At 38.4% G+C, this 962,351-nt stretch overlaps 36 protein-coding genes and 3 long non-coding RNA genes across 53 annotated transcripts; 16 read left to right on the top strand and 23 right to left on the bottom strand.

The window, feature by feature from the left end:
* Positions 1-8,983: 8,983 nt before the first annotated feature.
* Positions 8,984-139,481, bottom strand: LOC134679803 (uncharacterized). 4 transcript variants are annotated; one of them, XM_063538693.1, is made up of 27 exons: positions 139,202-139,481; positions 138,894-139,113; positions 137,845-137,988; positions 135,485-135,550; positions 133,686-133,751; positions 130,448-130,532; positions 129,727-129,783; positions 129,082-129,178; positions 128,180-128,310; positions 127,222-127,311; positions 126,542-126,664; positions 126,278-126,355; positions 125,345-125,467; positions 124,713-124,790; positions 123,211-124,291; positions 122,645-122,803; positions 121,666-121,839; positions 120,609-120,719; positions 109,106-109,181; positions 108,516-108,618; positions 107,437-107,571; positions 98,591-98,749; positions 97,412-97,534; positions 96,354-96,482; positions 49,404-49,510; positions 10,251-10,366; positions 8,984-9,098 (listed from the first exon to the last, which is right to left on the bottom strand). In XM_063538693.1, the coding sequence occupies exons 1-24, from the start codon at positions 139,350-139,352 to the stop codon at positions 96,387-96,389; spliced, it is 3,726 nt and encodes a 1,241-aa protein (XP_063394763.1). In that variant the 5' UTR covers positions 139,353-139,481; the 3' UTR covers positions 8,984-9,098; positions 10,251-10,366; positions 49,404-49,510; positions 96,354-96,386. The 4 variants fall into 4 exon arrangements, with proteins under 4 accessions (XP_063394763.1, XP_063394764.1, XP_063394765.1 ...); XM_063538694.1 differs by lacking the exon at positions 122,645-122,803; XM_063538695.1 differs by lacking the exons at positions 126,278-126,355; positions 126,542-126,664.
* On the bottom strand, positions 75,140-76,600 carry LOC134680480 (uncharacterized). The gene has a single exon (XM_063539610.1). The coding sequence runs from the start codon at positions 76,479-76,481 to the stop codon at positions 75,228-75,230; it is 1,254 nt and encodes a 417-aa protein (XP_063395680.1). The 5' UTR covers positions 76,482-76,600; the 3' UTR covers positions 75,140-75,227.
* A 1,999-nt stretch (positions 139,482-141,480) lies between the features above and the next one.
* Positions 141,481-231,725, bottom strand: LOC134679811 (uncharacterized MFS-type transporter C09D4.1). 2 transcript variants are annotated; one of them, XM_063538711.1, is made up of 8 exons: positions 231,077-231,725; positions 163,278-163,406; positions 163,035-163,130; positions 151,660-151,801; positions 150,893-151,092; positions 148,570-148,784; positions 147,454-147,559; positions 141,481-147,006 (listed from the first exon to the last, which is right to left on the bottom strand). In XM_063538711.1, exons 1-8 carry the CDS (start codon positions 231,404-231,406, stop codon positions 146,845-146,847), a joined length of 1,380 nt encoding a protein of 459 aa, XP_063394781.1. In that variant the 5' UTR covers positions 231,407-231,725; the 3' UTR covers positions 141,481-146,844. The 2 variants fall into 2 exon arrangements, with proteins under 2 accessions (XP_063394781.1, XP_063394782.1); XM_063538712.1 differs by lacking the exon at positions 231,077-231,725 and adding an exon at positions 201,010-201,443.
* Positions 231,726-231,874: 149 nt separating this feature from the next.
* On the top strand, positions 231,875-499,884 carry LOC134679822 (uncharacterized). The gene is made up of 2 exons (XR_010100401.1): positions 231,875-232,036; positions 499,752-499,884. It is a non-coding gene; the product is annotated as an uncharacterized LOC134679822 (long non-coding RNA).
* On the bottom strand, positions 254,006-255,895 carry LOC134680479 (proteasome subunit beta type-2-like). Its single transcript, XM_063539608.1, has 3 exons — positions 255,719-255,895; positions 254,887-255,046; positions 254,006-254,160 (listed from the first exon to the last, which is right to left on the bottom strand). Exons 1-3 carry the CDS (start codon positions 255,872-255,874, stop codon positions 254,024-254,026), a joined length of 453 nt encoding a protein of 150 aa, XP_063395678.1. The 5' UTR covers positions 255,875-255,895; the 3' UTR covers positions 254,006-254,023.
* On the top strand, positions 270,398-367,427 carry LOC134679804 (uncharacterized). 3 transcript variants are annotated; one of them, XM_063538698.1, is made up of 14 exons: positions 270,398-270,522; positions 297,557-297,655; positions 298,076-298,176; positions 298,816-298,959; positions 345,849-346,030; positions 357,873-358,013; positions 359,140-359,251; positions 359,495-360,151; positions 360,303-360,414; positions 360,996-361,039; positions 361,294-361,639; positions 362,105-362,240; positions 363,364-363,966; positions 364,563-367,427. In XM_063538698.1, exons 1-14 carry the CDS (start codon positions 270,419-270,421, stop codon positions 364,866-364,868), a joined length of 3,087 nt encoding a protein of 1,028 aa, XP_063394768.1. In that variant the 5' UTR covers positions 270,398-270,418; the 3' UTR covers positions 364,869-367,427. The 3 variants fall into 3 exon arrangements, with proteins under 3 accessions (XP_063394768.1, XP_063394767.1, XP_063394766.1); XM_063538697.1 differs by lacking the exons at positions 270,398-270,522; positions 297,557-297,655; positions 298,076-298,176; positions 298,816-298,959 and adding exons at positions 324,269-324,380; positions 341,463-341,771 and having other exon boundaries at positions 362,105-362,423; XM_063538696.1 differs by lacking the exons at positions 270,398-270,522; positions 297,557-297,655; positions 298,076-298,176; positions 298,816-298,959 and adding exons at positions 324,460-324,590; positions 341,463-341,771 and having other exon boundaries at positions 362,105-362,423.
* LOC134679821 (uncharacterized) lies at positions 279,601-286,502 on the bottom strand. The gene is made up of 4 exons (XM_063538722.1): positions 286,340-286,502; positions 284,860-285,033; positions 282,674-282,787; positions 279,601-279,732 (listed from the first exon to the last, which is right to left on the bottom strand). Exons 1-4 carry the CDS (start codon positions 286,454-286,456, stop codon positions 279,694-279,696), a joined length of 444 nt encoding a protein of 147 aa, XP_063394792.1. The 5' UTR covers positions 286,457-286,502; the 3' UTR covers positions 279,601-279,693.
* LOC134679802 (queuosine 5'-phosphate N-glycosylase/hydrolase) lies at positions 368,374-371,388 on the bottom strand. Its single transcript, XM_063538691.1, has 5 exons — positions 371,275-371,388; positions 370,928-371,026; positions 370,368-370,568; positions 369,413-369,872; positions 368,374-368,648 (listed from the first exon to the last, which is right to left on the bottom strand). The coding sequence occupies exons 2-5, from the start codon at positions 371,018-371,020 to the stop codon at positions 368,419-368,421; spliced, it is 984 nt and encodes a 327-aa protein (XP_063394761.1). The 5' UTR covers positions 371,021-371,026; positions 371,275-371,388; the 3' UTR covers positions 368,374-368,418.
* LOC134679817 (nucleoporin Nup43) lies at positions 373,101-397,959 on the top strand. Its single transcript, XM_063538719.1, has 3 exons — positions 373,101-373,506; positions 374,686-374,857; positions 397,426-397,959. The coding sequence occupies exons 1-3, from the start codon at positions 373,157-373,159 to the stop codon at positions 397,942-397,944; spliced, it is 1,041 nt and encodes a 346-aa protein (XP_063394789.1). The 5' UTR covers positions 373,101-373,156; the 3' UTR covers positions 397,945-397,959.
* Positions 398,398-520,526, bottom strand: LOC134679809 (rho GTPase-activating protein conundrum). Of its 3 annotated transcripts, XM_063538707.1 has the most exons (12): positions 520,256-520,526; positions 488,744-488,879; positions 417,630-417,868; positions 408,280-408,401; positions 406,605-406,774; positions 405,893-405,998; positions 402,565-402,670; positions 402,014-402,173; positions 401,716-401,882; positions 401,224-401,404; positions 400,915-401,098; positions 398,398-400,528 (listed from the first exon to the last, which is right to left on the bottom strand). In XM_063538707.1, exons 1-12 carry the CDS (start codon positions 520,265-520,267, stop codon positions 400,357-400,359), a joined length of 1,755 nt encoding a protein of 584 aa, XP_063394777.1. In that variant the 5' UTR covers positions 520,268-520,526; the 3' UTR covers positions 398,398-400,356. The 3 variants fall into 3 exon arrangements, with proteins under 3 accessions (XP_063394777.1, XP_063394779.1, XP_063394778.1); XM_063538709.1 differs by lacking the exons at positions 488,744-488,879; positions 520,256-520,526 and adding an exon at positions 488,376-488,459; XM_063538708.1 differs by lacking the exons at positions 488,744-488,879; positions 520,256-520,526 and adding an exon at positions 432,618-433,177.
* Positions 520,527-611,714: 91,188 nt separating this feature from the next.
* LOC134679818 (immunoglobulin-binding protein 1b) lies at positions 611,715-618,695 on the bottom strand. Its single transcript, XM_063538720.1, has 7 exons — positions 618,436-618,695; positions 617,940-618,148; positions 617,559-617,679; positions 616,404-616,629; positions 615,780-615,930; positions 614,907-614,988; positions 611,715-613,158 (listed from the first exon to the last, which is right to left on the bottom strand). Exons 1-7 carry the CDS (start codon positions 618,565-618,567, stop codon positions 613,048-613,050), a joined length of 1,032 nt encoding a protein of 343 aa, XP_063394790.1. The 5' UTR covers positions 618,568-618,695; the 3' UTR covers positions 611,715-613,047.
* Positions 618,696-620,194: 1,499 nt separating this feature from the next.
* LOC134679805 (carboxypeptidase N subunit 2-like) lies at positions 620,195-635,295 on the top strand. Its single transcript, XM_063538699.1, has 3 exons — positions 620,195-620,322; positions 627,841-628,241; positions 633,124-635,295. Exons 2-3 carry the CDS (start codon positions 627,865-627,867, stop codon positions 634,973-634,975), a joined length of 2,229 nt encoding a protein of 742 aa, XP_063394769.1. The 5' UTR covers positions 620,195-620,322; positions 627,841-627,864; the 3' UTR covers positions 634,976-635,295.
* A 456-nt stretch (positions 635,296-635,751) lies between these two features.
* On the bottom strand, positions 635,752-639,527 carry LOC134679801 (bromodomain-containing protein 4B-like). The gene is made up of 2 exons (XM_063538689.1): positions 639,393-639,527; positions 635,752-638,953 (listed from the first exon to the last, which is right to left on the bottom strand). Exons 1-2 carry the CDS (start codon positions 639,402-639,404, stop codon positions 635,822-635,824), a joined length of 3,144 nt encoding a protein of 1,047 aa, XP_063394759.1. The 5' UTR covers positions 639,405-639,527; the 3' UTR covers positions 635,752-635,821.
* A 3,750-nt stretch (positions 639,528-643,277) lies between these two features.
* On the bottom strand, positions 643,278-649,275 carry LOC134679816 (uncharacterized protein C19orf47). Its single transcript, XM_063538718.1, has 6 exons — positions 649,140-649,275; positions 648,735-648,906; positions 647,956-648,077; positions 647,095-647,185; positions 646,569-646,639; positions 643,278-646,443 (listed from the first exon to the last, which is right to left on the bottom strand). Exons 1-6 carry the CDS (start codon positions 649,165-649,167, stop codon positions 645,869-645,871), a joined length of 1,059 nt encoding a protein of 352 aa, XP_063394788.1. The 5' UTR covers positions 649,168-649,275; the 3' UTR covers positions 643,278-645,868.
* Positions 649,276-649,645: 370 nt separating this feature from the next.
* LOC134679798 (14 kDa phosphohistidine phosphatase-like) lies at positions 649,646-655,858 on the top strand. 2 transcript variants are annotated; one of them, XM_063538686.1, is made up of 3 exons: positions 649,646-649,784; positions 649,908-650,110; positions 655,598-655,858. In XM_063538686.1, exons 1-3 carry the CDS (start codon positions 649,706-649,708, stop codon positions 655,790-655,792), a joined length of 477 nt encoding a protein of 158 aa, XP_063394756.1. In that variant the 5' UTR covers positions 649,646-649,705; the 3' UTR covers positions 655,793-655,858. The 2 variants fall into 2 exon arrangements, with proteins under 2 accessions (XP_063394756.1, XP_063394757.1); XM_063538687.1 differs by having other exon boundaries at positions 649,667-649,784; positions 649,911-650,110.
* Positions 655,859-655,970: 112 nt separating this feature from the next.
* LOC134679796 (2-(3-amino-3-carboxypropyl)histidine synthase subunit 2) lies at positions 655,971-659,914 on the top strand. Its single transcript, XM_063538683.1, has 6 exons — positions 655,971-656,177; positions 656,311-656,423; positions 657,674-657,891; positions 658,296-658,499; positions 658,646-658,899; positions 659,405-659,914. Exons 1-6 carry the CDS (start codon positions 656,034-656,036, stop codon positions 659,834-659,836), a joined length of 1,365 nt encoding a protein of 454 aa, XP_063394753.1. The 5' UTR covers positions 655,971-656,033; the 3' UTR covers positions 659,837-659,914.
* LOC134679797 (coiled-coil domain-containing protein 124) lies at positions 659,836-767,913 on the bottom strand. 2 transcript variants are annotated; one of them, XM_063538685.1, is made up of 5 exons: positions 767,910-767,913; positions 661,889-662,051; positions 661,187-661,369; positions 660,677-660,783; positions 659,836-660,417 (listed from the first exon to the last, which is right to left on the bottom strand). In XM_063538685.1, the coding sequence occupies exons 2-5, from the start codon at positions 662,045-662,047 to the stop codon at positions 660,228-660,230; spliced, it is 639 nt and encodes a 212-aa protein (XP_063394755.1). In that variant the 5' UTR covers positions 662,048-662,051; positions 767,910-767,913; the 3' UTR covers positions 659,836-660,227. The 2 variants fall into 2 exon arrangements, with proteins under 2 accessions (XP_063394755.1, XP_063394754.1); XM_063538684.1 differs by lacking the exon at positions 767,910-767,913 and adding an exon at positions 662,205-662,333.
* On the top strand, positions 676,821-683,969 carry LOC134679794 (uncharacterized). Its single transcript, XR_010100399.1, has 3 exons — positions 676,821-677,087; positions 679,849-680,042; positions 683,402-683,969. It is a non-coding gene; the product is annotated as an uncharacterized LOC134679794 (long non-coding RNA).
* On the top strand, positions 717,035-722,755 carry LOC134679792 (proline-rich protein PRCC). 2 transcript variants are annotated; one of them, XM_063538678.1, is made up of 6 exons: positions 717,035-717,228; positions 717,314-717,513; positions 717,597-717,650; positions 718,024-718,500; positions 719,553-719,768; positions 721,328-722,755. In XM_063538678.1, exons 1-6 carry the CDS (start codon positions 717,126-717,128, stop codon positions 721,412-721,414), a joined length of 1,137 nt encoding a protein of 378 aa, XP_063394748.1. In that variant the 5' UTR covers positions 717,035-717,125; the 3' UTR covers positions 721,415-722,755. The 2 variants fall into 2 exon arrangements, with proteins under 2 accessions (XP_063394748.1, XP_063394750.1); XM_063538680.1 differs by having other exon boundaries at positions 717,320-717,513; positions 721,328-722,754.
* LOC134679793 (small ribosomal subunit protein uS11m) lies at positions 722,832-727,407 on the bottom strand. Its single transcript, XM_063538681.1, has 4 exons — positions 727,149-727,407; positions 726,499-726,730; positions 726,057-726,122; positions 722,832-723,413 (listed from the first exon to the last, which is right to left on the bottom strand). The coding sequence occupies exons 1-4, from the start codon at positions 727,316-727,318 to the stop codon at positions 723,306-723,308; spliced, it is 576 nt and encodes a 191-aa protein (XP_063394751.1). The 5' UTR covers positions 727,319-727,407; the 3' UTR covers positions 722,832-723,305.
* LOC134679800 (NBAS subunit of NRZ tethering complex-like) lies at positions 728,238-784,450 on the bottom strand. The gene is made up of 42 exons (XM_063538688.1): positions 784,223-784,450; positions 784,009-784,106; positions 783,524-783,657; positions 782,579-782,712; positions 782,268-782,362; positions 781,770-781,944; positions 781,251-781,406; positions 780,588-780,806; positions 779,870-779,974; positions 779,106-779,192; positions 778,287-778,484; positions 777,845-777,970; positions 777,020-777,143; positions 775,203-775,339; positions 773,132-773,436; positions 772,489-772,569; positions 772,021-772,249; positions 771,365-771,520; positions 769,956-770,092; positions 769,359-769,535; positions 768,712-768,820; positions 762,483-762,676; positions 758,724-758,836; positions 758,384-758,516; positions 757,585-757,827; positions 756,668-756,782; positions 755,957-756,054; positions 752,291-752,511; positions 750,836-751,035; positions 748,168-748,355; positions 747,213-747,368; positions 746,641-746,801; positions 745,601-745,788; positions 744,678-744,817; positions 741,408-741,497; positions 740,444-740,569; positions 739,562-739,729; positions 736,975-737,228; positions 734,966-735,092; positions 734,595-734,709; positions 732,106-732,222; positions 728,238-728,589 (listed from the first exon to the last, which is right to left on the bottom strand). Exons 1-42 carry the CDS (start codon positions 784,292-784,294, stop codon positions 728,290-728,292), a joined length of 6,501 nt encoding a protein of 2,166 aa, XP_063394758.1. The 5' UTR covers positions 784,295-784,450; the 3' UTR covers positions 728,238-728,289.
* Positions 784,451-784,661: 211 nt separating this feature from the next.
* On the top strand, positions 784,662-788,245 carry LOC134679795 (unconventional prefoldin RPB5 interactor-like protein). Its single transcript, XM_063538682.1, has 4 exons — positions 784,662-784,832; positions 784,905-785,148; positions 786,908-787,547; positions 787,711-788,245. The coding sequence occupies exons 1-4, from the start codon at positions 784,803-784,805 to the stop codon at positions 788,198-788,200; spliced, it is 1,404 nt and encodes a 467-aa protein (XP_063394752.1). The 5' UTR covers positions 784,662-784,802; the 3' UTR covers positions 788,201-788,245.
* Positions 788,246-788,585: 340 nt separating this feature from the next.
* On the top strand, positions 788,586-794,904 carry LOC134680478 (small ribosomal subunit protein mS29). The gene is made up of 8 exons (XM_063539607.1): positions 788,586-788,766; positions 789,139-789,352; positions 789,757-789,849; positions 790,744-790,889; positions 791,298-791,458; positions 792,484-792,625; positions 793,031-793,123; positions 794,677-794,904. Exons 1-8 carry the CDS (start codon positions 788,689-788,691, stop codon positions 794,863-794,865), a joined length of 1,116 nt encoding a protein of 371 aa, XP_063395677.1. The 5' UTR covers positions 788,586-788,688; the 3' UTR covers positions 794,866-794,904.
* Positions 794,905-795,155: 251 nt separating this feature from the next.
* On the bottom strand, positions 795,156-795,955 carry LOC134680477 (ATP synthase subunit g, mitochondrial). The gene is made up of 2 exons (XM_063539606.1): positions 795,795-795,955; positions 795,156-795,480 (listed from the first exon to the last, which is right to left on the bottom strand). Exons 1-2 carry the CDS (start codon positions 795,814-795,816, stop codon positions 795,221-795,223), a joined length of 282 nt encoding a protein of 93 aa, XP_063395676.1. The 5' UTR covers positions 795,817-795,955; the 3' UTR covers positions 795,156-795,220.
* Positions 795,956-796,225: 270 nt separating this feature from the next.
* Positions 796,226-802,653, top strand: LOC134679791 (dolichyl-diphosphooligosaccharide--protein glycosyltransferase subunit 2). Its single transcript, XM_063538677.1, has 10 exons — positions 796,226-796,376; positions 796,922-797,100; positions 797,518-797,786; positions 798,139-798,300; positions 798,624-798,771; positions 799,403-799,839; positions 800,282-800,435; positions 800,703-800,850; positions 800,977-801,192; positions 801,532-802,653. Exons 1-10 carry the CDS (start codon positions 796,364-796,366, stop codon positions 801,669-801,671), a joined length of 1,866 nt encoding a protein of 621 aa, XP_063394747.1. The 5' UTR covers positions 796,226-796,363; the 3' UTR covers positions 801,672-802,653.
* Positions 802,654-813,472: 10,819 nt separating this feature from the next.
* Positions 813,473-817,180, bottom strand: LOC134679790 (ribonucleoside-diphosphate reductase subunit M2). Its single transcript, XM_063538676.1, has 6 exons — positions 816,963-817,180; positions 816,637-816,876; positions 816,182-816,417; positions 815,526-815,754; positions 814,661-814,879; positions 813,473-814,183 (listed from the first exon to the last, which is right to left on the bottom strand). The coding sequence occupies exons 1-6, from the start codon at positions 817,020-817,022 to the stop codon at positions 814,031-814,033; spliced, it is 1,137 nt and encodes a 378-aa protein (XP_063394746.1). The 5' UTR covers positions 817,023-817,180; the 3' UTR covers positions 813,473-814,030.
* Positions 817,181-818,430: 1,250 nt separating this feature from the next.
* On the bottom strand, positions 818,431-827,609 carry LOC134679813 (COP9 signalosome complex subunit 2). Of its 2 annotated transcripts, XR_010100400.1 has the most exons (9): positions 827,462-827,609; positions 826,065-826,259; positions 825,361-825,486; positions 824,436-824,603; positions 823,787-823,961; positions 823,185-823,323; positions 822,510-822,842; positions 820,799-821,649; positions 818,431-820,486 (listed from the first exon to the last, which is right to left on the bottom strand). XR_010100400.1 is itself a non-coding variant. In XM_063538713.1 (8 exons), the coding sequence occupies exons 1-8, from the start codon at positions 827,513-827,515 to the stop codon at positions 821,505-821,507; spliced, it is 1,335 nt and encodes a 444-aa protein (XP_063394783.1). In that variant the 5' UTR covers positions 827,516-827,609; the 3' UTR covers positions 818,431-821,504. The 2 variants fall into 2 exon arrangements, 1 of the variants encoding a protein (XP_063394783.1); XM_063538713.1 differs by having other exon boundaries at positions 818,431-821,649.
* Positions 827,610-828,327: 718 nt separating this feature from the next.
* Positions 828,328-838,550, bottom strand: LOC134679789 (arrestin domain-containing protein 4). The gene is made up of 7 exons (XM_063538675.1): positions 838,397-838,550; positions 837,874-838,010; positions 836,079-836,195; positions 835,439-835,656; positions 833,574-833,756; positions 831,056-831,241; positions 828,328-830,534 (listed from the first exon to the last, which is right to left on the bottom strand). The coding sequence occupies exons 2-7, from the start codon at positions 837,992-837,994 to the stop codon at positions 830,370-830,372; spliced, it is 990 nt and encodes a 329-aa protein (XP_063394745.1). The 5' UTR covers positions 837,995-838,010; positions 838,397-838,550; the 3' UTR covers positions 828,328-830,369.
* Positions 838,551-838,795: 245 nt separating this feature from the next.
* On the top strand, positions 838,796-844,981 carry LOC134679787 (tubulin gamma-1 chain-like). 2 transcript variants are annotated; one of them, XM_063538672.1, is made up of 10 exons: positions 838,796-838,943; positions 839,158-839,360; positions 840,264-840,410; positions 841,529-841,665; positions 841,855-842,049; positions 842,173-842,293; positions 842,468-842,599; positions 843,035-843,217; positions 843,583-843,769; positions 844,131-844,981. In XM_063538672.1, the coding sequence occupies exons 1-10, from the start codon at positions 838,895-838,897 to the stop codon at positions 844,145-844,147; spliced, it is 1,371 nt and encodes a 456-aa protein (XP_063394742.1). In that variant the 5' UTR covers positions 838,796-838,894; the 3' UTR covers positions 844,148-844,981. The 2 variants fall into 2 exon arrangements, with proteins under 2 accessions (XP_063394742.1, XP_063394740.1); XM_063538670.1 differs by having other exon boundaries at positions 842,465-842,599.
* Positions 844,982-844,988: 7 nt separating this feature from the next.
* On the bottom strand, positions 844,989-851,923 carry LOC134679788 (cAMP-regulated phosphoprotein 19). Of its 2 annotated transcripts, none has more exons than XM_063538673.1 (4): positions 851,764-851,923; positions 851,336-851,383; positions 850,602-850,718; positions 844,989-849,733 (listed from the first exon to the last, which is right to left on the bottom strand). In XM_063538673.1, exons 2-4 carry the CDS (start codon positions 851,372-851,374, stop codon positions 849,542-849,544), a joined length of 348 nt encoding a protein of 115 aa, XP_063394743.1. In that variant the 5' UTR covers positions 851,375-851,383; positions 851,764-851,923; the 3' UTR covers positions 844,989-849,541. The 2 variants fall into 2 exon arrangements, with proteins under 2 accessions (XP_063394743.1, XP_063394744.1); XM_063538674.1 differs by lacking the exon at positions 851,764-851,923 and adding an exon at positions 851,632-851,745 and having other exon boundaries at positions 851,336-851,395.
* Positions 851,924-864,944: 13,021 nt separating this feature from the next.
* LOC134680423 (structural maintenance of chromosomes protein 6) lies at positions 864,945-893,799 on the top strand. The gene is given in 29 exon segments (XM_063539553.1): positions 864,945-865,235; positions 866,125-866,283; positions 866,707-866,948; positions 867,293-867,543; positions 869,013-869,210; positions 869,249-869,374; positions 869,787-869,988; positions 871,320-871,428; positions 875,169-875,315; positions 877,705-877,832; positions 878,190-878,385; positions 878,933-879,098; positions 879,258-879,368; positions 879,528-879,638; positions 879,798-879,908; positions 880,068-880,178; positions 880,338-880,448; positions 880,743-880,853; positions 881,026-881,152; positions 881,502-881,597; positions 882,193-882,363; positions 883,009-883,196; positions 883,349-883,355; positions 883,489-883,616; positions 884,589-885,150; positions 885,806-885,916; positions 890,547-890,741; positions 892,875-893,008; positions 893,357-893,799. Coding segments are annotated over 29 exon segments (4,557 nt in total). The 5' UTR covers positions 864,945-865,009; the 3' UTR covers positions 893,379-893,799.
* On the top strand, positions 891,286-892,524 carry LOC134679785 (uncharacterized). The gene is made up of 2 exons (XR_010100398.1): positions 891,286-891,713; positions 892,263-892,524. It is a non-coding gene; the product is annotated as an uncharacterized LOC134679785 (long non-coding RNA).
* A 5,525-nt stretch (positions 893,800-899,324) lies between the features above and the next one.
* On the bottom strand, positions 899,325-915,512 carry LOC134680422 (G1/S-specific cyclin-E). The gene is made up of 9 exons (XM_063539552.1): positions 915,237-915,512; positions 914,407-914,460; positions 914,253-914,319; positions 913,901-914,181; positions 910,078-910,276; positions 904,500-904,611; positions 902,582-903,013; positions 900,696-900,912; positions 899,325-899,589 (listed from the first exon to the last, which is right to left on the bottom strand). Exons 2-9 carry the CDS (start codon positions 914,418-914,420, stop codon positions 899,325-899,327), a joined length of 1,587 nt encoding a protein of 528 aa, XP_063395622.1. The 5' UTR covers positions 914,421-914,460; positions 915,237-915,512.
* Positions 915,513-915,937: 425 nt separating this feature from the next.
* On the top strand, positions 915,938-939,036 carry LOC134679786 (protein pigeon). Its single transcript, XM_063538669.1, has 16 exons — positions 915,938-916,179; positions 916,361-916,783; positions 917,951-918,090; positions 918,356-918,484; positions 918,901-919,065; positions 927,425-927,605; positions 927,922-928,070; positions 928,775-928,921; positions 929,366-929,545; positions 929,966-930,166; positions 930,559-930,735; positions 931,824-932,050; positions 932,960-933,174; positions 933,650-933,749; positions 933,921-934,024; positions 938,372-939,036. Exons 1-16 carry the CDS (start codon positions 916,119-916,121, stop codon positions 938,518-938,520), a joined length of 2,748 nt encoding a protein of 915 aa, XP_063394739.1. The 5' UTR covers positions 915,938-916,118; the 3' UTR covers positions 938,521-939,036.
* Positions 939,037-939,070: 34 nt separating this feature from the next.
* LOC134679784 (replication termination factor 2) lies at positions 939,071-940,991 on the bottom strand. The gene is made up of 4 exons (XM_063538668.1): positions 940,833-940,991; positions 940,562-940,741; positions 940,087-940,293; positions 939,071-939,769 (listed from the first exon to the last, which is right to left on the bottom strand). The coding sequence occupies exons 1-4, from the start codon at positions 940,899-940,901 to the stop codon at positions 939,254-939,256; spliced, it is 972 nt and encodes a 323-aa protein (XP_063394738.1). The 5' UTR covers positions 940,902-940,991; the 3' UTR covers positions 939,071-939,253.
* A 2,166-nt stretch (positions 940,992-943,157) lies between these two features.
* On the top strand, positions 943,158-944,189 carry LOC134680475 (uncharacterized). The gene is made up of 2 exons (XM_063539605.1): positions 943,158-943,496; positions 943,820-944,189. Exons 1-2 carry the CDS (start codon positions 943,256-943,258, stop codon positions 944,152-944,154), a joined length of 576 nt encoding a protein of 191 aa, XP_063395675.1. The 5' UTR covers positions 943,158-943,255; the 3' UTR covers positions 944,155-944,189.
* Positions 944,190-944,403: 214 nt separating this feature from the next.
* Positions 944,404-945,551, bottom strand: LOC134680474 (uncharacterized). The gene is made up of 2 exons (XM_063539604.1): positions 945,336-945,551; positions 944,404-944,744 (listed from the first exon to the last, which is right to left on the bottom strand). The coding sequence occupies exons 1-2, from the start codon at positions 945,458-945,460 to the stop codon at positions 944,480-944,482; spliced, it is 390 nt and encodes a 129-aa protein (XP_063395674.1). The 5' UTR covers positions 945,461-945,551; the 3' UTR covers positions 944,404-944,479.
* Positions 945,552-945,985: 434 nt separating this feature from the next.
* Positions 945,986-948,141, bottom strand: LOC134679782 (uncharacterized). The gene is made up of 3 exons (XM_063538667.1): positions 947,950-948,141; positions 947,333-947,599; positions 945,986-946,987 (listed from the first exon to the last, which is right to left on the bottom strand). The coding sequence occupies exons 1-3, from the start codon at positions 948,052-948,054 to the stop codon at positions 946,874-946,876; spliced, it is 486 nt and encodes a 161-aa protein (XP_063394737.1). The 5' UTR covers positions 948,055-948,141; the 3' UTR covers positions 945,986-946,873.
* A 9,596-nt stretch (positions 948,142-957,737) lies between these two features.
* On the bottom strand, positions 957,738-960,065 carry LOC134679781 (histone-lysine N-methyltransferase SETMAR-like). Its single transcript, XM_063538666.1, has 2 exons — positions 959,352-960,065; positions 957,738-958,249 (listed from the first exon to the last, which is right to left on the bottom strand). The coding sequence occupies exons 1-2, from the start codon at positions 959,914-959,916 to the stop codon at positions 957,822-957,824; spliced, it is 993 nt and encodes a 330-aa protein (XP_063394736.1). The 5' UTR covers positions 959,917-960,065; the 3' UTR covers positions 957,738-957,821.
* Between the last annotated feature and the right edge of the window lie 2,286 nt (positions 960,066-962,351).

The raw sequence follows: 962,351 nt of genomic DNA, 5'->3' as shown, positions 1-962,351 counted from the left end.
GACGAATATTTAACGGGACAAATGGAAAATGTGTCCAAATTTCAAAAGAGCCTAAATAAGAAAAATACGAAATTAGAATAAGTCCAAAGACGATAGGACGAATAACGAATGAGACTTAAAAAAGAAATTGACTAACATCGAACATGCCCAAAAAAGATGATGACGAATACCGGAATAAGCCGAAATAAGAAAAAGGCAAACAACCAAATATAACCAAATATGAAAAAGACCACCGATGAACTTGACGAATATAGAATGGGTGACGAAAGCAGAATAGGACTAATTTAAGAACGTGGCATAAAACGAATGGGACGACCCTAGACGATACCAACTACTTTCAATAGAATATTCTAAAACTTTCTGAAACGAAGCTCGCTCTTCCTCTAAAGATAGAAGACGTCCATCAATCATGGGTGACAGTCGCAATGTCAGGGTCCAAGCCTCTCGAGTTGCATCATGTGATCCGGGGCTATTTATACCCCGGCGTTGGGTAACGCAGCCCGGCTGGGGCCCGTTTCACAAAACTACACGTTATAGCACTTTAAACTCTCGCGTTTTGTACACATATTCAATTACACAAACGGGTCTGCCGCGATATAATTTCATTGTTTTTACCTTTAATTCCGACGTTTCAGCTGAGTTGCACCAGCTGTGGTCACGGAAAGACTGACGTCCCAACAAATGTCAACGGAGATATTAATAAAACAACACTAAACTACCCAATGAAACTATATCGCGGTAGACCCGTTTGTGTAATTGAATATGTACACGTTATAGGTTGAGGAACTGTTGTTTGCAGTCAAAGTTTGTAGCAAACTAGCGACCAGCCCCGGCTTCCCACGGGTTACGCACCTTAACAAATTATACGCTAACCCCCTTATTTATAAAACTTTACGGGCCTGCAAGTCTATAATGGATCGCTTTATCCACATTTATCCACGTGATAAACTGTCACTTTTTAACTCTGCGGGATAGAAAGAGACGGACACCGTTTTATCACGCTGTCACGTAGACAAATACGACCATCATAACCGTACTGATTTAGTTAAATTAAATTTTATCCGTATCTTACAAATTCATAAGTCAAAGACAGATAAAGACAAAGGATTATTAGTTAATTGAGGTTTATAGCCCGGTTACGAATTAGGGGGTTATACCTTCCTCAAGAATCCGTTTCGTAGTTTTCGAGTTTGTCGCGAACATACACACTATAACAGACAGGCGCGGCAGGGGACTTTGTTTTATAAGTTGTAGTGATGATGATGAACATTGGCTTTGTAAATTGGGGTTCATGGATTTTTAAAATAGAGTGATTTGATTGTGTTAGGTATATATATGTAACTCCAAGGAATATCTTGTGGTGCACACATTAACATTCGTAAGTTATCACCGCAAACCGCAATATCCCGATATTCCCAGAGAGTTTCATGTAGTGTGTAGCGTCGTATACGAGTCACCACAACCAGCCAGCCAAACAACAACAAACCAGCCAGTGAAACAACTATGTCAGTAGAAAAAGCCGCAAAATTCAGATTTTTCTATGGGACGGGAACTCTTTGCTACATTTTTTTGCTGCATTTTTTTCTACTGACGGAAATGGCTTTACAAACTTTATGTAATTATCTATGAATATTGAAAGAAATTGTGCCAATAAAAATAATTTGGCTGATATCTGTACGAATACGATTTTAAGTCGTTTGTGGATATTCTAAAAAAATGTATCCTCCCTGTCTGTAGGTTACCTTATTATTATTATTTTGTCTTGTCCTCCAAGTGGCATCATCTAAAATTATAATAAAACTCATTTCTCTTTGGCGTGCCCTTTCCTCACGAAGAAAAGTAATTTTATTTTCACAGAAATACGGAAACGTAAAAGCATTCTAAAAATATTATTTTGCAAATAATGTATCACCAGGGCGATGTCCCTCTGTGACCTCCGCGATGATTTCATCCCAAGGTTCCAGCCATTTTGGCAAATTTTGGCATGAATTCACAATTTCGCTTCATTAATTCCACTTCTGGTAAAACCAAGGTCTCCGAGAATAAATGAGGAAGTTATCCAAAAGCCATTTGACATGACGTAAAACACTCCTTTGTTTATATTTTTGATACCATGCACGTATTACTCGTACGTTGAAATTTTAATGCACCCAATGACAAACTCGATGGAACAAAGGCTGCTAAAATTAGGGTGCGTATGGTAGTCGTAGCCTGTCTTTATAATGGGTGTCATTCTTTTGACGACCGGTCTGGCCTAGTGGTTAGTGACCCTGCCTATGAAGCCGATGGTCCCGGGTTCGAATCCTGGTAAGGGCATTTATTTGTATGATGATACAGATATTTGTTCCTGAGTCATGGTTGTTTTCTATGTATTTAAGTATTTATATATTACATATATCGTTGTCTGGGTACCCACAACACAAGCCTTCTTGAGCTTACCGTGGGGCTTAGTCAGTTTGTGTAAAAATGTCCTATAATATTTATTTATTTATTTATTTATTTATTTATTCTGAATCCCTAACAACGTTTGTCCTAAAGTCACTTGCTGTAACTGGTTTGTCCTAATGGGCACATGCCCTAACGATCAATTGTCATAACGATTATTTTCCATAATGTAATGGTTAGCCTAAGAATCATTTGACCTAAGCATTTATACCATAACTATCAAGATCCCTAAAGTATTTTACCATAAGTATTTTCGAAATCCCTAACAATGTTTGGCATAAAATAAAATGCTCTAACTGTTTTGACCTAATGGCTATTGCCCTAATGATCTATTATCATAACAGTTACTTTTCCTATTGATCAATTATCATAACAATTACTTTCCATAATGAATGGTAACGAACTGTTGCCACAAAAGTGGGTTAGGTTAGGTTAGAACTGTGACCCTCGAAAAAACGAACTGCTGTCACAAAAGTAGGTTAGGTTAGGTTAGAACTGCGATCCTCGCAAAAATGAAATGCTGCCATTGGTTAGGTTAGGAGGGAAATTTAAATTAGGACATACGAGTATTAGGTCAAGAAACGATAGGCTAAGTAAAATTAGGTAACATGATGGTTAGGATATATAATTTTTAGGCCTAACAATAATTAGGCAAAAAAAGAATTATGCTACATAACATTAGGATAAATACCCAATATGGAAAGTGCCATTAGGGAAAAACATATTAGGACAAAAAAATCGGCCAGTCGATAAAAGGGAAACCAAAATTAGGGTATACGAGTGTTAGGACAACTGATCATTATGACAAACAATATTAGGGAATGCAAAGATAGGAGAAAAAACTTTAGGGATTCAGATATAGATCCCTTTATAATTAATTGGTCATCCGTCAAAATGCTTGAAGTTTTCCTAATGTCAGAAAACCAAGTTCAAGAAGTGATGGAATAATGAACCTTTTTGAGAGCTTAATTTCAGCTTAGCGTCAGAGGATTTGAGGTTGTTGTACAGTCACCTGCAATAATATGTTTCTCTTCGAAGGCCGCAAAAATATGTGACACGCTCTTATGGCTTTACAAATAAGATTGTGTCAGATATTTTTCCGACCTTCGTTGTGTAACATATTATTGCAAGTGACTGTACTCTTGTGCCTTTTAGGACCACTTGCATCATCCACTAACATATACACATGATAAATACAATTTGACACTTAACGTTTAACCGGTTAACCCCGGGTTCGTGGGATGGTGCAAGTAGCGATATACAGGCGCAAGATACTAAACTTATTTCTTCGGCCGCTATTCATTTTCGTTCCTTCAGGACAATTTTCATTCCATCACATTTGAGGAGTATCTTTTCAAAAGGGCTTATTGTTGTCTGGTGTTCATAGAGAAAAGAGCCCTTTTGAAAAGACTTTCCTCAATTTGTCTCGATGATTTTGTGCTATATATTGTATAAGTTCCTGGACTTATTATACTTGTACCAACTCGTATAATAAATCTTTACTATTTTCCTAAGGCACGTATTTAACCGGTCAACTAATTAATCGAATTTGGGTAGTTTAAAAAAATAGAAATGGGTACTAAAATTAATAGTTTGGCAACAAAATCTACTAATAGTTGTAAAATGATTATAAGCAATATGACTGGATTTACAACAGGATAAATAGGATAATTATCACAATAAATAAATATATACTAAGTATTAAGTTGCTAAATTATAATGTGTTGAACAATGTTTGCCATATTTCACGCCTGAAACACAGGGAATCCTAGTTCAGGCACATGTAAACTATCACTATTTTTAATCAAGGTAACTCTGCACACTGGCATAGACATTGCAATGTCATAGTGGGGTAGTGTCATCATTGTCATCAAATAAAGGTAGGTTACTTTAACTTTTGGGTAAAAATGACTTAATACTTTTATACCTACCTATATACAGTCGCAAATATCATTCTCTATCACATCCTACTTTGCGATAACTAATCGCTAAATAGCTAATAACTAACTAACTAAACTAACTATTTTGGCTCAGCGATCCAAAGAGAATCTTGGCCTCCGAAACGAGAGCGTGCCACCTGTCCCGATCCTGCGCAACTTCCTGCCAGTTACTGACGCGAAGATGAAGCAGATCCGCCGCCACACTGTCTTCCCAGCGATACCTGGGCCGACCCACTGGACGGCTACCAGTCGGTCGTCCCAAGAACGCCTTCTTGACAGCCCGATCCTCTCCCATTCTGAGTAGGTGACCGAACCAGCGAAGTCTGTGCGCTTTCGTTTCGCCGATGATATTGGGTTCGGCCACTAACTCCTCGATCTCGGCATTTTTCCGGATCCTCCAGGTGCCGTCATCTCTCTGAATAGGTCCCAGGATCTTGCGAAAAACTTTTCTCTCTGCTACCAGGAGCTGACCTTCTTCTTTTAGTGTTAGGGACCAGGCCTCACAGCCATACATTAGGATAGGCCGTATAACGGTTTTATATATCCGTAACTTTGTATGTTTGCTGAGAAGCCTGGACACCAACACTTTGTGGAGGGCTGCACTGCACCGCAGGGCGTTTTGGATGCGTATGTTGATCTCCTCCTCTCTGGTGTTTAAATAGCTAATAAAACAAATAAATCACATTTTAACAATCCGCTCCAAAAACTCATTAAAGCTGGAGCTTATTTCTGTCTGCCCTACTAACGTTCTGACGTCAACGGTGGCACAGATATTGGGGGCAGAACTGCTCTGTCCATGTTGATGTTTGGATCCATGTCAGACTAGATTGGTTGTTCCAGTTTCTGGCTGATGAAAGTTCTGGTAACGTTAAGTAACATTTTGTAGAATGTCACTCTGGACAATAGGTGGGCTGATTTTTTTTGTTCGCGCTTTTTTTCGTCAGATTTTGATGAAAGTTGTAATTTTGAAGATCCCGCTCATCATTTTGGGCGGAATAAACAGAACGTTCCACGAACTTTACGTATCTATCCACCAAATTTTAAAGCATTCTGACAAATAAATCGACAAGAAAAAAAAACTTTATTCTGTAATTTAAATTTATCTAAGTATAGGTTACCTAATTATTTAAAAATGCTTAATTCTGTATTTTTCAACTGTAATATACCAGTTACCGCCCCCGTACCTAGATCGCCTTAGCCATAAATTACATAGATGAATGGAACGAATATTGTCATACATAAATATGACAATATTTATATGAAAAAATTGTAAGTTATTTTAAACTATAAAGTTAAAGACTCCTTGGTAATTCATTTTCGCTCTGTGCTTGATGGTAGTGTTTACCCAGGATTCTATTTTACTCGTTACGTTACCTGAGACTTGAAAACTGTCCAATAGTATTTTTGTTTGCCCAAGAAAATACACCATACCATACTTTTTTCCATACCATGCGTTGTCCTGGCCTGCATTTATCCCACCACCTATTTCGCACAGAGCCTACGGTTCGAACTTTGGTGTCACGACTTAAAAGGTAGCGAGAGTTGAATTGCTTATTTTTCTATCAGTAATTCTTTCGCACCTTTCAAATGTATGAATCAGGAATTAGGCAAGGAAAACAGATGTGAGTAAATATTTATTTAAACAGCCGTTTCTTTCGAAATTAGTGTCTTAGGTGTGTCTGCTACCTATTTTTTATCTCATAAATAGAGTAATAAACTCGAGCCATTTTTCAGCGATGAACTTTCTTTTGCAAACTCATATCTATACGAATTCTGCCGATGAAAAAGGAACCTTGATAAATGCTAATAAAGTTAAGTTTCAAATAGAACAACAGATTGTTGAGGATTTTGCTAAAATTAAATTTGAAACCTATAAAACTAGCTTCATAGAGTGGTGACAACCGAAGTGTTTCGGCCAAATTTATAGGCAAAAGCAAACGATAATGTACCTACTTTGAATATATTATAACAAGGGTCCAAAACTAAGATGTAAAACCCTTATTAAATAAGAAAAAAAAAATAGGTACCTACTCAATCTATTGATTTTATTGTAGTTTATATCTGACTCTTTGGATAACACGAAGTTATTGAAAATAATATACGTACTGAACTTCTTTCACATCATACCGTATCAGCATCGCTCGTCTCATTCGTTATTTCTTATCATTCTCTATTCGTCAATCGTTCTTTATTCGTCTTGTTCGGATTTTGTTCCTTCCTTCCACAAGTGCGCAAGTATTACCTTCTTTGATCAAGTCTCTAACTTGTCCTTGATACATTTGTTATAAGTTATTGAAGAAATAATCACCATCATCTACAAATAGAGAAAATAGTTGCCTACCTACCTTGTATAATTTTCTTAATGTATAACCACAGGTCTAGCTCTAAATGACACATCACCTGAACGGACTGGCATCCAGCCAGCGTGCTGAACTAGTTAAACCACCGACTTTGCCTACCTTTTGTCTTTTTATAAACTCCCCCATTTTACGGGGATTTTTGGGGCAGGGGTGATGACCGTATTGCGATTGTCATCTGACAGTTTGTAGACAATAGAATTAATGAGCAATATGTTTTTTGGATGTGACATGATGTGTGGATAAGTAGGTTAATATCGCAATATTTTTGTGACGTCTATGTTTTTCTAGATTTTCTTTTGTTTAACACGCTCAGTCTAAAACCGTACACTATTTAAAGACTTGTGAGGTACTCAAAATAAATTAAATGCTCAGATCAATTTGTCGATCGATATTTACTGACTTCATAATTTCTGGGGAGGTTTTTTACTTATATTTATTCTTATTTATTAGGTTTATTCTTTCGTCTATGTAAGATAGTATTACATATACTGTTTGTTGTTTTTTGATTGATCGAAAATTTTCTGATCAGTACTTTTGCAGGTTAAGTAAAAAATAAGGCAAGCATGTTATTTCCTGCGATGTTGATGATCACTAAGTAATACGAATACCTTTCAATGTCTTGGTGTAAATAATGTTATCATTAAAATTACTGTCATAATATATGTTTAACTTAGGCCCACTTGCACCATCCCACTAACCCAGGGTTAAGCGGTTAAACCGTCAAACCAGTGTCAAATGGTAACTATGATAACTTCAGGTTTACCCGGTTAACCCCGGGTTTGTGGAATGGTGCCAGTGGGTACATAATCTATTCGTTTGGGTTGGTTAAGGAAGCCTATAATAACATCTTTTTTGAGTGTTTGATAAGCATCTTGACCTAATGTTTAGTTATATTTTTGCATTTTATTCAAGTTTTTTTTTGCTTTGACACCACGATTTTCACCCCTAAACATACATGAAAGGTACAGGAAAAGAAGTTTTTCTAGTTGTGCTCTACTATAAGAATCTAATTATTCTCTTACATCTTTCTAATAATACCTACTCAGCTTATTTGCACTTCTAATTAATTTACCTACCACAAGTTTCATATATTTGATATATTTGGCAATAGTGAATATTAGGCAAAGCTCTGCGTAGGTGGCACCTTTGTGGCACATACAGTAAACAAACCACATTGACACATCACACGTCACCTCAATCACATGGCCTACCGCGAAACAAGAAAATCGAAATGTCGTTATCTAATCTCTCTACTTGCATATTCGAGCAATAAAGAGGCAGATAACTAAATTTCGATTCTCGCGTTTACAGCTAGACCCTTGTTAACAAACCGCCTTGATGCATCAATGTCATATTTTATGTGAAAATTTATCAAAAAACAGTTTAAGGCACAGTATGTATAAGTTAGTCTATGAATTTACTGAGTCGGTAGTGCTGCACTCTGGCGACAGAACATTGCAGTAATATCCCCTATTAGGAACTTAAAGTTAGTTTTCTATTCAAATTAAATTGTTTCTGCATTAAGCACTTTACAAAGTTCATTTTAGCCAACATTTGGTGTCATGGTTTTCAATAAAAAAAAATACAACCCAAAATCCAATAAAATTACAGACAGATTTCCCCATAGCAAATATTAATAGTAGCCTGCTTGTTGAGAATCATAGGATGTAAATGAGTCACTCGTTATTCCTGAACTAATCTATCTCTGTACGTACCATCGTAATGATTTCTACCTCACACTGTCACTGTGAATTATATCGTGTCTATTATTTGCTTTAAAAATATTTTAAAGCAAGGTAAAGTAAAAAATAGATCACGCTTCGTATTTATATTTAGACATAGACATCTTTCGCGCGTGGAAAAGGTGACAAATAAATTAACAAGAATTACAAGGAATTTAATTTTATTATACCTGTTTCCCTATAATTAGACAAACTAAATATTTTATACCACTTATATATGAAAATAGTAGTTGAAACAGCTAACAACACATGTAAAACTACTTTCAAACTTGTATTTGAATTACTAGGAGCTACATCACCTAGAATACAAAGAATACAAAGAAATGATAAAACACAATGTAATGCAAATAGCGTAGCTACGTGTATATACAATATTAAAAACAAATGAATGTAACATAGTTATCACAATTCTAATTTCGATCACAACACAAATGATACAACATATATTTGCTGCGAGATATTTACAATGGCCAATGGTCTTCTTTCTTCATCTCGTAAAGCATGATCAGTAATAGTACATTCTGTAGGTGGGAACGCTAAATACGTAGTCAATGGATGGTCCTCGTGTATTGAAGAAATGGTTCTCGTAACGATATACTCGACCTCTGTACCTGCATCAATAATCTCTCATTATGTAATTATTCGTGATGCTAATGGTGTTATGTGAGGGCAAATAGTATTGATTGTGTATGTGAAAAGTCTAAGAGAAAACGTGCCTCGAATTTAACAGATTATTTAGAAGGCACTGTACGGCTTCGTACAGTCAACATAAAAAATAGCGGATGAAACAACGCGTCAAGAATATCTGATCTGCCAACCTTTAATACTTTTCCAAATAGTGATATATCTACAATTCGCATTCTAAAGTATCTGCCACTGTCTAATTTTATTGTTCTAAATATTGGGACATAATTTTTTTTTAAACTATTAGAGTATGGTAAGATACTTTTGACGCATTTTCTGATACGTTACTTATGTCAAAATTTTACGTTTCAGTAACCATAAAATATACGAAGCAGTATCTGCAGCGCCCTCTGTTACGGCTGTAAAATGAAGCACGTTTTTTACTTAGACTGCAACTCTCTAATACAATCAATAATTCTTTGGTGAAGTTGATGAATGCTGGTATGAAGATTTATGTGAATGTTATTCGTGTTTCGTAAGAGTGCAACGACCGGGCTAAAAATATCGGTCTCATGCGGAATGTTCGACGCATTGGATCTATTAAACGCATTCTTGGAATTTTCTATCCTCTACTTTCTAGTATTAGATCCCTCTGATAGTCCTCAATTTATGTTATTATTATTAACAATAATGATACTATGTAAACGAAACGCTAATCAACCTATAAAATGAAAGAGTTGTTGTCATGTTCCCGAATGTTATGTTTAAAAACGATTAATATTAAATAAGCTACTACAATAGACTGAAGATATAATATAATAAATAAAAAAGTAAATATCTCAGTAATAATACTTACTGACATACAGATCCCTTGTCGTTTCTATAAGTTACCGAATAAAATGATAGTTTCACATTTGATTAAAGTTGTCTAGTATAAATATAAATACAGATGATGTTAAAGATAGTTTAGTATATTATCAAAGCAATGACTGTGTCGTAACGTACGCTCCAGTTATAAGACATTAAATTAGCCAACAAGATACCTTATAGTGAAGATATAAGGTCTACAAATATGAAGTGCTGTTAATAAATGAGGGCACGGGTGTGCAAAGCGCATGCCAATAATATGATGTACTCACTTGGATCCGAGGGCTGCCTTCGTGTCGAGAACCTCTACAATATCCCCGGCTTTTAGAGACACTTCGTCGTCGGCTGATGCCGTGTAGTCTGTAGTGGCTACCACTACGTCTTCGACCTGAAACAAAGGAAAAAACACTGTATTGATGTAGTCATAGATGCTATTTTGGCTTAAGTAGTAGAAGTCAGTTATAAGTGTTGCACTAAAATATCATGATCTCCAGAAAGGGCATTTTTATTAAAGAAAAAAAAAACGAAACGTCCTATCAAAGAAGTTTTGCTGAAATACAATGCGATGGATTATAAGACAGTGTCGTATATCGCCGAATTTTATTACCAATCTACTATTTTACTCGTACACATTACAACATTGCTCATTCCAATTAAAAAATATATTTTGGTATTTAAAATTACCTTAGGAGGGCTTCTGCTACAACTAGATCTCGATCTCGAGAGAGATCTCGAAGAGTAGCGTTTGTAACTTGGCGTGTAATCCAAACTACTCATCCGACTCCTAGTGTTTTCTCTATCGAGTAAAACGCCGCTGTATCTGCGATACCCGCTTGACCAACCACCTAATTTGATTCGTTGGTTATTGGTTATACCATTACAGTATCCTGTTAAGTCTTCTGTATCTTCCTCGTGATTATCTGCGATAAGACAGCTGTACATTGCAAAACGGTGTGCTGTAGGCTGACTCAAATTTAAAGCCGAAAAGACGCTCAAAGGCTCGAAATGCCTGATTCCGCTTTCGTCAAGAACTGTGTAACCTACTTGTCCTGACAATACAGCTCGGCTAGCTTCTCTTGGAATCACACATTGGAGACCTCTTTTCATTATCAATAAAGCCCCTTTATGCTTTTTATGTTGCAAAAGGAAATCTTCCATAGCCAAGGTATTTTCGGGATCGAGCAAACTCAAAGGCACATCTGCCGATGTCATCAAAGCGGGCTCCTCAGGAACGATCATAAGCGCACCACTTTCTCTGACCAGATCCCGTAGTTTGGGATCTGTTCGAGCCAGTTCTGGGTCAGTCTCCAATTTCTTTAAAGCCGAGTGTAAGCTTGGTGTTTTGTCTGCGAGTTTCCGCATGACTGTCAGGCGTTTCAAAATGTTTAGACTCGTTGGGTCGCTTGCTATTTTAGATAAACATTGTTCGTCGTTCGCAACTGACAAGAGACTAGCGGCAACGTCGCGCATTCCGAGAATTTTCGCCAAACCAACAGATTGAGCTATTAATTCTTTCAAATTTTTACTTTCTGTGTCATTTATTAGAATTTCTAATTCCTTTGCACTCGCCTCTTGTACGGCAGATACAATAGCTTTTTGGAGTGTCTCTGCGGCTTCATGTTCCGTTTTGATAAACGAGATCGAGTCTGAAATATGACTCAAAACATGGTGTAAGATATTTGTGTCGTTTTTAGTGATATTCTTGAAAGCCGGTCCAAGAACCTCATGTTCACTGCTCAGGAAATCACCGAATTTGTCAATTATATCTTCTTCACTGATCGCATTTTTCTGTAAGGAGCTGTTAATTGCAATTTTGATCAATTCTACTTTTGGCTGTGTCGTATTCTCCAATATTTCTTCACACAAAAATTCTTTGTCTTCATTTTTTTGCAAAATTTCGAACATAGCAGAAACTAAGTCTTCGTCTATGGATTTTCCTAAAATGGTATCAATAGATTTTAAGATTAGTTTATACTTTTCCCTGCCGTTGTTATTGTTTATCTCTTCAAATTGTTCAGCAGTAACTAGAGCAGCCAAGACTGCTGCCGCTATAGAATTTTTGACATGTTCTTGTTGTGCACTTTGGCCATTACCACCAACATAACCAGTTTCCTGCATTTCTAATCTTTTCTTATTAACTCTACTCTTCCTGTCATTTATTTTTTCTTCATCATTCTCGTGTATTTCAGATTTCAAATGGGCACTCATTTCTATGATTGAGGTAATCACATCCATCAATTGGTTTGCTATTTCATCTTTAAGTCCATAATCAGTGACAAACGCCTTCAAGGCTTCAACGTTACGTGTGTGGTTCAAAATTACACTGATAGCAGGTAAATCCGCGGGTACTTGCCTTCCAATAGACATTCCTGCTTCAGAAAGCTGTCTTAACATCTTGGTATCAATACTCAACTCTCCTTTAGTTGAAGTAGTATCATTTGGATTCGTTTTGACTTTCAATAACTTTAACTCCTCTGGAGTGACAACAAAGCTTTGTACGGAGAATTCAAGACCTTCTTCGCCTTCTGTAAGATCAGGGGCAATGAATTTGAGGCCTTCAGGAGTTTGAACGATTTGTCCGGGCACGAATGTGACTCCGTTGTCATCAGTTTCAATGACTCTTCCAGGAACAAATCTAGGTCCTTCTTCAGTGTCAACCACTTGACCTGGAACGAACCTTGACCCTTCATCTTCTGTAGAAATAACTTGGCCAGGTATGAACGTAGGGCCAGCCTTCGTTTCAATAATTTGCCCCGGTACAAATCGCGGCCCATCAATAGTATGAATTGTTTGACCTGGAACAAATTTTGGTCCATTTCTTGTGTTTACTACTTGCCCAGGAACAAATTTGGGTCCATCAGAAGTATCAACCACTTGGCCAGGGACAAACTGTTCTCCGTTTTCAGTGAATACTATTTGACCGGGTACAAAAACACCCTCTACCATCATTCCGGGAACGAAGCGTGACTGGTTTAATTCGTTTTTAACGAGCCGACCAGGGACGACTTTACCATCAATATTCGGCATTCTTGGGCCGGGGTAGAATTCAATACCCTTCGCTGTTTGCACCATGTGTCCAAAAACATACAAGGACTCCTCAGACAGCGAGCATGTCTTGATATCGATTGGTAAACCAGTAGGAGCAGATTCTGAGAACGTAATATCTTCTACAGACTTTGCAACTGAAAACTCCACGTGCCCATTAGTTTCCACAATAGTTTTGCCGGGCATAAACTTTTCTCCATATTCGGTATGCACTATTTGACCTTCAATAAATTTCGGTCCATCGATTGTTTCCACTGTGGTGCCCGGAACGAATTGTAAACTGTCACTGCTTGTTGTTTTTGTGATACCGGGTACAAAGATCGTTTCACCGTCGACGGAAACGGTTTGACCCGGTACGAACTTCAGTCCGTTTGGTGTTGCTATTGTTGCCCCGGGCACAAACTGCAATCCATCATCTTGATGCACCACCTGTCCTGGCACGAATTGCCAGTCATTATTTATCTTCGCGTTTTGACCAGGTGTAAAAATAACTCCTTTGCTGTCAGTCATAGTTTGTCCGGGAATAAACTGAACGCCTTCCGGAGTCATTATTGTTTGGCCGGGTACGAATATTTCGTCAGAACCGCTGTGTAGTACTTTTCCTGGTACAAACTTCAAGCCTTCTTCAGATACGACTGTTTGGCCTTCTGTGAAGCGGTGTCCATTATCCTTATTTTTCATTACTTGTCCACATACGAATTCCTCTCCATTCGATGTATTCAGCACTTGCCCCGCGAGGAAGAAAGGTTCGTTGCTATTTTCATTTGTGACAATATGTCCCGGTATAAGCCCAGGGCCATCGGGCGTATTCACACTAAGGCCGGGAACAAACAAAGGACCAACTGGAGTTTCCACAGTCTGGCCCGGAACAAATACTGGACCCTGTGGTGTGTTGACATGTTGTCCGGGGATAAACTTTTTCGCTTTGTTTATGTCTATCGTCAGACCAGAAACTTTAGCAATTTTTTCTCTCTTGCCCTTCTTTATATTTTTAATAACATCCGGTAACATATCCAACGACGGAAGCATGTCGACCTTGTTTTCAGAAAGTAATTTCTCTTCGATATTCATTGTTTCATTCAAACGCTCCTCGCTTAATTCTTTCACTGCTTTTAGGATTGTTTCGGACGGACGTTCCTTTGGAACTTTAAGGGGGTTCACACACGGTACACTTTCCAGCGGAATCGACACATCGCTAATATTTTGTTCAGACTCGTAAATCTCAGCTTCACAGTGATACGGGGTTATTTTGACAGGTTTCGGCAATTGGGTTACCGTTGGGATTACTTGTTTATTACCCGCTTCCTTTTCAAACAGCTCCCAGTCCCACGATTCTATTAACGGATGCATTCGCTCCGTCCACTCAGCGGTGCAACTAACTATACTTGACTTAGAGCGCATATGGCTCACGTCAAAATTGTTACAACTGAAGCTTTTAACGTCATGCTTTTCGTGTTTAGTGTCCAATTTAGCCTTTTTGGCGAGGCGTTCTTGCCTAAGCTTTTCCTCTTCCAACTCTTGTACTTCAGCCAGCTTTTCTTTATTTTCAAATATTTTCTTCATTGAAGATAATCCCGCGGTTCGTTTCCTCTTTTTCTTTCTTTCCTCTAATTCTTCCTTTTCCCTTTGCAATAGAACCTCTGCATTAGGCCCTTCGCCTTCGTACATTTCAACGTCTTCTGTGAAATCCTTAAAGTCCATGGAGACACTGCGGCCCTGTTTCGTTTTTATTAGCACTGTGTCCGAATCTTTCGCCAACATCACGTCTCTAACATCACCGTCGCGCACTGCCTGTTCCATTTGAGCGGAGAACACTAAACTGCATCTTCTTTCTTGTACGGTATACACGTAACGCTTATCTTCATTGACATGTTTCGTCTGCAGCATATCCATTAAAGCCTTTTGCGCCTCCGTCGAACCATCAAGTACAGGGAAAATATATCTGAAGTCTGGTAGAACGTCATGTTTTCTGTTGCCGTAGTTAATTTCTGGAGCGTAGTGGTGCGGGCCGAGTTCGCCGGAGACGTTGGTGATTTTGCACTTATTTCTGCCGGAACGGGCGGTCAAAAGCACTGGAATGTAGTGATGAGAAGGCAGTCCATAGGATTTGCCGGTGATCCTGCAGCATCGCTTGGCGTCCGCAGGGGAGATCGGAGCGAGGACCGGGAAGTAGTGCGGCTTGGGCAGTCCGCGGCTGCGGCCGGTGATTCTACAGAACGACATGTTCACGCGATCATATTTGTTTACTCGAGTTAAGAAATGTTTTGTTTGTAGAGGAGCTTGTATGCTTGCGCGCGTTGCGGAGGTCGCAGAGAGACTGCCGAGCAGCGGTCGCGCACCTACAGACGGTGTGGGGCAGAAAGCTTGTTCCGGTTACAGGTTATTTATAAACAAAAGAAAGATGGATTTGCTCCGTATGACACAGTTTCATACAAACAAGTTTAAGAATATCGCTAATAACACCAACGCGAAGTAAACGTGCATAACAAAAGAATAACTGCCAATTTTTAACCAGTTACACAAACGAAGTCCGAGTTACGTAATGAATAGACATAATAAATTACTTAAAACTGAAGCGAGTGACCTCAAGGAAAAGCTAATATTTTCAGAAATGAGACGTCACTCATTTCCTAAGCTTTTCGTGGGCTTTCGTACTCTCTGTCAAGGCGAGAGAAGTTTTACGCAAGTCCGGTTTATAAATATAATGTTCGGTTAAAGTGAAAACAGTCACGATGCCAGGTTAAATGTATATAAATATAAAAGACAGAGCGTTTAACGTTTAACCTAAATTTATGGAAAGTAAACATCATAAGTTACAAAGTTAGATGTCGGCTGTTCCCATGCGGGATGTAGTCGGAAATAAAAACTAAATAAAACACTTGATATCTGTTGTAGTTGTAGCATCGTAGCTTTCAATGTTCTTGTATACTCGAAGCAGTCGCAGATTGTATGACAAATTATTTATGTAAAAAATATATCAGACTGCCAAGCCGATATTAAATAAATATTATACATAAATAGGATATTCTTGCACAGATTGACTAAGTAAGTCATAGTAATTACCCTATACGTATACCGACCCTAATTACCAACTTATAATAGATGTTGACGTCCTCATTTATAGTTATTTTTGTTTAGCATTAGAAAAACAGTACGCGATCTTGACGAGTCTTTTAATTAAAAACGCTTTTTAAAAATCAGTAACTACATATTAATTATGAAAGCAAAATAATGTACATAAATAATCGGATTCATAAATTGTAAATCAGAATTGTTACATAATTTGACGTGACTAATTTTTGAAAAGTGTTGTTCAATAAAAAACACGTCAAAATTGTTTACCTTTTGTCTATTTCTACGAGTGTGCTAAAGAAAACGATCTATTAAGTCCTACGTTGTCTATTTGTTTACTACTTTTTACGTGATTCATATCAGGTATGTACTTTTTTATTTGTATGTGCGTGACTAACCTCAGGTGAGTCAAATTTTTAAAAATAAATGTTCCACCTTTATAAAGCCTAGATAAATGAAACGCTTTTAGGTATTAGGAAGGAGGACTTTTTTTAATGACTGTTACATTGCTGTATCATAAATCAACGATTTTTTTGCTATTTTAGTTTCTAAAATCAACATTTTCGGATGGCCTAATTTAGTTTGATATTGGAATACTTGTCGAAATCCAAGTTACAAATAAATATAAAGTAGTAAAAAATACTATTAGCTACCGTTTTTAGGTACCAAGATCAACTATGTGTAAAAGTGTAACATAATAAGTATTACAATAAACATCAACTGCCTATCAAAATATAATACTGTAAAGTCTGTGCAGAGTTAGTTTGTTCACGCAGATAGTTCTTATTTTCTATGAATTATAAAGAGTATCAACAACAGCTGAAGAAAGGAAAGCACAACAGATTAGAAGGTTAATTTATTTATGTTTCAGTTCATATAGCTTGCACCGACCTCGCAGTTATATTTATTATCGTCATGTGAAACTGAACCTTCATGCCATGCAACGGCTATGTATTTTCGTACATTCTTCTCATATAACAACACAGATACATTATTAGGTACCTTCCCTTCCCTTTATTTATATCTCTTCGTATTTTGATTTAAATTTTCCTGGTGATTATTTGTTATTTACTATTAAAACTATTATAATAATGACCAGTCTCATAGTCCACCCAAACTTCAATCCATAGACCGGTATACTGTTCTCTTTTTCTACAATAGTCCCAATGCCTGCTGGGAATGCCTGCTGCTTGCTAGGTGCCAAGAGTAGGAAGAAACATAGCAAAGATTGGACCTGGGGATCCGACTTTTCCCCTCCCTTTTTAGGGGGTAGGCACGGTACGATCTCATCGCTACTGGGCCAGATCAGGTTTGTTTGACCTTCGCCTGAGTCAAAAGTGCATACTCACTGCACTCACTTAGCTTACGAGCTGAATTTCAAAAAAATCTAAATTTTGAAAGCCTTTATCTCGGAAACTAGTTATTCAATGTACAGACAGTTCTAATCTTGTATTGTAGCAAATTTAGCCTTCTTTAAAAACGTCTAAGGAAGGTACTATCAAAAATTAGTAATTTAGGGTTAGAATCGCCCAAAACAAACAAAAACCGAAATTTTGTCGAACCGACAAAGTTGCGTTGAGTTGTGGTCACAAACTTGGATTATTAATTGGGCCAACATCATAAATAAGTTTGCAAAAAATCAGAACTACCGGATTTGACGCAGAAGAGCCACGTTACAAAATTCTACAATTTCACTGGATCATATAATTACTATAAATATTGCGACATTTATGAACAGCAAAACATCCTGCATTAACCTGCATTATTTTGTATTTTTTTAGGGTTCCGTATCGAAAGGATAAAAACGAGACCCTATTACTAAAACTCCACTGTCCGTCTGTCTGTCACCAGGCTGTATCCCATGGACCGTGATAGATACAGTTGAAATTTTCACAGATGATGTATTTCTGTTGCCGCTATAACAACAAAAATACTAAAAAGCATGGAACCCTCGGTGGGCGATCCGACCCGCACTTGTCCGGTTTTCTTGCTTTTTTCTAGTTTTCGTTGCCACCTTACGATATAATGGTACAATTTTACACTAATCGACCTAATCCCGCAGACTTGCGTTATGGGTACAGTCAGCAGCAGATATACCTGAGCGGGTAAGGTGTCCAAGAAAACATATACACTTCAATCGTCACAAAAATAAGGACATCTAAGTTGTCATTTACCTGAAAATGACAACTTAGATGGCTTTCAGTTCGTCACATATACCTTAACTTCTGAGTTTTTCTTTAACACATACACCCTTATTTAATCACATTGACAATAACGGTTAAAACGTCAGTGGTAACTAAGCACTCAAATTCAAGCTGCTGTCATTAATACCTACACGCACTGCCAATCACGTACGTCAGCAGCCAGGTTGCCACCAGTTGCTAAGCAGTTGTTATTTCAATGGTAACTAAGCATCAACATTTTATCTGTTTAACTTTAAAATAAATACTGTAGCACTACGAATTGACACTTCCTTTCTTAAAGAAGTATTTTATCGTTAAGTGTCAAACTTAGACAATAAATAAGTAGGTTCTACGAGAACGATCGGTTTTTTTATTTTAACTGTCATATGCGGCTGTTCATCCAAACCGTAGAGCATATTATGTACCTATGTTAATATATTTATTTAGCCCGCTTATTGTACTAAAAAATACTATACAGGATGGCCCATTTAGATCGGCCAGTATGGGAAAATCTGATACTTTAAGATATACAACGATCTCTTCTTAGGAATCATGTCATCGATTTTAGTAACACGAAACACTGCATTCATACATTTAAAAAAAATGTATACTCAGCTCGGGAATCGAACCCCGAACGTTTTGAAAAATAAAACTAAGACTATTTCTATTTAGATATCGATTGTGTAGGTCTTAAGCAATAAATGTTACTATGAAAAGATGTCTAAAATTAATAAAATGCATTGTTTTCATGTCCTTTAATTTAATTTAGTAAGTTTTCGAAGAGACCAGCATTTTTAGGGTTCCTTACCCAAAGGGTAAAACGGGACCCTTAAGACTCTACTGTCCGTCCGTCCGTCCATCCATCCGACCGTCCGTCCGTCTGTCACCAGGCTGTATCTCACGAACCGTGATAGCTAGACAGTTGAAATTTTCACAGATGATGTATTTCTGTTGCCGCTATAACAACAAATACTAAAAACAGAATAAAATAAAGATTTAAATGGGGCTCCCATACAACGAACGTGATTTTTGACCGAAGTTAAGCAACGTCGGGCGGGGTCAGTACTTGGATGGGTGACCTTTTTTTTGCCTTTTTACGGAACCCTTCGTGCGCGAATCCGACTCGCACTTGCCCGGTTTTTATTTTCAATACATTTTACATACATTTTTTTTAAATGTATGAATGCAGTTTTTCTTGTTACTAAAATCGATGACATGGTTCCTAAGAAGAGATCGGTGTATGTCTTATAGTTTTAGATTTTCCCATACTGACCGATCTAAATGGGCCAACCTGTATAGTACTAAAATACGATGCCCCAAATCGATCAAAGAACGAAGGAGAAAATAATTGAATTGAAACGTAACACGTTCACTGTCCCAATCTGACATGTAAACTTTATGGCTTTGTAATAGAGGCTAGCCGTGGCCCCACGTGAGGAGCACGGGTAAAGGTGTTAAACGTATCCAACCTAGCAGTAAATATCAAATGGCATTCCGCACAGGAGTAATCTAAGTAACGCTTACTGCGGGTTCAAACCTACAAAGTCCTGATAGAAAGTCGTACATATTACGCTACATCTGACATATCTTCAAAAATTATATAAACTAATCTGAAATTAACATAAAACCAGAAGACACAAATTAATAATAGAAATGAAACCCAAAAAAAAAAAAGGTGTAATCTCTAGGTGCGTACGACTGAGATTTGAACCCGCGGTCTCTGCTTTGAAAAGCAAACGCCTGTTACTGAGACCACAACGTGCCTTGACAATTGGCTCTAAATTCGGCTTCAGTTAGCTTTTGCTATGTGTCATTCGTCTTGACGATTCTGTTAAAAGAAATAGTTTGCACACGGAAGAAAGAATGAGCACGCCGCGCTCTTCTTTGTTTTGTGAGTTTGCAGTAAGTTGACCGAGAGGCTCCTGTCAAATGGTTGAAGGGCAAAACGTGAGATAGATGTATGTGATGACAAGACTGTACTGCTTTCGATGATTGTCAAAACGCTTTACCTGAAATTAGCATGGCTATCTTTCATTCAATATTCGACCATACTTGTATCCTTTAAAGTCTATTTTTCCATATTGTTCAGATATATTTGACACGTTGACCGCTTAGATACCATTGGTTTTTTGACAGCTAAGGTATCAATGACTTGTTGTAAGTGTAGAAATTAATGAATAGCGACTGTTAACATATTTGTGACACGTTGAGCGTTCACAAGTAAATACTACCATGACAGTCAACAACTTTTTGACAGTTTAAACGTTTACCTCTCTTTGAGCACCTGGAGTGTATAGCGACTTCTGCTGCTGACTGTACTAGGTACTAGGTACATAGGTAAAATATTTATTAGAAGGGAATACAAATACCAAAATAACAAACGTTTTCATCGATGTCTCGGGTGTACCTAAATCAAAATAAATGGAAAACCATGAGGGTATAGATAATTAGATACTTATCTCATGGATACCTACATTATACTTATGATTAAGGACGTAAAGTTTATACCAGTGTATGTATAGTTACAAGTGTGAGTTTAGAAATATGTATACATTTCTTCACCTTAATCAATGGGGTTGGCCGGTGGAAGTTTAGCAGATGGCGCCATCATAGCTTGCCCTGTCAATCCCTAGAATTGAGTCAAATTTTTTCAATACATAGAATTGAAATATAGAGAAATAGGAAACAGATTAAGCTTAGCAGCAAAAAACGTAGACAAAAATATCTTCAAAGCGAGTGAAAATTTTAAAGATAAATGCACGGAAATCTGCGATGCTCCCGATTATCCAAACAAACAGTCATTGACGCACTTAGCTTTATGTCCTTAGCAATGAAAATATTATCGATTGGTTATCAAAATTGAATTACACCATTGGCTTATAAAAATCGGGAAATTTTGAATAGCATTCCAAACAGACTTTATTTTAAACCTCCGTCTATTCATTAAATTTTTCCATAATTTTTTGGCTATATTTCGGGTTATTCAAGAATTATCATCACTGGAATCTGTTGTTGGTTTGAAAATAATAAATTTGCGCACGCTGTAAAACGTGCAGTAAATTCCACACGTTTTATAGATGACACCGTAAAAATATCAACAAAGACATTACTATTAATGAAATGTCATAAGACAAAATTATTTAACAAATCATGTTCAGTTGCCTAACCTTGTTGCACTACATGACTACAGGAATGACGGGCGAGGACGACTTAATGAAAGAGCGGATCATTTCAGCTTTCTAGATATAATTATCTACCTAGGTTATTTCCTGATAGTAGAGAAAGCTAATAGGAATATGAACCATTTTATTTAAAGTTTTGCAGTACCAAAATTTTTTGTAATTTGTAAAAAAAAACAAAAACCCAACATCCGTCATTTTGCAATTAAAGTTTAATATTATAATCCCTAAAAAAATGTGTGGACTGAGAATTAATTTTTCATGTAGAGTCTGACCAAGAAAAGTCTGCAGCGGATTTGATAGTGTTATTTATTATACGTCATATTTTCATAGAGGTTTGAAGTTTAAAATAACACTTGCACTGCGTGGGCTATCAAATCCGCTGCAGAAGTTTCTTAGTCCGACTCTAGACGTCGCTTGTTAACAAAAACTTCTTGTGACAGTTCACGTATAACTTGCGATATTTATAGCAACTATAACACTGTCACAGAGACAATAGCACGCGTCTGTCCACCGCCTATTAATACTTGCAAGCTTCATAAATGATGCGTGGACAGCCAGAAAATTTGTACAACTCCACCGAATTCACAAGACCCTCTAAATCTTGGCTTTGTACCATTATCTACGCTGTTTATTGAGAGAAAACCATATTGTAAAGATATAAGGTTCATTATGGCTAAACGTGTTGTTGTTAGTTTATGGGTCGATCAACTATTTCTTGTTGTTATTCTGTCCCATCAGCCAGGAGACAATAGTAGCATAGTTTCTTGGAAGAGCTGCTGTACCATGTTCTACAGACGTGCTTAGTAGACTATGTCCCATTATGGAAAGGCCTTATAACTACCAAAAAATTCAAGTTTGGTTCATTTAAATACGAAATAATTTGTATTTTAAGAGTGACCCAGGAGACCGTAACCATGGCAACTAGTGACAAGAAAAAGTTGATTCACCCTTATAGTCTTTAGTTTTCAAGTTGAGCTTGTTGGAAATTATTAGAAACTGCATACAGGAGGCGCCATAAAAAATCAGAACGCTATTTGAGACGAAAGAAGACGACCGGTTCTTCAATCTCTATACAAAAGGTAGTCCCTTTCTCTGGATATTAACCATTAATTACATTATTGAAAATATTTTAAGGGAATTGAATTACTCGTTACGCTCATGACAGTCATGACTCTACTTATTATAGAAACTTTCGTTTGCACGGAACTCAAAATAAGCACTCGATGGATATCAAAATTTTGTTCTCTTGTTCTACAAATAACTATTGTATTAAGATAATTGACTTGCGGGTTCGCCTGACATAGGTATTTATATTTATATTTACTTACAAGGAGGACCCAAATTCAATTGTTTTCAAACTTTTATAATATTTAACTTGGATAAACTTTTTTTATTTTTTCAGTGAAACAAAAGTACATTCTTAATTTACAGCGGTGCCGGCATAATCTTAACTGGAACAGAACACAAGCTTATCATATTCTGAGACAGAGCTTTCGAATTTGGCAGGATTACCATGGGATTACCCTCATTATTTGTGTTGTACTACATTATAATGAAAATGTGCATTTTGTAGTTTTTTGGCATAGATTGCAGCATTGTATGTCGCACCTTTTCTTGTTTGTATCATCATTTCAGCCTATATACGTCCCACTGCTGAGCACAGGCCTCCTCTCATGCGCGGGAGGGCTTGGGCTATAGTCCCCACGCTAGCCCAGTGCGGATTGGGGACTTCACATACACCTATGAATTTCTTCGCAGATGTATGCAGGTTTCCTCACGATGTTTTCCTTCACTGAAAAGCTAGTGGTAAATATCAAATGATATTTCGTACATAAGTTCCGAAAAACTCATTGGTACGAGCCAGGTTTTGAACCCGCGACCTCCGGATTGAAAGTCAGACGTCATATCCACTTGGCCACCACTGCTTGTTTTATCTTGTTTGTATATTTATTTTAAAAGCGTTGAGTATTATGTCTTTAGTTTACTGTAAGCGTCCTGAATAAATTTATTTTCTTCTTCTTCTTCTTCTTCTAGTTTCATCGTCTGGTTGAAAATTTACGGCGGGCAGGCATAATCTTAACGGCTCAGCCACGACATCGAGCGACTTGCGACGGCGGGAGCGATAACCATAGGTTGGAGCGAAAGGTCCGATCGCTGTGTCATGCTCCAACCTATGGTTATCGCTCCCGCCGTCGCAAGTCGCTCGATGTCGTGGCCGAGCCGTAATAGTTATCGTTACGTGCTGATCATATTCTGAGACAAAGCTTTCGAACTTGGCAGGGTTACCATCATTATTTGTGTTGTAGTGTACAATGAAATCGTGCATTTTGTAGTTTGTTGGCATGGATTGCATCATTGTATGTCGCACCTTTATTTGTTTGTATATTTTATCTTAAATGCATTTGGCTTATGTTTGGTGTTGAATATTTCTGTCTGTAGTTTAATCGTTCCGTTGAAAGCTCACAATTAGAGTCGGGCCAAGCTAACTATGCATGGTATTTGCAATGACGAAGTGTGGAAATATCATCGTCAGAGTCAAGTTTTAATAAAAATATGACGCTCATGATACTCCCACCATTTGTTTTGTTCATGTCGGTGCAAAGTTAATTTAGACGAAATCTATATTTATTTGTTATTTTGAACTCGTTTAGTTATATAACGACTTTTAATAGTGTCAGCTAGAAAATATGTTTTTCTGGTATTTATATTTTGAATGGCGGCTGAATAGCATCAGATCGCACATGACAGGAACGAACGGCGAAATCTATGGTCAAAGGCCAAGATCCACTTCAGGTCGCTGAGCCAGCGAAGTAAAGTATTTATATTTTATTACATTGTTTTATGTTAGTCAAAACAACAATGTGTTAAACGGACAATATTATTCGTATTCGTGACAATTATATCTTTTACTGCGGTTATAATTTCAAGTTTATATTATAATATTATTTATTACACATTCATATGAATCAAATCAAATTAATTTATAAATGGTTTGCAATTTAACGTTTTATTACTCATTCAATCATTACTTGAATAAAATGTTATTCCAAATGAAATATTTAATTAGACACGGGACAATAACAATAGATAAAATGAATTATCATAACCATACGTCGGACTCCAGCGGGCATTTTCGTGGCATGTCAGAATGATAGGTAAGGTTCGCAAATCAATCAATTCACTTTCGAGTATTTGTACTTAGTATTTGGTACCTAGTATTTATAATGTGAAATTCCAAATATCATAGCAACTAACTGCGTTATTTATAAACCTACTTGAACTACACATAAGTCAAAATGGCGAAAAAGTTCGTTTGGCTTTATCCGTCACTCAGACAATTGCAGCTGTGAGAAAGGAACAAAACAAATGAGTTAACTGGGCATGTCAAGTTCTATGAACACGGCTATGTTACAAATACTAGGTACATTATGATACTCGTAAGTTAAGATTTTTTTGTAAACCTTACCTTGCCCTCAAACTGCCCCCTATAGTCCGACGTATGATCATAACTTTCAATTAAAGTTTTCGGAATCTTATATACCTTAAGCCTAGGCATATTTGTGAACTGAAAGCACTATAAATTTTGTAAATAATGATTATTCACTAAATGAAATGCAGTCAATGTTGATCAGAATAAAATTGGCAGCCATTTTCCATTTGTTTGTGATCCTGTCGAGAAGAAATGTGTAAGTAGATTTATTGATAACAATTTGGTAATGTGAATGTGAAGTGTGTTTTATAAACAATGAATGGACGCTTATTTTAGCTTACTATACCGGGTGTGGCCTGTAATATGAGCAAAAAATTAAAGTGTAGGCTGTACTCCTCATACTGACTAACATTTGTTCAGCGACTTTTAAAAATAACTTGTGGTTTAATTTTTAATACACTTTAAAGTTTATTCTAAGACGCAATGTATTGCGAATTTTGTTTTGTTTAAGGCATGACAAGCAACACGTCAATCACAACGATATGGCGTGGCGATGGCGTCCATTGAAGATAATATTTATTTTGTATGAAAAATAGGGAGTTTAAATAATTCATAATTTTTAAAAGTTGTAGAACCAAAGTGTCACCGTTTGTGGAGTACAATCTATGTTTTAATTATTTGCTCATGTTACAGGCCCCACCCGGTATAATAAGTCGTATTATATGCACGCACTCGCACTCGATTATATAACGCAGGTGATATTTTGTTATTTTCAAAACTACCCCGTCTTCGAAGATACCCCATGACACCTTGCATATATTCATTTATTTTATTATAGAATAGTTTTGTTACTTATTCTTGTTTAGATAAAACATTAAATTCTTCTACATTATACTCATTTACCAGTACCGATCATCCATACATTAACTCGTGCTTTGAAATAAGTTCCACAGCAAATGTCCTAGATTCTGCCTGAGCACTAGGTTTAGAAATAGGTCTCATTGGCTTGCTCGCGATGCGATAAATTTACTTCAGAACAAAAGACTTGTTTGATGTTGTGTTCTGATGTTTTCTATTCTCCGTGCGGAAAACGTTAATTTTCGGCCCGCTGCGCTAAACGAAGTGGCCGCTTTCCGGCTCTGTCGAACAGTAAAATAGTATACACACCTCAAGCAAAACCTAAATAGAATCAGTACGGTTACCATCAGTTTGTCACTGACATAAACGCCGTCGAGAACGTAATTTACTTTCTATACATCTCGCTCGCACTCGCATATAAGTGCAAACGGGATGTATAGAATGTAAATTACGTTCTCGACGGCGTTTATGACAGTGACAAACTGATGGTAACCGTACTGATCTAAGATCTTACTTTACTGCTCTAGTACTGCTACCTGTATACATATGGTATTGACCTCGACAAGTTCAATTTTCTTCATTACTTTTTGATGTTTCTTTTGGGACGATTTTTATTTTGTTGTTGTTTTTTTACTCAGATTTCGTGAATTCCCTATATATACAATATTAGCGAAATTTAACCGTATGTCCTAAAAAAAATTCCTCTGAGTTTTACGAAAACGTATGGAATTTTCGTAACTTAACGGAAAATAAATATTTTTTACTCTCAAATTGGAATTACTTTATATATTTTCAATTAGTTATATCACAATTAAACACTATTCAATCATTATAATTTCAAAAATGCCTAAGTTTTAAGTGGTAAAGTACTTTGTGAAGAACGTATATGCTTGTGTTTGTGTACCTATATAAATGCCTACTTTTGAGCATAATTATGTATTGTAACACCAATATGCTATATCCGTCTGACTAAAAGTCACTCAAACTGTTAACACGTTGCAAGTATATTATTTTTACATCATTCTAAACCTGTTACTAGAAGCAGGAAATTCCTTGTACTTTTTCCACAAAGATGACAGACCGAATTTACCGAGCGTCATTGTCACGACCATGAACTGTTAGTAGGAATATCAATATGAAACTCGTATGAAAATACGACTTTTCGGCTCTAAACGACCATGAGGTTTACAGGTGATTCGTTTAACTTCTGTCACAACTGTCTAACGTTTTTCCCGTTGAGTTCTGAGATTTGTGAGTCACTCGCCCACGGCGTTGGAAGTAAATAATGTGTTTTTACTAGTCAATAGTCGGGTTCGTCATAGATTTTGGCATGGAGAAAGTAAAGGATTTAGGAAAATTTAGAAAAAAAAATTCTTAGCTCAATAAGCTCATACATACATAATATATACCTATTAGTTTCTTTTTTTTTTTTTATATGAGCCTAGAGTGTCCCACTGCTGGGCAAAGGCCTCCCTCTTCCCTTTCCACGCATCCCGGTTTTGACCCGTCTCCCACCAGTTCCTATCAAAGGCGTCAAGGTCATCTCGCCAACGCCGTCGAGGTTTGCCGCGACCCCGGGTTTGATGTGGGACCCACTTGGTTGCTGTTTTTGCCCACGAGTCATCCGGCATACGGCAAACGTGTCCCGCCCAGTCCCACTTCAGCTTGGCGGCTGTTTCAGCTACGTCGGCTATTTGAGTTTTGGAGCGTAATACAGTATTTTTGATGCGATCGGTCAACTTCACGCCGAGAATACTACGCTCCATGGCGCGCTGACAAACCTTAAGGTTGGATTTCTGAGCTTTTGTCAAAGACCAAGTCTGAGCTCCGTAGGTCAGGATGGGAAGAATGCACATGTCCATGAGCCTTCTTTTTAAAGATATAGGGAAATCTCCCTTCATCTGCTCCTTCATGGACCAGTAGCTCTTCCAGGCACTTCCGGTTCGTCTTGCGACCTCCTTGTCCTGTCGTGCCTGGAAAGAGACTATTTGGCCCAGGTAAATGTATTCTTGGACATATGACATTTCTTCTCCATCCACTACCACTGTTATTTTACGGCTGTTAGTCATGAGCTTGGTCTTTGACATGTTCATCATTAATCCCACCTCAAGGCTTGGTATTAGTTTCTACTACTTAATTTTTAAAATATACAAACACTAACCGACTAGGCCAGACCAGACTGGTCGTCAAATGTATAATAATAATTCAGCCTATATACGTCCCACTGCTGGGCACAGGCCTCCTCTCATGCGCGAGAGGGCTTGGGCTACAGTCCCCACGCTCTAGCCCAATGCGGATGCGGGACTTCACATACACCTTTGAATTTCTCCGCAGATGTATGCAGGCTTTTTCACGATGTTTTCCTTCACCAAATTGGCGGTATTCAAATGTAGGTATACATAACTCTTAATCATGTTTAGGTAGGTACATATGTTTGGCTAAATTAACTCAAATTTTCCGCTACGTTTTCCTCCTGGCAAGAATCTTCAATCAATTTCGGGGAAATTTTTATATCACTCGGTTTTAGAGTTTCGTAGTAAGCAACTGGTTGGGTATGTATTTAAAAATTATAATATATATAATTATAGTATGTACCTATACAAAATAATTGTGATCTATGAAAACTTTTTTTTAAATTCAGGTATTGTGTATTTCAGGGCGTCATGAAAGTTATAACGCTGGCGCACGCACGGAGTAATGTCAATATCCAGAGAGGAAAATGGGGACCGGGGAATGGGAACCGGTCGTCCCCTTTCCTCTTAAATGAAGTCCGTAATATTAATTAAAACCAATACATTACTTCGCTAATCCGCGAAAAAATAACGTGCTAGTCTATCAGTGCTAACCCGTTATACTTACTTGCATATTTTATACAAAATACGATCAAAAAGTTCATATTTACTAACTAATATTGGTAAAAGTTACGAGTACGTAAAGTTGTAAACTACGGAACGTAATACTGAGCATAACCCGATATGCTCTTGGCCGGTTTTCTTATTCCTATTGTTATTATGCAAGTAGTAAAATCTGTTGTACCTATGCCACCTGTCTTAGGAATTGCATGCATGTTTTTCATGTAATGTACACTTGTACAGTCAACAACAGAGCTATGAATACAGGCAAAGTGCCAAAAATATGTATACACGACCTTAATGTACAGGCAATAAAGTACTGTATACATATTTTTGACACTTTGCCTGTATTCATAGCTCTGTTGTTGACTGTACAGTATGGTAAAACAGTTAAAATGAGAAATCAACAGAATTGAGGATTGTAAACATTTTATTTCAACGTTTTAGTAGCTTTTTATCATTTGTGAACATGATTTTTCGCTCTAGCCTAGTTGATAAATTAATTGGTTATCTTTAGTTTTTTTATATATCTGTATCATTTATTTCGTCAATTTCATCGTCCAGAATCCAGAATCTCGTCAGTTGTCTATTAATTCTGAAAACCAGTTTTTTTAATTAGGTAGTGTAATAATCGTATTTATTTTATTTAATAAATTTCAAATTAAAACGGTAGATAGAACGCTTCTTAGAGCGTCCGCTAACTTGCGCTCATCTGTGAAAATGTCTACTGTCTAGGTTCATGAGATACTGCCTGGTGACAAACAGACGTACAGTGGAGGCTTAGTAATAGCAGTGTTGGGCATTCAAGAATAAAATCATTATTTGAATAAGAATTTCGAAGAATAAAATCATGTTGATTTTATTCCCGACAAAGTTATTCAAATAACTTTGGTCGGGAATAATTAGTGTGTGAAAAAATTGAATAAGAATAATCTTATTCTTAATCAAATAAATGTAATCATGATTTTATATTCTAAATAATATTCCGGGATTAAAAATCTAGTCTGAGTGCCGTTTAGGCGTTACGTATAGATAGAAGTAAATAATAGTAGTTTTTTCTCTAATTTATATCGATTTTTATGGAATAAAATCTTACAAACTTATTGTAATTGGTATTGGTACCCGTATTGCTTTTAATGTGATAACTAAATCATCAGGTACAATTCAGTTGATCTGATCGGATGGTGGATAGCGGAACTCTTGACTGGCTCACTGTACCTAAAATAATGTAACAATTAAAAAAAGATGTTTTTAAAGGTATGATGAGAAATGGCTCGATATGGTGTATTCCTATTTCTCCCCGCCGGGCACAGATGTGAATAGGCGCTTCATATAAAATATTCCCATATGTCCCCGCCTCATGTATCGCGGCGGTCACGTGGGGTAGGAACAAATGGGGAAAACACTCATGATTTTTTTCTGTTTTCGAATTATATTTAGTAGTTTCAGAGTCCGAGTTACTAGAGTTAGACCAAGAAAAGTCTGCAACTTTTTTGATAGCCCGTCGCATTGCAAGTGTTCTTTTCAAATGTCAAACTTCTATGAAATTATGACGTATAAATAACACATGCACTGCGTGGGCTATTAAAATCGCTGCAAACTTTTCTTGGTCTAACTCTACCGAGACTTATGGTGTTTTTAAAGTCCTTCTGATATTTAATATTTGCATTTATTATTAGACGGAAATGAACAGTAGGCATTAAAATCGTTTGACATACCGCCTGCCGCACGTGTTTAGCAAATGCTGACAATTCACCACGCCACGACTTAATCCTAATTGCCAATGAGTAATAAATGACGGTCTCAAGTGGAAACACGCCAAATAATACAATACAATTCATGCTGCGACCTGCGACTTTCTGCAAATCTAGCGATAAGCGTAGGACTCTTTTCTTACCTGGTGTAATTTACTATCTCATTCACTTTCCGTAGGTGTGAAAGACATATCATACGTAAGACCTCAAGGTTTAAGGTTGATAGGAAAAATAAACTAAATATATACTTAATGCGCAAAGGAATATACTATCATAGAATATCGGAGTTTACTTTCTATGTAGCTTCATTATCAAATTATTATAACCGTTTCGAAGGCACCAAAAAAAATTACTTATAGATAAGATAGATCGCAATAATATCTATTTACGCTAAAAAAATTCAAATCAATCCGACCATTGAAAAGGGGTGAAATTCATTTTACAAATATAATTGTACTACAAAAGTTATCTTAATTCAGAATAACATTTTAATTGAATGAAACGTTATTTAAAATAATCCTACAACTGGAATAATTATTCCGTTTTTTAATCTTAATTTAAAATAAAAGTGACATGAATTATTCACTTTCATTTTATTCTAAAATAACGAGTGCAGGAATAATTCTTATTCAAATCGATTGGAAAAAGAATAAAATTTCTGTTGTTATTCTTATTCTTATTCAAGTTAATTTTTGCCCAACTCTGAGTAATAGGAGCCCGTTGTTACAATTTGGGTATCCGTACCCAAATTGTACATTGTACCCTAAAAACAGATTGTATAAAAAAACCGGGCAAGTGCGAGTCGGACTCGCGCACGAAGGGTTCCGTACCATAATGCAAAAACAAAACAAAAAAAAAGCAAAAAAAAAACGGTCACCCATCCAAGTACTGACCCCTCCCGACGTTGCTTAACTTTGATCAAAAATCACGTTTGTTGTATGGGAGCCCCATTTAAATCTTTATTTTATTCTGTTTTTAGTATTTGTTGTTATAGCGGCAACAGAAATACACCATCTGTGAAAATTTCAACTGTCTAGCTATCACGGTTCGTGAGATCCAGCCTGGTGACAGACGGACGGACGGACGGACGGACGGACAGCGAAGTCTTAGTAATAGGGTCCCGTTTTACCCTTTGGGTACGGAACCCTAAAAATGAGCAACCAAACTGAGGTAAGTACAAATTCGACGCATTCGAAGTCGCGGGCATAAGCTAGTGTAATTTAAAGTCTAAAAGCTAATTCCGTTCAATGTCACATACATGAACGGAAACGAGACCAGCGCCTGCGCAGGTGTACCGTGTTGTATTTGGATTTGACGTTTCCGGCTCGTACACGTATGAATGGCGAGCGACTACGAAGTATGGCGTCAGTGTAACAGATCTACAAGTGACGATTATGCTGAAAGATATTTGAAATGTGCATTACGTACAGACAGCAGAAGTTGCTAAGCGGGTCAGGTGTTCAAAATGATCTTGACGCGATCGACTTTATTGTTAAGAGCCCTTCAACGTGCACACTAGCGCCACAGCTAAATAATCGTGATTATTTTAATTTAACGAAAGATATTGAAAAAAGGGGGCCGCTACGTACTCTATTGCGTATTTAAGTACCTTTTGAATACATCAAACTAGTTTTTATGTTGCTGGTTTCGTCGATCTAGGAACTCAAAACAAAAACGGCCGTTTTAACATTGGACACATAGCAATTTTGACGAATCCAGCAACATAAAAACTAGTCTGATGTATTCAAAAGGTACTTAAATACACAATACAGTACGTAGCGGCCCCCTTTTTTCAATATCTTTCGTAAAATTTAAATAATCACGATTATTTAGCTGTGGCGCTAGTGTGCACGTTGAAGGGCTCTTAAGAGAATAAGAGCGTGTCAAGGCAATTTTGAACACCTGGCCCGCTTAGCAACTTCTGCTGCTGACTGTATATGAACATATTAGAAATGAAAAACGTGACCACATTTGAGCTTCATAGCGGCCGCTAGAGTTGAATGTACCAATACGTAAGGTAAGGGGGAAAATACGGAAATCTGTATTCAGGAGATACCCAGTTATACATTAAATATATTATTTTCAAAAATACATTGACATCATTCATATTTTGGGCGCGTTTTTGAAAGGCAATCTTGTACCATCAGCCGCAAAAGTGCATGGCGACTTTATTAATGAATTCATTCATAATTTCTCCATGCAATTTTGCAGCTCAGTATACATTCTAGACCTGTGGTTCCAAGTGTATCGCGGTGATCCCATTTAGTGGTATTAGCTGCTGGGAATAACCCGATATGAGTCAGAAAATAAAGACGCCAATGTCCATTTCTTAGAAAATTTGCCAAACGATCGTTAAAACGATTTGAGTCGCCATAAAATTGCAATAATTTTGATTATGATGCATTAAATGTGTTTAGCTAATGATGGAATGATGGATGGAAGGTTATAAATTGTGGAAAATGCATAAACGTACTGCAGACAAAAGGGCTGTTATTTAAGGGCCCTTAAATTACTTAAGTGTCACAGCTTTAACATATATTATGTAGCGATGCTACATATTTGCCTATGATAGATACATACTTTTCCATACGGGGTGACCTATACAACATTAGTGTCGCATTTTCGACAGAATAACATACACCAGAGTATGACACTTATATAAAACTGTAATGTACCTTCTCAGCTGTAGGTTGATTAGCATATCCTGCCTCCTGGCTAACTGGTTTCGAAGAAACAAGTCTAAAGAGCATGCCACTTGAACGGAACTTGTCACCCAGATTGTGCAGAGGTTGTTGAACCAAACCTGGCTTCACGCATATCAAAATGATCCTCGTGATCCACCCTAACTGCTCAAGTAGGTCACATCCTAATTTAATATGTATTTTAGAATCATTTTCGGAATTTTTATGAAACATAAATAGCGATTTTGACGGTGTCAAAAGGTTGAAATTTTTGACAGATGAACTGTCAGAAAATAAGTTACGCGTTTAGTTACCGCATCGGAAGGAAGATATTCTGAATGAAACAAGGTAGAAAACGTACGATAAAAATGTAATTATTAGTAATTATTATTAACTACTTAAAATATTACAAGTATTAATGAGCATTGATATTTTTCGAGAAACATTTGATTTGGAAAAGGTTTAAGTTGGTTTGACGTTTAATGTGTTGATGTGAATCGAAACGCAACGTGACCGGTAGGAGAAGATTCCGGACTGTCACTGACACTTACACTTGGAATGGGAATACGCTAGGATGTAGATGGTTTCTAATTAAAGATTAAGAGGAATTGCCTCGTCTCCTTCCGCCACCTGGTCCGGCTGGTGGGAGACCGATTTGTAAAGTGCGTATATCGCTGTGCGTGAATTGTGCGCGTGATTTACTTAGTGCGTCCCGTGTCGCCGATGGACATGAGCACGGTTGGTGATCGTGTTCCCTGGCGCGCTGTTGCGCGTCCCCGATTTTGCTGAGCGTCATGCTGGCGCTGCCTCTACGCCGTAGGACGCGGCCTTGACTTGCAGGCCGTGTGTCGGATGGCTATGCTGCCGTCCGACGACTCCAAGGTGTCTTCGTGCGGGTCCTTCCCGTAAAACTCCGAGCGCCGCGGGTTGTTCTCGCCTTAGCTTGTCACAGCTGGAGCTCGATGAACGCCCGCCGCTGATCTACGTCGATCTGTCTGCTACGCTAAGTTCCAGGATGAAAGCTACACCCGGTATCCGTGAGTGCACTAGACTTTCGTTTTAGGTTTTGGCCAAAACTCCGCGTTTCGCCCGTCTCGCGATCGTAGGTTAAGAATTGCCATAATGTCACCCCATAGCCGCCAACGGCTTATAGAAACAAATTGTATTTTGAGTAGCGCCCGCCCCGAAGCGGAGTGCCTTGTAATTATTTAGCGGGGTACATTAAATTGCATGTCAGATATTTGGTTGTGTCTTTTCAATACCTTACCAAGTTCCCATTAACCAGGTTAGAATAACAAGAGGACCCTTGTACTCCAATAGTCCAATGTTTTACTGCGGATCTTATCCGAGGCACTTTTCCCATTAATTACTTAAACATTTAAAACCCTATTATTTTTTATACACTACAATGTCACGCTACTTTAAAACAATATTATTTTTTATTCACGACAATTATTTCGTATGGATGTGTACTAATATCATAGTGTATAAATCAATACGGTCATTCGACGAAGCCGTCTAGACAGGGCAATCGTGCGGGGTGCGAGGGGTGGGTCACGCGCACCCGAGCTGCATACATTGCCTTTGTTAATAGCTCGTTACTACTTATGCCGGCTACACACGTAACTATAAATCGTAGCGATTCAACTAGGACTGTGCATTCCGATTTGCGCAGTTTTATCTACCTTGTGTATGACAAATCGTTACGATAATCGACAACGATTTGTCATACACACGGTAGATAAATCTGCGCCAATCGGACTGCACAGTTTAATCGCTACAATTTATAGTTAACGTGTGTAGCCGGGGTTACAGGACTAGCGTGTCTTATAGTAAGTCTTGGGTAGTTGTGTAAAAGTCTGTGACAACCCTACTGTATTCATGTGCGGTGTCGGCATTTACATTTTTTTGTATGCGTATGAATTCACGTCGATGTTGATGATTGGAAATTTTACTGATTTTGGTGGAAAAAAAGTTAAAATAAAAAAGGCAAGTGAAGAAGACAACGAAGGAAGACGAAAAGAAAGAAAATTATAATCGTCACAATAACTATCATAAAACATAGCAAACGAATATGACCTACAACAGCAGTTTCTTGTATGATTGACAGCATATGTATGGTTTACGAAATCATAGTTTTTTACCTAGTGATACTTAAATAAGATAAATCAGCTTTTTTGATAAAATCATTAGTTCGAGTAGATACTCACAGAGATCAGTCAGATGGCTAGAACTAAATTATTTTAGGTAATGAACTTGTCTGTTTCTCTTTTGATTCTTATTTTTCCCTCCAACTTTTACGGATCCTAGTTTAAAACCGTCAAAACCGACAAGTATTTACTAAACTCTCGCCAGAAAACATGTCGACAGATTAAGAAATAACATAACTCGGTGTAAGGATTATCAATCTGCATTTGTCATACGTTTCCTTGTCTGTCTGTGGAATTAATGTGTCGCATTCGGTGCTAAATCGTAAAAGTGCATTCAAATATAACTCTTATTTAGTTAACTTACGGTATGTCAGTAATTGTGCTATATTTCACGGGGTATAATGTATTGACGACAAGTCGCGATTAACTGGTTTATAATTATTTTGGACGCGACCCAATTTGATGCGTTTTCCGGCGAATGCATTATGTATCCTGCGTTGATTTCGGTGATGTATGCTTGTTTTTATTTAAATGCTAGTAACTGGAAAAACGAAAAAATACGAAAATTATGAAATATACACTCATCATTCATTATTAAAACCTTAGAGGATATAACCAAGACGCCATGTCTATAATTTTCGGTACAAAATAGTCTGCCGTTTTTCGCGGGGGAGGGGCACATCAAATGTATACGTAACGTCAACATAGCCATGTCAGATAAACGTCAGTCCATACATGTGTTTGACATATGGTTGACCATTGGCCGCCTTTTTTCGACAGAGGGGAACGCCTGTTAATGACCACTCCGTTTGGTTATATTCTCTAAGATTAAATCATACGAATAAAGGTCATAATTAAATCCAAAACACACTTTGTTCAAGTAGATCCAGCAATAGGTACGTACAATATGACCTTATTTTTTCGAAGAGGCTGAGGTTATGATATAGGTAACAGCCAAAGTTCTTACCAATTTCAAAAGGATCACTCAGAGATTATGTAGTAAAGAACCGCAATTATTGGCTTTTTAATTATTTTTGAAGTGAAAACTTCTTTAGCGGCGCTGTGCACATTTTGAGGCGGGGAAAAAATGATAAACTCGAGACAGCGTAAGGCGTAGCGCGTAAGGCGTCTCTCCTCTCTTTCTACCGCACGGCGAAAATGTATGCCTGAGCCTGCTGTTTCATGTAGGCGTCGCAGGGCGCTTGCGTGACTTATGTTATGTGTGACGGACAATGTCATTGTTTGTTTATTTAAATGCCATCTAGTGAGTTTCCCTCAAACTGGTATTAATATAACGGTAGTACCAGTAGTCCTCAGTGTTGTGCTTAGGGATTTCAAGTAATGCGACAATACAGCACTATATGGCCCTGTTATTAATATTTTGAGTTACAATGTCGTTGAGTTTTCACTTCTGCTGGAACTCCCGGAGGGCAAACCGTTGTTTTTTTTTTGTGGTAAGCTTTATTCGGTTGTCATTAGTTTTCTAGAATTCCTGTCAATTAAAAATTACCTAGAAGTTTCGTATTTTTATAATTTTCACCGATAAAATATTACACACGAAAATTTTAATTATTTCACACATTTCATTTAGGAACATTTCAATTAGAATACTACTGTCGAGAATCAGAAGATCAAGCTTTATTGCTGTAATTAATATATGTAGTCTTGATTTTCTCAATAATTTTGAGACTCGAAAATGTCTTGAAAATATGCTAATCGCTGGCGCCACCACCCAAAGCCACTTCGGCTATTCAAAATTGAAAACTTTACTATCTCGACTAATAATAACGAGTTGGCTCGCGGTACCATGTACCATCGCCCACACTGTTAACTGACAGTTCCTAAACCTTATTACAAAAGGCATAAGGTCTACCGATGGACAGTTAAGAGCATCGCTGTTCATACGATACCTAAATTAAACCATCAGGACATCTTTCTGTGTATGAAGCTAGGCCTTGACCGCGTCTGTTTCTCGCGAATAGTCTGGAAAAGTACTAGAACAAATTAGTACTCAACCTAAATATATTTAGGATATTTTTGATGAAATACATATAATATTACCTATATAGACGAAGCTCTGGCTATGTACATACGTACATACTCGTAACTAGTGCCGTACAGGATAAAGTACTACATATATGTGTGAAGTGCCTTCGAAAATTGACATTAATATTACGAATTTAGGATTAAGTATATAATGGTAAAATTGTGACAATGACGATATAAAAATAAATATTTTTTCCCAGTCAACAACCCTCAACCATGATTATTAGTCCCTAAACAAAGATACTTAGCTGAAGTCACGCTTTCCGACACTTCATTCTATTCTAAATATTTTAAAGGGGCAAACAAAAATATCATATGCACAGCTCAAAAGACTGGCCGCATTTCTTACCCAAATTCTGTTTATTTTGAGCCAGAATAATAAATTTGCAAGCATTTACATATCAGTGCAGTAAAATATTACTGATAATTAATCACTGAGGATGAAATTTAACAGTAAAATCGGCTTTCAAATTTAACTCGTAATTATGAAATTAAATTGTATGCAAAACGATAAACAAATTAAACTAATTTATTCTTCGAAATTGAAAATTTATTAACATTTTCAGCCTTTACAATTTATTTAAAAATCAGTAATTTTCCAAATATATTTTTCATCTTGAAACGTTTGAAGCCAAAATACGTCAATGTCTTGGACGTTGTGTCATTAATTTGGGTTGAAATACTTGAAATCGAGGGCATACTCTCAAGTTTACGTAAACCAGGTTGGGATGAAATGGAAAATAATTGCCTTTGATCCTAAACTGAATGGATTTGATGTTAATCCTAATAGCAACACTCTTAGCTAACCATTTATAGAAAGAATTGGCAGAAATGCGTGCACAGTATGTGAATTGCCTAGCCAAGATGACACCGTACAGTCAGCTGCAGAGAGAGGTGACCCCCTGCATACAACGGGGTTTCAGTGGGGTCACCTCTCTCTGCAGCAGACTGTACATCGACAACGGCCAAACGAAGATAAATTATGTATCGGGATGATACCTACAAAATGTCATGTGACCATTTCCACATTTCCATCCATTAATAGGTAGGTATTAAAGTTTTGACTGGCGTTTCATGAATCTCGGAAACAGCTCTAACGATTTCAATGAAAGTTACTACATGGGGGTTTACGGGAGCGAAAACTTGATCTATCTATAGGTCATTTTTGAGTCTTAATACCTAATATGTTTTCTGAGCAAAGCTCGGTCTTCCAGATATTTTAATACTAAACACAACAATATTCTACAATCCCAAACCTTGGCTGTTGCCAGCAATTATTTTATTAGTGAGCCCTTCACGAGTTATGCGGTCATAACTCTTCAATGTTTACCAACCGACTGAATAATGTGTGGTAAACCTCAATATTTAACTTTGTTGGAAATTATAAATAAACTTACCGGCGACCTATACCATGTCTCCTAAGAAACCTATATTTTAAAATTGACAACATTCTACTATGTATTTGTAATTTACCCACAAAGTTCTTTCTGTAACCCTGTACCCCACATGGTCATCATCATCATCATCATCTCAGCCATAAGACGTCCACTGCTGAACATAGGCCTCCCCCTTGGACCTCCATACGTGCCGCATGGAGGGTGAATGCCATAATCGCCACGCTTGGCAGGCGGGTTGGCGGTCGAGTACACCGAATTTGAGGGACGCTGCTACCCATCCACTGGCGGTCTTGGACGTAGTGGTACACACATGGTATTACGTTTAAAAGAAAAAAGTAAAAAACTTTGCTGACTTTATGACGTCACAGTAACTACCCCCGCCATTTTTACACATCTCACATATTTGTGTTCAGGACATCAAACTGAATTCATTGATACCATATTCACCCATATCCGATATGATATAAACGGGAAGTAACCTAAAACCTGATTTGCCAACCTATTGTATTTTGTGTTAGTTAAACCAAGCGTGAATGTTATAAACCCACAACGTTATAATTTAAACCCTTTAAATTAATGCCTGGAGATATTCATGGATTAAGATTCAGATTTAACAAACGTTCAGGTAAACGGGTAGGTGACACTCAAGGAAGAAAAAATGCTGCTAGTGACCGAGAGGAAGATCCTCCGTAAGATACTGGGCCCAAAAAAAGACCGGACGGAAGCTGGTCAGTCCTTACGAACCGTGAGATCGAAGACCTAGTGGCTGAACCTAACATCATGGGAGAGACTAAAGCTCACAGACTCCGTTGGTTGGGCCACCTTGAGAGAATGAATGAAGATCGGAACTTGAAAAGAGCATACGTGGGCCGTCCAGCAGGAAAACGTTCTATCGGACGCCCCAGATATCGCTGGTGCGACATGGTGGAGGCGGACCTGCGCGAACTTCGAGTCAACAATTGGCGAGAGGTCGCACAGGACCGAGAAAAGCGGCGCTGCCTTGTGTCGGAGGCCAAGTCTCATTTTGGGTCGCTAAGCCAACGGAGTGAGTGTGTGAGTGTAGGTACCGGTTTTGAACTGGTTTTGATACGACATTTACGATCGTCTTGGTGATAGGCGTGGCGTGCATCTCACGCACGATTTTCACTTCACTTCGCATGCACCAATCAGCATTAGCGTTGTATCCAAAGTATACGATATAACTGGCCATTTTCAGTTAAAAGTCTCACAAATATCTGAACACGTATCTATTGTAAAGGCGTTAGAGTGCGTGTTCAGATATTGTGAACACCTTGGCCGCTCCGATATATCTGATGGCGACTGTAGGTACAGTCGCCATCAGATAGCATTTACCTACTTTTTTTCGAAAATCCATCAACTTTTGGATTATATCTACTCAGAATCACGTGGATTATAGATTTAAAAAAATATGTGTCCCAAAAAAATTACAGTTTTGTGACGCATTTTCACATACATTTTGTATGGAGCGTTACAAAACTGACACCCAAAATTAATCAAAATTTGTATGAAAAACTGGGGACACTTTTTTATATCATTCAATAGTACTAGTAATTCTGAGTCTAAGTAACCCGAAAGTTGAGGGTTTTGAAAAAAAAAGCAAATGGCACAATTTTTTCTGAAAACCCCCACCTAAGCCTACGGATTTCTCACTGCCGTATTCGAACTTCAAGATATTCACAAGAGACGACAATGACATGTTCTAGATCCATTCTAGATACGTTATAGTTTAGATACGAGGGTTGCACTGAAAATGTCGGGAATAGAGAATACTGTCGCATCTAGACAGTCAATCTTTATTTTACGAGGGTCGCACTGAAATATTCGGGAATGGGACACTTAGAAATAACATAATAGAAAGAGGCATATAATTTATAAAAATGTAACTCTTTATAAAACTTTTAAGGTATATTTCATTTGGTTGTCATTTGTATTTAAGAATTACTGGCAATTTGAAAATTGTATGTCGAACATTATTTGAATTTTTGGCAAAGTGATTTTTCCGATCAAATTTTTAAACGGTTTTCAATATGCCCTCAGCGAACAAATAAAAGTTACAATGGGCTTCTGTTATTTTTTTATGAACTAGAGTTCATCGTACGCTCGTTTGCGGTTAAAATTAAATATGAAAGTCACTTTCATTTTATCCCATAGATGATCTTAAAGAAGCATGTCATTCCAAAGCGACGTCAAAAATTAAAATCGCATTTGTGCTGTTAATTAAAAAGACTGCCAAAAAAGTTGCATATCGGCAGATTTCGACATTCCTAAATATTCATATGACAACAGTAAAAAAATATTATATATATATATATATGTAAAAAAAACTTCAATTCCGTTGGCTACTCCACGAATTTCATACAAAACCACTAAGGCTCCAAAATCGCCATACAAAAAGGACTTTGGGATTATGAGCCGTGTGCATTACAGAATGATTACTTTCAAAAGAAAATTTATATGCGTGGTCAGTTTGAGATTAAGTATGCATTAAAATAAAGATTGACTGTCTAGATGCGACAGTATTCTCTATTCCCGACATTTTCAGTGCAACCCTCGTAATGCATACTTAATCTCAAACTGACCACGCATATAAATTTTCTTTTGAAAGTAATCATTCTGTAATGCACACGGCTCATAATCCCAAAGTCCTTTTTGTATGGCGATTTTGGAGCCTTAGTGGTTTTGTATGAAATTCGTGGAGTAGCCAACGGAATTGAAGTTTTTTTTACATATATATATATATATAATATTTTTTTACTGTTGTCATATGAATATTTAGGAATGTCGAAATCTGCCGATATGCAACTTTTTTGGCAGTCTTTTTAATTAACAGCACAAATGCGATTTTAATTTTTGACGTCGCTTTGGAATGACATGCTTCTTTAAGATCATCTATGGGATAAAATGAAAGTGACTTTCATATTTAATTTTAACCGCAAACGAGCGTACGATGAACTCTAGTTCATAAAAAAATAACAGAAGCCCATTGTAACTTTTATTTGTTCGCTGAGGGCATATTGAAAACCGTTTAAAAATTTGATCGGAAAAATCACTTTGCCAAAAATTCAAATAATGTTCGACATACAATTTTCAAATTGCCAGTAATTCTTAAATACAAATGACAACCAAATGAAATATACCTTAAAAGTTTTATAAAGAGTTACATTTTTATAAATTATATGCCTCTTTCTATTATGTTATTTCTAAGTGTCCCATTCCCGAATATTTCAGTGCGACCCTCGTATCAACTAGTTCTCTTTTGCAGCGCAATTCGGGCAACTAATGTCACTTTTACGTTAGATAGAGTAAGATATCCATTAGATGTGAATTAGATCTCTAAGTCATATCCTGTGGAAATCGTTCATGAGTATCTCCAGAATCGCGCAAATGTCAAATTTGACAGGTTAGATCTTTAAAATATCGTTATCGTATCTTGGTGATGTCTAAAAGATGTCTACGAGTAATAGATGTCTATTTCATAATCTGAATCAGGCCCTCACTCAATTCATACGTCTTGAACTGATTTTAACAAGCCCCCGTGACGTAACTAGAGCCAACGAGAGCTTAGACGTATTCTGTAACTGGTTCATGGTCGGTTCAAAACCGATAATTATAAGATTCTCGGAAAAACGTCTAAGTCTCGCTGTGAACGTGAATGATATCCATCTGGTGAAAGAGGTGACGTGACGTATCTTATCCTCAATATATTCCTACTGCCGATTTGTGAACTTTATTGCAAGGACATAAGGTATTATACCTACAGTTAAAAGAGTTGCTGTTCTAAAACTAACTCTTAAAATTTTCCAGGTGATTTATAATTAGTTGTTCATTTTCGACTTTTTCGAGATTTGAAATTTTTAAGTGTTTCGTTTACGACATGGCCCAATATCACAAAATTTACCTTTACGTCGACAACTTAGCGCCACCTGCACCCTCCCACTAACCCGGGGTTAACCCGTTAATCCGGTGTCAAATTATACTGGTCACCACGGTAACTCCAGGTTTACCCGGTCAATAAATGATTAAAAATTATTTCATCGTTCATAAAGCTCTTCAATAAATCACAAAATTTCGGACATTTCAGTGGTGTAGAAAAATGTAAGCGATTTGCTACATCTTAACAAAACTATAGCTTCATCGTCAGAAGATTAACATAGCTTGTCAAAAAATGCTTAGGTATTGATAAATATTAATCGTACTTTGGTTTGGGTTCGGCAAGGCGCTAGAGTGCGTGCTCTGATATTTTGAGCAACTCGGCTGCTCCGATATATCTGATGGCGACTGTACCAAGAAAGGCAAAGTTATTAGACAACGTTTTGATAGCTACACAATATAATAGAGCACTTTAAACTCTCGCATTTTGTACACATATTTAATTATACAAACGGGTCTACCGCAATATACTCGTAATTTCATTGTTTTTACCTTAAATTTCTTATCCCTATTCCTTTTCCTTTTTAACCGACTTCATAAAATATAATACAATAGAGCAATTATACTGGATAAAAACTCTGATTTGTCTGTAAATAAAGCTGTTCATCGCTCTAACGTTTCCTAGTAAAACTATTTGATAACCATTACCCCGAAATACCTAAGCCAAAGGAATGTGTCTCCAAATAGATACGTCTCACATTATTTAATTCCGCCTACGTCTGGTGGCATTCCTTTTTGTACCTTTGGCTAACAGTAAACAGCAACATTTTTAACTGACCAAAGGTATTTCTTATCTCTTTGTAATAAGGTTTACAAATAGTTAAATGTGTCGATGGTATTTTGTAGTTTATGATGCCACCGTTTGGCGAGTGTTACGATGTTACGAATGTACAAATTAGGACAGTTTGGGGTCAAAGCTTTCTTTAAATCCATCCTGAGTTTTAATACATGAGCAAAAAATTAGACAAACGGTAATTTATTAGGGCTATTGGTATTTATTTAAACGTATAACTAAAAAAACAATTTGTTTGGAAATAAAATCTATGCGGAATAATACTAACAAAATTTATTTTCAGCACAAAAGTTAAGTAATAAATAATTAATCGTGCCCGAGTTTGACATCAAAACTAGATGGCCCCATGAGACGACATATAGTTTCTGTCAATTTTATTATTAAACACAAACTTTTGACAATCAGAATTACCGCATAGTAATGTACGTAACTGTAGTCAACCAATTTGATTACAGAACCATGTCGCTTTAACTACTAGATACATAAAATACATTACTCAAGTTCTGTCGTCGAAGATCAAATTGATCCATTATGACATGGTCTATAGTGGCCTATGATTATGAATCAAATTGGTTGACTTTACAGCGACATAGGCACGATTTTTGTGCTTAACGATGTTTGGTGTATTTTTTAAATGAAATCTACCTGGAGCAGAGTTTAAACTAATGTTACATCTATTCTTGAACCTGGTTCAAAACTGAAATAGCCACCACACGCATGGCGCAAAAGCGGCGCATCCGTCAGCCGGCATAAGTGCAGCGGAAATAACCGAACCCACGGGGCGAATGGTTATAGCGCGCCAAGGAGTCTGTTCTGTACATCAATACACTTAACTTTCAGGCCAATTCGTACCTACACTGACATCAGAATGATATTCAGCAGTTGAGGAAAATTTCTAGGAAAAGTTGTAGGAAATTTCAGGAGAATTTCACAAGAAATCGAGGAAGCTTTCACTATGGAAATGTATGGAGACTTTCGATTCCAATACAAAAACATGAGAAAGTTCCGAAATTTACCCATTAAGCCTGATGAGTGTGATGGTTCGAGTTACGAGACAGCACCAAAAGAAAATGTATGTTTAAAGTTGTATGGCATTACTACATAGTATGATACGGATTACGCATTTAGTATGAGACGCTTTTTGGTGATGGTCTTAATCTTAAGTCAACAAAAATGACGTTGTTATGTATACCTATAGGTAGTCACCTGCAATAATATGTCACTCTTCGACGAACGCAAAAATATGTGACACGCTCTTATGGCTCTACAAATAAGATCGTGTCAGATATTATTGCACGTGACTGTAAAATTAGGTTTTTAAAATTAACGGTCAAACAATTACCATTTGTGTTTTTATTGCATTTTAAACAAGGTTATCGTTAGGCCTGAGTTACACTTGTAAGTTTTACTTACGTAAGTAGGGACAAAGCTATTTGTTAGAATGAGATAACGATATTCATCTCTCATTCTGTAGTATAGCCGTGTCCCTACTTACGTAAGTAAAACTTACAAGTGTAACTCAGGCCTTAGATAAATTACTAAATACAAATATTGTGGCAAAACTGAAAATGACCCAAATGTAAAGCACCAATTCATTTTCTCGTCCCCATAAGTCCGCAAAACTAGTTTTCCAGTAAATCCGTTTTATTTACTGGCAATAAACAAGCTCCGAACAGGAAACATAAGTCTGCATTACAAACGGCAAACCGGGAATTATGTCCGCTCCAATTTTCAAATTATTCGCAAACGGGTTTAATCGTAGCGACAATTTTACTAGAATTTGCAAGGTTTCCGTTGCATGTTATGAACATGAACCTAGCCGCCGCCATACAATTTAAATAGCACATTCATTTTAAAACGACATTTTAAAATAATAAGAAAATTGACATAAACATTGAAGTACCTACTTAACATCTAGAGTTAGACCAAAAAACGTCTGCAACGATTTGGATAGCATACGCAGTGCCAGCGTTATTTAAAAACATCAAACTTCTATGAAAATTATGACGTATAACACTTGCACTGAGACAGAAAATGAATGGTCCACACTTTATACGGATACTCTTTATCTATACAGTAAGGTATAACCTTTCTTAGATTAGGGCTAGGATGATCTGTGTAAGATTATCAGTTTACATATTTTTGTGTAGGTAAAATATGTGTGCATATACACATATTTTTACTTGACTGTACAGACCTCGTAAGTCCCGGTGTACTGGTACAAGTACAAATTAAATTCGAGTTTTGAATTATAAATTGCCCTAGGTCTCACGAGGCTAGGGATAAATCAAATCATCGGCTTCAGCTTTCACAGCTGAAATCGAAACTATCGCCATCTATCTGGAAAATCCTGTACTTCAACCGAAACTCCGTTTAAATCAGAATCTCTACGGCGTGCGTTTACCCAGCTAGCTTGTTAGCTCGGAGCAGTTCGGAATGTCGCCACTAGATGGCGTTAAATTGAAAACTCTCTCCCGGCCTATTTTTAAATAGGTTCAACTATGAATAATTCTAATGTAATTCAGTTTGGCAATCAATGTAGCAGCGGAGACGAGTGGTTAGCAATAAATTTGCTGTAGCAACATTGTGATTCAATTGTTGTATGAGACAAGAAAAGTAGGAATATGCGACATTCAATGTTGATATTAATTAATAATTATGCAGTAGCATAGCAGAGAAAAATGTAATTTAAATTAAAAAAAAATACATAGAAAAAACTTTGATAATATTGTCATATTCAGTTTAACTGTAACAAGAAAAATGGCTTTTCTTTACCATTAGCTTGGGGTTCAGTATATACACTGATCTGATTGATATTTTTCAGTGACCTCTATTATTATGTGAAAATAAGGGTGACAGCTCGCAACTACAGTTGCATGAATCATGTGAGGGAATATAGGAACGAGCAAAACATAGGACTGTGAGACCATAGTGTTACAACGGTGTTGACATAGTGACTGACAATAGTTGTAATAACTAGCTTTAGGGCCCTTTTTTGCATGTTTGAATAACGGGCCTTAAAATGTATAATTTTTGTTCAATATTTCTGTATAAACCCACCCAACCCACACTAAGCAATAAATTAATTTATTAATATGTGGGTGGTTTTGAACGTTATATCTTTTTGATACTACGTCGGTGGCAAACAAGCATACGGCCCGCCTGATGGTAAGCAGTCTCCGAAACCTATGGACGCCTGCAACTCAAGAGGTGACAATTGAGGATTGTTGGTGAGGTGTAATTTTGACAGAGGTGAATATATTTTTCCCAAGTCACCCGTTGACCATGAACGCTGTAGAGGGTTCGAAAGCTCGGGATGTATTTTAAAGTAATTATACGCGATGTAATCCGTCTAACTAAATAATCTCCTTACCCATTTGTACTCTCGTAAAAAATTACAACGCCTAATATGAGTACATCTTCGAAGGGCATGAATTTCGGGATTATTTATGTCCTTGTGTTAGTTATGAACTGTCTGTGTGCCAAATTCATCGAAACCCTTCGAGCAACACCGGCTTCCGACACGTCGGAAGGGAGGGGCCCAAGCGATATCTCACCGTACAAATCTTTCTGCCATTTTTCGCGGGGGGAAGGTGCACACAGTCGCACTTCTCACACACTTACATACAAAATCCAATCAGAGGCCCTACCGCGAACCACGTTCGACAAGTTGCCTCTCTATAGCACTTGTAAATTCATACGTAAGTGTGACAGGGAGGCAACACGTCGAACGTGGTTCGCGGTAGGCCCTCTGTAATGACGACACAAATACATAGAAAATGACACACGTCAAAGACAAATCTTGCAAACCTCGATCTCTTTTTGTGTACGGACGAGTGACTAGTGTCACAACACGCACACTAACACATTTTCGTTGAAGTATGTCATTGTATTCTGAGAGATGAGAAGTCGGATTTGTCGCTCGTCCGATCCGCAATTTGTACTGAGCGAGCAAAATCGATAAATCCAACAATTACTTGTGACTAAAATATAATAATTGTATTTAAATGTAATTAAACGTATGATATGTAAAAAAAAATATTACATGTGAAATGTAACACTTTCTTTTTGTAAATTTGATGTCCCCGACCTCTTTTTATAACAAAAAACCGAGCAAACAGGCATTTTTGTGCAGCAGTGTTCACGCGCGCGTCTGGACTCGGTCTAGTGAAAAATCCAAGTGCAACTAGTTTGATTACCCGCGGTAGATTAGATTGACGCGCTAATCTTGTACCTCGGCAGAGGGGAAATAGTGCGAATGCCGCCTCCCTTCCGTGTTGCTCGAAGTCGAAACCCGTTGAGAATGAAGGAAAAAAAAAAACAATTATACTAAGTAGTAGTCATGTTATTTATAAGATTAGTTGGATTAGGTACCTACGACTTAAGAAAAAAATATATACATCAAAGAAATATATTTATAACACCTCAAGTTTTATTTATTTATACTATCAATACTATCATGATTTCGTGGTATAAATGTTTTATTGAGTTAACGTTTAAAACAGTTATTGAAACCCCAATATAATTTGTATCATTGGCAGATTTAACGCGAAAAATTGGCAGACATCGCGGTATTCAGGCTGAATCGCAATACAATATGTTTTGACAGCTAAACTGTTATTTCAGAAGTTTAACGAATATTTGTTGGCAAGTAATATTTTATACGCAGTTAAAGGTTAACGAACCTGTGCTAAGAATCACGACACAAAAGAGAAGAATCACTATTAAAAGTAATAAACCGTTTGCCATTTTCTTTAAAGTATACAAACATTTATTCTTTTAAAATTTTCGATTTTTTAAATTGCGTTTATTCACTCTTTTACTCCTTCTTAATGAGTAGGAGCGAATTTTACATAGAGTTACCTCGCATAGTTCACACCAAATACCAGTTTAGTTTAGGTAGAGGGTTAAAATGATCTGGAATTATAAAGAACATAATATTTGCTTTGCTTGTCAAAAAGATTCATCATATTTAAGCAAAGCTTTGCTTGCCCATTTGGTTGGAGAACAAATCGAAACTATCGCCATCTATCTGGAAAATCCCGTCCTTCAAACGAAACTCCGGTTAAATCAGAATCCCTCCCCTCCCAAATGCATATATTTCGCATCATTTCCTCTAAAAAGGAAAAAGGTGATGAACCCATTCCGAGTCGTTATTGATGCCCTTTGCATCAATAACGACTCGGAATGGGTCTCAATAACTGTAAAACAAGAAATCGTTGCGAAATCATATAACTGATTGTTTGCACTGGAAGCGTAAAGAAGGGCTTTTCGAATAAATGTTGTTTATTGATCGGCTGTTCTATTTGTTCCTCTCATCTACAAATTGAAATCTCTTCACATCATTCGATTAAGCTGTAACTTCACATACTGACAATATGGCACTGGTCCCACCGCGAGCTAGTAAGCTATGAGCTATCGGCTATAAACACGAACAAAAGATAAGCACTCCCGTGTAAATAAAAGAGACACGGCGATATTTATAGTTATTCGCCCACCGGTGAGCTATAAATATCGCCGTGTCTTTTTTATTTACACGGGAGTGCTTATCTTTTGTTCGTGTTTATAGCCGATAGCTCTTAGCTTACTAGCTCGCGGTGGGACCAGTGCCTATAATATTATGGTATTATCGAGCTGATCTGATGATGGAAACCGAATGTGGCGGCAACGCAACTTATTGTGTTTGGGTTTGTTACGGCGTTACGAATAAAATGGTCTCGATGAATATTAATTAACTGTTGGAAGAAAAGTAACGCAAGCGCCAAAGTTCGTATCATAATTGAATATAGGCTTATTAAGTTCTCCTTCTTCCTCCTCGATTCCTCATGACTGAGGGTCGCGACCACCTGAGGTCATTATTATGTGCACCAATTCTCTCTATTCTGCACGATTTTCCGCCTCCCTAATAATAGGCGCCTGTGTAGATCCCTGGCAGGCCTTTACAGTGTCCACCCAGCGATTTGGTGGATGTCCACTACCCCGTCCTGCCTGTTAAGACGTTTTAATTAGTTATTAATCAAAGAGTACTTACGTCCATGTTGTCTTGAAGCGTCCTCGCCCGCGCCCACCGCTCGCTGAGCCGTCTGCGGCGTCGCAGCAGCGTCGGCACCGCTACGCGGCTCACCCACTCCCCGAATTCTGCGTGATGTTTAGCACCGTTAGGTGGGAAATGCTTAGTTAGCACAAAATACACAATTCGGAAATTAGTTATTTGTCACCGTTAGGAGGGAAAAGCTTAGTTAACACAACATACATAATTTGGAAGTTAGTGAGTAAGGAAGGGTGGATTATGCGAGCCAGGTGATTATAAGTTGTTACTCTTAGGGAAACTGCTCGTGAGCCCTCTAAGGCGTAGCTGCAGCACCAGCGCCGCAACATGGCTCATGGAAGGTTAGTTTCTACAGTCATCAGATATATCGAAGCGGTCGAGGTGCTCAAAATATAGAGGCAATAGAGGCGTGTTCAGATATTGAATAGAACCTTGGTCACGCTGGTTTATCTGACTTGTACAGTCGCCATCAGATAAACCAGCAGACTAGTTGAACATTACTGGAGGCAAGCAGATCAGAATGGATAACGCGGCAGACAACTCAGTGAGTGGTATAGTAGTTCTTGCCTAGCTTAGATAGGACCAGCGGCAACATGGGTTATATGCATAACCAAAGCGTTCACAATTAGGTCAAACCAAATGTAACAAGTACCTGGGCGTTTTCAGAAATAAATATTGAAAACCTGATTCTTTCACATCTGGACGTTCTTGGGCTCATTCTACTCAGAATCGACAGCATTCTCCATCCCACCATTAAAAAAAGATGTCCCAAAATGTCCATTCCATTACGTCACGTTTTAGTATGAAAAAAATTTTCACTTGTATGTGTTGACGTAGTGGAATGTACCTACAATTTTCATACAAATTTTTGGGACATTTTATTTTATCATCATAATTGAATATGCTAGTGATTCTGAGTTGAAAGAACCCAAAAACACCGGGATCTGTGAGAATCGGGTTTTTGATATTTATTTCTGAAAACGCCCACCTAACAATGTTACTTGAGCTGGGTCATGTTTGTCTGAGACCAGAGGCGTAGCTAGAGGATATGGCGCCAGGGGCAGGCACCAAATTTGCGCCCCCCCCCCCCCACACAAACGAAATGAACTACAAAAGGGTTACTTTTTTTTTAACTAAAATTTACTTTTAATTTAGACAATACAGTGTATATGTGTTTTTTTAATACATCGGCAGGCGTGGCTCACTCCGCGATGTTGTCGCTTTGCTACAGGCAGTTAAAAGTCCATCCGTTCGACCCCAATTTTGGGGTTTGCCATAAGCCGCGCGTGGCGCTGTCGCCACCTAGCGGCCATATCTGCGCTGATCGTGACAGACGCGTTTTGTTAGAGAGTGAGTCTTCTGTACCTAGTACTATTATTTATTCTGTGACATCGGTGGGTAACATGTTTACGACCCACCTGATGGTAAGTGGTCACCGCATCATATGGACGTCTACACTCCAAAAGAGTTACAAGCGCGTTGCCGACCATTTTAAAACTTATGCACTTTTTTGGAGATCTCCATACTGTAGCCTCTCGAGAAAAAGGAACTTAATCAATTTATTGTGGAATGAGCTCCCTTTTTTCGACAAATTTCCTCCCGACCACTGTGGAAGGAATTCCTCTTAAACCGCACAGTACGCGACCATTTAGGTTCTAGGCCTCTAGGGTGTGAGGATAAACACTCTGCCTATCCTAATACGGCGAGCGGTGCAGTGATGGCAAGCTGTCACCGTTGGCAACTAGGCAGCATGTCAAACAATTCTTCAGACAACAGCTCATTGTACTTACCTACGAGCGGTAGAGAACATCCTGTATACAGGGTGGCTAAAAAATAACTGTATTCCCGTTGCCAGGGAGGTTCTGGGATTATAATGAGCAACTTTTACTATGGGACCAACCCCTCAGTCGCGAAAAAAAAATTTGGCTGGTTCATACATTTTGGTTGGTCCATTTTCTATGGGAGGGTAAACTTTTTTTTTGAGATTTCGGGGTTGGTCCCGTAGTAAAAGTTGCTCAGTATAATCCCAAAACCTCCCTGGCAACGGGAATGTAGTTATTTTTAACCAGCCTATATAGGAATCCCCGTACCTACTGTCGTCCGATAGACAACATGTCACAGATATGCAGCAGCAGCTATTGGAGTAGGTTCCGTCTACTACGGCTCATATATATGCGCCTGCCGGACAAAGGGCTAGGGATCCATTTGCATAGGTAGTCTCTTGGACTGTCCATAAAATGGTAACTTCCCGACAGGAGACCCCTGAGGGAAAAGACGCGCTAACACGGAACACAGCTCTGAACTCTCTGAAGCACTCGGCCCGCTCGCCTTATAAAATGAAAGCATAGCAACTCCTACCGAATATCCCTCTGCTTGATAGAAGTTTCTGGCATAGAGTATTCGCACTGAAGGATGGTGGGCGGTAGGGCGCTACCGTCGTCTTTTAAGGTCGAGTTCTAGGCAAAAAAGAGTACCTAAAAGATCGGCTTTCTCTTTGCTTTTCTGAGCTGTGGGCCAGATTACCAGGATGAGAGGTAGTCTTTTGCCCATTTTGGCGCCCCCCCCTTGGACGGCGCCCGGGGCACTTGCCCCCTCCAACCCCCCCCTAGTTACGCCTCTGTCTGAGACACAGTAGCGGGTATCATCTTGAATAGTCAAACAGTAGTTTAGGGTTGGATGAGATAGTCGGATAACAACATAAGGCTAAATTTGATCAGGTTAGTGGCATTGGACCTTTTACGTTAAAATCGGGACATTGAGTTATATTAATAAGCTAAGGCGTTTTCTTGGATGTAAAGCTTGTTGTATTTGTAAAAGTTTTAATATATATTTATAATATATTTTATAGTAGTTATAATATATTTGTAAAAGTTTAAATATAAGTGTTTCTGGTGCAGTAAAATTATAAATATGCTAAATTCTTAGTACTAACATAAGTATGCTTGAAACAAAAATGTTAATCAATGTTAAATAGGAAACATTGTTTAAAACTTTTTATCTAAACATTTAGAACAAATTAAAGTTATAACGTCATAAAGAGTGTGTACTGTCTCTTCCGAAAGTCGTTTTTTCCATATTGATATTTTTGCCATTCGCAATTTTTACCATTTTACTTTTTCTCGATAGCATTCTTTTCCCGAAGCATTTCTAACCATTCGCATATTTTCCCATTAATTTTATTTTCCAGTAGCTTATTTTCCTAATATGTTTTCTAACTATTCGCATAATTTGGATATGTATTCTGATTATAATATACGAGAGACTAACTAAAAAATTACTTCTTTTTGTAAAATCAATATCGTACAATATAATTAGTCGGTTCTGGCGCTCGCCGGCCGCTGCCGCGGCACGCTTGCTTCGCTCGCTCGGCTTCGCGCACTGTTTTGCTCGCAGTTCACCTAACACACTCCTCCTCGCTTCGCTCGTCGTCGCACCTATCTATTCCGTGATTGTAATAAAATAAAATAAAGTGGGAAATTATGCGAATGGTTAGAAAACCTATTAGAAAATTAAGATATTGAAAAATTAAAATAATGGGAAAATATGCGAATGGTTAAATATGATTTCGGAAAAGGATGCTATCGAGAAAAAGTAAAATGGTAAAAAATGCAAATGGCAAAAATATCAATAGGTATGGAAAAAACGATTTTCGGAAGAGACAGTACACACTCGTCATAAAACATAATACACAGTTAGGGGAAAATTTGCGAAGATGCATTAAAGCATTAATTACACCTGTACTCCCTTGATTTGTTCAATAAAGGTTAAATACGAAATAGCTTAAATTAACTTTTAATGTTATATGTACATATATAATATTGCATTACAGCAACAATTATTAAAAGCGATTAGAAGAGTAACTTTCTATAAACTAACTCATAATTTACGAGAATTGGCAAACAAATACAACTTAAATGAATTAGCCATAAGATTGATGTAGGTAAAATATTACATCAATAAACAGTGTTAAATCCACAGATCTAGAATGTCGCTTACGTTTAAAGATAAATAAAGTGTGCAAAAGGGAAGTTTTCACGTACATTTAATGACTGCAAAAGTGACAGGCAGCAACTTTAAACACACGACCACTTTTGGTTCTCTGTAGCAGCCTAGCTTGAATGTACCAAAGTGTAAGGTCAGCTGACTAGGAAATACGAAAATCTGTAATCTGGATTCAAGAGATAATTTAATATATCTTGAAATATTAGTGTTTTGTACAATCACGGAACACTTATGGGATCACTTCGGTCTTGCAAATCGGTTAAATGCGTTTTTACAAAAGCAAATGATTTACATAATCACATATTAATTCTGGATACAATACTTCCTACAACTTTTAACATCATTTCGATTTTCCTAGTGATTTTTATCATTGACAAGCAATTTTTCATATTCTAGATCTGTGGTTAAATGAGTCAGTATAGTAGCTACTATAAGCAAGTGTAGAAATGCAAGTACGGTCAGCGTCCTTAATACAACATCAATTTTTTGCATCAATTTTGCTCTAAGTCAAGCCAACATATACCAATTAATTTAAGATGAACAATAATATAAAGTTAAGCAATGTGAAAGTGTCTACTGGGTGCTTTTAAATCATTTATCGTAAATTGAACTCACCACGAAATCAACATAGGTATGTATTTGATCTAATCAGGTAAATATAAATAATTGTACTAAATTTAGATACCTTTGATCAGGTACTTATGTCAGAACTTCAAAATATTTCAACTGAGACACCACAAATCACGAACAATTTACAATAAACAATTTTATAGGTATAATAAACCAGTACGTGTAGACAAACACAAATGTAATATTTACATCGACGTCAATATAGGTAATGTTACCAACAGCGTAGAAGTTAAACCAAGAAAAAACTGCAGAGATTTTGATAGCATACGCAGCGTAGGTGTTATTTTAAACGTTAAAGTTCTATGAAATTATGTCGTATAACATTGGCACTGTTTGTGCTATCAAAATCTCTGCAGACTTTTCTTGGTCTAACTCTATCATCATTGTTCATCTTTTTGAATAAACACTGACCTAGTGCTTCTTTCGTCATGATATCTGTGTCGTGTTCTGTGTCCATTTTGTGTGTTTTTATATCACTACCTATTGACAAATTATCGTTTATAATATCGTCACCACACTGACAGTTTTGTCCACTTTCACTTGGCACTGTTATGTTCGTTTCATATGTCGTTTCGTTGTAGTATAGGAAGTGTTATAGGAATTCCTTGAAGCGTTTATTGATAAATATTGCTCGTACGATCTCTATATTATTCAATCATAGGAGAAAATTATATATAAAAGTTTCTTTAAATACAGTTACCACACGTGATTATTATGCCATTTAGGGTTCTTGCTAAATTGGAAATTCTATAGCGTAAGTATTGAATAACCAATTTGGCAGCTAAATGGTGCAACAATCGCGGAGCATGATGCTACCTTAACGATTAAATGTCAGAATCAATTCGCATACAACTTTTTATCGAATTTATAGGTTTGTTGCCAAAAACTACTTTTACCATTAGCAATTTCTATCTTAGGCAAATCACTGTTCTTACGTTTCATTTAGCTAAAAAGCTTTTCTTATATTTTATGACCTAATTAGCAAATAATATAGCAGTAGGATACTGCGTGTTTTTTATTTCCAAACGATAGATTTTCTTACTTTTCCACAACATGCAACAATCTAAAAATATCTTCGCATTGACCTTGACAAGCGAATGACGCAACGAAATCCTGATTCCATCAATTGGCTGTGATTTCTGCAAGTTCAAGCTTTTGGCATGCATCCGTTGGCATCGATGACAGACGAGTTGCGCCATACATTCCCGTCCCTAGCTAACCGACCGGACCGGAGCACATTACTCTGGGGGATTAACTATGTGCAGGTGGATCGCAGGTATTTGCCAAATTGAATGTCAGATGAATGAATATAATGAGTAAGGGATCAGGTCAAATGTTTTTGGCCGGGGAATTAATTATTAAAACTTCTACACAGTAACAGAGATCGCGGAAGTACTTAATCAAAGTATTTAATAGGACCGACCAAATGGAGATCCAACCGAAAATCAAATTTATATAAATATTATTTTATCCGATTATGTATTCAAGGGTAAGACCATTTAGAGAGTACATATGGTATGGTATTCTTGACGGTTAGGTTTCATAACAGAAAATAGACTACGGGGACTATTTTACTACAAAAGAAAATTTAAAAAATCAGACCAAATTTCTAAAGCATGTAGACTAGAATCTAGTCTTGATATAAATTCCGGACAAGGTCGGGACGAGTTTATGGCAACTGCTGAACATTTCATTGCTCAGCGTCGCCCGTTTACTGTCATCTGTCATGATTTAAGACTAACGAGTTGGCTTTGGAAGAGATTCTCGTTGATAAAATGAGTAAAATGACTAATGAGACTTCCTGGAGCGTGCAATATTGGAACAGATGTAAAAAATGTCCGGTCTTAACGTCAAGATGTTGTTGAATCACGTCTCTGTAGGGAGTTTTTAGTCAAATTTGTAATTACATTGTTACTTTTTTCCTCGATATGGGGACTTCTAATTAGATAGGCATCATGTGCATAAGGACCCTTCTCTGATGGACATATTAATCGGAACCTAATTGCATTTCAGTAAAAGTCCATGTACCTATGTAGGTATATTTTTAAATATTGTATAAATAAATACATCATTTTATGGGTATGCGTATTTTATTGATGCTTGTCAGATTTATTTAAGCTAAGAAAAAAATAAAATTCGTATTTAAAAAAGTTATGTAATGTTGAATGGGCTGAACGTTTTACCGTCAAATTATTATTATTTGTGGCACTTTAGTTTGGCTCCTTAGACACTATTGTTTACATTTTCCCTCGTAAACATATTGCACAATAAACCCAACAACCATCTTGAATAATAGTTTTTGGCACACTACGATGAATTCAACACCATTAAATTATGACTTTAACACCGTTTGTGACTAATGCTTCATTAATAGCATTACTGTAATGTTTGTCACGACTCTTAGTAAACTTGATGCCATTTCAGCGATAGCATTTATCCCGTTGCATCCTCAGCTACTACTTTGGAGTCTAGGATCCGCTTTGAGACTTTTCTTTGCACTGTCTTCTAATCTAATACCTCTCTTGTACCTCACATTAAAGCGTACGACATCTCTCTCTCGCAACTTCAAGCCAGCAGCATCTCTCCTGCTCTTACCATGATATTGTATATATCTGAATGCGTCATGACTCCCATTAAAAATGCGGAAATGGTTTTTGACTAGAGAGCCTAAGGAGCCAGCTTTAATTCTTAATGAAGTATACAAACAACCCAGTATCTGAAGCAAACAAACACCGTGACTAATCTTAAGCCACATAAATGCATGGACTTGAAATAGTTGTCGCTAATATTAGTCCCTCCTACGATAATCCGAAAATATATGACGGATGTGCGTTCTTCAATATGCAGACGTGTGAGATTAATATAAACAAATTGTATTGATTTAAGGATTCAAAATAGCTATCAATCGGAAAACTTATTAGTTTTGTAAAATTAAGTTTAAAATAAAATAATATGGTACTTATAATAATGTACGTGATGCAACATAATCTTATGAAGATAACAATTTATATTTCATCATCATCATCTCAACCATAAGACGTCCACTGTTGAACATAGGCCTCCCCCTTTTTTGGGGGGTGAATGCCATAATCGCCACGCTTGGCAGGCGGGTTGGCGATCGCAGTCGAGTACACCGAATTTGAGGGACGCTGCTGCCCGTCCACCGGTAGTCTTGGACGTGGTTTAAGGACATACCCGGGTCCTGGACGTAGTTTAAGGACATACCCGGGCATACCATATTTTACATAATTTATATTTATATACGGCAAATCATAGAACGTCAATAAAGAAATTGTGATTAATCAACAAATATTACAAAATAAATTATATCGCGGTGTGGATAAAGAAGAAATTTCAAAAGAAAAAACCTACTTTTCTCTTGCACAGTAACCTACAATCAATCTATACAGTAATTAAAGAAGATAAAGTAGTTTTATTTGAAGTGGCAGTCGCTCAGTCAGTGGTGTCACTGGCAGAGGAAAATGTCAAACGGTGGGCTGATACCGGTGAAATGAATCATGATGTTAAGGTAAACGGCCCCAAGTTCGTGTTAGTACGTTATTTCGTTAGTTTTTTTTCTGGCGCAAATAATAAGGAATTCAAATATCTTTTATTCAAATTATACATATGAAAAAAATCTGTATTATTTAATCTCTTCAATAAAATGATAACCAATATTTTAGTGATTAAACTAAGAGTAATACGACGGTCGAAACTGTTAGACGGCCGCGAATAGCTGTGTTGTATGCGTGCACTTTTTTTAGGCGTAAGGTGCGCGCTCTCACTTGTTAAGCTTATAGGAAGGAAAAGCTAAACCCATTCGAATAAAAGTTTTTGGGAGTGTTTCTGTGGGTTCCTTAGTAATTGATTTGATAAGAAAAAAGATTGAATATATGCATAGAAATAACTTAAAATTGCAATAAATCGACTCACGAAATAGCGGTCATTTTATCTTACGTGTGTCTCCTATTTCGTGCCACTAACGAATCAAGGATTTTCTAGATACATTTTGAGTGCTTGTTTTTAAATATAACAACATAGATAATTAAAAAAATAAATTAGAAAGCAATTAATGTATTTCATGAAGTTTCGTATGAGCGAAATTCGGTATGTGTTTTTTTCACTAGAATTCTCATAAAACGAGTTTGAATGTGACCCGAGTTAAAAATTTTAAGGTATGTTCCACGTATATTCTCATATTAACTACTAGCACAGTTTTATTTATTATTGAAATTTGATTTATATTGTGTATGTTTATTTTTAACGTATAAGATAGTAAATTATTTTTTGTAAATAATTATTATTTTTAATTATTTTTTATTTTTTTAATTTTATTTTTTTATTTTTTATTTAAATTAAATAGTTTGACTTTTAATCAAGTATTAAAGTACCCATATGGTTTGCCTAAGTCTTAATTCAACCATTAAAGTCGACGAGTACAAAAAACTTTAAGCTAGATCTCAATTTAACATTTTTTTTATTATTATTTTTAATTTGACCTTACAATTATTCGTAAGTAGGTAAGACCGTTAAATATTTAAAATGATTATCAGCAAATTATCAATTTATCACCAATTACTCTAAGAAAACTTTATGCCGAAACAGGGGACACGAATTCACGAATTTAGGAGCTGACCTAAATTTGTATCACGAAATGGGAGCCAAATAAGAGGTTCACGAAAAAATTCATATAAAAAAGAGGTTCAACTAAAACCCTACAGTTTATACATTAAATTATTAACAAAGAACTAATATAACATATTCAAAAGCTTTCAAGGTATTGATATGCTTAGTAATATTTAAAAAAAATACACAAACTCTCAACTCACTCTCAAGAGCCTTAACCTGCCGAAACAGGGGCCCTTTACCTTATTTGCAGGGTTTCAATCAAAGTTGCTGCATTGCTGCACTGGTTTGCACTGTAACCTTTTCTTAAACAAACAATTTTGCATGATGAACATAATCATATTTATAACTCAATATTGATGCCATTTGTATTCATTGATAATGCATCATATTAGGTATTTAAAATTTGAGCTTCATTTTTTGCAGTAGATACTCAAAAAAATAACAGCTTGACAGTTTATTTGCTTGAAAATTTCTTACCGAAACATAACACTAAATCAAACATCAACATTTATTCAGCAAATAGGCCATAAGGGCACTTTTACACGTCAAAAATGTAATGTACTTACTACGATTTAAAAACTTCACTACTCAAAAAAGATTATACTTTGTTTCACTTATTTAGAGTAAATTAGATTTTTTGTTTATCAGGCAAAAATATATATTATATACTCAATGTACTTCCTGAATTATATCCAATGAAATGTACTTATTCCTAGCGATAATGTTAAAATGAACGTAAACATTTTTACACGATAATCATAATAAATCCGGCCCATTCCAAGAGGCATTACATTTTGTAAATAAACAGATGTTTCTTACGAACGGTTTAGTCTCGAGAGCTTGAATGAGGGTATAAATAGCTGTTTTGGCTGGAGGGTCGATGAATTGTGAAATTGTTGGTAGGCCCTATAAACTGAAATAAGTTGGTTTTAGAAAATTAAAAAATGAGCAATAAATTTAGGTAATTATCTTCATAAGAACAATATTGGTACCTATAGACGCATTTGAAAATAATCGCAATGTTGGATAATTTGGCTGTACCTAGCAGTATCAATACGTGTAAGTAAGATTTCTGACATTGTCTTTATTTACTGTTAATCGTATTTAATTCATTGTATGTGTTTGTGCAGAGTGCATGTGATTGGACTAAATGAAAATAAAATTTAAATAAATATAATCTGTGATGTTTTACGCCAGGATAATGTGTTCATTATTAAAATATATGTAGATCTTGGTATTACAAGTATCAAAGTGTACAAAGTCATAATAGTGTATAGTATCTTTGGACATACAAATTACTGGTATTTTTCATTGACCTTTCGAATAATGTAAACTGTCACCAAACTGAACATGATCAGCAGGGTTGTCATTTTTGTTGTCACTTCTGGACTTCGCTTTCCATTAAAAACTACTATTGCCATGACAACGGCGAAGATCGTGAACTACTCGTAAGCGCTACGAATAATATTGAATATATTAATTATATTAATAGAAAAGAGAGTGATAAAATAGTTACACCAGCTACGTATCAATTAAAAGAAGTGATCGCCAAATGTCAGTGCACGGCGTACCAATCAGGTCCGCGTTCCGGTGTGTTTACACTATCACCACTTTATCTTTTCACATCAACAATTCCTAATCTCGAAGCCATAAGGCCGAAACTCGGATGTATCGATTCCCGTGAAAGCTTGTCTGAATTACAGGGCGCCAATTTATGTAGGTCGTCGCCGTCAATCTTATTGAGAGGTCGGAAGGTCTATTTTTGATTGGTTGGGGTTGGAAGAAAGTTTGTTGGAGGACAAGCCGGGTAGGCCGGTCTAAATGCGTCTCCTGGCACGCCAGTGGGACAAGGACGCGACTATGCAGTCCGTAGATTGATAGGTCGATTAATCTTTAGTTTAAATTTTAATTTACTAACAATTTAGCGTTTATCAGTAAAAAGCTAAATGTTCGCTTGGCTACATAATCTAAGAAGAATTCGCGTATACTTTTGTTTTTCAACAGATCATCGTCTGACCTTGCAATATAGAAGGAAAACTAAGCCATAGGTATCCGTAGATTACAATTATTTTAACTAGCCTCTAAAACACTTGTTTTATGTATTAGCAGTTTCCGTAATAGCTTGGGCAAAAATGATTTCGTATTCATTTCCGGTTGTTTAACTCTCGCATTTCTCAATTGATTCTCTCCTGGTATTGTTTGGTTTATTAGGTTCATCATTGGTTTTTCTATAAAATATTCGACAATTTTTGAAAATAGTGAAGCCAATGGGACTTGCGAGGACAGCTCACAAAGCCACAAGTGATATTTGTTTAAAAACGTTTCCTCTCAACACGCGCCAAACAATTTTCGTACAGTTTGAGAACTGCATAGCGTAAGAATGTTGTTTACTGTCGTCAAGGTTGCGTTGCACGTTTGTTTAAATTTGAGTGTTCCACATCACTGCACATTCACGTGTGAGGTTAGTTACGAAGGTTCAAAGGGTTAAGAGGTTACGAAATGGAATTACGAAACGGTTCCGATCGATGTATTTCGGGCAGCGCGTGCGCCGGCGGCCAACACGGCAATATAACTGACTGAAGCTCGAAGCTTTACTATTTTGATACGAGGATTTATGGGATATAAAAACGATCATTGTGGCGTGGATTTTAACGTTTAGCGTGTAAATGAAGTATATTATCCATATAAACCATTGTGGTTTCTACATAAGAAAGAAGGCTTCTAAAATTTTTTTTTTACTGATTGATTTATTAAAACTTGAGATAGCTTTTATTATAGATATATAAAGCCTAACAAGTTCCTTTTTAGCCCTCGCCACGTTGCGGATTTTCGATGGAACTAATTTATTTTAATGGCAATTATTTTGTTTGACATCCGACATTGAAAGTCATTGAATGTCACCGATGTAAACAAATCGAAAATGATTGTAAATATTTCAGGATAATAATAGATTTTGCAATCAAAATGCCCAAAAAAATTCACACCGATGCTAAACAAATAATTTTAAATACATAAAAATACTTGCGACAGAAAAAGGATACGGGATTCAGTAGCATTCCATTAAACAATGTTGTGAAATTATTTGTTGACATGACGGGTACTGATTTTCATAGTGAGTTTGTAATAAACTGGTTAGTTTTGTACTAAATATGAATATTAATTATTAAATTATTATTTTTCTCATTTAACCCTTAACATGGCAAGACATGAAATAATGTATCCACCTATTTCATGGAATGTTTTTGGGGATAGTAATGAGTAAAAAAATACTAAATTTAAGAAAAAAAAATTAAAAGCATTCTGAAAGTAGGGTTTTCAGGACGTCCGTTAAAACGGACATTGCCACGAACCTTATAGATTGATTGCTCTCAAGGTTGTCCTAAAAAACGGACAATGCCGTTATACAGTTTCACAAAATAAAAAATATTAAAGAATTACAGGACAAGAAAATTTATAATTATTTCAATAACACACTAGTGAATGTTTGGAAAAAATGTTTAATTATATTATTAAGAAGAAAAAAGTAATGAGAAACATAATAATACTATATTTACTTCTAGTGTTTATATATAAAACGACCCACGTACAGATATAATAAACAAAAAATATACATTATAAAGCTACGTCTACAGGCAAAATAGGCTCATAAAGATAGTTACACATTACAATTATTGTAAGTAACATTACTTTACTTAAATGACCACACCATTTATCACTATGGTCTCACAGTTCTATGTATTGCTTGTTTTCTTATTACCCGGCGTATCTGGAACCTAAGCTGATGGTAAAGAATGGCTGTAGTTCCTGTAAAAGTTTAGATATTTTCCAGTATCAATGGCCTCTGGCAACATTCTGGGAATATATGGCTCCTCCTTGGCGAGAACCAGAGTTATCCATGTCATGCTCCCAGACCGCAGATTTTAGTTGGCGGTGCTTGACATCAGCTATGTCATATGTTCTTGTACCCGAGTAGAAATGCTTTGCTTCGTCTGCCCGACATATGAAAGACTAGATTCTATTCTAGACTAGAGAAATTAGCTATTTACTCTCCTGAAATTTGTAGAGATTATATTTTACAGGCCTCAGGAATTGTAGCATCTTCATCATCGACTTGAAATAGGTTCTAACCGTAGGACATTTCAAGAAGTGCCAATAATTTGGATACTGAAGCAAGTTATGCGTTTAATGGCGAGGAATTAAGTTTTGTGGGTGGAGTACTAGAGGAGGTCGTGTTTAGGTCATCAGGTCGAATATTATGAACAACTTTTTTCCCACAATGACTACGTTAGACTTCGAAATTACATTTAAATACAGATAGTGCCATTCACAATGAGGCGCACTAAACTTTAATAGCATGACAATAAGAATAAAAGCACGAGTGTTCGTAAATGAACATATATTTGTCCATCATATTTGACATCCTCGTAGAAAGTGACCTGGCTGAAAAAGAGTCAGATTGGGGCAAGGCAGATGTACAATCTGTCTCTAGTAAAATTTCGTCATCGTCGTTTTTTTTGCTATCTCACTCTTCTGAGTCAGATGGTGGAACCACCTAAAACTAAAATATAAATAAATGTATACATATACTTATGTATAACATAACCCCAATGCAACAATAGCCTATAAAATGACGATAAATGAAAAAAAAGCATATACCCTAAGTATGGCAATGTCCGTTTTCTGTCACAATCTTGTCTCCGCACAAGTAGGCACTGTCCGTTTTTTAGTACGTGCTAAATGGTACCTTGTTACCAGTACTATCGACAATGTCACAAAAATGGGACAAGATATATTTCGCAATTTTTGACTTAGAATTAATGTATGATTTGATGAGATTTATATAGAATAACAATGTTAAACTCATCTAGTAATAATATCAACACAAAGAAAACAATTTGGCTATTAACTTTATATTCTATGACCTCAGGAACACACACCGTCGCAAATTCAGCGAATTTCAAATTTCAACTGCCGCCTGCGCATAAACCGAATTTTGTTTGATATTTTCTTAAACTAGGAAAAAAAGTACAATTCTCGCACTTTCTTTAACGTACTTCCTTTTCTAGCCTGCACTTAGTGTTTAAACTTGGCGCCACATTTAGTACCTGTACTAAAAAAGTGACAGAAACGTTTTAAGGGTTAAGGCGTCTTTAGTGCTATAATCAAAAATATTTATTATAAGAATGAGCCATTACCACCACGAGTGACTGAATCTGGTAAATATATATACGGAGGTCGAATATTTAGAATCAAATTATGGCGGATAGGTAAATTATTCATACTTAATTATCAACTAAACATGCTCTTTCGATTGGGTTTCGATTGGGAAACATACTTCTACAACTCACATGTACATAATTGTATACCTCACTCGCTCTTGCACGATGCCAATACACACTGTCCCGACTATTCATGACGTACACGTATTGTTGCTATATGTAAGCTGTTTGTAGCGACATTATATCAGGGCTAAAAAAGAACTTGTCAGGCTATAGATAGATATTACTTTCCCGGGCAAAGGGCGGTAATTTCTATTATTCTTCATCATCATTTCACGCTGACAAGTTAATCATTAAAGTACGAGTATTCGAATACATTTACAGTTTTTCTGTAAGTCGCTATTAACTGTACTGATAATAAAAAAGAGGTAGAGGAATACCCAGAACATCATGGTGCGGTAATATAAGGAGTTAAGGTGGTTCTCCTTGCTCGATTTTCATACAACTTTCTTGGCACCCTAGCTCCTATTATATAGGGTTTCTTCACTTGTATATGTAATGTTTGGGTAGTATATACATTTCTATCTTCGCTTAACGTAAAAAAATACTAGATTTTGATTAAAATTATTAAGAAAAAAGCCTTTGAATATTGGTAAAATTTTGCCTCATTGCTTGTTTGTGTGAGTGATGCTTATAGTATAGGTGTAATTCTAACATGGCGACTTCATTTGACAAGTAATCATTTTTAATTTGTCAAAGGTGTAACAGATGGCACTTTAAAACCGCAACACAGATTACCTGTGTATTTTGTTTTATTTTCACTCAATAGAGGGAGGTATATTTAATGCACAAAGCATGTTACGAGTATACCTCCTTTCTGATATAATTTCATTCCCAGATTTAATATAACTTAATAATTATTATGATTATTACACAATAAAATACATTTATATATTTATAGAAAGGTCAGTCCAAACAATCATTCGCGTTACGGTCGTCCACCGAAAACCCTTGTGAATTCTGCTTTCGTTTCGGTAAATGTTCTCTGGAAAAGCCTATATTTATTGTAACAATGATTTTTAAACTAAAATACCTAGCTATATTTTTCTCAAAAATATATAGGTATGTGGAGAAAAATTTCATCTTCTTGTAAATAAACAAGATTCTATAATATCTTCTGCTTGTGCATAACAATAACATTAGTAGATGATATTTTTAGGGTTCCGTACCCAAAGGGTAAAACGGGACCCTATTACTAAGACTTCGCTGTCCGTCCGTCTGTCCGTCTGTCTGTCACCAGGCTGTATCTCACGAACCGTGATAGCTAGACAGTTGAAATTTTCACAGATGATGTATTTCTGTTGCCGCTATAACAACAAATACTAAAAACAGAATAAAATAAAGATTTAAATGGGGCTCCCATACAACAAACGTGATTTTTGACCAAAGTTAAGCAACGTCGGGAGTGGTCAGTACTTGGATGGGTGACCGTTTTTTTTTTTGCTTTTTTTTTGTTTTTTTTTTGCATTATGGTACGGAACCCTTCGTGCGAGAGTCCGACTCGCACTTGCCTGGTTTTTTTTCAAAAATGCTGCCTTTCACCCGAGTTAAAACACTCTACTTTTCATTTCGCATACGAGGAAAGTAAAATGCATGTGTTTTTTTAAATACATTTTTATAGTAGGTGTTTTTGAGAGTAGGTATTTTTTAAAAGTAGGTATTTTCAATTAACAATTTGGCCAAAAGTAATTTATGGAATGGGGAGTCAAATATCAGAATGGAAATTGTATAACAAATCCATTTATACCCAAATTTCAATTGCTTATTGTAAAAAGAATAATAAAATCGTACTTGGAATTGGAACCTAAACTGCTCTAGTGCAGAAACGTATCATTTCCTGCACACCTTTTACAACAACAATGACCCTCTTTCATATATTCGGTCAAATTGTGCTTTTTGAAAAACTAATTATAGCCAGCCTTTTATGAATGTAGTATGATACCTTAGGGTATGGTGCTTTACGCACACTAGCGTCCCTTCCCCTCCCCCTGACACAACCCACCCTTTTTGCATGAAATATGTCCCGGTTCACAGTTTTTTACATTTTTTGAGGAAAGTATACATTTTAGGAAAAAAGTGTCAATGAAAGAAATAATCCTTAATAAATTCTTAATAAAAAAGGTCATATTCATTTTTTTAATATGATGCACCTAAATCATGTATTAGCTTGTCAAAATTCGAAATAACATAGTTTTTACTTAGGGTTCGAAACTCATTTATTATACACGGTGTAACATGAGGAAACCGAATAATTTTAACAGCGTATTCCTAATCACATTTAGAGACAAAAATATCCTATAAACTTTTTTGAAATTCGCCTAGTTTCAGAGTTAATACCAATAAAAAAAAACAAGTTTCTATTGTTACATAGTTCAAAACGCCTTTTTGATGGCGATGTTGCTACTATGGGATTTAGTCTAAATATCCTTATTGATATGTCAAAAAGTGACAAGTAACACTTTGCAAAAACTAAGTTTTACGAAAAAAAAACCATTTTAAGTGACAAGTTTACCAATAGCATTTAATTTTTATATACAAATTCATTCATAAAATTAAAAAAAAACCAAACAAATTTTTTTTTTGGCGAAATTGACCTAAACACATATTACATCTTTTCCTTTTTTTTGACCTCATGTATACATTTTAGGATAAAAGTGTCAATGAAAGAAATAGTTCCTTATTAAATTCTTAGTAAAAAAGGTTATATTCATTTTATATAAGAAATGCGAAAGGTTTTATTTCTGAGGTCAAATTAAAAGGAGGAAAAAATGTTTGTATGAGTATAGGTCAATTTCGCCGAAAACAATTTTTTTTATTGTTTTTAGGGTTCCGTACCTCAAAACGAAAAAGCGGAACCCTTATAGGATCACTCATGCGTCTGTCTGTCTGTCCGTCTGTCACAGCCGATTTTCTCCGGAACTACTGGACCAATCAAGTTGAAATCTGGTACACATATGTAAGTTTGTAAACAAATGAATTTTAAACATGGGGGCCACTTTTGGGGGGTAAATGAAAAAATAAAAAAATAAAAAATTTCAAACTATATCATGTTACATATCAAATGAAAGAGCTTATTGTAAGGATCTCAAATATATATTTTTTTATAATTTTCGAATAAACAGTTTAGAAGTTATTCAAGAAAGTAGGCAAAAAATGACTATTCCCCCCTCCCCCTTTATCTCCGAAACTACTAGGTTTAAAATTTTGAAAAAATACATAAAATAGGTCTATACCTATAGATGACAGGAAAACCTATTACAAATGTACAGTCAAGCGTGAGTCGGACTTAATTACAGTTTTTGATCCGACTCCTACGGATTTTTTAAAGATTTCACTCACGTTTCGCATAAATAATGTTTAGTTTTAAGTTTATAAAATACATATGTATGTTAGTCTGTAAGGAATTTGTAATATGGGCCTTGTTCCCTGAATTAAATATCTAAATAAATAAATAAATAAAATAAAAAATACATTGTTAAAAATTGTGTAATATACGGAATCCTTGGAACGCGAGTCCGACTCGCACTTGGCCGCCATTTTTTAATTTTTTGAATATATATGTATGTACATAAAAAGTAAATGTTATTGGTAAACTTGTCAGTTAACATGGATTTTTACTTTTTTTTCGTAAAACATAGTTTTTGCAACGTGTTACTTAATTGTCATTTTTTGACATATCAATAAGGATATTTAGACTAAATCCCATAGTAACAACATCGCCATCAAAAAGGCGTTTTGAACTATGTAACAATAAAAACTTGTTTTATTTTTTTAAATTGGTATTAACTCTGAAACTAGCCGCATTTCAAAAAAGTTTATAGGACATTTTTGTCTCTAAATATGATCAGGAATACGCTGTCAAAATTATTCGGTTTCCTCGTGTTACACCGTGTATAATAAATGAGTTTGGAATCCTAAGTAAAAACTATGTTATTTCGAATTTTAACAAGCTAATACATGAATGTGCATCATGTAAAAAAATCAATATGACCTTTTTTATTAAGAATTTATTAAGGATTATTTCTTTCATTGACACTTTTTTCCTAAAATATATTCTTTCCTCAAAAAATGTAAAAAACTGTGAACCGGGACATATTTCATGCAAAAAAGGGGGGTTGCGTCAGGGGGAGGGGAAGGGACGCTAGTGTGCGTAAAGCACCATACCCTATGGTATCATACTACATTCATAAAAGGCTGGCTATAATTAGTTTGTCTTCCCCATACATTAGAACACAATTTAACCGAATCAATAGCATGAGAAATGAAACGGATATTTCTTGTTTTCTTTACATTAGCATTTTTCTCTCGATAATTTAATCAATTTGCAACATAAGTAGAAGAATCCTCATATATCCATAAATATCAAAATATAAAAGGACATACATTTTCAGAAGATTTCCCCGTGCGATGTTGCCAAATGGTTTAAAGTACAACATGCTCGCAACGTTTGGATGTCAATGAGTCGACAATGAAAAATTATATTTCAAATCAATTCAAACTTGATATTTTTGACAGTAATGGGTTACTTAAATAAGAAGGCATTTTTCGCCCGAGTCTACTATGGTCAAATGGTCTAGTGGCTTTTAGCTACTGAGTATAAGTCTAACAAGTTGAATAGCATGACAGGGTTCAAACCACGAACAAAGACTCATTTCTTTTTGTATTTATTTATTTAATTTGTTTCATCTTTTTGGTAATTTTATATGCCTTATTTTAAAATTTATTTTAAGTAAATGTGTTGTATTTGATTATTTCATGTAGGTATATCATTTCAATAAAATTTTGGAAACTTTTATTTTATACCTGGTCAAGCAAATCTTGTCAGTAAAAAAACCGGGCAAGTGCGAGTCGGACTCGCGCACGAAGGGTTCCGTACCATAATGCAAAAAAAAAAACGGTCACCCATCCAAGTACTGACCACTCCCGACGTTGCTTAACTTTGGTCAAAAATCACGTTTGTTGTATGGGAGCCCCATTTAAATCTTTATTTTATTCTGTTTTTAGTATTTGTTGTTATAGCGGCAACAGAAATACATCATCTGTGAAAATTTCAACTGTCTAGCTATCACGGTTCGTGAGATACAGCCTGGTGACAGACGGACGGACGGACGGACGGACGGACAGCGAAGTCTTAGTAATAGGGTCCCGTTTTACCCTTTGGGTACGGAACCCTAAAAAGGCGCGAAATCCAAATGTTCTATGAACGATATCCCTTCGCGCCTACATTTTTCAAATTTGCCGCCTTTTTCTACTGACAAGATCTGCTTGACCAGCTATACTTCGTCGATAGTTGACTTCTTATGTACCTATTCCGCGATCCTAATTAGCCTCATGCATGACTTTTTTTTAATTATTTTAATCATTATTTATATCCTTTGAAAACCGGAAAATAAAAATACTTTTATAAATCTTCCCATAATATTATTAAAAAATAATTAAAATACTGAAAATATTTTACTCACGTAAGTTTAGTTTCGAAGAATAACATACGCTTAAAATAATTCAAAAGAGAATGCTAAAATTATAAAATAAAAAAAAACTGGCATTGTCGGGGTTTGAACCATGTATCTTAGCTACAATCTGTTTTTTTTCAAAATAGAGGCTACGGGTGCCACGAGCACATGACAGTTGATGGTCGAAAACATTACAGTTGCCTCCAGAAACTCGCGAACTAAATTGACAGGTCAATGTGCACAAATGATACCACAGTTTGGCCAGTGTTGTTCATATCGATATTTTCAAAAAAGTTTGAATTAGAGAATGTCGGTATTTCCAAAATTGTGCAATTTTATAGTACCTAATAGAGACAAGGATATTGAATAAACATATTGTAATTAAATAAATATTTTATTATATTTATTTTGTTTTATTTGTTTCGAAAACTTACAGCTATAGAGTAACAATTAAGTTGTAGGTGACATAGAAAAAGTGATTTTGGCTCAAAATACAAAAAAGGCCGGACCAGACGGGGAAATATTTCGTATAATGTGATTAATTTCTCATTTAATTCGAGTGGTGTGGACGCAAAAATTAAATCGCCTCGGGATCCCTATGGCTTCGATTGTGACGACCAGTCCCTAAACTGGACGTTTAAGTTGACAATTAGGTCAAGATCAAGCAAATATTGTCAGTAGACAAAGGCGCGAAATTCAAATTTACTTTGAGACGATATCCCATCGCGCCTTCATTTTTCAAATTTGCCGCCTTTTTTACTGACAAGATCTGCTTAACCAAGTATAAATAATTATGGATCAATCTCATCTACCGGCCACATGTATAAAATTAAATCACCAATTTTAGATTTATGGCGACAACCGAGCTCTTGAAATAAAGAACGTCAAGTTGTTGCACACTAACATGACACTGAAATTTGTCAGTTTCTCATCCGCACCTCCTGATTTGATTGGTAACGACACAATCTTACAATCGAATTAACCACTTTTCTCGTCACATTCATATTAATCGAAATCGTTTGTGACCCCTTTATAATTATGACATGGGTAGTAAGTGCAATATTTTACTTATCGATATCATTTTATCGACATATACCCGTGACTATTTTTTCTTTGCTATTCCTGGTATCATTTTATTTGTCAAACTCATGTCAATTTAGTTCGCGAGTTTATGGAGGCGACCTTAGTTGCTTCTGAATGCCTTGTAATTCTTAATCGTTGCTCAAACAAGAATTTATTATTTAATTTCCAATCTTTTTTCAACAATAAACATTTCTCCGCTGCGCCCTCTAGGTTACTTTACTGTAACATTACGAATCTGCTGACATTTGACACTGACTTTAAGGTGACTTTAAGTACGTAAGTGTGCGTGAATGCAAGAAATTGCAATATTTTGCAGTTGGATTCCGGTAATAACGAAATGAGACAATGTTGAGTTGAACATGTCTCGATTTGGATGTAGTATTTTTTATAGTTTTCGCACATATCAACACATCTTATGAAACTTTGTATTTTGGGAGAAATAGTGAAAATCCACAATTCGTGCACAGTGACGCCATCTTTTGGCTGATAATCGGCATCCCATCCCTAGACATCCACCTTAAACCGGTATTACAGACGACACCACTCTGGGCAGGATGGCGAAACACAGAGAGGACTTTCGCATGGTGATCACCGACATCGGTTAGGATATGGCACGCTGAAAAAGAAGATAATACTTAGACGTGAGATCGCCAGTAACACCTACCGAGTAGATCTGATGATTGTCGGCATAAAGACGATAATGTGAAGTAAAGTTATCATAGAAGTAATTAAATCAATTAAAATAGAGAATAACAAAGGAGACAACACGCCTCCTTGTGGAACGCCGGCCAACGCGCACCAAGAAGAAAGGGAATCATCCACCTTTTTTTTAATATTATAGGATTTTTTTTTACACAAATTGACTAAGCCCTACAGTAAGCTCAAGAAGGCTTGTGTCGTGGGTACTCAGAAAACGATATATGTAACATATAAATACTTAAATACATAGAAAACAACCATATAAAATAAATATTTGTATCATCATACAAACAAATGCCCTTACCAGGATTCGAACCCGGGACCATCGGCTTTGTAGACCACCACGAGACCGACAGCAATGTATAAATCGTCTGCATTAGATGCACAGGCCTGTGATGATCCGATTACCGCAGGAGATACATTAAGAGAGCGTAGTGTTCCGAGTCAAAATCGCTAAAAGGCATTGCTAGAATCTATCAGCACTGCATTAACACCGTCAATGATTGTTCATTCATTCCCGCCCCGCCCGAGTGTCGTCACTCACTAGTAGTCAGTGAATTTAATGATCTTCACGAGTGTACTAGCCGTACTATGACCAGAACGGAAGCCAGACTGGAAGGGATTGAATATATTATTAATTGTATTAAGGTAGGAGGCGAGCTGTTGGTGAGCGTCTCTCGAGAAGAAATACCTACCTATATAGCAAAATAGTTATTCAAACTGTTGTTTACTTCCTAATACAAATTCTGAAAAATTAAATATGATGTACCTATTAAAATGCGTACTTGTTTATAACATAGTCATTGAATCGAATTGTAAACACCATACAGATATATGCTGTTATGCTAATGTAAAATTAATAGTATTAAAATTGCTTGGTTGGATTTCATGTATTATAATCTACTCGTAATATTGCTAAGAATCATTGTGAAACTATTTTTAACACACTTCGTTTGTGTTTGTTTTAAATACGAGTATATACCATGAAATTTTTGTTAATATTAATATATTCAAATAATTTTATATTGTTCCTGTAAAAAATATCAAGCCAACGTCGTCAGTATAGAGAACTGCAAAGATCCAGACTTTCCCTATGCCAACAAACTACCCTATTATCTTGATTTCTCCGTATACAAAGGTGTATTTAATAATCGTGTACAAATCAATTTGACAGTGGAGAAAGACGTCTCAATGGCGGACATGGAAGCATCAGCTCGTGTGGGCAAAAAAACAGCCACGGGTATTGAATGGAAAGCAACGATGAAGAAGTTGACTTGTACGAACCCTTTTCTAAAAATGTGGTTTCAATTTTTCGGTGTTCCCGTTATTGCATGCAGACTCAAGAAAGGGCATTATTTTGTGAAGGATATAGACGTCAATGGCATGGCTTTTAAACCTTCTGCCTCAGGCAAAGTATACGGCGATTACGTTTCGTATTTTGGAATATACCACAAAAATAGTACACTAGGTTGCTGGATTACGGACATAAAATAAATGTACAACCATCAAGGTTTAGAAAATAATTTTATTTTTAATATACTTACCTATTTTAGTTCATGCTCACTTAGGTAGTGATCTTGATATAAATTTTAGGGATATTTTTTAAGAATAAATATCTAAGGCGAAGTATTTTAGGAGTATTAGTAATATTTGTTTAATTTAAGTTATAATATTGTGACATCTTTTTGCACGAAATAATTAAGTTTTGGTTTATTGTTTTGTGTGCATATTCTTTTAAGTTTTTTTATTTTATTTTTTTTATTCTGGATTCACATTTATATTCTTTTAAGTTATTTTTGAAATAAAATAAAACGTTGTATTTGAATTTTATTCACATTATATTAGGATAGACTTCATTTATTTGAAGATTCTGAAATATATTTCGTAATGCATATGTCGTAGTCAGATCGTATAATCCGCCGTATTACATTACGGCTAGCCGTTTTCAAAAACAGGGGCGTTTTGAAATGCGGCGGTTCGACGATTAGCCGAATTGTCACTGCGATACGTTCTTCAATAAGGCGACCCACGTTTAGCCGCATCGTACATTGTAGAGTGACCAGTTCTTTCGGTCGCCTACGTAACCGGAGTTTGACAATGTTTGCAATTTAATTTATTTCTACCATGGTCCCACCGCACTACATGTGTTTCTTTTCCAAAACATTTCCTTCACAACTTAAATAGACGGAGCCCCGCAAGCGGGGCTCCTATTTCTGGGCGGTTTGCCCTTCGGGCATCTGAAGTTACCTAACGAACCTAACCTAATTACCTACCTACGCTTTTTTCCCCAAAGTGTAATGTTTTCACGGACGTCTCACTTAATCAATAGGTAGGTAGGTTAGGTTCGTTAGGTAGCTTCAGATGCCCGAAGGGCAAACCGCTCAGAAATAGGAGCCCCGCGTTCGCGGGGCTCCGTCTAGTTAAGTTGCGAAGGAAAATTTTTTTTTGAAAAGAAACAGTCCGACAAACTCCAGATTTGATGGACACCACAGCGTTCGTCAGGCAGCGCCACGAGTGTTAAAAATGGGAACTAAAAACTGTCAAAGCGGCGGCTAATGACTCGCTGTATTACATTACGGCTAGCCGTGTTGAAGAACGTATGGCGCCGAATACATTCCGGCGGATTCTCATTCAGCCGCATTCAATACGGCTAATCGTTAATCCGCCGCATTTCAAAACGCCCCTGTTTTTGAAAACGGCTAGCCGTAATGTAATACGGCGGATTATACGATCCGACTGCGACACATATATATCGCCCAGCCCTAAATATAGATGGAAAATATAAATTGTATCTCAACTTCATTTCGTTTTGTAACTTAGGCTCTCGAATTTTTAGAACCCTTATTATGTACTTGTTGCACAAAATACAGTATTAGTATAACTTGCACTCCGCGCTCCTTATTGTATCGCGCGTCGCATATTTTATTTTTCTCTTTTACTTAATGTTTTTCATTAATGGGGTCCGACAGTAAATATCAAAGAATATAATACTCACTAGGAGAAGAACGGTAACTCCATACAAAAAAATGTCCCCAACCGTTTATACGTTTATACTAGTGGCGCCGTCTTTGTGTACCAATGGAACTAAAGTTGACAACCGGTTTAGCCTGGCGGGTATTGGTAGGTAGTAATTCTGTTGATAAACATATTTGTTATCTTCATATCACGAAATATATGCAAGATGCAAATATTACCCCTTGTTTGTGCTATTATCAATTGATTTAAATAAAAGGCGTGTTTATGTTTATAACATTATATATATTATTTATTAAAAAATGTTTTACATATAAAAATATACACTGAAAACTGGCAACTGGCAACTTAATAAAAAAATAGACATTAATAAAGCGCATTCACAAAGTTTTCAGTACCTTTTATACAAATAACATTAGGCATGCCTACCTATTACACTTTACACACAGATACACTACACTTTACACACGGCATTTTACACAGATTTCCGACTTGTATTCATACATTTCTTCACGGTTCATTAATACGCTTTCCAGATGCGTTATGACTCGGTTCCTTCTGAACCCACTAAAGTTGTAAATTTCACTCTGGCTGCTTCAACAGCCGTTGCTCCGCATTTAGCACATTTTCTATGTGCATTGCTGTAATCCATGTAGGTACAGACTTACAGTCTTAAGTGGTACGTAGCGGTACACGTTGTATGTATTATTTAAAGAGTTAATAAATAAAATTTTCGTTATGAACTTTAACCACAGCAGTTGGACAGAGTCATTGACATATATATTTTTTATTATGGTGGGTAGACGTACCTACCCTCCATATATTTTATGAACATTGATAAAGACAGTTGGAAGCAAATATTCATTATAAAACTTAATCGCATGTAATTAAGTTTTAAGTCCCGTTTTATGATTAATATTGTATAAAATTCGTGATAATTTAAAACAGAGTTGGGAGCAATGTTTTTTTTTTTTTTTTTTAAATCCTTTATTTATTTAGGGACTTTTAATCTTAAGATTACGCCAGTCCCATCGTACCTTAAACTAAATTACAATCATCTACGGCCTGACAGTATACTGACTAATATAATTATACACAAATAAATATATCTCCTTTGCCTCTTCAGAGATTGGTGCAGCCAAAATGCTTTGAAATACGCCTACATCTAACCTATTAAGATTTAGTGACTTCATTAACAATTGTCTATTACCTTCGTTCCGCACACATTCCACCAATACATGTTGGACATCCTCTACAACATTGCAAGCTTCGCAGTTTGGGGATGGCACTTTCTTCATCATAAAAGCGAACTTTTTCAGAGGAATGTGTCCTGAACGAAGTCTTAATCCTATCTTAATTAATTTCCTACTTAACCTAGCATTCATAAACCAAGGAATATGAGGAGGTTCACACTGCATAGTCCTGTACCATATACCTTTTTCTTTACAACGCTCATCAAAGTGTACTTTCCATATCCCACGTATTTTCTTATTGTATGTATGTAATTTTTCTGTAAAGTCTGGAGTAATGTAAACTTCTGATCCAATTGTGCAGGCTTCTTTGGCTAAAATGTCAACCTCCTCATTTCCACTCAATCCTATGTGTGCGGGGATCCATTGAAGTCTCAAAGACATATCAGTAGGTAAAGTGTACAATTTATCAAGCACAGTGTAAGCTATCGCTGTACCTCTGTTTCCAGAGGCGCAGCGAGCTACATGTTGCAAAGCACTTTTACTGTCTGTAAAAATGACGATATTTCTGCATTTTAAACTAATTGCATAAGATATCGCCTCTGAGATCGCAAATAACTCCGCCGACATAATACAAATTTCTGAAATTATGTTGTAACAACTTTTGGTTTTAAACACTGGGTCAAAATATGCGGCTCCTATACTAGTTTCAGTCTTTGATGCATCTGTATAGACTTTGTGCCAATCTCCATATTTTTCACTTAGTTCCAATAAAACATTGTTTCTTATATCGCTAGGATGGTATAATTTCTTTGCACATTGCACTAAATCTAAATTAGTACGAATTACATCTCTGAAACGAATATTAGAAACCCAAGTATCCAGACTGAACATTTTAAGGGGATTTGAGGTAAATATCCTTTCATGCTTTACGTCGGAGTAAACAGTTGCAAGCAATGGTGATTTTTTCCTTAGCCAGTACCTACATCTAGAAGATAATTCAAGTACTTCTAGAAATTCAACAGTTTTATTATTGGTCCATGTTAAACATTTAAGACAATATTTGTAAGCCAAATAAGATCTACGTATATGTAAAGGTACTATAGTTAACTCAGACTCCATTACATGAATCGGAGTAGTTTTTATAAAGCCACCTATTACTCTTAAGGCTTGATTCTGAAGCTTATCTAATTTCGTTACGTGGGAGTTAGCACTACAGTCATACAAAAAACATGCATAGTCCATCCTACTACGAATTTGGGAGCAATGTTGCTGTAGAAAAATGTTTTTATTTTTATTACTCGCAACTTTTTCCCGGAGGCCAACGCACACAAAGAAGCTTAAGGCGCACACATGCGCAATTATTTGGGGACATAACTTTCTTAGGCCCACTTGCACCATTCCACCAACCCGGGGTTAACCGGTTAAACCTGGAGTTACCATGGTTACCAGTACAATTTGACATTAAGTTAATGGTTTAACCGCTTAACCACGGGTTAGTGGAATGGTGCAAGTGGCCCTTAGGAAGTGAACAGGCCTTGGTAAATATACTGCAACATCATGCTGAGTCGAACCCCTCACATCACGCTGTTTGAATGTCACCATAACTTACTTAGTATGTTAATTGTTTTAGTAGTTTTTAAGGTTTTATGTTCGAATGTAACATTAATGCAACGATGTGTGTGATGTTAAATAAAAAAAAATATATGTCTAATTTATTGTCTATGCCCTTATCGTTCATAACAATATATAATAATTTGAAGTTTGGAGTTAATGACAATACCTAATGATTAAAATTATAGAACTAATGTCTAATAAATCGTTTCACCCAGGACACGTGTCATTGTAACACTACTTTTCATACAATCCGTTCGTGTTTGTTGCTATCAAGATACAAGATCATGAAATATTTACTAATGTTAATATATTCAAATATTTTATATTGTTCTTGTAAAAAATATAAAGCAAACCTCATCAGTATCGAAAACTGCACAAATCTAGAATTTCCGTATGCCAATGATATACCCTATTCACTTGATTTAGAAGTCTACAAAGGCATATATAACAATCGTCTCAAATTGAATTTGACAGTGAAGAAGGACTTTTTAGTGTCGGACTTAGAAGTAACACTTATTGTTGGAAGAAAAACAGCCGCGGGTACCATCGAGACGGTAGCAATGATGAAACATTTGACTTATACAAACCCTTTCATGAAAATATGGTTCCAATTATTCGGTTTGTCGCCTATTGGATGCAAAATAAGGAAAGGGAATTATTTGGTAAAGGATATTGACTTTAACGCCATACCATATTCAGCGGTGCAAATAGAAAAAATATATGGCGGAGAATACGTTACTAAGTTTGTCATATTGCGTAAAAACAGCACAATGGGTTGTTGGTTGACCAGTGTAAAAATGGTGCCGGTAGAGAAATAGTTACGGGGAGAGGACAGGGGACGATCGATTCTCCATACAAACGTAGTTCTCATTTTGCTCCCTGCCCTCCCTGGATTCTGAGATTATGGAACCGACCGTTTGATTTTTACTTTTTTCTACTCCCGTACTTTTATTTGTCATTTAAAGGGTCGTGCACACACCTTTAAAACCCTACCTTATAGTTGTCAAGACAAGTCTTTAGTCTATCCCCCAAAAAAGAATTTTATTTGTGCATACGCAGTATCTTTTTGGCGATTTTACGATACTTCGTGTAATGACCACTTAAAAAATATTGAACGAAATACAGTGTTGCCAACCTTATTTTAAATGTCATCTCTGACAAATAAGTGAACCATAGACATGTTTTTTTTTTAATTTCATTCATTCACTCATTCTTTTCCCGCCCGTACCCTCCATTTTTGCTACTTCTTGAAATAAAAAGATTTGTTAAAATTTCAAAGTAAGTGCTTGGTCGTAGAAAAAGTATTGTACAGTACAGCGTTGTTTAACTGAATCAAAAAATACTCGTGGCGTCTTTATTAACTCAGGCTACTCGCCATTACTCACGCCACTCGCCTTTTTTGACCTCTCTTAAACAACGGTTGCATAAAATACTATATTATGTTTTATTATAAGAGTTAGAAGCTTTTATAAAATTGTATAAAATCTGAGTTTTGCTAATACTCTTATGAAAATTAAAAAATCAAAAAAACTAACAGCTACCAATTATTGTGGTTCAATGGCGTAGAAATAGTTAAGTATTTGTTTTACAAGGGGGCAAAGATTGATGTTTAACCGCTCGTGCTAATATTGATACCCGAGCAAGCGAAAGATTCTAAAATTGAAAAATGGAATCTTGAGCGTTGCGAGGGTTTCAAAGCATGAGTGTTAAACAAAATTTGCCCCCGAGTGAACCACAAAATTTTTCACCACATCAACCCGACGAAAATATTAACTGTAACTTGTAAGATATCAAACGAAAACAAACCAAATCAAATCCAAATTAATGGTATTAAATATTTATCATTAAAAATCATCATTTAAAAGTCAATTCTACCAGCAAACATAAGTAAACAACTCGAAATTTGCATTTGATTACTTTGCCTCACATGTGAATAAAATGCAACTTTGCTATCGGCTTTTGAACAATCAAGAGAGCTTTTTACCAGTTGGTGTGGTGAGAATAAATGGCAAGTATTACTTATGAAAGCAAAATAATGTAAAAAATCGTATAGGTATGATTCAATAATTGTTACATATTTGCCGTGACTTATTTTCCAAAGGCTGTTTAAAATAAAAGGGAACAACCCAACCCAAATATTCCGAAATATGTTTTTCCGACTTTCATAATCCCGATTTTTTATATGTCCGAAACTCGGAGTAATTAACAATGGAACCGCCATTAACAGGCATTCCCCTCTGTCGAAAATAGGCGGCCAATGGTCAACCATATGTATGGACTGACGTTTATCTGACATGACGTACCTATACATTTGATGTGCCCCTCCCCCGCAAAAAACGGCAGACTATTTTGTACCGAAAATTTTAGACATGGCGTCTCCGTTATTAATTACTCCGAGGTCCGAAATATCGAAATTACGACTTTAAACCACGAAAGAAGAAAATCACGACTGTGTTATTTCCGTATACTTAAAATCATATGGACGAAAACTTAAAGTTCCGATTTAGAAAAAATCTGACAACATTATTTCCGAATTTGACTTTTCCGAAAAATCATTGACCGATCGGAAATAAAGTGATACGGTATTCAGAAATTCGATCTTTTGTAAAAACTCTGAATAATGAAATTCGTGATTTTCAAAATAAGACTTACTTACGCACTTTTTTAAGTCTAACCAGGCGTGGCTCACTCCGCGATTTCGTCGCTTTGCTACAGGTAGCTAAAACTCCATCCGTTCGACCCCAATTTTGGGGTTTGTCATAAGCCGCGCGTGGCGCTGTCGCCACCTAGCGGCCATATCTGTGCTGATCGTGACAGACGCGTTTTGTTAGAGAGTGAGTCTTCTGTACCTAGTACTATTATTTATTCTGTGGTCTAACTAACCAAAATCCGAATCGGAGCACCCTTTTATCCACGTGGTCTTCTCTGTCCTACCCCTAGAGTGTATGTAAAAAGCTGGAGGCGCGGAGGGGAAGCAACCTTCGCAGCTTCGGCTTGCTGCCTTCGGCGACCAGCCTTAGCCGCTTCGGCTCACATTGTGCTCTGCGCTTTGGCTGCTAAGACCGCAGCGCCGGAGCAGATGCGGAGCCCAACTTTTGTTGCCAGAAAACAAACTATTACCAGAAAAGTGGCTTAGGTTAGGTTAAAACTGCAACCCCACGAAAATAATCTGTTGCCAGAAAAGTAGGTTGGGTTAGAACTGCGTCCTCACGAAAATAAACTGTTGCCAGAAAAGTGGGTTAGGTTAGGTTAAAACTGCGTCCCCCAAGAAAACGAACTGTTGTCTGAAAAGTGGGTTAGGTTAGGTTAGAACTGCGACCCCACGAAAACAAACTGTTGCCTGAAAGGTGGGTTGGGTTAGGTTAGAACTGCGAGGGGTGCGGGATTGGTAGACCTCCTTGTGGTGCACCCTGGGAGGGGGAGGATAGCCGCTCAGTTGCGCGCTTGCTATTCTTCCTCTGCGAACTACCAGTCACAGAGTGGTTAGGCAGTCGAGCCTGCTCCTGCGTTGGCTTTAGTGCCGTGTTGTTGTGGTTGGCTGCTCCCGGGATGCCTCAGCTAATCTGAGGTGTCAGGGGATGCAGCTGTTTTGGAGGTGGTGCATTTGCACGGTTTGTTGACGGGGCCCGGTTTAGGGCCAGCGGCCGCTTGGCGGCGTGGGATGGCGAGCCTTCAAGGCTTGCGGCGCGGCGGGTCTGGCGGTCACAGTCATGTGGCTGTTGGGTGGGTTTCGGCCCCCCGTCGGGCAACCCGTAACCCGCACTGAGCGAGCCGGGGGCGCTGCTCATTGAGAGTAGCGCTGCGTGGAGAAAACCACTATAATAAATCCCCAATCCCAAGGTGAGCGGATCGTGCCGATGGGATGAATGGCTGGGGGGAGTCCAGTGCCTAGCGTGCGGGGGAGCTCACCCCCGAAAAAAAGAGACAACGATGTGGAGTCATCGCATTAGAAAACATGAAGGTCGATTGCGAAAATATTCCCCTGGCGGGTCTCCGAAAGGAGGAAGCCCGTCCGCTCACTTCGGTGGGCGGCTGCCCTTCGTATGCAGGGGTGGGCAACAATCGCCTCGTAGACCGGCAGGGTGCCGGTCTTCGTGAACACAACCATGGCTCAATGAAAACGGACTCTGATGCATTATGGAATCAGGATTTTGTCGAACGGAAGGTGAAGGACTGCGGCCCGATGTCGCACTCCAACACCAATGAACTTTGCGTGAACGCGGGAGAGTGCTCAAATAATAATTTGGGTACACTAAGGCTGAGGGGTGGCGGTTCGCCGTCGCGAGACGAAAAGAGTCGTTCTGTCCGCGAATTGACCCCAAAAGAACCTATAGAAATCGTGACGGGGTTGCCAACGACGGTGAATCCCTCCGAGGGTGAAATTTCGGAGCCCTCAACGAGTGCAGGGTTACGGAGTCGACTGAGGAGCCGGAGATCACTCCCAGACATCCGCATATCTTTAACCCGCTGTGACTCTCCAGCTCCAAAGAGCAGCTGCACGGGATCGGGTTATGCGACCACAAAGAAAAAAGAGACAGGAGCAAATGTGAGCGAAAAAGAGGTGAATGTCGACGAACCTGATACTGGGAGCATAATACCTGTGCGTTCTGGGTCAGCTTCTGTTGACAGGACAAGAGACGATCGGGCTGAGTCAGACTCAGCAATGAGCTGCCACTCATTCAGTGACAACGAGAGACGGTTCTGGCGGAAACGTGGTCTCAGCTCAGGGTCAGACTCGGACGGAGCCACCAAGAAGAGGTCTGTCCGTATCAAAGCGAGGTCGCGGTCGGCCTACCTCCACCGGACATTACGTTGACCCTGCCATGGCCAAGGAAGACTTACACCGCACCAAACGGGAGGAAATGAGGTTAAGGGCAGAAGAGGAGGTGGCTGGTATACGGCTGCCATTTTCTTCTCGGAGCCAGACTGGCGGCTTAAGTTCTGACTCCGTTCTGCCCGGTGCGCAGGATAACCTTTGTGCGGCTGCGCTCTCTCAGCGCGTACACAAGAGCCTAGATGCAATATCACATGTTGCCAAAAACTCCGGTCATCTAAAAGGCACCTTCGTGAAGGCATTAAAGGACGCCACCGCATCTATAAAAGAGACAGTCGATTGCCTTTTAGAGCGCACTTCTACGGAAGAAACAAAGCGACTGCAGGCACAAAACGACGCCCTGCGAGCTCAGTTGACTGAACTTAAATCAGAGATGACCCAGCTGAGAGCGGACTTTCGGGACCAGTTCAGGCGAACGTCCCCAGTTCCGACTCAGCCAAAAGAAAATACACAGCCGGCCAGTACCTCCCGCAAGGGTGCTGCAAGGGTTACTAGCATGGAAGATATGATGCGAACTATGACGGCCCAGATAGGATTGATGCTGGATGCGAGGCTAGGAGCCTTGGAGCTGGAGGGCAGGCTGCTGCCAGCCCAAACTATGCGGCCACCCTTGGCCCACGACCGGATTGCGGAGCGAGCTACGTCTCTTCACTTCGGACCGACTGGACAAGATACGAGCACTGAAGTCACAACAGGCACCCAGCCTGATTCTATAGCGGGAACGGCGGCGGTTGTTTCCCCTGCCTCTTCAGGCGGTAAACAGGGAGCCAAACCGAAACCAAGGCGCAAGAAAACTACTCTTGCTGCTAAGGAAGCGGCCACAGCTAGAGAAGTACCCCAGGAAACACCAACGCCTGCTGCGGCTCCTCTGCGTGAAAACTGGAAAGACGCGTTGGGTAAGAAGGCCAAAAAGGCGGTCAAAAAACCGACAGCTGCGAAAACTACCAAAACGCACGCGCCTAAGTCAGCACATAAAAGAAAACTCCGGCCTCCGCGCACTGCTGCAGTCACTCTCACATTGAAGCCGGAAGCTGTGGAAGCTGGAGCTAAATATGAGACGGTTTTGGCTGAAGCCAAGAAACACATAAACCTGGAGGATCTCGGGATTTCCGCTGTTCGCTTCCGAACAGTAGCTACTGGAGCTCGAATGCTAGAGCTTCCTCCTGATACGAAAGAAGCCGAAATCGCGGCGGATGCTCTAGCTAAGAAACTGCGGGAGGTTCTCGACCCTAATGTGGTTCACATCCAACGACCCGTGAAATGTGCTGACATCCGTGTCACGGGACTGGATGACTCAGCGATCGCTGAAGAAGTCGTAGTGGCCGTGGCTAAGCTCGGGAACTGCGCTGTTGAGGCCGTCAAGTCCGGTGTGATTGCGCGTAGCCACAATGGCTCTGGGTCGCTGTGGTTGAGTTGCCCTGTGACTGCTGCCAAAAAAGTTGTGGATGCGGGTCGGCTCAAAGTAGATTGGATTTCGGCGCGCGTAATACTTTTGGACGCTAAACCTCTTAGGTGTTACCGCTGTCTGGAGACGGGCCACGTTGGTGCCAAGTGCGACAAGGCGGTCGACCGGAGCAACCTCTGTTATCGCTGTGGGGAACCCGGACACAAATCGCGCGAGTGCAATGCCCAACCGAGTTGTGCTGTCTGCAAAGCAGCTGGGAAACCAGCTGATCATCCGATTGGTGGCAAAGGGTGCCAGAATAAAAAGGCTCGCCCAAACAAAGACGCCGGGAAGAAGGTAGGAGTGAGCCAAGATACACCTCCACCTTCCCAGCAAAACTCTGCGGAGGAAACTATGGACACAACCCAATAATATGGCCCTCAAGTGTATCCAGGCAAATATTAACCACTGCCTTCAGGCTCAGGACCTATTAGTCTCAGTCCATGGCTGAGTGGGAAATTAAGGCGGCTATAGTTTCGGAACCCTACTTTATCCCGAATCGGGACGATTGGGTGTCGGACCAAGACAAGACGATGGCCATAATTGCTCCCGCTATAGCCGGATCTCCGGCTATCGAAAAGACTGTGAGTGGTAGGGGATTTGTGCTGGCTGTCATAGGTGGCTTAGGTATCATCGGAATTTATTTCTCACCAAGACGTGTCCTTTCCGAGTTTGAGCAGATGCTCACAGAAGTTGGAGCCCTAGTAGGGCAGATATCCCCTATCTGGGTACTGGTCGCTGGGGATTTCAATGCAAAGTCAACGGCATGGGGATCCCCATCGACAGACGTCCGGGGGGAGGTGTTGGAAGAGTGGGCGATCTCTCTGGGGTTGACTGTCCTCAACACCGGGTCGGAAAGTACATGCGTGAGGCCACAAGGGGAGTCGATCGTGGACGTTACTTTTGCGTCCAACGCCTTGGCCCGCCGTGTACAAAACTGGAGGGTGGAGATTGGCGCAGAGACGCTATCGGACCACCGATATATCCGGTTCGATGTCGCAACTCTAACCGCCACTCCAAGACAAAACCGACCCGCGGTAGGGGACAGTCCAAAGTGGATGGTGTCAAAGCTTGACAGACAGATCGCAAGGGAGGCGGGCATAACCGAGTCTTGGAGGGCTGCTAATGACCCAGCACAGGTGGTACCTGTCGATCAGGAAGCGGAACTTCTCAGCGCCGCTCTAACCCGTGTGTGTGATGCGGCAATGCCAAGGGCTAAGCATTTCTCGCCCAAACGCCAAGTGTACTGGTGGCGACCTGAACTCCGCCAATTGCGGAACGCTTGCGTGGCTGCGCGTCGCCAGTACACTAGATATAGGAGAAGGCGAATCCGAGACCAGACCGAGGAGGAGGCCCTGTATGATGTCTACAGAGAAGCACGCTCAACTCTGCAGAAGGCCATTGCGAAAGCCAAAGAGGTGGCTTGGGAGGAGTGGCTTGAGACTCTTGATAGGGATCCTTGGGGCAGGCCGTATCGAGTTGTTAGGAAAAAGCTCCGACCTTGGGCGCCTCCACTGACCAGTAGTCTCCAGCCGGACCTCCTGGAACGAGTCGTCGGTACTCTGTTTCCAGAGAGGGGCGAATTTGTGCCGCCAGCTATGGCGCCCAACATAGGACCGCCGGACGTAGCAGGAGAGGTCCCACCGATAACGGAGGTTGAGCTCAATGTTGCCGTCCGAAAACTCCGGTCGAAAAATACAGCTCCCGGGCCGGACGGCGTACCTGGACGTGCTTTGGTGGTAGCACTCGGCAAACTGGAAGAAGAAGTCAGAGGCCTCTTTACCTCTTGTCTGACTCAAGGGCGGTTCCCTGATAGGTGGAAAACAGGCAAGCTGGTACTCCTCCGGAAGGATGGGCGCCCATCTGATCAGCCATCAGCCTACCGCCCAATAGTGTTACTCGACGAGACGAGTAAGCTCTTTGAGCGTATAATCGCAACTCGTCTCGTCAGGAGCTTGCAGCCGGGTCTGAGCGACTGCCAATATGGATTCCGCCCACTGCGCTCGACGCTGGACGCGATTGCCCGAGTAAGGGACTTAGCCAAGGAGGAGGTCTCTCAGGGTGGGGTTGTGATGTCTGTGTCACTAGACATCTCCAACGCCTTCAACACCCTGCCCTGGGAAACAATTAAGGCGGCTCTAAAATACCACAACGTGCCCGAATACTTGCAAAAAATCGTGGCAGATTATTTTGCAGGCCGCGTTGTGATATTTCCAACCAAGAACGGCTGGGGGAGGCGGGAGATGTCGTTTGGTGTTCCCCAGGGCTCGGTGCTGGGGCCGCTCCTGTGGAACATTGGGTATGACTGGGTCCTACGCGGGGACACTCTGCAGGGAACCAATGTCACTTGTTACGCTGATGACACTCTCGTGTCGGCCCGTGGCAGGACCCACAGGGAGGCCGCTTACCTGGCAACAGCCGGAGTCGCACTCGTGGTCCACAGGATTCGAGCTATAGGTCTGGAAGTGGCTCTGCATAAATCCGAGGTTCTGGTTTTCCATGGGCCTCGAAATAAACCACCAGAGGGGACTCAGATAACTGTGGGAGGAACTTCCATCGCCGCCGGGTCAACGATGAAGTACCTTGGACTCGTTCTCGACGGTAGGTGGAAGTTTGAGGAGCACTTCAGACGCCTGGCTCCAAAACTGCTGGCTGCAGCCGGAGCGCTTGGGCGGATCCTTCCAAATCTGGGCGGTCCAGGAGGAGCCTGCAGGAGGCTATATTTGAATGTGGTGCGCTCAATGGCGCTCTACGGGGCGCCAATATGGGCGGATACCCTGAGTCCTCGGAGTGCAGCCCTTCTGCGCCGTCCGCAGCGGGCCATAGCTCTCAGGGTGGCTCGAGCGTACCGCGACAACTCGCACGCAGCAGCCGGCCTGCTAGCAGGGAGCCCGCCATGGGACCTTGAAGCCAAGGTTCATTCCGCGGTCTTTTGGCGGGTGCTAGCAGCAAGGAGGGAGGAGAACTGGCCCGCCCCTCGTGAGGTCCGCCAGTGGCGTGAAAAGGCGCAAGACGTCCTCTACCAGCAGTGGTCAGAGCGTCTGGAAATCCCGGGAGCTAGCCGGGACCTAGTGGCTGCCGTGCGGCCTGTTCTAAAAGAATGGGTCGAACGCAAACATGGCGCACCCTCCTTTCATCTTACGCAGCTTCTGACGGGGCACGGCTGCTTCGGTTGGTACCTGTGTGAGAGATTAGGCAGAGAACCGACGACGGCGTGTCACCACTGTACCGGAGGAGCCGTGGATACGGCCCAACACACACGCGAAGAGTGCCCTGCGTGGGCGGAGCCTCGCACCGCCCTGTCCGCAGCTGTGGGAGTAGACCTCTCACTGCCGGCGCTAATACGCCGCATGCTCAGCAGTGAGGAGGCATGGGCGGCAGTGGCCACCTTTAGCGTCACCGTCCTGACACAAAAGGAGGCTGCAGAAAGAATACGCGAGGACGATGCAAATTCGCTCCCTCAGCGCCGTAGGAGGCCGGGCCGGCGGCGAAGGGCCTACGCAGCCCGAATGATGCCGCATTAACGGGAACCTGCGGGTGATGGGCCGGGAGTCTCATCACTCGCCTGAAGAGGTTCCGAGCTGGAAGGCCTTTCAAGTGTTCCGAGGTGCCTTCAGCGGAGTAGGCTGCTAGAGCAGCCCCAAAAGATGAGCCCGCAAGGGCAACGCCGGCGGGGTATCGGAGGTCTACATTGGAGTTCCCGAAACCCCGTCCATAAAGCGCGCGGCGGAACACCCCAGGGGTTTTAGTCCGTGGGAGTCGGACATACCCACTTTGCTGCTCCCGGGCCAGTGGGATCCATAACGGATTTCCCCTGGGTAACAAAAAAAAAAAAGATTAGAACTGCGACCCCCAAGAAAACGAACTGTTGCCAGAAAAGTGGGTTAGGTTAGGTTACAACTGCGACCCCACGAAAGCAAACTGTTGGCCGCCGAAGGCGACCAGCAAGCCGAAGCTGCTGAGGTGAGCATTTATTATGCCTGCGCTTAGATACGCAAGGGAGTTGCGCAAGGGCGAAGGGGCTGCTTTGCCCTTAGCGCCGGAGCACGAATCGATAAATTCGGAATTTAAAAAATGGGGATATTTAAAATAGGAGTCACGTGGAATCGGAATTCAAATTTTCGGAATAATGGCATTTCGGAATTCGTGATTTCAAAAATCGTAAACGTTAAATTCCGTGTTTATCACTATCGGAATTTTTATATTCGGAATTATGTGGTAAGGAATTTAAAAAAATCGTCTTTTTTGCTATTCGGAAATATACACTTTCGTGATTTTCATCGTTCGTAATTACGACAGTCGGAATTTTGATGGGTCGAGCATTTAAAAATCGGAACAATAAAATTCGATATTCTAAAATTCGGCATAAAATATTTCAGAATTATGTAGTGTAGGTACCCAAAATAAAGTGACACGTCAAGATTGTTTCGCGTTTATATGTAATGCTGAAAAAAAACTATAATAGTTTTTAAGATTTTATGTTTAAAAGTACCATTATTGCAATGGTTGAAATGTTAAATAAAACAAATCTATGTCTAATTGTCTTTGTCGTTCATAACAATAATATAATAAGTTGAAATTTGGAGTTAATGTATTGTCATTAACTCCAAACTAATGACTAACATTATATAACTAATGTCTAATACATCGTTTCACACGCGTCATTGTAACACTGCTTTTAAAACAATCTGTTCGTGTTAGTTGCTAACAAAATACACAAGACCATGAAATATTTACTAATCTTAATATATTCAAATATTTTCTATTGTTCGTGTAAAAAATTTAAAGCCAACCTCATCAATATCGAAAACTGTACAAACTTAGAAGTTCCGTATGCCGAAGAAATACCCTATTCAATTGATTTAGAAGTCTACGAAGGCATATATAACAATCGTCTCAAATTCAATTTGACAGTGAAGAAGGACGTTTCAGTGTCTGACTTGGAAGGTACACTTATCGTTGGAAGAAAAACAGCCGCGGGTACGATAGAGACGGCAGCAATATTGAAACATATCACTTGTACAAGCTCTTTCTTTAAAATGTGGTTCCATTTATTCGGCATGTCACCTATTGGATGCAAAATAAGGAAAGGGAATTATTTCGTAAAGGATATTGACATTAACGCCATAAATTATCCAGCGGTGCCAATAGGAAAAATACATGGCGGAGATTTCGTTATCAAGTTTGTCATATTGAGCAAAAACAGGACAATGGGCTGTTGGTTGACCACTGTAAAAAGGGTGCCGATAGAGAAATAGATGTTTGGATTGTTAAATAAAAAAAAATCTATGTTTAATTGTGTAATGCACCCCAAATGTCCTTCTTTATAAAAATGGCAGAAACCATATCTCAACGGTGGAACCGTTCTCTAAGCACCATACTGGGCTGGCTGAGATGCAGAATCAGTATCGCCGTTATACGCGCCACCAGCATGTGCATCCGAGGAACACGCCACCGGTTTAAGTCCACCGCCAGGTGGCTTGGGTTCGACGACGGTGCTGCCCTTCCACACATCGACTGAAACCCCTTTTCTACCCTACCTACATATGTCTTACCTAAACCTTTGCCTTTGTATTACTTATGATTGTTGTAATAAATGCTTTATGTTTGAGTTCTAAAAAAAAATGTTTAAAATGTCTATGTCTTTGTCGTTCATAGCAATAATATAATCATTTTAAGTTTGGAGTTAATGACAATACCTAATGACTAAAATTATAAAACTAATGTCTAATAAATCGTTTCATCCAGGAAACGTGTAATTGTAACACTACTTTTAATAAATACAATCCGTTCGTGTTTGTTGCTATCAAGATACAAAATCATGAAATATTTACTAATCTTAATATATTCAAATATTGTATATTGTTCTTGTAAAAAATTGAAAGCCAACCTCATCAGTATCGAAAACTGTACAAACCCAGAAGTTCCGTATGCCAAAGAAATACCCTATTCACTTGATATAGAAGTCTACAAAGGCATATATAACAATCGTTTCAAATTCAATTTGACAATGAAGGAGGACGTTTCAGTATCGGATGTGGAAGGTACACTTATCGCTACAAGAAAAACAGCCGCGGGTACGATCGAAACAGCAGCAATATTTAAACATGAAATATACAAGCCCTTTCATTCAAAATTGGTTCCAATTTTTCGGTTTGTCACCTATTGGATACAAAATAAGGAAAGGAAATTATTTGGTAAAGGATATTGACATTAACGCCATACATCATCTAGCGGTGCCAATAGGAAAACTATATGGCGGAGATTACAATATCAAGTTCTCCATATTGAGCAAAAACAGCACAATGGGTTGTTGGGTGACCATTATTAAAGTGGAGCCGATAGAGAATTAGTTACGGGAGGAGGATAGCAGAGGGGCTACCGCCAAAACCGAAATTCGCAAATTTCGGGGATCTTTCTCTTTTACTCTATTGAAGGCGTAATTAGAGCAACAGAGCCCGATGCCCGCAATTTGCGAACTTCGATTTTTGCGGTTATAGCCCTGACGATTGATTCTCCAAACAAACGTAGTCCCCGTTCTCCTCATTGGATATTGACGTTATGGAAAACATTTTTACACAGTTTGATTTATTTTAATCATTTATATGGCCGTCCGTTTGATTTTTTAGATTTTTATTTTGTTATAAGAATTAGCTTTTAAAATTTTGTATTAAACCTGTTTTTTGCTCATTACTCTTACAAAAATAAAGCGAAAAGAATTCAACGGTAAGACACAGCTACGAATAAAATTCATCAAAGTGTGTATAAAGAATTTCAATAATGTTAATATATAGAGGAAAATGGGGAATACGTTTGTATGGAAAACCAGTTTCGAGACTGCCATGATTTTTTTTAAAATAATAACTTAAATGATTAATTGCTTTGTTCCCGCTAACCAAAAGTTATCTGGAAGAGATCTCTCTTCCTGTTGATTGTCTCTATCTTTCATCAATTGTTTTTTCTTAAGCTGTATATTTATTCTGAGGTGTGTCAATAAAGACTATTCCATCTAACTTTCTACTTATTACCCTACCAAGTTTATCTGGAGAACATTTCTTTTCAGCTTTAAGACCGCCAAATTGTCAACCGTTGTTCATTGTTTTAGTTTTCATGTAGTTTTTCTTTATATTCAGGTGAGCAATTGATCTTTGGTATTGTAGTTTTAAAAATTATAGCAGATAGGATACAAAATTAGAACAAATATGTTTATTACCTCAGCAGCTCGAACAAGGGTACTTTGCTACAAAATCGCGACATAAAAACTATCGTTCCCTTCCCGGGACTTAAACTATCTCTATGCCAAATTTAAACTAATTCCGTTCAGCGGTTTAGTGTGAAGAGGTAACAGACAGACAGACACAATTTCGCATTTATAATATCAGTATGCGATTAGTATGGAAGTTTGGATTGTTTGTAATTGTCTGTCTATCATGTTTTTACCCGATGTACCTAGTAATTTGAAGTTAATAACAATAATGACTAAAATTATAGAACTAATGTGTATATAATAAATCTGTCTATCCTAACATGTTGATATAATGACGCATGTCATTAAAACACCACATTTAGTACAATCCGTTCGTGTTTATAACGTTGCTGCGTGGTTGGTAACGAAATACGACACCATGAAATATTTGTTGGTCTTAATATATTCAAATATCTTATATTGTTCATGTAAAAAATATCAAGCGACCATAGTCAGTATCGAAAACTGCACACATCCAGATTTACCGTATGCCAAAGAGGTACCCTATTTAATAGACTTGCAAGTCTACAAAGGTTTATATAATAACCGTCTCAAATTTAATTTGACAGTGGAGAAGGACATTTCAATTGTGGATTTCGAAGTAACACTTTATCTTGGAAGAATAACATCTGCTGGTAAAATCGAGTGGAATGCAACATTGAAAAATCTGACGTGTACAAGCCCTTTTATGAAAGTGTGGTTCCAACTTTTCGGTTTTTCGCCTCTTGGATGCAAACTAAGGAAAGGGAATTATTTGGTGAATGACATTGATGTTAATTCCATGGATTATCCAGCGTCGCATGTAGGAAAAATATATGGCGGAGATTACATTTCTAAATTTGTCCTTGTGCGTAAAAACAGTACATTAGGTTGTTGGGTAACCGTCGTAAATGTAGTGCTGATAAAGAAATAGAGACGGGAATATGAAAAAAAAACATTACTTATTATTATTACCAATATTATCTGGATGACATTTATTTCAGCGATCTGCCTATTGTCTACCGTATTTTAATTTTTAAGATTTTGACATTTTTGTGTTTTTTTTTTCATATTTAGGAGAACAATGAAAAATATTGTATTGTATGATAGGTACCTACTTTTAAAATTATTGTAAATATAGGTATATGTATTATATTAGAAAATGAGAACAGAAAACGTTCGTTTTAGTTTGCTGATTTTGCTTGCTTCGTTATAGTTTATAGTTAATGCATTTACAATAAATTTAGATTAGTATTATTTTATTTTATTTTAAACGAAAAATGGAAAAAAATCCTCGCTTCGAGCAAGACTTTATCTAGACTGAGAAATTAAATGTTATTATTTTAATTTAACCGATCATATAAATCCAGGCGTATGCATAAGAGTGATGTTTAATATAAAATATAAATATTGTGATCCTTTTGCACAGATATAATTAAATTATACCTAATTTCCAATGTACAGTCAACGGTAAAAATATGGGTGTAGACAACTTACTCAAAAATATGTCCCATAGTTCTTAATTCACTGACATAAGAGTTATGGGACATATTTTTAAATGATTTGTACACCCATATTTTTACCGTTGACTGTACATGTTTTTCAGAAGGCCATTAAACAATTTTTGAATCAAAATTTTTCATTTCATATATGGCGGTTGGCGCTTACGCTATTATTAACGCCGCTCCAATATTATTGCGACGCTATGCGACGTAAGCGCCAGCCGCCATAAGGTACCTTTGGCATGGAACGTTGTTTAACCGCTCGTGCTAATATTCACAAAAAAATTTAAAAATGAAAAATGGAATCTTGAGCGTTGCGAGGGTTTCAAAGCACGAGGGTTAAACAAAATTTGCCCCTGAGTGAAACACAAAATTTTTCACCACACGAACCCGAAGCCAATATTAAATGTAAAATATCAAACCAAATCAAATTCAAATGAATGTTATTAAATATTTATCATCCAAAATCATCATTCATCAGTCAATTCTACCAGCAAACATAAGAAAACAACACAAAATTTGCATTTGGTTACTTTGCCTCACACGTGAATTACTAAAGTGCAACTTTGCTATCCTTTTTTGAAGGGCAAAGTAAGCCTTTCCGAGCTGGTGTGAGCCAGGATTTGAACCCGCGACCTCCGGATTGAAAGTCCGACGTCCACTCCACACGCCACAAGCGCCACTTCATAAAATAATGTTTATGCAGTTAATTGTCTTTTTATATTATACAAGTGACATATGAGTCTTGATCAGTAATATGTTTTTCTAACTCCATAAACAACGAGTAATTTAATACCCCTACTCTTACTAAAATCAGGCGAGATTTTTAAAATTGTTTTGTTTATTTTTTGTCATTTATTTTTCTTTTACAAGTGGCAATTAATGTGGTATTTAAACAGCTTTGTAAGATATTTCAAATGAAAAATTAAGTACTTAAATTTTATTTCTAACTGGGACAAACTCGGAGTAATTAAAAATGGAGCCGCCATTAACAGGCGTTCCCCTCTGTCGAAAATAGGCGGCCAATGGTCAACCTCATGTCAACCATATGTATAGACTGACGTTTATCTGACATGACGTACCTATACATTTGATGTGCCCCTCCCCCGCAAAAAACGGCAGACTATTTTGTACCCAAAATTTTAGACATGGCGTCTCCATTGGTTATATCCTCCAAGGGGACAAATGACAAAATTGATGTCAATGACAGTTCCGATTCAAGGAGGCGATTCAATTATTAATTTAAATATCTTAATACGCCTTTGTAATATCCTAAATCCACTTATAAAAGTAAAATAAATGACAAAAAATAAACAACAAAAAAAATCTTGTCTGATTTTAGTAAGAGTAGGGGCATTAAATTGCTCGTTGTTTATGGAGTTAGAAAAACATATGACTGATCACGAGAAATGTCACCCTGTATAGATACAATAGCTACGCTATAAAAACACCAAATTCAATGAATCATTGACAATGATTCAGAAATGGTATTTTGATGTGTTTTTAATGATACAAAACATTAATTTTGAGCGAAAACAAACTGATAACATATAGGTAACTAACATAAAACCATGAACTAATTTTTAATCGTAAACTACTTATTTACCTACTTACAGTCCGTTTTTTTTAGCATTAGAAAGAACTTCGCAGAAGTAAGCTTGTGGTTCCAAATCCGGCACATTTAGCGGTAATAATTTGAAGTAAATGATATGTATTGACCATGCTACATTAGATAATTCAATAATTATTAACAATTAAAGAGCCTGATAAAAACTGCACGCTTGCTTCTGTGGAGTTCTTTCTAATGCTAAAAAAAACGAACTATAAAGATTTAAATTCACTGTTTCTTTCGTAAACAATACAGAATCCACATTACCAGCATAGACAACTGTGTTAATCCGGAATCAAAATATTTCAAAAACAGCAGTTGTTTGAGCTCTATTTTGGGGTGCCATTTTTCATCAAATTACCTGAATAATTTTATGATATCTATCACTAATGTATTTAAAATTGTCCCTAAACGGTAAACGTATCTATCAAAGTCATATTTAGTCATATTTACCAGTCAATCTACGACTATGAACCCGTTGCTAGTTATCATATATTTAAACATTTTGTTTTGCTATTGCACTGGTAAACAATACAGGGCTAAGCCTATCAGTGCAGAACAATGCAAAAATACCAACCTGCCTTACGTAAATCCAGTGCCGTACGAAATCGACATTAACATCTACATTGGAACTTCAGGCCGTACGCTTATGAGTGTAAATCTAACAGTACCGCAAGACATACCGGGACAAGACAAAAAAATCAATGTCCAGTTTGGAAAGAAGACAGTTTCTGGTACAAAATGGTTGGTAACACTAAACGACATGAACTGCAACTCTGCTATCGTTAAAACTATGTTAGAACATATCGATCTCCCACTTAAAGATTGTATACTTAAAAAGGGAAATTATTATGTAAAAGACATAGACTTTGATACTTTGGAATCTGCATTGCCGGGATCAGCAGCGCGGCCAAGCGGTATGTACGCTACTAGAGTGGTCATTTACTCCAATACGCATACTTATTCATGTTTAGTCGCTTATATCAAGATAATGTCTTCAAATAAAAACAAAAATTCGAAGCAGCAACGGAAATTATGAAAATATTTTGTTATGGATGAAGGATTTTGGAACAATTTCAACGTAAATCGTACTAATAAATAGCTTGAATAAGTAAATAGGGTACATCGCCAATTACTAGCCACCCCCCAATTACTGGCCACTTAATTTGATTTCTATTAATAGGTGAACAAAGTTCATTTTAGTATATAAGGTACGAAAATCCAATTATTAGCCAGTTTTCAATTACTGGCCACCTATTCCAAAAATGAATTCTATTTACAGATAAATAAAACTCATTTTCAGTATAAGGAAAATGGCCAGTAACTGAAATTTATCCACAACCCACTCGTTCAATAACTGGCCGCCTCTTACAAAAATGAGTTCTATTCACCTATACACAGAATTCATTTTAGTATAGGTGGCCAGTAATTGAAAACTGGCTAATAATTGGCGATGTACCCTAATGTGTTTTGTTTATGTGCCTTGTAATGGTGTTTAATATTAGGTACTATTACTACGTCAGAATCAAAACAAAGTAATGATACGTACATTCTACATTGATTGCTGAATTATTACCTACAATTTATATTTTTAGGGTTCCGTACCCAAAGGGTAAAACGGGACCCTATTACTAAGACTTCGCTGTCCGTCCGTCCGTCCGTCCGTCCGTCTGTCACCAGGCTGTATCTCACGAACCGTGATAGCTAGACAGTTGAAATTTTCACAGATGATGTATTTCTGTTGCCGCTATAACAACAAATAGTAAAAACAGAATAAAATAAAGATTTAAATGGGGCTCCCATACAACAAACGTGATTTTTGACCAAAGTTAAGCAACGTCGGGAGTGGTCAGTACTTGGATGGGTGACCGTTTTTTTTTACTTTTTTTTGTTTTTTTTTTTTGCATTATGGTCCGGAACCCTTCGTGCGCGAGTCCGACTCGCACTTGCTCGGTTTTTTTTATAACCCGTGTAAACGTAGCTATATTCATTAGGGCCTATAGGTACAGTAGCCCCTAGCTACCCTTAGAATGTGTGTTTGTACGAATCATACCTTTGTGCTTTTGTTTATGATCTTAAGTTTACCCATACTAATACTATCTTGGGTAATGTATAAAGTAACATTATATATTTTCAGTTTTAAATTTAAAACTAACCAGTCAGAAAAGTTACTCAAATGATAATACCTAAGCGATAGTTTAACTGGCAGCAAGTTCATATTAATTACCTGAGCGATAGTTTTACTGGCAGCTAGTTGATAATAATTACCCGAGCGATAGTTAACTGGCAGCAAGTTGATAATAATTACCTGAGCAATAGTTTTACTGGCAGCTAGTTGATAATCATTACCTGAGCAATAATTTTACTGGCAGCTAGTTGATAATAATTACCTGAGCAATAATTTTACTGGCAGCTAGTTGATAATAATTACTTGAGCAATAGTTTTACTGGCAGATAGTTGATAATAATTGCCTGAGCGATAGTTTTACTGGCAGCTACTTGAAAATAATTACCTCAGAGCGATAGTTCTACTGGTAGCAAGTTTACAATAATTACATGAGCAATAGTTTTACTGGCAGCTAGTTAATAATAATTACCTGAGCAATAGTTTTACTGGCAGATGCTTGAAAATAATTACCTCAGAGCGATAGTTCTACTGGCAGCAAGTTGATAATAATTACCTGAGTAATAATTTTACTGGCAGCTAGTTGATAATAATTACTTGAGCAATAGTTTTACTGGCAGATAGTTGACAATAATTACCTGAGCGATAGTGTTACTGGCAGCTAGTTGTTTCTATTTGCAAAACAGCATGCACCACACGTCTAGCACACCGATGTCGTCGTTAACTTGTAAACCGGTTGACTTCTCCCTCAGGCCTGGACCGGCTCTCTGTAAATAATTAGTATTTTGTGCAACAGGTACATAATTAGGGTTCTTAAAATTCAAGGGCCGAAGTTACAAAACGAAACGAAGTTGAGTTTTGAAAGACAGGCCCGAGAATTTGAAAACTTCATTATGTGCCGTTGCACACAATTTTTTTCTAAGACAGCAGCAAACATTGAGTATTATAAATGAAATAATTATTTGTTGAGCTTTGCCTAGAAGTGAGAATAAAAAACAACAGGTGCATAATATTGTATGAATATTCATAAGAACACTGCTGTATTAGGATCCCAATTAGGATTGTCTGCGTGAAATGATGTTTGATGAAAACTATCGCACCTATGTCCTTCCCCGGGCTTCAAACTATTTCAATTCAAAATTTCATCTAAATCGGTTCAGCGGTTTAAGCGTGAAGTGGTGACAAACAAACAGAGTTACTTTCGCATTATCTAAAGGCTCCTCTTCACTTTGGGCCAACCCCAACGCCAACGAGGGACGCATTTATGCGTTAGAGGGAGCAAGTGATATTGCTATCTCATTCTACCGCATGGCTGCGTCCCTCGTTGGCATTGGCGTTGGCCCAATGTGAAGAGGAGCCTTAATCTAATACCTTTAAACGAGCAATTCTTGTTTATTTATTTATATATGTATATATATTTCAAGGGGGAGGCCTATGTTCAGCAGTGGACGTCTTATGGCTGAGATGATGATGATGATATATTTCGGCGATCTCGGAAACGGCTCTAACGATTTCGATGAAATTTGCTGTATGGGGGTTTTCGGGGGCGGAAAGACGATCTAGCTAGGTCTTATCTCTGGGTAAACGCGCATTTTTGAGTTTTTATATGATTTCCGAGCAAAGCTCGGTCTTCCAGATACTTAATATGTTAGGAGGGATATTATATTGATGAAGGATTTGCAATGAAAGTACTTACCAGCGGTAAAGACATGTCAATCCTCCTGTTGACGTTCAGCAGCACTTGTCGCAGCGGCAACGCGCATGTGGCAAACGGCTCCTTAGCGCTGTCCATCTCACATATCAGTATCGGCATGTCTTCCTGAATCACAAGTAGGTATATTATAATTTTAATTTTCTTTTTTTAATTTTTTGATATTTTGTAGGTATTTGTTTAGTACCTCTCGCGACATGTTTCTCAAAATTCAAAACAACCAACTTTGGAAACGCTTTTAGGTGATTCTGTATCTAGTCAGGTGTAAAAATATGGGTGCATATAACTTATTCAAAAATATGTCCCATAGTTCTTAATTCGCTGACATAAGGGCTATGGCACATATTTTTGAGTAGGTATGATATTTTTACACTTGACTGTAAGTACCTAGGCGTAAGATAGATAGATAGAATATAAGACCGCCTGTTGCTACCATTATTTACACTGTAAATCTGTTATTGTATTTTTCTTTGTGGTGCAATAAAGTGTATTTACTTACTTACTCTTTATTGGCATACCTCAGTATAAAGATACCTACTAAAGAAACGAACAAATTTTTTTTTATTAGATTTATTTTAAAATTTTAACTAGAATTACGAGTACCTATTCGTTATGACACTTATGACAACTAATAGGTACTTATTTTGATCAACAAATTACCAAAATAACAACAGTCATTGGAACATCCCGCTTGGTTTTTTTTTGACGAAAGCATGTTGTGGATACAATTTTTGTGTGTAGCAACTATACCGGGTGTGGCCTGTAATATGAGCAAAAAATTAAACTGTAGGCTGTACTCCTCATACCGATCAACATTTGTTCAGCGACTTTTAAAAATAACTTGTGGTTTGATTTTTAATACACTTTAAAGTTTATTCTAAGACGTAATGTATTGCGAATTTTGTTATGTTTAAGGCGTGACAAGTAACGTCAATCACCATGATATGGCGTGGAAATGTCGTCCATTGAAGATAATATTTATTTTGTATAAAAAATAGGGAGTCTAACTAAATAGTTCATAATTTTTAAAAGTTGTTGAACAAAAGTGTCACCGTTTGAGGAGTACAATCTATGTTTAAATTTTTTGCTCTTGTTACAGGCCACACCCGGTATGAAAAAGCCGCATGATAGATTTTCAATGAATATAATTGTTTGTTTACATACATTTTGAAAGTATTCTTCCATTTCCTTAGTCAACTGCAATTCATACTGCGTGGAAAAGTCGAAGTAGGTGACGCGGCCTTTGCCCAAGGGCGTCATGGTGGTTTTGTGTTCGAAGCGCCATTCTAGCACCAAGTTAGTGTCGCGAGATCTCAATATCGCCTATAAAGACAAAATATAGCCTTAAACATAAGGTCATTGCGTATATACCTAGGCTGATTTTGGTATTTCTGAGGGTCGAATAGGTAGATATGTAGGTCATACTAAACAACTTTTACTATAAAGCCAAAAATTCAGTTGTTCCAGAAAACATTGCCTCTGATTCACCGAAATGTATGAAAAGGGATTTTTTTTCGCGATTTCGGGGTTGGCCTCATAGTGTACGTATGTATGTATAAACTATTTATTGTACAAAACAAAAAACACAAATTCATAGCACAGGATAGGCAGTACAAAGGCGAACTTATCCCTTTAAGGAGTTTAAGGGATTTCTTCCAGTTAACCTTACTGAAAGTTGTTCAGTATGATCTACATTTTCACCCCTCAGAGTTTGGTCAGAGATAACAAAATCATTCTGTATAAGGGAAGATCTTCCATATCGCTCCTTGAGAAACACAGTGTCATTAAGCGAAAAACGTGTTTTTTGGGTACAGTCAGCAGCAGATATACCTGAGCGGGCAAGGTGTCCAAGAAAACATATACACTTCAATCGTCACAAAAATAAGGACATCTTAGTTGTCATTTTCACTTAGGCTTTCAGTTCGTCACATATACCTTAACTTCTGAGTTTTTCTTTAACACATACACCCTTATTTAATCACAATGACAATAACGGTTAGAATGTCAGTGGTAACTAAGCGCTTAAATTCAAGCTGCTGCCATTAATACCTACACGCACTGCAAATCACGTACGTCAGCAGCCAGGGTGCCACCAGTTGCTAAGCAGTTGTTATTTCAATGGTAACTAAGCATCAACATTTTATCTGTTTAACTTTAAAATAAATACTGTAGCACTACGAATTGACACCTCCTTTCTTAAAGAAGTATTTTATCGTTAAGTGTCAAACTTAGACAATAAATAAGTAGGTTCTACTAGAATGATCGGTTTTTTTATTTTAACTGTCATATGCGGCTGTTCTTCCAAACCGTAATAGAGCATATTATATATGTTAATATATTTATTTAGCCCGCTTATTGTACTAAAATATACTATACAGGGTGGCCCATTTAGATCGGCCAGTATGGGAAAATCTGATACTATAAGATATACACCGATCTCTTCTTAGGAACCATGTCATCGATTTTAGTAACACGAAAAACTGCATTCATACATTTAAAAAAAATGTGTACTCAGCTTGGGAATCGAACCCCGAACGTTTTGAAAAATAAAACTAAGACTATTTCTATTTAATATCGATTGTGTAGGTCTTAAGCTTAAATGTTACTATGAAATATGATGTCTGAAATTAATAAAATGCATTGTTTTCATATCCTTTAATTTAATTTAGTAAGTTTTCCAAGAGACCACCATTTTTAGGGTTCCGTAGCCAAATGGCAAAAAAACGGAACCCTTATAGATTCGTCATGTCTGCCTGTCTATCTGTCCGTCCGTATGTCACAGCCACTTTTTTCCGAAACTATAAGAACTATACTGTTGAAACTTGGTAAGTAGATGTATTCTGTGAACCGCTTTAAGAATTTCACACAAAAATAAAAATAAAACAATAAATGTTGGGGGTTCCCCATACTTAGAACTGAAACTCAAAATTTTTTTTCATCATCACGTATAGGACGTGTGGGGTATCTATGGATAGGTCTTCAAAAATGATATTGAGGTTTCTAATATATATTTTTTTCTAAACTGAATAGTTTGCGCGAGAGACACTTCCAAAGTGGTAAAATGTGTGTCCTTAATTTCCTGTAATTTCTAAAATAAGAGAATGATAAAACTAAAAAAAAAATATATGATATACATTACTATGCAAACTTCCACCGAAAATTGGTTTGAACGAGATCTAGTAAGTAGTTTTTTTTAATACGTCATAAATCGTAAACCGCAATTTTATTGTTGCTTGCTGCTATGGAACCTTCATGGGCGAGTCCGACTCGCACTTGGCCGCTTTTTTCCGCACAGGAGTAAACTAAGTAACGCCCACTGCGAGTTCAAACCTATTACAACGTTCTGATAGAAAGTCGTACATACGCTACATGTGACATAGCTTCAAAAATTATATACATAGCATAAAACCAAAAGACACAAATTATGAAATTAATAATAGATATGAAACCCAAAAAATATAAAAAGCTGTAATCTCTAGGTGCGTACGACTGAGATTTGAACCCGCGGTCTCTGCTTTGAAAAGCAAACGCCTTTTACTGAGACCACAACGTGCCTTGACAGTTGGCTCTAAATTCCGCTTCAGTTAGCTTTCGCTGTGTCATTCGTTTTGACGATTCTGTTAAAAGAAATAGTTTGCAGTAAGTTGACCGAGAGGCTCCTGTCAAATGGTTGAAGGATAAAACGTGAGATAGATGTATGTGATGACAAGACTGTACTGCTTTCAATGATTGTCAAAACGCTTTACCTGAAATTAGCATGGCTATCTTTCATTCAATATTCGACCATACTTGTATGCTTTAAAGTCTATTTTTCCATATTGTTCAGACATATTTGACACGTTGACCGCTTAGATACCATTGGTTTTTTGACAGCTAAGGTATCAATGACTTGTTGTAAGTGTAGAAATTAATGAATAGCGACTGTTAAGATATTTGTGACACGTTAAGCGCTCACAAGTAAAATACTGCTATGACAGCCAACAACTTTTTGTCAGTTTAAACGTTTACCTCTCTTTGAGCACCTGGAGTGTATAGTGACTTCTGCTGCTGACTGTACAGAGCTTTAAAATTTTCGAAATCTTCAAACGTCTAAAACTGCCGTACTAAAGATAAAAGGAAGAGTTTTTTGCTATATTTTGTTAGATTTTAAACTAATCTTGTGAGTCATTTGAGTAAACTGTGTTTTTTTTGTTTAATTTCTAAGATAATTCAATTAAAAGAAAATTGTAATGTCACTATTCCGTTTAGTTTTGCTTAATGTCACATGACGACTTCGCAATATTGATTCAATTTATGGAACAGTGACACTATATCCAGTTATTTGATATAACTTAAAGTTTATTTCAAAGAAAAAGCGCAAATAGAATCATTTTACATGGATGTTAATTAATATTTACTAAAGTAAGCGACTTTCAGTCTTAAAAAATTAGCAAATAAGACTAGTTTTTCTTTAAAACTAGAGTATTCTTAGCTTGTTTTTTTTGGCTATATTTTTACGATCAAAAATTACCAAAGTAAATAAACAAAGGGGAGGATAATATTTGGGGGATGCGATGCAAGGGGCCCGAATGTCATGTAATGGACCCCAGACCAGCCTCTCCTGCACGTGGTCACCCTGTGGAATACCAAACAAGCCTCTGGCGATCCACCAACCCGCACTGAACCAGCATGGTGGGCTTATGGCCCAATCTCATTTGACATGTACGACTCCTCGTTACGGCGCTAAGTACCCTGTAAAAGTGGTGCTAAGAATCCCCGGGCGGAAGATACCCACGTCATCATCATCCTGCTAGGCCTTGTTCTCATTTACTTGGGGTCGGCCTTCCCTGTTCTTTTCCTCCATTCTGCACGATTGAGTGCAACGTCGGCGTCTATATTGAGGTCTTTCAGGTTTCGCTGAACCGTCGTCAGCCAGGTAGCAGGTGGTCTTCGACGTCCTCGCTTGACTCGCTTCGTCGTTGAAATATCGAGCGCTACCTTAACCATGTAGTCTACAGGACGCCTCTGTACATGACCGTACCACCTTAGACGTTTTTCCGTTAGCTTTTCTGTTACTGGCGCTACTTTGAAACTACCCGGCGGAAGATACCCACACGCTTTGTCGTCAAAAAGAAGTGGCAGGACAACATTGTCGGATTATCAAATTACTCCGACAAGGTGGCTGTGTTGACGTTAAGCATATCCCAAATCCCAAAGCTATATACCTACCTTAACCGCAATCAAAGCCTACGCATCAACATCTACACATTGCGATGATAAGATTGAAGAGTATTACGAGATTATGACCCTCTAAATAAATCTACTGATGAAAAGCAGGAAACATGGACCATTGTCCTTGGTGAAGTCAGATCAAGCACACATACATAGTCGGACCACATATGGCCTTGGCAGCAGAAACGACCGTAGTTCTAGGTCTATTCCATTTGCCTTTGGTCGAAACATGAACGTAGATAAGTAATTCCTTTTTTCTCAAAAAAACTTAAGTCGCTGGACCTGGACTTCGCCTGGCGGAATATCACACACGAAATTGACTACTTATATAATAATATTTTCATCTGACAAAAGTTTAATTAGATATTTATTTATGTAGGTATTAGGTACATCAATAGGTTTAAATTTAGTTCCGATCACAGACCCGTGAGAGCAAAAATAAAGTTTAAGACTTAAATCCACCGTAAGCAATTAATTCATAAATAGGCAAAACACCTAAACAGAAACACACTCTTATTTGTAACCACGATCAGTTTAACTTAGAATTACGAAGTAATTTTGACACCTTACAAGAAGAGATACCACAAATACACATTCAGAAGTTCAAATTCAAAATAACAACATTATAAATACTTTAGAAACAGCCAGTAGCAAAATTAAACCAACCCGGAAAAACAACAAAAAACTCACAAGCGACACATTACGTTATTAGAACTAGCTCTTCTGAAGGAGGTACGAATTCTTCATCATCATAAGTATTATCTTTATTAACAGTTTCAACTAAAACAGTAGTATTAACTTTATTCAAATAGCTTTAAACTTTTTTGTCATTCAAGACACATTGAGACATTTTCTACTGTAAGAGAACAATAGTTTTATGGGTAATTAATAGGTAAGTACCTACCTAGTGATAATAATAATTAATGTGTGTTTTGTGTCACCTTGTCAGAAATAAAATTGGAACATAACAGACATCACAAAAATAACTTGCTAATTTTGATGAATGAAAAAGTATCACACAGCACATAAATAATATTATATTATAATTAATAAATATGGGAATCTTACACATACCAACCTAGTTTCACAGTTAGATCAATAGGGCTCGTAATGTGGCTATATCTATCTAATTATAAATAGTCGTCTAGTAGGTACCCATAATACAACTCTATTATGAACCTTATAGAAAAAATACAACACAGTGACATTAAACAACGAATGACATTCATTAACCACACCGTTATAATAGACTGGTCATATTTTTCATCAAAACGATTTCGACTGGCAAAGCATATTACTTTTTGGCAACCGGGTTTTTTAACCTAATTAGACCCCGCTGAATCCGAATTTGCCGGTTGCTCGATCGAAATCTTGACCGGAAGTGAGATATTTGACATTAAAGGTCCCTTTTTTTAGTTTTTCGTAAATAACTCTTAAACGGAGGCGCATAGCAAAAAATGTTCTATTACATAAGTAATCTGCATAAAATTGCCTACAAGAAAGATTCAGTACAATTTTTCGCTAGGATCAATATTCAAAGAGATATTAACGCGGGAAATTTAATTATAATCACTTCTAAGGTCCCTTTTTTTAGTTTTTCGTAAATAACTCATAAACGGTGGCCAATATCAAAAAATGTTGTTCAACGATAACAATTTACACAAAATTTTGAACAAAACAGATTCAGTACACTTTTCGCAGGGATCAATATTTAAAAAGATAATAAAGAGGGAAAGTTCTAGTATAATGAATTCTAAGTTTCCTTGTTTTTATTTATTCGCCGATAATTTGAAAAGTATGACTCATAGCAAACAAAATCTTATACCTAAATAATAAACATAAAATGTCCTACAAGAAACATGTAGAACACTTTTCGCTAGGATCAATATTTAAAAAGACAAAGCAGCGGGTAAGTTAATTATAAATAATTTTAAAGTTCCTTTTTAGTTATTTGTAAATAACTCGTAAACTGTGTCCCATAACAAAATAGGTTTTTAAAAATAAATTATCTACATAAAATTATCTCCAAAAAACATCTGGAACACTTTTCTCTAGGATCAATATTTAAAGCGATATTAATGGAAGAAAGTTAATTACAATCAGTTCACAGGTCACTTTTTATTAGTTTTTCGTAAATAACTCGTAAACGGTGGCCCTTTGCAAAATAATATTCTACATAAATATTAAACATAAAATTGTCCACAAAAAAGGTTCTGTACACTTTTTCGCTACGATCAATATTTAAAGAGGTATTAAAGGGGGTAAGTTCAATAATCAATAATAATGAATTTCCAAGTCCCTATTTTCAGGTTTTCGTAAATGACTCGTAAACGGATAAATGGGGGGGGGGGAATGGTCATTGTTTGGCTATGGGGGGGGGGGCTTTATCTCCGAAACTACTGGGTTTATGTATAGATGACAGGAAAACCTATTAGAAATATGCAGTCAAGCGCGAGTCGCACATTACTTAGTTTTTGAACCGACCCCTACGGGTTTTTAAATGGCAATTCACTCGCGTTTCACATATAAAGAATACGTTGTTGAAATTTGGGTAATGTACGGAACCCTTGCAACGCGAGTCCGACTCGCGCTTGGCCGGTTTTTTCCTTTTGAGGTACGGAACCCTAAAAACTAAAAAGAAGTGACCTGTGAATTAATCGTAATCAACTTTCTTTCTTTAATATCGTTTCAAATATTTATCCCACAGAAAAGTGTTCATTATGTTTTCGTAGAAAATTTTATGCCGATTTTTTATTTACAAGAACTTTAAGGACTTACATATTTTGCTATGAGCCTTATTTTACGAGTCATTTACGAAAACCTAAAAATATGGACCTGGAAATTGATTATAATTAACTTACACCCTTTAATACCTCTTTAAATATTGAACGTAGCAAAAAAGTGTACAGAACCTTTTTTGTGGACAATTTTATGTTTAATATTTATGTAAAATATTATTTTGCAAAGGGCCACCGTTTACGAGTTATTTACGAAAAACTAATGAAAAGTGACCAGTGAACTTATTGTAATTAACTTTCTTCCATTAATATCGCTTTAAATATTGATCCTAGAGAAAAGTGTTCCAGATGTTTTTTGGAGATAATTTTATGTAGATAATTTATTTTTAAAAACCTATTTTGTTATGGGACACAGTTTACGAGTTATTTACAAATAACTAAAAAGGAACTTTAAAATTATTTATAATTAACTTACCCGCTGCTTTGTCTTTTTAAATATTGATCCTAGCGAAAAGTGTTCTACATGTTTCTTGTAGGAAATTTTATGTTTATTATTTAGGTATAAGATATTTTTTGCTATGAGTCATATTTTTCAAATTATTAACGAATAAATAAAAACAAGGAAACTTAGAATTCATTATACTAGAACTTTCCCTCTTTATTATCTTTTTAAATATTGATCTCTGCGAAAAGTGTACTAAATTTGTTTTGTTCAAAATTTTGTGTAGATTATTATCGTGTAACAACATTTTTTGATATTGGCCACCGTTTATGAGTTATTTACGAAAAACTAAAAAAAGGGACCTTAGAAGTGATTATAATTAAATTTCCCGCGTTAATATCTCTTTGAATATTGATCCTAGCTAAAAATTGTACTGAATATTTCTTGTAGGCAATTTTATTCAGATTACTTATGTAATAGAACGTTTTTTGCTATGCGCCTCCGTTTAAGAGTTATTTACGAAAAACTAAAAAAAGGGACCTTTAATGTCAAATATCTCACTTCCGGTCATGATTTCGATCGAGCAACCGGCAAATTCGGATTCAGCGGGGTCTAATTAGGTTAAAAAACCCGGTTGCCAAAAAGTAATATGATTTGCCAGTCGAATCAAGAAGGAGAGCGGTTTTGAATTTTTATGTCTAGTCTATAAGCGTTCTGTACCAGTTGTAGTGGCTTTAAGCTTAAAACGACATTTTTCACTTAAGCATGCCAACTGTCGCTATGGTAAACTAAGCTAGCATATTGACACTACACAGATAATGACGATCGACCTGCTAAAACTTCTGTCAGCTTCTTAAAATCACAATGTCACTTAAAGTAAAAGAACAGTACGTTTTTATTTTTAGTCAGCATTATGGCTTTAAGTTTTAAGCAAAACCGTCATTATAGGTATAATGTCACTTTACTTATTTCAAAACGTTATTCTATTCTATTAAATTCAAAAGTACAAGTGTCCTTAAAGGGAAAAGTACGATATTGCTTTAAATTGAGTTTTGATTTTGATACCATATTATAAGTTTAAAGTGACATAGTACGTATAGATACACTATTTCTTATGTAAATTGACGTACTTACGAGTACCATTGAATCTCATAGAAAACCGTCACTAAACAAAAAAATACAATTTACTTCCCTTTAATGACATTGTTCTTATGAGACGGGCACCTATTCCCTCTATTCGCCATAACGACATTAGCGCCCTCTGGCGGTTCTAATAGAGCTAGGGCGATAGGTGTCTTCGTATTGCGTGCGTTACGATCATACGAGCTAGATGGCGTTATTAACTCAAAAACCCCATTTTTTGGATAATGACGTTATGTTTCTCAAGGAGCGATATGCTCCTTAACGATTACCATAATAAACAGTATTGAATACAATGAATAGTAAGAAAACTAACGAAATTGGTTAGTCTCGTTAGTTTTCTATACTATTACTGGATCCAGACGTCTCGTCTGGCTATTCATCGGCGGAAGTCAGAATGACAGACCAGCAAAACTTTTCACTTGGGAAAAAGGTAAAAGCAAAAATACATTTGATAATAGGCTACCTACTACACTTACCTCATCAGAAAGCACGACAGTCACAACATGCATCGTGAATAAGCAAGATGGCGCCACCGTGCCATCAAAATGGGACTTTCCCTCAGTTTTCCGGAGCACCAAGGAGACGGGGTCGACTGTGACAGCCTTTTTCTGCTATAGTGAAACAGATATTGCCGCATTTCCATATTTAAAGCCTTGGCCAGGGCCACGAAACGCACGCTAAGAGTGCACGCTCAACTTTTACGTTTACCGTCGGACATTATTTAAAACAAAATGTATGGTGGTTGACGTCAGGGGACCATTTCTCAAACGGTATTAGTCTAATATTATCAGTGTGTTGCCATGGCAACCCATACGACAGTTCGTGAACTAATAATAATTATTAGCTTAAAACCAATCGAGAAATGGGTCCCTAAGGCTGGGCTTGAAGCTTGAAATTCAACTCTTGGCATGTTCATTTGATAGCCAAAGTTAGAAATATGTAAATAAGGTGTAAAACGTTACAACATTGTTCCAATGAAAAGGATTTAAGACGATAAAGGTACGCGGTACAAGGAATAAAACCCAATAATTTGTGGAGCAATTTATTGAGGCTCGGAACTAGTGTACATCACAATCAATGATTAATAAATCTATAGGTATATGTTATAACTGCACAAAGATGAAAATACTATGATTATGATCAACGGTTTAGTACAATCTTAAATAAAGAAAAACAATATTTAATAGTAGGTATAATGGACATAAAGTATAGGTATTTAATCTCAATGACAACTAAAACTCAACTGATATAAATATACATAATATAGGTACTCAACATCGCAACACTCAACTTACGAATACGACTATTCACAAAACTAACATCTAAAGTAGGTAAGTATAGATGGTCAAGCAAATCTAGTCAGTAGAAAAAGGCGCGAAATTCAAATTTTCTATGAGGCGCTATCCCTTCGCGCCTACATTTTTCAAATTTGCCGCCTTTTTCTACTGACAAGATCTGCTTGACCAAGTATAGGTATATAATTTTAATGACTCTTGCTCTGAAATGACCCATTGATTTTAGCTATTTGTGGTATAACAATCTCTATTTACGTCACCTCCTGCGGCCTTTGGGTCTGCAGCAGCGATCGACAGCGAGCCAACTCTTGAGAGATCACTTGCAACATCGCCTCCATTTTCTGCGTCGAAGATCTTTGCTCGCTGCACAAATATAATAGTATTCACATAAGGGGCATTAGCTACATACTATATACAATAGGTACATAAGACCAGACAAGATCTGATTTACACATTTGTAGTATAGTCCTAGTTTAAGAAGGTAAGAGAAATTTGTAAGAATTTCGATTAGTGTGTCAACCGATAACATCAGGGGCCCATTTCTCGAACAGTATTAGTCTAATATTATTAGTCCACGAACTGTCAAATCGTATGGGTTAACATGACAACACACTAATAATATGAGACTAATATTGTTCGAGAAATGGCCCCCAGTTTGTACACTAATAATACCGGTCGAGAAATGGGTAGCCCGGCAACAGACTAAAATAAAATAATATTAGACTAATACAGTCCGAGCAATGGGCCCCTGGTGTTATCTATTTTTGTGTTAATTAGAGAGGTTTTTATTTGTTCAAATCATCTTAAACAATGCTCGGGAAGTATTGTGTCATGTAAAGATCTATCTTACCCAAATGAAGAGTCTTCTTTCGCGTAGTCTTTTCTTCGAACCTCTCCTAAGGACTTGGATGTCCTGTGTTCCTGATCTAAAAATAAAAATAAAATATTATTATCTAAGATTTGCCAATATTCGGCGTCAGCGTCGAGGCGTGTATTTCGTGGTCCTGAGTTAAGACCGGAAAATACCTAACATAAATTTCAATTCAGACTAGATTTGGCAATAGGGCGTCTTAATGGAGATGCCAAGTTGAAGAGTAGCAACGACGTCACAAAGTCGGCAGTACAAAGTTTTTAACTCTTTCCTTCTAACCATACGTAGGTACATCTACATACCTACCATGTGGGATACCAAAGAAAGGTCTTTGTGAATATATGACATAATCTTACATTTTTACTACAAGGTCTAACAAATTAAAGGAAAACTTCCACTAATTTCACAATGCAGAGTTGACTTACGAATTGCCCTCTCCACTATTTACGTATTTACGATGCTGTACCATCAGGCGTGCCTCACTCCGCGATTTCGTCACTTTGCTACAGGTAGCTAAAAGTACATCCGTTCGGCCCCAATTTTGGGGTTTGCCATAACCCGCGCGTGGCGCTGTCACCACCTAGCGGCCATATCTGTCCTGGCCGCGTAGCCAAGATGCCAATCGCTTACGCTCCGTAGCGATCGAAACGCAACTGTCACTGTCGCGCTAATATGGAAGAGTGATAGAGAGACATAATGGTTTCGTTGTCGAAGCGATAGCGATTGTATAGCCTGGCAAGTTCCTTTTTGACCCTGATATAGTGTCGCTACAAACAGCTTACATATAGCAATACTACGTCTACGTCACGAATAGTCGGGACAGTGTGTATTGGCATCGTGCAAGAGCGAGTGAGATATACAAATACCTATGTAATTGTAGATTGTGAAACTATGTTTTCAGGTAATCGAAAGAGCATGTTTAATTGATAATTAAATATGAACTAACCTATCCGTCAATATCTGATTCTAAATATTCGACATCCATATATTTATCAGATTCTGGCTCCGATGAATCTTCATTTGATTCATCAGTTGATGAGTCACTTTCGGGACCACCAACCTCGATTATAAATCTTTCTGTCTGTAATTCGATTATAGGACCTTTTGTACTATATCCGTCTTCTATTTTTTTTACGTGGTCGCAGCATTTTCTCAAATTTTCTATAGGGACTTCCTAAATAATAACAAAGTGTTAAGTTAGTTATATTTTTAACTATTCAATAAAATTCTAAACATTTGTAAATGTAAATATCTGAAAACTATCTTCAACGAGCTTTAGGAAGGCATCATTTGTGATGGAAACATTTTTAGTTGCCACTTTTGCTTTCACGATGCCCCAAATCATCTCAATAGGATTTAAATCACAGTGATAGGGCGGTAACCTTATCACTTTGTGACCATGATTTGAGAGAATCGTATCTATTTCGTATACTGGTTCCGGTTTATGACGTCTCAAAATTGTGACCAATTTATCTTTATATGCGTTTTGTGGAAATGAGATGTTATTTAAACGCAGCCACTCAGCAATGATGTGTTTTCTATCGTTTGATGTTGGAGCTTTGTTAATTTGGAAAGAATGGTACCGGGCATTATCCATTATAACACACGTGGGTTCACTGAGATTGGGAATTAATTTCTGCAAAACCCATTTCTTAAAATTGTTTCTGTTCATGGTAATCGGCTTTTTTTTCTTTATCATTATATATTAAGAGTGCATTAGGAACAAATCCCGATGGTCCACCAGCATGAATGATAATATATCGTTTGCCGGTTGAAACGGATTTCGACACACCGGGTTCATTTTCACTCTGCCAACATTTTGCATGGTTAAGAGAAGTATGGATGTAAGTCTCATCTAAATAAACAAGAGGCATATTTTTGTCCCTCGCTTCTTTTATTTCGTCTAAATAACTTTCCCGCCAAACTACAATATCCGAACGCTCCTTCAATATGGACCGTTGGTTTCTGCACTTTTTATATTTGAACCCCATACTGTGCAATAGCAATCGCAAATACTCCCTACTACCGGTAAAACCTATATCTTTTTTTAATTCGGTAAGCAGAGTTTTGAGAGTTGGTACTTGCTTTCTAGACCAGCGGTGGAACAAAAATGGGTTTTGATAACATTAAAGTTTTTTCTTTTTTGATATGTTATTGTAAGCATGTTAAATAACATTCATGTAAAAAGTTAGAAAATTTTAGGTGGAGCGTTCGGCCATATTTAAATATTTCATATTTTGCTAAATAACTATGTAAATATAAAATTAAAGTTACAAAAAACTTTAACATATTCAATAACACTTTAATTTATTCACAATATTCGGTTTTTAGAAATTTGGAACAGCTGCTTTCTGGTGAACGTAAAAACACGAATTATTATGTAAATACAGAATTAGAGTAGCTGATATTGCAAAATTACGATATTACCTATCAACTTAGTATACATGTAAAAAGTTAGAAATGTAGACAATGTGCTTGTCTAGATATTGATTTCTGGTTAAGCAGTATAGCCAATATTGAATTAAAGTTTGTAGAGTTAATATTACACGGTCATAATAAAGATCTTACTTCTCACAAAAAAGATTAGAAATATAAAATCACGGCGACACTAAATACTGATACGTAAGTATGCATTCCGAGCTTATATTAAGAGCCCTTATTCCTTAGAGCGTTCGCCGATTTTGCGAAATAACACTCGATAGATGGCGCTGGCGCTTGATACGCGAGCGCCGGCAAAGCTATGCGCGTTTCAACGCAGACGAGAATAATATTGATACTTTTCAATTTAATTTGCAAGTAAATTTATTTTAACGTTATATTGGCACTCTTTTATAAGCATGATAGTAGTGAATAGAGTGTATGTGTTGAGAAAATATATAACCAACGACGAATAAATAATAATGATTGTTTACCTATGTCATGGAATTATTGCGACAAGTTCATCCATGAAGTCAAGGAACTATTCAAGTCAGTTCACCAAGGAAGTTGAATAATTAAATGTTTGAAAGATAATATTATACTAAATTATAGTATATATACATACGGTGTTGCTTATTTCGTCGAAATTGAAATTTTCTATGTCTCAACCCCTTAAATTGTTCTCTTTCACTAAAAAACAAATGTGTATTTTTTTCAGAATTTTCAATTATGTTTTAGGGGTCGCTACCGAATTTTGAAAATTTGCACCCTCCATACAAGATTATTTTTTTTAGTCTTTTTTCTTGTTTTTTTTTTTTTATATGAATCAACGGGTCAGGATCAGGGTGTATTAATGTGCAGTTTAACATAAAATAATACCACTATTTTTTTAAAGCTTATTATGCGTGTTTTAGGCGTTCTAAATATTCATTCAGCAGTGCGCACTCCTAAAATAGGAAAAAAAATTAAAATATATTGACTATACCTAGTATTGAATTACATGTAAATAGCTTCCATATACTTTGACTCACTGTCTCACTAATTAAAAACTAAAAATTAAAAAAAAATCATAATGTATGAAGGATTCAAATTTTCTAAATTCAGTAGCGACCCCTAAAACGAAATAAAAAATTCTAATTGTTTTTTAGTGAAAGAGAACAATTTAAGGGGGTGAGACATAGAAAATTTTAATTTCGACGAAATAAGCAACACCCTAATATATACCTGTATGCATATACAGGGTACCCAAATATAAGGGCATTCCCGTTGCCAGGGAGCTTTAGTGATTATACTGAGCAACTTTTAGTATGGGACCTACACCGAAATCGCAAAAAAAAAAATTACTGTTTCATAGATTTTGGCTAGTCCATTTTCTATGGGAAAAATTTTGGCTAGTCCATTTTTTAGCAACCATTTTCTTGCTAGCAACGGAAAAGCACTTATTTTTTGGCCACCCTGTATAAAAACAATAAATTTGAGAGTACTAACAATGTAACAACTCTCTGCCACCCAGATTTTTGATGTAAATTTTTAGGGGGCGGAGGGGGCGGGGGGGGGGGGGGGCTCACAACTTGATCTTGATATCTGTATCATTTAAGCCACTAGGCCAAGTTTAGTATCATTTTCGTATAAATCGGGGGTGCCGAATTCATTGTCATTATCATCATCATCATCAGGTGTCACCATTCCGAAGTAAAAACACATAAAGTATGAAGAAAAAAAATACTTTTTTTAATTCCTCTTCACACTTAAACTGCTGAACCAATTTAGTTAAACCCACATTATAGACGGGTCTAACGCGGGTATGTGAGTTAATATGTGTTCAAAACGCGAAAGTTTAAAATATTCAATTTAGTTCATATTTGGTAGGTACAGAGATAGTTTGAGTCCCGGGGAATAACATAGCAAACTTTTAATCTCAAAAATTATCCCTTAAGGATGTGAAAAGGGAGGAAGCAAAAGAAGCTTTATTTGTAAGTATATAAAATAAAATAATATTAATAATCTATCAACCGCATCTAGATCGATAGTGCTCGTCAAGGCAAATCTATTGAGCCCAAATACGATGGAGTTATGATGAGTAGATTCGGAGTTCTGGTGACCAACTCCTGACTCCATCATGAGAACCTGGGCTTCATCTAGATCGATGGTGCTTGTCGGGGCAAATCTATTGATCCCAAACACGATGGAGTTATGATGAGTAGATTAGGACTTCTGGCGACCAACTCCTAACTCCATCTCATTAATGGAGTCAGGAGTTGGTCACCAGAAGGGGCTCGTGACTCTGGACCTCATCTAAACAGATGATGCTCGTCAGGGCAAATCTAATGAACCCAAACACGATGGAGTGATAATAAGTAGATTAGGAGTTCTGGTGACCAACTCCTGAGTCCATCATGAGAACCTGGACCTCATCTAGATCCGTGGTGTTCGTCAAGGCAAATCCATGGAGCCCAAACACGATGGAGTTAAGATGAGTAGATTAGGAGTTCGGTGGCCAATTCCTGACTCCATCAAGAGAACCTGGACATCATCCAGGTCGTCCGGGTATAATTAAAATGCAAACCCTAACCAAAATTCAAGTAACACTGAAAATCTATCACATAAGCGGGAGTCGGTTGTTAAAATTTAATATGGTGTGAAAAATGTACTCTCCCTTGGATCAAGATTTTCTAATCATAGTTTACAACAGTTCTCGGAACTCGCTCAATGTTTACGAAGCAATGAGCGCCTGACGATCGAGCGCAGGTCCGTTCCCTAAGCGCGCTCGGCGGAGAATGAGCGCGCGGCGTCGCTGCAGCGTGATTTATAGGTCTTTTAAAAAAATATATATTTACGGCAAGGTAGGTCCTATAGTTATGATTTTTTTTTAATGAGTAAACATAAAGTTACAGTTTGTTAAAAGATTTTTTTTGTGGCAAAATATAAGTCCAATTAGCGATAAAAAAATGTAATGTAACCCTGTTTTCACCAAAAAAATTAAGAAAACTCGGAAGGTATTTTATCATGTTTTTTAAATGAAAGTTCGATTTTCAAGCATGTAAGCCCCTCGTATAACATATGATGAGTTGAATTGTAATCATTCATATACCAAATGATTCTTGTTTACTGCAAAATTGAGAGCCGAAACGACCCTTCTCACAGCAAATTTTGAAAAAGACTTCTAAGAAATCTCATTTATTTTAGGTTCAAAAAGAGGAAATGAAAATTAGAACGTTTGCAGCCCCTAGTTTAAGAAATGATTATTTAAGTACGTTCTCAGTTTTTGAATAAATACTAATAGTTACGTCGTAATCTTGAATGAAAAAGGAAGCATTTTGTAAAATACGCTCGTCTGTAGGAGTAAGGACTCTTAAGTTACATTTCAAACGCGCGGCGTTTTCGCGCGCCGCGCTGTGCGCCGGGGCAGGAGGCAGCGATCGACTGGCTAGCGGTTAGCGCGGTGACCTTAAAAATACGCAAAGCGTTTATAAAATTATTATCAATGGTAAATAGTTATTTTACACAGTACACTAATGGAAACTTGCCTTCCCTTATTTATTTCTATATGTACTAGGGATTGCCCGCGGTTTCGTTTATGTAGAATTCGTTATCGTGTTAAGTATAGAAATAATAGATACATTTAAAATTATTTTAGGTGCATTGTCATACAGATAACTACCCTTGTTAAAGTATTCTTCAAATTCAATACACAGGTGTCATTTCAATATAATTTTGCGTAATTTGGCGCTTTTAGGTTATAAATGACTAGCGACATATATTTTTTAAGAGCGATCATCTCCGATAATATTTACTTTATCATAAAATCAATTTCAAACTAACGTTATTCAATATTTATCATTTTAAAGTCAATATTACCAACCAACTGATCCAATTTACCTACGGAAACAACTCAAAATTTGCATCAAATTAAATGCCACTTTTCTTATCCGTTTCGAACAATCAAGAGGGCCTTTACGAGCTGATGTGATGAAAATTTTATTTAACCTTCGTCCCTCGAAACCTTCACTACGATCAAGGTTCAATTTTACGAACCACTCGCTACGCTCGTGCTTCAATTTTAGAATGTTTGAATTTGTGAATGTACTTCCTGCCTCGCACATTCAAACTGTTATGTGGAATGAACTGTCCGATACGACCTTCAAACCTTAAAAGACCCCCATCTTAAAGGTCGCCAACCATGGGCGGCGGTAATCGCTAACCACCAGGTGATCCATCTGCTCGTTTGCCTCCTATTTAATAAAAAAAAAGGTTTCGCTTGTTTGGGTATCAATATTAGCACGAGCGGTTAATCAACAACTTTTCCCCTTGTAAAACAAATAAGGTAGGTGAAGTGCAGGCGTATGAGGCCCGGCGGGTAACAAGGCCCAGCATTCAAAAATAACAGTTGCTCCCTATTATTCCCAATTATTCTGAATTTGTACTTGTTGCTAAGAAGGCCCACTGTCAGTGCAGGTAAAAAGGTCCAGTCCCGGGCCTTATTGAACGTATGAGATGAAATATTAGATTAAAATATTTTAAGATAATTTTGAATATTTTTAATCTCTTATTGATAAGGTCGATTTGAAGAAACTTCTATAAAATTATGACTTATAAATAACACTTGCACTGCGTGGGCTGTCAAAATTGCTGCAGACTTTTCTTGGTCTACAACTCTAATAATTTATCACTTGCTGTATTGACCTAAAGACGTTTATAGAATCAAAAAGTCTTATAACATTGAGGCACTTATACTTTTTAAAGGCAGTAACTATTTACAAGTGACTTTTTTTGTTAATACATAGGTAGGTATTTACGATAGAAGTGCTAAAAATAGATATTTTGCAACGAGTGACAAATTTTAACACACGGCCAAAGGGAGTGTTTTAATGTGCTTATTATAGCACCGGTGTCGTAATGTAGCACCAGATGTACTGTCAAAATTATGTTAAAAGATAATACTTATTTGTTACGAATAAATATTTATACTGTAAAAAATTATCCCACCAAACACATTTTCATGTAAATTGTTGCTAAGACGAAACCATAAGACTCGCACTGTCAAAAAGTTGTCAAGCTTCAAACTCTACAAGCCCTAACTTCACTAACTCTACACCTTAGTCAAAATATGTGGCTTGGCTGTTTCGCTACCGCCACATGGGCATAAGGTGAAAAATTTATTAAATTCATTATTTTTAGGGTTCCGTACCTCAAAAGGAAAAATACTGAACCCTTATAGGATCACTCGTGTGTCTGGCTGTCCGTCTGTCACAGCCTATTTGCTCCGTAACTACTGCACCAATAAGTTGAAATTTGGTATACACATGTAAGTCTATAACCCAAGAACATACATGTAAAGTAAATAATATAAATTCAAATAAAGGGGTCACTTTTGAGATGAATGATAAATAGTAGAAAAAAACACTATATCTTGTTATATATCAAATTAAGGGGCTCATTGTGAGAACCTCAGATATATTTTTTCATAATTTTAAAATAAATAGTTTAGAAGTTATTTAAGAAAATACGCAAAAAATGACCATCCCCCCCCCTTATCTCCGAAACTACTGGGTCTAAAATTATGAAAAAAATACACATATTAGCTCTTTTCCTATAGATGCCAGAAAAACCTATTAGAAATGTGCAGTCAAGCGTGAGTCGGACTTAAGTACCTAGTTTTCCGATCCCTACGGATTTTTAAAGACATTTTACTCACTTTTCTCTAAAAAAAATATATATTGTTAAAATTGTGTAATGTACGGAACCCTTGGAACGCGAGTCGGACTCGCATTTGGGCGGTTTTTGTATTATACTTACAGTAGTTCTTGTAGAAACGAAACGGCCAAGCCACATACTTTTGGTGTAGAGCTAGTAAAGTTAGAGGGCTTATAGAGTTAGAAGCTTGGCAAGAGATCTGATAACTTTTTGACAGTGCGAGCCTTATGGTTTCGTTTGGGCAGCATTTTACATCAAAATGTTTTTGGTGGGATTTCACTTCTTTTTGTAAGTTGCTTATGACAATCTTCCATCCCCTAATTCAAAGGGTTGGGGTGATTTACTATTAAAAATCCTGAAATAAGTATCTGGGGGCATCTGTTACACAATGTACTTCTTACTGATTCCCCATATAAACCCTTCACCCCGTAAGGATAAACTTTGGAGTTGAAATCTGCCTTCACCCCGTAAGGGTAAACTTTGGAGTTGAAATCTGCCTTCACCCCGTAAGGGTAAACTTTGAGGTTGAAATCTATTCTATATCCTTCCCCATAACAATACCTATCTACATACCAAATTTCAACTAAATCGGTTCAGCGATTATTGATTCCCCATACAAAATTAAACCCCCTCTTCATCCCCTTAGGGATAAAAAATTTCAAGTTTTTGAATTTATTTGTTGTTTGTGTACTAAAACTATCTTACATACCAAATTTCAGCTTCTTAGAGGACTTCAGGAAGTACCCGGTATTGATGATCATCAAGTGAGTGAGTCAGTGACGAAATCGAAGTTTTTAGATATGAATAAAATCTAAAGTATAAGAGCTATGCAATTGATATGCTTAATAAGTCCGAGAACTTTGTTTATCTGGTATAATCCAACCTCAAGTTATGAGGGTTCCAAAAAACGACGAAGCGCTTCGAGAAAAGGTAGATAGTGCCCTTGCGCTTTGCTCGTCTTGGCAGGGGCACTGCCGTGCCCCCAGATGTTAAAAGATGATACTACTGTAACTAATAAAGATTTATGTTTAGTTACCTACTATTTTCGCGTAAACTAGACAATTTTTATATCTTTAGTTATTAAGGCCCAAAATAATTATTTTCACTTATTATAAATAAATCCTCCTGTTATGAAGTATCAAATATTGTTATTTGTATATGTATAACTCTTAAGTTAAAAACAATAAAATCTGTTATTACCTACTACTGTCGAAATGATTATTTTTTGCGGGATTAAGTAATACACTGCTAGTGTTCAATAAGGCCCATAATAGGACTTTTAAGGTTTATTTTCCAAGAGTATCGTAATATTTTTATAACTATTTTGGTATAATGAAGAAACTTAAATAAATGAGAAACCTATTTGAGTGAGTTTTTCATACTTCATATCCTGTTTATTAAAAAAAACCATTTTAATTTAAGGTGGGCTGTATATAGGCATATACGGCCCACACGGAATATACAATAAGGTAAGTGGCCTCACTTACCTTATTGTATATTCAGGATGTATACCGTGTAATATTGAGCAGTTGGTTTATAATATACATATTATGATATTGACCTTGAATAAGACAGGACATGACAATAGGAACCAGAAATAGGTATAGGTGGTCAAACCATTTGTCAGTAAATAAAAACAAAAAACTATATTCATCCTTTTCTTTTGGGTGCTAGTACTAGTGTAAGTCAAAGATAGTATGATGATTCTCTCTGTCTATGTTTGAAATGAGACATTCCTTTGACAAACTATGTATAGTAAAAAATAGTTGTGAATATCTTGTACATTTTTATTACAATATTAGTCAAGATAATGAAATATAGCTGGTCAAGCAAATCTTGTCACAAAAAAAAGGCGCGAAACACAAATTTTCGCGCCTACATTTTTCAAATTTGCCGCCTCTTTCTACTGCCAAGATCTGATTGACCAGCTGTAGGTATTTTTACGTAATAGGTTATTTTAATTTCACGTAATGTCCGCATCTAATTTATATATGTGCACGGTAAACAAACAAATGAATGATAAGAAAAGACAGACAGTGTTACTGAGCGGGAGGTGGGGCGAGGGGCGAAGTATAGGTAGGCTATGATAGGCTCTCGAGCGCCGCGCCGGCGACTGACGGACCAGCGCGGCGTATGTATGAATTTCGCGCCTTTTTAACTAGATTTTACTATTACAATGCAAGCTACACGCAGAAATTTCTTACTTTCCATAATATGGCTGCGTATATTATTTTATAGTAATAGACTTATTTTTACAGACTCTAATTCAATATTAGATCTTATAGGACAAATAACGCATATTAATTCTAGAGCATATATCTTATTCTTCTAGCTTTTTAACGTGCCTATTAACTTAAAAAAATGAGATATGTTGTTGTGGATTTATTAAACTTTAATTCAATATCGACAAAATAATAAGCTAATTTGTAGTTTGACAAAGAAGCACGTTAAAAAAATTTCTAATAATTTTACATTATAAAGCGTCATACATATTATAAACAATGGAACTTAAACATTGCACTTTAATTCAATATTAAAAAATTAATTACTAAAAATATATAAATACCTAATTTATATCTAACGCTCGTTCTAACTTTTCATCATATATTGCAAATATGCTTAAAAATATGTCCCATATCAGATAAGTATCACTTTTTCAACTTTAGAATTATCAAAACTTATAGTGCAAAAATCCGGTCCCACTATTGAGCTATTCGCACAGCATAGAATTCATGAATTTTGTGCCTAATGGCACATTTGTCGAAGTCGTCTATTTGTATTCTTTTTTTTGGTATCGGTGGCAATGGCGGCAAAGTCTCATTCTTTTTGTGCATATTTTTGATTGTAGTACTACAGACGCCTTGAATGAGAAAAAAATAATAATTTAATAATTAATATACATATTTAGTACCAATAAACTAACCAGTTCATTACAACCGCACTATGAATATCAGTACCCGTCATGTCAGCAACTAATTTCAAAACATTGTTTAATGGAATGCTGTTGAATCCTTCGTCCTTTTTCTGCCGCAAGTATTTAAATGTGTTTAAAATTATTATTTTTGCATCGGGGTGAATTTTTTTGGGCATTTTGATTTCAAAATCGATTATTATCCTGAAATATATACAATTATTTTCGATATGTTTACATCGGTGACATTCAATGACTTCCAACGTCTGTTGTCAAAAGAAATCATTGCCATTGAAATAAATTAGTTCCATTGAAAATCCGCAACGTGGCCAAGGGCAAAAAGGAACTTGCCAGGCTTTAACCTTGGCTAGGTCGGCTGATCGTAACAGACGCGTTTTGTTAGAGAGTGAGTCTTCTGTACTTAGTACATACTATTATTTATTCTGTGGCTGTACTTACCGACTGGTACTTCGCCTTCGCTCAGTGTGTATCCTTGCCGCGGTGTCGTTTCCGTGCTAGTGCTGGTAGACACAGCTCTATGTTCGCCGGGAGACAGTCTGCTAGATAGGCCTGCAAGGGATATAATATAACTCTGTAGAAATTAATCCCATTATGTTATTTGCTACTCAACAGTGTGACTTGGCAAGTTTTACCCCCCAAGATGAATAAAAAAACCGGGCAAGTGCGATTCGGACTCGCGCACGAAGGGTTCCGTACCATAATGCAAAAACAGGCAAAAAAAAACGGTCACCCATCCAAGTACTGACCCCTCCCGACGTTGCATAACTTCGGTCAAAAATCACGTTTGTTGTATGGGATGGGAGCCCCACTTAAATCTTTATTTAATTGTTTTTAGTATTTGTTGTTATAGCGGCAACAGAAATACATCATCTGTGAAAATTTCAACTGTCTAGCTATCACGGTTCGTGAGATACAGCCTGGTGACAGGCGGACGGACGGACGGACGGACGGACAGCAGAGTCTTAGTAATAGGGTCCCGTTTTACCCTTTGGGTACGGAACCCTAAAAAAGAAAAATGTTCACCTTTTATTTGGTCTACTAATAACGTTTCAAGCTCTGGTGGTCTAGCCGTAAGAACGTGCGACTTTCAATCCGGAGGTTGCGGGTTTAAACCTCGGCTCGCACCAATGAGATTTTCTCAAGTTATGTACCATCACGGTTCGCGATTATTGCGCCATTTAGGGTCCTAGTCCTAGCTAAATTGGTTGTGCAATACTTACACTATAGAATAACAATCCCGTGTGGTTCAGTGATTATTTGATATTTGACGAGAGGAAGACAGTGTTGTGAATAACGCTCATCTCGAGGCTTAAAGACTCGAACCCTTAAAACTCTCGAGCTTAACGCCTCAAAGGCGGCAAAGATGATTTCTGACATTCATACGCGTAAAGTAAATAAATACAATTCTCAAATATACCTAGTCGAGTCTTGAGCGCTCGAGTCTTTAAGCCTAAAAATAAGCGCTATTCGCAACACTGGAGGATGATGTACTCACCATCGTTTTCTGATGGCAAGTCAGTCATAACTGATATCTCATGTTCCGTGTTCGCCGGACTGTTGGCTCGAGAGTCTGGAGACTTATTATCTATGGTATAAGTGTGCGGTGACATGAGACGAGGCTTTTCTGCTTTGGGAGTCGACGAGCCAATAGGAGCTCTTAAAATTGAGCCTGAAAAAAATGTGCACAAATTGTGAATATGGTTCGGTATACGGTATACTAAGCGTAACTAAAACCCTTCATATAGTTTTACTTAACATTCATTTTTGAAAAATTTAAAGTAAATAATAATTAATCAATGTGTTTAATGTAATTATAATACTAATTTTTAGGCTATATTAAAAAGTCATATAAACTACTTTGACTTTTGACTGGAGCAGCATAGTAAAAACTAGAGTCAACCAATTCATTTAAAGAAAACGTATCAATGAGTGAAATTTGTTTTAAGTTTAACCTAAGTATTTATAAACTAGTTTTGACTAAGGAAAATGCGAATTAACCAAGGCATTAAGGGCATCCGCTAGCTGGCGCGGGTTAAGAAGAAACAGGAGCTGAGTTTTAAATATTTTAGGTAAATATACCCGTCTCGCTAACGGAAGCGGCTCCTAAAACTAGTGCGATGCGAATGCGAAAAATCCTGCGTAAAATCCCAAAAATCAAGGTTTCGTACTCGACTGTTTTCTCCTCCAAAACTTAACCAATCGTAACCTTTGGAAATCTAAATGATAATGAAATTATCTTTTTGCTTTTTTGGCTAATTGATATCAGTTTTGAATACTACGCCTCTCATTGCGGTATAGTCAATGAGGCCTTTTGGCCATTTTTGAAGGGCTCCTAGCGCATTAAAAAACAAAAATATCAAAAAAAGCAAAACGGTCCGACACAGATATTGACAATATTAATCTGTGTTGAAAAGATCATTGCTCTAGCATCAAAACCCACGGAGGAAACAGTCGAGTACGTTTGAATTTATTACAATTGTGAGTCGTTTTCTCACTGCAGCCGCATCTCCTAAACCTGCTGTCCTTATGCAGCGTAGCGAGGATCTGACTCCCACTGCATGAACGGAATAGGGAGAGAGATGGACCGGGCTTTTCGGGGCAAGTGCAGAATGACACGTGGTGCTGGCAAAAATCTGTGTGGTGATCGAGAAAACGCAAATAAGATACTTAAAGGATTGAAAAAAACAATGCTTCTCTATCAAACTGCTGATTATATCAATTTCCTAATAAGTGAAGAGTTATTGATTGTGGAAAATTTTCTCTACCTGTCAATTTCAAATCACGATTTTTTCTTAGACATGTCTTCTTCATAGATTTTACTAATTTGGAAAAAAAGTGACTGTTTTCAATCTATATTTGATTCCCAAAAATGGGATAAAGGAGACGATTACATATTTTTGAAAGAGATAGCTGTTTGGTAGAGAATTGTTATTTTTCCTCCTAAGCTAAATAGTTGGACAAATTTGTCTTCTGGTCGGGGTTTTCAAAAGTGGTCTGGTAATGGTCATTAAAATAATTTATGATAAGTACCTACACTTACCATATTCATAAATCCTTCTTATTTCGTTAGTTTTAGAAGTAACATCCAGTGGCAATTTCTCATTCTCATATTCTTGACTTTTAAGTTCCCCTGTTCCGTTATGCCCAATTGTTTCGTTAGGCTCAACTTTACGTGCAACGTTTACATCTTTTTGATCATGTTTCAAAGCCTTTTTATCTTTCTTACTAACTTTTTTATTTCTATCATCTTTACTTTGGTCTTTGGCCGACTTAACCTTTCTCTTTGTTAAAGAAAATCTTCGTTTAGTTGCTGAGTCATTGAGAGGTGGTATAGGCCCTGGTATTTGCTGGTAATTATCATCATATTTTTTTGGGGTACGAACAATAGAAGAATATTTGACACTTAAATCCTGTTCATCGATTGGTGGTATTTTTGTTTTAGATTTGTCATGATAATTGACAGGTTTTGGTTTTACAATTCCAACCTCTGTGTGCAAGTTGTCTCCTGGTTCTATTTTTTTTGGATAATTCAATATCTGATCTTTATTAACCATGAGACTTAAACTATTTTTTGGGCTTTTGGTCTCATTTCTTTCAGTCAAGGTATTTGTTTCAAGATCGTCGCGGCAGCAATTTTTTTCAACAACTTGATCAGTATTGACGTCGTGGCATTCACATTTAACTGAGCAATTATTTTTAACAGCTCGATCAGTATTCTCATCGGGGCATTCGCATTCAACAGGGCAGATTTCAACATGTTGATATGAATTGTTTACCTGAGTTTCATTACTTTTATCTGAATTAGAATCATTCCTTACATATATTTCTCTATACGGGTATTCATTATCTTTAGTAGGTGTATCCGTTTCAATCGTCGCATTTAGTTTATCACTGTTATATATTGTGTCAGTTTCTCTTTCATTATCAAATGTTACTTTATCTGTACTTTCAGGTTCACTTGGTAATTTTATTACTATAGCTTCACGTTCAGAAATGGATATTCGTGTTGGTTTTGCCGAGATATATCCATCTTTAATTTTTTGTTCATCGTCAGATTTGTAGTTGTGATCAATTGATTTAGAATATGGAGATGATTCTTGTTCAGCGTTATCCTTTTCAGCCTAAGAACAATATTAACCTTTTAACCGCCGTAGACTGATATATGTCATACAAAGTCGGGCTCATTTTGCAGCAGTCTGATATAAGACAAAACTTCGTATAACTTCGTACCGCCGGCGACACGAGCACGCTTGATGAAAAATTCTATGGCGGTTAAAAGGTTAAGGTATTTCTGGTGTAAGGTTTGTAGTAGCTAAATAAATTTTAAGATTTACATAATGTACGAGAACTTTGTAAAGTGATTTTTATTTAGTTGATATTTGAACGATCTTTTTAAATAATGAACATTTTAATGAAATTTTTTACACCATTCAAAAGTATAGGTGTGTGACATCACAATGTAAATCTTTGTTCACACAAAGCCGATATAGGGTCAGATGGTTTGTAAAATATCAAAATCATATTCGTATCAAACATACTTACCTTTGCTAATCGTAAGGCGTCTAATTGCGCTTGAATTTCCTTTATCCTTTTCATCAACTCTAGATTGGGCTTATTATTCTGGAACAAAATAAATGTACAGTAAGGAAATAAGTAAGTTTTTAGTATATTATAATTATTAACTATATACATCGTTGTCTGAGTACCCACAACCACAGAATAACTAATAGTACTACCGCCACAACACAAGCCTTATTGGGCTTACCGTGGGAATCAGTCAATTTGTGTAAGAATGTCCCTATAACAAATTAACTCGTTTTGAGGGTTCCGTACCCAAAGGGTAAAACGGGACCCTATTACTAAGACTTCGCTGTCCGTCCGTCCGTCCGTCTGTCACCAGGCTGTATCTCACGAACCGTGATAGCTAGACAGTTGAAATTTTCACAGATGATGTATTTCTGTTGCCGCTATAACAACAAATACTAAAAACAGAATAAAATAAAGATTTAAATGGGGCTCCCATACAACAAACGTGATTTTTGACCAAAGTTAAGCAACGTCGGGAGTGGTCAGTACTTGGATGGGTGACCGTTTTTTTTTTTGCATTATGGTACGGAACCCTTCGTGCGCGAGTCCGACTCGCACTTGCCCGGTTTTTCTATAATATCACGTACCTTTTCGTCATTGTCGGTTTCTTCTCTATGGTCGGCGTAACCCGAATCATCTGATTTGGACGGTTTGTCGTCTGGGACTGTTAGCTCATTCGGCGTTTTAGTTGACGTTGTAGTCGGCACGGGCTACAAAAGAAAAAAAAACAGTGTTCATGGGTGAAATTAATTAATTACAGTGAGACGCCTCATTCTGTTCTCGTATGTTTCTTTTCTCTTAATGAATGTATTAATTATACAGGATATTGACTCTTGGAGACCCTATACATCTACATCTAAGGATAACTTGATAAACTATATAATCTTATAGTTCTGACACCTAGAGACATTTACACCTCTAAATATTATAGATTTTTTTTTGTGTGTTTTTTTATCTGTATCTTGTATGTAATTCGACATTAAGAGACCATATACATCTCTTAGTAATTGTAATACGTTAGATTGAATTGTTAGTTTTATTTTATAAAATTGTTGATGTTATTATTTTTGCTTTTATGTAAATTCAATGTTGACGTGTAAAAGTGCCCTTGTGGCCTATTTGCTGAATAAATGTTGATGTTTGATGATGATGTTTGAAATCAAGTTTTTATTGTATTTGAGTCGCTTAACTTCAAACTCGGGTAAATCCATCTGTCAGATTATGCGATTTTGGTACTAAGAAAACTTAATAGGGTAGATATTTGCTGGAGGGTCCAATGGATTTACCCGAGTTTGAAGTTAAGCGACACATTTGTTGCTATAGTTACGGTGTGTTGGACAGGGGAAAAAAACTCTTTAAAATCTCGATTTTCGAGACATTTCGAACGTTATACAACATATTTTCTTCTAACAAACGACTGTATTGTATGGTTTGTAATTCTTTGGATTCGGCATGTCCATCTAAAAATACCTGCGATATATTATAAAATACTACAATATCAAAATCATGTTCGTTTTAACCTTTGCTAATCGTAAGGCCTCCAATTGCGCTTGAATTTCCTCTATCCTTTTCACCAACTCTAGATTGGCCTTATTATTCTGGAACAAAAAATGTAAGTACAGTGAGTTTAGATTGGACATAATATTATAATTATATATGTCGTTGCCTGAGTACCCACAACACAAGCCTTATTGAGCTTACCGTGGGACTCAGTCAATTTGTGTAAGAATGTCCCAATAGGAATGAACTTATTAATTAATTAGTTTTTATATAATATCACGTACCTTTTCGTCAGTGTCGGTTTCTTCTCTATGGTCGGCGTAACCCGAATCATCTGATTTGGACGGTTTGTCGTCTGGGACTGTTAGCTCATTCGGCGTTTTTGTCAACGTTGTAGTCGGCACGGGCTTCAAAAGAAAAAAAACTGTGTTCAGGGGTGAATCAACTTAAATTGGTGTATTCGTTGCCATGGTTACGTTAGTTGTCTAGGGGAAAACAACTCTTTAAAATCTCGACTTTACAACATTTCAAATGTTATACAACATTTCTTCTAACAAACGACTGTATTATATGGTTTATAATTCTTTGAATTTGGCATACCTATCTAAAAATGCCTACGTCATAAAATTATTGATTGCTAAAATTCTCATTATGGTTGGTGTCATTACGCGCATTCTAAAGGCTTCCTCTTCACGTTCGGCCAACGCCAACGAGGGATGCATTTATGCGTTAGAGGGAGCAAGTGATATTGCTATCTCATTCTACCGCATGGCTGCGTCCCTCGTTGGCGTTGGCGTTGGCCCAACGTGAAGAGGAGCCTTAAACTATGAGATTTATGAGACGCATAGACATCTAGCACACACACAACAGATAGCAGTAAAATGTTAAGGCGTTTGCATAATTATTTATAGATTTTATCATTTAAAATACACACACTCACACTTAAAACAATAAAATTACTTACCCGTTGCGGAGTGTCACCTATGATCATATTATTCATATTAGAACAAATGCTGCATCGTTCAGGGCTCGTTTGACGTAATTGCTTCTCTTCCTGTTTAATTTAAATTACAATAACTTCATCACATAGTGTCTTGTTGCCTGATTTAATTTCTAAATGAATAAATAATTCATGTATGGCTACATTTACATTTGTAACGTTCCACGGAAAAAGGTACCTTATGGCGGCTGGCGCTTACGTCGCATAGCGCCGCAATAATATTAGAGCGACGGCGACGTTAATAATAGCGTAAGCGCCAACCGCCATAAAGTACCTATACCCCTGGGACGTCACATTTGTCTTTGAGAACTTCGATTTTATCATTTATAAATTTTTAACAAGCAGAAAATCTGCAAGATAGTAATTTTTCCACTTTTACATTTATATTTTTGAGAAAAAGTAGGTAAGTAGGTACATACAACAGGATAATAAATGGTGCTGAGATGATTTACCAGTCTTGGCGACCGGTTAAGATAATTCTGCCTGAGCTGCATATCTAACTCAGCCAATTTTGTTACACATTTCGAAGACAAAGTATGTACAGCCATCAGGTTTATCGGAGCTGCCGAGGTGCACTAAAAATCGAAATACTCTAGCTCCTTGACAAAAGAGACATGTTCAGATACTTGTGAGCACCTTGACCGCACTGATATATCTAATGGCGAGTGTAGCACAGAATAAATAATAGTACTAGGTACAGAAGACTCTCTAACAAAACGCGTCTGTCACGATCAGCACAGATATGGCCGCTAGGTGGCGACAGCGCCACGCGCGGCTTATGGCAAACCCCAAAATTGGGGTCCAACGGATGGAGTTTTAGCTACCTGTAGCAAAGCGACGAAATCGCGGAGTGAGCCACGCCTGAATGTAGTTAGGTACATACGAAAATTGAAAGCTAAAACGTTCGTATATGAATACATACCCGTGGATAAGTGGTGCTGAGATGATTTTCGACAGTCTTGGCGACCTGTTGAGATAATTCTGCCGCCTTGACCTGCATCTCTAACTCAGCCACTTTTCGTTTCTCGATTGACAACTGTGTTTCTAACTCCGCTGAAAAATAGCAATCAGCTGAGTATTTCACTTCTATTCGTATTTCTAGCGAGGACCGATAGACTCACACAAATGATACAAATATTTAAAAAAACAGGTATTTTTGTTTCAAAATCAACTTCCTACCACCATGAACCATCCAGGCCCCTATTTTCACCACGGTGACAGGTGCGACAATTCGACAAATCTCTTTGTTGCTGACGTCACAGGCATCCATGGGCTACGGTTACCGGTTACCATCGGGCGGGCCGTATTCCTGTTTGTCACCATCATTGTATTATTTAAGAAAACTTTATTATATTGGCAAAAAACAGGTATTTTTCTTGCGATGTCTATGGCAACATGTTGGTGGCAAACAACCACACCGCCCGTCTGATGGTAAGCGGTTACCGTGGCCTATGGAGGCCTGTGACGTCAGTAACAGTGATGTCGACAAATGTCGCACCTGTCACGGTGCGTGAAATAGGGGCCAGATCACCATCGGCCACGCTGTTAACTGACAGTTTGTAAACCTTATTACAAAAGGCATAAGGTTCACCGATGGACAGTTAATAGTATTGCTGTTTGTGTCATAATAATACAATTTTGTAAAATATTTTCTTTAATTTTCATACAAACACCCTTCTCCGCCGACGGTTAATCATTAACCCTTAACCGCATACGAAGCCATATATGGCGGATACGATATTCAACTCTATTGGCAGATATAAAAGTTCATATTTAAACAAATATTTTGTACCTATTACATGCAGTAAGCGGTAAAAGCCTTACCTTTCTCCGCGTCAGCATTGCGTCCGCGCAAGGAGTCCTTGATGCGTAAACTCTGCTCGCTGCGTGCGCGCATAACGGCAGATTGCAGCTGCGCCACCTAGCGATTATTATAGTAGTTATTATTGTCATTAACATAGGTTAATACTTAGGGCATAATGAAAATTCCTGGACTTAGAAAAAATAAGTCTTCTCATATATCAGAATCCAGAAACTTCCAGTATGGCCCACGTAGTAATAATAAGCTACTAATATATTATGGAAAAAAACGTTTTCTGAAATAAATAATATTTTATTTAATTTAATTAACATGACGCCACATTTTTTCGTGAGCCACTGTCACGAACGTAGCCAATGTGCAATGTGCCACAAAACCAGATGATCAAAAGATATATTTTACAACCAACAACCCGCCCCGGTTGCACGTGGTTACACAAAACCTTTGGTTCCTCAAGAATCACTTTTGATAGGCGAAAACTGCATAAAAATCCGTTCAGTAGTTTCTGAGTTTATATACCACGTTACCACACACAAACAGACAGACGCGGCGGGGGGCTTTGTTTTATAACGTGTAGTGACTACTTTTTGCGGAAGAACATGCACAGTAAAAATATGTAGGGCACATTAAAAAAAAATACAAAATCACACCTGCTTTTCTAATTGTGTCATGCGGCTCGAATACTCCGAATGTGTTTTAGCTAGTTCCTGACAAAAAAAAAACACAAATAAATATCCATTACTAATGTGATCAAAGAATAAACACAATTGGTTATATTTTTTTCTAATTCACAATATACAAAAGGTCCGAAACTCGTTTTTCTATGAAAGAAAACAACACATTGCTTCCAGTAGTTTTTTGTTTCCTTTGGCCTATGCAATAACACATGACGTCACTTACCGTCCGTCATTTGTCGAACGATATTAGTCTAATATTATTAGTGTGTTGTCATGGCAACACATAGGATTTGACAGTTCGTGGACAAATAATATTATTCTTATATCGTTCGGGAAATGGGCCCCGCATGCATCCGAGAAAAATTCTAATTATGTATGAAGTCTCCAACCCCATTATTATTATTTTTTAATTTTGCTTCGGGCTAGTGTGGATATTATAGCCGACACACTTTCTCGAGAGGAGGCATGTGCCCGGCATTGCAATGTCCCATGGGAGGGATATAAGCTAAACAATTTTCATTTTATTACAAATATTTAAAGACTAACCCCCTTATTCATAAACGTTTACTAAAGTTGACAAGCCGATAATAATCGTTTGTCCCTTTCCATCATTCCAATACGTCGGAAAGGGACAAACGATTATTATCGGCTTGTCAACTTTAGTAAACGTTTATGAATAAGGGGGTTAGAGTACCTTTTCTAGTTCTTCTATCTTTCGCTTAAACTGTTCCTCTACAGATCTGCATCTGATTTCGCTGCACACCGTTTCCGCGTCTTTCCTGGAAAAACAAACTTTTTAACTTAACGCCGAATAGAGAGATAAAGTCTAAAGGAAAAAAAAACGCGTTTTACATCGAGAACAGATACTGTTTGGCGGTCAGTGAATTGTCATACATCGACTTTTGATATTCAGAGTTACCGCAAAATGTATGGAGTTACACAGCGCCATCTCGTCAACCAGTCAAATTCTAATCACGAAATTGTCGTAGATTTTACACTATCAATGTATCCTTGACGCCGATAAAACTCTTTAGATAGATACAGCTACATAATTTCAACTAAGTAATTAGATGATTTCTTGATTTTACTTATCCGCCATCTTTTAAACGTCTTTTTATAATTGCTTAAGTGTCGTGTCGTGTCTTAATATAATGGCTACGTGCGAAGTGTATGGTGAGGGAACTAAAAGGTAATTGCGCTCGACGCACAGACAAAACATCCTCCAGACTGAGCATAGTCACAGAATAAATAATAGTACTAGGTACAGAAGACTCACTCTCTAACAAAACGCGTCTGTCACGATCAGCACAGATATGGCCGCTAGGTGGCGACAGCGCCACGCGCGGCTTATGGCAAACCCCAAAATTGGGGTCGAACGGATGTACTTTTAGCTACCTGTATAGCAAAGCGACGAAATCGCGGAGTGAGCCACGCCTAGCATAGTCGCGCTACCTCTTCTGCCACGCATACGGTAATTTTACTCCCATGTTTGAGTCGAAAGTGTCTTTGTGTGACGTTCCGTGTCTTTGACCGGACCAATCACGGCACGGCACCTCGCTCACCTCGTCCCGCGCACCCCCGCATTTTTGGCATCATCGGTTGCATGAAATAATTGCTCTAAACTCGGCCTAGAGGATTCCTAGTCTATGGCTCGACGTAACAAAAACTTAGAACTTTTCTGGGCTCATTGTTCATAATTCTCCGATGCGTTACGACAAACGTTACGTACCTACGGCCTAAAATCTAAATGATGGTAAGCGGTTACCTTAGCCTACGAATGCCTGAAATTTAGAGGAGTCATGAAAAATGCCAATACTATTTGATATCTGATGTGAACTGACAATTAATGTGTCAAATGGCCGCTAAGTAACACCTGGGTCGAGCACACAGCTCATACCAAAGACATATGTAACTTCGTATCTATACTATAGTTCGTTTTTTTACCCGACTACGGCAACGCAAAAGGAGGGTTATGATTTTGACCGGTATGTATGTGGGTATGTATGTATGTATGTATGTTCATCTGTTCCCTCATAACTTCTAAAGTACTTATTATAATTTAACAAACGATGTGTCATTCGAATCGTCTTAATCGTCCGCTGGTTATAGGCTATATGGCGTCCCAAAAAAATGAACACTGCGCCCTCTAGAGGTCATAAAGTCACGAACCAAAAAACTAAAATTAAGTAATGATGATGTGTTATACATCATTGGAAAGAGCTCAATTAGCACATTTCAAATATATAAATATTGTTAGCGTTTGCACCCGGCTTTGCTTGCATGCGCCAGATAAAACATTAAATTTTCGGTTAGCTACAAGCGCTCTGGTTTCTCTCCGCGTGTTACGCGACTACGGCGATACAAGGTTTTTGCAAAAGAAATTTGTTTGGCCGCTATACATGGTGTTTTTTTTAATGTCCTGCAACATTTTATAACGTGAATAGGTATAGAAGTCCTGATCAGCCAAAATGTATGAAACAGTCAATTTTTTTACAAGATATACTAAATCTCATACTAAAAGTGTCGGGCGTAGCCCGACGTACGCGTTCCAAAGCCGGGCACCTTCTTCGCCCCCAGACTAAAAGAGTCGGGCGTAGCCCGACGCACGCGTTCCAAAGCCGGGCGCCTTCGGCGCCCTCATACTAAAAGTGTCGAGCGTAACCCGACGTACGCGTTGCAAAGCCGGGCGCCTTCGGCGCCCTCATACTAAAAGTGTCGGGCGTAGCCCGACATACGCGTTCCAAAGCCGGGCGCCTTCGGCGCCCTCATACTAAAAGAGTTGGGCGGAGCCCGACATACACGTTCCAAAGCCGGGCGCCTTCGGCGCCCTCATACTAAATGTGTCGGGCGTAGCCCGACGTACGCGTTCCAAAGCCGGGCGCCTTCGGCGCCCTCATACTAAAAGAGTCGGGCGTAGCCCGACGTACGCGTTCCAAATCCGGGCGCCTTCGGCGCCCCCATACTAAAAGAGTCGGGCGTAGCCCGACGTACTCGTTACAAAACCGGGCGCCTTCGGCGCCCTTATACTAAAAGTGTCGAGCGTAACCCGACGTACGCGTTCCGAAGACGGCCGCCATCGGTGCCCTCATAGGCACTAAAGGAGTCGGGCGTAGCCCGATATAGGCGGCGCTCTGCATGCATTTCTGTACTGAGGACGCCCTCGCAAAAGTAATATAAAGTGACTTCAAAAAGTTAGTAACGAAATCATGACCCCAAAATTAATTAATTAAAAAATAAGTTTAAAAACTAAAACCCGACTACTGCAAATCGCGCTCTAAAAAGTATGAAACAAGATAGAATTCTTATCTAAAATTATCAAGCAGGAAATATTATAAATGTTACCATTTTTTTTTTATATAATAATAAAACGTAATATAATTTACTGAATTTTTTATATATTTACAGAGATTCAGAGGATCGCCGTGGTCGTATGCCACATTACTTTTAAGTTTATAATCGTGGCATACGACCACGGCGATCCTCTGAATCTCTGTAAATATATAAAAAATTCAGTAAATTATATTACGTTTTATTATTATATAAAAAAAAATGGTAACATTTATAATATTTCCTGCTTGATAATTTTAGATAAGAATTCTATCTTGTTTCATACTTTTTAGAGCGCGATTTGCAGTAGTCGGGTTTTAGTTTTTAAACTTATTTTTTATTAGCATTAGAAATAAGGTAAACAATCTTGATGTGTCTTTTAATTGAAAAACACATTTTAAAAATAAGTTACTGCAAATATGTAACAATTATGAATCTAATACGATCATTTATATTCTTCTGCTTTCATAAATGATAGTTACTGATTTTTAATAAGCGTTTTTCAATTAAAAGACATGCCAAAATCGCTTATCTTCTTCCAGGTTCTTACTAATGCTAAAAAAAACGAAATATATCTATTCGTTTGCTCATACTTATTTACTTACTTTTCAACTTTCTCCTCGTCTTTTACTAATGTATTCGTTTCAGCAGTCCTTGTTGAAGGAGGTTCGCTGAAATATTACATAATATTATGTACATCAATTATTTAGTAGAGATTATGACTTTTGTAACCAGTTTAAAATATCAACCTTACGGTCAACAAAGGTAGGTTCAATTTGGAATAGCAATCTGAAAGTTTTGTTTTTGAAAAAAATAATCATTTAATTATACCCTCATTCATGAAAATGGGTTACCTAATATAGAAACATCCATTCAAAGTGATTCCTTTTTACAAGCTTTTATTTAGTTTCACCTGACCGCGCGTTGTCTGTCTGTAATCAAATCTTGCAAGTTAAATTTGATCCACTTCCCGGTTTCCGATTGAGCTGAAATTTTGCATACATACGTAAGTCGGGTGACAATGCAATATTATGGTGTCATCGAGCTGATCTGATGATGGAGACAGGAGGTGGCCATAGGAACTCTATGATAAAACAACGCAACCTAATTGTGTTTGGGGTTTTTAGAATTGTCTCGATGAGTATTAGTTGTCTGTCGTAAGAAAAGTACAGTCAGCGATAAAAGCTTGTACCAAAACTGAAATTATTGCCAAAAACTTATCATTGTTTTATTTTTAGTTTTCTTGTTTATCTGCACGGAAAGAGAAGAGTCATGGTATGGAATCCCTTACATTCCAAGACTCTTTTATTTCCGCACAGACTGTAGTATATGTTTTTTTTTAACTATGGCAAAACCGAAATATAAATCGAGAAGTGTCAATAACACATAACACAGTAGGTAGAGGGGAGTTCGTATCCCAGTTAAACTACATTTTTAACCAACTTGCAATAAAAGATGTTCTATGCAAACCCAGTTACTTTCAGTTAGTTAATTTTAGGGTTCCGTACACAAAGGGTAATAACGGGACCCTATTACTAAGACTCCACTGTCCGTCTGTCTGTCACCAGCGCTGTATCTCATGAACCGTGATAAAATATAAATATATAGCAAGGTAGGGCTATGAGTGGATCAGAAGGTTGTAGAAGTGAAACGCTTGTTGCTATGTACAAGAATGGAATAATTTATTTACAAAAGTCACGATATTTATACACAATTTGAGAAATGAAAGAAAGAGACGTATTTACAAAAGAGTGAGTGGAGAATAGTCGGTGCACGGGCGCGGGCGTGTGCGAGACCGCGCGCGCGTGTCACTGCGCAGGCGCGGCGCGTGCCGCGCTGTAATAAAACTGAGTTCGCCGGCGGCGCGTGTCCTTTCGCTCGCCGGCCGCCGTGGAGTCAACATCGTGTCGTCGGATCGCCGTGCCTCGCTCCGCTGCTACGTGCTCGCTGGTTGAAGACACGACGAGATCGACGAGGCTGCTGCGGGCTCCGGATATTACACTGTCCTTCTCAGGACAATATAAAAGTGCTCTTTTCTGAGCACGCAACTGCCCTTATCAGGGCAACGTAAAATGCTCTTCTCAGAGCAACATAAAACTGCCCTTGTCAGGGCACGTCATGTTTCTCTGTTTAATCGCAGAGTGTCAGTCGATCGCAAACTGTTCTTTTCAGAACAATTCCGTGTTTCTGCCAAAACACATACTGTCAATCGAGTGTTCCCACAAATACATCATCTATGAAAATTTCAACTGTATAGCTATCACGGTTCGTGAGATACAGCCTGGTGACAGACGGACGGACGGACGGACAGCGGAGTCTTAGTAATAGGGTCCCGCTTTACCCTTTGGGTACGGAACCCTCAGTGGGCGAGTCCGACTCGCACTTGTCCAATTTTCTTACTTACTCTCTACACTCCGGTTCAGTCGCTGTCGCTGCCGATTTATTTTGCAAAGACATTGAAGAATTAATTCTGTAAATAAACCAAAAAGAACATTTATATTCTTTTACTTCATAAAATTCTAAATGTTGAAACACCTGTGCATACATTTAGAAATAAGTTGATGAAGCTATTGACAGATATTTTAAGCTATTACAGTGTAAAAGGTTTCCTCTAAAGATATACAGCCAGATTTGTAGTCATTTTAAGATTTTTGCATGCTAATAAAACCTGTATACTTAGATTACTTAGTACAAACAGCAGAATAAGCAACCAATTGTCACTTACCACCTAAGACGCTAGTGTATCAACTTATTTTTTGCAAATAAATACTTACTTACCATATGATTTAAGTAATATACCTATTAACCTTTTTACCCATACCCACCATTCAAACTTTTCCTATTTTAAATTTGAATCTTGTTGCTTATAGACCGGGAGATAGTGACACATTTTACTGGATCATTTGTACCAGTATGGCGGTTCGTCAGGGGTCTAAGTACGGAATGAACGAAATAAAAATGATGGTCATAGCGCTGGTACCGGCGGCCCAATCGCGTGGGCGTTAGTCGAACGTGTCGGATAAAATACGAGTGTCGAACGATTTGTTCCACAAAAATCCTCGTATTTTTCGATAGTCCATAAAAAAGAAGTAGACGGTAGCGTAATGCCATACTTCTCCGGTGTGACTTACAGCCCGCCATACTGAAAAAAAAAACAATTCAATCATTTGTGCCAAGCTAATTTTTGCACAGGTGATCATCGTCGAGCAGCCATTCATGGACATCACCATGCCATACTTTTTGGATGGTTCCAAATGGCCGCCATAAGGAGTAAATTTTTTTTTATTGCTAAACGATTTGTACCATCTTGTTTTTTTTTTCAAGACTTTCTGTGTGATCATATATGGAAATCTCATAATGCCATACCTGTGAGGTGGCAAATGTGTACAATATTTTTATTATTATTTCAAGTATGGTGCCCCTTTTTCCCCCTATTAGAAGTATGGCAAATATAATAATGGTCACATTGCATCAATATAATTTCCAAAAATCCAAATGCCATACTGGTACAAATCGTCAAAAATTGTTTTTTGTTTTAAGTCTTGGCTTAAGTCTCACAGTCGTCCGCCCCGTAGTTATAATCTGAAATATTTTTTTTTAGGTATAATTGTATCCAAACAAACAGAATATGATGATGCCATGCTGTAAAAAATTATTTTACGTATACATAGTCGTATTTTTGAAACGTGTCGATTAAATAAGTTTTTCAAGTATGGCAGCACTTTTTCCCCCTACTATAAGTATGGCAATTATAATAACGGTCACATTTTATCAAGTACTTTCCAAAAATTTAAATGCAATACTGGTACAAATCGTTTAGCAAAAAAAAAAATTAACTCCTTTTCGGCGGTATGGCGGCCATTTGGAACCGTCCGAAGAGTATGGCATGGTGATGTCCATGAATGGCTGCTCGACGATGATCACCTGTGCAAAAATTAGCTTGGCACAAATGGTTGAATTGTTTTTTATAAATTAATGTGTTCGCCTCAGTATGGCGGGCTGTAAGTCACACCGGAGAAGTATGGCATTACGCTACCGCCTAATTCTTTTTTATGGACTATCGGAAAATACGAGGATTTTTGTGGAACAAATCGTTCGACACTCGTATTTTATCCGACACGTTCGACTAACGCCCACGCGATTGGGCCGCCGGTACCAGCGCTATGACCATCATTTTTCTTTCCTTCATTACGTACTTAGACCCCTGACGAACCGCCATACTGGTACAAATGACCCAGTAAAATGTGTCACTATCTCCCGGTCTATTAGTATTTACTAAGCAACAAGATTCAAACGATTTGAACGAAAGTCATCTCAATTTTGAGATGACTTTCGTTTGTTTGAGAAAGCAATGAGAAATAAATGCTCCTTTATTTCGTTTAGGAATGGTTCTTATTACATTCACATTGGGGTCAGTTTACACGTTGATTAGTTAATGTGTAATACCCGGTATGAAGGCCAGTTACACTTAACCCCCACTAACACGCATAGAGCTTACTTACATTACCTACATCAGGCGTGGCTCACTCCGCGATTTCGTCGCTTTGCTACAGATAGCTAAAAGTACATCTGTTCAACCCCAATTTTGGGGAAAGCCATAAGCCGCGCGTGGCGCTGTCGCCACCTAGCGGCCATATCTGTGCTGATCGTAACAGACGCGTTTTGTTAGAGAGAGAGTCTTCTGTACCTAGTACTACTTATTTATTCTGTGCCTACATGCAATCATCTCGAGTAAAATAAAAAACTTGTTACCTAAATACTCACTTGAGAGAATTATGTGTATTAGAACCCTTGTAGCTCCGGTTACCGTGATTCTGTTTCAGAAACTGTCTGGCCGTACACAGCTGCATGCTAAGATTTCGGATCCTATCTGCTAAGATTTCGTTTGCTTTTGTTAAGTCCGCTATTCTGTAAGTAAATATTAAATCTCTAATGGTACTATCTTTTAGTAAGGCTGCATGGCGAGTATCATGATAATCAGACCAGGGACCAATACCGGTAAAACTAAAAATCAGAATATTTCATACCTTTCACAATATTTCTTTGATATTGTAGAATGTATTTAGGTAAGCATAATGATTGATGAAAAAAAAAAAAAACAGGAGCAACAGATGCCTTGAGCTATGCAAAAAGACTAAAGTGGAAGTGGGCAGGCCATACAGCAAGACTTACAGATAAGAGATGGACATTAATAGTCACCAAATGGAGAGGTCCACTTGGCAAAAGAGGCCGGGGCAGACCACAAATGCGTTGGGATGAAGACCTAAAAAGAACAGCCGGCACAGACTGGATGGCGACAGCACAGGACAGGGACAAATGGGCAGCATTGGAGGAGGCCTTTACCCACTAGGGATTCATTAGTAAAACACATATTATATAAGTCTTAGTTTTATTTTAAAATTTTTTATGTAAACTTTTTACAATGAATAAAGGGCTTTTTTATTTTTTTTTTATTTTTTTTTATTAATGATTGATCACATTAGTAAATTAAGTGCATAAACATACATACGGTTTATTTGTACGAAAAATATACCGGTTTGTATCCCTGAATCAGACAAAGGCAGTGGTTGGCATGGACATTGCCACACTGCGGGATACTGAACTAAAATTTAATATGGACATGAATGGATGTGACTCAAATGCTGCAATCTTATTTAAAAAAAGTAAGTCTATTGAGTGTTATTTTAAATAGGATTTTTTATGAGTTTTCAAATAAGTGTTATACTCAGAAATGCGTGGTGTGGCACCGTCCGTACTGATCATTGGACACAAGAGAATGACTAGAAGAGTCTAGAATATATTTTAAATCTTACCCTGCTCTCTGTTCACTGATAACGGCTTTGGCCGCGGCACAGCAGTCCCTGCCCGTATAAGCTTTTGTCTGAGACGTCATTCTTTGCACTTTGGTTGACAGTATCCGGTTCTTCTCATTTTGGGCATTGATAGTTCGCTTCAGCTCCAAATTACTGTCTAGCAAGGAGTAGTACAAGTCCTCCAGCTCCTTCTTACTAAGGTTTGACGGGCGGTGATGTTCTACAATAACAAAAAATCGAAATATCAAGGACACGGTAAACAAAAAAACTGTGTCACTGTTTTAAGCATTCCAAGAACAAAAACTTACCTTTCTCACAACGTGCCGCATGTTTGTTACACATATTATTATCACTTTGATCCTTTTCATACGCGGACTTTGTTATATTATGCGAGGACATTGTGTAAATAATAAATATAACAATCACAAACAAAATAATCGAACACTTAATTTTTTGCATTTAAAACTTTCATCTTTAATTTACATTCTCACATACATTAAACAATAACCTATTATTGGTACATGCTTATTAGATTTTACATTTTTCCGGTGGGATTTGGAAAATTTTTGCGTGTCGACGTTCAATTTACGAAAATGCCGCCATAGCAACGCAGGAACTGTCACTGTCAATGTCAACGCAAAGGTGGGTTGTTTGAGACACACGTTAAACCGTTCACAGTTAAACAAGTTATTATCAATTTTTATTTTTCTATGCTAGTTCGTACAATATTTGTACAAATTTAAATATTTCGGAAGATTTACGAAGTTTCTGTCGCTGGTAAATCTCTCTCTAGCAAATTTCTTAGTGCGAAAAGGACAGCACTGAAACCAGGGCCCAGTTTTATAAAGTTACAAGTTACAAGTTTACAGGCGTTTACTGGCAACACTTGCTCCGTTTTTTACAATTTGCGTTTTATAAAAGTACTGTGTTACAATTTTACAGGTTACAGGTACAAGTGCCTGTAGCTCAACCATAGACGAAAATACGGGAGTTTTATAGTTTTAAACTCATAATCGAACAGGCGTTTTATAAAAAAATTGTAAATTACAAGTGTAGATTGGTACACTTGTAACAAAAACTTACATACGTCTTGAGTCCTGTAACATCACAACAGCAGTTACTTGTAGACTCGTTTTCTGAGAGATTTTAAACTTTACTCTTTATTGTTAAGCACCAACGCCAACGATTGTGCCAGGGCATGCAAACTTTTCCATGCACTGACCTTATCAGTTTTTGTTAATGTATCTGAAATTTATAGTAAATAGGAAATAAAGTGACAATATGTTTGATATTGATTTTATTGACGATTCTTTTTATTTTATCTACTAGGAAATGGAAAGGGATTATTGCCGATATTTGTCGTTGATTTATTAGCATTCGTCTCTTTATGCTCGTATAAGTATAGTGCATTCACATTATGGTAAAGTGTACTATTCATAATTTTCGATACACACCGTATTTATCTTTGAGCCGCTACCGAAACGATACATTTTAATGTAAGAATGTGAGAGAGTACCTACTTATTTACATGTTATTTACTTATTACGTAAATATTTAATTAAATCTAACTTTATCTGAATCTGAAAACGGCCCAAAAAGTATATCCTTGACATGGAACGCCGCTCTCAACCACTCGATTTTTCCTTCATTTCTGGCCATTTTTCCAGTAATTAATATTTTACAGCAAACAAAAACACATAATTTAGTAGAGAACCGAGTATCTATGACACACGTTTTTTTTTAAATAGTGATGTCCTTCACACCTGTAGATTTCACATGTAATCGAGATTGACCGTGGTTCTTTACAACTGTAATTATTTATGTGTATTTATAAAACACCTGTAGCCGTTCACAGTGCATTACAGGTGCCTGTAGCCTGTACTCTTGTAACCTGTAACTTGTAACTTTATAAAACTGGGCCCAGGCGGACCCTGTGTGGACCCTGATTTATCTTTGTTAGAGTGGGCGCACTCAAGTGTCGAAGTCAAGTGCGACAGAGACAAAATATAAAGTTGCGGAGACAAAGTTGCTCGTGCGCGCCCACTCTTAAGGGTTAAGATTTGGTAGGTAGAAATATAGACGGTCAAGCAAATCTTGTCAGTAGAAAATGGCGCGAAATTCAAATTTTCTATGAGACGATAACCCTTCGCGCCTACATTTGTTAGGGTTCCGTCAGGGTTCCGTACGCAAAGGGTAAAAACGGGACCCTATTACTAAGACTCCACTGTCCGTCTGTCTGTCCGTCCGTCTGTCTGGCTCTCACCAGGCCGTATCTCATGAACCGTGATAGCTAAACAGTTAAAATGTTCACAGATGATATGTTTCTGTTGCCGATATAACAACAAAAACTAAAAACAGAATAAAATAAATAGGTATTTAAGTCGGGCTCCCATACATTATACAACAAACGTGATTTTTTCTACAGTTTTTTTTTGTGTAATGGTACGGAACCCTTCATGCGCGAGTCCGACTCGCACTCGACCGGTTCTTTAATTTGCCGCTTTTTTCTACTGACGGAAATGCCTTGATAAAAAAAAACTGTACCTACAGTTACTTATATTTAAGATTTAATTAAAACAATCGCGAGGTCTATCAACAAATTTTATTAAAACAATAACACACTTAGTGACTAAAATATTACGACATCTATGAATCTAGGTCTAGGATGGTCTAGGTAAAATACATGATGAGGAATCTAGTACTGGGTAACATTGACATACTTACATACAATTTTATCATTATCTTTTTTTGGGCCTTATTACGTAGTAGGTAGGTACTTATTTGGGTATTGTACCTAATAATTAATAAATAAATAAAGCCTATTTTTTATTCCGTAGACTAAAATGACATTTTCTAAAATGAACATAAAATGTAATTTCATACAAAGAGTAAAGTAAGTATATAGGTATTCATAGTATGAAATGTCATTTTAGTCTACCGAATAAAAAAATAGGCTTTATATTGCGTCATTTTTTTCCCCTTAAGGCTTCTACAGACGTTGGAACAAATACCATGCGATTTTAGATGGTTACTGGCTAAGTAGTAAGTTTGTAAATTTTTTATAAATATTATTAGAACTACGTAATAAGGCTTAAGTAGATACCTAAGTCTAATTATTCCACATGAAAATAAAAAAAAGTCTTATCATATTCGTTCACACGCAGTAGATATTCCATTTGTCCTTATACTGTGTATTGCGTCTGACATTTTGCTTAATGAGAGAGTGAGACGCTATGACATTGGACAAAGAAATTAAGCATGTGGAATACCATACACATTTTTTTGACGTGATAACGTCTTATGGCTCCTCTACAATCTCTACATGATGGGCCAGCGCCGGCCACTCCAAGGGACGCAGCCATGCGGTGGAGCGAGATAGAAATATCACTTGCATAAATGCGTCCGTTGGAGTGGCCGACGCTGGCCCATCATGTAGAGGAGCCATTATAAATCAATGAACATCGGTAGCATGCACGAAAAAGTGTCACGTTGTGGACAAATCTCCATGGTAAAACAACCATATTTTTTCAAGATAGAGACAAAAGTAGGCCATCATTATAATACGAGTGATTTCCAAATAAAATATAATTTCAAAACTTATCATAAAATTTAAAAAAATGGCATGAATACCATGACTAAGTGCATTAGGGTAACTTCGGAAGCAGGATAATGTTGAAATTTAAGCCCTTCCTTAGAAATTATAAATATAGTTTTATATAATTATTATCTATCGTATTTTTTTATTATTAAAAATATTGACTAATCTACTTTATTTTTCATAAAATCGTAAACATTATTACAATAAATGGTTTTCATATTTATTGTCTTATTTCACATTTAAAATCGAATAACTCCACCATTTTTTTTGTTTTTCTGTACCATAGTGTAGGTACAAAGTGTATATTTACTGAATGTTTTAATGAAGGCATTAACTGGAACTAGTTTTCTAATACATTCTTCAAAATAGTTGATACAATAAATATATACTTAGATAAATTACTTTAAACAGGTACATAAAATAATGATTATACAGTCGACGACAAAGATATTACATATTATGTTTAGATACAGTTTTGGACCTTATGCCTCTGTAATAACTATAATAAGGCGAAAAATTTAAACATATCTTTGACGTAGACTGTACCATCAGTCCGTCACGCTCCGCGATCACCATGTAGGGTCCTAGCTAAATTGGTTGCTCAATACCTACGCTATAGAATTGCCAATTTAGCAAGAACCCTAAACGGCATAACAATCCCGTGTGGTGACTGTTACCTTTGGAATGTAGGTACAGTATTTTCTAGGAAGGGTGCTTTCTGTAAACTCTAAGCTCATAATAATACATAATTAGGAACCAAATACTTTAAATTGAAACAAAATAATTATTACCTTTCCATATTTAAAAATAATAATCGTAATTACAAATTAAAAAAGTTTCACTATCATAATAAGATATAAAAAAATAACTTAAAAATAATAATAATATACCTACCTAGGTACATTTCCCTGCAGGTTTTAGTAAAAACCATAATTACCTAACACATTCACTACCAGCGCGAGCTACTTACGAACTACGTTCGTATTTTTCAAATCATATTTTTTCCGCTATTTAGCGAAAAGGGCCTACTATAAACAGAGAACGAACCATATGTTTTAATAGGTGCCCAATTTTTTTTAGTAAACACTGAGATAATTGGGTAGTAAATTGGTTAATCGAATCTTCATTTTAGTATATAGAATTTAAACAAAAAAAATGTTTATGATCTGTTGTTAATACCTATCTAAATAGGTAAAATTCTTATCTTTATGACTTGATTATAAGAACAATGAAACAATGGCTATTGTTAATATTAAATGAGGCTTAATGTCTTTTCCGCTTTTAATACACCGCTTCAAAACCATATTTTTTCTCTCTTACTACGCTAAAAATATACATAACTAATCTAACACCAGAATCACAATATATCGGAAACAGCCTGTGATAGGCCACTACTCTCTAATATTATTAGGCCTTTTAGGCCGATATATTATAAGTAGATACAGGACCTTAAAATAAAATAGACATAGATAATGGTAACTTTTTAGTAAGATCAATATAATTATGTCTGCCCTTCCATCGAGGTCTGTTTAGAAATTGTTATTGCGAGTTCATTCATATCACTTCACGTTTAGTGGCAAATGTTTGAACTCGTAGTACAAATGTGACGATAGTGACGTGTGTAACCCCAATGCGAAGGCCAGTCACAGCCAACTCCTATCCGTATCGACATTTCTACATCATAAATGGGAACCATTTTTAATCAATCATTTTCGAATGTATGCCTGTGTTTGTGCTACAAGTCCCCACTACACTGATATTCAGTTAGGTATACTACCTATAAGGAAGATTAAACTGACAGTAGTTTAATAAAATATTTCTTGATTCCCTCCCTGGATCTATTGGGACAATGATACACGTTACTTAATTGTCACAGCCGCATTTATAAATGGCCTTGGAAAAGCGTTTAATTTGGCATAGCTAATCTAACTTATTGAGCTACCCAATTCAACCTATTACGTAAACCCTTGTAGACATTCTAAGGGTGTTACCACACCAATCGTTCGAAGTCGACAAACATTGAACAGTCTACCGTCGATCGAGGCCATCGATCGATTGATTTGGTAACACCCTAAGGTTTTTTGTCATTTCTTGTTTTCATTAAAATTGTATTTGGCGACAAATCACATTGATTTTAATTGTCTTTTAAAACAACAAAATCTATAATGGCAATAATGCTTAACGCATGGATATTACATATTATTTAAACAATAAGATTTAAAACATTATTTAGGTACATTGGGTTAGGTCATCCCGGTCTCTACGGTCCCCGTAATATTTTTTTCGTGAGCTGTCAATTAATACCTTTTTACAACTATAATTAAAAAAAGAATATACATATTATTATTTTAATCACTATTTATAAAATAAATCACTTCTTTCGGTACCGTACTTCGGCGGTTGCCACGCAATATCCTATCTTCTCCATTGTCAGGCCTTATAGTAGGTATTTAATCTTAAATACATGTGAATACTATAGTAAAATATTATTTTTAAATACAGACATCGAGAAACTTTATGAGCTACCCACGATACATTTAATTTTAAAAACGTTCAGCAAAATACTTCCCTTGGTCGCGGTCACACCTTTTATTGTCACGATTACGACGTATCGATTTTACTAGTCTATGAATACATAGTATATAATGCACAAATTCTATAAAGTAAGGGATATCCAGACGGGACTGACGAAATCAGTCGATTTGTTCAGGAAAATAATTGGTCAATCTCATCTAGCGTCCACACGTACACAAATTAAATCACCAATTTGCATTCTACTATGAAAATTGGCATTTTTGTGTTCGCACCTGCTGATGTGATCGGGGAATCAAATTGGTATTTGCGTCCGCACGGCCCTGTTCGATCGGAGAATTTCATCAGATTGGCGAAAAATTGACTCGTCTGGATACAACTGTAAGTAGGTATCTTGGTAATGTAAAAAAAACGTAATTTCAACTAAAAACGTGATGGAATTTCAAATATTGATCACAATTATAAATATTATTATTATTCATTTCATTTCATTATCATGAAATTCTTGAAAAAATTCCCAATGTAAGTTAACATTTTTAAGTAGTTATATTTACGGATTAACCCATCATTTGAAATTACCCTAAACTACCAAAATGTACCTACTCAGATTTTTAAAGAATATATTAGAATGTACATTTTTTGTATATTTTCATGAACAAAAACGTTACTTAAATGCATATTATTATAAAATTTAGCTGATTTAATGTATAGATATAATAAAAGGCTATCTTTTATAATTATAATGCTAATTTTAAATACTTGAATTTGTATAAATGCATACCTAGCTTTGCTTTATAGGTTAATACCTACATATATGTATTTTTGTTAATTTGTGTAATTCAACAAGTGCAAATACCTATTCAAAGATAAAACACTTGGAATAAAATCATGAAACTTCCGGAGCCAATCTAAAATTTAAAGGTTCGTTTTGTGAACTTCGCGATAGGCCCAAACATTCCTACTCCACAGTTACACATTCGTTTACATTTTTAAAATAAACTGAATCAGTTTATATTATGAATACTGTTTAATTATCTTTCTAAATAAAATAAATAAGTTATCAAACATACAAATATTTAGAAAGACCCCACTCGCGTCTCCCTAGCGTCGGCGTCTAGCATCTAGTCAACTCTATTGGCTCCTCTACACGATGGGCCAGCGCCGGGTACTCCAAGGGACGCATTTATGCGTTAGAGGGAGCAAGTGATATTGCTATCTCATTCTGCCGCATGGCTGCGTCCCTTGGAGTGGCCGTCGCTGGCCCATCGTGAAGAGGCGCCATATGCCAGTTACTCGGCGCAACTTTGCGCAGCGACGCAATTTTCCATGGCGCTGCTAGTCAGCCTTTTTAATACACTGACGACTAGGCGTCTAGTCAGATGTTGACGCTAAAAATACTAGTGTTGGCTCTCTCTTAACCACTTCGTTTTCTTAAAACTAACCCTGTCAAAAGTATACATTTTCATGCAGATCGGAACCAACAAACTATAATTTACCACAAAACCATTCGTTACAAAATAAACTTTTTTTCCACCACAACCTTAGCTTAAATACATACGCTCAGAATCTTATCATAAGCAAGATAACAGAAAGTGCCCAGTGAAAGGGTTATGGGTGAATCAACTTATTTGTAGACCTGTTTTCCATAGTTACGAGACCAATTGCCAATAAATGGAATTTGATCGCATGAAACAAACCGTTTTAAGGTGTCGGAGCATCACACACAGTCTGCTGTGATAGCCGTGCCGAATCCGCAAATAGTGAGGTTGAAAGTGTCGGAAACTTATTTAAAATAGAACCCTATTATCATACACATAAGGTTTACTTCTTCTGTTCAGCGGCCTGCCGTCTCAGATCCGAGCTGATGGCAGCTGTGATGGCCGTGCCTAAGGCCAGCAGTCCGCAGAGGGTGAGGTTGGACCAGCGTGTGTCGGTGACTTTTAGCATCCATTCGTAGAGGAGGGTCAGGACGATACCGAACAGCTGGAAATAGCAGGTATATGTTAGTCTTATGGTATACAGACCAGAAATGGGTTCTAAGTTGCTAGAACTATTGTAGATCACAATGTCATCCTGCCGGCATCATTATTTCTTTAGATAAAGATATTGTAGACTTGGAAATGCTATTTAACGAAGACTGTAACCTGTTTATTTGTGGGTTGACAAATACTTTTGGAAATTGGTTCTATCGAGTACTATTGCGACAGCTGATTCCTCTCATTTGTCGTGCTAAGAAGGACTGTGACTCCTAAGTTTTCAAAGTTGTACAGGGTAGGGGATGAATCGTCTTCGTGGTATATTAGATGCCCGGAAATGCTCACTTATTAAGTACCAACTTAACTATTATGCTTCATATTTATGTTTACGGGAGATAATCTCAACTCATATACGAATACAAAATATTAGATAAATAAAGAGACAAGTAGGTACCTGAACAGCAGCGTTGAGAATTCCAGACGTGGTCCCTTCAGGCTCAGGATACGTGATTTCGGAGGCGAACTCGAACCCGACCGGTAAATACCCGTTCATGAAGAATCTGGAATGGAAACAAAAAAAATGTGTTCAAAAGCCCTAACACAACTGATTTCTTGATTGATTTACTGGTTACAAAATTTTCTTTAGGAATTGGAGCGGGGCTTAAGATATAGAGGGTATGCCCCTTATTGTGGATTCCTGAAGCAGAGGCTCCCGATTTAAAGTGCCAATGTGGCGAAGGTAAAGTGGCGGGCTGGTATCCTGGAATTGCGTGATCGCAAGTCTTACCTGCCGGCCTAGCCAAGCATACAATCGCTATCGCTTCGACAGCGAAAAGCTTTATGTCTCTCTATCACTCTTCCACGTTAGTGCGACAGTGACAGTTGCGTTTCGATCGCTACGGAGCGTAAGCGATTGGCATCTTGGCTACGCGGCCTGAGATAGTGATTTTTATAATTTTCTATTTATATGTAATTTTATTTGAATCACGACGGCGAAAAACAAGTTTGTGGCCTAACTGATGTTAAACATGCCTCCGCAGCGGCAGGCAGCGGTGTCTGTTTAACATCAGTTTGCAACTCTAGTGGATTTCTAAGTTCTGTAACGTCTGAAATGCAACTATTTAGACTCACCCAAGTATGATAGCGCTGAAGTACACCACAGCGATCTCCGCGCAGTCGCGCGTGAACGTGAATATGACCATGCCGACCACCGAAGCCGCGTACAGTGCTAAGGTTGTCTCCTTAAACTTGTGCGTCTTGTCGAGAATGAAGCCGCAGATGACGGAGCCGAGCATACCGGTGAGGACGACCATGAGGCCGTAACATGCTACATGCTAGGTAGACTCACCCAAGTACGAGAGCGCTGAAAAAGTATACCACAGCGATCTCCCCACAGTCGAGCGTGAACGTGAATATGACCATGCCGACCACCGAAGCCGCGTACATAACTAAGGTTGTCTCCTTGAACTTGTGCGTCTTGTCGAGAATGAAGTCGCAGATGACGGATCCGCGCATGCCAGCGATAACGATTATCGGAACATACTACTACAATATAAGAATGAAGACTCACCCAAGTACAATGGCACTAAAGTACACGACAGCGATCTCCCCGCAGTCGAGCGTGAACGTGAATATGACCATGCCGACCACCGAAGCCGCGTACAGCGCGAGGGTCGTCTCCTTGAACTTGTGCGTCTTGTCGAGAATGAAGCCGCAGATGACGGACCCGAGCATGCCGGCGACGACGATCATGAGGCCGATGCGGCCGACGTCTTCGTTGGCACCCTAGAACGCATTCAATTTAGGTTTCTTTATTCTATCATAAAAAGAACACTATAAATATTCATCAAAGTCTAAATTATGTTTCTATTCACATTAGAAGGATATTATTTTGCCAAGTAAGGTACAGATGTATATATTATGTTATTTCGAGTGTGCATATATTTTTGTTTTCGCATAACACATACCTACATCAGCTGTCTTTTCTGATCACTAATTAAAATTTGTGAAAGGATTGAAATTGAAATTAACATATAACCAATACATAAATGATATAATCATACTCCACTTCATAAAATCCTGTGAAGATGTCTTGAAGTTTTGGAATTGGTTCCAAATTTTGGAATTTGCAGAGTGACAATTGAGAGTTCTAAAAACAAAGAATAATACTTACAATGAAGAAACTGAGGAATACTTTGTTGAAGAGCATTAATATGTCGATTATTACGTAATTGAGGCTATAGGAGATGAATAGGTAATTGAAAAACAATAACTAACAAATATAGTACTTACTAGGAAGAATTCCAATACATTTTTAACCGACTTCCAAATCCCAAAGGAGGAGGTTATCAATTCGGTTGTATGTTTTTTTTTTTTTTTTTTTTTTTTTTTATGTTTGTTACTCCATATCTCCGTCATTACTGGACCGATTTTGAAAATTATTTTTTTGATTGAATGTATATGCATACAGATTGGTCCCGTTTCTGTCAAAACCCAGTTCTGATGATGGGTTCCATGAGGAATTGAGGGAACTCCTCAAATCTTAAAGGCATACATATAGTGATTTTTGGGTTTTTATCATCAAATCAAGCATATGCATCCAAAAGAGTGACATTTGATGAAGTGGAACTGCTGATGATGATCAGAACGGAACTCCTCAACGACGCATAGTTCACGGTTGGCGATTTGTCCTCTTCGTTATGTTTGTTAAGAAAGTTCAGTTTTTAATGCACATTTTTGTCAAGGTCGAGTTCTGATGATGGGATCCATGAGGAATCGAGAGAACTCCTCAAATCTTAAAGGCATGCGTATAGAGATTTTTGTATTTACATCAGAAAATTAAGCATTTTCATTAAAAACTGTCGCATTTGATGAAGTGGAACTGCTGATGATGATCAGAACAGAACTCTTCAACGACGCATAGTTCACGTTTGGCGATTTTTCCTCTTCGTTATGTTTGTTAAGCAAGTTAAGTTTTTAAGCCACATTTTTGTCAAGCTCGAGTTCTGATGATGGGATCCATAAGAAATCGAGGGAACTCCTCAAATATTAAAGGCATACGCATAGATTTTTTTGTATTTTTATCATAAAATCAAGCATTTACATTAAAAACTGTCGCATTTGATGAAATGGAACTGCTGATGATGACCAGAATAGAACTCTTCAACAACGCATAGTACACATTTGGTGATTACGAATTTCGATTTTGACTTGGACTGGGTCCCGGACTCGGACCCAGAACCGGACTCATACCCGGATCAGGTTCGGACCCGGACCCGGACCTGGACTCGAACCCGGACTCGGACCCGGACTCAGACCCGGACTCGGACCCGGACCTTGACCCGGAAAACCACTAGGATACCTTAACTAAATAAACCACTATGATTACCTACCATAAAATGTGTAAGTATATAAGTATGATGATGCCAATCTTACTAGCCCCTCCCGCTTAAACCCCCGTACACCGCACCGCATGGGCCGTTAAGTGGGTTAGGTTAGGTTTGAACTGCGATCCTCACAGAACTGAACTGCTATCAGAGAAGTGGGTTAGGTTAGGCTAGAACTACGACCCTTACAGAAGCGAAATGCTAGTAGAAAAGTGGGTGGTTTTACCTCCTTTTCTACATAGTGTACCATCTACAATAATCTTTCACCGGCCCCCATAGAAGTCGGTTTTTTTTTCTTAAAAATTATTACTGAGCAGTGTGAATATAGCGTAGAAAAAGCCAACATTGTGTAAACAATTGCTTACGACAATAATAATTACAATGAAGACATTGAGAAAAACCTTGTTGAAGGGCATAAATATGTCGATCATCATGCAGTTGAAGCTACAATATGAAGAGATAGTTGTAGCTGCGACTGATAAAATTGCTTATAAAAATATTACTTACGGGGAAGAACTTCAGCACAACTTCATTGAGCAGCGTCGATATAGCGTAGAACACGCCAACATTGAGTCCATAAGAGATGAGCAGCAGGTTATAGTTGCGGTTGGTGAAGAGTTTCTTGACGGAGTGCAAGAAGTCAGAGTCGAGACTGGCACCGAGGTCGGCGGCGGCGGAGGGGGGCGTTGCTGGGGCTCGTTTGAAGACTGAAACGAGAAATAATCTTTAGTAAAACAAAAAAACGATTTATGACCAAAACTGTTTTACGATCATATAAATATAGCGCTTACACAGCTTGCATAGTGACCACAGATTTATATAGTAACTGTTCTGCCGGCTTCCACGAACATTACTATCTACTTACTTACACAACAAGATGAAAACAAAGAGCACTCTGGTAACTCCAGCGACCAAGTAGAACATAAACCAGTTAGCCGCGATTTGATCGATGGTACAAACAACAACACTCCTGACTGTACATCGGTGGACATTATTATAAAAGGTGTAAGGTCCCCCGATGTACAGTTAACAGTGTGAGAGATGGTACCGGCGGTACTTACACAACAAGATGAAAACAAAGAGCACACTGGTAACTCCAGCGACCAAGTAGAACATGAACCAGTTAGCCGCGATTTGATCGATGGTACAAACAACAACACTCCAGACTGTACATCGGTGGACATTATTATAAAAGGTGTAAGGTCCACCGATGTACAATAATCAGTGTGAGCGATGGTACCGGCGTTTACGAACATAATCATTACAGTACTTACACAACAAGATGAAAACGAAGAGCACACTGGTAACCCCGGCGACCAGGTAGAACATGAACTGAAAGTCGGCCGCGATTTGTTCGATGGTGCCACCGGCTTTCACGAACATTGGGGGAAGCACGAAGCCGAGGGCCACGCCGAGCTGTGAACAAAACAGGTTGGTTAGTTTATAAGATCATCTCTGAACTGAACTACTGAAGCTTCTTCTTCTTCTTTATTAGGGGCTATATAAGGCTCCAAAGCCTATGTATCACTGCGACCATTCCTGATCTATTGTGATCGCCACCTACTACAACTCTCGATCCAACCCTGCAACTTCAAATAGCTGCAGGATCTTTTTGGTTTCGAGAGACTTTACCTCCTCCGGGCGTAATATGTGTCCGCCCAAGATTAGGTCACGAGTACGCATTAGGCAAGGGCACTCTGTGAGGATGTGTAAGGGCGTCTCCTCTGCCTCCATGTAGAGTCTGCACCGCCCTATGTCACGTTTCCCCATGGTGTGCATGTGCTTATTTAGGCCGCAATGCCCGGTAAGTACCCTTACCAAGTTGCGCAGTTGGTTCCTAGACAGCGCTAAGGCGTTCGAGGACTGAAGCTTACCAGACTCACTCACTGGCCTTTGCGTCTATTGCAGACGATTTATGGTGTAAGACATACACCGCCTCGGACAGAATAAAGGAAAGACAGGGATGCCCACTAGCCCAGCACCTGCATTACCCTCCCGGCTTCACTGTCTTAACACTCTTAACTCACAGGAAAGGCGAGCCAATAGGTAGGTAAGGAGACAGGTCGGCTGCAGGAATCTGTCGTTTATCCAAATAAACGATACTATACTCGCGCCTTCCTTTTATTTACACGCTTTTGGGAGGCGCGTACTATAGAACAAATAAACGAACATACAGTAAGCATAAAATAACCCTTCCGCTTCGTTACAATCGTACAAAAGCCTCGTCGGACCCATTGAACTTGAAATAAAACAGTTTGCCTAACTTACAACAAAGATCCGGGAAGTTCGGCTTTGCTCCGAAAGATTTGCTATTGTGCGCTAAGTTTGAGGCCGGGAAAGACATTACTGTCGGGTGAGTTCACTTTTTGTGGTAATCAAGTAAAAATGGTGTCAGGGGTCCGTTTCAGGAACGATTATTTAATTAATTGTTATGTGTGTTTTGCCGGCAGATAGGTACCTAAGAACATTGCAGATAAAACACGAAAATTTTGGAAGTTAAGCACTTACTTTTTATATTCCTTCTGGTTCTTGCTTCTTTATATTAAATATATTTAATTTAAAACTAAGCGGTGTACCTACTCTATTCAATTAATAGAACATCACAAGTCTTAATGACTGACAGACACACATATCAAACCTATAGTAGAGCCCTCCATCAATACCATTTTAACTACGGAATTTTAAAATTGTACCTATATTTAAACCTCCACAGTGAAGTCAGTATACTCGTACATCAATTTTCAAATGGAAAACTCGGATAGCATTTTTAATTAAAATTCCGCCTGCGGCTGTGTTGGTTTTCCATTTTTATTTCACTTGAAATATGTGTATTCTGTTACTAACTGGAACTGAAACCTACGTAATCATTTTAGAGCGAGTAAAAAAAATTAAAATAATTTTTTCGTACGTAAGTACTAAGACCACAAAAAATATGGATAGAAAAACATTTACAGTAAAATATTTGTTATGAGTATGATTAAATTTGTGTTACCTACACACAAATTTAATCATACTCATAACAAATATTTTACTGTATGTTTTTTTTTCAAATAAGAGTTTACACACATTACCAGGCGTGTCTCACTCCTCGATTTCGTCGCTTTGCTACAGGTAGCTAATAGTACATCCGTTCGACCCCAATTTTGGGGTTTGCCATAAGCCGCGCGTGGCGCTGTTGCCACCTAGCGGCCATATCTGCTCTGATCGTAACAGACGCGTTTTGTTAGAGAGTGAGTCTTCTGTATCTAAGTAGTACTATTATTTATTCTGTGACTGTACACAATTATATACCTGTTTATAATTTTTTTTAATACACCCACAGCAGACTTTCGGAGTTACTGAGGTACAAACAACTATACAATCGCCAAATTTTCCATCGCAAGTTTCACGCAGCGCGGCGTATCTTTTGTTCCTTTCAAATTTCCTGGCTCTACACCCCCTCTTAAGTGGGTTTTGCTGTACGCATGCAAAATGTAGGTACTAAAAGGCGCTTTTAAAGGCAAATTGACCTAAGTTAATAAAATGCTTATGCATAATTTCCGTAAGGGTCTCTCGGGCTCAATTTCATTTCCTCGGAATTGAAAAGGACCGGGCCTTTAAGGGCTTTTGGGGTAAATCAGCTTTTAACGGATATATTTAAAGAGATTAAGTACCTTGAAACCGATTTTGATACATACTATTATTACAGTGTAAAAAGTAACAGTGGAGCGACGCTTTTAATGTTTCCCTAAATGCCGACACCGAACAAGAACACAGTAGGGTTGTCACTATACAAATCAAAGTCAAAATATAAATTAAAACATTTCAAATAAGACACGCCCTGTAAGTAGTACCGAGCTATTAACAATGGCAATGTATTTAACTATTTATACAGCTCGGGTTTGACGGTTTTTGCACACCTGTCTGAACAAATGCCGTACCTATATTGTTTGCTTCTAAACGCTTAATGTTTCCATACAAACACCTGTCTTTCTATATGTGTTCGAAATACCCATGTTTGAAAAAAAAAACTAAACGGTTCTTACTGCACCCACCTTGACATTTTTCTGTTTGGCCCTATGGCTGACTAGTAGATAATACCACAAGGCATTAAGTCCGCCTTTTGTACCTTTGTGATGTGCAATAAAGTTTAAAATAAATAAATAATTCCACTCAGTCTTACCTACAAATTGCGAGTTTTCGACAAGATTTTTTATGATATCTTCCTTGATATGTAATAATAAAAATAAAATTAATATACCCATTGTCAGCACAGATGGTTCAGTAATAAAATTGTAAATAGGTACCTACATTCACTGAATGCTTACGGACGAAAATGTCATAAAAATATAATGTCCCGTATTTCCGGAAAGGTCCGGGCCCTGTGAATCGAAAGGGTTTGTTGCATAAGCCACTTATAAATGTGATGTTATCTATAAAAAGGGACTTTATTGTCGATGGCGCTTACGACATTACTAACGGTGCTCCGATATAAATAAATGCAATGCCGCGCGACGCTGTGCGGCGTAAGCGCCATCGAAAATAAGGTCCCTTTTCATAGGTAATGCCCCAAATATGATACGAGTTTCTGAGGAAAATATAAATGCTTCTACTTATGTGAAGGTTTTTAAGAGATACTATTTATTTTTAGAAGCTCTTCAGCTGGCGTATTTTGTAGAAATGTTACGACAGTTTTACTTGTATAGGGTCCTTGTGGGTTTGAATAAAAAATATGTGTTTTTTTTTTCGCGGTTTCGGGGTTGGCCCATAGTAAAAGCTTTTCTACCTACATTACATATAGGTGCATTCGTCAGAGCTTGGTCAGTGATAATAAATAAATATCCGCTATCTGACATTAAAGATAGTCACTAATTAAATTGCATGTATATATAGTTGAAATTAACCTAGTTTGCATTGTAAACATCATTACCAATAACATTTTAGAATAACATTTTGTCCAGTAACAATTTTCTTTTGTTCAATAAGGCACTGGTCCCACCGCGAGCTAGTAAGCTATGAGCTATCGGCTATAAACACGAACAAAAGATAAGCACTCCCGTGTAAATAAAAGAGACACGGCGATATTTATAGCTCACCGCTGGGCGAGTAACTATAAATATCGCCGTGTCTCTTTTATTTACACGGGAGTGCTTATCTTTTGTTCGTGTTTATAGCCGATAGCTCATAGCTTACTAGCTCGCGGTGGGACCAGTGCCTATAGGTTGAAATCAAATAAATGAATATTCTCGATACTATAAAACATAACCTTCTATTGTTTTCCTCGTCATGCGAGACTATAATGACATACAACGATTTAGCCATTACGACCTAGCTAGGTACTGTTTCCTGCGCGCCAGCAATTTGATGATTCCGTGTCACGCGCGGGTGATCTACTAAAGGACCTGTTTATCTAAAAACACTATGTAATGGATACTAATTTGTTTTATAATACGGCGGTGGTAAACAAGAATGCAGCCCGCCCGTTGGTAAGCAGTCTCAGTATATAATTATTATGTATTTTAGTGCGAGCGAAATGGCCTGCTATCGAGTTAACGCAATCGCTCACGTAAACGTCAAGTGTCGACTCTAGGTACGGCTACTGTGAGGAACGGACGTAAGACTGAAAACAGACAGAAGTTTTATCAATAGTCAAGTATAGTCCAACAAGAAATTGTAAAAAAAATATTGAGGGGCCGCCACTTTCTACGTGACTGTCACATTTTTGACGTAAAATGCTTAAACTTGGCAAGAATGTAGTATGGGTTTTTTTAGTTGTATTTTATTTCTTTTTTTATGTCACACTATATGCGTAAGTTTATGCATGAACATACATAATGACTCTTTCAAATATTTATGTTAATTTGTAATAAGATTACAAGACCCCGAAATAAACAAACCAGGAAATAAAATGAAATATGAATGCGGATAAGGAAGTAAAAATAAATATTTAGTATGCGGAAGGCGTAAAAGCATACCGAATATACCGATCATGCATCAGAGCCAAAAAGCACTTAAAATTTGTATATGTATGTTTTTTCCGCTGTTGACATTACATAGGTACTTAATTAAAAAAACGTACTTTGTCCTAACTTGAATTCATAAAACAATATTTATTTGTACGAGAGGATAAAGTTGTTCTTTTCACTCCTGATAATATTGACACCCGAAACATTCCAAAACTCGGAGATCTATTCTAATTTAACAATGTGTTATGGATTTAAACTGGTTTTGATACGACTTCGACGATCATCTTGGTAATTGTTTCGCATGCACCAATCAGAGTAAGCAACCGTCAAGGTCCTATCAAAATAAGATCAAACCGTTACAAATATTTAAATTAGAATCGGGTCTTTTGACTATAATATTTTTCATAATAGAAGGGTAGGAATATGACACGCCAAATCTCGCAAAATTGTATTGAAATAACATGAAAAATACAATTGACAGACTGTTATCGTCCCGCGAACTGGTAATCTTAAGGGTCCCACAGATATAAATATAGCATACATAGATAGAGGTACCTACATGAAACATTGCAAGTTATAGCCGTTCAAACAACTTTGTCAGTAGAAGAGTATTGTAATTGGTCGGTTTTGGTAGGTCAGTTAACTAAGTTTATGTTATGGTGACCTATTTTTTAGAAGATGAGTAGCTAGCCGTGCTCATACCTCGTCCATTTCCTCATGATCCAATCGTCACGCGCCCCACCGCTCACAACAATTGGATAATCGCGAGAATCAGACGACCAATTGTACTCCGTGATTTACTGACGACTGGCAATTGTTCCGTGTGCGGGCAACACCGGGTGAGGAAACTGATTACTCACAAATATAGTTGGTCAATCCAATTTGTCAGTCAGTATGAATCAGGAAAACAATACTCATCCTTTTCGTTTGAGTGCCAGTATAGTGTAAGACACAGATAGTATGATTCTCACTGTCTATGATTGAAATAAGACAATCCTTTGACAAACTATAGTAGCCAACTGCAACGGCGGAGTACAGTTCCCATACAAGTTGCAGTCGCGTTGTAGTCCGTCTGTAACGGCCCTAAAACTATTAAATTTGTATTTTATTATACCACATCAGTGGCAATCAAGCATACGGCCTACCTGATGGTAAGTGGTCATCGTAGCCTAAGGATGCGCAACTTCAAGGGCCCCACAAAATGCGCGTTGCTGACCCTTTAAATAAATACTATAGGAAATGATAATTACTAAATGTGGGGAAAATGATAATGCGTTTATCGCTGCGTTTGTAGCGTAAGACAATTTATTGTAAATAACTAACTATTTTGGCTCAGTGATCCAAAGAGAATCTTGGACTCCGAAACGAGAGGTCATTACGATCATTAGATTATCTGATTTAAAATGGGTGTGCGGCAAACGCATCGCGTCGAGTTAGACGCTAAAGGGGCCCACAGATTACCAGTTACTGGACGATATCGATTATCAATCGCCCTGTCAGTTAAACGCAAAAGGTGACAGTTCCGAACAGCTAACAGGCTGATTATCCGGCGAACTGGTAATCTGTGGGCCCTTCACGTTTTTCACATAAAACCACCGCGCACTTCAAAGGTATAACTTTTAAAGAATTGCCTTGCCTCTAAAGACCCAATACTTCCGACCTATTCTTGAGTTGTTTATCTAAAAGGATGATATTGGTTTCTTCCCGTCCCCTTCGGCTCATCCGTCTCCTACATAAAATAAATGCTACACGGATAATGGCACAAGTCAATTACACTTTGTTTGATGTCCTTGCCGTAACTGTGTGACGTGTAATTCTGATAGGCTCAGTAAAACCATCAGGCGTAGCTCACACCGCGATTTCGTCGCGGCGCTGCTAGTACATGCGGCCCACACCAATTTTGGTGTCTGGCAGTACTAGTTGCCACGCACCGCTACGGAACGGTTGCCTGCTTGCGCTTGTGCCACCTTGCGGTCATATAAGTGTCGTAAATAGACGCGTTTTGTTAGAGGGTCGGCCTTCTGTACCTACTATTATTTTTTCTGTGGTAAAACGTCGAGTCTTTGGGACGTCTCCGTAATACAGCTTTGTGCATTATAATAGCAATTGCAGTCAATAGGAAATGAAAAATAAGGTAACTTTACATCAACAGACTAACCAAAGATACCATCAGTCCATCATGCTCCGCGATTGTTGCGCCATTTAGGGTCCTACCAAAATTGGTTGTTCAATACTTACGCTAAACAATTTCCAATTTAGCAAGAACCATGGTATAATAATATACTCCGCCTGTTACTCTCTTCCCGTCATGCGACAGCGCTATATGATAATATGCGATAGCGCTATATATAGCGGTCATGTTATTGTGACGTAGGCTTGTGTCACTCTGGGAAGAGAAGACCATGTTTTATTAGACTATGGCAAGAACCCTAAATGGCATAACAATACCGTGTGGTGACTCTACAACAAAGACAAGGAGTCTTTTTTTATTATTCATGATTCATGATACTTTTAGTAGAGCATATAAAGCAAAAAACATTTTTGCTGCTGACTGTATTTCTGAGATATAAGAAAATTAATAAACCAATCAATTTATTTTTTCTTTCCTTGTACTCGTAATATTAAATCTTATTTTATCACAGTCATAATTCAAGCCAACAGAAAATAAATTACGGCAAATAAGCCAATCTTGCCTTATTACCTGATATCGGCCGTCTTTCCTCAGATATAATAACAGAGGAAAAACAGCGAAATAAGCTGGTTTCCTCTAATAAATATCGATAATCAAATCCGTTGGTTTCGAAAAAAATTTCATTGTATTTTTCACTCAAACACGCGAAGAAAATAAATGTTATTTAAGAAGTGCTTTTATTACTCTTACGGTAGATGCTAGCGGCATTCTAAGGTGCGTGGTAGCTTAGTTAGTAAGTAGAGCGGCGGGCTGGTGTTATGGAGTCGCGAGTTCGAGTCTTGTCCGAGACAGTGAGTTTTTTTACTATTCTAAGCATTGTGGTATATTTTGCAGACGTTTTCGCTTAGCCTAATACAAATAAATTTAATTAAAAGTCCTTTTTCAAGATGGACCAAGCGCGATAAAAAAGTCTAAGTGGATGTTGTTATGGATGGAGTGGACCCTGGCGCTAGGCCGGAAAAACGCTAGGTTTATGAAGATGGATGGACCAGTCTAACTTTGCAGCGATCGATAAAAAGTAGGTTTAAAATCAGTGAAAACACCACAGAAAAGGTAATTTATAATAGTTTGTCAGCATGTAGACAAGTAACTCCCGCACTCCATATAGGTATTTTTATACACATTTATTACCAAACCCAACGAATGTTTAAAGCAATCTGACAATAAAGATACCATGAATGACGTTTTGTAACAGCTAAGAAACATTGTCATATACATTTTTTAAAGGGTTGTCAAATTATTGCGCTGAAGAGTTAGCGTGGTCTAAGAGTGACATTCCATTTCCAACTGCAGCTGCAATACTGTTCATTTTACTATGGAAATTCACTATGACAGCGACGCGTTTCCATAGTAAAATGAACAGTATTGCAGCTGCAGTTGGAAATGGAATGTCACTCTAACTCTACTCTACTATCGTCTTTCGTTTTGAAGGATTAAAAATTATCTGCATAACCTCAGAGGCTTTTAGCTATTATAAAGAATAATAATAAGAAATGTTTTTAGCACAAGAAATACCTAACACAAAACTAAAATTCATTTAGAACATAAATATTTGTGCCAGAAATGTCCTCACTCGGCTTCTTCTCACGTTGTGTATCCTAGGACACACAACGTGACGCCGCTGATTTTCAGTGAGGCCTGGTAAAAGACTAAAGCTAAAACTACTTAATTAGGAGGAAAAACCAAAAAATAATGATTATTCAGTGAATAAAAGTGAGAACAAAGAAATCTAAATGATTGTTTTAGGGCCTCTAATTCTGTGCAGGCTCTTATCTACGTCTGGCAGGACTAGGTCAACAAATACTTAAGTAATTGGTATTTTCCTTGAGCCCCGCTAGCGTGACGCAAATGTCGCAAATCTCCGTGGAAGTAATTTTCTCTATGGCCCGTATTGGATGGACGTATAAATTAGATTACTTCCCACAAGATCCCGCGTTATGAATTATGAAGCATGTATTAGACCTTCCTCGCCTCTATTATTTACGCGTGTTACAGTGGGACCTCGATAACTCAAACTTTGACAAGACGTAAACTCATTAAGGGCCACTTGGACCATCCCACTAACCCAGGGTTAACCGGTTAAACCTCGTAAATTGGTAGGTTCATAAATTGTTACGACAGAATCGGCCTAATGGTCAGATTTCGATTAAACTTCCCCTAAAACAAACTTGGAACAGTCGCAAACTTCTTTCAATTTCAATTCTAAAGGTGTTTCAGCTACGTTCAATGGATTGAAGATAACGGGTTCGAAATAGATGGTTACGGTTATTCAATTGATTCACACCATTTCTAAACTTAAACAGTGGTTACTGAAAAGTTAATTTTGTGATACCTAATAAACTTGTCACCGAAGTGTCAAAACTGAAATTGACTTTATTATGCATATGCACGTAGGTCTATGTTGCTCTGTGTTCTGTGACCAATTAATCCGTCTTTGGCGTTGGACCTGCGGTGCGTATATATCGGTCATTGGCGTCCAAAAGGTTAATGTAAATGATCCTAAGTAATTAATTAAAAAGGTTTACTCTGTAAGGGAGCCTAAATTTAGATTTTAAGGACCCATTAACACTCGGAATACCTTCAACTTCGTCCATTTAACAAGTAGGTACTAAGATACTTCAGCAGCGAAAGGTACATTTAAATCCATTTCAAACTGTTAGAGATGTAAATTAACATTACGATACGTAGAGAGTTTTGTAATATATTGTCTTAACTAAAACTATTTGTCACGTAAGTTTTGAAGTTATCATACATCTATCGTACATCTGTATGTAATATACGGAACTATTCTCAAAATTATAATACTTAATCTTGATATACCGCTGGATTGTACTCATTACTATACTCGTATATATCACTGACAGCACTTAATATACTTTTAGGTACTGTCGGCACTTACAAGTAATACAATGTGAAATGTGAAAAGCGTAAAAATGGCGCCCAGCTCTTTATAGGATTAAGAGCCCCCCCACATCTGGCGTCTTTCGAGCGTCGGCGTCTACAATTCTATGGCCAACGTCGACGCAACGTCGACGCAGCGTCGACGCAACTGCGCAGCGACGTCATTTTCCATAGCGCTGGACCGACGCCGACAGACGCCGACGCTCGAAAGACGCCAGATGTGGGGGGGGGCCTAACGTCGAAAAAATATACGTTCCGTGAAATCAGGAGAGACATTCTATTTTATCCCCGATGAGATAGAGTTAGACCAAGATAAGTCTGCATTGTCTGCAACGATTATGATAGCACAAGTGTTATTTTATACCTACGTAAAACTTGTATGAAAATGATGACGTAAATACCACTTGCACTGGCGTTATTTATGCTATCAAAATCGTTGCAGACTATTCTTGGTCTAACTCTAGTACAGTTTTATCAGTTTTGACTGATTCACGGTTAGTTTCGCACATAAAACCATAGGAATTTTATCCATTAGTACATATTGCTCTCTTATATTCTATTATATAGATCTGGCCCCAATTTCACATCGGTGACAGGTGCGACGAATTGCAAAATCACTATTGCTGACGTCACAGGCATCCATGGGCTACGATTACCACTTACCATCGGGCGGGCCGTATTCCTGTTTGCCACCATCATTGTATTATTTAAAAAAAACTTTATTATATCGGAAATAAACAGATATTTCTCCTGCGAAGTTTTTGACAATTGTCAAAGATTTAGAAGAATTGTAGGTAATTCTTGAATGAGCTATATGTCGGAATTTCGTGACAATTGTAGAGTTTCTTGTGACAATTGTCATAAACTTAGCAAGAGAAATATCTGTTTTTTTCCGATATTATAAAGTTTTTTTAAATAATACAATGATGATGGCAAACAGGAATACGGCCCGCCCGATGGTAAGCGGTAACCGTAGTTCATGGATGCCTGTGACGTCAGCAACAGTGATTTTACAATTCGTCGCACCGTTGGTGAAACAGGGGCCTGGTGTCCGAGCCGAACATCATTGGAGAAACGATAGCCGCCAGACTCCAAATACCGCTTGTACGTTCTAGGTCTACCGCTGGAGAGACAAGCGCAAATAGATCTTAGCGAACTCGGCGCCGTCGACTGGACAGAAACCGCTTTGGAGGGTAGCATGACGGTTTTTGGGGTCGGAGGCCAAGATCCGCTTCGGGTCGTCGCGCCACAACAATAAATAAGTAAGTACCTATTCCTACATAGTTATTTTCATAGTAATTATAAATAAGAGTTTTGGCCAGGTCTCAAATTATACTTCTTTTTTAGCATTAGAAATTAGGTAAACAATCTTGATGTGTCTTTTAATTGAAAAGCACATTTTAAAAATAAGTTACGGCAAATATTATGAATCTAATACGATCATTTATATTCTTCTGCTTTCATTAGTAATAGTTTTTGAATTTTAAAAAGCGTTTTTCAATTAAGACATGTCAAGATCGCTTACCTTCTTGCAAGTTATTTCTAATGCTAAAAAAAACGAACTATAGGTAGGTACTTAATGTCCAATAATACATTATGATGATGAACTTACCTGATTTCCGAAAACTCCAATACTGCACGCCAATGACACCTGATCAGCCCCGAACCACACCGCAGCCAGCCGAGGGGGCACGTTCAGGATGAACACCTGGGAGACAATTTATTGAATCAGACGTTGCTATGCCATACATGATAAAGGTCAATTATCCGGGTCCAAGGAAGGTCAATTATGGGTAAGAACATTTACAAGCTCTTTCGCCGTATCTGGGATATAAAAACAGAGCTAAGTGATTACCTGGGAGATAGCCACAATGGTCTGTCCCGTGAAGCCCAGCCAGAACATGTCCTGAGGCACGGAGAACACCTTCAACCATGCGCCCAGACATGTCCCGAAGGAACCGATGATGGTTGTCACGCGGAGACCCTGGAGACAAAGAAGGAGGGGTTATAGAAAGAGACAAAATATCTGATAAAGATTCATCTTCACCGTCTTCAGACGGTGCTGTGTGGCTTTTAAACCAGATGCCGTCGATTTGAACCCAATAAGTTTCTTATAAGTTATGAATGAATTAACAAATCAATACTTAGGAGTGGAGTGACGAGAAAGGATAGGATATAATTATTAATAAGGATATAATTTATAAGGGGAAGTTTGAAAGTAGCACTGGTAATGGAGAAGATAAGGAGTAGTAGGTTAGCGTGGTATGGGCATGTAATGGGATGATAAATGCCATATAGGCAAGAATAATGTTAGGGATGAATGTTGATGGACGGAGAGCGGATGGTAGATCCAAAAAACGATCGATGGATTGTGTGAAAAAGGATATGAGAAAGAAAGGAGTGAGTGCTGAGGTGACGAAAGATAGAGAGGAGAAATAAAGAGGAAAACATGTTGCGCCGACTGTCGACCTCACATAACGTGCGATAAGGGCAGGAAGAAGACAGGTTGTGCATGGTATCTAATAAAGTTGTTTTTAAATAGCTATTTATATTTTTAGCCTTTCACATAGATAACAGAGTTAGAAGCCGTATGTGAAGACAAGGTGAGATTCAATGAAAGTAGATTAAAGTCAATCTCAATTCAATAAAGTGGTTGAGTGCATGGTGGCTATTACAAAAGTTATCAATCATATATCTACTGTCCGGGATAAATTGATCTCCGATCTCTTAGAGATGTCATGCGTTTAGGAACCAAGCAGTAAGGTAAGGATTTTATCGGTGTAGGTTAAACGTTTTGTGAACTTCGCTGCATTAGTGGTGCACTTCACCATTTTATTAGATTTTGCAATTCGTTTTAGCGGCTTTCAAACGGCTGTGGGAAGCAGATATGCGTATAATGTCGAATTTTTACTACATATTTGAAATGAACTAGACATTTTACGAGCGCTTAAAATGTATCCAATCCAAAGACAAGACTAGGGATAGGTACTGTTCGTCCTTTTTTAGGCTAGGGATTAAAGTGATTTAATTTTATGTTATTCCTTTATTCATTATAATCATATAATGTATTATTAAAACATTAGAGTGTGCATTAATATAGGTAATGAAAAAATAAATTAAACCCTAAAATCAACAAATGAGTAGTAAGATAGGATTTAACAATGAACATTTAATAAGAGCATAACTTAAAATAAAGGATTAAATTATAACAAATAATAATATCTTTTTTTCGGGCCAAATATCGGTTCTTCTAAAAAAAAAGCCTAAATTAAGCCTATATACATAATTATGTTAGTCAATACTTATATTATTATTAATTATCTTTTTAAGGTATCGTTTAAAATTTAAATCGATGTAAAATTTCAGTCTAATACTCCTTTCCTTTAATAATAAATTCTGATTCCCGCCAAGAATCCCAAACTTTGCGTACTTAGTGGAGCGCCGAGCCACTAATAAACCCATTATTACGTCGCGAAAGCAATCAATTTCGGCTCTAAGCCGGAAAGTTGCCGGTTTCCGTCCGATACTGTTTGACGTGGATATAACAAGGTATGCTTTTCTGGATATCAAAGGGGATTTGATTTATTGAATTTGAGTGGATATTTTAAAGTTACAGTTGAACCTAGACTAGGAAGTTTAATCAGATAGTGATTTCTTGACTGAAACACATTGGTTATTTCCATTGTTATAGACTTATATCGACCGGTATTTAGACCGTGATTACCTTATTGTATTGTTTTTGAGCTCCCTATATTTCAACGCAGTTACAAGCATCTTATTAATATCATAATTATAGGTAAGTGTAGTGAAATTAACCGTGAATCACTCAAAACTGTTATTTCCATTCTTATTATTTTCCCTGCAAGTTACCTGCGCACGTAAGTATAATAGTTATTTGTTTTACAAGGGGGCAAAGTTGTTGTTTAACCGCTCGGGCTAATATTGATCCCGAGCAAGCGAAAGATTGCAAAATTGAACCACGAGCGTAGCGAGTGGTTCGAAAAATGGAATCTTGAGCGTTGCGAGGGTTTCAAAGCACGAGGGTGAAACAAAATTTGCCCCCGAGTGAAACACAAAATTTTTCACCACACCAACCCGAAGCAAATATTAAATGTAAAATATCAAACAAAAACAAACCATATCAAATCCAAATTAATGTTATTAAATATTTATCATCCAAAATCATCATTTAAAGGTCAATTCTACCAGCAAACATAAGAAAACAACTCAAAATTTGCATTTGATTAGGTACTTTGCCACACATGTGAATAAAATGCAACTTTGCTATCAGTTTTTGAAGTGCAAAGCAAGCCTTTCCGAGCTGGTCTGGTACAGACTACGCCCTTCGTACAAAAAAAAACCGGGCAAGTGCGAGTCGGACTCGCGCACGAAGGGTTCCGTACCATAATGCAAAAAAAAAACAAAAAAAGCAAAAAAAACGGTCACCCATCCAAGTACTGACCCCTCCCGACGTTGCTTAACTTTGGTCAAAAATCACGTTTGTTGTATGGGAGCCCCATTTAAATCTTTATTTTATTCTGTTTTTAGAATTTCTGTTTCAAATTCTGTTTTTGTTATTTGTTGTTATAGCGGCAACAGAAATACATCATCTGTGAAAATTTCAACTGTCTAGCTATTACGGTTCGTGAGATACAGCCTGGTGACAGACGGACGGACGGACGGACGGACGGACGGACGGACAGCGAAGTCTTAGTAATAGGGTCCCGTTTTACCCTTTGGGTACGGAACCCTAAAAATACGCAATAAAACGTTATAGCTATACGATTACGAAATTGGAAAAATTTTATGGCAATATATTTTATATGTACCATAGGTACTAGTTCAAATAATTGCAATCATTTTGGAGTAACGAATAATTGCAATTATTTGGAAGTAAGTACTCAAACTCAAACTCATCATTAAAATAATTATTTTCATGATGCCTAATGCCGACGCCGTCAAATTATTATTATGTTTTTGTTAAAAAGAAACCCATCATTTAAAATAATAGCGCAACAAATTTCAATTTGTTTATTTTTCCTGTCGAATAGTTTTCGGTATATAATTCATAATAATTATCGTTGTGTAATTTTTTACAGGGTGTAGCTTTGTTTCTTTTTAAAAGTAAAGGAATGTCTCCTTTAAGTAAAATGAGCCAGCTTAGTAGTTTCCCTCCAGGGCCCGACTTATCTTTCCACACTGTATTCCATACGACAACCGGAACAAAATAAAATAACTGATTATAAATGGCAATGGCAGCAGCAGCGGCGCTGCAAGGACCATTTCCGAGCTATAAAACCACTTTGCCTAATGAAATGGCGGAGGTGCGAACAATATTCTGTGAAAGAGCAATTTGGACGTAACAGCGGTGATATATTTACTGCTAATCCTTTTTTTATTTGACTCATTTGTTTTCACTTTACTACGGCAAAGCGAAAAGTTAAAGAGTTAATTATAATTTTAGACTAAACAAATTAAGTCAATCGATTAGTCCGTATAACTCGTTTGATTTTCAAACTTTTTACTTGTCAATTATTAAAGTTAATGGTTTATCATGTCGCACCGACAGATTTTAATCAAAATAATTTGACAGCCCTATTTATTTAGACAGAATTAATTATTTATTTGCCAGCCTAGGCCGGCTAAGATCGGACAACTAAAACTCATATTAGCCAGCAACACTAGGGGCCTATACCACGAAACTTACAATTACAATTTACAAGTGACAAGTTACAAATATGTATTTAGTACAACTGGACATATCACAAAATTTACAAATGACTAAATTGTAATGGAAAATGTATACAAATATGTAAATTGTCGCGACTAATCTACAATTACGCGTATCACAAAATATTACAATTTACAAGAAATTTTCCGGAAAATTTGACAATTTTGTAATTAATAAGTACATTCTAGGAAGCTTTGCAAGATTTCATTTGGTGATTTGTAAATACATACCTACCTTATTCGGTCTTGAACATAGCAATTTTATCAAGTTATAAATTGTTAGTCAAATTCTGAATGACGCGCATTATTTTAAGGAAAACAAGGAAATGAACACCAAGAATCCTTAATTATGGTTATAATCTGTCTGTTGACAATTACGAGTAAATAAACCGGAGATTACAAACGACATAAACGCTTAAGTAGATAATCATATAATTTTGTAATAACGTGTAATTTCGTTTACTAAATTTTTAACTCTCGTACGGTGTATGAATGTACTTACCTGCAATATACATTATAACTCTTCGAAGGCCGCAAAAATATGTGACACGCTCTTATGGTTCTACAAATAAAATCTTGTCAGATATTTTTGAGGCCTTCGTTGTGTAACATAATATTGCAGGTGACTGTGCTACTTCGTAACTTGCCCTAAAGTCTGGCGGAAATTAAAAAATATATGTATAAACCATTTTATAGGTCAATAAAATCCATTTTGTATTTGAAAGATTTTTTTATATATAAATAATAATAAATAAATGCACGCGCGAATGATAACAAAATAAAATCATTTTGATATCAGAATCTAGGTTCGACTTAGCCCCCTTGTCAATCATAAATATATACCCAGTCACTATGCTCCCATTATAAGGGCCGATACAGACGGCGACTACAATTTGTATGGGAACTGGCCGCGTAGCCAAGATGCCAATCGCTCACGCTCCGAAGCGATCGAAACGCAACTGTCACTGTCGTACTAATATGGAAGAGTGATAGAGAGACATAAAGCTTTTCGTTGTCGAAGCGATAGCGATTGTAACCTTGGCTAGGCCGGCAGCACGCCGACGTTGCAGTTGGCGTGGAGTCCGTCTGTACCGGCTCGTAAGGGGCTCTCTGATTACCAGTCTACCGGACAATATCGGCCTGTCAGTTAAAGCAAAAATTGACAGTTCCGAACAACTGACAGGCTGATATCGTCCGGCGAACTGGTAATCTGCGGGCTGTGGCCCCGTTTTTTTTTTTTTTATTATGAATGGGCTTACTCATGCCCACAGACTAGCCGAGGCGTAGACGTGGCCTACGATGGAGCGAGCTCGCCCAGAAGGTGCCTGTTCACTCTTGATTTGAAGGTTGCCGGGTTATAAGAACACGGAAATATAGACGCCGGCAAGGAATTCCATTCCTTGGCAGTGCGCATAAGGAAAGTAGAAGCAAAGCGCTTCGTGCGAATTGGTGGAATATCTACCAAGTAAGGATGGAAACCGGCCGTGCGTCTAAAAGTCCGATGGTAGAATGGGGACGGTGGAATGAGCTCGTGTAGCTCTTGGGCACACTCCCCGAAGTGCAACTGTTTAGCCGCTATTAGCGTTTTGGTTGCCACACCGCTACCAGGAAATGGCAATATGGATACCGATTACCGATTACCGCGATACCGATTAAATCGTTCGAAAATATGCTGTTTAAGTGTAGGTAATATAATGATAAAATCTACGACTTTATAAGCTGTGATAAAAGTCATTAACCCGGAATGCAACCAAATCACCAATCTCTGATTATTACGGATTAGGTATATAAATATTGAAGACATCTGTTTAGTACAGTGGCAGATATATCGGAGCGGCCAAAGTGCTCACAAATATCTGAGCACGCCTCTATTGTCAAGGCGTTAGAGTGCGTGTTCAGATATTGTGAACACCTTGGCCGCTCCGATATATCTGATGGCGACTGTACAGTACCTACAGCAGAAGGAGCGAAGCGCTTCCGCTCATAGAGCTTATTTTATTTTACACTTTTCGAAGTCAGTTTTTCTAAAATCATTAATTTTCCTTGAGGCTTTGCCCGGTAAAACTAATAACAAAACAATTCAACAGAAAAAAAAGTGAAATAAAATTATCTACCATACCAGGCAAGTTCAAACTCGTTCTCTGCCTGTCGCGGGTTCTCTCAACGAGTTGTACAGCAGGCATGGCTAAACGCGCATGCGAATTCCAAAAATTCGCAAATTCGCACAAAGGGCCTACCACGAACCACATTCGACATGTTGCCTCTCTGTCGCACTTGTAAATTCGTACGTAAGTGTGACAGGGAGACAACCCGTCGAACGGGGTTCGCGGTAGGCTCTCAGTTTATCGCTTCCTTAATACAATGCAATAAACGAAACAATACCAGAAATATACAGGGAAAATCATTTCTCGATCTGTGAAGGTCTAGTCTTTTGTACGACGACAAAGGCACATTTGTCATTAATTGGAAAGTAAACGATTATTTACTTCTCTGCAGATCTATTTACGTAAACAAAAGAGTATTGTAATAACATTATCAATGTTTTCATTCATTCGTTATTTGAATGAGCGCAGTCATGAGCGAATATCGGCGGGGTGTCTATAAAAATTATAAAGTCATTGATCCGGGACTACGGCAGGCGACAGTTCATTCCAAAGTCGCTCATTCAATCAATTGAAAGAGTTAATAAATTGCCTAATAATTGAAGTAAGCAATGCGCGAATTGAATGATTGCTATTAGCATTATCTAGGCGCTATACCTACTTTAGCTGCTGGCACTAATTCCACGCAGACGAAGTCGCGGGCAAAAGCTAGTGTTGTTACATATCTCGGTGCCTATTTTGATGTACAGTCGAAAGTTTTCATTTATGACCCATTTTGTACGTCGTCACAGTGACAATGATATGAGGGGTCTCTAGGGTCATAAATTAATAGTTTCGATTTCTAGCGTATTACCATAGCTATGGTAATACGCTTACTTAGTTATACCAAAAGGTATCCATGAAAATTCATCTCCCAAAATTACACCCACCAATATTATTCACAAACTTAAGTAATCAACAATTATGCAAATGGCTTCATAATTTTCCATAGCTTTCTGACGAATGATAAGGGGCAAGTTAAATAAAAGCTTGTAAAAGTTTTCGACAAAAATTTCACTTTTGGTACAAGCTTTTATTTCCGACTGTACTTTTTTTCCACAGGCAACTAATACTCATCGAGACAATTCTAAAAACCCCAAACACAATTAGGTTTCGTTGTTTTGTCACAGAGTTCCTATGGCCACTTCGGGTCTCCATCATCAGATCAGATGACACCATAATATTGCATTGTCACCCGACTTACGAATGTATGCAAAATTTCAGCTCAATCGGAAACCGGGAAGTGGATCAAATTTCACTTGCAAGATTTGATTACACACAGACAGACAGACAGGCAACGGTCAGATGAAACTAAATAAAAGCTTGTAATATAAAGAGCGAGGATAAAATGTTGCATAAGTACAAATCCTTTGAAACTGTCTGCATTTGAGCTTAGAATGAATCTTAACGAAGCGTCCTAGAAACGCTGTGGTCTTTTGAAGTGCATAAAAATGAGATCGCTTTCCTCAGTTGCTAGTTTTTAGGGTTCCGTACCCAAAGGGTAAAAACGGGACCCTATAACTAAGACTCCGCTGTTCGTCTGTCCGTCTGTCTGTCACGAGGCTGTATCTCATGAACAGTAGGTTTCTGTTGTAGCTATAACAACAAATACTAAAAAGTACGGAACTTTTGGTGGATGAGTCTGAATCGCACTTGTCCGGCTTTTTAATTTAAGGTTTTGCCAATGTTAGGCAAAATCAACTTCAAACAAAAAAAATGATAATTTTCGTATCTGTGTGGACGACTACTATATTTATGGGACACATACTATTCATGGCCTCTTAAGAATAAGACTTATATTGGCTTATTTCTTTCTGCCTTGTCTATCTCTATAAAGTGCAGTTTCACATCCGCTGACTATCCGTTTGCATTCAGGCTCTCTGGTTTAGACTTTCCGCGCCAATGCTTCTTGAAATGTTTGCATGGCAATTCATTGTTGTGTCGGCGTGTGTTCTTTGGTACCTAACTTGTGTGGGACGTTTGGTGCTTTGAAACAGCGTAAAAGGATCTTACAAAGCACAGATACGAGTAGGTGGGTAATATGTCTTTTCAACTAGGTAGGTAGGTTCTTTATGATTGAGGTATCTTTATTCTATTATTTCTATTTGATACCGTCGGTATAAAAGTAGGATTTAGTCTTATGTTGCTGAGATTAGAGTTTCCGGTTGGTGCTACATCTATTGTCACTTGACAGTACTACTACTACTCAGTCTTTCCGTGACCACAGCTGGTGCAACTCAGCTGAAACGTCGGAATTAAAGGTAAAAACAATGAAATTATATCGCGGTAGACCCGTTTGTGTAATTAAATATGTGTACAAAACGCGAGAGTTTAAAGTGTTATAAGTACTACTACTGCTACTTAAAGTACTATCAGTACAGTAAAGTAATACCGCTACTCGGTGCTAATAGATGTCGACTATGAAAATACTAATATTTTTGGTACCAAAACTGTTTCATGGAGTGAACACTCTTGTCTTACTATTGTAGGGTTTTTGGTATTTAGCATACCTACTTAATTCGTTTTTATTATTAAGGGTAGTTTGAAATTGAAAGACTGTTATTGGTTGGGTATAAAAAGAAACTACACTCGGCCGACGGGTCTCAGTTGGTTGTTGAGTCGTGCTAGCGAACGTTTGTCATAAGATGAGGTTATTGTGAATTGGAACAAGACAAGAAAATAAATGGATAATTATATTCAAGGGTGTTGTTATTTTACACTTCAGAAGTGTGCAGAACGTAAGTACACGCCTACTGTTATTACTTATGGATTTAGTGAGATAACTGATAACAAACATGACCCTTATTTTGAGCTTTGAGATAATTAAATATACAAATTCTAATGGATTACGTAAGAAATATGGTACTGGTAACATTTTTATTTAATTTAAATAAGTACCTACATAATATTATGATGATTATGATTATAGGCTATCTAATTGCATAAGATAAGAATATATATGCGTCAGTTGGTCGAGAATTCAAAGTAACCACCATACCACCGACAGCTGGGTGTATAATAAATGTTCAGTTAACAAAATCAAGTACCTACACTACACGTGTTGAAATTAGGCAGAATATGTCAACGCGTGGGTCTTGAATCTTGATATATGTGTCGGTTATGGAGTGTTAAAGGGTGCCTTAATTTTAATTATTTTTCACTACGGCGCATAGTTTCAGAGATAAATTGATATTTATGATTTAAAACCAGGTCTCTCAAATTGATTGATGATTGAGTTTTGATTTTGATCCTTAATGTTAAAATTTGTGGAATATAAATAGATGACTACTATGCAAACGGGGCATTAAAGGGGGCTTGATTTTTCATTCATTTTTTGCTACGACGCACGTTTTTAAGATAAATGAATGTTTATAATTTGAACTACCATTAAACATAATTGTATGTATATAATAAAATTGCTTTAAAGTTTATAAGGTATTATAATATAGTATATAGGTACCTATATGTAACACCGGATACTTTTGCGTTTCATGCCGAGTTGTTGGAGAATATGGCTGACGATGACTCATGATGATCAACGGCGCTTGCAAATACCAGAAGTCTCGGTCTTCGCGAAAGAGAATGTAGCTGGAATTACAGCGGCAGTGAAAAAGGAATCCAGAGTGAAGCAGAGTCCTGTTGTGAAAGTCTGGAGTAACCCCGCTTCGACAGCCTTAGCGAGGGGCACGCGCCACTGGATATCAGGTCATGTACACCTACTTTTACTATTATATTATGAATGATTTGATATGATAATGTGTTGGATACCGTGAACTGATTTAAAAACGGAGACTTCATCTCATTCATCGACAATCTAGCACATATTGAGTTGAGAGAAAAATAAATTTGATGAACCGATAGAAAACTATTACTTGTGTATCAATTATGAGAAAAATTTGCCTAAATATATCAATGCGATATAATAACGCGTATAGATTGCATCTTAAATATGTATATATCTTACGATCGATGAGTGGTTCCCACCCTAACCATTTGACCGACTTTTGTGATTTCTAATGGAGCTGCAAGGAAGCTCCACATTTATAATCCCATGTAATTATAAACAAAATTAGACAATAATTAGCTCATTAACGGCACATTTCCTGTGAATCGATTTGTTGATTTATTGATCAAATATCTAGTATCTAGTATCGAGTTTCGCGTATCGTGTATCGAAGTTATCAATCAAAGAGATGGAATTATTGAATTATCGAGCTATTGAATTTTAGAACTGTGGAATTATTCTACCCTTAGAATTATCGAGTTGTTGGATTACTGAATTGAGTAGGTAATTGAATTATCGAACTATAAAAAGCTGGATTTGTTTTAATTAATGAGTTATTGGATTAATGGGTTATTTGATTAGTGAGTTATTTGATTAGTGAGTTATTCGATTAATGAGTTTTAATGAGTTTCGATTAATGAGTTTTAATGAGTTTCGATTAATGAGTTTCGATTAATGAGTTTTAATGAGTTTCGATTAATGAGTTTTAATGAGTTTCGATTAATGAGTTTTAATGAGTTTCGTTTAATGAGTTTTAATGAGTTTCGATTAATGAGTTTTAATGAGTTTCGATTAATGAGTTTTAATGAGTTTCGATTAATGAGTTTTAATGAGTTTCGATTAATGAGTTTTAATGAGTTTCGATTAATGAGTTTTAATGAGTTTCGATTAATGAGTTTTAATGAGTTTCGATTAATGAGTTTTAATGAGTTTCGATTAATGAGTTTTAATGAGTTTCGATTAATGAGTTTTGGATTAAGTCATTGAAGTATCGAGTCATTGAAGTATCGAGTCATTGAAGTATCGAGTCATTGAAGTATCGAGTCATTGAAGTATCGAGTCATTGAAGTATCGAGTCATTGAAGTATCGAGTCATTGAAGTATCGAGTCATTGAAGTATCGAGTCATTGAATTATCGAGTCATTGAGTTATCGAGTTATTGAATTATCGACTTATTGAGTTATCGAATTATTGAGTTATCGAATTATTGAGTTATCGAATTATTGAGTTATCGAGTTATTGAGTTATTGAGTTATCGAGTTATTGAGTTATCGAGTTATTGAGTTATCGAGTTATTGAGTTATCGAGTTATTGAGTTATCGAGTTATTGAGTTATCGAGTTATTGAGTTATCGAGTTATTGAGTTATCGAGTTATTGAGTTATCGAGTTATTGAGTTATCGAGTTATTGAGTTATCGAGTTATTGAGTTATCTAGTTATTGAGTTATCGAGTTATTGAGTTATCGAATTATTGAGTTATCGAATTATTGAGGTATCGAATTATTGAGGTATCGAATTATTGAGTTATCGATTTATTGAGTTATCGAGTCATTGAATTATTGAGTCATTGAATTATTGAGTCATTGAGTTATTGAATTATTGAGTTATTGAATTATTGAGTTATTGAATTATTGAGTTATTGAGTTATTGAATTATTGAGTTATTGAATTATTGAGTTATTGAATTATTGAGTTATTGAATTATTGCGTTATTGAATTATTGAGTTATTGAATTATTGAGTTATTGAATTATTGAGTTATTGAATTATTGAGTTATTGAATTATTGAGTTATTGAATTATTGAGTTATTGAATTATTGAGTTATTGAATTATTGAGTTATTGAATTATTGAGTTATTGAATTATTGAGTTATTGAATTATTGAGTTATTGAATTATTGAGTTATTGAATTATTGAGTTATTGAATTATTGAGTTATTGAATTATTGAGTTATTGAATTATTGAGTTATTGAATTATTGATTTATTGAATTATTGAGTTATTGAATTATTGAGTTATTGAATTATTGAGTTATTGAATTATTGAGTTATTGAATTATTGAGTTATTGAATTATTGAGTTATTGAATTATTGAGTTATTGAATTATTGAGTTATTGAATTATCGAGTTATTGAATTATCGAGTTATTGAATTATCGAGTTATTGAATTATCGAGTTATTGAATTATCGAGTTATTGAATTATCGAGTTATTGAATTATCGAGTTATTGAATTATCGAGTTATTGAATTATTGAGTTGTTGAATCACTGAATTGTTGAATCACTGAATTGTTGAATCACTGAATTATTGAATTGTTGAATCACTGAATTATTGAATTGTTGAATCACTGAATTATTGAATTGTTGAATCACTGAATTATTGAATTGTTGAATCACTGAATTATTGAATTGTTGAATCACTGAATTATTGAATTGTTGAATCACTGAATTATTGAATTGTTGAATCACTGAATTATTGAATTGTTGAATCACTGAATTATTGAATCGTTGAATAACTGAATTATTGAATCGTTGAATAACTGAATTAATAGGTTATTGCAGTTAATGTTACAGCATTACATTGAAATGAAAGCGATAATGAAGACTGCATGGTTGAACCTGTTTGTACTTACGAGAACTTGATTTGGTTCGTAAGCTACTAGAACAGAACACCACAATTAAACCGAGATCAAGGAGGATTGATAGCCTCTTATTGATTATATTATTATGTGTTAATCAAACTTGAATAAAATAGATTAGTTTATAATTATTTTCTTGTATAACCTTGTACGTTATCAAATAATAATAGATTACCAATGAGGCAGTTTAAAAAAAAAAGAGATTTTAAATCAACTGGGAGGTTATTAAAGACACGTATTACGGTAATGAATTCACTTTTATACTTTTACTTATTGTTGAACTTGAAAAGTTTAGTTCTTAGTTCTTAGTATTTTCCATTGTGTTTACAAAAAAGGCGAAGCTCCAGTATCTATATCTATAGATCTATAGATCTCAGTTAACGCAAGTAGTTTTATTTCCTTGAAGAAATCTGAGTGGATAGTGGTAGTGTAAATGATACATGATCTCTGAGTGGATAGTGGTAGTGTAAATGAAATATGTTGCGTGAGTAGTTTTCTTACAACATAACATAATTACGTCATCGTAACCCCAGTAGTTAAATGATACCATATTTAAGGTACGAAATATGCGATGCCATAGTAAACATTTTTGAGGGCATTTTTAGAACAAGTTAGAAGGTACGGGTAAGTAAAGCATAACAGGTTTTTGCAGTTCTATCGTTTATGTCTGCCGTGTCACATTTAAAACGTATAATTTATTTTAATTTATGAAAAACAACTAACGTGTAAAAAAAATATTACTGATCCTTTTTCTACGGAAACAGACCTAAGTGCTATGTTTATTCCCGAACTGTGCGATTTGGTATTCTATAAAGTTGAAATTTAGGTTTATAGACTTCAGTTATTTTACAACAACATCTAGTGTAGTATTAATATACTGTTCAAGTCTTTCATAAAACAATATGCATATTATAAAAATAAATCTAATGGTCTTGAAATCCCAACGCGTCTTGCAATTGATGAAACTTTGTCAGCTTGGATAAATCCTAACAATCTAGAATATACGACATATACGATACGACATATATAGAATATACGATATATACGATATACAATATTTCTCTGAAAACATTGGGAGGGGAGCTATTACAGGTTTTTAGTTGCCAATTTGATGATTGAATTGATGCATTGATAATGGAAACGTAATAGGTCAAGTTGTACACAATAAGGTCCCAGTTTTACACATGTTTTGCATATGAATATATGAAGTTAATTATCGCTGTTATTCATCATAGTTAATATTTTATAAATTATAATCAGGGTTAAAGTTATTGAAAGGTTCTCAGGAAATATTCCTGTCTCAAGAGTGAGGTTTATAATTGATGATTTCTTGACATGATATTTGAAAATGATGTTGAACCCACGAGAATTTGATTTGATTCATGTGCTGACACAGCTAAGTAAGATAATAATAAAGTTTTGAACTGGTTCGTATTCTATATGGCAGGAAGATTGATAGTGTCTTCAGTCACGAGAATTGAATTGGTTCGTGTACTGTTTAATAGAGATGTTTCAGTCACGAGAATTGAATTGGTTCGTGTACTGTTTAATAGAGATGTTTCAGTCACGAGAATTGAATTGGTTCGTGTACTGTCTACCTGCAGATAGAGATGATCAATACATCTGTTACCCTGAATTACTTAGTAAATGTTGGATATTTTTAGCAAATGGAGCGCCGCACCTCTACCGGCGTCCCTCGCTTCGCGTGACACTGACACCAGGAGCCAGAAGCAAGTACAGTCAACAGGCGATGACTGAGCCGCCTCCAGCAGGAGCCCGCCTCGCGCCGCCAGAGTCCGGTTGCGAGCCACCTCCAGCAGGAGCCCGCCTCGCGCCGCCAGAGTCCGGTGCGAGCCGTCTCCAACAGGAGCCCGCCTCGCGCCGCCAGAGTCCGGTGCGAGCCGTCTTCAACAGGAGCCCGCCTCGCGCCGCCAGAGTCCGGTGCGAGCCGTCTCCAACAGGAGCCCGCCTCGCGCCGCCAGAGTCCGGTGCGAGCCGTCTCCAACAGGAGCCCGCCTCGCGCCGCCAGAGTCCGGTTGCGGGCCGCCTCCAGCAGGAGCCCGCCTCGCGCCGGCGCCGCCAGAGGCCGGTGCGCGTCTAGAGCACGGCGACCGCCGCTCCGCGCTCCCGTGCCCCGGCCGCGCCGCAGCGCGCGCGCTCACCTCCAGAGCCAGGGCCCTTCTCACCACTCGACGGTCGTCCATTCTGATGACATCGGTGTCGGCCTCTGGTCGATGTCGAATGGATGTCTCCGGCAGAAGAGTAACAATTTTAACCCTTCGTATGCCTTAGTCAAAATTTACTACTGAATTAATAAAACCTTGAAATTGTAAATTATAGTCCAAATTGTGTGGTACATATACGGGACCAGGCATACGAAAGGTTATTCACACGATGTTTTCGAGATTTTGATATGCTGATGACTGATTGAAACTGTTTTAAGCCACGAGAAAATGATCGGTTCGTGTGCTGACACAAATAAGTAGTAGGTGCGAGAATAGAACTGGTTCGTATCCTATACATTAACTCTGATCGCAAGAAATTGATCGGTTTGCGATTAGTGTATCCACTGTTAAGTATGCGTAGTCTGTCGGCCAAGTGTAGGGTTTCCACCTGGCACGTGTATGAGGACATACACGGAGTCAGGATGGACGAGTGTAGGGTTTTTGGTATTTAGCATACCTACTTAATTCGTTTTTATTATTAAGGGTAGTTTGAAATTGAAAGACTGTTATTGGTTGGGTATAAAAAGAAACTACACTCGGCCGACGGGTCTCAGTTGGTTGTTGAGTCGTGCTAGCGAACGTTTGTCATAAGATGAGGTTATTGTGAATTGGAACAAGACAAGAAAATAAATGGATAATTATATTCAAGGGTGTTGTTATTTTACACTATATTTCTCTATGACCCGTGATAGTGAAAAAACTGAAGAAAGTAGAAAATAACAACATACACTCATGGACCAATTTAGAGGAACGCAAAAAATAATAACTACCTACTTACTAAATAATTTTGAAATTACTTTAGGTGCTGCAATCCAGTAACTTGTCCACGAGTAAATATGACCATAGTGGCACAGAAGTCTATCCAAGTGTATTCCTATTAGTATGTTCATAAGAAAATATTATGAGAACATCTTTTTCAAACACGGAGGTAAAATATTTGCAGTTATACATATACTCAGACTTGTTACATCGTCGAATTTTAAATATTATGTACAATTTAGCACTTCCAAATTGTAACATTGCTAACAGCTTTTGTCAATATCCATTACAAGTCAATTCTTCCTATTTATACTGAATCTTGCTTTAGATTTACTCAAACTGTTATTTTATGATGGCTAAATTGAGGTTTTATTTATGTTGCACGTCAAAAAATCGCAATAATATTATTAGGCAAGTATGGGTCGCGGTTTAAACTTCTTCGTCAGTCTGCCTGCGATCAAGTTTGTAATGTCACATTCGAAACATCACGAGAATCTATAGACCCTACAGTTTATCAATTAAGTAGGTAAAGAGGTTTTTGGCAAAATTTAAATTTTTGGTACCTATTAGGTTTTTATCGCTGACTGTACTTTTCTTTCAGGCAACAATTATAAACACCCCAAACACAATTAGATTGCGATGTTTTATCAAAAAATTCCTATGGCCACCTGCTGTCTCCATCATCAGATCAGCTCCATGGTACCATAATATTGCACAGTCCCCCGACTCACATATGTATTCAAATTTTCGAGAAGTGGGTCAAATTTAACTTGCAAGATTTGACCTTTGTCACAAACATACGTTACATACTCGTACATTGCAAATTCATAAAAAGCTTGTAAAATATTTAATTACATAAACGGGTCTACCGCGATATAATTTCATTGTTTTTACTTTTAATTCCGACGTTTCAGCTGAGTTGCACCAGCTGTGGTCACGGCACGGTAAAAACAATGAAATTATATCGCGGTAGACCCGTTTGTGTAATTAAATATGTGTACAAAACGCGAGAGTTTAAAGTGTTAAGGTTGTAAAATGTCATCAGATACATCCGATGAAGATGAAAGGACAGCAGCGGAGGCTTACAGAACCCTGAAAAGGATTACAATAGTCAAAAAACTTCTAGCAAATATTACATTTAGCTATTAGGCTACTTTGCATGGAGTCACAATGACAATACATCATGACTTTGATATTGCTATTGTGACAGTTTCACAATGGCTAATTCAATTTGCCAGAGCGGATTATGGCATGTCTGTGGTTTTAATTGTACAGTCTAGATCACAATGTATAGTACTACGAGTAGATATAGGTATATCGATGTATCCAACCTTTTCCGATTTAAGTATATGTGCATAAAGAAAACTTATAATAATATAAACATGTAACATCGCCCACACTGTCCATCGGTCTTAACTGCAGGTGGACCTAATGCCTTTTGTAAAGGTGACAGTCCATTTCCAACGACAGCTGCATTACTGTTCATTTTAAAATGGAAATTGACAATAACAGCGACGCGTTCAGTACCGCTAGTGCAGCTGCGGTTAGAAATGAAATGTTACCATAATCATCTGAGACAGTTCAAAGTACTTCGGCAAACTTATCCGTATGAGGAATTTCTTCCAGACTTCCAAAACTTAATTTCTATAATATTAACATCTTTTGTATTTTAACTATGAAAAATTAAGTGAAAATTATTAAGAAAATAGACAAAATAGAAGTTGTGTCGTTAGGCACTTTCTTATTAGGTAGGTAAGAGTTTGTAGATTTTATTTGGTACAATAATTATGTCATGTCATGAGCTTGATTATACAGTGTGTAAATCAAATACGGGCAATAAATTAAACCATATAGGTATAGAATTTATCCGTCTAATCATTAGGAAGGTTTATTACCTATTTTTTTTAATTTACAGAGCAGCAATCCCACTAACCCGGGGTTAACGGTTAACTGCCAACAGGCATTGATAGTTACTTTAAAAAGCTCGTACCCCGTAATTTGTCTGGAATTACATTGCGGGCTGAATTATTAAGTAAGTAAGTAAACATCCTTTATTCCACCATAAAGTTAGAAAAATAAATACAAAAAGCGAAATACAAGCTGAAGACTATTAGGTAACAACAGGCGGTCTTAAAAAAAGCTCGCTTTGTCTGGAACCTTTGGGTAGCAGGAAAGTTAAGTTATTATTTTGTATGTTTAAAATTTTCATTGTATTTCTAAGAAAAAATTATTTCAACATACTTCTTAGCTTATGTTAACCACCGTTTAAATACGCTCGTATTGAATTAACACACTGTATAAAACGAGGAAAAAACTTTTATCTGTACATCTAATTAACCGAATTAAAAACTAAGTTGCTTGCATTAAAATGGCCTTGCAATCTAACTGCAAGGAGATAAAATGTTCAATTTGCAGTAAATCTCTAAAGTCGACAAGGCACATAATAGTTCCAGGTTCACGCGCTAGTAAGATTGTAGCTTTTATTTTAGAACTAGCGACCCGCCCCGGCTTCGCACGGGTTACACAAAACCGTAATAAATTGTACATACAAGGATCGTACAAAAACAAAAATGTAACACCTATATATACGCTTGTTTGAAGCAAATATGTAAACATAAACATTCATTCATTCATACACCTAAACCTTCCTCAAGGATCACTCTAATGATAGGTGAAAATCCCATGAAAATCCTTTTTTAGGGTTCCGTACCTCAAAAGGAAAAAAACGGAACCCTTATAGGATCACTCGTGCGTCTGTCTGTCTGTCTGTCTGTCTGTCTGTCTGTCTGTCTGTCCGTCTGTCCGTCTGTCACAGCCTATTTTCTCCGAAACTACTGGACCGATTAAGTTGAAATTTGCTACACACATGTAAGTTTGTGACCCAAAGACGGACGTGTAACGTAAACAAATGAATTTTAAACATGGGGGCCACTTTTGGGGGGTAAATGAGAAAATCAAAAAATAAAGTTTTTCAAACTATATCGTGTTACATATCAAATAAAAGAGCTCAATGTGAGAATCTCAAATATATCGTTTTTATAATTTTATAATAAACAGTTTAGAAGTAATTCAAGAAAATAGGCAAAAAATGACCATTCCCCCCCCTTTATCTTCGAAACTACTGGGTCTAAAATTTTGAAAAAAATACATAAAATAGGTCTTTTTCTATAGATGACAGGAAAACCTATTAGAAATATGTAGTCAAGCGTGAGTTGGACCAATTACTTAGTTTTTGATCCGGCCCCTACGGCTTTTTTAAAGGCAATTCACTCGCGTTTCACATACAGTAGAATCCGTTTATTATGACTCCACTTATACTGACCAACCGCTTACTATGTCGCTTACTATGACCTAAAAATCCTATTTCTATGAAATTATGGCCGGTTATACTGACACATTCGCTGGTTTTCGTGGCCATCACCACGTTTTTCCCTGCGAGGACGTTTGGTGCGCTCGTGGCGTGTAAGGTATTTTAGTTTTGATTCTCAGTGACAAGTTGATATTTATTACAAATTTAATTAAACTCATTTCTTACAAAAGAATTTGAGATTAATTTGGAAAACATAACAAAAATAACAACTATGTTTTATATGTCCTTCAATGTCATTATAAGCGGATTCTACTGTATATATAAAAAAATAATTGTTAAAAATTTAGTAATGTACGGAACCCTTGGAACGCGAGTCCGACTCGCACTTGGCCGGTTTTTTTATTATGAATGGGCTTACTCATGGCCACAGACTAGGCGTAGACGTGGCCTACGATGGAGCGAGCTCGCCCAGAAGGTGAGGTGCCTGTTCACTCTTGATTTGAAGGTTGCCGGGTTATAAGAACACGGAAATATAGACGCCGGTAAGGAATTCCATTCCTTGGCAGTGCGCATAAAGGTGGCCACTGACGAGCCTTCCAACAGTCCAAATAGCGTGGCTGCAATCCAAAGTCGGTCCGTGAATGTCAAAAACGTACAATGTTTAATATTAGGATGCCGTCCATTTGGATGAATCCATTGTAACGGCATCCATTTGGAAGGCTCGTCAGTGGCCCGCTTAAGGAAAGAAGAAGCAAAGCGCTTCGTGCGAATTGGTGGAATATCTACCAAGTAAGGATGGAAACCAGCCGTGCGTCTAAAAGTCATGGTTGTTTCTAAAAGTCACCGATGGTTTCATTGTTTCAGTAGTTTTTGAGTTTATTGCGGCAAACAGACAGAGACGCCCCCTCCGCATATTGTTTTAAAATGTATAGTAATAAGTGGTAATAAACTTTATACATCAACTCAAGTAGAGGTCTTATCGCTAAAAAGCGATCTCTTCTAGACAACCTTTAGGTAGCGGAAATTAATGTGTATTCCAGGTGCAATAAAAGAAATCCAAATGCAGATTCGTTTAATACTTTCAGATAACTGTTACGGTTTAAAATCACGTGTTGCGCGCGTGTGATTAAAAACACGCGAGTTTAAATCGTAAAGTTAGCTTAGTAATTAGTATGTCTCACGACAGTTTAATTTAAATTTTTCATTTTCATTTATTTCATAACTATTGTATTGTCATGTACATTAGATGTTACATTATATATAGTCAGATCATGACACCCTGTTAGGGCACACAATAGTATCATTATTCTATTCTATTCTAGGCTAGTCTATAAGGCAACATAATAACATTAATAACATTTACTTATTAGTAACAAATTAAATTAAAAATAAATGACGTCAAAGCTTAAAACTAAGTCTAAGTAAGTATATAACGTCAACAATATATTGATCAATGGTTATTTGTAATAATGTGTCAATTTATTAATGTTTTAATTCTATCATTGATCAATTATTGTAAGTACACGTTAAACTCATTTAAGTAATAATGGCGATCTGGACCAAATCATTTATCTGTAGGTTTTTAAGTTTTATTAAGTTTTTTTTTATTTCTTTATTTGTTTTTATCAATAAATTTCAGTAATGACCTCAAAATAAATGTTAGTTGGTAATGCAATATTGATTATTGGCCACTATTGTACACGAGAGTAAAGTTAAGGGCAGAACATACATTTAGAGTTTTTGCCGTGGAAAAGTTATTGTAACTATGTAACTTATCCTCGGGTAAGTTTTCTCATCGGCGCATTAGTGAGATGACAATACACTCACAAGAAAAATAAGAAAAGTACAAAGGGAAAATCATATTCAGTTTTAGTTTACGAACGTGTTGTAAAGATAAGGAAAACGTGAAAGAGTAAAGGCTCCATTTGACAAGCTGGGCTTATGGCCAATGTATCTCTGTTTAAAAAAATATAGCATTTTGCGTTTTATTCACTTGTAATAGGGCAATATTTTTAGATATACCGAGTGTGGCCTGTAACACGAGCAAATAATTAAAACATAGATTGCACTCCTCAAATTGTGACACTTTTGTTCAGCAACTTCTAAAAATTATGAAGTATTTAAACTCCCTATTTTTCATACAAAATAAATATTATCTTCAATGGACGCCATCGCCACACCATGTCATTGTGATTGACGTTGCTTGTCACGCCTTAAACATAACAAAATTCGCAATAGATTGCGTCTTAGAATAAAATTTAAAGTGTATTAAAAATCAAACCACAAGTTATTTTTAAAAGTCGCTGAACAAATGTTGGTCAGTGTGAGGAGTACAGCCTACAGTTTAATTTTTTGCTCATATTACAGGCCACACCCGGTATATGATTCCTTATTTTATCCCTTCCTCCTTAAGTCGTTCCCTCACTGCTGAGGATCGTGGCTTCGACGGAATCGTTGCAATAGGCTCCTGGAGTTACCATAGTTACCAGTAGAATTAGACACTGTGTTAACGGTTTAACTACTTAACCCCGGGTTAGTGGGATGGTGCAAGGGGTGTTTTATGGAAAAAGAGGTTCTTTACGAGTATAACTGCGAAGAATTATTGCAAAATAATGTGCTAGTTAGAATTAGGATTCAAATGAAGATTTAATTGCAATGCGAGAGCAAATAGCCACAGAAAATCTTGTATAAACAGCAACACTCTTAACTGTCCAATGATGGACCTTATGCCTTTCGTAATGAGGTTTACCAATGGACAGTAAAGTGGGCGATGGTACTTTTACTACCCTCATGAATAATTATTAGACGCGGGAACGGAAGAAAGTACTCAAGTACCTATTTACATAGATAAGGACCCGATGGAAAACCCGCTACGAATCCTTTTATCCCGATAGTGAATAAATCCTTGGTAAGAGTATTAACATGAATATGGAGGCCGAATAGATACTTATTTGTTGTGGAAAGCAATAGAAATTGCGGATAATGCAAACAAACCAAATAAAGAAACCTTCGTGTTACCACAGAATAAATAATAGTACTAGGTACAGAAGACTCACTCTCTAACAAAACGCGTCTGTTACGATCAGCACAGATATAGCCACTAGGTGGCGACACTGGCGACAGCGCCACGCGCGGCTTATGGCTTTCCCCAAAATTGGGGTGGAACGGATGTACTTTTAGCTACCTGTAGCAAAGCGACGAAATCGCGAAGTGAGCCACGCCTGGTGTTACTTCGAAAACTTCTCACGTTTTTTAAGGGTTACCGTGACATTATCACTAGAGTATTTTTCGCTCTTTGTTTTTTCCTACGGTTATATAAAGTGTCATTCTACGGAACTTGCTAACTATGTAAACAAACCGCCTTATTAAAATTGTCTCTGAAATTGAATTATGAATTTACTAGTGACTTTTGTTTACATAGCAAGTTCCATAGAACGAGGCTTCACTGTATAAGTAGTATGTACATTTAATGTACAGTCGCCATCAGATATATCGGAGCGGCCAAGGTGCTCACAAATATCTGAGCACGCCTCTATTGTCAAGGCGTTAGAGCGCGTGTTCAGATATTGTGAACACCTTGGCCGCTCCGATATATCTGATGGCGACTGTACATTGTACCATATAATTACCTCCTCTAAAGAGACTTTAACCAAGCGCCTGCAAGAAACGATAACCATAATAAATGACGTTTACACCAAGTTTCAAATTTTACCTAACGATGTATACAGAGGGCCATGTTCACAAACTTAATTAATATTTAAATTAACACCTTGGCGGTAGATGGCGGTAGGTTTTTTCCTTTGAGGAAGTTTTAATGAAATGCATCTCGTAGAACGGCCCTTTTCAAGGGTATCTCCGGTTCTTCTTTTGTGCAACAATGATTAAATAAATAATTAAATAATGAGCAAAAAACAAACGCATATTCTCAAGACGACTTGGCCATTTTAAAGTTTAGGTAGGTAACTATTTTTAGTTTTTATTCATTTTTAACGTCATATTATTCGACTGTCTAGTGGCTCTAATTGTCGGTCAAATACCGGGTGTGGCTAGAGATGGGTAACTACCCGGGTAAATACCCGAGAGCGGGTATTTACCCGGTAAATACCCGATATTTACCTACCCGCGGGTAAATACGCGGGTATTTTCGTTTTTCTTCTAAATTTGATGTGTTTAATGGTATGTGAGTATAAATAAGATTAATTTAAGTATTTTTTTATAATGTTACATAAAATGTATGTTCAAACTAATTACGAAAAGGTTGCTATGAGGTGAAGTTCGATTTTAACATATCAGTCCATTTATGAAAATCGTATAAAATCATTCCCTGGCTTCCGGAAATGTTTTAAAATGCTTTCAATATACATTAGAAAGATGAAAATAAAGAATACTTATGAATGATAATAAAAAAAAAATGTGCAGTATCCCAACTTGTGAAGCTTATAAGTCAAACACAGTTAGTTTTAGGACAAAAATGTATATAATCTTTTTTGTAGAAAATTATGTCTACTTTAGTTTGTACATACAACACTTTTCGATATTAATGACAGATTCCAAGAAATATGAAAAAGTTCACTTTTGCCCCCCTCCCCCCAACCACACCCCCGCCAACTGAAGTTGGAATGTGTATTATCAACGTATAAGTACGATAATTTACTCAAGTCTAAAACAAATACTCTTATGACGGTTTTTTTTTAATATTCATCAATATTGTACTAAAAATTCCTTAGTTACAACTGCAACTGCAACTAAACCATTTCATTTTAAATGACACACAATAATTACAACCATTAACTCGGTTTATATCTCCACTTTAACACAAATCGACATGTGCAACAAGAAATGAATCTACCCGTCCATTTGGGTAGATACGGGTAAATACCGGGTAGATGGGTATTTACCGGGTATTTACCTGGGTGGGTAAATTGGGTAAATACCCGCGACCCATCTCTGGGTGTGGCCTGTAATATGAGCAAAAAATTTAACTGTAGGCTGTTCTCTCATACTGATCAACATTTGTTCAGCGACTTTTGAAAATAACTTTTACTTTGATTTTTAATACACTTTAAAGGTTACTCAAAAACGCAATATATTGCGAATTTTGACATGTTTACCTAAGGCTTGACAAGCAACGTCGATCACAATGATATGGCGTGGCGATGGCGTCTATTGAAGATAATATTTATTTTGTATGAAAAATAGGAAGTCTAAATACTTCATAACTTTTAAATGTTGTTGAACAAAAGTGTCACCGTTTGAGGAGTACAATCTATGTTTTAATTATTTGCTCATGTTACAGGCCACACCCGGTATAAAATTAAAGGTCGTGTATCCGGTTCTCTTAGGACGTTTCTAGACTAATGTAAACGAGGTAAATGCAACCAAAAGTTGTATATAAATACCTACATAGATATATAGGTAGGTGTTCGCAACAGGAGGCTGGCGGCTCAATTCGGAAAATGAAATAGATTTCTACTAGACTTCAACAAGTTACGATATGGATAATTTAAAGATATTTGTAAGATAGATATGTCAAATTTGACGTTTCCGCGATTCTGGAGGTCCTCTTGAACGATTTCGACAAGTTATGACTTAGATATCCAAGTCACATCTAGTCGATATCTAATGTAGATCTAGTTGTTCTCTAAATCGTCTCTAGATCTTGTGATCTCGAAATCTGAATAGGCCTGTGGGTGAATTCACACATAGGGTAGAGCAGGGAAACTTGTTGTACCTCGGACATTATGTCCTATTCTCATTTTAATATAAAAAATGAAACGCTTTAGAATTGCTCTAAACTCGGATATCACAAGATACTTCATTATAAAATGTAATGAATGGTCCATATATTTTAACATTCATTGCCACTAAGTGCTACAGGTTACGCTCGTAGCGCGTAGCTAAGTCTTCGCCGTATGGAGCGTGTAGTCGCTACAAACAGTGTACCCGACAGACGGGTTCTTGGATTCTCGTGTATCTCGCTCGTACACACACATATATTTAGGTACGTGCTGACGTTAATATCATATCTAAATAAGATTTTTAAAACTTTGATAAAACATCTCCTGCTCTGTTATTACTTCACCGGATAACCTTTCATTTCATTCCACAAAGCGTATGTATTTGTGTATACATGAGGGCCTAATACGTAGGTATACATTGTGTCGTTGTTGTATAGCGCATGTATTTGTGTGTATTAGGCGTTCAGGAAGGCTGGTATTCGGCAATATGTTCCATTATCTGGAGCGTAACTTAGCCCTGACACAGCTTAAAACAGAGTGGTCATTACTATATAAACGCTCTAGATATAAACTTAGTAAGCTGCATTGCCCTACATACTTGATATATTTTATCAACATAATAAGTGTAACAGAATAAGGGCAAAAAAAAGTTTTTGAACCATCACCCTACCCAAGCCACCAAGCACAAAAGCCATTACATTTACCGCGTTACCTATGAGTTCCATGTTATAACTTGTTTTAAATTTTTTAATAAATGTTAAACCTGTAGGAGCACACTGACTAACAGTCCGCCGGACGGTATCGGACGGTATCTGAACAACTGACAGGCCGATACCGTCCGGCGGACTGTTAATCAGTGGGCCCCTTAAACACAACTGTTCTGCATTTCGACTAAATGCACGGTAGTTGTGTCTAATACTTAGTCATACATTAGACATGAAGATAAGAGTGGCTATGTATAATTTAATACATATGTATTATCATCATATATCTGGAGCGTAATTCACTCTACACACAGCTTAGAACAAAGGGGCTATTATAAAATGAACGCCTATTTTTTTAAACTATTGTGTGACAGTACGAATTACTTTAATTGACTGCAAATAACCAACACTGTATTTGTATTAATTTTATTTACGAGCGTAATGTTTTTCTATTCATGGTGATTGCTGGGGTGTAGGTGTAACTCAAATTTACACAGCTGCTTATCTCTATGCAAGCGATATGCGCTGCAACTTGCAAGTAATACCTATATCAACTGGTTTGAAATTGTCGAGTATCGCTCCAGTATAATTTAGGTACGATAATGGATATATGTTAATTAATGAGAAGGAAAAAAAGTGGTTTTCCTTGTAATTCAACTAAGTATGCACGAAAACCTTGAATCCTTGAGTAAGGCCATTGCTATTTTCTCTGGAAATCCATACTTAAAATTATAAATACGAAAGTGCATCTGTCTGTCTGATACCTCTTCACGCTTGAACCGCTGAACCGATTTAGTTAAAATTTGGTATGGAGATAATTTTAGTCCCTAGGATAGAGATAGGTTAGTTTTTACGTCGGAAACACAAATAATACATCCTCCAGACTGAGCACAGTCGCGCTACCCCCTCTGCCACGCATACGGTAATTTTACTCCATGTTCGAGTCGAAAGTGTCTTTGTGTGACTTCCGTGTCTTTGAACGGACCAATCACGGCACGGGACTTCGCTCACCTCGTCCCGCGCACCCCTGCATTTTTGGCATCATCGGTTGCATGAAATAATTGCTCTAAACTCGGTCTAGAAGAATCCTAGTCTATGCGCTGTACTTACTCTAGCTGCTATTACTTATTCCACGCTAACGAAGTCGCGGGCAAAAGCTAGTATTTTGAATAAATCCTAATCTCTCATTTTTGTGTTTAACAAGGAAACCGCCTCCTAGTCACTACCGACCCTGCATACGAATGAATATTTTTCGACCAGTGATAAAAACTGAACTTTCTGTATGTACTTAGTTTGGTCACAGTCCGGGATAAGTGGGCGTAACGATAACGGCAGGTGGGATTCCGGTGATTTGCCGGATAACAAGGGACACGCGGAGGAAGGGACGTTTTGATACAAGTATACATACCATAGGTATATGTATACCTAGTAGGTACATATACAGAAATAAAAACAACATTGTATAGGTACGGTCAGCCAAGAAAGTGGTCTAAAGTGTTCGGCTATTTTCAGAATATGTAATCTGTTTACATTAGCTGAATGTGAGAACCCCCAGTGTAATCTTCTTTCGATAGCGTGGCGGACGTACGCGTTTGCGTTAAGTCTCATTTTGTATGGGTTTTGAACAGCGCGCCAAGCGGGACGTTTAGGAAAAAGCAAAATCCCGTATGTACAGTCATCAGCAATAGTATCTTACACAACTAGGGCCGCAAAAATATATGACGCGCTCTTATTGCGCTCCAAATAAGAACGTGTCACATATATTTGCGGCCCTAGTTGTGTAAGATACTATTGCTGATGACTGTACAAAATAAGATTTAACGCAAACACGTACGTCACATCACGCTATCAAACGAAATTTAAACTTAATTAGAGAATATAACCAAACGGAGTGGTCATTAACAGGCGTTCCCCTCTGTCGAAAATAGGCGGCCAATGGTCAACCACATGTCAAGCACATGTATGGACTGACGTTTATCTGACATGGCTATGTTTACGTTACGTATATTACATTTGATGTGCCCCTCCCCCGCAAAAAACGGCAGACTATTTTGTACCGAAAATTATAGACATGGCGTCTCCGTTGGTTATATTCTCTAAGAGGGGTACTGTTTACCAATGTCAATGAATCATTTTAGACTTTTACTGCACATAAAAGAACCTTAACATAACTCATTAATGTCGAGAGCAAGAGGCCTATTCGAACTTTCAAAAACCTTACTTTACTTTTATTTATGATTTATAAACTGACAGGACATCAGTATAGGTTGGTGTCTCGCAGGTCCTACCTACAATAAGGGCCACCCCACACTAGCGTCCTCCGAGCATCGGCGTCTAGTCAACTCTATAGCTGCTGCTCGACACAACGTTGCCGCAACTGCGCAGGGACGCCATTTTCCATTAGAGCCGACGCTCAAAAGATTGTAGTGTGGGGTAGACCTAATCCTCACAGACACTTCATAATCAATAGTGTGATAAAAACTTGGTATTTATTACTTGCCCAGACCACATAGTATCCGCCCAATGTGTCAATGAATTTAAGAATAAGTTAGATAAACACGACAAATTCTGCTCAACACTGAAAACTTTGTTAAGATACGATACAGGCATTACCAGTCATTGCAACTGCCTGCCCTGCTTTACAGATAATAAATAAATACGTTTTATGTTTTACCGTTTACGTGGACGATGGAAACTAGGGAATGCAAATCGGTTATTTTTTGTATGGAAATAACCGCGGTTTCGGTTAATAACCGATTATTTCCATACAAAAAATAACCGAAAGTAACCGATTTGCATTCCCTAATGGAAACGCGAACGTAAAACGGCGCGGAAGAAATAAACTGTTGATGCCAAAAACAAATCTTAAGACATACAATGCCTAAAAAGTGTTCCTTTTTTTACAAAAACCTACCTATTCGCTTTTCTCAGGCTACATTTTAGGCATCTTAATATTGCACGTTGTCAATAACATACATCAATATCAGATTATCAAAGCTCAAATCCGCCTCCAGGTTAGCACATTAGCACGGTTAATACCTCGCCGCGCTAACACACATTAATTTCGAGAGTAGCACATATACTGGAGTCAGTTACGGATCGCTGCCATATATGACCCAAATTTTTTTTATTAAGCTATGAGCTTCATCACATATGATCTCTGAGTAATTCTAAGCATTTCTAGCCTCGGAGGCGATAAGAAGCGTGCGTCTAGTCGAGGAGGGCGGAGTACAAAGATGGCCGCCACCCGTCATCATTCAAAAAAATCTGTTCTGGTCTTGGTGGCTACTAGGGCAAGTTTGGTATCATTTTCGTATAAACCGAAAACGTAGAATTCATTGCTGATATTTGTTTTTTTCAGTTTCATAGTAATTTTGCAAGAAAAACGTAAAAAGATAAAAATTTGGGATAGAGGTTTTTGCTTTGAGAGCTAATAACTTTTGTATAGTGGCCAAAAATACCATATAAAAAATACTATAATAAAGCGTAATTCATGCAGATTCTAAACATATACACGTTGAGTAATATCCTGCTGCAAAAAGATGGTGAAAAAATTATTAAATGACCGCAGCGCGGGTAGTTGGACTTTCGTTTATCTTGCGGACCGTCGTTTATCTTACAAAATGATCGAGTACGTGTATCTACGTAGGTATGCTTACTTTGCTAGATTTTATGATGACGAATAAAATGCTTTCTGTATATTTAATGTCCGCAGTTTCCAGTACACAGACATAATTCTGGTATAGGTTAAAAAATACACACAGGTATCCCCATGTCTAAAGAGGAGGGCGACTCGCTTAACAAATAAGATCATGTACAACCGCAATTTCAGGTTGGGTTAGGTTAGGTTCGTTAGTTACCTTTTATCCCTCAGAGCAGAAAATAGAAGCCCCGCGAGGCGGGGCTTCGTTGGTTTGTCACCAAGTCATACTTGCATAACCTATATTAGTATGACAAATATACATAGCTGTTATGATTTCTAAATGTAAGCTCTCCGCATAATAGGTAGTTATTTGTTTTACAAGGGGGCAAAGTTGTTGTTTAACCGCTCGTGCTAATATTGATACCCGATCAAGCGAAAGATTTCAAAATTGAACCACGAGCGTAGTGAGTGGTTCGAAAAATGGAATCTTGAGCGTTGTAAGGGTTTCAAAGAACGAGGGTTAAACAAAATTTGCCGCCGAGTGAAACAGAATTTTTCACCACACCAACCTGAAGCAAATATTAAATGTAAAATATCAAACAAAATCAAACCAAATCAAATCCAAATGAATGTTATGTGCAGGTTGAAGTTATTTATTAAAAACAAGTAAGTACCTATAAAATTACTTAAAGTGAGTTATAGCATGAAAATTATCGTGAAAATAAATATTTTGCCTCTTCCTAAGTAGTACAATTTCTCTCATAAATAGTGTTTTAATATCATCAGCAAAAATAAGAGCGCTATTTTATTATAATAATTTAATTTATAATAGTTATTTCTCGGACCCAATTTTGGACCCGGGTATATCCTTAAACTACGTTCAAAAGAGAGGTATGGGCACTGTGAATGTCATCTCGCTTTGTGTGGTAGGGCACAGCACAGCGGATGTCATTCCAGATCTATCCGAGCAGAGCCTAACTGGGGAAGTACGTACTTTCCTCCACCTTACAGAAAACACCGGTCAAATAACACTAGGCCCCACTCAAATCGTTGCAAGTGCATTAAAATTAAAGTGCATAAAATTATGTCTGTATGATGAATTGATGAATTATGTCTGGATGAAAGTATTTTATTCGTCATCATAAAATCTAGCAAAGTAAGCATACCTACGTAGATACACGTACTCGATCATTTTGTAAGATAAACGACGGTCCGCAAGATAAACGAAAGTCCAACTACCCGCGCTGCGGTCATTTAATAATTTTTTCACCATCTTTTTGCAGCAGGATATTACTCAACGTGTATATGTTTAGAATCTGCATGAATTACGCTTTATTATAGTATTTTTTATATGGTATTTTTGGCCACTATACAAAAGTTATTAGCTCTCAAAGCAAAAACCTCCATCCTAAATTTTCATCTTTTTACGTTTTTCTTGTAAAATTACTATGAAGCTGAAAAAAACAAATATCAGCAATTAATTCTACGTGTCCGTTTTATACGAAAATAATACCAAACTTGCCCTAGTAGCCACCAGGACCAGAACAGATTTTTTTGAATGATGACGGGTGGCGGCCATTTTTGTACCCCCCCACCCCTTATTGCTTCCCAGGCTTGAAATGCTTAGAATTACTCAAAGATCATATGTGATGAAGCTCATAGCTTAATAAAAATTTTTTGGGTCAACTTCATAACTGACTCCGCTAATATTTACGATTCCAACTCAATATACGAGTCGATATGGGTCGTTAAAGTGGAAAGGTAGTAAATTCAGCCCCCAACCATCGTTACAACCGTACATTTAAGGGTTTAGACGATGCGAGAACTCGCATGCGAGTTTTATTTCATTGCGGTTTTTGATCGGTCGGTTGAATTCGACGTATCCAACAGTCCGCAATGTAACTAAAATCGCATGCGAGTTCGCGCGCCGTCTTACGCTACGTCTTACGTAGGCGAACAACGCGCGAACGCGGCGCGGCGCGGCGCGGCGAAATCAATCCTTTGATGCCCATAGAAGTGTCCTACGTAAGCGATCTCGTTGCGAACGCGGTGCGGCGCGATTTGCACGCGAATGTCAGGCGGCGCGGCGCGGCGCGGCGCGGCGGCGGCCGCTTTCGCCGCGCCGCGCCGCGCCGCGTTCGCGCGTTGTTCGCCTACGTAAGACGTAGCGTTAATCAGCCCTTACAAAGACGGCGCGTGAACTCGCATGCGATTTTAGTTACATTTGTGGACCATTGATGTTACACCAATTCAGCCGACCAATCAAATAACGCACTGTAATGAAACCCGCATACGAGTTATCGCACCGTCTAAATGAGGCCTTAATCTCTTGCAATTATACACTAAGAGCTAGATTCAAATACACTGAGAGAAAAATCATCACCAGGAATTAAAAAACAGTTCTGTACTGGGGGAAAAAATGAAGTTTTAGTAATAATTATGGACGTTTCACTATTTCTGTAAAGTTTATTTATTTCTACAAACAGCTCAGTAATCCCAAATATAATTTCAACAAACAGATAATAGAAATTGCAAGAACTAATAGAAATTACAAAAGTCAATTTGTTCCTATTAGTTAACTCTCCTTGTCCCCGGATTAAGTTTATTTTTGTAATTCTAAGTGTATTTTTGTTGTACTTTTCTCTCAGTGTAAGTCCGATCCGTAAAAAGGGTGGATTTTTTTCGACTGTGAATGTATGAGGATTTTAAGGGGGAAATTTAAGGGGCGGGCGGGAAAATCGGCATCATTTTGAGCAACACTACAAGGATTAGAACTCAAACAGCGGTCTTATAATTATGCTTACGATATGCACAGATCTAGAGATCCTGGTCTAGACGATGCACGATGAATCACGGTGTACAAATAGATCATGTGATCTACGAATGACTGGATATCTCACATTACTTAGTAACCTACTACACTTATATATAAGTTTTATGTATACTTAGAAACGTAAAGACGATAAACCTTTTTACATTAGTTCTTTACATTCTTATGCTTACGTGAGTTAGTTAATCTGTAGGAATTATCACAAAGTAATAAGGGGAGATAATTAACTACGTGTTTTATTGTTTCTGTCCTATTGTGTCCACAGATCTACAATGTAAAATATTTCCTGTCAAATCATTGAGATATTATTACTATAGAGAAGCCATAACAATGAAATTGCGAAAAATGCTCGAGTGGAGACCACGGACTAGCAAGCGCAGCGTAGGACGTCCACCCACAAGGTGGACAGACGACCTTGTTAAGGTCGCTGGAAGACGCTGGATGCGAGTCGCTTCCAACCGGCATATATGGAGGTCCAAGGGGGAGGTCTATGTTTAGCAGTGGACGTCTTATGGCTGAGATGATGAACAATGAAATTATCGCAATCGCAACCTATTTCAGATAATATGGACCTTATTGTACGGTAGGTATCTTTAAAAGTAAAACGTCATTCTAAATTAGTGCAGCAAAACTATAGTCGAATAAAAACATAGATTAAACATGAATCATCGACTTAATTGTGTAAATACCTAATCCTAAACTGTTTACAAACACTTACTAAGAAAGTTATCATAATGTAAACAGATTCTAAGAAACATTCGTAAACAAATCCGTTGATAAATGACGTCATCAAACAGTCATTAACATGAAACGTCGGGAGGGGGAATAAACATGTCCCGGCGGTGACGGGGAATAAATCGGCCATCTTTGAATTTGAAGAGTAATTCTCCCTGGCACTAGGTAGGTACTGTAAACGTGATCAACATTGCCTATCTTGCCCAACATTGCCTGACTTGAAAAAAACCGGACAAATGCGAGTCAGACTCGCCCACCGAGGGTTCCGTACTTTTTAGGGTTCCGTACCCAAAGGGTAAAAGGGCATTTTCACTTAATTGAACACCTTTAACGGCCGGTTAACAATCGTTACAAAACTGACGGTCAATGTCAAATCCCATGCATTTTGTCAGGAATGTAACGGTTAGACGTTACTGAAACACGACTTAAGTCGCGCTTAACTAGTACAAGTTAAATGAAAATGTCCAAAAACGGGACCCTATTACTAATACTCCACTGTCCGTCTGTCTGTCACCAGGCTGTATCTCATGGACCGTAACAGATACAGAGAGATAAGTAGTGCAAAGTAGAAATAAAGGTTAGTATCGCCAGATCACGCTGATTGGAGAGCCAAAGCTTCTTCAGATTAGCCTTGAGTGACGCCACGACCGGGACCGTCTGAGCGACATGGGCATCTCGATCCACAACTTCACAGCGCGCACCGTGAAAGAATTTGCATACGTTAGCGTCGGTGCACTGCCTTTTTGCCGAATTATGTTTCGTTTAGCAACCAACTTTTCGCCGAAATTTTATCTCGCAAACCAATTCTTGGCATAATTTTACTTCGTGATTTTTTTATATCGCTACATTTTTATATTGCAAAAATTTATTACGTCAAATTTTATGTGGTAAATACTTGTGTAGCAAATGATTTGCTAAGGTAAGTAGGTAACATATTGTCAAATTTTATGTGGTGAATAAAAACAAAACAAAACTACTCCCAGAGATTAGGGATGTATTTTTATGACCCTAAAAACGACACTGGTTCCAGAGATCTTAGGTAGGTTAGGGTTATTTTTTATGACCCTAAAAACGAAACTACTCCCAGAGATAGGTAGGTTAGGTTTTTTTTTGATGACATTAAAAACGAAACTGCTCCCAGAGATAGGTTGGTTATGGTTATATATATAATCAAACCAAGGTATACCAATCAATAAAGGGTCTAGCAGGCTAAGCGAACAAGAAGTGCCCCCAACGACGGATTTGGTCATTCTTTCAGGTGGTGTACTGGCAGGTCCTAAGAACTCTCTATGCTTAATATCAGTCCTCGATCTTCTTTTGTTTTCGAGTTATTCAGCATAATGTAAAATCATCAGTGTATCATTGAAAGTGTCATATTTTGTAAACCGTTCAAGTTAGATTAACCAAACAAAATTATATTTGACAACAATAAAATAGACTACAAAATGAATATGTTTAACCTGCATCATGTCCTTATACTTCATTATAAAAAAAAAAAATTTTTTTCTCGTTATTTTTTATACTATTCGCGGAGGTACACCTACAAAAAAAATATGCATGAGTAGCCACTAATACCCACTATATACACATATAAAAATATTTGCATAAATCTTCGTGCGTCATGTCAAAAAAAAACATTATCGAACAAGGATCTCGGAAACGGCTCTAACGATTTCGATGAAATTTGCTATATGGATGTTTTCGGGGGCGATAAATTGATTTAGCTAGGTCTTATCTCTGGGAAAACGCGCATTTTTGAGTTTTTTTATGTTTAGAGCCGTTTCCGAGATCCTTGTTCGATAATGTTTTTTTTTTGACATGACGCACGAAGATTTATGCAAATATTTTTATATGTGTATATACTGGGTATTAGTGGCTACTCATGCATATTTTTTTTGTAGGTGTACCTCCGCGAATAGGATAAAAAATAATGAGAAGAAAAATAAAATGCTTTATTTTATAATGAAGTATAAGAACATGATGCAAGTTAAACATATTCATTTTGTAGTCTATTTTATTGTTGTCAAATATAATTTTGTTTGGTTAATCTAACTTGAACGGTTTACAAAATATGACACTTTCAATGATACACTGATGATTTTACATTATCCTGAATAACTCGAAAACAAAAGAAGATCGAGGACTGATATTAAGCATAGAGAGTTCTTAGGACCTGCCAGTACACCACCTGAAAGAATGACCAAATCCGTCGTTGGGGGCACTTCTTGTTCGCTTAGCCTGCTACTCCTGCTAGACCCTTTGACGAAAACATAATTGACATCTTAAAAAAATCCCAAGTAATAATTTCTCTAACAATAATTTATCAAATCATTAGTTGGGAAATGATATCAATGCGAAACGTTGAGTTGGGTAATAATAATTTGACCAAATAAAAATATGGGATACGTAGTTCGGGGAGTTAAGGATTTGGTAAATAATTTTCGTCGAAACATTAGTAAACCGTTCGCGTCTTATTAGGTGGAATAGTAAGCGCGAGGTAGGATGACACCTGTCATTTCAATACAATTAAACACATATTTTACAATACTCTTTTGTGCCGTGCATAACTCGGCTAAGAGTGTGACGAACCGGCGACAGCGGCGGGAAAAACTCGCCATTCATACAGGTCACGTATTAACGTCTTCATAAAAAAACCGTAATCGCTCAACAGCCACAGTTTACCATACAACCGTGATATTAGACGATTCGAATCGTTTGTATGACGAATTATTATTTCTCTCGCGTTGTCGGTTTGTGATAATTTACCCAGAAATTTAGCGATTTCTGTATATAGGTACGTATGTTAAAACAGAAGGAGTATAGTAGGTATATGTTTAGATTAGATTAAATACAATTTTTCCTTATTGTACGTTTTAGAGGAACATAAAAAAAAATTGTTATGAGTTTATGCAATTGCTTGATTATTCCTATGTTCGTAACATAGATAGGTATGGTTTTAGTTCTAATGAATAATAAGGGTTCAAAATAAGTATTTACAGTACATATGGTCCTATCGCCACTAGTTTCGAATTTTCTGTTTTCCGCACTTGTATCGTAAATAACTATTTCGATACTAACTCAAGTGTATGTGTCATATAAAATACAAAATAGTGTTACAAAACAGGTGCATCCAAAGGTGCAAAAGTGTTTTAACCATTATAGTGTTTAGTTTTTAGTAGAATTAGAGTTCTGCGAAGTCTGGAACGATTTTGACGGCACATGCAGTGCAAGTGTTAATATTCAACGTCAAACTTCTGTTAAATTATGACGTATAAATAGCTCGTTGCAGACTTCTCTTGGTCTAACTCTAAACATGTTCTACTAAGAAAAATACCGGTCAAGTGCGAGTCGGACTCGCGTTCCAAGGGTTCCGTGCACTATTTTTAACAATGTATTTTTTTTATATGTGAAACGTGAGTGAATTTCCTTTCAAAAACTAAGTAATTAGTCCGACTCACGCTTAACTGCATATTTCTAATAGGTTTTCCTGTCATCTATAGGTGAAGAACTGTATTATTTCAACTTAATTGGTCCAGTAATTTTGGAGAAAATGGGCTGTGACAGACAGACAGACAGACGCACTAGTGATCCTACAAGGGTTTCGTTTTTTCCTTTTGACGTACGGAATCGTAATAAAAACACTATAAAGGCTATGAAATAAAACTATTGAAACGGATTAAACGTCGGGATGTAGTATGAATTCAATATACGGTATATAATCGGTTTCAATAATTTTATTCCATGAGTGACTAATCGGGGTAAGCGAAGACAATTTTTCATTTATACGTCATAATTCCATAGAAGTTTGACGTTTAAAATAACACTTTCACTGCGTGGGCTATCAAATCCGCTGCAGACTATTCTTGGTCTGACTCTACTATAAAATACCTAAAGGCTAAAATGCTAAATGTTACATCTGTCAACACCTTGTTATTATGCAGAGCATAAATTACGCTAAGGCTAAAAGATTCACGCAAATATAATACATATTATGCTTTACTGTATTAGGTATACCTCATGATAATTAGTTAGTTAATAGCCAGTACTTAGGTAGGTACTCTACCAGCTGTATGGTAGAGAATTGTTTATTCAACTTAGGCAATGTTTGGTATAATAGGCAAAGATGAGCAAGTACCTATATGGTGTCTGAACATGCATAGTATGAATGACAGGTCTTTAATGTAACCTGCGTTTAAATGCCTCCGTTGGGACCGTAAAAGGCAAGATTGATTTCATGATGCGGTGGCTGTAATGTAGTCGTTAAGTTGTAGAGTTTTTAGCGCTTTGTGTAGGTAACATGTTTAATAAATTTTTCACCTCAGCAGCTCGACCAAGGGTACTTTGCTTCTTAAAAACAGTGAGCAAAATGCGATTTTGCTCATTGAGTCATTTTGTCTCACGCAGTGAGCAAAATCGCATTTTGCTCACTTAGTGAGACAGTATGAGTGAGTAAAATCGCATTTTGCTCACTGAGTGAGACAAAATGTCATTCAAGTGACTTTTATAGTCAGATGTCATTTTAACATGCGGGGTCTAATACAAGTTCGATATACTTGGGTTCTATTATCTCTGTCCCTCTAGGTATGTTCTCACTGCTTAGGGTGAAAAATTTTGTGTACTACACGAGATCAAAGTTATTTACATCTCGTGCGCTTTTGAATCCCTTACTACGCTCAAGATTCTAAATTATAAATTAGATATAGAATCTTTCGCTTGCACGGGACTCAAAGTAAGCACTCGAAGAAATATCAAACTTTGATCTCTTGTTGTACAAATAACTATTTACAGTACCGTTGCGGGAAGCAGTGCAGAGCCCGCATGGTTTGTTCAGTCACAAGAAAAGATGCGACTCTCGGAATACACAGCAGCTGTAATAAACATCTGAAGAAGATGTAAAGGCCAATGATGATGACAGTACATATATGGTCCTCTTTTCCGCATGTGTATCGTAAATAACTATTAAATGTTTTTTATCGAGTAAAAACAATTTCTCAATCCAGTTTTCACAGGGAAAATAGGTTTCAGCATAAAGTTGTCACGAAAATTAATATTTTATTAATAAGTAGAAATTGGCCGGTTTTTTTTTTGTAAATAATCGTACTTTTGACTGATATTCTTGCGGAATATTTCCCGTCAAAGCATGTTTGAGTGTTTGTTTACAATATTCGAACGTAACATTCAGTTTTATAATCATATTCATAGGTAAATTCCTAGTCTGACATCTTGGTTATTTTTTATTATTTAATGTTTCGATGATCATCTAGATTGTAGACTGTCTAGTATAGACGGTAAATATTTATTTAATATTTGGTTTTTGAATTTATACTAGTAGGATTTAAATTCTAAAAACTCACAGTTTTATCCAAAAGCCAGCTAGCCGGAAAGATCAGCGGAATGTAAGTAATCATGTAGATCATGGACGTCCAATACACGGTGATGCTGGAAACCTCATAATACTTCACCACCGCGTCCTGTATTATACTATACTGTATCCATTGAAAAGCATTGGAAGCCGAATAGAACACAAATATACCCAACATAAGATATCTAGTAGGGGATACTTTGTATTCAACTTTTTTCGAGGGGGATTCTAAATTCGCCCCTTTCTCGTTTACGCCATCCATAACGCTCCCGCATACATCCATCTTAGTTTCACTCATTATTGTCGTATTTTGGCACCTTAGTTACAATTTTATTGTCGCTTTATAAGCCTAATAATTTAAATAAATAGATTTATTGTCGGTTCGCGCGTTTTTTGTTTTCAACGCGACGCGTGTCCAGCGCGGCGGTCGGCCGACGACTGATCTGTTTTCCTTTGCTCACCGGGATTTCCTCGCACGCTTCAATAATATGTATACACGTGTTTCCTTATTACAACGTGTTAAGTTTCATGTTTGGTAAAATATTTGTGTTAACCGCGCGATTAAATCGCAAACCTTTTGTGAATGGTAAGTTTCCAAGTTAAACCACAATGACGTTGATATAAATATTATAGCGTGATTGTAGTAGGTAGATTACAGTCGCACAGACGGAGACAAGTCTGCAACGATTGTGATAGCACACGTAGTGCAAGTGTTATTTTGAACGTCAAACTTCTGCGAAATTATGACGTATATAGTGAATAGAATCAGGCGTTAAGTACTTTGCGGAAATCCATATTAATTAAAATAATTCATGCACTGCGTATGATTTTAAAATCGTTGCAGACTTTTCTTGGTCTGACTCTACCTACTTGGACCAGTTTATTTATACACTACACTGTTCTCTCAAATTAGTGATTTTTTATTTAATTTTCATTCTGCATAATCACGAGCTCTTTCGATCCTCAAGGGGAAAAAAGTTTCCAAAAATTTCCATACATTTCTCGTCCAACTACATTATAATAGTTATAATTCCTTAGATATTATCGTCACGTCACGCGTATCCTTTAATATAGGTACATATATTATTTGGATAAAAAACAAGAACAAGGTTAATCACATCAAGCTTATCATATTAAGATTATGAAAAATTATTCTTTATTTGTACTTCCTCATAAAATGAGAAATTTTCTCATTGCTTTATTAATCCAATTTACACATCTTAATCTTATATGACTCGTCGTAAAGGAAACGTCATACCTGATTCAAACTTTAAGATACGTCAAAAAATTGTTAAACATACGATATGGATCGGATATGTCAGTGTCAAAAGTGACGTTTTTGTCTCAAACTAAAAAATGCGCGTTTTCCCAGAGATAAGACCTAGCTAGATCGATTTTTCGGCCCCGAAAATTCCCATATAGCAAATTTCATCGAAATGGTTAGAGCCGTTTCCGAGATCCCCGAAATACAGGGTGATTCATGAGACGTGAGCAGGACTAATCCTGCACACTCAGTAGCTGATAATTGATCGATCACCGTCGTATTTAGATGAAACAACCACACTTTATCCTATTTTTTAACTTTTTGGCGAGGGCAAATTTAATTCCCTACGATCATGGTCACCCTACAAAACCTAATTAATAAACATAAAACCTCTTTAACCGTAATGACAGCATTATGATTACGAAGTTAATAAACTGTCAAACTTGAGTGAGATACGAGTTTTCGAAAGTAACCAGACCGTGATGACATTCAATTTGACACAGAATATCGGTAGTTTAGTATTCTAATTGTAGGGTGACCATGCATGTCGTAAATAAAATAATAACTTTTTTTTTTCATCACGACTAGAAAATTAACGTTAACCTCACTAATACTGATACGAAACAGTTGCTTATTATTTACGAAATGCGCAGTGTTAGTCCTGCTCACGTCTCCTGAATCACCCTGTATATAAATAAATATAATATACAAGAATTGCTTGTTTAAAGGAATAAGATGATGAAGATGATAATATACACCGTGTTGCATAACCTACTAATTATGTAGTGGAAAACTTTGCAAAAACTTGGCATCGGGAAACTAATTTAGGAAGTATTCCCGTTCGAGGCGAGACTTAAATTAATTACAGCATACCGTAGAGGCTGTATTGTGTTTGTAGGTGTGTGTGTGTGTTGTTATGTGTGACAGCGGAGTAGAGTTGGTATGTTGGTATTTTAAAAGTTGAATTATTTATTAGAAAACGAGAAACTGTAGCGATTAAGTTTAAGTTTTAAGTAGGTATTTTATAAAAATGGTTGTCTGTAAAGTCGGTTTACGGACGATAATTTTACGTGATAACGTCATAGAAAATGTGTCCGTAACGTTACCATGGAGATCTGTCCACAACGTTACCATGGAGATTTGTCCACAACGTGACACTTTTTCGTGCATGCTACCGGTGTTCATCGATTTATAAGACGTTATCACGTTAAAAATACTCCTAGCTAAATCTATGTAGCTCGAAAGGATGGTTGAAGATCAGGCAGCCAAAAGGGTATATGGGTAGACTAACTGGATGCTGTCCTATTGGTCATCCACTCATCCTAAATATCGTTGGGCAGATCTCTGTGAGCTTGGCGTCGAAAGCTGGCGGGATACCGCTCTGGACTGAGCAAAGTGGCTTGCTCTTTTATTGGAGGCCAAGACTCATGTAAGTAAGTATAAGTAAGCTAAATATTTAGCTTATCGGCACATAGTACCAAGACTACGTTTGTTTACGGTTTGAGGTAATATTAAATATACACGCTGTATATTGATATGAGTCGAGATCTTCTAAAGTTTCTTTTTGTAGCTTTACTCACAAGTACTCGTTTTTTATATTTTTGAGTTTTCTACAGAGGGATGAATTATAAGGAGTCTAATAAGTAACTTTAAACATCATTAATTATCAGTTTCAAATCATATACTCAGAATAATCTGCATGTTGTTTTTTACTTCATATTAAGTAAATGTCTAATTTATAACCAACAATCAATAACTTCAAACAACAAAAATTCCTAAACTCAGCACATCCGTTAATAGTGTCAAATAATGTAAATATTGACAAAACATTACACAGTCGCAACAGGATGTACAGTCAACAACAGAGCTATGAATACAGGCAAAGTGTCAAAAATATGTATACAGTATTTTATTGCCTGTACATTAAGGTCGTGTCGCCTAATTAAGGGTAGCCTGTCGGTATTCTACAGGTTGCACTTCGGGGAGTGTGCCCAAGAGCTACACGAGCTTATTCCACCGTCCCCATTCTACCATCGGACTTTTAGTAGCACGGCCGGTTTCCATCCTTACTTGTTCTTACTCCACCAATTCGCACGAAGTGCTTTGCTTCTACTTTCCTTATGCGCACTGCCAAGGAATGGAATTCCTTGCCGGCGTCTATATTTCCGTGTTCTTATAACCCGGCAACCTTCAAATCAAGAGTGAACAGGCACCTTCTGGGCGAGCTCGCTCCATCGTAGGCCACGTCTACGCCTCGGCTAGTCTGTGGCCATGAGTAAGCCCATTCATAATAAAAAAAAAGTGTATACATATTTTTTGCACTTTGCCTGTATTCATAGCTCTGTTGTTGACTGTACGACGAGTACATGGAAATTACAAGCCAATCTAATTGTAGTCACCTGCAATAATATGTTACTCTTCCAAGGCCGCAAAAATATGTGACACACTCTTTATGGCTCTACAAATAAGATATAGTCAGATATTTTTGCAGCCTTCGTATTGTAACATATTATTGCAGGTACAGGGATGCGATGGAGAGACAAAGCGCAAAAAGACCTTAACGAACTCGGCACCGTCGAGTGGACAGAAACGGTTTTGGACAGAGTAGCATGGCGGTGTTTGGTGTCGGAGGCCAAGATCCACGTTGGGTCGTCGTACCACAGCAGTAAGCAAGTAATAAACAGGAGGCCAATTCAAAGGTTTTTATAGCAAACTCGGAGCCGTCGACTGGACAGAAACGGTTTTGGATAAAGAAGCATGGCGGTGTTTGGTGTCGAAGGCCAAGGTCTACTTCGGGTCGTCGCGTCGCGCCACAGCAGTAAGTAAGTAATAATAATAAACAATACACCCTTTTTGTTTGGACAGTCGAGTAATAATAGGAGGCCAGTTCAAAGGTTTTGATATCATAATCATTTATTTGTTGCAGCCATGGTGTTTAAAGATATTCTTAACAGTGTTGCCAACTTGGCATAAATGATGCCAGATCTGGCATATTCACCCGCTTTGGCACCAAAATTTTCCATTTAGCATCTGGCATATTTTTTAGCATAATTTAGTCTAAGCCAAGTTTGCACCAACTTGGCAGCAACAATATGCGCCATCGCCTCATGTGGAAAAAGCCAGTCTACCGTCAATAGAAAAAGGCGCGAAATTCTAATTTTCTATGGCAAGTATGGCACGATAACCTTGTTTCTTAGCATATTTCTAAAAACTTTGGCATAATTTTGGCATACCTAATCTAGACATTAGTCTAGCATGTTTTCAAAATCCGAGTTGGCAACACTGGTTCTTAATAAGTTCCTATATTTAGTCAGTACCCTACTAGGGGGCTGTCCATAAATTATGTCATCTATTTTTGACGATTTTTGACCTTCCCCCCTAAAATCATCCAAAAAGCTTGCTTCGAATAACCCCGTTTCCTCCTTCGTCATTCTACCATCATCCGATGTCCAACCCCCCCCCCCCCCCCACCTAAAAATAATTATCTAGATGATGTATTTTTTTTAAAGCGCTGGTGGCCTAGCCGCCGTAAGAGCGTGCGACTTGCAATCTGGAGGTCGCTGGTTCAAACCCCGGCTCGTACCAATGAGTTTTTCAGAACTCATGTACGAAATATCATTTGATATTTATCAGTCGCTTTTCGGTGAAGGAAAACATCGTGAGGAAACCGGACTAATCCTAATAAGGCCTAGTTTACCCTCTGGGTTGAAAGGTCAGATGGCAGTCACTTTCGTAAAACTAGTGCCTACGTCAAATCATGGGATTAGTTGTCAAAGCGGACCCCAGCGTCCCATGAGCCGTGGCAGAATGCCGGGATAACGCGAGGAAGAAGAAGATGTATTTTTTTATAGATAGTTAACTGTTGACAACTGACAGATCTGATTATATAAATAATTTATTCTTTTTTGAACAAAGGATTTAACTTGTCGACTTTATCATACAAAAGACGGACTTAATGCTGAATACTGCTAGAAGAGATTGCTTTTGATCTCTTCTAGCAGTATTCTCTCTGCCGGATTCGAACTTCAAGATACGTCAATTAATAGATCTGGAAACGATATGGATTAGATGTGTCAGTGTCAAAAGTGACGTATTTGTTTGAAGAAACGTCACATTTAACACTAACATATCTAATCCATATCGTTTCTAGATCTATTAGTTGACGTATCTTAAAGTTAGAATCGGGCCGTCTATCGTTTCATAGCGAGATTATAAAGTTCAAATCGCTCTCCAGATCTTTTTTGGATAAAAATAATAATATTATAACAGCATTCCTAAGTGTTGATAAGTAATTTAGTCATTAAATTTATGAAAATTTTCTCTACAAAAATCATCAAAATGTCACAAATTCGACCATTTTGTATCCATGACACGAAGTAAAAATATCCAAAAAAGGGCCCCATGTTGAGGTAATGTCACAAACGTTCTTGATGAAGGCACCTATCGTTAGAGCGCTAACGATCACTCAACCCCCCTTTTAATTGATGAGGGGGGGATATCCTTCAACGGTCTAATCGCTCTATTTAAATTAAGGGTTTGGGTTACGCCATAAAAAGTAAAATAAGTAATATGTTACCATTAAAATGTTTAAAGCCTCAACTAGGAGCACAATTCAGATTTAACGACTTGTTACGATTTTGATATGAATTTTACGATCGTCAGCTTGTCACGCAACTGGTACCTACTCCATTTCGCATGCACCAATCAGCGCGTTAAATTTGAATCATTTCTAAGGAATTTGAATCATTTCTAATAATCGGTTATTAACCGAAACCGCGGTTATTTCCATACAAAAAATAACCGATTTGCATTCCCTAATCATTTCACGGTCTTTAACGGCCTGATTAGAAGTTTAAGAGACGTCAAAAATTTGCTAAAGATACGACATGGATCGGATATGTCAGTGTCAAAAGTGACGTTTTTGTGCGAAGAAACGTGCCTTTTCATATCCGATCCATTTCTTCTTTCATTAGTGTTTTTATTAATTTTTGTCGTATTTTAAAGTTTGAATCAGGCCGTATATAGGTACATATACCACATCAAAATTATTTGGCTAATTATTTCCACGACGTTTCTCTTTCCGAACAGACTCTATCAGAATTATTCATATAGGTATAGTGCGATACTAAAAGTTTAACAACAATAATAAAACCTTTCAGACCCATCTATCCCCGAAACGACATTTCAGTACAGATGGTGTGCGGGAGCGTAGCGCCGGAAATTGCTACGGCTGCAGCTGCTACGTGCTACGGAGTCCCGGCTACGGCGTAGCACACACGACCTTGAGGTGGCCTTGGGTTGAATGCCATTTAAGCCTTTTGAATACTTACTGGAAAGGCTTGAAAGATAATTTTGGGAACGAATTAAGTAATTGTTCATTTTTTTTATAGATAAATAGTTTCTTTTCATGAATTGATTTATTATTATGATTTGGCCATCCGAATTCTATTCAATAATAAATAATATAATCATAAAAGTAGTTTTAAATAATAAATCTTATATTGTGATTGTCAGTTTTTTTACATTATGGATAAGTTCTTATATTTAGTCAGTACCCTGCTAGGGGGCTGTCCATAAATTATGTCATCTCTTTTTGACGATTTTTGACCTTCCCCCCTAAAGTCATCCAAAAAGCATGCTTCGAATAACCCCGTTTCCTCCTACGTGATGCTACCATCATCCGATGTCCAGACCCCCCCCCCCCCATAAAAATAATTATCTAGATGATGTATTTTTTTTATAGATAGTCACTGCTGACAGCTGACAGATCTGATTATATCCGTAATTTGTGTATTCTTTTTTGAACAAAGGATTTAAACTTGTCGACTTCATCATACAAAAGGGGGACTTAATGCCAAAAGTAATCTCTTCCAGCAGTATTCTCTATCGTTTCATAGCAAGATTATAAAGTTCAAATCGCTCTCCAGATCCTTTTTGGATAAAAATAATAATATTATAGCAGTATTCCCAAGTGTGTGAATTCTATTCAATAATAAATAATATAATCGTAAAAGTAGTTTAAAATAATAAATCTTACACAAATCTATGGTTATAGAACATTATGTTGGTTTGTTTGTTTGAAATTGCTCCTATAATAATTACAGGCGTTTTCAGACCACGTGAAAACTGAAAAAGTGATATATTTTTCTATTTGTTTTTTCTGAACCCCAGTCTTTTAAAATGAATTGATTAGTGGTTATAAGTACATACAATAACCCAATAATAAGTAAAGGAAAATAAATAAATAAAAGGTACAAACAATAGTTCAGAATTTTTGAAAAATATAAATTAAAGGCTGTCCAAGCTAACTCTGCACCGACTTTGACAGAAGTCCACAGTCCATACTTTGTTTCATCAGTTAGATTGTATTTTCTCTTAACCTACAATTATTTACGACTTAAATGACATAGCGGAATTTATGTCTAAAGTTATTTAGGTTATTTAGGCACAGAATGTATAAAATCAATTTCCAAGTTTGCCGTTGATTCCGGGCTCTCAATCATACCCAACTGTCATAAGGAATAAACATTGACATGTATTATATGTGTGACACGTACCTATTCGACTCATCAAAGACTATCCCATTGTTATTGTGACATGTCTTTCATCATAAATATCATAATGCATTAGACACGTGGGTGGAATGAAAAAAAGCTTTAGCTTACTCACTTCGTAAAAGAAACTTATACAAATATTAAAACTTTATTAAAATTGTAGTCCACCAATTTGTACCTTCAAATAAAATAAAATAACGCTTACTCTACTTATACAATTTTTTGTTAATATTAGTTTGTAAAACTTAACTTCTTTCTATTTTTTGTTATTTTCAAGAAATATTAGTTGTATTTTAAGCCACAGCTATTGTTTTTATTCTGCTACCACTACCACCTAAGGGAGGGCGGTGTCCTAATTACAATTTGACATTAGATTAGATTAACGGTTTAACCGGTTAACCCCGGGTTAGTGGGATGGTTCAAGTGGCGATAAGAGAGCACTGCAGTTTTAAAGTATCTAGTGTTGCAATATTCAATTATTCATGTTGCTCTTTCACCGTATAAATTCAATGATATACGGAAAATCGATCTGCCTCGACGATATTGCCTCGTGAACTAAAAGAACCGCATTTTTCACCGTAAAGTTTCAGTGATGTTATTGTCCTGACTTACCGAGAGCAGGGGCTTATGGCTCCTCTAGACGATGGGCCAACGCCGGCCACTCCAAGAGACGCAGCCACGCGGCAAAATGAGATAACAATATCACTTGCTTCCTCTAATAAATGCGTCCCTTGGAGTGGCCAGCATTGGCCCATCGTGTAGAGGAGCCATTACAGTTGTAGTGCATAATTGACCATCATATTTTCACGGAAACGCAATACGTTCGTGCCTTGCTATTTCAATCAGCGGTACAAAAAGTACCTACTGAGGTTGACTGAAGTAGTATGACAAATAGGAACGTTACCGACAAAGTACGATGGAAAACAATTATTCAAAGTATTGTTTTTGTTTATGTCAATATTTTTTTTTAAATATTATGCTAATGTTCAATCTATATTTTATACATGTATACCTAATTACGATAATATGAACATTATAAAATCTATTCTACCTATAAGTACAGCCAAAAATAACTAAGAAAGGCTAACCACTGGTGCATAGCTGACAACTTGAGCATTTACCCATTGTTTTTTTTGTACAACGAATTTGAAGCTCATAGAAAGATAGATAGATACTCTTCATTGGCACACCTCAGTAAAAAGTTACAAAGAAAAGAACAATTGATTAAATTTAGAGGCAGACAACAGGCGGTCTTATCGCTAAGGAACGATCTCTTCCAGACAACCTTTGGGTAGCGGAAACAGAGAAATAGAGTCGCACCATGAAAAGTCTGCAGCGAATTTGATAGCCCACGGAGTGTAAACTGTAAGTATTTCATCATCATAATTTTATAGAAGTTTGACGTTTAAAATGACACTTGCACTGCGTGGGCTATCAAAATCGCTGCAGACTTTTCACGGCGTGACTCTAATCGAAAAAATGAGTGTTGAAAAAAACATTATGAAGCCTACGTTCACATTGTCACATTGAATACCTATACAAATACATACACATATTATATGAAATACAAATAGACATCATACATAATATTCTCGACTTCTTAAGCCAACGGTCGCCACCGTCGCTCGGCTACGAATCGTAATCAAGTTGCAAGCTATTTTTCAGCTCACCGACGCTATAAAATTTGTAAAGGCACTGGAGCCAATAAAAAACCTCTTTAGAATACTTTAAATGACGGCAAATTTTACTGGCGATAAGTAGTTAAAAATGTCTAAGAAGATGGCAGACTAGATAAACATAACAATAGTTCGATTAAAAGCATTCTGAACTTAGTGCGGGTTAACTCAGTATCGGTTAGACTGTTAGATTATGGCTATAGCAATCGATTTTTTCCAGTTCAAAAATGAAAGTTTCTTTAACAGTACGACATCAGTCAACAAAACGCAGAAATATATCCTATAATTGGATGTTATACATACGTCAAGCCCTTAAACAGTTTAGCCCTTAGTTCAGTCGGAATGCGAAGCGTACGACTGTCTGTTTCGATAAGTTTAAGTTCGTTTCTTGAGGTACAAACTAATATAACAGGCAGAATACATTTCTGTACTGACAGTGTCTGCTGGATTTCTGGTTGGGAATCGGACCCAAAATGTTTTGTGAACGCGCATCCGCCGAAATCGAAAGCGGACAGAGCCTAAAGACATTGCAAACTCAGTGTTATGCCGCCTTTTCTAACGTCTATTTTTGTTAAAAGAGCGTATTCTTCTTAAAACTTATCATCGGGAACAACTATCTACGGGGTAAGTAATGTGGCCATACTTGTTGCTGACCTATTTTAAATACGAGTGAGATGATAATATAGAATAGAATAGAATAGATTTATTCGTAAGCACAAACAATCGGAACAGTACATACCAATTTTACTTTAGTTTTACCAATAAAGAAACATAACTGAACTGAACATATCTGAAAGGTCCTTAAGCTGCATGCGCATAAGAACCAATTAGGCATGGATCATGATATATTATATTTCTTTACTCAAAAAAGATTAACAAGATGCATAAGTAGCTGACTATTAACATCTTATTTACCAGACATATCGACCGGGATATACAAAAGGTAATCACGGTTCAATCGGTTCATTATCCTGGTCGATATGTCTTACTGTTAATTATTTGAAATATTCCGCCGCTCTCGCCCTTTGCCCTCTCCAAAAATAACCCACAAACACAATACTTATTTGTGAACTAGTTAAGAAACCCTTTCTCGATCTATCAACGTTACTCATGCCCGGCGGTTCCCGGATACAATCCCGATTATCTGGGAAATAACGGCAATAAGGAAAATACTAGTGTTGCTAGGAACTCGAGCCTTGTGAGACTAAATTTGAAAAATTTGACTCGATTTTGGAGACTATGGCTTAAAAAACTTTGGAGTCTTTTTAGTCCCAAGTCGAGTCCTTTTTAGTCCTTAGTCGAGTCCTTTATTAAGTATTTAAGCGTAACTCAAAAGGACTCGAGCCTTCGTAATTTAAAAAGACTTTGTATATTTTTTTATTTTTAAATAGTAAGTTTTATCAAAATAAACACTAAGGAAGATAGGCGTTATTGAATAATATGTACCTAACGGTTAGGTAGGTCCTAACCCATAAATGTCATGTGAATTGTGAAGACGATGTGTTTTAGAAAACTTTTCTAGCTACATACTTAGAGAGTTTTCTTATTGAAATGACTTCGAGACTTAAGTCTTTACAAAAAACTATACATATAGTATATATACCTATAAGAACTCGAATTTTAAATTAATGACTATGACATGAGTCTGTAACACAGAGTTGTGTCTCAAAGCAGAGTATTCAAAGTAATTGAAAAAAATGTTGGTTACAACACTAGAAAATACGTAGATAACGGAAAGCAATGCATTACGTTTCTCTTCTAATAATTTACTAAAAGACGTATATGCGCAGCATAGCTACGGTATTTAGGATGTTTTAATACAAATCGAGGAAGATTGCGTACGATAAAATATAGGCTACTTAATATGACATACGATACGTGATCTCATTCGCGAGTTGTCGTATTGCGTATTAATATGAGTACTTCCCTATATCCCTATTATCTACAGTCGCCATCAGATATATCGGAGCGGCCAAGGTGTTCATAATATCTGAACAAGCACTCTAACGCCTTGACAATAGAGGCGTGCTCAGATATTTGTGAACACCTTGGCTGCTCCAATATATCTGATGGCGACTGTATCTGTCGGCTGTTTCGCTTATGAACGCAATTCTTTATTTTTTCTAAATGTTGGAAGCTGAGTTTGGTTTTCTATGAAATTTGAAGCCAAAATCATGGAATAGACCAAAAATGCAGCCAATTAAAAAAAACTTCATTGTAATTGTTTTTGGGAGTATGAGGTTACACGATTTTAATTGTCACTTGTGACCTTCGTAAAAATAAAAAGTTACGACTTGAGAAAAAATGTATCTATCGCTGATTCTATCTTTTATCAAATATTAATTAGCGTGTCCTAATATAGCCGTAAAAGTAACTCCACAGTCGAGCACACAGCACATACATTTTAACCTTTTGAACGCCAATGACCGATATATTCGCACCGCAGGTCCAACGTCGAAGACGGATTATTCGGTCACAGACCACAGACCAACATGGGCCTACGTGCATATGCGTAAAGTTCAATTTCCTTAGAGCTTTAAAATTTGGGACCAAAAGGGACTTATTGTCAAATTTTATTCTGAATAACCTTAATTCATGTTTTGGACGGTTGTCACCAAAGAGCGCGGATGATCTTCTGTCGTCATCAGATATATCGGAGCGGCCAAAGTCCTCACAAATATCTGAATACGCCTTTATTGTCAAGACGTTAGAGTGCGCGTTCAGATATTGTGAACACCTTGGCCGCTCCGATATATCTGATGGCGACTGTACGAGTCCCTTCTAACTGTTGTATGTTAATTTATGAACAACCCGTGACAATGGTGACGGTCGTTATTTACAACCGGCCCGGACATAAATCCCCAGCCGGTTATATCCGGATCGGGCACAGTGTATTCAAAAACAGCCTATGAATATTCAAAATTTTAAAACCTACGACTAAATAACAGCGGTGTTAGTTAAAATAGGCTTAGCTTAAATACCGGGTGTGGCCCGTAACACGAGCAAGTAATTAAAACATAGACTGTACCCCTCAAACGGTGACACTTTTGTTTAACAACTTTTAAAAATTATGAAGTATTTAGACTCCCTCTTTTTCATACAAAATCAATATTATGTTCAATGGACGCCATCGCCACGCCATATCATTGTGATTGACGTTGCTTGTCACGCCTTACACATAGCAAAATTTGCAATACATTGCGTCATATAATAAACTTTAAAGTATATTAAAAATTTAAACCATAAGTTACTTTTAAAAGCCGCTGAACAAATGTTGGTCACTATGAGGAGTACAGCCTACAGTTAAATTTTTTGCTCATATTACAGGCCACACCCGGTATAATATAATGTTCATAACCATTAATACAAAATATTATTTAACTTTTTATCGAAAGGGGGAAAACTACATTCCAACTCTAAACCAAAAAAGAAAGATGCCTTGACTACACCTAAAAGCAACAAAATCAGGTTCCTTTATATGTAGTTCTATACACAAAGTAACCCGTTTTCATTCGTCTAGAGTGTATGTTATAAAAGTTGTTAAAAACGCCACTGGGCTCTCAGTTAGTCGCCGTAACGGATCAGCTTTGTTGAAACTTTCATGGAAACCTACTTTGTCACAATTTTCATGAATGTTTCATAATGTAGGTACCTACTTCATAGGTAGGTAACACTGAAAGTTTTTAGAATGGACCACCGACGATGACGATGACGACCGGTCTGGCCTAGTGGGTAGTGACCCTGCCTGCGAAGCTGATGGTCCTGGGTTCGAATACAAGTAAGGGCATTTATTTGTATAATGATACAGATATTTGTTCCTGTATCAGAATCAGAATCAGAATTTTATTGGTAAAAGTCACAGAATTTTACATGTCAGGCATGAGGCTCATGCTTTGACCGATGCTCAACATGCATTACGAGTCAACATTTGTGAAAGTCTGCTGTTGCGCCCCCAAAGAAAGAGCTTCCTGGAGTCGATCATCACTGGAGACGAGTCCTGGGTCTTGTACGAGAACGTTACACGAAAAGCCTTTTGGATGCCTTCCGATAAACGGCCACCAACACAGACGAAAAGCAATCCGCATGGCCAGAAACTTCTCCTGTCAGTTTTCTGGGATTCGCATGGAATATTGTTGTAGGAGTTACTGGATGGACGACCATCAGACTATCAATGCCGAAGTCTACGTGAATCAACTACAGAAGTTGGCGAACGCTGTTAAAGAAAAAAGGCCAAACCGTCTCGAAGTATCATTACTTCATGATCATGCAAGATCACATACGGCGAAAATGACCTGTAAATTTCTAGAGGAGCTCGGTTGGACAACAATACCTCATCCGCCTTATAGCCCTGATCTAGCACCTTCCGACTATCATCTTTTTCGGGATTTGAAACAGCATCTTCGTAAAAAGAAATTCGAAAATTCCTACGACCTAAAAAATTACCTTGCCAACTTCTTTGTCTCTCAGTCACTTTCATTCTGGGCTAAGGGTATTGAAACTTTCTAGATAATTATGGTGATTATATTGTCGATTAATTGTTTCAATAAATAATTATTACAAAAAAATAGTTTTATTCCAAAGTGGGAAAATAATTATGCAACAACGTAATAATTATAATGTAAATGTACCTACTCGTAATCAGGGAGAGGGGAGAGCCTTATTTTGGCATTTAATAACTGGAGTGGCCATTAAAAAACCTTACCACTCTGCCAAAAAACTGCACGATTGTGCAAACTTTTGTATGGACTGACATGGCTATTTTTACGTTACCTACCGTACAAATCATGTAGAAATAGCAATACATTTGACGTCCCCTTCCTCCGCAAAACCGGCAAACTATGCAATTATTAACGCCGTTCCATTATTATTGCGGCGCTATGCGACGTAAGCAGTGAGCACCAGCCGCCATAATGTACCTTTTGGCCCTTTTGCCGTGGAATACGTCACATATCTTTACTATTTCATATCTAGTGAATCTCTAATTCATTTCCCGAATCGAGCCGACTATTTCGTAAAGAAAATGACAGCGTTGACATCCCCAGCAGTTACTAAATGCTCTAAGGGGAGAGCTGAGAGCTTAAGCATAGGTATACTTTAAAGAATTGTTATCTCTATTCTACGTATCTCTATTCTATTTCTTACGTCAATGCAAATTCGAGGTTATTGAATATACGTTGTGCATGCAGTTTGGAAATCGACATGGTTGATTATAATTTGCATAATAATAGGAACGCATTTGTCCGAATTAAACTAAGTAAATGTGAGATATACTAACATTGAATAATTTTACGGATTAGACTCACACGCGAGTGACTCTAAAGTTCTCAATAAAAAACAAGTGAGTCTGAAACCGTAAAATTATTCAACGCATTATCAATTCGTCCGCATATTTTCAGTTTGTACAGTCGCCATCAGATATATCGGAGCAGCCAAGGTGTTCACAATATCTGAACGCGCGCTCTAGCGTCTTGACAATAGAGGCGTGTTCAGATATTTGTGCGAACCTTAGCCGCTTCGATATATCTGATGGCGACTGTACAAACAGCAGCGCTCCTAGGAGCCGCCATTAACAGGCGTTCCCCTCTGTCGAAAATAGGCGGCTAATGGTCAACCACATGTCAACCATATGTATGGACTGACGTTTATCTGACATGACGTACCTATACATTTGATGTGCCCCTCCCCCGCAAAAAACGGCACACTATTCTGTCCCGAAAATTTTAGACATGGCGTCTCCATTGGTTATATCCTCTAAGCTCCTAACTGTACATCGGTGGACCTTAATACAAAAGGCATAAGGTCCACCGATGTACAGTTAACAGTGTGGGCTATGGTACTGTGGAAGGACTGCTGAAATTGTGTGCACTATCTAGAGACGGGCCAAGTCCGTTTGGGTTGCGGGTGCGGGTTTGCATATTTTGTGTTATTGCGCGTGGGTTATCAGTCTGCGTAAGGGAAACATTTCAAGGTAACCGTATTGTAAACAATAATTATTATGTTTGTTTTAACACTTTAAACTGTAGTAGTGTAGTAACTGTAGTGTGTAAATCTAGGTTAGTTCTGTAGTTACTACGTTTTCTTATCTTGAAATTGTGTTGCTTAACTTCAAACTCGGGTAAATCCATTCGACCCTTTCGGCAAATATCTACCCGGCTCTTAAGCGATAAGACCGCCTGTTGTTACCTCTACTGTCTTTGTTTATGTTATTGTCCATTTATTGTAAACTACGTGTATGTGAGGTGTGCAATAAAGAGTATTGTATTGTATTGTATCTACCCTATTACCTTTTCTTAATACCAAAATAGCATAATCTGACAGATGGATTTACCCGAGTTTGAAGTTAAGCGACTCAATTAGAGTATTTTTACTGACTTTTTAACAACACCTTATCAAAACGTGTTTGAGTGGAAAGTTACTTAGTACATTATTACATCCTCAAGCATATAATCAATGGAAGATTTTTTGTTGTATTTTCTGGGTCAATATCCGATAGTGGTTAATGCTTTATGACCAGCTAAAACAACACCAATACAACACTAACTATCTCGCAACCAGCACGTCGCATCATCACATGCATGCTTATATTATACCTTAAAAAGCGGCCAAGTGCGAGTCGGACTCGCCCATGAAGGGTTCCGTAACAGCAAGTAACACAATAAAATTGCGGTTTACGGTTTATGACGTATTAAAAAAAAACTACTTACCAAATCTTGTTCAAACCAATTTTCGGTGGAAGTTTGCATGGTAATGTACATCATATATTTTTTTTAGTTTTATCATACTCTTATTTTAGAAGTTACAGAGGGGGGGACACACATTTTACAACTTTGGAAGTGTCTCTCGCGCAAACTATTCAGTTTAGAAGAAAATGATATTAGAAACCTCAATATCATTTTTGAAGACCTATCCATAGATACCCAACACGTATGGGTTTGATGAAAAAAAAATGTTTGAGTTTCAGTTCTATGTATGGGGAACCCTAAAAATTTATTGTTTTTTTTTCTATTTTTGTATGAAAATCTTAATGCGGTTCACAGAATACATCTACTTACCAAGTTTCAACAGTATAGTGCTTATAGTTTCGGAACAAAGTGGCTGTGACATACGGACGGACAGACAGACAGACAGACAGACAGACATGACGAATCTATAAGGGTTCCGTTTTTTGCCATTTGGCTACGGAACCCTAAAAAGGACTTTACAGTTTTTGAAAAAAAAAGTAGATATCAACAAACTACCATTCAATTCAAATTCAAACCTATCGATTCAATTTATATCGGCAACGTACAAAAGCTATCATTCACCGACTCCGCGCAAAAAAACACAGCGTACAAATTCCATTAACTCACAAATACCGAACACCGAAACAAAACTGCGACAAAAGTGTATTTATCAACATTCACGAATCTTATTGTCCCTCCGGATAAATTAATTACTTGAAAACCAATTTATCTTTGCCGACGACCAAATAGTAGACCAACTGCTTTTTAATTCAAAAACATCCGAAGTCACTCAATTTTACATTCACTTTCGTTGTTTTTAAAACACTGAATTCATGGGTTTCAAAGGACTTGGCTTATATTTTGCGACAGTGGCGCCATTAGCTTCGTGTATAAAATGGGAACCTTTTAACAGATGGCTAGGCGTTGTGGATGTTTTCATATAAAATTAATGGCTACGTTTAGGACAATAATTAGAGGGGATCAAGGGCGGGCCTTTTCATCAACAGTTTCTTTAGCGTTTTACATTTTAAATGGACTTATATACGGTTTAATTAACCACAGAATAATGGTAGGGCTACTCGTAGAGTCCGTGTAAGCCAAAGGTACAGTCACCACACGGGAGGTTTCTTGCTACATTGGAAATTCTATAGCGTAGTACGTAGTAGTAGTAGTATAGTCAGTATTGAACAACCAATTTAGCTAGGACCCTAAACGGCGCAATAATCGCGGAGCGTGATGGTACAACGATTTTCTGTGACAGCTGTGTCTATATGAGAAAAAGGCGATCCTTCTAAGAAAGACACTTAATCATTGCAAATATCATGCAGAGTTAGATTAGTCTGAGTCTGGGTCATCTTATCTAAAACCTATTAATATGTGACGTCCCACGGGTAAAGGTACCTTATGGCGGTTGGCGCTTACGCTATTATTAACGCCGCTCCAATATTACGGCGCTATGCGACGTAAGGGCCAGCCGCCATAAGGTACCTTTTGCCGTGGAACGTCACATATTTCAGCTGATAATGCAACTACACGACCTTTAGTGCAATCTGAAGCCCTACGTTTCCATCATTGCATCTGTGACGCACGATGACGCAAATCAGATATTACAGATCTACCGTTTGAATGTGCGACCATACTGCTGCTTAAAAAACGGTGACGGTACGGAATCGAAGTGACGCATAGTAGGTACTACTTACAGGTAGGTATAGGTTTTTTTGCGTGGCATCCACACCGCTGCTCAAGATACGCTGACGGTGCGGAATCTCTTCGAAGACCGCAAAAATACGTGACACGATCTTATGGCTTATAAATAAGATCGTGTCAGATATTACTGTGGTCTTCTTTGTGTAACATATTATTGCAGGTGACTGTACAAGTACGAAATAACCTGTTTCGATCAAAAGAAATCGCTTAAGCGAAACCTCTGGACCCATGGGAGTCAGATGGGATCGGTTCGAAGTTGGGGATGGCTCGTTGCGCACCCGATATCCTTTAGATTTATATCTGAAATATGATATTTTAGCTAAACAGTGCTTCATGTATCATACAAGTAAATGCATGCATTTTTAAAAAGGGCTCAAAAAATACCGGTTAAATATGAAATCATTCGTGAACGAAATATGGTTAAAAATCTTTTGCCTAAAAATCGGACGGAACAAAAGAATTCAATTCTGAATTCAATTCTCATCCAATTTTAAATGGTATTAAATTTTTAAATATTTTTTCCGCTCATTCTGAGCCAGCGAACTGATATACATGGAAGTATTCTGTCCGCTCAGTTATGACCCAACGTAAACTATTCGATTGTAGGCGGTGCTTACAAACTATTCGATTCGCAACTTCAGTTCGTCCGAGATGACAGTCAGTGACGGATGGCTAAATTGATTTATAAAAACAACGTTTTTTTGTAATTAAAAATGTCTTCATGTGTCGTGAAGTAGTGTAGAAGTTGTTTTAGTTCATACCAAGGATAGTGGAATCACTTTTCACTTGTAGTAAACAGATAACTTCAGTAAAATTTTGAATAAACATGACGATTTGTTTTCAATACTGCCGTGCTAAGCTAAAATGTAACAACTGCATACGACTTTCATAACAATATACGACTTTTTAAATTGCAAGGATAATAGGGATGGTGTTATGCCAAATGAAGTAGACTATTTTATTAACTTGTGCTTGGTTTAGGTATTTTCTATATAATTATAAATGTAGTAGGTAATGAATTCTTTCTTACAGATTTGTATTTTCCTTTTTTATTTCATGAGACGGAGCTGTAAAAAAACTACCTCATTCTTTCAAATTCATAATCAAATTTGATATTATCATTTTACATTACTTTCCATTCAGATTCCCACAAGATGCTATTCGCAGAGAACTATGGAAAAAAGCTGTCCAATTAGAGAGACATGAAATTAAGTGGATGCCTGGAAAGATATCTAGAATATGTTCTATTCATGAGATATAACTCGTGAGATAATCATACCCGGTCTCCTATATGTAGATACACTTCCACTGAATTAATTTAACAAATACACACATTATCTGAAAATGTTGATCATTCGAATCCACCCTCTACCGTCACATATATGTCGATTCTCTCTCAAGCCATTTTTGACCCGATTCGTGTACCCATGTAAATTTTGCAGGCTGTATAGCCAGACCGAATTCTATGCTACAATGGCGTACTTGATCTTAGAAAAACGGACAGACTATACCTGAACGTGACTTCGCACTGCCATACAGATTGATAATAAAATATACAAAATACTTATTATAGCGGAATACATTTACACAACAATGATATACATATTTACTTATGTTGAGTTAGTCTGTCATTTCATAACAACATTTTAACTATAGTGCGTCAAGCAAATCTTGTCAGTAGCAATGTAAAGCAAACTAAAGTAGGGCAACACTCAAAGAGTAGTATTGCGCTAAGAAAAGCAGCAATGTACAATGTACATCGAAACAAAACTTTTTTTTCCGCTGAGCGCGCCTTGTCACGTACGTCAATTCAAATTGTCACTCGCGGATTCTCTATTGAAAATGTTTGAAATTGTTATTAATACGTATGGACGGACAATTTAAAAGCAGTGTGTGATGTTGATAAAAATGATTAACTAATTTGAAGATCTCAAAATAAAATTGTAAGTGGACTATGCCGTTAAACAAGAATGTATGAATAAAATCATTGCTTCAGCAGGTAGATGTCATACTGGATTTTCATATTTTATTAGATTTCTCAGTTGGTACTGTAGGCATTGTAGGCACCTTAGCTTTAATTAAGCACAGTCTTATTTAATATATTGGTATTTAATGGTGACACAGCAGAAATATCTCTTGAAATAGAATCGATTCAGAATGTAAACATTGTAAACCATTTGTAAACAAACAAGATGATGGCTGTCATTCGCGATCCACATTCCACAGATAAAACACAGATGACACGCGATTTTCGAATTATTAGAACACAGTGTTGCTAACCCGCGATTTTTCAAATTTGCCGCCGTTTGCTACTGACAAGATTTGCTTGACCCAGTATAGTTATCTTTTAATCTGCATTAAATTATTATACGTGAATTATTTGACTGGTTCTTCAATGTATGGCATAAACCTATCCCTGTCCAAGTCATATTCTAATCAAATATGAACCGCAAACTCTCAGCGGCCAGTACGTACAGCAAGAAGGTTATTAGCGGATTAATGTCGCTGATTGGTAGTTATTGACATTATATTCATTTCATCTACACTTAGCTATGTACCATTAGTGATAAAGAATAAGTGAAAAAGATAATAAAGATGACTATTATTTTGTTTACCAGCTTTGATTACAGGCTCTGTAAACGCGTCGTCTTATTTAAATGTAGGCGTAATTTTGTATGTGTGCTAATTTGGCCCGAGAATTTGAACGGTAATGTTCCTAAAGGCGGTTTCCATACTAAATATATGCGTTCACTGTTCTGAGCTCCATTGTGCCCTGAGCTTGAATTTAAACTGTTGTGAGACGTACTAACATTGAATAATTTTACGGAGAGCCTAGGCTCTCCGAAACATGTCGCGCGAGTGACTAAAAACAAGTGAGTCTAAACCGTAAAATTATTCAATGCCCTGAGCTCTTTCGGTCCTAATCCTAATACAACAAAAATTGTCTCCAAACTGTCATTATATTTCTTATTTGTCCGTTTTTAGCAGTTTTTTGTACCTATGACCTTTTTTTTACGGAATCCAAAAAAAAAAACATTACAGTTTAAGATACCTGACTAAAATAATTAGTAGCGCGATCCATCTCACGAAAACCCTTCGGCCGCGAAATGTGCTCACTCACTGCGGAGTCATTTTGTAAGGAGTATTCCGCGCTAGATTAACACTTGGTTGCACAAAAGTTTTCGTTCCAAAAATATACAAGTATTTTGGATTGCTGAGATAGAGTCGGAATTAACTTTATATTTATATGGTGGATCTTCGAGGACTTATTGTTGTGTTGTTAAATTCTACCATCGCTTAAAATTTCAGCTGTAAATCTGACGAACCTCAATGATCTCTCAAAAATCTATATAGGTAATCATTCAATCAGCTCACCTTTCTCGAGAATCAGTTGAGAAATGTGACTTGTAGAAGAGAACATCCAATACGAAAGCATTTTTTCCCAACGGGTGCATGCCGCCGCCACCGCCGCCGCGTTCTTCCGTTGAAGTTATTTGTTATGGCGTGAAACATGTCAAATAATAAACTTAAAACACGTGCACTAGTGACCCCTTTAATATTTAAAAATTCTCAGCTTAAAATAATTCCCTACCCCAAATGATATGGGAAAAAGGCGAAAAAGAAGAGCTTAAAATAAGTCCCTAAATAGCGCAAAGAAGTGCTTCGTAACTGGGGGCCGATTTTTGAATTTCGATCACTCGATTTCGTCACTCGAAAATCGGTGGAAACGGCGAAATGCTAATTTTTAGGGTTCCGTACCTCAAAAGGAAAAAAACGGAACCCTTATAGGATCACTCGTGCGTCTGTCTGTCCGTCTGTCCGTCTGTCGCAGCCAATTTGCTCCGTAACTACTGGACCAATTAAGTTGAAATTTGGTACACATATGTAAGTCTGTGACCCAAAGACGGATATGTAACGTCAACAAATGAATTTTAAATATAGGGGCTACTTTTGGGGGGTAAAAGATAAAATTAAAAAACAAAGTTTTGAAAACTATATCGTGTTACATATCAAACGAAAGAGCTCATTTTGAGAATCTCAAATATATTTTTCTTATAAATTTAAGATAAAAAGTTTAGAAGTTATTCAAGAAAATAGACAAAAAATGACCATTCCCCCCCCCCTCTATCTCCGAAACTACTGGGTCTAAAATTCTGAAAAAAATACACAAGATAGTCCTTTACCTGAAGATGACAGGAAAACCTATTAGAAATCCTGAGTCAAGCGTGAGTCGGATTAAAGAACTAAAATGTGGTTAACGTTTTTTTAGGGACACAGCCGCAATGGTTTAAGTGAAACGTGATGTAGACAGGTATTGCGAAGGCCCTAGGCCGATATCCGCATAAGGCTGAAGGCCCGAAGCGTCCCAAAGAGGCGTGCCTTTAGCTTCAAGCGTGAGTCGGACTGAAGACAAAAAATGTGACTATGCTGTATCTGGCACATAGCCGCAATGGTACTTGTATAGTCAACAGCAGAAGTTGCTAAGCGGGCGAGGAGTTTAAAATTACCTTGACATGCTCTTATTGTCTTTACTATAATGTCGCGTCCAGATCATTTTAAACCACTCGCCCGCTTAGCAACTTCTGCTGCTGACTGTACTGATTGATTAGGTTACTATTGTTTCGTGCTTTAAAAAGCACTAGGTATACAGGGTGGCTAAAAAATAAACTAAGCGCATTCCCGTTGCCAACGTGCATGTGCAACCCTGATATCGCGAAGAAAAATTTGGCTGTTTCATACATTTTGGCTGGCCGTATTCTATTGGAAAATACCTACTTCATTTTTCGCGATTTCGGGGTTGGTCCCATACTAAAAGTTGCTCAGTATAATCCCAAAATCTCTCTGGCTACGGGAATACACTTATTTTTTGGCCACCCTGTAGGTATTATCTCTCTTCGGCCTTCGCTTTTAAAACACTTTCGGAAGTTGTATACTGTAAAACGTAATTCAAGACCAAAAAAAGTGAGACAATGTTGCCATTGCAATAATTTGTTTGTAAAATTGTAAATTCCTTTTGATAAATAATCACGCTAAGATAATTTATTCATTAGTAATTTTACTCGTACTATTTAAAAAAGTACTTTTATTTATTTATTTGTACATAAATACAAGACGCGCTAGTAAAAAAGTGGCAACATTTCTTACTTTTTTTGGTCTTGAATTACGTTTTGCAGTGTAGGAAGCGCGACCCATCGGACGCTCGAGTTTTCAGCTCTACGCATTTGGACACCTGTACTATTATTCGGCATTCAATCTTCAGAGATGTAGAGATATAAGCCATCACGCCAGAAAACGTCATGTTACATCTGGTTTTTGATTGACCCATTCGGGTTTTTCAAGACGTTTCACACAAGTCACGTTTCACGTACAAAAAATTTTTGGAAATTGTGTGATGTACGGAACCCTTGAAACGCGAGTCCGACTCGCACTTGACCAGTTTTTTGAAATACGAGCGATCGAAATTTGAAAACTAGTGGTATTGATCACTCGATTTCAATTCTATTAGTAGAATTTAAACGCCTAGTAGTGGAGATATCATTTAACGAAATACACGAAATCGAGTGATCGAATTTCAAAAATCGGCCCCCTGTTCGTACAGCACAGACAGCTTTACAGCATTCCAGCTTAAAGACAAAGGCAAACCACTCAAGGTCACAAAGCTGACCCAGTTCTAACACTTGCTCTAATTATCTCCGAAACCTGACTCCAAAACGCTTCAGAATGACGTAATTCACCACCAGAACCTAGCAACATACGCCCTTTTACAAGTAACCGAGTTTAACTGGTTCAAGTAAGTGAAACCTCTTATCTGGGGCTACATTTTATCCTTTGTTGAACCACGAGCCCATTCATCTTTGTCCGCTGAATTTGAGCCTCGTTGGCTCTTAATTAAGCATTGGTATAGACAATATCGGGAAAAACCGGGTTTAAAAACAAATGACAAACGAATTCAATAATCTCAATAACACGAAGGGTTCGGTACCATTACGCAAAAAATGGCAAAAAAATCACTTTTGTTGTATGAGAGCCCACCTTAAATATTTTTGTTTTTTTTTTAGTAGGTACTTATTTGTTGTTATAGCGGCAAAAGAGATACATCATCTATGAATATTTCAACTGCCTAGCTATCACGGTTCATGAGATACAGAATGGTGACAGACAGACGGACAAAACAGCGAAGTCTTAGTAACAGGGTCCCGTTTTTTTCCCTTTGGGTACGGAACGGTAAATATCCTATTTTAACATAATATACTTATTATATTCGAACGTAAGTATGTATTTCGTAGTTGGAATGACCAGCTAACACAGATCTCTGGTGCTATGAGATGTTTGAGGTTTTGTGAAGGACGTCAAAGGATGTTAGAAGACTGACGGATCTACTTATAATGGTAACTTTTAGCCACTCGTTATAAGTAATTAGGTTCTGGACACTCTGCGTGGATAAATGTACCTACATTAATACAATCCCTATTGTATTAAGTACAATCACGGAATTTGAAGATTTATGACATTTTTTAACCTTAATGCCGGTAGGTACATAGAATAAAAATGAATAAAATAAATAAATATTAGGGGACATCATTCACAGAGATCAACCTAGCCCCAAACTAAGCAATGCTTGTTCTATGGGTGCTAGGCAACGATATACATACTTATATAGATAAATACTTACTTATACATAGAAAACACCCATCACTCAGAAACAAATATTTGTGTTCATCACACAAATAAATGCCCTTACCGGATTTCGAACCCAGGATCATCGACTCACAGGCAGGGTCAATCACTGGGGCAGACCGGTCATTAAAAAAAAAAGAAAAGTGACAAGAGGTCATCGAAAATTGACAAACCTTGAAAATTCCGTGACTGTACATAGACGGCTAACGAAAAACTTTCAAGGGTCGAAAGGTATCACTTTCAACCCTTTTCACGGATAAACAATGAATCACGTTCAGAGCTTTATAAATTAAAAAAAAACCGGGCAAGTGCGAGTCGGACTCGCGCACGAAGGGTTCCGTACCATAATGCAAAAAAAAACAAAAAAAGCAAAAAACAAAACGGTCACCCATCCAAGTACTGACCACTCCAGACGTTGCTTAACTTTGGTCAAAAATCACGTTTGTTGTATGGGAGCCCTATTTAAATCTTTATTTTATTCTGTTTTTAGTACTTATTTGTTGTTATAGCGGCAACAGAAATACATCATCTGTGAAAATTTCAACTGTCTAGCTATCACGGTTCGTGAGATACAGCCTGGTGACAGACGGACGGACGGACGGACAGCGAAGTCTTAGTAATAGGGTCCCGTTTTAACCTTTGGGTACGGAACCCTAAAAATACATAGTTTAAAATCTGTAAAAGGCTTGTGCATAATAATATAATAAATATTGATTAATTATCAGCAAAAACAAGTCCATTTATCGTGATCGGCAACGCAGGCTTCGTCAAGTGCTTACAAAAACAAATCAGTTACAGGCTCGGAGTGTTACGGTCTTCGTCACGTCAAGGGCCAGTTAATAAATTATATACTGGATGTGAATACGAAAAAAGTAACCAAATTTTACAGAGCCTAGGGCTGGGATCAAACTAGCGTCCTCTGCATTCACGTAAACTACTCGTACATCAAAATTACGGTAGTATATTTCAGTTTATAATTTGTACATGTAGTCTAGTGTTTCTACTTAAAATAACACATAAAAAATCTTTTAATAAAATAATTTGTTTAGTTTCCTAGTCATTTATTATCTTAATAATTTTCACTAAGCAAGCCTATTTTTCTGTAACAGGCCAGAAACTTTTGGACCGACCCTCACAACTGCGTTATACTGTAAATAAGTATTATAACGTAACTCTTTGGCTACTAAGAACGCGGTAGTAGAGCTCATTTTCATTAATGCGTGTTATGATCAATTTAAAAATGATTTATAATAATAAGACACTTCACGAGTAAGTAATTGAAATTGAAAAACAGTATAACTAATAATTAGTTGTTGGTGTGAGTGAAGTGTTTTGATCACTTTATTTTCCATGAACATTAAGATAAGATAAGATAATAAGATAATAATTTACAATTTTATAACTTGTAGATTTCAGTCCCTGCAAACCCCTCTTGTTGGTGAATGATCACTAAATAATTTTACTCTGAAAAATATTAATGTCAAGGCCAGAAAGCCAAAATGTATGAAACAGCAAAATTTTTTTTCACGATTTCGGGGTTGGTCCTATAGTAATAGTTGCCTACCTATATATTTGTCCCGTAAATTATTGCAGGTGACTAAATAAACGCCCTGTATATAATAATAATAATATTTCTACCCAGTGGCTGGTAACAGCCACTGGGTAGAAAGCGGCGCACACCTCTCGACACCCCTGAGCCGCTCACACCGATGTTGCCCCTGGTCGTCTTCACGACGGCAGTTTCAGGGGCCCATCTAGTCAGCGGCAAGTCACCACCTGCCTCGATAACGTGTGTTAGCATTGTTATGGCAGGTGTCCGAACTCTTTACAATAGCCCAGTCTCATTTTCCACCCAAACTTCAATCCATAGACCGGTATACTATTCACTTTTGCTACAATAGTCCCAATGCCTGCTGAGACCGGTTCATGGGTGTCTATTGTTGCACCTATGAACGGGTTCCAGCAGGCGTTCTACATGACATTAAAGCTCTCCAAGGGGCCTCTACGTGTTGGATCTGTGTCCCCACGCAAGCCTATCAAAAAACCGGGATTATAGGCCCGTGATATCCAAGGAGATACAAATATAATAATAATAATTGTTGGCTTCGGCCCCACGCACGCCTCCCAAAGGTCCGGGACTCCATGGTCCCGAGATATGGAAAGACAGACAAATAATAATAAAATGTTTTATTGCAGGCATTAAAAAAACCCATACACATCTTACAAAATTAACTATAAACTAACTTAACTTTAACTTAAATTCTAATAATAAGTATTAAAATAAAATTCAATGCGAATTATATGCGAGTTTTATTTTCCGATCTCGACAAAACGACCAAAATACTCCTATTTCTAAGAGCTTCAGATAGAAACCCAATGGAGAGAGATTGATAAATGATGACAGACCACAGATCGAAGTCACTCTGCGATGTCAGTCAAAATCCGGATCGTAAAACGAACACGACATCGCTATAGAGCCGAGCTATAGAGGCTATAACGATAGTACAGAATGCCCACGACTCCAAAACGCCCAGATTTCCCTTACAGAGTGAAAACCATGGCAACATACGGTGAATGAACGTTATGTCTCTGAAAAGAAGAACGTAATAAGTTCGTATGGAGTTTAAAAAACTTAATACATTTCTGTAGACTGTACAGTCGTTCGTTCTGACGCAAAAATACCAATAGATGCGCGCAAGACCACCAGGATATTCTGAACTCCGATTGCGTATATTTTTTTCAGATTTAAGGATCAATATAAATTAGACACAAGCTCTGGTTAGAATTTTCTATAATAACAAATCTGGTTTCCGCACGGATTGGTAAGGCCATCAAATTAAGATAATCCGAAGGATTTAAAACGAAATGAGTTTTTTTTTGATATTTTCATTCAGAAGATATTCTATCTGAAGATAGATCTGATTATCTATCGATCATAATAAGTATAATCCCAAAGTCGATCACAATAATATTATTAATTGCCCGATTATCTAAGGATCATTATTTTTACAGCACATGTTTGTGCGTATGTTGGCATGTAAGTATATCTAATTCTTCAGCACCGCCTGTAGGCGGTGGTTTACGGGTGTAGGAGTTTGAGGGATTTAAACATAGTGACAATAAAATTGTTAGGTTCCTATAAGATTTGTCTCAGATTTGAGACTGAAATAAAGTTTAATAACATTTATTACTTCATTATGAAACTGCACAACGGGACTTAATCGCGTATTTAAGTTTTAAGATTTACCTCCGACGTTTCGAGGACGGCGTTGTCCCCGTGGTCTCGGAGAAGACTGGCTCAAGTTGACATCAACATCTAGCCGCGCGAGTTTTTCGAACTACCCGCACTTGGTCTTGTTTATCAGTTTGAACGTTTGAAGTGCGGGTAATTCGAAAAACTCGCGCGGCTAGAAGATATTGATGTCAACTTGAGCCAGTTTTTGTCAGCCAGTCAGTGAGCAGATCTCCGAGACCACGGGGACAACGCCGTCCTCGAAACGTCGGAGGTAAATCTTAAAACTTAAATACGCGATTAAGTCCCGTTGTGCAGTTTCATAATGTTAAATAATCGTGAAAATTTAAATCAGTGTTTATTACTTCAATTCTTTGGGACCAACATGTATGTTTTAAGAATGTATTTAAGGTCAAGATCAGATAGATCAAATCCGCGAAGGACTAAATCTAAAATCCATGATGCACTACATACTACTGAAGATCGCAACAATTGGAAAGAGTTACCCCCTTATTCATAAACGTTTACTAAAGTTGACAAGCCGATAATAATCGTTTGTCCCTTTCCATCATACCAATACGTCGGAAAGGGACAAACGATTATTATCGGCTTGTCAACTTTAGTAAACGTTTATGAATAGGGGGGTTAGTCCACAAAATTATTCGTGGAGGCCACGACCCTCAGCAATGAGGAATACGACACAAGGAGGAGGAAGATCAAGATAATTCGTGGCAGGATAAGGCATTTCTTATACTTACATATATACATACATCATTGGCTCAGTGACCTAAAGAGGATCTTGGCCTCTGACACAAGAGAGCGCCATTCTGCCCTATTCCGTGCCACTTCACGCCAGTTGGGTATTCCGAGGGCGGACAGGTCTTTTTGGGCTTCGTCACTCCAGCGGTATCTGGGACGCCCAGACGGACGTTTTCCCCCCGGGTGCCCCACATACGCTCTTCTCACAGCACGATCCTCCCCCATCCTCTCCAGGTGACCAAGCCAGCTTATGTTTTCTCATACTTAAATAATTAAATATACATTACGTAAATATGTGGGTCGTTAACATAGTTTTATCTAGTGCAGTCACCTGCAATAATATGTTACTCTTCGAAGGCCTTAAAAATATGTGACACGCTCTTATGGCTCTACAAATAAGATCGTGTCAGATATTTTTGCGGCCTTCGTTGTCAACATGTTATTTCAGGAGACTGTAGATAGGTACTTATGTTATTCTCATTAGCATAGTTTTAATAGAGTGCTTAGTGGTCTTATAGACATTTTCGGTTGAATGGTTAAAATCAATGTAGGGAAGACCGCGACTCACGAAATTTTTGGCTGGAAAACCCATCACAAGGCATAATTTCCCGTATTTGTATACGTGTACTTCGCTCAAACTCTGTCAGAAAGGAACAGCTCAGATTGATCTGCTCTAAACAACGCAAAAACAATTGATGCAACGAAAAAGCTTCTAGACCGTCTTATCTGATAAACGTTTTTTAATTTCACCTTGACCGTTGACCTTAATATTACAAGTATCACTGTTCGGAATTTTTAAGTACTACCTAATATCAAATATTCCGATTTATGCATAGATACAATTAATTCCAAAATAAATAATTAGTAACGTATATGTACATACCTACTCATGTAGGTGATGGAAATTAATCCTTAAAGCAATTAAGATAATGGAGAAACAATGTTTTAGAATTATACTCGAGACTTATCTGTTATCGAACATAATTTTCTTATATTGTCAAACTAAGTTTTGTATTTTCGTAACTGAAAGGATTTTTTTTTCGGGACAATGTTTTTTTTCCTATTTATTCTGCTCATAATGCGCTCTTCAAACAGGGCAAATATTATTCAATATAACGAAAACAAATTCGACAATAATATAAAAATCGGTCCATAGTCCATGTATGATTGATATCTGTGTTTGATTTGATTTAGGATGTTGGCTGTATCGAATCTAAATTGAAATCTGATTGTCACCAAACTTGGAATATAATCTAAGATCTTGCGTAAGATAATAGTCTCGTACGCAGGTAAGTACCTGTTGCTAACTGTCTGCACTATATTTTTTATTTATAAAGAAAATATTATATCAGTATGATATTGTCGACAGTACACCACAAAAATTCGTGCTAAAGTGGTTCAAATAAATTTTTCTCAACATGGAAATTATTGGTCCGTTTAAATCTTAAAATAAATAAATTCACTTACCGTTTTATCCAACAGCCAGCTAGCCGGAAAAATCAAAGGCACGTATGTCACCATATATATAATGGACGTCCATGATACCAATGTCGATGGAACACCATAATAATCCGAAACTACGTCACTTATAATCGTATACTGTGTCCACTGCATCGCATTCGATGCTGAGAACATCACAAAAAGTAATAAAATTATCCATCTGTACTTATACACTTTTAATGGCACTTTTTCTCCAGTCCCAGTTACATTCGGGCTATCCATTACACTTCCTGGTATCATCACATTCATCACTTTAGGCTCTTCACTCGGATTTCTAACTATATCATTCGCGGTCATGTTTCTAAACACTTGTAGCTTAGATTAATTTATCAGTCTGTGACATACGATAGATAAAACGCTTGTAATCTTCCTAATCCTTGTAATATTTATGTACGATAATTTTATCAGTCTTTGAGAAGCCGCTTTTATTAATCTTTAAGGCAAAAAATGCAATAACGCTCAGCCTTGTCACCACAAGGCCCTTTCGTAAGCAGTGAACAGTTTTTGTCAATGTTTATTTATAATATATTGATTTATTATATCACAATACTCTGGAAAATTGCAATTCCAAATCTTCACAAGCACTTTTTGTCGTATTTGGTATTTAAATTGGTTTTCGGCGTTCTTTTTCGCACATGTGTTTATAAAAAGTCGGAGTTACGATAGAGTCAGTCGTGCGTGTCTTTCATTTAATATAAATATGTGATGGAATTTGTGTATAAATTCAAGAAAAACTCTTATATTGTACTATTTTGAAAATCAGACATATATTGTTTTTACGACCGGTCTGGCCTAGTGGGTAGTGACCCTGCCTGCGAAGCCGATGGTCCTGGGTTCGAATCCCAGTAAGGGCATTTATTTGTGTGATGAACACTAATATTTGTTCCTGAGTCATGGGTGTTTTCTATGTATATAAGTATGTATATCGTCGCCTAGCATATAGTACAAGCTTTGCTTAGTTTGGGGCTAGGTTGATCTGTGTAAGATGGCCCCAATATTTATTTCTTATTTATTTATTTATGTATGTATTTATTTATGTAAGCCGTGTGGTTGCCGGCTTAAGAATAGCCCACTCCGTGCTTATCCATGGATGTCGTAAAAGGCGACTTAAGGAGTAAAAATGACAGTCACCTAAGTCAACTAGGGATTCCCAAGGAGGGTTAGCGTCAGGCAGGCGGCCGGTGGTAAAACTCATGCCAAATCCTTTTAGCAGCATGATTATCGGACTAAATGAGATGAGCGACAGGGCTAGGGCGTACCCCGCAGGCGACGCGCAGGGGCAGCACCCGGCTCCTGTGGGAAATGGACAAGGGTTGTCGCACCAGCCCGGGCGGGGGCGACGTAAGAAGCGAGCCCGGGAACCTAAGTATGTGAGATTGAGGTATGCCAGCTGGAATATAGGGACGATGACTGGAAAGGGGAGAGAACTTGCAGATGTAATGAAAAGACGAAGGATAAATGTAGCTTTTCTGCAGGAAACAAAGTGGAAGGGTGCGAGGGCTAGAGAGATTGGAGAGGGATATAAGTTTTACTACTGTGGGAGTGACGGCAGACGAAATGGTGTTGGTATAGCACTCGATCGCCATTTGAAACAGAATGTCACAAACGTTGACAGGAAGAGCGATAGAATCATCGCTATGAAAGTGATGTTAGAAAACGTCACACTCAATTTAATAAGTGTGTATGCCCCCCAGAGTGGATGTGACGATTTAGCGAAAGAGAAGTTTTGGGAGGATTTTGACGCAGTGACCATGACTATACCAGCAAATGAGGAGATATATGTGGGAGGTGATTTTAATGGACATGTTGGAAGAATGAATGTGGGGTATGAAAGAGTGCATGGGGGTTTCGGTTTCGGAATACGTAATACGCAGGGTGAAGCATTACTACAAGCAGCTACTGCCTTGGACATGGCAATCGCCAATACCTGGTTCCAAAAAAAGGATGAACACCTGATAACCTACAAAAGTGGCAATCACACCACGCAGATTGATTATTTCCTTGTGAAGCGAAATAAGATCAACTGCATCAAAGACACAAAAATAATACCAGGAGAACACCTTACTTCACAGCACAGGCTGCTTGTAATCGATGTGAACATTAAAGTCCAGTCTCGTATGAGAACCGAACGGCCCCCTGCAAAGATAAGATGGCATATGCTAGAGAAGAATGAATGTGCTATAAAATTTAAAGAACGTGTAATAGATAAAATGATAGAAATGAAAGGAATGGAAGGATTGAATGCAAACGAATGTTGGAACGAGATGGCAAATTGTATACGGAGAGTAGCAAAAGATGTGTTGGGAGAGTCGAAATGGAAAGGTGTGATAGATAAGGAAACGTGGTGGTGGAATGAGGAGGTGCAGGAAGTATTAAAGAAAAAGAAGCAGGCATTTAAAGAATGGCAAAGTGTTAAAACTGGGCAGGAAATTGAGAAGGAAATAAAGAGGACAGAATATAAAGAATGTAAGAAGAAAGCAAAGCGTGCAGTTGCTATAGCCAGAACAGCAGCACAGGACCATTTGTACGAGTCTTTAGATAGTCCTAAAGGCGAAAAGCAGCTGTACCGCCTAGCCAAAGCGAGAGAAAGAAGTTCCCGGGATATGTCTCATATAAAATGTGTGAAAGATGATGCAGGTAAGGTGATTACGAAAGATGAAGCGATAAAAGAACGTTGGAAAGCCTACTTCGAAAGGTTGATGAATGAGGAAAATGAATGGAACAGGGTGCTACAGCACAGGATGATAAATATGGGTGTAGTGAAAGAAATATGTATGGACGAAGTAAGAACGGCTGTGAGAAGTATGAAAAATGGGAAATCTGTAGGACCAGACGATATACCAGGAGAGGTATGGAAGTTACTGCGTGAGGATGGATGTAAGTGGCTGACTTTGTTCTTCAATAAGTTGTTGCATGAAGAAACCATTCCCGACGAATGGTGCGACAGTTTGCTGGTGCCCATTTTTAAAAACAAAGGGGATGTACAAGAATGCAACAACTATAGAGGAATAAAGCTCATGTCACATAGCATGAAAGTATGGGAAAAAGTGATAGAGAGACGCCTGAGAGATGAGAGTGATATAACACAAAACCAGTTCGGGTTTATGCCGGGGAGAGGTACAACAGACGCCATTTTTGTACTTCGCCATCTGTGCGAAAAATACAGACATGCCAAAAAGAACCTGCATATGGTGTTTGTTGACCTCGAAAAAGCATACGACCGAGTACCCCGAGAGGTTTTGTGGTGGGCTCTGAAAGAGAAATGCGTGCCTGGGAAGTATATAGAGCTAATCCGGTCAATGTACAACCGATGTTGTACACGCGTCCGGTCAGCTGCTGGCACCACCGACAAGTTCAGTGTCACGGTAGGCTTGCACCAGGGATCGGCTTTAAGCCCTTACCTCTTCCTGCTTGTTATGGACGCTCTGTCGTCAGACATACAGGAGGAGGCACCCTGGTGTATGCTGTTTGCCGATGACATTGTGCTTGTTGGTGAAAACGAACTTGAGGTGCAGAGCAGACTTGAGAAATGGCGGCAAAAATTGGAGAATGTTGGCCTAAAGATCAGCAGATCTAAAACGGAACACATGTTCTGCGATTTTGGCGGTCTCTCCAGTTTTGCTGCCATAGAACTAGACGGCGTTACACTGCCGGTCTGCTCCGACTTTAAGTACCTCGGTTCGCTCGTACAGTGCGATGGCGATATTGACCGTGACGTGAAAAACCGGATTAGCACAGGATGGATGAAATGGCGACAGGTCACGGGAACCATTTGCGACGCCCGAATGCCTCTTCGGTTGAAGGGTAAAATTTATAAATCAGTCATAAGACCTGTCGTCATGTATGGATCAGAGTGTTGGGCCCTAAAGGTGACGGATGAAAAGAGATTGCATGTAGCGGAGATGAGAATGTTGAGATGGATGTGTGGCGTGACGAGAATGGATAGGATAAGGAATGAGTATATAAGAGGAAGCCTGAAAGTTGCACCCATAACAGAAAAAGTAAGGGCAAATCGCCTAGCGTGGTACGGGCATGTGATGCGGAGGGATGAAAGTCATGTGACGAGAAAGGTATTACGAATGAATGTGGAGGGAAGTACGAGGAAAGGAAAACCGAGGAAAAGGTGGATGGACTGTGTGAGAGATGATATGAAACGAATGCAAGTGAATGATGAAATGACGGGCGACAGAGAGGTGTGGAAGAGAAAGACATGCTGCGCCGACCCCAAGTGAATGGGACAAGGGCAAGAGAATGATGATTTATTTATTTATGTTATTTTATTAATGTTACTATGTTTTTTTCTTTACGTTTGCGACACATTTGAATAATTACTTTATATTTCTATAATTTGCCATAAATTTTGAGTCGGGTCAAGCTCTAACGCTGAATGGCATTAGCAATGACAAAGTGTAGCAATGTCATCATTAATGTCAAATTTCTATGAAAATATGACGTTTATAATTATACCTACTTCCCCACTTTATTCTGTTAAAAGGGCAAAGATAACTTCGACGGACTCTATTTCATTTAAAAAATAATCCAAAAATATGTAGCTGTACCTACGTACACAAGTATATGTTTTGTATAAGTTCACTAAATTTTAAAGGAAAAATCGCAAGTTGAATCGCAATAAAATGTGTATTAGTCCTAGAAAGTTTTCAATAGGAAAGCACTTTCAAGACGAAACACCGTTAAAAGTGGCACTTTCAAAACACAACACAACCGTCCAACACTAATGTGTTGAATGAAAGAACACTATCAATTGAATGGCCGTTCGTCTTTCAACACCAAGAACTAATGACACTAATGATTTGCTCGCACTGTCCAGTTAAACCGATTGATAAGGATTCCGGTTGTGCTAGATTAGCGAGTCGAAGATTAGTCCGACCAGTTTAATTTAAGACCCCGTCGACTCAAGTTCTTCCCTCACTCTCACTGATGGTAAGCGTCATGTTTTCGAATTTTTATTTTTTGTAAGTTTTAACAAAAAAAGTAATCGGTGAGTTCGATCAAACGTAGCATTTTTGCAAAAAAAAAAAACCATTAATTTTATATGTCCGTTTTGACACTATCAGTGACTCCTGGTATGAGTACTGAACCCACGGGGCCAGTTACGCTGGTGACACTGCGCCCGCGCACACGGTGAGAATACGGTCCGATATCGTATATTCGTCGGTCGCGGTCATTGCCAGAGATTCATTGAACACTGTTAGTAAACATTCTTTATTAGGCCCAGCCATACAAGAAAAAGGCCCATTTGCTAGTGAAATTTAAACCTATAATGTAGGAAATAGAGTTGATTAATGATTAAGTAGGTACACTTTGTTTAAAACTTTTACTATACAAAAGAAATGCAAATCCAGACAGTATAAAGATTCGCCAACAAAAGAACTGAAATTACTTAAATAAAACAAAATATTTTGTAGTAAGCACGGCCAATTTTAATTTTAGAAGTCATATAAATACATACCTACACCATAAAGTCAAAATGGAAAAATCTGTAAATAGAAACCGGCCAAGTGCGAGTCGGACTCGCGCACGAAAGGTACTATTAATTGGTAAGTACGCAAAAAATCACGTTTGTTGTATGGGCCCCACTTAAATATTGATTTTATTTTGTTTTTAGGATTTTGGCAACAGAAATTACATCATCTGAGAAAATTTCAACTGTCACGGTTCATGAGTTAGAGGCGTTACAGCCTGGTGACAGACTGACAGACGGACGGAAAGCGAAGTCTTAGTAATAGGGTCCCGTTTTTACCCTTTGGATACGGAACCCTAAAAAGACTACATAAAATATAACAATGATGTCATGAAACGCGGTGTTGTATAGAGGTTGTCTTGTAATGCCTATGTAGTGTGCCTACATCTTGATTATTCTGTGGCCCCGTGGGAAATAAATAGTAGGAAAGAAAGAAAACAATATGTTAGGCCTTCACTCTACTCTGATGGAAAGTTATGGCCTGAAAATGCGTTACATTCGTTCTGCGACTCTGCGTGACGTAGGTACAGAGTTAGGTATAATTACCTAATTACTTCTAAAAGGTATATATATAGGTAAATAAAAAATACATGTACAAAATATAGGTAATAATATACCTTTACGCCGGGAGTTGCGCGGGGAAGCCCGGGGGGAAAACCTGCCTCTTTCAGTAGGTTTTACATTTCTTGTTTAATTTTAGATATATTTAGGGTTCTTAGTGTTATTCATAGATATATTTAGTTCATAAGTTATTTATTTGTCTTTTTGTTGTCTTTTTCGTACGTAATAAATTTGACTTAAATATATTTTTGTTGAATTTATTAAGTATAAAAATTCAATTACATTTTCTTATTCGTCAACCTTTTGAAGCATGGCAAACGTTTTTTACGTCAAATTTATAAGACTATTTTTTTATCGTTACCGCGCGTTCATGAAGGTTTCCTGAAAGAGGTCCCTCAAAAGGATAAGTTCGCCTTTGTACTAATTAGGTGTGTTTTTTCCTGTTTTGTTTTTCTTTATGGTTATGTGAATGTGCAACAAAGTGATTTAGGTACTACTCTGAGTAATCATAAATATGCTTTTCAGCTTACACATTTGAATCTATCTTCTTGGAGACAACAAGAAACGTTATCTGAGTCTCAGAGACGTGTGTTGAAGTGTCAATTAGAATATTCTTAGCCCCAACCTTGTTTCAGGAAGGCACTTTGTTTCCGCGCAAGACGGGACTGAAGTGCTGTCAAGCTGCTAAAGTATTTTTAAAGTTTACAGGGAAAGCCCCGGCGTAGCACGGGTGAAACCTTAACAAATTATATTCCTTAACCTTCCTCAATAATATCACTCTATTGATAGGTAAAAACCGCATGAAAATCTGTTCAGTAGTTTTCGGGTTTATCGCGAACATACATACAAACAGATAGACGCGGCGGGGAACTTTGTTTTATAAGGTGTAGTCATTAGTTTTCATAGGTCTTTACATCATTCGCAGGAGTATGGTTTTGTGATGTTTTTACCTAAAGTTAGCGATGACAATGAATTCTACACAAACGTAAAAATATAAAAATAGAATCGAAATATTAAGCAATTAGCCAATGAAATAAAGCAAAATTTTATGATAAGCAAATGAAATCAGCACGAAGATAACGTTCTAGATACATAGGTACTTACCTAATTTATAGAAAATACGGCTTAAGCAAGAAAAAATAAACCGAAAGATGAAAGTCATTTGATGAAAAATTTATGCTCAATATTATATCACAATCAAATGCACCGCCAATCCCTCCTATTTGCATAATAAATCGTATCGAAGCAAAATTTTCAGTGAAAATCGACGGGAGTTTAATATAAAAGTCGTTCTGGCTTCAGATAAATTATACCCGTCCGGGTCGCTGAACAAAAATTAAACCAAACGTAGAGTCAGCACTCGTGAAAATATAAAAGTTAGGTTGTGAAAGGTATTCCATTGACAAATTAGGGTTACGTGTAAGAGGCGTTTTTAGGAGTCAGTACACATAAAAAAGAAACTTTGTGCATGTTGTTTTGATGGTAAAACGCAGGTCTTAGCGAACTCGGCGCCGTCGACTGGACAGACACGGTTTTGGACAGAGTAGCATGATGGTCTTTGGTGTCGGAGGCCAAGATCCACTTCGGGTCGTTGCGCCACAGCAGTAAGTAAGTAAGAATGTTTAAAGATAGGACCTCCAAAATGTTCAAAGGTAGGAGGAAGATGTCCTTGTGACAATAATCGGCAAGCGCCGCAAGCGGCTTTCATATTGGCTGTCACTGCGACAAGGTACAAAATGGTTACATGAATCATATTCCTTGACTGTAGGGCACGGCAGGATATGATAGGGTTGGGGACAAGACCGGCAAAGGATCGTGGACTAAATGATAACCTAGACCTAGCATAAATAGAACCACCGAAGAAACAGAAGAAATATTAATGTCGGTCTTCCACAGTTAGGTATTACATTAAATAAAACTATAAATAAGAAAAATCTTCTTAGTTTTATTAAAATTATCTGTTATCTTATTAGTTTTATAAAAATTAGCTGAGTTTATTTATTTTCTTCCTTGCGGCAAATAAAATATTACAATTTTATCAAAATTACTGTGTTTAAAATAAAATCTACAAGAATACAAAACGGGTGCAATGAGGTTTGGGTGCTTGAAGAAATTTCTCCTCTTCTTCCGCGCGCTATCCCGGCATTTCGCCACGAGAGCTCATGAGAGCCTGGGGTCCGCTTGACAACTAATCCCATGATTTGACGTAGGCACTAGTTCATGGGAATATCTCCGTGTTTCTTAAAGTGGGAGACCAGTTTTGGAGACCTTACTCCTATCACCTAAGTGAAGTTAAAACGTAATGGCGCGACGCTAAGCGACTAATCTTTCCGCTCTGTTGGCTCGACCTTCAGGAGGTGTCGAAGAGATAATGATAAATTTTATATTGTTTTGAGCTTTAAGGGAGGTAAAAGCTTGAAAGCGTCGAAGCGAGTTTTATGTTGAAATATTTTAATATGGTTAAACTATTGAGGCCACAATTAAAAAGAGAAGAACAATTGAATGTCCAATGCATTCGAAATATGTATTATTAATTGATTACTCATAAGTTTGCCGTTTTATTTTTAGTTTTCATATCATTATTACTCACGATTTCTGTAAGATAAAGTTTCTGGGTTAGGGGAACGGCAAAGTACGGTAATAGTATGAGGAACTTTGAATGTTACGTCTTACTTGTATTCTAAAGTATAGGCAGATGAATTTGCTCTAAGGGAGAACTTGCCTCAACCGAGCTTAGTGCTTAGTAATTAAAAACCACGCACAAAAAACCATATCGACTATAACCATGAAATCACTACACCCAATAAAACAAAAGTCCCCCGCCGCGTCTGTCTGTTTGTGTGTTAGTTTATATGTTCGCGATAAACTCAAAAACTAGGTACTGAACGGATTTTCCACGCGGTTTTCACCTATCAATAAATCAATTCTGGAGGAAAGTTTACGTGTATAATTTGTTAAGCCGCGCGAAACCGGGGCTGGTGGCTAGTCGTCTATATTTTTACCTCCATAGTTTATATTCTTATCTCCATATCTATTTAAGTACCTGAGTAATTTATTTATCATCGTTCATTCGATTCCCCTTAAACTCCACGACCTAAACGGTAAGTCACTTGAGTGATATATCAAAGACCTCACTTACGGCAGTTATGGCTTTATAAAGCTCAGTCCAAATCTCTGTTAAAATCCTATGTCTGACCGGACGTTTTATGGACATGCCCTTATTTCCCTTGGGTATAGTAAAATTATACAATAAGTATATTATCTTCGAAAAGCCGTCGAAGTTTATGAACTTGTATATATCATTAACTGTGATTTTTTAAGGAATTATAAGGCTATAATATAATAAGGATACTTAAACACTTTCTGTCGCATGTATAATATTTTGAACACTATTTGACATATGTAGAAATGTCACGCGTCATGCACTCTAGTGTAGTAAATAAAGGTAGTGGACCCCGCAGTAATTCCTCAGCCAGAAAAAACTTTACAGTATGATAAAGTATCAATAAATAAAAAGTATTGTATAAATATCCAAAGAATAATAATTATTATTATTTGTTTCTCCATTTTGGAATTCACGGGCCTACAAATCCCGGTCTTTTGATAGGCTTGCGTGGGGATATAGATCCAACACGTAGAGGCCCCTTGGAGAGCTTTAATGTCATGTAGAACGCCTGCTGGAACCCGTTCACAGGCGCAACAATAAACACCCATGAACCGGTCGCAGCAGGCATTGGGACTATTGCAGAAAAAGTGAATAGTATACCGGTCTATGGATTGAAGTTTGGATGGACAATGAGACTGGGCTATTGTAGAGAAGTCCGGACACCTGCCATAACAATGCTAAAACACGTTATCGAGGCAGGTGGTGACTTGCCGCTTACTAGATGGGCCCCTGAAACTGCCGTCGCGAAGACGACCAGGAGCAACTTCGGTGTGAGCGGCTCAGGGGTGTCGAGAGGTGTGCGCCGCTTTCTACCCAGTGGCTGTTAACAGCCACTGTGCCAACTCGCGTCTTATGCATCTTTCACTTCCACCCCTGGAGCATATAGCTCTAACGACTCCTCTCTGGACGGCCAATGAAGGCAAGCCAGAGCTGAGAGTCCTGCGAGTCCCCTTGGGGTCCACTCCGACCGACGAAGACACGCCGGAGACGGAAACCCTGACCGACTCTCGGGAGCACTCGGGTCCGTGGGGTCGTTACTCCCCAACAGCTCGCCACAAGCTGCCCTGCGGGCTTATTATTATTATTATTAGCCTATATTGTCCCACTGTTGGGCAAAGGCCTCCCTCTTATTCTTCCACGTATCCCTATCCTCAGAAGTCTCCCACCAGTCTCTGTCAAAAGCGTCAAGAATAAAAGAATAATAGTAATAGTATTTAAGTAAATACCTAAAGTCTTAAATCGTTAATATCTTTTTACGGAAAAATGCTCCGTTCAAACTTTCGTCTCCACCAGAAATATTCATGTAACGTATTGCAACAATATATGACATAACAATAAAAAAAATCCCAGCAGAAATACCAATAACTTATTTGGTAAAAAAAATTCGGACGGAGGAATTACTCGGTTAAATAAATAAACAGATTTGTATGTTTACGTATAAATACCTAACTTAGGAGTGTTTTTAGGGTTCCGTACCTCAAAACGAAAAAAAAAAGAACTCTTATAGGATCACTCGTGCGTCTGTCTGTCTGTTTGTCACAGCCTATTTTCTCGGAAACTACTGGACCAATTAAGTTGAAATTTGGTACACATATGTAAATTAGTAACCCAAAGATGGACATATTTTTTGTATAATTTAAAAATACATAGTTTCGAAGTTATTTAAGAAAATACAAATAGCCAAAAAATGACCATTCCCCCTGTATTTTGAAAAAAATACACAAAATAGTTCTTTACCTATAGATGACAGGAAAACCTATTAGAAATGTGCAGTCAAGCGTGAGTCGGAATTATGTACGGAACCCTAGAAACGCGAGTCAGACTCGCACTTGGCCGGTTTTTTTTTAGATATTTATAATGTTAGTTTCGGCTCATACTATACAATAACCAAGCAAAATTTCATCGACTGAGGAATTAATGCATGGGTCTCCATACAACAACTTGCTTCGTTTACTACATTACTCACTAACATCATTTGTACAAGCCAGCAAATAAAAATATGTACTGTTAGTAGATATTTTTCTAAAGTAGAAAGTTGCTGATTCCCAATGAGGTTTACGGTACAGTCGCCTGCAATAATATACTCTTCGTAAATAAAATAAAATATGTGACACGCTCTTACGGTTCTACAAACAAGATCGTGTCAGATATTTTTGGGGCCTTCGTTGTGTAACATATTATTGCAGGTACATAAGTCTCTGATACGACTTTGAAAAAATAAAATATCGGAAATTGAAATTATAATGAGTAAGACACTGTACGCGGCATTTATTTACGAAACCACTGAACCCTCTTTGGTCCTACGGTCTAGTGTTTTGGCTGGGGTTTTCTGTAAGGTGGAGGTAGTTATTTACTTCCCCAGTTGGGCACTGCTCTAGAAGTGCCTATGGAGGCGTTATACTGCTAGTAATACTTACTATCTACCGTGTAGGATAATAATTTTATCTTGCCTCACCAAACGTGTGCCCTACACAACATTTCCCCAAGGATTTATATTCAAAACCTATTCCATCAAAATAAGCCCTTTTTCTTCTATACTAGGACAAGACCCTTACGAAGGGTCAAAGGCAGAATAAAAGGATGAATTTCTTTGTTACCTAAAACTTGTTCGGAAATTGAATGAATAAAATTATACGCAGTTTTTATTTACGAACTTTAGGGTTTGGGGCTAAAATATGGTTTTATTGCTTAAGTTTTAATGAAGGGCTCTTTTAATTAAAAAGTAGATGATTATCCTTAATTTGACAACGTCCAATATACTGGACGTAAAATTTACCCACTTTTTCAGTTTTACCTTTTTTCACCCCTGGTTCAAAAAGATGAGTGCTATAATTATAATACGTGTGTGGCTGTCCGTAAGACTGTAGCTCTTAAACGGCTAAACCAATTTGGATCTGGTTTTTATATAATTAAGCAGGTTTTCTAGCGCTGGTCACTAGATATGTTTTATCAAAATCGGTTCATAAATTTCATTGCGTTGGGCGTTTTTATTTTTTTTTTCTAAGTAGAATCAATGCAAGTTTTATTGAGCCCCGAATGGGATTTTCTAACCGTTCTGCTTTTAACACCGGCTCAAAACACTGTGCGAAAGAGAACACCTATAACCAAATAACATTTACCTTTATAAACCTATAAATATTTCTCAAATCACAAACTTACTACACAAAATATCACCACAAACTGAACACAGACACTTGAACACACACTGTCTACAACCACTACAAATGTTCTGCCAATAAATCGGTTCGATCAAGTCCTATTAAAGACCGATGGTACGATGTCCATCGACCAATGAAACGTAAATTGCAATCAAACAATATGTTTTGGTTTTGCCGTATTTTGAGGTTATGTAGCGGTAGTGACAGAGACGCGAACGCGACGGCGCATGCGTGGTCCCCTGGTTTTGATGCCAAAGAATATGTGATCACTTTTTAAATTATTAAAGGTGTGTTCAGGGATTGTGGATTAAATAAAATATTTAAAAAATTGGCATAGGTACCTACTTATTTTTTTTAATTGGGATATTTAGACCAAAGTTAATTTTGTTCTACCCTCCCCGACCCGCCCCGAAGCGTCACCCCTCTCCGTGAGCGGCTATTGTTCCGAAACATCGTATTTCTCAATTTCTAAGAAAACTGTATATGACACACAAAGTTTACTAAACCGCAAACGAGGCGACAAGCTATTAATAATTTATTAGCGCCTGTTAAAACACATTGAATTTTTCCTGTGACGTTGCTATTAAATAAAATGCAGGCGCTCATTTGGACATATTTGACATTGGGACGTACAATTGCAGGGGGAGTCTTTTAACGTTGTTTGATCACGAAATGTTATAAGCTGACCACATTATATTTTTAACCTATGATATATAGCAGTTGTATTTTGTTTCATAAGAAATAATTCGGTTCAATAAACAGGAGAACTATTAATTATCAGTTAAAAGCTTTGTGAGAAATCAAATAGTATCAAAGCAATCAGAGATCAACTAAGCAGAGGCTACTGCGAACAACTTCGTTCGTTCGTCTTTTGCCTCTCTATCGCTAAAATGGGCAAGAGTGATAGAGAGGCAGATAAATAACACTGATAACGAAACTTCGATTTTCGATGTGTGCAATAGGCCCTCAGAATTGGTCTAGAACCGAAATCTAGCGATCCAATTACTTCTGTACTCAACATGACCTGATTCCATTAGATCGATCACCGCAAGCCGGTCTCTTGCTGACCACTAACGAATCTAACGATGGATTGCACGTATGCGTTTAACTTAACCCTCTCTAGAACGAGGCTAAAGGCAGAGGAATGGGCGTTTTATTACCACTATTTGGGCATTCTATAAGCTGACCCGTACAAACGCTTTTTTTCCGTATTTGACCTAATTTTTATCAACGTTTCAAGTCAATGATTAATTTACCGAGCATTTTTGACCTCCATATGACAAAAAAAAACTCCTATAACCTACCTACCTGGAAATCTTCAGAAAATTTGCGTTTGTACGGGACATCGGTAAACAATTTCGTGGATTGCTCCTATTTTTCACACACGTGTTTCATTAAAACAAATAGGTATTAAATACAATCAGTAATAAATAAATAGTAAGGGCCAAATTGGCCAAAATAATATATTCTATTACACACTTTTACTAACATAGAAATAAGGATGTGTACCGATATATTTGGCCACTTTGTCGTCCGTATCTATTTGATACTGTTTATACAGTATACATCCAAGCAATCCTCTCTACGGCAATTTAAAAACCAATACCGCGAAGAGCTCTTCACTGCAATTAATCGCATACGAATGCATGCGACGGTTTTAATTCCATTCCAGCCGCAAACTTGTTTTTACCGTCCGCTGACACGTTGGCAACGGGTGGAAACCACAGAACAGGATGCGTAGCCAACATGCCAATCGCTTACCTACGCTCCGTAGCGATGGAAACGGAACTGTCACTGTCGTGTCGCTCTAATATCAACTAATATGGTAGAGTGATAGAGAGATCCAAAGCGTTTCGTTTTCGAAGCGATAACAATTGTCACCTTGGCTAAGCCGGCTGGGGTCCTTGTGGTCCTAGCCAGTCGGTATCAATAGTTTTAAAAATCAATCGTTCTATTATCACGATACCTACATTTTTTTTAATGTTATACGATTGCATCTTGGATGAGCTCTACCTATCGTATCAAACTATGATCTATGATACGATTACGAGTGCGCATGAGATGGATTGCATCTTGTGTTACGGTTTTTACCTTATTTCGTTTGCTTTATAAGCTAGAGCTATATGAACTAATTACAAGCATAGATATACCTCATCTTGTACGTGCAAAGTTTCATTACAATCCAGCACGTAGTTTTAAAATTATGAGAACGAAACTCCGTTGGTAATGATTGTAATGAAGGTTAAATTCGGCCGAGCTTACTCTGACAACAGCAGTCATCCCCTACCCCGACAATCCCGACATAATTATTTCTACCAAATTGTCACATGTTCTGACTGATAAGGAAAGTTGTCGTCCATCACCGGACGAGGGTCGGATTTCCCGTGTCGGACGATATGTGACCTGCCTCTGGACCCATAGGGCCCGATTCGGATTATGAAATAGACATCTATTAGACATCACCTAGATACGATAACGATATGTTTAAGATCTAACCTGTCAAATTTGACATTTGCGCGATTCTGGAGATACTCTTAAACGATTTCATCAGGATATGACTTAGAGTTCCAAGTCACATCTAATAGATATATTACTCCATCTAACGTAAAAGTGACATTGGTTGCCCGAGTTGCGCTGCAAAAGAGAACTAGTTGATATCTAAACTATAACGTATCTAGAATGGATCTAGTACGTGTCGTCTCTTGTGAATATCTTGAAGTTCGAATACGGCAGATAATATCAAACATCAAATATTTATTCAGCAAATAGGCCACAGGGGCACTTTTACATGTAAATTTTATACAAGCAATAAAAATAACAATAAATTACAGAATACAATTACAAATATGGAGTCTATGAAATAAGAGTGTTCGGAATTTTCTCAAGTCTTTTCTACCGGGATTCTAGATTGTTTATTTGGATAACGAATACAGTAACCGAAGACAATATTATGAAATACCTAAGATCATCAACGTCTTTCTTTGTGACTTTATATCTTAACTTTGTAACATTGTTTATGTATATTTTGTAACATAAACAATGTTACAAAGTCACAGAGAAAGACGTGGAAGTTATAGGTATTTCAAAAGAAAATATTTACGTATGAACCTACTTGGTAGCTTTTCTTTTCATTCTTTATTAGGTACTAGTTAAGTTAATGAAAAAATATTACGTAAGAAACATTTTGAGCTTCAAAGCGGTCGCTAAAGGCCGCTAACGTAGTTTAATTTTAGAAATTGCTTTATGCTCACTTAAATTCCATTTCAAACCCATCTTCACAAAGGTTATTTCCCTAATCAGACAAAGAACATTCCATCTTTTACATAACCATACATCAACTATTTTACATTTACATACAGCAACACTCAACTGACGGCCTAATGCGACTACGAAAATTCTCAAATTGCGGGCATCTTTCTCTGTCACTCTTATTACGCTTTAATTAGAATAAAAGAGAAAGATGCCCACCAATTGCTAACTTCGGCGTAGGCCCCCTGACCATTATTCGTTCTTATCACTTTGGAATAGGGTTGAAGAAATGTCAGTAGATGTAAAGGATTGAACATCGGTCAACTGAACACTAATAAGTTACCAATATTGAACTTTATCCCTTTACAATAAGGTTCACAAAAGATCTGTTAAGTGAACGATTATACGGTGAGATCATACCATTGTAACAAGCTGATGAGGGTATTCCAATAAATAGCCGTTTTTAAAACAAAATGGCGGAATTATTCAGTGTTTTGTACGGACTTATGACGTTTTGGCATGGAAGGGTGCTTGGCGAGTTTTCTATAGAAGATTAACGTTGTTATTTGAAGTAATTTGCGACTTTGTGGAGATTTACATATTTACTGCGAGTTTCAGTCTTTTAAGAATGGCTTGAAAGGTATTTATTCTAGATAATAATGCATTAGTGGTAAGTATTCGCTGTTAGACTTTTATTTCAGTGTAAATTGTTATTTATGACGACTGTAGCTAACAAGCATACGGGCCACCTGATGGGGGTGATGCACGCTTGGAACTCCAGACGTTCATAACTAATCATTTAAAAATACGTACTTAATAGTATTATTAGCCTGAGCGAAAAAATATTAAGATCGGTCTTATAAAATAATTGGTCTCGTGCGCGTGCATCATATATTTTTGTAATTAATAGAGTGAAATTTAAATAAATTTCAATGTTACATATGTAATTTCTTCGAGTAAGTATTAGGTAGGTTTTTATTAAAGGTCGAAGATTTTTTTACTTAATCGTCTCATACCAATGACGGATAGCGTCGAGGAAAATGCTTTAGTGAACAAGGAAGTCGATTCTGTTTTGACAATTTGATAAGGTTTGCATTTTATTTTGATACTACCTTAAATCAAATCAAAATATCAAATATCATTTATTATCAGGCAACGGCAAAGGGAGGGGGGGGGTCAAAAATCGATGACGTAATTTATGGACAGCCCCTTGGCTACACACCTTGCGCTAATTATTTAGTCATCAGGCGCTTCTCTTTCACTTATCGATGCGAGTGAAATATCTGACTCACAGTCATATCAAAACAAGGTGAAAACCTTATCACATTATCAACACAGAATCAGCCTCAAGAAAACTGACAAGACGGCGCATCTCGTGATAACGCTCATCGTCGCACGCGCAGCGGCCTTGCGCGCTCGTCTCCCGCGCAGCCTCCGCGCTACAACGCAATAGCGACCTTGCGGCATGGGCGTACGGTTCAATTTGGAATAACTAGTGTTTTATGAGTACTGAAAAAGGGCTCATTGGCGGATTCTCTGCGCTAAATCGCAACTTGTGATACTCGTAGATTTTTTTAATGCAGAACGATAGGAATACATTTTGGAGTAGCAAGTGTTTTTTGAACATTGATTTGCTAATATTGACCTTGTTACACAGATTTATGGTTCAATTTACAATGAATGTATGTGTGTTTTAAATAGTGAAGTTATATTGGAAGTTTTGGGATTAAGGAGTTAAGTGAAGTAGAATTTGGAAGTGACAGAGGAAAAGGTAATATTCTATTTTTTTTCTAGATTTCCTTTAACTCTAAAATGATTGAAATTAGGGAATGCAAATCGGTTATTTTCGGTTATTTTTTGAATGGAAATAATCGGTTATTAACCGAAACCGCGGTTATTTCCATACAAAAAATAACCGATTTGCATTCCCTAATTGAAATACCAACACCTACAAAAAAGTGAGAACTACTCAGAACTACGAGTACTATTTTATGTGCCCAGTGTGTCAAAATATATTTATCTTAAGATGTGATGCCTGGAAACCTTAATAAATTATACACCTAAACCTTCATCAAGAATCACTCTATTGATAGGTGAAAACCTCATGAAAATCCGTTAAGAAGTTTTCGAGTTTATCGCGAACATAGACACAAATCCATTCATTATTGACACCGCACCGCCCACGTCAACCGTGCAGCAGCAACGTTGCAACACCTGCTGCAGTCATTATACGAATGTCACCTTAAATCGTACAGCCGTTTTAAAAGTTCCTGTAATCATTTACAATTCTGGAATACAAGCGGAAGTCTCTTTCTAACAGCCAAGGTTGGAAAAAGACTAATCATTACGGTATCTGTGAGCCGACATCTGATCGCGGTATTTACATACCATCTCAATCAATCAGAGATCGAAAGTCAACATCTCACGTTTCTGTGTTACTCACACACATACTCGCAGTGTCGTTTACGCACATACCTAGGGTTTGATAAGCAAATATTATACCTAAATATGCATGTTCAAATATCAGGTACTTTCTTCCTATACTTAAAGATATAGAATGTTTGGGTAACGGTATGAGTATAATACTCGTATGATAGACGTTATCAAGAAAACGCATAACCTACTTATCCCATCTTTTTTAATAAAATCGCTAAATAAAATTTAAAAATGCTGTTGTGATATCATTTTTGTATAATTTAGTCGTTTTTATGACATTCCTCTAACTAAACCATCTTAACTATTAATTAATTAATTAATTAGCTATAAAAACCATAAATACTATACTCTATTTATGAACTCACTCATTAATAATTATTTATCACCTATTTATACACACATATTTAAGTTATAAATATAACTATCGCGATGATATAAAAATATAATTACCTATGTAAGTATATTTATAACCTAAACATCTAATAGATCAGATAAAACATCGTCATATCATATCCTAAGTCGAAATGAAACAGCCTTTTTTACGTTTACTGGGTTGGCCTATTAGAATCAGAATCAGAATCAGAATCAAGCATTAGTATGATAAACCTAATACATACGAGTATTTACCAGTCAAAATATGGTCAGATCAATATTCAAAATGCAAAAAAAAAACCTATGTATGTCTGTCTGTCTCTTCATCATATAAATCGCTCTGTATTCCTTTGTGTATGATTAATATTAAACGTCGCACGATCTACATCGTCGGAAAGCACAGCCGTTAACGATTTTATTGTTTGCTGGTCACACAGTTTTCTGCTGGAGTGTTTCAAATATTTTAATTAAGATACTTTCGATTGATATAACTTTAAGTATAGATTTTTTATTTTAGTTATAATACATTTTTTAATGAAAATTCGATATATTTTTCGCATCATATTTTGTAGAATAGAATAAAAAGCTGTTTATTTCCCTAGTTCGCATGTTACATACTTAATATGTACATTCTGTCCAACAGGGCGGTGGTGTATTCGGCCTGTGGGTGTGTCAGCTACTTATGATCTACTTATGTTTGTCCAAAAGATCTGTATAAGTGTCAAGTACTTAGTGTGTGCTGTATGCTTGTTAGTGTATGTACAAAGTAAATTTATATAAATTTAAATATATTTTAAATTTTTACATATTTTGTACAACAATATAAATAGTATTAATTTCACTCGGGAGAAACGTTTGTATAATTCTCGTGCCTTGAAACGGTCAAGATTCCAATTCTCAAACCACTATACGCTCGTGGACAAGGACGAGGGTTTAATCAACAACAACTTTATCCTCTTGTAAAATAAATTAACTATTTTAGTCATGTTCGAATTTTCCGTAAAAAAAAAGAATTACGAAACGCGAAAACCTCTGCCATGAGTAATCAGTTATCTTATCAGTACAAAAAGGGCTGAGAAACTTGTTGTCTCTTATCTTTAGTAATGGGTTTATTACGCTTGTAATTTGTGTGTTGAACTGACAGTTGTAAAGCTTATTAATTCCCTTATTATATACTCTTAGTACACAACAAAGACATGTAACTTCGTATAAGATGAATAAAGTCTAAGGAAAAAACGTGCCTCGGAAATCAAGAAAAAGTCATTTTCGGATAGATGGCGCACACACCTTTGGCCTATGCTCGGCTAGATGGCGTGACGACACCGTTTCATATTTAACAATTTTAACACAGGTATCAGTGAATGAACATTATAAAATAATAAAATCATTTATCCATATACATACATTTATGTATATACTTACATACATTTTTTGATAATTTTATATGTTTTTATTTTGAGTTTTAGTCGTGTGTCGATAGATGGCAGTAAATTTACTGTGACTACAAAATTTACAATGACAGGATCCCTCTATATACTATTTATTATTTTTGTGTTGAGTGACCTGTTCTTAATATATTTAAAATGTCTGTGTCTCACTGAAGTTTTGTTATAAAAGTGTTAATAACATTCAAAATCTACGAAACTTAACCAAGTACGAAAATTGCCCAGAGCGTATAGGTAGATATGTATAGGTACTTTATGGCACACTAATAGACCAAATAAAAATTATCTGACAGAACTAAAATAGTGTGTCATTACTAGCTATAGTTATTTTTACGCGCATTTGTTGTACAAGATAGTACCTATAGCAGATGATTTTATCTTACAAAGCGTAGAAAATATGGCTCTTAGAAGATTCAAAGTAAGATTTCAACTCTTACAAACTGTACAAGCGCAGTACGACACATCAGATAAATGATCTGAATCCAAGATCTTATTGTTTTTAAACCAAAATGCAATGGATTTCAGTTCGCAAGTTCGTCTTCGACATAAAGCTAACCGTTTCTAAACCTTATGACAATGGCTTAAAGACTACCTATGGCTAATGTAAAATTTCAACATAAATTGAACAATCCTAATCCTTATTTCAACGTGCTAAGGTCCACAATGATCATTGCTATTAGGAGAGATAATCTGGATCCCACGATAGTTTCTTAACTGATTTGTCTTGGGCTTGGGACTCATTATTTTGGGATTTGCACAATTAGTTAAGGCAAAAGTTTGTTGCTGGCGGATTGTTGGATTTGGTTTTAATTTGTTTATGTAGTTTGAAGTTATCCGTGGATTTCTGTTTTTATGAAAGTGGTAGAAAAACAGTACACATTTAAATCTAAGTACCCGTGCATTTTCATTTTAACTTGTACTTTAAAGCGCGACTTATGTCGTGTTTCATTCAGTAACGTCTAACCGTTACATTCCTGACAAAATGTATGGGATTTGACATTGACCGTCAGTTTTGTAACCATTGCTAACCAGCCATTAATGGTACATAGTTAAGTGATAATGCCCACCTACTTATTTTAAATTTCGCGCAGTCAAGTGTAAAGTTATGGTTGTACATATCATAGTTAGGTACTCAAAAAAGGTACATACCGTCGCCTTAATTCGCAAACCTCGTAACTCCATTTCAAGGAAATTAGTAGGCATGTATTTGCTACCTTAGCCAACAATACTGGTTGGAGGAGTTCCGAGGTTTACGAGTTAAGCCGACGATACTCTTATATCAGCGAATTAAGAACTGTGGGACATATTTTTGAGCAAGTTGTCTACCCCCATATTTTTACCGTGATACACATGATTTTTTTTATCCTTGTAGATAGTACACATTACATTGTCTATGAGAGCACTATGTCGCGACATGTGTACAGTTCTAAGTATACGTTATCTATGTAAATAGTTACGTCAAGGTACGGCGATAAGAGGCGGCACACGACAGACCTATTATCACCACGGTAGGTACTATCACTCCATCCATATATATGGGTATTATAGTATGTTTGGAGGTTATGAAATCATGTCTTTTGTAGGAAAAATTATAGTACAGTCGTCACCAAATATTTCGGAGCGGCCAAGGCGCTCATTAATATCTGAACACGCCTTTATTGTCAAAGCGTTAGCGTGTTCAGATAATAATAACTTTAAACACCTCGATATATATGGCGGAGACTGTACTATTAATATCACTTCAAATCACATAAATTTTAATATCACTTGTACTATTAATATCACTTCACTTACTAAGGAGGCTAACAAGCAGACCACCAGAAGTTTGTAAGTGCGTTGCCGGCTTTTGAGATGAGAGTACGCTCTTTTCTTGCTTTTAAGGCTTGAAAGTAGTCGTATTTCGTGTCGGTCCGGAAATACCGCAGGCGACAGTTTATTACACAGTTTAGGTTCTAGTAATATCACTTAAATAAATTCCTTAGGTCTAGGCAAAAATTAGTTATTCTGTGACTATATGCAGATGACATTGTGTTGATCACCAAATTGATTTATAATGTGTTTAATATGTATTTTTATATTTTACTTTTACTGGAGTCAGTTATGTAACGCTGCCATACATGACCCAAAAATTTTTTATTAAGCTATGAGCTTCATCACATCTGATATTTGAGTAATTCTAAGCATTTCTAGCCTGAAGTGGGGGGGAGGGTGGGGTACAAAGACGGCCGCCATCCGTCATCTTTAAAAAAAATCTACTCTGATCCTGGTGGGTACTAGGGCAAGTTTGGTATCATTTTCGTATAAACCAAAGACGTAGAATTCATTGCTGATATTTGTTTTTTTCAATTTTATAGTAATTTTACAAGAAAAACGTAAAAAAGTGAAAAATTTGGTTGGAGATTTTTGCTACGCGGAGCCGAAACTACAAAAGATAGAAAGTTGAAATTTGCACACTAGATTACATTTATAAAGTGTACAAGAGATAAGAAGCGATTTTGAGAAATTTAACCCCCTTAGGGGGTTAAAAAGGGGATGAAAGTTTGTATGGGGTTCAAGTTTTATTTTAAGCTAGGAATTTGAATCTTCGTAAAACGATATATTATTAAAATACAAGAAAACTAATTTCAGCGTTTTTGAAAATTCATCCCCTAAGGTGGTGAAAAAGGAGTTGAAAGTTTGTATGGATATCAAAAAAAATTTCGAACGCGGGACTTGAATCTTTGTATTTGGGGATATTATTAAAAGACAGGAAAAGTAATTTCAGCGTTTTGTAAAATTCATCCTCTAACAGGGTTAAAAAGGGGTTGAAAGTTTGAATCCATTACAAATCCGAGTAGACACACATTTCTTATTGCCTCCCAGGCTTGAAATGCTTAGAATTACTCAAGGAACAAATGTGATGAAGCTCATAGCTTAATAAAAAATTTTTGGGTCAACTTTATAACTGCTTCCGCTATTTTATATCAATTATTGTAAAAAAACTGTAACTAAGAATAATAAAGAGAAAAATAAACAGTAATACCGGAACGTATATTAAGATCCATACTATAACGTAGGTAACTGCTTGACGCCATGTTTAGAGACCACGGATACTTGGAACTTGGGTAGTTGCACGACGAAACGCTGCTGTATTTCTTGTGTCGACAGTTTTAGTACTTCGTACGCTTCTGCTTCTGTTAGGTCTAGGGCAATAAGGGAATATCTCGTACAGTCGCCATCACTGCCATCAGATATATTTGAGCTGCAGAGATGCTCAAAAATATTTGAACACACACTTTTAACGCCTTGACAATAAAGGCGTGCTCAGATATATGTGAGCACCTTAGCCGCTCCGATATATCTGATGACGACTGTATAGTTCGGCATCAAAAACTGTACCTAAGTAAGCTTAACAGAAACGTGAGTTGAGCAATATTTAGGCACAACTGGGGAAGTTCCAGTCTCTCATTGGCTCATGACTGCTCCAAGCAGTTATTAAGGCACAGTCTATAAGGGCCGATACAGACGGACTGCAATTTGTATAGGAACTGCATGCCGTCTGCACGCTAACTGCAACGTCGGCATGCAGTTCCCATACAAGTTGCAATCGGGTAGCAGTCCATCTGTACCGGCCCTAAGCGAGAAAACGCAACATCCGAAAGGACCCGTGCATTTAAGGGAGGGACTAGGTTCAATAAAAATAAGAATTCTGTATCTAATGCTCATAGAAATTTCCTACGAGGAAAAAGAATTTTCCTCTAGATAGTTTTTTCCAGCCATGGCCTATTAAGTTTGTTATTTCAAGATCAGCTACCAAGTCTCTATTTTTCCTACCAACTAGAAATTTATGTTTGTCCTCATAACATCATCATAAAAATAATTGCCCTTGTTATTATCATAATCATCAAAATGGAATACAGTTAACTTACTTGGCTTATGATACCGACACAGGACGCCCAAGCTTAACATCCCAGCCAGGCCAATCGCTCCGAAGGGCGTCGGCAGGCTTACTCCCAAGCCCTCGAGGAAGTAGAGCTGCCCACCCTCTTTTTCATCGTAGCCAGCTAGGAGGGCACCGTTGTATTTTCTCTAGGGATAGGAAAGATGATTAGGTCCACTTGCACCATTCCACTAACCCGGGGCTAACCGGTTCAACCTGGAGTTACCATGGTTACCAGTACAATTTGACACTGTATTAACGGTTAAACTGCTTAACCTCGGGTTAGTGGGATGGTGCAAGTGGACCTTAGTGAAACAGATTGACTTCAGCCGGGCTAGCACATTATTGGTGCGACAGTATCTCGTGGCGAGATACTGCCGCGCCCGTCTCTCTTTGGTTAACATAGTTAGAAAAGACGCACTGAGAGAAAAATCATTAGTAAACTAAACCAGGAATTAAAAAACAGTTCTGTACTGGGGGAAAAAAATGAAGTTTAGTAATAATTATAGACGTTTCACTATTTCTGTAAAGTTTATTTATTTCTACAAACAGCTCAGTAATCCTAAATCTAATTTCAACAAACAGATAATAGAAATTGCAAGAACTAATAGAAATTGCAAAAGTCAATTTGTTCCTATTAGTTCTTGTCCCCGGATTAAGTTTATTTTTGTAATTCTAAGTGTATTTTTGTTATCCTTTTCTCTCAGTGCGGCTAGTCTATCTCGCCGCGAATCTTCTCTTCAATGAGAGGAGGCCTGTGTCGAGAGAAGAGGATTTCTCTAGGATCAATAATGATTTAACTGTTGACAGTACCTACTTACAGATCTACGCATAGCATCAGCTAAATTCCGCCTGGCAAAGTGCGCTACAGCGCCAATGTCTAATGAGTAATTGTTCCGAATTTGGTACAAATGTATATTCCTTATGAGGTAGTGGACCAACTGCTGGGTCTCACCGTGCTCGCCCACCACGGCCATTATCGTTTTGTCGTTGATTTTGAAGATTTTCTCGTGTTCTAGAACAAACAAGAGCATTGTTTACTCAATGTGTGGCTAAAGCATGAAGTAAGGGGTATAACATTATCCGTATTTCTTACGAAATTCAAAAGGGATTCCTCAAGGTCAGTGAATTCTGTTTTATATGCAAGTTTTGTCCTTTTAGCTTAACTTGGGCAACTGACTTTTATATCAAATCAGACGCCGCATTGCGCAGCGTCACCACACACAAGCAATTACACTTGAAAAATTCAATATTACAAGATGCACATTGTTTGCAAGTTAACTATTTTTTAACTACTATAGTAGGTACCTATGAACCTACTCGTAGCAACTAAAAACGCGGTCGCGCTTCCATTTCCATACTAAATTAGTACGGGAGCGCCTAATCACTCATGTGTGGAAACCGCGAGTTGGTCATAATTAAAGTCCTACATACTCCACAAGATCCAGTATATTCAGGTAATCTCTGCATTATTCTCATACCAAGAACGGAAAGATTGTAAATAATTTCATCCTGAAGGTTCTCAAAATTTCGCACACGTCACCGCCACTCTATCATAAATTTAACTGACTGCACATCCCCCGTCACTTGTATGAATGGGCTGGCATATACACAGTATATATAAAACCGTACATATGTATATGTTGAACATTGTTTGTCCCCATAATACATCACTGACATACCTAATACACCTCCAGCGTAATATGCATGCGTCCCTAGAGCATTAAAGATGATTGATCGAGTGGGCCTACAGAACAGACAGGTACAATACCTTAACCTTACTAAATCTTATAAATAACCCTTTAAAATTGAACTCTGTTACGTAAGCTTTAAGGATATTTTAGGAAGAGTGTTATTTATTATTTATTAACAAAGTAAGAGATTAGAAAAACGAAATCAGAACTGCTAACTTGACTTGATTAGGAACCAGTAGACTTAGCACGAGTTCGCCTCGACAATATTTCACGGAAGAGATGGACTACGGGACAAGTCTATACTCGTATTGTATAAAGGTGTGGTGTTAACGGAATTGGTATAAACAATTTCAACTCTAGTTATTAATTACGTTAATCTTAATTTACCATTTAAGTTGGAATTATCTATGTATACCAATTCCGTTAACACCACTGCGCTGCACCAAAAATGCTATAAAATATATACGATGTCTGATAATAACCTGTCTCTCAGCGTAGAATTTTACAAGTAAAATTGCACCTAAGTATGGTGTCACCGTCGTTCTTTGTAAATGCAATAAATATAATGCGATGTCCGTGGTGAACCCATTGTGGTATTTAAGCGGTATAGGAAAGGAGGTCGAATTAATATTGACTCTGCATGACTGTGCGTTTACTGTTTACGTGGATAGTCATGACCTTGCACTTATGATTGATGGCGTGAGTTGACGGTAAGGTAATCAATGACACTTTCTGCGAGACTATGGAAATCATAGTTCGCTTGTGAAGGAAATTTAAAAAGAAAAATAAGTATCACCACGCTCCGCGATTCTTACGCCATTTAGGGACCTAGCTAAATTGGTTATTTTTCAATACTTGCTCTATAGAATGTCCAATTTAGGTAGAAGCCTAAATGGCTCAACATTCACGGAGGATACTTAAAAAAAATGGGTTATAAATATTGGGGCCTACCCAAGAAGATAATCGTGGATATGAAACGCGAATGGAATCTCAAACAATGTCGATTAAAACTTTTCCCTTTCTACTGGTGATTTTTAACTAATGTAATAAAATAGAATCCGAGTAAATTTGTACATTACATGACCAATCCGTCAATCCGGACATTCGGAAGATTGGGTCACTTCTGGATGAGATTGGCTCAGGAGCGGGATAAGTGGCGTACTCGAAGAGAGGCCTATGCTCAGCAGTGGGCGATAAACGACTAATATATTTTTATGATGATTATGTAAAAATCTGTTTAGCTCTTTAGACTAACGAGACACAGAAAAGATAAATGAATAAAATAGCTCATTTCAATTGCTTACAGTGAATAAATAGGTAGCAAATTTTGTAGAGAATTTTAACGAAAGAAACTCCAAAGACAAGGAAAAAGCGAACAGCAAAGGTAAAACTGAAGATAGATCGTTTCTCTTTAAGCTAAGTAGGGGAAATCGTTAAAAATCCACTAGCAGCTTCGTCTTTTTCTGAGACAGTGGAACTTATAATGTAGCTTTGAGATTTTCCACGGCGTTTAAGCTGAGTACAGACAATACATGAAGGTACATACATTCCACCGACCACGTACCGGAAGACGCAGCGTGGGAAGGCCCCAGACTATGATCGTTCGCTGTGGAGATTCTTGGGGGAGGTCTTTGTTTAGCAGTGGACGCCTTTCGGCTAAGATGATGATGATGGTTGATGACATACATCATAACGACATAAGACACAAACGCCACACTGCAGGCTAGCATGCACTGGGCCCAAGACAGCACTGGTGAAGAGTGTCCACATTCGTCACGTCCCTCAGCCATGAGGATACGACAAGGAAGAAGACATCATCATCGTTAAGGTCGTTTCTCAAAAAGTTGGCACCGCCACCTGTAAATAGGTTTATGTTAGAACTTTTTTTTCGTTATGTACTATTTTTATATATAAAAAATTAATACATATTTAGAGAGACTTTTTACACAGAGGCCTAATACTTTGAAAAAGATTTAATAAATATTGATTACAAAAAAAAATATTGTAACTACGTTTATCCGTTAACCTGCCGTGTCCCAACGCGAGGTACTGATGTTCCGAGCTATGAAAACCACACAAAATATTAACTTAATTTAACGGCATTACCGTATTTTATTAACATATATCCTTAACTTTTAAAGTATTACTATCGCATAACAATATTATACTTATATTTTAAGTTATTCGGCTTCAAAGTTTGTCCAAGGCAATTCTTAACAGTCACCTGGCGCGTCACGTTCACGACGATTATATAACCCCCACCGCACCTTTCCCGTCTCACTCCGCACGAGCTGAAGCCGTCACTCATCAGCTATCACCTGGTAGGACGAAGACGTGGTTATTGTGCTTCGCAAATAAAACACAAACGACAAAGTATCGGAAATTGGAGTTTGTAATGGGTAAGTACTCTTTATCCTGGAGTCGATATCTTGCTAATTATGTAACCTATCGCATTACTATCAAGATATGTAACGTAAACAATAGTTTAGTTTTATATGCCTAAGTATGGAGTTCATCAAGCTAATACATTTTGTGTATTCGCGATATAACTGCCATTTTCCCCATCACCTGCATATCGTCCACCTGGCTAAAACTGCCAGGTGGATGAGATTTTGCGGCAGGTTAATGTCACTGATACCACAACTAATACTCGTAACTATATAATTATATAGCGGTTATATCGCTTTTGTGTGTTAATTTAGGAATAAAAACTATCCTGTCTGTTAAAGCTGCATATTATTGAAATTTTTGTACTTTTGTCTTAAGTCTCGTTAACCTGTCCAAAAAAGTCAGGTGAATGATGCAATGGGCGGTGAACGAAGCGTCATTCACCTGCCATATGACAGGTGATCGATAATTATTTAAAATCCACGTTACATATACTCAAACTAGATTTTTGACGTCCCACGGTAAAAGGTACCTTATGAGGGTTTTTAGTTTTAGACATATATTAAAATGTTTTGTAAAAAGTATAAGTATATGCAGATTAGTCCCGTTCTTGTCAAAACCCAGTTCTGATGATGGGATCTATGAAGAATCGAGGGAACTCCTCAAATCTTAAAGGCATACATATAGTGATTTTTTGTGTTTTTATTTACAAATCAAGCATATTCATTCACAAAAGTGACATTGGATGAAGTGGAACTGCTGATGAAGATCAGAACGAAACTCTTCAACGACGCATAGTTCACGTTTGGCGATTTGTCCTCTTCGTTATGTTTGTTAAGCAAGATAAGTTTATAAGCTGCATTTTTGTCAATCTCGAGTTCTGATGATGGGATCCATGAGGAATCGAGGGAACTCCTCAAATCTTAAAGGCATGCGTATAGTGACTTTTGGATTTTCATCAGAAAATCAAGCATTTTTATTAAAAACTGTCGCATTTGATTAAGTGGAACTGCTGATGATGATTAGAACAGAACTCTTGATTTGGATTGGGACTGGGGCTGGGACCCGGACCCAGACTCGGGCCCGGACTCGGACCCGGACTGTGACTCGGACCCGGACCTAGACTCAAACCCGGAGTCGGACCTGGACCTGGATCCCGGCTCTTATCTGAACCTGAACCCGGACCTAGCCTGACCTGACCTTGCACCAAACCTGAGTTCCACTAGGTACTGCGAGGGTTCAACATCAGCTCTATCTTGGGTACTGCGCTCCCAAGTCCTCATCAAGACGTGTCGAATGACCAAAACAGCGTGTGTCTATGTTGCACCAAACCTGAGTTCCACTAGGTACTGCGAGGGTTCAGCATCAGCTCTATCTTAGTAACCACTTTTCCAAGTGTTCATCAAGACGTGTTGGATGACCAAAACAGAGTGTGTCTATGTTGCACCAAACCTGAGTTCCACTAGGTACTGCGAGGGTTCATCATCAGCTCTATCTTGGGTACTGCTTTCCCAAGTGCTCATCAAGACGTGTCGAATGACCAAAACAGCATGTGTCTATGTTGCATCAAACCTGAGTTCCAGTAGGTACTGCGAGGGTTCATCATCAGCTCTATCTTGGTTACTGCTTTCCCAAGTCCTCATCAAGACGTGTCGAATGACCAAAACAGCGTGTGTCTATGTTGCACCAAACCTGAGTTCCACTAGGTACTGCGAGGGTTCAGCATCAGCTCTATCTTAGTAACCACTTTTCCAAGTGTTCATCAAGACGTGTTGGATGACCAAAACAGCGTGTGTCTATGTTGCACCAAACCTGAGTTCCACTAGGTGCTGCGAGGGTTCAGCATCAGCTCTATCTTGGGTACTGCTCTCCCAAGTCCTCATCAAGACGTGTCGAATGACCAAAACAGCGTGTGTCTATGTTGCACCAAACCTGAGTTCCACTAGGTACTGCGAGGGTTCAGCATCAGCTCTATCTTGGGTACTGCTCTCCCAAGTCCTCATCACGACGTGTCGAATGACCAAAACAGCGTGTGTCTATGTTGCACCAAACCTGAGTTCCACTAGGTACTGCGAGGGTTCAGCATCAGCTCTATCTTGGGTACTGCCCTCCCAAGTCCTTATCAAGACGTGTCGACTGACCAAAACAGCGTGTGTCTATGTTGCATCAAACCTGAGTTCCAGTAGGTGCTGCGAGGGCTCGGCATCAGCTCTATCTTGGGTACTGCACTTCCAAGTGCTCATCAAGACGTGTTGGATGACCAAAACAGCGTGTGTCTATGTTGCACCAAACCTGAGTTCCACTAGGTACTGCCAGGGTGAATAGACAGCAAGATTGAATGTTTACTTATTCACAGAAACTTGTTGTTAAATTGGGAATCGAATCGAAGTTGAGGTGGGTCAGAATCCAAAATTTTAATCATCATGGTGGACAATAAGGTCCCTTTTTACAGAAGATGACACATTTTTCGATTATTTTTAGAAGGCATTGAAAATGATGTGGTGGACAGGTGGATGACACTCATTACAGGTGAACGATGACAAGAAACCAGGTTAACGGCAACGGACACAGGTTAATGACGCCTCTCGATAACCTGTCAATATTTTCATTGGAATTTGTACTTATTTCTCGATAACCTGCTTCTACTATCGATAACCTGGAGACAAAATATCTTTCACCTGTCCTTGATATCATTAACCTGAATTTCAAACGCCTATATCTCCTAAACTAATTGAAGGAATTGCTTCCCTTCCACATTTTCTAATAGTTAAAGTTGCCTTTTAACGATCCCAATAAAAAAAAATGCGATAATGCAAAATTTTTGAAAAACGTTAACGTTAACCTGGCGGTGCCAACTTTTTGAGAAACGACCTTAATACCTACCTATCAACAGTTTCAAAGCCGTGGGTCAAAATTTATTCGGTGGAAAATGTCAACCATTATATGCTTGCAGGCATTCTTCTTTTTCACAATGATCGGAACTAACCCACATTTTGTGTGCGTCGTCCAAATCTAGTACCAACGGAAACTTTCCGAAAGTGCAAAACGTGTCAAAATCTCAACACCTTCCTAATTTCACCTACGGGAAGCTTTTTTAAATAAAAATTCAGTCTACACCCACCCTAACCCTTTCGACACAGTTCAAGGGAAGATTGAACGGTTAATTTCTCATCTAGCTGTCTGGTGACGACTAAACACAGACCCTGATTGCAGACAATTCTACACAGCTGAGTAGCTAATTTATTACTTATACTTATTATTATTACTATATACAGGAGCCATCTAGAGGGCAATGCGGCCATCTGGAGTCCACACGAGTCGAAATATCGGCTAATGTTGGAAAGAACTCAAAATAAATTTATTAGGTTTATATATTTAAAATTATACGGTATATACCCTTTTTATCCATTAATGTATCCTACATTGTTCGTGTTAGGAATGGTAGGATACAATAAACTTGAAGTTAGAAGGGAACTGGGGCTAGCTTCATATATATTTAAGTTGGTACGAGGGAAGTTGTGCAATCCTGGAGTCCTGGCAGAGGTGCGTTTGAACGTACCAGACCGGTATGTGTGGCGGCGGCGGCGGCCGAGCCTGCTGGCCGAGCCGCGCGCTCGAACGCAACTCCTTCGCCAGGCCCCCTTTACGCGCGCAATTCGGACCCTTAATCGAGTAGCGATCGAGTTAGATTTGTTTTTTTGTTCTTTGAACGAATTCACAAAGGCCACGTTATATGTATTGTGTTACTGTAATTTGTAATAATGTACCTATGTTGTTTAGTTTCTTTTGTGTTAAAATTCCATACTGTCGAATTAGGATAGCCTGTAAAGATCGTTGTGTGTATGTTAAAAATAGTACATTACTACAGAGGCCGGGACGAAAGGAGTTGCCGGCCGAAGACATATAGACGGCCGAGCGACGCGAGGCCGGATAGGTCTGAGCGCGGGCAACCCCATTTCCCGCCGAGGTATGTATAGTGCTTTTCTCAAACATGCAATGAAATAAATAAAATAAAAAATCCACGAAACCCAAGTTTTATTTATAGAAAAAACTAAAAGTAAACTACACCCAAAATATAACCAACACGTACCTATATCATTATCACGCATATGTTTTACACGAGTCGTGTATTTTTACTACCCGTATATTTTCATGTATCTTTGATTGTTTCGCCTTGTATCCGTCTGACTGTCGTTTTCGTCACATAAGTGTACATAGTCTTTCGTGTTCATATCATGTTTCACATACATCGTTGCTTTATGCATGGAGTAAATAAGTATAATTTCCACAGTGTTGACGAATTTGTTGTTACATTCATTTAAAATATGCCACAAAACTGTTTCTAATAAACTGTAAGCCATTTTTCTTAGTTTCTCAAATAATAAAATTGCCATAAGCAACCATATACATACTTCGTCTTTGACTTGGCGGCAGAGGCAGCAAGTTATTTAAAATCAATTCTGCTTACGCTGCCAATTCCAACACCTACGATTACAATTAATATTAATTTCATTATTTCGTCGGAACTCATATTAAAGTCAAAAAATCAACAACGCACCATAAATCCAATAAAACAGAATGAATATTTTTCAACTTTACCTCCATAACAATTTAAAAAATATAACTACGCGTGTTTGAGTAGACCTTTTTACCGCTAACGTTTAGATGAAATATTTTAAATGTTTTTATTTGTGTAGCTAAATTTATAATTTAAAATTATAGAATGTATTATTTATTAAGTTCATGTTGATTTTATACAAATAAAACTGCAAATTATAGCAAACATTGTTTTTTGTTTTTTTTTTTATAGGCGTAGTGGCAGAGTGTCATTACGAACCATAAAGCAAATACTGCCTCTAGTTTTTTTTAATGGATGAATGCTACGATGCTGTGTCACAAATATCTGTGAAATGAAAATTAAAAAAGAGGACTTTGCCGGCCTAGGCCTGCAAGATGTGTATGAAATTCCATTAACGACCTTTTGTCCTAGCCGCACCTGAAACGTCATACTTCGCAGCCTATTATAAGGAACATAACATCAATATTTCATTGCATGTTTGAGAAAAAAAAATTAAAACATTACTCAATACTAACTCCACGGCCGATTCGGCCACGGCGACTGCTATCAACTCCGTTGCTGTCTCTGGTGTGCTCGCAAGTGGCTGACGTAGCCGATCTTGTTACTAAAAGTACTAGTAAAAGTAGTAGTAGTAGTAGTGGTACTTAAAACATTATCATACGATACCTACATAGATGCCTGTGGTGCCTAGCCTATCCTTAATACTTCACACATCAGCGGCAAACAAGAATAGAGGCCACCCGATGGAAAGCGGTTACCTTAGCCTATGGACGTGTGCAACAGCAGAGATATCGCTGTCACGTGTGCAGGTGCCGGCTATTTCAAATCTGTACGCTCCTATTTTAAAGTACTTATATTGTTATTTTTTCGGGAAGACCTAATAGCTAAAAATCTACCAGCTAACTAGGTTGAAACCCATAATTCTTTTTCTGGCAAAAACTCGTAAAAAATTTGAAAAACTTAACGTTAGGCATAGGCGAGAAAAATTCCATCCATGGCGGCAAAACACAACATCAGATATTACTTAATATGTATAGGAGCCGTGCCAAGATTCCGTTCGGTTAATCCAGTCAGCAACACGTGTTGCAAACCCGATCAGAACTATTATTGCTTTCTGATATTACCTTGTGAGGCCGAATATACAGGGTATTTGGTACATCGTTTGCCAATTTAAAACGACAGATAGGTTGAGTCATTTGCTATCTCCTCAGGCCTAGAAAATTTTAATTTGGCGCACATTTTTTTTTCACTTCTATGCCAGTTTTTCGTAAATTTCAAATTTTTACTTTCGGTAATAGTAAAAAAAAAACATGGCCAATTTTGTTTTTCTAGGCATGAGAAGATAGCAAATGATTCAACCTATCTGCCGTTTTAATTTGGCAAACGATGTACCAAACACCCTGTATACTTGGGCATTTCTATTTAAAGTTGTACAGTCGCCAGATATATCGGAGCGGCCAAGGTGTTTACAAATATCTGAACACGCCTCTATTGTAAAGGCGTTACAGTTTAGATATTTTTAAGCACCTTGGCAGCTCCGATACATCTGATGGCGACTGTACTTTAAACTTTAGTTTAAGAATTGGATACGTTTTCAACACAACCTTCTGACACACCGACAAACTAATATGTATACGTTGTGACGTTGTGGACACTTTTCTTTCGTATTATGATCAAAAAGCTTACTTACTGTGATTCTGAGTGGAAGTTATGAGAGTCTGATAAACTGAGTGAAATCTAAAATCAGGGGCCTCGAGGAACTTAAAATATTAGTAGAGTCCGTTTCAAGCTTAGGGCCCCCCCCCCCCATCTGGCGTCTTTCGAGCGTCGGCGTCTACAATTCTATGGCCGACGTCGACGCAACGTCGACGCAGCGTCGACGCAACTGCGCAGCAACGTCATTTTCCATAGCGCTGGACCGACGCCGACAGACGCCGACGCTCGAAAGACGCCAGATGTGGGGGGGCCCTTAGACTCAACTAATAAGTATGCACCGACCGTGCAGGCGTGCACGTGCAGTGACAAAGTGTTGAAGTGCCACTAAATGACTATAAACGATACATTTTTCATAGAAATTTCACTTACAATTTAGCAATTGCTCATTCTGACCCTCTAATTAGCTTTGTTGGTCCGATAATTTAGTAAAAAGCATATGATCAATACACCTTATTATAAAACCACGTCTATTTGTGTTTGTTCGCGATAAATTTAAAAGCTACTGAACGGATTTTCATGCGGTTTTCACCTATCAATAGAGTGATTCTCGAGGAAGGTTTAGGGGAATAATTTGTTAACCCGTGCGAAGCCGGGGCGGGTCGCTAGTTTAGTAAATAAATAGACTTACCATCAGTCATCACAATTATGCTGTTGATGACCATCTGGTCAGCGGCAATCATTGCAAAGTCATTGCACTTCAATCCGATTATACACTGCAGTTCCATTTTAAAACTTAGCTGTAAAATATATCAATAGAAAATAATAAAATATATAAAAAATGACAGCACAATGAAAAACTGTATTGGGCAAAATGTCACATATTCTTCTTCTATTCGTCAAAGTTTTTAATATGTATTAGGTATGCCAGACTATTTAGGGAGGTTTAATAGAATGACTAACCCGGGATTAACCGGTTAAACCTGGAGTTACCATGGTTACTAGTACGATTTGACACTAGGTTAACGGCTTAACGGGTTATCCCCGAGGACCCCGAGTTAGTGGGATGGTGCAAGTGACCCTTAATGAACTTGTCAATGATACATTGGGGTCCCGGAATTGAATCCTGGTAAGGGCATTTATTTGTGTGTTTATCATTATCACAAATATTTGTTCCTGTTATGGATGACTTCTATAGTTCGTTTTTTAGCAATAGAAATAAGGTAAACAATCTTGATGTGTCTTTTCATTGAAAAACACATTTTAAAAATAAGTTACGGCAAATATGTGTAACAAATGTGAATCTAATACGATCATTTATATTATTCTGCTTTCATAAGTCATAGTTACTGATTTTATAATAAGCGTTTTTCAATTAAAAGACATGTCAAGATCGCTTAACCTTCTTTCAAGTTCTTTCTAATGTTAAAAAAACGAACTATATATAGGTACTTTCTAAAATATATATCCCTTATATTCATAGTCTAGTAGGTATCCACAACACAAGCTTTAGCGTACTGTGGGACTAGTTCGATTTATGTAAGATTACTCCATCTACGAGTATATATTTAGTATTAAATAATGGAATTTTTTGCTCTCACCAGCCGCTATATAATGCATGCAGCCTCACATCATTGGGACTAGAAAACAACTAGAAAAGCAATAGTTGATAAGCTCACGCAAATGACTTTCTAAGTAATCATACAATAATCATCACTTTTAACTGGTCAAACATCAACGTTATTGTAAAGACATAAGATCCTACTTTGTTCAGTTTACAATCTTACTGTTTACAATAATCAACGCCAATTGCAGAGACATTAACATGTTTTGTAAAAACATGTGTCAAGTGGTAATTAAAAAACACTTAAACATTAGGCGTACAGTCAGCAGCAATCGTAGTGGATGAAACAGCACACTATCTCAAAATATCTGCCACCCAGGGCCCCTATTCGACAAGCGACGTTTGACGTATCGTGTTGATCTCCCGTTGATGTGGGAAAAACTTGGAGGATATAACCAACGGAGACGCCATGTGTAAAATTTTCGGTACAAAATAGTCTGCCGTTTTTTGCGGGGGAGGGGCATATCAAATGTATAGGTACGTCATGTCAGATAAACGTCAGTCCATACATATGGTTGACATGAGGTTGACCATTGGCCGCCTATTTTCGACAGAGGGGAACGCCTGTTAATGGCGGCTCCATTGTTAATTACTCCGAGGGGAAAAATCATAAGTTCTCGAATACGTACAATGTCAAAATTTGACATTAACAATCCACAGTTAGGGTGACAAGCAAACCAAACCGAACCACCCTTAGTTTAGAGTTGAGTTTTGGTTGTACCAAATGATATTATCCACCGTTGATGGAATCAACACTCAGTATGCAATAAAATCAACTGTTGATTTGACGTGGATGCGAAATCTGACAGTTGCACATGTCGAATTTGGCCCCAGAAGTACTTTTCTAAATAGATATAGGTACACAAGGTATAACAAAAATAGTAAGGATCCGTTTAAGGGAATATTCGGTACCTAATATCATGTTCTGGTTAAGAAAAATAGAAGAGACTTTTTTTGACGCGAACAAATTTCGGCTTTGGAATAGAGGGTTAGTAGCTCACTTGGACGACTATAAATTTTAAAAAAAAAATTCTTCGACTTTAACCAGGGGCCAAAATCGACATGTACAACTGTCAGATTTCGCATCCACGTCAAATCAACAGTTGATTTTATTGCATACTGAGTGTTGATTCCATCAACGGTGGATAATATCATTTGGTCCAACCAAAACTCCACTCTAAACAAAGGGTGGTTCGGTTTGGTTTGCTTGTCACACTAACTGTGGATTGTTAATGTCAAATTTTGACATTGTCCGTATTCGAGAACTTATGATTTTTCCCACATCAACGGAAGATCAACACGATACGTCAAACGTCGCTTGTCGAATAGGGGTCCAGAAAACGATACCGAATATGCCCTTAAACGGATCCCTACTATTCATTTGTTAGGTACCTATTATATATAAATAGCATAGCGTCCGTATTAAGAGTGTAGACTTTAATAGAAATGTTAGATTTATTATGAAAATGCCGGTGGCGATGGCAAGTCATCCATAAATCATTCTAGTAGCCAATAACCAATGACTACTTAATCTAAGTTCTGAAGCTTGTCCATACCTTACTTTAGTAGTCATTGTTATGCCTGCACATCCATAGGAGTAATATTTTGTAAATGTAACTACACTATCTGTTCGATTCGGAAAATGAATTAGATCTCTACTAGACTTCAACAAGTTACGATATGGATAATTTAAAGATATTCGTAAGATAGATATGTCAGACGTTTCCGCGATTCTGGAGGTCCTCTTGAACGATTTCGACAAGTTATGACTTAGATATCCAAGTCACATCTAGTCGATATCTAATGTAGATCTAGTTGATCTCTAAATCGTCTCTAGATCTTGTGACTATCTCGAAATCCGAATAGGCCTGTATTTCTACAAATACTCTGTTTACATATACAAGCACAGAAGTGTTGTGTGAGTGTTCAGTTATTGCATTAAGTCTTCCTTTCTTAGGAAACAGAGAGGTAGAGCTGTAAAAATACTCCTTCTGTACTCCTTCAACAATAAGTAAAGTCACAATGTAAGGTACTTGCTCCGTGATTGTTGAGACATTTAGGGTTCTAACTAATTTAGATATTCCATAGCGTATGTACTGAACAACCAATTTAGCTAGGACCCTAAAGTCCCTAAATGGCTCACCAATCACGAAGTGTGACCATCCCTACATACTACTCCTGAGTGCGTAGCCAACGTGCAAATTGTTAACGCTCCTTGGCATAACGTAGGTAGTCAACTCGTCTATCACTCTTCCATTTTAATATTTTTAGTGCGGCCCACAGATTACCAGTTTCCCGGACGATATCAGCCTGTCAGTTAAACGCAAAAGGTGACAGTTCCGAACAACTGACAGGCTGATATCGTCCCGCAAACTGGTAATCTTAAGCGATTGTTTAAGTTTTTTGCAGTTATTTCTTTTAAAATCTATCTATGGTATGAACCCATTAAGAACTGTACAGAATAGCTAGTAGCATACCTAAAACAAGTCTAGACTTGTAGATTTTAATCACGATATTTCGCCTGTTTATCATCACCGCATCCCATCATTGTGCATTCTAGTGCACTTGCGGTCTCGTGAGAATTAGGATCAACTGATAACCTTAGTCTCTGTTGTAACGTTACTTGGATTATTTTATAGTTAGGGAGATTCTGATGGATTAGTCTTGGTAAAGAGCAAACCCCGTTATCACCTTTGTACTGCCTATCCTGTGCCATAAATTGGTGTTTTGTACAATAAAGAGTTTATACACACATACATACTTACATCAAAGTTGCAATACATTGAAGAGCAAGGTTGGTAAAAGAATCTACCGTAGGGAATCCTAACTTCGCCGTTGATACCCCACTTCGCCGTTGATACCCCACTTCGCCCAAGTAAAATATTAATATATGTAGGTAATAATTATACCAAAAAAACAGATTCAATGCATTCACAATAAAATTAATTGCGCCAAAATAGTGCAAAAAAGTCTATCTTCTCTATCCGTTGTGTTGAATATGCCCAATTGCTCATGAATCCCATGATACAATTTTATAGTGGACTTATGATAGTTATGATTTAATGCTAAGTTATGGCGAAGCTATGTGCAATATGTACCAAGCCCTGAAGTCATTTTTAGTTTTGAATTTGGAACCTGCTTTTATTTCATTATAGTTCAAAATTCGAGTTAAAGTCCTTTAGAAGGATACGTAGACGTAGGGGGCTAAGGCGAATTTAAGGGGCCCACTGATTAACAGTCCGCCAGACGGAATGGGCCTGTCAGTTGTTCGGAACTGTCAAAATTTTGTTTTAACTGACAGGCCGATACCGTCCGGCGGACTGTTAATCAGTGGGCCCCTTTAGGCTAGGTATTTTTGCCACCTGCATTTTCAATGTACTGCAACATAGATAACATTGATAACGGTATGCTAACAAGTACCTATGTCAAAAGTGACGCATGGCAAAAACTTGTAGACGATATAGTCATCATATTGTTTACAATTGAATTTTGATACTGTATAGTGTTATACCTATACTTCTTTAATTTTGTTCGCAGATAAGTGATAAGTGACTAACGGCAAGTGAAACACTTTAAGCGCAAAATGCCGGATACACTATTCTTGTCGACGGGTGTGAGCTTGGGACTGCTGGCTGGCATCGTTTCTGGAGTATGCTACATCTTCACAAATGGACTTACGTGGCCCAAGTTAGTATTGTCCTGTATTCGTTTAAATTTAAACCGAAATATTACTTTGCTAATCCGCGTAAAAGACAACGTGCTAGTCAATCAGTGCTAACCCGTTATACTTACTTGAGTATTTTTTACATGCAATTAATGTTCCCACCCTCCCACCGCAAGAATAAATACGCCTAACGCCTACGCCTAACACTAACGCCTAACGCGGTAGAAACGCCTGATTCTAATATTCACTATTTGTATTCGTTTAGCCTATTTTAGCATGTTATAGAGTCTGTTCGGAAAGAGAAGAGTCGTGGAATGTATTGGGCCCCATACAATCCACGAGTTCCACGACTCTTTTCTTTCCGCACAGATTCTACAAGATAGAGTAATAGATACAGTGAAACCTGGTTAATTGGCACCTGGATAAATGGAAAACCTCAATAATTGCAACCAAAAGTCCGGTCCCAGTCCCTTGAGACCAAAAGGCCTCTATAATTGAAATTTTGGAACCTGTATAATTGCAATTTAGATTTTAGTGCTTTTCGTAATTTTGCCTCTATAATTGACCACATCGCAATTTAAGACCTCTATAATTGACACTGTGCTAAAAAAATCCGTTATTTTTGCTCTTGTTTTTACCTCTATTATTGAAACGAGTCTTGCTTTTTACCTCTGTAATTGAAATAATATAGTTGTATACAGCAGAAACAATATTTTAATAGCAATGATCATTTTATTTATATCTCCATCCAGAATTTAATTTATTTATTGGGTATCTATCACGGCCTCTAGTCGGTGAAATAGTTTTGATCAATAAAAAACAAAGTAAGGTTTACTCGGGTAATTCCGAATGTCGAAAACTGTCGGATAATTCCGAAAGAGACTTTTATTATGATGGAATTAAGGGTGATTTTCATCTGAATTTCGGAATTATTCGACATTCGGTATTACCCGAATACACCCTATGCTTTTTACATTCTAATAAAACTTTCTTCTACAATCCAAGGGAATTTTTTAAATCCAAATGATAAGAAAATAAAGTGGTAATTAATGTAGTGTAAAAGTGCAAGTATAGACTTAAAACTTTACTTAAAATGGTTATTTGCACCTCCATAAAAGAAATTTGTCAGAACGCAACCTCTATTACTGAAAACCTCTATAATTGACACAACGATTTTTTGAACCTCGTTAATTGACACGACCTGCTTAAATGAAAAACCTGGTTAATTGACAAAAATTGGCCGGTCCCTTGAGATTGCAATTATCCAGGTTCCACTGTAATAACAAGTGGGTATATGAGTTCAACCTGAAGACTTCATGTTTCATGATCACGTTTTATAAGTTTAAAATGCCGTCCGTTCTGTGGGATGTCTGCTCTGTGGAAAGTTAAGAAAACTAGCGCTTTCGATTTCACGCCATCTAATACAGCGCATTGCCAACAGATGGCGTGAATATCAACAAATAGAAACCTTTATGTTTATAGCCTTATATCGGTAGATGGTGTTACGAACCTCTTTATATTGTTTTAACGGACACGAAATTTTAGATACCAAAATGGCATTTGTCTACCTTTGTGACGTATTTTTATAAATATATATATAGGTAGGTACTCAACGTATATATATAAAGCCTTATTATATAAATTCTTACATAACATGAAAGAACATTTATGTCGCAGCCCCAGTATTAAAAACGCCTCATTGTAAAAAGATTAGGTACAATGCATAGGTACTTATATTTATGATTGAATTGATTTCTGCAGAGAAGATTATATTTGGCAGCATTTTGTATATTTCACATACCAGTGTGAAAATTCACGTAAGAAAGTCAATTCACGTAGGGAAGGTACCTATACCTAATCAATTATTTTAGGTACTAGTTAAACGCATCAGAATTAATAATTAATAAAAATATATTCTACACATTATGATAATTTTATAGCACTCTATTTCCGCGACTTAACAGCTCCACAGGAAATAATAAACGCGCACACAAAAATGCAATTTCGTTCCTTGAAATTATTACAATTACCTACTAATATATTCATACAAAATTGACCGTCAGATACTATCCGACGTTTCGTCACATCCGTAGTCATACGATTTACAACAAAAGAATTCAGCAATCGGACGTCAACCGTGACTACCACACCAAAACAATTTCGCCTATGGGGACCCGCTAACTTAATGATGACATATAGGTTAGTTTTAATTGAACAACGGAATTCATAGAAATAACTTTCACAGCCTCGTATCTCTCCAAAAACATGAACTTGGGATTAGAACCTTTGCACCGTGTAATTAAGTTGAAAGTCCAAACGCTTGCGAAGTATTGATGCGAGTTTAATAATTAATCGATAGGCCGTATCGGCCATATGTTTCGGTACATCGACCACCTGTGTCAAAAGGGGAGTTTTTGAATGTGTCACAAACTTAACTAATACAGTGGCGAAAACAGGAACTAAAAGCGTCAGATACAAATTTACATAAAGCGCGCGATAGCAACGCCTTTACTGACTGCAAAGTTAACTTGGCGCTGTAATAAACCGTCAGTCGGTTCGCGCCAATCGTAATTTCGAACGCATTTTTGGTGGCCATTTTTAAATTAGTTTTTTTTTAATAGTTGGACCTTGGCATTATAGTTTCCGTGTGTGTTGTGTTTTGTGCTTGTTTTGTGTTTTTGGATTTAGAAAATTCGGATTGCTGATTTAAAGGTAAGTAGAGGTCCTTATTTAGATTTTGTAAACTTTTTGCCTTTAAAAAGTTTTAGATATGTTTTCATACTAGGTAGGTATATGCATGTCTGTTGTCTGCATAATATTAATAATGCTCAAAAACGCAATTTTTTTTCGAACAGTAGACACTATCTGAAACTCACATTTTGTGATCAACTTGCGATACCTACTTACGGAAAATGTGGTTGTAGGAAATCTCACTTACGAAATGCGAATTTAGTTCGTTTTCATTTTTGCCGGGCGGCGGTTTCTGTTTCGGTTTAACCGTAATCGAAGGCTCAGTTTGAGCCAAAACAAGGGAAAACCCGTGAACCTGCTTCCGAATTTTTTTTGTTGGATCGGTCCGAAACTGAAACCGAAACGAAAGCTTTGGTTGGACATTATATAACTATTAAATTATACACCAAAACCTCAACCTAAACCTCAAGAATCACTATTAATAGGTAAATACCGCATGAAAATCCGTCCAGTAGTTTTTTACTGTTTTTGAGTTTATCGTGAACATACAAACAAACACACACACACGAACAGATAGACGCGGCGGACTTTTTTTATACGGTGTGGAGATTCTGCTGAAATTGTGGGGTTGTCTTAGAGCGTTCAAATATCGAAAAACAGTCGACAGACGCGTTAAAATGTCACATTGATTAGTGTAATTAGAAGCCACATCTAACCAGCATTAATATAGGTAGCAACAATGAAAACAGAGCGGTAAATACCTACGTAACAGCGTTTTGTAACATCGAAGCTGCAACATTGGTAGTCCTAAAACTAAGCCCCAATATCTTAATCTGCATTCCTATTGGATGCCGAATGCAGGTGAATCGGTGTTAATATACCTGGTTGTAAATGGGTATTTCCATTTAACGTTGTACCAAAAAATTTGTTAGGATATTGAGACTTTTTTTTTAAAACTAAGAAAAAAATAAAAAAGTGTCCTCACAATTTTTTGTTCGTTTTGTTACGGTTTTCAATAGGTACAAGTTATAACCTTATATGACTGTAACAAAGCAGACCAAAAAATTTGCATGAAATTTGGGGACATTTTTTTTCGTATTAGTATCGAAAGAGCTCGCGATTCTGTGTGGAAAAAGTATAAAAATTAAAAATCTAAAATGCAAGTTGGGGGTACAACTTTAAATAGCTCAAAATGCCCAAATAGAAATCGAATTCCACCGGCTTACCTGGTTCTCAAACATTTTAGAGCTTTTTCTAGCGCTGACGAAGACAAGTACTTAGAGCCAATATTTTATATTTCTGGCTTGTCTACAATTAAAATTCTCTACGCAAAAAATGGGTAAGCATAATGCTATAACAGTAAAATATACGAAAAATAATAAGAGGGATAGTATTATACAGTTTTTATTCACTATGAATTAAAATGTAGCTGATTGAAAGATTGAACCAGATTCAAAAATTGAAAACGGTAGGTACCCATTGTGTCAGCCGCATTCGTATAATAGTCTAGATGGCAAGTTTCTATTCAAATGTCTATGTGGGACCCATTGCATTAAAGCAATACAAAATTCAGAAATGACAGTCAAAAGCGCGAAACGGCCCCTAATATGGTACTTGATTGCGACGTCATCATCATCACGATCTTGGAGTATGAAAAACAAGAAAATTTAGATTTTTACGGTGATACATAGTTGCTTTACAATCTATATTTTAGCAATTCAACATGTAAAATGTTGACGGTAAAATGTTTTAGAATATAGCTGGACTTTCAACTTGCCATCGCTTGGTAAGCGATTGCAATATAATCTCTGATCTCAGTTACCGGTGCAGATGCAATCGTCACCGCATCTAAATCTATTCCGACACCGATAAGACGACAGTCGGTTAAGAGTCATGCGAACCTAGTCGCCGCCACGATCGAAGTTACGCTGAAAATTTAAAACGACATGTTTAAATTACATTAGACATTAACATTCAAGTAACATTATATGTATATCCTAATAGTATACCCTCTCTCTTCTTCCCCGCATTATCCCGGCATTTTTGCCACGGCTCATGGGAGCATGGGGTCCGCTTGACTACTAATCCCATTAATTTGCGTAGGCATTCGTTTTTACAAAAGCGACTGTCATCTGACCTTCCAACCCAGAGGGTAAACTAGGCCTTATCGGGATTAGTTCGGTTTCCTGACAACAGTCACGAATGTCACGGTGTTTTCCTTCACCGAAAGCGCATATTATCTTTAGTATACAATAAATTTCACAAACAAAACTTCTACTGGCCCTATTTTCTTCGTTTCACAATTTTTAGGAACGAAAACTGTACCACATAGATGTACATGTATACACATTACGTTCATGTTCATGCAAAGTTTCAAGGCTTAGAACGCACTGCGATTAATTTCTCGCAGTTTCAGTCTTGCAAGTGTGTGCGCTTATGAAGCATGCCGTACGTTACACTTTTTGCGGTTATGAAACCGTAAGAAATTAATCGCAGTGCGTTCAATTGTATTTTATAAGCGGCTTTTAAGCAGCGGGATTGAGTGACTCTTAACTGCGTACACTGGACGTGACATCGGTTCGGTTCGTCAGTTAACTGACTCAGTTAGTATATACCGTTGTTAGGTGAAATCGGAAATGTCGCTATTAGACAACAATGTCGCTCAGCTATGTTCGATGTAAATCACGTAAATGAGCCATATGCCAATGAAACTTATATGAGCCAAAATTGTTTTTGGTTGTAACTTTTTGTCCCCAAAAATATGACGTTACGAGTATTTATGAGTTCATAAATACGTAAACCTTTAATTAACATAATTAGTACATAAACGTTGCCAAACCCCATGCGATTAGATTACATTAGTTTTAAAACTAAACCAGGTTAATAAACTAAAAGTGTAATTCCTCGATGATTTTTCCATAGTAAATGTAATAAGCGACATGATTAAGTCTATAGAAATGGCCCCTTTTGAGTGTGGTGTCAAAGTGTGACGTCAGAATAATGAACGCAGACCGTGACGCGAGCGCATTGGCGGACAAAAAATAGAATAAAGACTGTCTAGCGGCAGATTTGCGATTTCAAATTTAGAGTACAATAGGATTGAAATTAACTATTATGCTATATAGTATAAAAATAGCAAAAAAGTGTAACCTAAACTAAGACGTCTATTTCCTGCACCAATACCGAATAGCATGCCACGGGTTGTCCAAAACGCATTTTATTTTGTGTATTAAAACTTTATCTTCGGCGTTAAAATGACGTGGTTTTTTTTAACGGGGCATATTTTTGACCATTTGTCACAAAAAATAAACTCTTATTGTAAGCAAATCCTCAGAAAATTGGCGTTTGTACGCGACAATGGTAGAGTTAGACCAAGAAAAGTCTGCAGCGGTTTTGATAGCCCACGCAGTGCAAGTGTTATTTACACAACATCATTTTGTAAAAGTTTGACGTTTAAAAGTACACTTGCACTGCGTGGGCTATCAAAATCGCTGCAGACTTTTCTCGATCCGACTCTAACAACTTAATGAATGCTCCTGTTAATAAGGTGGGTCCGTTATTTTGCAACTTAGTGTACTGTAATACCTAGCCTGTAGTCTGTAGAAACAGCAACACCCTTAACTGTCCGCCGGTGGACCTTATGCCTTTTGTAATAAGGTTTACGAACTGTCAGTTAACAGTGTAACCGATGGTTGGCACAGTCAACCAAGAAAGTGGTCTACCACTTTTCGACTCTATCAATGAGATGATAGAGGCGAAAAGTGGTAGACCACTTTCTTGGCTGACCGCACCAGTCAGCTGATTCGCGGCTATTAGACAAAATTAAACATAGTTTCACGCCTCGAAACAAGATGCCATTGTGCCGACGAAAGTGAAGTTTCTTCCTATCTAACTAACCGCCAACTAATTAATGTAATTACACTAATAATGAGCGTTAAGTTTTTGTTTGAGTAACAAAGGAAGGGTACCTAATGGTTTTCAGTATGAAACGTACCTACTTTCAATGGTACTTTGATGTGTTCTTCTTACTAACGTGCCGCCAGAAATTTTCCAAAATGGCAAAATTTCCTCATGAAAAATTTTCGGAAACTTTTCATTACAATTTGGTATTTTTTTATCTCCATAATCAAAGTTTCCCTTGTTTGCTGTGAAATTTTCCTGAATTAAACCTGCACATCAGGTTTACCTTGCCTACACAGGCTAGGCATACCTGTATTTTTTTTTGTCTTATTAAAATTTTAAATAATTAATATTTATTATGCCTCGATGTGACGATTGCATCTAGTATCGATCGTACTTAGTTCGTTAGTCAAGGCACGTGTCGTGCCCATATCCTCGTGCCATCCGGTGTGTCAGGATTGTCAGGAAGTATCGTGAATCACTTTTTATGGACACAAACTATCCTTCGCGAATATTTTATCGGAAATAGGGAGTTTTCAACAAGCGTTTTTAGTTTTGTTTTTTCTTGAATGTTGGAAAATTAATAAAACTACAACTAAAACGTCTGCAGTTCCCGAAATGCTTAAAAAAATCATCTTATTTTTATCGCTGTTTTTCCTAATAACTGATAATTAATAAAGCTTTACTAATAAAATGCAACTAATTTCAAATGCGAGTATCTAATATCAAATATTATTACATCAGGGCTATAACCGCGAAAATCGAAGTTCGCAAATTGCGGGGATTTTTCTCTGTCACTCTAATTACGCCTTCATTGGAGTAAAAGAGCAATTTGCGAATTTCGGTTTTCGCGGTAGCCGCTCAGCATTACATTTCAACCTTCCAAAAAGGAGCGTTCTTCCATCTTAAAATCCGGCAACGCACTTGCTTTGCTGTTGCAGGTGTCCGTGGGCTATGATAATTGCTTATCATCAGGCAATTTGTCTGCTCGTTTATACTGCGGCATAAATTAAATAGAATGGTACTAAGAAACTTCTATACTAAATTGTTGCCATGTTTACCTAAGCATTTCACGTCAAAAATGTGACAGTTACGTTAGGATGTGGCGCGCTCAATAATTTTCAACAATTTCTTCTCGGACTATATCTCTTATATCATAAAAAAAAACACTATCACATCAGAATCAGATTTGAGCTCATAACGCCGCGCAGCTAAACAATTGAAACGTGATGTGACCACCGCAACCATGCCGCAACCATACGACCATACTGAGCAACCGGAAGGTAAACAAACTCCCTTTGTGATAGCTATTCAGCTGCCGTAACACGTAACAACTAAGTACAGTCAGGATCTAATAGATAATGACGACCGAAGTCACCAAATACATCGTAACACACCTTAAATACCTTATAGTTAGTTTATTAGCATCAGAAAAAGACTAGGTACGCGAAATTGACGTGTCTTAATTGAAGAACGCTTTTTATAAATCAGTAACGATTACTTATGAAAGCAAAAGAATGCAATTAATCGTACCTATATCATTCATAATTTTTACATATTTGCCGTGACTTATTTTACAAAAGGGTTTTCAATAAAAATACAAGTCTTGATTGATTAGGTACCTTTTCTCTAATGCTAAAAAACGAACTATACTCGTAGAAATAAGGACGTGTGATGATAACAGGAGTTAGGTAAATACCTCACTGATTTATAGCCCTATATCGTATCAATGCATACAACCATGTTCATGATTTACTGCCAACAATGTGCTTAATTAGACCAAAGTGGTCTCCTCATCTAATTAGTCCTCAATACATCAATCGCAGAACACAATTTGGCATAATTAATATAATTATATCCATTTGAGATTGAGATGGCACTTTACAATAGCGCCTAATCGTGTTTGATTGTATTATAACGTAGATGAGAACAATTGCTATGAGGTTTTGTGCAGGCGCTTGTATTAATATTCAAATGTTCTACGGGACGATTAGGTACCTTTCGCGCCTACGTTTTTTTTGCCGCTTTTTTCTACTAAAGGAAAGGGCTTGACAGACTTACCTTTTTATTTATTTAGGTATTTACTTATGGGTATATTTTTCATGATCAAACTTTAAGTGAGAAGTCATAACATAATCCTGTGTCCCTAGTGAAAAAAGGTATAAGTCTCGGGCAGCGCGGTTGTAAATGGGTATAAGTTCCAAGTTGCCCTTTTACTCTTAAGCTGCGTGAGACTTGTACCCTTTTTCACTAGGGCCACAATCATAAAGCATTTATTTTCTACATTATAATTGAAATGCGTGTAGATAAACAATAATAGGTATGTAAAATGCAATCGATTCAACATTACGCTCTTAAGCCCCCTACAGACTATGCGCGTGAATCGCGGCGCGAAGCCGCGAACGCGAGTGTGGAGTCGATTTCGCTGTCTGCGAACATCGACGCCACACTCGCGTTCGCGGCTTCGCGCCGCGATTCGCGCACGAGTGTGGAGGGGGCTTTAGATAGACAATAACATAAGGTTTCACATGTGAACAATCAAAAACATTAATTCGATTAATAAACAGATTTTCACGAGATGTAGGTAAATGTTGACAAATGAGTTATTTCTTCCTAGATTGAGTCGGCGAGGATCTGGCTACCTGTGCACAAATAAAAATCAGATCTATGGTTAACCCACTAACTCAAAACAATATTACCTACGAAACAAAAATTTTAATTTCGTGCCTTTTCCAAGTGACAAATAGGCCTATTCGGATTTCGAGATAATCACAAGATCTTGAGACGATTTAGAGATCAACTAGATCTAAGTAGTTACATTGGATATCGACTAGATGTGACTTGGATATCTAAGTCATAACTTGTCGAAATCGTTCAAGAGGACCTCCAGAATCGCGGAAACGTCAAATTTGACATATCTATATATACACGGTGTAACATGAGCAAACCGAATAATTTTAACAGCGTACTCCTGATCATATTTAGAGACAAAAATGTCCTATAAACTTTTTTGAAATTCGCCTAGTTTCAGAGATATTATCAATTTAAAAAATAACAAGTTTTTATTCTTACATAGTGTAAAAGGCCTTTTTGATGGTGATGTTGCTGTTATGGGACATAGTCTAAATATCCTTATTGATAGATGTCAAAAAGTGACAAGTAACACTTTGCAAAAAGTAGGTTTTACGAAAAAAAAAATGTAAAGGTCAATTTTAAGTGACAAGTTTACCAATAAAATTTATTTTTTATGTACAAATACATACAAAAAAGTGAAAAAACATAACAAAAAAATATTTTTTTTGGCGGAATTGACCTAAACTCATATTACATTTTTTACTTCTTTTGACCTCAGAAATGCGTGGTTAAAATTATTCGGTTTCCTCATGTTACACCGTGTATATCTATCTTACAAATATCTTTAAATCATCCGTATCGTAACTTGTTGAAGTCTAGTTAGTAGAAATCTAATTCATTTTTCGAATCGAGCCAAAAGTTGTTTATCGGCTGTATTTTGCCTTTTGCGATATGCACGTACACTTCGCCCTGACCAATCTGTTTGTGAGTTCACGCCTGAACAAAGTTAATTTTGGGGCATAAATGTCTCGTCCCACTGAAAAAGGAACCTTATGGCGGTTGGCGCTTACGCTATTTTAACGCCGCTCCAATATTATTGCGGCGCTATGCGACCTAAGCGCCAGCCGCCATAAGGTGCCTTTTGCCGTGGAACGTCACAAATTAGAAAGGTTAGGTTAGCAGGCAGTGATCTGGGATTTCTATGCCACACCGCGGGATATCAAGTCGAAATGGTAATATGGATACGCCGCTTGGCTCGCGATAGGAACAAAACTGTTCGAAAAGTAAACGCTATTTCGGTGTTAGTAATTCGTTTATAAAATAAAGGACTGTAAAAAAACAGTGTTGGTTATGATTTAAAGAAAAAATATTATTCAAATAAATTATTAAGTTATACAAAAATGTTCTTATAAGTACATATAATAATTATGTACGTACGTATTTCTATTTTAACAGTTATGTCGGGATGTTGTTTGTCATTAAGACACGTGGTATTTTTGCACTTAATAATATAATGAGTGCAAAAAGCAGCTGCAGTGCGGTTTGTATTTACAATGTCATTCTACGGTGCTAATAATTAGTAGATAAGATAAGCGTTTGTAGAAGTGATTCAGTCGGCTTAGATAATGCATGATTAATTGATTAACAGTAACATGCCAAAACACTCTCTCCTATATCGCACACGAATCCCGGAATCCCGCGGCATATCCATACTAGCATAATGATTGAGGTCATTCACCCCAAGTGGCATAGAAATCCCCGATCACTGTTAATAGGTTTGTTTTATGGCAAAACCTGAAAAGTTACGCGTTTCTGAACCAAACTAATTATTTACCGGCATTATTGTGTACAAAAGTTACCTTACCTTACCTTACTGGTCCCTTCTACCTTACCTTACCTTTTGGTACTTACCTTATCAGTCTAGACAAATAAATTCAAAATCGCTCTCTTTCTTGATGCGACTGGCAAATCATATTACTTTTTGGCAACCGATTTTTTTAACTTAAATAAATTAAACCCCGCTGCATCCGAATTTGCCGGTTGCCCGTTGCAAATTCGGATTCAGCGGGGCCTAATTAGGTTAGAAAACTCGGTTGCCAAAAAGTAATATGATTTGCCAGTCGAAATCGATTTTTACAAAAATATGACCAGTCTATATAATACACATCCGGGGAAAAAATGCGATTTAAGCCAAATGTCCGGGTTTTAGGGTTCCGTACCCAAAGGGTAAAACGGGACCCTATTACTAAGACTTCACTGTCCGTCCGTCCGTCCGTCTGTCACCAGACTGTATCTCACGAACCGTGATAGCAAATTTTCACAGATGATGTATTTCTGTTGCCGCTATAACAACAAATACTAAAAACAGAATAAAATAAAGATTTTCGCGTTTCGTAATTCTTTTTAGGGTTCCGTACCCAAAGGGTAAAACGGGACCCTATTACTAAGACTTCGTTGTCCGTCCGTCCGTCCGTCCGTCCATCCGTCCGTCCGTCCGTCCGTCTGTCACCAGGCTGTATCTCACGAACCGTGATAGCTAGACAGTTGAAATTTTCACAGATAATGACTGTATTTCTGTTGCCGCTATAACAACAAATAGTAAAAACAGAATAAAATAACGATTTAAATGGGGCTCCCATACAACAAACGTGATTTTTGCCCAAAATTAAGCAACGTCGGGCGGGGTCAGTACTTGGATGGGTGACCGTTTTTTTTTTTGCCGTTTTTTGCATTATGGTACGGAACCCTTCGTGCGCGAGTCCGACTCGCACTTGCCCGGTTTTTATTTTAGTCTTTTTCCGGGTTCCGCGAATTTAGAGATGGCAGCCTTACCTCAACGTCCTCACCGGTGACAAGTTAAATCTATCTATACAGCATGTTTATAATTTAACTGACACAAAAATGTAGATCAAGAGCTTTACTAACTGCCATCAAACTGTTTTCAGTTCGGCAGTCCTATTTCAATGTAACTCCTTTGTACTGTGTCTTATGAAAAAAAAAAGAATATACCTTGGAATTAGTAGGAGAGGCTGAAATGAAAGTCTTCACCCGCTGCTTTAGTTCCTCGTAGAAACGGTTCTCCTGGTTCAACTGCGGCAGAATCGTTAGCTGGCGGTCCGTTTCCTGCGGCACAAAGCAGATATCAAAACGGGTAACTGAACGGACCCTACCGGAAACAGGGCCCAAGTGGGACCAAGTGGGGCCAAGTGGGACCCACAAAGACCGCTAGATTGATACAATCCAAAGAAATGTTTACGCTGGAAGTTTAAAGAACAGGATAGAATGTCGTAAATCGAATGTCTTTAGCAAATTCTGACGTTTCTTAAATTCTAATCAGGTCGTTTGGCATGTCTAATATTAGAAGGGATGAAATTAAAATCGTTTCTAAAGTGAACACCTCTGTAGTTGCAGGTACGGTAACTGCTTACCATCAGACTGGTTGTAAGTAAAAAAAAAAAAACTACTTACATAGTAGCTCTGTCGCAAGTATGGCTCAACGCGTAGCCAATGTCAAAGTGGTTAAATTGAACTAGTGTTGCAATTGTCTATGCGTGCGCGTATGCAATGCATGCATGTTTTTAAATTCGATAATACTGATGACATATGGATCAAACATGGTCGCTTACTGTGTGCCTCAAGAGTCATAAGAAGGCTCAGAGTCACCCAAAGGGCAATGGAGACGGCTATGCTGGGAGTCTCTCTGCGTGATCGCATCGGAAATCAGGCCATCCGCAGCAGAACCAAAGTAACCGAAGTGGGCGGGGCCATTGCCTGTAGAACTGATGGCCATTGGGGCGGAAAGGTTCTCGAGTGGCGACCGCGTACCGGAAGACGCAGCGTTGGGTAGAGGTCGCGGGAGTCCGTGGGATGCGGGTGGCGCAAGACCGGTCATTGTGGCACTCTTTGGGGGAGGCCTATGTTCAGCAGTGAACGTCCTCTGGCTGATATGATGATGATGATGACAAATACTTATAAACTACTTAGAAAGGCATAATAGCCGATTACAAAAAAAAGTATAATATACTTATTATTAACAAATGATTAACCAACCGTCCCTACTGAATTACTGATACCTTTTCCTGCATAATGTTCTATGCTCATGTAGAATATATAACCACCGACATAAAAAACCCACGCGTACGAAGTCACGGGCAACGGCTAGTTTCTTATAAAACTCTTCCAAAAAGTGTATTCAATGTGGCGTAAACTAACTACCGTATGATTATGTGACCGTGTCAAAAATTACTAATAGTGACATGTTTTGTAACCAATTAAGTAGAGATCCTGCAACACTCATAATAAAGTACAGTCACCAGCAGAAGTTGCTAAGCGGGCGAGTTGTTGAAAATTACCATGACACGATACACGCTCTTAACAATAAAGTCGCGTCAAGATCATTTTGAACACCTAGTGACCTGGCCCGTTTAGCAACTTCTGCTGCTGCCTGTACCATGCTTTATTTATTAGTTTCGTGTGGTTAACCGTCCTTCACTGTACATGTTATTATGATTCTAAACACGCAAAACTGTTACCTAGCATAACTTTAAACAATACTTGTTAGTTAAAATCCATCCACTGGCAATAAAGTAAATTTGTATGTTACTAACCTTAATTAATTTTAAGATTTGTTGTACTACCAAAGAGAATAAGTGTCTATGGTACTAACACTATATGGATCTCTCAGATTCGAAATAAATAAATAATTGAATATAATTGAATAGCCGGGTCCACACCCAGCAAGCATACGCGCGAGGCAATTTCATCGCGCACAAAACGGCAAGTGTAGACGTGCCTCGGGCGAGGCATTACGTCGGGGTAGGCCTCGCACGTATGCTTGCTCTGTGAGGACTCTGCTGATTAGAAAAAAAATTGGAGGATTTCCCCCGACACACTGTGGGCATTGTGGGGATTGATATCTCAGGACTGGACAGGACGCAGGTTCGCATCACGTGCTACCGCAACTAGTTGCCGTTAGACTGCACGATTGGCTCGAATTCGTGAGTGACACCGCTGAACTGGTACCATTTTCAGTGCCCGTAAGGCCTGCCCTAAGATATAATAATAAAAAAAAAAAAAAAAAACTTTATTGCAACTTTGAGTTGTTACATAACATTGGTTCCTGGCTCTCAAAGTAGGTTTCCCTGTGTCTCAAGAGCCAATGTCAATGATGTGGGCTTTCTTTACATAGAACATACCAATCTTAAAACGATGATGTAGTAAATCTTCTTGTGTTCAAACCAATCAGTAGCATATTCGTATGTCTCTAAATTAAACAGTCCTAGTAGGCGGCCACTCTCGTCGCAGAGGTCGAATGCGGTGAAGGAACCCAGCTTGCATTGCTTGCGGATGTACTCTAGCATTATTCGCACCTGAAAATTATAAAAAAACCGGGCAAGTGCGAGTCGGACTCGCGCACGAAGGGTTCCGTACCATAATGCAAAAAAAAAAAAACAAAAAAAGCAAAAAAGAAACAGTCACCCATCCAAGTACTGACCACGCCCGACGTTGCTTAACTGTGGTCAAAACCGGGCAAGTGCGAGTCGGACTCGCGCACGAAGGGTTCCGTACCATAATGCAAAAAAAAAACAAAAAAAAGCAAAAAGAAAACGGTCACCCATCCAAGTACTGACCCCTCCCGACGTTGCTTAACTTTGGTCAAAAATCACGTTTGTTGTATGGGAGCCCCATTTAAATCTTTATTTTATTCTGTTTTTAGTATTTGTTGTTATAGCGGCAACAGAAATACATCATCTGTGAAAATTTCAACTGTCTATCACGGTTCGTGAGATACAGCCTGATGACAGACAGACGGACGGACGGACGGACAGCGAAGGAGTGTGTACTGTCTCTTCCGAAAATCGTTTTTTCCAGATTTATATTTTTGCCATTCGCAATTTTTACCATTTTACTTTTACTCGATAGCTTCCTTTTCCGAAATAATATTTAACCATTCGCATATTTTCCCATTATTTTAATTTTCCAATAGCTTAATTTTCTAATAGGTTTTCTAACCATTCGCATAATTTCCCACTATATTTCATATGTTTTACAATCACGGAAGACAGAAAATAGATAGGTGCGACGACGAGCGAAGCGAGGAGGAGTGTGTTAGGTAAACTGCGAGCAAAACCGAGCGAGCGAAGCGAGCGTGCCGCGGCAGCGGCCGGCGAGCCCCAGAACCGACTTATTGTACGACGTTGATTTATAAAAAGAAGTTATTTTTTAGTTAGTGTCTCGTATAAGTGTCGTGTTAGTGTCTCGTGCAGTTAGTGTCTATAATAAGAATACATAACCAAATTATGCGAATGGTTAGAAAACCTATTAGGAAAATAAGCTACTGGAAAATAAAATTAATGGGAAAATATGAGAATGGTTAGAAATGCTTTCAGGAAAGGAAGCTATTGAGAAAAAATAAAATGGTAAAAATTGCGAATGGCAAAAATATAAATCTGGAAAAAACGATTTTCGGAAGAGACAGTACACACTCGTCCAACCAACGGGCGGGTAATAAATACTAGCCAGAAAGTGACTACTTACTTACTGTAAAATCTGGATTAAAAAATAACGTCTTCTTCTGTGACTTGTCGGGCTCGTTGGATGACCATTACTACGTTACGAAGTGACCCGCAATCTTCCGAATATAGGTGTAATACTAGCCAGAAAGTGACTACTTACTGGACAGTCGGGGTTGACGAGTAACGTCTTTTCCTGCGACGGATCAGGTTCGCTGGATGGGCGGCGACTCATCGGGGACAACTCCGGTGCGTCCTTATACACTACGTTTATGAACATTATCTCTTCTTTATTTAGCTACACAGTTTCGTTTATCCCTAAAATAGTTATATAGATCAACTGTCCAATATTCAGGCCCTTTCAAGTTCAAACCCCCCTAAAGAGGCCCAGTTACAGTTAGCCGGCAGATATCAGCCTGTCAGTTATTCGACATTGTTACCTTTCGCAATTAACTCATAGGCTCATACAGTCCGGCGAACAGGTAATCTGGGGCCCCAGTGTGGGGTTTGAAGGGCCTGATTATTTTCGTTCGAAATAAAAATATGAAAAAAAATGGTCGAAGCTCAGGACACTAGTCAACAGGTTTAGATTTAAGTGAAATTCGACGCAATTTTAAGGCTGACGAGATGTAAGAGGAAATAAACTAACTTTCCTTTCTTTTAGGTTAACATTTGATTTATGACAGCTTGGCAATGTCTTTAGTTGACATTTGGTTTGTGAGGTTACATAATTATGGTATGGTACCTTTTAAACCTTAGATATAAAATGCTTTTCTTCACACTGCTGGACCAGACTAGCCACAGGCTGGGTTCCACAGGATGGATCTCGGGCATAAGAAGACCATAACGGAGATGGCGGGACGACTTTGACATATTTTGTAAAAGATTGCGGGAGTGTGCACTGGATAGGACCAAATGGCGGAAAGGAGAGGCCTCTAGCTTTGCCCAGCAATGGGACTCTCTTATAGGATAATAAAAAAAAAATATAAATATATTTAATAACGTGCCTAGTAAATTATATAGGCCTTGTTTAAATGTAGGCCTACTCGTATACCCGTATTTATTCAACAATTGACGCACGTCCTCGATACTGTCCAAAACATTGCAATCTATAAGGTCACGGGGTCATCAAGTTGCTCGTATTGCAATAATATTTCCTCATGCAACATTGTCATGTGTAGATAATTTTTTATCAAGCAGATACGTCTACAAACTGTATTACATACAAACCTAAAAACCTACTAAAAAATATTTTTTTATCAATAAACGCTATCTATCTATCTGCCACATTTTGCCATTCATTGTAAAACATGCAGAGTTAGATTGGTCCGATTCTATAGTACCTACCTCTATACTCTGCGTTTAATCAATAATCATATAATGTTTGAATTGTTCCCAATTCTATGAATTTCTTTTACAGATTCCTGTCTCTACAGATTCCCATGTCTACAGATTTATATTTCTACGGATTCCCAATTCTACAGATTCCTAAGTCTACTGATTCCTAATTCTACAGTTTCCTAACTCTACTGATTCCTAATTCTATGGACTCCCAATCCAACAGATTCGCAACTTCTGGTGTTGCGGGTGTCCACGAGCGGCGGTAATCGCTTACCATCAGGTGATCCGTCTGCTCGTTTGCCTCCTATTTCATAAAAAAGAACTACCTATTCCCAACCCATCTCACAGATTTTTCATCATAAGCGATAAAAACATTACATTACTGATTCACATGTCTAACAACCAATTTCATCAGATAATTATCTTTGTTACCATATTTCGTTAAAGTTAACTATGTAACGTTCTGTTTAAAGTGAACGTAGTAGGTAGTAGTAGATAAGTAACCTTAGTACAAACCTTCGAAGGGTCTTGCAACCTTCCACCAGAATACCACGTGCTACCAGAAATTACTTCCGATATTTTACTTACCGTATAAATTATATTATATATATATACTTAAATTATACCCACAACCACAACCGGTTTGGCCTAGTGGGTATTATTAGTGACCCTACCTGTGAATGATGTGTGTGTGTGTGTGTGTGTGTGTGTGATGGTCCTATCGAATCCCGGTAAGGGCATTTATTTGTGTGATGAATACAAATATTTGTTCCTGAGTCATGGGTGCTTTCTATGTAACTATTTAAGTTTGTTTGCAAGAATCAATCATTTATCTATATAAATATGTACATATATCGTCGCCTTACAGGCTTTACTTAGTTTGGGACTATGTTGATCTGTGTAAGATGTCCCCTATTACTTATATAAATATTTTAAATCATACACTCCAAACTAGACAAGAATTTTCACGTAAAAGTGCAAATTAAGCTTAAAAGATCACTTTCATACCAAAAACAAATCAAAACAAATCGATATGCAAAGGTCAATCACTGCCGACGGCCTTGACCGCAAAACGCAACGCTCACCATTTCCCAACGGAATCTAACCAAACGATTCACATTTCATAAGATCGCTGTTGCAACGCGCCTCTCTGAAAACGCTTAGTAGTTTTAACTGAGCCGCGTAGCACGCACGCAGCGTAAAACGGAACGTGTCTGAAAAAAAAACATTCAAATTTCGAAGCGTGGGCGTGGCCTCATCAAGCATTAGACCGTTCCAAATTTGTCGCCTCGAAAAACAATAAACAGTCGGTTATCAATAAACAATTGACGATCGATACGAAAAGAAAACGATAATATTTATTTTTAATGGATAGCCTGGATGCGAGTATTTTAAGCCAAATACGATAAGAAGCTACGATTTTTAAAAAAATAATTCAATTATAAACGAAGAAGAGATAAAGAAAAATTAAATTATAAAGAAATGTGAAGAAAATTTCGAAGATTAAGAAGAAGAACTCATAGTTTGTTTACTTTTGCGAAGCAATGTGAAACAAAAACATGAGGGTCTCGACTGTCTCCAGCCTTTTCACCAGCGGCGTGTCAGCCTGGCCGCCTCCTGGCCCCCTCCCCAGCTCCTTCCAGTTCCATCATCAGGGCTCTAACTTTGCCATATTCCTGATATTTTTCGCTTTGTGCATGATGGAGGTGGTGGTACTCAGGATCATCACGGAGGAGCAGGCGAGGAGTGAGCGTACGAGGAGTGTTACTTCCATGTGGTTTGATATGGATGAAGAATGATGTGTAAAATGCGTGATTTATTGATAGGGGTGATATGTTATCGATAAGGGTGATATTGACAAAATGTGAAGTGATCTGTGATTGTGATTAGTCTAATGTAGATATATGATAGCTTTAAAATGACTTTCAATTGTTTTTATATGTATTTTGGAAAGAGCTTGATTTATTGGTTTTAATTATGGATTCTTCTTATTTGTTTCCTTGAATTATGTTATTTTAACCTATTTTGCTCAAAATGTTCTATCCTCCTAAGTCCCAGAGTCATGTTTGCAGTTTTGAATTTGCAACCTTCTTTTATTCTAAGTTTAAAATTTGTCCTTTTAAAAAGAAACATCAGGACTTGGGAGGCCTTATTTTATAATTTTAAGAATGTTATGGTTACGGAAAATCCACAGAATTTACAGTTTGTATGAATAGGAATTCATAAGAACGACCATTTAAATGTATTTTGCATTAATTGACTTTGAGACCAATAATAGATTCAGATGCATGTAATAAATATATTAAAAGCAAGGTAATACTGACTTTATTGCATATATTATTTTATTTAAAAACGGATGTAGCAAATGATGAACAATAATTCATACACATTTAACATATATTAAACAAATGTATAGGTATAAATAGGTAGCTAGGTAGCTATTAGGTACAAGTAGCCACAGATACATAACAAAGCTCAGAAATAATAGCAATTTTTTTTTTAGTTTGGAGGTATTTATTTAAGTGAAGAATAAACTAATAATTTGTAATACCTAATCAAATCTTACAAGTTAAATTTGACCCCCTTCCCGGTTTCCGATGAAGCTAAAAAGTCGGATGACAATCCAATATGATGGTACCATCGTGCTGATCTGCTGATGGAGACAGGAGGTGGCCATAGGAACCATGTGATAAAACAACGCAACCTGTTTGTATTTGGGATTTTTAGAATTATCTCGATGAGTTTTAGTTGTCTGTGGAAAGAAATGTAGAGTCGGCGATTACCTAGCCAAAACTTAATATTTTGTCAATAACTTATTTTTTCATATAAGTAGCCCAAGTTCCAAAATACCCAAATGTTAAAAAGTACCTTTGTGTCATCAAGTTCACACACACACACAGTCACTCTTCTAAGAATGACAAATACTTTGACGTTTATGCGTGTTTTAAGTATGGTCAAGGTCGTTAATTTTATCACTTTTATCAGCCGCCTTAACTATGCTAAGATGGTCGGCTCTTTATCATTTGTCACCATGCCTGTCATGTTCTATCAAGTATGTAAGTGCGAAAGTGACGCATGACATGACAGGTGATAAAAACGCGACCATTAGGGCTAAGATGGTCGGTTTATTATCATCTGTCACCATGCCTGTCACGTTCTAACAAGTATGTAAGTACGAAAGTGACGCATGACATGACAGGTGATAAAAATGCGACCATGATAGTGCAGCCGGCGTATTATCAATGGTTTTATCCATCTTTATCCACCTGATAAAAAATTTTTAACACCGTGGGATAGAAAGTGACAGACACTGTTTTATCACGCTGTCACATAGACAAAAACGACCATCATATCCGTACAGGTTACCGAGAACACATGCCGAGTAGAGTCGGTCTTCTGCGAGCAAAGTTCACGGTCGCGTCCTTGAAACACTCGAGCATGGTTACGCAACTTTCACTGCGTTGCCAACTGGTTTTTTTAATACTTAGTTATTATGGTGTGAGATACCTATGTGGTGGGAGGTTATTAAAAGACCTTTATTCTATTTAATTTAAGAAAATAATGGGTTATTGTAACTCACATCAGAATCAGATGTATTTTTGATTTAATTTTTTTTTACTTAGGTATGCTACTTGCTTAAAGTCCTATGTCCCCTTTGTCAAGTTATGCAAAATAAATGTTAACAAGCGTAATAAAACTGACGTAAGTACCTAATAACTAATAAATGAGCACGATTTTGACTAAAGATATGTACTAAGATTTACCTATTTTTCGAAAGAACGCAAACGTACCTACAGGGAAGTGTAAAATATGGGTGCACACATTAAACTCAAAAATATGTCATAGCTCGTCAAGGAATTAATTATGGGACATATTTTTTAGTATGTTATATGCACCCATATATTTACACTTGCCTGTCCCTACATGTTTTTAGAGTTGTCCAATGAAGCTTCCTAAATCATGGCCACATATTTCCATGGAATGATACCCTCATAGCCGAATGCACCAGACTGCCATACATTTTTACAAGCTTTTATTTAGTTTCACCTGACCGTTGTCTGTCTGTCTTGTAATCAAATCTTGCAAGTTAAATTTGATCCACTTCCCGGTTTCCGATTGAGCTGAAATTTTGCATACATATGTAAGTCGGGTGACAATGCAATATTATGGTGTCATCGAGCTGATCTGATGATGGAGACCGGATGTGGCCGTAGGAACTCTGTGATAATTAGTGATAAAACAACGAAACCTAATTGTGTTTAGGATTCTTAGAATTGTCTCGATGAGTATTAGTTGTCGGTGGAAAAAAAAGTACAGTTGGCGATAAAAGCTTGTACCAAAAATGAAATTTTTGCCAAAAAACTTATTCGTGGATGAGACACGAGTCAATGTCTTCCATGGGAAGTGTGTCAGTTCAAGGTCGCGTCCTTGAATCGTTACGTAGGCCATTGATGATATTGTCAATCACAGGTACAGAATAAATAATAGTACCTACTAGGTATGAGTATTATGCTCCTTATCCGGAAAGTTCTTAATCTCTGTTCCCAGTGGGGACTAATGGGAATAAATATACCAAATTTAGAAGGTGATCTGATTCGTTAACTTTACTGATTGACTGAGCTGACCCTACGACGTGTCTTGAAATCTTTTTCACATACCTACTGGAACAGACGTTGCTACAGAGTATAGAGCTTAGGATTAACTATATGATCCCAAAAAGGGAACCTGTCCTTTAGTTAAAAACATTTTAGATTATGAAATTTTTGTTTAAAATTACAAAGGGTTTAGGAAATATTCTAAGGTAGGTACACATTTGATTTTCTACTGTCCGGTCTGACAAACATGTATTTTGTAGAGCTATGATTACATACATTGTATGTAAATGAAATGCTTCCTCGTATCAATAAGAATATTAATCCCTCGACCTTCACCCTGGTCGTCTATTACATAAGTGGAGAACTCATTAGTATAATAAACAACATATGTATAAACTATGTATACTTATTTGTAGAATGCCTCGAAGCTTATAATTTATAAATGAGAAGTGGAAAAATTTTCTAGCCTATCTCTCCGCCAACGCCAACTGAGCTACCGAGACTTCACTCGGTAACAGCGAATATTTCTACTCGTATGCACTTTTTATTTATTTTTAAGATATGTTATCGTTTACAGACGGTTTTACTTTATAACAATCTTCTTTATTTGGTCATAAACGAGTATTTGATATGCATATTAATAAGTTCTTCTCGTGTTTCTTTCCCTTTTATCATCGAACTGCAGTGAAATGAGATATTTACCGGTAAGTGAAATTTTGGAAACGTGGGTTTATATTCCCGACAGCCACAGGCTGGAGATTTTTGGTAGAGAGTCACTGTTGTTTTTCGAATGGCAGACTTATCAAAGAGGAAACAACGGTTTCCTGGCCGCTCGGATATTTCTCGTTACCTTCATGAATTTCATGATAGCAAAAATTAAAAGGATTTTGCGTGTAAAAATGTTTTCCGCCGCAACCTGTTTATTATTATTTTTTTATAAAAGAGCGTCTAGGAAATTGAGTTTTGATTTCACACAATTATTTTGCCCAAGCCATTGAACATGTCCACATTTTGACTTTCAAGTATTTATTAGTTATTATCAGGGCATTACTAGTGACTATGTGAGCTACAGACATTAAAAAAAACTTCATGAGAATCGGTTGAGAAATTGCTGGCTCTACTTATATGATACCGTCAGAAGGGCTGAGATGGCCGGCTTTTATAATTTGTCATCGACTGTCACGTTCTAACAAGTATGTAAGTGCGAAAGTGACGCATGACATGACAGGTGATAAAAACGCGACCATTAGGGCTAAGATGGTCGGTTCCTTATCCTGTCATCATGCCTGTCACGTTCAAACAAGTATGTAAGTACAGTCGCCATCAGATATATCGGAGCGGCCAAGGTGTTCACAATATCTGAACATGCACTCTAACGCCTTGACAATAGAGGAGTGTTCAGATATTTGTGAGCACCTTGACCGCTCCGATATATCTGATGGCGACTGTACAAAAGTGACCCGTGACATGACAAGTGATAAAAATGCGAGTATGATACCGCTGCATGCCAACCGGTCAGACATAATGGCTCCTCTACACGATGGGCCAGCGCCGGCCACTCCAAGGGAAGCATTTACGCGTTAGAGGGAGCAAGTGATATTGCTATCTCATTCTACTGCATGGCTGCGTCCCTTGGAGTGGCCGGCGCTGGCCCATCGTGTAGAGGAGCCATAAGAAATTTTTGTGCCTAAGCTGAACGGGGCCCTTTGCTTCGCTCGGTCAATAAGAGTAACGTTGAAATGCACACCATACAATGCAAGCAGATATTGCTCGAGATTTTGGAATTCCGCCTGGTTCACCTTGCCAACGGTTTCATAATACCGGTACAGTCTACTTTACACGCACGCGAGCGAATCGATTTTGCAATTGTTTTAATTCATAATTTAATGGCATAATGACGCTTGTATTTTCACGCTTCGTCTTTACAAGCTTTTATTTAGTTTCACCTGACCGTTGTCTGTCTGTAATCAAATCTTGCAAGTTAAATTTGATCCACTTCCCGGTTTCCGATTGAGCTGAAATTTTGCATACTTACATACGTAAGTCGGGTGACAATGCAATATTATGGTGTCATGGAGCTGATCTGATGATGGAGACCGGAGGTGGCCATAGGAACTCTGTGATAAAACAACGAAACCTAATTGTGTTTGGGGTTTTTGGAATTGTCTCGATGAGTATTAGTTGCCTGTGGAAAGAAAGGTACAGTCAGCGATAAAAGCTTGTACCAAAAATGAAATTTTTGCCAAAAACTTTTTTCTCAAATACCTACGTTATGTATGAGAATATTTTAAACTAGTAGATTTTGGAAGTAAAACAACATAATACATAAAATAATGCAAGTCTCATGTCTCATAAAATCGATCTAACTAGCTAAAGTCAGACCAAGAAAAGTCTGCAACGGATTTGATAGCCCACGCCAAAGAGTAAGGTAATGGCCCACGCATTGCAAGTGTTATTTTAAACGTCACAAACTTCTATGAAATTATGACGTATAAAATAACACTTGCACTGCAATAGCCCACGCAGATCCGCTGCAGACTTTTCTTGGTCCGACTTTAGCTCTTATCTTTGGGAAACCACGCATTTTTGAGTTTTCATATATTTTCCGAGCAAAGCTCGGTCTACCAGATATTGTAAATTATGGCTTCATACTTTTCTGTAACAGACGATTTAACTCAGTTTTAAGCTAATTATTTAATTACAAACCAAGTGTCACCAACTCCAATAAGTCAATTAGTCTCACACCATTCAACAGTATTCAAGTTTTCGTAACATTTCAATAGAACAATCACTCCCATTTACATTAATTGATCGCTTGTCATTTCCATTTGCACTTGAACAAAAGGACAATAGTCTATGTTCAGCCGGCGTATTATGGATGGACTTATCCATGTGATAAAATAACTGTCACTTTTTAACACCGTGGGATAGAAAGTGACGGACAACGTTTTGTCACGCTGTCACGTAGACAAGAACGACCATCATATCCGTACAGCCGGCGTATTATGGATCATTGGCTTTATCCATCTTTATCCACGTGATAAAATAACTGTCACTGATGTTTAACACCGTGGGATAGAAAGCAATTTATGTATGGCATTTTATACTTAAGATGGTAATAGAAAATATAGTGGCATTCTCGGGGCGCGAGCTCGACTTGTCCATAGGCTGTTATGTTATGGCTTATAAACAGTACAGGTACAATTAATTGACTTAATTCAAATCCAGAACCTCATATGTATATTTTACGTAGAAACATTTAACATACTCGTATCGGACCTACTCTACGCAATAACCTCACCTTGCTACTTGCGCCATCGCTATCGGCTATGGCAAAAACTGCCTTTCCTATTCTTTCACACCAACTTAAATCAGCCGAGGCACTTGGCGATACTACTAATGTAACGTAGGAAAGTTTCAGAAATTGTGAATTTTGCTCATTGAACAATTTCTCAATTTCAATCAAAAATCTCATATTTTTCCTTGTTTACTATGAAAATTATCCTGATATGTATTGATTGATTGAACCTCTACGTTTTTTTTTAATTTTCAGCAGCTTGTACATCTGTATTTATAACATCGCCAGGCTTTTTGTGTTGCTATAAGTGACTTTTTCTCTTTTCTCCACCTTCTAAAACCATAAAAATGTGCGTCGCTCATTTTTCTATGGGAACAATTTTTTTTTCTGCTGCGGTACCGTAGGTACAAAATGTAACTTTTATCTGATGAAAATGTACATTTTAATGTGGTAATTCAATACTTATGGTTAGGGGTTATAATGCCCCTGTAAATAAAAAAGTAAAAAATCAACATGTTTATATAATATTTTAAACTTTCGCGTTTTGAATACATATTAACTCACATTATAGACGGGTCTAACGCGAATTATATTCAATAACCTTTATTTACCGACGTTTCGACACAGGTTTCACTGGTCGTGGTCGCGGCTGACTGATTGTCCCAGCAAAATGTCAAAACAGAGATTTGTGCATCTACCCGACGAAAAGTGTATGGAAAAGTTTTTCGTCGGGTAGATGCACATGTGAGTTAATATCAACATGTTTTATGATAAATCGATTTTCCTTCGCTAGAGAGTCTAGGGACACGAAATCAGTGTTTTAAAAGTTGATTTACCCATGTAAGTAGGCGACAAATGAACGGCGTTTTATTCTAAAAGTGACTCTGCTGATGTAATCTGCGCTAATTGCACGGATCAGTTGCAGCGTGTTGCAAAGTTGCAAAATGCACTCACTCGTAGACTGGTGGGCGTACTGCGTTCTAGATGTCATCTCTGTTTTTTTAAATATTTTGCAATTTTCATAAGAGATCGAAGATAATTAAGATTTAAGACATGGTGTCGGTAATGTGTTTGTAACACCCTTGTCGCAGGCAACTCTAGGCTACGGTGTCCTCTTACCACCAGGCGGAGGCGGGCCGTATGCTTGTTTGCCATCAGCGTGATGTTTAAAAAAACGCACTCAAATTGAGATATACTTTATAAATCTAACTTGAAAACTCATTTTTTCTCAATTTTATGTATGACTGTTAAATACTTATTTACACGTTAGGTGCCTTTAGGCTGTCCGAGTATGTATGTCTATAAGCGGGCTGTATCTCAAGAACCGTAATAGGCAGACAGCCGCCATTTTGTCAAAGCGTGTCTTGTTTAAATCTGCCGCAAATGAAATACTTAAGTCTAAGCTGGTTATGCGACATTGCACAAATCTGCAACATCTCGGCGTTGCACAATGCACTCGCTCGGCCGCTATCAACATTTAGACAGACGACATTTTTAACCGACTACGAAGACATCCAAATGTTATTATGAAACATCCATAAATGAAAATATTGTAATATTTTTGAACAATTTATAAATTGTTTATATTTATGCATTTGTAAACATTTGCATGGATATAAGCTAACTATACCAATGGTGATATATAGTCTGTCAACCCATTTCCGTCAGTTGGAAAAGGCGCAATTTAAAAAAATGTAGGCGTGAAGTGTAATCGTCCCATAGAAAATTTGAATTTGGAGCCTTTTTCTACTGACAAAGTTGTTTGACCGGCTATAATAGTGTAGTTGTTAATAGGCACTGTTTCAGCATATATTTCGCAGTAAAGTTACAGCCGACATTAGCCTCGTACTCCGAAAGCCCATTGGGAATGTAATATGGTAATATAATCGCCACGCACTGCGTCAGGGCTAATTCTAGCCTGAAATGTCTGTATCAAAAATGTCTCCTGTAAATAGACTCTTGAATTATCAAATTATCTAAATTTCATCACATGCAACGCGGTTGCATACTCTAGGAGCAAAATAACAGAAATACAACAAGGAGTATGCACTTGTGTATGCAAAAATGTAGCATTTAGACACCACACTCTGTTACACCATACTGGTATTTGTTGTACTGTTTCTCATAAACATTCACATTTTTTCAGAAACGAGAGACGCAGTATACCTCCAAGCCAAGACATCTGCCCCCGATGTGGCGGAGACTCCAGAGGCGGCCCCGTGCCTTGCATTTGTCCCCATCATAGGTTAGAGAAAAATTCCTTATTTCAAAAAACTTAAAACGGAATCCACTCCGTCTGTCTGTCACAGCCTATTTTACTCCGAAACTAAGTAGAAGTTTAGTACTCACACATATGAAGCAATTAAGTTTAAATTTGGTACACATACTTACTCGTATGATAGTTTGTGACCCAAAGACGGACATAAAACGTAAATAAATTAATTTGCAACATAAGGGCCACTTTTGAAGTAAAACACAAATAAAAAAAAAAGTTTTGCAAACTCGTCGTCGTATTAATTTGGTATTTAAGCAAAAACATCTTAAAATAAGATTTTTTTATTATCTAAATATATTATTAAAAAAAAGAAAACTTGGCCAATTTTTTTTACGAGAACTAGACTTAAACTAATTCAGATCGTGATGAGTATTTATTTACCAATTTCAGGGCTGTGAAGTTCGAGTCAGGTGCGTGGTTCCTCCGGCAAGTGCAGCGCGCCATCAGCCTCATGCCGTGGTCTGTCAGCACCGACAGGCTGGAGCAGATCGGTGAGTTCGAGTCAGGTGTGAAGTTAGAGTCAGGTGCGTGGTCCCTCCGGCAAGTGCAGCGCGCCATCAGCCTCATGCCGTGGTCCGTCAGCACCGACAGGCTGGAGCAGATCGGTGAGTTCGAGTCGGGTGTGAAGTTCGAGTCAGGTGCGTGGTTCCTCCGGCAAGTGCAGCGCGCCATCAGCCTCATGCCTTGGTCCATCAATACTGACAGGCTGGAGCAGACGCAAGGTTAAATGTGGTAGAGAAATATTAGGGCAAGGATCACTTGTAGGAATCCTCTGTATCTCTTGCCCAACAATATAAACTATATTTTTCTTATCTAAGTTGTTGATTGTGCAAATACGTAAAGACAATCCTTGAAGAATTTTGAACCTGAGGTTTGCAAACCTTGATGGGCCAAGTTTTGGATATTCGAGCGTTGATTTGAGCTCAAATAAGAGTTTAGAACCTTAACGACTCCAGCTCTTTCAAGCTCAAGCTTTAAAAACTCAGATCTTGAAAGCGCAAGCTACTCAATCATCAAGCTTAAGGTAAAATGAGTGAACAGCTGCGAATATGTAGATAATGATAACTCTTTCCCCCTTCTCAATCTTCGGCATTCTCCTTGAATCTCATTATTGATCCTCACATTTTCAGATGAAGAATGCGAAGGCCCCGAAAGCCTCGCGGAAGGGCGGGAGCTGCGCAGCGTCCGAGAGTTCCTGGAGACTCTCTCAGCACGTTTGGCAGGGGGTCCGTTGGAGACCGCTAGTGTGACGCCGCTCTACGACCATCCAGCATGTAAGTAGCTTTACTGTTTTCAGAGAAGAAATGCTAAGACTTTCGTGGGGCTACAAAAACACGTGCTTCGAAATGTTACGGCTCGGCCACAATATTGCGCGACTGGCGGCGACAGCGGCGGCAACAATAGGTTGGAGCGAGACAAAGCGATCGTGGATCGTGGATCGATCCCCTATGGTTGCCGCGGCCGGCGCCTCCGCCGGTCGCGCAAAGTCGGGACCGGGCCTTTAAGGGAGTTGTTAGGGATGGTCTTAGTGCGTCTTTGATGGGGCCTGTTGGACGCCGCTTGTGTGACGCCACTCGACGACCATCCGGCGTGTAAGTTTTCATATAGGTTTGCTGTTCTCAGAGATATCTAAAAGTTTGCAATATAACATTTAAATCTTTCGCGTTTTGACATCGACTTTTCGTCGGGTAGTTAACTTAGTGTATACTTACACCATTATACAAATGTCTGTTGTAAGTTACAACTTGTAACATTTTGCTGTACTTAAGTGAATTTTAAACTAGTTCAGTAAAATAAATATATGCCTATCAAAACAGAGATTAAACAAATGATAATAAGTCCAAACCCAAATTAACCGGAGGCATTATTGAGGCATGCATATCTACAAAATATAGAATCGCAGCTTTACGAATTCATTATCCACTACTTGATGTTGATGTTGATCTTACTTACTTAATTTTTGATATATAATTCAGAATATCTGACACAATCTTGTGCAACTATTGACCATCAAAGGTATACTTTACTAAGAACTTTACCAAGATAGATTTCATCATCAATACTTATAGTTAATGACTCAAGTCTCGAGCTAAAAGTAATCATTCAAGCAACAAAAATGTTGGAAAAATGACGGAATACATTTATCACAGAGAAAAGTTTCTATAATAATATCTCCTGGATTATATTCGCGTTCTCGTGCCCTAATTTCTTGGATCAAAACAGATAAAATAAATGTTTAATAATAGAGTTTTTATAGCAACATCTAAATACTTACAAAAGTATTTAAAAAATACTACCAATGCGTCTGGGTAAGTCTTTCTTATACTTAACTATTTCAAATCGATAGCGTTGATAGTTCCTGAGATATTTAGCGATGAAACAGGCAGTCAGACAGGCAGAGTCGCACCATATGGGTTCTTTGTTACCTCTTTCTGGTGCGGAAATTTAAAAACTATCAATAGGTGTCATACAAAAGTTTAATACTAGTTGTTACGAGATTTCTTACAATTTTTGAACAAAACATAATGGTGCCTAAGTTTTTTTTCGACTCTTTCAAATCATGTATTTGTTTAAGTTTACCTACGTTCTCGCTATACAGTCGCCGTCAGATATATCGGAGCGGCCAAGGCTCTCACAAATATCTGAACACGCATCTATTGTCAAGGCGTTAGAGGGCGTGTTCAGATATTTTTGAGCACCTTGGCCGCTCCGATACATCTGATGGCGACTGTACGACCACAAACTACATTTTACCTACTAGATAATTAGTCGTAGCGCATAATACAGTTCCTGCATTATGCGCTGTAAATAATCAGCTTTCATCCCATAAAATAATAATCTTCACCTCATCATATAAATCTAATTATATAATCTAGCTCTCATATAATCCTGGACTAAGTTAATTCTAAGACTTCAAAGAGTAACAAGCGTATTCTGATTTTAATAACAGGTTATGAATAAGATCTAATACATTAACTAATCCACTGATCTAATTCATAACGTTTCCAACCAAAGTGTGGAAGTGTCAGCATATGACTTCAGTTAGGGCAGAGTTACACATTGTCACACCAATACTCGTATAAGTAGCACTGTGTAAGGAAATACCACAAGCTCACCAGCCACCACATATTTTGTGTAGATGTGAGCATGTTCGAGCGCCATCATCAGGAGCTCCGCTCCACGCTGGCTGCACTCGCCACCGCGCTACGGGACGCGCTTACAAGTAAGACGGCATGCATGCATGCTGTTTGTAGAACGCACTGTAACCTTACATGAGTTTGATAGCATGTTTTCAGTAGAATTCGCATGAGGTGTTTTAACATTTCAAATGGTCAGTACGGGTAAGTGTGGCTGCTGGGTAACGCTACGTCTTACGTAGGCGAACAACGCGCGAACGCGGCGCGGCGCGGCGCGGCGAAATCAATCCTTTGATGCCCATAGAAGTGTCCTACGTAAGCGATCTCGTTGCGAACGCGGTGCGGCGCGATTTGCACGCGAATGTCAGGCGGCGCGGCGCGGCGCGGCGCGGCGGCGGCCGCTTTCGCCGCGCCGCGCCGCGCCGCGTTCGCGCGTTGTTCGCCTACGTAAGACGTAGCGTAAGTGTAACTGGCCTAACGTATACCATCGTAATGTCACGTAAGTGTAACTTGTAATGGGGTGTAACGGGGCCTTTACACAATGATTAGTGTTTATGGGAGTTTATGTATTTATATTTGCCAGAATGTTTTGAATGGTACCGTAAAACGGGGTGAGTAGGTTTCGCGGGGAGAGGTGGGTTATGAATGGGGAGAGAAGGTTTGAGAGGGGGGTGAGAAGGGATTGTAAGGCTACTGCTACAATAATAATGTATTCCAATTTAAAATATCCAACAATATTCCAAAATCACCTTATTATGAAAACCCCTCTCACCGCAAATACGAGGCTCTACGGGGTGAGGTGGGTTTTCGAACTAGGTACCTAAAATACAAACGTCCGGAACATTTATTATATACATACACCATTCAAAATAAAATGTTATCGAGGTTTGAATTTCAGTTTTGACCCTACTCACCCCATTTTACGGTAACTTGTTGGACACAAATATACCTACTGGCTGCGTTTGTTGTGCACTAAGACACCGATTAGAGAAACACAAATAATTACCTAATAATTATTAGACAAGCACGTTACACATTATTATTTAGCACCCTTTAAATTTTTACAGGTCGTTTATTTCACGAATCTCTACCTACAACAATATTAATTATTGTTGTTAGTGTATTATTTCTAAGTTGGTACTTTTACCAGACTTTGGCTAAATTGCTGTCAATGTTAACAATATGTATTAACAAGTAATTTGTAAACAATATTATGAACATTAAAAACATTGTTTATTTACAATAATATCAACATGTTTATTGATGCATTATGAAACGTTTTACGTTATTTGACGTTAAATGCGACAATAATAGATATACTTAATTACCTAATCTTACATGTTAATTCATATTTACCCATAAATAGTAAACTACGATGCATAAGAAGTTAATAACAAGCGAAACTTATTGCGTGATAACATTATCATGACCTTTGTAATTATTGAAGCATTATAATTGATAAAATGTAATTTATTCAGATAATAATTACAGACCGTAAACTTCAGTATTTAACGATATCAAAGATATATGTAACTCCGTATAACATAAATAAAGTTTAAGAAAAAAACGTGCCTCGGTAATCAAGAAAAAGTCATTTTCGAATAGATGGCGCCATGACCTTTGGCCTATTCTCGGCTAGATGGCGTTGACAACACCGTTTGATATTTAATAATTTTAACACTTATCAGTGAAAGAACATGGGTCGGTATAAAACAATAAAAATTCAAAATCATTTATCCGTATAAGTACATATTTTGATTAATCTATACATTTTCAATTTTATTTTAAGTTTTAATTGTGCGTCGATAGATGGCAGTTAATGTACCGTGGCTACAAAATTTACTATGGCAATAGCCCTCTATACTATCTATTCTCTTTGACGATATATATATAATGCTATTAATAGTATTAATGCTAATAAAGCACATTTCTGAAGCGCCTGACATTTAATACACAGTAGTAGTTCGACGTAAACTTTGCTATGATACTTGCAGTAGGAACTGCGGTAAGTTTCGACGTGCGCGTTCGAAGTGAGTTCGAACCAATATTTGATGTGGGCTTCGCAGTTTGAAAGCTGATTTGAATATAGGGTGACTGCTATAGTAATTGGCCACTCCTGACAAATCAGAAAGAAACAATCCAATTGATCAGTGTGGCCAATTACTATAAAACTGCCATTCTAGTTTAAATATAGCAGGACTTATTATGTTACATTATCTAGACGTGTAAAACAGTATTGTTATATTACTATGGATATGCAAGGTACCTACAGTCTAAACCATGAAATTTGGAACATATATTTTTCAAATGTCATAGAGTCTCATTAATTTATATAGTTCGTTTTTTTAGGTAAACAATCTTGATGTGTCTTTTAATTGAAAAACACGTTTTAAAAATAAGACATGGCAAATATGTAACAATTATGAATCTAATACAATCATTTACATTCTTCTGCTTTCATAAGTAATGAACTAACTCTATATGTATATGTATATGGACCATATGTTCGAAATAAAAATATTTCATTTCATTTCATTAATAATTACTGATTTTTAAAATGCGTTTTTTAATTAAAATACATGTCAAGATCGCTTACCTTCTTTCTAATGCTAAAAAAACGAACTATAGAAGATTTTTGGAAATTCAGTCCCTAAGGGGGTGAAATGGGGTTGAAAGTTATTCACGACCTCATCTTTAACAAAGTTTTACGGGCAGAGGCAAATAATAATACTACGTCAGGCAGTTGAGGTCAGTGACCACAGACGTAGTTAAGTAAGTAATTAACGCAAAAAATCGGTTTCTTTCGCTTCAGTGCAAGGGGCTTTGGACCATAGCTTTATTCAATGCAATACCATGGACATACTCGTATATCATACCTATCATAATGCTTGACTCTTATACAGGTTGGAACTTTAGACTCAGAATATATCTAATAATTATTATAGATGGTCAAGCAAATCTTGTCAGTAGAAAAAGGCGCGAAATTCAGATTTTCTATGAGAATATCCCTTCGCGCCTACATTTTTTAAAGCCGTTTTTTTTCTACTGACGGAAATAGCTTGACAGACTGTATCTCTAAAATTTCATAGACAACATGATATACATAATAGCTACTAATATTATTCGTCGGAATGTATGTATGTAGGTATGTAACAGGTGATTTGTCGCGTTTTCGAATTTGGCCCTGTTGTAAAAACGTGAAGTATGAGAGGTAGGTAAATATGTTATTACCTCTCAATGACCTCTCAGACTAATTGTCATGTAACAAAATCAACCTGTACATATTTTTTTTAATACTTAATGTTTAACTCATTTATTTACATAAAATATAATGTATATACAGTGGTACAACTAAACGAAATTAATAACTAGCTTAAATCTAAAATAGGCCCCTGAGGCATTGTACCAAGGCAGGATGCTGGCGGCATTTCCCCGCTGTATCGCAATACTGATACGTTGTGCGAGGTAGCCACCAGCTGTAGTGTATAACCACATTTCCATACATCCCCCTATCACAGTTCCCTAGCTTCCGGCATTGACCTAAAGTGAACCCAACTATAACAAACCTTTTCCATTACACCTTAATCTCTAAACAATAACGTTCAAATTCGCATAACAACTTTATAAGCAAATGCATATTAACTCCAGTTGAAATTGAGCTTTATTTCAAATGTATTAAGGTTAAAAAGTTGAATAACGTTTCGTTCGGCTGCGCGCGAGTCGCTACGGTCCATTCGTTGGAAATTAATGCTCAATCCATAATTCAGATTTTGTATGGACACTTATATTTATGATTTAACAATACAGGAGACCTGTTCCAACTTCAAAAATCTTAAGAGGATGGTGGAGGAGCGCTTTTCCATACAAACGTAGTTCCTATTTTCCTCTCTGGATATTGACATTGTCGAAAGTATTTTTATATAATGTATATTAACCATAGTTTATGCCTCTTCGTTAGACTTCTTTTAGATTTTTGAAGTGAAAACTTCTTTAGCGGCGCTACGCACTTTTTGTGATGGGGAAAAAATTTTAAACTCGCGACAGGTAAGATTCCTAAGACGCGGTGTCACGTGTGACGGACACGTAACGAACGTTACGTGATTTAAATGCCATCTAGTGAGTTTCCCTCTAACTGGTACTAATATAACTCGAGTACTAACAGTGATGTGCTTAGGGGTTTCAAGTAAGTAATGCGACGAAATAACGCTAGATGGCATTAACCTCAATTATACATAGTGCTGCAGACATTTTGCACTAGATGGCGCTGTTATTAATATTTTGACGTAAGACTTAAGCCGCAACTAACTGTACAATGTAACTGTTACAATGTTTGAATGAGTTTTCACTTCTGCCGGCACTCCCGGAGTGCAACCCGTTGTTTTTTTATTATTGTAAAATTTTGCAACAAGTTCCATACATTTTTTAAAAGCAACTAAAACTAGTACCTACCAGACATAGATTTACGTTACGTAAATGTTCATGGAAAGTTTCATGTAACTTCGATTGTATGGGAGCGGGTTTTCAACTCGAAATGTTAAAGCACACTAAGCACAGTGTAAGTCATAGTACTACCGTACAGAAAGGACACTTCCTACAAAGCCGATGTTTGACAGCGATTCAGGGTCGAATCATGATATCCCTTTCGACTATTTAGGGTTGTCAAAATTCAAGGACATAATTATTCTTATCTGTGGTCGTGCACGCAAAGGGACGTCAAGTTGTGTCAACCCTAATAATTGCTCGGAGCAATGATGAGCCGAGCGGAGCCAAGTTTACCCGAAGTCAGGAGTGTCTCCCCACAGGTTATAGATAGATTAAGCTTCACTGTATTGCTACCGCTAGTCATATCAAGTTGGTATCAATGAATAACAAATTAAATTAAGATATTTAAATCTCGAATAGGCCTAATAGTTGTGTAACCATAGGTTTCCCACGTTGATTTTCTTCGGTGATGTAATATTATCTTTGGACCTAAAAAGGGTCATGTCACGTCATATCAAGTCATGTCACACGAGATCCATGTTACGTGAATAATTTGCCTTCCTACGTTTTTTGAGTTTCTGCAATGTAATTGTATTTTTAAGTGTTACGTAGAGTAATAGCAAAAATAATTTATTGTAATAGAGAAGTAAAGTCTAAGAAAAAAAATGTGCCTTAGACATCCAAAACAGATAGCGCTGCAAAATGTATGGATCTTTTCAGCGCCATCTCGTTTACCTGTCACATTCGGAACACGAAATTGTCTTACATTGTATGCTCTATCAATGCTCAATCAATGTATCTTTGGTAATAGGTAAATAATAATATGCGACGATCTTGTCAATCAATCAATCATTTATTTCGTCATCATAGGTGTATCTAAATACATTAATACAGGTGATAGGGTTATACTCGTACAGTACAAATCGAACCAGTCCCACAGAACCACGAAATCGGGAGTCCTGTAAATGAAAAGGAGAGGCTTGTGCCCAGCAGCATTGGGTACTCAGATAGGCTAGAAAAAAAACCTGGCAAGTGCGAGTCGGACTCGCGCACGAAGGGTTCCGTACCATAATGCAAAAAACGGCAAAAAGAAAACGGTCACCCATCCAAGTCCTGACCCCGCCCGACGTTGCTTAACTTCGAGCAAAAATCTCGTTTGTTGTATGGGAGCCCCACTTAAATCTTTATTTTATTCTGTTTTTAGTATTTGTTGTTATAGCGGCAACAGAAATACATCATCTGTGAAAATTTCAACTGTCTAGCTATCACGGTTCGTGAGATACAGCCTGGTGACAGACGGACGGACGGATGGACGGACGGACAGCGAAGTCTTAGTAATAGGGTCCCGTTTTACCCTTTGGGTACGGAACCTTAAAAAAGGTCTCAGTGAACAGGCTTGTGCGGAACTCTAAATAATTTGTGCGACTGCCTTGCACAGCTAAACTGTGGAATGAACTGTCGCCCGCGGTCCGGACCGATACTACCTTCAAACTTCCAATAAACCCTCCCGTCTAAAGGCCGGCAACGCACTTGCAACCCCTCTAGTGTTGCAGGTGTCCATGGGCAACGGTATTTATTTACCATTAGACGATTCGTTTAGGTATCATCTTAGAGAATATAACCAACGGAGTGGCCATTAACAGGCATTCCCCCCTGTCGAAAAAAGGCGGCCAATAGTCAACCACATGTCAAACACATGTATGGACTGACGTTTATCTGACATGGCTATGTTGACGTTACGTATACATTTGATGTGCCCCTCCCCCGCAAAAAACGGCAGACTATATTTTGTACCGAAAATTATAGACATGGCGTCTCCGTTGGTTATATCCTCTAAGGGTATCATAAAAAAAACTTGCCTTGGATATACTACCTACTTCAAGTCAAGAGTTGCTTAGGTAACTTCGTTCAAATCTAAACAATAGTACTGTAAAGCATTTAAACATTAATTACTAAAACCAGTGGAAACTTATAATCGCCTCGGGTCAAGACTAAAGCAATTGCTGATGATGATCATTATATTGCAATTACTTGCACTCTGGCCTCACCGAGACTTAGGGCTGATTTAGACGGCGCGCGAACTCGCATGCGATTTTAATTACATTACGGACTGTTGGTTACGTCCAATTCAACCAACCGATCAAACATCGTAACGTAATGAAACTCGCACGTCGTTGAAACGTCTAAATGAGCCCTTATCCCCATGGCGGACCGCGGTTTGGATCCGGACTGCCGATCTATTATATTTTTTGCTGTTTTAATAAACTCCAGTAGAAACGGACTGCGAAGGTCATTTTATTTAACCGGACCCCTGAATAAACTAATTGGTGACCCCTGCTTTAGTCCATACTTCACCGACGGCGAACTCAATTACGTTTAATGGCTGAAAAAACAGTCGGCAAAAATAAAGTTTCGCGCATATTGAGGTGCAATATTCGCGCGCGGGTGGATACGCGCGGAGCGGACTAACGATGCACTTGGGGACAAATAAAATGGACAATTTATGTACTTCTTGTATTACTGGGTGAGTGGGTGATATTATTACGCAAGAAAAAGGGCTTGTATAATACTTTACGTCATGTTAATAAAACGACAAATACAGGTTTATAAGTTATAGGGTTGAATAGTAAATGAGTTTTCTTTTCCGAGTGTTAGTTGCATGCGTTATATTTTCCCCCAATTTTTAATATTAATTTAACTACAAACCTAAGAACTGCATCCACCACCTCTATATAATTATGTAAGTACATTTAACATAAATTTGCGACAGTTAGACCTTACCTACGGAATTTTTAGTACAAAATATTTTCACAAAAATATTTCCTAACACGCCTACCAATGGTTATTGTTACTTAACATTCTTGCATTAAAGGACCGTGTATCATTTCCATTTCGTACAAAAAGAAAGTGATTACCTCTACGTTGCGTACATGACATGTACCTTCACACGCCTAGAGGCGTCAACTATGTTGTCTATGGCAAAAACGTGGGTAACCCTAGCATGTACGCGTTATATATCTACGAATATGTTGGATAAAATACGTATAGCAAGTCAAATTTATTCGTTACATGTCATACAACTTTGTCAATAGAAATTCTCTATGGGACGATAAAACTTCTGGCCTACATTTTTTTAATTTGCTGCTTATTTCTACTGACGGTAATGGCTTGACCGACTATAGTATGGTGTGCTATATTTAAATGGTTACTTGTCAATAGACTCTTTATTTCATTTGATTAGGTAGCTAATTTAGATTCCAAAGTGATTGTTTTTTTTTTTATATAAACAATACAATTGGCAGCAAAGAGTATAGCGTGTCGTTTAAAATGATTTGCATACTTAATGCACAATATTTTTGGAAGAAAAAAGTTGTGTTCAGATTAATTTGAACAGTTTCAAAGCTACTTATCTGCTAATGATTATAAACTACATAATTTCAAAGATAATAATCTCATTTAAATTATCTCCTTAGTAATCCTTTTTATTTATTTATATATATTTCGGAGATAACACAGAATATAATCCTGAACAAACATATCTAGATACAGATGTTTCCTTGGATATATCCCACTAAAAATACATTGTACTGATAGTACCTATATTCAGATGCAATTCTTTGCTAAATTTAAATCCGAGCTGAATTTTACAAGTAGTAAACTACGCAAAATGGATATAATATTCATCTCCTAACAGTATCTTTTACCAGTTACTTCTCTTTAGCTTATAGAATACCATGCTATGCATGCCAGCTTCTCATCTCCACAGAGATACGCAATAATCTAGTCAAAGTAAATGAACAAATGTAATGCAAACATATTGTAATGATGCTTAGGCCTCCGCCATTAGAAATTTATTGTTTTCACTTTCATCCAACTTGGGAACTCCCCTTTTCTGTCACATCATTATATAACGTGACCGTACTGTGAGGGCGGACCTAAGGTATGATAATACTATTACTTATTCTGTGCCTAAGGTCCCGATAGCTTACTGTTAAATAGTTAAACCTTTTGTTTAATTTTTTTAGGGTTCCGTACCCAAAGGGTAAAACGGGACCCTATTACTAAGACTTCGCTGTCCGTCCGTCCGTCCGTCTGTCACCAGGCTGTATATCACGAACCGTGATAGCTAGACAGTTGAAATTTTCACAGATGATGTATTTCTGTTGCCGCTATAACAACAAATACTAAAAACAGAATAAAATAAAGATTTAAGTGGGGCTCCGTTTTCTTTTTGCTTTATGGTACGGAACCCTTCGTGCGCGAGTCCGACTCGCACTTGCCCGGTTTTTTTTCATTTCCCTTAAATTTTTAATGTAGGTAGGTAGATGTATTTAATTATAATAAAATATGTGGATAGTAAAATTTGACATCTCTTTTTGTATTGATTCTAAGTATTTTTTTATGGCATATTTAAAAAAAAATTATGTCATCAAACCCCAGTTTTTTTTATGAGTAAGTATGGGCCTACCGTGAACCACGTTCGTCGTGTTGCCTTCCTGTACGGCTACCATCAGTTTGGCATTGACATAAACTCTATCGTGAACGTAATTTACTTTCTATGCGTCTCGCTCGTACTGACATATTAGTGCGAAAGGGATATATAGAAAGTAAATTACGTTCACGATAGCGTTTATGTCAATGCCAAACTGATGGTAGCTGTACTGTTACACTTACGTATGAATTTACAAGTGCTACAGAGAGGCAACACGTCGAACGTAGTGCGCGGTAGGCCCTCTGTTTTTGACATCTAATCTATGCTATATTACGCCAACGAGGTGATTTTATTTCAATAAATAAACACGACTTGTTGTTACATAATATTAACTACAGTAACGATGAAATAAGCCCGTGCAAATCTTAAGGCGTTTGCAAACTCGGTCATACTTGCACTAATGTGTCAAGTAGGTCAAATAGGTGTGAACCTTGCGCAAAGGGCTCCAGCATCTTAGTTTTGAATGCTGTCATGGCTGACAGTAGGTATAAGTAAATACGACCTGATTGTATTTTGTAATACAGTGACACAGTGTTAGCGTGTTTTTATTTTGGCTAAGTAGTAGAGTAGATTTGGATGGTAAGTTGTATATCTTCTTCAATTTAATCTTTTACATTTATGACGCCGCCAAAAAGCTTTAGCAAAATAATTTTAAACATAAATTAGTGCAATGAAATGGCCGCAAATCTAATATTTAGTGTTATATTCTCTACATTTGACACCACCGTTAACTATCAATAAAAAAATTAAAACGATTATAGTGTACCTAGTAAATGTCCACCAGTGTACAATAAGAGGTCATAAAATGCACTGTTGTCGCGCCGCGCGGATTATATTCTTACTATATGTTACGCTGTGTACTTATACTTATAGATGTGTATGTGTATGTGTGTGTATCGCACAGCAAACCGTGGCAATGTGTAAAAATATAATTATATATTCAGTAGGTATACAGAATGTTTATGAATCCTTAAGCCATATTTTAAGAATTGATCTTTTAGATACTTAGTACGAAAGAGTAACTTTTAATATGGGACCAACATAAAACCGTGACTGCTAAAAATGTATCTTTTATTATTTTAATGTTTCATACTCCATATTATACTCTCTCCATACTATATTAGGTACTCCAGTCCAGTTCACATCGTATATTACTAGCTTTTGTAATATATATGTGGTAATCATATGTTAATACATAAATCCATTGCAATTTTATTGTCCCTAAGTGCACTTTTAACTGACCATAAAACGCAGTACGTCTCTCGAATTATATTCGCCAAACCGCTGACCAATTTAGGACTTTATATCAAGGTTAATAAAGTTCAACAATGATATGTTATTGCTATCAGGCTCGATCAAAATTATGTGAACGATTATATTCATTATGCCTTTGGGATAAGGTATAAATATGTGTAGATGTTTACGACTGTGATTGGAGGTAAATTATCGTGGGAGCGAAGTGTAAAACGGCCTTTTGGATCAGGTTGTTATTAGCGATCGAGGATCAAACTAGCGTTTTTTTTTTCTATTTTATTGTTCTTAAAAAATCACTACGCCTTATAAACAAAGCCCCGCCGCGTCTGTCTGTATGTATGTATGTTCGCGGTAAACTCAAAAACGGTACGAGTGGAGGTCCAAGGGGGAGGCCTATGTTCAGCAGTGGACGTCTTATGGCTGAGATCATGATGATGAAACTCAAAAACTACTAAACGGATTTTCATGCGGTTTTCACCTATCAGAGTGGTTCTTGGGGAAGGTTTAGGTGTATAATTTGTTAAGGTTTTATGTAACCTGTGCGAAGCTGGGGCGGGTCGGTAGTAATTCATAAAAGTTTTCTCACGAAAGTTTACCTAAAGGATTTCACCCAGTTTTCCAAACAATTATCATTATAGTGTGCTACATATAGGCAACTATAAATATTTATAGCTTTAAAACACACTCACATAGCGCACGTCGTGGCCTGCGTGTGTGCAAATTTAAAATTTCATAGTGGGTAGTTTTAACCAACTGTTAGGGTCTCCCCATCTGGGAAAAAGCTTTAAGTCTACGCAATAAGAGCGAAAAATACGTCGATGCGAACCGAGCCAAACGACGACTTTTTCGCTGTTTCAGCGCAGACATTAGACATTAAAGCTTTTTCCTTTCAGATTTGGCCGATTCCGCGTCGCTATATCTGGGGAGACCCTTAACAATTGCCGCAGTGACATGAATGCACATAGCCAATAACCACGTCATACTCATAATCTTATTATTATAAAACCTATGAGATGAAGCTTACGCGTTATGGTGAAACCCCCATTGTCTCCCGACCTTATTATTTCACAATGGCATATATGTATGAGACACTTCATATTCACATCATTGAATACTTTCATCTGGTTCTTACCGTAGAAAACTGCTTTCCACAATATGAAAAACGTGATCGGTGATCGGAAATGGCAAGAAAATTCTGATAAGTAGGTACTATTCAACATAAATAATATCTAAACCGTGAAAACCCAAAACTACTGCATAAAACCAACCTAAGTAATATGTACCTATGTACATTGTATTAGCTATACATATAATAAAATATTTTATTTTATTATTATGTATTTTATTAATTTCGTTTAGTTGTACCACTGTATATATATTGTATGTAAATAAATGATTTTACTCATTTTATTTTTATTGTCTTAACTTTTTTATGTTCAATAAAGTGTTAACGTACCTAAATACATGCATGCATACATACTCGTACAAACATACAATATTGTTCGTGTTAATGTAAAAAAAATCAACTTTCAGTGAAATTAAAAACAATCATGTTACATGTTACAGGGTAAAAACTGGTATCGTCTTGGGTCGTCCCATTCGTTTTTCGTCAAGTTCTTAAATTAGTCCTATTCTGCTTTCGTCACTCATTCTACATTGAAAGCCACCGACGATTGTGACGAATGTAGCACGAGTGACGAAAGCAGAATAGGATTAATTTAAGAACTTGATGAAAAACGAATGGGACGACCCAAGACGATACCTAAAAACTTATAACGAAATATTACATAAAATTAACCAAACCAAAATCTAACAGTTATTATACAATACCCTCCCAGCAATTATCATTTACCCACACTAGCTGCCAAAGTAAACTATTACATGCATTAAGGTATTACATAAAGCGGACTAGTGTCATCAATTCATCATGTGTGGTGGCGGATTAAGACTTTGATGCTGGGACATGTGAAAGTAAATAAAAGTGTGTAGAAATCAACAACAAGACATATTTCATTGTATAGTTTATTTTTTATTTTTTGAGACACTTGTTACATAAAGGATGGTCCAGAAACGTCATCTTTTACTGTGGCATATTGTTGATAGAGTCTGGCGTGTCTCACTCCGCGATTTCGTCGCTTTGCTACAGGTAGCTAAAAGTACATCCGTTCGGCCCCAATTTTGGGGTTTGCCATAAGCGGTGCGTGGCGCTGTCGCCACCAAGCGGCCATATCTGTGCTGATCGTAACAGACGCGTCTTGTTAGAGAGTGAGTCTTCTGTACTTAGTACTATTATTTATTCTGTGATAGAGTCTGTTGGAAAAGAGAAGAGTCGTGGAATGTATGGGGCCCAATACATTCCGCGACTCTTCTCTTTCCGAACAGACTCTAATTTAAAAAAAGTTTACATTTGTCAACGTATTTTTGGTCGTGTATAAGATACGTTATTTTTGAGGATTTGTTGATAATGCAATAAATAACATAGGTATACTTATGTAGGTGGACCCGGGTATGTCCTTTTAAACTACGTCCAAGGCCACCGGTGGACGGGCAGCAGCGTCCCTCAAATTTGGTGTACTCGACTGCGATCGCCAACCCGCCTGCCAAGCATTCACCCCCATAACAAGGGGGAGGCCTGTGTTCAGCATTGGACGTCTTAAGGTGGCCACTGACGAGCCTTCCATCAATCCAAATAGCGTGGCTGCGCTCCAAAATCGGTCCGTGAATGTCAAAAACGTACAATGTTTTTAAACGGCATCCTAATCGTGGATTTCCATTTGGATTGAAATCCAGCACGCCACTCCATTTGGACGTATCGGCGTGGCGACCTTGGACTGACCGTCAATGCAAGAAACGTACACCAAACGTGCGCCACGCCATCTGGACGCACTCCAAACGCTCCGTGAATGTGCAAAACTACGTCCATTTTTTATTCAGTCTGCATGGCGCTGCCACCAAGTAACGACACAACGAATTCATCGTAAAAATGAGAGGCCGTGACTTTGTTTTGTCGGTAATAGAGGAGTATCGGAATAATCCAAGTTTATGGCAAGTCACAAACGACGACTACCACAACAAAGATAAAAGAAATGCGGCGCTAGAAAAATTGTTGTTGTTATTCAAGACTCAAGACCAAAATGCCAATATAGACACCGTTAAAAAGAAAATTGCTTCAATGAGAAACTGTTTTAAAAAAGAATGTAATAAGGTAGGTATCTTCTTTTCATATAGGTTAATAGAAAAGTGATAGAATTCGGCACCGAATTGCGGAATTCACGCAATACAGATGGCGCGAAATTTAAATTTATAATTTAATGATTATTTTTTATTATTTATGTAATGAATTCTGTGTACCTATTTTAGTACCATAGTACGTATGTTAGCTAGATTATAATCAGTGTTTCTAACCCGCCATTTTTCGAAATTGCCGTTTTTTTTCTACTGACAAGATTTGCTTGCTCAAGTATAGTTGAATTATGTTGTGTTTGTATTGTATGGTAAGGATAGGTTAGGCAGTGTTTGCACCGATAAAGCACACACAAGCAAGTGAAGCCAGAGCATCGATGGCATTGAAGTATGGACGTATGAAATGGATCGATCGTCAGTGTACTAAATAATTGGATGCCGTCCATTTGGATGTACCCATTGTAACGGCATCCATTTGGAAGACTCGTCAGTGGCCTGCTTTATGGCTGAGATGATGATATGATGACTTATGTAGGTATTTTAATTTGCATATATTTTTACTTGTAAGTATTTTAAACACACGTGTACATTTTCTAGAGATAAATAATATTAAGTTAAGTATCTTCCCCAAACAATGAATACAAACGAAATTGAAAGTGAGTCGAATTCGAGTACGTGTTCGTTTTTTGGCGTTAGTTGAAAGTATATACCTATTTTTATTTATTTGTTAGGAAATCTGAAACGATGGCATAAATGGATTCGTCTCATCTTCTTTAAGTTATTTGTTAATTTTACGGTAAATCAGCGGATACAACCACACTAAACTTTCGTTCAAAGCAGATCAAAATATTTGAAGTACAAAATATTCTAAAAGCTTCGTCAATACAGTATTCGCCTTTAATATATGTAGGTATAAATACAATGCGCCCTGTAGCCCGGGCGTAAGAATACGGCTACGGTATCCCCTGCCTGTCGTAAAAGGCGACTAAAAGGGGTTCTCGGGGTCGGAGACAGTCGCAGCTAGGGACTGCGGCTGAAAAAAGAGGGGACCCACAAAGGGGCATAGCGTTAGGACGGCACTGGCGCGTTCATTAGAGATCCCAGAGCCGTCCGAAATGCGCCGAGGAGGACAACTGGGAGGTTTTTAGTCGGTGAAAGTCCGACATAACCTTCGCGCTGTCCCTGCGGTGCGGAGGTATCCATAATGGATTTTCCTCCCAATAAAAAAAAAGGTACAGATACAATAGTAGAAATTAACTAAATGAAACTAAAAATCCATATTCAATGGTTGTCATATTTAAACATTTCACGTCAAAAATGTGGCAGTTACATAGAAAGTGGCACCCTTATCTATTTTCTACTATTTTATGTCGCACTGTACATTCCGTTGCTGCGTTTCTTGTATGAGTAGGTAAGTACATAACAATATCAAACCTCGCTTATGAAATAAATTGCTTAATTTAGTTTTGTAAACATTTCCTTATTTGTATTTAAATACTACGAGTAATTGTGTCTTACCTCATACCAATCAAACCATTCCCATCCGAGTAATAATTTGCCATTCCGTTTTACTTTCATATTCCGCAACAATCATAAAGTTAAATGTAAAATCAAAATAAACATGCTGCAATTATAAGTCAACTTTGAACTGCTTACATAACTAGATTCTTAAGTACCTAATTGAAATCCGAGGCTAGATATGCGAAAAATATAGCATTTACTTTTTAACAACTTTTTTTTAATCTTATTTGTACTCACAATTAAATAGTCAAACAATCAATCAAAATGAGAATCTATTAGGCGGTTACCACGCCGAGGAGGTTATGCTGTGTTATTACGATAACCGTCTAGTTAACTAATTGGATGTTTTCTTGAAAGAAAAGTAGTATCGTTACGTTAAGGTACCGAATGTAAAAATTAATAATGATTTGATTATTTATTTTCAAGCCACCAATATATAAGTAGAAACAATAAAAACACTAATAGGGTTATTTACAACACAACTATAATTACTTGGATTATTGGAGCGTAAACCGATTTGTATGTTTTGGTTTATTGTGTTTTTAGGATTCATCGATTAAATCAGATGTGCAATATGCATTTGAAATTGACATGGAATCATACTCATACCAATTCAATTAGCATAGCCTGGTTTTCCGAGGCAAAAAACGTACCAGTGTTTCGAAAATACTCAATGTAAAACTCCAAAAAATGTGTCCACGCTCTAACTTTCGAACCGGGCAACCACCAAAATTTTTAAAAAAAGGAAACAATTATTTTGATCCGATAAGCCATGAATGAGTTTATTTTTTTAAAACAAATCTTTTTAGTGTTCCGTACAAAACTTTGTTTACGGAACACTTATGGGATCACTTCGGTCTTGTTTTATTAAAATAACGTGCCGCGAAAGTATACCCTGCTTAGTATATAGTATAGGTTAGGTACCGTATGCAGGCACGGAACCCTCCATTATTTGTGGCACTACTCGCGCTTGACCGGTTTTATTTCAATAAATGGCATCTATAACAGTAGGTATAAGTAAAGTATTATAATTTACACTTCGCATTGTTCACTTAACCTTCAAGAAAATCGAAAAGTTATCGGCAAACTAAATTGATTTGTCTCAGTTACACCTCACATCTCAATTACCCATGCTCACATGTTATTACCCCTACTTTACGAAAAACTACCTTTTCCTTTTTCAGTTACAGTCTAGAATTGCATAAAAAAGCTCGACCACATACGACTTTCCGTAAATTATACTTTTTCCTGTTGTTCGAAATACGAAATGTCGAACTTTAGTTGCAATAGTATTGTAGTTAAGTCCTTTTGTTTTTAATCGAATCAGACGGCGATATGATATTCACGTTTTAAAATTTTAGAGGAAACAATAACTTTCTATGAAAAAGTTATGTAAGTGGATGAAAGTTTAATTGTCTCTGATTGATGTGTGCTTTATGGTTTAACAGTCCATATAACAATTAAAAATTTATTAGTTACCTATACATTTTTTAACCATACAGTAAATTTGACTGGCATGAAGCGCTGGTGGCCTAGCGGTAAGAGCGTGCGACTTGCAATCTGGAGGTCGCGGGTTCAAACCCCGGCTCGTGCCAATGAGTTTTTCGGAACTTATGTACGAAATATCATTTGATATTTACCAGTCGCTTTTCGGTGAAGGAAAACATCGTGAGGAAACCGGACTAATCCCAATAAGGCCTAGTTTACCCTCTGGGTTGGAAGGTCAGATGGCAGTCGCTTTCGTAAAAATTAGTGCCTACGTCAAATCATGGGATTAGTTGTCAAGCGGACCCCAGGCTCTCATGAGCCGTGGCGAAATGCCGGGATAACGCGAGGAAGAAGAAGACAGTAAATTTGACTGGCATATTACTTTCCTCAGTTCCAGATGGATATATTAATTGTTAGAATTAATCAATCAATCAATATTTTTATTTGTTAAACATAGGTACATATATAGGTGTTACAATTATATAATTACTTAGTATCACTATCCCTCTCTATCTCTAATCCCTCCCGCTTCTTTCCGCCTTTCCGCATTCACTTTACACGGCAACATTTCCAATATTACCATCTTTACCCCTTAGAATAAATGATTAGCAGTCCTCTAATACTGCGCGTTTCACCAGAAATATCCTGCCTCGCACAACTATACTCTGGAATAAAAAAAAAAGTACGAAACAATTGTGATTATCAAAGTACATCCTGTCTCTTCTTCTCTGCATATTTGCGTCGACTGCTGAACATAAAATGCCTCTTTCATGGGTTCTCATGTTGTTCTGTATGCAGCGGTTCTATACCAGGTCGGCCCTGCCGTCTTTCTAATGTCGTCCGACCATCTGGCTCGTGGTTTTCCATCCCTCCGGCTTGACGGCATATCTTGTCGAACCCTAGTAAACATAGATGTAGGTCCTATGTAACTTGTAATTATGGTAGTGACGTGGCTAGCTACGTTGTGACTAAGTAAAAGTCTAAGCATGTATGCTAGTCATCTTTCTTATCATAATCAGTTCCATTACAGTAAGGCCACGGCCATTTCCTCAGCTATTACACCTACAATCCAACAGTCATGGCAGTTAACTATATGTGCACGTGATTTTGCACGAGTGGTAAAGGTATTTTACCTGTGATCATGAAAACAATATGATTACAGCTATCTTAACCTCAAGTTTTCTATAAACAACATCAAAACCTGCTTCATCATCATCATCATCATCATCATATCAGCCAGAGGACGTCCACTGCTGGACATAGGCATCGCCCAAAGAGTGCCACAATGACCGGTCTTGAGCCACCCGCACCCAGCGGACTCATCTTCACCTTGTGGGATGTGAGGTAAACCTGCTTAAGCGTCACAAAAACCTGCCAATAAGCCGCTCCCACACAATTGAAGTTACGCTCTCATTTTAAAACGACATACTGAAATTACACGATACTTGGCATGGACATTCAAGTAGTAGTTAAAATTGCAGCGTACCTAACTTAATATGTACATATACTTAGAAAAACTACGGCAAAACCAAATAGGTGAATCTACGACCCTATGCAGGGTGGTTTTTCAATCCTTAGCCATAATCACCTCGCACAATGTGGCTAAGGAATGAATAAACAACTTTTATTTGTGTTTTATATTTTATTTAGGTAGCTTAATCTGCTTTGTACCTAATTAGCATTTACTAGCGGTTGGAGCCGGTAAAGGTTTATTTGACGTTCATAAGCGCATTGTAATATGCCTACTTGAATAAACTATTTTTTATCTTTTATCTTATCTTTTTATTAATCAAAATAAAAAAAAACAAAATTGACAAAAGAACCCTTAAAATACATATGGATCATACACGTGGATTTAAACGTGTTTGATACACTGTAGGTAAGTTTCAAAATCGAATCGAATCGATTACTACACTTTTAAGGTGTGTAGTAGGTAATAAATAAAATACTACGTATGATTGTTTCCAAGCCCATGGGACATACCCATACTTAAACATTTTTATCTTTAACTACTTATTTACTGAGTAGGTACTTATAGGCGTAGGTATAGGTACTTATTAAAACGGCCATTTTTATGAATTTTAATTAATTTTTCGAATCGGATCAGCAATTTAAGCGTGAAGAGGTACATACAGTCAGACAGACAGAATTATTTTCACTTTTATAATATTAAGAAGGGATTTGTAGTACCTACTTCGGTTTACTTAAAACCACCAAGTCTGTGCTTAAATAGTACATTGTGTATTAAGGGCGGGAAATAAGAAATTACGAACGAGTGTCAATTTTAAGCCCGACGCGAAGCGAGGGCTTAAAATGTTCACGAGTTCGGAATTTCTTTACCGCCCGTGGCACACACAATGTTTTTCATCACACTTGTAAGGAAAAAAAGGAGAATTAATAAAAACAAACTTCTGTATAAAACACTTTTCCGCCCTAGGGCGAAAATTTCAATTTCCCGCCCGCAAGCCCTACGTGTAAATAAGTGTTTTTCATCACACTTGCTCGGAAAAGATTTTTTCCGCCCTAGGGCGAAAATTTCAATTTCCCGCCCGCAAGCCCTACGTGTAAATACATCTTTTCCGAGCAAGTGTGATGAAAACATTTTTACAGTACATATGGTCCTATTTTCCCGCACTAGTGCGTAAAATAACATTCGTGACATTCGTGCGATGTCAAAAGTTTAAAGGGCCATATGTACTGTAAAACGTTGTACGATACACGTGCGAATAGGTAATTCGCAACTTGTGTCGATTTAAAACACTCCCTTCGGTCGTGTTTTAATTTATCGCCACTCGTTTCGAATTTCCTCTTTTTCGCACTTGTATCGTAAATAACTATTACAGTACATTTGGTCCTATTTTCCCGCACTAAGTAGTGCGTGAAATAGCACTTTTCGTGCGTATGTCAAAAGTATAAAGGGCCATATGTACTGTTAAATGTTTTTTACGATACACGTGCGAAAAGGTAATTCGCAACTCGTGTCGATTTAAAACACCCCCTTCTGTCGTGTTTTAATTTATCGCCACTCGTTTCGAATGTCCTCTTTTCCGCACTTGTATCGTAAATAACTATTTTAATAGTCTGTCTTGACGACTACCAATTTCAGAACTAATTTGAAGGTACATGAAACCTGGTTAAGTGGGACCTGGATAAGTGAGAAACCTCTATAGCTGGGACTCATGGTGCGGTCCCGACACTTTAGCACTGAATTACCTCTGTTACTGAGAAAAAACGAACCTCTATAACTGGGATTCGTTGTCGTGATTTTATAGTCACATTTACCTCTATAATTGAGACAGAGAGTGTATTTTACCTCTTTTACTGAGACTATATTTATAAGATTACATTTTCCTAATTGTTTTTTAGTACTTTATAGGGAATTGACTTCTGTATCTGAGATAACGTCAATCTATGACCTCTCTAACTTGGACTTCATTGAACAATTTCCGTATTCTTACTAACTCTTAGTCTATCCATAAATTCCGCATTTGCCTAATTGTGTCTACACAACTTCAAGTTTGATTTAGTTAGTTAATTCATGTAAGTAGTTAAAACTATCGAAACGAAAGCTTAAATTTTGATAAGTAACAAGAAAAAAAATGTCATTTATTATTTATTAAATTTCTATTACGTAATGAAGTCCGTATCAAATTTAATTTAATTTTGAACTATCTATCCTTCGGAGAATCATTCAAAATAAATTCAAAGAATTATTTCAACAGACTTAAAAAATATTTAGGGACAAGGATTATTTTACCTTATTTATTTTTAAAGATAATTACTAAATACCTTATTAACCACCTCTATAACTGAAATATACTCTATTCTCACCTCTATTCATAGAACCCTCTGTAAATGAGACAGAAATTTATTTGTACCTGGCTAACTGGGAGCCTGGGTAAGTGGAAAACCTCTTTAAGTGAGACAAATTTGCTCGTCCCTTGAGATCTCACTTATCCAGGTTTCACTGTAAATCGTAATACATAATGGTATTTTACTTCAGCCTTCTGTAAACACAGGAACAGCCTACTCATACGAGTATGAAACAGCATTAGCGAAAACAAACCAAAGCTGATACAGAGAGCAAACAGTCTGTTATCTTTGCCTTTGTGTAGTACGTTGATAACGTCACTCTCAAGTTCAATAAAAATAGGTCACGTTGTATCGAGATTTTGGCCAACAACGGAATTGACAGTCTGCTATTTAAAAGTAGGATCTCTTTGAAAACACTCTTTCGTTTTTGAGTACCTTTTATTTGCCATGTATATGTATCGTAAATAGTAACAATAGCCTTTTGAAGACAAACTTGTTCAAAGTATTCCAAAAATATATCAAAGTATTTCATAGTATGTATATAATACCTAGGTATAGTATTATATACATACTATGAAAAAACCCACCTTCTCAGTAGAAAAAGGCGTAAAATACAAATTTTCTATGCTTATACTTATACAATGCAAGAATTTTATTATGTTAATATAATATATTATGATAATTATATTTTTAATCATTCTTCATCCACTTCTAAAAATAAGTGACCATACACATTATTTTAATTACAACTATAAACTGTACAACAAGCTAGGATAAGACTTATAATTCGGATTAACACAATAAAACCTAATTAACAAGCGTACGCGTAATTAAGATGAACGTCTGCTTATTTCTTGCGAGAAAAAACCGGGAAAACGGAGGCCCGGTGGCGCATACTTAACATTGCTGGATTAACCGAGGATTTAGGATTAACTGACAGGTTTGCAGTTCGTCACTGAGACGATTAATGCTTGATTAGGCGCGGAATTAAGTGGATCAAATGACTGACCGGAGTGACCTAAAAGATGTTTACCTATTTTTCAAGGTTATTTTGTTATACGTTTTGAATATAAATTTTTATTATGTTAGATATACTGTTTTGTTGAAAAATAAATTATTTCTTTCGTTACATGGTAAAGTATGTTATTCCTACATGCAAACATATTTTTTGCCAATTTCGTTTTTTTTATATTTATTGGTTCACCAACAATTGTTTACACTTTGTAAAATATAACTATAAGCGCTTTAACTATGATCGCTATGCGTAACAATTACTTAAAGGTAAACACCACTTGCATTGAATAAAGTAAGAAAAATGCATTTACGTAACATACCTATACATACCGTTTACAATAATAATGCGGGCATTAACTATTTTCTATTGATTATTAACTATAACAGTGACACATACCGTTACTATAACATTGCATGGCGTTATTCATAAACTGGCCTGAATCAGCTATGAATCGTTTGTGCTTATCGTATTACTGACATTATTATTTGAAAAAATACTACACAACATTGTAGAAGTCAATAAATCCTTTAACCCAATTTTCGTACCATTAGGGCTCAAAATTCAAATTAGTTTTCTGCACTTACCTATAACTAAACTTGTTTCACGGATCTCCAGTTTTATTTGCACTATAATGATACTAAACTTGACCACATAGCATAGTATTATTTTTCACATTTTTTTTTTGTTTTATTATAATATATTTTGAAAATTTTAATAGTGTCGGGCCAAGAAAAGTCTGCAGCGGATTTGATAGCCCATGCAGTGCAAGTGTCATTTATACGTCATAATTTCATAGAAGTTTGACGTTTAAAATAACGCGTGCACTGCTTGGGCTATCAAATCCGCTGCAGACTTTTCATGGACTGTCTCTAATAAAATAATAATAACACATTTTCTCAAAAGTATTTCAAATTGATAGGTAGAGTTTGTTCGGAAAGAGAAGAGTCGTGGAATGTATGGGGCCCAATACATTTCACGACTCTTCTCTTTCCGCACAGACTCTATACCTAAATAACGTTGAAATTATACTAAGACCGCACAACTTAACTGAATATGAAGATGGGCCTCTAAATTAGACGGACTGTATTATATTAATTCGCCCGTTTAATGTAGCTTAGCGAAATGAACACATTTCTATGCAGAACACGACCAAGTGAGTCCTTTACTTACAAAACAACAATTTCATTTGAATAGAAATGGTCGCACTGTTGTTATAGCTAAAATTGAATAATAAGCTTTGTTCGTTTATGTGTGTAAATCTTCATTTTCATTACATCCCTCAAAATTGCCATAAGAATTCACATTACGTATACGCTTTGAGCAGATTTAGTGTCTCTACTCTCTATACTATACAGGACTTTTGGATAGTCCGGTCGGTAGCTCATTTTTTTTTGCTGCTTTTTTGTTAAAATATATTTGGTGGTCTGACTGAACTAATTAAATAACTTGCACCGCATTTAATATTGCTATACCTACAAATAAAGCAAAGCTAAAATGTTTTTTATAGACAAAATATAACTCATTCATTACATGTGTATGACATTATAAGCATATTAGCCACTCAATTACAAGTTATATTCATCCCTCCAAATTAATGTGTGGACATTGCGTACGCCATTTTCCCAATTACGCGTAAAATAGCCGCCAGATTATACCTTAATTTTATTTACGCACACATGCAAGCAAATAAAACTAGCAGCTATTTTATTTAAAGACTCAATTCAATGATACTTTGATAATCCAACCAACTATTAAATTAACTTTATTTCAAATAAATATCAGCTAGAGCGAAATATTAAATAAGGACCTAGACTTAAATTAATTTTATATGACTATAACTTGATGCTACCTTAAAACCCCGATCCGGTTACAAGACCGCATGGAGCTTCAATTTATTACAAGTTACATTGTAACATATTAATTCAGAGTTACATTGTTGTAAGCAGCGATCAGGGTAAATCAGAAGCCGACTTCGAACTCTAAAAACCAGTTATTCAGTTTATAATAGCCCTCTCTGTATGTATATTGATATTCTCTATATTTTTTTACAATAATATAATACACACTAAAAATAATTAACCAAACTCATCGTGCAAACATGTCAGTTACATCACAAACCTTTTACCTGCCTAATTAACCATCTTCCAATCGTTTAAACAACCAGTTAACTAACTTATCAACAGTCAAACCGAGCCGGCTTCGCGCATTAACGTCTCGCTGCCGACACGCAACGCGCGTCCCGCGCGCTTCGCATTTTCGCGCCAACGCGAATTCAAATTTCGAATTCCATTTCTTTTTAATTTTTACAAAGTAAGGTTGGTTAGTTATCAGCCAGTATTCTTCGTGCGTTTAGTTTTAAGCCAGTTTTATTTTGTTTTGTTTTGAGGTTATTTTGTGGAGTGAAGTGTTTTTGTGGTATGAGTTTAAACAGGTGGTTGTGACGTTACTGATAATGTAACTAAACACATGATAAAGAGTTGCCTACAGCGGAATTAACAATAAAAGCCAATTTGTACAATGGTAAGAAGTGTTTCGCGAAACAATAGAATGACTAGTGATTTGACTGATGACTGTAAATCTTCACGGTAGTTTTGAATGACGTTTTAGGTATTTTTACTATTTTGTCTGGGAGGTCTAGACGTAGTTGTAAGAAAAGTCATTTATTGTATAATAAGTGTTATAAAACGAATACAAAACTAGTTACTGAAATGGAAATAGATATGAATATTTTCTTTACCAATAACTTGCTGAAAAGGTGGAATTTCAGTCTGGTCTTACGTAAAAATGTCGTGTGTCAAAAACATAACTCAGTGTTTTTCCTACACAAAATAGTCTAAGAACCAAACATGTGTCTGTCTATTTTGTTTATTAGGAATCCCGATATTTTTGTAGGTTTCCTTCCGTTTCCTTTATGGCGTTAGATATGAGAATAGGGGAGGACACCTGTTGTGGGTGGGATGACAGGTAAGTCCAATCATTAAGGATTATAATTTACCCGATTCTTAAACGAGTAGGTATTGTCGTAGAACTAGAGATAATTATAGAATTTGTTGTTTTATGTATACGTATACATTTTTATTACGTATACGTATTTTTTTGGGTTATTTCTATCTTTGTTTTTTTTTTTGCTTAAATGAGAGCTGATTTTTTATTATACAGGGAATTTTTTTAAATGCCTACACTATATACTAATACTGTCTATCTCATCAAATATTAGTGTTATATCCAATCTAAATGTAATCTGAGAAATCATATAAGTATTATTTTTAAACATACGTTTATTGCAGGTAAAATTATTATCTTGCAAATCTAGTAGTTATACTACTTATATTGCTCTAGGTATATCTACATACAACTATTTCCATGTAATATAAAAACTGAGGGGAATGGTTTAAAGTATACTCTTAATTTCACAATACGTTATCGAAGTTGTACCTACTAAGTAAATCGTTAATAATCCCACTACCTTCTTGACGTCAAAACAAAGTTAAAATATTGTACCAGTACAGTTACTTCAGTACAAATTTTAAGTAGAGTCTGTACGGAAAGAGAAGAGTCGTGAAATGTAGGGAAGCCCATTCATTCTACGACTATTCTCTTTCCGCACTGACCCTAGGGAAATTACAGGTATAAATTTAATAACATAGTAGTCGAACGCGAATTTAATTAAAAATTCTATCTCATTTGCCAACCTGACGATCGACGGCTAAAATCAAAAGCAAGGATAGAGTCAAAATAAGTTATCTCTGAATGTCGTTATAAACGTCTTTATAAGAAAGTATGACGTTTATCGTGCTACTTCCTCACTTTGTCACGTCAAAGGCAGTGCAATATCAGCTTAGACGATGCATGAGTCTGTAGGGTACATCGATTGCTTATTGTTAAATTCATAAAAGCGACGCGTGTTTATTTTAACGTTCTTATTATATAGCGTATATATATAACCATTATGACTAATAACAAATAATAAACCAATAAAAACCATAACAAACTGCTAAGATTCGTAAGTGACATACCTACTTAATTTTAAATATTAGATCTATACCAATTTCTACGAAAGTAAATTGAAATGACAAAAATACAGGTAGGTACCGTCGGTTCCCTAAGTATCCACTTTTCTATACAATTAGTATGGAAACTTGGGGACTCAAGACCATACATTAAAATTGTCTGCGCTTGCGCAAGAAGTTAAAAGACTGCAGATATAGTAGATAACTGCGACGAGGTCAAACAGGCACGGTGGTGATAAGACGGAAATAGCTAGTGCGTGCGCGGTCACGTGCGCACGCGTGACAGATTACACACGTGGACTTATTGCTAATATTCCGTATCGATTGGCGAAATAAGAATTTGACACATTTGGATTGTATAGTACCATCGCCTACACTCGTAGGCAGCTGGAGCAATCCCAGCTAAGTCGGGCATGTCCTATCAGTCCGATAATCGGGCTACGAGAACTTTAGAGTTCGATCAATCGAGCCAGCGGGAAAAAGATTCGTAGTCCGATTGATCGGACAAACCGATCGGACCTCGCGACGTAAGGGCCAAAACCGGGCTGGCAGTATCCAATGAGGATTACCTTTTACAAAATTACAAATTACAAAAAAAAAACACTCGGCCTGATGTTTTTGTTCGAAGCAACGTCACATTTAACACTGACATATCTAAATCATATCGTTTCTTGATCTATTAATTGACGTATCTTAAAGTTCGAATCGGAGAGACTGTTAGCTGACAGTTCGTATGTATACCTTATTACAAAAGACATAAGGTCCACCGATGGACAGTTAATAGTGTTGCTGTTTGTACAGTCGCCATCAGATATATCTGAGCGGCCAAGGTATTCACAAATTTCTGTACACGCATGCGTGTACGCGTTTATATCAATATTTTTAATACGCCAGCCTAAGCGAAAAATTTTCACAAATATATAAGTCGTAATTAAATAAAACAAATACAACGTGATTTTAAATTAAAGAAAAAAATTTAAAATTTACACCTATTTTGGCAGAAGGGATTGGACCGTTGTCCCAATGGTAGCAGGTTCGAGTCCTGCCGGTGGTGTAAATTTTTCCTTTAATTTAAAACATTGTAGGCACGCTCGCAAATGTTTCTGCTTGATAAATAAATAATTACAACTTGTCCCCTCAAGTCACCTTTGGAAACGAGTTGCAAACAGTGTAAGGCCAAGAACGTAATAAAAAGTTATAAAGTCATAACTGAAAAGGCATTTCCAAGAGCTGCCATATTCACTTTGCCTACCTAGTTAGCAATGGCGATTGTACCACCAATGTAACCTGGACCCCTAGTAAACATAATATCACCACACAAACCCGAAGAAAATATTAACTGTAGGATATCAAACAAAATCAAATCCAAATGAATGTTATTAAATATTAATCATTCAAAATCATCATTTAAAACTCAATGCTACCAGCAAACGTAAGAAAACAACTCAATATTTGCATTTGATTACTTTGCCTCACATGGGAATAGAATGCAACTTTGTTATCAGATTTTGAACAATCAAAAGAGCCTTTACCGGTTGGTGTAATGAAAGTATAATTTAAGCCAAGATAAATATATAAAGTTTTTATGACACATTAATCTCCCACGTTTTTACGCATATTTAAATATGAACGGGTCTAACAACACTACACTGACATATCCGATCCATTTCGTATCTTTAGCAATTTTTTTACTTATCTTAAAGTTCGAATCAGGCCATAGCCACATGTGAGGTTACATTGTCTCACCGATATGCAATTGGAATAACATTCTCATGAGAAAACGATACATTCATTAATGAACAGTTAAAATCGATATTAATCGATTATATTGACCCTCCACCGGTTCTCATCGCATTTAAACATATGTACATATATGGGCATAACACATCTTCTGGCTAACTGATCTCAATAGTTGACTTAATTTTTTTAATTAACAATACCTGTTTTTATTCGATTAATGTATATTCTGAACTCGTTATAAGCGCGAAGAAATATGAGGACAATTCGACAAGGTTTTTTGACAACACAGCTAAATTAGCCACGATATTTTTTTTACTATATAGATTTCGAATAAATAGCAAGTTTGATTAATGATAATATACCGCTTTTAAAAGAATCTATAATAAAATCAAAACTTATATTGCCGTTGACTACAGCGGGACTTTAATCTACGCCTTACACAGCTTTGCTGAAACCATGGCCATCATTTCACGACGTATAATTAAAACAAGTCGAATCGGCCCCCAGATATATGTGTTACAGACACACTTGAGCGACTTACTTGCGATATCAATAAACTTGCATTACAAGTAAAAATACTTCAAATTTTAAGACCACTTAAGGATCAGGAAGTTATGTTTTTGACTTTTTAGGTTAAATGCACGCGGATGTATGTCGGTTATATTATAAAATACTGGTTTTATATTGCAAGATATATCTTAAGACCAGACAAGTATTTAGATATGTATTTACTGTAAAATACTGCTCGATTCGAACTTTAAGATACGTTAATAAATAGATCTAGAAACGATGTGGATTAGATTTGTCAGTGTCAAAAGTGCCTTTTTTGTTTAGAGAAACGTCACATTTGACACTGACATATCTAATCCATATTATCGTTTCTAGATCTATGAACTGACGTATCTTAAAGTTCGAATCGAAACGCTTTGTTTATTGTTGAATTTCCGTTAGAAACTTTGTACATGCCTTAAACCACAAGGTCGTTCCAAGCAAACTAAACCACAGCTAAAGTGAGTAAAAAAAAAAAATTAAAAAAAAAAAAAAAAGTAAACTATCCTTATCAACATGTTTGCAGAGCTAATGCAAAAATTATAAGTAGTTCATTATCATTAGGTTCTTATAGTGGCGGTGCGTCAAAAATTCTTGTACATCAGATAAAATTTAAGTAAGTTTTTTTTTTATGAGGTACCTAAGAAAATGTGCTCATCATCATCATAGGCCTTTTCGTCTATATCAGACGATTTATGGTGTAACACCGTTTTTGGTGGCTAAATAGACCGATGCGAGAGAAAACGTGCTCAAGCCAATGAGAATCAAGTAGTATCAGTAGTATGGATGCCCGGCTTATGTCATCTCGGCTAGGCCCCCTGCATCAAATTTACGTGACTTTTTTCTTTGCATGAGCGAGATACGGTTACGCATATGAAGGGAATAAAAAAGTCTTGCGGGATGATGCTATAATACTGACGTCATAGTAAACGGCCTTGCCCCGCGGTTGTCGTACATTAGTTGTAATGTGTTGTAATTTGTGTCATCTTATCTTTTAATAGTTAACTTACTCGTAAAACTGACGGTGGACTCGTAAGGTTTTCCCTGTTGAAGTAAAATGTCTTTGACGCAAGCCCGTCATGTGGTTGGGCTGAAGCAAATCAGGGATTGGATACTGTAATGTGCTGAGTTTTGAGAACATTAATGACTCTTGTTTTGACGACTGTCTAAAGAAAAGTAGATAAGTAGTAAGACTAGTTAGTAGCAAAAGCGCTTGGAATTTGTAGATATACCGTGGACATATCATAGATTCTGGTCATTTCATGAAATCCCATTTTAGAATTGATCACTTCATGAAAATGGCTAGGTTAGGTTAGACTTTTTCATGATGTGGCCAATCGATAATTTCATGAAATGATTGCCGCATCAATTCTAAGATCTGGCCCCGACAGATATATTCATATAATCGTTTTCGACTGATAATATAATATTATTGAAATAATTTTAGGCAGGTTATGATTATAATAATGCTCAATAAGTACAACTCGCTTGTGTATCGGAAACGAATACTTAAAAAAATGGATGAGCAATCATGATTAAATCATTACTCATCTATCGTGACTTAATGAAGGATAAACTTCAAATTGAGGATATCGTTCGGGAAATCATGATTGGGTACTAATTTTTCATCACTTGAACAATACGTCTATTAATTAAAGATTATGCAAGGATGTCAGGCTACTAAGTTTCACTGTACTATTTTGTTATCCTTATTTCTTTCTTGTACTTACTTGGTTGGCGCGATGACCTAAAATGAGTCTTAGTTTCTCCTTAATATTATGTAGGTATTAAAAATTCGAAAGGTATCTTTACCTGAAAGGGGCTGTTTATCTGTATGATACCTACCTCTTCACGCTTAAACCGCTTAATAACATTTTATCTGGGGATAGTTTGAGCCCCAGGGATGGTAATAACTTTTATCACAGACTGATAATAACTTTCACCACGAAAATCAAGTGGTGTTGATATATTTATTGTGCGAATCGAATAGACCTTGCGTCCCTTGTTACTTTAATAGGGCAAAAAGTTGTTTTTTCCTCAATTTAAATTGTTAAAGTTAAAGATCTCAACTGTAAGGTCGATATTAACTTTAAAATACAGGTTTCTTTTGCGGCAATTCGTTCTCCTTGTACTTTGCACAGACTATTATGACATACACCTATACCTACCTGTTAAGTATATTTTATTTTGTGAATAATGTATCTTATATCAACGACATTAAGCTCATTGTACAATTGAATATTGTTTCTGCTAGTTTTTCAGTATTGACGTCATGGTTTTTGAAACGTTTATAAAAAAGTGTGAACGTAAGAAAAAGCGGATGTTACTATGTCAATTTGTTTACATTTTGGTGTAAAGTACCTATGTATTCTTAAAACCTATGGTATTCTTAAAGCTTTAACTGAATTTACTGTTGTTACTCTCCTACTAAAATACTTTAACTAAGTGAAAATAGAAATAACATTTAATTAGGTATCATTTCCTTACAAAGAAATTACATCTCTAGCCCTACTAACTACGGACGAACAGACGGACAGTGGAGTCTTAGTAATAGCACGAAATAGGGTCCCGTTTTTACCCTTTGGGTACGGAACCCTAGAAAGTCGTAGTAGGTATAGGTAGATCTAAGTAAGATTACTTAGATCTACACCTTTCTCTAAGTAGATGTACGAAAAGATGACACTTCGTCATAATTACGTACGAACATCGCATCGGATCATTAAACTCAGTTTAGCTAATAAGAGATATTTCGACAAGTTCACACGATTCTCCATTGTGGTCGTAACAGCTGTAACAAAGATTTCTAGAGCATTTCTTTTTCTTAGAGTTTCTAAAGTCAGTAACAGCCTAACAGCTAACTCTGCACAGACTTGGCTAGCGACAGAGTGTGGTAGTGCCACCATAAACAAATATGGTCAACACACTAATTATCATTATCACATCAAATTTTTCTATTACCTACTTTATATAAACATTAAGTAATCTTCAATGAAAACATAATTACTGGTATAAAAAAGACCGGTTCGGCGCGGGCGCGGTCGACCTACCGCGATATCGAAAATCGAAATTGTATTATCCCTCTCTGTCGCTCTTGATTTCATTGAAAGAGACGCAGATATATGAACGAGTGAAGTAGTTCGTGGTTTATTATAGGCATTATAGCGCAAGTCAGCGGCTGTCAAACTTGTTAGGTTACGTCCGTGATACATAATTCATAAATTGTACGTTTTTACGAGGAATACTGTTTTTGTTTATTTAACTAGGTAATGAGACTAATGAGTCTACCTATAAACCTGACTGTAGGTACCTCTATAAGTTTGAGGTACCACTTGTGTTTGTTTCTTGATTAGTTGTTAATGTTCAAGAAAACCGAATGACTGGACGAAACCAATAATCCGCGTTTTTGGTAGTTTTTGACACAGTCCAAAGACTAAAAATATTTTAGTAGATTTTTATTGCTCTTTTTTTCCCATTTACCAACTTACGTATAAATAAATTTAAAAAAAATGAATACCTAAGTAGTTTTACAGTAAATAATTAGGTAATGGCAGCTGGTTGCATATTGAGCATGATATAATAAAATAATTAAATATTAAATCGATGCCTCTTTGAGTAGAATCATCATTTTTTGGCTTGCAAGCCTGCGATAACACCTCTATTGAGCATTTGAACACAACGTCAAAAGAATACCATATTTTAGCTATAGCTAAACCATAAACAATAAACGATTTTGAATCTCAAAATCAAAGACACGTCCACAGTTCTCACCCGACATTTTCTATCTTCAATCGTCTTCACACGTATTTTGGCTCCCGCTCGCCCGGCTGTCATAAAAAAAGTTTCGCATGCTTTAATTGTGTTACGTCGTCTCACGCTCTTGTGTGGCGATGTGACGTGTACAGTCGGATAAAATTAAACAACCCGGCAAAAGTATTTTGTACCTAAATAATAAAAACCGACCAAATGCGAGTCGGACTCGGGCACTAAAGGTTCCGTACCGTTCCGTAATATCAAGCATAAAACGGCAAAAAATCACGTTTGTTGTATGCAGAATGTCAACTCAGGTCAACATTTACAACATTCACTAAAGAAATTACCATCATTCCAATGAACACGTAATCCATTAATTTATGTATCTTTTGATCTTGTCTGCAAAATCCACATTGAAGTCAAAAGAAACAGTTTCACTCTTAAATTTTGAGTTGACGTCGAAATGAGAAATCTCGTCAACATTATATAATTATCTAAAGTTTTCGAGATAAGGATGACTCACGCTAGGCCGGGCCGAGGCCGGGCCGGAGCTTCCAGCGCTTCGTTTTCTATGGAAAGCACCATGTGATCACCGATCAGCCGCCATAGATCATCACAACATGTCGGACGCCTCTTAAACGAGAAATTCTTTTATTCTTGTAGGTCTAAAACGGCTTTAACCATTTCGATGAATGGGGGTTTTCAGAGGGGCTACCGCGAAAACAGAAAATCGCAAATTACGGGGATCTTTCTCTTTTACTCCAATGAAGGCGTAATTAGAGTGACAGAGAAAAATGCCCACAATTTGCGAACTTCGATTTTCGCGGTTATAGCCCAGTACGGATACGATGGTCGTTTTTGTCTACGTGACAGCGTGATAAAACGGTGTCCGTCACTTTCTATTTTCTATCCCGCGGAGTTAAAAAATCACGGTTATTTTGTCACGTGGATAAATGTGGATATCTGGGGCGAAAACTCGATCTAGTTAGGTCTAATTCCTGGGTAAAACGCGCATTTTTGAGTTTTTATATGTTTTCCGAGCAAGACGCGGTCTCTCGGATATTATAAGTACATAATATGTGGCTGTTTGTGCTTCATATATATCAACGATGAGATAATAAAGATAGTGTGATAACATCAATGAGACGAATCGTTTTAACACAATGCGGTATTTTGCGTGATGTCATACTGATAAATTGTTATGTCATACATATAGGCCTAATAAACATGATGGTAGCTAGACCTCTAGAGTCGGGCTAATCTAAGTAACTCTGTACCGTGTTTGATAGCACAGAGTGTGCTAGTGTTATTTTAAACGTCATAATTTCATAGCAGTTTCGCTTAGATAATTTTGTTAAATGCCTTTTGTGGTGTAACATTTGTCACTACATAGATAGTCACTTTGTTCTGATCAAGTTGGTGCAAAGTAAACTTAGACGGGGCTCTATTTATAGTGCTATATTTGATATATAAGATGGTATATGATTGCACCCTAAATTAACTCATTATTTTTATTAAAGTTTTCACAAAAAGTTATAGAGTCTGATAATTTTGCATAAAAATAAACTAAAACAAAAATAACGCACCATAACAAACCATTAATATACACATACGGTAAATTTAACTAGCCCGTGCACCTTATATGGTGTTATAAGACTAATAACTTAATAAGTATATACTTTATAGTATTACGGCAATCAAACCACATACACAGACACGTTATTTGTAAAGACGGTCAATTTTAATTAAACAATCACATTCGTAACCAATGTTAAAGTGGTTTTAAAAAAACTTTTTTTTTTCATTAATACTAATAGTAAAGTTTACTAATAAATAATTTCTTTATTCACTGTACTTTTTGTAGATAAATAAGAAGTCCGCATTATGACTTATGACGCCCCAAAAAACATAAGAAAGTCAAAAGTGTCTCACAAAAAATACTTACGGAAACGGAAAGATTGGAGCGGATGAACTTTTCCAATTTAGAAAAGTTCATAAATATTTCTGAGAAAATTCATAATAAATAAAATACATGTTCGTTTTTGAAAGGGAACATTTTGTTCCACGTACGAAATTTTGTATGGCGATCTTTATATTTCTGATTTGGGATAATAACTGTCGAAATATCACACAGGAATTTTGCTCTTTCAGTTCGTATTATATTTTACTTATTTACTACTAGTCTCTGGCATACCAGTAACTCGCCACCAGCAACACATAATAATCATAATTTAGGCATGGCGCTTGCGCACCTCGTTGGCAAACTTATGGAGTAACGTGTTTTTTACGTAACACGCAAGTGGTCAAGGTTTTGCGGAGCGATGGACCCCTGGGGCCGAGTCGCAGAGGTCAAGATGCAACTTGGTTTTGGCGAGATCAGGCGTGTCTCACTCTGTGATTTCGTCGCTTTGCTACAGGTAGCTAAAAGTACATCCTTTCGGCCCGAATTTTGGGGTTTGCCATAAGCCGCGCGTGGCGCTGTCGCCACCTAGCGGCCATATCTGTGCTGATCGTAACAGACACGTTTTGTTAGAGAGTGAGTCTTCTGTACTTAGTACTATTATTTATTCTGTGGCGAGATGCAAAAATCTGAAAGATGTTGAGACCAAGAAAAGTCTGCAGATATTTAGACAGGAGGCGCAGTGCTAGTTAAAATAACACCTGCACTGCGTGTGCTGTCAAATCTCTGCAGACTTTTCTTAGTTTAATTCTAACATTTTAAAATGGTGCAAGTATAAAAGTAAATATTTATTTGGAACTACTGCAAACAATGCAACACAAAATTAATTTTGACATCTCACAATGCATCTTTAGTTGTCACGTATTGATGCCAGTAAAAGCATCTGATGGCAAAACGAGATAAAATGCATACGCAGGAAGCTAATGGTGCAGTGTTGCATAGGTTGTATAGATGCGTCTGATGTGTTTCAGCCAAAGAATATAATACTCACTAGGGTTTCAGCTCTTTGACAATGCAGTTCCCGACAATCATGTCATCTTTATAGAATGTTTTAAGAAAAACTTAATCGACAGAATGACAATCGAGGTATTACTTAATCGTCGCGTGTTAAAATAGTATTTCAATTTTTTGACTCGTATGTGAGAAAATGCCATTTTACATTTACTTTCATAATAGTTTTTTAACAATGCTATTGTTGTTTGCGATTTTCCACAAATTAAAATAATCACTGAAAGAGAATGTATTTTTAGATATTTTGAGTTATTATACTGTTGGTTTTTTGCATCTCCAGCTTCCGGTTTGAGGCCCATATTTTGTATGAAAATGTAGGTACTGACACGGGAATTTATTTAACAGATGTTTTAACTATTACTTATTATCTAATTACCATAGCAATCTCTTATAATTTCCGTTTTTTTTAACTATCCCATTTAAATATTTTAAAACCCAATTTATTGTATTTAATGAACCGGACTAACCCAATACGGCCTAGTTTGCCCTATGGGTTGAAAGGTCAGATGTCATGCGCTTTCGTATAAAAATTAGTGCGTACGCCAATTATTAGGATTAGTTGCCAAGCGGACTCCAGGCATAAGCCGCGGCAAAAAGCTGCGACACCGCGAGATGATGATCATATTGCATCTAATGTCATATTCATTCCTTCCTATCTCAAAGTACTTATTCTTAGCTGCATCTTTCTCGTATGCTATAACATTACTTTCGATTTAACTTTAAAACACATCAAGTACCAAACGCGTTTGCAGCGAAAGTGAAAATACCTCGTACGCCCATATCTGTACGGGCTACCATACCAACTTACATGTGCAGTTGGACAAATATACATATACAGGGTGATTTCTGGGTCGTGATCCAGAACCACTTTTTCTGACTCTGTAAATGATCCACATTATCATATGGTAGTATTTGATTAAAAGATAATTACTTTAATTATTCTTATTTTTCAAGTAAAATTAATGTTATACTAAGTAATTATGGTCACCCTATGACTTTTGACATACGCTGTATGGAAAGCGACAAGACGTCACATTGAGTAGGGTCACCAAATTGTATGCAAAAATGTTTTTTCCTACTTGTCATCTGGAAAATAATCATCATTATTGATGATAAACAATAATTAACAACATCATTAGGCTCATCTTTGGATTCTGTATGATGTCTGGCTCTATTGCTCCACGACCCCGAAATCATTCTGTATATCTACTTCCTATCGTATGTTTCTCTCATCCTATAATAGTCAGACGAAATTACGCTCTCATATTAAAACGACTTACTGAAATGATATGAAACTTGGCATGGACATTCAAGTAACATACAGATGTAGCATAACATCCATGGTATTTTCTCGCTCGTATTTGTCATGCTACCCGGTCAACCTCACTTTTTGTACCGAGACTTACTGAAATAGCAAGACACATTCGTACATTTCCGTGAAAATACAAGCTTTTATTTAGTTTCACCTGACCGTTGTCTGTCGGTCTGTGTGTAATCAAATCTTGCAAGTTAAATGTGATTTCCGATTGAGCTGAAATTTTGCATGCATGTATAAATCGGATGACAATGCAATATTATGGTACCATCGAGCTGATCTGATGATGGAGACAGGAGGTGGCCATAGGAACTCTGTGATGAAACAACGTAACCTAATTGTGTTAGGGGTTTTCAGAATTGTCTCGATGAGTATTAGTTGTCTGTCGTAAGAAAAGTACAGTCAGCGATAAAAGCTTGTAAGTACCAAAAATGAAATTTTTGCCAAAAACTTATTTTACTTGTATTAAGGCACGTCACTCTTTCATACTAAATTAGTACCTATTATGGATGAGCATCTGTCATCAACTGTCAAAATAATAACGCCACTGTCCCGCACATAGACAATTAACGTTAAGTAGAAATAGAAAAGTAGGTATCTCTAATGAGTGCAACGATAACTTTGTAACCATATGTGAGGAAATGTAAGAGGTTTCCAATAAAAAATGGTTGTGCTCGGTTAAAACGGAAATAGTTTAAATGTTTCATTAGTAATGCAACTGGTGTGTCATTTTAATTGACGTAGCGCCATAACAGTTTACTATGTATTACTGGATTGTTATTTAATATAGGGTGTCCAGATAGAGAGAGATTTAGATTCCCAATGTGATTAAAGAAACGAATACATATACATACATGTTAACCAACACTTATTTTTAAGAAAAGAAGATGCATGCGGATTTATCTTATTTCTTGTAATAATTTATGTAAGCACTCCTCCAATTATTTCCGCATATTCTGAAAATAATGCAAAACTTATGTCTTGCAGTACAGACACCTGCAATAATATGTTACACAGCGAAGGCCGCAAAAATATGTGATGTGACACGCTCTTATGGCTCTACAAATAAGATCGGGTCACTGTAGGCACTAAGTGAAAATCTATTGGTTTGGTGCCTCAATACAACACTCATGAATCTCACGATGCTCTGATGGTCATGACCAGCGATTCATTATAAGTATTGTAACTAATCAACTTTAAATACTTTCGAAACTAAAACACTCCTTCGCGTCTCCCTTATTACACTTCGTTCGAAAATCATTTGAAGTAGAAATCAGAAATCTGCCGCTGGCTGGCCAACCTGTACTTATATAAATGAATATTTTCAGTGTGGAAATAGGAATAAATATTCGCTCTATGACAGAAAGCGCCCATTTAGATGTAACCCTGTATAATAAACCAGTAGTGTCCACTTACACCACTTACATCATATAAGCAGAGACGTGTTACAAGATGTAATAAACCTATTCAAACCGGGAAGCGTCCCTTCTACGTAACATGTCTTGTCCAAACACTCGCTCGCTCATGCTTCCTTATTGACGGTCACTTTCATTGAGATGTGCGGTAAATGACACTTTCAGTTAGCGCTGGTTTGTTACAATGTTAGGCAGGGTTATTCACAACAGGTCTTACCAATAGTTAGATAGGTAATCAAGTACCTCCTAGGTTCTACGTTACTTTTAATTACATTAATTTCTCATGAGCAGACTTCGAATTGGACGGAGCAAAAGACAGGTAATTATGAATTTATTCCATAAAAAATAAAACAAATAATTGATTTATTGACAAAAAAAAACATAATAATAACAGTACCTTCAGATCCACAGCGCAGGCTTCGTCACCATATGACCATACAGATAGCTCATCCACCTCAGGTTTCGTCAAAATAAAATTAATATGAATTAATATTATTATGAATTGTGTCGCTTAACTGCAAATTCGAAAAGTACTTAACTACTTACTGCTGAGGCGCAACGACCCGAAGTGGATCTTGGCCTCCGACGCCAAAGACCGCCATGATATTCTTTACTTACACTTTAACTTATACTTTTATAATTATTAACATATAAAAAATTTAAGGATCTAACTTCAAGGGCAACCTCTGCGTATATGTCAATATGTCAGTAATGGAACTCTAATATATATTAAAATAAATAGATATCTCTAGAACTAGATATATTAAATAAGTATTTGAAGCGATTTACCATTACCTAGCCTCTATCAGAACGAGGTTATACCTATCGCCCTTCATGGCTTCTCGATACCACGAAACGACCCGAAACTAGCACGCAGCGATCCGGCGATACATACGATGAATGCGTAATATGCCTACTAGTACTAGTAAAGCGTTTTCCGACATCATTAGCAAACATCGTAATATTTTTTACAAATTTACACAAAACTTAACAATTTACACCACTTCCTCAATAATCAGTCTATTGATGGGTGAAAACCGCATGAAATTCCTTCAGTAGTTTTTGAGTTTATCGCGAACATACAGATTACAGACAGACGGACGCGGCCGGGGACTATGTTTCATAATGTGATGAAGTGATAGTGATAGATATGTTCATACAACTTCCAAAGTTAAAACTAATAAATTAAATTAAGGCAAAATTACGAAATTAATAAATATTTTGTAACCTTTTAGATCGGGTTTTCCCTAGTTTTTCTAATTTGCAAATATCAGAACTCGTTAATCATTCGAGTAGAGTAGTTATAGCTATTTATGCAACCCCCATTTAACATTATACCTATTTACTTAATGAACCATTCTGACACCGTCGAAACGGCTCATTTAATTTCATTATAACATATCATATGTTGCCAACGCTACACCTAATCGAATTAAGTAATAACTATTCACCAAATCACTTCGTGAAGGTCGCGTCTTAAAATTAAGTAGGTAACAGCAACTCTGAACCATTGTGAACCTTATATGTTCGTATTAAGGTTCATATTTTGTCAAATAATAGTGTGTATAATTCCGTCACCTGTCGAAGTTGAGCATACAAGTGCGTAATGATCTCTGTAACGGTTTATTTACCTACTCTCTTTTGAAATTAGAACTTAAGTTTAAGCAAATAGAGTTGGAGTCCGTCTAAGCTAACTGTGCACCGACTTCAACTGAACAAGTGAGGGAGTGTCCTTATATAACCTTTATAGTATTTTCAAAGGAATTTTATATTAATGGAAATGCCTAGATCCGACTCTAATTTTAAAATGGAAAGATATATTAAGTATTTTTGTGTATAGGCATGTGTAATACCAATGTGTAATAATTGATGTATTATAATTGGTATTAACATTGAAATTTAAATACCACGTATATTTTATACATATACGTATGGTATTAGTGCATCTTATAACAATTGCAATCAATTTAAACAAGAACAGAGAATTATTCATCATTACGTTACGTAATTCCGTTAATTAAAAACGATTAATGTTCTACTACTACATAGGTACTTACCTAGTTATTTCCTTAATATTTAAAAAGTTGACTGCACAAAAAAAAATGTGTACCATAAATAATGGATAATGTTATAGCAAATACCATTACCCAACCGATCACGTAGCGCGATATAACCATATAACTGTAAGCACTGTTAACGTCCGATACCTTATTGTATGTAGAGCACGTTGTTTTACCGTTCTTGTTTGACATACCTACTTACATCAATACAACAGTAACACATGTCCGTTGTTTGAAGCGGACATGCAAAATATTTTAGTTAGGTTAGTATTTCCTAAATGCAACAAAGAATCGTAAACTTACACCTATTACGTTGTCTAATTCTCTTATATATGAATATTAACTTAACTATAACTTACCACATTTTTTAACAGAAACGAATTCTCCTGTAAGGTTTTTTTAGAAATAAGGTTTTTTTATCTGAAGTATTTCAAAACGTCTATCACATCACCGACCTACAATTTCATCATCATCATCATCATCTCAGCCATAAGACGTCCACTGCTAAACATAGGCCTTGCCCTTGATAGGGGGTGAATGCCATAATCGCCACGCTTGGCAGGCGGGTTGGCGATCGCAGTCGAGTACACCGAATTTGAGGGACGCTGCTGCCCGTCCGTGGTCTTGGACGTAGTTTAAGGACATACCCGGGTCCTACAATTTACTTTGTATGAAAATTTTTACAATTCTCTATCTTTGAGAATACAGCTTAAAGCTTTAAAGAAATTACCGTATAGGAAATGACATGATTTTTAGGGTGATGTCCGGACTTTTTTCAGGGTATTCAATTTTACATATGACAACCCTTACGTAGACATACGGTCTTATAAGCAGTTATACGAAGGTTATACGTGTTGGTGTTAGTAGCCATCGTCTTCATGTTTACAGCAGTAGGGCTAATATGTTCGGCTCTTTATCATTTGTCACCATGCCTGTCACGTTCTAACAAATATGTAAGTGCGAAAGTGAGGCATGGCAGGTGATAAAAATGCGGTCATGATACCGCTGCAAGTTGATGAATCAAAACAATCGATAATAAGACAATGCCTAATACTGTTGTCAGGCTGTACGTCATCACAACACTTCGGTTAAGAATTTATGAGCCAATTCTAACTACAATGACAATGCATCAGTTACTTCGTCTATACAATGTTAAATCTGAGATCATTGTTTAAGTATAATTAGAAAATCAACATTGCTGCGCCTATCAATATCAGATGAAATCAGTTCATGGAATGGAATCACATTAAAGTTATTGGTTAAAAAGTAACTTAAGAAAGTGTTTATAACATAAAGAACGATTGTTATGGTTTACGGATCTGTATCTCTATTTGCAATTGGGTTATAAATGTTATATTGTTATTCTTATTTATGAAAATGTTATCTTAGAGTCTTTTAACGTTACGGCGAACATTTTCCACCATTAAGTATTAGGTATTAGAAATAACTCTGACGTGTTGTTTAATCATGTTTTGCAAATCCTAAATTAAACTTCTTTTCTTTTTATTTTTAATAAAAATCACCTCAAACCCCGAAACGTAAGTTTTAACTCATACCACATAACTTTACTTTTAATTAACAGCCAATCAACATGACAACAATAATTTGAAAATAAAAATAATATATTCAATACCTAGTGATCTATCGTGAATAAAAGTTAGAACAGTGATGCAAATCAAAAACAAGTGATACGACAACCGATAATGTGGGAATACCTCAAAGTACTGCGATAAATATTAGTGACGCGATAAACGACAACTCCGACAAAACTGTCAGTGATGCGATAACCGATAAACAATGTGGGAATACCTCGCTGTGCTGCTGCTCGGCTTCTGGCTGGGGGTTGCCATCTTCCTCTACGTTTCATGCTACTGGCTTGAGGAGATTTTGGGTAAGTTCTTAAAAAAATATTTTCTTTTCCCCCAAAACTCTTTCCCTGAAAGGCAACTGATAAAAGTGATAAATATCAAACGATATTGATTTCAATACATATAGATATTAACAGCGTTTCAGCCTTCATAAATCGAATTGCTTTTTTAGGTATTAAAACATTAATTTAGCTGAAGTATTTTATCAGAGGTTTAAAAAGGGCTTCCAGTGATTTGAAAAGGGAATTTGGGGTAACTAAATGTGTTGTTAAATTTTACTTAAAGTATATTCCAAATGCTAAAATGATAGATTTGTTGGCCTAACTCGGGCAATCGAACTGTCATTTCAGTCTTTGGAATTATATTAGGACACATATTGAGACACAGTAGCAATATTGTAGCTAATTAATTAATTGACTGAATTTGTAAATTTTATCCCTCTTGACATTTTCTCTGTTTGCATGTTTTTTTGTAATTTTTCTGACATGTATATATCTTTCTAGTGTGTAAGTGAATTGGTGTAGTACTGTAAGCTTGCACTTTATTAAATAAATAAATATAAATTGAAAGCAAGTGCATCCTACTTAAAACATTTTGGATTTCAATTAGGTCCGAAGGAAATTGCAATATCTGCAAACAAATGGTTAATATTGATTTATCAATCCGCTTTGGGCTAGTTACTGGCATTAAAAAGCGGTCAGTCAAGTACCATCGTCATTCACTAACTATTCGTAAACTTTATTGCGAAGACAAATTCCGACAAGGCTCATAATGACGCGCTGCACACTGCAGGCGTGGCGTTTAAAGGGTTAAGAGTATACTATATTTTAATACCACCATCACTATACCATTAGTGTAATAGTATTAATTAACTGAGTTTAAATATGCCTTGACACATAAATGTCACTCAATTATATAATTTTAACAAGTGAATAAGATAAATTAAAACAGTATACTGACCTTCTTTGTCCCTTGAAAAGTAGTCATAGCGCCGAAAATGGTTAAACCAGTAGGTGCAAGGGTTACAATACAAGTTTATTTTAAAAAAGTTCTTCCGGAAGGTCTTCGAGGTTTTTTCCGATTACCTATCAAATTGTTAAGTGCCAGAGGAGAGTTTTGTTCTGAACTTTCACACAACAAGAGATCAAAGTTTGATATTTCTTCGAGTGCTTTTTTTTAGTCCCGTGCAAACGTAAGATTCTATAATAGATTCACGAGCGTAGCGAGTTTGTCAACTGTCATGTTATGCTTCACTTTCGCACTTGACATACCTACTTGTTAGAACGTGACAGACATGGTGACAGATGATAAAGAGCCGGCCATCTTCACCCTTAAGACGTGTGCGTGTGCGGCTCCAACATTTTAGCGCACGCACACGCGCACGTCACGCACACGCAAGCCGGTGTGCACAGGCCTTTAACCCTTCTGGCCGTCACGTTCTGTCAAATACGAGTGTGCAGACTTATGACGCGATAAAAATGCAATTGTCAACGGTTTTTGACTTTATTTGGGCTAATATAATCCGGGAACAAAGGTGTACTTATAGATACCAGTTATTTACAAAAACTGGATGCTGATAAGCAATAATGTGTTCACAGCTCACATTAATTTTTCAATAAGATTTCAACTCAATAAATTGACGCTTAAACTTAAGTTGACATTTTATTGCAAAATGGATGTGGAATGACTCATTTTTGCTAAACACCATCCATACTCGAGTTAAAAACCGTTGAGGTTTTTACCAAGGTCGGTTCAAATCTTAACGACATGCAATATGTGTTTGCGAAGTGTTTAAGTCTAGTGTTTTTGCTTGAATGTATGATTATGGAAATTTATCGTCGACCTCAGTTGAAAGGTTAACTTCTGGGTGGTGACAATATTTCTTGTGAATAGCGGAAGTATTTGCGAATTACATTTTATTTTGACAATGTTTTAAGGAATATTAATTTAGTCTTATTCTACCCACGGTTATATTTAAAAACAAATTATACTTGCCACATGGCAATTTGTCTCCTCGTTTGCCTCCTATATACCTACCTACCTAATAAAAAAAAGTGTGGAACAAGAATGGACTTAGAATCTAAAATGGGAAAACATTTATAAAACCGTCTCGTATATTTTAAAATAACAAAACATTAGGTATATGTATTTACATGTCCCATTTATGTCATTATTAATCACTTAGAAGGTTAAAAAAATCTTCACGTCTAACAAAAACAAATGGCCCATATAATGAGGCAAAACATCGTTACATTGAGAATTAATCGCATGTAAATAGCACACACGAACGGTAATATGTACAAGTAGTGGCGGTATTTCTGAAAGAGCTACGCATACATTTATTGGTTTACATACTAGTAGCAACAGAAGTTACAACAATTCAAACGGTCCAAAACAATCGAAGAAATCGGTGTATTTTCTGTAAAAACATAATACAAAAATTTGGATCATTTTTAGAGATGCCCCGAATAGTGGTTTCGGCCGAATACCAAATATTGTGTAATTTTTTTCTTTTTATATAGGTGCAACAGATATTCGGTATTCGGAATAGTAGGCAACATTCAGCCGAATACCAAATATTCGGCAAAATGGCCGCATAGGCCGAATACCGAATAGTCGCCGAATATTCGTGGCATCTAGAGATGTAATTTTTTCTAAGAATTTTAATAACTGTAAAGCTTAATATTTGCACATTATGTAGGTATCTTAACAACTATTTTAGGTCACCGCTTACACGCAACACATGTTTATATCTCCATATCTGTACCAATTGATATAATCTCTGCATTCGATGCATATTGATGACTTGTGAAATGGTTTCACTGTTGACATTGGCACGCTGGAGGAAAATTCATTTGAGACCAATTTCCGTCGCCGCTTTTGTAACTTCGGTGTATTAACATCTTTGAGAGAGTAAAATAACAGAAGATTTTTAGAAAATATTAATGAGAAAGTGTAGTCAAGAGAATCATATTCAAATATTCTGATATCAGTCGGCGTATTATAGATGGCTTTATCCACGTTTATCCACGCGATAAAATAACTGTCACTTTTTAACACCGCGGGAGAGAAAGTGCCGGATACTATTTTATCACGCTGTCACGTAGACAAGAACGACCATCATATCCGTGCAGTGTACGTTCGGATTGGCCTGGAATCCTGAAAAGTCATAAGTAGTCATAACAGTCCCATGTGGTATGACTGAACAATATAAATATTTTAATTCACCATGAATTTTACGTGTTATTAACATGGAGCATGGAATTTCATGCATGGTATGTGTGTTTTAGTCATAACATTGGAATGTTTTTCCATTCAGCACGTGTTTTTGTTTTAATTTTATAGAGGTAGTTATGTATAATATGTATATTTTGATTAACTAACTACACTACAGTACCTAGTATTTATTTATATTTAGTTTTTGAATCCTAAAATACGAAAATACTATTTGAGCAACAGACAATATTATATATATAATATTTTTTTTGCGTTTATTAATCATCTAAAATTGTTAAATACCGGTTCAATTTGATCTGAATATACCTACTATTACTATATGTTTAATAAATCTCGCATAGTATAGCTAAAGAATAGAAAATTCTATGTTTACATATCCCACATAGAAATTAGATGTACCTAAGGTTAATGTGGTTAACTCCGTCATACGGGAAAAACGCTTGTTGACGGAATTTCCCGTATGACAGAATTTGCCGCATTGACCTTAATAATTGTAATTAAATAACTGACTTGAGCTACAGAATAATTAATAGTACTGCCGTACAGAAAGGAAACTTCCTACAAAAACGAAGTTTGACCGCGGTTCAGGGTCGAATCATGCTGTCCCTTTCTAATATATGGCACTATCCCTTTTGGCTATTTAGGGTTGTCAAAATTCAAGCCATTATCTGTGGTCGTGCACGCAAAGGGACGTCAAGTTGTGTCAACCCTAATAATTGCTCGGAGCAATGCTGAGCCGAGTTTGGTCGAAGTCAAGAGTTTCGCACCGCTGCTTGAGCTTGAGAGGAAACAAATCTCGGAGACAACTTAGAAATCACAATATATAATAGTTTCCTTGATTTAATGATGACTTCCTTCCTTAGATCTGCCACCAACCCGCGACGCAGCGCCATCGGCCAGCAGTGCTCACGCACAGCTGAAGAGACTGGTCGCTAGAGTGGTCGAAGAGGCTGCGGCGTTGCCAGCTCTCGCGAGATATGCGGCTGAGCCGCAGGCCCCGCATGACACCTATGAAGATCTGCTGGCTACTGCCATTCTTAATAAGGTGAGACCTAAGTCCTAAAAATCGCAAGAAGTCGCTAAGTAACAGTAACTATTACTACATTGCATCGGGTTACTTTGAATTGCGGGGAAACGAACGACGGGAGAAAACGATTTTTTAAAACTTTAACTATAAGCAATTGGTTTTTGAACGCTTTCATCATTTTTATTTATTTATTTTATTAGTCAAATACACAGCATTACAGTAAAACCAAGGCACTGTGAAACTACAAAAAAAATACAATACAAAGAAACTACAACTAAAAACAAATAAAAACCAAAGACAAATTAAACATTAGATTTGGGATTTGGGTTTTGGGATTTTGGATCATGTATTTCTCTTAAGGTAGGTAGCCAATCATATCAAAAATCTTTGCGTTCATTAAATATAAACTCTCTATTTCCAAAAAACCGATGATCAATGTTTCCCCGCGATTCAAAGTAACTCAAGTTTGTGGTAGTTCATAGTTCTAGAAACAAGTGATAAAATTGCGATTAAATATCAATTTTCTATAGGTAAAGTATCCTCCTTGCTCGTAGTTAATTACCGAAAAGCAAATTTTCAAAATACTAGCCTTTTCCTTCAAATATTATTAATAAATATGTTCTTACTGCAACATGCGTTACCGACAGCCATACCATCGCTTTCAACATGTTACCGTTACAGAAAGAAAAGTCACGGTACTTGGTGCCAAAAATTTCAATTATTAAGCTTACTCGCCATTTTCCCATTACTCATTATTTAACCGTTTACCGTTTACCATACATAACAATTGGAAAAACTATTTTGAATTTGGAACTTATGCCACGGAAATATAGTACAAAATTGAATGAGTTTGCCAATGGCTGTTGTGACTGTTATGTATGTAGGTAACGTTAAGATCAAGTGCGCTCTAACGAATAGTTACATGCCTAAAACAGTAATAATGGGCTATTATGACAGATAAATTATTAGTAACAGTACCTACATTGAAGTAAGTATAGGAAAAAGTAAGCATCGTTTCATGTTGAATTTCAAGGAGACAAAGAAAACCGATAGCAGATAATATATTTAATTTATTAGCTAGAATCACGCGAATAGCGTGGGAGCATTTATTTAATGCTTATTAAATGTATATGCTAGCTGGCTTAGGTACCTAATCACTAGGATGTAGATGACAGTCGGATTTTATTCCAATCAGTGTTTTAAAAAAACCGGGCAAGTGCGAGTCGGACTCGCGCACGAAGGGTTCCGTACCATAATGCAAAAAAAAAACAAAAAAAAGCAAAAAAAAAAAACGGTCACCCATCCAAGTACTGACCACTCCCGACGTTGCTTAACTTTGGTCAAAAATCACGTTTGTTGTATGGGAGCCCCATTTAAATCTTTATTTTATTCTGTTTTTAGTATTTGTTGTTATAGCGGCAACAGAAATACATCATATGTGAAAATTTCAACTGTCTAGCTATCACGGTTCGTGAGATACAGCCTGGTGACAGACGGACGGACGGACGGACGAACGGACGGACGGACAGCGAAGTCTTAGTAATAGGGTCCCGTTTTACCCTTTGGGTACGGAACCCTAAAAACCACCTTTCATTTGTCATAAAAAATATGAAAAATACAACTATATAATTATTAAGTAAATGCAGTCACTATATTCCTGAATGTTAGCTGTCCCAATTTCTATAAATAGGTATAAAGTTTAACCAAGCTAACTCTGCGTGACAACGTGTGTTATTAGATTTATTATGAAAATTTTACGGTTAAAATGACACTACCTCTCTTCGTTCTATTCAAGGTGCAAAGTTCGCTTAAACAGATTCTACATTCACATACTTATAACAGTTAAAATACTGACCATAATTTGACCGTGACCAAAAATTCGTAACAGTAATTATTATGAGTTCACTTCACAGTCAAGTTTACTGCATATATTACCAAGATAATATCGCGGTATGAGTCGAAATGTGCTATATTTATGAATTATGATATAAATTGGAAACTGATATACCTATAGTGTTAATGTAAAGATTTGTCTTAAGATAAAGGCTTTACTTACTTTTATGACAATAGAGTAATATCTATAACCATGACAAAAATGTCTACATTATTAGATAATAGGTAATACATTTCTCAAGCGCTGGTGGCCTAGCGGTGAGAGCGTTCGACTTGCAATCTGGAGGTCGCGGGTTCAAACCCCGGCTCGTACCAATGAGTTTTTCGGAACTTAAATACGAAATATCATTTGATATTTATCAGTCGCTTTTCGGTGAAGGAAAACATCGTGAGGAAACCGGACTAATCCCAATAAGGCCTAGTTTACCCTCTGGGTTGGAAGGTCAGATAGCAGTCGCTTTCGTAAAAATTAGTGCCTACGTTAAATCATGGGATTAGTTGTCAAGCGGACCCCAGGCTCTAATGAGCTGTGGCGAAATGCCGGGATGACGCGAGGAAGAAGAGGTAATACATTTCTCCCCTTTCAAATCAAATCAAAAATCATTTGTTTCGAACAAAAGTCCAAGTCCAGTGTGCTAGTAACTGACTGCCGTATTCGAACTTCAAGATATTCACAAGAGACGACACTTACTAGATACGTTATAATTTAGATATCAACTAGTTCTCTTTTGCAGCGCAATTCGGGCAACGGGCAACCAATGTCAATTTTACGTTAGATAGAGTAAGATATCTATTAGATATGAATTGGATCTGTAAGTCATATCCTGTGGAAATCGTTCAAGAGTAGGTAAATCGCGCAAATGTCAAATATGACAGGTTAGATCTTAAACATATCGTTATCGTATCTTGGTGATTTCTAAAATATTTCCAATAGATGTCTATTTCAAAATCCGACTGGGGCCCATACTAAAACTTAAGGGTTAGTACCTACAAATACATTTTTTTTGCATAATGGGTCTTTGCGTCGTGTAGTAGGGCTTTAAAAAAGTTCGCGCCTTTTTCTACTGACAAATTGAGTGTGTTTCACTATATATAAGAATACATTAAAAGGCACACTTATCTCTTAAAGGGATCCCAGGGATTAGGATTGGTAGTACCAGCTGATACTTGTATATATGTATATTATTAAGTTAATTATAACCTTATAATAATCAGAGAAATAAACAATCACAAGGGACATCTAAGGCATTAAGCAACCTCGACGCGGTGAATCCGTAGCAGTGTTGCAACTAAACGTATGTAAATTAAGGGCTGCCAACCTTAGTTCAGGCATACTCAAAGATAAATCATAAGTTATTAGTAACCTCGGTAACGAGCGTTTTTAACATTGTCCGACCCGAAAAACTAGTGGTCCTCAGATGGCCCCTAGGAGAAAGTATGAGGGGCTAGCGCAAAAACTGAAATTCGCAAATTGCGGGGATCTTTCTTTTTTACTCCAATGAAGGCGTAATTAGAGTGACAGAGAAAAATGCCCGCAATTTGCGAACTTCGATTTTCGCGGTTACAGCCCAGACGTTGAGAGTGCCCGGCCTGTAGTATTAAGACCACACTTTTTTGGATTAACTTTTTTTTGCCGTGCAGATTTATTAGATAAAAAAATATATACTCGTACGAGTATATTATGGGTACCATCGGCCATTTAGACATTCACTAGATATGAAATAGTAACGATATGTGACGTTCCACGGCAAAAGGTACTCTATAGCGGTTGGCGCTTACGGTATTATTAACGCCGCTCGAATATTATTGCGGCCATAAGGTACCTTTTGCTGTGGGACGTCACATATCGTTAATATTTCATATCTAGTGAATGTCTAATTCTCATTTCAATCATAGAGAGAGAGACATACTATCTTTGTCTTACACTAGTACTAGCACCCAAAAGAAAAGGATGAGTATAGTTTTCCTGGTTCTTACTGACTGACAAATTGGTTTGACCAACTATAGTATGAGCCCATGAAAGTTGTACCTATTCCACCACGATCGTACGATCTTATTTGCCTCACAATGCACTTAATTCAGCCAACACAACCGTAATTATTCTTTTAATGATACTTTGAGCAATAAAAGTAAAAAATCGCATTTTCCAATATAGGTAGAGATGAGGTAGTCTGTGCGAAAAGAGAAGAGTCGTAGAATATTTGGGACCCAATACATAGGCGTCCGCACGGTGGGGCAAGTTGGGCAACTTGCCCCACCCTGGTCTGTGGTCTGACGAGGAGCTAAAAAATTTAGGAACAATTAAGGCACGTAACCATACTTCTGCCCCACCCTTAAAAAAATGCTGGGTACGCCTATGACCCAATACATTTCACGATCAGACTCTCAGCGTCTTGATTGCCGATAAATTATGCATTTCTTCGATCTTTGCAGAAATAAATCGATCAATCTGCTGGTGATAGTAGCGACTTTATCTGTAGCATAAATACTCGCTGATAACCAAATGAGACTAACTTGAAGGCCGAACAAGATAGACATGCTAAAAGTAGATAGTTACTGGCTGAAAGTATTGCTACTCTGACACTTAATTTTTTAACCAGGGTTTTATAGATCAAACTATAGGTAGGGACACACTTTTAACCCAACAGGCACTTAATTTTTCTTGGGACTAAAATTTCAAAGGATACCTTGCCTGTGCTAACTTGGAGCACAAACACTAAAGTGATGTCCGTGCAGTGGCGCCCTCATTGGGGGAAATGTGTTTTCTAATAAACCAATTAATTCTGTATAAATCAGTAGGTATAATATATTTATATTGTTGTCCTAATAATTTCCCAACTTCTATTTTGCTTTATCAACTAAACTGCTAATGGTGGGCGGTGGCCACATTGTTCAGTCACCGCACTAGGCTACGCCTGTATCGCGGGAGACCAAATACATCTGGATCTGTGGATGATGGTGGGAATGTACCTACACATTTATTTACACCTTGAGATCGCGCAGTAAAATTATAGGCAAAGCATCCGTCGGCTATCAATCTGTTCATTAGTGGAAACCGGAACAGCATCCGTTCGGAAATTTCTATGATGTTCTATCGCAATTAAAGTCTTGTTTAGCTGAGTTTTAAGAACCACAATCAGTGTCTTTGAGTCTCTTTCACTGACCTTATTTTTATAAGGTATACCTACCGTTAACCGGGGTGAATAGGGACGGCGGGGTGAATAGGGCTAAAACCAGGAATGACAATGCAGTTTCCCTATTTACCTCAGTTGACGGTATCCTTTTTCTTAGTTAGTTCCTGGTAGGTGGCGCTGCCAAAGTCTAGTGGATTCCTAAATCGCGTGAACGAAATTTTTCTATGATACTTAAATGTTTTATAATTTTTTACGGAATGAATTTGTATTTTTTTGTCGTTTCTTCATCATGTTTCATGTTCTGTTTAAACACCTGTTATAAAAATATGCTTGGTTTCAATACTTAAAACGTGAAGGATCTGTAATAATATTTATTGCATTTTTATACGCACATGGATTAAACTGGATCACGTTTAGAGCGCAAGAACCTTGGACAATGAATTTAATTAAACTTATCAATTTTGCACGCATTAAAAAGGAAAAAGAAGATTAAGACTTAAGTATTTAAATGATAAATAACCAATACACTTTTAAAGAATCAAAAGGCAATAAAATAGATGAATGTCCCATAATCTTGCTGTGAAAGTAGGTATTAACGAAATGAAATAGGTAAAATGAAGAAAACATATTATCTTTTAAATTGAAGAAATTAAAAAGTGGCAACATCGTAGTGTCGGACTGTTTTCTTAGATTGAATTTGAAAGGGACGACACTACGATGTTGCAATTTTTTAATTTCTACAATTTCTTGTCGGTCTATACTATACGTAATAGAAGTAGAAACGACGATAGTAGCAGGTAGTGGAAACAAAATAGCTAGTATTTAGTTTATGATTACGATTAAAAATTATGATTACGATTAACAACCTAAAAATATTTAAATTTTAAGACACAATACTTTTAAAAACATCCGGGGAAGAGGCCTTCAATTTAAATAGATAAAGAAAGATCCGTATACCGTTCAATCTATAAGACAAATGTGATTTTCGATAACTATCACAAGTCCTGCTGACTATCTGCGATAAAGCGCAGATAACGCTGGACTTTCAGCGCGATAGGTACAAACAAATCGGTGTTTATGAAGACATGGTAAGTATTAATGCATAATTATGGCACTGAAAATTTAATTGTGCCGCGGACGCCATTTTATCGCAACGCATTCGCGCCGCTACGTTTTTTTTTTAATTTGCCGGCAAGTGTTTCAAGTGCGTGCGTTTTGAGTGAGGTTATTTTATAGTGACGTTTTTGCGCGAAGTGATATTAGAATCTCAATATGGAGTTGTCTCTTTCGTTATTAATGTATGGGTCGATTGTTTTGTTATATGTTATAGCGTATGTTCTTTCCGTAAGTGAAATTTTTAATTTATTTTCAATTTGTTAACACATAAATTTCTGTGTCAGAAGTTTAGCTCTTATGTTACAGTCCTTATAATGTTTTTCGCCAGTTTGGTGTCTATATTTTATGCATAGTGTTATTCATAAATTAGTGTAACGAGAGAATAAATATAACGAGATAGCTGTAGGTAAGTTAACTGTTGTCCTCGTCATATTGACATTTTGTGCTTGTTCAGAATGAGACAAAATTTTATAGATGTTTGCTAAGTTTTTTGAATAAGAGGATCAACTTTATTGCCCATTTAAGTAGTGGAGTTCACAAATGGCGGAATTATTGAGAGCTTTCTCTACCAGTTAACTAGAGCTGGATAGTCAACGTTCCTACTTCAGTTCCTTTAATTATCTTATTTAGTTTCCCTGGTCTATCCATACTTTAACCTTCTAAGACCATACGCATTCCTTTTTTAAATTTTAGTTTCTCAATAAAATTTCAAAATAGATTGTGGAATATGTAAAAATTTGTACGCAGGGTCTTAAGAGGGAAGCTACTGACAAAAGTAACTTTTTTCATAAAATTTCCATTTAGGGAGAAAACGTTTATTTCCACTAACTAAATTTTACCATATTATCACTTTGATTTTGATGTCGATCGCTTCAGCATAATATGTTCTCTAGGTTTATAGGTATTGCTTTTTTTGAAATACAAATATTTTTTTGTATTGCAAATTTTGAAAAAAGGAAAATCCATGGAAAACCTATAATCCTAGATAATAATCCTAGTTTATTATTATAGAAAAAGTCACGAAGTATGGAAAAACGTTTCCTCTTTTTGTATGAACGATCACGTGCTGTACTTCCCTCTTAAGGAGTTATCCACTTACATGCTTTTGGCATCTGTAGTTGCCAGGTGTCACCCTTATTTCATCACTTATTATCCTTATTTTGTCACTGAAAAATATCAATCATGTGAGTGGATATATTACAAGTGACCTCTTCAATCGTAAACCGCTGAACTGGTTTAATTGAAAACGACATACGGTAGTGTGTATACCGAAAATCATCATTCAAGTGGTTGAAAAGGGGGGAGGAATTTACTACGGAAGTGGGTGGGGTGTGGATTATGGTGGGTAATACGTAAATTAAGTACCAACTTCCATAAGTTACTTAATTTTCGTGACGTAATATTTAGTTAAAGATTTTATGGTAACTACTTATTTTCGACAAAATTGTTTCCATCCGGATTAGCTGTCATGCGTCATCGCTTAGCGATATTAAATAATATGCTAGGCTTATGACTGCTTGTATGACCGATAAGTTAATAGGATGCAAAAACTAAGGCAAAATAGTAGGTATGCATATACAAAACCCGGATATTCCCAGGAAATTTTAATGTCTTAGTAGATCCCTCAAGCTGTAGGTAAATACAATTATTTACTGTTTCTTTTATAAAGAATATTTTTCCGGTTAAAAAACAATAAAAGTTTAATAAAATAATAACAAAGCCAGATGTTCATAAAAGCGTGAAGTAAATATAATTATGGTAACTTTTTCCTAAACATGTTAACATCAAACTCAATATTAACCTTAATATACGAGAATGAAAGTTAATGTTAAAAAAATTACGCTAAATCCATAAGAAAAGAGAATAACAAAAGGTGGTCTGGTACCTAATATACTTACCTACTATACTCTTTGGGGCCTGGCCAAGATGACAATAGTTGATAGAAAACGCCAATCGATTTTTTTGGCATTTCTCGATATGTATGAATGTTAGCTTATCTAGCCCCCAAGGTGTCTGAATACATATTGAGATCTATAGCCTTACCACGACTGCCTTACCAATGTCAAACTAACATAATTATGTATTCGCCAACGTCTCGCCCTAATATGCGAGTACGAGTGAGATGATGAGATGCATAGAAAGTTACGTACACGCTATCTAATATGTCAATGTCAAACTGGTGGTAGCCGTACTTGATTTTTAATAGAAACAATGGCAATAAAGATAAGTAATATGACGTTTATCACACTATGCAATTACACTTTTATAAAAGATCAAAGTACATAAAAAGCCATTGACGTATGTTATTACGTCAGAGCAGTGTTTTTCTACCTTTTATGTGAGTTCTACGATACCTTGCATGGAAAAAACATCGCGAATGGGACATTGACATGAACATGTTTTTCGTTAAACTCAGCTATTTATAACCTGTGTATTGTTTTTTCTGTTTACTCTTTTTTTAATCATGTGGCTTCTTTTTTAATCGACCAGGAGTTAAAACAATGCTTCAGAAAAATAAATAGTTTGTTTATTATAAAACCAAGATTACCTATTTCTGAGCGCTTTATGATTGCGATAATTAATCTAGAGTTTAAAATCTTTAATCTTCTTTAAAGATCTTTAATCTTCTTAAAAGAAATCCATAATAATGCATCTGGTTCTAAACAATCTATTGACATAATGCCAAATGTAAATATAAGCTTACCTACTGCAATATTTGTTTAATTATGAATGTCTATGGCCTATCATTTACTAATCCTCAAATAGTTGAGTAATATTTGATAGCGAGCTTGCAACCGATGTGCAGTCATGATTTGTGTAATGACCATTATGAAATCATTAGAAAAACCTTCACGGCACCTGTGGAGGTATTTCATAGTTCAACCCTTTCACCGGCATGACATAATTCTTAATAATAATGCATAATATGTGTCCTTTTGACTTTAAAGAGGATTTGTGTCTTGTTACTAATATTAAAATGACAGTTTTTTGTGACAAACAGTTAATTAGCATCATGGTTATTTACAAAAAAATCGATTGCGAAAATGGTCGTTAAATGAGGTAGGTAGATCTTTTACTATAATTATGAGTACATACCTACTTACTTATTTTTAATAGATGTTCATTTTAATAACGAAAAATACGTGGCTGTGTAAAATTACTACATAATAGGTATTTGCTTAGAGTAGTTCCAAGCTAACTCTCCAGTGTCTTTGATAGCACAGACTGTGAAAATGTTATTTTATACGTCATAATTTTATACACATTTGACTTCTACGCTCTGTGCTATCAAATTCGCTGCAGAGTTAGCTTGGTCTAACTCCATTAACCTAATCTGCTGAAGATATACAGTGGAATCCGTTTATTATGACTCCGCTTATACTAACCAACCGCTTACTATGACGTAATTACTGTGTGAAGTTTGGTTTTTTGGACAAAGTCGGATATAATGACTTCGCTTATAGTGACAAATCGCTTACTATGACCTATAAATCCTATTTTTATAAAATTATGTCCGGTTATACTGACACATTTGCTGGTTTTCGTGGCCACCGCCACGTCTCTGTCTGTGAGGACGATTGGTGCGTGCGCTGTTTTAGTTTTGATTCTCAATGACAAGTTGATAATTAGTACAAGGTTAGTAAAATTCATCTCTGACAGAGGAGTTTGAGATTAATTTGGAAAAAATAATTAAAAATAAGAAGTTAATCGACTATGCTTTATATGACATCCGCTTAGTATGACGGATTTGTCACTTCATTTCGATGTCATTATAAACGGATTCCACTGTAGCTCAAAACTTATGATCATGAAACGTACCTGCTATGAGCTAAGTATATCAGTGTGTCAAAATAAAATTTTCGATTCCCATACAAATATATGAGAAGTTGCCGTAATATTTCCATGAGAAAATTTCCCAACTTTGGTAATTTTCCTGCGGCACATCAGAAGTGTCAACCCTATCCCTAACGGGTTACCTACACGTGACAATGCGTTTAATGCAGTGCACAACCGGTGTCCATCGCGGCCGCTTCAGTGTCGTAATCCTGTGGATTAAGTGCTATAATCCTGTGGCAATGTACAACTTCTTCAGCGGGGTCAGCTTTCCTGAAGGATATGACGTTAAGGTTTTGAGTTGGTTTTTTGAACGGTTGCTAGAAATAATTATGTAGTGTTTGTATTTTGAGAGACATACGAACCCACTGTAAAAAGCCGCTCTTATACAATCGAAGTTACGCTCAAATTAAAAAGCAACATGCTTACACGTAACTTACATGTAACTTGGCATGAACATAACGTAACATATACTATGGCTGGTACTATTTGACGTTGCTAATTAAAAGCTTATCAAATTATTATAAGTTAAAAAAAAACCGGGCAAGCGCGAGTCGGGCTCGCGCACGAAGGGTTCCGTACCATAATGCAAAAAAAAAAACCAAAAAAAAGGCAAAAAAAAAAACGGTCACCCATCCAAGTACTGACCATCACTCCCGACGTTGCTTAACTTTGGTCAAAAATCACGTTTGTTGTATGGGAGCCCCATTTAAATCTTTATTTTATTCTGTTTTTAGTATTTGTTGTTATAGCGGCAACAGAAATACATCATCTGTGAAAATGTCAACTGTCTAGCTATCACGGTTCGTGAGATACAGCCTGGTGACGGACGGACAGCGAAGTCTTAGTAATAGGGTCCCGTTTTACCCTTTGGGTACGGAACCCTAAAAAGAGAGAAGTTTCGTAGGTAGGTACGTAAAACCTCTAACCATCAATGAAAACGTGTCATCCAGCAGATTGTACTCGTACATGTGTCGTTTTTAACCAATAGGGTACCTACTTATTTTCGGTTGTCATTAAGGCGTAATTTTCAAAAAGCTTCAATATAAAACCAACCTTATCGACAACCGACGATGTGATACCTTCTAGTTGAAAACGTCACAATTCACATTAATGTTCAAAGGGCATTTGTAGGTACAACATTCCTTGACAATCTTCCCAGTGCTGTTAACTTGTAATTAGACATCTATAAATCTTAATTAACTGCATATAATTGATCTGAATAACCTTTGATATCAAACTACGTTTTCATCCTTTATTATTCATTATAGCCCTTTGTACTTCAACTTAAGTATAATTGTATCGCAACAATAGTAGAGTACAGTAATACTGTACTACAAGTGTTGTGTTGTAGTGCGTGAGTAGTTGTTTTCCATCGTAGTTTCTCGGAAACGTTCGTATTTGTCATGTTAGTTGAGTCGACCTTAGTACCTTTAGTTCCGAGACTGATTCAAAATAGCAAGACACGTACGTATGCATACGTTTCCGTAAAAATACAACTACATAATATCTATATCGAGTGTCTCCATAACACCTACGACCCGTGGGCAAAATCCATGTTTTAGGCTTCCCTTTCACTGAAGCATAAAGTTTACAAACTCCATTATAACAACAGAGAAAGTCAAAAGAAAATCACTAACACCATAATAAAACAAAGTTCCCCGCCGCGTCTGTCTGTGTTTTTGTATGTTCGTGGTAAACCCAAAAACTAGTGAACGGATTTTCATGCGATTTTCACCTATCAATAGTAAAGGTATTGTGGAAGGGTTAGGTATTGGTAGGAAGGTTTAGGATATAATTTGTTAAGGTTTTGTGTAACCCGTGCTAAGCCAGGGCGGGTTGCTAGTAAAAATAATATTGCAACTAAAACCTTTTGCCTCCAGGTGATCGAGCGCTACCAGACGGAAGGATCCGGAGGCCGAAGCAGCGGGATCCACTCAGCCAGCGCCAGCCCATCACCTTCAGACCGATCTTCGCCAAGATCTCTTAACACCAGGCATACAAGGGATATTAATAGCCCTCCGGTGAGTACCTTCATAAAATACAAAGGTAGACTACCTATTGACTAGGTCTATAACTGTACTGAGCTTGACAAGGAAGCCCTTATACTCTCTAAATTATAACAAGGGGCCAAGCCAAGAAGCCAATCGTTTGCGCTACAACGACGAAACACTTTTTGTATCTCTATTACTCATACAAATTAGTGCGATAGAGACAGATAGCGTTTTGTTGCCGTGACGCAAACGATTGGCATTTTGACTAGGCACCCGCTCTGTAGATTGACAAATGGTTGCACTGATATGCCGAAAGTTTCCGAAAATGCTAAATAGGAATACTCGTAGGGAATAAAAAAAATCTATTCCCAAAAGTAATTACTTATTATTACCTATTTTCCTGAAATTTCAGAATACTCTCCAACTTTTTAGAAAATTTCCGCATCTATAAACACGTGTTCTTGAGAGTAAATTTTAAATTACTTCTACTCTGTATAGTAAAAATAACCTTCAACTCCCAGCTACTTAATAGTTAATGAAACCAAAAAACTTCTAAGAAAGCGTAACGACCTAATATTTTGTCACCCTCGCCCGTATGACACATATTCATGTTAGTATGTGCAGACAGTGGCGTAGCTAGCATGGGTGGCATCCGGTGCGGAAATTGTGGGTGTCACCCCAAAATTAAATTAAAATTGTAAAATATGTTTAAAAAGAGTAATTGTAATTTATGTTAAATAGCTGAGGATTTACTCCATCGCTTTCATTTTACATGATTTTACGAATTTTTATAGGTGGCACTACTGATGTTCACGGTCGGGTGTCACCCCTAAATGGGTGACACCTGGGGCGGACCGCCCCCGCCGCCCCCCCCCCTAGCTACGCCACTGTGTGCAGAATTGATCTGACATTCGTCATGTCATGGGCACTGTAGTGTAGACACACCCTCCAATCTCCATTATCTTTATTTGCCTTATAAGTACACATCGAAATTGAGTTTACTTATTATGACGTTTTCAACTAGAAGGTACCACATTGTCGATAAGGTTGATTATACATAAAAGCTTTTTGGAAATTACTCCTATATTGACAACCGACGATAAAGTACTCTTGGTTGATAACGCCACATTTGATGGATTCTCCTGAAACGTTTCAGCGGCGCGAAGAAGATGACGTCTCCGACTGGGAAGAAGGGGCTACAGAGGAAACAGTAGAGCTGCCGCGACGAGTGCCGTTCCCAGACTTCAGCGAAGATATACAACACACGGGTAAATTATTTTTAGTCAATATCAATTAAATTAAAAGTCGTCAAGAGTCATGAAACGATTCCAACGACCTAAGCACCAAAATAACATTTAACCTTCAGATCTAATAATAAGTGTCCTTATTTTCACCTCAATAAACAAACTCTAACCTTAACATCAAGGCTATAATTAACACACAAAATTAATAAAACTCCTTTAATAAACATGTTTATGAAACACTTAAGGTTTTTGTTTTTACTTTTACAGAAAATGGCGACCGCGATTTCGACGAAGTCTCTGGCAGCGAAATACAATCCATTGATGGTACATGGGAGGAGAACTGGCTATTCCAGAAAAAGAAGATCAAAACAATACAGTCCGTCCCAGTTCCTATGCTCGTTCCTAATTCAAACGCTGAATACAAAGCCATGATAGGCGACAGAGACGCTGACGATACCACCGATCTATCAGACAACGCATCTGACAGTGAACCAGAAGAAATAGACTACAAAAGTGATATAAAAAGAGTACTAGAATCTAAACATGTTATAGGAGGAGCACCTAGCATTGAAGAACTTGACTTTGAACCTGATAGTTTAACTATCATAGACGGTTCAGACGATTTCGAGAAGATAGATGAAAAGGAATACATGAAAAACAAACTAGTTGACGTTGTCAACAACGAAGTCAAGGGATATAATGTTAATGGAGCGAAAATAAACGGTAATGTAAATGGTAAATTAGATGATGGATCGGTACTAATCGTTGGCATGGATAGTGGACCATTGACAAAAGCGGAATTCGCATTAAAGGAAGAAATACACAGGACAATATTGAACGGCAACGTCGATGCGTATATTGAAGATCTGAAGACCAAAGAGAATGACGAAGTTTTCACAAATGGAACCAAAACTAATAATAAAAGTAAGTTCCATCTTTACATCTTTGGTTTATCTTTCAGTTCTTTAGTTTTATCTTTTTTTTATACGTGATGTGAAATACATGATAATAACTTTAGACGAAGAAGATTCGAAGTAACATCACTATAATATCTGATGATTATGTAATTTTACAGACACATTAAGCCGTCACGAGCGAGAAAGAGAAGATGAAGAAACAGTGACACTCCCTGTGCAAAGATATGCCGATAGTCTTCGAAGAAAACATTTCGATGACGAGCCACAGCAGTAAGAAAACTTCTCAAATTTTTCACCTTTGTATGAAATTAATCCATAGCGCCTACCGCGAAAAGCGCAAATGGAAATTTCATTATCTGCCTTTCTATCGGACTTACACATTCGACCGATAGAGAGGCAGATAAAGAAATTTAGATTTTCCTTTATCGCGGTAGGCGCTCTTGTAGGGAATATCAGTCGATACTATAGTTGGTCAAGCAGATATTGTCAGTAGAAAAGGCGACAAATTTGAAAAATGTAGGCGCGAAGAGATATCGTCTCATAGAAAATTTGAATTTCGCGCCTTTATCTACTGACAAGATTTGCTTGACCATCTATAGTTTAGTGTGTGGCGAAAACTGGGATTTGGATATCCCAGTTGTGGTACAGTCAGCCAAGAAAGTGGTCTACCACTTTTCGACTCTATCATCTGATTGGTATCATTTCTGATTGATTGATATCATTTGATTGATTTGAGTCTTGGCTGACTTTACCTACAGTTCTTCTTGAAACAGTACTTAGACGTAACACACCCATATTAGTACTTCGTATTCATTTAATCGTATGTTAATGATGCTCATATTTTTTTGTAGGATCCCAACGCGTGATACTGATCATGAAGATGACCTCATACCAGGTAAGTCGTGATTTTATATAAGTTGTTTCACCGGTTTATGAGTTATGAGTAATGATAATATGTATGTATTTTCCTTTATCCAACGGAAAGCAGATTTTCTGAACTTAATCATGCTACTTTTTTAAATATAATTATTTTTATTTAAATTTCTGCAACTAATCATTACTTACATAATGAAAAGTGATGATATTTTTCAAAAATCATAATCAAATGTTGTCTTTGAGTTAGTCTCTTAATGAACACAACTATTTCAGGATCCATAGCCTACAGAGAGCGCAAAAAATGGCTAAACTACGTCGAAATGCCGAACAACCCGTATTCACCAGAGGCCATCCAAAAACGACTCTCATCCAAAAGCACATCATCTCTCTTCGACACGCTGACATCCAAATCGAAAATCGAAGACAGCGTAGATGAAGTAGATGGAGATGTAAAGGATGAGAAAGACAATATGGAACAAAAGAAAGTTCCAGTGAAGGAATTGAAGCCATCTTTGAGTGTCAGTTCTGATGATGTTCACATGAATGGAAGTAGATCGAAGAGTCCATCGCCGAAGATTTTGAAGGACGTATTAGCAGAGGAAATACCACAATACAAACGGTAAGAATATAACCTCAATTGTATAATTGATTAACATAGGCCTTTAACTATAAAACTCTCGTGAGACTCGAATATATTAAAATTATTTTAACGGGTCCTTACGAGGGTTAATAAGATTATTACGTGAGTGACGCTATCCATACATCCATTCACTCATATTATCCAGATCAATCATATTATAATGCAATTTATTTTTATTTCCGAGAATCTGACACAAAAATACTAACGAAAGTAGGTAGTGATAAATCTACCAAATTTAAAATTGTTGAAGACTTTTGTCATGTTCATTATTTATCGATGAAAAACTATGTCAATTCCCTCTTGATAACAAAAGAAGTACAGAAACCCTACTCGAGCGTATCAGTTCTACAATACGTACATGAGTAATTCGCGAATAACCTGTTGCTTCTGAAACCTTACAAGTCTTACAACCGCCTTAACGCGCATTAACTTTGTTTGCTTCAGCTACGGCCGAGATTATTACGTAAGAGAGGCGAAATCGAGCACGGGCAGCCGCAAGAAGGGCCTCAGTGAGACCAGCTCGTTATCCTCCATTAATAAATCCACCAGCCTGGACAATCTGAATGAGCTGACCCCGCCTGTAAGTGCCAGCTCGTCCTTGAGCGACCTGGAGGCGTGTGCGCTCCACCAGAACATCGTCCGAGCCGTCCTTAGCCCCAGAAACGCCAGCCCCAACTTCGCCATTAACCCCATTTTCGAAACCGACAGACAGAACGATAACGCTGACGAAAATCATGCCGACGAACGTAACAGTCGAGACCACGTAAGGGAACCCAGTAGAGTGTGCAACGGTGACGGTTACGAAGGCTACGAAAACGAGGATATAGTTAGACTTAAAATACCCGCTAAGCCGGAGATAACTGAAGATTTGTTTGAGACGTATACAAATGTTAGGCGCAGCAACACTTTGCGGAGTGAAGATCTTTGCGTTCGCTCAAAGCGGCGCGCCGGACTTAACTATACGTTCGGTGGAAGCTTGAGGTTAAGCAAAGGCTTCCAAAACGATCTATGGTGAATAAACGCCCTAATACACAAACCTCCGAAGCACCATCACCACCATGAATCTCTACTATGTCCGCTACGCGCATAGATCAAACTAAATCATTAGGATAAAAGTCACCTTTCCGTCAGACGGTGAAAGCATCATTAACTGAATCTAAATTCTAAAATATCTTCGTTTTGACATTCTGCCTGCCGTGTGGCATGTCCTGTAAAGCTGACTAATAGCACTGCACTTAACGTGAATTCTAGTTCTGCACTATAGTTGTGTCCTTCTTAATAATTTTTCAGTACTTTTACAACAGTAATACTCCAAGCCGTTAGTGGTGAGTGTTGTATGATTTTGGCAGATTATGACTAACAGCATTGGAGCTCGCCGCTACTAACCAAATTGACTAAAATTCCGCAATATTAAAAGTATTTATCTTACTAACCAAACTAATAAATCTAAAAAACACCTTCACTTTCGCTTTATCGACAACCATCCCTAACAAAACCTAGTCCTTGCAAAATTTTAGTGACTAGACAGTAGGTACTTTTTCTATCTAGTGTGTTTTACCCACGTTGCACGATTTGTCCCGCTTAAATGCACGCGTTTATCACGATTTGATTTTCTCTAATTGGGGTTTAATTTTAGAAATTGTGAATTATCTTAAGCCTTGTTTTTATCTGACGTCATAATTGTAACGATATTTAAATTTCAGGGATTACTTATAAAGCAATTCAATTCGATTGCATCCAACCAGCGGTATAAAACGCTCGCTGGCAAGGAAGTTACTATAAAACCGATACCTACAAAAGAAATTATGATAGATTATGAAGACGCAAATGAACAGACACTATTCTCCGCAAAACCAGTGTATGTACATGAAGATGAAAAGAAATTCGAAGAAATACTACAAACATGCCAAGCACCTTTAAACGTAACAATAGTGAACATAGTCGAGGAACCGCAGAAATCTCCGAGCAATCTCAGCGTAGACAACTCTTATTTAAGTTCAAGCAGTTTGGAGGACTCGATCAAAATATACAACGTGCAAACAGGCGAGATCGTGAAATGTAAACCGGAAGATAAGTTATCAGAGCCAAGATATGAAAGTGATGGAAGTGACAACACTGAAACGCAAGATAAGAAAGATGAAGCCATCAGTCTCACTGAAAGCGACGTTGTGATAGTTGAAGATGAAATAGAGGACGATAAATCGGAGAATATTAGTGAAATAGAAGATATATTATCGCAGTTGCCTAAAGTGAAAGAGTTAGCTAAGAAGTTTGTGAGAATGGATAACTTGAACGAGCCTATTAAGGTTAGTATCTCTCATGGCTAAGGCTTATCTGTTGAGGGGTGTCCTATGATTCATATCCACAACGTAACGTATTATGCAGGTGTTATGGAAAGTACAAGATAAAAACCTAGGTCACGAAGTATCAGGTTATTGTAAAATCAGATACAATTTTCATCGTCAAAATTTCACATTATTTTTGACACTCTTAGAAAGTTATTCCTGTGAAAGTATTAAATAAAATAAAAAAAAACATTTATTGCAGATCAAAGATCCATATAGTGTTAGTACCAATTTTGACTTAATAACTAAGTTACTAATACTTCTTTTTAGATCATAGTTTAGGCATTTGATTTCGTTGCCTCTTACCAGACTGCGAAAGAAAGAAATATCTAACCCGTATTTCAACCTGTGTATTTATTTCTAATCCTTTCGGCCTTACAGCCTTACCACTTTTGACAGATTAAATAGTAACTATGTATTTATGACGTGTCATCAGATTCGTATCAGTTGATGGATCGACATAGCTACATTAAAATAGCTTGCGAAAATTAACTTCTGTCGGGTTTTTTTAACTTCTGTAATTCGCTTTGTCATAATTTTTCTTTTTTAATTTTCAGCCACCACAACCAGGCCCCCTAAAAAGACAAAAGAGCAAAGAGAACATACTCTCTGAAAACAAGAACAAACTAGTCTACATGCACAGCCTAACCGCCCGAAGCATCTCCAAAGAATTCAGAGAGGAATTGAAACTCTCCATGGCGACCCCGTTAAAGGTACCTGGGGGGTCGAATGAGATCCCTGAGGGCACTGAAGACGTGATTAAGGAGTCTAGTCGACCCCCAAGCCCGATGCCTGAACCAGGGACCATCAAGACTAAGTTAGCGTTCTTTGAAAGTTTGAAATCTAAGTTTAGCAGCAAATAGGTGGTTTGAAAATCAGTACGGTTTACTGTGGTTTTTTATTTAGTTGTGGTCAGAGTATCAATAGTAAAAGAGGTGTAAGGTCCAAGAAAAAATCCTGCTATGAATTTGACAGCTAATGTAAATGGCCGCTTTAGTTGTCAAAAAATTACGTTTGACAAACCAGTTACCGCAAAACATGGCGCAGTATAGCGCCTTCTACTTTAGCTGTCAAACTTAAACGATTTCTTTTTAGACATTACTTCTACTACAATGATAACTCTGTGATTGTGATAAAGAAATTTCATCCTTAGTGGTATTCCGGTAAGGTTGAGTTTCCTATGTTATCTTTTTAAATCGTTCACAAGCTCTTGACGACTGCTTTAGGCAAACTACGAATATCGTATATTTAAAGATCTGTTTTTTATCACATGGAAATCCCAAATATAATCACATGTTGTTTTATCGCTGTGTAAATACGGAGTACAACAAAATGAACTTTATTGCAAGTGTATTCTTTAAATTATCTATTTGGTGAATCAACTTTTTCTTGTGATTCGTTGCCATGGTAACGTTCCCTTGGCCAACTTTAAAATCAGTTATTTTATACATAGTACCTGTTTCAATTGGTAAAAAATGAATGTATGTGCTAGTTATAAGCCCTTTCCATAATGGGCAATCTACTAAGCATACTAGTACAACGTAATACAGCATTTTTTCCAACAAACTGTGCCACTTTGTCCTCTGGACAACCAAACAAACAACAAAAAATAGTTGATGCACCCAAATAATCCTTGAATTGGGTCAAATTATTTATAAAAACCTACATAAATGAATTTAGTGTTTCATGTACTTAGGTAAATATGAGTCCAAGATACTATACAGGAAAAAACATATTTACTTTTGATTGAGTTGTCTTTAGTAATCCCATGAACCTAGAACTTATTTAGTTTGTTTATATAAACAATATTAAATAACTAGAGTAGAAAAGGCATGATTTTCTGTACATTTGCGTACATTCCAGCAGTTACCACTACATTTGTTTATTATTAAACAAATATGTAGTTATACTGCTATTTTATTTATTTCTTTTAGACTAGAATTTTGGGGCAAAATATGAGTGATTATGTAAATAATTGTTTTATCTGATTTGTTTAATCTTGACATCTAAAATATGGTGCTGTATAAAAAAGATATTTCATCTGTCTTTTTAACTTAGACTTTAAACATAACGGCGTAAGGTTGCTTTTTAAATAATAAATTCGATAATTCATATGTAAATATAAACTCAAGGACAATAGAAAGTGTCATTTTGTATAGAAATGTTAGTGACCCGTTTTTTATCTTGAGTGTACTGTAGCTCTGTAAATATTAATGTAGTGCCATTTTTGTATAAATAACGTTTCCACATTCGTAGGTTAGTTAATGCCAAAGTTGTAAATATATAATCTATAGGGTACAGTTTGTGTATAAATATTTAGACACAATCATTGTGTATTGATTAATCACAAAAAAAATGTGCGTATAATGTTTGCACAAAGCAGACAATAATAGCAAGCGAAATGTTTTTCTTATTAATAAAAGAATTAAAAAAAAATCACCGAAGGTCGGGTAGACTTCGATAGCTTAGTTGGTTTAGAGCGATCAGACCGATGTTCCGTCAGGAAGCAAATTTTTAACGCAACAATCATGCTTTACGCGGTTTTTTTTTCATGGGTGAATCAACTTTTTCTTGTCACTAGTTGCCATGATTACGGTCTCCTGGGTCACTTTTAAAATATACTAATTATTTTTTTGGTGGCCTTTTAAGGCCTTTCCATAATGGGACATCTAATAAGCATGTTTGTAGAACATGGTACAGCAGCTCTTCTAAGAAACTATGCTACTATTGTCTCCTGGCTGATAGGACAGAATAACAACAAGAAATCGTTGATCGACCCTCATATTAAAAGTATGTTAAATAAATGTATTTATTAATAACGTCAAGTGTCTAATTATTTTTGCGCTAACCGTACAGTCGTACATCTAATAGTGGTTGTGTCCATACTATATCTATGTAACTGTAGCATAAAAGAAAGAGTCTACTGTCTAATCTAGAACTATAAAGTAGCACTTTTACCTATAGACCGCCGCGTCGATACAAAAAAATTAAGATAGTTTTGAACGGCCATTCAGCTCCATACAAGGGTAAGACGCTCTACTAATTGATCTATCGAGGCGTCCACAGTCGACGAAATTTTAAATCACTTCTATCTCTTTTTATGGCAATTTCATACATATCTTACCCAACAAAGGCAGAGAAACAAAAAGCCATTGTGTATTGCTATAAGGTTAAATTTAGAGTAACAAGGTTTTGACGAAGCGGTCTAAAGGTTAATGTTTCTTTCTAAAGGTATAAAAGGTGCAATAATGCTATTTTACAATTTGATTCTTTAATTTGGCCATATTTAATGAAAATTAAAACTGTAAAGACATCAATGTTATTAAAATGTGATAAAAACAATAAGTAATGTAAAACGCTAAGCGTTTGAATTAATTTCTATGTGTAAGGGTGTATATTGTAATAAAGAATATTATACAAATTGTGTTTTAGTTTTATTTATATATTTTATTTTATTTATTTAAACTAAAATAATATTATTTATTGTCATAAAGTAAAACAATACAGCTATAACAGTTTAAAAAATTACAATATAGTACGGTAGTAGGTAGCTAGTAGCTACATAATAGTCAATAGGTATAGATAATTATCATAAATAAAAAATAACAAATGCAAGATAATACGTAGTTACTGTTGTCAAATGCAATAAAATACTTAAAATAAGTAGCAAAAAGTTAAATACAGTTTTAGCTTATAAATTATGTATCTACTTATACGTATAGCGGCAGGTACAGCTAGGGCTTTGATAGGCTCCAAACTTATCACAAAAAAGTGCACAGCACTTTACATACATCAGGAAGTATAATTTACAACTGCATTTACCATGACAAGAGGTATATCTAGTCCTGTGATTAGTTTATACATATAGCTCCACTTAATAAAGCAAACGATATAGAGCAAAAACAAGTTTTGTATGAAAAACTTAAATTCTATGTATCTAAAGCAACATAAACTAATTACAGGACTATATATATCTTATCCTATTGCAAATACAGTTTTAGAGCAATCTAGCTAGTCGTTTTAAAATGATGATGATGATGATGTTTTAAAACTACGTTTGTATGGAGAACCGAGCTTGCAGGGAACTCTTAACTCAGACGGTATTACGGTGCATTGTACTGATTTTCTTTAGTAAGTATAAATAAAATACAAACTCAAGAAGTATTCCATCTTTGACTAAACCACTGCAACTAACCTGACCTCACCTGGTATCGTCTTGGGTCGTCCCATTCGTTTTCGTCAAGTTCTTGTGTCAAGTGCTATTCTGCTTTCGTCACTCATTCTACATTCGTCACAATCGTCGGTGGCTTTTAATGTAGAATGAGTGACGAAAGCAGAATAGGACTAATTTAAGAACTTGAAGAAAAACGAATGGGACGCCCCAAGACGATACCAGCTGTCCGAGTTAATACCTCAATAATATATCCCCAGCGTCTTATGGAAGGGAACTTTCTCCATCTCCTCAGCATACTTGCGCCGATAGCACCACAGGTAATAGTCAATATAGCTAGAGTTTAAGTCCTTCGTGCTAGAACCTTCTAGCTTCGTGCTAGAAGATAGCTTCTTCTTGAGAAGTTCCACGGCGTGGATGGAACAGCCGCGGATTTCTACTTCTTGTTCTGAGCCGCTTGGTAGGAGTTCATCTGAAAAGCGTCAAGTTGAGTTTTAAGTATGTACTTCTAAAAAGGAGTGTACAGATTTTAAAAGCGTAGGTATGTCGTGACATATTTTTAAGGAAAAAAATTTGATTTATTATTTCATTGATGGCAAGAAGTATCACACAATTTTAACAGTAAGTTTACAGTTTCAAGGTTACTAATTCAGTAGCAAATTTTTGAGAATGGCGTACGAAGGGATAATTCGGTTTTTACTTTAAGCGCCTACAGAAATGAAATAGCAAAATAGTTTTACAGTAGCACATACAAAACATCCTCCAGACTGAGCATAGTCGCTACCCCCTCTGCCACGCATACGGTAATTTTACTCCATGTTCGAGTCGAAAGTGTCTTTGTGTGACGTCCGTGTCTTTGAACGGACCAATCACGGCACGGGACTTCGCTCACCTCGTCCCGCGCACCCCCGCATTTTTGAAATCATCGGTTGCATGAAATAATTACTCTAGACTCGGTCTTGAGGATTTCTAGTCTATGTACAGTAGTTTTACCTGATTACGCAGTTTTACCTGATTATTTCCCGGTTTTATTGCATGCTCAAACTATCTAAAATGTTGTATGACTCATAACAAATGAACCATTTTTAGTCTGTGTCCCCCTCCTCGGAGGAACTTTCAATATTACAGACGCAATGCACACTAATACAATAAAAGTACCTACATACAGACTTGATGTCGGGTTTTGGAGGGGCACAATTTAAATTGTTTATCTCTATATGTATTTAAAAAACTCACCTCTCTTCAATTTGTCCATCAACTCCTCACTATAACTCATCGCCCCAAAATACACCAAAACCTGCGGCACTCTATAATCAGCAAACATAGTCATCTTATCTATGTCCTCAAACTCCCCCCACCCTTCCTTGTCAAAGAAATTCCAAAGATCAGCCACTAAAATCTGCGCTCTTTTATATATACCAACTTTTTGGCCCTTGTATGTAGCCTCATCTTTAAAACATGGGAAATTCTCTACAATAATCTCAAGTAATTTCACTGCAGATTTATTAGCAGTTTTGACGCATGTTTGAAAAGTCCCTTCGTATTTTTGAAGTAGGATTGCACCGACTTCGTGAAGGACGGATAGTCGCTCGTTGAAGAGTGCGATTTGGACGGAATTGTCGCCTCGCATTATGTGGTGCAGTTGGTCTGCGGTGATTTTGGAGTAGTATTCTGGGTTGGTTATGTCGTGGCCTTCCTGAAAATTATAAATAGAAAATATAAATTTACATTTTAGGTTTCTAGAAGTTACAAACATTGATGAAGCAGATACTTAGAATAATTTTGATGAGCAACAACTATGTTGGGTTCAGGTGTAAAATGAATAAAATGATACTAGAAATTAAAATTATTCTTTTTTTAAATCATGTCAAAAAAATTACTAATAAAAAATAAAAATCTTGTTTGTTTTTAAAACAATGGTACCTATTATCATTGCCTTGTTTGTTGAGCTTCAATTTATCTAACCAATCTGTCATTTCAGAATTTGATGTATGAGTAATTTGACCAAATAACTTCATTTAATTATCTGGGATATGATAATAATAATATAGCCTTTATTTCCATGACTTTACATTGTTTTACATAAAATTAAAGTTATAAAAAACAAACAGTTCTAATTAAGACATGGCCCCTTTTTGGGTATAGGCCTCCTCCATGGATATGAATACAAGCTTAAAATAAGTTTAGTCACCTTAATAGCTCTATGCAAAGCTGCCTCCAAAGCATAATACCCGGAATGCCCATCCACCGTCCACTTCTCCGCCCCAGAGTACGACCAGAAGCAAAAGTTGAGCGCGTCACAGACAAACACCCAGTCGACAGCGCGAGGGTGGTCCTTGGTGGGGTGAATTATGTCCGCGCCGGTGTCAGGGATGTCTAGGCCTTTTAGCATCTGGAAATTTAAGTAGCCTATTAGTAGTAGTGACTCCACTTTTGTAGTAGATGGTCCAGGGTTCAAATTCTGATAAAGGGCATTTATTGAAAAGCCAATGCTCATATTTATTTATTACAAACATATTGTAACAAACCCTAAAAAACATTGATTGCAACATAAATTGTAAAATTACAACATATTTGTCAAACAAACAAAGAGAACACAGTTTCAAGGGTGAATAAAATCTACAGGCTGTTGTTATCTCTATAATCCATAGGTACTCCTAAAGAAAATAATATAACCACTATGTTTTAGTTACTACAGTGATTTAGGTACTTATTGCAATCTCAAGTGCAATTGAGTAAACAATTCCTTACCTCTTTACACAGCTTATCAAGTCCGTCTTCATGTATCTTGACATGCTGAGCGTTCTTCGCGATGAACTCGCCCGCAACGGCCGGCCACAACATTTTAACCTTCAAAATTGCAATTATATTGTTAATATATTAAAGTCTGTATTACTTTGGTCAGTTTGCAGGACCAGAAGATTATAAGAAACATTTAATTTGATATTTAAGAAGTCTAACAGTGGCAAGTAAAAACTTAAAAACACGAAAAATATAATATTGTTATTGTTATCAGATAATCTTTTAGTAGCGGACCTGATATCAATTCCCACAATATATATAACGTCGAATTCAATATTTGAAAGACATTACTATACCTTGAGTATTTTTATTAGTTATAATGGGAAAGAGGTTTAAAAGCTAGCAAGTTTTTTGAAACTTGTGCAACCGCGCCAACTATTTGCGAGTCCCAACTCCAAAAATGATTGACTTTGACTGATTGAATGACATACAGTGTTGCCAGGGCTCTGGAGTCCTAAGTTACGTTTCGTTTCCCTAAAAGTCACGTTTTTGCTGCTTAAGTCACATTTTTATATTATTGTATTGTATGGGTAGGTATAGCTACTCAAGCAAATCTTGTCAGTACAAAAAGCCGCGAAATTCAAATTTTCTATGAGACGATATCCCTTTGCGCCTACATTTTTCAAATTTGACGCCTTTTTCTACTGACAAGATCTGCTTGACCAACTTTAAATCGATTTTCAGAGTCAGAAAATAATATATATCACAAAAAATCTACTAACTTTATATGATTTTTCTTTTTGAAACACACATTTTCATACTTAATGCTATTTGTGATCGATTTCATGAATTTTAAGGCGTATCCAGACTAGTAAATTTTTCGCCAATCTGATTAAATTGCCCGATCGAATCAGGACGTGCGGACGCAAACGCCAATTTGGCTCGCCGATTATGACCGATATTACCGATAAAACGGAGTACGGGCGCAAGAATACCAATTTGTGACGCCAGTATTTTCTTTTTGGGGCATTTTTTCAATTTAGGGGTACTAATATAATATCACCATAAATCTATTGATATTTTTGTTCCTGAAAATAATCAATTCTACCAGCAAAATTTGCACTTGATTACTTTGCCTCACATGTGGATAAAATGCAACTTTCTTAGGGGCTATTCATAAATTACGTCATTTCAAATTAGGGGGGAGGTCTGGACATCGGATGATGGTAGCATGACGTAGGAGGAAACGGGGTCATACGAAGCATGATTTTTGGATGATTTTAGGGGGGGGGGTCAAAAGTCGTCAAAAATCGATGACGTAATTTATGGACAGCCCCTTATCAGTTTTTGAACAATCACGGCGAGAGCCTTTAAGCGGTATCCAGATGGGATGAACAAATCAACTGATTTGATCAGAAATAAAATTGGCGTCAATCTCCGATTTAAGGCGTATTCAGATTAGTCAAATTTTCGCCAATCTGATTAAACTGCCCGATCGAATCAGAGGCCGCCAGAGGCGTATAGATAACTACTAGGTATAATATCAAACTAAATAACACCGTCATGTCAAGGTAACAAGTCTCATTTTGCCACGTCTATATTATAATAAACGTGATGGTGGATGTAACGTCAAAGTCCCAGTGCAAGTGTCAACTTGGGTGCGTTCACTGCGTTCCTAAATAATACGAATTGCAGAATTAAACTTGTCCAAAATTCGACTAGCTTAAAAAGTCACAAAAATTGCCTCATGATCGAAAGTCACGCACATGTCACACGAGAAGGCCAAAATTCACGAAAAATGTGACTTTTGTGACCATCTGGCAACACTGATGACATATGTCACACATGTCATAATAACTTTATTATTGTCAAGTTATATAAAAAAACGCTGTATAACTATTGTACAATCAAACACTACATTTTTTTTTGTAATAATTCTTTACTTATAGTAAATTTATTTATAGTAAATTTACATTCAAAGTATATTTTGATAACCAAAATATGCGGATTCAAAGAATTTTCGCAGTATAATATCTTAAAACATTTTTTTAAGAACGTTAAAAACTAAATCTAAAACAGCTCTCATTCAGAATTATTTTTTCTAGGCAACCCTATCTATTTGCAACTGTCACTACTGTCAGTTAACCAGGTTAACCTCCAAAAATCGCGTCTCGTTTAGTTGTGATTACAAAAATAATATTAAATTAAAAACATAATCATATCATATCCATATACAATATGCCTTTAGACGTCCAAGGCACATTCGTATCTCAAAAAATCAACAAGGTGCGATGGATTCCCGAAGAATACGTCGAAACGAAATGTTTCTTTACCGGCAGTTGGGACGACGACGTAAACTCCGTTAAAGTTTGGACCCTCGAAAGCCAGGAGGATGAAGAAGTAGAATATCCCAAATGTCTTTCAGAGTTTCCAGTGGAAGGAGATGTTACTGAGATTAAGTTTACAAGTAAAAACAGGATCGCTGTGTCTACTTCCGATGGGGACGTGAAGTTGTTAGAAATCAGTATGTACGAGAGATCGCAGCCGTTGAAGGAGGTTTTTAAATGGGAGAAGTTACACAAATTTGGGTAAGTTGTCTTGAATTGTATTTCGAAGTACAGTCAGCAGCAGAAGTTGCTAAGAGGGCGAGGTGTTCAGAATTACCTTGATGCTCTTATTCTCTTAATTATAAAGTCGCGTCAAGATCATCATTGGAATGTGTTAAAATATGAATAAGGTAGCGTCTGCGTCCGAGTTCACTTTGATGTTTTAACACCTTAGCTGCGGCAATTAGTATAACTCTTAGGCCCACTTGCACCATCCCACTAACCCGGGGTTAACCGGTTAAACCGTTAAGCTAGTGTCAAATTGTACTGGTAACCATGGTGACACTCCAGGTTTAACCTGTTAACCCCAGGTTAGTGAATGGTGCAAGTGGCCCTTAATTAACCATACTTTGTATAGGGTCTTTCGACCCCCTACCGTAATGAACGTGTTAATAACAAAACTTCTGTAGACAGACGCACAGTGGAACGAAATGACTAAAAAATGACATTCGCATTTAAAAAAAAACCCTATTTAAAAAATGCTTTTTGGTTGAAAATGATGTAAGGAATAAAAAAAGTTATATAAAATTTTTCAAAATAAGGCTTATTTAAAGCAGAAAAAAATGAAACCTGTTTTTATTAGTACGAAACTGAAAAATAGGTATCTTATTATAAGAAAACCTTTACCGATCCCGCTTACCCGTTACCGAAACAGCTTCTCTTACCGAGATAAGCTGTTTACTATTTTCTACTGTTTTTAAGTAGGAGAATAATATTCTAAAGGTTAGAAAGCGGGATCGGTAACGGTTTTCTTATAATAAGATACCTATTTTTCAGTGTCAAAAAAAAAACAGGTTTTATTTTTTTCTGCTTTAAATAAGCCTTATTTTGAAAATTTTTATATAACATTTTTTATTCCTTACATCATTTGCAACCGAAAAGTATTTTTAAAATAGGGTTTTTTAGAAAAAATGCGAATGTCCATTTTTCAGTCATTTCGTTTTCGTTCCAATGTGAGACGGACGGACAATATCGTCCGGTGAACTGGTAATCTATGGAATCTGTGAAACCTTTAAATAGTGAGTCAGCCAAGAATCAATAATTTTGAATATATTTTCAATATTTGATGGTAATTTCTGGCTAGTAAATTTAGACCCCTCTTTTTCTTTTGGCTAGGGTGTATTTTTTGGTAAATAATCAAGAATATTTTACTATTAACAGTGAAGACAGTTGCTGCTGTACAGCAGTGGCCACCATGGACAGTGACATAGCGTCGGTGGGCGAGGACGGCAACATCAACTTCCTGAACGGGCACCGAGGCGATATAGTCCGCACGGTCAATGGTGCTGATAGCTGCTCGCTGCACTCTGTGTGCTATATCAAGTATCATGAGGTGAGAGAATTAGAGGATATAATATAAATACTGATATTTAAGATTCCAGCGCCGCTGGTGGCCTAGCGGTGAGAGCGTGCGACTTTTAATCTGGAGGTCGCGGGTTCAAACCCCGGCTCGTACCAATGAGTTTTTCGGAACTTATGTACGAAATATCATTTGATATTTACTAGTCGCTTTTCGGTGAAGGAAAACATCGTGAGGAAACCGGACTAATCCCAATAAGGCCTAGTTTACCCTCTGGGTTGGAAGGTCAGATGGCAGTCGCTTTCGTAAAAACTAGTGCCTACGTCAAATCATGGGATTAGTTGTTAAGCGGACCCCAGGCTCTCATAAGCCGTGGCGAAATGCCGGGATAACGCGAGGAAGAAGAAGACTGTTATTTAAGATTCGTGTTATAAATCGGGATTCGGCAAGATATTGGTATTAAAGTTATGAGACTGCACTAAAAACACCCAAGTCTTTTAAATCCCGAGTTGAATCCTTTATTGAGTCTCTTCTAAGCGCAACTCTTAAGGACTTGATTCTCCCATATACAAATTCCGTCAACAATTTTATAGGTTTTATAAAAATGAATACTAGTAGCAGTAAAGAAATAAAGGGTTATTGTATGGTGTACCTAGCCCATAAAATTTTTTATTATTATTATTGTGTAAGCAGGCAGGCAGTTGTGACAACTGATATGGCCTGTATCCAGTAATCATTAATAGTTATCGTTGACAAGTAGATGTATTGATGTGTCTGTCTAATTTATTTTTAAATTGGTTCACATTTTGTGCTGAAACCACATCTTCGGGGAGTTTGTTCCAAGCCCTCACTACTCGGTTGCTCAGAAAGTGTTTGTATGGGTTACTGTGGGACCTATGCCTTTCTAACTTTAAGTGATGACCTCTCAGACGGGTGTTGTTGTTGCGCTTGAACATCTCATGAAAATCCTTGAGGTCATAGTGCCCAGACAGTATTTTGTATGTTTCTATTGGGTCTCCACGTTCTCTGCGGTGCTTAAGAGTAGTGAGCTTCAGTTCCTTCAGTCTCTCCTCATACGGCTTGTTCTTAAGTTGCCTTGGTAGTTTTGTGAAACTCCGTTGAACCTTCTCCAGCATATCTATGTCCTTGGCAAAGTAAGGACTCCAGGCTTGAAAAGCATATTCCAGTATGGGTATGACATAGGTTTTGTAAATTTTTAACATCATTTCTGGTGTCAAGGTTTTGAAAGCTTTTCTAATGAGGTAAATCAGGCTTCTGGCTTTCTTTACCATTGTAGAGATGTGCTCTTCCCACTTTAGATCCTCTGAGATCTTAACGCCTAGGTCAGTTTGTGTTTTTACAGCCGTTAGTGGAGTGCCATCCAAGTTGTAAGTTAGGCGGGGGTTCCGATTTCCTATGTGAAGTATAGTACATTTGGCAGAATTCAGATTGATTTGCCATTCTTTAGACCAGCTTGCTAATGCATTCAGATCATCTTGTAGATGGCTGTAATCTACGAGTGGGTTAGCAAATAACTTGGTGTCATCCGCAAAAGTACTAATACTGCATTTTAGGCGACGCGGCAGGTCAACTGTATATAGTATGTAAAGCACGGGGCCCAAAACTGAACCCTGTGGTACTCCACTGTGTATCTCTCGTTGCCGTGACTTGGTTTCACCAACTCTAACTTTAAAGGTTCTATACTGTAGGAAGGCCCTTATCCATAATAATAGTTTCCCACGGATTCCCAAATGTTCCAATTTGTGAAGTAGCCTCTCTGTGGGAACTTTGTCGAAGGCTTTTTCATAGTCAAGGTAAATGACATCAGTAGGGTCTCTCTTGTTAAAACTTTTACTCCAGGCAGAGAGGCAAGACAGCAAGTTAGAGACTGTGGAACGATGCGGGCAGAAACCATGCTGTTGGTCACCTATCACACAGTGCAGAGCAAGAAATTCTCTTATGTGTTTTACTAGAATTTTCTCCATAGCTTTGCATGCTACGCTAGTGAGGCTTATCGGCCTGTAGTTAGATGGTTCAAGCTTATCTCCTTTCTTGAATATTGGTGTCACGGTGGCTGTTTTCCATTGCTTAGGTAACGTGCCCGTATCATATGATGCCTGCATTATCTTGGCTAAAGGGCTGACCAAGGTATCGCACTTTTGCAGCAGTGTAACAGGAATATCATCCGGTCCTGGTGCAGAATCTGTTTTCATTTCTTTAATGACTTGTTTAACTTTATCTGTAGAGAAGGTAATGTCTGCAATACACTCCTCAACTCTGAGGGATAGGTCTAGATGTGGCAGTTGACCGTGAGGTTCCAACTGAAAGACATCCTCAAACTGGTCCGCAAAAGCTTCAGCGATATCAGGGGCACAGGTTACGGTAAGTCCTTGTTTGTTTCTTAAGACGTTGGGTGTGCTGACCTTCGATGTTAATTGTTGACGAATATAGGAGTAAAACCGCTTTGGGCCAGTATTTAACAAGTCTGTTTCATATTTTATGCGGCATGTTCTAATACGGTTTGTTAGCTTGTTATTTAGCTTCCGGTAGTCTTTATAAAATTCATCCAAGCCAGTTAGCACATATTTGTCCCAAAGCCCTATTTTCTGCTTTATCATATCTCGAATCTCTTTATTGATCCACGGCTTATCAGAAGTGTCATCATTTGTTTTAATTTTAGCCTGTGGTACATATTGGGCAACAGCATCCATCACTACAGTAAGAAATACATTGTACTGTTCTATGACGTTATTCACTGATTCTATACTTTGTGTTAACTTGCGTGAAATTGTCTCATTTAATTTATCGTAGTCCGCTCGGTTGTAGTTATATCGCAGTTGGCTATTGGTGCGAGGTGTCTTCGATTACAACTGTATGGTAGCTTGCATGCAAGTGTGATCACTTTTACCAATAGGAGCTTGGTGGTCAATATTTGCTATTAGTATGTCATCATTTGTTAGGATAAGGTCTAGGCAGGATGGTTGGTTGCCTTGGCGAAATCTAGTGTCTTTATTAACCAGTTGATGGAAGTTCGTATCCTTGTACCATTGTACAAAGTTATCCTCTCTTGGTGTCAGGTATCCAGAGCTTTCTAATGGCCACTTTACTCCACCGTAATTAAAATCCCCCATGGCGATAAATAGATTCGACTCCGAAGCCACGCTCAGCGTATTAAGAAGGGTATTGTCTTGTTCAATCGTTGACTCATGTCCCCTATATACGCCACATAAGATGAATTTACAATCACCAACTTCCACGTCCAAAAATAGGCACTCAGCGTTTGTATGTTTTGTGTTGTACTTAGTATTTAATTTTGTTTTCATTTTAATGTCCAATTTATTTGCAGCATATATTGCTACTCCACCACTACGTTTTTCAATCCGGTCGTCTCTATATAAGTCATAGCCTGGTATTTTTATCATCGAGTCGGGAATATTTGGTTTGAGCCATGTTTCTGTAATAATGATCAGGGTAGGTTTCAAGTTATTTACTCTAGCAATAAGTAGGTCTAGTTTGGTAGTAACAGATTGAATATTCGTGTAAAAAATAGTAACTGTAATAATAGGAGTGTAGTTGACGGCCTCCTTTGATATCGATATACTTTTATACTTTTTCTATATTTTACTGTTTTTACTGTCACTAATGTCTTTCGGAAAATTACACCTATATTTTGCAAGATTTCCTCGTTTTTATTGCGAATCAAGCTCTGACCATTTCATTGGTCTTCGAGCCGGTCCTAGTGTTATGTTTGAACCGCGCACTAAGTAAGTTTCGAGCTACATAATGTTTCGCACTCCTATAAGAACAAGAAGTCTAACACGCGCAGAGCGCGATGCAAAACCTGAGGTAATAAGAATGTCCAAGTCTTCGCCCTCGCACTCAACGACTATTCGACCAGCAGACACGACGTTCGTTGCTGGCAGCAGCCACATGGAAACCTCGGCGCACACCGATGTGCCGCACCCGCTGCCAGCGCACAGCATGGTATCTAAATCCTCGTCTGCCATACGGAAAAGGTTAGAATATGAGCGCGCTAAAGAAATGGCTAAGATTGACAAGCATTTGTTAGATTTGAAGTATGAGGCTGAACTAGCCGACCTAAAGTCAGAAAAATACAGTTCACACCAAAGTGGTAAAAGCTCACGTCACAGTTCCCGCGTAACCGACGCCAGTAAGAGCACTCGTCAAAATGTTGAAGACTGGATGGAGCGTAGCGCGCGAGAACTTGATCCGTTGCTGCCCGCCCCCGAGGATGATGATGAGGATGAACCTGGGCGACCGCAACCAGCCGGCACCTCCCCTCGCCGACTCTAATGGTACTATCAAGCTACTCGCAGCCGCAGTAAAGAATTTGACGATCGCCTCCACTAAAGATAAGTCACATGCCAACATTTTGAGCCGCATATGTACGCCGCGAGATTTACCGAAATATTCCGGCGATCCGCTCGAATGGCTGCAATTTAAACAAGCGTTTGAGGAGTCAACTGACGTTTGTAAATTTACCCCGAAGGAAAACTTATGGAGATTACGTAAGTGTCTGCAAGGACAAGCCAAAGAAACCGTGTCAGCCCTGCTTATGACCGCCGCCTCTCCTGATCGTATTATGGCGACACTTGAACTTCGTCACGGCGACCCCGAATGTATTATAAGCAGACTCATTCATGACATTAAGAAGCTTCAGACCATGTCCCAAGAGTACCAGAAAGATATTGTCAATTTTTCTGTCAAAGTTCAAAACTTTGTGGAGTCTGTGAAGGCAGTGGGGCGCGAGGAGTACGTGCAAGGGCTTAGCATTGTCCCATTGTTGATTTCCAAACTACCTCCAGTACTCGTTTCAAAGTGGTCGGACTATAGCTATCCACTTATCAAGGACGGAGCAAAGTCACGTTTGAATATTATGTCCGACTTTCTCAACATGGAGGCTCTCAAGATTGCCACGACCGCCAACGTTCATCTACAAAGTTATCGCCCTGAGCAGAATAAACAAAAGCAACACGATACTACTACTAAAGTTGCACCGAAAGCGCAAGCAATTTTATTGCAAACTGACCAACGCGACGACGAAGGGAAGAACGATAAGTGCCTCTTTTGCCGCACTCAATGTCACAAGTTGCCTGACTGTAAGAAGTTTAAACGCGCTTTACGTAAAGACAGATGGCGCCACGTTAAGAAGTACGGACTTTGCTACAAATGCATATCGCAACGCCACGATCGTGAGACTTGTTCTGCGCCTGCGTGCGACAAGGACGGATGCGGAGGTGCACACCACAGTCTATTGCACTACGTAGACATCAGCAAAGATGGCAAAGCTTCCACTTCGCGCCCGGTTGACGTTAACGTCAGCGCCTTGCCGCAGCCCGAGTCAACCTCAGTCACGGAGTCACCATCGAGTTCCACAATACAGTCATCGTCTGTAACTGAAGCTGCGACGTGCTCTATAAATACTGAAAAGCGCGTACTATTGAAAGTAGTTCCTGTCAACATTCACGGACCGAACGGCGTGTTTAGTACGACTGCATTTTTGGACGACGGGTCTTCAGTTTCGTTATTCAGCTCCGAGTTAGCAGCGCGCGCCGGCCTCACCGGCCGCAACGAATCCATGCGCGTGTGCGGCGCCTGGAAAGACGACGAGCTTGTGCACGAAGCAACTGTACTGACTTTACGTATTTCTAGTGCTAGTGGTAGTACACATGATTTAAATGTACGTAGCGTTCAACAATTGAGTATACCTGTACAAAATGTTAACTTAGTAGACTGCGACAAGTATGAGCATTTGAAAAAACTTAAAACTCAACTTCCTTTTGCTAAGATTTCTAAGCCAGAGTTGTTAATAGGTCAGGACAATTATAATTTACTTGTACCTTTAGAAGTATGCTTAGGGCCTGATAACGAACCGTCAGCTACACGCACCCCCTTAGGTTGGTGTGTCCATGGGCCGGTACATGTGCCGCGCGCGTCGCGGGCCGCGCGATCAGCGCACGCCACGCTCAACCTCTGCGTGGTGCCTGAGGAAGACGCCGTCGCGCACGCACTGCGTGAGCTACACGACGAGGTACGCCGCTCGTTTGCGATCGACTCTTTGGGAGTTGCAGGTAAGCCTAGAGAGAATGCTGACGATGTGAAAGCGCAGGAAATGTTAGAAAAGTCTGCAGTGCTCACCAACGGCAGGTGGTCAGTGGGTCTTCCGTGGAAAGATCCACACGTCAGTCTGCCCGATAGTTACCCTAGCGCATTTAAGCGGCTACAGGGTGTAGAAAAGAAGATGCTAGCTGATAAAGCTTATGGACTCAGGTACGAGGAACGTGTCAACCATTTGTTTGAAAACGATTTCGCACGGGAAATGGCCGACACGTCACTCACGCCTAACACATGGTACTTGCCACATTTCGGAGTTGACAATCCGAACAAGAAGAAGCTGCGTTTGGTTTATGACGCAGCAGCTAAAAGTCAAGGCAAGTCTCTAAATGACTTTCTTCTCACGGGTCCGGATTTACTCGTTTCCTTGTTCGGCATTATGGTTCGTTTTCGAGAGGATAGGGTAGCCGTAACTGGTGACATAAAAGATATGTTTTTGAGAATTAAAATTAATCCCGTAGATCAGAACGCCCTCAGATTCCTGTGGAGAGGTAGGAACCCCACAGGCCCAGTGAAGACGTACGCGATGACGTCGCTGATTTTCGGCGCGAACTGCTCGCCCTTTATTGCCCAGTACATTAAGAACAAGAACGCTAGTAGGTTCGAGTCTACGCTACCAGCTGCCGTCTCTGCTATACATCGCCAGCACTATATGGACGACTATATTGATAGTCTGCCGGATGAAGCTACCGCCATCAGTATGGTAAAGAATATTCGTGATATTCACAGTGCGGGAGGTTTCGAAATCCGTAACTGGACGTGTAATAGCGCAAATGTGCTCGACACTATACCTAAGGATATTTTAGGTAATACAGCTGTGAGGTTTGGACTGGACGATCATGACGAAGGTGAGCGCACTCTTGGACTGATTTGGTACCCTGCCAAGGATGAACTGGGGTTCGATGTGTCATTCAAGCGCATTCCCGACCGCGTCATCAAAGGCGAACTGAGACCTACGAAGAGGGTTATGTTGCGTGTTATTATGTCAATTTTTGACATTTTTGGGTTCTTGTCACCATTTACTACACAAGGCAAAGTTATGTTGCAGGACGCCTGGCGTCTTCATATCGACTGGGACGATATTATTCCAGATGAATTGTATAAAAAATGGTGCAATTGGTTGGAATTACTGAAGGTTATTGGAGAAATTCGCCTGCTAAGATGGTACCAGTCATGCGCTGCCAGGTGTAAGATGGGCGATGAGTTAACCACAACTTTACCAAGCTCTTCCTTTCATGCCGTGACCGAGCAATGCTATAGTGACTTAGAACTGCATTTATTCAGTGACGCCTCACTTAAGGCAATGCCCCACAGGCCCAGTGAAGACGTACGCGATGACGTCGCTGATTTTCGGCGCGAACTGCTCGCCCTTTATTGCCCAGTACATTAAGAACAAGAACGCTAGTAGGTTCGAGTCTACGCTACCAGCTGCCGTCTCTGCTATACATCGCCAGCACTATATGGACGACTATATTGATAGTCTGCCGGATGAAGCTACCGCCATCAGTATGGTAAAGAATATTCGTGATATTCACAGTGCGGGAGGTTTCGAAATCCGTAACTGGACGTGTAATAGCGCAAATGTGCTCGACACTATACCTAAGGATATTTTAGGTAATACAGCTGTGAGGTTTGGACTGGACGATCATGACGAAGGTGAGCGCACTCTTGGACTGATTTGGTACCCTGCCAAGGATGAACTGGGGTTCGATGTGTCATTCAAGCGCATTCCCGACCGCGTCATCAAAGGCGAACTGAGACCTACGAAGAGGGTTATGTTGCGTGTTATTATGTCAATTTTTGACATTTTTGGGTTCTTGTCACCCTTTACTACTCAAGGCAAAGTTATGCTGCAAGACACCTGGCGTCTCCATATAGACTGGGACGATATTATTCCAGATGAATTGTATAAAAAATGGTGCAATTGGTTGGAATTACTGAAGGTTATTGGAGAAATTCGCCTGCCAAGATGGTACCAGTCATGCGCTGCCAGATGTAAGATGGGAGATGAGTTGACCACAACTTTACCAAGCTCTTCCTTTCATGCCGTGACCGAGCAATGCTATAGTGACTTAGAACTGCATTTATTCAGTGACGCCTCACTTAAGGCAATGTCAGCGGTTGCGTACTGGCGTTGGAAGGGTAACGATCAGATATGTGTCGCATTTGTTGCCAGCAAAAGCCGAGTATCTTCGGTGAAACCTCAAACTGTGCCGCGATTGGAACTTCAAGCTGCGTTACTAGCAGCTCGACTCGCTGACTCAATAGCGAAGGCACATCGTTTGCACGTCACACGGCGATACTTTTGGTGCGATTCGAGTACTGTGCTACACTGGATTGGCAACAACACTCGTCGATACAAGACTTTCGAAGCTAATAGATTAGGCGAGATCGACGACCTGTCACAAGCCTCTGAGTGGAGATATGTGCCAACAGGACTGAACGTGGCGGACATTGCTACAAGAGAAACGTTCAATTATCAGTCTTTTCTCAATGAGTGGTTCAAGGGACCCGAGTTTTTGTACAGCGATGAGACTTGCTGGCCAGCGAACGTCCTGGAACCCGAAAATGAAGTCGGCGCTGAAGCTTGCATGACCGTAGTAGAAAACTCACGTACATGTTTCCCGGTTCCTGACCCTGAGCGCTTCTCCTCGTGGCTACGATTTATGCGATCTACCGCTTGTGTTCTCAAGTTTGTAAATAAATGCAGAGGTACCGCACTTGATGACTACGCCCTGATGGAGGAAGCAAAGCAGTTAATCCTGCGCCAAGCTCAAGAAGATTCCTTTGCCAGTGACATACAAGCAGTAAAGGCAGGAAAAGACTTGCCACGCGATAGTCGGCTGCGAAATCTATCTCCATACTTGGACGAGAACAATGTTTTGCGCGTGAGTGGCCGCATTGATGCTGTTTCTGACGTACCTCAGGAAGCGAAAAGGCCCATTATTCTTGACGGACGGCATCCTACTGCCAAGCTTTTGGTCAAGCACTATCATGTGAAGGCTGCCCACGGACACCAAGAAGCGGTAGTTAACGATTTAAAACAAGAATTTTGGATAATTCACTTGCGACCTACCGTCAAAAATGTTGCGTCTCGTTGCATGCTCTGCAGGTTAAGAAAGGCTACCCCACAGGTGCCTCGGATGGGTGACTTACCTCAAGCGCGCATGGCACATCATCAACGTGCCTTCACCTTTTGCGGGATCGATCTGTTTGGGCCCATGGAAGTTACAGTAGGCAGACGTCGAGAAAAACGTTACGGCGTTTTGTTTACTTGCCTAACAGTTCGTGCAGTCCACATAGAAGTTGTTCACACACTTACTACCGACTCATTGATTATGGCGCTTCGACGAATGGCGTCCCGACGCGGGTGGCCGTCGCATATTTATTCCGACAACGGCACGAACCTACGCGGAGCAGACGTCGAATTGCGAAGATCCATACAGGAGCTCGACGAAGAATCACTTAGAGCCGAAGCTCTTAACAATCAAGTTCGCTGGACTTTTATTCCGCCCGCCAGCCCCCATTGGGGTGGGGCGTGGGAGCGCTTGATTCGGACCGTGAAGCGATCTCTTCGTGTTATCTTAAAAGAACGAGCGCCTCGAGACGAAACTCTAAGCACTCTACTAGCGGAAGTAGAAGGTATTGTCAACGGTCGACCACTAACACACGTGTCGGTAGAGCCGGGCTCCTCTGACGCGCTTACGCCCAACCACTTTCTTATAGGCTCTTCGTCCAGGTTACCAATACATGGCGTATTTGACGATTCGGACTTAGCCTTAAGGAAGCAATGGCGAATAGCGCAGCGATTGGCCGACATGTACTGGAAGCGGTGGATGAAGGAGTTCCTCCCGCTTCTGTTACCGAGAAAGAAGTGGCAACAGGAGCAGAAGCCACTGAGTGTCGGGGACCTTGTGCTTGTGGTTGACCCAGACTCGCCTCGAAACGTGTGGCCACGAGGCCTAATTAAAAATGTCCTACCGGGAAAAGACGGTCGCATCAGGGTGGTCGACGTCAGCACCGCTACCGGCGTGCTGCGCCGGTCTGTGGCGCGCGTGGCTCCTGTACCTACCCTAGCTGATTAGTGCTAGTTTTCTACTACGGTCATGCAAGCTTCAGCGCCGACTTCATTTTCGGGTTCCAGGACGTTCGCTGGCCAGCAAGTCTCATCGCTGTACAAAAACTCGGGTCCCTTGAACCACTCATTGAGAAAAGACTGATAATTGAACGTTTCTCTTGTAGCAATGTCCGCCACGTTCAGTCCTGTTGGCACATATCTCCACTCAGAGGCTTGTGACAGGTCGTCGATCTCGCCTAATCTATTAGCTTCGAAAGTCTTGTATCGACGAGTGTTGTTGCCAATCCAGTGTAGCACAGTACTCGAATCGCACCAAAAGTATCGCCGTGTGACGTGCAAACGATGTGCCTTCGCTATTGAGTCAGCGAGTCGAGCTGCTAGTAACGCAGCTTGAAGTTCCAATCGCGGCACAGTTTGAGGTTTCACCGAAGATACTCGGCTTTTGCTGGCAACAAATGCGACACATATCTGATCGTTACCCTTCCAACGCCAGTACACAACCGCTGACATTGCCTTAAGTGAGGCGTCACTGAATAAATGCAGTTCTAAGTCACTATAGCATTGCTCGAAGGACCAATGAAATGGTCAGAGCTTGATTCGCAATAAAAACGAGGAAATCTTGCAAAATATAGGTGTAATTTTCCGAAAGACATTAGTGACAGTAAAAACAGTAAAATATAGAAAAAGTATAAAAGTATATCGATATCAAAGGAGGCCGTCAACTACACTCCCCACCCTAGTGCGAAAACTAGCACTAATCAGCTAGGGTAGGTACAGGAGCCACGCGCGCCACAGACCGGCGCAGCACGCCGGTAGCGGTGCTGACGTCGACCACCCTGATGCGACCGTCTTTTCCCGGTAGGACATTTTTAATTAGGCCTCGTGGCCACACGTTTCGAGGCGAGTCTGGGTCAACCACAAGCACAAGGTCCCCGACACTCAGTGGCTTCTGCTCCTGTTGCCACTTCTTTCTCGGTAACAGAAGCGGGAGGAACTCCTTCATCCACCGCTTCCAGTACATGTCGGCCAATCGCTGCGCTATTCGCCATTGCTTCCTTAAGGCTAAGTCCGAATCGTCAAATACGCCATGTATTGGTAACCTGGACGAAGAGCCTATAAGAAAGTGGTTGGGCGTAAGCGCGTCAGAGGAGCCCGGCTCTACCGACACGTGTGTTAGTGGTCGACCGTTGACAATACCTTCTACTTCCGCTAGTAGAGTGCTTAGAGTTTCGTCTCGAGGCGCTCGTTCTTTTAAGATAACACGAAGAGATCGCTTCACGGTCCGAATCAAGCGCTCCCACGCCCCACCCCAATGGGGGCTGGCGGGCGGAATAAAAGTCCAGCGAACTTGATTGTTAAGAGCTTCGGCTCTAAGTGATTCTTCGTCGAGCTCCTGTATGGATCTTCGCAATTCGACGTCTGCTCCGCGTAGGTTCGTGCCGTTGTCGGAATAAATATGCGACGGCCACCCGCGTCGGGACGCCATTCGTCGAAGCGCCATAATCAATGAGTCGGTAGTAAGTGTGTGAACAACTTCTATGTGGACTGCACGAACTGTTAGGCAAGTAAACAAAACGCCGTAACGTTTTTCTCGACGTCTGCCTACTGTAACTTCCATGGGCCCAAACAGATCGATCCCGCAAAAGGTGAAGGCACGTTGATGATGTGCCATGCGCGCTTGAGGTAAGTCACCCATCCGAGGCACCTGTGGGGTAGCCTTTCTTAACCTGCAGAGCATGCAACGAGACGCAACATTTTTGACGGTAGGTCGCAAGTGAATTATCCAAAATTCTTGTTTTAAATCGTTAACTACCGCTTCTTGGTGTCCGTGGGCAGCCTTCACATGATAGTGCTTGACCAAAAGCTTGGCAGTAGGATGCCGTCCGTCAAGAATAATGGGCCTTTTCGCTTCCTGAGGTACGTCAGAAACAGCATCAATGCGGCCACTCACGCGCAAAACATTGTTCTCGTCCAAGTATGGAGATAGATTTCGCAGCCGACTATCGCGTGGCAAGTCTTTTCCTGCCTTTACTGCTTGTATGTCACTGGCAAAGGAATCTTCTTGAGCTTGGCGCAGGATTAACTGCTTTGCTTCCTCCATCAGGGCGTAGTCATCAAGTGCGGTACCTCTGCATTTATTTACAAACTTGAGAACACAAGCGGTAGATCGCATAAATCGTAGCCACGAGGAGAAGCGCTCAGGGTCAGGAACCGGGAAACATGTACGTGAGTTTTCTACTACGGTCATGCAAGCTTCAGCGCCGACTTCATTTTCGGGTTCCAGGACGTTCGCTGGCCAGCAAGTCTCATCGCTGTACAAAAACTCGGGTCCCTTGAACCACTCATTGAGAAAAGACTGATAATTGAACGTTTCTCTTGTAGCAATGTCCGCCACGTTCAGTCCTGTTGGCACATATCTCCACTCAGAGGCTTGTGACAGGTCGTCGATCTCGCCTAATCTATTAGCTTCGAAAGTCTTGTATCGACGAGTGTTGTTGCCAATCCAGTGTAGCACAGTACTCGAATCGCACCAAAAGTATCGCCGTGTGACGTGCAAACGATGTGCCTTCGCTATTGAGTCAGCGAGTCGAGCTGCTAGTAACGCAGCTTGAAGTTCCAATCGCGGCACAGTTTGAGGTTTCACCGAAGATACTCGGCTTTTGCTGGCAACAAATGCGACACATATCTGATCGTTACCCTTCCAACGCCAGTACGCAACCGCTGACATTGCCTTAAGTGAGGCGTCACTGAATAAATGCAGTTCTAAGTCACTATAGCATTGCTCGGTCACGGCATGAAAGGAAGAGCTTGGTAAAGTTGTGGTCAACTCATCTCCCATCTTACATCTGGCAGCGCATGACTGGTACCATCTTGGCAGGCGAATTTCTCCAATAACCTTCAGTAATTCCAACCAATTGCACCATTTTTTATACAATTCATCTGGAATAATATCGTCCCAGTCTATATGGAGACGCCAGGTGTCTTGCAGCATAACTTTGCCTTGAGTAGTAAAGGGTGACAAGAACCCAAAAATGTCAAAAATTGACATAATAACACGCAACATAACCCTCTTCGTAGGTCTCAGTTCGCCTTTGATGACGCGGTCGGGAATGCGCTTGAATGACACATCGAACCCCAGTTCATCCTTGGCAGGGTACCAAATCAGTCCAAGAGTGCGCTCACCTTCGTCATGATCGTCCAGTCCAAACCTCACAGCTGTATTACCTAAAATATCCTTAGGTATAGTGTCGAGCACATTTGCGCTATTACACGTCCAGTTACGGATTTCGAAACCTCCCGCACTGTGAATATCACGAATATTCTTTACCATACTGATGGCGGTAGCTTCATCCGGCAGACTATCAATATAGTCGTCCATATAGTGCTGGCGATGTATAGCAGAGACGGCAGCTGGTAGCGTAGACTCGAACCTACTAGCGTTCTTGTTCTTAATGTACTGGGCAATAAAGGGCGAGCAGTTCGCGCCGAAAATCAGCGACGTCATCGCGTACGTCTTCACTGGGCCTGTGGGGTTCCTACCTCTCCACAGGAATCTGAGGGCGTTCTGATCTACGGGATTAATTTTAATTCTCAAAAACATATCTTTTATGTCACCAGTTACGGCTACCCTATCCTCTCGAAAACGAACCATAATGCCGAACAAGGAAACGAGTAAATCCGGACCCGTGAGAAGAAAGTCATTTAGAGACTTGCCTTGACTTTTAGCTGCTGCGTCATAAACCAAACGCAGCTTCTTCTTGTTCGGATTGTCAACTCCGAAATGTGGCAAGTACCATGTGTTAGGCGTGAGTGACGTGTCGGCCATTTCCCGTGCGAAATCGTTTTCAAACAAATGGTTGACACGTTCCTCGTACCTGAGTCCATAAGCTTTATCAGCTAGCATCTTCTTTTCTACACCCTGTAGCCGCTTAAATGCGCTAGGGTAACTATCGGGCAGACTGACGTGTGGATCTTTCCACGGAAGACCCACTGACCACCTGCCGTTGGTGAGCACTGCAGACTTTTCTAACATTTCCTGCGCTTTCACATCGTCAGCATTCTCTCTAGGCTTACCTGCAACTCCCAAAGAGTCGATCGCAAACGAGCGGCGTACCTCGTCGTGTAGCTCACGCAGTGCGTGCGCGACGGCGTCTTCCTCAGGCACCACGCAGAGGTTGAGCGTGGCGTGCGCTGATCGCGCGGCCCGCGACGCGCGCGGCACATGTACCGGCCCATGGACACACCAACCTAAGGGGGTGCGTGTAGCTGACGGTTCGTTATCAGGCCCTAAGCATACTTCTAAAGGTACAAGTAAATTATAATTGTCCTGACCTATTAACAACTCTGGCTTAGAAATCTTAGCAAAAGGAAGTTGAGTTTTAAGTTTTTTCAAATGCTCATACTTGTCGCAGTCTACTAAGTTAACATTTTGTACAGGTATACTCAATTGTTGAACGCTACGTACATTTAAATCATGTGTACTACCACTAGCACTAGAAATACGTAAAGTCAGTACAGTTGCTTCGTGCACAAGCTCGTCGTCTTTCCAGGCGCCGCACACGCGCATGGATTCGTTGCGGCCGGTGAGGCCGGCGCGCGCTGCTAACTCGGAGCTGAATAACGAAACTGAAGACCCGTCGTCCAAAAATGCAGTCGTACTAAACACGCCGTTCGGTCCGTGAATGTTGACAGGAACTACTTTCAATAGTACGCGCTTTTCAGTATTTATAGAGCACGTCGCAGCTTCAGTTACAGACGATGACTGTATTGTGGAACTCGATGGTGACTCCGTGACTGAGGTTGACTCGGGCTGCGGCAAGGCGCTGACGTTAACGTCAACCGGGCGCGAAGTGGAAGCTTTGCCATCTTTGCTGATGTCTACGTAGTGCAATAGACTGTGGTGTGCACCTCCGCATCCGTCCTTGTCGCACGCAGGCGCAGAACAAGTCTCACGATCGTGGCGTTGCGATATGCATTTGTAGCAAAGTCCGTACTTCTTAACGTGGCGCCATCTGTCTTTACGTAAAGCGCGTTTAAACTTCTTACAGTCAGGCAACTTGTGACATTGAGTGCGGCAAAAGAGGCACTTATCGTTCTTCCCTTCGTCGTCGCGTTGGTCAGTTGCAGCCCGCCCCCGAGGATGATGATAACCTGGGCGACCGCAACCAGCCGGCACCTCCCCTCGCCGACTCTAATGGTACTATCAAGCTACTCGCAGCCGCAGTAAAGAATTTGACGATCGCCTCCACTAAAGATAAGTCACATGCCAACATTTTGAGCCGCATATGTACGCCGCGAGATTTACCGAAATATTCCGGCGATCCGCTCGAATGGCTGCAATTTAAACAAGCGTTTGAGGAGTCAACTGACGTTTGTAAATTTACCCCGAAGGAAAACTTATGGAGATTACGTAAGTGTCTGCAAGGACAAGCCAAAGAAACCGTGTCAGCCCTGCTTATGACCGCCGCCTCTCCTGATCGTATTATGGCGACACTTGAACTTCGTCACGGCGACCCCGAGTGTATTATAAGCAGACTCATTCATGACATTAAGAAGCTTCAGACCATGTCCCAAGAGTACCAGAAAGATATTGTCAATTTTTCTGTCAAAGTTCAAAACTTTGTGGAGTCTGTGAAGGCAGTGGGGCGCGAGGAGTACGTGCAAGGGCTTAGCATTGTCCCATTGTTGATATCGAAACTACCTCCAGTACTCGTTTCAAAGTGGTCGGATTATAGCTATCCACTTATCAAGGACGGAGCAAAGTCACGTTTGAATATTATGTCCGACTTTCTCAACATGGAGGCTCTCAAGATTACCACGACCGCCAACGTTCATCTGCAAAGTTATCGCCCTGAGCAGAATAAACAAAAGCAACACGATACTACTACTAAAGCTGCACTGAAAACGCAAGCAATTTTATTGCAAACTGACCAACGCGACGACGAAGAGAAGAGCGATAAGTGCCTCTTTTGCCGCACTCAATGTCACAAGTTGCCTGATTGTAAGAAGTTTAAACGCGCTTTACGCAAAGACAGATGGCGCCACGTTAAGAAGTACGGACTTTGCTACAAATGCATATCGCAACGCCACGATCGTGAGACTTGTTCTGCGCCTGCGTGCGACAAGGATGGATGCGGAGGTGCACACCACAGTCTATTGCACTACGTAGACATTGGCAAAGATGGCAAAGCTTCAACTTCGCGCCCGGTTGACGTTAACGTCAGCGCCTTGCCGCAGCCCGAGTCAACCTCAGTCTCGGAGTCACCATCGAGTTCCACAATACAGTCATCGTCTGTAACAGAAGCTGCGACGTGCTCTATAAATACTGAAAAGCGCGTACTATTGAAAGTAGTTCCTGTCAACATTCACGGACCGAACGGCGTGTTTAGTACGACTGCATTTTTGGACGACGGGTCTTCAGTTTCGTTATTCAGCTCCGAGTTAGCAGCGCACGCCGGCCTCACCGGCCGCAACGAATCCATGCGCGTGTGCGGCGCCTGGAAAGACGACGAGCTTGTGCACGAAGCAACTGTACTGACTTTACGTATTTCTAGTGCTAGTGGTAGTATACATGATTTAAATGTACGTAGCGTTCAACAATTGAGTATACCTGTACAAAATGTTAACTTAGTAGACTGCGACAAGTATGAGCATTTGAAAAAACTTAAAACTCAACTTCCTTTTGCTAAGATTTCTAAGCCAGAGTTGTTAATAGGTCAGGACAATTATAATTTACTTGTACCTTTAGAAGTATGCTTAGGGCCTGATAACGAACCGTCAGCTACACGCACCCCCTTAGGTTGGTGTGTCCATGGGCCGGTACATGTGCCGCGCGCGTCGCGGGCCGCGCGATCAGCGCACGCCACGCTCAACCTCTGCGTGGTGCCTGAGGAAGACGCCGTCGCGCACGCACTGCGTGAGCTACACGACGAGGTCCGCCGCTCGTTTGCGATCGACTCTTTGGGAGTTGCAGGTAAGCCTAGAGAGAATGCTGACGATGTGAAAGCGCAGGAAATGTTAGAGAAGTCTGCAGTGCTCACCAATGGGAGGTGGTCAGTGGGTCTTCCGTGGAAAGATCCACACGTCAGTCTGCCCGATAGTTACCCTAGCGCATTTAAGCGGCTACAGGGTGTAGAAAAGAAGATGCTAGCTGATAAAGCTTATGGACTCAGGTACGAGGAACGTGTCAACCATTTGTTTGAAAACGATTTCGCACGGGAAATGGCCGACACGTCACTCACGCCTAACACATGGTACTTGCCACATTTCGGAGTTGACAATCCGAACAAGAAGAAGCTGCGTTTGGTTTATGACGCAGCAGCTAAAAGTCAAGGCAAGTCTCTAAATGACTTTCTTCTCACGGGTCCGGATTTACTCGTTTCCTTGTTCGGCATTATGGTTCGTTTTCGAGAGGATAGGGTAGCCGTAACCGGTGACATAAAAGATATGTTTTTGAGAATTAAAATTAATCCCGTAGATCAGAACGCCCTCAGATTTCTGTGGAGAGGTAGGAACCCCACAGGCCCAGTGAAGACGTACGCGATGACGTCGCTGATTTTCGGCGCGAACTGCTCGCCCTTTATTGCCCAGTACATTAAGAACAAGAACGCTAGCAGGTTCGAATCTACGCTACCAGCTGCCGTCTCTGCTATACACCGCCAGCACTATATGGATGACTATATTGATAGTCTGCCGGATGAAGCTACCGCCATCAGTATGGTAAAGAATATTCGTGATATTCACAGTGCGGGAGGTTTCGAAATCCGTAACTGGACGTGTAATAGCGCACATGTGCTCGACACTATACCTAAGGATATTTTAGGTAATACAGCTGTGAGGTTTGGACTGGACGATCATGATGAAGGTGAGCGCACTCTTGGACTGATTTGGTACCCTGCCAAGGATGAACTGGGGTTCGATGTGTCATTCAAGCGCATTCCCGACAGCGTCATCAAAGGCGAACTGAGACCTACGAAGAGGGTTATGTTGCGTGTTATTATGTCAATTTTTGAAATTTTTGGGTTCTTGTCACCATTTACTACACAAGGCAAAGTTATGTTGCAGGACGCCTGGCGTCTTCATATCGACTGGGACGATATTATTCCAGATGAATTGTATAAAAAATGGTGCAATTGGTTGGAATTACTGAAGGTTATTGGAGAAATTCGCCTGCCAAGATGGTACCAGTCATGCGCTGCCAGGTGTAAGATGGGCGATGAGTTGACCACAACTTTACCAAGCTCTTCCTTTCATGCCGTGACCGAGCAATGCTATAGTGACTTAGAACTGCATTTATTCAGTGACGCCTCACTTAAGGCAATGTCAGCGGTTGCGTATTGGCGTTGGAAGAGTAACGATCAGATATGTGTCGCGTTTGTTGCCAGCAAAAGCCGAGTATCTTCGGTGAAACCTCAAACTGTGCCGCGATTGGAACTTCAAGCTGCGTTGCTAGCAGCTCGACTCGCTGACTCAATAGCGAAGGCACATCGTTTGCACGTTACACGGCGATACTTTTGGTGCGATTCAAGTACTGTGCTACACTGGATTGGCAACAACACTCGTCGATACAAGACTTTCGAAGCTAATAGATTAGGCGAGATCGACGAACTGTCACAAGCCTCTGAGTGGAGATATGTGCCAACAGGACTGAACGTGGCGGACATTGCTACAAGAGAAACGTTCAATTATCAGTCTTTTCTGAATGAGTGGTTCAAGGGACCCGAGTTTTGTACAGCGATGAGACTTGCTGGCCAGCGAACGTCCTGGAACCCGAAAATGAAGTCGGCGCTAAAGCTTGCATGACCGTAGTAGAAAACTCACGTACATGTTTCCCGGTTCCTGACCCTGAGCGCTTCTCCTCGTGGCTACGATTTATGCGATCTACCGCTTGTGTTCTCAAGTTTGTAAATAAATGCAGAGGTATCGCACTTGATGACTACGCCCTGATGGAGGAAGCAAAGCAGTTAATCCTGCGCCAAGCTCAAGAAGATTCCTTTGCCAGTGACATACAAGCAGTAAAGGCAGGAAAAGACTTGCCACGCGATAGTCGGCTGCGAAATCTATCTCCATACTTGGACGAGAACAATGTTTTGCGCGTGAGTGGCCGCATTGATGCTGTTTCTGACGTACCTCAGGAAGCGAAAAGGCCCATTATTCTTGACGGACGGCATCCTACTGCCAAGCTTTTGGTCAAGCACTATCATGTGAAGGCTGCCCACGGACACCAAGAAGCGGTAGTAAATGATTTAAAACAAGAATTTTGGATAATTCACTTGCGACCTACCGTCAAAAATGTTGCGTCTCGTTGCATGCTCTGCAGGTTAAGAAAGGCTACCCCACAGGTGCCTCGGATGGGTGACTTACCTCAAGCGCGCATGGCGCATCATCAACGTGCCTTCACCTTTTGCGGGATCGATCTGTTTGGGCCCATGGAAGTCACAGTAGGCAGACGTCGAGAAAAACGTTACGGCGTTTTGTTTACTTGCCTAACAGTTCGTGCAGTCCACATAGAAGTTGTTCACACACTAACTACCGACTCATTGATTATGGCGCTTCGACGAATGGCGTCCCGACGCGGGTGGCCGTCGAATATTTATTCCGACAACGGCACGAACCTACGCGGAGCAGACGTCGAATTGCGAAGATCCATACAGGAGCTCGACGAAGAATCACTTAGAGCCGAAGCTCTTAACAATCAAGTTCGCTGGACTTTTATTCCGCCCGCCAGCCCCCATTGGGGTGGGGCGTGGGAGCGCTTGATTCGGACCGTGAAGCGATCTCTTCGTGTCATTTTAAAAGAACGAGCGCCTCGAGATGAAACTCTAAGCACTCTACTAGCGGAAGTAGAAGGTATTGTCAACGGTCGACCACTAACACACGTGTCGGTAGAGCCGGGCTCCTCTGACGCGCTTACGCCCAACCACTTTCTTATCTCTCTCTTAGCTCTTCGTCCAGGTTACCAATACATGGCGTATTTGACGATTCGGACTTAGCCTTAAGGAAGCAATGGCGAATAGCGCAGCGATTGGCCGACATGTACTGGAAGCGATGGATGAAGGAGTTCCTCCCGCTTCTGTTACCGAGAAAGAAGTGGCAACAGGAGCAGAAGCCAGTGAGTGTCGGCGTGCTGCGCCGGTCTGTGGCGCGCGTGGCTCCTGTACCTACCCTAGCTGATTAGTGCTAGTTTTCGCACTAGGGTGGGGAGTGTAGTTGACGGCCTCCTTTGATATCGATATACTTTTATACTTTTTCGATATTTTACTGTTTTTACTGTCACTAATGTCTTTCGGAAAATTACACCTATATTTTGCAAGATTTCCTCGTTTTTATTGCGAATCAAGCTCTGACCATTTCAAGGAGGTAAATGTACTCCAACTGCGGTGGCCTTATTGTTGGTGACCACAGTCGGAAGATTCTGGCTATTTCTGGTGTGAACTATTGGTTTTTTGCCGGTCTGGCGGCCAGTTGGGCGGTCTCTACGATTGCTGGATGGCCCTGGATGTACTTGATTGTGATCCCTGTTTCACCTTCGCTTATACGCCTGTTCAGCTCTTCTCTTAAATACTGAAGGTACTCTCTTTGCATGGGAGTAAGGTCGGCTTTCACGGACGTTGGTTTCGCTAGCCTTATTTTGTTTTTGAGCACTTCAATTGCATCGCTTTTGCTACGTAAAATGACCTTCAGTGGACGCGGAGTCGTGCGGCTGCTGGACTTAGCACCCAGGCGAAACGCTTTTATTCCAACACAGCTCACGTTCTTCGAGATGCTAGTTATCAAATTCGTAGTTTCACGCACATCATGTTCTTTCCTCTCTTCGGCTGTGTCACTCGTAGATTCTGGAATATCATAGATGATAATGTTGTTCGCCCGGTTCGATCTTTCTGTTATTTCACGAACAGCTGACTCCGTTTCCAGCATGCTTTGGCGCACGCGCAGCTTCTGCACTTCACCGGTCAGTTCGTCCAGTTTTTTCAGAATCATTGGCAACTGCGTTATTGACGATCTGCAGTCAGTGCAATAAAATGTCATAACTCGAGCAACAGTCTTTAGTTCAAGCACTCTAACTTCCGTGGGTGACAGGCCATGGCAGTCACTACAAAGGAGGTTCTTGCACAAATCACAATTAACTGATAGCTTTTTTTCATTTGGCGTCTTCTGACATTTCGAACATTTTCCCTGTGCTGATATGTTAGGACTTGCAACTTTCTTTCCGGACGATGTTTTCAGACCGTCGCCCATTATTTTGGTAGATTTTAAAGTTTTTGTACTGGCAACACTAAGTGATAATTTGAGAAAAATATTGAGGGTAGACTTATAAATTTCAAATGCGTAAATTGTCAGTCACGGATATTTAGCACTATTCTTGTTCAAATTTAATAGTTTTATACGTAGAAAACACTACCACAGTTTCCACCACTAATCACAAGCACATTGTAACAGTTTTTATAGGATAAAAGACACTTTTACTATTCAATTTCGTCTTAACTCGCGAGCAAGGTTTTACCCTGACAAGTGACTTTGACAGATATCAATTTTACATGAAGACAATGCAGTTTTTTTTTTTTTAATGAATGAGAGTTCTCTGTAAAGGACTCGAGTCTCTACAAAAGGGTCTCTAACTAGTTGAAAAGAACCCGAGTTTCGACTTTATTATGACTGAAAAACACAGTTGCAAGAGGACTCAAAGAACTAGTCTTAATCAACACTTATTATAATTCATATAAGTTGCGGATGTAGATTTTTTGACATCCGCGGATATATATTACATTACATGTACATAAATATTACATTTTTAGCATTTTTTATTTAAAAAAAACGAAACGTTTAGTAGTTGAGCAAGAATATAGGTGCGTTTTATTTAATAAACAGTAACTTGGCCGACTTTTCGGGATCTAGACGATTTCGTTATATATGATGACGAAATTTCCTAGCACTTAGGGCCACCCCACATCTAGCGTCTTTCGAGCGTCGGCGTCTGGTCAACGCTATGGAAAATGACGTCGCTGCGCACTTGCGTCGACGCTGCGTCGACGTTGCGTCGAGCAGCGGCCATAGAATTGTAGACGCCGACGCTCGAAAGACTCCAGATGTGGGGTGGCCCTAAGTGCTAGGAAATTTACGCCGCCGGCGTCGCCGCTAATACGTTCCTGTTACCGCTCCTATGCTCCGCATCATGCGGATGCTCCGCATCAATTATATGCGGATTCGGATGCAGATGCGGATGTTCCGCGGATACGGATGCGAATATCCGCAACATCCCTGATATAAGTATACTTTTCATCACTATGTCAATGAAAAATCAATACTTTGAATGTGTTTGAGTGTACCGCTTTTTTGATCTTCATTCTTTAGTCTTATTATAGCTAATCTAACCATTCCACATTTACAGATTATAACTGGCAACCTCCGCGGCCACATGAAGATCTGGGACTCCCGATCCTCCGAAAACAAACCTACCGCCTCATTCCTTCTTGCCGGAGACGACTTAGCTGCAACCTGCATCGTCAGCCACCCAACACAACCTCACATCATATTGGCTGGCAGCGAATCCGGCTCGCTAGCCATATGGGACTTACGTATGAACTCATACCCTACTTCCCTGCTTAACGCTCATGCTGCAAGCGTTACAGAAATGCAGTTCCATCCAGTGAATCCATCGAAGTTGATATCTTGTTCGGTGTCCGGTGAGATTTGGGAGTGGAATATGGAAGCGATGATCAAGACTACGAAAGGTGAGGATCCCCAGGTTGCTACTTGGATGCCTTTAGAGGAGAAGAACACTATGGTGGTGAATTCTTTGATGCCTACGCTGCATAAGGCTGTCAATACGGTGCATTGTGATAGAGGGAAGATATTGTGCGGCGCGGACAATGAAGCTGTGTATCTTATTAATAATTTTAAGTATTGATTTTTAAATTTACTGTTGTTAAGATTGGTTTTATCCAACTAAGGATCATGAACCTACTTATAATATTTATGTTCGACGTTTGACGACGACGACGTTAAATGAAATGATTTATTTCGTTCAATTTGGTGACAAAACAAAATCAACTCTTTAGATTAAATACATTGTAGGTTCAAATTTCACTGGCAAATTGTTTACTTTTTTCATGTATGTCTGGGCCCAAGGAGTTAAATTAGAATGTAAAAGTGCTCTAAAAGCAGCCTGTTTCTATTGTTTTTAACATGTTGTATACTTATTCAAAAACTAGCCTGCGACTGAAAAAACTGTATAATTATAATTTCAATATCTTTTAAATCTTTGAAACTATACTGCCATGTGGAACACATTCAAGATTGTAACAAGTTTGTATTAAAGTAAAACTGGTTGTTAAAAATATTTGGTACAAATAATAACACATTTTTGTAAATAATATGCATTTTATTTAATAATGGAAGTAAATACAACTTAAATAATATCAATACACATTATCTTAATAATAATACACCAAGTCAGTCTTTGCTTGCCTAGTCAAAGTATTGGTAATATATTTTACAATAACTATCATAGTATTTACAACTTAATTATAGCTATTATCATAAATATCAATAATAGTAGTTATACACGAGTGACGCATTTAAACAAACTTGTCGAAATTAAATTAAATTAATAAAAAATGACAGGGACAATTATGTATTTTTTGTGATGGATATTTTTTTAATAATTGTAATTGTTAATTTTATTTATAAATTAAATATTACTACCAAAAGCAAGTAATACATAGGGAATAATAATTAAATATAATCAAGAAAAAGCTCATTAAAGAGATTAGGGGCTTAGATCTCATAATTATATTCCTGTAACAATATAAAAATTTAATAAGGTTTGGTTAATTGCATGTAAGTATAACCGGGATAAATACAACTATGGGATTATTGCGACTGATTTATTTCTCGAATGCGATTGGTCGGAACGCTCTCTATGTTGTCTTATTTCCAAGTAGCTCGAATCAGGCTTCTATCACTAGATAATGGGAGCTCCTGTAATTCTCGTTTAACAAATGAACTGAAATAAACGCAATAATTCCATAGTTGCATTTAACCCAGTGTAATTAAGTGCGTCACTTATGTATTCTATGTTCTCACTATCACTAAGGAAACTTAATACAAGGCACCACGGTGATAGAACCAATAGTAAATTTCAATTATCCAAAACGGTAACTAGGAATTCGAAACGAGCCGAAAAATGGCACCACACACTTTTATACACATCCAAATATTTGTAATGCAGTAGAGCCTCGCTAATTCGGACTCTGTTAATCCGGTGATCGCTTTAATCTGGACAGTCTCGGGCTTAGTGAAATGACCTAGATTGCCTTCGGAAGGAAGTGCGAAAATGTAAAGCAGAACAGTAGTTATAGTCAGTAGAATATTAATGTAATGTATTAGGTAATCTCGAAAATTGAGTAATCTCGAAAAATCATTCGAAAATCACTCATGCTTCGTTGTCTGTCTGTGTAGTATTTTTTCGGAATGATCCGCCAGTTTTTTTCGTTTTTTCTTCCGGAATTCCGAAAAGTTCCGAAATAATTACCCGAAGACACGGTAAGTGATTTTTTATAACAAAAATCCGCCAACGACCGGTTATTTTCCCGTCCTGATTAGCGAGGTCCTACTGTGAAATAAAAAAAAAATATTTCATAATATTTTTTTCTTGAATTCACGTCTTTCCTAAAACAATTGAATAACTAATGACATCTTTTAATGCAAACTTTCTTTTATATGAGGACGATTTTACGGAATTTAACATTAACTAAAACTGGTTATTTCACTAAAACAAGATGAATATTTGGCATCCCATTCACAATTATATACCACACTAAATGCGTTAACATTATTAACACGGAGTATATATGCGTTAACATTAAATATCATATCACTCATTATAATAAAATTGTTCAATATGCACTCCTTGACGAGTGCGAATGATCCCTACCAACCTAATTTATTGCATTTTAATGTCAACATTAAAAACTTATACAAATAGTGGAGTAAAAAACCAAACATATTTGGTCATGCTTACAACTTTAAATATAACCAAGTATGTTATTTATAATCTTGGCCAAAATACTTTAAAAAACATGCAAACTTACAAAACATGCACCGTGATTTTTCTTTGACGCACAGCGTCAAATTTGACCCGCCATCTTGATTTCGCGCGTCTTTTGTTTTGGCGCGCCATTTTGACATCTTACGCAAATGAATTAGCACCTTTAGTTTTCCGGCATAGTCGAAACTATGATCACTAAAGTGCGTATTTGTGACATCACTACGCTCGCTAACGCAAACGATTAAGCACCTTAATCCTTAAAGGATAGAGTCAGATATGGTTCCTGCGGTGCGGCGAAGGTTTTCGCTGAGAAGCCGCCAGGATAGAAGCGGGGATGAGCCAGAGCTGCTCGCACCAGCGCATGAGGGCTTCCGTGACGTGGCAGCTGTTCGCCGCCGTAGCTAGCTGGGTCTCCAGGCTGTCTGACTGCTTTATCAGGAGGCTGGAACAAGAATTGTAAAGTTAGTTTATGTTGTTAACTCTTATACCGCCACAGACGTCAACTGACACGCATGGTTACAGTGCAACATACGCGTTCAATGCTTTTTAATAAGGTTTACAATGGCGCGTTATATTTAATAGGCGTGACGTTCAAAGGGTTAAGCAGAACCGTCTGCAAACGATACCAAAATGCTTGGAAATAAAGTATTGAAGAAGAAAAAACACTTTCTAGTGCGAGACCCAAATCTGTATGTCGGGCTGACCATATATTTTCTAGTGTGAATGGTGCCGCAGGGAGTCTGAAGTCGGGTGGGGCCCGACATTTGTAGTGTGAGCGGCGCCTGCAGCGCCCCGTATGTAGGGAGCGCCCACTGTACTGCTAGTTACCTGGGCGGGAAGAGCGCCGGCGCGATGATCATGGCGACGTTGTGCGCGCTCATCTTGTTGGTGTGCGCGTGCGCCACGATGTCGCGCGCCAGCGTCAGGATGCAGCGCAGCGTGGCGCGCGCCGGCGGCGGCAGCAGCAGCACCAGCAGGTTCAGCGCGCGCCCGCGCGTGGCGCCCGTCAGGGCTGAAATAAGAAATAAAACATTTAGTTTTTGTACCTTAGATTTTTTAAGTAAATAACTGAGCAGTAAGTAGGTATTTACTCAAATTGAAATACTTAACTTTGACAATATAATCAAGATTACTCACCATACGTGTGGTAGAAGAGCCTCATCAGCTCCTGCGTGAGCGGAGGCTGCGGCAGCGCCCGCAGCAGCCGTTTGAAAACCGCTGCCAGGTCGTGGCTGCTTGCACCAGCTAGGGCTGCCTCTACTGCGCCACGGTTCTCCGTGTACCAGGAACGCTCTATCAGTTGGCAGAGCGCTTCGATCTGTGAACAAGTAGATAGGTTAAGTACCTAGGATTTAAAATTGAATTGTAAAACCCACAGATCCACTCAATATAAAAAAAAATTACGAGTTGTAAGTAATTGAGAAAGTGGGTAACGGGTGCGCAAAATCTATTGCTTTACGTTTCCTCCTATAGCAGCATGTCTTTGCGGAGTAAAGTTTTGAGGGAGACTCCGAATACTGAGGCCTCTGGAGTGTATTTCAGCACCTACTTTATTGTGCTTATTCCCAGCTACTCAGAGAGTAGGGTTTCGAGGACTCCTAATACTGAGCCGTCTGGAATGTCACCCACCTTGTGCTTATTCCCAGCTACTCGCAGCAGTCCCTCATCTGTCGCCCGCTTGGCCAGCGTTCCGGCTAACGTCCGCAGAACTCCGGGCACGGAACTCCAGGTTTCTTCCCATAGCAGCATGTCTTTGCGGAGTAAAGTTTCGAGGGAGACTCCGAATACTGAGCCTTCTGGAATGACAAGATTATTGTTTATTAATGCTAAATTTAATCACGGATTGTAGAAATAACATCAGCATATAAAAGTACCTAAGCCATTATTACGATTATTCTGCAAAGCCTAACAGCTAAATTTTCGCTACCTTCTTTCCTCTTCTTCTTAGGCGGTTTCCTCTTCTGGAAGGGCAGCGAGTATTTATCGAAGAGTGCCGTCAGCTCCAGCAGCAGCAGTTGCGGCAGACGCTTCAGCTGAGGCTCGCCGATGCTTTCCACGTCCACCACGCTGCCGTCTTCAGGCCATTCCTAAAAACACATAGGAGCATCGTTTAAACATTTGATCGAGCATATATTACATACTTAGGGCATGGTTGGCATGGTGGATGGAGAACGAGGTAGTGGACATCCACCAACCCGCTGGGTGGACATTGTATAGAAGGCCTGCCAGGGCTCTACACAGGCGCCTATTATTAGGAAGGCGGAAAATCGTGCAGAATGGAGAGCCTGGTGCACGAAATGAGGTCCTCATGTGGTCGCGACCCTCACTCATGAGGAATCGAGGAAGAATACTTAGGGCATAAAATAAGAAATGTCTTAGATAACATTTAACCGCCGGTCTGGGCCGTATTTACTGGCCGAAGTGTATACCTACTATTTTTCTTCGTTAAGTAAACAGCGTTATTAAGAAAATGCTCACCTCCTCATGGTCCATCATCTGCCGGTCCAGGTTAAACTTGTGTTCGAAGCTGAGTGGCTGCTGCACGGACGCCGCGCTTTTTGCCCGCGACACGACAGTGTGCTTGCTGAAACAGAAATTATCAAAATGTTATAAACGTTGTAAATGTTGTAAAAAGGCACTCGGTTTCGGTCTCAGTTCCGCTAGGATCGTCCGATCACTGTCTGGTGAAATCCGTGTCGATCCACTCTCCTCCTGATCTCTGCCCTAGGGGCACGAGGAGAGTATGGCGATACGAGTCAGCGGACTGGGATGAGATGCGGCATTTCTTTGCGTCTTTCCCCTGGCAGCAGGTCTGTTTTTCTTCGGGTGACCCCTCGTGTTCTGCTGAGGCTGTTGCGGATGTGATTCGGCAGGGAATGGAATATTCCATTCCGTTCTCCGACCTATCGCTCGATCACAAGACCCGAGCATGGTACAGTTCGGACTGTGCTCGAGCCGAGGCTCTTAAGCAGTCTGCATACCAGGCTTGGGTACTAGCCCGCGATACCAAAGCTGGAGCACAGAGGGTTCGCGCGAAGAAAAAAGCCTTTAACTCAGCTGCCAAGTCCTGCAAACGGGTGCTTCGAAAGGCTCGATTCGACCACGTCAGTCGAATAGGGGCCAAACTCGCCTCCTACCCTCCTGGTAGCAAGCGGTTCTGGTCCCTGTCGAAAGCGGTCGAATCCAACTTCTGCCGACCCACATTGCCACCTCTGCAGAAACCTGATGGGACACTGGCCCACTCCGCGACAGAGAAAGCTAACTTGTTTGCTTCTCTGTTTGCGAGCAATTCACGTCTAGATGCAGGCTCAAAACTTCCACCTACGCTATCTCATTGCAGTTCCTCTATGCAGAGAATTGCTATACATCAAAAAGAGGTACGCCGAACTCTGCTGAATCTTGACGTGAATAAGGCCAATGGACCAGACGGTATACCTGCACGTGTACTAAAGCAGTGTGCGCCTGAGTTGTCTCCTGTACTGACACGCCTGTACCGCCTCTCTCTCCAAACAAGAACGGTGCCGAAATCCTGGAGGCTTGCAAACGTGCAGCCAGTACCCAAGAAGGGTAGTCGTGCTGATCCCTGCAATTACCGACCAATCGCCATTACCTCCATGCTCTGTAAAGTCATGGAAAGGGTACTTAACGGCAAACTGCTGGCATACCTCGAAGCAAATGATCTGCTCAGTGACCGTCAATATGGCTTTCGCCGAGGTCGGTCTACTGGGGATCTTTTAGCGTATGTCACGCACTGCTGCGGCGAGGCCATCGAGAGGAACGGTGAAGCGCTTGCTGTTTCACTGGACATCTCGAAGGCCTTTGACAGGGTTTGGCACGCAAGTCTCCTTAGCAAGCTTCCTGCTTACGGCATCCCTGCTGATTTTTGTAGCTGGCTATCTGATTTCTTGAGTGAACGGTCGATCAGAGTAGTTATTGATGGCTGCTCTTCGGACCTCATGGCCATTGACGCCGGTGTTCCTCAGGGGTCTGTTCTCTCCGCAACCCTTTTCCTGCTCCACATTAACGACATGCTGCAACCCAGCATTGTAGGTTATGCAGATGACAGTACGGTTGTTGAGAGATATTTGGCTAGTGCAAGGGACAGCAGGGAGGATATACGTTCACAGAGAGAGGCCATGGTTGAGCGAATGAACTTGACCCTTAGTCTCGTTTCCCAGTGGGGTGATGACAATCTGGTCACGTTCAATGCCTCCAAAACGCAGGCGTGTCTATTTTCCGCTAAACGGAGTCCATTCGACCTGACTCCTTCTTTCCGGGGTGCATCTGTACCTATTACCGACAGCCTGGAACTCCTCGGCATGGAGCTGAGTTCAGTCCTCGGCTTCGGCAGCTTCATTGAGTCTAAAGCACAAACTGCGGCCAGAAAGCTGGGCGTCCTAAATAAGGTGAAGCGATACTTCACACCTGGACAGCTTCTAACACTTTACAAAGCTCAAGTCCGGTCGTGTATGGAGTATTGCAGCCACCTGTGGGATGGCTCAGCTAAATACCAACTCGCCGCTTTGGACTCAGTGGAGCGCAGAGCCAGGAGGATGATTGGCGACAAGAAGCTAACGGCTAAGCTTCAGACTTTGGCCCATCGGCGGAAAGTCGCCAGCCTGTCGGTATTCTACAGGTTGCACTTCGGGGAGTGTGCCCAAGAGCTACACGAGCTCATTCCACCGTCCCCATTCTACCATCGGACTTTTAGACGCACGGCCGGTTTCCATCCTTACTTGGTAGATATTCCGCCAATTCGCACTAAGCGCTTTGCTTCTACTTTCCTTATGCGCACTGCCAAGGAATGGAATTCCTTGCCGGCGTCTATATTTCCGTGCTCTTATAACCCGGCAACCTTCAAATCAAGAGTGAACAGGCACCTTCTGGGCGAGCTCGCTCCATCGTAGGCCACGTCTACGCCTCGGCTAGTCTGTGGCCATGAGTAAACCCATGCATAATAAAAAAAAAAAAAAGTTATCCAACATATAACATCAACTCATACAACTATAGGTACATTCACTACACGGGATTGTTGTTAATCTGTCATTTAGGGTTCTTGCTAAATTGGAAATTCTATAGCGTAAGTATTGAACAACCAATTTAGCTAGGACCCTAAATGGCGTAATAATCGCGGAGCGTGATGGCACAGTCTAGACAGGGGACAGGGACAGGACAGATTGTGCGATTTCAGTGAAAATTCCTTCTGTAAAAACGTACCCTGCCGCGGCTTTCTTTCTATGGTCTTAAATTATTTCATAAAGTGTGTGTACCTACAGATTATAGGCGTATATATTTAACTTTCTAGAAACAATCACCCTTAGAAATCACCATAAAACTGTGCCCCGAGCATTAGCTGTAAAATTAAGTGCTTAAACAATTCAGTCCATGACACCTGTGGCCACAATGGAGGCATTAGCACTTAGCATTGAGATCAACTCGTTAAGAAACTGGACCACAGCGATTAGGTCTCTTATAGAGAGAATATTAAACTTAATGGTTTTAAGAGGAAAAGTAAATGTTTACAATGATTTTAGAAAAAGTTATTAAAAACTGATTTTGTGAGTTTCATGTCAATCGATACACGATAGGTGCTGATAGACTTCAGCAGAAAATCGAGCATTCGCGTTTTTAAGCAGATTCGGCGAATTGTTCGACGAACGCTTGAGTACATACTTCTGTTCCTGATGGCGTTCGTGATAAAATCGGCAAACAAATTTGGCGTTTGCTTCCGCACGGCCTGATTTAGTAGGACAATTTAATCAGATTGGCAAAAAATTGTCCCGTCTGGACTGGGCTTAATACTTACACGAAAGGGTCGTTGTCCTTCAGTATTGATCCGTTGATTCGCTCCTTGCCTATTCTTGGACCCTGGACAGTCCCATATCTTTGGTAGCCGAGGAGCTCGATGCCCTCTGAAAAAGGAAATTATTATTCAACAAGCAGTTCCTATTGACAAACAGAAGACAGAAGATAATCCTGGTACAGTCTGCAAGTCTTGAGTAGCAGACAGGTTTTCTCATAGATGCTTTTGGCCGGCGATTTTTAGCGATTTTGGCGATTTTTTTAAAAACCAGTGTTCCTCTTTTGGATCATCTAATGACAAATCTGTTAAAGTTGACTCTGCCATAGGTATGTTATCTCTTAAATTTCTGTGACAAAATAACTTATTTGGTTCGGAGGTAGTAATTAGTTAAACCTTGATCACTGTCATGTTTGATAGAAATCTTGCCGTCTTTCCTCTTTTTTTTCGGAATTTTGTCGGAAGACAAATGGTGCGTATCGTATGGCATCAACCGGAGACTAAGGATTCAAAAGATAGTCTTTCAATGGTAGGTAGTAGATAAAACTAAGAAAGGGGCCCACTGGTGCGTAGCGTTGTCTTATGTGTCGTGTTGTCTCAACGCATTTAATTGGGTATGTCATAAAAAATATTAGGTAGGTACAGGTGCCTACGTAAAATGTCGACGCTGCGACGAAACAACGCAACGCCTTAGTGGGGCCGGTTCCCTAAGCCTTACCAGTATTCGTAGCTATATCAGCCCAATGCAAGTCATTCGGCTTGAACAGCTCATGCATGGGTACGGGAGGTTCCAAGGCAGGTGGAGAGAGACGCGCCCGTCTCGGCGCCGCGGGCGCGGACGGCGTGCGGGCCAGGGGAGAGTGGGTGCCGGTCGGCGGGAAACTGTCGCTGTAACAAGGTTTCCTATTATATTTCAGCACAGAATAAATAATAGTACTAGGTACAGAAGACTCGTCACTCTCTAATAAAACGCGTCTGTCACGATCAGCACAGATATGGCCGCTAGGTGGCGACAGCGCCACGCGCGGCTTATGGTGAACCCCAAAATTGGGATCGAACGGATGTACTTTTAGCTACCTGTAGCAAAGCGAAGAAATCGCGGAGTGAGCCACGCCTGATTTCAGTCATTTAGTGTTTGTAATTATTGAGGATTCCTTGTTATTAAATTACATCCTAAAACTAAAGTACCTTCTTTTACAAGTCACTGCAACTAATCTACCTACCAACATTGTCTAAGTTTTGATCTCTCATTGGTTCTTAACGTATTAGTGATAAAGGACCACAAATTATTTTTATACATGAGCATCAACCGTGTAGGGTGTGAACGCTAAATGATATTAACAATCAAATGTTGCCTCTTCTTCTCACTGACGCCGCTCTCAAAGTCGAAATAAAATAATAATGAACTAATCACGAATAAAACAAGTCAAGGTTGTTCTTCACTTTCAGATACCCACGATTAAGAACCGTTTACTAGACAATGTTTTGCAGAATTAAAGAGTATGCAATTCCACCATACTTGTAAAAAAAATTAAATAGACGCATCGCACAATCCGCGGAATCAATTGAACCTACAATTTTCCGGTGCACTTCTCAAGTGCGAAAGAAAAATGGCGTCGGGATATCCGCCATATAATTGTCAGTATGGCTTTCCTGTCGCTTGCACAACGTTCGCACGCTTCCGAGAGGTGTTTATCCACAATGATCTTTGATGGTGTTCCGGAATATGCTAATGAGTGTCGTGAATATAGTCATTTTGTAGTGAATTGATATTTTACCTGCGGTGACGTTCAGCCTATATCTAACCACTAGAATAGACTGGCTGGAGATCTAATCCGAATTTAAATATAAGCTTGAAGAACACAAGTACGTAGTGGACACTTGGATTCGGCAACTATTTTTGATAGTACGTCGCATCGTCTGTACGTATTCCCTTAATATGATTATGACTTCTTGTCTTGGTAGGATGTACCTAAGTAAATAAGTCTAATTAATCCGAATAATTCCTACTAGTCCAAATAAATCCAGATTTCAAGCCCCACCACAAATCAACATATGTTACTTATTGTAAACGCAATGGCTATATCTACAGTACTTACACAAAATCTGGAGGCGTGTGGTCAGGTCTACTGGGAGGCAGCCGCAGCCCCCATTGGGCCATTGCCCAAAGCCCCCGAACCGTAGTCCTTATTTCAAGGAGTCAGGGCTATAACCGCGAAAATCGAAGTTCGCAAATTGCGGGGATTTTTCTTTGTCACTCTAATTACGCCTTCGTTGGAGTAAAAGAGAAAGATCCCAGCAATTTGCGAATTTCGGTTTTCGCGATAGCCGCTCAGGCGTCGCACTTCGGGATCTCTTTGAGATCAGGCACATAGTGGCTCTACAGTACTTACACAAAATCTGGAGGTGTGTGATCTGCCCATTCTACAGGGGGGCTGCCGGAGCCTCCACTGGGCAAAGAGTCCAAGGAGTCGGGCGTTGCGCTACGGGACCTCGGCTCGCTGCCACTCGAGTTCTGGAACAATTAACAAGTTGTTATTGCTCATGGAACTTTAAAGCAATAGTGCAAATTAGCTTAGCCGGACTCTATTAAACATGGTGCCAAACGGAAAGAAAAGTCTCAATTCGAAATTCTGCAGAGAGAGCGAGAAGATAGATGAAAAGAGAGACAAGACAGTTCCGTAAGAAACTCGGCATATTCACTAATAAGTTGGTCGATTGATGACATAGGTACTCAACCATTGAGGCATTATTGGGGGTTGGTAGCCTAGCCAGATGACAAAAAATCATACATCGAAAAGAAAAAAATGTATTTACAAAATAACACCTAGACAAACCAACTTAAACTTAATCACAACTGTATCAAAGCTATGAGAAAACTGCGAAAAAACCTCAATCGTCGTATCACATACCCACGAAGCTTATACTTAAAGCAAGAAAACACTTTCTACCTATTAGGCGTCCAAATAATTACATAAGCACATGTGACAATAGCCCGTATATCAGCGTTTCTCAACAATCATCCTCCTCTGCCACCGTAAGACAAAAAACCGGGCAAGTGCGAGTCGGACTCGCCCATGAAGGGTTGCGTAACAGCAAGTAACATAATAAAATTGGGGTTTACGGTTTATGACGTATTAAAAAAAAACTACTTACCAAATCTTGTTCAAACCAATTTTCGGTGGAAGTTTGCATGGTAATGTACATCATATATTTTTTTTAGGTTTATCATTCTCTTATTTAAGAAGTTACAGGGGGGGGGGACACACATTTTACCACTTTGGAAGTGTCTCTCGCGCAAACTATTCAGTTTAGAAGAAAATGATATTAGAAACCTCAATATCATTTTTGAAGACCTATCCATAGATACCCCACACGTATGGGTTTGATGAAAAAAAAAAATGTTGGGTTTCAGTTCTATGTATGGGGAACCCTAAAAATTTATTGCTTTTTTTCTATTTTTGTATGAAAATCTTAATGCGGTTCACAGAATACATCTACTCACCAAGTTTCAATAGTATAGTGCTTATACTTTCGGAAAAAAGTGGCTGTGACATACGGACGGAAAGACAGACGGACAGACAGACAGACAGACAGACAGACAGACAGACAGACAGACAGACAGACATGACGAATCTATAAGAGAGTTTTTTTGCCATTTGGCTACGGAACCCTAAAAACCGTAACTTCATATAAGTTACGTAATGACATATGACTTCTTGAGTTGGGAGTCATTAAAAGCTGTAGCTACTAGCTTTCTAAACTCGGTGTTTCCATTAGTTTGTGGTCTTAAATGGGTACCTAATCCGTGATAGCAAATTAGCAAGTGTTAGTTGTTTGAAGACTTAACTTTGTGGTTATAGAGTAAACTATACAATGCGTTCGTATTGAATGATTTAACTGATATTAAAGTGCCGACGTACTTTCTTACGTGCTATCTAATGTGCCAGAAAGAACTCTTCTTTCGGAGCGTATTGATACAAGGTTCTTTGGATATTTAACAGAAAAAAAACTTAAAGTTATAATTCGCTATCGTCGCGTTGTCAACTTGATAGGACCGTAGATCAGAAAGTAAATATTATACGATATTTTCCTTCGTAAAGCCTAGCAGTTCTTGAAGATCTGGTAAAACAAAATCTATCAGGGTTATCCGTTATTGATTTCCGTTCAATGTTTAACTAATATCCAGCATATGCATTAGGAATTTCTTGAAATATCCTCTCAATCCATTGACCCTCAACTTTTTCATATCCCCCGTCTAAACTAATCTAATTAGTGTAAAAACAGTTGAAACCCCGCGACCGTACCATATTAGTGGCACAGCTCGAGCACCGTATAAGGAGATTAAGGCATTTTTATAGATTGCCCTCTTCCGCCGTGGCCCTTATAAGGGCGTCGATGTGATTGCCATAGGAAGTCTGTTTGGCTGAAGGTAATTAGATTAGTTTATAGGTTCCTTCGGGGCTTGATTGATGGTAACAGTAGAATTGTTAATAGTTTGTTGACTTTATATCGTTCTTTATACACTTATCATACAATTCATACATAGGTATCGCCGGTTGTCGCTTCTACCAAAAAATATAATAGAGTTTCTAAATTGTAGAGACGTATTCTTCATGAAAATCTGTTAAGTAGTTTTAAGGTGTATCGTGAAGAAACATAAACGCAGACAGACGCGGCGGGGGACTTTGTTTTATAAGGTGTCCTGACTATAAAATCCCGCAAGGCGTAATACGGAAGACCAGCATTTAAATACCGTCCTATCCGGTGATCAGAACTGGTATAAATGTCTGTCAGTAGGAGCCAGTAACCTGTTCTTGTGACAACTTTGTTTATGCGCCGAGGAATAGATGCTCTTCGATGGATGCCTAGTAATTTGTTGGCAAGGATTCTAGTTTTTATGTTTTCTGATGGTAAATGTAAGTTTGTGGGTTTGTAGACGTTTTTTATAGTTGTTGCTTTTATTGCAAATGCATATAGAGATATTTCTTGCAGTTTTATTAAAAAAATCCAAAGTAGGTAACTAAACTTTTTGAATGTTAATGCAATTAAATTTGTTGGTACCTACTTCCCTAGAAACAAATTCATATGTAAACAGGTAGATTGTAATCATTCGCACCATTTTATTTAAACATTTATTGCTATTAAAATACAAATTAAATTATATTATGAACATAACTATTTGATTTGTAGGTATGTGTGTGTAATTTGTTATTGATCTGTTTTTAATATACCTCTCCTCTTGTAGACCAATATAGACATAGACCCTGTATAGACCTCATGTTGTTCTACAAGCACGTCGATTTATAATCGGAATCGAATGCGACTTGAATCGATAATAGTAAATTGAGAACTAGGTTTATTGTTGATGCCGAATCATACCTTTACTTGGAAGTGACACACAATCGGGGGCAATGTTTAATGGGAAAGCTAGTCGTTTTACCTTCCGATAAAGATTGTGGTCATCAGACTGAAAAGGACAATAAAGTGCTCTTAGTACGGTCAGCAGTAGAAGTTGCTAAGCGGGCGAGGTGTTCAAAATGACCTTGACGCGACTTTATTATTACATATTTTATTGTTAAGAGAATATAAGAGCGTGTCAAGGTAATTTTGAACACATCGCTCTTAGCAACTTCTGCTGCTGACTGCACTTAATAACACACGTAGGTACTTAGTGACAGCTTAAAGCATACTTTTTTAAAGGCATTGTGTTGTGCATAAGTTGCGAAAAATTTCCAATAAGTTTTCCGGTATATTTCACAGGAAGCAAAGGAAACCTTAATTTTGGAAACAAAAATTCATTCCTACACAAAAATGTAAGAAGTTTCCAAATGTCTTTAAACTTTACGACGGTTCATCAGTATCTACGGAAAACTCATTCAATTGTTTTTACCGTACATATATTATCGGCTGTTATTTAGTGTTTTAGCAATGTTGGACTCTGAACCTGAATTTTTATTGGCTTCCTAAAAAGAGTTCTCAATCTGAAATGATTTGCTAAACATGTATATTTGATACTAGTTACATAGGCAGTTCGCGAGTGGCATAAGTTGATTTAAGGCAACATCATTACAAACTCAAAAACCCTGGTATTTCTAAACAAGTTAGGCTCAAATGTAACGATTATGCGTTAATTCGAAAACGATTTCCATCGCAATCAGCACTGGTTCGGCATTGAGCATGAAACTAGAAATCGTTAACGATGTAGTTTCCTGTAAGGGCCGTTCTGCCGTTCAGCTAATCAAGGTTTCTATAATAGATTCGAGATCTCTTGAGATGGTAGGTGGTAATATTGACAGTATGGTAGGTAATAATATTGACAGCTAACTGCGTAACAGGTAGGTACCTATTCGCTTACGGAGCGTAAACGATTGACATTTTGGCTACGCACCCAGCCAGCTTTATCAGTAGAAAAAGGTGGCAAATTTGAAAAAGGGAAATTTGGAATTTCGTGCCTTTATTTTATTGGCAAAGTTGGCTTGCCAGAGTATAGGTATTTTAAAAGTATTTAAATGCATGCGTTTACTATTGACGGTCAAAGGAGTCAACACTATCGGTTTCAAAACTTTATCTACATAGATAACTATGTTTACATAACACACAAACTATCTAATTGGGCTCGTAATCTTATCTTCATCGTTCCGTTTGTTGCTCCAAATCCTATAACCCGTGTCCTGTTTCGACATGACTTGGATCATTAACATCCCGATCGAATTGATGGGCTTGAGATTTTGTTTACATACTTATCTATTCAGCCAAGGAGCGGTTAACGGCGCCATTTTGATAGTGGGGTACAGTGGATCATAGTCCACAGAGGATCATAGTCGATCTTTTTGATGGGGCTTCTCCTTCAGTATGTACGCACGGTCGCAAAAACTAAGCTTACCAATTGACAATGCCTACGAACGGATTCATTCAACTCTAGTTAATCTAGAAGTCATCCTTTATATAAGGGCTCATTGAGTATTAGAAACAAATACCTACAAGGCAAGAATCAAAGAAGAATCTTGTTCAGTCAAATACATAGAAATACCTATTTCAACATACATGTCAAATGCGCATAAATAGTAAAATTAGACGCAACCGCAGACCTACATTTTTAGAATGGTCGACTAAGGACTGAATATTGTTTAATGACATTGTGTAACATACTATCTTATTACATAGATATGAGGTATTTTTTTAAGTAAATTGTATCTTAGTTTGTATATTGAAACGGAGGAAACGCGTGTAGCCAAAGTCGACAGTGTCGACACGCTTCGTCATATGAAAAGATATTCAAATATCTCTAAGTGTTTTGGAGAGTGGTGTAAGCGGTATCCGTAACTGTTAATTATTAATCTGTCAAGATAGCTACATTTTAAAATTCAACGAGAGTTTAATGTATCTGGGATTTATATTAAAATATAAGACAGGAATGAATTGTCTTAGGTACGTCTTTTTTAATTTTTAATATTAAAATGTCCTAACTGGTCATGAAGTAAATCATAGTTGGATTGGGTCGTACATTAGCCGATCAAACTGTAATTTTAATAAATGGTATATAATGACAGGGCTTAGTAACGAATAATTATATCCTATTTAATTTAAGGAACTACTAGGAAGTATTTTTATTGAAATATAACGGCAGTCATTGTTGCCAATGATATCATACCAAGAATAGATTCCGATCAAATCGCATTACATTACAATTAATTAAATGATCGCAATCTAAATGTAGAAAAAATGTAAAGAATCAAATAGTCTCAGATCTATTAGGTCGTTATGTACTTTGATCTTTATAAAGGGTCCATTAAATAAGATCAATGGTATGTTAAAAGAGAAACATAATACCTATATACTTCTAAAGGTAATAATAAGATCAAAGAATTTTTTTTTTCATAGTGTTTTAATGCAAGAAACAAACTTAAATGTGCAGGATTGAAAATCTCCTAGCCAATCTAGATAAATTAGAAAATAGTAAGCCAAAAAAAACATCATAATAAAAATTCAAAATTTTGTATGGGAGATCAATGCTTTGCATTTATTGTCACTTTTTCTAGTCACCAAGCTGGCTGGCAAGACTATAGAGATCATAAACTAAAATGTACGTTTAAAAAATTACCAAGGCCTCTAAATAGGTTTTCAGCAACGCCATCCCCTTGCAATTCTCCATTTTCTCGCAAAGTTTCAACCTGACTGTATCACAAATCATGGTGACAATTTGACAAACAAACGCACGCACAAACAACAAAAACAACTGCACACTTAATCAACCGACTGTATTGTGAGCAACTTCAGTTGATTTTTACCGGACGCGTTAATTTCTGTTGGCGCGAAAATTTAGTACGTCCGTTCTAATAATTCAAACCGTTTTGCGTAATCCACACGCATATTCGAAACCTTTTGAATATTTTTTTATCCGTATTTATTATCTGTTTTTGAACGCATCCCACTTTTAAAAAACTGTATTATTTTACTATTTTTGAACGCGTCCGTTACCCGCGTGACGTTTGACTACAATACGTTACGTTTGAAAGAATCCCTTGAAAGTTAAATAGTTATTTTATCTAATTACCATCCATGTTAGTTATCTGGTGGCCTTAATTCGTGTCCCTTTGGGCATTAATAGATGGCTTGTTTTGAAACTATTTTAATGTCTTCTTAGTAATTTAGTGATTTTATTAATTATTGTATAAGAATTGTGGTTTAATGGATTTTGCAATACGTGTTTAACTAATGGGCGGCTGTGTAATCACTGTCAGCATTAAATTAATCATGGTCACTTTTTGATTCTGAACCAGTAAATTCTAATTATGTGGCCTTGTCAAGGTTTTTTACTGACAATGCACAAATTGTACCTATTAGATTGTTAATAATACACTTGTTGTCTGTCCGTCTGTCAAGACCCTTTATCTCGTGAACGAGTGGAGGTATTGATTTGAAATTAAAGCCATATACTCAGGTCTACAGTCCCTTGAAGCTGTAAAAAAATCAAACTTCTTAGTTAACGTAAAAAAAAATACGGCCGATTATGCCGCAAAAAACGTATTCTTGAATGCAAATTAACTGTCAAGTGTGTGAAAGGGTAGTTGACTCACTCATTCATTAAAGCCATAAACAATGAGTAACGCTTTCTGGGTTACAGAATCCAAAGGAAGCTTCCATTACGGCCGCGGAACTCCAAAACACTGCAATTTGCTGCACTTTAACCGGCCGCCCGAGCGGAACCGAATGTTTGTATATTAAACAGGATTTGTTACACCTATTACGAATGATTATTAGATATTGAATAAAGGAGGTTGATCTGTAATACTCGTAGTTAAACACCTCTTTTAACGAACAATTTTCAATGAAACTCAGTATTGCACACGAGTAATAATGGTAGGAACGCTCACGATCATGAAATATTATTAAGGGTCCCACTAACCCGGGTTTAAGCTGTTAAACCGTTAAGCTAGTGTCAAATTGTACTGGTAACCATAGTAACTATGCCACAGACATACCTTTTTCAGACGAGTCCCCAGTTTCTATAATAAACATATGTTCGATATTGATCCTTTTAATAATTCCTTGTCTAGTCTAAAAATGTTTGTGAGACGTAAACTGTTTTAGTACCTAATTCCTAACTTGTTTTCATTGTTCCTTGAGATTGTATGCTTATAGTTATGTATTTTTAAATTACTAAGTTGTTCTTATCTACCTTTTTATTTTATTAATATTGTGTTTAATTAACCTCCAGGTCTGTTTGTATCACCTCTCCTGTTCTGTACACTGTGTACAACATATGTAATATGTTTATTATGACTGTTTGTGTTCTAAATAAATTAAAAAAAAAACTCCAGATTTAACAGGTTAACCCTGGCTTAGTGGCACCGTGCAAGTGGCCCTAAGAAATACTTGCGCGTTCTAGGGTTAGCGAACTAACTCGGAGTTAACCATTTCCACAGGGTTAAACTGATCTATATAAACGGTTAACTCAGAGTTATTTGGCTAACCCTGGAACGCGAAAGTGGCCCTAAAACGTAATTCTGGCATTTCTAGAAGTACATACTTAATTCAAAAGTAATATCCCTTAGCGATATTTCGGTAGAATCACGGAATACAATCTTTATTAGCGCAGGTAAGCATTTAATTAGAAAAAAACTAATCACTCTCTCTTTAATGATACCACCTGCTCAAACAAATTGATACCATTATACATTAATACCTACAGCAAATTTCCCTAACCGTTATGCAATGTTGCGTTAGCCATACAAATAAATTTAACAAATTCTTTCAAACCAGTTTCAATTTATGCCCGTTACATATGATAGGAAAGGAAAGTAGTTTGTAAACTATTTAACAAGTAATGGTATTATAGGTACATTCTTATAAAATTTACTTAGCCAAACTTTGTCTATACGAGTAAATATACTCGAGAAATTTTCCAAGTATATCTACAGTGGAAAACCCAATTTGTCAGTAGAAGAAGGCGCGAAATCAAATTTTCTATGGGTGGACAAGTCTTCGCGCCCACTTTTTTTTAATTTGCCGCTTTTTTCTACTGACGGAAATGGCTAGCCAAAATTTAGTTTAACGGTGAATTCTAAACTTTAATGTTGTTTAACATTAACACACGAACGCATCATTCATCTGTTTTAAAAATTGAGCGTTAAATTCCGTTAGAATTCACAGTTGACAGTTCGAAATTCAAATTAATGGTTCTCTTTTAGTTTGAATTTGGGCCATAGATCAGGGCTGACAACATTAACTTTTATCTGAGGACATTAAAGTGTTTTTGTCGGTAAAATCTAGTATTGGTTATTTCAGATAGGAAAGAGCCGCATAATATATACATATCTAAATAAAGTTTGATTTCCAGTTCCAGCCAAAATTAACAATATCAAAGACGAGTGGAAGACGAATAAATAAAACAATTATTTATTTTGGCAATACGAGTATGTGTGTAATTTAGAACTGCCTGGCTTAAAAAGTAGCAGTAGAATAAAATATTAAGTAGGTACCCTTTTTATAGAAGATGCACAAGAAAAATAATGTTGGAGTTAAAAATTCTATCTGCCTAGTAGGTACCTACAGTTACAAAAGCATTGACCAATTTTGTGAATTTTAATTTTGACGATATGATTAAACTATTTTAATCTATCACTGGCTGAGTAATCAAGCACGTTGCCTTCAACGAAAAAAAAGAGCTTGAATATCGAGTTCAATTTTCAAGATGGCTGAATGACAGGCGTGAGTCAGGCCTGTCTGTCACTTTTTGTGAAAGAAAGCTGGGAACCGGCTCCGACCACCGCTCGGTCTGCTCCGATTTGACTTGGAGGGCATTCCTATGTAATTATAATAAGTTTTTGACCTTGGCAACCGGTCTGTAGATAATTACTTATAGTTTTTTGTATGACGGATGCGGCCAGTAACTTGGAAAAGTTTTAGAACCGGTCGATGAACATATCAGAAAGTATAATGGTACCTAAATCAAATATCTCTTTTAACACAGTGTAATCGAAAGAGACAGACAATGTTTTTATTACGTACGAAAACAAGTGCAGTGCAGGTACCAATGGAAGGTTTTGAGAAAGTTGGAGAGATGTGTACAGTTGTTCTTTAATATTCTAGATGTTAACGCTTTGCTGAATGCGTCGAGTTAAATTCCAAATCGTGGAGCATTCAGATACCTAATGTCAGAGGTTATATGTCTCGTACATGAATGCAGAATAAAATGACATACTCCACTTTCTACCATATGTAAGTGTGTAAGACTTACCTCCAAATCCCTGAAGACATCCCTAATATCGGGTTTCCTGGCCCTGGAAGCCGCGCGCCGCCGCCGGACGGTCCTATTCAGCCTTCGGACTCGTCTTCTAACCGCAGCGGCTTGTTCTCTGGGCAGCGGCCTCACGGCCTCACCCAGCTGGGCCTCGGTGACTTCGAGGCCGGCCTGGAACGGCGCGGCCAGGGAACCGAGGCCGGCGGCTTGCAGCCATTCTGTTTCGAGCTCGCCTTCTGTTGACAAAGAAAATGTATTTCATTAGTGTGATTCATCTTTGATGAGATTTGGATAAGTCAAAAAATCTTTTTCTTATGTGATAGTCAGCAAAGGAGCAGACGAGCCGCCTGATGGGAAGCGGTCATCGTCGCCCATGGATATAGGCAACATCACAGGAGCCACTTAAGAGTTGGCAACCCCTGAAAACCTTAAATACCTGCTTCTTGAATAATCTCATGTTAAAATCCTCAATCTATCTATCTATCTTCTATATACAGGGCGTCCCACGGCGATGCCACATGGAGGGAAAGTACCTTAAATATCATAGATAGCATATTTTGCTGAAAGAAGACTTCATTTTATTTTTAAAACTTAGTAAAGTTGCATTCATACTTTTTTAATTTTTTTTGAAAAAAAATGTATGGAAAAAAATTATCGCGTCATTGGAGGAAAAGTACCTTAATTATTGTAAATGAACATCTTACTGAAAGAAGACATTATTTCGATTTAAAAAAACAAGTTGAATTGCATTTTAAATAATTTCATGGTTAAACCGGGAATCGAACCCGCTACACGAGAAAAAAAATACCTTGTACCAAAAAAATTAATTCTCACATTGAAGCCTTTCGATCGGTATGACAAAGCTACAAGGTATTTTTTTTTCTCGTGTAGCGGGTTCGATTCCCGGTTTAACCATGAAATTATTTAAAATGCAATTCAACTTGTTTTTTTAAATCGAAATAATGTCTTCTTTCAGTAAGATGTTCATTTACAAAAATTAAGGTACTTTTCCTCCAATGACGCGATATTTTTTTTCCATACATTTTTTTTTTCAAAAAAAATTAAAAAAGTATGAATGCAATTTAACTAAGTTTTAAAAATAAAATGAAGTCTTCTTTCAGCAAAATATGCTATCTATGATATTTAAGGTACTTTCCCTCCATGTGGCATCGCCGTGGGACGCCCTGTATATAAATGCAAGTGTCCTGACTGACTGACTGACTGACTGATTCATCAACGCAGAGCCGAAACTACAAAAGCCAGAAAGTTGAAATTTGCACACCAGGTTGCATTTATAAAGTGTACAAGAGATAAGAAGCGATTTTGAGAAATTCAACCCCTAAGGGGGTTAAAAAGGGGATGAAAGTATGTATGGGGTTAAAGTTTTCTTTTAAGCTAGGAATTTGAAACTTCGTAAAAAGATATATTATTAAAATACAAGAAAACTAATTTCAGCGTTTTTGAAAATTCATCCCCTAAGGTGGTGAAAAAGGGGTTGAAAGTTTGTATGGATATCAAAATTTTTTTCGAGTGGTGGAGTTGAATCTTTGTATTTAGGGATATTATTAGAAGACAAGAAAAGTAATTTCAGCGTTTTGTAAAATTCATCCCCTAACAGGGTTAAAAAGGGGTTGAAAATTTTAATCTATTACAAATGCTTTGAAACTTCTTAAAAAGGCATAATAGCTGATTACAAAAAAAAGTGATTGCAACGTTTTTGGAAATCAACCCCTAAGGGGGTTAAAAAGGGGATGAAAGTTCGTCTTCGGGTGCAAATTTTATTTTAAGCTAGGAACTTGAAACTTTGTAAAAAAGTATCAAATTCAAATGCAAGAAAACTAATTTCAGCGTTTTAGAAAATTCATCCCTCAAGGTGGTGAAAAAGGGGTTGAAAGTTTGTATGGATATCAAATTTTTTTTCGAGCGCGGCACAGTGTGTTAAAAACCCCTTTTTTGTCTCACTCGCTTTTTTTTCTAGTTTCCTATAGTTTATATGAATCTAAACATCAGACTAAAACTCCCACGTCTATACGGCTTGTAGTTTTTTTGTAAAAAAATATCAAAGTTGGCTTATATCCGGGTCATGAAATGCATACAATCTAAAAAATTATTTTAAGTAATTTACTTACGGAAATAATAATTATAACAATTGAATAGACATTGAATTCTGCAGCTTTGATAATGTTTTTGTATATTTTCCGCCGCTGGATATCGAGAAATTTCCATGTTTCTCTTTTTTGGTTTTTATTTTTTTATCATGAAGTTCCGCCGTAGTAGCAAACGAAACCGATATTAAACGATAGTTTACGCTTGACTTTATGTGCAGAAAAAAAATCAGCTGCTAATACCGTGGAACTCAGAAGTTACAAGTGATTTAAGTTTTATCCGGAATGTTTGTGTCTAGGGTTGTCACTTCAAGTTTGTTAATCCGGATCAGAATTCTGAGTGAAGTTGGGGAATCAACTATTAAGGTTTTCAAAACTTACCGAATCAGAAATCCTCAGTTCATCCGCAAATGGACGTTTGTGCCGCAAAATCTTATAATAAACTATCTTTTGAGTGAGTACTATGATGGACCGGTAACTACAAAGGATCCCTACATTGAGCACCACTCGAGATGCTTTTGGTCGGGTTTTAGATTAGCTTTGCGAAGCCTACTGATCATATAGTCAATATTTATACTGTCGAACGAATAGATCGACTCAATAACACGTGTATACTTGTTATTAAATTTCATTCTATTTACACATCTATACGTTTCGATGATTTGCTACATGAGTTATGGGAAGGAGTCCACCCTCGTAAAGCGAATGCTAAAACCCCATGTCGAAAAATGTAGCATTGAGGAACCGGGGGTGAGGCATCATGGAGCCATTCCAGACTCATGGTGCCAACTTGCCTCAGCAGGACCTGACCCGCCCTGCTGAGGGATGTCCTTCTGGGCTCCGACCAGAGGACTTATTGCGAGGAGGACATGAGGGCGCCAACCCTCATGTTGGTCAACGAGAGGCACTTTATGAAGTTGTGGATAGCGCCACAACCGGCACCCTTCAACCTCCGGGGATGTTGGAAAATATGCGAGGAGATGATTGTGGAAGCAGTTCTGGTACTAAAATACTAACCCGTTTAGGTGCCTATCAACTATTAAAGGGTAAAGACCTATCAGCTGCTGAACGGGTTCAAACTGTCGTAAATTATTTTGGACCTCGATATGAACTATCCCGGACCGAAGACGAATTAATAGGAATACTCAAATTACTCATGAGTAAATCCACTACGTTATTAAATAATTGTAAAAGAAACGAGTCATTCTTTAGAAAAAAACATGCTAATTGGCTCAATGAAACTCTTGTTAGTGGTCAGGTGAGGTGCAACTTACCTAATAAAGACGAAACGTTGTCTCCAAAAACTAAAAAATTTAAAACTTTAAGCAAGGCTAGCAGGCACAGATCGCAAAAGAAACTGGAAGATGTTTTAAATGAAAACGCAACGTGTAATAAAATAAAAGCCTTTGTTGCGTCGTTGAAAGTAAATGACCACCCTCTCCCAAATCCCTCTAGACAAAGTTTGGAAACTATCATTAATTTGTGCTTGGCATCTGAGACAGCAGCTACCGATATTCTTGCACAAATTAAAAGTCCCCAGCAACCCTATACTCCTGAAAAAGCTGTTTCTATATTTGTGGATAGGAATTTAACAGTACAAACATACAATCAATTTCATTTCGACATGAAAACTCGTGGTTGTGATGTATATCCGCCATACTATAAAGTTCGCGAGGCGAAAAAACAGTGTTACCCCGACCAAATACAAATCTCTGAAAGGGAAGCCTTTGTACCTATAAAAAATTTAGTCCAACACACATTCAGTCGATTGCTTAAGCTAACCGACGACGTGTTTATAAGCTACGCCATAAGGAGTGAAACCAACACCGTAAACTGCATATTTAGAGGTATCTGGGGGTTTGATGGATCAACTGGTCAGTCATTATATAAACAATCATTGCAAGATGGAGAAGGGGATGAAAACAGCATTTTCGCAACAACTTTCACACCACTGCAAATCGTGACCAATAATAATGTCATTATATGGACGAATCCTATGCCACAGTCTTATCGGTGTTGTAGACCATTGCATATTCAATATAGAAAAGAGAACAAAACATTAATTATTTCTGAAAAACAAAATATACAGGATCAAATTGACAATTTAACCCCTCTAATTACACAAACATCGCAAGGCCATGTTATAAATGTCACGTATGAATTGCACTGTGCAGCAATTGATGGCAAAGTGCTAAACGCAATTTTAAATACGCCTTCTCAAATGCGTTGCCCTTATTGCGGCTTAACTGCGACTCAATTTAATGATTTGGACATAGTTTATGCCAAACCTGTTAAAGAAGAACGCTTAATATACGGATTAAGCCCACTTCACAGTTGGATAAGAGCATTAGAATTTGTACTTAAACTAGGCTATAAGATGGAAGTTAAAAAATGGTGGATTCCTAAAAACTCAGGAGAAAACCGCTTAGTAGAAGAACGGAAAAAAAAAGATTCAAGAAGAAATAAGGAAAAAACTGGGTCTGTTGGTGGATGTGGTCCGCCCCACTTCTGGAACCACGAACGACGGGAATACGGCGAGAACTGCTTTTTCCGAAAAATGTCGTCAGTCATTCTCAGAAATTTTGGGCGTCGATAAATGGCTTCTTGACGATATTTATGTCATTTTGACTGTATTGTCAAGCAACCTGCCCATAGACTCCAACAAATTTAGTGATTTCTGCAAGAACCTGGCCGAAAAATACACAAAAAAGTACAGGTGGCTTCCGATGACTGTCACCTTGCACAAAATTTTAATACATGGTGCTCGGATCATCGAACTGACACCTGTGCCGATTGGGATGCTTTCTGAGCAAGGAGCAGAAACCCGCAACAAATACTGGCGGTATGATAGGGAAGCACCATTCAAGGAAAACCAGTCGCGAAGCGGCCATGTTCGATTTATTTCACAGGGCACTAGTCTCTTCAGACCCCATAATTGGTGACTATGGTCTTCAAAAACGAAAATCCCAAATAAAAAAACATCCATTGCCAAAAGAAGCCATATCGCTACTAAAACCTTGTGCTAGCTGGCCAGCGATGGCAGTAACTGTTGACGAGGAAGACAATTTTGAACTATGTAACGAGGAGTCGTCATCATCATCTTAGCGTGTGTCCCAGTTCCTTGACACGGCTTTGTCTTGGGATCCACTTGGCCACCTTACCTCATGATTTGGCGTAGACACTAGTTTTTACGAAAACGTCTGCCATCTAACCTTCCAACCCTGGGGGCAAACTAAGCCTCATTGAGATTAAGTTCGGTTTTCTTGCGATGTTTTCCTTCACCGCCAAGCGACTGGTAAATATCCAATGATACACATGTTCATCTTGTTTCATGACACATATGTTCCGAAAATCTCAATTGACAACATTTCAAAATTTTTAGAGTGGTCTAAATCGAAAACCATTTCGGTAAATATGCTTCCTGAATGTAATTTCCAATACAATAATACTTGCCTGATATTTCAAGTTTAAAACCTGGAATGTTACCATCCATGGGATCCGGATATACAAGGTGACAACCCTGAACACAAATCAAAATTGTTGATAACTTTTGAGTTCCACCGAATTAGCAGCTCATTTTTTTTCTGCTGATAAATCTAAGCGTAATCTATCGTTTAATATCAGTTTCGTTTGCTACTACGGCGGAACTCCAGAATAAAAAAATAAAAACCGAAAGAGCGAAAAATGCTTTTTTTTTGTTATATACTGGCAGAAAATTATTGGAATGCTTCATAAAAGATGAAGTATTAAATGCCTGCTTAATTGGTAAAATCAAAATTGAATTAAGTAATTTAGTTGATTAGAATTTTTAGTTTTAGTGAATTTCATGACCCGGATATAAGCCAACTTTGATATTTTTTTACAAAAAAACTACAAGCCGTATCGACGTGGGAGTTTTAGTCTGATGTTTAAACTATAGGAATCTAGAAAAAAAAGCGAGTGAGACAAAAAAGGGGTTTTTAACACACTGTGCGCGGGACGCTTGAATCCATTACAAATGCTTTGAAACTACTTAGAAAGACATAATAGCCGATTACAAAAAAAAAGTAATTGCAACGTTTTTGGAAAATCAACCCCTAAGGGGGTTAAAAAGGGGATGAAAGTTCGTTTTGGGGTGTAAATTAAATTTTAAACTCTGAACTTGAACTTTTTGCAAAAAAAAGGTATTAAATTAAAAAACATGAAAACTAATTCAAGCATTTTTGAAAATCATCCCCCAAGGTGGTGAGAAAGGGGTTGAAAGGTTGTATGGAGATCAGATAATTTGTGAGTGCGGGACTTGAATCTTTGTATAAGGTCATTATGAGAATACAAGAAAAGTAATTTCAGCAACCAACATCAAAATCCACTTGACTTAAAACTTCATACAACTTGATAAAAAAGAAAAGTACTTAATTTCAACATTGCTTGGATATGAAAATTATAGAAAATTATAGGTACTAAAGAGGTAAAATGTTGAAGATAAAATTCCACGCGGACGAAGTCGCGGGCAACAGCTAGTAAGCTATAATGATATATCGTCGAGTGACAAACAAAAGTCACTAACTGAACTAACACCATTGAAATTATTGGACAATAAACCGTGTTACAAGTGTAATTAAGTGCATTGTTACTTTAATTATTTGATAGTACTTAGTGACTTTTGCTTGTCACCCGACGGTATGTAATATTTTCCATTATTGATTACCAAACAAAACAACATCACAAATATCGGTTTAAACAGAGCGCAACGATTTATACCGACAAAACCAAATATGGTATAAACGCCACAATCATAACTGCGTATATAAGTGCGTATGGACATATAAAAAGCGATTCATTCTAAAGCAATGAACTTGTAAGTATTTAAAACATTTAATTGAGCATACATAATCTCAGGTGATTTGACCATTATAAAGCCGAAAGGCACGGAACAGTAGTCTAACAAAAACATAATCATTCTGTCCTTCGCGAACCGATTGGCAGATATACCTATAACTTTTTGTATTAATCTTCCGTGTTTTTTAGGGTTCCGTATTTCTGTCTGTCATGTCTATGTAACACGCATGGGAACATAGGTAAAAAACTATCGATGTTTTGTTTCAAATGTGAACAAAGGCTAATTAAAATGAAACATACGGGGAATCCCAGTTGAACGATACGTGCGTAAAAAAATGAATAGTATAGTAAACACGATTATCTGTCATAGATCACAAAGTAAAAAAGTTTATGGTTATTCATTCATAAGATTAAATGAAACCATTATTATTTTATTAAGTACATTAAATATTATTTCACATAAGTAATTATTTACGAACAAAAGTTAGACTAAGTATAACTTTATTAAAACTGAATAGATACTTTATTATGATAAATAAAGTAAGTTTCCAACCCGCCAATCAAAGAAAATCACAACCAAAATGTTCTTCTTGACTGTCTTAATCCTATTCAAACCTATAGTTGAAATCTTTTAAGCTGACCGTTTGGGACTATGAGCTCTCATAGTTCTAAAACGGTCAACTTAAATTTTTTTAACTATACATAAAGTTCGTTTTAAGATAACTTTGCAGAGACTTGAATAGAACAAAGTGAAGAGTGTCATTATAAACATTATAGTTTCATAGAATTTACTGAGAAATTACTGAAAACAAAGCCACACTTTGTCATTACAGACGCCATGGTCCGACTCTACGGTAATCGCAACCATGAATAATCATAACGCATGTGTCATTAAGGTTAAAAGGGTTACAGAAGCCATCAACACCAAATTCGTCGCCACGAACCTTAGCATGACCAACTACATCTCGATCATGTTTTTGTTTTAACCGGCCCAAAAAATTGTCCGACAGTATTTTGGACCTTATCCAATGGTAACAAGAACCAAAAATGTCCAAAAATCTTTGTTAATATTCAATTGAATTTGGACCTTATCCCGATTGTAATAAGCCCAAAATTATCTTTGCTGATGATTGAACATCATCAAATATTGCAAGTTAATCACAAACAAGCCGTTATAACTGTTTCTGATCAGTTTTGGGACGAATTATACACCCACGCACGTGTACAGTACCTCCCATATGAAGTTTATAATCAACATGGATATGAAGATGAGACAGACGGACACAAAAAATCAATTGTATTCAATAATATGAGACATTACGCATACATTTCTGACATTAGACAATATGATAGAAACTTTCATATTTTTAGTTATTGAAGACGACAAAATAAAAGTATGCTGGGGTTCTAATAATATTGCGATAACTCATCAATATGGAACGAAAGTATATCATCTCGTTTGCATGAAATTAATGTTAAAATACGCCTGCCCCGTAACACGGAAATTAGTGCAGCAAAAAATATACAACAGGGGTTTTGAGAAGCGATTACAATATTATAACATAATAATCATGTAATTGACTTGACTGTACATGCAAAGGTCAAGATACTTGTTTTTATACGTCGCAAAACGAATGCTGAATCTCAGTAACAATCTGAGATGAATCAAAAGGCCTAACGTCAAAGTTGAACATTTAAATTTCGTTATCTACCTCTCTATCGCTCAAATACATGAGTGCGATAGAGAGGCAGATAACAAAGTCTCGATTTTCGACGTTCGCTGTAGGACCTGCATAATTGACCGCATATCGTTTCAAGATGTTTGGTCATCCGTTTTTGGAAACTATTATAAAATATTATAATACACATAAGATACGAGACTATTATGGTTTCCGCGTAAAGTTTTAAGTTTTGTATACTTATTAAATCTAATGATGTTTTATATATTTACTTTTCGTTCCTCGTAGCGTAGTGTTTTGGAATTATACCAAGACAAGTCTACAAAGTTTTTGATAACATACGCAGTGCAAGTGTTATTATCATGTCATTCATCATGTCATATCATGTACATCATAATTTGAGTGAAATCGTGCTAAGTGAACTATGATTTAGACGCACCAGCACCAGCTGCCTGTCTAAAACGAAATAATAATAATAATAAATTTCGGTTCCTTTCTCTGCAGCCCTGACCACCGGTAGCTTGGGCCTTGCCCCGCTGCTGGCGGCACCCTAGGTTAGGTTTTTTATAATGTGTTTATATGTATTTTTTATTGTTTTGTAAGTGTTTTTATATTTTACTTTTATATTCATATTATAAAAAGAATAATAAATAAAGGAATAATAAATTTTACGTTAAAAAAAATTACACCTTTAGATTTGGATATACCTACACACTCAAGAGCAATTAAAAAAGGATAATTTGTAAGAAACTTTATTTTATATGAGACAAAGGAAAGGTTCGGCAACTTCTGCTAAGACTTGTTTTCTCCCTCAAAATAATGAATGAATTTTTACTACGAGCAATGAATGAATGAATCTTGACTACCTGCAGAATTTTTTGTTTTTAACAAACAGGATTAAAGGCATTAGTAGACAGGATTTCCGAACATAATAACTTTTATGGCAACCCCACTGAAAAACAAAACGCCCATAAATTTGGATGAGGTAAAACCGTGCGATTTGGTTACTGATTGAGCACAATATTTGTGTTATGGTTTATTGTTCTATTGGATGAGCAGCACATGGATTTGCCTTTTTGAATAGGTACCTCAAACGCCAGATACTTCGCTACCTATAATAGAAACATAGCGGAACTTCCTTTAGATTTTCTTTTAATTTTGGAACGGCCTAGACTATTTCATAAATTCATGATTTTAATGTAAGTAGGTACTTTCTGAACTTAGGGTTTACGTTGGATCCAATGTTTAATGTGTTGGATTTAATCTTCTGTATATTTTTGATGTTCGTTACAAATAAATGTCTTTTATATTTATCTTTAGACAAATCTCCAATAATAACATAAGATCTCTCTCCTTTGTTCCCGTCTCTCCACCTAACCACCAGTTTAATTTAACCAGCCCATGACTAAACAGGACGCGCCGTTGTCTATATATAGCTCGTCTGCTCTGAATCACCCGTCTCTCTTTGGTCCTACGAACATTTTTCTCGAGAGATTCATTTCACTAATTGAGTCTGCTGTATCTTTAGAATTTAGTCCGTTAACACTTACACTGTTAACTGACAGTTCGTAAACCTTATTACAAAAGGCATAAGGTCCACTGATGGTCAGTTAAAGAGTGTTGATGTATGTACCTAACATGGGTGTATAACGGATACTGATAGGGACGGGTTTTAAGATGTCCGAATGGTAGGAAGGAAGACCTCTTAAAAGTACAGTTCGGATTCAGATTGCACCATTGCTGCTGCAGTATTGCGGCGCGACATTGCTGTCATCATAACCGCCATAAGGGAAGTAGTAACTCAGGGGATGTTTACATACGCATTGCGGACCGCTTAAAATTCTTCACATAATATATCTTTATGAAATAAAAAAAAAGAAAACCTGACTGTTCAACTTTAGACCGAGGATGTTTTAAAAATACAGTTAAATTTGGTACCAAAAAACGAAACTGACAAAGCACTACCGAAAGTCATTAAGAACGTGTTCCGGACGTTACTTCCCTTCCGAAAATACTCAAACGCATCCGCGACTGAAATAGACCACTCTGCGTCCAATTACGTGTTATTGTTGATTCAGTCAATTAAGAAAAGCACATGATATAGCGTATGATGGAATATTGTTTTATTTATTTATAAGATATAAATGCCTGATAGTAAGCAATTACGTGCGGCGGCACAAGGGCACCTGCACCACCGGAGGGATGCGTGTTGCCGGTGTGTAAGATCGATAAACTAGGTTACGTTCTTTTCTTGAAGGTTTGAAGGTCGTAGGTCCGGATATACCGCGGGTGACAGTTCATTCCACAGTCCAGCTGTGCGAGGCAGGAAGATGAGCCCAGAAAACAAAATAAATCGAAAAGCTTTAGCTTGCTAACGGATGTGCAAGATGCGGAAAGTTTCCAGAATTTTCTGTAAACATCGAACCAGAAAATTTTCACTTTGAAAACGCAGCAGCAGTTGACATGCATTATATTTAATTGTAAAAGTGTACCTATATCAACTCATTGTAAAGATTTTTATTACTCTAAACCGACATCAACACTAAAGAATTCCTAGTTATCATATCCATTAGTTTATCTACCATAAGGAAAACCATTATTCAAACACGTAAACCTCAGATCAGTTAAGGACACTGAGTAGGCGACATCTGCGAGCACAGTCGCCATCAGATATATCGGAGCGGCCGAGGTGCTCATAAATATCTGAACACGCACTCTAACGCCTTGACAATAGAGGCGTGTTCAGATGAGCGCCTTGGCCGCTCCTATATATCTCATAACGACTGTACATATGTCTATGGAAATACTTAGACGCATACATCAGCACATGTTTGATTGGCCAAGACGCTTAATTAATGTAAATATAAACGCTTCTACACATTACGCGGAGCAATTGGCTTAATAGTAGGACAACGGACAATCTAAAGTGGTATTAAAGATAGATGCTTGGAAAATCCGCACTTTTTTACTGTGTTTTATTAATTTTAGTGAGTTATTCGGTTTAAATACATTTAAAACCCACTCAGGGCAGGGGTGCGAAACTACTCCCTTCGGGCAAACTCGGCTTCGTTCGGCTTATCATTGCTCCGAGCAATTATTAGGGTGTTGACACAACTTGACGTCCCCTTACGTGCACGACCACAGATAAGAGAATGGCCTGAATTTTGACAACCCTAAATAGCCGAAACGGATAGTGCCATATAGGTATTAGAAAGGGACAGTTTGATTCGACCCTGAACCGCAGTCAAACTTCGGTTTTGTAGGAAGTTTCCTTTCTGTATTGTAGTACTATTACTTATTCTGTGCTCAGCCGGCCTAGCCAAGGTTACAATCGCTATCGCTTCGACAACGAAAACCATTATGTCTCTCTATCACTCTTCCATATTAGTGCGACAGTGACAGTTGCGTTTCGATCGCTACGGAGCGTAAGCGATCGGCATCTTGGCTACGCGGCCAGGGTCTGATGTCGCAGAAAAACCGACGGTGGAAAAATCTTGTGACATTCATCACCATTAGATCAGTCAACGTACTTAATAGATGCAAATATATGCACTTATTTCCATCTATTATGCAGTAGTTATCATAGACAGACTGACACCTGATGCGCTCAACGTTGTGGCATTAAAATTAGTAGTTCCTTATACTTAATGAGGAAGTAAAGAGGAACTGGATGGAAGAGTAGAACAAACTTATTTAGATGCGAAGTAATAGTAATAGCATCTTGAACAAGTAAAAATTGAGCTATGTTGCTATCACAGTATTAAAAAGAATAACAAGGAAGTTGCTGATTAGTGTCAATTTAATGTATCTATAAATGAACCCGAATTTACCGGTGTGAAGAGTGAAATTATCATCATCAGTAACTACAATTATTATATCAGTAACTACATACATAATACATATACATAATATATTATAAGATGAAATTGTAAAGCAAAAAGTAACGCATTTTATTTAGGAATTTATGGCACTTCAACGAGTGATCAATAATATAAAATGATTTCATAAACGGCATGTACATTGATTTTATTTATTTTAGCGTATTTACATACGATTAGGAGCTTACTCGTGTTTACTCTTCCCAAGGCCAAGTCCAAATCTCCCAAATCTATTTGTTTCCGCCATTATCTGCGCTCTCGAGAGCTCATGTGATTTTATACTACGTCAGTATACCTACTAGCAAGTAGCAACACAGTTGATCTGAAAACACGGAAATGCGTACGAAAAAACAAACAAACGAATACGTAAGTAAAATATTCTATTTTTACCAATTTTGATGCGTTATCGAGTTTTTATCGCGTAGGACATACACCTCAATTAACCCCTGGAGCGCCCAGGAATTACCGTAGTATGGAACTCCTATACTAGTTACCAGCACACGTGTCTGTGTAGGGCGCTCCACGGGCTAAAAATACCATGTACTATAAAATGTAGAATCTAAAGTCCCTTTTTGAAATCAGTCTATTTAAATGTACCGCTCGTGTAGAATAAAAAAGAATAAACACAAACTTTAATCCATTAGGAAAAGCAACACAAAGATTAGAAAAAGAGTTTTGTAAGCACTGGCGCCTTATCGGTAAGCGGCCTTTTCAATCAACCATTGAATGTATTTTTCTAGTATATTTTTCTTTAAAACACGTGGAAGATAATTGGCAGAGGTAAAACAATTCATATTGTTATATGAGCATTATCAATGACTTTGCATTGAAATATGTACCTACTTTATTAAATTTTTTTGTAGTATAGACTTTTTTTTACAATTATGTCGTCATTGATAAGATCTTATTTAATGTAAATTCCCTGTATAACCTAAATGTTGTCTGGAAGAGATCTTTTTAGCGATAACACCGCATGGTATTTACCTCTTCTTGAGTTGTATTGTTTTCTGTATTAAAGGTGTGCAATAAAGAGTATTTGTATCGTATCACTACATAATTATTATAATTTATGAAACAAAGTCCCCTGCCGGGTCTGTATGTTCGCGATAAACTCAGAAACTACTGGACGGATTTTCATGCGATTTTCACCTTGCAACAGAGTGATTCTTAATGAAGGTTTATGTATAATTTGTTAAGGTTTTGTGTAACCCGTGCGAAGCCGAGACAGGTTTTGCTAGTGGTAAATAAAATGAAACACCCTCGCATTACGCTGGCCCAATATTGTTGTAGGTATATTACATTTTCAAGATAGTTGAAATTCGACTTAATATACAAATACTAACATAATGTGTAAATACGACAATGTTCAAATATCAGTTCGTTAAAAGTGAAACATAGAACCCTGTAATAATGGACCAGCGATTAGTACCGGCTCCCACAAGGTTGCCCGCATGGGAAGTCAAAACACGCTTGTTGAAGAAAACGCGGGATGTGTTGACATGTGCGCGTAAACTTCCTGAAGCCGCGGCGCACCCGACTGTTTACAATCACATGAACCATTGACTATCATTTACGATCGAGGAGTCATCAATGTCATCCTATAGATGTAGTGCATAATTATTTTCCTTCGTATTTTCACGAAAACGTACGAACGTGTCTTGCTATTGCTATTTCAGTCAGTCTCGGTACAAAAAGTACTGAAGTTGACTGAAGTAGCATGACAAATACGAACGTGTCCGAGACAATACGAAGGAAAACAATTATACAGGGTGATTCAGGAGACGTGAGCAGGACTAAGACTGCGCATTTTGTCAATTATAAGCAACTGTTTCGTATCAGTATTAGTGAGATTAACGTTAATTTTCTACTCGTGTTGAAAAAAAAATTAATAAATTTATTTACGACATGCATGGTCACCCTAAAATTAGAATACTAAACTACCGATATTCTGTGTCAAATTGAATGTCATCACTGTCATCACGGTCTGGTTACTTTTGAAAACTCGCATCTCACTCAAGTTCGACAGTTTATTTTCTTCGTAATCAAAATGCTGTCATTACGGTTAAAGAGGTTTTATGTTTATTAATTAGGTCTTGTAGGGTAACCATGATTGTAGACAGTTAAATTTGCCCTCACCAAAAAGTTAAAAATAGGAAAAAGTGTCGTTGTTTCACCTAAATACGACGGTGATCGATCAATTATTAGTTGCTGAGTGTGCAGGATTAGTCCTGCTCACGTCTCATGGATCACCCTGTATATGCACTACATCTGTAGAGCTTTAAGTAGTATGGATCTGGGGTTTTCCATTGAGTTACTTTAATTAAGTTCATAGACTTCATAGCATATTCAGAGCATGAATGTTATATATTTTCTTATTCCGAAAAATAGAAATATTGACGAAACAAAGGCTCAACAGTTGCCGTGAGAGTAATACAATTTCCAAGTACGAAAGTTCATACTAATTTCGTAAGTAGGTGCCAGTTGCATTGCACTTCGTAAACTCACCGATAACCAATTTGGCGTGGAACCAGCATATTGCACCCATAACACATGAGTCACAAGCTCACTGGCCGGAAAAACGGATGCCATATACACGGAACGACACAAAACTTCTAAATTTAGAGATAAACATCGAAACACTGGCCATTTTGACTTCGTACTGGCCAAAAATACGTAAAGAAACAACTTCGAAATTGGAAAATTTCAACTGATCACTTTGCTTTTTTTTCTTAGTTGAGAATATTGTAAAATAAAGTAAAACTTAAATGTGAACCTTAGTTATTATGATTTCCACTAAAATTTTACAGCGATTATGTGCACATTTTTATTTTTTCGGGAAGACTTTCGGCAATTAATTAGTAATCAAAACACAAGCTTTTTTGTAACATAAACACATAACTTTTTAACGAACTTTTTTATGTTGCCACGCTTAAAATTTACGGTGTTTGTATGTCATTAGTGATTAACAGCAGTTAGTGCAGCGTCGCGGCGCGCGACTGACTGCCGCGCGCATGCGCCGATGCGCCCGCGTTTATGCTCTTATACTTTATTTATAGGCCGGTGCAGTATGATATCAATTTTATAACAAACACTTCTGGTTTCAAACTGAGATATAAACAGATCGTAAAGTGACGCTTTACGTTTTCTTTTTATTTTAATATACAGTTCCCTAATGAGTGGAATGGGCTCAGTATATATACTGTACTTCATTTGCGCTGCTGCTAAAAATCTATCTACTTCAACATGATATAAGAATATAATAATACCGGATTATAATTTATTGAATTACAAACCTGATTCCATTAGAAGACTGGACCATGTATCCGTATTTTTGAAACTTAACAACACCACCATTATTCCCACTGAAACCACAAAACTTCACAAAACACAAAAACTTTTACTTTTAACATTCACAGAAAAAGTTTTACCATTTTCCAAAAGCAAAAAATAAACGTTTTTTTAAGGTCCTGTCTTCGAACTTCTGACGGTCGGACGGTAAAGTGTACTAACTTAAAAATCACAATTTGTCCTCTCATTACCCCCCACCCAAGTCTCCGAAGATTGTGGAATATTTACCTAATGAGTTCGAAGTCAAAACGATGTCATTAGAGTTATTGTCTGTTGTCAGGCCACTTAAATATTTGGGTGATAAGGAAAAATGTCTAAAGAAATGAAGGAACTTATTACTGATGTAAAAAAACGCATGTGTTACGCATCGTTCAAAAAGTCTTCTGTATTTCTTTACTAACAGTGAAACTTTGAATTTCACATTTTTAATAGAACTTTTTGATAAATCAATGTAATTTAAGTAAAATTCAATATTATTTTCCATAAATAGTGATTTGAAACAATTATTTTTCTCCTAATTTATAAATGATTACATACAAAAACACTACTTACTGATAGGAAACACGGAATTCAACAACTTCATGTTTGAATATCATTAAAACCATTAAATGATTCAACATTAAACGAAACACAAGAGTCTCTTGCGATATCGTTCGAACGATTGAGTATTTTATTTTCTAAACCAGTATCAGATAAAAGAATCTTTATTGAGTGTAGGCAGGTGACAATTGCGACGCAATTTTATAAAAATAAATCGGTCGAGGTTCTCGTGACTGACAGTTTTTATCTTATTTTTGTTTTTGTTTTTTCTTTAAATCTAGTGAAGCAGTCATGTTAGCATCGAGAATTATTGATAAAAAGTTGATTTATTTGTAATTCATAGACTATTTAATGAGCATTATTGATTAAAAACGCAGTAAACGATATAAAAAAGGAAAAAAACACATATATCCTTTATTTCGATGTAAACAATTAAACATGGAAGACACAGTAAAAGTGATAAAAAATACATACTTTCATTTCTTTAGGCATTTTTCCTAAGTAAAATCATGATGTTTGGTTTATGAAACATCGAATAATCTTTTTTATTTGTCAGCATATGATGGATGAATGGATGGATGTTGTTTAGGTAATAAAGAAACTATAACTGAAAATAAGAGATATATTTTTTTTATTGTTACTGAGTCAGAATTTGTGACCTCATATATGGTACCTATTTTCAAAACTTTTCAAAACAAAAGGCCTAAATAAATAGTTTCTACTTTATAGTTCTAATACTAAAAAATAGTTTTAATAAAAATCGTCCTTCTAGGACAATATAATATGCGGACAATAAAACCTTGAGACAGAACAATAAAATATGAAATTTACGACAATATTTTACATCTAAACGTGATTATGCTAATATTTAGTTATTTGAACTGCCTAATGTGCCATGCATAAAGAACGTGTCAAACCAACCAAGGTGAAGACCGCCATTTGTTAGAGTTAGAACAATAGTAAGACATGAAAGATATTCGCAAACTAAAATCCTATGTTATTAAAATACTTATTTCGAACGCTCCAATCAAAAGAAATGAATGAATGTGAATGACACTCAATTTCTAGTACCTACTTAGTTACATGAAACTAAATTTAAAAACGTCAAGATTTCAACATGTTTTAAGCGCTTTTTTGACAATTGACAACAAGTCTTTTACCATCTTGTCGATTTATCACAAGGTATGATACATATATAACTTTTTAAATTGTGGCTATTTGAAATTATCAACAGAGAGCCCAACGCGAAATACTAAAATCGAAATTTAGTTATCTGCCTGTCTATCGCTCTTGCATGGACATTCGAGCGATAGAGGCAGATATTTAACTAAGTTACAAGTGTAGTCGTTATGGGAACATAGCACCACAGCCTTGATAAACGTAAGGCGAGTTACGTAAGGATTACGTAGGATACGTGATAAGCGCACAAATGTCTTAGATACGGGACCGAAATAAATATAAATCGGAAAACACTTCAAATGTAGCCGGTAGCTTGTCACTTGTCACTATTACTAATTGACATGTTGTAGATACTGTTGCGTCACTGCGATAAGGTGCTAAAATTACTATGTGATTTTTCTGCCAGTTACAATACTTATTACGTTTAGTATAATTTAAAAAATATTTCTAAATTTTGAAGTACGAGTATGTACTTAGTTGACATCGATACAGTACCTACGTGTAATCCTGACTCTGACACATACTACTTAGGTATATTATTATACTCTTTGCTCTGACATTCTAATCTGTGATGAATTATTATTGTTGTGATTGTTATATTATATATATTTTTGAATTTATTGTGGACCATTTAATTGTATTTGCATGAATTTAAGTATGTTTTATGGCAAATAAAGTGATTGATTGATTGAGAGATAATGGCTTATTATATTATTCTACAACATATTGATATGGTGTATCTTTCATGTTTTTTTTACAATTTTAGAAACATTTGACCAATAGGATTAAATTTATACACAATGTTTTTGTGGCCATGTTGTAGATATTAGGTTAAATATATTTTTGAATGGATTATTTCACCACAAATTTATCACAATATATAAAACTTCAGGTTAATTAATTCAATTCTATAAGTACCTAAACTTTTTAAAGGCCTAAATCATAGTAAATGTAAATTGGTTTTACCGATCTATAAAGCTACGAGTATTTAAAGTATCTCTAGGTCCCTACATTATGTTCAATGTAACCTCCATCCAACATCCACACATAAATAAGCTATTTGTAAGCTAAAACATCATTCACGACACATTGCAGTTACATACCTAGCTTTATAAGGTGCGAAACGCAAAGCAAATACAACTAACAACTAACAGCAACACACATTGACCAGAGATAGACCATATCTCGTTGTATAAAGGTGCAAAGTTAGATAATTAAATGTGTCAATGGTGGCAACATTGCAAAAGTAAAAAATCTCGCATTCAGGAAGTATCGGTGAGCTATGCACGTCATTCGTATGCCACCACAATAGGTAGATGAATAATTTAACTATGTACCATAGACCGCACTGTTAACTAGCAAATGTGAACCGTATTTCAAAGAGTCAAGGTCCAAAGTTGAGGGTTGAGCTGTTAGGATTTTTTTAAAGAAGGTTGCAAAAGGTTGTGCTGTAGGAAGTATGTGGGATATTTATTATTTACTTTGAATATATGTACATACGTGTGTTTCCCTACGAACACGTGTTCAGATCAGATACAGACTCAATTATCTAAGTAATTGATCATTAAAAGTGCGTTTACAAAAACGTCACACTTTTTTTTGAAATTGTCAGTTATGGGGTTTCTGCGAAAAACGTAGGTTTTCTAGTGTAACTGAGAATATATCGTGTAAATAATAAGATATGCTCCTTAATATTTAGACTAAAGAAGTTGAGATAATTAATGATTGTTTAGGTAGGTACGTAATTAATATATGTAATTATATGAACATACATTTTACATCAATATTGCAGATAAATTATTACGGTAAGTTGTAAGAGTGTGAAACTGCGTTTTGGTCCAAATATGGAAAGCCAAATATTTTAACAATAAGTATACGATATCTTGTCTCTTCAACAATCTAATGATCAGCTAATTTTAGAAATCGGAAAACAATCGTGAAACGATCACGTATCACACCTATTTATACGATATCACTCCCAAAAACAGAACAATACGATCCCAATAAGGTCGTGACCGTTACCGGGAGTGACATTCGAATTTTAAAATATCAGGTAAGTATGTTGTGCAGCGTTGGTTTGCCATAGGACTAATAACCGATGGTAGTTTACTAGTTTTCGATGTTCATAAGTGCAATGTAACGTACCTATTGGGAGAATAACGAATAATATTTTCAGTTTTCACTGCGCCCATGTCAAATTATGAACTGATTTTTGAATTTGGAACGCCGCGCCGCTCGACGCGACGCGTACGACGGATTCGCGACGCGTGCTCGATTTCGCCGCGCGTCGCGGAATACGGAAACGATTCCATTTTCAAATGTAAATGGAACACATCGATGGAATGGTGTATGTAGGCTTCATATGCTATTCGGAGGAGGATGAGCCTCGTTGTAAGGTAATGGCTCTGTTTTTATACATAAGACACACAGATATCTGGAAACATTAAAACTAAAACAAAAGTTCGTAACTTGGAATATAATATAACCGGAATTATCCATTTCTTCTAAAAAGGGGTACCTAAAGAAGATTTCTCTTCTCTCTCTTTTGTGATTTCGGAGTTGGTCCCATAGAAAAAGTTGTTCAGACTACAATGACCTAGGTACCTAATCACCTCGCACAATATGGCTAACGGTCCAAAAATGGCCCTGTATTATGTCTACTTCAATGAATCATTCTAAATATGATATATCTATAATTTTAATAGGAAACAACAGCTGACAGGCTCAGAAAATGAAAGCGCGAAAATTTTGGTAACACAACTTTGTTTGTTAGAATCGTTAGAAACTCTCAGGTAATTTGCTTAACATTATATTATTGCAGATAACTGTACCTTTAGCTTGCCAGAAGGACATCCGAACAAAGGTTAACATAACGGTAAACATTCATTAAATTTATAATCCTATGCACATAATAATACTGGTGAATGGATCGCCATTGATACGCCGCCTCGTGCGCGTGACCGATGCGTAACCGTTGGGTTCCGTAGAGTCGAAACTATAGAGGCTTTTAAGAAGTACTTACATATGTATCGCGGCTAGGGAATGCAAATCGGTTATTTTTTGCATGGAAATAATCGGTTATTAACCGAAACCGCGGTTATTTCCATACAAAAAATAACCGATTTGCATTCCCTAATCGCGGCACAATTAAGTAATGTTAAATTTGAAGAACACTATTTATGTATCCTTAAAGGCATCAGATTCAAATTAAGTATGTATCTTACATCATCATCTCAGCCATAAGACGTCCACTGCTGAACATATGCGTCCCCCTTGGATCTCCATACGTGCCAGTTGGTCCTTACAATAAGAGTAAAGCGTTTGAAATAACAGAACTACAGATTTCTTCATACGCGTACGCGCGTATAAAATACTAGTATAAAACCACCCTAACTTACGCTAAGTACTTAGATATTAAGATAACTTAGTAAATCTGTACTAGTCTGTTCACTGAGAGAAAAATCATCACCAGGAATTAAAAAACAGTTCTGTACTGGGGAGAAAAAATGAAGTTTTAGTAATAATTATGGACGTTTCACTATTTCTTTAATGTTTATTTATTTCTACAAACAGCTCAGTAGGTAATCCCAAATCTAATTTCAACAAACAGATAATAGAAATTGCAAGAACTAATAGAAATTGCAAAAGTCAATTTGTTCCTATTAGTTGACTCTCCTTGTCCCCGGATTAAGTTTATTTTTGTAATTCTAAGTGTGTTTTTGTTAGTATTTTCTCTCAGTGTACTTACCTACCGACTTTACCAAAGATTTATTTAGACTCACCACTTGCCATCAGTGTTTTGTACTACGTTGTGTAATGTCGCTAAACCATAAAATAAGACGTAAAACTAAGCATGTATTAGTACAACCTTCAAAGTCTTCAAACTGTAAAGTTGTTAACAATTTGTGGTTGTACAGTCATAAACGTCCGCATAGTTTACTACTTTGTAGCGGTAGGTATTGCTTTGTTTAAGCTTATTGCTTCGACAATTTTGCTTGATGAAGAAAAACATCGTGAGGAAACCTGCATACATCCGCGAAGAAATTCAAAAGTATGTGAAGTTCCCAACCCTCATTCAGCCAGCGTGGGGACTACCTACAGCCCAAAACCCTCACGCGCACGAAAAGAAGCCTGTGCCCAGCAGTGGGACGTATATAGGCAGAATTTTTTTTATTAAGTATCAAGGCGACTGTAGTATAAACTCGGACCCAAGCCAAGCGCTTTTGAATTTGGAACTTTCTTTTATTTCCATAAGGGCCACTTGTACCATTCCACTAACCCGTGGTTAAGCGGTTAAATCATTAACTTAATGTCAAATTGTAATGGTAACCATGGTAACTCCAGGTTTAACCGGTTAACCCCGGGTTGGTGGAATGGTGCAAGTGGGCCTTAGAGTCCATAACCATAACTCGAATTTAATTTGTACTTGTACAAGTATGCGGGGATTAACGAGGATAACTGTAGTACATATAGGGTTTCTGCTCGAGAATTCCCGAGGCGAGAAATCTCGAGAAATTTGTCCTAAGTCGAGACGGGAAAAAAATATTCAATGCCTCGAGAACTCGAGAAATAAATCTCATGTGACAAGTAAAAAGAAAACACTCGTATAACACATGATGTCAATATGTCTATAATGTTATGTTATTTAACTACCTAAATAAATATTTAGGTAGTTTTCAGGTAGGAACCTACTTACTTACTTAATACATTTATTACCAACCAAATAAAAAACTACCTTGATCCGTCCCCTATCGTTCTAGCTTTAACCGATTTTCATGTTTTGAAACTTTTGAACTATCATGATTCATGACATTCATGTAGTGTATTATTATTGAAAAAACGCTTTAAAAAATATTGTAACGAATTATAAAACCATGTAATAAGTGTAATAGCAAATATTACAAAACTAAATTACTATTGATAAATCAAATCATCCCGGTATATTCCTATTAGCAAAATATTACAATTTTAGCAGCTTTATTGTTACGTTGAGTAATTACGAGTAATTAATAGTAAGTAGTAAAACTTCTGTAATTTTTGTCACATCGAGTTAAATTTATTGACTTGAATATTGCTGCCTAATAAAATACCATATTGTGGTTTGTTTACATTTTGTTGAATACCTAAAGAAATACACTATAGTTTTGTTGTTGTATTTTTGATTATTAAGTGCAATATATGGTGACTAAAAATGCACCATATGTTTGATTATTGATCTCACCTACGAGTCTGATTTGAAAAAAAGCAAAAAAAATTAATTAACATGGTGTTTTTGGAGCTTTCAAAATTTCTCGAGATACTCGAGAAACTCGAGAAATCTTGGTCGAGAATTCCCGTGCCTCGAGAAATTAAAAAGGTCGAGAAACCAGAAACCCTAAGTACATATAGGTACATATAAGTATAATTATACTATGTACAGTCGCCTAAGTATCAAGTATGTAATAAAAACGAGTACAGAACCCTAAACTGGCAAGTATAAGTACCTACTTGCTCATTCATATCGGAACCTATGCGTGTTAGAATGCTCATGCAAAGTTGCTAACGTTTGATAAAGGCAAAGACAATAGACACACACACACACACACGGGGTTATGCATCGTAGACTAGGGTGTTTTTAGGGTTCCGTACCCAAAGGGTAAAACGGGACCCTATTACTAAGACTTCGCTGTCCGTCCGTCCGTCCGTCCGTCCGTCCGTCCGTCCGTCCGTCCGTCTGTCACCAGGCTGTATCTCACGAACCGTGATAGCTAGACAGTTGAAATTTTCACAGATGATGTATTTCTGTTGCCTATTAATTATATATTCTATTAATTACTTAATTCCGAGATTTTGTATTTTGCCGCTTTCATATTCTGTATGAATTTCATAGTAAGTAACAAAAAACACTAGAGTTAGAACACGAAAAGTCTGAAGCGATTTTGATATAGCCCACGCAGTGCAAGTGATATTTATAGGTACGTCATAATTTCATAGAAGTTTGACGTTTAAAATATCACTTGCAGTGCGTGGCCTATCAAAATCGCTTCAGACTTTTCTTGGTCTAACTCTAGGCGTTTTCCATGATTTATATGAACGCTAGAAACATCAACTCTAAGTCCCCGCGTACTAGTACAAGTACAAATTATATTCGAGTTCGAGTTATGTTTCAGTTTCATTTATTTTGTTAAACATAGGTTACATGAAAGATGGCAGGTACATAAATATACATTGGTCTCTATGCTTTACCCACTATGCAGGTGTACAAAATTGTCTCGTGCGGTTATCAAATAAACGCATGCTTATGTCTAAAAAACCTACCTATTTGAAAACATAGTCATACATTAACATTAATACTACTACAAATTTCACTTAAAATACCTGAAATATTGTCTTACAACTATAATACAAATTTTAAATACAATGTCAAAAGAAAAAAAAATACATTTAGATATCAAAAATCAATACAATTCTAATACAAGTCTGAGCCATTATCATCATTTATGTATTCACTAATAGTATAGTAGCATTTTGTCAATAAGATACGAAGTAAACTGTTTTTTGAATACATTTATGAACCCTTATAGAAATAAAAGAAAGTACAAAATTCAAAAGCGCCAAAATTGGCTTAGGTCTTACGAGGTTATGGAGTTAAACGTTCGTATGTATATAGATAAACGCAAACAATTCCACGCTAATGGCATTCCTTAGTATTTATTTATTTACGCCATCATTAGTCGAGAATGTCAGATGTGTGCATGATCGGGATTTCAATGATATCACTCAACACGTAACGGTGATTGCTATCGGAATGGACATCTTTTGACATTTATCGCATGTCATAGAAAAACCAGGCTCGCCCACCGAGGGTTCCGTGCTGTTTAATAGTATTTGTGGTTATAGCGGCAACAGAAAGAAATCGTTTGTGAACATTTTAACTGTCTTGCTATCACGGTTCATGATGTACAGCCTGTTGACAGACATACGGACAGTGGAGTATTAGTAATAGGATCCCATTTTTACCATTTAGATACGGAACCCTAAAAAATCTACATTTTATATCATAGTGATAAAAAATTGTGACCCAACATGTCTTCTATTGTATAAATTATTAAAAAAATTTGATACTAATGCTATGGTGGCCAAGTGTTGTTCTAATGACTTAAATAGGCTTCGAATCCAGTTCATATCTCGTCCCTTAGTCGCAATATATACCACCTGCATATTTTATTGTGTTCAACGTAGGTTCCAAAACGCACGAAAATATAATAACGTTAACCGACAGGCTTAGGTTTAATATTATAAAATTTATTTGATAACAACCTTTCTCTCCTCCTTCTTCTTCCTCGCGTTATCCCGGCATTTCGCCACGGCTCATGAGAGCCTGGGGTCCGCTTGACAACTAATCCCATGATTTGACGTAGGCACTAGTTTTTTAGTTTGTTTGATAACAACCTTTATTATATTTATTTACTACCTTAAGTGATTGCCACAGGAGCTCTATTTGTAACTGGACGGGAGCTTTCATTTACCTGAAACAAAAACAATTATTATTATCTCGGGTATCTAGGGTATTTAGGGTAGGGTAGGGTATCTTGTGAGCATTTTGGGGTCAACAGTAGGCCCGCAAGAGTTTTTTTTAATAAAATAAAATAAATAAAAACCACTTGTTTATTATTATGGCACGTCTAAGCTTGGTCACATCAAAATATGTGCATATACTTAGGTAGTTAGCTTGGTAAGGTTTGGGGTGGGGTGGTTGGTTGGTTGGTAAAAATGAACGAAGGCAATATTGATGGAGTTTATATAGACGTAATACGTCTTTGCTTTGAGTCAAGGGATTTTTTATGCAAATACGCTCAAAGCCTCCATTATCTCGATCTTTGATGACATGATGACTTTGATGACACACCGAGAATAATGATTACGACAAAATACCCTATAGTTAGCATAAACAGTATGAACACAGGCAAGTAACTAAACTAAGTCATGGAAAAACACACCAATGAGACGTAAAAACAATGGAACAACACACTGAACATTAAAATTAAATACGCCATTTGTTTTTTAGGGTTCCGTACCCAAAGGGTAAAACGGGACCCTATTACTAAGACTTCGCTGTCCGTCCGTCCGTCCGTCCGTCCGTCCGTCTGTCACCAGGCTGTATCTCACGAACCGTGATAGCTAGACAGTTGAAATTGTCACAGATGATGTATTTCTGTTGCCGCTATAACAACAAATAGTAAAAACAGAATAAAATAAAGATTTAAATGGGGCTCCCATACAACAAACGTGATTTTTGACCAAAGTTAAGCAACGTCGGGAGTGGACAGTACTTGGATGGGTGACCGTTTTTTTTTTGCTTTTTTTTGTTTTTTTTTTTTCATTATGGTACGGAACCCTTCGTGCGCGAGTCCGACTCGCACTTGCCCGGTTTTTTTTACCAGCTTTGAAATTTCGAAAAAGGTTCTCAATTTGGTATGATATTTTTTAAATGTATTTTTTCTCGAAGAAGGCTTATCTTATCTCAAGGATAGATCAATTTGTAATAGTATATTACGATACAAGTGCGAATAGCAGGAAATTCGCAACGAGTGATGATAAATTAAAACACGTCCGAAGTGAGTTGCGAATTTCCTTTTCGCACGTGTATTGTATTGTACAATTTGTAGGTACAACGTTTTACAGTACCTACAAAATGGCCCTTTAAATGTTCGACATACGCACGTGTTATGCTAGTTACCGCACAAGGGCGGTAAATTAGCACCATATGTACTATAAAAACCGGACAAGTGCGAGTCGGACTCGCCCACCGAGGGTTCCGTACTTTTTAGTATTTGTTGTTATAGCGGCAACAGAAATACATCATCTGTGAAATTTTCAACTGTCTGATGGCTATCGCGGTTCGTGAGATACAACCTGGTGACAGACGGACGGACGGACGGACAGCGGAGTCTTAAGTAATAGGGTCCCGTTTTACCCTTTGGGTACGGAACCCTAAAAATCAACGCATTTTTGAGCCACCGTTGTAACAATTTGGTTCTTATCAACCAACACAACAGCTAATAAGGATAGTACGAGTAGAAGGTATCATTATTTACGACTTCTACTAGACTAGATCATTCTACATAATAAAAGTTAAAGATAATCGCGAAAACTAAGTATATCTGCTGGATTAATATTTTATTATCTTATCTATCCGTGTCTAGTCCGCTAATCTATGACAAAAACCCAAATCTCCAACATATGTTACAACCTAACAAGTAATACATTACAATATTCTAGTTCGCGTTATCAAGACACAAATCGTGTCAGTTGTAAACACAAATACTTCAATAATAAGCAGGGAAGCCAAAGGCACAGTACACTAAGAACAGTAGTGAATCTAAGGCCGCTCGGCAAGTTATTTGCCTACTGTTGCGTTGGCGTTTAGGGTTGTCACTTTTATTGTACCTTCATACTGATACGCGACCCGGCCGCCGCGCCCCGCGCCCCACGGCGGGTTGGTCAACGACACCTTCTCGTAACTCATGAGGCCCTGGTACTTGCTCCTTGCTAAATTAATTTTTAAACAGTTTTTTTCTCGATTTTAGCCACCGTAGCCTATGGAGACTAACAAGTAACGCTAAGCGGTATTCGCAGGCAATGGATGTTCCTATATTAAGGGTGTCACATGTGCGTTTCTGACTTATGCAATTGTTCCTACAATACAATACGACCGCGGCGAGCTGTGCTGGCTGAGGCCTACCGTCAGAGCAGACAAATGCGAGTCACAGTCGCGGTACGGCCCACACTACCGCCACCGTATTCCCCCGTATATTATGCTAATGTGTGCGTGGCAGCGCGTGCGTACACTAAGTCCAGCGCGCACGCACACATTCAAGCCGGCAGCGGCACATTTCTATGAAGATTCACTACTGTTCTTGTACTGTGCCAAAGGTCTTAAGTGGATTTTAAGTAAAACAAAATCCATCAGGTCAAGTTTGTTTTTGAAAACTAGCTATGCTCTGAATAACAAGGTTTTTCAGTAAATAAGGCGGGATAACTGACAAATATTGGCGCGACCAATCCATCTACAACAAAACAAAATTCATCAAAAGTCGCAAAATATTTAAATTTAATTTCAAGCATCGAAATAATAATAACTTAAGTACCATAGCACTTAACGGATTAAAAAGTAATTATCATAGATATTTGAAGCTTTTTCAGTGTTTAAAGTAAAGATTACGTGAAAACTAGAAAATAAAAAAGGTATATTTTATACCGAGTTACTTTCGTCATTACCTAAGATACAAAAATAACTTATGACCTTTTACGACAGTCAACACAAAATAGATAGGTGTGAAACACTCGGGCGTCGAAATGACTTTCTTCCATCGTCACGACCGATAACAATGGTGTAAACATTCGACCTTCACGACCGAAAGTGGGGCAGAACCGTCCGTTTGTATTTATTGTGATAGGTTAGAAGTGGCCATTATAAAGGAGTTGTTATATTATAAGTCCCGCCTTTTAAAAACACGTAATGGTAGTTATGATTTTCTGACAGTTCAACATTATTTTAGCTTCAAGTCATACACTTTTTAGTCAGTTGATGTCCCAGTCCCAGTAGGAACTTGACACTTTAAACTGTTCCACTAGTTGACGGTTTATAGTTGGGTTAAGCATAAGGTACCTATAGTCCTGTAGCGCTGGCTATATTTTGAGCCCTATCTTAAAGTATTATTAAAGTCAAATTTTTTTTCGCTTACGAATGCTGTTTTAAGATGTTAATCTTACATTTTGTTTTGTGTCACAGATATTATTTGCTTTTTAAGTTATTTAATAATTTGTGGTAATTATTTTTATTTTGCATTATTTTGGAGAAAAGAATATTCGAGAGAAAACATGTAACTGTGTCGCATTTAGGATAGTTTTTTTAATGTGAAAACATAGTTTGTGTCAATTACGTCCATTGCAATCGGATACTATGTCATACTATTCAAAATTACTCAAAAAATAATTATAGTTAAAAAAAAATGCTGACGTCGCATTTAATCGTGTCAATATGGACATTACATGTTTTTGTGTCTTATTGAGGCACAGCTTCATAAGATTTTTGATAATTTTGTTCTAACAAGCTATTACCATAACAAAAGAATATTAAGGTTACTAGAGTTCACACCTTATTAATATAAAAGGCGGGATAAATAAGAAATATGAATTTGTGTCAGTTTCATCCATTGCATAAACAAATAATACAAAAATAATGTTCGCGTTCATACGACGCTAGCGGGTGGCTCTTAACGGGCAACGCAGGCCATGCACGGGGAGCGGGCGCGGCGGGCGCGGCGCGACCTTGGCGTGGCGGCGGGTAAGGGCCTCTCTCTAAAAATCACACGTTGCGTACGCAACGCATGTTTACTTCGCCTGCGCGCCAAATTAACGCAACTTATGCAAAGTTATACTACTACAAAGAGAACTTATAAATATTGTACAATGTCACCATTTATCAAAGAACTGTAAGTAAGTACATCTTATTGCGAGAATTAAAGTCTGTTTATAAATCTATACAAATTATGGTTACGCATCATATACTTGTGACAATGACAGGGAAAAGGTACCACTTGAGTAAAATTTGCTTATTAATACCGTGACTTGAGGTAACTTTCATTCTTTGATAAAAATATTACTTCTTGAACTTAATTTATATTAATGTTCTTAAAATTTTGATTTCTATATCTAATCAAGTCTAACTTGAATATATCTTAATTATATGGACTAATAAATTTTAATATAATCATTTTTTTTTTCATTATAAATAGCACAAACCAGTTTTTCCATACTTAACGTAAATTATGCACATTATTTTTTTAATGTATTTTTTGTTCTTAGCATTTTTTTATAATAGATATTATTAATTATGTACACGTATTGAGTTTATTTAATGCCTGTTTATTCTGATGTTTTGAATACATTTACCTTAAATAATAATTACCAACACTTTTGATAGTTCAAGGTTCTTGGATAATAATTACCTTTGGGTTCAATTGGCGTAAAGGACATTTTGGCGAAAATGAGTTATATCCACTACCGTAGCCTCAAAGGGCTTAAATGACAAAACGCCAGGATATCTTTCCAGGAGAGCCAAAAATCAGTTTTGTTTTGAGAAAAAAATCAGACCTTTTTTGTTTGTTTGAATTAACTGATGCCTGTATGTGGCTTATTCCTAACTTTTTGAGGTCTTTTAAACTGATTTCTTGAATACAATGCTTATTTACAAAAATAGCATGTCCGTTACGCCAAAAAACACGACTATTTTTAAAAAGGCGTCCCTTACGCCTCTTCTTTAATGTTTATCTTATCAGAAACAGGGCGTAATGTACTAAAAATTAAACTGTTTTAGTACCATTTGGCGTAAATTCAACAATTTCATGGCAATATTCGCATCTTGCATTTAGGGAACACTGTACTTCTAAGTACTATAATTTCCATTTTTTATCTGAAAAATTATAGAGATGTATGTATTCACTGTCAAGTTTTCCCAATTTTTCTTATTTTGGATACTTAAACGTGGAAAATATCGTTTTTAAGAAAACAATGTTTTTTTACACACTACAAAAACAATGTTTTTTTTATTTGTTTATATTACTTCAAGTATATTAATTAAATTAAATTTGGTAGGTGAGAAGAGATCTCTGCTAAAAACAATTGAAAACCGAAGGGGAAACATGTTGGGGCACCTGATACGTCACGATACTTACATAAAATCTATAATTGAAGGCAGAATAGAAGAACAGAGAGGCAGAGGAAGACCGAGACGTGCATATATTGACCAGGCCAAAGAGAAAATTAATGTAGTGACGTACCATGAGCTCAAAACAGTGGCAGAGAAAAGAACGGAATGGCGAATACTCCACCGACAAGAGCTAGGCTCTTAAGAACAATGATGATGATGATTACTTCAACATAATCACTGCTGTCCTACCATTTATACAGGGTGTCCAGTAATTAATGGACAACCTTCTAACCATCGTCAGAGCACCTTAGGCTGGTCCAGAAAATGCACTTATAGGTTTAGTAAAAGTTTCGTGGTTTTCGAGATAATCGCTCTTTTCTAATTTTGGTTCCTTGTTTCACTGTAATGATCGCTTAGGACATAAATGAAAAGATTTTTACCTTCTGTTTTTTGAAAAATATTCTCAAATAGGCCTGCTAACCGAACCGATAGGCAATACAGTTTTTCCATAGCCAAGGTATATTTTTAGAAGACCTTAATCCAAAAAAATACATTGGACTCTAACATTTTTAAGAAGTCTGATCGCTTGTGGTGTCCCTTGAATGAGAATGTTACATCAGCAACTTTTAAAAATAACTTTTATTCGATATTTAGTACACTTTTTAAGATTATTTTAAGACGCAATGTATTGCTAATTTTGTGATGTATAAAGCGTGGCAAGCAACGCCAATTACAATGATGATGGTGTACATTGAATACAAAACTTCATAAATTTTAAAAGTTATTGAAAAAAATATGTTCCTTTGAGGAGCAGAATATTTTCAGTTTGAACGATTATGAAACAATTGAATGAATGAATGATTTTATAGGACATTCTTACACAGATTGGCTTAGTCGATAAACAACGATATTATAGAATATAAGAAATTATGTATATATATATATAATATACTATAAGAAATTCCACTGCGAGTAAAACGATGATAGTTGCTGAAAAACACCGAGCTGAGGTTTTTAATTTGAAGAGAAATGTAAGTCCGTGTCGCTAAGTCCATGTTACTTGTTTTAAATTTAGAGTTTAGAAACTAATTCGTGGTAGTAAACGATACAAATATTAGAAAAGTCCTTTACAACCTTGTTCGCTTCATATACTTATGGTAAAATCATTTTAGGGCGGGTCATAAAGGGCAAGTAAAATAATACATAATTGTCAATAGTAAAATATGTCCTTTAAGACCATATTGACCATACGAGATACGATATGAAAAATCATCAAGACAAATGAAGGGCTTAAAGGACGACAAAATACATGTAAGTCATTTACAATCATATTTATATTTAGCGGTAACCTTAACGATAATATCTATGAATTTATAACTAGTCATTTACGCCCCTTTAGATAAGCTGTTTTTACAAGCTCATAGTGCAAAAATTTGGTCGTAAAGGCAACTTTTTAAGAGATATAAAAAATTTCACTATACAGAACGAAAGCGCTTGGAATTCTGAACAAAACCGACTACCGTATAACGACTACCGTAGGCTCAAAGGGCGTAAGGGACAAAATTGCAAGAATGCTGTTATACTCAGTATTTTTTTCTCTATCCAATAGTATATTTAACGTATTGATAACTTGAAAAAAATGTCCGTTAAGCCCTATGAAAAATCAATGCTTGAACACGGTTTTCCAACGCATTTGGCCGTATCTATGGTACGTATACGGTACAGTATATGGTACAGGTGGTGTATGGTATGGTATGGTGTATGGTACGGTATATGGTACAGTATTTTTTTCTCTATCCAATAGTATATTTAACGTATTGATAACCATACACCACCTGTACCATATACTGTACCGTATATGTACCATAGATACGGCCAAATGCGTTGGAAAACTGTGTTCAAGCATTGATTTTTCATAGGGCTTAACGGACATTTTTTTCAAGTTATCAATACGTTAAATATACTATTGGATAGAGAAAAAAATACTGAGTATAACAGCATTTTTGCAATTTTGTCCCTTACGCCCTTTGAGCCTACGGTAGTCGTTATACGGTAGTCGGTTTTGTTCAGAATTCCAAGCGCTTTCGTTCTGTATAGTGAAATTTTTTATATCTCTTAAAAAGTTGCCTTTACGACCAAATTTTTGCACTATGAGCTTGTAAAAACAGCTTATCTAAAGGGGCGTAAATGACCAGTTATAAATTCATAGATATTATCGTTAAGGTTACCGCTAAATATAAATATGATTGTAAATGACTTACATGTATTTTGTCGTCCTTTAAGCCCTTCATTTGTCTTGATGATTTTTCTTATCGTATCTCGTATGGTCAATATGGTCTTAAAGGACATATTTTACTATTGACAATTATGTATTATTTTACTTGCCCTTTATGACCCGCCCTAAAATGATTTTACCATAAGTATATGAAGCGAACAAGGTTGTAAAGGACTTTTCTAATATTTGTATCGTTTACTACCACGAATTAGTTTCTAAACTCTAAATTTAAAACAAGTAGCATGGACTTAGCGACACGGACTTACATTTCTCTTCAAATTAAAAACCTCAGCTCGGTGTTTTTCAGCAACTATCATCGTTTTACTCGCAGTGGAATTTCTTATAGTATATTATATATATACATAATTTCTTATATTCTATAATATCGTTGTTTATCGACTAAGCCAATCTGTGTAAGAATGTCCTATAAAATCATTCATTCATTCAATTGTTTCATAATCGTTCTAACTGAAAATATTCTGCTCCTCAAAGGAACATATTTTTTTCAATAACTTTTGAAATTTATGAAGTTTTGTATTCAATGTACACCATCATCATTGTAATTGGCGTTGCTTGCCACGCTTTATACATCACAAAATTAGCAATACATTGCGTCTTAAAATAATCTTTAAAAGTGTACTAAATATCGAATAAAAGTTATTTTTAAAAGTTGCTGATGTAACATTCTCATTCAAAAGGTAGGGACCACTTTGTCCTTTACCATAAAGACGAAATTTTATTGTATCTTTATACAAATAACCTGTCAGAGAGTCCTTATGGCAAGGATAAAGCGTTACCTTTTGATTGCGAACGTCACGAATGTTGGTCAGTATGAGGAGCCTACATTTTATTTTTAAATATACTTACAACATACCTACTCCCACACTATGAAAAGACTTAATTTAATAATTATGCCTCCAATGAAATAAATACACTGTAATGGCTCCTCTACACCATGGGCCAACGCCGGCCAATCCAAGGGAGCAAGTAGGTACTCGCTACCCGCGTAGGTAGCCTTCCCCGCGTACGCCGTTCATGCAAAGTTTTATTTTGCAAAATAGTAAAAAACCGTTGTTGAAAATGACCCAAATTATGAATGTTGTCTCGATGTGGCATTATAATAATGTAGACGTAAACTTAATAACATGAATTTTTTTTTGTGGCAGATACATGAAGTTTATAAGAAAAAAAAAGAATAAAAATAAAAGCGGTGGATGAATTTGACACACATTTGTTTGAATAACATATTATAATATCCTGTGAAGTACAACACTTCACTTTCCGACTATAATTTTATTTTAGGCATTTTAGGTTCACTATTAGGTATTTATTAAATGTCATTATACCCGTGGATGAAAATGACACAAAATGCGTGTGTACGTCAGAAGCCACTTTGCTTTTACAGGGAAACAAAGAATTTCATCTCGAATATTCTTTTTACCGAATGCTGTTTAAAAAAAGAAATACCTAAATTTCTACCTAAGCAAATACCTAGGATGACACAAATTATTATTATTAGGTTTAGTATATGGTCTGAAAACTATATGTAAAAAATAGGCAACATTAATAATCTTATAACTTCAAAAGTTATTGCTATCGGACTACTAGGACAGAATAAGCTATGAGCCCCACCCCCCACCACTTAATTTTTTTTACCCACGGAATGCTTATTCCATAAGCATTTTTTTAGGATTTGAGATGCTGTTTGTTTTTGTGGATACAAATGAATGATACCAATTACCCTCAAAATCCACCATTTTGCTATTTTCTGTACCTAAAGTATTTTTGATGGTTCTTAGATATGTTTATAAACTCGACATTATGATTTAGTTGGCGTTTTTAAATTTACAGTTATTTGTTGTGTGTTGTTTAGAGTTATTTCTATCCGAGTGGAACTAAACAGTGCTTTCTAAAGAGGCAAGCCTAATAAAATAGATCAACATAATCGTCAGTTCCCACCGTGAGCGCGTCAAGTCAGCGTGACCAGGAAGAGCTGCCAGGCGGGGTGTCATGGGAGCGTGACCAGGAACTTTGGGATAATTATAAGAATAGGAAACGCTTCTTCGCTACTTGCTAGTGTGTGTAATTTCTTGTCCATTCCTATTTTTTTACGATTGAGAAAAATGACAGTACGTAGTACTCGTATTGTCTCTATCGTATTGTCTAATTTATGCCCCTGTACGAATATAGGTCGTTGTAATGGGTAGGTAGTTACGAGTAAGTAGTGGTTGTAAAAGCCGACGTTACAGTTGGCGTGCAGTTCCCATTCAAATTGCAGTCCGTCTGTATCTGCCCTAAGATTGGTGATAACACAAGGACTTCCCCACACCAATCGACGCGAAATTAGGTATTCGTAGAAGAAGCTTTATGTCTACGCTACGCAAAAAGAGCCAAAACGACGTCGTGCGTCTGCCTATTTTTTTGTGCTTCCCCGTGTTCACATCTGCTTTCAAACTATTCACGCCAATTACGACGATTTCAAGCAAAATCGCAATTAGAGGTGACAAAAATCAATTTACAACGAAAGTTATTGCCGTAGAACAATGCTCTTTGCTTTTCTAACATTTCTAACGTTACAGTGCTTGTTAACCTTTTTTTAGTTCTCAGGGTTATTAAATTGCAATAACCACTCTGACAAATGAGATTTTATTGTATCTTTAACCTCTAACCAGCCACATACTAAAACCTATAAATACCCAAATATATCTAAATGTAATTTTTCATTATTCTAAAAAAAAGTTGAATAACACTCTAGGCGGCTGAATCAGTGAGCTATTATTGGCATTATTTAGTAAGATTTTTTTTCACGAATCGTTTAAAGTAACAGAAAATTGGACAACACTATTGCGGTAGATGTCGCCAGGCCAGATATGGTCGATTGGTCGAAAATAGTTTCGGTAACTTCGTTTTTAAGAGCGGGCATCATTCCGGAGTCGCGAGAATAAGTCTCACTCGAGACAGTGATTTTTTCACCTTTCCTTTCATTCTTAGCATTGTAGCATCGTGTACAGACTTTATTCTTAATAAAAAAAAATATTTAAAGCAGTAGTGTCTTTCAACTTTTTAAATAGTCTTTTAGCGTCATGTTTAAAGTTTCACGTCACGGCCGTACTCGTATTTTAACGACACCGTTTAGCGGTAGCAATACAACTTACTTCGCAGCCAATAATCTCAAGACATTAGTGGTATCCTGAGCAAGTTGTGCAACATTACCTTGCCAAACGGGAATGACGGATCCTCTAGTCATTACCGGGTTGCTATTGGCCATGAAGTGTACTTGTGGTATAGATATGCCACGATGTTTGGAGTAGTGTCATGACATGAGATCTAAAATAAACAATGGTAAAACAATTTGAGACGTATCTATGGTGGTTTTTCTTTTTGGCCTATCTACTTCACAGCGTGCTTAAATAATGCAAAGAGCTTGGAAGGCTTACCGCAAATCACAGTAATCGCCACTTAGGCCCACTTGCACCATCCCACTAACCCGGAATTAAGCGGTTAAACCGTTAACCTAGTGTACTGTACTGGTAACCATGGTAACTCCAGGTTTAGCCGATTAACCCCGGGTTAGTGGAATGGTGCAAGTGGGCCTTAGTAAAATGTCGTTAGAACTACACAAGGTCCAACATAATATCGACTCTATATCTCTATGAACAATAAATTCGATCAATTAGGCAATTTATAAGCTTAATCCTATCAACATCATTCTGATTTCTGACCAATTTTATACTAAAATAGCAGATCGTTCGTGTACATTGCTGTCGAACAGAGCAATCACTTTAGTATCTGGTATGTCTATGGTAACTACAAACAAGGATTAGCCTATGGTAACTTATTCATTTCAGCATACTCATACAAGCATATTAATACCAAAACGCATGGTCATTACATTCAATTAGGACCGATTGAGTGAATGACTCTTCTCAGTCAGCTCGATTTGCCGCTCCGCAATTTGCGCCAGTTATCGACATTACCAGTTATGGATCATTACCAGCTCTCAATTGAAGGTGTGAATGAAACGTTTTTTTACTTGGCGCCATATGGTGATATGATCAGATTGCTACAATGTAAAAAAGATTTTGAGATAAAACTTTTTCTATGTTGTTTTTATATTGTAGGTATTACAATTTATTTTATGATTAATACATTAATAACTTAGCATTCCATTTGTAACGACAAATTGTGGAAATGTCATCATTATATGTCAAATATTTTTCATAAAAACATGAAGTTTATAATTATCAGACATCGTAAATTTTATTTGCATTTTTGGTGCAGCGAAGTGGTGTTAACGGAATTGGTAATATAGATAATTCCAACTGAAATGGTAAATTAAGGTTAACACTCGTAACTGACGCTAATTAATCATTAGGGTTGAAATTGTATATACCAATACCACATTTATAACACAACTCCGCTGCACCGAAAATGCTATAAAATTTACGATGTCTGGTAATGATAGGTAATTCCTCACTTTGTTCTACTCAAGTCAGTTCAAAGTTAGCTCAGTCGGACTCTAATATACCCCATACGTTTTACTTATTCTATATTACATATTAGTTAAATGTCTATAGGATCTACTATTTGCTTTATGCTTCACGCACGCCTTTCAAATGTCTATGTGTATTGTGTACGGGAAAGTAACCATAATAATTGGCTACTTTCTGCGCAAATAGATTGTCTGTTGTCAAAAATATGATTGATTTGGAATAAACATGTTGTACTTACTCGTATTACTTTCTTGTATGTTCGCATGTTGCTAATATTAAATATATGTATATAGTTCTCTTCTTCTTCAGCGAGTATAGGCCCAATGTTGGGCATACGCTCCTCAATCTCTGTAAATTTTATGCCAAGTTATTTTTTGTACAATAATGTGATTACTAATACTACTAGTCTTTTGTATTTCCTTTAATGACTTTAAATGAATAACACAAGAAAGCAATTACATATATTCGCTGCCTAAGACAGGAGATTCTCTATAAAAAAACTTAATTTCAATAAACAGGTACCTACCCTGTTAATATATTGCAAGGAGACCCTACCAACGATGTTTGTGTTGTACAGTGTGTATAGCCAGTGTCCAAACATGGCACCTTGCGGCACTTTCACATGGGAGCGGCGGCATTGTTCTACACTCCAGTGTTAAAATGGTATAAAATAAACAGTATTTAAACAGATTTACCTTATACTCTGTAAAAGAGAGACTTATAGAGCCTAATATGCATGCAATATTTAGCTGAATTACATTAAACTTTAGAGAAATGAGACCCTTTCAAAAAGAGTTAAAAAATTCTCAGTAACAATAGTTGTGTAATAAATAATAATTAAAGCAATCGTAGAAGATCCGCATTTGTAAATCGAAAGAGCCTTAGATATTCGTATGGGCTTAGATAAGTCCAGTTCATATCGAAAATATTCATAAATACGAACACAACTATTTGTAGAACGTGTAAATCAGATAACATGTTTTAATTGTTTGTCTCAAAAACTTCGCGTCAATAACCTACAAAAAAACAAAGACAATTGAAGGACACTTCATTATTATCCTTCGTCAACAACTGGCAATCGAGAACGCGACTCCAAAAAAATAATTGGCGAATAAATTAAATAGGCGCGTTCCAAAATTCAAACCACAAAACTTTGCTAACGGCACTAACAAATATAGACCTTAATCTGTTGTGACAGGAGTTATGATAACCGCAATTCTAAAAGTATGTCCGAAAAATTAAGATTACCACAACTATAAAGTACTGTTGGTTTAAGTGAAATTAAGCTCTATTATGGTGGATTAAGGTCGACGATGACAGCATGGGTGGACGTCCCACATTGTTTCATAAATGTCATGAGAGGAGGCGGGAGGTCGTTAGAACAATTTGAATTTGGAAGTAGGCCGTCTCCCAGGACGTTTGTCATGATGTGGACGAAAATTATAACCAGAGACGAGGTTAATAAAGATTGGTAATCTAAAAATGTACAAAAGAATAGAGTCCGTTTAAGCTAACTTTGCACCGACTTAAACAGAACAATCTGTATTTTCATAGAATTATGACATTGCCACACGTTGTCATTGCAAATGCCACGCAGAGTTAACTTGTTCTGACTATCTTCTGGATGGAGCGTATATTGGGCATATAAGGAGGTCATAAAAAGCTATACTTATTAGGTAAATGAATAAAAGAAAGTAAAACCATGTCTACAACAACCAAAAGCGGTTTGTATTTGTTTGAATCGTGTCCAACTTATGACGTACTTGGATTGCATCTGAGGCCCTACCGCGAAAAACAAAATCAAAATTTCTTTATCTGCCTCTCTATTACTCGAATATGCAAGACTTGCAAGAGCGACAGCGAGGCAGATAACGTTTTTCGATATTGGTGGTAGGCCTCTGAAAGCTAGCTCACAAAGTGACGCATAAAGCTGATTTTACATGGTATTTAACAGTCTTTATTATTAACTGGTTTCTCCTTGAATTTATTGAATGATTTGATAGCCCCGGATAAGTCTGGAGAAACTAACTTAATTTGTACTGTGGGTCGACATTTGGAGAAGGAAGCATGCATTGAAAGTATTAATGATATTTATTTTAGTTTTATGTCTAAAACACATAGTGATACATCCTAATATAACATTTATATATCTGACAAGAAATATGCAACACCAGAGTGGCGTTGCCGGTCTCTAAGACGGGAGTGCGCTCTTTTCTTGAAGGTCGAATCTGTCCGCAGATACCGGGACACATCGTGTCACAATTTAGCTGTGCGAGGCAGGAAATTTCTGGAGAAACTCATAGTTTAGGACAGGGGTGGACCGCGGTCAGCATCCGGACCGCCGACCTATCCTATTTTTTGCTTTTTTAATAAACTCACGTAGAAACGGACCGTGATGGTCATTTTATTTTAAAAACTGGACCGATGATGAAACAAAGTAATTGGTGAGCCCTGGTTTAGGATAATAAACATTAATGCGTTATTTATTATAATAAAAGGTGTGTCTTATTATTTTTATCAAACGTAACCTGATATAAACCGATAACTATATAAAAAGATATCAGTTAATAACTTGTCCTTGATAAGCATCACAAATCAAATACTATCTCTGAACTGACATGGCCCAAATCTATTATCAAATTACATACAGATCATAATGATATAGTGTCCATTATATTCGTCCCAGTTCTTCTATTGCATTGTGTGACCCTGTCACATACATTTCACTTTCGACCATTTAGAATAGCACACTAAATTGACAATATTACTGTATCATTAATATTATTTTATTCTCTATTAGGGTTAGGTTTTCTAATCATCAATGGTTGGAAAACATCAATCATTTTAATGTTTAATTTATAAGTAAGGTGGTGGTACTAGTGTTCGACATGCTAATGCCCAATAGATGACACCCTGCTGTCACCTCTATGACATATACTGGGACCGCGTCGAGCACCCGTCTAGAGAGTGTACTCTCTATTGGCCCCATCTCGACTTCCTACACAATTTAGATGAACTGTGACATGTAGACAGAATAGACAAAATCCCATGAAGGCGGAACGGGCACAGCGTATGCACATAAACGTATTTCACGCGATGAGTCAAAATTTGCACACAAAACATAATGTATTGTTATAAAATTCGACTATTGTAGAACAATAGAATAACCTGGATTCGCAATTTCGTTCCTACATTGATAATATATAATCCTTTGTAACGGAATGACCCAATGACCAGCTCTAATCGTGGCCTACATCAAATCTGAAATGACATATCATTCGTTTAGTATCCGCAAACCACAGAACAATGTGCTTTTATAAAGCAACCCACACAATTGTTAATAAATTTTTTACTTTGTAAAATCTTACCAAGAATCATAACGTACTGCTACTGTTTAATATTAAATGTGAAAGCTAGCATGTCTGTTCCAAAATCGCGGAAGGCTGAAAAGATTTGGACGTGTAACATTATATATAAATAGGAAAAAGATGTCATATAAGAAAGTAATAGTAAAAAATTGGGGACATCTTACACAGGTCAACCTAGCCCCAAACTAAGCAAAGCTCGTACTATGGGTGCTAGGCGACGATATACATACTTATATAGACAAATACATACTTATATACATAGAAAACACCCATGACTCAGAAAAAACAAATAAGGCCTCCAGTGCCCCGGGCTGGAATCGAACCAGCGTCCTCTGCATGCGAGGCACACGGCGGCGCCCTTTGTCATTTGTTTCCTAATAGATTTACTTTGTGGCAAAGAGGTAAAGTATCCTAGAGGTTATGTATATGATTTTTTTGTCAGTGTCAAAAGTGACAATGCTTCAATCAGTTACGTTACTTTTGACACCGATCGATCATATCCATTTAGATCACATTTATATCCTGTTATTACAATCAGAATACGTCTTCTAGGTAAAATTAAGTGACTCTCACACAATCGAGATTAAAAAGTAATTATATCACAATTTCTCCAATCTGAATCTCTAATTTAGTTTCACGCTTGCGCTTATTTTGAAATATGGCAACAATGACTTAACTTATATGTTTAATGACAAATGATTCCATTGAATTTCCAAAAACATTGCCACAGTATGACAAATTACCTTATCCCACTCTTCACTCTCAACCAGACACAAATACAAAATATAAACAGTCAATTGTATGTCGCATTTCTTGTCTATGTTTTAAGGAGGCATTTTGACCAAGGCCCCAACGTTGTCTGTTCACTTTGACGGCGCAGCAACTAGTATCACTTCTCTCTCCTCGCTCTTTTAAAAATGTCACATGGACCAAAACTTTGTATGGACACTACCAGTCTCTAATATTTACTGGTCTCACCTCTCAACAAAAGAAATCTATTAAGCAAATACGACGACATTAGAAATCTGTTACGAAACAAGTGGCATTCTCCGATAAAATCTGCTCGTCGAGCATTCTCGGGACAATGCGAGCATTACGAGATCCTTGCGAAAAACCAAAGTGTGTGCGTATCATCATAATAGGTTAGGAAAAAACCGGGCAAGTGCAAGTCGGACTCGCGCACGAAGGGTTCCGTACCATAAAGCAAAAAAAAAACGGAAAAAAATGCAAAAAGAAAACGGTCACCCATCCAAGTACTGACCACGCCCGACGTTGCTTAACTTTGGTCAAAAATCACGTTTGCTGTATGGGAGCCCCACTTAAATCTTTATTTTATTCTGTTTTTAGTATTTGTTGTTATAGCGGCAACAGAAATACATCATCTGTGAAAATTTCAACTGTCTAGCTATCACGGTTCGTGAGATACAGCCTGAGTGACAGACAGACGGACGGACGGACGGACAGCGAAGTCTTAGTAATAGGGTCCCGTTTTACCCTTTGGGTACGGAACCCTAAAAAGATAGGGTCTTGTAATAAGTAATTAGTTAATTCATATTTACATCATAGAGCTTTGTTGGAATTAATTAAGTAATAGAGAATGTCGATCTTAAGCTACCTGGCATCTTCTTCCGCGCGTTATCCCGGCATTTCGCCACGGCTCATGAGAACCTGGGGTCCGCTTGACAACTAATCCCATGATTTGACGTAGGCACTAGTTTTTACGAAAGCGACTGCCATCTGACCTTCCAACCCAGAGGGTAAACTAGGCCTTATTGGGATTAGTCCGGTTTCCTCACGATGTTTTCCTTCACCGAAAAGCGACTGGTAAATATCAAATGATATTTCGTACATAAGTTCCGAAAAACTCATTGGTACGAGCCGGGGTTTGAACCCGCGACCTCCCGATTGCAAGTCGCACGCTCTCACCGCTAGGCCACCAGCGCTTCACCTGGCATAAGTTAGGTTAATGGGTTCAAGATATAAATGTACGTGATATTGTTATGTCCGAGCTAAATCCAAAAACCCGAAAAATTCAGCTATTTCATAGGTAGGTACAGTCAGCCAAGAAAGTGGTCTACCACTTTTCGACTCTATCTTCTGACTGATAGAGTACATCTCAGCGAGTCATATGTGGATGTTTTTTAAGGAACAATTGATATTTTTTCGCAACTTCGGTTCGGGAAATTGTTAAGTTATAAGTGTTATAACCTAACCTATATATTATATTCATTATTCAACCGTCCGTGCATTTTATTTAAACTGTGACTTTGGTTACCACTTCATATATTTGTCTTGTTGTTTGTAGGTTATAGGTTAAATTAGTTAATTATTTATTACTGCGAATGGATGGTTATTTCCTATGGATAGACATTCTGCCGTATCCGAAGTCCGTATAAAATGTATGCAAAAATATTTACTCAAAATGTCAATTCTTTTATTCCCTAATCAAATTCTTTTCTAAGAAATCCTGCAGTTGTATCTCTAAAAAAACACTATTTCATAAATAACTTTGTCTCCACTCGCACGTAAAACAGAAAGCGTCGTCGTATGTCATTTCCGCAAAAAGGCTAAACCGGTTCTATAATGGATTCCTCAGCCTCTGTATGGAAATAATGATGTCCGCCGGTGACGTTTGTAGATGAAGTCATATTTGCGACTTAACAAGTAGAATCGGTGTATTCTCATTTGTCCCCGTCCCCACTGAGTACGGATGGAAAATATGGAAATAAGTAGGTGCCATAAGAATCATTCCCATTTGTCCCGTCATTTATGGCGACAGTTATGTGAGGCCCCACCTCACGTAACTGTCGCTACAAAATTAAATGGGAATACATCGTAGGAAAATCGGACCAAGCTAAGTCTGTACATACAACAATGACAGAGTATGGAATTGTCACCATAAACTATTAAAGTATGACATATATAATGGTACTTGTCATGTCATAATTGGTGCAGTTAGCTACTTAGTTGGACTCTAAGAGGTACGTAAAACGTTTAAGAACTAGTTTATATTTGGCAAAAAATATCTAGACGAATTAATGGACACATAATTAATGATATTCCACTTAATTATTTCAATAATATTTCTTGACTATTTTGCCAAATATAACATGCTAATGGCATTAACGAACAAGCCCTATCTATACGACATTTCAATATCTGTGTCTTGTGGAGGAGACAAAATTTAATAGAACTTTGCAAAGTTTTATAAACAAGGCCAAAAATAGTGCGCACCTACTATTCCTAATCGCACGTAGGTGGATATTTGGCATGTATTGAAAAATATAACATTTTTATTTACGTAATGTTTGTTTCTTAGATGTGCCTACCTTAGCTACAATGAAAACATAAATACGGTATTACCCTATTAAATGTTGTCACCATAACATAAATTTTATTTAACTGCCACCAAGTTACTAAAAGTATATTAAAATGACCATCATCTTGTCACGCTAACCTATAAAAAGTTATGGTATTCGATCTAACTGTAAGTTGACAGTCATTATCAAACCAAAACGACAGTTACTGGTAGTCAGCATGAAACTTGACACCACCGTTATGGTGACATAAAAAGTATCAGTCTACTGTTTAATGTGGTGTCATTTATTGGGTGCGCGGGAGTCGATCTGACTGTAAACTTGATTCTACATGAACTGTTTTTATAATACCTACAATAGTCATCCTTCAAACAAAGTCACAGTTCAGTTCAGACCTATACAGTGTGTTTTTTTTAAGTGGGACAGTATGGGGAAATCCCAAAGTATAAGAGATACAGGGAAACTGTCTTAGGAAACATTAGGTACTTTTTTGTGAAAAAAAAAATGGTATAGTCAAAATTTTGGTCAAGTGTGAGTTGTCCCTAAAAATGATTAATTTTGATGAAATTTTTTTTTGACGTACATCTACTCAGTTTCATGAGGGGATCATTTTATTGTATGGGAAGAAAAAAATCGGGACAGCAGAAGTTAGTCAAATTTAAGAAAATCGTTTTCATTTTTACAACCCGTGTAAATTGAAAACCACTGCCCACTGCAAGGTTTTTATTTAAAAAATATTGCCTATTCCAGTTTTACATTTGAATTTGGAACACTTTATTTGGTTTAAAAAGGATTAAAATACTTTAAGATATTCTTACGCGAGCCTTACCTTACAAATCTAATTTAAAAAAAAAACAAATTTTATATTTGGAACTTCTTGAAACAAACAGTATTTTACTTGATATTTCATTGTTTAAAGTTAACATTATGTTAAAAAGTTTTCGTCATGGAATTACCAAACTCGCATAAAGTAGATTTAATTGAAGCGTATTTTGTAAATTATCGTAGCTCTGTGAATGCGTTACAGTGGTATCGGGAACGTTATCCGGACCGCGATCAACCGGACCGCAAAATTTTTGACAAACTGGTGAAAAATTTAAGAAAGGGAGGCTGTTTTAAATTAAAACGGAAGAGACGAGCCACAGTAATAAATGAATTTACAACTATCGCAATCTTAGGATATTTTGAAGCCTACCCAAAAGCCTCATTGAGGGAAGCTGCTAACACTATCGGTGTGCATAAATCTACAGTACGAAAGGTATTGAAGGCTTACAAGTACAAGTGTTACATAGAAGGTCATCTTGTACAAGCATTGCTTCCAGGAGACACTGACCGGAGATTAGCATTTTGCCAGTGGTTTGTAGCATGCTCGATTAGAAACCCGTCTTTTCCAAGCCGGATTATTTGGACAGATGAATGCAATTTTTCAAACAATGGCATGTACAATAGAAAAAATAATCATTTTTGGGCACGTACAAACCCCTTCCGAACTACGGCAACCCATAACCAGGTCCGCTTTTCCTTTAATTGTTGGTGTGCAATATTAGATAATAAAATCTTTGCCATTAAAATTTACCATGGAACATTGAATAGTCAAAAATATCAGGAAATATTAAACATGGCTGTGGATTTAGTAGATATGGCAATTCCATTAAATAATTTGAATAATATCATCTACCAACAAGACGGCGCCCCTGCCCACAATAGTATCGCTACGAAACAGTTTTTAAATGAACATTTTCTTGATCACTGGATGGGCACAAATGGCCCTATTAAATGGCCACCACGTTCACCCGATTTAACACCGTTGGATTTTTTCATTTGGGGGTACCTTAAAGGTCGAATTTATGCAGATACTTACAACTCGGTACAAGAGTTAAAAGACGCAGTGCATTATCATTTGAACAACATACATCACAACGCCTTGTCTAAAGCTACCAGAGGTGTTCTGAAACGCGCTCGTGCCTGCATTCGACAAGAGGGAGGCCACTTTGAACATTTACTTTAATGTAAAATTATTTTATTAAATTTACCTAACTTCTGCTGTCCCGATTTTTTTCTTCCCATACAATAAAATGATCCCCTCATGAAACTGAGTAGACGTGCGTCAAAAAAAAATTTCATCAAAATTAATCATTTTTAGGGACAACTCACACTTGACCAAAATTTTGACTATACCAATTTTTTTTTCACAAAAGAGTACCTAATGTTTCCTAAGACAGTTTCCCTGTATCTCTTATACTTTAGGATTTCCCCATACTGTCCCACTTAAAAAAAACACACTGTATATATGACGAATTTAATATAAAACGGAAACCTAACTAAACTGATGCATGCATGCATACATGCATAACAATACTACAACACCTTTGTACTCGTATAGAGATAGTTTGTCTTTGTTATGTACTTGTCTCGGTTGCAACTAAAAAGTAAGTATCGTAAGTTAAATGTTTATACATATGTTGTTGTTATTTAGGAGTTTTTGCACTAAATATTCTTATCAAGTTATCAAGCAACGAACTAGAATAACTATCGGAGTCTGACTAGAGCGCAAAAAAAAACATAATGAATAACATTTTATTTTCATGAGTCAATCAAAACTACAACAACAATGTTTATTACAATTTTGTCGAAAAAGTACTAAGTGATTCGTCTGTATTATATTACATCCCGTCGCTGTTATCAAGTTATATTTCAGTGTTTTTGGCAATAAGTTACCTACATTTGCAATTAACGTCTATTACAAGTTAAATTCTAAATACATACTATCACTTAATATATTTTCTTTCATCATAGATATATTTTAAGCTAACTATGAGCATTTCCTCTTGCGACACGGTCGTTGAGATAAAATATAATATCATTAGTTAAATGCTTTTAAGTCCGATTAAGATAAAAATGTTAATCTAAATACATTAAATGAGCTGACAATCTTGTAAGACCATTTAAATTGTAATTTCATATTACGAAATTAAGAAATCTAATCAATCTACATTATAGTTCAAGATTTAAACACCTACATAAATGACAGAGCTAGAGTTGGAAAGAAATCGAGTGTAATATATAATTCTTCATCTTTTTCACTGGTGTATTGGCACGACCGAGAGAAAACATGCGATCGAGTTCACGGAGTCGCGTAAATGTCAAATACTAACTCATGGTAGAGTTAGACCAAGAAAAGTCTGCAGAGATTTTGGTAGCCCACGCAGTGCATGTTTTACTTTAAACGTCAAACTTCTATGAAATTATGACCTATAAATAACACTCGCACTGCGTGGGCTATCAAAATCGCTGCAGACTTTTCTTGGTTTAAATCTAGCAGTGAAGTATTCAATACTTGCCACAAGCCTGCACCCGTAAGGGACAGAACATATGCTAAATTAAAAACACGTTTTAACATTGCACATTGCACACAACATGAGTGCCATGAGGAATTGAGGGAACTCAGATCAATACCTTGAGACGTAACCGAAGCTCGAAAATTTTTAGTGACATGCCTGTTTTGCCAATAAGGAACGAGTCCTGCAGACACAGACCAACCCCTATTTCTGTGGTCAGTCATAGGGAAGACCTACTTATAATCTATATTTCATTCTCTTTGAAACCGGTTTCTATATTACGATTGCGAAATTACAATCGTAATTATTTCCATCATCAAATCACGCTATTTGTCAAGTGTGAAGAATCGGGCCCCGTTTATTGATATGTATTTATTGCATCCGCCGCTATAAGTACCCTTTCACTGGATGATTTTACTATTTTTATTGCACTTTCTATTTAATACTTTACGTGTTCCTTATTGCGTAAGGTGATGGCAATTGGCATAGCAATGAAAAGTGTCACAATTGAACGCCGACACTGACAGGTTTATTTCAAGTTATATTTTCATAAATTTCACTTTGTAAATCAACTACACATAGAAATAAGTAAAAATTATACCCAGTCACACCCATATAGAATAACTACAATAGAGTCCGCTAACTTTGCACTGATCTGAATAGAACAAGATGTGAGGGAGTGTCATTATAAACCGCATATTTTCATAGCATTGCAACCCTCATTGTTTTGATTCAATTCTCCGCTACCCAGAGGTTGTCTGGAAGAGACCGCTCTTTAGCTATTAGACCACCTGTTGTCTGCCTCTAACATTGCTTTTTTTCTTAAGTTGTAACTTTAACTTAGGTGTGCCAAAAAAAATTTATATCTACCTATGTCTATCCCAATGGCCATCACACGAAACACAGCCCATTTAGCGTGTAACAAGTGGCCACATACACCCATAGAACATGTCGTAACGGCTTATGCAACGTAATTGATTGTTCCATCAAACTTCAACTAATAGTTCTTATTCCAATGGAATAAAGTCCGAAATTATGAGAGATATTTGATTGTTCCGATGGCTATCGCGTTGAGCAAGTGTCAAAGTGATCGCTCAATAAGTACCTAATTAAAGACGTGTGTGGATCGTCCTCTGTTTAATGAATATAAACTTTATTGTAATGATATAGGGTTTAAAAGGGGTTTATGTACCATTGAGTGTCAAACGATTGGGTGATCGGTCAATTAGAGAGATGAGTTTACGTTTATATGTTAGTTATTGATTACTGTTTCAGAATTGCATGAACCGATAACGATCTAGAATTCTAGATTGAGCATCTTTCATTTTAAACATACCCCCTACCTACCTATATGCCTACTGTAACCTACTGCTGAGCATAGTGTTCTCTTCGTGTCCGGTACTTGTCCCGGTCCTGCGGGCGCAGCATGGTTCCATTTTTATCGTCTATCACTATGCCCGTCACTTTCGCACTTACATACTTGTTAGAGCGTGACAGGCATGGTGATAAGCGATAAAAATGCGGCCGTGCCGCCCTGGGCTAGTCTCATCCAGAAGTGACCCGCGATCTTCGAATGTTGTCCACCCACCGAGCCAACGAACGCGTGGCGCTTCTTTCAGCCGAGAGCGGTCACCGATCCGTTAACATTTTACGATACAACTATTTAATTTTATTATTAAAAGTATTAGAAGTATAACATCACCATTCCTCTATGTATTATTTTAATGTATTCTGGTGTACAATGAAATTTAACAAACAGACTAGTTTTAACATAGCATTCCTCTTACATTATGCCTTTGTAGCCAGTGAACTCATAACTTTATACGTAACGATGAATGAATGTAATACTTATTCATTCACTCTTAACTACTTCCGATCGCGCTCAGTGTGTAATTTACCGACTCATTCAAGTTGAGATTGAAATATTCTAAGCCTTTTTTATAATTCTTGTTTTTTTATTATAAATATAGAAGCAAACGAGCAGACTAATCACCTGATGGTTAGCAATTGCCGTCGCCCATGGACACCTGCAATACCAGAAGGGTTGCTAAGTGCGTTGCCGGCTTTTAAAATGGGAGTACGCTCCTTTCCTGAAGGTTTGAAGTTCGTATAATATTTATTATATCTACTTAATATAATTTTTCCTCTGGAAGTCGGTTGCTATGTATTTTACATAGAGTCGGGAATTGTGGGCGTATCATACTATCAGCAGCACATCAGAACCTTCAATCGTGGATGACGAGGGCCTTCAATGAAATACGTTGTTCAACTCACAATCTTTACTGCACAAGACTCTTTACAAATCACAGCACGCGATACGTGTCTCATCTTAAGCAAACCAGTGCTTCCATCGAAACTGTTAAACGAACCAGACTGACAGAATACCTACCAGACGACATAACATATGACAAAAGAGTACCAGTGACTGGCTTATTACACCCCGCAGACAGAATTACTATAAATATAACCGACATACTTACTGAAAACGACTTAGAACCTTATTATACGTCAGATATGCATAGAATCTACACTGATGCACAGTGTTTCGTCTAGAACAAGCTAGGTGGACAAAATTATTTTTTTGTGTTTTTGGGTAGTATTATGGTTAGTATTGCTTAATTAAATATAATTTACTAAAAATTTTAAAATACCATGAAAAAAAGTAAAAAAATTAAAATAAAATATATATTTAAATTAATTATATATTTTTTTGCAAATAAATTATTAACACAATAATAAACAAAATTTTACAGTTCATTAGATACATTATTTTCATAGTATTTACTTTAAAATATACAAAAAAATAAAAATGTAATATAGAAGATTAATTAAAACTTAACTTATTATTAATAATTAATCTGTTAATTATTAATAACTTATAATCTGTTCTAACTCATGTATTATATCAGAATAATAATTGTTTTCCTTGTTTTGCGTAAGTTTTTTAAAGTTCTTCTGAAGGAAATAACACGCTTGTACCTTTTGCATTGGGCAAATAATCATATGATGAATATTTATGATAATCAGCCTTCATTGACCACATTTTAGTCTGCTTGTAAGTTTGTATTTGTCGATTTTGACTCAATATAATATGCTAATGCCTCATTAACACTTAGCTGCCTAGAATTCATTGAAGTACCTACTGCTGTCGTAAGAACAAGACTACGTTGGCTTATGTGGACTTTCTCTGATATTTTTTAACATTTTTGCCGTGTTTTATTTGCTGCCGATCACGAATCAATCGGGATTTCGGCAGCAGTTAAAAAATAGGTACGTAATTGTACCAGATCTTTAACTCAGCGTTTTTTCCGTTTTAAAAGGGGAACTTTTGAAGTTTAATTTGGGTCTTCCTGCAGGATTAACATTTTCAGACGACGTTGATGCACTTGGTCTAGTTATGTACACTCGTAATTCTATATTTTGGCCATCCATACCACTTTTAAACTTTTTCACAAATTGCTTCTTTAAATCTTGACGCACTATTCCACTTGGTATTCAGTTTTGATGAATAACTGGTTAAAATATTTTTTAACCGTCTCTCAGACTCTTCTTTGAAATCTCGTAACTCATATTTTACCAATATAAACTGATAAAGGTGGAAATTTTCGTCGTTTTTCCCCTTATTTGTCCATTCTTCAAAAACCCCTTCCTTAAAATAGAGAGAACGTGTTCTGCAAAAAAATGAAAAAAAAAATGTTCTGCAAATTTCTGCAAAATGAAATATACACCATCATAAAATAGAATTATGCAAGTAAATAATATCAAAAATCTAGACCGGTGTCAAGCGGTGTCAAGTATTTGCTAGTCTATCAAAGTTCTAAAATGAAGAAAATCTCACCACGTTTTTAAGTGCATATTTATTGCTCTATACGAGCATTATTACAACTGATATGAACATATTTTTATGAAAAATATAAAGTGCTTACCTTCAGTTATAAGATCTATCACCAAACCTTTTCATAAAATAACGTTTTACTTGTAAGAGATGTCGTTGAACGCATCACAAAATTGCAACTGATTAAATTGTGCAATTGCACTTACCTCATTAGCTGACTTCTGCACTCTATGGCTCATAAAATTAGAAAGTTAGACATAATCTATTAATGGGTTTGGGGGTTTCAACATGTTGTTTATCTTATCTAATGACTCATTAGAGATAATTTGATAACGACTTTTGTCCACCTAGCTTGTTCTAGACGAAACACTGTGTGATGGAAGCAAGCACGATGCAGGAGTAGGAGCGGCATTCGTTATACACTATCCTGATGGAAGTGACAGAACTAAAAAATTTAAGCTACATAAGAGCTGTACAGTTTTTCAGGCTGAATGCGTGGCTATAGAAGGAGCGTGTCATGAATGCATCATACTGGGCCTTGAAAAAATCACAATTTTCTCGGACTCGAAGTCTGCGCTGCAAGAAGTTGCAAATCGCAGCAGCACAAACAGAATAATAAACAGTATCCATAAATTAATACGCCAAATCCAACAAGCAGGAGAAATCCATTTTTGTTGGATTAAAGCCCACGCCGGCCTTCACGGCAATGAGGCAGCAGACACAGCCGCCAAACACGCGGCATCATTACACAGAAGTCCTGATTTCTGCAGATTTCCCCTATCCTTTCATAAAAAGAACCTACATAATACAATAGTAGGAAAACATGAACAAATGTACGTAAACAGTACAACAGGAACCCACACAAAGCAACATCTGCCTACACTTACACATGTAACAACACTTCGCAAGCATATGTCACTCACCTTCGAACTCACTCAAATACTTACCGGTCATGGATATCACAAAGCCTATCTAGCACGCTTCCACATCACCGACACTGATACCTGCCCATAATGCGATGACACAACACCACAAACTATCGACCATCTCCTCAAACACTGTCCCAAATATTCATACTTCCGCTGTGACCACGAGTTTCTTTGTGAACTACATCAAATAGACCCGTATGATATATCTAAAATAATAGAAAAAGAAGTAACAAAAACATCGTTCGAAAAATTTATAAGTAAAATAATAAACACACTTAAAAAATTTAATAACACATAAACATATATAATATGTTATATACGTAAATAAAGTGCCCAATATATATACACATATAATTATATATAATATTATATACCTAAATAAACTGCATAATAATACATTCATAAAAACTAATGAAACTAAGTAATAAAAGTTATAGGCCGCCCGTATTGAAAGCGAGGACCTACAACTATAATAATAGTTAAAAAAAAAAAAACATAGAGTGATTACGTACTTGACTTTACCTGCTATTACGCGACGTGAATAACTATAAATCATACCTGAAACAAATAGAAAAAAAATTAGCACGCAAAATTCGTGTTACATGTGTCGGTGTGGGACCTCAGAACGATATGATAGGTACCGTACCAAATACACATAGGCAGTAAGGTAGCCTTTAACTAAAATTGTTCCAACGATTTGTATGTTATCACTGATATGTAGTTGTTCATTGTTTTCCAGCACAAAATACTTATTCATGCAGTGTCAAACAATTTAACTTTTAAAAACGAACCAATTAAAGGATGACTCACGTTAGACCGGTTTAGATATCAACTAGTTCTCTTTTTCAGCGCAATTCGGCCAACCAATGTCACTTTTACGTTAGATAGCGTAAGATATCTACATATTAGAAGTCATATCCTGTGGAAATCGTTCAAGAGTATCTCCAGAATCGCGCAAATGTCAAAAATGACAGGTTAGATCTTAAACATATCGTTATCGTATCTTGGTGATGTCTAAAAGATATACAATAGATGTCTATATCAAAATCCGAATCGGGCCCCAACTTTTATTCAAAAGCTATAAAAGTAAAGGTTGCCGCTATAATTCACGGCATGGCGTGTAGCGTGGCTGCCTTCTTTTTTGCGTTAATTATGAACACTTTTGATTTTAATAACCGCGGCGAATGACTGAGAAAATTATTTTGCCGTAAATGGAGAGGAGTCATTGGACGACATTGAAAATTGTTGGTTTCTTTGCACAATTATAAAAATATTTTATCTGTGATTTTTTGGACTACTTTTATTGGCTGTCTGTGTTGCACCTTTAAGCGGTGGCGTTTTTGCAATCTTTGCCGCCCTAGGCCCCAGGCCCTGTAGCCGCCTCTTTCGCAGCACCCATCATATTCACTACATTTTGAGTTGTTTCTTGTCAGCGAATTTTTTGTCATAATTTGCCGCCCCTAATATCCTGCCGCCCTAGGCCCGGGCCTACTTGGCCTTAGGGCAAATCCGCCACTGCCGTTAAGTGTAGTATTTTTTGTTTGTATTGCTGTTGATGCCCCAATTAAATCCTTTTTAAATATATCGATCCAACATAATTTGTTTAAAAACTATCAGGTGTCACCCCACCTTCCCCAAGGATGAGTATATATAGTTTTCCTGGTTCTTACTGACTGACAAATTGGTTTGACTAACTATAGCTGGTCAAGCAAATCTAGTCAGTAAAAAAAGGCGCGAAATTCAAATTTTCTATGGGAAGATATCCCTTCGCGCCTACATTTTTCAAATTTGCCGCCAACTACAAACTGACAAGATCAGCTTGACCAAGTATATATCTATTATCTCTATTTGTAAAGTATGACAGATACTTTTCTACTATTGACGCCGACTATACACCTGTAATTGTCCGACTAATAGGCAAAATAATAGCCTACGCCAGATAACAGCCTCGCACTTTCGCTGGACCGGCTAATCGATGCCGCGCGAACATTCTCCGAATAATCGACTAATGAATCGATAATTAGAGGGAGAAAGTTCGCGTGCGGTCGGATGTCTCTCTCATTGTCGAGATCATGTAGTAATGGGTTATTTATAGCCATTTTCAACGTTACGCTCTGGATATTATTTTGATTTAATGGGTTTCAATTAGCGTTTTACCTCCAAGTTATGCAACACCTACATATTTTGATTATTAAACAACAAGATACAATATGCTAAGTGGCCTAAGTAAGTTACGAGATTTCAAAAATGTATTCTATATGATAGTTATTCTAAAACAATTACACGAACTAGATATCTATTGGAAATTATTTAATCTAAGTCCCTCCAAATCGAAGTGCAGGCTCGTTGAGCTAGAAACTCGTTGATGTCTTTTGTTCTGAGAACTTAAAAACAATGGGTAGAAAATTCTAATACAAATTCACCGTATCATTTCATACAGTCAAATACGTATGAAGGTACCTATTCACGACTAGTAGATAGATTTCAGGACAACTTTAACATTCAAATACATGTTCCTACATTATTCTCTACTAAACCTACTTACTATTCAATGTGTACTAAATAATACCAAACGTGCCTCGAAACCAGCCGGTTCGTTAAGACAAATTTACTTGCGGCAAATGATCAATAAGGAAACCCATACATAAGCAGTTTAGATTTCTGATGTTCAAAAAAGCACTCTACATTAAGGGGATAGAGTCGGAATTATGTAATAAATGATATGTAACTATGTCAACGTTTGTTATGTTAGAGTGCAGGTAAAGTCCTTCAAATGCATATTTACATTATTTACAATTTGCATGTCGTGCTTCGTGGCGGGATTTCGTAATATTCATTGACAAACAGCTGAAACGGCACATAAAAGGTCTTAAATATGCAACTGAAGACAATAACTGTCTCTAACAGCTAGTGAAACATACAGAAAACTGAAGAAGTATATGATGTATAGTAAGTAATATGATGTATAGTAAGATGAGGCCACGCACATAATAATACCACGTTAGCACGTAGTATTTATTACAAAAACTTGGTAGCCCTTTTTGAAATCACTACCTATACTATTTTTAACTTGTATGTTTCATTCATTCTTTTCAGCTTGAATTACCTTGTATTTTTTTAAGAAGGATTAAATGTAGAATATAATAAAAGTATAGCATTGCCCCAAAAGAGAACACCGTATGCCACTACACGATGAAAATAACTATGATAAAATAACGAGCACTATCAAAATTAGTGACTTATCAAATTGTTTTACTCTCGGCCCGATTCGAACTTTAAAATACATCAATTTATAGATCTAGAAACGATATGGATTAGGTATGTCAGTGTCGAATATGACGTTTCTTCAAACAAAAATATCACTTTTTACACTGACACGTCTATTCCATATCGTTTCTAGATCTATTGATTGGCATATCTTAAAGTTCGAATCGGGCAGTCCATTTATATTTAACCAGTTTCTGCCCGTGACTTCGTCTGTGGAATGATGATGATTATAAAAAGTACCCTATGTCCTTCCATGGGCTTCAAACTATCTCCAATTACCAAATTTCATCTACGATTCAGTATTTTAAGCGTGAAGAGGTAACAGACCGATAGACTTAGGACCCGATTCGGATTTTAAAATAGACATCTATTAGATATCTTTTAGACATCACCAAGATACGATAACGATATGTTTAAGTTCTAACCTGTCAAATTTGACATTTGCGCGATTCTGGAGATACTCTTGACCGATTTCCTCAGGATATGACTTAGAGATCCAATTCACATCTAATAGATATCTTACGCATTTAACGTAAAAGTGACATTGGTTGCCCGAATTGCGCTGCGAAAAAGAACTAGTTGATATCTAAACTATAACGTATCTAGAATGAATTTAGTCCTGTCGTCTCTTGTGAATATCTTAAAGTTCGAACACGGCAGTTACTTCCGCGTTTATGATATTACTGTATATTTAATTACAAAGAGTATGAAACGACCTAGCTTTACAAAAATGTCAAGTATGACTTGTTACCACTACGGTGGTACAGTAGGTTCCAAGAATCACATTGCAGCTTGTTAAAACTGTCGCGTTAACTCGGCTACTGCAACAGTTACTCTAATCAACGTAACATGTAGTCCTTATTATGATTCCATCATAATTATTTAGAAACAGTAATTATCGACAATCCATATACCTACTCTATATCAATTAGGTATCTTAATTATTGTAGGTTAGATTTGTTCGTCCCAGCCTCTCCACCATACAGTTGTATGTAATTCAAGCAAGTCTTCTTAAAATGAAAGCCTAACTGCGATTGTATGGGAGCGGCTTTATGGCAGCGGGTTCTTGTGACTCTACTTGGAGCAGTAGTGAGCCGAGGGCACCCGAACAGTTTAGTGTAAATACCACTGGTGGAAGTATGAGGTAATACTTCTAGTTGTTTCCAGGAATGACACCTTGTTAAAACTGTTAGGTTAACCAGTTACTCGCTCATAAACGTAAGCTGGAATCCTTATTATGATCATCGACATTCATACCCGCCATAGACTTAGGGCCGCTACAGACGAGACTGACTGCAATCTGACTGCAATTTCGGGTTGCAGTCCGTTTGTACTGGCCTTAGCGCTGAAGCATAGACAGTTAAGTTCGGATAGCTACTGCAGCAGCATTACTGTTTGTTGCGATGTTACTGTTGCGGCCTTGACGCGGTCGCTGTCACTGTCAATTTCCTTGACACATTTCATTTATTCCAAATTTATTACACAGCGCACTGCACTGAGAGAAAAGGATAACAAAAACACACTTAGAATAACAAAAAAAACTTAATCCGGGGACAAGGAGAGTCAACTAATAGGAACAAATTGACTTTTGCAATTTCTATTAGTTCATGCAATTTCTATTATCTGTTTGTTGAAATTAGATTTAGGATTACTGAGCTGTTTGTAGAAATAAATAAACATTACAGAAATAGTGAAACGTCTATAATTATTACTAAACTTCATTTTTTCCCCCAGTACAGAACTGTTTTTTAATTCCTGGTTTAGTTTACTAATGATTTTTCTCTCAGTGTGAAATTAAAACAAAAGCACAGTGAAATTACAGATTTCTGAAGATCTAAACTATACCTTATAAGTACAATTTACACGCGTCACACAAATCCTCACCGATTGTAAATAAAAAATCCATTCATTACGTAATGATAAATGTCATCGTGCTAATAGTGCAAAAAACAAGTCATTTATTTAAAAAAGTATTATTGTTTGTTTTCCATACTCAATTACTATGCAAATGTAGCCATAATATGATAGCGTGCGCAGCTATTAGCAGAACGGTACAATTATGGGTATTATACTCTTTTTGCAGACTCTTCCCGTTTCTTTCCACTCACTTCCGTGGCTTTCTCAGAACACAACTACAGTAAAGTAATAAGCAAACATTATTATAAACTTTTCACACAGGAACCAGGAAGGATTATTTAGAACGGATTTTCGTGAAATATTTTCAATGAATTATGAAAAGAGTTAATAAAAAAGTTTACTTTTTATTTTTTGCCAATCTCTAAAATAAAATAAACTAATCTCCGAAAATCTCTCCAACTTCCAAAAAAAAATTGTATGTTTCTTAAAGCATAATAATGATTTTATTAAAGCCCCTTAAGTGCCTCTGCCTACATGCCAAATTTCATCCTGCATGTAACGTTTTATAGGGATTATAATATCTCTTTTCTCCAATAAAGAGTTAATTACCTATCTACTTATGGACCTAAAAACTTAAATTAATATTAAGTATTTGTTTATGAAGGTTGACATTAAAGTCGTTATTTTTCTACTATCAGCTTGACCAGCGTGAGGTGTGAGAGTTCCAATCATTTATGTAAATTAGTAAACAAAACAAGTCCCTTTATCATGAAAACCTTCAAATAACCGAATTGCCTACAGCTAATGAGTTATGGAACAGTTTGCCACATTTAAGAGCAAGGATTTCCGACGTGTTGAAACTATCAGACGGTCTAATTTACATACCTGGTTAGCTAGTGTTCTATTTTTGTTTGAAATTTTAGTTAGGTACCCTTGAACACGATTTTAGTTTAATTGATATGAGTACTTATGCCAAAATAGTACAGCCTGACCAGGAATTTATGATCATGCGCCATGTTACGGAATTTCACTGACCCTATTTTTTTATGCTATACTGAACTGCCACCCTATACATGAGCATAACAGCGCCCTCTTGACAATGATCATAGGTATATTACTGGCCAGGCTTTCAATAAGAAAGCGTCATGACACACAAGTCTTACAAATTATAACCAGAGACCGCGTTATAAATTCTATAAGTTCGAAAACTAATCAATTTATAACAGAGGCACTTCACTTTCAACAAGTCAATTTAAATATAACTAGCCCAGTAACTAAACTAGTTAATTTCATACACAACCTTGTTGAACGCCATTAGAAAATCAATTCGGTGCGGTTCACCTTGGGTTTAAGCCTCATAATTATTACGCACTCCAATTCAATCAAATCAATTTTACACTGTCAATTAAATACAATTTTATTTTAAGATCAATGTCAATTTATATTTGAATCTTTAACACCATTCACTATTTTCAAGTTCAATGAAAATCTCCCGATATGGAGTGTTAATTCTCGATTTTTTTTTACTATCATCTTCTTCTTGGAATAAAGAATAAAAAACAATTAGAAATTAAATATAAAGTAAAAGCACAAAACAGATAGGTACAGAAATCAATCTACATACAAAGCACGCTCGAGCAACGCACACATTAGTACAGTCATTATATCCAAAAAACCGACCCTATCCGTGAATAATTAGTTCTTGGTTTTTTTTTTCGTAGGTCCCTCGGGGTGGTCCCCCTAGGGTTGCCAGATGGTCGGGATTTGGCGGGATTCTCCCGATTTTTAGCATGTGTTCCCGATTCCCGACAAAGTGAAACTTGTCCCGAAAAACAGCTTCACGTTATAAAACAATAATTTCAAGTTCCGAACTGTCGCCGAGCAAGCGAGCTGACGTAGTGCCAATAATGTAAAATATCGTTGTTTTTAATATAATCACTTTAATATGAATGTATTTTTTTTTCCCGAATTAAGTCCCAAAATCCCGAAAAATAGATATTATTTCCCGATATTAGCGCCTTTCGATCTGGCAACCCTAGGTCCCCCCGAGGGACCTACGAAAAAAAAATCCAAGAACTAATTATTCACGGGTCAAAATCTATAATGACTGTACTACATAGACACTGCTCACGGACACGATATCTCGGACCAGTTGGGACCAGTGCGAGCGTGAGTGCCATCCGCTTGAGGCACGCGTCTGTGAACTTTTTTGTGCAATAATGGAGAAACAAAACAAAAAGTTATTATAACTGTACAGTGGACGGTTGTTTAAATTCAACATTAAACGGTGAATTGTCGTTTTTTAAGCTACCAGTGGTTTCAGAGATAATGCGTATGCGAATTTATTACATTGTACATGAGAATGCGAATTTATTACACTTAAAAATATAATAATCGTGTATTTCGCCAATCTCGGAATCATCGCAAGATATTTTCTGTGGCAAATTTGTAATATAACAATGACGTTAAAATTAAAATACCTATTTGAGTTATTAATGTTATTATTAATTTCCATTCTTCCCGTTTCATTCTCAACAATAAATCAAACAACTAAATATGAGATACGATATGATTAGATACGAGTGCCACTACCACGATAGTTTTTTGTGCATAAGTCATAGTTCGCAACAATCGCAACCCTAGAGCGACCGCCGAGCGTAGGTATGAAAAGTAAAGTACATACTTGTGATTGACTTCTGTACTTATCTATTTTGTGGTAAAAGTCATATTTAACTAGATAACATGGAAATATGTAAGTGAACTTTGTGATATTGTGGACTACCATTTTGCAACATCCTTTTTAGGGTCCATGTAGGTATCTAACATACCTGGTATGACAAAATACAAATGTTTATTTCATATAATATGGTACAAAGTACAAAGATGGTCAAATTACAATAAGTGCGTCATGTTCTCCTCATATCCTCTATCGGCGTAGAAATATTACAATTAAGCAAATAAAGATCTTTCTAATACCTCTACCTCTGAAGGTGTACTCTAAAGATAATCAGTTTGTTACATCGCTATTAAAAACTCGATAATTTCGATTTTTAAGACGAATTTACACTCAATAATTACAATGAATCATGTTTATTCTATCAAGTTATCTATAGGAACTTTCATTATAAACCCACACACGTAAGTCTATTCTTGTTAATAAGTTAGCGCGAGATGGATTTCTTGTGTCAATTCTAATTTGTATCGCAAATTGTTTCTACTTTAATCTCAGATCATAAAGATTTACGATCTATTGTGTCACATATAGTATTAGTTTTACATTATCTCCATTATGCGATAGAAAACCTGCCATAAGTCGGCCATCTTGTGTGACTGGGAAAGTAAAAGACAATTTCTTCCGCACCATTTCCCTTCGTCTTGGTTATCAATCAAGTTAGCAGATGTTTTATGAGGTGGGTTAGTCATATTTAAGGTTTTTAATAGACACGTTAATTTATTACAAGGTGAAGCGGCAATTGAGGTTTCCGTAAGCTTTTTTTATTTGTTTAGTAAACTTTATCCCAATCTACCTTAAGCGAAATAGGCTGAGGTCATTTAGCGCGGTGCCTAATATCTCGACGCATAATAATTGATTGTCCTAATGTAATATGTTATGCTTCTAGGACTAGCTAGGTGCTACTAATCACTTAGCGCTTTTAGCTTTCTTGACTTGACTATACCTTATTTTTATCTAGTTCTGAATCCTCTTGTCTGAGGAAGGTGCGGTTTCTTATGTATATTGTATGTGTATGTGTTTAGTCTTAAGTAAGACCGTAAGGTATGTCCGGCATACACACGCTCGTATGTGTATGTGGTTGTGTAACATCGCCTTGCCGCGTAAAAGTCTCGGCCTTCTGTCTTTCACTCGCCTTGGAACCATCGCAAATTTATTGCCTATTTCCATTTAGTTCCGAAATGCGTGCTAACGACATTCACAAGGTAAGTGCAGGCAATGTTGAATACATTCAGGCGCTTGCAATATTCAACGACAATTAGATTAGATAGTCACCAATTAATGACGCATAGCACTAGTAGGTAAACTATACACCTATGTATAGTAATTAATTACTAGTATTAGTTAAGTCACTGCAATATTTTGACATTTGCACTTTTACAAGCTTTTTAATCTTGCAATGGAACTATGAACCTATGTATGTACGGGTCAAATCTTGCAAGTTAAATTTGACCCATTTTTCGATTTCCAATGAAGTTGAAAATTTTCATACATATGTAAGTTGGGTGACAATGCTATAGCATGGTGCCATCGAGCTGATCTGGCGATGGAGACAGGAGGTGGCCATAGTAACGCTGTGATAAAACAACGAAACCTTTGTGTTTGGAGTTTTTAGAATTGTCTCGATAAGTAGGTACCTATTGGTTGCTTGTGGAAAGAAAAGTACCGTCAGCGATAAAAGCTTGTTCCAAAAAAGAACTTTTTTCCTAAAACTTATTCACATAATAGTTCAATAAAGTCTCCCATCTGGTCAAGACTTCCGGACCCATGTGGTGACCTCGTGTTCGTCGTAAACTCTTCACAACGCGTCTGTTTGTCTGCGTCCGCGCACCTCGGAATGCTGACACAGATCAACATAGCAAATTAACACGACAATCGGCCGCTGTCCCGTTACGTATCTCATTCCGATGTAACGGGCTTTGACATACCTACTGCGTCGGCCGGCTACCGTGGACGTCCAAATTCGAGCTTTCGTCTTTGTCGCACTTGCAATAAACGATAGGGATGCAGATAGACGATCTTTGAATGTCGAGTCTGGGCCGACGAGATTGGCATGTGTTTGAAGAAGACATCAACGGGCGTGTCCCGACAGCTGATAGACCGATTTATAATTTGTTTTTTCGTCAGATTTCAACGAAGTTTGGTGGACAAAAAGAGTTCCCTATTTGGTACGTATAATTAATTATCCTACAAAATCTTTCTCTGAGTGTGTGAGAAAATACCATACATTTTCGTAACCCAGGTAACTTACATACATTTTTTTCGGGACTAGTTTTGATTTTGACAAATCTAACAAAAAGAAATCGACATTAAAATTAAAAAGGCCGTGACATCAGATTAGATTCACATTGGTAGTTCATCTTAAAGATAAAGTACACACACATGTCTTTATTGTTCTACAGTTTGGATTACTTATGAAATGAAATGAAAATCTTTATTTCAGGCAATTAGTGGCCCATACATAAATACCTCAAAACTAGCATACATATTACTACTTATATGTACTTATATGTACTTTACCCAGTGCTATGAATAGTTTTGAAGAACTTGCAGAAACATACCTGGAACAAATTAGAGAATAATTAGTAAGCATGTAAAATTAGAATTACTGTTAGTGCGCTTCATTTACTACGCAAAATTACTAATTAATGTACGTCATAAGAATTTGCATCTTGCATTTGCATCAGTAAGGTCGAAGATACGGTTCATTGCATGTTATGTAGACTGTATTATGTAGTCTGTGCGGAAAGAATAAAGTCGTAGAATGTATTAAATCTCATACATTTCACGACTATTTCCGCACATACTCTAAAAACATGAGTGTCTAAGACTCTAAGAGTCACACGAACCCTATGGCTAAAAGCCGCTCCCATACAATTAAACGTTAAATTTGGCATGAACCTTAAATTTATAATTATGTCTGGTATAGTTTTCGTTGGTAAAAATTGTTATCAATGAAAATTGAGTGGTTAGAAGTTTTGTCAGCTGACAGATCAAATCCATAGGTGTCAGAACGAGCAATAAAAACCAGAATCGAACTCGAGCTATAGATAAATGGTATGTAGTTATGTACTGGATACCTCCATTCACAGTCATCCCTGTTAACAGGCATCACTTTTATACAAACTCTACAAAATTATTTTGATACCTTTTCAAAATATGTATTTCAAGTCCCTAGAGTGCATACTTTTGTTTGTACTCTTTCATTCATCCAAACCCCGTTCCACCATAAGAAAGTTTTATCATTTCATAATTTGATATATTATTGACGCAAAAAACGTGTTAAATATTTACACTTGTAATATTCATTTATTGTTCGATAATAACTCAAAAATCGCACTTCCACCGGACATTAAAAAATTCCTCGGGAATCCGTTTCGAGAAAGTCAGGAGTCCGGCTCGACCGACCTTTCTCATTCCAAACGTTTACAGCAACGCGAGGCGAATACTAAGACGAGCCATTATAAGTGTGAATGTGAGTCTGTGTCATTAATACGCGAAAGAGGCCAATTCAGACTTACGTTTTGACATCTAACTGATGACTTTCACTTTGTTATCATTTTCCCGTGCGCTCGTGACAATACATATAATTATGTAGGTACGGACATCATTCATATACCTAAAATTTTATGTCAAACGCCGTTTACACTTTCCCACTTCAAATGTGCAAAAAATGTAAACGGTATAAGTATTTCGAATTTCTCGCAGCCTATCTGCATCAAATCTTAAACCGGGGTTAGAAATTCATAATACGTACCTTAATACTTTTGGCACGTGGAAAAGCCAGAGTCAAGGGCCGTACGATCCGACCTACGAATATAAAGCGGATAAACCGAATATTTCAACAGTTTGGGGAACTAGCTGTGCTCTATAAACTGAAATAGATGTCATATACAGAAGAAAAAGAGACCAAGACTCCAGCTCTCCTCCTCACTCCAGGTTCAGGGTTAGAATCGAACCAGCGTTCTCTGCATTCGCGACAGATGCTAAACCACTCGGCCACCCAAGTCACGGCGGCATGGCCCTGTTCTAAAGCTTTTACTGGTTCATTCACAAATTGGACTAGGTAACCCACGCTTGTATAATGAATGCGTACACGCAGCCGGAATGCGGCCCAAGGCTGCAAGAAAGTCGATTGTTGGGCATCGGTTATTGATGGTGTCCGAATTTGTTATATAAGCGAGCGATGACACAGGTGATAGTGGACTAAATATTATTTTGGGCAGGTTTGCTTCAACAGTCATTAATTAACTAGGAAGATAATAAATATTACCAACATCTTAACCATTAGCATTGGCATTGCTATTATTATTAATTCGACATCTTATATTCATCTAGCACTATTTAGCCTGAAAATATTTTGAAATAAAGAAATAACTAGCTACTTAACTACAAAGTAAGAGCAACGTTTTAAGTTTAACTGATGATCACCAAAGGGATTTTCGATATTTTCGGGTACATGGATTTTTGTCAAGTTACTATTATTTATTCTGCCCTAAGCACAGAATAAATAATAGTCTACTACCGTACAGAAAGGACACTTCCTACAAAACCGAAGATTGACAGCGATTCAGGGACGAATCATGCTATCCCGTTCTTATTTATGCCACTACGGCTATTTAGGGTTGTCAAAATTCAAGCTATTATCTTATCTGTGGTCGTCATAAAGGGACGTCAAGTTGTCTCAACCCTAATAATTTCTCGGAGCAATGCTGAGCCGAACGGAGCCGAGTTTTCTCGAAGTCAGGAGTGTCTCCCCACTGACCTAAGCAAGGTTGTAGAGGTTAGATTTTGAATGACCGAAATGAGCATTGGAGAATGACCCATGTACAAACACAATACTGACATCCTCTAGCCTTCACGCTATACCTACCCTAATAGTCTTGAGACACATCCCGCGACATTTTTACAATTGGTCTTACAATGAGACAAAGCATTGCTCAAGGCAGGATGACTATTGTTTTAAATGTCAAATGTTTACTTAACGCTAATGGCATCGCTTTTGTAAAAACTAGTACCTGTGCCAATTCTTGCGATAAGATTGCCAAAGTGAATCCTAATCCTGCATTCACTGCCAAGAGGCTTAGCAATCGTCACAAAACTGACGGTCAATGTCGAATTAAAAAACATTTTGTCAGGAATATGATGGTTAGACGTTACTGAAACACGACTTAAGGGGCTCCCCCACGCCAATGACCTTCGATCTGAATCCCTTAGTTTTCTGTTTTTTGTAGCTTATCATTTTAACAGCAGCGGCTTTAAGCAATATAGTATCCTGTATGTACTTTAAAGTTCATTGTCTTCGAGATATTTGGCATCAAAGTTGAACAATTTCAGGCTAACAAACTGGTTTTCTGGCCATAACTTTAGTGTTAATTAGTTTAAAATTAAAACCTTGGACACCATTTTGAGACTTCAAAGACGAACCCAAATATGTAGATTTCGTACATGTAAAATCCTTCACTGCAAACTAGATACGAAAAAAGTGTATTTTTAGACAATGTTTAAAAATTCATAAAAAAATAAGTTTTCTTTTTTTTTCAAAATCCGGTGGACAAAACCAGAGATAAAAGATTGAAGAACCGATAACCGTTTGTTTTATAATTCTATCTGTAGTGCAAAAAAAGGAGATACGATTCAAAACTTGTCAAAAATCGATGAAAACCTCGGGTAGCCCCTTAAGTCGCGCTTTAAAGTACAAGTTATTTAAAATGAAATTGCCGATAAAATCCGACTGTTAAACGCAAAATATTTTTTGACTTGCTTTCCTACGTAAACTGTTTCCTATACTTTTTCTAGTTTCCTAGTCATACTATAGCAATAATTTACATACAGATGTAGTGAATAATCCTTTCCCATCGTATTTTCTCGGAAACGTTCGTGTTTGCCGTGCTACTTCAGTCAACCTCAGTACTTTTTGTACTGACACTGACTGAAATAGCATAACAAAAAAGAAAAAGAATTATACACAGCATCTGTAAACAACTAGCCTATTTATTTAAACTGCCGTATTCGAACTTCAAGATATTCACAAGAGACGACACGTACTAGATCCATTCTAGATACGTTATAGTTTAGATATCAACTAGTTCTCTTTTGCAGCGCAATTCGGGTAACCAATGTCACTTTTACGTTAGATAGAGTAAGATATCTATTAGATGTGAATTGGATCTCTAAGTCATATCCTGTAGAAATCGTTCAAGAGTATCTTCTGAATCGCGCAAATGTCAAATTTGACAGGTTAGATCGTTATCGTATCTTGGTGATGTGTAAAATATATCTAATAGATGTCTATTTCAAAATCCGAATCGGGCCCATAGTATCTGGTTAAGATGGAGTGGGAGGAGGAGGGCGAGGGCTTACAAGAGCGAGACAAAGCATTGCACAAGGCAGGAAGGCTATTGTTAATGTCAAGCCTATTGCGTCGTAACCCGTTTGGCTTCTGTTGGGATCAGGTCAAAACCGGATGACTTGGGCAATAGAGAAAAATATTATATTTCTGATCTTATCTATGGTGCAGTCAGCTCCATCTGATATTTTAAACAGATTAAAAACTATACATCTACAAATTTATACTATTTAATTTACAGAAAAGTTACCCATAGCTGATAGTTATTTAACGCTAAACCCGACACCAACATTTTTATCTTTATACAGGGTGATTCATGAGACGTGAGCAGGACTAATCCTGCACACTCAGTAACTGATAATTGATCGATCACCGTCGTATTTAGGTGAAACAACCACACTTTTTCCTATTTTTTAACTTTTTGGCCAGGGCAAATTTAATTTTCTACAATTATGGTCACCCTACAAGACCTAATTAATAAACATAAAACCTCTTTAACCGTAATGACAGCATTATGATTACGAAGAAAATAAACTGTCAAACTTGAGTCAGATACGAGTTTTCATTAGTAACCAGACCGTGATGACATTCAATTTGACACAGAATATTAGCATTCTAATTGTAGGGTGACCATGCATGTCGTAAATAAATTAAGAACTTTTTTTAAGACTAGAAAATTAACGTTAACCTCACTAATACTGGTACGAAACAGTTGCTTATAATTTACGAAATGCGCAGTGTTAGTCCTACTCACGTCTCCTGAATCACCCTGTATGTAGTGCAATGTGTGAATAGAAAATGTCTGAATGTAGTGAACTGCAGGAATCTTTATGTATTAATTATTAAAATTATCCACAATCGCATTTTACGACACCTTTGTTACTAATTTTTCTGTCACAAAAACGCCTTTCTACAGAAACATTTCTGTTATTCTTAAAATTATCTTACGGCAGTTAAAATAGTTGAAAACAATTGAGTTCAGAAAATGAGTGTGCGAATGCGAAACACATGCAATTCGACGAATTGAATTCGTGTATTTGCGTACCGTTTTGAAACCTAATTACAGAAAAAATTTATGTTTGTATGAAAACCAAATATTACGAGTAGAGTTGTGCCTTTCTGGAGAACGGAGAAAATGTTTGCATCTAAAATGGAGAATGTTCTCGGTAACGGCACCACTTTGTTAATAATCCTTTCTGTTAAGATTGTGTTTTCTTTAATAGTTGGTAAAGCACGTTTGTTCATAGGAATAGAAGATAAACTCTTTTCGTTATCGGGAGCAAACGATTGTGTTCTTGGCTAGACCTCCCAGTGGAGAGAAAAAAGGCGACTGACCATTTGGGAATTATGTATTTCGCGATTTCGCGTTGCAAATTCGCGATTTTAAGGTTTGTCATAAAGTAAAAGTTATTCGGTATAACTTTCATTGACACCTTGCAAAATAAAGGGTTAAAAAAACAGTGTACAGGAATACCTAAATTTGCGTAAAATATAATAAATAAAATGAAATTATCGTATTAAGCTGCAAATGGGTGCAAGGTTGTAAAATAAATGCATTTCTTGAAAAGCAAAATGCTGTTAATTTTGACCTCAATGTGTGTCAGACCGGTAGTACCAACTTTGAAATTGTAACATATAAAGTGCTTATTAGAATTACCGTTGATCGTAACTGAAAAAAATAATGTATGTTATTATGAGGTTGATGGATTAACCTGTCGCACGTCCACCATACAACAAATTGATGCGAAGCAATTTGACCCACATTGATCTGTATTAACACATGTACATACTGAGTCGCTACGACAAAAAATTAGTTAGTGTCACACGTGTGATACTAGGGAGCTCCATGGATGAAAACTGGATCACGTGACTCATACACATCTCCTATCATTTCCATGTTGCAAACATTGCAATGCCATTCGAGCAAGTGACAGCAGATAGCATGAGAGTAATGGCGTGCGTCCGACGGATCGCGTGACGCCAGACCGTTCAGAATCGGAAGAAAGTGCAGTCAGTTTCGTTCTCTTTGTGCCCATTTTTCGAATTAGAGTAGTTTATTAGAGTGTTGCCATAAAAATGCACAGTAGTTGACAGTTCGTAGATAAATTATATTAATCTGATATGCAGCGGTCGGCAACCGTTTTAGTTAGCAGCCAAGGGCCACATATCATTCACCGAAGTGGTCGCGGGCCGCACTTTGTTAATATTTAGGGGCTGTCCATAAATTACGTCATCATTTTTTTGCCGATTTTTGACAGTCATCTGTCAGTCCTTGGCGCGCTATAGTGAGGTGACCATTTCCAATACCGATTGTTAGGCTTCACACTATCGGTAATCAGTGTTATCACTAATTGTAACTTCACTGATACCTACTTATAATTTAAATAAAATAATATTAATACTCTTACGATGTTCGTCTAGAAATAAAGGCAAAAAACTTCATCATTAGCCGTTAAAGTGCATGGCTAATTTATCAATGAATTGATTCATAATTTCTCCATGTAATTTCGGTGCTCACTGTACAAGTGTACCTAGATCTACCTACTGTTTGCCCCGAATTTGATTTTATTTTATGTGTACTTTTTTCGGCAGATTTCGATAAACATTGGTGGATAGGATGGGTACTTTATTTATTAATTACAATATAAGAGCAATTTCACCGCATGTGCTAAAAAATCTCCCCCTGAGTGACGAAAACGTATGAAAATTTCTACATACACACAATTACACATGTTTTGGGACAATTTATGATTTCTTATTTATTTTTTCGCAATCTAAGGGAAAAAATCGACAATACATTATTATTATTATCGAGGAACAATGGCGAAAAATAAATAAATGATCACTTATTCAAAGGTTGCGAAAAGTAAGTGATTATCTGGGTGTCGTCAGCAACCTTGTCGAACGTCGATAAGTCAACATAAACCAGTTTGTCGGTGTGGACGCACCTTAATTTCAAATGTACATGTTAATGTACGAACCTTCATTTATCTTGTTCTAGAAATGACTAATTAAATTGAGAAAATATTTAATTTGAAGTGTGAATGTTGCGTAAAAAGAAATAACTCCAAAAAAGACATTTTTGTATTTATTCGCAACATATTCATTCTTATTTCGACAGCTACCTATGCCATGCCTAATATACACCATCAACTTAAATAGAAATCTAGAAAAAACCGAACAGTTTTTGCTTTTCTATACTTTAACCCTTTGTCCAAAAAAATAAATCTACTACTCTCATCTTCAACTTCTTAAGAGTGAAAGAGACATTAAAACATGCGCAGGCGCCTGACCCGTCTTGACATTCCGAGAAAGTCAAGTGTATTGCGAAAATCGTGACGGGAAAATAAAGCTTGCGACACCCATTCAGTAAAAACTGGCTTTGGCCAAAATGTCAAGTGTTTTACGAGGAAGGTTGACAAGTGCACCGGATATATTTAACATAACATTTATTTTTGCCCCCGCTTAAAAAAAAAATCAGTTAATCTTGATCTTTTTTTCGTATAACAGTTGTACAAGTTATGCGAGGTGATTTTTTAATATTTAATGAGATAATTAATTATACGAATTGGGAAGTAATATACCTACTACAATTAAAATTGCAGATGGCTTGGTATAACCTTGAGTCAATATCATCTGACGAGTGTCTTTTCAAAAGGGCTTATTTTTGTATGGTGCTCATAGAAAAATAAGCCCTTTTGAAAATACTCTCCTCATCTGTAAGTTTATTACCGTTTATCGTTTCACGTGGACATAGTCACGTGGACTTACAAATAACTACATAAATACTCAAGTTTCATAATAAAATAAGTATAGTATAGGTACGTATTGTATAAGAATACATTGTAAATTTATGAATGGAACAAACTGCGCCATTGATACAGTCAATATTTACATGTCAGTTTCCTTTTGTGCTATCTTATCGGCCATATCTTATCTTTTCATAATTATATGCATTCTGATAGTCAGCTGATCGTTAGACAAGGAGCCGTCTATCTGTCTATAAGGATATTGGAGAAATTTCCAGATATACTTACTTCTATTGGGTACTGTTGTCAGAATATTATAGGTTTCCACTCCCAGGTTCATGCTCTGGACTTTTATAATCAGATCTTGTAGGTATATACATTGACAGCAAAATGAACTATGGTAGGCACTAGGCAGGTAAATCGGAGTTATTATAACTGTATGGCATACAGTTATAATAACTCCGATTGTACAGTCGCCATCAGATACATCTGAGCAGCTAAGGCGCTCACAAATATCTGAGCACGCCTCTATTGTCAGGGCGTTAGAGTGCGTGTTCAGATATTGTGAACACCTTGGCCGCTCTGATATATCTGATGGCGACTGTAATATATCCGATTATAATTGTTATAATAAATCCGTATGGTAATAGCCTCTGCTTATTATCACCCATCCTTCATATAGAAATCAGAGCAGAATCGGCCAGCACCGTGGATTTTATGGATTCTACGATGAACTAAAGTTAGCGCGTTGTAGGATATTTGCCGATGGTAACAGCGCCATCTACAAGGGTATTGGGTAAACTTACCTTCATAAAGATTGTCGTCATCGTACGTAAGTTGTTGGCTGAGCCGGCAAAGGTCCTCGTACTCGGCCCAGTAGGCGGCCAGCACGGGGTATATATATTACGGATTCTACGATGAACTAACGTTAGCGCGTTGTAGGATATTCGCCGATGGTAACAGCGCCATCTACCAGGGTATTGGGTAAACTTACCTTCATAAAGATTGCCATCGTCGTCCATAAGCTGTTGGCTGAGCCGGCAAAGGTCCTCGTACTCGGCCCAGTAGGCGGCCAGCACCGGGTATTATGTGGATTCTACGATGAACTAACGTTAGCGCGTTGTAGGATATTCGGCATTCATAACAGCGCCATCTACAAGGGTATTGGGTAAACCTTACCTTCATAAAGATTGCCATCGTCGTCCGTAAGCTGTTGGCTGAGCCGGCAAAGGTCCTCGTACTCGGCCCTGTAGGCGGCTAGCACCGGGTATATATGGATTCTACGATGAACTAACGTTAGCGCGTTGTAGGATATTCGCCGATGGTAACAGCGCCATCTACCAGGATATTGGGTAAACTTACCTTCATAAAGATTGTCATCGTCGTCCGTAAGCTGTTGGCTGAGCCGGCAAAGGTCCTCGTACTCGGCCCAGTAGGCGGCCAGCACCGGGTCGGGCGCGCGGGGCAGCGGCAGCGCCATTCGGACCTCGGGGGATACCTGAAACGAATAATTTTTAATGAATATCGATGGACGATTATTATCCGATAACACAATAACAACATTTATTTATTAATCTAATTAAACGAACAGTGACTTTAACATAAATATTGTTAGGCACTGCAGTTTCATTAGAGCACACAAATAGTCCTCATGCACACTAGGTCGGGGTCCGACATGTAAGCCACAAATCCAACAAATGTCAAAGTAGAGGGCGCTGTAAACCACAAGTACGTTAACTTACAATGCTTCATATCTTTAATCTTTAGATGAAGTAACTCAACGTGCTTTTGGCATTAATCGGTTCGTTAGTTTTTGCTATCGCTACACAATGCTATTAGAACACAAACAATACAATAGACGTAGTATTTAAGTAGCTATAGCTAAGATATATTTAAACACACATTGCGACGATCAAAACGCAAACTCCTCACGACTATGTTACGAGACTTACGAGTAACTCCACGTGTTTTTGACATTAATCGGTTCGTTAATTTTTTATATCGCAACACCCCGTTATTTAGACTACATAACAAACAAAACAATACACCAGTAGTATAGATAACTAAGTAGTATTAAAACGAACATTGCGTAGAACGAAACGCAAACGCCTCACGACTATGTTACGCCACTGCTTAGATTATATCTTTATCAGCAGTAACGAAACGCACTACCTATTGCACTTGGGGAACTAATCAGTTATTTCCTTATTTCATTTGTATTTAAGATTAGAATTTGTTTGCTACTTCAGTAAAGTTTTGAATTATTATATTTTTTATTTACTTATGCTATAGTCGGAACTTTGTAAAAATATTTATTATTTTGAACTTACAAATAAAAAAATCACAATTTCGCTGAAAAATACAGGCTATTTAGTCTTTTTACGAACTCAGATGTAGGTATTTAAATATTTAAGACAGGGGCCAAACAATATTTTAGATTTACGAGTAACCTAGTTGTTAATTTATTTTAGTATTTGTTTTGTAGTACCTACCTCTGGATATTTAATTATGTGAATAAATGGTTTTTAATTTTAAGACTGATTTAAATATAACTAATAAGAGAATCAGATTCAGATGTTATAAAAATCCTTTAAAATCGGTAAGATTGGTGTTTCTAATTTCTAAATAGATAATCACTCAATCGGAAACAGAAATTAAGTGCTATGTTGTATAGGAAATGTTAACATTTATTATTTATCATTTATTTAAACTATACAATAGCAAGTCTTTATTTCTAGCATACATAGTAGACATATATTCAGCATAGCAACGTTTCCTTATCCTTATACGACTAAATAACGACCTTTCACTCCAATTTAACAGAACCCTTTTAATCCCAAAGTCAAGACAAAACCACCCTTATGCCATAGACATAAAATACCTATTTATCCATCCGTGAACTAAAATTTATCGCTAACTAACGGCATTGCATCGAGATAGGATCCGTTTTATCGGCTCCGATATTGGAAATTAGGAAAATCAATTTGCGGCGCCTTTGAGAGTGCAGTAACTGTTTTGGACTGTTAAATGATAGGATAGTTTAGAGTTTAGACATTGGGTTTATATTGAAAAGGAACGTCCTTAGAACGCGTGAATGACCTATAGCTGCCCAGGCATTCCATTACCACGGAGTAAAAAGTAACAGTGGACCGACGCCTTAGTTGGTATTTTTTAAAAACCCCGAAATAGCCCAATATTTTGAATTATTTTATGCTCTTTCCGTAGGACTGAATCAAGTATTTAGGTAACGAGTTCGTATTATTAGATTGTCCCATTCAAAGTGAAATAATAAACCAAACAAGACCGAAGTGATCCCATAAGTGTTCCGTAAACAAAGTTTTGTACGGAACACTAAAAACGAAAAAGAACCAAATAATAACGGTATTTTTGTATAGAGCAAATACCGGTTTCCGACTCCTGCCGACACCGCACAAGAACACAGTAGGGTTGTTGTTCATTTGTACTCGTAAACTTTTGCACAACTGCCCAAGACTTACACTTGACTTACTATAAGACACGCTAGCCCTGTAAAAGTAGTACCGAGCTACTAACAATGCCGATGTATGCAGCTCGGGTGCACGAGACCAACCCCCCGCACCTGTCTAGACGGCTTCGTCAAATGACTATTGTTTTATAGATTGTGCCCCTTTAGGTACATTACATTTTGATTATTTTTGCAGATAAATCAAAAAATTGCATTGTCCTAATGGGTTTTTGAGTTATCACTTTTTCGACGAACAAAGCGATACTATAGGTAATCTTGATACTGAAGATAATCAAATCTAACTAAAGTAAATCTAAGTCATCACATCTAATCTAAGGTAAGTAAAGAAATGGTTTTATTTTTTATACATACGTTACATTTTCTTTTTTTTGTGAATTATTATATTGTTAATTATATTTATAAACTATCATAACATTTGTCGATTAATATATATATTGTAATGTCATACCAAAAACACCAAAAACATCGCTCATTCATTTTCCTATCTGAAAACGGAGTGTCAACACAAAGTTAAGCAAACAAAACGCACATTTAACAAACATCACTATAATTTCCTGAAATAAACTCATAATACTTCTGTAAATAGTGTAAACGCCTATTTTTAATACCAATAACGGACCAATCACAACGCGAGGTTTTAGTCAAGTTATCGATTTATTTATTTGCACATATCGCACCAATGGTAAAATTCTGTTATTGTCAAGGTTCCTCGATATCCATGACTCAGCCACTGACGTCTGCACTCTACGTACAATAATTGTATCCGAGACAATAATAGCGTATGTAATACAAGTTTAGATGTTAATTACACCCTTTTTCCTTTAAAAGTACCTTTTGTTTGTACAGCTCGATCAACTGAATCATAATGATATAATTTCAGAACGATTCGATATGGATTCAAATCATGGTCATCATAATATATTTTTCACCACACCAGCTCGGAAAGGCTTACTTTGCACTTCAAAAACTGATAGCATAGTTGCATTTTATCTTTCGCTTGCTCGGGTACGTACGTACATATCAATATTAGCACGAGCGGTTAAACAACAATTTTGCTCCCTTGTAAAACAAATAACTATTATTAAAGCATTGTTGTTACGAATCGAAAGAGAGGTTTTGAAAATACGAGTATTTTGGCTAGCGATATGTTGAAGTCTCAACCTGTATATGGTTTTAATATGTCGCAGGTTTTAATGTCAATTTACAAAATAATTATACATATTTACAATTATACATTAAATCATTAGAAAAAACCTCCCAAGCTTAGAGTTTCGAATTTTCTGTTTTTTAAGTACACGATGGTTGGTCTAGTAACTACTACTAATTAAGCAGGTATTAATGTAATACATATATGCATCAGCGTCAAATAAACATAATGTTTCTCGCAACGTAATAAAACACCGCTTTTTGATTACTTAAAAAATATTTTCTTATCTTTTGTGGATTAATCTCCATGGAGACATGCTCGACGACTTTCAGGGGGCTTGTAGCCAAAATGGCAATCGTACAACAAACGCCAAATGAAAAACAAAATGTGTCAGGATGACAAGTGCTATGTTAAGTAAATGTTAAATCTTCTCGAGGCAGAGGTGTACGGTTGGAGCCGGTAAAGGTTTATTTGACGTTCATAAGCGCATTGTAATATGCCTACTTGAATAAACTATTTTTTATATTTTATCTTTATCTTTTATGAAAAGTCAGGTGACAATTTTCATACATTATTTAAAGTTTCGTTTCCTATCTACTTGTTTAGTTACCAATGATCGTAAAGTTGGCACGGCGGCGCGATACCCTCCACTGGCCTTACCATAGTTGGCTCGAGATCGATAACTCTTATCATTTGTATGGTGTGATTTGAAAACGTAATGGCTGTACCTACTATATTCGATAAATGGGATTTCTTCGCTTAAGTACCTACCTATTAGAAGCTAGCGTAGATTTAGTTGAAGTCTTTTATTATTAAATGCTTTACTATTAATGCATCTGTTTAGCACAATTGTTTACAAGTAAAGAAAGCCTTTAAGGTGGTTCGCTTTTCATACAAAATTCAATCAAAGCTCATTAAGTAACTACACACTATTAGTACACAAATATTTCCACATTTATCTTCTTTCGAATATTCGTTTGCGCGAAATTAACAGGAAAACAATGTTTCATACAGAAATCATGCAAAAATCATAGTTAACTTTTCATCAATTTTACGTATGTGTGTGTCACAAATGTCGTGTACAGATACATTTGCGACGTTGCCATACCATTTCCGACGTTGCCGGGCTGACCACGGCTCGAATTTGGAGTGCCGTCATGTTTAGTGCAATTTTGTTGACACTGATATTTGACAGATAGTTAATTGACCTAAGCGAGAAGTTCGTCAGCTTACCTAAGAACTATCATGGCGTGTTATGCAAACAGTCGCTTTTTTGCTTGCAAACGGAAGATTCCCGGTTCGATCCCCAGTCATTGTATGCTGGAACATAACTTTTTGTATTTTTGTTACACCTTATTAAATTTCGTATTGTTTTTTTATTTTTATTTAATTTTTCTTATTATCATAAATCGATTATTAAGTATGGGCTACACGTATTCTTTTATTTTTACAAAGATAATTAGAAATTATACTCTTCCTAATCTCTCTGATTTTTACAATCAGGACGTCCTCACTGCAATAAAAACCGGGCAAGTGCGAGTCGGAATCGCGCACGAAGGGTTCCGTGCCATAATGCAAAAAAAAAAAAAAAAAAGCAAAAAAAAAAAACGGTCACCCATCCAAGTACTGACCACTCCCGACGTTGCTTAACTTTGGTCAAAAATCACGTTTGTTGTATGGGAGCCCCATTCAAATCTTTATTTTATTCTGTTTTTAGTATTTGTTGTTATAGCGGCAACAGAAATACATCATCTGTGAAAATTTCAACTGTCTAGCTATTACGGTTCGTGAGATACAGCCTGGTGACAGACGGACGGACGGACGGACGGACTGACGGACGGACAGCGAAGTCTTAGTAATAGGGTCCCGTTTTACCCTTTGGATACGGAACCCTAAAAAGAAGTGTATAAAATTTCCTGTGGTTAAAAATAATGGATTTTGTCTATGAATGAAAAACACAATTATTACTATAGTTTGGTTTTTTTAGCATTAGAAATAAGGTAAACAATCTTGACGTGTATTTTAATTGAAAAACACATTTTAAAAATAAGTTACGGCAAATATGTAACAATTATAAATCTAATACGATCATTTATATTCTTCTGCTTTCATAAGTAATCGTTTTTGATTTTTAAACAACCTGATAACACTGAGTATGTGGGGGAAGCGCTGCTGGCCTAGCGGAAAGCAATTCGGAGGTCGCGGGTTCTAACCCCGGCTCGTACCAATGATTTTTCGAACTTTTGTACGAAATAGCATTTGATACCTACCTATTTATACACCGATACCTATTTTTCGGTGAAAGAAAACAATGTGAGGAAACTGGACTAATCCAAATAAGTTTACTCTCTGGGTTGGAAGGTCAGGGCAGTCGCTTTCGTAAAAACTAGTGCGCATGCCAATTCTGGGATTAGTTGCCAAGCGGAGATTGAATATCTGGGAGACCGACCAAAGCTTACAAAACATAAAAACTCAAAAATGCGCGTTTTCTCATAGACCTATCTAAGAGATCAAACCCCTTATAGCAAATTTCATCGAAATCGTTAGAGCCGTTTCTGATACCATCCAAATATATAAATAAATAATTATATATAGATGGTCAAGCAAATCTTGTCAGTAAAAAAAGGCGCGATATTCAAATTTTCTATGAGACGATATCCCTTCGCGCCTATATTTTTCTAATTTGCCGCCTTTTTCTACTGACAAGATCTGCTTAACCAAGTATATCTAATAATTGCTCGTTTAAAGGTAAGATAACACAAAGGAGAAACAAAAAGAAATTACCTACTCGCACCAGTCTTGAACCCCAATCCTCTTGCACGTATTTCCACGAACATACCGTTACGCTATTGCAACATACTTACGTTGTGTGAAATTGTCTACTACAAGGATCACGGAAACACTGTTTGTATGTGTGAGTAATAGTAGGAAAAAGCGTGACAGCAACACTCCGTCGAATTAAAAAGGTGGTTTTTGCACAATGAAGTATTCAATGTTTATTTTAATAGTTCAATATTTACTTAAAGAGTGCGCGAAACATACTTTTAAGTATACAAAAACCAAGACCATTTCACAAAAAAATTAAATCTGAAATTTTGCAAAAGTGGTGCCATCTAGCGAGAGTTAAGTTTTGAGTAACCTAGGCGAACCACCTTAAAGCATTTGCATATTTTTTATTAACGCATTGTACCATAAGTTTAACTAAATATGATAAAATTCTTTATACTTACGTTTCCTGCGCATACACGCCGTATCAGTTAATCTCTGTAATGAGGTATGTAGAAAATGTCGTAAACAAACTCTTGCGGGCTTAACCAAGCAAGAGTGTTCTAATAAGGTGCGCGACTGCGCGAGCGCATGAGGCTGATTCCAATTTAACAATTTGTTTTGGCTTAAAACTGGTTTTGATACGACCTTGTTTCTTCGGCTATCTGAGCAGGACAGGGTCAGATAGCCTGAAAAAGCTCATTATGACTGGCCGCATGGCAAGGAAGCGTAGGGGTGGACGTATGGCCACGCGTTGGGCGGACAGAATAACGTCAAACGCCACATTGCAGGTTAGCATGCAATGGGCCCAGGAAAGAGCGCGAGCGGCTTGGAGAGCACTGTTGAAAAGTGTCCACATTGGTCACGTCCCTCAGCCATGAGGAGACGATAAGGAAGAGAAGAAGATGCGACCTTGAATATCGTCTTGGTGATTGGCGCGCATCTCACGCACGACTTTCACGTCATTTCGCATGCACCAATCAGCGTGATCGATTTTTAATGTCGTATCAAAACAAGATCAAAACTGTAACAAGTTGTTAAATCTAAATCCTGGTTTCCAAGAGCAATCAACGCGATCTGAATGACCTTCGTGGAACGATGTGGGGTTTCATAAATATTTATATAAAGTTAAGTCCTCAGATATACTAAATTGTTATTGTTTTAAGACTTGGAAGATATAATTATATGGCTTCCTGTGTTTCCTAAAGTTTGTTTGGATGCAGATCAAGGTTTAAATACCTACGAGTATTTCACTCTTATCGCTAAATAAAAGTTTTATGAATGGAAAAGTTATGTACCCAATATTAATATTAGTAATCTTTATGATACAGAACGTTTGTTATGGTTGTTTGGATAATTTTATAAAAAAAAATAGCAGAGCAATGATAGTAATCATAAAATCGGAAGCAAGGTTGACAAACCAACTTGAATTATATAAAAAATACATACATTTCAGACCCTCCTACTCCTAATACATCAATCCTACAACTAGTACCATAAACTAGTCCAACAGTTAATCTAAAACCAGATAAGTTCTCTGATTGCACGATTTTATCGCCACTGTTGACAATGTCTGCTGAATAATGAACCCTCATTGGGAATAACTTAAGTACGTAGAAAGCGTATGGTATTCGATAAGTTAGATATGTTAGTTACGTCACGGTTTTATTTTAACGCATGTATTGACAGAAAAAATGTTTCAAGCCATACCCAACATATTAATAAAGAAATAGTAGGTATTTTATGCAACCGTTGTTAATAAAGATGCCACGAGTATTTTTTGACTCAGTTAAACAACGTTGCATACAATACTTTTTCTACGACCAAGCACGTACTTTGAAATAAAACTGTAAAAACAAATATTTTTAAATCAAGAAGGTAGGTACTTTTAGTTAATTAGTTTAATTCTTTTTTCTTTGTCTATATTATTTTGCTTATATTTAAGTTTAGTTTTTAATTAGTTTTATGTTTAGATTATGTAGTGTATTTTTAATTGTATTATTGTTTATGAATAAATTTTTCACATTATAGAACAATCAAGAAGTAGCAAAAATGGAGGGTATGGGCGGAAAAAGAATGAATGAATGAATACAATTTAAAAAAATGTCTATGGTTCACTTATTTGTCAGAGATGACATTTAAAATAAGGTTGGCAACACTGTATTTCATTCAATATTTTTTAAGTGGTCATTACACGAAGTATCGTAAAATCGTCAAAGAGATACTGCGTGTATGCACAAATTCTTTTTTGGGGAATAGACTAAAGACTTGTCTTGACAACTATAAGGTAGGGTTTTAAAGGTGTGTGCACGACCCTTTAAATGACAAATAAAAGTACGGGAGTAGAAAAATACATTTATTTAACCCACAGCATAGACAGCATAGTAGATCAAATACACACACATACACCAAATAGGTACGTTGATTATTATGGATCATTCATTTCGTCCAATAATTCTTTATGTTTTGGTTTAGATTTTGGGTTAGATTTTACAGACGTGTGTGTGTGTGTGACGTGAGCGTTTGAGGGAAAACCGATAGGACGCCGCCCGGTTGGTCGACCTAGGTATCGATGGGCGGATGTGGTGGACGCTGATCTGCGCGAACTCCGGGTTGAGAACTGGCGAGACACGGCACAGGACCGGGATCAGTGGCGAGCAGTCGTGTTGGAGGCCAAGACACACTTTGGGTCGCTGCGCCAGAGGAGTAAGTAAGTTTTACAGACGTGTATGTACTACCTACCTTATTGTTTTAACCGATTTGTATTAAAAATTAAAGGAACATGCAGAATTGATATAATTACATAATTCATTAACACTACAGCCAAATAAGGAAAGGGCAAAGCATAAGCTTAACAACAAAACAAAAAGACAAAAACTTTGTTTCCAAGAAGTGCGAAATGCGTCGGTGGTGCAACAGTAGGTATACATAAGGATAAAGTAAGGACTAAGGTATTTGGGCTTTTACTACGCTCATTGTGAAATATTGTTTGATGAAACATATTCTCTTGTTTTAAATATACGAACTTTATAGACCGGACCATAGAGATATAGGTAAGCTTACTTAAAATTGAAGTTTTTGCGCGATTTTAGGACACGAATACCTCTATGACACCACATATTACGGAAATTTGACTATTCAGAAAGGCAAGAAGCCTTCAAAAGTTTACAGAATGAAAGATTTATCAGTAATATCAATTAAATACAGTAATTCCTATTTTTCATTGTCAATATAAAACACCTTAAGGTTAATACACTTCTGAGTTAGCGATACCTTATTTTTTTCTAAATACCTAACCAGAGCCTTATTTGCGAGCTGCAAATAGCCACCAGAAGCTTCGTTGTTGAAATATTTACCCAAGACGCGACCTCACGCAAAGCAAAAGGCTATCTCAACAATCTAAGGCCGTAAACCAAGACCATTAGGTATCCGCCGCGCACGCGCCTAGCCAGTTTCTAATAAAAACCATCATATATATCGTTTCACCGATTACCTAATGCGTATCCGTGTGGTAAAGAATGTCGCCAGTGACGCCACGGCTGATTCAGATGCAGGTTTGTGTGTAAAAAAAAGTTGACATTGGCGGAATGCACTATGGACTTTTAGTCTGAGTCAACTTTTTTCAAATACATATATGCAAGGCCAAAAGTCGCGAATTAAAAACCGAAGTATATTTTGACGTATTCCCATTTATCCCCGCCCCAAGTGACCGCCGCCATAGATCAGGCGGGTACAAATGGACATAATATAATATATGAAAACAGAAAACACCTATTCACATGTGTGCCCCGCGGAAATAAATAGATATAGGTACACCTTAATTTTTTAAAGCTGCCTGTTTTTACTGACCAAGCTGGCTTACCAGAGTATAACTTGCAATCCAGCTACCATAAGCAATCTAGACTATCTTACTTCACCTTTTTAATGAGACCAATTATGGCAAAGGACGTTCACCAAACTGCCAAGCGCGTTAATAAGTGCACGAGCAAGGAATGTGCCACAGCGTTATGTTGGCTAGCCTGCGAGCAATGGGACATGCCAAGGAACTTCGTCATTCTCATTACTTAGCCGATTTGGTTTTATTTGAATGTATAATGTATAGTTTTAAGTTGGTCTCATTTTTATCGAAACCTAGTTCTGATGATGGGATCCATGAGGAATTAAGAGAATTCCTCAAACTTAGGCATAAACATTAGCGATTTTTGTTTGCATTTGATTTTTAAAAACTGTTATTTGGTGAAGTTGATCCTTTTTGAGGTCAGTTATTCTTTTTTATTTAAGTTAAATTTCGTTTAACGTTAGTCGATGATTGATTGTCATCTTGGCTAGGCATCCAGAGTTATGTTAGGTTGGCCAACTCGAGTACGTATGGGGTTTCGTCATGGGTTAACGACCACTGCGCAATGACTATGATATGGGGCAGGATGCTGAACTAGACCTTAGGATGTTGGAGATAATTTGGATGTTTATGATTACAATTAGTGAAGCGTGTTTTAATGACTTTGTTGGTTTTTTTGTACTTTCTAGGTAAGGTGGAGGCTTAGAGCATTTAATAACTGGAGACGTCATGGCTGTCATTTTCTGTACAAAACAGTCTGCCGATTTTTGCGGGGAAGGGAACGTCAAATGTATGGACGTATGACTACATGATTTCTACGTAACGTACAAATAGCCTTGTCAGTCCATAGACATAGACATCATTTATTGGTAATAAGGCATTACAAGTCACAATTTTTAAGCATATTTCTATACATCTTACATCTATTATGTACACTATGTTATTGTATTACGTATACACTATATGTATTATTTTGACGACCGGTCTGGCCTAGTGGGTAGTGACCCTGCCTGCGAAGCCGATGGTCCTGGGTTCGAATCCCAGTGAGGGCATTTATTTGTATGATGATACAGATATTTGTTCCTGAGTCATGGGTGTTTTCTATGTATTTAAGTATTTGTATATTATATATATCGTTGTCTGAGTACCCACAACACAAGCCTTCTTGAGCTTACTGTGGGACTTAGTCAATCTGTGTAAGAATGTCCTATAATATTTATTTATTTATTTATTTATTTATTTATTTATTTATTTATTTATTTATTTATTTATTTATTTATTTATTTATTACACTTGTGTATTACACTACTCTTTATAATCTAAAAATTCTTCTTCTAAAAATGCTCTAAGGGTGGAGGCTAGTTCAGAGGGGCCTTAAACCAAACGAAGGGTAATCTGTCATTGGCCACAGCATCTTTGCAGATGATAGTCGCAGCGACTAAAATAAGGTATTTTGAGGAGGTACAGCTTACATCGACTGCGATATATAAAATTGGTTTAAGTCCGCCTTTTGTAAGATAATTTTTTATTTTGGCCAATAAAATAAATTGTCTAAAAATAGTTTACATAATGTCAATATCCAGGGAGCGAAATGGGAATTACCTACGTTTGTATCATAGCGGAATATAATTATACCAATTTCTCTATGGTGTGTATGGAGAAGCGATCGTCCATAATCCTTTCAATGCAATAACATTTATTGACAGCCACTAGTAAATGATATAAACCCTTTTGTCCACAAAACAAATAGAAAGTGCGCAAAGCTCACGTTTTACGAATTACGCAATTTGATTTGTATCTAATTCGCGTTACGTGTATTACAACACCACGCCAATTAATTCGTGTAGAGCATCTGTTTGAATTGCTAATTATTTCCGATTTTGTAATTTATCTCATTATTACATACAATAACGTGTTGAAAATTATTTCGCGATCCGGTTTTAAGTTTTTTGTGACTTAACATGTAACTAAGGAAAGACAATTGGGCCAACCGATCTGTCTGCTCGTTTGCCTCCTACATCATTAAAAAAACCGGTTAAGTGCGAGTCGGGCTCGCGTTCCAGGGGTTCCGTACATTTTTAACAATGTATTTTTTATGTGGATGAAAAATCTTTAAAAACCCGTGGGGGTCGGAAAAAAACTATGTAATTACCTAAGTCAGACTCACGCTTGACTGCATATTTCTAATAGGTTTTCCTGCCATCTATAGGTAAAAAAATATTTTGTGTATTTTATTCAAAATTTTAGACCCAGTAGTTTCGTAGATAAAGGAGGGTCGGGTCGGACAGACTGACTGACAGAGCATGAGTGATCCTATATGGGTTCCGTTTTTTTCCTTTTGAGGTACGGAACCCTAAAAACTAGCAAAACTTACCGAAAATCGGTTTTTGACATACCTAATACCTACAACTTATCTTGCCTTGTCTTTAACTAAATCACGAAATTACGCTCATGGTCTATTTTGCTATTCGTTTGGTCTTTCTTTCTCACGAGTCTAGTCGAGGTTTCATCGTTAGTTGTATAACTTTGGAGGCCATTTCGACATTCCATTTATAACATTTTTTCTCAATAGAATGAATAAGTACGGTAGGTATATTATATAAAATAGTACGTATCCCACAATAATTGTATTGTAGGTAAATGTCGGCATCACATACCTATACACAAACAGCACAGTATCACACATGCCTTTGAAATGAACTAATTAAATTACCTATAGGTTCATCTTTTGTCTTAGAGATATTATTGTTGACTGCCAATTATATGTAGGTATAGGTTTTGCAGTAACGGATTGATTGAAACGGATTAAACATCTAATGAAACTAAGCTACCTTTCCACTATAAAACCACCTCGTACCTCATGAATCGTCTAAGTTAAGCAAGAATTAAAGACCTTAAGTATATCCAAAGGCGCCGTATGTATACCTGCAGTTAAATGTTAACGTTCTATAAAATGTAGAACTCTATTTTAGTATTTTTAGTATCCAATTCAAATAATAAGCAAAAGCATTTATGCAGTCTGCATTGTTAATTAGTAATAATGATAAGCTTTTAAATTAATAATTAAATGAAAGTAATTATGAGAATCGTTACGAGAGGACGGTCAATGTAATATCCTTCGAAAGCGGACGTTCTAATAACGTTTTATTGTTGCTTAACTATCATTTTAATTAAAATAACTTTAATTATTATTAAAAGACCAATGGTAGACCTTTAGCGAAAGCAAATTAATTCAAAGCAATCTCGTGTAGAGATTAAAGAAAACGGGTACTTATATAGCGTTCTTAAGTTTGCACGAAGTCGAAACATTCAAACATCCTTCATTTCATACACAAAAGCCACACAAAACACCTAAAATTATCACAACCGCTAACTAACGAACATAACCTACAGTCACTCCATAACAAACGTTAATCACAAAACATCAACCTACATTTCTGGCTTCAAACACCACTCAGCTAAATTTTGTACAGTAGCAGCAACGTAAATCAAATCATCGTCACCATCGCTGACTTTTGTGCTACCTTTGAAAAAGACGTAACTTCCTAATTATTATTGCGCACATAAGCTGTTGCTAAAATTCTTAATGTTACGTGGTTATCACTCGTACATACAATACAGACAGCATAGAATCACGTCGCGCCCGTTACTCATATTCTCGGAACAATGTAGAATTGCAAATGGCGACGGACGGGCGATCGGTGTTCGGAATTGGAATTTATTGATGATGTTAAAGTTAGGTCTTAGATAACAGGACAGGTCTTGTGGTTAGTTCAACTCTATGGGATTTGATTTTTCTGCTTTAAAGCTGCCTTTCCAACGCCTGCATTTTCAAAGGCAAAGATGAGAGGAGACGTGCGAGAATCAACCAATAGTATTGATTGTAATCCAGCGGAGCGGAGAAGTGATGTTGCTATTGTCTGCTATCGCCGCCTCAGTGGAAAGACAGCCTAAATGTCATTGTGACAAATCAAGGAGAGAGACCAAATAATGATTGTTACTAGCAGTGCTGATTTTAAGAGGATGATGAACCAATGAATAACCAGCCGGCCTAGCCAAGGTTACAATCGCTATCGCTACGACAACGAAAAGTATTATGTCTCTCTATCACTCTTCCATATTAGTGTGACAGTGACAGTTGCGTTTCGATCGCTACGAAGCGTAAGCGATTGGCGTCTTGGCTACGCGGCCTGAGACTCCAGAGAGTAAAATGAGGACTATATGTTTGTGTACGAAAAAGCGGGTTCATGGTCCACTTTCCTCTTAAGCCCAAGTAGTAACAAGTAGGTACGCAAAAGATTCTTCAGTTGAATTTAGAATCTTGAGCTAATGATTATGACTCAAAATACACGAAATCTAATAACTTTGTTCGCGAGTGTCAGTTAAGAAGTTTGCGAGTCTGTAAAACAGTAGGGTTCCTTTTTATATATGAACAGTGTAACAAATTTGCAACAGGTAAAAAAATTAAGTCAATTTCATTATTAGACTCAATAGCATTAAAGCTTACATTCAATTTAAATTAAGCAATACTATCATAAGATAGTCAATAACCAACGCAAACAAAGATATCGATCTTAATCGAATGATTCGATTATGACACTGTGAGAAAGGTTAGAGTCGGTTATCGGTAAGGAAACAATCGATTATCACAATCGACTCTCATGCGGCTTGAAGGATTTAAAACAAAGACCCATTCATGGTTTGTTTTGGTTGAATTTGATACGGTTATTGTGTGAATATGGTGGTTTGTAGGTTAATTATAAGTAGGCAAATATTATACTTGCCGTTTTTTGAGGGTTCCGTACCCAAGGGGTAAAACGGGACCATATTATTAGGGTTCCTATCCAAAGGGTAAAAACGGGACCTTATTACTAAGATTCCATTATCCGTCTGTCCGTCTGTCCCCAGGCTGTATCTCATGATCTGCAATACCTAGCTAATTAGCTAGACTAGACAGTTGAACTTTTCACAGATGGTGTATTTCGGTTGCCGCTACCTATTACAACAAATACTAAAAAGTACGGAACCCTCGGTAGGCGAGTCCGACTCGCACTTGTCGGGGTTTTTTTACTATAAATTATGATTATTGAAGTCTAAGATGTAGACGTATGTTTGTTAAGCTTTCTTGCAATAGCATCGAAAATACTGAGCCACTTTTAATTGTCATGTCTTACGTCAAAAACCGGGCAAGTGCGAGTCGGACTCGCGCACGAAGGGTTCCGTAACATAATGCAAAAAAAAAAAAACAAAAAAAGCAAAAAGAAAAACGGTCACCCATCCAAGTAAGGACCACTCCCGACGTTGCTTAACTTTGGTCAAAAATCACGTTTGTTGTATGGGAGTCCCATTTAAATCTTTATTTTATTCTGTTTTTAGTATTTGTTGTTATAGCGGCAACAGAAATACATCATCTGTGAAAATTTCAACTGTCTAGCTATCACGGTTCGTGAGATACAGCCTGGTGACAGACAGACGGACGGACGGACGGACGGACGGACAGCAAAGTCTTAGTAATAGGGTCCCGTTTTACCCTTTGGGTACGGATCCCTAAAAAGCACTATGTAACGTTACTCCTAATCATATCAACTTGATCATGAATTGAAAAGAATCGAAGGGCAAATCCATAGTCAAGAGAAAACGGTTGCGACATCACCTTAACGAGTCGCAGTCTATTTAGCGCAATTACGTGCGCACGCGCCGCCATTGACAATTAATTGCTTTTTGCTATGGCTGGTTAAGGTAAGTACATTTGATTTCGTATATCTGGTGGAGTCTGAAACAGGGGCGGTTTTCAACAACAATATCAGTAGGCAGGTAGCTATAGCCGATGTCAAAGATATGTTTACACTTTTGCACCTTACGTTGGTCAGATGTTGATCATTATTAAGTTCAGAATCAGAAATTATTTATTTGCATTCATACAGTATGAGGATGTTACAATATATTGAATAGTGTTACAGATCATGTACCTAGCTTGCATGCAAGCGTGCAAATTCATCATCATAATCATAAAATTAAATATAAATTTTAGGCTGTGAGAGACGGACGCTTTTTCCTCTTAAGGTACAGGACCCTCAAAAACAAAATGACCATTGGTCGCACTCGAACATCACTGTAATAAACGATTCTGCCACTCACCACGTCAGCGTGAATTTCGTCAATGCCAAATACCACATTACATTTTAAATTAGGCAATCGACTGCACCCAAAACAAACAGCGAATACAATTTGTTAAATAAAATTATCTTTGTCTTGCCCTTGTAACGATTGCGACCAGATAGCTTAATGAGAGCGAAGTCGAGTATTATTAGCGGTTAAGTTAATAAAAAATTTAATCTAGTTTAGTCAAGTAAAAAGTAGTTCAAGTTTTTACTAGAAGGTAATCGAACTTTACGCCCAAATTGGTTAAACGTACAAAATACGAAGCACTCGAACGTTTTCGCAATTCTTTTTTCAGGGTTCCTTACCCAAAGGGTAAAAACTAAGACTCCGCTGTCCGTCCGTCTGTCACCAGGCTGTAACTCATGAACCGTGATACCGTAGAAATTTTCAACGGTGATGTATTTCTGTTAAAAAAAAATGAAATAAATATTTCAGTGGGACTCCCATACAACAAACGTGATTTTTTGTCGTTTACGCTTAATGGTACGGGACCCTTAGCGCGCGAGTCCGACTCGCATTTGGCCGGTTTTTTATACTTTGGTATTACCGTATTACTAAGTATTTGCTACGGCGAAATGCCCATAATCATAATATTTCTTTCCAATTATTACAATTTGGAACTATTTACGTCAGTGTGACGTAGAATTAGAAACATCGAAGTAGCTATCTAACAATAAGTAATTTTAAGTATGCCTTTCACAAGATGACGTGGTATAAGTATCTCGCAACATAACCTATTGGCGGTGTCGATCAGGGTATTGATTTCGGACCTATGATGTAAGTATTGTAAGTGATAAGTATATTGCAATCTCATACAATGTACTTGATTAGATCCAAGAGACCCGTCTTCTCCAAAAACGATTGTGAAATTCATTTGAAATGGTAGAAATGACAATGCAAAACTAACAATCACTGAATCATATTGACAGTAAAGAAAGAAAGAAGTACGTCTACTTTTCAATAAATATCCAAGAACAAAAATTTTAAGATTGATGAAATTTAATATTCTTAAGTTATGATGCGTTCCCACCAGATATGTGCGAGGACGCGTAGCAAGGAATGTGTTTGCGAGGATGGAGGAGGAACGTGTGTATGTAGAAATTAAGGGATTATATTAGTTCTTAACAAACACATCCTCGCACATCTCTGGTGGAAGGCCTAATTGGACCATAAATTGTTAATTTATGATTGTAATTGGCATTGACAGACATACTGACAATATCTTAATAGTTATCCTTTAAAATGATAAAGTATAAACAAACAACAAGCGTAAAAAAATGATCCGCAGTTCATTAATAAATACTAAACTGGCTAATATTCAACACACGTCAGTCAAAGGTCTAAAGAACACTGTGACTTCACTCCTACGAACAGACGGCACTAATTGTCCAGAAGACGTGCTAACAATGTCAGACTTGGGGTATTAACCACTAAACACACAAACTACCAGGAAGATAAATCATTTTTACACTAATTCAATGTTTATTCAATTCAAAGTTTTAAAGACATTGATCTTGAGCATTTCAAAATGTACAGAATGTACAGAAAAATGTTTTACTGTATAAATGATTACCTATTTAAGTTTATCACGAGTGTTCCTAATATGTAACTACATATAGGTATGTATACTGTAAATGTATGTAAGTACACCTGAAAAGGTAAAGTTTCGGTGTAATTAAATATGTAATTGAATATTTCACCTGCAATGTAACCTGATTCTTACATAGTTACAATAAAAAACTTGAAATAAACTTGAAATTAAAACAACTTAGGATTTTCCAAAGATTAAGGGATTTAAATTATTAGTCAGAAAATGCTATATTATAGCTATTGCAGTAGGGTGCTTCAAAAAGTATGAAAAAACTTTTTTTTTTATTATTCTTTAGGGGCACCCTCTCATATGTTATTGATTGTTAAGAAACTTACACAGTATTTTTTTTGGATTTTTTCTAAATGATTTAGGGGTCGCTACCCGAGGTGAAAGTTTTAGGTTTTTACAAAAAAAAAGTATTTATAAATAATCTTTTATTATTATTTTTTAATTGTATTTATACTAAACTAGGAATAACTTTACTTAATAAAGGTCTGTAAAACATGAAATAATTACAATAAAACATATATAACGATGAACATGGCAATGGGTACATGTCGAATTATTGCATTAAAGTAGACTTTTTTGTATTAGGAAATTTACGTCGGTATTCTTTAACCGTCAAAAGTAAAAATTGCGTCTGTTCCTCATTTGTCGTGTGAAGACGATTATATTCCTTCATCAGAGCTACTCCTCTTTCAGCTAAGTCATTGACAACTTTCATTGAATAAACAATAAGCTTTACATTTGTTGTAGTTGTTATCATTTTTCCACGACTTCACATCTTTCTTCAAGAAATCACATGAAACGGCCAATGTATCGAAAAAAGACAGTGTTTGGTTGGTTACAAAATCTTCCAAGTTTTATGGGTCAATTTTCAAATAGGCATTTTTTGCTGTCCCACGGCTAAAACTCGAAGTCCATAGGACTAAAAGACTGGGTATGTATATATTTTCATTCAGTGTATTATAAGCTTTAAAAATCATGTACAACTGTACCTAAAATATTATTTGTTCCTGACAAAATCGCATTTGAAGTTCCAAAAACGGCGAAATTTGCCGTTTTTCGCGTGTCCCAGTGGCGGCATCGCGCAATAAAAAAAATCATAACTTTGGATGTAGGAAATGTACTATAAACAACTTTGTATTTCTATAAAGAGCATTTTCTAGAGAATTGATTTAATCATATTGATAAATTAATGCGTTATTTAATAAAACAAGGGAAGCCTTTTTATCGCTGTCCCGCGCGGCACCTATTTTGTTATGACTTAAATATACCCCCTATAATCTTCTTTGTCTATTGAATAACGGTTAGATTAAATTTACAACGCAATAGTGCGGTTAGTTGGGCATCGATTGACATCAAATGTAGACCCGGAAACAGTTTAATTTATTTAAAAACAGATAAAAATCTCTTTCGATATATTTTGGTACGACTACAATGACATTTGTATGGACGCTTAATACGTTGGTACATAGTTGGAATAAAAATGTTTATTTTATAATAATAGTTGCAAATATAGTGTTAAAATATTTAGTAATATAAGTAAGTTAATCGGTTGTATTGTGTAGGAAATATCGCTAAAAAATATTATTGGCGACATGTCACGACATTTGTATGGCGACATTTATACGGCTATTTTGACCGTACAAATGTCGATTGTGGCATACAAATGTCGACATAGTGCCATACAGATGTCGAGAAGGTGTTATACAAATGTCGTCAGGGTCTTATAAGTGCAACAAAAATAATAAATAGTGGCATATACATGTTGATACTGCCATATAATGTCGAAAAAATGCCTTATACATGTTAAAAGCGCCTTACAAATGGCTAAATAGTGTCATACAAATGTCGATGTTTAAACGTCCATATCTAGCTAACTATAAAAAGTACAGAGGTGCCTCCTACAGTATATTTTTTGTTGTTAAGAACCCTTCCTAAAACGATGATTATAAATCAGATATTTCATAAATAAAAAAATGCCATACAAATGTCGAAAAAACACCCTCTTCAAAAATTGACCCTTATACTTAAATTAGATCTTGATCAAGAGTTGCTCGCTTTGAAGAAACACCTAGACTTTGTTTTTTGAGAGCAGTGACCATATTTTGTTTCGTTTCAAATGAAACTGCGTCGTCAAAGAAAGCAAAAGTCACAAGCTCTTCGGATAAGTATGTAGCAGAGATGCCCTAACATTTTTTTCATAGCCATTCCAATTTTTTCTTCCATGTTTTTTCCTTGTTTTCTAATACAAGTGACCGTTTTGCTTTGTTTTCTTTATTTTTCTTTAATCTTTGCCACTCCGAAAAATATTGTAATAATTTGGCTATTACATGTTTTTTTAGTCTGGTGGGAATACTTGCTTTTTCCCATATTTATAATACATCGCAGGCAGTGTGTGTTGCGGAGTCTTTATTATTTAATTTCTCTATAATTTTATAATAGATAAATGAACTCATTACTTCTTTAACAGACGGTAGTTTTGAATTTTTGATTGAGGTAATGTTGGTGTCAGCTGCCCAATTAGCCATATATCTGTATTTTTTCTTGTTCTAATATCACTTTTACCAGCACTAGACGCCATTGTATGCCACTGTATGTATGTAGTCACTTATTGGAGTGAAAATAATGGTATTATACATCGACTTGCAATACCAAACACACGTCAACACGCTCAGAACGTTTAACACACTTGTACTCCGTATTCTTAGGTATTTAAATAAACGCAAACAACCAATTTGTAAGTTTTAGCGTAGAATATAACATTAATTGCTTAACTAACCAAATCTCTGAACTTCTAAGTATGTCACTGAACGACTTGACTAATGTAATTTTATGTATACCCTCAATTAGCTTCAAAAGTCATTTGAGGGTAGATTTACTAGATTTATTTATGTTTATTTAAATGCCGACAAATGCAAACTATAGATTGAAAAAACTACTGATGGCATAACAGAGTGTATTAGAATCACAAATGGCTTATTTAGGAGGTATTTAGTAACATGATTGTAGCGACATGAGCAGAAACAAATATGCGATTTTTTAAAAGATTTGATGGCTGGTAGCGACCCGTAAATGTTGTTTAATTGAGAAATAAAAAAATACGTGTTAGTTTTTTTAGCGATTGGAAGTATTTAAGTCTATGCCCCGTTAAAAAATATCATTTTGATTTTTTTGAAGCACCCTATATTGCAGTGATTCTCATACATTCCTATAAGTAAAGTTGCAGTATTTATCCTCAAGATCATACTCATTAAAAGCAATTTATTGAAATACATAATAATAAAAATTTTTAAACCCTAATACTTCCTACTACCATTTTATCATAAATTTATAGTATCAGTTATCGTCATATGTTTTACGTCATAAAATAAATGGATTTTACGTGTTCAAACCGTTCAGTTCTTAAAATATGTATGATAAAAGGCATTAGTAATCATTATTGAGCTTACCTACGGTTGGACTTAGTAAATTTTTGCAATAATGTCCTATAATATTTATTTCTTTATTTATTACGAGTATATCGTTAACAATAACATAATGTGATGTCCTCCCAGACGTATTCGTCAACGGCGACACCAGTTTTCTGCCATGTTTTGCCCAATTCGCTTTATGGGTGCATTTAAAACAAATGAGAAACGTCATCACGACGATTGTTTGTCATATTGTCACCCAGCACATCAAGGTCACCGCCATTATGTCTATCTGTCAAATGGTATCTGCTCTCGATGTCTCGATCGATCGTCCGACATATTGTCATGATCTCATGATCGATGACAGTGTCACACTGATTTCTACTTTGACTGGGTTTTCTATATTATCTGTGACGTCGAAGTATGTCGATGTTGTAGTAGCCCCGAAATGATAAACTAGTTACAGATTTGCACGTATTTTATCTTTATTTATAGATATTTTAGTACGTAAAGATATCACGTTGGTACTGAAAGTAACAAATACAATCATTGAATAATTTTACGGTTTAGACTCAATTGTTTCAACATGTCGCGCGAGTGACTAAAAACAAGTGAGTCTAAACCCTAAAATTATTCAATGTTAGTACCTATATGTCTCACAACAGTTTAAATTCGGAATACAATCATTTCTGAAACCTTTCTTTTTCTACATGAACATAGTAACACGTAGTATACTTATTAAAGATTCTTATTGCGTTCTTGACTATTGTATAATATTAAAGTGAAAATGAGTGCAATTTGCGTGTCACAATTATTTTTTCAGCAATTCTGTAACTGAAATATAATTACTTAGAGCACTATCTGACGTAATGGCGGCCCGGCGCGGCGGTGTCGTGAAACGAAACGTTATCACGAATAGTAATTAGATTACATTACATATCGGTGAGCCACTTGATAATAGTCAGAATAATTACTTTGTTATTTTTACTCTTTAACCACCACTAGCTAATACACATTGAGAATGAATTGATGCAGTTAAGGCAGCTAGATCTTCCTTTAATTTTACTTGAGGCAACTAATTCAAATCATGTTTACTACAAAGAGGAATATAATTGTGTGATGTAGCATGTAGCTGAAGATTACCATGGAGAAAGCTTAACTCCTGGGAATGAAAAAAAAGGATATAGACTACATTATTTTCGGAAATGCACTCCCGGAAGGCGAAAACACTCAGTCGGAATTTCTCCGAATAAATGCAAAACGACTTGGACGCATTTTATCCGGATTGGCGGGAAACTACAAAAGACAGAGTCGAGTGGAGGAAGCGAGGGGAGACCTTTGCCCAGCAGTGGGACACTTAAACAGGCTAATAATAAAAAATGGAAACATAGGTAAAATAAATGACAGCCCTGTTGAGGTGCCCTGTAGTAGAAACCGCGTACATACCACCGCCACTGGTGGTAAGTATTACAATCGCTAACCAAGCTGCTTTTCTTCTATTTATTCCACTTGCATATAAAACATATTTTTATTAATCGGACCAAATTGTATTCCAAGTTGTTATACAAACGAAAAGTGACCTTGCCCATTTAGCACGTTCTACCAAACACCAAGGGTTGGTAAATTACTCCACCACGCATGTAGATCGTGACATTGAATAACCAGTTTATAACTGGAACTTTATCGCGCGAGAAAACGGTAAACAATGAAAGGAGTTTTCCAATAAAACTTATGCTTGGTGAGGTCTACTTCAGCTGATGTCGGGTAAGCAATACTTACCTACTTATTTGAAGCGCAGCGACCCAAAATGAGTCTTGGCCTCCGACACGCCAATTGTCTCAATCCTGTGCCATCTCCCGCCAGTTATCGGCATGGAGATCGCGCAAGTCCGCTTAAGCAATAGTAATGTATATATAAATAGTAATAGCTTGAAATGATTAATGTGGCTATATAAACATTAATCCAACGCACGCCATATGGGTGAGTGGGCCAGATGAGATGATAGCCGACTATGAGGTTTATATCATTTGCGGGAGATGATTAGTTGTCTGCCGACGACGTTGGACTCAAGATGTCCAGGTTAGATTATTCTCGATCTAACAATGAGGTTTCTGTAATTTGTGGGGAGATGATTAGTTACCTGGCAAAGACGGTGTTGATCTCAAGATGTCCAGGGAGCCTTGCCAAGATATCAATAATTGATAGAAAACGCCAATCGAAACTTAATTATGTATGGAATAGTCACATGACTTTTCGTATCATCTGTGGTCAACATTTGATAACTTAGACGTAGACAGTGGAAATTTTCACAATGTCTTAGTAATATTTAGGGTCGCTTTTTTACCCTTTGCATACCCTAAAATGACCCTTAAAATTGCCATAGAGATCTATAAAAAGATCTATCTTCCTTTGTATTTTTAATCCTTATTTTGACATATCAAAATTGTTTCGGCAAATTTTGAGTTTGGGCAGTTAGAGGTCTTAACCTGAATCTCCGACAACTAAATGGTCAAAAATGACAATTACTCTCACTTTCACCAAAAATGCGGTCGAAATACTCAAATCAGCGTTAAAGGCAAGGTCGCAAAGGGCATGTCTAATGTAATAGTCGTATCTTTGTGCACAATGTTATTGTTGCCGATTGCTTGTTCGCCATGGAAAAGTCTTTCTCAATATTTTATGGCGAAGTGATTTTAGCCAACAATAACAAAGGGCTTGTGTGCGGAAACAAGTTCAAGTGCACAGAGACCGTTTCAAATTGGGGTTTTGCAAAAGTGTTTCAATTGCCGCAAAGGTGATTTTCTAGGGGCAGGTACAAGGCAGGTACAAGACGATTACATTCTAATTTGTAACAAGCCCAACGAAGCTTTGTTAATCATCGTTTACTATCCTGTTGTATAGGATTTATGGGATGTGTCTTGCTGAAATTGATAGTTATATGTATTTCTTATGCAAATGGAAAAAATCTTTGTTACTAGACTGAATACTCATAATTTGACAAAACACTCACTCTTCCTGAATATATAGACTGCTTTCTTCTTTCTTCTTATAACTTTTTTCCTTAAATTAACACTAACAGATAGGCTATTATACAATGTTAATGGTACAGTCAAGTGTATAAATATGGGTGCATACAACTTACTCAAAAATATATCCCATAGTTCTTAATTCGCTGACATAAGAGCTATCATCATCATCATCATCATCTCAGCCATAAGACGTCCACTGCTGAACATAGGCCTCCCCCTTGGACCTCCATTCGTACCGGTTGGAAGCCACCCGCATCCAGCGTCTTCCGGCGGCTTTAACAAGGTCGTCCGTCCATCTTGTGGGTGGACCCACAAGATGGACGGAACCGAACGCTGCCCAACCGAGTTGGATTCGGCGGTTGACCTCCTTCTCGAAGTTGGACCTACCTAATTGGACTACTTGTCCTAGGTAGACGTACGAGTCAACAACTTCGAGTACCGAGTTCCCAACAGAGACTGGGATGGGCACAACATTGGCATTTGACATAAGTTTCGTCTCTATCAATTTGGTTTCACCAAAGGTCGATCAACTACTGACGCCGGTGCGGTACTTCTAAAACACATCTTTGATGCTTGGGAAAAAGCTCAAGATGCTGTTGGAATTTTCTGTGATCTGTCAAAGGCATTTGATTGCGTTGATCACGAAAATTTAAAGAGAAAATTAAGCCGCTATGGGATAAAAGCTAGTGCCCTTGACCTGGTCTCATCGTACCTTTCGGATAGAACTCAGCGAGTAGTTATTAATGGAACTCAATCGGCGGGGTCCCCGGTAGCCCTCGGAGTGCCTCAAGGTTCAATTCTTGGTCCCTTCCTGTTCTTGGTATACATTAATGACTTACCAAAAGTTGTGCAAGATAGACATGATATAGTGTTATTTGCAGATGACACTTCCCTTATATTTAAAGTGGACAGAAAGGAAAATAGCTTCGAGAGCATTAATGACGCGCTATCTACCATTGTAAACTGGTTTACGGCAAACAATTTGCTTTTGAACGCCAAGAAAACCAAATGCATCAAGTTTACGCTACCTAACGTCAAGCAGGTAAATAACAGCAAGATTAAAATAAAAGGTGATACGCTGGAATTTGAGGACCGAACTGTTTTCCTGGGAGTCACTCTAGACTCCAAACTGCAATGGCATGCACATATAGGCACTCTAGCCGGAAAACTTAGTTCAGCAGCCTATGCAGTGAGGAGAATCAAACAGCTGACAAACGTAGAGACGGCCAGGCTGGTATACTTTAGTTACTTCCATAGTGTTATGTCTTATGGAATTCTGTTGTGGGGAAAAGCGGCAGATATTCAGACAATATTTGTGCTGCAAAAACGAGCTGTACGTTCCATCTATGGACTGGGCGCTCGAGTATCCCTAAGAGAGAAATTCAAAGAAGTTAACATTCTTACCGTTGCATCTCAATACATACTAGAGAATATTATGTATGTTCGGAAAAACATCCACGAATTCAAGGTTAACAGTGATATCCATAACTATAACACTAGAAACAAACATAAACTTGCTGTGCCCGCCCACCGCCTCCGTAAGGTTAGTACGTCTTTCGTCGGGAACTGTACACGTTTTTATAACAAAGTCCCCACTGATGTAGTGAATTTACCACTTCATAAATTTAAGTCGCACATTAAGCACTCCTTGTTACGTAAGGCGTACTACACTGTAAATGATTTTATAAACGATAGAGATGCTTTTAAGCCGGTAGCTTGATTTCATTAGTATAATAAGAATTAAATAAATATTGTTTTTTTTTACATTGTGAATTAAATATGCTAGTGTCCAGTAGAATTGACACATGAGACAATGATGTTCTCGCTTGATTATATTGTTTAATTTAATTTTAGTTTTGGACACTTGGAGACCTTATACATCTCTAAGTACATATTTATTTATTTGATTTTTATTTTTGATTGTACATACTTACCTATATTTTTAATGTTTCTGACACTTAGAGACCTTTACATCTCTAAGTCAACTTAGGCTAGTAATTATGTGAAGCTATATTACTGTCTTTTTATGTAACATATGAGCACAAAATGCCGTGTCTTGCAGCTACATGTTATTACTATTTTAATATTAATATAGGCCGGTAGCTTGAACATGTCATGCTCGCTTAAAAGTCTTTGCTTACGGTGGCGTTGTTGATCGGGTCGCCACTTTCCCGAATGAAGGTTGAGGGAGGCGATGGCTGAGATACGCGTCATACTCGTGAACGGGTGCTGTTTGTGGAGACTGGTCTGTTAAGCTAACACGAGCTATTATACTTAGTAACTTTTATTAATTAATTACAGTGAGACGCCTCATTCTGTTCTCGTATGTTTCTTTTCTTTTAATGAATGTATTAATTATACAGGATATTGACTCTTGGAGACCTTATACATCTCTAAGGATAACTTGATAAACTATATAATCTTATAGTTCTGACACCTAGAGACATTTACACCTCTAAATATTATAGATTTTTTTTGTGTGTTTTTTTATCTGTATTTTGTATGTAATTCGACATTAAGAGACCATATACATCTCTTAGTAATTGTAATACGTTAGATTGAATTGTTAGTTTTATTTTATAAAATTGTTGATGTTATTATTTTTGCTTTTATGTAAATTCAATGTTGACGTGTAAAAGTGCCCTTGTGGCCTATTTGCTGAATAAATGTTGATGTTTGATGTTTGATGTCTTGTCCATGTTCATTTTCAAGCCCACCCGTTGTGAAACTCGGTTGAGGTCATCGAGCATCATGCTGAGTTCCTCCATCGACTTTGCCATGACTACGATATCGTCGGCAAACCGAAGGTGAGTGATGTATTCGCCGTTGATGTTGATGCCAAGTCCTTGCCATTCCAGGAGCTTGAAGGTGTCTTCCATTACGGCAGTAAACAGTTTCGGAGAGATAACGTCTCCCTGCCTTACGCCTCTTTGCAATGGAATCGCCTTCGTGCTCTGCTCCTGTACTCGGACCGACATGGTGGCGTTACTATACAAATACTTCAACACTTCGATGTACCGATAGTCAATATGGCATCGCTGAAGAGACTCAAGCACCGCCCATGTTTCCACCGAATCGAAGGCTTTCTCATAGTCCACAAACGCTAAGCATAATGGTAAGTTATACTCTTCGGTCTTCTGTATAACTTGCCGCAGCGTATGGATGTGGTCTATGGTACTATAGCCTTTTCGAAACCCGGCTTGTTCGGGAGGCTGGAAGTCATCAAGTCTGTGTTCGAGACGGTTCGTGATGACCCTTGAAAACAGCTTATAGACATGGCTCAGAAGCGTGATGGGTCTGTAGTTCTTCAATAGGCTGTTATCACCTTTTTTGAAAAACAGCACCACCTCGCCTCTATAAGAGCTATGGGGCATATTTTTAGTGTTCCGTACAAAACTTTGTTTACGGAACACTTATTAAGTATGGTGAGTGCACCTATAGGTATTTTTTTACATTTGACTGTATAGGACTACAATTAATATATATAGTAACAGCACCAGTCATGGGACATTTAAGAGGAAATTTGGAGTATTTAGGATATTTCCCGTATACACGTAAATGGTCTACCGCTTAGCGTGTTAAAAGATGAAAGTCCTACCCGTCTTTCATGTTTTAGGCGTGTTGTATCAAAGATACTGCAATTAGTTTCCACATATTTAACAAATTAAAACTATACTTTTTTTCTCCAGTCATGGACACCAAAGCTCCAGTAATGGGCCCCCGGTAATGGACGTGGATCCAGTAATGGGCCCCCTATAATGGACATTGCTCTATCAGTATAAAATATTGAAATGGGGAATAAGTTATGGCAAAAAAATCAATTTTTGGTATAAGCTTTTATCGCTGAATGTATTTTTCATTCCACAGCCAATTATTATTGTATTAGATCCATCGAGACAATTCTAATATACCCAAACACAATTAGTTAGGGTTTATTGCGATAAAGTTCCCATGGCCACCTCCTGTCTCCATCATCAGATAAGGTCCATGTTATCATAATATTGCATTATCATCCGATTTGCATACTTAATTACGTACTTACACAAAATTTAACTGAAGCGGAAATCGAAAAGTGGCTCAAATTCAGCTACCAAGATTGGACCCACACTAACTATAATTGTGTTTTTAGTTTTAAGATATATTTTGTATTAATATGTATGCTAGTTTTAAGGTATTTATCTATGGGCCAATAGTTGCCTGAAAATAAATGTTTTCATTCATTCATTCATTTCATTCACTAACTAACAGGGCAAGTTAAATAAAAGTTTGGAAAAACGATATTAATTTATCAGAAGTCCGAGAATACCTCCTGATTGACATATTTCGTAACTACATTTTACTTCTGTATTGTTTAAACATGAAATTATGGCATGGCAAGCATCCTTCTGTCAATTGTCGCATCATAGGAGGTACGCAGTTTTACAGCTCCTATAATGGGATTGGGCCAAATACCACTATTTTTTTACATCTGTGGACTCACAACATAGTGTGTTGTATACCTTATCTCATGGTAAATGCAACTAACAAAACACATTCTAGTTTTCATCAAGTATTAATTAATTGAAATTTAATAAATTAACTCACCTCTCTTAGCGAGGTTATTAAGAATTCGTAGTGGTATATTTTTTCAGTGACACGACAACTTTTGTTTGACGCCAATTTCTTAAAAAGCAACCAAATTTAATGAAACTTCAAACTGAAACAGCTCTAGGACTCTTATTTATGATAATATACAGTCAGTGTTTATAAACTACTTTTAGATACTTATTTTAGAGGATTTATGTTTTTTTGTCCCATTACTGGTTCCACGCCCATTATAGGGTATACTACTATATATGTATATATAGACTATTTTGTGTGCTCTATAAATGCCATGAAATTCTATCTAAGAAATATGAATGAAGCTGATCTTCACAGCAATTTGTAGTTAATTTAATAAATCTAATTGATGGAAATGAAAGCATTTAACGTGAAAGTTATCCAGACAATCTATAAAAAGACAGACAGGCTATCTACGTTGATATCTGCTTTCATGTCCTAGTTTAGCTCAAGACAGACCAAGTCTCTGATGAGATGAGAGCAGCCAAGAACCGGAAAATGAGAAAATAAATAACAACAAGTCACGTACAGTATGTTACTTATTTATATTATAAGATTTATAAGCTACCGTCACGTCATTTCTTTTATTTTATAAATCTGTACAGTAAGCATCAATACGTCTAAACAATAAATATTAATAGATATTATATTATATAAATAAATATTAAATATTATAAATAAATAAATATTAGAGGTAGAGACCTCCCCAGGTATTATGCCGCGTCCAGAAGCACCTATATGTATAACTGTCTAATTGTTCTACAATTTTTTACACCACGTCAGGGGCAAATAAGCATACTGTCTTCCGGATGGTACGCAGTCACCGTAGCCTATAGACGCCTGCAACTTCAGAGACATAATGAGATATTTCTCTGTTTGTCAAGTTATTAGAGAATGGTAGATACTTTTGACACGTAGTCTGATACCTACGCAACTTGTGATGTGATGCAGACTGTACCTACCTAATACTTATTCCCAGATGTTTCGTGTACAATAACATGTGATGTGTTACGTAAAAGAGCACACTTGTTTCCATAAGGTCAAGCAACAGGTGTCTTACTATTTTTAGTATTTTCATTTTAGATACACAGGAGGGTGCGGTCATTCAATTTCAAACCAAACACAATTTACATAATGCAGCATATCATATGAGCATATCTATTACAATTTCATACACAATGGCCACTTATATGACTAAAATATGAAATTAATAAAAATTTGAAATACATTTCGTATTGTCACGTTTGTACCTTTCTAAAATAGTGGGGTGCAACAGTCGATATAACCTGAAAAATGTTTTTCAATTACCAAATTTTGTATGTAAGAATTCTAACACTTAAAAAGTTCTAGCTATACGAGGAGCTACATAGTTATATTAATTATTCAGATTTAGATGACTTATCGAATTAGTGGATACCATTATTACCATAGATACCTACCTAAATGTCATTTGTGGGGAAAACCTGCTATTGAATCAATTCAATAAGTTTTTATTTTTAGACTCCAGCCACATAATTTTATTTTCGTTGGTAGGTACTTGACGAAACCGGTATGTTATTACGACTATGACTGTTTTGTTAAGTTTTTCCCACAAACAAATAAAATTTATTAACAAAACATTTTTAAGTGTTTTTATTATTTAGGAATTTCACATATACCTAATATACCTTTCACGCCTGGGTGCCGATTTTTGAATTTCAATCGCTCGATTTCGTCATTCGAAAATCGGTTGAAAACGACGAAATGCAAATTTTTGAAATACGAGCGATCGAAATTTGGAATCTAGTAGTATTGACCACTCGATTTTAAGTCTATTAGTAGAATTTAAACGCCTAGTAGTGGAGATATCATTTAACGAAATACACGAAATCGAGTGGTCGAATTTCAAAAATCGGCCCCCTGTTCTTTTTCTCTTCTATCTGAGAATTATAAACTGCAATTAGTAAACATTATCATAAAGAATGGAACACACCAAAAACGTAAAAGGGCAGGCAAAGGAACAGGAAGCGACGAGGTTGCAAACAAAAGGTCAAACGATTTGAATCTACAATACGCTTTATAAACACGTTTATCGGAGTACATTCACGCTTATCGTTGATATCAGAAGAATTGTAGTAGTGAAGGATGATAAAATACCAACGCAAGGTTGTGATGCGACTGTTTTAGAGGCAAAGAAAGTTTAGTGCTTAATTTATTAACGAGAAATTATTTTTAAATAATCTAATCTATTGGTTCGCTTATTTTACGCCAATTAGCTTAGCTTCATTGAAGAAAAAGTGCCTAGTCGAAATTCATATTTGCTCCAATTTGCCCACGTATATGACATGTCACAAAATAAACATTTTAGGCCTTGGCGGGGTAAGTCCGAAGTTCCGAAGTATTCCAAGCATATGTCAAAAGCATTCAAAGCAGCTAACATGAAGATGTTTGTAGGTAATGTAGGTACATGCTTGGCGTTAGGCTACAGCTAGGATGTACTTATGCAGTGAAAGGAAATGGATGTATCTGTCATGCCAATGGGGTTAGATGGCCGAAGCATTTTACAGATGTCGCCAGCGTAAGTTATACTGTCACCTGTCAATCCTACGAATAGTTTCAAACTCTTGTTCTTTTTCCAAATCTCATAGAACATTTTGCCTAATCTCACAGAACAAAACTAAAGACAGAAACACGTAATGCTAGTGCTGGCGCCATCTAAGTAGGTATAAAAACATTTTTTTATTTTTTGACAGTTGCCAAGCCCATTGACCAATCATGTAAAAGCATGTTAATTTACAACATAAACACTACGGGACAGGTGCAAAACAAAACAAACACTAACCAGCTTCAACATCCGTAACGCCTCAAGCTCACAAGTCACAAACAGCTAGCAGTACATACAGCCTAATCTACTTCTGATTGAAACGTCCACACTCACTTTTACCTAAACTAATTGAAGCATTAACTCGAATCCAACTCCACACTTGTTTCACAGCACTTCGTTTCGATTATAATAACTCGATTTGTTTTTCGATATTAAGCACTCGATAAGTTTTTTCACGTAAAACTTTTAAACGGACAACACAACGTGCGTCGGTGACGGTTGGCGCGGCACTGGCGTCTCGTTTCTCGTCTCGTCGCCTCTCGCTCGCCCCTCGTTCGCCTCACATGTTTTTTTGCCTTTGAATTTCGAATCCCACACCAAATCGGTACAAAGAAACTGACAGATACCTGTTTGTGAGTAACTTTTATTTCCTTGAAGCGAATCAGTTTTTATACACGCGTGAAGTTGCAGCTGCTGTTTTGATTAAAGCACATTCAACTGTCCATTTCTTACAGACACATCGACTATTATCGACATACGAATAAAATATGGCAGATAGGGCCATCACTTTTGGATCATAATGATGTATTCTAATTGTCACCGTCGTCACTGAAAGATTGTCTAAAAATTAATGAAAAATCAAGCCCTACACATTCATATTATTGAATTATGTAAGATAAGTGTTAGACGATGGCCCATAGACATTTTATAATGGTCAATTGGTCAATACGCATTTTATTGTAGCTTAACTCATTCACGTCTTTACTGTGGACGTCGCAAAGTTAAGATAATCTAAAGCTAATTTTTACGCTGAACCCTACAGTTGGGACGGCGGGATACATTTTTAATGGAATACATTTATGGGACTCAAATAAGAAAAACATGATAAACATGCACCTGGGTTGTTAACTTTTAGTGTTTTGTCCAGAGAAGGGACCTTTTTCTGAAATAATTCACTTAGTGAACAAGATGAAAGAAAATAATAAACGGGTATAAAGCACATGCTAACTCTACAGGGTGTCCCAGAATTCGACGTCAAGCCGTAAACGGATGATAGACCAAGTCATAACAGTTATCATAAAAATACAAAAAAAAAATCCAACTCATGTTTTTTAAAAATTATGGTCACTTTAAAAATTCACTAAAAATCCACACCCTGTAATGGTTCTTTAACTCTTGTTACTACAAATTCCATAATTTATTCTAATTTTTTTATTATTGTGTAATCTTGAATAATTACAGGGTGTGGATTTTTTAGTGAATTTTTAAAGTGACCATAATTTTTAAAGAACATGAGTTGGATTTTTTTTTGTATTTTTATGATAACTGTTATGACTTGGTCTATCATCCGTTTACGGCTTGACGTCGAATTCTGGGACACCCTGTATATGAGCTAAACATATAGGTTGATACCTATACCTATAGCTTGCAGACAATACAGTGCAAACAAATGTTACTAAATCGGCCTGCATCTGAGACCGGTTATAACACCGTGTCATTACCATTGGACACCCACAATAGTGTGAATGAGTTTGAACAATACCATACTACACCAAATACAATAACTATAGACACCACACCACTTTGTTCTTGAAGAACGGAACGAATATATTTTGGTATTCAATAATAAACCTTTTTGTAATTGTAATAGAGTTAACAGAAAAAGACAATGCAAAGAAAAATGTTACTTTTATAATTGCGAAAGAATCGAGAAAAATAAAGATGGACCACTTGAATCAACAATGAGAACACTTAGAACAAAATGATTCATAATTTCATATCGAAGACCTAGAGACAATAGTATGAAGAGTTGTATGCAATTGAACGGCTAATCAAGTTCATGTTCAATTGACAGTGGACATGCTTAATTTTTTTGTAATTTTTGTTTTATTGCCTAAAGTCTGAAATAAATGGTTTTTTTTTCTTTTAATTACAACTGAAGTCAATGATGTCATTAATCTTGTAAAAAAAACAATAGCACTGATGTTACAACGATGTCCACAAGTAAAATTTTAAAAATTGTATTTTTATATTAACATAGACAATAGACAAAAAAAAATTCAATCGAAGATGTAACGAACATTTTACCTAAATTCAATTTCATACATAGTGGCTTACACTACAGTTCATTTTATTAAAAATTTCATATTACTTTATTTTATTCCAATCACTAATACAATTCAAAAAATACTTAACAACAACAACAGTGCTGCCGTCCTTTAATACTTTAATAGTCCTTGAGAAAAATAAAAAAATATAAATTGTCAACCGGTAGTTATGCAACTTTGATGTTCTTATGCGTAAATGCATAATACTTACTCGTACAGTTCAATGTATTTCATTGCAATTGCGAATTTTACACTATACTATAGTGATGAAATACGCTTCCTTATTGACTCTTAGGAACTTTTCCACGCCTGTCAATCTCATCTCGATAAGAGAAGTAGCGGATTTATATGTAGATATCTACATACTGGTTTTACGTGAGTCGTGACAGATGCAGACTCACAGACCGAGATAAACCTGTCCAAAGGTACCTATTGAATAAACATTTATTTATATAATTGCCATTCATATAATAATAGTAGTTTATGTGACTGCTACATAATGAAAGGCATTAAAACACGAGTGTGGGTTTAAGAAACGAACGAAGTGAGTTTCTTAAAAGGATCACACGAGTGTTTTAATGCCTAATTATGTACAGTTACATACACTACTTTATCTACACACATATAATTACCTTCTTTTATATATTCACTAACCTCATATTTCAGTCGACATCAATCGTTGCTATCTGGCGGAACTCGCAGATTTGAGAGGTGCCGTGTCCTTAAATATATTTTTATCACTCATTTTATATGAAACTTTTGCTTAAAACTTATTTAGAAACAACAAAACAAATTAATTTTATACCTAAAACTAATTAAAAGATAAACTGTACGTCAAATGGCGGTAAATGAAAACTTTTTTCACACATGTCACGCATCTGTAGTTTTTTTTAAATTCATAGACAAACGAATGAAGTCTCTATTCTCATGTCACTCGAGATAAAATGTCGTACGGTTTATATTAAAAAAATATACTGAATTGACGTTTCGTATCGATAATTGTTTTAATATCTATGGATACTAGAATAGACACCCACTTGAGTTTTAACAGCTATTCCAAATTTAAACTCATAACCTTACAAAAATCTATAAAGTTATAACTTTAAAGTACAGATTTTACCTACTACCACAGATAAGAAAGTACTCATAGTAAAATTGGTTGTCATAATGCTGGTCATTTCCTATGGTTTCTGAATGCATTTTAGAGCGTTAATGATATGTGCGTAGATAAAATGTTTTTGGGACACAATTAAATAACAGAGGGCAAAATTATGTTCCTATAGAAGTTCTTATTATCGACAAACTCATTTATCGATACTTTTCCCATGCCAATTATTGCTGCAAGTTTGGCTTGTAAGAGTATACAGGTTGTAACGAAAATAGTGGGGATCATAGGGGCATATTCGGTACCGTGTTCTGATTAGGAAAAAGTAGGAGCATTTTTTTTTGACACGAAAAAAATTGAAACAGAATTTTAGTCTAAACTTGGCTTAATCTCTTGGTACATATGTAGGTATCTGACTTCGAGCAACACCGGCTTCCGACACGTATCTGACATTTATTTTATTAACCGACTTCCAAATCTCAAAGAAGGAGGTTATCAATTCGGTTGTATGTTTTTTTTTATTTTTTTTATTTTTTTTTTAACCGACTTCCAAATCTCAAAGAAGGAGGTTATCAATTCGGTTGTATGTTTTTTTTTATTTTTTTTTATGTTTGTTACTCCATATCTCCGTCATTACTAGATCGATTTTGAAAAATCTTTTTTTGATTGAATTTATATGCATACAGATTGGTCCCGTTTTTGTCAAAACCCAGTTCTGATGATGGGATCCATGAGGAATCGAGGGAACTCCTCAAATCTTAAAGGCATACATATAGTGATTTTTGGGTTTTTATCAACAAATCAAGCATATACACCCAAAAAAGTGACATTTGATGAAGTGGAACTGCTGATGATGATCAGAACGGAACTCTTTAACGACGCATAGTTCACGGTTGGCGATTTGTCCTCTTCGTTATGTTTGTTAAGCAAGTTAAGTTTTTAAGCCACATTTTTGTCAAGCTCGAGTTCTGATAATGGGATCCATGAGGAATCAAGGGAACTCCTCAAATCTTAAAGGCATGCGTATAGAAATTTTTGTATTTACATCAGAAAATCAAGCATTTTCATTAAAAACTGTTGCATTTGATGAAGTGGAACTGCTGATGATGATCAGAACGGAACTCTTTAACGACGCATAGTTCACGGTTGGCGATTTGTCCTCTTCGTTATGTTTGTTAAGCAAGTTAAGTTTTTAAGCCACATTTTTGTCAAGCTCGAGTTCTGATGATGGGATCCATGAGGAATCAAGGGAACTCCTTAAATCTTAAAGGCATGCGTATAGAGATTTTTGTATTTACATCAGAAAATCAAGCATTTTCATTAAAAACTGTTGCATTTGATGAAGTGGAACTGCTGATGATGATCAGAACAGAACTCTTAAACGACGCATAGTTCACGTTTGGCGATTTTTCCTTTTCGTTATGTTCGTTAAGCAAGTTAAGTTTTTAAGCCACATTTTTGTCAAGCTCGAGTTCTGATAGAATAGAATAGAATATCATTTAATCAAGTAGGATTTTACAATCGCTTTTGCATCGTCAAAGTACATTATAAATTAATTAAAATTAAATTAAAAAATAAATAACAGCTTACAAAATACAAAATTCAACAATTACAATTTACTAGTGATAATACATTTCATAACAATTAATTCATTTATTAATAGACGGCCATACGTGTTTATCATTAACATAATCTTCGACTGTGTAATATGCCTTATGCAGTAGATTAGTTTTGACATATTTTTTAAGTCTAGGAAATGGTAAATCCAGTGCCTCCCTTGGTAATTTATTGTAAAACTGTATACACTGTCCTAGAAAAGATTTCTTCACTCTTTTAACACGAGATTTAATTATGACTATCTTGTGACTATTTCTAGCACTGTGCATTTTCTGAAAGGTTTCTAAATTTTTTAGAGCATATAATATGCAGTCGTAAATGTATTGTGATGCCATTGTTAGTATATTTGTTTCTTTGAAACGTTCTCTTAGTGAAACACGTGACCCTAACTTATATATGTTCCGCACTGCTCTTTTTTGTAATACGAAAATGGTTTGTATATCGGCAGCTTTACCCCAGACCAGAATTGCATATGACATTAGGCTGTGGAAGTAGCTAAAATACACCATTCGGGCTGTTTCTACGTTAGTTAGTTGCCTAATCCTTCTGACTGCATACGCTGCCGAACTCAATCTGTTTGCTAGAGAGGATATATGGGGACTCCATTGCAAATTTTTATCTATTGTCAAACCTAAGAATAGAGTCTTATCCACCATTTCTAGACATTCATTATTTATAAATATACTGCCACTAGTAGTTTTTACATTAGGTAATGTGAATCTAATCCATTTCGTTTTTTTGGAATTTAACAGCAAATTATTAATTGTGAACCAATTTGAAACTATATTCATGGTATTATTTATATCTGTATAGTCTTCAGTGTTTCGACTAACTTTAAAAATTAAAGACGTGTCATCCGCGAATAAGACAATTTCACAATGATCTTTTACGATACATGGAAGGTCATTTATATAGACTAAGAATAAAAACGGGCCTAAAATGGAACCCTGGGGTACTCCTAGTTTAATAGGAGTGGATTCAGACTGGGTTTCATTAATCACAACCGTTTGTGTTCTTTGACTGAGATAGCATGAAATTAGGTTAATAGCGGCATTAGATAATCCATAATATTTAAGCTTTAGCTTTAAAGTCAAGTGCTCAACACAGTCAAAGGCTTTTGACAAGTCACAAAAAATTCCTATCGCATCACTAGAATCTTCCCATATGTCATAAATATGCTTGATGAGCACAGACGCGGCATCAGTGGTTGACCGACCTTTTGTAAATCCAAATTGCCGACTATGAAGAAGTTTATTTTTTAGTAAAATATGCTTGTAATTGATTTAGCATGATTTTTTCGAAAATTTTACTAAGCACGGGTAGAATAGATATATGTATTATCTTCAATTCTTGTATTGACCAGGGCGTATTTCCTAATCTAATGAAATACAGTAAAGTTATACCTTTATTTAAATCTGGAGAAAAAAGTAACCTAGAAAATTTTCGTCCAATATCTATTCTACCCGTGCTTAGTAAAATTTTCGAAAAAATCATGCTAAATCAATTACAATAAGGTGTGATTATTTCAATAATATGGCCCATAGAGTTCACTGACATGCCCCATAGATCTTCTGTATTTTTATTGCTTAGAGACTTGAATGTTTTATGAATAGTTCGCGAGTCCACATAGCTGAATTCAAAAATACTGTCACATTTCTCCAAAGAGGCATGGAGCAAACGGCCAGCTTGCATTGCAGATGATTTGATCTCTTTAGTAATATCACAAGCCACATTCGAAAAATAATCTTGGAATGCGGCAGCCACTTCCATGTCAGAGTTAATTAATTTGTTTTTACACTGTAACTTAAATTCACAATCACGAGGTCTTTGACTAGTATCTTGTTTTATGATTTTCCAGACAGTTTTTATTGTATTCTCGGATGCCTTGACCTTTGCACTAATGTTAAGAGATTTGGCGGCAAAACAAACTTTCTTAAATATTTTAGAGTAATTTTTGACATATTCTACAAAGACCGTAGATCCGTTGTATTCTTTCATACTATATAGTTCATAAAGACGGTCCCTGCTCTTGTAAATACCCGGCGTCGCCCAATCACTAAATTTCTGATTCACTCCTGATGATGGGATCCATAAGGAATCGAGGGAACTCCTCAAATATTAAAGGCATACGTATAGATTTTTTGTATTTTCATAATAAAATCAAGCATTTACATTAAAAACTGTCGCATTTGATGAAGTGGAACTGCTGATGATGATCAGAACAGAACTCTTCAATGACGCATGGTACACGTTTGGTGATTACGAATTTCGATTTTGACTTGGACTGGGACCCGGACTCGGACTCATACCCGGATCCGGTTCGGACCCGGATCCGGTTCGGACCCGGACCTGTACTCGGATCCGGATTCGGACCCGGACTCGGACTCGGACCCGGACTCGGATCCGGACTCGGACCCGGTCACGGACCCGGACACGGACCCGGAGTCGGACCCGGACTCGGACCCGGACTCGGACCCGGACTCGGACCCGGACTCGGACCCGGACTCGGACCCGGACTCGGACCCGGACTCGGACCCGGACTCGGACCCGGACTCGGACCCGGACTCGGACCCGGTCTCGGACCCGGACTCGGACCCGGACTCGGACCCGGACTCGGACCCGGACTCGGACCCGGACTCGGACCCGGACTCGGACCCGGACTCGGACCCGGACTCGGACCCGGACTCGGACCCGGACCTTGACCCCGAAAACCACTATGATACCTTAACTAAATAAACAACTATGATTACCTACCATAAAATTAATGTAGGTATAAAGTACGATGATGCCAATCTTACTAGCCCCTCCCGCTTAAACCCCCGTACACCGCACGGCATGCGCCATTAAGTGGGTTAGGTTAGGTTTGAACTGCGATCCTCACAGAACCGAACAAGGATTAGGTTAGGCTAGAACTACGACCCTCATGGCTCCTCTTCACGATGGGCCAACGCCGGTCACTCCAAGGGACGCATTTATGCGTTAGAGGGAGCAAGTGATATTGCTATCTCACTCTACCGCATGGCTGCGTCCCTTGGAGTGGCCGGCGTTGGCCCATCCTGTAGAGGAGCCATTATACAGAAGCGAAATGCTAGTAGAAAAGTGGGTGGTTTTACCTCCTTTTCTACATAGTGTACCATCTACAATAATCTTTCATCGGCCCCCATGGAAGTCGGTTTTTTTTTCTTAAAAATTATTTGCATCTTATCAGGCTATTTTTATACTTTAAGTAGGAGACGTCCATCAGAAACGTCCAAGATTAAAAATATTAAAATAGATGTAAGACAAATCGAGAAACAAAGACGTAGTAAAGGACAAACAACTCACAAGATAATAAACAGATATGGAATGGGTCAGACCAAATGTAGAAATACCTAATAAAGTAGGTCTTCCTCTACCTCATGTTATCCCGGCATTTTGTCACGGCTCATGGAAGCCTGGGGTCCGCTTGACAACTAATCCCAAGAATCGACGTAGGCACTAGTTTTTACAGTCCAAGCGACTGCCACCTGACCTTCCAACCCAGAGGGGAAACTACGCCTTATTGGGATTAGCCCCGTTTCCTCACGATGTTTTCCTTCACCGAAAAGCGACAGACAGGTAAATATCAACTGATGTTTCGTACATAAAATCGTTCTCGGCTCCACGGAGACCAGCGCTATAGCATATATATTATGTTAGAGCATATGCTGAGTGGTGTCCATTTGTAGCCTCTATAGCAGCATCTCAATACTATGATTATTATTGCATGTTAGTTAAGCTACTTATAGTTTTAACTGTTTAGTGTATAAGATCCACTTTTTTAAATTTGTATGTGCTGTATGTAGATGGTTTTTGCAATAAACGTTTTTCTATTCTATTCTAAGTTCCGAAAAACTTATTGGTCTGAGCTGGGGTTTGAACCCGCGACCTCCGGATTGAAAGTGGCACGCTCTTACCGCTAGGCCACCAGCGCTTCCTACCTAATAAAGATGTACCTACTATAAATAGCCATCTACTACTCATTAAGAAACTTGAAACTTTATTTAATGACAACTCACACACATAAACCACATGGCAGATTGTATCGGTTATCTCCGGCTTTAGTGACGTCACTAATCGTATTAAAAACAAATCATCAGGGTAACTGCAGTAACGGTACACTGTCTGGCGGTTACCCTGTCTACCGCAGCCAACGATCAGCCAGAGACAGGTGAAAGTAAAGACTAAACTATTTGCTTTGCGCTTCCCTAAGGTGTGTCGCAAAGGAAAGAATGGAAAAATTCACACGCGTCTGGTAAGCTTTGATAGCCCAGTTGGTTGATGTTAGGTTGGTAACTTGACAATAATCTAGTAGTATTTCCTATATTGTGTTATCTGTGGCAACTCTCTCTTACATCGAAGATGGCGTCAACTATACTCACTTTTGATATGTGCTCCACGAATATTAATTTTAATAAACATAATTAAGTGTACTCGGTCTTTCCTTTCACCATCATAACATGGTGTCAGAAGTGCTGCGATGAGTGACACAGGAGAAAAGACGGAAGTCAAGCGAAAGCAAGAAAAAGTCACACACGGCAAACATACACCTCAAGCGTCGGCAATGGCGGATGGAAGTGAAGATCTCGCAATCAAGCCGCATGTGCTTGGTACAACTTTACCAAAGCTCATGATCTCGTCGGACACCACAAATAATAATGCAGAAGAATGGAAAAGGTGGTGGCAGCGATTTGACATATATTTATTGGCATCGGGACTTGACAAGGCGGAAGACAAAAGGAAAATAGCAATCATGTTACACTCAATGGGCACTAAAGGTTTGGAAATCTTTAACTCTTTTAACTTAGACTTCGACAAATGTCAATTGGCGGAAATCAAAAAGAAATTTGACAACCATTTTGAGCCACAAAAGAATCTAACCATGACACGCTATATGTTTTTCACACGGAAGCAGATGAAATCTGAAAACATCGATGATTTTCTAACAGATTTGGAAAATAAGAGTAAAGCCTGTGAATTTAAAGACCTGAGGGAATCTCTCATCAGGGATATTTTTATTGCAAACATGTGTTCTGATCTATCACATGTACGGCAAAGGTTGCTGCAAGAGCCCAAATTGACATACTCTAGAATGCGTGAGCTAGCAAAAGCTGTGATAGCGGCTCAGCAAGACTCGGACAGAATAGTGCAGGAGAGCAACGGCGCCACCAGCACAAAAAATGTAATGCAGTTGAGGCATCAAAGGTCAAACAGTCGATCAAGATATTCAGCGTCAAGAAGTCAGTCAGCGTCAAGAAGTCAGTCAGCGTCAAGAAGTCAGTCAGCGTCAGGAAATCAGTCAATGTCAAGAAATCAGTCACCGTCAAGAAATCAGTCACCGTCAAGAAATCAGTCAACGTCAGGGTACCAGTCATCGAGTCGACCACACTACACCCAGTCAACTCCGTCGAGGCAGCGAAGTCAATCTACATGCACGCGCTGTGGGCAGGTGCATCGCTTCAAGTGTCCAGCAGCCAGCGTACAATGCAGGTCATGTAACTCTTATGGTCACTATGCTAAATTTTGCTTTAAAAATAAAAATGTCAGACAATTAGAGCTAGAAGACCTCGATGATGATAAAGCTTACTGCTCTGAGAGGTTATTCGTGGGGCAGATACAAAATAAAAGTAAAGAAAAAAAATCTTGGTACTTAAAAGTCAATATAAATGGTAGAGATGTAAATTGCCTTTTGGATACAGGGTCAGAATTGGATTTAATGTCATTAAAGACCTATAAAACTTTAGGACTTAACAATATGGTTGAAACCAGTGTTACTGCTAGTGCATATAGAGATCACCTACCGATAGTAGGGGAAACTGAAGTAGAATGTCATTTTAGTAACCGAGTTGAGAAAATAACCTTTGCTGTGACAACTGTAAATGGTCAAACTATATTAGGTTTAGACACTTGTGATCGAATTGGTATTGTCAAACGAGTTTATCATCTGACTGAAGAAGTCATAAAAAAAAGTAATTGTCAAATTCTTACACAATATAACGACGTTTTCCAGGGTCTGGGGTGTCTGCCTCCTGTCTGCCATCTGAAACTGAAGTCTGATGCTGTGCCATGCATTGATCCTCCGAGGAAGGTGCCATTTGCGCTACTGAAGGACCTACGGGATGAGCTGGATCGCATGGAGAGCATGAAGGTCATTGAAAAAGTCACAAAGCCAACGGCATGGGTCAACTCTGTAGTAGTCACCGTCAAGTCAACAGGTCAGCTTAGAATATGCTTAGATCCTAGAAATTTGAATAAAAATATAATGAGAGAACATTATCCATTAAAAAACATTGATGAGATTAGGTCACAATTGAAAGGTGCTACTTGTTTTTCACATCTTGATGCATTCTCAGGTTTTTGGTCTTTGAAACTTGATGAGGAAAGTTCTGAACTTTGCACATTTCAGACTCCCTTTGGCAGATATAAATATCTTAGATTACCATTTGGCATAAATGCATCAACAGAGATTTTTTACAGAGTCATCAATGAATTATTTGGTGACATAGAGGGCGTTCTCATTTTTGTAGATGATTTTTTAGTTTATGGTGAGACCCCAGAGATTCATAATCAAAGGCTTAAAAAAGTACTAGATAGGGCTAGACAAGTCAATTTAAAATTAAATGAGTCAAAATGCAAATTTGGAGTGTCGGAAGTAGAATTTTTAGGATATATTTTCAACCGTGATGGTGTCAAAGTCAGTCAGGAAAGAGTCAAGGCGATCAAAGAAATGCCAAGTCCTAGTAATGTTAAAGAATTACAGAGATTTCTCGGGATGGTAAATTTTGTAGGATGTTTCATTGATAATTTGTCAGCAAAGACCACACTCATGAGAACTTTGTTAAAAAAAGACGTGCCCTGGCAGTGGGACAGTAACTATGAAAGAGAATATTGTGAATTAAAAGAAATAATATGTAACACGCCAGTTTTAGCACACTACGATGTAAATTTACCTCTGGTTTTGTCAGTAGACTCGTCCAAGTCAGCGATGGGTGCTGTTATTTTACAGAATAATAGGCCGATTGCATACAGTTCAAGAACACTATCCAAGTCACAAGAGAATTTTGCTCAGATTGAAAAAGAGCTATTTGCTATTCAGTTTGGATGTAGTAAATTTAATCAATATGTCTATGGACGTAAAGTCATAGTACACACAGATCATAAACCATTAGTTTATCTGTTTAAAAAACCTTTGCATGAGGTACCAGCCAGATTACAGCGTATGATGTTAACTTTACAAAAGTATGATTTAGAAGTCATTCACATACCTGGCAAGGAAATGTATATATCTGATACTTTGTCTAGAGCAGCTATGAAAGACCATTTTATTCCAGAAAATGAATCTGATATGTCGTACCATGTCAATTTAGTCCAGTCAAATTTAGCGATCAGTCAAGAGTACAAAAATAAATTAAAACAGGCAACCGTTGATGACGAAACCCTTCAATTGTTAAAAAAGTATTATTTTGAAGGATGGCCTAGTAGTAAAGATAAAATCAATTCTTTAGCGAAACCATATTGGAACATGCAGGGTGAAATTCATGTTATAGGAGATTTATTGTTCAAAGGGTCAAATTTAATTGTTCCAAAGTCCATGCAAAAAGAAATACTGAATAAATTGCATGAAGGTCATCAAGGGATAAATAAGTGTCTAAGATTAGCTAGAGATTCATTATACTGGTCTAACATGTCTGCTGATATAAAAAATGTAGTGGAACAATGTGACATCTGTGCCAAGTTCAAGCCATGTAATCAAAAAGAACCATTAAAGAACTATGAAATTAGCAATTATCCTTGGCAAAGAGTTGGCATTGATCTAATGCATTTTGATAACTTGACCTATATTGTAGTAACTGATTATTACTCAAAGTACATAGAGACAGCCTTGTTAAAAAATAATAGTACAGCTCAAAATGTCATAATAAATTTGAAGTCAATATTTGCCAGACATGGGATACCTATGACATTAGTGTCAGATGGTGGTCCTCCCTTTCAGTCATCAGAATTTAAATCATTTTTATATGAATGGGACATAGAACATATAGTGACAGCTCCTTATCATTCAAACTCTAATGGTCAGGCAGAAAGTTCTGTTAAAATTATAAAAAACATGTTAAAAAAATGTAAAGAAGACGGATCGGATCCTTACTTAGCTTTATTACAGTATAGAAATACACCTAAAAATCATATGTTATCACCGGCTGAGTTATTAATGTCTAGGAAATTAAGAAGTAAAATACCAGTAAACTTTAACAAACTCAGACCTAAAGCTGTGACATTTAATAAATACAGACAATCAGCTGTTAAAAATAATGAAGAGATGTCTAGATATTATAATAGTAATGCTAAATCAATGTCCATATTGTATCCAGGTGACCGGGTTCATTATAAGAAAAATCCACACAGTACTTGGGAAAAGGCTGTAATTGTAAAACGGTTAGGTAATGATAGGTCATATGTGATAAAAACTGATAATGATGTAACTTATGTAAGAAATAGGATTCATCTCATTCATAACTATAGTATTTTGAATAGTGACTTGACACAATCGTCTCCCATGCGATCTTGCTCACCACAAGGGGAAAGAAGTATGGAAGTGGCAGAGGCAAGGCAGGAGACGGGTACTCCAGCACCAGTAACAGCTGATCATAGAGTAACGAGATCAGGACGTATTGTTATACCGCCAAAGCGTTATATAACAGAAATTTAAATATAGTTTAGTTTAGTCAACTGAGATGTAAAATAAATATAGTCCAGTAAGTCAACTGAGTATAAATGTAATTTAGCTGTTTCATAATAAATGTAAACACAGGAGTCTTAGATAAATCTAAATTAAATTTCTCAATTGTGTAAATGTAGAGACTAGTTAAAGAAATAGACTGTAACATAATTTGTAGAATATTTTATTTTCAACTATAAACACATTAAATGTTAGCAATGATTTCAGAGACCAGTTAAAGGAATAGACTGCAATGTTTAAATGTTTAGATTATTTTATTGTTCAGACTTATTGTAAAGATGAGTAAAACTTAAGACTGGTCATTAATGTGATTTTAGTATATAAATATAAACTTAAGGAAAGGGATGTTAGGTTGGTAACTTGACAATAATCTAGTAGTATTTCCTATATTGTGTTATCTGTGGCAACTCTCTCTTACATCGAAGATGGCGTCAACTATACTCACTTTTGATATGTGCTCCACGAATATTAATTTTAATAAACATAATTAAGTGTACTCGGTCTTTCCTTTCACCATCATAACAGTTGAGAGGGATTGGATCGCCGGTGTTCCGAAATGTGGCAACTGCCCCAAGTTCGATTTCTGATGTTTAATGTGTATGTGTACAGTTGCCATCAGATATATCGGAGGCATCGGAGCGACCTAGGTGCTTAAAAATTAGAGATGTGCCGGATATTCGGTTACTATCCGGTATCCGGCCTATCTGGCCATGTTTTTAATATCCGGCCGGATACCGGATAATAACATTGCTTGATTTCGGGGTATACAAAATTGGATTTAAGAAACAGTCACTGTCATAATCGTACTCGTTTATTAATATAAAACAATTAAAACATTCCACTGGATTGCACGCGCACTCATTTCGAACCTAAAAATGAGTCCGCGCGAATGTTCACTTGGAACAAATTAAAATTAAATATCAAAACCTGTATACAATGCGCACCTGAAATACCGAAATTATAGTTCCTCCGGCCGAAAATTCGGCGGCCGGATACCGGATATTCGGCCGATGGGCAGGCCGGATATCCGGTATCCGGATCCGGCCAAACAACTATCCGTTGCATCTCTATTAAAAATATATGAACACGCACTCTAACGCCTTGACAATAGAGGCGTGTTCAAATATTTGTGAACGCCTTGGCAGCTCCGATATATTTGATGGCGACTGTGACTGTACCGCGTAGAACTTTCTGGAGGGGCTTGTGAAGTGGTGATTTTTCCATTTCTTTTTTTAAGTATTTGAACTATTTGAAGAAACTAGTCTTTTATATAAGTTGTGTCATGGGATTGGTTCTGGAAAAATTGCTTGAAATCGAGAAATCACTTGTCTTTGTCGTAAACGCTTTAAATCGACTGATGCATTTACCCGTCATTGTCACGTAGATTCACGGGTCGATTCGCCCCACTAGATTATGTACGCAAAAACAACTCGGAGCACAGGTTGACGACCGCTGAGAAACGCTTGCAAAAACAACTTCCTCGTCAAAATGGTTAGGTATTGTCAGAGGTCGTCAACTTTGCACTTTGACAATACGAGTAATTGCCTATGCATAATATACCTATTGTTATTTAATTTAAGTAAAACTATTATTTTTAAATGTGGAGTTAAAGCTTGAGAAAGGAGATAATACATTTTGTTTATAAAATACTTCTACTCTATTTCTTCTAGAACAATGAACTATTCAAGAACATGGATTCCAGGACATTCCATCGCGTCACTGCAAGTGAATGACGCCTTGCATCTAGATTTACTTCGACATCCGGCTATTGAGCACATAATATGTTTACTCGGGCGACGGATATTGCTAAAGTTTTCTTTCGTTTTCTGTAAATATCAACACATTCTTAAATTCATGAGTTGATTGTCAGTAATCAAAGTAATCAATCATTGTTATTAATTTTCTCCTAAAGACTCAGACTAGACCGGACCGGGGCCAAAAAAACCGGGCAAGTGCGAGTCGGACTCGCGCACGAAGGGTTCCGTACCATAATGCAAAAAAAAACAAAAAAAGCAAAAAAAAAAAAACGGTCACCCATCCAAGTACTGCCCACTCCCGACGTTGCTTAACTTTGTAGTAGAAGAGCCGGCCGCAAATTTTCTAACCGACTTGATACCACGATGAAATGCACAATGGTTTCCCATAAAAATGATGCTAAGTCCGAATTCGATAGTCTGCCACGGCGGAACTTGCCGAAAGTACGAAAAAGAAGGCCACTTCCGGTGCCAAAAAAGGGGGTTGATTTAACCCATCTGATACCGAAATAATAGTTATGGCAGCAGTTAGAAATTTACATGTAGACACATAAAAGCGAAGTCTGCCAGTATTTTTTTTGCCGGAAGTGCTTGGCAGACGCTCTCAAAGGTGGCCACCGGGACCCCTAATTTAACCCATCTGATACCACCATGAAACCAATTCCAGTCGGTAGGTATGAACCCTCATGTCAGGAATATATAAGTCTGCCAAGGCTTTTCCTGCCGAAACACCTTGGCAGACGAGATTATGTGAGCAAGGTAACCATCGGTTACCCTACACTAACCCATCTGATACCACCATGAAACCAATTCCAGTCGGTAGGTATGAACCCCCATTTTAGGAATATATAAGTCTGCCAAGGTTTTTCCTGCCGAAACACCTTGGCAGACGAGATTATAAGCAAGATGATCATCGGTTACCGTACACTAACCCATCTGATACCACCATGAAACCAATTCCAGTCGGTAGGTATGCACCCTCATTTCAGGAATATATAAGTCTGCCAGGGCTTTTCCTGCCGAAACACCTTGGCAGACGAGATTATGTTAGCACGGTGTACATCAGTTACCCTACATCAACCCATCTGATACCACCATGAAACCAATTCCAGTCGGTAGGTATGAACCCCCATTTCAGGAATATATAAGTCTGCCAAGGCTTTTCCTGCCGAAACAACTTGGCAGACGAGATTATAAGCAAGATGACCATCGGTTACCGTACACTAACCCATCTGATACCACCATGAAACCAATTCCAGTCGGTAGTTATGAACCCCCATTTGAGGAATATATAAGTCTGCCAAGGTTTTTCCTGCCGAAACACCTTGGCAGACGAGATTATAAGCAAGATGGCCATCGGTTACCGTACACTAACCCATTTGATACCACCATGAAACCAATTCCAGTCGGTAGGTATAAACCCTCATTTCAGGAATATATAAGTCTGCCAAGGCCTTTCCTGCCGAAACACCTTGGCAGACGAGATTATGTTAGCAAGATGTACATCAGTTACATGAAACCAATTCCAGTCGATAGGTATGAACTCGCATTTCAAGAATATATAAGTCTGCCAAGGCGTTAGAAGACTTGACTTGGCAGACTGGACTTGTCAAACAAGGTATCAGATAGGTAAATGTAGGGTAACTGATGTACACCTTGCTAACATAATCTCGTCTGCCAAGGTGTTTCGGCAGGAAAAGCCCTGGCAGACTTATATATTCCTGAAATGATGGTCCATACCTACCGACTGGAATTGGTTTCATCGTGGTATCAGATGGGTTAGTGTACGGTAACCTATGGTCATCTTGCTTATAATCTCGTCTGCCAAGGTGTTTCGGCAGGAAAAACCATGGCAGACTTATATATTCCTAAAATGGGGGTTCATATCTACCGACTGGAATTGGTTTCATGGTGGTATCAGATGGGTTAGTGTACGGTAACCGATGGTTACCTTGCTCACATAATCTCGTCTGCCAAGGTGTTTCGGCAGGAAAAGCCCTGGCAGACTTATATATTCCTGACATGAGGGTTCATACCTACCGACTGGAATTGGTTTCATGGTGGTATCAGATGGGTTAAATTAGGGGTCCCGGTGGCCACCTTTGAGAGCGTCTGCCAAGCACTTCCGGCAAAAAAAATACTGGCAGACTTCACTTTTATGGGTCTACATGTAAATTTCTAACTGCTGCCATAACTATTATTTCGGTATCAGATGGGTTAAATCAACCCCCTTTTTTGGCACCGGAAGTGGCCTTCTTTTTCGTACTTTCGGCAAGTTCCGCCGTGGCAGACTATCGAATTCGGACTTAGCATCATTTTTATGGGAAACCATTGTGCATTTCATCGTGGTATCAAGTCGGTTAGAAAATTTGCGGCCGGCTCTTCTACTATTGGTCAAAAATCACGTTTGTTGTATGGGAGCCCCATTTAAATCTTTATTTTATTCTGTTTTTAGTATTTGTTGTTATAGCGGCAACAGAAATACATCATCTGTGAAAATTTCAACTGTCTAGCTATCACGGTTCGTGAGATACAGCCTGGTGACAGACGGACGGACGGACAGCGAAGTCTTAGTAATAGGGTCCCGTTTTAGTTACCCTTTGGGTACGGAACCCTAAAAACATCGTGAGGTAACCTGACACCTGACTAATCCCATAAGGTCTAATTTACCCTATGGGTTGGAAGGTTAGATGGCAGTCGTTTTCGTAAAATCTAGTGCCTACGCACATTCTTGGGATTAGCTGCCATGAGCCGTGGCAAAAAGACGGAACAACACGAGGAAGAAGGTATAAGTAACTAGTTCCATTCAAGAACTCCTGTATTTATTTTCAGTGCGCTAGAGTGCGTGTTCACTGTTTATATATTTTCGAGCACCTCGGCCGCTCCGATATATCTGTTGGCGACTGTAGTGGTTCCGATGATAATCGGTCGTAAAGGTTCACTGAATTACTTGGAAACTTTTGGGATACAAGAGGAAATTGTTTGGTTAAAACCTTAAAACAATGACGTACAAAAAGATGAGTTTTATTGTATAGTTTATTACACCGCTCGTTACAGTTACTCTGCCTATTCAAGCAGTACATTTTCCAATTTGCAGGCAATATAATTAGTTTGAAGTAAGTGATTAATCGTTTGGGATTTTCCCACATTATTTTAAGAATGCGTGATTGTTTACCCGACGTTTCGGACGTGTTCTCCGCTGTGGTTGCAATGAGACCCTTACCATGTTTGACACGGCATATTCGCAAGTAAAACTCGTTAACAGTCAAACGCGTGGCAAGGGTACTGGAGCCTATTCAGATTTAATAGTACATTTCGATGCTAGTGCGGAAGGTATGTCATTACTTCACGAGTACCGAGATATCTTGCCACGAGCCGCAGGCGAGTGGCAAGACTCGGGACGAGTGAAGAATGACATTTCCGCACGTGTATCGAACGACGTTTTTTAATACAGTTGCGAAAAAATAAGAAAAACATTGTTAATCGTACACTAAACAAAAGTGGTAACAGTGACAGCTCGGTTAGACGTCGTCTTTAAGTATATTATATCTATGGGCGTTTGGCAGCTATTCCGTTCCATTCAGTCAACTTATTAAGAACGGAATTTTCAATATTGAATATTAAAAAATAAACGTGTTATAATGATGTAGAGGTAAGTAATTAAATATGAAATATGTAATATTTTTCGTATTCTTACATTAACGGTAGGTTTTTATGCTGCTTACGACGTTTAAAGGAAACTAATATTAACACTCATCAATAAGTAGTCGTGAATTGGAACAAGTATAAATTTAAAAAAATTGGAAAAGTAAAAAGCACTAGTTCGAGATAACCAACTTTCCGCACGCTAAACAGCTACGTAAAGTAGCACTTTTTGAGCAACTGTATTAAAAAATATATTTAAGTATTTCATAACTTGATGTTACAGAAGGGCAGTACAGTGGTGATCCCCACACTAGGATTAGCCTGCGACGTAGGGATCTAAGCCAAATACAAATTATTATTATGTAAAGCATTAAAATGTATGGATCTTGTTATCCAAAATAAATATGTTAAATTAATTAATTAAAATTAATACTAAGAATTTTTATCAAATGACTAATCCAACTGAGTACAAAAAGACGTAAGTCGGTTAAAAATGTCTTAGTAAGTCATAAGTCAGTGAAAATGTTTATGTGAAGTAAGAAACAAATATACATAGTTTAACAATGTTGTATGGTTTTGAACTGGTTTTGACACGACCTTTAACATCGCTCACCAATCGCAATGCGTGATTTGCGCACCAATCGCCAAGATCGTATCAAAACCATAACAAATAGTTGAATTAGAATCGCGCTCCATAATTTTTTTGCGAGGTACAGATAAAAATCCGGCCAAGTGCGAGTCGGACTCGCGCACGAAGGGTTCCGGGGGACCTACGCAAAAAATCACGTTTGTTGTATGGGAGCTCTAATTAAATATTTATTTTATTCTGTTTTTTAATAGTATTTGTTGTTATAGCGGTAACAGAAATACATCATCTGTGAAAATTTCAACTGCATCACGGTTCATGAGATATAGCCTGGCGACAGACAGACAAACAGACGGACAGTGGAGTCTTAGTAATATGGCCCCGTATTAACCCTTTGGGTACGGAACCCTAAAAGTCAGAAAAGGGCAATAGTACAATTGTACACTGTTTCTATACCGACTATACATGTATAATATAAGAACTATATATTATATTTACATTTAGAAAAATATATCATCATTTTCACTTTTTCCAAACTTAATAAAACCTTAGATTCAATTAGGATAGATGCATAGGCATTGTACGCGTGTAAATAAGTATACATGTATGTGCTTGTTACGTGTGTGAGTATATTAACACCGTTTTCTTTTTCAGAACGTTTCAGCTGCAACAATGTGTTATTTTTTCAGCGGTATCATAGCGAGATCTACTTTCTTCGCGGTCCGCGCTTAAAATATGGCCGGTGTAAGTAGGGTTGCTCCTATTAGGAAAATACTTATTTTTCATATTTTCTCATTATTTTCGCAGGCCGTTAATTTTTCATTAGTCAACTGTAACTATTTATGGTTTTGGTTGATGTAAACACTTGGAAATATAGTTTTTATTTTTCGTGTTTTTTTTTTATTAGCCTACTTTGTTGTCCCACTGCTGGGCAAAGGCCTCCCTTCGTTTTCTCCACTCGACCCAAGTCCAAGTCGTCCAGCCATCTCCTTTTCGGTCTGCCTGAACCCCGACCTGCACCGTCTATTGTGTTCCGAGGGTTCAACTCAGTCAACCATTTGGTCCCACCTTTCTGGGTGCATGCGACAGACATGTCCAGCACAGTCCCACTTAAGCTTAGCGGTCTGGACGCCTTGATCTAAGATTCACGTTAAATAGGTACGTATAATACTTATTTATTTATTTATTTATTTAAACTTTATTGCACAAATTTACAAAAAAAAAAGTACAATTGTACTTATGTATCGCTGTTGGGAACCCTATATAACCATTCTATAAATTTGCCGTTTTAGCACTTAACGCTTTCTGGCCGCCCGGGCCCGGGCACAATAAACAAAATATAACTAATGTGATGGCTAATATTTAATTGATATAAGCTGAGGTTTCTCCAATTACTCGGTGCATCTCCGTCGCATGCGCAGATATCGTGCTTTATGTTACAGACTTCTAGATTTCGTCTAAGTCTGCATCGACTTTCACGACAAAGGTGTGGAGTGAAATATTATATAGGCATGCTGCGTAAATACCACGGCACTATAATATTAGTTTAAAATAGCTAATAGTATAGCCGAAGGACCAGTAACCTTTTTTTTTTTCAAATATGTAATTATATTCTGAGAACCAGTCCGGCCTAGTGGGTAGTAAGCCTGCCTATATGAAGCCGAATGATCCTGGGTTCAAATGCCGATAAGGGCATTTATTTTGTGTGATGAACACAAATATTTGTTCCTGAAATATGGGTGTTTTCTATGTATATACCTAAGTATGTATGTATTTATCTATGTAAGTAGGTATGTAAATATATCGTCGCCTAGCAGCCATAGTACAGGCTTTGCTTAGTTTGGGGCTAGGTTGATCTGTGTAAGATGTCCCCTGTTATTTATTTATTTATTTTCAAAGTTATTGAGGTAAAACGTTAAAACCCGCGGAATTGTTATATCTGCCTCGCAAGTTTCAAGCGGCCCGTATAACTTTTGTTACCTTCTAATTTCCTAAGCTTATTCCTCCTCTTAAATTAAAAAAATCTGTTTTTGCATCATTCCGTTTACGAGGGATCGAGTTTTAATCTAATATTAACCTACATTTCAGGCTTTAGATCCTAAATAGGTAATACCTAATTATAAAAGAATGGGTGTACGGGGTATTGATCAATAAGGATAACAATGACAATAATTGTAAGCCGGTATCAATGCTACATACCTATCACTAATTAAAGGATTACCATGGTACGTTAATAATCAGATATTTACCATTATGTACTGACCCATATAGTTATCGTTAGATAACAACTGTTTTGTTTCATAAGTATCACTATTGTATCTTGAGTATTGGTAAATACAGAAAAGGACATACCTAAAAGTTTATTCTAATATAATAATAATAAAATAATTTAGCCTAATATAACAATTCTAATATAACAATTTGTTATGGTTTTTTAATTGGTTTTAATACGATCTCGCCGATCGTTTTGGTGCATCTACCAATCTGCGTGTTTTGTGTAATAATATCGACCGGCCGACCAGTCTCGCCTTATGGGTAGAGACCCTGCCTATGAAGCCGATGCGAAAGTCCCGGGTTCGAATTACATGTCCCGCCCTTTTGTACAAGAGCAAATTCGTGAGTTTCGAACACTTTCTGACGTAACCAACCCGACCAAACAAAAGTACCTATAATGTTAATAACAATGTTAATGTTAACTTCAACGCCTTGACCGACGATTAACACTTGTTAAAGTTCATGACCGACGATTAAACAATATTCATTAAAATCAACTTTAATACCTATACTTTAGAGTACAGTTTTAAACGGTCATGAGTATGAATAAATCATAGGTCTAACGCTGCAAATAAAAATGAACTATGTTGTTCTGGTTTAGAGTTTATTTTTGAATAGCAATGCTATTCAAAATACAAGATGACTAGTTGAGGTTGTAAGTGCTGTAATAATTATATACTTTGTACGTTACACATGACTGCAGTTGAATTTGTACCTTTTATACAAGTGAATAAGGTTTGGAATGTAAAGTCGTTGTCTTGCATCCTTGTAATTAGGACTAACATAACTAAGTGAAGATGCTTGTGTATTGAAGGTCTTTGTAGAGTATTTTACTTCGAAATGACGGCTATAAGAATTGATTTATATCTAAATTGTCTATTTTTTTAAACAATACACGTTGTCAGTTTGTATTTAGAATATCCTAATACCTAGCAATGAGTGCACACGCATGGACCTAGTCTGTTTTCAACTCTTGCCAGAAAAATATAGTGGACTTCTAGAAGCCGATGCAGATATAAGAATTTGTTATGGGCTTAAACTGGTTTTGATACGATATTGACGATCGTTGTAATGATTGACATGCATCTATGGAAAGCAATAATGCTGTAACTCGCACTACAATTGTATTGCGCAGTACCGTCTTCACCATAAGGGCACACGGGGCCCATGCCCAGGGCCCCCATCCTCAGGGGGCCCCGAAGGACAGACAGTCAGTATATTTGATTACTCGTAATAAATATAAGATCATAGTAGAAAAATGTTAGTTTAATTTGCTTTTTTTACTTTCCAAAAAGGCCCCAAATTCCTATGTGCCCAAGGGCCCCAGCATAGTTTAAAGACGGCCCGTATTGCGGGTTACAGCATTATTGCTTTCAAGCGACGACTTGCTCCTCCTCTGCTACGTAATGTAATGTATCTTCACACACGCAAACGTAATGTATCTTCAGTCCTCCAGAGGAGAGGAGAGGACTATGTCACACATGAGTAATCCCTTAGGACTGATTTAGACGATGCGAGAACTCGCATGCGAGTTTCATACCATTGCGGGTTTTGATTGGTCGGTTGAATTGGACGTAACCAACAGTCCGCAATGTAACTAAAATCGCATGCGAGTTCGCGCGCCGTCTAGATCAGCCCTTAGGGCTCATTTAGACGATGCGAGAACTCACATGCGAGTTTCATTACATTGCGGGTTTTGATCGGTCGGTTGAATTGGACGTAACCAACAGTCCGCAATGTAACTATGTAAAATCGCATACGAGTTCGCGCGCCGTCTAAATCAGGCCGCGTAGCCAAGATGCCGATCGCTTACGCTCCGTAGCGATCGAAACGCAACTGTCACTGTCACGCTAATATGGAAGAGTGATAGAGAGATATAATGCTTTTCGATGTCGAAGCGATAGCGATTGTGACCTTGGCTAGGCCGGCAGGACCCCTATTCGACAAGCGACGCTTGACGTATCGTGTTGATCTCCCGTTGACAGAGATGCGAAAAATACTTTATAAAAAGTATTTAAATACAAAATACAAATACTTCCTTGATATAACTATTTCAAATGCAAAATACAAAATAGTTTTTGAAAATGTATTTAAATACAAAATACTAAATAGGTATTTTCAAAATACTTTTTAAAAATACAAATACTTTGCGATAAAAAGTACTCTGAGTAGTGAATACCTAGTCTGAATTAAAAAGTATTTCTCGGAATTTCCGAGTTGAAGACTCTCTTTATTCTTTGAAATCAATCCTCTATCTTAAGTGCAAATTTCTAGTTGTTTGCTCATATGAACCAGTAGGATGTATGGATGATGGTTTTTAACGGCCAACTTTTAAAGCATTAATTTGTAATGTTTTACAGCTAGTATAATGCCCCTCGTTAGTGTGATGAAAACGTCTCGTTTGAGTTTCACCAGGCCAGAAAAGTTTATTCTCCTCTTGTGCCTTGAAACCCTCACAACATTCAAGATTCCACTTTTTTAACCACTCGCTACGCTTGTGGTCATGTGCGACGTTACTAAACAGATTCATTCAACAGTTCCATGTTAAAAGAATGAGAGAGTTGCCAGGATTGTAACATCAGAAGAGATTATAACTCCTACCTACATTACCTACTAACTATAAAGTATTTTGTATTTTGAAAATAGAAAATAGGTCCCAAAAACTATTTCAAATAAAATACAAAATAGTTTTCTTCAAAAGGTATTTAAATACAAAATACAAAATAGGTATTTTGCATTTTGTATTTGCATTTTAAATACAAGTATTTCAAATAAGTCACATCTCTGCCCGTTGATGTGGGAAAAATCATAAGTTCTCGAATACGTACAATGTCAAAATTTGACATTAACAATCCACAGTTAGGGTGACAAGCAAACCAAACCGAACCCTAGTTTAGAGTGGAGTTTTGGTTGTACTAAATGATATTATCCACCGTTGATGGAATCAACACTCAGTATGCAATAAAATCAACTGTTGATTTGACGTGGATGCGAAATCTGACAGTTGTACAAATGTACATGTCGAATTTGGCCCCAGCCCTTGCTCTGCTACCACTCACCCAGTCCGTGTTCAACTCTCGCCAGGACACGAGGCTACTGCTGCGGCGGAGATGGACCCGGCTCGAGGACATGGTGTACCGGTCCTGGAACCAACCAATAATATCGTCAGGTGACAAGCAACCCGGACTCGGATCTGTCCTTAAACTACGTCCAAGACCACCGGTGGACGGGCAGCAGCGTCCCTCAAATTCAGTGTACTCGACTGCGATCGCCAACCCGCCTGCCAATAGTGGCGATTATGGCATTCACCCCCCAAAGGGAGAGGCCTATGTTCAGCAGTGGACGTCTTATGGCTGAGATGATGATGATGACAAGCAAAAGTCACTAATTACTAAAAAAAAATTAAACAAAAATCGACCTTCTTTAAGTACTACTATGGTTCACTATGGCTATGAACTTGTGGTGGTACTTAGTGACTTTTGCTTGTCACCCGACGATATGTGAATTGTGCAATTGTACGATAGCCCAGTAAAGATAGGTTTGCACATTACATAAAATTATATTAACCTGATTTTTTTAATATCATTCTAATAAGATTTTTTTTTGTCTCAGGTAGTTCCCATACAACCATTTCCAGTCGCCGTTACGACGCGGTGTAGACACATCTTGTGTCGACACCGTCTGTTTCGGTCACAATTCCAGTCGCAGAGTCGTCGCCGTGTCGACACAGTTACCAGAAATGGGGAAGGGTCGACACATGACACAAAGTGACATAAAGTGTGGTCGCCGTGTGCACACATTGTTACTAGTTTGCGACTACTTTATGCCAAAATCATTCGTTCATTCGTTCATTTTGTTCCTGTCAAATGGAAACTGTCAGATGGAAAAATAGTTAAATAAAAATAAGTGACATTAATACGCCATCTCTAAAACGGATTACAAGACGTAATTATATATTGTTTGCATTTATATTACAACAGGACTTAAATTATTATGGGGAATTAAACTGCTCGAGTGATTTGATAAACTAAGTGTAATATAATCAACGCGCCACCACATTGTTTTAGTTTAGCCGGAAATGAAATTGTTTACTTCTCAGTGCCTGTGTTCATAAATATATTATTTGATGCATTTTTAGTACTTCGATGCGTATACTATACTTAAATAACAGAAATAACGCTTTACATACTACGAAACTTGTTAATTATGATATTTATGATGTATAAATATGGTTTAAGGCTGAGAAATATTGCAGTCACAAAGTAGTCGCAAATGTTTCGACTTTGTGTCGACTCTGTGTAGACACATGACACGCGCTGTCAAAAGTAATAACAAAGTTACTGTTTTTGCAAAATGGCTTCTTGTGTTCATTTAATAGTAATATAAAAATTACTGTGCAAATGCTGTACCAACCTACCTACTGCATATTATTATTAATTTATTATTTACTGACTTGTAAAACATTGACTTTTATCAATAAATATCTTGTATCTTGTATCTTGTATCTTTTCAGATATTCTCAAAGTGTAAAAATGCCGTGGTCAGAGATGGGACTTAATAGATTAACTGTTTATTCGACTAATTAATGGAATAAAAATAGTTAATCCTCAAATTTTAATCACGATTAGTTTAGTCGACCTAACATAGATTGAAATTGAATTAATCTGAACATTAATCGAATAAATTATCGATTAAATCTCGGTTGGAAGTTGACAGGGGGCCATTTTTGTGCGTAAAAATAATAGAAATGTCTTGCATGCAGATGGTAGCCAAACACTTTGTCATAAAAGTCGAGATGGGTGTCGATTTATAGGTTTTAGGGAGTGCCGATTTCTAAAGTCTGGCTTGACAACATAAAAAAATGGACGAACATGGATAACGCAGCCACGCTGGCAAGAATGGCCAAGAGCAGGAGAGAGATGGCAAAGGTGGTCGCCGACGTCCGTTAGGGCATGGCAAATAAAGAAGAAGAAGATTTCGAAAATGATGACCATTTTGGAATCCAAAATGGCGGCCATGCACTGTGTCATAAAAGTCGTCATGGATGTCGTTTTATACGTTTTAGGGGGCCCCAATTTTGAAAATGATGACCATTTTGAAATCCAAAATGGCGGCCATGCACTATGCCATAAAAGTCGTCATGGGTGTCGTTTTATAGGTTTTAGGGGGCGCAGATTTCGAAAACGATGACCATTTTGGATTCCAAGATGGCGGCCATGCACTATGCCATAAAAGTCGTCATGGATGTCGTTTTATAGGTTTTAGGGGGCCCGCTTTCGAAAATGATGACCATTTTGGAATCCAGAATGGCGGCCATGCACTATGTCATAAAAGTCGTCATGCGTGTCGTTTTATAGGTTTTGGGGGGCGCAGATTTCGAAAATGATGACCATTTTGGAATCCAAAATGGCGGCCATGCACTATGTCATAAAAGTCGTCATGGATGTCGTTTTATAAGTTTTGGGGGGCCCCAATTTTGAAAATGATGACCATTTTGGAATCCAAAATGGCGGCCATGCACTATGCCATAAAAGTCGTCATGGATGTCGTTTGATAGGTTTTAGGAGGCGCAGATTTCAAAAATGATGACCATTTTGGATTCCAAGATGGCGGCCATGCACTATGTCATAAAAGTCGTCATGGATGTCGTTTTATAGGTTTTAGGGGGCCCGCTTTCGAAAATGATGACCATTTTGTAATCCAGAATGGCGGCCATGCACTATGTCATAAAAGTCGTCATGGGTGTCGTTTTATAGGTTTTGGGGGGCGCAGATTTCGAAAATGATAACCATTTTCCATTCCAAGATGGCGGCCATGCACTATGTCATAAAAGTCGTCATGGATGTCGTTTTATAGGTTTTGGGGGGCGCAGATTTAGAAAATGATGACCATTTTGGATTCCAAAATGGTGGCCATGCACTATGTCATAAAAGTCGTCATGGGTGTCGTTTTATAGGTTTTGGGGGGCGTAGATTTCGAATATGATGACCATTTTGGAATCCAAAATGGCGGCCATGCACTATGTCATAAAAGTCGTCATGGATGTCGTTTTATAGGTTTTAGGGGGCGCAGATTTCGAAAACGATGACCATTTTGGATTCCAAGATGGCGGCCATGCACTGTCATAAAAGTCGTCATGGATGTCGTTTTATAGGTTTTAGGGGGCCCCGCTTTCGAAAATGATGACCATTTTGGAATCCAGAATGGCGGCCATGCACTATGTCATAAAAGTCGTCATGGGTGTCGTTTTATAGGTTTTGGGGGGGCGCAGATTTCGAAAACGATAACCATTTTCGATTCCGAAATGGCGGCCATGCACTATGTCATAAAAGTCGTCATGGATGTCGTTTTATAGGTTTTAGGGGACGCAGATTTCGAAAATGATGGCCATTTTGGAAACCAAAATGGCGGCCATGCACTATGTCATGAAAGTTGTCATGGGTGTCGTTTTATAGGTTTTAGGGGGCCCTGATTTCGAAAATGATGACCATTTTGGAATCCAAAATGGCGGCCATGCACTATGTCATAAAAGTTGTCATGGGTGTCGTTTTATAGGTTTTAGGGGGCCCTGATTTCGAAAATGATGACCATTTTGGAATCCAAAATGGCAGCCATGCACTATGTCATAAAAGTTGTCATGGGTGTCGTTTTATAGGTTTTAGGGGGCCCTGATTTCGAAAATGATGACCATTTTGGAATCCAAAATGGCGGCCATGCAGTATGTCATAAAAGTCGTCATGGCTGTCGTTTTATAGGTTTTAGGGAGCGCAGATTTCGAAAATAATAACTATTTTGGAATCCAAGATGGCGGCCATGCACTATGTTAAAAGTCGACATGGATGTCGTTTTGTTGGTCATGGTCATCATTTTCGAAAACTGCTCTTCCTAACACCTATAAATCAACATCTATGACGGCTTATATGACAAAGTGTACGGCAGACATCTTGGAATCCAAAATGGTCATCATTTTCGAATTCTGCACTCCCTAAAACCTATAAAACGATATCCATGACGACTTTTATGACAAAGTGCACGGCACACATCTTGGATTCCAAACTGGTCATCATTTTCGAAATCGGCACTTCCTAAAACCTATAAAACGATATTCATGACGACTTTTGTGACAAAATACGTAGCCGCCATCTTGGATTATAAAATGATCATGATTTCGAATTCTGCACTCCCTAAAACCTATAAATCGACATCCGTGACGACGCAAGTTATCTTTATTTTCAGATCTAACCAATTGCTACAGAATACAAAGTACAAAAAAAGAAGCGAGGAGGTAATGAAACAAGCAAAAATACAAATGATTCCTCGACGCAATTGGATGCTTCTTAAATTGTCATAAAAGTTTTTATTTTTCACATATTACTCTGACAAGTTCCGTGACATTTCGACCTTGTAATTTTTTAAGTAAATGTTTTTGTTTATCTATGAGGATCTCACTAGAATAATATAATCAAGGTATGTTTATATTTGATGATTGAAATAGTAACGCAAAAAAAAAATATATATTTGTGTCTTATATTCCTGCCGAAGACTTTTATTTTTCCTTTTCCTTCTACACAAGTTTGGTCAAGTAATAAGAATTTAGGGCTCTAAATTTTATTTTGACTTCTACAACAGTAAAGCTACGATACGAGGCCATGTTTGGTATCGTTTTCGTATAAATTCGCAGTACCAAATTTAGTTATGGTATCACATTGACACCATTCCAAAGTAAAAACATATAAACTTACTTTCTTTTAAACTCCTCTTCACGCTTAAACTGCTGACCAGTTTTAATTTAAATTTAGTACACATATATTTTGAGTCCCGAGACAGGACATAATAAGTTATCTCAAAAATCATCCTTTAAAGGTGTGAAATGAGGTGTAGGGGGGAATTCAGAATTGACTTCTTGAAGTTAATACTGTTTAAGTTTAGGTTTGAAGTCATGTGTTTTTTATCATTTTTAGGGTTCCGTACCTCAAAAGGAAAAAACGGAACCCTTATAGGATCACTCGTGCGTCTGTCTGTCCGTCCGTCTGTCACAGCCAATTTGCTCCGAAACTACTGGACGAATTTAGTTGAAATTTGGTACACATATGTAAGTCCGTGACCCAAAGACGGATATGTAACGTCAACAAATGAATTTTAAACATAGGGGCTACTTTTGGGGGGTAAACCATAAAATTAAAAATCAAAGTTTTGCAAACTATGTCGTGTTACATATCAAACGAAAGAGCTCATTGTGAGAATCTCAAATATATTTTTTTTATAAATTTACGATAAAAATTGTAGAAGTTATTCAAGAAAATAGACAAAAAATGACCATTCCCCCCCCTCTATCTCCGAAACTACTAAGTCTAAAACTCTGAAAAAAATACACAAAATAGTCCTTTTCCTAAAGATGACAGGAAAACCTATTAGAAATCTAGAGTCAAGCGTGAGTCGGATTTAGAACAAAAATGCGGTTTAGGTTTTTTAGGGACACAGCCGCATAGGTTTAAGTGAAACGTGATGTATTAGAGTTCTAGACAGCTATTGCGAAGGCCCTAGGCCGAAATCCGCATAAGGCCGAAGACCCGAAGCGTCCCGAAGAGACGTGCCTTTAGCTTCAAGCGTGAGTCGGACTTAAGATAAAAAATGCGACTAAGCTGTATCTGGCACACAGCCGCAATATTACTTGTAGTACTGATTGATTAGGTTACTAGGTATTGTCACGTGTTTTAAAAAGCACTATACATGGTGGCCAAAAAATAAACTAAGTGTATTTCCGTTGCCGACGTGCAACCCCGAAATCGCAAAGAAAAATTTGGCTGTTTCATACGTTTTGACTGGTCCGTTTTCTATGGGAGGATACATTTCTTTTCGCGATTTCGGGTCCCATAGTAAATGTTGCTCAGTAGGTAGGTATAATCCCAATACCTCCCTGGTTACGGGAATGTACTTATTTTTTGGCCACCCTGTAGGTATTATCTCTCTTCGGCCTTCGCTTTTAAAACACTTGCGGAAGTTGTAGGAAGCGCGACCCATTGGACGCTCCGAGTTTCAGCCCTACGCGGAGCTCGGTCTTAAGTCTTCGCATTTAGGAAGACATTTGTACTATTGTTCGGCATTTAATTTCCTATCTAGAAGCTACTTTGCATATTTGCAGATATATAAGCCACCACGCCAGAAAACTTCATGTTACATGTGTTGAAAACTTGATTGACTCATTCGGGCTTTTCAAGGCGTTTCACTCACGTCACGTTACACGTACAAAAATTTTTTTTTAAATTGTGTGATGTACGGAACCCTTGAAACGCGAGTCCGACTCGCACTTGACCAGTTTTTTATTAACTAAATCAAAGATGTAGACCGTTATTGATTATCGTTATGAAATCGGTTCAGCGGTTATTGATTTCCCGTACAAATTTCCACGCCACTTTTCACACCTTCAAAAGATGATTTTGGTTATAAGATCTATCCTATGTCCTGAGCGGCTACCGCGAAAACCGAAATTCGCAAATTGCGGGGATCTTTCTCTTTTACTCCAATGAAGGCGTAATTAGAGTGACAGAGAAAAATGCCCGCAAATTGCGAACTTCGATTTTCGCGGTTATAGCCCTGTTCCGGGACGCAAACTATTTCTATACCAAATTTCAACGAAATCGGTTCAGCGGTTAAGCGTCAAGAGGAGTTTAAAAAAAACCGGCCAAGTGCGAGTCGGACTCGCGTATTAAGGGTTCCGTACATTAAGTCCGACTCGCGCTTGACTGCACATTTCTAATAGGTTTTCCTGTCATCTATAGGTAAAGAACTATTTTGTGTATTCAGACGGACAGACATACAGACGCACGAGTGATCCTATAAGGATTCCGTTTTTTGCTTTTGAGGTACGGAACCCTAAAAATATTTTTTTTAATTTTGTGGAATGGTGTCAATGTGATACCTTAAATGGATTCAGCAACCCAGATTTATACGAAAACGATACTATACACGGCCTAGCACCTTCACTGATGTAGATATATCAAGATAAAATTGAGAGCCCTAATAAATAAACTTTCATGAGCGGATATCTCAAAAACTATTCAACATATCGAAAAAATTGACAGAATAAACTTGTAACAAATTAAATTAACTTTCATTTTGTATAAGTGGCCATGTCGCTAAGATGCATAGTTTCCGAGATATAATCGAAAAACCGGAAAATGGGACCTTCAAAGCCCCCTCTCTTCCCCCCGCTCAAGGGCTACGGCCGGGGACTTTTGATATGTTCACCTCCTAACTTGTCAAAACCAAGTTACGGAGTCAAAAATTGTGTTCCGAGCATTTCCCTCTACAACTTTTTGGAGCATTCGTTGGCTGACCTAAGTAGCTTATTGCATTTCTTTAAAAACTTTTCTGTAAAAGGTTGACGGGTGTTGGGTGTTTATATGGTTTTGGTCGATTATTATCATTTGCATCGCCCATGATGACTTACTAGAATTACTTACGAGCACACGAGACACTAATAGTAGTTTGACAAACCTTGGTTTTCAAGAGGTATTTTATATTGACATTTGCCGTCACAAATTTGCTGTCAGATTTAGTCGCAAACCGCACGCAAAGTGCACACAAATGTGTCGACACCTTGTTACGGAAAAGTGTACACACGGCGACGACACTTTGTTTCGAAACAATTCTAGACACATTGTGTGGACTCTGTTACGACACATCTGACATTTAGTTACCACTTTGATGATTCTGCGACTGGAATGGTTATATGGGTTACAACACTATATCTAAACTTAATTACAAAAGTATCGTTAAACCAGTAAGGTTTGTCTCGATACTCCATCCGCGATAGATTTTATACAACAATAGAATATGTTTTAAACAACAACAACTTTAGAAACTACTTAAATATTCATAACATGCTCAATCACAGATAATTTATGCTAGAATCCTAGAAACATTTTACCCGAAAGTAAATAAACAGACTAAAGATTATCCGCTCCTTCAACCGAACAGTTATAATCTTATAATTAATTAATACGTAATTCATTTGTATCTAAAAATACTTAAAGTCAAACTTGATTTGGTAAGGAACTAACATTTTTTTAACTATCCTAATTATTTTTAAATAGCTATAATTGCCAAAGAATCCTACTACAGCTAAAGAAAATCGTGAACGATTCTGGCATAAAACAAATATTCACCATTACTCAAGTCAGAAGGACGAACAATAAATAAAGCGTTATCACACGACGCACACATCAAGGTACAGCGCATCACGCTTCACTCGATTGGCTATTAATTGTTACAGGTACAGTCAAGGAATTTAAATTCCGACCCATTTCATAGTCATGCTTGTTATGAAAAAAAAGCTGCACTTTAGGAGGAAAACAAGCCGCTTTGTACGATGATAGTAGAGGCCCATTTAAACATTTTTTTACGAAGAACCCGTCATTTCGTCCTTTAGGAGCCGAGGTGGAGCGAGGTCCCTTAAAAACAGAAAAAAAAATCTAAAAGTGTCACGGATCATCCGATTTCGCTAAATTTGGTGTCGATTGTAAGAAAATGACTTGCTTCATCGTAAAAAAAATTAAAACAAATTATGTCAATACAAAAATAATGTAAAAAAAAATTAAAACCTATTTTTTCCTTTTACACTTTATTTTTGCAAATAGTGTGTTCCATATAGGAAAAAGTCTACAAAAAAGCACTAAATGATAAAATTAAACATATTTATTATCGTATACTGAAAACCACATCAAAATCGGCTAAGCAGTTTAAGAGATCCATGTTTCAGAACTTGGCCTAGTTTTGTTTATTTATTTTATAGACCAAGAAGCACGTAAATCATAGTAAATTTTAAGTATCTTGTGGGTATTTACTTTATCTATTTTAAAAATATGTGTATATATTCACAAAAAAATCGGCCAAGTGCGAGTCGGACGAAAGGTTCCGTACCATTACGCAAAAAACGGCAAAAAAATTGCGTTTGTTGTATGGGACCCCACTTAAATATTTATTTTATTCTGTTTTTAGTATTTATTATTATAGCGGCAACAGAAATACATCATTTGTGAAAATTTCAACTGCCTAGCTATCACGGTTCATGAAATACAGCCTGGTGTTTACCAGTTCTGTTCGTTTGGACAGATGGACGTACAGACGGACAGCGGAGTTTTAGTAATAGGTCCCGTTTTTACCCTTTGGCTACGGAATCCTGAAAAGGTCTATTCGCCGTCATTCGTACTTGGCTCACATGTGTGATTTGTGTGAAGTGCAGCTTGAGTTGAGGGAAGGTTAGTTACAAGTTTGTTCTTTACTGTAAAAAACCGTTCAGTGCTCTGCATGTGCGTCATACAACTTAATGAAATGGTTTGTAGGGGAACAAATGACCATAGTTATGCAGAAAACGACCACCTCAATTTTTTTATCAATGCAGAAAGCGACCAAAGCCACTGAGTTAGGGTGTAAGTCACTTTGACAAAAATAAAAAGTTGGTTGCTTTCTACAGAACTACGGTCAAATAAGCTTATAAAGGCAGATACTTCAGGATGCTACTGGACGCTGGACATCCGACAGGCGTGTTGGAGTATCAGGGCCTAAATATACAACTGCTTCCGTGAGCGCGAAAACACAGCCTCATTTGGGATGCGACGTGTGTAAGCACACTTGGCCTTGTGTGAGGACAGCTCAGGCCACAGGGCGCGTCGGAGCAGCCGCCGAAAACGCAGCAAAACTTAAACGAGCGAAATATTCAAATTTGGAGCCTGCCTACGAATTTGTACATACGAGTAGGTACCAGTAGCCGCAGAGACAAGCGGTTCTTAGTGTGCTGAGGCAAAAAAACTATCAATAAGTTAGGATAATGATGCCTACGTGAAAAAAGGGGTGACCCCAGGGTCGGCGCATCTTTAGTCACACAGCGAAGCAACGCGAGCAGTGTTATAGGCAGGCAGAGTTCATCGGAACCATCTACCGCAAAAATACTGCAAGTCACCGGCCCTAATTCTGCATCCAAAAAGGAGTCAAACAGGATGATCGACCCATTATCTCCAAAGCTGTTTACCTCTTGCCTACAGGAAATCGTCCAGAAGCTGGTGGCTAAATAGTAAACAATGGGCATTGACGTCGGCGAAATAAGGTTGACATTGACAAACCTGCGTTTTTCCGACGACATAGTCTTCTTTTCCCCCACTGCACCTCATTTAGAGAAAATGTTAGAAGGCCTTAGACCAGCCAAGTCTTGAAGTCGGATTCGAAATGAACAGGACAAAAATCCAGTTAATGGTCAATGGCGTGAAACGTTGGGTCACGGTAGATGGGCAGGATATACAATTTCGTTGACGAATACACCTGCTTGGGCGAGATAACATCCTTCGATAATAAGCAGTCCAAGGAAATCGATCGACGCATCGAAAAAGCCTGGAAGAGTTTTTGGTCCACGAAGGACCATCTTCCACTGGCATCAAAACTCAAGCACATCGACATGTGTGTCCTTGCTTATCCTAACAACCTACAGTGCATAAACTTGGTCATTAACAGAAGCAAAAGTCTCGACTAAGGAATATGACAGTACTATCGCCTAGTAAATAAAACTTAGCCAAATTCTAAAACTTGAATCTCATAAACAGCTTAACCGATTTTGATGCGGTTTTCAATATACAATAAGAAATATATTTGATTTTATCATTTAGTGCTTTTTTGTAGACTTTTTTCTATATGGAACACACTATTTGCAAAAATAAAGTGTAAAATGAAAAAATTGGTTTTCAATTTTTTTTACATTATCTTTGTACTGACATATTTTGTTTTAATTTTTTTTACGATGAAGCAAGTCATTTTCTTACAATCGACACCAAATTTAGCGAAATCGGATGATCCGTGACACTTTTAGATTTTTTTTTCTGTTTTTAAGGGACCTCGCTCCACCTCGGCTCCTAAAGGACGAAATGACGGGTTCTTCGAAAAAAAATGTTTAAATGGGCCTCTACTATCATCGTGCAAAGCGGCTTGCTTTCCTCCCAAAGTGCAGCTTTCGGGCAAAAAAGCTTCATAACCAGTAAGACTATCATACTTTGTCACAGTGACAACCGTATGAGGTCTCTAGCGGCTTTCATATTGATTGTCACTGTGACAAAGTACGAAATGGGTCGGAATTTAAATTCCTTGACTGTACCTACCTATTTATTTACACCAATAAAAAAACAACTGGAAACTGTGAATTTATGATTCAAACTTGAATGCAAATTTGTATCAGATAGGAGAATGAGTAAATAAAATGTAATGATAATAATACATCATTGACAAAGAGTTTAATGAGTTAGTTCCGGTTGCTGAAGATAGGACTTCCTATAGTTTTTACTAAAGTTTTTTTTTACGTACAAAAGAGTTGGAAGAAATGACAAGTCTCAATAAATCTTGTGGAGCATTTCGTCGGGTGACAAGCAAAAGTCACTAACTAACACCATTGAAATTATTGAGCAATAAACCGTGTTACAAGTGTAATAAAGTACATTGTTACTTTATTTTTTTGATAGTAGGTACTTAGTGACTTTTGCTTGTCACCCGACGATTTACACCCTTCTATCGCTTATTGGGAGTATCGGGACCTACATTGTTACATCCATCTTAAAGATTCTTTTTTTTTTCGTTTTCTTTCAGTTGTGGTAACAAACAGTCAAAATAAATGTGGCACCTTTCATACACAACTGTTGAATTGAAATCGTCTAATAAAAACTTACATAACATAAGCGAAGCTAATAGCGACAATTATGTAACACAGGACTAGAAAGTGCGTGAAAGCGCAAGCAAAGCGAGGGGTTTGACTCATTTTTCGAGGCTTTGACTCATTTTTCGAGAACGCAATTCATGCTAGCCGTTCTAAAGTCAGACAAACTCGAAGCATTTTAGTCTTCTAGCTGTACCTACTCTCTCGTAAACTATTTCGTTGATTTTGCATCATGCTGATAAGTGATAGAAGATACCAAAAGTGGTAAATCAGGAGATGAATCACAATTTTTATCCGCGGTTTTTTTCAAGTCTCCACTTCAAATTGATCAAATATCTGAATCATTTTTCACGATTTGATTTCAAAACACATCTATAATATTCCGGAGGCAGGTACCTACTTAACGACTCTTGTATTCTGTGATTGTCAAATAGGTACCTACGTGTGTCATTTCCAATTCACAGTCTGTGCTCCATACAAGCAGTACGCAATTCTAAACAACATAAATCGCATAGTATTCTCAACACATAGGCTCTCTTTGAATTATGTATTACAATACTCCGTGCCGAATAGGAAATAACCGCTTTTGCAACCAAATCTCCGTATTGGCATGAATAAATAGGAAATGAGTGTAACCAGATCCATCTCATTAACAGTGATTTCGATGATCGCTTGAGCTTGTTTAATTCTGGATCAAACTAGGAGTTTGCTCACGGCATATTGAATTACGTTACGCCATATAAACAGTTCGGTTCTCACATACCCAGTACCTATTTATCTATTATTTTCGCTCTTTATCGTTTCGTTTGAATCCTAAAGAAACCCGGTTGAGCAGCTTGACGTATTAATTCCGAGAATTATAGGGCTCTTATAGAACAAAGATCGTTATTTTTCGCCTTATGAGCGCGTACGCCATGGTACCTTTCTACAGGTGGTAATTTTGCACCTTGTTGAAACTAAGCCGCAAGCTTTTTGCGGGTCCGGGGTTTTTGGCGACGACCGGTCTGGCCTAGCCGGTATTAGTGCCCCTGCCTATGATACCGACGATGGTCCATTTATATACAGTATGTAAACTTACTAAAACCATTTACTCAAACCCGTTAATGTGTAGGTCACACTGAGCAACTTTTATTAGGACACCGACCCCGAAATCGCGAAAAAAAATTTGGTTGTTTCATACATTTTGCTGGTCTAGCATTGAATTTTTCTATGGGAGAATCAATTTCTTTTTCGCGATTTCGGGGATGGTGCCATAGTAAAAGTTGCTCAGTGTGACCTATTCATTAACGGGGTTGAGTAAACGGTTTTAGTAAGTTTACATACTGTATTATATATTTATATATATGTATAAGTATTTGTTCCTGACTCATGGGCATTTTTACATAATTTCTTTAAGTATTGTATCGTTATTTGATTTGACAACATAAGGCTTCTTGAGCTTAATGCGGGGCTTAGTCAATTAAATAAATAAATATAGAAGAATCTAAAACCATCGGTAAATCAAAAGTCTATAATTTTGACAGTTTTGGATGATTCACGGTTAGTTTCACTAGAGTTATATCGAGCACGATCTTATCAATCTTGTATTTTAACGGTCCATATCCCGGTCGATATAAGTCCATAATTTTGAATCTCAAATTACGTCAAAACTGCCTATTTTTACCATCGTTAAAAGTGAATAAAATAATAATTGCCTGAGAACAGAAGTGATGCGCCTACGTGCGGTATGACTGGTAACTGAGTAGGTACTTATATGTTGTAGTTGAAATGATATGACGAAAACACAAGCCGGCGTTCCCACCCTTCGAACTGATCAGCCTTTAATGTTAGCATTATAGTGCACTTGACCTTCCTTTTAAGGAAAATAGTTCACAGCTGTGAACATTATGAATTACTCATGAACTACGGCCTTGCACCGCAGAGGACGCGGATGTTGTACCCGAGATCTATGGTGCTCGATATTATCATGAAGGTTGCAAGTGAGATTTTCAATTACAAATTTACAAATAAGCGTAATTATACTACGCGTCTCGTTCTCGATGATAGATAACATGTAGTACTGTTAAGTATGCTTAAACTTCACAACGTTTAGAGATTTAAATTTGAAAAATATTCCCGCGCCCGACGCTATCATGTCGCGCGCGCCCGTGCCGGACGCCATATTGTTTTTGTTGTGCAAAGCTTCTGACGTTCGAGAAACTAAATTAATTAATTATTATCGTTTATTGTGTTTCAACCACGTTTCAACAATGTCAAAGAGGTCACGTTCGCGATCTAAAGACCGGGAAGATCGAAAAACTTGTAAAAAACTCAAGTTAATGCAGGAACAAATTGATAACCTAACAAAATGTATGACGGAGTTTATCCAAAGCCAAAAAAAGGATAACAATGCTCCAGGTAAGGAATATAAAGGTGTTTTGTATGTCAAAGCTACTAAATATGAACGTTCTATGCGAACATCATATATTGAGCAGCTCCACACGAGCTTGTTCAGTTCTATACGAACATGAGTTTATTATTTTTTCCATTCGAAATACAAGCATATTTTCTTTAAAATACAGCAATTATTGCTGTAATCGGACGAAGTTCAACAAGAACTTGTTCGTTTTTTGTACAAAAAGTACTCGCTTTTAAAAAGAATTGCCTCGTCACTACAAGTGCAATACCGTAATACGTCATATATATGTATTATACATATATTTTCATTTACAGATGTTGTGGAGGCTAATAAAGAAAATATACCAGAGATATCTAATAAAGACTCTGACAAATCTGCTAATAATTGTAACTTACAACTTTCCCCTTCTTCCGATGTTGATATTATTACACCCGAGGATAATATTCAAGAATCAACTGAAGCTCCACAAGACTGGAACCAGGAGTTCCTAGAAATGATGGGAGAGGAATTACCCTGCTCTAATGCAACCACAAATATTGATGAGACTATACAGAAACAGTGGACTCATTGGATCACAAAGGGTCTAACAGAGGAGACTCGAAAGAGTCTTATCAAAAAATATTCTAGAGAAGGACGTCTTCGCACCGAAGCACCCAAAATAAATATGGAGATAGTGAGCCACTTAACAGAAATTGCTAAAAAGAGAGATCAACACTTTGTGGACACCCAAAATTGTGTGGGTACTGGACTGATTTCACTCGGGGCAGCTATATCAATGTTAATGGAAAACCCCGAAGAAGGAGTTGACCACATGCAACTTATGAAATATCTTTGGGACACTGGAAAAATTATGTCAGATATATTTCATCAACACTCAGTTGCAAGAAAATCTTTCATTACACCAAATCTTGATAAGGACATTAAATCTACCCTAGAAGCGACAGATTCTGACGAATGGCTTTATGGTATCAAACTAAATGAGCAAGTAAAGGATGCCAAAAATATCAAGAAGGCTTCAGCTTCACTTAAGGCACCAGAAAAACCACCAGCTAAGAAGCCATACCAACAGCCCTATTACTCCTATCAGCCCTACCAGGTAAACTGGAGAGGCCCACCTGCGAGACCCAGACAGGTGGGCTATTATCCACGGAGGCAATTCACCAATGTGAGATACAAACCGAAACCTTTCCAGACGAAGTCTTCACAGAATGCAGGACGCTCCACAACACAAAAACAAAACCGTCCGGCATCGAAGAAGTAGAGGTAAATTATACTGCAGGTCGCCTACAACATTTTGTGGATATATGGAAAACTATTACAACTGATGACTTTATTATAAATTGTATCAGAGGTTATAGTATAACTTTCAAAAACAAACCTTTTCAATTCCGAGAGCCAACTCTCAACTGGCCTCCGGGTGAATTTAAAAAGATAGAACTAGAAATTTCCACACTTTTATCTAAAGGGGCTATTGAAGTATGTTCAGATTGCGAGGGACAATTTGTGTCATCCTACTTCCTAGTTAAAAAACCAGATGGATCTCATAGATTTATTATTAATTTGCAAAAATTAAATGAGTTCATAGAAACTTCTCATTTTAAAATGGAGGATCTTAGAGCAGCCAGAGACTTAATTTCCCCAAATATGTATATGGCAACATTAGACTTAAAAGATGCCTATTTTTTAGTCCCAATGTGTAAAAATAGCAGAAAATATTTAAGGTTTAGATTTGATGGTATTTTATATCAGTTCACATGTCTCCCATTCGGGTTATCCACCAGTCCTTATATTTTTACCAAAATCATGAAACCCGTTATGAATAATATACGCTTAAATGGCTGTTTATCCTTAGTTTACTTAGATGATTTACTGTGCATTAGTGATACATATGAATCCTGTAAAAATAATATAAAAAGTATTATTACATTTCTAGAAAAACTAGGATTTATTATAAATTATAAGAAAAGCCATACAAATCCAAGTAAAAGATGCAAATACCTCGGTTTCTTTTTAGACTCAGAAAAATACTCAGTTGATTTACCAGATGATAAGAAAAATCAAATTATAAATTTCATAAGCCATTTTAAAGTAGGAAATCAGTACAAGATCCGCCTTTTCGCGCAACTGCTAGGAGTTTTAATTGCAGCATCACATGCAGTTCAATATAGTAAAATATATTGTAAGAGACTAGAGAGAGCTAAATGGCTAGCGTTAACTGTAAATAATGATGATTTTGAAGGCTATATGAAAATTACCGATTATGTCAAAGAAGATCTTACTTGGTGGCGCTTAAATGTATTGACTGGTTCTAACCCCATACGCACAAAGAAATACAAAATAATTATTTCCTCAGATGCATCTAGGTCAGGCTGGGGCGCAGAATCCAATTCAATAACTACCCGTGGATTCTGGAACCAGGATGATAAAAAATTTCACATAAATTATCTTGAACTCCTAGCTGCCTTTTTCGGATTAAAGTGTTTTGCCTCTAAACTCAGTAACTGTGAAATTCTAATGCGAATAGATAATACTACAGCTATTTCTTACATTAATAAGGCCGGAGGTGTCAAATTTCCCCACTTGAGTGAATTAGCCCGTAAAATATGGCAGTGGTGTGAAAGCAGAAAAATATGGATAGTAGCTTCTTACATTGCGTCAAAAGAAAACGTCGACGCAGACGCTGCTTCTCGCGATACGAACTTAGACACCGAATGGGAGCTAGCCGGCAAATATTTTAAGCAAATCGTAAAAAAATTTGGTACCTGTAGTATTGATCTGTTCGCATCCAGAATTAATACCAAATGCAAAACATTTTGCTCCCGTTACCCTGATCCAGAAGCATCAGTAGTAGATGCTTTTACGATTTCATGGGAAAAAGAACATTTCTACGCCTTTCCCCCTTTTGCTGTAATATTACCAGTATTGAGGAAAATAATTAATGATAAAGCAACAGGGATAGTAGTTGTACCAAATTGGCCCACGCAAGCGTGGTACCCGATGTTTACATCACTTTTGTGTGAATCACCTATAATATTGGAACCTTCAACTGACCTACTCCTTTCTCCTTGCAGGAGCAGAATACATCCTCTATCACACAAACTTTCTCTAGTGGTAGGGAAATTATCAGGGAGGCGTACCTGAAAAAAGGAGTTCCAGAGATGTCGGTTGATTTTATTATAGACTCAATAGCACAATCCACCCTTAAGCAATATGAAGGATGTCTCAAAAAATGGATACATTTTGCTACAAGTAATAAATATGACATATTTGATCCTACCAGTGCTAATGTTATAGAGTTTTTGACAATGAGATTCAATGAAAATGCAAGTTATGGTACATTAAATTCTACAAGATCAGCAATTTCTCTAATAGCAAAAAGAGACATATCCAATGATGCCATTATATCCAGATTTTTTAAGGGCATTTTCAGAAGACGTCCTTCTGCACCTAAATACTCAGAAACATGGAATATCGAGCAAGTTTTAGAATATATTGAAAGCCAAGGTAATTTAGAGAATCTAAACCTAAAAATAATATCAGAGATTGCGACTACACTATTAGTTCTAGTTACAGCCCATAGGTTACAAACTATAGCCTTGATTAATATAGATGAGATAAATATAAGTTCATCAGGGCTCCAAATAAAAATTCCTGATAGGATAAAGACATCAAAACTTGGAAAAAATCAACCCCTACTCATGATTCCTTTCTTCAGAGAACGACCAAAAGTTTGTGTAGCCACCATAATCCTTCATTATTTAAAAATAACAGATACAATTAGAGGAGGAAATAAAAAACTATTTCTGTCATCGGTGAAACCTCACAATCCAATCAGTCCTCAGACAATTGGTCATTGGATCAAATCCTTACTCGGTAAGGCTGGCATTGATACTGAAAAATTTAGTGCATATAGTGCAAAACATGCCTCTGTGTCTACTGCTTATAGGAGAGGTATAGACATTGATACAATTAGAAGAACTGCGGGTTGGACAGAAGGGTCAACAACATTCGCACGTTTCTATAACAGACCTATTATAGAAACAAATAATAAGTTCGCTATTAGTATTCTAACTAAAGATAAATAAGGCTGTGCTAATTATATGCATGTCATAAATATTGTAATTGTTATTTTTTTGTTGATTATGAATAATTAATAAAGACTGTGCCGAAGTTATAAAATATTTGTATCATTTAATTTAAATGTTATACTTAAAGAGTACAAATATTTTCAAACATAGCTCTATCACAGACTCTAAAAATCTACATGTTATCTATCATCGAGAACGAGACGCGTAGTATAATTGCTCGATCAAACGAGCCCGCCGAAGGCGGGCGAAGTTCGATCGAAATTATACGAAGCGTCTCGTTCGAAGATGATCACTTCCCACCCATAAAAAAGAAGTGATATTTCAAATAAATACCATAAAAAGTGAAACCCATCCCTGTAATCATCTTACACGAAACTGTGATATCGCATAGTTACTCTAAAATATATGGCGTCCGGCACGGGCGCGCGCGACGTGATAGCGTCGGGCGCGGGAATATTTTTCAAATTTAAATCTCTAAACGTTGTGAAGTTTAAGCATACTTAACAGTACTACATGTTATCTATCATCTTCGAACGAGACGCTTCGTATAATTTCGATCGAACTTCGCCCGCCTTCGGCGGGCTCGTTTGATCGAGCAATAATCTTCCTGGCGTGTTCCAGCATTTTACCAGGCCCCACAAGAATCTGGGGACCACTCGGCAGATCGAAATAATTAGCCCACGCTGTCATGGACTACTAAAAATACGGTTGTCTGTAAAGTCGGTTTACGGACGATAATTTTGCGTGCTAACGTCATAAGATAACGTGACCGTAACGTTACCATGGAGATCCGTCCACAAGCAACGTTACCATGGAGATATGTCCCCAACGTGACACTTTTTCGTGCATGCTACCGGTGTTTGTTCATCGATTTATAAGACGTTATCACGTCTAAAATAAAAAGTAACCCGCCATATGATGTAGAACGAGGAAGTAGGCATGCGCCGGCGCCGATACGGCTGAACCATGCTAATGTAGTCCTATACTTCACACCCATTTAAAAAAGTCTTATATTCATACAAAGTTCTCAGCGACATACATCCTTTTTATTTTAAGATAGTAGATGCCAACGATAACAAATCGTGACTACTTTGAAAAAACTCGTATCTTGTTCTGTCAATAAAAATAAAAATGTGGTAACTATGTATGGTATGCATACAGAGTTACTGCGTTTTAACTTTGAGTAGCAGTGCGAGATACGAGATTTTTGAAAGTAGTGACGAAATGCAGATTTAACCAACTTGACAAAAAGTTGTATCTTTATAGCAATTTCCTAATGAGATACGTTCTTTTTATTTTAGGATATTAACATACACTTGACAGCCATGTATAAATCAGCCTTATCTTTATACTATTTCCTAGTGACATACGTCCTTATAATTCCGGAGGTCTTGACAGCGTTAACAAATTCGGACTTTTAGACGCACGGCCGGTTTCCATCCTTACTTGGTAGATATTCCACCAATTCGCACGAAGCGCTTTGCTTCTACTTTCCTTATGCGCACTGCCAAGGAATGGAATTCCTTGCCGGCGTCTATATTTCCGTGTTCTTATAACCCGGCAACCTTCAAATCAAGAGTGAACAGGCACCTTCTGGGCGAGCTCGCTCCATCGTAGGCCACGTCTACGCCTCGGCTAGTCTGTGGCCATGAGTAAGCCCATACATAATTAAAAAAAAAAAAAAAAAATTAGTCTTCGCTGAAAAGTAGAGCTCGAAGCACCTGTCCACCTGTTCCTAAACAATTGTTTCGAACGGAGCTTAGAAGAAGGCAGTGTATTCTGCCCCAACACGCATAACAGCCTTCATAGCCATTGAAATAACCTATTGACGTATTGATTGCAAGACAAGAAATATGTACCTGTACTCTGTATCTTTAGGTATTTAAATAAGTTAATAAAATCTACCCCCAAATTAGGTAATATATAATTAGCAAGAGTTTATTTTGTTACTAAGTTTTTCTTGAGACCCGTTTTAGGTTAAATTTGTAAACGCCCAATAATGGAGCAATAGAGGTATATTGAAAAAAAAAAATATTCTGTATTAAAAATTAATCATCCACAACATGTATGTTTACAATTTAACATTATCCTTTACGGCCACAAATTGCATTTTAAGTTCTTAACGACAGAACCGAATCGATAGCAATTAAATAGCATTAATTTCCAAAATATCCTCCTTCCATCATCGCTTTCGTTGATCTGAATAAATAATAGCCGCGTCAAAACAATTATCCATGTTTGCAAAGAACCTAATAAAACCTACAGTTGTAAGAAAAGCGTTAGAAAGCGCCGTGGGTGGCAAATATTATTCAAAGTATTCGTCGCAAATTAGACATTGCCAATTTCGTTCGTTATGACCAGTGATAATAAGATTTCACATGACATATAAGGTTTGTGGTTATTTAAAAATATAACGTCATTAACAATTTTTCAAATTTAGAACGTTTTCTTTTTAAATTGGCCCATGGCATCTTACTATAATGTTGAAGGTTGATGCTTAACAAAACCTCATTGTTCTTAGCAAATATCATTTTAAACCATCGTGTTCAGTGAATATGAAATTGCTATAAGCAAGATCATAAAATATAACAATGGACGAAACCGAAATCTAATCGCCATAACGTACTCATACTTCACAATGCCCATGACCATTCATATGGCACAAACTTATTTTAACCGTTCATAGGTGGCGCTGTTCGTCAAAAGTCAAGTAAATATCCGTTACATTCAAAGTAAAGAAGCCCTAAGTGAAATCATAGCTCAATGCAGTTATGAACCTTAAAGCAAATTTGATACGATTGAAATTGGAACAGCGGTTTCTATAATTTTGTATCGACACGGTTTTGAGCGTGCATTTTACCGCGATAGTGTGTGTATTCTGCGCGCGCATAGGCAAGTTTGCAAAGTAAAAACAAAAGCGAATTGAATCTGCCACTGAACTACTGAATAATGCGTGATTTTGTTCCGCTCGTTTGGCTCAAATTGGCGAAGACTGGCAAATGGGGCAGAAACAATCGGGAACGAGGAATGTCTATGGTTATTAGCTTGGTCTATGAGCTTAGCCTTCGTTTGAGTCCTTTTGTTTTGGCTATGCCATTGAAATTATGCATGCAACATTTTTGTGTAATTGACTTCAATAATATAACACTTTAAACTCTCGCGTTTTGTACACATATTACACCACGGAAAAAGCTACCATTGCCCCGGCTGAATATTGGAGCGGCGTTAATAATAACGTAAGCGCCAGCCGCCATACGGTACCTTTTTCGGAACGTCTCATATCTTTACTATTTAATATCTAGTGACTCTCTCATTTCCCGAATCGCGCCGTATAAGTGGTTCACTGCGAACGCAGGCGATTGTACAATATGTAGAACTTGCAACTTGCAACTCTACTATTACAGTAAAAACTTATGACACAGTGTCAGAGTATTTAAGCACTAAGTTACCCCATTTTTCACACACCGTCATTACATTAAATGGCAAAGTTGTTCCGCTTTAAGAGGGCATTAGTCAAATACTGATGAATGGCATGTAATGCAGTAATATGATTAGCTACAGTAGGTCCGTATGACCAGGCAACATGAAACGAGCATAAAACAGTTGAAAGTGAAGGTCGTTCATTTACTTAAAGTGTGAACCAAAATCAGTGGCGGATTTACAGTCTTTGCCGCCCTAGGCCCCAAGCCTTGTAGCCGCCCCTTTCTCAGCATCAGCACCCATCATATTGACTATACATTTAGATCAGGCAACGAAAAGATATATTACCTTTTTTTGAGAATTCGTTGCCTGGCCTAATTTTGAGTTATTTTTTGTTATCATCAGCGAATTTTTTGTCTCAATTTGCCGCCCCTAATATCTCGCCGCCCTAGGCCCGGGCCTACTGTGCCTTATGGGAAATCCGCCACTGACCAAAATGTTACAGTAGATTTTGGAGTTGGAACTAATCCCATTACAAATTTGTTAAACGTAAAGATATTGAATTGATTAAACATTGAATTCACCAAACCTACTGTAGGTACCTAGTAAACTATGAGCCTGCTTCTGCTGATTTGGTTGTTATATTCCGATCGCGTATAAGGAAGTACATACATTAGTTTAAGCAAGGACGGTAGTTCTGATGGTATTCATGAGGCACATACGTATGTATGTCTGAACGTACATAGAAAAAGAAATACGGGAAGTAGCATTCAACTTCAACTTTTTCAACTTCAACTCCTTTAATTTATTTCAGTTCACCAACAATGTGGTACAATTCCATTTTAAAAACGTCACATAATAGGGTAGTCAAATCTGTTTTTTTTTGAACTGTCAAAACGATATTACCAATATGGAATTTATATTTATGTAACACTTGCATTGCATGTGACGTCACAATCAAATTGCTTACTCTTGATAGTTTTATTTCTATTTAAAATAGAAATTGTGTTTGTAAATAACTGCTGCTTAATCTATTAATCTTCCGGTGCTTTATTTTATACATGATGTAAAATAAATTATTTTAAATATTATCAATCGAATGTTCTGAAGCGAACCAGAGCGTGACTTTTCTTAATTAGCAGCGAGCATAAGCACTAAGTTTTCGCGCCATTTCCGCGGAAACAGGATGCCCGGAAGTATCGCTAATTAAAGAAGATTTAAATTTCGAATGTGCGCGTTCCATTTTTGAATTACATAAGTCGATTGTTATCTTAACGAGTTGCGTCATGAGAACGGTTCTGAACGCATCGTTTATTTTAAACTATTATTTTAAAAAGTTACTTTTTCGCACGCGGCTCTTTGGCCTTGATTGGAAGTTGATAGCCTGATTTGATAATTTTGCTCTCAGAATGATGAGTAACATAATTTGCGTATTCTTTTTTAGTTACTTACTATGAAGTCACTCCCAACTTTTGGTTACTTATGATTAGCCCAAGTGTACACCCAGCTGTAAAAGTGTATTTTAAATTCATAAAGTGGGTATATGCACTTTGTCAACTCACTGGTGTCTTACTTACTGCTGGATATGGGCTCAAAGTGCCCAAACCCTGTCCGTTCTAACTGGTTTCTTGAACTTTGAACGTATGTACACGAATAATAATATCATTTGATATTTAACTGTACCTATTTCTATGGTGCAGGCAAAGATCATAAGACCGATTAGTCCCAGAAGCGCTGATTCCTCTCTAACACCCTTCAGACAGGAGTTCCATTCCAGAAGTGGAACTCTGGATTAGATCAGTCAACTTTATCCATGAGAGAGAAATGAAGGGGCTTTTAACCCAAAGGCCGGAGATTGTTGGTTAGAATTCTAACTACACTAAGTCTAAGTACTACAGGTGTGCAAGTTGAAGAAAGTTTCCAAAAAGTTTAAGAATTTCTAACCTTTTACTGAAACCGAAAATTTCTATCCCCAATACAAAAATATGAGAAGTTCCCGTGGTTTTTCCATGTGAAACTTTCGCAATTTTTGGATACTTCAGATAGCTTATGAGGCATATCAGTGATTCTAACTAGTAACTCTTCTTGACTGTAGAAACGTTTAAGAAGCTCGTTTTCAAAATTCTGTAATTTGTCCGAGTACAGTTTAGGGTCAACATTCGAAATTTCCTTAACAGATTTCCTTCCTGATTCCGGTATCGGTCTTCGAACTCTTCGACTTCGAACTTACACTGGACTTTTGCCAGAGAAACGCCACTACTTGATTTACAAATCATCATTGAAACTGTTTGTTTACTACCATTATAAAATGACCCCAAGAATCACGACAAACGGACTAATCAGATCATCATCATCAACCTATAATTCGTCTCTTCTGTGCTGATGCTCAATAACTTTTGGATGTCAAATATCAAATATCAAATATCAACATTTATTCAGCAAATAGGCCACAAGGGCACTTTTACACGTCAACATTGAATTTACATAAAAGCAAAAATAATAACATCAACAATTTTATAAATTAAAACTAACAATTCAATCTAACGTATTACAATTACTAAGAGATGTATATGGTCTCTTAATGTCGAATTACATACAAAATACAGATAAAAAAACACACACAAAAAATCTATAATATTTAGAGGTGTAAATGTCTCTAGGTGTCAGAACCAGAACTATAAGATTATATAGTTTATCAAGTTATCCTTAGAGATGTATAGGGTCTCCAAGAGTCAATATCCTGTATAATTATAACATTCATTAAAAGAAAAGAAACATACGAGAACAGAATGAGGCGTCTCACTGTAATTAATTAATAAAAGTTACTAAGTATAATAGCTCGTGTTAGCTTAACAGACCAGTCTCCACAAACAGCACCCGTTCACGAGTATGACGCGTATCTCAGCCATCGCCTCCCTCAACCTTCATTCGGGAAAGTGGCGACCCGATCAACAACGCCACCGTAAGCAAAGACTTTTAAGCGAGCATGACATGTTCAAGCTACCGGCCTATATTAATATTAAAATAGTAATAACATGTAGCTGTAAGACACGGCATTTTGTGCTCATATGTTACATAAAAAGACAGTAATATAGCTTCACATAATTACTAGCCTAAGTTGACTTAGAGATGTAAAGGTCTCTAAGTGTCAGAAACATTAAAAATATAGGTAAGTATGTACAATCAAAAATAAAAATCAAATAAATAAATATGTACTTAGAGATGTATAAGGTCTCCAAGTGTCCAAAACTAAAATTAAATTAAACAATATAATCAAGCGAGAACATCATTGTCTCATGTGTCAATTCTACTGGACACTAGCATATTTAATTCAGTGTAAAAAAAAAAACAAGCAATGATGCTTATTGTAGATGGTTACCTTCCTGACATAGCCCTTTCCATGGTTTTAGCTATCCCGGAAAAGTGTTCTAATACGACCTTAAAATGTTTTAAAAAAAGGAGCGTATGTCATCTCAAAGGCCTACAATACAACGCACATGCAATCCCTTTGTTGATGCGGGTGTCCATTGCGACGGCCATTGCTTACCATCAGGTTATTCATCTGATCGTTGGCCTCCTATGGTTCATATGCTTTCACAAACTTTGTGAACAACCGGCCATCTTTGATTCTCACCGAGAAATTAACTTTCCACGATCGCGCTTTTCTTTGCCAATTACTTTCTATACTTGAGAAACGTATGTGTATTGATACAGAAAGTAGGTAAAATGCGATTTAGATAAACCATTGATAAGGTAACGGCGGCTATTAACGCGGGTATCAAAATCGACGTCTAACACCGCGGTGTTTACAAATACGCATTTTGCAAGCAAACAGATCTATTCCCTAAGAAATAAAGCATACACAAAACAAGCTCATTCATTGGTCTATCATGCCCATTAGAGTGCATTTGTGTGAGGGTAACAAAAAACTCGCGATTCGTCAGTTTGTGCGACGGCGGCGCAAGAGCCGGTTATTCCATACAGACGCGTGACGCCACAGTTAAGTGCACTCCAATCTTACTTAGTGTTTTACGTAATAGTTATGGCAAATAAACTAGTGCAATGCCTTTTAAGAGGTTGTGTATTGTTTTCTACACGATTTTGAATTACTTTTAACTTAGTTTTTGACCGGGAAATACGTTTAAAATGGAAAATAAAATACAGCGGTGATAGGCGCCAATTACTTCTGTGGTAAGTAATTCCGTGGTATGCCACGGTATTAGAAAAAGTGGTATTTTGTTATTTACTCTTTAGTTTTGGTACAAATTATCAGTTTTATAATTTCTTTTATTTATTCCAATCTTGATCTATTCACGCTATTAAAGAGCTATTTCCGTGGTATGGAAAGTATTCAACTAACCCTTAATTTTTAGCAAAAACTTCAGCACCGATTTCCTTGTTTCTATGGGAACCCTTAATCTGTCAACTTTTTTTTATTTTGAGATAAAACCTAAAATTTACTTGCCGGTTATGTGATTTTGTCTTTCCAAGAAGCTTGTAATATACGTGTTTGATTTTATTTGAAGAACCATCTATGTTTTATTCTTTTTATGGGTCGGAATTAGGTTTAATCAAACTCCAAATTAAGCCTATTACCGATGGTATGATCAGATTACCCTCGGTGATAGAATGTATAGAAATCTATTACCGACCCAGAGAAATATCGAATGGGTCGGTAATAGGCTCTTAAAGAGTTATCTATTACCGAGTGACTATTTGGTATTGTATGGTTGTGTATTTTTGGTATTTTTAAACATACTCCTATAGTTTTATTTTTTATTTTTGTGTCATTATTAAACTTAATGGCACAAACATAATATACAGAACCCACGTCATTATTATTGATTTAACCCTCGGTATTAGGTTTCGAATTTTGAGTTTGGTTTCTATTAACGAGTGCAGGAAAATCATGCCAATTGTACCCTCGGTAATGAAAGCTCAATTCGCGATAATAGAATCACAGCCTGTCCCTTGCCACGGTAATAGAAGATTGGGTCATTTTGGCTTCAAAAAATATTTTAATACATATAATAAGCCAAAATGAATCCAAAAACGGGTGAAACGGAAAGTTCATTAAATGCTCTGATGAAAAAAAAATATTCCTGGCTGTTAGACAGCATTGATACCCTTAATTTTTGGATCTCTTTTGAAAAGTTCCTTAACTACCACGGTAATAGGTGCCTTTACCTTATTTTATTATCTGACACGCGACGTTCTGGGATTTATATTGGAGACACAAATTGAAAGTCGAATTATATAGTTGTATCATACCTAATATACCTATATGTAGGTATACTCATGGACAAACCCACACATACACACACACATATTTAGATATTAGAGGGACGCAAAAAAAGGTTTAATAACCACCTACAGTAATTTCAAAATTGGTAATTAAACATTTTTAGCGTTCCTCTAAATTTGTCCATGAGTGTAGAAGCAAACAGGCCAATTCGAACGTTCACTGATATCAGAATGATATTTGGATCATGTCATATCGTTAAACTATGATTAATGCAGCCGAACGTTGAAGTATATAGTTGACATTTACTTAGTAGGGTTTACTCGGGTAATTCCGAATGTCTAAAACTGTCGGATAATTCCGAAAAGAGACTTTTATTATGATGGAATTAAGGGTGATTTTCATCTGAATTTCGGAATTATCCGACATTCGGTATTACCCGAATACACCTTACCTATAGTTTACACTAAGTAGGTATGTTAAACTGCTATACATATATGATGTACCTATGAAGGTTAAAAACACAATAAGTTTACAGTTAAGAAATACCTCGTTACAAACTTTATCGATAATTACAATCTAAATCACGCTTTTCAACCTGATGTCATAATTAATCATTATTAGCATGTCCATATAGGACGTGTAGCAACCAGAGACAACCATTTACAGGTATATAATCTATAGGGCTCTACTCACTTTTAGAGGCCTTTAGGTAACTTTTTTCAAGCGTGTGAACCACAGACATGTTTCGTTCGGAAACAGGTAGTGGTACTGACCTTCGTGACGTAACATCCGATTTTCTAAACAGATGTATCTATTACACCGTATCTTGACCTTCCATGCATGAATTATTTGATACCAAGATAAGTTTGCGGGTGGTTCAAATACGATCATAGGTTGATTGAAACAATGTGCGGTCAAGACACTGATAAGCACCTAATACATACCTACATTTTATTTATTTAATCGTATGGCGATATGGTCACATAGGCAAAAATTGTATACATAGTATTTTTATTTATAAGGCAACATCCAAGTTTTGCAACCACTGCACAGCATCGGGCGTCAAGTCTAGTAGATCATCCGGGCCACCCGGGTATGCGCGGAGTGGGCACCGCTGGATGATGTGCTCCATGGTCTGGTCCTCGATGCCGCAGTCGCATAGCGCGGAGTCACTCCAACCCCACTTATGCCGGAAGAAGTTGCATCGTCCGTGCCCGGTTCTTAGGCGATTTAAGCGACACCATAGTTTCCTAGGAAGGTCGGTCCCCTTGTTCATTATAGTCGGGTCGATATTCGCGGCCGGGGTACCGTCAGCTTGCCTCATCCATTCTTGTTTCCAGAGCTGCTGTACGTCGAAGGAACTTTGTGTGAGTGTTTCAGCAGCTGCGTATGCCGGGCGACGGGACTTAAGTCTCGCTACAGGCGGGTTGGTAAACTCTTGATGCATTGGGAGAGACGGACATGCTCTAATTTTGTTAGTCTCTCTTAGCAGCGCCTGTTTCCTTCTCAAATGTGGAGGTGGGATTCGACTGAGCGCAGGAAGCCAGTGGCAAGGTGTAGATTTCACTGTCCCAGTAATGCATCGCATGGTGACATTGAGCTTGGAATCCACCAATTGCGTGTGTGCACTTTGTAGCCAAATTGGAGCACAGTACTCTGCAGTGGGATATACGAGCCCCAGAGCCGTTGAACGGAGACAGTCCGCAGATGCACCCCATGAGGTGCCAGATAGCTTGTGCAGTATGTTGTTCCGGGTCGATATTTTAAGCGAGAGCTTGGAAAGGTGTTTTTTATAGCTTAGAGTCCTATCTAAAGTAATACCAAGGTATGTTGGGAAAGGATTGTATGGTAATCTTACACCACCTAAAGTGACAGTTGGCTCGTGTTTAGCGAGGTGGTTGCTTAGGTGAAAGCAGGACACTTCTGTTTTTCTGGCACTCGGTATGAGTCTCCACTCTCGAAAATACGATTCCAAGATCTTCAAATCCGTAGTAAGCTGGCTCTCGCCTTCCCCAAATGTACGGCTCTGAGCTACTAGGGCAATATCGTCCGCATAAATGAACCTTCTGGCTGTGGTTTGTGGCAGATCATGGATATAAAGGTTGAACAGCTGTGGTGCAAGGACAGAGCCCTGAGGGAGCCCGTTGTTCAATTTCCTCCTCCTACTCTTCTGGTCACCGAGGAAGACCTCGAACTCCCTTTCACTAAGCATGTTGCACAGCAGATCTGCGATTTCTCGGCTCGGGATCACTGACAGAACCTTGTATATCATGCCGTGTTTCCAGACTGTATCGTAAGCAGCTGTTAGGTCTATAAAGACGGCGGTGGACTTCAACTTATTCTGGAAACCAGCTTCGATATGGGTGGTGAGAGCAAGAACTTGATCGGTGCAGCTGCGTCCACATCTGAATCCAGCCTGTTCCGGCGGAGTGGCGGCCTCTATGTACGGAGTAATCCTTGTGAGAATTAGACGCTCAAGTAACTTATAAACACAGCTAAGAAGAGACACAGGTCTGAAATTTTCTGGGATGTGTTCGGTCTTTCCAGGTTTCAGTAGAGCTATGACATTCGATTTCTTGAACTCTTTCGGAATATGGTTCTTTACCAGAATATCCGAGAACAAAGCAGCAAGCCAGCTGACACTGGTTGGACCCAGGTTCCGGATAAATTCATTATAAATTTTATCTGGTCCAGCCGCCTTGCCAGGTTTCAGCTGCTTTATTGCGGAGGCTACCTCATATATGGAAAACGTTTTAGAGAGTTCGCTATTTCTTGGCATCGAACGTCTGAGTTCCGTCAGCTTGTGCTTAATTTTCTTTGTTACTAGCTTATCTCTCTTTGCCCGTGTTAGTTCAACCATGCGACTTGCAATAGCGTTGGGGTGTACTTTATGCTGGTTAGTTCTAGGTGACGACTTTTTCCCTGTCAGTTTGTGCAACGTATGCCATGCTTTCCTACTAGATTTTTTAAAGTCCATTTTCTCCACCAATGACTCCCACTTCTCCTTTCTGTTCAGATCTAGTGATTGCAGAAGTTTTGTGCCCACTTCATGGTCTCCTGTGGCTTGGTACGACCTATATAGAAGTTCACTTTGTGTGTTCCAACCTGGGACATACTCCTTTCTATACCCTCGGGGAATGGTGTTTTTTGCGACTTTGATGACCAAATCAGAGAAAGCCTTATAGTTCCGCGCGCATGGGTTTAGGTCTGCTGCCAAAAGCTCTGCATCAAGTTGGGTTTTGAATCTACCTACTATTTGAATATACCTACATTGAAATAGTACTTATTATCATTTCTACATTCAATTCCAATTATTCTATTTCCATAACTACACGCACTGTGTATACAGGGTGAAATTTAAATCACTGGCCATATTAATTCCCGGCACTAGGTTACACTTAAGGAATCTATTTAGCGAAAAAAAAGAGTACATTTTTTTTTAATTTTCATTTTTAAATTTTTAAATATTTTCCACGAGTCGTGGTCACCCTATTACCACAAATGTAAACAAACCCTTATCTGACCTTCACTGAACCTTATAATCGTTGCAATAGGGTCCACCCACCACCCAGTTAGTGTTGGCGATGGAGGCAGGTTTATCAATTTCGAGGGTAGTCTAAACTAAACCATTCCGCGCTAGCGGTAAACATAACGGTAAGCATAAATGATTAGTCACTCGTCACTCGCCAACCTTAAAATAATAATCGCGCGCGTACTAAGGTTAAATAAAATGTTTTCGAACCGGGAATATTACGAAGTGGCACGGTGTTATTTATTAAGTGGTGAGTGTTTACGTGGTGCACAAAGATTATACGAAATGGAATCCGTTCCACGCCTTCGCAGACAAGGATTGAATCCAAGAGTATCATCTCGTGGGACTTTCGTTAATTACGTCGACTTTTAATCAAATGTACGTAAGTTGATTCAATTTTTTAAATACGCCTGAATGCAAAGATTCCTGACCTAGTTTTTACTCATTGTTTTTAAGCCACGGACGTTTTGTTAATAATCATTAGTCAGAAATAACATTTTAGATTAAAAATGGGTTGCCTTTGCACTTTGACGGTTCTAAGCCCGTTAAAGTATGAAAGGAAAAATTAGCAACTTATGTAGGTAATCTCGCTGCAATAGGGTTCATAATTGGTGACGCGATTGCAAACAGCGGGAGGGGCGGGGTGTCAATGACCTTAACTGATAAGAGAGAAGCGGGTGTAGTGGGTAGTTGTCGGTTCACCATAACGTACGAGGTTTTTAGGACAACTTGATGATGAGTTATTTCGAAAAAAATGTACTGAGCGGTATTAAAAGAAAAAACACGTGTTTAATATTTTTTCGAGTTCTTTCGGTTGTTTCAATTTGGCCAGTGAATTAAATTTCACCCTGTATATTATTATAAAATTTAAATCATTACCTATTATTATACCTACTCACTGATTCAATTTATCCTTTACCATATCACAAACAGTCAGCAGTATTGGCAGCAAACACAACTTTGTCTAATTCCATAGACTAGGAATCCTCTAGACCGAGTTTAGAGCAATTATTTCATGCAACCGATGATGCCAAAAATGCGGGGGTGCGCGGGACGAGTTGAGCGAAGTCCCGTGCCGTGATTGGTCCGTTCAAAGACACGGACGCCACACAAAGACACTTTCGACTCGAACATGGAGTAAAGTTACCGTATGCGTGGCAGAGGGGGTATCGCGACTATGCTCAGTCTGGTGGATGTTTTGTCTGTGTCTAATTCCGTCGCCAATAAGTCAATGTAATGACTTAGAGACCAAGACCGGCAAATGTCAGCTAATGACATAACGAGCTAATGAGGTACTTGGGGTTATTAAAAACCGATTGGTTATGTAATCGTGGGCATACATTAAGGTCGGTTATGGCTGCGGTTTTCCGCTGGCTCTTATATGAGGTCAACCGGATGAATTTTGTGCCAGATTTTCAGTACCTAATGTCATCGTACATCGTATGTCATTAGGGGTCATCCATTAATTACGTCACACGTTTAGGGGGTGGGAGGGGGTCAAGAAAAGGTGACATGTTGTGACATGGGGGAGGGGAGAGTCACAAACATTGTGACGTCGTTTTAACTTCATCACTATTCATCAGTAACTGAAAATTAATTTATATTTTTTTATTCGCTGTACATTTAAATAATAAGGTTTTGGAAGTAGGCAATTTTCGTTCCTAATTGGTTTTGTGTTATAAAATTACTAATATTTCTTTTACCAAAAATATTTTTTAATAAAAAAAATAATGCCCAGTTAGTTGAAAACAAAATTGCCTAAAATGTGACGTCACACCAGAGATGGGGAGGGGTTTGCAAAATGTGACCAAGTGTGACAAGGAGGGGGGAGGGGTCAAAAAACCTAGAAATTCCTGTGACGTAATTGATGGATGATCCCTTAGGTAGTATACCTAATTGAAATTGTGTATACCTGGGGTAAGTTGAGACTTGAAAGTCTGGGACTTTTATTACAAACCAGATTCTGCCCGCAATTTCGTCTTCGTGGATTAATGAGATGATGATGATTGATGAAAACTACCCTGTGTCTTTTCCCAGGGCTCAAACTATCTCCATATGTAATATCAACCAAGTAAAAGCAAAACATATCGATTTGTACACACAGCTGTAGAGATTATCTTTGATATATCTGCAGCTGACTGTACGTATGTCTAAAGGCCCCTGTACACAATGGGCCAGCGTGGGCCAGTCTGGGGGACGTATTTATGCGTTAGAGGGAGCAAGTGATATTGCTATCTCATTCTACCGCATGGCTGCGTCCCATGGACTGGCCGGTACTGGCCCATTGTGTACAGGGGCCTTTATAGATGGACAATTAGAACACCAAGGATATTCGAACTGACCCCTCGGCCGTCGGACCCGCAGTCATCAAGTCATTCATTCGTTCGCTATGAATGTGTGACACGAAGTCGGTCAATGGCGGCGGTGAGCGGTATAGTAACGTAGCGCGCACGCCGATATCATACTAACGATTCACGAATTAGCTTTTGATATACAGCGGACCTTAGCCCTTATCTATATATATAAATGCAAGTGTCCTGACTGACTGATTCATCAACGCAGAGCCGAAACTACAAAAGCCAGAAAGTTGAAATTTGCACACCAGATTGCATTTATAAAGTGTACAAGAGATAAGAAGCGATTTTGAGAAATTCAACCCCTAAGGGGGTTAAAAAGGGGATGAAAGTTCGTCTTCGGGTGCAAATTTTATTTTAAGCTAGGAACTTGAAACTTTGTTAAAACGTATCAAATTCAAAACCAAGAAAACTAATTTCAGCGTTTTAGAAAATTCATCCCCCAAGGTGGTGAAAAAGGGGTTGAAAGTTTGTATGGATATCTAAATTTTTTTCGAGTGCGGGACTTGAATCTTTGTATTTTGGGATATTATTAGAAGACAATAAAAGTAATTTCAGCGTTTTGTAAAATTCATCCCTTAACAGGGTTAAAAAGGGGATGAAAGTTTGTATGGGGTTAAAGTTTTCTTTTGAGCTAGGAATTTGAAACTTCGTTAAAAGATATATTATTAAAATACAAGAAAACTAATTTCAGCGTTTTTGAAAATTCATCCCCTAAGGTGGTAAAAAAGGGGTTAAAAATTTGTATGGATATCAAACATTTTTTCGATTGTGGGACTTGAATCTTTGTATTTAGGGATATTATTAGAAGACAGGAAAAGTAATTTCAGCGTTTTGTAAATTTCATCCCCTAACATGGTTAAAAAGGGGTTGAAAGTTTGAATCCATTACAAATGGTTTTGAAACTTCTTAGAAAGACATAATAGCCGATTACAAAAAAAAGTAATTGCAACGTTTTTGGAATTTCAACCCCTAAGGGGGCTAAAAAGGGGATGAAAGTTCATCTGCGGGTGCAAATTTTATTTTAAGCAAGGAACTTGAAACTTTGTAAAAACGTTTTAAATTAAAATGCAAGAAAACTAATATCAGCGTTTTTGAAAATTCATCCCCTATGGTGGTGAAAACGGAGTTGAAAGTTTGTATGGATATCATAAATTTTTTCGAGCGCGGGATTTAAATCTTTGTATTTGGGGATATTATTAGATGACAATAAAAGTGATTTCAGCGATTTGTAAAATTCATCCCCTAGCAGGGTTAAAATGGGGTTCAAAGTTTGAATCCATTACAAATGCTTTGAAACTTCTTAGAAAGACATATTAGCCGATTACAAAAAATAGTAATTGCAACGTTTTTGTAAATTCAAGCCCTAAGGGGGTTAAAAAGGGGATGAAAGTTCGTCTTGGGGTGTAAATTTAATTTTAAGCTAGGAACTTGAACTTTTTGCAAAAAAAGGTATTAAATTAAAAAACATGAAAACAAATTCAAGCATTTTTGAAAATCATCCCCCAAGGTGGTGAGGAAGAGGTTGAAAGTTTGTATGGAGATCAGATATTTTGTGAGTGTCAAACTTGAATCTTTGTATAAGGGCATAGGTGCCTATTATGAGAATACAAAAAAAGTAATTTCAGCAACCAACATCAAAATCCACTTGACTTAAAACTTCATACAACTTGCTAAAAAAGAAAAGTACTTAATTTCAACATTGCTTGGATATGAAAATTATAGGTACTAAAGATGTAAAATGTTGAAGATAAGATTCCACGCGGACGAAGTCGCGGGCAACAGCTAGTCTCGACATAACTACCTTTGACCCCCTTTTTACTTATCTCGTTTTTAGGGTTCCGTACCCAAAGGGTAAAAACCAGACCCTAACCCTATTACTAAGGCTCCACTGTCCGTCTGTCTGTCACCAGGCTGTATCTCATGAACCGTGCTAGCTAGACGGTTGAAATTTTCACAGATGATGTATTTCTGTTGCCGCTATAACAAAAATCCCTCCCTCCGCCCTCGGTGGGCGAATCCGACTAGCACTTGTCATTCAAAAAAAAATCTCCCCTCTGAGCTATTACGAAAACGTATGGTATTTTCGTAACTCAACGGAAAATTTGGATTTAGCATTTTAAGTATTCCGTTAAAATTTCCAGAATAACCTCTTTAAATCAGTCAAATTATACCCAACACTAAACAAAAAATCGACAATAATAATAAGTTATGTGATTGCGAAAATTTTGACCACACATAATGTACTTGTCTAGTTTAACTACCTATACATTATAATATAATTAAGGTTATTGAAAGCCCTGCTAGCAACGTGTGTCAACGAATGTGGGGCATTACTTCTATTATGATCACGTTACATAAGATGACGTCATGCGGTTGATAGAATCGCGGGTCGCGACCCATTAAGAGGTCTCAGTGGCGGATTTCCCATAAGGCACAGTAGGCCCGGGCCTAGGGCGGCAAGATATCAGGGGCGGCAAATTGTGACAAAAAATTCGCTGATGATAACAAAAAATAACTCAAAATTAGACCAGGCAACAAATTCTCAAAAAAGTACCTATAGAGGGAAATGCTTGCAACACAATTTTTGACTTTGTACCTATTTTTATTTGAACTATCTAGGAGGTGAACATATCAAAAGTCCCCGGCCGTAGCCCTTGAGCCAGGGGAAGAGACAGGTCTCCGAAACTGCCGGACCAATTAAGTTGAAATTTGGCACACATATGTAAGTTTGTGACCCAAAGATGGACGTGTAACGTAAATAATAGTACATTGTACAATGTACAACATGGGGCGTAAGTTGAATATTGCAAACGAGAGTAAGTTAAATCGCGACGGCTTGCCGGAGCGATTTATAGGCTCGAGTTTGCAATATTATTACGCCCCGAGATACACACAATGTTTTTCATCACACTATTGCGATACAAAAAATAAGTTTAAAGACAAAAAACTGTTAATTATGGCACTAGAAACTTCATAACTCCCTAGGGAAAACGAATTTTCTATAACTCCCGCTACGCCTACGTGCAATTCCACATTTACTGAGCGAGTGTGATGAAAATGAATTTTAAATATGGCCTCCATATTTTAGGGGGTAAATGAAAATTTAAAAATAAAGTTTTTAAAACTATATCGTGTTACATATCAAATCAAAGAGCTCATTGTAAGAATCTGATTTTTTTTATAATTTGAGGATAAATAGTTTAGCAGTTATTCAAGAAAATAGTTTTTAATGTTTTTGTAGGTACATGAAAGTCAATGTTATTGGTAAAACTGTCACTTAAAATGAATAAGTATTTGCTTATTTTTTTCATAAAACCTATGTTCCTATGATCATGTCACAAGGACGTATAGTTTCTAAGATATAATAAGCGAAAAACCGAAAAATGTGACCTTCAAACCAAACCCCCCAACTTTTGATATGTTCACCTCCTAACGAGTCCAAAAAAGTTACTAAGTAAAAAATTTGTCCCAAGCATTTCCCTCTATAATATATCTTTCCGTTGCCTGATCTAAATGTAGTCAATGTGATGGGTGCTGATGCTGAGAAAGGGGCGGCTACAAGGCTTGGGTCCTAGGGCGGCAAAGACTGCAAATCCGCCACTGAGAGGTCTGCATACTTACATTGTAATGTGGTATAAGAAGATAAGATCTGATTCTGAGCCATGTCTATAAGCTGTTTTTAAGGGTCATCACGGACCGTCTCGAACACAGAATTGATGACTTCCAGCCTCCCGAACAAGCCGGTTTCCGAAAAGGCTATAGTAGGGGTTTCTCTACGTGATCGAGTCAGAAATGAGGAGATCCGTAGACGAACTAGAGTCACCGACATAGCCCACCAGATTAGGAAGCTGAAGTGGCAATGGGCAGGCCACATTGCACGCAGAGAAGATGGCCGATGTTGTCGAAATGAGCTGGAGACCACGGACTAGCAAGCGTAGCGTAGGACGTCCACCCACAAGATGGACAGACGACCTTGTTAAGGTCGCCGGAAGATGCTGGATGCAGGTCGCTTCCAACCGACACGTATGGAGGTCCAAGGGGGAGGCCTATGTCAAAGTCAAAGTCAAAGTCAAAAATACTTTATTCATGTAGGCCTAGTAACAAGCACTTATGAACGTTTTACATAATAATATATTATCTTAAGCTAATTATCAGAGCAATTTATTGAAGTTAATATTATTCCATAGTAATATAGGATTATTATACAGATCAAATTTAATACTAAGAATTTCACAAAAAGATCGTCAAACATAAAAAAAAAATTGTATAAAAAATACTAGTCTAGAATGTTTCTAGAATAAAATCTAAATGTCAATAACAAATGTCAATAAAACTTAACAAAGAAGTACATACATTGAATTATCTATTTCGAGTCACCATTAATCCCACGTTGTTTTATCACTCATGTAGTCTTGTGTGGTATAATAAGCTTTAGAAATAAGTTTACGCTTTACATAATTTTTAAATTTATTAATTGATAATTCAGTAAATATGGTTTGGAAGTTTATTATAAAATCTTACACAATTACCCATGAATGATTTTTTAATTTTATGGAGCCGTGTGAAGGGCACTGCGAGCTTATGTTTATTTCTAGTATTAATATTATGAATGTCACAATTTTTCCTAAAATTAACAATATTTTTATGTACATACAGAATATTCTCATAAATATATTGACAGTGCACTGTCATTATGTTAATTTCCTTGAATTTATCTCTAAGTGAGTCTCTATGGTTCAATTTATATATTGCTCGAATAGCCCGCTTCTGCAGAGCAAAAATGGTATTTATCTCTGAAGCACCGCCCCACAGTAAAATACCATATGCCATAATGCTATGGAAGTAACTAAAATATACTAATCGAGCTGTTTTCACATCAGTTAACTGACGGATTTTGCTCACTGCAAAAGCTGCAGAACTCAGTCTACTCGAAAGAGTAGCAATATGGGGACCCCACTGAAGTTTAGAATCTAAAGTTATACCAAGAAAAACTGTACTATCAACTAATTCCAATTCCTCATCCTTCACAATGACACTGATATGTTCAGCAGTGGACGTCTTATGGCTGAGATGATGATAAGATAAGATGGGGTAAGACTAACATAGTTTATTTTGCTCGGGGCAAGACAAACAGTAGGTATGAGGATTCCATACAAGCGATCAAGGCTCAGAACCGGTTTTTTCTTTATACAAAAAATACCGGTATTATTACGTTCTTTTTCGTTCTTTGGTTTATTATTTAATTTTTAATTGGACAATATAATAATACGAAGTTGTTACCTAAATACAAGATACAATCCTACGTAAAAGAGCATAAAATAATTAAAGATATTGGGCTATTCGGGTTTTTCAAAAAAACCGGCTCCGAGCCCAGCAAGTGATAGTCTTACCCCACCTTACCTTAGTCATTGAGTTATTATTATCATAGGAAGCCATACCAGGCGTGGCTCACTTCGCGATTTCGTCGCTTTGCTACAGGTAGCTAAAAGTACATCCGTTCCACCCCAATTTTGGGGAAAACCATAAGCCGCGCGTGGCGCTGTCGCCACCTAGCGGCCATATTTGTCCTGATCGTAACAGACGCGTTTTGTTAGAGAGTGAGTCTTCTGTACCTAGTACTATTATTTATTCTGTGGCCATACCAAACATTGAAGTAATGTCGCAACAGTAATGCAGCTGCAGTTAACATCCGAACGTTACCTTTACTTTGCAATATTTTAATATAAAAAGAAGTTCACAAGGAAATGATATTCAAATGTACTTTATAAGGCCGGATTGTAATCGTAGCAAGAAATTCTACCTATTGTTTACTCCATAATGTCGTAATAGTTATGACAATGGAAGGTGGTTAAATAATTATTACACAATTTACACATGTCACGTAAAAGAAGGGAATTAGGGCCACTTACACCATTTATTAACCCGGGGTTAACCGGTTAACCCTTTTTTTCGCAGGAGTAAATACCTAAATACATTTACGTATCTCACCCCAGGGCTGCAAAGACCCGTTGGGGATGGGGTGGTATGTGGGACTCGCTCCTCCCGTACTTCCTCTGTTACTCAGAGGGAGGGGAGGAGAATACCCACTAACTTCCCCTGCGGTCTTACCCTCTCTGCCGTTCTTGGGGAGCATCGTGAGGTCACGAGTATTCCACCACGAGGCTCCCCAGCTAATTTCCCGGGCTCACCCTCGCGCCGAAGGAACCGATTAAACATGGAGTTACCATGGTTGTGTAATTGGACACTGGGTTAACGGTTTGACCAGTTAACCCCGGATTGGTAGGCAAGTAGCGCTTAAAAATTAGATGTTATACTTACCTGAAAATAATCTTTAGCAAAAGTAGATCCGACTTCACAAAACCGTTTAAAATTATGATGATGATGATCTATAATTGTTGTAGTCCCTATCTGCCGTGTCAGGCCAAACTCCGTTAACTCGAGTTACATGAGTTACGGATAACCAGTCTAAATCGTCTTAAAAACCATTAAATATATATCTTCTAAAAGAAAATTTTGAAAATCTTCATTATTTAAGTACTGAGAAAAGCATATGACTAACTCATGCAACTTCATTTTTTTGCCGATGGCGTCAGGCACAACTCAGTTAACTTGAGTTGTATGACTGACACAACCAAAATATCAACATCGTTTCTTAAGTTACCGGGGTTAGGCATGAGGGCATGACTGGCCGAGCGCTTGATTTATACGACAACAATATTGGTATAGTAATAAGTGTCACGTTTGATCACGCGTATGTCATGTAACTTGACTTACATGACTTCGTGTGACCACTATAGTATGGAAGAGTTGATCATGCGAAATCATTTAATTCGAATAAAATGAAAACTATTCAATTATGCGAAAAAAAAATTAAAGGGCCCAATCTGTGACCATATTTCCTACATGTAGATTAGAAAAAATAAAAAAATTACGTCGAACCGTCAACGATAACAGCATTTGAATCTTTAAAACTTTAAACGTAATTATCTCGAAACTCAACTTTTAAAGTTACATGAGATGCGCGTGACACGGCAGCTATAGAAACTGGGTATTTTTATAGTAGGTAATATGAAATCAGCAGTGGGACACCAAAGTAGGCTAGGAAAAAAAAAGATATGAAATTTATATGAAAACTAATATAGTAACATCACGTTTATAACTCACCTACTTTTTATATTTCAATCCGATTTATTAAATAGAAATTGTGGTTAAAAATAACTGCTATCTATGTTTTTATAATACTTAATTATCTGGTGTTTTATTTCGTGCACAGTGTGAAATTATTTATTTTAAGTAGGTACCTAGGGAAAGTACCCAATTATTGTCGAACTGAGGAAGAAGACCATAAAAATTATGGTTAAACTGTATAGTGAAGTAGGTAACACATGTGCAACTTGTAAAAAGTTCCCTAAAAGTTGGAAAAGTACCTACTCGAAAATTTATTGATAATTTCACAGAAATATAAAAAAAAAACCATTTCATGTTTCACAAACTTTCAATCTCCATACAAATATGTGAGAATTTTCTGATAATTTCCCATTTGAAAAATTTCCTTTGGCACATCAGTAAGTGTAGTTGGTTATTTATTTTTTAAAGGTTATCCAAACTGCTAAAAAATCAGACGAAGTTGACGAAGAGTATCAGGTTTCATGAATCGCAAAAAATTTCGAACGTTCATAACAGGACATTGACTGCTACACGAGTCACAATCACAATTCATAACATAAACAAGTTAAGCTCGTATCCTTAGCAATGTTCTCATCGCAAAACAATCCATATTGGTGCATATTACACGATTCAAAATTGAAAGCAAGAACGCAAAATGTATTTTTTTATCATCCTAAAAAAAACAATAACCAGCCAGTACTAATAAATGACAACCAAGCGGCGTATATGCAATACCAACTTTAAAATTGACATCGAGAACCTTATTGCATTAACAAAAGGTTTATTTTCGCTTAACAAACTAGGTAGCTAATGTTGGTCCGCATGTAATTTATGATTTATAGTTCATTGGCCTTCCAAATTCGAATCATCTTTATTGAAACAAAATAGGCATGCCCGCTGCACTCAATTTTCCAAATACAAATCTTAAGCTCTAGTTGTAAGGTAGATTTTAGTATAACACATGTTAGGTAGATTCAAGTTTGCAAAAGTTATCGACAGTTACGAAAATCTTCGTAGTCTCTTTGAAACAGTTGCAACCTTGTCGTTTTGATCTAAACTGATCTGATCGCATTTGTATATGCACCTAATGCCAGCTAATACCTAATATAGGTACCTATACTACCTATAGCTATACTACATCTAGAGCGTCAGGGTATTAGTACCCTTACACAACACAACAAACACAACAACTTAGGTTGTGTATAAAGGTATTATGCAGTCACGATCAGATAATGTGAATAAGTTGTACTGATCATAGTATTATGTCTGATTTCAATCTTTATCGAGGCGTAAGATCGCTTAATATTGAATTGCTGTGCTTATTCAATTATAAGACAGTGAATGATCATTGAGTTTTAGTCCTTACTAATGTTGTAATAAGGTTATCGTAACATTAATTTATCTGTTAGAAGATCAATGTCGTGAATTATGACATAGTTATATATCTTAGGGACACTTTCGGGTTCCAGGGTTAGCCAACTAACTCGGAGTTAACCGTTTATTTATACAATACAGTTTAACCATCAGTTAAAGGGCCACTTGAGCGTTCCAGGGTTAACCAATAAACTTTTGTACGTCATTGGTTTATAATTCGCTAGAATGAACGTACCTATTTCTTTCAATTGTGATGTTATCGGTTAATATGTGGTCGGAATATGCAAACATGTAGACAAGGCCATGTCACCCTCGCCTATCATTGAGCACTTAACACTTAATGGCTCCTCTACACGATGGGCCAGCGCCGGCCACTCCAAGGGACGCAGCCATGCGGTAGAATGAGATAGCAATATCACTTGCTCCCTCTAACGCATAAATGCGTCCCCTGGAGTGGCCGGCGCTGGCCCATCGTGTAGAGGAGCCATAACAAGTTACTTACGTGAGTTACAAGGGCAACCACAGAATCTTTTAGTTCTTTAGGTGACCGGTAGAGGCACTGTACAATTACTCCAACTTTTTCTAGTGGTTCTACTACCGCTTCTTTCTAGTGGTGGAAATTGGCTTGAATATTTTACATGCAATATTGTAGGTAGGTACGTGTGTTGTATAGTATATCCGTATCTAAAAAATAACTTAAAAAGTTTATTTGAGAAAGATTTAGTAATGCTGTGCGTACAAGTTTATAACTATACAGTATGTTTATTGCACTCTAATGTTTCCATTTATAGATGTTATCTCACCAGTCGACGTCGGAACATGCAGACAGACAGACAAGGCCGCGACAGTGTTGAGTGGAACTGTGAGTATGAGCCTGTCTATCGTTATATATGTATAGTCAAGTGGTTACTTGGTACTTGGCCTAAATATAGTAACAGCACCAGTCATGGGACATTTAAGAGGAAATTTGGAGTATTTATGATATTTCCCTTATACATGTAAATGGTCTACCGCTTAGCGTGTTAAAAGATGAAAGTCCTATCCGTCTTTCATGTTTTAGGCGTGTTGTATCAAAGATACTGCAATTAGTTTCCACATATTTAACAAATTAAAACTATGCTTTTTTTCTCCAGTCATGGACACCAAAGTTCCAGTAATGGGCCCCCGGTAATGGACGTGGATCCAGTAATGGGCCCCCTATAATGGACATTGCTCTATCAGTATAAAATATTGAAATGGGGAATAAATTACGGCAAAATAAAACAATTTTTGTATAAGCTTTTATCGCTGAATGTATTTTTCTTTCCACAGCCAATTATTATTGTATATTAGATCCATCGAGACATTCTAATATACCCTAACACAATTAGTTAGGGTTTAATGCGATAAAGTTCCGATGGCCACCTCCTGTCTCCATCATCAGATCAGGTCCATGTTATCATAATATTGCATTATCATCCGATTTGCATACTTAATTACGTACTTACACAAAATTTCAACTGAATCGGAAATCGAAAAGTGGCTCAAATTCAGCTACCAAGATTGGGCCTACACTAACTAACAGGGCAAGTTAAATAAAAGTTTGGAAAAACGATATTAATTTATCCGAAGTCCGAGAATACCTCCTGATTGACATATTTCTTAACTAAATTTTATTTCTGTATTGTTTAAACATGAAATAATGGCATAGCAAGCATCATTCTGTCATTTGTCCCATCATAGGAGGTACGCAGTTTTACAGCTCCTATAATGGGATTGGGCCAAATGCCACTATTTTTTTACATCTGTGGAGTCACAACATAGTGTGTTGTATACCTTATCTCATGGTAAATGCAATTAACAAAACACATTCTAGTTTTCATCAAGTATTAATTAATTAAAATTTAATAAATTAACTCACCTCTCTTAGCGAAGTTGTTAAGAATTCGTAGTGGTATTTTTTTCAGTGACACGACAACTTTTAGGTTGGCGCCAATTTCTTAAAAAACAACCAAATTTAATAAAACTTCAAACTGAAACAGCTTTAGGACTCTTATTTATGATAATATATATACAGCCAGTGTTTATAAACTACTTTTAGATACTTATTTTAGAGGAATTATGTTTTTTTGTCCCATTACTGGTTCCACGTCCATTATAGGGTCCACTACAGCAGGTATGTATAACATAGTACTACAGTCGCCACCTCGGCCGCTTGGGTTATTCTGGTATATCTGATGGCGACGTACCTACTACCTAACAATAACAAGCCAATTGATGAAAAGAGTAGAGAGAACGCTACAGTTTCCTGAGTTACCTAATAATACCTACTCTACTACCTACCATACTCTGTTTTGACAGAAAAGGGGGCAAAATTCGTGGTTTTGAGCGGCTATATGAGCGGTCATCCTTTACCAGTTTTACCACATATTTAATTACACAAACGGTTCTACCGCGATATAATTTCATTGTTTTTACCTTTAATTCCGACGTTTCAGCTGAGTTGCACCAGCTGTGGTCACGGAAAGACAAAACGGTAAAAACAATGAAATTATATATCGCGGTAGACCCGTTTGTGATGTGTACAAAGCGCGACAGTTTTACCACATTCACCGCTAAGCTACGGTCGTAGCGCTACGTCGTAGCCGATGACATGGGTTTCCCGGTATGTAGCGAAAATGTTCCGTAGAGGCAAAACGACAACGTGTCGTGATTAGCTCTAAATGTGTTAAGAGCCACATGATTTTAAAATCACTGAGCCGGTAATGTGCGACTTGTGACTTCTATGCCTGCACCTAAACGTCCACTGATCGTCAGGGCAACCGTTGGTGTTACTTGTTTGTAAATAAAATAACGTTAAGTAATTATAATTACCTTGACAGAATCGATTTCGCACTGCAACATTTCAAAACACAAACTAGTCCACAATAACACAACAATGTGACTGCGGGAAACCCAGATAAAACACCGAGATGAGATATCAACATATATCTTTATTATTCATAAATATCTACTATCAGTACTATCTTAGTAAGATATTTTGTGAAAAAACAACAGAATCTTTAAAAAAGATATGCAATGCAGGAATCTGTTAGATAACATTGTCATTTCGTGCGATATCATTTGATATTTGCCAGGCGTTTTTCGTTTAATAAAAATAGTGACAAATCGGACTCATCCCAATAAAGATTAGCTACCTCTTGGCTGCAAAATACATATGTGGCTTTCATAAAAAAATACATATTGCTTGTCCTATCTAAACGGCGCTCCAATAGAAGTTACAATACAATAGAAGTTACTTCGATTGTATGACGGCGGCTAGGTTCATGTGACTCAGTGTGACAGTGTGGACAACAGTTATCGATGCTATGGGGGGAACTACCTATCTCTCTCTCTTCAATCGGTCCCTCATTGCTGAGGATCGTGACTCCGTTTGATTCCGTCAGCTAGTTGTCTCCATCGGTCCCGTTCTGTAGCTTGGTGGAGTGCGTCGCTGACAGGTATTTTTAGTTCCTCCGCTATTTGGTCCGACCATCAGTAGTGTGTTTATGCCGCTCCGAGACCAAAACTTTTCCGCCAGAGGGCGACAGTATGTATGCGCAAGGTAGTGACAATTTAGTTCACCCTACTCCCCGCTAGATGGCGCCACTGTGTATGCGCAACGTTAGTTCCAAAGGTCGCCGCTAGATGGCGCCACTGGTTAGTTCACCCTACTCCCCGCTAGAGGCGCCACTGTCTATGCGCAACGTTAGTTCCGAAAATATCCGCCAGCCCCGCCGGAGGGCGACAGTATGTATGCGCCGCTGGTTAGTTCACTCTACTCCCCGCTAGAGGCGCCACTGTGTATGCGTAACGTTAGTTCCAAAAATCCCCACCAGCCCTGCCTGGGGGCGACAGTATGTATGCGCAAGGTTAGTTCTAAAAATCCCCACCAGCCCTGCCTGGGGGCGACAGTATGTATGCGCAACGTTAGTTCCAAAAATCCCCGCCAGCCCCGCTGGAGGGCGACAGTATGTATGCGCAAGGTTAGTTCTAAAAAGCCCCCGCCAGAGGGCGACAGTATGTATGCGCAACGTTAGTTCCAAAAATCCCCACCAGCCCTGCCTGAGGGCGACAGTATGTATGCGCAACGTTAGTTCCTAAAATCCCCACCAGCCCCGCCTGAGGGCGACAGTATGTATGCGCAACGTTAGTTCCAAAACCATCCGCTATGAAATGTTTAGATGTCTCCACTTTGTATGTGAGTTGTTGAATCGCTTAAATGAATAGATATCGCTAGTGGCGCCTTCGTCGGTGGACACCGCTAGTTAATTCCAAAAATCCCCGCCAGCCCCGCCAGAGGGCGACAGTATGTATGCGCAACGTTAGTTCTAAAAATCCCCACCAGCCCCGCCTGGGGGCGACAGTATGTATGCGCAACGTTAGTTCCTAAAATCCCCACCAGCCCTGCCTGGGGGCGACAGTATGTATGCGCAACGTTAGTTCCTAAAATTTCCGCCAGCCCCGCTGGAGGGCGACAGTATGTATGCGCAAGGTTAGTTCTAAAAAGCCCCCGCCAGAGGGCGACAGTATGTATGCGCAACGTTAGTTCCAAAAATCCCCACCAGCCCTGCCTGAGGGCGACAGTATGTATGCGCAACGTTAGTTCTAAAATTCTCCCGCCGGAGGGCGACAGTATGTATGCGCAACGTTAGTTTCAAAACCATCCGCTATGAAATGAATAGATGTCTCCACTTTGTATGTGAGTTGTTGAATCGCTTAAATGAATAGATATCCCTAGTGGCGCCTTCGTCGGTGGACACCGCTAGTTAGTTCCAAAAATCCCCGCCAGGCCCGCCAGAGGGCGACAGTATGTATGCGCAACGTTAGTTCCAAAAATCCCCGCTAGCCCCGCCTGAGGGCGACAGTATGTATGCGCAACGTTAGTTCTAAACTTTCCCCGCCAGAGGGCGACTGTATGTATGCGCAACGTTAGTTCTAAAACCATCCGCTATGATATGTATAGATGAGCAGCCGTCTGAGTATTTCTAAAAAAGTCCGCAGAGTCAGAGGGGGTTCATGGTAAGTTAATTAATCTTGGTCAAGCAAATCTAGTCAGTAGAAAAAGGCGGCAAATTTGAAAAATCGTTTGAATAGTTCGAAAATCGTGTGTCATTTATATCTTATCTGTGGAACTGTTTTGTTTACATTTCATCGCTGTTCGATGTACATTCCTGCCTTTTGTTCGTTTCCTAGGGTTACCATACTTTAGTTTGCTTTACATTGCTTCTGACATATCCGGCTTGACAGACTATCGATTCGCTTAACAATATAGATGTCGCTAGTGGCGCCTCGTCAGTGGACACCGCTAGTTAGTTCCAAAAACATCCGCTATGAAATTGCAAAAAGGCCCATCATGTTTGTTTTAAAATATGAGACATATATCGGCGTTTTTTGTTAATACCACGTCAGTGGCAAACAAGCAGACGACCCCGCCTGGCAGTAAGCAGTCACCGTAGCCTATGAACGCCTGCGAATTCTATAGTTTACACGGATGCACTTTTATTTGCGGTTGGTTTTGTCGCTTGTGCTTATCAAATGTATGGAGTTTGTAGTTTACCAACCGTAAAGGGGTTTTTCTTTTATTATACCACATTGGTGGCAAATAAGCATACAGTCCGTCTGATGGTAAGTTGTTACCGTAGCCTTTGGACGCCTGCAACTCCAGGGTGGATACAAGCGCGCTGCCGACTGCCCAAAGATTCAATAACTTTGTTTTAAAATATGAGGCTTATATCGGCGTTTTTTTTAATACCACGTCAGTGGCAAACAAGCAGACGACCCCACCTGACAGTAAGCAGTCACCGTAGCCCATGGACGCCTGCGAATTCAATAGTTTACACGGATGCACTTTTATTTGCGGTTGGTTTTGTCGCTTGTGCTTATCAAATGTATGGAGTTTGTAGTTTACCAACCGTAAAGGGGTTTTTCTTTTATTATACCACATTGGTGGCAAATAAGCATACAGTCCGTCTGATGGTAAGTTGTTACCGTAGCCTTTGGACGCCTGCAACTCCAGGGTGGATACAAGCGCGCTGCCGACTGCCCAAAGATTCAATAACTTTGTTTTAAAATATGAGGCTTATATCGGCGTTTTTTTTTAATACCACGTCAGTGGCAAACAAGCAAACGACCCCACCTGACAGTAAGCAGTCACCGTAGCCCATGGACGCCTGCGAATTCAATAGTTTACACGGATGCACTTTTATTTGCGGTTGGTTTTGTCGCTTGTGCTTATCAAATGTATGGAGTTTGTAGTTTACCAACCGTAAAGGGGTTTTTCTTTTATTATACCACATTGGTGGCAAATAAGCATACAGTCCGTTTGATGGTAAGTTGTTACCGTAGCCTTTGGACGCCTGCAACTCCAGGGTGGATACAAGCGCGCTGCCGACTGCCCAAAGATTCAATAACTTTGTTTTAAAATATGAGGCTTATATCGGCGTTTTTTTTAATACCACGTCAGTGGCAAACAAGCAGACGACCTCGCCTGACAGTAAGCAGTCATCGTAGCCCATGGACGCCTGCGAATTCAATAGTTTACACGGATGCACTTTTATTTGCGGTTGGTTTTGTCGCTTGTGCTTATCAAATGTATGGAGTTTGTAGTTTACCAACCGTAAAGGGGTTTTTCTTTTATTATACCACATTGGTGGCAAATAAGCATACAGTCCGTCTGATGGTAAGTTGTTACCGTAGCCTTTGGACGCCTGCAACTCCAGGGTGGATACAAGCGCGCTGCCGACTGCCCAAAGATTCAATAACTTTGTTTTAAAATATGAGGCTTATATCGGCGTTTTTTTTAATACCACGTCAGTGGCAAACAAGCAGACGACCTCGCCTGACAGTAAGCAGTCACCGTAGCCCATGGACGCCTGCGAATTCTATTGTTACCACGGATGCATTTTTATTTGCGGTTGGTTTTGTCGCTTGTGCTTATCAAATGTATGGAGTTTGTAGTTTACCGACCGCAAAAAGATCCAGATTTTTTTTTTTATATACTACGTCGGTGGCAAACAAGCATCCGGCTCACCTGATGGTAAGCAGCCACCGTAGCCTTTGGACGCTTGCAAGTTCAGACTTTTGAAACCTATACATCATCATCATCATCATCATCATTATTATCATTAGACCCTCAGGAAAACCTCGACAGGGGACACCTCCGGCCCCCCTGCTCATGTAGTATTTAGGGTTTCTAGCACACTTATTTACGGTTGATTTTGTCTCTTTTGGTTATCAAATGTAGTTTGTAGTTTGCAGACTGCAAAAAGGCCCAGACTTTTTTTTTTTAATAATACGTCGGTGGCAAACAAGCATCCGGCTCACATGATGGTAAGCAGTCAACGTAGCCTATGGATGCCTGCAACTTTAGAGTTGTTACATGCGCGTTGCCGACTGCAAAAAGGTTCAATAAGTTTTTTTCTTTTTTTATATACCACGTCGGTGGCAAACAAGCACACGGCCCGTCTGGTAGTGAGCAGTCACCGTAGCCTATGGACGCCTGCAATTTCGAGATGTTACATGCGCGTTGCCGATCGTTAAGATGTAGACCGTGACGTTCGAAAACAAAAAGTCGTATGTGACTGTAAACTTCCATTCACCGTAGAATTTGACAGATAGAGAGAGTTTGAATTAAGTATTGTAACCTTAGTCAGATAATGAAGCTTATTTGAAAGATTATTAACTCTAAGTACTAGAAATAAAGTAGATTTTACTAATGCTGTAATTCTGTAATGCGACATGGTCATGAAACTCATGCGATGTTGGGGGTATACTCTTCAATCTTTTCAATCGGAATGGTCAGAGGTCAGAGTTCAGAGGTCAGAAAGTCCGTGAGGGACAGAACATACGCAAAGTGAAGAAATTGAAAACACGTTTTAATATACCTGACAACATATCAAGCATAACCTACGTAACTTGGTCGGGTTATTTGTTACCTAACATAAACCATACTAAATTCACTGTGGGGAATTAAAAAAAAATGTGAGTGTGTGACAAGGACAAACAATAATAACGCTTTCTCTGCTACTCCTACTGAAAGATTACATAAGACTATCTCGTTTGGTCATTTCCCCCTCCCAGTCCCTCCCCCCACCAGTTCCAATTATAATATCATAAATGAGATCACAATACCTGCAACCTGTAACTGACGCATACGCTTTCTAAAATTAATTAAAAAATCAGAAAATAACAATGGAGTACGTCATTGAACTCGTTGCGAGGCTGTGGTTTAGTAACAAGGGGTTAGGGTACAATTATAAATGTGGAGATAGCGACGAAACAAAATATTGCATTCATCTCATCAATCGAGGCGCTGGCACCTGACGTGGACATTTACAAGTGGGAGGCGGCCCGGATCGATCTCAAGAAGCTGATCAAAGAACTTCTGGAGGAGAGGAGCATCCTTCAGTTACACTCGGGATACCATGCGGAGGGGCTTTTGCTGGAGGTGCTAAGAAAACACAACATTAGATCATTCCTCTCCGTGCCTCTTAAACAGAAAACTTTAATCTGGAAAGACGCGGGGGTGTGGTTCGTAGAGGTGACCAACCCGAAAATCATCAAGAGAACTTATGTGTTTTTTGACTTCGAATAAGTGTACGTCTGTGTATGTCTGAAATAAAAAAATGTTTAAAAGTGAATGACTATTTATTTATTTACCAATCATTTAGGTATTTTATAATGTTCCCAATGCGAGTACAAAAAAATGCAAAAGCTGGTTTTTCAAAATTCGTTGTTAAGGGGCTCCTTGGCGCTAATGACATTCGATCTGAATCCTTTAGTTTTCTAATGTTTTTAAAGTGAGAACTTCTTTAGCGGCGTTGGGCACTTTCTGAGACAGCGATCACGTGATCGTAACGTTTAGATGGCCACTCAAATAGATGGCAATTAAATCAATAAAGAAAAACTCAATGACATTACATGAAAAAGGTTCTAATCTTGTACGGGTTGAAATACGAGGATCTCACAGTTACATTCAAACTTTATATCACTCAAATATAATTCGATAAAGCTACATCTTGATGAAATCGCTAATAAAAGTGAACTCTAGTAATGGTGAATAAAACTCAAAATATCATGATCAAATATATTTAGATGCGAGATCTGCAAGGTAACTTTACAATTTCTATTCGAATTTTAAAGAATTAACTGTACAAATTTGAATTTTAAACAAGCTCACTGACCAGCAATTTCGGACTAAAGTTTTTCAATAGAAAGGAGGATACATAGTGCTGCAGACATTTTGGCCTAGTCATTGAGTTTTCACTTCTGTCGGCACTCCCGGAGTGCAATCCGTTGTTTTTTTGTAGCTATAATAGCAACGACTTTTAGCAATATAGTATGCCATATTTACTTCAAAGTTCATTGTCTTCGAGATATTCGACATCAAGTTGAACAATTTTAGGCCAACAACCTGGTTTTCAGGCCATAGCTTTTGTGTTAACTATTTTAAAATTTACATCTCTGACCAGTTTTTAGAGACGTCAAAGACAAACCCAAATATGCAGATTTCGTACATGTAAGATCCTTCACAGCAATCCAGCTACGAAAAAAGTGTTATTTTTAGACAATGTTTAAAAAAATCATAAAAAAATAAGTATTAATTAGTTTCAAAATCCGGTAGACAAGAATGGAGATTAAAGATTGAAGAATCGGTAGCCATTTGTCTTATAATTCTATCTGAAGTGTAAATGTAGAAGTAACGGCTCAAACCTTGTCAAATATCGATGAAAACCGCGGGGAGCCCCTTAAGGTGAGGTTGTGTAGAGCAATGTTTCAGAGTTACTAAGCGTGTGTCATCATCGTCGTTAAAAATATATCAAGTTCGATTTCAAACAAAAACAAGACCTAACCTAATCAAAGCAAGTGCTATACCATCTACATATTATGCATAGTAGGTTCTGCCATCTTGTGGGTCCCATTGGAAGTATAAACGTCACATTTACGTCTCGCGCCAAAAATCAGATGGCTCCTATGCTGTATAGTTCATGCATGCTCCCTATTGTCAGTTCAGTACGGTGGCGCTTAAGCAATGTCAATGTGAAAACAAATCCGTTTAAAATTACAAGGAGGGATTTCATATCATCGCTAAGTAGGCGAAAGTGTGTCTGTCTGTCTGTTTGTCTGTTACCTCTTCACGCTTAAGCCGCTAAACCGATTTAGTTGAAATTTGGTATAGAGATAGTTCGAGTCCTGGGGAAAATCAGGGATATCATTCCTGAAGAGAGTGCAAAGGCGGGTGGAATTGAAAGGGTTAATGGCATTGCCTAATAATTGAAGTAAGCAATGAGCATATTGAATGATTGCTATTAGCATTATCCAGGCGCTATACCTACTTTAGCTGCCGTCACTAATTCCACGCAGACGAAGTCGCGGGCAAAAGCTAGTATTTCAATATTTTCGCTAGGATTTTTTGATTGTTTAGTACAAAAATCAACTTTACTTAAATGTAATAAGGTTGACATCTGTTGCGGGGTAGCAGAACTTCTGTGATTGTAGCTCAACTATGCGACGCTAGATGGGCTACTCGTATCTTCAAAAATAAAAATCGTAGATGCAATTTCGACATAATTTCCTTTACTGTAAAGTTCAAATTATTGTAATGGGCTAGGGCTCATAGGATAATCTCTTTCGAAATAAGAAAATATGGTCAATCATCCTTTAGATAGCGTTGCGTTTGTAGTAGTGTGCATGTTGACGACATAGGTTTCCAGACCGCAGGGAAGCATCATATATTTGTTAATGCCTGGAAGATTGAGGCCTGTCTGCCCATGCTGATGCTAGCTCTGAGCTTATTGAATTGCCTTTCTTGGAACTCTTCAACGTACTTTCGGTCATTGGTTCATTTGTCTTAGAGTTTGGTAAAATGACATTCGGTGTATATGTTCAGTGGGCATGCTAAGGGTTATATTTGCAAAAACCCAGGTGTTGAGTTTGGTTAATGCTTGAGAGCTCCATGTGCATTTGGCCTGTTTAGTGTCCATATTATGCAGACGCACTGCTTGCCACCATTTGAATATTGTCTTTAGAGCTCTTTGCATTAGGTTGGATATCGTGTGGAAGAAGAAGTTTTGGGTAGAAACGATGTTAGACTAATAATGGACTGACGGATATAGGCTGTCAGTAGTCCTTTTTCCCTGCTTTTGCTATGAAGTTTACCTTGACCCGAGTCCAATTATCTGGTACGATTCACCACGCGAAACTTGCTCTGAATATTATGGCCAGATGCAGATTGCTGTAAAAGCGCCGCTGATTTAAATCAAAAAGTTTGGTCTAAAGATGTTTCTTGCTATATTCCAGTCGATATTGCGTGCCACTGTGGATTCGAGGATTCCTATGGGCGCAAAGCTGTGTTTATTACTGGTTGAGTATGAACCGGGGAAGTGGGTGTCTCTGAGCAAGTTCCTCTTCCGTGTTCATAAATGTGCCATCTAGTGTTTAAGGAGACCGAGATAGTTGGTTGGTGTCTTGGAGAGTATTATGTAAGTTCATGCTCCTTTATGAGTTTGGGCAATATCAGGAGGCACCCCGTACGATTGCCCTGTCTAGACGGAACCACAGTATAAAAAGTAACAGTGAACCGACGCCTTTGATATATGCGTTAATGCAGACACCGCATAAGAACACAGTAGGGTTGTGACAGACTTTAACACAACTGCCCATAAGACAAAGAACATTTCAAATAAGACCCGCTAGCCCTGTAAGTGGTACCGAGCTACTAACAATGGCAATGTATGCAACTCGGGTGCGCGCGGCAACAGAACAAGTCACAACAGAACAGGTCACAACAGAACAGATCATAACAGATCAGGTTAGAACAGAACAGATCACAACAGAACAGCTCTCAACAGAACAGGTTAGAACAGAAAAAGATAGAACAGAACAGAACAAGATAGAACAGAACAGAACAAGATAGAACAGAACAGAACAAGATAGAACAGAACAGATCACAACAGAACAGGTTTTGGAATTGATCTGTTTTAATTGTTAACAGAATGGGTATGGTACTACGCGTATCATAGAGCATTGACTGAATATAATAAACAAATATGGGAGGCAAAAATAAGATAATGGAGAAGGTTCCGTCTAGACAGGGCAATCGTACGGGGTGCCTCCTGATATTCCCCAAACTCATAAAGGAGCATGAACTTACATAATACTCTCCAAGACACCAACCAACTATCTCGGTCTCCTTAAACACTAGATGGCACATTTATGAACACGGAAGAGGAACTTGCTCAGAGACACCCACTTCCCCGGTTCATACTCAACCAGTAATAAACACAGCTTTGCGCCCATAGGAATCCTCGAATCCACAGTGGCACGCAATATCGACTGGAATATAGCAAGAAACATCTTTAGACCAAACTTTTTGATTTAAATCAGCGGCGCTTTTACAGCAATCTGCATCTGGCCATAATATTCAGAGCAAGTTTCGCGTGGTGAATCGTACCAGATAATTGGACTCGGGTCAAGGTAAACTTCATAGCAAAAGCAGGGAAAAAGGACTACTGACAGCCTATATCCGTCAGTCCATTATTAGTCTAACATCGTTTCTACCCAAAACTTCTTCTTCCACACGATATCCAACCTAATGCAAAGAGCTCTAAAGACAATATTCAAATGGTGGCAAGCAGTGCGTCTGCATAATATGGACACTAAACAGGCCAAATGCACATGGAGCTCTCAAGCATTAACCAAACTCAACACCTGGGTTTTTGCAAATATAACCCTTAGCATGCCCACTGAACATATACACCGAATGTCATTTTACCAAACTCTAAGACAAATGAACCAATGACCGAAAGTACGTTGAAGAGTTCCAAGAAAGGCAATTCAATAAGCTCAGAGCTAGCATCAGCATGGGCAGACAGGCCTCAATCTTCCAGGCATTAACAAATATATGATGCTTCCCTGCGGTCTGGAAACCTATGTCGTCAACATGCACACTACTACAAACGCAACGCTATCTAAAGGATGATTGACCATATTTTCTTATTTCGAAAGAGATTATCCTATGAGCCCTAGCCCATTACAATAATTTGAACTTTACAGTAAAGGAAATTATGTCGAAATTGCATCTACGATTTTTATTTTTGAAGATACGAGTAGCCCATCTAGCGTCGCATAGTTGAGCTACAATCACAGAAGTTCTGCTACCCCGCAACAGATGTCAACCTTATTACATTTAAGTAAAGTTGATTTTTGTACTAAACAATCAAAAAATCCTAGCGAAAATATTGAAATACTAGCTTTTGCCCGCGACTTCGTCTGCGTGGAATTAGTGACGGCAGCTAAAGTAGGTATAGCGCCTGGATAATGCTAATAGCAATCATTCAATATGCTCATTGCTTACTTCAATTATTAGGCAATGCCATTAACCCTTTCAATTCCACCCGCCTTTGCACTCTCTTCAGGAATGATATCCCTGATTTTCCCCAGGACTCGAACTATCTCTATACCAAATTTCAACTAAATCGGTTCAGCGGCTTAAGCGTGAAGAGGTAACAGACAAACAGACAGACAGACACACTTTCGCCTACTTAGCGATGATATGAAATCCCTCCTTGTTATTTTAAACGGATTTGTTTTCACATTGACATTGCTTAAGCGCCACCGTACTGAACTGACAATAGGGAGCATGCATGAACTATACAGCATAGGAGCCATCTGATTTTTGGCGCGAGACGTAAATGTGACGTTTATACTTCCAATGGGACCCACAAGATGGCAGAACCTACTATGCATAATATGTAGATGGTATAGCACTTGCTTTGATTAGGTTAGGTCTTGTTTTTGTTTGAAATCGAACTTGATATATTTTTAACGACGATGATGACACACGCTTAGTAACTCTGAAACATTGCTCTACACAACCTCACCTTAAGGGGCTCCCCGCGGTTTTCATCGATATTTGACAAGGTTTGAGCCGTTACTTCTACATTTACACTTCAGATAGAATTATAAGACAAATGACTACCGATTCTTCAATCTTTAATCTCCATTCTTGTCTACCGGATTTTGAAACTAATGAATACTTATTTTTTTATGATTTTTTTAAACATTGTCTAAAAATAACACTTTTTTCGTAGCTGGATTGCTGTGAAGGATCTTACATGTACGAAATCTGCATATTTGGGTTTGTCTTTGACGTCTCTAAAAACTGGTCAGAGATGTAAATTTTAAAATAATTAACACAAAAGCTATGGCCTGAAAACCAGGTTGTTGGCCTAAAATTGTTCAACTTGATGTCGAATATCTCGAAGACAATGAACTTTGAAGTAAATATGGCATACTATATTGCTAAAAGTCGTTGCTATTATAGCTACAAAAAAACAACGGATTGCACTCCGGGAGTGCCGACAGAAGTGAAAACTCAATGACTAGGCCAAAATGTCTGCAGCACTATGTATCCTCCTTTCTATTGAAAAACTTTAGTCCGAAATTGCTGGTCAGTGAGCTTGTTTAAAATTCAAATTTGTACAGTTAATTCTTTAAAATTCGAATAGAAATTGTAAAGTTACCTTGCAGATCTCGCATCTAAATATATTTGATCATGATATTTTGAGTTTTATTCACCATTACTAGAGTTCACTTTTATTAGCGATTTCATCAAGATGTAGCTTTATCGAATTATATTTGAGTGATATAAAGTTTGAATGTAACTGTGAGATCCTCGTATTTCAACCCGTACAAGATTAGAACCTTTTTCATGTAATGTCATTGAGTTTTTCTTTATTGATTTAATTGCCATCTATTTGAGTGGCCATCTAAACGTTACGATCACGTGATCGCTGTCTCAGAAAGTGCCCAACGCCGCTAAAGAAGTTCTCACTTTAAAAACATTAGAAAACTAAAGGATTCAGATCGAATGTCATTAGCGCCAAGGAGCCCCTTAACAACGAATTTTGAAAAACCAGCTTTTGCATTTCTTTTTTGTACTCGCATTGGGAACATTATAAAATATCTAAATGATTGGTAAATAAATAAATAGTCATTCACTTTTAAACATTTTTTTATTTCAGACATACACAGACGTACACTTATTCGAAGTCAAAAAACACATAAGTTCTCTTGATGATTTTCGGGTTGGTCACCTCTACGAACCACACCCCCGCGTCTTTCCAGATTAAAGTTTTCTGTTTAAGAGGCACGGAGAGGAATGATCTAATGTTGTGTTTTCTTAGCACCTCCAGCAAAAGCCCCTCCGCATGGTATCCCGAGTGTAACTGAAGGATGCTCCTCTCCTACAGAAGTTCTTTGATCAGCTTCTTGAGATCGATCCGGGCCGCCTCCCACTTGTAAATGTCCACGTCAGGTGCCAGCGCCTCGATTGATGAGATGAATGCAATATTTTGTTTCGTCGCTATCTCCACATTTATAATTGTACCCTAACCCCTTGTTACTAAACCACAGCCTCGCAACGAGTTCAATGACGTACTCCATTGTTATTTTCTGATTTTTTAATTAATTTTAGAAAGCGTATGCGTCAGTTACAGGTTGCAGGTATTGTGATCTCATTTATGATATTATAATTGGAACTGGTGGGGGGAGGGACTGGGAGGGGGAAATGACCAAACGAGATAGTCTTATGTAATCTTTCAGTAGGAGTAGCAGAGAAAGCGTTATTATTGTTTGTCCTTGTCACACACTCACATTTTTTTTTAATTCCCCACAGTGAATTTAATATGGTTTATGTTAGGTAACAAATAACCCGACCAAGTTACGTAGGTTATGCTTGATATGTTGTCAGGTATATTAAAACGTGTTTTCAATTTCTTCACTTTGCGTATGTTCTGTCCCTCACGGACTTTCTGACCTCTGAACTCTGACCTCTGACCATTCCGATTGAAAAGATTGAAGAGTATACCCCCAACATCGCATGAGTTTCATGACCATGTCGCATTACAGAATTACAGCATTAGTAAAATCTACTTTATTTCTAGTACTTAGAGTTAATAATCTTTCAAATAAGCTTCATTATCTGACTAAGGTTACAATACTTAATTCAAACTCTCTCTATCTGTCAAATTCTACGGTGAATGGAAGTTTACAGTCACATACGACTTTTTGTTTTCGAACGTCACGGTCTACATCTCAACGATCGGCAACGCGCATGTAACATCTCGAAATTGCAGGCGTCCATAGGCTACGGTGACTGCTCACTACCAGACGGGCCGTGTGCTTGTTTGCCACCGACGTGGTATATAAAAAAAGAAAAAAACTTATTGAACCTTTTTGCAGTCGGCAACGCGCATGTAACAACTCTAAAGTTGCAGGCATCCATAGGCTACGTTGACTGCTTACCATCATGTGAGCCGGATGCTTGTTTGCCACCGACGTATTATTAAAAAAAAAAAAAGTCTGGGCCTTTTTGCAGTCTGCAAACTACAAACTACATTTGATAACCAAAAGAGACAAAATCAACCGTAAATAAGTGTGCTAGAAACCCTAAATACTACATGAGCAGGGGGGCCGGAGGTGTCCCCTGTCGAGGTTTTCCTGAGGGTCTAATGATAATAATGATGATGATGATGATGATGATGTATAGGTTTCAAAAGTCTGAACTTGCAAGCGTCCAAAGGCTACGGTGGCTGCTTACCATCAGGTGAGCCGGATGCTTGTTTGCCACCGACGTAGTATATAAAAAAAAAAATCTGGATATTTTTGCGGTCGGTAAACTACAAACTCCATACATTTGATAAGCACAAGCGACAAAACCAACCGCAAATAAAAATGCATCCGTGGTAACAATAGAATTCGCAGGCGTCCATGGGCTACGGTGACTGCTTACTGTCAGGCGAGGTCGTCTGCTTGTTTGCCACTGACGTGGTATTAAAAAAAACGCCGATATAAGCCTCATATTTTAAAACAAAGTTATTGAATCTTTGGGCAGTCGGCAGCGCGCTTGTATCCACCCTGGAGTTGCAGGCGTCCAAAGGCTACGGTAACAACTTACCATCAGACGGACTGTATGCTTATTTGCCACCAATGTGGTATAATAAAAGAAAAACCCCTTTACGGTTGGTAAACTACAAACTCCATACATTTGATAAGCACAAGCGACAAAACCAACCGCAAATAAAAGTGCATCCGTGTAAACTATTGAATTCGCAGGCGTCCATGGGCTACGGTGACTGCTTACTGTCAGGTGGGGTCGTCTGCTTGTTTGCCACTGACGTGGTATTAAAAAAAACGCCGATATAAGCCTCATATTTTAAAACAAAGTTATTGAATCTTTGGGCAGTCGGCAGCGCGCTTGTATCCACCCTGGAGTTGCAGGCGTCCAAAGGCTACGGTAACAACTTACCATCAGACGGACTGTATGCTTATTTGCCACCAATGTGGTATAATAAAAGAAAAACCCCTTTACGGTTGGTAAACTACAAACTCCATACATTTGATAAGCACAAGCGACAAAACCAACCGCAAATAAAAGTGCATCCGTGTAAACTATTGAATTCGCAGGCGTCCATGGGCTACGGTGACTGCTTACTGTCAGGTGGGGTCGTCTGCTTGTTTGCCACTGACGTGGTATTAAAAAAAACGCCGATATAAGCCTCATATTTTAAAACAAAGTTATTGAATCTTTGGGCAGTCGGCAGCGCGCTTGTATCCACCCTGGAGTTGCAGGCGTCCAAAGGCTACGGTAACAACTTACCATCAGACGGACTGTATGCTTATTTGCCACCAATGTGGTATAATAAAAGAAAAACCCCTTTACGGTTGGTAAACTACAAACTCCATACATTTGATAAGCACAAGCGACAAAACCAACCGCAAATAAAAGTGCATCCGTGTAAACTATTGAATTCGCAGGCGTCCATGGGCTACGGTGACTGCTTACTGTCAGGTGGGGTCGTCTGCTTGTTTGCCACTGACGTGGTATTAAAAAAAACGCCGATATATGTCTCATATTTTAAAACAAACATGATGGGCCTTTTTGCAATTTCATAGCGGATGTTTTTGGAACTAACTAGCGGTGTCCACTGACGAGGCGCCACTAGCGACATCTATATTGTTAAGCGAATCGATAGTCTGTCAAGCCGGATATGTCAGAAGCAATGTAAAGCAAACTAAAGTATGGTAACCCTAGGAAACGAACAAAAGGCAGGAATGTACATCGAACAGCGATGAAATGTAAACAAAACAGTTCCACAGATAAGATATAAATGACACACGATTTTCGAACTATTCAAACGATTTTTCAAATTTGCCGCCTTTTTCTACTGACTAGATTTGCTTGACCAAGATTAATTAACTTACCATGAACCCCCTCTGACTCTGCGGACTTTTTTAGAAATACTCAGACGGCTGCTCATGTATACATATCATAGCGGATGGTTTTAGAACTAACGTTGCGCATACATACTGTCGCCCTCTGGCGGGCCTGGCGGGGATTTTTGGAACTAACTAGCGGTGTCCACCGACGAAGGCGCCACTAGGGATATCTATTCATTTAAGCGATTCAACAACTCACATACAAAGTGGAGACATCTATTCATTTCATAGCGGATGGTTTTGAAACTAACGTTGCGCATACATACTGTCGCCCTCAGGCAGGGCTGGTGGGGATTTTTGGAACTAACGTTGCGCATACATACTGTCGCCCTCTGGCGGGGGCTTTTTAGAACTAACCTTGCGCATACATACTGTCGCCCTCCAGCGGGGCTGGCGGAAATTTTAGGAACTAACGTTGCGCATACATACTGTCGCCCCCAGGCAGGGCTGGTGGGGATTTTTGGAACTAACGTTGCGCATACATACTGTCGCCCTCAGGCAGGGCTGGTGGGGATTTTTAGAACTAACGTTGCGCATACATACTGTCGCCCCCAGGCAGGGCTGGCGGATAATTTTGGAACTAACGTTACGCATACATACTGTCGCCCTCAGGCAGGGCTGGCGGGGATTTTTGGAACTAACGTTGTGCATACATACTGTCGCCCCCAGGCAGGGCTGGTGAGGATTTTTGGAACTAACGTTGCGCATACATACTGTCGCCCTCTGGCGGGAGAATTTTAGAACTAACGTTGCGCATACATACTGTCGCCCCCAGGCAGGGCTGGCGGATAATTTTGGAACTAACGTTACGCATACATACTGTCGCCCCCAGGCAGGGCTGGTGGGGATTTTAGGAACTAACCTTGCGCATACATACTGTCGCCCCCCAGGCAGGGCTGGTGGAGATTTTTAGAACTAACGTTGCGCATACATACTGTCGCCCTCTGGCGGGAGAATTTTAGAACTAACGTTGCGCATACATACTGTCGCCCTCAGGCAGGGCTGGTGGGGATTTTTGGAACTAACGTTGCGCATACATACTGTCGCCCCCAGGCAGGGCTGGTGAGGATTTTTGGAACTAACGTTGCGCATACATACTGTCGCCCCCAGGCAGGGCTGGTGGGGATTTTTGGAACTAACGTTACGCATACACAGTGGCGCCTCTAGCGGGGAGTAGAGTGAACTAACCAGCGGCGCATACATACTGTCGCCCTCCGGCGGGGCTGGCGGATATTTTCGGAACTAACGTTGCGCATAGACAGTGGCGCCTCTAGCGGGGAGTAGGGTGAACTAACCAGTGGCGCCATCTAGCGGAGACCTTTGGAACTAACGCTGCGCATACACAGTGGCGCCATCTAGCGGGGAGTAGGGTGAACTAAATTGTCACTACCTTGCGCATACATACTGTCGCCCTCTGGCGGAAAAGTTTTGGTCTCGGAGCGGCATAAACACACTACTACCATCGTTTGGGTCTTCTACCCCTAGGCCTTTTTCCCTCTATTTTACCGGTCACGATAAGGCGTTCCAAATTGCTGGTATCCCTGCGTGCAACATGGCCAAAATACCGCAGTAATCGTTGTAAGCAGGTTGTGGATAGACGTTGGGTCTTTTCTATTTTTAATTGTTTGAGAATAGATATGTTGGTGCGGCGGGCGGGCGGGGGACTACCTATAGACAAGGTGAAAATAGACTACGTAAACCTGACGTTGTTATTGAGTTGGTTTGTGTATTAAGGTGTCAGCAATGCCGCTAGTCCGGTGCGCAGTGACCGACTGCCGGCGCCCGCGCATGCAAATTATAGACATTCTATGTAGGGTTACCATAGGCCCGGAGTTTTCTAGACAGAACATTCATCACTAGTGAATAAAATACCATGTAGATAAGACTAGGATGGTAAGACATTTTCGTCAGTAGAAAAATTAAAACTGATGAAGTTACTATCGTGAACTCCTTAACTTTACCTACCATGCCAAAGTTTGCCTTACGCCGTTATAAAACGGTGATTCTACACATATAACCCTAGTTAGTAGTAGTAGTAGTAGTTGTTGCGGGTGGCGCAAGACCGGTCATTGTGGCACTCTTTGGGGGAGGCCTATGTCCAGCAGTGGACTGGACGTCCTCTGGCTGATATGATAATGATGATGAACCCTGGTAAGTAAATCAGCTCCATGCTACTGGTACTAGTACCTACGCACATTTATAAACACCTGAACGGTAAACGAAGCTTATAAGTAATGGCTACTATTAACTATTACACGCTTGATCCTGCCCTACTCGAGGTAAGGCTTTAAATATTGTTCACAACCTGTTTATTAACTGTTTTCCGAGTTTAATACCTGTTATATTGCTCTTAATTAAACGTTTATCAAGCGATTTAATTGCTGTTCCTCTTTCTAATATTATAATAGTTAAGATAGGAATTAGGTATACACTGAATAACAACGATTGACAAGTACTTGACCAGTGAACCGATATACGCACACTATACACTGGCTTGGCTAACAGAATCAGGCGTTACTTTGCGTAAGTATAACCACATAATAATAATAGTAGGTACTAGGTAAAGAAGTCTCACTCTCTCACAAAATGCGTCTGTTACGATCAGGACAGATATGGCCGCTAGGTGGCGACAGCGCCACGCGCGGCTTATGGCTAGCCACCAAAATTGGTGTGGAACGGATGTACTTTTAGCTACCTGTTGCAAAGCGACGAAATCGCGGAGTTAGCCACGCCTGGTATAACGGGTGTTTGCAGGGTGCAAGTTTGTTTGCAGGGGGGTCACCTCTCTCTACAGCTGACTGTACAGTGAAAAAAGGCAACAAGTTGATTCCCATCACATTTCCATAAATAGTTTATGCTTATAATTGTCGTCACAAAACTGACAGCGATTAACTCTTACACTAAGTATTTTTTTTTAACTCCCTTATAGTTCGTTTTTTTTAGCATTAGAAATAAGGTAAACAATCTTGATGTGTCTTTTTATTGAAAAACAAATTTAAAAATAAAATAAAATAAGTTACGGCAAATATGTAACAATTATGAATCTAATACGATGATTTATATTCTTCTGCTTTCATAAGTAATAGTTTTTGATTTTTAAAAAGAGTTTTTCATTTAAAAGACATGTCAAGATCGCTTACCTTCTTGGAAGTTCTTTCTAATGCTATAGTTCGTTATTTTAGAAGTTCTTGGACAGTTTCTTGGAAGTTCTTTCTTATGAAAGCAGAAGAATATAAATGATCGTATTAGATTCATAATTGTTACATATTTGCCGTAACTTATTCTTAAAATGTGTTTTTCAATTAAAAGACACATCAAGATTGTTTACCTTATTTCTAATGCTAAAAAAACGAAATATAAAAAAAAAACGAACTATAAGCTTAATTGTGTTCAAAAATCAACTCCGTATTGTTCTGCCTAGTTTACGTTACCTATCGATCAATCTTCGATCGTCTCAAGGTCTCAACACTAGATGAAAGCGACCACTAAGCTAAAAACTAAACACATTAAGGAAGGAAAAGTGCGCGTTTCATATTCATGGTGGCCGGCAATAACACTGAACTGACCATATCAATGTGTACCTTATGTCGTTGACGTAAGGTACAAGAATGGGCAGGTAATTGTGTCGATGGTCGAGTACTTGATGGTAATGAGGGACGATTAGCAGCTTAACTGTCGCGCGGACCAGAGCAAAGAGGAATGGACGAGGCATTTTCTTTTGTGGCAAGATACATAAGAATTTGGATGAATTCATTAGGATTCATAACATAATCATGCAATTTTGCGGCTGAGTGTACCTCACCATCATCATCATCTCATCCAAAAGACGTCCACTGCTGGACAAAGGCCTCCCCCAAGGATCTCCACAGCGAACAGTCATTCGCCAACGGTTTCCCGCGACTTTAAACAGACCGTCGGTCCATCTAAGTAGTTTGAGTGTACCTACACTAGTAGATTAATTTGTGTACAAAGCAAAAAGGTCTGACAGCAAAAGTACAATTGCTTAATGGAAAAAATTGAAAAATCGCCGCGTCGAGCAAGATCAGAACTTTTGATCTCTCAGAAGACCGGTCGATTGCTGAGCAATCAACTATGGGCACTTACTCGATCCGGTATTTTTTTTTCTTACTATTAAGTATAAGTAAGTAATAGTACATTGTTAAATTATAAAAAAGAATCGACTTCACTAAACAGTGTAATACATCATGGTCTTCTTGATAAAAAAGGCAACATACGAAAAAACAAACATCCCCGCGAATTAAGAACTTCCTCTTTCGAAACTTAGAAGTTGATTAAAAAAGTTTGACATTGCCTTCTCCACGTTCTCCTTACTTACTCAATGGTAGCAGACTTCCGGCGCACGCGCCACTTGCCGTACGCGTCGCGGAAGTGCTGTCTATGGTGTGTGTCGTGTCGCCTATGGCGAGGCTGTATGGGTGGCAGTGAGAGCTAACTTTTATTGCACCTGACACTGAACGCAAAAAAATGTACGAGCTTTTTTAGGCCCACTGCAATCAAATCACATAACTTTTCGACCGACTTATAGGGATTTAATTGATTTTAGGTACTTTGTATATAACGTAAATTATGAGACTGGAAGGGTGAGACTTGAACTCAGGGCCTCTGGATCGATACTCTAGCGCTCTGCCGTCTGAGCCACCAAGACCTCACCCATAATATGGTGGAAAGATTTGCAGGCTATGGATGAGGTCTTGGTGGCTCAGATGGCAGGGCGCTGGAGTATCGATCCAGAAGCCATGAGTTCAAGTCACAGCCAAGACAGTAATTTTTCCACTTTTAAATTTATTCTAATCTTAATAGCATCGTTCGCAGACGTTTCTGCTTGTTAAACATTGAAACATAATTTATGCTTAACATACCGCGAGGCATATGGTCCATAATAATTACTCCAAGACTTTGAACTTGTGCGGATCGAGCCCTATTCCGCAGTCGTGTGCTTGCATACAATGCCGTTAGCAAACTGTCAGAGGTTTTGATAGATGCCATAGATGGACCCGGCATACTCGCAGGTTTTACCTTTCTCTATAAATAGTTTTGTTCTATGAGATATGGCTTAAAGCGCTAGAATCTAGAAAGAGCTATAATTTGACACTCTTAGTAGGAATGACAGGTATAAAACCTATGTTGGCGCCATCTGTAAAACACTCTGGCCGGCCAACCCCATTGTGCCTGTGGTCTATATTAAATATTATGTGTAATTTGAGGGATAAATTACAAAAATCGTTAAAAATCTATTCTTATTTTCTGTCTTTTTTATTCTGAACAAATCAGTAAATAAAACTAAACATCGTCTTCTTAAAATGAAAATAAAATCTATCACCTAGGTACTCTACATACATAAGCTTAAGCACAAACCTAAGATAAGAAGTGAACACATACCTCGTGAGGTAACATCTGAGGCAGCATGTCTCTACGCGGCAGCATGGTTTTACAAGGTGCCTCGCGGGGCAGACGGCAACATGGCATTACGCGATAATCACACTAGGCTCACATCAGGGCCCTAACCAAGACGACAATCGTAAATCGACAAAAGCCAAACGAAGATAATAAAATGTAGCGGGATAACAGATGCTATACTCTTTATCTTTTGGTATTTAAATAAAAGTAAACAAAATCTATCCTCAAATAAATGGGTCCTTAAGCCAGTTGAGGGTAGATGAAAACATTACACGATCAAATCATGTAGCTTAAAGTTAGGTCATGCAGTGACAGATCTAATATCTAGTTTGTATTTGGTTGGTTAACCAATAAATGTTACCCGAAAATTTAAAAAATATTTAAATACCTAAAGATAAAGAGTATACGTAAAGTAACGTAGCGTTTTCTATCAACGATTGTCATCTTGGCTGATGTGGGTGTTTGCACCGAAGCCTGTATGTAACACATTATGCACGTATATAGCGATGTCTCGCTCGCACACTGACGAAGACTGCTTTAGTCCGACACCACGCACCTGCCGAGGCAATCGGGAGAACACGAGGTGCCTCCCGAGAGAACTGGTGACGGGGATGGGTCCATTACCATCACGGATGATCCGCTACGGTATGGGTTCTAGGAAGGAAAGGGTAATCTAGGGTCAATCCAAGAAATACGACCTACAGATATATACCTATCTAAATAGGGTTAGGAGGGAAAAGAGACGTTGGATTCTTGAAGAAAGGCATAGAGATAGCGGAGTTGAAAGCCACTCACTCAAAATTAGAGTAACGAATTGTTAAAGCTAACCCAATAGAAACTAAATAAACAGTTTTTTTTTTTCTTTTGTCAGATTTCGATAAAATTTGGTGGATAGATATAGATGGTCAAGCAAATGTTGTCAGTAAAAAAGGCGCGAAATTCAAATTTTCTATGAGACGATATCCCTTCGCGCCTACATTTTTCAAATTTGCCGCCTTTTTCTACTGACAAGATCTGCTTGACCAAGTATAGATCTCTATTCTGTTCAATATAAGCGCAATATCACCGTATATGGCGTATGGCGTAGGTATGTCCTAAAAAACTTCATCTGAGTTACGTTACGAAAACGTATGGTATTTTCATAACTCAACGAATAATTACATACATAACAAGTCACATCGCGCGAATGACTAAAAACAAGTGAGTCTAAACCGTAAAATTATTCAATGTTAGTATGTCTCACAACAGTTTAAATTCAAATACATAACAAGATTTCGTGTTTATTCCGCCCAGAATAAAGAGCTCTTCAAACCACCTTTTTACCCGACTGCGCGACGCAAAGGAGGGTAATGTGTTTATCATTATCCAAATCTACACTACCTAATGGAATGGATCATGCGCTGGTTTTGCAAATCCATACTACATATATGTTTTATTTAAATGTTTCATTTGAAGTATTTATTCACTATTCAAATCATCTATTACTACCTATTTAGATAAGTTAGTGGGTCAAAAATTACTTTCAAGATTCAACCACGGGATTAGATATTAGGTCAGTAAACTTCAAATATTATTTATAATAAAAGGGTACCAAATTTATGAACATGTAAAAAATAGTGGTTATCATTAAAAAAAAATCAAATGAGAATTGAATTCCTTTATTTTGTTCAGCAGTGTACTGATTTAACAATTGTTAGTATAATTACAATGCTGGGTAATATTATTGATTTTGTTACAATTCAATAGTTACACTTTCAGTGTTCAGTAGTTATAAATACAAATAGAGGGTTAGGTAAATGTTAAATACCATAAAATCAGGTAACTATAGGTAGTTTATTTCAGTAGTTTTTAACATTGATTTTCAACATAGACTAGGAATCCTCTAGACCGAGTTTAAAGCAATTATTTCATGCAACCGATGATGCCAAAAATGCGGGGATGTGCGGGACGAGGTGAGCGAAGTCCCGTGCCGTGATTGGTCCATTCAAAGACACGGACGTCACACAAAGACACTTTCAACTCGAACATGGAGTAAAATTACCGTATGCGTGGCAGAGGGGGTAGCGCGACTATGCTCAGTCTGGAGGATGTCTTGTCTGTGATTTTCAACAAGCCTTTTTTATTTGTACTCGTTACATTTGTTTTGTTGTTAATGCTCTTTTCTATATTAGATACTCATTATAATTTGAAAAATATTTATGCATATTTTACTGGAACTTAAACTTAGACCATAGTTGTAAGTTGTGGACTAAAGTTACCTGATTTTACTGTACAAGAATAAAACAGATTACTCATTCTTAAAAACATGTACTCGTATAGATTATGGAACTGTTGTTAGACTAGAATAATTTTTTACAAAGTTCGTTCAGTTACCATTCCTAATCTTTTTAAATATTTATTAATTGTTTTTAAAGATGTTTAACTAAAAGACCAGATTTTAGATACAAATCTGCCGGGAGACTATGACTTGGATTATTTGAAAATTAAAACACAGGTACGCTTATATCCAGAACTATTCAGGTATAGTAAATTGACTGCCGTTTGAAAACAAGACCGAAGTGATCCCATAAGTGTTCCGTAAACAAAGTTTTGTACGGAACACTAAAAAGACAACAAAATTGGGCAAATTCATGTAAAAAATCGAATCTTTCGTGTAAACAAAAGTTACTTTAAATGTTTCAGCTTGGTCTTTTTCTTTCGTATGTCCGGCTATTCTCCTCTTTATGTCGCATTTATCCACCCGTTCTCGTGAAATGTTATTATCATGAATTACATTTAAGGAATTAATTTGGTTATTCAGTTTTTTAAATTTTTAACATCTCATAGTCACTACTTTAAAAACTTATTTTTACCAAAGCGCGGTAGGTAGATAACATCACAAAATGAAACTTTAAACGATAAACGTCAGTTTACTGTATCTAATTCTAGACAGCGATGCACGTAACGAGCCCTATCGGCGCCTAGCAACCAGGTCGCTAACTGCGGTTGTAGCGGTTGCCCCACCCGCGGCGGTGGTCGTCCTTGTACTCGTCCATGTTCCTCTTGCGAGCCAGCTCCTCGGGGTCATCGTCTTCCTCTAGCTGGTCCTGGAACAATGAGAACGTTCTAGACTACTAGAATTATTGCCATCGAGAACACAATGTGAAATGAATGGAATTGGAACCCTCCGCATACAAGGTGGGATATTATATTACAGATCCAATTTAGAGCATTGGAATGAAACTTAAAGAATAAATATTATTTTCTTATCAATCATATTTGTTTTAGTCATACAAGGATATCCCCGAAAATAAGAAAAACATGATATAAATGCAAAATTATTACACATTGCTCCACAATTATATTTACCACCAGGTACGGAGAGAATACAAACAAACGAAGAATATAAAAGTACACAAATAGTACAAAAATATATAACAAACTGACTTACAAGAGTGAATTTGTAGTTTTAGAAAGCTTGACTAAATTTCATTGTCTTAACTTATTGACTTCTTGGGAATTGATAAACAATGCTATTTTATAACTTTTATAAGGCACCCAAATTATTTATAAATATCTTAGTTATTATAAATTTAAACCTCAAAGTCATCAAACCTTGTCAGTAAAATTTGACCCACAACTTTAATAAAATCTCTTTTTCTCTTTTGATCGCATTTAAATTACCTAAGCGATACTTGCACCATTCCACTAACCCGGGGTTAACCGGTTAAACCTGGAGTAACTGTACCAGTACAATTTGACACTGGGTTAACGGTTTAACGGGTTAACCCCGGGTTAGTGGGATGGGGCAGGTGGCGCTAAGTATAATAACTTACTTCTTGAGCAATATCATTACTACTAAAAAATAACAGTACTAAAATGCTGTCAATCGATTATCCTAATTTACCCAATTGATTTGTCACTATACAACCAAATTGGTACAGTCGACGTCAAAGAGATCTTTACGACTAACGTTACAAAAAATTATTTACACGACTTTATTGTCATAGCATTTAGGTCGTGTAAACATTTTTTTGTTACTTTGGCTGTAAATTTCTCTTTGACGTCGACTGTACAAAACCAGCATGATTGGGTAGAAAATTTGTTAACCGAACTGACATTTTAGTATCTGGAGTATAAAAACCGGGCAAGTGCGAGTCTGACTCGCGCACGAAGGGTTCCGTACCATAAAGCAAAAAAAGCAAAAAAAAAAAAACAAAAAAAAGCAAAAAAAAACGGTCACCCATCCAAGTACTGACCCCTCCCGACGTTGCTTAACTTTGGTCAAAAATCACGTTTGTTGTATGGGAGCCCCATTTAAATCTTGATTTTATTCTGTTTTTAGTATTTGTTGTTATAGCGGCAACAGAAATACATCATCTGTGAAAATTTCAACTGTCTAGCTATCACGGTTCGTGAGATAGAGCCTGGTGACAGACGGACGGACGGACGGACGGACGGACGGACGGACGGACAGCGAAGTCTTAGTAATAGGGTCCCGTTTTACCCTTTGGGTACGGAACCCTAAAAACAGAGCTTACTAAAGGGAATTCTTAATTAGGCCGATCCACACAGAACGAGGCGCCTCGCGAGGCAATTGACGCGCAAAGCAACCGAGTCTGTGGAGACGTGCGGTCGAAGCAATGGACGAGTGCGTTTCACTGCAGACCGAGCTGCCTCGCGCGGCAATTTCCTCGCGAGGCGGTTCGTTCTGTGTGGATCCGCCTATTTACCATTAGAGGACCTTATATCTTTGCAGTAAGGCTTACAAATTGTCACTTAACAGGGCACTGGTACCTCTTGAGTAGGAGAGAGAGAAGACCGCATTTATTTCACAATTATAATGAGAACATACCTTTCTCGCTCGCTCGGCGTCGTCGTCTTCCGTTTCTGTGCTCTGTATGGTCTGGTGTGGGATGTTCGCGGCCGAAGGGAAACTGAAACATATATAACATTCTGTTATTTCTGTTATTCAATAACTGTTTTATTGTATTTTGGACAGCATATAGAGTGTGAAAACTCTTTTATCGACGAATCGGGTTATTAGGGCCCCCCTACATCTGGCGTCTTTCGAGCGTCGGCGTCTGTCGGCGTCGGTCCAGCGCTATGAAAAATGACGTCGCTGCGCAGTTGCGTCGACGCTGCGTCGACGTTGCGTCGACGTCGGCCATAGAATTGTAGACGCCGACGCTCGAAAGACCCCAGATGTGGGGGGGCCCTTAAGTACTCCATCTAGTTCAGCGGTCGGCAACAACGGCCTTGCGGCCCGCGAGCTCCCCTGGCTATTTTGTATGCAATATTGTCAAACAATGTCTGATAAAGTCACACATGTTAACAAATAAAGTGCGGCCCGCGTCAACTTCCTTAACTACTAACTATGTGGCCCTTGGCTGCTAAAAGGTTGCCAACCGCTGAATTCTAGTTGATGAATTTTCTGTGTGCTATCCTTAGTCACGATTAGTTCCATAAGCTATCCTCTGCGGTGTATGATCCTGTCAAAGTATGTGTGCACCTCGTTGGAAAGTGACGCCGAGCGTGCGCCGTAATGACGTCACGAGGCGAGGTGCACAGAGGGCCTACCGCGAACCACGTTCGACGTATTGCCTCTCTGTCGCACTTGTAATTTCATAAGTATTTGTGACAGGGTGGCAACACGTCGAACGTGGTTCGCGGTAGGTCCCCAGATTTTGTGACCGGGCAGTATAACTTTAAGCAAAAATGTACTTACATGCCATCCCTGACTCGTTTGTCGTAGAACTCCTCGACGGTCATGGTGGGCAGCGAGGGGTAGCCGGCGCCGAACACGGCCTTCTGCACGGCGTCCTTGGCGATGATGACGGGCCGCAGCGGCGGCGCCCGGGGCATCTTCGGTTTAGGCTCTGCAACAGGTGAAAATCAATTTGTTGAAGCTGTTCAAAATGCCGTACTTCGTGTACTTATATTTTATTTTACTTATTCAAAGTACCAAATCCTAAAAAAAAGAAAAAAACTAGTTGTAGGAGATTTCGGCTGCGAGAAACCTATAAATACCGATCACGAAAGGGACATCGGCTCTACTGAGAGTACGAATTTTAGACACCGCACTCTTGTGCGTCACACACAGTAGGGTTGTCACAGACTATTACACAACTGCTCAAAAATTAAAACATTTCAAATAAGACACGCTAGCCAGGTAGCACCGAGCTACTAACAATGATGGTGTATGCAGCTCGGGTCCGAGCTACCCACCCCTCGCCCCGCGCACCTCGCACGATTGCCCTGCCTAGACGGTTTCGTCAAATGACTGCAGGTATGGTTTTATAGACTGTGACTCTGGTGTCAACATCTAACTATAGTGCTTGGTCAGTCCTACCTCCAGCATGTTTCTCCATATACTCCAGCAGCGGTTTCTCCTGCTCAATACTCCCCAGTTCATCCAGCGCCTGACTAACATAACTCTGCAGCATGGTGGTGAAGTACTCCCGCTTGGTCTCATCGTCCACCAGCTCCGAGGACATGGCTTTTGAGAGAGTGGCCAGTTTCTCTTTCAGTTCTTTCATCTCATTGTAGCGCTTTATTTTTGCTTCACGGCTGTGTATCTGAAATTGGAAACAGATGAGACCAGTGCCCTATTTATCAAAAGCTTGTAACTTGTAATACAAGTGGAAGTCCCTTTTTGACAGCTTTTGTTAGAAAGGGATTTCCACTTGTATTACAAGTTACAAGCTTTTGATAAACAGGGCACATGTAGTGGACATTCGGACAGGAATTTAAAAAAAAACCCTTTCGAGCCCTATCCTTACTGAACATCAGGACCTTGTAAAATGTCTCTTGTATAGGAAGCATTGGAGCGTCAGTCACCTGAATCAAAAATGTAAACTTACTAAAAATGGACAGGTCTAATTACCATGTAGTGGCCCAAATCTAAAACTCAAATTAGACGCGCAATACACTTTGCACCTAAAAACAGGGGCTTGTGTGCTGCCCTCTACAATCTATTGCCTCAGTCTTATGTTTTTGGAAGAATTAACAGTGTTAATATTGATTCATGTAATTTCTTTTTTTTGGGATGTTACATTTGTTTATTACTAAAAACAAGTAGCATAACAAAATACAACAAACAATAAAAGGATTTAAAATAAAAATTACAAACTAAAATTAAAAACTAAACTTAAAAATAAACTATAAATTGTAATTTCTTGAACTTAATAGAAAAATAGTAATTATGTGTGTGGTGACCCGGTTATGTCCTTAAACTACGTCCAAGACCACTGGTGGACGGGCAGCAGCGTCCCTCAAATTCGGTGTACTCAACTGCGATCGCCAACCCGCCTGCCAAGCGTGGCGATTATGGCATTCACCCCCCATAAAGGAGAGGCCTATGTTCAGCAGTGGATGTCTTATGGCTGAGATGATGATGATGATGAATTATGTTTGCTTTGTAACTTGTCACAGTAACAGTCACTGAGTGAGTGAGGGATTTGTCCAAGTGACAATGTTATGTGGAAATTAAAATGGTTAACCGTACCATATTAGCAATCTTGACTTGTTCGGTGACCACTCTCTCCACCTTCGGGCTCTGGCTGTCCGGTGGCTGCGGCACCTCTATGTCCGTCACACCATAGTCCTTGCACCGCTGGAGAAAATCTCTGAAATTATACATTAAAACAGCTTGCAAATAACAATTCTACTGTACTTTACCAGGGTCGTAAAAAAAAATTTAAAAGGGAGAGTAAGTTTCGATTATAAATGAAAAAATCTGCATAGTTAGTAGAAATTGTTTCTCCAATTGTTTTACATTTACTTACTCCTAATTTTCAGGTCAGGCCTATAACATATTGATTGAAAGAAGCATAATCCTTAAATTATAACCTATTACCTAACAAAACAATGAATTTACTGAACTCACCTAAAATAAATTTCAGCTAGGTTGATAACCTCCTTCCGAGGCTGTCCGCACAGCTTCAAACTCAGTGTGCCGAGCAGCGCGGGCAGCAGCAAGTACTGCAGCGTCTCTGTGGGGAGCTCCTCCAGGCTCTCGTTACTGCTGAACATCCCAGATAGCGACACCAGGTTGGTGGCTTTCTCAAACTTTGCTATGGCCGCTTTTAGGCCAATCTGTAAGGTGAATTTACAAACATTAAACTAAATGAATGAAATTGTATGTTTATTTTATAAGTATTGTTAAATAAGAGATTCACAACATCAAACATTAAGAGGATATATCATGCTAATAAGAAAACAAACGACTATTTTCTAATCAATATCAATAAAATATCAACTGAAAAGCATAAGAGTTTTATAGACTTAGCATGTTATATCTACAAACTAAGATAGCTAGTTATTTTATACAATTATCTGGGAAAATAATGTGAGAAATGAGCAGAGATTAAATTAAAGCTCACCTGCACGGCATCGCTGTTCGTCGGCTCATTACTGCTTTCTATCTTTTCAAACATCTTCATGGCCTGGTCGAACACATCTTTCAACGGCTCTTCATCAGTAGACGCACCCGCATCCGCCTTCGATTGCGACATAATTACACTGAGAAGTATCAAAATTACCGAAGATAAAGTAATGTACCGAGATGGTTTTGTAAAATATTGTTTTTTTGCCGATTTGAGGTTTTGTTTGACGGTTTTGACATTTCATGCACTTGTCAGAAGTGACGTTTCATTTTTTTGGGACACGTTCGAAAAGTATCGATTATTAACGCAGTACAGTTTCTAACAACGTTCGAAAACATCCGAAATATAATTATTAATCTTTAAAAAAACTGTGGTCAACGGCAAAATAGGGAATATTAAGCGAGACTCTTCGTAGGGACGCCACTACCACAATCCATCACAATCTGGGGGTCTACAGTCTACCACGAAAAAAGAATCGAAATTTCGTTATCTTTTTCGTTTTGTTTTCATTATCTAACCTCTCTATCACTCTTGCATATTCGGGCGATGAAGAGGCAGAATGACTAAATTTCGATTTTCGCGTTTCCCGGTAGGCCCTTGTTAACAAACCGCCTTGATGCATCAATGTCATATTTTATCGTCCGTTTACTATAGGCGCTAGTGCTGCACTCTGGCGGCAGAACATTGCAGTAATACCCCCTAATCCTCTGGGAACAAGAATACTTACTATCTTCATTAGCAGATAGACGTAAAACTGTACTTACTAAAATAGTTAATCTTAACGCACTTCTGATAGCACCACTGAAACGTGCTGAATTTGGCCGTCTGCTAGGCTACGAACCTCCAAGGCTAGGAAAAATAATGAAATGTTTGTCGTACTTTACAAGAATGTATACCTACATTAAATGTTTACACACCATTATACCTATGTATGTACAATGTGAACTGAGATAATATTTCGTTAAACTGAGTGTTTAATATTACGTGTCCCGACTTATGAGCTTACGGGATTTTTGATAAGATAACATGAGGATGACCGCAACAGTAGCACTGGAATCACAACACAAGAAAAATAAGCAAATTATGGAAATAATTAACCTACAATAATTGTATTATATTTGTACGTAATTTGTTTGTCTGTCGTGTAAATTAATTTATCGGATCAACGCCTAATTCAATTAACTAGCAACGTTGATCTAAACGGAAAATGTGCCATGACATAGGATACTCCTCAGGGTTTTGATAGTTCAGTTGCCGTTAACATTCGAATGTTCCTTTAGGTTCCATCTACTTCAGCTGTCAACATTACGGCTACAATATTTTGCAATACGTATACATACCACCGCCGGGGACTAGAATCTGATGGCACAATCGCAATCATCAGATATAAAGGCACTTTTGTTAATACAAATGCTCGATTTGATGATGAAAATACAAAAATCACATTTGTATAAGATTTGAGGATTTCCCTCAATTCCTCATACCTATCATCAGAACTGGATTTGACAATAATGGGGCCAACCCAACTTGGAATAATATATCTACTTTTGAGCAAAAAACTTCAAATCGGTTCATTCATGACGTAGTTTTGAGGTACCTACTTAACAAACATCCAAAAAACTACGGTCGGATTGATTAATCTCCTCGATCACTATTAGTACCATCTCCGATTTCTCAAGTCATATAATACAATGGTACTTGCCAAGTGCTAATTAATAGTAAAACTGCTTTGCATACTCTTACTATACTTAGCTACCTCACTTCTGCAACCCACGTGCCTCATAAAAACACATAAAAAAATATATCGACTCAACACATCACTAGCCTAGTATAGCCTGCCTCCGCCTCAGTACCCAACTGGCACGGCAGCGGCCAGCACGTCATGTAAGTGAGCTTTACATATTTAAAAAAATAAGCACCGGATTTTACCGATTCGGACGCGCCTACAATTGAGGAGTACCTCAGGGTCGTAGTCTAGCGCCCAAATTATTTATTAGGTAGTTTTAAAATTTGTTTTGATTGTGTACGTGACGTTTTATAATAGCTTTTGGGTCAGTGGCAGTTTTTATGCAATTTATTGTGTTGTGATTAGCATCAGATTACTGAGTATTGTTGTATACTCGTAGGTATTAACAACTAGAATACCTACATTGTTTAGCTTTTGTTTAATATATACATATTATGTACTTAATATTAGCCGATTACAGCATTGCAGTGAGTGTGTATGTCTTTATTATTTGGCAGGCTATTTACCCTAACGCCGTTTACATCCGCTTTTAACGAGTTATAGCCGGGAAACGTGTGCGCTTTCCAAACTGGAGGTTTGGGTTCGAATCCGAATGAGTTTTTCCACTTTATGTACGGAAAATTATTACATTATTATCAGTTGTTCTTCAGTGGAAGAAAACATCGCGAGTAAACCTGGCAAAACTGTATTATGAATTCAAAAGATGTTCTCTTCTAAGCTAAGTAGGTAGGTATTCCAAGTAGGTACCTACCTAATACCGATTTAATGGAAAATTTCCGCAACTTGCACATCTGTTTCATGTGATGTATCATCTATTTTTATTATTGATATAGTATGATCCTCCATCAAAATATGATACTCCATCAAAATATGTTAGCAATTGGTGTAAAGAAGTAGACAGGAGAGAGAAAATTTGTTCGTATCACAAATAGTACACAAACAAATATACCAGTCGTGAATTAATTAGATTACCTACCTACACAAAAACTTTCCTCTTCGTAATCGGGTAACAATGGCATAAAAAAGAAGAAGTCTAGACTAGACAAGACGACGTAATAGCCACATTATGCAGGTTTAACATTGCTTAACGCAATTACGGTTACTAATTGTCAACACCCGCAGTTAATTATCTTCTGTTTACCTCAGCTGTGCTTTAATTAGATAACTGTCTTGCCTTGCGTGGGCTGGGGCAGGGTTAACTGTCCCGCATGTATGATATTTTAATACCAAGATTACCAAGTCAGGCCCAAACCAAACAACCCGTCTGATAATAAGCATATTATTATGCCTAATTCCATTGACAATGTTTTCTCGAATGACTATCGTGTGTGAGTGTGTGAGCCTCCATCCGGCTCGAAGGACCACTTAGGATTTAAGTAACTATAGTATCTTTATGAACTGACGGGCATGCCATTATGTTGCGTCTTATCTTCCTACTTAAGTTACGAGTATAGCAAACTAAAGCGGAAATCTAAATATCTTTATCTGCCTCTCTTTCGATCTTGTATATGTATTCGAGTGATAGAGGCAAATAGACGAACGAACAAAGTGGTTCGCAGAAGGCCCTTAGCTCTAATTAAAAATACGGAACCCTAATTACGTCATCTTTTGGCTCGTATGTTTTTCTCAGAATTTACACTGGACGAGTTTTCAGGTAAACAGTAGGTTCTTTTGTGCTGATTTCAGTGCTAATTGTCTTTCCTATGCCCGCTACTGTTTGACGGAATATGACTTAATGTATTAGGTATCATATGCCCAATACTGGCATAATTTAAACCCCACAAAACAAAAGCCACATCATCACATACCTATCAATGCAAACATACCTATACCTAACTAAAACTAACGATATGTATCTAGAAATAAAGTAACTTTTAAGAACTAAGGGAATAAATAGTTATTTTTTTGTCATTTATTAGTATAAAGTACTTAGTTAAATGTAGCATTTTTATAGATTTGGCCCTATTTTTGCCGTGGATTTTGTTTAACCTCATTTCCTGCTGTATTCAGAAATGCCATCAAAGGTATAAATATTAACCTAAGGTAAGGAATAGATACCTTACACACCTACTTACACGAATATGTGGCAGGTGAATAAAACGTTCGAATATTGGCCCCATTATAGTACCCTCTAGTCTAGACATCCTATTACAATCTCAAGCTAATCCATCATCTCGTAATGAGGAAGTCTTGCCCCAGTAAAATGGCCACAGTCACCACACACACTTGTGGCGGCTGCGAATCTCGAGCTCCACCCACGGCCTGGCTCGAGGAAGCCTTTACTACTGCTTTCTACAACGACGTAAATACCTATGTATAGTTATACTTTAGTTAGAATGATTTTTAAACGTTCCTAAAATTAAAAACAAATCTTAAATATTTGCACGGCAGAATGATTCATCATAAGTATTATGCACGTCCTTTTTTCAACGTTTAAGTAGCCAACTAGCCACAGACAGCCACAGTGCCTACTCTAATAATGCGTCTTTATAGAATACTCGCTCTACGTAGCTACCATATAAGAAGTCCAACTTAATAAACAATATACAGTGAAACCTGGTTAAGTGGGACCTGGATAAGTGAGAAACCTCTATAGCTGGGACTCATGGTCCGCACCATGCACTTCCCGACACTTTAGCACTGAATTACCTCTGTTAGCCTGTTACCTAGCATCTATAAGCTGTTTGCAACGTGTCTAGAAGAAAGAATAAGTCCATATATAGAGCTCCACCAACCTGTAGAGCAAGCTGGATTTCGAAAGGGATTCAATACCTTAGACCATATACACACAATCGACCAAGTAATCGAAAAATACACAGAGTTCAAACGGCCATTATATCTAGCTTTTATCGATTACGCAAAAGCGTTCGATTCTATCTCGCACATAAGTATTTGGAACGCACTAAGAGATCAAAATATCCCAGAAACATATATACAAATATTAAAGGACATATATAACAAGAGCATAAGTAGAATTAAACTAGATAGAATTGGTGAACCCATCGAAATAAAGCGGGGCGTAAAGCAGGGGGATCCGCTATCACCTAAATTATTCATTTCAGTCCTTCAGCACATCATGAAAGACTTAGACTGGACTTCAAACGGTTTATTCATTAACGGAAAATATCTGAATAACCTACGGTTCGCAGACGACATCGTCATATTTTCAGAAACAGCGCGTCAACTGGAAAAAATGATAAACGAATTGAACCACGTAAGCAGGGAAATAGGCCTAGAGCTAAATGTACTAAAAACTAAAATCATGACAAATTATACAGAAAAGGACATAATTGTTAACTCACAACCATTAGAATATGTCCAAAAATATATCTACTTAGGAAAATTAGTATCGTTCAACCAAGACAGAAACATGGAAGAAATTGCTAGACGGATTGCTATCACTTGGAACAAATTCTGGTCATACAAGGAAATTTTAAAATCAAACATGCCAATAAAATTAAAGAAAAAAATATTAGATACTTGTTTGCTGCCAAGCCTCACTTATGCATGCCAAACATGGATATATAACAAGAAGACGCGAAACCAAATACAGTGCTGTCAGCGAGCTATGGAAAGGTGTATTTTAAACTTAAAACTAATCCACAAAAAGAGAAACACGGACATACGACAGAAAACTGGCATCATAGACGCTCTACCATACGCGCAAAAACTGAAATGGAAATGGTGTGGCCACGTAGCACGCTCAAGCAATGAAAGATGGGCAAAAATAACCACGCTATGGCGTGGTCCCACCGGGACCAGGAAACAAGGAAAGCCCAAAGAAAGGTGGACCGACGAAATAATGGCTACAGCTGGCAAGGATTGGCCACAGAAGGCCAAGGATAGAAAAGCTTGGCGAAAACTGGAGGAGGCCTTCACCCAAAAAGGGGTCTCTACAAACAAACCTTAAAGATTAAAAAAAAATACTTATATAACATACTGTAATCTCTTAGAGAATCAATAAAGGCTTTTTATTTTTTATTTATTTTGTTTATTTACCTCTGTTACTGAGATAAAACGAACCTCTATAACTGGGATTCGTTGTTGTGATTTTATAGTCACATTTATCTCTATAATTGAGACATTAGAGTGTATTATACCTCTTTTACTGATATGATATGAGACTATATTTATAAGATGACATTTTCCTAATTGTTTTTTAGAATTTCTGTATCTGAGATAACGTCAATCTATGACCTCTCTAACTTGGACTTCATTGAACAATTTCCGTATTCTTACTAACTCTTAGTCTATCCACAAATTCCGCATTTGCCTAATTGTGTCTAAACAGCATCAAGTTTGACTTAGTTAATTTATGTAAGTAGTTAAAACTATCGAAAGGAAAGCTGAAATTTTGATAAGTAACACGAAAAAGTAAATTACAAAGAAATATTTAAACAGACTTAATAAATATTTAGGGACAAGGATTATTTTACCTTATTTATTCTTAAAGATAATTACTAAATACCTTATTAACCACCTCTATAACTGAAATATACTCTATTCTCATCTCCATTAATGGAACCCTCTGTACCTGGCTAACTGGGAGCCTGGGTAAGTGGAAAACCTCTTTAAGTGAGACAAATTTGCTCGTCCCTTGAGATCCCACTTATCCAGGTTTCACTGTAATTTATGTTCATTATGGAACCCAAATCAAATTCACATAAAAATGCCCGTCATATACCTATAAACATAGAAAACTTTAACATCAGTAGGACTGTGTGGAACTATGGTGGAACTGTCAATATTGACACAGACTTTTGCGATGTATGGAGAGTATGTATGTTATTAATTCGACTTTAGGAAGGTCTCGCGGGTCAATTTCAACCACTTCAATTCAAAATTATTGTTGTTTTCCTAGTAGGTAGGTAAGTATGTCACATCACATGAGCCTCATTTTCACATATGTCGTAGGTTAGGTATACGTCTGTTAGCTCCGAACAAGGAAGACAACGTGACGCATTCTCTCAGCATCCATTTTCTTGATTCATTTCGCGAAATGCATCATGCAACAGGCGTGAGTCACCTGACCTACGTAGTTCTTTGTACTTCCCTTCTGTGACGTCGATCATAAGTATCATAACACAGCCGAATGAAAGTAGAACAACTACAACTCAATGTTACCGGTATTAACTATACCTACATCTCTCGCTTATAAGTTTTAAGCAGACATAAGTAATTACATTTTGTAGCATTCGAGCATCGATGAATACTTGTTGCTTTATAATTTGCCAAGATTAGCTGAAATTATTAATGATAGGTAATGACACTATTAAGAGCTCGTAATATGAACCTTAATTGATTACTTATCTCTGTAAAATTATTGTTTGCAATCCTTAAATTCAATGTTTCCTGCACAATTGTTCTTTTTCTGAGGGACTCATAATATGTGGGAATATAATTTAGATTAAAGGTTTGTCCAAGTTGTTGGTTTTTCAAGGGTCAAGCAGTCACACAATACCCCCACTAAACCAACTACGGAATTCTAGCGTAACCCTAACCATTGAAGGTTCTCAATTAGCGAAATATTTAGATTTTTTGTTGTGTCATGCATCAACATCGGAGAGACCAATAAAAGGGTCCAGTCCGGTCAACAGCCGTCAATTCTAGAACGTTCTGGCGTGCGCCGACGCAGGATGACAGCCATTACGATCACAACAATGGCGGCTGCGCCCTTTTGCTACAAATATGTTTGTGTGTAAATCAGGGCTGGCGATTAAATGTTAACTAGTACAAGCACTAATAGCAAAAGATCTGAAAGAGACAAAGGCTTGATGCGAAGAATAGAATATAATATAAATAATATAACCTATCTCGCTGGCACATGTAATTCCGTGCGTCTGTCTGCGACCAGCCTAAAACAGAGAATTGCATCTCCGGAAAATCCGTTAGAAAATATTTACTTGTACAATCAACAAACATCAAATACCTATAGTGACAGTCAAAGTGGCCAAATATGTATATTGATAGCACGTCCTTTCTATGGCAACAAAGGCGTGTATGTAAAGACGATGTCATATTTCACTCTCGCACTTTTTAGAAAGTGACGATGACTTAAGATCACAAATCGTCCCATCATACTTACATGAAAACAGCGATCAACAATTCACATACATACACGTCAAATACCTATCTATGTCATCCTCCTAGTGAGTATTATATTCTTTGATGTCATCCCTCAATCTCCACCTTGGCCTTCCCAATCCCATGGCCTGTCACGTTACAAACTTAGCTAATTAAATCATCACGCAGAACGTTAAAGACGAGAAATTTAAATAGCAAACCTTATTGCGACGAAAAAAGAGTCACTAATCGTCCCATCGCTATGACCATAAGGTCATAAGTCATAATAACATTAATAACGTCCTCAATGTCTACGCCAAGCCAAATATTTGCCATTAATGCTTACCTTTGACGGTCGTTTCATTACTAACGGGGCATGTTTATGACGATTGGTATTAGACTCTATCCCGTTACAATAAGGTTCAGATTTCTCAATTAATGACAACGTTGGTACGGCAGGTAAATAATGCAAGGAATTGCTCGCACATGCTCTACATTTGTCGTTTCAATTATCGACACACGGCTAACACATTGAGTTGTAAACAGTTTAGTCGGACTAACACACCTCCATGGCAAGCTACAAAAAATAATATATCACGATATCAGTCTTCTTTGGTAACATAATTTTGCAAAAATATATTTATTGTCGAGTCGGACCAAAGCGGATACACAAAAAGTTCTTTACATATAGATTACAAGAAAACCTGTCAAGCGTGAGTAGGACTTAAGACAAAAACATTGTTAAGAAATGTGCGAAGCGAAGTACGAAACCCTTGGGTTGCGAGTTCGACTACGGTCAGTTTTATTCAACAAGTACTGCGCGCCACCATTTATTTGACAGGCGACGCAACTCTTACTTTACCGCAAGGCTACACACGAAACATAATAATTTGCAGGTATTTATTGATTGGCTTAACATTAAGCACGGAAGAAAGAATGAGCGCGCCGCGACCTTTGTTTTATGACGTGTGATTAAGTATCAAGCCGATCCATCCGTCTGAATTTGATGACAAAACGCAACCATCCTAAACTTTTTGTGCAGTCATCCGTTGCCTCGCTCGACCGAATCTCTTCGACACTTCCCAAGTCATGTAAGATCGCTTACAAACAGATGTGTTTCATAGATTTAAAAAGTCATGTCAGGTCATTTATTCAGACCTGCCCTTACAGCGTGCAGCGTAGCGGATGTAATATGTCCGTTGATCCCTGTAATTGTAGTCTAAACGATGGAGACACTCAAATCTAATAGTTATATATTTGATTAACGTTGGTTTAAATAAGCTTAAAAAGATTGCACCTCATCCTAATACTCGTATTACATATAGATCCCAACAAGCGAGATCCAAAATAAAGCCACGATCGTAGTATCAAGTTCAAAAAGTAGATTCCTAATTGTGGCGGAGATGCCAGGCGACGAGAGATGAACAAACTTTGCTAATAAAATTAAACACAAAATAAAAACGTTTGCCTAATACCTCTGTCTAGATATGTTAAACAGCTATGTTTGTATATCCCAAAAATATGAAATTAGAACTTCCAATTTTATGTTTTCATTTTGTTTTTTTTTCTGACAACCATTTCTTCTGTTCCAGTGAACATGGGACTTCACTAACAAAATGGCGCGCCTACCGTTCCCGATTCTCCTCACCATCGGCATGGCCGCCGCCTTCAACGGCGACAGCTTCGAGCTGGAGTGCCCCGACGAGTGCGACTGCCACTACTTCAGAATCAACTGGGTCACAGACTGCTCCGAGAGCAACCTCACAGAAATCCCTTACGATGAGCTGAGCATGAGCGTTTACATCCTGGACTTGAATGAGAATAATATTACTGATTTAAAGCCTTTCCCGAAGGATATAAAGATGAGGAGACTCCAGATTGCGAATAATAGATTGACGAAGATTACGAGAGAAGCGTTCTCCGGGTTGGAGTATCTGATTGATGTGGATCTTTCTGGAAATAATATCAGCTATATTGACCCTGAGGCGTTTTTGTAAGTTGATTGTTTATATATATTTACTAACGAGGGTTTTACTCATACTCGTTAGAGCCCGTCTTCTGTTCTGTCACCAATCTCACTATTTAGTTTTTTGTATTTCATCACAAGAAAATAAATTGCTCGCTAACATTTAGTACCTAGATTGCATAATTCAGGCTACCAACACAAACTTGTTCTCCGGAACATTAATAATTTAGCAATTAGTCTTTAACATTTCATGAGTTTAGTCTGGAAAATGCGAACGTGTTTTAAATAAATGTTTAACCCAGTTCCAATCTCTCTGACGTAGCGTAGGTAAGTGCGTCGCTACTAAATGCTTAATTACGTCCTTCAAAAATTCTGATTTGTACAGTAGAATGCTGTTTTACTGTGCAAAACAGAATACTAGAAAAAAAAGGTTAAAAACAAAACCTTTTTTTTCTAGTATTCTGTTTTGCACAGTAGGAAATCGGGTAGGAAAAGTTTTTAGGTTAGGTTCGGTTAGTATTTTTTTGCTGATTTTTTAAACCCGTACCCGTTATAAATAGGGCATATACTCGTAAGTTGCCTACGCGTGAAACATGCCCTCATTCCCGCCCACTTGAGGTAAGCCGTAAGCGCGTCAAGTTTTCATGAAACCGTGCATTTAATTGAGTCATTCTATGTAATCAATGTATGGGAAAATGAAACAAATTAATATAGTTTTCAAACCTGTGTGACGTGATACATCTAGGTGTACTGTTTAAAATTCACCACTCTCCCCCCCCCTCCACCTGACGCTCGACCCCCCCCCCCCACCTTGAAATGTGTCCCCGTTGGTAGTTTTTTGGCATTCTCACGAAAACTATAATAGATATCAAAAAAGTGTCAAGGACAGAATTAATCCTCATTAAATTTAGAACAAAAATGGTCTTATGTGTTTTATTATAAGTTGAACGGTATTCAAGCTATAAGTACTTGTATAACCTTAAAATAACAAAATAACCATACTAGTATGACGAAATGCAGAATATCTTCAAAACGGCTAGACCGATTTTAATAAAATGTACCTAAAAAATGACCGCAATGAAGCCAGCTATCAAACAAAAGAAACTACATCAAAATCGGTTCATCCGTTTCGGCGTTACGAAGTCACAGGTAAACACAGAAATACAATTTTTTTTCAACTGCACCCAATAATTTTGTAAACCGAATAATTTTGATCAATTATTTTAATGAGATCATGTCCCTTGAAGTTTTAGCTTTACGAAAAGTTAAAAAACATGGAAAACGGCCCAGTATTTTTCAAATTATCGGCATTTTCCCGATTTGTGAGTGGTTTCGTGTTATCACGCGCACGAGTTGCCCTTGACCCCTATAAAACGGGGGGTAGGGGAGGGGTTGTTATCAGTCACTTATCAGAAGTTGACCGGTACACATATCCGCATATTTTCCCGTAAAGAAGACCTGTGAAAAATGGAAACCACTGAAGCTGAAGTCCGCCAAGTCGTCCAGCTCAGCTCCTGCAAGAGGGGCGTAGCCAACGTTCAGTAGCCGCCACGCTGAATTTAAGTCAATCTACAGTTTGCAGAGTTTACCAGAGGTTCCAACGGACTGGATCCTTTACTTCAAGACCAAGAAGCGGCCGCAAAAAGTGTACATCAGAGAGGGACGACCGCTTCATTGTCACAACATCTCTCCGAGATCGACACCTGACAAGCGTTGCCATCCAGCAGCGTCTGCGTGAGATACGAGGAGTGGCTGCCAGTGAGTGGACAATAAGAAGAAGACTTAAGAAAGCGAACTTGACACCCAGGAGGCCTGCAACGGGGCCCAGATTGCTGGCGCGACACCGTACAGCCCGAAGAGAGTTTGCAGAAAATCATATGGACTGGACCATTGAGCAATGGACCCCAGTTCTCTTCTCGGATGTGTGCAGAATATGCTTGAATGGATGTGACCGAAGAGGAAGAGTCTACAGAAGGCCAGAAGAACGGTTCGCCCAATGTTGCTTCTCCGAAAGTCGCGCCACGGCCCCCGCCAGGCACGAAAACCAGCTCTGTTCGCGCGTCGTAGGAAACGTCGTCCCAGAATATCACGGATCCACCGCCATAGGCGACCCTTTCGGAGTAGCAACATTGGGCGAACCGTTCTTCTGGCCTTCTGTAGACTCTTCCTCTTCGGTCACATCCATTCAAGCATATTCTGCACACGTCCGAGAAGAGAACTGGGGTCCATTGCTCAATGGTCCAGTCCATATGATTTTCTGCAAACTCTCTTCGGGCTGTACGGTGTCGCGCCAGCAATCTGGGCCCCGTTGCAGGCCTCCTGGGTGTCAAGTTCGCTTTCTTAAGTCTTCTTCTTATTGTCCACTCACTGGCAGCCACTCCTCGTATCTCACGCAGACGCTGCTGGATGGCAACGCTTGTCAGGTGTCGATCTCGGAGAGATGTTGTGACAATGAAGCGGTCGTCCCTCTCTGATGTACACTTTTTGCGGCCGCTTCTTGGTCTTGAAGTAAAGGATCCAGTCCGTTGGAACCTCTGGTAAACTCTGCAAACTGTAGATTGACTTAAATTCAGCGTGGCGGCTACTGAACGTTGGCTACGCCCCTCTTGCAGGAGCTGAGCTGGACGACTTGGCGGACTTCAGCTTCAGTGGTTTCCATTTTTCACAGGTCTTCTTTACGGGAAAATATGCGGATATGTGTACCGGTCAACTTCTGATAAGTGACTGATAACAACCCCTCCCCTACCCCCCGTTTTATAGGGGTCATGGGCAACTCGTGCGCGTGATAACACGAAACCACTCACAAATCGGGAAAATGCCGATAATTTGAAAAATACTGGGCCGTTTTCCATGTTTTTTAACTTTTCGTAAAGCTAAAACTTCAAGGGTCATGATCTCATTAAAATAATTGATCGAAATTAATCGGTTTACAAAATTATTGGGTGCAGTTGAAAAAAAATTGTATTTCTGTGTTTACCTGTGACTTCGTAACGCCGAAACGGATGAACCGATTTTGATGTAGTTTCTTTTGTTTGATAGCTGGCTTTACTGCGGTGATTTTTTAGGTATATTTTATTAAAATCGGTCTAGCCGTTTTGAAGATATTCTGCATTTCGTCATACTAGTATGGTTATATAATATTTTAAACTTTCGCGTTTTGAATACATATTAACTCACATTACCCCACACATCACATTACATTACATCACAACTTTATCACATTACATTATTATTATTAGTATGGTTATTTTGTTATTTTAAGGTTATACAAGTACTTATAGCTTGAATACCGTCCAACTTATAATAAAACACATAAGACCATTTTTGTTCTAAATTTAATAAGGATTAATTCTGTCCTTGACACTTTTTTGATATCTATTATAGTTTTCGTAAGAATGCCAAAAAACTACCAACGGGGACACATTTCAAGGTGGGGGGGGGTCGAGCGTCAGGTGGAGGGGGGGGGAGAGTGGTGCATTTTAAACAGTACACCTAGACGTATCACGTCACACAGGTTTGAAAACTATATTAATTTGTTTGTCTCAAAACATATAATGACTGTATTAATTTTAAATGCCGGCCATTTATAACGAGGCTTGAGGCTGAATGTGAATTTTAATGAACGTGTCGGTTTCCTACGTCAGCAAAAACTTCATTCATCGCTTAGTAATTTAAAAGTAAATTATATGGGTCACGTTAAAAGTTGTTTTTATTGCTTCGTTCCGGATAATTAAACGTAAATTGCGAGGGTAGTGGGTTTTCTAAACGTAATTTTATACATATTTGTTACAAAAGTTTTATTCGACCGATATTATTGAGAATTCGGCATCAAAATACAAAAGTCTACTAGATCTTTTGAGAAAAACAACAATAAATGATAATCTAAAGTGCTTCGATTTATAACGCCTGTTGTGCATTCGAACGAACCTCGCCCGAGGAGGTGCCGGTGAATCCGATGATATATTTCAGAAGTAGTAGAGAATATAACCAACCCAAATAATTCGATGTGTAACCTCGTATTATAATTAACATAATCATCATATTAACCTTTTTTTCCTCCACACTGATGCCATACAAATCAATTACCACGCGCCCGCGCATTATCCATGATCATATTAACCTTTTATCCTCCACACTGACGCCATACAGATCAATTACCACCTGACTCATTGTTTACCCAAACACATTTCCCACGGCAGCCAGCCCTGAGCGCACAAGCTGATGATAAAATTGTCCAATTGTTGAACTTGTTGTGGGCACGGCAAATTGCTGCCAACTATATTAGATAATGGACGGTGCAAATTGAAATCGTCCAGGCCCATTTCCATGTTCGTACGTTAGCTGAAGGACGACGGTTGATTCTTGACCGTTTTCCTGTAAGATTTGCCTGAATTGGATGGATTGTTGGTCTAATAGTAATAATGTACGAAATAGGAGCGTGCTATTCGCCACACTTTTGATCGCTACAAGTTACGAATTGCCATCTACAAAATTCGCCGTAAACCCAGTCTAAAAGACGATAGTTTGATAATTAAACGACTCCTGTAGACGTAAAAATAACGTCTACATACATGTATCTACAAATGCTCATGATAAGATGGGTACTTAAAGTGATTCCTAATTGCAGTTACCTTCTAGAGAGGATACACCGCGTAATAGCGGGGTAGTTACCACAAACAGCCGTTGCAATCCATTACGGACAATGACATTGTTACATGCCTTGGTGATTCGATTACTCTGTACATAAGCGCAAAATTTACCGGTAGGAAAACTTAGCAATATTAATCTTAATTTTATTGTAAAACACGAGTTACACGACATACCTAATACATATAAATAATACTTGCGAATACCATTTGAAAACATATATAAATCGCCATTATTATCACAATATTTTTCTGAATTCCAGGGACTCCCGCGGCCTGCTGAACGTGGAGCTGCAGGACAACCCCCTGGCGCCCGTCGAGGGCCCCTTTCTGGCCTCGAGCACACTGCAGTTCCTCGACATCAGCTCCTGCAAGCTCACCCGCATCAACCCCCAGTTTTTCGACAACATCACCGCCCTCACCAGCGTGGACTTGTCCTACAACCCCTTGAACTCTCTCGACGCTGGAGTCTTCGATGTTCTCACGAGCTTGGACACCCTAAAGTTAAACAACTGCAATCTTACTTCAGTCGCCGAAAACGTCTTCTCGAATCTCGTAAATCTGAAATACTTAGAGTTAGCCGGAAATATTCTAACCAACACCGACTTTACGGAACTCTTGGGGTCTTTGACGAGATTAGAGTATCTGAATTTACGAAAGGCAGGGTTGACTTCGCTGTCTGAAGACACGTTCTCAAATTGCACAAACCTGGTAACACTTATTTTAGCCGACAACGAGCTACGTGACTTGGATGTTGCGGCAACGCTGGGCAGCAGCGTCGACCATTTGGAATTATTAGATCTGTCGCATTGCAAAATAATAGGCCCAATATCTGGAGACGCGTTTGCCAATGCGACTAGACTGAAGAGTCTGTATCTTTCTGGAAATCCCTTGTTTGCGCCAGATTTGGAAGAAGCTTTGGCACCTCTGCCTAGGTTAGAAAGATTATTCTTGAGTAACTGCGGACTACGCCGTCTTCCGTACAACTTTAACGTATTTGATAATCTAGTGGAATTGGACATTTCACACAACCCACTCGTCAACGTGTTTGCTAAACTGCTCGCGCCGCTCGAGAAGCTGGAATATCTGAACATGGGTTACAGCAACTTGTCCTACATTGCCCCCGATTCGTTTTCAAATCTGACTGCAATGAAGCGACTAGTACTCTCAGGCAACGACCTCATGTCTCTCGAAGCCGGACTGTTCGGAAATCTCACGCAGCTAACCACAATCGAATTGGAATTCTGTGGTCTGAAACGACCACTTAACGCGAACGCTTTCTTTAAAAACCTTACGTACATGGATTTGAGAGAAATAAGGCTCGGAGGGAATCCGCTAGTGATACCGGCCTCGGGACCGCTGTTCCCCAAGTCATTGGCACATGTCACCGTCCTCGATTTAAGCAATTGCAACATCACGTCACTCAACGTCGATTCCTTTAAGAATTCGGATAACATTACTGATCTGAATTTAGCCGGAAACCAGATCAGCTCTACGGAGGGCAGTCTACTATTCCTTGATAGACTGCAACAGTTGGAGAAAATAAACTTGAGCAACAACAATCTGACCACGATAGATCCGGAGGTGTTCGTCAACAACCCGAAGCTGCACTCGTTGAATTTGATCGGTAATCCATTCATCTGCGACTGCAAGATCGCAGAGATGTGGGACTGGGCGAACATGATCAAGGGCGACCTGGACGTGCTCATCGGAGCCAAAAGCGCCGAGAAAGACATCGTGGTTAAAGGAAATAAGAAGAAGAAACATTTGTACTGTCGGTACAACGAGACCCAGCTGCGAAACATGAGCATCGCAACCAACAGAACTGTGCCAGGACGACGACCTTTCTTGAAGCCGCAGAAACTGACCTACGCCAACAGAACTTGGGCGAAGTACGTCAGGGAGTCAGGCTGCGAGCCTGTCGTCAAAATCCTTCGCCCCGTCGCGTTGGTAGGTGAAGCGTTTCATAAGAATGGCTATGTATCAACAGGAGTGATCGTTTTGGGAGTGTTGGCTGTCTGTCTCGGTTTCGCGACGCTTCTAATGACTATGAGGTTATTCAAAAGGACAAATAAAACGGAAGTGGACACAGAAACAAATAGAAAGCAGAGATAGCAAAGAGAGTTCAATTAAGATAGATCCGCCTGAGATAACAATGTGGTGAGGGTCGATCGGTCTAAGTTTCATCTTTATTTTTTATACTTTTCATTGTGTAGTCTCATTGCATTATTCCAATTATCAAATGGTCTCTCTAGCACTTCCACGAAATGGAGCAATTTATAATTTCAACATTTTCAACTAGTCAAACGAACTAATATCTCGTACAATAGACGATAGAATGTAAAGTTTTTGTTTTTTATTAATGTAAACGTAGCCTTACTTTAAGTTGCCGGACAGTATTCGCATTAATTTAATAAATAATTAGATATCCAAAAGCGCATTTTACTTTCTATCCGAATTTGATTACCATGAAATTTATGTCCGCAGAACTCGTACGATTTATTTTGCAAGGTGTATAAAATTTTACTCTTTTTATAAGGTTACTTAATGGTAAAGACGAGGTCTTTGGCAACGAGCGCAGGAGCCACAATTTCAGTTGCTTCAAACAATTATGTGATGCAACCGCGTTTTTATGTGGCTGTTTCCTCAGCGCCGGCGCTAGCGATCCATCCGAGAGCAAAAGCATGCCAAATCGGAATCGGGAACTTTTTGCATTCTCTGCTGTCAATGGTTTAACACGTTTTTTACAAGCTTTTTTTACCAAACAATCTATGAGAAAATTGGACAAAAAATTGTGTCACGTAATATATTGATTGATGGCGGCGAAAGTGCGATTGCACAACGGTAAAGCTTAAACATTGAAAGAACGGTAAAGTTTAAACATTAAGTACTTTAATTCAATATTTTATTAACAATAGACTAACAAAAATAAACTTAACAATAAGAATAAATAGTTATTTATCAGCTAGGTTTGCTGGACGTGCTCGTTTTCTTAATGTACCAGTTTTCTTTGTACACCTTTTTTCTGGTGCCGGGCTTGTCGCTCTCGGGGCTCAGGTTGCTCGCCATCGTCTCCTGCTCGATGTCTATCCGGGGGATGGCGATGGGTTCGAACCCGTACTGAAACTGGGGCTCCACGAAATGCGTCCTACTCTTGTAACGGTAGGGACGCGACGCGAAAGCGGAGTTGTCCCGAGGAGCCTCCTTATCGTAATTGTACTCGAAAACCGGCGCGGACTTGTAAGCCGCCGACTTGTATGACGCGGATTGCTTTTGCTTTTGCTTAGGCGCTGAATCATAAAAGGAGGGTTCGACCGTGTATTTAGATAATTTTGACGCCTTTTTCTTCGCGTCGGCTACACGCAGTTTCTCCGGTTTGTTTTTCAAGAACATTTTATAGTAATCGATTTTGCTCTGATACCGGTCAGTCATGATTTCGGGCTTGTTAAGCGAGTAACCTAAAAAATAGTCTTCTTGGACTTTATCCCGGTCGTCCTTGTAGCTCAGGCGAGAGGATTTGGGGAACTGGTCTCCCTCTTCCGTGTATTGTTCAAAAGGCGAATTTTGATCGGACTCTTCGCCGCTATGATCCTGCTGAGGCTCCCCGTAGCCGTGTTTATAGATCTCCTCCTCCCTTTCCCCCGAGTCATCTCGGTCGTAGGCGGGAAAGCCGTAAGCGGCCGCTTTATAAGACTTCTCGAAGTCTTCCTCGTTATCTCCGTTATTGCCTACAGTTTCCATCTGGGCAGTGAGCTTCTCTTGGTGCGAATGTACCTCGTCGGGAGATTCTTCCTGAATTATTATTTTCTTAGATTTCTCGTAGATGACAGGCTCGGAAACGACAGAGCCTTCAGAACGGGCGTTGGGTGTCGTTTGTTGGATGTAATATTGCGCCTGCTGTTGTGGCGGTTGGCTTGGGTTCACTTTTATCGCTGCACTGGGGGGGCTGGGGTGAGATGGGAGAAATCGGAGGTTTTCCACATACTCGTGGAGAGTTGGAAGCTTCGGTGTTGAGGCAACAGCAGTATAGTGTTGGGGTTTGTGGCTAACCACCCAATATGACGGGGTAGGGGTTGCTTTTAGCTGTGCCCTATGCTCAGGATGTAAATGCTGAGATTGAATTTGATATGAAGCAGGGGAAGGATGAGATGTACTAGATGAGTATGAGTGAGTTGATGGTGGATGTGATGACTGGTGGGAATGAGTTGAGGGATGATGATGGTCGCTATGAGAAGACTGATGTGAATGAGTAGAAGGACCGGGATGATCGCTATGGGAAGAGTGATGGGAATGTGTTGATGGATGGGGATGGTCGCTATGAGAAGGATGATGAGAATGAGTAGAGGGACCGGGATGATCGCTATGAGAAGAGTGATGGGAATGTGTTGATTGATGTGGATGATCACTATTAGAAGGATGATGTTGATGTGACTGAGAGGAATGCTCAGAGTGAGAAGGCGTGTCGTGATGGGGCTGAGAGTTGTACTGAGCATGGTCGTCGGCAGGACCGTCATCATCGGATTCTGAAGACTCGTTGGAATCATCCGATTCCTCGGGTGCAGGTTTAGGAGATTCATGATGTTCGTTAGCTTGTTCTGGCTCGAAGTTGTAAACTAAATGTGTACTAGGTGCGGGGTCTTTCTTGACATATTGAACTTTCGCCTGTCCGGGATCGTTAGAGCTGTGAGAATAAGAATAAGTCACTGGCTCTTTCTGAGTTTGCTTGTCATAAGAGTACGTTACTGGGTCACTCTTCGTTTCCTTGTTGTAGCTGATAGCTTGCTGGTTGAAAGTTTCTTTATGTCCCGGAGAGATTATTTCGTAAGAGTATCCGGGGTCGTTAGGATTCCCTTTCACTTTTATACTCGGCTTTTCCGATTTACTTTCGAAATTGATGTATACGTCGGCGTCCTTCTTCGGGGGTTTCTTTTGTTTTTTCTTTGGTTCATCGGCTTCACCGTGACCTTTGACGACGCCGCTGTCGTAAGACGTGGTTTTTGTGACGACAAATTCCTTTTCGTTCTTGTCCTCGGCATCTTGTGGGTGAAGGGCGAGGTACGTAACTGGGTTTATTTTGGGCAAGTAGTGCTGCACTTGAGGAACGATGGGGTTGGCGAACGTGAGGGGCTCGAGCAGACTGAGGTCTACAAGAGGGAGGGGTGGCTTGGTTTCTATCTGAACAACGGTATCCTTCCCGTTATGAGTGGTCCTCACAGTATGTGTGATAGGAGTCCGCACTTTCGCCTTGATGCTGGGTGCCGTTTGCTGTTGGGGCGCTTCATAATATTCGTTTTGATTAGGTTTTTCTTCTAATCGCTGGAACTTGGACTCCTGAGGCTGGTTGTGTTTTCCATTGTGAGTAGTCGGCTTGTCGCTAGTGGAAGCTTTCTGTCGAGACGATTCATAATATTCGTGGTGGTAAGGTTTCTCTACCAATCGCTGGAACTTAGGGTCCTGCTGAAACTGATTGTAGCCCTGTGTAGCGTACACCACTTTTTTGTTGCTGGAGTCCTGCTGTGCGTTTTTGGGTACGCCGAAGTGGAATTGCTGGTCTGAAGCCGGGGTGAGCGTCTTCACGTTGCCGGCGTATACGAAGGGCTGCGCGTAGGATCCGTAGCCGGTCAAGGGCGAAGTCACAGCGTCCAGGGAGGGCAGTCGGAACTGATGACCGAAGAACGCTTGCGACGCGCCCTGCGGGAAGTGGTAGGTCGGGGTAGCGGACAGGGGCTGCGACAGGTGCGCCGGCAGGTGCTGCAGTTGCACAAACTGCTGCGGGAGCGTCGTTTTATAAGCCACCGACGTCGGCGTCTCCACAAACTTGTTCCCGTACGAATCCTTTAAAAATCCATTCGAATTCTGTATAACGATGCTCTCTTGTTTCACGGGAATGAGCTTCGTAGCTGAAGCCGCAGGGACGACAGTTGGTACGTGGAAGGAGAAGGCCCCGTAGGGCGCCGCGCCGGCGTAGGCACTCGCGTATATCCCATTTGCGTTCCGGTACAAACGCGGGGCACTTGCGGCACTCTCATTGTCTTTAACTTTCAAACCGGTCACAGTCCACGCACTTATCAGCCACGCGGCTGCTATTAACGCCTGAAAAAGAAAATATCATGTCAATCTGGAAACGGCAGTTCCGGTGGACCGAACCGGATGTTCACTGGAGCGTTCAAAATTAATCACACATCACGAATGTTATTAATGAATCTTTAAGTGTGTACACAGTTTACGTAATCCTAATAATTTATTCAGATTGTATGCATGTCCGGAACACGCAGTAGGTACGGCACTGAAGCATTTCAAATTACAGTACTTAATTAAATCGAACAAAATCTTTAATTATCGCAGAACACACCATTTACCTACCTCTAAAATTTTAAATAAGTATAATAAATTATAAATAAATCAAAATATAATAATTAATGCATTTTCCAAAACCAATTATTAAAATTAATCTCCCAATATAAGTATAATTAAAGCTAATCTGAAATTGGATCTCGATTGCGGAAAACTAAACACAAATTTTGGAACGTACCTTTCTCCCCATGTCGGCGCGCTCCGTTTGAGACCACCCAAGGCACTGTGGCGCCGCGCTCCCACCTCGCGCTTATATCGCTCATTCCTTCCTTCCTTCACCACTTATATCATCGTTAAACAATAAAAAAAAATCACAACTTATTAAATAAATAAATTCACTGATCTTCCGTTGAATAACACTCAAATTGGGTTACCAGTAATGATTAATAAAAAAAAGAAAATTCGATTTAGTTTGGCTGTTTGGAGTTGGTTCAATGACTCGTTTTGTTCGGCTTCGATTAGAAAAAAAAGGCTAATATGGATTTAATTTTATAGATTTGCCGCTTTTTAAGACATGACAAAAGAAAGCAATGTAGTTGTAGATACCTAATAGTGATTGAAACAGAACGCGAGATCGTTCGAGCATAACAAAATATTCTAGTCTCTTATTTCACTTTTGTTTCAACGGCAAAAATATAAAGATAAATAAACTAGAGAGTTCATTTGTTTTAGCATTAGAAAAAAGGTAAACAATCTTGTCGTGTCTTTTTATTGAAAAACACTTTTGTAAAAAGTCACTGCTTTGTAACAATTATGAATGATATACGATTATTTACATTGTTTTGCTTTCATTAGTAATTAGGGTTGCCAGATCGCAAGGCGCTATTATCGGGAAACAATATCAATTTTTCGGGATTTTGGGACTTAAGTCGGGAAAAAAATACATTCAAATTAAAGTTAGCGATGGGCGAGTCGAGTTATCTGATTCGAATAATCCGAATCAACCTACAGATGAGTTGATTCGAATCAAGACTATTGGCAATCCGAATCAACTCGGCCACTAAACTGACTGGTAACTTGGTATCCGATCCGCTGACTCGGCGAATGAATCGCCAATTCACCAACTCTCCGAGCCGAGTCAACGCTACGCTAAGGCCATTCAAAAATAAACCTTAATTCGATACCCCGAAGGTTCTTTTTACAACAACTGCCGCTTGATTCGCCATCCCGAGTCGAGTTCACTGGTAGTATGGCCATTGAAAAATAAACCTTAATTCGGTGTCCTGAAGGTTCTGTTTACAACAAATGCCGCTTGACTCGTTTGCGGCTCCGCGGCCCGTGACCTTGTCGCGAACCACGCAAACCGTCGAGTCGAGTCAGTTCGAATTTCAACTCGGATCAGTGGCCAAATCGATTCGAATGATTCGAATCGAAAAAAAGTGGACTCGTCACATCGCTAATTAAAGTAATTGTATTAAAAACAACGATATTTTACATTATTGGCACTACGTCAGCTCGCTCGCTCGACGACAGTTCGGAACTTGAAATTGTTGTTTTATAACGTGAAGCTGTTTTTCGGGACAGTTTACACTTTGTCGGGAATCGGGAACACATGCTAAAAATCGGGAGAATCCCGCCTAATCCCGACCATCTGGCAACCCTATTAGTAATAGTTACTGATTTTTAACAAGCGTATTTCAATTAAAAGACATGTCAAAATCGCGTAGTTATTTACTAATGCTATAAAAACGAACTATAGTTTTGCGAAATAATCCATGAAACCATGGTGGCAAATTGGCAATCCAGCTTGGTTGCCTGCTATGGCTGTAGTTTACTGCAATAAATGCAATAATACATTACGATAAAACACCGCCTCGGCCAACAGAGTTGAATCGTATCGTATATTATTTTTAACCGTTTCCTATTATTCGTATCAATACTCATTTTAGTATTTAACTGTAATAGGCTACCAGCGCGCAGCGGCCAGATCAAGTACAGCTCTGCTACTTAACTCAGACGGTTAGTGAGAATAGTGAGATATCGTCAACTTTTTTATGATATAAGGAGGTTAGGAGGCAAAAGAGCAGCGAATCCCTTGATAGTAAGCAACACCATCGCCCATGGACAGCTGCAACACAAGTGCGTTTCTGGCCTTCAAGATGGGAGTGCGTTCTTTTCTTGAAGTCTTTAAACTTTGAAAGATGCAAATAGGTCTATATGTGACGGGTAAAGGTACCTTATGGGGGTTGGCGCTTACGCTATTATTAACGCCGCTCCAGTATTATTGCAGCGCTTTGCGACGTAAGCACCGGCCGCCATAACTCCATAAGGTACCTTTTCCGTGGAACATGACATATAACTAGGTACCTTATGGTTTTCTAGTAGGTAGGTGGGGTTCCGTTGGCAGTGGCACCCTTCGGCAAACTTCGGTGTTCGCGGTAGACCCTCAGTTTATAGTGTGGACGATGGAACCCAAATCGATCGCATTCGTTTTGAAACCGACCTGTAACCCCTCACGAACTATTGGCTAGTTATATGAAGGTGCCAATTTGCAATGGAGGTATCATTAAAAAAAAAACTTTTACAGGAAAACCACGAAGGCAGGTACCGTCAGGTGAAGAAATACGCAGAAAGCTTTAGCAGGTTGTAGCAGTAATAGTATTGGCACAGAATAAATAATAGTACTAAGTACAGAAGACTCACTCTCTAACAAAGGGCGTCTGTTACGATCAGCACAGATATGGCCGCTAGGTGGCGACAGCGCCACGCGCGGCTTATGGCAAACCCCAAAATTGGGGCCGAACGGATGTACATACTTTTAGCTACCTGTAGCAAAGCGACGAAATCGCGAAGTGAGACACGCCTGGTATTGGTCGAGACCTATTCTATACTCTGTATCTTTAGGTATTTAAATAAAAGTAACAAAATCTACCCTCAGATGGCTAGTTTTAGTTAGTTTTAGATCTGGGGTCGACAAACCCCGGCTCGCGAGCTACATGCGACTCATCGGATTCTCCGAGACACTCAAAATATTATATCAAGCTTATCACTCAAATTAAATGGCTCTTTCTAATAATTTCTACTGTGATTGGCTCTTATCTGCTGGCCTACCCGAACTCTGTTTTTTTCCCAGTTGAGTAGACATACGGGATCACTTTCCCGACCCGCTGCGCTGCTTTCCTTCACGGTCAGTGCTTCTACAAGTAATCTAGCCTTCACGCTAGCCCTGGACAGCGGACAGACACCGTACCCGACCATGTGAAAGTACACTACTTGACAAAACGACTTATCTCATATCTACGAGTACTTCTGGAAAAGTCGACCTTATTAAAAATAGGTAAGGTCTAAATTAGAACCGATATAATTGACTCGAGAATAGTTTTGAAATGTTGTTGTTCGTTTATTGTTCAATGATCGGATTAGCGATCAAAAGCTGTAAAACAGGCGTAAGCTGAGTTTGGAAAGCTGATTGACTTGAAGGGGTCTAAAGGAAAATGTATAAATCTGTTATTTGATTTTGACCTTTTTCTAAAAGGCTGAATTATCCAAACGTGTTTTTCAGTTTGTTATTGATCGTTATGTTGATGTTATATCAAATTTCATCTAATAAACATAATGAAAACAGTTATCTAAAAGCATATACCTATTCTCATAAAAGTTTTGTTTCAAAAATATATAAACGAGAAGTTTAATTACTTAGATTCAATTTAAATCATTTAACTCTTTATATGTGTATGTGCAGGACAAAAATCGTGGATTCAGACCTCGGTTGTGCCGTAAAGAGCAGAAAAAATCCTTTTCGAAAGAAATGCTCAAAGTTGACTAAAAATTCAGTCAAAAGCACGTGCGCTAAAGTATTGGCGCCGAGCACGCACACGTCACGCAGTGTGCCGTCTCTTATTATGATTAGTATATTACAACGGGCACGTGCACGTCCACGAATCCGGTGTGCAACGGCCTACTATCAGCTGGTATACATAATTTTGAGCTGCAGGAATTTCAGCATTCTGTCAACTAAGTATTTCAATTTCACATTCCCGCTGCGGAGAGTTTGCCAGAAGGGATTAGGCGTGCGTGAAGTTGTTCAAAGGATTAATTCTACGGTTTGGGATAAAACAAAATATAACATTGTGTTAATTTATTGAGAATCAAACTATGTATTTACAAAATACAAAATGTCCTTTCAGTAAACCTTACATTTAACCTCCTATGTCAAACATTATAGTAGCTGTACATTTCCAATTTAGTACTTACTAATGTAAAATTGTAATAAACGGCAGCCGATAGCTGGTTACGAACTTGTACAATAAAATTGTAGAAGTCGATATTTACAACTTTCCTAACAAATACGGGTAATAGGTATTTGGTAACTTGTTTGACTCAATGTTCCACTTTCGCATAATTCTGCATTTTTTTAAATAATCTAACAAAGTCTGTAAGGGTTTTTATTTTGACTAACATAATATCAGACGTTTAAAACAATAATCTGTGTTTAATTTGTATTGAAACTTCCATAATTTTACCTACTCGAGTCCGAAAACGGATTCAACACCTAAAAATTTCACGACACGACACTTCTGATTCTTCTGATGTGCTGATGGTTTTTATTTTTACATTTGTTATAAAGAAAAACTAACCTAGACAAAGCAGTTCTAACCCTGAGAAATTAACTGAAATGTTAAGGGTACATTATTATTATTACCCACAATAATTATCAAACAACTATAGCAAAAATATAAAACTAAATAGAACTTTAATTCATACCTCGTTTTAAGGAAACTATTTACAGATATGTGGATTATGCACATAAAGCATAAGGACCCTTCTCCGATGGAAATCCACATATAAACATGGTTTACAAATTTACATCGCAATCCAACGCAGCAAGTTTGATGGGCACCTTTGCGTCGGGGGCAGCCCGGGACGGGATTTAGTAGGTAGTTATTTCTGACATATTTAGTTTGTATCTATATTTAAGTTTACAAATTAAAAGCAATACTTATACATAAAACAAATATCTCCTCTTTATCGGTAGCAATAAAACTAAAACATTTTTCTCTGGAATACCTGATTCAATGAAGTAATAAATATGTACATTTACGACATTTTATAAGGAGATTCAAATTGTACATGTATGTAATAGTGTCCCATTTAGGGTTGCCAGATGGTCGGGATTAGGCGGGATTCTCCCGATTTTTAGCATGTGTTCCCGATTCCCGACAAAGTGTAAACTGTCCCGAAAAACAGCTTCACGTTATAAAACAACAATTTCAAGTTCCGAACTGTCGTCGAGCGAGCGAGCTGACGAGTGCCAATAATGTAAAATATCGTTGTTTTTAATACAATTACTTTAATTAGCGATGTGACGAGTCCACTTTTTTTCGATTCGAATCATTCGAATCGATTTGGCCACTGATCCGAGTTGAAATTCGAACTGACTCGACTCGACGGTTTGCGTGGTTCGCGACAAGGTCACGGGCCGCGGAGCCGCAAACGAGTCAAGCGGCATTTGTTGTAAACAGAACCTTCAGGACACCGAATTAAGGTTTATTTTTCAATGGCCATACTACCAGTGAACTCGACTCGGGATGGCGAATCAAGCGGCAGTTGTTGTAAAAAGAACCTTCGGGGTATCGAATTAAGGTTTATTTTTGAATGGCCTTAGCGTAGCGTTGACTCGGCTCGGAGAGTTGGTGAATTGGCGATTCATTCGCCGAGTCAGCGGATCGGATACCAAGTTACCAGTCAGTTTAGTGGCCGAGTTGATTCGGATTGCCAATAGTCTTGATTCGAATCAACTCATCTGTAGGTTGATTCGGATTATTCGAATCAGATAACTCGACTCGCCCATCGCTAACTTTAATTTGAATGTATTTTTTTCCCGACTTAAGTCCCAAAATCCCGAAAAATTGATATTGTTTCCCGATAATAGCGCCTTGCGATCTGGCAACCCTAGTCCCATTAGATAAAAAAAAAACTTAGCAGAAAATTCTTTGAAAATTGTGGAAATTAAAATTCAAAGATTTGATATGATAGTCAATAGAAATTAAAACTTAAACTATAATACCCTAAATTATAAAAAAAAATACACAAATGCAAAACATAAATTAACTTATTTTATCACAAAGACTAGCTAGGAAATTTGTCCTAGAAATTATATTTATACGTAAATTACGTAGCTTACGTAAATTTTCACAAAACAAAATATCTAGACGGTACAATTTCAACGTCTAATCTGACCAGTTTAAAATTGCAATTAGTTTTCGTACCTATTAAACTCGTAAACTGAAAATTAAAGGTTACAAATTGGTCACCTTGAGTATGATGAAGAAGATATGTGCCATTCTCAATCAGAAGGGTACTTATTATCGATTGTCTACAAGGCTCTTTCCATATGGCTTCAATTTGAAATCAACCTTATTGACAACCGGCAATGGGGTATCTTTTGATTCAAAACGTCACATATCATCACAAACATATAAACTGAGATTAAACAATATCAAAGGAGCACTTTTTTTGATAGAAATATCATACTTTAAAACTTGTAGTATGTGCCACATTCACGTAAATCAGAATAGATGAAAATCTTACACTGCAAGTTTTCATCCCTATAAAATTGACAGTGCCGCAACCGCGATGTCTCTCTACAAACCAAACTTCACTTCAATCAAATAACTCTTAGCACCAAGTTCCATGAATACCACACTATTACTATTACACACCAAGCCTCTTAAACACATTCTTAGTTATCATTATATTATTATTCTTGACTGGTGCTGGGCTGGCAACATTCTTCGCACCCAAGCGAGCCTTGACACTAGAATTGTCAACTGCGGGCATTGATAACCGCCTCTCCGGCTTGTTGAAAACCGTCTGCTTCGGCTGAGTTTTCTGCACAAGTCTGGCTTGTACACTCTTTACCGCTTCTATTTCTTTATATTCCACATGATTTGAGAACTTTACTGATTTAGATTTCGGCACGGCTAGTTTTTCTTTGACACTGATTGGTTGCTCATCAGCTCTCATCGTGCAAGCAATTCTCCGAACGCTGTTCTTAGTGGTAGTGATAGTTACAGTTTTCGCAGCGGGTGGGCTTTTCAGTATACCCTCATATTTGAGAGCATCTTTTTGTACAGGCATGATTGGTTGGGAGTCATCTTTGGAACCGAGGCGGGCGAAGATAGGTTTGACATCTTTAGCGGCTACAGCGGTAGGTTTGACGAGTGTGGGTCTCGCCCCGGCTCCGTCGCTCTGTCCAAGTCTTGCAAACACCGTTTTCGTTTGTGTAACTAAAAAATAATTGAAACAATTGAAGGTCAATATTTTACAGTGAGGAAATCAATTTGACAAGCATGGTGCGGTTTAGTTCCGGTTTAACAAGATGATGAAGCATTGATGTTTTGAAATTAATTACCTTCTTTGGCGGCGGGTTGCGGTGATCCGAATCTGATGAGACGAGATTTCTTTACGTCTACTGTCTCTATGCTGAAATTAACAACAAGAAACATATTAATAATAATAGGCCTTTAACATCTATGTCAGATGTTTTAAACAGCATCCCGGTTACAACACTTGCATTCATGGCTGTAAAGCCCTATGCGAGAGAACTTAATAACTTAACATTTTTAACCCCAACACTAAAAAACTATAGCTATAACATCTGCCTACCCGTTTTTGATAGTCAACGGGGGAATTTATTTTTATGCACAAATGAAAAGCGTCCAAATGTACCACTCGTGAACCGCTACTAGGAAATGCACGCTAGCAGTAAACAATGCCTTCGCAATGGGCCAGGTCTGGTTACACAACATAGTCTAAAATGTAGTTAGCGAGATATCGAAACTCTACCACAAATTGATGGCAAGTACCGAGCGAGCGGCGATTCACCTAGGCGCAACTATATGTGACTTTATTAACAGTGAGGGTACTCAGATACTCACCCTTCGTCGCTCTTGCGCTTCTTCTGGTGCGTGGGCGAGACGGCCGCCTCCCGGGTGTTGCGCGTGTAGTGCTCCAATATGCGGCTCGCGGCTAAGGCACAAATTACTCCACTCAAGTTTCTTACAACTTTGTCAAGCATAAACTGATTTAAACTTTCATAGTTTTGAGATTTATTCACTAAAATAGGACTTGCATACACACTTACATTTATTTAATTCTCCATGTGTTAAACGTGAAACCTTTTTTGTCCAGAATACAGGATTAAAATAGAAGACACAGGAGTGTACCTTAGTTACATTATTAAACAATTTTTAACCCAATAAGCTTATAGTTTTTATTTAACGAATTTAAAAAAGTCTTAAGAATTTAATTTTGCTTTGAAATAAAGGACACATTCACTGTCTTGGGCGAGACTTGGACTCGCGACTCCAAGACTTGCCCATTGACTTCAAATTATTCAACCACATTACACCACATTGGTTTTTCATAAACATAATGCAATATGCATGTTAGAATTTTTTTAATGCTAAAGATTTAAGAACTTGTATTTGAGATTTTGTTTGAACCTTTTAACCCTTAATGCCCACTGCCCACCATTCATGCCTGCAGTTCAAAGAAAAGTTAATACTCTTGGTGCCAGGCATCCTGTTTCCAGTACAAAATGTACACACATTCAGTTTCTTGCCAGTGAATGTGTTAACTGAAATTAACTTTTCAAGAATACATAATTTCAAATAGAATATGTAAATAATCAAAAAACTCTGATTCATGTGGTAGCTTTAATTTTAGAGCTAACAGATTGATGTGTCCTACAAGAAGCAATTCCGATGTGTCTAAATGTAATTTAGTATTTAACTCACGGGAAGCAGGCTTGTTCTGTGTGATGGTGGCTCGACCAGTGATGGCAGCCACGGGGACCACATTGACAGTGCTGCCGAGCACCTTGTCACGCGCCAGGCTCTCATGCACTTGCTTTGCGTGCCTGTGAATGAGATTTGTTGTATAGAACAAGTTAATTAATTATTTGGCTATTTTAACACTTTAATTGCAGCAATTACATGGAAATCGGGCCATATTGGCTTGAACGAAAAGTCTAACTTTTATACCAGTCAGATCAGACCATCTGGCGCCAACTTATATTAAGGTATAAAACTATTCATATAATAAGTTCTTTTCTTGATTCTGTATTTAATTAATATGGTACATGAGATGTTACAGTATCATTATTGTAACATCTCATGTACCATATGTTCTTGTGAATAAATGACAATTCAATTCAATTCAATTTCTTCAATTGATATAAATCGCCAGGTGACAACCAAAGCTTCCTTAATAAGGTTGATTATTGTATTAATTTTTTTAGTAATTAGTGAGTCTTGCCTTCTTGTCACCTGACAAAATAATCAAACCATAGAAAACATCCATGAGAAGAGTCGTAGATCCCATACATTTCACGACTCTTCTCTTTCTGCACAGACTCTACTACTATACAATACAAAGCACATACATAGGCTACAGATAAAGCCAAATCTGTTATTGAACTCTAGTGCATGATAGATGCTACAACAATTTTAGTTGAATAAACAAATCTATTGTTGAATAATTCATCATAACAAGTTTTATTTTAAATTTCACTTACCGCAGTATAGCAATGACATCCCCCATCCTAGTAATGCCCATGTCCCTCAGATACTCCTTGTTGAGGTCCAGCAGCATGTCGTTCTGGATGCGGTTCTCCGCGAACGTCAGCGCGTACGACGCCGACACGTCCGACGGGATCCCGGCGGCCGTGAAGAAACTCACCCACATACCTAAATCACCGAATTCACTCATGAAAACACCACATGTAAAAACAAAGCTGTAATTTCAAAGTAGGATGGAGGTGATTGTAGTGTTTAATACGTAAAACCTGTAGTTAACTACTGTAAAACACCTGATTAAATAGCATAATGTAAATAAACTCAATGAGTAATATGATACGGCCTTGCAAGCTTTTTTTTGTAAGAACATTTACACATAAAATAGATGATAAATAAACACTTACCAGTAAGAGTGGAATCCATTTTATTCATGGTTAATGGAGTAGATATAAATTTTAACAACGATGACCCCAAGTTTTGCTAAAGATTTTTTTATACACTAGCATAATCACTACCAACCAGCTGCAGCCATTTTTATTTTTGACTTTTTGTTTTTTTATTCGGCAATCGCTAATAGCCCTAACTTAACAATACTATATAAAAAATGAAGTAATGTAAAAACGACTTAAGCACAATACAATAAGAGCCTGTTTATCTTGGCTAAATTTTGACACTATTAAGGGATAGTTATGTTCATTACTGACGTTACTGACCAAAAATTTAGTTTTTCCGTTACATGCAGAAAACATACAATCATTTTGGCAAAAATATTATAAAACAAAAAAAAACACTTGATCGATAAGCCTAAAATTATACATTTTTTATTAGAAATATAAAAAAATGTAACGCAGTTTGAATTTAGGCAAGTGGACAAGTAGTTAAGCTATTAAGTAAGGCATTTTATTAAATAACGTTTCATTCCATCAAAATGATTTATCTGTCAAAACAAGAAATCTTGTAGTTTTCACGAATGAAGATTCCTTCGAATTATTTAACAAAATTTAAGAATCCCTTTCTCCTTTCTAACCAAATCAAATTATTAATGTCTGGTAAGTCAACCAATATTTTCAGCAACCACTTTTGTCAGACTTATTCCTGGGAAGATATCATTTTTTTATCCTAACCTCTACCGACGTACTTCTTATTCTTACCGAACTGTACAATTACTTCAGCAGAGCCGAAACTACTAAGACCAGCCAGAAGAATGTCAACCGCATCGTTAGAAGCCGTACCAAAGGTGGACATAGATCCTTCTGGTGTATTTAAATACATTTTGGTCAAAGTGTATGATAAAGCAGAAAACAATCAAGAGCCTTCTATCACAATCGTAAGAGGCTACCAAAGGTGCAACTACCATTCGGATATCTATGACGAGGTAAATTAGAGTAATACCAGGCATCAACTAGACTTTGATCATCTAGAATTGATTGTAGGTTCCATACTTTCATGCACCACCTAGCTGACATATTAAGCTTCCTACCGTTATTTGAAGCCTATTTTATTATATTTGAGAGAGCAATCCTGTTGACAGATGACGTAGCGGTTCATTATTGGCTGACACCTATCGCCATTTTCCCCCACCAGTTTCGCCTTTCCAGTTTTTACCCCCACCAGGTGAGCTCGGCGCTAACGCGCGCCGTCTGCCTCATTGGCGTTCTGTTTGTCGGAGCGTACGGTTCACTACAAAAAATTCTTAGAAGTCCTGAGATTCTTAGAATTTTTTGTAGGTAGTAATGTATTTTTAACGGTGTTACCGTTCGACTGTAAAAAATTAAATTTTAAATATTTTGACGAACAGGTTCGTCACCTTGTTTAGAATAGCTGACACCTTGATCGATTCACATCGGCGCAGCATCGCAGTAAGTAAGCGACGAGCATTTATTTGATTTATTTACAGTGAATCGATTCGTCATAAGCACGGAACAACAGGTCATTGAGAAAGTATAAATTGGGAGTGGCAATGTATAGACCACAGTTTTTATTGTAGGCTAAAACTTTTTCTATTACAGAATAGGACTGCTAACTTCGCAGTTCGTAAAAAAGACGCATTCTATGACGTCGTATTTTATGCTAATTAAACAATGTTTTTGTATTAAGTAAGCTAATATAAGACCTGACATGTTCCGTGCATTTCCAGATTTTTTGGCACGGTGCTAATGTGATAAAAATTATTATCTTTTGCATTGAAATTGAAAATTTTGGAAAGGAGTGCCAACTTTGGAAGTTTAAATAAAAGGTGCGATATATTTAGTCCCTTGATTTTTATGGCCCAGCAAGAGGCTAAGACTTCTAGTCGTAAATAAGCGATATCGCTGCAATCGAATAAGTACATACCATATCTGGTATAGGCCGGGGCGCTATTAAACAGCAGCTCTTTGCTCTAGTGTCATGTTGGCTTCCCAATAAGGGTCCGATCCGCCTTGAGGTCGACGAAGCCCCGTTTTCGCGGGGCTACTATTTCTGCTCTAAGCGGTAAAAGGGAATTAACAAACCTACATCGAAAATAGGCTTTTCGATCTTTGGGTTTCTATTGTAGATGATTGTACTTAATAACAATTTACTCCATCTAGTTAAAGCAAGGGATTTTAAAGTGAAACTCTTGTATGTTATTACTGCATGTCTTTATTCAGCTTATGTGCTATTGTGAGTTTTGTTATTGAAATTAAATAGATTTAATTTTGCATATTCTGCACATAACTACATATAGGAGAGTCACTATTGATATTTTGCTATAACAATAATTCCTGTCAAAGAACGTACCTTAATCTGATTGTTAAGTTCAGCTGCCGGTACAAAGCACAAGAGTTCATTATTCTGCTGCGCAAGCAGTGTAGTTTACTGTTGCATCATACTAAATTATTATGTTATTCTATGATTTCCCGCCTGCGCAAGGCGTAGAAATTTTTATTTTATTTTTATTAATTTGTTTATGATACCTACACTGAGAATATCTGCCAAGGCCTATTATAGCTATTATACTGCTGCGCAAGCGAGTATTAGCGGAAAAAATTAATAAACATGCCGTTAAATGTGCTGCTAAGCGTATTAAATGCCTACATATAATACCAGCACTCAAAATTTCCCGCCTGCGCAAGGTGTGTGAATATTATTATTTGGCCAACTGAATACCCGTCCGTCGCCTGCGTAAGGCGTGTACGTTTCACTTTCCTGCTGTGCTAGCAGTAAGCCGATAAAACACTTGCCCCCTTAAGCGTTGAAAGAATGTACTATGCAAATGTACCTACATATCAATAGATACCCATTGGTTTGATGAAAAAATTATGCTATGAGACTGATATGGAATGTTATTTAAATGAAATCAGGGCTCTTAACGCTAAGCCCTTTCTCGCCTGCGCAAGGCGTGTGAAAATTATACAGTCTGGGAGAACAGCTAATACAAACAGATGGTAGTCAAACATATGCTCTTCTCAGCCAGACATATCATGTTAATATCTTAAAACTTTTCGCCTGCGCAAGGCGTGTGAATATTATCAGCTAGCCAACTGAATAGTAGTCGTCGCTTACGTAAAGCGTATGAAATTTATTATCCAACGACGCTAGTAAGTTTGGTATCGAATATAACTAACATGTCTCGAAATGCCAAGACTGTACCGCCTGTGCAAGGTGTGAGAAAATTATAGTTTTCTGGTAGAACAACTAACAGTCAGACAGAGTGTCTAAACTGTCTTTAAACTCTTGTTTGTTTTTATCTGCTTTAGTAGTCAGACTAACATAGTTTGCGCTAAGTATATTAAAATCATATAATATGCCTGCGCAGGGCATATAACATCTATTAGCTTGCTGTGTGCGCACGTATCAAGCAGTTCAATATTGATACTACAAAGCTTTGATAATGTAAGTATCTACTTCGCATATGGGTACTGACTGCCTGATATAAAAGCCATTTATTTTTATTAAATTTATTTGCCTTTGTCCAGCAGTGGACGTCTTTCAGCTGAGATGATGATAATGATGAAATTGGTTTAAAATGTAAATCCCCGCCTACGCAAGGCATATAAGAATGATTAATACATAACGTTGCCACTAAGCAAAACTTTCCCTGAAAAGAAAGACCCCTAAGTATATATAATTATCATGAGACGCGGTGAAGCCCGTCTCTTAACAAACCTAAATTTGGATTAGAGAGTGTCTATACGCGATCCATCCAATCAAGCAAATAATCATGGCATGATAATATAGAGTTCAGGATACTAATCATATAACTAGATTTATAAAAATTATTTTTGATTGCCTTAATCGACCGCAAATGTTGCGAGTCATTAAAAGGTAGAAATATATTTCCCTGGACTGGCTCAAGGGTTTTTGACCATGCATTCATCATTTGAACCCACGGGCCAAATACATTTTAGAAAAAGGACCCTTCTGTGGTCATAACAACAAAATGTTCGAAATTTACCCCGCCTGTAAGGGTGCAGCGTGAAAATTAGCCTTGGATACCTTAAGCTTTGTGTCTTCTACAGGATGGACGTGAACGAGTTAACCGTACCTACTTTAGAATGTGTATGGACTTTATTTGGTATAATCATACTTCAAGGCAACTAATCTACACTGTGTCAGTCCAAATGAAAGAAAGCCATCTTGGTTATCAATCCAGATGAATGACACTGGTGTTAAAGTCGTTAAAGATCTTGTTCTAGACTACCTGGATGAATTCAGGCTAACAACAGGGTTAGCATTTATGTAAGGAGGGGGACCAAAGTTCCTTTCAGGTAAACAGATACAAATCTGCTTTCAATCTTAAAATATGGCTAGGTTATGATTGTCAGTATCAAATACTAAAGATTACTCAGGAAGCATTAATCAGGCAACCTCGAAGGTTATTACTATACTAATGTTCGTAGATGGCCATTTCTGTGAGAGTCTTCCTACTTGTATATATATTGCCTGTTTTAGTAACAATAACCTAATAACACAACGAGTCTAGGAAGTAGATAACTACTTCATGAGAGCTATGCGCCTGTACCATAGCCGATGCAGCAGGTTGGATTGATGCTGAAATCTCGTTTTGGAGTGATTTATCTTTCATTTCTCTTCAAAAACATAGTAATATAATGACTAGAACTAAGGGCAAAGTTAAATTTATTTATGTGTGAAGCCCTTTAATACATCTAACATGATGGTATGAGACTTATTGTTACGTAAAAACCTCTATGAGGGAAAACCTTAGTATTATTCTTGCTGCTTAGTATTAGTCTACTACAGCCGTTGAATTTTCAAGTCTATGTGCTTTACCGTACGGCCCGTGGTACTTACACACTTAATAAAATAAAACCACTTTATAGGGTGGCATATTAAGTATGAGTTGATACATAATAAGACCGTTATACTTGAATCTATGAAACGTTCTAGACTACAAGGTCATTTACTTTTGGAATAGCTGCGCATTGTGTGCCTACAAATGCAGTTCAAAATTTGCTTAACTAATTGAACTTGTTGAGAGAGGTAACAGAAAGTTGTTATAGCACAACCGAAAACGGTTTTAAATATATCATTCAATGGTCATTTCTGTTCAGTATGTACAGATTAGGCACTGTTGGTACACAACATGCTAAACAGCAGGGAATCATGATAGCTAATCTATTATTTACTGCCCAGGAGCCGTAATAGCAATTATTCTAAAAACTTAATAGAAATCACTGAAGTTGTGTAGAATATTGTGATGAGTGCACTTTATATTTGGATTACTTTCATTAAAAAGACTATAAGAATTTGAAGAAGAACAAGTTAAGCTCTGAAGAAATATTGAATTTGAAAAAGAACAAGTGAAGCTCTAAAGAAATATTGTTTAGACTAGTTTTTGTGTGCCTGCTAATTAAATCGTATTCTGCTTTAGCAAACTTATATCTGAGAATATTCCTTGGATGAATAACACATAAGTTTACTTTCCTTTTGCAAGGTAAATAGTTGGATTGCGCTGATTGTCGATCCTAAAATAAATGTAAACACAAATGATATTTGATAACCTAACCTAAGGATATTTGGTTTAATGGGTGAAATAAAATAAAACTATGTTGATATTTTCATAAATAACTTTTAATAAACATATTGATCTTTATATACATTGTTTTTGTTCATAATAAAGGTCCTTACCTAAGAATGTTGTAGAACATGTCACCTCACATTTTATTTCGTGTAAATAAACTATTCACCCGGGTACCCGGATTGTAAAGTGCACTTATAAGTACTGGATGTTTCCACCAGTTTCACGAATCATGATGAGTTAATCACATTGGCGTTTTCTGACCACCAGGCGATCACAGACACGTCTCAAATATAATAAAATAGGCTTCAAATAACGGTAGGAAGCTTAATAGCAGCGTTTTACCTTACAATAAAACGCATATTAAGCGAAATACCTTATTTGAAGCCTATAATTTTTAAATCGCCTGTGGCTATAACACTCAGTTGCAATAAACCACATCACTTTTATTTTGCTCTTTGAGGGTACTTTTGAATCACTGCTTTTCCTCCTACCATGTAGATTCTAAAAAGCAACATCTGTATAGTTCAAGAAACGGGTAGGTCTTTTTTATTTCATATTGGAATAATAAATACTACCCCTTGGTAAGTGGTATACTAATTGCAACTTCGTTTTTGTTTATATTTTGAGAACCAATGAGGCAGACGGCGCGCGTTAGCGCCGAGCTCACCTGGTGGGGGTAAAAACTGGAAAGGCGAAACTGGTGGGGGAAAATGGCGATAGGTGTCAGCCAATAATGAACCGCTACGTCATCTGTCAACAGGATTGCTCTCTCAAATATAATAAAATAGGCTTCAAATAAGGTATTTCGCTTAATATGCGTTTTATTGTAAGGTAAAACGCTGCTAATATTTGCTTCAGGTCCAAGAAAAGCTTCAACCGCTAGATTGTGAACCTTTGGGAGGAGGCAGGATATCTCATGAGCCTGATAATAAGAAGATTCATATTTATGGCTACTCTCAAGGCTATGGCAAAGCAGACCATGAAGAAACTGCAAAACTGATCAAGAATGCTTACCCTTCATACACCATTACAATTAGTGATGAAGGGTACTAGGGCATGAACTCTGTTAATTGTATTGTTTTGTTTGTTACATTTATTTAATAAATATCTCTGAAATCTCACTCTTTTTACTTGTTTTTTTATTTTTATTATACATTTACTCTTGTAATGTTGGCTAGCCTTATATTGTTCAGTAATGTTATCGATCGTATCTTATCTGTGCCTATGACAAACGTCACTTGGATCGAGTTGAGGTTATGTTTGTCTTCGTATTTATTTATTGTTTTTATAAATAATGACCAACTTTACAACAGACGGGAAAATCTGCATTGAAAGAGAAATTGAAGTAACAAATAGCGATGGACATATCGACGATGTGGTGTCGCAGTTTGACATCATTCCAACATGCAAATGGATTGAGGACAACAAATATGAAAGGGTAAGCAAACATGAGAAAAACCACGAAGTAATAAATAGTTACTCTTTGATCACCTTTATATTAAAGTTTACATTAAGTAAGATATTCTTCTGCGCTATTTTTGTGCAATAAAGATTAAATGATTGTTTTGTAGGTATGCCTGCAGTTCCCAGATGACTTACTGGGTGTCAGCGTTAAGATTTATGAGGAAATAAAGAACAGAGTTGATGTTGACTTGTACATTCTCGGGGACACGTCATACGCAAGGTATTAAATAACTAACTGCAATACTCTACCTCTTATTATGTTTGTAATAAGGTTTATTACACTTGTGTAGATGATGATACAGCCACAATCAGATATATTGGAGCAGCAGAGATGCTCAAAAATATCTGAACATGCACATTATATATCTCCTTCCTATTCCATCCCATCCCATTCCTATTCCATCGACGACCGGTCTGGCCTAGTGGGTAGTGACCCTGCCTGCTAAGCCGATGGTCCTGGGTTCGAATCCCAGTAAGGGCATTTATTTGTGTGATGAACACTAATATTTGTTCCTGAGTCATGGGTGTTTTCTATGTATATAAGTATGTATTTATCTATATAAGTATATATATTGTCGCCTAGCACCCATAGTACAAGCTTTGCTTAGTTTGGGGCTAGGTTGATCTGTGTAAGATGTCCCCAATATTTATTTATATTTATTATTTATTTATATCCGAAGAGGCACAAAGGATCCCTCTCCCATATATCTGATGGTGACTGTAGTTATTACTAACAGTAAAATACTACCCTAGTTTTTCCATCATCACACAAGACAGGCCATTACTTTTTATCCACCGAAGCTCTTCAACCTACATCATTTTCTACATTCCAGTTAATGGCTGTAGATCCTTGGCTAGCATCTTAATATAAATATTATCATCATTTTTTTTTTAATCTTTTTTTTTTTTAAGGGGTTTTGTCACGCAGTGACAATGTCACCCCCGAAATGAGATCTAATAATAATAATGATGTAGTAGTGAAGTATTACCTACACCACTACATCACATTTAAATATAGTTTGCACATCAACCTGGCCTCGTCTGATAGTGGCGATGCCAGGACGATGTTGCAACTACCTATGTTGGTGGATTTTATAAATGTCATGTCTCTCCTCAGCGCCTCATTACGGACACATTCCATCAACACATGGTGAACATCTTCTATTTTATCGCACTCTTGGCAATTTGGTGAAGCCGCTAGTTTCATCAGGTGCTTGAATTTGTTTGATGGAATGTGCCCGGAACGAAGTCTGAGGAGTGATACTACCTGTTTCCTGCTTAGCTTTTTATCAAACCACGGGACCTGAGGGGGCTGACATTGAACTGTTCGGTACCAGATTCCTTTAGTGAGAGACCGCTTATCAAAGTATTCCCTCCACATCTGCCTGCAACTAATCCTAACTTTACCTAGACCTTCGCTATTCTATAGTTTATATCTATTATCATCATAAAATTCCATTCCTATTCCAGTTGTTGCGTAGACACCGTAGCAGCCATGCATGTGAAGGGTGACGCCATCATCCACTACGGCCACAGCTGCTTCTCCAAGTGGAACATTCCCGTGTTCACTGTGCTGCCTAAAAAGAGTCTCAATGTGGATGCTGCATTGACAATGCTGAAGGGAAACTCCAGCTGTGATGATGAGAAACTCTGTTTATTTTATGATGCAGAGTTTTATCACTGTAAAGGTAAATGTGCTGATGTACAATAAGCTGCAGAGATAATTGACCCCTCTTTTATGCATATACTTTATACAAATAAAATTTTCTTTTTAGAAAATTTTAGTCCATATCCATAGCATTGCTAGTATTGTTTTAAGTCAATACTAGCAATGCAACTATGTGATCAATCTTATCATTACTAGTAATAAAACAAATCAAAGTTTTTTGAAACTGTTGCAAATCTAGTTTTATTTGGTCTATTTTTTTTTTAATTTAGTTAATGCTGGTCCCTACCAGCAACAATTTAATGGAAACAATTTGTTAAAGTAAAATTATTAATAGTTTTGACTAGAGGAAAATTACAGATTTTTACTATAACAAATTGTCTCCATTAAATTTGAGAATAACGTCAAAACCTTTTGATTCCGCAGAAACCCTGGCAAAAGCCTGGTTCACACAGTACCCCGGCCACTACATAGCTGACATCTCTATAGAGGAGCAGGACCATAGGTTTCTGGGCAGAGTGGTCAGGGATGGAAGCGGCCAGGTGCATGCTGATGTCCTTAAGGATTGTGTCTGCATCTACATGGGCTCTAAAGGACAAACACTCTTTAACTATACAATATCTGTTGCAGGTAAGAAATTTTCTTTCCCCAAGGTAACTTAAAAGATGAAAAAAAAAAATCTAGTGGGAACACTGATGTATATGCAAGCAACATCAACTCTTATAGAGAGTCAAATTACTAATTTTATGACTGAACATGTAATTTGTGTCCTACAGCAAAAGAATGGTACCTCCTGGACCCTGGCATAACGCTGTCCCGCATGGACGAAACCACCTGGTTCAAGCGTCGCCGCTTCCTCGTCGAGAAGTGTAAAGATGCCACAGTGATAGGCATCCTCGTCTGCCAACTGGGAGCCAACACCAAGGATATCATCACAAGGTTAAAGCAGCTGTGCAAAGTTAATGGGAAGAAAAGTTATATTGTGTCAGTTGGCAAGCCCAATGTTGCTAAGCTGGCTAATTTTCCTGAGGTAAGTTACTAAGATTTTGTTACATGGGGTGTTTTGTTTTTATCGATGCGAAAAAGGATAATTTTGTTACCTATATGACTTATATGAGATATTGTTGATGAATATGTGGAATATGTGTCTCCCCGAAGATGTGGTTTCAGCACAAAATGTGAACCAATTTAAAAATAAATTAGACAGACACATCAATACATCTACTTGTCAACGATAACTATTAATGATTACTGGATACAGGCAATATCAGTTGTCACAACTGCCTGCCTGCTTACACAATAATAATGACCGGGATGTATATACCCGTGAGTTTTTAAGAGAGACAAATAATAATAATAATATAGTGTTTTAAATGAGAGACCGGGGAGAGGGGGGTCCCTTGGGAAAGTTACGATTCCTTAGCTCAAGACCAGCTCATGAGCGTATGGCGACCAACTGTCTAGATGGGTGAATCAGAGGCTTCATTGAATTGGTATATACGACCATAATCCCAATAATCGTTGCTTCTTTCCAGATTGACATCTACGTAATGGTTGCCTGCCCTGAAAACGATCTCTACAGCAACCGTGACTTCTACAAGCCCATAGTGTACCCATTCGAGCTGGAGGTAGCTTTAAACTCCAACCGAGAGCCCTACTCCACCACCCATGTCACCGACTATGGAGACCTACTCCCCGGCAGGAAATACTACTGTGATATTGACCATGTAAAAGAATTAACCGATGTGAGCTTAATAACAGGAAAAATCCGAGAGACTAAAGTAAACCATGACGGAAACGGCATGGAATTAGAAGCTAAGACCAATTGGGCATTAGAAGATATTGGACAGAATTTACAAGAGCGCTCCTGGCAAGGCTTGGAGCAGAAACTAGGAGAGACTGAAGTGAAATTAGCAGAACAGGGAAGGAAAGGCATACCTTTGCAGTACAGTAATGAGCCTGAGTAATTTGTAATCGATATATTTCTTATTTACAGTACAAAGGGTTTTAGTCTATAGACTTTTTAATAAATAATGTGAATGAGATTGGTTTATGCGTTTCTGTAAGCTCAATATACACGTTAGGCAAACTGGGCCTGTTTACAACACAACTATGTGGTTTCTACTAGATTTCCATAGGGCTTTAGGTTGAATCTCTAAGGTAATTTGAGTTTTGTGAACTTGTACTCTCACCTAGAAGATTTGTCTAATGGCTAACTTTTGCCTGCAAAAGATTTTTCATAGACCAAATAATTTTTTTATTGTACAAGATAATGGAGATTATAAGTGAATTAATATTATAATAGTTTCAGAGTGCTTTTAAATGTCACTCAACATGACTAGCTCAATAACACCTAACCTAAGCACTGATCTTCTGGTTGAGCGGGTTCTGCGGAGACTTGAGCCACTCTTTCCGGAGCAGCTGCTTAAGTTGGGAGAGGCGGAGCGTGGGGTTCTCCTCCTTAAGGCGCGGCATGGTGACTTCTTCGAAGGCGGTGTATGCGGCCTTTAGCCGCTTCTCGGGATGCCTGTCGATTTCTGCCTTATCACTGAAAAAATAATAATGTTACATACATATACTCGTAAAATAGGATTTGCCAAAAATTGGTCTCTCCCTAAAACTGCAATTCTAAACCATTTATCCTGAAATTTTGTGAGAGGTTTGATAATCATCAGGAATTTTTCTGCCCTTTCAGTTTTTGTAATTTGATAAATAGCCCTCCCCCCCCCCCCTCGACCTCAGCACTACAATTATTGTAGTGCTGAGGGGTTTGCGAGGTCTATAACTCACAGAGCCTAGTTTATTACCTGAGCAGAGATATAGCCTCATCCACGGACTGAGCCACCTCTCCATCCAACTGTATCCTGTTGAGATTCTCCTCCAGTGGAGGCTCCTCTACAACCACTCGGGCAGGCTAAAAAATAAAGAGGATATGTGTTGTTAACAATACAAACTAAATGGGTATACATTTTTAACCTTTTGAACGCCAAACAGCGCATCTATTTGGCGTGCCACTGACGCCACAAGGGTAAAATTTAGTTTTGTGAATAAATAATGCCAACCTAAAAGTGGGGTGTTCTTCAGAAGATTTTCATCAAAGCACGATCAACATCCATCAAATACCGGTTGTCACGATTTTGCGTTGACGTCAACTGCCGTCTGTGGCGTTCAAAAGGTATTGCTATTGGTAGTTATTTGCACAATAACCTTGCTCTGTGTGGACCCAGCTACTGACAACTCATAACCCCAGTCCTTGACAAAAGAAAGGTTTACAAATATATGATAAAGTAATGCAAAACAGGTATGAATATTGTTACCACAGGCTTGGGAGTCTCAGGTTTAACACTCTTCTCCTGGATCTTGGCGATCTGTGCGCGTGTGATCTTGGGCGCGGGAGCCACCTTCGGGGTGCTCTTTATGGATTCCATCTCCTTTTCTAGAAGAGCTTTGGCTTCTTGTTTCTTCTGTAGCTGCTCTAGACGCTTCTTTTCTTGTTCCTCCTGTATAAAAATATTCCATTATTTTTTTCTATAAATAATATTAGAATAATATATATAGGAAATATAGGATAGTCTCTAGAGTGGCGACCATGGGGGGAAGAGCGTCCCCAAAGTAGACCCAAGATGCATTGGGACGACGACATCAAAAGGACTGCGGGGAAGAAGTGGCTCCAGGTTGCAAAAGACCGTGACAAATGGCGTAAAATGAAGGAGGCCTACACCCAAAGGGTAGAAAAAGGCTAGAGAGAGAGAGAGAGAGAGGATAGTCTATAATAATATAGGAAAGGAAAACCGAGGAAAAGGTTGATGGACTGTGTGAGAGATGAAACGAAGGCAAGTAAATGATGAAATGACGGGCGACAGAGAGGTGTGGAAGTGAAAGACATGCTGCGCCGACCCCAAGTGAATGGGACAAGGGCAAGAGAATGATGATGAATATTTATAGTTAGATGAAAAGTCCTGACTGACTTGTCATCTAAGTGAGTCAGAAATAAGCTAGGTACAGTAGAAAATTCCCACCTTTTTCTGTTGTTTCTTTTTAAGTTTGTCATCATTGTCTTCCCACGCCGCGTCTTCGATCACCTTTTTGAGTTTCGCATCTTTTTCAGTCTTGGCATCCTCTTTGCGTTGCCGAGCTGCCACGGCCTTGCTGTTTTCACCAACAAACTTCTTTGGCATGGTGCTGCAATCCAAATAATGGTATATTTAGCGTCACAAAACATTTTACAAAAACGGGGTAAGGTTTCCAGCCAGAGTATACGAAGAAAATAAACATGTAAAGGTAGGTAACCTCTAGCAACGTAAATAAAGTTATCGTCGTACTTAAGAAACTTACGTATGAATTTGTTAGAAAAATGTTATAAATTATGCAGAGCAAGACCTTTATTTGGCTTTGGATCAATTTATTTAGCTGAATTTCTCAAGAAAATTTGGAAAATTCGCGTAATGTTGACAGTTGTATGTTTCTTTTTCTAAACTTGAGTTTGTTATGTATCTGATACTAGGATATTTAGCCAAATTTGAAAAGCTAGACTTCTATCACTTCGTTATATGTGTTTCCGAAAACACAACATTTGATTGAAGAAGCTATTCGAGTTTTATACCATAAATTATGAAAAAATGCCTCTTACCGTAGTTTTTCTTCGATGATTTTGTTACCTTAAACATGGCTTCTAGCTCTGCATCTTGTCGCGAAATACGCGATGATTGTGAATGCATACATAGCAACACTAAGTCCGGCAACGGAATAGAAAGAAAAACAAAATATATTGTCGATGGTAAGTTGAAGGAAGCCTTTTTTGCTCACTACCATGAAAATGGCAGTTTGTACTTTTAACTTTGTCCAGTTATTAAACTTAAAATCAGTGTTAGTGGCTCGGGATTTCCAGGTTTCAGCACGTAAAAGCAAGCTAATTATTTAGAGAATAAAAAATGTATCTATACGTTGAATGCATAAAGTTTCTAGCATTAATTTCTAGCGTGGTGTTATAAATGGTCACTAAAGCTTACTCCAAGCATTTATTGGGCATGTAAGATGGCATGCAAATTAAATTAAAGTTCCAAATCATGTGTTGGTTTGAGGGTGGTATAGCCTACCAATAAAATCAGATTATTCAAATGTACATGCAAGAACGATTCGCATGATACATCTGGCTTGGCCAGGGGGCAAGCGTTTTAAATAGTTTCTGTAAGAACACTAAGAACGATTCACATAAATGTATGTGGCTCACCTCGAGGTTGTTCGCATGTAAGTTGGATTCGCATGTGACAGGTATAATCTACCAATTAAATAAAGTTAGTACATGTAAGTTGGATTCGCATGTGACAGGTATAATCTACCAATTAAATAAAATTATTACGTGCAAGTTGGATTCGCATGTGACAGGTATAATCTACCAATTAAATAAAGTTATTACGTGCAAGTTGGATTCGCATGTAATAGTTAATAGGCACTCGTTTGTAGACCGCTGGAGCCAGCCTGTAAGTAATAGCACCGATGTGCTGGTCGCGGATCTACCACAAACTTGGACGAGTGGGCCTATAATAAGATCAAAGTAAGCGTTTTAGGTCCCATAAAACATCTGTAGGTCCCCTACACAGATGTGGTGGTTGCGGACCTTAAACGAGCTCAGAAGTAAGCGTTTTAGGTTGCATAAAACATTTGTAGGTAACATTCACAGATGTGGTGGTTGCAGACCTTAAACGAGCTCTAATGTGTATGGGCTTTATGCTATTATTTAGGATTGATATACCATGGTATAGGGCAATCTAATGAGACCAGGTCAGTGAACTGCTCAAGCCATAAGCGTTTGGCAAGGTAACTTATAAACAATCAGTGATGAAGAGTATAGCTATATTGACTGCCACTCTATGTAACAATCCTTATAAATTTACTTAGGAAATATTTAGTGATTCGGTTGGAATCAATGTGTTAATACTTTAACAGGTCGTGGGGAGAATCATTGTGCTCTGCTCACCTGCAATCTTAACCTGGAGTTCTGGGCATCTCGGGCCATGTCGTGAGAAGCAATTATAAGGTAAGGATGACCATATTTCTACCGTACAGATTAAAGCCTCATTTATCATAATGTTAGATTTTGTATGTTCATAGACAAAGTTACATAATAACACCAACAAGCGAAGCAGGTAATTTGTAATTACTGAGTTATAATTTATATTGAACTAAGGCATAAGCTATAGTGTTGAAAGATCTCATAAATTCCACTATTAATTTTATCATAAATAAAATGTGTGCCAAATTCATCCCCGTTGGTACATATTTATGGTGTAGATGCGAGGGATTCATTATTTAAGAAGGAGTAAATAATAATAAGAGGTTTCTGTACGGTGAATGTAGTCATCCTATCTTAAAAAAGCAGTAAAATATAAAATTAAATGAGAAATTAGGATCACGGTGGCGACATCTGTGGAGGAATAGACTAAACTTGATTGATCACTGAAACTAGAAACAGGATCACGGTGGCGACATCTGTAGAGGAATAGACTAAACTTGATTGATCACTGAAACTAGCTATATTATGATAATAAGGCACGATTTCAGGATAATTTACGTCAGTAAGCAGACGGGCAGCTATTTTGAATAAAGAAATGTTGTTGTATTTTATTTCACAAACCCCTTTAGTATTAAATACCACATAAAATTTAAGTTAGCTTGTTCTAGAACCCGAGAGCAGTTCGGTAAGTGAAATTTACAGGTAGTTCATCTAGTGATTGACAGATGGCGTTTTTAGCATAAAATCTAAAAGTGACAGCTATTCCACCACAGATGGCGTGGTGAACTGATTTTGTACTTGAATCGGAATCGTACAAAAAATTTATTTGAATAATATTTTCATAATTTTGTTAATTAGTCATGAAATTCTTATGAATAATTAATAGAGAATAACTTAAAGAGTAAGTCAAAACGGAAACATATTGCGAAATTCATTATTCGTTCCACAGACAACATAACTATACATCATCTATACATAGGGTTGCCAGATCGAAAGGCGCTAATATCGGGAAATAATATCTATTTTTCGGGATTTTGGGACTTAATTCGGGAAAAAAAAATACATTCATATTAAAGTGATTATATTAAAAACAACGATATTTTACATTATTGGCACTACGTCAGCTCGCTTGCTCGGCGACAGTTCGGAACTTGAAATTATTGTTTTATAACGTGAAGCTGTTTTTCGGGACAAGTTTCACTTTGTCGGGAATCGGGAACACATGCTAAAAATCGGGAGAATCCCGCCAAATCCCGACCATCTGGCAACCCTATCTATACATCAACAACGTAGTGAGATTTTGCAAGTTTGCTACAACCAAGTACGAGTTAAAAAGCCGGCTATTTTGCGAATAAACATTCACAACTAGCTTAAATAAGGCGAAATCACAAGAGGAATTCAGTGATTTACGAAAGAAAAGTGTTATTTGATGGGACGATCTGTTAGTTCATCAGGTGAGAACAGACAATTTTGTTTACATGTTATCGAACAAGTTGCGTGCGAAAAATAAGTTGTTGCCTTTAAAATTTCGTACTTTATAGTGAAGGAAATAGTACACTTCGATCCGAGTTTTAGACGCATATCCAACAAAGTTAACAACAATAAAATTGTATTATTTATTTATAAAAGGTACTACGTCAAGGTTATAAGTGGATATCACAAGCAACATAGCTACAGTCTTGCTCAATTGAGAGGAAAACATATTGCTCCATCATTAAAGGATATTTAACAGAGGAAACTAAAGTTCTATAACGGGCCAGGTATGTAAAAACAAGTACTGATTTCCTTGACAAATTTTAACTTGCATTTTTAATGAAACCATTTGGTATAAGAAATAAATCACATACAAACTAAGAATTTAGTCCAAAACAACATTATGGCAACAAACAGTAGTCACTTTGAGAGAAAATTTGAATTTTCATGATAATTATTTGTCATATTGTTTATTTAAAATAATATTTGGTTGAACATTTTTCATCAAACATTGTTAATAACCATGAAACAGTCTGATAACTTTATAGTTCCTGTGTGCATATTCCTAAAATACAAAGGAATTAGTAATATTTTAATACAAAGATTACTTCATTCATATTTATGTAAATTGTTTTTTGGTAACAGCGTTTATTTTAATAAAATTGCTAATTTGTAGTAACTTGGTAAATAAATATATACTCCATAACAAAACACACTAAAAACATAAATCAGTTATGTTTAAATTTACACATTATGAAATAAACTTACTTAAAAAAGTTTAAATTCATTGAAACATGAAGGTGCACGGTAGAGCGTGGTCAAGTACTACAGGTTTATTTCTGGTTATTGAGGTTGATGTGGAAGTGAATAAATTAATTATTAATTTAAGATAAATAAACGAAATGGAACACTGGACAAAATTCAAAATTGTAAAAATGACTGCAAATATTCAGATGGATTAAACCTGAATAATAATGTAGTTTAATGGAAACTAGTCGGTTTGTGTTTTTGATTGTGATTATTCTTGTTGAATAAATAAATCTAGAAGATGCTCTTGATGTTTCTTGCTGTTGTGAGTAAATTGCCAAGAAGGGGCACGGTAGTGTCACGTCCAAGTCAAATAAAATGAAAGTAATATCTGGTTCGAGAATTAGTGCTATGTTTATAGGCTAGGTCGAACTATATGTGGGACCTGGATGTGAACTTTAATAAAATAAAATATCACTAAGCAAGAGTAACAATTCAGAGCTACGACCAATATTTAAAAATGTTATATGCCATTATCAGGGAATGGTATGAAGTGGGTCTAATAAATTAAATTCACAATCAATACACAACCTGTATATGAAAGTCACTTGCCAATAAATTGTGTTGATGAGACTATAGCTTAGTCCATTAAGAAATTGTTTACCATCCATTATAGTCAAAGATAATAATTTCAGACTCAGTGCACAACAACACTTCCTAATAATAAAGATGGAAGAGATATATTTGACGAGGTTAAACAAATTTGTGTCGGAAATAAAGAATCTATCCAACAACTCAAGGATCCTCATTTCTTTAAAATCATGGAACGATGAAGAATATGAACAAGCCAAGATTGCTTCGGCAAAATTACAAGCCGTAATAACAAGATTTAATACCGAACTATATCAGTACTTTAAAATAGTAACAAATCCAAACGCGGACGAGATTTCAACCATGACAACTGAACAGTTGGAGGGTGATGAGACTCTGGCTGAATTAAACGCTCTTATTCAATTAAGAGAGACAAGACAGGTTCTCCATCCACCTGAGTTTATAGAAGAGTTAAGAAAAGAGTTACAAGTAGTGCTCACAGCCAGACAAGATGCAAAAGGAACTTGTGAAGAATTTAAAATTAAGGATAAGAGCTTCACTACAGAAACGCTTCTAACACAAGAGTCTAGGAAGAAGAGAAGAGCAAGGTCGAGGAAACCAGATGTTAGCGAGGACACACATAAGAAGCATAATCCAACCTTGACTGCCTTTAGTAAGACATATGCCAATAAACGAAAGTTCATGGAAGAAAGAAACAGTTCTGCACCTATTCAAAAGAAAGGAAAGATTTCATGTATATTCTGTAATGGAGATCACTACAATGATGAGTGCACCAAGTTCAAAACGGTACAACTCAGAAAGGCAAGGTTAAATAACCGCTGCTTTATATGTTTAGGTCTAGGCCACTGTGCAAAAACGTGTAAAAGAAATTTAAGAACTTGTCTACACTGTGGAAAGAAAGGACAACACAACAGAGCACTGTGTCCTACGAAGGAACAACCTACGAAGGAACAACCTAAGATGGAAGCTATCACCTTATTACAAATCAATGATGATTCACCAACAGTATTCTAGACAGTTATTTTTAAGGCTATAAGAAGAAACAACACAGGACTCAAATATCGTGTAATCTTCTATTGTGGCAGCATGAGAAGTTATATCTTGCAAAGGGTAGCTAAAAAACTTAACCTGGTATCTGAAGAGAAACAACATCTCACTGTATTTACCTTTGCTGAGGATAAACCTCGTGAGTTGGAGACTCTACTGGCCAGACTCTGCTTGCAAACAAAAACTAATGAACTAAAGTTAATATATGTCAACATTGTGCGCTCTATGACTCATGAAGTATCCACCTTTAGCAAGGACTTCTTAGAATGGGAACATCGAAACAAGTATATTCTATCCGATGACGGATCACTCGAAGATCAAGTTGACATCCTGATAGGGAACGACTACTATCAGTCACTAATGCTATCCGAGAAGATAGAGATAAAGGAAAATCTATATCTAGTGAATTCTGTGTTTGGTTGGATGCTGTCTGGTCGATCAAGAGAAGAAAGAGGAGAAGAATTATCAGTACTTACATACTTCCAAGCCTCATACGAGACCAAATTAAATGAACCAGATCTACCGTTGGATAATACATCTATGAGAGCCTTATGGGATTTAGAATCTATAGGAATTGTCGACTCGCCTGACACCAATAGAGATGAAGAAGCGATCAAGCATTTCAACGAAAACACAATACTAGAAAGTGGAAGATACCATGTCAGCTGGCCATGGAAGGATTATCCTCCAGAGTTACCAACAAATTATGGATTAGCATATGGAAGACTTGTGGGGCTCGTGAAAAGACTGGATAAAGAGACGTTATCAATGTATGAAAAGACATTAAGTGATCAATTGGAAAAGAAAATTATAGAAGAAGTTCCTAACAAGAAAGAAAGGGATCATCCTATACATTATTTACCATTTCACGGAGTTATGGCTACTGGAAAAGCACTTAGACTGGTATATGATGCTTCAGCGAAAGTAAAGAATGCGAAAAGTCTTAATGAATGCTTATATGCCGGCCCAATGATGCTAGAAGACCTGACTGGATTATTAATTCAATTCAGATGCCACAATGTAGGATTAACTGCAGACGTAGAAAAGGCTTTCTTGCAAATTGGATTGAATAATAATGATAGAGATGTGACTAGATTTCTATGGCTGAAAGATACAGAAAAACCTGTTACTGAAGACAACCTTATACAATACAGATTCACTCGGGTACCCTTTGGAATTATCTCCAGTCCATTTTTATTAAATGCTACAATAAAGCATCATCTACAGACCTCTGAAGGGAATTATACAAAACAGCTGGCCAATAACATATATGTGGACAACCTACTTACAGGCACAGAGTCAGTAGATGAAGCATTAGATCTGTATAAAGAGGCAAAGGACAAGTTTTCTGAGATATCAATGAATCTTCGAGAGTGGAGTTCTAATTCAAAGGATTTTCTCAATCAAATACAGGATGTGGCTCCAGAGACCACAGTGAAGACTTTGGGCTTAAATTGGGACTTAAAGGAAGACTCACTCCAACTTAGAGCCAAAGTAAACAAGAATAATGAGATTACGAAGAGAGGAATACTCAAAACTATAGCGGCAATATACGATCCTTGTGGATTCAGTGTACCCATAGTACTGCCAGCCAAACTACTTCTCCAGCAATTATGGAAGGAAAAGGTCAAATGGGACAGCTCATTATCTAATGAAACAAAACAGAAATGGATGAGTATTCTAGAAGATCTTAAAGAAATAGAGTCAATACGTCTACCAAGAAATATGACTGTGCCAAATAGACATAAGGCACAATTACACTGTTTTACAGATTCTTCGACAGTAGCCTACGCGGCTGTAGTATATCTGGTGCAAGGAGATAACGTCCAGTTTGTAATAGGCAAGTCACGTCTTGTACCTACCAAAGATCAAGAAAATTTGAAGATACCAAGGCTTGAATTACTAGGTGTTTTAATTGGAAGTAGACTTATTAAATATGTCTTCAAGTTTTTACAACTGGATATAACGGAGATGATATTGTGGACCGATAGTCAGATCGTAAAAAGCTGGTTTTATTCAGACAAACTACTGGAACCGTTCGTGTCTAGAAGAATGGACGAAATTAGAAAAAATAAAAATCTAATTGTGAGATATGTTCCATCTGGACTTAATCCAGCAGACACTGCAACACGACCAAGTACCTCAAAGGAAGAGAGAAATGGGTGGTTAAATGGACCCGCCTTCTTACGACAGGATTCAAAGACCTGGCCAAAAAGCCCAGGTGCTGAAGTTTCTCTTCTGTTGGCGGAGGGTCTGTCTAACACAGATAATCATCAAAAGGCTAAAACATTGTCTGCCGAACCAAGTCCAGTAACAAACTTAGATCCTCAATTACAAGAAATAAAACAGCTACAAGAAACAATGTTTCCGGAAGAAGTACAAGGAAAGAAAACAAGTCTAGCTCGCAGCCTAGGTCTATTCTGTGACACAAATGGAATACTAAGATGTGACGGTCGTCTTGCGCATTCAGACTTATCTTACGACGCAAAACATCCTATTCTTTTACCAAAAGAAAGCGAATTGACTGAAAAACTTATAAAGGAAACTCATGAAAAGAATCTTCATGTAGGAGTGGCTCATACTTTAAGCCTTATACGTCAGAAGTATTGGATACCTCAAGGTAGAAGTAAGGTCCAAAAAACGTTAAGTAAATGTCCAAGATGCGTGAAACACGGAGGAGGTCCGTATGAATTACCCAAGACTCCTGCATTACCGGTAGAAAGGGTGAAGTATACAAATTCATTCGCTTATACAGGAGTGGACTATTTTGGACCAATGGTCGTGAGAAGGGAAAGCGGTCTAAAGAAAAGGTGGATCTGCTTGTTTACGTGTCTAGTGATCAGGGCAATACACCTAGAAGTTGTCAAGGATCTGACTACTAACGAATGTCTTATGGCATTTAAGAGATTCATAGCTACAAGGGGTGCTCCGACTCTTATATTAACAGATAATGCCTCACAATTTAGATTGTTAGGAGAAATATTAACGGAAGAAGGAAATTTTATTACTAACATAAAATGGAAATTTATCCCACAACTTGCACCGTGGCATGGAGGTGCTTATGAAAGGCTAGTAGCAATTGTTAAGCATTGCTTAAAGAGAACGCTTCAAAAACATATGCTGGAAGACAATCAACTTTTAACGATTATTAAAGAAGTAGAAGCGGTTACTAATACCAGACCTCTCACTTATGTAGGATCAAATGTAGAGCACATACTTAAACCTGCGGATTTCCTAACACCGGGAAAGTGTTTAAGTATAGAAGTACTCATGGAAGGTCTACCACTTTCGGGATCACTGATCAAACAACAACTTATAGAAGGTTGGAATCGTGGCAACAGAATAATGGATGAATACAAAGAAATGTTTATTAACCAATACTTATTAAGTCTCAGGGAAAGGTATCGAAATTCACCTAAACAGGCTAGGGTGAGGTCTCATGAAAGTCCAATGGTTGGAGATATAGTACAAATAAAGGGTGAAGCCAAAAATAGAGAAGGATGGAAGGTAGGAAAAATTTCAGAATTAATAAAAGGAAAAGACGGTTTGTGCAGGGTTGCAAAGGTAAAAGTGGGAGACAGTGTGTTCACAAGATCCATAGCACATTTGTATCCTCTGGAAGCGGATGAAGAGGCATCATTCCAAGATTCTACGAAAGAATCCCCAGTGTATGAAGATAAAGAATTACACATCCGCACTGATGGTCTTTCTCAGTCCTTACCATTAAGAACTGAAGAGAGTAACGTCTATGTTCCTACTAGCTCTATCAAAGATCATCAAAAACTAAGCAAGAATAATGAAAACGATTTAACGATGGATCAGAGCGAGTTGTTGGAGAATACAAGTTCGACACAAATTATGGAAACCACTCCAGAACCAGTTCCTTCTGGCATAGACACAGAAATGAATGATGAAGCGACGTCGAGTCACCAGGCTGAACCAAGTGATCAACGTCGAGTAGCTGCCGTTCAGGCTATGGAAAGGATCCATAGATGGACGCAAGAATTAATGTCAACTATCCAATAAACTCTATCAAAGAGGCGGGGCAGTGTCGCGAAATACGCGATGATTGTGAATGCATACATAGCAACACTAAGTCCGGAAACGGAATAGAAAGAAAAACAAAATATATTGTCGATGGTAAGTTGAAGGATGCCTTTTTTGCTCACTACCATGAAAATGGCGGTTTGTACTTTTAACTTTGTCCAGTTATTAAACTTAAAATCAGTGTTAGTGGCTCGGGATTTCCAGGTTTCAGCACGTAAAAGCAAGCTAAGTATTTAGAGAATAAAAATGTATCTATACGTTGAATGCATAAAGTTTCTAGCATTAATTTCTAGCGTGGTGTTATAAATGGTCACTAAAGCTTACTCCAAGCATTTATTGGGCATGTAAGATGGCATGCAAATTAAATTAAAGTTCCAAATCATGTGTTGGTTTGAGGGATGGTATAGCCTACCAATAAAATCAGATTATTCAAATGTACATGCAAGAACGATTCGCATGATACATCTGGCTTGGCCAGGGGGCAAGCGTTTTAAATAGTTTCTGTAAGAACGATTCACATAAATGTATGTGGCTCACCTCGAGGTTGTTTGCATGTAAGTTGGATTCGCATGTGACAGGTATAATCTACCAATTAAATAAAGTTATTACGTGCAAGTTGGATTCGCATGTAATAGTTAATAGGCACTCGTTTGTGGACCGCTGGAGCCAGCCTGTAAGTAATAGCACCGATGTGCTGGTCGCGGATCTACCACAAACTTGGACGAGTGGGCCTATAATAAGATCAAAGTAAGCGTTTTAGGTCCCATAAAACATCTGTAGGTCCCCTACACAGATGTGGTGGTTGCGGACCTTAAACGAGCTCAGAAGTAAGCGTTTTAGGTTGCATAAAACATTTGTAGGTAACATTCACAGATGTGGTGGTTGCAGACCTTAAACGAGCTCTAATGTGTATGGGCTTTATGCTATTATTTAGGATTGATATACCATGGTATAGGGCAATCTAATGAGACCAGGTCAGTGAACTGCTCAAGCCATAAGCGTTTGGCAAGGTAACTTATAAACAATCAGTGATGAAGAGTATAGCTATATTGACTGCCACTCTATGTAACAATCCTTATAAATTTACTTAGGAAATATTTAGTGATTCGGTTGGAATCAATGTGTTAATACTTTAACAGGTCGTGGGGAGAATCATTGTGCTCTGCTCACCTGCAATCTTAACCTGGAGTTCTGGGCATCTCGGGCCATGTCGTGAGAAGCAATTATAAGGTAAGGATGACCATATTTCTACCGTACAGATTAAAGCCTCATTTATCATAATGTTAGATTTTGTATGTTCATAGACAAAGTTACATAATAACACCAACAAGCGAAGCAGGTAATTTGTAATTACTGAGTTATAATTTATATTGAACTAAGGCATAAGCTATAGTGTTGAAAGATCTCATAAATTCCACTATTAATTTTATCATAAATAAAATGTGTGCCAAATTCATCCCCGTTGGTACACTCTTTTAGGGATGTGAAAAGTCGATTTTAATCATGTTATATATCGATAAACGCTACACAGCGGAACGAAATAGCGATTAATTGAAGCTTCAATATCTTCGTTAAACATAAACATTATTGAAATGCTAATGGATAATGAATATATTATAATATAATAATATAATTCAATTATTGCGGAACACCTATTTTAGGAGGTATTTATGTATTTTAATGAAATATCTGAACTTTCCCTTGGTTTCCTGCTGGGGCGTGACTATAAAATTGTGATCTGATAACCACAATAAAGAATAAAAGCGTTTTTGGTCATTTTAGGTATCGTTAAGCCTTTGAAGTAAAATTAAAATTGCAAGAAATGTCGATAGTTTATCGATATGACTTTATCGACATGGCTACAGCAACGTGGGCCTCATTGTTAATCGTACACTAAACAAAAGTGGCAACAGTGACAGCTCGCTGAGACACCGTCTATATATATTATGTCTATGCACTAAACCCAAGGGCCCAACCTTTTCTGTTCTCTTTCAAGGCGCAGCAACTAGTATCATTTCTTTCTCCTCGCTCTTTTAAAAATGCCGTTTGTCAAAAAAGGACAACCATAACAGTTGACAAGGTGGACTTCAAATCAAGTGTTGCCTTTCTTGATGCGCCCAGGCTGTGTATGTGTGCGTAAAAGCGTATATGTGTGCTTTCGTTGTGCTCTTTTAGGGATGTGAAAAGTCGATTTTAATCATGTTATATATCGATAAACGCTACACAGCGGCAGCGGAACGAAATAGCGATTAATTGAAGCTTCAATATCTTCGTTAAACATAAACATAATTGAAATGCTAATGGATAATGAATATATTATAATATAATAATATAATTCAATTATTGCGGAACACCTATTTTAGGAGGTATTTATGTATTTAAATTAAATATCTGAACTTTGCCTTGGTTCCCTGCTGGGGCGTGACTATAAAATTGTGATCTGATAACCACAATAAAGAATAAAAGCGTTTTTGGTCATTTTAGGTATCGTTAAGCCTTTGAAGTTAAATTAAAATTGCAAGAAATGTCGATAGTTTATCGATATGACTTTATCGACATGGCTACAGCAACGTGGGCCGCATTGTTAATCGTACACTAAACAAAAGTGGCAACAGTGACAGCTCGCTGAGACTACGTCTTTATATATTATAAGTCTATGGAAAATACAGAGAAGTGAATGTTGTGAATAGTTTTGCTTTATCTGTGGCTCATCATTCGTGTCATCTCCATGGACTTATAAGATGGACTGCACTGTCACTTTTTTTGCCATACTAAATTGAACTTTATCACCGAGCTAGAAAGACGTTCGTACCAGACTAGAAAAAACGGTCCACTTGAGATAGCAAAGGTGGGTCGCGGTGTCTCACTCGCACGTGTTGCCAATGTTAAAAATATACCATGTGGTAGTATTTATATCAATATACTACTCAAATTAAATAACTTCTTATATTATTTAAATGCTATATTCAGAGTAAGGTTCTGATATCTTTTAAGAAATTTGTAAATAAGTATGATGTCAATATTATTAACTGATTTAACCAAGCATGTGGACAAAAAAAAAACATTAATTTTGGTGTGGTAGACATTGTAGAAACTTTGAATGTTAATTGGTATCCCTATCGTCATGACATGTTATCAAAACACGTGAATGAAAAATTTCCTAAAAATGGTGAAAATATGTTGCGTTAAAGGTTGTGGGAGTGAAAGAATTTCTAATTGTGGAATATTGTTTCACCAGGAAGCCACAATTATTATATTTTGCGATAAAAATACAAGACAACATTGTCAAACTCATTAGGGTGACTATGATGTCGGCACGATGAGAATCAGTGTTACACAATTTTTATTAGGTACTTAAGTAAGTTTATATAAATAGGTATGTATTTATTTCGGCATGTTTAAATTGGTGAAATGAGAGCCAATACAGAATAAATAATTACCAAAATTGAAATCCAAAGTCCTTAAACATTACAGACACATTTATGCATTGTTATAATAATAATAAACACATTGATAATAAAAGAAAAATAGAACTTTATCGTAATTTACTGACTTTTGGGACGATACCAGAAACGTTACTGGGAATTTACCCTCTTTGGAAAATTTACTAAGAACGGCACATCACTAATTTCTTTACATTTCACGACTCTTCTCTTTTCGCACAGGTGGCCTAGCACCGTGAACACCGAAGTTCGCAAATTACGGGCATCTTTCTCTTTTACTCCTATAAAGGAGTAATTACAGTAACAGAGAAAGATGCTCGCAATTTGCAAACTTCGATGTCTATGGTCCAGTGACAAGCGTCCTAGTTAAAAACGATAGCAAGCGAGCGTAGCGGACCCACGCGACCCTCAGGCAGTTACGAATTTGTCCTAAGACCGAGTAGGCCCGGGCCTAGGGCGGCCAGATATTTTGGGCGGCAGTCTATATGATGGGTGCTGAGAAAGGGGGGGCGGCTAGAGCTTGCTATGTAGGGCTTGGGGCCTAAGGCGGCAAAGACTGTATGTAATTCCTCCACTGTCCTGAGAGCCTACCCCGTTGCGTCTTTGTCGCACTTGTAAATTCGTACGTAAGTGTGACAGAGAGGCAACACGTCGAACATGGTTCACAGTAGACCCTCTGGTTCTGTCAGCATATTTGTCTCTCTATCTCTCTCACTCATACCTGTGTTCTTGACAGACGTTACGGCGGACCACCTTCCTGACGATCGACCATGTTCGTGATCCAGTACCTACGCCTACTAGTAACAGCTTTTCTTCTTCACTTGGTCCCTCAATACTGAGGATCGTGACATCATATCCTTCTGTTGAAGACCAGGTACCTCCATAGGGTTCTCTTCCTCGCCAAGCGCATGGCCTCGTGCAGTTTTAATTGCATACGTGCCGTAATGTGAACACACCATTTAGAACAACTAAATTAAGTACCTAAAGTTGTGTGAAGCGTTTTACAGAAGAGAAAAAACTATATCCATCCCTTTTTAGGCGAAAAGACAGTATGATTTCTATTACTAATATAACTATGCACGATTAAGGAAAGATCCTGGTCAAACTATATATTTAAATGTTATCCTAATATCCCACATACATAAGACGTATGGTCACCCTAATTAGAAAGAGATACAACGGCCCACCTTGACTATCTCATGTGGACACACTTTTTGGCCAATGTCCGCCATCCAGTTAATCTCTACGTCCGTGGTCATCTCATAGTCACTGAGCATATAATCACGGGAGCCACTAATGTACAACCAAATAATGCTCAACCCAAGAATGTACAGCCCAATAATAGGCGTCCATGGTGGACGCGTATTATTGGGCTGTACATTCCTGGGTTGAGCATTCTCGGGCCGCGCAATATTGGTCCGGGGCGATAATACGAAGCCACTCTTTTCACAGGGCAATAATGTACGACCCCATAATTCGCGTCCAATAATTTGAGTCCCTTGGCTTTCAATTATTGGGCTGCGCATTATTGGTACAGGTCGAGAAAGCCCGACCCAATATTGTACGACCCAATAATAGGAAGCCAAAAACCAGAGAGATTCTTTTTTTTAAGGGAGCTGTCAAAATTAGTAGGGACGTTCTGACATTAGCTCTTGACAATTTAAAAATAATCGGTTTTTTCTAGTGCCATCTTTCAGTGACATTGACAGTATTGTATTGACACTTGTTGGTTTACAAATACAATAAAATGAATTCTAATAAAAAAAGAAACAGTAGACTCAGTAGAGGTATGAGGTACTGAAAAAATATTAATTAATGGAGAAGCCGAAGTTGGAGGTAAGTGCCGCAATTCAACAACTTAAGCTAAAAAAATCTTCGTGTCCGCATGGTATTCCCTCGTGCGTATGGACTGTACAGCATGGTGCTGGCGGAGCCGAATTGAGTGATGACCAGTATTGAAAGGTGGATCAGGAGATAAGGCAAGAGGGTTTCGACTTTCGACCGACACAAAGTGTACCCCACACTTAATTTTTTTAGACTGCATGAGAGACAGACAGCAGTAAGTATGTAGATTATGAAGGGCACAGATTGAAACCAGCAGTGACATGGCAGTTTGTTCAAAAGAATATCTTGGTTATATTTGACAACCAGTCTGGCCTAGTGGGTGCCTAGCCTAGTGACCCTGCCGGTGAAGCTGATGGTTCTGGGTTCAAATCCTGGTTAGGGAATTTATTTGTTTGATGAGACAGATATTTGTATATTGAATAATTATATTGTTGTCTGGGTGCCCACAACACAAGCCTTCTTGAGCTTACCGTGGGACTTGGTCAATTTGTGTAAAAATGTCCCAATATATTTATTTATATTGAGATTGACTGAGAAAACAAGGTGTATGCTACAAAGTGCAGGTTTCTGCAAAACATATCGGTGAGTCCATTAAGACAGCTGTTTATCAGAAAAACTGAGACTGGGTCACTGATCAATGGGTCAAACACCATCAAAAACTACTACTTAAGAGCAAAAAAATTGTGTTTATAGGTTCAGCAAAACTACAAAAGGATACATACCTATGTTGGTGGATCCCCTTAGTTAGTTAGTTATACTGGGCATTTTCCGCAAGTCGACAACCATTGGCCTATTTTGCGTGAAAACGAGGTAGCACTAAATATAAGGTAAACAATCTTGATGTGTCTTTTAATTGAAAAACACAGTCTAAAAATAAGTTACGGCAAATATGTAACAATTATGAATCAAATATGTTCATTTATATTCTTCTGCTTTCTTACCGTTCGTCAACTGTTTCTGCATAAAATAGTTGTGATCACCCATATATCATCTAAACACTTGACTTGTTACAATTCGCTCCTTAAAAAGCGCATATTTAATTTACCGGTACCTAAAGTATCATCTGCATTTGCTAAATGTTTCGGGGACTAAATAAAGGCAGCAACTTACAACGCCATTCTCAAGCACTGTGATTTAAAAGATAGCACTGCAAATGAGGCCAAAAACACTACCCATAAGCTACTTCAATCACTGAGTTACACAGAGACAGAAGCTATTTTGCAAAGTGTCACTTCACTGTAATTTTTACCTTAGACTATGTTAATTGTTAATTTTTAGTTTTAAGTATTAAATGTAAGTTTTAATGTTATTATGTGATATTATATTAATAGTATGACCTGCACATGATAACGAAACTCTGTTATACAAGTGTAATTGGTTCCCCGCGATACAGGTGTAACCTAGTGTGGGGGCCCCTGGTAACTATGTTTGTAACAGTTTTTAGAAATAAATTATTCTTATTCTTATAAGTAATAGTTATTGATTTTTAAAAAGCGTTTTTCAACTAAAAGACATGTCAAGATTGCTTACCTTCTTCCAAGTTCTTTCTAATGCTAAAAAAAACGAACTATAGCCACCCCAGCTCCTCCATGACACCTAGCAGTGTCTTCAGGTCGCTAACTGCCTCCTTCAATGTGCACGGAGTCCCTAGGTATTGGTTCCTGTATACTTCTACCTTCTACCTACAGTGTAGGAGAATATGCTTTACTGTTTCTTCTTCTTCCATGCACACTCTGCACATGGGGCTGTCTGTTTTACCCATATTATGTAGGTGTTTGATTAGTGCAGCGGTCGGCAACAAGCGGCCCGCGAACCTCTCACTTGCGGCCCGCGAGCCTTTCACTAGTGGCCCGCGAACCTCTCACTTGCACCCCGCGAGCCTCCTAGGCTATTTTGTATGTAATATTGACAAACGACAATGTCTGATAAAGTCATAAATATTAACAAAGTGCGGCCCGCATCAACTTCGGTAACTACTATTTGGTCCTTGGCTGCTAAAAGGTTGCCGACCGCTGGATTAGTCTGTTATGTCCTGTGATTAATCCTATTATTTTGCGTAGTTGGTGTCTGGGTGTTTTTAGTAATATTTTGGTGTAAGCTTGTAGCTTTGTTCTTTGGTCTGCCTACAGGTGTTCATTTTAGTCCAGTACTTATTGTGAAGCTGTTTGTGATGTTGGTCTAGCTGGTTTCTGAACCTTTCCTGGCCAGTTCATACGCTGCATCGTTTCCTCTTGATCCACTATGCCCCTTTATCCATTATACTGTTACTTTGTTGCCTTCTTTGCTCACTTCAGTGAGGCCTCGATGACATTCAAGTATGAGTTCCGATGTAAGTTTGTAGCTACCTAGTGCTTGCAGTACTGATTTACTGTCTGACAGTATTAGTATATTTTCTTGTTTTACTTCTCGTCTTTTTATCGCATTGCAAGCTTCTATTATTCCTACACATTCAGCTTGGAATACCGTATTGTGTTCCCAGTGTAACCCAGGGGTTTTGAGATGTATATGTTCAGGTCCTCCGAGAAGACACCACATCCGGTCCCTTCATTTGTTTTTGAGCCATCTGTGGATATTCTTAAGTTTGTTTGGTATAGTCCTTGTACAAAAAGAAACATAAAACATGAAAGAACACACATCATTAGTACAAAGGCGAACTTATCATGTAATTCATGTATGCGGCACCGCGATATAATACATTCGGTAAAGACACACTGAAAGAAAACGAACTTAAAGATGTTCTTCTGTTCTGCAGGAAAACAAGAAGATTCGAGGAGAATGGTGTGGCACTTAATGCCGCCCCGGGACAGTAACCTAGCTGCAGCTCCAACTCTAGGGAATTGGGCTGAATGAACGCAACACGTGATCGACAGCCCACCTGTTTCCTGCCGAGCGTCCCTACACTACATCTACATGGATGCCTCGCTTATTCTGCTCTACAAAACTTCTGTAAGTAGAGAATGCACAAGTGCAAGAGTTGAAGGATTGAAAGAGCTTGTCGTCTTACCTGACAGTCTTCCACACATTTACCTTAATTAATTTGAATGATTTTAATAATTATAGTCCTTTTTAGGGTTCCGTACCTCAAAAGGAAAAAATGGAACCCTTATAGGATCACTCGTGCGTCTGTCTGTCTGTCTGTCCGTCTGTCACAGCCGATTTTCTCCGGAACACATATAAGTAAGTTTGTGACCCAAATATGGACATGTAACGTAAACAAATTAATTTTAAACATGGGGGCCACTTTTCCGGTAAATGAAAAAATTTTTAAAAAATATTTTTCAAACTATATCATGTTACATATCAAATTAAAGAGCTTATTGTTATAATTTATATATTTTTATAATTTTCGAATAAACAGTTTAGAAGTTATTCAAGAAAATAGACAAAAAATGACCGTGCCCCCCCCCCTTTATCTCCGAAACTACTAGGTCTAAAATTTTGAAAAAAAAAACATAGAATAGGTCTATACCTATAGATGACAGGAAAACCTATTATAAATGTACAGTCAAGCGTAAGTCGGACTTAATTACAGTTTTAGATCCGACCCCTACGGATTTTTTAAAGAGATTTCACTCACATATTTAATTACACAAACGGGTCTACCGCGATATAATTTCATTGTTTTTACCTTTAATTCCGACGTTTCAGCTGAGTTGCACCAGCTGTGGTCACGGAAAGACTGACGTTCCAACAAACCCACAAACGCCAACCAAACGCGCGTCCAAACGCGGTAGACCCGTTTGTGTAAATAAATATATGTACAAAACGCGAGAGTTTAAAGTTTTAGATTTCACTCACGTTTCACATAAAAAATACATTGTTAACAGTGCCGGATTAACCAATAAGCACGTGCTTAGGGCACCACGTTCAGGGGGGGCACCAAAATGCCAGGATTCGGGCCTGGTTCGGACTAAAAGTAAAATTGCGTTTTTTATATCGAAACATTTTCGCGCTCGCTTCGCTCGCCTTTTCAATAACTTTCTAAGGTATGACAAAGGTGACATTCGGGTGACGACTGCAGCAACATTACTCTGTTGCAACGTTACTGCTGCAGTACTGTCAACTTAGTTAAGTTAAATATAGACCTGTTTAAAACAGCCAACGAAGTATTCCTAAGAAATACTAGGAACACTAACAGGCTGGTCATAAATAAAATGCAAAGAACTGCCACTTTTAAGAAAAATTGTTATGCTATGTGTGGAGGTGTCAATATATTTAATAAGTTACCCAACAACATAAGAGAATTGCCTAATAGTAAATTTAAAAGAGCACTTTTTCAATGGCTGCTGTCTTCGACATTTTATTCTACATATTAATGAATACCTTGTAAATCAACAATCTAGTTTTTAAATTATGTTAATTGAAGTGGTTTTGTTTGAGATAGATACATGATATATTATTATTTCATAATTGACAGTGTATTTTTATTTCTATTGTTGTTGATATTTAATTTGTATTAAACTAGTTTAAGTAGGTTAAGTTAGGTATATATTACACTAAAATTTGCATGCTGCATAGTCAGTTAAGAAAGATGGGACTTAAAAATGTATAATTTTACAGAAACAACTTGTATATAACCTTTTTTATCGCAAATAAAATGATTAAAACTTCCGTGATAAAATGATGTGACTGATTTCCATACTAAAAGTAAAAATGTACAACTGTCTATCATATTGCGTTTTTATATCGAAGAATTTTCGCGCTCGCTTCGCTCGCGTTTCAATCACTTTCTTAGATATGATAAAGGTGACATTCGGGTGGCGACTGCAGCAGTATTAGGTACTCTGTTGCAACATTACTGCTACGGCACTGTCAATTTTCGTGATAAAATGATGTGACTGATTTCCATTCTCAGCTGTAATGCGGCATTGAACTTCTCTCAATTTACCAAAAAAAAATCAATGTAATCTTGATGACCCTAGGGAGAGGGGGCACCATGGTCTAGAAATGCTTAAAGCATCAAAATATCTTAATCCGGCACTGATTGTTAAAAATTGTGTAATATACGGTACCCTTGGAACGCGAGCCCGACTCGCACTTGGCCGGTTTTTTTTTCAGATTACCTCAATTACAGTATACTACAATACAATACAAATACTCTTTATTGCACACCTCATTACAGAAAACAATACAAATAATACAGGAAGAAAAGGTTAAACAACAGGCGGTCTTATCGCTAAAAAGCGATCTCTTCCAGACAACCTTACTACTTTTGAGGTTAGAACAACCCACCAAAACATTTAAGAGCGCTCTTACAAGAAAAGTCGAAATAATGCAAAATTGATGATACTAGTCGACGAAATTCAGGACTTTGTGCTCATTATTGATGAGATGAGATTGATGATTGATGATTGATGATGATTTGAGGGATGGGGGGGTCAAAAATAGATGACGTAATTTATGAACAGCCCCTATGTACATTTGCACTGCATTTAGTATTTTCGTACTTACCAAATAACAGTTTTAGGACTTTATAAGTTAAGTACAGTTAGTGTTGTTATGGTTGATTTCAATATGCTTCGCGAAGGATCAAAAATGTTTAATCCATCATCGTAGTGCGAGTGTGGTAGAAGGGATCGGAATACTGAGCTCGCACGGCCTGCCGCAGCGCGTAAAATACCGTCGTTGCGATTTCCAAAGCTGATATGTGTTCGATTTTTGATTGACAAATAGTTACCTAGCAACTAAACATATAAGGTATTAATTCATTTGATTCAAATCTCGCACATATCAGATTTGGTAAGCGCAACGACGATACCTAAACTCGCTCAACCCCGAAATGTAATAGCACTCTTAATGTAAAGTGTTGTCAAGACTAGTTGCATAAAGCTTTTACACTAAAAAGTTATCAGATCCCGTAGTAGGTACCAAGACTTTTACTCTGTCATTCCTAACTTTATAAGCTCTAACAGTATAAAGCCAACATCTTGGTCAAACAGTACGGGTACGGCTTGGCCGTTTCGTTGGTGTCATACTCATATGTACAATCCCGTAATGACACTTTCAGAATTTGAAAGACTTTTGTTGCTACTTTGTACAACAAGTCCACTGAGGGAGTGTTTGTAAAAACGACATATCAGTTTATATAAACTACGATAATACAAGGTCATATAAGCAGGCATAATTTTAAAACATTTAACATTTAGGTTTTCATAAAAGTTACGTACCTATTTCTAGCGACATCTATGTATGTAGGGCCTATATAAAATAAGCCAGGAAAGTTATGAAAGTGAATTAAAGTTCATGTTGCACTGATAAAATCATTTTAAACAAATATTCTAAATATAATTATTCTCAAATTTCAGGAGCTGATACAAGCAGCCAGAATGAGTCTCTGCTGAGTCGCCGGCGCCGGACGTGCGTCGCGCGCCTCGGGCGACTGACGTCTTCGTGTGAGTCGCCAATTGCAGGGGAAGTTACGAATAGTTAGGTATAAAAGCTACTTTAGTCAACCTCGCCTCAGTACTGTTTGTATTGACTGAAATACAAGTAGCATATATGAGACGTTCGGACGTATCCGTGAAAATACGAAGGTAAAGGAAATTGCACTACATTTTTAGAACCTATTCACCTGTCAGTAAAATATTGAAAGGGAAAGTTCATGAGTTTTATAATTTTCTTTCCTCCAACAGCTTCACATGGAGCAAATGTAAACCTTTTATGTTAATAATATCAGTAATGTCAAGGTACAACGCTCTTTAGAGCATATTGCCATTCCTTTTACTCGAGTGGCCTGTGGGTTAACTATACGAAGCGAGCCTACAATGCATTAAAAGTGCAGTATAACAATGCATTCAGAATGCTGTTGGGCTTACCTCGTAGATGTAGTGCATCTGGCATGTTTTGCGAAGCTAGAAGTTTTCTGGCAATCATGCGCAAAATAGTATCTCTGCTAGGTCGAGTTAGAAGCAGTCCCAAACATACATGTTCGAAAAGTAGAACTCCCTTAGTAGGCCAAGCAATAAGAAGTTATAGAGGGAAATGCTAGGAACACAATTTTTGACTACGTAACTTTGTTTGGACTAGTTAGGAGGTGAACATATCAAAAGTCCCCGGCTGTAGCCCCGGTGCTGGGGGGTAGAGGGGGAAAGAAGGTCTCATTTTTCGGTTTTTCACTTATATCTTGGAAACTTTGCGTCTTAGCGACATGACTACTAAGACAAACCAAAAGCTGATAAAATTTGTTACAAGTTTTATTCAGTCAAGTTTTACCATATCTTGAATAGTTTTTGAGATATCCGCTCTTGAAAGTTTATTTAGGGCTTTCAATTTTATCTTGATATCTACATTAGTGAAGCTGCTAGGTCGTGTTTGGTATCATTTTCGTATAAATCGGGGGTGCTGAATTCATTTTTGGTATTACACTGACACCATTCCTAAGAAAAAACATATAAACTTTAAACAAATACCTTTTTTTTTTAAATTCCTCTTCACGCTTAAACCGCTCAACCGATTTAATTGAAATTTAGTATACAGATATTTCGAGTCCCAAGACAGGACATAAGATAATTTTTATCTCAATAATCATCCTTTAAAGTTGTGAAATGGAGTATGGGGGGAATTCAACTTCGTCGACGAAACTGAATTCCTGAGGTTAATACTGCTTAAGGTAAGGTTTGAAGTCATCTTTGGTATCACTTTCATCTAAATCACAGATGTATACCATCCTAAATTTCATCTAAACCGGTTCAGCGGTTATTCATCATCATCATCTCAGCCTATATACGTCCCACTGCTGGGCACAGGCCTCCTCTCGAGCGCGAGAGGGCTTGGGCTATAGTCCCCACGCTAGCCCAATGCGGATTGGGGACTTCACATACACCTTAGAATTTCTTCGCAGATGTATGCAGGTTTCCTCACGATGTTTTCCTTCACCGAAAAGCGACTGGTAAATATCAAATGATATTTCGTACATAAGTTCCGAAAAACTCATTGGTACGAGCCGGGGTTTGAACCCGCGATCTCCGGATTGCAAGTCGCACGCTCTTACCGCTAGGCCACCAGCGCTCTTAAACCTATCCTATTGACACCCCATACAAATTTCCACCCCACTTTTCACACCCTCAAAGGATGCTTTTGGTTATTAAACCTATCCTATGTCCTGTGTCGAGACTGAAACTATTTCTATACCAAATTTTAACGAAATTGGTTCAGCAGTTTAAGCGTGAAGAGGGATTTAAAAAAAAATATTTTTTAAAATTTTGGTTTTACTTCGGAATAGTGTCAATGTGATACGTAAAATGAATTCAGCACCCCCGATTTATACGAAAATGATACCAAACATGGCCTAACAGCTTCACTGACGTAGATATCAAGATAAAATTAAAATCCCTAAATAAACTTTCAAGAGCGGGTATCTCAAAAACTATTCATGATATCGAAAAACTTGACTGGATAAAACTTGTAACTAATTTTATCAGCTTTCGGTTTGTCTTAGTAGTCATGTCGCTAAGATGCAAAGTTTTCAAGATATCAATGAAAAACCGAAAAATTCGACCTTCTTACCCCCCTCTACCCCCCAGCACCGGGGCTACAGCCGGGGACTTTTGATATGTTCACCTCCTAACTAGTCCAAACAAAGTTACGGAGTCAAAAATTGTGTTCCTAGCATTTCCCTCTACGTTTTTTGAGCATTCATTTCCTGACCTTATAGATCGTGTTTCAATTTATCGCCTCTCGTTGGCAATTAAGGTGGTTCGCTTTCCATACAAAAAAACAATTACATAAGTACCTAATAGTGTGTAATTACAATTACTTAATATAACGCAATTGTTTTTTGTATGGAAAGCGAACCACCTTAACTATTCGCACAACGTTTTGTAGTTGCAGTAAGTACTTACATATGGCCGGTTAAATTTTCGAAATAGGTATGTATTTACGTACAGTGCTAATTGCCGCACATAGAATAATTGAAGTTTGATCAATCGGAATATGTTCATAAGTCACTTATTACATTTCGAATTATAAGTCTGTATTTTCCAGCTTTAGATGTGCATGACTGCATATGCACATCTAAAGCTGAAAAATGCTTTCATGAATACGTTTATAATAATGGCTAAATTATGTTAATAGGGACAAATGTATAATTTTCAACCAAATGGGTTCTTATTATCTGTTGTCAATAAGGCGCTATTTCCATAAAGCTTCAATTTGAAATCAGCCTCGTCGACAACCGACAATGTTAACCTTTTGGTTGTTCTGTTGCCAGAGTGCAGCACTAGTAAAACCCGTAAACGAGTGAATTGCAAAAAAGTGTAGGTAACACAATGGAATATTCACAAAAATATGCAAGAATGTAACACAAAATGAAGAAAATGTATGTGTTTTTTTTTGTGTTACGTCACACAAAGGAAGCCAAAATCGACGCCGCAATATTTTTCACGACGTGTAGAATAAAAGTGGCGTCGAATTCAGGAATCCGCAAATACCATACCGATAGCCAAGTAATTTATCTATAGAACAATGTTAAAACAGTAGTAGAAACGGTTAGCTTTGCAAACTTTTAGTAGATTGGTTTGGTTTTGGTAGATCTCTCGGTTTGGCATGCTCGATGCTCTTCACATCACCACAGACGGAGGTCGACAGTTCGAATCCGTCTTGTTCAACCAATTGATGGAGGCACATGCACGCATACGAACCACATATTACACTACCATCCTGGAGCTAATTGGATTATTTGCATCTACTATTATAGTAGGTATATACCTATGCCTTATTTTTACGCCTAAGACCCTAAGCTTTTAACAAAAACCATTATTTCTTTTATACCTAGCCACGTGCTAAAGCAACAATGTCCTTTAAATTCGTATCCCGTATCGTGATAGTATTAAGATTCAACTCGTCTATATTGAGGTGGTCGATCGTCCTAAATACATTAATGAGCCGTTACATAGATTTGAACCTTAATCTATATATATATAGCTGGTCAAGCAGATCTTGTCAGTAGAAAAAGGCGGCAAATTTGAAAAATGTAGGCGCGAAGGGATATCGTGCCATAGAAAATTTGAAATTCGCGCCTTTTTTTACTGACAAGATTTGCTTGACCAGCTATAAATGCAAGTGTCCTGACTGACTGACTGACTGACTGACTGATTCATCAACGCAGACCCGAAACTACAAAAGCCAGAAAGTTGAAATTTGCACACCAGATTGCATTTATAAAGTGTACAAGAGATAAGAAGCGATTTTGACAAATTCAACCCCTAAGGGGGTTAAAAAGGGGATGAAAGTTTGTATGGGGTGAAAGTTTTCTTTTAAGCTAGGAATTTAAAACATCGTAAAAAGATATATTATTAAAATACAAGAAAACTAATTTCAACGTTTTTGAAAATTCATCCCCTAAGGTGGTGAAAAAGGGGTTGAAAGTTTGTATGGAAATCAAAAATTTTTTCGAGTGGTGGACTTGAATCTTTGTATTTAGGAATATTATTAGAAGACAGGAAAAGTAATTTCAGCGTTTTGTAAAATTCATCCCCTAACAGGGTTAAAAAGGGGTTGTAAATTTTAATCCATTACAAATGCTTTGAAACTTCTTAGAAAGGCATAATAGCCGATTACAAAAAAAAGTGATTGCAACGTTTTTGGAAATTCAATCCCTAAGGGGGCTAAAAAGGGAATGAAAATTCGTCTTAGGGTGTAAATTTAATTTTAAGCTAGGAACTTTAACTTTTTGGAAAAAAAGGTAATAAATTAAAAAACATGAAAATTAATTCAAGCATTTTTGAAAGTCATCCCCCAAGGTGGTGAGAAAGGGGTTGAAAGTTTGTATGGAGATCAGATATTTTGTGAGTGCGGAATGCGGAACTTGAATCTTTGTATAAGGGCATAGGTACCTATTATGAGAATACAAGGAAAGTAATTTCAGCAACCAACATCAAAATCCACTTGACTTAAAACTTCATACAACTTGCTAAAAAAGAAAAGTACTTAATTTCAACATTGCTTGGATATGAAAATTATAGGTACTAAAGATGTAAAATGTTGAAGATAAGATTCCACGCGGACGAAGTCGCGGGCAACAGCTAGTACTATCATGATAATTTTTGATTAATATTTTTAAATAATTTGTTAAGCATATTTACATTTGCAAATATACACTTGCAGCATTCTAATATTATGCTATGGTAAACATATAACACGTTATATATTCGCGATTCATGTCAACAGCCCTAGTGTCAGGCCCCCGCCACCCGCGCCCGCCCCCGCCCCCGCCCCGCAGTAACAGTTATCTGTTTCCCTCGGGGGCAAAGTTGTTGTTCAATCGCTCGTGCTAATATTGATACCCGAGCAAGCGAAAGATTCCAAAATTGAACCGATAGCGTAGCGAGTGGTTAAAAAAATGGAATCTTGAGCGTTGCGAGGGTTTCAAAGCGCGAGGGTGAAACAAAATTTACCCCGAGTGAAACACAAAATTTTTTAATACAGTTGCTCAAAAAGTGCTACTTTACGTAGCTGTTTAGCGTGCGGAAAGTTGGTTATCTCGAACTAGTGCTTTTTACTTTTCCAATTTTTTTAAATTTATACTTGTTCCAATTCACGACTACTTATTGATGAGTGTTAATATTAGTTTCCTTTAAACGTCGTAATCAGCATAAAAACCTACCGTTAATGTAAGAATATGAAAAATATAAAAATTTTACCTTCCAATAAAATTATTATTATGTTTCCTATCCACATCGGATATCTTCATTAATTGTTTCATTGAGAGAGTAACGCGATCGTTGACCAATAATGCCGCTAGCGTCTATGTAGTCGCTCCGCCCCACGCAGTGACGTAGTTCCGCTTCCACTTCCTGCGAACCGTTGCTCGCTTCCCGCCACTCGCCACCGCCATGTCATTGTTGAGGAGAAGTACCGTCGGCATAAAAGTAGCCTAGTAGCCTGCCAGGAAGGCATTACTCAGATATCCGATGTGGATAGGAAACATAATAATAATTTTATTGGAAGGTAAAATTTTTATATTATGTGTTCCGTACTCCACATCGGATATCTTCATTGAGACCTGTTTATTATCTCCTGGTGGCGAGTTAGCGGGCGCGCAAGCGATAGGGCTACACCTACTGTCATAGAACTCAGAGAACGAATAAATATGTATACACCATATTGCAACCCAGTGACTCGTTATAATGTGAATTACAGGAAATTGAGAATTGAAATTGTAATCTCAGGTTCGAAACTGGTTTAAGAGAATTCTCATTCGAAATCGCATCCGATCCGCAGAATCTCGGCGAGTCATGTTCCCAATTAACATAAGCGAAAATATCGCTAAGTGAATAGCTTTCCAGCCAATTTAGTTATTAAGTACATCGTGGATCAAAAGCAATCGTAGGCGAGGCCGGCTTGGATGAGACTCACAGTGTTTCGTCCAGAACAAGCTAGGTGGACAAAAGTCGTTATCAAATTATCTCTAATGAGTCATTAGATATGATAAACAACATGTTGAAACCCCCAAACCCATTAATAGATTATGTCTAACTTTCTAATTTTACGAGTCATAGGGTGCAGAAGTCAGCTAATGAGGTAAGTGCAATTGCACAATTAAATCAGTTGCAATTTTGTGATGCGTTCAACAACATCTCTTACAAGTAAAACGTTATTTTATGAAAAGTTTTGGTAATAGATCTTATAACTGAAGGTAAGCACTTTATATTTTTCATAAAAACATGTTCATATCAGTTGTAATAATGCTCGTATAGAGCAATAAATATGCACTTAAAAACGTGGTGTTTTTTTCTTCATTTTAGAACTTTGATAGACTAGCAAATACTTGACACCGCTTGACACCGGTCTAGATTTTTGATATTATTTACTTGCATAATTCTAGTTTATGATGGTGTATATTTCATTTTGCAGAAATTTGCATAACATTTTTTTTTCTTTTTTTTGCAGAACACGTTTTCTCTATTTTAAGGAAGGGGTTTTTGAAGAATGGATAAATAAGGGGAAAAACGACGAAAATTTCCACCTTTATCAGTTTATATTGGTAAAATATGAGTTACGAGATTTCAAAGAAGAGTCTGAGAGACGGTTGAAAAATATTTTAAGCAGTTATTCATCAAAACTGAATACCAAGTGGAATAGTGCGTCAAGATTTAAAGAAGCAATTTGTGGAAAAGTTTAAAAGTGTTATGGATGGCCAAACAAGTGTACATAACTAGACCAAGTGCATCAACGTCGTCTGAAAATGTTAATCCTGCAGGAAGACCCAAATTAAACTTCATAAGTTCCCCTTTTAAAACGAAAAAAACGCGGAGTTAAAGATCTGGTACAATTACGTACCTACCTATGTTTTAACTGCTGCCGAAATTCCGATTGATTCGTGATCGGCAGAAAATAGAACACGGCAAAAATGTTTAAAAAAAATTAGAGAAAGTCCATATAAGCCAACGTAGTCTTGTTCTTACGACAGCAGTAGGTACTTCAATGAATTCTAGGCAGCTAAGTGTTAATGAGGCATTAGCATATTATATTGAGTCAAAATCGACAAATACAAACTTACAAGCAGACTAAAATGTGATCAATGAAGGCTGATTATCATAAATATTCATCATATCATTATTTGTCCAATGCAAAAGGTACAAGCGTGTTATATCCTTTAGAAGAACTTTAAAAAACTTACGCAAAACAAGGAAAACAATTATTATTCTGATATAATACATGAGTTAGAACAGATTATTAGGTTATTAATAATTAACAGATTAATTATTAATAATAAGTTAAGTTTTAATTAATTTTCTATATTATATTTCTATTTTTTTGTATATTTTTAAGTAAATAGTATGAAAATAATGTATCTAAAGAACTGTAAAATTTTGTTTATTATTTTGTTAATAAATAATTTGCAAAAATATATATAATTAATTTAAATATATATTTTATTTTAATTTTTTTACGTTTTTTTCATGGTATTTTAAAATTTTTAGTAAATTATATTTAATTGAACAATACTAACCATAATACTACCCAAAAACACAAAAAAATAATTTTGTCCACCTAGCTTGTTCTAGACGAAACACTGTGAGACTGTGGCTGAAAGAAATAAGCGAAGTGTCCCCTAACATTTTGTGTAATTCTCGCAGGGTGACGTACCCAGACTACCTACTTATACTGGGTCTATACTTTATTCCGGAGCTTCTAAGAGTCCAGTCGGTAAGACACGTTATCTGGTTTAGAGCCGAATTTCGGACACAAAATAATAGCGTTAAAGTTATCTATGTAATTGCCCGGGCTACAGTGTAGTAGAGTAAGGTCATTGACCCTGCTGCCTGATGCTAACAGCAAAAGTGCGGCAGCTATTCTATCGTACTTCTTCTAACGTACCTAACGTTGTAGGGCTATTTAAATTAGGGCAAGTAGATGTCTCGCGTCCCAAGCTGGTGCTTTGGGAGGCGCTGGTCTCGCTATTAATGGCGTTGGAAGAAGGCATAGTGTCCGATAGTGGTTCATACACAGCACTTGTGAGAGGCTTATGAACGAGTATCGTTCTGAAAGCTAACATGGATAATAGAAATAGACGTCTGAGATAGCTCGCTACTTCACTGGATAGAGGTACCTGGCAGTTGATCTTATTTTTGATGCACCATAAAGACCGTTTCTACATTGTGGCCGTACATGCAGCCTAGACAAGGGGACGATCTAGGGGCTCCCGTTACTGTTTTCTATACAAACACTGTACCGGAATCGGGAATATCCGGTTCTTCCATATTAGTGAGACAGTGACAGTTGCGTTTCGTTCGCTACGTAGCGTTAGACCTTGGCATGTTATATGCATGCGCCAGTCACGCCAGTAGCGGACGTCACTCCTGATCCCGCCAGCTCGGTGTTGGAGCGTCCTATCTGACAGGAGCTACGCCTCATTCTTAAGGTCGTTGACTCGTAAGGGAGGGCGGTCTGACGTTGTGTTCACTAGGACCGCCAGTAAATTGCAAGCTTACCACAGCTGCTTTAAGACTCCTTATCACGCCGTCGCAGTACACAGACTAGGCTGGGAGGTGGAGACATCCATGCCAAGTCTCACAGGCAGCTGTCAAAGGTCGTGGTAGCAGTTCAATGAGTCTGTTAAGAAATACCGTGGCACAGTGCGAGGGCTCTCGAAAGCGGAGGCCGGCCAACAAGGCGCCTGTCAGGTGAAGACAGTCTCGGCGGCTGCTGGGCGCAGCTGCCACTCGGGCGCGCAGTGACTTCTTGATAAACCGTTGCCCTCGGGGGTTGTACCGACCTGGCAAGTAGCAAGCAACCAGCGCGACCTGTAGACGATCTGCTGGCATCAGCAGTTATTGCGACAGCCGTAGTAACGGAAGGGATGTAGTGTCGCCGTCGTTTTATGTATACTGTACCGGTGCGGTTGTATGTTTACACTTCTGTCGTCAGCGCTGCAGATGCGGCCCGTTAACGGTTACTCTTCGCTGAAAGGGCCTTACCTCGTACATTGTCTACCAATATTGGAGATTGTAACGGACTGCTTGCATAAGATGAGGAAGAAAGTGGTGCGAGGCTTTCGGCAGCTCCGTGTTGCTGGGGACTGCGAAGGCTTCACCTTCCTCCATGAACTAAAGTTTGCGAATTTGAGACTGAACAGAAGGCATTGAGTCTCATTTCTGCGAGAAACTCTGCAGCAAGGCAGGCCTGTATGTCGCGAAAAAGAAAACTTTCAATCGGTGTGTTGTGCCGCGTGTCCCACGTGATGTCTAGGAGCGTGATGGTCTAATTCGCTTTATCCGAAGAGACACCCTATATCGAGTTAGTATAGGGCATCGAGTTAGTAGCATGCTTTTAAGGAAATCGAACTGATGAAATCAAGTCTAAAATCGATTTTGGCGCTTTGCGTAACAAAACTGTTTCGATAAAGTCGAATACAGACAGATGGAAACTGCTGGAGTCCTCCTGGCCCCTTTCTCTTAGCACCGGAAACTCAAGCTTGTTCAGGCGCAGCGGGTTTATTTGTCCCATTTTGTTTATTATGGCTTTTCGCACGAGTTCGTCTTTGTAAGACGGAACTTAAGCTGGAGAGCGCGAGCAAGCAGAGATAATTATGTAAAGTCTGCAGACCTTTTCGATGCCTTTCACCTCGGTTTCGAGCGGTCGCACAGGGCCTTGTCGCTAGCTGTTCTCCGGTTGGACCACTCCATGGCCTCGAGAAGTCGTAGGAGCTTCGAAGCGACACAGCGAAGTCGATCAGCACCTTTATGAAGCCCGGGAACACGACGTATTTTCCTCTGAGTATCGACATATCTTACCGCTTTCAACTCCGGGCAGTTGAGCCGCGCTAGGACGGGGCTCTTTACGACCTTGTCTGCCGACGCCGGAGGATTCTTTAACCGAAACCAAGAGCTTAGCGGTCTGTTCGTGCTGTACCATACCATACCTATACCTGCACCATAGCTATAGGCGCCTGCGTACCTCAATGGAACCATGTGGACAGGACAAAACTGATACTGTGGCGCCCAGCGAGCAAGGGACGGCATCGTCGTAGTTGCAGCATCGGTGGGCAGCATCGGCGTGATTGTGGCAACCGCCGCCGCTCGGGAGGCGCCGGTGCGTGAAGCTAGGGGCGCCATCGTGGCGGCCGGCTCGGGGGGGGGGGGGGGGGGCACCGGCCGGGCGGTTCATGGCGGCCGCCACTGGTTCGGGAAGCGCTGGTGCGTGAGGCGAGGACCCATAGTGGCGGCCCGCTCTAGAGGCGTTGTCGCGTGAGGCGGGCGGCTCCATCGTGGCGGCCGCCGCCACCGGCTCGGGAGGCGCCGGTGCGTGCGGCGAGAGGCGCCATCGTGGCGGCCAGCTCGGGAGGCACCGGTGCATGAGGCGGACGCCGTCTGGCTGGCTGGTCTGGGAGGCACTGCTGTGAGGCGAGAGGCGCCATCGTGGCGGCCAGCTCGAGAGGCGCCAGTGCGCAGGTGGTGGTGCCATCGTGGCGGGCGGCATCATCGTGGCGGGCAGCGCCATTGTGGCAGCCGCCGCCACCGCGTCGATGCGTAATGCGAGAGGCGCCATCGTTGCGGCCAGCTCGGGAGGCAGGCGGTGTCATCGAGCGGGCGGCGCCATCATGGCGGCCACCGTCGCCAGGCTCAGGTGCGAGAGGCGCCGTCGTGGCGGCCAGCTCGACAGGCGCCGGTGCGCGTGACGGACGTTACCGGCACGGGAGGCGCCGATGGCTAGGCTCGTAGTTGCACGCATCATCACGGCGACGCTGTTGCCCTCGGCGGTGCCATCGTGGTGGCCACACCGGCGCGTAGGTCACCAGCGACGTCATGACGGCCGGCAACCAACGCGGCGATCGTCGCTGTACTCGTAGCATTTCCACTGCTTACACGTAACTTACCTTCCTTCCGCTCGAACAGTCGGGACGCAGAAGCGGTCCGCCTTCACCTTGGCGCGATCCACCCGCGATGCGCCCGCAGCTGCAGGAGCGGGCGTGTGACGTCTCGCAGAGCCACGCGGATCTCTCGGAGTCCCGCTGGACTGGAAGCGTCCGCACCGCAACTGCAGCAATAGGAGCGGGCGTAGCAACAGGAGCGGGTGTGTGACGTCTCTCGGAGTCCCGCGGACTGGAGGCGTCCGCACCGCGACTGCAGCAACAGGAGCGGGCGTGTGACGCCTCTCGGAGTTCCGCGGACTGGAGGCGTCCGCACCGCGACAGGCGTCCGCACCGCGACTGCAGCAACAGGAGCGGGCGTGTGACGTCTCTCGGAGTCCCGCGGACTGGAGGCGTCCGCACCGCGACTGCAGCAACAGGAGCGGGCGAGTGACGTCTCTCGGAGTCCCGCGGACTGGAGGCGTCCGCACCGCGACTACAGCAACAGGAGCGGGCGTGTGACGTCTCTCGGAGTCCCGCGGACTGGAGGCGTCCGCACCGCGACTGCAGCAACAGGAGCGGGCGTGTGACGTCTCGCAGAGTCCTGCGGACTGGAGGCGTCAACCGTGGCCCGCAGCGTCGCGTGTCTCGGAGTCACCTTGGACGACAGCAGAAGACGCGGCGCGCGCGGGCGGGGGCGGGCGCCGGGCCCGCGCCCCCGCGCCGGGGGACGGGGCGCCCCGGTCGCGCCGCAACTAACAACACGAGGTACTCCCAGGCTACTGCCTGAGAACCCTCCGCGAGTGACGAAGTAACTTCTGAACGCCAATAAAATTAGAATATCTTAAACTGGCTCACCGGATGGTTCGAGACAATCCAAACCTCCTTATCGGCGAAGCGCGGCACCCGACAGCGGCGCGCGCAGGCCGTCCGCCGCCGCGCCGCCCGGGCGCCGCCGCCGCCGCCGCAGGCACGATGACCGCGCGTTCCCTCTCCGATGCGGAGCGACTTGTTACCACTTGTTAACAAAAACCACTGACGCACTTCCTACTTCGATCTCGAAAATGCGAGTTAACGGTAACGATTTTAGCAGCATGGAATGTGAAAATTAATTTAGCAAGAAAAAAGTGGGTAGAATCGAAAAGCACCGTTCGATGACTTCGATCGCGAGACCGCCAAAAGACTAATAGTGGCGATCTCTGCCATATCTCACTATTTAATCGACCGAGCTTTGGATCGGAAATGTTAAAGCACCATGCTGCAAAAATATACGCAAAAAATATTTGCGGACCATCGGTCAAGACGGTCGACGAAACAATGACATGGCGGTGGCGAGTGGCGGGAAGCGAGCAACGGTTCGCAGGAAGTGGAAGCGGAACTACGTCACTGCGTGGGGCGGAGCGACTACATAGACGCTAGCGGCATTATTGGTCAACGATCGCGTTACTCTCTCAATGAAACAATTAATGAAGATATCCGATGTGGAGTACGGAACACATAATTAGACCAGCGGTGGAACAAAAATGGGTTTTGATAACATTAAAGTTTTTTCTTTTTTGATATGTTATTGTAAGCATGTTAAATAACATTCATGTAAAAAGTTAGAAAATTTTAGGTGGAGCGTTCGGCCATATTTAAATTTTTAATTTTTGCTAAATAACTATGTAAATATAAAATTAAAGTTACAAAAAACTTTAACGTATTCAATAACACTTTAATTTATTCACACTATTCGGTTTTTAGAAATCTGGAACAGCTGCTTTCTGGTGAACGTAAAAACAGGAATTATTATGAAAATACAGAATTAGAGTAGCTGATATTGCAAAATTACGATATTATCTATCAACTTAGTATACATGTAAAAAGTTAGAAATGTAGACAATGTGCTTGTCTAGATATTGATTTCTCGTTAAGCAGTATAGCCAATATTGAATTAAAGTTTGTAGAGTTAATATTACACGGTCATAATAAAGATCTTACTTCTCACACAAAAGATTAGAAATATAAAATCACGGCGACACTAAATACTGATACGTAAGTATGCATTCCGAGCTTATATTAAGTTACATTTCAAACGCGCGGCGTTTGCGCGCGCCGCGCTGTGCGCCGTGGCAGGAGGCAGCGATCGACGGTCGCGGGCTAGCGGTTAGCGCGGTGCCCTTAAAAATACGCAAAGCGTTTATAAAATTATTATCAATGGTAAATAGTTATTTTACACAGTACACTAATGGAAACTTACCTTCCCTTATTTATTTCTATATGTACTAGGGATTGCCCGCGGTTTCGTTTACGTAGAATTCGTTATCGTGTTAAGTACAGAAATAATAGATACATTTGAAAATTATTTTAGGTGCATTGTCATACAGATAACTACCCTTGTTAAAGTATTCTTCAAATTCAATACACAGGTGTCATTTCAATATAATTTTGCGTAATTTGGCGCTTTTAGGTTATAAATGACTAGCGACATATATTTTTTAAGAGCGATCATCTCCGATAATATTTACTTTATCATAAAATCAATTTCAAACTGACGTTATTCAATATTTATCATTTTAAAGTCAATATTACCAACCAACTGATCCAATTTACCTACGGTAACAACTCAAAATTTGCATCAAATTAAATGCCACTTTTCTTATCCGTTACGAACAATCAAGAGGGCCTTTACGAGCTGATGTGGTGAAAATTTTATTTAACCTTCGTCCCTTGAAACCTTCACTACGCTCAAGGTTCAACTTTACGAACCACTAACTACGCTCGTGGTTCAATTTTAGAATGTTTGAATTTGTGAATGCCTCGAACAGCCAAACTGTGGAATGAACTGTCCGATACGACCTTCAAACCTTCAAAGACCCCCATCATAAAGGTCGGCAACGCGCTTGCAACCCTTCTGGTGTTGCGGGTGTCCATGGGCGGCGGTAATCGCTAACCACTAGATGATCCGTCTGCTCGTTTGCCTCCTATTTAATAAAAAAAAATTTTTCGCTTGTTTGGGTATCAATATTAGCACGAGCGGTTAATCAACAACTTTTCCCCTTGTAAAACAAATAAATAAGGTAGATGAGGTGCAGGCATATGAGGCCCGGCGGGTAACAAGGCCCAGCATTCAAAAATAGCAGTTGCTCCCTATTATTCCCAATTATTCTGAATTTGTACTTGTTGCTAAGAAGGCCCACTGTCAGTGCAGGTAAAAAGGTCTAGTCCCGGGCCTTATTGAACGTATGAGATGAAATATTAGATTAAAATATTTTAAGATAATTTTCAATATTTTTAATCTCTTATTAATAAGGTCGATTTGAAGAAACTTCTATGAAATTATCACTTATAAATAACACTTGCACTGCGTGGGCTGTCAAAATTGCTGCAGACTTTTCTTGGTCTAACTCTAATAATTTTTCACTTGCTTTATTGACCTAAAGACGTTTTAAAGAATCAAAAAGTCTAATAACATTGAGGCACTTATACTTTTTAAAGGCAGTAACTAATTACAAGTGACTTTTTTTTGTTAATACATAGGTAGGTATTTACGATCATCATCATATATTTAAGAGTATGACTCTTGTCGGTGGAGCAAATTCCATGTTTGGCGGTCCTCCGCCTTCTCTTTGACAGCCCGATACGACACGACTTTGATCTTTTCCTTTATTTGATCCATGTACGCTCTCCTTGGTCTTCCCCTCTTCCTGTTTGCTTCAACTTTCCCTTCTATGATATTTTTGATAAATTCGTCGTGTCGTATCAGGTGCCCAAGCATCCTTCCTCTTCTATTGTCTATAGTTCTTAACAAACTCCTCCTCTCTCCTACTACATAGGCCACACTGAATGTTTTGCACTACTGGCCACTGGTAAACATTTAAATTATGAATTGTATATTTAAAAAAAATACAGGCTTTTGATTATGGAATGTGACAAATGTTGGCGACAAATCGATCGTCTTTTGTTTTTAATGGCTTGTCAGTGCGTTGAACGTGGCTTTAACGCGAAAATATTTTTAGAGCTATGATTTTGTTATGATTTTAAAAGTTCGCTTACTCCGCAAGAGTGTAGTGCTTGCCTTCAAAATGCTTTTGGGATTGAAGCACCACATCTGAGCATCGTGAGGCGTTGGTACGGTGAATTTAGTAGAGACAGTATTATTCTAGATAATGATTTTCGTGAAGGTCGACCGTCCACGGCGATCATTCAAGGAAACGTGGCTACTGTGAGACGACTCATTGAAGAATACCCACGAATCACCTATGACGAAATTTGAGGACAATTAAGGATAGGTATGAGACAAATACAAAAGATTTTACAAGAATATTTAAAAGTCGGGAAGCCTTGTTGTCTTTGGATTCCTCACGAATTAACTTCAGTCCAAAAACAGGTACTTTTTGACTGGTGCCGAGAAATGCTGCGTAAGTACAAGCAAGAAAGTTCAAATGCTGTATATAACATCGTTAGAGGAGATGAAATCTGGATTTACTGCTACGATCCGGAAAAAAGGCATTAGTCCAGTCAATGGGTCTTTCGAAGGTGACAGGGGGCCCATAGAAGTTCAACAAGCCAAAAGCGTTGCCAAACATTTTGATCGTCTGTTTTTTTTAAACGCGACTTTTTTGTACCGTACTTTTAAATAATAAAAGAACGTTAAATACTGAGCAGTACACTACCATTTGTGTGCCCGCAGTCATTGAAAAAGACCGCGAGAGACGACCGGGAAGCCGCATCCTCCTGCGTCATAATAATGCGTCCACCGATACCGCAATAAAGGCAAAAACATTTTTTAATTACGAAAACGTGGAAAATGTCTCTTATACGGATTATAATCCAGACATTGCACCCTGTGACTTCTATCTATTTCCCAAAATTAAGGATTTAATTTGGGGTTTGACATTTAAGACCCCGGATAAGGCAGTTACTACGTTTCATCACCACGTCGAAAACATGCAGTCAAGTGATTGGGCCTCATGCTTCCAAAAATGGTCTGAGCGAGTGAATATGTGCATAGAATGTAAAGGGAAACATTTTGAGAAGCAATAAATGTATTATTATGGTTATAAATGATTTTATTCAAAAGTTACGCAAAACTTTCAGTGCGGCCCTCGTATGCGTAAAACCTCTTCGTTAGTTTTCTTTTCTTTTACGATAGAATTGCGAAAAATAGATATTTTGCAACGAGTGACGAATTTTAAAACACGGTCAAAGGGAGTGTTTTAACGTGCTTATTATAGCACCGGTCGTAATGTAGCACCAGATGTACTGTAAAAATTATGTTAAAAGATAATACTTACTGTTACGAATAAATATTTTTACTGTAAAAAAATATCCCACCAAACACATTTTCATGTAAATTTAGTTGCTAAGACGAAACCATAAGACTCGCACTGTCAAAAAGTTGTCAGATCTCTTGTCGAGCCAAGCTTCAAACTCTACAAGCCCTAACTTCACTAACTCTACACCTTAGTCAAATTATGTGGCTTGGCTGTTTCGCTACCGCCACATGGGCATAAGGTGAAAAATTTATTAAATTCATTATTTTTAGGGTTCCGTACCTCAAAAGGAAAAATACTGAACCCTTATAGGATCACTCGTGTGTCTGGCTGTCCGTCTGTCACAGCCTATTTGCTCCGCAACTACTGCACCAATAAGTTGAAATTTGGTATACACATGTAAGTCTCTAGCCCAAGGACATACACGTAAAGTAAATAATAGAAATTCAAATAAAGGGGTCACTTTTGAGATGAATGATAAATAGAAGAAAAAAAAACTATATCTTGTTATAATTAATATAAGAGAATTAGAATATGAATTAATATAAGAGAATTTTGTTAGAATTTTAATTAGTATAAGATAGATATGTATATTGTCATGTTATTTTCTCGAACTCCCCATCGGCATACAAACCTCCTCAAGGTTTTGCCCACGATGGGTCTTGTAATAATAATGTACTTTATTTAGCTTATTGTTCAATAAATTAAAAATATATATATATATATATATATCAAACGAAAACGAACGGGGCTCATTGTAAGAATCTCAGATATATTTTTTCATAATTTTAAAATAAATAGTTTAGAAGTTATTTAAGAAAATACGCAAAAAATGATCATTCCCCCCTCCCCCCTTATCTCCGAAACTACTGGGTCTAAAATTATGAAAAAAATACACATATTAGCTCTCTTCCTATAGATGACAGGAAAACCTATTAGAAATGTGCAGTCAAGCGTGAGTTGGACTACTAAGTACCTACTTTTCCGATACCTACGGGTTTTTTAAAGACTACTCACTTTTCTCTTAAAAAAATATATTGTTAAAAATTGTGTAATGTACAGAACCCTTGGAACGCGAGTGCGACTCGCATTTGGGCGGTTTTTGTATTATACTTACATACAATAGTTCTTGTAGAAACGAAACGGCCAAGCCACACACTTTTGGTGTAGAGCTAGTAAAGTTAGAGGGCTTGTAGAGTTAGAAGCTTGGCAAGAGATCTGATAACTTTTTGACAGTGCGAGCATTATGGTTTCGTTTGGGCAACATTGTACATCAAAATGTTTTTGATGGGATTTCACTTCTTTTTGTAAGTTGTTTATGACAATCTTCCATCCCCTAATTTAAAGGGTTGGGGTGATTTACTATTAAAAATCCTGAAATAAGTATCTGGGGGCATCTGTTACACAATGTACTTCTTACTGATTCCCCATATAACCCTTCACCCCGTAAGGGTAAACTTTGGGGTTGAAATCTGCCTTCACCCCGTAAGGGTAAACTTTGAGGTTGAAATCTATTCTATATCCTTCTCCATGACAATACCTATCTACATACCAAATTTCAACTAAATCGGTTCAGCGATTATTGATTTCCCATACAAAATTAAACCCCATCTTCATCCCCTTAGGGATAAATTTTTTTTGAATTTATTTGTTGTTTGTGTACTAAAACTATCTTACATACCAAATTTCAGCTTCTTAGAGGACTTCAGGAAGTACCCGGTATTGATGATCATCAAGTGAGTGAGTCAGTGACGAAATCGAAGTTTTTAGATATGAATAAAATCTAAAGTATAAGAGCTATGCAATTGATATGCTTAATAAGTCCGAGAACTTTGTTTATCTGGTATAATCCAACCCCAAGTTATGAGGGTTCCAAAAAACGACGAAGCTCTTCGAGAAAAGGTAGATAGTGCCCTTGCGCTTTTCTCGTCTTGGCGGGGGCACTGCCGTGCCCCCAGATGTTAAAAGATGAGACTACTGTAACTAATACTATTTTCGCGTAAACTAGACAATTTTTATATCTTTAGTTATTAAGACCCAAAATAATTATTTTCACTTATTATAAATAAATCCTCCTGTTATGAAGTATCAAATATTGTTATTTGTATATGTATAAGTCTTAAGTTAAAAACAATAAAATCTGTTATTACCTACTGTCAAAATGATTATTTTTTGCGGGATTAAGTAATACACTGGTAGTGTTCAATAAGGCCCATAATAGGACTTTTATAAAAGGTATATTTTCCAAGAGTATCGTAATATTTTTATAACTATTTTGGTATAATGAAGAAACTTAAATAAATGAGAAACCTATTTGAGTGAGTTTTTCATACTTCATATCCTGTTTATTAAAAAAAACCATTTTAATTTAAGGTGGGCTATATATAGGCATATACGGCCCACACGGAATATACAATAAGGTAAGTGAGGCCACTTACCTTATTGTATATTCAGGATGTATACCGTGTAATATTGATCAGTTGGTTTATAATATACATATTATGATATTGACGTTGAATAGGACAGGACATGACAATAGGAACCAGAAATAGGTATAGTTGGTCAAACCAATTTGTCAGTAAATAAAAACAAAAAACTATATTCATCCTTTTCTTTTGGGTGCTAGTACTAGTGTAAGTCAAAGATAGTATGATGATTCTCCCTGTCTATGTTTGAAATGAGACAGTCCTTTGACAAACTATGTATAGTAAAAAATAGTTGTGAATATCTTGTACATTTTTATTACAATATTAGTCAAGATAATGAAATATAGCTGGTCAAGCAAATCTTGTCACTAAAAAAAGGCGCGAAATTCAAATTTTCTATGGAACGTATCCCTTTGCACCTACATTTTTCAAATTTGCCGCCTCTTTCTACTGACAAGATCTGATTGACCAGCTGTAGGTATTTTTACTTAATAAGATATTTTAATTTCACGTAATGTCCGCATCTAATTTATATATGTGCACGGTAAACAAACAAATGAATGATAAGAAAAGACAGACAGTGTTACTGAGCGGGAGGTGGGGCGAGGGGCGAGGTATAGGTAGGCTATGATAGGCTCTCGAGCGCCGCGCCGGCGACTGACGGACCAGCGCGGCGTATGTATGAATTTCGCGCCTTTTTAACTAGATTTTACTATTACAATGCAAGCTACACACATAAATTTCTTACTTTCCATAATATGGCTGCGTATATTATTTTATAGTAATAGACTTATTTTTACAGACTCTAATTCAATATTAGATCTTATAGGACAAAAAACGTATATTAATTCTAAAGCATATATCTTATTCTTCTAGCTTTTTAGCTTGCCTATTAACTTATAAATTTAGATATGTTGTTGTGGATTTATTAAACTTTAATTCAGTATCGACAAAATAATAAGCTAATTGTAGTTTGACAAAGAAGCACGTTAAAAAAATTTCTAATAATTTTACATTATAAAGCGTCATACATATTATAAACAATGGAACTTAAACATTCCACTTTAATTCAATATTAAAAAATCATTACTAAAAATATATAAATACCTAATTTATATCTAACGCTCGTTCTAACTTTTCATCATATATAGCATATATGCTTAAAAATATGTCCTATATCAGATAAGTATCACTTTTTCAACTTTAGAATTATCAAAACTTTTAGTGCAAAAATCCGGTCCCACTATTGAGCTAAATATACATATTTCATATTTAATTACTTACCTCTTCATCATTATAACACGTTTATTTTTTAATATTCAATATTGAAAATTCCGTTCTTAATAAGTTGACTGAATGGAACGGAATAGCTGCCAAACGCCCATAGATATAATATACTTAAAGACGACGTCTAACCGAGCTGTCACTGTTACCACTTTTGTTTAGTGTACGATTAACAATGTTTTTCTTATTTTTTCGCAACTGTATTAAAAAACGTCGTTCGATACACGTGCGGAAATGTCATTCTTCACTCGTCCCGAGTCTTGCCACTCGCCTGCGGCTCGTGGCAAGATATCTCGGTACTCGTGAAGTAATGACATACCTTCCGCACTAGCATCGAAATGTACTATTCACCACACCGACCCGAAGCAAATATTAAAATAAATGTAAAATATCAAACAAAATCAAATCCAAATTAATGTTACCTATTATAGTACATTTCGATGCTAGTGCGGAAGGTATGTCATTACTTCACGAGTACCGAGATATCTTGCCACGAGCCGCAGGCGAGTGGCAAGACTCGGGACGAGTGAAGAATGACATTTCCGCACGTGTATCGAACGACGTTTTTTAATACAGTTGCGAAAAAATAAGAAAAACATTGTTAATCGTACACTAAACAAAAGTGGTAACAGTGACAGCTCGGTTAGACGTCGTCTTTAAGTATATTATATCTATGGGCGTTTGACAGCTATTCCGTTCCATTCAGTCATCTTCAAGGGTCCAACCTTTTCTGTTCTCTTTCACGACGCAGCAACTAGTATCATTTCTCTCTCCTCGCTCTTTTAAAATGCCGTTTGTCAAAAAAGGATAACCATACTGTTGACAAGGTGGGCTTCAAATCAAGTGTTGCCTTTCTTGATGCGCCCAGGCTGTGTATGTGTGTGTAAAAGCGTATATGTGTGCTCTTTTAGGGATGTGAAAAGTCGATATTAATCATGTTATATATCGATAAACGCTACACAGCGGAACGAAATAGCGATTAATTGAAGCTTCAATATCTTCGTTAAACATAAACATAATTGAAATGCTAATAGATAATGAATATATTATAATATAATAATATAATTCAATTATTGCGGAACACCTATTTTAGGAGGTATTAATGTATTTTAATTAAATATCGGAACTTTCCCTTGGTTCCCTGCTGGGGCGTGACTATAAAATTGTGATCTGATAACCACAATAAAGAATAAAAGCGTTTTTGGTCATTTTAGGTATCGTTAAGCCTTTGAAGTAAAATTAAAATTGCAAGAAATGTCGATAGTTTATCGATATGACTTTATCGACATGGCTACAGCAACGTGGGCCTCATTGTTAATCGTACACTAAACAAAAGTGGCAACAGTGACAGCTCGCTGAGGCTCCGTCTTTATATATTATTAAGTCTATGGTCATCTTATTAAGAACGAAATTTTCAATATTGAATATTAAAAAATAAACGTGTTATAATGATGAAGAGGTAAGTAATTAAATATGAAATATGTAATATTTTTCGTATTCTTACATTAACGGTAGGTTTTTATGCTGATTACGACGTTTAAAGGAAACTAATATTAACACTCATCAATAAGTAGTCGTGAATTGGAACAAGTATAAATTTAAAAAAATTGGAAAAGTAAAAAGCACTAGTTCGAGATAACCAACTTTCCGCACGCTAAACAGCTACGTAAAGTAGCACTTTTTGAGCAACTGTATTAAAAAATATTTATCATCCAAAATCATCATAAAAGTCAATTCTACCGGCAAACATAAGAAAACAACTCAAAATTTGCATTTGATTACTTTGCCTCACATGTGAATAAAATGCAACTTTGCTATCAGTTTTTGAAGTGCTAAGTGAGCCTTTCCGAGTAGGTGTGGTGAAAAATATAATATTCTAGTGCTGAAACGTATCACTATCACTGTTTAGTTTGAACAACATGAACCTCATAGAACCCTCTTTCAAGTGCTATTGAAAGAGGCGGCTATACAGGGCCTGGGGCCTAGGGCGGCGAATAGTTATTTTTAATACAGTTGCTCAAAAAGTGCTACTTTACGTAGCTGTTTAGCGTGCGGAAAGTTGGTTATCTCGAACTAGTGCTTTTTACTTTTCCAATTTTTTTAAATTTATACTTGTTCCAATTCACGACTACTTATTGATGAGTGTTAATATTAGTTTCCTTTAAACGTCGTAATCAGCATAAAAACCTACCGTTAATGTAAGAATACGAAAAATATTACATATTTCATATTTAATTACTTACCTCTTCATCATTATAACACGTTTATTTTTTAATATTCAATATTGAAAATTCCGTTCTTAATAAGTTGACTGAATGGAACGGAATAGCTGCCAAACGCCCATAGATATAATATACTTAAAGACGACGTCTAACCGAGCTGTCACTGTTACCACTTTTGTTTAGTGTACGATTAACAATGTTTTTCTTATTTTTTCGCAACTGTATTAAAAAACGTCGTTCGATACACGTGCGGAAATGTCATTCTTCACTCGTCCCGAGTCTTGCCACTCGCCTGCGGCTCGTGGCAAGATATCTCGGTACTCGTGAAGTAATGACATACCTTCCGCACTAGCATCGAAATGTACTATTACGATACAAGTGCGGAAAAGAGGAAATACGAACGAGTGGCGATAAATTAAAACACGACCGAAGGGAGTGTTTTAAATCCACACGATTTGCAAATTACCTATTCGCACGTGTATCGTACAAAGTTTTACAGTACATGGCCCTTTAAGCTTTTGACATACGCACGAAAAGTGCTATTTTACGCACTAGTGCGGGAAAATAAGACCATAATGATGTACTTTAAATAATATTTTTATTATCAATTTGTATAAATGTATGAATGTCATTAGTCATTGCCTACATTAAATGTATGTACTTAATCTATGCTTCCATAAATATATTTACAATCATTATCAATATATTACAAGACGTTGCACATATGTCGTTGTTTCACTTATATGCACACCAATATAGCCTAATATAACTGGAAAGCCTGGCAGGCTAATCTTTTAACACGTTGGCTGCCATGAACATTGAACATCACCGTTGCGATCACGTAATCTTCTCTGTGTGCCCATGAGCATCACCAGTGGAATCGAAAGCTCGTTACCTCTTTATTGACCTCAGTAATACATGTATAGTCAGATGCTGGGATCACTAAATTTGTAAGGGGCGTGGGAGATACACTTTAGGTAAAGGATGGTGGGCAGCCAATGTGTTTAATACTTCGTTTATTTTTGGTAGGCTTAATTTTGCTGCCCTTTTTAGGGTACTTACCGTAGGGAACTATTACTTACTACGTTAAAAAAAACCTATGCTAAAATAAAAGGTAAAAAAACCTATTTCTATCTAAAGAGTTTGTATAGGTGTAACTGGGTCACAGCTGAATTCTTATAATGCAAACCGAAGGACTATATGCAAGAGTACTCGTATGGAATAACAAACACCTTAACCATAATGACTGTCTACCAAACTTGTGTCTTTAGAGAATACTCTTGTAGGGGGCCGAAACCTGGACGTCGTAAGCTAATCAGGAGCGAAGACTGAATTAACACCTTCCACGTGCGCTGCCTTCGGAGTAGGTAGGTATGGTATACTTACTAAACATAACATGGAAAGACAGGGTTACTGGTTCCCAACGAAAGTGCGCTGGAGTTTGCTAAGCTTCCTAGTATCACCGCGCTTATAATCTGAGACCGCGCTACTCAAACAGAGACGTTTGCGGCGGCTAGGGCATGTTTAACGAATGGACAGTGCTATTAGGCAAGTGCAACGTAAAAGACGTCATTACTCCGCTTTAAAGACTGCGTAAAGCGTAATATGATTGCGTTTAACAATAAAGAACTGCAACTCATGGAAAGACCTAGCAACACACCGCGTTGAGTGGAAGAACACCTTTTAAGAGGTCGCGTAACCAATGTTAGGTCCTGGTTTCAAGACTTGGCCCGAAAACGAGCAATAAGACATATATGTGCGATGAGGGTCGCCTTGATGCGAACCAGGTATGTTGCGGATGCAGATTTTTTATGACATCCGCGGAGGCGGATATTTAAAGCCTCACATCCGCGGATGCGGATGCGGATGTCAAGATTTGGTACTCAAAAAACGTCAAATGTTACATTTTTAGTATTATTTATTTAAAAAAAAACGAACCGTTTAGTATTATTATTAAGTATCTAATACTGATTCTAAAATGGTATCACACATGCTATTTACATTTCTACAAACAAAGATATGGCCTAGATGGTGATTAAAGTGAAATATGGTGCTAACTAATAAAAAAGACATACTTAAAAGTGCGATTATCTCGAAAACCACGAAACTTTTACTAGACCTATAAGTGCATTTTCTGGACCAGCCTAAGGTGCACTGTCGATGGTTGGAAGGTTGTCCATTAATTACTGGACATCCTGTATAAGTACCTATGTATAAGTACCTATTCTACAAAAAGAACGAATATACACCGCGTTTGAAGCAAATGGTAAATTATATGGTACCATGTACCATGGTATATCAGTTCGGGGTCACCAACGGTGTAGCGGCTTTCCAGCGTACTCTGAACTACATCTAAAGAGAACTTTTAGCCCCCATGGCAGAAAAGCTGCGAATAGAGAAGAGTTCCGGACTGTGGTAGTCGACATTCGTAGAGGATATGGCACCTAAAGAAGAAGTAGTAAAAGTTAAAGATCCCCGCAATTTGCGAATTTCAGTTTTCGCGGTGGGCCGCCTGGAAACCAAACGCAGAGCCCGGCGGCTAATCCTATTGTTTATTGTTAAGTAAAACCGCTCGTGCCACGTGCCACAACCACCTGCATAAAAACCTGCGTACTTCGGTTCCTGAGTGCTGGCGAGTCGAACACTACAGAACCAGTCTAAAATGTGTCATCGAGATGCGTAACAAAGGCGCGTTATCGGAGAGCGCACCTACACTGGTTTTTTGAGCGTTGGACTAGCCCGCGCTCAGGTGTCAAATAGAATAAGTATGGCCCTTTTTTGCAAGTAAGTAGCACGTGCGGTTTTACTTAACAATAAACAATAGGATTAGCCGCCGGGCTCTGTTACAAAACTACGAACTATACACAATGGGTCAACGCCGGCCACTCCAAGGGATGCATTTGTGCGTTAGAGGGAGCAAGTGTTATTGCTATCTCATTCTACCGCATGGCTGCGTCCCTTGGAGTGGCCGGCGCTGGTCCCTTGTGTACAGGGGCCTTTAAGAGCCCTCTAAATTGAAAAAATGCCCCAGAACGAAAATACTGGCGCACTGAGGGCTGAAATTCGGCTCTCATTGACATAGAAACCGAAGTTGTTATTTTTATGTTTTCTTGATTGAAATAGGTTTTGCTAGGATCAGTCAGATCAAGAATAGTCTGCAGCGGATTTGATAGCCCACGCAGTGAAAGTGTTATTTTAAACGTCAACTTCTATGAAATTATGACGTTTAAATGACACTTGCACTGCGTGGGCTATCAAATCCGCTGCAGACTTTTTTTGGTCCGACTCTATGAATTTTACACGCTTTGGAATGAAAATTGTCGAGTTACGAATTTTTTTAAAAAAAATGTATGGAGCAGAAACAAGAAATCATTATTAAGTACCTACTCAAGAACCGCAAAACAAACCGTAATATCCTCGCAGATGGTTATACTACGAATTATTTGTGATTTTTTGGCATATTACATATATCCGTCACGGGTGCAGCTTTTTAAAAAAAACATTAATTGTTTCTATGGAAAAAGCACGAAAACCAAAGTCAACTGTTGTGAGATATTTTGATTTTTTGTACCGGCTAAATACTAGTGTCCGACCGAAGGTTCGGTTTCGGTTTCGGCCAGTTTCGGCCAAAAAATCATGTTTCGGCCGTAGTTTCGGTTTCGGCCAAAATACGGCCGAACCTTTCGGCCGGGCCGAAACTTACGAAATGGTACTTCGGACAAAGACCAAAAGTTGGGGAATAAGTAGGACAACAATATTAATATCTAGGTACATATACTGATTCATGTATAGGTGGTATAGGTACCTACATAATTTAATTGGTTTATTATAAAACACAATTCCACTAGTGAGGGCGCCACTGGACGGTCGACTCAGTCTTAAGAGGCTGTCAATACCTATAACGCGCACACTGTCTGATTGTATCGGAGTGAATGAGATAGCCATTGGCCGAGTATCCGCTCGGCCCGAGTCGAACGATGTCTTTTTCGCTCTTATTTAATCACTTATTCAGTCATTTTCCTATCTACCTCTAATGACAAATTTTAAGCGAGGCTAAAGGTTACGCTCAACTAGTGCTGCAAAGTTGATTTTCTCAATAGTTAATATTTTGCGAGGCTGAACAGCTGACTATTGATTAAAACGAAGAAAAAACCCTTAAAAGTGCCCCCAGTACAGTTTTTCATACGAATGCTCAACCTTAGCCTCACTTTTTACCTCAATTTACCATTGGTTTGTGTTCCACATGTCCTCTACTTCAGCTTAGCCTTTGGCCTCGCTGCGCCATGCTCAGCCTGCGGTCTCGCTTTTTAATACAATGGACATTGGTTGGAGTCTGTGCTCAACTACTTATTTTGAAGCCTGAAGCACGGCTTTGACTTCGCATGAAAGTTCGCCTCACTGGGGCACTTCGGACTTTTAGGCCCAGGTGAAGATCGGTACCCGGCCTTGCGATATTATTAACAAAAAATTTCGCGCTCGCTGCGCTCGCGTTTTTGCTTGACCCTGTATCTACATGTTAGCTTGACTGGTGAATGAATAGAGTTACACCAAGAAAATTCTGCAATGATTTTGATAGCATACGCAGTGCAACTAGTGCAAATGTTATTTATACGTCTTATTTCATAGAAGTTTTGACGTTTAAAATAACACTTGCATTGCGTGTGTTATCAAAATCGTTGCAGAATTATCTTGGTCTAACTCTAGTAATTTTCTTAAAAAACTGCTTAAGTAACATAAATTTCAAGGACATTGGGTGTTGACAGCCCCATAATATGTGTGTAAAAGCGGTTTTATGTCATTTTTTCAACGATTCTAACAAGTCTACAAAAGTTTCGGTTTCGGTTTCGGTTTCGGCCGAAACTAGAGCCAAAGCCGAACATTCGGTTTCGGTTTCGGTTTCGGCAAAAAAACATGTTTCGGTCGGACACTACTAAATACATTTTGTTTGAAAAAAAATCATAACTAGTATTTTCGACTCAAATCGTCTGAAACTTACAACTTAGCATAAACATAGGTACTGGGCAAGACCCATTTCAGTCAAAAAAATCTTAATAGGTATATATGTTGACTTTGGTTTTTGTGCTTTTCCCATAGAAACAATTAATGATTTTAAAAAAAGCCGCACCCGTGACGGATATAATAATATACTGGGTCAAGCAAATCTTGTCAGTAGCAAACGGCGGCAAATTTGAAAAATCGCGGGTTAGCAACACTGTGTTCGAATAATTCGAAAATCGCGTGTCATCTGTGTTTTATCTGTGGAATGTGGATCGCGAATGACAGCCATCATCTTTGTTTACATTGTGAATCGATTCTATTTCAAGAGATATTGCTGCTGTGTCACCATTAAATACCAATATATTAAATAAAATTGTGCTTAATCAAAGCTAAGGTGCCTACAATGCTTACAGTTCCAACTGATCAGTCTATTAAAAAATATTAAAATCCAATAGGACATCTATCTGCTGAAGCAATGATTTTATTCATTACATTCTTGTTTAAAAGTATATTCCACTTCTAATTTTATTTTGAGATCTTCAAATTCACTACACACCGCTTTTAAATTGTCCGTCCATACCATTTAATAACAATTTCAAACGTTTTCAATAGAGAATCCACGAGTGACAATTTGAATTGACGTACGTAACAGGGCGCGCTCAGCGGAAAAAAAAGTTTTGGTTCGATGTACATTGTACATTGCTGCTTTTCTTAGCGCAATACTACTCTTTGAGTGTTGCCCTACTTTAGTTTGCTTTACATTGCTACTGACAAGATTTGCTTGACGCACATTATGTAGTATGCCAAAAAATCACAAATAATTCGTAGTATAACCACCTGCGAAGATATTACGGTTTGTTTTGTTTCTTGAGTAAGTAATAATGATTTTTTGTTCCTGCTCCATACATTTTTTTGAAGTGAAAACTTCTTTAGCGGCGCTGAGCACTTTTTGAGGTGGGGAAAAAATGATAACGCCAAGCGCGCACCACGATTTTAATTTTTGCGACACGATTTTAGAATCGCGCTGTAATTTATCGCAGAAAATTCAGTGCGCGCACTGCGATGAAAAAGTCGACGATTTGTTCATTCTCGACATGGATGTCGTACCAGTCGCTTGTCGTGAAACAATATGCAATCGCTGTATGACTGAGTATTTATACCACAAAGGTGATCTCCTTCTATTTCTATAATTAAACGGTCAACATCTAGCGTCTCATCTTGTAACTCCATTGGAGAAGCAGGTTCCGATATGTTGACGCTTGGAGAGCGAAATGCCGACTGAGGTCCCGGCTGCGATTTTATTATCGCAGTGCGCGCGGGGCCATACAGCTTCGTATGCTGCAATTCACTTTGCGACAATCGCGTCGCGCGCTGTCGCGGAAAAATGTAACAAATCACAATTTTAAAATCGCTGCGATTTTTTTGTCGCATATGCGCGCACCGCCATATAAACCCATACGTTACATTTCTGCGACTAAATTATCGCGCGACAAAAAATCGTGGTGCGCGCTTGGCTTAAACTCGATACAGCGTAACACATAACGCGTAACGACGACGACGACGGCTGACGTCATGTGTCACGCACAATGTTATTCACCAAAGAACTTTAGTCATAACCAGGTCATAACGTATCATAATCAGGTGAATTATTTAAAACTGGAACTTTTATATTATTTAAGCAATAAAGCTCAATGTTCTAATCTTGTACGGGCTGAAATACGAGAATCTCACAGTTACATTCTAACTTTATTCAAATATAATTCAATAAAGCTATAACTTGGTCAAGCAGATCTTGTCAGTAGAAAAAGGCGGCAATTTTGAAAAATGTAGGCGCGAAGGGAGATCGTCTCATAGAAAATTTGAATTTCGCGCCTTTTTCTACTGACAAGATTTGCTTGACCGTCTTATACATCTTGATAAAATCGCTAATAAAAGTGAAAACTCAATATATTTAGATGCGAGGTCTGCAAGGTAACTTTACAATTTCTATTCGAATTTTAAACAATTAACGCTACAAATTTAAGCTCACTAGCCAGCAATTTCGGAACTAAAGTTTTTCAATAGTAAGGAGGATGGGTCAATTATACATAGGTAGTGCTTAGTGCTGCAGACATTTTGGACTAGTCATTGAGTTTTCACTTCTGTCGGCACTCCAGGAGTGCAACCCGATTTTTTTTTTAATTCGTAACTCTCATTCCACAACTTTCATTCCTAATCGTCTAAAATTCATAGGTTACAATGCCTAGCAAAACCGATTTCAATCAAGAAAACATAAAAATAACAACTTCGGTTTCTATGTCAATGACAGCCTAATTTCAGCCCACAGTGTGGCGTCAGTCCTCACAAATTGGTATTCAACCGTCCGCACCTCATTTTATCGGTAATATCGGTCAATATCGGCGGTTGAATTCGGCGAACCAAGTTGGTGTTTGCATCCGCACCTCCTGATTCGATTGGGCAATTTAATCAGATTGGCGAAAAATTTACTAGTCAGGATCTGGTCAGGATACGCCTTTAGCCCCCATTCCCACGGGCGCTTTTACAACGCGCGTTAAAAAAGCGTTTGAATGACACCAATCGATACATGTGTATTTATTCACACGACAGCGGTGGCGCTTTTTATCACGCGTTGTTAGATTTTCGACTTACCTAAGCCTTGGTCATTAAATCGAATTTAGAGTGCGGACAGATTCAAGCGCTTTTTTAACGCGCGTTGAAAAAGCTCTCGTGCGAATGGGGGCTTAGAGTCCGTCGTTGCGACCGGCTGTAACGACCGATTTGTAAAAATGCATCGTTACATTAGGTCCGTGTTCTATGTATAAGCCCCTTTAGCAATCACCGCTACAAACATCAAATTCAAATTTTTCAGTTATGACATTTATAATGGGACCAACTTCGTAATCACTTAAGTTTTTTTGGCCGTTTCATACATTTTGATCGAGTGGATGTCGAAGTTTTCTATGGGAAGGCCAATATTTTTTTTGGGATTTCGGGGTTGGTCCGATAGAAAAAGTTGTTCAGTATGACCCAGTATGACGGGCGTAAGCCATAATGCTATGTTGGGGGCTGCAATAGTGTCCTGGCTGCTCCTTCATCGGATGCTGCCATGGCGCTATTGCAGCTTGTACGAAAGGCTTTAGTATATAGAATAAGTTAGTTGTAAGAATGTATAAATTTGTAGTTTTTTATGGAGCGACATGTTCACCTCAGTGACAAGCTCTAAAAATAAATAGAAAAAAAAAGTATGACGGGCGGCTATACTAATCTGTAGACACATATTATTAATCTGTGAGCTAGTTCAGCTAATATTTCACGTGCATCTGTTATTTGTGCACGCTTAGGTGCGGACGCAAATACCAATTTGGCTCACCGAATTCAACCACCGATAATGACCGATATTACCGATAAAATGAGGTGCGGACGCAAGAATACCAATTTGTGAGGTTAGTATTTTCGTTCTGGGGCATTTATTCAATTTCATCATCATCATCGTCATCTCAGCCGTAAGACGTCCACTGCTGAACATAGGCCTCCCCCTTTTTTGGGGGGTGAATGCCATAATCGCCACGCTTGGCAGGCGGGTTGGCGATCGCAGTCGAGTACACCGAATTTGAGGGACGCTGCTGCCTGTCCACCGGTGGTCTTGGACGTGGTTTAAGGACATATCCGTTTATTCAATTTAGAGGGCTCTAATATCACCATAAATCTAAAATTTGAGATTGACGCCAATTTCATTACTGATCAAATCGACCGATTCGATCAGTCCCGAAGGAATAAGGAAGTCTTCGTTAAATAATACAAAAAGAGAGTGTGTAACTCAGAAACTTAGGTCAGATCCAACGGTCTACTTCTGTTAAAAACTATTAATAAGAATTCTCTGTAAAGGCTTCGTCACACAGGCGCGTTTTCCGGGCGGCGCGTGAGCGGGGCGCGCCGCGTAGCTAAAGCCCCTCATTCACACTCCTACCTTGTCGTCCGCCTCGCAGGACTACGGTGTAAGATATCTTGGAGGATATAACCAACGGAGACGCCATGTCTAAAATTTTCGGTACAAAATAGTCTGCCGTTTTTTGCGGGGGAGGGGCACATCAAATGTATAGGTACGTCATGTCAGATAAACGTCAGTCCATACATATGGTTGACATGAGGTTGACCATTGGCCGCCTATTTTCGACAGAGGGGAACGCCTGTTAATGGCGGCTCCATTGTTAATTACTCCGAGTAAGATATAGCTCACACACCATCCTACTTTGTAGTCCGCCTCACAGGACTACGGAGCAAAGCCCCCTCCAGACTATGCGCGTGAATCGCGGGCGAAGCCGCGAACGCGAGTGTGGAGTCGATTTTCGCAGACAGCGAAATCGACTCCACACTCGCGTGCGCGGCTTCGCCCGCGATTCACGCGCATAGTCTGGAGGGGGCTCAAGAAATAGCTTACACACGGTACTAAGGGCCTACCGCGAACCACGTTGGACGTGCTGCCTCCCTGTCACACTTACGTACGAATTTACACGCGCGACAGAGGGGCAACACGTCGAACGTGGTTCGCGGTAGGCCCTCTGTTTTGCCGTCCATCACCAGTACCCCCGGCTACTCACGTAACGATAAATCGTTGCGATAAAACTGTGCAGTCCGACTGTGCAGATAAATCGGACCGTGTGTATGACAAATCGTTACGATAATCGACATACACACGGTTCGATTTATCTGCACAGTCGGACTGCACAGTTTTATCGCAACGATTTATCGTTACGTGAGTAGCCGGGGTACTATGGCATCCTACTTGAGTTTGTAGGACGGCTCGTAGTCCGCAACCCCCATACACGATCCTACCCAACGAGACAGATTACGAGGCGAACTACAAGGTAGAGTGTGAATGGGGGGCTTAACAGACTATCGCACCACACCGTGACCTTGGAGTGTCGCACCCATAAGTGAGAGCGAGAAACGTATATCTCTTTTCTTTGTTAGTAGAAAAAGGCGGCAAATTGGAAAAATGTAGGCGCGAAGGGATATCGTCCCATAGAAAATTTTAATTTCACGCCTTTTTTTACTGACAAGATTTGCTTGACCACCTATAGCTACTTTACATATAAAACGCTCACGCCCCGCTCGCGCGCCACCCGTAAAACGCGCCTGTGTGACGAAGACTTAATTATAGTTCGTCAAACCAATTTGACAGTCAGTAAGCCCCCATTCGCACGACAGCTTTTTCAACGCGCGTTAAGAAAGCGCTTGAATCTGGTCGCACTCTAAATTCGACTTAACGACCAAAGCTTAAAGTCTAAAATCCAACAACACTGGATAAAAAGCGTCACCGTTGTCGTGTGAATACATAAATGGTTATCCATTTGTGTCATTCAAACGCTTTTTTTAACGCGCGTTGAAAAAGCTGTCGTGCGAACGGGGCCTAAGAACCAGGAAAACTATACTCATTTAAAGTAGCTAACACACTATCGCACCGCACCGCGATCCTGGTGCGTCGCACTCATGAATGAGAGCGAGAAACAGATATCTTTTTCTCGCCCTCACTTACCGGTGCGAAGGGTCGCGGTGCGGTGCGATAGTGTGTTACTACTTTAAATTCGCAAATTGCAGGCACCTTTCTCTGTCATTCTATTCTAAAGCGCCCTCCAGACTATGCGCGTGAATCGCGGGCGAAGCCGCGAACGCGAGTGTGGAGTCTAGTTCGCTGATATGCGAAATCGACTCCAGACTCGCGTTCGCGGCTTCGCGCCGCGATTCGCGCACGAGTGTGGAGCGGGCTTAATTATAGCTGGTTTAGCAAATCTTATCAATAAAAAAAGGCGCGAAATTCTAATTTTCTATGGGAAGAGATTCCTACGCGCCTAAATTTTTCAAATTTGCCGCCTTTTTCTACTGACCAGATCTGCTTGACCAAGTATACATTTCATGGATCGAACAATTGTTTCCGTCTGGAAGAAAAATATATCTCTTTCTCGCTCTTACTTATGGGCGCGACGCACCAAGGTCGCGGTGCGGTGCGATAATATGTTAGCTACTTAACCTTACCATTATCTGCTTATTTTTTGCGCATGGCAACATTATTGAATCGTAAACTTAAAAATCGTCGCCCCATCCCTAGAATATCACTCTATGTGTCAAATATTTATAGTCTGTGGTGTGGAGCGAAAAGTGGACGCCAATTATTGGGCTGTACATTCTTGGGTTGAGCAATCCCGGGTCGAACATTATCGGTACGGGCCAATAATATGCGACCAATATTCGGCGTCCACTAAATGGATTCGTATTATTGGGTCGTGTATTATTGGGTTGAGCGTTATCAGGGTGTACAAGCTCGGTCCGTGCCAATAATACGAAGCCACTCTTTGAACAGGGCAGTAGTGTACAACCCAATAATACGCATCCAAAAAAGTGGACGCCTATTATTGGGCTGTACATTATTTGGTCGTGTATTAACCGGACTCATTACGTGCTCATAGTCATCTGTCAAACAAAAGTGAAGAAGAATCGAAAGTAAACATTTGTAATAAAAAATACTCGTTTTATAACATTAATTCAAAACTATCATCATGGCTTTAGTAGCTTATGACAATAGTGATTCTAGTGAATTTGAGGATGAAGTTAACGAAGGAGCTGCAGCTTCTGCAGTCATTTTAAACAAGAAAGAAACAGGTAAGTCTCTCGAATTTAATTTGTCGAATTATATTTCTTTTCAAACTGTTGATTCGTATTATTTCAACAAGAAAACCTTTATTAGTTACAGACCCATCAGTATCAAACCCCGAATCAGAGGATAATGTGGAATTGCAAGGCCAGAGTTTGTTCAACCTACTTCCCCAACCTTCGAACCAAAAGCCAGCCGTGTTAGAGGAAGACGACGAATTCTTACACAAAAAAGAAACTGACATCCCCATCGTGAAGCCTAAAGCTAAAATTACAGTACCTTCACTCAGTGATGTAAGTATTTTAATCATTTAAATTTTAATAACCTTCAAAAAACCTTCCTTCTTCTTTTGATTAATTAATTTCTTTTGTTTTAGTTCAGAGATGTAGAAGACACAGCACCTGCAGTAAAACCTAAGAAAATGAATGGGGTAAGTAAAGTTTATTGCAACTGGGTATGGGCGTCGCCATTTGAGGAGCTAGGGGGCGGCAGTTGATATGGCTGATGGGCTAGTGGGGACAGTTGATATGAGAGAGGAGGAGGGACAAAGAGAGGGGGAGAGGCATACATGTTCGTCTAAGGCAGTCGCATCATGAAAAAGTTTGTAAAACACTGCTCTAGGGTCTAGGAGAAGGCAGCCCCTAGTGACGCCCTGCTGATCTACCAGAAATAAGTTATATACTAGGTATTTCAAAGTTTAGATAATTGGAATATGACATATCTGTAACTTGATTTGGTCCATACATTTATTATCACTGATCTACAATTTTACTTTACTTTTTTTACTAATATTTTTCTTTCAGAAAAAGTCGGGCCTGCTAAGTATACTGCCGCAACCAAGAAATGCAGTGTTGGCAACAACAAAATCCTTAATACCTCACGTTCTCACTCAAAAACCAAAGCCAAATCCAACTGTAAAGAAAAAAGAGCCTTTGCCACCAATTAAAAAAGATAAACCAAGCCTGGCCATGGACTATTCGGATGATAGTGATGATGAAGTACAGAATGATTTCTTCTCTATTAATAAACCAGTTGAACTGCCAGAAGACGTGCCGTTGGACATTGACGAAAAAGTCAGTTTAAAAAAAGAAGAAAATGTTCCAGCTCTAAAGGAGCCAAGGGATATTCAATCCTATTTCAAGGCTGATACAGTTGAGAATGAAGTGCAGCCAGAATATTCGGAATCTAGTAGTTATGGTTATCAATATGAGGCTAGCACTGGATATGGGAATGGATACCCAGCACAGGGATCAAGTAATGATGCATTAGATGAAGAGGCGGTAAGTATTTTATTTTTTAAACAAAACAGTTAAATCAATCATGATCAATGTAATTAAAATATACTAAATTCATAGTCATGACTAATATAGCAGATTAGCCATACAAAGTTGTATGGGATAAGATCATGAGGTTGAGAGTGAATATGCACCATAAGGGGTCATCCATTAATTACATCACACGTTTAGGGAGAGGGAGGGGGTCAAGAAAATGTGACATATTGTGACATGGGGGAGGGGGGAGACACAAACTTTGTGACGTCACTTTAACTTCATCAGTAACCGAAAATTTATTTAAATTATTTTATTCGCTGTACATTTGAGTAACAAGTTTTTAAAAAATTACTAATATTTATATCGTCAAAAATATTTTGATAAAATATTATTAATAATAGGTATTAACTTAATTCGATTTGGTGATTTCGTAGAAAAAATGTGACGTCACACTAGGGGGGAGAGGTTTGCCAAATGTGACCAAGTGTGACAAGGAGGGGGGAGGGGTCAAAAAACCTAGAAATTCGTGTGACGTAATTAACGGATGACCCCTAAAGTCTTGAACTTTTGATCATCTTTTATTATTTAAATTTTTTATGGAAGGTCATTCAATAAGGAACATTCCTATTTATTTTATTACATATCCACTGAGTACATACATGTACATATTTAAAACATACAACTGTAAAAAAAAAACAATACTAATCTTGTGAGTGTGTCATTATAGAGATTAGTTCCCGTTTCGCCGAATTTAATTACGTCACAATCCGACTACATGAGAATCCGCAAAAATCCGGCGAATCGGAAACTAATCTTTATAATTATAAACTAATCAAAAAAACTGACCCGGGTATGTCCTTAAACCATGTCCAAGACCACCGGTGGACGGGCAGCAGCGTCCCTCAAATGCGGTGTACTCAACTGCGATCGCCAACCCGCCTGCCAAGCGTGGCGATTATGGCATTCACCCCCCAAAAAAGGGGGAGGCCTATGTTCAGCAGTGGACGTCTTATGGCTGAGATGATGATGATGAATCAAAAAAAATACTATAACATTTTCAGATCATGAAACTATGTGGAGCCCGAGGCAAACGCAAGCGCGAGGACATCCAAATAGTGGACGTCAACCAGAGCGAGGTCCTCGCGGACGCTCGCGAGTGGCTGGCCAAGGGGCTGACGGACGATACCAGCAAGCGGGTCTCCAGCAGCAAGAGGAAAGGCAACGAGCCCACCAGCCAGCAGAAGAGGAAGCACCAGATCACCTATCTCGCTCACCAGGTATGTTCAGTTGTTCACACGTGGTTTGTTTCAGTGTTCACAATCGTATATTGGGACTCGGAACACAAAAAGAAATGATTGACTAGTTTTATCACTCCAAATTTTCCAACCTATTGGTATGTAGGGTTTTTTCCTATGAGTTATGAGGGTTCGATTCGAGTGCACTATCTCTAATTAGAATACTGTTAAAATTACAAGTATTATTAACTTTTCATAATTTACGAGTGTTGTGGTCAAAAAGCGCAGGTTTACTCCTCGCCTGTGCTGTATGGAGCAAGAAATCTTTCTTGAGAAAAATGCAAAAATAATATAGGCTAAAAATTCGGTCAGGATCTTTATCATATAGGACAAGAGCAGTGGCGGATTTGCAGTCTTTGCCGCCCTAGGCCCCAAGCCTTGTAGCCGCCCCTTTCTCAGCATCAGCACCCATCATATTGACTACATTTAGATCAGGCAACGAAAAGATATATTATAGAGGGAAATGCTTGGGACACATTTTTAACTTAGTAACTTTTTTGGACTCGTTAGGAGGTGAACATATCAAAAGTCCCCTTGACCGGGGGTAGGGGGGTTGGGCTTGAAGGTCACATTTTTTGTTTTTCGCTTATTATATCTCAGAAACTATACGTCCTTGTGACATGATCATAGGAACATAGGTTTTACAAAAAAAATAAGGAACTTATTAAATTTTATAAGTGACAGTTTTACCAATAACATTGACTTTTTGTGTACCTACAAAAACATTCAAAAAATCAAAAAAGGCTATTGCCTATTTTCTCGAATAACTGCTAAACTACTTATCCTAGAATTATTAAAAAAAAATGGAGATTCTTACAATGAGCTCTTTGATTTGATATGTAACACGATATAGTTTGAAAAACTTTATTTTAAAATTTTCTCATTTACCCCCCAAAAATGTCCTCCATATTTAAAATTCATTTATTTACGTTACACGTCCATCTTTGGGTCACAAACTTACATATGTGTGCCAAATTTCAACTGAATTGCTCCAGCAGTTACAGAGAAAATAGGCTGTGACAGACGGACAGCCAGACGCACGAGTGATCCTATAAGGGTTCCGTTTTTTTTTTGCTTTTGATGTACGGAACCCTATAAACGGGGAACAAGGTGCGAAGGCGTCAACAATCTGCGAAATCGACGTCACACTCGCATTCGCGGCTTCGCGCCGCGATTCGCGCACTAGTGTGGAGGGCCCTCAAGATACTCGTATCGTAAAAATTGTAGCTTGTAGCAAATTTAACCAACTTTCATTTTGTATAATGATCAGGTCGTTAGAACGCATAGTTTCCGAGATATAAGCGAAAAACTAAGATATAAGTCAAAAATTGTGTTTCAAGCATTTCCCTCTATAGGTACCTATCTTTTTTTGAGAATTCGTTGCCTGGCCTAATTTTGAGTTATTTTTAGTTATCATCAGGTAATTTTTTGTCACAATTTGCCGCCCCTAATATCTCGCCGCCCTAGGCCCGGGCCTACTGTGCCTTATGGGAAATCCGCCACTGGACAAGAGGATAAATAATTGTATTATCGTTTTTCAGGCCAAAGCGAATGAGGTGGAGCTACAGAACCAATGGGCCAACAACAGGCAATCCAAGCGGCAGACTCAGTCCAAATACGGGTTCTAGTGTCCGTATCATCAAGATCATATATAAGCATGCATTGGACATCTTACATATAATTATATACTTGGAATTTGATTAGACTGTTGTTCAACCCCTGACCGTTTAGGACTATGAGAGCTCATGGTCCTAAATGGCCAGCTTAAAAGACTAACTACACCTGGTCAAGCGTGGCTCACTCCGCGGTTTCGTCGCTTTGCTACAGATAGCTAAAAGTACATCCGTTCCGGCCATAGACATAATATATATATAGACGGTGTCTCAGCGAGCTGTCACTGTTGCCACTTTTGTTTAGTGTACGATTAACAATGAGGCCCACGTTGCTGTAGCCATGTCGATAAAGTCATATCGATAAACTATCGACATTTCTTGCAATTTTAATTTTACTTCAAAGGCTTAACGATACCTAAAATGACCAAAAACGCTTTTATTCTTTATTGTGGTTATCAGATCACAATTTTATAGTCACGTCCCAGCAGGGAACCAAGGGAAAGTTCAGATATTTAATTAAAATACATACATACCTCCTAAAATAGGTGTTCCGCAATAATTGAATTATATTATAATATATTCATTATCCATTAGCATTTCAATTATGTTTATGTTTAACGAAGATATTGAAGCTTCAATTAATCGCTATTTCGTTCCGCTGTGTAGCGTTTATCGATATATAACATGATTAAAATCGACTTTTCACATCCCTAAAAGAGCACACATATACGCTTTTACGCACACATACACAGCCTGGGCGCATCAAGAAAGGCAACACTTGATTTGAAGTCCACCTTGTCAACAGTATGGTTGTCCTTTTTTGACAAACGGCATTTTAAAAGAGCGAGGAGAGAGAAATGATACTAGTTGCTGCGTCGTGAAAGAGAACAGAAAACGTTGACCCCTTGGTTCCGGCCCAATTTTGGGGTTTGCCATAAGCCGCGCGTGGCGCTGTCGCCACCTAGCGGCCATATCTGTGCCGATCGTAACAGACGCGTTTTGTTAGAGAGCGAGTCTTTTGTACCTAGTACATACTATTAACCTTTTAACCGCCAGCAATTTTTGATCGAGCTTGCTCGTGTCGCCACCGACAGTAATTGTACCACGCAGAGTAAGGTTGGCATAGTTACGGGAGTTATAAATGTGCTGTAAAAACCAAATCAGATCTTTGTCTTATTTATCAGACTGTGGCAAAATGAGCTGGATATGTAATGTCTTATATATCAGACTCTGGCGGTTAAAGGGTTAATTATTCTGTGACCTGGTGTTAGTGTTACAGATGTTAATTATTAACATGTGAAAATATTATTTGCAAGTTGCCAACAAGCCATTGGAACAATTGAATGTCTTAATGTTAGGTTATAAATGTTATAATTGTAAATAAAATAAATCTTTTTTAACAAAGATTTTTATTTTAAATAATAGTTATTTGTTTTACAAGGGGGCAAAGTAGTTGTTTAACCGCTCGTGCTAATATTGATACCCGAGCAAGCGAAAGATTCCAAAATTGAACCACGAGCGTAGCGAGTGGTTCGAAAAATGGAATCTTGAGCGTTGCGAGGGTTTCAAAGCACGAGGGTTAAACAAAATTTGCCCCCGAGTGAAACACAAAATTTTTCACCACACCAACCCGAAGCAAATATTAAATGTAAAATATCAAACAAAATCAAATTCAAATGAATGTTATTAAATATTAATCATCCAAAATCATCATTTAAAAGTCAATTCTACCAACAAACATAAGAAAACAACTCAAAATTTGCATTTGATTACTTTGCCTCACATGTGAATAAAATGCAACTTTGCTATCAGTTTTTGAAGTGCAAAGTAAGCCTTTCCGAGCTGGTGTGGTGAAAACAATATTTTCAATATGCATACTACAACGTAATCTAATATAAGTGCTATATTAAAGTCGCCTAGCCTTCCTCGGGCGCGGGGGGTTGCACGAGACGGGGGTGGCGTCCGTGACGGAGACGACCTGCAGCCCTCCCATCTGGAGGCCCTTTATTGCAGCCTGGAACAATTAACTAAAATGTTGTCAATCCAAACTAAATTCAATGATGTCAATCCTAACTAAATTCAATTAAATAAAATGTTGTCAATTCGAATTAAATTCAATTAAATAAAATGTTGTCAATCCAAACTAAATTAATTTCGCTATCTTTTTCGTGTTTCCAGAAACAATATGATGTTTTTGGGCACATTGTAACATTAATTGTTTTTAATGCTGATTTCTGATTTCACTGTTTCAACAGTACCTAACATAATATACACTGTCTCAATGCAGTTTAAAACTCTAGTGTGCAATGATTAGCAATTTAACTATTAGTCATTGGCACCTAATGTATTGTATTGGATATGGTTGAAGGTGCTCATGTACAGTCACCTGCAATAATATGTTAAAATATGTGACACACCCTTAGGGGTCATCCATTAATTACGTCACACGAATTTCTAGGTTTTTTTACCCCTCCCCCCTCCTTGTCACACTTGGTCACATTTGGCAAACCCCTCCCCCCCTAGTGTGACGTCACATTTTTTCTACGAAATCGCCAAATCGAATTAAGTAAGTACCTACGAGGGCGGGATGATAAGTTTCCGAAACGGCACAGAAATAAGACAATATATATAAATGTTATATTTTATTTTTCAACGTAGGTCCCTTCTGAGTCCACGCACTTGGCCCAACGTTTCTCCAAGGCTATTATCCCATTTCTAAAAAACGATTCTTCGAGTCCCTCAAAATACCTATTAACAGCTTCTATGACTTCAGAGTTCGACGAAAATTTTTGTCCGCCTAGCCACTTTTTGAGATTTGGGAACAAATGGAAGTCGCAAGGGGCCAAATCTGGTGAATACGGGGGATGAGGTAACAATTCGTAGTGCAAATCTTCGATTTTAGCCATTGCAATTTTAGCCGTGTGAACAGGGGCGTTATCCTGATGGAGTAAAATTTTTTTCTTATTTAAATGAGGCCTTTTCTCTTTGATTGCGTTATCGAGGTTTTGTAGCAGATCAGCATAATATTGGGCGTTAATGGTTCTTCCCTTTTGAAGGTAATCCACGAAAACCAGTCCTTTGGAATCCCAAAATACGGTTGCCATTACTTTACCGGCTGACAAAACCACTTTTGCTTTCTTAGGGGCAGGTTCACCCCGATTTGTCCACTGCCTAGACTGTTCTTTTGTCTCAGGCGTGTAGTGGTGGATCCACGTCTCGTCAACCGTTATGTAGCGACGTAAAAACTCGTTAGGATTATGCCTGTACTTCTTCAAACACTCCGTCGAAACATCCTTGCGGGTTAGTTTTTGCTCGTCTGTTAAGAGACGCGGCACCCAACGAGCACAGAGCTTGTTCATTTCCAAGTGTTGGTGCAAAATGTTAAAAACACGTTCTTTTGAAATGTTTACCATCTCTGCTATTTCCACCAACTTCACACGGCGATCATCCAATACAATTTTTTTTACTTTGTTGATAATTTCCGGAGTCGTTACCTCATTGGGCCGTCCGCTGCGGGGAGCATCTGTACAGCTCTGCCGACCACGTCTGAAGTCGACAACCCAAGTGTGAACTGTGCTTAAAGAAGGCGAAGAAGATCCTAAAACGCGATCCAGTTTGGTTTTAATTTGTGTTGCAGTTTTGCCTTTCAAAACATAAAACTTAATTACCGCACGCACTTCCGATTTTTCCATTTTCACGAAAATGAATACAGTTTTTCTTTAGGTCGCTTTAATATATTATTATTTATATTATAAAAACTTGATATTGCTTCCGCATTAACGTAAAAGCCAAGAGGTTAGAATGACATTATTACTTTTTTAATTATATTTTTTTTAATCTTTCATTTCGGAGACTTACCAGCCAGCCCTCGTAAGTATTATTAATATTTTATCAAAATATTTTTGACGATATAAATATTAGTAATTTTATAACCCAAAACTGCTGAGGAAAGAAAATTAAAGGAATAAAAACCGGGCAAGTGCGAGTCGGACTCGCGCACGAAGGGTTCCGTACCATAATGCAAAAAAAAAAACAAAATAAAGCAAAAAGAAAACGGTCACCCATCCAAGTACTGACCCCTCCCGACGTTGCTTAACTTTGGTCAAAAATCACGTTTGTTGTATGGGAGCCCCATTTAAATCTTTATTTTATTCTGTTTTTAGTATTTGTTGTTATAGCGGCAACAGAAATACATCATCTGTGAAAATTTCAACTGTCTAGCTATCACGGTTCGTGAGATACAGCCTGGTGACAGACGGACGGACAGCGAAGTCTTAGTAATAGGGTCCCGTTTTACCCTTTGGGTACGGAACCCTAAAAACGATTATCGTTTTAAAAACTTGTTATTTAAATGTACATCGAATAAAATAATTTAAATAAATTTTCGGTTACTGATGAAGTTAAAGTGACGTCACAAAGTTTGTGTCTCCCCCCTCCCCCATGTCACAATGTCACATTTTCTTGACCCCCTCCCTCCCCCTAAACGTGTGATGTAATTAATGGATGACCCCTTATGGCTCTACAAATAAGATCGTGTCAGATATTTTTACGGCCTTTGTTGTGTAGCATATAATTGCAGGTGACTGTACCATAAGTGGATAGCGCTGCAGGATATTTTACATATTATGTTTAAGGATTTTAGCAAAAGGTAACTTACCAGTCTACCTGGTCCCAGGCCTCTCACTCTTACTCTGATTGTCTTGTAGCCTCTGTCAATTGCTTTCTGTAGAACAACAACAAAATGTACATTATACATTCATATAGAATATGGATCCTATCAATACATTATCTGTATTGATCTGTTAGCAATTTAAGTAAAATGTGATAAAGGGCTGAATGGACTGATAAATCAGTTATTTTCTAATATTTTTTTTGCACCAAATACTGTTTGGATTAAGTAGTTAACTTTTTTCATGTATTTCTATAATGAGTCATTAGCCTTAACAATTAGGGCACTACATTAGCACATAAAAAAGAAAACAATTCTGCAAGATGAATTTAAAGATTTTTAAATAATTTAATGAATGAGAAAAAAAATTACCAAGTTAATTTTGAGGTACAAAGATTTTTATAAGAATACCTAAATGTTAAAAACTCACTGTAGCTAAACTAATAGCTGTAGTCTGTGCAGCAATATTGGTCCCCTTCTTAGTATTCTTGAACCCTTCCATGCCACAGGACTTGATTATCTTCACGGCCCCGAGGTGGTCGGTCATGGTGACAATGGTGTTGTTGTGGCTGACGCGGATGTTGCAGATCGGCAGCTGCTTGTATGGCGTCCCGTCGAATAGCTGATCGTCTGATTCTAGGGTTGGGAATAGGTTCTGTTTCCTGAAAGATTTTAAATTCTTATAGTTACATTAACACTTTCAGTGCCAAGAGCCCTATTCCCATTACAAAATGCAATTTAGCATGTTCTTGGCAGTGAATGAGTTAAATTTAAAAATATAAACAGTAAATAGCTGTTGTGTATCATCAATCATGTTAGGCATTTTACTATCAATTACGAGGAGTGTTTAAATGTATGGCATTGAAAGTAGACTAAAACTGAAGTGTTCTTCCAGAAAAGTATCATAATATATACCGAGTCAGGATAGGTAAGTAGGTAGTAAGTGATTATATCCCTTTTAATGAGCAAAAATCGTGCCAGTTAAATTAATCAAGTTTTTATTAAAGAGAATACCGTTAGTTTACCGAGAAAAACTTAATGAGACACTGTCTAGTCGGAGATACAGCGAAATCCACTTACTGTTTAAGCACAGCGTCCAAATCTACGATCTTCTCTCCCTGGACGCCTTCATCAGTGGCTGGTATACGTTTGTGGTCGAATTTCTCCGTCTCCAGCGGAGCTGAGGTTTGGAACATACGCGCCGCGCTTATCAAGGGGACCCGCAACGTATTTCTAATCGCGCTTAGCATGGTTACTGTTCGTATGTTTCCTAATTTCTTAAGAGTTTGTTATGTATCTTTTTGTGGAGAAGGAAACATAACCTCAAATGTCTTAAAATACTATGACGTTCATTTGACAGCTTTGCGTTTCGTGACAGGGCGACATTGTTTTAATTAATTTGAAAATGAACTATAAGCAATTGAATTTTACTAGCTTTAAATAACAAAATTCAAAAATATGCATTCATATAGGTATATATTACAAAAACTTATTATTCTTAAATTTGCTTTTTCCGTGTATCGTGTGTGTGTAACTTACAATAAGCTATTAATAGATGGCGCTAGTAGTCCTCTTCTTTCGTACATTTCACAGTAATCTGTTTTTTTTTACACAATTTTCTAAACATATAAATATAGGATTTGAATACTTGAAATATATTTGCTAGCTCACGTTTTTTCAATTCATCGACAATTTATTTGCATGATGTGAAATAAATTTAAACTTTGATAAATACACTTCATAATGGACATTTATTAACACAGTTAATAGATGGCGTTAGTAGTCTTCTTGATTTACGATTAGCCGCTTTCGCATTGGTAAATATGGGATTATTTATTGACCGAGCGGTAGCGAAGGTCTTCATTTCAGTTTGGGCAAAAATGCCCAAATGTATGTCCCGATGTTCTCCTCTTCAGGTCGCAATTCTCAACCGATTCTCGTGAATTTTTGTGAGCAGGTCCGATGATGAAATATAATTTTTTCGTCGGAGCAGATTTATTGTTTTCAATATGTCGGAGCCATGGGGGTTTTCGAGGTCTACAGCTCACAGAGCAACTAGTTAGTATATTACTATTCAATCAAAATGTGTGTTCAGAAATAATATTATAATATTACACTTCATAACGGAATAATTTTGGAAGACTGAATTATACAACAATAAAACACCAATACTGTTTGCACCATTTAATAATTCAATAACTTATATCCCTTAACCTACACATTACTTCTTAAACAAATTCCTACAATACAAAACGGACTGCGTGAATCCGCGCAAAGCCGCGGGCACCCCCATAGCCATCAACTGCAGCTGGCCGGCCTCGGCCGTGTAGCCATGTTTGCACAGCTCGCAGACGGCCCACTGTATGGAATACACGCCGGCGTTTTGTTCAGTGGACTCGCTGCCCACGATGTAGTTTATGGCAGAGGAGTAGAGGGGCGTTGGGACTATCATGATGAAATAATCATTGTCGAGCAGTTCTTTGATTAGGTCGTCCTCTATTTCAATGTTCGTGAGGTAATTCTGAAATAAGTAATGTAAGTTAGGATTGAACGTAAGTCAACAACAAGGGGCTCTGGCAGGGGTGCGAAACTCCTGAGATCGGCCAAACTCGGCTCCGCTCGGCTCAGCATTGCTCCGAGAAATTATTAGGGTTGGCACCACTTGACTTGCTTTTGCGTGCACGACCACAGATAAGATAATCACTTGAATTTTGACAACCCTAAACAGCCGAAAGGGATAGTGCCATATACAGTGAAACCTGGATAAGTGAAATCTCAAGGGACGAGCAAATTTGTCTCACTTAAAGAGGTTTTCCACTTACACAGGCTCCCAGTTAGCCAGGTACAAATAAATTTCTGTCTCATTTACAGAGGGTTCCATTAATAGAGGTGAGAATAGAGTATACTTCAGTTATAGAGGTGGTTAATAAGGTATTTAGTAATTATCTTTAAAAATAAATAAGGTAAAATAATCCATGTCCCTAAATATTTTTAAGTCTGTTTAAATATTTCTTTGAATTTATTTTGAATGATTCTCCAAAGGATAGATATTTCAAAATTAAATTAAATTTGATACGGACTTCATTGCGTATTAGAAATTTAATAAATGAAAATTTATTTTTTCGTTCTACTTTCAAAATTTCAGCTTTCGTTTCGATAGTTTTAACTACTTACATAAATTAACTAAATCAAACTTAAAGTTGTTTAGACACAATTAGGCAAATGCGGAATTTGTGGATAAACTAAGAGTTAGTAAGAATACGGACATTTTTCAATGAAGTCCAAGTTAGAGAGGTCAAAGATTGACGTTATCTCAGATACAGAAGTCAATTCACTATAAAATTCTAAAAAACAATTAGGAAAATGTAATCTTATAAATATAGTCTCAGTAAAAGAGGTAAAATACACTCTCTGCCTCAATTATAGAGGTAAATGTGACTATAAAATCACAACAACGAATCCCAGTTATAGAGGTTCGTTTTTTCTCAGTAACAGAGGTAATTCAGTGCCAAAGTGTCGGGACCGCACCATGAGTCCCAGCTATAGAGGATCTCACTTATCCAGGTCCCACTTAACCAGGTTTCACTGTATTAGAAAGGAATAGCAAGATTCGACCCTGAACCGCTGTCAAACTTCGGTTTTGTAGGAAGATTAATTTCTGTACGATAGTACTATTATTTATTCTGTGGCTCTTGTGCTGCCCCCGGTAGTTCACGCGCGCTCCCTACCATCCAGGCATTGTTGCGTTGTGTGTTAAAATCGCTTTCTTATCACAATATCATCCAAATGTCCACATCCACAATAATAATGCCACACCATTTGTTGAAAATATTTACCCCCTTTATCATAAAATTTTAAGGGCTTGCTTTAGATAAATTATGTTTTATCCCTTTCTTACAAATGTACGAAACAAATAAATAAATGTACAAATGTAAGAAAGGGATAAAACATAATTTATCGCCAATACGGGAGCGGCAACCACGACCGCAAAACAGGCAGGTGTAGTGTGCCCGCGGCGAACAGATGTCGGGCTGATGACGCTTGGCTCGCCTACTTGCGAGTGTCTGGAACCAAGCGTCATCGTGGATTTTGCGAATAAAATATGTAAATACTCTGTAACAGCCACAGACAAAACACCCTCCAGACTGAGCATAGTCGCGCTACCCCCTCTGTCACGCATACGGTAATTTTACTCCATGTTCGAGTCGAAAGTTTCTTTGTGTGACGTCCATGTCTTTGAACGGACCAATCACGGCACGGGACTTCGCTCACCTCGTCCCGCGCACCCCCGCATTTTTGGCATCATCGGTTGCATGAAATAATTGCTGTAATCTCCTACTATAGTCAGACCGTAAAAAGTCTGCAGCGATTTTGATAGCCCACGCAGTGCAAGTGTCATTTAACGTCAAGCTTCTATGAAATTATGACGTATACATAACACTTACACTCAACTCAACTCAAAATATACTTTATTCATGTAGGCCTAGCAACAAGCTCTTATGAATCGTAATTAATCTTAATCTAATTATCAGAGCAATTTATTGATGTTAATATTATTCCATAATAACATTGGATTATTATACAGATCAAATTTAACACTAAGAATTTCACAAAAGGATCGACAAACATTTAAAAAATTGTATAAAAAAATACTAGTCTAGAATTTCTAGAATAAAATCTAAATGTCAATCAAACCAAATGTCAAAAAAAGCGTAACAAAAAACTGTGCGTGGGCAATCAAATCCGCGGCAGACTTTTATTGGTGCGACTATAGACTAGATTCCTAAACCTCCATTCACCATTAAATTCCATCAAATCTACCAAGAAATGTCACTGTCACAATGTCACCAACCTTTTTGTGATAATGTAAAATTAATTTTCTAACTGAAGGTAAAGAACGTACTTAATAAAATCCCTTTTTGTATGGAATATGGAAGCTACGTCAAAATATAGACTCCATTTTTTATACCTTTACTGAAACGCAGCCAACGACATGAATGCAGGGCTTTCGTTAAATGTGTCGCCGATATTTCGACTCTTAGATATTTTTTTATTTATATAGTAAATATTTATAGCGGAGAGAGAAATATTCTCCTTCATGTGAGAGGGACCTGCCACAGGTTCCATTTTGCTTTCGTAAAAGCAAAACTCACGTTCGCGGTACAAACTTAACACAGTATTAGTATCAACAAAAAGAAACAACACAAACTTAACGAAAAACTTAACAAGAAACAAAAACTTAACAAAGGAAATCACCACGACGGGATAGGAAAACATTCGAGCGCTCAAGACAGACGTCAGGGCTATAACCGCGAAAATCGAAGTTCGCAAATTGCGGGCATTTTTCTCTGTCACACTTATTACGCCTTCATTGGAGTAAAAGAGAAAGATCCCCGCAATTTGCGAATTTCGGTTTTCGCGGTAGCCCCCCAGATGCCGAATGAAGTGACAACTTGACTTGACAAGTAAGTGTCATGGCCTCCATAAATCCATCATGGTACCCATAAGGCCGTTTTACATTATCCTGTACTTGTCGTTTTCGAATTTAGGTTTTAAGGTATAAAAATATACGCGCATCGTAAGACGATAATGTTATTGTATTAAAACGGAATACCAAATGTTGTTTACACCTGAAGTGTTACCAATTCAATACGAACTTTTCTACCTCAAAATAGTTATAATTCAATATTAATTAATGGGACAGCTTTTTTTAGAAGACTGATTATTTAAAATAAGCATTTAAATATTGTATTTAAAATTAATAGGAAATTATTTACTTATGTGCATTCTTCCGCTGATAATATATTTACTATAGATGGTCAAGCAAATCTTGTCAGTAGAAAAAGGCGCGAAATTCAAATTTTCTATGAGACGATATCCCTTCGCGCCTACATTTTTCAAATTTGCCGCCTTTTTCTACTGACAAGATCTGCTTGACCAACTATATTAATAAAACGTTTCATTTTACTGGCAACACAGTGGTAGATTTGATGGAATTTAATGGTGAATGGAGGTTTAGTGTATGGTATCAGCTTACCTTGTGTTTGCGGGCCAGCCACAGCAGCTGGTCCCGGTCGCACTTGGCCAGCAGCACCACCCAGAGGGCGCTCACGATCGACGTGCCCGACACGTCCGAGGTCAGCCATTTTACTTCCTGAAACAGAAATAAGAAAGTAAATAAGTTATAGTATGGGGTTCTTCAAAACGGAGTGCACAGGTTTTTAAAGGGTCGCGTGCTATCTGTAAGTGTAAACTGCTTCGACGGGCCAACTCCATTCGGTGGCCAAATTGCAGATAATTATTAGTTTAGTAATATCAAAGAGAATCGATAGTATAGAGGGCTATTGCCAAAGTAAATTTTGTAGTCACGGTACATTTACTGCCATCTATCGACACACGATTAAAACTTAAAATAAAATTGAAAATGTATAAATTAATCAAAATATGTTTAATTTTTATTGTTCCATACTGACCCATGTTCTTTCACTAATATGTGTTAAAAATCAAACGGTGTCGTCAACGCCATCTAGCCGAGAATAGGCCAAAGGTGTGTGCGCCATCTTTTTTTTCTTAGGCAGGTTTTTTTTTAGACTTTATTTATCTTATACGGAGTTATACAGTGTGTTTGGTACATCGTTTGCCAAATTAAAACGGCAGATAGGTCGAGCTATCTTCTCATGCCTAGAAAAACAAAATTGGCCATGGTTTTTTTTACTACTATGCAAATTAAAACCAAAATATTACTTTGCTAATGCGCGTAAAAGAACTCGCTTTTACGCGGATTAGCAAAGTAATAGGTATTTTGGTTTTAATTAATTTGGATTTCCGCAAAGTACGCCTGATTCTATTCACTACTACTATGCAAGTAAAAATTTGAAATTTACAAGAAACTGGTGTAAAGTGAAAAAAAAAATACGCCAAATTAAAAATTTCTAGGCCTGAGAAGATAGCAAACGACTCAACCTATCTGCCGTTTTAATTTGGCAAACGATGTACCAAACACCCTATATAATATGTCATAATTATGAATCACTGAAGTTATTGTGACAATAACCCGTGATACCCAAAAAAGTACAATTTTTGTACTATTATTTATTCTGTACCGTAACAGACTCCTACGAGCATCATGTATATTCTACGGAAACCAAACGCTTGCGCCATCTATCTCGACCGCAGCGCCATCTAGCGAACAATTGGGTAACTGACTTAAAAAGTCAACGTTAGGAATGGTATAGGTACCAATTTAAAGCCCCATTTACACGGTGCGAGAACTTGCATGCAATATTCAATACATTGCTAACAGATAGAATCATAAATATTGAATTATGTTATTTAGATAGAGTTAGACCAAGAAAAGTCTGCAGCGATTTTGATAGCCCACGCAATGTAAGTGTTATTTATACGTCATAATTTCGCAGATGTTTGACGTTTAAAATGACACTTGCACTGCGTGGACCAGGGATGTTGCGAATATTCGCATCCGCATCCGCGGAACATCCGCATTATTTTCAACATCCGCATCCGCATAAAATTGATGCGGAGCATCCGCATGATGCGGATGTCGACCAAGTAGGTAACGGGAACGTATTAGAGACGGCACCGCTGGCGTAAGTGCTAGGTAATTTCGTCATGATATATAACGAAATCGTCTTTCGTCGAAACCGGCCACGTTATTGTTTATTAAATAAAATACCTATATATTCTTGTTCAAATACTAAACGTTTCGTTTTTTTTAATAAAAAATACAAAAAATGTAACAATTGACGTTTTTTGAGTAACAAATCTTGACATCCGCATCCGTATCCGCGGATGTGAGGCTTTAAATATCCGCATCCGCGGATGACAAAAAATGTGCATCCGCAACATCCCTGGCGTGGACTATCAATATCGACTTTATGCTCAGTCTGATAATTATCACTAATGTTATCTTACAATAACCCGTGATAGCAATAATGTAGATTTTTTTTGTCGATTCAGTTACCGTGACAGACTTCTACGAGCGTTACGTGTATTTTATGGAAACCAGGCATTTGCGCAAACTATCTCGATCGCAGCGCCATCTAGTGAAGAATTGAGTAAATGATTCAAGAAGTTATACGAAATGCTGTTATGTATGTACTTTATTTTTCAAGTGTGCATATTACAATACAATCCGCTCATGGACATCAACACCCTGAACTTCTGACCCGATAAGACCCTCCACCTGTCCTCTGACCCTGATGGTGGCTAAAATGATGATGATGATGTGAATGGATAGGTCAAATCTGCAGAATCGAATGTCCGACTGCGAGCAGCACGAGATAGATATAGATCTATCTATATATCTCGCAGTCGGACATTAGATTCTGCATATACACCTTACTGTAACGACATAAGGTGTAGTTTCGTCAGTTACCTGTTGAGTGAGTTGCGGCCGCCGCAGCAGCAGTTTGATGACCACCCGTGACTCGTGCTGCTCGCAGTCGGACAGTAGATTCTGCATATACACCTTACTGTAACGACATAAGGTGTAGTTTCGTCAGTTACCTGTTGAGTGAGTTGCGGCCGCCGCAGCAGCAGTTTGATGACCACCCGTGACTCGTGCTGCTCGCAGTCGGACAGTAGATTCTGGCAGTACAGGAACTGGATGCTGCGGGACTCGCTGTTAAAGCAAAAATTACTTCATTATTTATGAGTTTTCAGTTGTAATACGGCCTTACGAGGTTTATAAGGGCCAGTTGCACCAACCACATTTGACAGACTGATCAACGTCAGCCGGCGCGACCCGGCGCGCCACTTATAAAACTTTCCATACATAAAATAATTGCGAACTCTAACGATACGAACAGTTTCGTGCAACCGGCCCTAAATTGCCTTTGAAAACATGCGTGCAAGCGTTACATAGTGCTTGTATATACCTATCTCTGCTAGGAGGCCAGCAGTTGACCACGTCCACGAGCGCCTTCCTGCGAGCGAAGGTCTCCGCCAGCTCTAATAGTTGGTTGAACGCCTCTCGTCGGCCCTCGTCCGTCATCAGCATTTCCTCTGGAAATATACAATAGTGTCTGTAGAACCGTGGAATCTTAAGATGGCTCTTACAATGAAATGCTTGTATCAAATAAACAGGTGACCAAGTTTCAAGAATTGCTCAATATGTTTTCTGTTTTTTTTTTTATACTTTCACATGAAAAAATGTAATGTTGTTTCTGACACTTTCGTGTACGATATACGAAAACTATACGAAGTGTATTTTTGAGTAAAATTTCGCTATTTTGAAAACATACTTTCGGCGCATCTTCTCTCTTCTTCAATTTAAGAGGTATCCTCTTGTCGGTGGAGTATTTTCCATTTCTCCCTCTCATAAGCCATAGCTTTGACCTCTTGATACGACACGACACCAGCTATTTCTTTTATTTGGTCTATATAGCTACGTCTTGGTCTGCCCCTGCCTCTCTTTCCTTCTATCTTGCCTTCTATGATGGTTTTAAAGAAGTTGTCGTGCCGTAACAAATGTCCAATCATTTTTCCCCGTCGCCACGGAATGTTACGTCGTGGAAGCCCGTTGTCAGGAACGTTTCTTCGTGTACTTTGCATTTCCATATACTCCTTTTTTTGGGAAATTTGTGTGGTGGTTTCCTGTCAGGAGATATACAAACGACCATTACCGAGCATAAACTACTTTATTCATGTATTGCTTAGCCTACCCACATTATTGTGATTATCAGGATACCTACAACCCCCCTGTTACAAAAGAAATTGAATTTTATAAGATAATAAGTAGGTACATAATATTTACTTATCCTCTTTCCTTAAATTTTAATTTTAACATTCCATTGTATTTTATTGGGTTAAAATTATATAATACGAATAGTTTATTTGATTGAATAAGTAAGACTGGCTTCAATAATTATGCTTAACATAATTAATTGATAAGATACTCATCATAATTTTATTATTTTTATCTAACATCTATATGAACATGTTCACCCGCATGCTATGGTGTCACATAATATTAAAATTGTAAAAAAAAACATTGAATAGGTTTTAGCTTAAGTATTACAAATTCCCCACCTAATGCCACTCACTCACTCACTTCACTTCACTTCACACCGCACCCCCCCACCGCACCGCACCGCACCGCGCCGCCGCTTCGCTTTTCACCGCGCTTTCACTTGCCTTCCACACCGCAGCTCAAGAACCGATTTCTCGCTCCTTGATGTCTGATCTAGAGCCCTACCAGAAGCCACTTCCTCGGCCTCTATCCAGTACTGTTGTCGCTGCTGCCCGACATCAGGGGAATGCTTATTTATTGGCGGCATTGTCTCGCCACGTCACAAGATTGTCATTGGATATTTGTAGTTTTTTCTAGAGAGACTTGTCCCACCAAGAATCCCACTACATCCTGCTAATCATGCCGTTGTTTGGTCGGGGACTGCTTATTCATCGTATTCGCAGCTAACCACCATATCTGGTGGCCGTTCACTATCCGCCGCCTGTGACCCCGTTGGTAGCCTACAACTCAGCCCCAACCGGCGCATATTAGTCCGTTTTGTCCTGTTACTATATAGGTATTCTGTTGAGTGTTAAGGTCTACCTTCTTAAACACTCAACCGTCAATTCCTGAGCCTTCTCCTCATCCTCATTAATTACTGAACTCCATAGTCCAAGGTATACTGAGCCACGTTAGCCAGATCCCCTGAGTCTTCCATCTGCCCCTTGTCGCTTAAGGCCAGGAGACTGATCTGCTTGTGCGGTGGAACAACAACCGTGGCCACTTCTATATGACGTTCTATATGACAAATATTCCTGGTAAATCTCTGTATACCTATCTTACTTACGTTTGAAGCAGTCTATCCAGAGACCTTGCCCTTTGTCTTCCAACAATATTCTCACCGAAAAATTTACTAGATTCTTCTAAAACACTCACCCGTCAACTCCTGAGCGTACTCCTCATTACTGAACTCCGTCTTTATCAAGTCCACGGTATACTGGGCCACTTTAGCCAGGTCCCCCGAGTCTTCCATCTGCCCCTTGTCGCTGAGGGCCAGGAGGCCGATCTGCCTGTGCGGCGGGAGGCCGGCCGCGGTGGCCTGCTGCATGACGGTCTCGATGAGGTCGTCGGGGAGCTTGATGCCTTCTTTGTGGTATTGGATTATGCGCGTCACTAGGGTCGGTACTTCACTGAAAATGAGCAGGGAGAGGTATGAGCATTTATAAAACTTCATGCAAGAAAATTATTTAATGCAAATTTTAGTTATGAAATACCTACAGCGCCCAAAACGAGCTTGTTTTGAGTAATTTGAGTTGCATGAAAATATTAAGTATGTATTTTCATGTAATGTTAAACAAGTATTCTAATTTTTTGGTACACTCGCAGTGTGTATAGTGCCTACTTGCCGAAAACATCTTTGAATTTTAAAAATTTTGAATTTTATATTGTTTGTTATATGAAGTAGAAAATTTCTAATTCCATTTTACCTTCATGTTCCTTCTCGCATCCTCTAAACCTATTTTACCTTAAAGTTAAATGTTTAATAGACATTTTTTTAAATCGGCACATTTTTTTTCTTAAGCGTCGCTTCCAACTAGGGCATGCAATATCAGTCTCGGGAAAGGTTTCAAATTTCCCGGGATTGGGTCAGGAACAGTTCCGAGAAATCCCGGGAATTCGGGAAATTTCGGGAAAATTAAAAAAGTTTACATTTGATTGAATTGATTATAACAAAATGATTAATTAATATTTCTATTAGTTTTTAAACTAAATCATACTTAACGGTTTTTATTTCCACTAAAATATACCTATCTATGATGTCATTAGTCAAATTCAGACGTTTTCTAAGATTCAACTAACTAACTAACTAATACGGCTCAGCAACCCAAAAAGGGTTTTGGCCTCCGAAACGAAAGCACGCCACTTTTCCCGATCCTGCGCCGTTTCCTGCCAATTATCGGCTTAAAGCTGACACAGATCTGCTTCCACACTGTCTCCCCAGTGGTACTTGGGCCGACCTACCGGGCGGCCACCAGTCGGTCTTCCCAGGTATGCCCACTTGGTAGCCCGATCCTCTCCCAATCTTAATAGGTGACCGAACCAGCGAAGTCTGTGGGATTTCGTTTCGCCGATGATATTGGGTCCGGCCACCAACTCCTCGATTTCGCCGTTCTCCCGTATCCTCCACGTGCCGTTGTCTCTTTTGATAGGTCCCAGGATCTTACGAAAGGTCTTTCTTTCCGCTACCAGGAGCTGACTTTCCTCTTTTTGTGTTAGTGTTCAGGCCTCGCACCCATACATAAGGATTGGTCGGATAACGGTCTTATATATCCTTAACTTAGTATTTCTGCTGAGAATCCTGGACATCAACACTTTATGGAGGGCTGCGCTGCATCGCATGGCGTTTTAGATGCGAATATTGATCTCCTCCTACCCCCAACATGGAGACTTCCGCGCTGAACTCGTGTATTTTTGTAGAGCTTCGTGTATTCAGTTTTTGACCGGTTAATCCTGTGACCTATCCTAGGGGCCTTTCGCTCCAAGACACTGGCTGCCTGTACTACTTCATCGCGGCTTTCCCCTAATAAAGCCAGGTCGTCCGCGTACCCTATCACTTTGTGCTTGCCGCTCAATTCCAGCCTTATGTCCAACGTTAACACTTTTCGGACAACATTTTCAAGGGTTAAGTTGAAGAGCACGAGTGATAAGGTATCTTCCTGCTTTAGACCGGTCATCACCTTGAATTCCTCGGTCAGCTTACCGCCTACCCTGACACGCATCCTACTCTCTTTTGTTGCTGTACTACTAGTTTTCTAGGGAGGTACTCTCCCACTTCTTCTTCATAATCTCTTTGAGCAAGAAAATCTGGTCCGTCGTGCTGCGGTTTCTGCGGAAACCACATTGGTAATCCCCAAGGATTCTTTCAGAATATGGTTCCAGCCTCTTGAGCAGTACGTTGGACAAAACTTTGTACGCTGTATTGAGTAAAGCGATTCCTCGATAGTTTGAGCATCTCTTTTTCAAGCCTTTTTTGTGGACTGGACAGATGACACTAACGTTCCATTCGTGTGGCTGTTCCTCTAGCTCTCATTTGCTGGTAATATGAGGGTAAATAACTGATCGCATCTAAACTCTGTCACTTAAACTCTTCTTCACTTAAGATCTTAATCGGTTACAAATGTAACCAGTCGAAGAAAACGTACTCATATACCATTGCTCTGTTGAACAAAGTATTGTTTTAGAAAAAATATATATATACATGTATATACATACATATATATATATTTTTTTCTATATATATGTATGTACAACATAATTTCGGCTTGTAGCCAATTCGCAATTAGACATAAATCGATATAACATATCAATTATAAATTTCCCGAAATTTCGATATTTTCCCGGGAATTTTGTTTCCAGTTCCGATACTGGCTGAAAGTGCCCGTTCCCGGGAATTCTCGAGAAAAATCAGTCTCGGGAATTCCCGGGAGCATGCCCTACTTCCAACGCCATCTATGTTTTGTACCTGTGTCCACTGGTGTCCGCCAGATGTCGCAGCACGGCGGCCGCGTCGGTGGCTATGTGCAGACACTGCAGCACCGTGCCGAGCGGCGCCGAGCCCAGCCCGGCCAGCACCAGGCGGCCCACCAGTGGGACTAGCGTTGTTGGGTCGCCGTGGCTTTGCTCTATCTCCCTGTGGTATAATTAAATGACATCGTGAAACTAAAACTAGACTTGATTGTATAAATGAGTTAAAAAATTACCTCGGACGATGTTTCGAAACAAGACTAAGTGCTCGTAAAGCCAAGACACGACATAAATGATGAAATTTGTAATAGTACATTGTGCAACGTGGGGGGTAACTGAAAGGCACAGGCCCACCGGGATTTAGTCTTGATTGAAAATTGTGTAAAAAACATTTTAAGACTTTTAAATTAATCAAATTAAATATTTTTAAACATACACATAAAAAATTAAACTCATTTAAATCTACTTGGTTCGTATGAATTAGTGACATAATTTTTTCAGAGTCCCACGGGAACAATATAGGCCTTTTGTCCTCCAGTACACCTGCATGAAATAAGATCTTTTTCGAGCAAGTGTGATGAAAAATGATGATGATGTGTGTGGAGAGGATGGGGGAGGATCGTGCTGCGAGAAGAGCGTATGTGGTGCCCCACATACCGGGCGGAAAACGTCCGTCTTGGCGTCCCAGACACCGCTGGAGTGACGAAGCCCAAAAAGACCTGTCCGCCCTCGGAATACCCAACTGGCGCGAAGTGGCGCAGAATAGGGCAGAGTGGCGCTCTCTTGTGTCAAAGTCTAAGATCCTCTTTGGGTCACTGAGCCAGTGATGTATGTAGGTATGTGATGAAATACCTGTTTCGAAATTGTTATTTGAACTCACGGCCATATCTGGTCGCGGGGCACGCCGCTGTGGTCTATGATGCCCTGGATGGTGTCCGAGTGGTAGTTCTCGAGGAAGCGCGCCCAGCGGGTCAGCTCCTGCCCCACCTGCGTCCACGACATCTCGCTGGAAGACCAACTTTACATAAATAAATAAAAGCCGTTGCTAGTGCCAAGCCGGATTTAAGATGGGCGTTGCGATGGGCATTTTAAGGTTAAGGTTTGAAGGTCGTATCTGTCCGGAAATACCGCGGGCGACAGTTCATTCCAAAGCAGTCTAGCTGCGCGCGCAAGAAGTTTGTAGAGAATCGTATAGTACGAAAAATAATATAATCCAAATCGCGCTGTCGTTAACAAGACGTGTTGTCGTGTGCGTAACCTCAACTCCTATGCTATGATACCTTTATACAGTTGCCTTCAGATAGATCGGAGTGACCAAGGTGTTCACAATATCTAAACAAGCACTCCTTGACAATAGAGGCGTGCTCAGATATTTGCGAGCGCCTTGGCCGCTCCGTTATATATCTGATGAAGACTGTATATGAGTTAGAGTTGTATCTTACTCCTTGGTGACCTTGAAGTCGTTCCCCTGCTCCTGCTGGCAGTAGTCCACGGCCTGCATCAGCATCAGCCCGCGCGTGCCTGCTGGCACCCTGTAATGTGCTGCATGTATATATGTGTTAGAGATGTATCTTACTCCTTGGTGACCTTGAAGTCGTTCCCCTGCTCCTGCTGGCAGTAGTCCACGGCCTGCATCAGCATCAGCCCGCGCGTGCCTGCTGGCACCCTGTAATGTGCTGCATGTATATATGTGTTAGAGATGTATCTTACTCCTTGGTGACCTTGAAGTCGTTCCCCTGCTCCTGCTGGCAGTAGTCCACGGCCTGCATCAGCATCAGCCCGCGCGTGCCTGCTGGCACCCTGTAATGTGCTGCATGTATATATGTGTTAGAGTTGTATCTTACTCCTTGGTGACCTTGAAGTCGTTCCCCTGCTCCTGCTGGCAGTAGTCCACGGCCTGCATCAGCATCAGCCCGCGCGTGCCTGCTGGCACCCTGTAATGACAACCACATTGCTATCTTTAATATCCGACGCCGCGTCAAGGGGCGAGACGTCGGTGACGTCAGTAAGGGCCACCCCACATCTAGCGTCTTTCGAACGTCGGCGTCTGGTCAGCGCTATGGAAAATGTCGTCGCTGCGCAGTTGCGTCGACGTTGCGTCGAGCAGCGGCCATAGAGTTGTAGACGCCGACGCTCGAAAGACGCTAGATGTGGGGTGGCCCTAAGAGCCCATTAACGGGCACACTAGCGCCACTTCTAAATAAACGGGATTATTTAAATTGAACGAAAGATATTTATAAAAGGGGGCCGCTACGTACTGTACGAGTATTTAGTATGTATTTAAGACTTAAGACGAAACAGGAGCTGAGTTTTAAATATTTTAGGTAAATATACCCGTCTCGCTAACGAAAGCGGCCCCTAAAACTAGTGCGATAACGACAAGGCGAAAAATCCTGCGTAAAAATCTCATAAATTGAGGTTTCGTACTCGACTGTTTCCTCCTCCAAAACTTAACCAATCGTAACCAAATTTGGAAATCTAAACGATTATGAAATTATACGTATCGGACCGTTTTGCTTTTTTGGCTAATTGATATCAGTTTTGAATACTACGCCTCTCATTGCGGCATAGTCAATGAGGCCACTTTGGCCATTTTTGAAGGGCTCTAGCGCCTTAAAAAACAAAAAGAAACAAAAACGGTCCGACACAGATATTGACAATATTAATCTGTGTTGAAAAAGTCATTGCTCTAGTATCAAAACCCACGGAGGTAGCACTCCTGTTGGCTCTTTAGAATTTTAAGTACCTTTTTGAATACATCAAACTAGTTTTTATGTTGCTGGAATCGTCAATCTATGCGTCCAAAGTTAAAACGGCCGTTTTCGTTTTGAGTTCATAGATCGACAAATCCAGCAATATAAAAACTAGTTTGATGTATTCAAAAGGTACTTAAATACAAAATACAGTACGTAGCGCCCCCTTTTTTGAAAATATATTTCGTTAAATTTAAATAATAATCACGATTATTTAGCAGTGGCTCTAGTGTGTACGTTGATGGGCTCTTAACAAACTTAAATGGAGTTGGGCGGGACATGTTGCCAGACTGAGGTGGACCAAATACATCTTTCGGATGAAAGAAGCGCCTGGCCTCCGTTCGTTGGGTGGATAACATTCGAAAAATCGCGGGGCACTATTGGATGAGATAGCCCAGGACCGGGATAAGTGGCGTGTACGAAAAGAGGCCTAGCTATACTCAGCCATGGACGACTGCAGGCTAAAATGATGATGATGATCGTCAACAGATGGCGCTGGGAGCGAGTTAGTTCGCGCAAGCGTTTGGTTGCCGTAGAATATAGACCATTTTTGTAGAGTGCTATAACGTTAACCAATTTAGGTGAAATTTTGCTATTTTTGTAAGTCACGGGTTAATGGATAGTAACTGCTGTGATAATTTTAATAATCAAGATTATTTAGCAGTGGTGCTAACGCACGTAGATGATACCGCTTTTGGATGAAACATGGCGTCCGTTGGTTCGTTGGGTGGATGACATTCGAAATAAGTTTTAGGCAAACATTTCTTTTTTGGTACAAGTTTTTATCGCTGACTGTACTTTTCTTACGACAGACAACTAATACTCATCGAGACAATTCTAAAAGCCCCTAACACAATTAGGTTGTGTTGATTCATCACATAGTTCTTATGGCCACCTCCTGTCTCCATCATCAGATCAGCTCGATGTTACCATAATATTGCATTGTCATCCGATTTAAACATGCATGCAAAATTTCAGCTCAATCGGAAACCGGGAAGTGGATCAAATTTAACTTGCAAGATTTGATTACAGACAGACAACGGGACAGGTGAAAGTAAATAAAAGCTTGTAATAAAAAAAATTGCGGGGCACTTTTGGATGAAACTAGCCCGGGACCGGGATAAAAAAGAGAGCCCTATGCTCAGCAATGGACGACTGAATGCTAAAATGATGATGATGATCGTCAACAGATGGCGCTAGGAGCGAGTTAGTTCGCGCAAGCGTTTGGTTGCCGTAGGATATAGACAATTATTTGTAGAGTCCGGTCGTGTCAACCGATTTAGATGAAATTTTGTTATTTTTGAATGTCACGGGTTATTAGAAAGTAACTGCAGTGATCATATTTTAGAAAAAGGGATAGTAAAATAATCTAGAATTTGTAATAGCGTTTCTTTAATTTTTTGCCATTTTTATATATTGTGACCTTTTTGCCAGTTCTGTGTTATTTCTAGACAGGATCGCGAGCCCTTTTCATCCTTATAGGAGAAAAAAAGTGTCCTAAAATTTCCATTGTATGCCATTTTGAAGACGCACGGAAGATTGATAACAAAATGACATCACAAGAGTGTGAATTACCACATTAAGGCCCACTAACCCGGGGTTAACCACTTTAACCAGTACAATTTGACGCTGGGTTAACAGTTTAACCGCTTAACCCCGCGTCTCAAATTTTGCTTTAATAAAAGAGTGAGACGCTCTGACATTACGACAGGTAGAATACCACCCTACGCCGAGTTAGTGTTACGTACTGTTAACATAATTCCTCGTTAGATGGCGCCGGGATCGAGATAGATCGCGCTATCGTTTGGTTCCTGTAGAATATAGAGACTGTTCATAGATTATTATTACGTCATCCGATTTGGAAAATTCTTTTTAATTTTTGAAGTTCACGGGTTGTCGAAAGAAACCGCAGTGATAGATAGCAAAGATATATAAATCTCCTTAAAAACGCCTACGCAATACGCTTCTATATAAATCCTCTTTGGTATAGTAATAATTCTGGTAATTCATCATCATCATCTCTGCCATAAGACGTCCACTGCTGAACATAGACCTCCCCCTTGGACCTCCATACGTGCAGGTTGGAAGCGACCCGCATCCAGCGTCTTCCGGCGACCTTAACAAGGTCGTCCGTCCATCTTGTGGGTGGACGTCCTACGCTGCACTTGCTAGTCCGTGGTTTCCACTCGAGCACTTTTCGACCCCATCGGCCATTTTCTCTGCGTGCAATGTGGCCTGCCCATTGCCACTTCAGCTTGCTAATCCGGTGGGCTATGTCGGTGACTTTAGTTCGTCTACGGATCTCCTCATTTCTGATTCGATCATGCAGAACACAAATAAACCACGGCTGATAATTGATACCTCTGTAGAGCCTGCTCGCTGAAGCAGGTGTCGGCCAGGAACCGCAGCAGCTCCTTCTTGGCGAGCTTGTTGAAGTAGCTGGCGCACTGGCGGTAGCGCTGCATCCATTTCTTGTTGCTCGACGACCCGTTGCTTGCCTCCTATGGAAAATATCATATTAGTACGAAATCAACTCTCACTCTGTGGACAAGTAGCGTAGGTACTCGAAAAGAGGTCGTCTTATATGCACCAAGTAGGTAAGTATTTGACTCTATTTAAAATAAATTATTTTACACCATGCAAGAAATAAAGCACCTGAAGATTAATAGAGAAACGTAGACGGCAGTTATTTGTAAACAAGATTTCTATTTTGAAACCCGTATAAATGTATAAAGAGTGGGTAATTTGATCGTCGCGTCACATGCTAGTGTTCGATATAAATTCCATAGTAGCAAATCGTTTTGACGGAAAAAGAAACTGATTTGACTAGTAGTCAAATACCCTATTATAGGGAGCGTGTATGAACTATAGGGGGCAGCATAGGAGCCGGTAGATTTTTGGCGCGAGGCGTAAATGTGACGTTTATGCTTCCGATGTAGCCCACAAGATGGAAAAACCGTTTCCTTGTGCATAGTACTGCACAAAGAAACGTAGATACGAGAACGGTACATGGTAGCACTTGCTTTGGCAATGTATGTGCACATATGTTTCATACTTCATACTTATACTTACTTCAAATATTTATTGTCACAAAAAAGACTTATTAACTAATACATATATGTACTTAATAATTAATAGATCTTAACAACTATTGTGAGGCAATAGGTCTCAGTCTCAGCATGTGCTGTGCCGGAGGCTCAGCGCTGGTTTTCAGACCGAGCCTTTGAGTTGTCCGATTGAGGTCACAAGATGGCAGGCCCAACGCGCACGGTCTCTATACTCACACTGAAGAAGTAGTTAGTGAGCCACATGGTGTAGAGCGTGTGCACCGGCAGAGGCAGGTGGAACGCCGGAGGCAGCGTCCGCAGCAGCTTGGTGACCATGCCGGCGGTCTCGGGCCGCATCACGGATAGTATGTGTGAGGTGAACTCGGCTTCGGAGGCGGGCTCTAAGAGGATCTTGTAGTCCAACTCTGTAAGAATAGTACAAATTTTATTTTTATAGTAAAGGAAAAATATTAAAAAATACGCTTCCGGCAGGACTTGAACCCACAACCTCCGCAATCGTGCGTTAGCTCTAACCAATTGAGCTATAGAAGCCTACCAGAACTTCGCGAATCTTTCCATTCTTTCCCTTATGTATATAGTATACACGCCTTCGGGCTGGCGTATAGCGACATCTACCGAAAGACGATTACATCTTTGGAATACAATTTGGGATATCGCTTGTTTGAAAATTAGAATAGTACAAGTTAAAATAAATACATCGCGAGTACGATGGATGCTCTTACCGGCGTGATAGAGCAACACGGATATCATGGTCGCGTTTATATCACCTGTCATGTCATGCGTCACTTTCGCACTTTCATACTTGTTAGAACGCGACAGGCATGGTGACAGATGATAATAAACCGACCATCTTAGCCCTACTGATCTCACTGTCACGAAGACAATTACGACAATCGAAACGGGCGTTTCGGACTGGGCAAAAAATTTCAAAAGGCAACAGGCTCAACCAACTGTCGTGAAATTTTGTGAGCAAGTTCCATAATTATACTTTTTATTGTCTAACTAAATAGTTATAATAAATTTTCTAGATGGCGGAGTACGTTAGTTTAAATTGGTAGTTACAGTTAATTGTATTTTATAAAATTGTTGATGTATTGTTATTATTTTTGCTTGTATGTAAATTCAATGCTGACTGTAAAAGTGCCCTTGTGGCCTATTTGCTGAATAAATGTTTATGTTTGAAGTTTGAAATTAGCAAGCGGGTTCGCGAGGTCTCAAGTTGTACAAGTCATAGAGCTACTAATAATAAGTGTTACCGTTGGAAGCAGCCTTGACTTTCTTCAGAAGCTTGATGTGTTCGGCTGCCGTGAGGCCCCACAGCGGAGGTTTCTCGTCGACACCCTTCAGGATGGTGAAGAAGTTGATCAGCGCGTGGTGGTTGGAGCCGCTGATCTTCGGCCAGAGGCCTTCGCGGATGCTGGAAATGTAACGAACAAATAGCCATGTCAGATAAACGTCAGCCCATACAAAAGTTTACCCAATTGTGCAAGGTTTTCGGCAGAGGGGTACGCTCTTAAAGCCGACTCCGTTTATTAAATGCTCTAAAGGGGCCCACTGATTAACAGTCCGCCGGACGGTGTCAGTTAGAACAAAATTTTGACAGTTCGAACAACTGACAGGCCGATACCGTCCGGCGGACTGTTAATCAGTAGGCGCCTTAAGGTGGACGCAAACCAAAGGAAATCCTGAAAGCATTTACATGTCAGATATTATCACCGAAATGCGTAATTGTAAAAGTATTGCTACTAATAAAGAAAGCTTTTAACCATCATTACCTGAAGCCACTGAATGTATGTAAAGAAACTGACCAAACACAAATATGGCTCACCGAGTATGAGTGGTAGCGTCGCTGCAAGGTAAACTGGACATTAAGCTCGAGAGAGTAGGGTCGCTTTCTGCGTGCTGCAGCCACACTTCTAAGGCGTCCATGTCGTATTTTGAAGCCAGGGAACATGCTAGTTCTAGGTGCTCGGGGTTTGGCGATCTGGGGGCAAAATTGTTAAATTGAGCGTCTCAACCACTGGAAAGTTCCACATCCTCATACAGTTAGCAGCAAAAAGCTGTTCAAAATAACCCGAACCACTTTATTATTAGTTTAGCGAAAATGTTAAAACCCCAGAAAGTTGTGCTTAAAAAGAATGACTTTCATTTTTGCCAGGTTTATAACATTTTTATGACAGGATTATGTAGATTAGACATTTTATCCCTAAATATACAGGTCGTGCCAAAACTATGGGACATCAAGGGAAAGTACCTTAAATATCGTAGTTAGGATATTTTACTGAAAGAAGACGACAAGAAGACATTATTTTAACTTAAAAAACAATTTAAACTGCATTCATAGATTTTTAAATAATTACATGGTTGAACCGGGAATCGAACCCGCTACACGAGAAAAAAAATTACCTTGTAGCTTTATTATGCCTCTCGAAAGGCTTCATCGTAAGGATTACTTTTTGCTAAATAACATAGAGTCAGAAATAAAAGGAAGACCATGAATTTTAACATTCATGACTTGACACACATGACTATGGCGAGGCAACGACGGATTTGCTCTGTTCTGGTCTTCTAGAGTCATTCAGCTGTGTAATACGTTACCTGGCTAGTCTATATTAGACGATCTCCTGCCGGTAGTCAGGGTCGGCCGAGAACAGTAGCCCGTTGACATTGACACCTAGTGCCTTCATCTGGTCCACTTCCCCGCAGCCGCTGAGTTTGGCGAGGCAACGACGGATTTGCTCTGTCCTGGCCTTTTAGAGTCATACAGCTGTGTGATACGTTACCTGGCTAGTCTATAGACGATCTCCTGCCGGTAGTCAGGGTCGGCCGAGAACAGTAATCCATTGACATTGACACCTAGTGCCTTGATCTGGTCCACTTCCCCGCAGCCGCTCAGCTTGGCGAGGCAACGGCGGATCACTTCCATTTGCTCGTCAGACGCGGTCTGGCCTTCGAGAGTCATTCGGGCTAGCTGAAATTAAATATAAACTGATGAGTCTTATTTCTATTTATCTATATGCATGTCTTTCTTTAAGAGATATTGAAATTTTACAAAATCAATCTACTATTAATTCAATTAATTGCAGTTATTACTATTAAATTCATACGCCTCCAGTACGATTTCGGTTACCTAGATCCAAATCCAGGTAATTTTCTACTAGCACATTGGCGTATAGATTGCGTCTATACTAGTGTGTAGAATGTCTGTGTGATTGTGTGTGTAGATTATATCTTTGTTGAATACTTCGACACATTTTAGTATGTACCTAGGATATAACAGGATGTAGTAACAAATGAACAAGTTACTTTCACCTTCGGTGTAGTGTTTGTGTTATTGAGCTATAGTACGGATGACGTAGTCTCGGGCTCACGGGTGGTGGGGCGATGGGCGACAGTCACGTGAGACTCGTTGGTGAGAGCGGACGTGTCGATTCTAGCTACTGGTGACGTAACGAGCCATATACTTGTCCCCCTGTGTGTGTGAGTTCTACACTCGGGATGGGATGTGCAATAATATTATGAACACCTTATACCTTTGCCTTCTATTGTGCAGTTACAAAGTCAGTTCTGGACGACTTTTGAGCGCGGCCTGGGCCATGTTCTGTTCTAAAATAGGTGATCATGTACCTGCTTTTAGTTTGACTCCTAATTAAGACATTATCTTAGGAGTCGAGTTAAAGGACAAAATCTCAAACTCAGCGATAAGAAGAAAAACCCAAGGTTATGGACATACTAAGTCGGATAGACTATCTAAAGTGGGGGTGGACAGGACACATGCTGAGATGCAAATTAGACAAATAGAGCAAACAAGTTACCCTATGGTACCCAAGAGACGGAAGCAGAAAACAAAGATATCCAAAAACAAGATGGGTAGATGAAATCCGCTTAACCTTGGGGCCCTACAGGTCCAGAGTTGCAGAAGACAGAGTACAGTGGAGAAGGTCGGAGGAGGCCTAGGCTAAGAGGCACACCGAACTGCGGGACATTTTGTAGTTTACAAAAAATAACGATAATATAATTTTTCTCAAAAATGGACGGCAAAGTCCACTTTGCCGTGTAAAAAATAGGTCGCGAAGCGCGGAGTTTATGGTCAATCAAAAATTAAAAAGTTAAAAACATTGCAGTTTCGATTTTGGGACTGCAATGTTGCATACAAATTCCATTATTTGTCGAGTTCCAAACTTTTTAAAAGTTGAAATGGCCATATCAAATGAAGGCACAGGCCCATTAAACAGCCAAACAGATTATTAGTACCGCGACTATTTAGCTGTCTCAAATAGGTTGGCGTATTTTCGGCAGAAAAATACACTTCTATTTTTTTATTAAAAAATAAAAAGGCGGCAAGGGCTTTTCTCTGTGAAAATATATACGTGAGAACGTTGCTTTTGTAAAATATTTCTATGATATTTATATTTCTTGCACCATTTTTGAGAAAAGCACTATATATGACTCGGCTGGAAGGCTACTTGCTGGCTTCGGATTCAATTAAACGGACTCCCAAGGTCGTCCGTTTAAAACGAATCCTCAGCCTGCAAATAGCTACTTCCGAGCCTCGACAATAATGTACTATTTCTACTCGTCGACTTTAATTCTTGAATTAAGATTTCGTGTACCAAACTTCTTTCGGAACTTTTAATGTATGAGCTCTCAACTCAACTATAATATTAATGTCGATACAGTTTAGTCAACTATAATGAAATTGACCAATCACAGCTCGCCGCGGTCAAGAGGACGAAACCAAACCATAGCTCAAATTAATTACTTATTTTTGGTTGTATTGTAGGAACAATTGCTTCATAAGTCAGAAACGCACATGTGACACCCTTAATATAGGAACATCCATAGACTACGAAAACCGCTTAGCTCTTTGTTGGTCTCCATAGGCTACGGAGGCTAAAATCGAGAAAAAAAACTGTTTAAAAATTGAATTTAGCGCGGAGCAAGTACCAGGGCGTCATGAGTTACGAGAAGGTGTCGTTGACCAACCCGCCGGGGGGCGCGGGGCGCGGCGGCCGGGGCGCGTACCAGTACGAAGGTATCGCGTATCTTTACTATTATACTTTTGGTTTGGTTTGTTTGTATGATTCTACTAATTTAAAGCGTCATTTTTGTTGACTCGTAGAAAAAGTATTGTATACAATAGTGATATAATCAAGCTTTTCAATCTCGTACCTTACTTAGGCAACTCAGCAAGCTTCGTCGCCTAAACACGGTACTCGACTGAAAAGCTCTGTATTATATCACGATTGTTTATACGACAACGGTTTCACTCACTTGAATTTTTAGTCGCTATTGGCGACATGTTTCGGGCCCGTCGGGGGTCCTTCCTCAGGCTCGAGTGCTCGCGGCGAATTTAAAATATGTCTCACGAAAGTTTAATATCGATTATATCACGATTGTATAAAATACTAATTTAAAATCGGAAATAAAAGGCTATATAGATAGATGTACCTGCTTCGGTTTGGTGAGGTACACATTGTCCCTGAGTTCAGGCGCGGAGCACTCCAGCACGTTGGCGTACAGGGCGGCGCTGAGGGCGGCGCGGCCGTGGCGGCGCTGCCACAGGCGGGCGTCGCGCGCCGCGCGCAGCAGGCACGCCACGCTCAAGGCTGTGTCCTTGTTCAGGAGCTCCTCCGCTACTTTCTGCACCACTGGGGAAATATACATACATACATACATATAATCACGCCTATTTCCCGGAGGGGTAGGCAGAGACCACGGATTTCCACTTGCTACGATCCTGACATACCTCTTTCTCTTCCTTCACATTCATAACATTCCTCATACACGCTCGCCGGTTTAGAGTGCTCTTGACCTGACCTTTCTTCAGGATTTCCCCGAAAAAATAATTTTGTGGAAATATAATGATGAATATCATTGATATACGCATGGAAAAAAGAGAGGGACGCCTTTTCCCAGTAGTGGGACACAATAAGCTAAATATTAATGAATATACCGCTCAACAATTTATTATCAGCACGTGCAAGTAACTGGACAGAAGTAAGCGACCGCGAATACGAAATAAATTCTTCTAAGTTTTCCCGCTAAGAGTACCAATAATCTGTTTGTGTTTAAACAAGGTACAGTAATACGGAAACGTACGAACGTGTCTTGTTATTTCAGTCGGTCTCTGTACAAAAAGTATCAAGGTTGATTGAAGTAGCATGACCAGAGAGCGCAACTTTGGTGCCGATGACGTCATTATGACGTTAAGTCGCATACATATAGGATGTTTTTTTAAAACAACATTGTAACACCTCAATGATTCTTAATAATGATAAATATACAATTATATATATATATATATATATATATATATATATATATATATATATATATATATATATATATATATATATAATTGTTTATTTATAAAAATGCGTGGTAATTTACACAAAAAATAATGTAAACATTAAAAAACGATACGAAACGATCTCCTTCTTCTATATTGCTTGCTTTTGCTGTTAAATTTTGGTCACATTTTTTCATTTTTTACAATCAGAAAAGGAAATTTCTGCAAATACGGCTGCAAAGACTCCATAGCGACTTCAAACAATAATATTTCGGTTACATTTTACTAATAAAAAAATAAGTAAATAGTAATTGGTTGTCATTTCCAACAATCTTGTTTTTAACATGACAAAGACAGTTAGTTATGTTTTTATACGTGGCCATTACGTATAAAAACTCTCAACTCAAGTTTCAATATCAGTAAACTAAAGAGGCGAATAAGTGGTTATTTGTTTAAGTATCTATAATCTAGATAACAACACTCTGTATTTAGCTTCACGTCATACGTCTGTCATCGGCACCAAAGTTGCGCTCTCTGAGCATGACAAATACGAACGTTTCTAGGAAAATAGTTTCTAAAACAATTATACACTACAACTGTAATCACATGTATACCTTCGCCTTCTAGTTGGGGTGTGCAGTTGTCCAGACAGTTCTGCACGTAGTACCACTTGAGCACGGCCTGGGCCACGCCCTGCTCGTGCGGGTTGGGGGCGCTGAACGTGGTGTAGTTGTAGTAGCTGTCTGACGTCTTGTGCTCGGGGTAGAGGGTGCGGTAGAACTCTTGGCAGTAGATGGAGTGGTCGGATGCGTCGGTTGGTTGAGGCCTTGTGTCGCTGAAAACACATAAACAACTTACGATATGTTCTGTCGGCTATCCCAATAGGAATATTCTTCTTTAAGAGATGGAGGGACTTCAAAAAAAACTAGCTTCTTAATTCGACATGGTATGGTTTCTGCGTCAGCTTCAAGCCGATAATTGGCAGGAAACGGCGCAGGATCGGAAAAAGTGGCGTGCTCTCGTTTCGGAGGCCAAGATCCTCTTTGGATCGCTGAGCCATATTAGTTAGTTAATTCGACATGATTTTGAAGACATCAGGACCGATTTAAAGGTAAAGTATTTATAATAAACCATACTATGTTATTACACAAATTATACGAACTCGGTATACACGGCGATCTCTACAGGTGGATTGAATCCTATATCCAAAACCGATGCCAGGCAGTATCACTGAGGGGCTATACTTCCAGATACTTAACCATTGATTCAGGGGTCCCTCAAGGCTCTCATTTAGGACCGCTGTTATTTATCCTATATGTTAACGACATGGGTTCATCATTTTCTAGTTCTAAACATCTAGTCTAGTTATGCAGACGACACAAAAATTTACAAAATCATAAAAACAAAGAACGACTGCCTGGACATGCAACGTGATCTTGATAGCTTTGCCACATATTGCGGTTATAACCAATTACTTCTAAACCCTGACAAATGCAACTGTATTACTTTCACTCGTAAACGAAGTCCGCTTCTTTTCAATTATAATTTTTCAGGAAAGGTCATAAATAGAGTCACAAAGATTCGAGATCTTGGCATTATTTTAGATTCTAAGCTCAATTTCATTTCACACATAGACCACATCACCACGAAGGCCTACAAGAAATTGGGTCTGATACTTATACTATCTCAGCCATTTAAAGATCCAAACACCTTAAAAGTATTATACTCCTCTTATGTTCGTAGCATTTTAGAATTCGGTAGCGTTGTCTGGACCCCTCAATATACCGTTCATATAAAAAGAATTGAAAAAATTCAAAACAAGTTATTAAAGTCGCTCCACTTCCGCCACGGTTTAAACATGTCAGAGAATAGCACACACCGTCGTGGTCTTGGGCCACTAGAAAAAAGACGTGTATTTATAGATCAAATGTTTCTTTATAAACTCCTAAATAGCCTCATTGATTCTTCCACTCTTCTTGAAAAAATTGTTTTTAAGTTGCCGCGTCGTATTCCCACTCGTCACCCCCAAACATTCCATATCAGCTTTTGTAGTTCTAATCCCATCAAAAACATAAATGTAAAAAAGGAGAGCCAAGTTCAATACAAAAATTATGCTTGGCTGTGGGGTTCGCCGCAAAAAGAATGGAAATCTAAATGAGTGCCAAGTTCTATGCAGAATCCAAATATGTATTTATAGGAACAAAATAACATTATAAACAAGTATTAAACTCTATTTCTTTGCTTTATTGGATACATATAACAATTGCTGTTATTTAAAAAAAATGCGAGATCTTAAAGCAGGTTAGATTTGACTTGGCCAGTTTTCATTACATCAGTCATTTTATAAAGTTATTCAACATATATATTTTGTAATTCTGATAAAAACTGGCCAAGCCAAATCTAACCTACTTTAAGATCTCACATTTTTTTTAAATAACAGCAATTGTTATATGTATCCAATAAAGCAAAGAAATAGAGTTTAATACTTGTTTATAATGTTATTTTGTTCCTATAAATACATATTTGGATTCTGCATAGAACTTGGCACTCATTTAGATTTCCATTCTTTTTGCGGCGAACCCCACAGCCAAGCATATTTTTTGTATTGAACTTGGCTCTCCTTTTTTACATTTATGTTTTTGACGGGATATCAATACTTTTTGTAAAGAAAACTAGACAGGTATTGAGATTTAATGTTTTTTCTTGTGTTTCCGCTGCATGTTTTTTACTTCTGTTCTTTGTATTCATTATGTGGTGCCGCGCGCCGCCAACGACACACCGTTGGCCGGTTGTTTAGCGCGTATTACAGGTTTTTTGTATGGGGACCCCCCCTATTTTTTAACTTTTTTTATTTTTAGATTTTTTCCTACGCTTACACACAATTACCGAGCTGGATTCCAAATTTCATCCTTCTAGGTCATCTGGAAGTAGGTTAGGTTTAGGTACTATATGTCAGTCACAATAAAAAAGAAATTTGTATGGGGACCCCCCCTATTTATTAACTTTTTTTTGTTTTTAGATTTTTTCCTACGCTTACACACAATAACCGAGCTGGATTCCAAATTTCATCCTTCTAGGTCATCTGGAAGTAGGTTAGGTTTAGGTACTTATATGTCAGTCACAATAAAAAATGGTTTTTTTGTATGGGGACCCCCCTATTTTATAACTTTTTTTTTATTTTTAGATTTTTTCCTACGCTTTCACACAATAACTGCGCTGGATTCCAAATTTCATCCTTCTAGGTCATCTGGAAGTAGGTTAGGTTTAGGTACTATAAGTCTGTCAGTCAGTCTTAAAATTTACGACTTTTTGACCTTCATATCTTTATAACCGTTTGAGCTAGCTTCATGAAATTTGGGCTTCTAGATGTCTTTATGGATATAATTAAACACACGTAGTTTTATGTGTTTACGTTAAAGATTTTTTGAGTTATAGAAGGGTCAAAAGTGGCACCAAGTGGTTCGTGTAATATTACACTTGGCGCTGGCTAGCCAGTTCCTTTGCTTGAACTTGGCTTGACACGCTGCCGCGTGTCTAGATTTCGCCAAAAATACTTTCTTTAGACGAGCCTGTCAAAATTATAATGTTAACTTCATAAATCTAGATATCATCTCATTGTCTTTCGGTAAATATAGTAGTGGTCTGCGGAGCCAAATATTTCCATAACAGTGTAATGTTATTACATACTTAGTTTTAAAAAAAAGTCATAGTTTTAAAGTCTTATGAAATGTATGTACTTACGTCTGTAAGCATGATCGATACTTGGTACTTTATGAGTTGTGTATCCAATTGTTACTTCTGTGCATCTTCCTATTTATAGGCAGAACCGAACTAGCCCTGTTTCTACTTATTATCAATATCATTATTTTATATTTAATGGAACTATAGGTCTTTATTGTATATCTGCAAGCTTAAACATATTTGTATGCGACTGTTTGTTTCCTAAATAAATTAAAAAAAAAAAAAAAAACTCGCGCTTATCTCTCGGGAGCATCGTTTAGTGAAATGGAAGTATTTATGAATGACAGAACAGAAATTTTTAACACTCCATGTATTTCCATCATTCATACTTCAACAACTCAAAAACATAATTTACTAAGTAAACACACTTAAATTAAAATCATAGTCATATCAATAAAACAAAAACAAATCATATTATGAAGTTATAAAAAGAGACAGCAGAAAAAAAGAAATACCTACAATTTAAAATAATAGAAAATGTCTAATCAATTTAGTAATCCAGTTATTTAAAAAATCTGTAAACGAAACGGGAAACTTACCCCCCGGAGAACTTGTTTTGGAATGTGTCCAGCAGATAGTTGAACAGGGGCACCTTTTTCTCAACCGGAGCCACCAGGTCCTTTTTCTCGATCACGGGCTACAACACACACGAAAAGCCCTAAGTTCAAATAATGGACTTTGTCACATGTTTTTAAAGTTCGAAGTTGCTTACAACTATGTTTCATTGAAAGTTTGGAGTGCTGTCGACCTACGTCGACGTTTTTTCTTATCGTTAGTTTTTTCTGTTGATTTTTTATTAGATCATACATAGATTTCAGCACCCCGACTTCGCACGGGTTAACAAATTATGCATTTAAACCTTCCTCAAGAATCACTTTATTGATAGGTGAATACCGTATAAAAATCCGTTCAGTAGTTTTTGAGTTTATCGCGAACAAACAAACAAACATACAAACAAACAGACGCGGTGGAGGACTTTGTTTTATAAGATGTAGTGTTTTTTACGGCTTTGGACAGAGTAGCATGGCGGTCTTTGGTGTCGGAGGCCAAGATCCACTTCGGGTCGTTGCGCCACAGCAGTAAGTAAGTAAGTGTTTTTTTTATACAAGAAATATTAATTATAGTTTATAATGAATAAAATTTATAATAAAAACGAGGGGAGGCCTTTGCCCTGCAGTGGGACACCAAGTAGGCTAGAAAAAAAAAAATGAATTAATGAAGTTGGTGCGAGACAAAAGGTCGCGACTGACCGTGGTGATGGCGTCAGCAAACTCGTCGTCAGTAGAGGGCCAGCGCTCCGCGAGGCTCGCGTGCTCGCGCGCCGCCGCCGCCGTCTGCTGCAGACCCTCCAGCTCAAGCGACAGTCTGAACAAAATCATCGGTTACATTACAAGTTCACATTCAACCATCAAATGAAGAGGAAGTAAATCTTTCTTCTGTATCACACAAATTAAGTAAAAAATAAACGACGATGACTCGATATTGTTGTAGAAACATAACTCTACACCTTCCCAATAATATTTTCATCACACTTGCTCGGAAAAGATGTATTTACACGTAGGGCTTGCGGGCGGAAAATTGAAATTTTCGCCCTAGGGCGGAAAAAATCTTTTCCGAGCAAGTGTGATGAAAAACACTTATTTACACGTAGGGCTTGCGGGCGGGAAATTGAAATTTTCGCCCTAGGGCGGAAAAGTGTTTTATACAGAAGTTTGTTTTTATTAATTCTCCTTTTTTTCCTTACAAGTGTGATGAAAAACATTGTGTGTGCCACGGGCGGTAAAGAAATTCCGAACTCGTGAACATTTTAAGCCCTCGCTTCGCGTCGGGCTTAAAATTGACACTCGTTCGTAATTTCTTATTTCCCGCCCTTAATACACAATGTACTATTTCTTCCTAGCCTAGTCGGTAGTGCCGACGAAGCAGGAGGTCCCAGGTTCGAATCCTGGTAAAGGCATTTATTTGTGTGTTTCTGACAAATACTTTCCTGAGTTATGGACGTTTTTATGTATATAAATGTATTTATATATAATTATATATTATATCGTTGTCAATACCGACACGAGCCTTATCGAGCTTACCGTGGGACTAGATTGCTCTGTTTAAAATAGTCCTATAATATTTATTTATTTTTTTATTTATAATTGAGATCATTGTAAAGACTCACCTATCTCTCAGGATCTCTTCAATAGCCTTCGGGTCGGCGTAGGTAGCGGCGGCGGCATACAAGTCCCTCCTGGCGTTAGTGTCGGCGTGGGCGTGAGCATTCTTCGCTACATGAGCTAACAGCGGAGCGGCCGGGGCGCAGCGCAGCGCGGCGAGGCGGCGCGCGGCGCCCGCGGCCGCCGCCAGCCCGCCCAAGCCGCAAGAGATGGCCGCCCGGGCTACTAGTTGCAGGACGAGGCCTTCCCTGAGGAAGTGTATTTCTATTAATCGACTTTCAACCTCACCGCTTTGGTTTAAAGTTATAAATAACTTGACTGAAGTTTCGTAAAAAGCGACTCGACTAGAATTGAACGGAACCTAAATACAGGATAATTAAGGAAACGTGAGCGGGATCGACAATCTTAACATCCTTACTTATTTAGTTACACAAACGGATCTACCGCGATATAATCTAATTGTTTTTTCCTTAAATTTCGGCACCACAGCTGGTGCAACTCAGCTGAAACGTCAGAATTTAGGGTAAAAAAAAACAATGAAATTATATCACGGTAGACCCGTTTGTGTAATTAAATATGTGTACAAAACGTGAGAGTTTAAAGTGGTATATCCTTACTTTATTTCCGTTGGCATCCAAAAATGTGATCGCTCCTCTACACGATGGGCCAACGCCGGCCACTCCAAGGGACACATTTATGCGTTAGAGGGAGCAAGTGATATTGCTATCTCATTCTACCGCATGGCTGCGTCCCTTGGAGTGGCCGGCGTTGGCCCATCGTGTAGAGGAGCCACGATATAATTACCTGGCTTGGTCGTCGTCACCAGCGACTCGCAGTAGCTTGGCGAGCTTCAACAGTTTGCTGCTCGCCATGTAAGCGTTCGGGTCCGACTGCAGACACTTCTCGATCAGCGTCAGTCTATCTTCGCACAGGCGAACTAAAAGAACAAGGTTTTTAAATGATAAAACCGACTTCAAAAAGGATAAAATAAAGTATCATTCCGTTCTAAATGCGCTTACAATACGTTTGAAGTCGGTGCCAAGCCAATTCTTAAAAGTCCTATCCTTTAAGTCTATCCTTTTTGAAGTCGACCCGTAACTTAGGGTCGCCGGGGTGTTGCTAGTATGTCAGATAACTTGATTACCTTGAATGGGAAGTATGTCCAAGTTGAAAGCGCTCAGTATTTCCAGCGAAGCGATGAGATCTAATTCCTTCTGTATCTCTTCGTTTTCGTCTTGGATCAGGGACAAAGCGCATCTGAGAAAAGAAAATCTTTTACTTTTAAACGAGCTGTTCTTGTATATTTATTTATTTATATATATATTTTAGGGATCTCGGAAACGGCTCTAATAATTTCGATGAAATTTGCTATATGGAGGTTTTGGGGGGCGAAAAAACGATCTAGCTAGATCTTAGCTCCGAGAAAATGTGCATTTTAGAGTATTCATATATTTTCTGAACAAAGCCCCAGATATTATTACTAAACTGCCAAATAGTATACTATATAAGCCCTATAAGGGCATAAAGTACCCTATTTTATCCGATATCCGATGCAATTTACTGACGACCTGCAACCGTTATAGTATTTTCTGCAACCGTTGTTTAAGAGACAACGAAAGTTGTGTTGTTGTTGGACCTCGTATGCCAAGCACGAACGTCGTCTTAACGCTTTCCACATGCGCTGCATCCGGAACATTTTGGGCATACACTGGAAGGATAGGGTCACAAACGAGAGGGTGCTTGAGATTGCTCAGCTGCCCAGCCTCTTTGCGCTGCTAAAGCAGAGACGCTTACGTTGGCTGGGGCATGTGCATCGAATGCAACCTTCTCGTTTACCGCGGCGTGTTTTGCTTGGTGCCATAGCTGATGCCAAGAGAAGCGTCGGTCGGCCAATGTTACGACATAAGGATTGCGCCAAGCGAGACATGCTCGCCTTCAACATCCCGGTACATAAATGGGAGGAACTTGCCGAGGACAGAGTCAAGTGGCGCAAACTGGTTTTTGACGGGCGTAAAATTCACGATGACGCTTGGTTTAAGACACTCGCAAGTAAGCGAGCCAAGCGACATCAGCCCAACACATGTTCACCACGGGCACATTACACCTGCCAGGCCTGTGGGCGTGTTTGCCGCTCCCGTATTGGCTTACACAGCCACGAAAAACGTTGTCTCCCTACCTGACACTGTTTGTATAGTCTGTAATAGACTCGAAGGCCGATGATGATGATGATGATGTTTAAGAGAGGTCAAAAAAGGCGAGTGGCGTGAGTAACAATTTGAGGCGAAGCCGAAAATTGTTAATAAAGACGCCACGAATATTTTTTGACTCAGTTAAACAACGTTGCATACGATACTTTTTCTACGACCGAGCACTTACTTTGAAATAAAATTGAAAATTTACAAATCTTTTTAATTCAAGAAGTATAGCTGGTCAAGCAAATCTTGTCAGTAAAAAAAGGCGCGAAATTGAAATTTTCTATGGGACAATATCCCATCGCGCCTACATTTTTCAAATTTGCCGCCTTTTTCTACTGACAAGATCTGCTTGACCAAGTATAGCAAAAATGGAGGGTACGCGCGGGAAAAGAATGAATGAATGAATGAATGAAATTAAAAAATAAAACATGTCTATGATTCACTTAATTGTCAGAGATGACGTTTAAAATAAGGTTGGCAACACTGTATTTCATTCAATATTTTTTAAGTGTCATTCAGTATCATTACACGAAGTATCGTAAAATCGCCAAAAAGATAACTATAAGGTAGGGTGTTAAAAGTGTGTGCACGACCTTTTAAATGACAAATAAAAGTACGGGAGTAGAAAAAAGTATAAAACGTCGATTGAAAAGAATAGAATATGAATATATGCAAGTATTTATTGTAATATTTAAATATTTAAGGTTAATTTACTGTACTATTTAATGAGAAAAAAATGAGCACTCGGGCCAGCGCTCGGCCGTGTGGGAAGGGGAGGGATAAAGTCGCTTAATAAGCAAGTCAGAGGGCCAGAGCCACACGGCGAATACTCAAGGCCCGAGAAGGCCGACGGCCGAGCTCCGCGGAGGATCGAACGGAAGGCCCGGAGCGGCTAAAGTCCATTCCAATAGAACTTGCTAACTTTGTAAACAAAAGACGTAACTTTGTTTTGTCACTGTTTCTCCTTGAATTTTCACATCATCTCATCAAACACCATTGGAACACATACACTATACACTATTAAAGCGGTCGTTACCGTAAAATACAACAATATATATATAACTGTATCTTGGATATTTCATTAAAAGTTTAAAATGGTTTCATAAGTTAGGTTATTAGGCCCTGATGTAATGACGTTTTTGTTTCTTTTACATTCTGCAATTGTCTATGATGGGTAGTGTTGTGACTAAAGTTGGTGATATACTCGTAAAGCCGCTACACACTACGCGACACACGGTCTGTACCTGCCAACGCGGTTATATACACTACGCGGTAGTTTGACAATTTTTTTTTCCTCTGATCGTGAAGAATCGTGATTAAACAAATTAAAAATAAGTATCTACTTGTTTTTTACTTTCGGTATTTAATTATTCGATATGGTTTGACATAAAAACCGGGCAAGTGCGACTCGGACTCGCGCACGAAGGGTTCCGCAACATAAAGTAAAAAAAAAAACCGGACAAGTGCGAGTCGGACTCGCACACGAAGGGTTCCGTACCATAAAGCAAAAAAAAAAACGGAAAAGAAAACGGTCACCCATCCAAGAACTGACCACGCCCGACGTTGCTTAACTTTGGTCAAAAATCACGTTTGCTGTATGGAAGCCCCACTTAAATCTTTATTTTATTCTGTTTTTAGTATTTGTTGTTATAGCGGCAACAGAAATACATCATCTGTGAAAATTTCAACTGTCTAGCTATCACGGTTCGTGAGATACAGCCTGGTGACAGACAGACGGACAGACGGACAGACGGACGGACGGACGGACAGCGAAGTCTTAGTAATAGGGTCCCGTTTTACCCTTTGGGTACGGAACCCTAAAAAACGGAAAAAATGCAAAAAGAAAACGGTCACCCATCCAAGTACTGACCACGCGCGACGTTGCTTAACTTTGGTCAAAAATCACGTTTGCTGTATGGGAGCCCCACTTAAATCTTTATTTTATTCTGTTTTTAGTATTTCTTGTTATAGCGGCAACAGAAATACAACATCTGTGAAAATTTCAACTGTCTAGCTATCACGGTTCGTGAGATACAGCCTGGTGACAGACAGACGGACGGACAGCGAAGTCTTAGTAATAGGGTCCCGTTTTACCCTTTGGGTACGGAACCCTAAAAATGGTAACACACTATCGCACCGCACCACGACCTTGGTGCGTCGCACCCATAAGTGATATATAGTTCGTTTTTTTAGCATTAAAAATAAGGTAAACAATCTTTATGTCTTTGTTTTTGATTGAAAAACACATTCAAAAAATAGGTTACGGCAAATATATAACAATAATGAATCCAATACGATCATTTATATTCTTCTGCTTTCATTAGTAATAGTTACTGATTTTTAATAAGCGTTTTTCAATTAAAAGACATGTCAAGATCGCTTACCTTCTTTCAAGTTCTTTTTAATGCAAAAAAAAAACGAACTATGGATGCGACGCACCAAGTTCGTGATGCAGTGCGATAGTGTGTTACGGCCTTAAGTAAAGGACTAAGTAAGACTCTTGCCCATCACTAGCAAATTCATCATTCAGAGACAATTTCAATATGGCGGTTTGTTTACATAGTTTGCAAGTTCTATTGAAATGGACTTTACGAGAGGTCCGCTCTTCAAAGACTCTCGCCAAGTACGTCTAGGGAGTCCTTCCGTCCGCAGGAGAACGTTCGTCAGTTCGAAGGCCGACAGCACATTTTCCACTAGCATATACTGACTTGGCCCGCTGCAGCGCCGGCTCGCGCAGCTCGCCGCTGGAGTTGAAGTACTCGCGGGCGCAGGCCGCCGCCAGCCGCGCGGCGCGCGCGGGCGGCACGAGGCGCGCGGGCGCGGCGCCGCCGCACGACAGCACGGTCGCCGCCAGCTTGATGCTCGCCTCGTCGCCCGACGTCAGGAGGGACGACGCGTAGATCTGTAAACAGGACACGATATACCCCGCCCGCATACGACCTAGAGTGCCATCTTCTTCTTCCTCGTTCCCTTGATGCTGAGGATCGCGACCACATGCGACATGTTTCTGTGGTGACCATAAATTCCACCCTACCGACTTCTCCAGCGGGCCCGTAGTCAGGCGACGGCGAAAGGTCCCCGGCTGTGACGTCACGCCCCCCCCGCGGCGCGACCGGCCGGAGCTCAGTTCATCGCCCAGTGTTGCCAACTTGGCAGAAGTGATGCCAGATCTGGCATATTTTCACTCGCTATGGCACCAAAATTTTCCATTTAGCATCTGGCATATTTTTTAGCATAATTTAGCCTAAGCCGAGTTTGCACCAATTGGCAGCAACAATATACGCTCTCGCCTTATGTGGTATGTGGTTCATATTTTCAAATGAATTTTGACTTTTGTGGACGGATGGATGTCAACGCACTATATAAAGTTGGTCAAGCAGATCTTGTCAGTAGAATAAGGCGGTAAATTTGAAAAAAAAGTATGTGTTTTAAGTGTCTAAGTTCAAGTGATATTATCATTTTTAACCGACTTCCATTTCATAGAAGGAGGAGGTTCTGTATTCGGTTGTGGCTTTTTTTTTTTCTATGTACGTTCACCGATTACTCCGACATCCGTAGTCCGATTTGAGTAATTCTTTTTTTGTTTGAAAGGAGCTACCTCCGAGTTGGTCCCACTTTAATTTGGTTCTGTTCTGATGATGGGATCCATGAGGAATTGAGGGAACTCTTAAATTTTTAAAGGCACATGCATGGTGATTTGGGTGTTTTCTTAAGCAACTCGAGCATTTTCTCCCGAAAACCACCACTTTGATGAAGTAGACCTGATGATGATGATTGTTTTGATGATAATGATGATGATTTATTAAATGTAGTATGTTCAGCGATTACTCCGGCACCTGTGATCCGATTTGAACAATTCTTTTTTTGTTTGGAAGGAGTTGCCTCCAAGGTGTTTCCGTATTATTTTTGGTTCTGGTCTGATGATGGAATCCATGAGGAATTGAGGGAACTCCTCAGTTTTTAAAGGCACGTGTAAAGTGATTTCGGTGTTTTCTAAAGTAACTCGAGCATTTGCTTCCGAAAACCGCCAATTTGATGTAGTGCAAGTGCAGCCTTACCACGAGTTTGACATTGACATATTCGCTAAGTTAGCGACGCTAACGTCTTCGTAACTTACTTTTTATGCATCTCGCTCGCACTAATATGCCAGTACGAGCGAGATGCAAAGAAAGTAAGTTACACACACGCTAGCGAATAAATCAATGTCAAACTCTTGGTAAGCTGGTAAGGCTACTGATCGGGGGTCAGGGTTAGGAGTTAAGGGGTTGGGGATTAAGGGGTCGGGTAATGGTGGTTGAAGGGGTGCTGGTTCAGGGCCGAGGGGTACATGGATCAGGGGTTGATACGCTGTGAGGTAGAGTGATCGGGGGGGTTGAGGGATTGGGTCAGTGGCGGGGCGGAGGATGGATTTAGTGTAGTGACAGGAATTACATATAATTTCCCAGACGGACTCGAGAAAATTCCAGATTACATATTTATTAAAGTAGATACACGAATTTAGTGTTAATCATGATGTTGTTTTTCATTCACGCGTCGCGCTATCAACAATGCGTTAAAACTAAAAATGGAACAAAAAACTTTTTACAAAAAAAAAAGAAAACCGACTTCAAAAAGGATGAAATAAAATATTATCCTTTTTAAGTCTATGCGTTACCAACTGATATGTTTGAAGTCGGTGCCAAGCCAAGTAGTAAAGAATAGTTACCCGTCAAAAATAATCAGCTTTATGACTATAAATCCCATTAGAACTGTACCATTAAAACTATTATAAATGTGTAAGTAATTCTGTCTGCCTCTTTGTCGCCTTTTCATGGCTAAACAACTGAACCGCTTTAGGTGAAATTTGGCAAGAACGTAAATTCCTTGAATTGTTTTATATTTTGAATTGTAGTCCTCTGAATAAGGGACGGGAAATAACTTCAGTCCTAATCCCACGCTTGCGACTGTGCCAAGAAGGTTTGATCGTGTGTTCTGAGGTGTGTTCTTAGGTACAGTCGACGTCAAAGTTTATTTTTTATTTTTTTTTATTATGAATGGGCTTACTCATGGCCACAGACTAGCCGAGGCGTAGACGTGGCCTACGATGGAGCGAGCTCGCCCAGAAGGTGCCTGTTCACTCTTGATTTGAAGGTTGCCGGGTTATAAGAACACGGAAATATAGACGCCGGCAAGGAATTCCATTCCTTGGCAGTGCGCATAAGGAAAGTAGAAGCAAAGCGCTTCGTGCGAATTGGTGGAATATCTACCAAGTAAGGATGGAAACCGGCCGTGCGTCTAAAAGTCCGATGGTAGAATGGGGACGGTGGAATAAGCTCGTGTAGCTCTTGGGCACACTCCCCGAAGTGCAACCTGTAGAATACCGACAGGCTGGCGACTTTCCGCCGATGGGCCAAAGACTGAAGCTTAGCCGTTAGCTTCTTGTCGCCAATCATCCTCCTGGCTCTGCGCTCCACTGAGTCCAAAGCGGCGAGTTGGTATTTAGCTGAGCCATCCCACAGGTGGCTGCAATACTCCATACACGACCGGACTTGAGCTTTGTAAAGTGTTAGAAGCTGTCCAGGTGTGAAGTATCGCTTCACCTTATTTAGGACGCCCAGCTTTCTGGCCGCAGTTTGTGCTTTAGACTCAATGAAGCTGCCGAAGCTGAGGACTGAACTCAGCTCCATGCCGAGGAGTTCCAGGCTGTCGGCAATAGGTACAGATGCACCCCGGAAAGAAGGAGTCAGGTCGAATGGACTCCGTTTTGCGGAAAATAGACACGTCTGCGTTTTGGAGGCATTGAACGTGACCAGATTGTCATCACCCCACTGGGAAACGAGACCAAGGGTCAAGTTCATTCGCTCAACCATGGCCTCTCTCTGTGAACGTATATCCTCCCTGCTGTCCCCTGCACTAGCCAAATATCTCTCAACAACCGTACTGTCACATGCATAACCTACAATGCTGGGTTGCAGCATGTCGTTAATGTGGAGCAGGAAAAGGGTTGCGGAGAGAACAGACCCCTGAGGAACACCGGCGTCAATGGCCATGAGGTCTGAAGAGCAGCCATCAATAACTACTCTGATCGACCGTTCACTCAAGAAATCAGATAGCCAGCTACAAAAGTCAGCAGGGATGCCGTATGCAGGAAGCTTGCTAAGGAGACTTGCGTGCCAAACCCTGTCAAAGGCCTTCGAGATGTCCAGTGAAACAGCAAGCGCTTCACCGTTCCTCTCGATGGCCTCGCCGCAGCAGTGCGTGACATACACTAAAAGATCCCCAGTAGACCGACCTCGGCGAAAGCCATATTGACGGTCACTGAGCAGATCATTTGCTTCGAGGTATGCCAGCAGCTTGCCGTTAAGTACCCTTTCCATGACTTTACAGAGCATGGAGGTAATGGCGATTGGTCGGTAATTGCAGGGATCAGCACGACTACCCTTCTTGGGTACTGGCTGCACGTTTGCAAGCCTCCAGGATTTCGGCACCGTTCTTGTTTGGAGAGAGAGGCGGTACAGGCGTGTCAGTACAGAAGACAACTCAGGCGCACACTGCTTTAGTACACGTGCAGGTATACCGTCTGGTCCACTGGCCTTATTCACGTCAAGATTCTGCAGAGCTCGGCGTACCTCTTTTTGATGAATAGCAATTCTCTGCATAGAGGAACTGCATTGAGGTAGCGTAGGTGGAAGTTTTGAGCCTGCGTCTAGACGTGAATTGCTCGCAAACAGAGAAGCAAACAAGTTTGCTTTCTCTGTCGCGGAGTGGGCCAGTGTCCCATCAGGTTTCTGCAGAGGTGGCAATGTGGGTCGGCAGAAGTTGGATTCGACCGCTTTCGACAGGGACCAGAACCGCTTGCTACCAGGAGGGTAGGAGGCGAGTTTGGCCCCTATTCGACTGACGTGGTCGAATCGAGCCTTTCGAAGCACCCGTTTGCAGGACTTGGCAGCTGAGTTAAAGGCTTTTTTCCTCGCGCGAACCCTCTGTGCTCCAGCTTTGGTATCGCGGGCTAATACCCAAGCCTGGTATGCAGACTGCTTAAGGGCCTCGGCTCGAGCACAGTCCGAATTGTACCATGCTCGGGTCTTGTGATCGAGCGATAGGTCGGAGAACGGAATGAAATATTCCATTCCCTGCCGAATCACATCCGCAACAGCCTCAGCAGAACACGAGGGGTCACCCGAAGAAAAACAGACCTGCTGCCAGGGGAAAGACGCAAAGAAATGCCGCATCTCATCCCAGTCCGCTGACTCGTATCGCCATACTCTCCTCGTGCCCCTAGGGCAGAGATCAGGAGGAGAGTGGATCGACACGGATTTCACTAGACAGTGATCGGACGATCCTAGCGGAGCTGAGACCGAAACCGAGTGCCTGTCTGGATCAGTTGTCAGCAGAAGGTCAAGGCAATTGGGTGTATGGTCAGTAACATCCGGTATCCGCGTCGCAACATTTACCAGCTGGGTAAGGTTTAGGGATACAGCAAATTTGCGCGCTTCCCTCCCAGCGTGGCAAGTATTCTTGAACGGGAACAGCCACTCCTCGTGGTGGGCGTTAAAGTCCCCAAGGAATACGAGTTGAGCCGCAGGGTACCGCTGTTGGGCTTTATCTGCCATCTCAGTAAGGTGGTCAAAGAGCCTAGTTGTCTCCTGGTTTCCGCTGTGCGATCGGTAGACACAGGCATACAGAGTTTTCTCTGAGCCCGAGTCAACCATAATCCACAAAGTGGAAAACCCGGCAGCCTCAAAGCAACGGAGACGCTTGCAGCAAATGTTATCGCGGACGTACACACAGACCCCAGCACGTGCTCTGAACTTATGTTCCAGTGAGTAGCCTGGGTAGTTGAGGTACGACGCGTCCGCTGGGGTTGAAAGATATGTATTATACACTTTTGCACCTTACTCCTTTGTAATAAGACGAAAAGTGTAAACATATTTTTAACGTCGACTGTACCTATAGAAAGTACGTTCATTGTAAGGCAATCCAACGTACATCCTTATCGAATCGCACCAAAATCATGGTATGCTTCAAAAGTTGGCTTGGCACCGACTTCAAACATATCAGTTGGTAACGCATCTATAGACTTAAAAAGGATAATATTTTATTTCATCCTTTTTGAAGTCGGTTTTCTTTTTTTTTGTAAAAAGTTTTTATTTAGCATAGGAATTTTCAAAATCTTTGGCATAATTTTGGCATAATCTAGACATTAGACTAGCATTTTTTCAAAATCCGAGTTGGCAACACTGTCATCGCCTGCGCTCGAGCAGAGGCTCCCAGAGGTCCCAGAGATTCGCACTGAACGCACGTCGCTTTTCTCCGCCATACTTCTGTCGCCTAACTTTCTTCCGCACTTTGCACGCATTTTGTTATTTTAATTTTCTTAATTATTATAAGCTTTATATGGATCTTGGAGTTTGATTTCTAAACCGCTGAATAGGAATCCATATGTCCATTGATTGCGGTCATAAGCCGAGTGGACTGCACGGTGCGGGCTGCCGCCCCTCGTCTTCTTCATGGCATCAGAAATTCTCTTACGAGGCCCAACTTGAGCGCGTTGCATGACGACGAGTGGCAGGGGTGGTAGCCAGAGACGTACGTGTGGCCGCGCTACTCCTCATGCCGCTCCGTAAGGTCCTCGTCATGCCCACCGCTCCCTATTTTGTCGCTTTGTGGCGTGAGTCAAAGGACCGGCAAGGAGCGTCGCAATTAATCGCGCGAGTAAGGCAGTGTGTGGCCGGGGCGGGCAACATCACGTATAGTACGTCGGTTCTCTTTATCGACGTCCCTGACCACCGGCAGCTTGAGCCTTGCCCTAGGTTACGTTTTTTATTATGTGTTTATACGTACTTTGTATTCTTTTTATATATTTTTATATGTTACGTTTAAACTCACATTGTAACTAAACCCAACCTAACTAAACTAACTAACTTAAACCCAAAATACATAGAAAAGAAATCTTACCTCATAAACCTCTTCTTTGGTGACACAGTTGAGTAAAGTCGACTGCAACTCCAGCAAGTCTTTCAGAAGCTTCTCCCACTCCTGCTGCGTCCATTTCTCTTCGCGGTTTCTGAAATAAAAATATTTCAGATTCCACTGACGGCTACTTGGCAAAAATCGCCTGAATATTTGTCTGATTTGGCCAGTAAGGGTACTTCCTCCGATTTTACAAAAAAGTGTCAAAAACTTATCAATCAATCAAAGCTTTTATCTTCAGACAACTAAGGCCTATAACATATATACAGGGTGTTACTGATCATGGGACTTTAAATCCAGGGCTCGATTCTACTCGCTAAACTGAGCTACTTTTATTATGGCACCAACCCCGAAATCCCAAATTTTTTTTTACTTTTTCATACATTTTGGCTGATCAGATGTCGTCGTTTTCTATGGAAAAGTCAAAAAAAAAATTCCCCGATTTTAGGGTTGGTCCCATAGTAAAAGCTTATAGCTTAGTTTAGCGAGTAAAATCAAGCCCTGGAATTAAAGCCCCATGGTCAGACACATACTGTATACAATAATAAAAAATTTAAATAAATACTAAAAACACAAACATGTACAGAAATACCTTCAATCCTCCATCGCTATAAACAAGCAGACATACTCACTTGTCTCTGGCCACTCTGGCGAGAAGCATCCTCGCCCTCTCCTTGTCCCGCGGCATTTCCTTCAACTCTTGAACGGTGACCCGCACCCCCCTCCAGTTGATCAGGCTGCTAGCGGCCACTAGCTTCTCTAGTTCGGCGCATCGCCGAATCAGCTCGCTTTCAGAGATGCTGCCATCGCTGAAAAAAGAAATAAACCTTTATCCTGGCAACAAGTACCTACTAAAGGATTATTCGGACATTAAGATCGAACTATTTTAGTCATCCGGTATAAATGAGGAATGTTTTAAGACAATTTTAAGACAGGACGGCCAGTCTGGCCTAAATGGTCCTAGGTTCGAATCCCGGTGAGCGCATTAATTGGTTGATGAACACAAATATTTGTTCCTGAGTTATGAGTGTTTTTTAAGTATTCATATATTATGTATATCGTCGCCTAGCAGCCCTAGTACAAGCTTTGCTTAGTTTGGGGCTAGGTTGATCTGTGTAAGATATCCTCTAATATTTATTTTATTTTATTAAAAGTATAATTTTCTTTATGGCCAGGGAAATATTCTGTAAATACATTAATTTGACAGGAGATAGAAGTAACGAACTTACGTCTCCTTTAATATAGTGTCAAGTAGGTCGCACGCCTTGTCCAGTTGTTCCGTCCCGTTGTACGCGTACAGGCACTTCTCTGCCAGATCCAGATGCGTGCGGACGTCCAGCTCGAACTCGTTCGGAGATTGTAGCACCTGGGGAAAAATACTAACGTGTAACCGTAGGAATGAATAAATTCTAACTGGCAGTACTATTTATTAATTAAATTAAACAGGATTTCAAGGGAAACACGTCTTATTATTATTTATCCTGACGTTTCAAAAGTGATATATGTTGCCTTTTTTTTTTAAGTATAGTTTTAACTCACATTTATAGACGGGTCTAACGCGAATTTTATTAAATTATCTTTATTTACCGACGTTTCGCCACAGGTTTTACTGGTCCTGAAACCCGTTAAACCCGTCTATCAATGTGAGTTAATATGTGTTCAAAACGCGAAAGTTTAAAATATTATAGTATCGTTTTAGTTTAAATCCTAAGCGAAAATCGTGTATGTTTAAACCAATATATTCTATTTGGCATTGTTTCACTTTAAAACAAGGCTCTGTAGTGTGCACCATAGTATGACACGCACGCACTCTCATATGTACCGTATATATACCTGGGTAGGTATATATACGGTATATACTGATATATGATGCCTATGCTAGGGTTAGCATAGGCATCATATATCAGTATAAACCTATACTCAGTACGAATGAGCTCTCCTTTAACGCCCCACCTCACATGGCGATCCTGCCATTGCGGCCTTGTGCTGCAAAAAATAATGATTATAATATTTACCACCAACCAGACACCAACCAGAGAGAAGACGAAATCGATATCCGTATCCAGAATGCCCTATGATGCTCAGCGGCTCTTCACAAAATATTAACGTCCAAGCTCATCATCAGAAGAACCAAGATTAGAGTCTACAAAACCGTGATAAGACCGATCTTGGTATATGGATGCGAAGCGTGGACGTTAACCCTGAAGGAGGAAAACTCCTTCTCTCTCTTGGTGGCAGAGAGGAAGATCTTTAGAAAGATCCTAGGCCCTACAAGACGTGAGGATGGCTCTTGGAGAATAAGGAGAAACTTGGAGGTTGAAGAACTGGTGGGCGAGCCCAACATCATCGGCGAGAGCAGAGAGAGGCTGCTCGATTTCGCTGGCTCGGCCATGTGGAGAGGATGGGAGAGGATCGTGCGGCTAAAAGAGCTTATCTGGGGCGACTAACTGGGAGACGTCCGGTCGGAAGGCCTAGGTACAGATTGATCGACTAGGTCCAGAAAGACCTATGTGGCATGCAAGCGGCTGAATGGCGTCAGATCGCACAGGAAAGGAACGAATGGCGCAATCTAGTGTCGGAGGCCAAGATCCACTTCGTGTCGCTGAGCCAGCGAAGTAAGTAAGTAAGTAATATTTACCAGCAAAATTGAGGATAGATCGTCCACACTGACGCTCTCCAAATAGTCCATGAGTCCTTGAACCACGCAGTCGGCGCGCTTCGTCAGCGTCTCGTATCGCTTCAGGAACGGGATCACGAACTGCTTCAGGTCCGCCACGAACGTTTTCGGCGTCGACTGTGGAAAAATTACTTGATTACAATTACACTTTTTAGTGCCATGTACATGTATAAGATTTAAATTTATTAAGGCTCTGTTTTCCTAGGATACTCCGTCATATAGCGGCCGTAATATGCGGACGCATGACGTCACTAGAACGTTGTCTATGTAAACAAAATGGCTGTCATTGAAAGAACATTATTTTTGTGCGTCCTTACGGACGCCGTAATATTACTATTACGGCCGCTATTTGACAGCACCGCTATCCTAGGAAACCAGAGCTTAAGTCCTAAGACACCGTTTTCATGAGCAAGCCGCAAGTTTCCAACGCGCTGAGCTTCTCCAAGGTCCGTCCGTCTCCAGGGTCAAAAGGTGGAAGACGGGAGGTTCCAACCGTGGTACGCCACCGGCCTCAGCCGCGATGGTGGCTAGAGTTAGCGCGAGGCCGCTTTTGGCAGATCAGAGAATACAGTCTAGGTAATGGTCCGCCTTTAAAGGCCTAAGTCACTAAGTCTTACCATCTTCATGAGCAGTCCGCAGGTCTCAAGCGCGCTGAGCTTCTCCAGCTGTTCCAGCGTCACCCCCTCCACGTTCAGGTCGTACAGCAGTACGTCCAGGGTCAGGAGGTGGAAGATGAGGGTGTCGAGGCCTGGCACGCCGCCGGCCTCGGCCGCGATGGTGGCGAGAGTGAGCGCGTGGGACGCGAGGCCGCTCTTGGCTTCGATCTCTCGCGCCCGTTTATCGTACCTGTCATATTTATGAAATATTTACACAATGATTTTTTACTTTGACAAAATTTAAGCAAATTTGTGAACTTGATTTTACTTCTTTGATTCACTCAATCTATCGAAATTATGTGTCGCTTTAGCTTAGCACTTGATTTCTGATGAAGAGACGTTTTCAATGTGCTTCGAACCAAAACAGAGTTATGGGGCTACAAAACAGCGTCGTTATGATATAATCATAATGTAATAAAATTGACATACCACTGGGATATATCGTCGTTAGCAGCAGCCGTCTCGGAGTCCGGTGAGCTGTCTTCAGACCAGTTCGAGCTCCAAATTGATCTAAATTAAAAACCATTAATAATTTAGAAATCAACCACAAAATGCAATCAAAATTCTAGCGATATGACGCATAATTTCAACATTTTAGGACAAATTTAATATGATTTTCCAAGAAATTACAATAAAAATGGGAGTAACAAATAATTTGTACATTTTCGGGTAGTTTCAACATGTATTGATTAACCAACCAAATACAAAACCACCTAGATCTGTCACTGAACGCGACCTAGACTTTAACCTACATTATTTGATCATGTAATGTTTTCATCTACCCTCAACTGGCTTAAGAAGTCATTTGAGGGTAGATTTTGTTTCCTCTTTTTTAAATCAGTTATCAAATGATATTTTTAATTTAATTGTAATGTCTAGTCATGAATCTTTATATTATACCTACCTTTAAACCTAATTATATATATTTTTAATTTTATCTTAAATGTATAGGTATAATACCTATGGATCGATGTGTCTGGAATAAATGATTTATTATATTATTATTAAGGTATCGATAGGATTTTTCCTTTTCAACTTTCCCTACAACTAAGTCAAAAACCTCAATACCAACCTAAAGATCTCCTTCCTGCACCAATCACTCTCATACTCCTCCACCTTCACCGGGCTCCTCTCCATCCACTCCGACCTCCTCTCCCCCGGCAACAGGTGCTGGTAGTCCATCGGGTTGATGGTCTCCGGCAAGCTCTCCAGCACCGCCAGCTGCATGGGCACAGTTTTGATGTGCGGCCAGAGACAAGTGAGCGCCTCTATGCGGCCCTCTTTGGCGAGCTCTATGGAGCTGTGGACGAGGCTGTTGGCGCGGAGGCGGTCGTACTCGTCCTTTACGTAGGTGGATTTCTCGCAGCGGAGTATTGCCTGGGAGAAAAATATGCTTAACTTTATCGAAGTGTGCCTTACAAGATATACCAAAATTTTACTAAAGGCTGAAAGAAACAAATCCATACAAAATCATAAAATTACAAGGTACTTTTACAATTGTTGTGCTTCAAGTCGCAGTAGGCATGCAATTGTTCCCTTGTGGTAAAACCCAGAATAAGTAATAGTACTACCGTCCAGAAAGGAAACATCCTACAAAACCGAAGTTTGACATCGGTTCAGGGTCGAATCATGCCGTCCGCTTTCGTCTATTTAGGGTTGTCAAAATTCAAGGCATTATCTTATCTGTGGTCGTGCACGCAATGGGACGCCAAGTTGTGTCAACACTAATAATTTCTAGAAGCAATGCTGAGCCGAACGGAGCCGAGTTTGCCCGAAGTCAGGAGTTTCGCACCCCTGGTAAAACATCGTACTCGTAGGTTCGAATTCTGGTCATTTGTTTTAAAAAGACACCCAATAATGTTAACATTAGTTACCTCATAGAGCGAGACGCGCTGCCTGTAGAACAGCATCACATGGCGGCAGCGGAGCAGTTCGCTGGTGTACGCGTTCAGGTCTGACAGCTCTATCAGATCCGGGTCTTCCATCTTCTCCTCTTTATCCTTGTCTATAGTTACCTCATAGAGCGAGACGCGCTGCCTGTAGAACAGCATCACATGGCGGCAGCGGAGCAGTTCGCTGGTGTACGCGTTCAGGTCTGACAGCTCTATCAGATCCGGGTCTTCCATCTTCTCCTCTCTATCCTTGTCTATAGTTACCTCATAGAGCGAGACGCGCTGTTTGTAGAACAGCATCACATGGCGGCAGCGGAGCAGTTCGCTGGTGTACGCGTTCAGGTCTGACAGCTCTATCAGATCCGGGTCTTCCATCTTCTCCTCTTTATCCTTGTCTATAGTTACCTCATAGAGCGAGACGCGCTGCCTGTAGAACAGCATCACATGGCGGCAGCGGAGCAGTTCGCTGGTGTACGCGTTCAGGTCTGACAGCTCTATCAGATCCGGGTCTTCCATCTTCTCCTCTCTATCCTTGTCTATAGTTACCTCATAGAGCGAGACGCGCTGCCTGTAGAACAGCATCACATGGCGGCAGCGGAGCAGTTCGCTGGTGTACGCGTTCAGGTCTGACAGCTCTATCAGATCCGGGTCTTCCATCTTCTCCTCTCTATCCTTGTCTATAGTTACCTCATAGAGCGAGACGCGCTGTTTGTAGAACAGCATCACATGGCGGCAGCGGAGCAGTTCGCTGGTGTACGCGTTCAGGTCTGACAGCTCTATCAGATCCGGTTCTTCCATCTTCTCCTCTCTATCCTTGTCTATAGTTACCTCATAGAGCGAGACGCGCTGTTTGTAGAACAGCATCACATGGCGGCAGCGGAGCAGTTCGCTGGTGTACGCGTTCAGGTCTGACAGCTCTATCAGATCCGGGTCTTCCATCTTCTCCTCTCTATCCTTGTCTATAGTTACCTCATAGAGCGAGACGCGCTGCCTGTAGAACAGCATCACATGGCGGCAGCGGAGCAGTTCGCTGGTGTACGCGTTCAGGTCTGACAGCTCTATCAGATCCGGGTCTTCCATCTTCTCCTCTCTATCCTTGTCTATAGTTACCTCATAGAGCGAGACGCGCTGTTTGTAGAACAGCATCACATGGCGGCAGCGGAGCAGTTCGCTGGTGTACGCGTTCAGGTCTGACAGCTCTATCAGATCCGGGTCTTCCATCTTCTCCTCTCTATCCTTGTCTATAGTTACCTCATAGAGCGAGACGCGCTGCCTGTAGAACAGCATCACATGGCGGCAGCGGAGCAGTTCGCTGGTGTACGCGTTCAGGTCTGATAGCTCTATCAGATCCGGGTCTTCAATCTTCTCCTCTTTGTCTTTATTTATTTCTGACAAAATTGTACATATTTTAGTACATTACTGGAGCAGAATGGTTCTTGAGTAGCAACCGAGAACAGAGGGATGAATAAAAACTAGTGTCGGACCGAAACATGTTTTTTTGCCGAAACCGAAACCGAAACTGAAGGTTCGGCATTGGTCCCAGTTTCGGCCGAAACCGAAACCGAAACTTTTGAAGACTTGTTAAAATTGTGGGAAATATGTCATAAAATCGCTTTTTAGAGGAGAGGCCAGTTCGTAGAAACTACCTTATTTACGATTTTCGTAGGACTGAAAAGGCTTATACCGACAAGCGGTATTGTTGGAATCAGCATGGAGTCTACTGATTATCAAAATGCATGTTGTCGCTTCTTAAAGTGGTGGAATGAGTTTTTATGACGTCACAAAGTCGGCAGTACTAAGTTTTTAACTTTTTTTCTTTTAATTTTCATTAATATGCATTTTGATCATCAGTAGACCATGCTGATTCCAACAATACCACTTGTCGGTATAAACCTTTTTAGTCCTACGAAAGTTCCTATTCTTCAACTTGGCCAGTCCACTATTTATACACATTAAGACTGCATCGACCGTCCAGTGGCGCCTTGATTAGGGGAATTGTGTTTTCTAATAAACCAATTAATTTATGTATACATTAATCAGTAGGTATATTAATATTGTTGTCCTACTTGTTCCCCAACTTTTGATCTTTGTCACATGTTTAGTTTCATAGTACGAAGTACGATTTCGTAAGTTCGGCCCGGCCGAAAGGTTCGGCCGTTTTTTGGCCGATACCGAAACTACGGCCGAAACATGATTTTTTGGCCGAAACTGGCCGAAACCGAAACCGAAACCGAACCTTCGGTCGGACACTAATAAAAACAATGCTCCAACGAGATAGACCGATGATCTAAATAAATAAAAACCATTTATTTTATTTTTACAAGCTTTTATTTACTTTCACCTGACCGTTGTCTGTCTGTCTGTCTGTCTATAATCAAATCTTGCAAGTTAAATTTGACCCACTTCCCGGTTTCCGATTGAGCTGAAATTTTGCATGCATGTATAAATCGGATGACAATGCAATATTATAGTACCATCGAGCCGATCTGATGATGGAGACAGGAGGTGGCCATAGGAACTCTGTGATGTAACAACGCAACCTAATTGTGTTGGGAGTTTTTAGAATTGTCTCGATGAGTATGAGTTGCCTGTCGTAAGAAAAGTACAGTCAGCGATAAAAGCTTGTACCAAAAATGAAATTTTTGTCACAAACTATTTATTTATAAGGGGAAAGCCCAGGAAGTGCAGCGGCGACATCGCGAAAAATGATACGCAAAATAAAAAAGATGAATATGACCGTCCATAGTAAAGAAGAAAAAGTCGGAAAGCGGAACATTGATCACGAGATAACGCAAAGATTTGATTGAGACATTTCATTAAAGTACAAATCTGTTTGAACGTTGCTATGTCCGTTATCCGTTACGTTGCACATATACACAGTCGCGGATTGGCCCTAAGACCCAGTAGGCCCGAGCCTAGGGCGGTAAGATATTTAGGGGCAGCAAATTGTGACAAAAAATTCGCAGATGATAACAAGAAATAACTCAAAATAATGATCAATAGAGCCTAGGGCGGCAAAGACTGCAAATCCGCCACTGCATATACTTGGGTATTATTCTCGTTCTCACCATAGAGTATCTCCTCGTTGGTCAACTGGAGGCCGAAGTGCAGCAGCTCCCGGGCCGCGGGCAGCGTCTCCGGCAGCCGGTCCACGCACTGGTGCACCGCCCAGATCTTCTTCGACACTTTACTCTGTTTCATTAAGACATCGTCACTATATTCCTATCCAGTGTTGGCCGAACGTTAATTGCAACTGACCATTAACCATTACAAATTGATCCGTAAACGGTAACGGACGATTAAAGTTGACGGTTCAACTTATACCGGTTAATGGTTAAGAATTTTCAATTGCATTAACGTTTCGGCCAACACTGTTCCTGCCTTATTCATTTATTTTAAGAGGAGCAATGAAAACGGGTCATTTTGCCTAAAAACATTTGTTTTATAGCTCTTGGGTGAATTTAAACATTTTGTGATTTCTAATGTAAACGAATAATACAAATAAAAATGGGAAAAAAGTAACCTAACGCGTATTGAAGTATTGTAAGTAAGGACCGCTTCATGTTAGATGGTTAAAGTATTCTTCCATCACCAGACGTACCAAGCGGACAAGGAGATCCAGACGCGGAAAGGCATTGGGTTGGGCAGATCCTCAGGAAACCTGACACCCACCTATCCAAAGTGGCCCTGGCCTGGAAGATGCCCGGCAAACGGAAACATGGTCGCCCTAAATCGACTTGGCGCCGTTCTGTGGAGCAAGAGCTGGGTGTATTGGGGATGGGGGGAGGAGGCTAGCCAAGCTGCCCAGGACCGGAGTCAGTGGAAGAAAAAGATTCGAGCCCTACACCCCAGCAGGGGGTAACAGGATGGAAAGAAGAGAAGACCAGACGTACCAGGTACTTCTGTATAGCGTCGGTGGAGACTGTAGTCTTGCGCCACTGCTGCTGGTACACTAGGTCACTGTCAAGCCCAAACTCCTCCGCCAAGGCCAGGGCTTCAGTGTAGTTGCCGCTCTCGATCTGGTCAATAAACAACAATGATTTACTTCGTTTCTAGGACTCAAAGTAGTCTGAAAGCATGAGCTAAAGCGGAGACCCAAGGTTATACCACTTAGCGTCACTTGAACTACCCCATTAACCCGGGGACCCGGGGATAACCGGTTCAACCGTTAACCCAGTGTCAAATTGTACTCGTAACCATGGTAACTCCAGGTATAACCGATTAATCCCGGGTTAGTGAATGGTGCAAGTAGCCCTTAGAAAATATTCGTGTCACTTATTTAATGAACCTTATGTAAATAGTTTTATCATAGTGTCCACTATATAGTGTGCATACCTTTCTAGAAAACAGCTCCTGCGGTGTAGTGCTTCTAACTCCAAGTAGTCTATACACGCGCGCTACTACTGTGACCCTTCTTGGACGAGGTTGGAAAGTTTCCATGTCCGTTATAGCGAACATGATGGATTTGAAGAGTTCACGAGTCAGATCTAGCATCGTGTCTTCCGTGTCCGGTTCTATTTGTACCATTTCCAGCTGAAATTTAAAAATAGATGACACTGTAACCTTATAAATGTATAGAAGTTACATTAGGGCGTATTATCTTCAGGTTCATTTTCGAGTGTTTTCATTTCCCTGTCGTTCGATTGCTGCGCTAAATGTGCCTTCAGTTCGTGGGATTAACCGTTTAATTGTTACATATTTAATTACACAAACGGGTCTACCGCGATATAATTTCATTGTTTTTACCTTTAATTCCGACGTTTCAGCTGAATTGCACCAGCTGTTGTCACGGAAAGACTGACGTCCCAACAAATGTCAACGGATTCGAGATATTAATAAAACACCACTAAACTACCCGAAATTAGTTTATAAAAATGTTCGGGGTAGACAAAGAAATTGCAGCTACCCGTTAATATTTAATGTTTATTGTCCACGGCACGACACGCAACACTCACAGTATCCGTACACTGGTCCGAAGACATATCCGCTGGTTTCAACTCAGCTGAAACGTCGGAATTAAAGGTAAAAACAATGAAATTATATCGCGGTAAACCCGTTTGTGTAATTAAATATGTGTACAAAACGCGAGAGTTTAAAGCGTTTAATTGTTGTGTCAAACTAAATGTCACTTTATGTTGAGTGTAATGTACTCACACTGTCGTCGCTGCGGGCCCTCTTGGACGGCAGCACGTTGGATTCGCACTCCAGCACCATGAATGTTCCGGCGTGCGCCATTGTCACCTGCACACATGCAAAATATTTATATTTATAATAGTATGTATGAATAATTTATTGTGGTCGAGGAGTGGTTGCGGACCCGGGTATGTCCTTAAACTATGTCCAGGACCCGGGTATGTCCTTAAACTACGTCCAGGACCCGGGTATGTCCTTAAACTACGTCCAGGACCCGGGTATGCCCTTAAACTACGTCCAGGACCCGGGTATGTCCTTAAACCACGTCCAAGACCACCGGTGGACGGGCAGCAGCGTCCCTCAAATTCAGTGTACTCGACTGCGATCGCCAACCCGCCTGTCAAGCGTGGCGATTATGGCATTCACCCCCCAAAAAAGGGGGAGGCCTATGTTCAGCAGTGGTCGTCTTATGGCTGAGATGATGATGATGAGGTGTGGTTGAAGTTTTTAGCTGCATGTGACATTTTTTTATTTCCAATCCAACTGGTTATAAAAAGTATGTAAGATCTCAATTTTTTTTTGTAGCTTTATTGTGTCCCACTGCTGGGCAAAGGCCTCCCCTGTCTTTTGCCACTCGTCACGGCTTTGTGCATGCTCCCGCCGGCCGCCGCTCAAAATTTAATGATAATAAAACCTAATTGTAATTTCTTGATGTATTTATTAATCATGTATTTTTAATGAAGACCTCATACCATCTGTTTTTTTTTACAAAAATAAGATCTTACCCGCGGGGCCCCCTGGAAGAACTCGGGCTTCTTGCCGAGGATGTTGACCATGTCCTCTACGCTGCACACGGACACCGCTCCGCTGAACCGAGACAGAATCACTTCCTGCAAACAAACGCGACGGTTATATTTATAGTTATTAGAAACAAACAGCTTAAAAAAAAAGCTTTTGCCCGCGACTTCGTCTGCGTGGAATTAATGACAGCAGCTAAACTCTAAAGTAGGTATAGCGCCTGGATAATGCTTATAGCAATCATTCGATTCGCGCATTGCTTACTTCAATCATCAGGCAATTCATTAACTCTTTCAATCCCACCCCCCTTTGCACTCCCTTCAGGGATTTCCGACATAAAAACTATCCTGTATCCTTCCCCGGGACGCCGGGACTCAAACTATCTCTATACCAAATTTCAAGTAAATCGGTTCAGCGGCTTAAGCGTGAAGAGGTAACAAACTGACACGTCACTCATGGCCTGAGCATGTGACCCTATACCCTATAGCAGCAGTAATATATGTACCTCGTCGCTCCACCAGCTGACGTCGCCCGCGTGGTGCGATAAGGCATCACTCTCTTGCTTCACGAGCGGGTTCTGGAGGTCGCACTGGGGCTGCGCAGCCAGCGGGTACCGGTGCAGCAGCTTCAGGAGCGGGAGACGCCACACTGTGACGTCACTCATGGCCTGAGCATGTGACCCTATAGCAGCAGTAATATATGTACCTCGTCGCTCCACCAGCTGACGTCACCCGCGTGGTGCGATAAGGCATCACTCTCCTGCTTCACGAGCGGGTTCTGGAGGTCGCACTGGGGCTGCGCAGCCAGCGGGTACCGGTGCAGCAGCTTGAGGAGCGGGAGACGCCACACTGTGATGTCGCCGTTGCAGTGCAGGCAGACCAGCTTGGAGTTGTGCGGGGAGACCACCATTTGGACTATGAAGGCCTGAGAGAGAGAAAATATATATTTAGCAGTTTTCCGTCTCAGTAGCAAGAATTGACACATTCACTGCCAGTGACCCAGTAGGCGGGTTCTCCGTTAGTAGGCACTTTTTGCTACAAAGTGGAAAAACGTGTTATCTGCTACAAGAGTAGGGCGTAGCTGGCGCTGTCGCGCTAGCAGTAAATGTGACGTAAAATTAAGCACTAAAATAGAGGAGTTGGCGTTTTTACACTTTTTACTCATACCCTCGAACCCGAACGTAAATAATGATCACGCACTGAGCGGTTTTAAAGAAATGACGAAATAAACGCTGCGGCTGTCGAGTCCCTGCCGAGGTTTTCTCCAGAAACTACAAGTATTGGAGCTTGTATTAGCTTAAAATCAGTTCTTAGACTTCACTCAAATATCAAATATCAACTCTTCTTTGTGGCCAATCACAAGACTTACCAAATTTTTAGCAGACACGAACGGTACATAGAACTGGAAGCCCTGGTTGGCTAGCTGTGTCTCCAGCTGGTCGGATACTACAGAAAGCTTGTACCAGGGCGCTTCGTTCAGTATGCGCCAGGCGGTGATGCCAGCGCTCAGCGGTGAGGAGGGGTCCTGTCAGGTAAAAAGTAAATTAATATAAATTACTGAAAACAATTTTCATTCGGAATATATTTCTAGGTCGGTAACAAACAATGGTTCTAGTCAGAATCAATATTTAATTGTTAGGCCAGCAATTTATGGTAAGCTTAAATTATTAGCCTACAATTGAAATGATTGTCGGTGAAGGAAACCGGACTAATCCCGATAAGGCCTAGTTTGCCTTCTGGGTTGGAAGGTCAGATGACAGTGGCTTTCGTAAAAACTAATACTCAAAAAAAGATCATAAATCATGGGTAAACCATGGGATTAGTTGCCAAGCGGCCCCAGGCTCCCGTGGCTCCCATGAGCCGTGACAAAACGTGACTATGCACCTACCTTGACTGCAGCCCTCGGCAGACCGGCGACCAGCAGCGTGGCGTGCGTGGAGCAGTGGACGACAGTGCCGGCGCCTCCGGGGAAGCTGAAGGAGTGGTGTAGCTCACAGCCCTCCACGGAGATCAGGAAACCGCGGATGCGACCGTCGTATGTCACCACCAGGACCTCCCAATTCCTGTGAATAGACGAATTAATTAACACTGTTGCAGACGAAATTATTACATGGCAAATAGTAAAACATTGCTTTATTTGGTCTTAAGACTAATTTGTATTCATGAGGGCCCTATCAACGTGGCTGGTCGACACCACAGGAGACCCTAAGGCTAACGCGTACCTCTCACAATGTATCTCCCTGGCGACGCAGGGGTAACTTTAGTTTATATCATACATCACTTTTTCGCTAACTACAATACTGTTTAAGAGCCTTTTGGGCCTCTTAGCATATGGTGTGTGATTAGTTGATTAAAGTACTGACCCAAAACAGAAAAGTATACTTACCATTTGTTATCCTTCACCCTAAGTGGCATGAAAATGATGTCGGCCACCGCATGGGTGTTGTCAGTGCACTCCAGCCCTCCTGGTCTTGTACAATCCTAAAAATATCAAAATTATCACTCAATATTTGAAATATGACCTTTATAAATTGTATGACTGTTCTCCTCTACAGGTTGCATATTTTGACCAATTTTCGTGATTTTTTTTCAATAGTAATAGGTATAAGTACTTATCGGTTGAATTTGCAAATTTTTCAAAATGATAGAGACATGGGGCCTTGTGCGTGAGGTCTAAATAAATGGATTTTTACTTACTGCTGGTATGTTGAAGAGGTTGGATGCAGTCAGATCAAAGAAGCTGACCACACCGTTTCCATAAGCCATGGCCAGGAATGAGCAGTCTGGACTCCACACCAACTTGCGCCATTGAGGATACGCATCTCGGGACACTGTAAAAAAAGTAAACTTTACAACTTTGCATGTAAGTTCACTCTTAATTTTTACGTATCATCATTGGTCTTCGAGTCTATTACAGACAGTGAACGGTAATTAATTACAGACTACAAAAGCAGTGAGTCAGGTAGGGTGACAATTTCGTGGCTGTGCATAGTCCTACACAGCCACGAAATGTATGTATAGCCCCTATCAAATAGGTAGTGATAGCCACTTAGCCAGATTGGCCAAATATATTGCAACACATTCTTAATCTTTTTGTTGTCTTGTCTTCAAAATTAACATAGGTTACAGTTGTTGCGTTCAGACGCACAGCAGGCCCGAACTGGAGAAGAGTGGCCCACGACAGACCTCAATGGAAAGAGCTAGAGGAGGCCTTTGCCAAGCGGCACCCTGAGCTTAGAGATATACTCTAACTCAGAACAAAGGGGCTAGATAGATAGATAGACAGTTGTTGCACTATAGAGAGCATATCACACATGATACTGATCACACTATTTTAAATTTAATATATTTTATCTATAGATTATTTTTACCAGTAATAATCTCATTTGGTTCTCATTTTGGTCCTCTATCTAATATTGGGTTATCTATCCTCCCAAGGCCCATGGTCCTACCTATAGTACTTATTCAGTTCGACGAAATTGAAATCATATTCTATTGGGACAGAGCCGCATTTCTTTTGTTTCATTCAATTTTCAAACATAACCAAAATCAACTCTATTCCCTGCACTAAAGATTCAAAGTTTAGTGGTAAATTCTGGATTTTTCATTAGTATGGCTGGGCCTTAGGAGGCTATATCTCACCTGTAGTCCGAGCTGCTATTGTGGCATACTCGGAGCGCTTTGTTCTAATCTCCAGAATATTATCAGTCAGGACCGCAATCACCTTGCCTTCGTCCCCGAGCGCTATGTGCCACTTCTGCTGTCTTTCCTTGCATCTGAAATTTAATGAAAATTCATTAGTTGATTCTATCTATCCTAAAACTCCTTAATTCTACTTAAAACTAGTCTTAATAAAAACGTTTCTGTATTCTTCTTCTTCTAAGTCGGTCCCTCACTGCTGAGGATCGTGACTCCGCTTACTAATTTTTCCTATGGCAGCTCTCCACTTCTCCCTGTCGGTTGCTTTGTGGAAAGCGTTGCTTAGTGTGATGTCCATCTGGGCGGATATTTGGTCACACCATCTCGTTGGACTTGGTCCTCTAGGCCGTCTGCCGTCCACCTTTCCCAATCCCATCCACCTTTGCCGTCCACCTTTCTGTATTAAATAAACATAATAAGAAACTTACGCTGCAATGCTGTCAATAAGGCTCTTTTTAGGTCCGAAAAACTTCAACCATCGCCAGAGAGCTGATATATTTTCCGGAAGAATATTATCCGGTTTTTGCTGTTGAACATAAATGTAATTACCTTTTACAAAAATATAATATACATGAAACATTCAGCAACGCTGTCACATGAGACTAAGCTAATATTTAGAGAAAATGAAATGAGAAAACTTACGATGTATTCGGGTTCTGGTTTCCATTCAGAAAACACGTATAATTCATGTAAAATGGACTTGTTTTCTTCCATTGTGAAACTATTTGATTACTAATAAACTATTCAAATGGATAACGATGATTTGTATACCATATTACACTGAAATATTTAACAAACTTGAAAATTAATTTCAGTGTTGACGAAATTGAACGTATGTTTTTGACAGTGACAGAAAAGTATTGACGTTGTGATTATCCTGGGGGGGGCTCGTTCAGAAACCGTAAAGTCACTGGTCTGGTTCTTTTTTTGTATAAGGGTGGTATTCCACCTGTCCAATTTCCTTGTCCAACGTGTCTTGCGTCTCACATTAAGCTTAGTGAGAGAGTGAAACGCACAGACCAATATATTGGATAGATTTTTTTTACTCATTTAGGAACTATACCCTCTCTAAATGTCATGATTGTCAAACGTTGTTTCCTCCATTTATTTGTAGGTTATTTATGTTAAACAAAAACAGAATACTGTAAATTCGTGTTGTTAATTTTATATTGTGTATACTCTAAGTCTTATTAACCGTGTTCTAAACTGTAATTGATAAACCATGAACATTTTATCAGATATATACTATAAGGTAAAAAACTTTCTTAAACTTTTACGCAGCTTAGAAAACATAACTTTGCTGATTGTTTACGTTATGTTTCAGAGCTTAGCTAAAAATGAGGAAAACCTGCGTTTCTGGGAGAATTATCTGCATACTTTGAGGACGCTAGACTTTAATGTGTATGCCGATAAGTTAAAAGTCCCGGCGTTGGTTCCAGTGGGTAGCAAGGTATTCTTTCGAGGTGTTTTGAAACATACCAATGAAGTTACTGTTGCTCTGGGCGCTGACTATTTTGTTAAGTGCTCGCTGTCACAGGCAGAAGTGCTTCGGCAGAATAGAATTAAAGGTAGGTAGTACTTTGCAAGAAAAACCTGTATGCTTGTTTTGACTTCATCTAATTTTTGTTGTTTTTGTCCTCAGCCACCCTAACCTAATTCTTACCACTTTTAAATTACACACCGGCTTAAACATTGGCCACTATGTTTTATAGCGATTGTAAATGGCCATTGACCACAATCCTCAGTAATGAGGGACCTATCAGAGAGAGAAATGGCCAATATGAGCAGGGTGGCTTACCTTAATCTTGAGGCATTCCTAACATTACCCTTTACCTTATTTTCACAGTATTTCTGATAGAGTAGCTATTACTATTGTTAAACTTGCTGGAGGGAGAAATCAACATCATACTTAAAAAACCGGGCAAGTGCGAGTCGGACTCGCGCACGAAGGGTTCCGTACTATAAAGCAAAAAAAAAACGGAAAAAATCCAAAAAGAAAACGGTCACTCATCCAAGTACTGACCACGCCCGATGTTGCTTAACTTTGGTCAAAAATCGCGTTTGCTGTATGGGAGCCCCACTTAAATCTTTATTTTATTCTGTTTTTAGTATTTGTTGTTATAGCGGCAACAGAAATACATCATCTGTGAAATTTTCAACTGTCTAGCTATCACGGTTCGTGAGATACAGCCTGGTGACAGACAGACGGACGGACGGACGGACGGACGGACGGACAGACAGCGAAGTCTTAGTAATAGGGTCCCGTTTTACCCTTTGGGTACGGAACCCTAATAAAAATGAACTTATTACTACTACTGCCAATACAGGGTTACTTTTTTACCGGTACAATAAATTTTACCACATCATTGGTATCGATAATAGATCACATTGCACAAATAAAAAATATTTTTTATTTTATTTCGCATCAATTAATTTATCCTTCACCAATTTAGTAACTTCTGGTTGCACTAATTACAAGGTGTCAACGGTATGACGTAAAAGGGGCGGGGCGGGGCGAGCGGCCGGCGGCGCACGATTTGACAACAAAGCATCCGGGAAACTGCGAATGCAAGATGCAACCCTTTGACCGATAAGATAGACTAGTCCGCGCGAATCGTCCTTCGTGAGTGCACGCACGCAGTTTCTATTCCTACCCTACAGTCGAAAGTTACGCGCGCGACACGATTAGCGATGTTTACAAACCGCGAGTACTACGAAATGGTTCGTAGTTACTTTCTTAGTGGTGAAAATACAGTGGCAGCTCAGCGGATGTGAATTAGTACGATAAATGGACTCCATTAATTAGGTATGTAGGGTAGATTTCAATCATTGTAGTTGATTCCAATTTTTTAAATACGCCTCAATGAAAAATGTTGCAGACTTACTTCGTAATTTTATCAGATTTCGAGACCTTTTGTCATACTTCACACAAAGCAACATCTTCATTTTGACGGTCCTAATACCGTGCAAGTATGAAGGAAGAATTGGGATCAAGTAGTATTTTTTTATGTCAATACGTGCGCCGCCGCCGCTCGCTAAATCGCGCGCGATGATGTAAACAAACAGTTGCCAGTTCGTGCGTTTGCTAATTGATGCGTAAGGCATCCACATTTTCTAGTACTTTAGCGGATAAGTTCGGGCATTGGTATTTTTGTTTTTTTGTTCCCAAATAGTAGTAACAAAGAATGCTAGTATTTTTTATTTTTGGCAACAATTACGTATGTTGATTTATTGTACTGGTAAAAAAGTAACCCTGTATTTTATAATTGCAAACAAAAATGAATATAAGTATTTAGAAATAAATTAATAGAAGTACATATTTTTCAGATGCAGAATCAAAAGTAGAAGCACTGCAAAAGGAAAGAGAATATATTAAAAACCAGCTCCAATTTGGTGCTAAGAATGTATTAAAAGATCAAGGACAAGAAATAATAGAAGAATATACAGAAGAGGAAGATTTAAAATGGAGAGAGAAACACCGGGAGAACATGAGACAGTATAAGCAGAGAAGTAAGACTGAGGAACCTAAGGAGGAGGTAGATGAGGAGGAACTGTGGAACAGACTTGAGGAACTAGAGCTACAAGAGGAGTTGGAAGAAGAAATGGCAAAAATGGATATAAATAGAGAAAAAAATGTTAATAAATTGAAAAGAGGACATGATAATCAAATAGAAACAGATAAAAATGAAGAGGATGGGCCAAAACAAGTTATTAGTGATATAAAGGAAAAGTGTAGGACAAGAAATATAGAATATAAAAATAATAAAATCTTAAAAGAAAAGGATGCTCATAAAGATGATGATAAAATGGAACTATTACAACAAGTGATTGATAGACAAAATGAATTGAAAGAGAAACTGACTGATTTGAAGAATAAAGAAACTGCTCCTAGTCAAACTGAAAAGGATATATTATCAAAATTGGACGAAATGGAACAATTAGAGGAGTTGGAAGATGAAATGGATAGGTACCATAGTTCCTAGTGATAATTGTGTATAATATTAAATCTGATAGAAGCCTTGTAAAATGATGCATAGCATAAATTCAGATTTAAATGTTTTCAAAATATGTTTCAAAATGTGAGATGCCATTTGTAATATTTAATCATTAATATTTGCTTTACATTACAGATTAGATGACATTCTCGAAAATGAAGATGTTGAAGAAGCTGATGAAGAATCTGAACAAGAACATACATTAAAACAGCCGGCAGATAAAATAAAAAGAAGTGTGTCTTTTGCTGATGAAGATGACAGCGAAACATTGGAATTAACATTCACACATTCAGACACAGAGCCAGATACTACACCTTATGATAAGGAAAAAGGAATTACAAAGCCTAGTGATATTTATGAAGCTTTTGCTAGCTCGTTTACAGAAACCACATCTATTTTGAAAAAATCAAAGTATGAAAGGGACTTGTCACCCTGTGGACCTAGAAATGAGAAGAGGACAAAAGTTGTCGACTTTCAGGAAGCAGAGGATAATCGAAAGATGAACAAGACCATTGTTGTTAGCGATGTGGTTGAAAAAGTGGATGAGAATGATAACAAATATGAGAGTGGGGACAAAAGGCCTGTGAGCTTATTTAAGAAACGGAGACAGCAAAATCTCAAATAATGTAAAATTTGTAAATACAACGAAATTACATAACTTTTTAGCATATTCTGTGTTTTATTACATACGGATATAATACCTCTCCATATCGTTTGGTGGAGTATACTTTCATAAAACATTTTTTCAAAAAAGAGGGTACTTACATTACATTGAAATAGTGCTGCTCGGCGATTTTAGGAATTTTAATTATGCTAGCGATGAAATCGAGGCAACAATGGATTATGTGGTTTATCGTCAATATTATAATTGAGAAAATTTTAACATTTGATTGATTTCAAGTTGATTCGTGGTTCGTGATTTTCGACCACCATCCAAACATGTGATTTAGTACATGTTTCCGAACGAATCGCAATATACTCATTTCTAGACGAACAACAGCTGTCAACTGGTGCTGTCAGTTCAATGAGCCTTTTTGTAGGTTATGTTGTTAAAATAAAAGCCATTAATTAATTAAAAAATAACACAATTCCGACCCCACATACATTTTCACGATGCTTTCGCGCAGCTGGAGACATCTTTGCCGGCGTTACTCTCAGGCTGTAAACTTTAGGACCTCCGAAGCTTCACCAGTAAGTCATTTTAGAGTCCATGAAAGTTACAACAAAAATTGATTATAAGAGTATCTATTCTGGTACTTTAAGCTTAAGTACAACCTCTTTTTGCCACTCACAATACTACATTTGTCTCCAAAACCGTCCCTAAACCGTTTTAGAAAAGCCAAGAGCAGTGGTTGATTTGCAGTCTTTGCCGCCCTAGACCCCAGGCCCTGTAGCCGCCCCTTTCAAGGCACCCATAATATTGACTACATTTTGAGTTATTTCTTGTTACCATCAGCGAATTTTTTGTCACAATTTGCCGCCCTAGGCCCGGGCCTACTGTGCCATAGGGCAAATCCGCCACTGGCCAAGAGGCTACCATGATATAAACAAAACCTTTTTCAGTCCCAACACAATGACAACCAAATCGGCATGTTCTACACCCTCAAGCCCGATGTAGTGAAGCAGCTGTTCGGGCAGGGAGGGTTCCCCAAGAGCTTCCAGAAGCAGAACAAAACTTTCACTGAGGCTAGTATTATGGTGCGGCGGCCGGCTCTTGATATTATGGAGTGCATTAAGGCTACGGATTTCGATAAGCCGGTTATTAGATATGTTCTTTGTATCCTTTGAAAATAACTTTTTTGAAATGCTTTTTATTCATACTAGTGGCTGATAAGCATACATCGGATTCTATCGGATGTTTGCTGATAAGTAAGTGAATGTATAATATTTTACAGTATTTAGGTATGGTAACACTAGGAATGGTAGGAAAGGAAAGGCTAAGAAGTTTTGTTATACTTTCTAGTATTGGAATAAAAAAAAAATATCATAATACTTTGAAAGTAGGTAAGTAATATATTTTTAGCCCTCTTAATTGCATAGAAAAATCAAATATATACTTTTTTAAAGAATTTGTCATTGAAAATCTTCTGTATTGATGTTTGTTTATATATATTACATCTTACATTTGAATAAAGTGTAATTCAAAATGTTGACCAATATGTTTCCGAGCAATACAATCAGATGGAGAAAAAGGCTCTGGCAAGTCCCTCACGATGGCGCACCTGCTGCACTATGCTCACACTGAAGGCTACCTCATTGTGCATGTGCCCTGGGGTAAGTTTATAATTACTCACTTTCTTATTTATACTAAAGATTGTCTTTTTAGTGTTCCGTACAAAACTTTGTTTACGGAACACTTATGGGATCACTTCGGTCTTGTTTTTTAATGTTTTGTATTTCACCTATTGTTGTTTTTACAAGATAAGACTTATTAATTGTACTGATTATACTTAATTTACTTCATCATATAAGACATGTTGCCACAATATCCATAACCAAGCATAATCTTGCTTGTTTATAATCAACAGAGGTCTGAAGACATTGGATTTCTATTTCCTTTTTTAACACACACATTAAGTGCCAGCGCGCTATGCGAGCGTAGCCTATGTAATGTAATAATGTAATAATCCTTTATTTCAGACAGTAAATTGCATTATTTTCTACAGTTCTTGCGTTTTTTTTCTGTCTGTGTGCCATTTATTGGCAAAAGGCCTCCTCCAACCTTCTCCATTCCTCTCTATCCTTGGCAACTCTCGTCCATGTGGTTCCTGCTGTGGCTTTGATGTCGTCCACCCATCTTCTAAATGGTCTACCTCTTTTCCTTTTCTTATGGCCTGTGAACCAGTTCATTATCGGAGCGTAGCCTATAATACGAGAAAAACCATATGTAGCGAAAAGCGGCTACAAGCAGAAAGCCCGTCTAGCCGGTGAATGTGTTAATTTACGCTCTGGTTAACGTCCAAATTTCAAAACATCAAAGTTAATAAATACGCCATATGACTCCTCTACACGACGAGGCCATATAGCCATGCGATAGAATGAGATAGCAATATTACTTGCTCCCTCTAACGCATGGCTGCATCCCTTGGAGTGGTCGGCGTTGGCCCATCGTGTAGAGGAGCCAATAGACAAGGAAAATTCTTGTAAGTTTTTTGTGCAATACTCCAGTATCGGAATGGCTCCGCCGCATCCCTCGGCACAAGGAGATGGCGAACTCCACCACTCGGGAAGGGTTCGTCGACCTGCCCCTGGACGCAGCCGCGTGGCTGCTGCACTTCAAGAGCCAGAACCAGGCGCTGCTCAAGAACCCACATGTAAGATAAACATGGACTGCACGGACCGTCCAGTGACGCCCTCATTAGAGGAATTGTGTTTTCTTATAAACCAATTAATACCTGTAGAAATCAGAAATCAGTTTATTACTTACTATTTTTGTCCTACAGATCAGGGGCGTAGGGCCATCCGGGCCACGGGGCGCCAATCTGCTAAGGGCAGCGTATGTCGCCCCTGGCGGATTGCATTTTGTTTTTCTACCTCCCCCCTGCTACTGATTCCCCAACTTTTGGTCTTTGTCATCATCATGTGTGTCTACCATTTTCACGCAGAAACTCAGGAGCTTGAAATTCTATTTCACCGTCTGCATTATCACTAAAAACTGAATATTGTAACCTCATGTTAACTAATTTACTATTTCCTTGATTTTAATATATCCTTTTTTACAGTTGGTCCTCTCAAAAGAATACGTGTGGAGCAAACGCGAGAACACCGAAGCGGGGGCGCCACTATCGCAACTAGTCGAACATGGAATAAACAGAGTCAAATACGCTTGTGACGTCGTCGATGCGCTGGTTCAAGAAATTAAACTGCTGTCTTGCAGTAAGCGGTGAGGACTGAACTTTGTGGGTGGTATTCCACCTGCCCAATTTAAATAAATAAATAAATATTATAGGACATTTTTACACAAATTGACTAAGCCCCACAATAATAATTTATTTGTCCAATATGTATTTTGTCTCACATTTTGCTCAATGAGAGAGTGAGACGCAATGACATTGGACCAATATAATGGACAGATGGAGTACCACCCTATGTTCAATGTGGCTTGAAACACACTAAACTTAAGAATAGAATATAGAGATATCGACTTTAGTCTTTTAATGATCAGTGATATACAAAAATAACCAAATTACACTCTGTCTAACAACTGGACATTAGGGGAAATGGACATTCGAGGCCACAAACGTCTATGTTCTAAGCTGGCCAAACGCTTGCGCGATCTATCTCTATCCCAGCGCCATCTAGTTGAGAATAAGGTAACTAATTATGAATGAAAAATTAAAACTAGACCACAGAATAATAGTACTAGGTACAGAAGACTCACTCTCTAACAAAACGCGTCTGTTACGATCAGCACAGATATGGTTATGGCCGCTAGGTGGCGACAGCGCCACGCGCGGCTTATGGCAAACCCCAAAATTGGGGCCGAACGGATGTACTTTTAGCTACCTGTAGCAACGCGACGAGATCGCGGAGTGAGCCACGCCTGACTAGACAAAATTGTCCAGGTCATTCCTATAGTTTGGCAAACCATTTAATGTACCTTAAGTTAAGCTTACGAAGCAACATTTCAGCCACTCAACTCTTAAAACATTTCTAACGTATTCTTGTACCCTTTTAATTATGTGTCCCTTACTATCAATTTAAATGGGGTTGGTCGGTCGAAGTATTAAGCAGATGGCGCCATCATAGCTTGCTCAATCCCTAGAATTGTAATTTTTTTTTAATGCTTTGTATGCCAGCTCTTTAAGCCAAATCTCATAGAAAAAGGGGCAAGCTATGATGGCGCCATCTATGCAAACCTTTGACAGTTGCCAACCCCATTGTTTCATAAATTAAATCAAATTACAGTTGCAAAACATTCGTGGCCGTGGACGGTTTCAACGGGTTCTTCTACCCGCTGACGCGCCTGCGGACCCCCAGCAAGCGAGAGGTCAGGCCCGAGGAGGTCACGCTCACTACCTCCTTCTTAGACCTCACCACCAACGACTGGGTATGTTCACATCCTATACTAGTATTACTTACTTTTTTAATTTGTATGTAGAGCAAGCCGAACTAATACTGGCACACTGTGAAAAGGAATGTATAAAAATAGAATAAACAAAGATTTAAATAAATCGTAATCGGTACATACAAAAGCAGTAGGTACTTTTCAAAGACATGGTGTACGGAGGTCGCAAATCCTCGCAAAAGCTTTTTAAATAAAGAAAAAAAAACAATACAGGTTATAAATAAAATACAGGGGAAGATAGGATGTCATGAAGACAGACACCAGAGTTTTATGCACATAGTCCAAGAATTTTTGGGGAAAAGAGAGTATAGTTGTGTAAAAATATTTTCTACCAGTATACCGCTATTTGAAACCCTTTTTATTCATAATAGTTCTTCTTTTCCTCAGAGTAACGGCGTAGTTGTGGTGACAGCGGACCAGTTGGCGGTGCCCGATGATCATCAGGAGTCATATCTACCTAAATACTTGCTATACAAAAAGGTTTGTATTTCAGTAACGGTATATATGTCGTAGTCAGATCGTATAATCCGCCGTATTACATTACGGCTAGCCGTTTTCAAAAACAGGGGCGTTTTGAAATGCGGCGGTTCGACGATTAGCCGGATTGTCACTGCGATACGTTCTTTAATAAGGCGGCCCACGTTTAGCCGCATCGTACATTGTAGAGTGACCAGTTCTTTCGGTCGCCTACGTAACCGGAGTTTGACAATGTTTGCAATTTAATTTATTTCTACCATGGTCCCACCGCACTACATGTGTTTCTTTTCCAAAACATTTCCTTCACAACTTAAATAGACGGAGCCCCGCAAGCGGGGCTCCTATTTCTGGGCGGTTTGCCCTTCGGGCATCTGAAGTTACCTAACGAACCTAACCTAATTACTTACCTACGCTTTTTTCCCCAAAGTAATGTTTTCACGGACGTCTCACTTAATCAATAGGTAGGTAGGTTAGGTTCGTTAGGTAGCTTCAGATGCCCGAAGGGCAAACCGCTCAGAAATAGGAGCCCCGCGAAGCGGGGCTCCGTCTAGTTAAGTTGCGAAGGAAATTTTTTTTTTAAAAGAAACAGTCCGACAAACTCCAGATTTGATGGACACCCCAGCGTTTGTCAGGCAGCGCCACGAGTGTTAAACATGGGAACTAAAAACCGGGCAAGTGCGAGTCTGACTCGCGCACGAAGGGTTCCGTACCATAAAGCAAAAAAAAAAAAAACAAAAAAAAGCAAAAAAAAAAAACGGTCACCCATCCAAGTACTGACCCCTCCCGACGTTGCTTAACTTTGGTCAAAAATCACGTTTGTTGTATGGGAGCCCCATTTAAATCTTTATTTTATTCTGTTTTTAGTATTTGTTGTTATAGCGGCAACAGAAATACATCATCTGTGAAAATTTCAACTGTCTAGCTATCACGGTTCGTGAGATACAGCCTGGTGACAGACGGACGGACGGACGGACGGACGGACGGACGGACGGACAGACGGACAGCGAAGTCTTAGTAATAGGGTCCCGTTTTACCCTTTGGGTACGGAACCCTAAAAACTGTCAAAGCGGCGGCTAATGACTCGCTGTATTACATTACGGCTAGCCGTGTTGAAGAACGTATGGCGCCGAATACATTCCGGCGGATTCTCATTCAGCCGCATTCAATACGGCTAATCGTTAAACCGCCGCATTTCAAAACGCCCCTGTTTTTGAAAACGGCTAGCCGTAATATAATACGGCGGATTATACGATCCGACTGCGACATATACATATAGTTCATATATGCTTTAAGGTCCTTTACATATTGCGACTTATTGCAGACATATAGTGCCAATGCAATAGCAATACAGTAATTTAATTAAATAATTTAAATATAATAAAAAATAAGTCTGCCAGTGCAGAAAGAGAAAGTTGGTAAATGAGTTACAAAACCATTCTTATAAGAATTGTGATTGATTTTTACCATAACAATAAAAAAACTCATGATTATACCTGAGTATTCCTAAATTAATGATTCTGATTGAGTTAGTATTCAGAAGTATCCTATAATTCCAGGGCTTCGAGCACTTGGACCCCTTCATCCCAGTGGAAGTGGGCAGGTACTCAGAGAAGGAGTTCCTCTCCTGCGCCAGCTACTACCGCGACCGGCTCTGGCTGCGCGGCCCTGAGGAGGTGGAGACTGAACTGAAGTTTGTCAGCGCTGGCAACCCTTATAGGTTTATGGAGCTGTGTGCACCATTATAAAGTTTTAATTAGGATAATATATTTGTATGTAGATATTTATGACTGTAGTTTTATTTATACTAACAAGTGTTCCTGTTTTTGTTTGGGTATGATTGTTAATATCCCAACCCTATTTTCTTGAGCAAGCAAGTATGGACTCTATACTACTGTTTGACATTAAAATAGATATTGTCCATCTGAAAATTTGGCATATGTATTAATTTGATGGCATTACTAGCTAGATAATTTGATAGATTTCAATCGTAAATGTACTTACTGCACAAGGAAGTAGTCTAAATGATGAACAAATGTTGAATTTAACAATTTATTTTGCTGATCGAATTACAATATATCTACAGTACCCTTAACCGAAAACCTAAACATCATAGCCGACAATGTGGCGCTTGCCGATGCATTCTCCGATGTAGAACCAGAACAGCACCTCCATGCCGACGAGCGTGTTCAGGGTGGCCTCCTTCACGGTCTGGTTCTTCCACGCGCCGGACTTGGCGGTGGAGAGCAGTTTGCCGATGCCTGACTTGATCTGAGGGATCTCGCTCAGTTTGGGAGGCGCCAGCTCAACCTTGGCGTATTTCATGAAAATGGCAAACTTGGGTCGCGCGCTGGCGATGGCATCTGAAAAATTATAAGCTCTTGTGAGAATGTAAGACTCAGGTTAGGATAGATAGGGGGTAGATAGATGGATTTTTATTTTTACACTTAACCTCAAATCAGTCAATATCGATTAGTTTACAATTACAAGTTTTATTTTATGATAACTCTCGCATGCCTTATTACAGCCATTTCGTAAGTATTCATGGGTAAATTGTGTTATAACCTGCGACCTTCATTTATTAAATTTATATTAGAATTATTACATAACTGATGCGACCAAAACATTGATCAAATAATGTTATTGGTATAATATACTGTAAATATTTTACACTTACTGTTAATCAACGCGCTGGCCATTTCGGTAGGATTTAATTAAAACAGATGAAGAGGCAGACCGATTAGAAACCAAATTTTTGGTTTTGGAATGGAAGTTGATCAGATTTGACCTGTCAAAATCAGACAGATGGGCGATGGCCGCCAGTAGCTGCCAGTGCGTGTCTCGAACAGGTTTTCAGTTTGAGTAGACCGATTTTAAAGCCATAACAGACTGCCGCAGTGCGGGACACGTATCCATAGTGTGCACAAACTACTACGTATATAGTGCGTAGGGTAGTCGCCGTACGTGTGTTAAGGACGTAGCTATAAGTTAGAGTGAGAAAGAGATATTTTGACCGTACCAAGTTGGCACCAAGGCCGCAAAGCGGTGCGGTCATCTGTTACGGCTTTTATTTTAGCCTATGTGTAAAATAATTTTTAAACTGGCAACTTTTGATGCTACGTCGATCATTTCTGTCAAGCCTTGCCGGCGATGAATTAATTTATATTTATTTTCTAAGAAGAAAGTTAAAGATATCCTGAAAATAATTTAGAAATAAAGTAGGATTATACAAATTCTACTTTTAAAATGTACTTTCGTGGTAAGTATTTATGTTTTTAGCTACTTATACGCCCTATAACCTAAACCTTTAGTTAGGCCGCTTTTCAATCACGATTTTATAGCTTAGAAACCAATAAACACACATAATGATCCAGCAAATACCGTATTTGTACCCAAGTTTAACTGATAACAGGAACTAGTAATGTCTGAGATCAGTAAAAATATGTAAACAGTATAGGACACGTCAGTGTTATCAGCAGACCAAGCGCCGCATTTCGCCGGAGCTCCTGAACAAATATTCAACGAAAAAAGCGGCTAATTACTTTTTAAATCTATTTCTTACTTCTAACAACATGACAGGCCGAGACAGATCAGGTAATAGTAGAATCCTGCTGAATTTAAATTTATACATTCCTTGATATGAAGACGTGGGTCATAAAGAAATGCAACATGAAAATATCAATCTCTCGTATGAAAATGAGTTATTATTCTCTATAATATTTTGCACTGCGCAATAAAAGCCAAAAGATGCCACCTTTTATTCAAAATGACAATAAATAATGCAGGTTATCAATTTTTTTTCAGCATTTTTATTAGTAAGCATCCTAGCACTAGGCAATGCCAACACACTGCAGGGCACGATCGACGTGAAGCGGCTGGAGGGCATCCTGCAGGAGAACCTGAAGAGCAAGGACCTCAGCTCCCTGTATTATGCGGTGAAAGGGCTGAAGCAGCTCAATGCCAAAATCCCTAACATCTGTGAGGTGAGAACTTAATTAGCAGAAAAAGTATTAAAATTTAGTGTTAGTTATGCCTAGGAAGCTTCAAGGCTAGAGCAAGCCTTCTGTAGTCACATATGTAACATGTTCCTGGAGTTTGAAGATCTCTACCACAACTCTAACAGCATTACAATTACTCTGTCTTTAAGTCTATTTTTGGCAGAATAGTTTTTCCACATTGTATCATATTGTTGCAATCATATTTGATCTACACAGACAAATTGACACCACATGTAATCTTTTATAAGAGATATTTACAAAATTATTATTTATGGGAATGCTATTTAAAAAAATCTTGCTGTGTATTAATACAGTAAAGCTAGTAAAATGGTAGAAGCATTACAAAAAAGCAAGTCATTACTGTTTTCATCCTTTTCACTTTGTATTCCCATTTGTTCTCAGGACTTAAAAACCATAAAATATGACCTCAAAAACATTGAGCAAGTGTACTACCTCACCAACACAGCAGCCCTCTCCAACTGCCTCAACTCCCTCAAGCCAGAGGTCCTGAGCGCCCCCGCCCAGACCCTGGACAAGAAGGACGCCACCATCCCGGAGCTGTACCATGCTGTGTACTCACTGAAGGCCCTTGGAAAGGGCTCAGTGTATGATAAGGAGGACGGGCTCAAGAATCTCATTCAGCTGCTGAAGAAGGATGATTCTCCAGCTAAGTATGTTTTTTTTTCTGTTTGACTACATTGTTGTGTATCATTTACATATATTCCAATTTGCATACATTATAAAACTAAACAAAAAATTTAAAAATCTGGCATATTTCACATTACTCAGGTTAGATAATTTGTAAAAGATTAGGGATCTTTTACAAATTGCTATGATTACAAAATCAAATAAATATATTGATTTGAAAGGTTCTATCTATTATTATAAAGTTATTATAAAGTTATTAATTAATTATCAAATCTGATAACAGCTGAATTAGCATTGCAAATAAATTAGTATTTGTAGTAGTATAGTGTAGATATCTCATGAACAGGAAAGCTAAAGAGACTGTATGTATCCCAGCTATGGCTACGTGTTCGGCCTCTGCGAGCACATGGGCTGTCTGGCGTGGAGCGCGCAGCACGCGGAGGGTGTCCTGCTGGCCGCCGACGAGAGCGACGCCAAGGCCCTGCACTTTGAAGGAGGCCTGCCAGTCACTTCTCTAGTACTCTCCACCATCCTCAGGTAAGACATTTTGTTATTATACAAACCAAGCTGCTTCTCGACGTGGCTTGTTCATTGTGGAGTTACCCATTACATTATCAGGAAAATATAACTAAATCAGGCGTGGCTCACTCCGCGATTTCGTCGCTTTGCTACAGGTAGCTAAAAGAATATCCGTTCCACAGCAATTTTGGTGGCTAGCCATAAGCCGCGCATAGCGTTATCGCCACCTAACGGCCATATCTGTCCTGATCGTAACAGACGCGTTTTGTTAGAGAGTGAGTCTTCTGTACCTAGTACTATTATTTATTCTGTGACTAAATTTAGAAAATTTGTATTTGTAGGACATACAAGTCCCTGTCGAAGCCGTCACCCCTGACCGAGGAACAGAAGCTGAAGTTCGCCACGTACCTGGTGTCGCGGCGCTCCGTCAACACGGCGCGCGGCGCGGCGCTGCTGCTGGAGGCCGCGCAGGCCCTCGCTGATGATCAGGTCACTACTGCCATACATCACCTTTGACCAAATCATCTTCCTCGCGTTATCCCGGCATTTTGCCATGGCTCATGGGGTCCGCTTGACAACTAATCCCAAGCATAGGCACTAGTTTTTTTCCAAACCAGAGGGTAAACTAGGCCTTAGGATTAGTCCGGTTTCCTCACGATGTTTTCCTTCGCCGAATGATATATCACATGATATTTCGTACATAAGTTCCGAAAAACCCGGCCCGGGCCGGGGCCTGGACCCCCGACCTCCGAATTGCAAGTCGTACGCTCTTACCGCTACGCCACTAGAGCTTCGAGGAACAACAATATACACTTTTAAATTGTAATGACAAAACTGAGAGTTGTATACATATGTTTTCCGAACCAGTTTTCTAGCACTGGTTCGAAAAACATATACAACTCATGTTTTCCGAACATATACAACAAGCACTCATAGCACTGGTTCGGAAAACATATACAACTCATGTTTTCCGAACATATACAACAAGCACTCATAGCACTGGTTCGGAAAACATATACAACTCATTTTTTCCAAACCAGTGCTAGAAAAAGTTTATTCGAACTTTTTGGACACCAGTGAAAACCACAACCAGTCACTAAAATAGAATATTTCTTAACAGCCATCACCCATCTCCATCGCCATCAAAGGCAAGAAGTACATCTCCTCCGACTCGGACTCCATCGAGATCTCCATCACGGACCTCCTCGGGCGCCCCGTCAAGGGCCTTAAGGCCGACAAAGTTCTCGCCCAGTCCGGCACCAGGCTCGCCGATGATGTAGTTGTTCTATCCAAACAACCTTTAACACAGAAGCCGAATGAACCTACTACTTTCATCCTGAATTTAAGCAAGATTAAGGCTCAGTATGGCTTGTACAAGATAGCCTTAAGCGCGGATAGCAAGACGGCTAGTGTGAATGTAGCGGTGCTAGGAGAGATCCAAGTGGGGAGTGTGGAGGTCGGCATTGGGGATGTGGACGGAACGACTAGTCCGAAGCTCACCACGGTGGCCTACCCGAACAAACTGGCGGAGAAGCTGCAGGCCGATCATATGCAGAAGTGAGTATTTTTTTGAAAGTATGTGTTAACAAGGAAATTTTGTCCAGTTTCATCTTTTATTAAAAACTTGGAAATAATTGTATTGGTGAGTAACTGATATTTTCAGTAATTACCAAATCAGAGATAGGGTACATTGGTACATACAATGTATGTGGTACGAGTAATTAGGTCAGTACGTCTATGAATACTGCGCTTGTGCGATACCGAATTTCTTTAACTTCAACATAGGTACCTTAAATATGCCTACTTTTCTAGCTACAACTTTTTATTACCAATGTTCTTCCCGGGCATGAGAAATGTATTTTGAAGCTTTGACAACGTCAACTGCTGCTTTGTTGGATTACCGAAATCTGTGTCCAGCCCGGTGGCCGTTTAAAAGACAGTAAATTTTCAAATGTTCTTGCTTTACCGAGTGGTAGATTAATTAGTGATTATTTCCCAGGGTGACCTTGAAGTTGACCGTAAAGGACAAGTACGGAGCCCCGGTGTTGGTGCAGCAGGCCTTCGTCCGCGTGGCGCCCGCGGCAGCGGCCGGGGACCTCGAGGCCATCTACGTGGCGGAGCCCGACAACGCCAAGGCCTACAAAGTGGACCTGGTGAGTGTACTCAACTTTAATGACTTCTTACAAGACGCTTTAGTCAGTAGTAATGAATTCGACCAATCACCGCGTGTCGCCGCGGTTAAGAGGAGTAAATAGAGGATAGAACAAGACATCAACGCGCTACTACTTAATGAATAAGAAGTGCGTTGATGTCTTTTGTACTGAGATACTTAAGTTGGTTTAATTATTTAGATTTTAAACTTGAGAAAGTATTATTCTCGACTCGTAGAAAAGGTATTGTAACACTCCTTATTTTTTCAGAACGTGGGTGCCATCTCCAAGCACTTGAAGCACCGTTCGGGCGCGTATTCATTAACGCTGTTCCTGGGAGACAGCGCCGCGGCCGCGCCCATCGCTTGGCACCTCGGCGACGTGCTCTTCAACTTCGGACATGAAGTCGCGCTACCAGGTTACTATTATTGTATTCCTGCTAACACATCTTACAAGAAACAAAGGTTTTGTACTGTTCTGTATATAACTTTGAATTCGCAACTTTTCTATGTAAATATTGATCGTTTACTTTTTTCTTTCCCAGCCACCCCGGCTCCGGCCGCCCTTGGGCCGCTGGCCGAGATCTCCCACCTGTTCCGTGACGCGGAGCCCCGGCCGCCGCGGCTCGTGTCCGACGTGTTCGCCGTGGCGTGCGCCGCGCCGCTGCTGCTGCTGCTGGTGCTGTGGGCCAGGCTCCGGGTCAACCTCTCCTACATGCCGTTCACGCCCAGCATGCTGCTGTTCCATCTAGGCTTGGGAGGTGAGATACTACTTATCTCAAACTTAACTTAGTTAGAGGTGCGTCGCACGCACCCCTATTATTTAAACTTTTTTACATTGTCCGATTCGACATGGAATAGAATAACATTTGGTAAAAAACAGCTGCTAAAAAGTGCCATATCCCTCCGACACGCCGTCGATGTATTTTAATTTAAGCAGCGCGCGGCGCGAGACTGTCTCGGCCAGATTTTCTTTTTTACTTCCATATCACCACCATGCCTCTCGCACCTTGTATTACACTGCTCCCACTAAATACTCATTCATTTCTAACAACAATGAAAATTTATGTAACTAAATGGTAATAATCCGTGGTATGCAGGTTCCCTGGCCTTGTACGGCGTGCTGTGGCTGCAGCTCTCCATGTTCGAGACGGTGCGCTACCTGCTCCCCCTCGCCGCCGTCACCTTCCTGGCCGGACACCGCCTGCTGCGCCGCCTCGTGGCCGACAAACAACACTAATCTCTCAACAACTTTGTTGTGAGCTAGCCTTACCAGAAACTGCACGAGAAGAGAATAACTAAAGCGAGTCTTAAGTGTTCGAGTCAAGAGTCGACCAAGCCTCACTCACATTTACTTTGACAAGCTGTCATACATTCAATATTACCTATTAACTTATTAGCCATATTAAAAACGGCCTGAAAACGCATCATCTACAAACGTTCTTAGGCAAGTTCTAGCTAAACAAACCCCTTATTGATAAACGCACTACAAACCTCAATTAGCTAATAATCGTTTGTCCATATCTGTCATTTTGACTTTTGTATTTGTAAGAAAGGGATAAAACATAATTAATTTAAATCAGGCCCGTAAAGTTTTATAAATAAGGGGTTTAGTTTATGGCGTAAATAAACAAATAATCTTAAATTATATTGAGTGAGGCATTAGTGAAGTGGGATGATTTTAATTAAGATTCAGTTTAACCATGCATTGTTTAACTAAATAGACTGCTAGATCTTACAGAACGTCCTCAAATAAAATATGAATAAATTGTGCATGGATTTACTGAATTTTCCATTTGTAATGATTAATGATAATGATAATAAAATGGAAGGATGTGAAGTGAGATTTACGAGTATCAATATTTAAGATAAAATTGCAATATCTGAAGTGATGTACGATGAAACTAGATACATATGTTAGAATGTATTGTCTGTACGGAAAATATGCACAAAGAGAGTGCATAGTCATAACAATTTACTATTTATTTGTTCGTGTGTAATGTGCTCTTATAATTTTTTACCAATCTGAAAGCGATGTCTATTACCTTTTTCTCACAAAATTATAAAAAATACACGCGTGGATTGAGTTCCCTTCAAATTTAAGTTTATGTCATTCCTCGTTCTCTGTGGCATATTTCATTGCTTAAGAATTAATCAAGGAAGTATGCTTCAGGGTTCCGATAATTATAGATTTTATAAAATAAAGATGTTGTTTCTTTTAATCTTTTGCATTATTTGTCTACTATTCTACGCCAAACCAAAAAGAATAGATAGTATAGAGGGGTCCTGTCATTGTCAATTTTGTAGTCACGGTACATTTACTGCCATCTATCGACAACCGATTAAAACTTAAAATAAAATTGAAAATGTATAAAGTAATCAAAATATGTTTACGGATAAATGATTCTTAATTTTTATTGTTCCCTACTGACCCATGTTCTTTCACTGATATGTGTTAAAATAGAACCGTTTTTCCCCCGAAGGGTAAAAAACGGATATTTAGGTTCCTGCCGAAGCTTGAACCACATATGAGATTACACCCTTGTAACTCAGCCCTAATCTAGCGAATTCATCAACTAGTAGCGCCATCTAACGCACTACTCAAGTACTAATGTCGCCCGGTTGCCAGCCCGCGGCTGCTTGCTCTTCAGTACCATATAAGCCGGCAAGGCCCAAAGAGCATATAATCACTACGTTTTAAGAGTCGGCACTCTCGAACCGAATTATGAACGTACATATCCCAACACACCAAATACAGGCTTAAAGATCTCGCATCCAGGCCATGATTGTTAAAAAAAGAAAAACCACACAATACTACCAACACAAAAAAAACAACGCTAGGGCTCGACACTTCCAGTACCTACTGTTTATCGATATCGATAAATGTGCGATACGTGCTGCTGTATTTACCTACTGTACTACCTATTAATAAAATAAAAGAACATTATATATATAAACAATTTTATTTTACATGATAAAAATAACATAGTTTATTATTCAAGTAGGCATATTACAATATGCTGAATTCGCGCGCATTCTTTTTTAATCTGGTCCCTTTTTATTGAAGGCACTGGATGGAGAATGATTTCCACAAATGAACTTGTTTCCATTCAGCTTTTGAATAGGTAAATAAATACGCCAAATCCTCATTTCCTTTTCCTCAGCTTTGCCCATAATCGACATCTGAAATAAAGAGATTATCGATAAAATTGGTCGTACACTATTCGTGTCATAGGTTACTTAGTTTTTTACTTAAAAATACTTTATTCACAAAATATTTTCGTTTTAATCATGGATTGTACACGACTAAAACTAATTAAATTAGTAACTGTTAACGACTCAAAGTAAAAAATTAAAATATTGCATACAAACATCAGTTTACCGACCTGTTCGGATCAAGTTGGAAATTTGGCCAAAAATGCGTCAGTAGTTAGTCTTCTTACACACCCACTACAAACTTCACATTTCCTTAAAGATTTGGCCCCCATTTAAATAACAGCTAAAGTTATTTTACCAATTACAATAAAAAATAACCACGTATTTCCACGTTCACGACAATTCAAATGACGTTTGACGTTTTACTACCAATCATACCAACCTAAAGAAAAGTAAGTATAATACGTCTATGTTAAAAGCAAGTATGGTATGTGCCACCAAAATGCAACAGCAGTCATTTTAATTCGATAAGATTATTTCTATGCCTCAATGTTGGTAACAAGGGCTTTCATAATTTATCAAAGTATGGGGTGTCGATGGGCTGGCAAGGCCCTTAGCGGTGGTTCAAGCTTCGGCAGGAACCTAAATATCCGTTTTTTACCCTTCGGGGGAAAAACGGTTCTATTTAGGTGTCCGTGCCTTCGCTTGAACCACATATGAGACGTGTTTAAACCTCTGCCGGCGCTGGCCCGGGCGTACTGTGACTAATAATATTAATATTTAAGCAAAAATCACATAATAGGAATATTGATATTGATATTTATTGAAATTAAATTTTACAGCATTACAGCTAACACCAATGCACTGTAAAATTAAGTACCTAAGTAATAATAGAGCGATTAATAAGCTAGCTATTGGATATGGCCCTGAAATTTATTCCATACTGATCTACTAAAGAATTGTTTGCGTCAAACCTGAACTATATTTTCCTTATTTGTAATTATCGATAGACAAGATAATTGTTAGCACTGATTGGCAACATAAGTTAAGCATTGTGACTGTACTTTTTATATAAAACTTAACTTTTTATATAAAACAAAACTGTGTGTCTATTAATTGTAACTGTCCCCAAAATGATTATTAAAGACATAAGTAGGTACTTGTAGGTTGTACAATTTTAAGTATAACCACTATCTGAAGTAGTAGTTCTGATGCATATAACGTGAACCTCATCAAGTGAGTTTTACAATAACTCCGTCCAGACTACCTCTGATGTTTTCCTTACAACAGCCCACTATTTAGGTGATAAAAAGGTTTTGATGTATGAAATAATGATACTATGTATTTTACAAAAACAAAATACAACTTATATATATACTGCTTAACACAAATATAGCACTGCCGGCCCATCCAAAAACTGTTTAAAATTTGTAACTAAATGGAAGAGCTTAGGTTCTCTCTGATTTATATAGTATTTTCCAACAATTTAATGTAAATTGGTAAGTTGCATCATAGGTCAGATGTAATGAAATGTGTATTCTAATATGGAAGAATAACCAAATATTTGTATAGGCCCCCCATAGAGTACCCAGCAAACATTTTAAGTATTTTTTCCTAGGCTCGAAGAAGATTTTACCAATTTAAGTAAATATTACGTCCTAAGTCACCAATTATTTTACGTATTGTACACTATTACTTCCAAGTCAAAATATAGGGATAATAAAACGTAAATTTCACTTCATAAATACACCATGAAGTCAGGGACTTAGGGGTTGAAAATAAGGCGAAATATTAGGTAAAATTAACTTCGTACCCTGACCAATAGGTCAAATTTACTAATAAGGCCTTTTAGGTGTATATGCGACGTAATTATTACTTATACGCAGACCATGAAGTCAGGGACTTAATGGTTGAAAATCAGTCGAAATATTAGGTAAAATTAACTTCGAACCCTGACCAATAGGTCAAATGTACTAATAAGGCATTTTAGGTGCATATGCGACGTAATTATTTCTTATACGGGGAGCATGAAGTCAGGGACTTAATGGTTGAAAATAAGTCGAAATATTAGGTAAAATTAACTGCAAAATCTGACCAATAGGTCAAATGTACTAATAAGACATTTTAGGTGTATTTGCGACGTAATTATTTCTTATACGGAGACCTTTAGGTCGTCGATTTTATGTCGATTTAACTACTAATTTTAGGTAAATGTTACTTAAAATAGATACCAAATTGCGACCATATAGTTAAAATCACTTGTAAAGTACTATCAATACCATAAGGTTGTGCCGCCATTTTTTTTCATTATAACGAGACGCTAAATATGAAATTGCATAATTTAAGTTGTTATATCTTGAATGGTGCCATCGCACGGTACTTCATTGTGCTAATATTCAAAATAAAACAATATTTTTGATCGAGTCAATACACTCACACACACAAATATTCAATTACAAGCAAATATTTGCATTTTGATTTTATAAAATGTTGAAAACTTAAATATTTCAAAAGCCCATCGATAGTTTTGTATGTAAACCTAACATACTGCACGAAAAAATTTTCTGTGCACTAGATTTCATCGTTCTTCATCTACGTAATCGGCCTAAATTATATTACATGACTTAGTGGCCGCCATTATCATTGCACAACTTAAAGTTGTTTTCTTGTTAGACATTTTGTTTCTGAGTGAAAAGAATATATAAGCGTAATGTTTGTGTCTCTTTTTCTCTTCGTCGCGTCTCATCTAAATATTGCCTCGCAGAGTAATTATATGGATAAAAATATGTCACCATCACGTCTAAAGGTGGTAAAGATTACCAAATTAGTACATTTCAACTACGCGGCGGCACGTCGTGGCGACGTCGAATCGACGTCGGAAACATGACCTAGTGTTGACCTAATGGTTGTAATCACTAATTTACCGTCAATAAATACGTCGCCGGCACGTGCGTTTTTTCCCCATTTATGTCGACTCGACGTGCCGACGACGTCGATTCGACGTGCCTCATTTTGGTCCCCTAAATTGTGCGACCTAAACTAGGTGCCTTTTTCGGAATATTGACCAAAAATGTTTGCTGGGTACGGTATTGATATTATTTAGATACTAAATGCGTATCCAGATGAGTCAATTTTTCGCTAATCTGATTAAATTGTCCAATCGAATCAGGCCGTGCGGGCGCAAACGCCACTTTTTCTCGCCGAATTAGTTTCGTTTCCTGATCAAATCGGTCGATTTAATCACTACGTCTGGAATGCACTTCATAGTTATTGACTAGGTATACCAGCTTTATTCGTACATAGCTCATTACATAAGGGCAACATATTCCGTAAATGTGTTAAAAATTATAAACGTAATGTGTTTATTTGTGGAAGCAATTGGAATTTATTTCGAATCGAGTACTCCTCTGCCTGAAAGAAGCGTCCGAAAGTGAAGAAGAAAATACAACACTTCATGATTGGATGTATGCGTTACTAACTAGTAACAACTCTCAACTACCTAGCAGTAGTTTCAACTGAGGCGATGATACATCCTTCCTTGCTGATTGGTTTTAGGTGAGGGTTGCTTTAAGAACAACCATATTAATAACAACCATAAATAAATACTACAAATACTAACAACCATAGTAAGCTATGAGTAGCTATGTATTTCTTACATGGGACCAATGGAACGGTATAGGCTCCTACCTATTTTAAGTGTAACTATACTGCCAAATTTACTACTCCCCACAGATAACTGACAACATGCCGTTTAGGCTCGTGCCGGGTCAAACAGGCTTATATGTATTATTTAATATGCTTGTCTTGTCAGTCATGCAAGCGAATGTAACAAATGAAAAGAATCACTGACACGCAGGTGACAATCGTATGGAGGCGATGATTGTGAAAGTGATGCTGACAACTCCAGTTGTTGTGGATGACATCTCTCCATAATATTGTGCGTTGACTAAAGATACGACTACAAAGTAGAATATTTTAGAAGATTTTTAGTCTGTGAATCATTCCAATGCCTTCACCTATAATTTTTTAGGCTTGTAGTTTTAGGTTGTTCAATATTCACTTTTTCTGGTGGCGAGCTGATTCCCAAACCAAACTGAAGATTTTATGGTTCGCGCGGTGGTAATGGATTGTACAAATTGTACAATGCTTTATTGTTAGACTTAGCACACTTTGTAAGTTTTTAATGTTTTCGTATGTTACCTACATACGGTCTTGTAAATAAGAGTGTAAATACCTCGTGACTGACGATGGAATACTCTTTAAATAAGAATAGAGGAGGACCAGTACCATCTTTATCATAAGGGCGCACGGGGCCCGTGCCCAGGGTCCCATCGCCTTGGGGACCCGAATGACAGACAAAAGCTGTATTTGATTACCCATAGTAAATAGAGGATCATAGTAGAAATATGTTAGTTTTCTTTACTTTCATAAAGGGTCGCAAATTCTTATGTGCCCCAGGGCCCCAGCATATGTTAAGACGGCCCTGAGGTGGACACTTTAAATTGTAGTGCAACCTATTAAAACCAATTGCGAAACTTTCGTAACACCCAGACAAATTAAACCATTATTATTATTGTCAGAACGAGTAAGTTCTTGGCATATATCATTGCAGTAGCACAAACCACGGGTCAAGCTTCATGTGTCATCTAATCTCAAGTCATGCGCCAGCAACGGCACGCGCGGGCGATGATGTGGCACATTTCCTGTCAAACTTTAACATGTGTGCATTCATTATCAAATATTAATTAGATTGTTTAATTTGCACTTTGAAGTCCCCAATCCGCATTAGGCCAGCGTAAGACTATAGCCTAAGCCCTCTCGCGAGTGAGAGGAGGCCTGCGCCCAGCAGTGGGACGTATATAGGCTGAATTATAAATTATTAAATTGTACTTTAAATTAGAAATTTTGCAATACAAGGACGTTGTATGTTGTTTATTGGCTATTGTGCAATTAAGTTGGGTATCAGTTGAATTTATAGACTGTTTTCATTATCTTGAGGGAACCCTAGGGCTAATTAGGCATCATGATGTCCACAAATAAACGATTATTTGATGATTTAAGCCTATATGTGACATATTATATTTGTCATTACTCATTACCTAGATGTAATGCTGATATATGTCTACTGACATCTCATAATTACTGTATTTAATGATGGAAGCATATAATCATGAATATATAAATATATGAATTGTAGTTGTCTTCACAACTAATGCTCTAATTCGATTAGCCGCGCATCTGCCCTATATAACCAAGACACGATGATTTTGTAGGGTTATATGTAGACACGATGGTTTTACACCAGTACACCTAGCTAACAACTCTACTTGATTGAATTAACGATGATGTATAAAATTGCATACCCTACGAGACCTGTTTCAATAGTATGCTGTAAAACCTGGACTACTACCTTTCAGCTAAGCTTGTAGTACCGATCTGGCAATGACAGCAGGATAAGTGTTGATTTTCAGAGTATATTGCAGTCTCTATTTATCCGGCGACCAAATTTGTAGTTATGAGTCAATACAAGGATCATATTTCACTTAGATCTTGCGTGATTGTTTAATGATGATGAGCGTGCTAATAGTAGTATCATGCCTCTGATTCCGTGCACTGGCATTTATTTGGGAGTTGACTCCAAAGGATGTCCTATTTCGGGTATTCCTCTGAAAATATTACATATCTTCATTAAAAGGGTGCATTTTGCCTAAACCACCGTAACTTGTAATTCTTTTACAAAATCATGCGAGTACTTCTTTATCTACAAAGGAAACCTCTCATCTGGAAATCGAAAGAAGGGTATTTCTGACCCGTGTTGTTTCAGAATCAGGTATCTGCTATAAGTGACTGCCTATATTGATTGAATATTTTCTAAATATTACGCATACGTATGCTGTACGTTTACGTACGTTGTACGTTTGTATGTAGGTACCTATATTGGCTTGCCCCGCAATCCACATGGTTTCAAGGATTCAGAAGTGATTTCATTTAATCTAATGTCTTCTTGGAAAAAAAAAAATTAACAATCATCGTTTAGATGCAAAGCCGTGGATCGTGGCTGTTGGTTCGACGGTTTAGTTCCATTAGTCGGCTTCACCTCTAATTTAATTCGCGATTTTTCAATACACAGCATCAGTCTCTACTCTAACTGAACTACCGAAAAATCTTTTTATAAATTCGTTATTTATTTACATAGCTTGGAGGGGCGCTTCATCATACATAGGTATAACGTCTACCACTAAAGAAACTGATGTTTAACCTCCTAATGATCAATCATGGGTAACAATGCGGATTGCCGTACTAAATTAACATTCTACTAGTTGGTCCTTATTCTTTGAAAGGACCTCCTACAAATACCGTCTGTTCCGATAGTTATACCACTAGTACGAGTTCATGTTTGCGATCAACGTTTTATGATGCATGATTGTTATACTAACGGCAGGTCGATTGACAACCCGCTGCTTAGATAATCTTCCAAAGTGGAGCTTATTACTTACAACATTTGAACCTGATTTCACAAGTTTCTACCTGACTGATGTGAATGGAGCATTATAAATGCTTTTGTCAGTTCGATCTCTTGAACGGAATGTGATGGAAGGTAGAGTTGCTGTTTTCTAAGTGTTACTCTTAGTTCAGTAGTCCCTGCTTCACAGCTATTTAGTAGACGTTAAGTAAACGAAAGTAAGTATAGATAAATTCTAGACTAGCGCAAAGATTTTTCTTTGTGACAGGCCGCTATGTTGTAGCTAATGGTCAACATTTGGAGAGGATACAGGAGATGCCCAAAGTCACTATCCACCTGACTAGTAATTCATCATTCTAAAGAGGGATTAAGTGCGACGATTTTCCACTCATATCTTAAACTCTTTATTCTTTTCGGGTTTAGAGCTGCAGTAAAGGGATATCTTTTGTTGGCCTATGACAGAGCCGTAAATGAATTGGCATTATACGTGTATTGGTATTCCTATTCAGAAGAGAGAAATATTTAATCTTCTTCCCTTCTTTAAAACTATTGTCGATTTTCTTGCCTCCCCTCTCTCTTTTTCCAATTGGTCATACAGTTTAGGATCCTCAGAATGTATATTTTTGGTGTGTTTGGTATCCCCCGGCAACTGTTTCCCGGCGGGTTGAGACAGTTACCGTAACTGCATTTCGTTATCAATTTCGCGCCAAACCCGCTAATAGAAATTCTGCTGCTCGTCGTTCTAAAAGCTGACACACCATTCGGTCGGCTACAATGATGATGACGTCTACTAACTGGGTCGCACATTGGTTCATGACCATGCAGATCTTAAATACGAGTTCGATCGTGCAGACATCAAACAATAAAGTGACTAATAAGACGTCCGCTACTGTATTAATGGTAGGCCATGAGACAACGGTTTTTGTATAACAAGAGAACGTCATTTCAAAGTCATTTCAGATCAGAGGACGATGCGATATCGTCTCATAGGACGATGCATTAATGTCTCACGATACGACATATATGTCGTTTTATGGAACAACGCAACATCCTCTCAAGGGACGATACCACAGGATGGCGCAATGTGAAGACATTGCCTGTAAGAAGAAGTCGTCTGTAAGAAGTTACAGAATGACGTAACGTCTTATCGTTTTACACGCAATGACGCTTGTGATCCTACGGGACGAAGCCATGTACCATTTACACCCGTAGTCTTTTTATGACGATATAGCTATAGGAGCTCATTTAGTCTCATCGCTGGGCCACGGGCACCAAGCGGAATGTTACAAGGTCTTCAAACGAGACGACGCTCTTTATCTTACAAGACGCTGCCATGTCGTCTGCGGAACGACGCTTGTCGTCTCACGGGACGACGCCATGTCGCCTCACGGGACGACGCTTGTCGTCTCACGGGACGACGCTTGTCGTCTCACGGGACGACGCCATGTCGCCTCACGGGACGACACTTGTCGTCTCACGGGACGACGCTTGTCGTCTCACGGGACGACGCCATGTCGCCTCACGGGACGACGCTTGTCGTCTCACGGGACGACGCTTGTCGTCTCACGGGACGACGCTTGTCGTCTCACGGGACGACGCCCTGTCGTCTCACGGGACGACGCTTGTCGTCTCACGGGACGACGCCATGTCGCCTCACGGGACGACGCTTGTCGTCTCACGGGACGACGCTTGTCGTCTCACGGGACGACGCCCTGTCGTCTCACGGGACGACGCTTGTCGTCTCACGGGACGACGCTTGTCGTCTCACGGGACGACGCTTGTCGTCTCACGGGGCGACGCCATGTCGCCTCACGGGACGACACTCGTCGTCTCACGGGACGACGCTTGTCGTCTCACGGGACGACGCTTGTCGTCTCACGGGACGACGCCATGTCGCCTCACGGGACGACGCATGTCGTCACAAGGACGACGCCATGAGGCGTAAGTTCCCGTACTTTTTATGACGGTGCCTGTAGGAAGGTCACTGCGTCTCGTCGCTGGGCCATGGGCACCGAGCGGAATGTGAAATTCATTCACACGGGACGACGCATGTCGTCACAAGGACGACGCCATGAGGCGTAAGTTCCCGTACTTTTTATGACGGTGCCTGTAGGAAGGTCACTGCGTCTCGTCGCTGGGCCATGGGCACCGAGCGGAATGTGAAATTTCTCGATCTTCTAAACATGCTTTGTACACGTACTGCTCGGCTGAGTTACAAAAGCGTACTGAAGAGCAAGCAGCCGCGCGCTGGCAACCGGGCGACATTAGTACTTGAGTAGTGCGTTAGATGGCGCTACTAGTTGATGAATTCGCTAGATTAGGGCTGAGTTACAAGGGTGTAATCTCATATGTGGTTCAAGCGAAGGCACGGACACAAAACAGATAGGTACAGAAATCAACCTTCATACAAAGCGCGCTCGAGCAACGCACACATAGACACTGCTCACGGACACGATATCTCGGACCAGTTGGGACCAGTGCGAGCGCGAGTGCCATCCGCTTGAGACACGCGTCTGTGAACTTTTTTGTTCAATAATGGAGAAACAAAACAAAAAGTTATTATAACTGTACAGTGGACGGTTGTTTAAATTCAACATTAAACGGTGAATTGTCATTTTTTAAGCTACCAGTGGTTTCAGAGAGAATGCGTATGCGAATTTATTACATTGTACATGAGAATGCGAATTTATTACACTTAAAAATAATCGTGTATTTCGCCAATCTCGGAATCATCGCAAGATATTTTCTGTGGCAAATTTGTAATATAACAATGACATTAAAATTAAAATACCTATTTGAGTTATTAATGTTATTATTAATTTATATTTCCATTCTTCCCGTTTCATCCTCAACAATAAATCAAACAACTAAATACTAGATACGATATGATAGTTACGAGTGCCACTAGTTACCACGATAGTTTTTGTGCATAAGTCATAGTTCGCAACAATCGCAACCCTAGAGCGACCGCCGAGCGTAGGTATGAAAAGTAAAGTACATACATGTGATTGACTTCTGTACTTATCTATTTTGTGGCACGGACACCTAAATTGTTAAATACCGAACGGTGTCGTTAACGCCATCTAGCCGAGAATAGGCCAAAGGTAATGGCGCCATCTATTCGAGAATGACTTTTCCTTGGCCGTCCGAGGCACGTTTTTTTCTTAGACTTTATTTATCTTATACGGAGTTATATATATCTCTGGCCAAACGTTTCGTTATTTGAAATGACAACACATAAATGATATAAACAGCGGGTTCGGGCCAGACGCAAAATGATTGCCATTTTAGATGTGACTGACCCGAAGTTCATCGACTTTCGACTACTTAGTCTATTTATGGACACAGCTGTAACTGTACCACGGAATTAGGTAGAATAGAGGGATTCATTTGGTAATGGCACAATAGTCAATTAAATACAATTTGTAGTCATTAAAAGTTAAATTTTATTTATCATTATTATCACACGTTACCGATTCTAAGAAAATTGCATTAAGAACCTAATCCAAAGTAATTCTTTAAAAAAGTACAAAATGCAGGAATAAAGTTCATTCTTAATTAATAACTTATTAAATTTATACTTATTTAATATTATTATACTCTCTGTCCGCCAGGTACTTATTATCTTAAAGTAGTCAATATTCTATGAGATGTCAAGGGGAATTTATGAAAAAAGATTTTCACATAGCAATAACCGTACCGGCTCCACCGGTAGATATCTTATCAATTTGCTAGGCAGTTACTATTATTGGAACAAATAATACTGTCAGTCCATGCACTCACTCTTTCAGCGATCGAGAAAACATACATCAAAATACACAATTTACATATAAATCTTAATATTGTGCCTTATCCAAGGGTCTTAATTGTATAAAATAATTTATTTTATACAGAAAGTTCTCTATGGAAGCGATTAAAAGTTTAACATCGCCGCGTAGTGCGTACATGATACTACAAATAAGTACATAACTCTAGAAATGCTAAAACTCCGCGTCTAGCGTGAAGACGTTGTCCATGCGGTTGGCCATGACGCCCCACTTCTGGTACTCGCCGACCTTCTTCTCGAAGAAGTTGGTCTTGCCCTCCAGCGAGATCAGGTTCATGAAGTCGAATGGGTTCTTTGTGTTGTAGTGCTGTGGAAAATGCAAATAAATTAATACTATGTATTGTTAGAACTAGTGACTCTGTAAAAAAAAAACCATTTTGAAAAAAATAAATAAACAAAAACTGAATTGACTAAAAACCTTCACCACCAGCTGACCAAATTTCAGCAGAAAAGAAATTGAATACGAATTTTGGACCAAGCTGAAAAGGAGAACTTCACTGTTGCTCGGTCAACTCTGTTTTTAGGAGCCTACTTCCCGATTTAACATGTTAAAGTATTCTGACTTTAGAAACTTAAATGGACTATTCTTTCAAGTTTAAGTGGATCTAATAGTTTAGTATTAGTGGTCATCTTGTATAGTTGTCCAAAAGAATAGAATTTCAAGGTGGAAAAGTGTGGCAATAATGAGAAGTACTTATAATTAAATGCTATTTTTTACTAACTACCCTACATCAAAAAAAAATGTGCAATATTATACAACCACAAATTGTCAATAATTAATTACCTTTTCACCAATGAGATCCATGAGCAGCCTGTCGGCAACAAACTCGATGTATTCGGACATGAGGTCGCAGTTCATGCCGAGCAGCCGCACGGGCAGCGCGTCCGTGAGGAACTCCTGCTCGATCACCACGGCGTCCTTCACGATGGTCATCACGCGCTCCTTGCTCGGCTTCTGCACCAGGTGCTTGAACATCAGGCACGCGAAGTCTGTGTGGAGCCCCTGGGGAACAACATCCTTTATAGCTGTATGCTCGATCATCACAAGAAACACTACGTAGGAATGTTGTTTACTCAATAGCACACCTCAATCAAAGAAAACAGTATAATTCACTAGTAGTAAAAAAATAGTTTCCTAGCTAGTGCAGTCATACTAACTAAAAACAATTACACCTTCTTTCAAAATAGCTTCTATATTCAGGATGGTTCAATGTCAATGTACTGAAATAGGCCTTGGACACCTGGTCATATAATAGTAATCACTTGACTATGTGCTATTTTTCTACTGATAGCATATCTTCAAGAGCTTTCACAGTACAGTGCTTATCAATGGAATGACTGTAACGTCTGTAACCCAAACAGCTTAAAGATAACCCATACGTGACCACTTTATCAGACTGATTAGTGACCCAACTTATGCTAGCTTTAGATTTTATATGTTGTTTCAGCATTTCTTTTATTATTAATTATAGCATAAATGGGCACAAATAAAACTACTGATAATGTAGTGTGCAAATAAGATGAAAAATATCTGATCATGTTTTTCCTTCCAACCACAGCTTGTTTTCTCCATGCTGAGTCCTAAAAACTAACAATATTTTTTTTCTATTAAAAAAAAAACAAATATAGAGAGGAAAAGCTGTACAAACCTCATCTCTGGAAATAAGCTCATTGCTGAAGGTCAAGCCCGGCATAAGGCCGCGCTTCTTCAGCCAGAAGATGGAAGCAAAGCTGCCCGAGAAGAAAATGCCTTCAACTGCGGCAAAGGCTACTATCCTCTCTCCGAAGGTTGCCGTCTTGCTTCCGATCCACTGCAGAGCCCAATCTGCCTTCCTTTTGATGCAAGGAAGTGTTTCAATGGCATTGAATAGGAAATCTCTGAAAGAAAATTAGTAAATTAGCTAATTATGAATCAATTTCAACAGAATATTAAAGTGACGGAGGGAGTGTCATTAATAATGACAATACCACAATTTGTGGTTGCACATGCCATGCACTTATTAGCTTGGTTCAATTCTGTCTACATGCCTAACAGGATAATAATATTCTGTGCAAATGTAAAAACATGATGACTCATTATATTTCGTTCCACATGACTGATCTTGTGCATCTGATAATACATAATATCACTGGAAACATCCATGGATTTAGTTATAAATAGTAAACAACAAAATGAGCTGTTGGTTTAACCCTTTACTTATAGGATATACTTTGATAAAATACCACCTTATAAAACTATCATTTTGTGTTTTTTTCTTTGTCTTTTTATAATCTGGCCCATTTAATGGTTAAAAATGTTACATACCTTTCCTTAGGATCTCTAATGTATGTGTCAATCAATAAAGAGTACATTTCAGAATGTACATTCTCCATAGCAATCTGGAACCCGTAGAAGCATCTGGCTTCTGTGACCTGCACCTCTTGCGAGAAGCGCTCCACCAGGTTCTCATTGACAATGCCGTCCGAGGCAGCGAAGAACGCCAGCACATGCTTGATGAAGTGTCTCTCACTGTCCTTCAGGTTCTCCCAGTCATGCATGTCCTATGATAAGTTATAAGGTAATGAGTAATAAAGTCACAGGTAAATAGCTTCAGAACATGTTTTGGTATGACCTAAATAATATGATGCAATTCTCAATATTCTGATACATGTATGGAATAATAAAATAGACAATTTATGTAAGTTATATGATGTACTATGTAAGAAATGTTGCAGATAAAAATTAAGAATCAAAACATTAATGTAAATAAATGAGGTTACCTTTGAGAGATCAACTTCCTCCACAGTCCAGAAGGATGCTTCAGCCTTTTTGTACATTTGCCAAATGTCGTTGTACTGGATTGGAAAGATAACAAATCTACGAGGGTTTTCGCGCAGCAGGGGCTCCAGCTGGGGGTCGAACGCGGGGACGTCCTCGGTTTTTTCAACATCCATTGTATCTGATTTTTCCTCTTTTACGTTGCCGTTTTGCGCTGCGAGTACGTTACTCTTTACGGGTGACTATAAGAAACAATTTATATGTTATTTGTGAAACATCTGTATGATGACAAGTTAACGAGATAAGGTTAGAAAGTCCATGAAAATACCTTGATATGCACGTTGTTGATTCCGTTGTGCAGATTTTCCTTGTCGTTGATTAGAGACATTTTGCTATATTAGTAACACTGGAGGTATTTTAATGAAACAAAAGGCACTTTATTTTGCCACACAAATATTGTATAGCACAGCACAGTAGTCAACACACGCTTAAGTCAGAAAACCCACTGGAGAAGTAAATTGCCGCTAGAATTTTCCACAACTCCCGTATTTGTGTTTTTGATTACCCCAAATGGCGGGAAACCACCAAAGCGTTCCAAAGCGTACTTATAAGTATCGGCTTATATAAACATTGCTGATATTTAGTAAATAGTATAGATTTGTTTATTTTAAAAGGTTTAATTCATTAACAAAAACAATTAGTTTTAGAATTTTATTAAAAAATATTATCAGCATAAGCTTTTCTTATTCCAACTTTATATATATAAACTTATTAGTACCGTTTGGAACAAATGAAAAATACGTTGAACGAACCATTCACGATACGTGCTTAAAAACGCGGGAACGCGCGGGAATCACCAAGACACTATACTTTTATTTTTAGTTAAAAACTAAATCTGATTTTATATCCATTGCAAACTTTTCTTAAATTTCTATTTGAATAAATTATGAGACTCAATTTCACGTTTTTACATTTAATTCACATTGCAAATAATAATTTCTGTCACTGAGCAAACATTGTTTGGTTGATTGAAAAGTAATTTCCTGTTGGTCAGCTGTTCGGTTTGTCCAATCACTACACTCAAGAAATGCGGGAAATGCAAGTCGCGTTGGCGAGCTGACTGTTAAACTTTCACTGACCACTAACTACAATTAAAGTGGAGTAATTGAGTTGATATTTCTTTTCTTATTAAGCCACACTGGCCCAAATACTGATTGAAGTTATATTTAAAACGCAGAGCACAACACAAGTTTTTCAAGGTTTGTATCTTCTCATTCTTATAAATTATAAAGTTTGTCTTTAGGTACTTTCTTGTATATCGTGTGTAGGCTGTATACAATGATGTAGCCATGTAGCACATAAAGTAGATTCATTTATGAGACCCTCTTTGACTTAGCAAAAATCCTAAGGGCGGTCGCATCGTCGCGCGAGTGCACGGAGCGGGTTTAAATACGCTTTAATATTACTGTAAATGTTTACATATGTATATCGACCCTCGCTTCGTTCGGAACCGATTATAATAATTGCCTTTCATCTCATCTGATGTGAAGTTACGAACACCGACAACTGTTTTGTGCATGAGGAAGATAAGTTGTTTAAATTCTTGTGATCTTGTCTTGACTATTTCGAAAATAAATTTAGTCAACCGAAAACTATGAAGTAACGTGAAGACCATCAGACCCCAGGTTGTCCTCAAATCAAATACCTATACACTTCGATTTGACATGTATGTAAAGACCTTCTGGATAATTTGGATGGTTATACATGGGCATGGAGAATAATAAAAAAATACACCATTGGTTTCTTAAGTAGTTTTATTTTTGTTCATAGGAAAATTTTGCAAAAAGTAGCAGTGTCATATCATTGGTAAATGCTACAGTCTACACCTACAGTGATATTCGTAATTAGATAAACATTACATATTTTCCGAGAAAAATGATTTATAAATTCATAAATCTCATAGTCTTTCAAACTGCTGTCAGTTTCTCTAATTATGGATATCACAGTATTTTTACAATAAGTATGATTTTTAATTAAAGACGAATAAAACACATAACGCTCGCCAATATGAATTTATAAAAATGCTACGAAATATTATTGCTAGCATAGTTTTAACAGTACATTGGGTACAATCTTCGTAATCCCACCTGTCCAATTTCTTTGTCGAATGTGTATTTTGTCTCACATTTTGCTTAATGAGAGGGTGAGACGCAATAACATTAGACCAAGATATTGGACAGATGGAATACCACCCTAATGTAAAGAACACTTCTTTTAGTGTAAGTGCCATATTCAAATCGTTATACTTATTAAAATATGTACACATAATATTTGAATTAAGTATGGTTAATGTCACCATGATGTGAAACAATTTAAACTTATGATAATGGATGACTGTGTACTTTAAGACTTTATTTTCATTAGCTTGAATAAAATTTACACATTTTATTTTGGATAACCTGTTATTTCAACACATCTCTGTGTGTGTGTGTGTGTGTGTGTGTGTGTGTGTGTGTTATCTCAGCATTAGAAGCGCTTGTGGCCTAGCGGTAAGCACGTGCGACTTGCAATCCAGAGGTCGCGGGTTCAAACCCCGGCTCGTATCAATGAGTTTTTCAAAACGTATATACCAATATATCATTTGATATTTACCAGTCGCTTTTCGGTGAAGGAAAACATTGTGAGGAAACCGGACTAATCCCAATAAGGCCTAGTTTACCCTCTGTGTACATTGGCAGATGGCAGTCAGTTTCGTAAAAATGAGTGTCCACGCCAATTCCTGGGAATAGTTGCCAATCGGACCCCAGGCTCCCATGAGCCGTGGCGAAATTCCGGGATAACTAGAGGAAGATGATGTTATCTTAGTATTTATAAGGACCAGTTGCACCAACCTATTTTAGCGGACTTATCAATATCACTCAGTAATGAAACTAATGAACTATGAAACTTTAGCGAACGCTTTGACGGTGGCAGACAGTATGGTGCAACTGACCCTAAGCCTATCTTTATAAAAACTAAAACAACATCCAAATGCTATCCTATCAGTAAATTTCAGCTCAACAATATTAGGGCCGGAATACAATACAATTAGAATATTTGCAAATTGAAACCAATATCTGCCAATATGGAGATCACATGTCTTCTTCAATCTAATATTTTCTTTACAACGCTTAGTATGTTATGTATGAAATAAAATTTGTAATTTAACTTGTCTGTTGACGTAAATAAATGTATTTTCTTTCTTTCTTTCAAATTTACATAAACAAATACGTTATGCAAAACATTTATTTCTTGTAGTAAACTAATATTTAAATTATCTAAAAAAAATACTTTTAACACATTCAATACCACTAAGTGCTACGGGTTACGCTCGTAGCGCGTAGCCACGGTTTCGTCGTATGTAGCGCGTAGTCGCTACGAACAGTGTACCCGACAGTCGGGTTCTTGGTGTTGAATGTGTTAATGATTCATGTAGGAGTAGTTTTGCATTTTTTTATCGATACAAGTAATTGTCACTTTCAAGACAGGAAATCTTTCTCAATCATCTTTCTTGCATGATATGATACAATGAGGCATCAATCAAAAATATATATATATTTAAAAAGTATAAATTATTCATATTTTATATTAGCTTCCTATTAGCTAGCTAATCTGTATGAAACATCATTTATGTGTCTAAAATAGCGGATTTAAGTATATAACAATTATTAAAAACCGACGACGACTTCTAGCGAAACACTTAAATTAGTTCGGCAAGCCGTCACGTCAGTAGTAAAGGCGGCAAATTTAAAAATTGTAGGCGCGAAGGGTTATCCTCTCCTATAGAAAATTTTAATTTCGCGCCTTTTTCTACTGACAAAGTGGGTTTGCCAGAGTATATTTAATACATTTCATCGTCAACTGGTCACAACAATAATTATATCATAACACTCACAAACGACATTTTGTTACGTGCTTCATACAAAACATGTATTTTATTTACGAGTGTTAATTGAATAGCATCGTTTAATTGGCCCTCAGATGACATAAACCTGTTAATATTAATGTAAATGATGTCTGCTTCGGCTGGTTAAGCTTTTTGTATCATTCCACAAACATATGGTTCCTTTTAGTAAATCCGTTAGTGTGCCCAGAAAGAGTTGTGGAATGCATGAGGCCCAATACATTTCATGACTCTTCTCTTTCCCAACAAGACTCACTCGCTCTCTCTCTACGAAAGACTTGAGCATGTGCCAGTGCAAGTCACTCGCGCAAGATACCAGCATGATCTGCGTTACTAGCAAGAAGTACACGAGCTACTACTGTTACTTGCCCACGGAGTCCGCGCATGTACATGCGCGATGTACGAGTAACTGGTGCGTGTTATTTGCACATGTAGCCCGGGTTTCAACATGCGCAAGTTACATGCACCGTGTGCAAGCGTTTACGCAGATGACGCAAGTTGCACGCGTCGCTTGTTAAAGGCGTTAACCCTGCACGCGAATTTCTCCCATTTTTATTTTGCACTATGCATGAAATTTATGTAAGATATATGTTTTGTTAAGTATATTAATGGTTAAGTTAGGTTAGATTAGAATGGTGGAGGTTCATTAGAAAGGTGAACTCCGAGGACCGAGGAGTGTAGTAGAATGCGTAATATGTGAGTCGGATTAACGTTTTTGAAGTTATTTTGCATGTTTTATTATGTATCAAATTCGGCAGCCGGTAGATCGTTTTTGAGTACGATTAGATATATTTACTGGGTCTTTCTGTTAAGTATAAGTCCGTCTAACATGACCGACACGTGTCTGAACTTGAATTTATTGTACACGTAGTAGTGATCGGGCGTGTAGTAGAATAGAGTAGGAGGTATGTGTGTTATGTGGTGCGGCTAGGCCATCTTGTTGACGAGCGCCTGGTGCAGGTTGGCGAGCTGCAGCGTCCACTTGTCGAGCGCGGCGTAGCGCGCCAGGCCGCGCCGCCCGGCCGCCAGCTCCAGCACCAGGTTCACCTGGTCGATGCGCCCGCTGATCGTGCTGCAATGCACCGTACGATACAACACCTGGCTCTCAATATCACTATACAAAGGTGCGTCTACGCTAGGCGAGCCGAGCACGAGCCGCGAGCACGAGCCGAACACAATTCGTCTAATGTGGACCAACTTACAAGCCACGAACGAACGCGCTGCGAGCGTTCCGTTCGTGCTCGGCTGCGTTCCGCCAGTTGTCGGTTTTTTGATGAACACAAAGGCAGTGCGCTCGTGGACGTGTTCGTTGTACGTCCACACTTGACGCCGCGAACGGCGAAGCCGAGAACGGCTCCGCTCGTGCTCGGTTCGTCTAGCGTAGACCCACCTCAAGAGTTAAAATTTGCCTACTAGCACGCAGTCGCTGTGGTCGAAATCGGTCATCATCATCACGGAGTGGCCAAAAATAAGTGCATTCCCGTTACCAGGCAGATTTTGAGATTATACTGATCGACTTCTGCTATAGGACCGACCCCGAAATCACTAATAAAAATTTAGCCGTTTCGTACATTTTGGCCGGTCCATTTTCTATGGGAGAGTAAATTTTTTTTTCGCATATTCAGGGTTGGTCCCGTAGTAAAAGTTGCTCAGTATAATCCCAAAACCTCCCCGGCAACGGAAATGTAGTTATTTTGTAGCCACCGCGTATAAAGCACATGTGAGTAGAGATAAAAAGACCGAACAGCTGTAATAAGTTGCGGCTGCTATATTCTTCTAATTTAAATCACAAGGTGACGAACCCTCCAACACGTACGATTCCTACCGTATTAATTATGTACAAAATACGTGATGGACTAAAATGATTGAATATCAAACTAACTTTAAAGACACTATAGAATTACTGTTAAACTTGACGAATAAGATACTTACTTATCCAAAATACAAGTGACTAGTAGATTTTCCACCTCCTTTTCATCTATATTGAGCTCCTTCGATATAAAAGGTATATGGATCCTCGTATAAGGTCCTATTAGCTTGATCAGCACTTGGGTCCTAATGTTCCGGAGTAGGTCCTCGATGTGTTCCCTGATGAAGGGGTCGTCCATGATGTTGTTCCGGTTGTGTTTGAGGATAGCCTCGAAGTCGTTGATGTCGTTGTTCTGGTAGGCCATCACGAGGTTGGTCATGGCGAGGATCTCGGGGTCGTTCTTGTACGGCTTCGCTTCTTGGGAATCGAATGGGTTGATTCCGGATTTCATAAGCCTGGAAGAAATGGTTGAGATATTTCTGTTTCGTTCCAAAGTCCGTAATGTTCTAACCTGTTTAGCCCTTAAATTGGAAAAGAATGTGGAAGGTCGTGAGTTCAAGCCTTCTCGGAGCTCAATAGTACTACTGATTCTGTTTAAAAAAAATGCAAAAAGACGAGCAAAGGTTATGTGCCTCCTCTCCTCTGTCACGTTGCCAATTTAAGGTTAGAAAGAGTTTTATATAGAGGTATTTCGGAATCAATAAAAGTGTGGAGCGAAACCCAAATAAACCTTTTTGTTTTAAGCCGGTTCCGAAGCTAGGTTTGAGCAATGGTAGTGAGTGAATGCGTGAACTGACATGTTGGCGAGCACCAGGTACTTGAGGCAGGTGGTGCGCCGCGGCGAGCCGGACTCGTCGTAGTTCTTGAACGCCTCGAAGAAGTCCGTGTGCGCCTTCTCGAACTCGCCCTCGCGGAGGTGCATCTTGCCGCCACATTCTGCGACGGATATCAATAACATATTCAACAATGGACATTACACGAAAATTATATAAACACTGGTAAAAGGTGCTATTAAGTAAATTGATTAAAAAAACGACGAGATACAAAAAATATTTAAATACTATGCCAATTTGATGGTCGCCCGTAATATTGAGGGGTTTAATCTTCATAATTATGAAGATTATTCGCGTTATACACAAACGTCTGTCAAGTTTATAGTTTAGTTTAACAAGGCCTTGATAATCGTTGGTCCTAATGTTGACATTTGTGTTTGTTACAAAGGGACAAAATTTAACAGGGGTTTGCTAATAAGTTTGATGAATAAGGGGGTATATCGGGACAGGATAAATTAACATTATCTGGTCTTTTTCTACAGCTCACCTTATAATCAATGACTTATAAGTGATCGAACAGTAACCTTACACTCCTTGTGTCATATATGAATAGTAAGGATCCTGACCTCTGATGACCCCCATGATGAGGGGGTGGGGGATGGCCGACTTGATGTGCAGCGACTGCTCGTACAGCGCCTTCAGCTTCTTGTTGTTCTTCTGCGCCGTGTACATTTGGATCTCCAGCGCGTATATTTCCAGCAGTTGGGTGCCTTTCTTCAAGTCGTCTTCGCCGTCGTCAGTCTGAATATGAAATCATTTGTTAGTTTTATTGGTTTTATAAAGGTAGCCAAAGGTTAGTCTACAAATATTACTGATTTTGATCATTACTTCGTCTTAACAAATCTTTTGAAGCATCTTTAGCATGACTATGATGAGATTAATGAGATTATGCCACAGGTTGATTTTCCATGAAAAGAAGTATTATTTATTGTCACTTATATTAACCGCAAGTCGGCAACGCGTGTAACCGTAGACGCCGCGTTTTAATTCTAGTGCGACCTGTTTATTCTCCAGTAAATTTTCTGTAGAAATGTTGTCTTACACAATATAGAAGGACTCACCAAACTAGGGCCTCCAGGTATTTTGCGGCCAGCGAATCTGCCAATTGGGTCCATGAAAGGAGACAAGAGACAAACTCCATACAAAGTTAGGAGACCTGCACGATATAGCCCTGTACGCGTGACGTAAATGAGGTTCATCACTTTCTTCAGTTACCTGGCAGCTCTGGTGGAGTTGCTTGAGGATCTTGGCGAGCTTGTTGAAGTCCCCGCGGTCGTAGTACAGCTTGCCCAGTTTGGTGTTGGTCTTGAACCACAGCCGGTCGTTCTTGGCGTCCTTTAGCGCCTCCAGGGTGGTCTCGTAGAAGTCTTGTAGGAGTTCCATCTGGATGTTAGAAATATGTCGCCAAATTTTAAAGCAAAATTTTTTAATTCATTTTGTCTTATGCATTTGTAGTCTATTTATTTACTTTAGTGGTAGTTTCACCGTTAGAAATAATCAAACAAATCTGTCAAAGAAGCCTCAATAAGTGTAGTTCAAATAACCCGTACACAAGGCACATCCTCTACAAAATACAATAGTATGTATATCTTATAAAGATATAGAAAGCACAATACAAAATTAAATTACTGTAATGTTTGGTACAGCATTGATACAGTAAGTATGAAGAAGAAGGAATCCCTGTACTAGGCTAGGCCTGTATGGCAGGAGACCAAATATGCAAGATGGGGTGAAGCCTCTCTCTAAATTTAATACCAGTTAAATAGAAATATAGAATAGAAATAGTTTATTCGTGGCATAAAAAATAGGTAACAGACAAAAGAGAAAAAAAGAGGAACAAAAATATAAAAAAAATACACTTAACATTACAACACATATCATTACATAACAGAACAAGTAAATAGCCACGAAATAGTCCCGACTCAGCATGGTATTAGCCTTGATGGGCCAACGCTGGTCTTCCGTCGGGGCCATGGACGAGTGAATCACGGAAACATGACATTTTAGATCTCGTTAAACCTTTGAAGTAAAATTAAAATTGCAAGAAATGTCGATAGTTGCACCCTCAGCTACTACTTTGTGGCCTAGGATCAGCTCAAACAAAACAAGAGACAGTATTTAGAAAATAGAAAATACAAACATTTCTGGAGGTGGAGATGTAGTCGAGGATGGAGTTGATGGACTTCTCCGAGTGGTTGCGCGTCACCGCGCTCTTGATGTACGTCAGCAGCTGCTTGTAGCGGGACATCATCTCCGTGAAATTGCTCTGGAAACCATACAATTTGTTTTAGGAATCGACTATCAAGGTTTCAGTGGCGGCGCATCCATAAAAGCCGATTCCCACCGGCTTTACCTGTTTTTGTACGTTTAAACAGAGTTGTAAAGGAAATATGTAAGCCCCGGCTTGCCTATGGATATGTTTGACGCACCGTTACTGCAAGGTTCTACATCCTCACCATTTTTATACAGGTTTCAGGACTTAAATTGGCAAGATTTGGTTGAATACAGCCATTTAAATATAACTTGTTCCTATCTTAGGGCTTGTTGAATAAATAATGTTTCGACTTTGACACTATCTCACATATGCCAAGCAAGATAGAGCCAACCACAACCACATGGTTCATTTGCCAGGTTTTCTTCAGGCAGCCCATTGCGAAAAAAGTTCCTCTTCATTTTGAAATCTCATTATTCTCATTAACTAAAAATTCTCAAGTGCCAACTGGTGCCCTATTGCCAAATGCTTTTTCTGATTCAAAGCATTTTAATAAATATGCCAATGAAAATAGGTTATGCATCATACTTATTATGCTTGAACAAGCACTTGATATTTTTTCCCAGACTCACCAATTTAAAATTAATCTTAATCATCTGCTTGAGGGCCTTGAAGCCCCACTCGCCCTTGTCCCCACCCTCCAGGTCCAGCACCTTCTGGAAGCTGAGCAGCGCCTCCTTCGGTTCATCCTCCTTCAGCGCCTTGCTGTTGTAGTACTGGTTTTCCAAGTCCACGTCCGGCTCCGAGTTGCTGTCCTCCGAGTATTCCTGTGGGATGATGAGCATATGAACAATATTATTTTCATGCATGATCATATATGTCGGGAATTGTGGGCGTATCATACTATCAGCAGCACATCAGAACCTTCAATTGTGGATGATGAGGGCCTTCAATGAAATACGATGTTCAACTCACAAACTTTACTGCACTAGACTCATTACAAATCACCGCACGCGATACATTTCTTATCTCTCTCTCTCAAACCAGTGGATTAGACCCAGCAACGGCCACAGACGTCTTTTCTCATCCGTTCTCATAGTTCCCCTCCTGAAGATTCATTGACCACATAACTTCAATTGTTCTCGCACAACTTTTCAACACTTTATCATATAGAGCCTTTCCACTGAATTCTCCCTAGACCCTTTAGCAGACAGGACAAAAGAAATCCTCAATTCAAGGCTCATTGCACATCTATAGTGATGTGAAGTCGCACAGAGACCGCGCGTGTCATGACTGTCATGAGGCCAGGCCGTTCATTCCAAAAGCTGTTGCTACCACTACATTTCTAATAATTCCATGGCTTGTAAAAAAAGAAAACAGAAACCTAAACCTCCTGTAAGATCCTAGCAAGGATCATCTTTTTCTTTAAATCACTTATTGGAATGTTTATTTCCTAGCTTATATTTCTCCATGCATCTTCTTATGAATACCTGGCTTATGAATAACCTACCAAAAAGTATTCTTTGTTCGAATTATTCCAGGTGTTGGTGAAAATGCTTAACCTATTTTATTACATAAATAAATTAAAACAAATTATATTGAGGTAACCAACATGGGGTTTGTAATTATAATTAACCACTCTATAATAATAACAAAAACAAATTACTGAGTAACTTCTGCTAAATAAGTTAATGTAGATAGTAATCCAATAAAAATAAACTATTATTTGTAAAGATACTTAAAGCGAGTTCCGTAAAGTCTGTATTGTCTGTAAACATCCTCTGATATGAATTCTTCAGAAATAATTATGTTTTTCCACCAACAAGTTAACTTATAGGTTAGGTCTCGAAACCCAACAAATAAAACTCTTATACAAGACGCAAAGGCAATAAACTGAATAATAAATGCAATTAAAGAAGAATATTCTAATACAAAGATTGTGAGGCGGATCACAACAGAAAAACAAAGTACAGTGCGAATGTCATAGTGAAAAACGAAGTTCGCAGATTGAAATGAGTAGGAAACTCACCAAACCGTAATCTTCCTCCTCCTCGCACATGTAGTCGTCGTCGTTATCAGACATTATTGGAGGCGTAAACTGTTTTAGGAAATGAAAATATTGGAAATTAGAAAATTTGGGGGAAATAAACAGCCGCTGACGTGAGAAGAGTGACACTGACGTTAGTTTTTTTTTTGGCGTTTGGCAAATTGTTGCCAGTAATTTAAATGGTGTGTATTTGCACATAGCAACTACTTGCGCAAGTTACAAGCACTGCTTCCCTCTTAAGCACAGAGAGTACTGGGGACTGGATCATGTTAGAGTAGGCGCGTAGGGTAGTAGGCAAAGTTGCTCGTGCCCGCCCACTCTTACCAGGGCTATAACCGCAAAAATCGAAGTTCGCAAATTGCGGGCATTTTTCTCTCTCACTCTCATTACGCCTTCATTGGAGTAAAAGAGAAAGATCCCCGCAATTTGCGAATTTCGGTTTTCGCGGTAGCCCCTCAGTGCTCTGCGTGTTATTTACGGGTGTATCTGTGATATTGTGCTCAAATCCAATGAGATCAAATAGGCAGCCCTTTAAAAGAGGTTGACTGGTAGAATGCCTTATGGCATTAGACCGCTTTCTGTACTGTAGGGTTATCATTTGGGGAACAAAGGTTAAATAAATAAATGAACTTAACCAAATCAAATCATAAACCATCAAAGTGCACAAGCTACGTACTCCGTGTGCAAGTATTTCAAGTTTCCAATTTGATTTGAAACAACAGGAAATCGCCCATATTTTAACAAACAATAACAAATATCTACAGTAGTTCAAGGTCCAGTATTACAACTTCTTTATAACCTCATTTGATACATTGGAGTGAAAGGGTTAATAGGAAAAAAAACACAGATTCCTAAAAAGTATATTTTATTTTTATAGATCATATACACTGGACGGACTGGTTTATCACAGGTTAGTCGTATAAACTGTTATATTAAAAATACATTTTTATAGTTATAAAATATCATATTCAGGACGTAAATAACACGAATCTTAAACCTAATTACATATACTCCATTTTTTATACCTTAAAAGTACCTGTAATTATTGCGATAAGTAATTCGAGAAAATTGATAAAAACATAAAACACATAAAATTCATTGTTAAACGACCTAATAAACACGTGTTAAATAATAAAAATAACTGCAGTAATGTGATGGCACAAAAGTCATTTATAAGTGGGAAAGTGCGCCGCTAATATGTGAAATTACAAAAAAAATATCTATACAAATCTTCGAGCAACACGGAAGGGAGGCGGCATCGCACTATTTCCCCTCTGCCGAGGTACAAGATTAGCGCGTCAATCTAATCTAGCGCGGGTAATAAAACTAGTTGCACTTGGATTTTTCACTAGACAGAGTCCAGACGCGCGCGTGAACACTGCTGCACAAAAATGCCTGTTTGCTCGGTTTTTTGCTATAAAAAGAGGTCGGGGACATCAAATTTACAAAAAGAAAGTGTTACATTTCACATGTAATATTTTTTTTTACATATCATACGTTTAATTACATTTAAATACAATTATTATATTTTAGTCTCAAGTAATTGTTGGATTTATCGATTTTGCTCGCTCAGTACAAATTGCGGATCGGTCGAGCGACAAATCCGACTTCTCATCTCTCAGAATACAATGACATACTTCAACGAAAATGTGTTAGTGTGCGTGTTGTGACACTAGTCACTCGTCCGTACAGAAAAAGAGAACGAGGTTTGCAAGATTCGTCTTTGACGTGTGTCATTTTCTATGTATTTGTGTCGTCATTACAGAGGGCTTACTGCGAACCACGTTTGACGTGTTGCCTCCCTGTCACACTTACGTATGAATTTACAAGTGCCATAGAGAGGCAACACGTGGAACGTGGTTCCCGGTAGGGCCTCTGATTGGATTTTGTATGTAAGTGTGTGAGAAGTGCGACTGTGTGCACCTTCCCCCCGCGAAAAATGGCAGAAAGATTTGTACGGTGAGATATCGCTTGGGCCCCTCCCTTCCGACGTGTCGGAAGCCGGTGTTACTCGAAGATACAAATACTTAATCCTTTGAACGCCAAAAATTAACCTTCATGCTTACAATGAAGGTAAACTTTTATTGACAGTCTTCAATCGTGTACTAGTAATCTAGTAATATTGGCGTGTGTGTGACATTTTTGATATGACGAACGGCCGTCAAAGGGTTAATACGTTTGAAATAGACGCGAAGCACGTATTGCGGTATTTGTGTATTTATAGCTTACAAAACCTAAGTGTATTTATTATGCATTTTCATATTAAAGTACATTTCACAATTGGAAAAGAACGTACACAAAAATAATACACACCGACATTTATTGCGAGGAATTAAATTACAAAATAGTAGTACATTAGAAATAAGTCGATATAAAAAGTCAATTCCACGCAATAAAATAATGGTTTAATTTAGTCTAAGAATTTTTTGAGCATGTACCCAGACAGTACAGATCTAGATTTCGATTCCTAGATTTATAGTTATCGTATAATGGGATACAGACCCGTTAGGCGGGTTTTTTGGTAGTAGACGCTTTTCGACGCGCGTGCTGGCAGTAAATGTGTTCTTCAAAGCCATTATTCTTTTAAGCGGTTGTGGGCTACCGAAAGGACTGCCTTTGTTATGAGTGGAAAGAAGTTAAGAAGACGAGGTCCGTTCAAATACGAACGAGGAGGTACCCAGTATTTTCCAGGGTCTTCAACAGAATATGACAGACATATTCATCGCCGATGCCGATATAGATGTCATCAGATTTAATCCTGTATTTTCTCAGCCAGCCATGGGCGAAAGATGGCTACGAGCTACGTTCAGCCATAGACCGATTCCTATTTAGACGAGAAGAGTTAAGTACCTATTAGGCACCTAGTAACACCAGGAGTTGTTGTGTGGTGTCAATGTTGTGGTTTCTCGGCGAGCCAGGGTCGGAAGATGGGCAGCGTGCTGGGGTAGATGGGGGGAGGGGCGGAGTCCCGCTCTGAAGCGAAGGGGTACGTGCCGAGGAGGATCGGGAGCTGTAGCTTCACTTCCTTCTCCAGGCTCTTCGGCTCGATTATGAACTAGAAACAAAGAAAAATACGTGTTTTTGAATGCACCATAATGATAAACAAAAGAAAACTAATTTTATATTAATGGGGTTGGCAACTGTCAAAGCTTTGCATAAATGGCGCCACCATAGCTTGCCCCTTTTTCTATGAGATTTGGCTTAATGGGCTGGCATCCAGGGCATAAAATTCCATTAAAAAACAAAAATATTACACAATTCTAGGGATTGACAGGGCAAGTTATGCTGGCGCCATCTGCTAATATTTATTTATTTATTTATACATTTTAAAAATTCGCACCAAACATCCAGGTTCGAAAAATTGCCTCATTTGGAGTAGTTCTTGTTAAGTCTAATTTCACTTAGTTTAGGTAAAGTTTTCTTCCTATAACTTGGATCACTGACATTCGTACCAAGATTCGAAAGTTTGGGCACGCATCTGGCCGTCAGATGTTCAATGACATCCAAAATTCTGAGTATAAGTGGGTTCGCTAATGAATTCGCAATAACGATACTAGTATTACATGTGAAACTCACAAACACGTCGTACTGCACTTGTATGAGATGGCAGCCGCGCAGGTTGGTGGGCGGCAGCGGCGGGATGTACAGCAGCTCGCGCCGCCACGTGTCGGTGCCGCCGGGTCTTACTTTGCCGCGCGTCAGGGCGGCTAGCTCACGCACTTCCTTGGCGCACACTTTGCCGTGAGCCGAGTATTGGATGGTCTGTGAGGGGAAATCATGTGGTCAGTTTTGCAAAGTGAGGTTACAACGAAATTACGATTCAAGTGCGAAAAATATATATTAAAAAACTGAAGGATGTGTTTTGAATCGACACGAGTTGCGAATTACCTATTCACGTGTATCGTACAACCTCTTACAGTACATATAGCCCTTTACATTTTCGACATAGGCATGTAAAGTGCTAATTTCCGCACTGGTGTAAATTACGCAGAGAGTATGCCCTGACAAGATTTTATTTCGCTTTCGCCCAGTGGCGTAGCTAGGGGAGGGCGGCGGGGGCGGTCCGCCCCGGGTGTCACCCGACCGTGAACATCAGTAGTGCCACCTATAAAAATTCGTAAAATGAAAGCGATGGAGTAAATCCTGAGCTATTTAACAAAAATTACAATTATTCTTTTTTAATATATTTTACAATTTTGGGGTGACACCCACAATTTCCGCACCGGGTGCCACCCATGCTAGCTACGCCACTGCTTTCGCCATGTTGCGGATTTTCAGTGGTACTAATTTATTTCACTGGCAAGGAGACTGACAACACCACAACACAGACATTGAAAGCCGACATAAACAACAACAACGTACTTTATTCATTACTCGAGTTTAGTATTCACACTATTTACTATTACATAAAGTGTGATGAAAAAAATTGCAAAATTTCAGCTCAATCGAACACCATAATAAAATCAATAAAACAATAAGTATAATCCACGTCAAGCAAACGATAGCGCCATCTAACTCGCGCGCAGAGACATCTAGCGATCAATTGGAGAACTACATCCCAAACTATAGGAATGATTTTACCATTTTTAGGGTTCCGTAACCAAAGGGTAAAAACGGGACCCTATTACTAAGACTCCGCTGTCCGTCCGTCTGTCTGTTCGTCCGTCTGTCAGCAGGCTGTATCTTTTGAACCGTGATAGCTAGGCAGTTGAAATTTTCACTGACGAATTGCCTAATGGTAAGCTATTACCGTCGCCTATGGACACCCGCAACACCAGAGGGATTGGAAGTGCGTTGCCGGCCTTTAAGATGAAAGTATACCTACTCTTTTCTGGTCGGAGCCGTCCGGAAATACCGCAGGCGACAGTTCATTCCACAGTTTAGGTTAGGTCACTTCAATCACGGATGTTTGGTTTTTTACTTATAAAGGGATTTAGGGCTACTTGCAGCCAGGGCCGTCTTAAACTATGCTGGGGCCCTCGGGCACATAAGAAATTGGGGCCCTTTTGGAAAGTAAAGAAAGCTAATTAAACTAACATTTTTTACTATAATCTTCTATTTATTATGGGTATTCATATATACTGCTACTGTCTGTCCTTCGGGGCCCCCTGAGGATGGGGGCCCTGGGCACGGGCCCATGTGCCCTTATGGTAAAGACGGTACTGCTTGCACCATGCCCCTAAGGGGTCATCCATTAATCACATCACACGTTTAGGGGGAGGGAGGGGGTCAAGAAAATGTGACATATTGTGACATGGGGGGGGGGGGGGGAGACACAAACTTTGTGACGTCACTTTAACTTCAACACTAACCGAAAATTTATTTAAATTATTTTATTCGCTGTACATTTAAATAACAAGTTTTTAAAACGATAATCGTTTTTATTCGTTTAATTTTCTTTTCTAAGCAGTTTCGGGTTATAAAATTACTAATATTTATATCGTCAAAAATATTTTGATAAAATAATAATACTTAGGTACTTACTTAATTCGATTTGGCGATTTCGTAGAAAAAATGTGACGTCACACTAGGGGGGAGGGGTTTGCCAAATGTGACCAAGTGTGACAAGGAGGGGGGAGGGGTCAAAAAACCCAGAAATTCGTGTGACGTAATTAATGGATGACCCCTAACCCGTGGTTAAGCGGTTAAACCGTTAACTCAGTGTTATATTGTACTCCAGGTAACCATGGTAACTCCAGGTTTAACGGGTTAACCACGGGTCATTGGAATGGTGCAAGTGACGCTTAGTCAGTTAAGAGGATTTACTGCGAAAATAGAAATTTCGTTATCTATCTTTCTGTCACTCTTGCACATTCGAGCGATAGAGTGGCAGATAACGCAATTTAAATGATCGCGAGGTAGACCCTCTGGACAGGATGCAATGGCGGATTTGCAGTCTTTGCCGCTTTAGGCCCCAGGTCCTGTAGCCGCCACTTTCTCAGCACCCATCATCATATTGACTACATTTTGAGTTATTTCTTGCCATCACCACCGAACTTTTTGTCACAATTTGCCGTCCCTAAGTTCTTGACCAGGCTTGGGCCTACTTGGCCTTAGGGTAAATCCTCCACTGCAAACTGGATGTTGTTATTACCTCCGTGAGAGTAGCGCGGGTGCCGCGTATAGTGGTCCGGGAGTGGTTGGCCAGGGCCGCACTCAGGGCTATGGTCTCGCCGGGCACGTAGGCGCCGCGGTCCAGCGTGACGCGGCACGCCACGCTGCCGCCGCCCACGCAGCCCACGCCGAGCCGGTGCTCCACGCTGCATTCAAATTCTTGCTAGAAATGGGAAACCTTACATTAGAACCAAGTCCTGATTCCAAAATACCCTTTTTTTAGTGTAAATGGGCAGATGTAACAGAGCTGAGGATCTGGCAAAGCTTTTTATACATTATTAAAAACACGTTTTTTTTTATCCTTTCTCTATCAAAAATCCGGAGCCTCTTTAGACATCAAATCTATCAAGGTTAGGTTACTAGAAAACTCGAAAATCTAAGAAAACAAATTTCAATATCTATGTCGGCGGCCGATCGTAAGATCAGGCATATCGTGAAATTCCTAGGCATATCGTGAACCATGAAAATCTTTGACTCGTTCCCTGAGTCGACGGAGCCCCGCGTACGCGTGGCTCCTATTTCTGGGCAGTTTGCCCTTCGGGCATATGAAGCAACCTAACGATCCTATCCTATCTATATATTGGTTTAATGTGACCATCGTCAAAACATTACACAGGAACATTACGATCTGCCTGATCTTACGATCGGCCGCCGACATCTACATGTCTTACAGTAACTTACATATAATACATCATCATTGGCCTTTACGTCTATTGCAGACGATTTATGGTGTAACATACATTACACCGCCTGGGACGGAATTAAGGAAACGCAGGGATGCCCAGCACCTGCATTACCCTCTCGGCTTCACTGTCTTATGCCACAGGAAAGGCGAGCCAATACGTGTGGAGACAGGTCAGCTGCAGGAATCTGCCGCATATTTCAGGTTGGACCCTACTCGCGCCTTACGGAAACTCCATTCCGGGTTTTATTTTGGAGTATCCTTCTCCTAGATGAATACTTATGATGATGGATGAAGGTTTCTGCCGTGTGGTGGCCGGCTTTAGAATAGCGTCAACCTTCACATAGGATAGGGTGTCGTACGAGGCGACTAAGTCCACAAACGAAGTAAGAAGCTATTTCGTCACAGGGGAGATGGTCCTCTTAGCATATAATACATATGCAATGCATATTCATCTTAGTCTGTTCTCACATCAATAGGCAAATCATAAGGAAAAATTAGATTAATCTTGAAACTTGATTAGTAATCACTAAATCGATTTAATCTAGCCATACACGACACGGCTCTAATAGGTAAACAAACTGACATTGAACCAGTCACGGTCAATGGTCGCTATATCACGACCGGATCAAATCATTCCCACAAACCGTCACAACCGCCGGCTTTCATACCAACCAAATTTGAACCTTGTAACAACACTGTAAGATCTGCCAATGCTCATTTACATAAACCTTCGTGTGTATTAATAGCAACATTCTTAACTAATCATGAATGGACTTTACGTCTTTGTAATAAAGTTCAAGTGTCAGTTAATTGTTGACATTAGTAGGTATTAATACCTGTGCTGACATGCAAAGCATTTTGGTGCATGACATGAATGAGTAGTATTTGGTACCATTGAGTAGTATCACGCAAAATAGGCGCAAGACGTCGAGTTGCGGAAAATCGCCCGTACTACAATACAATACCATCGAGTAGTGTGATACCGTGACATAAGGCAATTTACCTATTTCACGAAAATAAAGGATTTCTGTGATTTACGAATCATGACTATGACTTGTTCATTACTACGGCCTAAACAATGTTTAGAGCCTTTTCACCTGTTACGTTGTACATGATGCTGAAAGACAGCAGCAGAACTCTTTATATCTGGGAATTCTTACCGAGAGAACTGGAGGCTCCAAATTAAGATCGATCGGGTTGCAGACTATAAACACTTGGCGGTTCTTGTGGGTGAGGCCGTTGGGTTCGCGCAGCGCCGCCTTACAGTAATACTGCACCCAGCCGTGCGTGCCCAGGAACGTGGAGGGAAGCCCCTGCGGCAGCCCCAGCTTGAAGGGGAAACTGTGGATGCCGGGGGAGAGGACTGAGGCGCCGTTTCCTGGGAAAATTACGTGACTGTTAATACGGAAATACTTCTTTTATTTATTTAAACTTTATTGCACAAAAAACAACAATTTACATTTGGTATTCTTTCCCCACGGAAATATTGGGAGCTGGTGTAATTATTGTATAACTGACGTGGAGAAAGAAAAATAGAATAAACTCAATCACATTCTGAAAGTCCATTATGTACAGGTGCTAACAGCAACATCCTTAACTGAATCTTATCACTTTGTGATAAGGTACCTATTCAAAAAGTTAGTTAGCTATGATTTTTCAAATTTGCCGCCGTTTGCTACTGACAAGATTTGCTTGACCCAGTATATGTAGATTATTTTAGATGTTGATTTGTTAACTGACACTCTAGTCTAGACCTTATTGAAATGCACATAAGGTCCATTATTCCGAGATTGATGTTACCTGGTTCACCAAGCAGTCGCATCCTGAAGTCAATGTAGTTTTCTTTGTCAAAGAGCCGCTCGTGGCGGCCGGAGCCCACGCGGACCACTCCCTCACCCACTACATGGAAATGTAGCCCTGGAAGACAACATCAACAGTATTCTTCTTGTTTCCCTACTCTAGCATACTTAATTCTGATTACTCATAAGTTTTCATTGGTATAATAATAATAATATGATCTTGGGTGAACATTAGGCTTAAGGGGCTGTTTATTAATTACATCATCTATTTTTGACGATTTTTGACCTCCCCTCCCCCTAAGATCATCCAAAAATCATCCTCGAATTACTCTGTTTCCTCCTATGTCATGCTACCATGATCCATGTCCAGATTCCCCCTCCTAATTTTAAATTCGCGTTATCCCGTCATTTGGCTATGGCTCATGGGTCCTCTTGATAATTAATAGTGTCCGACCGAAACATGTTTTTTTGCCGAAACCGAAACTTTTGTAGACTTGTTAAAATCGTTGAAAAAATGTCATAAAACCCCTTTTATACACATATTATGGGGCTGTCAACACCCAATATCCTTGAAATTGATGTTACTTAAGCAGTTTTTTAAGAAAATTACTAGAGTTAAACCAAGATAATTCTGCAACGATTTTGATAACACACGCTCAAGTGTTATTTTAAACGTCAAAACTTCTATGAAATGATGACGTATAAATAACATTTGCACTAGTTGCACTGCGTATGCTATCAAAATCATTGCAGAATTTTCTTGGTCTAACTCTATTTATTCACCAGTCAAGTTATTAACATGTAGATACAGGGTCAACCAAAAAACCAACCAAAAAAGCAAGCCCGAAATTTTTTGTTGACAATATCGCAAGGCCGGGTGCCAATCTTCACCTGGGCCTAAAAGTCCGAAGTGCCCCAGTGAGGCGAACTTTCATGCGAAGTCAAAGCCGTGCTTCAGGCTTCAGGACTAATAGTTGAGCACAGACTCCAACCAATGTCCATTGTATGTATTAAAAGCGAGACCGCAGGCCGAGCATGGCGCAGCGAGGCCAAAGGCTAAGCTGAAGTAGAGGACATGTGGAACACAAACCAATAGTAAATTGAGGTAAAATCACTCATTCACTCCGAAACAATTAGACAGTGTGCGCGTTATAGGTATTGACAGTCTCTTAAGACTGCGTCGAGCGTCCAGTGGCGCCCTCATTAGTGGAATTGTGTTTTATAATAAAGCAATTTCTGTACCTATACATGAATCAGTATAATATGTCATAGGTATTAATATTGTTGTCCTACTCGTACTCATTCTCCAACTTTTGGTCTTATTCCGAAGTACCATTTCGTAAGTTTCGGCCCGGCCGAAAGGTTCGGCCGTTTTTTGGCCGAAACCGAAACTACAGCCGAAACATGATTTTTTGGCCGAAACTGGCCGAAACCGAACCTTCGGTCGGACACTAATAATTAATCCCATGATTTGACCTAGGCACTAGATTTACATTAAGACTGCCATTTGACTTTCCAACCCAGAGGGGAAACCAGGTCTTATTGGGATTAGTCCGGTTTACTCACAATGTTGTCCTTCACCATAAAGCAACTGGTAAATATAAAATGATATTTCATACATAAGTTCTGAATACATGACCTCTGGATTTAAAGTCACAAGGCTCTTACCACTAGGCCACCAGCACTTCAAGAGAATATTACTTACAAATCATAAACACCAGATAGTCTGGTTTTGACATTCAATTTCAAAGTGCTGGGAATTGAAGGGTTAATAAGATAATGGGTTTCTCACTTACCAAGTACAGGAGTGTCATCCTGCAGTTCCATAAGCACCTTCCCGGACAGGAACTGCCCCGGGAAGTACAGCAGCGACGTGTTGTCGAACACGATCAGGAACTTCAGCAACTTCCGCGGCATCTTGGAGCCCCGCCCACTGACAAACAACTACACTTTACACTAACTATAATGTGTCTAATAAACCATGCCCAGTCAAGTGAAAATCTAATCAACTCACAACTGAATAATTCAATACATACACTGTTTCAATTCACGTTTGTTTGGACATGTATTCTAACACCTGTGCAAATTAGTTTCTAAACTGAACCCGTAACGCGTCAAATCACTTCCTTATTAAGTTATTAGTAATTTAAGCGACCACCTTAGGAATTAATGAAAACCTTGCCTTACGAAAGTTACACCCACGGTGACATTATCCTCGCAAGGTATTACATCGTAGGTTGGACAACAAAGTTGAGAAATAGCACCGAAGGCCGTCAAGAATATCAAGATGTATGAGACATGTAAAGAATGCATAATTACCTTGGATTTATCACACCGATAACCACTTATTATGTGATGATTGTATGTTTCACTAATTACTAAGCACTCAATCATACATAATGAAGGTAAAAAAAAACTAAACAAACCTAGATAAATCACTAATCACTAGCACGGCACGGCTACGGAATTCCAAAAACTTTACGAAACTTTTGACATTTAAGTTATGGAATCATTCACGCGTATAGCATTGTTTTATTTTAGAATATTATTAATTTAATTATATAATTAGGAATATGTGTTACTGAAAAGGAATTATTTTTGCGAAGAAAATAAATAATACGAATGTATTACTAATAATCATATTCAATTTCTTTACACATAAATATGATTGAAATTTTACCCAATCTGTGACAACATACAACATCTGTCAAATAAATGTCAGTTAGTTCGGGTGGTAAATGGAGTTGTTTAGATTTTATTTAAATCAAAGAGTTTAAACTTATCCTAATAAATAGTGTTATAAGCTACAAATCCATCATGCCGAATGAAATGATAACGCTACAGCTGGGCCAATGCGGCAACCAAAGTGAGTTTACACCCTAACTATATCCTTCGGTTAATTTAAATTTACAGCCTTGTTTTTCTTGTTTTCGGCTTAATTAATTTGTGTTTGTCGGTTGAGTATCTTTGTATACTCTATTCCCGTCACTTAGATTCGAATCATCTTCGTATTCAAGCAACTAATACACAAATATATGCATATAAAACCTTTATTTCTAAAGCATGGTTTTGTTCCCCAGTTGGCTTTGAATTCTGGAAGCAGCTATGTATAGAGCACGGGATATCGCCGGAAGGTATCCTGGAGGAGTACGCGACGGCGGGGCTGGACCGGAAGGACGTGTTCTTCTACCAGGCTGATGATGACCACTACATACCCAGGGCTGTGCTCTTGGATCTGGAGCCTAGGGTCATACACACTATTATGAACTCGCCATATGCTAAGGTGAGATCAATATGTCACATATTGTATAAGTAACACTTGTTGTTATTTAGAAGCGATTGGATATCTAAATTTCAGTGGCTAAAATAAAGTCCAAAGACAAATCATGACTCCGACAATGACATCTTAATTTGTGATTCTTAGGTTCATATATTTTCGCAACCAATTTATGACACTTGGACTGGTTCAAAGAAAGGAATTTAAATGTTTCCCAATGCTGCTGAATATCTGGCCAGATTACAAATACTAACTTCCTTGAGGATGGGGGTCATCCATTAATTACATCACACGTTTGGGGGGAGGGAGGGGGTCAAGAAAATGTGACATATTGTGACATGGGGGAGGGGGGAGACACGAACTTTGTGACGTCACTTTAACTTCATCAGTAACCGAAAATTTATTTAAATTATTTTATTCGCTGTACATTTATATAACAAGTTTTTAAAACGATAATCGGTTTTATTAATTTAATTTTCTTTCCTAAGCAGTTTTAAGTTATAAAATTACTAATATTTATATCGTCAAGAATATTTTGATAAAATATTAATAATATTTAGGTACTTACTTAATTCGATTTGGCGATTTCGTAGAAAAAATGTGACGTCACACTAGGGGGGAGGGGTTTGCTAAATGTGTCCAAGTGTGACAAGGAGGGGGGGAGGGGTCAAAAAACCTAGAAATTCGTGTGACGTAATTAATGGATGACCCCATGTTTTCTAAGATATGCAAAAGTTTTATATTGTACAGTAAAAAAAAAAACAGATAGAAATGTTGGACTTTAATGCTGTATGGCATATATCTATTACTCAGCCTACCACTTATTATATTTTTATTATAAATTTTGTCATTCTTTTCCCATTTGTAGTTTTAATTTTAAGATATCCAAGACAATTCCATTTATTACAGTTATATAACCCAGAAAATGTATACCTGTCTAAACATGGTGGAGGTGCCGGCAACAACTGGGCTTCAGGGTATGCACAGGGAGACAAGTTGAATGAGGAAGTGTTCGACATCATCAATAGGGAGGCTGATGGCAGTGACAATTTGGAGGTATGTAAGGCCTTATAAACATTGAGCTGGTCAAATTTAGTCATTGGAAGTTTTGGTTCAAATTTATAACATAGAATGACACTTATTCTCCTGACTAATTCAAAAAATCCAGAAAACCTGATAATATCAACTCAACTCAAGAGAATTCTCCTTGGTAACAACCAAGGATGAATTCTCTTCTTTCTTCCCTTGCCTAGCTTATGCTAAAAAGTACTTAAGTTTATGATTATGAAAGTAAAAGCTTTTTCTTTTAATATTACATATTAACACACACCAATTAACATATCAACACATTCTTGAGAAGGTACTACATGGGATTTTAGCCCAGAGCTAAGGTCACCTGATATTGTGATGGATAATAATACATGGTGGTCCAGAAATAAAGTCATGCAGCACTCAAAGTAGCATGAATCCGCGATTACATCTTACTACTCTTACGCATACTCATGGCTTACTTACGGCATCATACTATGGGGAAATAGTACCGACATCGAAGATATTTTCATCCTTCAAAAAAAGTGTGTACGCATACTCGCCAATATAAAAATCCCAGAGAGCTGTATTCCTTACTTTAGAAAATATGATATGTTAACACTAGTTTCCATATACATTTATGAGGTGTGTAAATTTGTCAGGAAAAACCCGCAACTATACACTTCTATCCTAGATCAGACCCGCCGTTACGAATCTAGGTTCAAAAATAATCTAGTTACAGTGTCAGGATCTACAATGAAATTACACAGCACAAGTCCACACGCCATGACAATTAAAATTTATAATAAATTAAGTGACACCTTAAAAGGAGAAAAGAACAACACAGTATTTTTTAAACAATTAAGAAAGAACTTAGTAGACAAATGTTACTATCATATAGAGGAGTATTTCAGGGACAAAGATTTTTAGTGCGCATAAGATTTGTATTTATTATTGTAATTAGGATAATTTAGTTTTTAAGTTCTAGATAATAAGTCTTCTGCTATGCCCCACCCGGGTTAAATAATATGACTTGTATATTTTGTACACTTATGTTATTTAGCATGAATAAATGAAATGAATAAGTAATATTTTACTGTTACTGTAGTGAGTACCTTATGACTTCAATTTCTATTGTATGGCAGGGTTTTGTGGTGTGCCACTCAATAGCCGGAGGCACAGGCTCCGGCATGGGCTCCTACATCCTGGAGCACCTCTCGGACCGGTTCCCCAAGAAGCTGGTGCAGACATACAGTGTCTTCCCCAATTTAGATGAAATCAGGTCAGTTCAGTTTTTCAATGAAACCAAATTTAAGCCTGAGTTTAATCTCTTTTACACCACTGTTATTAACTCTTGGAACCCAGGCTGTCTCATGAAAGTTTATTTTCCCCACACCTTGCACTCCGCAATCTCCGCACGGACTGCAGAGTGTCATTCTAGTCATTTTGTAATCCTATTATTTTTCCACAGTGACGTCGTCGTACAGCCTTACAACTCCCTACTCACCCTAAAGCGCCTCACAGAGAGCGCGGACTGCGTGATGGTGCTCGACAACACCGCGCTCAACAGAATCGCCAGCGACCGCCTGCACATCCCCAACCCCTCCTTCACGCAGATCAACACACTGGTGTCTACTATTATGTCGGCCAGCACCGCTACGCTCAGGTAACACACTTCAACAGACAGGCTCGAGTTCTACTTGAGTGTAAAATATGGTTTAGAAGACTTGTGGTACTCATGATAAATTCGTAATGTGTCCGGTGCTAATATTTCACTATTGTCTGGCAGGTACCCCTCATACATGAACAACGACCTGATCAGTCTAGTGGCGCCACTTATCCCCACCCCGCGGCTTCACTTCCTCATGACTGGCTACACACCACTCACGGCTGATCATCTGGTGCATGTTGTAAGTATTCTAAGAACCTTCCATTTTGCGGACCGAGGCAATAGAGAAGTATAAAAGTTGGAAAACAGATGCAGCTTACACTACTGAAATGTGCTTTGTAAAAACTTTGAATGAAAATTTGTTAAATTACTAAATTTAACAGAGGTTTTTTATGGGTATGTGTATTTTGAGCAGGCGCCAAAGATCCGCAAGACCACGGTGCTGGACGTGATGCAGCGGCTCCTCCAGCCCAAGAACATGATGGTTTCCCTCAGCCCGGACCGCGCCAACCAGCACTGCTACATCTCCATCCTCAACATCATACAGGTATGAATATCTTCCTCATTATTACAGGCACCTTCTGGGCGAGCTCGCTCCATCGTAGGCCACGTCTACGCCTCGGCTAGTCTGTGGCCATGAGTAAGCCCATTCATAAAAAATAAAAAAATATATTTTAGTCGAAAGACGTTGTTTTGTTGTGAACAAAAGCCTACAACTGTAAGTATAGAATCTTTTTAAACTTTAGTGGTACTGCTAAATTGTTGCGATAAATTTATTTTGTTGGTTTTAATTTATAAAGCCTCGTCTCCATATCGCGCGGCAAACCATCGAACATTGGCTCCCAACATAAATATCGGAGACTTTTAGTGGGACACCTGGAGTGTTTAAAATAAAGGTTTATGAAGGATTTAAGACATTTGCAGTCTCGTCGTTTGTGTATCCTCACCTATGTTAGCTAACAGGATTGCAACTTTGTTTCAGGGCGAAGTAGACCCGTCACAAGTGCACAAGTCCCTCCAGCGCATCCGAGAGCGTAAACTAGCGAACTTCATCCCTTGGGGTCCTGCGTCCATACAAGTAGCGCTGTCGCGGCGCTCCCCACACGTGACGTCATCGCACAAGGTATCGGGGCTGCTGCTCGCCAACCACACGAACATCAGTTCGGTAAGATGCTATTTATTTAATAGTTATTTAGTTGTAATATCTACTAAATTGTACTTCCAGCAGTAGAACTAGCATCCAAAACGACTATGTGCAATTGTGCATAGAGTCGGACCACGCTAAGGTCAGAGTATACACTCTTATTCTCTTAACAATAAAGCAATAATTTATACTGCTGATCGAACCGTGTTTATTGTAGAATCGGTAAGATCGTAGGATGACCAAAACCTTAATGTTAACAAATATTGAAACACAGAATAAGTGTAAGGTGGGGTTTCGTTACAATTGGTGCCGTGACCAGGATACTTAGCAAATCCCTTTTCACCAGTACGTTTGTTAGACATTGTATTGTTTTCATACGTCCCCAGCTATTCGACCGCTGCCTCCAGCAGTACGACAAGCTCCGCAAGCGCGAGGCGTTCATCGACGTGTTCCGCAAGGAGCCCATGTTCCGCGACTCCCTGGACGAGTTCGACGAGTCCCGCGCCGTGGTGGACTCGCTAGTGCGAGAGTACCACGCCGCCGCCACGCCTGACTATGTGCACTGGACGCCTGGTCTGTATAGTCTTTTCGTTTTTTTTATGAGACAAACAAGCAGACGAATCGCCTGATAGTAAGCGATTACCGTCGCTTATGGGCAACACCAGAGGGGTTGTAAGTGCCTTTGCCGGCCTTTGATATGGGATTACACTATTTTTTAGAAGGTTTGAAGATTGTATCAGTCCGGAAATACCGCGGGTTACAATTGATTCCACAGTTAAGAATTTAGATGTGCGAGGCATGAAGGAGAAACACACAGTTGCGGACTGCCAATGCCAACCATATAAGTGATAAATATGGAAATCTGTGAGGATTCGATAGTATTGTATCTCGTACTTGATTGGGTTTTTTTGTTAACTCTATCTTTTGTTCACAGAGAGCTGTCAGCTATAAGACAAAGATCAGCAGAAGCGCGAAGTTTCCAAAGGTGCAAATGAAAGTATTCCGACTCACAAAACGTTAATGATCTAACCAGTGCCATCGTATGCATTTATCTCATTAACTCGAATAATTAAAGACACTGTGATTAAATGCCAATTGTTAGTAGCGACCGGATTTTGAAAATAACGTAGTCTCGAATTGTAAGGTCTGTACAGTAACCCGTGTTCTCGTTTTACAAATGAGCTCCTAGCCTCATTTTAGATAAATTTCCATGTGCTAAATTGACATTACGATTGCCTCAATTTGTCATTTTAGTACACAGGATGATTTGGTAGTAAATTGGCCAATCGAACTATCATTTTAGTTTCTACAGTAAAGAAAGGACGCTTAGAACGAGAAATTTCGTACATTGACGTTTCTATCTATATAGCATGCGCATATATATATATATATATATTGCTGTCCCTTTCACGGCCGTAATGTCATTGGCTGCCGGCATCTTCGGCGGGAATATAATTGCGCGCGTGCGATAGAGATAGGAACAAGACGAGTCAGTGTACGACATTCCTCGCGCCAAGCATCCCTTCTTTATCAAAGCACAATAACTTATACTATGTGCCATATAATAATGAACAGAAGATCTGATCTTTTAGAAGTTTCTCAATTTTCCAAATATTATAGTTGTAGTACTGTGCGTTCAAGATTCGTGTCGCTAACTGTATATGTAAATTCTCATTGTCTCTCTATAGTTAAGTGTTGTTTAATGGATTAAACCCGTTAGGCTAAAACAAGTTGTTTTGTTTAACGACTAGGTTAGTTGCCTGTATAAATAAGCATTGAAATAAAAAAAAAGTTGCTTTTTTACCAAGAATTTATTTTATAATGGCTATCCTTAACACTTTACATGTATCGTGCACACACGAAGTTTGTACGCCTCGAAGCATTCGTTGCATACATCAACGCTTTCCGTCCCTTTCAGACTGTGCCAGTGTGAAAGGGAGGTCTTTAGTCGAAGTTACTGGTTTACTGAGACCAGAGCTGAGACATATGGGTCTGCTTTAGGTTGCCGTTCCACTGAGGCGGAGATGCTAGATTGGTTGTAATCCAGCAGAGCTGAGAAAAGAACCGATGCTATTGATTTATTCCCGCACGTCTCTCATCTGCACCTCATTGGTAAGGCCGCCTTACAGCAAAATCTTAGAAAAGAAATATTTTCCCGGAAATTATTTTTGAAACAGAACATAGCTGTTTATAGACTGACCCCTTAAATGAGCAGCAGCGCAGGCGGGACTCAGTTAAGCGGTCGGTCTATAATTGGATAGTTTTATATATATAGAAAACTATTCAAATATATTTCATTATTACTATTGAAATATATTTCTGTAATACTTTCTCCGTGTTTAGGCTGCGTTTCCACTGGGTCGACCATCAATTCTTAAATAGCAACAAATTTTAAGATTCGAATAACTTCCAGTAACATCGATGCATTGATGCTAAATCATATCGTTATTTAAATAAAACATGATTAAAATAGCTGTAGCAAATATTAGTTAATAATATAAAATCAATTGTATATGGGCGCTAAGCCAAATCAATTAGAAAAGTATTTTTTCTCCAATATGCTCGGAAATGTTCACCTTACTGTAGCAAAAATAGTACGGGAAGTTCTTCGTTAATGTCAAACTCTAACTAAAAAACATCAAACTATCGCTGTCCTGTTCTAGCGGACGGGAAGTAAAAAAACACTACAGTAATAACTTATTACTGTAGTGTTTTTTACTTTTTAATAATAAAAAACGCAAACAGCCAATTATTATTGCCGCGAGCCGCTTCTACACGACCCGATCAGCTATCATTTCACGTGTATGATCGTGCGAATACTGCTTAATAAAATCAAAGATAATAATCTTTATATTTTTTTTTAATCTCATCCGTGTTCATAAAGCTTACATAGTTTGTCAAAGGACTTTCTCAGTTCAAACATAGACAAAGAGAATCATACTATCTTTGTCTTACACTAGTACTAGCACCCAAAAGAAAAGGATGGGTGTAGTTTTCCTGGTTCTTACTGACTGAAAAGTTGGTTTGACAAACTATATTGCGCAATTATATTGAATGAACGAATATTGAATGATACTGAATGGCAGAATAAGTTTGTGCCTTTAACTTTTAAAAATTAATTAAAGAGGGAAATTGTTTTTGACATTTTGGATGTGAAGGTTTGATTTGAGTGATGCTTGATGCTTAAATAATAATTATTTTAGCTTATTTCCTCGCATGTTTGGAGAAAAGCACTATATATGCCTCGGCAGGAATAGCAATTCGTGGATTCGTCTTCTTTGTCGGACTCCGCTTCGCGTCGTCCGACAAAATCGAAACTCATCCACGAATTGCCCTTTCCCGGCCTCTGCAATAATGTACTATTACTACCAATATACACAGATTATGAAATGCAAATGAACGAGTCTAATGCTTCCAATTTGATGGCGATCACAACACGCTCTCTTTCACAAATTCCCCTGAATACGTATTTATTCACTGCAGTAAACTCGCTTCTTGATATAAAAAAATCATAAAATTCATAAAACAGATACAGTCAGCAGCAGAAGTTGCTAAGCGGGCGCGGTGTTCAAAATGACCTTGACACGCTCTTATTCTCTTGACAATAAAGTCGCGTCAAGATCATTTTGGACACCTGGCCCGCTTAGCAACTTCTGCTGCTGACTGTACAAGCCTCAATTAGTTAATTAATATTTTATCCTTTTCTTGGCACAAACGATGAATATTAGCCAGTTGACATCGCAGATACTTTACAGTTATATAGTACGTTTTTTTAGCATTAGAAAGAACTTGAAAGAAGGTAAGCGATCTAGACATGTCTTTTTATTAAAAACGCTTTTTAAAATTCAGTAACTATTAGACTATTACTTATGAAACAGAAGAATATAAATGATCGTATTAGATTTATAATTGTTACATATTTGCTGTAACGTATTTTGAAAATGTGTTTTTCAATTAAAAGACAAGATTGTTTACCTTATTTCTAATGCTAAAAAAAACGATCTATATAATTTACTACCTATCTAATCTGCCTGAATTGTTTTAAAATGATAGTTGGTTTGGGCAGATTCGTTTACTCCAGTGAAAAATACATAAATATAGGGACCCATTTAAATTAGTCTACTCGAACCCTAAACTATTGAACAGATCATACTAGTCCATATCACATTCATACACATGGCATTATGTACTAAGGCTCCTTTCCATTGAGGCTGAAATGAGAAGAAACAGGAGAATCAATCAATATCATTCTCTTCTCTTATATATCAATAGTCTTCTCCGCTACCCTGGATTAATTACAACCAATGCTATTAGTAGATTCTCGCGCGTTTCCTCTCATCTCCGCCTCTGTGGAAAGGCAGCCTAACCCCTGGGCATTCAATTCATATCACGTGATATGTGAACATTATTGAATGGTATTACGTACAGTTATGATTACATGACAGCAAGGCCGAGCTACGCTATGGCTATGTATGTACATTCATGTGTTTATATAACATGCAGATGGCAAGTACTTAGATGACGTGAATTTCCTTAAGAATAACAACTAGTGAAATACTTGTTACTATCAGCATTTCCTTGCAAACACTTTTATTATATTTTTTTTTTATTGCAGTTTTTTTTCGTCAGATTTCGATAAAATTTAGTCAGTTTGAAGAGTTCCTTATTCTGGGAGGATCACAGTGTCCTAAAAAAATTATGCAGTTCTCCGTTGATCCACGAAAATACCATACGTTTTCGTAACTCGAGGGAGATTTTGAAGGAGATAGAGTGAAATTGCGCTTATATTGTACAGAATAGGGAGCAATACCTACTACCAAAACTACCGAAATCTGAGAAACAAAAAGGCAACAAGTTAAAAATCGGCCCAAGTTTCAGGATGTTTTTTTAACGTTAATTTGTGTTAGCATTACTAAGACCTTATTAGAAACATTAAGAAAACATCCTGTAGTTGCAATTTATGAAGCAGTTGCGGATGGTTTGATTTCAATCTTTATGTTCTATTATTCTCAAGGACATACTATGCCTAAATTTTATACATAAAAATATAACGCTTGTTCTTATAAGATTTAAATTTCAACATACATCCCTAATTACGACCGAACATTAATCACATGGTTATTTATCAACAATCAGTGCTTAGTGAAATAGTGGCGTCCCTCCAAAGCTGGGTAATCCTTAGAGCTAACAACATGCTTGAAATGCTCTCAAATTCAACCCTCTAAATATCTTTAAAGTATAAACCAAAAAACCTATCCTAAGAAAGTGACCAAGGCCTGGAATCGAACCAGCAACGTCCTCTGCTATCGCGGCAGGTGCCTCGGCCTCCCAGGTCACAATTTATATAGTAGTATCTACTTGAAATAACACAAATTAAATTATTTTAAAAATACTTTAATTTGTTCTAATAGTAATCTTTAAAGTATTCAGGAGCAGGGGAAACTGCAAGTTTAGACACCATTTTAAAATGACAATTTCATACCAAGTAAATCCAGATGAAGTTTGTACTGACAAACCCTTAATTTATTAAGTTTATTTATGAATTGTCACATTTAGGCGCTGGCTCTATCAGTTACCCAGCTAAAAACACATTGCTACATTATTGGAGAGAACTAAACTAGAAGCATGTCTAGTTCAGTCAATCCCCGGCCATCAGCAATAGTTTTGTTGTTTGAACTCCAGCTCTGGCAACCTTCATTCTTAATTTAAGTGATGTTTCACGGTAACACAAAATTAGGGTCCGATAGGGTTGGACCCCAAAGACAGCCTTAGGTTGGGACCTAAGGCTGTCTTTGGGGTCCAAAGACAGCTGCTGGGCTGGGGCCCGGATAATCAGACCCTGGTAAAAATGGTGCTTATACGAAAATTCAATGCATTAGCCATAGCAAAAAGTAAAGTAGAATAATAGCGTGACAAAAATATCTCTCTTACGCTTGCAGGGTTGGCAATAATTGAATATAGTGCAGTCACCATTCATTTATCCTACATCTAGAAAAGCAAATATAAATTGTTAACATCCTATTGTGTATTATCAAGAGTGTTTCCAAATTCTGGTTGGACAAGATTATTATTAGGATTTAAAAGAAATCTGTGTTAAGAAACACTTTTGATAACTATTAGAGCCCGTCCAGACTAACAGAGAATGCTCAAAACCGGTTCAAAACACTGAATACCAAGAAATTGCCTGTTGATTAAAAGTCAATCTTGACACTTAATTTATAGTTCCAAGCCTGTCAAATCAGAGAACTAGAATGAAGATCAAATGTCTGTAAACAAGAAATTGCTCAAAACATCCCTGAAAGTCTGACCAGGCTAACAGACAAAATCCTGTCACTTAATGGCGGGCTAGGAGGTCTGGCTGGATTGCTGGAACTTGGGCTGGATGATGGAGGTCTTGCGGACGGGCACGGTGTCTGGTGTGGGGATGGCGTCGCCCGTCGGCTGCTTGGCGGGCGCGGCTGGGGCCTTGAAGGGCGCTGCTAGGTTCCCTGGCCGTTGCTTTGCCATCTGGTAGTCGCCGGAGTCGAAGAACTTTTGCTGTGGGAGAGTGACACATGTATCATAATTTGTCATTTCATTTCTCAGCTGTAATACATTTACCAGTAGTAGCTCTACTATCGGGTAGCAGACACAATATTTAAAGACATGTTTTGACTTCTAAATTAAAAAGGTTGCTTGTCATTTGACTGATATCCTCCATGATATTTCATTAGCCAGGTCCACACAGAGCGAGCATACGCGCGAGGCAATTTCCTAGCACCTAGCATAAAACGCGCTCGGTCGAGGCATGTCTACACTGGCCATTTTGTGCGCAAGGAATTTCTCGCACGTATGCTCGCTCTGTGTGGACCCCGCTTTACTTTATTTGTGTAGGGTAGCATCCACTTCGGTCTAGTTGACTTTACTTAGTCGAAACCTAATATGACTTAATATTGTTTAAAATGACAGCAATGATGACAAGAAGAGATTTTTTTACTTCTTTATCTCTAAAATGGTAAGAGGGCTTTCATTGCAGTTCAGGATTAGGCGATTTACTAGGTGAACTAGAATCTACATACAAAATTAGAACTATGTGGACATCAGTATAATCCAGATGGTTTGAAGTTGTCCCTGACCCTGTCAGGTCTGTACTGTTAGCTTAGCTCTTTATAGGTAACACTTACCACCTTATTTATAAAACTTTACGGCCTGATTTAGTAACATTAAGGGGTTAAGAAAAGCACCTGGTACTCTGCTATCTAACCCTTAATAGGGCAAGGGGACTATATGTATTACCACCACTATTTATAAAAATGGAGAAGTTCAATTTTGAATGTCTAACAACATTCTGCCTTATAAAGAGCTAATGAACAATATGTAATACCCCTCCTTACAACCTTACTTACGTAATACAGCTAATACTTACTCCTTTAGCAAGTCTTTTTTGTAAGAATGCCGAGTGCCCCCCGGGTCCACGTCCCAACATGGCATTTGGGAACTTTGCCTTTAGCTTAGCTTCTTCTAGTTTTTCCAACTCCTTTGGCTGCAAATCAATATGTTTATTGTAGAATGCATTTCACAATTGTTTAAAATGTATTCTTAATAAAGGTAGTTGTTGTCCTATACACATAAATACTTAAGAATCTTACAATCAAATCAGTTAATTTTTTGAACTTTCAAAATAATTATCCACAATGAACTATAAATGAAGGCGAGATGGAGAGAACATGTCTAGTAACTGACAACATTTTGAGATATTGCAGTTTGAAAGGAGTGATGTATTTTTGTGTATAGGTGTTTTTAAAGTGAGAATAAAAGGAGTTATATTTATGATTACAGAGGTAATAGAAGCTATAACTAATAGTTCATTGAGTGCTCTACATTTTGAGGCTAAAATCTCTTTTTTTTTAAAGTGACTAGTCTATCCCTATACTAAACACTTATACTGTGGAAAAGAGTGTAGTGCCTTCTGTAAAAAGGACTCCTTAAAACTAAGAAGTAATGTGTTCACACACACAACTTCAGATATTGCAGTGACATATTTTAAACCAGTTGCATCTAGATAAGGTTGTAATGAATTATGAAGGTCATTGAGGACCAATTACTATTAAGTATAGAGTTTTAGACAGGTAAAAGTTAGCGGTTGAAATAAAGACTTACGTCCTTCGGGGGTTCGTTCTGATCCTGGGAGTCACCCATTGTGAAAATCTGGAACAAACACTAAATGAAATCAGTTTAATCTAATTTAGATTATTTACTTACATGCCAACTGGAGATAAATAAATAAAAAGGAATCAGTAGATATACAATAAAAAGGCCCTTCATTCATTCAAAGTAGATAATAGGGAGACGATTAATCTGTATAAAGTTTGAAAACGGTCCAAAATGTGCGTCTTAACGATCTACCCACACAAATGAGAACTAGTCAACAAAATTTAATTAAACATTGATATTACCACATAAACTTTTCGAAAAACTAAAATTTCACGAACAATTCAGTAAATAAATTGAAATAAAAATCGGAATCTCATTCACATGGTTTGTTATTGAGAACTTGTCGCCAAAAGGATATGGTCAAAGTTGTTTACCTTGGGATTGCTTTCTTTTCTTCTTGACGGAATTAACCAGCAATTGCTCGATTAGCAGTCGCTAAATATCAGTAATTGAAAAGAATACAACGAAATAATGATTACAACGATCAAATAAAAGTCGTCAACAATCCTTGCTGATTTTTCCTCAAATGAAAAATGGCGTTTGTTGTAGTGCTAGTGTTGCCAGTGTAGAATTTTACATTATTGCCAACGTGACCCAAAGAAATTCAAAAACTCATGTTGGTAACATGATTTATACTATAGTTTTATCACATTTATTGTTTTGAGACCATAGAAGGTAGGATCCTATAGAAGTGGTATACGCGTGCCTCCGTCACAGAATAAATAATAGTACTACCGTACAGAACTCGGAGTAATTAGCAACGGAGACGCCATGTCTAAAATTTTCGGTACAAAATAGTCTGCCGTTTTTTGCGGGGGAGGGGCACATCAAATGTATAGGTACGTCATGTCAGATAAACGTCAGTCCATACATATGGTTGACCATTGGCCGCCTATTTTCGACAGAGGGGAATGCCTGTTAATGGCGGCTCCATTGTTAATTACTCCGAGGTACAGAAAGGAAACTTCCTACAAAACCGAAGTTTGACAGCGGTTCAGGGTCGAATCATGCTATCCCTTTCTAACATATAGCACTATCCCTTTCGGCTATTTAGGGTTGTCAAAATTCAAGTGATTATCTTATCTGTGGTCGTGCACGCAAAAGGAAGTCAAGTGGTGCCAACCCTAAAAATTGCTCGGAGCAATGCTGAGCCGAGCGGAGCCGAGTTTGACCGAAGTCAGGAGATTCGCACCCCTACCTCCGTGACTAACAAAACATACGCAATGAGACACTATGATAGTCGAATTTATTTGTTACCCACCATACCATAGTACATAGAAATATACCATACTAAATTTACGGCGGGGAATAAAAAAAAATTGAGATTGTGACAAGGACAAACAATGAAAGAGCTTTCGCTGCTACTCCTACTGAAAGATACATAAGACTATCCCGTTCGGTCATTTCCCCCACCCCTCATGCCAGATCCAGTTATATGCTAGATTCATGATTGAGACAAATTTTATGTTTAAGGGGTATCCAGACGGGACTGACGAAATCAGTCGATTTGTTCAGGAAAATAATTGGTCAATCTCATCTAGCGTCCACACGTACACAAATTAAATCACCAATTTGCATTCTACTATGAAAATTGGCATTAAACAACTGTACCGCTATTCGGAACCTAATAATAATATTGAGAGTGGCAACACTGTTGTCGGTCGTATTGTCCTTTTCTAGCATATACGTCCCTCTTATTAATATAGGAGTAAAATCCGTGGAATATACTTATTGAAATAATTTAATAAATAGAAAACACGTTCACACAAAGAGAATATTGGAAAGAATGACACTTATAAAAAACATATGAATATAAAAATGCAAATCAAAAAACCATGGATGTTCTTATTACAAAAAAGGTAATAAAAAGGTTTAACACCCCCCCGTAATATGAACACCCTGTATATATTCATATTGAACATAAGTGTATATAGACATATCAAAGTAAACTGTACACATAATAAAATAGACCACAAATAAATCACCCTGTATATACAATCTAACTATCACTGACTATACACACACTAATACCTACTATGTACACCTAAACCTAACCTAAACCTAAAGCATTTGTACACTTAAAATGTTTTATTTTAGCCAAAGGTTTGGTTAAAATGTCGGCGACCATATCATTAGTGGGAATGAACCTTAGATGTAGATTATGGTGTGATAGTGCGTCACGAATGAAGTGATGTTTGATGTCGATGTGCTTGGTGCGGGCGTGATAAGTGCTATTATGTGCAAGTTTGATGGAACTCTGATTGTCTGAATGAATGATCATGGGATGAGCGATATTAAATACTTCCTGGATGAGCGTTTTTAGGTAAATGGCCTCCTTGCAGGCTTCAGCTAACGCCATATACTCAGCCTCTGTTGTTGAAAGGGCGACTGTACGTTGCTTGCGAGCTTCCCAAGAGATTGGCCCTCCACTCACCAGAAAGACATATCCAGTATAGGACCTTCGGTCAATGATGCTGTTTCCAAAGTCGGCATCCGAATATCCCACGACGTTGTTATGACCATTTCGCGTGTAAGTTAACCTCATGTCCTTTGTACCTTTGAGGTATCTGAGAACCCTTTTTGCGGCTTTCCAGTGTACCCCCCCGTAATGTGTATTGAATTGGGATAGGTACGAGACTGTATGTGCAATATCGGGCCGAGTTCCAATTGCTATATACATTAGCGAGCCGATAAGTTCCCTGTAGGGAACGTCAATTTCTTCTTCCTGCGTGGGAAGGGTTAGCTTTATGCCAGGTTCCATCGGTGTAGTGACGGTGATGGCATCCGTCATATTATATTTTTCTAAAAGTTTGTCAATATAGTGTGACTGATCAAGGGTTATACGACCTTTGTTCTGGGAAACCCTCATTCCGAGGCAGTCTTTGACAGGTCCCAGATCCTTGACCGTAAACAATTTCTTGAGGTCGTTTTTAAAGTTGGTTTTCAATGTTTCGCTGTTTGACAGAATGAAAAAGTCGTCGACGAATACTGCTACAACTAGAAAATCGTTGTCATGTCTCGTGTAGTACATGCAGTGTTCCGTTGATGCTTGTGTAAGCGATAAGGTGGCCATAGCTTCGCACACTTTCTTATTCCACTGACGTGGAGCTTGCTTCAAGCCATAAAGAGACTTCTTCAATAAACAGACTTTATTCTTCGAATCGGTAGAGAAACCTTCAGGCTGTTCCATATAAATTTCCTCTTCCAAATCACCATTCAAAAAAAAGCAGTTTCTACGTCGAGGTGGTCAACTTGACAGTTAAGTTCCGCCGCATATGCCATTAGTAGCCGTACAGATGATAACCTTGCTACGGGCGAAAAAGTTTCTCCGTAGTCTACTCCTGCAACCTGGGTAAACCCTTTGGCTACAAGTCTGGCTTTATACTTTACAACCTGTCCACTTGTGTCCTTTTTTAGTTTAAAGACCCACTTGCACTTTGTCGTCTTTCGATCCTTGGGTCTATCAACAATAATCCAAGTTCTATGTTTTTGGAGAGACTCATACTCAGCTTTCATCGCTTCAAGCCATTCTTGCTTTTGCGGATGGTCTGAAACTTCCTTAAATGTCTCAGGTTCCAGATCAGACGTCATGTTGACTGCGCAAACCTGTATGTATCGCTCAGGAGGTCGTCTGTCCCTAGCAGGGTATCTGCGCTCCGGTTCTTCTTCGGGAACGGGTACTGCTTCTGCTGGTTCAGGGTTCTCACGACATTCCATCTCAGGTTCGGCGAGCGCAGGTTCAAGTTGGTCTGGAACTAAAGATTCAGGCTGGACATCAAGCTGTATAGGGTACTGTGATGTTGGATCAGGATCAGAAATTGGGACTAGGACTTGTTGTGTTGGTTGAGACGGAGGTTCCAACTCGGTGGTGATGGGATTTGGGGTGGGATCTGCCTTGAGCTTGTCTTCTATGAAGACTACGTCTCTAGCGATAATAATCGTTCGGGGGTTTTGGGGATTGACGAGACGGTAAGCTTTGCTTTCCGTCGCGTAGCCTACGAAGATGCATTTCTGAGTCTTGGCGTCAAGCTTTGTACGTTTTTCTTTTGGTACAAGAACATGAGCTTCACAGCCAAAGACTTTGAGGTGTGACAGGTTTACCTTTTTACCGGACCAAATCTCCTCCGGAATACGGTTCTTCAGGGCTTGCGTTGGCACGTGATTTTTGATGTAAATCGCCGTGTTTACCGCTTCTCCCCAATATGCTTTCGGCAGCTGCGAGTCCTGGAGCATGCATCTCGCCTTTTCAATGATCGTGCGATTTGCGCGTTCCGAGATCCCGTTCATCTCAGGGTTGTACGGAACTGTGGTCTGATGGACAATCCCGTTCTCCTTCAGGAACGTAGACAGATCATGGTTGACATACTCGCCTCCATTGTCTGATCTCAGGACCTTGATCTTCTGCCCCGTTTGGTTCTCTACTAGATGCTTAAACTCTACGAACTTACCGAAGACCTCATCTTTTCTTTTCAAAAGATAGCCGAAGGTTTTTCGACTAAAGTCATCCGTAAAGGTTAGTAAGTATAGAGCTCCGCCAAATGATTGCGTACTCATTGGACCGCATAGGTCGGAATGAATGAGTTCCAATACGCAATTTGACCTACTCGTAGACTTGTAAAAAGGTTTCTTAGAAAGTTTGCCTTGTAGGCACGGAACACATGGTTCATGAAAACCTTTTTGAAAGTCAACGCCAACGTGCTTATTTTTGAGAATGTTTAAAGTTTTGGCATTTATATGAGAAAGGCGTCTATGCCAAAGCATTGCGGACTCCTTGGTGCCAGTGCAAAGTGCGTGAGGAGTATTATTTGAACTGACATCAAGTCTAAACATACCTTTATGTATAGAGCCTGTGGCAATGACAGGTTTCGTCACTTGACAGCCATTCTCGGGAATGATACTCGCGCCTTTTGATGTAAACAAAACTTCGTAACCTTTATCGGTTAATTTGTAAACCGATAGAAGATTAGTGGCTAGGCCAGGGATGTACAACACGTCACTAATACTATTTACATTGTCAGATATATACATATTTACAGTACCTTTTCCATGGCTTGAAATCTGGTCATTGTTTGCGACGGTGATGGGCATCATGTGGGGTGACATGGCGGAGAACCAATCTCTCCGGTTGCTCATGTGGGAAGTCGCTCCAGAATCAATATACCAGTCCTGAGAACCTGTGGCTGTAGGGGGAATGAGAGGGAAACAAGATGAAAGCGTGAATTCAGATGTATTAAATGATTTGGTCGTCGAATCATTCTTGTTCTTATTCTTCCTACACTCAGAAACTACATGCCCTAACTTTTTGCAATATTTACAAAATAATTTAGATTTCGTCTTCGACGAGCGGGCTTGCAGCACGTTTGCTGGTCCTTGTTTGACAGGTGCAGGCTGGGTACTGCCGGATGCAGCGCTGACGGCACGAGAATCTTCCTTTAGTAGAGCCGTCACGACGTGTTCCGATGTTATCTTAGCGATGTTAGCGTGTTCCAGGGTCATCACTAATGGCTTAAACTCTTCTGGCAGGCCGGCGAGCATCACGATAGCCAGAAACTCGTCCTCGACTGACGCGCCAATGCTTTGGAGTTCCTGTTGCGTAGCCAACGATTTGTTCACATATTCTTCCATGTTACCATCATATTTATTGGATAGTAACTTCCTCATCAAAGCCAGTCTTCTTGTCAGGCCGCTATCTGCATAAGCCTTTTTTAGGCATTGCAGTGTTTCATACGCAGTTTTAGCTGACCTTATTACCGGATACACGTTTTCGTTGCAGGACAGGCATATCTTTGCTCGAGCACGAGCGTCTTTTTGCTTTTCTGCGGGGTCTGTCAATTCGTCTTTTTTTGTACAGACCTCCCAGAGTCCTTGATCGGTGAGCAAACACTGAATACTGAATAACCAGTTATTGAAGTTCTTGCTTCCGTGTAGCTTCGAGAACGTTATATGATGAGTATGTGTAGACGTCGATGGAGAATCCATATTTCTCGTACTTATTAAACTTATTTCGCAGCGTAGTACGGGCACTCATAACCTATTAATATAGGAGTAAAATCCGTGGAATATACTTATTGAAATAATTTAATAAATAGAAAACACGTTCACACAAAGAGAATATTGGAAAGAATGACACTTATAAAAAACATATGAATATAAAAATGCAAATCAAAAAACCATGGATGTTCTTATTACAAAAAAGGTAATAAAAAGGTTTAACACCTCTCTCTCCCACACTCCCACCACAGCAGTTTGCTTTTTGGCGGTTGTCGCAAAAACAAATTTCCAACTCATTGGCTTGCTGTTTTTCCATCTGGAAGGTCATGAAGCTAAACTGCTGGTGAGTTTTTGAATTTGTACCCCAGTTTAGCTGACTATATTGAAAAACAGTTTCTAACGGCTTTTGCCGTTCGAAATAAATATTTAAATTTAGTGTCCGTTAAACTATCTAGCAAATAAAAACGATCCGGAATAGTAATGTGTAAGTTTTCAAAGGCTGCCTGCGCGCACCGTGGCTATGCTAATGAAAATACTAAAACACATAATGTTAGAAAACACATCGAGCTGGTAAAGCGTGCACTTGTCACCATTAGAATTTAATTAATATTATACCTACATTAAGTCTCTTCTGAGTCTTATTACTTATTACTTTAAATCTTTGTGTGTCTATAATAACGGTTGAAATTAGGTATAACACTTAACTAAATGGTGATGTGTGGAGGCATACCCTTCAGTTTTCAAGTGATTTGTGTTTTCGAATACGAAAGGATCGGATAGTTAATACGTGTTACGTAGAACCTACGTATTAAGGTAGAAGCTTATAGACGTGTAGGGTTTATCTGTCCAAGTATCTATCAGCAACTTGTCGGTTTATCCCGTTCCGGGTTAAATATAATATTGCAAAATATTTTTTTTTTTGGTAATATACTTGCTGATAAATAACGTGTACCCGCTTAGGAGTCGACGAAGCCCCGCTTCGCGGGGCTTCTATTTCCGCTCTGAGGGACACAAGGTAACGAACAAACCTACATCGCAAGCATTGCATTTATTTTTGTGGAAAGTGAGTACTTCGGCAGTACGTAAACTTAAGTCTGACTAGATAAAGAGAGAGATTAGCATGGCTCTGCGCAAGAATGACATGGAAATCCTTAAGTATTTCACTCCTTATCTACCAATTTATATCTCTCCAACTAGATCTTTGATTAAAAAAAAAAAAATGGTTAAAATGTAGGTAGATAGGTATCTCTTTAAAAAAATAACAGGTACTAACAGCTTAAAAGAACTCTTGCATGTAGTTGCTATATGTGCTTGTATTATTTTGGATTTGAATAACTTGATTATTCATTCTATATGTAACTATAGGTACATACAAGACGGTCAATCTTTAAGCCTACCTACCTACCTACATAAATAGTACCTACACTTGTAAACGTTTTAAATAAAATCGGAAGCCTGTGACTTGAAAGGGCATTAACGATATGGGAAAGTTTAGATTGATTCATTGACGAAGACGCATGGTTTGCTTCATAATTTCAAATTATATTCGCTAACTGTAGAGTTAAAGTTTAGTTATGGCAAATCTCGTCACCGTGAATGACACTTTCTAAAAGTGCCTATTAAAGTAAATCCTTTCCCATTGTCGAGCGAAGAACTCTCAACTAAGGGAATATTACCCATAAACTTCATTTGAATGATATTCTTAAGCTATGTCTGTTATGGTTCCACCTGCGTAAGGTGTGCCTAAGAGAATCTTTTATTCAGGCACAAACTAACGTCAAGTTATTTGTGATGAAACCAATATGTTGTGTACCTATTTAAGCCTGCGCAAGGCTGCCATGTTTCCACCTGCGTAAGGTGTGCCAAAGAATCTTTGATTCATTCACAAACTGATATCAAGTTATTGATGATGATATTACAACCTATAAATATAAGCCTGCGCAAGGCATGTCAGAAATTAAATGATATGGTCATAACACAGGCGAGCGAGTAGGCCACAATCATAAAAATATAACAAAGATGAATATGTAAATACATCCTTTTGGACAAAGGACAAGTGAAAAGGGTTCTAACAAAATAATGTTCTGGGTAAAAATCAGTCGAAATAGGCTTCGTTATTCGAGGTTTCATTTTTGTTTACCAATCTATTTTAAGGGTCCCGGACACCCTATTGGCTAAACCCAAAATTGGACTAATTAACATTTCTAAAATTATAATATAATAGGTATAAAATAACCTAAGATTCCAGGCCTATCTCGACTCATTTTTATTTTAAAGATGAAAAAATCTTTGCACCCTAATATAAAATTGTGGTCTGGAGACGCTAAGCCTCATAACGTGGGTGGCATGGATAATACTAAGAGATTTAGTCACCTAAATTAGGATTGTTCATTTTTTTTCAAATGTTCTATTTCGAAAACCATTTCGAGATATAAGGTTTTTAAACAGTTTCCGACATTTGCTGCGATATAATAATTGAGGATTGAAGATATTTCAACAAATATCCTTATAACCTTAGTTTGACCTTCTCCTGGGCTGAATGTAAAGTCATTGCATAATAAAAGTTATCGAACCATAGTAAATAAATCCGTCACTCACGTATTGTCAAAGTTATCATTGTCATCGATTGTCATAACAATATTTTTCAGTTAAACCGCTGCGCTTGTTTGTTACAATTTGATTTATAATTAATACCTAAACAGTAGATTTCATTGGTTAATAATATATCAAAAACCTTGTTCCTATGTGTGGGAATGATTCACAAAAATAATAGTTCGAATCCACGAAGACCTACGACGTGAAAGATGGTGCCGTGAATTAAACTTGGAATACCTACCTACTTCACGTGTTACACACAGTATTGCTGTGAGAATCACGTCGATGTAAGTATAAAATTAATTTTAATTTACTACAATTAAGTATTTAAAAGCTCACTTTATTGGTAGGGTCGTGGTATCTATTTATTTTCTGTGGTAATGTAGCCAGAGTATCTAAAGGCAAACCGTTAAACAGAGATGGTGCCTACTAGAAAGAAGGAATATACAAGAATACATAGCCATACTCAAAATTCAGCCTGAAACTGCTTTAAAAAGATATAATTTCTAATTTCCAGGTATATGTTGCAGTTCAAGCTGCTGATATCATGGTGGACAAGAGTTAATAAAGAGTTGTGAATAATAAAACATGTTTTTGTTTACCTACTTTTTTATTAATTTGGGAAATATGTTATATATGTTTCCAAAAAAAATAGTAACTTTACATTAAATGTATGTTTATCATGTTCTGCACGAGCATCTGACAATGATGGCTTCTTGTTGACCATCCAGAAGAGAAGTGTATGGTTTGTTATTTACTCTGTTCCCAGGCATTATTTACGGTCGTAAAGTATTACGACGATTAATAATTAATATGACGTTCGTTTCAATACAAAATGCTCAACTTTGTTCTGGGCCCAAGTGCAGTTACATATCTCACAGCTGTATCTAAATAGGAATCACGATGACCTGAAATAATAGGATATAATTAGCAAAATTGGCATGTTCCTAATATAGTAGTATAAGTATGTAGTACAATATCCAAACAATGGTGACAAGCCGGTAGAAAGCACCCACTGGGTGCTAAGCTACCTTTAGCAATGGACGCTTGTAACGATTTTATGAATCCAATCTTCTTACAAATCGAATCAGTTAAAATATATATGATGTAGGTAACTTACATTTGTATTTTTGCTCCCTTGATTTCAGCCAAGTTATGGTTGGAGTTGGATGCTATATGGATACATACTCCAATAAAACTAAGTTATATTATATAACTTAGGCAGATTTCTGGAATCAGCTTTCTCAAATTTATAGCGTAGGTATTTTGAAATTAATGATTCAAAATAAACGAGTTTTCCATTCCAGACGATTGTTATTTATAGAAACACGTGACACTGACATTGTCGACAGGTGATATTACAATCAATTGACAATGACAACTATTTTTTTAATGCTTGTGCATTATCCTAATCAGCCGACGACATGTAATTTACGAGAAGTCGTATCTCATATTTTCAATAAATTATAAATATTCAACCGAGCCACGAATTACTAAATCATTCAAATTGGTATCTTAAATTAACCTATATTTTCAGAAAATAAAATAAAAATGGGGGTCTAAAAAAAATGAACAATCCTAATTCGACCATAAGCCCAGGCAGAATATTGATATTTAGAATAAGGTGTGGTCAATCCTCCAAGGTCCAGATAATCTGTGGACTCTAATTAAATCAGGCTCACTTAAGCTCACGACACAACATAGCTTACGGTTCAATTCTGAAATAAGCTATGTTTAATATCACTCATGGTGTGAAAATAAAATTACAAGAGCACAAACAGCCTGCTCAAGGTGTACAAAGGGTTCCGTTTAGCGGCCCTATGAATATCTAAAAACCTTTGAAGTCTATGCCTGCTATGACAGACTCGAAATTAATATAAATTATATTTGCCTCGAGAGCACTAGTCTTTCAGTTAACATTTTTACGAGTACCTACCTATGTAGGTACACGACATAACCAAGGTTACCTATTTAATTATTATATCCCTGACTGGCATGGTATAGGAAAATTGTCATGTGCTGCACAAGCATGTTGGAAATAAAAATATACAAAACTGACCAAACTGGGCGTTTATGAATGCTTTATTTTACACCCTTATGTCTGCCTTGTGAACCTTGAGGATTCGAATCACCTTGATCGTAAGTGCTCCTATGCACAGATTAAGTTTATTTTAAACTACCCATGCACTAATCTCAAGGGCACGTGCTTCTATGCACGGACCAAATATTGTTATCACATAATTCACTTATCATTATTCGTCATAGTTTGATACTATACGTTTAACAAATGTACCCACCGTAGAATGTAATGTACCCAGTCATAAGGTTTTTAATAAACAGTGACTTAATGGTTTACACGAACGATTCTAGTATAACTTCTGGGCGGTCACGTCTAGGGCATGACCCTCTAGTTCTCAATTTATACAAAATTATAGCATTGCGATACTGTTTGCTTTGCACAATGTGAAACAGCAGCAAGCCTTGCGAAAAGGCGAAGCTATTTTGAAAGGCGAGTACTTTTCAAAAATACATTGTAATATATATAAATATGTTTTTGTCGTGGAACAAGTACATCCAAACAAATGCAGTCATTTATTATAATATGTTAGCAAAACTCTGCAAAAGAGTTATATAGTCTGTCTGTACAGTGTAACTTGAAGGCATCAATGCACATGAATCTCTTGAAACATGGTGGATCAATTAATTTACACCCCGTCTGTGTCTTGCTCCTATTACCAAATCCACAAGTTAAGGACCTCAACCTATATATAGGTACCCTTCTTGCTCGAGACCTGTAAAAAATGTACACAATAATTTCATGCAGTCAAGTGTCGGAAAACTAGGTCCACACACTTAGCGATATCGTGAATATATATCCAAGAACTCTGTATATTGCCTCCCAGGAGGCGGGATGTTATTAGACTAACCTATAGTAGGTAGTAGGCCAGAGATATAGTATACAAAAGTACACTGGCCCAAATTAAGTAATATTATATTTCAGAATATAAAATAATTTACAATCTTGCTATTATTGAAATATAAACAAGTAACAATTATCCTTAGTTCATAAGGAGGATAAGTATACCTAAATATCTAATAGATTCGACAAAGTGTTGATTCTAGCATTGGATAAAATAGCTCCCTCTTAAAGGGCCTCTGCGCTGTTGGCTTTGGGGCCACAGGCGCCCGGCAAATGGTAATAGGGAACCCCCTGGTTTCCCACAGCAAATAATGTAAAATCACGAAATAAGCACATAAATTTGTATTTCGGTTAAAAGCACCTATGCGATGAGCTAGGGTTTCGAATTAAGTATCTGATTCCTTATAATTTACACACTGAATAGAGAAAACTGAATATTCAGAATTAAGCAATGTCTATGAATAGTTTACAGAAAATTAGCCACTTTAGCGGTCAGAACCAATAAAGTTTTAAGGCTTATGTCTACCAGTAGGCACCAGATAAAGTAAACCACTACGAAACTACTCTTACTACATATATACAAATTTTTGAGTAAAATTAAAGTTATGATAGCTAAACATGAATTTAATTAGAATGACTCTGCAAATATTATTGATAAAGTTCTGTAGCAATTCTACACAAGAACACCACAAAGCGTCATAACTAGTGCCACAGCGCAGTGAACACATGAGTGTTGTGGCTTAAGCTCTCATAGTAACCTTCACACTTTTAAGCAAGGTTTATTTATGTACACTGACTTGCGTTCTCGTTAGTAAAGCGTTTAAAAGGGTTAAATGCATTTTATAGCTATAACTATATATAAGTATATGGCTTACAGTCATTAAATAAATTTAGTGATTCCCTATGACATTTCAATAAGTACCAAATTTTATTAACTCTGTTTGTGGTGATAGTGATATAACGAATAATTAAAATATTCGTCTACTTAATCCCGAGGGATTCTGGAAATAAGAAATGTCCTGTCCTTGTTATATTCCTGCAACTGCTTACTTTACTATTATAGATAATTATTATCAAATTTGATAATAATTGCGACTTATAAATAAAAACTACTCTAGTACTTTATTATTTTTATCTTTTCATACTTGAATTACATTACTCCTTATAACAGATGTGTATGCTCCTTGAAGAGTAGACTGACTTATCACATCTTCTTTTACCTAGTTTTCACATACATTTAAGTAATTAAGTATAGCACCCTTGTGGTGACTCACTTATTCTTTTTGAACATTTATAAGTACATTAAGTACGTATATAAAATGTTAAGTTAGTATCATAATATAATGGAATATCAAATTGTATGCTTTACTAAATACCTCTCTCCTCACAGGTGTTGAAATAAAGGGTGTACTGCATAATTAATTAAACACTCATAATATAATAATATTACATATACATAATAAGTACATGTATAATCACATTGGCTTGGCGTCTTCCCACCACCAGGCGATAACAAACACGTCTCAATATTATTATTAGGTTCCGAATAGCGGTACAGTTGTTTAATAATAGCGTTTTACACAAAAATAAAACGCTAATTAAATAACTTACCCTATTCGGAACCTAAAGTTTTAATCCTGCCTGGTGTAAATATGTATAATTTTGAGACAATGAGTTGGAAATTTGTTTTTGCGACAACCGCCAAAAAGCAAACTGCTGTGGTGGGAGTGTGGGAGAGAGAGGGACGTATATGCTAGAAAAGGACAATACGACCGACAACAGTGTTGCCACTCTCAATATTATTATTAGGTTCCGAATAGGGTAAGTTATTTAATTAGCGTTTTATTTTTGTGTAAAACGCTGTTATTTTTGTGTCCGCACCTGCTGATGTGATCGGGGATCAAATTGGTATTTGCGTCCGCACGGCCCTGTTCAATCGGAGAATTTCATCAGATTGGCGAAAAATTGTCTCGTCTGGATACAACTTTATTTTCTGTTGATTCGATTTGAGTTTGACAGTTTGATAATAAACACACACGCATCGCGGCTTCAAAACTTCAAAGGCAAGGGCAAAGCAGCTTTTGGCGCAATATATTTAAGAACGTCTCATAAAAATGGATTCGGAAATGTCGGACCCAGTGGAGGCGGATACAGATGGATCTATTTGCAGTATACACGTACGCAATTTCTTTTGCCATGACAATTTGCAGATTGACTTGAACAAGAACGTTAATTTCGTCGTTGGGCGTAACGGCAGCGGTAAAAGCGCAATTCTGACTGCCCTAGTCGTCGGTTTGGGAGGCAGGGCCTCTGCGACGAACAGGGGAAACAATTTACATTGTAAGTACCATTATCTATAGCCATAAATAACTATAAAAAGTGTTCTATCAAACATTATATTTGAAACAACATTGACCTTGACAACTGTTGATATCTATTCGACTACAATATGAAGTCTACGATATAGCTGTGGCTCTGCCCAGGCTTTCCCCCGGATTTGTTAGTTTAGAAACAATAAGGTTATTATATGGTCTTGGTTAAATAAAATAAAACTTGGGCAATCAAAGTAATAAAAATGAAGCAATAAATCCCATAATTTGTGTGTGTAAGTTTTTTTACTTCTTATCATATCTGCAACTTCAGTGATAGTAGGCATAGTTGCACCTTCAATGCACCAGCAAAGATCCTATCACCGCAATTTAAACCATTTTTAAGTTAGTAAGTTACAGGTAAGTAGTAAATTAGAAGACATTTAGGATCGGTTGCACCAAACTGTTCGTATCGTTAAAGAGTTGGCTAAATTTTTATGTATGGAAAGTTTCATAGTAATGCGCCGGGGCGCGCCGGCTGACGTTGATCACTCCGTCAAATGTGGTTGGTGCAACTGGCCCTTAAACTTGCAAAGAAATCCTCTTATTCATAAAATTTTACAACTTTATTAATTATATAGGTATATGTAGGAATGTAAATTACTAAATTATATTTTTATTTTTATAGATTAAATTTGTAAATATATGCATGCACCATCTGAAAAATATTTGTATGCCCAATGGCTAAACATAGTGATACTCTGTTTAAGTGTACAATTATATCTGTAAAAACCTATGTTTACAAAAAAATATATGATTTATGATTTATAGTCTCTTTCTGACAAATTGAAGTTATAAACAATCAATAGTTTGTTTGATTTGACATAACTCCATAAATTTATAATAAGATATAATTTCAGCCTTCATCAAGAAAGGTGCCAACTCGGCATCAGTGGAGATCAAGATACGGAACAGCAGTGAGCAGGCATACAAGCATGATGTGTACGGAGACTACATCACCATCGAGAGGCACCTCAACGCGTCTGGGGGCTCCAGCTACAAGGTTAAGAATGCCGCAGGTGAATATGCTGCTAGGCCCTCTAAGGTGCCCATTTAAATAAATCTCTCTTCTTGATCGGGACACTCTTGACAGAGCGGTTGTGGTCATCATTGGAAGTCTCCCTTTGTGACACGTTTGACGGCTCGCCTCCACTCCTCCCAGATAAATCTAGCCCTAAAATATTCCTTCTAATAACTCTCAAATGATATGTGCAACTGCAAAATAATCAAAGAATTATCATGTACATGTAGAAAGTTCTGAGGGCCCATCGCGAACCACGTTCAACGTGTTGCCTCTTTGTCGCACTAGTATATTCGTACTGAGGTTCGCATTCGTGGTAGGCCTACTGTTCAGTAATACCTGACATAATTAGTGAATTGCAATAAATAAACACAATACAATACATAATTGACAAATATAAACATGAATTTCACATCACCAGGTAAAGTGATATCCACAAAATTCGACGAAGTAAACAACATAATCACAGCGCACGACATCCAAGTGGACAACCCGATATCCGTGCTGAACCAGGACGACGCGCGCGGGTTCCACGCGGCGGACGCCAAGCGGAAGTTCACACTGTTCCGGAAGGCGACCAACCTGGACCGCACCGAGGCGAACTACTTGTCTGCGTTGGACAGCTGCAAGATGGCGAAGAATATATGGACCAGGAAATCAGAGGTAGTCGCTTTTTTAAATGTACATAATAGCAGGAATGTTGCCGATGCAGATTTTTAGACATCCGGATGCGTATATTTAAAGGCTCACATCCGCGGATGCAGATATTTAAAGGCTCACATCCGCGGATGCGGATATTTAAAGGCTCACATCCGCGGATGCGGATATTTAAAGGCTCACATCCGCGGATGCGCTTGCGGATCTTGAAAATAATGTGGAATTTCCGCGATGCATTCATGCGAATGTGAATATGTATTCGCAACATCCCTGGTACGTAGTTACGGCGGACGCGATTCTTTTTTTACAAACTGAATAAAGATAAATATAACAATTTTTATATTTTGCAGGCACTAGAAGACGTTAAAAAGGAAAAAATCAAACTTAAAGCTATACACGACAGACTCCAGTCGCGAAGTGAGATCATCGCTCGAGAAAAAGCGCTAGAAAACGAATACTATTGGAGCGAGATAGCGCAGTTGGAGCGAGAGGTCCGAGAAATAGAGACGAAGAAGCAAAAGCAGCAGGATAAGATAGTGAAGCTGGAAGAAAAGTTGAAGAGTCTGATTGCGAGCTGCGGGGGGAAGAATGGGGTCATAGAGTAAGTCATTCAAAGAGGTCAATGGAAAGAGTAGCGTTAAGTGGTTATCACATCCAGTTGCAACACCGGTGTGGGGATCACTTTAGAAAAATTTGCAACCAAAACCTGAAAACAGAAAAAATTAAGATTTTTTTGTGTTTCACACGGTGGTAGGGTACATCGCCAATTATTAGCCAGTTTTCAATTACTGGCCACCTATACTAAAATGAATTCTGTGTATAGGTGAATAGAACTCATTTTTGTAAGAGGCGGCCAGTTATTGAACGAGTGGGTTGTGGATAAATTTCAGTTACTGGCCATTTTCCTTATACTGAAAATGAGTTTTATTTATCTGTAAATAGAATTCATTTTTGGAATAGGTGGCCAGTAATTGAAAACTGGCTAATAATTGGATTTTCGTACCTTATATACTAAAATGAACTTTGTTCACCTATAAATAGAAATCAAATTAAGTGGCCAGTAATTGGGGGGTGGCTAGTAATTGGCGATGTACCCTAAACATTGTTTAACCGTAATGCTTCGAAATCCTCGCAACACTCAATATTTCACAGATTCTAGAATATTTCGTTTGCTTGGGTATCATTTCATTAGTATGATGGGTTAAGCAGGGCAAAGATTATATTTGCCCCCTTGTTAAACATTTTTTTTTCTTAGCCTATTTGAGTGTCCCATTGCTGGGCAGAGGCCTCTCCCCTGGTTCTCCATAACTCCCGATTTTATTTACTTATTTATTTATATTTAAACTTTATTGCACATACAAAAAGTACAACAGGCGTCCGCCTGTTATAGGCATTCTCTACTAGTCAACCGTATGGCGAAACAGAAAAGCGTCCATGTGGGTGCAGTGAGAAATAAACAGAAAAAAAACGTAACTTTTGAGCGAAGTAAAATATCAACATTCTAAATACCTACTATATATAATTTACCTACTATATATAATTTTGTGTTTCTTCCGGCCAGTTGTAAAGAAAGGTGTGTCAAAGTCGTTTCGCCATCTCCTCCTGGGCCTACCCAACTAAGAAATGCAAATCGGTTATTTTTTGTATGGAAATAACCGCGGTTTCGGTTAAAAACCGATTACTTCCATACAAAAAATAACCGATTTGCATTCCCTATACCCAACCCACGCTTCTCTACCGGCATCCACTTGGGGGCTATATTAGCCCACCTATCTTTTAACCTTATTACCTTGGAACTAGACCAGAGGGAATAATCCACCCTCTCTCTTCACATAAAAGGAATGGACCATGAAGAAATGTAAAGTTAATTAAATAAAGATCCTAGAGATAGTTATGACTATGTATTAATAGTATAAGTGTTTTGGCCTATCTGTAGCTTCTTGTATTTATTTAAAGATTAACAAGAAATATATAGATACATACAATCTGACTATGGCTAAGAAAGCCGATGAGATGAAAGTACAGACTGAAAAAAATCTTTAAACCTTATAAAACTTGGACTTGTTTTAGCACTCTAAAGACTCAGTTCGAAGAGCATAACAACCAGCGCACCCTCCTGGAGCAACAGCTCAAAGACCTAGAAGGCCAAGTGCGAGCGGCGCAGACGGCACTAAGGAGCTTCCAGAACACTGGCAACAAGCACTCCGACCAGATGAGGAGAGAAAAAAGAAAGGCCACGGCTTTGGAGCTGGAGATTAAAAATATCAAGTAAGTGACACTTCTAGGTCTCTAGGGCAATAGTTATAAGGCCAAGTGCGAGCGGCGCAGACGGCACTAAGAAGCTTCCAGAACACTGGCAACAAGCACTCCGACCAGATGAGGAGGGAAAAAAGAAAGGCCACGGCTTTGGAGCTGGAGATAAAGAATATCAAGTAAGTGACGAGCTTCTAGGCTACGAGTCTGTTTTTTTTTCATAAATGACTTCAACTGGTGGAAAGTTTTAACTAGATGGATTCGGTCAAAGGTGTGACTTTTGACCTGTGAGAAGAGAATGTTCAGTACTATATCGGTATAGCCGGTCAAACAAGTTTGTCAGTAGAAAAAGGCATGAAATTAAACTTTTCTATGGGACGATAACCCTTCGCGCATATATTTTTTAAATTTGCCGCTCTTTTCTCAAATTCGTCAAATTGGGACACATTGATTTTCATTAACTTGTTGCGTGTATCGTGTTTGTCACGAATAAATGTAACCTATAATAAACATAGAATAAACCTATTTGTATTTCTAAATATGATGTGTTTGAGTTTTAATCTATTATATTTTGACGTCTGTGTGTCGTAGCGACGGCGACTCGCAATCCCAGCGCTCGTCGCTAGAGAGAGCCGCCGCGGCCGCGAGGAAGGCGCTCGAGGCGGTGCGGGCGCGCTACAGCACCGCGCAGCACGAGTTCAACCAGGCGCAGCAGAACAGCGCACACTGCGCCGGCCAGTGCGAGCGAGCGAGGCAGGCCACGCAGCGGGCGAGGAGCGAGCTGAGTATGTCTGTAGGGTAGAGCGAGGCAGCACGAGTTCAACCAGGCGCAGCAGAACAGCGCGCACTGCGCCGGCCAGTGCGAGCGAGCGAGGCAGGCCACGCAGCGGGCGAGGAGCGAGCTGAGTATGTCTGTAGGGTAGAGCGAGGCAGCACGAGTTCAACCAGGCGCAGCAGAACAGCGCGCACTGCGCCGGCCAGTGCGAGCGAGCGAGGCAGGCCACGCAGCGGGCGAGGAGCGAGCTGAGTATGTCTGTAGGGTAGAGCGAGGCAGCACGAGTTCAACCAGGCGCAGCAGAACAGCGCGCACTGCGCCGGCCAGTGCGAGCGAGCGAGGCAGGCCACGCAGCGGGCGAGGAGCGAGCTGAGTATGTCTGTAGGGTAGAGCGAGGCAGCACGAGTTCAACCAGGCGCAGCAGAACAGCGCGCACTGCGCCGGCCAGTGCGAGCGAGCGAGGCAGGCCACGCAGCGGGCGAGGAGCGAGCTGAGTATGTCTGTAGGGTAGAGCGAGGCAGCACGAGTTCAACCAGGCGCAGCAGAACAGCGCGCACTGCGCCGGCCAGTGCGAGCGAGCGAGGCAGGCCACGCAGCGGGCGAGGAGCGAGCTGAGTATGTCTGTAGGGTAGAGCGAGGCAGCACGAGTTCAACCAGGCGCAGCAGAACAGCGCGCACTGCGCCGGCCAGTGCGAGCGAGCGAGGCAGGCCACGCAGCGGGCGAGGAGCGAGCTGAGTATGTCTGTAGGGTAGAGCGAGGCAGCACGAGTTCAACCAGGCGCAGCAGAACAGCGCGCACTGCGCCGGCCAGTGCGAGCGAGCGAGGCAGGCCACCCAGCGGGCGAGGAGCGAGCTGAGTATGTAGGGTAGAGCGAGGCAGCACGAGTTCAACCAGGCGCAGCAGAACAGCGCGCACTGCGCCGGCCAGTGCGAGCGAGCGAGGCAGGCCACGCAGCGGGCGAGGAGCGAGCTGAGTATGTCTGTAGGGTAGAGCGAGGCAGCACGAGTTCAACCAGGCGCAGCAGAACAGCGCGCACTGCGCCGGCCAGTGCGAGCGAGCGAGGCAGGCCACGCAGCGGGCGAGGAGCGAGCTGAGTATGTCTGTAGGGTAGAGCGAGGCAGCACGAGTTCAACCAGGCGCAGCAGAACAGCGCGCACTGCGCCGGCCAGTGCGAGCGAGCGAGGCAGGCCACGCAGCGGGCGAGGAGCGAGCTGAGTATGTCTGTAGGGTAGAGCGAGGCAGCACGAGTTCAACCAGGCGCAGCAGAACAGCGCGCACTGCGCCGGCCAGTGCGAGCGAGCGAGGCAGGCCACGCAGCGGGCGAGGAGCGAGCTGAGTATGTCTGTAGGGTAGAGCGAGGCAGCACGAGTTCAACCAGGCGCAGCAGAACAGCGCGCACTGCGCCGGCCAGTGCGAGCGAGCGAGGCAGGCCACGCAGCGGGCGAGGAGCGAGCTGAGTATGTCTGTAGGGTAGAGCGAGGCAGCACGAGTTCAACCAGGCGCAGCAGAACAGCGCGCACTGCGCCGGCCAGTGCGAGCGAGCGAGGCAGGCCACCCAGCGGGCGAGGAGCGAGCTGAGTATGTCTGTAGGGTAGAGCGAGGCAGCACGAGTTCAACCAGGCGCAGCAGAACAGCGCGCACTGCGCCGGCCAGTGCGAGCGAGCGAGGCAGGCCACCCAGCGGGCGAGGAGCGAGCTGAGTATGTCTGTAGGGTAGAGCGAGGCAGCACGAGTTCAACCAGGCGCAGCAGAACAGCGCGCACTGCGCCGGCCAGTGCGAGCGAGCGAGGCAGGCCACCCAGCGGGCGAGGAGTGAACTGAGTACGTAATACTGAATCATCATTCTCTTGCCCTTGTCCCATTTACTTGGGGTCGGCGCACCATGTCTTTCTCTTCCATACCTCTCTGTCGACCGTCATTTCATCATTCACTTGCGTTGGTTTCATATCATCTCTCACACAGTCCATCCACCTTTTCCTCGGTGTTCCTTTCCTGGTACTTCCCTACACATTCATTCGTAATACCTTTCTCGTCACATGATTTCATCCCTCCGCGTCACAGGCCCGTACCACGCTAGGCGATTTGCCCTTACTTTTTCTGTTATGGGTGCAACTTTCAGGCTTACTCTTATATACTCATTCCTTATCCTATCCATTCTCGTCACGCCTCACATCCATCCCAACATTCTCATCTCCGCTACATGCAATATCTTTTCATCCGTCACCTTTAAGGCCTAACACTCTGATCCATACATGACGACAGGTCTTATGACTGATTTATAAGTTTTACACTTCAACCGAAGAGGCATTCGGCAATGCAACGACCAGCTCCTTGGTCATTATTATACGCTGATGACATAGTGCTCGTGTCAGAGACCTTTGATGACCTACAAGATCAGTTGTCCCAGTGGTGCAACCGGCTCGAAAGTAAGGGAATCAGAATAAGGCGCAAGAAAACCGAGTACATGTGCTGCAATCTCTCTGGCTCGCCTGTGGATAGACCATCACCACACATAGGGGTATTTCACTAGAAAAGCTGGCCAAAATGATTTATGTACATTTGTATCAGGAGTTCTATTGTGTGAATCCAAATATGCTATTTTAATTTATTTTATACAACTTTTATACATTTGCCGGTTGGTGTAGTGTTGTATCGTTTATAAACCGGTCAATAGCAGAATAAAACATTCTTCAAGTTTTAATTATTTGATAAACAGCTACTATCTGATCAATCAGACGACCCTTCATCACTTTCACCTGTTGAATCTGATGATAAGTCATCTGACATCGCGTTTGCGTCTATGTTTGGGCCAAGCATCATGTCCCTAGCAGCAAGGCTAAATGGTTTCGCTGATTTTAGAGGCTTAGGCCTAATGCTGCTCAAAAACGGATCTGACGTAAGTAGCAGCCGATTTAAGACGTCCAAATTGCACTGCTCTCTCGAGAACTTCCTTGAAAAGCTCTTCCTAAATTCTCGGAAGTGCTTATTTCTGGCCTCGGCTGCCTCTTCGAACAAATTTCCTATAGGGAGAAGGGCATATTTCGGTGTTCTGCCTTTTCGCAGAACTATTTTTGGCGGAATTTCATTTGCCAACCAACATTTCGCCGACGTTTCACTTTGACAACTAACGATTAGCAAATTTTTGTATGACAACGTTTCAATTGGTAGAATTATTGTAAAGCAGATTATTATAACGCCTCTAAACTTTTGGGAGTCTTATCATTTGTCAAATCTTTCACTTAGTCGAACAACTCTTGGACGAATAACGTTTCGTTGAAGCTACAGTTCGCTTTTCATACATTAGGCAAGTTACAAATAAGAAAAATATACATACCAAAAAATCAAAAATGGCCGAGTTGTTCGACTTTTTATAATGTATATTTTAATATTTGAAGCCAGTGGCAGCGAGCGAGCAAGACCTTCCTGGGCAGAGCCGACTTGGATATGGTTAGGTTAGAAGACTAAGGCGGGAGCTTTGCTCCCGCCTTAGTCTTCGAGGTTATTTTTTTTTCAACAACCTAAAAAACGTAATTACACAGCAACTTTCGCGTCAAATATCCCAACTTTCGTGTCAAATATCTCGGCCGTTTTTGAGAGAGTATTTGGCAGAGTCTGACCAAATGAAACAATTTGTAGACAATAAACAACTAAGTGTATATTATGCCAACTAAAACATTCTACGACATGAAAGTTGGCATTTTGAAAATTGGCATTATAAAACACAGACCAAACGTTTAGTTGGTAACTGTGCGGTTGGCAAATAATAAAAAAACCATTTGATAAATTGGGAAATAAAAATTCGGCGAAATAAAATTCCGCCAAACGTGAGTTGGGAAGTGATAATCGGCCATACCATTTTCGGCGATAAATAAGAGAACCGCATATTTCATTACAACAGGACCATGCAGTAAAATTTTGTGCACGGTTGGGGTCATTTTATTCATGACTGCATCAAGTTTTTGTAGAAATTGGGGTTCGTTACAGTCTTTCATCATACGAAAAATGTATTCTCTGGTCACTACTCTCACGCCAGAAGGACCTGCCATGATAAATCAGAAAATTATTTTTTCCGACCGCAAAAAGAAACTTTGTTTGGTAATATCGCTCAGCGAAAAAATTCTCGTAATTCGTTAATGGGCACTTCTGGGCACCCTAATTTTAAATAAAATTGCTAGAGAATTAAATGTCCTGTCGAATAGAACTACAAATTTAGCCCAATAGAACAACTTTCGGCCTTTTGTGTTCAAGTCAAATTCGTAAATTCATAGTGCAAGAGAGTACTTACTGAAATTTGATATTAAATGTATATAACCCTTAGTAAGAAAATAATAATAAACAAATTAAATTAAGCATACCTGGTGAATCCATTTCCCGAACAGACATTTTAAAATATCACCTTATTTGTTGTGTAAACAACGCATAACAATTGTAATATTTATTATCGAATTTCCGCTTTCGTAGATGTGTTTTAGTAAGAGCGGTTAAATGACACCGATTTCACAAATACCCACCACACGCAGCGAAAAATAAATATTGTTCTAGTATCTATGAATTATATGACTAAGGAGTTCGGCTACCCTTTTCCCGGGATTCTACGTCTTGATACATTCTACTAATGGCCAGCTTTTTTAGTGAAATACCCCTATGTGCACCACTAGTAGATAATATCCCGATCAATAAAGTTACCAAATTCAAATACCTTGGATCGATAATAACAAGTGACTTGAACACCAAGGCAGACATAGAAAACGGGACCCAGGCAGGTTGGCAAAAATGGAGAGCGTTAACAGGGGTGCCGTGTGATGCTAGAATGCCAGTCCAAGTAAATAGGGGGGGAAGGTAAGGACCGGGTGCCTATTCGGCCGGCACAACCGGGAGAGCAGCGATGCTCACGGCAGAAGGCGGTGAGGACGACTGCCAACGGACGGGCGCGCACTCGCGCTTTTATAGCGGCTCGCGGGGTGCGGTGCGCGGAGCGGCTCCTGCGCAGCGGTGAAGCGTGATGACTCGGCGCGTCACGCGGCGGTGGAGTGTGATGCGCTGTTTCAGCGCCATCACAAGTTTTAAAATCCCCGGTACCTACCATAGTTTACATTTCAAACAGAAGTTCTATACGAAACAAAAATTACTTTCAGTTCCAACTGATTTTAGAAACTGACGCAAGAATTGTATGAAGACTGATATTTGTTCTGTTACAGTAAAGCTGCAGCAAGAGCAGCGCTCCCTACAGTCGCGGGGCAACGACGAGCTCGGCGTGTACGGCGAGGAGATGGTGGCGCTGTGTCGAGCGGTGGACGCGGCCCACAAGCAGGGCCAGTTCACCAAGAAACCCATCGGACCTGTTGGTACGTTGACTCAAGATCACACACGCACACACACGTCACCTTCTCATACCAATTACAGTGATATCACTGTGTGTGTCAGTGATACCCATATGGGTATATACGGTGAATAAATGGTGACTCTGTGCATAGCAGTCCAGTAGGCCCTCAAGCGTCAGTTCACAAAAAATACCTATGGGACCTATTGGTACATTATCATTTATCTCATATCAGTCCTGACTTTCAAGCTAGCAGAAGATGCACAAGCAAGCGGTTCACCAAGAAACTTGTCAGACCAGTTGGTAGGTTGATTTGTATGGACACACCACACACATGTCATTAAGTAGCAAAAACAGCTATCCCTACAGTCCCGTACGACCATGAGTTCAACACAGAAACTACATATATCTGAAGAATTAACTCCCTTAACATTATATTTTTGTGTTATCAGTACCTAAATGCATTCGATTTTCTTTGCCGAATGTTAAACCAGTCGATACTATGATACTTTTGAATAATGAATGCTTAGATATGGTAGATAAAGCACTGTTTCTTGGTTTAACATTGGACAAAAATCTACAATGGAGTCCTCATATAAGAACACTAGCAAACAAATTAAGTTCGGCCGCTTACGCTGTGAGGAGAATTAGACAATTGACTAATGTTGAGACAGCTCGCCTTGTTTATTATAGTTATTTTCATAGTGTAATGTCATATGGTATTCTGGTTTGGGGCAAAGCAGCTGACATACAGACTATATTTGTCTTACAAAAGAGAGCCATTCGTTCTATATATTGCTGATGTTATATTCCTCCTTAAAATCATAACTGGTGAAATAGATTGCCCGGAATTGCTCCAGCAGATCTCATTCGTAACCCCTTCTCGGTTAAAAAGATACTTTCCTCCTATCTCATTAAAGCGAACATCATCCAACTACAGACGTAATAGTTTTCTTAACCGTGCGAGCCGTAATTTGAATAAGCTAACGAAAGAGCTTGACATTGATATATTTAATTGCGACATTCCCTCCGTGAGGCGTAAATTGACGGAAATGTGTTTCAATTAGGCACTTTTTATTTATCTCGTAAGTGAGTGCTTTGTATATGTAGTATCTAAGTTATAACATAACACTTTATTTTGTTCTTAGTTTTTCAGTTTTTTTTTTCTTTGTTTTTACACTATTTACTTAATTGGTGTCCTGTCACCGGTAGTAGGCTTTGATTATGTAAGCGAATGTTGTTAGTTTTGGTTTGAGTCTTATCTCTTTCATGTGTGCGATGTGTGTGTGTGTGTGTGTGTGTGTGTGATGCGTGTTACTTAAGTATATGTTTTTACTACATATCTATTTGCGAGTTCCTGTAATTGGCTCTATATATCTATTTATGATTCCATTGTCATTTAGTTAGCTGTTGGATCTCCTTATGTAAATAAATAAATAAATAAATAAATAAATATAATTTAAGGGTGCGTGAATCATTAAGAGAACTTTTTAAAGAAATTAATATTTTAACTGTAGCTTCCCAATACATATATGATAGTATTATTTATGTTGTTAAGAATCTAGACTCCTTCACTAAGAATTCTGATGTCCATAACTATAATACTAGAAATAAAAATAAGCTTGCTATCAGAAAGTTTCGTGTTCGTAAAGTACAGAAGTCATTCGTTGGGCAATGCATTCATTTTTATAACAAGTTACCTGAGGATGCTTTAAGATTACCCTTTCCAGCTCTTAAGAATTACTTAAAAAAGTCATTGATGTTGAAGGCTTATTACAGAGTCGAGGACTACTTGACAGACAAACATGCATGGTCCAAACCAGAAACTGTAATAACGACAAGTAGCAATTAAAAATATTGTATTATGTGTAGAGTTAAAGGTGACTCAGCTCAGGTAAGAAAGCACATCAAATTGTATGAAAGCATCTCATAACAATCAGTCAGATTCATATAATATGTATTCTCATTTCTTTTATTGATTTTAATTTCTTTTCCTTTTGTAAGATTTGATATGTTTTCTGAAAGAGCTACGTATTTGTGATTTCATGTACATATATGTTTATTTTTTTATATCAAATTCTATAAAGTTATGTACTCACTGAGTATAATTGCATGAATTCTATAGTAATTTAAATTGTATTTTTCTTAATTACTCGTAATGCATGTTAATTATAAGATGTAATAATGTTTTGAAAAGATGTGTCCCGCCGAGTTTGTTGCCGGTCCCATATTGGGATACCCTCCTCCAATTGAGGGGGGATTTAAATCTTCTCGGGGCAGAGGTGTACGGTTGGAGCCGGTAAAGGTTTATTTGACGTTCATAAGCGCATTGTAATATGCCTACTTGAATAAACTATTTTTTATCTTTATCTTATCTTTACCTACTATAATTCAGCCGTAACACTTTTGTGCAGGCGCTCACCTGAAAGTGCGTGAGAAGAAGTGGGGCGGCGCCCTGGAGCACGTGCTGGGCGGCGCGCTCAAGAGCTTCCTCGTCAACGACGACAAGGACCGGGTGCTGCTGTTCAACCTCATGAACAAGGTCAGGCTCCAACCACACAAGTACACCACGATATTATGAACACGGCCAGACTCCGATGGGGATGAACGCGCAGATGACGCTTTAACCGTTTCGGTTCAATGCTTGTGGTCAACTTCCAGATTTAAAAAAATTAAAAATTTATCAATTTATGTATTACTTTTGAAATAGCCATTATTCTATGTCGTTTACCGGACCTCAAACTACATATATCCAAATCAGATTTTATTTTAATCGATTCAGCGGTTTAAGCGTGATTGTAACAGACTCACAGAGTTACTTTCGCATTTACGAGTATAATATTAGTACGGATTATAGTAGGGTTTGTTTGCAGACCTGTAACCTAGCCTAACGTTTCAGATATACGGCAAAAGGAGCAAGCCAAGCGTGACCTGCAGCAAGTTCCTGCCCAGACAACACGACGTGTCCCAGCACGTGGTCCGCGCGCGCCCGTACGTGTCCGCGCTGGACTCCCTGGTCGTCACCAACCCCGTCGTCGCCAACTTTCTGATCGACAGTGTCGGGGTGGAGAGGATCCTCATGGTACCTGAACACGGTCAGTGAACTCATCTTGTGGCCCTAAGTTCCTGTCAAGCTATGACGTGTCCCCTTTGGATTCTCTGGTCGTCCCCGACGCTGTCGTCGCTAATATTCTGATTGACAGTGTCGAGATGGAGAGGGTTCTCATGGTACCAGAGCACGGTAGGTGCTATACTTTTATCAGTTTGTAATCCAGCAATGTAACTATGTCAAACATTACTAATACATCCTGGTCACGGCACCAAAATGTTCATTTGGCAGCATAATTTAGAATTTAGTTTTTTAAATAAATGACGATTGTTGCTATATTTCACAGTGCTGTTTTAACATCTAAACCTAAGCCATGCTTTTTATCTGTGCTAATGTAACCTACACTTGATACCATTGTTTTTGCCTCTTCTTAACCGGGTATTTATTATGATTTATAAAACGAATAGAGCGGAAGATACAGTATTGTTCGGTTTCAACATAAAATAAAGTTGAAACCATTATAAACCATTGGTTTTAAACCCTATTGTATAAATGGAGGAAATAAATGTTTTCAAGATTTAATTTGTCTGCAGCGGACGCCCAACGCCTCTCGGATCGCGTTGAGAACGTCCCCACAAACTGCGGCCGCATCGTGACTCTGGACGCCACTGAGTACTTCCCGGCGCCGCGCTACCGCAGCTACGGCGGCTCCAACCGCCGCGCCTGCTACCTCGCCGTCTCCAACACGGAGCGGAACAGGTAGCCAACTAACACACACTGTAGCATCGTGACTCTGGACGCCACCGAGTACTTCCCGGCGCCGCGCTACCGCAGCTACGGCGGCTCCAACCGCCGCGCCTGCTACCTCGCCGTCTCCAACACGGAGCGGAACAGGTAGCCAACTAACACACACTGTAGCATCGTGACTCTGGACGCCACCGAGTACTTCCCGGCGCCGCGCTACCGCAGCTACGGCGGCTCCAACCGCCGCGCCTGCTACCTCGCCGTCTCCAACACGGAGCGGAACAGGTAGCCAACTAACACACACTGTAGCATCGTGACTCTGGACGCCACCGAGTACTTCCCGGCGCCGCGCTACCGCAGCTACGGCGGCTCCAACCGCCGCGCCTGCTACCTCGCCGTCTCCAACACGGAGCGGAACAGGTAGCCAACTAACACACACTGTAGCATCGTGACTCTGGACGCCACCGAGTACTTCCCGGCGCCGCGCTACCGCAGCTACGGCGGCTCCAACCGCCGCGCCTGCTACCTCGCCGTCTCCAACACGGAGCGGAACAGGTAGCCAACTAACACACACTGTAGCATCGTGACTCTGGACGCCACCGAGTACTTCCCGGCGCCGCGCTACCGCAGCTACGGCGGCTCCAACCGCCGCGCCTGCTACCTCGCCGTCTCCAACACGGAGCGGAACAGGTAGCCAACTAACACACACTGTAGCATCGTGACTCTGGACGCCACCGAGTACTTCCCGGCGCCGCGCTACCGCAGCTACGGCGGCTCCAACCGCCGCGCCTGCTACCTCGCCGTCTCCAACACGGAGCGGAACAGGTAGCCAACTAACACACACTGTAGCATCGTGACTCTGGACGCCACCGAGTACTTCCCGGCGCCGCGCTACCGCAGCTACGGCGGCTCCAACCGCCGCGCCTGCTACCTCGCCGTCTCCAACACGGAGCGGAACAGGTAGCCAACTAACACACACTGTAGCATCGTGACTCTGGACGCCACCGAGTACTTCCCGGCGCCGCGCTACCGCAGCTACGGCGGCTCCAACCGCCGCGCCTGCTACCTCGCCGTCTCCAACACGGAGCGGAACAGGTAGCCAACTAACACACACTGTAGCATCGTGACTCTGGACGCCACCGAGTACTTCCCGGCGCCGCGCTACCGCAGCTACGGCGGCTCCAACCGCCGCGCCTGCTACCTCGCCGTCTCCAACACGGAGCGGAACAGGTAGCCAACTAACACACACTGTAGCATCGTGACTCTGGACGCCACCGAGTACTTCCCGGCGCCGCGCTACCGCAGCTACGGCGGCTCCAACCGCCGCGCCTGCTACCTCGCCGTCTCCAACACGGAGCGGAACAGGTAGCCAACTAACACACACTGTAGCATCGTGACTCTGGACGCCACCGAGTACTTCCCGGCGCCGCGCTACCGCAGCTACGGCGGCTCCAACCGCCGCGCCTGCTACCTCGCCGTCTCCAACACGGAGCGGAACAGGTAGCCAACTAACACACACTGTAGCATCGTGACTCTGGACGCCACCGAGTACTTCCCGGCGCCGCGCTACCGCAGCTACGGCGGCTCCAACCGCCGCGCCTGCTACCTCGCCGTCTCCAACACGGAGCGGAACAGGTAGCCAACTAACACACACTGTAGCATCGTGACTCTGGACGCCACCGAGTACTTCCCGGCGCCGCGCTACCGCAGCTACGGCGGCTCCAACCGCCGCGCCTGCTACCTCGCCGTCTCCAACACGGAGCGGAACAGGTAGCCAACTAACACACACTGTAGCATCGTGACTCTGGACGCCGCCGAGTCTCATTCCATTTTGCTGTTTTTTAAGTACTTAATCAGGGTTTCATGTCATGAAAGACTTCGGTCAATAATTCTGTGACTTGAATTTGTTTTCTTTGAATCTTACACAAGTATCTTCATACAGGCAACTGCTAGAAGACATCAAGGAAGCCCAAGCGCAACTGCGAGAGCTCGAGGCCGAGGAACAGGAGTTGGATGCGACCTTGAAGGAGGCCAAGCAGCTCGAGCACGTCGCCTCGAGGGACCTGCAGGTTCGTTTTATTATTTTCTCTACTTTAGTAAAGTATTTAAAAACGCATGCACAGTATTTCAATGTTTTCCCTAAGTCCTAAATAAATGAAAAAAATGGATATAACATAAATGGATATAATTTGTGTTCTTTCTGCTTTTCATTGCAAAAATCGACGATAGTGATACTGTTATACTTATTAACCACACAAATCGGAATTATGTCTAAAATATTTTAATATGAAAAACTATTGTTTTCTTACAAAATCGAGTCCATATAATAAAAGTTAATTGTTAGATTCGTCCATCCATCTTTGAAGCACCGGTCGAAGGAGTGTCACCAACTCTGATAATGATATATTTCACGTACAGAAACTCCTAAGCGAGCAACACACCAAGGAGAAGGAGGAGCGAGCCGCGCGCGCCGCGCTCGAGCAGCAGCAGGCGCCGCACCAGGCCGCCGTGCTAGTGAGTTACTACACTGCCCTGCTAACACAATCAGCGTTATCTCTAATAAAAATTTAATTCAAACATATACCTTACATTCTTTATCTGAAAATTCCATTTTCAACGTCATTTGTTTTTGAGATACCACTATTCGGCTTAGGGCTACTTGCACCATTCATTAACCCGGGGTTAACCGGTTAAACCAGGAGTTACCGTGGTTACTAGTACAATTAGACACTGGGTTAAAGGTTTAACCGGTAAATCTCGGGTTAGTGGGATGGTGCAAGTGGCACTTAGGAGGGCAGAATAGCCGGTCAAATAACTTTGTCACTAGAAAAAGGCGCGAAGTTCATATTTTCTATGGGACGTAAACCTCTCGCGTCTACATTTTTAAAATTTGCCGCTTTGTGTCGTTGGCTTGACGGACTATATTATATAAGAACTACATTATCTCTATCTTTTACATATTTTTTTTTAAAGCTCCATTCAACAACAAAATCATAGCGCAAGTATTACGCAACTTACACGAGTCCAAAAAAGACCATCATATTCATTATATAAGTTGCCATTATGAACAACACCAACTTTTTTACAAATCTAATAACATCAATACCAGGTGGAAGAGCTGACCCAATCCCAGGCCATACTGGAACGACTGAACCATGAGGTGGAAGAGTGGACGCAGAAGGAGCAAGAACAGAAGAGGAAGATAGACGAACTGGAGCGGCAGATGAAGGAGGTCAAGAAACAGTTCAGTGAGGTGCAGAGGACCTGCGGGAACCTGGAGGTGAGCGAAGCCACTTGACTGAGCTAAGCGAATTTAATAGGCATAATTTATGCAATATATATAAATAAGAAATAAAAATTTCTTGTGGCAAATATTCAAATAGTATGTGGTTTCAGAACAGTCCAAATATTCGATTTCTCGAGATTTTTTTAAAAGTTCTGAAAATCTGTAGCTACATGTGTGAACCTGTGATTGGCTTTCCATCTCTTATTAATTTGGGATACTCTGTATAGATAGTTGTTGGATCTCCAAAACATAAATAAATAAAAGTTGAGCGTAAATATTAGGTAATTCGCTAGTAACTGGCCATCCTAAACTAAAAATAAATTCTATGCACCTACAAACAGAATTCCTTTTAGTATAAGGTGGCATGTTATTGAAGGCTGGCCAGTTATTGAACTGGCGAATTACCCTATATACAATACAAAGCATATTGTGGGCTGAAATGTGTGAAACTAAGGATTTATAGATTTATTTTCTATAAAACCGTAGCACATTTCTGTTTGGCTCTGTCTGTGGTTGACTAATTGTGGTTGAAGGCATTAAGTCCTTTTGTATTTTTTATTTCTTTTTCTGCAATTAAGTCAAATATAAGTAAATAAATAAAATATATAATTATATGTATTAAAATTCGTTTGAATACAGGAAGAGATAGAACAAGAACACTTAAAACAAGAGCGTGGGGTGGCAGAGCGCCAGACCGTCCAACGGCGGCTCAAGGAAGACCGCGCCACGCTGCAGGAGATGGAGACAGCCCTGGAGAAGAGGCAGGACGTCGTGAGGAACAAGATCATCGAAGCGGAGATGCTGTGCCCGCGCGTTGACAACCCTAGGTAACGTAGTAGATACTGGGTAACAAACAAGACCGCGCCACGCTGCAGGAGATGGAGACAGCCCTGGAGAAGAGGCAGGACGACGTGAGGAACAAGATCATCGAAGCGGAGATGCTGTGCCCGCGCGTTGACAACCCTAGGTAACGTAGTAGATACTGGGTAACAAACAAGACCGCGCCACGCTGCAGGAGATGGAGACAGCCCTGGAGAAGAGGCAGGACGTCGTGAGGAACAAGATCATCGAAGCGGAGATGCTGTGCCCGCGCGTTGACAACCCTAGGTAACGTAGTAGATACTGGGTAACAAACAAGACCGCGCCACGCTGCAGGAGATGGAGACAGCCCTGGAGAAGAGGCAGGACGTCGTGAAGAACAAGATCATCGAAGCGGAGATGCTGTGCCCGCGCGTTGACAACCCTAGGTAACGTAGTAGATACTGGGTAACAAACAAGACCGCGCCACGCTGCAGGAGATGGAGACAGCCCTGGAGAAGAGGCAGGACGTCGTGAGGAACAAGATCATCGAAGCGGAGATGCTGTGCCCGCGTGTTGACAACCCTAGGTAAAAAAACCGGGCAAGTGCGAGTCGGACTCGCGCACGAAGGGTTCCGTACCATAATGCAAAAAAAACAACAAAAAAAGCAAAAAGAAAACGGTCACCCATCCAAGTACTGACCCCTCCCGACGTTGCTTAACTTTGGTCAAAAATCACGTTTGTTGTATGGGAGCCCCATTTAAATCTTTATTTTATTCTGTTTTTAGTATTTGTTGTTATAGCGGCAACAGAAATACATCATCTGTGAAAATTTCAACTGTCTAGCTATCACGGTTCGTGAGATACAGCCTGGTGACAGACGGACGGACGGACGGACGGACGGACAGCGTAGTCTTAGTAATAGGGTCCCGTTTTACCCTTTGGGTACGGAACCCTAAAAAGAGCATGCATACAATTTAAAGCGGGCGGTTGTTTTTAAACTAACTATGGATCAATGCAGTGTCTGCAATTAATGTTTTTTTTTTTAATATAATTATAAAAACACTATCTCTAATTTTTGGCTTTTCTTAGTGCTCTAACCTAGGTTGGTCTCTAAGATGCTTTTGATCCTGAATAGAACCAAAACAATTAATTCTAAAAAAAATTTTCAATTTTTGAAAAATTATTTTAATGCTGTAAATTATTTCCAAAATTCGTAAAATCGTAAATAACAATCGTCCCTAATTAAAAAGATATGAGAGGTCCCCTAAGACCATTTTCGCTTATCAACATGGGGTCAGGTAGCTCCCCTCAGTTTAAAAATTCCACTCTACATTATGATATTGCCTGTGGACTCTTGACTGCATTCCCCAGTTAATATTCCTAGTACAACTTGTAAAATGTTTGTCTTGTATGACAGGGACACGAAAACAGTGCAAGAGGAGATAGCGAAGACCAAATCGAAGTTGAACGCCATCCGCACCGACGGTCGCAGCAAGGCCGAGGTGGCCGAGGAGCTGCTCAGGGTGTCCACCAAGTACAACGACACCAAGAGCAAGCTGGACCGCATACAGGCCCTCGTGGACCAGGTACTGCTCCCTCCCTCTCACACACCGACGGTCGCAGCAAGGCCGAGGTGGCAGAGGAGCTGCTCAGGGTCTCCACCAAGTACAACAACACCAAGAGCAAGATGGACCGCATACAGGCCCTAGTGGACCAGGTACTGCTCCCTCCCTCTCACACACCGACGGTCGCAGCAAGGCCGAGGTGGCCGAGGAGCTGCTCAGGGTCTCCACCAAGTACAACGACACCAAGAGCAAGATGGACCGCATACAGGCCCTAGTGGGCCAGGTACTGCTCCCTCCCTCTCACACACCGACGGTCGCAGCAAGGCCGAGGTGGCCGAGGAGCTGCTCAGGGTCTCCACCAAGTACAACGACACCAAGAGCAAGCTGGACCGCATAGAGGCCCTCGTGGACCAGGTACTTTCCCCTCCCTCTCACACACCGACGGTCGCAGCAAGGCCGAGGTGGCCGAGGAGTTACTCAGGGTCTCCACCAAGTATAATGATACCAAGAACAAGCTGGACCGCATACAGGCCCTAGTGGACAAGGTATGGTAAAAACATAGGCATTTTAACCCTATAACCGTCAAAGACTGCCAGAGACGCGCACGCTAACACGCTTACAGTTTAATACTGACTTTCATCCATTTAATGTAATGGATTATATTACACTTAGGTTTATTGGTCTACAGGTCGCATTTCTCAACAGATTTACATGATTTTTTGTGAGCAAATTCGATAATTATGTATGTATATGGATTTTTTAATGTCAATACTTTTCTTGGGGTGCCCTGTTGATTCCTCGAGTAAAATTTTGTTTCGGCAGAGAAACGTTTCGCAGAATTTAACTACACAAAAGAAGTCGTTTTCAAGAGTAGGCAGAGGTAGAGCATTTCTTGGAAATGTTTAAAACTGGCAAAGCCACCGGGGAGTTAGTGGGATCTTCAGCTAAGTTGTCATGTCAATAGTTACGAGTTTATAGGGATATGTGTGCGTTCTCACTGCCATGTTTGCGCAATGCTAGCGTGGTCATAGTCTAGTGGTAGTTTAATAAAGTTTTGTTTGTGTTTCAGTGCACGTCGTCCACGGAGGGGCACCGGCATATGGGCTACAAGCTGCAGAAGCAGATCGCTCGCCGCGTGCAGTTCGACTTCAACGCCATGCTCAGGGTCAACGGCTACTCGGTGAGTGCACGACTGTAGTACTAGACAGGATTTATAATCCTAACCCGATTTGGTAACCACGCCCACCCGTGAAAGCGTTTATGGCTCCTGTGCACTAAAGATAGAAATATTGCGCTCTTTACGTTTGAAATTGTTGAAGTCGACAATCGTGTTTCAGCTTCTGACAGATGTTCGCGCATATAGTAAAAAAATATCACCAAAAATTAATACATTTCGTAGTTTGTTATTAGCATTTCTTTTCTCAATATGGCAAACGGAAATGATACAACAGTGCGATGCAATAACGAACCTAGAAGTGTGACAATTATCACATGTCGCGTTGCAGACATTAGGCACTATCTTGCTCGCACACCGTGGCGCGTGGCCGCAACGCCACGTGCGAAACGATAGTAGTCTTCACCAGGACGACAACGCAAAAAAATTAAACAATAGTAGATTGTTAACCAAGGGTGAACCATTTCACCCGAGATATTTTAATTCATTCATTTTAATAATTCGAGGGTGAGATGGTTACTTTTACCCGAGTTAAACACTCTACTTTTCATTTCGACTATGAGGAAAGTCAAACACGAGAAATGTAGGTTTATTATTGGTAAGTATAATTTTTTAGAACAAATTATTAACAGGTATATAGGTAAACCACATAACTATAAGTCACTCGAATCACTTGAAAATGTAAACGGCGCCAATTTCAGTCATAGTGAGGATGTTAAGTGCAACAACCTTTTTTTGTTTGATTAAAGCATGAAACTTGGCACAGCAGTTCCTTATATCAAAATAAGCCGATTTAGATCGGTAGCCCGAAGGACCCCCCCCCCCCTCTGGGGCCAGGGAGGGGGGGTCAAAGAACCGCTCCGCCCGGCTTCATTCTAAAAATTCTAACAGGCCCCGTTTAGCTAATAGGTCATATTTGGTATCAATTTCGGATAAATCAATAAGGTAGAATTCATTTCTGTTATTAAAAAATTGCAATTTGTCGAACAAAATTAAAAAAAAATAAAAATAATCTAATTTTTCAAGTGTAATTTTTATGTTTTATTTGGTGTCAAAATTAAACTGCCTGGTTTTTCTACATACAAAAAATATGACAATAAAGCCTATTTAATGCAGATTTTAAAAACATAACTTTTATTTACCTCTATTAAAAGAAAATTGCATAAAAAAACTTATACCGTCTCGCGCCGGTGAATATCTTTTTACCGACATCGGCATCGTTATAGACAACATCCGAAGTACACACTCTGGAGACCGATTAAATGTATTGTTTATTGTTGTAGATCCTATTATAAAGATAGAAAAGCGTACATATATTATTATTTATGTGTCGTTCAGTAAAAAAAGGGACCTAAGAAAAAAATATCACAGAGCCTCGCGTTTGTATAGAAGCATACTCGTATTTAATTAGTGCCAACCACTCCAAGGACTCCATGGTCGCTGTTCTCAATGAATAAGAAGTAAACTGTAAGTATATATGTCAGTTTCAATCATATTCTGGCCACAGTAGGGTTGTCAGAACAGTTTGGAAACAGTCATTTGCTTTTTGCTTCCATTCCCAAGAAGACAGACTGAGCGTTGAGGGGGCTTTTGACACAGCAACCTTCGAGGCCGTAGAGGAAAGTCTGAAGAGTGAGGGCATCTGACCGGCAATAGCGCAATGGATAGGGAAAATGCTAAAAGGTAGATCCATTACGGCGGAGCTGGGAGGAGTAACAAAGACGATAAGTCCAAGAAGAGGGTTCCCACAAGGGGGATGCCTGTCCCCCCTGATGTGGTGCCCACTTTTAAACTCAATGGTAAAAGAGCTCAACAGAGGAGGCATGTACATGCAGGCTTACTCTGATGATGGAGTGCTGTTAGAGAGAGGAATGGTTGTCACTGCGATAAGAGATATAATGATAAGAGGTCTCAGACAGGTACTGAGATGGTGTAGAGAGAGAGGGTTGGATCTCAATCCATCGAAAACAAAGCTGGTGCTATTCACTAATAGAAGAATAAAGGAGATGAAACCCATAAAGATACAAGGTATAGAACTAGACATGGTGGAGGAGTTGAAATATCTGGGCGTTACTTTAGACAGTAAACTCAGGTACAAAACTCACATCAAAGAACAGACGGCTAAAGCTATAAGAACACTGTTCCAATGCAAAAGGGCAGTAGGAAAGAACTGGGGACTGAAGCCAGGACTGATCCACTGGATCTACAAGGTGATAATACTACCCAGGGTGCTATATGGAGCCGTGACATGGTGGTATAGAGCACATATTAAAGAAAACCAAAGAGACCTAAGACCTAACCAAAGTCCAGAGATTAGCGTGCCTCATGATGACGGGGGCTATGAGAATGACCCCGACACACGCAATGGAGGTAATGCTAGGCTTGAAGCCACTCTGGATTGAGGTAGAGAAAAGAGCCACCGAACAGTGGTGCAGAATGAAAGCATGCAACGAATGGAGAGGAAGCTGCGTAGACAAGAGACACGCGCTGATACAAAGAGAGGCACTATCAAAACTTGAAATGTTGATGGCCAATAATGACCTTATAAAGAAGCAGGAGATATTTGACAATAAATATATAATACACATAGGAGACAGAGATAACTGGAAGGTGGAAGTCGGACACCCGACGACCATCTGCTTCACGGATGGCTCAAGAAGAAGCTCGATGAAACTAGCAGGAGCGGGCATAGTGATCCTCAAACTGGGAGAGAATCAGTACCACTGGGTAGATATGCTAGCGTGTTCCAAGCCGAGGTATGTGCTATAACGCGCTGCGCAAGCATAATCAAGAAGAGCGTAAAACAAGAGGGCGCTGTCGTAATATACACAGACAGCCAGGCAGCACTAAAGGCACTAAAGAAAATATCAGTTACCTCCTCTCTCGTGAGAGAATGTCGAGAGGAGCTCAACTTGATAGGCAAGCAAAGAAGTGTCACGGTGGCATGGGTTCCAGGACACCAGGGAGTAACGGGAAACGAGAAAGCTGACGAGCTGGCGAGGATAAGGGCGGAGACGGAATACATAGGTCCGGCACCGGCTCTGCCTATGTCAGCGGATGTCACGAAGGGAGTCATAGAGAAGGTAAAAGAGATGGAAGCACAGAGAGAATGGGAAGAAGAGACTGGATGCAGACAGTCGAAGATGATGATCAAAGGTATAGACCACAGGAGAACCAGGTATCTTCTGAAACTAGGTAAGAGCAGTCTGAGACTATTGACAGGATCATTACAGGTCACAATACTCTCTACAGACACCTCAAGATAATGGAAACTCCTATCCACATTGTGGTAAGAAGGAGACTAGCTTACACTTACTAGCAGAATGTACTATGTTACGCGGCACCGCGATATAATACATTCGGTAGAGACACACTAAAAGAAAACGAACTAAAGGACGTCGAACTCAAAGATGTCCTTTTATTCTGCAGGAAAACAAGAAGATTTGAGGAGAATAGTGTGGGAATGCCGCCGGGACAGTAACCTGAAGCTCCAACTCCAGGGAACTGGGCTGAATGAACGCGACAAGCGATCGACAGCGCGCCTGCTTCTGACCGGGCGTCCCTACACTACATCTACATGTATAAGTTAGTCTATGAATTTACTAGAGTCGGTAGTGCTGCACTCTGGCGGCAGAACATTGCAGTAATATCCCATATTGAGAACAGCGACCATGGAGTCCATGGAGTGGTTGGCACTAACTAAATACGAGTATGCTTCTATACAAACGCGAGGCTCTGTGATAATTTGTTCCAAGGTCCCTTTTTTCACTGAATGACACATAAAAAAATATTTGTACGCTTTTCTATCTTTATAATAGGATCTACAACAATAAACAATACTTTTAATCGGTCTCCAGAGTGTGTACTTCGGATGTTGTCTATATCGATGCCGATGTCAGTAAAAAGATATTCACCGGCGCGAGACGATATAAGTTTTTTTTATGCGATTTCCTCTAAATAAAGGTATGTAAAAGTTATGTTTTTAAAATCTGCATTAAATAGGCTTTATCATCATATTTTTTTAATGTAGAAAAACCAGGCAGTTTAATTTTGACAATAAATAAGAAACAAAAATTACACTTAAAAAATTAGATACTATGAGTTTTTTTTAATTTTTTCTACAAATCGCAAAATTTTTATACCAGAAATGAATTCTACGTTATTGATTTATCCGAAATTGATACCAAATATGACCTATTAGCTAAACGGGGCCTGTTAGAATTTTAAGAATGAAGCCGGGCGGAGCGGTACTTTGACCCCCCCCCTCTCGGGCCCCAGAGGGGAGGCTCCTTCGGGCTACCGATCGAAATCGGCTTGTTTTGATATAAGGAACAACTGTGCCAAGTTTCATGCTTTAATCAAGAAAAAAAAGGTTCGACCTTTTTTTGTCACTTAGAACCCTAGCTATCATGCAGAAGCTGATATGAGAGCTTATAATATGGCATATATTGCTGTTAGCCGATGCTCGAAGTAAAAATTAAAAAAAAAATTACTTACCACCCTAGGGTGCGAAATGCAATTTTCCACCCGGTTATCAGCTTACGAAAGGTAAACTTTCCGAACAGGAGAGATGAAAACTTATTATTAGGGCTAAAGATGTAACTTATAAGTCTTATAACCTTCCTTTTCCGGCCAGGGCAACATGAACATCGACTTCCCCAACGCCGTGCTCGAGATCACGTGCACGGGCCGCGAGAGTACTCGCCACGCGTCCACCACGGCCTCGCTGTCCGGCGGCGAGCGCTCCTACAGCACCGTCGCCTTCATCATGGCGCTGTGGGCCTGTGTGGAGCTGCCTTTCTACTTCCTCGACGAGTTTGACGTGTTTATGGTACGTAATAGAAAAGAGTTACATTTCTAGACAACCTTTGTTTATTTATCGCATTGATTTTATAACCAGATACAATAGATATTAGGGTGGTTCACGTTTGTATGGGAAAAATTCAAACTCCAGCTAGAAAATGCGCCACCCTCTCATTTTATTACACGTGTTCTGTTGACTAAATATGCCAAGTTTTGTAATCTTATCTCAACTACAAGGGGATGCTCGAACACTTTGAAATTTTTCAAAGTTGTATGAAATCCAAAAGAAACAAGTTATTATTTTTTTCAGTTTTATGTAAGTAGTCGTTTTCACATTATTTGAAAGTGCGATTTTAAAGTTATTTGATGAAAAACCATTTTTATTTCTATTTTTTATGATTTTTTAGGTGAAATTCTAAAAATCTTACTTTTCGAAAAATTATAAAAAATAGAATTAAAACTGTTTTTCTACTTAAAAACTTATAAATCACATGTGCAAATAATGTGAAAACAAATACTTAAATAAAAATCTGAATAATAAATACTTCTGTTTTTTGGTTTTCATTGTAACGGTTTACCGTTATTTCCAATTAAAATTCTATAAAATAAGAAATAAACTTAAACCTAAATATAACTATAAACTACTATAATACACATTTCATACTTATTATCTAAAAAAATATATACAAAAACCTTAAAAACTAATATATACAAAATAAATCTACGAACAAACAGAATTGACGACTGCATTTGCTATTAGGTAAAACTAGATGTGAATACAAAGGACTACGTCACCCGGCTCGCGATAAGCGATGTGCACCGGCCAGCTAATGAGACACATACGCGTCCGAGACATTGCTACCACGGCTTTGACAGCGAGAGGTCAAATCGACTAAATTCAAAGATACAATTTTACAGTCATGATGTGACAAATTTTTAATATGGTGTAAAATTTATTCTAATATTAAATGTGTTAAGTTCCAGTATTTCCCCAAATAGGGTGAGTGTTTTGAATATTTTGTAGTTTTAAGAGAAAGGTAACTTTCATAGTAGTAAATTAAGGAATCATTTTCTTCTTGCCATCACATTTTCATTTAGTTCTTTCTGGGTACATTTGGCTATCACTATCTGCTTATTAACTGTAATTTTCCTATAAAAATAACGCTGGAAATAACAAGCTTCTCGAACCTTCTGGAAATATGAGTCTACCCACTTTATAAAAATCTTGTAGATTATAATCAAAGTTATGCTTAATTCTAATTTAAATGTATAAAATTACATGCCAAATTGTAGTTGACATGCATTAATACAGTTTTTAGTTGTAGAAGTACATTTAGTAAATTTAACTTCACTTTCTTCTTTGTTTTAAATTTAAAATGATGATTCTACTTGTGACTGCCACATCATTGATCACCATTTAATTCTTTGGGGTTCACTACACCAGCCTACTTTCTCATTAGCGCATTAATTTGGCCTAAAATCCGGATGTCGCAGTCACTTGTACAAAATTGGACTTTTCTTGAAATGGCCATTTTTACCGGAATTCCAGGGACCAAGTCTGGAGTTGGAGTCGGAACCTACCAACCTGAATTCGCATGCTCCGCTTCGTTCCGGAAGGTTCCCGTGCTGGATCCGGAACCCTTTTTTTTGAAGACGGCCACCTCCAAGTTCAACGTTCTGCGACGTAGTGCAGGGAAGTGACCCCTATCAAGGACTCGTTTCACCACTGTTAATTGCCAGCTCAGAAAAGATCCACGACCTTGTCTTTCCTTTAGTTTTTATTTTTTTTTAATTATATTTCGTAAAATTTACTCTGGTTAGTTTTCTTTCGTCTCATTTTGCAATCTACCTACTTCATGCGACGCTAAACGTCACATCATACAACATACAAAATTTTCAAAGTGGTTGAGCACCCCCTTGTAGTTGAGATAAAATTACGAAACTTGGTGTATTTTATCAGCATAATAAGTGTAACAAAATAAGGGGATGGCCCGTCGGAAAATAAAAGAAATGTTTTTTGAACCACCCTAATAGATATATAGACTATAGCTAGACTTAAGCTAGTCTTGTTATAATTGTTCCGAGGTATTTGAGTCTTGCTTGATGCGGTGAATTTTTCTATCTTCCTTTTCTAATCCAAAATGTTGTTTTATTATGTCAGGACAACGTGAACCGTCAGCGCGTGATGAACATCCTGCTGAACCACGCGCTGAAGAACCCCTCGCGGCAGTTCGTGTTCCTCACGCCGCAGGACGCCTCCTCCGTCAAGGCGGGCCCGCAGATCAGCATACATGTGTACGTAGCTCTACGTGCCTCTCTCATGGCTCCACCATTTTGAAAACTAAAACCATACCTACTAAATCGACAAGACTATTCTCATTTACTTATTTTTCTTCTTAGGCTAGGTCATTTATGATATGAATATAAAAGTAAAATATAAAAACACATAACAAACAATAAAGAATACGTATAAACAGTTAAACACATTATAAAATACCTAACCTAGGGTACCACGGGCAGCGGGGCAAGGCCCAAGCTGCCGGTGGTTAGGGCCAGACTAAATATTGTTATACAAAAAGTTTTTTTTTATCAAGTACTTGAACTAAATTTTTCATTATATTTTACTTATATTTTTTGTTTCAGGATGGCGGACCCGCGTCCATAATTTAATGATTATGAGAGATGTTGATTACTGTTGTTTGGTTAATGATTAGAATGTTATTTTGTGTACGTGTAAAACACGCTGTTAACACATTCACAGCCCCCAACGCATATGTGCGTTCACCGTCATACAAGTTTGTTCCTAGGCCACGCCTCCTGGCTGTGAATACGTTAAAACACGGCAGTTTAAACCTGTCAAATAGACAGTAATATTTTTACAAACTTCCGTGAAAAGTAGACTTTAAAGATACGTTTTTCCCGTGTATAAAGGGCGATTTACATGACACGGGTTACTTGTAAGATTTTAGTAATACCAGTGGCATTTTATTAATGAAGCATTGATTTAACTCATGTGTAGTAATTGTGTTTTTTCAGTCTGATTGTTGCATTGAATTTTGATATTATATTTTTTATAATGTGACCAAGGACTTGTTTTATTTTTCCTCGATTTTTTATCGACGCCGATGAAATTTATCGCATCATGACAAGTAAAGGCTAGTGGTGTCCAGCATTAGGAAAACAGACTTACGTGTATTTCATGAGATTACTGCGATAACATCTTGTCTGTATATGATCCTGAACATATTTTCACCATCTTTTAGCATTTTGTCGAGAACTATTTTCTTTTCTCTACTTTTTTCGGTGTGTCCGAGGATTGAACTCCCGATTTTTAACCATTACACAAATATCAAAAGTAAATACCATAGAAAAGTTTAAAAAGAACGCAATGTATCCGAGGCACACGCCACCGTTTTAAGTCGACCGCCAGGTGGCTTGGGTTCGACGACGGTGCCGCCCTTCCACACATCGATTGAAACCACTTTTCTACCCTACCCACATATGTATTACCTAACCCTTTGCCTATGTACGTATGATTGTTTTAATGTAATAATTTTTTGTTGGAGATCCTAAAAGAACGCAATAAAACAAGAGTAATCTTCAACACCATTTTATTTAATACTAGACCTGGACATTCACACCGTACACGCAGTGAAGATGAATGCATGGCTATTGCACAGTGAGATACACTTCGGCTCCATGGCGCGTGTCGTTTATCGATGGCGATAAAATTTATCGCGTCAACAAGTCAGAGGTCTAGAATTAGAGTAATCTGACTTGCGTGCATGTATTTCATGAGATTACTGTTACGGTATATACCGTATATACAATTTATTTTATTATACTTTTCATATATATTTTAACAAAAAAAATGCCTAAATAAAACATCAATAAACTCAAATTCTGGATACCAATAAAAAATAATTAATCAAGGATCCGTCTAAAACGCTTCACACGCCATATTAATTGTAACTGACGACATGACAGAACTTACGTTAGAGACGGTAGAGATATCTACATCTCACTTCTACGTATTGCTCCGTCCCTATTGTCAGTTATTAAATTAAGTAAGGTATATTAATTCTGCACAGTCTTGACAGCGACAGTGTGAATATAAAGTACCACCTCAAATATCAAATTCCTTTAAAAACAAATCTCAAATTTTTACAAAATCAGGTGTTTACAGTGGCGCTAACACTGCCAAGTTTGCGCAGAACTAGCTCGACGGCTTCTAGTTAAGTGCCAAGTTAAGTGACAAGATATTTATCGCCATCGAACGCCACGCGGCCACCATAGGCCCTCTGAATGTCGATGAGATCACATGCACCTCAGAACGGAATACAATTTCAAAAGTTTCTAACGTCCGCTCCAAATTCATTCCCACTAAAGTCCATTGAACCTTGTACAGTCAGTAAAAATAACTTTTTCTGCTAACTGTCCCTAATCGCAACGACGCCCGTAATTTTTATTAGTTTTTTCTATACATTTTTATTTTAATATACTTACATATTCAGGGAAATACTTACATCTAAATACACTTAAATCTATACGGGGTCATTGACATTTTATCTGTACTTCTGTCAGTCTAAATGATCAAAAAAACTTCAGTGCAAATCAACTTGAAACCGACAATATGTACTATCATTAGTTTTTTATATTAGTTTCAAATAAATTGATATAAAAATAGCTTAAATCTAAAAGCGCACTATTTACTGCTAGGAATACAATTAAATTATTCTGATATAAAGTAACAAATCTATCCAAGTCTTATTTAAAGGCCAGTGCCTTGAGTAAGCGTATTCGTTGGACTAACTACGATCAACTATTCTAAAACATGAAAAATACCCGCCTATTTCAATTACATTATATAATACATTCAGAACTGAATTTACCACTACAGCATCGTTTACACGCGGCGAGTACTGGTACCAGTCAACCCGGTCGAGCACTCGTCAAGTGTAAATGGAGCATTAATAATTTTCACAAATTCGTCGAGCTTTTATTCGAATTTTCAATTGCATTTTAGTCCAAAAGGCGAGGGCAATATTTTTTTTAAGAGTAATAATTTGGATATTTTATCAAACATAAAGAGAATAAATATTACGAACGTGTAAACGTGTTACGAGGTTGCGAAAGTTATTAAATTGTAATAGTGAAAAGATATTGTCTCAAACCAGTCCACATTTATAGCTAAATAATTATTAAAAGTACCTGAAAGCCAATGTAAACAGTGCAGTAGAGTATCTCTATGAATTTATCGTAACGTATGACTGACAAGAAAAAAGCTACCGTGCAACTGCTATTTTTTTTGCATTTAATGGTCTTTACGTAAATTGATTATTTTTTTCTAATTGGCACATAAATAAATAAATATTTGCAAGGACTGGTTTGCTTTCACTGGATGTTATTTTAAGTTTTTGCTTAATTTTTGTTAACTTTGTAAAGTTGACGTTAGGGTACATCCAAACAATTCTATATATTTTCTTTTAAATTAATCTGAACGTTCCCTAACCATTTATATAAACAGTATGCACTAATTTGTCGCTGCCCAGTACAAATATACCTAGATCTCGATTGGCGATTGGCAAACAAATACATGTAGGTTAAGTAGAATCAGTCAAACTGGTTGGATTATAAATTATAATACATAAACAACCCAACCGATAGCACACATCGAATAATTTTATGGCGCGTTTACATAAGCCCACTTGTCTAACTTGCCTTAAAAAAAGTAAGTTGACCCGTGTAAATGCACCTTTAGTGTAAACCACTCGCCAATCGGTTGCAGTCTTTGGTTAAATCGTGGGCTTCACTACCAATATTTCAATTTTTCTTACAAATCTTATGCGACAGAGTCGCGTCAGTCGAGTGCACTACTAGAAATAAATTAGAAGAAAGAATCAAACTATTTACAAAATAAACCAATCGTTAGATTAAAATAATGAAAAGATCCTTACATATTCAATTTGATTTGAATATTTGGAAACTAAAAGTATTAAAACTCTGCATTACAAAAAAATATTCGATACATTTTTGATTAGCTAAGCGCTTTCCTTGGCAATATTTTTGATTGAAAATGATTGTTGCAATGCATTTATGTATATACACTTATTATAACGAAAAACACACACACGACTTTAAAGTACCCTCTACTTTGACATTCGTTCTACTTGCACGAAATATTGAACTTACTAAACGCTACTTAAGTACGATTCACACTAAGCTAAGTTCTGCTTTAGATGCAAGTCGTACTTAAGATTTCTATTGTTGATATTATCTTAGGTTTTTATTTTTATATAATATTTTTACATAAAATATGTAAAATGCTGGAATGTTTAAATGTATAAACACTGTTATGTTAGCAGCAATGCCAACTGATTTACAATATAGAATAAGCTATTTATATTAGGAACAATATTAGAATTTCTCATTACTTATAATTTTATCGATGGTTAAATCAAAATATTGATTATTCGTAAGCAGTGTCAAGAGCTACGAAAACTTCGTACAGATTACATAACCCATTATTATTGCTCCTTGCTATAATACGCCATTGCGGAGCAATGCAAGTCTTGTGTTCTTAGAGCCGATACAGACGGACTGCAACCAGACTGCAATGTATATGAGAACTGCACGCCAACTGCAGTCGGGTTGACGTCCGTCTGTACCGGTCCATAGTCACGAGGATAATTGACAACAGAGGACGAAAACATAGCATTGTAAAACAGAACTGGACAATCCAAATAGATATTATATAACCCGTCTATGTGCCTTTGTTATATGTATATGTATGTAACTACTGTTCTGTATAGTGTAGAAATAGTAAAATTTTAAGGTTTGGTATTGTGGTCACATAAGATAGTTCATAACTTAAGATATTTGGGCACTTTTTAACTTAAAAAGTTAATAAGACTAGGCGTGTTCAGATGTTATGACTTTCCTTGCAGGATATGTTGACATATAACATTGGACGTGTTAGTTTCATGCATCACACAGCTTGTTAAGAAGCGTATTTGTATCACGACACGTAGTAGTAATTTTTATTCAAAATTCCTTCGTAAACGAAAAAGGTTTCTACTGAATACGCTGTTAGTAAGCTGGCAAACACATTAGTACTGTTAGTCGTCATGCAAAAAATAGGAGTTAATTTTCAACATATGATATAGGTTTTGGTATATCTATTTTGGTTATCTAAGGTCCATTTCTTGTCTTGTTGTCAATGAAGCTCTCGGTATATGTGTGGTTGCTGTAAGTCAAAATCTGCGCTAAAAATTGTGGCGCTGTTTATTACTTTAATGTGTTTGACAGGGCCCGTCTTCGCTAAATCTGCACGTCAAAAGCTACGTTAAGTATGGCGCAGCTATACATTTTCTGAAGACTGACTAACTTTTTTCACATTTATCCAAAGTTACATGGGTTCCCTTTTACGAACTAGCTTAAAAGCTAGAAGTCAATTCAGACAAAGCTAACGAATAAGTTCCCTAATGTCGATACGACATAAAAATACGTAATAATGCTTACGCAGTCACAAAAGCAGTTACCTAACGTCAATTTCAGACGGATCTTAAAATGTATTAAAAAAACAAGTAACTATCGTTCGGCCACTGACATAATGATATGTGACGTTCTACGAGCAAAGGTATCTTATGGCGGTTGGCGCTTACGTTGCGGAGCACGACAGCGTTAGCGCCAACAGACAAAAGGTACCTTTACCTGTGGAACGTCACATATACAAAAAATACCTCATTGGTCGAAAGACCGCGTCGATATTTTATTTATTTATTTATTTTAAGATCAGTATGTAATAAACTATAATGTGGTATTGAAAACGGTTCTTTAAAATTCTGCTAAACTACCAATGAAACGACATAACAAAATTGTCAACAATAACATTTACAAACTGTGCCACTTGTGTACTGTTTTGTGAGTTACGAGCTGAGGTATTGTAGAAGCTATATACTAAAATACTATTATAATTGTATATTTGTGAATCGGTTTATTTTGTTATTTAGGTTTTCAAGTAAAGCTAAGCAAACCGAAGGTTGTGATTACCGTAGAATTCTATATCAGTTTTTCAACCGATAGTGTTTTCGTTAAGAGGTTTTTATATGATGAGTCTCAGCTATCAGCCTTTAGCTTCTTTACTTTTAATTGAATACCTAAATTAAAAATATATTTATATACGATACGGGATCGTAGTTAAGGTAGGGACAAATCGAGCCCACGTACGCAACGTATGCAATGTGTTATGAAATCCGGACCCTGAAATTTGTATGCTTGTCATATGCCACACAACGAGTAGGTATTTGTATGTTTCCGAGCATACAAATTTCAGGTTCGAGATTGTCGGAGCGCAACGAATACGTCGCGAACGCGGGTTCCGTTCGTTTTTACCTTTAAAATTGTACACGGCTTTAGTATTTCACCACGGGGACTGACAATTCCCCGTTTCATTTCTGGCTCGATAAGTAACGCCGATAGCGTCAATATTTACTCGTCGGACCGGCAACGTACGGCGAATCGTCACCGGGGGGAAACGTGGGTCTAAAATCTAACTCAAAACTCTATAAATAACCTAAATACCTCAGCAAAGTACACAAGTGAAGGTATCCTATTCGTCAGCGTGCAGCCGCACGTCGGGGCGGGCGGAGCTGGAGGGAGTCTCGGTGGGCGGCGGGGGGCTCTTCTGGTCGGACTGCGGGGGCGTGGGCGGGAACACGGCGGCGGGGAGGGGGAGTGGCGCGGCGGGCTCCGAGGCGGCCGAGTGGATCACCTTGTCCTGAAACGAGAGGGGATTACGATCATATTTGTAAACTTCCGTCGAACCTAACGAGTCCTCGATACTGTGAGCCTGTAAGTCGATCGGTTCCATAACCCTGTAATACTTTATTGATTTAAAATAAGAGTTAGCCTCTTTATAGCTTTCTAGCACTTAATAGTCCCCGAAATGAGCCCCGGACGAAGGCTGACTTTCCCCTGAGGCCCGGATGAGAGGAATCGACCGATAGCTTGGATGTATTGTAATACAGCGGTGCGGAGAAGAGATGTGAACGCCACAGTGAAAGCGCAGCCTTACATGGCGAAACTGTAGAGTTCGTTTTTAAGCACCGTGAAAATAATAAGTAACAATATTTTTTTTCGAAGTATATACGGCCTAATAAATATTGTTACATCTTATTTACTCTCTCACGACTTGTTATTTACTTTTATCAATCAGACCACGAGAACAATGCCGTCCTAGAAACGTCGAAGGTAACATTTTACACTATTAAGTCCCGTTAAAGTAAATATTGTTATATCTTTCAGATCTTTCTAAACACGGTAATTAAAAGCTCGTTTACCGGTTGTCGCGAGTGAATTAATTGTGTTACTTATCGCTACGAGTGTTATTGTGTACGAGGTGGGATGTGGTCACTGGTATCCTGCTTCATATCAGCTGAGCTGCCAAGTACTTGACTTTACATAATTCAGTAGATATATATATTATATATTTGCTTATTTGTTATGTATCGGGAACAAATATGTCAGTGACGATTTTGTAGTCTATTTCATCATTTATTCCGTAATGTAAGGTCATCGACAAAATAATTTTGGACTCTCTTTTTGTGTTTTAAAATCCTTAGAACAATGAACAAGGCTCTATACCCTTTTCGTTCAATTGTACTAAAAATTCATCATTATTATATATTTTACATTAAACAGATATTTTGATCCTTTTCCCTAAATAACGTCCAAGGAGCGTCAAGGAGACTTGAACTCACTACACTGACTATTTTTTGGGCTTACAAGGGATATTGCTTGTACATACCCACAATTTGAAATATTTGAAGTTGTGCGACAGTGTGCGGTGGCTCTAGACGTCGAGGTCGGGACATGAGGTGTCTGTAGCATGAGGTACTCACCCTTCACCACGGAGGAGGCCAGCCACCGGTAGCAGGGCTCCGGGACTTGTCGAGGTGGAGACTAGGACTGCTAACAACACGAGGTACTCACAAACATGTCGAGCGTGACGTTGTGCGACTGTATGCGGTGGCTCTCGTCGACGTTGAGGTCGGGGCAGATGAGGTCGAGGCCGGCGGCGCGCTGCAGGAACTCGCCGTCGCCGCCGCGCACCGCGCTCACGGCGCCCTCGGCCTTCACCACGGCCACGGACGGCGCCAGCCACCGGTAGCAGGGCTCTAGCACCTCCCACGTCCAGCCTGAAATCGGGGATAGTATGTTGTAGTTGGAGACGATGGCGCGCAGAAGGCTACAGATACGATGTTATGTTATAATCAGACAACGTAAATTTTATAGCAATTTTGGTGCAGCGATTCCACAAGTATATATCCGACTAGAGCATCCACACCAGAAATTTCGAGCACCTTAATCGTTCCGATATATATGATAATGACTTGATGACCAGACTTTTGGTGCGCTGAGTGGTGTTAACGGAATTGGTATAGTTAATACCAACTGAAATGGTAAATTAAAGTTAATATTAACGTAATTAACGCTAATTAATCATGAGAGTTGAAATTGTTTATACCACCAACACTCAGCTGCATCGAAAATGCTATAAAATTTACGATTATAATAAATTATAATAATAATCAATTAGTTAACCCCTATAGTATTCTTCAAAAAGAGCCCTAGCCCGTACCCAAGCTGTTTGAACTACTTTGACGATAATGGGATTTGAAATTGACAATTTCTATTCCCGGGACCAAATCTAATGCGATAGAAAAGTCAGAAAAAAGAAGAGGTCTATCATCAGTATTTTGTATTTAATAGATATGGGGACACAAGTTGTGATAGATCATTCATTAAACTCCACCTCCACATTCAGTAAACTCAAAGTCAAATACAACGCATAGCTGGGTATATTAGATATTTTCGTTACTGCATTGTAACTTCAGAAATTAAAATTCATTGATATATTTTTTTAACAATCAAATCGAGGGCCCCTTTCATATGAAAAGTAACGATATGTAGGACCTGCGTGACATTGGCCGTCACGTCACAAGTACCAGTAAATCACTTTAAACTAACCATTGATATGCCTTCAGTCGTTGAAATAAGGTTGAAGAATTGACAACTAACTGTGTTTGCGATGGACCAATAGCGGCAATTGTAAACTGATCAAATGTAGGCCTTATGTCTTGACAATAAGATTTAGGAATGGTCAGTTGATGTGTAGGTGTTAGTAGTGGGTCAACGTATTTATGTTTACGGGAGCGACGCCGCGGATATTACCATACATTTGGGAGGCACCACCTGAGCTTACGCAAAACATGTGGCGTTGTATAATGCATAAACCCATCCATAAAGAATACAGCTATTCTGTATAGAAAAACACTTTCTTGAGGTGCTCGCAAATTCGGGTTACCTATCTTTGAAGTATAGCATAACAAAGAGATATTTTGTTAAGAAATACATTTTCGTTACAAGCTTCTATCGCCGAAAACCTTTTTTGAGACAGTTATTTATAAACTGCTTATCGAGACGATTCTAACAAGCACAGACTGTTTTCTTGTCTCCATCTTCATACCAGCTAAGTTGAGGTCAAGTGTAAAAATATGATTGTGTGCATTTAACTTACTTCAGAATGTCCCAAGTAAAACAAAAACTTGAATACTTACAGACACATAAATGGCGTTATTCATAACATAAACTCGCTACAAGCCTGTATATAAATAAATAAAAAATAATTTAACTAAATCAGGCCCGTAATCCCGTAAGCCTCATCATCATCTGATGATGATGATGAGGCTTACGGATGAGAGAGCCAATTGACAAATAAAAGTACAGAATCACTCACGTGATTTATTCTACACATGATTTAATTCGATTACTTGTCTAGGATATTACATAGAATATAAAACTCACCCGACACCCTAATGGCGAGGTCCTTATCGAAGGCGTGCGCGATGGCGGCGGCGGCCACCACGCTGTACGAGAACTGGTTGACGTCAGTGTGCAGCACGGCCAGGTCCACCAGCTGCCCGCACACCGCGAACTCCAGCGAGCTGTACTGCGGGAACACGAACGTGTACCCGCGCATCGCGTTCGCGCCCACGTCGCTCTCACTTATCAATCTCCGCTTCGCGCTCCTCCCTTCGCTGGCGAGCTGCATGTACACATTCAACCAGCTGTTTATGGTAATAGGTGTGATGTTCCAGGACAGTATCTTGAGGATGAGGAGCTCCTCGAGGAGGATCTCGTCGGTGGTGCAGGCGCCGTCGGTCACGTACGCGAACTCGCCGATCTTCGGTGGGTACACCTCTTCCACTTTTGCGGCGATGAAGAGGCAGGTGATACCTGGAATTATTGTGGTGCTGTAAATATTGCAGGTGAAGCGGCATGTAGAGTAATTGGAGGTTTGAAAGCGTGTTTTTAACTTTTTACACGACTGCCAAAAAAGAAAAAAGAGTGTATTGTTTTTAATCTGTTACGTTATTACCATATTACTTTAACAGAATTTCTGTTAATCGTAATTAGTAAATCTCAGTATTGATTTCTTCTTATGGTAATACCATCGCCTACACTGTTAATGTACATCGGTGGACTTTATGCCTTTTGTAATAAGGTCCACCGATGTACAGGTAGGAGTTTTGCTGTTTGTACTACATATTTATTTAGAATGTGTTGGCAATACAGTACGAAATAGGAATTAGGATTGGAGTTTTCCAACCGCTGTTATGCGTGGTGGGTTAACATACGCGTCCCTATTTGTACACTAACTCCCGTCCTAATTTGGCTTTATGGACTCGTAATATTTTTTTTAATACAGTTGCTCAAAAAGTGCTACTTTACGTAGCTGTTTAGCGTGCGGAAAGTTGGTTATCTCGAACTAGTGCTTTTTACTTTTCCAATTTTTTTAAATTTATACTTGTTCCAATTCACGACTACTTATTGATGAGTGTTAATATTAGTTTCCTTTAAACGTCGTAATCAGCATAAAAACCTACCGTTAATGTAAGAATACGAAAAATATTACATATTTCATATTTAATTATTTACCTCTTCATCATTATAACGTTTAATTTTTAATATTCAATATTGAAAATTCCGTTCTTAATAAGTTGACTGAATGGAACGGAATAGCTGTCAAACGCCCATAGATATAATATACTTAAAGACGACGTCTAACCGAGCTGTCACTGTTACCACTTTTGTTTAGTGTACGATTAACAATGTTTTTCTTATTTTTTCGCAACTGTATTAAAAAACGTCGTTCGATACACGTGCGAAAATGTCATTCTTCACTCGTCCCGAGTCTTGCCACTCGCCTGCGGCTCGTGGCAAGATATCTCGGTACTCGTGAAGTAATGACATACCTTCCGCACTAGCATCGAAATGTACTATTTCATCACACTTGCTCGGAAAAGATGTATTTACACGTAGGGCTTGCGGGCGGGAAATTGAAATTTTCGCCCTAGGGCGGAAAAAATCTTTTCCGAGCAAGTGTGATGAAAAACACTTATTTACACGTAGGGCTTGCGGGCGGGAAATTGAAATTTTCGCCCTAGGGCGGAAAAGTGTTTTATACAGAAGTTTGTTTTTATTAATTCTCCTTTTTCCTTACAAGTGTGATGAAAAACATTGTGTGTGCCACGGGCGGTAAAGAAATTCCGAACTCGTGAACATTTTAAGCCCTCGCTTCGCGTCGGGCTTAAAATTGACACTCGTTCGTAATTTCTTATTTCCCGCCCTTAATACACAATGTACTATTCCCGACTGCCGTAGCACCGATTCCATACCAAACACCCAGGAATGCCCAACATTGAAATATACAAGTACTCACCAATGAGCTGCAGCCGTCCCTTTTGCACGTCGTCCGTGTTGGAGAGGTACCGGTCCACGTAGTCCACAGTCAGGTGGAACGTCTCCCGGTGCAGTTTGTACACTTCGCACACCTGCACGACAAACACATCAACATTATTACAATACATTGTTCAAAATTGTAGACGATACTTTGTACAGTGAGTTCCCCAAAAGTTTTACCTCAGCTTGGTAAAGGGTTTAGTACCGACGGTGCCATACTTGCCGCGTAGAAAAGTGGATACTTATGTATGTCAGGTACCATTTTGGTACACCAATTTAATCACAGATTATTTTTTTGGCAGCACTTCCGTGAGTGAGTGTTTTATTAACACGACATTATTCTATCTGTCATCCTATATGGTTTGGTCATCAATAATTTGTACAAAAAATAACCAACGCACAGCTGTATAAAGAATTAATTATTTATGTGTGTAAATAGTTGGTTAAAGATTCAGATATGTGTGAGAACTAACCTAACCAATTCAACACATCAATCAAATACCGCCATGTAAGGAAACTCGTATGCGTGTTCTCGTATCGTCTAAGTGAGCCTTAAAGCACACTGGCGTTTGGTATGATAGCCTACGATCGTCGAATGTTTAATTTGACAAATGGCTAATAAATTGGGTTCCAACATCACATGAGGGAGATATATTCGTCCAAGCACCTGGCGGCCAAGCCAAGTACATGGACTGTATCGGCAAACGCCAAGCGAAACGAAAAAATGTATCAGCATGACAGATGCTACGAAGAGTCACGCGACTATTTCCAATTCTCCATACATTATTCAACGATTTCTTAACATCCTGCGGTTCGTCTAATCGTTTGCCTGCTATATCATAAAAAAATGTCATGTTGGTTAGGCCCCGTGTACGTGGGTGGTTTTGTAAATTTGTACAAAGTTGTCGACATAAAATGCAAGACACATGGTCACCATAACCATACGTTAACGATGCCCCAATGATAACGCACTTCAACACGTATCTAGTCAAGTACGCTATCATTGTGCCTAGGTTTACGTTACGTACGACCTACCTACGCCGTACTAGCCTAGATTTACGTTGCGACCTACATGGGCCGATAAGCGGGAATGTTTTCTAATCACCTCGGTATGTGTACTTTCCCGCTTTCACTAGCTAATACAATGCAGTTGCAATGTATTGCAATACGGCTATAATCGTCAACTTAAATTGCAGTTTAAAAGCTTTGAAACGCTGAAACCTCGTTCTAGAATGTTCCTACAAAAAATAACTTTACGACTTGATTGCAAGTGATAGTTTGCGAGGAATTTATTGTTGTGAGCCAAAGGATAAACAAAAAAACTGAAACACCTGCGACAGGAATCGAATCGGAATCCCCATGTATTATCAATTCGCATTACATAATGCTAACATAGCGGTACTGTGAGGCCGATAGAGGCCCCGTTGCAGGCGAACCGTCCGCACTGTGGACTGACAGTTCTTAAACCTTATTCTAAACACATAAGATCCTCAAATGGTCATGAATTAATGTTGCTATTAAGTACGCCGCAAAAACTAGTCTCGCCCAAAAAGGCCACTTTCAAAGGTCGTTTTTTGTGCAGTGAATCTTCAGGATTATGAGTGCTCATCGAAATGACGTAATGTAGTCAACTATGGACTAAATAGTATGTATTTCGAAAGCGGCATTCGCGCTTCTAAATTCGGATCTTGGTTTGATAAATATTTGACATTATTATCGAGTCCCTTCCCTTGACAATCTCGGTTACCATCAAATAATGTATAATATAATCAAACAAAATCAGCTGTTTTAGTCTACGTCAAAACTTAAGTACATTATTATAAGACACTTCCCTTCAAAGTTTAAGGAAATTCATGACTGAGTATATCTAGCAGGAAAGTCTCAAGGTCAGAATCATGTTAAAGTCAGAATTGAGGCAACACTAATAATCATCAATAATTATTTTAAAAGGAGTTTGCAAACTTTTTTTACTACAGCTATATTAAGCCGACATCTAGTAGTTTGTAGCTCTAAAATAAATTAAAACTAGGGTTAGAAATTCCATAAAACTACCTAAATTAAAAAAAGAACACTGTCATAATTTACAGACACTGTTAAACTACACGATATAAAAATTTTTGATGATAATATAATAGCTCTAAATAAATTTTAAGTGTACACCAATACACTTACAACTGTTATGTTATTAAGTTAACTAATTAAAAAAACCGGGCAAGTGCGAGTCGGACTCGCGCACGAAGGGTTCCGTACCATAATACAAAAAGAAAAAACAAAAAAAAAGCAAAAAGAAAACGGTCACCCATCCAAGTACTGACCCCTCCCGACGTTGCTTAACTTTGGTCAAAAATCACGTTTGTTGTATGGGAGCCCCATTTAAATCTTTATTTTATTCTGTTTTTAGTATTTGTTGTTATAGCGGCAACAGAAATACATCATCTGTGAAAATTTCAACTGTCTAGCTATCACGGTTCGTGAGATACAGCCTGGTGACAGACGGACGGACGGACGGACGGACGGACAGCGAAGTCTTAGTAATAGGGTCCCGTTTTACCCTTTGAGTACGGAACCCTAAAAAATTGTATATTTCAGATTCACCCCTATATTATAGTTATAAATTTGAAACGTGCATTAATTGACCTCGTCTTTGTTGCTAAGCGGCGCGCCGCCGGCGTAGACGAGGTATTGTCTAGTAACTAGTTAGCGACTCTATACGTAGTATCTTCTTAGCAGTTTGTGGACTCTAGCGAGTGTAGCGGCCGACGCGTCAGACCCTGAGACGTAACGCGTGACGTCACACACGTCACCATTGCACCTGCCGTCAACACTGAGCCACCTGCACGGAGATTTTGTAGAGGCAGTAGGTATTTTCTCGAAGATGATGTATTTTTTCCGCAAAGGCTGTAGGACTTTTTTGAGCAGATTTTAATAAGTTTTAATGTTGCCTTACATAATAAATTATCATAGAATACGTAGATTCAAAGTAATAGGCCAATATCTACAGCATGGTGCACATTCTGATTTGCTTCTTTATTTGTAAACTCAGCTTACATATAATGATGGCACGGGGACGGGGCTGTACCTACCTCTAGTGAACCTGTTCAACCCTTTCTTTACCCCGGCCTTAAACAACCCTCGAATAAATATGTTAATTTGAGATATTAGTACCATGCCGAGTGCACACTTCACAATGATAATAACATTAGACGTGACTTAGTTACTGCTTAATTGCTTATAGTGAACAGATTACTTTCGTCATCAAATTAGGGCGGCCACAAGTATATATCCGACTAAAGCATCCACACCAGAAATTTCGAGCACCTTGATCGTTCCGATATATCAGATGGTGACTGTAAACGTCCCGACTGGTCTAGCGACCTTCACCAAAGAGGCGTTTTGACCGAAGGGTGTCAAGTTCCGGCGGTTCCCCGACACTGCGGGCTTGCGGAAGGAATCGCAGCCGTAATGTGTTTCGTAAGTTTTAGTTTTAAGATATATTTATATAATATGCAGGTATGCTAGTTTTATGGTATTTATGTGTGGGCCACTAGTTGCGCGAAATAAAGATTTTTCAAAAGTATTGATATAGTATGATAAAGATTGATTGCGACTACGAAACTGTTTGGCAATCGTCGTGGATGTTCGGTTGCAGTCCGCATTCTTCATATAAAGCTCAAAAACAAGACGTTGATTTGCATATTTTTACAATAGTTTTTGTGAATCTTAAGATCGCGTTACACACTATAGGAGATCATTTGCAAATTGTTAATAAATTAAGAAGGTTGTCGTAGCACACTTCCTGTAGCAGGGATTATTATTGTTAATAAAGTTTATTTATATTTTTTGTGTAGCGCGCGCCATGAGGGGTCATTACCATATTAACGGCTAGCACACATGCTCGGCGCGCGGGAGGCTCGACCACTATTAGGCTTGATTGATTCTAGGGAAAGGGTGGCCGATTAGAACTTACAAATGGATGTCAATCTATTTTTCATATAGGTACATATATTTTGCTGTTCCTACAAAAAGATCAGCAAGACATCTTTAAATCACAATAATATTATCTGATCGGACACAAACATGTGTACACTCAATATTTAACTTAAATACTGATTAAACTTAATTTGCGAAATTATATCAGGTTTTCATAAGTGATAACAAATGACGTTCGTTATAAAAACGTTGTAATGTACAATAATGGTGGCCGAAACGCGGAGGTTCTGAAAAGGTCAACGCACTGTGCAAAAAAGGGGTCAACGGCCCCAATATCGCAGTCCCGATGCTGGTGTTAATTTTTATTTAGGAATTTAAGTCTCTAGAATTTGATGTGGCCAGTTATGTCACGAATTAGTTGTGAAAGGTTATGACCATGTTATGACAAATTAAAAGTCTACTCAACATAGCTTTCTCGACGAATTATATGTATAAGTGCGCCTGAATAACAGGTCCAATTTTGCCATTTTGATGTAGTAGATTAATTTAAGAATATCTTTCTAACTTATAAAATATATAAAATTACAACCAATAAGTTACTAAGTAATTCATCAAAAAAAGTACCCATGTGCTAAATTTTATTTCAACCTTTTGCCATGAAAAAAATATATAAAGTAATATAAACAATAACATACAGACAAAAATGTAAAGTAAATGTGCAAATTTGCATCTTACCTCGATTATTCGTGTCACTGGATGCAGCGTGAAAATATCAATTTATACATTAATATTCGATATCTACTTTAAAATAACATCAACAGCCGAATTACTCACAAGTCAGCAAAATTCAGAAATTAAAGTGCTTTTGATTAAAATTAAGTAGAACATTATGTTATGCAAATATTCCGAAGTGCTAAGTTGACACTGCTGACAATACGTATTCCAACCTTAATGCGAAGACATAAGTGCTTAAATGATCAGTTAAGATGACGCTGTCCTTTGGTCGATACCATTATAATAATAAAGTCAGCTGTTTAACGGAATCGTCATTCGACGTGATTATTTCTAAAATTTATTGGATATGAAGTAGTATGTACGGTCATCTGAAATAAAATCGTAACGGAAAACGATGCGAGCTTCACGAGTTGGTTACAGTTGTTACGAGCATGATATGTTGAAGGATCTCCACATCGACCTGTCGTGCGTTACCTTCATCCAACTATCTTCTGCTATCTCAGATCGGCTCTCAAACTTGTTGAGGGCTTCTGTTGAAAGAACCTATAACCTATCCCTATAGGTTATAAGAACCTATAACCTATCCCTATAGGTTATAGGTTCTAGGGTACCATACCACTCACCTCATTGAGCTGTAAGTTCGGAGGTTGGGTTTCCTCCTCATGTTCGATTAGCGTCGCACTCGCACATGCCGTTTCATACATCGATGTTAATTCCAAGATGGCGGTCATACTCGATGGTTGCCATGAGAGTCGTTTTTAGGGTTTTCGGGGTGAATTTTAAAAGACTTTGACAAGCAGAGTTGTATGAGTACAACGATCTTTTGGATCTAAAATCGTAGCTCAACCAAGCCCCTGTCTGTGCTGCTAGAACCTACATCCTAGGGTACTCACCTCATTAAGCCAGTCGAGCAGTATCGCTCGCATTCTCGGCTGCAGGTTGGGATGGTTGTCGAACATGCTGGGGTTCTTCCTCATGCTGGATCTGGCGTCGCACTCGCACATTCCCTTCCAGACGTCGCTGGGGTCCGCCCACGAGAGCCCGGGGAGGGGGCACTTGCGTTTGGGGAGGGGATATTCCAACTTGCTAGTGCTGTGAGGAGAGTGGCTATTAGTGGGTGGGCTATGACTAAATAGTAACAATAGGTACACTAATTGTTTATCAAAATACAAATGAAAACATAAAACACAAAAGAACGGTAGACAACAGGCGGTCATGTCGCTAAAAAGTGATCCCTTCCAGGCAACCTTCCACGTATTAATGTTATGTTGTGACTATGGTGTGGGCGTGTGGTTGAAGGCATAAGACTGTTTCGTATTTCATATTAAGCGGGACCAGAAGGTAGCCACGCTTAACGCCCTATCTGTTGCGTGCCGTAGATCTTGCACGGAACATGTGCGCGGGTTCGCTGGGCAGGACAGCATCTGTGTTGTGCTTTGTCATCCGAGAAGCCCTCTATGCTTATAGAGATGACAGTCAGGGCTGGCGCTGAAAAGTGCCTTTTTTGATCGCAATACTTTATCTATCCCATGAACTGTCTTAGTTAAGTGGTGCGGCTATAATAAAGACACCAAGCCTATCATTATTAGGTGTGTAAGGTGCACTAAATTGCTATAAGTAAAACTGCAATGACTTCAATGCAATCTAAGCTATCTATAGGTACATGAAAATATTATCAATATTATCAATTAAGATTATGAAACCCTGATAGATACGTGAACTTTCTGTAAGTAAACTTTTAGTAGACGATGTCTATATTTTTTAGATAAAGTCAATTTGGCTTTGACTATTAAATAAATAAAAACGGGTTACTCACGCAATTTACAAAATGTATTGGACCCGTGACTTGAGCGACCCGTTTTTTGAACATTTTTCAATTTCGCTAGATTTTTATAAATCATTCTATTGTTTCTAATGGCTTTCGATATTGAAATTACCTTACAAATCAAGTGTTGAAGCCAACTGGAAAACTAGAACTAGGTCACAAGTGTCACAACCCCCCTTAAAACATAAACTCGTAAAAATAACCTTGTAAATGACCCTTCGTCACGCATAGGTAAATATTATGTTTGTATACTTATAACTAACCATTTAAAACCTTCAATCCTAAGGACATAAAGGTCTACGACAGGAGACAAGCTCAAAAAGTTGGAGAGTTCTTGGAAATTTTAGGAAAACTTCACAACAAATGGAGGAGTGGGAGTTTCCATATCCATAATGAATTTTGGAAACCGTTTCATTATGGAAACGGACAATTTCGATCCTGCTACAAAAATACGAATCCTAGAAGTTTAGCAGTTTCTGATAACTGCAGACGGCATATCAGTAATTTAAAGTGTAGCTGTGACTACGAGTACCGTCATCCACACTGTCTGTTACTTGACGATCCGTAGCCCTTATTGCTAAGACCATAAAATCTATCAAAGCTCAGTAAAGTATTTCATTCGCCATCGTCAACATTTGACGTGTCGTAGCCCTTATTCCAATGACATAAAGCCTGCCAATGGTCAGTGTTGATGTGAATAGTAAAATTGTCACAGACAAGTGGGGTAATGGCGCTGTTATCTAAGTAATGCGGCCTAATTACTGCGAGCATGCAAGTTAGGATAGGACGCATTGCGTGTTGGGAAAGCTCTGTTATACTAGGGTGACCAGATGTCCCGATACAGCTACGGAATTAGGTTTACATACATTTTGTTGTGTCCCGATTTTTTACTGCAAAACCCAAATTTTTTATAATGATATCCCAAAATAAGGTTCTAGGACTTCTAGGGTTGACAATCGTTGATAGAAAACGCCGATGGAAACTTAAATCATGTATGGAAATTGGAAATAGCCACGTGACTTTTCGTAGCACCTCTCATCCCCGACATTTCTTTTTCGTTTGGCGTTTGTAGACGTACGATTGGATAGGCCCCCTGGTCATAATATATGCTACTTGTATTGATGTCCCATTCATGAATGCGTTTTTTTTTATTTAAATTTTATTTGGCAAGCATTAAAAAACACTTTAATCAGATCTTTGAAATGTCTGATTATATTCGCCATAAATGGGTTCGTATGTGGTAAAGGGTTAAAAATGTATAAATGTAGTATATGGGCATTTTCACTTAATTGAACACCTTTAACGGCCGGTTAGCAATCGTTACAAAACTGACGGTCAATGTCAAATCCCATACATTTTGTCAGGAATGTAACGGTTAGACGTTACTGAAACACGACTTAAATCGCGCTTAACTTGTACAAGTTAAATGAAAATGCCCATATTTACATATGTAAGTACAATTAACCTAGTTTATAAGTAACAGACTAACAAATGTGGACTGTATTTGTCTGAATAAATAAATTATTTATTTATTTAAGTAAATAAAATAAAAAGTTTAATAAACACAGGTAATATTTGACTTGAAACTGTTGAGACAGTTCTCTTTAAATACATGACTACAGGTGTAAAGTATAATAACCTTTTAACCGCCATTTGTTTTAGTCACCTGTCACGCACACGCCAATTTATTGGTACAAGTCAAATACAAACCTCATTTGAAGGCGTGAAGGTTACATACGTCTGCATACGTCAATTACGTCACATCACTCAGGGTGGTATTCCACATGTCCAATTTTTGATCAAATTTGTATTTGTGTCTCACATTTTGCTTAATGAGAGAGTGAGACCCTTATAGTCTTTTGGGCTGATGGCTTTCATTAGATTTTTTCTTACAAAGTACACCTAATCATCAGGTCACCTCTAAGACTTGCTTTTTTATAGTATTAGGTTGATGATGCCTAATTATCTAACTTTATCAAGTACTAAACACTATACATCATATGATGTCATCTATGCACTAGTTCTCCATTAATAGTAATAAATATAATTAAAAAAAATACAGTGGAACATTGTGCTTACTAAAAATTAGGAAGTAATATTGAAAGAAAACCCATGGAAATGATCTTGGACTGAAGTTGTTATGACAGAAATGGACTTCAAATTATATTTAGAATATGATAAGTAGTAGGTCGACTGGTGGACATTGCTTTATAATAATAAGACCGCCTGTTGTGCACCTCTAGTTTTTAATGAGTAATCAGAGACCATTTCATTTCTAGATACACAAAGTGATAAGTGAGTGTGAAGGAGGAAGGTTTTCTGGAAGAGATTGCTTTTTAATGATAAGACCGACTTGGGCCTACCTCTAGCTTTAATTATTGTCTTCTTTTATTGAGGCTCACAAGAAGAAGTATTGTTAATGTAACATCTGCTTAGCACACATGGCATTAATAACAGGTTCAGGCTCTGCAAGCCTCTAATTGTAAGTTAAACCCTTTATAAATACCAAGCACTCTGATAAAAATGCAAAGTTCCAAGAACAAGACATGAAGAGATCAAAATTTTCTTAGAGTAAAAATCTTACAAGATTCTAGTGATCTTTCAAAGTATTTCCTTTGCAAGTTAACTGGCTAGTAAGGTAAGGGCATGGTATAGGAATCCCTTTAAATTACTCCCAAACTAAATTGTTTCCTATCCTTGGTGAGGATTACTCAAAAGTATGTGATTGTGATATGTTTAGGGCCATGTTGGTGTTTGGATGCACATAGGGATCAAATAATAGTCACCAATCACTTGTAAATCAAACTTTGTTCAAGTGTGTCAGAGATTTGTGCTATAAACTAAAAGCTTAAAACATAAAAATAAACAGTGTAATATGTCTAGTTTCTTACCTAGGCCTTTTGTTAGTGTGTGGTGTGGAGTCGCCCCTGGCCACATTCTCTAGAGGGCTCAGCACACAATTTGGCAGTTCAGGTATACTCGGTGGGCTTAGGAAACTATCTGGGTTGTATTCTAGGTCGGTGAACACACTCCTTGGCTGCTCAATGTTCCCAAACTGTGTGTCCTCGTCACTGGAGGATGTTGATTCCACAACCACATTGTGGGCTGCTTGGTCACTTAAGTCTTCTTCTAATTTCTGAGCCATCTTCATCGGTGGCATGTTCTCAACCTCCTAAAAACAGTCACTCAAGTAACATAAGTATTTCTAGTATGTTGTTAGTTAAGCACCAGAGTAATGCCTACCTCATCATCAGTAGAGTTCCGTTTCCGTTTCAGGGTCATCCGTTTTTCAGTGCAGTCGTCGGGGGAGCTGAGAACATGCGTCAAGTGTTAAGCAAACATAATTAGTCAAGGTCAGGACACCACTGCTACGAGCTACGGAGGCCCCAGTACTCACCCAGATTGCGCCATGATGCGAGGGACTGGTCAGCTGCGGCGCGAGTCCCTCACCCTAGAAATTAATCATCATTAACCATACGTAACGATTTTTATCATTATAGGCATCAAAGTCTAGGATAATGACCCAAAAATTACCGCATGTCACGATCAACTTGCAAATAGGGTTATGTCAGTTGACAACCGTAATAGAGACCGTAATTCTAAATTTATCACGAGAATAATGCTTTCTAAAGACTTAGGTGGTGTTGCAGAAGCGTGTTATAGCGAATAACATGAAAAAATTAGCTGCTAAAGTGACCATCTAGGCCGACATTTCGACAGCGTGCCCCCTACTGCTTGGCGGGAGTTTTTTTTTCTATGGGTATTTTCGGAGCTAATCGAGCGATATTTTTCACTATTTTTATTTTTTACATTCACGGGACTACATAAAGAGTAATTAGAAATCATAAAAATGTGGAAATGTAATAATCAGCTGGTTGAAAAAATGCCACGAATCCGCCGCGATCGCGCGCGAAAAGCACGGTCAGCGCCATTGGGACACGTCGCGGACTCGCCAATTCACTACCCATCCGCTTTTGGAAATTTATAAAAATAGCTCGGATACTTTACATTGCCACCCCGACACACGTTTAATGAAAAATCATACCGATTAGTACCGAAATAAAAGCCTCATATACCTCAAATAACCGTTGACAGTATTGGCTTGGCTTATCGCCCACCAAAGGTTTCTAACCTAATTAAGACCTAACAATAAAATTTTCAACCCCTTTAACTACTTGACGATTAGGGCCATATCCTAGACATGAAAAATATAGAATGAGAAAATACCTGATCATTCACAAATTAATCCAAATAGCAATGAACAAAATTTCCTTGAGCATCAGTATTGATGTCTCAACTATGAACACAAATACACGAATATTAGAGATTTTTCTTTGCACAAACTTTGTATATATCACTATATATGAACTAAAACGATACACTTATGCTAATTTTCAAAATTTACATGTTACTTTTCAGTTTTCACGGCTCAATAACGCCCGGCTTTCCGCGCGAAAATGTCGCGGTAAACCCTGGTACCCCTGCAGGACAACTAACGGCCAACTTCAGGTTTGTTTCTTCTGAAAACGGACGTCAGCTTGGCTTTACGTTCCGTTCTACGAATGCCTCGTCTTAGATATAATAAATTAATCTATCCACCTTTATTAAATTTTAACTAAATAGATAATGTCCAATGATGTAAATTTTAGAAAAAATATTTTATTTGATTACATTTTTCAAAAATATACAACATAAAGTGATGTTTTCTAATGTTTTCAGTAAAAATAATGGTATCTAGGTAAACATTTACATGCGAATAATTTATAGCTCAACAATTAGTTAAAATTGTTTTATTTATTCTAGTTTTTACAACATTAAAACGATATTGCTGCGGTAAAATGGAACGACATCGACACTCTGATGCTAGGCTCTGATTGGTTGAATGACGCATCAAGCTCGATGGCTTGGCAGCTGTGCTTTGCTCTGCGTTGTTGGTAGCCCTGAATCGGCTAATGTCATTCTGAACTACAGCTGGGCGCCAGCTGATAGAAAATTGAGCGAGAAAAGTCAATAAGGGTGTGCATTTATACTATTGATAACGTGGCGATATAGTGAAATTGCGTTTGTTATGTGAATTACAGGTGTTGTTTATATTGATAGTGAAATAAAATGTCTGTTCAAAATATCGCTGTGAAACTTTGCGGTGTTTTGCAAAGCCAAAGTGAAGAAGGTTCGTATGATGCATAAAATCTTGTTACTTCTTATATCCGTTGCCTACTGGAGTTCTAATGTGCTCAGATCTTTAATATATCCTTTATAGACGCAACCAATCCATCAAACCACCAGATCCATTAAACTTTAATACTTTTAAAACACATAATCTGTCATCTCATATTGAATGCTCATTTCAGAGGTGACCGCAAGAGAATGGCGCTTGCTCGGGCAAGAGGAAGACGGAACCCAAGTACTCTCATGGGTCTCGACAAAGGACGACAACGAAGTGCTAAACATTGGTGTCTACACCAACAAAACTAAATCTCTGGTCATTCTTCACACATTTGAGGAGAAACTTAACATCATCCAGGCTTCAGTCAATGCGAGTCACAGCCTGCTCGTTTATTCCGTGAAACAACTGCCTACTGAAGAGTCTGAGATAAAGGAGCCCCTGTATTGTCCATATTTGATATGTCTGCTGCCAGACAAGGATAGAACCCCGCAGGGGATAGAGGAAGGTTCTACGAAGCAGATTATGGTGCAGTATGTGTATGGGAAAAGCAATAAGTACAGTCCGGGAATAAGGAACGATAGATTCTTGCTGTTTAAGCATTTGGAATGTAAGTATTCTTTGTTCTTACTGAGAGGCATTGACCTTTCTGCCAAGTTTTTTGGCTTATGTATATTTAGCAACCAACTTACACCAACAGTTATACCAAATATGTAATCTAATAGATTACATTAGTGTGCTGTATATAATATTGAACTTAGTTATACAAAACAAGACTGAATAATAAAACTGTTTGTGGTGATTAACAAATCTGCAATTGTATAGTGTGAAACAATTTAATTTGATATGCATTATTAATTACTATATAATTTTATTAACTAGTAATGTATTGCACACATATTTCTATTACAAATCTGAAAAATACAAAATTTAAATGTTTAAAAATAAACTAATAACTAAAATACCTAAAAACTACTCCACATAAAATATTCCATGCATTATCATAATAAATATATTATCATTATATTAATAATCAATTCAATCAAATTAAAAAAGTACATCAGTCATGCTTGTATGAATAACATGTTTTTTCATTAGAAGTCCAAGACTTATTTTTCCCATAATTGTTTTAGTCTAAGTATGTATAATTTACATCCCATATTTTCATATCTATTAGAATAATATATTTAGAATGTGAGAAAATTTATTGGTTTTTTGTGTGTGAAATCAACATTCCTATAGTTTATTTCTGTTTTGTGATCATGCTTGTTTTAATGTGCATAAAAACATCCTGCATTCTGTGATAATTTAAATGTTGTTAATTAGATAATTACATGTCACTTAACATTAATTACCTTGAAGAATATTTCCCACACATAATTACAATATTAGTTAAATACCAACCATTTGTGGTAAAAAATTTAATAGGCATGTTTAATGACATGTTTTAAGATTGCTTGATTAGTGTTTACGGTGTTTACTAAAAACTTTCAAACAGCTGAACATCTAGATAATCTTTATAAAAAAACCTTTTTATTTCCTTTAACCCTTTGGTGATGCAATGTAGGTTAGGAAACAACATAAAAATTTTCACATGTTTTGTTATCCAACTGTAGTTTGAGGATCCAACTATCTATCTACTGAATTAATTTTTTTTAAACCGATTTAGATATCGTGTACCTAGTAAAAAAAGTTACAGACCTGCAGTGCCTTCCCTTTGTAACTTTTTATTAGTACAATAAAAACAAGATTTACTTAGGTACTATTACATCTACAGATATCAAAGTATACCGAAGCCCGCTGTTCTTGAACGAGTGCGAGGACGGCAGCGAGCGCTGGGGCTTCGACGGCGTGTACACGGACCCTGAGACCGTCGTCAAGGTGTTCTCGTGGGCGCAGTGGGACGCCACCAACCAGGTATCTACTGACTATTTACCTCCCTTGATTTATTTTACTGTCCCGTACTTTCAACCCTTATTTCACCCCATATAGAGTAAACTCTAGGGTAACTAGAGGCTCTGTGAGATGTGGACCTCGCAATCCCTTTATAGCTCCACCATTTTCAAAACGCTGCTTACAAAATTTCGGATGTATAATGCAACCTGTAGAAGAGAACAGCCAGACCTTCGTTTTCTGTCGGTCAATAAATAATTATTATTATTGGTTATTATGTTGGATTTAGGTGCTGTACTACATCCACTACCGCGCGCCCGCTCAGAGTTTCGCCGAAGAAGAAGTGAAGTCCCCGTGTGACGTGTCTCCTACTCTGTCTGCTCTCCAGTTCCACGCCGATCTACCTCACGAGACCGTGGTACGTATAGCCACGTCATGACGTCAATTGAAATCACAGGACAGACAGAAAGTCAACAAGCAATGTAAACTGCAAAGCAATTAAAACTCTAAAAAAGCTGCATGTTAAAGAGACGTGAATTAAATCACACACACTGACAGCTGTTTCGTATTATACCTACACAACTCGTGGTGTGTGTGGCATCTCTCCACCGTGCAATTTCTACGTACAGATGTAGTGCATAATTATATTCCATCGTATTTTCACGAAACACGGAAACGCACGAACGTGTCTTTGCTATTTCAGTCAGTCTCGGTACATAAAGTACTGAGGTTGACTGAAGTAGCATGACAAATACGAACGTTTCCGAGAAAATACGATGCACTACATCTGTACCTTATACCGTACCGCATAAAATAATTTATATTTTGTTTCAGTTAAACATCCCCCTCTCTCTCCCCCACCTGCACGCGTCCTCATCAGCCTGCGGCGCGTACGAGGACGACCCCGTGCCGCTCCGCATCCACGACTGTTCCCTGGACCTAAGCATAGCTTGCCGGGCTAAGGGAGTATTGTGCGTCATGCATCACTACCTGTACAAGGTGAGTTCAGCTAAACATCCCCCTCTCTCTCCCCCCCACCTGCACGCGTCATCATCAGCCTGCGGCGCGTACGAGGACGACCCCGTGCCGCTCCGCATCCACGACTGTTCCCTGCACCTAAGCATAGCTTGCCGGGCTAAGGGAGTATTGTGCGTCATGCACCACTACCTGTACAAGGTGAGTTCAGCTAAACATCCCCCTCTCTCTCCCCCCCACCTGCACGCGTCATCATCAGCCTGCGGCGCGTACGAGGACGACCCCGTGCCGCTCCGCATCCACGACTGTTCCCTGCACCTAAGCATAGATTGCCGGGCTAAGGGAGTATTGTGCGTCATGCATCACTACCTGTACAAGGTGAGTTCAGCTAAACATCCCCCTCTCTCTCCCCCACCTGCACGCGTCCTCATCAGCCTGCGGCGCGTACGAGGACGACCCCGTGCCGCTCCGCATCCACGACTGTTCCCTGCACCTAAGCATAGCTTGCCGGGCTAAGGGAGTATTGTGCGTCATGCATCACTACCTGTACAAGGTGAGTTCAGCTAAACATCCCCCTCTCTCTCCCCCACCTGCACGCGTCCTCATCAGCCTGCGGCGCGTACGAGGACGACCCCGTGCCGCTCCGCATCCACGACTGTTCCCTGGACCTAAGCATAGCTTGCCGGGCTAAGGGAGTATTGTGCGTCATGCATCACTACCTGTACAAGGTGAGTTCAGCTAAACATCCCCCTCTCTCTCCCCCACCTGCACGCGTCCTCATCAGCCTGCGGCGCGTACGAGGACGACCCCGTGCCGCTCCGCATCCACGACTGTTCCCTGGACCTAAGCATAGCTTGCCGGGCTAAGGGAGTATTGTGCGTCATGCATCACTACCTGTACAAGGTGAGTTCAGCTAAACATCCCCCTCTCTCTCCCCCACCTGCACGCGTCATCATCAGCCTGCGGCGCGTACGAGGACGACCCCGTGCCGCTCCGCATCCACGACTGTTCCCCGGACCTAAGCATAGCTTGCCGGGCTAAGGGAGTACTGTGCGTCATGCATCACTACCTGCACAAGGTGAGTTCAGCTAAACATCCCCCTCTCTCTCCCCCACCTGCACGCGTCATCATCAGCCTGCGGCGCGTACGAGGACGACCCCGTGCCGCTCCGCATCCACGACTGTTCCCCGGACCTAAGCATAGCTTGCCGGGCTAAGGGAGTACTGTGCGTCATGCATCACTACCTGTACAAGGTGAGTTCAGCTAAACATCCCCCTCTCTCTCCCCCACCTGCACGCGTCCTCGTCAGCCTGCGGCGCGTACGAGGACGACCCCGTGCCGCTCCGCATCCACGACTGTTCCCTGGACCTAAGCATAGCTTGCCGGGCTAAGGGAGTATTGTGCGTCATGCACCACTACCTGTACAAGGTGAGTTCAGCTAAACATCCCCCTCTCTCCCCCCCACCTGCACGCGTCATCATCAGCCTGCGGCGCGTACGAGGACGACCCCGTGCCGCTCCGCATCCACGACTGTTCCCTGGACCTAAGCATAGCTTGCCGGTCTAAGGGAGTACTGTGCGTCATGCATCACTACTACTGGAATCAGTTATGTATCGCTGCCATACATGACCCAAAATTTTTTTATTAAGCTATGAGCTTCATCACATCTGATATTTGAGTAATTCTAAGCATTTCTAGCCTGGGAGGCAAAAAGAAGCGTGCGTCTAGTCGGGGAGGGTGGGGTACAATCACAGAATAAGTAATAGTATTATCATACAGAACGGACACGCACCGCCCCGCCCCGACTCGGATTACCTCGCCCCGCGACTGAGTTCTGACGGACTCCTGACATACTCTCAGTTCGGCTAGCAACGCCGCGGCGCGATGACGCAACGTTCAAAATGCCGATGTATTTTGCGATGTATGGTTGTTTTTCAAATTCACGAAATAAAGAACATCTATTTTTATTATACATATATTAAAAAGTAGCGTTTTGTAATTATTTATATTTAGTCCACGCTAATTGTGTATCGACAATTCGACATGACATTTTTGGTAATTTATTGCCGCACCATACTTTACGTAATATTTTACGGCCTTTACGGGTTACGGGTGAGTTCGCATAAAGATAAAGATAAAGATAAAGATAATTTATTTGTCAAACATGAGTAAAGTAAAATAGAGATGTTACTGTACAAAGTTGTCCTTCATGCTTTGCCTCGCGGCGTACAAAATATAGTATACCTATCTATAATATATGTACAATAATTAATATCACAGTCTAACCTGTGGACATTCCTTAAAAATAAAATACAAATATAACAATAATTACTACTACTACATTGACTTAAAAACTAACATCATTAATAAAATCATTAACATTATAATAACATTTTTCCAATAATAATTTCGTTAAATGGCGCTTAAACAAATTAATATTACTGTTCCTTATTTCCATGGGTATCTTATTAAAGATTTTAGGTGCTATACCAAGTATACTTTTTCTCAGCAGGGCAGTATTAGCAATTTGATTATGAATTCTATTATTATCCCGTGCTCTTAGTGAGGCACACACTGAATTTTGCCTCTGAAATAGGTCAGGGTTATTCCTAACAAATAAAGCTACTTCATATATGTAAATAGAAGGAAATGTCAATATTTTATATTTTGTAAAGTATGGCCTACTACTGTCTAGTGGTTTCAGACCAAACATTGCTCTAATACATCTTTTTTGAGATTTTAAAACGTGTTCTCGGTCGGTACTATTACCCCAAAAGATTACCCCATATCTCAAAACATATACGTTTAAATAATATTAGCTGTGACCTGTGAATAGAACAGTTTATTATAGCAAGGATCTAGGAGAAAATACCATCTTGTAAATTTTTTTTTCTTTAATTTTAGGAATAAAAATGTTTGATATTTACGTTACGAGTACAACGATAACGCTCCGTGAACTCAAAAACATGTAAATAGTAGCCCTAAGCGACTTAGTCACACAATGACGCGTGTACAGACGTGCCGTTCACACATATACACGCAAACGAGTTTTGATGTATGGCGTGTCCGCCCTGTGGTACAATGCAAGTGTCCTGACTGACTGACTGATTCATTAACTCAGAGCCGAAACTACAAAAGATAGAAAGTTGAAATTTGCACTCTAGATTACATTTATAAATTGTACAAGAGATAAGAAGCAATTTTGAGAAATTCAACTCCTAAGGGGGCTAAAAAGGAGATGAAAGTTTGTATGGGGTTCAAGTTTTATTTTAAGATAGGAATTTGAAACTTAGTAAAAAGATATATTATTAAAATACAAGAAAACTTACTTTCAGCGTTTTTGAAAATTCATCCCCTAAGGTGGTGAGAAAGGGGTCGAAAGTTTGTATGGATTTCAAAAAAATTTTCGAACGCGGGACTTGAATCTATGTATTTGGGGATATTATTAAAAGACAGGAAAAGTAATTTCAGCGTTTTGTAAAATTCATCCCCTAACAGGGTTAAAAAGGGGTTGAAAGTTTGAATCCATTACAAATCCGAGTAGACGCACATTTCTTATTGCCTCCCAGGCTTGAAATGCTTAGAATTACTCAAGGAACATATGTGATGAAGCTCATAGCTTAATAAAAAATTTTTGGATCAACTTTATAACTGCTTCCGCTATACCTGTATAAGGTATGTGTGTTCTTTTGCACTATTTTAGGCTTTGAATCTTGGAATATTCCAAATTTACTACATTGGACTGCTTCTACCGAGCTTCTCGGCTCTAGCGAGATCAGTCAGCTGTGCAATATGACCAAGGGGCCTGGCCAAATGTTTATGTTGCCATTGTTTAAGTTCCGATTGGTATTTTTTGTAAAGTATTGTCACGTAATTGGTCCATTGGGGTGTGGAAATAAACCTAACCTAGCCGAGAAGATTCCAGAAAGAATCTCATTTAGACCCGAGGACCGTCCATGTAAAAGCACAGTGCGTACGGCGTACGAACAAGCCATTCACAGTTACTTTGACGTTGATAGTTTGTTTAGTATTTTTTGTTATAGCAGCAACAGAAATACATCATCTGTGAAAATTTCAACTCTCTAGCTATCACGGTTCGTGATTTACAGCCTGGTGACAGACAGACGGACAGCGGAGTCTTAGTAAAACATAACCTAGCCCCGACCATAAACCCGACTTCACAAAACACTGTGTCGCCGTCAGCAGTTCCGTCTTATCTATGTTTCTCTTTCCGATAGGAAGTGCACGAGCGTCTGTTTGTAATATTTGAAGAGTTCCCTCTATGTCTTCAAGATCTCATCATCAGATAATTCTTTACAAAAACCTGACGAATTGGCAACCAAACTTTAACATTTTGAAAGCCGACGTCACATTCGAAACATCAGGATATAGTATTTTATGCAACCGTTGTTTAAGAGAGGTCAAAAAAGGCGAGTGGCGTGAGTAACAATTTGAGGCGAAGCCGAAAATTGTTAATAAAGACGCCACGAGTATTTTTTGACTCAGTTAAACAACTTTGCATACAATACTTTTTCTACGACCAAGCACTTACTTTAACATAAAATTGAAAATTTAACAAATCTTCCTAATGCAAGAAGTAGAAAAAATGGAGGGTACGGGCGGGAAAAGAATGAATGAATTAATGAAATAATAAAAAAACATGTCTATGGTTCACCTATTTGTCAGAGATGACATTTAACAATAAGGTTGGTAATACTATTTCATTCAATATTTTTTAAGTGGTCATTACACGAAGTATCGTAAAATCGACAAAAAGATACTGCGTGTATGCACAGATTCTTTTTTGGGGAATTGGGTAGGTAAAGTTTTTTGAAGATAGGCAAATTATATTTTTTTCCGATAGTATTTATTATAGCGATCACGGAAATGCAGCTCTTTTATTTTTATTTCATTTTATTGATTAAATATAATTTTTTAAATGATCGATATGACGTTTGTGAGATGGAATGGCAGATACGAGTAATTCCTTTGCACGTAGTAAATGGGACGGGATAGAAAAAAAAACGATGTCAACTGTCAGTGTCACTTAGCTCTCATTCCCGAAAAATAACGGACAAGCCTCATGTTACCTTGCGAATTGCTATTAATGTTATCATTGAGATTTTCGGCGACCTCAGCACGACCCACGGACTTCTGATTCCCCACGACATCTGCGCGTATTTGGACAAAGATTGAATTAACTTTCGATAACTTGGCACTGCATAAATTATTGGACAACGTTTTCTTCCCCATCCCTACACGACGGCCCCTACGCTGACCCTTGGACAGAGTTTTGCAAGAAAAATAAGCGAGTTCATACGAGATTGCGAGCAGATTCTACAAATTTGAAATTATTATCATAACAGTGATAAGCACAATGCCGTTGAATTAGAGGAGCAATGGCCGTACAGGAGTACGTATCCGTGAAATACATAGGTACATAAAACTTTCTTCACTTGTGTTTTGATTTTTATTATTAAATTGCCATGAGCTGTTAAGTTCGTAAACAAGAAATCGGTCTAATTTTTTCTAACAATTTCAACCATCTGTTAGTTTTGTGTGGTTATCCTCATTTTATGAATGTTGTTCTTATTTTCAGGTGGATGTAAACATTCATTGGCGGTATTATACTGATGGCTAATTAGAACCATTGAGCCATGACATACTTCCTTGCAGTGTTATTCGGCTAAGCCTCGAGCATCCTGTGAATCTGAAGGATATAATTATTTCCATAAAAAAGAGCAATCGAATTAGGACCAAGATATCCCGAGAATCTAAAGACATTTTATAAAAAATGCAATAAAATGAAAATGGGAGACTCTCTTATTTTAACAATGTTACAAGATCATGACTATGTTATGGTATATACTTATTAAAATTTTAAAACCAACATGTCTTTATCTTTGACTTGAAAATGTAGAAATGATTTGGGTTAAGTTTTATGAAATGCAACTTATGCTAAAAATCTATTATTATTATAGATGGTCAAGCAAATCTTGTCAGTAAAAAAAGGCGCGAAATTCAAATTTTCTATGGGACGTTATACTTTCGCGCCTACATTTTTCAAATTTGCCGCCTTTTTCTACTGACAAGATCTGCTTGACGCAGTATATATGTCAAATTATCGTCAACTCGATGTTGCTTAAGCCGTATCCAGATTAGTAAATTTTTCGCCAATCTGATTAAATTGCCCGATCGAATCGGGACGTACGGACGCAAACGCCAATTTGGCTCGCCGAATTCAACCGCCGATAATGACCAATAAAATGAGGTGCGGACACAAGAACACCAATTTGTGAGGCTAGTATTTTCGTTATGGGGCATTTTTTCAATTTAAATGGGTCTAATATCACCATAAATCTAAAATTGGAGATTGACGCCAATTTCATTTCTGATCAAATCGACCGATTTGATCAGTCCCGTCTGGATACCGCTTTAGCACCGCGAAAGGGCGCTGCGCGGTGCGCGCGGATTGACGCATGCGCGTACCGTATGCTTTGTATCTATGGTAATATAATTTTAAAAAATATGCAAATAAAAGGCGGAAAAGTTTATTCGTTGTGCAATACTCAATAAGTTACCGCTTGTTATTTTAATACTCGTAATGAACAAGTTCAAGTGACGAAAACGACCTGGAATAGACGGCATGCACCGCCTCATTTGAAAGCAGAAGCAAACTTAATAATGAATAACTAGCTTCCTGCTAAGTCCTGGGACAAATACAACAGGACTTACGACATGCTCATGCTGTGGAAGGACACAAGAAGGACAGCCAAAACGCAAGAAACACCTACTCTGAAAGTGGTTTTTAGCGTATTTCTGTGATCAAGTGAAAACTAAAAAGCCATCTACATTTAATATAAACTAAGAATATGCGTTGTTTTTTTAATTGTATTCGCGTCACTTTACCCCTATTAAATACGCTTTACTAAATTGAATTTGTTTTATTTCCTCACATAATTTGAGAATAGTGCTTACTATGTATACCTCAATGGAAGCAAAAATGTAGTATTTTTGCGAGTTGATACACTTGCTACTTGTGTATAGTGGCAAATGTATTAAACCCGCAATCAACACTAATCAATATGTAAACAGGCCCCAACGTGAAGCACATTTACCCTACAGACATACTTATCCATATTGACCATATTTGAACCTCTCAACTCTCTTCAAGGGCACGCCACACAGCGTGATTCTATATACTGTTGTAATGTTAATGCTTAAGGATAATAATTTGTGGATTTTAAAATAAAACGAAACGAAATTTACTGGATTTATATTATATTATTTTGGATTTATATTATAAGTTTTCTAAAGTACAGTTGCCATCAGATATATTGGTGCAGCTAGGGTGCTCATAAATATCTGAACACGCCTCTATTATCAGGGCGTGCGTGTTCAGATATTGTGAACACCTTGCCGAGCCCATATATAATAGCCAATAACGACCTAGTTATAAGACTATTACAATCTTAATCATTATGTATGTATAATACAACAATCACGTTTATATAGTCCTCACAAACGTATAAGTTACCATTTTGGCCAATATATCTTCAAAGCTTGGCACCGAATCGCTGTTAAAGACTTTGGTGTGCTCAAATACGCTGAATTTGGAAAGTAACGTCTGTACTTCCTACAAGCCGGTACGACGCACTTTGAGTTCATCTCTGTAATATTCTATTTCCATTCGAACGTTTCCGGGATCGTCTCCATCTATTGTGTTGATACTGAGATCCAAAATGACTCGTGTAGCAGTCCAAGAGTCGTGGTGGAGGCGTTAATGAAAATGTTCTCCAAGAAGCAGTGCCAAGTAGTCGAAAGCAATCGTTATCATTATCAAAATATCCGTGTTGATCGTGCTAGGGACGTTAAAAATACTTATTCTAGAAATCACACCGACATCCAATTACAAGAAAACACAAATGTTTCGTCCGACCATTATTTTCCAATTATTTGCAAGTTATTTTCCAAGAATGACACTGACAGTTGACATCGATTTTTTTTCTATCTCGTCCCATTTACTACGCGCCAAGGAATTAATTACTCGAATCTGCCATTTCACCTCACAAACGTCATATCGATCATTTAAAAAATTATATTTAATCAATAAAATGATATAAAAATAAAAGAGCTGCATTTCCGTGATCGCTATAATGAATACTATCGGGAAAAAATATAATTTGCCTATCTTCAAAAAACTTTACCTACCCAATAGGCTAAAGACTTGTCTTGACAACTATAAGGTAGGGTTTTAAAGGTGTGTGCACGACCCTTTAAATGACAAATAAAAGTACGCGAGTAGAAAAAATAATAAAAATAATTACGCACCAAAATCGCGCTTTAGTTTCTATTATGTTCCAACAATTCTAATATTGTTTAGCCCCTCGACGACTCCACGACCTCCCTGGTCCTCGAAGACAGTGCAGACGTCAAGGACTCGGGGGTCAACTTCGCCTACTCGGTGACGGTACTGCAACACGGGTGCGTCATCCACAGCGTGCTGCCAGACCTGCCCTGGACCCTCGCCAAGGCCCTGAGGCCCTCGCACACCCTGTATAACGGTAATATAACACAAAACCAACAAACTATAATTGCTATAGAAGCCTGATGATTACATTTCAAACATTACCCCACGAGTAAATCAAGTCCAGAAAAGATAAAATTTCGTAACGCAAACGCAAGGATTTTTTTTGTTAGCCGAGCTTAGTGTCCCGCTTATGTCCCAGTGCGGGGCAAAGGCCTCCCCTCCTTTCCTCCACTCAACCCTGTCGTTTGTACTTTCCCGCCAAACCGGATAAAATACGTCTAAGTCGTCCCGCCACCTCCTCAGGATATATATCTTTAAAAAAGTTAAAGATTAAGTTTTTTTTTGTACAGATGACCACCTGCTCGTGCACATACCGCACCTGTTCACGCACCTCCTCGACATCAGCCCGGACCACGCGCCGGGCAGCCACATCGTGCTGCCGTGCGACGACGCGGGCGCCGCGCTGGCCCCGCTGCTCGGCTGGGGGCCGCACGCCATGGTACCATACAACTATTATAGATGACCACCTGCTCGTGCACATACCGCACCTGTTCACGCACCTCCTCGACATCAGCCCGGACCACGCGCCGGGCAGCCACATCGTGCTGCCGTGCGTAGTGTCAAATTGTACTGGTAATCATGGTTACGCCAGGTTTAACCGGTTAACCCCGGGTTAGTAGAATGGTGCAAGTGGGTCCAAGGCAGTCGGCAACAAATTCTCTGGATTCTCCGTTTAAGCTAACTCTGCGTCGACTTTTACGTGACAAATATACCATAAAACCTACCTAAGAGGGTATTTCACCTGTCCAATTTCTATGTCATTTCGTCTCAGTCTCTCATTAAAGCAAATTTGAGACGCAATACACATTGGACAAACAAAGATATTGGACAGGTGGAATACCAACCTAACAGGCATTACATAGAACGTTAAGAGAAAGTGCCCGCCGTTTGAATTATTTTAGTTATCAGGCCGATTGTATTACATATTTGTATTTATAACAATTATAACTGATGCAATTACCTATTATGAATTTGCTAAAAAAAATTGCCGCTATGTCATTGTTTCTAAATACTTGACCGATTGTGTTGAAAGTAATCTTAAAACCGATGAAAAAGGGTTATTTTGTATATAAAATCCCGTGAAAGTAATATTATTGTAAATTAATTAATAAAATTATTTTAAATTGTGTTTTTGTTAATCAGGTTGATCTCTCCACGCTAGACGTCGTAACACTGAGCATATCCGAGAAAGATCTCGTGTCGGCGTTCAAAAACACGGTTACTGAGAACAAGATTGCCATCGTGCACTATCTAGTGGAGCACGAGGGTAACACAGAGCTCGCTGAACAGGTTTGTTACCGAATATTTGAAATATTGTACTGTATTTTCTAAAATGAGAGATTCGTATTTGGCTGGTATTATTTCGTATTGAAAAGCTTTGTCAATCTAACACGTCTTTACATGTTGTACCTGCTTAGAAATGAATTTATGGGACCCGTTGATTTAATGCACTTTGTGCCGAAAAGCGACGTTTTTGACACATCATTTAATTTCAGTTAACAAGCTTTTTTAAAAGCTGTCTTTGACTTAGACTGAGTAAGTTTCCTGATATATGGAACTTATTAGAATCACTTATAGAGTCTTATTGAGTCATTATATATTTATAATATATACGATCGTTCTAAAATTATACTCAAGTAAAGAGTAATGAAAACATTTAAACGGGTGATTGAAAGACCCGTTTTCATTGATCTTTAGTGTTTCAATATTCTCAAATATATATATTTATTGCAGCTAATATCCTGGTTGTGTCTCAACCAGCGTCCAAAAGATGGCGACGTATTCGTCCGAGTGATGCAAGAGTATCTCATTGCGAGCGCTTTCTCTTTGACAAGGCGCTCTCTGCCCGCCTCCGCTGTCCCACTGTTGGACTACCTACCCAGCGTGCTGCAGACTGAACTCCATGATGTTAGGGTAAGGTGTATTCATCGTCACTTCAAATATTTTTATTTTTGAAATTAATAAATTTAGTGAAAAATACCCCAATTTCATCTCATTTTGTTTATTGTATTTGGGCTTCTCCCAAGATTTTGAGATCCAGATGCTTCTGTATTAAAAATTGTTTGTAACTATGACACTTCGGAAGCATTTGATTGATTGAGCATAATGTCTGAGGCCCTAAGAACAGCTAAATAAGTGCCTTTTGAAAATGATATCAGAGGTCCTGAATTATTCATAACTTACCTTAACTCAAAAATTCCGAAAATTATAGTAAATCAAATCAAGTCTAATTTAAACCATGTTTGGAGTATCGCAAGGTTCACGTTTTGGACCTCTAGTTTTCACGAAAGTATGAAACGGAGTGTTCATTTTTGGGTTACATTATTTCCGTAGGTCAGAGATGTATGTGTGAGCGTTAGCCAAGAGCAGCTCTGGTGCGGAGCCAGCGTGGTCCTCGCTCCGCGACAACGCGTCTGCCAGTTCAGCGAGGACGCCTGGACCCGGCTGTGGCGGCGGCTGTCCGTGCCCGCCCCCGCGCGGGCCGACCCGCAGGCGGTCTCCAAGCGACTGGCCATGACCATGCATTGCTATCAAGTATGTACAATTATGGCTAATTTTCCTTTTTTTTTCATGGTAACTACTTAATCGAAGTAGAGGCCTGTCGGGTTAAAGGCGCGTTGATGTCTTTTGTTCTATACAAAGACCAAGTGATGCATTATAAACATTATAGTTGCAGAAATCGTTTTATAATGAATAGGTATTTCGATAAAGTTAGTAGTAGTAGTAAACACTTTATTGCACAAAACAAGTACATAACACAGAGAGAATACAACAAATGTGTACAAAGGCGAACTTATGCCGTTAAAGGATATCTTCCAGCAGAAAGTTAGTAAATGTCTTATAATATCATTATATCAAACATTAAATAGTATGCCATAATAGCTTAGTTCATAGTAAACAAGTAAAAGAAAATATTTTGCTCGCAGCCGGAGGCTCTATCCCGCGGCAGCACCCCCCTGTCCCCCCTGGCGCCGGGGGGAGGCCTCGGGGCCCTCTCGGGCCTGCCGGCGCCGCGGCGCTCCTCCGTGTCCAGCCACGACGCGTTACCCTTCGTCGAGCTGGACGTCTGCACGGCGAGCAGGCAGGAACACGTTACTGCGGCGGTAAGTTTTACACCTTCATCATCATCATCATCTCAGCCATAAGACGTCCACTGCTGAACATAGGCCTCCCCCTTATGGGGGGTGAATGCCATAATCGCCACGCTTGGCAGGCGGGTTGGCGATCGCAGTCGAGTACACCGAATTTGAGGGACGCTGCTGCCCGTCCACCGGTGGTCTTGGACGTAGTTTGCTTCACCTTACTTCACATTATTACACCAAAATTAATATTCATGATTTCGCCGTAGATGTGAAGAACTAAACCTCCATTTTAAATTTCGTGTCCCTAGCGTTAGCCATTAGTCCTGTACGATAATCAGACAGTGTCCTGAGACAACGACGCGTCCGTTCTTCGAGCCGTGCGTGCGGCTAGCAGTTATAGAGCACGTTGTTGCGGCAGTGAGTGAGTACGCAGCACCCCAATACAGACCTCTGGCAGCACCCCCTTCCTCTCATGGCCCTGGGCGGAGGCCTAGGAGCTCTCTAAGGCTTGCGGCCCCCTGGCGTCTATCCGTGTCCAACCACGACGCGTTATTACAAACATTATTCTGAACACAGTGCCGCGGGACTGCCGGCTTCGCATAAAAATTCTTGTAGCAGATCACTAAGATTTTTGTAACTGTGTAGTTATAGGTAAATAGTCAGTAAATGCTAACTAATAATATATTTCTGTAGTGTTTTTTTTTCGCAGATTGTAATTTACAGGGCAACTTTCAGAAATGTTGAGATTGTCCAACACCAATTTATTTATAGCTAGTTTGCCATGCATAGTTCGCTTGATCCAACACAGGTGTTTTGTTTTCTCATCAATTATTATTCCGACAAGACTAAAATTCTGTATTTTTTCCTAAACCTACCTACATGATAAAGTAAACTTTTAATTACAAATTTTGCATCTTTAGCACTATTCGTTACGCTTAAACATTTTGATGGTAGAACCTCCGCGCGATTAGCACGCACTCGCTATCTTTATAGGTATTATACAATATCTGTCCCTATCACAAACTGTACCTCCACTCCAAATTTGCCGTCTCTAGCGTCACCCGTTAGCCGTATACATTTTGATGATCAGTCATCTATGTTTACGCTAGAACCTCCGCGCCATAAGCACGCACCTGCTGCGCGGGCTGGGCGGGGGCGGGGGCGGCGGCGGGGGTGCGGGCGCGTGCGGGGCGGGCGGGGCGGGGCGGGCGGACGGCGTGCACGCGGCGGCCACGCGCTACGTGTCGGCGCAGCTCGACGCCGCGCGAGCGCTGTGCCGCGCGCTCTGCAGGGCCGTCGGCGCCTCCACCACGCACCAGAAGGGATTCGCCTTCATGTATGATTGTTGTGTTGATGTCCGTCGGAGACTCGATTCGATCGGTCGATTAAATGATTGATTGTGTTGAAGTTGGTTGGACAGTTGATTAACGTTGTGAATTAAAATTTCAAGTTTCAAAAAAATAACCGAACCGAGCTTTCAGAAATCTGTGATATACGAGTATATATCCTGATTTAACTTTTTTGACGGTTCGAAATATCTGCCCGAGTCTGCGGCATAATTACGGTGTAAAATAATGCGTTAAGTAAAATAAATACCGCTGTAAATATTACCGATTGTTTTTATTATCTGTAATTATTGCAAATAATTAATGTTCAAATGCCCTTTATTTGAAAATCTTAACTTATAATAATTTTAAACGTTAATCGACTTGAAAACTCGACGTTTTTTTTGGTTTTTGTTTTTTAGACGCTTCATCGTATGGTTGGTCACGTGATTTCATTTTCATTTAGTTCATCGTTTTTTTAGGAATTTGGTTCATTTAAATTTGGCTCATTCCTTGTTTTTTTTTCATTTTGTGTGTTAATTTTGTTCAGGCAAGTTTTTTGGTTTCCAATGTTTTTCATATTTATTCGTTTTGTATAATCTCACTCATCTGTTTTACAGCGGGTGTTGGTTTGTTTATGTTTTGTTACTAATTTATTTTTCTATGTTGGTTGGTTTTATGTTATGTATGAAATATTATATTATTGCAGATTTTTTTAAATTATTAAGCTTGAATTAACTGTGTTGTGTTCAGGTTGTGTTAGTCAAGCTGGCTCGACTCGATCTTGATGAATCATTTTCTTTTTTTTTCGCATTAGAGACGCTGTGTGTATTCCTTTAATTTAAAATCTAGTACCTAATATAGTCAGCTATTTACTACTAAATTATAATACATAAGTAAAGTAAGTTGATTAATTTCAGTGAAGAAATGGAAGCCACCCACGCGCTAATAGTGTTCAAAGTGCTAGAGCAGTACTACCTGGCGTGTGTTCGCGTCTCGTTCCCGCTCCCCGCGGGGTTCAGCTCTTGGTTCGCCCGTCTCGCTCACCGCGCCCTCCCCTTCCCCGCGCTGGTCGGACTAGTGCACAGAGGGGTTTTAGAGATGCAGATAGACGTCATGAAGGATATCATTGCCAGTGAGTACAATAAATTATATTTACTTTTTTTTTCTAAATATATGTATATGTCGGCGGTCGATCGTAAGATCAGACATATCGTGAAATTCCTAGGCATATTGTAAAACCAGAAAATCTTTGACTCGTTTCCTGAGTCGATGGAGTCCCGCTACGCGGGACTCCTATTTCTGGGCAGTTTGCCCTTCGGGCATTTAAAGCAACCTAACGAACCTATTCTATCTATATATTGGTTTAATGTCACTATCGTCAAAACATTACACAGGAACATTACGATCTGCCTGATCTTACGATCGGCCGCCGAAATATATATCACAAACTGAAAATAAGTTTGGCATCTCTTGCGCTGTTTATTTAGCCTTGTATATTTTGATGATCAGTCAGCGAGTTAGAAAATGCACCGTGGGTGCCTGGATATGCAGATAGACATTATTATTTGAAAAAGAAAATTGTTTGAAAATATGTTACTTTTTTCCAGCGAAAGATACAGACGAGCGCACAGTGAACAACAAGTTGCGGCTCATCCAGCTGATCGGCGAGGGCCGCGCGCGGCGCACGCTCGCCGCGTGGCCGCACAGGTACGCCGAGGTTTTATTTATATTTAAACTTTGTGTTCATATTTTAGTCACTGAAATGTTTGGGGAATCAATAAGGAAACAGAAGTAGAGTAATATATAGAAGGAGGAGGGGGTTAGGTATTATTATTTTGGAACATGTTCTGGTAATGAGAGCTGTTGGTGTGGTTGCAGGGCGGCGCTGGTGCTGCGCGCGCGCGAGCACGCGGCCGCGCTGCTGTCCGGCGCCGGCGCGCCCGCCGCGCCGAGGGAGCGCCGCCCCAAGCCGCACGAGCACGGTACAGCCCTCCCCACCCCACACTAGCGTCTCCCGACCCGAGGCCTCTACTCAATGCTGCATACGGCTGCCGCTTGCCGTAACGTTGGCGCAACTGCAGAGCGACGCCATTTTCCATAGCGCTGACTAGACGACGCTCAAAAGATGCTAGTGTGGGGTGGCCTTAAAAAAACTTATATCTAGACACGCGGCAGCGTGTCCAGCCAAGTTCAAGCAAAGGAACTGGCTAGCCAGCGCCAAGTGTAATATTACACGAAACACTTGGTGCCACTTTTGACCCTTCTAACTCAAAACATCTTTAACGTAAACACATAAAACTACGTGTGTTTAATTATATCCATAAGGACATCTAGAAGCCCAAATTTCATGAAGCTAGCTCAAACGGTTATAAAGATATGAAGGTCAAAAAGTCGTAAATTTTAAGACTGACTGACAGACTTATAGTACCTAAACCTAACCTACTTCCAGATGACCTAGAAGGATGAAATTTGGAATCCAGCTCCGTTATTGTGGGAAATGTAGGAAAAAATCTAAAAATAAAAAAAAAGTTATAAAATAGGGGGGGTCCCCATACAAAAAAAACATTTTTTATTGCGACTGACATATAAGTACCTAAACCTAACCTACTTCCAGATGACCTAGAAGGATGAAATTTGGAATCCAGCTCGGTTATTGTGTGTAAGCGTAGGAAAAAATCTAAAAACAAAAAAAAGTTAATAAATAGGGGGGGTCCCCATACAAATTTCTTTTTTATTGTGACTGACATATAGTACCTAAACCTAACCTACTTCCAGATGACCTAGAAGGATGAAATTTGGAATCCAGCTCGAATTGTGTGTAAGCGTAGGAAAAAATCTAAAAATAAAAAAAGTTAAAAAATAGGGGGGTCCCCATACAAAAAACCTGTATTACGCGCTAAACAACCGGCCAACGGTGTGTCGTTGGCGGCGCGCGGCACCACATAATTAATACAAAGAACAGAAGTAAAAAACATGCAGCGGAAACACAAGAAAAAACATTAAATCTCAATACCTGCCTAGTTTTCTTTACAAAAAGTATTGATATCCCATCAAAAACATAAATGTAAAAAAGGAGAGCCAAGTTCAATACAAAAATTATGCTTGGCTGTGGGGTTCGCCGCAAAAAGAATGGAGATCTAAATGAGTGCCAAGTTCTATGCAAAATCCAAATATGTATTTATAGGAACAAAATAACATTATAAACGAGTATTAAACTGTATTTCTTTGCTTTATTGGATACCTATAACAATTGCTGTTATTTAAAAAAAATGTGAGATCTTAAAGTAGGTTAGATTTGGCTTGGCCAGTTTTTATCAGAATTACAAAATATACCGGGTGTGGCCTGTAATATGAGCAAAAAATTAAACTGTAGGCTGTACTCCTCATACTGACCAACATTTCTTCAGCTTCTTCTTCTGCCGTGCCTTATCCCTTTATTTGGGGTCGGCCCTCCTCGCTTTACGGCGCCAAGACAGTCGGTCTTGGGTTGTCTGCTTGTCCAGTTGAGCTCGTTCTAAATCGTTAGCAACGGTTGTCCACCACGTGGCGGGCGGTCGCCCTCTACCTCTCTTTTTATCCGGGATAGCCAGGGCCTTCTTTACAGCGTTGTTTTCGTCCCGTCGCATTACATGACCGTACCTGTAAGGGTTCTCCATTTTAGCCAGGCTGCATTTGTTCTATGGGTAGCGTCCGCATCGATGTTGGCATCAGAGCTTACCATCGACCAACATTTCTTCAGCGACTTTTAAAAATAACTTGTGGTTTGGTTTTTAATTACACTTTAAAGTTTATTATAACACGCAATGTATTGCGAATTTTGTTTTGTTTAAGGCGTGACAAGCAACGTCAATCACAATGATATGGCGTGGCGACGGCGTCCATTGAAGATAATATTTATTTTGTATGAAAAATAGGGAGTCTAAATACTTCATAATTTTTAAAAGTTGTTGAACAAAAGTGTTGCCGTTTGAGGAGTACAATCTATGTTTTAATTATTTGCTCTTGTTACAGGCCACACCCGGTATATGTTGAATAACTTTATAAAATGACTGATGTAATGAAAACTGGCCAAGTCAAATCTAACCTGCTTTAAGATCTCGCATTTTTTTTAAATAACAGCAATTGTTATAGGTATCCAATAAAGCAAAGAAATAGAGTTTAATACTTGTTTATAATGTTATTTTGTTCCTATAAATACATATTTGGATTTTGCATAGAACTTGGCACTCATTTAGATCTCCATTCTTTTTGCGGCGAACCCCACAGCCAAGCATAATTTTTGTATTGAACTTGGCTCTCCTTTTTTACATTTATGTTTTTGATGGGATTCAACTGTTCAACACTAGTTAAGTTTTAATCGCATTAATCGTTCCTAGATGTCGCTAGTAGGTGCGAAATATATAACTTTTTCCGACAGAATTATTATAAAATTGGGATTTAGTGTAGTAAATAAAGGTAGTGGACCCCGCAGTAATTCCTCAGCCAGAAAAAGCTTTACAGTATGATAAAGTATCAATAAATAAAAAGTATTGTATAAATTTCCAAAGAATAATAATAATAGTATTTAAGTAAATACCTAAAGTCTTAAATCGTTAATATCTTTTTACGGAAAATTGCTCCGTTTAAACTTTCTTCTCCGGACATGTTCATGTAACGTATTGCAACAATATATGAAATATCAAAAAAAAAATCCCCGCAGAAATACCAATATTAACAAAATATAATTTTTTGGCGTGGCTTGGACCGGAAAATTGCTCAGTCTAATTTTTTCACTGGAATGCCATTTTATTGCCGATTTATATATACAAATTGAAAATCTAAAAAATTTACCATGTAACTATACTTTTTTTCAGAAATTGCCTTTAAAAAAAAAAAAATAATAATAATAATAATTTATTTCAGACTTTAGGTCCATTGAGGTTAGTATCATTATTACTCGCTGTGGAAAATTTCTCTATCCATTTTATTTATTGAATTAAGTTCACAGTTTTCTTTCCATTCAACTATAAAAACATCCAAAAAAATAACGAGCGTATTCAAAACTAAACATATCGGGAGCAGTGTATAGGGAGCGGGGTGTACAAGGGATGACAGTTCTTTTGGATATTTTGGATTTAAGTATATACGTGACTACTTAGTATATATTTAAAAAGAAATCAGGCTGAGAAATTTCCCACTCTCAGTTTTTTATAGTTCTAAAATACATAAACTTGGGTATGCATTTTTTTTTGGATTTTCTTACCCACTACGCCAAATTATATTCTAAGATCATATAAGAAGGAAAAAATGGCAGAGCAATTTTCCGATGAAAATGCGCGCCAAAAAAGGAATTATCGTAAAAAAAATATTCTCATGTTTGACAAAAGTTTTAGATTTTTTTCTAGTATCACATACTGATACAAATAACTTATTTGGTAAAATAATTTTGGACGGAGGAATTACTCGGTTCAATATATAAACAGATTTGTATTTTTACGTATAAATACCTAACTTAGGAGTGGTTTTTTTTTTGGATATTTATATGTTAGTTTCGGCTCATACTATACAATAATCAAGCAAAATTTCATCGACTGAGAAATTAATGCATGGGTGTCCATACAACAACTTGCTTCGTTTACTACACTAATTAATTCATTCTTATTTTGTTTACCGTACTAATAATAATTTAATTTATACAAATCCCCAACAATTGTATTTACGCATTTAATTATTTTTCATTTTATTAGATTACCGTGGGGACTATAGCCCAAACCCTCTCGTGCTTGAGAGGAGGCCTGTGCCCAGCAGTGGGACGTAATATAGGCTAAATTATTATTATATTTATAAGATTAATTTATGTTATTTAATTATTATGTTTTTACTAACATTAAACTACTTCTTTATGATTTTTTTGTTTCGTGAAAACTACCAATATTACACAATTTAATCTTATTAGCCCTCATTGCGCTTTTAGCACTTTGTATGATAAATTGAAATAATGTGGTACTACTAGCGCCATCTTGTTTCGATACTGTATACATATTATTTTTCTTATTACAGGTGACCATTTATTTGCAAATTATGTTGGTAATAATAACAAAATTTTGTGTTTTTGCATCAAAACCAAATAAGAATATTTTAAAGACAATGCGTTTCATCATTTCAATTAAATAATTCCAATTTTAATTACGTTTCAATGTAATTACAGATGTCTAAGTTAGAAAAATATTCCTAGAAGTTTTTTATAAACGTATTTTGGACCAGCTTAAGACAAAACTTAAGGTCTTAAATTTTGAAAGCTATACTATAGTTTCGACGTCATAACAACTATTTGATTGTTTATTTGACAGGCATCGCAGCGCTTCCGTCAGGCGAGCGGCTGTCTCCCCTGGACACGTTCCTGGACCTTCTGACGGCGAAGGCGTCCCTCAACGAGCTGGATTTCAACCTCATCATTGAAGCCACACTGGCCCTAGTACAACAGGACGCTGCTAACTAGAATATACTACACATTTAAACTACTTTATAAACAGGACGATGCTCTTGTGTCTTGCCAATTCTTTACTGATAATCTTAAATTTTTGCATCGGCTATATCTTTAAGCCAAAAAGTAGGTTCTAGGGTAAATATTTAGATGTGCAGGTGTTTGTTTTTCAATTTTGATGGTCAATTAAAGGACCTAATAATTCAGAATGCTAGCTTGGTGGGTCCCGATATAACTACTACTAGCGCCATCTATTATGGAAACGCGTTAACATTATATATTAGCAAATACTGTTTTTTCGTATTTTTAGTTCAAAATAGTACCAAAAAACTGCCAAATATATTGCGAAATTAGATTTTAAGGTGATCTCAAGCTGTTGTATTAATTGTTGTATGTACTTAATATTCGTAAACTTAACATTCCAATATCATTGTCATTCTTATTCCATTGTGAATTTCTTATATTAAAGATAGCACAAAATGTTATCATTACTTTTTGTATGTGCAATTTTTAGTGCAATATTATGTATTATTTATTCGTAATTTAAATAAAATAAAACAATTAATTCGTTCTTTCATTTAATTTAATTAGTAATATTCCTTAATTATTAACACACAAACAGGCATTTAATTCTAAAAAAAATGCCCAACCACATGATATAGTAAATTTGTAAAGCGAAAACCGAGGAAGGAGTCGAGTAAGGTAGTATCTTAATTTTCCAACTGTTTTTTCTATGAAGCTATAAAACTCAATTGTAAAACGGATTATAAGTAACCCAATGGGCCCTCTGCTGATTCTGATCACTCGAATGTGACGTGAACAGAGACTTGTACACCTCCGACGACTGCGGATCCTTCGCTATGCTGTAATCCTTCTTCGTCTTCTTGTAAGATGGGTCTTGTACCAGATCATTAGAACCAAATGCTCGCTTCTGTGACCCTAAGTGACCTCTAGGCACTTTGTTAGGGTTATACTTAGGTAGGGAAAGAGGAATGGTTTCAATTTCTTTTTTAACAGCTTGACTTGATCCGGCTTCTGGCTCTTCCTTTACCTCAGTTTTGATGTCTGTTGAGGTTGAGGTAGAGGGAGCATCTGAGGTTACTGTGCATGCACTGGTGGCTTCTGTTTTGGTAGGTTTATCAGCTTTGGATTTCTTGGTTTTCCTGTTAGCTACGCGGGTGGCCATTTTAGTTTTGAGCAGCGCTATGTCCTCTTCTGTTCCGTTGAGTATGATGACGTCATTCTCGGTGAAGGGTGTCTGGCACTGTGGAAGAGATGATAAACATGATTGATTATCAATTTAATGGAGATAAAATATAATCATTACTTCACTACAAGAATACAGGATGAAACTATGTGCAAAGTGTGTTGTATCTTTTTTCTAAAATCTTTGTTGTAACAATGTGTTTAATATTTGAAGGGATTCTTACATACATATTGTGCATCTACAGAATTTTATCATTGGTCATCTGTTTTGTTTGTTTATAATCTTTTCAGGACAAATGAAAATATGCTGGAAGTAAAAACCAGAAAAAAAAAAGAAATCACTAATGATCATGAGGATAGGAAAGTCAGGTTTACCATGTGGCAGAGATGCTGCTTGACCTCCTTCAGTGCCCTCTCAGCCAGCACACAGCCGCAGCTCCAGAGGAACACAAACCGGAACTTGCCGGACATCTCGATGCCACTGATAGGGCAGATGTAGGGTGAGCTGTCACCAACATCTCCGTCTGTGTGCTCTGTGGCGATGTAAGCAGGGTTCTTCACTAGCTTCAGGTCCTTGATGTCCTGGAATGTGCAAGATTTTTGTAAGACATAAATGAAGCAATAACCTTGGAAATGTTAAACAATATTTCAGGTAAATTTTCTTCATATATACATACTATTAGCAAAAACTAGGCAGTAATCTTTGCTTTTGACTAAGTGAAAGTGTGTTTATAAGATACCCATATATACCCATAAGCAGTAATTATTTTAATTTTAGATAAGTCAGATGTAGTATATAAAGACTACCTTATAGAAAGGATGCAGCACAGTAACTGAATGCTATTCTTACCTTCATGTTTTTAATATGGCTGATGGATTCAGGCTTGGTTTCCTTGTCGAGCAAGGCTTCCAGCACGGAGCTCTTGCTGTACAGGCGGCCGAGCGCGCACGCCACCACGGGCTCCTGCAGCGGCTGCTGGGACAGCGCGCAGTTGCGCCACTTGAACGAGCGTTCTGCATCTTTGTCTTTCTAAAATATCATTTTTAGATTAGTAACGTATTTCAAATCAATGTGATAACAACTGAGATGAGAGATAAACAATGATTAAATAAATACGTACTTGCTCTGGTTTCTTTTTCATACGAACGAGTTCATCTCGCCGAGGAATGGTACCGCCATCACAGCCCATTCTCTTGTTGTTCTTATAACGATATCACGTTTAATGTAATAAGTAGTATAATGTAGAAGTAAAAAGTCAAATCAATTTGATATTAAAAGATACAATACGTGGTGGAAGTGGTGAAACAACACAACAATTATTTTTATGATATGACAGCATTGACAGCCAAAGAGCATATAATCACTACGTTTTAAGAGTCGGCACTCTCGAACAATCCTCGAACCGAATTATGAACGTACATATCCCAACACACCAAATACAGGCTTAAAGATCTCGCATCCAGGCCATAATTGTTAAAAAAAGAAAAACCACACAATACTACCAACACAAAAAAAACAACGCTAGGGCTCGACACTTCCAGTACCTACTGTTTATCGATATCGATAAATGTGCGATACGTGCTGCTGTATTTACCTACTGTACTACCTATTAATAAAATAAAAGAACATTATATACTGGGTCAAGCAAATCTTGTCAGTAGCAAACGGCGACAAATTTGAAAAATCGCGGGTTAGCAACACTGTGTTCGAATAATTCGAAAATCGCGTGTCATCTGTGCTTTATCTGTGGAATGTGGATCGCGAATGACAGCCATCATCTTTGTTTACATTCTGAATCGATTCTATTTCAAGAGATATTTCTGCTGTGTCACCATTAAATACCAATATATTAAATAAGATTGTGCTTAATCAAAGCTAAGATGCCTACGGTGGCAACTGAGAAATCTAATAAAATATTAAAATCCAGTAGTAGGACATCTACCTGCTCAAGCAATGATTTTATTCATACATTCTTGATTAACGGCATAGTCCACTTCTAATTTTATTTTGAGATCTTCAAATTAGATAATCATTTTTATTAACATCACACACCGCTTTTAAATTGTCCGTCCATACCTATTAATAACAATTTCAAACATTTTCAATAGAGAATCCGCGAGTGACAATTTGAATTGACGGGCGCGCTCAGCGGAAAAAAAGTTTAGGTTCGATGTACATTGTACATTGCTGCTTTTCTTAGCGCAATACTACTCTTTGAGTGTTGCCCTACTTTAGTTTGCTTTACATTGCTACTGACAAGATTTGCTTGACGCACTATATATATATAAACAATTTTATTTTACATGATAAAAATAACATAGTTTATTATTCAAGTAGGCATATTACAATATGCTGAATTCGCGCGCATTCTTTTTTAATCTGGTCCCTTTTTATTGAAGGCACTGGATGGAGAATGATTTCCACAAATGAACTTGTTTCCATTCAGCTTTTGAATAGGTAAATAAATACGCCAAATCCTCATTTACTTTTCCTCAGCTTTGCCCATAATCGACATCTGAAATAAAGAGATTATCGATAAAATTGGTCGTACACTATTCGTGTCATAGGTTACTTAGTTTTTTACTTAAAAATACTTTATTCACAAAATATTTTCGTTTTAATCATGGATTGTACACGACTAAAACTAATTAAATTAGTAACTGTTAACGACTCAAAGTAAAAAATGAAAATATTGCATACAAACATCAGTTTACCGACCTGTTCGGATCAAGTTGGAAATTTGGCCAAAAATGCGTCAGTAGTTAGTCTTCTTATACACCCACTACAAACTTCACATTTCCTTAAAGATTTGGCCCCCATTTAAATAACAGCTAAAGTTATTTTACCAATTACAATAAAAAATAACCACGTATTTTCACGTTCACGACAATTCAAATGACGTTTGACGTTTTACTACCAATCATACCAACCTAAAGAAAAGTAAGTATAATACGTCTATGTTAAAAGCAAGTATGGTATGTGCCACTAAAATGCAACAGCAGTCATTTTAATTCGATAAGATTATTTCTATGCCTCAATGTTGGTAACAAGGGCTTTCATAATTTATCAAAGTATGGGGTGTCGATGGGCTGTTGACAGCCATGACACAAGCAAATCCAAATCCATAGATAACATTTTCGTTTTTCAATTAGTGTTGCGAATAAAGGGTTCCGATCTTAATAATTTAACTACGGTACCCATGGCCTTAACTCACTTATTACGTGCTTATTACTATTTGTCGATACGTTTTACTTGCATCTCTTTTTTCAATACCTAAAACGAAAGTGACGCAGCCACATTTGCACATATACAACAGAAGAGTGTGTTATGCACATAAGCTTTTTGCTCAGTACAGTATGTTCTGTACCATTTTATAATCGCTGCGTTTTGAACCAGAGTCTGTGATAAACGTCAACGTCAAATTCACGTGTACGTTCCATGTACGTTCAATGCACTTTGCGAATCATATTAAATTCAATTTTACGAAAAATTATAGCCCCGATGTTAATTGCGAATAAGTAGACTTATTTATTGTGTTTCATAATGCCAGATGTAGAAATGGATCGCGTCCCAGAAAACGGTTCTGATGCCGAATCGACTACTCGAGACAGCGTAGAGAACAACTCTGTTTCTAAGTCTGGAAAGTTAATTAACAAGAAGAAAACTAGGAAACGTGGAATAATATTCCTATCTACTATCCCTCCTTACATGAATGTTGCTAAAATAAGAGAAACATTTAGTCAGTTTGGTGAAGTTGGGAGAATTTATCTGCAGTCAAGTGCTAGTAAGTGTTTTAAGGTTATATTTATTTCAAAAATAGTAGATTTTCTCACATACTTGCTATTTAATGAAAGGTTTTCTCTCTTTCATTTATACAAATATAACGATCATAATAATATTATCATATTCACATGTTGTAAGTGGCAATTATACAAATAGTACTTTAGTTAAGCCTTTGTAAGGCAGAGGGAATATATTTCCCACCTGATTTTGCACTTTATTTCGAAGTAATAGGGTTCAATTTTCCATAATTTCTGGTACCCTTATGCCTTATAAAGGGTTAATAGACTTCAAAGCCATATACTAAAAGCTACAAATTTATTTCAGAACCTGGAGAAAAGCGCAAACGCGTCCCAAACCAATTCACCGAGGGCTGGGTAGAGTTCCAGAAGAAGAAAGTAGCAAAAGAGGTAGCCCTTAAACTGAACAACACTAAAATCGGCACAAGAAAAAAGTCCCGCTACTATGACATGATTTGGAATATCAAATACATCCCCAGGTTCAAATGGATTCACTTGAGCGAGAGGTTGGCTTATGAGAAGGCTGCCATGAAGCAGAGACTGCGGGCGGAGATCTCTCAGGCCAAGAAGGAGGCTCATTACTTGCAGACCAATGTGGAGAAGAGCAAACGGTTAAAGAAAAAGAAAGCTAAAGAGGATTAGGTTTAAGGTTTTAAATAAATATTAAAGTTAATTTACGCTTTGTCTTTATTTTCAGTGCTCTTGCTTATCATGATTAAGCGTTGTATCTTTCTAAGGCCTCCTGGTGCAATATTTATGGGCACTAGTGGGTTTCGAATGGTATAAATTATTAATGTATGTTAGGTAAACCAGTTTAATATGATAATAAATATAAATCTCACTTCAGAAAAATATCTAAGTGTATAAAAAATCATTGCTGTCTTTGCTAAAGCATGAAGGATAATATTATTACCATGACATTTAATAGTAACAACCAATCCATACCCATAAAACTCTTTTTTAATCTTTATTTCTGGCTAAAATCAACCCGTCCACTGATAATCTCCTCAACCCGCATCCTCTGCTTGCTATTCAGTGGGTCCGGGGTGAGCTTCTGTACGTATCTCCGCGGCGGTATGTGGTGCGACAGGATGCCCTGCGAGAACTCGCGGTGCACGCGCACGCCGCCCAGCGCCAGCGGCTGGAGACGCTCGAAGCTGTACAGCTCCTTCATGAACTGGCGACGCTGCGCGACCTTGGCCCAGTGGTAGCGGTGCCGGCAGACCACGCGGCTGAAAAAGTTGGGATTTCACAATTTTATGTTTTTGTACATGACAGTGGCAAACAAGAAGCCTATGGCCTATGGACCTTGTTGTTTTAGCGTTGTCACAAGCGCGTTGCTGAAGAATTCACGCAACGAAGCCATTTTGATCTGTAGCTGGTAATAATATAGCGCATGTGACGAATCTACAATCAGTTATTATATTAAAGTGCAATGTTTTATTATCAGAGCTCGGATAGGGTGAGCTATTTGCCTTATAATTTGACATGTCTTATGTCATATATAAGGCAAATAGCTCACCCTATCCGAGCTCTGCTAATGATACTGGCTACATTCCTAGATACTAATATTATAAATGCGAAAATAACTTTGTCTGCTACCGCTGAACCGATTTAGGTAAAATTTGCTAAACGAGATTGAGTCCCACAGGCCCAGGAGGATAGTAGGTAGTTTAATCATGGAAATAAATTATACTCAAACGAAGTCGCTAGCAAAGCTGGTTCAATTCAATAACTTAATAAAAAATAGCCTTAAAACCCAAACAAGTATTTATGAAACGACTCTGAAAGTACAGGTTCTACAAGCTAGTCAAAACACTTACTATGCCAGGCCCAGTTTGGAGTAGCTCGGGTGGATACTGACATCTGACCGCGCTAATTCCGGAAACCCCGGGTACAGTGGCACCCGTCGCTTCTTCGGCTCCTCCTGCGCTGGCTGATTCTGCATCTTAGAGTAGTGTTCTATAGGAATACTTGTATCTGGGGTACAGTATTTACAGGTAATTGAAGGGTTGTCTGGGGGTGACTGTTGCTAGGCGATGTTTGATCGTTTGAGAAAAAGGTTTGGAAAACGAGGTTCTATTTCTGTCAATATGGTAACATTTTAGGGACCCTACGTGATTATAATATTCTTTGGACCCTACGGCTCGGAAGTGCCGGGTGAAAAAGAAACCATCTTCACACCTTGAAGCCGTCTGTTAGCAAGTAGTTAGTATCTCATCATACAAAATACAGTATATAATTATTATTATAACAATTTAAATATTTTAACAGGCCCGCTTGGAATTGGACAGGATTTATAGTGCTAATTTCTACAAAATTGGGGATTATGACAGTGACAAATGTACGGGCGCGCCATAGGTAGTTGACGTAGCGCTACTAGGGCTTGGTGTGTAGAAAGTAGGACTCTAGTTTCATTTAGGAGGCAAAATATCCATTGTGCAATGAGCATGCTTAACAATAAAAACCGAAATTAAATTAACAGTTTATTCATACAGCAGTATCATTTAAATTATTAAAACTACTTCCCAACCTTCCCTTGAAGTGTTAACTTTACATACATTTGATAGTTTTTCCGGCTAGGAATCTTCACTATGTAGAATCTTTCCACTGAACTTTTGTTCAATCAAATTATTGTAGGATATTAGACCCTAACACTATACAGTTATGGTGCAAATTCACAGTACTCAATATTTTTAAATGCCAAAAACAAGATTATATGTATACAAATCTTCTTGTTATTCATCAAATAACAAATATGATAAATCTCTCACTAGACAAGATAGATTGTTCAATTATATTTCAGAAAAGTAACTGAATACCTCTATTTGCATGGTGATATCAAGGAATTATAAAATGTTTATGGAAGAGTGAGCACCACATTTAAACTATGTAACCATGCCTTACCTAATCATTATACATAGAGAATTTAACAGCAAATTAAATTTTTCAGTTTTTAGCCAAAATTGTATGGTAATGAGATCATGACATCAACAATTAATGAAAAAATATATTGTTGTAGAAAAAAGTATATTAAATAAACTATATGTTTCTGACAAACCAAAGGTAATCGGATTTTATTTCTGGCTAAAATTAAATAAGATGTCATGTTTTCTACATGTATAATTGCTAGCCTGGGTAGATGTTTTATATCTTCCTCTGGCCAAGAAAAATCTTTGGCAAAACTTACTGACAATAAATCATCAGAGATACAATAAGAGGAATTAAATTTCTTATTGTTAAAAATCTGTTTAAAACAGTAGTAAGTAAGACTTTGCATAAACAAATCATACTATACAAAGTGTCAGTATTAGAGTCGATTTGACAAATGTTCAGTGGGAAGCGTTATTAGTGTGTTAGCTCAGGACGCGGAGACGGCGGCCACTCTGCTCTTGCAGACGCACTCATTGAAGTCATTCACTAGCACCGCACACAGCAGGGACTTGTTGGGGTTTGTGCTGTAGCATTGCAGGACCTGGAATTGGGGATAATATATGTTGTTCAAATAATTGGTTAGAGGAAGAATGGAGATATAAAAACAAAGAAGTATATGAATAGTTAAAAATCTTGTATTCAGCAGAGCTGGCTCCCAACAATATGGTTAACAGAGTGGTAGGCCAGGGCTTGCTTGTAAACATTACTTAGATCTTCATGTATGTGCACTGCTATGACAGAAGTGGAAAAATTTAATGGCAGCAAAACGGTTCACAGAAGCTCAATAAATTCACTGCTTAGATAGAATACATATGTGTGTTCATTTTGTACTGGAAACAGGGAGCTCAGCACCGAAAGTGTTAAGCAGAATAACATAGTCTAGTACCTTTGCTTTTTCCTCTTGACATGGTGGTAGCTTACTGGCAATTTTATCCTTCTGCGCTAACTCAAACAAATCATTGGCCTCTTTAAGAGTCTTTTGATATTCAATCTGCATCCCGCTGTTGATTTTCTCGTGTGCTCGTTTTAGACCTTCAATCCTCCGAGCCCAATAGGCCTCTTCTGCTGCGTGGTCTTGTTGCTGCCTTCGCGACTCGTAGTACTGAGGCGGGACGAACTGAGGTGCCACAGGCGCTGCTGGCTGAGCTGCTTGCTGTAATCGTCATTGATAACATTAAAAAAGTAAATTGTTTATGGGCTGTTGTTCTTTTCCTAGCTTTCAAATCTACATGGCCATGGCTTGAAAAGTTAGTGTGCTACTTAAAATCGGCTATTCAAAAGTTTAGTTCGGTTTTCAAAATTGAAAAATAACCTAGTATTCCAAGGTTATCCATAGAGTAACTTCACATGTACAATCGCACTTATTGATCTTTTATTCACAAGAAATAAAACGAAAGATAATTAAGTAACTTATTAGTGGTTTGGTAAACAAAACACTTGGCACAGTTTGTTTAATCTAGGCGACATTGATGTAAATTATGTAATTCAAAATCAGTCTCATACATTCGCGGCCAGTTGAGCCTGTATCCTTTCTAACGCGTCCTGGGAAACTTGAATTGCATTTTCGTTATCCACGCTTAGTTTTCTTGTGCTTTGCGAGCCTCCCATGTTATTAAAAAAAATAATTCAAGTAATTTTATGTTCGGCGAATCACGTCAGAAAGTCATTTTTTGACAACTGGCTCAGCTACCATAGAATAGATATACTTAACCCTATTAATGCTTAGAGCATGTATCTACCACATGTCATTCATATTTGCATTAGGCAACCCTGGCATATTTGATGTCCAGAATGAAGAGGTATAGCCATCTCTTAAACATTGAAGTGTACTTTAAAAATCACAAATTTACTTTGAATCAATAATTTATATTAAGAGAAGCATCCAAAAATTGTTGAAAAGTTATCAAGCAACTATTAGGAACAGTGCATGAACAGTGTGAGAGTAGAAATATAGATGGCAGCACTAGAACCGCTCTTTATTCGCAAGTCCTCACTAGATGGAGTTGGCAGCATCTTCACTATGCGGTATGGACGTTATGCTCTGGTTTCTAAGGATAGCGGTGCCGTCATATAGCGGCCGTCTCCATACAAATACCACGACATCCATATTTAGGTGTTTTTTTTATTTTATTATTATTATTTTGTATGGAGACGCCCGCTATATGACGGCACCACTATCCTAGGAGAACCGAGCTTTACGGTAGGGACTACTATAATACTTGACTATAAGCCTCGTGCATGAACTATAGGGGACAGCATAGGAGCCGTCAGATTTTTGGCGCGAGGCGTAAATGCTTCCTATGCAGCCCACAAGATGAACCTACTATGTACAAGGAAACGCACCTAGTGCGGGAAAGTAGCACCATATGTACTGTAAATAGATTATTTTGCTAGTTGTACTATTCCCGAGCACTCCTTAGGTAGGGTTGCCATAATTAGTCGGAACTGATAAAGGACAGTGGTATTCTAGAGCGCTATTAATAAATAAACAAATATTATAGGACATTTTTACACAAATTGACTAAGCCCCACGCCTAGGTAAGCTCAAGAAGGCTTGTGTTGTGGGTACCCAGACAACGATATAAATGTATATAATATATAAATAGTTACATCGAAAACAACCATGAATCAGGAAGAAATATCTGTATCACCGACATCACCGTCACCGTACAAATAAATGCCCTTACCAGGATTCGAACCCGGGACCATCGGTTTCATACTCTTCATAGGCAGGGTCACTACCCACTAGGCCAGACCGGTTGACAAAATACGGGAAATTAATAAACGGGACAAAAACGGGACGTGATACTTAAATACGGTGACAGTCCCGTGTCCCGTATGTACGGGACGTATGGCAACCCTATCCTTAGGGCACATACGACGTTATCGGATAATGGCGGTGGAACCGGTCGGGCCGGTCGCTATCATCGCCGTGCTTTCTTCTGTCTGATCGCGGTGCGATCCGGCTCACGGCGTAACTATACTAGCGACTAGCGACCCGCCCCGGCTTCGCACAGGTTACACAAAGCTACCTCAAGAATCACTCTATTGATAGGTGAGAACAGCATGAAAATTCATTCCATAGCTAGTTGTTGAGTTTATTGCGCACATACATACAGACGCGGCGGGGGCTTATAATTTTTGATATTTTTTTCTACAAATCTTATGTTGCATGAAAACTATCACAATAATAAAAAAGTTTGAAGGACACCACCATCAACAATTCCCACGATTTAAGTTCAGAAGGAAAACTCCAGGAAACTAGAGCAAGCTTTTCCGACTTAATGAAGTTTAAGAAGAGGCTTGTCGGTACTTAGCGAACAATGTCGGCTCGAGCTCGGACAATCCAGGCTGCGCCGATTAAATAACTCGGGAAAACTCGCAGCACGGCACCACGCCACAGACAAAACATCCTCCAGACTTAGCATAGTCGCGCTACCCCCGCCACGCATATGGTAATTTTACCCTATGTTCGAGTCGAAAGTGTCTTTGTGTGACGTTCGTGTCTTTGAACGGACCAATCACGGCACGGGACTTCGCTCACCTCGTCCCGCGCATCCCCGCATTTTTGGCATCATCGGTTGCGCGAAATAATTGCTCTAAACTCGGTCTAGAGGATTCCTAGTCTATGCAGCACGTCTACTAATTCTTTAACTTATAATCTGTTTCTTGCTTACGCTACGTCTTACGTAGGCGAACAACGCGCGAACGCGGCGCGGCGCGGCGCGGCGAAATCAATCCTTTGATGCCCATAGAAGTGTCCTACGTAAGCGATCTCGTTGCGAACGCGGTGCGGCGCGATTTGCACGCGAATGTCAGGCGGCGCGGCGCGGCGCGGCGCGGCGGCGGCCGCTTTCGCCGCGCCGCGCCGCGCCGCGTTCGCGCGTTGTTCGCCTACGTAAGACGTAGCGTTAAGGATCTCGAATTCTCGACTATTATGGTACGTGTCCAAGGGTACAGTGAAGCAGTTATGAGACGTATGCTGCGCGTGGTTTCACCAGCGTATGTTTTGTTCACACAATAATTAATTAGAATATCTGGCGACGTAGACTCTGACGTTAACTTTGGACGAAGTTAATTGGCAGTAAAAAATGCATACTTACATGTGCCTATAAACTCGATAGGGCACTTGACATAAAAAGTTTGTGTGGTCCGACTCTACGAATAAATGGAGAATATAATCAAACCTTCAATTATGTCGTAAAACGCTGGCTGATTTGAGTTATCATTACATTTGTTTCTGTCGCGAGGTCACACGCGACGACGCGACAAATGTGTCAGTGACAGAAAAATATTCTATCAAACGGTAGCAGGAAAATGTCGGACCCAGAGCCCATGAACATATTTTTTCTATTATATAGTCACTCAGAAAGCGGTTGATAAAATTAAAATTATCCAAGAATTATAAGCAACTAAGAACTATTCGGCTGACGAGAATCAAAATGGATGTTAGCAGTGAGTTCGCAATGTTGTGCATGTGTTGTGTAACGTGTTTGTGTTTAGAGTGATGCTGATAGAGATTGCGGCCATAATGTGGACTCGCGTTATACATGTAAGTAAATGGCAATTCGTTTTAACCATATAAGTATTATTTTGTAAAAAGCTTGATTCATTCGAGACTCTTCGTACCTGGCATCATCATTCATCATTCAATGCCTTTGCGGTCAGCTATATACAAGTAGGTATAATATTCTCTAAAAAAAATATGAAGTAGTAATAATAAATAATAAAATTGTTTATTCATTATAAGCGTTAGGTTACAGATACTTGTATTGAGAGGCACGGCTCTTCCTTATAGTTGCTAATGTAGGTACTTTACAGAAGAATGGAATTCTGTCTGTGAGGATTTCAACTAACAACTTTTACACAGGGTGCTGGTATTTCAGGGCTATAACCGCGAAAATTAAAGTTCACAGTTTGCGGGCATTTTTCGCTGTCATCCTAATTACGCCTTCATCGGAGTAAAAGAGAAAGATCCCCGCAATTTCCGAATTTCGGTTTTCGCGGTAGGCCCCCAGGTAAGTATACCCGGTGATTCTAGCACAAATATATACATGATGACGCTTACGTATACATTCTAGACCTGCGGATTCTAGAATTACTATACCCACTAGAATTAAATAATCGCAATTCCAAAGTCCTGGGGAAAGACTGCTTTCTAAAGTCTGTGCGGAAGGAGAAGAGTCGTGAAATGTATGGGGCCCAATACATTCCACGACTCTTCTCTTTCCGCATTGACTGTATAGTAGTAGACAACATGAAGATTGACAGCTACGCGAGCTTTTCGAACTACCCTCACTTGGTCTTTATAAATTAAAGCTATAGGGGGTGGTCAAACATTCACAACGATCTGATTTAGGGTTTCTTGTAAGTCTTATATCCCTGACAGATCAACGGCAGTCCAGTAAAAAAAATAATACTATAAAATTAGTGTACGTGGTCGCGGGCCGGATCGCGCGTGCGCTGCGCCCAGCCGCCGCCTCGCATTATCAGCGTTCGAACTTCGAATCGTAACGTAAACACCCATTACCACAGAATAAATAATAGTACTAGGTACAGAAGACTCACTCTCTAACAATACGCGTCCGTCACGATCAGCGCAGATATGGCCGCTAGGTGGCGACAGCGCCACGCGCGGCTTATGGCCAACCCCAAAATTGGGGTCGAGCGGATGTACTTTTAGCTACCTGTAGCAAAGCGACGAAATCGCGGAGTGAGCCACGCCTGCCATTACGCGCACCACTACAGAGGTACTGCGACCGCTGGGATCGGACGTTTTTTGAATTTCAAGTGCTCGTATAATTTTTGAAATTGTAAAAAGGGCACTTTATAAGCGTAGTCTAACCTAATAGGTTTCATAATTTTTTTCTAGCCGGGGGTCCGTCCACCCTTCACTTCTTCCCAGAAAAAAGCCTTTTAATGGCTTAGTCATTTATCGATAGCCCCAACGATTTGCTTTCCCTTTGAATTGCTTACCCGTTTATTTTACTTACTTACCTCTAGGAAGGGGTTTCCCTTTCAGAGATACCGCTACAAATGAAAGGGTAACAACCCGTTCTTAATTCAAAAAAATATGACATCCGTGCTGTCAACGCGCTAGACAACCAGTCATTCTCTTTAAACATATATTAGGAATATTTATTCAATTTTTGTTGAACATGGCATAAGCGAAGCGTTATAAACGAGACCCCTTCTAGAGGATAGCGCTTAGGAACGGGTATCAGACATTAGATAAGAAAACTGCATATCCGTATTATGGAGGGGTTTAAAAGCCAAATGAAAAGGTTTTTTTAGAGAGCAACGGCTTGGGTAAGCAAAGTCTTACGAAATACCCCTTCCAAAACCCTCGAACGGGATACCGGACCGGTCCCTTAACAAATAATTTAATAAATAATGAATAATGTATTCATAATACAGCTACTCTGTAAGATTTAGATTCACTTATTTTTCAAAAAGTATTGGGAATACATTAAGTTTTCATACTAAAAATTTTCCGGGTCAGTATGAAAACTTAATGTATTCCCAATACTTTTTGAGAAATAAATGAATCTAAATCTTACAGAGTAGCTCTATTATGAATACATTATTCATTATTTATTATTGGTAGACGAACTTAATTAATGTTAACTGAAGTTTGAGGAAGGTATCTTATTTATTTATATTTTATTTTTTTTTGCTTTTAAAAAGTCTTTATTTATTACATGACAATTACATAGGTACATAGAATAAACATTAATTTCACTTAAGAACTAAGAATTAAATTATCAATTTAGAGTTTCTAAAAGTATAAATTACAACTAAAACCTAAACCAACCCATAAAAACTAATCAAACATCCCACCCTGCATCGCCCCCAACGCAAAGGTGCCCATCACGCTTGCTGCGTTTCCGCGTTGAACCACGATGGACAACCTCTGCGCCAGGAACGACCCGGAGCGAGGGTCGAGACCCCTCTGCTGCAGGCGTCGCCCCAGCTCCCCGAGAAAAGTTTTTGTCTCCGCGCACCAACACCCAGATGTCTCCTTATAGGTTCCCTCCGGTATCTTATAACTAAGAACATTTTCTCAAAAACATTATATCAATTAAGTAAAGTGCAGTATTCTTATAACAAAGATACCACAAAAAAATCAGTGTAGTGAAACTATACCACAACTTCTTAAACCGTTAGAAATCCCCACTGGAACCCATTTTAAATATATATTTTACGATAGAATTTGTTTTATAATTAATTATACACGGTGTAACATGAGTAAACCGAATAATTTTAACCACGCATTTCTGAGGTCAAAAGAAGTAAAAAATGTAATATGAGTTTAGGTCAATTTCGCCAAAAAAAAATTTTTTTTGTTGTTTTGTTTTTTAAATTTTTTGAATGTATTTGCACATAAATAATAAATGTTATTGGAAAACTTGTCACTTAAAATTGATTTTTACATTTTTTTTTTCGTAGAACCTACTTTTTGCAAAGTGTTACTTGTCACTTTTTGACATCTATCAATAAGGATATTTAGACTACGTCCCATAGCAGCAACATCACCATCAAAAAGGCCTTTTACACTATGTAACAATAAAAATTTGTTTTTTTTTTTAATTAATAATATCTCTGAAATTAGACGAATTTCAAAAAAGTTTATAGGACATTTTTGTCTCCAAATATGATCAGGAATACGCTGTTAAAATTATTCGGTTTTCTCATGTTACATCGTGTATACCTACTTGTAGATATGACCTAGATATTGAATTTATCGTCCTTTATTGGGTTAATTGTACCCTAAGATAAATATCGCTTAACCTCAGCCTATATAGTTTTTTGACCCCTACAAAACTCGTATTAACTGTTGTTTCAAAATCATGATTCAATCATGATCAGTCATGTTTCAAAAGCCATTCACCAAACGATATCTCACACCAACGATAATATCAAAAACTTTTTCATACCTACTGCCAATGTTCTACCATTTTACCTTTACCGCTGCTTTCAAGAATAACGTTACATATTTGTATAAGAAAACGCTGATTCTACATTTGCATTGCCTGCAAAGTAAAGTTGGTAAAGAAATACAAAAGAGTTTAGATTCTTTATGGTATAATTTAGGCAAGCGACTCATTTTATGTATCAACCATTAATTGCCAAGATTGGGACGGTTTTTTATTACGTTTTTTATCGAAGCACCTGTGCCTAAAAGCGCTGGAATCCGATGACTGGATATTTTGTACAAATAAAACAATTTTTAGAAGCAATTAGCACTGAATATTAGACTTAATCTAATGCGTAGTAGAGTTGAATATCGGTTAGATGTGAGAAATGACTTCTTTTTAAATAAGGGTGAGAAGATGCGACCACTGACAAGCCGGAGGCAGGCAGGTAGAGAAATCGATTGTTATTACTACCTACATTCGGAAACCAATTCTGATGTTTTTGAACGCCGGTGGCAAACAAGCGTGCAGCCCGCTTGATTTTAAGTAGCCAACCCTATTGGCGTTTGCAATTCTAGTATAGTTTCACGCGCGTTGCGGATCCTACAAGCATCTAAAACAAGACCGATCAAGACAAATTTCAGAAAACTTTGTATGACATTTTAGTCTCTAAATGCGGTCAAGAATACACCTTTATAATCTGTCGGGTTTTATCAGCCCACGGTGTATTGTATACGGTAAGTACTTGAATGTCCATGGTTAATTTCATGTTATTACTGAATGTCGTTTTAGTCTGAGCCCGTCTTCCATTGTACGGCGGCGGTAACTTAAGAGTTACGTTTACGGTACTGCATAAGTGCAGTACCGTAAAATGGGGTGAGTTGGGTGAAATTGGACTTTCAAACCTCGATAAAATTTTATTTTTACATGTGAAAACTGAATGGTGTATATAATAAGTGGTTCGGACGTTTGTATTTTAGTTTGTATTTTATTTTGGGTAGTTCCATTTCATAACTTTGACGATAAAGAGGAAAACCCACCTCACCCCGTAGTGCCTTGTATTTGGCGTGAGAGGGTTTTTCATACAAAGGTGATTTTGGAAGATTGTTGGATCGATTTTTTATTATTATGCGTATTACTATAGCCCCATTTAAAATTGGAATACATTATTTTTGTAGCAGTAGCCTTAAAATCCCTTCTCACTCCCCTCTCAAACCTTCTCTCCCCATTCATAACCCAACTCTCCCCGCGAAACCTACTCACCCCGTTTTACGGTAGGTAATAACTAATAAAATAAATATATCGGAATAAAACCATCGGTCAGTATAGTCATACGAAAGGAAAGAAACGTAGTAAACAAACCCTTTCTAACCCGGGAAACCCCTGCAACTTTACAATTAGCACGAAACACGAACCCCGCTGTTACTTATTGTGTTGTGTTACTTGTGTTTCTACAAGACCAGAGAGGTTCAAGTCACTAGTGTTTGTGCTCGCACGATTGTAGGTCTTGTTAGTTGTTTTAACCCTTTAACCTTTTGACATTTCTTTCTAGTTATTCGATTTCGTACCATAATTCTTATAATAGAGATGCGCTTTTGTTTTAAGTATGATGGCAAGTTGGCAAGTATGTTGCCGCTACGAACTAAAGGGTTAATATAGACCTGTACATGTGTTATACGTTAGAATGTTGTTACAGGAATATATGACTTCCTCCCATCCACTTTTAAGAAGAAAATTAAGAAATGATCGATCCCCCTCTTAATCGTCTTACGTAATAAATGAACGCCTTTACGTTCCAAGTGATAACCAGATGTACAAAAATATAAACAAATCTTTACTACACTAATTTAAATAGGTGTCAAATAGGGTATTTGCGTGGTGTCATGTAGGGTAATATCTAATTTGCTACTTGCGAAATATAATTTTTATGTAGTATTAAGGATGCAATAAGCCCAAATTTGTGCAGCAATGAAGGTTTACATTCAAATTTCGTCAGATGGAAGGAAACTGACACCGGACGTAAACTAGCAGAATGACCCTATGTGTCGTAATAGGATTACTAAAGTGTCAGCATCACTCATATGCAACCTCCAATAACCTGAACCCGCGGAACCCACGCCACGTGTAAGGTGCTGTGCTCGTTAGGGAACTTTTTACATGCGTCGCTCGTTAGCTTAATGAGTTATAATGACTACATGCAGAATAGTTGTAAGTTCTAACACGGTAGCGCGGGTTTGTTCAAGTTTTCATGAGTCTCAGATAAAATTGTGAGAATAAATATAACCTTTAGCGTCCCACACCTACAGCGCTCATACAAGTACAAATTATCTCTAATGAAATTTATATATATATATATATATAGGTAGTTATTAAAATGGAACAGAGTTGCTTTTGTTTTATTTCGTTCGATTTTAAAACGATTTTAAAATTTAATTTTTGTAATAGTTAATTTAGTTGTAATAGTTAGGGAGGCGAGGTAGCTAAATGGCGTAATTCAACGGCGCCGTCGAGACCTATCAAAATCGAAAGATAAAATAATTTCGAAAAGAAAAGCTCGTATGGAAAAAACCATTTTAGCGGTGGGTTTGGCGTGTACGGTTTTTCAAAAATGTTAATAAAAACAGTTACTTGGGCATTCTCGAGCGCGTCAGATATTCATACTACGTATGCCCCGAGTGCCTCTGATAACAACGGTATACTAATCTGCCGGTTTGCGTGGTGGGGGTAGGCATATAAAGTAGTCAAAAATGCAAAAAAAAAAAATTAACTCGAGCGCGTCAGATTTTCGGAAGGGGTGTTAAGTAGGCCCCAAGGAAGCTTCCTTTAAAAAAACTGACGATTTCGGCGTGACGATAAGTTACGATGAGTTTTTGAAAATGCAAAAAAAAAAGTATTTTTGAAATACTCAAGCGCGTCAGATTTTCATAGGGGAGGTTTATCTCGGTATCCTGAAAGCATATTTTTTTAATCTGACAAAAATGTTGGTGGGTTCTCTTAATCTGACCGAAAAAGGTTTTTTGGTTTCTTTTTTTTCCTTTCTTTCTCCTTGATAAAACGGGGAATTTAAGAATGACAATAAAGCGATAGATACAACCAACGTAAATGTAGATGAAATGGCTAACAATTCAACAGGCTATTGAATAATATACATACATGAAACTGTACATGTTAATAATACTTTTGTATACAGATACGCGTAACTTTTTCCGAGTCCACGAAAATTGTCGAGAAGCTTTAGAAAAAAAAATTTTTGAGATATAATAAAAGTCACATAATTTAATCATCGTTATTTCATATCAATTTTTTTTAACACCCTCAGTTTTCGAGATATATGTATGAGAATGAAAACAAACAAGTACGAAAAGTTTGATATTTTTATTTTTCAATATACTCCCCCCCTATGTTCATCCACTTAAAAGATCGATCAATATTTTTTTTAAATCCCTCATAAAAATATTTTTATTCTTTGGTGTAAAAATGCTCCTCCACTGCCGCCTTCAATGCTTCATCGTCAGAAAAAAAAATTCCACGCAGATGCTTTTTAAGATTGGGGCACAAAAAGAAGTCGCTGGGGGCTAAGTCCGGACTATACGGTGGGTGAGTAGCAGTTTCAAACCCACATTCAACAATAGCTGCCTTGGCTATATGAGCAGTATGGACGGGGGCGTTGTCACACAGAAGCAGAACACCTTTGGTTAACTTTCCTCGCCTCTTTTCTTTGATTGCATCCTTTAATTGACGTAGAATGTTAGTGTAGCACTGTCCTGTGATATTTACACCTTTTTCTTTATAATCGATTAATAATTTTCCTTCACAATCCCAAAATATCGTGGCCATGACCTTGCCAGCTGAAGGGACGACCTTGAACTTCTTGGGATGAGCTGAACCTAGTAAATTGGTTCAATGTTAATAATTTAATGTTAAATGAGAAAAAAACTAAATGTATTAAGTTTGTCACTAGTAGTAACGTAAGGCATGTGCAAGCAAGTGTCATTGTGAAGGATGAGGAATTGGAATTAGTTGATAGTACAGTTTTTCTTGGTATAACTTTAGATTCTAAACTCCAGTGGGGTCCCCATATTGCTACTCTTTCGAATAGACTGAGCTCTGCAGCTTTTGCAGTGAGCAAAATCCGTCAGTTAACTGATGTGAAAACAGCTCGATTAGTATATTTTAGTTACTTCCATAGCATTATGGCATATGGTATTTTACTGTGGGGCGGTGCTTCAGAGATAAATACCATTTTTGTTCTGCAGAAGAGGGCTATTCGAGCAATATACAAAATGAATCATAGAGACTCACTTAGAGATAAATTTAAGGAAATTGACATAATGACAGTGCACTGTCAATACATTTATGAGAATATTCTGTATGTACATAAAAATATTGTAAATTTTAGGAAAAATTGTGAAATCCATAATATTAATACTAGAAATAAACATAAGTTCGCAGTGCCCTTCACTCGGCTCCATAAAATTAAAAAATCATTCATGGGTAATTGTGTAAGATTTTATAATAAACTTCCAAACCATATTACTGAATTATCTATTAATAAATTTAAGAATTATGTAAAGCGTAAACTTATTTCCAAAGCTTATTATACCACACAGGACTACATGAATGATAATACAACGTGGAATTAATTGTTATTCGAAATGATTATTTATTTATTAGGTATATTTGATTATTGATGAGGAAATTGATATTCCGATGTAATACTATCTACTTGTTTGTTACTTATGCTTTTTTTGACATTTAGATTTTATTCTAGAAATTCTTTTATACAATTTTTTTTTAATGTTTGACGATCCTTTTGTGAAATTCTTAGTGTTAAATTTGACATGTATAATAATCCAATTTTATTATGGAATAATATTAACATCAATAAATTGCTCTGATAATTAGATTAAGATTAATTACGATTCATAAGAGCTTGTTGCTAGGCCTACATGAATAAAGTATATTTTGAATTTGAATTTGAATTTGAACCCTTAATGTGCCACTGCATGGACTCTTGTTTACTCTCTGGACCATAATGATGAACCCAGGTTTCATCTCCAGTAACTATTCTTTGCAGCACCGCATCATCATTTTCACCGCACAGGTCAATAACATCGGAACAACGCGCTACACGCATGTCTTTTTGAAGCTGAGTCAGCATTCGCGGAACCCATCTTGCACTTACTTTTGACATATTAAGATGGTCATGGATAATATCATGTACGATACCAATAGAAAGATTGGTTACTTGAGCTATAGATTTTACCTTCACTCGACCATCTTCCAATATAAGTTTTTCCACTTTATCAATATTTTCTTGTGAAGTAGCTACTACAGGCCGACCAGGTCTAGGGTCATCTTCAATACTCTCCCTTCCACGTTTAAATTCGCTTGACCACTTTTGAATGGTAGATAAAGAAGGAGCAGACTCACGGTAAACACAATCCATTTCCACTTTTATGGTTTTTTTATTTTTACCCGGTTTTGTCGAGAATCTTATGACGCATTGATGTTCTAATTTAGTTAACATTGTCAATTCGCACGTGATGTTCATGTTTGTTCAGCAATTGCAGAAAAACAAAAGAACATCTCGGTTCGAATTATACTTTTTTTTATGTCAATGAATAAACCTTAGCGGCCAGTAACGAAAGAAATTTAAGAAGAGGTTGTAAGATATCAATACCGAGAATATTTTGAACGCCCCTCGTACTCAAAAAACCGGGAGTTTGAGTTTTTATGATGCTTCAAGTCAAAAAGTTTTAACTTTGGACAAAAATGTAAAGAGACCTTTTTTGTGTAAAATAAAATTACCTTTTTTGTTTATTTAAACTTTTTTTTTGTAAAATGTATCGTTCGCGACTTATATGCCGCAACGCGTTCTTAGGAAGACGAAATGGCTCCTCCACACTTCCGGTCATGCGGAAACCGGCAGATTTTGTATTTTTAGTAAGTTTTAGATTATATTCTTCAAAATAAAAAATAAAAAAATCGCGCTCGAGAATGCCGGATTAACGTTTTTTTTTTACAAGTTCGCGACCCTATAACTCGGCGGCGTCAAGGACTTATCGTCAGATTAGTTAAATTTAGTCTTTAAACACTAAAATCAACCCCGAATATCTTAATCTGACGCGCTCGAGTATTTCAGACTATCCATTTTTTTTTACTAATCTGATCGTCTATCCTAGGCGCGCGTCACTACATATAGAGCTAAATACTTTACAAGGTTGTTCTATTAGGTCTAAGGTATCTCTCATATCTTAAACTGCCACGCCCGAGTATTGCCGAAAATTCCCCTATTCGCCTCCCTAACTATAAGGTTCAATAGTAAATATAAATTTGATGTATAACCTAAAAGTTTTACGATGGTTTTTTCATTGAAATATTAATAATTAACATTTATATTTTAACTAGTAATTGATAAAAAAAACTTATCAACCAAAAACAAGCATAAGTATCAGATATCAGATCCAAAGCGCAGGCTTCGTTACACATTACAAAAACTCATCCACCTTAGGTTTCGTCAGTATAAAATAATAATACAATAAGTAATTGTTAAGTAGGTAATGTTGATAAAATCATGGTTTTAATAACGAAAGTAAAAAGCGCGCGCGCAAGCGTTTTTCTACTTAAAATACGTCCCTTTATTAATACATTTAAAATTAGTTTGTTATTTACATTAAATATAATAATTAAATATATAAACTGATGTCAAAACTATCTTTTCTATTGAACTACATTTTATATTGAATGGCTCGAGGTTAAACCAGAAATGCCGCTTTTGATACTGACAGATCATATCCATAACAAACCTAGATCAAATTCATAACTTGTTATTACAATCAGAATACGACTCCCGGTATTACCTACCGCATCTCCATCCAATATTTCACAACCAGATGTCCAACACACGCAATACCAAGTCATAATGTAATCTACAAATACCCATAAGACCTCTAAACCCCCATACATACAGCTAATAACAATTCATATCTTTAAAATACAACTTTATGAAGTGGCGATAAGGTTGAAATTTCAAAGAAGTTTGTATGGAGTTAAGTCGTTCTGGCGTTGAAGGGTGCGCCCGCGCAGGTCGCGCGTTGATGTCTTTTGTATGCAATCATGGCACTTCGTTTTTTAGTTGGGTGAGGATTTGGGGAAAGTCTATAATGTTTGTCTATTGTAATTCCATAGAATCTTGACCGAAAGTATTCTTTATAGGCATGCTAAATTTTTATTATTTAGAAACTTCCTGTCTCGCACAGCTAAACTGCGGCATGGTCTGTCGCCTGGGGTATTATACCAAACCGATACGACCTTCATTCATACCTTCAAAAAAATAGCGTACTTCCATCTTAAAGGCCGGCAACGCACTTACGATGCCTCTGGTGTTGCGCGCGACCACGGGCGGCGGTAATCTTTTACTATCGGCGTTTCGTCTGTTCGTTTGCCTCCAGTATCATAAAAAAAGTTCGAAGGAGATTTTTAATAACTGCAGCAAACTTTCGTAAACTTATGTCAAAATTATGTTTCTTTCATAAAATTACGTTTGAATTTATCAAACATAATTTTATTCTGAAAATATAGATACAAAACCTTTTCAAAAATGCACCAAACCGGGTCCTTGGTAGTATTTCCGCTGCTTTTAGTACATGTTATGAGTTATAAGAAATTGTTCTCGCTCTCGAGTCAAGAACAATAGTCGGCGGCTCTTGAAGTCAAGAGCTCAAGAGTCAAGAGCCGCGCTCGCGGCGACGCCATTATTTCAACGAGCTCGCGAAGCTCATTGTTGAGAACTCTTTCATTTTTGTGGAAGGGAAATAATGATTCATTTTTAATACTTTCATGAGACTCCAAATATAATGATTGCACTCACACGAACTTAGGCGCCGACGACCTTTGACATGCACATTCAAGTAACATATATAGGTACATATATGTATCATATTCAATTTCCTGGGGATAGCTTTCTTGGCGGCAGGCTCGTATAAC

Source organism: Cydia fagiglandana, chromosome 3 (assembly GCF_963556715.1).
Source record: "Cydia fagiglandana chromosome 3, ilCydFagi1.1, whole genome shotgun sequence".
NCBI lineage: Eukaryota > Metazoa > Arthropoda > Insecta > Lepidoptera > Tortricidae > Cydia > Cydia fagiglandana.
The sequence above is the reverse complement of the archived record's forward strand: the minus strand, read 5'-3'. Positions and strand labels throughout refer to the sequence as shown.

Excerpts from the sequence above, each read along its gene's own strand:
- LOC134679803 (XM_063538692.1), bottom strand. The coding sequence starts at position 15,246 with ATGTCGTTCTGTAGAATCACCGGCCGCAGCCGCGGACTGCCCAAGCCG. Across the intron at positions 10,367-10,662 it reads GTAGCAGAAGCCCTCCTAAG|GTCGAAGACGTAGTGGTAGC; the intron begins GTAATTTTAAAT and ends CCTTTGTTTCAG. Across the intron at positions 9,099-10,250 it reads AAGGCAGCCCTCGGATCCAA|GTACAGAGGTCGAGTATATC; the intron begins GTGAGTACATCA and ends TTATTGATGCAG.
- LOC134680480 (XM_063539610.1), bottom strand. The coding sequence starts at position 76,481 with ATGGAGTCTGAGTTAACTATAGTACCTTTACATATACGTAGATCTTAT.
- LOC134679811 (XM_063538711.1), bottom strand. The coding sequence starts at position 231,406 with ATGACCGCGAATGATATAGTTAGAAATCCGAGTGAAGAGCCTAAAGTG. Across the intron at positions 163,407-231,076 it reads GCTGGCTGTTGGATAAAACG|GGTCTCCGCGTGACAACCAT; the intron begins GTAAGTGAATTT and ends CTTTGTCTCCAG. Across the intron at positions 163,131-163,277 it reads CCATTGTGGCTATCTCCCAG|GTGTTCATCCTGAACGTGCC; the intron begins GTAATCACTTAG and ends ATTGTCTCCCAG.
- LOC134680479 (XM_063539608.1), bottom strand. The coding sequence starts at position 255,874 with ATGGCCGTGGTGGGCGAGCACGGTGAGACCCAGCAGTTGGTCCACTAC. Across the intron at positions 255,047-255,718 it reads CTGATGCTATGCGTAGATCT|AGAAAATACAACGGTGCCCT; the intron begins GTAAGTAGGTAC and ends TCCTATCCCTAG. Across the intron at positions 254,161-254,886 it reads GTGTCGGTATCATAAGCCAA|ACCTAACAGAAGCAGAAGCG; the intron begins GTAAGTTAACTG and ends TTATTGCCCTAG.
- LOC134679804 (XM_063538698.1), top strand. The coding sequence starts at position 270,419 with ATGCCGGATACACTATTCTTGTCGACGGGTGTGAGCTTGGGACTGCTG. Across the intron at positions 359,252-359,494 it reads CGAAGATATACAACACACGG|AAAATGGCGACCGCGATTTC; the intron begins GTAAATTATTTT and ends TTACTTTTACAG. Across the intron at positions 363,967-364,562 it reads ACTTGAACGAGCCTATTAAG|CCACCACAACCAGGCCCCCT; the intron begins GTTAGTATCTCT and ends TTTAATTTTCAG.
- LOC134679821 (XM_063538722.1), bottom strand. The coding sequence starts at position 286,456 with ATGTTCATAAACGTAGTGTATAAGGACGCACCGGAGTTGTCCCCGATG. Across the intron at positions 285,034-286,339 it reads TCGTCAACCCCGACTGTCCA|GTGCGAATAATGCTAGAGTA; the intron begins GTAAGTAGTCAC and ends TATAATTTTCAG. Across the intron at positions 279,733-282,673 it reads CCTCTCCTACTAATTCCAAG|GTAGCCAGATCCTCGCCGAC; the intron begins GTATATTCTTTT and ends ATTTGTGCACAG.
- LOC134679802 (XM_063538691.1), bottom strand. The coding sequence starts at position 371,020 with ATGTTGTGGCCGGCCGTTGCGGGCGAGTTCATCGCGAAGAACGCTCAG. Across the intron at positions 370,569-370,927 it reads TTGATAAGCTGTGTAAAGAG|ATGCTAAAAGGCCTAGACAT; the intron begins GTAAGGAATTGT and ends TTAAATTTCCAG. Across the intron at positions 369,873-370,367 it reads CTTTGCATAGAGCTATTAAG|GAAGGCCACGACATAACCAA; the intron begins GTGACTAAACTT and ends TATAATTTTCAG.
- LOC134679817 (XM_063538719.1), top strand. The coding sequence starts at position 373,157 with ATGCCTTTAGACGTCCAAGGCACATTCGTATCTCAAAAAATCAACAAG. Across the intron at positions 373,507-374,685 it reads GAGAAGTTACACAAATTTGG|TGAAGACAGTTGCTGCTGTA; the intron begins GTAAGTTGTCTT and ends TACTATTAACAG. Across the intron at positions 374,858-397,425 it reads GCTATATCAAGTATCATGAG|ATTATAACTGGCAACCTCCG; the intron begins GTGAGAGAATTA and ends CCACATTTACAG.
- LOC134679809 (XM_063538707.1), bottom strand. Across the intron at positions 408,402-417,629 it reads ATGTCTTCAGGGATTTGGAG|AACTCGAGTGGCAGCGAGCC; the intron begins GTAAGTCTTACA and ends TAATTGTTCCAG. Across the intron at positions 402,174-402,564 it reads AGATGATGGACCATGAGGAG|GAATGGCCTGAAGACGGCAG; the intron begins GTGAGCATTTTC and ends ATGTGTTTTTAG.
- LOC134679818 (XM_063538720.1), bottom strand. The coding sequence starts at position 618,567 with ATGTCGCAATCGAAGGCGGATGCGGGTGCGTCTACTGATGAAGAGCCG. Across the intron at positions 618,149-618,435 it reads CGAACAGCGATGCCGTGCAG|ATTGGCCTAAAAGCGGCCAT; the intron begins GTGAGCTTTAAT and ends TTCACCTTACAG. Across the intron at positions 615,931-616,403 it reads TATGGAGAAACATGCTGGAG|AGCCTAAACCGAAGATGCCC; the intron begins GTAGGACTGACC and ends CACCTGTTGCAG.
- LOC134679805 (XM_063538699.1), top strand. The coding sequence starts at position 627,865 with ATGGCGCGCCTACCGTTCCCGATTCTCCTCACCATCGGCATGGCCGCC. Across the intron at positions 628,242-633,123 it reads ATTGACCCTGAGGCGTTTTT|GGACTCCCGCGGCCTGCTGA; the intron begins GTAAGTTGATTG and ends TCTGAATTCCAG.
- LOC134679816 (XM_063538718.1), bottom strand. The coding sequence starts at position 649,167 with ATGAATAAAATGGATTCCACTCTTACTG. Across the intron at positions 648,078-648,734 it reads GATGTCATTGCTATACTGCG|GCACGCAAAGCAAGTGCATG; the intron begins GTAAGTGAAATT and ends TCTCATTCACAG. Across the intron at positions 647,186-647,955 it reads ACAGAACAAGCCTGCTTCCC|CCGCGAGCCGCATATTGGAG; the intron begins GTGAGTTAAATA and ends TTTGTGCCTTAG.
- LOC134679798 (XM_063538686.1), top strand. The coding sequence starts at position 649,706 with ATGAAGATTCCTTCGAATTATTTAACAAAATTTAAGAATCCCTTTCTC. Across the intron at positions 649,785-649,907 it reads AATCAAATTATTAATGTCTG|CAGAGCCGAAACTACTAAGA; the intron begins GTAAGTCAACCA and ends CAATTACTTCAG. Across the intron at positions 650,111-655,597 it reads ATTCGGATATCTATGACGAG|GTCCAAGAAAAGCTTCAACC; the intron begins GTAAATTAGAGT and ends TATTTGCTTCAG.
- LOC134679796 (XM_063538683.1), top strand. The coding sequence starts at position 656,034 with ATGACCAACTTTACAACAGACGGGAAAATCTGCATTGAAAGAGAAATT. Across the intron at positions 656,424-657,673 it reads GGGGACACGTCATACGCAAG|TTGTTGCGTAGACACCGTAG; the intron begins GTATTAAATAAC and ends TTCCTATTCCAG. Across the intron at positions 658,900-659,404 it reads AGCTGGCTAATTTTCCTGAG|ATTGACATCTACGTAATGGT; the intron begins GTAAGTTACTAA and ends GCTTCTTTCCAG.
- LOC134679797 (XM_063538685.1), bottom strand. The coding sequence starts at position 662,047 with ATGCCAAAGAAGTTTGTTGGTGAAAACAGCAAGGCCGTGGCAGCTCGG. Across the intron at positions 660,784-661,186 it reads CTGAGACTCCCAAGCCTGTG|CCTGCCCGAGTGGTTGTAGA; the intron begins GTAACAATATTC and ends TTTATTTTTTAG. Across the intron at positions 660,418-660,676 it reads GAGGCTATATCTCTGCTCAG|TGATAAGGCAGAAATCGACA; the intron begins GTAATAAACTAG and ends TTATTTTTTCAG.
- LOC134679792 (XM_063538678.1), top strand. The coding sequence starts at position 717,126 with ATGGCTTTAGTAGCTTATGACAATAGTGATTCTAGTGAATTTGAGGAT. Across the intron at positions 717,514-717,596 it reads CAGTACCTTCACTCAGTGAT|TTCAGAGATGTAGAAGACAC; the intron begins GTAAGTATTTTA and ends CTTTTGTTTTAG. Across the intron at positions 718,501-719,552 it reads ATGCATTAGATGAAGAGGCG|ATCATGAAACTATGTGGAGC; the intron begins GTAAGTATTTTA and ends TAACATTTTCAG.
- LOC134679793 (XM_063538681.1), bottom strand. The coding sequence starts at position 727,318 with ATGCTAAGCGCGATTAGAAATACGTTGCGGGTCCCCTTGATAAGCGCG. Across the intron at positions 726,123-726,498 it reads CAGCTATTAGTTTAGCTACA|AAAGCAATTGACAGAGGCTA; the intron begins GTGAGTTTTTAA and ends GTTGTTCTACAG. Across the intron at positions 723,414-726,056 it reads GCCTGGGACCAGGTAGACTG|GCTGCAATAAAGGGCCTCCA; the intron begins GTAAGTTACCTT and ends TAATTGTTCCAG.
- LOC134679800 (XM_063538688.1), bottom strand. The coding sequence starts at position 784,294 with ATGGAAGAAAACAAGTCCATTTTACATGAATTATACGTGTTTTCTGAA. Across the intron at positions 775,340-777,019 it reads CAACGAGGAGATACTCTATG|AAATAAATAAAGACAAAGAG; the intron begins GTGAGAACGAGA and ends CAATTTTGTCAG. Across the intron at positions 758,517-758,723 it reads GGACATACTTCCCATTCAAG|TTCGCCTGTGCGAAGATAGA; the intron begins GTAATCAAGTTA and ends TTGTTCTTTTAG.
- LOC134679795 (XM_063538682.1), top strand. The coding sequence starts at position 784,803 with ATGAACATTTTATCAGATATATACTATAAG. Across the intron at positions 785,149-786,907 it reads TCGGCAGAATAGAATTAAAG|ATGCAGAATCAAAAGTAGAA; the intron begins GTAGGTAGTACT and ends CATATTTTTCAG. Across the intron at positions 787,548-787,710 it reads TTGGAAGATGAAATGGATAG|ATTAGATGACATTCTCGAAA; the intron begins GTACCATAGTTC and ends TTTACATTACAG.
- LOC134680478 (XM_063539607.1), top strand. The coding sequence starts at position 788,689 with ATGCTTTCGCGCAGCTGGAGACATCTTTGCCGGCGTTACTCTCAGGCT. Across the intron at positions 788,767-789,138 it reads GGACCTCCGAAGCTTCACCA|TCCCAACACAATGACAACCA; the intron begins GTAAGTCATTTT and ends AACCTTTTTCAG. Across the intron at positions 790,890-791,297 it reads CGCTGCTCAAGAACCCACAT|TTGGTCCTCTCAAAAGAATA; the intron begins GTAAGATAAACA and ends CCTTTTTTACAG.
- LOC134680477 (XM_063539606.1), bottom strand. The coding sequence starts at position 795,816 with ATGGCCAGCGCGTTGATTAACA. Across the intron at positions 795,481-795,794 it reads GGCCAGCGCGTTGATTAACA|ATGCCATCGCCAGCGCGCGA; the intron begins GTAAGTGTAAAA and ends ATAATTTTTCAG.
- LOC134679791 (XM_063538677.1), top strand. Across the intron at positions 798,301-798,623 it reads GTACTCTCCACCATCCTCAG|GACATACAAGTCCCTGTCGA; the intron begins GTAAGACATTTT and ends TTGTATTTGTAG. Across the intron at positions 800,851-800,976 it reads ACATGAAGTCGCGCTACCAG|CCACCCCGGCTCCGGCCGCC; the intron begins GTTACTATTATT and ends TTTCTTTCCCAG.
- LOC134679790 (XM_063538676.1), bottom strand. The coding sequence starts at position 817,022 with ATGTCTCTAATCAACGACAAGGAAAATCTGCACAACGGAATCAACAAC. Across the intron at positions 816,877-816,962 it reads TCAACAACGTGCATATCAAG|TCACCCGTAAAGAGTAACGT; the intron begins GTATTTTCATGG and ends TGTTTCTTATAG. Across the intron at positions 814,184-814,660 it reads TGGATCTCATTGGTGAAAAG|CACTACAACACAAAGAACCC; the intron begins GTAATTAATTAT and ends CATTTTCCACAG.
- LOC134679813 (XM_063538713.1), bottom strand. The coding sequence starts at position 827,515 with ATGTCTGATAACGACGACGACTACATGTGCGAGGAGGAGGAAGATTAC. Across the intron at positions 826,260-827,461 it reads AGGAGGAAGATTACGGTTTG|GAATACTCGGAGGACAGCAA; the intron begins GTGAGTTTCCTA and ends ATCATCCCACAG. Across the intron at positions 825,487-826,064 it reads TTAAGATTAATTTTAAATTG|AGCAATTTCACGGAGATGAT; the intron begins GTGAGTCTGGGA and ends TATGGTTTCCAG.
- LOC134679789 (XM_063538675.1), bottom strand. The coding sequence starts at position 837,994 with ATGCCGCGGAAGTTGCTGAAGTTCCTGATCGTGTTCGACAACACGTCG. Across the intron at positions 833,757-835,438 it reads TGGAGCCTCCAGTTCTCTCG|CAAGAATTTGAATGCAGCGT; the intron begins GTAAGAATTCCC and ends TCCCATTTCTAG. Across the intron at positions 830,535-831,055 it reads AAGTGCAGTACGACGTGTTT|TTCATAATCGAGCCGAAGAG; the intron begins GTGAGTTTCACA and ends CTTTGTTTCTAG.
- LOC134679787 (XM_063538670.1), top strand. The coding sequence starts at position 838,895 with ATGCCGAATGAAATGATAACGCTACAGCTGGGCCAATGCGGCAACCAA. Across the intron at positions 840,411-841,528 it reads ATGGCAGTGACAATTTGGAG|GGTTTTGTGGTGTGCCACTC; the intron begins GTATGTAAGGCC and ends ATTGTATGGCAG. Across the intron at positions 842,294-842,464 it reads CTGATCATCTGGTGCATGTT|CAGGCGCCAAAGATCCGCAA; the intron begins GTAAGTATTCTA and ends GTGTATTTTGAG.
- LOC134679788 (XM_063538673.1), bottom strand. The coding sequence starts at position 851,374 with ATGGGTGACTCCCAGGATCAGAACGAACCCCCGAAGGAC. Across the intron at positions 850,719-851,335 it reads AGAACGAACCCCCGAAGGAC|CCAAAGGAGTTGGAAAAACT; the intron begins GTAAGTCTTTAT and ends ATTGATTTGCAG. Across the intron at positions 849,734-850,601 it reads AAAAAAGACTTGCTAAAGGA|CAAAAGTTCTTCGACTCCGG; the intron begins GTAAGTATTAGC and ends ACTCTCCCACAG.
- LOC134680422 (XM_063539552.1), bottom strand. Across the intron at positions 914,182-914,252 it reads GGAACTCTACTGATGATGAG|GAGGTTGAGAACATGCCACC; the intron begins GTAGGCATTACT and ends GACTGTTTTTAG. Across the intron at positions 900,913-902,581 it reads CCTCGCCATTAGGGTGTCGG|GCTGGACGTGGGAGGTGCTA; the intron begins GTGAGTTTTATA and ends CCCCGATTTCAG.
- LOC134679786 (XM_063538669.1), top strand. The coding sequence starts at position 916,119 with ATGTCTGTTCAAAATATCGCTGTGAAACTTTGCGGTGTTTTGCAAAGC. Across the intron at positions 927,606-927,921 it reads CTCGCACACCCTGTATAACG|ATGACCACCTGCTCGTGCAC; the intron begins GTAATATAACAC and ends TTTTTTGTACAG. Across the intron at positions 930,167-930,558 it reads TGACCATGCATTGCTATCAA|CCGGAGGCTCTATCCCGCGG; the intron begins GTATGTACAATT and ends TTTTGCTCGCAG.
- LOC134679784 (XM_063538668.1), bottom strand. The coding sequence starts at position 940,901 with ATGGGCTGTGATGGCGGTACCATTCCTCGGCGAGATGAACTCGTTCGT. Across the intron at positions 940,742-940,832 it reads TGAAAAAGAAACCAGAGCAA|AAAGACAAAGATGCAGAACG; the intron begins GTACGTATTTAT and ends ATGATATTTTAG. Across the intron at positions 940,294-940,561 it reads GCCATATTAAAAACATGAAG|GACATCAAGGACCTGAAGCT; the intron begins GTAAGAATAGCA and ends TGCACATTCCAG.
- LOC134680475 (XM_063539605.1), top strand. The coding sequence starts at position 943,256 with ATGCCAGATGTAGAAATGGATCGCGTCCCAGAAAACGGTTCTGATGCC. Across the intron at positions 943,497-943,819 it reads TTATCTGCAGTCAAGTGCTA|AACCTGGAGAAAAGCGCAAA; the intron begins GTAAGTGTTTTA and ends AATTTATTTCAG.
- LOC134680474 (XM_063539604.1), bottom strand. The coding sequence starts at position 945,460 with ATGCAGAATCAGCCAGCGCAGGAGGAGCCGAAGAAGCGACGGGTGCCA. Across the intron at positions 944,745-945,335 it reads TCCAAACTGGGCCTGGCATA|CCGCGTGGTCTGCCGGCACC; the intron begins GTAAGTGTTTTG and ends CAACTTTTTCAG.
- LOC134679782 (XM_063538667.1), bottom strand. The coding sequence starts at position 948,054 with ATGGGAGGCTCGCAAAGCACAAGAAAACTAAGCGTGGATAACGAAAAT. Across the intron at positions 947,600-947,949 it reads AGGCTCAACTGGCCGCGAAT|CAAGCAGCTCAGCCAGCAGC; the intron begins GTATGAGACTGA and ends TGACGATTACAG. Across the intron at positions 946,988-947,332 it reads GTCAAGAGGAAAAAGCAAAG|GTCCTGCAATGCTACAGCAC; the intron begins GTACTAGACTAT and ends CCCCAATTCCAG.
- LOC134679781 (XM_063538666.1), bottom strand. The coding sequence starts at position 959,916 with ATGAACATCACGTGCGAATTGACAATGTTAACTAAATTAGAACATCAA. Across the intron at positions 958,250-959,351 it reads CATGCAGTGGCACATTAAGG|GTTCAGCTCATCCCAAGAAG; the intron begins GTTCAAATTCAA and ends CCAATTTACTAG.